General features: G+C 44.2%; 3 protein-coding genes, 1 long non-coding RNA gene and 1 pseudogene across 5 annotated transcripts; 2 read left to right on the top strand and 3 right to left on the bottom strand.

Annotated features, from left to right (window-relative positions):
- Positions 1 to 327,548: 327,548 nt before the first annotated feature.
- On the bottom strand, positions 327,549 to 395,610 carry AIPL1 (aryl hydrocarbon receptor interacting protein like 1). The gene is made up of 6 exons (XM_066598600.1): positions 395,515 to 395,610; positions 369,421 to 369,600; positions 342,518 to 342,706; positions 341,107 to 341,283; positions 340,300 to 340,441; positions 327,549 to 327,934 (listed from the first exon to the last, which is right to left on the bottom strand). Exons 1-6 carry the CDS (start codon positions 395,608 to 395,610, stop codon positions 327,732 to 327,734), a joined length of 987 nt encoding a protein of 328 aa, XP_066454697.1. The 3' UTR covers positions 327,549 to 327,731.
- Positions 395,611 to 422,317: 26,707 nt separating this feature from the next.
- Positions 422,318 to 458,376, top strand: PIMREG (PICALM interacting mitotic regulator). Of its 2 annotated transcripts, XM_066599619.1 has the most exons (6): positions 422,318 to 422,416; positions 433,913 to 434,223; positions 451,630 to 451,970; positions 453,158 to 453,253; positions 453,657 to 453,703; positions 457,537 to 457,671. In XM_066599619.1, exons 2-5 carry the CDS (start codon positions 433,945 to 433,947, stop codon positions 453,685 to 453,687), a joined length of 747 nt encoding a protein of 248 aa, XP_066455716.1. In that variant the 5' UTR covers positions 422,318 to 422,416; positions 433,913 to 433,944; the 3' UTR covers positions 453,688 to 453,703; positions 457,537 to 457,671. The 2 variants fall into 2 exon arrangements, with proteins under 2 accessions (XP_066455716.1, XP_066455715.1); XM_066599618.1 differs by lacking the exon at positions 453,657 to 453,703 and having other exon boundaries at positions 457,537 to 458,376.
- An 11,556-nt stretch (positions 458,377 to 469,932) lies between these two features.
- On the bottom strand, positions 469,933 to 968,798 carry PITPNM3 (PITPNM family member 3). The gene is made up of 20 exons (XM_066599616.1): positions 968,762 to 968,798; positions 966,648 to 966,693; positions 807,765 to 807,860; positions 766,856 to 766,963; positions 676,521 to 676,597; positions 672,761 to 672,996; positions 639,713 to 639,902; positions 607,545 to 607,664; positions 577,351 to 577,538; positions 574,211 to 574,383; positions 522,741 to 522,911; positions 511,921 to 512,112; positions 510,057 to 510,205; positions 502,333 to 502,449; positions 489,057 to 489,173; positions 482,537 to 482,685; positions 478,452 to 478,601; positions 476,639 to 476,822; positions 473,461 to 473,589; positions 469,933 to 471,163 (listed from the first exon to the last, which is right to left on the bottom strand). Exons 1-20 carry the CDS (start codon positions 968,762 to 968,764, stop codon positions 470,855 to 470,857), a joined length of 2,904 nt encoding a protein of 967 aa, XP_066455713.1. The 5' UTR covers positions 968,765 to 968,798; the 3' UTR covers positions 469,933 to 470,854.
- Positions 500,435 to 522,897, top strand: LOC136625443 (uncharacterized). The gene is made up of 3 exons (XR_010792547.1): positions 500,435 to 500,521; positions 522,285 to 522,354; positions 522,769 to 522,897. It is a non-coding gene; the product is annotated as an uncharacterized lncRNA (long non-coding RNA).
- On the bottom strand, positions 643,381 to 650,825 carry LOC136624966 (large ribosomal subunit protein eL8 pseudogene; annotated as a pseudogene).
- Positions 968,799 to 1,153,433: the final 184,635 nt, after the last annotated feature.

Here is a 1,153,433-nt window from a genome sequence, read left to right as displayed (position 1 = left end):
ATGCATAGCAGAGGAATGGTGACGCTAATGATTGTAGCATCGCCGCTCACCACCTGGGTAGACTCCTCAAAATTACCAAGGACATGGCAGATGTCTGCCAACCAGGCCCACTCTTCTGAAAGGAATTGAGGAGGCTGACTCCCACTGCGCCGCCCATGTTGGAGTTGGTATTCGACTATAGCTCTACGTTGTTCATAGAGCCTGGCCAACATGTGGAGCGTAGAGTTCCACCGTGTGGGCACGTCGCACAGCAGTCGGTGCACTGGCAGCTTAAAGTGATGTTGCAGGGTGCGCAGGGTGGCAGCGTCCGTGTGGGACTTGCGAAAATGTGCGCAGAGCCGGCGCGCCTTTACGAGCAGGTCTGACAAGCGTGGGTAGCTTTTCAGAAAGCGCTGAACCACCAAATTAAAGACGTGGGCCAGGCATGGCACGTGCGTGAGGCTGCCGAGCTGCAGAGCCACCACCAGGTTACGGCCGTTGTCACACACGACCATGCCCGGTTGGAGGCTCAGCGGCGCAAGCCAGCGGTCGGTCTGCTGTGTCAGACCCTGCAGCAGTTCGTGGGCCGTGTGCCTCTTATCGCCTAAGCTGAGTAGTTTCAGCACGGCCTGCTGACGCTTGCCCACCGCTGTGCTGCCACACCGCGCGACACCGACTGCTGGCGACATGCTGCTGCTAACACATCTTGATTGCGAGACAGAGGAGGAGGAGGAGGAGGAGGGTGCTTTAGTGGAGGAAGCATACACCTCCGCAGATACCACCACAGAGCTGGGGCCCGCAATTCTGGGGGTGGGTAGGACGTGAGCGGTCCCGGGCTCTGACTCTGTCCCAGCCTCCACTAAATTCACCCAATGTGCCGTCAGGGAGATGTAGTGGCCCTGCCCGCCTGTGCTTGTCCACGTGTCCGTAGTTAAGTGGACCGTGGCAGTAACCGCGTTGGTGAGGGCGCGTACAATGTTGCGGGAGACGTGGTCGTGCAGGGCTGGGACGGCACATCGGGAAAAGTAGTGGCGACTGGGAACTGAGTAGCGCGGGGCCGCCGCCTCCATGATACTTTTGAAGGACTCCGTTTCCACAACCCTATACGGCAGCATCTCAAGGCTGATGAATTTTGCTATGCGGACGGTTAACGTTTGAGCGTGCGGGTGCGTGGCGGCGTACTTGCGCTTGCGCTCCAACACTTGCGCAAGCGACGGCTGGACGGTGCGCTGAGCTACACTGCTGGATGGGGCCGAAGACAGCGGAGGTGAGGGTGTGGGTGCAGGCCAGGAGACGGTAGTGCCTGTGTCCTGAGAGGGGGGTTGCATCTCAGTGGCAGGTTGGGGCACAGGGGGAGAGGCAGGGGTGCAAACCGGAGGCGCTGAACGGCCTTCGTCCCACCTTGCGGGGTGCTTGGCCATCATATGTCTGCGCATGGTGGTGGTGGTGAGGCTGTTGGTGTTGGCTCCCCGGCTGAGCTTTGCGCGACAAAGGTTGCACACCACTGTTCGTCGGTCGTCAGGCGTCTCTGTGAAAAACTGCCAGACCTTAGAGCACCTCGGCCTCTGCAGGGTGGCATGGCGCGGGGGGGCCCTTTGGGAAACACTTGGTGGATTATTCGGTCTGGCCCTGCCTCTACCCCTGGCCACCGCACTGCCTCTTGCAACCTGCCCTGCTGATGCCCTTGACTCCCCCTCTGAAGACCTGTCCTCCTGAGTAAGCGTTGCACACCAGGTGGGGTCAGTCACCTCATCGTCCTGCTGCTCTTCCTCCGAATCCTCTGTGCGCTGCTCCCTCGGACTTACTGCCCTTACTACTACCTCACTGCAAGACAACTGTGTCTGATCGTCATTGTCCTCCTCACCCACAGAAAGTTGTTGAGACAGTTGGCGGAAGTCCCCAGCCTCTTCCCCCGGACCCCGGGAACTTTCGAATGGTTGGGCATCAGTGACGATAAACTCCTCTGGTGGGAGAGGAACCGCTGCTGCCCAATCTAAGCAGGGGCCCGAGAACAGTTCCTGGGAGTGTTCCCGCTCCTGAGCAGGTGTTATTGTAGTGGAGTGAGGAGGCTGGGAGGAAGGAGGAGCAGCAGACAGAGGATTCGGATTGGCAGCAGTGGATGGCGCAGAACTGCGGGTAGACGATAGGTTGCTCGAAGCACTTTCTGCCATCCAGGACAGGACCTGCTCACACTGCTCATTTTCTAATAACCGTCTCCCGCGTGGACCCATTAATTGGGCGATGAATGTGGGGACGCCAGAAACGTGCCTCTCTCCTAATCGCGCAGCAGTCGGCTGCGACACACCTGGATCAGGAGCTTGGCCTGTGCCCACACCCTGACTTGGCCCTCCGCGTCCTCGGCCGCGTCCACGTCCTCTAGGCCTACCCCTACCCCTCAGCATGCTGTATTACCGGTGATTTGATTTCACAGGCAGGAAATAAATTGGCGCAAGACTGCAGGCCAAATATAATTTTTTCCCTTTTTTGAAAACGAAAGGCCCCACTGCCTCTAGTGAATGAATAATCTAAGTTTAATAACTGTGCTGTTTAACTGCTAATGTGTCACAGAACGTGAGGGTAGCAGAGTTATTAACTGTGGCAGAGCAGGTATTTTTTTTCCCAATTAAGGAAAGCAAATGGCGAAGCCAGGAGTAAAACGTAGCTGGGTGCGTATGATTTTTACAGGTTGCAGACGCAGCCGACACGTGTCCACCGCCCTTAGGACGGACAGAGGCCGGACAAATAGAATTATTTTCCGTTTTTTGGCACCAAAAGGCAGCACTGCGTATATTCTATGAACATGAGAAGTTTAATAACTGTGCTGTGTCCCTGCTAATGTGTCACAGAACGTGAGGGTAGCAGAGTTATTAACTGTGGCAGAGCAGGTATTTTTTTTCCCAATTAAGGAAAGCAAATGGCGAAGCCAGGAGTAAAACGTAGCTGGGTGCGTATGATTTTTAAAGGTGTCACACGCAGCCGACACGTGTCCACCGCCCTTAGGACGGACAGAGGCCGGACAAATAGAATTATTTTCACTTGTTTTACAAGCAAAAGGCAGCACTGCGTATATTCAATGAATAATAACTGTGTTGTGGCCCTGCCTATACAATTCTTTCCCTGCAGTATCAATGGAGGGTGCAATGCTCTGCAGAAGCGATTTTGAGAAGCAAAAAAAAATGCAGCACAGCTAACAGCAGCCTGGACAGTACTGCACACGGATAAATATGGCCCTAGAAAGGACCGTTGAGGTTCTTGAAGGCTACACTCACTCCTAACACTCTCCCTGCCTATGCAGCACTTCTGTCCCTAATGCCGGGTGCAACGGTCTGCAAAGGCGATTTTGAGAAAAAAAAAATTGCCACTGCTAACAGCAGCCAACACACAGCTATCAGTGGCCCTAATAAGGACCTTTGGGGGGTCTTGAAGCCTACACTAACTACCAATTCTTTCCCTACAGCAGCTCCGGTACAAACAGCACTGTCCCTCATCTAAATCACACCGCATCTGAGGCGAACCGCGGGAGGGGCCGACTTTTATGTTCGGGTGACACCTGATCTTCCCAGCCACTCACAGCAGGGGGGTGGTATAGGGCTTGAACGTCACAGGGGGAAGTTGTAATGCCTTCCCTGTCTTTCAATTGGCCAGAAAAGCGCGCTAACGTCTCAGGGAAGGAAGTGAAAATAACCAGAACACCGCATGGTGTTCGTTACGAATAACGAACATCCCGAACACCCTAATATTCGCACGAATATCAAGCTCGGAAGAACACGTTCGCTCATCTCTATTAAAAACCCTTTCTGCCTTCTCCTCGGGGGTCCTCGATGAGGACCATTAAAGGAGTGCATCTGCACCCGATGTGTCTGATGATCGGGTGCAGATGAACCCCTGCACTGCAGTGTCAGGCCTGTCCCGACATCGGAGCTGTGGAGGAAAATAATGATGTTGGGGCAGGCCCAACATTGGATTGGAAAGGGTTAATGAACCTTGGGCACTTATGACTATGAACTCAGGTAAACGACTTGTTTGTCCTTGGGCCATTTTTAGTAGGTACTAAGCACTACATACTAAGAACATCCAACAAGACCTGCCATTTTGGAGATGCCCTGACCAAGTCGTCTGCCCATCACAATTTGGTCCTTGTCCATTATTCTTGTTTACAACTACAATAACTTCAAGAAGTGACTGTTCTCTTGTTGCCTAATATATCCCACCCCTTGGCAGGTGCCATTGTCAAGAGACAATCTATGCACTTCACGTTTCTGGGGTTTTAATGTAATAGCTAATGTGTGTATAGTATATCTGTCTATAGTACTTGCAAGTAACATTGAACTATCAGTATGCAAGGTACAAAGGATAAACATCATATTTGTAGCAGTCAAGTACTGTAGGTGACAATAATGGGTTTTGTATGTAATTACTGTTTGTTCCACCCTCGCTATTTTGTATGGAGGCAGGAGAAAATAACTGGCGATAATTCCAGACACTGTTGTTTTCCCATTCAATATTTACCAAGTGAGTTTGCTTTTCGATAGGTGTAGAAAGCAGCTTACACTTTCTGTTATGTGGGAATAAGTTTATTAGCTAAATTAGAGATGTGAAACTAGGTTTTGTGCTAGGTGTGAGTTTGGAAATTGTTTGTAAGATAAAATTGCTTGGGATAATAAAGAGAAAATTGTAATATTGAGTATAAAAGGAAAAAAAGCGGTCATTGAAATAATGAACCAAAAATGACATAAGAAAATATTACACATAATTGGTTTGAAATATCAAATTATATTACACTTTCCAAAAAAATATACAAAAAGGAAAATTATTTATATCTATCACATCTATGTAGGCCTATGACACACAAGCTTTTTTTCAGTCCATTTGCCGTCTGATTATAAAATGGACTAGATTTGGAAAGCACAAGGCCCTATATTAGTCAATGTGGCAAAACACAGCTTTTTTTTTTTACAGAGACACATTGCTCACAAGAAAGAACTCATAGCAGGCACTATTCTGATGCAATTTGCCCATTCAAGTCAATAGCAATACAAAACAATACAAACACTCAGATGCCATCCATGTGCAGTCCTTGTGCTGTCTGTTTTTCTTAAGAGATATAGAAAAAAAGAATTAGTTCTGTTTCATGTTTTTGTTGTGGACATGAAAAATGGATAACATACCGAAGTAAAAAAAAAACACATGGACTGAATATGGAACTGCACATGTATGAAAAAAGTCTGTTTTTTGCAGACGCAACACAACAAGTTTTTTTTCATGCTAGTGTATAACTGGCCAAAGTATTATTTTCTGTTGAGCATTGTCAGCTTCCAATGCATACATTCAATAAAGAAGTTGATACATCAAGTTACAGAGACTGTTTCATGCTGAGAGCTTACCTATAAGGACACCGGATGTCACGAATGTTTCAGGAAGCCACTTCTTCAAGCAGAATACAGGTCATAAAGCAATTACTGCCAAATAAAGGTTGTGGGTGAATACTTATAGAAAAAAGGTCCATGGGATCAGAGGCGCCAATTCCTTTACTTCAGTATCATAATTAAAAAACACAAAGTATATTGGATAAGTAAGACTGTGGCATATATTATGGGATACACAAATTAACAGTTTAATAAATAATTTGAATCATTAATAAAATAACCATGCATTAAAATATACCATAACTATCAAGCTTAGCAATAATGTCTCAAGTCAAAATGCCCAGGTAATAAAAAAAAACTTTTAATAGTAAGTGATCTTAGTTAATCTGTGTAACAAGAGCCAACAACTACACTAACAGAAACCAGGAGGGAGAGTGGGCAGGTACTGCTTCCTTTGTTTGAAGCTTCTTAAGTCAGAATGCATGAACACCGCTGGATTCTCCTTACATATATTGGACTTCAAGTTTCTGCTGAAACCCGGTGACCAATGCTGAGGAATCTAAGGATGACCTTTCCACTTGTCCAGAAGATACCAGAAGTCTCATATGACCAATAGTGTTGCGCTGCACCAGTAGAGCCTTGTTTTGGGGTGAAATCGGCTGTAGATCTGCACCGCAATCTGTGACAAAATCCACAGCAAATCAGCTACATGTAAACACACCCTTACTGTTTATGAAAGTTAAGAAGCAAAATGTCAGGTCTTCAACACATAATTCACCACAAGTTACTGCCCATCTTGATGCAATATTATCATAGGGCATATTATGCAAGGTATGGCCAACCACTAGCAGTACCCACAGGTTCAAACCAGGAGTCTTTTGTGGTCGCCAGCCCCTCAGCTCCAAACCTGCCAGAGGGCCCATCTTCCACCATAGGGCCTCTAATGGGTTTTCCAATTCTTTTTGTAAATGCCATAGGGTATAATGTATGTCTGGCCTGTATGCATCTGCATGAATGCAGCTCAGCTGAATATAATGTCCTTGATAATTAGCACCTATTATCAAGGAGGGCATTATATTCACCTCAAGTCTTTTGCCCTTGTCACTTTCTGAGCAGTGAGAGATGTCTCCAGACAGTGCTGCAGTTGACCATGAATATCTACGCAGAGCCTCCATTGGTGTTGCTTCAAAAGCACAACACACCCAAGTTAGTGCATGTCCATCTTTTGCACTGTTTAATCATCTCCACCATACAATACTACATTAGGAGGCACACCTTGGGTTGCTCTGTTTTATGAAAGAAGAAGACATCAAGCATATGAACAACTTCTGCATTCATTTTGATGGTACTGCCGAAGATAAACTTGACTGTCTCAAAAAGAGTAGAATAGACTGGCAGCATGCATACTTGACCACTGCTCCATTCATACAGGTGGTGGACATGGGAACCTTATTCTTGTAATTGGTTGAGGTCGCAGATGTTGGACCCAACTGATCAGACACTTCTCCCCTATTCGGTGGAAAGGGGATACGTTTACATCTTGGGTGAACTCCTTCAAAGCAATTCTATGTATAAACATAATTATTTCCAAACTTATTTGTCCATCATGGTACAAAGTGAAATTGCTGAGGTTGATAAGTTCCATCTCCAACCTGAAGAGCCACCAATAAACACGATACAATTACTTCATATTATGAAATGCAATAGAGCAGGAATTATTATCATTGTGTACTGCACATTTTTTATGAGCTCTGTAAAGAAATCACAATGCAAAAGTAACTGAAAGCCATTACATGGTGTTATAAATACTAGTGCCATGGGAGTGGGCAACAAGTAATTAGATATAAAGTCCATTGAAGCATGCAGTTACAATGTTCATTAGGATGAGGAATCACAAAGCTCATGGTAATAAAAACAAACTGGATATTAAACGTACTGTCACTTTTATTTATGTAGACCAACTCTTAAGAAGTTAGTGTTAAATCTGATGACACAATTCACCCTTGGTTTACTTCTCCTGTTTAATAGCTTAATTAAAATTTGTCAAACACATTACTTTGCTAAGGGTTCTACATGGAGGTGTCAGCAGGGGCCAACTGGAGGAGAAAAAGATTGCGTTGGAAAATATTAGACATTATCTGATATTTTACTGCCCGCAATTTATATGTGTCATAAAATCAGTATGGCATCCCTACTTTAAAAATGTACCATTGCCATAACCTCAGTCCAAGTGCTAATGGCGTAGTCATTAAAGAGATCTACGGCATAGCAACGGTGGATTTATTATAAGCGATTGTTCTTGGCAATAAAGAGTGTCCTCCATTAATGACAACAGCTGTTGGTTTAATAACCCTAGAAAGGATCATTAAAGCACCGTGCATTTCCCAGAACCAGATGGAAAAGATGCAGAAAAAGTCTTAAAACATATGGAACAGCATATTGCATCCTAACTACCTATCCGATTGTGCTTCTAAAACCAGTTTAGTTTGGTGTCCATTAATATCCGTTTGAGATTATGCAGTAGATCCAGTTCGTAAAGGGTTGAAATCGTAAAGGGTTGAAATCAGCTTTGGTGAATGCATAGTAACAAGCTTCTGAATGCTACAGCAGAGGCAATCTGAAATTGTGCATGTCGAATGCGTCTCTTGGTGCTTCGTATAGATTAGATCTATATTTTCCTTTTCCCTATTGAAGCTCGGCTCATATGTACATTCTTACAGCTGTCATGTTGGCAATTTACAGCCTTTAACACTAAACATTACTTGGCTGAGCTCATAACCTGCAGGTTTGGTCACAAATCTTCACCAAAAATACATGTCTATCTCTACAGCGTCTATATGGTGGTAGTGAAGTCCTTAGAATGCCATAACATGTTTTTCCTATATGGCACTGTAGCTTCAGGTGAGGGTACCCCAGTAAATGTTTTACGGCAGTTTCTGGCATAAAAAAGTCACAAAGTTTTGCACAAACATGTATATGCACAACATTTTTTGACTTTCCTCATTTCAGCAGTTTTTTTAAAAGTAGGCAGGGCTTGTTGGGAGGGGACTTAGCCGCCCCCAGACTGACAGATTTATCCATGATGTATGGAAGACCGGTGTAAATTATACCAGAAATGAACACAAGATCGCAATTGGCACAAGGAACAAGAAGAAGTATTGCTGCTGGAGAATAGCTTGTGTATCTGTGTGAGTCCTGCAGCAAGAAGGGCTTAAGGGCCCTTTCACATGTAACAATATTGTTCAAATAATCATTGAATCATGTAAAAATGCATAATAATAATTAGAGATGAGCGAACACCAAAATGTTCGGGTGTTCGTTATTCGGAACGAACTTCCCGTGATGCTCGACGGTTCGTTTCGAACAACGAACCTCATTGAAGTCAATGGGCGACCAGAACATTTTTGTATTTCGCCGATGCTCGCTAAGGTTTTCATGTGTGAAAATCTGGGCAATTCAGGAAAGTGATGGGAACGACACAGTGACGGATAGGGCAGGCGAGGGGCTACATGGTGGGCTGCATCTCAAGTTCACAGGTCCCACTATTAAGCCACAATAGCGGCAAGAGTGCCCCCCCCCCCCCCACTGTCAGCATAAAGATCGTTCTCCTCTGCCACAGCTGTAACAGCTGTAGCAGAGAAGAACGATGTTTGCCCATTGAATTCAATGGAGCCAGAAAAACAACAGGTTCCACTGAATGCAATGGGCTGCCCGCGATCGCAGGATGAATGGTCGGAAAGGAGTTAAATATATAACCCCTTTCCTGCAATTCATCCAGAAATGTGTTACACTAAAAATATATACCGGCGTATAAGGCGACGGGGCGTATAAGACGACCCCCCAACTGTCACCTTATACGCCGGTAATACAGTGGAGCAAAGAATAAAAAGCATTACTCACTTTTTCAGATGATCTGCGGCGCTCCTGCAGGCTGTCGCTCCTTCCTGGTTCCCGGCAGACTATTCCTTTCTCCACGAAAGGCTTTAAATCCACGCCTCCAGAAACACATGTGCCTTCAGCCAATCACAGCCAATGACAATGATGTCATTGAATGGCTGTGATTGGCTGTGTTTCTGGAGGCGGGGATTTCAAGCCAATCACAGCCATTCAATGACATCATTGTCATTGGCTGTGATTGGCTGTGTTTCTGGAGGCGGGGATTTCAAGCCTTTCCTGCAGAAAGGAATACTCTGCCGTGGATTAGGAGGGAGCGACAGCCTGCAGGAGCGCCGCAGATCATCTGAAAAAGTGAGTAATGCTTTTTATTCTTTGCTCCACTGTATTACCGGCGTATAAGGTGACAGTTGGGGGGTCGTCTTATACGCCCCGTCGCCTTATACGCCGGTATATATTTTTAGTGTAACACATTTCTGGATGAATTGCAGGAAAGGGGTTATATATTTAACCCCTTTCCGACCATTCATCCTGCGATCGCCGGCAGCCCATTGCATTCAGTGGAACATGCTGTATTGCTGGCTCCATTGAATTCAATGGGCAAACATCGTTCTTCTCTGCTACAGCTGTTACAGCTGTGCCAGAGAAGAAGGATTTCTCTTCTATATGTTCTCAATGGGGTCAGCGCTGCTGCCGCCGGCCCCATTGAGCGCATATAGAGAAGATTTATGGCCCTAAGAAGGACCGTTGGGGTTCTTGACACCTAAAATACTCCTAACACTCTCCCTATAGCAGCTCCAACACGATAGCGCTTTCCCTAAACTCATGTCAGAATGCATCCATAGCGAGCCGCGGGAGGGGCAGATTTCAATACTCGGGTGACACCTTATCTCCCCAGCCACTCACAGCAGGGGGGTGGTATAGGGCTTAAACGTTGCAGGGGGAAGTTGTAATGCCTTCCCTGTCTTTATATTGGCCAAAAAAAAGCGCTAACGTCTCAGGGAAGAAAGTTAAATTAACCAGAACACCGCATGGTGTTCGTTACGAATAACGAACATCCCGAACACCCTAATATTCGCACGAATATCAAGCTCGGACGAACGCGTTCGCTCATCTCTAATAATAATCCTTTAGTGTAAACATGGCTGATGATTGAACAATGGTCTAGAATTCATTTACTTATCATTCATTGTTTATTTTTTGAGGGCATCGAAATCATCATTTGCCATTTGCCAGTCGTTCCGTATAAAAGGCGACCATGCAATCATTCACAAACCAATTCCCACACATTTCAAGACTCCTCTGATAGGCCAATGATGGAGTGCATGAGGTATGATCAAAAAAATGACAAAAAATGTAAACGATTGTCTGCGCATGTAAATGGGCATAATTTGAAAGCAAATGACTAGCTCACCCATCTGCTGATCCCAACAATTAATTGCTCTTTGTAAAAGAACCCTTAGACAGTTGAGTACAGTGGAGAAAACAAGGTTTCAGTCATAACTTACAATGTTCTAGGATAAGTGCAGTGACTCTGTCCTGCAGAGAAGGTTGGCCTCTCAGCAATGAAATGGAGATGATCATGGAATGGCATAGTGATTCAGATGGACAGCTTGCCTTGTCTTGGACGATCAGGCACAGATCACAGTTAATGTCAATGTAGTCAATCAAGGGCACCTGGTATACGAAGCAATTAGCTACCATATGCACTGAGAAAGACAGTAGAATTGCTATTGAGCTGACAAATCGAAGATTGCTAGAGGCATTGTTCTCTAGAAATAGCATATACAGCAAATCCAAATTCTTATTCCTTCACCCTATTTCTGGCTTCTAAGAACTCTAATCAACCATTTTTAGCCATTTTTTATATGCTTCTGCCCATCTGTATATAATGTTTGAAGGAAAGGTTAATGAAATCCTCTATGGGACTCTAAATGTAACCTAGTTATGACTGGATACAATTAACAACTTGACATTAGTTTAGTTTTTTGTTCTCCTTTAGGGTGACTACCCACTACAGTTTTTTTTCACTGCGAAATTCGCAGCGTTTTTTTTTTTCTGCAGGGGTCCATGGGACTTGTAATGTTAAAATTGCAATTTCGTGGTAAATTGCGATTTTGGCCGATCGCGATTTTAACATTACAAGTCCCATAGACTCCTGCAGAAAAAAAACGCTGCAAATTTCGCAGTGAAAAAAAAAACTGGTGGGTAGTCACCCTTAATTGTTTTTCCTTCAAAGTTGAGTTTACGTAAACTTATACTCACACTCAAGATTCAGCATTTTGTTTTCACTGGATGTGCAGAAAATATTAACCCCTTAACGACTGCCCCATCAGGAAACTACGTCCTCAGCAAGTGGGCTTTAATCCTAGAGGACGTAGTTTTATGCATCCTCTTTGGATTAATGCCCACTTGCCTGAGGACGTGACAGTTCCATGCTGTCGGTGCCCGCAGGTAGCCGACAGCATGGAGCTGTCATCCCAGGATGCGGGCAGTCCCCATCAGTATTGCGATCAGCGCTGATCGCAAAAAAGTAAATACAAATGTGTAAAAAGTAAGATATTCAGCTGCCCTGATGTATCGGATCCATCAGGGCAGCTGAAAATACTCACCCGGCTTGTCGGTGGTGTCCCCCGGAGATCTGGTCCTCCCGGACCCGCCGACGGCCTTCTGCGCATGCGCGCCAGACGAAGGCGTCACGCGCATGCGCAGAAGTCCGGGAGCCCCTGGCAAATTTAAAATCTCCTGGCTCCCGGCTCCTGAAGGTAGCCGGGAACCAGGAGGTGTTACCGGGGACTGATGTGAGCGGTCCCCAGGCCCGCGATCGCCGCTATCCATTGGAAAGTTTAAAAAGTTTAAAAAAAAGTAAATTTTCACCTCCCCTCATGGATCGGATCCATGAGGGGAGGTGAAAATACTCACCCCCGATCCTCAGCGGTGTCCCGGTCTTCTGGGACCGGAGTCTCCTTCTGCGCATGCGCGTCCGATGATCGACATCAGGCGCGTGCACAGAGGGGCTCGAGCCCCGGGAAATTTAAAATCCCTCTGCTCCTGGCTGCCATGTGTAGCCAGGAGCAGAGGGATGTCACTGGAGACATGATCATTGTCATCCGATGGATGACAGTGATCATGTAAAGTAAAAAAAAAAGTGTAAAAAGTAAAAAAAAAAAAAGTGTAAAAAGTAAAAAAAAAAGTTTAAAAAAGTTTAAAAAATCATATCCATGAGGGAGGATGAAATGATGTACCTAAGGTCCACGGATTTATCCGTGGACCTTACCCCAGCTTCTGCGCACGCGCATGTCGCCAAAATGGCAGGCGCATGCGCAAAAGCTGTGGTGATTTAAAATCTCCCTGCTCCTGGCTACAAAACGTAGCCAAGAGCCTGGAGATTTCATGGGGGGCCACGGTGAGAGGTTCCTGATCACGTGTTCGCGATTATTCAATGGATAATGGCGATCACGTAAAAGTAAAAAAAAGGTGAAGGTTCATCTCCCCTCACCGATGCGGTAATACGTAGATCAATCGCATTGGATTACACAATTCCGCTCACATTAGTGGGTTAGAATTGCATAATCCATTCGCAGAAAAGAGAACGCAGCAGGTTCTATTTTACTGCAGATATCTGTGACACTGTGAGCCTATTGTGCTCCATGGTCGCGGATATACCCGCAGCCCATACGCAACTACCTTGTATACAGGCTGTGGGTACCCGTGTCATTGCTAAGCGACGGTGCGGGAAATACAAACAAACAAACAAAAAAATACTGCGCATGACTGCCTGTGTGAGTAGGCAGTTATGCGCAGTACATTACGCGGCCGTACGCAGGGTCACAGCCGGGCTCACAGCTGGGATCTGCTGCGGGCCTCCACAAGCGGATTCCGCCTACGGCTGCGTGAGCCCGACGTTATTCAGACTGCTACCTGTAATCCGTAATTTACAAGAAGCCCCGGGAACGCTTGCCTTCCTGCAGTTCCAGGAGCAGCTTGTTGAGAGCCTTCTGTGTGAGACCACCGCACCTCAGCGAGATTACGGAGACTCACAGAGCGCCACTTTTTACACCACATACCCACTACTGAGGTCACTAAATACCCCCCAAAAAGCATGAGAGGAGGGGGGATACCCGGTTTTATTGCCCCATGTACCCATCCAAACCAGTCTCCGTAATTACCCCTGTCTTTGGAAATACTACACAGTTCACATTATTACTTTTATCTAAGATTTGGGGAACGCCGAAAAGGGCGCGGAGTGTGTATGTGGTGGGGGGGGGGGGGTTTAAGGTGTCAATTTTTATTCCATACAAGTGGGCAATGGGTCCTGGAATTTATTCAGTTGTACCCTGCAATCCAACGGGTGTTCCCTCCATTATAGGCCTTGCCATGTTTCCTGTAAGTAGATTAGGGCCATGATGGGTATGTTTATGAACACGGGACAAACGGGGGTATCCATTTTGGGGTGAATGTCTTTATTCCTATGTACGCTGTGCAAAAAAAACTGTTTCTAAATTGACAAAATTGCCAAAAAAATGAAAATCGTAATTTTTTCCTTCTGCTTTGCTTAGATTTATTCAAATACTGTGGGGTCAAAAAACGCAGTACACCCCTAGATGAATTCGTTTAGGCATCTAGTTTTTAAAATGGGGTCATCTGTGGGGGTTCTTTATCGTTTTGGACGCTCAATGGCTCTATAAGTGGGCGATGGGGCCTGGAATTTATTCCGTTGTACCCTGAAATCCAACGGGTGCTCCTTCCATCATAGGCCTAGCCATGTGTCCTTTAAGTAGATTAGGGCCACAAGGGGTATGGTTCTGAACACGGATCAAACAGGGGTATCCATTTTGGCATGAAAGTCTTCATTCCTATGTGTGCTGTACAAAAAAAACTGTTTTTAAATTGATACAACTGCCAAAAAAATGAAAATTGTAATTTTTTTCCTCCTGCTTTGCTTAGATTTATTCAAAAATTGTAGTGTAAAAATACACAGTACACCCCTAGATAAATTCGTTAGGGGGTCTAGTTTTCAAAATGGGGTCATTTGTGGGGGTTCTCTGTCGTTTTGGCCACTCAAGGGCTCTACAAGTGGGCAATGGGGCCTAAATCACCTTCATGCTAAATTTCTGTTCTGAAAGCCACTGACTACTCCTTTCATTTTGGGTCCCGTTGTGCATCCAGACAAAAAATTAGGGCCACAATGAGTATGTTTCTGAACACGGGACAAACAGGGGTATCTATTTTGGGGTGTAAGTCTTCATTCATGTGTGTGCTGTACAAAACAAACAGTTTTTAAAATGACAGAATTGCCAAAAAAACGAAAATCACATTTTTTTTTCCTTTGCTTTGCTTGAATTCATTCAAAAACTGTGGGGTCAAAATGGGCAGTACACCCCTAGATAAATTCCTTAAGGGGTCTAGTTTTCAAAATGGGGTCACTTGTGGGGGTTCTCTTTGGTCTTGGCCGCTCAAGAGCTCTACAAAAGTGCTATAGGGCCTAAAACGCCTTCAAGGAAAATTTATGTTCTGAAAACCACCGACTACTCCTTTCGTTTTGGGCCCCGTTGTGCATCCAGACGTAAGATTAGGGCCACAACGGGTATGTTTCTGAACACGGGAGAAACAAGGGTATCTATTTTGGGGTGTAAATCCTCATTTTCATGGGCACTATAGGAAAAAAATATGTCTTTAAAATGACATATTTGCAAAAAGATGAAATTTTATTTTTTCTCCTCTAAATTGAATTAATTCCTGAAAAAAACTCGTAGGGTCAAAATACTCATGACACCCCTCAGTGAATACATTAAGGGGTGTAGTTTTTAAAATGGGGTCATTTGTGGGGGTATCTATTATTCCGATCCTCATGAGCCTTTGCAAACTTGGCTTGGTGCAGGAAAACAAAGTGCTCCTCAAAATGCTGAAAAGTAATGTTAAATTTGTACGTCCTCTAAATGGTTAAAAAAAACCACAAAAGTTTTTCAAGTGTGCATTCATAATAAAGTAAACAGATGGAAATATATATCTTATCAAAATTTGTACAGTATGTTTGAACATATTTGAGATATTACGGTTGAAAATGTGAAAAAATGATAATTTTTTCAAAATTTTTCCAATATTGGTACTTTTAATAACTATACACAAATTATATCAGTCTCTTTTTTTACCACCTAAATGAAGTACAACATGTGGCGAAAAAAAAACAATGTCAGAATCACTTGGATATGTAAAAGCCTTTACGTAGTTATGCTACGTTGAACGACGCATGTCAGATTTCCAAAATTTGGCTCCGTCACTAAGGCGCAAACAGGCTTCGTCACTAAGGTGTTAATTGTGACTCTTGCACAATTCAGTTAAATCATTAATTGAAACCATAAAGTTGTTACAAATTTCAGCATTTTTGAGGCTTTAAACTCCAACCAGAATACAAAGCAATCTTGCATGCTGAGATAAACCTATGTAGTATTACAGCGAATCGCTGTAAATCTGTACTTGTCAGGTTAGTTACAGCTTTGGATATAACTGAAGGTAATAAGAGCAACTATGAAGGTCAAGGTCAAAAAATGCTCAATATTATAGCATTGCATTAGAGGAACAAAGAAAAAATTCCATTTTGGATTCTTCTATTGAATTAGAGCAGTAAGGCATATATGGTGAGGAATGTTATTTGGTGCCTGAAGGAATATAGCTATGTCAGTCAGGCTATACATTGTGAAAGCCCTTTATATTGCAGTCCTTGATGTTACAGTAGACTGCTCACCGATGAAAATCACAAAGGGGGAATTTAATTACCTACTTTTACTAGTTTTCCGGTGGTAAAAAGGACCAAAATTTGGTACACAATGCAACTGCTTAAAAATGTGCAACTTTTTACATTTTTGCTTTGCACTCACCACTTTAGAAAAAGTGGGTGGGGCATAGCAAAAAGAGCACGGCCTCTCACAGCCAGAGAGCTATAGTATAATTTACTCAAGAAACTGAAGCAAAACTCTGTACCAATAGTTTTATTATTCTAGCACACAGGCTGGCCAAAGATTTATCAAACTACTAACGACCACTTGTCTTAATGTATGTGTGTGAGTGCTTCTCTTGCTCCGCTCCTGGTAACATCATCGCTCCGCCCCCTGGTGACACCATCGAAGGTCCTACAACATATATAGAACATAGAGTCTGACCGACAGAAAAACAACACAGTTAGGGCTCTTGGAAGAGGAGGACAAAAATAGCACACTGAGAATACAACTAATCCATTATTATCTCAGAAGACACAACTCAGCAGTCCTGGCAGAAGACACTGACCTACCACCACCACAGAGATCTGGTGGGCTAAAATGGTCCCAAATATGGAGAAGGTTTTAGTCTATGGAGCCACTGCATACATACTGCTGTACTTTACATTGGAAGCTGTAATAGAAGCCAAGTTTACCCTACAGAATTAAATGGAAAACAGCAAAATCTGATTCATACAAAACATCCATATGGCTTTTGGACTCTTAAAACTACTTTTCCTTGATGCAATGCATAAAGGAATCATATGGGGCATATTAGAACTAATTAGCTGCAGGCAATAAGGTCTCTGTTGGTACATTTATTTCATACATGTTAAAAGTCATATTGATACTTAATTTCATGTGGATTTGTGCATAGGCTGGATTCACACACCATGGATTATGCCAGTGGATGTTGAGTTTATTCTCTGTATTTTCTTTACTATGCTGGACCTAGGAGGATAGTCAAAAGCTTCATTTATACTTCTCTTCAATTTTGGATCAGATCCCAATTCTGTCAAAAATAAATAAATAAAATATGCAGGTGACACATTTTTTCGCAGCTTTTGATAGAAAACATTTTTGGAAGCCGGTTTCAAACTATTAACAATATGTCACTTTCAGGTCCAACATCCTTTGCTGACAAATTTCCAGGCAGCCAAAATATTGTAATTTAGCTCTTTGTCTATGCAGGAAATTTGGAGCTCTAAATCAGCTATACCAGCTTCTGTAAAGAAATCAGGAAATCAATAAGCACAAAATAATGGTACCTACTTAGATATAGTGTTCAAGGGTGGACAAACACGTTCTTTTCTACTGTTACCTTCGTATATAAATATCAAGGCTGACTTGATTGGATTTCATCTATTATTTATCCTTGTTTACCATTTAAGAGAGAAATTATTTGAAGTCAAATTCATGTAGAAGAGAAAGAAAAAAAAGAGATTTTCTGTATTAAATGTCATATTTATCCCCTGCTGTTTGTAAATGTAGATACATTTTTTTTGTCAATAAAAAAATCAAGTACCTAGAAGTTGTCGGTTTGCTGCAAAACTCGGCATGCAGTTACAAGCAGATATGCAAATGATTAGAGTCGTGGTGTGATTAGATGACAAGTCTTGCCATCTAAGTCCTTAAAGGTTATTACTGTTTGCCTTGATGCAGAGAAGAGATTTTTCCCAGTTAACAGACTTTGAGAGGGGGCGCATTATTGGAATACAAGAAGCTGGTTGCTTGTTTTAATGAGTTACCCACCACCTTGGCTGTTCTGACCAGACTCTTAGGAAATCTTGGGACCGGTGGATGTGTGAGGGCACAAACAAAAGGCGACCAGGCTCACAATGCCTTTGACAGTCCACCAGTAGAGGATCGTTCAACAAGCACAAGCAATTTGAACTGTTTTGTTTTCCACCATTGTTACAGACCCCTGTGTTTGTTGGAACCATTTCCAGGTCCTTTGGTCTCATGGCGCCAATTATGTGTAGTGCCTTTGACACCCACCTACCATTGCCTCCATTAGCAGTGGTCTAGTCAACAACGAAACTGGACTGCTATGGAGTAGAAATGGGTTGTCTTCAGTGATAAATTCAGGTTTAATTTAGACACTGATGACAGCTATGTTCGTGTCTGGAGATCAAAGGGTGAGCTGCTCAATCCTGCCTTTGCTGTGGAGTGGCACACTGCCCCCACTGCTGGTGTGATGGTTTGGGGGGCCATAGCATATGACAGTCAGTAGTGGTATGAGGGACAATGACAGCTCAGCGATATGTTCAAGACATCCTTCAGCTACACATGTTCCTCTCATGGCAGGGCTTCCAAGAGGCATAGTCCAGCAGGATAATGCTCCACAGCAAACAGCATGGGTGTCACAGGAATGCCTCCACATCATTGCCACACTTCCATGGCCTGCTAAATTTATCGCCAACAGAACATGTATGAGACCATCTGGGATGTCAAACTTGACAGCCCATGAATTGCACGATCCAGAGGCTCAGTTACAGCAAATGTGGACCGATATACCGCAGGATACTAAATGGAACCTGTATGCCTCCATGTCCACTCATATCACATCTTCTATCCAAGCTAGAGGCAATACAACAGGGTACTGGAGCCTCCATTCCTGCCTGTATGACATCTTGTATTCAAGCTAGAGGTGGTACAACAAGGTACTAGAGCCTCCATGCCTGACCGTATCACATCTTGTATCCAACCTAGAGGTGGTACAACAGGGTGCTAAAGCCTCCATGCCTGCCCGTATCACATCTTGTATCCAAGCTAGAGACTGGTATAGCAGGGTACTAGAGCCTCCCTTCAAGTCTTCAGTTTTCTGCAGTAAATTATCCTTTTGCTCTGATATTGTAATCAGTTACTTCTATCAACGTTACAATCAGAGACAAAAAGTTTTACTCAATTTCAGCAATTCCTTCTAGGAGAGGGAAAAAAGTGTATAAATTCAGATGGAATAGCACCATAGGATATTATTTATCAACCGATTTGTTTTGTCTTCAGTGTAAGAAATTCTATTTTAATTACTGATGTTAGAATATTTATGGAGATGTTCTTCACACAGGCAAGAAAATCGTGTGAGATTTGTGCGTTGTGAGACCCAGAAATCTTGCACAAAGATAAACCCCATTCTTTTGAATGGAGTCATACACATAAGCGACGTTTTCCTGCATGGCATCACAATGCAGGAAACAAATCGCAGCATGTTCTATCTTTCTGCATGCTCTCACATCACACCATGTGCTAGGGAAAACAATGGGAGAAACCCTGCGATCCTCCGAAGTGATGCAAGGCTGTTTCGACATAGAAAAGCCTCACATTTTGTAGTGTATTTTCTGTTGTTCAGTTACGTAGATCTAAGATGGAGGACATCTCTCCATATACTTTAAGAGAGAAACACATTTTTGCATAAACAGGTTAAACTGGTCTCTTATCTTCACATGGAACCAACAGAGGAGCTTCAAATAAGCAGAACACACAAATTCTGGCATTAAAATAAGGCCTCATTCACACAGGCTACAAAATCTCGCTATGTTTTGTAGCCTGAAACAACCCATTGGAAATCATCAGCTTCACTTATGTGCGTTTTGTAGCCATGATTTTGTAGCGAGATTTTGTAGCCCGTGTGAAAGAGGCCTGATTGAATTCGCAGATGCCGATACAAGCAGGAAAAAGACAGAGAAAGGCCCAATGTCCATGGGCGTATTTTAGTGATAAAATCTGCGCGTGGCCCCAGCACGGGAAATCCGCAGCTCCAGCTGCCCATAGGGATGCATTAGCATCCATAGGGCAATTTAATGTATGCGGATGTGACTTTTTCCCAGCGTGCAGGTCGCACGCATAGGAAAGAATCGCAGCATGCTCCATTTTCAGGCAGATCTCGCAGAGACGGTCAATGGAAGCCGCCGCGACAAACCCACAGCTGTCACTGTGGAGGTGTCATGGATCAGCAGGAAAGCAGAGGATTCAAAAACAAAAAAGTTAGCACTGCGTATGCGCTGGGCGCATTCGGCTGCCCACTCAGACGCATTCGGCATGCTGAAGAAAGAAGACCCGGCCGACTCAGAGGAGATCCGAGCTCGACCCGGAGAGGTAAGAAACAGTCTTTCCCTCTCAATGTCCGCGGGCACGCTCAGATACCACGGCAGGATTCAGCAGTGGAATCCATGCGTGCAAGTGGACATAAGACCAAAGAGAAAGATTGTGTAATGTGGCAAAATCTCTCTGACAAGCTCCATCTGTAAGGACTGTGGATGTGGAACCACCATGTCAAGCTACCGGGTAGGTGAAGATCCAATCCAGCATGGCTGACAGCCAGCCCCAGCGTGGGAGGTAAGATACCAGATGAACAGCCCCATATATGGATGGAAACTAGGAAAGTTATCTTTCCCTGAACTGATAAACAGGAAAGGAAACCCCTGTCTATAAGGGGGGCACTCCTCCCAATAAGGATGACCCACGGTCTTCCTCTAGGCTCTGACTTACCCTGGCGGGCCAGAACACCTGTAGGACAAAGATAGAACAACACCAGACAGTACAGAAACAAAGGAGAAACAAGCTGACAAGGTTAAACAGAGAAGAAGACAATGGGAATAACAGACCAGAGGGTACTTGAATGAAGAACACAAAACACAAGCAGACAGCAAGGTAACTGCCGAAGCAGCGTCTGGACATGAAGTGATAGGAACAAACTCTCAACAACACTGCAGCAAGCTCTGAAAGACCCAGGGCAGCTATATAGGATGGTGATTAGAAAAGGAGCATCAGCTGAACATGAGACCAGAAGCTATTAACCCTAGATGTGCTGGAAGAGATTGAATATAAGCTCAGGAAACAGAGAGAATGGGCTGACGCCCATATTTGCCAGACAACAGAATATTGTATCTGAACAGTGCACCTAACAGCCCCACAAAGACTGAAAAGTTATTAATGTCCCCTTTACATAGTTAAATACTATTATTATTTCATATTGAAATTGTTTTGTTGTTGTGCAACGTTTATTGTTTAAGTACTGTGCAGGAGGTAGACCAAGTATTCTTATTAGTTAAAAAGTAAAATTTGTTCAGCTTTGACAAAATGCTCCTAATTGAATGAGACTACATTAATGGTGAGCATGATTTTTTGTGTCTAACCAGAGGTTCTTTTGTTCCCTATGTCTAGTCTCAGTAGGCAGGGCATCCTTTTCACCTTATCCATTTAGTACTGGACAGGGAGGTATTGACTTAAGCTACCACCCCATCATGGAGTCTTGTCCTTTTTTCAGAGAAAGTGATGGTCATTCCATTTGTCTTGTTTTTCCTACCAGTTGCCCTTCTTTATTTTGAAGTTCTGAATCAGTGATGTATTCTCTTTTGTCAGAGGAAGTGATGTTCATTCCACTTGCCTCATATCTTTTGTCTTTAGGGAGAAGAATAATGTACTGCCCCATAGCTATACTGAATTCAGTTCAACTTAGTAGAATCTTCTCATAGTTAGGCCAAACCATGTTCATACATGCTGTCATAGCAATGCTTTACTCAGAAAGTGACATTCATAAGGTAGTCTCAAAATACTAGAATGGGTTAAAGCTTTGTACAAATGACCGGAGGGTAGGAGTTGTGTTTACAGGCTTTACCTTGCACACTCCGTGACTGTGTAGTGTTCCTAAAGGTGAACAGGATTAGTACACTGAGATATTCCTTCTCCGGATATTACACTCTGCTTTAGAGGCGCCGGGGTCAGCTTATTTTAAGTAAGGGGAACTGTAGTGGCCTGAAACACCTATTTCTGGCCCCTCCATAATTGTCATACATGTCATGTTTTCAGTGTGGAGGCACTGTGCCTTGTCTGCTGCTATGTGTATTACACAGCTGCAGCATTTGAGAGGTTAATGTCTGAAAGTGGCTGGGATATGTCTGGAAAAGTATCAATATCTGTCTAGTCACGTGATGTCCTCATATCTAGGTAGCCGTTGGGCCGTTGTACATCTGTCACTGAATCTTTCATGCTCGTGGTTATAGGAACTCTCAGAGGTTTGCTGAAATATGTCCCATACCTGGGTGTTTGTCCCATAACTGAAGTACGCCTACTGCTGTATATGTGGCATCTGGTGGACAGCTTCAAAAACAACAATGGTGTCATTTAGTGGGGTGCAGTATTCAAATAGGGCCATTATTGTTATCTGGAGGGTGCTGTCACCACAGGTCGCTTTTGCTACTCTGTGAGCTCAATGAGAATGAGTGGTGTCTCAATGACCACTACCATGAGTGATGTAATGATGTGCGGCTGAATTTGGTAGAGGTCTCTTAATGTGTAGGCATTCGGTGCACTCTGTATAATCTGTTCTTGTCCTGCGCACCCTATAGCTTACATCTCTGACTAAAACTAATTTCACCACATGAGTTTGTACTTCTAAATATGAAAGTTCTTCATGTCAAAGAATCATAGAGTTGGAAGGGACTTCCAGGGTCATGGGGTCCAACCCGCTGCTCAATGCGAGAATTACTAAATCCTCCCAGAGAGATGTCTGTCCAGCCTCTGTTTGAAGACTTCCATTGAAGGAGAACTCACCAGCTCCTGTGGCAACCTGTTCTACTCATTGATCACCCTCACTGTCTAATATCTAATCTGTGTCTCCTCCCTTTCAGATTTATCCTATTGCTTGTAGTCTTTCTTTGTACAAATGAGATTAGGGCTGATCCCTCTGCACTGTGACAGCCCTTCAGACATTTGTAGACGGCTATTAAGTCTCCTCTTAGCCTTCTTTTCAGCAAGCTAAACATTCCCAGATCATTTAATCAAAATGCTCAGAATTGGAAAATACCTCTGCGCTCTAGCTTTTGGCTTCTCTTGTAAGCTGCAACCCATTATTAGATTTAGCTTTTCTGACATTTGCCCTACAGTTTCTGCAGACTGCATTATATTCTTATTTAGATATTTCCCCCTCTTTCTGATTGATAAATATATTCTTCTTCCTTTTTAGCATGTATGTAAGTTCTGTGTTCATCCATCCTGGTCTCTTTAAATGCTTCCCATTCTTCATTCTTTTAGAGATTGTTAACAATTGTGCTTTGAGGGTACTTGAGGGTTATCTGTCACCATTTTTTAAATTAATTTTACAAAAGTTTCACCAATACATATGCATATAAAACATTATTTATTATACTCTTTTTTATTTCTCCAAAACATAAATATTTACTATTCAGGTGGTATGAATGTGGCAATAGTCGTCAAGACAGCGTCAAAAGGTTAATAATAAAAAAGTGGTGGCCAATAACCCACAAGTAATAATAATAATAATCTTTATTTATATAGCGCCAACATATTCTGCAGTGCTTACAAAACAGGGGAGAACAGATATAAGAAACAAAGATACAAAAACCACAGTTACATGAAGTAATCGATTGATGGAAACAATAGGGGTGAGGGTCCTGCTCCAATGTGTTTATATACTACAGATAATGGGGTTACACAGAAGGTAATGGGGCTGGAGATGTGCGTGGTAAGGTGAGGTGGAGAGTGAGTGATGCTATACACATAGACAATGGTCAGATTTAAGCCATATAGTGGCTGAATCGGTATGACTGCAGGAGCAGTTGAATGCGACAGGCAGAGACTGCAGTCAGCGAGGGCAGGGAGCATGTTATTAGGTGGAGTATGGAGGGGTTTGGTTTAGGGGATATGGTATGCCTCCCTGAAGAGGTGTGTTTTTAGAGCACACCTAAAGTTTTGTGTGTCAGGGATTGCCTGGATAGTTTTAGGTAGTGCATTCAAGGGGAATGGTGCTGCTCTGAAGAAGTCTTAGATGCGGGAATGAAAGGTTTGAGTAAGGGCTCATGTGCATGGCCATCGCAGAATACGCCCATGGTTTTATGCTGCGGGAGTACCGGGATTGTAAAGAAACCATGGCAGCTACTGATCGCGAAGAATTGCACGTATTTCCGCGGTTTCAATTAAGGCTATATTGATGGAGACCTCCTGCGACGTAAATCCGTGGGAGATAGGACATGACGCTTTTTTTACTGCTCGCGTTAGTCCGCTGTAAAATAACGCATGTCGGCATTGGCTGGCAGAAAAGCTATTAGGTTTAATAGAACCTAATAGCTGCGTTATTTTGCTGTGGATTTATGCTGTGGGAACCAAGGTAAAAATCCGTTCATGGGCATTAGCCCTTGAAGAGGCGCCTTATCTGATTTCATTAGCGGAGTGGAGGGTGTGGACTGAGTGCTGGATTGAGATGAGGGAAGCAATGTAGGGCGGTGCGTTGCTATGGAGAGCTTTATGGATGAAGGTAGTGAGTTTGAATTAGATTCTGTATTTAACGGGCAGCCAGTGCAGTGACTGGCACAGGGCAGAGGCATCCAAGTAGCGGCTGGACAGGAAGATGAGCCTGGCTGCCGCATTCAGGATGGATTGGAGAGGGGAGAGTCTGGGAGGCTGATCAGCAGCGAGTTGCAATAAAGGAGCTGAGAGTGGATGAGGGCAACAGTGAATGTTTTTAGCGTGTCCAATCCATGGTGCCGCTTTGAGAATCTCATTTTGCAATATTTCCCAACATACTTGGACATTTCTGTGCTTAAATACATCCATCCAATCTCCCATGATCACTATGTCATACTGTATTTTGAGAGCTTGGCCATCTGATGCAGTTCATCTATATCTTCTGCTTGTCTATGCAGCCTATAGTAAATATCAAACAGAAGAAAAGTGAAAGACTTATAAAAAATATATATATTTATTAAATATAGAAAAGTCATATATTTAAAAAGAAAAGACACAGAAATACACACAAACATAAAAACACGTCGAATAAAAAAATCCCCACATAATGATATGAGTCCCAGAGCATAACACAAATCCATATAGATGTATATCACTAGATATGTCCAGGGCAATAGCCATCAATGCATCTCCAGTATAACCCCCATCCAAGAGGAAAAAGCAAAGTGCATGTCACAGATAATGCAGAGAGTTCTAAATACCTGTAAATAGTATAAGGTTCCCCAGAGTTCCCCCATAATGTGGGGACTAGACTCCTGACACACATTTCTGACCAGCCTTCTTCAGAGAAAAAAGGACAAAAAAGCTGACTTTTTTGGCTGAATAAAGGATTTTCTTTAAATATTGCTATATTATTATTTTTATACTTTGTTTTTTTGTTCTTTTTTCTTTGGTTGGGTTCTATTTTGATATATTGATTATACTTTATTATATTCCCCCTCCCCCCCTTTTTTTGTTTTTTTGGGGGATTGTTTAGTTGTGGGCTTTTCCACATTCTTATAGAGCTTTTTTGTCATTGAGTATATTGCCTTGCTGAGGGGAAGATGGGTTTTATATTTATTACCTGATTATATATGCTCTAGTTTGTTTCTTCCGGGTTGCGTGTCATGTGATCATTTGGATCGCATGGCTCAACCACGTGATTACCTACGGGTTCGTTTTGACATCCACTCGGCGTTGCTGTTACCATGGTTATGATACATGTGCAGTTGATACCGCTATCCAATGTGGGATAGTGCCGTGATACCTGTCGTTTCTCTCTCATGTGCAGTGAATCGTTATGGACTCGATAACGCATGACATAGCAGAGGAGGCTCCATGTTCCGCTCCGGATACACTGCCTGTCCATATTTGCTTTGCGCTATTTGTGAGCACCTGTTTGCTTTCATGTATTGATTAATGTGGCTGTATACTTGTGTGTGAGTTGTGTAAACTGTCTCATGTTTTGTTATTTAAGTGATGTCCCTGTATGTATTGGGTGGCTTGAAAAAGGCCTTATTTGGGCTAAAATGTAGCCTACCCCTTTTAACGAAAGATCATGGAATAATAAAGATCAAAGCTTTTTTATGAAATGTTTGCATGCTGACACTTCTTCTATTTTCTCTGGTATTGTTCATTAAGTCTGGAGGCTCAGACTCGAATCTAGTGGCTTGCATTTTTCCACCTCAGCCGGTTGGGGTTTATATTGAGGTCTGCTGGATACTTCTTTATTGCCCTGGACATATCTAGTGATATACATCTATATGGATTTGTGTTATGCTCTCAGGGACTCATATCATTATGTGGGGTTTTCCTTCAATCCAGCTAGAGTGATCGATCGAGGTGATGCCGTGACAAGCGTTCAGAGTGGTGAGCGCTCTCTTTTTAGTTGATCTGTACAAATCAGTAAGAGGTGGGATCAATCAGGGTCCCCTCAACTCTCCTCTACTCCCATCCATGACACTATGGGTTATATGAATTAGATATTATCTACCCCTGATATATTATTTATAATGCACTGCGCTTTTGGTAAATGGCCTATAGTAAATGCCTACAATGGTGTACTTTCTGTTGTTCTCTCCTTGTATTCTTACCAAAACAATTTCTACAGAACTACCATGTTTTGAAGCTTAAATCCCTATGGAGATGTATGCTCTCCTATCATACAACGTAATACCTCCTCCTCTTTTATTAGATCTGTTTCTTGTATCCTTCAAGCCTTGTGCAACGTCCCATTAAGGAGACCCTGGACACCTGACATACGTGTGGGAGATGGAAGGTTATAGTGTTGATGTGTCACGATGGCACCATCTATCAGACTCCTTCCAGGAGGGACACACGCAGCCAAGGCCAAAGTATTCTCGCAGGCCACCTGGGACACCACCTAGGATAGGGAGATGCCCACCAAACAGAATAACAGGGGCTGTAGTTCTCACAAGTGACACCACCGTTTCTTCACACACTGGTATGACCCTTGGCGGAGAATAAATTCAGCCACAGACAGTACCACAGGTCTCTAGGAACGGTTAGAGCCCGGCATAAACTTTACTTGAAAAACTTGCAAACAGATATCAGAAGGCAGTTCAATTAAAGACTTTACAGTACAGGCAAATGACTTCAGAACAGAGTACTTCCACATGGCTCTCATAAGCTCAAAGACGCACATGTGTAAACAAAGATTTGTATCTTGCAGTACCTCCACCACGACTTGAAGACACGTGGGTGTTACAATTAAGGGTGTACCTCTATGCGCTGATTCAGATTTCAGATGGCCGCGTAGGAAACTTAGACGATTCAATAGTACCTCTGCACTGGCCTTGAGAAGAAGTAGTTACAAATGCTCTCTCACTATTGGGGGCTCACTCCACCTGCATTCTAATCCCAAGCAACACAGGAAATCTCTCCTCCACTTCCATCTTCACCAAATGGAGGCTGAAGGTGCCTCCATGTGGTTCTTCTTAGGTTGTAGACCAGATGACAGACCACTGCCTCTCCAGAACTCTGAACTCCTTTCCCACTCTCAATGACTCACCTTTACAATCTACTCTCATACTACATGACATGATGTACTTGGTACATTTACATGCAGGCTTTGGATTTTATTAAACATTTAACCCTTCTAGCGCCGCAGCTGTGCCACACACATACTGTAAATGACAAGACAGCTTTGCACAGTGCATCAACATAAGACACACATGTATGGCATTTATGAGGGGAGCAGTATGGTGTACTAGGCCACTGCATTCCCCCCTCTACTTAAGAACAAGCTGACCCCAACGCCTCCAAAACAGAGTGTATAAATCCGGAATCAGGCCATCTTGAATATATTACTTCCATCCCCTTTAGAAACCTCTGCACAGTCACAGAGTGTGCAATGCAAAACCTGTAAACACAACTCCTACCCCTGGTTACCTATGCATTAGGATAAACTCACTCCCAGTGTACTGTGACTAAAAGAAGTGTCATTACTGTATGTGACTTTTTTTATGATAGCGTGTAAGGACTATGACTTGCAAGTACATTTGTAAAAATCTAGTAGGCTGAACTGAATTCAAAGGCACTAATATTGCTATGGAGCTTCATACATGTCTCTTTACTCCAAAGACTAGAAAGATAAGATCAGGGGAATGAGCTGTCTCTTCTCTGATGTCTCTCTGCTCTCATTCTGGGCATGGCAATCTTTTTATCCTCTTGGCCTCATTCCAATCATGTTTCTCTTTTTTGCTGTCTCTTTCGACATTGTCTCTCTCCTCTCTCATTCCTGTCACCTCTTTTATGTCAATCTGTCTCATTTGTCATGTCTCTCTTCAGTCATGTTTTTGTTTCTGCAGTCTCTTTCCTGTCATGTCTCTCTCTCTCTTCTCTAATGTGTCTCTCTCTACTCACTCCTTTGCTCTCTCTTCTGTCTCCTGTTTCTTAGCCATCATGTTTCTCTTCTCTCCTCTTCCGCTCCTGGCATGTCTCTCTCTGCAGTCTCTTTCCTGTCATGTTTCTCTTCTCCGCTGTCTCTGATATCCTTTTGTTTCTATTTTTTTTCTACCACTCCCCTCGGCCGTCTCTCTCCTGTTAGTATCACCTCATCTCTCTCCTCCGTCTGCAGCAGGGCGGCCTCGGTCCTCCTCCCGGGGAGAGTCCGCTGTGCCATGCTCCTCCTCTGGTCTTTGGCATGGCTCCTTGCGGTGGTCACCGAATGCTGCTGATGCTGCGATGAGTAGGGGAGGAGTGCAGGGGTGTGCAGGACCACAGCTGAACTGTGACTCTTCTCACTGATAGCACCTGGAGTGGGCCGCCCCTACTGCACCCCCCTTTCTATGCCAGTGTGTTAGGTCGCAGACCAGATGGAAGGCCACTACCTCTGAAGAACTCTGAACTCCTTTCCCGCTCTCAATCATTCCCTTTTAAAGCCTACTCTCATACCACATGACATGATATACTTAATACATTTACATGCAGGCTTTGGATTTCAATAAACATTTAACCCTTCCAGCACTGCAGCTGTGTAACACACATTCTGGAAATGACAAGACAAGTTTGCACAGTGCATGAACATAAGACACACATGCATGGCATTTATGGAGAGGACCAGGATGGTGTACTGGGCCACTACACTTGTATTCCAATCATGTGTATCATCCCACCAAGTTTCCATGATGCCTATGACATCATATTTCTCTTCCTGTGTTAGAAGCTCCAATTCTCCTTGCTTGTTTCCCATGCTCTATGCATTTGTGTACAAACATTTTAGTTTGTGATCTGTGTCTCTTGCTTCTCTGCTTTCTATCTAAAATTTTTGTCTTTGTTCTTCCTTTCCGCTTCTAATAGCGAGGTTCTTAAATGTAATCATTAGATGTAAATTTTTACCTGGCCTTTCTCTTCCCTTCTCTTATTGTTCTAGTTTAAAGCTCTCCTGATGAGTCTGTAGCAAGGTGCCTGCCAAATATGTACTTACCTGTCTTTGTAAGGTGCAACCCATCTCACATGATAAATATCACTGGCTACAATTATGAGGTTCTTAGCGCACATTTTAAATAAATTGTGCGAGCCCATCTGCCCCGTCACGGCGACCTCATTCAGATGGGTCCCTACACTAAGACTATATTTGTTGTATTAACCCTACTATATTCTACTTTACATGAACCACCTATGTAAAGATAGATAGGTAATGGTGCTGTGAGTGACCATACAAAAAAAGTGCAAGTAATAAAGGGATTTTGCAGGAATAACTAGCATCTAAATTAGTAATCACTAAGCTTCCTCTAAGCATCTGATATCTCCATCTATGCCCAAGCATTGTAACTTCTGACCTCCAACTGCAGAAGACCCCGAAGTTCAGGGACTGTGGGTGTAATAGTGAGGATATAAGAAGCTTAGAGCTCATCTAGCGATCACTTATATAACCAATATAAAAATGTTATTTCATTATTCCCAGAGAATCCCTGTAAAGCCGACCAAGTACACTGGAGATCCCCTGTTCTAAGTGTTAGTGTAGGGACCCATCTAAATAAGGAGGCCATGGAAGGCCAGATGGGAAGAAGTACTAGAAAATGTGTGCTACCCTTATTTTATTGTGGGATGATATGGAGTGTAATTGGAGGGCTTTATCCATTGCAGTATGCCAGTCACATCAGTGTCAGACCTGCTTATTTTTAAAATATATTGATCCATTACATAATGAATAAAGAATAAGCATTTAAAATTACACAAAAAATAAAATAAATATATGACATATACTACATTTAAACCAACTACGTAGAAGGAAAATATATGCATTAGGGGAAAATACAAGCAGATAAATACATCACATATATGGACAGTACATGCTATCTGTAATTACTTTAAATGGTAAAAAATAAATATATCACATATACATACTTAAAAATATACTAGAGCATAGAAAAAAAATACCATATGGATATAGACAGTACATACTAATGAATATGGTACAGTACACAAATATATCATTAATATGGATTATGCATAACCATAAATATAAGAAATATGTATTGTTCATATATAACATATCTATAAACATAATCATTAAAGGAGATGTCCCGAGGCAGCAAGTGGGTCTATACACTTCTGTATGGCCATAATAATGCACTTTGTAATGTACATTGTGCATTAATTATGAGCCATACAGAAGTTATAAAAAGTTTTATACTTACCTGCTCCGTTGCTAGCGTCCTCGTCTCCATGGAGCCGACTAATTTTTGGCCTCCGATGGCCAAATTAGCCGCGCTTGCGCAGTCCGGGTCTTCTGTAGTCTTCTATGGAGCCGCTCGTGCCAGAGAGCGGCTCCGTGTAGCTCCGCCCCGTCACGTGCCGATTCCAGCCAATCAGGAGGCTGGAATCGGCAGTGGACCGCACAGAAGAGCTGCGGTCCACGAAGGTAGAAGATCCCGGCGGCCATCTTCAGCAGGTGAGTATGAAGACGCCGGACCGCCGGGATTCAGGTAAGCGCTGTGCGGGTGGTTTTTTTAACCCCTGCATCGGGGTTGTCTCGCGCCGAACGGGGGGGGGGTTAAAAAAAAAAAAAACCCGCTTCGGCGCGGGACATCTCCTTTAAACATAAATATCTGATATGCGGACAATATAATCTTATAAATACATTACATCGCACAAATGAATTCATCAAATATAGAGAGAATACATACGACCTATAAATATATTGTATTACACACTACATATATCACATATACAATCATACCTAGAAATATTAAACAAATAAATCAATATATCAAATATGCAAACAATGCATAATATCTAGAAGTATATTAAAATATCTAAGTAAATATACCAAATATAAGGAAAATACTATAAGGAAATAATGTATCAATATAGACGACACATAGCTAGAAATATGATACATTATGCAAATAACCATACTACATATAAAATGCCATCTATAAACGTATTACGGCATACAAATAGAAATATCACATATATAGACTGCTCATATCTATAAATATATGACATCATATAAACTAAAACTACATAAACAGACACACATACCAATTAATATATTATAAAGAGAACATAATATCATATTTATGAGCAGTTTATCCCAATAAATGTATTGCATATACAGAAAATATATACCTGAAATATAACATTATTTAAAAAAAACTAAACATCACATATATAGACAATAGATGTTACCTATAAATACATTACATTATACAAATACATATACCACATATACAGACAATACATCAAGGAAAAAGATATCAGCTCTTCGCCTGTTGATTGCTACAATCAGTCTGCAACGAATCCACTCAATTCACGGAAAAGGGACCTGGACTTCTTCTCTTCAAGCTCTCAAACTCAAATGACACAAGATGGCGCTGGTTTACAGCTTTAGACATTCTATAGCCATTGTGATGTCATGCCATGTCTGTGATGTCATATGCTCTGTGATGTCATCATAGCTGCCATTGTTGTTCTATGCTGCTTAGATCTTACAATGTAACATGCAATGAGATTAGGATTACATACTGGGATTCCTAAAAATAGGAACAAAAAGGCTGACAGCAGAGAATTGTAGCATATAGATTTATGTCACAAAATGCTTTGCTTCATCCACATTATGGCCAAACTACATAATGAAGTTGCCCCAACTTGGCCACCCCCATATATACTGTACACTCTAGTAGGGCATATGGATGCAATAGAGGGGTCCCACCTAGGACTCCCCTCTATATGCCACAGCAGAGGCCTACTGCCAGAGAAACTTTTGCTTTGGAAGTATCAGAATGACTTTATATTATGTAGCTGAAGAAATACATAAAAAGGCGCTCCATAGTGTAATACTGCACAGTGGGAGAATGGTACGTGGAGCATATATAAATGGCAATGTAGCAGAGTCCTTTCAGTAGCAACTTCTCCGGTCACCGGACAAACACTGATGACTCTGGGGGAGTCAGCAGTGTCAGCAGCAACGCGTTTGACCACCAGATGAAAGCACCGGTATGGCGCTGGAACAGCCTGCCATTCACAGTGCTGACTCTTCCTGTCTCCTCCTTTGTCCGAGCGCACCATCTACCTGTGATTTTTCTTCCATACATGTATATATATAGTCACCCATCCATTTGGGAAGGGGCCATGTAATACCAGTGATCACAGCAGACTGTTCGGTGTTTTTGCTATCAGACCAGAGACCATCAGCTAATCGCTGGCGAGTCCTCATCCATAGAAGAGGTTGTCCAGATGAGACTTGGCATAGTTTGTACTTTATAGATGGGCACAAATATAGGGGGAGATTTATAAAACTGTCTAAAACATAAACTACCTTAGTCGCCCCCAGCAACCAATCACAGCACAGCTTTTATTATTTATTCTGCTCTGGTAAAATGAAAGCTGAGCTCTGATTGGTTGCTAGGGGCAACTAAGGCAGTTTTTCTTTAAGACGGTTTCATAAATCTGCCCCGCAGCGCAGTTGCGTAGCATGGTCAGGTGGTACCTGATGTGGAAAGTTTTTTTCTCACACCCCACCCTCTTCAGTTTTTAAATTCATTAAAAAAAGGAAATCAAGATATTTACAGTTACAAGCACAATTTTCTGGTTTATTTACTTAACATTGTGAGCGCAAACACTAAAAGACTTTGTCTCCTAACATTGTTCTCTGCAAATTTTAAATAGCTTTATCATAATCAGTAGTGCTGCCTGTTTGCGTATAAATTAGCTAAAAACTGCAGGCACTGCCGCAACATTCAGCGGAGGTGCCCGTGTTTGCATTCGCAGTGGGTCAGGTCACATGACCGATCTTGTGGGCCGTGACTGATGACCTGGGCAGTCCTAGGACATCATCAGTGATGCGTATAAGCCGCCAATAAACAGGTATATATGCCTTTTAGTTGGTGGTGGGCGTGCCAGCGCTGGTTCGCCCACTCAGAAGACCGCACAGCGTAATTTATGATCTATCTTTTTGCTCGCTGGGATTTCCTCATCTTGATTACACTATGATGTGAATGAGCCCATTGAAAGCAATTGGTTCTCCTGAATGTGTTTTGCACTCAGGGATTTTCCTAGGGTAAAACAGAGAAATCACGGACGTGTAAAACAGCTGGGTTCTCTCACATCGATGGTTTTTCGCTGTATTTTAACCCCTGTGACCAGCCCAGAGTGCTTTTACATCCTAGCAAAGTGGGCTTTAATCCCTGAGAACGTAGAAACATGCCTCCTACAGGGATAAAACCACATAGGCTTTGGACATGACAGCTCCATGCTGTCGGTGCCTGGAGGTAGCTGGCAACATTGAGCTGTCATGTTGCCCTCCCCCCAATGTGATCGGCGCTATCTGATTGCATTAACGTGCAAAAAAGTTTTTAAAAAGTTAAAGATTCAGCTGCCCTCATGGATCGGATCCATGGGGGCAGCTGAGCGTACTCACCCCCGTCCTCCGTGCTGTTCCCCGCTAATTTGGTCCTCCAGGACCCGACGCCAGCCTTCTGCACATGCGCGCCAGGCGTCATTATGTCAGCGCATGCGCAGAATACCGGGAGCGTTGGCGAATTTATAATCTCCTGGCTCCTGGCTGTCTCCCCTCATGGATACTCACCCCCGTCCCCCATATATATATATAATTTGTGCAGTAAGTTTGCACATATTTGATATATTACAATTGAAAATGTAAAAAAATTACAAACAGGCTTGGTCACTAAGGGGTTAAACATGCGCTGAAAACGCAATATTAGTTGGGCTATAAAAATTGAAACTTACAGGGGTCATTTTTTTCCCGTGAATTTAATGGGCACCCCTCTAGTAGTATATATGATCTTTCTTTATTCAGTCGTTCATGGATATCTATTGCTTTTATTAAAGATTATATAAAACCTGCGTTTTACTGTGTTTTTATGCACCTCCATTGATTCCTATGGGTGATTTTTACTGCTAAAAACAGAAGAAATAAGACATACAGCGTTCAATTTTCAGCACATAGAAAACGGACTGAAAGAACACTGGTGTGAGAGGCCACATTGAAATACCTGGGGGCTTTAGGCCTCTTTTACATGATTGTGTGCTGACAGCGTATCACCAGCGGGGTCTACCACTGTCTACCCCTGTCTAACGCTGTCACTAGCTCCCATAGCAATGCATTGCAGCGCCCAATGAGCTTTGCTGCATTGCATGACTCATGGCGACGAAGTTCAGCGCAGCATGCTCTATTACCCGCACTGAATCTTCCAATCTGGATAAGATTAACTGTCGATTTAATGTGTATGGGTGAAGCCTGACAATCCCCAAAACCGTATTTGGGGTGACAGATGGATTCTTATATTTTGAACATGCATGATCCATTATTCTGCACGGAGATAAGTTGCTGCCAGAGAAGTGGTTTTTATTCCACTCCTCCCACAAAGATACATGTACATGGTCAGCCGACCAAGCTTTATGGTAAGGTCGCGGTGCAAGCCATCCGCCATATGAGCCCTTAGTGGCACTGCCACAACACAGCTCAGCACCACTACAAGCACCAGGAATGAGGGTAGGTGGGCATAGCAGCCTGGCAATAGAACATCGACTTGATTTACTCTATAAGTAAGACGTTATACCATCTGTTGCCAGGTTGTGTTACCCTCACAGACATCAGTGCAGTAACCCTGAGGCTGATGCCACTCATCATGCGGGCACACAGAGATGAATTAGCTCTGTAAGAATGCCCTTATGTAAAGTGATTGGTGCCCTCTTGCCTCTATGACCAGCTTCTGCCTCATGACCAGCGCAGCGCACAGGTACCCACTACTGGCCATAAACGGCTTGTCTGAGCCACACTCCCAGAAGCTGGGTGGGATGCAGATGTTGCCCAGCGCCATGTTATGAGTTTGGCCCTGGTGCCGCAAATCTCTCTATATATAAAGGTGAAAACCCTCACTGACTGACTGACTCACCACTAATTTGTCATATAAACATAAAATTTTGCACAACCATTCTTCAAGTCCTCAATAGGAAAAGTAAAGGAGTCACAACTTGATTATTCAATGCTAAGTGCAAAAGTATTGGCATCCCTGTGTAATGTACCCAATCAATTTCTCTAACTTCCTGGTGTCGTACAAACATGAATTTTGGCACGACCATTCTTTAAGTCCTAAATAGGAAAAGTAAAGTGGTCACAAATTGAAAATGCAATGCTAATTTCAAACGTATTGGCACCCCTATGTAATGTACCTAATTTAATTTTCTAACTTCCAGATGTCGTACAAACATGAAGTTTGGCACAACCATTACTTAGGTCCTAAATAGGAAAAGTAAAGGGGTCGCAACATGATTATTCAATGCTAATTTCTTTTTCTTTTTTTTTTTTTGCATCCATTTTCATTGATAATTTCTAATATATGACAGACATGTAATACATGAAAGCAATACAAAACAACTCGGTCAGATGAAAAGGGACTTCTAGTTCAACATGTCAGGTCGAAGCTGAGCAGTCCTGCTAATAAGCTTAACAGTGAACTTGTGAAACATGGTTGGTGTGACTCACAGACAAGACGTACAGGTTGGGGGGAGGAAGAGAGGGGGGAGAGGGATAGCTAATGGATTTATACAGTAAGCAAAATCCTATGAGATAGCGCTTTTGATCAGTGTGAGTAACGCCAGTCTGGGGTGCTCGGTCTCCGCCTCGTCCCACCTCCAAGCACAGACTGGGCGTAACCGCCTCGTCCATCTCTCCCGGACAAGACAATGATAGGACTACAGCTCAAGGCGCAATCTATGCCAAGGGCCCCATAGTTCCAGGAATTTGTCATGATTACCTTTGGACCAGCTAGAGAGTTCCTCCAAGTTGCAGGACAAATAGATTCTATCTCTCCATTGAGATATTGAGGGAGGTAGTTTTTGCATCCATAAAGAGGGGATAAGTGCCTTTGCTGCGTCAATTGCCTGTGCCAATAGTTTCTGCTTTAAAGGGTGAAAGCACCCAGATGGTCTCCATAGAAAGATAATCTCCGGGGTCAGAGTAAAATTACGTGCTAGCTTCCTAAGATTTCTCTCCACTTCGTGCCAGAAGGGCATCAAGATCTGGCATTCCCACCAAATGTGTAAGTAAGAGCCTGTGCCCGTCCCACATCTCCAGCATTTATCGCATGTAGTTTGTGGTCAAAGAGCCACTGAGGTGTCCTGTACCATCTAACAAGTAGTTTGTAGTGGGCCTCCTGTGAGAGAATGCATTGGGACAGGCCATAGGCCAACTTCAAGATTAATTGGATGTCAGAGGGAGATAAAGTGATATGTAGTTCCTTCTCCCAAGAGGAGAGGAATGCGGGCTTCGAAGTTAGAGAGGGTGAAATAAAGTGCTTCCGAAGGAAAGCTATTTTCCTGTGGTTAGGTCTGTTCTCATCCACTGTTTTCTCAAAAGCAGTGAGAGGTCACGTGGAAGGATGTGTCTTAAGAAAGTCCCCAATTATTCCTCTTACGTGCACTAAATGTAAGAATGACATATGCTGGTCAGGCAGAAGGGAACGCACAGTTTCACTCGGGCCCAGGTGGGCCATAGCCTGTAACAACTCCCTAATGGGTCTGTTCTTGAATTTAGCCCAAATCTTACTGAGGCATGGGTCTGAAGGGGTCCCCATAAGGCTAGGCAGCACACGCAGGGGAATGATCGGAGAGGGCGTTGGAGCCAACGTCTCCCTTCGTAGATCCCAAGTTTCGCACGGCCCCCGCAGGAGGGGGTTGAATTTCTTATTTCTGTAGAGATTTTTCCTAGGGAACCACAGATCCTCCGCCAGGGAAGCTCCATAGGTCTCATCGACTAAGTGCTGCAGTAGTGGGTCTCTTGTAGGAGTGGTCAACTCCAGCCAGTAGCTGAGGTGAGATGCTAAGTAGAAATCGTGAATGCAAGGCAGGCCAACCCCTCCTTCTTCTCTTCTCCGTATCATAAGGCTATACACTAACCTTGGTCTTTTCAATCTCCATATGAAATTAGTGAATAATGAGCGAAGGGTATGGAAGAAAATGGGGGGAAGATAGATCGGAAGGGTTCGGATCTGGTACAGGATTATTGGGAAGATATAGGATTTTAGTATGTTTTTCCTTCCGAACCACGAGATATATGGGTGGTCGTAGCTCTGTAAGAGGGTCTTTATTTTAGTAATAAGCGGAGGAAAATTGAAGAGATACAAATCCCCAGTTTTCTTTGTGAGTTTTATCCCAAGGAAGTCAATTGCAGAATTGGACCAGGAGAATGGAGAACCCGTCATCAAGTTTTTACAGCGTATAGTAGGGATAGAGACATTTAACACCGTCGATTTGTTAAAATTAATTTTAAAATTAGACAGGGTCCCAAACTGTTCCAAGCTGCAGGTGAGCTTGGGAAGGCCCTTCTCTGGATTGGTAATAAGGAATATGATGTCATCCGCAAATGCTGCTGTCGACAGTTCATGACTCCCTACTGAGAGGCCTCGTATCTCCTGGTCCAACCTAATACACTGGAGCAGGGGTTACAGAGCTAGAATAAAGAGGGTGGGGGAGAGAGGACAGCCCTGGCGCGTGCCATTCTTTATATCGAATGGCGGCGATAGGGTATTATTGATTTTCAGTCTGGCGTAGGGTTCGGAATATAATGAAAAGATAGCTGTGACAATGCTAATTTCAAAAGTGCATCCCTATGTAATGTAATTCCCCGCTGTCGTACAAGCATGAAATTTGGCACGAGCATCCTTAAGGCCTCATGTCCACGGGGAAAATCAGGCCCGCTACGGATTCTTCATAGAGAATCCGTTGTGGGTCCCTCCTGCCCCGTGGACATGAGGACTGAAAATAACAATTACTCACCTCTCAGCACGCTCTGGATCTTCCCTTCTTCGCGGCTTTATCCTCTCTTCGTCGCGGTCGGATCTTCTTTCTTCGGCCCGGCGGATGTGCTCGGCACGCCGGCTGCGTGCCGCGCGCATGTGCAGGGCACATCCACCGGCCTGAAGAAGGAAGATCCGGCCGCGACGGAGAGAAGATCAAGCCGCGAAGAAGGGAAGATCCGGAGAGATCGGAGCAGGTGAGTTTAATTCTGGTGCAGGTCTCCCGTGGATCCGGACGGCTTCCATAGGCTTCAATAGAAGCCTGCAGGAGCCATCCGCACGGGAAACCCGCACTAAAATGGAGCATATCTGGATTTTTTCCTGCACGCGGGACCCGTGCCTGCAGGGAAAAATGACATCCGCAGGTATTTAACTACCTGCGGGTGTCTAATGCATCCCTATGGGGCGCGGATCCGCGTGCAGAAAAACCGCTGCGGATTGTAAATATTAATTTGCCCATGGACATGAGGCCTTAGGTTCTAAATGAGGAAAATGGGAGGGAGAATTTTTACGCTCCTCTATGTGTATACATAATTTATTACTCGGTTCCTCTAAAGTAACATTGGGTTTATAAAATTTTCCATGCGAACAACATGTAAACATCTGTATCAAATTAACTCCTGTATATTAGCTAATATATATTATAGGTGAAAGCCCGCCCTGACTGAGTGACTCGCCACTAATTCTCTAACTTTACATTGCACGTTATTAGAGATGAGCGAACGTACTCGTCCGAGATTGATACTCGTTCGAGTATTAGCGTGTTCGAGATGCTCGTTACTCGAGACGAGCACCACGCGATGTTCGAGTTACTTTCACTTTCATCTCTGAGACGTTAGCGCGCTTTTCTGGTCAATAGAAAGACAGGGAAGGCATTACAACTTCCCCCTGCGACGTTCAAGCCCTATACCACCCCCCTGCAGTGAGTGGCTGGCGAGATCAGGTGTCACCCGAGTATATAAATCGGCCCTTCCCGCGGCTCGCCACAGATGCATTCTGACATAGCTCAGGGAAAATGCTGCTGATGCTGGAGCTGCTATAGGGAGAGTGTTAGGAGTGATTTTAGGCTTCAATAACCCCAACGGTCCTTCTTAGGGCCACATCTGACCGTGTGCAGTACTGTTGAGGCTGCTTTTAGCAGTGTTGCACTTTTTTTTTTTTTTTTGTATATCGGCCGTGCAGAGCATTGCGTCCTCAGTCTGCAGTAATTTTACACAGTATAGGGCCAGTAGTGCTGAGGCAGGGACAGTGAAAAAGGTGAAAGAGATATACTGTCTATATAGGCAGTGGGCTTTTTCCAAAAAATTTGGGGAAAAAAATCTATTTGGGCTGCCTGTGACCGTCCTCAGTGTACTGCGTCTCTGCTGGGGGTAGTAGTCCTAATTAATACGCAGCCAGCTAAGTGTTACAGCAGGCTTGCGCAAAATTCTTTCCCGGCTCTGCGTTGCCCGTTACATCACCGCTGTCACCCTGTCCAGAGGGAAACAGTCTGCAGTAATTTTACATAGTATAGGGCCAGTAGTGCTGAGGCAGGGACAGTGAAAAAGGTGAAAGAGATATACTGTCTATATAGGCAGTGGGCTTTTTCCAAAAAATTTGGGGAAAAAAACTCTATTTGGGCTGCCTGTGACCGTCCTCAGCGTACTGCATCTCTGCTGGGGGTAGTAGTCCTAATTAATACGCAGCCAGCTAAGTGTTACAGCAGGCTTGCGCAAAATTCTTTCCTGGCTCTGCATTGCCCGTTACATCACCGCTGTCATCCTGTCCAGAGGGAAACAGTCTGCAGTAATTTTACATAGTATAGGGCCAGTAGTGCCAAGGCAGGGACAGTGAAAAAGGTGAAAGAGATATACTGTCTATATAGGCAGTGGGCTTTTTCCAAAAAATTTGGGGGAAAAAATCTATTTGGGCTGCTGTGACCGTCCTCAGTGTACTGCGTCTCTGTTGGGGGTAGTAGTCCTAATTAATACGCAGCCAGCTAAGTGTTACAGCAGGCTTGCGCAAAATTCTTTCCTGGCTCTGCGTTGCCCGTTACATCACCGCTGTCATCCTGTCCAGAGGGAAACAGTCTGCAGTAATTTTACATAGTATAGGGCCAGTAGTGCCGAGGCAGGGACAGTGAAAAAGGTGAAAGAGATATACTGTCTATATAGGCAGTGGGCTTTTTCCAAAAAATTTGGGGAAAAAAATCTATTTGGGCTGCTGTGACCGTCCTCAGTGTACTGCGTCTCTGTTGGGGGTAGTAGTCCTAATTAATACGCAGCCAGCTAAGTGTTACAGCAGGCTTGCGCTAAATTCTTTCCTGGCTCTGCTGTGCGTTCCATAAGCGAAGTCAGCCTCCAACCACAGGCCAATAAGCGGCACATTTAATTACAGCGTTCTGTTTCTGCACTACTGGTAATACACCATGCTGAGGGGTAGGGGTAGGCCTAGAGGACGTGGACGCGGGCGAGGACGCGGAGGCCCAAGTCAGGGTGTGGGCACAGGCCGAGCTCCTGATCCAGGTGTATCGCAGCCGACTGCTGCGGGATTAGGAGAGAGGCACGTTTCTGGCTTCCCCACATTCATCTCACAATTAATGGGTAAACGCGGTAGACCTTTATTAGAAAATGAGCACTGTGAGCAGGTCCTGTTGTGGATGGCAGAAAGTGCATCCAGCAATCTATCGACCACCCAGACTTCTACGCTGTCCACTGCTGCAACTCTGACTCCTCTGGCTGTTGCTCCTCCTTCCTCCCAGCCTCCTCACTCCATTACAATGACACATTCTGAGGAGCAGGCAGACTCCCAGGAACTGTTCTCGGGCCCCTGCCCAGAATGGGCAGCAATGGTTCCTCTCCCACCGGAGGAGTTTGTCGTGACCGATGCCCAACCTTTGGAAAGTTCCCGGGGTCCGGGGGATGAGGCTGGGGACTTCCGGCAACTGTCTCAAGAGCTTTCAGTGGGTGAGGAGGACGATGACGTTGAGACACAGTTGTCTATCACTAAGGTAGTAGTAATTGGAGTAAGTCCGAGGGAGGAGCGCACAGAGGATTCGGAGGAAGAGCAGCAGGACGATGAAGTGACTGACCCCACCTGGTTTGCTAAGCCTACTGAGGACAGGTCTTCAGAGGGGGAGGCAAGTGCAGCAGCAGGGCAGGTTGGAAGAGGCAGTGCGGTGGCCAGGGGTAGAGGCAGGGCCAGACCGAATAATCCACCAACTGTTTCCCAAAGCGCCCCCTCGCGCCATGCCACCCTGCAGAGGCCGAGGCGCTCAAAGGTCTGGTAGTTTTTCACTGAGAGTGCAGACGACCGACGAACAGTGGTGTGCAACCTTTGTCGCGCAAAGATCAGCCGGGGAGCCACCACCACCAGCCTCACCACCACCAGCATGCGCAGACATATGATGGCCAAGCACCCCACAAGGTGGGACGAAGGCCGTTCACCGCCTCCGGTTTGCACCACTGCCTCTCCCCCTGTGCCCCAACCTGCCACTGAGTTCCAACCCCCCTCTCAGGACACAGGCACTACCGTCTCCTGGCCTGCACCCACACCCTCACCTCCGCTGTCCTCGGCCCCATCCAGCAATGTCTCTCAGCGCACAGTCCAGCCGTCGCTAGCGCAAGTGTTGGAGCTCAAGCGCAAGTACGCCGCCACGCACCTGCACGCTCAAGCGTTAAACGTGCACATAGCCAAATTGATCAGCCTGGAGATGCTGCCGTATAGGCTTGTGGAAACGGAGGCTTTCAAAAGCATGATGGCGGCGGCGACCCCGCGCTACTCGGTTCCCAGTCGCCACTACTTTTCCCGTTGTGCCGTCCCAGCCCTGCACGACCACGTCTCCCGCAACATTGTACGCGCCCTCACCAACGCGGTTACTGCCAAGGTCCACTTAACAATGGACACATGGACAAGCACAGGCGGGCAGGGCCACTATATCTCCCTGACGGCACATTTGGTGAATTTAGTGGAGGCTGGGACAGAGTCAGAGCCTGGGACCGCTCACGTCCTACCCACCCCCAGAATTGCGGGCCCCAGCTCGGTGGTGGTATCTGCGGAGGTGTATGCTTCCTCCACTAAACCACCCTCCTCGTCCTCCTTCTACGCAACCTCTGTCTTGCAATCAAGATGTGTCAGCAGCAGCACGTCGCCAGCAGTCGGTGTTGCGCGGCGTGGCAGCACAGCGGTGGGCAAGCGTCAGCAGGCCGTGCTGAAACTACTCAGCTTAGGAGAGAAGAGGCACACGGCCCACGAACTGCTGCAGGGTCTGACAGAGCAGACCGACCGCTGGCTTGCGCCGCTGAGCCTCCAACCGGGCATGGTCAAGTGTGACAACGGCCGTAACCTGGTGGCGGCTCTGCAGCTCGGCAGCCTCACGCACGTGCCATGCCTGGCCCATGTCTTTAGTTTGGTGGTTCAGTGCTTTCTGAAAAGCTACCCACGCTTGTCAGACCTGCCCGGAAAGGTGTGCCGGCTCTGCGCACATTTCCGCAAGTCCCACACGGGTGCTGTCACCCTGCGCACCCTGCAACATCGGTTTAATCTGCCAGTGCACCGACTGCTGTGCGACGTGCCCACACGGTGGAACTCTACGCTCCACTTGTTGGCCAGGCTCTATGAGCAGCGTAGAGCTATAGTGGAATACCAACTCCAACATGGGCGGCGCAGTGGGAGTCAGCCTCCTCAATTCTTTACAGAAGAGTGGGCCTGGTTGGCAGACATCTGCCAGGTCCTTGGAAACTTTGAGGAGTCTACCCAGATGGTGAGCGGCGATGCTGCAATCATTAGCGTCACCATTCCTCTGCTATGCCTCTTGAGAAGTTCCCTGCAAAGCATAAAGGCAGACGCTTTGCGCTCGGAAACGGAGGCAGGGGAAGACAGTATGTCGCTGGATAGTCAGAGCACCCTCCTGTCTATATCTCAGCGCGTTGAGGAGGAGGTGGAGGAGCATGAGGAGGAGGGGGAAAAGACAGCTTGGCCCACTGCTGAGGGTACCCATGCTGCTTACCTGTCATCCTTTCAGCGTGTATGGCCTGAGAAGGAGGAGGAGGAGGAGGAGGAGGAGGATCCTGAAAGTGATCTTCCTAGTGAGGACAGCCATGTGTTGCGTACAGGTACCCTGGCACACATGGCTGACTTCATGTTAGGATGCCTTTCTCGTGACCCTCGCGTTACACGCATTCTGGCCACTACGGATTACTGGGTGTACACACTGCTCGACCCACGGTATAAGGAGAACCTTTCCACTCTCATACCAGAAGAGGAAAGGGGTTCGAGAGTGATGCTATACTACAGGACCCTGGCGGACAAGCTGATGGTAGAATTCCCATCCGACAGTGCTAGTGGCAGAAGGCGCAGTTCCGAGGGCCAGGTAGCAGGGGAGGCGCGGAGATCAGGCAGCATGTACAGCACAGGCAGGGGAACACTGTCCAAGGCCTTTGACAGCTTTATGGCTCCCCAGCAAGACTGTGTCACCGCTCCCCAGTCAAGGCTGAGTCGGCGGGAGCACTGTAAAAGGATGGTGAGGGAGTACGTAGCCGATCGCACGACCGTCCTCCGTGACTCCTCTGCCCCCTACAACTACTGGGTGTCGAATCTGGACACGTGGCCTGAACTCGCGCTGTATGCCCTGGAGGTGCTTGCTTGTCCTGCGGCTAGCATCTTGTCAGAGAGGGTGTTTAGTGCGGCTGGGGGAATCATCACGCATAAGCGTACCCACCTGTCAACCGACAGTGCCGACAGGCTTACACTCATAAAGATGAACAAAGCCTGGATTTCCCCAGACTTCTCTTCTCCACCAGCGGACAGCAGCGATACCTAAACAATACGTAGGCTGCACCCGCGGATGGAAGCATTGTTCTCTATCACCATCAAAAATGTGGACCTTTTAGCTTCATCAATCTGTGTATAATATTCCTCCTCCTCCTCCTGCTCCTCCTCCTGAAACCTCACGTAATCACGCAGAACGGGCAATTTTTCTGAGGCCCACAAGGCTCAGTCATATAATTTTTGTAAACAATTTTTATACGTTTCACTGCTCATTAAAGCGTTGAAACTTGCACCTGAACCAATTTTTATTTTAACTGGGCTACCTCCAGGCCTAGTTACAAATTAAGCCACATTAAGCAAAGCGATTAATGGATTTCACCTGTCCTCTTGGTTGGGCATGGGCAATTTTTCTGAGGTACATTAGTACTGTTGGTACACCAATTTTTTGGGGCCCTCGCCTACAGTGTAATCCAATTAATTTTTTGCCCACCTGCATTAAAGCTGACGTTACATCAGCTGTGCGGGGCACTGCAATGGGATATATTTATGTACCGCCGGTGGCTTCCTGGCACCCACCCATGCTGTCAGTCCACATGGACTTCCCATTAGGGAGATGTACCTGCCTGTGTATACTTATAAAAAACTCAGGCCTGACTGGGGCATGCAGTTTGGGCCGAAGCCCACCTGTATTTAATCAGACGCTAGCTCTGCTGTCCAGGGCACTGCAATGGGATATATTTTTGTACCGCCAGTGGGTTCCAGGGAGCCACCCATGGTATCGGTCCACACGGACTTTACATTAGGGAGTTGTACCTGCCTGTGTCTATGTATTAAAAACCCCGGTCTGACTGGGGCATGCAGTGTGGGCCAAAGCTCACCTGTATTTTATCTGACGTTACCTCAGCTGTGCAGGGCAATGCAATGGGATATATTTATGTACCGCCGGTGGCTTCCTGGCACCCACCCATGCTGTCGGTCCACACGGAGTTGTAACTGCTTGTGTCCACTTCTAAAGAACCCCAGTCTGACTGGGGCATGCAGTGTGGGCCGAAGCCCACCTGCATTAAACATGACATTACCTCAGCTGTGCTGGGCACTGCAATGGGATATTTTTATGTACCGCCGGTGGGTTCCAGGGAGCCACCCATGCTGTCGGTCCACACGGAGTTGTAACTGCATGTGTCCACTTCTAAAGAACCCCAGTCTGACTGGGGCATGCAGTGTGGGCCGAAGCCCACCTGCATTAAACATGACATTACCTCAGCTGCGCTGGGCACTGCAATGGGATATATTTATGTACCGCCGGTGGCTTCCTGGCACCCACCCATGCTATCGGTCCACAGGGACTTCACAATAGGGAGTTGTACCTGCCTGTGTCTATGAATTAAAAACCCCGGTCAGGTTGGGGCATGCAGTGTGGGCCGAAGCCCACCTGCATTTAATTTGACGTTAGCTCTGCTGTCCAGGGCACTGCAATGGGATACATTTATGTACAGCCGGTGGGTTCCAGGGAGCCACCCATGCTGTGGGTGCACACGGAATTCACATTGCGGTGTTGTACCTGCCTGTGACTATTTATAAAAAAACGCGGTCTGACTGGGGCATGCAGACACCTTGACAGAATGAATATTGTGTGGCACATAGGTTCCCCATTGCTATGCCCACGTGTGCAGCTCCTGATGGAGGTGGCACAGGATTGGATTTCTCATTGCTTCGGTAAAGCATTGTGGGCTATCGCCCCGCCCCTTTTAAAGAGGGTCGCTGCCTAGCCGTGCCAACCCTCTGCAGTGTGTGCCTGCGGTTCCTCCTCATGGCAGACGCACTTATAAATAGACATGAGGGTGGTGTGGCATGAGGGCAGCTGAAGGCTGCGCAGGGACACTTTGGTGTGTGCTGTGGACACTGGGTCGTGCAAGGCGGGTTGGGCAGCATGTAACCCAGGAGAAGAGGCAGCGGAGTGTCATGCAGGCAGTGATTGTGCTTTGTTGGAGGTCGTGTGGTGCTTAGCTAAGGTATGCATTGCTAATGAGGGCTTTTTAGAAGTAAAAATTGTTGGGAGGGGGGGGGCACTCTTACCACTATTGTGGCTTAAATGGGTTGTCTCGCAAAATCAAGTGGGGTTATACACTTCTATATGGCCATATTAATGCACTTTGTAATATACATCGTGCATTAAATATGAGCCATACAGAAGGTATTCACTTACCTGCTCCGTTGCTAGCGTCCTCGTCTCCATGGTTCCGTCTAAATTCGCTGGCAGCTTGCTTTTTTAGACGCGCTTGCGCAGTCCGTTCTTCTCCTTTCAGCACGAGCCGCTTCAGTGTGCTCCCCGCTACAGCTCTTCTGCGCATGCGCAGACGAGCTGTCACTGCTCGGGAGCGCGCTGGAGCGGCCATTCTGTACCATCCTCTGTTAGAGGAAGGTGCAGAGCCGCCCAGCTGTCCCAAGAAGCCGCCCAGCTGTCCCGCTGTCCTGCCGCCCAGGTAAGTGATGGGCCGGGGGGGCTGCCGCTGTGATGGGGGGGCTGCCGCTGTGATGGGGGGGCTGCCGCTGCGCCGGGGGGGGACTGCCGCTGCGATGGGGGGACTGTCGCTGCGATGGGGGGACTGTCGCTGTGATGGGGGGGCTGTCGCTGTGCCAGGGGGGGCTGCCGCTATGCCGGGGGGGGGGGGGCGGCTGCGCCGGTTACCTGCTGCCTGGCGGTGGGTGACTGGTCGGCCGTGTTCAATCCAGGGGTCCGGTCGGCGGCTGCGGGGCGTCTGGTTGTCAGGGAGACACAGCTGGTAGCGTCTCGGGAGCGCGCACGTCGGGCTACAGCAAGCGATGGGAAAAGAGCTGGCGGCCATCTTGGGAAAATTTTTATAAGTTGCTGAAACGCTGGAACTGTAAGTACAAACCAGCTAGAAAAGTCATTTACAGGGGGGCTTAGTAATGTATGATTAATTAGGGGGACTGGGCAAAAAAAAAAATTCACTGCTTCCTCGAGACAACCCCTTTAATAGTGGGACCTGGGAACTTGAGATGCAGCCCAACATGTAGCCCCTTGCCTGCCCTATCCATTGCTGTGTCGTTCCCATCACTTTCTAGAATTGCCCAGATTTTCACAAATGGAAACCTTAGCGAGCATCGGCGAAATACAAAAATGCTCGAGTCGCCCATTGACTTCAATGGGGTTCGTTATTCGAAACGAACCCTCGAGCATCGCGAAATTTTCGTCCCGAGTAACGAGCACCCGAGCATTTTGGTGCTCGCTCATCTCTACACGTTATACATATTTTTTCGTTTTACAGGTTGGGGAACATCAGGCCACAATATGCTGCAGTACCGCAGTGAAAACCGTGTGTGACGTTGGCCTACCTAAGCGCAAGAAAGCTTGATACTAGCTGGCAAACCAAGTGTGCTGGCATTGTCCTATTGTCTGAGCCAGTGTAAGTGAGGGATGTGGTGATGTAGGGTGGCTGACAGATACCCTGCACCCCCTTACAGAATCCGCTGGCTATGACAGGTGTAGTTTTGAGTTCCACTCCCCTGTAGACACAACTGCTGGGGGAAAACTTTAGCAGCACTTGCCAGCTACAGTCAATGCAGCACTGTGTCAGGCTTCATGTCCACGAACACGCATGGTTTCCAAGAGTGGAATCCCGCAACGGTTTCTACCCGTGCCCACAACCACGGAGCCAAAAGTGACACTTTACTTACCTGTCTGGACGCTGCAGGGCTCTCCTCCGTCGCGGCTGGATCTTCTTTCTACAGATAATGGGGTTACACAGTAGGTAAAGGGCTGGAAATATGCAATGTAAGGTGAGGTGGAGAGTGTGGGATGCTATACACATAGACAACGGTCAGATTTAAGCCATATAGTGGCTGAATTGGTATGACTGCAGGGGGCAGTTGATTGCGGCAAGCAGGGACTGCAGTCAGCGAGGGCAGGGAGCATGTTATTAGGTGGAGTACGGAGGGGTTTGGTTTAGGGGATATGGTATGCCTCCCTGAAGAGGTGCATTTTTAGACCACGCCTGAAGTTTTGTGTGCAAGGGATTGCCTGGATAGTTTTAAGTAGTGCATTCAAGAGGGCCGGTGCTGCTCTGAAGAAGTCTTGGACGCGGGAATGAAAGGTTCAAGTTAGGGCTCATGAGCATGGACGTCGCAGGATACGCCCGTGGTTTTACTGATCGAGGAATACTGCATATACTTTCACGTTTTCCATTAAGGCTATATTGATGGAGACCTCCCGCAGCATAAATCCGCGGGAAATAGGACATGCTGCTTTTTTTACTGCTCGCGTTAGTCCACGGTAAAATAATGCTTGTCGGCATTGGCTGACAGAAAAGCTATTAGGTTTAATAGAACCTAATAGCTGCATTATTTTGCTGTGGATTTATGCCGTGGGAACTGCGGTGCAAATCCGTACGTGGGCATTAGCCCTTAAAGAGGCGCTTAATCTGATTTCATTAGCGGAGTGAAGGGCATGGACTGGGTGCTGGATTGCGATGAGGGAAGCAATGTAGGGCGGTGCGTTGCTATGGAGAGCTTTATGGATAAAGGTAGTGAGTTTAAATTGAATTCTGTATTTGATGGGCAGCCAGTGCAGTGACTGGCACAGGGCAGATGCATCGGAGTATCGGCTGGACAGGAAGATGAGCCTGGCTGCCGCATTCAGGATGGATTGGAGAGGGGAGAGTCTGGGAGGCTGATCAGCAGCGAGTTGCAATAAACAAGCTGAGAGTGGATGAGGGCAATAGTGAACATTTTTAGCGTGTCCAATCCATGGTGCCGCTTTGAGAATCTCATTTTGCAATATTTCCCAACATTCTTGGACATTTCTGTGCTTAAATACATCCATCCAATCTCCCATGATCACTATGTCATACTGTATTTTGAGAGCTTGGCCATCTGATGTAGAAAGAGTTCATCCATATCTTCTGCTTGTTCAGGCGGCCTATAGTAAATATCAAACAGAAGAAAGGGGCAGGACTTATAAAATATATACATATTTATTAAATATGGAAAAGTCATATATTCAAAAAGAAAAGACACAGAAATACACACAAACATAAAAACACATGAAATAAAAAAATCCCCCCGTAATGATATGAGTCCCAGAGCATAACACAAATCCTATAGATGTATATAACTAGATATGTCCAGGGCAATAGCCATCAATGCATCTCCAGTATAACCCCCATCCAAGAGGAAAAAGCAAAGTGCATGTCTCAGATAATGCAGAGAGTTCTAAATACCTGTAACTAGTATAAGGCTCCCCGAGTTCCCCCATAATGTGGGGACTAGACTCCTGACACACATTTCTGTCCAGCCTTCTTCAGAGAAAAAAGAACAATAAAATTGACTTTTTTGGCTGAATAAAGGATTTTCTTTTAATATTGCTATATTATTATTTTTATACTTTCTGTTTTTTTGTTCTTTTTTCTTTGGTTGGGTTCTATTTTGATACATTGATTATACTTTATTATATTCCCCCTCCCCCCTTTTTTTCGTTTTTTTTTTTGGGGGGGGGGGGATTGTTTAGTTGTGGGCCTTTCCACATTCATATAGAGCTTTTTTGTCATTGCCTTGTTGAGGGGAAGATGGGTTTTATATTTATTACCTGATTATATATGCTCTAGTTTGTTTCTTCCGGGTTGCGTGTCATGTGATCATATGTATCACATGGCTCAACCACGTGATTACCTACGGGTTCGTTTTGACATCCACTCGGCGTTGCTGTTACCATGGTTATGATACATGTGCAGTTGATACCGCTATCCATGCGGGATAGTGCCATGATACCTGTCTTTTCTCGCTCATGTGCAGTGAATCGTTATGGACGTGATGACGCATGACATAGCAGAGGAGGTTCCATTTTCCGCTCCGGATGCACTGCCTGTAAACTGTCTCATGTTTTGTTATTTAAGTGATGCCCCTGTATGTATTGGGTGGCTTGAAAAAGGCCTTATTTGGGCCGAAACGTAGTCTGCCCCTTTTAACGAAAGATCATGGAATAATAAAGATCAAAGCTTTTTTATGAAATTTTTGCATGCTGCCACTTCTATTTTCTCTGCTGTTGTTCATTAAGTCTGGAGGCTCAGACTCGAATCTAGTGGCTTGCATTTTTCCACCTCAGTCTGTTGGGGTTTGTATTGAGGTCTGCTGGATACTTCTATATTGCCCTGGACATATCTAGTGATATACATCTATATGGATTTGTGTTATGCTCTCAGGGACTCTTATCATTATATGGGGATTTTCTTGCAATCCTGCTAGAGTGATCCATCGAGGTGCTGCCGTGACAAGCGTTCGCAGTTTCGAGTGGGCTTGGACTAGTTGATCCGTAACAAATCAGTAAGAGAGACGGGATCCATCAGGGTCCCCTCAACTCTCCTCTACTCCCATCCGTGACAGTATGGGTTATATGAAATAGATATTATCTACCCATGATATATGATTTATGATTCCCTGCGGCTTTTGGTAAATGCCTACAATGGTGTATTTTGTGTTGTTCTCTCCTTGTATTCTTACCAAAACAGTTTCTACAGAGTTACCATGTTCTAAAGCTTGAATCTCCGTGGAGATGTATGCTCTCCTATCATACAACGCAATACCTCCTCCTCTTTTATTAGGTCTGTTTCTTACAAATATGTTGTATCCTTCAAGCCTTGTGCAGCGTCCCATAAGGAGACCCCGGACACCCGACATACGTGGGGGAGCTTGGAGGGTATAGTGCTGGTGTGTCACAGTGGCACGTACCAGACTCCTTCCCGGAGGGACACACGCAGCCAAAGCCAAAGTATCACTGCAGGCCACCTGGGACACCCCTAGGATAGGGAGATGCCCACCAAACTGGATAACAGGGGTTGTAGTTGTCACGCGTGATGCCACTATTCCTTCACACACCCGTATGACCCTCGGCGGAGAATAAATTTAGCCACAGACAGTTCTGGGTACCACGGGTCTCTAGGAATGGTTAGAGCCCAGCATAAACTTCACTTGAAAAACTTGCAAACAGAAAACACAAGGCAGTTCAATTAAAGACTTTAGAGTGCAGGCAAATGACTTCAGAATGGAGTAGTTCCACATGGCTCTCATAAGCTCAAAGACGCACATGTGTGAACATAGATTTGTATCTTGCAGTACCTCCACCCTGACTTGAAGACATGTGGTTGTGACAATTGTGTACCTCTACGCGGTGATCCAGACTTCAAACGGCCGCATAGGAAACTTAGGCAATTAAACAGTACCTGTGCACTGGCCTTGAAAACAAATGCTCTCTCACTATTGGGGGCTCACTCCGCTTACATTCAACTCCCAAACAACACAGGAAATCACTCCTCCGCTTCCCTCTTCACCAAAAGGGAGGCTGAAGGTGCCTTGATGTGGCTCTGTGTTAGTTCACAGACCAGATGGAAGGCCAATACCTATGAAGAACTCTGAACTCCTTTCCCGCTCCCAATCACTTACTTTTATAATATGCTCCAAAACCACATGACATGACATACTTGATACATTTACATGCAGCCTTTGAATTTTATTAAACTTTTAACCCGTCTAGCGCTGCAGCTGTGCAACACACATACTGGAAATGACAAGACAGCTTTGCACAGTGCATCAACATAAGACAGCCATGTATGGACGGTACCAGATGTACTGGGCCACTACACTTGCAGTCTAAGGGCTCAGTCACACGGGCGTTTATTGCCGCGATTTGCGCATGCGCATGCGTCCGGCGATTTTTTAAAACCATTGCTTTGCAATGGTATCGGACACATGGGCGCTTTTTATGCGCTCGTCCGATAAATTAGAGAATAGAAATCGCAGATCGCCGACCCCATTGAGAACATATAGAAGACAAATCATTCTTCTCTGCCACAGCTGGAACAGCTGTGGCAGAGAAGAACGATGTTTGCCCATTGAATTCAATGGAGCCGGCAATACAGCCGACTCCATTGAAAGCAATGGGCTGCCGGCGTGCGCGGGATGAATTGTCGGGAAGGGGTTAAATATATAACCCCTTCCCTGCAATGCATCCTGAAAAGTGAAAAAATAAAAAAAAAGGATGTACTCACCTGCTCCCGGCAGCCTGAGATCTCCGCGGCCGTCCTGCAGTGGGTGTGAAGGGGGTGTGACTCAGGCTTGCCCCTGATTGGCTCAGCCTGAGCCAATCAGAGGCTGATCTCAGTCACACCCATTCATGAATTCATGAATGGGTGTGACTGAGACTTGCCTCTGATTGGCTCAGCGCTGAGCCAATCAGGGGCAAGCCTGAGTCACACCCCCTTCACACCCACTGCAGGACGGCCGCGGGGATCTCAAGCTGCAGGGAGCAGGTAAGTACATACCGTATATACCGGCGTATAAGGCGACGGGGCGTATAAGACGACCCCCCAACTGTCACCTTATACGCCGGTATTCAGTGGAGAAAAAAAAAAAATTTTTATTACTCACCTCCCACGGCGTTCTGTCGCGCTCCGGCAGGATGTCGCTCGCTCCGGGAGGCTGTCGCTCGCTCCTCGTCGCCGCCGCAGCATAGCTTTCTGAATGTGGGGCTTGAAATCCCCGCTTCCAGAAAGCTAATACACACGCCGGCAGCCATGACATCATTGAATGGCTGTGATTGCTAACACGTGTGCCTTCAGCCAATCACAGCCATTCAATGATGTCATTGAATAGTGTGATTGGCTGAAGCCACGTGTGCTTTAGCCAATCACAGCCATTCAATGCTGTCATGGCTGCCGGCGTGTGTATTAGCTTTCTGGAAGCGGGGATTTCAAGCCCCGCATTCAGAAAGCTATGCTGCGGCGGGGACGAGGAGCCAGCGACAGCCTGCCGGAGCGAGCGACGTCCTGCCGGAGCGCGACAGAACGCCGTGGGAGGTGAGTAATAAAATTTTTTTTTTTTACACTTTTTTTTTTTTTGTATTACCGGCGCATAAGACGACCCCCGACTGCAGAGCAGATTTTTCGGGGTTCAAAAGTCGTCTTATACGCCGGTATATACGGTACATTTTTTTTATTTTTTCACTTTTCAGGATGCATTGCAGGGAAGGGGTTATATATTTAACCCCTTCCCGACAATTCATCCCACACTCGCCCGCAGCGCTTGCATTCAATGGAGCCGGCTGTATTGCCGGCTCCATTGAATGCAATGCGCTGGACAGCTCCGGCCCGTTTCTAATGAAACGCGGCTAGGAGCAGATTTTCGGGCGATTTTTCGGCGCCGGTCACGCGATTTGCGCATGCGCATCCGTCATGCGATGCGCAAATCGCGTGAAAAAAACGCCCGTTTGACTAAGTCCTAATGATGTGTATCATCCCTACAAATTTTTGTGATGCCTATGACATCATATTTCTCTTTCTGTGTTAGGAGCTCTAATTATCCTTGTTTGTTTCCCATGCTCGGTGCATTTGTGTACAAACATTTTAGTTTGTGATCTGTGTCTCTTGCTCTTCTACTTTCTATCAGATTTTTTTGTCTTTGTTCTTTCTTTCCACTTCTAATAGCGAGGTTCTTAAATGTAATCATTAGATGTATATTTTTTGCCTGGCCTTTCTCTTCCCTTCTCTTATTGTTCTAGTTTAAAGCTCTTCTGATGAGTTTAGCAAGGTGCTTGCCAAATATGTACTTATCTGTCTTTGTAAGGTGCAACCCATCTCACATGATAAATATCACTGGCTACAATTATGAGGTTCTTAGCGCACATTTTAAATAAATTGTGCGAGCCCATCTGCCCCGTCACGGCGACCTCATTCAGATGGGTCCCTACACTAAGACTATATTTCTTGTATTAACCCTACTATATTCTTCTTTACATAAACCACCTATGTAAAGATAGATAGGTAATGGTGCTGTGAGTGACCATACAAGCAAAGTGCAAGTAATAAAGGGATTTTGCAAGAATAACTAGCATCTAAATTAGTAATCACTAAGCTTCCACTAAGCATCTGATATCTCCATCTATGCCCAAGCATTGTAACTTCTGACCTCCAACTGCAGAAGACCCCGAAATTCAGGGACTGTGGGTGTAATAGTGTGGATATCAGAAGCTTAGAGCTCATCTAGCAATCACTTACATAACCAATATAAAAATGCTATTTCATTATTCCCAGAGAATCCCTGTAAAGCCGACCAATTACACTGGAGATCCCCTGTTCTAAGTGTTAGTGTAGGGACCCATCTAAATAAGGAGGCCATGGAAGGCCAGATGGGAAGAAGTACTATAAAATGTGTGCTACCCTTATTTTATTGTGGGATCATATGGAGTGTAATTGGAGGGCTTTATCCATTGCAGTATGCCAGTCACATCAGTGTCAGACCTGCTTAGTTTTAAAATATATTGAGCCATTACATAATGAATAAAGAATAATCATTTACAATTAGACAATAAATGAAATAAATATATGACATAGAAGGAAAATATATGCATAAAGGTAAAAAACAAGCAAATAAATACATCACATATATGGACAGTACATGCTACCTGTAACTACTTTAAATGGTAAAAAAAATAAATATATCACATATATATACTTAAAATAAATATCATATGGATATAGACCATACATACTAATGAATATATTACAATACACAAATATATCATAAATATGGATTATGCATAACCATAAATATAAGTAACCTCAGAGAAATATGTATTGTTCATAAATAGCATATCTATAAACATAATCATGAAACATAATTATATCTAATAGGCAGACAATATATACTTTTAAATACATTACATCGTACAAATAAATTCATCAAATATACAGAGAATACATACGACCTATAAATATGTTGTATTACACACTACACATATCACATATACAATCATACCTAGAAATATTAAACATATAACTCAATATATCAAATATGCAAACAATGCATAATATCTATAAGTATATTAAAATATTTAAGTAAATATACCAAATATAAGGAAAATAGTATAAGGAAATAATGTCAATCAATATAGGCGACACATAGCTAGAAATATGGTACATTATGCAAATAACCATACTACATATAAAATGCCATCTATAAACGTATTACCGTATACAAATATAAATATCACATATATAGACTGCTCATATCTATACATATATGACATCATATAAACTAAAACTACATACACAGACACACATACCAATTAATAGATCATAAAGAGAACATAATATCATATTTATGAGCAGTTTATCCCAATAAATGTATTGCATATACAGAAAATATATACCTGAAATATAACATTATTTAAAAAAAACAAACCATCACATATATAGACAATAGATGTTACCTATAAATACATTACATTATACAAATACATATACCACATATACAGACAATACATCAACTAAGAAAAGGAAAAAGATATCAGCTCTTCGCCTGTTGATTGCTACAATCAGCCTGCAACGAATCCACTCAATTCACGGAAAAGGGACCTGGACTTCTTCTCTTCAAGCTCTCAAACTCAAATGACACAAGATGGCATGGGTTTACAGCTTTAGACATTCTATAGCAATTATGATGTCATGCCATCATGTCTGTGATGTCATATGCTCTGTGATGTCATCATAGCTGCCATTGGTGTTCTATGCTGCTTAGATCTTACAGTGTAATATACTATTAGATTAGGATTACATACTGGGATTCCTAAAAATAAGACAAAAAAAGCTGACAGCAGAGAATTGTAGCATATAGATGTATGTCACAAAATGCTTTGCTTCATCCACATTATGGCCAAACTACCTAATGAAGTTGCCCCAACTTGGCCACCCCCATATATACTGTACACTCTAGTCGGGCATATGGATGCAATAGAGGCGTCCCCACCTAGGACTCCCCTCTATATGCCACAGCAGAGGCCTACTGCCAGAGAAATGTTTGCTTTGAAAGGATCAGAATGACTATATATTATGTAGCTGAGAAAACACATACAAAGGCGCTCCATAGTGTAATACTGCACAGTGGGAGAATGGTACGTGGAGCAAATATAAATAGCAATGTGGCAGAGTCCTCTCAGTAGCAACTTCCCCGGTCACCGGACAAACACTGCTGACTCTGGGAGAGTCAGCAGTGTCAGCAGCAACGCGTTTGACCACGAGATGAAAGCACCGGTATGGCGCTGGAACAGCCTGCCATTCACAGTGCTAACTCTTCCTGTCTCTTCCTTTGTCCGAGCGCACCATCTACCTGCGATTTTTCTTCCATACATGTATATATATAGTCACCCATCCATTTGGGAAGGGGCCATGTAATACCAGTGATCACAGCAGACTGTTCGGTGTTTTTGCTATCAGACCAGAGACCATCAGCTAATCGCTGGCGAGTCCTCATCCATAGAAGAGGTTGTCCAGATGAGACTCGGCATAGTTTGTACTTTATAGATGGGCACAAATATAGGGGGAGATTTATAAAACTGTCTAAAACATAAACTACCTTAGTCGCCCCTAGCAACCAATCACAGCACAGCTTTTATTATTTATTCTGCTCTGGTAAAATGAAAGCTGAGCTCTGATTGGTTGCTAGGGGCAACTAAGGCAGTTTTTCTTTAAGACGGTTTCATAAATCTGCCCCGCAGCGCAGTGGCGTAGCATGGTCAGGTGGTACCCGATGTGGAAAGTTTTTTTCGTCACACCCCACCCTCTTCAGTTTTTTAATTTATAAAAAAAATGAAATCAAGGTACTTACAGTTACAAGCATCATTTTCTGGTTTATTTACCTAACATTGTGAGCGCAAACACTAAAAGACTTTGTCTCCTAACTTTGTTCTCTGCAAATTTTAAATAGCTTCATTAAAATCAGTAGCGCTGCCTGTTTGGGTATAAATTAGCTCAAATACGCAGGCACCGCCGCTACATTCAGCAGAGGTGCCTGTGTTTGCATTCGCAGTGGGTCAGGTCACATGACCGATCTTGTGGGCTGTGACTGATGACCTGGGCAGTCCTAGGACGTCATCAGTGACTCACATAAGCCACCAATGAACAGGTATATATGCCTTTTAATTGGTGGTGGGCGCGCCAGCGCATAATTTGTGCTAGCTCGCCCAATCAGAAGACCACACATCACGGCATAATTGCAAAAAGATAGATCATGATGTATCTTTTTGCTCGCTGGGATTTCCTCATCGTGATTACACCATGCTGTGAATGAGCCCATTGAAAGCAATTGGTTCTCTTGAATGTGTTTTGCACTCAGGGATTTTCCTAGGGCAAAACAGAGAAATCACGGACGTGTAAAACAGCCCGGTTCTCTCACATGAACGGTTTTTCGCTGTATTTTAACCCCTGTGACCAGCCCAGAGTGTTTTTACATCCTAGCACAGTGGGCTTTAATCCCTGAGGACGTAGAAACATGCCTCCTGCAGGGATTAAAACCATGTGGGCTTTGGACATGACAGCTCCAAGCTGTCGGTGCCCGGAGGTAGCTGGCAACATTGAGCTTTCATGTTGCCCTCCCCCCAATGTGATCGGCGCTATCTGATTGCATTAACGTGCAAAAACGTTTTTAAAAAGTTAAAGATTCAGCTGCCCTCATGGATCAGATCCATGGGGGCAGCTGAGCGTACTCACCCCCATCCTCCGTGCTGTCCCCCACTAATCTAGTCCTACAGGACCCGACTCCAGCCTGCTGCACATGCCGCCAGGCGTCATTATGTCAGCTCATGCGCAGAAGACCGGGGGCGTTGGCAAATTTGAAATCTCCTGGCTCCTGGATGTCTCCCCTCATGCATACTCACCCCTGTCCCCCATATATATATATATAATTTGTGCAGTAAGTTTGCACATATTTGATATATCACAATTAAAAATGTGGAAAAATGACAAACAGGCTTGGTCACTAAGGGGTTAAACATGCGCTGAAAACGCAATATTAGTTGGGCTATAAAAATTGAAACTTACAGGGGTCACTTTTTTCCCGTGAAGTTAATGGGCACCCCTCTAGTAGTATATATGATCTTTCTTTATTCAGTCGTTCATGGATATCTATTGCTTTTATTAAAGATTATATAAAACCTGCGTTTTACTGTGTTTTATAAACCTCCATTGATTCCTATGGGTTAATTTTTAGTGCTAAAAACAGAAGAAATAAGACATACAGGGTTCGATTTTCAGCACATAGAAAACGGACTGAAAAAACGCTGGTGTGAGAGGCCACATTGAAATACCTGGGGGCTTTAGGACTCTTTTACATGATTGTGTGCTGGAAGCGTATCACCAGCGGGTAGATCCCGCGGGTAATAAAGCTTTCACTAGCTCCCATAGCAATGCATTGCAGCGCCCAATCAGCTTTGCTGCATTGCATGCCTCATGGCCACGAAGTTCAGCGCAGCATGTTCTATCACCGGCACTGAATCTTCCAATCTGGATAAGATTAACTGTCGATTTAATGTGTATGGGTGAAGCCTGACAATCCCCGACACTGTATGTGGGGTGACAGATGGATTCTTTGGTTTTGAACATGCATGGTCCATTATTCTGCATGGACATAAGTTGCTGCCAGAGAAGTGGTTTTTATTCCACTCCTCCCACAAAGATACGCGTACATGGTCAGCCGACCAAGCTTTATGGAAAGGTCGCGGTGCAAGCCATCCGTCATATGAGCCCTTAGTGGCACTGCCACAACACAGCTCAGCACCACTACAAGCATCAGGAATGAAGGTAGGTGGGCATAGCAGCCTGGCACTAGAACATCGACTTGATTTGCTCTTGTTGTGTTACCTTCACAGACATCAGTGCAGTAAGCCTGAGGCTGATGCCACTCATCATGTGGGCACACAGAGATAAATTAGCTCTGTAAGAATGCCCTTATGTAAAGTGATTGGTGCACTCTTGCCTATATGACCAGCTTCTGCCTCATGACTAGCGCAGCGCACAGGTACCCACTACTCTGCATAAACGGCTTGTCCGAGCCACACTCCCGGAACTCGGGTGGGATGCAGATGTTGCCCAGCGCCATGTTATGAGTTTGGCCCTGGTGCCGTAAATCTCTCTATATCTAGAGGTGAAAACCCTCACTGACTGACTGACTAACTTCCTGGTGTCGTACAAACATGAATTTTGGCACGACCATTACTTAGGTCCTAAATAGGAAAAGTAAAGGGGTCACAACTAGAGATGAGCGAACGTACTCGTCCGAGCTTGATGCTCGGGCGAATATTAGGGTGTTCGGGATGCTCGTTACTCGTAACGAGCACCACGCGGTGTTCGGGTTACTTTCAGTTTCCTCTCTGAGTCGTTAGCGCGCTTTTCTGGCCAATTGAAAGACAGGGAAGGCATTACAACTTCCCCCTGTGATGTTCAAGCCCTATACCACCCCCCTGCCGTGAGTGGCTGGGGCGATCAGATGTCACCCGAGTATAAAAGTCGGCCCCTCCCGCGGCTCGCCACACATGCCTTGTGAGTTAGCTGAGGGAAAGTGCTGTTCTATTGGAGTTGCTGTAGGGAGAGTGTTTGTAGTGAGTGTAGGCTTCAAGAACCCCAACGGTCCTTCTTAGGGCCACATCTACGTGTGTGCAGGCTGCTGTTAGCAGTGGAGAAATTTTTTTTTTCCTCAAAATCGGCAGTGCAGAGCATTGCACCTGGCATTAGGGACAGAAGTGGTGCTTAGGCAGGGAGAGTGTTAGGAGTGAGTGTAGCCTTCAAGAACCTCAACGGTCCTTTCTAGGGCCACATTTAACTGTGTGGAGTACTGTGCAGGCTGCTGTTAGCTGTGTTGCTTTTTTTTTCTTCTCTCAAAATCGGCGGTGCAGAGCATTGCACCCTGCATTGATACTACAGGCACAGAATTGTGTAGGCAGGGCCACAACACAGTTATTAGTCATTGAATAGGCACAGTGGGCCTTTCCTTTTAAACAAAAGGGAAAGAAGTATATTTGCCCTGCCTCTGTCAGTCTTAAGGGCTCTGTGTACGTGTGTGCTGCGTGGAGCACGTCAAAAAATCAGACGCAACCAGCTACGGTTGAGTGCAGCCTTGCGCCAATTTTTTTTCCTGCCTGGGAAATACCTGCTCTGCCACAGTTAATAACTCTGCAACAGTAAAGTTCTGTGACACTTTTGCAGGGCCGCAACACAGTTATATTAGTCATTGAATAGGCACAGTGCGCCTTTCCTTTTAAACAAAAGGGAAAAAAGTATATTTGCCCTGCCTCTGTCAGTCCTAAGGGCTCTGGGTACGTGTGTGCTGCGTGGAGAACGTCAAAAAATCAGACGCAACCAGCTACGGTTGAGTGCAGCCTTGCGCCAATTTCTTTCCTGCCTGGGAAATACCTGCTCTGCCACAGTTAATAACTCTGCAACAGTAAAGTTCTGTGACACTTTTGCAGGGCCACAACACAGTTATTAAACTTATTATTCATTCACTAGAGGCAGTGGGCCTTTCCTTTTTTTAAAAAGTTAAAAAATTATATTTGCCCTGCCTCTGTCAGTCTTAAGGGCTCTGGGTACGTGTGTGCTGCGTGGAGAACGTCAAAAAATCAGACGCAACCAGCTACGGTTGAGTGCAGCCTTGCGCCAATTTCTTTCCTGCCTGGGAAATACCTGCTCTGCCACAGTTAATAACTCTGCAACAGTAAAGTTCTGTGACACTTTTGCAGGGCCGCAACACAGTTATTAAACTTATTATTCATTCACTAGAGGCAGTGGGCCTTTCCTTTTAACAAAAGGGAAAAAATTATATTTGGCCTGCAGGCTTGCGCCAATTTACCTCCTGCCTGGGAAATCAAATCACTGGTAATACAGCATGCTGAGGGGTAGGGGTAGGCCTAGAGGACGTGGACGCGGCCGAGGACGCGGAGGGCCAAGTGAGGATGTGGGCACAGGCCGAGCTCCTGATCCAGGTGTGTCGCAGCCGACTGCTGCGTGATTAGGAGAGAGGCACGTTTCTGGCGTCCCCACATTCATCGCCCAATTAATGGGTCCACGCGGGAGACCTTTTTTAGAAAATGAGCAGTGTGAGCAGGTCCTGTCCTGGATGGCAGAAAGTGCTTCGAGCAAGCTATCATCCAGCCACAGTTCTGCGCCGTCCACTGCTGCAAATCCGAATCCTCTGTCTGCTGCTCCTCCTTCCTCCCAGCCTCCTCACTCCACTACAATGACACATGCTCAGGAGCGGGAAGACTCCCAGGAACTGTTCTCGGGCCCCTGCTCAGATTGGGCAGCAGTGGTTCCTCTCCCACCAGATGAGTTTATCGTCACTGATGCACAACCATTGGAAAGTTCCCGGGGTCCGGGGGATGAGGCTGGGGACTTCCGGCAACTGTCTCAAGAGCTTTCAGTGGGTGAGGAGGACGATGACGACGAGACACAGTTGTCTTGTAGTGAGGTAGTAGTAAGGGCAGTAAGTCCGAGGGAGGAGCGCACAGAGGATTCGGAGGAAGAGCAGCAGGACGATGAGGTGACTGACCCCACCTGGTGTGCAACGCCTACACAGGACAGGTCTTCAGAGGGGGAGGTACGGGCAGCAGCAGGGCAGGTTGCAAGAGGCAGTGCGGTGTCCAGGGGTAGAGGCAGGGCCAGACCAAATAATCCACCAACTGTTTCCCAAAGCACACCCTCGCGCCATGCCACCCTGCAGAGGCCGAGGTGCTCTAAGGTCTGGCAGTTTTTCACCGAGACGCCTGACGACCGACGAACAGTGGTGTGCAACCTTTGTCGCGCCAAGATCAGCCGGGGAGCCACCACCAACAGCCTCACCACCACCAGCATGCGCAGACATATGATGGCCAAGCACCCCACAAGGTGGGACGAAGGCCGTTCACCGCCTCCGGTTTGCACCGCTGCCTCTCCCCCTGTGCCCCAACCTGCCACTGAGATCCAACCCCCCTCTCAGGACACAGGCACTACCGTCTCATGGCCTGCACCCACACCCTCACCTCCGCTGCCCTCGGCCCCATCCACCAATGTCTCGCACCGCACAGTCCAGCCGTCGCTAGCGCAAGTGTTGGAGCGCAAGCGCAAGTACGCCGCCACGCACCCGCACGCTCAATCGTTAACCGTCCACATAGCCAAATTTATCAGCCTTGAGATGCTGCCGTATAGGGTTGTGGAAACGGAGGCTTTCAAAGCTATGATGCGGCGGCGGCCCCGCGCTACTCATTTCCCAGTCGCCACTACTTTTCCCGATGTGCCGTCCCAGCCCTGCACGACCACGTCTCCCGCAACATTGTACGCGCCCTCACCAATGCAGTTAGTGGCAAGGTCCACTTAACTACGGACACGTGGACAAGCACAGGCGGGCAGGGCCACTACATCTCCCTGACGGCACATTGGGTGAATTTAGTGGAGGCTGGGACAGAGTCAGAGCCTGGGACCGCTCACGTCCTACCCACCCCCAGAATTGCGGGCCCCAGCTCGGTGGTGGTATGTTCGGCGGTGTATGCTTCTTCCACTAAAGTACCCTCCTCCTCCTCCTCCTCCTCCTCAACCTCTGTCTCGCAATCTAGATGTGTCAGCAGCAGCAGGACGTCGCCAGCAGTCGGTGTCGCGCGGCGTGGCAGCACAGCGGTGGGCAAGCGTCAGCAGGCCGTGCTGAAACTACTCAGCTTAGGAGATAGGAGGCACACGGCCCACGAACTGCTGCAGGGTCTGACAGAGCAGACCGACCGTTGGCTTGCGCCGCTGAGCCTCCAACCGGGCATGGTCGTGTGTGACAACGGCCGTAACCTGGTGGCGGCTCTGCAGCTCGGCAGCCTCACGCACATGCCATGCCTGGCCCACGTCTTTAATTTGGTGGTTCAGCGCTTTCTGAAAAGCTACCCACGCTTGTCAGACCTGCTCGTAAAGGTGCGCCGACTCTGCGCACGTTTCCGCAAGTCCCACACGGACGCTGCCACCCTGCGCACCCTGCAACATCGGTTTAATCTTCCAGTGCACCGACTGCTGTGCGACGTGCCCACACGGTGGAACTCTACGCTCCACATGTTGGCTAGGCTCTATGAGCAGCGTAGAGCTATAGTGGAATACCAACTCCAACATGGGCGGCGCAGTGGGAGTCAGCCTCCTCAATTCTTTTCAGAAGAGTGGGCCTGGTTGGCAGACATCTGCCAGGTCCTTCGAAACTTTGAGCAGTCTACCCAGGTGGTGAGCGGCGATGCTGCAATCATTAGCGTCACCATTCCTCTGCTATGCATCTTGAGAAGTTCCCTGCAAACCATAAAGGCAGCCGCTTTGCGCTCGGAAACAGAGCCGGGGGAACACAGTATGTCGCTGGATAGTCAGAGCACCCTCCTGTCTATATCTCAGCGCGTTCAGGAGGAGGAGGAGGAGCATGAGGAGGATGAGGAGGAGGGGGAAGAGACAGCTTGGCCCACTGCTGACGGTTCCCATGCTGCTTGCCTGTCATCATTTCAGCGTGTATGGCCTGAGGAGGAGGAGGAGGATCCTGAAAGTGATCTTCCTAGTGCGGACAGCCATGTGTTGCGTACAGGTACCCTGGCACACATGGCTGACTTCATGTTAGGATGCCTTTCTCGTGACCCTCGCGTTACACGCATTCTGGCCACTACGGATTACTGGGTGTACACACTGCTCGACCCACGCTATAAGGAGAACCTTCCCACTCTCATTCCCGAAGAGGAAAGGGGTTCGAGAGTGTTGCTATACCACAGGACCCTGGCGGACAAGCTGATGGTAAAATTCCCATCCGACAGCGCTAGTGGCAGAAGGCGCAGTTCCGAGGGCCAGGTAGCAGGGGAGGTGCGTAGATCGAGCAGCATGTACAGCCCAGGCAGTGCAACAGTCTTTAAGGGCCTGGCCAGCTTTATGGCTCCCCAGCAAGACTGTGTCACCGCTCCCCAGTCAAGGCTGAGTCGGCGGGAGCACTGTAAAAGGATGGTGAGGGAGTACGTAGCCGATCGCACGACCGTCCTCCGTGACGCCTCTGCCACCAACAACTACTGGGTGTCGAAGCTGGACACGTGGCCTGAACTAGCGCTGTATGCCCTGGAGGTGCTTGCTTGTCCTGCGGCTAGCGTCTTGTCGGAAAGGGTGTTTAGTGCGGCTGGGGGAATCATCACAGATAAGCGTACCCGCCTGTCAACCAACAGTGCCGACAGGCTAACACTCATCAAGATGAACAAAGCCTGGATTTCCCCAGACTTCTCTTCTCCACCAGCGGACAGCAGCGATACGTAAGCAATACGTAGGCTGCACCCGCGGATGGAAGCTACGTTCTCTCTCACCATCCAAAACGGGGACATTTCTGCTTCATCAATCTGTGTCTAATATTCCTCCTGCTCCTCCTCCTGAAACCTCACGTAATCACGCTGAACGGGCAATTTTTCTTAGGGCCACAAGGCTCACTCATCTAATTTTTCTAAACAATTTTTATATGTTTCAATGCTCTTAAAAGCGTTGAAACTTTAACTTGAACCAATTTTTCGTTAAACTGGGCTGCCTCCAGGCCTAGTTACCACTTAAGCCACATTAACCAAAGCGATTAATGGGTTTCACCTGCCATCTTGGTTGGGCATGGCCAATTTTTACTGAGGTACATTAGTACTGTTGGTACACCAATGTTTTGGGGCCCTCACCTACAGTGTAATCATAGCAATTTGTATGTTCTTCGCCTGCACTCATGGTACAGAAGTGTGTGTGGGGTTGGCCTACACTTTAGCTACATAAATGTAACTTGGGCCTTGGCTATACTGCAGCTACTGAAATGGAACTAAGACTGCGCTCCCACTATACTGCTGCTTCGGAATTGTCCCTGGGGCCTGTGTAGGCTGCTACAATGACTTAAATGGAACTAAGACTGTGCTCCTCCTATACTGCTGCTTTGGAATTGTTCCTGGGGCCTGTGAAGGCTGTTTCTATTACTGAAATGGAACGAAGACTGCGCTCCCACTATACTGCTGCTTTGGAATTGTTCCTGGGGCCTGTGAAGGCTGCTTCTATTACTGAAATGGAACGAAGACTGCGCTCCCACTATACTGCTGCTTCGGATTTGTTACTGGGGCCTGTGTAGGCTGCTACTATTACTGAAATGGAACTAAGACTGTGCTCCCCCTATAATGCTGCTAGTGATATGTTAGTGGGGCCTGTCGCTAATGCTACGGCTGAAATGTTACTAATTCTGGGCTCTGCCTATACCGCTGCTAATGCTATGTCTCTGGGGTGTGGAAATAGAGGCTTCCCAAAGACATGATGGCGGCGAGGCCATTTCCCACCAACGCTGTTACTGTTAAGGTGCATATAACCACGGACACGTGGAGAGGACACGTAGTGCCTCCAAAACATCCCCCGCCACGGCCCACTTAATCCTGGCCAGTGGCCACATTCCGAAAACCAACTACATTAAACCGCGCTACCAGGTCCGCAGTCACCACCACATTACCACCAACGAGGTTACTGTTAAGGTACATATTACCAGTCAGACTGGGGCATGCAGTGTGGGCCGAAGCCCACCTGTATTAGGCACGACATTACTACCTCAGCTGTGTTGGGCAATGCAAAGGGATATTTTTATGTACCGCCGGTGGCTTCCTGGCACCCACCCATGCTGTGGGTCCACAGGGAATTATAAATGCATCTGTTTCCACTTGTAAAGAACCCCAGTCAGACTGGGGCATGCAGTGTGGGCCGAAGCCCACCTACATTAAGCACAACATTACTACCTCAGCTGTGTTGGGCAATGCAATGGGATATTTTTATGTACCGCCGGTGGGTTCCAGGGAGCCACCCATGCTGTGGGTCCACAGGGAATTATAAATGCATCTGTTTCCACTTGTAAAGAACCCCAGTCTGACTGGGGCATGCAGTGTGGGCCGAAGCCCACCTGCATTAAGCACGACATTACTACCTCAGCTGTGTTGGGCAATGCAATGGGATATTTCTATGTACCGCCGGTGGCTTCCTGGCACCCACCCATGCTGTGGGTCCACAGGGAATTATAAATGCATCTGTTTCCACTTGTAAAGAACCCCAGTCTGACTGGGGCGTGCAGTGTGGGCCGAAGCCCACCTGCATTAAGCACGACATTACTACCTCAGCTGTGTTGGGCAATGCAATGGGATATTTTTATGTACCGCCGGTGGGTTCCAGGGAGCCACCCATGCTGTCGGTCGACAGGGACTTCACAATAGGGAGTTGTACCTGCCTGTGTCTATGAATTAAAAAGCCCGGTCTGACTGGGGCATGCAGAGACACCTTGACAGAATGAATAGTGTGTGGCACATAGGTTCCCCATTGCTATGCCCACGTGTGCAGCTCCTGATGGCGGTGGCACAGGATTCTATTTCTCATTGCTTCTGTACAGCATTGTGGGCTATCGCCCCGCCCCTTTTAAAGAGGGTCGCTGCCTAGCCGTGCCAACCTCTGCAGTGTGTGCCTGCGGTTCCTCCTCATGGCAGACGCACTTCTAAATAGACATGAGGGTGGTGTGGCATGAGGGCAGCTGAAGGCTGCGCAGGGACACTTTGGTGTGCGCTGTGGGGGGGAGGGGGGGCGGTTGGGCAGCATGTAAGCCAGGAGAAGTGGCAGTGGAGTGTCATGCAGGCAGTGATTGTGCTTTGTTGGAGGTAGTGTGGTGCTTAGCTAAGGTATGCATTGCTAATGAGGGCTTTTCAGAAGTAAAAGTTTTTGGGAGGGGGGGGGCCCACTCTTGCCGCTATTGTGGCTTAATAGTGGGACCTGTGAACTTGAGATGCAGCCCAACATGTAGCCCCTCGCCTGCCCTATCCGTTGCTGTGTCGTTCCCATCACTTTCTTGAATTGCCCAGATTTTCACACAAGGAAACCTTAGCGAGCATCGGCGAAATACAAAAATGCTCGGGTCGCCCATTGACTTCAATGGGGTTCGTTACTCGAAACGAACCCTCGAGCATCGCGAAAAGTTCGTCCCGAGTAACGAGCACCCGAGCATTTTGGTGCTCGCTCATCTCTAGTCACAACTAGAGATGAGCGAACGTATTCGTTTCGAGTAATTACTCGATCGAGTACCGCTATTTTCGAGTACTTTAGTACTCGGGTGAAAAGATCCGGGGAGCGGGGGGAGGCGTGGGGGGTAGCAGCGGGGAACAGGGGGTTGCCTTCTCTCTCTCCCTCTTCCCCCCACTCCTCGCTGCAACCCCCCACTCACCCACGGCGCCCCCCAAATCTTTTCGCCCGAGTACGGAAGTACTCGAAAATCGCGGTACTCGGGCGAAAAAGGGGCGTGGCCGAGTACGCTCGCTCATCTCTAGTCACAACTTGATTATTCAATGCTAATTTCAAAAGTGCATCCCTATGTAATGTAACTTCCTGCTGTCGTACAAGCATGAAATTTGGCTCAAGCATCATTTAGGTTCTAAATAAGAAAATAGGAGGGAGAATTTTTACGCTGCTCTATGTGTATACATAATTTATTCCTCAGTTCCTCTAAAGTAACATTGGGTTTATAAAATTTTCCATGCGAACAACATGTAAACACCTGTATCAAATTAACTCCTGTATATTAGCTAATATATACTATAGGTGAAAGCCCTCACTGACTGAGTGACTCGCCACTAATTCTCTAATTTTACATTGCGCTTTATACATATTTTTCCGTTTTACAGGTTGGTGAACATCAGGCCACAGTACGCTGCAGTACCGCAGTGAAACCGTGTGTGACGTTGGCCTAGCTAAGCACTAGAAAGCTCGATACTAGCTGGCAAACCAAGTGTGCTGTCATTGTCCTATTGTCTGAGCCAGTGTAAGTGAGGGATGTGGCGATGTAAGGTGGGTGACAGATACCCTGCACAGAATCCGGTGGCTATGACAGGTGTGGTTTTAAGTTCCACTCCCCTGTAGACACACCTGCTGGGAGGAAACTTTAGCAGCGCTTGTCAGCTACAGTCAATGCAGCACTCTATCAGGCTTCATGTCCACGGTTTCCAAGTGTGGAGTCCCGCAACGGTTTCCACCCGTGCCCACAGCCACGGGGCCAAAAATGACACTTTACTCACCTGTCCGGCCGCTGCAGGGCCCTCCTCCGTCGTGGCTGGATCTTCTTTATACAGATAATGGGGTTACACAGAAGGCAAAGGGCTGGAAATGTGCAAGGTAAGGTGAGGTGGAGAGTGTGGGATGCTATACACATAGACAACGGTCAGATTTAAGCCATATAGTGGCTGAATTGGTATGACTGCAGGGGGCAGTTGAATGCAGCAAGCAGGGACTGCAGTCAGCGACGGCAGGGAGCATGTTATCAGGTGGAGTACGGAGGGGTTTTGGTTTAGGGGATATGGTATGCCTCCCTGAAGAGGTGCGTTTTTAGACCACACCTGAAGTTTTGTGTGTCAGGGATTGCCTGGATAGTTTTAGGTAGTGCTTTCAAGAGGACCGGTGCTTCTCTGAAGAAGTCTTGGACGCGGAAATGAAAGGTTCAAGTTAGGGCTCATGCGCATGGCCGTCGCAGGATATGCCCGCGGTTTTACTGATCGAGGAATATTACATATGCTTTCACGGTTTCCATTAAGGCTATATTGATGGAGACCTGCCGCTTTTTTTACTGCTCGCATTAGTCCGAGTTAAAATAACGCATGTCGGCATTGGCTGACAGAAAAGCTATTAGGTTTAATAGAACCTAATAGCTGCGTTATTTTGCCGTGGATTTATGCCGTGGGAACCGCAGTGCACATCTGTTCGTGGGCATTAGCCCTTAACCCCTTAATGACATGGCCTATTTTGAGCTTAAGGACCAAGCCTTATTTTTCAAATCTGACATCTGTCACTTTCTGTGCTAATAACTTTTGAATGCTTTTACTTATCAAGGTGATTCTGAGATTTTTTTTTCGTGACATATTGTACTTTATGTTAGTGTAAAAATTTCATCAATAAATTTTGTCCTTATTAGGAAAAAAAATCCAAATTTACTGAAAATTTGGAAAAATTCACAATTTTCAAACTTTGAATTGTTTTCTTTGTAAGATAGAAAGTCAAACACCACAACATAGTTATTAATTAACATTTCCCATAGGCCTACTTTACACAGCAATCATTTTTTAAGTGTTATTTTACTTTTTGCAGACTCCACAAAGTATATAAATTAATCAGTAACTTTTCACATTTACTAGCAAATTTCAAAATCTAAATTTTTTAAGGACCAATGCAGTTCAGACATAGTTTTGCCGAGCCTGTATATCAGAATCCCCCATGAATTGCCCCATTTTAAAATCAGCACCCTTCAAAGTATTCAAAATGGCATTTAGAAAGTTTATTAACCCTTTAGATGTTTTACAGGAATTAAAGGAAAGTGCATCAAAAATTAGAACAGTTCCTTTTTTCTACTGATTTTCAATATAAAACCTTTTTTTATATATAAAACAGTAGGAGTTAGCAAAGAAACAAAACTTGGAATGTATTACCCAGATTCCGCAGTTTTTAGAAATGCCCCATATGTGGACGTAGCCTGTTGTATGGGCACATGGTAGGTCTCAGAAGGAAAGGAGCGCTTCTTGTCTTTTTGAATGCAGATTTGGCAGGAATAATTTTCAGACCCCATGTAGTGTTTGCAGTGCCCCTGAGGTATCAGTACATTTGAAACCCCCAATAACTGACCCCATTTTGGAAACTACACCCCTCAGGGAATTTATTAAGGGGTGTAGTGAGCGGTTTGAACCCACAGATGTTTGAGGAATTTTTTTTAACAGTTTGAGTTCAATACGAAAAAATCCAATTTTTCACATAATGTTTAGCTTTAGGCCCAGATTTTCATTTTTCACCAGTGGCAGAAGGAAAAACGTACCCCATGATGCGTTACCCAGTTGCTCTCGAACACGGAAATGCCCCATATGTGGACGTAGCCTGTTGTATGGGCACATGGCAGGACTCAGAAGGATAGGAGCGCTTCTTGGCTTTTTGAATGCAGATTTTGCAGGAATAATTTTCAGACCCCATGTAGTGTTTGCAGTGCCCCTGAGGTACCAGTGCATTTGAAACCCCCAACAACTGACCCCATTTTGGAAACTACACCCCTCAGTGAATTTTTTAAGGGGTGTAGTGAGCGGTTTGAACCCACAGGTATTTGAGGAATTTTTTTAACAATTTGAGTTCAATACAAAAAAATCACATTTTTCACATAATGTTCAGCTTTAGGCCCAGATTTATATTTTTACCAGTGGCAGAAGGAAAAAACGTACCCCATGATGCGTTACCCAGTTGCTCTCGAACACGGAAATGCCCCATATGTGGACGTAGCCTGTTGTATGGGCACATGGCAGGACTCAGAAGGATAGGAGCGCTTCTTGGCTTTTTGAATGCAGATTTTGCTGGAATAATTTTCAGACACCGTGTAGTGTTTGCAGTGCCCCTGAGGTACCAGTGCATTTGAAACCCCCAACAACTGACCCCATTTTGGAAACTACACCCCTCAGGGAATTTTTTAAGGGGTGTAGTGAGCGGTTTGAACCCACAGGTATTTGAGGAATTTTTTTTAACAATTTGAGTTGAGAATGAAAAATTCACATTTTTCCAATAATGCTCAGTTTAGGCCCAGATTTTTATTTTTTACCAGGGGCAGAAGGAGAAAACGTAACCCATGATGTTACCCAACAGGGAAATGCCCCATATGTGAATCTAAACTGTTTTTAGGGCGCAGGGCTCAGAAGGGAAGGACTTAGCATGTGGCTTTATGTACAAGCTGTGCGAAGTACATCAGGGTAAAACGTCAGGGCAATAAAAAAATTAAAATTTCAGGGACGTGTGGTAGATCTTAAAACACTCATTTATACAGAGGCCGGGTTGTGTGGGGCACGTTTCACACTGGTATCTGGTGTCTTTTCTTATCCCCTGTTTGTAGCACACTCTGCACCTCTTTTGGGTCCTTCCCTTAGTCGCAGTGGAGGGAATTTCACTGAGAAAATGCTGCCCTGGTACAATTCTTGTGGCCTCGCTTCCAGAAGTACTGGGCCTCTCCCCCACCTCCTGGTCCCCAAATATTAGGTCCTTGATAACTTCCTCTTGAAATTCAAGGAATGTCCCCCTGTGGCCTGCACCTCGGAACAGCACGTAGGCATTATACAGTGCCATCTGTACGAGGTGCACGGCCAGTTTTTTGTACCACACCCGTGTTTTCCGCATGGCTCTATAGGGCTCCAGTACCTGGTCTGATAGATCGACCCCTCCCATGTACTTATTATAGTCGAGGACGCAGTCTGGTTTGGGGGTCTCTGCACTGGTACCTCGTACTGGGCAGGGGGTACTGCTGTGGCCGTGTATTGTCGTCAACATAAGGACATCCCTCTTGTCCTTATATTTAACGCACAATACATTGTCGCTGCATTGGGCCCGGCTCTCACCCCTTCTGAGCAGTTGCCCAAGCAGCGTCTTAGGGAGGCTTTTTTGATTTTTCCGAACAGTGCCACATGCCACTGTTCCTCTGGAAGCGAGGCACTGAAACAGGGGAACACTGGTATAAAAGTTATCCAGGTACAGATGGTAACCCTGGTCTAATAGTGGGTGCACCAGTTCCCACACTATTTTCCCTGTTACTCCCAGCACGGGGGGGCATTCTGGGGGCTCAATTTTAGTGTCCTTCCCCTCGTAAATACGGAACTTGTGGGTGTACCCTGATGTACTTTCGCACAGCTTGTACAACTTCACACCATACCGTGCCCGCTTACTGGGCAGGTACTGGCGGAATTTTAGCCTCCCCTTGAAGTGTACCAGGGACTTGTCTACTGCAATGTTTATCTGTGGGGCATACGCCTGGGCAAACTTGGCGTTAAAATGGTCTATTACGGGCCTGATCTTATACAACCGATCGTAATTGGGGTGATCGCTGGGGGGGCACAGCTGGTTGTCATTGTAGTGCAGAAATTTTAAAATACACTCAAAGCGCGTCCTCGACATCGCCATGCGGAACATTGGGGTGTGGTACAAAATATCGGTAGACCAGTACGCCCTGATTGTTGGCTTCTTTATTAGCCCCATGGTTAGTATAAGCCCCCCAAATTTTTTTTATCTCTGGTGCATCCACAGGGGTCCACTTATCGGGTCTGGCATAGCTGGAGGTGGGATTTTCTTCTATAAAATTCTGGGCATACAAATTCGTCTGGGTAACAATATGGGCAATGAACTCTTCAGAAAAAAAAAACTTGAAGAAGTCCTTCCCTCTGAGCCCTTCCGTGTCAAATTGAATCCCTGGGTTCCCAATAAAATCAGGGATCTGGGGTCTGTAATCTCCCGGGGTACTCCAGTGAGCATCTGATGCATTGGGGTCAGTGGCGGTCCTTGGACGCCTTCTCGGGGGTGCAGGGAGCTCAGACTCGCTGGATGAGGATGAGGATGAGGAGTCGGAGAATGCCAAAAAAGTGGGGTCGTCATCACCACTACCTGAGTCCGAGTCTGATGCAATGATTGCATACAGTTCCTCTGAAGTGTACCTCCTGCGGGCCATATTTATATAAAATGGGGCACACGGGGAAAAAGTTTTATTAGATGGGACACTGCGGGATGGGGTGACCACGGGACGGGGGTCGGAAAGAACGCGGAAACTTATGTGGTGTATTCACGTAAGTGTTTTTTTTTTTTCTTTTTTTTTTTTTTTACACAGACGAATACACTGACACAACACGGACTAACGACACACTACACACTAGACGGACTAACGACACGCTACACTAACTAATGACGGGTGACGGGACAGGTAACGAAATGGGAACAACAGGAACTTTTTTTTTACACAGACGAATACACTGACAGTACACGGACTAACGACACGCTACACACTAGACGGACTAACTAAACGCTACACTAACTAATAACGGGTGACGGGACAGGTAACGAAATGGGAACAACAGGAACTTTTTTTTTTTTTTTTTTTTTACACCAAGGGATACACTGACTACACGCTGCGCTACACTACACTGCTGATCGCACGCTACAGCTCACTCACTACACTTCTGATCACACACTACAGATCCCTCACTCACTACACTACACTGCACTTCTGATCACTCACTCCACTCTGCTACACTACACTGCCTGATCAATCACTCACTACACTCACTACACTACACTGCCTGATCAATCACTCACTACACTCACTACACTACACCACACTGATCACTAACACTCACTCCACTACACCACACTGATGACTAACTCCTCTCCACTACACTGATCACTAACTTCACTCTGCTACACTACACTCCACTACACTACACTACACTCCACTACACTCACTCCCTGCCTAATCTACACTCTAATCGCACTTTATATTCACAGATATGACAGTAGGTGCTCTCTGTACAAGCACCGGAAACACACTGCGGTGCTTGCACATGGAGCCCCTACTGTAAACAGCGCGAAGTCCGCTGCTGCGCTGTGATTGGTCAGGGAGTTTTTCCCTGACCAATCACAGCGATCGTGGGGGAGGGACCGCTCTGATTGGTCCCCAGCCCGGACGCAGCACTTGTCTGCTGACTATGTCAGCAGACATCACTGCTGTGTCGCCGCGATTGTCACCGCGGCGACACTTTAATGACATGACGTACCAGGTACGTCATGTTGCGGGAAGTATCCCGCTACCATGACGTACCAGGTACGTCCTGGAGCGGGAAGGGGTTAAAGAGGCGCTTAATCTGATTTCATTAGCGGAGTGGAGGGCATGGTCTGGTTGCTGGATTGAGATGAGGGAAGCAATGTAGGGCGGTGTGTTGCTATGGAGAGCTTTATGGATGAAGGTAGTGAGTTTGAATTGAATTCTGTATTTGACGGGCAGCCAGTGCAGTGACTGGCACAGGGCAGAGGCGTCCGAGTAGCGGCTGGAGAGGAAGATGAGCCTGGCTGCCGCATTCAGGATGGATTGGACAGGGGAGAGTCTGGGAGGCTGATCAGCAGCGAGTTGCAATAAACGAGCTGAGAGTGGATGAGGGCAATAGTGAACATTTTTAGCTTGTCCAATCCATGGTGCCGCTTTGAGAATCTCATTTTGCAATATTTCCCAACATTCTTGGACATTTCTGTGCTTAAATACATCCATCCAATCTCCCATGATCACTACGTCATACTGTATTTTGAGAGCTTAGCCATCTGATGTAGAAAGAGTTCATCCATATCTCCTGCTTGTCTAGGCAGCCTATAGTAAATATCAAACAGAAGAAAAGTGCAGCACTTATAAAAATATATATATTTATTAAATACTAGCGTACCCGTCGCGCGTTGCTGCGAAGACAGACATACATACATACTTCGTTTTTATATATCTAGATGACGGCAGCAGCGACCACTGAGGTTTTGTAGGCCGCTGCTTCCCCCTTCCAGGCTGAATAAAATAGCCGTTGTGTGAGAATCGCTGGGGGGGTAGACATTCTTACTGCTGGGAGAATTGCTGGGGGGGGATGGGAGACATTCTGACTGCTGGGATAATCGCTGGGGGGGATGGGAGACATTCTGACTGCTGGGAGAATCGCTGGGGGGGGGATGGGAGACATTCTGACTGCTGGGAGAATCGCTGGGGGGGGGATTGGAGACATTCTGACTGCTGGGAGAATCGCTGGGGGGGGGATGGGAGACATTCTGACTGCCAGGAGAACCGCTGGGGGGGAGCCATTATGACTGCTGGGGGAACCACTTGGGGGGAGGGGGGCATTATTATTGCTGGCGGACAGCTGGTGGACCACTGGGGGGGGGGGTATTATGACTGCTGGGGGAACCGCTGGGGGGGGAGCGGGCATTATTACTGCTGGGGGACCGCTGGGGTATGTCACTCTTATTACTAATGGGGGGAGTGTCACTATTATTACTGCTGTGGGATGTCACTATTATCGCTGGGGTGAAGGTGTCACTATTACCGCTGGGGTATGTGTACATGTGGCAGAAATGGGCAGGGCTCTTTCAGAATAGACCGGGTGCAGATTTTGACTGCTTTTTAGATGCGGAAATGCTGCAGAATTTTCCACAGAAATCTCCGCTGAGGACATTCTGCAGTATTTCCGCGTCCAAAAAGCAGTCAGAATCTGCACCCGGTCTATTCTGAAACAGCCTTGTCCTTTTTAGAACGACGGGGGTAAAATCATACGTTGTGATAAGCCCCGCCCCCTGACGTGTTGGCACTTTGCGATGCATAAGTGGGTTTTGGGTTGTAGTTTGGGCACTTGGTCCCTAAAAGGTTCGCCATCACTGGCCGAGTACATGTTTGCCCACTTCCAACTCCAATGGAGACTGACTGTAAATGGCTGGCGTGCTCTAGTATTTATGGTTTCAAGCTGTACGTGTCATTGCATACAGTCTATCTATCTATCTATCTATCTATCTATCTATCAGGGTTATTGCATACAGTCTATCTATCTATCTATCTATCTATCTATCTATCTATCTATCTATCTATGACATCAGGAAATGAGAGAATTAGATTTTGTAGGCCGCTGCTTCCCCCTTGCGGGCTGAATAAAATAGCCGTTGGGTGGAACATACAATTTATCTGGCTGCTGTGGCTTCTTAGGAAGATATCCTAGTACTTGTTTACCCACTTCCAACTCCAATGGTAATTGGCTGGCGTGCTCTAGTGGTTCCAAGCTGTACGTGTCATAATAGAGCCTTAATGACATCACAATGCAGCTTTATAGAACATGTTGGGGCATGTTCAAGGGCGTCCGATGTTGATGACATCAGTGATGACATCACAATAGCAGGTGGCTTACTTATTCGATCTACGTGGGGGGGGGGGGCGTAACTTTCGACGACGCTCGCGCGCCATTTATCGTAGGATATTTGTACTATGCCTATAATCTTCCCAGGAGTGTACTTAACAACTTCCCAAAGTTTCATGGCGATCGGATGAATGGTGTAGTAGCGCATAAAGGACAAACAGACACGCAGACATGCACGCAGACAGACATACATTCAATTTTATATATATAGACTAGCGTACCCGTCGCGCGTTGCTGCGAAGACAGACATACATACATACATTCGTTTTTATATATCTAGATGACGGCAGCAGCGACCACTGAGGTTTTGTAGGCCGCTGCTTCCCCCTTGCAGGCTGAAAAAAATAGCCGTTGTGTGGAACATCCAATTTATCCGGCTGCTGTGGCTTCTTGGGAAGATAGCCTAGTACATGTTTGCCCACTTCCAACTCCAATGGAGACTGACTGTAAATGGCTGGCGTGCTCTAGTATTTATGGTTTCAAGCTGTACGTGTCATTGCATACAGTCTATCTATCTATCTATCTATCTATCTATCTATCTGGGTTATTGCATACAGTCTATCTATCTATCTATCTATCTATCTATCTATCTATGACATCAGGAAATGAGAGAATTAGATTCCGTACGTAAAATTTGAACGCTAATTCTTTGGCGCTTTGAATTGAATAATCGAGTTGGGACCCATTAACTTTTCCTATTTATGACATAATCAATGCTCGTGCCAAATTTCAAGTTTCTATGACATTGGGAAGTGAGAGAATTAAGTTGGGATGAGACATAAGGCCTTGCCCATAAGCATTCCCCAACCTCCAAGAACTGAACCTACCTACCTGAATGAGATTTTGTAGGCCGCTGCTTCCCCCTTGCGGGCTGAATAAAATAGCCGTTGGGTGGAACATACAATTTATCCGGCTGCTGTGGCTTCTTAGGAAGATATCCTAGTACTTGTTTACCCACTTCCAACTCCAATGGTAATTGGCTGGCGTGCTCTAGTGGTTCCAAGCTGTACGTGTCATAATAGAGCCTTAATGACATCACAATGCAGCTTTAGAGAACATGTTGGGGCATGCTCGCGCGTTGCTGCGAAGACAGACATACATACATACTACGTTTTTATATATCTAGATGACGGCAGCAGCGACCACTGAGGTTTACCGCTGGGTATGTCACTCTTATTACTAATGGGGGGAGTGTCACTATTATTACTGCTGTGGGATGTCACTATTATCGCTGGGGTGAAGGTGTCACTATTACCGCTGGGGTATGTGTACATGTGGCAGAAATGGGCAGGGCTCTTTCAGAATAGACCGGGTGCAGATTTTGACTGCTTTTTAGATGCGGAAATGCTGCAGAATTTTCCACAGAAATCTCCGCTGAGGACATTCTGCAGTATTTCCACGTCCAAAAAGCAGTCAGAATCTGCACCCGGTCTATTCTGAAACAGCCTTGCCCTTTTTAGAACGACGGGGGTAAAATCATACGTTGTGATAAGCCCCGCCCCCTGACGTGTTGGCACTTTGCGATACATAAGTGGGTTTTGGGTTGTAGTTTGGGCACTCGGTCCCTAAAAGGTTCGCCATCACTGGCCTAGTACATGTTTGCCCACTTCCAACTCCAATGGAGACTGACTGTAAATGGCTGGCGTGCTCTAGTATTTATGGTTTCAAGCTGTACGTGTCATTGCATACAGTCTATCTATCTATCGATCTATCTATCTATATATCTATCAGGGTTATTGCATACAGCCTATCTATCTATCTATCTATCTATCTATGACATCAGGAAATGAGAGAATTAGATTTTGTTGGCCGCTGCTTCCCCCTTGCGGGCTGAATAAAATAGCCGTTGGGTGGAACATACAATTTATCCGGCTGCTGTGGCTTATTAGGAAGATATCCTAGTACTTGTTTACCCACTTCCAACTCCAATGGTAATTGGCTGGCGTGCTCTAGTGGTTCCAAGCTGTACGTGTCATAATAGAGCCTTAATGACATCACAATGCAGCTTTATAGAACATGTTGGGGCATGTTCAAGGGCGTCCGATGTTGATGACATCAGTGATGACATCACAATAGCAGGTGGCTTACTTATTCGATCTACGTGGGGGGGGGCATAACTTTCGACGACGCTCGCGCGCCATTTATCGTAGGATATTTGTACTATGCCTATAATCTTCCCAGGAGTGTACTTAACAACTTCCCAAAGTTTCATGGCGATCGGATGAATGGTGTAGTAGCGCATAAAGGACAAACAGACACGCACGCAGACACGCACGCACGCAGACAGACATACATTCAATTTTATATATATAGATGGAAAAGTCATATATTCAAAAAGAAAAGACACAAAAAAATACACAAACATAAAAACACATCAAATTAAAAAATCCCCCATAATGATATAAGTCCCAGAGCATAACACAAATCCTATAGATGTATATCACTAGATATGTCCAGGGCAATAGCCATCAATGCATCTCCAGTAAAACCCCCATCCAAGAAGAAAAAGCAAAGTGCATGTCACAGATAATGCAGAGAGTTTTAAGTACCTGTAACTAGTATAAGGCTCCCAGAGTTCCCCCATAATGTGGGGACTAGACTCCTGACACACATTTCTGACCAGCCTTCTTCAGAGAAAAAAGAACAAAAAAATTTACTTTTTGGCTGAATAAAGGATTTTTTTAAAATATTGCTATATTATTCTTTTTATACTTTATGTTTTTTGTTCTTTTTTCTTAGGTTGGGTTCTATTTTGATGCATTGATTATACTTTATTTATTCCCCCCCCCCCTTTTTTTGTTATTTTTTTGGAGATTGTTTAGTTTCCACATTCTTCTAGAACTTTTTTGTCATTGCGTATATTGCCTTGTTGAGGGGAAGATGGGTTTTATATTTATTACCTGATTATATATGCCCTAGTTTGTTTCTTCCGGGTTGCGTGTCATGTGATCATTTGGATCCCATGGCTCAACCTTGTGATTACCTACGGGTTCGTTTTGACATCCACTCGGCGTTGCTGTTACCATGGTTATGATACATGTGCAGTTGATACCGCTATCCAATGCGGGATAGTGCCATGATACCTGTCTTTTCTCGCTCATGTGCAGTGAATCGTTATGGACGTGATGACGCATGACATAGCAGAGGAGGCTCCATGTTCTGCTCCGGATGCACTGCCTGTCCATATTTGATATGTGCTATTTTTGAGCACCTGTTGGCTTTCATGTATTGATTAATGTGGGTGTATACTTGTGTGTGATTTGTGTAAACTGTCTCATGATTTGTTATTTAAGTCATGTCCCTGTATGTATTGGGTAGCTTGTAAAAGGCCTTATTTGGGCCGAAACGTAGCCTACCCCTTTTAACGAAAGATCATGGAATAATAAAGATCAAAGTTTTTTATGAAATGTTTGCATGCTGCCACTTCTTCTATTTTCTCTGGTATTGTTCATTAAGTCTGGAGGCTCAGACTCGAATCTAGTGGCTTGCATTTTTCCACCTCCCCTTTTGGGGTTTATATTGAGGTCTGCTGGATACTTCTTTATTGCCCTGGACATATCTAGTGATATACATCTATATGGATTTGTGTTATGCTCTCAGGGACTCTTATCATTATATGGGGATTTTCTTGCAATCCTGCTAGAGTGGTCGATCGAGGTGCTGCCGTGACAAGCGTTCACAGTTTCGAGTGGGCTTGGACTAGTTGATCCGTAACAAATCAGTAAGACAGGCAGGATCAATCAGGGTCCCCTCACCCCTCCTCTACTCCCATCCGTGACAGTATGGGTTATATGAAATAGATATTATCTACCCATGATATACGATTTATGATTCCCTGTGACTTTTGGTAAATGCCTACAATGGTGTATTTTGTGTTGTTCTCTCCTTGTATTCTTACCAAAACAGTTACTACAGAACTACCATGTTCTGAAGCTTAAATCTCCGTGGAGATGTAGGCTCTCCTATCATACAACGCAATTACCCCTCCTCTTTTATTAGGTCTGTTTCTTACAAATATGTGGTATCCTTCAAGCCTTGTGCAGCGTCCCATAAGGAGACCCCGGACACCTGATATACGTTGGGAAGCTTGGAGGGTATAGTGCTGGTGTGTCACAGTGGTACTTACCAGACTCCTTCCCAGAGGGACACACGCAGCCAAGGCCAAAGTATCACTGCAGGCCAACTGGGACACCCCTAGGATAGGGAGATGCCCACCAAACTGGATAACAGGGGTTGTAGTTGCCACGCGTGACACCTTTATTCCTTCACACACCCGTATGACCCTCGGCGGAGAATAAATTTAGCCACAGACAGTTCTGGGTACCACGGGTCTCTAGCAATGGTTAGAGCCTGGCATAAACTTTACTTGAAAAACTTGCAAACAGATAACACAAGGCAATTCAATTAAAGACTTTAAAGTGCAGGCAAATGGCTTCAGAATGGAGTCGTTCCACATGGCTCTCATAAGCTCAAAGACGCACGTGTGAACAAAGTTTTGTATCTTGCAGTACCTCCACCCTGACTTGAAGACATGTGGGTGTGACAATTGTGTACCTCTACGCGGTGATCCAAACTTCAGACGGCCGCATAGGAAACTTAGGCAATTAAACAGTATCTCTGCACTGGCCTTGAAAAGAAGTAGTTACTCACAAATGCTCTCTCACTATTGGGGGCTCACTCCGCTTACATCCAACTGCTAAACAACACAGGAAATCTCTCCTTCGCTTCCCTCTTCACCAAAGGGAGGCTGAAGGTGCCGTGATGTGGCTCTGTGTTAGGTCGCAGACCAGATGGAAGGCCACTACCTCTGAAGAACTCTGAACTCCTTTTCCGCTCCCAATCACTTACTTTTATAACATGCTCTGAAACCACATGACATGACATACGTGATACATTTACATGCAGCCTTTGAATTTTTTAAAACATTTAACCCTTCTAGCGCTGCAGCTGTGCAACACACATACTGGAAATGACAAGACTGCTTTGCACAGTGCATCAACATAAGACAGCCATGTATGACATTTTTTGGAGGGTACCAGATGTACTGGGCCACTACACTTGCAGTCTAATGATGTGTATCATCCCTACAAATTTTTGTGATACCTATGACATCCTATTTCTCTTTCTGTGTTAGGAGCTCCAATTCTCCTTGTTTGCTTCCCATGCTCGGTGCAATTGTGTAGAAACATTTTAGTTTGTGATCTGTATCTCCTGCTCCTCTACTTTCTATCAGATTTTTTTGTCTTTGTTCTTTTTTTCCACTTCTAATAGCGAGGTTATTAAATGTAATCATTAGATGTACATTTTTTACCTGGCCTTTCTCTTCCCTTCTCTTATTGTTCTAGTTTAAAGCTCTCCTGATGAGTGTAGCAAGGTGCCTGCCAAATATGTACTTACCTGTCTTTGTAAGGTGCAACCCGTCTCACATGATAAATATTACTGGCTACATTTATAAATGAGGTTCTTAGCGCACATTTTAAATAAATTGTGCGAGCCCATCTGCCCCGTCACGGCGACCTCATTCAGATGGGTCCCTACACTAAGACTATATTTGTTGTATTAACCCTACTATAATCTACTTTACATAAACCACCTATGTAAAGATAGATAGGTAATGGTGCTGTAAGTGACCATACAAGCAAAGTGCAAGTAATAAAGGGATTTTGCAGGAATAACTAGCATCTAAATTAGTAATCACTAAGCTTCCTCTAAGCATCTGATATCTTCATCTATGCCCAAGCATTGTAACGTCTGACCTCCAACTGCAGAAGACCCCGAAGTTCAGGGACTGTGGGTGTAATAGTGAGGATATCCGAAGCTTAGAGCTCATCTAGTAATCACTTATATAACCAATATAAAAATGTTATTTCATTATTCCCAGAGAATCCCTGCAAAGCCGACCAATTACACTGGAGATCCCCTGTTCTAAGTGTTAGTGTAGGGACCCATCTAAATAAGGAGGCCATGGAAGGCCAGATGGGAAGAAGTACTAGAAAATGTGTGCTGCCCTTATTTTATTGTGGGATCATATGGAGTGTAATTGGAGGGCTTTATCCATTGCAGTATGCAAGTCACATCAGTGTCAGACCTGCTTAGTTTTAAAATATATTGATCCATTACCAAAAGAATAATCATTTAAAATTAGGCAATAAATGAAATAAATATGACATATACTACATTTAAACCAAATACGTAGAAGGAAAATATATGTATAAGGGGGAAATACAAGCAAATAAATACATCACATATATGGACAGTACATGCTACCTGTAACTACTTTAAATAGTAAAAAAATAAATATATCACATATACAAACTTAAAAATATACTAGAGCATAAAAAAAAATATCATATGGATATAGACAGTACATACTAATAAATATGATACAGTACACAAATATATCATAAATATGGATTATGCATAACCATAAATATAAGAAATACCTATTGTTCATATATAGCATATCTATAAACATAATCATTAAACATGCGGACAATATATACTTATAAATACATTACATCATACAAATAAATTCATCAAATATACAGAGAATACATACGACCTATAAATATGTTGTATTACACACTACATATATCACATATACAATCATACCTAGAAATATTAAACATATAAATCAATATATCAAACATGCAAACAATGCATAATATCTATTAGTATATTAAAATATTTAAGTAAATATACCAAATATAAGGAAAATAGTATAAGGAAATAATGTATCAATATAGATGTCACATAGCTAGAAATATGATAGATTATGCAAATAAACATACCACATATAAAATGCCATCTATAAACGTATTACGGCATACAAATAGAAATATCACATATATAGACTGCTCATATCTATAAATATATGACATCATATAAACTAAAACTACATAAACAGACAGACATACCAATTAATATAGTATAAAGAGAACATAATATCATATTTATGAGCAGTTTATCCCAATAAATGTTTTGCATATACAGAAAATATATACCTGAAATATAACATTATTTAAAAAAAACTAAACATCACATATATAGACAATAGATGTTACCTATAAATACATTACATTATACAAATACATATACCACATATACAGACAATACATCAACTAAGAAAAGGAAAAAGATATCAGCTCTCCGCCTGTTGATTGCTACAATCAGCCTGGACTTCTTCTCTTCAAGCTCTCAAACTCAAATGACACAAGATGGCGCGGGTTTACAGCTTTAGACATTCTATAGCCATTGTGATGTCATGCCATGTCTGTGATGTCATATGCTCTGTGATGTCATCATAGCTGCCATTGTTGTTCTATGCTGCTTAGATCTTACAATGTAACATGCAATGAGATTAGGATTACATACTGGGATTCCTAACAATAGGAACCAAAAGGCTGACAGCAGAGAATTGTAGCATATAGATTTATGTCACAAAATGCTTTGCTTCATCCACATTATGGGCAAAACTACCTAATGAAGTTGTCCCAACTTGGCCACCCCCATATATACTGTACACTCTAGTAGGGGATATGGATGCAATAGAGGGGTCCCCACCTGGGACTCCCCTCTATATGCCACAGCAGAGGCCTACTGCCAGAGAAACTTTTGCTTTGGAAGGATCAGAATGACTATATATTATGTAGCTGAAGAAACACATAAAAAGGCGCTCCATAGTGTAATACTGCACAGTGGGAGAATGGTACGTGGAGCATATATAAATGGCAATGCAGCAGAGTCCTCAGTAGCAGCTTACCCGGTCACCGAACAAACACTGGTGTAGGCAGTATAGAAGAAGATAAATCGCAGGTCGATGTGCGCTCAGACAAAGGAAGGAGACTGGGAGAGTCAGCAGTGTCAGCGGCAACGCGTTTGACCACCAGATGAAAGCACCGGTATGTTGGTGGAACACGCTGCTATTCACAGTGCTAACTCTTCCTGTCTCCTCCTTTGTCCGAGCGCACCATCTACCCATGATTGTTCTTCTTCTATACATGTATTATATAGTCACCCATGCATTTGGGAAGGGGCCATGTAATACCAGTGATCACAGCAGACTGTTGGGCGTTTGTGCTGGCAGACCACAGACCATCAGCTAATCGCTGACAACTCCTCATCCATAGAAGAGGTTGTCCAGATGAGACTCGGCATAGTTTGTACTTTATAGATGGGCACAAATATAGGAGAGATTTATAAAACTGTCTAAAAGATAAACTACCTTTGTCGCCTCCAGCAACCAATCACAGCGCAGCTTTTATTATTTACTCTGCTCTGGTAAAATGAAAGCTGAGCTCTCATTGGTTGCTAGGGGCAACTAAGGCAGTTTTTCTTTAAGACGGTTTAATAAATCTGCCCCGCAGCACAGTGGCGTACCAAGGTCAGGTGGCACCCACCCCCTTCAGTATTAAAATTCATTTTAAAAAAAAGGAAATCAAAATACTTACAGGTACAAGCATTATTTTCTGGTTTATTTACTTAACATTGTGAGTGCAAACACTAAAAGACTTTGTTCTTTGCAAAATGTAAATAGCATCATCAAAATCAGTAGTGCTGCCTGTTTGCGTATAAATTAGCTCAAACACACAGGCACCGCCGCAACATTCAGCGGAGGTGCCTGTGTTTGCATTCGCGGTGGGTGAGGTCACATGACCGATCTTGTGGGCTGTGACTGATGACCTGGGCAGTCCTAGGACATCATCAGTGACACACATAAGCCGCCAATGAACAGGTATATATGCCTTTTAATTGGTGGTGGGCGTGCCAGCGCTGGCTCGCCCATTCAGAAGACCACACATCAGGGCATAATTTATGATCTATCTTTTTGCTCGCTGGGATTTCCTCACCGTGATTACACCATGCTGTGAATGAGCCCACTGAAAGCAATTGGTTCTCCTGAATGTGTTTTGTACTCGGGGATTTTCCTAGGGCAAAACAGAGAAATCACTGCCATGTAAAACAGCCGGGTTCTCTCACATCGATGGTTTTTAGCTGCATCTTAACCCCTTATTGACCAGCCCAAAGTGTTGTTACGTCCTAGCAAAGTGGGCTTTAATCCCTGAGAACGTAGAAACATGCCTCCTGCAGGTTTTAAAACCACGTGGGCTTTGGACGTGAGAGCTCCATGATTTCGGTGCCCCCCCCCCCCCCGGCAATGTGATCGGCGCTATCTGATTGCATTCTACACATGCGCACCAGACGTCATTATGTCAGCGCATGTGCAAAAGGCTGAAAGCCCCAGTGAATTTGAAATCTCCTGGCTCCTAAAGGTAGCGGGGAGGTAGGAGATGTCACCGGGGAGCTCGGTGAATGGTGCCCAGTCCCGTGATCGCCATTATGCAATGGATAACGGCGATCACAAAAAAGTGTAAAAAAAAAAAGTGAAAAAAAATTAAAGTTTCGCCTCCGCTCATGGATACTCACCCCGATTCCCCATAATGTCTTTTCAAATGTACGTCCAAAGGGCTCAGTCACACGGGCGCATCAGCGTTCGTATTACTGCAGCCAACAGACGGCCGTACCTGCAGACGGACGTCTCTCTGCAGCGCCGGGAGGAAGAACATGTGACCGGCTCCATTGCCGGTCATGTGTTCTTTCATCAGAACTGGAGTGAGACGGCCATCTTCAGGTCTAAGTTTGCGCATATTTGATATATTACAATTGAAAATGTGAAAAAATGACAGGCAAACAGTCTTGGCCACTAAGGGGTTAAACATGCGCTCAAAATGCAATTAGTTGGGCTATAAAAATTGAAACTTACAGGTGTCACTTTTTTCCTGTGAATTTAATGGGCACCCCTCTAGTAGTATATATGATCTTTCTTTATTCAGTCGTTCATGGATATCTATTGCTTTTATTAAAGATTATATAAAACCTGCGTTTTACTGTGTTTTATGCACCTCCATTGATTCCTATGGGTGATTTTTACTGCTAAAAACGCAAGAAATAAGATATACAGGGTCCGATTTTCAGCACATAGAAAACGGACTGAAAGAACACTGGTGTGAGAGGCCACATTGAAATACCTGGGGGCTTTAGGCCTCTTTTACATGACCGTGTGCTGACAGCGTATCACCAGCGGGTAGATCCCGCGGGTGATAACGCTGTCACTAGCTTCCGTAGCAATGCATTGCAGCGCCCAATGAGCTCTGCTGCATCGCATGCCTCACGGCCACGAAGTTCAGCGCAGCATGTTCTATCACCGCCACTGAATCTTCCAATCTGGGTAAGATTAACTCTCGATTTAATGTGTATGGGTGAAGGCTGACAATCCCCGACACTCCTCCCACAGAGATACACGTACATGGTCAGCCAACCAAGCTTTATGGGAATGTCGCGATGCAACTTGCAAGCCATCCGCCATATGAATCTTTAGTGGCACTGCCACAACACAGCTCAGTACCACTACAAGCACCAGGTACAGGGGCGTAACTATAGGGGGTGCAGGGGATGCGGTGGCACCCGGGCCCAGGAGCCTTAGGGGGCCCATAAGGCCTCTCCTCTCCATATTGGGAGCCCAGTACTATGAAAAAAGCATTATAGTTGGGGGCCCTGTTACAGATTTTGCACCGGGGCCCAGAAGCTTCAAGTTATGCCTCTGACCAGGAATGAGGGTAGGTGGGCATAGCAGCCTGGCACTAGAACATCGACTTGATTTACTCTATATGTAAGACGTTATACCATCTGCTGCCAGGTTTTGTTACCTTCACAGGCATCAGTGCAGTAACCCTGAGGCTGATGCCACTCATCATGTGAGCACACAGAGATGAACTAGCTCTGTAAGAATACCTATATGTAAAATGATTGGTGCCCTCTTGCCTCTATGACCAGCTTCTGCCTCATGACTAGCGCAGTGCACAGGTACCCCCTACTGCCCTTAAACGGCTTGTTCGAGCCACACTCCAGGAAGCCGAGCGGGATGCAGATGTTGCCCAGCAGCATGTTATGGGTTTGGTCCTGGTGCCGTAAATCTTTCTATATATAAAGGTGCAAACCCTCACTGACTGACTGACTCACCACTAATTTGTCGTATAAACATAACATTTGGCACAACCATTCTTGAGGGTCCTGAATAGGAAAAGTAAAGGGGTCACAACTTGATTATTCAATGCCAAGTGCAAAAGTATTGGCACGCCTGTGTAAAGTACCTAATCTAATTCTCTAACTTCCTGGTGTCGTACAAACATGAAATTTGGCAAAATCATACTTTAGGTCCTAAGTAGATAACATAAAGGGGTTACAGCTTGACTATTCAATGCTAAGTGCAAAAGTATTAGCACCCCTATCTAATGTAATTTCAGGTGTCGTACAAACATGAATTTTGGCATCACCATTCTTTAGGTCCTAAATAGGAAAAGTAAAGTGGTCACAACTTGAAAATGCAATGCTAATTTCAAACATATTGGCACTCCTATGTAATGTACCTAATCTAATTTTCTAACTTCCAGATGTCGTACAAACATGAAATTTGGCACAACCATTACTTAGGTCCTAATTACAAAAAGTAAAGGAGTTACAACTTGATTAGTCAATGCTAATTTCAAAAGTGCATCCCTATGTAATGTAACTTCCGGGTGGCGTAGAAGCATGAAATTTGGCATGAGCATCCTTTAGGTTTTAAATGAGGAGAATGGGGGGGGGGGGGATTTAACACTCCTCTATGTGTATACATATTTTATTCCTCGGTTCCTCTAAAGTAACATTTGCTTTAGAAAATTTTCCATGCGAACAACATGTAAACACCTGTATCAAATTAACTCCTGTATATTAGCTAATATATATTATAGGTGAAAGCCCTCACTGACTGAGTGACTCGCCACTAATTCTCTAACTTTACATTGCGCTTTATACATATTTTTCCGTTTTACAGGTTGGTGAACATCAGGCCACAGTATGCTGAAGTACTGCAGTGAAAACCTTAGCCCAGCTAAGCACAAGAAAGCTCGATAGTAGCTGTCAAACCAAGTGTGCTGGCATTGTCCTATTGTCTGAGACAGTGTAAGTGAGGGATGTGGCAATGTAAGGTGGGTGACAGATACCCTGCACCCCCTTACAAAATCTGGTGGCTATGACAGGTGTGGCTTTAAGTTCCAATCCTCTGCTGGGTGGAAACTTTAGCAGCACTTGCCAGCTCCAGTCAATGCAGCCACGGGGCCAAAAATGACACTTCACTCACCTGTCCGGATGCTGCAGGGCTCTCCTCCGTCGCGGCCAGATCTTCTTTCTACAGATAATGGGGTTACACAGAAGGTAAAGGCCAGGAAATATGCAAGGTAAGGTGAGGTGGAGAGTGTGAGATGCTATACACATAGACAATGGTCAGATTTAAGCCATATGGTGGCTGAATCAGTATGACTGCAGGTGGCAGTTGATTGCGGCAAGCAGGGACTGCATTCACTGAGGGCAGGGAGCATGTTATCAGGTGGAGTACAGAAGGGTTTGGTTTAGGGGATATGGTATGCCTCCCTGAAGAGGTGCGTTTGTAGACCACACCTGAAGTTTTGTGTGTCAGGGATTGCCTGGATAGTTTTAGGTAGCACATTGAAGAGGACCGGTGCTGCTCTGAAGAAGTCTTGGACGCGAGAATGAAAGGTTCAAGTTAGGGCTCATGCGCATGGACGTCGCAGGATACGCCCACGGTTTTACTGATCACGAAATATTGCATGTATTTCCACGTTTTCCATTAAGGCTCTATGAATGGAGACCTCCTGCGGTGTAAATCCATGAGAAATAGGACATGCCACTTTTTTTACTGCTCGCGTTAGTCCGCGGTAAAATAACGCATGTCGGCATTGGCTGACAGAAAAGCTATTAGTCTTAATAGAACCTAATAGCTGCGTTATTTTGCTGTGGATTTATGCCACAGGAACCACGGTGCAAATCCGTTCGTGGGCATTAGCCCTTAAGAGGCGCTTAATCTGATTTCATTAGCGGAGTGGAGGGCATATACTGGGTGCTGGATTGAGATGAGGGAAGCAATGTAGGGCGGTGCTATGGAGAGCTTTATGGATGAAGGTAGTAAGTTTGAATTAGATTCTATATTTGACGGGCAGCCAGTGCAGCGACTGGCACAGGGCAGAGGCATCCAAGTAGCGGCTGGAGAGGAAGATGAGCCTGGCTGCCGCATTCAGGATGGATTGGAGAGGGGAGAGTCTGGTGCAGGGGAGGCTGATCAGCAGCGAGTTGCAATAAACGAGCTGAGAGTGGATGAGGGCAATAGTGAACATTTTTAGCTTGTCCAATCCATGGTGCCGCTTTGAGAATCTCATTTTGCAATATTTCCCAACATTCTTGGACAATTCTGTGCTTAAATACATCCATCCAATCTCCCATGATCACTATGTCATACGTTTTTTTTTAGAGCTTGGCCATCTGATGTAGAAAGAGCTCATCTGTATCTTCTGCTTGTCCAGGAGGCCTATAGTAAATATCAAACAGAAGAAAAGTACAGGACTTATAAATATATATATATGTAGAAAAGTCATATATTCAAAAAGAAAAGACACAGAAATACACACAAACATAAAAACACATCAAATAAAAAAATATAAGTCCCAGAGCATAACACAAACCTATATAGATGTATATCACTAGATGTGTCCAGGGCAATAGCCATCAATGCATCTCCAGTATAACCCCCATCAAAGAAGAAAAAGCAAAGTGCATGTCACAGATAATGCAGAGAGTTCTAAATACCTGTAACTAGTATAAGGCTCCCCGAGTTCCCCCATAATGTGGGGACTAGACTCCTGACACACATTTCTGACCAGCCTTCTTCAGAGAAAAAAGAACAAAAAAATTGACTTTTTTGGCTGAATAAAGGATTTTCTTTAAATATTGCTATATTATTCTTTTTATACTTTATGCTTTTTTTTATTCTTTTTTTCTTTGGTTGGTTTCTATTTTGATACATGCATCACAGAAGGGGAAATCAAGAATTAAAAACAATCACAGAAAAATGGCCGTTACTTACTGACTGAGGAGTGCATATAGATGCATCCTCCTCACACCATGCAGGTAACTGACTATCCATATTTGGTATGTGCTATTTGTGAGAAGCTGTTTGCTTTCATGTATTGATTAATGTGGGTGTATACTTGTGTGTGATTTGTGTAAACTGTCTCATGTTTTGTTATTTAATTGATGTCCGCGTATGTATTGGGTAGCTTGAAAAAGGCCTTATTTGGGCCGAAACGTAGCCTACCCCTTTTAACGAAAGATCGTGGAATAATAAAGATCAAAGCTTTTTTATGAAATTTTTTGCACGCTGACACTTCTATTTTCTCTGGTATTGTTCATTAAGTCTGGAAGCTCAGACTCGAATCTAGTGGCTTGCATTTTCCACCTCCGGCCTTAGTCAGACGGGCGTTTTTAGCCGCGATTTGCGCATGCGCATGCGTCCGGCGATTTTATAAAACCATTGCTTTGCAATGGTATCGGACACATGAGCGCTTTTTATGCGCTCGTCCGATAAATTATAGAACAAAAAATCGCAGCGCCGACCCCATTGAGAACATATAGAAGACAAATCATTCTTCTCTGCCACAGCTGTAACAGCTGTGGCAGAGAAGAACGATGTTTGCCCATTGAATTCAATGGAGCGGCAATACAGCCGCTCCATTGAAAGCAATGGGCTGCCGGCGTGCGCGGGGTGAATTGTCGGGAAGGGGTTAAATATATAAGCCCTTCCCTGCAATTCATTCTAAAATGTGTTAAAATAAAAAAAAATTGTATACTCACCTTTCCGCTGCAGCCGGAGTCCAGCCGCGGCCGCTGTCAGTTCTCCTGGAATGCTTCTTGGCACTATTCAGCCGGCGGGGCTTTAAAATCCCTGCCTGCTGAATGATCTGCTTTTGATTGGTCACAGCCCTGACCAATCAGAGGTTGGTTTCACTCACACACCCATTCATGAATTCATGAATGGGTGAGTGACTGCTGCCTCTCAGCGCTGAGCCAATCAGGGGCAGGTCTGACTCACATCCATTCATGAATTCATGAATGGGTGTGAGTGAGGCATGCCTCTGATTGGCTCAGCGCTGAGCCAATCAGGGGGCAGGTCTGACTCACACCCCATTCACACCCACTGCAGGACGGCCGCGCGGAGCTCCGGCTGCTGGGAGAAGGTGAGTATACAATTTTTTTTTATTTTAACACATTTTAGGATTAATTGCAGGGAAGGGCTTATATATTTAAGCCCTTACCGACAATTCATCCCGGGCTCGCCTGCAGCGCATTGCTTTAAATGGAGACGGCTCTATTGCCGTCTCCATTGAATGCAATGCGCTGGACAGCTCCGGCCCGTTTCTAATGAAACGCAGCTAGGAGCAGATTTTCAGGCGATTTGCGGGCGACTTGCGCGCACCGGTCACGCGATTTGTGGATGCGCATCCGTCATGCGATCCGCAAATCGCACGAAAAAACGCCCGTCTGACTAAGGCCTCCCCCTGTTGGGGTTTATATTGAGGTCTGCTGGATACTTCTTTATTGCCCTGGACATATCTAGTGATATACATCTATATGGATTTGTGTTATGCTCTCAGGGACTCTTATCATTATATGGGGATTTTCTTGCAATCCTGCTAGTGTGATCGATCGAGGTGCTGCCGTGACAAGCGTTGGCAGTTTCGAGTGGGCTTGGACTAGTTTATCCGTAACAAATCAGTAAGAGAGGCGGGATCAATCAGGGTCCCCTCAACTCTCCTCTACTCAAATCCGTGACAGTGTGGGTTATATGAAATAGATATTAGCTACCCATGATATATGATTAAAGGAGATGTCTCAAGGCAGCAGTGAAATTTTTTTTTTGCCCAGTCCCCCTTCTTCAGCATACATTACTAAGTACCAATGTAAATGGCTTTTAAAGCCGGTTCCTACTTACAGTTCTGGCGTTTCATGAACTTATAAAAAGTTTCCCAAAGATGGCCGCCGCTTCTTCTCCCTGCGCTTGCTTCAGCCCGACGTGCTCGCTCCCAAGACGCCGGCCACGCTTCGTTTTAGCAGGGAGCTGTCCAGTGCTGATCCTTTCCCCCTGCACAAGTAATCCAGGCTTCGTTATAGCAGGGAGCTGTCCAGTGCTGAATTCTCAGCAGAAGGTACTGTAATGCCTGCCTGCAATTCACTTGCCACTTTTTTAGATGAAATAGTTTTTTCACCTAAATATATATGCATGTACACATTTTATATATATATATATATATATATATATATATATATATATAGATATATAGATATATAGATATATAGTATACGTGTGTATGAGTATACGCATACGCGTATTCGTGAGTGTATATATACACACACATTTTATATATATATATATATATATATATATATATATATATATACACCCACACGTGTTTTTTATATGCGTGTGTATATATGTGTGTGTGTATGTGTATATATATATATATATATATATATATATATATATATATATATATATATATATGTGTGTATATATGCGTGTACACATTTTTTTATATATATATCTATATATAGATATATATATAGATATATATATATAGATATATATATAGTATACGTGTGTACGAGTATACGCATACGCGTATTCGTGAGTGTATATATACACACACATTATATATATATACTAGCGTACCCGTCGCGCGTTGCTGCGAAGACAGACATACATACATACATTCGTTTTTATATATCTAGATGACGGCAGCAGCGACCACTGAGGTTTTGTAGGCCGCTGCTTCCCCCTTGCAGGCTGAATAAAATAGCCGTTGTGTGGAACATCCAATTTATCCGGCTGCTGTGGCTTCTTGGGAAGATAGCCTAGTACATGTTTGCCCACTTCCAACTCCAATGGAGACTGACTGTAAATGGCTGGCGTGCTCTAGTATTTATGGTTTCAAGCTGTACGTGTCATTGCATACAGTCTATCTATCTATCTATCTATCTATCTATCTATCTATCTATCTATCTATCTATCTATCTATCTATCTATCTAGGTTATTGCATACAGTCTATCTATCTATCTATCTATCTATCTATCTATCTATCTATCTATCTATCTATGACATCCGGAAATGAGAGAATTAGATTCCGTACATAAAATTTGAACGCTAATTCTTTGGCGCTTTGAATTGAATAATCGAGTTGGGACCCATTAACTTTTCCTATTTATGACATAATCAATGCTCGTGCCAAATTTCAAGTTTCTATGACATTGGGAAGTGAGAGAATTAAATTCCGTACATAAAATTTGGACGCTAATTCTTTTGCGCTTAGAATTGAATAATCGAGTTGGGATGAGACATAAGGCCTTGCCCATAAGCATTCCCCAACCTCCAAGAACTGAACCTACCTACCTGAATGAGATTTTGTAGGCCGCTGCTTCCCCCTTGCGGGCTGAATAAAATAGCCGTTGGGTGGAACATACAATTTATCCGGCTGCTGTGGCTTCTTAGGAAGATATCCTAGTACTTGTTTACCCACTTCCAACTCCAATGGTAATTGGCTGGCGTGCTCTAGTGGTTCCAAGCTGTACGTGTCATAATACAGCCTTAATGACATCACAATGCAGCTTTATAGAACATGTTGGGGCATGTTCAAGGGCGTCCGATGTTGATGACATCAGTGATGACATCACAATAGCAGGTGGCTTACTTATTCGATCTACGTGGGGGGGGGCGTAACTTTCGACGACGCGCGCGCGCCATTTATCGTAGGATAGTTGTACTATGCCTATAATCTTCCCAGGAGTGTACTTAACAACTTCCCAAAGTTTCATGGCGATCGGATGAATGGTGTAGTAGCGCATAAAGGACAAACAGACACGCACGCAGACACGCACGCACGCACGCACGCACGCAGACAGACATACATTCAATTTTATATATATAGATATATATATACCCACACGTGTTTGTATATGTGTGTGTATATATGTGTGTGAGTATGTGTGTATATATATATGTGTGTGTGTGTATATGTGTGTGTGTGTGTATATGTGTGTGTGTGTGTGTGTGTATATGTGTATGTGTGTGTATATGTGTGTGTGTATGTGTGTGTGTGTGTGTATATGTGTGTGTATATGTGTGTGTGTGTGTGTGTATATGTGTGTGTGTGTATATATGTGTGTGTGTGTGTGTGTATATGTGTGTGTGTGTGTGTGTGTGTATATATATGTGTGTGTGTGTGTGTATATATGTGTGTGTGTGTGTGTGTTTATATGTGTGTGTGTATATGCGTGTGTATGCATGTATGCGTGTACGTATGTATGTATAGGCCCCGGCAGCAGGCTCCGGAGGCACGGCGGGCAGCAACGGGGGCACGGCGGCAGGCTCGGGGTGCACAGCGGCAGCATTGGGGGCATGGCGGCAGGCTCGGGGGCACAGCGGGAGGCTCGGGGGCACAGCGGCAGCATCGGGGGCACAGCGGCAGGCTCGGGGTGCACAGCGGCAGCATCGGGGGCATGGCGGCAGGCTCGGGGGGCACAGCGGGAGGCTCGGGGGGCACAGCGGCAGCATCGGGGGCACGGCGGCAGGCTCGGGGGGCACAGCGGCAGCATCGGGGGCACGGCGTCAGGCTCGGGGGCACAGCGGCAGCATCGGGGGCACGGCGGCGGGCACGGCGGCAGCATCGGGGGCATGGCGGCAGGCTCAGGGGCACAGTGGGAGGCACGGGGGCACAGCGGCAGCATCGGGGGCACAGCGGGAGGCACGGGGGCACAGCGGCAGCATCGGGGGCATGGCAGGAGGCTTGGGGGCACAGCGGGAGGCTCCGGGGGCAAAGCGGCAGCATCGGGGGCATGGCGGCAGGCTCGGGGGGCACGGCGGCAGCATCGGGGGGCATGGCGGCAGGCTCGGGGGGCATGGCGGCAGCATCGGGGGGCACAGCGGCAGGATCGGGGGCACAGCGGGCAGGCGCGCTACCGAGAAGTTACAGCTCGTCTGCGCATGCGCAGAAGAGCTGTAGCGGCGAGCACGCTGAAGCGGCTCACGCTCAGACCAGAAGAAAGGACTGCGCAAGCGCGTCTAAAAAAGCAAGCTGCCACCGAATTTAGACGGAACCATGGAGACGAGGACGCTAGCAACGGAGCAGGGAAGTGAATAACTTCTGTATGGCTCATAATTAATGCACGATGTATATTACAAAGTGCATTAATATGGCCATACAGAAGTGTATAACCCCACTTGATTTCGCGAGACAACCCCTTTAATGGTTCCCTGCGGCTTTTGGTAAATGCCTACAATGGTGTGTTTTGTGTTGTTCTCTCCTTGTATTCTTACCAAAGCAGTTTCTACAGAACTACCATGTTCTGAAGCTTGAATCTCCATGGAGATGTATGCTCTCCTATCATACAACGCAATACCTCATCCTCTTTTATTAGGTGTGTTTCTTACAAATATGTTGTATCCTTCAAGCCTTGTACAGCGTCCCATAAGGAAACCCCGGACACCTGACATACGTGGGGAAGCTTGGAGGGTATAGTGCTGGTGTGTCACAGTGGCACTTACCAGACTCCTTCCCGGAGGGACACACGAAGCCAAGGCCAAAGTATCACTGCAGGCCACCTGGGACACCCCTAGGATAGGGAGATGCCCACCAAACTGGATAACAGGGTTTGTCGTTGTCACGCGTGACGCTACTATTCCTTCACACACCCGTATGACCCTCGGCGGAGAATAAATTTAGCCACAGACAGTTCTGGGTACCACGGGTCTCTAGGAATGGTTAGAGCCTGGCATAAACTTTGCTTGAAAAACTTGCAAACACATAACACAAGGCAGTTGAACTAAAGACTTTATAGTGCAGGCAAATGACTTCAGAATGGAGTAGTTCCACATGGCTCTCATAAGCTCAAAGACGCACATTTGTAAACAAAGATTTGTATCTTGCAGTACCTCTACCCCGACATGAAGACATGTGGTTGTGACAATTAAGTGTGTACCTTTACGCGGTGATCCAGACTTCAGTCAGCCACATGGGGAAACTTAGGCAATTAAACAGTACCTCTGCACTGGCCTTGAAAAGAAGTAGTTACTCACAAATGCTCTCTCACTATTGGGGGCTCACTCCGCTTACATCCAACTCCCAAACAACACAGGAAATCTCTCCTTCGCTTCCCTCTTCACCAAAGGGAGGCTAAAGGTGCTTTGATGTGGCTCTGTGTTAGGTCGCAGACCAGATGGAAGGCCACTACCTCTGAAGTACCCTGAACTTCTTTCCCGCTCCCAATCACTTACTTTTATAACATGCTCTGAAACCACATGACATGACATACTTGATACATTTACATGCAGGCTTTGAATTTTATTAAACATTTAGCCCTTCTAGCGCTGCAGCTGTGCAACACAAATACTGGAAATGACAAGACAGCTTTGCACAGTGCATCAACATAAGACAGCCATGTATGACATTTTTTGGAGGGTACCAGATGTACTGGGCCACTACACTTGTATTCTAATCATGTGTATGATCCCTACAAATTTTTGTGATGCCTATGACATCATATTTCTCTTTCTGTGTTAGGAGCTCCAATTCTCCTTGCTTGTTTCCCATGCTCGGTGCATTTGTGTAGAAACATTTTAGTTTGTGATCTGTGTCTCTTGCTCTTCTACTTTCTATCAGATTTTTTTGTCTTTGTTCTTTCTTTCCACTTCTAATAGCGAGGTTCTCAAATGTAGTTATTGACTGTATATATTTACCTGGCCTTTCTCTTCCCTTCTCTTATTGTTCTAATTTAAAGCTCTCCTGATGAGTGTAGCAAGGTGCCTGCCAAATATGTACTTACCTGTCTTTGTAAGGTGCAACCCGTCTCACATGATAAATATTACTGGCTACAATTATGAGGTTCTTAGCGCACATTTTAAATAAATTGTGCGAGCCCATCTGCCCCGTCACGGCGACCTCATTCAGATGGGTCCCTACACTAAGACTATATTTCTTGTATTAACCCTACTATAATCTACTTTACATAAACCACCTATGTAAAGATAGATAGGTAATGGTGCTGTGAGTGACCATACAAGCAAAGTGCAAGTAATAAAGGGATTTTGCAGGAATAACTAGCATCTAAATTAGTAATCACTAAGCTTCCTCTAAGCATCTGATATCCTCATCTATGCCCAAGCATTGTAACTTCTGACCTCCAACTGCAGAAGACCCCGAAGTTCAGGGACTGTGGGTGTAATAGTGAGGATATCCGAAGCTTAGAGCTCATCTAGCGATCACTTATATACCCACTATAAAAGTGTTATTTCATTATTCCCAGAGAATCCCTGTAAAGCCGACCAAGTACACTGGAGATCCCCTGTTCTAAGTGTTAGTGTAGGGACCCATCTAAATAAGGAGGCCATGGAAGGCCAGATGGGAAGAAGTACTAGAAAATGTGTGCTACCCTTATTTTATTGTGGGATCATATAGAGTGTAATTGGAGGGCTTTATCCATTGCAGTAGTATATTGATCCATTACCAAAAGAATAATCATTTAAAATTAGGCAATAAATGAAATAAATATGACATATACTACATTTAAACCAAATATGTAGAAGGAAAATATATGTATTAGGGGAAAATACAAGCAAATAAATACATCACATATATGGACAGTACATGCTACCTGTAACTACTTTAAACAGTAAAAAAATAAATATATCACATATACAAACTTAAAAATATACTAGAGCATAGAAAAAAATATATCATATGGATATAGACAGTACATACTAATGAATATGATACAGTACACAAATATATCATAAATATGGATTATGCATAACCATAAATATAAGAAATACCTATTGTTCATATATAGCATATCTATAAACATAATCATTAAACATGCGGACAATATATACTTATAAATACATTACATCATACAAATAAATTCATCAAATATACAGAGAATACATACGACCTATAAATATGTTGTATTACACACTACATATATCACATATACAATCATACCTAGAAATATTAAACAAACAAATCAATATATCAAATATGCAAACAATGCATAATATCTATAAGTATATTAAAATATTTAAGTAAATATACCAAATATAAGGAAAATAGTATAAGGAAATAATGTATTAATATAAACGACCCATAGCTAGAAATATGATAGATTATGCAAATAAACATACCACATATAAAATGCCATCTATAAACGGATTACCGCATACAAATAGAAATATATATATAGACTGCTCATATCTATAAATATATGACATCATATAAACTAAAACTACATAAACAGACACACATACCAATTAATATATTATACAGAGAACATAATATCATATTTATGAGCAGTTTATCCCAATAAATGTATTGCATATACAGAAAATATATACCTGAAATATAACATTATTTAAAAAAAAGTAAACATCACATATATAGACAATAGATGTTACCTATAAATACATTACATTATACAAATACATATACCACATATACAGACAATACATCAACTAAGAAAAGGAAAAAGATATCAGCTCTTCGCCTGTTGATTGCTACAATCAGTCTGCAACAAATCCACTCAATTCACGGAAAAGGGACCTGGACTTCTTCTCTTCAAGCTGTCAAACTCAAATGACACAAGATGGCGCTGGTTTACAGCTTTAGACATTCTATAGCCATTGTGATGTCATGCCATGTCTCTGATGTCATATGCTTTGTGATGTCATCATAGCTGCCATTGTTGTTCTATGCTGCTTAGATCTTACAATGTAACATACAATTAGATTAGGATTACATACTGGGATTCCTAACAATAGAAACCAAAAGGCTGACAGCAGAGAATTGTAGCATATAGATTTATGTCACAAAATGCTTTGCTTCATCCACATTATGGGCAAAACTACCTAATGAAGTTGTCCCAACTTGACCACTGCTATATATACTGTACACTCTAGTAGGGCATATGGATGCAATAGAGGGGTCCCACCTAGGACTCCCCTCTATATGCCACAGCAGAGGCCTACTGCCAGAGAAACTTTTGCTTTGGAAGGATCAGAATGACTATATATTATGTAGCTGAAGAAATACATAAAAAGGCACTCCATAGTGTAATACTGCACAGTGGGAGAATGGTACGTGGAGCATATATAAATGGCAATGCAGCAGAGCATTCAGTAGCAACCTCCCCGGTGACCGGACAAACTCTGGTGTAGGCAGTATAGAAGAAGATAAATCGCAGGTCGATGTGCGCTCAGACAAAGGAAGGAGACTGGGAGAGTCAGCAGTGTCAGCGGCAACGCGTTTGACCACCAGATGAAAGCACCGATATGGCGCTGGAAAACGCTGCTTTTCGCAGTGCTAACTCTTCCTGTCTCCTCATTTGTCCGAGCGCACCATCTACCCATGATTGTTCTTCTTCTATACATGTATTATATAGTCACCCATCCATTTGGGAAGGGGCCATGTAATACCAGTGATCACAGCAGACTGTTGGGCGTTTCTGCTGGCAGACCACAGACCATCCGCTAATCGCTGACAATTCCTCATCCATAGAAGAGGTTGTCCAGATGAGACTCGGCATAGTTTGTACTTTATAGATGGGCACAAATATAGGGGAGATTTATAAAACTGTCTAAAAGATAAACTACCTTTGTAGCCCCTAGCAACCAATCACAGCGCAGCTTTTATTATTTACTCAGCTGTGGTAAAATGAAAGCTGAGCTCTCATTGGTTGCTAGGGGCAACTAAGGCAGTTTTTCTTTAAGACGGTTTAATAAATCTGTCCCGCAGCGCAGTGGCGTACCAAGGTCATGTGGTACCCACCCCCTTCAGTATTAAAATTCATTTTAAAAAAAGGAAATCAAAATACTTACAGGTACAAGCATAATTTTCTGGTTTATTTACTTAACATTGTGGGCGCAAACACTAAAAGACTTTGTTCTTTGCAAAATTTAAATAGCATCATCAAAATCAGTAGTGCTGCCTGTTTGCGTATAAATTAGCTCAAACATTCAGCGGAGGTGCCTGTGTTTGCATTCGCGGTGGGTGAGGTCACATGACCGATCTTGTGGGCTGTGACTGATGACCTGGGCAGTCCTAGGACTTCATCAGTGACACACATAAGCCGCCAATGAACAGGTATATATGCCTTTTAATTGGTGGTGGGCGTGCCAGCGCTGGCTCGCCCATTCAGAAGACCACACATCAGGGCATAATTCATGATCTATCTTTTTGCTCGCTGGGATTTCCTCACCGTGATTACACCATGCTGTGAATGAGCCCACTGAAAGCAATTGGTTCTCCTGAATGTGTTTTGTACTCGGGGATTTTCCTAGGGCAAAACAGAGAAATCACTGCCATGTAAAGCAGCCGGGTTCTCTCACATCGATGGTTTTTAGCTGCATCTTAACCCCTGTGACCAGCCCAAAGTGTTTTTACGTCCTAGCAAAGTGGGCTTTAATCCCTGAGAACGTAGAAACATGCCTCCTGCAGGTTTTAAAACCACGTGGGCTTTGGACGTGAGAGCTCCATGATTTCGGTGCCCCCCCCCCGGCAATGTGATCGACGCTATCTGATTGCATTCTACACATGCGCACCAGACGTCATTATGTCAGCACATGCGCAGAAGGCCGAAAGCCCCAGCGAATTTGAAATCTCCTGGCTCCTAAAGGTAGCCGGAAGGTAGGAGATGTCACCAGGGAGCTTGGTGAATGGTGCCCAGTCCCGTGATCGCCATTATGCAATGGATAACGGCGATCACAAAAAAGTGAAAAAAAATTAAAGTTTCGCCTCCGCTCATGGATACTCACCCCGATTCCCCATAATGTCTTTTCAAATGTACGTCCAAAGGGCTCAGTCATACGGGCGCATCAGCGTTCGTATTACTGCAGCCAACAGACGGCCGTACCTGCAGACGGACGTCTCTCTGCAGTCTTTCATCAGAACTGGAGTGAGACGGCCATCTTCAGGTCTAAGTTTGCACATATTTGATATATTACAATTGAAAATGTGAAAAAATGACGGGCAAACAGTCTTGGCCACTAAGGGGTTAAACATGCGCTCAAAATGCAATTAGTTGGGCTATAAAAATTGAAACTTACTGCTTTCACTTTTTTCCCGTGAATTTAAAGGGGTTGTCCCGCGCCGAAACGGGTTTGTTTTTTTTTCAATAGCCCCCCCGTTCGGCGCGAGACAAACCCGATGCAGGGGTTAAAAAAGAAAACCGGAGAGTGCTTACCTGAATCCCCGCGCTCCGGTGACTTCTTACTTACCTGGTGAAGATGGCCGCCGGGATCTTCACCCTCGGTGGACCGCAGGGCTTCTGTGCGGTCCATTGCCGATTCCAGCCTCCTGATTGGCTGGAATCAGCACGTGACGGGGCGGAGCTACAAGGAGCCGCTCTCCGGCACGAGCGGCCCCATTCAGAAAAGAAGAAGACCGGACTGCGCAAGCGCGTCTAATCCGGCGATTAGACGCTGAAAATTAGACGGCACCATGGAGACGAGGACGCTAGCAACGGAACAGGTAAGTGAATAACTTCTGTATGGCTCATAATTAATGCACAATGTACATTACAAAGTGCATTAATATGGCCATACAGAAGTGTATACCCCCACTTGCTTTCGCGGGACAACCCCTTTAATAGGCAACCCTCTAGTAGTATATATGATTTTTCTTTATTCAGTCGTTCATGGATATCTATTGGTTTTATTAAAGACTAGCTTACCCGTCGCGCTTTGCTGCGAAGACAGACATACATACATTCATTCGTTTTTATATATCTAGATAACAACCAATCACAGCGCAGCTTTCATGTTACCTCAGTGGTATAATATATAGGCAAAAAAAGGTGTGGGAATCCAGACACATGGATTAAATTTTTCCTTTGCTTTATTTCACATCAAGCTTGCATAGTCAAGTACATGGTTTCACAGGTACATGGTTTTACAAGTACTTGATGTGAAATAAAGCAAAGGAAAAATTTAATCCATGTGTCTGGATTCCCACACCTTTTTTTGCCAATGAACAAGCCATAGGACCGGATGGCTCAACAGATCTGAGGTTGTTTTTCCTTTGGACAGACAAACTACAAGCACCGCAAAGCTCTGCTATAGGTGAGATAAAAAATCTTTTTTCCTTGGTATAATATATAACAACCAATCACAGCGCAGCTTTCATGTTACCTTAGCAGTAAGAGAAATAACAACCAATCACAGCGCAGCTTTCACGTTACCTCAGCAGTATAATATATAACAACCAATCACAGCGCAGCTTTCATGTTACCTCAGTATAATATATAACAACCAATCACAGAACAGCTTTTATGTTACCTCAGCGGTATAATATATAACAACCAATCACAGCGCAGCTTTCATGTTACCTCAGCAGTATAATATATAACAACCAATCACAGCGCAGCTTTCATGTTACCTCAGTATAATATATAACAACCAATCACAGCACAGCTTTCATGTTGCCTCAGCAGTATAAGAAATAGCAACCAATCACAGCACAGCTTTTATTTTACCTCAGCATTCTCAATATCCAGCAATTGTCTTGTGATACGTTCGGCGGATGCATCATTTTGTAGTTGAACACGCATCCCGTTACTCGTAATGCCTTTTGCTTTTGTGCTTGAGATGGAAATCAAACGATCTTTGTCTGGGGGGGCATAACTGTCGATGACGCTCGCACGCACCCCACCTATCGTAGGATAGTTGTACTATGCCAGTAATCTTCCCAGGAGTGTACTCAACAACTTCCCATTAACTTTTCCTATTTATAACATATTCAATGCTCGTGCCAAATTTCCCGTTTCTATGACACCGGAAAGTGAGAAAATTAGATTCTGTACGTAAAATTTGGACGCCAATTCTTTTGCGCATAGAATTGAATAATCGAGTTGGGACCCATTAGCGTTTCCTATTTATGACATAATCAATGCCCGTGCCAAATTTCAAGTTTCTATGACATTGGGAAGCGAGAAAATTAGATTCCGTACGTAAAATTTGGACGCTAATTCTTTGGCGCTTACAATTGAATAATGGAGTTGGGACCCATTAGCTTTTCCTATTTATGACATAATCAATGCTCGTGCCAAATTTCAAGTTTCTATGACATTGGGAAGCGAGAAAATTAGATTCCGTACGTAAAATTTGGACGCTAATTCTTTGGCGCTTAGAATTGAATAATCGAGTTGGGACCCATTAGCTTTTCCTATTTATGACATAATCAATGCCCGTGCCAAACTTCATGTTTCTACAACATCGGGAAATGAGAGAATTAGTGGCAATGATGGAAATCGAACGATCTACGTGGCTCTGTACGTGTCATAATAGAGCCTTAATGACATCACAATGCAGCTTTAACTGTCAGACATCCAGTGATGGAAATCAAACGATCTACGTGGGGGGGGGGGCGTAACTTTCGACGACGCTCGCGCGCGCGCCATTTGTCGTAGGATAGTTGTACTATGCCTATAATCTTCCCAGGAGTGTACTTAACAACTTCCCAAAGTTTCATGGCGATCGGATGAATGGTGTAGTAGCGCATAAAGGACAAACAGACAGACAGACAGACACGCACGCATACAGACATACATTCAATTTTATATATATAGATTATATAAAACCTGCGTTTTACTGTGTTTTTATGAACCTCCATTGATTCCTATGGGTGATTTTTACTGCTAAAGACGCAAGAAATAAGACATACAGGGTTCGATTTTCAGCACATAGAAAACGGACTGAAAGAACACTGGTGTGAGAGGCCACATTGAAATACCTGGGGGCTTTAGGCCTCTTTTACATGACCGTGTGCGGACAGCATATCACCAGCGGGTAGATCCCGTGGGTGATAACGCTGTCACTAGCTCCCATAGCAATGCATTGCAGCTCCCATATGAGCTCTGCTGCACTGCATGCCTCACGGCCACGAAGTTCAGCACAGCATGTTCTATCACCGCCACTGAATCTTCCAATGTGGGTAAGATTAACTCTCGATTTAATGTGTATGGGTGAAGGCTGACAATCCTCGACACTCCTCCCACAGAGATACACATACATGGTCAGCCAACCAAGCTTTATGGGAATGTCGCGATGCAACTTGCAAGCCATCCACCATATGAACCTTTAGTGGCACTGCCACAACACAGCTCAGTACCACTACAAGCACCAGGTACAGGGGCGTAACTATAGGGGGTGCAGGGGATGCGGTGGCACCCGGGCCCAGAAGCCTTAGGGGGCCCATAAGGCCTCTCCTCTCCATATTGGGAGCCCAGTACTATGAAAAAAGCATTATAGTTGGGGGCCCTGTTACAGATTTTGCAACGGGGCCCAGAAGCTTCAAGTTACGCCTCTGACCAGGAATGAGGGTAGGTGGGCATAGCAGCCTGGCACTAGAACATCAACTTGATTTACTCTATATGTAAGACGTTATACCATCTGCTGCCAGGTTTTGTTACCTTCACAGACATCAGTGCAGTAACCCTGAGGCTGATGCCACTCATCATGTGAGCACACAGAGATGAATTAGCTCTGTAAGAATACCTATATGTAAAATGATTGGTGCCCTCCTGCCTCTATGACCAGCTTCTGCCTCATGACCAGCGCAGTGCACAGGTACCCACTACTGCCCTTAAATGGCTTGTTCAAGCCACACTCCAGGAAGCAGAGCGGGATGCAGATGTTGCCCAGCAGCATGTTATGGGTTTGGTCCTGGTGCCGTAAATCTTTCTATATATAAAGGTGCAAACCCTCACTGACTGACTGACTGACTCACCACTAATTTGTCGTATAAACATAACATTTGGCACAACCATTCTTGAGGGTCCTGAATAGGAAAAGTAAAGGGGTCACAACTTGATTATTCAATGCCAAGTGCAAAAGTATTGGCACCCCTGTGTAAAGTACCTAATCTAATTCTCTAACTTCCTGGTGTCGTACAAACATGAAATTTGGCAAAATCATACTTTAGGTCCTAAGTAGATAACATAAAGGGGTTACAGCTTGACTATTCAATGCTAAGTGCAAAAGTATTAGCACCCCTATGTTATGTAATTCCAGGTGTCGTACAAACATGAATTTTGGCATCACCATTCTTTAGGTCCTAAATAGGAAAAGTAAAGTGGTCACAACTTGAAAATGCAATGCTAATTTCAAACATATTGGCACTCCTATGTAATGTACCTAATCTAATTTTCTAACTTCCAGATGTCGTACAAGCATGAAATTTGGCACAACCATTACTTAGGTCCTAAATACAAAAAGTAAAGGAGTTACAACTTGATTAGTCAATGCTAATTTCAAAAGTGCATCCCTATGTAATGTAACTGCCGGGTGGCGTAGAAGCATGAAATTTGGCATGAGCATCCTTTAGGTTCTAAATGAGGAGAATGGGAGGGAGAATTTAACGCTCCTCTATGTGTATACATATTTTATTCCTCGGTTCCTCTAAAGTAACATTTGCTTTATAAAATTTTCCATGCGAACAACATGTAAACACCTGTATCAAATTAACTCCTGTATATTAGCTAATATATATTATAGGTGAAAGACCTCACTGACTGAGTGACTCGCCACTAATTCTCTAACATTACATTGCGCTTTATACATATTTTTCCGTTTTACAGGTTGGTGAACATCAGGCCACAGTATGCTGAAGTACTGCAGTGAAAACCGCGTGGCCCAGCTAAGCACAAGAAAGCTTGATACTAGCTGTCAAACCAAGTGTGCTGGCATTGTCCTATTGTCTGAGACAGTGTAAGTGAGGGATGTGGCAATGTAAGGTCGGTGACAGATACCCTGCACCCCTTACAAAATCTCCTGGCTATGACAGGTGTGGCTTTAAGTTCCAATCCCCTGCTGGTTGGAAACTTTAGCAGCACTTGCCAGCTCCAGTCAATGCAGCCACGGGGCCAAAAATGACACTTCACTCACCTGTCTGGATGCTGCAGGGCTCTCCTCCGTCGCGGCCAGATCTTCTTTCTACAGATAATGGGGTTATACAGAAGGTAAAGGGCTGGAAATGTGCAAGGTAAGGTGAGGTGGAGAGTGTGAGATGCTATACACATAGACAATGGTCAGATTTAAGCCATATGGTAGCTGAATCAATATGACTGCAGGTGGCAGTTGATTGCGGCAAGCAGGGACTGCAGTCAGCGAGGGCAGGGAGCATGTTATCAGGTGGAGTACGGAAGGGTTTGGTTTAGGGGATATGGTATGCCTCCCTGAAGAGGTGCGTTTTTAGACCACGCCTGAAGTTTTGTGTGTCAGGGATTGCCCAAATAGTTTTAGGTAGTGCATTCAAGAGGACCGGTGCTGCTCTGAAGAAGTCTTGGACGCGGGAATGAAAGGTTCAAGTTAGGGCTCATGCGCATGGACGTCGCAGTATACGCCCACGGTTTTACTGATCGCGAAATATTGCATGTATTTCCATGGTTTCCATTAAGGGTATATTGATGGAGACCTGCCGCTTTTTTTACTGCTCGCGTTAGTCCGAGTTAAAATAACGCATGTCGGCATTGGCTGACAGAAAAGCTATTAGGCTTAATAGAACCTAATAGCTGCGTTATTTTGCTGTGGATTTATGCCACGGGAACCGCCGTGCAAATCCGTTCGTGGGCATTAGCCCTTAAAGAGGCGCTTAATTTGATTTCATTAGCGGAGTAGAGGGCATGGACTGGGTGCTGGATTGAGATGAGGGAAGCAATGTAGGGCGGTGCTATAGAGAGCTTTATGGATGAAGGTAGTGAGTTTGAATTAGATTTTATATTTGACGGGCAGCCAGTGCAGTGACTGGCACAGGGCAGAGGCATCCGAGTAGCGGCTGGAGAGGAAGATGAGCCTGGCTGCCGCATTCAGGATGGATTGGACAGGGGAGAGTCTGGGAGGCTGATCAGCAGCGAGTTGCAATAAACGAGCTGAGAGTGGATGAGGGCAATAGTGAACATTTTTAGCTTGTCCAATCCATGGTGCCGCTTTGAGAATCTCATTTTGCAATATTTCCCAACATTCTTGGACAATTCTGTGCTTAAATACATCCATCCAATCTCCCATGATCACTATGTCATACGTTTTTTTTAGAGCTTCGCCATCTGATGTAGAAAGAGTTCATCTGTATCTTCTGCTTGTCCAGGAGGCCTATAGTAAATATCAAACAGAAGAAAAGTACAGGACTTATATATATATATATATATATATATAGAAAAGTCATATATTCAAAAAATATAAGTCCCAGAGCATAACACAAACCTATATAGATGTATATCACTAGATATGTCCAGGGCAATAGCCATCAATGCATCTCCAGCATAACCCCCATCCAAGAAGAAAAAGCAAAGTGCATGTCACAGATAATGCAGAGTTCTAAATACCTGTAACTGGTATAATGCTCCCAGAGTTCCCCCATAATGTGGGGACTAGACTCCTGACACACATTTCTGACCAGCCTTCTTCAGAAAAAAAAGAACAAAAAAATTGACTTTTTTGGCTGAATAAAGGATTTTCTTACATTCTTTTTACACTTTCTGTTTTTTTGTTCTTTTTTCTTAGGTTGGGTTCTATTTTGATGCATTGATTATACTTTATTTATTCCCCCCCCCCCTTTTTTTGTTATTTTTTTGGAGATTGTTCAGTTTCCACATTCTTATAGAACTTTTTTGTCATTGCGTATATTGCCTTGTTGAGGGGAGGATGGGTTTTATATTTATTACCTGATTATATATGCTCTAGTTTGTTTCTTCCGGGTTGCGTGTCATGTGATCATTTGGATCCCATGGCTCAACCACGTGATTACCTACGGGTTCGTTTTGACATCCACTCGGCGTTGCTGTTACCATGGTTATGATTAGAGATGAGCGAACACCAAAATGTTCGGGTGTTCGTTATTCGTAACGAACTTCCCGTGATGCTCGAGGGTTCGTTTCGAACAACGAACCCCATTGAAGTCAATGGGCGACCAGAACATTTTTGTATTTCGCCGATGCTCGCTAAGGTTTTCATGTGTGAAAATCTGGGCAATTCAGGAAAGTGATGGGAATGACACAGTGACGGATAGGGCAGGCGAGGGGCTACATGTTGGGCTGCATCTCAAGTTCACAGGTCCCACTATTAAGCCACAATACCGGCAAGAGTGGGCCCCCCCCCTCCCAACAACTTTTACTTCTGAAAAGCCCTCATTAGCATGGCATACCTTTGCTAAGCACCACACTACCTCCAACAAAGCACAATCACTGCCTGCATGACACTCCACTGACACTTCTCCTGGGTTACATGCTGCCCAACCGCCCCCCCTCCCCCCCACAGCGCACACCAAAGTGTCCCTGCGCAGCCTTCAGCTGCCCTCATGCCACACCACGCTCATGTCTATTTAGAATTGCGTCTGCCATGACGAGGGACCGCAGGCACACACTGCAGAGGTTGGCACGGCTAGGCAGCGACCCTCTTTAAAAGTGGCGGAGCGATAGCCCACAATGCTGTACAGAAGCAATGAGAAATAGAATCCTGTGCCACCGCCATCAGGAGCTGCACACGTGGGCATAGCAATGGGGAACCTATGTGCCACACACTATTCATTCTGTCAAGGTGTCTGCATGCCCCAGTCAGACCGGGCTTTTTAATTCATAGACACAGGCAGGTACAACTCCCTATTGTGAAGTCCCTGTCGAACCACAGCATGGGTGGCTCCCTGGAACCCACCGGCGGTACACAGAAATATCCCATTGCATTGCCCAACACAGCTGAGGTAGTAATGTCGTGCTTAATGCAGGTGGGCTTCGGCCCACACTGCATACCCCAGTCTGACTGGGGTTCTTTATAAGTGTACAGATGTAGTAAAAACTCCGTGTGCACCTACAGCATGGGTGGGTGCCAGGAAGCCACCGGCGGTACATAGAAATATCCCATTGCATTGCCCAACACAGCTGAGGTAGTAATGTTGTGCTTAACCCTTTCCAATCCAATTTGTATATGGTTTTCCTAGGGGGCTTACTCTTTTTCTGCTGTTATACAACGGCGCTATATGCTGGCTAAAGCCAGTACTGCATGAGCTGACACGTAGGATAGGCTCCGACAGCAGAGAGGCTGGCAATATACAGTAAGAGAACCCCGACGGACGTCTACCAACAACGGAGCTGTACAGCCTTAAACCCTAATGTCTTCACAGGTCACACAGTGGACTGGAAAGGGTTAATGCAGGTGGGTTTCGGCCCACACTGCATGCCCCAGTCAGACTGGGGTTCTTTACAAGTGGACACATGTAGGTTTAACTCCCTGTGGACCCACTGCCTGGGTGGGTGCCAGGAAGCCACCGGCGGTACATAGAAATATCCCATTGCATTGCCCAACACAGCTGAGGTAGTAATGTCGTGCGTAATACAGGTGGGCTTCGGCCCACACTGCATGCCCCAGTCAGACGGGTTCTTTAGAAGTGTACAGAAGTATTAAAAACTCAGTGTGCACCTACAGCATGGGTGGCTCCCTGGAACCCACCGGCGGTACACAAAAATATCCCATTGCATTGCCCAACACAGCTGAGGTAGTAATGTCGTGCGTAATGCAGGTGGGCTTCGGCCCACACTGCATGCCCCAGTCAGACTGGGGTTCTTTACAAGTGGACACATGTAGGTTTAACTCCCTGTGGACCCACTGCCTGGGTGGGTGCCAGGAAGCCACGGCCGGTACATAGAAATATCCCATTGCATTGCCCAACACAGCTGAGGTAGTAATGTCGTGCGTAATACAGGTGGGCTTCGGCCCACACTGCATGCCCCAGTCAGACGGGTTCTTTAGAAGTGTACAGAAGTATTAAAAACTTAGTGTGCACCTACAGCATGGGTGGCTCCCTGGAACCCACCGGCGGTACACAAAAATATCCCATTGCATTGCCCAACACAGCTGAGGTAGTAATGTCGTGCGTAATGCAGGTGGGCTTCGGCCCACACTGCATGCCCCAGTCAGACTGGGGTTCTTTACAAGTGGACACATGTAGGTTTAACTCCCTGTGGACCCACTGCCTGGGTGGGTGCCAGGAAGCCACGGCCGGTACATAGAAATATCCCATTGCATTGCCCAACACAGCTGAGGTAGTAATGTCGTGCGTAATACAGGTGGGCTTCGGCCCACACTGCATGCCCCAGTCAGACGGGTTCTTTAGAAGTGTACAGAAGTATTAAAAACTCAGTGTGCACCTACAGCATGGGTGGCTCCCTGGAACCCACCGGCGGTACACAAAAATATCCCATTGCATTGCCCAACACAGCTGAGGTAACGTCAGCTGTAATGCAGGTGGGCTAAAAATTAATTTGATTACACTGTAGGCGAGGGCCCACAAAAATTGCTGTATCAACAGTACTAATGTACATCCCAAAAATTGGCCATGGCCAGCCAAGAGGGCAGGTGAAACCCATTAATCGCTTTGGTTAATGTGGCTTAAGTGGTAACTAGGCCTGGAGGCAGCCCAGTGTAACGAAAAATTGGTTCAAGTTAAAGTTCCAATGCTTTTAAGCGCATTGAAACTTATAAAAATTGTTCAGAAAAATTATTTGAGTGAGCCTTGTGGCCCTAAGAAAAATTGCCCGTTCAGCGTGATTACGTGAGGTTTCACGAGGAGGAGCAGGAGGAGGAGGAGGAGGAGGAATATTAGACACAGATTGATGAAGCAGAAATGTCCCCGTTTTGGATGGTGAGAGAGAACGTAGCTTCCATCCGCGGGTGCAGCCTACGTATTGCTTACGTATCGCTGCTGTCCGCTGGTGGAGAACAGAAGTCTGGGGAAATCCAGCCTTTGTTCATCTTGATGAGTGTTAGCCTGTCGGCACTGTCGGTTGACAAGCGGCTACGCTTATCTGTGATGATTCCCCCAGCCGCACTAAACACCCTCTCCGACAACACGCTAGCCGCAGGACAAGCAAGCACCTCAAGGGCATACAGGGCTAGTTCAGGCCACGTGTCCAGCTTCGACACCCAGTAGTTGTAGGGGGCAGAGGCGTCACCAAGGATGGTCGTGCGATCCGCTACGTACTCCCTCACCATCCTTTTGCAGTGCTCCCGCCGACTCAGCCGTGACTGGGGAGCGGTGACACAGTCTTGGTGGGGAGCCATAAAGCTGGCCAGGCCCTTAAAGACTGTTGCACTGCCTGGGATGTACATGCTGCTCGATCTACGCACATCCCCTGCAACATGGCCCTCGGAACTGCGCCTTCTGCCACTAGCGCTGTCGGCTGGGAATTTTACCATCAGCTTGTCCGCAAGGGTCCTGTGGTATAGCAACACTCTCGAACCCCTTTCCTCTTCGGGAATCAGAGTGGGCAGGTTCTCCTTATACCGTGGATCGAGCAGTGTGTACACCCAGTAATCCGTAGTGGCCAGAATGCGTGCAACGCGAGGGTCACGAGAAAGGCATCCTAACATGAAGTCAGCCATGTGTGCCAGGGTACCTGTACGCAACACATGGCTGTCTTCACTAGGAAGATCACTTTCAGGATCCTCCTCCTCCTCCTCCTCCTCAGGCCATACACGCTGAAAGGATGACAGGCAATCAGCCGGTGTACCGTCAGCAGCGGCCCAAGCTGTCTCTTCCCCCTCCTCCTCATGCTCCTCCTCCTCCTCCTCCTGTACGCGCTGATAAATAGACAGGAGGGTGCCCTGACTATCCAGCGGCATACTGTCTTCCCCCGCCCCCGTTTCCGAGCGCAAAGCAGCTGCCTTTATGGTTTGCAGGGAATTTCTCAAGATGCATAGCAGAGGAATGGTGACGCTAATGATTGTAGCATCGCCGCTCACCACCTGGGTAGACTCCTCAAAATTACCAAGGACATGGCAGATGTCTGCCAACCAGGCCCACTCTTCTGAAAGGAATTGAGGAGGCTGACTCCCACTGCGCCGCCCATGTTGGAGTTGGTATTCGACTATAGCTCTACGCTGTTCATAGAGCCTGGCCAACATGTGGAGCGTAGAGTTCCACCGTGTGGGCACGTCGCACAGCAGTCGGTGCACTGGCAGCTTAAAGTGATGTTGCAGGGTGCGCAGGGTGGCAGCGTCCGTGTGGGACTTGCGGAAATGTGCGCAGAGCCGGCGCGCCTTTACGAGCAGGTCTGACAAGCGTGGGTAGCTTTTCAGAAACCGCTGAACCACCAAATTAAAGACGTGGGCCAGGCATGGCACGTGCGTGAGGCTGCCGAGCTGCAGAGCCGCCACCAGGTTACGGCCGTTGTCACACACGACCATGCCCGGTTGGAGGCTCAGCGGCGCAAGCCAGCGGTCGGTCTGCTGTGTCAGACCCTGCAGCAGTTCGTGGGCCGTGTGCCTCTTATCGCCTAAGCTGAGTAGTTTCAGCACGGCCTGCTGACGCTTGCCCACCGCTGTGCTGCCACACCGCGCGACACCGACTGCTGGCGACATGCTGCTGCTAACACATCTTGATTGTGAGACAGAGGAGGAGGAGGAGGAGGAGGGTGCTTTAGTGGAGGAAGCATACACCTCCGCAGATACCACCACCGAGCTGGGGCCCGCAATTCTGGGGGTGGGTAGGACGTGAGCGGTCCCAGGCTCTGACTCTGTCCCAGCCTCCACTAAATTCACCCAATGTGCCGTCAGGGAGATGTAGTGGCCCTGCCCGCCTGTGCTTGTCCACGTGTCCGTAGTTAAGTGGACCGTGGCAGTAACCGCGTTGGTGAGGGCGCGCACAATGTTGCGGGAGACGTGGTCGTGCAGGGCTGGGACGGCACATCGGGAAAAGTAGTGGCGACTGGGAACTGAGTAGCGCGGGGCCGCCGCCTCCATGATACTTTTGAAGGACTCCGTTTCCACAACCCTATACGGCAGCATCTCAAGGCTGATGAATTTTGCGATGCGGACGGTTAACGTTTGAGCGTGCGGGTGCGTGGCGGCGTACTTGCGCTTGCGCTCGAACACTTGCGCAAGCGACGGCTGAACGGTGCGCTGAACTACACTGCTGGATGGGGCCGAGGACAGCGGAGATGAGGGTGTGGGTGCAGGCCATGAGGCGGTAGTGCCTGTGTCCTGAGAGGGGGGTTGCATCTCAGTGGCAGGTTGGGGCACAGGGGGAGAGGCAGGGGTGCAAACCGGAGGCGGTGAACGGCCTTCGTCCCACCTTGCGGGGTGCTTGGCCATCATATGTCTGCGCATGGTGGTGGTGGTGAGGCTGTTGGTGTTGGCTCCCCGGCTGAGCTTTGCGCGACAAAGGTTGCACACCACTGTTCGTCGGTCGTCAGGCGTCTCTGTGAAAAACTGCCAGACCTTAGAGCACCTCGGCCTCCGCAGGGTGGCATGGCGCGAGGGGGCGCTTTGGGAAACACTTGGTGGATTATTCGGTCTGGCCCTGCCTCTACCCCTGGCCACCGCACTGCCTCTTGCAACCTGCCCTGCTGATGCCCTTGACTCCCCCTCTGAAGACCTGTCCTCCTGAGTAAGCGTTGCACACCAGGTGGGGTCAGTCACCTCATCGTCCTGCTGCTCTTCCTCCGAATCCTCTGTGCGCTGCTCCCTGGGACTTACTGCCCTTACTACTACCTCACTGCAAGACAACTGTGTCTGATCGTCATCGTCCTCCTCACCCACAGAAAGTTGTTGAGAACGTTGGCGGAAGTCCCCAGCCTCTTCCCCCGGACCCCGGGAACTTTCGAATGGTTGGGCATCAGTGACGATAAACTCCTCTGGTGGGAGAGGAACCGCTGCTGCCCAATCTAAGCAGGGGCCCGAGAACAGTTCCTGGGAGTGTTCCCGCTCCTGAGCAGGTGTCATTGTAGTGGAGTGAGGAGGCTGGGAGGAAGGAGGAGCAGCAGACAGAGGATTCGGATTGGCAGCAGTGGACGGCGCAGAACTGCGGGTAGACGATAGGTTGCTCGAAGCACTTTCTGCCATCCAGGACAGGACCTGCTCACACTGCTCATTTTCTAATAACCGTCTCCCGCGTGGACCCATTAATTGGGCGATGAATGTGGGGACGCCAGAAACGTGCCTCTCTCCTAATCGCGCAGCAGACAGCTGCGACACACCTGGATCAGGAGCTTGGCCTGTGCCCACACCCTCACTTGGCCCTCCGCGTCCTCGGCCACGTCCACGTCCACGTCCTCTAGGCTTACCCCTACCCCTCAGCATGCTGTATTACCAGTGATTAGATTTCCCAGGCAGGAAATAAATTGGCGCAAGACTGCAGGCCAAATATAATTTTTGCCCTTTTTGGAAAACGAAAGGCCCCACTGCCTCTAGTGAATGAATTATCTAAGTTTAATAACTGTGCTGTGTCCCTGCTTATGTGTCACAGAACGTGAGGGTAGCAGAGTTATTAACTGTGGCAGAGCAGGTATTTTTTTTTCCCAATTAAGGAAAGCAAATGGCGAAGCCAGCAGTAAAGCGTAGCTGGCTGCGTATGATTTAGCAATGTTTTTCACGCAGCTCACACGTGTCCACCGCCCGTAAGGACGGACAGAGGCTGGACAAATAGATTTGTTTTCAGTTTTTTCCCACCAACAGGCAGCACTGCGTATATTCAATGAACCTGAGAAGTTTAATAACTGTGCTGTGTCCCTGCTTATGTGTCACAGAACGTGAGGGTAGCAGAGTTATTATAACTCTTGGAGAGCAGGTATTTTTTTTCCCAATTAAGGAAAGCAAATGGCGAAGCCAGCAGTAAAGCGTAGCTGGGTGCGTATGATTTAGCAATGTTTTTCACGCAGCTCACACGTGTCCACCGCCCGTAAGGACGGACAGAGGCTGGACAAATAGATTTGTTTTCAGTTTTTTCCCACCAACAGGCAGCACTGCGTATATTCAATGAACCTGAGAAGTTTAATAACTGTGCTGTGTCCCTGCTTATGTGTCACAGAACGTGAGGGTAGCAGAGTTATTATAACTCTTGGAGAGCAGGTATTTTTTTTCCCAATTAAGGAAAGCAAATGGCGAACCCAGCAGTAAAGCGTAGCTGGCTGCGTATGATTTAGCAATGTTTTTCACGCAGCTCACACGTGTCCACCGCCCGTAAGGACGGACACAGGCTGGACAAATAGATTTGTTTTCAGTTTTTTCCCACCAACAGGCAGCACTGCGTATATTCAATGAACCTGAGAAGTTTAATAACTGTGCTGTGTCCCTGCTTATGTGTCACAGAACGTGAGGGTAGCAGAGTTATTATAACTCTTGGAGAGCAGGTATTTTTTTTCCCAATTAAGGAAAGCAAATGGCGAACCCAGCAGTAAAGCGTAGCTGGCTGCGTATGATTTAGCAATGTTTTTCACGCAGCTCACACGTCTCCACAGGCGTAAGGACGGACACAGGCTGGACAAATAGATTTGTTTTCAGTTTTTTCCCACCAACAGGCAGCACTGCGTATATTCAATGAACCTGAGAAGTTTAATAACTGTGCTGTGTCCCTGCTTATGTGTCACAGAACGTGAGGGTAGCAGAGTTATTATAACTCTTGGAGAGCAGGTATTTTTTTTCCCAATTAAGGAAAGCAAATGGCGAAGCCAGCAGTAAAGCGTAGCTGGGTGCGTATGATTTAGCAATGTTTTTCACGCAGCTCACACGTCTCCACAGGCGTAAGGACGGACACAGGCTGGACAAATAGATTTCTTTTCAGTTTTTTCCCACCAACAGGCAGCACTGCGTATATTCAATGAACCTGAGAAGTTTAATAACTGTGCTGTGTCCCTGCTTATGTGTCACAGAACGTGAGGGTAGCAGAGTTATTATAACTCTTGGAGAGCAGGTATTTTTTTTCCCAATTAAGGAAAGCAAATGGCGAACCCAGCAGTAAAGCGTAGCTGGGTGCGTATGATTTAGCAATGTTTTTCACGCAGCTCACACGTCTCCACCGCCCGTAAGGACGGACAGAGGCTGGACAAATAGATTTGTTTTCAGTTTTTTCCCACCAACAGGCAGCACTGCGTATATTCAATGAACCTGAGAAGTTTAATAACTGTGCTGTGTCCCTGCTTATGTGTCACAGAACGTGAGGGTAGCAGAGTTATTATAACTCTTGGAGAGCAGGTATTTTTTTTCCCAATTAAGGAAAGCAAATGGCGAACCCAGCAGTAAAGCGTAGCTGGCTGCGTATGATTTAGCAATGTTTTTCACGCAGCTCACACGTGTCCACCGCCCGTAAGGACGGACACAGGCTGGACAAATAGATTTGTTTTCAGTTTTTTCCCACCAACAGGCAGCACTGCGTATATTCTATGAATAATAACTGTGTTGTGGCCCTGCCTATACAATTCTTTCCCTGCAGTATCAATGGAGGGTGGAATGCTCTGCAGAGGCGATTTTGAGAAGCCCAAAAAAAATGCAGCACAGCCAACAGCAGCCTGGACAGTACTGCACACGGATAAATATGGCCCTAGAAAGGACCGTTGAGGTTCTTGAAGGCTACACTCACTCCTAACACTCTCCCTGCCTATGCAGCACTTCTGTCCCTAATGCCAGGTGCAACGGTCTGCAGAGGCGATTTTGAGAAAAAAAAAATCCCACTGCTAACAGCAGCCAACACACAGCTATCAGTGGCCCTAATAAGGACCTTTGGGGGGTCTTGAAGCCTACACTAACTACCAATTCTTTCCCTACAGCAGCTCCGGTATAAACAGCACTGTCCCTCATCTAACTCACACCGCATCTGAGGCGAGCCGCGGGAGGGGCCGACTTTTATATTAGGCGAACACCTGATCTCGCCAGCCACTCACAGCAGGGGGGTGGTATAGGGCTTAAACGTTGCAGGGGGAAGTTGTAATGCCTTCCCTGTCTTTCAATTGGCCAGAAAAGCGCGCTAACGTCTCAGGGAAGGAAGTGAAAGTAACCAGAACACCGCATGGTGTTCGTCACGAATAACGAACATCCCGAACACCCTAATATTCGCACGAATATCAAGCTCGGACGAACGCGTTCGCTCATCTCTAGTTATGATACATGTGCAGTTGATACCACTATCCAATGCGGGATAGTGCCGTGATACCTGTCTTTTCTCGCTCATGTGCAGTGAATCATTATGGACGCGATGACGCATGACATAGCAGAGGAGGCTCCATGTTCCGCTCCGGATGCACTGCCTGTCCATATTTGGTATGTGCTATTTGTGTGCACCTGTTTGCTTTCATGTATTGATTAATGTGGGTGTATACTTGTGTGTGATTTGTGTAAACGGTCTCATGTTTTGTTATTTAAGTGATGCCCATGTATGTATTGGGTGGCTTGTAAAAGGCCTTATTTGGGCCGAAACGTAGCCTACCCCTTTTAACGAAAGATCATGGAATAATAAAGATCAAAGCTTTTTTATGAAATGTTTGCATGCTGCCACTTCTATTTTCTCTGGTATTGTTCATTAAGTCTGGAGGCTCAGACTCGAATCGAGTGGCTTGCATTTTTCCACCTCCCCCTGTTGGGGTTTGTATTGAGGTCTGCTGGATACTTCTATATTGCCCTGGACATATCTAGTGATATACATCTATATGGATTTGTGTTATGTAAAGATGAGCGAGTATACTCGGTAAAGGCAATTGCTCGAGCAAGCATTGCCCTTAGCGAGTACCTGCCCGCTCGAGATTAAAGGTTCAGGTGCCGGCGGCGAGCAGGGAGCTGTGGGGGAGAGCGGAGCGGAACGGAGGGGAGATCTCTCTCTCACTCTCTCCCCCCCGCTCCATCCTGCTGACAGCTGCTACTCACCGCTCCCCCGCGCCGGCACCCGAACGTTTCATCTCGAGCGGGCAGGTACTCGATAAAGGCAATGCTCGCTCGAGCAATTGCCTGAACCGAGTATACTCGCTCATCTCTAGTGTTATGCTCTCATGGACTCTTATCATTATATGGGGATTTTCTTGCAATCCTGCTAGAGCAGGGGTGTCAAACTCATTTTCACCGAGGGCCACATCAGCCTTATGGCTGCCTTCAAAGGGCCGATTCTAATTCTAAGACAGTATACTGAAAGTGAACCCCATGGTGGCCTGATTGGTAATAAGGTCCTGCATAGTGTCCAGTAGCACACACTATTATACATACATATATACATATATATTACATACACACAAACATGCACTATTATTATACATATGCGCATACACACAAACATGCACTATTATTATACATATGCGCATACACGCACAGGCGCACACCGTTATGCGCATACATGCACAGGCACACACCGTTGGGAACATATACGCACAGGCGCACACCGTTGGGAACATATACGCACAGGCGCACACCGTTGGGGACATATACGCACAGGCGCACACCGCTAGGAACATATACGCACAGGCGCACACAGTTATGCGCATACACGCACAGGCGCACACCGTTATGCGCATACACGCACAGGCGCACACCGTTATGCGCATACACGCACAGGCGCACACCGTTACGCGCATACACGCACAGGCGCACACCGTTGGGAACATATACGCACAGACGCACACTATAATGTGTATATACGCACAGATGTGCACACACATATATACATACAGATAATTTATATACATATATATATATATATATATTAGAGATGAGCGAACGTGTTCTTCCGAGCTTGATATTCGTGCGAATATTAGGGTGTTCGGGATGTTCGTTATTCGTAACGAACACCATGCGGTGTTCGGGTTACTTTCACTTCCTTCCCTGAGACGTTAGCGCGCTTTTCTGGCCAATTGAAAGACAGGGAAGGCATTACAACTTCCCCCTGTGTTGTTCCAGCCCTATACCACCCCCCTGCTGTGAGTGGCTGGGGTGATCAGGTGTCCGCCGAATATAAAAGTCGGCCCCTCCCGCGGCTCGCCTCAGATGCCGTGTGAGTTAGATGAGGGACAGTGCTGTTTGTACCGGAGCTGCTGTAGGGAAAGAATTGGTAGTTAGTGTAGGCTTCAAGACCCCCAAAGGTCCTTATTAGGGCCACTGATAGCTGTGTGTTGGCTGCTGTTAGCAGTGGCAATTAATTTTTTTCTCAAAATCGCCTCTGCAGAGCGTTGCACCCGGCATTAGGGACAGAAGTACTGCATAGGCAGGGAGAGTGTTAGGAGTGAGTGTAGCCTTCAAGAACCTCAACGGTCCTTTCTAGGGCCATATTTAACCGTGTGCAGTACTGTCCAGGCTGCTGTTAGCTGTGCTGCATTTTTTTTTTTTCTCAAAATCGCCTCTGCAGAGCATTGCACCCTCCATTGATACTGCAGGGAAAGAATTGTGTAGGCAGGGCCACAACACAGTTATTATTCATTGAATATACGCAGTGCTGCCTTTTGGTGGAAAAAAACTGAAAATAATTGTATTTGTCCTGCCTCTGTCCGTCCTAAGGGCGGTGGACACGTGTCGGCTGCGTGTGCAACGTTTAAAAATCAGACGCACCCAGCTACGTTTTACTCCTGGCTTCGCCATTTGCTTTCCTTAATTGGGAAAAAAAATACCTGCTCTGCCAGAGTTAATAACTCTGCTACCCTCACGTTCTGTGCCACATTAGCAGGGCCACAGCACAGTTATTAAACTTCTCATGTTCATTGAATATACGCAGTGCTGCCTTTTGGTGGAAAAAAACTGAAAATAATTGTATTTGTCCTGCCTCTGTCCGTCCTAAGGGCGGTGGACACGTGTCGGCTGCGTGTGCAACCTGTAAAAATCAGACGCACCCAGCTACGTTTTACTCCTGGCTTCGCCATTTGCTTTCCTTAATTGGGAAAAAAAATACCTGCTCTGCCAGAGTTAATAACTCTGCTACCCACACGTTCTGTGCCACATTAGCAGGGCCACAGCACAGTTATTAAACTTCTCATGTTCATTGAATATACGCAGTGCTGCCTTTTGGTGGAAAAAAACTGAAAATAATTCTATTTGTCCTGCCTCTGTCCGTCCTAAGGGCGGTGGACACGTGTCGGCTGCGTGTACAACGTTTAAAAATCAGACGCACCCAGCTACGTTTTACTCCTGGCTTCGCCATTTGCTTTCCTTAATTGGGAAAAAAAATACCTGCTCTGCCAGAGTTAATAACTCTGCTACCCTCACGTTCTGTGCCACATTAGCAGGGCCACAGCACAGTTATTAAACTTCTCATGTTCATTGAATATACGCAGTGCTGCCTTTTGGTGGAAAAAAACTGAAAATAATTCTATTTGTCCTGCCTCTGTCCGTCCTAAGGGCGGTGGACACGTGTCGGCTGCAAGTGCAACGTTTAAAAATCAGACGCATCCAGCTACGTTTTACTCCTGGCTTCGCCATTTGCTTTCCTTAATTGGGAAAAAAAATACCTGCTCTGCCAGAGTTAATAACTCTGCTACCCTCACGTTCTGTGACACATTAGCAGGGACACAGCACAGTTATTAAACTTAGATTATTCATTCACTAGAGGCAGTGGGGCCTTTCGTTTTCAAAAAACGGAAAAAATTATATTTGGCTGCAGTCTTGCGCCTATTTATTTCCTGCCTGGGAAATCAAATCACTGGTAATACAGCATGCTGAGGGGTAGGGGTAGGCCTAGAGGACGTGGACGCGGCCGAGGACGTGGAGGGCCAAGTCAGGGTGTGGGCACAGGCCGAGCTCCTGATCCAGGTGTGTCGCAGCCGACTGCTGCGCGATTAGGAGAGAGGCACGTTTCTGGCGTCCCCACATTCATCGCCCAATTAATGGGTCCACGCGGGAGACGGTTATTAGAAAATGAGCAGTGTGAGCAGGTCCTGTCCTGGATGGCAGAAAGTGCTTCGAGCAACCTATCGTCAACACGCAGTTCTGCGCCGTCCACTGCTGCAAATCCGAATCCTCTGTCTGCTGCTCCTCCTTCCTCCCAGCCTCCTCACTCCACTACAATGACACCTGCTCAGGAGCGGGAACACTCCCAGGAACTGTTCTCGGGCCCCTGCTTAGATTGGGCAGCAGCGGTTCCTCTCCCACCAGAGGAGTTTATCGTCACTGATGCCCAACCATTCGAAAGTTCCCGGGGTCCGAGGGAAGAGGCTGGGGACTTCCGCCAACTGTCTCAACAACTTTCTGTGGGTGAGGAGGCCGATGACGATCAGACACAGTTGTCTTGCAGTGAGGTAGTAGTAAGGGCAGTAAGTCCGGGGGAGCAGCGCACAGAGGATTCGGAGGAAGAGCAGCAGGACGATGAGGTGACTGACCCCACCTGGTGTGCAACGCTTACTCAGGAGGACAGGTCTTCAGAGGGGGAGTCAAGGGCATCAGCAGGGCAGGTTGCAAGAGGCAGTGCGGTGGCCAGGGGTAGAGGCAGGGCCAGACCGAATAATCCACCACGCGCCATGCCACCCTGCAGAGGCCGAGGTGCTCTAAGGTCTGGCAGTTTTTCACAGAGACGCCTGACGACCGACGAACAGTGGTGTGCAACCTTTGTCGCACAAAGCTCAGCCGGGGAGCCAACACCAACAGCCTCACCACCACCACCATGCGCAGACATATGATGGCCAAGCACCCCACAAGGTGGGACGAAGGCCGTTCAGCGCCTCCGGTTTGCACCCCTGCCTCTCCCCCTGTGCCCCAACCTGCCACTGAGATGCAACCCCCCTCTCAGGACACAGGCACTACCGCCTCATGGCCTGCACCCACACCCTCATCTCCGCTGTCCTCGGCCCCATCCAGCAGTGTAGTTCAGCGCACCGTCCAGCCGTCGCTTGCGCAACTGTTGGAGCGCAAGCGCAAGTACGCCGCCACGCACCCGCACGCTCAAACGTTAACCGTCCGCATAGCAAAATTCATCAGCCTTGAGATGCTGCCGTATAGGGTTGTGGAAACGGAGTCCTTCAAAAGTATCATGGAGGCGGCGGCCCCGCGCTACTCAGTTCCCAGTCGCCACTACTTTTCCCGATGTGCCGTCCCAGCCCTGCACGACCACGTCTCCCGCAACATTGTACGCGCCCTCACCAACGCGGTTACTGCCACGGTCCACTTAACAACGGACACGTGGACAAGCACAGGCGGGCAGGGCCACTACATCTCCCTGACGGCACATTGGGTGAATTTAGTGGAGGCTGGGACAGAGTCAGAGCCTGGGACCGCTCACGTCCTACCCACCCCCAGAATTGCGGGCCCCAGCTCGGTGGTGGTATCTGCGGAGGTGTATGCTTCCTCCACTAAAGCACCCTCCTCCTCCTCCTCCTCCTCCTCTGTCTCGCAATCAAGATGTGTTAGCAGCAGCATGTCGCCAGCAGTCGGTGTCGCGGGTTTGGCAGCACAGCGGTGGGCAAGCGTCAGCAGGCCGTGCTGAAACTACTCAGCTTAGGCGATAAGAGGCACACGGCCCACGAACTGCTGCAGGGTCTGACACAGCAGACCGACCGCTGGCTTGCGCCGCTGAGCCTCCAACCGGGCATGGTCGTGTGTGACAACGGCCGTAACCTGGTGGCGGCTCTGCAGCTCGGCAGCCTCACGCACGTGCCATGCCTGGCCCACGTCTTTAATTTGGTGGTTCAGCGCTTTCTGAAAAGCTACCCACGCTTGTCACACCTGCTCGTAAAGGCGCGCCGGCTCTGCGCACATTTCCGCAAGTCCCACACGGACGCTGCCACCCTGCGCACCCTGCAACATCACTTTAAGCTGCCAGTGCACCGACTGCTGTGCGACGTGCGCACACGGTGGAACTCAACGCTCCACATGTTGGCCAGGCTCTATGAACAACATAGAGCTATAGTCGAATACCAACTCCAACATGGGCGGCGCAGTGGGAGTCAGCCTCCTCAATTCCTTTCAGAAGAGTGGGCCTGGTTGGCAGACATCTGCCATGTCCTTGGTAATTTTGAGGAGTCTACCCAGGTGGTGAGCGGCGATGCTACAATCAGTAGCGTCACCATTCCTCTGCTATGCATCTTGAGAAATTCCCTGCAAACCATAAAGGCAGCTGCTTTGCGCTCGGAAACGGGGGCGGGGGAAGACAGTATGCCGCTGGATAGTCAGGGCACCCTCCTGTCTATTTCTCAGCGCGTACAGGAGGAGGAGGAGGAGCATGAGGAGGATGAGGAGGAGGGGGAAGAGACAGCTTGGCCCGCTGCTGACGGTACACCGGCTGATTGCCTGTCATCCTTTCAGCGTGTATGGCCTGAGGAGGAGGAGGAGGAGGAGGAGGATCCTGAAAGTGATCTTCCTAGTGAAGACAGCCATGTGTTGCGTACTGGTACCCTGGCACACATGGCTGACTTCATGTTAGGATGCCTTTCTCGTGACCCTCGCGTTGCACGCATTCTGGCCACAACGGATTACTGGGTGTACACGCTGCTCGACCCACGCTATAAGGAGAACCTGCCCACTCTCATTCCCGAAGAGGAAAGGGGTTTGAGAGTGTTGCTATACCACAGGACCCTTGCGGACAAGCTGATGGTAAAATTCCCAGTCGACAGCGCTAGTGGCAGAAGGCGCAGTACCGAGGGCAAGGTAGCAGGGGAGGTGCGGAGATCGAGCAGCATGTACATCCCAGGCAGTGCAACAGTCTTTAAGGGCCTGGCCAGCTTTATGGCTCCCCACCAAGACTGTGTCACCGCTCCCCAGTCAAGGCTGAGTCGGCGGGAGCACTGTAAAAGGATGGTGAGGGAGTACGTAGCCGATCGCACGACCATCCTCTGTGACGCCTCTGTCCCCTACAACTACTGGGTGTCGAAGCTGGACACGTGGCCTGAACTAGCGCTGTATGCTCTGGAGGTGCTTGCTTGTCCTGCGGCTAGCGTCTTGTCGGAGAGGGTGTTTAGTGCGGCTGGGGGAATCATCACAGATAAGCGTAGCCGCTTGTCAACCGACAGTGCCGACAGGCTAACACTCATCAAGATGAACAAAGGCTGGATTTCCCCAGACTTCTGTTCTCCACCAGCGGACAGCAGCGATACGTAAGCAATACGTAGGCTGCACCCGCGGATGGAAGCTACGTTCTCTCTCACCATCCAAAACGGGGACATTTCTGCTTCATCAATCTGTGTCTAATATTCCTCCTCCTCCTCCTGCTCCTCCTCCTGAAACCTCACGTAATCACGCTGAACGGGCAATTTTTCTTAGGGCCACAAGGCTCACTCCAATAATTTTTCTGAACAATTTTTATAAGTTTCAATGCGCTTAAAAGCGTTGGAACTGTAACTTGAACCAATTTTTCGTTACACTGGGCTGCCTCCAGGCCTAGTTACCACTTAAGCCACATTAACCAAAGCGATTAATGGGTTTCACCTGCCCTCTTGGCTGGCCATGGCCAATTTTTGGGATGTACATTAGTACTGTTGATACAGCAATTTTTGTGGGCCCTCGCCTACAGTGTAATCAAATTAATTTTTAGCCCACCTGCATTCCAGCTGACGTTACCTCAGCTGTGTTGGGCAATGCAATGGGATATTTCTATGTACCGCCGGTGGCTTCCTGGCACCCACCCAGGCAGTGGGTCCACAGGGAGTTTAACCTACATGTGTCCACTTCTAAAGAACCCCAGTCAGACTGGGGCATGCAGTGTGGGCCGAAGCCCACCTGTATTACGCACGACATTACTACCTCAGCTGTGTTGGGCAATGCAATGGGATATTTTTGTGTACCGCCGGTGGGTTCCAGGGAGCCACCCATGCTGTAGGTGCACACGGAGTGTAACCTACATGTGTCCACTTGTAAAGAACCCCAGTCTGACTGGGGCATGCAGTGTGGGCCGAAGCCCACCTGTATTACGCACGACATTACTACCTCAGCTGTGTTGGGCAATGCAATGGGATATTTCTATGTACCGCCGGTGGCTTCCTGGCACCCACCCAGGCAGTGGGTCCACAGGGAATTATAAATGCATCTGTTTCCACTTGTAAAGAACCCCAGTCTGACTGGGGCATGCAGTGTGGGCCGAAGCCCACCTGTATTACGCACGACATTACTACCTCAGCTGTGTTGGGCAATGCAATGGGATATTTTTGTGTACCGCCGGTGGGTTCCAGGGAGCCACCCATGCTGTCGGTCGACAGGGACTTCACAATAGGGAGTTGTACCTGCCTGTGTCTATGAATTAAAAAGCCCGGTCTAACTGGGGCATGCAGACACCTTGACAGAATGAATAGTGTGTGGCACATAGGTTCCCCATTGCTATGCCCACGTGTGCAGCTCCTGATGGCGGTGGCACAGGATTCTATTTCTCATTGCTTCTGTACAGCATTGTGGGCTATCGCCCCGCCCCTTTTAAAGAGGGTCGCTGCCTAGCCGTGCCAACCCTGTGCAGTGTGTGCCTGCGGTCCCTCGTCATGGCAGACGCACTTCTAAATAGACATGAGGGTGGTGTGGCATGAGGGCAGCTGAAGGCTGCGCAGGGACACTTTGGTGTGCGCTGTGGGGGGGAGGGGGGGCGGTTGGGCCGCATGTAACCCAGTAGAAGTGGCAGTGGAGTGTCATGCAGGCGGTGATTGTGCTTTGTTGTAGCTAGTGTGGTGCTTAGCAAAGGTATGCCATGCTAATGATGGCTTTTCAGAAGTAAAAGTTGTTGGGAGGGGGGGGGCCCACTCTTGCCGGTATTCTGGCTTAATAGTGGGACCTGTGAACTTGAGATGCAGCCCAACATGTAGCCCCTTGCCTGCCCTATCCGTTGCTGTGTCGTTCCCATCACTTTCTTGAATTGCCCAGATTTTCACACATGAAAACCTTAGCGAGCATCGGCGATATACAAAAATGTTCTGGTCGCCCATTGACTTCAATGGGGTTCGTTATTCGAAACGAACCCTCGAACATCGCGGGAAGTTCGTTTCGAATAACGAACACCCGAACATTTTGGTGTTCGCTCATCTCTAATATATATATACACACACACACATATATCTACACAGACATATATATATATACACATACATATGCACACAAGGACACTTCTGTATTTTTATACACATTTCTATACTTACCTGCATCCAATATGTTCTCACTGGCAGGTATACCGGCTGCTCTTAGTCCTTCTTGGGGCCCTCCTGCATACTTAAGCCCCTGATGTCTCCTAGGCCTGCAGCCATGAACAGAGAGAGGGCCGGTGAGAGGAGGTCAGTGCTGACCAGGCTCTCACTCTGCAGCTGCTCCTCCTCAGCGTCGCTCTCCTCACACCAGAGATCATGTTCTCTGCACTCTTCTTCCCTCCTCCGCGGCTGTTGTCAGTCTGCTATCGGCACTCCTCTATTACTGTCTGCACTAGACAGAACAATCCGATAGAAGATCGCCTACTGACAGCAGCACGGAAGAGTGAGGGAACTTACTGCACAGCCGGTGGGCCACAGAAAATGAGGCGGCGGACCGGATTCGGCCCGCGGGCCTTGTGTTTGACACCTGTGTGCTAGAGTGATCGATCGAGGTGCTGCCGTGACAAGCGTTCGCAGTGGCGAGTGGGCTCGGACTAGTTGATCCGTAACAAATTAGTAAGAGAGGCAGGATCAATCAGGGTCCTTTCAACTCTCCTCTACTCCCATCCGTGACAGTATGGGTTATATGAAATAGATATTATCTACCCATGATATATGATTTATGATTCCCTGCGGCTTTTGGTAAATGCCTACAATGGTGTATTTTGTGTTGTTCTCTCCTTGTATTCTTACCAAAACAGTTTCTACAGAACTACCATGTTCTGAAGCTTGAATCTCCGTGGAGATGTATGCTCTCCTATCATACAACGCAATACCTCCTCCTCTTTTATTAGGTCTGTTTCTTACAAATATGTTGTATCCTTCAAGCCTTGTGCAGCGTCCCATTAGGAGACCCCGGATGCTTGACATACGTGCAGGAGCTTGGAGGGTATAGTGCTGGTGTGTCACAGTGGCACGTACCAGACTCCTTCCCGGAGGGACACACGCAGCCAAGGCCAAAATATCCCTGCAGTCCACCGGGGCACCCCTAGGACAGGGAGATGCCCACCAAACAGGATAGCATGAGTTGTAGTTGTCACACGTGACGCCACTATTCCTTCACACACCCGTATGACCCTCGACAGAGAATAAATTTAGCCACAGACAGTTCTGGTTACCACGGGTCTCTAGGAATAGTTAGAGCCCGGTATAAACTTTACTTGAAAAACTTGCAAACACATAACACAAGGCAGCTCAATTAAAGACTTTATAGTGCAGGCACATGACTTCAGAATGGAGTCGTTCCACATGGCTCTCATAAACTTAAAGATCTACATGTGTGAACAAAGATTTGTATCTTGCAGTACCTCCACCCTGACTTCAAGACATGTGGGTGTGACAATTAAGTGTGTACCTCTACACGGTAATCCAGACTTCAGAGAGCCGCATAGGAAACTAAGGCAATTAAATAGTATCTCTGCACTGGCCTTGGAAAGAAGTAGTTACTCACAAATGCTCTCTCACTATTGGGGGCTCACTCCGCTTACATCCAACTCCCGAACAACACAGGAAATCTCTCCTCCACCTCCATCTTCACCAAAGGGAGGCTGAAGGTGCCTTGATGAGGCTCTGTGTTAGGTCGCAGACCAGATGGAAGGCCACTACCTCTGAAGAACTCTGAACTCCTTTCCCACTCCCAATCACTTACTTTTATAACATACTCTGAAACCACATGACATGACATACTTGATACATTTACATGCAGGCTTTGAATTTTATTAAACATTTAACCCTTCTATCGCTGCAGCTATGCAACACACATTCTGGAAATGACAAGACAGCTTTGCACAGTGCATCAACATAAGACAGCCATGTATGACATTCTTTGGAGGGTACCAGATGTACTGGGCCACTACTCTCGCATTCTAATCCTGTGTATCATCCCTCCAAATTTTTGCGATGCCTATGACATCATATTTCTCTTTCTGTGTTAGGAGCTCCAATTCTCCTTGTTTGTTTCCCATCCTCGGTGCATTTGTGTACAAACATTTTAGTTTGTGATCGGTGTCTCTTGCTCTTCTACTTTTCTTCTGAAGTTTTTGTCTTTGTTCTTTCTTTCTACTTCTAATAGCAAGGTTCTCAAATGTAATTATTAACTGTATATCTTTACCTGGCCTTTTTGTTCCCTTCTCTTATTGTTCTAATTTAAAGCTCTCCTGATGAGTGTACCAAGGTGCCTACCAAATGTATACTTACCTGTCTTTGTAAGGTGCAACCCGTCTCACATGATAAATATTACTGGCTACAATTATGAGGTTCTTAGCGCACATTTTAAATAAATTGTGCGAGCCCATCTGCCCCGTCACGGCGACCTCATTCAGATGGGTCCCTACACTAAGACTATATTTGTTGTATTAACCCTACTATATTCTACTTTACATAAACCACCTATGTAAAGATAGATAGGTAATGGTGCTGTGAGTGACCATACAAGCAAAGTGCAAGTAATAAAGGGATTTTGCAGGAATAACTAGCATCTAAATTAGTAATCACTAAGCTTCCTCTAAGCATCTGATATCTCCATCTATGCCCAAGCATTGTAACTTCTGACCTCCAACTGCAGAAGACCCCGTAGTTCAGGGACTGTGGGTGTAATAGTGAGGATATCAGAAGCTTAGAGCTCATCTAGCGATTACTTCTATAGCCACTATAAAAATGTTATTTTAATATTCCCAGAAAATCCCTGTAAAGCCGACCAAGTACACTGGAGATCCCCTGTTCTAAGTGTTAGTGTAGGGACCCATCTAAATAAGGAGGCCATGGAAGGCCAGATGGGAAGAAGTACTAGAAAATGTGTGCTACCCTTATTTTATTGTGGGATCATATGGAGTGTAATTGGAGGGCTTTATCCATTGCAGTATGCCAGTCACATCAGTGTCAGACCTGCTTATTTTTTTAAATATATTGATCCATTACCAAAAGAATAATCATTTAAAATTAGGCAATAAATGAAATAAATATGACATATACTACATTTAAACCAAATACGTAGAAGGAAAATATATGTATAAGGGGGAAATACAAGCAAATAAATACATCACATATATGGACAGTACATGCTACCTGTAACTACTTTAAATAGTAAAAAAATATCTATATCACATATACAAACTTAAAAATATACTAGAGCATAGAAAAAAATATATCATATGGATATAGACAGTACATACTAATGAATATATTACAATACACAAATATATCATTAATATGGATTAGGCATAACCATAAATATAAGAAATATGCATTGTTCATATATAGCATATCTATAAACATAATCATTAAACATGCGGACAATATATACTTATAAATACATTACATCATACAAATAAATTCATCAAATATACAGAGAATACATACGACCTATAAATATATTGTATTACACACTACATATATCACATATACAATCATACCTAGAAATATTAAACAAATAAATCAATATATCAAATATGCAAACAATGCATAATATCTATTAGTATATTAAAATATTTAAGTAAATATACCAAATATAAGGAAAATAGTATAAGGAAATAATGTATCAATATAGATGTCACATAGCTAGAAATATGATACATTATGCAAATAAACATACCACATATAAAATGCCATCTATAAACGGATTACCGCATACAAATAGAAATATCACATATATAGACTGCTCATATCTATACATATATGACATCATATAAACTAAAACTACATAAACAGACACACATACCAATTAATATATTATACAGAGAACATAATATCATATTTATGAGCAGTTTATCCCAATAAATGTATTGCATATACAGAAAATATATACCTGAAATATAACATTATTTAAAAAAAACTAAACATCACATATATAGAAAATAGATGTTACCTATAAATACATTACATTATACAAATACATATACCACATATACAGACAATACATCAACTAAGAAAAGGAAAAAGATATCAGCTCTCCGCCTGTTGATTGCTACAATCAGCCTGGACTTCTTCTCTTCAAGCTCTCAAACTCAAATGACACAAGATGGCGCGGGTTTACAGCTTTAGACATTCTATAGCAATTATGATGTCATGCCTTGTCTATGATGTCATATGCTCTGTGATGTCATCATAGCTGCCATTGTTGTTCTATGCTGCTTAGATCTTACAATGTAACATACATTGAGATTAGGATTACATACTGGGATTCCTAACAATAGGAACCAAAAGGCTGACAGCAGAGAATTGTAGCATATAGATTTATGTCACAAAATGCTTTGCTTCATCCACATTATGGGCAAAACTACCTAATGAAGTTGTCCCAACTTGGCCACCCCCATATATACTGTACACTCTAGTAGGGAATAGGGATGCAATAGAGGGGTCCCCACCTAGGACTCCCCTCTATATGCCACAGCAGAGGCCTACTGCCAGAGAAGCTTTTGCTTTGGAAGGATCAGAATGACTATATATTATGTAGCTGAAGAAATACATAAAAAGGCGCTCCATAGTGTAATACTGCACAGTGGGAGAATGGTACGTGGAGCATATATAAATGGCAATGCAGCAGAGTCCTCAGTAGCAACTTCCCGGTGACCGGACAAACTCTGGTGTAGGCAGTATAGAAGAAGATAAACCGCAGGTCGATGTGCGCTCAGACAAAGGAAGGAGACTGGGAGAGTCAGCAGTGTCAGCGGCAACGCGTTTGACCACCAGATGAAAGCAACGGTTTGGCGCTGGAACACGCTGCTATTCGCAGTGCTAACTCTTCCTGTCTCCTCCTTTGTCCGAGCGCACCATCTACTCATGATTGTTCTTCTTCTATACATGTATTATATAGTCACCCATCCATTTGGGAAGGGGCCATGTAATACCAGTGATCACAGCAGACTGTTGGGCGTTTCTGCTGGCAAACCACAGACCATCAGCTAATCGCTGACAATTCCTCATCCATAGAAGAGGTTGTCCAGATGAGACTCGGCATAGTTTGTACTTTATAGATGGGCACAAATATAGGGGAAATTTTATAAAACTGTCTAAAAGATAAACTACCTTAGTCGCCCCTAGCAACCAATCACAGCGCAGCTTTTATTATTTACTCTGCTCTGGTAAAATGAAAGCTGAGCTCTCATTGGTTGCTAGGGGCAACTAAGGCAGTTTTTCTTTAAGACGGTTTAATAAATCTGCCCCGCAGCGCAGTGGCGTACCAAGGTCAGATGGTACCCACCCCCTTCAGTATTAAAATTCATTTTAAAAAAAGGAAATCAAAATACTTACAGGTACAAGCATAATTTTCTGGTTTATTTACTTAACATTGTGGGCGCAAACACTAAAAGACTTTGTTCTTTGCAAAATTTAAATAGCATCATCAAAATCAGTAGTGCTGCCTCTTTGCGTATAAATTAGCTCAAACATTCAGCAGAGGTGCTTGTGTTTGCATTCGCGGTGGGTGAGGTCACATGACCGATCTTGTGGGCTGTGACTGATGACCTGGGCAGTCCTAGGACATCATCAGTGACACACATAAGCCGCCAATGAACAGGTATATATGCCTTTTAATTGGTGGTGGGCGTGCCAGCGCTGGCTCGCCCATTCAGAAGACCACACATCAGGGCATAATTCATGATCTATCTTTTTGCTCGCTGGGATTTCCTCACCGTGATTACACCATGCTGTGAATGAGCCCACTGAAAGCAATTGGTTCTCCTGAATGTGTTTTGTACTCGGGGATTTTCCTAGGGCAAAACAGAGAAATCACTGCCATGTAAAACAGCCGGGTTCTCTCACATCGATGGTTTTTAGCTGCATCTTAATCCCTGTGACCAGCCCAAAGTGTTTTTACGTCCTAGCAAAGTGGGCTTTAATCCCTGAGAACGTAGAAACATGCCTCCTGCAGGTTTTAAAACCACGTGGGCTTTGGACGTGAGAGCTCCAAGATTTCGGTGCCCCCCCCCCCCCCCCGGCAATGTGATCGGCGCTATCTGATTGCATTCTACACATGCGCACCAGACGTCATTATGTCAGCGCATGCGCAGAAGGCCAAAAGCCCCAGCGAATTTGAAATCTCCTGGCTCCTAAAGGTAGCCGGAAGGTAGGAGATGTCACCGGGGAGCTCGGTGAATGGTGCCCAGTCCCGTGATCGCCATTATGCAATGGATAACGGCGATCACAAAAAAGTGTAAAAAAAAGTGAAAAAAAATTAAAGTTTCGCCTCCGCTCATGGATACTCACCCCGATTCCCCATAATGTCTTTTCAAATGTACGTTCAAAGGGCTCAGTCACACGGGCGCATCAGCGTTCGTATTACTGCAGCCAACAGACGGCCGTACCTGCAGACGGACGTCTCACTGCAGCGCCGGGAGGAAGAACATGTGACCGGCTCCATTGCCGGTCATGTGTTCTTTCATCAGAACTGGAGTGAGACGGCCATCTTCAGGTCTAAGTTTGCGCATATTTGATATATTACAATTGAAAATGTGAAAAAATGACAGGCAAACAGTCTTGGCCACTAAGGGGTTAAACATGCGCTCAAAATGCAATTAGTTGGGCTATAAAAATTGAAACTTACAGGTTTCACTTTTTTCCCGTGAATTTAATGGGCAACCCTCTAGTAGTATATATGATCTTTCTTTATTCAGTCGTTCATGGATATCTATTGCTTTTATTAAAGATTATATAAAACCTGCGTTTTACTGTGTTTTATGAACCTCCATTGATTCCTATGGGTGATTTTTACTGCTAAAAATGCAAAAAATAAGATATACAGGGTTCGATTTTCAGCACATAGAAAACGGACTGAAAGAACACTGGTGTGAGAGGCCACATTGAAATACCTGGGGGCTTTAGGCCTCTTTTACATGACCGTGTGCTGACAGCGTATCACCAGCGGGTAGATCCCGCGGGTGATAACGCTGTCACTAGCTCCCATAGCAATGCATTGCAGCGCCCAATGAGCTCTGCTGCATCGCATGGCTCACGGCCACGAAGTTCAGCGCAGCATGTTCTATCACCGCCACTGAATCTTCCAATCTGGGTAAGATTAACTCTCGATTTAATGTGTATGGGTGAAGCCTGACAATCCCCGACACTCCTCCCACAGAGATACACATACATGGTCAGCCAACCAAGCTTTATGGGAATGTCGCGATGCAACTTGCAAGCCATCCGCCATATGAACCTTTAGTGGCACTGCCACAACACAGCTCAGTACCACTACAAGCACCAGGTACAGGGGCGTAACTATACGGGGTGCAGGGGATGCGGTGGTACCCGGGCCCAGGAGCCTTAGGGGGCCCCTAAGGCCTCTCCTCTCCATATTGGGAGCCCAGTACTATGAAAAAAGCATTATAGTTGGGGGCCCTGTTACAGATTTTGCACCGGGGCCCAGAAGCTTCAAGTTACGCCTCTGACCAGGAATGAGTGTAGGTGGGCATAGCAGCCTGGCAATAGAACATCGACTTGATTTACTCTATATGTAAGACGTTATACCATCTGCTGCCAGGTTTTGTTACCTTCACAGACATCAGTGCAGTAACCCTGAGGCTGATGCCACTCATCATGTGGGCACACAGAGATGAATTAGCTCTGTAAGAATACCTATATGTAAAATGATTGGTGCCCTCCTGCCTCTATGACCAGCTTCTGCCTCATGACCAGCACAGTGCACAGGTTCCCCCTACTGCCCTTAAAGGGGTTGTCCCGCGCCGAAACGGGTTTTTTTTTCTTTCAACCCCCCCCCCCCCCCCCCGTTCGGCGCGAGACAACCCCGATGCAGGGACCTAAAGAAAAATCCGCACAGCGCTTACCTGAATCCCCGCGCTCCGGTGACTTCTTACTTACCGGCTGAAGATGGCCGCCGGGATCTTCTCCCTCGGTGGACCGCAGGGCTTCTGTGCGGTCCATTGCCGATTCCAGCCTCCTGATTGGCTGGAATCGGCACGTGACGGGTCGGAGCTACACGGAGCTGGCATGCTGCACGAGCGGCCCAATTCAGAAAAGAAGAAGACCCGGACTGCGCAAGCGCGGCTAATTTGGCCATTAGACGCCAAAAATTAGGCGGGCTCCATGGAAACGAGGACGCTAGCAATGGAGCAGGTAAGTGAAAAACTTCTTATAACTTCTGTATGGCTCATAATTAATGCACAATGTACATTACAGAGTGCATTAATATGGCCATTCAGAAGTGTATAGACCCACTTGCTGCCGCGGGACAACCCCTTTAAACGGCTTGTTCGAGCCACACTCCAGGAAGCCGAGTGGGATGCAGATGTTGCCCAGCAGCATGTTATGGGTTTGGTCCTGGTGCCGTAAATCTTTCTATATATAAAGGTGCAAACCCTCACTGACTGACTGACTGACTCACCACTAATTTGTCGTATAAACATAACATTTGGCACAACCATTCTTGAGGGTCCTGAATAGGAAAAGTAAAGGGGTCACAACTTGATTATTCAATGCCAAGTGCAAAAGTATTGGCACCCCTGTGTAAAGTACCTAATCTAATTCTCTAACTTCCTGGTGTCGTACAAACATGAAATTTGGCAAAATCATACTTTAGGTCCTAAGTAGATAACATAAAGGGGTTACAGCTTGACTATTCAATGCTAAGTGCAAAAGTATTAGCACCCCTATGTAATGTAATTCCAGGTGTCGTACAAACATGAATTTTGGCATCACCATTCTTTAGGTCCTAAATAGGAAAAGTAAAGTGGTCACAACTTGAAAATGCAATGCTAATTTCAAACATATTGGCACTCCTATGTAATGTACCTAATCTAATTTTCTAACTTCCAGATGTCGTACAAACATGAAATTTGGCACAACCATTACTTAGGTCCTAAATACAAAAAGTAAAGGAGTTACAACTTGATTAGTCAATGCTAATTTCAAAAGTGCATCCCTATGTAATGTAACTTCCGGGTGGCGTAGAAGCATGAAATTTGGCGCCAGCATCCTTTAGGTTCTAAATGAGGAGAATGGGAGGGAGAATTTAACGCTCCTCTATGTGTATACATAATTTATTCCTCGGTTCCTCTAAAGTAACATTTGCTTTATAAAATTTTCCATGCGAACAACATGCAAACACCTGTATCAAATTAACTCCTGTATATTAGCTAATATATATTATAGGTGAAAGACCTCACTGACTGAGTGACTCGCCACTAATTCTCTAACTTTACATTGCGCTTTATACATATTTTTCCGTTTTACAGGTTGGTGAACATCAGGCCACAGTATGCTGAAGTACTGCAGTGAAAACCGCGTGGCCCAGCTAAGCACAAGAAAGCTCGATACTAGCTGCCAAACCAAGTGTGCTGGCATTGTCCTATTGTCTGAGACAGTATAAGTGAGGGATGTGGCAATGTAAGGTGGGTGACAGATACCCTGCACCCCCTTACAAAATCCGGTGGCTATGACAGGTGTGGCTTTAAGTTCCAATCCCCTGCTGGTTGGAAACTTTAGCAGCACTTGCCAGCTCCAGTCAATGCAGCCACGGGGCCAAAAATGACACTTCACTCACCTGTCCGGATGCTGCAGGGCTCTCCTCCGTCGCGGCCAGATCTTCTTTCTACAGATAATGGGGTTACACAGAAGGTAAAGTGCTGGAAATGTGCAAGGTAAGGTGAGGTGGAGAGTGTGGGATGCTATACACATAGACAATGGTCAGATTTAAGCCATGTGGTGGCTGAATCAGTATGACTGCAGGAGGCAGTTGATTGCGGCAAGCAGGGACTGCAGTCAGCGAGGGCAGGGAGCATGTTATCAGGTGGAGCATGGAAGGGTTTGGTTTAGGGGATATGGTATGCCTCCCTGAAGAGGTGCGTTTGTAGACCACACCTGAAGTTTTGTGTGTCAGGGATTGCCTGGATAGTTTTAGGCAGCACATTGAAGAGGATTGGTGCTGCTCTGAAGAAGTCTTGGACGCGGGAATGAAAGGTTCAAGTTAGGGCTCATGCGCATGGACGTCGCAGGATACGCCCACGGTTTTACTGATCGCAAAATATTGCATGTATTTCAACGTTTTCCATTAAGGCTCTATGAATGGAGACCTCCCGCAGCGTAAATCCGTAAGAAATAGGACGTGACGCTTTTTTTACCGCTCGCGTTAGTCTGCGGTAAAATAACGCATGTCGGCATTGGCTGACAGAAAAGCAATTAGGCTTAATAGAACCTAATAGCTGCATTATTTTGCTGTGGATTTATGCCACGGGAACCACGGTGCAAATCCGTTCGTGGGCATTAGCCCTTAAATAGGCGCTTAATCTGATTTCATTAGCGGAGTGGAGGGCGTGGACTGGGTGCTGGATTGAGATGAGGGAAGCAATGTAGGGCGGTGCTATGGAGAGCTTTATGGATGAAGGTAGTAAGTTTGAATTAGATTCTATATTTGACGGGCAGCCAGTGCAGCGACTGGCACAGGGCAGAGGCATCCAAGTAGCGGCTGGACAGGAAGATGAGCCTAGCGGCCGCATTCAGGATAGATTGGAGAGGGGAGAGTCTGGTGCAGGGAGGCTGATCAGCAGCGAGTTGCAATAAACGAGCTGAGAGTGGATGAGGGCAATAGTGAACATTTTTAGCTTGTCCAATCCATGGTGCCGCTTTGAGAATCTCATTTTGCAATATTTCCCAACATTCTTGGACAATTCTGTGCTTAAATACATCCATCCAATCTCCCATGATCACTATGTCATACGTTTTTTTTTAGAGCTTGGCCATCTGATGTAGAAAGAGTTCATCTGTATCTTCTGCTTGTCCAGGAGGCCTATAGTAAATATCAAACAGAAGAAAAGTGCAGGACTTATAAATATATATATATATATATATATATATACACATATATATATATATATATATATATATATATATATATATATATATATATATACAGAAAAGTCATATATTCAAAAAGAAAAGACACAGAAATACACACAAACATAAAAACACATCAAATAAAAAAATATAAGTCCCAGAGCATAACACAAACCTATATAGATGTATATCACTAGATATGTCCAGGGCAATAGCCATCAATGCATCTCCAGTATAACCCCCATCCAAGAAGAAAAAGCAAAGTGCATGTCACAGATAATGCAGAGAGTTCTAAATACCTGTAACTGGTATAAGGCTCCCCAGAGTTCCCCCATAATGTGGGGACTAGACTCCTGACACACATTTCTGACCAGCCTTCTTCAGAGAAAAAAGAACAAAAAAATTGACTTTTTCGGCTGAATAAAGGATTTTCTTATATTATTCTTTTTACACTTTCTGTTTTTTTGTTCTTTTTTCTTTGGTTGGGTTCTATTTTGATACATTGATTATGCTTTATTATATTCCCCCTACCTCCTTTTTTTGTTTTTTTGGGGGATTGTTTAGTTGTGGGCTTTTCCACATTCTTATAGAGCTTTTTTGTCATTGCGTATATTGCCTTGTTGAGGGGAAGATGGGTTTTATATTTATTACCTGATTATATATGCTCTAGTTTGTTTCTTCCAGGTTGCGTGTCATGTGATCATATGTATCACATGGCTCAACCACGTGATTACCTACGGGTTCGTTTTGACATCCCCTGGACTTTGCTGTTACCATGGTTATGATTAGAGATGAGCGAACGTACTCGTAATGAGTACTTACGCACCCGAGTACCGCCATTTTCGAGTACTTCAGTACTCGCGCGTAAAGATTCGGGGGGCGCCGGGGGGCGGGGAGAGGCGCGGCGGTGCGGGGGGTAGCAGCGGGGAACAGGGGGGAGCCCTCTCTCCCTCTCCCCCCCACTCCCCGCCGCATCCCCCCGCGCCGCCACGGCGCCCCCCGAATTTTTTCGCCCGAGTACGGAAGTACTCGAAAATCGCGGTACTCGGGCGAAAAAGGGGCGGGCCGAGCACGTTCGCTCATCTCTAGTTATGATACATGTGCAGTTGATACCGCTATCCAATGCGGGATAGTGCCGTGATACCTGTCTTTTCTCACTGCAGTGCAGTGAATCGTTATGGACGTGATGACGCATGACATAGCAGAGGAGGCTCCATGTTCCGCTCCGGATGCACTGCCTGTCCATATTTGGTATGTGCTATTTGTGAGCACCTGTTTGCTTTCATGTATTAATTAATGTGGGTGTATACTTGTGTGTGATTTGTGTAAACTGTCTCATGTTTTGTTATTTAAGTGATGCCCATGTATGTATAGGGTGGCTTGAAAAAGGCCTTATTTGTGCCGAAACGTAGCCTACCCCTTTTAACGAAAGATCATGGAATAATAAAGATCAAAGATTTTTTATGAAATGTTTGCACTCTGACACTTCTATTTTCTCTGGTGTTGTTCATTAAGTCTGGAGGCTCAGACTCGAATCTAGTGGCTTGCATTTTTCCACCTCCCCCTGTTGGGGTTTGTATTGAGGTCTGCTGGATACTTCTATATTGCCCTGGACATATCTAGTGATATACATCTATATGGATTTGTGTTATGTAAAGATGAGCGAGTATACTCGGTAAAGGCAATTGCTCGAGCAAGCATTGCCCTTAGCGAGTACCTGCCCGCTCGAGATTAAAGGTTCAGGTGCCGGCGGCGAGCAGGGAGCTGTGGGGGAGAGCGGAGCGGAACGGAGGGGAGATCTCTCTCTCACTCTCTCCCCCCCGCTCCATCCTGCTGACAGCCGCTACTCACCGCTCCCCCACGCCGCCACCCGAAAGTTTCATCTCGAGCGGGCAGGAACTCGATAAAGTCAATGCTCGCTCGAGCAATTGCCTGAACCGAGTATACTCGCTCATGTCTAGTGTTATGCTCTCAGGGACTCTTATCATTATATGGGGATTTTCTTGCAATCCTGCTAGAGTGATCGATCGAGGTGCTGCCGTGACAAGCGTTCGCAGTGGCGAGTGGGCTCCGACTAGTTGATCCGTAACAAATCAGTAAGAGAGGCAGGATCAATCAGGGTCCTCTCAACTCTCCTCTACTCCCATCCGTGACAGTATGGGTTATATGAAATAGATATTATCTACCCATGATATATGATTTATGATTCCCTGCGGCTTTTGGTAAATGCCTACAAAGGTATATTTTGTGTTGTTCTCTCCTTGTATTCTTACCAAAACAGTTTCTACAGAACTACCATGTTCTGAAGCTTGAATCTCCGTGGAGATGTATGCTCTCCTATCATGCAACGCAATACCTCTTCCTCTTTTATTAGGTCTGTTTCTTACAAATATGTTGTATCCTTCAAGCCTTGTGCAGCGTCCCATTAGGAGACCCCGGATGCTTGACATACGTGGGGGAGCTTGGAGGGTATAGTGCTGGTGTGTCACAGTGGCACGTACCAGACTCCTTCCCAGAAGGAAACACGCAGCCAAGGCCAAAATATCCCTGCAGTCCACCTGGGACACCCCTAGGATAGGGAGATGCCCACCAAACTGGATAACAGGAGTTGTAGTTGTCACACGTGACGCCACTATTCCTTCACACACCCGTATGACCCTCGACAGAGAATACATTTAGCCACAGACAGTTCTGGTTAACTCGGGTCTCTAGGAATAGTTAGAGCCCGGTATAAACTTTACTTGAAAAACTTGCAAACACATAACACAAGGCAGCTCAATTAAAGACTTTATAGTGCAGGCAAATGACTTCAGAATGGAGTCGTTCCACATGGCTCTCATAAGCTCAAAGACGCACATGTGTGAACAAAGATTTGTATCTTGCAGTACCTCCACCCTGACTTGAAGACATGTGGGTGTGACAATTAAGTGTGTACCTCTACACGGTGATCCAGACTTCATAGGAAACTAAGGCAATTAAATAGTATCTCTGCACTGGCCTTGAAAAGAAGTAGTTACTCACAAATGCTCTCTCACTATTGGGGGCTGACTCCACTTACATCCAACTCCCAAACAACACAGGAAATCTCTCCTCCACTTCCATCTTCACCAAAGGGAGGCTGAAGGTGCCTTGATGAGGCTCTGTGTTAGGTCGCAGACCAGATGGAAGGCCACTACCTCTGAAGAACTCTGAACTCCTTTCCCACTCCCAATCACTTACTTTTATAACATACTCTGAAACCACATGACATGACATACTTGATACATTTACATGCAGGCTTTGAATTTTATTAAACATTTAACCCTTCTATCGCTGCAGCTATGCAACACACATTCTGGAAATGACAAGACAGCTTTGCACAGTGCATCAACATAAGACAGCCATGTATGACATTCTTTGGAGGGTACCAGATGTACTGGGCCACTACTCTCGCATTCTAATCCTGTGTATCATCCCTCCAAATTTTTGCGATGCCTATGACATCATATTTCTCTTTCTGTGTTAGGAGCTCCAATTCTCCTTGTTTGTTTCCCATCCTCGGTGCATTTGTGTACAAACATTTTAGTTTGTGATCGGTGTCTCTTGCTCTTCTACTTTTCTTCTGACGTTTTTGTCTTTGTTCTTTCTTTCTACTTCTAATAGCAAGGTTCTCAAATGTAATTATTATCTGTATATCTTTACATGGCCTTTCTCTTCCCTTCTCTTATTTTTCTCATTTAAAGCTCTCCTGATGAGTGTAGCAAGGTGCCTACCAAATGTATACTTACCTGTCTTTGTAAGGTGCAACCCGTCTCACATGATAAATATTACTGGCTACAATTATGAGGTTCTTAGCGCACATTTTAAATAAATTGTGCGAGCCCATCTGCCCCGTCACGGCGACCTCATTCAGATGGGTCCCTACACTAAGACTATATTTGTTGTATTAACCCTACTATATTCTACTTTACATAAACCACCTATGTAAAGATAGATAGGTAATGGTGCTGTGAGTGACCATACAAGCAAAGTGCAAGTAATAAAGGGATTTTGCAGGAATAACTAGCATCTAAATTAGTAATCACTAAGCTTCCTCTAAGCATCTGATATCTCCATCTATGCCCAAGCATTGTAACTTCTGACCTCCAACTGCAGAAGACCCCGTAGTTCAGGGACTGTGGGTGTAATAGTGAGGATATCAGAAGCTTAGAGCTCATCTAGCGATTACTTCTATAGCCACTATAAAAATGTTATTTTAATATTCCCAGAAAATCCCTGTAAAGCCGACCAAGTACACTGGAGATCCCCTGTTCTAAGTGTTAGTGTAGGGACCCATCTAAATAAGGAGGCCATGGAAGGCCAGATGGGAAGAAGTACTAGAAAATGTGTGCTACCCTTATTTTATTGTGGGATCATATGGAGTGTAATTGGAGGGCTTTATCCATTGCAGTATGCCAGTCACATCAGTGTCAGACCTGCTTATTTTTTTAAATATATTGATCCATTACCAAAAGAATAATCATTTAAAATTAGGCAATAAATGAAATAAATATGACATATACTACATTTAAACCAAATACGTAGAAGGAAAATATATGTATAAGGGGGAAATACAAGCAAATAAATACATCACATATATGGACAGTACATGCTACCTGTAACTACTTTAAATAGTAAAAAAATATCTATATCACATATACAAACTTAAAAATATACTAGAGCATAGAAAAAAATATATCATATGGATATAGACAGTACATACTAATGAATATATTACAATACACAAATATATCATTAATATGGATTAGGCATAACCATAAATATAAGAAATATGTATTGTTCATATATAGCATATCTATAAACATAATCATTAAACATGCGGACAATATATACTTATAAATACATTACATCATACAAATAAATTCATCAAATATACAGAGAATACATACGACCTATAAATATATTGTATTACACACTACATATATCACATATACAATCATACCTAGAAATATTAAACAAATAAATCAATATATCAAATATGCAAACAATGCATAATATCTATTAGTATATTAAAATATTTAAGTAAATATACCAAATATAAGGAAAATAGTATAAGGAAATAATGTATCAATATAGGCGACACATAGCTAGAAATATGATACATTATGCAAATAAACATACCACATATAAAATGCCATCTATAAACGGATTACCGCATACAAATAGAAATATCACATATATAGACTGCTCATATCTATACATATATGACATCATATAAACTAAAACTACATAAACAGACACACATACCAATTAATATATTATACAGAGAACATAATATCATATTTATGAGCAGTTTATCCCAATAAATGTATTGCATATACAGAAAATATATACCTGAAATATAACATTATTTAAAAAAAACTAAACATCACATATATAGAAAATAGATGTTACCTATAAATACATTACATTATACAAATACATATACCACATATACAGACAATACATCAACTAAGAAAAGGAAAAAGATATCAGCTCTCCGCCTGTTGATTGCTACAATCAGCCTGGACTTCTTCTCTTCAAGCTCTCAAACTCAAATGACACAAGATGGCGCGGGTTTACAGCTTTAGACATTCTATAGCAATTATGATGTCATGCCTTGTCTATGATGTCATATGCTCTGTGATGTCATCATAGCTGCCATTGTTGTTCTATGCTGCTTAGATCTTACAATGTAACATACATTGAGATTAGGATTACATACTGGGATTCCTAACAATAGGAACCAAAAGGCTGACAGCAGAGAATTGTAGCATATAGATTTATGTCACAAAATGCTTTGCTTCATCCACATTATGGGCAAAACTACCTAATGAAGTTGTCCCAACTTGGCCACCCCCATATATACTGTACACTCTAGTAGGGAATAGGGATGCAATAGAGGGGTCCCCACCTAGGACTCCCCTCTATATGCCACAGCAGAGGCCTACTGCCAGAGAAGCTTTTGCTTTGGAAGGATCAGAATGACTATATATTATGTAGCTGAAGAAATACATAAAAAGGCGCTCCATAGTGTAATACTGCACAGTGGGAGAATGGTACGTGGAGCATATATAAATGGCAATGCAGCAGAGTCCTCAGTAGCAACTTCCCGGTGACCGGACAAACTCTGGTGTAGGCAGTATAGAAGAAGATAAACCGCAGGTCGATGTGCGCTCAGACAAAGGAAGGAGACTGGGAGAGTCAGCAGTGTCAGCGGCAACGCGTTTGACCACCAGATGAAAGCAACGGTTTGGCGCTGGAACACGCTGCTATTCGCAGTGCTAACTCTTCCTGTCTCCTCCTTTGTCCGAGCGCACCATCTACTCATGATTGTTCTTCTTCTATACATGTATTATATAGTCACCCATCCATTTGGGAAGGGGCCATGTAATACCAGTGATCACAGCAGACTGTTGGGCGTTTCTGCTGGCAAACCACAGACCATCAGCTAATCGCTGACAATTCCTCATCCATAGAAGAGGTTGTCCAGATGAGACTCGGCATAGTTTGTACTTTATAGATGGGCACAAATATAGGGGAAATTTTATAAAACTGTCTAAAAGATAAACTACCTTAGTCGCCCCTAGCAACCAATCACAGCGCAGCTTTTATTATTTACTCTGCTCTGGTAAAATGAAAGCTGAGCTCTCATTGGTTGCTAGGGGCAACTAAGGCAGTTTTTCTTTAAGACGGTTTAATAAATCTGCCCCGCAGCGCAGTGGCGTACCAAGGTCAGATGGTACCCACCCCCTTCAGTATTAAAATTCATTTTAAAAAAAGGAAATCAAAATACTTACAGGTACAAGCATAATTTTCTGGTTTATTTACTTAACATTGTGGGCGCAAACACTAAAAGACTTTGTTCTTTGCAAAATTTAAATAGCATCATCAAAATCAGTAGTGCTGCCTCTTTGCGTATAAATTAGCTCAAACATTCAGCGGAGGTGCTTGTGTTTGCATTCGCGGTGGGTGAGGTCACATGACCGATCTTGTGGGCTGTGACTGATGACCTGGGCAGTCCTAGGACATCATCAGTGACACACATAAGCCGCCAATGAACAGGTATATATGCCTTTTAATTGGTGGTGGGCGTGCCAGCGCTGGCTCGCCCATTCAAAAGACCACACATCAGGGCATAATTCATGATCTATCTTTTTGCTCGCTGGGATTTCCTCACCGTGATTACACCATGCTGTGAATGAGCCCACTGAAAGCAATTGGTTCTCCTGAATGTGTTTTGTACTCGGGGATTTTCCTAGGGCAAAACAGAGAAATCACTGCCATGTAAAACAGCCGGGTTCTCTCACATCGATGGTTTTTAGCTGCATCTTAATCCCTGTGACCAGCCCAAAGTGTTTTTACGTCCTAGCAAAGTGGGCTTTAATCCCTGAGAACGTAGAAACATGCCTCCTGCAGGTTTTAAAACCACGTGGGCTTTGGACGTGAGAGCTCCAAGATTTCGGTGCCCCCCCCCCCCCCCCCGGCAATGTGATCGGCGCTATCTGATTGCATTCTACACATGCGCACCAGACGTCATTATGTCAGCGCATGCGCAGAAGGCCAAAAGCCCCAGCGAATTTGAAATCTCCTGGCTCCTAAAGGTAGCCGGAAGGTAGGAGATGTCACCGGGGAGCTCGGTGAATGGTGCCCAGTCCCGTGATCGCCATTATGCAATGGATAACGGCGATCACAAAAAAGTGTAAAAAAAAGTGAAAAAAAATTAAAGTTTCGCCTCCGCTCATGGATACTCACCCCGATTCCCCATAATGTCTTTTCAAATGTACGTCCAAAGGGCTCAGTCACACGGGCGCATCAGCGTTCGTATTACTGCAGCCAACAGACGGCCGTACCTGCAGACGGACGTCTCACTGCAGCGCCGGGAGGAAGAACATGTGACCGGCTCCATTGCCGGTCATGTGTTCTTTCATCAGAACTGGAGTGAGACGGCCATCTTCAGGTCTAAGTTTGCGCATATTTGATATATTACAATTGAAAATGTGAAAAAATGACAGGCAAACAGTCTTGGCCACTAAGGGGTTAAACATGCGCTCAAAATGCAATTAGTTGGGCTATAAAAATTGAAACTTACAGGTTTCACTTTTTTCCCGTGAATTTAATGGGCACCCCTCTAGTAGTATATATGATCTTTCTTTATTCAGTCGTTCATGGATATCTATTGCTTTTATTAAAGATTATATAAAACCTGCGTTTTACTGTGTTTTATGCACCTCCATTGATTCCTATGGGTGATTTTTACTGCTAAAAATGCAAAAAATAAGATATACAGGGTCCGATTTTCAGCACATAGAAAACGGACTGAAAGAACACTGGTGTGAGAGGCCACATTGAAATACCTGGGGGCTTTAGGCCTCTTTTACATGACCGTGTGCTGACAGCGTATCACCAGCGGGTAGATCCCGCGGGTGATAACGCTGTCACTAGCTCCCATAGCAATGCATTGCAGCGCCCAATGAGCTCTGCTGCATCGCATGCCTCACGGCCACGAAGTTCAGCACAGCATATTCTATCACCGGCACTGAATCTTCCAATGTGGGTAAGATTAACTCTCGATTTAATGTGTATGGGTGAAGCCTGACAATCCCCGACACTCCTCCCACAGAGATACACGTACATGGTCAGCCAACCAAGCTTTATGGGAATGTCGCGATGCAACTTGCAAGCCATCCGCCATATGAACCTTTAGTGGCACTGCCACAACACAGCTCAGTACCACTACAAGCACCAGGTACAGGGGCGTAACTATACGGGGTGCAGGGGATGCGGTGGTACCCGGGCCCAGGAGCCTTAGGGGGCCCCTAAGGCCTCTCCTCTCCATATTGGGAGCCCAGTACTATGAAAAAAGCATTATAGTTGGGGGCCCTGTTACAGATTTTGCACCGGGGCCCAGAAGCTTCAAGTTACGCCTCTGACCAGGAATGAGTGTAGGTGGGCATAGCAGCCTGGCAATAGAACATCGACTTGATTTACTCTATATGTAAGACGTTATACCATCTGCTGCCAGGTTTTGTTACCTTCACAGACATCAGTGCAGTAACCCTGAGGCTGATGCCACTCATCATGTGGGCACACAGAGATGAATTAGCTCTGTAAGAATACCTATATGTAAAATGATTGGTGCCCTCCTGCCTCTATGACCAGCTTCTGCCTCATGACCAGCACAGTGCACAGGTTCCCCCTACTGCCCTTAAAGGGGTTGTCCCGCGCCGAAACGGGTTTTTTTTTCTTTCAACCCCCCCCCCCCCCCCGTTCGGCGCGAGACAACCCCGATGCAGGGACCTAAAGAAAAATCCGCACAGCGCTTACCTGAATCCCCGCGCTCCGGTGACTTCTTACTTACCGGCTGAAGATGGCCGCCGGGATCTTCTCCCTCGGTGGACCGCAGGGCTTCTGTGCGGTCCATTGCCGATTCCAGCCTCCTGATTGGCTGGAATCGGCACGTGACGGGTCGGAGCTACACGGAGCTGGCATGCTGCACGAGCGGCCCAATTCAGAAAAGAAGAAGACCCGGACTGCGCAAGCGCGGCTAATTTGGCCATTAGACGCCAAAAATTAGGCGGGCTCCATGGAAACGAGGACGCTAGCAATGGAGCAGGTAAGTGAAAAACTTCTTATAACTTCTGTATGGCTCATAATTAATGCACAATGTACATTACAGAGTGCATTAATATGGCCATTCAGAAGTGTATAGACCCACTTGCTGCCGCGGGACAACCCCTTTAAACGGCTTGTTCGAGCCACACTCCAGGAAGCCGAGTGGGATGCAGATGTTGCCCAGCAGCATGTTATGGGTTTGGTCCTGGTGCCGTAAATCTTTCTATATATAAAGGTGCAAACCCTCACTGACTGACTGACTGACTCACCACTAATTTGTCGTATAAACATAACATTTGGCACAACCATTCTTGAGGGTCCTGAATAGGAAAAGTAAAGGGGTCACAACTTGATTATTCAATGCCAAGTGCAAAAGTATTGGCACCCCTGTGTAAAGTACCTAATCTAATTCTCTAACTTCCTGGTGTCGTACAAACATGAAATTTGGCAAAATCATACTTTAGGTCCTAAGTAGATAACATAAAGGGGTTACAGCTTGACTATTCAATGCTAAGTGCAAAAGTATTAGCACCCCTATGTAATGTAATTCCAGGTGTCGTACAAACATGAATTTTGGCATCACCATTCTTTAGGTCCTAAATAGGAAAAGTAAAGTGGTCACAACTTGAAAATGCAATGCTAATTTCAAACATATTGGCACTCCTATGTAATGTACCTAATCTAATTTTCTAACTTCCAGATGTCGTACAAACATGAAATTTGGCACAACCATTACTTAGGTCCTAAATACAAAAAGTAAAGGAGTTACAACTTGATTAGTCAATGCTAATTTCAAAAGTGCATCCCTATGTAATGTAACTTCCGGGTGGCGTAGAAGCATGAAATTTGGCGCCAGCATCCTTTAGGTTCTAAATGAGGAGAATGGGAGGGAGAATTTAACGCTCCTCTATGTGTATACATAATTTATTCCTCGGTTCCTCTAAAGTAACATTTGCTTTATAAAATTTTCCATGCGAACAACATGCAAACACCTGTATCAAATTAACTCCTGTATATTAGCTAATATATATTATAGGTGAAAGACCTCACTGACTGAGTGACTCGCCACTAATTCTCTAACTTTACATTGCGCTTTATACATATTTTTCCGTTTTACAGGTTGGTGAACATCAGGCCACAGTATGCTGAAGTACTGCAGTGAAAACCGCGTGGCCCAGCTAAGCACAAGAAAGCTCGATACTAGCTGCCAAACCAAGTGTGCTGGCATTGTCCTATTGTCTGAGACAGTATAAGTGAGGGATGTGGCAATGTAAGGTGGGTGACAGATACCCTGCACCCCCTTACAAAATCCGGTGGCTATGACAGGTGTGGCTTTAAGTTCCAATCCCCTGCTGGTTGGAAACTTTAGCAGCACTTGCCAGCTCCAGTCAATGCAGCCACGGGGCCAAAAATGACACTTCACTCACCTGTCCGGATGCTGCAGGGCTCTCCTCCGTCGCGGCCAGATCTTCTTTCTACAGATAATGGGGTTACACAGAAGGTAAAGTGCTGGAAATGTGCAAGGTAAGGTGAGGTGGAGAGTGTGGGATGCTATACACATAGACAATGGTCAGATTTAAGCCATGTGGTGGCTGAATCAGTATGACTGCAGGAGGCAGTTGATTGCGGCAAGCAGGGACTGCAGTCAGCGAGGGCAGGGAGCATGTTATCAGGTGGAGCATGGAAGGGTTTGGTTTAGGGGATATGGTATGCCTCCCTGAAGAGGTGCGTTTGTAGACCACACCTGAAGTTTTGTGTGTCAGGGATTGCCTGGATAGTTTTAGGCAGCACATTGAAGAGGATTGGTGCTGCTCTGAAGAAGTCTTGGACGCGGGAATGAAAGGTTCAAGTTAGGGCTCATGCGCATGGACGTCGCAGGATACGCCCACGGTTTTACTGATCGCAAAATATTGCATGTATTTCAACGTTTTCCATTAAGGCTCTATGAATGGAGACCTCCCGCAGCGTAAATCCGTAAGAAATAGGACGTGACGCTTTTTTTACCGCTCGCGTTAGTCTGCGGTAAAATAACGCATGTCGGCATTGGCTGACAGAAAAGCAATTAGGCTTAATAGAACCTAATAGCTGCATTATTTTGCTGTGGATTTATGCCACGGGAACCACGGTGCAAATCCGTTCGTGGGCATTAGCCCTTAAATAGGCGCTTAATCTGATTTCATTAGCGGAGTGGAGGGCGTGGACTGGGTGCTGGATTGAGATGAGGGAAGCAATGTAGGGCGGTGCTATGGAGAGCTTTATGGATGAAGGTAGTAAGTTTGAATTAGATTCTATATTTGACGGGCAGCCAGTGCAGCGACTGGCACAGGGCAGAGGCATCCAAGTAGCGGCTGGACAGGAAGATGAGCCTAGCGGCCGCATTCAGGATAGATTGGAGAGGGGAGAGTCTGGTGCAGGGAGGCTGATCAGCAGCGAGTTGCAATAAACGAGCTGAGAGTGGATGAGGGCAATAGTGAACATTTTTAGCTTGTCCAATCCATGGTGCCGCTTTGAGAATCTCATTTTGCAATATTTCCCAACATTCTTGGACAATTCTGTGCTTAAATACATCCATCCAATCTCCCATGATCACTATGTCATACGTTTTTTTTTAGAGCTTGGCCATCTGATGTAGAAAGAGTTCATCTGTATCTTCTGCTTGTCCAGGAGGCCTATAGTAAATATCAAACAGAAGAAAAGTGCAGGACTTATAAATATATATATATATATATATATATATACACATATATATATATATATATATATATATATATATATATATATATATACAGAAAAGTCATATATTCAAAAAGAAAAGACACAGAAATACACACAAACATAAAAACACATCAAATAAAAAAATATAAGTCCCAGAGCATAACACAAACCTATATAGATGTATATCACTAGATATGTCCAGGGCAATAGCCATCAATGCATCTCCAGTATAACCCCCATCCAAGAAGAAAAAGCAAAGTGCATGTCACAGATAATGCAGAGAGTTCTAAATACCTGTAACTGGTATAAGGCTCCCCAGAGTTCCCCCATAATGTGGGGACTAGACTCCTGACACACATTTCTGACCAGCCTTCTTCAGAGAAAAAAGAACAAAAAAATTGACTTTTTCGGCTGAATAAAGGATTTTCTTATATTATTCTTTTTACACTTTCTGTTTTTTTGTTCTTTTTTCTTTGGTTGGGTTCTATTTTGATACATTGATTATGCTTTATTATATTCCCCCTACCTCCTTTTTTTGTTTTTTTGGGGGATTGTTTAGTTGTGGGCTTTTCCACATTCTTATAGAGCTTTTTTGTCATTGCGTATATTGCCTTGTTGAGGGGAAGATGGGTTTTATATTTATTACCTGATTATATATGCTCTAGTTTGTTTCTTCCAGGTTGCGTGTCATGTGATCATATGTATCACATGGCTCAACCACGTGATTACCTACGGGTTCGTTTTGACATCCCCTGGACTTTGCTGTTACCATGGTTATGATTAGAGATGAGCGAACGTACTCGTAATGAGTACTTACGCACCCGAGTACCGCCATTTTCGAGTACTTCAGTACTCGCGCGTAAAGATTCGGGGGGCGCCGGGGGGCGGGGAGAGGCGCGGCGGTGCGGGGGGTAGCAGCGGGGAACAGGGGGGAGCCCTCTCTCCCTCTCCCCCCCACTCCCCGCCGCATCCCCCCGCGCCGCCACGGCGCCCCCCGAATTTTTTCGCCCGAGTACGGAAGTACTCGAAAATCGCGGTACTCGGGCGAAAAAGGGGCGGGCCGAGCACGTTCGCTCATCTCTAGTTATGATACATGTGCAGTTGATACCGCTATCCAATGCGGGATAGTGCCGTGATACCTGTCTTTTCTCACTGCAGTGCAGTGAATCGTTATGGACGTGATGACGCATGACATAGCAGAGGAGGCTCCATGTTCCGCTCCGGATGCACTGCCTGTCCATATTTGGTATGTGCTATTTGTGAGCACCTGTTTGCTTTCATGTATTAATTAATGTGGGTGTATACTTGTGTGTGATTTGTGTAAACTGTCTCATGTTTTGTTATTTAAGTGATGCCCATGTATGTATAGGGTGGCTTGAAAAAGGCCTTATTTGTGCCGAAACGTAGCCTACCCCTTTTAACGAAAGATCATGGAATAATAAAGATCAAAGATTTTTTATGAAATGTTTGCACTCTGACACTTCTATTTTCTCTGGTGTTGTTCATTAAGTCTGGAGGCTCAGACTCGAATCTAGTGGCTTGCATTTTTCCACCTCCCCCTGTTGGGGTTTGTATTGAGGTCTGCTGGATACTTCTATATTGCCCTGGACATATCTAGTGATATACATCTATATGGATTTGTGTTATGTAAAGATGAGCGAGTATACTCGGTAAAGGCAATTGCTCGAGCAAGCATTGCCCTTAGCGAGTACCTGCCCGCTCGAGATTAAAGGTTCAGGTGCCGGCGGCGAGCAGGGAGCTGTGGGGGAGAGCGGAGCGGAACGGAGGGGAGATCTCTCTCTCACTCTCTCCCCCCCGCTCCATCCTGCTGACAGCCGCTACTCACCGCTCCCCCACGCCGCCACCCGAAAGTTTCATCTCGAGCGGGCAGGAACTCGATAAAGTCAATGCTCGCTCGAGCAATTGCCTGAACCGAGTATACTCGCTCATGTCTAGTGTTATGCTCTCAGGGACTCTTATCATTATATGGGGATTTTCTTGCAATCCTGCTAGAGTGATCGATCGAGGTGCTGCCGTGACAAGCGTTCGCAGTGGCGAGTGGGCTCCGACTAGTTGATCCGTAACAAATCAGTAAGAGAGGCAGGATCAATCAGGGTCCTCTCAACTCTCCTCTACTCCCATCCGTGACAGTATGGGTTATATGAAATAGATATTATCTACCCATGATATATGATTTATGATTCCCTGCGGCTTTTGGTAAATGCCTACAAAGGTATATTTTGTGTTGTTCTCTCCTTGTATTCTTACCAAAACAGTTTCTACAGAACTACCATGTTCTGAAGCTTGAATCTCCGTGGAGATGTATGCTCTCCTATCATACAACGCAATACCTCTTCCTCTTTTATTAGGTCTGTTTCTTACAAATATGTTGTATCCTTCAAGCCTTGTGCAGCGTCCCATTAGGAGACCCCGGATGCTTGACATACGTGGGGGAGCTTGGAGGGTATAGTGCTGGTGTGTCACAGTGGCACGTACCAGACTCCTTCCCAGAAGGAAACACGCAGCCAAGGCCAAAATATCCCTGCAGTCCACCTGGGACACCCCTAGGATAGGGAGATGCCCACCAAACTGGATAACAGGAGTTGTAGTTGTCACACGTGACGCCACTATTCCTTCACACACCCGTATGACCCTCGACAGAGAATACATTTAGCCACAGACAGTTCTGGTTAACTCGGGTCTCTAGGAATAGTTAGAGCCCGGTATAAACTTTACTTGAAAAACTTGCAAACACATAACACAAGGCAGCTCAATTAAAGACTTTATAGTGCAGGCAAATGACTTCAGAATGGAGTCGTTCCACATGGCTCTCATAAGCTCAAAGACGCACATGTGTGAACAAAGATTTGTATCTTGCAGTACCTCCACCCTGACTTGAAGACATGTGGGTGTGACAATTAAGTGTGTACCTCTACACGGTGATCCAGACTTCATAGGAAACTAAGGCAATTAAATAGTATCTCTGCACTGGCCTTGAAAAGAAGTAGTTACTCACAAATGCTCTCTCACTATTGGGGGCTGACTCCACTTACATCCAACTCCCAAACAACACAGGAAATCTCTCCTCCACTTCCATCTTCACCAAAGGGAGGCTGAAGGTGCCTTGATGAGGCTCTGTGTTAGGTCGCAGACCAGATGGAAGGCCACTACCTCTGAAGAACTCTGAACTCCTTTCCCACTCCCAATCACTTACTTTTATAACATACTCTGAAACCACATGACATGACATACTTGATACATTTACATGCAGGCTTTGAATTTTATTAAACATTTAACCCTTCTATCGCTGCAGCTATGCAACACACATTCTGGAAATTACAAGATAGCTTTGCACAGTGCATCAACATAAGACAGCCATGTATGACATTCTTTGGAGGGTACCAGATCTAATGGGCCACTACACTCGCATTCTAATCATGTGTATCATCCCTCCAAATGTTTGCGATGCCTATGACATCATATTTCTCTTTCTGTGTTAGGAGCTCTAATTCTCCTTGTTTGTTTCCCATGCTCGGTGCATTTGTGTACAAACATTTTAGTTTGTGATCGGTGTCTCTTGCTCTTCTACTTTTCTTCTGACGTTTTTGTCTTTGTTCTTTCTTTCTACTTCTAATAGCAAGGTTCTCAAATGTAATTATTATCTGTATATCTTTACATGGCCTTTCTCTTCCCTTCTCTTATTTTTCTCATTTAAAGCTCTCCTGATGAGTGTAGCAAGGTGCCTACCAAATGTATACTTACCTGTCTTTGTAAGGTGCAACCCGTCTCACATGATAAATATTACTGGCTACAATTATGAGGTTCTTAGCGCACATTTTAAATAAATTGTGCGAGCCCATCTGCCCCGTCACGGCGACCTCATTCAGATGGGTCCCTACACTAAGACTATATATTGTTGTATTAACACTACTATATTCTACTTTACATAAACCACCTATGTAAAGATAGATAGGTAATGGTGCTGTGAGTGACCATACAAGCAAAGTGCAAGTAATAAAGGGATTTTCCAGGAATAACTAGCATCTAAATTAGTAATCACTAAGCTTCCTCTAAGCATCTGATATCTCCATCTATGCCCAAGAATTGTAACTTCTGACCTCCAACTGCAGGAGACCCCGAAGTTCAGGGACTGTGGGTGTAATAGTGAGGATATCAGAAGCTTAGAGCTCATCTAGCGATCACTTATATAACCAATATAAAAATGTTATGTCATTATTCCCAGAGAATCCCTGTAAAGCCGACCAATTACACTGGAGATCCCCTGTTCTAAGTGTTAGTGTAGGGACCCATCTAAATAAGGAGGCCATGGAAGGCCAGATGGGAAGGAGTACTAGAAAATGTGTGCTACCCTTATTTTATTGTGGGATCATATGGAGTGTAATTGGAGGGCTTTATCCATTGCGGTATGCCAGTCACATCAGTGTCAGACCTGCTTATTTTTAAAATATATTGATCCATTACATAATGAATAAAGAATAAGCATTTAAAATTAGACAATAAATGAAATAAATATGACATATACTACATTTAAACCAACTACGTAGAAGGAAAATATATGTATTAGGGGAAAATACAAGCAAATAAATACATCACATATATGGACAGTACATGCTACCTGTAACTACTTTAAATGGTAAAAAAATATATATATATCACATATACATACTTAAAAATATACTAGAGCATAAAAAATATATATATCATATGGATATAGACAGTACATACTAATGAATATATTACAATACACAAATATATCATTAATATGGATTATGCATAACCATAAATATAAGAAATATGCATTGTTCATATATAGCATATCTATAAACATAATCATTAAACATAAATATCTGATATGCGGACAATATATACTTATAAATACATTACATCATACAAATAAATTTATCAAATATACAGAGAATACATACGACCTATAAATATGTTGTATTACACACTACATATATCACATATACAATCATACCTAGAAATATTAAACATATAAATCAATATATCAAACATGCAAACAATGCATAATATCTATAAGTATATTAAAATATTTAAGTAAATATACCAAATATAAGGAAAATTGTATAAGGAAATGTATCAATATAGATGACACATAGCTAGAAATATGGTACATTATGCAAATTAACATACCACATATAAAATGCCATCTATAAACGTATTACTGCATACAAATAGAAATATCATATATATAGACTGCTCATATCTATACATATATGACATCATATAAACTAAAGCTACATAAACAGACACACATACCAATTAATACATTATACAGAGAACATAATATCATATTTATGAGCAGTTTATCCCAATAAATGTATTGCATATACAGAAAATATATACCTGAAATATAACATTATTTTAAAAAAACTAAACATCACATATATAGACAATAGATGTTACCTATAAATACATTACATTATACAAATACATATACCACATATACAGACAATACATCAACTAAGAAAAGGAAAAAGATATCAGCTCTTCGCCTGTTGATTGCTACAATCAGCCTGGACTTCTTCTCTTCAAGCTCTCAAACTCAAATGACACAAGATGGCACGAGTTTACAGCTTGAGGGCTCAGTCACACGGGCGTTTATTGCCGCGATTTGCGCATGCGCATGCGTCCGGCGATTTTTTAAAACCATTGCTTTGCAATGGTATCGGACACATGAGCGCTTTTTATGCGCTCGTCCGATAAATTAGAGAACAGAAATCGCAGATCGCACCTATCTGCGATCTGCGATTCCTGTTCTCTTCTCTATATGCGCTCAACGGGGCCGGCGGCAGCAGCGCCGACCCCATTGAGAACATATAGAAGACAAATCATTCTTCTCTGCCACAGCTGGAACAGCTGTGGCAGAGAAGAACGATGTTTGCCCATTGAATTCAATGGAGCGGCAATACAGCCGCTCCATTGAAAGCAATGGGCTGCCGGCGTGCGCGGGGTTAATTGTCGGGAAGGGGTTAAATATATAACCCCCATCCCTGCAATGTATCCTGAAAAGTGAAAAAATAAAAAAAAAGGATGTACTCACCTGCTCCCGGCAGCCTGAGATCCCCGCGGCCGGCCTGCAGTGGGTGTGAAGGGGGTGTGACTCAGGCTTGCCCCTGATTGGCTCAGCCTGAGCCAATCAGAGGCTGATCTCAGTCACACCCATTCATGAATTCATGAATGGTTGTGACTGAGACTTGCCTCTGATTGGCTCAGCGCTGAGCCAATCAGGGGCAAGCCTGAGTCACACCCCCTTCACACCCACAGCAGGCCGGCCGCCGGGATCTCCAGCTGCCGGGAGCAGGTAAGTACATCCTTTTTTTTTATTTTTTCACTTTTCAGGATACATTGCAGGGATGGGGGTTATATATTTAACCCCTTCCCGACAATTCATCCCACACTCGCCCGCAGCGCTTGCATTCAATGGAGGCGGCTGTATTGCCGGCTCCATTGAATGCAATGCGCTGGACAGCTCCGACCCGTTTCTAAGGAAACGCGGCTAGGAGCAGATTTTCGGGCGATTTTTCGGCCGATTTTTCGACGCCGGTCACGCGATTTGCGCATGCGCATCCGTCATGCGATGCGCAAATCGCGTGAAAAAACGCCCGTGTGACTAAGGCCTTAAACATTCCATAGCAATTATGATGTCATGCCATGTCTGTGATGTCATATGCTCTGTGATGTCATCATAGCTGCAATTGTTGTTCTATGCTGCTCAGATCTTACAATGTAACATGCATTGAGATTAGGATTACATACTGGGATTCCTAAAAATACGAACAAAAAGGCTGACAGCAGAGAATTGTAGCATATAGATTTATGTCACAAAATGCTTTGCTTCATCCACATTATGGGCAAAACTACCTAATGGAGTTGTCCCAACTTGGCGACCCCCATATATACTGTACACTCTAGTAGGCCATATGGATGCAATAGAGGGGTCCCACCTAGGACTCCCCTCTATACGCCACAGCAGAGGCCTACTGCCAGAGAAACTTTTGCTTTGGAAGGATCAGAATGACTCTGTATGATGTAGCTGAAGAAATACATAAAAAGGCGCTCCATAGTGTAATACTGCACAGTGGGAGAATGGTACGTGGAGCATATATAAATGGCAATATGGCAGAGTCCTCTCAGTAGCAACTTCCCCGGTCACCGGACAAACACTGCTGACTCTGGGGGAGTCAGCAGTGTCAGCAGCAACGCGTTTGACCACCAGATGAAAGCACCGGTATGGTGCTGGAACACGCTGCCATTCGCAGTGCTAACTCTTCCTGTCTCCTCCTTTGTCCGAGCGCACCATCTACCAGTGATTTTTCGTCCATACATGTATATGTATAGTCACCCATCCATTTGGGAAGGGGCCATGTAATACCAGTGATCACAGCAGACTGTTGGGCGTTTGTGCTGACAGACCACAGACCATCAGCTAATCGCTGACAACTCCTCATCCATAGAAGAGGTTGTCCAGATGAGACTCGGCATAGTTTGTACTTTTTAAATGGGCAAAAATATAGGACAGATTTATATAACTGTCTAAAAGATAAACTACCTTAGTCGCCCCTAGCAACCAATCACAGCGCAGCTTTTATTATATATTCTGCTCTGGTAAAATGAAAGCTGAGCTCTCATTGGTTGCTAGGGGCAACTAAGGCAGTTTTTCTTTAAGACTGTTTCATAAATCTGGCCCGCAGCGCAGTGGCGTAGCATGGTCAGGTGGTACCCGATGTGGAAATTTTTTTTGTCACACCCCATCCCCTTCAGTTTTAAAATCATTAAAAAAAGGAAATTAAGATACTTAAAGTTACAAGCGTAATTTTCTGGTTTATTTACCTAACATTGTGAGCGCAAACACTAAAAGACTTTGTCTCCTAACTTTGTTCTCTGATATTAAATAGAAAAATTTCCCCCGCGCTCATGGGTTCCAGTAGAGATGAAGGACACAGCGTCCATAAATAACTTTAAATAATTTATTGGTTCCTTTGCTATGCGTTTCTGCGGGCTTACCTGCTCTCTTCAGGCATCAGTAAGCTGCGGGTAAGCCCGCAGAAACGCGTAGCAAAGGAACCAATAAATTATTTAAAGTTATTTATGGACGCTGTGTCCTTTATCTCTGCTGGAACCCATGAGCGCGGGGGAAATTTTTCTATTTAATATAAGTTGTTGCACAAACAGCCGGTCACGGCTGTTAACCCCAAAGACGCTCTCCGGTGATCTGGATTCAGGATTCCAGGGACGCTACAAGCAAACTCGGATATAAGGTGCCGGTCAATCTCCTGAACAGGAGTTTTGGCCGTGCACCAGGTGAGTACATAAAAGTATCTCACATCCTTTTAAAATCGTTTTGTGCGAGTAAGGCGCTGATTCTTGTTTTGTTTTATAACTTTGTTCTCTGCACATTTTAAATAGCATCATCAAAATCAGTAGTGCTGCCTGTTTGCGTATAAATTAGCTCAAACACACAGGCACCGCCACAACATTCAGCGGAGGTGCCTGTGATTGCATTCGCGGTGGGTCAGGCCACATGACCGATCTTGTGGGCTGTGACTGATGACCTGGGCAGTCCTAGGACGTCATCAGTGACACACATAAGCCACCAATGAACAGGTATAATTGATGCCTTTTAATTGGTAGTGGGCGTGCCAGCGCTGGCTCGCCCATTCAGAAGACCACACAGCACAGCGTAATTTATGATCTATCTTTTTGCTCGCTGAGATTTCCTCATCGTGATTACACCATGCTATGAATGAGCTCATTTAAAGCAATTGGTTCTCTTGAAAGTGTTTTGCACTCTGGGATTTTCCTAGGGCAAAACAGACTAAGTGTTTAGAAGGTGGCGCTCACTGTCCAGATATCCAAAGACGTCATTTATGGCTTAAGATGAAAACGATGGAAATGATCCACTTGGTCGAACGGATGGTGTTTATACCCAATCATACAGATAACCAATGTACTGTAGGGCAGCTTTAGGAGGCTCCAATCATAGGGATGGTGGAGTAGATGCAAACAAAGAGAAAGAAGAAAAGGTCCTCAGCGCTCAATATTGAGCACTGAGGACCTTTTCTTCTTTCTCTTTGTAGGGCAAAACAGAGAAATCACTGCCGTGTAAAACAGCCAGGTTCTCTCACATCGATGGTTTTTAGCTGCATCTTAACCCCTTAGTGACTAGCCCATAGTGTTTTTATGTCCTAGCAAAGTGGGCTTTAACCCATGAGAACGTAGAAACATGCCTCCTGCAGGGATTAAAACCACGTGGGCTTTGGACGTGAGAGCTGCATGCTGTCGATTCCCCCCCCCCCCCCCCCTTCCCCGGCAATGTGATCGGCGCTATCTGATTGCATTAAAGTGCAAAAAAGTTTTTTAAAAGTTAAAGATTCAGCTGCCCTTGTGGGTCGGATCCATGGGGGCAGCTGAGCGTACTCACCCCCATCCTCCATGCTGTCCCCCACTAATCTGGTCCTCCAGGACCCGACGCCGGCCTTCTACACATGCGCACCAGGCGCCATTATGTCAGCGTATGCGCAGAAGGCCGAGAGCCCCGGTGAATTTCCTGGCTCCTGAAGGTAGTCGGGAGGCAGGAGATGTCACCGGGGACCACGGTGAACGGTCCCCGGTCCCATGATCGCCGTTATGCAATGGATGACGGCGATCATGGAAAAGTGTAAAAAAAAACGTGAAAAAAAATTCAAGTTTCGCCTCCCCTCATGGATACTCACCCCTGTCCCCATGATGTCTTTTCAAATATGTGTCCAAAATAAAGTAAACAGATGGAAATATATATATATTCTCAAAACTTTGTACAGTAAGTTTGCACATATTTGATATATTGCAATTGAAAATGTGAAAAAATGACAGGAAAACAGGCTTGGTCACTAAGGGGTTAAACATGCGCTCAAAACGCAATATTAGTTGGGTTATAAAAATTGAAACTTACAGGTGTCACTTTTTTCCATGAATTTAATGGGCACCCCTCTAGTAGTATATATGATTTTTCTTTATTCAGTCGTTCATGGATATCTATTGCTTTTACTAAAGATTATATAAAACCTGCGTTTTACTGTGTTTTTATGCACCTCCATTGATTCCTATGGGCGATTTTTAGCGCTACAAATGCAAGAAATAAGACATACAGGGTTTGATTTTCAGCACCTAGAAAACGGACTGAAAATACGCTGGTGTGAGAGGCCACACTGAAATACCTGGGGGCTTTAGGCCTCTTTTACATGACCGTGTGCTGACAGCGTATCACCAGCGGGTAGATCCCACGGGTGATAACACTGTCACTAGCTCCCATAGCAATGCATTGCAGCGCCCATATGAGCTCTGCTGCATCGCATGCCTCATGGCCACGCAGTTCAGCACAGCATGTTCTATCACCCGCACTGAATCTTCCAATCTGGATAAGATTAAGGGCGCCTACCCACTTGTGCTTTTTTTTCCTTTGCGTTTTGCGTTTTTTCTGAAGAACAATTAGGATAGAATGTGTTCTAACTGTTGATTTAATGTGTACGGGTGAAGCCTGACAATCCCCAACACCGTATGTGGGGTGAGCGATGGATTCTTTGGTTTGAACATGCATGGTCCATTATTCTGCACGGAGATAAATTGCTCAGCACCACTACAAGCACCAGGAATGAGGGTAGGTGCTCATAGCAGCCTGGCACTAGAACATTGACTTGATTTACTCTATATGTAAGACGCTATACCATCTGCTGCCAGGTTGTGTGACCTTCACAGACATCAGTGCAGTAACCCTGAGGCTGATGCCACTCATCATGTGGGCACACAGAGATGAATTAGCTCTGTAAGAATGCCTATATGTAAAGTGATTGGTGCCCTTCTGCCTCTATGACCAGCTTCTGCCTCATGACCAGTGCAGCGCACAGGTACCTGCTACTGCCCATAAACGGCTGGTCCGAGACACACACCAGGAAGCCGAGTGGGATGCAAATGTTGCCCAGTGCCATGTTATGAGTTTGGTCCTGGTACCATAGTTCTCTATATATAAAGGTGAAAACCCTCACTGACTGACTGACTCACCACTAATTTGTCGTATAAACATAAAATTTGGCACAACCATTCTTCAGGTCCTAAATAGGAAAAGTAAGGGGTCACAACTTGATTATTCAATGCTTAGTGCAAAAGTATTGGCACCCCTGTGTAATGTACCTAATCTAATTCTCTAACTTCCTAGTGTCGTACAAACATGAAATTTGGCACAACCATTACTTAGTTCCTAAATAAGAAAAGTAAAGGGGTTACAACTCAATTATTCAATGCTAATTTCAAAAGTGCATCCCTATGTAATGTAACTTCCCGGTGTCGTACAAGCATGAAGTTTGGCACGAGCATCCTTTAGGTTCTAAATGAGGAAAATGTGAGGGGTGGCACATTCTGCAGAGGGACATCGATACAAGCAGCCTGAGGAGAATTTAACACTCCTCTATGTGTATACATAATTTATTACTCGGTTCCTCTAAAGTAACATTGGCTTTATAAAATTTTCCATGCAAACAACATGTAAACACCTGTATCAAATTAACTCCTGTATGTTAGCTAATATATATTATAGGTGAAAGCCCTCACTGACTGAGTGACTCGCCACTAATTCTCTAACTTTACATTGCACTTTATACATATTTTTCCTTTTCACAGGTTGGTGAACATCAGGCCACAGTACGCTGCAGTACCGCAGTGAAAGCGTGTGTGACATTGGCCTAGCTAGGCTCAAGAAAGCTGGATACTAGCTGGCAAACCAAGTGTGCTGGCATTGTCCTATTATCTGAGCCAGTGTAAGTGAGGGATGTGGCAATGTAAGGTGAGTGACAGGTACCCTGTACCCCTTTACAGAATCCGGTGGCTATAACAGGTGTGGTTTTAAGTTCCACTCCCCTGTAGACACACCTGCTGGGGGGAAACTTTAGCAGCACTTGCCAGCTGCAGTCAATGCAGCACTATTTCAGGTTTCATGTCCACGGACACGCATGGTTTCCAAGTGTGGAGTCCCGCAGCAATTTCTACCCGTACTAATGCATCCCTATGGGCTTCTAGATCTGCAGATCTACTGCGCGGGAGACACTCGCAGATTTTATAATTAAAATCCGCCCATGGACATTGGGCCTAAGAGTCCCCCTCCATTGGCCAGTGCCAAAGTGCTAGAGAATGGCATCAGGGTGCAAGGGATGAGGAGAGCACTGTGGAGTGCCATGTACATGGGCTGCACCCCCAAGCTGATGCAGGTGGTGACATAGCTAGCATGTTACTGCCAAATTAAAAAAATCCCATGCTAAGGAAGTAAATGCGGGGCTAAGTCCTGCCCAGAGCCACAAATGCTCAGGAGTTTGCTCAGCGTCCTGCAGGTGTATATATAAAGAAATAAACTGCATCACAGGGAGGCCAGACACAGGAGTGAGAGTAGCAGCCTACAATGTGAACAGCAGCGGCAAAACTGGGTAAGTTACAGAAGCCGTCCATAAGGAGCTGCCAAGGCCAAAGAGAGACCACCAAACGGCCCTGATGACTGGGAGCTGAAGTGGGATACCTGAGAAGGCAAAAGAAGATATAAACAAGCCGTATGGAAGGAGATGGAGACTCGCTTCCGCTTGGTACTCGGTTCTAAAAGAGATCATCAGCACCATGGATCCAGATACACAGCTGCAGGTCACTTCAAACCAGCCTAACAAGACTATGATGGATGAATGTGTGCAGACTGAGGGAGTATCTCCCCAAAGGGGACTGTGATACAGGAAATATAGTGCAAGGTGGGAATTATAATGAAGCAGTGTTATGTTTTTTTTTTCATACATGTTGTTATATGTTCGTGACAGGGATGAGGCATTTCATAGTAATGGGTGTTCTGCACTAATCTAAGTGTACGTAAGAAAGAAATGTGCTGGAGATGTTGTCTTGCACCAACAGTGCATGTAGCTCGCCGTGACGTAGAGCTCTTAAATTAGTGATGTAGTCTTGCACCTCCGGTGCGTGAGGTCGCGGTTTTTCCATGCCGCGGACCATCAAGAATATAGTACGGAGTACAATGATGGAGTCTTACAAGGATAATGGCTATTCATAAGAAAAAATCAAAGTGCCTTGTATCACTGAGGTGTTCCCTTTATGGGGACATGTTATATGTGAACTTCTGGTTAAAAATACTTAATGTTCAAGTACGAAATATTCTCCAATGGCATGACATGAAGCCACAAGATACTTTTGTTCAGTAAAAGATATTTTTATAAAAATGCCTCTGCCTCCGCCCCAGTCTTGGTCTCTCCCCACTCGCCATAACACCACCATCACCCTGCTTCAGCATATAGGGGCAATAATTCAGCAGCCCCTGACAAGCAGGAGACCAGGTATGTGGTTGGGTCCGGTATCAGGATTTGCCCGTTGGATGTGATTGTGAGGAACATATAAGAGACAGGACACTGTAGGGAGCTGTTGGCAGGAGACAAGGCCCGTGAAAGAAGGGCGAGAATTGTGAAAAGATTAACATTAGACATGAGACGTTACAAATTCATCTTCCAGCAATCACAATGTACATGATATAGCTGCTTCATTCCACCATAATTACTGCATATATGTATACAGCAGGAGGATACTGTTAGGGGAAGACACAAACAATTTAAGATCTGTATCATATTTAGGCAGATCTCAGAGGCTCGCTGTATACAATTTTGTGGTTACGTGTAAAGAACTAAATCGGCAAAGGGCAGGAGGTTACCTCAAATGGCAGATGCACAGTAGGAGAAGCTGTTATCATGTGGGTTGGGGCTTTTTGCCCACTATTGTTATGGACAGTTGACACACAGTGGAGTTGCAGAGCCCAGCATTCAGTGTGGTGATTGGCATATTCACCTCTTGTGTGCACATTTTTGTATATAAGATAAAAGTCTGAATTAGAATTTCTTGCAATGAGAAAACTGAAGTAATTTCACTAATACATGGTGAGATGTTCTTGATGATCAGGCCATCATATGAAACTTCTTGGTTCCTCACTGCTTCAGTGATGAAGTTTAATCCTTTCCAATCAAATTTCTGATGTCTGAAGACATTCTGATTGGAGTCTGTACAGCTCCGATGTTGCAGCCATGGTATAACATGCACTCATAGATTTCTATTGGGAAGTGCTGACCTATTTTATCCTTTTTTCATGAAATCTCGGAGGGTTGATAGGTTACCATTGCGCAGAGGGGATGTAATTGTAACCGGGCCCCTAGCCTAGAAGGACCCAAAGGTTCCCCTCGCTAAACAGACATAGACCCAACTGCACAGTGTGCAGGGTGCTACAGGGTAGTTAGATACTCAGATGTCCTTAATACATGTCTATGAGCTCCTCTGGAGAGACAGATGGTACCGCAAGGGAGAGAGACCCTGTCTTTCCCCTAATTCACGGGTTAAAGTTATTCTGCCCGGCAACAGCTTGCTTCGGATTGGCTGTTTGTGAGTAATTTCCCTGATTGGTTGAGGGGAAGGAGTTTTGAGAAGCCTGAGAAAGTGAGCAGGGTGAGGCAGGAAGTAAGTCAGAGTCAGGACTCCTCCCGAGCCAGACTCCTCTCCTCTGATGTCCTAAGTGGAGGAAATTGAGACAAGGAAGGAGATTGGCTTGGGAAGGTAAATTTCCCACTATGCAGAAGCTGCTGCTGGCACCGTTTAGAGAATGTAGTGAGGTTATTAAATGATGCGTTAAGGAATAGAGCCGAATTATTGGTGAAGAGCTACCCCACTTCCTGCTCTCCCCCAAGACAGGTTAGCCTTCCTAAGGATGACGGTACTGTTAAGTGTTACCAAATGATTTTCATTATTTCCTTCCTCCATACTATGTATTTCCAAGCATCCTCCACTCACTAGCACCTTAGAGTAGGTTCACTCAAGGGGAGTTATTAACATGTTGGGGCACTAAAGGGGCAGTATTAACTTAAAGGGGTTGTCCCGCGAAAGCAAGTGGGTCTATACACTTCTGTATGGCCATATTAATGCACTTTGTAATGTACATTGTGCATTAATTATGAGCCATACAGAAGTTATCAGAAATTATTCACTTACCTGTTCCGTTGCTAGCGTCCTCGTCTCCATGGTGCCGTCTAATTTTCAGCGTCTAATCGCCGGATTAGACGCGCTTGCGCAGCCCGGTCTTCTTCTTTTCTCAATGGGGCCGCTCGTGCCGGAGAGCGGCTCCGTGTAGCTCCGCCCCGTCACGTGCCGATTCCAGCCAATCAGGAGGCTGGAATCGGCAATGGACCGCACAGAAACCCTGCGGTCCACCGAGGGAGAAGATCCCGGCGGCCATCTTCAGCCGGTAAGTAAGAAGTCACCGGAGCGCGGGGATTCAGGTAAGCGCTGTGCGGATTTTTTTTTAGGTCCCTGCATCGGGTTTGTCTCGCGCCGAACGGGGGGGCTGTTGAAAAAAAAAAAAAACCGTCTCGGCGCGGGACAACCCCTTTAAGAAGGCTTTATTAAATTGTGGGTACATAAAGGGGGCAGTATAAATTGCCTGACACTAAGGCACTATTATAATTTGTGGGGGAAACCTTGGAAAAATAATTACTTTGTGGCAGGCACAAAGGGGTCACTATAATTCTGGGGCACTACGGGGACTGTATTAAGGCACTTTTATACATAACAAATTTTGTTTAAAGTTCACTAGACCCACCGAAAAGTGAGCAACTCTTTTCTGTGAAAAATGTGCATTTAAATCTAATGATTTTCGTTAGAAATGGTCGCCTTTTCAATCGCTCAGTCTGATGCTTGCTTGTGCTTACATGTAAAGCTACAGGGCGATTGTTTTCATTGCAGGGCGTATGCATTTGTGAATGATTTGCCTTTGAGAGCAGGTGAGTGCACAGAAATGTGTGCTAAATAACCAGGAAGATTAGGTGTTTGCTATACAGAAGGAAACTACAGAATGCCTACTATCCACTATGAGAGATTGCTTGGCAAGCTAAACACAGAAGCTGAGCTCGGTGGTCTCGGCAAATTGAGCAATGTAACCCACACCCCTACAGAACTCCCATTGCTAGTGCAGGATGTGCCACGAAATACGTCTTTGAAACAGTCGCAAAAACAAAGGACAGGAAAGGTGTTTTTCGCTATGGGCCTTTTAAAAAAAATCTGACAGTGGTAGCTCTTTATACCATAACAAAAAAAACGTGTTTGCAATACGGAAGGAAACATGGTTTGCTTGTTCTTTAGTAATTGAATGAAAGAAATGCATTGGCTGGTCCTGGGTGTATCACGAAATGCGACTGTGAAACTTGGTTTTCAGGCTTGTAGTAATTGAATTAAAGAAATAGAATGGCTGGTACAGGATGTGTCACGAAATGCGACTTTGAAACAGTCGCAAAAACCAAAGATAGGATAGGCATGGTTTTGCTATGTGCCTTTAAATCTTTTTTTTTTTTTTTTACGGTGGTAGCTTTTTATGCCATAAATTGCGGCAATCGGCTATTAGAAGAATAGTGCAGACACCAAAGGCTTTAAGACGCTGTAAGGGCACGAATAATCACTCCAATTTCTGACACTCAGAACACTAAAGCTGTGGATCAAACAAGCTAGTCGTTACCAGCTTGCACTGCAACCCATCGCTGATAGCATTGAGACATGTGAAGCATTTGGGCTTTGACTCTATATTTGAAAGTTGAGTTGTGCCTGTATGATTTCTTTCTATAAAATTAATGTACATTACTGGCCACTCTGTTGTCAGGGGGGCCTCTCCAGCATATCCCACACCGCAGAGCTGGCTCTAGCCAGCAGATGTCACCATTGTATAATGACAGAAAGAGAAAACCCCCTAGGAAACCCTGAATCCAAAGCTGCATTGCAAAGGGTTAAAGCAGTGTTTTCTCTGTAGTGCCATTCATAAAGCAGCGTGCCTTTATGTCCTGTCATGCGAAAGTTACAGTAGTGTGGATGTCAGCTGTATGCAAACTTTAGCTGTTTTTTCTAAAAGGAATAAATGGGCCGTGAGAATTTTATTTTTATTGAAGTCTATTGTTCCTTTCCATGCTGATGGCAGGTCACTTGCGCCGACTACAGTAACCATCAAAGGAAGAGTGAAGCTTACAAGAAGATGATGGATGTTTATCAGAACCCCATCCCGGGACTTCTTGTTGATCTGAATATTGTTAAGGGTGAAATTCAGAACTTCCGCACTACTTATAAGAAGCAGGTAAATAAGGTGGAGCGAAGTGAATGTTTAAGGGCCAGTGCTGACCTCCTAGCCTTCACCAGGGACCAGGAGGTGGCACGAACCTCGCAAAGCTTGCTGAGCATGTTAGGAACCGCAGCTACCAAGCCATCCTGTACCGAAACACCAATATCTAGCCCACCAGCATTGGACGACGTAATCACCTGACTACCAAAACATTTAAAGTAGACACTGTTTTTTTCATGTTCCTATTATATTTAAATTGGTAATGTTCGGTTTTTCTTCTTATTGGCAACAGAGCTTGACGACCCGAGAACAAGGAGTTAAGTCAACGACCTTTGCAAAAACTGCGCTAGATTTTGTGAGCCAGGATAATACCAGCACACCCAGCTGCTACCGCAGGAGGCCAAGGAAGGATGAGGACAAGGAGCTAATAGAAGCAGCTAAGCTTCTTTGTGGTCAAAAACCTGATGAGTCTGACATGCTGGGACATACAAATTGCTACAAATGCCTATTTTTCAGTGTATCTACTGTGAGAGATTGCTTGCCAAGCTTAACACAGAAGCTGAGTTTGATGCTCTCGACGAATGAAGTGATGTAACACACGCTTACAAAACTCCCATGCAGCCCCATACTCTACCATTGAAACCACCACCCCAACCTCCTAACCTGGATAATGGTCTCCCTTATGAAAATCTGTAAATACCTCATTCCCATTTCCCCTCTGTGCCTTATTGCACTGCTTTTCAAAATTTTTCCGTGTATTTTGTGTGTTATGGGTTCTCGACACACAGTGGAAAAGTACGCGCCGGACAAGCGACCACTGCTGCATTAATAAACTGTGAACCTTTTTTTTTTAAGCTGGTTTGCTCTCTATTGGTTTTGCTCCTGCCTGGTTTAAGGCCTTGAAAATTTCCAGGATAGCCCCCACAATGTTGCGTTAGTAGGTTGCTTATTCACGCGCTCCAGCGCCCACACGGCAGGGCGCTTTCGCTTACGCACGGGGTTTAGCACAGAAAGTCAGTAAATGCCTGAGAATTAACAGAGCACTCAATAACGGCGCTATGCCGGAGACCGCGTAGCGTTACTAGGTCGCTTATGCACACACTACTGCACCCAAAGGGCAGTGCGCTTTTGCTTATGCATGCGCTTCAGTGCATTTCCGCCTATACATTCGCTTTAGCGCAAAAAAAGTCAGTACATGCCCGAGAATTAACAGAGCACCCAATAACGGCCCCTGAGTGGAAAGCAGTCTAGGATCTGACGTCAACATTGCAAGGGTGTAGGCTAGAGATGAGCGAGTATACTCGCTAACGCACATTACTCGAGCGAGTAGTGCCTTAGCCGAGTATCTCCCCGCTCGTCTCTAAAGATTCAGGGAACGGTGGCGGAGAGCGGGGAGGAACGGAGGGGAGATCTCTCTCTCCCTCTATCCCCCCCGCTCTCAGCCGCAACTCATCTGTCACCCACGCTGGCCCCCGAATCTTTAGAGACGAGCGGGGAGGTACTCAGCTATGGCACTACTCGCTCGAGTAATGTGTCTTAGCGAGTATACTCGCTCATCTCTAGTGTAAGCGCGTAACTTGGTGTGTCATTTGTTCTTATTTTCATGGGCTTTGTCATCCGCTATTTTAATTGAATCCACAAAGATAAGCACAAGGGCTTCACCACTGGGATGCTGGGAAACAGCCATGCTGGTTTGGGACCTGTTGGATTATGACAGGGTGCATGGGCCCTACCTGCACACAAACAAGTTTAAGCAGCAGGTCCTTGGAAAAGTTGCTACGAGACTAGAGAGGAGTTATGGCATGGATCACAGCCCCAACTGCAAAAAAAAATGGAGTAACCTGAAATAATGGCCACAATGCAACCATCATTACACATAAGTAACAATTAAAGGGGTGGTCTCGCGAAACAAAGTGGGGTTATACACTTCCGTATGGCCATATTAATGCACTTTGTAATATACATCGTGCATTAAATATGAGCCATACAGAAGTTATTCACTTACCTGCTCCGTTGCTAGCGTCCTCGTCTCCATGGTTCCGTCTAAATTCGCCGGCAGCTTGCTTTTTTAGACGCGCTTGCGCAGTCCGGTCTTCTCCATTCAGCACGAGCCGCTTCAGTGTGCTCCCCGCTACAGCTCTTCTGCGCATGCGCAGACGAGCTGTCACTGCTCGGGAGCGCGCTGGAGCGGCCATTCTGTACCTTCCTCTGTTAGAGGAAGGTGCAGAGCTGCCGAGCTGTCCGGAGAAGCCGCCCAGCTGTCCCGCCGTCCAGCTATCCTGGTAAGTGATGGGCCGGGGGGGCTGTCGCTGCGCCGGGCTGCGCCGGGGGGGGGGGGCGGCTGTCGCTGGGCCGGGGGGGCTGTCGCTGCGCCGGGGGAACTAGCGCTGGGCCGGGGGGGGGGGCTGCCACTGTGATGGGGGAACTAGCGCTAGGCCGGGGGGGGGGCTGCGGCTGTGATGGGGGAACTAGCGCTAGGCCGGGGGGGCTGCCGCTGTGATGGGGGGGGCTGTCGCTGCGCCGGGGGGGGCTGCCGCTGTGATGGGGGGGGCTGCCGCTGTGATGGGGGGGGCTGTCGCTGCGCCGGGGGGGGGCTGCCGCTGTGATGGGGGAACTAGCGCTGGGCGGGGGGGGGCTGTCGCTGGGCCGGGGGGGCTGCCGCTGTGATGGGGGGGGGGCTGCGCCGGTTACCTTCTGCCTGGCGGTGGGTGACAGGTCGGCCGTGTTCACTCCAGGGGTCCGGTTGGCGGCTGCGGGGCGTCTGGTTGCCATGGAGACACAGCTGGTAGCGTCTCGGGAGCGCGCACGTCGGGCTACAGCAAGCGATGCGAAAAGAGCTGGCGGCCATCTTGGGAAAAAGTTTTATAAGTTGCTGAAACGCTGGAACGGTAAGTAGAAACCAGCTAGGAAAGTAATTTACAGGGGTAATTAGTAATGTATGTTTAATTAGGGGGACTGGGCAAAAAAAAAATTCACTGCTTCCTCGAGACATCTCCTTTAACTTCACCAAATTTTCAACATGGCCAGAATTTTTCGATACAGTGTCCCATGAAGTTATGACCATGATTTTACCATGAATTACTTGTGATATGGAATCCCAGCATTAAGCTGGAACAATCAGAACAACAGCAGGCAGCAGAACCATCATTGAAGGTAACAAAATAATAGTTTAGAATGACAAGCCATTAGAACACCACTCGCCTGAGACTCAGATGTATGAGCTGTCTGCATATGTGCTTCTAACTTCCTTGCATCGTTCTGGCACAGTAAGGTTCAACAAAAACAGCTGTGTTACCTTTATAGGAAATAATCGGAAGGCGTTTTTATAACAAGGGCAATAATCATTTGAAGTAGAGCAGCATAATGCCCTCCTACAGTCCCGGGAGAAGGTTATATTACCAGTAGGTGTCTGTTAACACAGCATGACTGGCACAGCAAAAGGCGGCACAAGATCTAGCATTTAGTATGAAATGTCTAAGTCAGGCAAGCTATTATCCTAGCAGGGAAGCCTACTAAGTCAGCCCATATCTGCAGAACATTTTAGCAAAGCAACAATTTTTTCATGTATTAGTGGTTGATGTATCCTCTAACACAAGCGATATACCATAAACTATTAACGAAAAAGCATGCTCTGTTCTCTACTGTATTCATTTTTAAAAGACACTAAAATAACATTGCTTTTTGTAAATGAGGCTAAGAATAAAATTTAACACAAAATCGGACTTGCTTGTACATCTAGAACAAAACTAGAACTATTCTTGAGGCCATAATATGTATCTTTAACATGAGGCTATTTAACAGCTTTCTGGAAATGGATTTAGAGTAGAGATGAGCGAGCGTACTCGGAAAAGCACTACTCGCTCGAGTAATTTGCTTTATCCGAGTATCGCTGTGCTCGTCCCTGAAGATTCGGGTGCCGCTGCAACAGACAGATGAGTCGCAGCGGGGAGCAGGGGAGAGCGGGCGGGTGAGAGGGAGAGAAAGATCTCCCCTCCGTTCCTCCCCGCTCTCCCCTGCAGCTCCCCGCTCCGTGCCGGCACCCGAATCTTCAGGGACGAGCACAGCGATACTCGGATAAAGCAAATTACTCGAGCGAGTAGTGCTTTTCCGAGTACGCTCGCTCATCTCTAATTTAGAGCTAACACAACAGTTTAGGAACTGTATTACCTTAATTGTAAAACTTAATATGAGAAGCCATAAGGTGGAGAGGGGGGAGACAGCATGGGCGATGCATTTTTATGAAACCACTGTGAGCTCAATAGATTCCAAAATGGGTAGTGCAACTTATCTTCTTCATAGACCAAATGAGCCTTCTGAAAAGATTTGCTATCTGTTCGAGAAGTCTGTACAAGTGAATATGATCAGCAATGGAGGAATGGACAGAGTTGAACCAGTAACTGATAATATGGGTCAACGCAAGCTACCAAAGTATGTCAAAATGATGTATTGCAAAGTACAGAAAACTATAAAAACAAATGTACCACAACCTCCCAAACCGGGCTGATTCCTTAAGCTGATCCCTCCCGCCCCGAAAAAGGCAACTCTACTATGGAAGAGAAACTGGACATCGATCTGAGACTGACTGGCGTCTACTACGCTAAATACTAACTAGAATGACATAATAACCTGATAGAAGTCCTAACAACAAACTATGGGAACCACAGAGTACTTTAATGTAAAAATACTCTGGCATAGTAAGTGGCAGGGTACAAACAGTATAACCTGCACCCTTAGAGCAAAGGGGCTGGTTTATATACCATAGAGCTATAACTGACAGGCTGACTAGGTTAAATGACAGCCCAACCAGCCTATTAGTGCTGGCATCTGAGGGAGATGTTACCTGCTTTGAGAATGTTTTTATAGATGTTGCACATAATTTCATGTAATATAGTAGACTGGCATACATTGATATATTGGTACGTAATATTTAAAAAATATCAAAGTCTAAAGATAGAATTTACAAAAAGTTGAAAAAATAAAACAATTCTATTCTAAATAAAGTTTACTGAATGATTGTCACAAAAACAATTAACAAAGTAAACATTTACAAATGTTTTTGCAATAAGTTAACATATTTCTTATGGAGACTGATGAACAACATTGAATGGGTATTCCCTCTCGGATGCTTATGGTATACAGTATCAAGAGGATGTGCCATAAAAGTTTGATATGCCAGTCCCACCTCAAGAACTGAGTCCAGCCACTCCTGGTCTAGCAGTATGCAGTGGCCAGATGTGGTTGGGAGTAAAAGGACCGGCTGAGCAGCCTGTTCTATGCAATTTCCATTACTCCCATACAAGTACATGGTACAAGTACAAGCACAGCCCGCTCAGCTATGTCTGCACTCCCAGCCACCCTCGTCACAGAGTACAGAGAAATACTATCATGTTGGTCATGATGGGCCGAGATGGAAATACACCATTAACCTACACATGTAAATATCTATATTGGGCTTATTCCTGTTTTTCTGTTTCCCTCTTAACAATGAGAAACCCTATTCATATGGCTTTTTACATCACATGGACATCACGGAGGGGGCTTCCCTAGTGTCCAGATCCACTAAGAAACAACAGCTCTTGCATTGGCTCTGCTCAGGATGTCCATCTGTTGCAACCATTTTTTTAAATGTGTAGCCATTTACAACCACCAATAGCAAAACCAGTTGTGTGGGCAGCTTCAACAGAAGTAATCCAGGTACGTCAAGTGTTACAGTCTCTTGTATGATCCAAAGTCAGAAGAGGATCCTAAAGAAGAAGTGAAAACATAAAAGAAAAACCTGGATACTCCTTGCTATACTGTAGTATTAAAAAGTTTGCTGTTCAATATAATAGCAGCTCAGACCTAATATTATAACAGACTACCCTTATGTAGGGAAGCCTACTGTAAAGACAGAGTCACTTTAAAGAAGTTGTCTCATTAAAGACATCCCCTTTCCTATTGCAGCTACGGCGGGGATCAGCTAAATATTACATGTTTGGCTTCAAGCACTGCTAGCAAACAGCTGGGAGAAGTCTGGTATGTCCAGTCATTTCTTCACCAGTGGGCTCTGCAAGGAAATTATAGTATTACATATTCAGATGATTATTATCTTCCCATGTAATACATAGCAGCTCAAGTCCACCAAGACTTCAGCAGATCAGGTCCACCAGAACTTTAAGAGGGAACCCAACCTGGAAACCCCGAAATAGCGCATAGAAATGTAACAAAGTTTAAATAAACTGTGGCACTGAACTTTCTCTTGCCTTTTCAATAGCTCTTCAATTACTTTTGTTGTGCTAAGATAACTTTTTGCAACAAGTGATCAGTGTTGGGTTAACCTTTACTACATCTGTATGGACAGGGTTGTCTTCAGGAGGGGATACCTTTTCATTACTACAATAGTATAAGTACTGGTCAGCACCTTAGTTATAATACTAATGAAATTTTGATGTAGACTGGAATCTTCTGGAATCTAAATTCTAGGTATTTGCCTGTATACAATCCCAAGTGCCATATGTTCCTTCGTAAGCACTTTTACTGCTACAAAATACATTAAGTAAGTGATTAATTATGCATGGCCAGTAATTATCAAAGGCTGCAGCCATTGTGCTTTCTGCAATATGTTTTATTGTTGCAGTTATATCTCCTGGCCTGAACATTTAAGTTAATACACTTATCTTGAACTGCAAAGCTATGATTATAAATGGAGAGGATGTTCCATATTGCTGAATGTTTAATAACACTTTTGAACATCCTGCTTCTTGGGAATATGCAGCACAATAGTCCTCATGTATCAACACTGTCTTGCAAACAAAAGTGTTCTTGCAGCCGATAGTAACCAGTTGGAGTATAGCTTTGATCCTCTAAACCAGTGGTTCTCAACCTTTTTCAGCCCAGCAACCCTTTTAGGTATTGGGATAGTGGTCGGCGCCCCCCCCCCCCCCCCCCACCCAAGCCTTACTAGTTTAAACCCAGTCAAAGTTTACCTTGTTTACAAAGTTAAAAGTACAAATTAAAATACCGAATACTTTTTTTTGGAAAGTTTCATAGTGTTTAACAGATTAGCATAATTGTGAAAACATGTCTCTAAAAATTACCAAAGAAGTATTTTAGTTAGCTAAATGTTAGCTGCTGAAATGTAGGTGCTAAATATTCAAAAACAGGTTAATAATAAATAGTTTTTTTTGCAGAAGATATTTTTTTTGGCAAGCAAGCAATAATACCATCTTTAATTATGATTCAATAGAAACGTACAACGTATAAATAAAATACAAGATACACCTTAATCCTTAATGGTCAGAAGACTAATTAAAATGCAAGAACAATGAAATTCGACTAATAGTAATAATAGTAATAATTTTTGCCCCAATCAATCTATGTTATTAATGGTTGCCTTGAGCCTAATGAGTGGATGCCAATTTTGCAATATCTGGTTCTATCTTTATCAACCGCAGTCTCAAGTTGCCCCTTACACATATCTGAAGATTGTTTCTCACTTTCGTCAGTTGCTGCTGAACCGCGCTGAAGCCCCTCTCCACTAAGGGCGTACATGGAGAATATAACGTAATCAACCTAACAACCTGCCACAGAAAAGGTAACCTGGTGACCGACGTATCACTACAAATTTTTAGAAAAGTGTAGTTACTAGACAAAAAAAAAATCAGCAAATCAAACACAGAACACCCCCCTATTGCCCCCTTTATGTTCCATCGCCCCCCTGCCACCCCTTCTCATTCCACTGCCCCCTTGAGAAGTAAAAACACCCCGCTGGGGGCAATAACACCCGTGTCGAGAACCATTGATGTAAATTGTACCTGGAAGATGGGATATGGAGTTTGATTGGTGACTAATGACAGAAGGGATACTTCTCCATGACCATCTTGACATTTGAGGATCATTGTTATTGAATCTACATTTTGACCAATTAGGAATAGTGTCATTTGGTTTAATTTGTAGTTTTGTATACTAAAATCCTTTTGGAAATGCAATAGACTGTAAGCAAAAAAGTCCTGCGCTCTTGGATTGTATAGCATAAACCACAAATGTTACTAGAAATTAAGTAAAAGGAGGAGGGGGATATGACAAACAAAAAAACCCCTTCTATTAGTGTCGCCTCCTTATGTCAGATGATAATAAGAAACGTCCCAACTGCATCAGCATGGATAAAAATATGTTCTTTATTCAAGTGATCGTGAACGGTACAATGGCAACGCGTTTCTGTGCTCTATGGCACCTTCTTCAAACCAATACTAAACAAACAATACATATATATATATATATATATATATATATTGCAGCAAGGGGGGTTCACTTGCCTCGGAATCGCTGATCTCTTGTACCAGAAATGGCGCACCACACGGGTAAACATGGCTCAGGAATAGCGTATCTCTTTGTCAGGCTCCTGCCAGCGTTTATTTTACAGCACGTCACAGCACAGCAAATCACACAATGTCCATCATATCAGTAAGAACCCCAACTTGGGTGGGAGTCCAGGGGCGTCATCCTTCTCAGACTCTTGCCTTTTCAGGCCACCAGCCTGCAGCACCTTCCTATGTTGTGCTGGCCCTCTCTCTCTCTTTGGTAGGAACTGGCTTTTTATCTGGTTCCTGCTCCACCCCTTGGTTAACCCTCACACCAGAAGTCCTGTCTCTGGCCCTCTACAGGCCCTTCTGTGTACTGCACTACTACAATATATATATATATGTCTCATTACCTAACATCAGCGTCTTCCAGCGCCGGTGGAACAAGCGGGACTAGGGTGTGTCCTGCTGTGACGTCATCACGGCAATCATGTGACAAGTCTTAGGAACTCTCAGTCCGTATGGAACGCACATAGCATTCCAATAACGGCACATGGAATGCAGCTTGCGTTCCAAAGTGTTACAGGGACGGAAACGCAGAGGAGCCAAAAAGGTGCAAAGTGGTTCCCAAAACAAATACAAAGCTACATGTGTACATAATAACAACATCTCTTTCATCTCATTTAACATTAATGTCCTTCGAAGACAGTAAAACACGCAAAACTCAGGGCATGTCATTACTGTAGTGTCTTCAAAGTGACTACCTTTTTGGCTCCTTTGCACATTGCATTTTTTATGGATCGAAAGTGTATACAACCATGTGAATGAGCCCCAGTAGAGTTCTGTGATAATCCTTGATGTCCTAGTCTGGATGCTTGATAATGCTGCGAAGATTTGTCCTTTTTTGCTCTTTTTTTAAAACAGTGATTGGCCATTTTTCTCAAAAGCGCAAAACAATTAAAAGGCAATAAAAAGCCCACATGTGATCAAACTCTAAACATTGCCTTATTTGCTTCTCTCAGCCTCTTCTAGGTTAAATTCACCAATGTGATACAGCGGCTTTAGAGATAATAATGCTGAAACTCCTTGGAAGAAAAAAAAAACATCCCTATTTGATTTATCATCATCCATGTAATGCAAATAATAATTCCTTTTTATAAATGTAACAAAAAAAAACCTATTACGGTAATGTCCTTCTCCTTCCAGTATAAAATTACAGCATCTTGTATATTCTGGGAAATATTTATCTTGCACCCACAAAATATAATTAAAAATACATAAAAAATAACAAAAGAACATTTCTTACTATATTGGTAGCAGAGAAGCATTGGGATATATGGCTCAGACGGCAGCGCGCAATAGATGAATAACATATTAATGATTATTGCTTTGTCTCTGAAAAATGAACGGCAGCAACTTCAGAAATATTAAAATGTCCCGAAAGATTTATTTAGGAGAGCAGTTTTGTAAACTAAGCTTTTTTGTCAGTGTTAGCAGTTTGTTAAAAGTAATAGATGTTTAAGGCTCGGTGTATAAAGAGCTAGCTAGAAATGATACCGTTTTAATTATAGTTCTCTGATATAGTATATAACTCCATGCAGTCCTATGTAATGTGCAGGGAATGATATATAGCGAACACATGCTAAGACAAATGTAGAAAGTTACAGCTAATAAGTAGCTCAACAGTTCGCTTAGACTAGAATGGAGATAGCCACAAAGGTGCGCCTTAAAGTTGTCCATACACCTTCAAATGTGGTCAACACTTGTTTGGCCGACAGCTACTATATTTCTTCTAACCCCTCATGCACACTTGAATTTTTGTTACCAAACGAGGTGATTCAGCACCCCAGGTAGATTAGGCAAATTGCACTGTCCTAACCACAAGCCCTAAAATCAGTTAAAATCACTTTACTCCCCAATAAAAAAGATTTAAACACATTTTAGAAGGAAGTTACACATGTAAAAAAGGGTGGTGGTGGTGAAATGCGAAAGAAAAGATTTATTTCAACATTTAGGTTCCACTTACAGGGCCATAGGCGTTTAATGTGTGCCCGCTGGCACCGTAAAAATGCCTGAACGGTAGAGGCCGCAATGCCGTGGTACCTGGGGAGACATTCCCCCTTCCCTCCCCTCGCTGGCTCACCTTTTTTTTTTCCTCCCCTTTGCCCATTTGCAATGGGATGGGGCTGGCTGGGGGTGGAGCTAAGCTCTCGCCTCTTGTCCGCAGCCAGCAATGGGAGGGGACAAAGCATGTAGAGCGGGATGGAGCTTTTCTCCGCCCCCAATCCACCCCCTCCCATTGCAAACAGCGGCAAGGGGCAGAGAGGAGAAGTGGAAGGGAGTTTAGCGGTCACGCTGCTAAACTCTCTCCCTCCTCCCTTCTCCGGCAGCTAGCATAGGCTCCCATAGGAATCTATGCAGCTGCCGCCACCTTCATGGAGGCACCTGGTTGGGCGCTTTTAAGCTATGGAAGTACGCCCCCGTGCACTGATACATTGTAAGCCAATGCATCAGAGGGGCAGCATATATCGGCTGGGCATACCAGACATTAATTGTGCAGCTTGTGAATATGCCATAAGTGCCTCATACGAGAAAAATAATTTAAAGTGTTTCTACACGCTTCTTAAAATCTGCCTCTTAGGGCCTAAGTGGATGAACATGTTTGCACACGTTTTTGTGTGCATGACATTCATGCCAGCAAAACATGACAAAGTGAACCCATTGATTTCAATGGGTTTGTTCTCAAGAGCGTATTTCTCATAATTCCTGCGCGTGAGAAAAGATAGACTTGCCATATCTTTCTGCATGTTACACAGAAAGCTGCCATAGACGTCTATAGCAAGTTAAAAAAAATCAAGGAAAAGGGTGCAACCCTGTGTACGATCCTTGTTCATGTGCAAATACACTCGTGTGCAAGTATGCTTGGCAAGCATATTTGGACATACGTTCGTCTGTCGAAGGCCTAAAAGTAGTAATTTAGTTGCTTACACTCTGGGCCACAGACTGTTGCTCTCACAAATTAATTACAGTGCAGATAGCACAGAGTTTGAATAGTCAATTTAAAAAACCCAGTCTACGCACCAATACGCTCCGTAGCAGCGAGCGTATTAGTGTATGCATGCATCTGTTTAAGTCCTAAGGCTGGCCATCAGATATGGTCATACGCACTGGTTACAATACAACATCCACAATGACAATATTGCAGGCATGTCTCAACTGTGAAGATTACCAGATGAGATGGTATAATTCTAGTGTGTCAAATTGTATACTAAGATACCCAAGTATAAAACAAAACAGGAATCAGCGCCTTACTCGCACAAAACGATTTCAAAGAAGTGTGAGATACTTTTTGTGTACTCACCTGGTGCACGGCCAAAACTCCTGTTAGGGAGATTGACCGGCACCTTATATCCGAGTTTGCTTGTAGCGTCCCTGGAGTCCCGAATCCAGATCACCGGAGAGCGTCTTTGGGGTTAACAGCCGTGACCGGCTATTTGTGCAACAGCTTGTATTTAAATAGAAAAATTTCCCCGCGCTCCTGGGTTCCAGCAGAGATGAAGGACACAATGTCCATAAATAATTTTAAATAATTTATTAGTTCTTTTGCTACGCGTTTCTGCGGGCTTACCCGCTCTCTTCAGGCATGCCTGAAGAGAGCGGGTAAGCCCGCAGAAACGCGTAGCAAAAGAACTAATAAATTATTTAAAATTATTTATGGACATTGTGTCCTTCATCTCTGCTGGAACCCAGGAGCGCGGGGGAAATTTTTCTATTTAAATACAAGATACCCAAGTAATTTCACGATTTTTGATTTCCCCACATTTAATATGTCTTCTCTCCATTTTTTAATTGAATATGGCTCTGACTAGACTATTACCCATGGCCCTGTTACTGGAAAGGTAGAAAAATAGCATTCACCACATGGACATTACTGTATACATGTGCACAATGATATGTAGTTGGCTAAGAAGCAGTAGGCATTAAGGGCTCCTGCACACAAGCATATGCGTAGATACACTCACGAGAGCATGACATGATTGGGTTCTGAATAGACCGCTATTACGTGCTCTCATGAGCATATCCACACTGCTTACGGTACTTTTTTGCGCTGCTGGGTCCTGGACCAGAAGGGTGGGGCTTCAACACACACCTCCTGAGCCACAGTCAGGGTGGCCTAACCCCTTCAATTCATCAAAGTGGGCGCAGAGCACCACTGGACCCACTTACACTGTTAGCTCTTTTTTTAATTCTAGAAACCCATTTAAACATAATAATAAAACAATGTGCTGTGGTCTCCTAAATTCCTCCTAGTGCTGGCTTTAAGTTTGAATTTTATCATTTAACTCTATGACAAGGCAGGAGATTTAGAGCACTATAAACATATACAATATCTTACAGAAGTATGTGGACACCACTATCAGTAGAATGGATCATTTCTTATTAGCATGTCACATGACCTGAAGCATGCTAGTTAAGAGGAAGACCCTTGTAGGTGTATAGTTTGTAACGGGAGCTGCACACTATTAGATATATGGGTTATGCCACTGCACACAAGCTGTCCATCACAAAGTACAGTGTATCGGCCCATCTGCAATGGTGCAAGGAGTGTCATCATTGGACAGTTAAGTAAAGGAAGAACATTCTATGTAATGGTGAATCGAGCTACTCCATTTTCACATCAGATGAAGGTACCTGGTTGTGGAGAAGCCTAGGGATTGTCTTTTGTATGAGTTTGTTGAGCCAACAGTTAAGTATGGTGTAAGTTCCTTATGGTCTGGAATATTTTACATGGCATGTCCTCAACCCATTGGATGTAGTGGCGAGAACCATGAACACGGAGGCGTACCTTGACATTCTGTACAATAATGTGTTGCTGACAATATAGCAATACTCTGAGAACAATCAGCAATACTTTCGAGACAATGTGCCTTGTCCCAAATTCAACACCGTTTCAGTTGGTTTGAGGATATGGATGTTCCACGAATTGGACTGGTCTGTACAGACTCTCAACTACATTTCTTCTAAACATCTTTGGGACGAACTAGAATGCCGGGTCAGGAAATATGAACAGTGCCCATCGTCTTTGAGTGACCTTGCCAAACGTTTGCAAGATGAATAAAGTGTATCAGATTTATGCCACTGAGAGTATCCAATGCACTTGCACCAGACGAGGCTCCATTAAATATTAACATATGTAAATAAATACTACTGTTGATTCTCGCCCAGGTGTCCAACTGCTTTTGGTAGGATAGTGTATTATAAAATTATTAAGTGCAGAACATTGGACCAAATCAGGTAAAAAGATGGAGAGTCACTTTAAGATATCAAAAATGCAATTTCTTATGCTTTCCAAACTTTTTTGACTGTATAATAAATAACATTTAGCCTGCAGCCAAAATCTAAACCATTATCAGTGGTATCTACTTGTAACAACAGTACCATAAGTATATTCTACTCAAAGTCTTCATGCGAGTTCTATGCTTCATTGAAATAATAGATTGTTACTGATACAAAAGAAAATTCAGTACACAGGGAAATGGGTCACTATTAGAGATGAGTGAGCACCAAAATGCTCGGGTGCTCGTTACTCGGGACGAAATTTTCGCAATGCTCGAGGGTTCGTTTCGAATAACAAACCCCATTGAAGTCAATGGGCGACCCAAGCATTTTTGTATTTCGCCGATGCTCGCTAAGGTTTCCATGTGTGAAAATCTGGGCAATTCAAGAAAGTGATGGGAACGACACAGCAACGGATAGGGCAGGCGAGGGGCTACATGTTGGGCTGCATCTCAAGTTCACAGGTCCCACTATTAAGCCACAATACCGGCAAGAGTGCCCCCCCCCCCTCCCAACAACTTTTACTTCTGAAAAGCCCTCATTAGCATGGCATACCTTAGCTAAGCACCACACTACCTACAACAAAGCACAATCACTGCCTGCATGACACTCTGCTGCCACTTCTCCTGGGTTACATGCTGCCCAACCCCCCTCCCCCCTGCACGATGCAGTGTCCACAGCGCACACCAAACTGTCCCTGCGCAGCCTTCAGCTGCCCTCATGCCACACCACCCTCATGTCTATTTATAAGTGCGTCTGCCATGAGGAGGAACTGCAGGCACACACTGCAGAGGGTTGGCACGGCTAGGCAGCGACCCTCTTTAAAAGTGGTGGGGCGATAGCCCACAATGCTGTACAGAAGCAATGAGAAATATAATCTTGTGCCACCGCCATCAGGAGCTGCACACGTGGGCATAGCAATGGGGAACCTATGTGCCACACACTATTCATTCTGTCAAGGTGTCTGCATGCCCCAGTCAGACTGGTAATATGTACCTTAACAGTAACCGCGTTGGTGGTAATGTGGTGGTGACTGCGGACCTAGTAGCGCGGTTGTATTTTGTTGGTTTTCGGAATGTGGCCAGGATTAAGTTGGCCGTGGCGGGGGATGTTTTTGAGGCACTACGTGTCCTCTCCACGTGTCCGTGGTTATATGCACCTTAACAGTAACCGCGTTGGTGGTAATGTGGTGGTGACTGCGGACCTAGTAGCGCGGTTTTATTTTGTTGGTTTTCGGAATGTGGCCAGGATTAAGTGGGCCGTGGCGGGGGGATGGTGGGGGGGCTCTCTTGTTGTGTCGGTAAAGGTGAAATTCTTGGACTGCCACCAGACGAACCAATGCAAAGGCATTTGCCAAGAATGTTTTCATTGTTGGAGGAGGAGGGGGATGTTTTTGAGGCACTACGTGTCCTCTCCACGTGTCCGTGGTTATATGCACCTTAACAGTAACCGCGTTGGTGGGAAATGGTCTCGCCGCCATCATGTCTTTGGGAAGCCTCTGTTTCCACACCCCAGAGACATACCATTAGCAGCGGTATAGGCAGAGCCCATAATTCGTAACATTTCAGCCGTAGCATTAGGACAGGCCCCACTAACATATCACTAGCAGCATTATAGGGGGAGCACAGTATTAGTTCCATTTCAGTAATAGTAGCACTCAAGACAGGCCCCAGTAACAATTCCGAAGCAGCAGTATAGTGGGAGCGCAGTCTTCGTTCCATTTCAGTAATAGTAGCACTCAAGACAGGCACCAGTAACAATTCCGAAGCAGCAGTATAGTGGGAGCGCAGTCTTCTTTCCATTTCAGTAATAGTAGCACTCAAGACAGGCCCCAGTAACAATTCCGAAGCAGCAGTATAGGAGGAGTATAGTCTAAGTTCCATTTAAGTAATAGTAGCAGCCTACACAGGCCCCAGGAACAATTCCGAAGCAGCAGTATAGTGGGAGCGCAGTCTTAGTTCCATTTCAGTAGCTGCAGTATAGCCAAGGCCCAAGTTACATTTATGTAGCTAAAGTGTAGGCCAACCCCACACACCTTTCTGTACCATGAGTGCAGGCGAAGAACATAGAAATTGCTATGATTACACTGTAGGTGAGGGCCCAAAAAAATTGGTGTACCAACAGTACTAATGTACCTCAGTAAAAATTGACCATGCCCAACCAAGATGGCAGGTGAAACCCATTAATCGCTTTGGTTAATGTGGCTTAAGTGCTAACTAGGCCTGGAGGCAGCCCAGTTTAACGAAAAATTGTTTCAAGTTAAAGTTTCAACGCTTTTAAGAGCATTGAAACGTATAAAAAAATTTTAGAAAAATTATATGAGTGAGCCTTGTGGCCCTAAGAAAAATTGCCCGTTCAGCGTGATTACGTGTGGTTTCAGGAGGAGGAGCAGGAGGAGGAGGAGGAATATTATACACAGATTGATGAAGCAGAAATGTCCCCGTTTTGGATGGTGAGAGAGAACGATGCTTCCATCCACGGGTGCAGCCTACGTATTGCTTACGTATCGCTGCTGTCCGCTGGTGGAGAAGAGAAGTCTGGGGAAATCCAGGCTTTGTTCATCTTGATGAGTGTTAGCCTGTCGGCACTGTCGGTTGACAGGCGGGTACGCTTATCTGTGATGATTCCCCCAGCTGCACTAAACACCCTCTCCGACAAGACGCTAGCCGCAGGACAAGCAAGCACCTCCAGGGCATACAGCGCTAGTTCAGGCCACGTGTCCAGCTTCGACACCCAGTAGTTGTAGGTGGCAGAGGCGTCACGGAGGACGGTCGTGCGATCGGCTACGTACTCCCTCACCATCCTTTTACAGTGCTCCCGCCGACTCAGCCTTGACTGGGGAGCAGTGACACAGTCTTGCTGGGGAGCCATAAAGCTGTCCAGGCCCTTAAAGACTGTTGCACTGCCTGGGCTGTACATGCTGCTCGATCTCCGCACCTCCCCTGCTACCTGGCCCTCGGAACTGCGCCTTCTGCAACTAGCGCTGTCGGATGGGAATTTTACCATCAGCTTGTCAGCCAGGGTCCTGTGGTATAGCAACACTCTTGAACCCCTTTCCTCTTCGGGAATGAGAGTGGGAAGGTTCTCCTTATAGCGTGGGTCGAGCAGTGTGTACACCCAGTAATCCGTAGTGGCCAGAATGCGTGTAACGCGAGGGTCACGAGAAAGGCATCCTAACATGAAGTCAGCCATGTGTGCCAGGGTACCTGTACGCAACACATGGCTGTCCGCACTAGGAAGATCACTTTCAGGATCCTCTTCCTCCTCCTTCTCAGGCCATACACGCTGAAAGGATGACAGGCAAGCAGCAGGGGCACCGTCAGCAGTGGGCCAAGCTGTCTCTTCCCCCTCCTCCTCATCCTCCTCATGCTCCTCCTCCTCCTCCTGAATGCGCTGAGATATAGACAGGAGGGTGCTCTGACTATCCAGCGGCATACTGTCTTCCCCCTCCTCCGTTTCCGAGCGCAAAGCATCTGCCTTTATGCTTTGCAGGGAACTTCTCAAGATGCATAGCAGAGGAATGGTGACGCTAATGATTGCAGCATCGCCGCTCACCACCTGGGTAGACTGCTCAAAGTTTCCAAGGACCTGGCAGATGTCTGCCAACCAGGCCCACTCTTCAGAAAATAATTGAGGAGGCTGACTCCCACTGCGCCGCCCATGTTGGAGTTGGTATTCCACTATAGCTCTACGCTGCTCATAGAGCCTGGCCAACATGTGGAGCGTAGAGTTCCACCATGTGGGCACGTCGCACAGCAGTCGGTGCACTGGCAGATTAAAGCGATGTTGCAGGGTGCGCAGGGTGGCAGCGTCCGTGTGGGACTTGCGGAAATGTGCGCAGAGCCAGCGCACCTTTACGAGCAGGTCTGACAAGCGTGGGTAGCTTTTCAGAAAGCGCTGAACCACCAAATTAAAGACGTGGGCCAGGCATGGCACGTGCGTGAGGCTGCCGAGCTGCAGAGCCGCCACCAGGTTACGGCCGTTGTCACACACGACCATGCCCGGTTGGAGGCTCAGCGGCGCAAGCCAGCGGTCGGTCTGCTCTGTCAGACCCTGCAGCAGTTCGTGGGCCGTGTGCCTCTTATCTCCTAAGCTGAGTAGTTTCAGCACGGCCTGCTGACGCTTGCCCACCGCTGTGCTGCCACGCCGCGCGACACCGACTGCTGGCGACGTGCTGCTGCTGCTGACACATCTTGATTGCGAGACAGAGGTTGCGGAGGAGGAGGAGGAGGGTGCTTTAGTGGAGGAAGCATACACCGCCGCAGATACCAGCACCGAGCTGGGGCCCGCAATTCTGGGGGTGGGTAGGACGTGAGCGGTCCCAGGCTCTGACTCTGTCCCAGCCTCCACTAAATTCACCCAATGTGCCGTCAGGGAGATGTAGTGGCCCTGCCCGCCTGTGCTTGTCCACGTGTCCGTTGTTAAGTGGACCTTGGCAGTAACCGCGTTGGTGAGGGCGCGTACAATGTTGCGGGAGACGTGGTCGTGCAGGGCTGGGACGGCACATCTGGAAAAGTAGTGGCGACTGGGAACTGAGTAGCGCAGGGCCGCCGCCTCCATCATACTTTTGAAGGACTCCGTTTCCACAACCCTATACGGCAGCATCTCAAGGCTGATAAATTTGGCTATGTGGACGGTTAACGCTTGAGCGTGCGGGTGCGTGGCGGCGTACTTGCGCTTGCGCTCAAACACTTGCGCTAGTGACGGCTGGACGGTGCGGTGCGAGACATTGGTGGATGGGGCCGAGGACAGCGGAGGTGAGGGTGTGGGTGCAGGCCAGGAGACGGTAGTGCCTGTGTCCTCAGAGCGGGGTTGGATCTCAGTGGCAGGTTGGGGCACAGGGGGAGAGGCAGCGGTGCAAACCGGAGGCAGTGAACGGCCTTCGTCCCACCTTGTGGGGTGCTTGGCCATCATATGTCTGTGCATGCTGGTGGTGGTGAGGCTGTTGGTGGTGGCTCCCCGGCTGATCTTGGCGCGACAAAGGTTGCACACCACTGTTCGTCGGTCGTCAGGCGTCTCTGTGAAAAACTGCCAGACCTTAGAGCACCTCGGCCTCTGCAGGGTGGCATGGCGCGAGGGTGTGCTTTGGGAAACACTTGGTGGATTATTCGGTCTGGCCCTGCCTCTACCCCTGGACACCGCACTGCCTCTTGCAACCTGCCCTGCTGCTGCCCGTGCCTCCCCCTCTGAAGACCTGTCCTGCGTAGGTGTTGCACACCAGGTGGGGTCAGTCACCTCATCGTCCTGCTGCTCTTCCTCCGAATCCTCTGTGCGCTCCTCCCTCGGACTTACTGCCCTTACTACTACCTCACTGCAAGACAACTGTGTCTCATCGTCATCGTCCTCCTCACCCACTGAAAGGTCTTGAGACAGTTGCCGGAAGTCCCCAGCCTCATCCCCCGGACCCCGGGAACTTTCGAATGGTTGGGCATCAGTGACGATAAACTCCTCTGCTTGGAGAGGAACCACTGCTGCCCAATCTGAGCAGGGGCCCGAGAACAGTTCCTGGGAGTCTGCCCGCTCCTGAGCATGTGTCATTGTAGTGGAGTGAGGAGGCTGGGAGGAAGGAGGAGTAGCAGCCAGAGGATTTGGATTTGCAGCACTGGACGGCGCAGAACTGTGGGTGGATGATAGCTTGCTCGAAGCACTTTCTGCCATCCACGACAGGACCTGCTCACACTGCTCATTTTCTAATAAAGGTCTCCCACGTGGACCCATTAATTGGGCGATGAATGTGGGGACGCCAGAAACGTGCCTCTCTCCTAATCGCGCAGCAGTCGGCTGCGATACACCTTGATCTGGAGCTCGCCCTGTGCCCACACCCTCACTTGGGCCTACGCGTCCTCGGCCACGTCCACGTCCTCTAGGCTTACCCCTACCCCTCAGCATGCTGTATTACCAGTGATTTCCCAGGCAGGAAATAAATTGGCGCAAGCCTGCAGGACAAATACAATTTTTCCCTTTTTGGGAAACGGAGGGCCCACTGACTATATTCAATCAGATAAGATATGTGTTGCACAGAAATGCAGTTATATGAAGTGCAGCAGAGCGGAGACTTTTCACAGGCCGCAAATAAATTGGCGCAAGCCTGCAGGACAAATACAATTTTTCCCTTTTTGGGAAACAGAGGGCCCACTGACTATATTCAATCAGATAAGATATATGTTGCACAGAAATGCAGTTATATGAAGTGCAGCAGAGCAGTTACTTTTCACAGGCAGCAAATAAATTGGCGCAAGACTGCAGGACAAATACAATTTTTCCCTTTTTTGGAAACGGAGGGCCCACTGACTATATTCAATCAGATAAGATATGTGTTGCACAGAAATGCAGTTATATGAAGTGCAGCAGAGCGGAGACTTTTCACAGGCAGCAAACAAATTGGCGCAAGCCTGCAGGACAAATACAATTTTTCCCTTTTTTGGAAACGGAGGGCCCACTGACTATATTCAATCAATAATATATGTCTTCTGGCCCTGCCTACACAATTCTCTCCCTGTAGTATTACTGCAAGGCGCAATGCTCTGCAGACTGCCGATTTTGAAAAAAAAAAAATTTGTGCAACACTGCTAACAGCACCCTCCACAGTACTGCACACGGATAGATGTGGCCCTGAGAAGGACCGTTGGGGTTCTTGAAGCCTTCACTCACTCCTAACACTCTCCCTACAGCAGCACCAGCAGCAGCACTTTCCCTCAGCTAACTCACAAGGCATCTGAGGCGAGCCGCGGGAGGGGCCGACTTTTATACTCGGGTGACATCTGATCTCCCCAGCCACTCACAGCAGGGGGGTGGTATAGGGCTTGAACATCACAGGGGGAAGTTGTAATGCCTTCCCTGTCTTTCAATTGGCCAGAAAAGCGCGCTAACATCTCAGAGAGGAAACTGAAAGTAACCCGAACACCGCGTGGTGCTCATTACGAGTACCGAGCATCCTGAACACGCTAATATTCGCACGAATATCAAGCTCGGACGAGTACGTTCGCTCATCTCTAGTCACTATTAGAGTTGAGCGAACGTACTCTGCCGAGCTTGATGCTCATTTGAGTATTAGCGTACTCGATGGTGCTCGTTACTCAAACGAGCATCACGCCGTGTTCGACCACGGTCCAGTTTTTGGCTCCTCCTCGCTGTGATGTGCCTATTTTGCCCCCTCCCTGCCGCAACACAGCGCGCGTGCCAATGGCAAATTTTTGGGCTGGCAGGCAGACAGGGGGGAGAGAGAGAAAGAGAGAGCGAACGCGAACCAAAAAAAAAAAGCTCGGGACCCGGCATCCCACATACAAAAATGCTCGGGTCTCCCATTGTAGTCAATAGGGTTCATTACTCGAGTAGAGCTCTCGAATTTTACGAAAAGCTCGACTCGAATAACTCAGACCCGAGCATTTGGGTGCTCGCTAATCTCTAGTCACTATCTCTTTCGACTAATATATTTAGCCCTTTCCGTTCTATGCAGTAATACTGTACAACTGGCAAAAGAAGTTGAGGAACAACCGTATTAACTTTACAGCTGCTGTTATTTATGAAAAAATCAGTGGCACCACTTTCTTCCTGACACTTTAAGCCATGTGTGTCCTACTTTGCTTATATACAAGAAAATCAAAGCATTTCTATTACCTTTTGTTTTGTCTAAGCAGAGCAGCAGTAGAGCTGAAGCATTCATCATTATAGAGGGATCAATACATAATTATCAGCGCAGCATGGCCCGTATGAATAGAGACTTGAAGGAACGATTTAGTGATAAAAAGCAGACAAAAGAATGTAGCTCCCTCAGGCAGGTTTGGTCAGTCTTTGTTTCTTGCTTTATATAAAGAGAAATTGCAATCACTGAAGAATGAATCATCAAGAAAGTGGAAAGTAGTCGCCTGTGACTAAGGAACTTATCATTTCAGACCCTGCCAAAAAAAATAACACACAATCTAATTAACTAATCACAGGATTTCCTGGCAATTTATATGTTTGCATTAGGGCTATTAAACCTAAAAATTGGCTTACAAAAAGTTATGTGCATAAGTTTTGGCAGGTGTGGAAAAAATGGTCCAACGTAAGAATGCTTTCGAAATAGAAGTGTTAATAGTTTATTTTTGTCAATTTACAAAAATGTTAAGTGAATTAACAAAACGGAAATCTAAATCAAATCAGTATTTGGTGTGACCACCATTTGCTTTTAAAACAGCATCAGTTCTTTTAGGTACATTTGCACAAAATCAGGGTTTTGTAGAATTATAGTCAGGTGCATGATTAATTATACCAAACAGGTGATAATGATCATTTTGATATAGAGATATTGATAAAGTGTCCCCCAACTATCCATAGCAACTTGCCACCCAGGAAACTAGGAAAGATTAATATAATGTTGTAATCTCCCCTTCCTCCCTCACATCTGAGATGTCCCTGATATGCATTCTTCCTCAGGAAGTCTTTTGATCATGATGGCAATAAAATTAGCTTGTGACAGGTAGATGTTAATTGCCCCCCCTGCCAGCGAGGCTTAAAATCTTGGGTAGTTCCCGCAGACTCCATGTCACCGAAAGCCAGATTAGTGGAGAATCTTTTAATAAGGGTTATTAGTCGTGTGAAGGTCCTATCCCAGTATGAGTTTTTTGGAATTGGGCAGGCCAGCTGAATGAAACTCATCTAGACACATTGAGATCCGAAGCTCAGAACACCCCGAATGGCTTATCCGCGTACCTGGTTATAATTTGGGTCTCATGCTTGATGTCACTGAATAGATAAAATCATGACCAGAAATTTGCCGGGCCTATATTCCCGCTCGGAGGGCCTTCCGACGAGATATGGGGAACCATGATTTTTCCACAAGAGATGCATGGCCCCACCCCAACCCTCCTGAATGACATCAGAGGGGGCGGGGGAAGAAGTGTTCTGATTGAACCCTTACAATTCTGGGCTCTGCAGACCCCTGTTGTCAGACCTCAGAGATACGCCTTGGCGAAAGGCTGCACCCATTGCTTCAGTGACTCCGCACAGACCAGGAATTGGGCCGATATCCAGCCCAGTATCTTTATTTTATTTTCTTCCTATTTATCTTAAAACACTGCTTGTTGTGTATACCCTTATTCTCCCATGTACCAACCTTTTTGTATATCCTTTGTGTATATATATATATATATATATATATTTGCACTGCTAGTCTTTTTTAAGAATAACTCAGCATTTTTTAGTTGCCTTGTTTTTTTTTAAACGATAAACCATAAACTTTGAAGATTGTGTTCACAATTCATAGTCTGGGTCCCAGTTTCCCTTAACAGCTGGTGGTGGCAGCGTGTGTACGTGAACAGCATTGTAGCATGCTGGAGTGCGTTAGGCTGGATCATGGGGGGATTTGTGCTTTCAGTCTGTGGCAGGACCCCGTGAAAGATGGTTACAAATCCACCTGTAGTCTGGCAACTCCACACTCGCAATCTTGCTAGAGTGATCAATTGAGGCTCTGCCGTGACACATGGCCATAGCGGCAAGGTGCTCAGAACAGTCAATCTGTGACAAACCAGTGATATAGGCAGGATCTGTTGGGTCTCCTCTCTTCCATCCGTGACAATCATCGTTTTCACATATAGGTTAAAACACAGTTGTTAACTGAAATGGCAACAGCTGCTATATATGAAGCTTTAAACTAGGCGAAGAACAGTCAAACTCTGCTACAAGGTGAGGTTGTGGAAGACAGTTTCATATTACAGGTCATACACCATGGTAAGACTGAGCACAACAACAAGACATAAGGTAGTTATATTGCATCGGCAAGGTCTCTATCAGGAAAGGATTTCAAAGCAGACTGGGGGTTTAAAATGTGCTATTCTAGCTCTTTTGAAGAAACAGAAAGAAATGGACAATACTGAGGACCGCAGACACAGTGGTCAGACAAGGAAACGTAGTGCAGCAGATAACAGATACATCACACTTGCTTCCCTTCAAAATCAAAAAATGTCCTGCTGTACCATCAGCTCAGAACTGTCAGAAACTAGTAGGACTCAGGGATATCCTATTATTGTTTAGAGAAGTCTGTCCAGAACTGGTCTTCATGGAAGAATTGACTCCAAAAAGCAGTACCTTCAAAGTAGAAATAAGGCCAAGCAACTTAATTATTCCAAAAAACATGGGAACTGGGCTGCAGAAAAATAGCAGCACGTGTTCCAGACTGATGAGCCAAAATTTGAAATATATGGCTTAACAGAAGGCAGTTTATTCACTGGATGGTTGGAGAGCAGGACAATGAGTGTCTGCAGGTAACAGTGAAACATGCTTGAGGTTCCTTACAAGTTTGGGGCTGCATTTCAGCAAATGGAGTTGGGGATTTGGTCAGGATTAATGGTGTCCTCAATGCTGAGAAATACAGGCAGAAACCTATCCATCATGCAATACCATCAGGGAGGTGTCTTATTGCCTCCAAATTTATTCTGCAGCAGGACAACCATCCCAAACATACAGCCAATGTTATTAACCCCTCCTTAACGCTACACAACATAAGTTTATGTCCTGGCTGGCGGACATTTAATGCAAAAGGACATAAACTTACGTCCTGTGGATGGCGCAGGAGGGGAAGATGAGCTTCCGTCATCCTGCAGTGGGAGCCAACTATGACTGTTAGCTGGCCTCCCACTGCAACCACATGAATGGTATATGAACACTCACGGCGAGGCACTGCACATGCACAGTCATGGCAATAGCCTGCGTTTGCTCACTATAGCAGGCTACCGAAGATTCAGTATTCCCTGCTTGGCAGTGAATGCTACATCACTAGTGACTGACCTGCAGAATGCCGAGAATGTACGCTACATTACAGGAAGATGAGGATCCGGCCAGCCAGGAGAAGATCGTCGAGGAGAAGATCTGGTAAGAAGACTGCCTTGGGGAAAATAGGTAAGTATAGAATTTTTTTTTAATGACAGCAGCCCTTTAAGCAAAATATTACCAATTATTGCCCCACCACTACTGGAGAAAACAATGTAGTCACAAATGAATTTCTTTCCCTGAGCTATCATTTTATGAATTTGTCCATGAGTGACATTTACTTACTTTATTTATTCTTCTATCTCTGCTCTTTTTGACATCTTTAACCTCTAATGACTAGAGATGAGCGAACGTACTCGTCCGAGCTTGATACTCATTCGAGTATTAGCGTGTTCGAGATGCTCGTTACTAGAGGCGAGCACCACGCGATGTTCGAGTTACTTTTACTTTCATCTCTGAGACGTTAGCGCGCTTTTCTGGCCAATAGAAAGACAGGGAAGGCATTACAACTTCCCCCTGCGACGTTCAAGCCCTATACCACCCCCCTGCAGTGAGTGGCTGGCGAGATCAGGTGTCACCCGAGTATATAAATCGGCCCCTCCCGCGGCTCGCCACAGATGCATTCTGACAGAGATCAGGGAAAGTGCTGCTGATGCCGGAGCGTTAGGAGTGATTTTAGGCTTCAAGAACCCCAACGGTCCTTCTTAGGGCCACATCTGACCGTGTGCAGTACTGTTGAGGCTGCTTTTAGCAGTGTTGCACAATTTTTTTTTTTGTATATCGGGCGTGCAGAGCATTTCGTCCGCAGTCTGCAGTAATTGTACAGAGTATAGGGCCAGTACTGGTGAGGCAGGGAAAGAGATATACAGGCTATATAGGCAGTGGGCTTTTTCAAAAGAATTGGGGAAAAATACTATATTTGGGCTGCCTGTGACCGTCTTCAGTTTACTGCGTGTCTGCTGGGGGTAGTAGTCCTAATTAATACGCAGCTAAGCGTTACAGCAGGCTTGCGCAAAATTGTTTACTGTCTCTGCTGTCTCTGTTACATCACCGCCGTCATCCTGGCAGAGGGAAACAGTATACATAATATTATATGCTGCCTACAGTATCTGTCTGGTGGGGGTAGTAGTCCAAATTAATATGCAGCTAAGCGTTACAGCAGGCTTGCGCAAAATTGTTTCCTGGCTCTGCTGTCTCTGTTACATCACCGCCGTCATCCCGCCAGAGGGAAACAGTATACATAATATTATACGCTGCCTACAGTATCTGCTGGGGGTAGTAGTCCTAATTAATTCGCAGCTAAGCGTTTCAGCAGGCTTGCGCAAAATTGTTTCCTGGCTCTGCTGTCTCCGTTACATCACTGCCGCCATCCCGCCAGAGGGAAACAGTATACATAATATTATACGGTGCCTACAGTATCTGTCTGCTGGGGGTAGTAGTCCTTATTAATACGCAGCTAAGCGTTACAGCAGGCTTGCGCAAAATTGTTTCCTGGCCCTGCTGTCTCTGTTACATCACCGCCGTCATCCCGCCAGAGGGAAACAGTATACATAATATTATACGCTGCCTACAGTATCTGTCTGCTGGGGGTAGTAGTCCTAATTAATACGCAGCTATGCGTTACAGCAGGCTTGCGCAAAATTGTTTCCTGGCTCTGCTGTCTATGTTACATCACCGCCGTCATCCCGCCAGAGGGAAACAGTATACATAATATTATACGCTGCCTACAGTATCTATCTGCTGGGGGTAGTAGTCCTAATTAATACGCAGCTAAGCGTTACAGCAGGCTTGCGCAAAATTGTTTCCTGGCTCTGCTGTCTCCGTTACATCACTGCCGTCATCCCGCCAGAGGAAAACAGTATACATAATATTATACGCTGCCTACAGTATCTATCTGCTGCATCAGCTCAGCATTTTAAAAAAATAGAAGCAAAATACTTAAGGCCTACTACTGGCCTTTGGCCACTTGACTGCTTCTGCACTGTGAATTCTACTAGCTCAGTCATACGCACCTACGTGTCACTACAGGCGTGCGTAAAATTGTTTCCTGGCTCTGCTGTGCTTTCCCTAAGGTAAGTCAGCCTCCAACCACAGGCCAATAAGCGGCACATTTAATTACAGCGTTCTGTTTCTGCACTACTGGTAATACAGCATGCTGAGGGGTAGGGGTAGGCCTAGAGGACGTGGACGCGGCCGAGGACGCGGAGGCCCAAGTCAGGGAGTGGGCACAGGCCGAGCTCCTGATCCAGGTGTATCGCAGCCGACTGCTGCGGGATTAGGAGAGAGGCACGTTTCTGCGTCCCCACATTCATCTCACAATTAATGGGTCCACGCGGTAGACCTTTATTAGAAAATGAGCAGTGTGAGCAGGTCCTGTCGTGGATGGCAGAAAGTGCATCCAGCAATCTATCGACCACCCAGAATTCTGCGCCGTCCACTGCTGCAACTCTGAATCCTCTGGCTTCTGCTCCTCCTTTCTCCCAGCCTCCTCACTCCGTTACAATGACACATTCTGAGGAGCAGGCAGACTCCCAGGAACTGTTCCCGGGCCCCTGCCCAGAATGGCCAGCAATGGTTCCTCTCCCACCGGAGGAGTTTGTCGTGACCGATGCCCAACCTTTGGAAAGTTCCCGGGGTCCGGGGGATGAGGCTGGGGACTTCCGGCAACTGTCTCAAGAGCTTTCAGTGGGTGAGGAGGACGATGACGATGAGACACAGTTGTCTATCACTCAGGTAGTAGTAATTGGAGTAAGTCCGAGGGAGGAGCGCACAGAGGATTCAGAGGAAGAGCAGCAGGACGATGAGGTGACTGACCCCACCTGGTCTGCTACACCTACTGAGGACAGGTCTTCAGAGGGGGAGGCAAGTGCAGCAGCAGGGCAGGTTGGAAGAGGCAGTGCGGTGGCCAGGGGTAGAGGCAGGGCCAGACCGAATAATCCACCAACTGTTTCCCAAAGCGCCCCCTCGCGCCATGCCACCCTGCAGAGGCCGAGGTGCTCAAAGGTCTGGCAGTTTTTCACTGAGAGTGCAGACGACCGACGAACAGTGGTGTGCAACCTTTGTCGTGCCAAGATCAGCCGGGGAGCCACCACCACCAGCCTCACCACCACCAGCATGCGCAGACATATGATGGCCAAGCACCCCACAAGGTGGGACGAAGGCCGTTCACCGCCTCCGGTTTGCACCGCTGCCTCTCCCCCTGTGCCCCAACTTGCCACTGAGATCCAACCCCCCCTCTCAGGACACAGGCACTACCGTCTCCTGGCCTGCACCCACACCCTCACCTCCGCTGTCCTCGGCCCATCCACCAATGTCTCTCAGCGCACCGTCCAACCGTCGCTAGCGCAAGTGTTGGAGCGCAAGCGCAAGTACGCCGCCACACACCCGCACGCTCAAGCGTTAAACGTGCACATAGCCAAATTTATCAGCCTTGAGATGCTGCCGTATAGGGTTGTGGAAACGGAGGCTTTCAAAGGTATGATGGCGGCCGCGGCCCCACGCTACTCAGTTCCCAGTCGCCGCTACTTTTCCCGATGTGCCGTCCCAGCCCTGCACGACCACGTCTCCCGCAGCATTGTACGCGCCCTCACCAACGCCAAGGTCCACTTAACAACGGACACGTGGACAAGCACAGGCGGGCAGGGCCACTATATCTCCCTGACGGCACATTGGGTGAATTTAGTGGAGGCTGGGACAGAGTCAGAGCCTGGGACCGCTCACATCCTACCCACCCCCAGAATTGCGAGCCCCAGCTCGGTGGTGGTATCTGCGGCGGTGTATGCTTCCTCCACTAAACCACCCTCCTCCTCCTCCTACGCAACCTCTGTCTCGCAATCAAGATGTGTCAGCAGCAGCAGCAGCAGGACGTCGCCAGCAGTCGGTGTCGCGCGGCACGGCAGCACAGCTGTGGGCAAGCATCAGCAAGCCATGCTGAAACTACTCAGCTTAGGAGAGAAGAGGCACACGGCCCACAAACTGCTGCAGGGTCTGACAGAGCAGACCGACCGCTGGCTTGCGCCGCTGAGCCTCCAACCGGGCATGGTCGTGTGTGACTATGGCCATAACCTGGTGGCGGCTCTGCAGCTCGGCAGCCTCACGCACGTGCCATGCCTGGCCCATGTCTTTAATTTGGTGGTTCAACGCTTTCTGAAAAGCTACCCATGCTTGTCAGACCTGCTCGGAAAGGTGCGCCGACTCTGCGCACATTTCCTCAAGTCCCACACGGACGCTGCCACCCTACGCACCCTGCAACATCGGTTTCATCTGCCAGTGCACCGACTGCTGTGCGACGTGCCCACACGGTGGAACTCTACGCTCCACATGTTGGCCAGGCTCTATGAGCAGCGTAGAGCTATAGTGGAATACCAACTCCAACATGGGTGGCGCAGTGGGAGTCAGCCTCCTCAATTCTTTACAGAAGAGTAGGCCTGGTTGGCAGACATCTGCCGGGTCCTGGGAAACTTTGAGGAGTCTACCCAGATGGTGAGCGGCGATGCTGCAATCATTAGCGTCACCATTCCTCTGCTATGCCTCTTGAGAAGTTCCCTGCAAAGCATAAAGGCAGACGCTTTGCGCTCGGAAACAGAGGCGGGGAAGACAGTATGTCGCTGGATAGTCAGAGCACCCTCCTGTCTATATCTCAGCGCATTGAGGAGGAGGAGGAGGAGGGGGAGGAGGATGAGGAAGAGAGGGAAGAGACAGCTTGGCCCACTGCTGAGGGTACCCATGCTGCTTGCCTGTCATCCTTTCAACGTTTATGGCCTGAGGAGGAGGAGGAGGATCCTGAAAGTGATCTTCCTAGTGAGGACAGCCATGTTTTGCGTACAGGTACCCTGGCACACATAGCTGACTTCATGTTAGGATGCCTTTCTCGTGACTCTTGCGTTACACGCATTCTGGCCACTACGGATTACTGGGTGTACACACTGCTCGACCCACGTTATAAGGAGAACCTTTCCACTCTCATACCCGAAAAGGAAAGGGGTTCGAGAGTGATGCTATAGCACCGGGCGGACAAACTGATGGTAAAATTCCCATCCGACAGCGCTAGTGGCCGAAGGCGCAGTTCCGAGGGCCAGGTAGCAGGGGAGGCACGGAGATCAAGCAGCATGTACAGGACAGGCAGGGGAACACTCTCTAAGGCCTTTGACAGCTTTCTGGCTCCCCAGCAAGACTGTGTCACCGCTCCCCAGTAAAGGCTGAGTCGGCGGGAGCACTGTAAAAGGATGGTGAGGGAGTACGTAGCCGATCGCACGACCATCCTCCGTGACGCCCCTGCTCCCTACAACTACTGGGTGTCGAAGCTGGACACGTGGCCTGAACTCGCGCTGTATGCCCTGGAGGTGCTTGCTTGTCCTGCGGCTAGCGTCTTGTCAGAGAGGGTGTTTAGTGCGGCTGGGGGAATCATCACAGATAAGCGTACCCGCCTGTCAACCGACAGTGCCGGCAGCCTTACACTCATCAAGATGAACAAAGCCTGGATTTCCCCAGACTTCTCTTCTCCACCAGCGGACAGCAGCGATACCTAAACAATACGTAGGCTGCACCCGCGGATGGAAGCATTGTTCTCTATCACCATCAAAAACGTGGACCTTTTAGCTTCATCAATCTGTGTATAATATTCATCCTCCTCCTCCTGCTCCTCCTCCTGAAACCTGACGTAATCACGCCGAATGGGCAATTTTTCTTAGGCCCACAAGGCTCAGTCATATAATTTTTGTAAACAATTTTTATACGTTTCAATGCTTATTAAAGCGTTGAAACTTGCACCTGAACCAATTTTTATTTTAAATGGGCTGCCTCCAGGCCTAGTTACAAATTAAGCCACATTAACCAAAGCGATTAATGGGTTTCACCTGCCCTCTTGGTTGGGAATGGGCAATTTTTCTGAGGTACTTTAGTACTGTTGGTACACCAATTTTTTGGGGCCCTCGCCTACAGTGTAATCCAATTAATTTTTTGCCCACCTGCATTAAACCTGACATTAGCTTTGCTGTCCAGGGCACTGCAATGGGATATATTTATGTACCGTCGGTGGGTTCCAGGGAGCCACCCATGCTGTCGGTCCACACGGAGTTGTAACTGCATGTGTCCACTTCTAAAGAACCCCAGTCTGACTGGGGCATGCAGTGTGGGCTGAAGCCCACCTGCATTAAACATGACATTACCTCAGCTGTGATGGGCAATGCAATGGGATATATTTATGTACCGCCGGTGGCTTCCTGGCACCCACCCATGCTGTCGGTCCACAGGGACTTCACAATAGGGAGTTGTACCTGCCTGTGTCTATGAATTAAAAACCCTGGTCAGGTTGGGGCATGCAGTGTGGGCCGAAGCCCACCTGCATTTAATCTGACGTTAGCTCTGCTGTCCAGGGCACTGCAATGGGATACATTGATGTACAGCCGGTGGGTTCCAGGGAGCCACCCATGCTGTGGGTGCACACGGAATTCCCATTGCGGAGTTGTACCTGCCTGTGACTATTAATAAAAAACCCCCATCTGACTGGGGCATGCAGACACCTTGACAGAATGAATAGTGTGTGGCACATAGATTCCCCATTGCTATGCCCACGTGTGCAGCTCCTGATGGCGGTGGCACAGGATTATTTTTCTCATTGCTTCTGTACAGCATTGTGGGCTATCGCCCCGCCCCTTTTAAAGAGGGTTGCTGCCTAGCCGTGCCAACCCTCTGCAGTGTGTGCCTGCGGTTCCTCCTCATGGCAGACGCACTTATAAATAGACATGAGGGTGGTGTGGCATGAGGGCAGCTGAAGGCTGCGCAGGGACACTTTGGTGTGCGCTATGGACACTGGGTCATGCGGGGGGTTGGGCAGCATGTAACCCAGGAAAAGTGGCAGCGGAGTGTCATGCAGGCTGTGATTGTGCTTTGTTGGAGGTAGTGTGGTGCTTAGCTAAGGTATGCATTGCTAATGATGGCTTTTCAGAAGTAAAAATTGTTGGGAGGGGGGGCACTCTTGCTGCTATTGTGGCTTAATAGTGGGACCTGGGAACTTGAGATGCAGCCAAACATGTAGCCCCTCACCTGCCCTATCCGTTGCTGTGTCGTTCCCATCACTTTCTTGAATTGCCCAGATTTTCACAAATGGAAACCTTAGCAAGCATCGGCGATATACAAAAATGCTCGGGTCGCCCATTGACTTCAATGGGGTTCGTTACTCGAAACGAACCCTCGAGCATCGCGAAAATTTCGTCCCGAGTAACGAGCACCCGAGCATTTTGGTGCTCGCTCATCTCTACTAATGACACATAAGAAATGCTGGCACCCCATGAATCACACCAAGTAGAATGATTATCCCTTTGTTATACATGAATCATAATCACTTAATTTCTGGAGGAGAAAACATCAGATTCACCTATTCCTTTTAATAAACCCATCCCTTAACTTGTAGTAATTAAGGCATTTTATTTTGTATGATCTCATTTATTCACTTATTCTTTGTATGGAGAATATTAAATTTCAAATTCACCTGATAAAGTTCAAAACTGTAAAAAAAAAAAAAAAGTACAATTGAGGTAAGGTAATTATTATAAATTAATTCCCTACACGGAACTTTAGTGAATAGTTAAGTTATGGTACCATTTTGTGTAAGCCCGGTGGAGCTTTACCTGTACTTCTGTATGCCTCAGATTTCATACAAATGTATATTCAAATTCCATACAAATCCAACAAAAAATATGTTGTATGCACCATACTTCTCTAAATGTCATATAACTCTTCCAGAATATGAGCTATGATACTCTCTCTAAAGGCATGTGTGAAGCAACTGTGACAAATCTAGTGAGCTGCTCAGTATAATGCTGTTTGGCATAAGCCGACAAGTCCTAGTTTGATAAAGATTACATTAAATACACTTATCTACCCAAATCCCTTTCTAGTGACAAAAACAAAAAAAAGATGTTGACAGTTTACCGCACAGTGGACATACAAAGAGGGCAAAAATAAGGGTGGCCACTAGAGACATAGCAAGCCTGAAAGAGATTTAGGCTCACACTTGATGCCAAGCTGCAAGAGTGCCAAAAAAGGAAGCCAAAAAAACAGTATAACATCTCACTAAGGTTTGCTAAAATGAATATGAAATCAAGTTTAAAAAGTTCCATAGTCTGATCACTTCAAAATGTAAAGTGCATCTGAGTTTTCAGCACATTTTCGAAACTATACCAAGTTCTCTTTGAACTCATTTGCAGCTGTTTGCACCACATTTCATGACCAAGTTCTGATTTTCAGGTGGTTTTCCCCATTTTTTTCTTGCTCTGCTGTTTGCCTTCCACTTTCAGGAAGCAGGCATGTAGGAAGTCTAACATTCTGCCAGTAGTTCATGTCTTGACTTCCCTGCCCTTACTTTCCATGCTGAATTGCACCATCTCTGGTCCAATGAGCAGGGAGTCAGTAACTGAATACCAACCACTCTGCTCTTCCATGATGATCAGACATTTAGAGACATTCTGTATAATGTGTGTCTAATGTGTGCACACACACCCACATGCAGTAGCAGTAGTAGGAGAAGCAGAAATTGTGGAGATCGTTATCACAGTGTCTACAGATCTGTCAGCCTGCATCCTGTAAGTGAAGGGGAGCTCTCTGTGAAGATAGCCTCCCTTCCTATTGCTGTGAAAACACCCATGGCCTTGTTTCTAAGGAAGTTCTAATGAATCCATCAAATGACGGGGTGGAACTCAGAGGAACTGGGAGTAGACCTTAGTGATAGCCACTTCAAACATGATTTACAGTGGAAAAACAACAACATTTCAAATGCAAATATATTACAGAAATGATGAGACTAACACAAGCTAGTAGATGAGCATAAGTTGTCTGAAAAGTTAGTGCCCCTTTAACTGTTAAACATAAAAATGCTATGTTTGGTCCAATAGAAACACTGTACTCAAAAGTTTACTTAAATGCTGACATTATACTGATGGGATTATTTGAGAAAGGTGAGCTTTACACAGTTAAAGGGGTTGTTCCGCGAAAGCAAGTGGGGGTATACACTTCTGTATGGCCATATTAATGCACTTTGTAATGTACATTGTGCATTAATTATGAGCCATACAGAAGTTATTCACTTACCTGTTCCGTTGCTGGCGTCCCCGTCTCCATGGTGCCGTCTAATCTTCAGCGTCTAATCGCCCGATTAGACGCGCTTGCGCAGTCCGGTCTTCTCCTTTGCTGAATGGGGCCGCTCGTGCCGGAGAGCGGCTCCTCGTAGCTCCGCCCCGTCACGTGTGCCGATTCCAGCCAATCAGGAGGCTGGAATCGGCAATGGACCGCACAGAAGCCCTGCAGTCCACCGAGGGTGAAGATCCCGGCGGCCATCTTCACAAGGTAAGTATGAAGACGCCGGACCGCGGGGATTCGGGTAAGTACTATCTTTTTTTTTTTTTATCCCTGCATCGGGTTTGTCTCGCGCCGAACGGGGGGGCTATTGAAAAAAAAAAAAACCCGTTTCGGCGCAGGACAACCCCTTTAAATTAATTCATGCAAAGAAATATAGGAAAATTGTGGATAGAAACATGCTGCAGTCTGCAAAAGAACTTAACAAAATATTGATTTGCAGGAATGCAGCCATCCAATAGGTGGCATTGCAGAGGTATTGTTCCATCTTCCTTATTTGCACATGAATGACTGAAACACCACATTGTATATGTACTAGAGTGGCCAAATAACAGCTTAAACTGTATTCTAATTTAAAGAAAAATTGTATGGCTATACAGAGCTTGAAAACTATTGTTATGTTCATCCTGGACTGTCGACGAAAACCTGAGCTGACCTTGTACTGAGGCAGTCCGGACTGACATGTAGGCTTGGAATACAGGTGGCTAGATGCAGGGTCGGACAGACATGAAAGGTAGCGATCAGAGCGGGGTGCTCTGAGCCCCTCAGACAGAACCCACCTCGCAGCCGGGCACCCATCCCAAAATGGATGACCCCACTTCTTTCACAAGGAAGCGACTAATGTCAAAGAGGAATCAGAGTACAGAAAATCAGGGACAGAGTACAGAAAACCAGGGACAAATAGAGACTTACAGTAAATAAAAAACAAGGATACAGAAATGCAAGACAAACAGAAACAAAAAGGACAAACCAGGTCACAGGAGCCAGATCCCAGACAGGGACACTAAGCAGGCTGACTAGATCAGGAATATACTGAAAATAACCAGCAACTCCCAGCCAGGAAAAGCTAGGTTATATAGGGATTGGGGAGGAACTGATTAGCTGACAGAACTGTTAATCACCAGCCACTACCTCAGCTACCAGCTGCAGAACTAATTAACCTCAACTAGCCAGGAGAGAAGATATTAACCCTAGCTATCCTGGATAGAACCCACAGTAGTGAAAGTGTGCTGGTAGTGACGTGACAACTATTTCAAAAATGGGGAAGAATTGTAGTGACTATGGAGATCTGAAGGGAAGAAAGCAGAAAGAGAGGAAGAGGGGACCTCTGCCAAGGGTACACAGGGTTATCAGACAGGACGACAAAGTTGAAAGTCTCAGCCGACCATCTTTTTATGCTTTGCGGTCCTGAATGCTTTACTAAGTGTTCAGCTCTCCGGCTTCTCCAGTAGAGGCAGCCGGTGCTGGGTTTGAATTGGCATCCACAATGGGATATTGAGTGGGGGCACATCTAGCTTTTTCCATGCCTTTTTGAGGTCCTCTGGTGATCTGATGGTGATCTGTTGGCCATTTTTAAAGGTGGAGAGGCCAAATGGGAAGAACCATCTCAAAGGGAGCTTCTTTGCATGCAAAGCCTCTGTCTGGGGTTTTAATATGTGCTTTTTGGCCAGTGTACTGGGGGAAATGTCCTTAAATATTAAGATCTTATTACTTTAGAAGATAATGTCTTGTGCTTGTAAGATGGCTGATGTATCCAAGTAACTGAGTAGACCGCAGATTACATCTCTATGTGGTTCTGATGGCAAAGGTTTGGGCCGGAGTGTTCTGTGTATGCCTTCTATTATTATTTTGTCAGCTCTTTTTTCCCAAGTAGGGACTGCAATATGTGTGAGGTGGCTGAATTAAGAGCCTTAGTCGCCGTAGATTCTGGAAGCCTTCTAATGCCGATATTCTTTTTTCGGCTCCTGTTCTTTTGGTCTTCTATTAACAGCATGGCTGTTATGTTCATGTGGGCAACTTAGCATCGGCCCACATGAACATGTCCCAAGATAGATAGGGAACACCAGGAGCTGCCACAGATATACTCCTCTCCCTATCTACTACTAGGGTTAGTGACACAGACCTACCTGAGCGGGGACATCACCTTGATAAAGGGCGGCCCAGCGGTTTTCGGACCTGGGCCCTTCTGCTTCTAGGACCCATGCACCCAGGATAGGACACATAAACATGCCACCACGTCAGGGAAAACTGGACACAGTAATCTGACACACAGAGCTGGAATCACACCATACTGTACTGCAACCACTATTAGCAGGTGATAAGCCATAAATGCCAGGTATTAGTTGACATTTTGATCAAAATTTGGAAGCTTGCGGGCCACGTCATGGCTCCTGGCTATACCACTAGCCCCTACACTAACCAGGAGTCCAGTGACACAAACCTTTCTTGCAGGCACAACTCATAGAACCTGTTCACACCACAAACAGAGACAGAATTAGCACTGAACAGGACTGTACACACGTGATGTCTGGCCACCTGCACAGAAATTGGACAAGACACTGTTCACACAACTAACACATATACAGGCATGCAAGACTACAAACCATAGAGAGAAGGGACACCAGCTACCTCTTACAGAGGGGATAGAGAATATATATGCAGCAGACCAGTGGGGATTGGCTGGCAGGAAATCACCACACCCAGTCAGCTCAATTATCCTACACCTGTGAAGGTGTGCTCCTGGAACCCTGTAGTACAACAAATCTCAGCAGCACAACCTGACAATGGCTTGATTTAATTGGTCTTGCTGTGCCATTAAGTTAGACTGGAGGGCTGTATTGTGTTGTAAGAGCTCCTGATGGGAATTCTCCAGGTCTCGACTTTGTGACCAATTTATTTGGCTTTGTCTTGATGTTCGCTAGTTCCTTCAAGACTGGAGAAACAGATTGGGACAGGATTTTTTTAAAGAAAATATCGTGATATTGGGTCCTTGTCTGTTTCCTTGTTTTGCTCTGAGGCGGCCGAAGCGCTCTGCATATCTGAGAGATAAACCTAGCGAGTAGACCCCGCACGAGAGGTATTTGGGGCAAACTTAAAGACATTTCTATATACAATATCATTAAAGGCCCTGCGTTAGTAAACCCGACCCAGATAGACACCCTATTCACCCATCTCTCATTAGATTTCCGGAGCAAGGCAGACCTCTATTACTCCCTCTGGTTCGAGTCATACCTTTCTCTCCCCTCCTATCCTAAGAAAGTGGTAACACACCTTTATAAAGGCCTAATCTTACAGTCCTTCCTGGACAAACCTTTGGTTTCTCAGGGAATGGGAGAGAGACCTAGGCATTTGCCTCAACAAAGATGAAACCCTTAAGGTATTAAAAAAGTCTCATGGTTTCTTTAGATGCATTTGTATTCAGGAGAACTCCTACAAAATCCTGACCAGAAGGTATAGGACACCAGCAGCCCTGTTGAAGACTGAGATCTCTGACAAGTGCTGGAGATGCAAGGCACAGAAAGGTACCTTTCTACACATGTGGTGGCATTGCCCCAGAATCAAACTCTATCGGCAAACAATCACCAACCTTATTAATACAATCTGTGGCACTTCTTACCTTCACACCTGAGGAGATCCTGATCTGGAAACCCTCAAATCAGTTTAAGCCTTTGAATAAAAGTCTACCAACATTCTTAATCTCAGCAGCCAAACTCCTCATTTCCCTCTTGTGGAAGGGAAAAGAGTCTCCCTCAATACCTCTATGGAAGGAAAGGGTCAAACAAATCATCAAATTTTGAAGAAGTTCTAGCTTAGGAAATGGGCACAAGAGATGAATTTACATCTCTATGGTCATCGTTAATTCAGTTTCATGAGAATCGGGATAACCTAATCCACCAACACACTAGCATTCCAAGCAATACCTAAATAGCATTCGTCTACCACTCCTCTCTGCCTAGGTAGAAAACAAGTCTATTCACTATTTGTTACTCCCCTATACCCTCCCTATCCCGCTCCTCTCCCATCAAGTGTTACATATGTTGACACACACTTCCCCGGTTTTAATCCCACTTCACCTTGCTAGCACTATTGAATTTACAGCTGCCTTTAGTAGAAACTATCACTTTGTTATATTGAAATTATAACTAACTGGTTTCATTGACTGTATCTCTAGTGTTGCCCCCCTGTTCTATTTTAGTCTTGCGTGATCTTACTGTTCCGTAATCTGTTTGCTAAATGTTTTCTGACTACAATTAATTAAAAGAAAATGTTTAAAAAAAAAAATTGCAGTGACTAGATGTAGAAACTAGAGATGAGCGAGTATACTCGCTAAGGCACATTACTCGAGCAAGTAGTGCCTTAGCTGAGTATCTCCCCGCTCATCTCTAAAGATTCGGGGGCCGGCGCGGGGCGGGGGAGAGCGGGGAGGAACAAAGGGGAGATCTCCCTCTCTCCCGGCCGCTCCCCCCCGCTCCCCGCCGCAACTGACCTGTCACCCGCGCCGGCCCCCGAATTTTCAGAGACGAGCGGGGAGATACTCGGCTAAGGCACTACTTGCTCGAGTAATGTGCCTTAGCGAGTATACTCGCTCATCTCTAGTAGAAACCCAAGTTGTATCAATACAAACTCATTGATGTATACAACAAAATACTGACCTGGAGGTTTAGAATTTGTCTATCAAATTGATTTGTTTGGTGTGATACAATGTTGTTATGAAGCATGAAAAAGTCAAAGCATGGTACAATAGTAGTCCATGCAGAGCGGACTAATGTTGACTACAATGTTATTTTGCCATCACTCCATTTTTTTTTCACTCACAGTTCATGATTCAACACTCAGATCTCTCAGGAAAGCTTCTGTAAACCCAAACGCATAAGTACACAGAGGATGAAAAAGTGAACAGCTTGTTCTGCATAACTAAATAGTTTGCTTCTAAATTGTTTTGGAAGTGATGAGGAAATAGCTTTTTTTAATTAGATTTAGTCAATGTAATGACCATATCCTAATAGAGCCTTTGTGAAAGAGTTTCTTAACAGCATAGTTTGTAAATTATGAAATGGATCTTGTGCAAGGGTTAATGTTCAACAAAGCGCAAGGACATTTCTGAAAGAAACTTATCTTCGCCTCTGTTATCATTATCATCTGCCAAATATAAAAGCTATTATCTGCACAAAAGGTTCATCTGAGTGAAAACACGACACAAGTCTCTACGAGTACGGCAATTTTCATATTAATTCAGACCACATAAATAAGATGAAAGTCGACATAAGCATCAGTGAAAATTGGCAATAGCTTAATAAAGCAACATTTAACCTATGTAAATTCCCCAAAAAATCAGTAGCAGAAAGCAATCAGACACTGAGTTTTAATAATGTTTGTACCAGCTGCAGGCCATATGGTATTTGCCTATAAAATGGTATTCCAAAGATGTGACAATGCAATGTTAAAAAAAGATACTTCTCAAAGACATGGAAGAGAATCAAATTATATTCATATCAATTGCAGTTCTGAATCCCATTACGATTGTGGTTTTCAGATTTTAGACCCCTTCACCATTGTAGGTGCATTCTACCATGTTCTTCATATCACTTGCTACGGTAGCTAATGGGTGAACAGCGAGTACTATATTGTCGGGAACCAAATATGCCAGGACTTGCACCCTGAGCTTCCTTCTTGTAGCCTTACCATCATGCTATCTGAAGCTGTGTTGTTCTGAGCCGTGTTTAGCTGTGTGCTTCATGTATCTTGAGATTAATAATGGACTGTACTCTACTGCTCTGTGGCCTATCACAGTTGTTGCTGCTCTATTAAAACCCTCAGTCTTGGACTTCCTGTGCCTGAGTACTCTCACTGTTTAGTGTATTGAGCTTATCACTGCTCCTGGTCTCCAATCTCTGCTTATATCTGACTAGACCTGATTCCCAATCCTTGCCTATTGAATGTTGCTTATAGTTGACTTCACCTAATCTCTAACCCTGTGTACCAAATTCTGCTTCTATCTGAACATGGCTGCTTCTCCCATTGGATTATAGACACAAGAACGAGTACCATTACATATACTTGGTGGAGCACAGAAAAGTAGCCTGGCACAAATTTTATGAAAGCTATTTCATAAATAGGATCAGCCCTATTCTCATTTGCACAAGGAAAGACTAGAAGCAATGGGATGAAACTGAAGGAGAGGAGAAACAAATTAGATATTAGAAAAAACTTTCTGACAGTGAGGGTGATCAATGAGTGGAACAGGTTACCATGGGAGGTGGTGCGTTCTCCTTTAATGGAAGTGTTCAAGCAAAGGCTGGACAGAACTCTGTCTGGGATGATTTAGTGATCCTGCATTGAGGAGGGGGTTGGACCAGATGACCCTGGAGGTCCCTTCCAACTCTACCATTCTGTTTTAAAGAAAATCTGTATTTTTTACCCATAGCAACCAATCACAGCACAGCTTTTGCTTCTTACACTACTGAGATAAAATCAAAACTGCACTGTGATTGGTTGCTATGGGTAACAAAGTCAGATTCTCTTTTAGACTGCTTTTAGTATACAACAATACATCAAGTTACAATGGCCTCAGGATATGTTTTCAAAATACAATGTTATTTTCTGAGCCATTGTAACCCAACTCAACATACAATGTCACAGAAAGTACAAATCTGCGTACTTTGCTAGAAAATCCAGCCAATCCACATGGACATTTCACTGATAAAATTACATCTGTATTACTGAAGTGAATGCACTGATTGGTTGTCTTTATAGTAAAGTACAGTAATACAAGTTCAGTGCTGCTCTTTATCGGTGCCAGATTGGGCAGTTCTTTTGGACAGTGTGGTTCCATTATAGTTTTTGGAACACTGTGCCCCGCACAAGATTCTGAAGAAGTTCCTGTCCTCCTGTAGAAACTGATTTACAGCCTTCAGTATCTCTTTCTGACTCTTATATATAAGGGTTTGCTTTCTCTGTATTAGTTATCTGCTTCATTTTCTCTAATTATCTTTTTGCATTCTTTGTGGTTGACCTTTTGGGGATTTCAGAATCAATTACCAGTTATGCATATTGTTATAGTTTCGATGTACAATATTCTTAACTTACAATGGTCGTCCTGGAACCAGTTAATATTGTATGTTGAGGGATTGCTGTGCCATATGTGTGAACTTAAAAGGGTTTGTCATGTTAAAATATATCCATCCAGTAGCATAAACGTCTTTACAACACCATTTCAGCAGATTTAAGCAGAAGGACAATGAAGATTACACAATTGAGGTTCTGTAGGGCAGGCATCCACCAGTCTATGGCCAAAAATTAGGAAGTGCCGTGCACCATAATCATGGCGTAAAAGAAAAAGTTGCTTATTTTTATGTAAGCTGTACTTGTGTAAAAAATTTGCTCATTTTTGCCCTTTTTTCACCATCCTCCCAACTTTTCTGAAAAGTGGGAGAAGTTAGTGATAGGGCCAGAGGCATCTACAGCCCTACAAATTTACTATAATGTATGCCAGAAACTGTCATTAAGTACAGTGCCAATTTACGGCAACTATTTGGAATACACACGGCCAGAGATGCTCTATATTTATGTGTCACATCTTACTCCAAAGGGTACTGCACTAAGACTGGCGTATGAAATGCTAGTATAGGTAAATGTGCCCCTATGTAATTTGTACAATGCTGCTATGTTTTTTCAAAGTTTTAGTACATCAACAAGAACTGCTATCTTACTCACCCTAGTAACAAAACCATAGAAGCTATTTTTTTAAAGGATAAGGTATATAAATACATTTTCCACCCTCTTAAGTCCATGCCTAGAAAAATAGTCATATTTGACTGTTGCCAACACACTAAGAATGTATACAGAGTGAAAGACCTCATTAAAGGGGATAAATATCTTATAAATGAGAGTCTGGCCGCTAGGAACCCCACTGATCACGAGAATGGGAGTCCAGAAGGTGCCCAAATGAATGAAATGGGATCATACATATGTACTACCACTCCATTCATTTCTATGGGACTGCAGGATACAGTCAAATTCAAACACTAGTCTATCTCTGACAGTGCTATTGCAATACATGGAGCAGCAGTACACATTAGTAACCACTTCTGCATTCCTTCAAGGGCCTTCAGGAACCTAATCCTTTTCATTCGTTGTACCCCTAATGAATGATCATAAAATTATCCCCCCTGTGGAACTTTGGAACCAGTAAATCATTTCCCCTTTTGTGTTCCAGCAGTTGTAACTTTATTTTTTCGTCAATGTAGCTGTATGAGACCTTGCATTTTGCAGGAAGAGTCCTAGTTTTTATAAGAACCAATTTCGGATACATATAATATAATAAATAACTTATTAATATTTTGCTTGGGGAAATGAACTAAAAAGCAATTTCACCATTGTTTTGGGGGATTTACGTTTACAGTGTTCACCATATAGTATAAATATTATGCTAACTTTATTCTACAGATCATTGCAATTATGACACAGTGGAAGTGAAAGAAAAATGGCTCAAGGCGCAACAACTCAAAAAATGGTAATGATGGTACAATAAGAAGATTTCATTATATAATTATAATTATGACACCACCGCATTTCAATAGCTTTTTTGTATATCATCATATTACAAGAGCAGAGCATTTTTATTTTTCCATCAATGAAGCTATGCAAGGGCTTTTTTTTTGCAAAACAACTTGTAGTTCTAATTGGTACTATTTTGAGATATAAATGGCTTTTTGATTATATTTCATTGCTGTTTGGGGGGAAGAAAGATGAACAGAATATGACTATTTTGGTATTTTCTTTTTTGGATTTTTTACAGAAATTACTGTACTTAATAAATAATGTAATATTTTATTGCACAGGATGCTATGGATGTGGCAACTACATGAGCAAGTCCTCCTCTTTTCACTCACACTCCTTTTCTGGGAAAAAGACCCCCATATGTGACAATAAGAGCACAAATGTGGTCTCTGATTGATGTGTTGATTTATGAAGAAATAAATTCAAGTCACCCTGCCCTGGGAAAGGGATAAAGACAGGAGAATCACAAATCTTCAATAGTGCCTGATTGTCCTCCTTACCCTCTGAACTGTACACACACTGAAAAGGGACAGCAGTAAATTCAGTATTCCCTAACTTATTTCAAACTGGTAATTCCAGTTCTAACAGGGCTACAGACAAGCTTCGGGAGTCCTTATAAAGAATCTTGGCATTAAAAAGACACCATGTTAAAGGCACTGATAGAACCGGGGGTACAGCTGTTTCAATTTGAATGGGTTCTGTTCATTCAAAACTGTATGTTTTCTTGCAGCTGAAGGAATAGAGCTCATCCTGAATTGTAGGGGGTTAAGAGCAGAATTGCTCATCACACAGTACTTATGGTGTATTGTTTCTGACATATAAGTAAATGTTTTTGGCACTAAACTAAAGGTAGCCATATACCTTACTATCAGGATTCGAATCAGGAACCTCTTATACTGCAAGCACTGGCCCTTCTTATTGAGCTATTCGGCCTGTGAACACTTTCCCTGCATAATTCTTAGCCTTGTTCTCTGATACCAGTTATCTAGCTCCTGCCTCCTGGTCCTGACATCCACCCCTTGCCTTGATTGCATCTCCTATAAAAGCCTGGCCCTGCCACTCTCTCAGTGTGTGATTATTCTGCTTCACAGCACTGCTTAGTCAAGCTCCACATTACCTGCTCCTCCGTTATTACTGCAAAGACTACCTGATTATGACTCCTGGCTTCCACCTGACTATGCTTCTCACCTCATCCTTTGTATTGCAAACATGACCACCTGATAATGACTCCTGGCATCCACCTGACTATGCATTCTGTCTCATCATTTGTACTGAAAACATGACCAACCAATAACAACTCCGGCTTCCTCCTGACTACTCTCCAGTCCCGCTCAGCTACTACACCTGTGACTTCTATCCAATGCCAGTAAGACCTACACTTACATAGTCGTTGACTGAATGCTCATTCCACCAAAAGCTATTCCTTTCTACCCATGCATGCTCTGTGCAACCAAGCATGCATGTGTTTCTTTTTGGAGTTTGGCGATTATTGCTTTTTCTCTCTTGAGAACAAAAGGATTGAACATATTCATAGCCAATATGCCTAAGCTTTCTGTCTCCTGATATCTGCTGCTAATTTAGAGCTGGGTAAACCGCATATATATATTATATCATTGGCTACTCCTGTTGAAATCAGCAGATTTGGTTGAAGTTGATTTAATGTGTATAAACACTTTTAGGCTTTAAGCAACAAGGTGCTGTTGTAGATGTGTATACCAAAAATGCCCTTCACAGAGTAGACTAACTTAAAAACTAAATTTACTCAATATACTTAAAAACACATAGACTAGAGTATTACTGTAGTCTACCATCTGGACTATGAGTTGCTTTTATTTTATTTTCTCATCATTTATTTAATCTATTTGTGTGGGGCGACACTCTGCTGAAAATAGGGGAGGTGTGCAGATCATGTGAGCAGGCTGAGGCCTTAGAGAGTGTAGAAGGTTGTTCTATATGAGGGGATCAGACCAGCAGGATCATGCAGATTACAGTTATTAGCTAGTAGTAAGCTTTGATTGAAAAGCTCCCCTTTCCTGATCTAGGAATCCGGATCAGTTAGGAGGAATAGATGACACATCACACTCTGTTATTCAATGTCTGATGTGTGGTGGGCAAGACATATGCCCGCATACGTTCAGAGCATCAGAATTCAGTATGTACCTTCTAATATGCTATACAGCCTCTCTCCCTTCCTAATACAGACACCCAATACACCATAGTAGTTCCCAGATAGAGGGGGGAAAAATCAGTATCGGACCGAGTGACTCATGCCCTACCTGTTCACACAATGATCTAATATCAGGTGCTAGAATTAGCATGTGTGAGCCGGCAGTGACAAAAATACAGAAATAGAAAATGGCCAAAGAACTTGGTGAGACCCAATTAAAGGGAGATTTCATGATCTCCTGATGATCCGTATTACTAACGGTGAAACGAGTTGAAGGTTTTTTTGAGCACATAAACCACTATAGATGTGAGGTGCGACTGACGCTGGTCCTCTAGCAAAATTGCACTCGGTCTTTTTGTGAGCAGAATTACGGAGAAGTATGATCCAATCTAACTCCCGCAATTAAGCTTCTCTTTGTTCTCCATGCGAACACCCAGGGTTGTTACATTGTATACCACTGGGTACCAGAGGCGTAACTTGAAGCTCCTGGGCCCCAATGCAAAATCTGTTACAGGGCCCCCAACTATAATGCTTTATTCATAGTACTTGGCTTTTTATATGGAGAATAGAGGCCTTATGGGCCCCCTAAGGCTCCTGGGCTCGGGTGCAACCGCATCCCCTGCATCCTCTATAGTTACGCCCCTGCTGGGTACACTAAGGCCAATCCATCAGGTCGAGTACACAGACACAGGCCTTGTGTCTATAAATGACTCCATCGAGCACTCAACTTTTGAGGGGATTTACCTAGTCCGATACACGGCTACTCTATAATTTTCTTTTTGTTTTGTTTGGTGTGCCCTATGTTTGCTATGTTTTTAAGTATATTCAATAAAATTTAGTTTTTAAGTTAGTCTACTCTGTGAAGGGCTAATATGGTTAAAATAGACTATTGCCTCTGTGAACCCACTTTATACCAAAAATGAAATTAGATTCCTTCTGGTTGTAATCTCACCACACTGCTCTTTCCCAGGGAAGGATCTAATGTTTTTTGCTCTTACACCTTTCCCACTACCCTCTATTTGCATTCCTGCCACGTTATTAACAATGTTGTATTTGCAGAGAGGCTTACTGAGCACATAACAAAGGGAGATCAGACTAGTATAAAGGCCTTTTTGCACGAAATGATTATTGTTCACGAAAATCATTGGATTTTGTGAATTTGAATGATAATGTTCATTGTAAATTCGGCTAACAACTGAACAACGAATGAGAATTTGTTCACTTCTCGTTCCTCATTCATTTTCTACAGACATAAAAATAATCATTCGCACGTTGTTGTATGTGAACAGCGATCGTTTAGACCTTCATATTCACTGGTACAGTAAATGTACACAACTGAATGCAATGCGAACACAATACAGTAGGACTTATCTGCCTTAATAAACAGGCTGTCTGAGCAAACGAACAAACTCTCTCATCATTTGCTTATTCGCTTGTGCGAACAATTTATTGCTCGGTGAAAAAGGAGCCTAACAAGTGTAGAATATGACACCAGTTATGGAATGGCTTTCCACCAGTTCCGCTTAACAAACAATGCTTTACGATAAAGAATAATATACAACAGTATCATTTAGATATGATGCAAACAGTTTACTTACATTCAGCTAGCGCTATAACTCGGTCTGTACCCTACGAATAAGGTGTCCTTAATATTGAGCATGCAATACAGAATTATCACAGTCAATAAATGGTTGACCTTGGCCGGGGGTAAATAGCTCCACAGATTAAAAGAAAGGAATCTCCTCTGAAGTAACTTAGTCTTGCACAAACTTTGATTAACCAACTAAATCCACTAACTAAATCCACTAAATCCTCTGACTAAATCAGCTAACAGAAATATGCAGCCAGTACTCCCTAAACAAATTATTAGCACAGTACCCTTGGGGAGGCTATATAGTGATGAAGTCAAAATAGTCCTTTTTTTAATAATGAAGAGCCTAATGATGGTATGCACGATTACACACCACCAAAACATGAATATGCGGATACTGTCTATCTATCTGCCCTCTGCTCTATCTACCCTCACTGGTGTTGTCTCTCCTGGTGACAGCTTGGTGCTTGTGGTTGTTAATTGCTGCTGATGTTTCCTTGGACAATTGGCAGACTTCCCTCTGGCACTTGAGTAGTGCCACTCCAGGAATCTATGTTTTTCTCTCTCTTTCTCCTCAAAAGGTTCTCCGCTTTCTGTTAAAACACCTTATGCTAAGTTATACCACACCATATGGAACACGACCCGCCTTTTGTACCCATCAGCCAATCAACGGGCAGCTCATTACCTTATAATTCGCAGCAACAAATTTAGAGTAAAAACATAGAAAAAACATACATAAAGTCCAGTAATAATACCAATGATTACACATGAATACGTCTCGCTATATTATGTAAGTGATCCACTTTGTTCAATCAGACATTTTGCGTAGCGTACAACATGCACCTTAGCAGAGTAGTTTAGGGGGCTATTAAAAGGGTGCAGTAGCACCGAAGTCACCATTTACATATGTCACCTAATGAGAATTGTGCTCTGACAGATGACAGATCTCATTTGAACAAAGAATGCTATGGGTAGCAGTAATGAAAAAGACAGAACTTTGAAAATCATATTCCAATTTAGTGCTGAAATTCAAGGGTGCATCCTAGACAGTTCACACTTTGCTCTCCGTCTAGCCCTGAATGATTGATGACTTGCAATTGTTAATGTAATTTACTATCTATTCTCCAAGGAAAAATGGCTTCTGCCTCAACTCAGTTTGCCGTATGTCCTACACCTCAAAGTTTCTGTTTTAAAACATTTATGTAAAAGTTATTTTAATGACTCAATTTACCATTGGAAGTTCTGCGAAGAAGAGAGCCCATCGGTGTCCACCATAGGACTATTTTATCATGCCTACTTAGGTCAAAATTCATCTCACTAGTCAATATCTACATTTCATTCGATGAACATTAGCGCTGGAAAACACAGAATCAATTCAATACAGTGAGACAATTATTTGTTGCTGTAAGCCTGTGTTGATGAAGTTTAATTGTATTGACATCTCTGTCATATCAGATCAAAGTCCTACTAGATCATATTTTAAATGACACCCCCCGAGACTAACAGTGGGAAATGATGTGGGAAATATAAAGAATTATAATAGAATGTTCATCACTTGCCTGTCAGTTAATTTAGTTTTAGCCTCTCGCTCCATTGACCATATAGTTATTGATGCACATTAGAGGCTATTTTTTCCCCCAGATGAGCTATAGAGAGTAATGATGGAGTGCCATAAACATCCGATATAGTATGTCAAATACAATTTCCAAAGCAAATACATTTTGCAACACAAATACTATATAATATGTAACATAAATGAGAAGCACAAGCCATAGAAGTAAAAGGAACTGTTAAAATATTCCTACTAACAATTTCTACTGTTCTTTACAATAAAATGTCTCAGTTACAAAAAGAGTTTTGTGTCGATATTTTTAATTAAAGGGCTTTCAGCAAACAAAGCGCGTTCATTGTACAGTGAAGATTTTACGTCTGCAAAGGACATGCTGGACTTGCACCTGCGATTCTGCACAATAATAGCCCAAACTGCAGTGACGGAAATAAACACCACAAGATAAATGAGAAGTCTTTCCCTAAATACGTGATGACGAGGGAGAGGGCCCACACCGCTTGACCATCTCTTGATGGATGATTGTCGCACACTCCACAATCCAAGAAGATTGTGATTGGATCAATACCACTTTCAGCGAGTATCACAGTGGGAAGCACCAGCCTGGGGGATGACATCCAAGTAATCATTAGACCTAGAGGGGTCTCCTCTCTAGCCTCCAGACTACCTAGTCCTCCTGGTTGAGAGTTATGGCAAGGACAATTTTGCAGGAAATGTCCAATCTGGTTGCAGTAGAAACACTGCCCTTTGCATTGACCTCTCTCCCACCTACCAATGAACCCCGTTGTATGGGTTCCTTCCTATCCGTAGGCAGGAAATCAGGAATATGAAAAAGCTCCTCATGTCTTCCCCTAATCCGTCTTCCAACCCTAATGGCTAAAGACATTGCTGCATCCTTAATCTTGTCCGCTATGCCACAATAAAACTGACTGCAATGCAGGCTCATTCCAATTGGTCTCAGTTGACCAGCGGCGAAATTCAGTGCCGAACTCCTCAATAGGAGAATCTCTCTGATGTAAGCCTCTGAGCTTCCCCTCTGCCAGTAAGACCCTATCAGGGTCATCATAAATTAACCCTAAGGCCTCAAAAAACCAATCCATAGAGCACAAAGCTTCAGAAGAGGGGAGCAAGGAAAATGCTCATGCCTGGAAGGGGGGGGGGGGGGCACCCTGCAACCCGGAAATAATGATTCTCACCCTCTGGAGCTCGTCACCTGAGGATAGGGGGCATAGGCTGAAGTAAAGTTTGCAGGACTCTTTGAAACAGAAAAAAATTTAAACAAGCTCCAGAAAAACTATCTGGAAGATTGATCTTAGGCTTCTTAATATATGTCTCCAGGACAGGTTGCTGCTGTTTGATCTCAACAACCTCTAGTGCCAGCGCTTCAGCTGTCAAGATAACACCTCAGCGGGATTCATCTTAACAAAGGTAAACAATATCGCATTGAGTAAGGACGGCTGTGAATTCTGTTACATCTGCAAATTACCTGCTGGACCTGCACCTGCGATTATGCAGAATAAAAGCCCAAAGTGCAGCAACAAAAATAAACAACACAAAATAAACGGGAAGTCTTTCCCTAAATACGTGACAACAAGGGAGAGGGCCCTAACTAGCATGGCAAACTGATCGCTTCGATAGATGCGGGCCTGCACTTGTTCCTGGGACCTAAGTGACCCTACTTGGCTAACAAAATAAAGGACAAAGCAAACCACAAAAGGAAACACAAATGAAACACCACACTAAGCTGGTGGTGAAGCTGCAGCACACAGAGCCGTCCTCTGTTCACGTCACAGCGGAGACCACGCTGTCCACGGGAGCCACTTACTACCAGCTAAGACAGTGAGCAACTGGCAATTCACAGCACCTTAGCCCAGGTAAATACCCAGCTAATTACCCACAGATGTGACTACATTACGTCACACCTACTGAGCTAGAAGGTGCAGAAGCAAGTTCAAAACCAGCACCGGAGTTAGTCAATCCGGCAACTGATCTCAGCACTGCTGCAACAGAATAGTCATACAATTTTCTAATATTTTGTATTTGGCAAGAAGAAGAATGTAGAATTAGATTTCACACCTAGTCCCTGAGGTTTATAGTTAGAAAAAGGTCATTCATAAATAAAGTTGCAATCAAAATGATTCTATCCCCACTGCTAATTAGGTTTATTTGCCAACTTTATAAACTTTCAGTTGTCTGCTGAAAAACAATCAAATAGGAAGAATTTACATAGCTCAACAAAACTTGTATAACAAGTGGTTTCTTCAAAGTCAAAACAAAATGCCACTTTAAATGACTACTGCAGTCACATACATAATTAAGTCTTACAGTACGATCCTTCATAGGAGCCATGCTATCCTGTCCCCTACCAATCATGGAGCATCTCTGGTTATATCAAATGCCTTCGTTCCTACTAAAGGCGCCCAAGCATTTGGTTTTTCGGTCCAGCTGGAGGTGCTGTTCATTTGTGCTGACTTCCTTGTTTCTGACTCTAGCTATACCTGATTCACTGTATTCTCCATTAATGACCTTGGTTTGCTGTTTGACCATTATTCTGTCTACTGCTTGTCCCAACTCCTGGTCTCTTTCTACCATGTTTAACCTAATATAGCCTTTTATTCATCCATTTTTTGCTAGGCTTGATAAAGACTGGGCTAAACAGTCGAAACGTTGTTCTTAGCAAAAAATGGATGAATAAAAGGCTATATTTTTTTTAACATGAGGATCTGACTTGTTAAAGAACTACCCCAGATGCTGCTTACAGACTACAAATGCTAATGATGGTATCTATTGGATTTTTGTCCGGATACGGGTAAGCTGGCAAACAGAGGCATATGTTTTTCCCACCTTGTATTGGAAGATTAGTGTGTGCGGCATCCGCATTTTCTACGATAGATGTTTAACCTAATAGTGACAAAGTCTGTTTGTGCCTTAATGACCAACTCATTTTTCAGTTTTTTTTTATCATTGCATTCCAGGAGCCATACATTTTTCCATCAACATTGCTATATGGGTTTGTTTTTTGCGGGACAAGTTGTATTTTTAATGGCATCGTTTTTGGGTACATATAATGTACTGTATAACTTTTATTAATTTTTTTTTTACGTGGATTGGGGAAGAAATAGAAATTCTGCACATTTACTTTTTGGATCTCACTTTTAAGGGCGAGCACCCACTGGCGTTTGCGTTCTCCGCTGGAAAAAAACGCAGCGTTTTCGCCGCGTTTCTCGCGTTTTTTCCGCGCGTTTTTCGCGGCGTTTTCGCGGCGTTTTGCGTTAATTTCCATTGACATTCATGGGTGCATTAGGAGAAAAATAGGGACACATATGCAACTGACAGTTCCTATGTTAAAAACGCAAACGCAACGCAAAAAAAAACGCCACTGGACAGGAACACATGTTATCTCCATGCCTGTGCAGGAAAAACGCAAAACGCAGGTAAAAAAACGCCAGTGGGTGCTCGCCCTTAGGCATTCACTGTGAAAAATAAGTAATTGGATAACATTATTCTCTGGGTCAGCACTTATCTGGTGATACAAAGTTTATAGTTTTTTTCATGTTTTGCAACTTTTGTACACAAAAAAGACTTTTTTTTTAAAGATTTACTTTTGTGTTGCTGTATTCCAAGAGCCACTGACGGAGTTCTATAAGGGGTTTTTGTTTGCAGGATGAACTCTAGTCTTCATTTATCCAATTTTTGGGAATATATGACATTTTGATTGCTTTTTATTCCATTTCTTCCAGATCCAAGATATACAAAATCTGCAATTCTGGCATGTTTTTTTTAATTTTCAACAGCATTCACCATGCAGTATAAGTGATATGTTAAATTATTTCTGCAGGCCAGCATAATTATGTCAATACCTAATTTATATAGTTTTTTTTTTTTGGGGGGGGGGGGTTGCAACTTTTTCACAATTTTTTTTTTTTTTTTATGTATCTTTCTTTTTCGTGAACCGTGCTGTGAAAGGGATTTTTTGCAGGATCAGTTTACTTTTTAATAGTACAATTTTTTTTATCCATGTGATGTTTTGATTACTTTCTAGTCTGTTTTTTTGTAAGGCGAGATTGACAGAATTAGCTATTTTCACCTTTTTTCCTGTATTTTTATTCATGATGTGCATTGTGCAGATTAAATAATGTACTAACTTTTTTCTCTCATTACAAATGCAGGGATGCCACATATGTGATTTATTTGTTTAACATAGTAAATGGGAAAGGTGGTATTTTTCCATTTTTGCTTTTTATACTTTTTTATCTTTTTATTTTTGTCCCTCTAGGGAACTTAATTACTGGCATCTTTTATCATTCTTCAAATACATTACTATACTTCAGTATAGTAGTGTATTAGAAAGCCTATGAAGGTCAACCAAAAGCTGATCCTCAAAAACCACCATAATCACATTGCGGAGTCCGATGAAAGACAAAGGGACAGAGGGAGGGGAGTCTGTCTCCCATCAGACTCCTTTATATGCTGGTGGTCACCTTTACATGCTGGTGGTCAGCCTTTTACATGCCACGGTCGCACTGACCACAGCATGTAAAGAGTTAAACATCAGAATACAAGGCATTTTTCAGCCCCCGATGTTAGAGCAAGTCCCAGCTATGATCTGACAGCCGAGCACCCACTCCCCCTGGCATGGGAGACCCACGCCAAGCTTTTCATGCAGACGCCATCAAAAAAAGGCGCTGTAAAATAAAGCCCCTTAATCCTTTCCAATCCACTGTCTGACGTCTGAAGACATTATGATTTAAAGCTGTACAGCTCCAATGTTTGAAGACGTCCGTCGGGGTTCTCTTACTAGATATTGCCAGCCTCTCTGCTGTCCGAGCCTATCCAACGTGTCACCTCATGCAGTACTGGCTTTAGCCAGCATGTAGCGCCGTTGTATAATGGCAGAAAAAGAGTAAGCCCGCTAGGAAAACTGGGATAGAAATTGGATTGGAAAGGGTTAATGGCCGCCATTAAAAACGTATAGATGGTCATTAAGAGGTTAACCTACTCTGACCTCTGAACTGTCTCTGTGCTCTGACCTCTGGACTGTCTCTTGTGCTAAAGTATATGCTGCCTGCCTCAATCATTCCTGGACTCCTTTGACTGCGCCTTTATTCATATGCTCAGTTTAGCATGTCTTGGTCTTTAATTGTGTCAGCAGCCACATAACTTGGATCACTTATTATGTAAAAGCCTGGGAACCTCACAGCAAAGCCCAGATTCTGACTTGTGGGGTAAAAGGGTGAAGATCAGGGTTTCTCAAATGTTGCCTCTGGATTTGCCCCAAAGCCAAACCAGCATGTGGCATAGTGGGTTCCTATCTGTTGATCCTGACACAAGAGTTGTCTTAAGCACATATGTGTCCCGTCTGTGCGGCACACAAGCACCACGCTCAGCACGAAAGCACGGTGATGTTCACAATTACTGCAGTTGATAACACTATGCACTGTAGAACAGTGTGCACCACACCAGGAATACGTAAGCCAGTATGTTAAGCCCGTGCAGCACAAGAGTACCACACCCAGATAACGTACACACTGCTGGAAATAGTAGCATACCACGCTATGGTGATCAGTAGCACCACTCCAGGGAGAAACAAGCCTGGCTCTAACCTAGCAGGAAGGTGAAGAGTCCCTGCCTAAAAGCGAAGTCATCACCTTGATAAAGGAGGCCCCACAGTCTTCTTCCTGGGCCCTGATTGTCCCTATAGGAGCCCCTGGAGAGATGAACTGACACAGCAAAGCAATACAAAAATGAAAACAGAAATAAAACTGAAAAGAAAACCGCAGCACTTATCTGGAAGTAGCAATACACCCAGCACAGAGGAACCCCACTCTCCTACTACTCCTCTATGGAACTGAATAAGCAGCAGTGAGCAAAGGGAGGGGTAAGAATATAAAGCTCTCCACACCTGATGATTGGCAGAGCAACTAGAGAACCACACCTCCAACCTTCTCCCAGGAATGACTAATCCTCAGCATGCATCCATGCAGTGTAGAGAGACACCAACCAGCAGTCTCTGCACATGGTGCATTAACCCTTGATCTGTATAACAAGGTGACAGCTCTGGGCCTGCATCGAGGCCACCATGCCAGAACGCTGTCGCGACCGACAAGCCGCGACAATATGATGCAACTACTCAAGGGATACACTACCTGGACGTGGCAGAAAGAGAAAACTATCACTCAGTCGGGGAAGAGTAACTCAGTGATGCTCTGGAGCTGTTTTGCTTCTTCTGGCACTGGAAACATGCAACATGTGGAGAGCAAGATGGATTCAATCAATTATCAGGAAATCCTAGAAGAAAACATCATGCCTTCCGTAAGAAAGCGGAAGTTTGGGCGTCACTGGACTTTCCTGCATGACAATGATTTCAAACGTAGCTCAAAGTCCACCAAGGATTTCAGAAGTAGCCCTGGAACATTTTGAAATAGCTGTTACAGTCGACTGATTTGAATCCCATCGATCTTTAGTGGGGTATGAAGAAGGCGTTTGCAGCATGCAAACCCAAACATAGTAGTGAACTGGAGACAATCAAAAATGGGCCAAGATTTCTCAGGAAAGCTGACAGAAGCTGTTGTCTGGTGATGCATCACATTTGTATCATGTCAGAACAGCAAAAGGTGCTCTAATAAGTACTAAAGGCGCTTGTCATGAAGGAGTTGAATAATTCTGAAATTGCAGTCATTTGATAGCACATGTTAGACTTCAACATTTAAACTGGAGGCTCCTTCCATAAGATTAAATGGGAAGTATGAAAAGCTATTTTTTTCTTCAAAATAAATGATGGACACTATGACAGATCTCAATGGACCCCATTATAAATCACTGGGGTCAGACAGGCACCATTGGCATCCATTGGGCTGTGGATCCAGCAATACATCATGGATTCCCTTATAAACAGAAGCTAAGTCTGCACATAGCCGAGCTGTAAAGAACCGTGAATCTGTGTGATGTGTGATGATCAGGACAGTTTTTTATCCCCTGAGAGGAAACTAATAAAGGTTCCTTTTGCTGTAATTAATTGCAAGTTGAGATTTTGAAAGAATTGAGAAATTCATATACAAGGCTTATTGGAAAACTGAATAACTTTTAATTGTATAGTACTATTAATAAGGGTACATTCACACTTCCATTAGGGCTGTCAGTTATAGTTCCGTATTTCTCTTCTGCTTTTGAAGCAGAGAAAAGGAATTAAAACGGAAATAGAGAATAGTTGCAGACTTTGCTATTTTTCCGTTAAAAAATGGAAATCTAATAGAACAAAAGCAAACTGAAAGCTTTCTATTTCCTTTCTATTTTTTGAAAACCCATAGACATCAATGGGGGAAAAATAGAAACATTTCCACCTGTGTGAATGAGCCCTTATTGACGGATCTAACTTGAGGATGGAACAATAAGGAGACAGACACACAGCTATAAACTTGAGTTAACTTTACTCTAAAGAGGGTGAAAGGCTTAATGGTTACAAGCACAATATACAAAGCTTGGCAGTTAAAAAGCCTCTTAAAGGCACACAGGTTAGCAGTTAGTAGTAACGATCAGTTTTTTTTATAGGGCACACAGTGTATTTATTTTAGTCTATGTAATTACACAGGTTAGCTCAGAGAGCTTAGAAGGGCACCTTTCGTTGGCATCCTAAGACTCTGGTCATAGAACTTGGCAGGGAACCATTAGTTGGCACACTAATAGTCCCTGGTCACAACAGCAGTATTCCCATGGCTTTGCTGAGCTCACAGGACAATTCATTTCAGTGGGTTGCAGTCCAAAGTCATTTCATTTCTCCAGGGACATTTTAAATAAAGGGTTCTTCCCAGGCCCAGCAGTCCCAAGCAAAGCTATAGCCGTGTATAGCTATAGCTATGTTAATCAACGTGACAGGGTGGTAGGTTACTACCCAACAGCATTTCAGGATTAGCAGCTCAAGTCAGATGCAACTCAATATCTTAGAAACCAGGTGTAATGTCTTAATGGTGCTGGATAGGAGTCGTGGGTGTAGTAGCCGTGCTAGTCAATAGTCAGATTAGCCAGAAGCCGTTCTCGGGAAATCTCGGTTGTAGTACAAATGGATGAGGCAGGTAATGTAGTCAAAGGGTAAGCCAGAAGTTATCAACGGGAAGTCTCGGTTCACAGTACAAGGGGATGAGGTGGGCAACGGAGTCAGAGAGGAAGCCAGAAGTCAATATCAGTAGGTCTTGCAGAAATAGTGGAGAAGCAGGCAACGTCGCACTGGATTAAACCGTGCTGTGAAGCCGATTAATCATGTGCTGCTGCAGTGGCAGGGGAAGGGTTTTATAGGAAGTCTAATCAAGAGTCGGGCGGAGCTAGGACGTGGGCTGAGTTAAGAGGATCTGGGAACAAGGCAACAGGTATGCAAGGGAACTGTCCAAAGAGCTGATGGCTCAATGAGAAGGGCTACTGCTTAGAGTACAGAAAGTTCCTGGTGCAAGTCCTGACACCAAGCCAATTAATGCTTTCAAATTCTACTCTGTCTCTTGTAGCTGACACAGACACAATTGATACTTGCTGTACTCTACACTGTCAAGTATATTAAAACTCAACATGAAGTGTACAAAACAGCCCCAAATATAGTCTCCACCCTTAATGAAGTTTATGTGTTGGCACACTGCAGCATCCACACCCATAACCAGAAGACTCTATCCTGATGTATAACTTGTATCCCATTTTAGTGTGAATTTGTATGTAGAAATCACTCTACCCTGTCCTTAGTATGTAGTGTTGAGTGAACCAAAACAGTTGAACAGTGTTTTGGATTGAACTTTGTTCAGTTTGGCATGAACCAGAACCTTGGGCAGCTTATCTCTACCAAACTCATAAACGCCTCCTCCTCATAAATATTAGACCTTCAGTATCTCTATATATGCATTCTAAATGCATGCACAAAGACACCATTTTGGTGTACACTGGGCCTAATCTATCACTATCTAAAGGAAATTATGTCTCTGCTACCCACAGCAGCCAATCAGATCACAGCTTTCATTTCTTAAATTGCTCTGGTAAAATGAAAGCTGTAGAAAATGGGCATGTCTGAGTATACATAGGAAATTATCCTAGTGTTTACAATGACAGTGCACCACATACATTGTTTAAATCAGGCTTAAAGAGTAACTGCATTTTTTTTTTCTAAAGTGTACAGAACAGGCAATTATAAGCATTTTGCAATATATTTTATTAGCTTATTTTGTACTTTTTTGTAAATAAATCCCTATTCAGCTATGCTGCAAGGAGAAGACGTTGCTGATAAATCCATCTTCAGCTAGCTAACTACATAGCTGAAGATGGAGTTCCCATCTGCACTGTTATCTCTAGTGCAGGCACAGCAGCTTATTCCCTCCAGGACCCCATGCATTGTCACATTCTCAGTGCATCGGGTTATGACATACTGTACATCCTGTGACATAATGTATGTCACAACCCAATGTACTGAGACCCTGACATTGCATGGGGTTCGGTGGGGAATGGAAAGAATGACAGTTCTATGGAGAGGAATGATCATTCATTCCCTAATTGGGTCTAAATCGGACCATGTAAAGGCCTGGTAGACAAGCGCCAATCTCGTTCATCAGTGCACATCTACAAGAACAAATTGCCCCATCTAAAAGGACTCTTAGACCTAATGCATGGAAGCCCACACAAAGTTTTAATTCACTATAGTTCAAAGATATTGGTACTTCATGTGCACAGTATGCTACCTACGTATAGCACAATTGATATTCTACACTAGAATTAACCCTTTCCAATCCAAATTTGGATTCAGGGTTTCCTAAAAGGCTTTCTATTTTTGCTGTTATACAATGGTTCCATCTGCTGGCTAAAGCCAGTGTGTGTGCGTCAGAGAGGCGCCGACAGTGCAGTGGCTGGCAATAGACGGTAAGACTACCCTGTCGGACGTCTTCTGACATTGGAGTTGTACAAGCTTCAATCAGAATGCAGGAAGACATCAGACATTGGATTGGAAAGGGTTAATGCTTCAATGTTATATGGCATCTGAGGACACATGACAGAATTTTACTGGTACTCCATATCAATGCAACAGAAGAAGCCTCCATATACCTCTATATAAAATCGAAAGCCTATGAAGATACTGCATTGAACCATATATACTGTCAAAAAGTATTTTGAACCTATAGAACTTGTAGAGCAATACTGCAGTGCATTTGTGTGCTTTATGTTATAGGCCACACAAATAATGAAATAATTCCAGTTTTTAATCACCTAATGACTGGCTACTAATAAGAATAGTGAAAGTGAGTCATCATAAAGCTCATCATTTACAGAAGTGAATAGAAAGAAAAAAAAACTTACAGACAATTAAGGATGCAAGAAGCACTGTTACTCAGACATCTTTCTGTCTGCTGCCGACGTTGTTAAGACATTATTCTACCAATCAATAGGACTGGCAAGAACATCCTAGCATTTCAGTGTGGAGAAAAGTCGCTTGTTTGAAATGTCAGCACGCACCACTTGCAGTTTTTAATTTGTTTAGATTTCAGAGCTCATTGAGAAGTTGTATACAATGCTAATTGCAATCAGCACTTCGTTCCCATAGAGATGGCAACACAATTAAAATGGCAAGCGACGCAAGATACGCTATTCACAAATGAACCTGTTTGTTGGTGTTTCCAATTACCTGCTGATGCCAGCCGTCCTGAAATTCTGAGAAGAGAAGCTTAGGCTTGAATTAAAGTTAACTAGTAAATTAACTTTAAAGAATGCTTTGGATCCATTCAGTGTAGACTCAGGGATTATGCATCAAATTCTCATTTTCTGCAATCAACCCAGCACACCAAATTAGGAAACATTGTCCTTGCCATTTTTACCACTAATCTCATAATTTGTTTCCATACTTTACGTATTAAAAGTTCCATTAACTTCCAATGAAGGAAGAGCTGAGAAAAGTATGTTTGACTATTACAAAATGCCATTTCTCTAATATATTTACTAATAGAGTACTTACAACTTAATGATTATGCTTTCTTTTATTTTCCAAAATTATTGCTACATTAGCTTTTAGCTAATCCAAAAAGAAATCAGCAAGAATTACTTTTAGACATATTTAATATGTTCCATTGTGCTGTAAACATCAGGAAAACAAAGGCTCAAATTGCTGCAAAGCTGGATGTAGCTTTTTCAGCTTCTGGTGAGAGGAGAGATTTATTAAAAGTGCAAAGTAAAAACAGACAGCTGCCCATTAAAAACTATTAGATTCTAGATTTTTTTCTACAGTTTCCTTTGTACTAGTTTAGATAATTTTTCCCTACTGTGTTTTTAAAGTGGTGTCACCCTTGTGAAAAAGCACAACTGCCCTCCATTATCATAGTAACACATCCAATCCCCCCAATGTTGATCCAGAGGAAGAAAAAAAAAAAAACAATGAGATAGAAGCCATTTAAGGGGAAGAAAATTGATTCCCGACTCCAATCTGGCAATCAGACTAATACCTGGATAAAATCTGATTTTTTTTAGGTCTTTTGGGATTTCATCACAGCTCTGGTGTTTTTGATAGCAAGAAATGCAGACGGTTATTCTTATAGTAAAAAATACTGTAAAGAGTGATGGAAACCTACTTTGAACACCAATGTGGCATCCATTATGCACATACTTGTGTGTTTGTTTACAAATAGGATATTCAAGACTTTACCTCGCGGCTTTCTGTCAGTGTTTACAAAAATGCATATGTAAGCATGCTTAAATGGATACTAAACTTTTCAAACTTGTGCTTATATGACAGTCAGTGTAAAAACAGCCATTTACTACCTAAAATAAAGTTTTTGTGCTAAGAATCACTCCTTTCCCTGCTATCTTGCTGGTCGCTTTCCGCTCTCTAATGATTGACAGATTATGCTTGAGAGAGCAGGGGAATGAGTCATCATGCTCATTGAACTGTATGTAGAGAGCAGACGAGAGGGAGGGAAAGACACACATAGACATGAATGGTTGAACTAATACTGAGGGATCTGCTGCTGTATATACACTGTTAAATCTTGCTCTATTCTCCTACATGATGAGGTTATGCCTGTGTGTTTGAAAAAAACTAGAATCTCTGCATTTCTCTGTGTACAGTCTATAGAACACAGCACACATAGCCAAGCACAGGCTCCTCCTGTCTGCTCTGAGAGGATTGAGAATCAGATTTATACCATGCAAAGAGTAAAATACAGGATACAAGTCAAGTAATCGCCTGAAAGAGTGTTATTCCTCATGCAAACACAAGATAGCTTATTCTGAAAAGTTAGGTACACTTTAATCCGAAGCCATCTTTAATATTGTCAATATACTGTAGATTTTATATTAGTCATCTATTAGAGATGAGCGAGCACCAAAATGCTCGGGTGCTCGTTACTCGGAACGAACTTTTCGCGATGCTCGAGGGTTCGTTTCGAATAACGAACCCCATTGAAGTCAATGGGCGACCCGAGCATTTTTGTATTTCGCTGATGCTCGCTAAGGTTTCCTTGTGTGAAAATCTGGGCAATTCAAGAAAGTGATGGGAACGACATAGCAATGGACAGGGCAGGCGAGGGGCTACATGTTGGGCTGCATCTCAAGTTCACAGGTCCCACTATTAAGCCACAATAGCGGCAAGAGTGGGCCCCCCCCCCCTCCCAACAACTTTTACTTCTGAAAAGCCCTCATTAGCATGGCATACCTTAGCTAAGCACCACACTACCTCCAACAAAGCACAATCACTGCCTGCATGACACTCCGCTGCCACTTCTCCTGGCTTACATGCTGCCCAACCGCCCCCCCTCCCCCCCACAGCGCACACCAAAGTGTCCCTGCGCAGCCTTCAGCTGCCCTCATGCCACGCCACACTCATGGCTATTTAGAAGTGCGTCTGCCATGAGGAGGAACCGCAGGCACACACTGCAGAGAGTTGGCATGGCTAGGCAGCGACCCTCTTTAAAAGGGGCGGGGCGATAGCCCACAATGCTGTACAGAAGCAATGAGAAATAGAATCCTGTGCCACCGCCATCAGGAGCTGCACACGTGGGCATAGCAATGGGGAACCTATGTGCCACACACTATTCATTCTGTCAAGGTGTCTGCATGCCCCAGTCAGACCGCGGTTTTTAATTCATAGACACAGGCAGGTACAACTCCCTATTGTGAAGTCCCTGTGGACCCACAGCATGGGTGGCTCCCTGGAACCCACCGGCGGAACATAAAAATATCCCATTGCATTGCCCATCACAGCTGAGGTAGTAATGTCATGTTTAATGTAGGTGGGCTTCGGCCCACACTGCATGCCCCAGTCTGACTGGGGTTCTTTACAAGTGGAAACAGATGCATTTATAATTCCCTGTGGACCCACAGCATGGGTGGGTGCCAGGAAGCCACCGGCGGTACATAGAAATATCCCATTGCATTGCCCAACACAGCTGAGGTAGTAATGTCATGCTTAATGCAGGTGGGCTTCGGCCCACACTGCATGCCCCAGTCAGACTGGGGTTCTTTACAAGTGGAAACAGATGCATTTATAATTCCTTGTGTGGACCCACAGCATGGGTGGGTGCCAGGAAGCCACCGGCGGTACATAGAAATATCCCATTGCATTGCCCAACACAGCTGAGGTAGTAATGTCGTGCTTAATACAGGTGGGCTTCGGCCCACACTGCATGCCCCAGTCAGACTGGGGTTCTTTACAAGTGGACAGATGTAGGTTAAACTCCGTGTGCACCTACAGCATGGGTGGCTCCCTGGAACCCACCGGCTGTACATAAAAATATCCCATTGCATTGCCCAACACAGCGGATGTAACATCAGCTGTAATGCAGGTGGGCTAAAAATTCATTTGATTACACTGTACGCGAGGGCCCACAAAAATTGCTGTATCAACAGTACTAATGTACATCCAAAAAATTGGCCATGGCCAACCAAGAGGGCAGGTGAAACCCATTAATCGCTTTGGTTAATGTGGCTTAAGTGGTAACTAGGCCTGGAGGCAGCCCAGTTTAACGAAAAATTGGTTCAAGTTAAAGTTTCAACGCTTTTAAGAGCATTGAAACATATTAAAATTGTTTAGAAAAATTATATGAGTGAGCCTTGTGGCCCTAAGAAAAATTGCCCGTTCAGCGTGATTACGTGAGGTTTCAGGAGGAGGAGCAGGAGGAGGAGGAGGAATATTATACACAGATTGATGAAGCAGAAATGTCCCCATTTTGGATGGTGAGAGAGAACGTAGCTTCCATCCGCGGGTGCAGCCTACGTATTGCTTACGTATCGCTGCTGTCCGCTGGTGGAGAAGAGAAGTCTGGGGAAATCCAGGCTTTGTTCATCTTGATGAGTGTAAGCCTGTCGGCACTGTCGGTTGACAGGTGGGTACGCTTATCCGTGATGATTCCCCCAGCCACACTAAACACACTCTCTGACAAGACGCTAGCCGCAGGACAAGCAAGCACCTCCAGGGCATACAGCGCGAGTTCAGGCCACGTGTCCAGCTTCGACACCCAGTAGTTGTAGGGGGCAGAGGCGCAGAGGCGTCACGGAGGACGATCGTGCGATCGGCTACGTACTCCCTCACCATCCTTTTACAGTGCTCCCGCCGACTCAGCCTTGACTGGGGAGCGGTGACACAGTCTTGCTGGGGAGCCATAATGCTGGCAAAGGCCTTGGAGAATGTTCCCCTGCCTGCGCTGTACATGCTGCCTGATCTCTGCGCCTCCCCTGCTACCTGGCCCTCGGAACTGCGCCTTCTGCCACTAGCGCTGTCGGATGGGAAGTTTAACATCAGTTTGTCCACCAGCGCCCTGTGGTATAGCATCACTCTCGAACCCCTTTCCTCTTCGGGAATCAGAGTGGAAAAGTTCTCCTTATACCGTGGGTCGAGCAATGTGTACACCCAATAATCTGTAGTGGCCAGAATGCGTGTAACGCGAGGGTCACGAGAAAGGCATCCTAACATGAAGTCCGCCATGTGTGCCAGAGTACCTGTACGCAACACATGGCTGTCCTCACTAGGAAGATCACTTTCAGGATCCTCCTCCTCCTCCTCTTCCTCCTCCTCAGGCCATACACGCTGAAAGGATGACAGCCCAGCAGCATCTGTACCCTCAGCAGTGGGCCAAGCTGTCTCTTCCCCCTCCTCCTCATCCTCCTCATGCTCCTCCTCCTCAACGCGCTGAGATATAGACAGGCGGGTGCTCTGACTATCCAGCGACATACTGTCTTCCCCCGGCTCTGTTTCCGAGCGCAAAGCGTCTGCCTTTATGCTTTGCAGGGAACTTCTCAAGATGCATAGCAGAGGAATGGTGACGCTAATGATTGCAGCATCGCCGCTCACCACCTGGGTAGACTCCTCAAATGTTCCAAGGACCTGACAGATGGCTACCAACCAGGGCCACTCTTCTGTAAATAATTGAGGAGGCTGACTCCCACTGCGCCGCGCAAGTTGAAGTTGGTATTCCACTATAGCTCTACGCTGCTCATAGAGTCTGGCCAACATGTGGAGCGTAGAGTTCCACTGTGTGGGCACGTCGCACAGCAGTCGGTGCACTGGCAGATTAAACCTATGTTGCAGTGTCCGCAGGGTGGCAGCGTGCTTGTGGGATTTGCGGAAATGTGCGCAGAGCTGGCGCACCTTTCCGAGCAGGTATGACAAGTGGGGGTAGCTTTTCAGAAAGCGCTGAACCACCAAATTAAAGACATGGGCCAGGCATGGCACGTGCGTGAGGCTGCCGAGCTGCAGAGCCGCCACCAGCTTACGGCCGTTGTCACACACGACCATGCCCGGTTGGAGGCTCAGCGGCGCAAGCCAGTGGTCGGTCTGCTCTGTCAGACCCTGCAGCAGTTCGTGGGCCGTGTGCCTCTTCTCTCCTAAGCTGAGTAGTTTCAGCACGGCCTGCTGACGCTTGCCCACCGCTGTGCTGCCACGCCGCGTGACACCGACTGCTGGCGACGTACTGCTGACACATCTTGATTGCGAGACAGAGGTTGCGTTGGAGGAGGAGGAAGGTGCTTTAGTGGAGGAAGCATACACCGCCGCAGATACCACCACCGAGCTGTGGCCCGCAATTCTGGGGGTGGGTAGGACGTGAGCGGTCCCAGGCTCTGACTCTGTCCCAGCCTCCAATAAATTCACCAAATGTGCCGTCAGGGAGATATAGTGGCCCTGCCCGCCTGTGCTTGTCCACGTGTCCGTTGTTAAGTGGACCTTGGCAGTAACCGCGTTGGTGAGGGCGCGTACAATGTTGCGGGAGACGTGGTCGTGCAGGCCTGGGACGGCACATCAGGAAAAGTAGTGGCGACTGGGAACCGAGTAGCGCGGGGCAGCCGCCGCCATCATGCTTTTGAAAGCCTCCGTTTCCACAAGCCTATACGGCAGCATCTGTAGGCTGATCAATTTTGCAATGTGCACGTTTAACGCTTGAGCGTGCGGGTGCGTGGCGTCGTACTTGCGCTTGCGCTCCAACAGTTGCGCTAGCGACGGCTGGACTGTGCAGTGCGAGACATTGGTGGATGGGGCCGAGGACAGCGGAGGTGATGGTGTGGGTGCAGGCCAGGAGACGGTAGTGCCTGTGTCCTCAGAGGGGGGTTGGATCTCAGTGGCAGGTTGGGGCACAGGGGGAGAGGCAGTGGTGCAAACCGGAGGCATTGAACGGGCATCGTCCCACCTTGTGGGGTGCTTGGCCATCATATGCCTGCGCATGCTGTTGGTGGTGCCTCCCCAGCTGATCTTGGCGCGACAAAGGTTGCACACCACTGTTCGTCGGTTGTCAGGCGTCTCTGTGAAAAACTGCCACACCGTAGAGCACCTTGACCTGTGCAGGGTAGCATGGCGCGAGGGGGCGCTTTGGGAAACAGTTGGTGGATTATTCGGTCTGGCCCTGCCTCTACCCCTGGCCACCGCACTGGCTCGGCCTGTGCCCACACCCTCACTTGGCCCTCCGCGTCCTCGGCCGCGTCCACATCCTCTAGGCCTACCCCTCAGCATGCTGTATTACCAGTGATTTGATTTCCCAGGCAGGAAAGAAATTGGCGCAAGGCTGCACTCAACCGTAGCTGGTTGCGTCTGATTTTTGTACGTTGTCCACGCAGCACACACGTACACGGAGACCTTAGGACTGACACAGGCAGGCCAAATATAATTTTTTTCCTTTTTAGCTTAGGGAAGACCCCACTGCGTATATTCAATGAACAAGAAGTTTAATATCTGTGGTGTGGCCCTCAAAAAGTGTCACACAACTATAGTGTAGCAGAGTTATTAACTCTAGCAGAGCAGGTATTTGCCAGTCAGGAAAGACAATGGCGCTAGGCTGCAGTAAAGCGTAGCTGGTTGCGTCTGATTTTTGTACGTAGTACACGCAGCACACACGTACACGCAGACCTTAGGACTGACACAGGCAGGCCAAATATAATTTATTTTCCTTTTTAGCAAAGGGAAGACCCCACTGCGTATATTCAATGAACAAGAAGTTTAATATCTGTGGTGTGGCCCTCAAAAAGTGTCACACAACTATAGTGTAGCAGAGTTATTAACTCTAGCAGAGCAGGTATTTGCCAGTCAGGAAAGACAATGGCGCTAGGCTGCAGTAAAGCGTAGCTGGTTGCGTCTGATTTTTGTACGTAGTACACGCAGCACACACGTACACGCAGACCTTAGGACTGACACAGGCAGGCCAAATATAATTTCTTTTCCTTTTTAGCAAAGGGAAGACCCCACTGCGTGTATTCAATGAATAATAAATGTCTTCTCGCCCTGCCTACACAATTCTATCCCTGTAGTATTAATGCCGGGTGCAATGCTCTGCACAGCCGGTTTTGAGAAGAAAAAAAAAATGCAACACTGTTAACAGCAGCCTGGACAGTACTGCACACGGATAGAAGTGGCCCTAGAAAGGACCGTTGGGGTTCTTGAAGCCTACACTAACTCCTAACACTCTCCCTGCCTAACCCCCACTTCTGTCCCTATTGCTGGGCGCAATGCTCTGCAGATCCAATTTTGGACAAAAAAAAAAAAATTACTGTGCTAACACAGTACTGCACACTAGTAGATGTGGCCCTGAGAAGGGCCGTTGGGGTTCTTGAAGCCTACACTGACTCCTAACGCTCTCCCTACAGCAGCACCAGCAGCAGCACTTTCCCTCAGCTAAGTCACAAGGCATGTGTGGCGAGCCGCGGGAGGGGCCGATTTATATACTCGAGTGACATCTGATCGCCCCAGCCACTCACAGCAGGGGGGTGGTATAGGGCTTGAACGTCACAGGGGGAAGTTGTAATGCCTTCCCTGTCTTTCAATTGGCCAGAAAAGCGCGCAAACGTCTCAGAGAGGAAACTGAAAGTAACCGGAACACCGCGTGGTGCTCGTTACAAGTAACGAGCATCCCGAACACCCTAATATTCGCACGAATATCAAGCTCGGACGAGTACGTTCGCTCATCTCTATCATCTATACATTTAGATATAAACTATATGTAACTGCACCAATATCTTATTATAGCATCTGGGAAATGTATACATCATGAAAAGCTTATTCAATACGCATGATGTCTACATTTATCAAATGCCTGTGATGAATGTATAGTGGCATCCATTAATCATACCTTTCCATGTAAAAAAAAAAACTAGTATGCCGTGCAATAAAGTGTTTTAACTGTACCATAATCTATTATGCTCGTAGCTGGCATAGATTTGACCTTCTAGCACACATGACAGCCAGAGATGCATCTCATTTATTAAAAGGCTTGTGCTTCTTAATAAATTGTTGCATCTTACTCCAGGGCACTGTTGCTTAAGACTGATGTAAGAGTTCCAGTCTTAAGTGAATTGTCTCCTATATGTTTTGTTGGCCTCTGTCTGTACATGTAGCTCTCATCATAGTAATGGGAAATTATTAGAGATGAGCGAACGTACTCGTCCAAGCTTGATGCTTGGGCGAATATTACGGTGTTCGGGATGCTCGTTACTCTTAACGAGCAACACGCGATGTTCGGGTTACTTTCACTTTCATCTCTAAGACGTTAGCGCGCTTTTCTGGCCAATTGAAAGACAGGGAAGGCATTATAACTTCCCCCTGTGACGTTCCAGCCCTATACCACCCCCCTGCTGTGAGTGGCTGGGGAGATCAGATGTCACCCGAGTATAAAAATCGGCCCCTCCCGCGGCTCGCCTCAGATGCGTTGTGAGTTAGCTGAGGGAAAGTGCTATTGTGTTGGAGCTGCTGTAGGGAGAGTGTTAGGAGTGAGTGTAGGCTTCAAGAACCCCAACGGTCCTTCTTAGGGCCACATCTATCCATGTGCAGTAGTGTGGAGGCTGCTGTTAGCAGTGTTGCACCTTTTTTTTTTTTTTCAAAATCGACCGTGCAGAGCATTGCGCCCTGCAGTAATACTACAGGGACAGAAGTGGTGGTTAGGCAGGGAGAGTGTTAGGAGTGAGTGTAGGCTTCAAGAACCCCAACGGTCCTTCTTAGGGCCACATTTAACCGTGTGCAGTACTGTGCAGGCTGCTGTTAGCAGTGTTGCACTTTTTTTTTTTTTTCAAAATCGGCTTTGCAGAGCATTGCGCCCTGCAGTAATACTACAGGGACAGAATTGTGTAGGCAGGGCCAGAAGACATATATTATTGATTGAATATAGTCAGTGGGCCTTCCCTTTAAAAAAAAAAGGGAAAAATTCTATTTGGCCTGCCTCTGACAGTCCTCAGCGTTCTGGGTACGTGTGTGGTGGGTGGAGAACGTAAAAAAATCATACGCAGCCAGCTAAGTTTAACAGCAGGCTTGCGCCAATTTATTTCCTGGCTGGGAAATCACCGCTCTGCTGCAGTTAATATAACACTGCAGTTCTGTGACACACAGCAGGGCCACAGAACACATTTGTTAATTGATTGAATATAGTCAGTGGGCCTTTCCTTTTAAAAAAAAGGGAAAAATTCTATTTGGCCTGCAGGCTTGGGCCAATTTATTTCCTGGCTGCGAAATCACCGCTCTGCTACAGTTAATAACACTGCACTTCTGTGACACACAGCAGGGCCACAGAACACATTTGTTACTTGATTGAATATAGTCAGTGGGCCTTTCCTTTTTAAAAAAAGGGGGAAAAAATTCTATTTGGCCTGCCTCTGACAGTCCTCAGCGTTCTGGGTACGTGTGTGGTGGGTGGAGAACGTAAAAAAATCATACGCAGCCAGCTAAGTTTAACAGCAGGCTTGCGCCAATTTATTTCCTGGCTGGGAAATCACCACTCTGCTGCAGTTAATATAACACTGCAGTTCTGTGACACACAGCAGGGCCACAGAACACATTTGTTAATTGATTGAATATAGTCAGTGGGCCTTTCCTTTTAAAAAAAAGGGAAAAATTCTATTTGGCCTGCAGGCTTGCGCCAATTTATTTCCTGGCTGCGAAATCACTGCTCTGCTGCAGTTAATAACACTGCACTTCTGTGACACACAGCAGGGCCACAGAACACATTTGTTACTTGATTGAATATAGTCAGTGGGCCTTTCCTTTTTTAAAAAAGGGGGAAAAAATTCTATTCGGCCTGCCTCTGACAGTCCTCAGCGTTCTGGGTACGTGTGTGGTGGGTGGAGAACGTAAAAAAATCATACGCAGCCAGCTAAGTTTAACAGCAGGCTTGCGCCAATTTATTTCCTGGCTGGGAAATCACCACTCTGCTGCAGTTAATATAACACTGCAGTTCTGTGACACACAGCAGGGCCACAGAACACATTTGTTAATTGATTGAATATAGTCAGTGGGCCTTTCCTTTTAAAAAAAAGGGAAAAATTCTATTTGGCCTGCAGGCTTGCGCCAATTTATTTCCTGGCTGCGAAATCACCGCTCTGCTGCAGTTAATAACACTGCACTTCTGTGACACACAGCAGGGCCACAGAACACATTTGTTACTTGATTGAATATAGTCAGTGGGCCTTTCCTTTTTAAAAAAAGGGGGAAAAAATTCTATTCGGCCTGCCTCTGACAGTCCTCAGCGTTCTGGGTACGTGTGTGGTGGGTGGAGAACGTAAAAAAATCATACGCAGCCAGCTAAGTTTAACAGCAGGCTTGCGCCAATTTATTTCCTGGCTGGGAAATCACCGCTCTGCTGCAGTTAATATAACACTGCAGTTCTGTGACACACAGCAGGGCCACAGAACACATTTGTTAATTGATTGAATATAGTCAGTGGGCCTTTCCTTTAAAAAAAAAGGGAAAAATTCTATTTGGCCTGCAGGCTTGCGCCAATTTATTTCCTGGCTGCGAAATCACCGCTCTGCTGCAGTTAATATAACACTGCAGTTCTGTGACACACAGCAGGGCCACAGAACACATTTGTTAATTGATTGAATATAGTCAGTGGGCCTTTCCTTTTAAAAAAAAGGGAAAAATTCTATTTGGCCTGCAGGCTTGCGCCAATTTATTTCCTGGCTGGGAAATCACTGGTAATACAGCATGCTGAGGGGTAGGGGTAGGCCCAGAGGACGTGGACGCGGCCGAGGACGCGTAGGCCCAAGTGAGGGTGTGGGCACAGGCCGAGCTCCTGATCCAGGTGTATCGCAGCCGACTGCTGCGCGATTAGGAGAGAGGCACGTTTCTGGCGTCCCCACATTCATCGCCCAATTAATGGGTCCACGCGGGAGACCTTTATTAGAAAATGAGCAGTGTGAGCAGGTCCTGTCGGGGATGGCAGAAAGTGCTTCGAGCAAGCTATCATCCACCCACAGTTCGGCGCCGTCCAGTGCTGCAAATCCGAATCCTCTGGCTGCTGCTCCTCCTTCCTCCCAGCCTCCTCACTCCACTACAATGACACATGCTCAGGAGCGGGAAGACTCCCAGGAACTGTTCTCGGGCCCCTGCTCAGATTGGGCAGCAGTGGTTCCTCTCCCACCAGAGGAGTTTATCGTCACTGATGCCCAACCATTGGAAAGTTCCCGGGGTCCAGGGGATGAGGCTGGGGACTTCCGGCAACTGTCTCAAGACCTTTCAGTGGGTGAGGAGGACGATGACGATGAGACACAGTTGTCTTGCAGTGAGGTAGTAGTAAGGGCAGTAAGTCCGAGGGAGGAGCGCACAGAGGATTCGGAGGAAGAGCAGCAGGACGATGAGGTGACTGACCCCACCTGGTGTGCAACGCCTACTCAGGACAGGTCTTCAGAGGGGGAGGCAAGGGCAGCAGCAGGGCAGGTTGCAAGAGGCAGTGCGGTGTCCAGGGGTAGAGGCAGGGCCAGACCGAATAATCCACCAACTGTTTTCCAAAGCGCCCCCTCGCGCCATGCCACCCTGCAGAGGCCGAGGTGCTCTAAGGTCTGGCAGTTTTTCACAGAGACGCCTGACGACCGACGAACAGTGGTGTGCAACTTTTGTCGCGCCAAGATAAGCCGGGGAGCCACCACCAACAGCCTCACCACCACCAGCATGCGCAGACATATGATGGCCAAGCACCCCACAAGGTGGGACGAAGGCCGTTCACCGCCTCCGGTTTGCACCGCTGCCTCTCCCCCTGTGCCCCAACCTGCCACTGAGATCCAACCCCCCTCTCAGGACACAGGCACTACCGTCTCCTGGCCTGCACCCACACCCTCACCTCCGCTGTCCTCGGCCCCATCCACCAATGTCTCGCACCGCACCGTCCAGCCGTCGCTAGCGCAAGTGTTTGAGCGCAAGCGCAAGTACGCCGCCACGCACCTGCACGCTCAAGCGTTAACCGTCCACATAGCCAAATTTATCAGCCTTGAGATGCTGCCGTATAGGGTTGTGGAAACGGAGTCCTTCAAAAGTATGATGGCGGCGGTGGCCCCGCGCTACTCAGTTCCCAGTCGCCACTACTTTTCCCGATGTGCCATCCCAGCCCTGCACGACCACGTCTCCCGCAACATTGTACGCGCCCTCACCAATGCGGTTAGTGGCAAGGTCCACTTAACAATGGACACGTGGACAAGCACAGGCGGGCAGGGCCACTACATCTCCCTGACGGCACATTGGGTGAATTTAGTGGAGGCTGGGACAGAGTCAGAGCCTGGGACCGCTCACGTCCTACCCACCCCCAGAATTGCGGGCCCCAGCTCGGTGGTGGTATGTTCGGCGGTGTATGCTTCCTCCACTAAAGCACCCTCCTCCTCCTCAACCTCTCTCTCGCAATCTAGATGTGTCAGCAGCAGCAGGACGTGGAATACCAACTCCAACATGGGCGGCGCAGTGGGAGTCAGCCTCCTCAATTATTTTCAGAAGAGTGGGCCTGGTTGGCAGACATCTGCCAGGTCCTTGGAAAGTTTGAGGAGTCTACCCAGGTGGTGAGCGGCGATGCTGCAATCATTAGCGTCACCATTCCTCTGCTATGCCTCTTGAGAAGTTCCCTGCAAAGCATAAAGGCAAATGCTTTGCGCTCGGAAACGGAGGCGGGGGAAGACAGTATGTCGCTGGATAGTCAGAGCAACCTCCTGTCTATATCTCAGCGCGTTGAGGAGGAGGAGGATGAGGAGGAGGGGGAAGAGACAGCTTGGCCCACTGCTGACGGTACCCATGCTGCTTGCCTGTCATCCTTTCAGCGTGTATGGCCTGAGGAGGAGGAGGCGGAGGAGGAGGAGGAGGATCCTGAAAGTGATCTTCCTAGTGAAGACAGCCATGTGTGGCGTACAGGTACCCTGGCACACATGGCTGACTTCATGTTAGGATGCCTTTCTCGTGACCCTCGTGTTGCACGCATTCTGGCCACTACGGATTACTGGGTGTACACACTGCTGGACCCACGGTATAAGGAGAACCTTTCCACTCTCATTCCCGAAGAGGAAAGGGGTTCGAGAGTGTTGCTATACCACAGGACCCTGGCGGACAAGCTGATGGTAAAATTCCCATCCGACAGCGCTAGTGGCAGAAGGCGCAGTTCCGAGGGCCAGGTAGCAGGGGAGGTGCGGAGATCGAGCAGCATGTTCAGCACAGGCAGTGCAACACTCTTTAAGGCCCTGGACAGCTTTATGGCTCCCCACCAAGACTGTGTCACCGCTCCCCAGTCAAGGCTGAGTCGGCGGGAGCACTGTAAAAGGATGGTGAGGGAGTACGTAGCCGATCGCACGACCGTCCTCCGTGACGCCTCTGCCCCCTACAACTGCTGGGTGTCGAAGCTGGACACGTGGCCTGAACTCGCGCTTTATGCCCTGGAGGTGCTTGCTTGTCCTGCGGCTAGCGTCTTGTCAGAGAGGGTGTTTAGTGCGGCTGGGGGAATCATCACAGATAAGCGTACCCGCCTGTCAACCGACAGTGCCGACAGGCTTACACTCATCAAGATGAACAAAGCCTGGATTTCCCCAGACTTCTTTTCTCCACCAGCGGACAGCAGCGATACCTAAGCAATACGTAGGCTGCACCCGCGGATGGAAGCATCGTTCTGTATCACCATCCAAAACGGTGACATTTCTGCTTCATCAATCTGTGTATAATATTCCTCCTCCTCCTCCTGCTCCTCCTCCTGAAACCTCACGTAATCACGCCGAACGGGCAATTTTTCTTTGGGCCACAAGGCTCACTCATATAATTTTTCCAAACAATTTTTATACGTTTCAATGCTCTTACAAGCGATGAAACTTTAACTTTAACCAATTTTTCGTTAAACTGGGCTGCCTCCAGGCCTAGTTACCACTTAAGCCACATTAACCAAAGCGATTAATGGGTTTCACCTGCCATCTTGGTTGGGCATGGCCAATTTTTTCTGAGGTACATTAGTACTGTTGCTACACCAATTTTTTTGGGCCCTCACCTACAGTGTAATCATTGTAATTTCTATGTCCTTCGCCTGCACTCATGGTACAGAAAGGTGTGTGGGGTTGGCCTACACTTTTGCTACATAAATGTAACTGGGGCCTTGTCTATACTGCAGCTACTGAAATGTGAAAGAGACTGTTATCTCCCTAAACTGCTGCAATGGGAATTGTTACTGGGGCTTGTCTTGAGTGCTACTATTACTGAAATGGAACTAAGACTGCGCTCCTCCTATACTGCTGCTTCAGAATTGTTACTGGGGCCTGTCTTGAGTGCTACTATTACTGAAATGGAACTAAGACTGCGCTCCCCCTATACTGCTGCTAGTGATATGTTAGTGGGGCCTGTCCCTAATACTACCGCTGAAATGTTAATAATTCTGGGCTCTGCCTATACCGCAGCTAATGGTATGTCACTGGGGTGTGGAAACAGAGGCTTCACAAAGACATGATGGCGGCGAGGCCATTTCCTACCAACGCTGTTACTGTTAAGGTGCATAGAACCACGGACACGTGGAGAGGACACATAGTGCCTCCAAAACATTCCCCTCCTCCTCCAACAATGAAAACATTCTTGGCAAATACCTTTGCATTGGTCCGTCTGGTGGCAGTCCAAGAATTTCACCTTTAACAACACAACAAGAGAGCACCACCACCATCCCCCCGCCACGGACCCCTTAATCATGGCCACATTCCGAAAACCAACTACATAAAACCGCGCTACTAGGTCCGCAGTCACCACCACATTACCACCAACGAGGTTACTGTTAAGGTACATATTACCAGTCTGACTGGGGCATGCAGTGTGGGCCAAAGCCCACCTGTATTGTATCTGACGTTAGCTCTGCTGAGTAGGGCACTACAATGGGATATATTTATGTACCACCGGTGGGTTCCAGGGAGCCACCCATGCTGTAGGTGCACACGGAGTTCAACCTACATCTGTCCACTTGTAAAGAACCCCAGTCAGACTGGGGCATGCAGTGTGGGCCGAAGCCCACCTGTATTGTATCTGACGTTACCTCAGCTGTGTTGGGCAATGCAATGGTATATATTTATGTACCGCCGGTGCCTTCCTGGCACCCACCCATGCTGTAGGTGCACACGGAGTTTAACCTACATCTGTCCACTTCTAAAGAACCCCAGTCTGACTGGGGCATGCAGTGTGGGCCGAAGCCCACCTGTATTGTATCTGAAGTTACCTCAGCTGTGTTGGGCAATGCAATGGGATATATTTATGTACCGCCGGTGGCTTCCTGGCACCCACCCATGCTGTAGGTGCACACGGAGTTTAACCTACATCTGTGCACTTGTAAAGAACCCCAGTCAGACTGGGGCATGCAGTGTGGGCCGAAGCCCACCTGTATTGTATCTGACGTTACCTCTGCTGTGTTGGGCAATGCAATGGGATATATTTATGTACCGCCGGTGGCTTCCTGGCACCCACCCATGCTGTAGGTGCACACGGAGTTTAACCTACATCTGTCCACTTGTAAAGAACCCCAGTCAGACTGGGGCATGCAGTGTGGGCCGAAGCCCACCTGCATTAAGCACGACATTACCTCAGCTGTGTTGGGCAATGCAATGGGATATATTTATGTACCGCCGGTGCACACGGAATTCCCATTGCGGAGTTGTACCTGCCTGTGACTATTTATAAAAAACCGCGGTCTGACTGGGGCGTGCAGACACCTTGACAGAATGAATAGTGTGTGGCACATAGGTTCCCCATTGCTATGCCCACGTGTGCATCTCCAGATGGAGGTGGCACAGGATTGGATTTCTCATTGGTTCTGTACAGCATTGTGGACTATCGGCCCGCCCCTTTTATGGGGGGGTCGCTGCCTAGCCATGCCAACCCTCTGCAGTGTGTGCCTGCTTTGCCTCTGGCAGACGCACTTATAAATAGACATGAGGGTGGCGTGGGATGAGGGCAGCTGAAGGCTGGGCAGGGACAGTTTGGTGTGCGCTGTGGACACTGGGTCGTGGGGGGGGGGGATTTGGCAGCATGTAACCCAGGAGAAGTGGCAGCGGAGTGTCATGCAGGCAGTGATTGTGCTTTGTTGGAGGTTGTGTGGTGCTTAGCTAAGGTATGCCATGCTAATGAGGGCTTTTCAGAAGTAAAAGTTGTTGGGAGGGGGGGGCCCACTCTTGCCGCTATTGTGGCTTAATAGTGGGACCTGTGAACTTGAGATGCAGCCCAACATGTAGCCCCTCGCCTGCCCTATCCGTTGCTGTGTCGTTCCCATCACTTTCTTGAATTGCCCAGATTTTCACACATGAAAACCTTAGCGAGCATCGGCGAAATACAAAAATGCTCCGGTCGCCCATTGACTTCAATGGGGTTCATTACTCGAAACGAACCCTCGAGCATCGCGATAAATTCGTCCCGAGTAACGAGCACCCGAGCATTTTGGTGCTCGCTCATCTCTAGAAATTATTTATGCCAGAAAGATCTGGATGAGCAGTGATATAGGTTTCATCCTAGTAGATAGTTTAGACCTGACACAAAGGTGAGAACAAAGTAAAGAAAACAGGCTATAAATGTTCAGAAAAGTATCATTTCCAACATAAAATGACTTCCTCAGTTTAGACATTGGTGGCTTCAATCCATTGGGGCCTCCTGGAATAGCACTTTAATCTGAAAAGGCTTTGTCTTCCCGAGGAAACATCATGCAGAATTCTTCTTTCCAAAGTAATATTGCTGCTACATAAATATTCAAGAAATCCTGAGCAGCCATTTCATGCTGTGTTTGCTGGGTATTTGCTTTGCATTGGAATACAGGGGATGGAACAACGTCACCCAGAAGATTTCTGTGGCTCACTTCATTATCATGTATAACTTTGTCAGCTGAAATTCTAAAATCTTTACGATAGGAAAAAAAGTTCAGTTCTCTCTGAATAATTTAGCTTAAATCCAAAGCAGTTATTCAACCTCGAAATTCTAGCAGAGATAGACTAAAGAGAAAGGGTTGATGTAAAGTCGACAAAGAGACATTTTACGGAATTACATATCCCAAGAGGTCAAAATTAATGGTATTTTTTTCCAAAAGCCTCAGCTTCGGTCTTTTGGCGGCCAATCACTGGGTTTCAGCGGGTCTTATTGAACATGCTGAGGCTGATGGTTTAACAATAGACCGTGTTGAAAAATGCCTCGCTCTCATCTCCAGCCAAAAGTTGTAATGAGAGATCCTTCTCATTAGAACATATACAAACTTAGTGGGCATTCGGCTGATGTATTTTTCAAACGTGTCAGCAAGAAACCCTATTTAAAAGAGCTCGGGATAAAAAGGTGAATATTTTACAATGTGAAAGTCATTCCAATTTAACCATCCATCCGTTAACATAGCAAAAGAAATTAAATCAATGGCCTTTCTAACACAAAGACCTGCACATTATACTGAAGCTCTGGAGTTAGTCAATCTATAATGACTTTTAGTGGTTAGCACTCTCTTAATCATAGGGTTACCAGAGTAGGTGTAGAACATGGCTTGTCTAAATCTCTTTTGGTCTTGTCACAATCCAATGACAAGCGCTGAAAAGTGAGCTGAGATATGTCAAGAGATCTGCATGATACCCATTCACTCAAAAGTAATTATAAAAGATATTTTTTTTATTTAAATAAGTGAAAATCCTGAAACTTAATGGCAGTGCTATGGATACAGATGTAGCAGAGCTTGTCAGATGGCACAATGTGTCCTGATGTTACAAAATGTCATTTACATAGGACTGCAAGGGAATGCACGGAGTTAACTCATAAAGTAGAGGCTAAGACATTGCAACCAATGAATGTCACTTAGTAGCCTGAAATGCATAAGCATATGCATTTAGAGTGCTAGTTCTTGGACCAAGCACCTATCAACTTTGGAAGAGAAATTAATAATTCTTTCAAAAGTGTCTTTTCAGCTGATCTCCAATACGATACTTATTCTAATTCACTGCAAATCTTTCCTGGTTCTACTATCTCAATGCGGAATGCAAGCAAGCTAGAGGAGCTTAGGATGGGTTATGCACAGTAGCTTTCACAGATGAGAGTAATTGCCTGTAATGTGTATTTTATAAGGTCTCCAGGAAAAATATCCTACCGTATATCAGGACTCTAAGAAGTGGAAAAAGCAACAGAGAAGATAAGGGTACAGATCTAGATACAGCAATCAAAACCATTGGTACTGTAAGAGATATTTACACCTATAGCCTAATCTGGTTGTGCTGAAATGGGCAAAACTTCAGTGAAAGCTTGATTAATGGGAAAAAAATTGTTTTCCAGTTTCAACAGCTTCAAGTCACGGACAAGGGGAGTTGTTGTCTGGAACACCTCAAAACCCACTCCATGAAATGGTGCACTGTACTACATGCCCTAATGGTTCAGTAAATACCTTTGGACATTATTTCTGGGGTTGATGGCTTCTAGTAGCAGTTTAATCCTGCTGTGCCATTGCAGTGACCCAGACGTAGGAGTTATTAAGCAGCAAGGGAAAATGAGATGGTAGTCACAGTGGCTCTGCTGCTCCTCCTGGCAGAATAAAATAATAAATATAGGCAGTTGTTGTAATCTGCTACCCGCGGAGTCGTGTAGGGGAAGATGTTGTTTTTTGTGACACCAGTCCGTATATGGGTAGGGACTAGAGATGAGCGAACGTACTCGGTAAGGGCGATTTCGCAATCGAGCACCGCGATTTTCGAGTACTTCACTACTCGGGTGAAAAGTACTCGGGTGCGCTGTGGGGCGGGGGGTTGCAGAGGGGAGTGGGGGGTAGCAGCGGGGAACAGGGGGGAGCCCTCTCTCTCTCCCTCTCCCCCCTACTCCCCGCTGCAACCCCCCGCTCACCCACAGCGCACCCGAGTACTTTTCACCCGAGTAGTGAAGTACTCGAAAATGGCGGTGCTCGATTGCGAAATCGCCCTTACCGAGTACGTTCGCTCATCTCTAGTAGGGACCCATTCTGGACAAAAATAATAAATATAAAACTTGGAGAACTAAACAATAATAGGTTAGTAGTCTAGTCGGGGTTAGCAGGTTAAGCATTGGTGTGGTACTTCTGTGCAATATGTCGGTGATGGGAAGAGACAGTAAAACAACTTTTAACTATTTATTTGCTAGAAGAGACAGATCAGTTGTCATTGAAACTGTACTGTAGCATTATATCACATTGATTTGAAGTAGTTGAAGACTTTGAATTGCATTAGTAGACATTTCATTGAAAACACTTCCAGCACTTTCTCAGGGAGCTGGGGCAACACACTGCAGTAAAACACTTCCAGCTTCATCGCTGGCCTTGTCTAATACTGTGAGTAAAATTCACTGACTTGGTTCCTTCCTTTTCTCTCCTGTTTACCTTTTCTCTCCCCTCCACTGTCTTTCCAGCATAAACTTGGCTGTTAGTACTCACACCTGGTGTTTCCTTCCCACCTCACTGGCTGTTAGTAAAGTTGGTCTCCTTGTTCCTCCCCAATCTCTATCTCTAGCTGTCTTCTGTCGGCTATCTCCAGGACCAGACTGGCTAACTCTGCCCACTCTACTTTTTATGCCTTTCCTCACCACGAATCCTACATCAGGGGAAAACTGATCATCCAATCCCAGACTAGCTATGGGTGACTGAAAGGTATTAGAGCAGGTTAGGATGTATTCTGCAAAGTCATACAAGGTTAGGCAGTACGAACACCAGTATCTAACACTTTCTTGAACATTTATAGTGATATACACATAATTACACACATTCACAACTATGCACACTTATATTTACATTAAGTAGGGATAGCAGTGTTGTGGGACCCCAACTATGGGGTACTACACCATTGCTGGTGGTTTTCTTCTATACATCATAAAAAAATATCCTATCATTTTCCTATGCAAACCTATATAGCTTCATGGTAACAGACTACAAACAGACCTGTGTAGTCATACTTTGTTCCATCCACCCCTATTTTTTGCTAACAAATATTTGGGAAGTATGACTTCTCTCTAGTGCTTTGTGAGACAAATCTCCCTCTGCGCAGAAATACTGTAGGTCAATCATTTGTGTTATATATTAAAAGGGAAAATCCAGTCAATGATCTTCTGATATATCATAGATAAACGTGAGGAGATCAAACTGAGGAAGTCAGCATTGAAGAATGGGCATCAGCATTGACATGTAAACATTGTCAATAGGGCCTTCAAAGCCTCAGAAGGACAGGATGTCAGTACACCAACTTGCTGCGAAGGTTTGACCAATAAATTTAGATTAGGACAGTAGTGATTGTCAATGGAAAAAAAAAATAGCTAAAAAAATCTTCTTGCGTAAGCCAATCCTTATTCACTAAGTTCCCCTCCCAATGGCAATCAACAGATTCTGTTTTCTTATGAATAAACTGTCCAAAACTCTTTAACAAGCAAAATCTTTTGATCCTTAAAACGGGTTGTCCAGTTTTCATTGTTTTTATTTAGTTAGATATAGAAGAAGAAATTATAGAATTTTTTAATATGCATGTATTTAAGCTTCTACTCACATACCATTCTTATATCAAGACTATAGCCCATGTCTGTGTATGAGAGGGTTACCCCTGTGTCCCCATGTTGTGTTATCTCTTTAATGTGATGCATACTGATAGTGGGTTGCTATTATGCCATAATGTGACTGTTACTTTAAGAAAGGCTCATGATGATGGAAGGTCTTACCTGTGAGCGGGTCCTGGAAAGGGTCTGTTGCACTCGATCTGTAGTGTATTTCTCTGCTCCACTGAAGACTGGGTTCTGCTCTAGGAATGGACTTGTTTGGGATTCTGTCCCACAACAGACCCTCTTTTGGAGAGTTACACTCTTGAACAAGTCCTTGGCACACTTATAGAGCGGGACGCTTCCAGCCTTACTGCTGCTCCTCTGAATAATTCTTCTGTAACATGCCGGCGGGAAACTGTTTTACTGCTTATTTATTACGCTGTGCTGGTGACACACTGCAAGTAACTGGTACATTCTGCTGTCATTGTGAATAAAGAACGTTTTGGAGCAATTCATCTCTACATGAATAGAAGGTGTTCTCGGCCTGTATGCCCTATTATTTCTCCCCTCTACGTACTCTGTGCAGGAAATCAATGGCCTAATCCTGGATCACAGCAATACCTTTGCCCCATGGAGGCTTAGGGGCCTCATAGGTTCTCTCTACCCCTTATAAGAAAACCAATACTATGAAAGACACATTATAATTGGGGGCTTGCTACAGATTTTGCCTGCAGCTTCAAGTTACCCCTCTTGTTCAGAAAATTAAATAGTGGCATATAAATTAAGCTCTCACCGATCAGTGAGTGGTGACTGGGCTTAGCACTAGAAACCCTCACCTATTTAGCAGTGCACTTATCCAGCTGTTCCTGCCGGATTTGACGGGAAGAATAATGCTGAATGTGAAACAATTTTTCTCCTTAAAATTATAGATACTATGATGGGTACATACTCAGAAATGAACAAACTCCCATTATGCATCAATCGGATTCATCAAGTGTTGCTGGTATCCGTCCAACAATTGATTTGGCAATGCCTCTTGGTTTCCATTGTAAACAGAAACTGCAACCCAAGTGTAAACAAAACGCAGGTTTTATATGTACAGCACACTGTTAAAGAGGTTTTACAGGTAGCACCATTGCCAAGATATAGACGGGTCAGAGCAGAAACTGCTGCTCTGCCCCTGGTGGTGTAGCTGGTGCTTCTAATTGCAGGCGCAGCAGGGTCGGAACTCAAGTGTACCCTGCCACTGACAGCAGGCACTGCCAGAAAAACTTCTTTAACATTTTTGCAATGACAACACAATCATGTTTGATATACAATTTAGTGCTTGGTCATCATTCATGTCTTGAAAGGACCTTTGTGATCTTGAGCAAAAGGTCTCCATATGGTCACAGCTCTCCAGCAGCCAAATTTCACTGGAAATTTTAAAAGTGGCAAAATATTTAATTCCTCTCTTGTAAACTGCAAAGATAAGGACAGGCTGAGCTTAGTTCCATAGATATAGGTTCATAGCTAAAAATTCCAATCCCAATAACAATATTCCGAGTCACTAACATGTAATTAACTGTTAGCAAAAGGGAACATTCTCTATAACCAACTATGGCTTGCCGGACTCTGCCTAAAAGCATCCCCATATCTCAAACCTAGGGGACCTAGCCTGTCCCTAGATAGAGAAATGCTGACAGCTAGGCACAGGTGAATAAGCCTCACAGTAAAAGTATCATCACTGGTACTTAGCTGCAGATGACTGATGAAACGCCAAACAACTCAGCACCCATGAAGAGGCGGGCACAGAATAACTACATTTCAATTATGACCGATTGGCCAGTTAGAGGAAATACCTCCCTCTCAACCAATCAGTTCACATGTCACAGGAGATATTGAAGCAGGGAAGAGAAGGAAGGGAACATCCAACACTTAGGGATTCCTGACTCCTATGGAAACTTCAGCCGTGACAGGAAACAGACACTCATTGATGCCCAGTGTTAAAGGCACAGTCACATGGGCCGGGACTGACGTTGTGAAGTCACCCTAGCTCTAATTTCTAATTGCTGCTGGTGCAACACCTGAGTAGAAGGCTTCAAAAGAATGTGAATTAAGGGGAACAAAAGTTTATTACATGATCAGCAGTGAGCATGAGATACCCTTCAATAATTTAGATGGCTTCATAGATATCAATGGCATATGGCCACACAGGTGATGCAATAGAAGTAAAAAGTGTAGGAGCACAGGGCCCATGGGCTATTGTCAGATGCAACATAGCTTTGTGGAATGTGTGATTGTTCTCAGTTAGAGAAACCAAGTAAACTTGTAGATATGATACCTTTCAATTTGCTAAGAAAAATACATAATGTTTGAGTAAGCTTTTGGACCTCTCAGGATCCTTCCTCAGGCATCATGAAACAGATCTGTATGGGGAATATATATATATATATATATATATATATATATATATATATATATATATATAAATGTACACATATGAAAAAGCACAGACATAACAAGCTCTGGCTTGCCTTGTTTATTTCTTGGTTCTTGCCGTACCCCTTACCTGCGAGACCATTACATTTGATTCACTGCATTACTTGCTTGCATTACCTACAATGTTTTTTGTCCCTTTTTGTTATAGTTTTGTTTCAACAGGCATCTTCGATTGTTCTTCTTCTCCTGCTCCCCGGACTCGATCGAAAACACTACAGAAATGGCTACAAGAGTGCTGTCGGTGAACGCCAACGGTCTGAACTCTCCATACAAGAGGAGCTCCGTTTGGAGGGAGGCTTCCAAGAGCAATGCGGATATAGTATGTATCGAAGAGACCCACATGACAGTCACAGACAGCACTCGCATGTCACACACAAAATTTCCTCAGGTCTTGTTTGCATGCACGCCCAAAAAACAAGCTGGGGTTATGGTGGCGTTTAGAGACACAGCACCATTCTCCATTAAAAAACAAGTATGTGACCCCCAGGGCCGCTACATAATTTTGGTTGGATCCCTAAAAAACACACCAGTCACTTTAAATAATGCCTATGTCCCAAACAAAAAACAAATTAAATAAGCTTACAAAAAAAATAAACCAAATAGCTAAAGGACCGCAGATTTTCTGTGGCGACTTTAACTTAGTCCCAGAGAGATCGGTTGACACCACACACCAAAGTGCAAAGAGAGGGGCTTTTTGGGGGGACTGGCTACGGAGTGTGGCTATGTACGATACCTTTAGATGCCTCAACGCATCGGCTAAAGAATACACATTTTATTCTCCCCGTTACAGAACCTTTTCCCATATAGACCTACGTCTAGTAGACAAGCTCCTCATCACCTCAATAAAAAAAAGCAGAAATTGGCACAGCTATGTGGTCAGACCATGCCCCGACATTGACGACAATTGCTTTCGGTAGCCACAGACAAAACACTAGACCATGGAGAAACAACACATACCTAATGAAACTCCCCGACTACAAAACCAAAATACAAAATGCCCTCGACGAATTCTTCCCCTTAAACAATACCCCGGGCATAGACCCTGTGACTCTGTGGAATGCCCATAAGGCCTACATGAGGGGAATACTCATAAAACTGGGAGCGAGCTACAAAACAGATAAACTTAAAAAAACAGAAATTCTCTTGACTAAAATCCAAAGCCTAGAAATTGAGCTACAAAACAACCCATCCCCGTCATCCCACGACAATCTATTTAAAGCTAGGTTAGAGCTGCGCAAAGTGTTGCAGAGCGACTTTGACAGAGAAATCAATGCACGTAGAGCCAATATATATTCTTCACTAAACAAACCCTCCAAATGGATGGCCAACCTAATTAAAAAGAAAACTGTCAGAGCTAGTATACCTTATGTTTGGAACTCAAAAAACAAGGACTTTAAAATAATCCACCCAAAAAAGATCGCAGATGCATTCTGCTCCTATTATAGCAAACTTTACAACCTAAGGGCGAGCACCCACTGGCGTTTTTTTACCTGCGTTTTGCGTTTTGCGTTTTTCCTGCACAGGCATAGAGATAACATGTGTTCCTGTCCACTGGCGTTTTTTTTGCGTTGCGTTTGCGTTTTTAACATAGGAACTGTCAGTTGCATATGTGTCCTTATTTTTCTCCATGGAAATTAATGGCAAAGCCGCGAAAACGCCGCGAAAACGCCGCGAAAAACGCCGCGGAAAAACGCGGGACACGCGGCGAAAACGCTGCGTTTTTTTCCCGCGGGAAACGCAAACGCCAGTGGGTGCTCGCCCTAAAAAAGGACGACCATCTGGGACAACCAGACAGTACAAAAATAGAAGAATTTTTGAACAAGATTAATCTTCCAAGCATAAATAATCTGCAGAGGACGACCCTAGATGAGATTATGACAATCCTCGAAATTATGGACACAATATTAGACATGAAAAACCAAAAAAACCCTGGCCCTGACAGGTACTCCACTGAATATTACAAGTTGTTCCTGAGCGCACTGTCCCCCTTTATGGCCAAATACTTCAACACAGTCATGCTACGCGGCTCCTTTCCTGACGAGGCACTACAGGCTACCATAGTGGTCTTGCCCAAACAAGGAAAAGTGCCGGATGACCCTGCAAACTTCAGACCTATTTCTCTACTTAATACGGATGTAAAAATTTACTCAAAAACACTAGCGCAAAGGTTACTTAAAATCCTCCCTGAAATAATTCACTCCGACAAGGTCGGTTTTGTTAAGGGAAGGCAGGCCCCGGATGGCACGAGAAGACTACTAAACCTTCTTCACTCTCTAAAATTATCCCAGTCCCCAGCAGTCATGTTAGCCTTAGATGCGGAGAAGGCTTTTGACCGAGTCCATTGGGGCTATGCCTTCAAAACACTATCCAAATTTGGACTGGGAGAGGGGGTGATACGTGCCATCTGGGCCCTGTATGCGTCTCCCTCAGCCAAAATACTTATAGATGGCACACTCTCAGACCCCTTTAAAATAACAAATGGAACGAGGCAGGGGTGTCCACTCTCTCCAATTATATATGTCCTCACGATAGAACCTCTGGCAGAGGCAATCAGGTCGTCGCTTGAGACAAGGGGAATTACCTCTAAACTTCCGCGAGTATAAAATCAGTCTCTTTGCAGACGATATAATCCTAACTCTGTCCCACCCATTGGACTCCTTGAGAGAGGCCCAAAAAATGTTAATGCAATTTAGCAGTATATCATGATATAGACTCAATGTAGATAAATCATTGATTCGGGGGTTAAATAGTTCAAAGGATTTTAAAAAAGCAATCCAACGGGAATTTCCCTTCAAGTGGAGCGAAAAAAATATACCATACCTGGGTGTCACCATTACATCTGACGCTAAAGACCTAGAACAGGTTAACTACACAACACTACTAGACACCACCTGGAGGGAAATAGACCACCTCTCGAAGCTGAGCCTTACGTGGCTTGGAAGAATAATGTCCTACAAATTGAAGATTTTGCCCAAGATTTTGTACTTTTTCAGAGTCCTCCCAATCTTAATCACTAGGTCTACCTTGGCCAGACTTCAAAAGCAGTTGTCAGATTTTGTCTGGGGGGGAAGAGGCCTCGCTTGGCCTTGTTCATCTTAGCCATGCGCCGGAAAAATGGAGGCACTGATATACCCAACCTAGAAAAATATTTCAAGGCCACACTCCTGAACCAAACCAGAAGCTGGGTAAACCCAGGAGACCAAGTTGGTTGGGTGGACATGGAAAACAGTTTTGTCAAATCCTCCTCCTGCAGATCCCTACTTTTAGCAGCCTCCTTAGAAGCACTATCGGGCTCTCCGAGCCTGACCCTTCAGAAAGACAGTATGTCTCCCCCTATACTGGCTTCCCTTGAAGTCTGGAAAGAATTAACCTTGAAAATAGCCTCATATGACACTCTCAAGTCTCCCCCCTCCCTCTCGACATTTTAAATCTATTTATACCTGAACTTGATTTGAAAGATTGGAAAAAGAATGGCATGGAGGGGCTCAGAGATTTGATGTCAAGAGATGAGATCAGACCTTTCGAAGAACTCAGTGCCACATATAACCTACCGCATCAAGATATATATATATATATATATATATATATATATATATATATATATATATATATATATATATATATATATATATATATATATATATATATAAACATTCTAGGATCAAACATTTCTTAAAAACATCTCTAAACTCTAAAATTGAAATCCCCACTGAAATTATCAACAGAGTTTTCCCAAAGTCCAATCTGAGCAAATCAGATACCAGAGCTTTCTACGACATCTTGACAGGTAACAAGAACCTGACAAAGAAGGTACAAATGCTGAACTGGGAAAAGGAGCTGGGGAACGTCATCTTAATAGAGGAATGGGAAAAGGCATTTAGACAGGCGGGGAAATCAACTAAAGGACTAGGCATACTGGAGGTACAAATGAAAATCAATATGAGGTGGTATTTTACCCCATCTCTGCTAGCTAACAGATGCCATATTGGAGACGGTATGTGTTGGAGAAACTGCGGCCAAAAAGGCTCTCTCTCACACCTATTCTGGTCTTGAAAGCTTACTGGCAAAAAATTCTAGATTTATTGGAGGCATTACTTCACCTTCACATACAAAGAGAGGAAAAACTAATTCTGTTATTAATGGATATGGACAAATTCCCACCGCCTAACAGATACATAATCGGTCATGCCCTAATGATCACAGAAAATGGCCGTTACTTACTAACTGAGGAGTGCATATAGATGCATCCTCCTCTCACCATGCAGGTAGCTGTCTACCAAATGGAGGAGCCAATAACACCTGTGAGGGCACCGATAAAACACCCAGTCACACTGCCCCCTGATAATGAGGGGGGTGGATGCTTGGTGTACACTCCCACACATAGTGGATACAGGGTGTCAGACCATTCTGATATATGTAGTTCACCATGCAGACCAGCAACCTATTAATGACGCCATGATAATTCGGCGGGTTGCCCTGCATATCCATCAGTGAACCACATTGGTACTGCCACCCTGGGCTCCCCCTGGAGTCTTAATGCCACACTGCATGTGAATGATAGATAATAAATGCAAGGCATTGGTTGGATGTTGGCCAAGATACATGAGCCCACTAACCACTTCACAGTTCCTTGCGTTGTAGTGGGTCCCTACACTAATATAAATGCATCACAGAAGGGGAAATCAAGAATTAAAAACAATCACAGAAAATGGCCGTTACTTACTGACTGAGGAGTGCATATAGATGCATCCTCCTCTCACCATGCAGGTATCTGACTACCAAATGGAGGAGCCAATAACACCTCTGAGGGCACCGATAAAACACCCACTCACACTGCCTCCTGATAATGAGGGGGGTGGATGCTTGGTGCACCTGTGAGAGGGTGAGACAGCCTCCAATATGTGTACATTGTTCTTGTTACTGTAAATAGTCCACTACTGTGTGTTTTACTATTTGTCCACAAGAGGTCACTGTTCTGCAGAAAAGATTATGGTCAAGCTGTGAGGTGACAGGACCATGGTAGCCTGTGATTGGAGAACCCGTTGCCTGGTTACAGCGTGCGCACGGGAGGAGAGAAAATTAAAAGCGTGCGTACACTGTGAGTTGGGCAGTTGGTCGAGGAAGCCATTTTGAGTGGAGCTACGGAAGAGGGAAGGAGGTCGTATCCTGAAGGGACCGGAGCTGCAGCGGATTCAGATTTGGACCAGATGCCCGCTGGATGGGAGAAGACTTGCTGCCGGGGATGTTGCTGAACAACCGGAGCGAGACTGGATATTGTGTGGACAATACTGGATGCCGCTGAGGAAGTGAGTAACGGCTCTCTGCGGTACCGCACGCTTTTCTGGAGGAGCCCCTCATCCGTCTAGACTTTTTGGCCGATCAAACAGCAGACCGGTCTATGTGCACGCAAGACACCATATTTTGGCGCCAAGTTACTTGGGACTGCATTTTGGCCTGTAGTTAGATTAGGTAGGGTTATGGACCGTGTCAGGCCACACTTCAGCCATCAGTAAGAAGCTTCTGGAGAACATTCACCTGGCTATATAGCTGCTGTTATTTATACATACCCCTTATTGTATTGGTCTGGGGGGATAGAGTCAGTGTTGTTAAGTTTGTAAGCTGTTGTGCTGCACCGCCGGTACTCAGATCACTCTCCCTTTCCTTTGTTCCTTAGTAGCGGTATTAATAGGTAACAAGGGGCAGGATTATTTAGGCCTGCCCGTTAGGTAAAAGCATAGTTTATTATAGTAGCGCCCTCTGGGGAGTACAGCGCTGTACAGCACAAGGGCCTCAGCCATCTGGCTGAGTGTATGTGAGTTTTGTTGGGTTACCCATTGTTTGTGGTCACGTGGGCCACAGAGCTTTAGTAAAATTCGGTTTGCCCCTGAACTGGTGTCAGAGACGTTTTTCTTGTTTGTGACTTCGCTGTATCCTGGGGAGCCCACCCCGGTACACGGCTTACACACCATGGGAGAAGACCCACGGTGCACCATGGGAGAAAACCGCAGTGCATCCCTGGGAAAGGAGCGGTGGCCATCTTGGGAGAAGAATTTTATAAGTTCATCTTTCATCACATGGGTGAGTAGCAAGCGGTTTAAAAAACGCTTTAAAATGCTATTTTATGCCAGGGGGGTGACAGGGGGAATGGGCTAATGTAAAATTTTGATGTTTGCCGCGAGACAACCCCTTTAAGGGGTCACCAGGCCTGTGTGTTATCTCTCCTTTAGACCTGCAATTAGGAAGATGGAACAATACCTCTGCAGCATCACCTATTGGATGGCAGCATTCCTTCAAATCAATGTATGACTTTTTAACAGTCTGTAAAACAATGATTGGTAATAGCACCCCTTCTGGGTGCTCTCCTTGGGGAGAGATGATGTCATCCCCCGACCCACTCAGCCCCCAGGTGTCTCCACACACTCCCTGGGTGTTCTCCTTAAAGACACCCTCTTGACCTCCTTCAGACCTTTCATATTCTCCACTGATGCAAGAACCCCGCTCCGAGGTTCAATAAATTCTTGTGGTAGTTAGGAAATACCCTGATGCTCTGCAGCAAAGATTTCCAGGGTATAGGTGGAGCATGGGAGAAGTTTAATAGAAGAGCCTGAGTGAATATGAGAAAGGATTGTAACTATATGTCATTAGTAGAGATGAGCGAACGTACTCGTCCGAGCTTGATGCTCGGGCGAATATTAGGGTGTTCGGGATGTTCGTTATTCGTAACGAACACCACACGATGTTCGGATGTTCGGGTTACTTTAACTTTCTTCCCTGAGAAATCATTTCTATATGCGCTCAATGGGGCCGGCGGCAGCAGCGCCAACCCCATTGAGAACATATAGAAGACAAATCCTTCTTCTCTGCCACAGCTGTAACAGCTGTGACAGAGAAGAACGATGTTTGCCCATTGAATTCAATGGAACCGGCAATACAGCCGACTCCACTGAATGCAATGGGCTGCCGGCGATCGCGGGATGAATTGTCGGAAAGGGGTTAAATATATAAGCCCTTTCCTGCAATTCATCCAGAAATGTGTAAAAATAAAATATATATATATACTCACCTGGTGCCGACAGACGGAGTTCAGCTCGGCAGGCTGCAGTTCTCCTGAACTGCTCTGAACAGCTGTGAGTAATATTCAGCAGCCGGGGATTTAAAATCCCCGCCTGCTGAATAAGATGCCTCTGAATGGTCACAGCCTGACCAATCAGAGGCCAGCCCTCACTCACACCCATTCATGAATGAATGGGTGTGAGTGAGGGCTGGCCTCTGATTGGTCAGGCTGTGACCATTCAGAGGCATCTTATTCAGCAGGCGGGGATTTTAAATCCCCGGCTGCTGAATACTACTCACAGCTGTTCAGAGCAGTTCAGGAGAACTGCAGCCTGCCGCGCTGAACTCCGTCTGTCGGCACCAGGTGAGTATATATATATTTTTTATTTTTACACATTTCTGGATGAATTGCAGGAAAGGGCTTATATATTTAACCCCTTTCCGACAATTCATCCCGCGATCGCCGGCAGCCCATTGCATTCAGTGGAGTCGGCTGTATTGACGGCTCCATTGAATTCAATGGGCTAACATCGTTCTTCTCTGCCACAGCTGTTACAGCTGTGGCAGAGGAGAACTTGCTGTGTCGTTCCCATCATTTTCTTGAATTGCCAAGATTTTCACACATGAAAACCTTAGCGAGCATCGGCGAAATACAAAAATGTTCCGGTCGCCCATTGACTTCAATGGGGTTCGTTATTCGAAACGAACACCCGAACATCGCGGGAAGTTCGTTTCGAATAACGCGAACCCGAACATTTTGGTGTTCGCTCATCTTTAGTCATTAGCACAAGAGGATTGTTAAAGCATGAGAATAGTTGGTAACAAGGAATGTGACAAGGAAAGATGACACTAAATAATAGGCCATGATAACACAGGGAAATATATGTAACCACATCCCCAGATAATGTGAATGACCAAATAGACTAAATTAGCTTTAACAAAAGTCAGACAAGAGTCAAACAGACAGGGAATCACAGACTAGATCAGAGTTTCAAATAGTGTGACCAGACCAAATGAAATGACCAAGTGAATAACTGGTGTACTTTGAAAGGAGGGGCTGGAATAAATATACACAGACTAATGCCGATTCACTGGGCTATCCCTCTTCCCAACTAACAAATCTGCCGATACACAGCAGGTGATGTGTCACTGCTGGCGCCGAGAGACTAAAATGACAGTGAGCATCCAGTAGCGTGAGGTTGTTGTGAGCTGGGCTGACGGCATGGCATTATGTTTGTCTAACAATTTATGCATGCAGTTTTTTCATATGTTTCAGTGATTGGAAGGATATCATAATTGTAGATTAAGGAGAACAAAATCGTATTGCTTGGTCAGCAAAAATTGTATTTAGTTGTATGGTCTTTAGATACATTTTTTCTACTAGTACACATGGGCAAAAATTCACTGCTGGTCAGGATGTAAAGGAACTATACTATTACTAATAGTGTCCCCTATATCAGCCCCAGTAGTAATAGTGACCATCACAGTAGCTCCAGTAGTAATAGCAACCCCCTGAAACCCATATACTTACTTCTCCTTGGTCTGCAAAGTGCCGCTGCTGCTCTGCTTGGTGCTACTACGGGCAGAAGTTTGTGCTCCTGGGATCCTCTTCCCTTCTCCTCTCCTCTTGCAGAAACAAGGAGGAGAGCTCAGGGGAGGAGGATCCTGGCAGCACACACTGCCATCAACTTGTGCACCCATTACAATGTTGCTGAGTGTTTACCAGCCAGGAGCCGCAGCACCCCAGCTGGTAATCACTTTAATGGTGACCAGTCATGCGTGTCCACAGAGAGAGCCCTGAGTACCGTCTCTGGCATGCGTACCATAGATTCACCACCACAGCTCTAGAGAATCCCTTGTACATTTCACATCTGATGTAACATACCAAAGATTTTCTTCTGTTGGATTCATATGTTATCCGACAAGAAAACCCATATGCAATCGGAGACCTACTCAGCTATAGTAAATGCCAAATGGATATGAATGGGTGCCCTATTAAACATACAGAGCAGTAAAACAAATGTATGCATGAGGCTTTATTGTGATAAAACAGTAGAATTTCCTTTTTAATAATGAAATAATAACTGGACAACCATTTAAAGGGGTCATCTCATAACAAAACCTGTCATGAGACAATCCTTTCAAACATACTCTCTGGTTTGGGAAAAAAGCCTGTTCCAGGACAGGAAGGGAAGGAGGGTTTATTATCTACAGTTGCTCTTCTTTGCTGTCTCTTTAATCTGGTAATTCCGGATCCTATTTTCAGTCATCCAGCATATTCTTCGGACTACCTAATTCACACAGTTCATCGGTACTGTTAGACCAATAATGCACTGATAGCGAAAAAAAATGCTTTAGGTATATTGTCAACAATGTAATATGACAGGCTGAAGCATACAAGATGGATACAGGATGCAAGATGGATACCTATTCACTGTGCTAACAGTCCCCCCTTTTGCGACTGTTTACTTATGCTACATAGCCCCTACGCTCACAACAACATATTATCCATTTTCATACCAAAAACCTAAGCTGACCACTAAGAAACATGTTGCTTCATCTAACATCTAGGAAGATGGATGTTCCTAAGAAATATGCATGCTCCTCTGGTTACACACATGTAAGGTGGCCCCAGCCCACCCTTAAGGGCTCTATTCTAAACTTGGGTCTGAAGGCAGCAGACTCATATATTCTTTGTAGCAGGACAGCTATAGCATGAGGAAACATGAAGCAACTATTTAGTTATATCTGGGCCAGATTCCCCTTAATAACATAAATTATGAATCTGTGTATTTATGGACCTGTTAATCAATTATTATGCAACCCATTAGATTAGGTATGCACTGAATGCAACAGCAAAGTAGTATACAACTCACCATTACAGCACAAAGTATACACAAAAGCAGACGAAGTCAAGATGCACTGAGGCTGGAACCGGAAAGCCAATCAAACTATCCCTGGTCCTTTTTTTGCCCAAGTGTCTGTACTACCTTTTTTCTAATAGTTATATGAATAGATTTCAAATTATCAGTTATTTTGAAACAACACATACACTCAAATTTCTCACATCCATGATTAAATACCATCAATTGTAGCTCAGATCTGCAGAACAGCATTCTGAGTACCTTGAACACCCAGCAGTAAAAAGCCTGTGAGGTAGCAATAAGGGCTCTTGTCATATCACATGGTATACCATTTATTACCCTGTCATTAGTTGCTGCTAGTCCCCAGACTCCCCACTATTGATGCTCCCTGAGTTATTACTTCACTATTACTCAACAGTGTGGGAGGTCCCTCACAGGTTTCATCTAGCTGACAGGATTCCCTTTTTGCTCTAAATTGTAGTTATGTGTTTGATGTATGAGAGTACCTAAATGTGACAAAGTACAAAACATACTGGCATATGCTACTCTTGGCCAGCTGTAAAGTAATCTAGCCCATTTCCCATTAACAAAAATGAAAATTATGCCATATGGCTCATTATTTTCTAATTGTGTACCTACTATTGAGTCACATTATATTACTGGTGTCAATTGTATAAATAGCTAGTTCTAAAGTCTAAATGTATACCACAATATTTATTTATAGAAATCTGTATCATATCAACAAAACTCACTTTTTATGCTTCTTGCTATAGTTAAATATACTGTAGTCTTCCCTTTTCTAGACCAATCTATAACACCAGTTATATAACTATGCTATAACTTTGAACTTCTGAGTTCATAAACAGAATGCTTGAGCTTCAATGAATACTGACACTTAAAATATGCAAAGGCACAGGGAAGAGGAAGCAGAAGTGAGGATGAATTTCTGCTAAATAAAAGTGATGGGAACATATTCTGGCTTTTATATGACGAAGCATAAGAATACTATCTGAAAAATAGCTTAAATAATTCTATAAACCACCCTCCAATTCCTTTGAACCAATTTGCAGGATACAGAAAATGTATGATTCCATCATATATCATTGTTATCGCTGTGTTCCTTCAACCATTTGTCTCTCATTTCTAAGACCACGTGAACACTTGCTCTTATCTGCATATTTCTCTCTGGATCTATATAATAGCAACAGGTAGGCCCTATTATCTGACACATCCCTGAGTGGCCTTTAGAATCTTATGCGTATGGAAGACAATTTTGCAGCCCCAGTCGATATCTGCATTAGGAATGGGAGTTTATTTAAAAAACATTTTTAAAATTTCTCATTTCACTTTCATTAATTCCAGACAATCCTGTGCTTAAAATCTACCTCTACCTTCCCTCCCCCTTTCCAAAGTCAGTGGAAGGAATTAAGCTGTATTTAGAACTATTGTGGTTCATTAAAAACCTAATACCCATAACACTGTTTAGAGTATATTCAATTTCTGCTTGTATCACTAGAAGTATATTTGTCCTAATAGGGCAGATCTCTGACACCATAAACTTACCAACACTGGAAATGTGATACCCTTTAAGCAAATTTGTTCTTAATTTGATTCTGTTTACAATGCACTTATCAGGTTTGTCAGGTGCATAATTATCCCTTTTTTATTCCTACCCAGCTTTCCTTAGGCACTTTCATCCAGCTTTCCACACAGCTCTCAGCATCTGCAATATCCCAGAACTTGCTCTCACACTCCCTTTGCTGTATTGATTAAGGGCAAACTCATTGCATACTTTCCTTCCTTACATCATCTATCTCCACCCCTTTGCGTCTGGCTAATTGTTTGTTTTCCTTCAAACATAAAATATAATAGTCTAACAGAGCACACCTCATATATAACACATACAAAGAAACCCTTTACCCTCATGCACACAAAAAATCACAAAAATAACAGATTCACATTTTTTATGGTCAGAATCAACAAGGATTACATTATAATTCTCTTGTGCAGCAAAAATCACATTTTCAATTCACATTGCACAGGACACCTTTAAATCACTCACTTGTATCTTTCCTATTCAACTTTTTTTTTACCTTTTGCACACACACTTGCTGAGACCCTTTAATTCACTCCTTGTGTCTTTTCTTTCACACTTGTTAAGGCACTTTAATTGACTTCCGAAAACCACCTATGTAATGTAAATATTCTTTATCTAATTCATTGTACATAATTCTATGCAACACTTTCTGATCCCTGCACAATCTCCTCCTAAGCTGACAGCCCCTCCCTTCACCATTTACCTTTATCTCTGAATTGTATTAAATTACATACACTCTCACATGGGAATGACAGTCTAATTACATTAGTGTCTAAGCATTAGTCAGTCTGTTATTCACATTCTCACAGTCCAAATACTGCATGATTCTAATACCACAATTAACTCAATATGATGCACAGGTCTATTCAATTTAAGCAAGCAGTGTATAGTTTCCCAGTGAGACTTGCACAAACAAGGTTACGCTCTTCCCCCTCTCTTAGTTATGTAGATCGGACCGTGGAAGTGTGGTGTACTGGATAAACTTTTAACATTTATAGCCTTTTCAGCACTGCTACACATCTGAATATTCTGTTATTATTATAACTGTTATTCACAGTTTCACAGTCAAAACAATAAGTCATACAGATGCCATCTTGAAATTCTTTTTAACCTCCCACTGTACTTTCTCTGCTACACCTCTCCACTTTAAGGGCTCAGTCACACGGGCATCGATCCGCCCGTGTTTCAGGATGGGAAGACGGCAGTGTGGTCGAATCTCCGCACCTGCAGGAAAAAGAACATATGGCTGGCAATGGAGCCAGTCATGCAGAGATTTGTCCGACACACGATGCGGCTATCTTCCTGTCCTGAAACATGGACGGATCGGTGCCCATGTGACTGAGCCCTAATACATTCTCGGAGAGCTTATTATCACTCAACCATCATCTTTCTATTTTTTTTTAAAAAATGTTCTTTTCCACATCCAAACATCCTTCTGGATTCATACCAGTTCTTTTTAAAATTGCTTGACATTCTTTTAACTGCATTTTTAACTTTCTCCTCTCAACATGTCTACACTACTTAGAGGCTGAGGCTGACAGCCCCTCCCTCCTCTGTGTGTCTGACACGCAACAAATTCTCATATATCTCTGAAACCGAGGTGGACCAGAGACAGGTCACTATCCCCCTTTGCAAGAACCAAGCATTCCAAAGAAAACAGGCTTTTTTGCTATCTGTAAAACCAATCAAATAATATAGATTTAGTACTTATTAAACCATCTCCTCTCAGATTCATTCAATGCTACTGTAGCCTTTGTTCATTCACTCTTCTCTCCCAGGACTATATATGACAATATATATATATTTTAACACAAGGGTACACACGCTCTCCTAGTGTAAAACATCATGCACATTCGGAGCATCAATAACACTCCCAAATGTCCTTCATGACAGGCTCACCATTTAGAACGAAAAAAAAGAAGAAGTTCCTTATTATTCTCATGTCTCCTTCATACAGCAACCATTCAACCACATCCAAAATACCTTGGGTCTCAAAGCAGGACAATGCCTCCCTTCACCAGCACAGATGTGCAATCACAGCCTCGGTGTTACGGCACTCTGCCCCCCGAGCGCCAGTTGGGGTGCCCTGATCTCCTGCACCCCACTGTCCCTGCCTACTTGCCTCGGCCCTGGCTAACCCCAGGCGGACAACTGGGCGGCAGTCCCTGCACTGGCTAGGGACCTGGCGACTGCCTAGATGGAACTACTAACAGGGGACAGAGTGCCGACAGAAGAGGCAGGTGTAACAATCCAACAAAACTTACAAGTACAAGCAGGGCTGGAGATGGAGCTCACAGGCAGATAGACAGGACCTGAATAGCAACTAGTGCTGACTGGGACAGACCAGACTAGGGGCTAACAGGACCAACAGAAACAGGCTGAGAAAGGATAGCAGGGCTGACAGACAACTAGGGACTGGCTGAGGTAAACTGCAGACAGACTGACTAGATGAAAGCAGAACCAATAACTGGCAGTGAGCTCACATCACTGCCAGTCTCTTAACCACAAGGTTCCGCCCCCGGGCGGAGAGTGGGAGGAGGCAACTCCACCCACTGCTGTATAAGAAGAACGGAGGAGTGCGGGCGGCACCCTACGGGTGGACACGCCCATGCCGCCGCCCACCGGCCGTCCCAAGCTGCTGGGATAACCTCGACACAGGGCTCCAGGCTGCTGGAGCCGACGCCGGAGCGACGCGCGCCGACCGCGGGACCCCGTGCCGCGCTGTATGGTAACATTACCCCCCCTCTGACGGGGGACCTCCGGGCCCCCGGAAACTCGACCAGGCTTATCCAGGAGGCGGCTGCGAAAACGCTGTACCAACCCGAGAATGTGACCCTCCTGGGCGGTCACCATGGGCTGATCCTCAGGTCCATGACTTCGGTAGTCTGTGGCTGCCCCATTTCCTTCAGGGCCAACCGTTGACATATCGTCATGTTTCAGGTCGTCTTCCGAGTCAATGTCCAACCATTCACCACTGTCTTTTGACCCATCCTCGCTACCAATGACGCTGCCTTCAAAATCTGAGGCATCTCCAACTTTAAAATCACTGTCATCTGAGCTATCATACTCCAAAAAACTCTTCCGGGCCCCCAAATATTGTAAGGTTCCTGTAGCCCGGCGAGAATCCAGGATCTCCTGGGCCTCGTATTCAACTTCATCACGGACCGGGGTGGGCGGCGGGGGACCGGAGGTGGGCATCACCGAAGGGACAACAGGTTTCGACACAGACTTATGGAACCCCCTGCGACCCCTCCTTTTGCGATTTCCAGAGGACCGGTACCCCTTCTGTCCCGCCCTGTACGGCTCAAACACCGACAGACTCTCCTCACAACGCAACTGCATACGAGACCCCACCCCTTTCTTCCGTCCCCCCTGCAGGGCATCGGTGGCGACATCAGCAGCAGGGCAGGCGGACGGGGTGTGAAGGTAAGTGGGACCTCGGGGACTGAGTGCGGTCTCGACTGAGCAGGGAGGATGGGAAGCGCGATGGCCATGGCAGAACGGGCCCCACTGGGTTAGCTCCCCAGTGGCCCAATCGAATTGGGGGTTATGCAACGCCAGCCACGGCATCCCTAGTACCATGTCTACCGACATTTTCTCCATTACCAGGAATGATAGACCTTCCGAATGGCGACCCCCCACAGTGAGTTGTAACACTGGGGTCCTCCATCGTACCAAGCCCGAAGCCAGAGGAGTAGCATCAATGCTAGCAAAACGAATTGGCGTCTTCAGCGCCAAAAATTCCGCCCTCAGGGGCTCAACGAGACGCATGCTTACCAGGTTAGCGGCTGCTCCGGAATCAATAAATGCCTGCCCTAGGCGGGAGAAGTTCCCGAATCTAACCTGGCAGGGTATTAGAAGTCTAGGACGTACCTGTGGTCCTAGGCGACCCTCCCTGCAATCGCCTAGGACTGGGAGTCTTTCTGCCGATTCGGACTGTGGGCGCTGAGGCCTCAGGGGGCAGGTTATCACCCGATGTCCAGCTTTCCCGCAGTAGAGGCAGAGATGATGCAATAACCGAACTCGGCGTCGCTCCTTGGGGTCCAGCGGGTCCAGTTCCATAGGTTCGGGAACAGAGACTGGTACGGAAGAGGAAGGAACCGGACAAACGACCTCCCTGACTCTACTGGTCTGCCTGTCCTGCTTCCCAGCCCTGAGCCTCCTATCTGCCTTCACCGCTAGCTCCATGGCCTCCTTTAAGGACCCGGGAATGGGATGGGAGATCAACAGCTCTTTGACCGCGTCCGAGAGACCCTGCAGAAAAACGTCCTTCAGGGCACTCTCGTTCCATGCAGTGTCGCCCGCATAGCGTCTGAAACTGGAGCAATAATCCTCCACACAAAGCGACCCCTGATGCAGCGCCAGCAACCGTGAAACCGCCAACCCCACTCGGTCCGGCTCATCGAAGATGCCCCCGAGTTCCTGAAAAAAGGAGTCCACCGACTGCAGGGAGGGGGAACCCTCGGGAATAGAAAAGGCCCAAGTCTGGGCAGAGCCCCGCAGCAGGGACATTATAAGCCCGACCCTCTGGGCCTCTGAGCCCGAAGAACGGGGACGCATCCGAAAAAACAGGCGACACGCCTGTTGAAAAACGAAAAACTTGTTCCTCTCCCCAGAGAACACCTCGGGGAGAGGGCACTTGGGTTCGGGACTGGTAAAGGCGTTCTGCCCCTGCGACAACGCCCACTGCTCCTGGGCCACCATGCGAGCTGACAAATCCCGGATCACCGGCACCAGGTCTTGCAGCTGGTTTGCAAGGGCGCTGATCGCCGCCATGAAAAAAAAGGTATTTTAAGGGCCAGTTATTATGTTACGGCACTCTGCCCCCCGAGCGCCAGTTGGGGTGCCCTGATCTCCTGCACCCCACTGTCCCTGCCTACTTGCCTCGGCCCTGGCTAACCCCAGGCGGACAACTGGGCGGCAGTCCCTGCACTGGCTAGGGACCTGGCGACTGCCTAGATGGAACTACTAACAGGGGACAGAGTGCCGACAGAAGAGGCAGGTGTAACAATCCAACAAAACTTACAAGTACAAGCAGGGCTGGAGATGGAGCTCACAGGCAGATAGACAGGACCTGAATAGCAACTAGTGCTGACTGGGACAGACCAGACTAGGGGCTAACAGGACCAACAGAAACAGGCTGAGAAAGGATAGCAGGGCTGACAGACAACTAGGGACTGGCTGAGGTAAACTGCAGACAGACTGACTAGATGAAAGCAGAACCAATAACTGGCAGTGAGCTCACATCACTGCCAGTCTCTTAACCACAAGGTTCCGCCCCCGGGCGGAGAGTGGGAGGAGGCAACTCCACCCACTGCTGTATAAGAAGAACGGAGGAGTGCGGGCGGCACCCTACGGGTGGACACGCCCATGCCGCCGCCCACCGGCCGTCCCAAGCTGCTGGGATAACCTCGACACAGGGCTCCAGGCTGCTGGAGCCGACGCCGGAGCGACGCGCGCCGACCGCGGGACCCCGTGCCGCGCTGTATGGTAACACTCGGGAAGACAGACAATTTTGTAAGAAATACATTTCCTTACCTTTTATTTACAGAGCGCTCTGTCTGTTCTTCCCAGTGTAGAGAAAGTCACTGGACTCTTCACTGGGGTCTGGTGTGAGAGCCCGGTTGGATAATTATTTGAGTCATGGCACCAATTGACAGCAAAAATAATGCTTTAGGTATATTTTGGGCATTTCAAATCTTATAAAAATAATAGAAAAATAGAGTACTCTTTGAACCAAATGTCCCCACTTGTTTTCCTTGTGTAATGAAGTAAGTTCTTCTGTTTATTCATCAACAAGCAGAAGTATATATAAAGTATATATCAAAGACATTTGCAATGAGGCTAAAACAGGTCTCACTTGTAACAATTTATTATCATTGGTTATCAAAACTAAACAAGAACAGTGACATCCTAGCTATCAGGCAGTTGTCAGGCAGACTTCTCTCAGGCCAAGTGGAACTATTTCTTATGAGATTTCTGTAAAAGTGTCTTCTCGTGGAGTACAGGTGCTCATAAAATTCAAAATATGTAGTCTAGTCCTCTTGTCTCAAAGTCGGAGCGTATGGGATGTTCTGACCAAACAAGATTATATTAGATGTAATATCTGCAAGGTTCTCATAAAGGAAAATGTCAACAATAAAATATGACAGGCTAAAGCATACAAGATGGATACAGGATACAAGATGGATACCTGTTCATTGCTCTAACAGCACTATATTAGCTCTCTCGTTGGCCAGAGTTGCTCATGTGAACAGAAAGTAATGCACGATGTACCTCTTTCCCAGGACAGAATTTTCCCCTGAAATTTAAGGGGTCACTTTAAGGGCTTAAACAGATGGGCATGTTTTAGTCCCATTAGGCGGCTGTGAAAATCACAGCCGCATAATGGGACAAAACTAAACTATTGATTTCAATTGTTTTATTTCCACTATCAAGACTCTCACATGTTAATAGTATGAGCAAGAAAAGATAGGATTTACTCCATAGCAGCGAATGCATTATCACATGCGTCCACGTGTTTTTGGCCTAAGAATGAGAAGCATATATGTGCATGTAAAATTATGGCTTTACAAAGAGATATTCTTTCAATGTTTTAGAAAGAAATGGTAGCTTTAAACCCTTAGTGACCAAGCCTGTTTGCGCCTTAATGACCAGGCCAAATTTTTGAAATCTGACATGTGTCACTTTAATATAGAATGACTCTGTAGAGGTTTTGCATATCCAAGTATTTCTGACAATGTTTTTTCACCACATATTGTACTTTATTTAGGGCGCCTACCCACTTGCGTTGCCGATTTTCGCACGTGAAAAACTCTGCGTTTTTTGCACGTTTTTCGTGGCGTTTTTTGCGTGTTTTTTGCAGCCCTCCATTGACAATCATGGGTGCATTAAGAGAAAAATAAGGAGACATATGCAACTAACAGTTCCTATGTGAAAAAACCCCACGAAACGGAAAAAAAAAAACAGATGGACAAGAACACATTCTATACTAATTGCTCTTGAGAAAAAACGCAAAACATCACAGGAAAAAAAATCGCAAGTGGGTAGGCACCCTTAAGTGGTAAAAATAGACCAATTGAATTAGTGTATGTTTATTAAAATCTCCAAAATTGGGAAAAGTTTGAAAAAATTATCATTTTTTCACATTTTCAACTGCAATATGTCAAATATGTGCAAACATACTATACACATTTTTGATGAGGTATATATTTCAATCTGCTTACTTTATTCTGGAAGCACATTGGAAAAACTTTAGTTTTTAAAATCATTTAGGAGACAAATTTAACATTAATTATTAACATTTTGAGCAACAGTTTGTTTTCCTACACCAAGCCAAGATTGCGAAGGCTCATAGATGTCAGAATGACAGATACCCCCACAAATGACACTATTTTAAAAAATACACATCCTAATGTATTCACTGAGAGGTGCCATGAGTATTGTGACCCCACATTTTTTTTCAGTAGGTAATGCAATATAGAAGAGAAAAAAATTAAATTTCATATTTTTGCAAATATCATTTTAAAAAGTTTTTTTCTATAGTGTACATGAGAATGAGCATTTGTACCCCAAAATGGATACCACTGTTTGTCCTGTGTTCAGAAACATGCCCGTTGTGGCCCTAATCTTCTGTCTGTATGATCAGCGGGGCCCAAAATGAAAGAAGCAGCCAGTGGTTTTCAGAACAGACATTTTGCTTGAAGGTGTTTCAGGCCCCATGGCACACTTGTAGAGCCCTTGAGTGGCCAAAATGACAGAGAACCCCCACAAATTACCCCATTTTGAAAACTAGATCCCTAATGAATTCATCAAGAGTTGTACTGCGTATTTTGACCCCACAGTTTTTGATTGAATCTGAGCAAAGAAGAAGAAACAAATTACGATTTTCATTTTTTTGACAGTTGTGCTATTTTAAAAACTGTTTTCTTTGTACAGCACACATATGAATGAAGACTTTCACCACAAAATGGATACCCCAGTTTGTCCTGTATTCAGAAATATACCCATTGTGGCCTTAATCTTATGTCCATATGCACAAAAGGGCCCAAACCAAAAGGAGCATTAAACTGCAACTTTTTAAAACTTTTATGTGATCGCCATTATCCATTGGATAACAGCAATCATGTGATTGGGGACCGCTCACACTTGCCCTCGATCACTGCTCCAGTCTCTTGGTTACCTTTAGTAGTCAAGAGCAAGGAGATTTTAAATTTCGCGTGCCCTCCCCAGCTTATGCATTTGTGTCCACCAAACTGGGGAAAGGTCCGCAGATAAAGATACCATCTGGGGGCATTGCCGGCGGCCTTAGGTGACATTGGATAATGGTGATCACATGACTAGGAACCGCATACCATGGCCCTGTGAAATCTCCAGTTTCTCGGATATGTTTTGTAGCCAGGAGCAGGGAGATTTTAAATTACCCTGGCAATCCGTGTCTTTTTCACAAACATTCGCCATTTAGATGAGGGGCGCATGCGCAGAACCCAGGATAAGGTCCATGGATAAATCTAGAGGGCATTAGGTACGTCATTTTTTTTTTGTACATTCTTTTTTTTACTTTACATGATTGCTGTTACAGCGGCTCCCGGTGACATTTCCCTGCTCTCGGCTATTTAGGCTAACCGGGAGCAAGGAGATTTTAAATATCCTGCGCTCCCAGGTCTTCTGTGAATGTTTTCGACATTTTATGTTTGGCCCACATGCGAAGAAGACAGAGGCAAGTCCTGGGGGGAACAGAACGCAGCGGGACATCGTGAAGGATGGAGGTGATTAGTTTTAGCTCCCCTCATGATTTGATATGCTCATATCTATCTATCTATCTATCTATCTATCTATCTATCTATCTATCTGTCTGTCTATCTATCTTTATCTGTTCATTTGGAGCTGACTCGTGGACACTTTATGGATCAGCTCTCTCCATCCGATTCTGTTTTGTATTGCTTCTTGCAGTTCAATCATTTGCATGTTGGTGTCGGCTTTGATAGTATCAAGCCAGCGGGTTCTTTGGCAGCCAGGTCTTCTTTTGCCGCTGACCACGCAAAGCATTATCGATGTTTCTAATGAATTAGCTTGCATTATGTGTCATTGATAAAGCATATGTACAACTCCTTTTGGTATTTCCTGGCCTTTTCTATGACCCATCAGAGATTTTCAACTTTGTCTCTTGTTCCTCTTTTTTTGCAAAAACTGGCTTGTTCATCAGGAAGTTCCTGTTCCACTACCACCATCATGTGTTTTTGTATAATCTTCAGTAAAATTTTGCTTGCATGTGATATTAGAGCTATCATTAGGTAGTTTGAACATTCGTGGTTCAGCTTGTTTTGCACAAAAACTGACCTTGCCCAATCTTTTAGCCATCATTTGGTTTCCAAAGATTTCCCAAATCTTGTGACTGAGTGTTCTTAACATCTGGACTGGCGGGGGCTTAAGCAGCTCAGCAGGTATGCAGTCGATTCCAGGGCCTTTCATCCTCCAGGATATTAGGTTCTAATTCCTTTACTTCTGTTTGCGAGTGATGTTTTTTCACTATCATTTGCATACAGTTCTCCTGTATATTCCTGCCATCTTTATTTGATTTGTTCAGGATTGTGTAATTCCTTGCCATTCTGATCAACAATTGAGGTTGTTTTGTGCAATGCAAAAGGAGCACATGCCTTTTTAACATGAGCGAAGAACTCTTAGTGTGCTCTTTTTTGTTCGCTTCTTCCAATTCCACACAGCAGGCAATCCAAAATGCACAATATGTAATCGATTTGATTGCGGTGAATTCTGTTAGGAGATGCCCAGGTGTAAAAGCAATGTTTTGGTTCTGCAAACAATATGTTCATAATCAGTTTTCTTGGCAAAATTGGAAAAGGCGATCACCGGCATTATTCTCCTAAGCCGAATTTCCTTAGTATTCATCTTTATTCTTCTGCACCAGTTTTTGAATTGAAATCGCCTATGATGTAAACAATGTCAATTTTTAGGATTTGCCATAAGGTTTCTTAGACGTTAGCATAACATTTTTCGATTTGTTCATGCGTTGCATTAGTATTATTAGTAGAGGCATAAATTTGTATTACAGATATGGCACACAGTTTTCCATTGATGCAGATGGTCATGATTCTATTGCTTATTGCATGGAAACCATGGACAGTTTTACTAATATTTTTGCTTGCAATGAAGGCAACAGCATTCCTTCAGATGCTTTCATTCTCTGAGTAAATTGTGAAATCGCCACTGGTAAACTATCTGTTCACTGATCCCTAAGAAGGTCGATGTTTAATTATTGCATTTCATTCTTTATAATGTCTAATTCACCAATGTTCATTCCATCTACATTTCATGTTCCAATTTTATGCATTTTAGTAAAACGAGGGCAACCTCATTCGCCACAGGCAACATCAGCAGGCCGGCACCCGGATGGGTTTTCCCTGTCCATGTCACAAATTCCTGAGTTACTTGAAACATTCTGTTGCTCTTCACCAATAACATTGTAGTTGGTTTTCAGCCCGGGGGGCCCACCTTCCAGCGCCTTCAATCATGTTTTCGAGCAACTTTTTTTAGGTCTGTAAGTGAAAATTGTCCATTAAGATGATGTTAAAAACAATTCACACATTCTAACATTTCCAGCCAACATACGATCTGAAAACGCCAGTAAACTTACTAGCAAATGCAAAATTCACTGAATATATCTTAGTGTTTTAGAATACAGGATGCATGAAAATGGAGCTTTACAATTATTTGCTGGTTTTGTGTATCAGGATTCCACCCCTATTTAATAAGACAGAATATAATATTGCAAATAAAAAAACATTGCCTCCTGGAGACTAACATAGTCTGTGTGGCTGATGGTAACATGAAACCCTAGGCTTATTGACAAATGTGTAAAATTATAAAGACATGGATTATAGAATAAATGTTCACATTACTGAAAATGTATAATTGTCATGAAGAGTTGTATTTCCCGTAAGAAAGTAATAGCTTCCAATCATTCTGCACATTTCATTACCTCTGAAATATTTACAGCTTTTTTATTTATTTTTATTGTGTTACCATTTACTTTAATTTTCCTGCTCTCATAGTGTTACTGGAAAATATAGAAGAGTTACAGTCAAGAAAAGAATAGCTATGACATTGCCAGGGACAATGTCCTGGCTCATTCTAGCCCCAGATACAAAATATCATCCATTCCAGAGACTATAGTGCTGAAATGTATACAGAGAAAACAAAACTACATGTTTCCCAGGAACAATATGGAAATTCAGGTTTTGGATGACTTTTTAGACATCATTTTCTTAGTTCTTCCATTTTTAATTAGGAATCATATAGTCCGTAAAACTGTAAAGCTACAGAAAAAGGTATTTCCTAGTCAAAATCAAAATTTCAGACAAGATCTATAAAAAAAATATAATAATCACAACAATGAGAGCCCAATAAGATCTAGTTGAAACGTGATGCAATTGCTATGAATTTCCATTTGGATGTGCGGGTGAAAAATTCATAGTGGAATAAAGTACCAGCAAAGTGGATGAAGTGACAAGAAATGCTGTCCACGTGCTCTCAAAAAAATTCCATGCTTAAATTGTTCTGCAGTTTTTAAATCCAGAGCATTTCAATTTCTGACATTGAATGATCAGATGCCATGTGGATTTTCTCTGTTGAGTTCAATGGGGATATCAAAATCCAAGAAGAAACCCTGTTGTGCATTTTGCTAAAGATTACCCATGAAATGAAAAAGGCACTATATTCATCTTCCAAATATTCTGCCGTATGCTTGGTAACACTATGCTGGTCCTCCGTCCTTCTCTTATTCTGGTCTCCAGAGATGACGAGTTGACGTGTGCCCACTACAGGATGTGATTAGGTGCAGCAGTCACGTGTCTACCTAACATATCATCTCTGTAGGCCATGTAGACACGTGACTGGCGAGGGACCAAGCTGGCATTACAAGAGCAGTGGCAGAAAATAACTTGAGTATACAGTTATTTTTTTTTTTAGCTGTTCTGCAGTTGGAAATCGACAAGCAAATCTGCACCCAAATTTGCACGATTTGGTGCAGATTTGTTACTGTGGATTTCCCAGTTTCTTCCTCCAGATTTACTACGGAAATTTTTGCACAGCAAATTCTGCACTAGTGGATTTCCCTGAATTCTACTCATCCTCTAAAAATAGTTGTTCTTCTGTAAGTAAAAATGCTAACCTTGTGGGGAAAAATAATCATACAGGACCCACTTCATAAACTCGTCGTAATGTCATAAAAAAGTTACCTGCAATAGGCCTATTTGGTAAATTTAAGTATCTGGGTTTTTTTGTGCTCAAAACACCATTGTGGAGAATATATCTAGATGTGGCAGCAGGTTCATATGTGCTTGATATACACCTAAAGATTAAAATTGCTCCCATATAGGCGTATGCATTTAAACATTGTGAGCATGTTCCAAGTGCATAACACAGTGATTCCCAACCGGGGTGCCGCGGCACCCTAGGGTGCTGCGAGAGGCTGCCAGGGGTGCCGCGGCTCTCCGACTGAAAATCAGATCGGTACGCATAAATACACATTCTAAATAGGTTCAGTAGCGCTGCTGATTAGAGCCACCTGATTGGCTCTTCGGCACCACGTGACTACACAGCGTGCACGCGGATTGCCTTAAGCAGCCGTGCACTACACACTACAGTTAAGCAGGTATGCACTACACACTACACTTAAGCAGCTGTGCACAGACCTCCCTTTAGGGTTAGGGTTAGTGCTAACCCTAAACCTAACTCTAACCCTAAACCTAATCCTAACCCTAAACCTAAACCTAACCCTAACCCTAACCCTAGCCCTAAACCTAACCCTAAACCTAAACCTAACCCTAAAGGGGGGTCTGTGCACAGCTGCTTAAGTGTAGTGTGTAGTGCACGCCTGCTTAACTGTTATTACTTGGGGGGCAAGGGGTGTGTGTATTAATGGCCGCAATGGGGTCGCTATTACCACTGGCGCCACAATGGGGGTCGCTATTACCACTGGCGCCGCAATGGGGGTCGCCATTACCACCGATGCCACCAATATAGTGGGGGGGGGTCGCCATTACCACGAGGGCCACCAATGTAGGGGTGGAGGGTCGCCATTACCACCAGGGCCACCAATATAGGGGGGGGCGCCATTACCACCGTGGCCACCAATATAGGAGGTTGCCTTTACTACCGGTGCCACTAATACAGGGGGTCGCGATTACTAGTGGGGCCACTAATATAGGGGGTCGCTATTACTAGTAGGGCCACAAATATAGGGGATCGCTATTACTACTGGGGCCACCAACATGGGGGGGCGGACACTATTACTACACGGGGCGGATTAGTTGTGGAATCCATAGTAGCTGTAGCAGCAAAGTGGTTGAGATTTTGAAAATCATCCACACGGTGTGGAAACAGTCTACACAAAACCCCTGTGGATGCTGACATGAGGTGCGGGATTTAATTTCACAACATGCTAATTTTCAATATAATGTATATCAATAGCCCACCCAGCACTCCAGCATTCCTCCCTGTGTGTTTTTTTTACAGAGCCCTGTCCTTTTTATAAGGATGGAGGTAAAAATCCTATGTCATAATAAGCCACACCCTAGCCATGCCCCTGAACACAGCATAGCCACATCCCCTTTTGGGGAATTTTCCCAGGAGTGCCCCAAGGCTAAAAAAGTTGGGAAGCACTGGCATAACACATGCTTAGCTGTTCATCATTGCCAGGAGCATCTCTTGAGCACGTTCTCTAGCTGTTCATCATTCATTACTTGAGCACATGCCACAGAGCATACTCAGATTGTGCTGGCCCCTCCAACACACAACACAACTGATTGTTGTATCTCCATGCTTCTGTACTCCCCTCCATAGACACAGAAAGCGCCTCTATCACTAAAGTTAAACTGCTGCTTTTTGTGTGCAGAAATCAGCTTTGTACGCAGGGCTCCAGTGCTACAGATCAGGGTAAGAGGCGGAGTATGGGTATATCAGCTTTATTTTTCTTCCAAACAGGATCGGTAAAGCACTACTCATTTGAGTTAGCGACTATGTGCTGCATCTCAAACAGCAGGGAAAAGGAACAGGGGTGGCAGAACACTGCTCTTCTGACTTCTGTGAGATTATCATGCCAGGCTCCAGGTGTATAAGATGGCAGCAAGCAATGATTGATTCAGCTGTTTTCACTTTTTAGCCTTTGGTGCTGTGTGCAGCTGGTGCTTCCCACGTTCACTGATAGTTGCACCCAGGGCACTGCCCAGCGTGCCCCCCCCCCCCCCCCCCCCCCCAGCTATGCCTCTGTAGAAATGGATGCAAGGTTGTATCTGTCAAGTAAGTATAAAGCCAGTTCTCAGCGTGATAATTATTTATGGTGTGATCTGACTGATCTGCACTGATCAGGCTAGAATAGAATGAGTTGAAGGAGATCCTCTCTTTACAGGCAGTACATGATTGCATCAGCTGGATTATGAGCATTGTGAACTCCAGCAGGTCACATGATTCACTCTACGATGTCACAGATTACTTTGGGAGTAATCCAACAATGTAAAAATAAATATGCCTTATGTAACCAGCATCCATTGGATGGAAGTCATGGGCCAAGTTTTCTGAAAGCCCAAGGTGCAGAAGTGACCAAAGTAGATCATCAATAATTTAGAACTGGAAAACCTCTTTAATCTGAGTTCCTATAAATATATCTTGTAACATGGCGTCAGTACAAGATAAGATTTTTTTTCACACTTAGGGTTGACACCCACTGGCGTTTTTTTTCTCTATTGCGCTGTGAGAGCAAGTGAAAACACTTGCCTCGCAGCGCAAGAAAAAAGCCGGGATGACGCCGGGATATCGCCAGTCTTTTCAATGGGGCCAGCGGCAGCAGCGCTAGCCCCATTGAAAAGATAGGGAGGATACCGCGGACTTCTGCCACAGCTGTGACAGCTGTGGCAGAAGTGCAGCATGCTATCCCATTGCTTTCAATGGGATCGGCGCTGCTGCCGCTCCCATTGAAAGCAGTGGTTTGTGGCAAACCCTGCAGTATGATTTTCGGGAAAAGGATAGAAATATAAGCCCTTCCCTGAAAATCACCATTAAGTGGTAAAAAAAGAAAAAAAAATTTACTCACCTTTCCGCCGCTCAGACACGTCCTCCGGCTAGCTCCCTGACACTGCTGTCCAGCACTTTCAGCAGGCGGGGATTTAAAAATCCTGCATCCTGAAAGGGCTGTGCTGATTGGCTGAGCGCTCAGCCAATAACAGCTAGTGCTTAGCTATTGGCTGAGCGCTCAGCCAATCAGCACAGCCCTTTCAGGAGGATTTTTAAATCCCCGCCTGCTGAAAGTGCTGGACAGCAGTGTCAGGGAGCCAGCCGGAGGACGCGGCGGAGCGGCGGAGAGGTGAGTAATTTTTTTTTCTTTTTTTACCACTTAACCCCTTCCCGGCCCATGGCCTAAGGGTATGTCATGGCAGCGGGGTACTTCCCACAAAATGACGTACCCTTACATCATACGGATAGAGCGAGATCATAGCAGATCTCGCGCTATCCCACAGCGGGAACCGGCTGTCAGTTAACCCGCCGTTAACCCCTTCCCTGCCGCGATCAAAGTAGATCGTGGCAGGGAAAGGGTTCACAGAGGGAGCGCGCCGGCTCTCACGATAACATCGCAAGAGCCCGGCTGGTGGCTATGGCAACAGGATGCCAGATACCGGCCTCCTGTATTGCCATAGCCAAAGATCGCTGTAATAAGCAATAAGGTATGGCAGGAGAGAAGTCCTGCCATGCCTTAGCGTAGCGATCTGCAGTGCTAGAGGGACACAGATGGTGTAAAAAAAAAGAGAAAAATAAAGATCAAAGAATAAAAATATAAAAAACGTTAAAAGAAACCTTTTTTTATGCTTTTTCTTCTTTCAGTGTATTAGTACTTTAAATCTACTGAGCTTACTCAGTCTGTGTTTTGTCACAATTCTGCACAAACATCACGTGAGAATGTAATACATACTTAGATGTTTTCTCACTCCGAGGAACACTGGAAACTTAAAGAACAGATATACAATATGTTCTGTAATGTGTCCGTGCTGAGCAAGAATATTTACTGCATCATATCAGACAGATAAATGAGCTTTTAAGGATAATTCTCCATCGCTGTCTGGGTGCCATTATCTCTGTGTGTAAAGGTGGAATATGAAGGCATGCTATACATTGAAACTTAACACAACGTTTCTTGCTGCTGCTGCATTTTATGTTGTTTTCTGATGGCATTACTTAAATAGGTGAAAAAAAGGGGAAAAAAAGAAGAAGAAAAACAAATGACAAAGAAACTGATTTTGACAAATGCAACAAAAATATCATTATTAACAATAAGAAAATACAAACAGCCTACCTGCTGCTTCTGGTTGTCTTCTCTGCTCATAATGAGCTGCGCATTAAGCTGACAGATGCAAAACAATACATTAGCTTTAACGCTAGAGGATTTGATATCTCGTTGGAAAGTCACAGTATGTATCTAAAGAAAAACTGATTTGTACTGTGCTAGCCTGAAGGAAAAAAATATATAAAAATTGAGATTCCTCAGTAGTTGCTACATTTCAAATGAAAAGATGATGACAAATAGCAAGTTTTTAGACTACCTAAGTCTCTTCATCAGGCTTGGTGTAACGAAATCTGAAGAGTGACATATATATACACAAGAGCACATAAAATGATGTAGTAAATAGCACAAGCAATGTGCAGCAAGACAGTATAAAATAATTAGGACAGTTAACAGTTACAGCAGTAAATAGTAGAAACAGTTCGGGATTAAAGGGGTTGTCCCGCGAAAGCAAGTGGGGGTATACACTTCTGTATGGCCATATTAATGCACTTTGTAATATACATCGTGCATTAATTATGAGCCATACAGACGTTATTCACTTACCTGCTCCGTTGCTGGCGTCCTCGTCTCCATGGTGCCATCTAATTTCAGCATCTAATCGCCCGATTAGACTCGCTTGCGCAGTCCGGTCTTCTCCCTGGTGAATGGGGCCGCTCGTGCCGGAGAGCTGGTCCTCATAGCTCCGCCCCGTCACGTGTGCCGATTCCAGCCAATCAGAAGGCTGGAATCGGCAATGGACCGCACAGAGCCCACGGTGCACCATGGGAGAAGACCCGCGGTGCATCGTGGGTGAAGATCCCGGCGGCCATCTTGGTAAGGTAAGTAAGAAGTCGCCGCAGAGCGGGGATTCGGGTAAGTACTAAACGTTTTTGTTTTTTTAACCCATGCATTGGGTTTGTCTCGCGCCGAACGGGGGGCCTATTGAATAAAAAAAAACCTGTTTCGGTGCGGGACAACCCCTTTAAGGAGCATGCAAATGGGAGATGTTACAATGCCTCAGCAGCACCGCCTATTAAAAGGTAGCTGTGCAATAAGTCAATGTAGGATAGCTACCTTCTAACAGGTGGCGCTGCTGAGGCATTGTAACATCTCCTATTTGCATACCAAATTTCCCAGAGGAGCATTGCATGGTCTTTTAACCCCTTAAGGACCAAGCTGTTTTGTAACTTAAGGACCAGACACTTTTTAGGGATTTTACCCATGTGACGGTTTTACTGCCCTATTTGGTTTTGTTTAGCTACCAAAATTATTTTTACTGCTTTTTTTTCCTGTGACATATAGGGCAATTTTTAAAATATTTTTTTTTCTGTTTTTTTATTTTATTGGGTGTAAAATGCTAAAAAAATGATATTTTTTAGCATTTATAGTTTTTTTTATTTAGTATATTTATGCTAAAATAAAGTATGGGAATGGGTTTCTCTATTTGTTTCGGATGTTTTGATATGTAATATGTATGGTTTTGGATTACAGGTCCCTTATAGCAACGGTTTTGGTTGGCGTCGGTTTTGTGTTATTTTTTTTCTTATGTATATATTGTTGTTTTATTCTGTAATTTTGTTTTATTTGTGTATGTAATCATGTTTTTTTTTACTATCTATGTCCCCCATAGCGTCACATAAGACCTCTGGGGATATTCATTTTTTTTAATTTGGCACTTTCCCACTGTAGCTGGGGCATTCATAGGAGCCCCAGTTACAGGGAAAAGTAGCCCCTGTAGTGACATTAGTCACTGGCAAAGCTGGCCAGGGTCTAGTATGACCCTCCAGCTCTGCTGTAGCATTGAACCCCGGCGGTCACATGACCCCTCCGACTCCTGCAGTGGAAGAAACCCTTCCACTTTCACTTTCCAGTACATAGTGCTCATTGAGCGCTGTGTAATTGGGCAAAGAAAAGGCAGGAAGGCTTAAATATTCCTCCTGCCTTCTCCTTTGGGTAATCAGCTGCCACTAACAGGTTTGGTGGGTTTTAAGCCCAGGACCAGGCGCCCTATATTTACGGCGCCTGGTCCTTAATGGGTTAAGTCTCCTCTCACTTACTGTACAAGGAGAGAATATAGTCTGCCTGGTTCATGGGTAAGGAGTGTCATAGAGGTACTGGTTCTCACTAAAGAGGTCCAGATGATATGAAGACTTATTTTTCAGGCAATGCTCCATAGGAAACAAATATGCAAATTAGCCTTTCTCCAATAGCCTTCTCTGGCTTGGCTGGTATTAAGGCCCATTTACACGAGCAGATAATCGCTCAAATGACAGTTTGAGCGACAGCTTTGAGCGATTATTTTGCATAAAAAATAATTGGTATTCAAGTAGCTTCCCAGCTACTTAAATGCCAATTATGTATGTTAATGAAGCCTTCACCCAAGGCTATTAGCTGCACTCAGATCCATTGTTCTCCATGGGGGGGAACAAAGCTATCAGCACTCCCCCCCATGGAAAAAGACTGATAAAACTTATTGCTAAAATCAAGCTCACTTAATTTGAATGATCAGCGAAAAGAGCCCGAAATGAGGGTGCCCCGCGCCCATTTACAGACATTGATTATCGCTAAAACGATCACAGATGAGCGAAGTTTTAGCGATAATCATCCAGTGTAAATGGGCCTTTAGAAAGTTCCTTTTGGAGGAAGGAAAATCTACATAGATAAGGAGTAGAGATGAGCGAACGTACTCGTTACGAGTACTTACGCACCCGAGCACCGCCATTTTCGAGTACAGCAGTACTCGTGCGTAAAGATTCGGGGGGCGCCGTGGCGGCACGGGGGGTAGCAGTGGGGAGTGGGGGGGAGAGGGAGAGAGAGAGGGCTCCCCCCTGTTCCCCGCTGCTCCCCTCCGCACCGCCGCGCCTCTCCCCGCCCCCCGGCGCCCCCTAAATCTTTACGCTCGAGTACTGAAGTACTCGAAAATGGCGGTACTCGGGTGCGTAAGTACTCATTACGAGTACGTTCACTCATCTCTAATAAGGAGTGTTACCTTTTTTATTGACCACTGATTGAGATCCGGTCCATGGCTCTGTTGCCCCCACTGAATCTAATGGCCCTTTTACACGGGATGATTATCATTCAGACGGGAATTTTTAACAATAAGCGTTTCATGAAAATGCATGCAGAAAACTGAATGACGTACCATTTAGTGTAAACAGTCTTCATTCACTTTTGAACAACTGTCTGCTTACTGTTAATGGAGGCGGGAAGGGGAAGAATGCTTCCTGGCCTGCTCCACCTCCTTTCCAACAGCGCTATGAGCTGGAATGGATACACACTCCTGTGTAGCAGTACATGAGCGAGTATCGGGCATCATTTTCCCCACAGCTCATTCAGTGTGAAAGGACCATAAGGGTCCTTTTACGCAGAGTGATTGTTGGGCACTTCAGCGCCTAATAGTCCTCCCAGTGGTAATTGATCCTGTGTTTTCACACAGGACCTCCATTCACAGTAAGAAAGTCGTTTATAGATAAAGCCAATTGTTATTTGATTTTTATGCTTTCCAAAACTGAATAATGAATAAATTATCATTTGTCATTCACACTGAACACTGTCAGCATTTACACTGAGCGATTATCGTTCAGATTCCTGCACTCTTGTAGCGATTCAGGCACTAAGGTGGAGCCTTAGGTGTAGCAGCCGCAGGAATAGAGAGTAGTCAGATGGAAAGCCAGGAGTCAGCAATGGATAACCACTGTATGCAATATAAGGGATGAGTTGAGTAACGTAGTCATGAGAGAAAACCAGGAGCCAGCAATGAGTAATCTTGTAGCAATAGCAGGCAGAAGAGGAGCTGGCTCAAACTTTGTAGAGCAGAATAATCTCACACTAAGGGAGTGGCAGGGCCCGGCTTTTATAGGAAGTCCAATCAAGACAGAGGCGTGGTTAAGACCAGGATGCAGGAAGTAGGTTAACAGGAACATAGAAATATTTGTAGGGGAATTTGTCCAAAGACCTGGATAGCTCAGAGGAGAAAGCTGCTGCCTGGAGCACAGAAGGTTCCAGGTTCAAGCCCTGAGAATCTAAACAACTATTATTCCATGTAAGAGGGCCCTAAGGAGCACATTACTTAAGTGATTTAGAAATCCATAGCAAACATAACCCTTTAGGGTGAGTCCCATACATACAGATAAATAGACCACATTTGGTGTGAAGGTAACCTGGGATCTTTTTCTTTCTTTTTCTGGATTTACACTGAACAACTGTCAGGTGCTTATATAGAGTTAGTGCAAATAAATCTATTTGCTATGTTATATGCTTCTGGGGTCCAAATTCACTTAGAGGATAGCCGAGCCCAGAAAATTGCTTTCAACACAACACAACTACATGTGATCAAAAGTTATGTATCTTTTATTGACAGGCAGCAGCTTTTATAGAGGCACCTGCTGCAATTACAATAATTCAATTTTATTATCATTCATTTATTACCATTCGTTTATATAACAAACACAAAAATGAATATGCAAGATAAAAAATTTAACATCTAAAATGCCAAACAAAGCACTTGCCTGCGCAATGGGATCATATATGATTAGAATCTCAGAATCCACGTACATGCAATGGTAAACAATAAGTTGTTTAGGTAAAAATGGGAAAACAGGGTGCTACTACCGTGTTTCTCCGAAAATAGGTCCTACCCCGAAAGTAAGAATGACATCACTGAATGGCTGTGATTGGCTCATCGAGCGCCGGCTGTGATTGGCTACTGGCGCTCGATTAGCCAATCACAGCGTTCGCTTTGCTGGAAGCGGGGTATTCAAAGCCCCTTCACCAGCAGAAGATCAGCTGTGAGATGAGGAGGACGCAGCACCGCCGCCGGACACCAACGGAAGGCACTGGAACGCCGCGGACCAGGTGAGTATAAGGCCCCTTCCCCAAAAAATAAGACACTGTGCCCTTTTTTGTCTTATTTTTGGGGAAACACAGTAATAAGAAGGGTGCCTAAAGATAGAGTCTCTTTTAACATCTAACAGGCATCTCAAAGGTTATCATGCTTGTGCTTTCACACAGGAGTAACAATTGTCCAGTAAATGGAGTTGTAGTGTGTCTGAGATGTCATCTGGCTACTCGCCCTTATTTCACTGTGAACAGGCAGTAGCTCAAAGATGAGCAACTGCCTGTTTACATTGATCGAGAAGTTGCTCATTAGTCGCTTCGCTTCAGTGAGCTGAAACAAGAAGACTAGAAACTAATAAGGCCAGGTCCCGCTTTTATACAGGATGACTATCAGTCAAAATCGGTCGGTGTAAAGGTTCGCTAAGTCTGATGTGCCACAAGAAGCAACCAAAAACAGAAGCCTGTATTATTCAGATGAACAGTGAATAGCAGTGAATAGAATTTTCTTAGTTATCTGCTCTTTTATTAGCTTATTCCCATTTATCAAAAATGCTATTTTAATAATATACTAGAACATTCATGTGCAGTTGTCTTATCCATGTGTAGGTTCATTCAAAGCGACTCTACGTCAAAAGCATCGCAATACAATTTGCCTATATCAATTTAGAAGAATCAGTAGTGATAGAAATAGAAAAATAATGTTAACAGGCTCAATTAACAATATAGTGGTAAAATATATAATGAACACAATAAATAACCTTTAAGAGCTTCATGTCTGGAAGGCAATAAGGATCAACATCAATTCCTGCACTTCCTGTTCACTTACCACTCTAGACACTAGAAAAACTAATTTGTGATGGCAATCGCAGAAAATCAATACGTTCGAGGGAAAGTAATATAAAGGCCTGTGGGGTGTCTTTTACGAGCTTGAAAATATTGAAAGGATAGAGATACAAATTTAAAAAGAAATTTAGAGATATCTATCCATTTAAAATGTGTTTTCACACCATTTCATTTCTTTCAAGCTTTAGTCCTGCAATTACTGCTGCATCATCCAAGCGGTGCAATAGCAAACGGTATATTGAAGTATGTATTGAAAAGCTATGACTAATATGTTTTCTGTAAAAACAGCAATAAAATTGAGGGAGAATTAGGAGAGTAATTTCTCCTTGATCTTCACAAATAGAAACTAACTCAACCGAGAAGACTATTTTATTTAACATTTTTAGATTAACAATATTTAAATTTGTAATCCTCAAGACTGGTAAGAATAAACTACGGCTAATCCAAGGTGGTATTATCCAAAATGCAACTGAACTGTTCATGGTTTTCAGATTCTTCACATATGGCCACCATTAGCTGAAAAATGTGTTGCAGAAACAGGAAACTGTTCGAAAGGGGAGTTGAAGGGATGCATTGTTGCCAACCTGATTGTTTCTTTTTTATGGACAAGTTATGAAAAATAATCATCATCAGCCAATAATAAGTATGGACAAACTATAATAAATCCTAAGCATTGGGGCTCATGCCCACGGCCGTGACGGACTCCGCCAGTGAAATATCGCAACGGAGTCTGCCATGGCACCCCCCCCCCCCCAAAACCTCCATTACCACTCCGGATCTTCTGTCCGCGTCCCGCATGGAGGGCCGGCGCGCATACGCAGTACACCACATGACATGCTGACAACGTCAGATGACGTGGCCGCGTATTCACACGATACTTCTGCTGTGCTACAGTGAAAGTTTAGCGTGGCGGCCAGCTTCCATTGACTACAATGGAAGCCAGCCGCGCGTATTCCCATGGCAAATAGGAAATGCCATGGGTTATTTCATGCTGCAGAAATCCGCGGGGGAATCCTGCAGTGTGAACATTGAGCTATTAGGTTTCCGTCGCATAGCACATACTAATAATATAAACTGAATGGCCACCAGGGGCATAACTATAGGAGATGCAGGGGATGCGGTTGCACCCGGGCCCAGGACCCTTAGGGGCCCCATAAGGCCTATCTTCTCCCTAGAGGGAGCCTAGTAGTATGAATAAAGCATTGCAGTTGGGGGGGATCTGTTACAGATTTTGCATTGGGACCCCGAATCTTCAAGTTACCCCTCTGGGTACGGGTACAGATGCAGGGCGGGGGCCCAGCTGAAGTTTTGCACCTCTGAACCTCTAATAGTGCATTGGGTGTACTTTGGCCTTCAGAACTGCAGCAATTCCCTCTGGCATAAAGTCCATTAGCTGTTGAAATTGCTTTTGCTGGCTCATACAGACAGGATAGCTTGTTGCACTTCTATTCTATCCATTCTACCTCATCCTACAGATGCTCTACAGGATTAAGATCTGGAGATCTAAGAAGGCCAGGCAAGCAAGGAAGATGGTGAATGTTCCTGATTAAAATGTCCTTCTATCCTTCAAACAGCTGCCAAAAAGGAGTGAACTTGCTAATTTACAACACTTAAGTAAATCCTACTGTCCAAATATCCTTCCACAAGTATCAGGTGCTACTATAACTTCTAGGCAGCACACTCCCTCTCTTGGGATCATATTTGACTCCAGTCTTTCCTATAAGAGATGGCATTAACCAAAGCAGTGACTCCTCACCCGATATCAATTTTTCCGAATTAAATCCATATGTATTACATTAATTGTGACAGACGGTTTCAGCAGCGTTTCATAAATAGTTCTTTCCTCGGGCCTACAAAAGGCATCCTGTGTGATTACTTCTGAAACATTGCTATTATGGCAAAAGACATTTATCACAATTAATATAATACATATTGGATTTTATTCTGGAAAAGCTACATTGGATGAAAGGTCACTGCTATGGTTAAGCCCATCTAATACCATCTGTCACAATTAAGGCAATATATGTGGATATAGTTCTGGAAAGCTGATATCAGATAAGGAGTTATACATGTCTGAAAGATGCAAGCAAAACTTAAATTATGTAAATTAAAAGCATGAATTAAAGAGTTTTTAACATGCAAAAAGTCTGGAGTGATGTTTCCCTTTCTTTGTTGTGTGAATTGTGGACTTCAAAGCAGTAGGAATCAGGGAGCAAAACCCAGCAATTCTATCGTCCTATATACAGGGAATGCCACCATAGAGGGCCCTAGTATCAGTAATGTCATCGCTTTCCAAAACTTAATTTTTGTTTGGCAGGGTAACCCCTTTCAAGAAGCAAATTTGTCATATACAGTAGACATGGATCCATCAAACTAGTTTGGCTTTGAGGAAAATCCTGAGGTGACACCTAAGTACCTTGTTTTTCACCTTTAATCCCCTCCAGTTAGGATGTGGGCTTCATTGCAGGGTCCCCAGGCCATCACTCTGGAAGTGGTTCCATTATTGTAGCAGCTGACACTACTAGAGGTCTTCACACAGTACCTGAGGGTGTGAATAGCAGTGTAGTCAGACAGTTTGGATAAGGGTAGGCGGCACACTTCAGCATGAGGGACAGAGTCAGAGGTCAGATCAAAAAGAACAGGTTCAGTACAGAGGTCAGGGAAGACAGGACAGAAGCATAGTCAGAATCACAAGTGGGGTCAGGAGTGGAGACAGGAACATAGGATAAACCAAATGTTGAGAATCAGGGAGTCAGAACAAACTAGCGCACCTTGAGCAGGCCAAGTAGACCACAATGCTTAGGCACCACTGGAAGAGGATGCTTGATATAGTCATAGATGTCCTAGGATTGGCTGGTTCGTGAAAAAGTCGGGTGTGCACTAGCCCTTTAACAGAACAGCCAGGAGCACACATGGTCTTCGAGCCACTGTCAAAACATAAACAGATGCCAGAATACGGCATTTGCTGCAAGAAGGAGCAGGAAGGGTAAGTCGATGGCCATGATCATGAGCTATGACAGTCAGGGGTGTAGCTAAAGGTTCATGGGCCCCTAGTGCAAAGGTTTATCTTGGGGCCCCCCAACTTCTCTTAACCCATTAACGCAGAGGTGTAACTTGAAGCTCCTGGGCCCCAAAGCAAAACCTGTAACAGGGTCCCCAACTATATGTCACGGAACTGGGGTCCGGGTACTGGAAGTCCCTAAAAGCTACCTGCAACCGCTGTCCCTACCTACTTGCCCCCCTGGGCTAGGCCCCAGGGTGACAACTGGGCGACGGTCCCTATACTCACTAGGGAAACGGGGCAGGGGGTCAGACTTACAAACAAATACAGAGACAAACAGACACAGAGGCAAGTCAGGAAGTCCGGGTCGGCAACAGGAGAATATGCGGTACCAGGGATCAGGCAAGGTCAAAGTCAGGTCCAAAAGCAGAGGGTCACAACGGGAAATCAGATCAGAATAACGCTGGTGTAGCCTGGAGACAAACATACACTGGCAATGCTGGCAGGAAACAGGCACATTTAAATGCTGTCAGAACTCCCGCCCCAGCAGCTGATTGGGGCGGGGAGCCTGCCAGCAGCCAGACCCAGACCTAAGTCAGCAAGTACAGAGAGCCAGACATCCAGCAACGAGTGCAGAACATGCTGATAGAATGTCATGGCAACAGGGATGGCATAGCCGCATCCCTAGCAACCCGATTACCCGGGCGCTGCCTCCTGAGCACAGGAGTGTGCGACCGGAGCCAATGTCCGGGACCCCGGCAGCCAGGGGAGGTCACCAAGACCGGGGCTCCCCTGTGCCGCACCCAATCAGCTCGGGTGATAGGATCGGTGGTGCGGGCACGGAGACCCCGAGAGCAGGCGGTCCTGACACTATAATGCTTTATTCATAGTACTGCACTCCCTATATGGAGAAGAGAGGCCTTATGTGCCTCCTAAGGCTCTTGGGCCCGAGTGCAACCGCATCCCCTATAGTTAAGCCAGTGATGACAGTATTATGCAAAGAATAATCTTTATTTGCTGAAGCAGAATGCCCCTTTAATTTGATTCACTCATATTTGTTTGCTCTTGTAGTTGTCAGGGTGTCTTTTTTCAATAGGAAAATTGTCTGCTATCAGTATTGTCATGCATTTCTCTGATTATATCAAGATGTGGCTGACATTGACTTTTTTGAACCTACAAATGTACCCTAGGGGCTTCCAGTCCATATATTTTGCCTTATACTTGAAGGAACTCCTCTGACATATGCCGTTGTCCTCACATATATTTCCCTTTGAGTTGACATGGTCAATTATTACATGGTACAATTTGTTCCCTAGTAGACTAAGCGAAGTGTAATTGCAGGTTTCATCTATTTTTAGGTGACAAGTTTTAATGGGTCTCATGTGTCAATGCTAGACCAAGCAACATTAAATGTTGATACATATTTCTCACCTCCAACTAATGACAGGAAGATAATCTTCCGGGCAACCGACCACGTCAACTAAATTTCCAAACACGACCATGATGAAAAGCCTCAGTTTAATGACCAGGGTGCAGATCAGTCACATTGTTTTTCCACACCTCCAGAAGCATCGAAATGTTGTAAAAGTATGTACACCTGTCAAAAAATATTTTACAGCAGGTGAAAATGCTTCCCTTGGGTGGTTGTTATCTCTCGGAGAGTCGCCATTTATCCTACAAGGCAGCTAACCTTTCAGATGAAATCTATCACATACAAATAATTTATTGCCTGTGACTTTCCCCTGTATCTTTCACCTTATGAAACAATGACCCGGATACTTGTAAATCTGTAGAGCATGAGCAGGCAGATATAACTTACAGGTTATGGGACTCATACAGTAATTTCATACAATATCTCCATTACAGAAGAAATGAACAGCAATGAAGACGGAAGCGTTATTCACTGAAGGCTGCCTCTCCTTTTCAATGTGCAGCATTATTACCGTTGAAGGACATCTAAGATAACAGGAAAATATTGCTCTATCTCAGCAGCATCATATTGTAATTCATCTAAGGCTGTATTTACACAGGCAAGTGCAACATCAGATCGGGAATATCGCACACTGGGAAACCTGCGATTTTTGTGCAATTGGGATGCATTTTGCTAGAAAAATGCGTTGCATCGTACATAGGATTTTCATGCGCATTTTTCACACACGTGAAAAATATTGCATGTTATTCCAATAGTTGCAAATAAGGAAGATGGAACACTACCTCTGCAGCGCCACCTATTGGATGTCAGCATTCCTGCAAATTAATGTCCGACCCTTTATATAGGTCTGTAGAGTAATGATTGTGAATTAAGAACTAAGCCATAACCCATACACAGACAGCTGTTTCGGAGTGTTTGCCCCTTATCAGTGTGCAGTAGGATTCTGTATTGGCTGGTGAAAGGTATAAAGGGTTGCAAATGTATTTGCAGGAATGCTGACAGCCAATAGGTAGCGCTGCAGAGGTATTGTTCAATCTTCCTTGTTTGCATATATTTTCCCAGAGGAGCTTGCATGGCCTTATAAGTTTCTTTGCTCACCTTCTAGGTGCTCTCCTTAAGAAGTGATGATACCCCTCTTGATTTTAATAGTTCAAATAGAAAAAAGCATTGGACTTGCATGTAAACCGCAAGGCATGTGAGTGATTTTTTGGGGGCAATATTGGTATGAGCAAAAAATCAGTCATGTAAATTACCCCAATGAAAATAATGGGTTTTATTCATGTGTGAGTTCTGGGTGTCTCGCAATACATAGAACTTGAATCACCTGAATAAATACACCATAAGGGCACCCACCCACTGGCGTTTTTTTTCCCTGCGAAATTCGCAATTTACTGCGAAATAGCGATTTTGCGCTATCGCGATTTGAACATTACAAGTCCCATAGACCCCTGCAGAGAAAAAAATGCTGCGAATTTCGCAGGGAAAAAAAACGCCAGTGGGTGGGCGCCCTAAGGGTGCATTCAGACGACTGTATATCGGCTGGGTTTTCACGCCCAGACGATATACGGCGTCTCTCTCTGCAGGGGGAGTAGGCTGGGAGAGCCGGGAGCAGTGCTCTGAGCCCCCTCACTGCCCCCTCTCCACCCCCCTGCACTGTTTTCAATGAGGAGAGGAGGGACAGGGGCAGAGCTAATTCCTGGAACTTAGCCCCGCCCTTGTTCCGACTCCTCTCATTGCAAATAGTGCAGAAGGGCAGAGAGGGGGCGGAGAGGAGGCAGAGAGGTAGCGGGAGCTCAGAGCACTGCTCCCGCCTCTTCCAGCCTCCTCCCCCTGCAGAGAGAGACGCCGTATATCGGCCGGTGTGAATACCCGGCCGATATACGGTCGTCTGAATGCACCCTTATATCATCCTTATTTTGCAAAATTGAATTCAGTTAGTCCAAACTGATTTTTGGCAAAAATCATGGGAAATGGAATTTGACATAATGCCTGTTGTAGAGGTCAGCATGCAGCCAATCAGCAGCCAGGGCGCCTTGCTAATGTCACCAGCTTGCATATGAGCAGCAGTTTCATTGGAGGCCTATGTTAAAGAGTGCTTTGAGTGTTAAAAAAAAAGAAAGCTAGAAATACTTGGTAGAAAGGCAAATGCAAACATTTACTGACATGTTCAAAATTCTGGAACCATAAACGACTGAACAGTTTTAAAAATGACACGTGAGCACACTTTAGACAGCCAAAAAAAGCCACCAGCTGTAGACACTGAATTAATTGTCTCCCATATGTATATGGAACGGTTCTGTTACAATTTTCTGGTCTTAACATTTGCTAGCGATAAGAATGGAGCATAAAACAATAAAACAAACAACATCAGGGCGTAAACGGACAAGCGATTATTATGGGTAGCGTATTTGCACGTGATCAAGTCAAAATTATTTTTTTACTTGCTCTATTGCATAGATGACGGTTTGGCAAAAAAAGGGTTCATTCTCATTTTCATTTTGAGCACGCAAAAGAAAAAACGCAGCATGTTCTATTTTGTTGCGCATTTGCACAACAAAGGCACCATAGGAGTTTATGGGGGGGGATATGAATGAGCACCTGATAACAGCGTAATTGCAATTTTGCAGGGAATCAAAAACATCTGGCTTAATTAGGGTGCACAGCCCTTTAAATCGCGCCGCACAGCTGATCTGCGCATGCGCAGACGACCTGTGCGGCGCGAGCACACTGGAGCGGCCCCTTCAACGGGACAGAAGAGGCAGACTGTGCAAGCGCGTCTAATCGAGCCAGGAAAAGGATTCGGTTGGCGCCAGGGAGATTGGGACGCCAACACAGGGGGGGAGACCCCTGTAGGTAAGTATATAACTTCGGTATGGCCAATATTTAATGCACGATGTATATGACAAAGTGCATGTATATGGCCATATAGAAGTGTTTAACTTTACTTTATTTTGCGGGACAACCCCTTTAAGGACCAGGTTTTGGTCATAAGAGACCAGACACTTTTTAGGGATTTTATCCATGTGGTGGTTTTACTACCTTATTTTTTTTCCTCAGCTACCAAAATTATTTTGGCTGTTTTATTTTTTATGTATTTCATTTTCCATGACATATAGGGCTATTTTAAATATCTTTTTTCACTGTTTTTTTTTTTTTAATATTTAGGGGTTAAAAGCTTAAAAAAATGATTTTTCTAAATTTAGAGTTGTTTACTTTTAAAATTAGTATATTTATGCCAAAATAAAGTACAGCAATGCGTTCCTCAATTTGTTTCGGACGTTTTGATATATAATTTGTATAGTCTGGATTACAGGGCGTGCATATAGCTACGGTTTTGGTTGGCATCGGTGATGGGCTCATTTTTTTTTAACGTCTATGTCCTCCATGACATCATATAAAGACCTCTAGGGGTCATTCACATTGCCTTTTGCTTTTTACATTTCTACCGTTTCCTCTGTAGCTGGGGCATCCATAGGAGCTCTTTACAGGGAAAACATTTCCCTCTATTGGCAGTAGTCACTAACAGAGCTAATCTGGGTCTGCTGGGAACCTACAACTCAGCCTTGGCAGGGGGCACTTGGTGGTCAAGTGATGTCTGGGTTGAATAGTGAAAGAAACACTTCCACTTTCTCTCTTTACAATATAGCGCTCATGTCACTGCAACCACTTCTGCCTTCTCCTTCGGGTCCTCAGCTGTCAGTGACAGCCAAGAACCTGACCTGCTCCTCCTACATTGCAGGAGCAGGATCTTTAATCATGTGACATATTTTTACTATAGACCGGGATTAAAGCCCAATACCAAGCACCATAAATTTACTGTGCTTGGTCCTTAAGGGTTTAAAGGAGTTATTCCAAGATATAATGTTTTACTCTACCCCTTCTGAAAGATGGGACCCTGACCAGTGGAGCCCCCACTGATTCTGAAAGTCCCCCCAAGAATGAAATGGAAGCATTTGAACTTAGCTGTCTCTGGCACTCTCACTGGTCCCATCCCCACCAACACAAAGCAAGCAAGGAATACTGGGATATTAAAGCCCTAAGGCCTGTAGGACTGTGCATGCAGCTCTAGACTTTAATACAGGATATAACTCATTTTATACATTAAAGTGAAATCTTGTTTATTTCATTCATTGTTATTAAAGTAATAAAGAGATTTTTGTCATTAAAATAGAACCCCATCTCCCTGGGCCCTGCCCAAAATAACAAACAAGGGTATACTCACCTCTTCTTGTACCCCGGGACGCAGCTGGAAGCCAATGTTGGCATCAATAGTGACTTCTGGGTAGATGGGCCAGATGGAAGCATCTGACCATTGTGGCCAATCAGAGGCATCAGCATTATCATCGACACTCCTGGCATCAGCGCTCATATCCTGGCCACTAGATTGCCAGTAGTTTGAGGATATGACACTGCTGCCCAGGTCATCTACCTGAAAGTCACTGTCGATGCTAGCACTGGCTGTCAGCTATGTCCCGGGGCCCTAGGAGAAATGAGTCCACTCCCATATGTTATTTTAGGCAGGGCCCAGCTGTTCCAATGACAAAAAACCCTTAAACTAGCTTGAAAATGGAGAATCCTTGACTAGAATAATTTGAATATTGTGTTTTCAATTCAATACTTTTTGTAACACATTGAAAAAACATACAATCATAAAAAACTCTACAAAAACCTGCAAAATAGAAAAAAAATTCTGTACTTCCTTATTTTATACAACTTTGGTTTTACTGCCCTCTGCTGGCTACTTTCTTTTCTTCAAATGCATTTTTGTAAAGATTATGTACAACCATTATGAAAGATTATGAGGGTAGTTCCACACAATGAAGTTCTTTTTTTTTGTTTTTTTAAAGCACCACTACAGTTTTTGGTGCAGTTTCCTTTAGACAAAGCAAGAAAAGAATCCAGTAGAACTGAGAAGTAGAAATCCCTCTTTTATTTTTTCCCCAATCCTTTTGAATCCACTTCTGACTTTGGCTTAAAAAATTTGCATGAAAAATCACCACAAATACTACCACGTTTGTCTGTAAAATGCCATCTTTAGACTCATAAAAGATTACCATTCATTAAAGCATTTGAATCTGCATTACCTTTGTAGGGAAATATAGCTCCATAAGAGATTAGGCACTTTGCAAGGCTAAGGACTTTCACAGATTCAGTGGTGTAGTTATAGGGGTTGCAGGGTCGCAATTGTGACCTGGTCCCTAGCTCTGAGGGCAGAGGCATAATTTGAAGCTCCTGGGCCCCAATGCAAAACCTGTAACAGGGCCCCTAACTATAATGCTTTATTCATAGTACTGGGCTCCCTATATGGAGAAGAAAGGCCTATCACTGCTCCTGATTTTCATGCTGAAGGTACTTTCATTTTTTACCCTCACCGGTACACGCAGCATTCACAGCGCTTCTCACTGATAACAGCGCTCAGCTCCTCTCCTTGGCACACACCTTTACTGAGATGGGACGGAAGCTGGGGAGAATCGGAACTGATATTATCAGTGAGAAATGCAGTGTACTACATGAACCTGTGTGAGCAGAAAATGAAAGATCAAGAATGGGGCAGTATGGGGAATACATAGAAGTACACAGAGGGAGCCACAGTGGCAATATTGGCAGTAATATTGGCTTCCTTTGTGCCCTCAGGCACTAATAGTGGCCCCCTCTGTCGCCTCACATCCTATTTGTGGTCTCTTTTGTGCCTTCACACCTTGATAGTGACACAGTCACTATTAGGGTTTAAAGGAACAGAAGGGGCCACAATTAGAGAGTAAGGGCACAGAGAGATTCACTATTAGAATGTGGGGACGCACAAGGGCCATTCTTGGACTATGGGAGCACACTGATTGTGGAATTTAAATGCTGCTGTCAAAAGTGAAAGTGAAATTTAATGCGTTAACAGCATTATCAGTGTGAGTGATAAATTGCAGCTGTTGTGGGTGGGTGTCAGCCACTGTGCATGGAGCAGGATCGGCTTCCGATCGTGCTACATACCAACCTTTCCTCTTAACTCAACATATCCAAAGATGAATGGCATAAAATGATCTGTTTTGTGGGGGAAAAAAATGATTATGCGATAGTCTACCATGCTGTTCATGCTACACCGCAGAAAGAAGACATCCCAGTTGGTGCAGCAACGCACACACTGTATAGATTATTGCTGTTCTATGCAAAAAAGTAATACTGCTCAACTGGAAACACCCTAAAAAAAACACTAGAGCTGCCTGGCTGCGTGAGATAAATAGTGTCACCACTCTATGTAAACTGACATACATAGTTAGTGGTTGCCCTGCCAAATTTCATAAGATATAGGACCGGTGGGTTGAACACTCCCCAACACTGCATCTAATATGTTTGACTGATTCTTCTAGGGAAAGTCAAGGGTTTTTCCTTCTTCTCTTAAAGGGGTTGTCCCGCGAAACAAAGTTGGGGTATACACTTCTGTATGGCCATATTAATGCACTTTGTAATATACATCGTGCATTAATTATGAGCCATACAGAAGTTATTCACTTACCTGTTCCGTTGCTAGCGTCCTCGTCTCCATGGTGCCGTCTAATTTTCAGCGTCTAATCGCCCGATTAGACGCGCTTGCGCAGTCCGGTCTTCTCCGTGTTGAATGGGGCTGCTCGTGCTGGAGAGCTGCTCCTTGTAGCTCCGCCCCGTCACGTGTGCCGGTTCCAGCCAATCAGGAGGCTGGAATCGGCAATGGACCGCACAGAAGACCTGCGGTCCACCGAGGGTGAAGATCCTGGCGGCCATCTTTACAAGGTAAGTAAGAAGTCACCGGAGCGCGGGGATTCGGGTAAGTACTATCCGTTTTTTTTTTTCAACACATGCATCGGGTTTGTCTCGCGCCGAACGGGGGGGCTATTGAAAAAAAAAAAACCCGTTTCGGCGCGGGACAACCCCTTTAACTTTTTAAGACTTGCATAAAGATTGAACACCTGCTGTACTGGCAATCATGGTGGGAGTAAAGTTGGAGTTTTAGTATGCTTGTATTTTAAATTTTGTATGGTTTATTTTGCAAGTTTTGTCCACTTAGGCTTGGGCTTTAAAATGCATGCAGAATTTCCGTGCGGAAAGTCATCATGGAAATTCTGCGGTAATTCCGCCCCGTGTGAACCCAAACCAAAGAATTGACAAAAATATGATGATTCATCGCTGTGAAATATTCCTGCTGAATCTCCCTGTATGCTCTTTCTGTATTGTAATGTATAAAATGCCCAATAAACGTTCCTTAAAAAGAAAAAAAGAATAGTAAAATGCAAAGTTTTCCGGTATTACAAGTATACAAAATACCCAGGACAAACCAACGCTGCCTACTTTTTTAGCGATTTTTTAAGGGCTTCCGCAAGGTTTTCTTTTTTTATTTATGCTTTAATTAAGATATTTCCTGGTAAACAATATCACAATGACGTTTGCTGTACACTGCAGACCATTTAAAATGTAGCCCAGCATTATACTCTTATGTATAATATATAGTCTTATACTATTATACTCCTACAGCTAACTAAAAGAAAATATTTGTTGCCTATAGCAGCCAATCACAACGCAGCTTTCTTTTTACCAGTATAAGAAATGAAAGCTGGGCTGTGATTGGTCTCTATGGGCAGCAAAGACAGATTTTCTTGTAATCAGCTTTCATAAGAGTGTAGTGCTGGGCTACTTTTTCCTGGCCCACTCTGTAGATGTCATGTAATGATGTGACAGTTTGTCACAGCATGTAGTTACATAATGCATACGCATCAGGGCAGAGATGTTTTGATAAAAAACTGGAGCATATCAAGCTAAGATTTATATATATTAAATGCTATTTGTGACCACCTAGTGGCTGCAATGTGCGTTGCAGTCTGTGAAGGATTTTGCTAGATCTTATTAATTTTTTTTCTTCTTCTGGATCAACATTTTTCATTCACACCTATTGATAAATTAAAGATAATGCAATTTTGCTTTTTCCTTAATAAGAGCTCCTTATAATAATCATTGAAGAAGGACTGTAATCAGCCAAACTGTTAAAACAGGCATTTAAACAATGAGTGAAGCTGCTGTTGAAAGTGTAAAAAGTGATCAAGCAAAAGGATTCACCATAGGAAACCATGTTAGATCAGCAGCAACGCAGCTTTAATTTCTGTGAAATGAACTGTCGGAGCTTTAAACACTCCAAGAACTGAAAGCTTTTGTTCAATTAGGCATGATATTACTGCAGTACTCACCTCTCTTTTACTACTTTGAACCAGGAATGCACAACACATTATAAGATAACATCCTAATGTCCAACCCAATGATATAAAATAAGTTTTGCTTTGGGACAGAGATGATGCTGTTGGCCCTTAGTGTAAATAATTAGCCTTTTCTGCTGCTCAATGAATACATCTAAGTACATTTTATAACATTTGTGTTTGTAAATATAATTTACAATTTTGCTGTTTTACAATGGATTTCCCTGATTAATATTTACAAAGTAACAAGTTCAAACGATATGCAAGTCAATGAGAACAAAGGTGAAGTTCATATGGATTTTAAAGTCAGCGCTGAGATTTGTTGGCCGCAGCCTGAGCGCTCACAGTTTTAATAGAGAAAAAAACTCCTAATGTAATAACATTAACTTGTATCTGGACTTTGTGACTTTATAAATAACGCGGCCTCAAATCACATTAACCTACCTGAGTTAAAGGATCACTGCTTCCCGGGGAAAATCAAGAGTATGTTGTGTAATATAATTATCTTTATCATAACTGAGAGAACATCTTGTGGACTCATGTACTCTATAGCCTTCATCCAGAAGATACAAAAACGCACGGTGTATGTATTACTTGTGTTAATTAAAGATTATATAGTCAATTATAAATATATTATCTACTTTATATGTTATTAATCTATATATATAAAATTGAATGTATGCATGTCTGTGTGTGTGTGTCTGTCTGTGTGCGTGTCTGTTTGTCCTTTATGCGCTACTACACCATTCATCCGATCGCCATGAGACTTTGGGAAGTTGTTGAGTACACTCCTGGGAAGATTATAGACATAGTACAAATATTCTATGATAAATGGCGCGCGCGAGCGTTGTCGACGGTTACGACCCCCCCCCCCCACGTAGATCGTTCGATTTCCATCATTGCCACTAATTCTCTCACTTCCCAATATCATAGAAACATGAAATTTGGCACGAGCATTGATTATGTCATAAATAGGAAAAGTTAATGGGTCCCAACTCGATTATTCAATTCTATGCGCCAAAGAATTAGCGTCCGAATTTTACGTAGGGAATCTAATTTTCTCGCTTCCCAATGTCATAAAAACTCGAAATTTGGCACAAGCATTTATTATGTCATAAATAGGAAAAGATAGTGGGTCCCAACTTGATTATTCAATTGTAAGCGCCAAAGAATTAGCATCCAAATTTTCGTACGGAATCTAATTCTCTCACTTCCCAATGTCATAGAAACTTGAAATTTGGCACAAGCATTTATTATGTCATAAATAGGAAACGCTAATGGGTCCCAACTCGATTATTCAATTCTATGCGCAAAAGAATTAGCGTCCAAATTTTACGTACGGAATCTAATTTTCTCGCTTCCCAATGTCATAGAAACTCGAAATTTGGCACGAGCATTGAATATGTGATAAATAGGAAAAGCTAATCGGTCCCAACTCGATTATTCAATTCTATTGCGCAAAAGAATTAGCGTCCAAATTTTACGTACGGAATCGAATTCTCTCGCTTCCCAATGTACTAGAAACTTGAAATTTGACACGAGCATTGATTATGTCATAAATAGGAAAAGTTAATGGGTCCCAACTCGATTATTCAATTCTAGGCGCAAAAGAATTGGCGTCCAAATTTTACGTACGGAATCTAATTTTCTCGCTTCCCAATGTCATAGAAACTTGAAATTTGGCACGAGCATTGATTATGTCATAAATAGGAAAAGTTAATAGGTCCCAACTCGATTATTCAATTGTAAGCGCCAAAGAATTAGCGTCCAAATTTTACGTACGGAATCTAATTTTCTCGCTTCCCAATGTCATAGAAACTTTAAATTTGGCACGAGCATTAATTATGTCATAAATAGGAAACGTTAATAGGTCCCAACTCGATTATTCAATCCTAAGCGCAAAAGAATTAGCGTCCAAATTTTACGTACAGAATCTAATTCTCTCACTTCGCAATATCATAGAAGCATGAAATTTGGCACGAGCATTGATTATGTCATAAATAGGAAAAGTTAATAGGTCCCAACTCGATTATTCAATTCTAAGCGCAAAAGAATTAGTGTCCAAATTTTAAGTATGGAATCTAATTTTCTAACTTCTCAATGTCATAGAAACTTAAAATTTGGCATGAGCATTGATTATGTCATAAATAGGAAAAGTTAATGGGTCCCAACTCGATTATTCAATTTTAAGCGCAAAAGAATTAGCGCCCAAATTTTACGTACGGAATCTAATTCTCTCATTTTCCAATGTCATAAAAACTTGAAATTTGGCACGAGCATTGATTATGTCATAAATAGGAAAAGTTAATGGGTCCCAACTCGATTATTCAATTCTAAGCGCCAAAAAATTAGCGTCCAAATTTTACGTACGGAATCTAATTCTCTCACTTCCTGATTTCATCTATATATTTAAAAATGAATGTCTGTCTGTCTGTCTGTCCTTTATGCATTACTTCACCATTCATCCAATCGCCATGAAACTTTGGGAAGTTTTTGAGCACACTCCTGGGAAGATTACTGGCATAGTACAACTATCCTACGATAGGTGGCGCGTGTGCGAGCATCGTCGACAGTTATGCCCCCCAGACAAAGATCGTTTGATTTCCATCTCAAGCACGAAAACAAAAAGCATTACGAGCGACGAGATGCATGTTTAACTACAAAATGATGCATCCGCTGAACGTTTCGCAAGACAATTGCTGGATATTGAGAATGCTGAGGTAAAATGAAAGCTGTGCTGTGATTGGTTGCTATTTCTTATACTGCTGAGGTAACATGTAAGCTGTGCTGTGATTGGTTGCTATATAGTATACTGCTGAGGCAACATGAAAGCTGTGCTGTAATTGGTTGCTACTTCTTATACTACTGAGGTTACATGAAAGCTGTGCTGTGATTGGTTGCTATATATTATACCGCTGAGGTAAAATGAATGAATAAAAGTTGCGCTGTGATTGGTTGTTATTTCTCTTACTGCTGAGGTAACATGAAAGCTGCGCTGTGATTGGGTGTTATATATTATGCCACTGAGGTAACATGAAAGCTGCGCTGTGATTGGTTGTTATATATTATACCACTGAGGTAACTTGAAAGCTGCGCTGTGATTGGTTGTTATCTAGATATATAAAAACGAATGTATGTATGTATGTCTGTCTTCGCAGCAACACGCGACGGGTAAGCTAGTAATATATAAAACTCGTTAGGCTAACACCAGAGCCATATTTGTAACAAGACACTTGAGGGCATCCAGAATGAGGGGGAACATCACTTTACAGCTACAATTAATAATTTATTATGCTTGTGTAACGTTACTGGTTTAAAACAGTTTAGCAGCAATAAAATCAGCACACAGCTGTTTGTGTGCTGATAACATCCAGAGTAAAGTTTAAGACCTTCTCACTCTCTGGCTTCTCTGTGCAGCACTGCATGGGTTAACCCCACCCAATCCTCCATAGCAAAGGTTTGAAGAGGAGAAGCTCCCAGGCATACAGGGATTCAGCCTTCAAGAAACAGGTAGAAATGATGTGTCAGGACACAGGGAAGGTTGGAGTGTACTCTGGTGCATGTCCAGTGTGTGATTGTATGGGTACAGTGTGTGTATATATGTATTTGTTTCCGTGAGTGAACATATACATTTGTATACATGTAAATACATGTGTGTGAACTGTGAATGACATTAATGTCACACTTGCCAATTCTCCTGGAATGTTTGGAAAACTTCTGGAAAAGAGGGGAAAGGGCCAGGAAATATCGTGGGTGCCAAGTTCAGGGATTAAAGAAGATGAAAGAAAAGTTAAATGTGAGACTCAGCATATCTGCAGTAAGGGAGAGTCAGGTCTGAGAGTCTGTATTTATGGGGTCTAGTATCAGTATTTGTTTAAGGGGTCTAGTTTAGATCTGTATTTAGAGGGTTTGGTCTCTATTTGATTAATGGGTCTGGTCAAGTATCATAAGCTGGGGGGCATATCTATATATATAAAGGCGAAAGCCCTCACGTACTGACTCACTGACTCGCCATTAATTCTCTAACTTCCCTATGTCGTACAAAACTTGAAATTCGGCACGACCATTCCTTAAGTCCTAAATAGTAAAAGTAAAAGGGTCACAACTCGATTATTCAATGCTAAGTGCAAAAGTAAGTGCACCCCTATATTATGTAACTTCCCAGTGTTGTACAAACCTGAAATTTGGCACGAGCATTCTTTAGGTCTTAATTAGAGATGAGCTAATGTGCTCATTTAGAGCAATTACTCGAATAAGCATCGCTTTTTTCGAGTAAGTGCCTAATCGGCGAAAACATTCGGTGTGCGCCGGGGGGGGGGGGGGCAGCTCTCTAGCTCTCTCTCTCCCCCCTGACCACCCCCCTTGACCCACGCTCACCCCCGGCGCCTGCCGAATTTTTTCGACCGATTAGGCAGTTACTGGAAAAAAGCGATACTAGTTCGAGTAATTGCTCTAAACGAGCACGTTCACTTATCTCTAGTCTTAATAGGAAAAGCAAAATGGGTCACAACTTGATTAATCAATGCTAAGTGAAAAAGAAAGTGCACCCCTATGTAATGTACCAAATCTAATTCTCTAACTTCACTGTGTCGTACAAACTTAAAATTTGGCACCACTATTCCTTAGGTCCTAAAAAGGAAAAGTAAAGGGGTCACAACTCAATTATTCAATGCTAAGTGCACCGTTATGTTATGTAACTTCCTGGTTTTGTACAAACTTGAAATTTGGCACAACTATTCCTTAGGTCCTAAATAGTAAAAGGAAAGGGGTCACAACTCGATTATTCAATGCTTAGTGCAAAAATAAGTGCATCCCTATGTAATGTAACCTCCTGGTGTCGTACAAATTTGAAATTTGGCATAAGCATTCTTTAGGTCATACAAAGCAAAAGTAAAGGGGTCACAACTTGATTATTTAATGCTAAGTGCAAAAGTAAGTACACCTGTTATGATCGTGTGGGCAGGCAGAGTACGGGACCCACACGATCGTGACCAAAGGGGACGCACACGGGTATCACCAGGGTCACACGGGACTCACACCGGTTTCAGGCAAATGACCCTGTGCTACAAGGAGGAATGAGAGTGGACTTCCTGAGCGGGGACATTGCTCCAAAAAGGGCAGCCCAGCGGTCTTCGGATCTGGGCCCTAGCTGATCCTAGGAGCCACACACCAGAACAGGATGCATTCACATGCCACATGACAGACCCAGAATACACTGCATACAACATGCAACCACTAGTAACAGATTGGAAGCTGAATATAAATACCAGGTATTGGTTGACATTTTGTACAAGATGTTGAAAGCTAGCAGGCCACTTCACGGCTCCTGGTTATACTGCTAGTCCCTACACTAACCAGGAGTCCAGCAGAACCGGACACCGTTCACACCGCATGTTGCAACAGGACACAACACAGATTGCAGGACACACAGCAAGCTAACACAAAACTGACAGAATTTAAACGTACAAACGGACATGAACCAAGTCACACTGCAAACCTCACCAGACAAGCATTCATGACTGCTCACCTTAGTGGCCATACAGACTGACCAGGAGCTGGGTTTATATGTGAGCACAGATCCAGGGGATTGGCTAGCAGAAAGTACCACACCCAGCCAGCTCAATGATTAACCCTGAGAGTGCTGTGCTGCTGGAATCACAATAGTACAACATGTCTCAGCAGCACACATAACAACACCCCTATGTTATGTAACTTCCCGGTGTCATACAAACTTGAAATTTGCCAGGACCATTCTTTACATCCTAAAAAAAAGTAAAGAGGTTGCAACTTCAATATTCAATTCTAAGTGTGAAAGACTGTGAAAATCTGTGAAACATGACATACCGTGTTTCCCCCCAAAATAAGACACAGTCGTATATTAATTTTTGCCCCAAAAGAGGCACAGTGTCTTATTCTGGGAAGGGCTTATACTCACCTGGTCCATGGCATCTGGGTCCCTGGCGCTGCTGATCTCCGGCAGCGATGCGGCAGGCTGCAGTGTCCTTGGCGTTCACACAAAACTCTCAGTCTGGTGACGGGGCTTTGAATGCCCTGCCTCCAGCAAGCGAGTGCTGTGATTGGCTCGCGAGCGCTGTGGCTCAGCTAATCAGAGCTCGATGAGCCAATCACAGTACTTCAGTGATGTCATTCACTGAATGGCTGTGAATGATCAAACGCCGGCTCTGATTGTCTGGCGCTCGATCCAATCACAGAACTCACTTTGCTGGAGGTGGGGTATTCAAAGCCCCGTCACAAGAAGGAGAGTTCTGTATCAGTGTAGAGGACAAAGCAGCCTGCTGCAGCCCCAGGAATCAGCACAAGAGACTCAGAAACCGCCGACCAGGTGAGTATTGATGTGTTTTTCTTTTCTTTTTTATTTTCTAGGGCTTATTTTCAGGGGAAGGCTTATATTTCAAGCACCCCTCCCCCCTTTCCTTCCCTGAAAATGAGGTAGGGATTATTTTCAGGGAAAACGGTAGTTCTTTTCTCAGAAACCACAAAGCCTAAGGAAATGATTTGTAGACAGAGGAGAATCTACCTCACCTCTATGTGTATATACTGAGGAGAATCTAACACTCATCTATGTGTATATACTGAGGAGAATCTAACTAACCTCTGGTTGCATATACTGAGGAGAATCTACCTCACCTCTATGTGTATATACTGAGGAGAATGTAGCTGACCTCTATGTATATACTGAAAGGCTATAAAGTATATAAGGAAGCGGCCACGGACTGCAGGGATGGAGCATGCCTTTAAGGCTTAGAAGGGGCTGTAACCTCCAGTCTGGGGTTGAATTTGAATAACAAGGAGTGTTACCTTTAAAGGTAAAAAGTGAGGAGAGTGGATGGTGTGGCACATTCTGCAGAGGGACATCAGTACATGCAGTCTGAGGAGAATCTAATGCTCCTGTCACGTCCGTGTGACACAAGAGCACCATGCTCAGCACAGGCGCAGGGTGACATTCTTATTGAATGCAAGTATCATATGCCGCGCAATGCAGGACAGTGAGCAACACTGCAGGAAGATGGAAAAAAACCCTGTCGCTTACCAAACAGAGAAGTGAAGGGCTCCTAACTACAAGCAGAGTTACTGTCCTGACCAGGACAACGCTGCTGCCTTCTTCTGGGACCTGACTATCCCTATCAAAACTCCTGGAGAGATGTATTGACACAGCAATGCAAAACAATAAAGGTAACAAAAAAACAACAAAAAGGATTCAGCAGCAATTATCTGAACTTGAAGCTTTTCACCCAGGCTAGAGGCTCCAACCAACTCCAACCACTCATCTAGAGAACTGAATAAACAGCAAGGAGACAAGTGAGGGGTAGGCATATAAAGCTCTCCACACCTGCTGATAGGAAGAGCAACTAGAGAACCACACCCCAAACCCTCTCCCAGGTATGACTAATAGTCAGCATGCAGCTATGCAGTATGCAGAGAGATAGCAACAAGCAATTTCTGCACAATGTGCAATAACCCTTGTACTGCATAGCATCAGGGCGACAAGTCTGACCCTGCTTTTCGGCCACCATGCCAGCACGCTGTCGCGACAGCTCCTCTATGTGTATACATATTTTATTCCTCGGTTCCTCTGAAGTAACCATGACTCCGTAAAAAAAATTTCTGTGCGAACAACAGGTAAGTACCTGTACTAAATTAACTCGGGTGAAGCCGGGTATAGCAGCTAGTTGTCTATAAATAGGCACAGCATTAGATACAACACTTTATGCATATTTTCAGAATGTCTCTAATCTCTATTCTCAAAAGTATGATTAAGGGCTAATTCACAGAATATTATTCACTGTGCTGTCACTTTCTTTCCTGGGGTTCCATCTGAATAACTGAAAATGATATTCAGACAGAACCTTTAAAGGAACTGTAGACTTTAACGAGTCAAATGTAGACTTTAATGAGTTATTTTTGGAGGACAGAATATTTTAGTTGACTACACTATTCTTTCTTCCAGAAATAAATGGAAAAGAATGAAAACAATGTCAAATGGAGACACCCTTGGATTCTGACTAATTAAAATCCATGATTCTGAATTCTGCTTTTAGTGATTCAGCTGAAATCCTGGGACGGAAAGTCTGAATGCACAGTAAATCACAGTGTGAACCTAACCATATAAGGCTGCATTCAGACTCTGTGCCTATGGCAGCACCACCCGTAAATACAGCCTAGGTTAGCACATCAGAAAAATATCCCAAAGCTTCATTCAGGACATGTAGCCGAGTAGTACACCTCTAATCTGTACTTATGTTTTTGAGCGGCTAATGCTAAAGTTAAGTGTCTCACATGAACCTTGTCACTGATTTAACCCTTTCCAATCCACTGTCTGACGTCTGAAGATATTCTGATTGAAGGCTCTACAGCTCCGATGTCGAAAGACGTTCAGCAGTGTATTCTTACTGTATATTACTGGCCGCTCTGTTGTCGGGGGCCTCTCCAGCATGTCCCATACTGCAGTGCTGGCTCTATCCAGCAGACGGTGCCATTGTATAATGGCAGAAAGAGAAAGCCTCCTAGGAAACCCTGAATCCAAAATTGGATTGCAAAGGGTTAAGACATGTGAGTATATTTATTTCAGCACTCTGGTTGGGGGCACAATTGTACTATCTGGTCCAATATTGTGACGGTGTCCCGGCGCAGTTGACATCTTTGCTCACCTCTACTGTCAAAGTCAGTTGCCATTTACATTCCCACGGCAGACACCGCATTCCCCCCAGTGCACAGTCACTTTCTTATGCCTGGAGGTCTCTCTATCACTCCTGCCCTCAAACTTAGAAAACTCATGTATACGCTGCTACACTGTCCCCAACCTATCTCCTGTTATCCATAACTATATTAAGCATCCTCCCACATAATGAGTATGCCTAAGCAATTTGGTTACACCTGTTATGAAAGCCTGTTCACTGTTTATGTGCTCTCTTGTCTTCCTGTCTCCTGTCTGTTCCTGACAATTCAGACTTCTTCATCTCTGATCTTAGCTACACTTATTGGATTACATGTTCTGCCAGCTGCCTGCCCTGATTCAGACTGTTTACCATATTGAACGTGTTCTGCCAGCCCTGAACTCTTTCCTGATCTCTGTACGGACGTACATGCTGCTTGCCCTGGTATCACACCTTGGTCTCATATAGTGTCAATTGCCATATAACTGACTATTTCTGGAAATAAAGGTGTGGGGATCTCGCAATCAAGACAAATCCAAGTTGGAGGGGTAAATGGTGAAACCCGGGGTTCCCCAAATGCTGCCTCCAGATTAAAGCCAAATCATCAGTATGTGGCAAAGTGGGTCCATATCTGCTTGCTGACAAAATTGCAGAATATTAATCATGCCCTAATGTAGATTTCTTCCCAATATAAAAGGCATACAGCAAATATTTATTTATCTGCAAGGAGTAGCATTGTGGTGTGGCTCAGTGGTTAGCACTGGTGCCTTGCAGTACTAGGGGCCAAGGTTCAAATCTGACAACATCTGCATGGTGTTTGCTTGTTTTTACTGTTTCATAATACCTTTATTTACACTCCTTGTTAAAAAAAAATATCAAGCATCTAGTAAGCAGTTGTTGGAATCGAATAAAGCTTTTTATGTGTCATTGTAACATTGATTTAAAGAGAATGTGTCATCAGAAAATTACCAATTGTATAAATCACATTTTTGTGTTAACCCCTTAGTGACTAAGCCTGTTTGCGCCTTAGTGACGGAGCCAAATTTTGGAAATCTGACATGCGTCGTTCAACGTGGCATAACTCCCTAAAGGCTTTACATATCCAAGTGATTCTGACATTGTTTTTTCGCCACATGTTGTACTTCATTTAGATTGTAAAAAGAGACCGATATAATTTGTGTATATTTATTAAAAGTACCAATATTGGAAAAATTTTGAAAAAATTGTCATTTTTTTCACATTTTCAACCGTAATATCTCAAATATGTCCAAACATACTGTACAAATTTTTGATAAGATATGTATTTCCATCTGTTTACTTTATTCTGAATGCACACTTGAAAAACTTTTGTGTTTTTTTTAACCATTTAGAGGACGTAACATTACTTTTCAGCATTTTGAGGAGCACTTTGTTTTCCTGCACCAAGCCAAGTTTGCAGAGGCTCATAAGTGTCAGAATAATAGATACACCCACAAATGACCCCATTTTAAAAACTACACCCCTTAGTGTATTCACTGAGGGGTGTCATGAGTATTTTGACCCCACCAGTTCTTTTCAGGAATTAGTTCAATTTAGGGGACAAAAAATAAAATTTCATATTCTTGCAAATATGTCATTTTAAAGACATATTTTTTTCCTATAGAGCCCATGAAAATGAGGATTTACACACCAAAATGGATACCCCCGTTTCTCCCGTGTTCAGAAACATACCCATTGTGGCCCTAATCTTATGTCTGGATGCATAACGGGAGCCAAAATGAAAGGAGTAGTCTGTGTCTTTCAGAACATAAATTTTGCTTGAAGGCGTTTTAGGCCCCATAGCACTTTTGTAGAGCTCTTGAGTGGCCAAAACCAAAGAGAACCCCCACAAGTGACCCCATTTTGAAAACTAGACCCCTTAACGAATTTATCTAGGGGTGTACTGACCATTTTGAGCCCACAGTTTTTGAATGAATTGAAGCAAAGCAAAAGGAAAAAATTGTGATTTTCGTTTTTTTGGCAATTCTGTCGTTTTAAAAACTGCTTTTTTGGTACAGCACACACATGAATGAAGACTTGCACCCCAAATTGGATACCCCTGTTTGTCCCGTGTTCAGAGACATACCCATTGTGGCCCTAATCTTTTGTCTGGATGCACAACGGGGCGCAAAATGAAAGGAGTAGTCGGTGGCTTTCAGAACAGAAATTTAGCATGAAGGTGATTTAGAGCCCATTGCACACTTGTAGAGCCCTTGAGCGGCCAAAACGACAGAGAACCCCCACAAATGATCCCATTTTGAAAACTAGACCCTTAACGAATTAATCTAGGGGTGTACTGTGTATTTTTACCCTACAATTTTTGAATAAATCTAAGCAAAGCAGTAGGAAAAAAAATACAATTTTCATTTTTTTGGCAGTTGTATCAATTTAAAAACAGTTTTTTTTGTACAGCACACATAGGAATGAAGACTTTCACCCCAAAATGGATACCCCTGTTTCTCCCGTGTTCAGAACCATACCCCTTGTGGCCCTAATCTACTTAAAGGACGCATGGCTAGGCCTATAATGGAAGGAGCACCCGTTGGATTTTAGGGTACAACGGAATAAATTCCAGGCCCCATTGCCCACTTATAGAGTCATTGAGCGTCCAAAACTATAAAGACCCCCACAAATATCCCCATTTTAAAAACTAGACCCCTTAACGAATTCATCTAGGGGTGTACTGCGTATTTTGACCACACAGTATTTGAATAAATTTCAGCAAAGCAGAAGAAAAAAATTACAATTTTAATTTTTGTGGCAATTTTGTCAATTTAAAAACTTTTTTTTTTGTACAGTTTACATAGGAATGAAGATGTTCACCCCCAAATGGATACCCCCGTTTGTCCCGTGTTCAAAAACATACCCATTGTGGCCCTAATCTACTTACAGGAAACATGGCAAGGCCTGTAATGGAGGGAACACCAGTTGGATTGCAGGGCACAACTGAATAAATTCCATGCCCCATTGCTCATTTGTACGGAATAAAAATTTACTCCCTAAAATCCCCCCCCCCCCCCCACGCCCTTTTCGGCGTTCCCCAAATCTTAGATAAAAGTAATAATGTGAACTGTGTAGTATTTCCAAAGACGGGTAATTATGGAGGCTGGTTGGGATGGGCACATGGGGCAATAAAACCGGGTATCCCCCCCTCCTCTCATGCTTTTTGGGAGTCATTTTTTGACCTCAGCGGCGGGGATGGGGTGTAAAAAGTGGCGCTCTGTGAGTCTCCGTAAGCTTGATGAGGTGCGGCGGTCTCACACAGAAGGCGCTCAACAAGGTGCTCCTGGAACTGCATGAAGGCGGGCGTTCCCGGGGCTTCTTGTAAATTGCGTATTACAGGTAGCGGTCTGAATAACGCCGGGCTCACGCAGCCGTATGGGGAATCCGCTTGTGGAGGCCCGCAGCGGATCCCGGCTGTGAGCCCGGCTGTGACCCTGCGTACGGCCGCGTAATGTACTGCGCATAACTGCGTACTTACACGGGCGGTCATGCGCAGTACACTTTTTTTTGTTGTTGTTTGTATTTCCCGCACCGTGGCTTAGCGATGACGCGGGTACCCGCAGCCTGTATACAACGTAGTTGCGTATGGGCTGCGGGTATATCCATGACCATGGAGCACAATGGGCTCTATGTTGCGGATATCCGCGGTAAAATAGAACCTGCTGCGTTCTCTTTTCTGCCAGTGGATTACGCAATTCCAACCCCCTAATGTGAGCGGTATTGTGTAATCCAATGCGATTGATCTGCGTATTACCGCTAATCAAGCGCATGCGGAATCCGTAATTCCTATCCGGTCATGTGAGACCGGCCAAAGGTAGATCGCTACCATTTTTTCACGTGACTGGGGACCGCTCAACGAGGCCACCCGTCACTGCTCCAGGCGACCGTTGGTCGCCGAGAGCAAGGAGATATTAAGTATCCTGGGCTCCCCGACTCCTGCGCATGTGTCCGGTGTTTTGCCAGCGGTCGCATGCGCAGAATACGGGAAAGTTCACGGAAGAAGATTGCGTCGGGGTGTAAATATGGAGACCTCCGGTAAAAATTTTTATCTCCTCTCACCGATCGCATCGGTGAGGGGAGATGAAGCTTCACCTTTTTTTAACTTTTACGTGATCGCCATTATTCTTTGGATAACAGCGAACACGTGATCAGGAACCGCTCACCGCGGCCCTCCGTGAAATCTCCAGGCTCTCGGCTAAGTTTTGTAGCCAGGAGCAGGGAGATTTTAAAAAACCACGGCTTTTGCGCATGTGCCTGCCACATTGGTGACGGGCGCGTGCGCAGAAGCTGGGGTGAGGTCCACGGATAAATCCGCAGGCCTTAGGTACGTCATTTCATCCTCCCTCACGGATATGATCCGTGGGGGGGAGATGAAACGCAAGCTTTTTTTAACTTTTTAAAACTTTTTTTTTACTTTTTGCACTTTTTTTTTTTTACCTTTTACCCCTTTTTTTATTTTTATTTTTTTTACTTTTTGCACTTTTTTTTTTACTTTACATGATCACTGTCATCCATTGGATGACAGTGATCATGTCCCTGGTGACATCCCTCTGCTCTTGGCTACACATGGCAGCCAGGAGCAGAGCAATTTTGAATTTCCCGGGGCTCGAGCCCCTCTGTGCACGCGCCCGATGTCAATCATCGGGCGCACATGCGCAGACGGGGATTTTGGGTCCCGGGACATCGCAGAGGACCGGGGGTGAGTATCTTCACCTCCCCTCAGGGATCGGATCCATGAGGGGAGGTGAAACTTTACTTTTGTTTTACTTTTTAAACTTTTTCGCGATCACCGCTATCGCAATGGATAGCGGTGATCGCGGGCCCGGGGACCGCTCACAGTGGTCCCCGGTAACACCTCCTGGTTCCCGGCTACCTTCAGGAGCTGGGAGCCAGGAGATTTTAAATTTGCCGGGGACACCCGGGCTTTTGCGCGTGCGCGTGACGTCATCGTCAGGCGCGCATGCGCAGAAGGCCGCCGGCGGGTCCGGGAGGACCAGATCTCCGGGGGACACCGCCGACAAGCCGTGTGAGTATTTTCAGCTGCCGTGATGGATCCGATCCATCATAGCAGCTGAATTACTACTTTTTAACACTGTTTTCTTTACTTTTTTGCGATCGGCGCTATTCATTTTATAGCGCCGATCGCAATGCCGGGGGGGACTGCCCGCATCCTGGGATGACAGCTCCATGCTGTCAGCTACCTGCGGGCACCGACAGCATGGAGCTGTCACATCCTCAGGCCAGTGGGCATCAATCCAAAGAGGATGCATAAAACTACGTCCTCTAGGATTAAGGCCCACTTTCTGAGGACGTAGTTTCCCGATGGGGCCGTCGTTAAGGGGTTAAACATATTTTTAAGAAGTTTTGGTGATTCTTTAAAATTTTCTTTACGGACATAATCTATATTTTAAAAAAAACGTAAATCCTGCATTTTTCACACTGACCACAGAGCCTAGTATTAGTCTGTCACTACCTGATCTGTAGAGAAAGCATTGCAGCTGTCATCTCACTAACATCACAGGCAGGATTACACTGAGAGGAAACACCTATATATAGATAACACAGAATTCAACATTTACTATAGGTATGAGCTGTGACTATCTATACCATTTCTTTCAAAATGACCTCTGCGCGGGTCACACAGCATGTGGAGTGAAGTCTCCTAAACATAGTCAACAGGTCCCCTCTTGTTCACTGTGTGAATGGCCCGTGAAGCAGTCATAAAGCATATCTTCTACATGCTTTTAAGCTCAGGAAAGAGGACAACCCCCATAGACATGTTTAGATAACAGAATAGAAAATTCTACAATCAGAAAATAAAAAACAATTAGAAAAATGTAAAATGTTCCCCTATAAGGTTTCAATTAACACAAAAAAATGTGGTAATATAGTCCCTTTAGGTACAATATCAAAGCAATATAAGAGTAAACATTTATTGTGGAAAATTGAACACTTGAAGGGAGGCTCTAGTACCCAGTTGGGCTGCCACTAGCTTGGAACAAGATGTGATACAGGCAGGCATGGAGGCATACAGGTAACTGAGCCTATAAATCGTACAGACTCATAGGCTGTCAAAGTTGGCATCCCAGATGGTCCCATACATGTTCTACTGGTGATGAATCTGGACCAGGCAGCCACGGAAATGTGGCAATGTTGTGAAGGCATTCCTGTCACGCCCTTGTGTGTGCGGCCAATCAGACGATCCTCTCTACTGCTGGTCTGTTGAGGGCATCCTGAGCCCGGTCACCTTTTGTGCACAATAAGTGTATATATCACATGAATAGTACAAAAAGCTTTACATCATTTGATATTTGCTGCCTCCATTGGGGCTCACAATATGTTTTTTAAGTGTAGGAGGAAACCCATACAAACACAGGGAGAACATGCAAACTCCATGCAGACGATGTCCTTAGCCAAATTTGAACCTCACAAGGCAACAGTGATAACCAATGAGCCACAGGAACTCCACCTTCTTCTTTGGGTTTGGCCAGGATGAACTGCCCAAAGTTTGGGTTTACTGTGAATCAAACTTTTAGTTCAATCCGAAACGAGGTTCAACTGGGACAGTATTCAGTATTACAGTACTGGCCAAATGAATGGTATAATCTTAAATTTTTTATTGATATACAGTGGGCGTGACTGAAAGGAAAACTGTCTTTTTTTGCCCATAGCAACCAATCACACAGCAGCTTTCATTTTACCGAAGCAATTTCAGAAATAAAAGCTGGGCTTTGATTGGTTGTATGGGTAACAAAGACAGTTTTTCTACTAGACAACGTTGATAAAATAAGCCTGATATATTTCAGTTGTATTTTTGTTGTAAAAGCGTGTTATTGGTTGGAATTTTATGGGTAACATGGCATGCAATGCTACTTACTGTATAGTCTATCTGTGAAATCTTGGCTATAAAACGCTACTGCACATGCACAGAATTTGCCTTTTCATGTTGTGGCTTGTCTGGTACTGTACAATATTGTTTGCAAGTTGTTGGAGCTTTGGCAAAAAATGGACTGGATGTGTGATATTTTACCTTGTAAATGGTAAAATTGAAGTAAAATTTTCATTGTGGGAAAATTGGGTAAAATTGAAGTGTTGCTTCAAAATACTTCCATGACCCAGTCTGAAATAGGTAGGAAATTATAAATCAGTTGGTCATGTTCTGTACGGATAAGTAATAGAGATGAGCGAACGTACTCGTCCGAGCTTGATACTCGTTCGAGTATTAGCGTGTTCGAGATGCTCGTTACTCGTAACGAGTACCACGCGATGTTCGGGTTACTTTCACTTTCATCTCTGAGACGCTAGCGCACTTTTCTGGCCAATTGAAAGACAGGGAAGGCATTACAACTTTCCCCTGCGACGTTCAAGCCCTATACCACCCCCTTGCAGTGAGTGGCTGGCGAAATTCGGTGTCACCCGAGTATAAAAATCGGCCCCTCCCGCGGCTCGCCACAGATGCATTCTGACAGAGATCAGGGACAGTGCTATCTTGTTGGAGCTGCTATAGGGAGAGCGTTAGGAGTATTTTAGGCTTCAAGAACCCCAACGGTCCTTCTTAGGGCCACATCTAACCGTGTGCAGTACTGTGGAGGCTGCTTTTTGCAGTGTTGCACTTTTTTTTTTTTGGTATATCGGCCGTGCAGAGCATTGCGCCCTGCAGTAATACTCCAGGGCCAGAAGCGCTTAGGCAGGGACAGAAGACATATTATTGATTGAATATAGGCAGTGGGCCTTTGCAAAAAAATTTGTGGGAAAAAATCTATTTGGGCTGCCTGTGAGTGTCCTCAGTGTTCTGGGTCTCTGCTGGATGTAGTAGTTCTCCAAATTCATACGCAGCCAGCTAAGTGTTACAGCAGGCTTGCGCAAAATTATTTCCTGGCTCTGTCTGGGCTCTGAAATCACCGCTGTATTACAGTTCACAGTGCAACAATCTGCAGTTCTGTGACATACCCTAGGGCCAGAAGCGCTTAGGCAGGGACAGAAGACATATTATTGATTGAATATAGGCAGTGGGCCTTTGCAAAAAAATTTGTGGGAAAAAATCTATTTGGGCTGCCTGTGAGTGTCCTCAGTGTTCTGGGTCTCTGCTGGATGTAGTAGTTCTCCAAATTCATACGCAGCCAGCTAAGTGTTACAGCAGGCTTGCGCAAAATTATTTCCTGGCGTTCCGTAAGCGAAGTCAGCCTCCAACCACAGGCCAATAAGCGGCACATTTAATTACAGCGTTCTGTTTCTGCATTACTGGTAATACAGCATGCTGAGGGGTAACGGTAGGCCTAGAGGACGTGGACGCGGCCAAGGACGCGGAGGCCCAAGTCAGGGTGTGGGCACAGGCCGAGCTCCCGATCCAGGTGTATCGCAGCCGACTGCTGCGGGATTAGGAGAGAGGCACGTTTCTGGCGTCCCCACAGTCATCGCACAATTAATGGGTCCACGCGGTAGACCTTTATTAGAAAATGAGCAGTGTGAGCAGGTCCTGTCGTGGATGGCAGAAAGTGCTTCCAGCAATCTATCGTCCACCCACAGTTCTGCGCCGTCCACTGCTGCAACTCAGAATCCTCTGGCTGCTGCTCCTCCTTCCTCCCAGCCTCCTCACTCCATTACAATGAGACATTCTGCGGAGCAGGCAAACTCCCAGGAACTGTTCTCGGGCCCCTGCTCAGATTGGGCAGCAATGGTTCCTCTCCCACCAGAGGAGTTTATCGTGACTGATGCCCAACCATTGGAAAGTTCCCGGGGGCCGGGGGATGAGGCTGGGGACTTCCGCCAACTGTCTCAAGACCTTTCAGTGGCTGAGGAGGACGATGACTTTGAGACACAGTTGTCTATCAGTGAGGTAGTAGTAAGGGCAGTAAGTCCGAGGGAGGAGCGCACAGAGGATTCGGAGGAAGAGCAGCAGGACAATGAGGTGACTGACCCCACCTGGTTTGCTACGCCTACTGAGGACAGGTCTTCAGAGGGGGAGGCAAGGGCAGCAGCAGGGCAGGTTGCAAGAGGCAGTGCAGTGGCCAGGGGTAGAGGCAGGGCCAGACCGAATAATCCACCAACTGTTTCCTAAAGCGCCCCCTCGCGCCATGCCACCCTGCAGAGGCCGAGGTGCTCAAAGGTCTGGCAGTTTTTCACTGAGAGTGCAGACGACCGATGAACAGTGGTGTGCAACCTTTGTCGCGCCAAGATCAGCCGGGGAGCCACCACCACCAGCCTCACCACCACCAGCATGCGCAGACATATGATGGCCAAGCACCCCACAAGGTGGGACGACGGCCGTTCACCGCCTCCGGTTTGCACCGCTGCCTCTCCCCCTGTTCCCCAACCTTCCACTGAGATCCAACCCCGCTCTGAGGACACAGGCACTACCGTCTCCTGGCCTGCACTCACACCCTCACCTCCGCTGTCCTCGGCCCCATCCACCAATGTCTCTCAGCGCACCGTCCAGCCGTCGCTAGCGCAAGTGTTTGAGCGCAAGCGCAAGTACGCCGCCACGCACCCGCACGCTCAAGCGTTAAACGTGCACATAGCCAAATTTATCAGCCTGGAGATGCTGCCGTATAGGGTTGTGGAAACGGAGTCCTTCAAAAGTATGATGGCGGCGGCGACCCCGCGCTACTCAGTTCCCAGTCGCCACTACTTTTCCCGATGTGCCGTCCCAGCCCTGCACGACCACGTCTCCCGCAACATTGTACGCGCCCTCACCAACGTGGTTACTGCCAAGGTCCACTTAACAACGGACACGTGGACAAGCACAGGCGGGCAGGGCCACTATATCTCCCTGACGGCACATTGGGTGAATTTAGTGGAGGCTGGGACCGAGTCAGAGCCTGGGTCCGCTCACGTCCTACCCACCCCCAGAATTGCGGGCCCCAGCTCGGTGCTGGTATCTGCAGCGGTGTATGCTTCCTCCACTAAAGCACCCTCCTCCTCCTCTTCCAACGCAACCTCTGTCTCGCATTCAAGATGTGTCAGCAGCAGCACATCGCCAGCAGTCGGTGTCGCGCAGCGTGGCAGCACAGCGGTGGGCAAGCGTCAGCAGGCCATGCTGAAACTACTCAGCTTAGGAGATAAGAGGCACACGGCCCACGAACTGCTGCAGGGTCTGACAGAGCAGACCGACCACTGGCTTGCGCAGCTGAGCCTCCAACCGGGCATGGTCGTGTGTGACAACGGCCGTAACCTGGTGGCGGCTCTGCAGCTCGGCAGCCTCACGCACGTGCCATGCCTGGCCCACGTCTTTAATTTGGTGGTTCAGCGCTTTCTGAAAAGCTACCCACGCTTGTCAGACCTGCTCGGAAAGGTGCGCCGGCTCTGCGCACATTTCCGCAAGTCCCACACGGACGCTGCCACCCTGCGCACCCTGCAACATCGGTTTAATCTGCCAGTGCACCGACTGCTGTGCGACGTGCCCACACGGTGGAACTCTACGCTCCACATGTTGGCCAGGCTCTATGAGCAGCGTAGAGCTATAGTGGAATACCAACTCCAACATGAGCGGCGCAGTGGGAGTCAGCCTCCTCAATTCTTTTCAGAAGAGTGGGCCTGGTTGGCAGACATCTGCCAGGTCCTTGGAAAGTTTGAGGAGTCTACCCAGGTGGTGAGCGGCGATGCTGCCATCATTAGCGTCACCATTCCTCTGCTATGCCTCTTGAGAAGTTCCCTGCAAAGCATAAAGGCAGACGCTTTGCACTCGGAAACAGAGCCGGGGGAAGACAGTATGTCGCTGGATAGTCAGAGCACCCTCCTGTCTATATCTCAGCGCGGTGAGGAGGAGGAGGAGGAGGAAGATGAGGAGGAGGGTGAAGAGACAGCTTGGCCCACTGCTGAGGGTACGCATGCTGCTTGCCTGTCATCCTTTCAGCGTGTATGGCCTGAGGAGGAGGAGGAGGAGGAGGAGGAGGATCCTGAAAGTGATCTTTCTAGTGAGGACAGCCATGTGTTGCGTACAGGTACCCTGGCACACATGGCTGACTTCATGTTAGGATGCCTTTCTCGTGACTCTCGCGTTACACGCATTCTGGCCACTACGGATTACTGGGTGTACACACTGCTTGACCCACGGTATAAGGAGAACCTTTCCACTCTCATACCCGAAGAGGAAAGGGGTTCGAGAGTGATGCTATACTACAGGACCCTGGCGGACAAACTGATGGTAAAATTCCCATCCGACAGCGCTAGTGGCCGAAGGCACAGTTACGAGGGCCAGGTAGCAGGGGAGGCACGGAGATCAGGCAGCATGTACAGCACAGGCAGGGCAACACTCTCTAAGGCCCTTGACAGCTTTATGGCTCCCCAGCAAGACTGTGTCACCGCTCCCCAGTCAAGGCTGAGTCGGCGGGAGCACTGTAAAAGGATGGTGAGGGAGTACGTAGCCGATCGCACGACCGTCCTCCATGACGCCTCTGCCCCCTACAACTACTGGGTGTTGAAGCTGGACACGTGGCCTGAACTCGCGCTGTATGCCCTGGAGGTGCTTGCTTGTCCTGTGGCTAGCGTCTTGTCAGAGAGGGTGTTTAGTGCGGCTGGGGGAATCATCACGGATAAGCGTACCCGCCTGTCAACCGACAGTGCCGACAGGCTTACACTCATCAAGATGAACAAAGCGTGGATTTCCCCAGACTTCTCTTCTCCACCAGCGGACAGCAGCGATACCTAAGCATTACGTAGGCTGCACCCGCGGATGGAAGCATCGTTCTCTATCCCCATCAAAAACGTGGACCTTTTAGCTTCATCAATCTGTGTATAATATTCATCCTCCTCCTCCTGCTCCTCCTCCTGAAACCTCACATAATCACGCCGAACGGGCAATTTTTCTTAGGCCCACAAGGCTCAGTCATATAATTTTTCTAAACAATTTTTGACGTTTCAGTGCTCATTAAAGCGTTGAAACTTTCACCTCAACCAATTTTTATTTTAACTGGGCTGCCTCCAGGCCTAGTTACCAATTAAGCCACATTAACCAAAGCGATTAATGGGTTTCACCTGCCCTCTTGGTTGGGCATGGGCAATTTTTCTGAGGTACATTAGTACTGTTGGTACACCAATTTTTGGGGGCCATCGCCTACAGTGTAATCAAATTAATTTTTAGCCCACCTGCATTACAGCTGACGTTACATCAGCTGTGTTGGGCACTGCAATGGGATGTATTTATGTACCGCCGGTGGGTTCCAGGGAGCCACCCATGCTGTGGGTCCACAGGGAGTTGTAACTGCATGTGTCCACTTCTAAAGAACCCCAGTCTGACTGGGGCATGCATTGTGGGCCGAAGCCCACCTGCATTAAACATGACATTACCTCAGCTGTGATGGGCAATGCAATGGGATATATTTATGTACCGCCGGTGGCTTCCTGGCACCCACCCATGCTGTCGGTCCACAGGGACTTCACAATAGGGAGTTGTACCTGCCTGTGTCTATGAATTAAAAACCCCGGTCAGGTTGGGGCATGCATTGTGGGCCGAAGCCCACCTGCATTTAATCTGACGTTAGCTCTGCTGTCCAGGGCACTGCAATGGGATACATTTATGTACAGCTAGTGGGTTCCAGGGAGCCACCCATGCTGTGGGTGCACACGGAATTCCCATTGCGGAGTTGTACCTGCCTGTGACTATTTATAAAAAACCGCGGTCTGACTGGGCCATGCAGACACCTTGACAGAATGAATAGTGTGTGGCACATAGGTTCCCCATTGCTATGCCCACGTGTGCAGCTCCAGATGGAGGTGGCACAGGATTGGATTTCTCATTGCTTCTGTACAGCATTGTGGACTATCGCCCCGCCCCTTTTAAAGAGGGTCGCTGCCTAGCCGTGCCAACCCTCTGCAGTGTGTGCCTGCTTTTCCTCTGGCAGCCGCACTTATAAAAAGACATGAGGGTGGCGTGGCATGAGGGCAGCTGAAGGCTGGGCAGGGACAGTTTGGTGTGCGCTGTGGACACTGGGTCGTGGGGGGGGGGTTGGGCAGCATGTAACCCAGGAGAAGTGGCAGTGGAATGTCATGCAGGCAGTGATTGTGCTTTGTTGGAGGTAGTGTGGTGCTTAGCTAAGGTATGCATTGCTAATGAGGGCTTTTCAGAAGTAAAAGTTGTTGGGAGGGGGGGGCCCACTCTTGCCGCTATTGTGCCTTATTAGTGGGAGCTGGGAACTTGAGATGCAGCCCAACATGTAGCCCCTCGCCTGCCCTATCTGTTGCTGTGTCGTTCCCATCACTTTCTTGAATTGCCCAGATTTTCACAAACGAAAACCTTAGCGAGCATCGGCGATATACAAAAATGCTCGGGTAGCTCATTGACTTCAATGGGGTTCGTTATTCGAAACGAACCCTCGAGCATCGCGAAAAGTTCGTCTCGAGTAACGAGCACCCGAGCATTTTGGTGCTCGCTCATCTCTAATAAGTAACTAGATTTGGGTCACGATTTGTCGATGAAGAGAAAGGTGCATTGTTGAAGAAAATAAATCACCCGCAGTTGGGATAACCGATTACTTTTAAAAGTGTGCTGGAAAAATCTAAAAACATTATCCAAATCTTTGAAGCTGCAAATGGTGTTAAATTAAGCCGTAGAAGGAGTCTGTGCAATGCAGTGTACAAATCTTATTGATGAAGGAAGAAGCAACCTTTGACTCCACAAATGAAGGCTAAACGCCTTACTTGGGCCAACCAGTTTAAAAATTGAAGTTCTGAAGATTGTTGCTTGTGTGTAAGGCCTCAGTCAGACGGGCGTTTTTTTGCGCGATTTGCGCATGCGCATAAATAGAGCCATTGCTTCACAATGGGATCGGTCACATGGCCGCTTTTTATGCGGATGTCCGATAAATTATAGGACACGAGGAATCGCAGATCGCGCCGATCTGCGATCTGCAAATCCTTGTGTTCTATATATGCGCTCAATGGGGCCGGCGGCAGCAGTGCCGACCCCATTGAGAACATATACTACACAAATCATTCTCCTCTGCCACAGCTGTAACAGCTGTGGCAGAGAAGAACGATGTTCGCCCATTGAATTCAATGGAGCCGGCAATACAGCCGGCTCCATTGAAAGCAATGGGCTGCCGGAGAGCGCGGGATGAATTTTCGGGAAGGGCTTAAAAATATAAGCCCTTCCCTGAAAATCATCCTAAAATGTGTAAAAATAAAAAAATATATATACTCACCTTGTCCCTGCAGCCGGAGTTCAGCCACGGCCGGCCGGCAGTTCTCCTAAGCTGCTCTGTGTAGTATTCAGCAGGCGGGGATTTAAAATCCCCGCCTGCTGAATGGGCTGCCTCTGATTGGTCACAGCCCTCACCAATTGTTCTCTTGTATGAAAGTACATTACAGTTGCAGTTATAGCTGGTGACAGTGATATAGCCTCTACCTCTTATTCAGCTTTGTTATACAATGAGAGGAACTAGATGATCATCATTGCTTTTGTGGATGGGATTTAGTATTCTGTGTGTGGTGTGGGAGGAAAATACAGAGTTAACAGGCAGCCCAGGGGATTATGAGAGATGTAGTAGAGAAGCAGGAAGACTGTGAACAGGAAGTGCTGATGTATACATCAACAACAACAAAGAACAGTGGGTCCTGCAGAATGAAGAGGAAAGCAGAAAAAGCAGAGGAAAGGTAATGGATGGATGTACTATAGCACTGTGACATAATTTATGACTACTTGGGGACTTTTATTTCGGAATAATCCTTTGTGAAAAATATTGTGAAAATCCACGTATGCTATTAACCCTTTCCAATCCACTGTCTGACGTCTTACATTCTGATTGAAACTTGTACAGCACCAATGTCAGAAGACAACCGACAGGGTATTCTTACCGTCTATTGCCAGCCACTCTGCTATCGGAGCCTCTCTGGCGCACACACACTGGCTTTAGCCAGCAGATTGTACCATTGTATAACAGCATAAAAAGAAAGACTTATAGAAAGCCCTGAATCCAAAATTAGATTGCAAAGGGTTAATATGGGTGTCTTGTTGGCATCCCTCCTCTCAACACCCAACACTTGGGGAAAATGATCTGCCTGCTCCCCTGAGTTGAACACCTGTTTTGAAAGAAAATAACCTAAGAGAATAACATTTTTGTAGTAACTTATTAAGCAGCTTGGCACAACTACTTACTAACCGAGGAGAGAGAAAATTTTTCCCATTGTTCAGAGTATTTTGATATCTGATGTCTGTTCATTTATTCAATATGACCATTTATTCTGAGGAGGGAATGAGAAAATACAGGTGACATTTTGACCCCTGTCCTGCCAGAATTTAGTAAAAGTAAACAGCATTTTAAATGAGATTTAGGACTGAACACCCTGTCTGTGGCGCACATTTTATTATATCAGTTCTCTTGGGAGATGTGGTTGTGAGCGGCCTCTAGTGGCCTCTAGCACACCTTAAGCAGGCGAATAAAACTTTTTGTAGGTGCAAAACTTGAATGTTTATATGTTCTCTTATTGAAGAATCAGGGATTTTTGTTTGCTCCACGATGTGAAGATACTGCATGACAATGATCAGTCTCTTATATGTGCTTTATTAGCTGTAATATAATAAGAGTACAGTATTTAAGTTTATTATGTATAGAGTGGTGTTTGAAAGTTTATGAACTCTTCTTATTTTTCCATATTTCTGCTTGAGTTCAGCATAAAACTACATCAGATTTTCACGTATTCCTCTTACAAATGAAGATTCCAATACTTTTACGTACTTATGATGATGGACTATTTAAAGTAGTTTCCTGAGCTATGAAAATCCCCTACCTATGACTATAATAGACAAATTAAAAATTCTTGCCTTTCAAATATACATGAATTACCCATAGCCTTCCTGGCATCAATTTTAAACTTAAAGGATTACTCCAGCGAATACGCATTTTTCCATCCCTGCCCCTCCTCACCCAATTGCATGTAACACTGGGTGTCTTTTATGTGTATTGCAGTCACTTCTACGCAGTGCACCTGCCTGTCTGATACTTATCAGGCTCTATCTTTATAGTCTGTTAACACTCCCATAATGCACAGCATAACATGACCAGCTAGAGCAGGTACCATTTCTGCCTGCTAAGAAGACATTGCCATTACCTTTTGTATTTTATAATCATCTGAAGAAATTAGAGACCATAATTAAACAGTCAGCAGGATGAGCTGTAATCCCCTGCACTGTAATTGTGTGACAAGAGCTTTTAATCATCAGCAGTAAGGGTTCAGGCCTCGCTCACATGAGTGTATGTTCGCGCATACATAGGTTCGCACAAACGCGCATCTATTTCAACCATTGTTTTCTCTCTGATGTGTTCCCATGTCTGTGTTTTACAGGCGTGCAAACACGTGTACCTGCAAAAGATAGGACATGTGTGCACCACATAGGTCCATAGTGCATGTTCATATTCCCCATCAGGGAGGCCCCTTATCACTGAATACTGTGACAGCACTGTCACAGTGTTCAGTGTTGATGGCACTCCCCGCGGGGAGTAAACAATCTCCTGCCACAGCTGTCACAGCTGTGGCAAAGGATTGCGATATTCTCTCATTCATTTTAAGCAATGGGCTTCCAGCAACCCCTGCAGTGATTTTTGGGGAAGGGCTTTAAATATAAGCGCTTCCCTGAAAATCATCCCTAGCAGCACTTACTAGCTCCGACTATGGAATATAAATACATTTCTATTTAAAGCAACATGTTTTTACTGTATGTATGCTTGAAAAGGGCTCTATCTTTGAGCCGAAATGCATTGCACTGCACTACTAAGGTCCTCGCCCTGAGGCCTGTTTTACTTGTGTTATTGAGAATAAACTGGATTTCCATTTACTAAGAGAACGTGGATTTGGCTCTTGCTTCTGTACAAGGCTATCTTGGATTTCCAGAGGGGAGTGTACACTCAGCATCCGGCTGATTTCTCTCCCTTCTCCTGAGTGAGTAAAACCCTGATCCTTTTGACTTATTTGAGTCTGAGAGCGTTTCTTGCTTGCTTTCTCAAACAAGGTATATTCATTCTGAAATGCCGCAGTGCGAGTAAAACAGCCATGAGGGAAACACACTTCCCTGTCCTGGGAATCCCTTTAAATGTATCATCAAAAAATATCTTATTTATTATTTTCAAATTGTTCATTTGAGCACACACAATAAACATTTCCTGTTTCCAAAGCTTCACTTTTCAGTTTTCCTATGTAGACTGGGATATAGTCAGCAGAGTTATCTCATTATCATTAGAGGTTTGGGGATTTAGGGTCCTTTTACAGGGAGCAATTATTCTTGGAAGGAGCAAATGAGTCATTTGCTTTCAAACAATGTCCATTTACACATGTAGATTGTCGTTACAAATATTTTATCATTTTTTTTCATTCAGCTCAATCAATCTATCGTTGAGTCTGGAAATGCCCGAGAATGGTTTGTGAATGATTGAATGATCTCCTTTTACATGCAACAACTGACAAACAATTATTTTTATGCCAGCATAAAGTGAACAACAGGTGAATTATCGTTTATCATTTAATAGTTGGCCATGTTTACACTGAAATATTATTCATTTTCACACAATTTAACAATTACCTGAATGATAATTTTTTTGTGTAAAAAGGCCCTTAGTGACATATGATAACTCTATTATACTGCTGTATACCTTGAGGTCATTTACACGTAATTATAGCTCAAAATTCATTCAAGTGAACAAATTTGAGTGATAATCATGCAGATTCAAAAAATCTCTCACTATTTGTCCACTTGTCATTATCGCTGGCATTCAGTCAGTGACAAAACTATCCCTGGATCACTGGCTGCTTGATATGTGTAAATGTTCCCTGCTTAGCACTTCATATAGAAGGTGAAGCTCTGAGCGAAAATTATAGAATGCTCAATGCAGGATTCACTAAATAATCCCAGACAGATGTCTGTCCAGCCTTTGCTTGAACACTTCCATTGAAGGAGAACTCATCATCTCCCGTGGCAACCTGTTCTACTGCTTTTGGTCTTTCCTTGTGCAAATGAGAATAGGGCTGATCTCTCTGCACTGTGACAGCCCTTCAGATATTTGTAGACAGCTATTAAATCTCCTCTCAGCCTTCTTTTTTGCAAGCTAAACATTCCAAGATCCTTTAACAGTTCCTCATAGGACATGATTTGCAGACCTCTCATCATCTTGGTAACTCTTCTCTGAACTTGCTCCAGTTAGTCTATGTGCTTGCCTTTTTGACTGCTGCATCACACTGTTGACTCATGTTCAGTCTGTGACCTATTTTCACATTTTTCTTTCCCAGATGTAGGACCTTACATTTCTCCTTGTTAAATACCATTCTGTTAGTCGCTGCCCACTGTTCAAGCTTGTCTAGATCTTTTTGAATCCTCTCTCTTTCTTTTCTAGTGTTAGCTATCCTTCCTAGAAGCCAGCAAGAAGCTTGCGATCCAGTGACAAGTCTTTGAGTGTAAGCGCTCTGCACAAGTGCTGACGACCTTAGTGGTGAGGTCAGCACTCATGCAGTCATTTAAACGACTGTGGGCCCATGTAAAAGGGCCATAAAGCAGTAAAGCAATATGTTGCATAAGGCCTAATTCACACGGGCTGCAAAATTATGCGATTTTGTAGTGCTACAAAAACGCATGTATGTGAAGCCCATGGTTTCCAATGGGTTCTTTCAGGCTACAAAATATAGCAATGATTTTGTAGCGAGATTTTGAAGCCTGTGTGAACAAGGCCTAAAGATAAGCCTGTGTATGTAGCTCCCTTGCACTACTTGATCACTGGAGGCAACACTCAATCAGTTCCTGGAGTCTGTATCAGTCTATTGACAATTATATGACTATCGACTCCTAATCATTAAAACTACAGTAATGCATACAAATTGTCTATACAAACAATACAGAAAGGTAATACATGCCTCCAATATGGCAGACCCTCAGGGAAATTTGTAGTGCAAGCACATGTAGATGTTTCTATAAGTTCTATAGATTTTGATAGAGAGACCTGCACAAGGGAGCGGCAGCCTCTCCCGGTCTTCCGGATGTAGAGATAGAGACGATGACAGGTCACTTTTAAATCTAACAATGAAGGGCAATTTATATGAGGACAAATCAATAGGATAAAAGCTAGAATTACTTATTTTAATGTCAAGCCAAGCCACAAAAAAGCAAAATACTAACATTTCAGAAAGTGGCCTCCACAATGAAAAAGAGGACATGACATAACAGGTGTCCTATGGTGTCACCTCTCTGCAGAGAGTGATCCCGGCAGACATGACTTGCCCTTCAAAGTCAATGTTAGAATAATGTAAAAGGCCTAATATATGTCTATAAATGAATGTAAATCTTTAGGTAGATCCCTGTGGGGTTTAATAATAGCTTCTTTATGTAGGACAACTCAAGTTTTATGGGTTTTTAAAATACCTTTAATCCTTTGGAACCGTCGACTAAAATAAGACTTTTCCATGGCCTGTATATTTAACTGTGACTGAGACTGTGATCCATGCTAATTTATTCCTGCACCTCTTCATTTTGTATCTAAAAACTTTCTTCATAATAGACAATTATCATCTGCTCATTTGCACTTTCGAGTGAGAAGGGTTTAATTTGCAGCTTGACCAGTTTGCCCTCACCTATGATTATTACGCCACTTATACACTTGTCCTACTCTATAATCACTTATGTTTCAGTTATATAGTTTTCTAGTGTAACCAAATTTGTCTCTCATCAAATAGTTTTAATAGAACAGTTATTGCTTTCATTTGTTTCAGAAGTGGAATTGTGAACTTTAATCATCTTTGAATGAATCATCTTCCATAATTAGGAAGATCATCCAATTATTTAGAAGAACCAAATCTTATTTTATAACAAAAAATAAGGTACGTGGTATGGAAGAATTATTTTAATCATGTAGTAATTAACAAAAAGTAAGGTAAAGTTCTACTTTTTGAAATATATTAAAGGAGGTGTCTTATGAGAAGCCGCTATGGTGGTCAGATGATCTCCATGAATCTGATTTTTCACAAGAAAAATCTACGGGAAGCCACACATTCTCCGTGCAGTGGCAAGATGTAGCATTTGATGACAGGCCTTGAAATAAATATCTATCCATGTAATGCTTGGCCATGAAGTTAAAGTATGTAGAGAAAGTATCAGGAATCAAACTAGGGACCTCCTGCTCTATAGTCGGTGCCTCCCACTACTGAGCCATCTAGTCTGTGGATAGTACCTTTGCATTACTATCAACCTTGTTCCATGATCCTGGTTAGTTAGTTCCTGCCTCCTGGTCCTGACCCCGCCTCTGTCCCTGATTAGGCTAATTATAAAAGCCTGACCCTGCCACTGCACCAGCATGTGATTAATCTACTTCACAGCACAGTTTGATCAAGCTCCACATTGTCTGCTCCTCCACTATTCCTGCAAGATCTTCTGACTTCTGGCCTTCTCTCTGACTATGCTACCCTCTCATTTCTCTGTGAGGAAAAACTGAGACCTCCAATTGCTGACTTCTGGCTAATCCTCAACTACTCTCCGGACCTGCGGCCATTACACCTGAGACTCCACTCTCGTGCCCGAAACCGCTACAGGAAGGGGGGTCCCGCTACGTTAAATGGACACTTTATTAGACACCCATCTAGTAGCACCTTGGATCTCTTTTGGCCTTCATAACTTCAGCAATCAGTTGTGGCATAGATTTCACTAGGTGTTAAAATAATTCTAAAGGAATACTGATAGATCAGGAGAGCTTCTTGTAATTGTCTCAAATTAGATGAAGGTACAGTAACATGCTCTGAACAGCTGGTAGGAAGAGCTCATTGATTCATGCTACTTGTGCCAAATTCTGACCAGCATAGTGTAACAGTAATCTCAATTAATCTAACATAGTAAGGGCTTAGTCAGACGGGCGTTTTTTGCCGCAGTTTGCGCATGCGCATGCGTCCGGCAATTTTTTAAAACCATTGCTTCGCAATGGTATCGGACACATGAGCGCTTTTTATGCGCTCGTCCGAAAAATTATAGAACAAAAAATCGCAGATCGCACCTATCTGCGATCTGCGATTCCTGTTCGCTTCTGTATATGCGCTCAATGTGGCCGGCGGCAGCAGCGCCGACCCCATTGAGAACATATAGAAGACAAATCATTCTTCTCTGCCACAGCTGTAACAGCTGTGGCAGAGAAGAACGATGTTTGCCCATTGAATTCAATGGAGCGGCAATACAGCCGCTCCATTGAAAGCAATGGGCTGCCGGCGTGCGCGGGGTTAGTTGTCGGGAAGGGGTTAAATATATAAACCCTTCCCTGCAATTCATGCTAAAATGTGTTAAAATAAAAAAAAATTGTATACTCACCTTTCCGCTGCAGCCAGAGTCCAGCCGCGGCCGCTGTCAGTTCTCCTGAACTGCTTCTCGGCACTATTCAGCCGGCGGGGCTTTAAAATCCCCGCCTGCTGAATGATCTGCTCTGATTGGTCACAGCCTGACCAATCAAAGGCCGGTTTCACTCACACACCCATTCATGAATTCATGAATGGGTGAGTGACTGCTGCCTCTCAGCGCTGAGCCAATCAGGGGCAGGTCTGACTCACATCCATTCATGAATTCATGAATGGGTGTGAGTGAGGCATGCCTCTGATTGGCTCAGCGCTGAGCCAATCAGGGGGCAGGTCTGACTCACACCCCCTTCACACCCACTGCAGGACGGCTGCCCGGAGCTGCAGGCAGAAGGTGAGAATGCAATTTTTTTTTATTTTAACACATTTTAGGATGGATTGCAGGTAAGGGCTTATATGTTTAAGCCCTTACCGACAATTCATCCCGGGCTCGCCCGCAATGCGCTGGACAGCTCCGGCCCGTTTCTAATGAAACGCGGCTAGGAGCAGATTTTCGGGCGATTTGCGGGCGACTTGCGCGCACCGGTCACGCGATTTGCGGATGCGCATCCGTCATGCGATCCGCAAATCGCGGCAAAAAACGCCCGTCTGACTAAGGCCTAACATAGTATGCTAGGCTGAAAAAAGACAAATGTCCATCCAGTTCAGCCTGCCCAGGAAATGTTTTTCCATTTCACGATGATCCAATTTTTGCAGTTTTTTAAACACTGGAAACTTACCTTTCTGTCTCTCTTCGACAGTAATGGCACTAGAATTGGTTGTCTCCTGTTATAACCCATCTCTGCTAAGGAACAATAAATTGTACATCCGGACATGCTAGTCAGAGCACCAGCTTTGTTTTCAGCTGCAATTTGCTTGACTGTACACCGCCTGTTTGTCAGATTCTTTTTTTAAACTCATTTTATTGAAGGATACTTGTTGCAAATAAACGTACAACAGAGTTCACATTACCCGAGGCCCTTGCTTCCTAGGTATGACAAGCCGTAATAAAATACTGAAGGTATAGAATATCACCTACCACCTGGCAGGTCCCACACCATGACAATAAAACATTAATGTGCCATTAACATTAAGAGTCTGTATTTTACTAAAGGTACCTTTACATGGGATAAGCACCCGATGACTATCCCATAGACTACCGGTCCTGTGCTCTCACACAGGAGGAAGAGTTGTTCAGAGAATGGAGGAGGAGTGCACCAGAGATTGCTTTGGCCATCCACCGGCATTCACTGCAAACAGTCAGCCGTTTATAGCTGAACAGCTGATTGCTTACACGGGCTGACAGTCGCTTGGTTTATAGCTGAGCTAAAAACCAAGTGACTCTGACAGATGAGCGATTTCTTACTCAATACGCTGTTGGCAGCCACGTGTACATGAGACGACTATTGTCCAAAATTGCTGTTTCTAGCGATGATTTCGGCGATAATTGCTCCATGTAAAGATAGCTCAAGAAGCAACTCAAGATAAAACCATGGAGATTACTGAGCCTGAATATTGAATGATTGGTAAATAGAGATGAGCGAGCATACTTGGTAAGGCGATATACTCGAGAGCATCGCCTTTTTCGGGTACCTGCTGGCTCGTCCCTGAAGATTCGAGGGGCCGCTGGGGTAAATTGTATCAATTTACTATTAGCGGGAAAGGAGGCATATTGATGTGACTGAAGAGCATCAATCCACAGCTCCTCAGATAAGGATGGAATAAAGCTGATAAGAGGAAAGAAATACATCTCCCTCAGGGCACTTTCCCATGAGTGTATATTGGCCAGCATTTTCATGGCCGGCCGATATATGCTACGATCTGATGCATTGGATTTCAATGCATCAGATCACATGACCGTATTCTCATGGCGTAAAAGCGCCTGGCAGGGCCAATATAGCACCGGGCACTTTTACGCCGGGCCAGAAAGATAGTCCTGGAACTATCTTTCTGGCCAGAATACGTCAGACGCTGCATGGGCTCCTATTAGAGCCAATGACAGCAGCCAGAGAAGGGAGGTGGGAGGGAATTTAGCAGTGTGACTGCTAAACTCGCTCCCCCTTCTCTCTCTCCTCCCCTCTGGCTATTTGCAATGAGAGGGGTGGGTGCAGAGCTAAGCTCCGTCCAGCCCCACCCCGTTCCGTTGCTGGCTGCAGACAAGCGGTGGGGAGGGGGTGGGAGCTTTGATCCACCCCTATCCTGCCCCCTCCCATTGCAAACAGCCAGAGGGGAGGAGAGAGGAGGTATGACGGCAAGGGTGAGGGAATGGGGAGACAGCTAAGCTGCTTCCCCAAACCCAATGGCATTGGGGCCTCTGCGTATATGCGTCGGGGCTGTGCTGTCTGAACGGGCACACAAAGGTTAGATTTGTGTGCCCATTCACATGATTTTACTGCGCCACTGTGATACTACAAATAGGCTGTTATAAACTCAACTTCAGTGCATTGGCAAGATGGATTCTGGGAAAGATGGAATTTCAGACCTTGAAAGAAAAATAGAGGAACATAAACACTTAAGTTAGAACATTTATGTATTCAGTGTTTAGAAGCCTTTAGGTTAAATACCACTATATAACATTTTATTGCAATACGTCACCTCAGTTAAATAGCCTAGAACTCATTTACAAACCACATTGACATCAGACATAGATAATGCATGAGGTCGGATTCTTTTTGTACAAGTATTTTCATTTGTTGATTAGAATTTTACATAACACAATGAATTCTCTATACAATATTTGAGTAGTTGTTCTTGCAGGCATTGTGAGGATAATAACTTAACCCTTGACAATTTTAACTTTGTTGCTGCAATGCATTGATGATAGGAGTGAAATTCTCTAATCTTGAAGGGAACTTGTTAGGTTGAAAATGGAGTCCAATCCACAGGACTCATGTAGTAGAGCAGTGGTTCCCAACCAGTAGATCGAGAGCCACATGAGCCTCATGTCCCCTTGCTGTGTGTCTCGCCATGGGAGTTGTCAATTGACATATTCTAACCACCAAAAAGTGCCAATTCAGATGGCATAATACTGGGCGTAACACTTTCTCCACATGTATGCTAGGTCTAAATGGCAGCTTTCAGCATGACACATGTCCTGTTACATTGCAGGTTTGGATTTCTTGCGATTGTCGGGTCATGACAATTTGCTGGTTAAGACATGCTCACCTTCACTTACATTAGGTTGTGATGGTGCAATACTTGGCCACAAATCACAAGTTTCACACACAAAGATGTATTGTAGTTCTAGCCTGAAAATTTCTCTCCATCTTTGAGTTGTACATGGCTCCCAACCATCACAAAGTATAAAAAGGTTAGAAACCTCTGTTATAGAGCAAAATAAGCTGAGCAAATTAATATGTAGATTTGTTGGGAAAAGATTTAGTATAACTTGTAATTTCTTTATTGAAACCTCTGCTTGGTCTAAGCTTAGGAGTCCAGTGGGTGGTCCTATCAGTGATTAGCAGTTATCTCTGTAGGCACACTGATACGAGAAGGCAGTCAATCACTGATAGGACCGCCCACTGGACTCCTAAGTATAGAAGGATCAGAGGTTTCAATGAATGACCTACAAGTTCTAATCTTTCCCCACAAAACTCTATATATCAGTCTTCTCAGCTCGTCCCTCTCTATAACTTGCTTCTTGCAGATTAGTCTGCAATTTCAACATGATTGGTTTCCTTTAGGTTTTACCTAACGTTTGGTATTAAGAATGAATCAGATTCACATCATATGACTATTGGTAGAAGACATCTTTCAGATCTACCTTTTACCTGCTTCTTCCCCCTCACTGTACAATAATAGAGTGCACAAGAACATATGATACAGAGGAAACTGCAGTAATCAGAGCTAATTGTATATACAGTAATTGTCATATATGCATCTTGAAGGCAACCTGTCAAAATGTTTGAGCCCTATAAATTATGTTATAGCGCTCAAAGGTGAGAAAACAGGGATTCTAGGGAGCTGTGTTTCACACACACTTAATGCCTTGTTTCAGCAATGTGTCCCTATGACGTTGGCGTGCACACAAAGAAACTTTTTTTCAATCAGCTCTTTGTTCTTCCATAGAGATAAATGGGAGACCATGCACACCGTGCCATCTGTAGAGAGCCACTTTGTAAGTGAACACCAACTTTATAAGGACACAATGCAGGAACAGGTCAACTGGTGAGTATAATATATACCTCCCCTCATTCCTCATTCCTTGACCTTTAAGCCCCATAACATAGTCTAAGGGGCTCAAACATGATAACAAATTCCCTTTAATAACCATACATGGAAATTGTGGGGCAGATGTACAAATATTTTTATGCCGATCATGAAAGTAACATGGATGAGGTGTCATAATTGCACAGAGCCCGAATGATCTAATACATATTGTGCCGTACTGTGTAGCTCCAGAAAACTCTGGAGTCAAGCTAAAACTTTTTCATCTATTTGTGCTATAGTACCTGTTCTGCAGGAGTAAACAGCACAAATATTGGCATATCAATGAGCCTTGGCTGTCCATGACCCTGTTGCCGGTCACTAGTAGTCCTTCCTTGTTCCATGCTTCATAGGTACTAAACACTGTATGCCAGGAACACCTGACAAGACTCAACGTTCTGCGGCTGCCCTGACCCAGTCGCCTAGACATCTCAATTTGGACCTAAAAGTCAGTCAAATACTTATGCTTGCTCATGTTTCCTGCATACACATCAACAATTTGATGATTCTCTTGCTGTCAAATGTAACCATTCACGTGACAAACACCATTGTAATGAGATAATCAATATTACTCACTTCGCCTTTCAGTGGTTTAATATCATGGCTGATTGGTGTAAGTAGAAGGTCTGACTTTGCATTTCACCTGTTGATAAATTTGGTGCATGCTACACTGAGGGATGCACTTGCTCACTTCTCACAGGGTCTGCTAGTATTAATAACTCTCCCTGGTATCTTTCTCTAATGTTATGAGAACATTTAATCCACTTTGGAATAGCAGTGATCCTATACAGAATCAATAAGGAAAAATATAGCAAATTGAATTTGTTGAAAATGTTTCATATGATCAGAAAGCATTATGGTGATTGCATTTGAGGTTGGCATGAGTGCACCTGTTATAGATGCCAGTGTAGATGGGATTTCTAAACTCCTACGGAAACAGGTTTTTATACTTCAGTTTTTCTTCCTCTTCCTTGTCTTGCATCCTTGTCTCCAGCATTCTTATTTCTTTCTTCACTTGACGGCTCATTGTGGGATCCAGATCTACGACTTTCTCGAAATCCTTCTTTGCTTCTGCTTCATTCCACACCTCGGAATTAGCTTTAGCTCGAAGGAAATAAGCCTTCACCAAACCTAGGATGAATCAAGCAACTCAGATCAATGGACCAGTACAATACAGTACTTGAATTTCTTAACAGGTTTTAGCTTTACAGAGGATATTAGGTAAGTTTTAGATTAGGAGCACATGGGTGCACAGCAGAAAAGTACACGGAAGTCTTTTTTTGTTAAACTAGAGCAAGATGAAAAACAACTTTTACATTCTGTTCATTTCATGTTAATAAAGTCTATTAGGGAGCCTCTGCCACTTTAGAGCTGAAACCCTTAAATACAGGAACATTATTAAAGGGGGTTTCCAGGCAAATACTATTGATGACCTATCTTCACAATAGAGGCAGATTACTATATGGAGGAGCATTGCACAAGTGCAAGATACTGATGAACAGCCACCCACACATCTACCATATATTGGGAGGTGAGTGGATGTTAAGTATTATACTTGTACATAGATAAGGCATACAAAAGGTGCATCATGAAGGCTTACATCCTATTAATGACGCCATATTTGATTCAAACCGGTTGCCCTACATCTCAGGGCTCCTGTCCACGGGTGGATTTTTGGTGCGGAATCCATGGTGGGCATCTGCACTGCGGATCCGCAGCAAATAGTGCCCATACCATAGCAAGCGATTCTTCCTCCCCACTTGCAGAAACCAATTGCGTTTCTGCAAGCGGAGGAAAAGTTGCAGCATGCTCCATTTTTCAGTGGATTTCGCGTGGACGTCTTCTATTGAAGTCAATGGAAGCTGTCCGATCCGCAGCCCGTTTGCAATGAACATTGTGGACAGGTCATAGATTCCGTGTCATCACCTAGCAACAACGCGGATGAAAAAAAATTGAAAAAAAAAGATCTGTACTGCACATGCCCAACGGAAAGCCGCCAAGTCCATCCGCAGTGCAGATTACTCGGCGATAGACCAGGTATATGCGGCCACCACTGCGGAATCCAACTCTGCAGTGTGCAGGGGCCTCAAAGTCAAGCATACTGGACCGACACCCTGGGTTTCCCTAAGCATCTAAAGCCACACTGCTTACTGCAAAAAAAAACTACAATAAATACAGATAAGAATGAGGTATTTGTTAATATTTTGGCCAACATACATAAGCTCACAAGCCTACGACAAGGATACTCGGCTCTAGAGCCCCCCGCAGACACAGGATATGCTGTGGACATCTATATATGTCCAAACTACACAGAGTAGGCACAGTTAGAATTGATACAGTCATATGTGTGTTGGGAAGGAGTTAATCAAAGCCTTCTATACCTGTAGATGACTACTGCTCATCAGAATGGGCTACAACTGCATCAAGGCATTTCCATTTTGTGGAAATTAGCCATTTCCCCCAACTCTTTTGCTTTCAGTTGCAATAAAATTTCATTGGTATTGAGATATTGTAATATAAAATCAGATGGGTAATAAATAATATTAACACAGCATTTAAAATATTTACTTTGATATAGAACTGTATACGTATAATTCAGTGTGTCTGTGTAAATATATTTTTGGAGCAGATTTAACATTAATCCCTCCTGAGTGGCAATAATTATTTCTACCTGAAGAAAGGAAGAACAAACCTTTAAGTCATTGAGAGAACCACTTGTTTCAATATAAAGAACTAAAGTACATCAAAATTAATTACAATCAGGGATTTAGAGAGAGCTTCTCATAGGCTATGTGCGCTGCGTGATTTCATGATGTGATATACGAAATATTGGATCTGTAAATTGGGCAATTTTCTTTGAATTTGTGTCCTTCAAATCCTCCGTCTTTGAAGTAGTGTTAATCTCTCAACTCAGAAGATAATCTTTGGTTGTGAGGCGTTTATAGTTTTACAGTTGCCAATGGAACAAAAAGGCACACAGAAGCTTTGTGGGAATTTTGCTTTATTTTGGATATAAAAAATAAGATTTGCTGCAACAGCGGAAGAAAATATGATTGCTGTTAATGTACTCTACACAAAGGTGTCCTTGCATGGAGAACCTGAGAAACTGATTAGGGAAAAAGACTTGAAATAAAGGCTATAGACAAAATGATATTTGTGCATGGTCCTGCAGGGATTGAAGTGCATGAGGTCTATGTCTACTTGTTCCTGCACCCTCACAATGGTACCAGTGAGTTTACAATGTATAGCCTTATTTTTTGTTATAAAAAGGAAACCTCCAGACTCATTTCAATCATTTATCCACAGAGCTGGAAGAACTGTTTAGGGATCTTTTAATATAATGTATTTGCATAGTTCCTTATATATTTTTTTGGATGATAGTGAGATAGATACTACAATGTTAGTGTTTTAAGGGGTTTTCCAGGACCTAACAAAAGTTTGCAGGCTTAAAAATGCATACAATAAAGAAAAAAGTATACTCACCTGCTCCAGTGGCTCCCTATCTAGCACTGGAATCCTGGTTCCCATCACTCAGAACCTGGAAGAAGGCAGTTATGTACTGTAGACTGTGCATGTGACCGCTCAGCCAATCACAAAGGAAGAATGACTGCTGAAGCCTGTGATTAGCTGAGCAGTCATGGCATGTGACTGCCTGTCGGCTTCTTCCAGGTTCCGAGTGGCGGGGACCAGGACTCCCACACTGAAGCAGTTGAGCATACATTTTTCTTTATTTTATCCTATTTTAAGCCTGTAAACTGCTTTTAAGTCCCAGAAAACCCCTTAAATGGGTTGTCCCACTCCTAGCAGTTTTGCTACAGGAAGCAGACAGCTCTGTACGCTGCACAGTGACTCGGGTTGGTACTTCAGGCTGAGTCCTATTGAGGTGAATTTACCTCAGTAGGACTCAGCCTGCAATACCAATCTGGGCCACTGTGCAATGTACAGAGCTGGAGAAATGATATTTTAGCAAATTCTGTCAGTCACAGTAAACTGATTTGTTGTTTCTCAGCTCCTCTCCCTTGTTATAAACATGCATCAACTGCCTTACCACTGGGCTATTACAGAGGGCTGCATGACAGTGCTGAGGGATGGTGAAGGAGATCAGAAGGCTGGAGAACAGAGAAATCTACTATTACAAAGAGCTGTAATTCACTTTGGGTGAATTGTCTGTTTTTTATCACCAGTGAGTGAGAAAGGCCCACAGCTACTCAGAAAAAAAATGAACTAGTCAGAGAGATAGCTGTGTAGTATTCAGTGGGTGTGATTATGCTACACAACCTCTGAAAGAGTAGAGGAGTGAGGGGCTGAGTTTGTGTATGTTTTATGAAGCATTCTCAGCACTAACCAGCTGATCAGAGCCAGACACTTGAGTGTAGGAGAGCCTATGAACCAAGTATGAGGCTTTCTAAATGGATGAAAAGGAAAACTTAATGCAAAAATAGATACGTGCATCATTTTTTACTGCAGTGTCTTAGTAAGATATGTGTATATTGATTTTTCATGCACAAATGTTTCCATAACCTTTAAGTTCATACAACCTCTTTTAGTTATTAAACATATTGCGCACTCCAATGCATAACTCTGATACATATGTCCTGGAGAAAATGAAAATAGGTTTCTGCCTAAGGCCAGGCTCACATGACTGTAAATCGCGGTATGCCACCCACGAGAGCCATGTGCGGGCATGCAGCAAGTAAGCAATGACATTGCATACTACTGCAGGCCACTCATCACCATGTATCTTGGCATGTATGCACACGTAATACGCATCAAGATAGACCATTTAGCAATTTTTTTTGCATGCATATTTCACGCAATTCGTGTGAGTAGCAACCTGGCTCCTATGACAGATCTGGGAGTTAACAAAGGGACTTGACAAAGAAGATCCGGTTGAAATGTTGCGGTCTCAGTTTTATGTCATAGGAGAATAAAGCTTGACTTTTATTTCGGCAACCTCGATGCTGCCGCTTTTCTTCACTTCAGATCTGGGAGTTAAGACACAGATTTCACTAACAAACCAACTTTGACACAGAGCAAGAAAACACATAGCTTTATGTCCACAGGCAAGCATGGATTCCCAGTGCAAAGTACCACAGCGGTTTCCAGCCGTGACTACAGCCATAAGGCCAAAAACGAAATTTTCTCAGCTGTACGAACGCGGCGCGGGTCTCTTCCGTCACGGCCGGATCTTCTTCTGCACGGCGGATGCACCCAGGCATGCCGGAGGCATCCTGTGCGCATGCGCGATACTTATTTCTTTTAATTTCCTGCTTTCCCGCGGATCTGCGGCACAGCCACAGTGTCATCCGCGGCTGTGTCGCAGATCGGATCGCTTCGATTGACTTCAATGGAAGCCATCCATGGGGGAAACCGCATGCCGGCATAAAATAACATCCGCAGGTATTTAATTACCTGCGGATGTCCAATGAATGTCTATGGGCATATTGAACTGCGGATCACCTGCGCAGATTCCACAATTCAATTTTGCCTGTGGACATGAGGCCTTACAGTCTTAAGAGAGGCATGGAAGGTCAAGGAACTCTTCAGATTAACTGTAGTGTTACCTACTAGTTTAGTTTGCTAAATCAGATTATATCAGGGTGTAGGGGATCAAATTGTCCAGGGAGGGTGAAGCAAATGAATCTTCTTGCACAGTCAATTATATTAAGACAAAGTAAACTGGGAAGGCAGATAGGTACAGAAATAAGTAGATACAGACAACACATATGCTCTTACAAAGACTTGGAAAGAATAAATTAAAGCAATAAATGGGCCCTAGATTATGGATTGAAGCCATGCCAAGTGGAAATACAAACAGTGCCACTCTGTGACCTTTGAAAGGAAATTAAAGAGAAGGAGCTAAGAGATCTTCTCTCATCTGAAATCACTTTTGCAGCCCCTGTGTATCTATAGTCTTATCTTTACATTGGCAGTAATCCAAGAACAGAGACAAATAACAGACAGCGTTGATGGTGAGCGCACTGTTTTCCAGCTAACACATGTTATTTTCTACAGTTGCATATGGCACAAAGTAATAACAATGTTTAAAGAAATGGATGTTTTCTCTGCTTTTATTTTTAGATGTTTACAGTGTGGTAGGTTGTTTTTTTGCAGAGAGATATTGTACATAAAGCTATAGCATTGGATTCTCTGCAGCTATAAGGACCCATGCCCACGGCCGTATGCTTAAAATGCTGTGGGTTTTGCAGCCATACATTCTGCTGGCAGAGAGCCAGCAGAGACTGCGTATGGCTGTGTATGGCAGTACTGGTGCATTATGTCTCCACTGGATGTTAGGGGTTGACTGGTCTTAGCTGAAGGTTACGACCTGGTCACGTCCCTACCTGCCGATTGGCTGCTGGTCTCTGCTGTCCAGTCCACACAGCTGACTTCCCCATGGATTCATCCGTTAACAAGACAGCAGATGCGGCTGACACCTGGCACACAGTACAGAACTCAGCGGCAGAGATCTGGTGGGGGACGGAGGTGTGGGCCGGCATCATGGCACAGCACAGAACACAGTGGCAGAGACCTGGCGGGGGATGGAGGTGTGAGCCAGCATCACGGCAGCAGAACACTGCGGCAGAGATCCGGTGGGGGACGGCTGGGGACTGTGACAGCGGGGCGGGGAGCGGAGATGGGAGGACGCCAGGTAGAACGAGAGTGACAGCGGAGCTGCGAGGGCACTGGTGGGAAGAGTCACAGTGGGTCCAGGAGCACAGCCGCCTCTGATGGCAGAGCTAGTGCAGACACTGACAGTGGGGTCTGGAGCGCAGATGGCAGACTGACAGCTTCGGGGTCAACAGGGGAGATAGGAGGCAAGACACTGACAGCTGTGGGGTCAGCAGGGGAGATGGGAGGCAAGATACTGACAGCAGTGGGGTCAGCAGGGGAGACTTACAGCAGCGGGGTCGACAAGGGAGATGGGAGCCGAGATAGCAGTGTAGTCTGCAGAGCAGATGCGAGTAGACATGGGACACTGACAGCGGGTTCCTACAGCATGCATCAGCCAATCAGCACCTGTGGGCGTCACCTGTCTGTACCCTGTATCTCAACCCAGCTAACCCATGTCTCCACCCATACTTCTGGGGGAGACATAATGCACCAGTACCATGTATGGCACTGTGCATGATAATGTATCACACGGACATGCGCAGTATGCTTTTTTTTAATTGCTCACTCTTTGGGGTGCGTATGAAAATGCTGCCCATATAAGTGTATAGGGCTCGTGCAGCGTACATACACAGTGTCTACATGCCGGTGTGCATGGATGAATGAAAGTCCATTGACTTTATTCACCGTGTATCATGCGTGCGTGCAATACACGTATGACACACAGTGAAAACAAGGCTGTGGACATGAGGCCTAAAGCACTAATGTGTATTAACCGCTTAAGGACCAAGCACGGTAAATTTACAGTGCATGATCTTGGGTTTTAATCCCTGCCAATAGTATAAATTCAATGAGGGATTAAAGCAATCAAGCAGGAGCAGGTCACGGCACTTCAGATGTCAGATACAGCCGAGGACCTGGAGGAGAAGTGGTTTTTAACTGCATCTGCCTTCTCTTTTCCCAGGTACATAACGCTCAATAAGCACTATGAACTAAAAAGTGAAACTATTACTTCTACTATGTGACCCAGCGATCATGTGACCGCCGGGTGCCCCCTGTTACAGCAGAGCTGCTGTGTCCTAGCAGACCCTGATCAGCCCCTGTAACTGGGGCTCCTATGAATGCTGCTCCTATGGATGCCCCAGCTACAGTGGAAAGGTGTGTAATAAAATAAAAATAAAACTATGTGAATGTCCCTCATAGGTCTTATATGACATCTTAGGGAACATAGATCGTAAAAAAATTGTTACAAAAATAAGTTAAAATAAATTACAGAATAAAATAAAAATATATACATTAAAAAAAAATTGACCCACTAACCTAAACCATCGCCGTATGCACCCTGTAATCTAAAACTGTACATATTATATATCAAAATGTCTGAAACAAAATGAGGTACCCATTTCCATACTTTACTTTAGCAGAAATATACTAATTTAAAAACAAAACTATAAAATTTTAAAATAATTTTTTAGCTTTTTACCTCCCAATAACACTAAAAAAAGGTTAGTGAAAAAAAATAGCCCTATATGTCATGGGAAAAAAATGCAGCGAAAATAATTTTGGTAGCTGATGCAAAAAAAAAGACAGTAAAACCACCAAATGTGTAAAATACCATAATTGAGTTGGTCCTTTAACCCCTTAGTGACCACCCCATAGCGTTTTCACGTCCTGACTTACTGGACCTTAATCACCTTGGACATAAAAACATGCTCCCTGCGGGAATTAAAACCCTGCAAGCTGTGGACGTGACAGCTCCTTGCCCCCTGATCCCGGAGTTAGGCTACAACCTGGAGCTGTCATCCTGGGCCGCAGGACCCACCACCCCCCATCCCCCGGTTGCATAATCACCGATATTTACGAAATGCTGGCGATCAAATTAAACTCAATAAAAAGTAAATAATAGTTAAAGATTCAGCTGCCCTGATGGATCGGATCCATCAGAGCAGCTGAAAGTACTAACCCCCATCCTCCACGATGTCCAATGGCGTTCTGGCCTCCCAGTCCCGACGGCACCTTCTGCGCATGCGCGCCAGATGTCATTCATCGGGCGTGTGCACAGAAGGGCGCGCGGCCCGGGAATTTTAAAATCTCTCTGGCTCATGGATAACATGTGTAGTCCAGAGCAGAAGGATGCCACCGCTGTGCGCGGCTCCCAGTCACATGATCGCTGCTATCCAATGTAAAAGAAAAGTTTAAAAAAGTTAATTTAATCTCCCCTCACAGATCATATCCATGAGGGGGGATGAAATTATGTACCTAAGGCCCCCGGATTTATCAACAGACCTCACCACAGCTTCTGCGCACATACCCGCCGCCAAAATGGCGGATACATGTGCAAAAGCCGTTGATTGCCCGGGTAATTTAAAATGTTCCTGCTCCTGACTACCAAATGTAGACAAGACCCTGGAGACTTCATAGGGGGCCGCGGTACACAACCCTTTAAAACCCGGTTTGTGTACATACACCTTGTAAAATTGATGGACTATCCCTGCTGATCAGCTGATTGAAGAGACCATTGCCCATTCTGAGTACTACTTGTGTGATTCACTTCAATAAGGCAAGATTGTTGTACTCAGAATATCCTCTATTAATAATACGACATTCAGCTGTATGAGTGTGAATGTACTGAAATGTAAACATTGAAGAGGCTGAGGCGCTCTTATGGGCACTGCGGCCCATTTAATCATCTGATCAACAGGGATCCTGCTCAGTTTTCCCTCACGATCAGATATTAATGGCCTATCATGTGGATAGGCAGTCAATTTTACAAGGTTTGATAAACCCTTTAAAAAATGTACCAGCTGTAAATCCGTTTTTTTATAGAGTTGCAAGTTGCTTACAGTCAAGCTCTAGTACAGCATCCTCCAGGGCAAGAAAAGGCCTAAAAACGTTGTTCGAAACCAATGTGTCATAGAAAAGAAAGTGCCTGTATATATATATATATATATATATATATATATATATATATATAGTAAATCATTCCTCCACGTGCCAACTTTCTGTTGAACTTAGGCTGGAATTGTGATAGATGCAGAACAATGAAGTATAAAATAGTTAGTATGTATGGAAACAGAATTTTGCCTCTATCCCTTTAATTCATGACCAGATGGTTAGCAGTATTCAACATATACTCACAGCACGGAAAGCCTTACCTTTACACCTAGCACCAGTTAACATTTAAAACAAACCTTCCTTAATTATGATGTTTTAGGACAAGTGCTGGGCACACACACACCTATTTGCAAGAACTCTTGAGAACTATGGGTTGACCTGGTTATCCATGTGTTGACAATTCAGTTAAACACTGCCTGCATTTCTTAAGGGGATTTTATCATTAAAAAAAAAATTTCTGTATTCACTTATTCCTCCACAGGCAAATGCCTTACTACATATTTTCCTCACTGATTTTCTCCAGTCCTCTGGGTCAGCTCAACGCAAGCTGGCTGGCTGGTTATGAACCGTGCCTTCCTTGCATTCCTCTTCCTGCAGGTCAGTGAATGTTGCATCCCTATGACGTAGCGTTCACTGGCTAGGAAGGAATACTGATCTATTGCAGAGACAGCGGGCATGTGCAGTCTTTGCAATAGCTCGGCACTCCCTGCTAGGCTGTGAACCAGTGACATAGTGTACATTGCCGTAAAGGAGACTGCTTGTGAATGTACGTAACCTCACAGGAAGCAGAAAAATCAGCCAGCTGGAGGTGAGGTAACCCTTCCCAAGCGCCCCGTACCTCTAGGACTGCAGGAGACAGGAGAAGATCAACGGGGAGAAGATGAGCTAAGTAGACTGACGGGGGAGGAATAGGTAAGTATACAATTTTTTTTTAATGACAGAACCCCTATAACATAGTTTGCTAGGCTGAATGAAGACAATGTCCATCTAGTTCAGCCTGTTCTGCCCCCCTCCCTGTTCCTGTTGATCCAGAGGAAGGCAAAAAAAAAACAGGCAGATGACAATTTAGCTTCTTTGGAGGAAAAAAATCCTTCCTGACTCCATGGAATGTAAAATATACTGAACTGTATAGTGCATCTCTTACAGATAAGGGGAAAGCTTTACCTTACAACAGTTTACAGAATGGCTGTAAAAATATATTATCCTTATCATTTCGTAGCATCATCCATAGTTTATGGGTTCACTGCAGCCAAAGTCAGGGGGCGTCCATAGTAGAATGGTGTTGGTGAAGCCTACTGGGGCTGATGAACATCGATGGGACTCCCTCCAGATTGCTTCCCACGTACCATGGATGCTAAGTATAATATTGTTCTGATTTTCTCTATCTAGTGGCTGTACTACTTGTTTAGCCTGTTTATATCTTTTGATCTGATGTATCTCTTTTGATGATTATCTTTCTTGATATCTTGGATGTCTTTTATGTCTGCCACTTTTATCATTTTAAGAAATTCTAATTAATATTGGGCCTGTGTTATTTATTGTACTTCATCATAGGATAGAGGTTGTAATGCGGGAATTCCAGCCTTAGAATAAGCTCATCTTGAAACCTGGTATTGTTACATTAGTTATCTCTCTTTGTTACACTCCTTGTTTTGCAGATATCTTTTACAAAATAATATTTATCTTGTTTTGTTTCTATTGCAGCATCTGCCATTTATATTTAATCATCTGAATATTTGTTGTATGTTACGTCTGATACTAAATGATTAGTGTTTAAGCTGTATACTTGTATTAAATATTAAAATTACTAATACACATTTGTACAGTGAAGAAAATAAGTATTTGATCCCTTGCTGATTTTGTAAGTTTGCCCACTGTCAAAGACATGAACAGTCTATCATTTTTAGGGTAGGTTAATTTTAAAAGTGAGAGATAGAATATCCCCCAAAAAATCACATTGTCTAAATTATATATATTTATTTGCATTTTGCACAGAGAAATAAGTATTTGATCCCTCTGGCAAACAAGACTTAACCTTTTCCAATCCACTGTCTGACGTCTGAAGACATTCTGATTGAAGGCTGTACAGCTCCGATGTAGGAAGACATCCGGCAGGGTATTCTTACTGTGTATTACTGGCCGCTCTGTTGTCGGGGGCCTCTCCAGCATGTCCAATACCGCAGTACTGGCTCTAGCCAGCATTGTATAATGGCAGAAAGAGAAAGCTCCCTAGAAAACCCTGAATCCAAAATTGGATTGCAAAGGGTTAATACTTGGTGGCAAAACCCTTGTTGCCAAGTACAGCAGTCAGACGGTTTTTGTAGTTGATGATGAGATTTGCGTACATGTCAGGAGGAATCTTGGTCCACTCCTCTTTGCAGATCATCAAATGACTTTAAATAACCTACTGTAGGGGTGCACTGCAGAGAGTGGCCTGTAGGGGGCAACAGACAGTCAGCCTGGTGCCTGAGACAAGAGGAAAAACACCCCACAGGTATGGTATGGAATGGAAGATGTGAGTCACAGAGGTTGTTAGCTTCTGTGATGTAGATTGGTCCAATAACACTCGAGGCCAGATCTTCCACCTGAACCAGCAAGATATGTAAAGGGACAGGTGGAACTAAGGAGGAGGTATGTGTATGTCTGGGAGAACCAGACTTGTGTTGTGACCAGACTGTTGGTTAAACTAACTCCTTTTGTAAGCAGAGAGAGACGCTGTCCCGGCAGGACGCTTGGAGAACTCTGGCCCTGGGATTGAGGTCTGGAGACGCTACGTCATGGTGATGAGCTGCACTTCTGGACTACTACAGGTCTGTGAAGGTGAACAGACTTGTTACTGTTTGGCAGCTGTGGACTTGATTGCTCCTCCTGGGGACTGTGGAGGATTATATTGAAAGGACTTTGCAAATGTTATCATTTTTCTGGAGAGAGGACCAGTGCAGCAGAGCTTAGGTGGTGGAGGCTGGTGGCCTAGCAAAGGCCAGATTCCGACAGGGACGACAACCCTGGATTCACACCCAAGGTGGGGTGCATATGAACTGTGTTTTTGTTGTATGCTGTGTGCTGTGAAAATAAAGTCTAGCAGGAGCCAGAGATAAAGAAATCCATGTCTCTGGTTTCTACATATGTGGTGCACCAGTTCCATATAAGAGAGTTCAGCGATCCTGAGGCGAGTGCACCCCGCTTGCTACACTACAAACAAATGTATTATATCTTTCTAAGATAATTTGTGCCAGACAAGATTGCATTTTGATAACACTTGCAGCATTGTTCTATCTTCTTTACTTACATATATCTCCCAGAGTAGCTTGCATGGCCTTATAAGACTCCTCACTCACCTCTTAGGTGTCTCCACACACCTTCTAGGTGCTCTCCTTAAGGAGAGACAATACCCCTCCTGACCCACGTCACAGGCCTTTCATTAGCCAAGCCAAAAACCTACTGCACACTGATGAGGGGCAAAACCCCTGAAACAGCTGTCAGTGTATGGATTCTGGCTGTTGATCAATTCCCAATCATTGTTGTAAAGACTTGTTTAAATGGTCGTACATTGATTTGCCGGAATGCTGCTATCCAATAGGTGGCGCTGCAGAGGTATTGTTTCATCTTCCTTATATGCATATATTCACCAGAGGAGCATATATTCAGCCTTATAAGTCTCCTCGCTCACCTCCTAGGTGCTCCCCTTAAGGAGAAATCATACCCCTCCTGACTCACATCATAGGCCTCTCACTAGCCAAGCCAGATTCCTATTGCACACTGATAAGGGCCAACATCCCTGAAACAGCTGTCTGTGTATGGATTCTGACTTGGTTTTCAATACCCAATCTCTGTTATAAAGACTTACTTAAAGGGTCTAATATTGATTTGCAGGATTGCTGCTATCCAATAGGTGGTGCTGCAGAGGTATTGTTCCATCTTGCTTGTTTGTAGGAGCAAGTAATGGAAAATGTACATCATTCTGATATAGTCCTCAACAATCTCATTACCTGGGTGGCGCTGGATTAGGTCAGTCGTATGTTCCAAAACTTCATAATACTCCTCCATGCGAAGCAGGCACTGGCAATAATTCAGAATCAAGGTGTTGATCATCTTTTCCAGCTTCATCCAAGGCACCTCCCAGGGCTTTTCCTGAAAGCAGAAATCAGTATGTCCGGGACACAGGAATGATTATAAATCAGGTCTTGTCATAGCTATGTCTGCTCAGCTATAAATTTGATCTTCTTGGCACCTAGTGATAACTTATGAAGTGTTTTGTAAGACTTTGTGGACTCCTGAGGCCTTTTAAGATCAGAAAAGGTAAATCAATACCAATGCGACTGCCTGGCAGCATATTGGCTTCGGTCTCTCCTATTAAAGAACTTTGTATGCAGTATCTATCTGCAGACTGCAATCTTAATTTTTGGTGATATCATAAATGTTCTAACATTATGTTTGGTAATAATTGCCTGGCTGGTTCCGAACAAGGGTTAGCAGGGGAGCAGATACTATAGAGGGGTCTTCATCTCAACATCATAATAAAACATAAGTGCTACCCTGTGTGTCCACAAATGTCTTTTCCATCCACTGAGAGAGGATATAAGTGTTATGACTGCCTGGTTAGTTTTCTTCTCTCTACATTGCTAAAATGTAATATCTTCCCCTTTCTTTGCCACTGGGTCCATAGCAGCTACATATTACAGTATACACAAATCTTCAACCACATATGGCTCTATGACATACTACTAAATTACTGACAGGTCTACAAGACTAAAAAAAACAGGCTATATGAATTGACTTCTTTCTGGATATAATACCTTGGTCTGTATATTTTTTAGGCAGATGAGAGCTTCCCTGTACTTGTTAGTTGCATCGTCATAGCGCCCCAACTTGAAGAGTCTGTTCCCTTCTCCGTGGAGAACTGGCACGGCTTTGAGTTTTTCATCATTGTTCAGTGCCCAGGTCTCTCGTTTATACATACTGGGGGATTCTACCTGTAAGTATGAAAAAAGTGGGGTAATTAGGCATGGAATAAGCAGAGGTATAGTTTATTATGAAGCAAGCACTTTTAGCCACAAATCACATCAAACATTTCCCTAATGTACCATAGCTAGAAAAGACATAAGGTGAAATGGGTAATTTTAACAGGTTTCTTTGCATGTTTTCGAACATTTATTGGACCCCCTACTAGTTTTCAGATTACTCAATGGCCGATCAATGGCTGACTGGAAGTTATAATAGAGTTTTTACTGATCAGGTGACCACAGATAAAAATCAGAAGCCACAAAATCAATAACTTGGTAAGAATGATATATTCCACAATTGTCCAACAAGTAACTTAATGATACCTATTTATGTCAGAAGAGGCCATCAATGTAGGAGTGGGGAGATTGACTACCCATCATAGATCTGGCATAGTTCTTCCACTGTCTGTGCCCCTGGTACTGCAGCTCAGCTCAATTAAAGTGAATAAGGCTGAGCTGGGGTCAATTGCGGTACGACAAACAGCTGTGAGGACTAGAACTGAACTGTGTTGAGGACTACAATTAAGAATCCATGGCTTTTCAATGAGTGCAGCACCCTTTTCTTTCTCCTGATCAGTAAGGGTATAAGGTATCTGACCCCATCAATCACAATCCCTCCTGAGTATAATGATTAAAGTAGACGACTGAGAGTTGAAGAAAAGGTCTGATTCTTTTACAGTGTCCCACTTGTCCATGGCCTGTACCTATGATTACAGCTCAGCTCCTATCGACAAGAGTGGCACTGATTCTGACAAAAATAAACAGCCCCTCTCTTCTTTTTAAAGGAGTTGCCCTCATCCCACGAAAATAAGTTATCTTCTCGCCACAGCACATCAGACCTGATTAGTGAGGGTCCGACTGCTGGGGCTTCCACTGATCATGCAAATGGGGTTCTAAAGGTCCTCAAGGAATGAAGAAACACTTGAGAATGCACACCAATGCTTCATTCATTTCAATGGAACTGCTTGAGATTGCTGAGTTCAATCCTTGGCTTTCTCCTGCAGTCCCATTGAAATGAATGGAGCAGTAGTGTGCATGTTCGGTTGCCTTTCTATTAATTCGATGTGCTTTTGGACCCCCTTTCTCTTAATCAGTGGGGCTCCCAGCGATAGAACACACACTGATCTTTTTGTAGGACAACCCCTCCTCCCATGAAGCCCGTTTAATACATAGATAGACTAAAAGATTTCATTACTCTATTTACCTTCAAGAGTTCAATAATAAATATTAAAGGTTGAGGTTCTTTCTGCAGTTCATCCAGGTCTTCATAGCCCAATGTATGGTAAGCAAACATATTTGCCAGCCCACAAGTATGCACATGCCAGTCTGTTGGGTCTTTTCCTTCTGCAATGCGCCGCAAGCTTTTAGCGACAAGTGGGTACATACCGGTGTGCTGCCAGAAAAAGATCACACATAAACAGAATTTAATCACATTAAAATAGGAAACGTCATTTATCATTGATGTGAACCATAGAGCAAGTATATTTAATTCAGGCAAGCACTGCTTGCAGCAAGTCTAGCATCTGTGAATTGGCAGGTCAGTACATACAAGCCAAGCCAGTCCAGTCTGTCCAATATCCACTTCTCCTTTCCAATCTGGTGAACATCTATAAAGTATTAGGTTAATTCTGGCCATAGTAAACATACTTGAACATGATTTCTGTTTACCGCTATCATCTTTGTTATCAATGTCCAAATTGATGTTTCGATAATTACAAAAAACGCATTGATCCCACTACAACAAAAATGATGCTCATTTCCTTCCGTATTTTGCTGATTTTATTCTAACGAGACTGATATTAATGATGCTCATTCCACATAGCTCCGTTTAGAAAGCCTAGCTGCCATTACATATTTCATACAAGTTCTTGCTCTCAAAGCAATACATTGAATTAAGCGAGATGCAGATATCCACATCATTAAATGTCAGCCTGTCTCTGAAGGGAGAGATATTGCAAACGCTCAGTGTTAGACGGCATAATTAAACCCACCATCAAAGTCACAGGCAGATAATTTTGCTGATTCTCTGGCAAACATAGAGGAAATGATTAGAAGGTGCTGACCATATATAAACTTCAGTCACTGATAAATAACAAAAAGGAAATGATTCTAGAGCCCATGTACATAAAGTACAAGTTTTGTAACTATTATAATTAGAGGATTGCAATTAAATTCAGAGAAATATATGCAACCAGATACAGGGAGAGAGCAACTTTCATTATTGGTAATTTCATTGGTCTAAAACACTACACACTGTTCTGATTGGCCACTGCTGCTCACATGAGGAGTACTAGCCAATCGGAGCAGTGTGTAGTGTCTTAGACTACTGATGCATAGTACAACAGAGAAGCGATGTGGTCATCTTGTTTTATCTGGGACTGGAGAAGTGCGTTAAATATGCTGTACCTTGTCTTTCACTTATGGGCCTCCGAGGAAGACCAAATAATACAGAGGTTAATCCTTTTTAAAACAAAAGTTTTTCATGTTGATGTCATGTCATCATGTCTGATGCTCCGTGTGACATCATTACTACCGGTAGGTGATCGTATGGAGCATTGCTTTCTATGGACTCTTTCTGCATGCACTTGTGTCCGAGTCTATGCTCAGCACAGGGGTTGATTGTTAGTCCTATCTCTGGTCTGCAAAGTCGTTTTTATTGCCCTTTCTTTCCGTTCTTTCCATCGGCACTCTAACTCAATTGTGACTCGGATTCAGCTTCTCCTTCGACTACAGCTTTGTATTACTTCCAGGTACTGACTACTCCCTTCAGTTGCAGACTTGGCTTTCTTGACTACATGTTTGTCCAGTTTCTTTCCTGGGTATAGGTAAAATCTCTCTCTCTCTCTTTGCCAATGAGGCACACTGCGTCGTGGCAGGGAGGGGCCAAAACAGGCACGTCACAGTGGGGAGGGGCCAAAAACTGGGGCGGGGTCGAACACAGCTTGATGCTCGTTCGAGTAACTAGCACCATCGAGAACGCTAATACTCGAACGAGCATCATGCTCGGCAGAGTATGTTCACTCAACTCTAGTGAGGATGCTTAAGATTTCAGTCAATATTTTAGTCAATGTAACTATTCGACACTTATTTTGTATCAAAAAATGTGAGAAAATGTTTTTGAGAAATCTCAAAATGGCCCAATCATCTAAAAACGTTTTTGCTACGAATATCAGATCAACTTAAAAGGCAGCTTTGATGCCTTTGATGCATGTACTATGTATATATTTACGCTTTAAAGGGGTTGTCCCGCGGCAGCAAGTGGGTCTATACACTTCTGTATGGCCATATTAATGCACTTTGTAATGTACATTGTGCATTAATTATGAGCCATACAGAAGTTATAAAAAGTTTTATACTTACCTGCTCCGTTGCTGGCGTCCTCGTCTCCATGGTGCCGACTAATTTTCGGCCTCCGATGGCCAAATTAGCCGCGCTTGCGCAGTCCGGGTCTTCTCCTGTCTTCAATGGGGCCGCTCATGCAGAATGCCGGCTCCGTGTAGCTCCGCCCCGTCACGTGCCGATTCCAGCCAATCAGGAGGCTGGAATCGGCAATGGACCGCACAGAAGAGCTGCGGTCCACGGAGGGAGCAGACCCCGGCGGCCATCTTCAGCAGGTAAGTATGAAGACGCCGGACCGCCGGGATTCAGGTAAGCACTCTCCGTTTGTTTTTTTTAACCCCTGCATCGGGGTTGTCTCGCGCCGAACGGGGGGGGGGTTAAAAAAAAAAAAAACCGTTTCGGCGCGGGACAACCCCTTTAAGTCAGAATCTTAACATTTTATGATTTATAATTTTTATAAATATAAGTTGGTCACTAGCAAACGCTGAGACATTTTCTCTAAAATAATTCTTTTTGCATGCATGGCCATCTATGGAAAAAAGAATATTGTCAACTGCTTATTTTCCTGCCAAAGAGATGTCAGCTATGTACTAAGCTCTGCTTATCCCAAGAATCATTTGGGAGGAAACACAATTTTCACTGAATTATTGCTACTCAGCTAACATTAAGAACACAAATGCCTTTATTCTCCACAGAACAAAAGCTGTCAAGTGCTGAGTACATAAGGCGGAACTGAAATTTTATTGTGCTTTACTGGAAATTGTAAATAAACTTACAGAGCATTTTATAGGCATTCAAAATTAGCATCCAACACCGAGATCTGTCATATAGAAACAGAATGAGGGAATTACTTTATCATTGGGAATGCATCACATAGTGAGAGATTATATAAAAATTCCGTAACGAAAGTCTGCCTCAGGTATTTGCACTACCCATGATTCCCCAATGCCTCTATTATCTTTAGGTACTTGATATGCTAGGCAGAGTGACATGTCATGATCTTCTCCAATATACTCTGTGCATTGCTCGTTCAGTATACAATCACTGTACTAGGTACAGCTGGTGCATGATATCTTGAGATCAATAATGGGGTACCACATGATGGCCGTTCCACAATTTGCTTTCAATTTCTTTTCTGCACAGAAGAAGGCAACATTTGGCAGTATTGGGTAAATGTGGTGGCTTGAGCGACTTTGACTGTGGGTTGATTGTTGGCCAGCTGAGGTGTGTTGCCAATATTTCTGGAACTGTTGCACCCATTTGCCGTTTCTGAACGATGGCATCAAGAGTAACCCAAGACTGGTTGAACCACTGACAGACATCCAACAGAAGATCACACGGTGGCAAAACATGTGTAGAGACGAGCGATGGGTGGCAAGTCTTATATCTCAGCAATGATGTGCCACAGTGGACCAACTGACCTAGGAGTACAACACCAAGACAAATTTTCACAATGGCACTGTAGTGTATTCTTCTTCGATTTAAAGACACACTCTTTTTGGGCAAGCTTCTTTCATGCCATCTAGCTTGTAGTATTGATGGGTAAACTATGGAGTTTTGCTAGGTGGAGTGCATATATTTTTTAAGGCAAAATTAAATGTAATTGTCTATTCATTAATTTCACTTAAAGAGAACCTGGCAGCTTGAACATGCTATCCAAACTGTAGGCAGCATGTTGTAGAGCAGGAGAAGCTGAGCAGATTCATATGTAGTTTTGTGGGGAAAGATACTGTATAACTTCTGCTTTATTCATTTATATCCCTGCTGGATATGAGTTTAGAGGTCCAGTGGGTGGTGCTATGAGGGTCTGCTGATAAGTCTTTGGCTTTACCCAGAAAGAAACGAGATAGGAAGATGAAACTTTACATTTATTCCAAATATTCTCCACTGATGTCAACACACTTCCTACATTGGTATTCCAAGTTCTGTAAGCCTTGCAAAAAGAAGGATTTCGGTTGTGCCTCAAACCAGTCATCCGTAGCAGCCATGGCATCAGAAATGGTGTGAAATTTGGTACCCTTGACCTGTATTATCTTTAGTTGATATGCTAGGCAGAGTGACATGTCATGATCTTCTCCTATATACCCTGTGCATTGCACTTCAGTATACAATTGCCGCGCCTTTTGGCCTTCAGAGCTGCCTTCAATTGGTCCAAAAGTTCAATGTAATACCTTGTAGTCCACTAGCAGCACGCCCTCCTTATCCCAGAACACAGACACCATCACCTTAGTGGCTGATTTTTGCACCTTGAACTTCTTTGAGGCGAGGAGAACCACTGTGCCTCCACTCTTTTAACTGCTCCTTGGTTTCAGGGTCATACAAATAAATCCAGTTCTGATCCATAGTGACCAGTCGATCCAAGAAGTTCTTATCAGTCCGGAAACTCTGACAAATGGACCGGGAGGTTTTCACTCGATGCTTTTCTGATCTGTTGTCAAACATTTGGGGACCCACTTTGCAGATAGCTTCTTCCTGTTCCAATGTTCATGGATAATGACACAAACACGTTCACCAGAAATCCCCATGATGTCTGCTATTCCTTTAGCTGAAATTGGCCGATTCTCCAGTATGAGGTTGTGCACAGCATCGACGATCTCCGGAACAACAACCTCTCTCGGTTGCCCAGGACGTTCCTCATAATTGGTGCTGAAGTTGCCCGTTTTAAATTTGGCAACCCAGTTCTTAACTGTAGAATATGAAGGGCATTGATCCCCCAATGTCTGCGACATATCACCATGAATATCCTTCGCGGATTTTCCTTGCAGAAACAAGAATTTTATCACTCCTCTGCTCTCATTTGTGGTGAATATCGCCTTAGACTCCGCCATTTTGTTTTCCCGCGGGCCTAGATCACTGTTGCTATAAGCTACAAACACAAAATTTTGAAAACATATATTAGACACATAAGGCTTTCATGTGATGTAACATTCGTTACCATAGAAACAAAAAAAGAACACAAAGCCTAAGACTTATCAGCAGCCCCTCGTATTAGTGACCTATAGCTATTGGTGTATGATTGTGCATAAAAAAATAGCGTTTTAAGACTGTCTAATATAAGCTTCCACTGTCTAACTGTTAGACTCTACTAGTAAATTTGCCCCATTGTGTTCAGAAGTACTTTTATATTTTCAAGTACGCTTACAAAAACAGCTTATTCTGAAGATTTACCTGGAATGCTAGGTACGCTATAATCTCTTTATCCTCTGCAATCTTCCTCTGTTCTATAATTATTATACTATCAGTCTCCGTGAATGTATACGAGGTGATAAAATTAATATTCTGGTAAATTAAAGCCACGTTGTTTTCCTTTTGCCATATAAATTTTATACCTCATTGTAAAAAAAATGTATCGCGATGTTACAATCTTAATAGTTCGTTTCACTTGCTACTTATATGGCTTGTTAATATTTATTCTCCTGTAAATAACGCCTCTAAGTTTGAAGCTTACGCTTTTCCTGTGCTTCACCGGTCTTTACTTTCAATAAAAATAGGTGATAATGATATCCTTACAATGAATTATGAAAATATACAAGTGTTGACTAGAGATGAGCGAGCGTACTCGCTAAGGCAAACTACTTGAGCGAGTAGTGCCTTATTCGAGTACCTGCCCGCTTGTCTCTAAAGATTCGGCCACCGGAGGGGGGCGGGGAGCGGCGGGGAAGAGCGGGGAGGAATGGAGGGGAGATCTCTCTCTCCCTCTCTCCCCCCTGCTCACTGCCGCAACTCACCTCTCACCGGCGCCGGCAGCCGAATCTTTAGAGATGAGCGGGCAGGTACTCGAATAAGGCACTACTCGCTCGAGTAGTTTGCCTTAGTGAGTACGCTCGCTCATCTCTAGTGTTGACTGTTATTTAGAAACAAAAACGAAACCCCTTTAAGCGATGTGAGATGCAGAGCCCCTGCTAACATATCCTTTTTATTGATTTTACAGGGCATAGGGCAACAGTTTATCCATGCAGGACTATGACAAGAAGAGGGCCCTCTGTGGTCGAAACATTATTGCTTTTACTTTCTTAAAAAGTTACGTTATTTTAAAGGGGTTTTCAGAGTTAACCTTTATGTGGGAACGGGTCTTCCTTGGCAAAAACATATTTAAAAGCTCATGCTACTCTCTCCCCGTAAGTCTCTTGCTGGTGGCTCTGGGTCTCTTCACTGACATAATAATCAGCAGGTTACTTGTGGGGAGAGTTGAGCATGAGCTCTTTATTATGTTTTTTTTTCCATGGTGGCCCGTTTCCATATAAAAATTTTTAACTCACACAACCTCTTTAAGAGATGTCCATTGCCTTGGATTTCCTTGTCTTGATTTAAGTATATCGGCATTGGTAGAACAGTTTACTAAATAAGCACAATGTTTTGGGTGTAGTGATGAGAATTGGTAATTATTGAGTAACTGGGGGAAACCTATCCTGGTCAAAAATGCCCATATGCTATTTTTACCCTCTACTCAGTCCCCTCAGCCAGAATATTTCTAAATGGAGCTCTGTCGGAGTCCTACCTCATCAAAAATGGAACTAGACAAGGTTGCCCTCTGTCTCTGACACTCTTTATCCTGGTGATGGAGATCTTGCTGCAGAGTATTAGACAGAACCCAGGCATTGAGGGATTGAAGATAGGGAACACTGCACACCTCACAGCTGCTTTTGCAGATGATCTGCTCATTCTCACAACCAACCCCAAAAAAGCTTTCCCGCCAATCTTGGAGATTTTTGACCTATTTGGCAAGCTCTCCAATTTCAAAATTACGTTCGATAAATCAGAGGCACTTAACGTCTTAGCATTGACCTATACCATTTCAAAGTTGCAGAAACAATACGCCTTCAGATGGCCCCCCTCAAGTATTAAACATTCGGGAACTTTTTTAACCTCCAATTCTACCAACCTGTTTGGTGTAAACTAAACACCTCTCCTTAAACCCCTTAGTGACGGAGCTTTTTTGCTTTTTTCCATTTTCGTTATTTCCTCCTCCCTTCAAAAAATCGTAGCTGCTTTATTTATCCATCGACGTCGCTGTATGAGGTCTTATTTTTTGCGGGACGAGTTGTATTTTTCAATGGTACTATTTATTGTACCATATAATGTACTGAAAAACTTTTTAAAAATGCTAAGCGGAGAGAAATGGGGAAAAAACGACATTCCACCATCTTTCGGTGCATCCTGTTTCTACGGCGCACAAACTGCAACAAAAATGACCTGCTAACTTTATTCTATGGGTCAGTACAATTACTACGATACCAAACTTATATAATTTTTTTTTTGCTGTACTACTTGTATTTTTTTTAAGATATTTAAGTTTTAAAAATTATTTTCTGTGTCCATTTTCTGTGCACAATAACTTTTTTAGTTTTCTGTCAACATAGTTGTGTGAGGGCTCATTTTGTGTGATACGTCCTGTCGTTTCCATTGGTACCATTTTCGCATACAATTGACTTTTTGATCGCTTTTTATTACATTTTTTCTCGGAGATAGGGTGATTAAAAAAGTGCATTTCTGGCGTTCTTTATTTTTTTTTTTTTGGACTACGTTCACCGTGCAGGGTAAATAATACATTACTTTGATAGATCAAACTTTTACAGACGCAGCGATACCAAATACGTATTTTTAGTTTATTATTTTGATTTTGTTATTGCAAATATGGCAAAAGGGTTTTGCTAACTTTTATTACTTTTTTTTTTTTAAATAATTACTAAAACTTTGTTGATCTTATTTTTACACTTTCTTTTAGTCCTCCCAGAGGACTACAACCAGCGATGCTTTAATCGCTCCTGCAGTATCACGTAATGCTATAGCATTACGTCATACTGCTTTTTCACAGGCAGTCTATCAAGCCACCCCACGGGGATGGTTTGATAGGCAGTCTGCTAAGGCTGGGTGTCAGGCCCCCGGCTGCCATGACAGCTGCACGGCTCTCCCGATCTCACCACGGGGGGGGGGGGCGTACGGTGATAGTGGCATTTAAAGGGTTAATAGCCACGATAGGCCAAATAGACAGCTGATGCCGGCGCTGTATAGAGGGAAATAGCGGCGCTATCTCCCTCAATATACGTCCTGCAAAAGCAGGACGTAAAAACACTATAGGTCCATCACTAAGGGGTTAAAAAAACTTAAAACCCAGCTCCAACAACTAAACCTCCCATTCTTATCATGGATGTGCAGAAAAAATTAACTCACTACTTATATACTGTCTTACATTATATACACCTTACAAACTGTGCCAATTGAGGTGCCTGACCTCTTTTTCTCCCATATACATCAGGTTTACAGGAGATTCCTCTCAGATAAACGCAAGTCACGCTTTGCATTTGCATACATAACCCAATATTTAGCCCAATTACCAAAGGCACAATCAAAGTCCTGCGGTCACCATGACCACCTTACACTCCCACCAATTACCCCTGCTTCCTGGATTCCCCAAATTCTAGTCAATAGACCACTAAATACAGCTGGTCCATGGTCAAGGCTCAGCAACACGTTAACTATTTATGATATCATAAAGGGTACTAAAATAACTAACTTACATTAGATTAATGCTCTTATTCTAAATCACCCACCTGACTTTTTAGGTATGGTGGACATCTACAACTCTCTGAAAATTTTTCCGAAGACTTGCAACAAGAGACCCGCTTTGGTTTGGGATATACCTTTCTCTACCAGTACGACCCAAGAAGCTGGTAACACACCTATACAAGGGCCTACTTCTGAAATCCTCCTCTGATAAACCGTGGTTTCTTAGGGAGTGGGAAAGCAATTTAGGGTCACATTTAGTAAAGATGAAACTATAAAGATACTTTATAATTCTCATGGATTCTCTAGATGTGTTCGCACTCAGGAGAATTCCTATAAAAATTCTCACTAGATGCTACAAAACACCTGCCACCTTATCTAGAATTAATCCTGAGAGGTCCGATGTCTGCTGGAGAGGAACGATCCTTTACATATGTCGGCAATGCCAAGCATTAAAGACTTTTGGCAAATAATTACCAAGCATATTAATAAAATCTGTGGAACATCCTACTCTTTTTCACCCAAGGAAATTCTGATTGTGATACTCTTTATTCACTTTAGAAACCACAAAAACATCCTTTCCTACCATCTTAATCTCCAATGCAAAACTCCTCATCCCACTCTACTGGAAAGAGAAAGAGGTCCCCACAGTATGTCAATGGAGAGATAGAGTGTCGCAGATATTGCTTTAAAGAGATAGCTGCTTGGGAGTTGGATATAAGATCCAACGTCCTATCTATGCGGCCCCCATGGTTAAAATACATTGAGAAATAAGATACACATAATTGCTGAATAATATATACACAGGTATGGATCCTCTAGATGATACAACTTGTTTATTCGTGATATTAGTAGCGTAAGTCATCTCACTGTCTGTTAACCCCCTTACCACTGTTTGACGAGATTTATGTACACCATTGGCAGACAAACCAGCAAAACAAAAAGATTATGATTGTATCACAACGGTCTTATTTGGACTCATTTGTTTGTAAGTGTTCTGACGAGAACCTGCGAGCCTGCTTTGCTTACTGAATACCAGGGTCAGGAGTTCCTGATCCTTTATACGTTCAATAAAAAAAAAATGATAATTACTACTGGAATGCAACAGAATTGCCTTAACCCTTTGCAATCCAATTTTGGATTCAGGGTTTCCTAGGGGGCTTTCTCTTTCTGCCATTATACAATGGTGCCATCTGCTGGCTAGAGCCAGTACTGCGGTATGGGACATGCTGGAGAGGCCCCCAATAACAGGGCGGCCAGTAATATACATTAAGAATACCCTGCTGGACGTCTTACGACATAGGAGCTGTACAACCTTCAATCAGAATGTCTTCAGACGTCAGACAGTGGATTGAAAAGGGTTAATGCCTCAATAACATGACTGTATTGAAATGTGGCTGCTTGTTAAGGCAAGAAACAAGTTTGTTTGATCAATTGTTACATTTATATTGATTTCTTCATTTTAGTATATCGTTGGTATTGGTCAATATGCAGTCAGTATACATTCATTTATAAGGGCTTAAACAAATGGGCGTTCTTTAGCCCTGTGATACTCACAGCCGGATAATGGGGAAAAAAACATTCATTTCAATGGTTTCTTTTCCACTATCATGTTTCTGCGCGTTATTACTACATGCGACAAAAGATAGAGCGGAGGATCTAGCTTCCAGCTTTTTTTTCAAACTTGTGCAGAGTTTGAATAGTCCAGAAGTTCATGCGCTAATATGCTTCGTAGCAGAGAGCATATTAGTGCATGCCCCATGTGTTTTTGTCCGATACATTAGAATGCTCTTTTTTTTTTCCATTTTCGTTTTTTCCTCCCCCCCTTAAAAAAAACAAAACTCCTTTTTTTACCCATCGATGTCGCTGTATGAGGGCTTGTTTTTTGCGGGACGAGTTGTATTTTTTCAATGGTGCTATTTAATGTACCATACAATGTACTGAAAAAGTTTTTAAAAAGTGGAGTAAAATGAAAAAAAAAACAACATTCCGCCATCTTTCAGTGCGTCATGTTTCTACGGCGCACAAACTGCAACAAAAACGACATGATAACTTTATTCTATGGGTCAGTACGATTACTACGATACCAAACTTGTATAGAGTTTTTTTTTTTACTATACTACTCTTTTTTTTTTCAAAGACATTTCATTTTTTTCAATTATTTTCTGCGGTCATCTTGTGTGCGCAATAACTTTTTTATTGTTCCGTCTACGTAGTTCAGCGATGGCTCATTTTTTGCGGGATGTCCTGTAGTTTCCTTTAGTATTAATTCGGAATACGCACGACTTTTTGATTGCTTTTTATTGCGTTTTTTCTGGGAGACAGGGTGACTGAAAGTGTGCATTTCTGGCGTTCTTAATTTTTTTTTTTGGACGACGTTCACCTTGCAGGGTAAATAATGTGCTACTTTGATAGATCGGACTTTTACGGACGCGGCGAATATGTATTTTTATTTTATTATTTAGACTTTTTAATTATAGATATGGCAAAAGGGGGGTGATTTAAACTTTTGTTACTTTTTTTTTGTACAATTAAAAAAACTTTATTGCTCTTTTTTTCACTTTACTTTTAAGTCCTCCTGCGGGACTACAACCAGCGATTCTTTGATCGCTCCTGCAGTATGACGTAATGCTATAGCATTACGTCATACTGCAGCTATAGCATTACGTCATACTGCATTCTGACAGGTAGCCTATCAAGCCAACCCACGGGAATGGCTTGATAGGCAGTCTCTCAAGGCAGCCCTGGGGCCTTTCAGAAGGCCCCCGGCAGCCATGAAACCTGCACAGCTCCCCCGATCTCACCGTGGGGGGGGGGGGGGCGTACGGGACCCCCTGTAAATGCCGCTGTCAGAATTGACGGGGGCATTTAAAGGGTTAATAGCTATTGCCTGCGGGTGTCAGCTGTACTAAACAGCTGATGCTCGCGCTGTATGCAGAGAGGTCGTGGGGCGACCTCTCTGCATACATACCCCGATGCTCCAGGACGTAAATGTACGTCCTGGAGCAGGAAGGGGTTAAGGCCGCGGTCAGGTGAGCAATTTTTTTTTTTTGCACGCCTATGTGCGCAATAAAATTGCGACAATTGGAAATCAATATAAATGTAACAATTGATGAAACAAACTTGTTTCTTGCCTTAACAAGCAGCCAATTTAAATACAGTCATGTTATTGAGGCATTAAAGCAATTCTGTTGAATTCCAGTAGTAATAATAAATCTTCTGTAATGGCTTTTAATATTCACTTTATAGATTGAACATATGCAGTACCAGAAGTGTCCTCAAGGGGGCTTGAGAAGAGGTTTTAAGAGGAAAATCTCCATCACAGAAGGGTTTTTCGCATAATTAATTAGTCAACACCTGGGTTAGTGTGGCTGCATAGGCCCTGAGAGGCCCATTGAAGATGAAGCCTTGGTCTAGTGTGCAACTCCTTCTTCTACCTAAGGGAACCATGAGTTTGACAAGGGTGGACGGCCCTTAGACTGGCATCCTGGATGGGTATGAAGTGATGGACTTGAGTTATGCTAAGGCATTAGGTCTGTTAATTAGATGCAAAGCCTATGTTATATAGCAGCCAGACGGCCAGGGACTTGTATGTATTCGTGTTGACTACGTTTTTAACTAATCTTCTGGCTTGGACGTGGTTTACTGGTGTGCGACCACCCATCTGGTGGAGGACAGATGGCGATCCGACGAGCTAAGAAGTCTCAAGTTGTCACAATATATATTTGCTTGCATCCAGGAAGTTAGCTTTATCTTCATATTGGAAGTTTTTCAACAGGGATAGAACTCCAGAATCAGCGGATTTACAGCAACAGTGTGTTTCTTCCACATGTAAGATGTGAGCCATATGAGGCCATGATTATGCTCACATTTATAAATATCATAGGATCTGGAGCAGATAATTGTTTAATTGCTCTGAGATGAAAAGCGTTTACTGCTCATCTCATGAAGACTCTTATCCCCCACATGCCAATGTACCTTAATTACAATTTAAATTACACCAATCATTCATTATAAGCTTACATAAACAATCATTGAATTGGCATGCATGGTTATCTGCTTTCAGTAGAATATTAAAGGGAACCTGTCATAAAATGTATGCCGCTTGAATCATGGACACAAATAAGAAGAGACCTCTCAATCTAGCCAAGTTGGGCAGGATGATGTCGGGGAGCCACCTGATAACTCTTCTCCACATTCCTGTCTCCCCTTTAAACTATGATTTCTCTGAAACAGCATGGCTTTTCAGATTAAACATATCTCTTGGTAGTAAGGGTGCTTGTTGGTGTAGTGTCCTAGCACATCATCGTGGTCCCCTCCATAAATGTCATACATGTTTGTCCTATGTGAATGCACTGTGCAAGCCTGTCTTGTCATTTCCAGTGTGAGTGCTGCACAGCTGCAGCACTAGAAGGGTTAACTGTTAATAAAATCTAAAGCCTGCATGTAAATGTATCAATTTATGTCATGTGGTATGAGAGAAGGTATAAATAGGAGTGATTGAGAGTGGGAAAGGAGTTCCAATTTCTGGAGTAGCAGGTCTTCCATCTTGTCTGCCATTTAACATAAAACCACATGGAAAAACCTTTAGCCTCCTTGTGGTAAGGATGGAAGCGATGGAGGAGAGATATCCCACGTTGCTTGTGTTTTGGATGTGAATGGAGTGAGCCCCGAAGATTAAGAGAGAGCATTTGTTACAAACTACTTCTTCTCAAGGCCAGTGCAGAGGTACGAATAATTCCTCAAGTTTTCCTACACGGCCGTCCAGAGCCAGGATCACCGCATAGAGGTATACCATTTAAAGGGGTTCTAACATCAAAAAAAAAAAAATTGTACTCACCTTGCCTGGCCTGGCCCGATCGCCAGGCATGTCCCCTCCAGCCGGCATCTTCTTCTGTGCCTTTAAAGCAGAGCAGGAGCGGTCAAAAAGACCGTTTCCTGCTCTGGTCCGTCCGTCAGGCACTTCCGAGGTCAACGGACGGACCGCTCACAGCAAGCACGTCACAAGCAGTGCTTGCTGTGGGCGGCCCGTCCGTCCGGCTGAACTCCGGAGTGCTGCGCATGCGCAGTGGAGACGCAGCCCGTCCTGACTCCTGTCAGAGGGCACCTCTCCACTGCGCATGCACGCGATCCCGGAGCGGCGCGGCTCGTGGAGGAAGAAGAGGAAGAGCACCGCCTGCCGGGAGATGACCCCCCGATGTCAACAACAGAAGAACAGGTAAGTGTTATCTTTTTATGCTTTAGCAGCCATTAAACCGTGGGTTCCCTGGGTCCATTAGGCAGACCAGGGAACAATGGCTGCTAAAGCATAAAAACATTATTTGTGTCAGAACTAGAGATGAGCGAACGTGCTCGGCCATGCCCCTTTTTCGCCCGAATACCGCGATTTCCGAGTACTTCCGTACTCGGGCGAAAAAATTCGGGGGGCGCCGTGGCGGCACGGGGGGTAGCAGTGGGGAGTGGGGGGGAGAGGGAGAGAGAGAGGGCTCCCCCCTGTTCCCCGCTGCTACCCCCAGCACCGCCACGCCTCTCCCCGCCCCCCGGCGCCCCCCGAATCTTTTCACCCGAGTACTGAAGTACTCGAAAATGGCGGTACTCGGGTGCGTAAGTACTCGAAACGAGTACGTTCGCTTATCTCTAGTCAGAACCCCTTTAATTGTCACACCCACGCATCTCCAAGGCTGGGTGGAGGTACTTCAAGTTATTAATTGCTGCCTGAGTGTCTGTGGAGCGACCCTACCCCTTTCCTCCTCTGGAGTGTTCCCCACCAGGACAGGTTCCTGGCAGATAACGTAGACTGCAGGACCGCTGTCATCCTGAATTTCCTCCCTGACCTCAGATCTTTTCTCTTGCCTGCATTTTAAAGACTTTAAGTGAACTGACTTTTATTATCTGTTTGAAGTTTTCATAAAGTAAAGTTCATATCAGGCTCTAACTGTTCCTCGAGACCTGTGGTACTCAAGAACTGTGTGTGGCTGCATTTATTCTCCGCCGAGGTCATACCGGTGTCTGAAGTAATAGTGGCGTCACCAGTGACAACTACAATCTCCATTATCCTATGTGATTGGTATTCCCTATCCTAGGGGTGTCTTTGGTAGCCTGCAGTGATACTCTAGCCTTGGCAGTGTGTGTTTTCCCCGGGAAGGAGACTGGTAAGTTCCACCGTGACACATCAGCACAATACCTTCCCAGCTCCCCTACGTATCCACGTACGCCAGGTGTCCGGGGTCTCCCTATGGGGTGCTGCATTGGGATTTCATGCTGCCGCGGTTTCAGCAGCACAAATCGCATGACAGGTTCCCTTTAAAAGGGTTGCCCGGATGTGATCTGTCAATGGCCTACCCTCAGGATAGGTCATAAACAGCTGATTGAATTCAATGGAAGCTGTGCCCACATTACTAAGCTGGGCCTCTGCAATGTGTCAGCTTCCAGCTAATGAAGGGTATGGGAGAAGACCTAGTGAGGAGTCTGTAAGGCAATATATGCTCCTCTGGGAAATTTATGCAAATGGAAAGATGAAACAATGCCTCTACAGCACCAGAGAAACCATACCCTTCCTGGCCCAAATCATAGGCCCCTTACTAGCCATGCCAGCAAACTACTGCATACTGATGAGTGGGGGAAAAAAACTGAAAAAGCTGACTATGCATAGCTAATATTTTCCTTCCAGTGAAGACTTTGGGTTTGGTTTATATTCCCAGCCTATGTTACAAGGCTTGCTAAGAGGTGTGACATTGACTTGCAGAAATGTCGCCTTCTATTAGGTGGCGCTGTTAGAGGCATTATCCCATCTTCTCATTTGCATAAGCTTCTGACTCAGTACACACTGACAACAGGTTGGATAATAGCTGATCAACCACTGTTGACCTATCCTGAGGATAGGCTATGAATAGCTCAGGCCAGGACAACCTCTTTAAGCATCACTATATAGTATGAGTGTCTTGATATATTATGGCTATGATTCTTGTTTAATAAAAAAATATCTGGCACTACAACAGCCAGATATTACTCATTCTTACTACGGTAGGTGATATATCAAATTATAATGTATGCACAGAGGTCTTTGCATTTTAACCCCTTAGTGACACAGCCTATTTTGGCCATAAGGGCACATACATTTTTAATTTTCTGTTGCCGTGGCCGTATGGGGTCTTGTTTATTGCGTGGCAAACTACTCGAAAACCTTTAGAAAAATATTTTTTTGAGCGGAATGGGGGGGGGGGTAAAAATCAATTCTGCTCTTGTTTTTTTTTTTTAAGCGTTAATCATACAGCATAAATAACACAATACATTTTTTCTGCAGGCTGGTATGATTATATTAATTTTTTTTAGTTTTTTTCACTTTTATACAAAAAAAACCCCTTTTTATTTGAATGAAGAATGTTATCAGCTGTTATCAGCGCTGCCCGCGGAGACCACAGCGTGCTGTCCGTCTTATCTTATCGTCCTGAGGGACGAGGATTTCATGCAGACCTGAAGTCAGCGATGGAAGAAAAGTGCACGGTAAGTGCACGATGGTCACACATTTACACACAACAATTATCGCTCAAAAGAAGCCTTTTGAGCGAATTTTAAGTGATCATCATTGTGTGTAAAGGCGCCTTAAGTCACTCAATTACAACACTAGAAGGAATATGTTTTTAAGCTCCCTAAGAAGCACTGGACCCATTTGTAATTGCATTTATTTCATTGTTATTTCTGGGAACCATTTCTGGTAACTGGTGCTGGGCCCTGCAGCTCTCCACACTGTGGATTCACGAAGGTTAGGTATAAGAGATACCACCGTTGGCTTCAGGGACGTAGTCTGGGTGTAGCGACCTGCCCCTATCCTTGGGTCAGGCTGTCTGCACCAGGTAAGTCCCTCTATCATTTACACCTAAGGTGCAAAGTTACTCATTTGTGTTCACTCGAGCGCTGTCCTCAAACAATAATTATTTTTATACAAACAGAGGAAAGTGCTCAAAAAGGGTAGTTTTAATTTTTTTGAACATTTTTTTTACACTGTTCATGTAAGGGATTTGAACCGTAAAGGTTATGATTGCAATGCAGTATTGCTCACATTAACGATCAGAGTTTATGGCAGGCATCACTGTGTTACCTCTGTGAACATGCCACAATGTACGTTGACTGCTGTTGCAGCGGGAGATCGGGCCATCAGTCACAGCTGGCTCCTGCTGCGGGATGGCATGGGTTCCTTTCTGAGCCTGTGCCATCCACAGGATGTAAGTTTACGTCCTGTTGCTTTAAGTGCCCCTCTGCCAGGACGTAAATGTACATCCTGTGGTGTTAAAAGTACATCTCAAGCATTTTAACCCCTTAACACCAGAGGAGCTACGTTTACATCCTAGCTGGGGGGCACAACGCAACAGGACGTAAACTTACATCCTGTGGCGTTAGGGGGTTAAAATGTTTGAGATTATTACATTTATTACACAGTAAATCCCTTTAAGGCTGGATTCACACAAGCGTCTGAATATTTGCGGGTGCAACAGCATTATTTACTGTACTTCTTGCACATGCTTGTTGTGTGCAACTGCATGCACAAAAAACACGCACCGATGCTCTTGAAGCCATTGAAGCGGGCATTTAGTTTAATGAGTGCAGATATGTTCACACATGCGCAGAAAAATAGAGCATACTGTGCTTTTTTGTGTGAATGAACCCATTGAAATCAATGGGTTCTATTTTCTGCGTATTCCACTTTCAAATTTTTAGTGCACAAATACGTCCGTGTGAATCTAGCCTTAGGCTGCATTCATACGGCCTTGGCATTTTTATGTTCGCGCACCAGCAATGTAAAAACACGTGAACAGGCACACAAATCTAACGTTTGCGCGCCGGTTCAGACGGCCCTGGTCCGGCTCTTATACACCAAGGCCGCAATGCCTCGGCATACATGCCCATCTTCCCTTCCCTCCCCCTCACTGTCTCTCAGCAAGGAGAGGAGGCAAGACGGGGCGGGAGCTAGTGTGCTAAGCTCCCACCCCCTCCCCGCCCTTAACGCAGCCAACAACGGGAGGGAGCAGGAGAGGGCGGGGCTTGGCAACACACTTCCCCCTTCACTCCCGCCCCCTCCTGTTGGAAACAGCCGGCAAGGGGCGGAGAAGAGCAGGGAAGGGGGTGTGAGTTTACCAGTCACGCTGCTAATCTCCCTCCCTCCTCTCTGGCAGCTGTCACAGGCTTCCATAGGAGTCTATGCAGCCACTGCCGGCGTAAAAGCGCCCGGCCAAAATGCACTATCTTGGCCCATGTGCACTGATGCATTGTAAACCAATGCATCAGAGGGGCAGCGTATATCAGCCGGGCGTGAAAACCCGGCCGATATATGCCCAAGTGAATCAAGCCTAAGGGCTCAGTCAGATGGGCATTTTTTTGCTGCGCATGTTTTTTGCATTTGCGATTCACATCTATTAAAACCAATGCTTTTCAATGGCAGCGGTCACATGTCCGATTTTTACATGCGCAAAAAATTTCGCGACGCAAATTACAGGACACCGTATTTTAAAACGCGGCTATCTGCGTTCGCAAAGAATTTTCCCAAAAACGCAGTACCTGCCATTGCCTGCTATTGTGTTCTTTAGAACACGCCGCACTGTACTCCCATCATGTGAACGAGTGCATAGGCTTCTATGTGACAGTGAAATCAATTACAAATGCTGACGATGTTGTCCCTTATTGGGGCTACTGTGCAACTTCTAGGCAAAGGGGTCGTGTAAATGGGGTATTCAAAGAAGCTTTGCATTGTCTGCATCCCTCTTGGCGAAGGCTCATAGACACATGCAATTTTTGCCGGGGCGAAACGCAGCCAAGCGCGTTTTTTTCGGTTACGCAAATTATTTTACGCATGTGTTTTGCGCACAAAAAAACACTCGTCTGACTGAGCCCTTAGTCTAGTGATCACATGGTTAAAATTTGTAAAAAAAAAAGGTTTCTGAAATATGGTCTAATACACAGTAAACTAATGACAATCTAGTATCATTTATCAACTTCCATCTTTGTTCTCTCTGGTCCATTTGTCATTAGTATCACAATCGGCATTGTACGGCTGAACAATAATGAGATGTATGAATACATCCACAGCTTTTTAATAAGTGATGGATACAAATAAACCATGTATTCTTTTAAATAGGCCGGCGATGCACAATTATGCTGGGTATGGCTTTGTCTTTCTTGCCAGTGCATTGTGTCCACAAGGGCCAGTCTACTCATTTGTAATCACGCTGGAGCTGATACATTAGTAGAGGTAAAATAAGGTTATAATACATGATGTGAACATGTCAGGGATAAAATACCATCAAAGACATAACTATTTCAAAGGCTTGGGGGAAACATAAACTCATTATATGTGAATATCAATGCATTATTCATGGCAGCCTGTAAGGCTGTGGGTATTGCAGCTCTTGGTAGTTCTGTATATTCTAAGGCTCCGCTGAGCTTATTGCACCTGTACACAGTGCAGCCTGCAGCTTGCCGGCAGAGGAGAGAGAATCATCACCATATGTTACGCATCTGATCTCCACAATCACTCAAGGACTGCTGTAATCTTCTTAAGAAATGATGAGCCTGCAGTTAAAAGGATTTCAAAAATGGCCCCAAAATAAACCTTTGTCAAAATCTGCTCATAAACAACATACACTCGAGTTCTAAATGACGCACGAAAATTACTCTTGCGTTGGCAGTTGTTGAGATTACAGAAGGAAATTGCAAAATATGATATATACGATAAGCTTTACAAAATTGATAAAAGAGCAATTCTGCAGCATTGGTGAATGAAACATTAAAGGCTCCATTCATATAGAACAATGCTCCCCACGAGAGGGGAAATCCAGAGTCACAAGCTAGCAGTGCATTCATCATTGGCATTTTCAAATCCAAAAGGCACCAGGGATCTCATACTGTCCTCTATACTAACCTTAATGGGTAGCATGCTGCTTCTACAAATCTTGTATAGGAGGCAGACTGGAAGTTTCCTGTTTCAATACTAACTGAGGGGACTGATACAAGATCCTGGAGGGATGCTCTGCACACAGACCAAGCCCTGTGCTTACAAGACACACAACTAATGGTCGTTCCACACGGAACGCGAATTGTTTGCCTGAGCGAAAAAGCTGGGGACTTCATCACCAATTCACCCGCGCTCAGACAGCATGTTTAGACTTATGGAGTAATCATTCAGTGTTTCATAATACCTATGTCAGGAACGCTATCTTTTCTCCTTAGGGTGCAATATTTTTTCTATCGATGCGAGAGCGAGTGCCTCGCAGCGCAAAAAAAACTCATTGAATTCAATGAATGGCTGAGCGCTGTGATCAATCACACACAGGCAGCGATCAGCTGTCAGTCAATCGCTGAGCACTGCCTGTGATTGGCTGAGCGCTCAGCCAATGAGACCAGTGCTTTCTGTGGGCGGGGATTTTTCAATCCCCGGCCTAAAGAAGACGACTGCCAGGGCCGAACAGAAGAAGCGGACGGCTCTTTTAGGTGAATATAATTTTTCAAAAACTTTTTTTACAGCTAGGGATGATTTTCGGGGAAGGGCTCATATCTCAAGCCCTCCCCCGAAAATCATCTCTGCTTTCAATGGAGCCACAGCAGTGCTGCCCAATTGAAAGCAATGGGATAGCATCCCAGAATTTTGCCACAGCTGTGACAGAGGATTCCTTCATTCCCGCAGTCCCCGCGGGGATGAAGGAATCCTCTGCTATAGCTGACACAGCTGTGGTAGAAGTCCGCGATATACTCCCTATGTTTTCAACGGGGCTGCCGCCAGCCCTATTGACAACACTGAGTGTTATCGCAGATTTTGTCTCTGTGCTGCGAAGCTTGAGAGTAAAGATCGAAAATGAGTATGCAACCATTGAAAATTATTGATTTCATAATCATTGCTCTCGCATCGCAGGAAAAAAATATCGCTAGTGGGTAGGCACCCTAGGGAAGAGCACCTAGAAGGTGAGCGAGTGAGGAGACTTATAAGGTCATTCATGCTCCGCTGTGTAATATGCAAATAAGCTATACGGAACAATACCTCTGCAGTGTCACCCATTGCCTTCCGATTTTTCTTCCGTTTTCAGAACCCGCAATTTCTACCTGCATGTTTGAGCAAACTGGCGAAAGTCCATGCCGTTCAATGCCGGCGTATTACAGCGTATAGTTTGCGTGGACCTACATCACAGAACCCGCAATTCAAATCCAGTCATGTAAGACCAACCTAAGTCTTGCGCTTACAGTCAGAAGGGTTTCTATACAGTGAGCAGGATAGAATGGGAATGATGGTCATTGGCTGCCAGGAAGGTGACGGAGAGAGGGAAGATTAAAAGCCTTAAATCTAAGACTTGAAGACACGAGATGTAACTTGGATGTTCTGTAGACCAATGCAAAATATCTAGGGGAGTCTCCTGCTACCCCTAGATTATATACCCAATGTTTCCCAGGTAGCTTTGCTATCCTTTTTTGCTTGGGCTCTTTCTCTATATGAACATGGGCCTCATGCTGTTCCAGGGTCTCTGCAGCCCTTGATGTCCTGGCTCTTTCTCGCTCATTCTTAAGTCTTGGTCACATTGTTTACTTGTCCTACTCACTCACCATTCACAGTAAATATAATTTCTTTACTTTTGGCTGGACTTAGCTGGACTCAGGATCTAGCACACATCTAAATTATTCAGCACGGCAAATCATAAAGAATCTTATTTCACCATAGATTGTATGTCAGTCCTCGTTTATTGAAGCTGTGTAAAACTGTGTTTGTTGCATATAGCAACCAATCATCATTCTTTAGGCAGCTCTAGTAAGATGAAAGTTGTGCTGTGATTGGTTGCCTTGGGCAACAAACAATTGAAACTTCCCCAAATTTTTAAGGTGGATCATGTACAGTATGTGTATCAAGCTTGTTGAGTTCCATCAAGGCATGTAGAAGCTTATGATGTACATACAAGTTCTCAGGGCTCATTCACACGAGCAATGCTTTTTTTTACGCTGGCTGAATCGCCACTGAAAATCGTGTGAATGAAGAATAGGCACAATCACATCCCGAGCTTTAGACACGTTTTCTTGGTCATTCATACGAGCAGCTGCGCCGTATTAGTGAAAATATACGCTGCAGCTAAACACCCTTCCTTTCAAATTTTCACAGCTTCCACAAAAGCCTATGAGAGCCTCCAGCATATTTCAGCAAAAGATAGGGCAAGACCTACCATATCTTTCCAGCTGTGTATAAAATCGGTCACCGATGTCCTATTATTCCTGATGCAAAGTTTTGACACTCATCTGAATGAATATATTGGAAACCAACGCTTAAGATGGTCGCCATTTTTTATTGCGGCGAAATTAGCCATGTAAAAACTCTTGTGTCAATAAGGCCTTACATATATATCTCAAACATTTTATATCTAACAACTAGAGATGAGCGAGCGTACTCGGATAAGCACTACTCGCTCGAGTAATTTGCTTTATCCGAGTATCGCTGTGCTCGTCCCTGAAGATTCGGGTGCCGCTGCAGCTGACAGGTGAGTCGCAGCGGGGAGCAGGGGAGAGCGGGCGGGAGAGAGGGAGAGAAAGATTTCCCCTCCGTTCCTCCCCGCTCTCCCCTGCAGCTCCCCGCTCCGTGCCGGCACCCGAATCTTCAGGGACGAGCACAGCGATACTCGGATAAAGCACATTACTCGAGCAAGTAGTGCTTTTCTGAGTACGCTCGCTCATCTCTACTAGCAACCATTAGACCCCTTGAAGTCTCAGTGTTCAAGTTAAACTGCTAACTTGTGAGATGTCAATATATTAAGGGTACATTCACATACAGCATAAAAGTCTGCAGCGTATCTTGCACTGTGGATGTGCTATGCGTGTGGATTTTACCGCGGATATACAGCGGTAGATTTCATCATTTCAACTGAGGGCTCAGTCACACGGGCGCCGATCCCCCTGTGTTTCTGCAGGTTAAGACGGCCGCACCGCGTGCGGACAACTCTCTGCATGAGAGCCATGTATTCTTTATGCCGGCCGGTGCGGAGAGTCGTCCGCACCTGCAGTGCAGCGGTCTTATCCTGCAGAAACACGGGCAGATCGGCGCCCGTGTGACTGAGCCCTGTAGAGGTAAAGTCTGCTGAAGATTTGTCTAAGAATCTGCACTAATGGTGTGGATTTTGAGGCAATTTTTGCAGCAGATTTTGCTGTGGATTTTCCGATGAGGAATATCTGCACCAAGTCCACTACACGAAAATGTACTCAAAAGGGTTTTTCTGAGATTTTAAAATTGATGACCTATGCCTAGACCATCAATATCACACCGGATCCAACTCTTGGCCCCCCCACTGATCAGTGCGCTGCAGTAAACAGGCACAGCTGCTACACAATGTAGAGAATTGTCCTTGGTACACAACAAAGAGGTCACAGCGCTGATCGTGGGGGTGATTGGAGTCAGATCTTCACTAATCTGATATTGCTGATCTATTTTAAGGATAGGCAATGAATTTTTAAGTCCTGGAAAACCTCTTTAACCCTTTCCAATCCAATTTGTATCCTGGTTTTCCTAGGGAGCTTACTCTTTTTGTGCCATTATACAACAGCGCTATATGCTGGCTAAAGCCAGTACTGCATGAGGTGACATGTTGGATAGGCTCCGACAGCAGAGAGGCTGGCAATATACGGTAAGAGAACCCCGACGGAAGTCTTCCAACATCGTAGCTGTACAGCCTTAAATCATAATGTCTTCAGAGGTCAGACAGTGGATTGGAAAGGGTTAACCCAGTGAGAGCTAATATAGCTAAAAGGAAATTTCTTTTTGTAGCAGAAACTTAAAGGGAATGTAGCACAATCCACTTTTATCACCCAACCATAGAATAGGTTATAAATGTCTTTTTAGTTAGAGTCTCACCACTGAGACCCCCACAGATCCTTGTCACTGCGGACTTACTGCACCCACCCGTAGTGATGTGAAGAGTGAATGGAGCAGCAGCGGCGCTACTCCATTAATTTCAATAGGGCTGACGGAAATAGCCAAGTACAATAGGACTAATGGAAATAGCTAAATACAAGCGCTCAGCTATCTCCGGCAGTTTCATTGAAGATGGATGGAGCAACACAATGCATGCCTGACTTCTGCTCCATTTAATCTCCTCCTCGCTGTAATGGGGTGCAGTGACTCACCGTGAAGAGGAGAGGGGGAAGCAGAACCCAGATCCCTAGATTGGTGGGGATCTCAGCAGTGAGAGCCCCATTGATCAGACTTTGATCACCTATCCTATTGGTAGGTGATAAATGTGGATTGTGGTACAGCCCCCTTAAGTAAGATGAACGTCTACAGCAGAACGAGCTGAGCTTATGGCAGATTGTCTATACATTGCTCCTGCCTTAATGATTCATGAACACAGCCAAGTTTCCATACCTCATTACTCTATATGGACAACATTGATATAGGCAGAGCCAGGGGCGTAACTAAAGGCTCAGGGGCCCTGATGCAAAACGTGAGCTGGGGCCCCCCTCTATCTTTATCTGTACCCGTACCCATACCTAAACCATGCTGCACAGAGACGTAACTTGAAGCTTCTGGGCCCCAATGCAAAACCTGTAACAGGGCCCCCAATTATAATGCTTTATTCATAGTACTGGGCTTCCTATATGGAGAAGAGAGGCCTTATGGACCCCCTAAGGCTCCTGGGCCCGGGTGCAACCGCATGCCCTGCACCCTCTATAGTTACGCGCCTGGGCAGAGCTGAACTTAGCTGTGTGGTCGCACAGGGCACATCAGCATTTAGGGGGCACCTCAGATGGCCTGGCACCTGAGGTTATGGAACAACCAAGATAGGCTGTAAATGTTACATTCATTTTTATGTAGTTTTAATTTACTTTACCTGCCTATTGCATTAGTCAGAAGTAACCTCTACAAGGTTACATCTAAGTTTATATTGCAAATAGTGAAAAACTTCTTCTGGAAATACTTCCTTTTTAAGAGACTTTTCTTACTTCATCTTTCACCTCCAGTGATATCAGCATTTATAGAAGCTTTTTGTGTACTTTTATCCTGCATTTTTATGTTATATTTGTATTTTATGTGAAGATGGTTGCTGTTAGTTCCAGCAAAAAGCTTTCCAACTCTTTGTGATACCACTTAGCGTGCACTTCTGGCACTCTGTCTGAAAGGAAGCAATCTTCTTTATATTTACGTATAACAGACAACAAATGACCAGAAATATTGTTTTATTGGTGACCTTTACAAACTGTACGTTTCACATAATGGAATCCACACTTTAATATGTACTGCTGGCTGGTGCTAAACTTTCATACACTTAGAAATCAAAAGAGGCGAAATGGTTAAATGAACTTTTTAAAAGTATCTGAAACAATTCAAATGACAGGAACTAAACAAATAAGTGCGGACACATTATTCATATAAATGACATAAATTGAAGGGATGACTCGGGAATGGAGCTCTGGGTCACGGAGGCAGGCTGCATCGGCCTCTCCCAGTCGACATTGTGCAGGTTGACAGCTTTCTCCCTATATACAATTCTTAAGTGCGAGCGCTGAAGACCCTAGTGGTCTTTTCTATAGATCTGACATATCTTGAAGGGGTTGTCTCGCAGCAGCAAGTGGGTCTATACACTTCTGTATGGCCATATTAATGCACTTTGTAATATACATCGTGCATTAAATATGAGCCAAACAGAAGTTATTCACTTACCTGCTCCGTTGCTGGCGTCCCCATCGCCATGGCTCCGTCTAATTTCGCTGGCTTCTTGCTTTTTTAGACGTGCTTGCGCTGTGCGGTCTTCTGCCTGGTGAATGGGGCCGCTCGTGCCGGAGAGCTGGTCACCGCATCGTCATCGTAGCTCCGCCCCGTCACGTGTGCCGATTCCAGCCAATCAGGAGGCTGGAATCGGCAATGGAACGCACAGAGCCCATGGTGCACCATGGGAGAAGACCCGCGGTGCACCATGGGAGAAAACCGCAGTGCATCCCTGGGAAAGGACCGGCGGCCATCTTAGGGAGAAGATTTTTAAAACTTCATATTTCGTCGGATCAGTGAGTAGCAAGCGGTTTAAAAACCGCTTTAAATTGCTATTTTATGCCAGGGGGGTGACAGGGGGAATGGGGTAAAGTAAAATTTTGATGTTTGCCGCGAGACAACCCCTTTAACTTATCATAAGATCAGACTTCTTTAATCTGTGACCCCCCCAGCTGTTTCCAAACTACAGCTCCCAGCAAATAATGAGTCAAGAATGCAACACTATTCAGGTATTTGGAATAGGGTTACTGTGTCAGGGCTTAGTCACAAGGGCGCATCAGCGCCTGTGTGACTAAGCCCTTACAGCAGGAAGAAGACGGCCGTACTTCAAGACGGACGACTCCCTGCAGCGCTGAAGAAAGAACACATGACTGACAATGAAGCCGGTCACATGTTTTTACTCCCAGCGCTGCAGAGAGACGTCCGTCTTGAAGTACGGCCGTCTTCTTCCTGCAGTGACACGGGCGCATCCGCGCCCGTGTGACTAAGCCCTAAGGCTACATGCACATAAGCATAAATCTCGTGTGTTGCAAGACGCACAAAACACGCGCAAATATGAACTCTATTCTTTTGAATGAAGTTAGTCACATGAACGATTTTTTTCCTGTGTGGTTAAAAATCACGGCATGTCCTATTTTTTGGCGTTCTCTCGCATAACTTCGCCCATTGTTTTCAATGGAGCCTTTAAAGACATTGCATGCGCTTGCATGCCGTGTGATGTGCATGCGAGTGCAATGTGATGTTTCCCATTGAAAACAATAGGAAACACTTGTGATCCTCTGATATGTGTGAAACACGTGCCTGACAATCACAGAATTACTGAAGTGAATGCCTTGCATCGCACACTGGCAAGCATAATATCGGACCGAGTTTCTCAACCCGGTATCGCCCTTCCTGTGTGAATATAGCTTAATAGAGAAAAAAATCACCAGCCTCCATAGTCAGTCAAATAAGGAGATACAACTGTATTCTACAGTGTTTGAACCTTCGTAGAATAGTCCAATATTCCTTTAGAGTAACTAGTTTTATACTCCTTAGTGCCTTAGATTAGCCTGGACCCATAATTACCAACACAAAGATTAATCTAGACCAGTGTGACAACAGAGGCTATGGGGTTTGATAAACTGTATAAGACTTTGTAGCATTGTTGGAATGAACAGAAAACATAAAATAATAAAACAAACACCTTTGTGCTAAAAATAAATTAATTCAATGGATTCACCAAAAACATTTACATAAATGACTATGGAACTGGGATTGCTACTCACTGTGACATCACACCAGAATTCAGCCACCTCTTCGATCCGCATTGAAGCCAGCAGCATTTCCCATACTTCCAGCTTGAACATGTTGCCAATAATGATCTCCATTGGAACTCCCACTTTTTTGCTGTCATCAATAACTGTTCTATCGCTGTCACATTTTAAAGTCCGAAAATGGAACGTCACCTAATAATTTAAGAGAGTAACTTTGTTAATAGATATACGGTCTCTATAGACAGTAGAGGAATAGCGAAATACATCATTAAGAAAAATTCATCCTGCATCGGTCCACTATAGCAGTCCGCTGCAATAAAAGATTTAGATGTGCTCAATATGCTGATGTACATTCCTGTACTCTTAGGGTATTTTCACATGGGTGCTTTTTCTTTTGCAGGACGCAGTGGAATTCGCCGTCGCGGGAATATGCCCCTAAATTCTCATGCCTCAATGCAGATTTTGATGTAGAATTCTACCATTTACAAATCCACATCAGAATCCGCAGCTTAGGCATGAAGACTTTGCTGCAGAATTTTCTGCAGGGTGGCAAATGCTGGTGTGTCCTGCAGAAATATTCTACCCATGTGAAGGCACCCTGAGGATTCCTTCACATAAACTTTTTGTGTAGAGTTTTTTGCCCTTGAAAGCAACATGTAAAAACATCCAGTGATTTTTTTTTAACTGGTTCCAAGTGTTTTTTTTAGAGCTACTTTTTAGGATGCCTTTTTCATACATTTTTTATGTACATTTTCATTCTGGTGTTGTTGTTTTTTTAATATAGAGAAGCCTATGCAAAAATACCATAAAAAAGGCCAAACCTTGTAGAAAAAGATCAGTGACTAAAAAAACATACAAATGTCAATTAAAAAGGCCACCAAAAATTCTGCACTTTTTACTATGTTTTTTTATGATTTCTCATTCACCTATATATAATCTGTGGCTTTTGCACTTTTTGCTAAAAAAAACAAAACATCAAAAAACCCCTGTAAAAAAATCCACTTAGAAGTTTGCATTTTTCTGAAACACGAGGTGTTTGAAACCACCCTTCAAGGGGTTAATATCACGAAGACAACCCCTGTCCGTACACCCGGTTCATATGATCTTACTCCATGGTCCACCCCTATGAGCAGCAACCTTTCTGGTGAACTAGAAGTGTCTGACTACTGCTTCGCAAAATTGACGGCTGCATTCTTAAGGGGTTGTCTCTAGTAAGACAATCCCTTTAACCCTTTCCAATCCACTGTCTGACCTCTGAAGACATTCTGATTGAAGGCTGTACAGCTCCTATGTCGGAAGACGTCTGGCAGGGTGTTCTTACTGTATATTACTGGCCGCTCTGTTGTCGGGGGCCTCTCCAGCATGTCCCATACCGCAGTACTGGCTCTAGCCAGCAGATGGCGCCATTGTGAAATGGCAGAAAGAGAAAGCCTCCTAGGAAACCCTGAATCCAAAATTGGATTGCAAAGGGTTAACCTTCTGAATACTGTAGTTCACTTGTGCCAATGCATGCTCTTCCTATAGTAACTCAAGTCTATGTACAACTCTAGACCATTACTTCCCTGCTCTCTCCCTCTCTTATTTATGCCTTTTCTTCCATAGTCACGCTCCTGTACCCTCTGTGCCTATTCGGACTAGTAGACAAGAAGAACATATGCCTACACTGAGGTAAAGAGGCCCATATGATCCAGTCATTCCATTTCATTTATTTCATTAATTGTAATGGACTGAACAGCCTGACATATCTCTACGAGATAAGTGGAATTACACATTAAGAATGTAAATACGGCTTATCTATCAGCAGTTTACAACTTTAGTTTAATGATTGGTCCTAAATCTTTGCTATAAATTAGTAGAGTACAAACCTCCATCTGCCCATCTTTTCGAATGCTCGGAAATGTTAAATGCCCTGATTGGTTTCTAGCCGTAAACTAAATAACTAAAATGTATCTGAGATAAGGAACTATTTATTATGATACCGAATCCCTTCTGTAATTTATAGGAATATTATTACTAACCAAAAAGTTGTGTGATCACAAAAAAAAAAAGAGCTACCGTATTTTCCGTTCTATAAGACGCACCGGTATATAGGACGCACCCCCGTTTTAGAGCGGGAAAATAGGGGGGAAAAAAATTTGAACTCACCCAGGGACAGCGCAAGGTTAGTGCCGGGTGACGGAGCAGAGGCACGTCTGTGCAGGAGGAAGGAAGGAAGGAAGCCATTTGGTGGAGGTGGGAGCAGCAGACCCGCCGGCGCTCACGACCAATCACAGGTATGTATGGGCGGCAGTGGGGAGGAGACTGGTCGCACATTTGTTTGTGTCATCGGGGGTTTAACACGCAATCGCTCTAACTAAATCGCGATCGCACGTTAAAAACGCGATCGCGCTAAAAATGGCGATCGGAACAAATTTTTTGCACATTCGCTCTATAGGACGCAGCAACTCCCCCCCCCCTGCTTTGGAGGGGGAAAAAGTGCGTCTTATAAAGCGAAAAATACGGTAATTTCTAAAATTCTTAATATTCTTTCTAACAGTCACCACAGCTGCCAGAGGATCTTGTTTTAAAGAAAGTGGAAGTTTTAGGTTGGTCTCTGATTAAATACCGTGAGCCACCCTCGTGCTCTGCAATATGGGGTTCTACAGCACGCTGAGTGTGAGGTGGTGTTCTTTGCACAATACAGAGCCAGCCAACAAAGCCAACCACAGAGCCGCAAAAGTTCTAGCTACAATTCCCTTTCCCAAAAAATGCCTGCAGCGACGATCCTGTGGTACACAGATATAAAATATTGGCACCCAAAATCATACACCCCTGATTACATGTGAAATGTGATATGTTATTATAGTGTTCAGATAACATGTGCCAAACAGATGAATGTGGATCTGCCTTGCCACACACTGGTTTGTCTTTCGACTATCTGAGGAAGCAACACTTTGGGGTACCCGATTCTCACCCTTGACCCTCAAGAAGGTCTTCACTTGGGGGGGGGTCCCTAAGACGTTACTAACAAAGATAGTCTCAGCTATGTGTGCACAGGGCCGGAGTGTGGTACCTGATGAGTGGACAGCTGTGTATTCAAAGAACAGGCTTATGGCCTCCTGCCGACGGACAGATACTTGCTGCGGAATCCGCACCGCGGGTCCACAGCAAATAGAACCCATACCATGCTATGGGAAATTGATTCTTCCTCCACACTTGTGGAAACCAATTGCGGTTTCTGCAACCGGAGGAGAAATTGCAGCATGCTCCATTTTTCTGCCAATGCTCCGTGCACAGCTTCTATTGAAGTCAGAATTGCCAGAAACAAAGGTAAGGGTCAGAACTGGAGAACCCAAACAAACAGGGGCTTTGTCATTATGTCTAATGGTACTAATTCCCTAGGCATCCTCCAAGGATGCCTAATATAGCGGGAAGTGGATAGTGGTTGATGGAGGACCTGTTAGGAATGTGCACACTGGCCATTTAGGTGAAGGGGCGGGTGGATGCACGTGCCCTACGGGCAGAGAGCAGGGTGCCAGCGCTGGAGTAGACACAGCGTACATCATGTGCAAGATGACTCAGACCCGGCAGCAGGTGAGGCAGGGGAGCGACATCGGCATGCCTTGATAACATGATAATATAAGGATAAAATATATGGAGCTACTTAAAGAGAAAGTGTCGCAGTTACTTCTGTTGGTAGAGCAAACACATTCTGACTAGAAAAATATCCTCTTATCCATATTGCAAAGCCAAGTAAGGATTTTTGTTTTGATCATTTTATTTTAAAAATGGGAAAGAGAGGGTTAAACTTTTTTATATTTTCTATGTCTTGTAATAATGAAAAAACTTTATTTGACTTATTTTTTTTAGTCTCCATAGGGAACTTGAACTAGCGAACACAGGCACAGCTTAATAGGCAGAAATACTTAGCAGCCCTGGGGGCCTTCATAATGATCCAGGCTGCCATGACACCAAACAGCACCTCATTGCAGGGGGCCGTTTTGAGGACAGATGGTTTGTGCGTTGTGAGACACAGAAATCATGCATTATTATGAACCCTATTCTTTTAAAAGGGATCATTCAAATAAACAATTTTTTTCCAACGTTGCGGTGTGGCAGAGCTGGCAGACTGGACTGGCAGAGCATCGCACAATGTGAGAGGTGCAAGCGATGTTTGCCCATTAAAAACAATTGGAAACACCCCGCGATCCTCCACTGTGGCTAAAAGCCTTGGCAGAGGATCGCTCCTTCGTGAAGTGATGTGAGGCAGTTTTAATACAAAAACGCATCTGTGGGTACATCGCATGTTGGTGAGCTCGATATCAGGCCCAATATCACACTTGCCCATGTAAAATAACCCTTAACTAATGCGATTGGAGTTTTTTCCAACCACAACTAGGTGTCAGCTGTCCAAGATGGCTGACGCCCATCATGCACCCAAATATTTCACTATGTGACTAGTTTGTTTGGGTTGCAACATATTTAGTATCTGCGACCATAGGGCAGAAATACAGCTGTTCTAAGCATTGTCCCCATCCTGGCATATCACAACCTTAAACAATGGCACCAAACAGTGCCAGTCTGTGTGCCCTGCAAACAGTAATAGCTTTATAAGAGCTTCATCTACACTCACCCTACATTACCACATACATAATGGCAGAAGCAATGTCGAAATGTTGCTAAATATTATCTGTTTCAATGTGCCCAACAGTGCAAGCCATAATGATCTAGGTAAGGCCCCCTGTACATGGGCGGGATTTCTCGCAGAATTTCCGGCCCTTGGAAGCTGCTATAGGATTGCGTTAGAAAACGCAATCCTATGCAGACAGCCGCGATTTGTCGCGTGGAAAACAAATCGCGGTATGCGAGAAATGTCACTCCATGGCCACTGGCTCTGCTCTGCGCATCCGTCGGCTGGGCGGCAGCCGGCACATCACAGAGCTGGAGCCACGGGAGTAGGTGAGTGCCACGCTGGTCCCTGCAGGGGCTCGGGTCAGGTCCCGCTGCGAGAATTCTGCAGTGGGACCTAAAGGTGGAAAGGAACTTGTTATTTGTATAGCACCAACTTATTCCGCAGCGCTTTCAGGTAATTCACCAGCCAGCAAGCTGGGTACTTATTTTACTGACCTTGAAAGGCTGAGTCAACCTTGGAGCCACCTACTTAAACAATGCGGGGATTGAACCTGCAACCTTCAGGTCGTGAAGGTTGCAGGTTCAATCCCCGAGAGCTTAGGATTCCAGCAAGAGCTTAGGACTGCCTACTGCTGCCTTAACACTCTGTGCAAGCCCCAAAAAACAGTGGCAGGCATAATGTATGGCCAAAATATGAGCAGCTGGTTAAACATTAGTAAAACAAAAAGCTTACACTGTGAAATGTATAATATGATGATACGTAAAAGTCATTGTTCAAAGAGGAGCAATGCAGTTTTCTGGACTTTATAGTATGCAAAAATCAGCCTATGTCAAGTATTGTGATAGGATGCTGGGCCCTCACTGCTTGCTCTCTGATGGTGCAGTGATTTACTGAGCTCATAAGTGCGTGTGGCATCTGTGCGATTACACAATTTCAGAGCTGTAATCTCAGTATCTTGTATACACTACATGGAGCTATTACTCTTAAACTAGTGGAAAAATCATTTTATATTTCTTATCTCTGTTCTGTAAGGAACCGTCTTCCTGATCATTTCAGATGTTCTTTTGTGATTCTGTTAGGCCATTATTTTAGAGGGTCTTAAAAATTATTGGGAAACTCATCAAGGTTTCTCTTCAATGTCATATGAATTTATGGCTAAAGCCAATGCAAGGATGATCTTAACCCCTCAGTACCGAAGCCTGCCTGCGCCTAATTTTTCCGTTTTGTTCATTGTTGCATGTCTAGAGCCAGAACTTTTTAATTTTTCTATTGACATAGCCATATGAGAGCTTGTTGGGTTTTTGTTTGTCTTTTTACATAATATTTGAGTGCATTTGGTCAGCACGAATCCAGTCATGCCACGTTTATACAATATTTTTATGTTTTGCTGTTTTTGTACACTAAAAACATTTTTTTTTTAAGATTTGCGTTTGTGCAAACAGCCATAACATTTTGGGCTTATTTATTGTGGGATGTGCTCTAGTCTACATTTATCACATTTTTGGGAACATATAATATTTTGATCACTTATTATTCCATTTTTTTTCTGTAGAGGCAAGATTCACAAAATCTGCAATTCTGGCATTATTTGCTTAATTTGTGTTCACTTCACCCATTGTTTTCAATGGAACCTTAAACGTCATCTCATGGCCCTCGCATGCCGTGTGATGTGCATGTGAGTGCGATGCGATGTTTCCCATTGAAGTCAATGGGAAGCACTTGCGATCCAATCACACGTGTGAAGGTAGCCTAAGGGGGAAAAGGTAGAGTTTTGTTTTTTTTTACTTTTCTCCAACTAGGGGACTTATACCACTAGGGAATTTCACGACTTTTGATTCTTCTTATAATACAATAGCAGTTTATTAGGGACCTTTCACACAGGATGGAATATTCCGCAATAGCGCTGCAAAATATACCTTTCTGCAGAATATTCAGCACCAAAATCTGTACTGCTATTGTGCGAATTTCGATATGTAATTGAAAATAGCAGAATCCTGGCAGCAGTTCTGCATCAAAATCCACAGTTAGCAATGCAGATTTTGGTGTGGAATTCTGGGACGGCATATCCTGCAGAATATTCCATCCTGTGTGAAAGCTCCCATATATAGCCTTTGAAGCTGAGGCAGGGGCTGAGCCTCATTGGACACCACAGCTGTCAGACCTAGAGGCCATCTTCAAGCCTCTGGATGCCATATCAACACATCGTGACCCTGTAATCTCATCGCCAGGGTCCATTCAGTGATAACGGGAGCCCCCTCTTTATGCCAGTCCTTTACATGCCACGATCACATTGATGATGGCATGTAAAAGCTTGAACAGCGGGGGTCAGAGTTTTTCTCCGGTCCTTGCTGTTAGAGCAAGTTCAAGTCTGTCATCCAACAGCCAAGCACCAGCTTCCCCTGGCACAGGAGACCTCTGACAAGCTTCTGATGCAGCATCGTAAAAAGGATTATGCATCAGAATAAAGCCTTTTAACGACCACCATAAAAAGGAGCATGAGTAGTCGTTAAGGGGTTAAAATTCTCCAAACCTTTTCCTTTTAATTTAAAAATCTATTTTTTTTTACAACAAACAAGGCAGTTATCAAAAAGAAAGTGTCACACTTACTTCTATTAGTAGAGTTAATAAATACATTCTGACTAGAACCATAGCCTCTTATTAATATAGTAAATCCTAGTAATGATAGAGATGTTGCTGAGATTTCCTACTGTCACTGCTATGTCAATTCTGGGTAGTTATGTGGACACCCCATTGCCATTTTGTAGTAATTGTCAAGTTCTCATTTTGTTATGGTGCATTTGAGAACACCAAATGGGTCGCCTGCAGTTCATTTTTATTATAAGGATCCCTAAGCTAATTAGAGTGAGTTCCACTCACAGCAATCAGCTGTGGTCTGCATAGCAATTACTTGACAGCAATTCCAGTTCTATTCTCCTGGTATGCCACAACAGTGAAAATTGAGTATTACGTTGTGACAAGTGAAATCAATGCACTATTCACTAACAGCCTAGGTACTCCGGAACAAAAGAAACTCTTTGTAGTTGTTGTCTACTTCATTTTGAAGATGAATGCCGGGAATAGGAACTCCCCTCTATGAACTTAAAGCCACCCTGTCCTAGGACTGCAGGGTGGAGAGTGATCTTAGCTGACAAATTCTGTTTGCAGTGTTCTGCCATGAATCCAATCGACTCTAGACTCTTCTAAGATAGTGGCAGTTCTCCCGCCGATGCAGCCTGTGTGTCGGCAGTTTGAAGCAATTCATGCTACTTTTGTATTGGCTAGTGAGCTGGCCAATCAGACAGCAGATGTAGTGAATTGATAGTTTAACACACTACCAATGCACAGTATGCCTCAGCTAGTCAGAAAAGTGCTTTGGCCATCTGGGGAGACCATAGAGGGTGAAACAAATAGAGGATGGCAGGTAATATTACTGCCCACTTAGGCTATGTTCACATCAGCGTTCCTTTATCTGTTATTATTTCAAAAACAAATTGTGCTATTTGTTCCAGAACAAAAAAAACTAAAGCAAAATGGAACTGAAGTAAACTGAAAGCTTTCAGTTCTTTTGAACACCCATTGAAATCAACGGGGAAAAACCCTAAAATGTTCATTTCAATTTTAATTCCGTTTCTCTGCTCCAAAAACAGAACAGAGATGGAAAAGTTCAACAGAGGCAAAACGCTATTGTGAAAGGACCTTAACTAAACTAAGGCCTCATGTTCATGGGCGGATCGGATTCCGCATGCGGGAGCCCACAGTGGAATCCGGCCCTGCCCGCGGCCAAGGACACTGCGAGACTTCTGTTTACCCGTCCGGGTCTTCTATATTCTTCACTCTCATCAATGTTGTATCTGTTACGTTTGTGTGGGCAAGTGAGCACCGGGCCCAAATGAATGTTACCAAAGATAGGGAACACCAGGTGAAACTATCACCTATTAACCCCTCTCCCTATCTTCTTGGAGAGGAAGTGACCATGGACCTAACAGAGACTGACAATAACTCAGACACTAACCAAGCATCCCTGCCTGCATAAGCAGATGGAATAGCTATAATTAGTACGACCCATTGGTTTGTATATTGGCCAAGATACTTAAGCCCGCAAGCCACTTCAAGGCTCCTCGTTGTCTTGCGGTTCCCTACACTGCCAAAACAACCTAAAGCCAGACTTGCACACATGATATAACAAGACACCAAAAGCTGCACTGAAAAGGCAACAAGACACAATTCATACAGCAAGACAGCAAGCTGCACCACAAAGGCAACAAGACACAATCCACACAGCAAGCTGCGTGTAAATTTCTGTGTGGCAATTCCACCTGCGGCTCCTAACCCCGAGATTTGCCAGCCATGTGGAAGAGATTTTGCAAAAATCTTGTGCACTTGGGGCGGCCAATCCGTTGTGGCAAAGCCAGGCGGAAACGGACATGCAGCGCGGAATGTAATTCCGCGGCATGTCAATTCTTTTTTCCACTGCCGCCTCACTGCTCTCTATGGGAAGAGAAAGCCGGAGAGGAATGCTGGCGGCCGAACCGCTCCAAAACCCGCAACGAAATGCCACGAGTTTTGAAGCTGCGGCTCACTTGTGGAAATCTTGCGGTTTTCTGGTGGGGCCAAGCTGCGAGATTTCCTCAGGATTTCCATCTCGTGCGAACCCAGCCTAAATATATGCTTTTGCTGTCTAACAAGGCAACCTTCACAGACCAATCACCTGTCATTCAGAAAACTGCTGTCATAAAGTTGACTATGGTGGAAAAAAGGGTTGATGACGACCTACATTTGGACCATCTTTCCACTATTTAATTTCATGTATTGTTGTGAATGTGCACAGTTTTGGAAGCTTGGAAATGAAGGGACATTGGGTCTATGAGAAGCAGGAATATAAATCCAGGTCTGGCTAAATTCCCCTTTAAATTTTTTTAGCACAAGTGATATATTTTCATTAACATAGCAAGATTAATTACACCATGTAGCAATGTGCTGCCACCCAGGGCCCATATAACACTGGCAATGAAATACAATTAAAAATGGAAGGAATCAGGGGACTTATTTCATTTCTGTTGTAGCCTAATTAACTGAGGAAATACGCTGACTTAGTTCTTCTAGAAGTTATTTAGATCAAGAAAAAACATATTTAAGGCTAAATCCTCAGAGGCTGTTTGTATAAAACAATTATGTCGCAACTGGAATGACAATTATAGTTATTTCTCTTTTACTGCAACTTTTGGCATTTTACAGGCTCTATCCCTGCTACCTTTCTAAATTATTTATATTTCTCCAAATCAACAATAAACCCTACTTCTAGCCTAAATTCTCCCCAAATGGATTTAGACATATCCACAACACCAGGAACTGTTCCTTATAGGATCATTCCAGTGAAAACATATTTCTCCATCCCTGCCCCCCCCCCCCCCCCCCCCCCCCACACACACACACACACCTGATTGCCTGTCACACTTTGGAGGCTTCCTCTGTGTATTTCAGTCACTTCCCTGCAGTGCAGCCTGCTTATCAGGTACCATCTTGAGAGTGAGAGATTTTAGTTTCACTTTCACATCTATCCCATGATGCATCAGCACAGCTATACCAGTGGCCATATGATTTCTTCTTTCAGGGGGTATAGTTTAATCATCATTACCTTCTATAGTCACTTAAATAAGCTACAGACCATAAGTATACAGTCGGTAGTAGGAGCTGTGATCTCCTCCATTATAATTGTGTGACAGGAGGTGTCTGAGCATTGTCAGTAATTGTAACAGGAATGCCTGTGTTCCCCTGCAGGCAGGACCCGTGGAAGCTGCATGTGACAACATCGCACAGACTGAGAAACTGACTGAATTTGAGAACACATTAACCTAAGAAAATCTCATCTGGTCAGAATTGAGATCACATGACGATCTGCAGAAAAACAGGCGAGGAGTTTCAGATAGAGAGTCAGGAGTGGTATCATCCTTAAGGAGAGCATCTAGAAGGTGAGTGAGGAGACTTAAGGCCCATTTACATTAGACGAGTGTCATCCCTGTATCCCCGCGCTCCCGTGCTCCTGCACAGCTGGCTCGCACACGGAGCGGCCAGCAGGGGGGCGGGGCAGCGCAGGAGATTTCTCTCCTCTAGCTCCCCCGCCCCTCTCCATTCACATAACACAGGGGCCGTTCGCTATGGAACAGCGGCTGTTTAAACTGCACTATAAGCAATGATCATCATCGCTCATCTTTTAGCAGCCCAAAAGATGAGCGATGATGATCATCGCTCATCGTGCAGTTTAAACAGCTGCCGTTCCATAGCGAACGGCCCCTGTGTTATGTGAATGGAGAGGGGCGAGGGAACGAGAGGAGAGAAATCTCCCGCACTGCCCCGCCCCCTGCTGGCCACTCAGTGTGCGAGCCAGCTGTGCTAGCTCCCATGCAGGAACACTCTTAGGCTGGGTTCACACTGGGCGTATTCCCGCCAGAAATCCCGCGGTTTGGCCGCAGCAAAAACCGCGAGATTTCCGTCAGGAGAACCACCGCGGAAAAACCCGCGGCGGCTTTGAAGCGGCCCAGCCGCTCGCTTTTCCGTTGCAGACGGCGCTCCCATAGAGGAGAGCGCGGCCGCGACAAAAGTAAACAATAAATAGACATGCTGCATCTTTTGAAACGCAGCCGCGGTTTCAGCCGGACTTACCACAGCGGATTGGTCGTCCCGTGTGGACGAGATTTCTGAGAAATCTCGTCCACATGGCTGGCTAATCCCGAGATTAGCGGCTGCGGGCGGATTTGCCGCGGCAAATCCGCCCTGTGTGAACCCAGGCTTAAGATGGTGCAGGAGCACGGGAGTGCAGGGATACAGGAACGAGTGTCGGGCATCGTTTGCCCGACACTCATCCAATGTAAATGGGCCTTTATAAGTCTATTCATGCTCCTCTGGGAAATATATGCAAATGGAGGATGGAACAATACCTCTGCAGCGCCACCTATTGGCTATCAGCATTCCTGCAAATCAATGTCCAACCCTTTATACAGGTCTTTGGAACAATGATTGGGAATTAAAAACCAAGCCAGAATCCATACAGAGACAGCTGTTTCGGAGTGTTTGCCCCTCATCAGTGTGCAGTAGGATTCTGGCTTGGCTAGTGAGAGGCCTGTGATGTGAGTCTGGAGGGGAATCACTCATTATAATTTTAGATAAAGAGAAATGACTAATTGGGGTAACAGTATCCGATTTATATACTGGGGTAAATAGCTACATCATGAATAAAATAAATCATTGAAGTGGACCTTTAAAGGGGTTGTCCGAGGCAAATAAAAATCCATAGAAATCATGGAATGTCATAAAATGACAAAATATTATTACTAGAGATGAGCGAGCGTACTCGGAAAAGCACTACTCGCTCGAGTAATTTGCTTTATCCGAGTATCGCTGTGCTCGTCCCTGAAGATTCGGGTGCCGCTGCGGCTGACAGGTGAGTCGCAGCGGGGAGCAGGGGAGAGCGGGCGGGAGAGAGGGAGAGAAAGATCTCCCCTCCGTTCCTCCCCGCTCTCCCTTGCAGCTCCCCGCTCCGTGCCGGCACCCGAATCTTCAGGGACGAGCACAGCGATACTCGGATAAAGCAAATTACTCGAGCGAGTAGTGCTTTTCCGAGTACGCTCGCTCATCTCTAATTATTACTCATGTGGAAATTCCAGCATCGCAGCTCTGGAGGTCCTGCAAGTCTTTGTTTTCGCTCTGCAGAGATGATATCCAATGAGTGGATGTGCAGACAGTCGCAACGTTATCACTGCAGGATAGCAATAGAGAGCACTGGAGCATCAGGGGTTTTCAAGTGAGTAATATTTAGAGCTTTTTTTACGCAGGATTACCTGACGTGGACTGTGTGAAAAAAAAACTCATTGCATGCCTCATTCTGATCCTTTTATAGATGAGACTCGTCTATCCAAGTCAATAGGGATAGAAAAAAGGACAGCACACAAATGGTCCATTTTTTAAAAATATGCAAAAAAAAAAGAATTTGGTTTGTTTCAGCTGTTTTTCAGACGTGAAAAGTATATAGCACACAGAGTAAAAAAAAAACGGCCACACAAACTAAATACGGACCGAATATGGAAGCCACACAGAGCTGCAGACAGATAGAAAAAAGTTCATTTTTTTGTGAATGTAACACAGACTTTTTTTTACACAAGTGTGCACCTAGCTTTATTTTGCTATTGTATGGCATCCCCTGCTTTCTGATGATTTTTAATTGTTCCAGAAAATCCCTTTAAGGACACTTCACATGAGCAGAACACTAGTACATTTCTGCGCCTTCGTTACAGCCACAAAGTCCTGGCCCAACCATAAAGGTGTATTTACACACAAAGATGATTGCTCAAAAGATGGTTTTCGAGTGATCATTTTTGTATAAACTGCTATTTGGTACTAATGCCTATTAGTACCAATTAGCGTGTGAGCCACCAGAAGCTTTATTCAGAGAACAGACCACCCGCTGTTCTCTGAATAAATTCCCTTTGTTCTGCCAAGGGGCTGACAGCTGAGACAATGTAATCAGCACTTCCCAGGATGAACACAGTGTGCGGTCTTTCTTATCAGCTGTTCTGCGGAATGATGGATTTCAGGTCGAACTGAAATTCATCGTTCGGCAGATAAGTGAAAGATGGGCACATTTACATGCAACTATTATTGCTCAAAAGATGGCTTTTGAGCAAATTTTGAGCGATAATCATTGTGTCTAAATGGGCCAGAAGTAGAGATGAGCGAACGTACTCATCCGAGCTTGATATTCGTGCGAATATTAGGGTGTTCGGGATGCTCGTTACTCGTAACAAGTACCACGCGGTGTTCCGGTTACTTTCAGTTTCCTCTCTGAGACGTTAGCGCGCTTTTCTGGCCAATTGAAAGACAGGGAAGGCATTACAACTTCCCCCTGTGACGTTCAAGCCCTATACCACCCCCCTGCTGTGAGTGGCTGGGGAGATCTGATGTCACCTGAGTATAAAAATCGGCCCCTCCCGCGGCTCGCCACACATGCCTTGTGACTTAGCTGAGGGAAAGTACTATCGTGCTGGAGCTGCTGTAGGGAGAGCGTTAGGAGTTAGTGTAGGCTTCAAGAACCCCAACGGCCCTTCTTAGGGCCACATCTACTAGTGTGCAGTACTGTGTTAGCACAGTATTTTTATTTTTTTTTCCAAAATTGGATCTGCAGAGCATTGCGCCCTGCAATAGGGACAGAAGTGGGGGTTAGGCAGGGAGAGTGTTAGGAGTTAGTGTAGGCTTCAAGAACCCCAACGGTCCTTTCTAGGGCCACATCTATCCGTGTGCAGTACTGTCCAGGCTGCTGTTAGCAGTGTTGCATTTTTTTTTTTTTTCTCAAAACCGGCTGTGCAGAGCATTGCACCCGGCATTAATACTACAGGGATAGAATTGTGTAGGCAGGGCCAGAAGACATACATTATTCATTGAATACACGCAGTGTGGGTGTTCCTTGTAAAAAGCAGGGAAAAAATTCTATTTGGCCTGCCTCTTACAGTACTCAGGGCTCTGTGTACGTGTGTGCTGTGCGCTGAACGTTCAGAAGAAATAAGACGCAGTCAGCTACGTTTTACCGCAGGCGTGCGGCAATTTTTTTCCTGCATGGGAAATCCCTGATCTGCTGTAGGTAGCGAATTACTTTGCATCACTGCAGTTCTGGGACAAATTGGCAGGGCCACAACACAGTTATTAAACTTAGTATTCATTGAATACACGCAGTGTGGGTGTTCCTTGTAAAAAGCAGGGAAAAAATTCTATTTGGCCTGCCTCTTACAGTATTCAGGGCTCTGTGTACGTGTGTGCTGTGCGCTGAACGTTCAGAAGAAATCAGACGCAGTCAGCTACGTTTTACCGCAGGCGTGCGGCAATTTTTTTCCTGCATGGGAAATCCCTGATCTGCTGTAGGTAGCGAATTACTTTGCATCACTGCAGTTCTGGGACAAATTGGCAGGGCCACAACACAGTTATTAAACTTAGTATTCATTGAATACACGCAGTGTGGGTGTTCCTTGTAAAAAGCAGGGAAAAAATTCTATTTGGCCTGCCTCTTACAGTACTCAGGGCTCTGTGTACGTGTGTGCTGTGCGCTGAACGTTCAGAAAAAATCAGACGCAGTCAGCTACGGTTGACTGCAGCCTTGCGCCAATTTCTTTCCTGCCTGGGAAATACCTGCTCTGCCACAGTTAGTAACTCTGCAACAGTAAAGTTCTGTGACAGTTTTGCAGGGCCGCAACACAGTTATTAAAATTATTATTCAGTGAATAGACGCAGTGGGCCTATCCTTTTAAACAAAAGGGAAAAAAGTCTATTTGCCCTGCCTCTGACAGCCGTCAGGGCTCTGGGTACGTGTGTGCTGCGTGGAGAACGTAAAAAAATCAGACGCAACCAGCTACGGTTGAGTGCAGCCTTGCGCCAATTTCTTTCCTGCCTGGGAAATACCTGCTCTGCCACAGTTAATAACTCTGCAACAGTAAAGTTCTGTGACACTTTTGCAGGGCCGCAACACAGTGTCAGTTATTAAACTTATTATTCAGTGAATAGACGCAGTGGGCCTATCCTTTTAAACAAAAGGGAAGAAAGTATATTTGCCCTGCCTCTGTCAGTCCTAAGGGCTCTGGGTACGTGTGTGCTGCGTGGAGAACGTAAAAAAATCAGACGCAACCAGCTACGGTTGAGTGCAGCCTTGCGCCAATTTCTTTCCTGCCTGGGAAATACCTGCTCTGCCACAGTTAATAACTCTGCAACAGTAAAGTTCTGTGACACTTTTGCAGGGCTGTGACACTTTTGCAGGGCCGCAACACAGTTATTAAACTTATTATTCATTCACTAGAGGCAGTGGGCCTTTCCTTTTTAAAAAAAGTTAAAAAATTATATTTGGCCTGCAGGCTTGCGCCAATTTCTTTCCTGCCTGTGAAATCAAATCACTGCTAATACAGCATGCTGAGGGGTAGGGGTAGGCCTAGAGGACGTGGACGCGGCCGAGGACGCGGAGGGCCAAGTGAGGGTGTGGGCACAGGCCGAGCCAGTGCGGTGTCCAGGGGTAGAGGCAGGGCCAGACCGAATAATCCACCAACTGTTTCCCAAAGCGCCCCCTCGCGCCATGCCACCCTGCACAGGTCAAGGTGCTCTACGGTGTGGCAGTTTTTCACAGAGACGCCTGACGACCGACGAACTGTGGTGTGCAACCTTTGTCGCGCCAAGATCAGCTGGGGAGGCACCACCAACAGCATGCGCAGGCATATGATGGCCAAGCACCCCACAAGGTGGGACGATGCCCGTTCACTGCCTCCGGTTTGCACCACTGCCTCTCCCCCTGTGCCCCAACCTGCCACTGAGATCCAACCCCCCTCTGAGGACACAGGCACTACCGTCTCCTGGCCTGCACCCACACCATCACCTCCGCTGTCCTCGGCCCCATCCAGCAATGTCTCTCAGCGTAGCGTCCAGACGTCGCTAGTGCCACAGTTTGAGCGCAAGCGCAAGTACGACGCCACGCACCTGCACACTCAAGCGTTAACCGTGCACATTGCAAAATTGATCAGCCTAGAGATGCTGCCGTATAGGCTTGTGGAAACGGAGGCTTTCAAAAGCATGATGGCGGCGGCTGCCCCGCGCTACTCGGTTCCCAGTCGCCACTACTTTTCCCGATGTGCCGTCCCAGGCCTGCACGACCACGTCTCCCGCAACATTGTACGCGCCCTCACCAACGCGGTTATTGCCAAGGTCCACTTAACAACGGACACGTGGACAAGCACAGGCGGGCAGGGCCACTATATCTCCCTGACGGCACATTGGGTGAATTTAGTGGAGGCTGGGACAGAGTCAGAGCCTGGGACCGCTCACGTCCTACCCACCCCCAGAATTGCGGGCCCCAGCTCGGTGGTGGTATCTGCGGCGGTGTATGCTTCCTCCACTAAAGCACCTTCCTCCTCCTCCTCCTCCAACGCAACCTCTGTCTCGCAATCAAGATGTGTCAGCAGCACGTCGCCAGCAGTCGGTGTCACGCGGCGTGGCAGCACAGCGGTGGGCAAGCGTCAGCAGGCCGTGCTGAAACTACTCAGCTTAGGAGAGAAGAGGCACACGGCCCACGAACTGCTGCAGGGTCTGACAGAGCAGACCGACCACTGGCTTGCGCCGCTGAGCCTCCAACCGGGCATGGTCGTGTGTGACAACGGCCGTAAGCTGGTGGCGGCTCTGCAGCTCGGCAGCCTCACGCACGTGCCATGCCTGGCCCATGTCTTTAATTTGGTGGTTCAGCGCTTTCTGAAAAGCTACCCCCACTTGTCATACCTGCTCGGAAAGGTGCGCCAGCTCTGCGCACATTTCCGCAAATCCCACACGCACGCTGCCACCCTGCGGACCCTACAACATCGGTTTAATCTGCCAGTGCACCGACTGCTGTGCGACGTGCCCACACAGTGGAACTCTACGCTCCACATGTTGGCCAGACTCTATGAGCAGCGTAGAGCTATAGTGGAATACCAACTCCAACTTGCGCGGCGCAGTGGGAGTCAGCCTCCTCAATTATTTACAGAAGAGTGGCCCTGGTTGGCAGCCATCTGCCAGGTCCTTGGAAAAATTGAGGAGTCTACCCAGGTGGTGAGCGGCGATGCTGCAATCATTAGCGTCACCATTCCTCTGCTATGCATCTTGAGAAGTTCCCTGCAAAGCATAAAGGCAGACGCTTTGCGCTCGGAAACAGAGCCGGGGGAAGACAGTATGTCGCTGGATAGTCAGAGCACCCTCCTGTCTATATCTCAGCGCGGTGAGGAGGAGGAGGAGGAGCATGAGGAGGAAGAAGATGAGGAGGAGGGGGAAGAGACATCTTGGCCCACTGCTGACGGTACCCATGTTGCTTGCCTGTCATCCTTTCAGCGTGTATGGCCTGAGGAGGAGGAAGAGGAGGAGGAGGAGGATCCTGAAAGTGATCTTCCTAGTGAAGACAGCCATGTGTTGCGTACAGGTACCCTGGCACACATGGCTGACTTCATGTTAGGATGCCTTTCTCGTGACCCTCGCGTTACACGCATTCTGGCCACTACGGATTACTGGGTGTACACACTGCTCGACCCACGGTATAAGGAGAGCCTTTGCACTCTCATTCCCGAAGAGGAAAGGGGTTCGAGAATGATGCTATACCACAGGGCGCTGGTGGACAAACTGATGGTAAACTTCCCATCTGACAGCGCTAGTGGCAGAAGGCGCAGTTCCGAGGGCCAGGTAGCAGGGGAGGAGCAGAGATCAGGCAGCATGTACAGCGCAGGCAGGGGAACATTCTCCAAGGCCTTTGCCAGCTTTATGGCTCCCCAGCAAGACTGTGTCACCGCTCCCCAGTCAAGGCTGAGTCGGCGGGAGCACTGTAAAAGGATGGTGAGGGAGTACATAGCCGATCGCATGACCGTCCTCCGTGACGCCTCTGCCCCCTACAACTACTGGGTGTCGAAGCTGGACACGTGGCCTGAACTCGCGCTGTATGCCCTGGAGGTGCTTGCTTGTCCTGCGGCTAGCGTCTTGTCAGAGAGTGTGTTTAGTGTGGCTGGGGAAATCATCACGGATAAGCGTACCCACCTGTCAAACGACAGTGCCGACAGGCTTACACTCATCAAGATGAACAAAGCCTGGATTTCACCAGACTTCTCTTCTCCACCAGCGGACAGCAGCGATACCTAAGCAATACGTAGGCTGCACCCGCGGATGGAAGCATCGTTCTCTCTCACCATCCAAAACGGGGACATTTCTGCTTCATCAATCTGTGTATAATATTCCTCCTCCTCCTCCTGCTCCTCCTCCTGAAACCTCACGTAATCACGCCGAACGGGCAATTTTTCTTAGGGCCACAAGGCTCACTCATATAATTTTTCTAAACAATTTTTATATGTTTCAATGCTCTTAAAAGCGTTGAAACTTTAACTTGAACCAATTTTTAGTTAAACTGGGCTGACTCCAGGCCTAGTTACCACTTAAGCCACATTAACCGAAGCGATTAATGGGTTTCACCTGCCCTCTTGGTTGGCCATGGCCAATTTTTTTGATGTACATTAGTACTGTTGATACAGCAATTTTTGTGGGCCCTCGCCTACAGTGTAATCAAATGAATTTTTAGCCCACCTGCATTACAGCTGACGTTACATCCGCTGTGTTGGGCAATGCAATGTGATATTTCTGTGTACCGCCGGTGGCTTCCTGGCACCCACCCATGCTGTGGGTCCACAGGGAATTATAAATGCATCTGATTCCACTTGTAAAGAACCCCAGTCTGACTGGGGCATGCAGTGTGGGCCGAAGCCCACCTGCATTAAGCACGACATTACTACCTCAGCTGTGTTGGGCAATGCAATGGGATATTTTTGTGTACCGCCGGTGGGTTCCAGGGAGCCACCCATGCTGTAGGTGCACACGGAGTTTAACCTACATGTGTCCACTTGTAAAGAACCCCAGTCTGACTGGGGCATGCAGTGTGGGCCGAAGCCCACCTGCATTAAGCACGACATTACTACCTCAGCTGTGTTGGGCAATGCAATGGGATATTTCTATGTACCGCCGGTGGCTTCCTGGCACCCACCCATGCTGTGGGTCCCCAGGGAATTATAAATGCATCTGTTTCCACATCTAAAGAACCCCAGTCAGACTGGGGCATGCAGTGTGGGCCGAAGCCCACCTGCATTAAGCACGACATTACTACCTCAGCTGTGTTGGGCAATGCAATGGGATATTTCTATGTACCGCCGGTGGCTTCCTGGCACCCACCCATGCTGTGGGTCCACAGGGAATTATAAATGCATCTGTTTCCACTTGTAAAGAACCCCAGTCTGACTGGGGCATGCAGTGTGGGCCGAAGCCCACCTGCATTAAGCACGACATTACTACCTCAGCTGTGTTGGGCAATGCAATGGGATATTTTTATGTACCGCCGGTGGGTTCCAGGGACCACCCATGCTGTCGGTCGACAGGGACTTCACAATAGGGAGTTGTACCTGCCTGTGTCTATGAATTAAAAAGCCCGGTCTGACTGGGGCATGCAGACACCTTGACAGAATGAATAGTGTGTGGCACATAGGTTCCCCATTGCTATGCCCACATGTGCAGCTCCTGATGGCGGTGGCACAGGATTCTATTTCTCATTGCTTCTGTACAGCATTGTGGGCTATCGCCCCGCCCCTTTTAAAGAGGGTCGCTGCCTAGCCGTGCCAACCCTCTGCAGTGTGTGCCTGCGGTTCCTCGTCATGGCAGACGCACTTCTAAATAGACATGAGGGTGGTGTGGCATGAGGGCAGCTGAAGGCTGCGCAGGGACACTTTGGTGTGCGCTGTGGGGGGGAGGGGGGGCGGTTGGGCAGCATGTAACCCAGGAGAAGTGGCAGCGGAGTGTCATGCAGGCAGTGATTGTGCTTTGTTGGAGGTAGTGTGGTGCTTAGCAAAGGTATGCCATGCTAATGAGGGCTTTTCAGAAGTAAAAGTTTTTATGAGGGGGGGGGGGCCCACTCTTGCCGCTATTGTGGCTTAATAGTGGGACCTGTGAACTTGAGATGCAGCCCAACATGTAGCCCCTCGCCTGCCCTATCCGTTGCTGTGTCGTTCCCATCACTTTCTTGAATTGCCCAGATTTTCACACAAGGAAACCTTAGCGAGCATCGGCGAAATACAAAAATGCTCGGGTCGCCCATTGACTTCAATGGGGTTCGTTACTCGAAACGAACCCTCGAGCATCGCGAAAAGTTCGTCCCGAGTAACGAGCACCCGAGCATTTTGGTGCTCGCTCATCTCTAGCCAGAAGTCTAATGCCCCGAAATAACATCTTCATATACGCCTACTATTATATTAATTAAAGGGGTTGTCTCACGAAAGCAAGTGGGGTTATACACTTCTGTATGGCCATATTAATGCACTTTGTAATATACATCGTGCATTAAATATGAGCCATACAGAAGTTATTCACTTACCTGCTCCGTTGCTAGCGTCCCCGTCGCCATGGATCCGTCTAATTTTGCTTTCTTCTGGCGTTTTTAGACGCGCTTGCGCTGTGCGGTCTTCTTCCTGGTGAATGGGGCCGCTCGTGCCGGAGAGCTGGTCATCGTAGCTCCGCCCCGTCACGTGTGCCGATTCCAGCCAATCAGGAGGCTGGAATCGGCAATGGACCGCACAGAGCCCACGGTGCACCATGGGAAAGGACCCGCGGTGCATCATGGGTGAAGATCCCGGCGGCCATCTTGGTGAAGGAAGAAGTAGGAAGAAGGAAGACGTCGCAGCGGGGATTCAGGCAAGTAATATGTTTGTTTTTTTTAACACATTCATTGGGGTTGTCTTGCGCCGAACGGGGGGCCTATGGAAAAAAAAACAAAAAAAACGTTTCGGCGCGAGACAACCCCTTTAAGGTTATTAGATTTGCAGTCAGGCCAAAACTTGGAGCTGTAATAGGGTCCCGAAAATGCACCTGTATTATGTTTGTATGAAATGAGCCTAAAGCGATGCTACTGTTTCTATAATTAAAAGTTCTACAATTTTCCACAACACCTGCTGTATCAATTCCTCACAGTTTTCAAGATCTCTGCTTGTAATCATTAAAGTAAATGACAGAAAGCCTGAAAAACCATTCTGGGCTGTTGCACGGTGTATGGAGCTGTGCTAGGTCCGGCATGGAGTGGCTCCAGGAAACATCTGTTCAGTGGAGGTGCCTAATATTGGATCCCTGCCAGCTTTTTATTGATGATCTATCCCTAGGAATGGTCATTAACAAAAAAAAGGCTGGAAAACCCATTAAATAAGGTTATAATTAGTGTTAAGTGAATGGAACCAGTAGAATTCTGTTATGGGTCAAACTTTGCTAAAAGCCCATATAATACTCTCAGAGTTACACAAGACTTTTATGACTCCTAACACAATCTTATACATCTATTTTAAGGGTTTTGGTGAACTTCTGGTTCGGTTCAAACTAAACTGAACTGAACGCAAAAGTTCGGCAAACCAGCCAAACCAAATTTTTCAAGAGTTCTCTCTTTGTATTAATATCCATACATGAACTTTAAACTGATGAAACATTCCTTTAAAGGGGTTGTCCCGCGCCGAAACGGGTTTTTTTTTTTTTCAATAGCCCCCCCGTTCGGCACGAGACAAACCCGATGCAGGCATAAAAAAAACAAACCGTCCAGTACTTACCCGAATCACCGCGCTCCGGCGACTTCTGACTTACCTTGTGAAGATGGCCGCCGGGATCTTCACCCTCGGTGGACCGCAGGTCTTCTGTGCGGTCCATTGCCGATTCCAGCCTCCTGATTGGCTGGAATCGGCACGTGACGGGGCGGAGCTACGAGGAGCCGCTCTCCGGCACGAGCTGCCCCATTCAGAAAAGAAGAAGACCGGACTGCGCAAGCGCGTCTAATCGGGCGATTAGACGCTGAAAATTAGACGGCACCATGGAGACGAGGACGCTAGCAACGGAGCAGGTAAGTGAATAACTTCTGTATGGCTCATAATTAATGCACAATGTACATTACAAAGTGCATTAATATGGCCATACAGAAGTGTATAACCCCACTTTGTTTCGCGGGACAACCCCTTTAAGGCAATAAAATTGAGAATTGTATATTAGGTTATCTTCTGACGTCCCATAGATATGTGTGAATGCACATGGCAGAGGCATATCCAGCATAAAATACAATTATTTGCCGTATTTGGTTTCTAGCACTAGTATTATGTTTTTAATTGGTTTTGGTTTTCAGGGACTCGCATGACCCTGTCTGTCTATCATGGATGTTTTTATACTACTTAATCGAATACACAAAAAGCAACCTCTAATTTAATCTTAGTTACATGCCTAAGTGAACGGCAAACATAACCACTTAGTAAATTGTGAAGCATTTCTTCCCAGCCCCCTCTGTTCACCCATCCTAAACTTTTTAGAACAAAGGCCTGAAGTGCAATAAACTACTAAGTAAAACAAAGGGCAATGAAGGAAATGTGTATGTAAGAGCATTCAGATGCCATGGATACATTGACTAATAACAATATGACATGTTCTGACCTTCCTTTCAATCAGTCTGCAGCCTGGATCTGCATAAACATATTTGATGATGTTGTGAGCACAAACTTCTCTGTGCTAAGATTCTTTTTTCAGCATTGTTTTATTGTGATTTTCTGCTGAAAATCTTACATTACTCGAATTTTCCTAGAACATACATTTAATCCATAAAAGTATCCCTTCACAGTGTAGACCAGATTATTAAAAAACACATTTTTAAAATAATTTTGCTAAAAATATAGCCCACATGGGGCGCACTAAACAAAACAAACAATAAATTCAGCCTTTCGGGACTATGTGATAAGACTACAGTTGAGAGAACATACTCTGCCGAGCTTGATGCTCGTTCGAGTATTAGCGTACTCGATGGTGCTCGTTACTCGAACGAGCATCAAATCGTGTTCGACCCTGCCCCAGTTTCTGGCTCCTCCCCGCTGTGACTTGCCGGTTTTGGCCCCTCCCTGCCGCGACGCAGCGCTCATCATTGGCAAATTTTTTGTCAGGCAGGAAAGAGAGAGAGAAAGAGAGAAAGAACACGAACCAAGAAAGAAAAAAAAAAGCTCGAGACCTGGCGTCCCACATACAAAAATGCTCGAGTCTCCCATTGTAGTCAATTGGGTTCGTTACTCGAATAGAGCTCTCGAATTTTACGAAAAGCTCGACTCGAATAACGCGGACCCGAGCATTTGGGTGCTCGCTCATCACTAGATAAGACTGTTTCCCCCTATTAGTCTATCAAAATAGTTAAACTAATAGAACACCTATTCTGTATCAGCGGAACTGAATTGGTTTTCCATCAGTCTGTTGATTCATGGTAGAAGTTCACTAGGTGCAGAGTGATTGGGTGAGGTTGTCCATCAACTGCACTAATTTCATGAAGACAATTTTTATACTTTGTATGTAGCTTCTTATTTCAGGAAAACACTTTTTGTACTTTATATATAGCTTCAACGCGTTTCCCCGTTGATTATGCGGATCATCAGGAAGTGAACTTAATCCCTTTTGTTTGGGTTTGATGGTAATTACAAAAATTATTTGGCTCTGGTTATAGCCAATCCGCACATTGGCGATCTTGTGCGTCAATTCACTTAGTCTCACAAATATTGTTGGGAGCTGATGTAGCGTGCCGTTTCTCAAAGATTTGGAAGAGTCTATATTATATGTTATATGCCTTAAAGGGGTTGTCCCGCGCCGAAACGGGTTTTTTTTTTTTCAATAGCCCCCCCGTTCGGCGCGAGACAAACCCGATGCAGGGGTTTAAAAAAAAAAAACGGATAGTACTTACCCGAATCCCCGCGCTCCGGTGACTTCTTACTCACCTTGCGAAGATGGCCGCCGGGATCTTCACCCACGGTGGACCGCAGGTCTTCTCCCATGGTGCACCGTGGGCTCTGTGCGTTCCATTGCCGATTCCAGCCTCCTGATTGGCTGGAATCGGCACACGTGACGGGGCGGAGCTACGAGGAGCAGCTTTCCGGCACGAGCGGCCCCATTCAGAAGGGAGAAGACCGGACTGCGCAAGCGCGTCTAATCGGGAGATTAGACGCTGAAATTAGACGGCACCATGGAAACGAGGACGCTAGCAACGGAGCAGGTAAGTGAATAACTTCTGTTTGGCTCATATTTAATGCACGATGTATATTACAAAGTGCATTAATATGGCCATACAGAAGTGTATACCCCCACTTGCTTTCGCGGGACAACCCCTTTAATGCTGATTGCCTGTCTGGCTGATCAATCTTTAACTCTGGTTATTTAGCAGCCGTATCTTGTATGTTAGAGGTATTACACAGATTGCTCTAAGTGCTTGGGCAACCTGATATAAAGTACCCTCCAATATTAAGACATAGGACTCTTCAATCTTTGTACTGGCTTGCTGTTGCTGATTACTGCAATTTAGCTATCCTTGCTGATCTGATACATTTAGGTCAAAAACTCCTCAGCGAGGTAGTTCATTCTATACTAGCTAATGCCAAAACCTGCTGACCCAATAGGGAATGCCTCCCATCTCCAGCAGAGTTTCTTCCCCCCAGAGGGTTTAGATAAATAGTAAGAAAAGAAGGTAATGACTCACAGCCTCAGTGGTAGGCCAGAGTGTGAATAAAAGTATTAATTACAGTTGTCATTAAATGTGTCACCATTTGTTGTGATTTAATCCTAAACGTCTAAGTGATAATGCCACTGAAATGCCAGGTTACACATACTGAGCAGCAAAAGATCAGGCAGTGCAATGCAGCTCTCAATTTGTTAATGATGTGCTACAAGTATATAGTTATATTAGAAGCATACATTCTTGATATAATGCAATACTGACACTATTTGTAAAACATTGTTACCTAAAAGCTGGTTAAAGAACAGAAAATGAAGGTATACAAACTTACAATATGAAATTCATCCTATCTATCTATCTCACATCTATCTATCTCATATCTATCTATCTCATATCTATCTATATATCTCATATCTATCTATCTCATATCTATCTATATATCTCATATCTATCTATCTATCTATCTATCTCATATCTATCTATATATCTCATATCTATCTATCTCATATCTATCTATATATCTCATATCTATCTATCTATCTATCTATCTCATATCTATCCTCTATCTCATATCGATCTATCTATCTCATATCGATCTATCTATCTATCTATCCTCTATCTCATATCTATCTATCTGTCTATCTAACTATCTCATATCTATCTATCTATCTATCTATCTACCTCATATCCTTTTATCTATCTATCTATCTATCTATCTATCTGTCTGTCTATCTATCTCACATCTATCTATCTATCTCATATCTATCTGTCTCATATCTATCTATCTATCTATCTACCTCATATCCTTTTATCTATCTATCGATCTATCTATCCTATCTATCTATCTATCTATCTATCTATCTATCTATCTATCTATCTATCTATCTATCTATCTGTCTATCTATCTATCTCACATCTATCTATCTATCTATCTATCTCATATCTATCTATCTCATATCTATCTATCTATCTATCTATCTATCTATCTATCTATCTACCTCATATCCTTTTATCTATCTATCGATCTATCTATCCCATCTATCTATCTATCTATCTATCTATCTATCTATCTATCTATCTATCTATCTATCTATCTATCTATCTGTCTATCTATCTATCTCACATCTATCTATCTATCTATCTCATATCTATCTATCTATCTACCTCATATCCTTTTATCTATCTATCGATCTATCTATCTATCTATCTATCTATCTATCTATCTATCTATCCCATCTATCTATCTATCTTTAGTTTAATTTTTGCTATTATTTTATTTACAAACAGCAAAAAAGGACAATTTCATAGGCAACGGAAGCACAGAAAGGGTTAGTGTATTGCATTCTATGGTAATCTTTTCACTGCCCACTTTACAATAGCACTATCAGCTTAGCGTACTTGGCAAAGTTTACAGAGCAGCAAGACAAACCTTCGATCCTGTGATAAATTTAGGCAGGTCTCCAGTGCCTCCATGATAAATTCTCTTCTTCACACCTTCCATGTTCAAACCTATTGCTTCCTCCATTGTGCCTGCTATCTGTGGATGAAAATGGATTCAGACTGTGAGATTAACCTTTATATAGAGATAAGGAAGGATCTACGAAACTGCCTTCAAGGCATAAGACCTGGGGATTGAACAGTCTTAGCACAGATTGCCTGACTTAGTGAGGGAAGCTTGTGTTCTTATATAAGCAATATTTCAAAATGTCTTTCTGTGGCATAGGGAAATATTTTCTATGTAAGCAGGTTTTCTTGTCTTGGCCATGTGGAATTCCCGAGAAATAAAAGGAAAATGATTTGGATACATTTATTGTGGTAATGTAGACAGCAGCATAGTTAATTCTATATGTATTGGTCCGGATTTAGGAATAAGAAAAATCTGTATCAAGGCCAATAGCAGTAACAAGATTGTTAAGGGCTCCAGTAAAATACTATCGATGACAAATCATCAGGATTGGTCATCAATAGTTGATTGACCGGGGTCCGTCGCTCGGGACCCCGACTGATCAGCTGTGTTATCAGTGCTGCAGTAACACAGAGGTCGGAGTGAAAGCCTCTGTATCAACCTCCCTGTAGTGGCCAGTGCTTGTAACTGCAGGCACGGCTATCATTAAAATCAATGGGATCCATGCTTGCAGTTACAAGCGCCGGCCACTATAAGGAGGTCGGCACAGAGGCTTCTGCTTCGGATTGGTGTTATTGCAGCGCTGACAGCATGCGCCCGCTCAGCTGATCGGTTGGGGTCCCGCTGGCTATATTGAATCAGGACTAGGGTGACAACACACGTCAGACCCAACCCATGTGATCCACATGCCGGTGCATGCTCAGCGTCATTCCCAACACTGGGCACCAACATGAGCAATTCTCTGCGTGTGTGTGTGGATGGAATGGTTGGCTGGGAGGAGTGTGTCTCAGTTGGCAAATCAGCCCCCGTCTGTATACATTTATTCAGGCTGCTGCTCATGGAGGACACCGGTAATACCTCTAGTTTTTAGGTGTTTCTGGTCAAATTGGTGCCTCCTGTCCAGCTCAGATAAGTCTGCTTGCTGTTTAGGATATTCTGGAGTGTTGTTGCTTCTTTATCCTGACTATTTTGCTATTGAATGTCATTTAGTTCATTGCATGCTAGTTTCCATCTATATTATATCCCTGGTACTTTCTGCAGCCAACTATATCTCTATTTTCCAAGCTGGGAAGAATCAGGGTCACCCCAGGTTCCTGACATGGGGTCAACCTCATCAAGGCGGAAGTTCCACTTTTAGGTAGCGTCTAGAGATGAGTGAGCATACTCGCTAAGGACAATTGCTCGATCGAGCATTGTCCTTAGCGAGTATCTCCCCGCTCAGATGAAAAGGTTCGGCTGCCGGCGCGGGTGACAGGTGAGTTGCGGCCATGAGCAGGGGGGAACAGGGGAAAGAGAGGGAGAGAGAGATCTCCCCTCCGTTCCTCCCCGCTCTCCCCCGCCGCTCCCTGCCCGCCGGCGGCAGCCGAATCTTTGCTCCCGAGCGGGCAGGTGCTCGCTAAGGGCAATGCTCGATCGAGCAATTGCCCTTAGCGAGTATGCTCGCTCATCTCTAGTAGAGTCTCATCGCATTAATAGGTTATGGTCAGATTTCACATTCTTTACTTTGTTAGTTATTCATATTTTTGTTCTCTGTATGAATGTATTGTGTGTCTATCCGTCCTCTTTAGGAGAACAAATTATGTCTAATCCAGACGAGTTGTTTTGCGTCCAGCTTGTATGTAACAGCATCCTTCCAAAAGCAACTAATATAGTCTCACATGCTCCATCAAACAGCTTTTCTACAACCCTTAAAGTGGTTTCCCAAGTTATATGCACAAAAATCCTAAACTAGACTATATTCACCTGTCTCGGATCCCTGCAGTTCCAGTGCCACACCTCTGATGTTCCCACTGGCGCTCTGTTTATTGGCTGCAATCAGTCCCTTGATAGGTAGTCACAGGCTGCTGCAGCCAAATCACAGACCCAGCACTCCACTACATATAGAAAGAGTGTTGTCTGATATCATGGGGTATTACCATCTCAGACATTTAAAGACTATCAATAGACTATGCCAAAAATGTCCTAAAGGTGAGGGCTCTATTTCTGAAACTAGCATGGATATCACACAACTGAAAGAAGCAGTGCAAAACCGAAAAACATGGAGGGAGCTCATCTTTAGGGTCACCGAGGGTTGTAAACGACTAAACGGCTAACAACAATAATGGATTTCAACATTAGCAAAATAGGAAAGGTAAAAACAGCTCAAAGGCCGAAAGCTTTTTTGTTCTGCAAGAGATAAATTGGGGGATGCAGAAGCCCCAGACTTATGTTACAAGGATGGTACTGTGACATTGAACTAGCCTTATTTTGCTCTTGCTACGAGACTCAGGCCTTATTCACAGGAACGTTTTATCTTGGCTATTTTGCCAAGATAAGAAGTCACCCTTAAATCATGGCCATCTGAAGCATTGGATTCCATTGCATTTGTTCAGATGGGTGATTTTCCAGCATGTAACATTGGCTGGCCAGAAAAGATAGCACACACGCTGCTGATTCTGGCCGGAAAAGGTAGGTCTTACCATATCTTTTGGCCGCCATCAGCCGGCAGCTCCCATAGAGACTTATGGGAGCTGCCAGAAAGGGGAGGGAGTTTAGCAGCCTATGGGAGCTTCTTTTAGCTGGCAATGAGAGGGTGAGAGTTTAACATCGCTAAACTCTCTACCCCCAGCCGACGGAATTCTGGGCAGCGGTGTATATACACCGTACCCGGCCGTGTGAATGGGCAAAAGAATGTGAGATTTAACCGTGACTTGGTCGCTGCTTTCTCTTGTTCATGCGACTTTTGGCTGCAATGCGGGCATCCAAAAATGTAAACGCCCATGTGAATAAAGCCTCCCTCTTCTCCACACCCCTAGTAGATGGTTCAGAAATTTCAGATGAATGCTCTGTTGTGGAATGTTATTGACTTCCGCCCTGCTTGTACCCCTGTGGATTCGGGATGACATGTTTCTTTTCAGAGGCTGGCTTTCTGCAAGAAAACCAAGCCCTTCTCACTCTGAACGGCAGTCTATGACACTAATTTTAGTGGTTAGAAAACCTATTATTTTCTCAGCGACTCATTTCCTTTAATCAGTATAATTAACTGTACTACACATAATTATTTAACCCGTTAATTATCACACAATACATTGTAACCATTCCTGTACTAACAGTGAATCTGGAACAAACACAACCCCTCCACCCCCCCACCCCAAAAAACAGTTGCTCGAAAAATATGTGTGGGGCTCTAATGACAGGAAGATGTGTAAAGCTATTAGAGAGAAGTGACCAACGGCTCCAGCTGGTATTTAATAATACAAAGCATCGCCTTAGACAATGGGATACGGCACAGACAGAAGCGGATGATATAAATGGTAGCAGCTTTGTTTTACTTGACAAGAACAATGTGATTGTGTAGCAGAAGTTTACTTCTCTACTGGCACAGACTTACTGAAGAGTCACACCGCATCTGTCCGCTCTCCGATTGTCTGCAGGTTAGAAAGACGATCAGTGAACGGATTTAAATTGCGGGTTTCGTGATTGCCGTCCGCACAGACAGTATGTGGTAATAGGCGGGCTTTGAAAGGCATGAACTTTCGAAGTATCGCTCACACTTGCAGGTAGGAATTGTATTCCCTGAGCGGAAGAAAAAGCAAAGCATGCTCTAGTTTAACCGTGAGTTCCGCATGTATGGGCGCCATCGATCTCAATGGATGCGTGCGATCTGCTGTGCATACGCAATTAACATTGCGTATGGGCGCAAATTCGCTTGCCAGTTGCTAGGAGAGCAGAAGCAGGAATTTGCATAAGAGACTTTGAAAAAATACATGGCATGTGTTATTTTAGGGCGTATTAAGCGCAGAAGTAGGCCATTGAAGTCAATGGACCTGTGTTAGTATGCAGCAAACCTGTGTATTTACTGCATTTTTGCGCATCTAAACAATGGGCCTTTTGTGGTTTTTTTCTTGCATGTGTAAATATCCTGCGTATTTATGCATGCAAAAAACCTGCAAAAAGGTCAAAATGCGCAGGGAATATGCTTGTTTCAGTGCCATAAATATGCAGTGTGTTACGCGACTGAAATACGTACATGTCTGTGTGAATAAGCCCTTAGTGGAAGCTTCCTCACTTAATTTGATTGCATGCTGGTCACAACAACCAGCTGCCCATGTGATAAAGTCACTCAGGGTTCAGGAGCCTTTGCTGGGTCAACGGTGAATCCAAGTGGCCTGCATTAACCCTTTCCAATCCACTGTCTGACCTCTGAAGACATTATGATTTAAGGCTGTACAGCTTCGATGCTGAAAGACGTCCGTCGGGGTTCTCTTACTGTATATTGCCAGCCTCTCTGCTGTCGGAGCCTATCCAATGTGTCACCTCGTGCAGTACTGGCTTTAGCCAGCATATAGCGCTGTTGTATAAGGTCAGAAAAAGAGTAAGCCCCCTAGGAAAACCAGGATACAAATTGGATTGGAAAGGGTTAATAGAAGATAGGCAAAAACAAATGTAGGACTGAAGCTACAGTAGTCCGGTAGTGACAGCAGACAAAAGCTACACTTATTAAACAGTGTTCTATTGGTCTCAACAGGATTAGACTATACAAAGTTTAGCTGTTGTAAGTGATATGAGCTAGAGGGCGCTATGGACCTCCTGAACATCAACCTGTACACTATAGGGCAGATTTATTACTAGTGTCTAATAACACTGTGCAACAATTTTTTTATTTTTTATTTTCATAACAGAAAGTAATTGATATGTTTCTGTAAAATTAAAACCTGCCAATTACACTGGTACAACTGAATAAAGCGAGCACATCTCATTTTCAAGTTATTTAACCCCTTAGTGACCAAGCTTGTCTCTCGATGTGGCTGTATGAAGGCTTGTTTTTTGCGGGACAAGTTGTATTTTTCGATGGTGCTATTTAATGTACTGAAAAACTTTCAAAAAGTTTTACGTGGAGTAAAATGAAAAAAACAAAAACGAAATTCCGCTATCTTTCAGTGCGTCTTGTTTCTACGGCGCACAAACTGCAACAAAAATAACATAACTTTATTCTATGGGTCAGTACATTTACTACGATACCAAACTCAAACTTAGCGCTTATTCACATAAGCATATATCGGTCGGCTGTGATACGCTACCATGTGATGCACAGGGCGGCATATACGCCATTGGGCGGCAGGAGACTGCTTAGCTCTGCTAGGCTGTCTTCCGCTTCCCTCCCCCTCACCAGCTCTCTGCTGAGCTCCCGCCCCCTCCCTTTGTCACTGTTTGCAATGGGAGGGGCGAGACGGAGCTTACCTCCTCCCCGTCCCAAAATACGCCTCTGTGCACTAATGCATTGCAAACCAATGCATCAGAGGGGCAGCGTATATCGTCTGGGGTGTGAAAACCCGGCCGATATATGACCGTGTGAATAAGCCCTTATGTAGTGGTTTTTTTCGTGTACTATTATTTTTTTCAAACACATTTAATTTTTTTAAAGTTATTTAATTATACTAACACTTCGGAATACATACGTATTTTCGATCACATTTTATTGCATTTTTTTCCTGGAAAGAGAATGACCATTTCTGCTTTTTCTTTTTTTTTCGGACAACTTTCACCATGCGGGGTAAATAATGCATTACTTTGATAGATCTGAATTTTACGGACGCAGCGATACATGTATTTTTGTTTTATGATTTTAATTCTTTTAGTCTAACCAACGACCTGTAAAAACACCGTTCATTAATTACAACTTACTGGTGGATGACCTGCAGCGTTTCTGCCACGTGAAAACATACCCTATATGTTACATAAACCTACCCTTATAGTGTTCAGTCAGCGCGCGGTGTGTAACAGTGATTGCGGAATATTTGCGCAATCACTTTTGTTATTCTTTTTATTAGGCAAGGTTAATTGCGAACTGACTGGATTAATTGTATAGGCAGATTCCCCCAAAAATACATTACAACGGCAATTGGATTACATTATTCCCCATAATTGGAAAACCTTAAGTGGCAGAAAAAACAGATATCATATTTGAATTCAGCGCACTAAAGTTACTATAAGCCGCATATCTGCTTATCGGTTACAATCATTGTGCTGCACAGTGTAATTAGACAATGCAGTTAAGATCCCTTTATATGGGCTTATAGTAATCCAACTAAACGCACAAAGTAGCGATCATGGACGATTGTCGACCCGTGTACACACAGTCCCCGAAAGGGCACTATGCGAGAATTCGCTCAGTAGTTGCTAGTCGTTCCGTTTCAGCCCACTAAAAAAGAACAACTGCCGAGTGACATCCCGCTCAGTGTAAACAGGTCGATCCTTTATTGCTGTGGGTGTCTGGCACTATGTAAATCAGCTTTCCCCAGCAATATACATAATGAATCAGGACAGATAGGCGATTCCTGAAAGACTCTTCGTCTCAAAGCTATCGCAAGTTTATGAACAGCAGCTGCATAACATACAGTGCAATCCCCATTTTTTATAGTGCCAATAAGAGCTCCTTATGACGGATCCTCTTCATCTGGGAATTACCACTCTCTTGCAAGAGTAAAAAGCAAGCCGATCGTGAATATGCCCCCATAATATATTCATCGTCTCCTGTCTTTGTTTCTCATGAAACTATTGTTGTATTTTCACGGGAGCAGAGAGAATTGATATTTTGTTTTTTCCAGTTATCTACCTTAGAGTTATTTTATATTTAAAGGCCACCATAAAATGTGTATATATGCTATCATCCCAGCTACAAAACCCGGCACAATAATGTCTTAGACTATGTTAGCTTACAAATGATTGTGACAGCATTCAGCAATATTGTAAATATTTACCGGTAATGAACAGAAAGAATGAAGTTTGGAAGGTAGACTCATTTCCAAAGCAATTTACTGCTGAGTAGAGGATTGGAAATATAAATGGCCTACTGGCTCCCTCCTGTGTTCAAAAGAAAGTTGTGTCTGAGCGTCACACTGTTATATTCCATTTACTAAATGACTGTAGGCAATGAGAAAACTGCTATAACAACGCTGTCAAATGACAGTTCTTTCTGTCTAGATACTGCAGGTCTCTATAATTTAGGGCCCTAAACTTTTTCCCTTCAACAACTTTGCATCTAAAAAAAAATGTAAATATACTCAAATGTTGTGGCCACAGCTATAAAGCCTTCCTGATTATTAGATGACGCATACAGTATAGTGGAAACATGTAATATGTTGAGCTACAGATGAAGCCTGTCATTAGATTTGGATAATATGGATATCACTAATCTACACAGGGAAAGCCAAGGGTGCGTTCCTACATACCAGGGAGCGACTTGTGAGTTAGACTCCGCCTAGCTGCCAATGCCAAGATTGCACTTCCATTGGCTACTGTGGTTGGTCAGAGTCTCATTCACAAGCCGGTACCTGGTATGTGGGAATGCAGCCCAACGCTAATAAACTATGGACAGTGGCATAGCGAGGTGTTCACTATGAAGAGGGTGGGGACATACTGAGAAGCCTGCATCCCAGGTAACTCACATCTACTGCTGGACAGGCAGATCCTGATCGTAGTGGTTATACAAAGATAAATATTATCACTATGAAGTGATCATATAGTGGTAGGTATCAGTTCTGTGGACTCCATATAAGTGATTATAGAACAGTAAAATCCAGTGACTCACAGGTGACATCCTTTTTGACTAGGGTCATTCACTTTCACTCCTTTGCAATCCGACCCAGGCCACCATGATGACCTCTTCCAGCCACGACTTGTCTCTGCAAAGTTTGCAACAACGAAATCTTTAGCTTCTGACTTTTCCAGCAACCCAACAACCTTTTCCCACCCTATACAAACTCTCCATCCTGATGCTACCCCAATTCTGTGCCTGTTTTGTACCTTTTTCCCCCAAAATAAGACAGTGTCTTATATTAATTTTTGCTCCAAAAGATTTCACTTTTTTAAATGTATAGCTGCCTGGACACTATTTAATTTGACTGTTTGTATTAACTGTAACTGGGCTTCATTTTGGAGTAGGGCTTATAGTTCAAGCATCCTCAAAATCCTGAAAAATCATTCTGCATCCTCAAAAATCCTGAAAAATCGTGCTAGGGCTTATTTTAGGGGTAGGTCTTATTTTCAGGGAACCAGGGTGTCTGCTCCTATTACTGTAGTTGCTGTTTGCAATGCCCCCACCCGCAAACATTGTGCTTTATATGTAATGTTGTCATTACTATAATTACCACAAAAAATAGGGACAGACCACACACGTGAAAACAATAGTGCCGGAAAATGCCCCTAAAGTGCCAAGAAATAGTGCTCCATATTGTGCCACAAAGTAATAGTGCAATCTTTGTACCGCAGAGAGTAATACCAATCTATTGCCCCACGTAGTAATATTGCCCCCTTTGTGCTGCACACAGTAGTAATGTTGCTTTTGTGCCCCTACATAATAATAATGCCCACTGTTGTGCCCCTTACAAAATAATAATGAGCCCTTTTTGTTCTCTAGAAAGTAATAATGTTCACTAAAATGTGATAACATTGGGGAACAAAATATATATTTTTTCATGGTACCTGGAATTTTAGACCTTTATTCTGCGTATTTTTGTGCCCTGATTCCGAAAATACCATCCATTTTGTTCTGGGGGTTCTACTTTTTGTCAGGAGATTCCTGATGCCATTATCCATTTTTGTTATATTTACTTTATTTTCCCACCAGCATTTGCTTACTGTAAGGCCGGCTGCACACAGCCGTGACGAGCTCCGCCGCGGAACCCCGTCACGGCGCCCCCCAGAGACCCCCAAACTTACCTGCGGATCCAGCGTCCTCGCTCCTGCATGACGCTTCGGCATGATGCGCCGCAGCGTCACGTGACACGCCGGCCACGTCACATGACACGCCCACGGCGGCATATGACGCGGCGGCGATAGGCCGAGAGGTGATTTCACGCTATCTTTCGCTGTGACTGCAATGGAAGCCGTCCGCGCGTACACCTGCGGCAAATAGAGCATGCCGCGGGTGATTTCACGGTGCGGAATTCCGCGGTGGAATTCCTCACCGTGAGCCCTGAGCTATTAGGTTCAATAGAACCTAATAGCCGCGGGCAACGCAGCGGATTTCCGCCGCGAATTACGCGGCGGAAATCCGTCTGTGTGCAGCCGGCCTTAGTACATATGATACATATCACCACTGCTGCACATCAAATTTGGGTTGATGAAACACTGTGTAAAGACATTGAAGAGAAATTAAATGTGTTTCGGCAACAAATGTAGAATATTTCCAGCAGTGAGCGTGGAGAAGCTAAAAGCAGGTAAATTTGATGGACCACAAATCCGGGAACTCATGAAAGAGCGTTTCCAAGATTCAGTAGACAACTTTGAGGCGCGTGCACGGTCGTTGCTTTGTATGGTTGTAAGGAATTTCCTAGGAAACTATAAGGCCGCTAACTATGGTGACCTTGTGGAGAGTATGATCACTTCTGTTCCTGAACACTTGGGTGTAACACGAGCATCAGATTGCAGGACTGGTAGTCATTTTGGATGGATTTCTAGATTGTCTTGGTGATGTAAATGATGAATGGGGTGAACGATTTCACCAGGAAATAAGGACTGCGGAAGAACAGGACTGCAGGCGATGGGATACGCGTATGATGGCGGACTACTGGTGAAACATCCAGCGCAAATGTCCAGGAATATCTCATCACAGGAAATCACAAAAATGTAGTTTCATCGACATCTCAATGAAGAAAGTTTTGTATTACACATTACATGTATAATACTATATGTGTACACGTATACATATATATGGACATATATTATAGCTTGATAAACAGATCTGATGGAGAAAAACTAATGTCATTTTCAGAAGCTATTACCCCAAAATACTCCAAAAAAGTTCTAGCATCTCAGTCACCAAAAATTGTGTTCCTCAGTGTAATGCATCCTGAGCGTCCTCTAAAAAGCATTAGGGCTCCCTGAATACCACCATAAAAGTAATAACGCCCAAAGCCCCCCATTAAAATGCAATAATGCTCCAAAATGCTCCTTTAAAAGTAGTAACGCCCTCAAGCGCTCCCTTAAACCTGATAGTGCCCCATAACAGTATTTTATGTAGTAGAAAAAACTAACATTGCATCAGACATTATGGATGTGGTCTCATTCTTTTGACAAAAATTACAGCATGTCCTACCTTTGGGCGTTGCTTCAGAACGCCTCGCCCATTGGGGCCAGGAAGAACGTCACACGATGTACGAGGGGCATGCGATGCAAGTTTTCCCATTGAAAACAACAGTAAACAGAAGTAATGCGAGACGTTTTTGACACACAAACGCCTTGCATCCACTGGAGAATCGCATGTTCCTGAGCGCGATATTAGGCCGAGTTTGATAGCCCAATATCACGCTCGCCCCTTCTGAAGTTAGCCTTAGTGTAGTGTGGGGTTTGCACACATTGGTGGGGTTGGACAGTGTGTGGGGTTGGACAGAACTGTACTTGGTTTATTACATTAACAGGTAGTTGACTGATATGCTGATACATTATAAATGTACTACAACTAGGGATGAGCGAGCATACTCGCTAAGGACAAATACTCGAGCGAGTATTGTCCTTTTCGAGTACCTGCTCGCTCGTGAGAAAAGTTTTGGGTGCCGGCGGGGGTGAGTGGTGTGTTGTGGGAGTGAGCAGAAGGGAGGGAGCGGGGGGGAGAGAGATCTCCCCCCCGCCGGCACCCAAAACTTTTCTCACGGGCGGGCAGGTACTCAAAACTCGCTCGAGTATGCTTGCTCATCTCTAACTACAACCAGTTCAATTTTAATAAAAAAGGAGTAGAATCCCCCGGAGTAGACAGAGACAGGCCGAGCGAACGTATGTATATAATGATACCTGGATATCGTACCCTTCTTAGAATCAATCGGCCTTATTTAACAGAAACACTTCTATTTGGTAACCAAATGTGATTTTGCTGACATTACTGTAAAATATGATGTTGTGATTGTTGTTAAAGTGACAATTGTGCAGTGCAAAACTTTTACTTTACTGGCACCGTTTTTATAAGCATGTAATGAGATATGGTGAAATATTGATGCTTTATATGTGCTGACATCTAGTGGAAAACAAGCTACATCGGTTATAAAAAGCATCCTATCTTACAATTTATACAGTCAACCTGAATATATATCAAGAAACCGCAGCCAAGAATAAACTCCTACCTGTGGACTAAAACTAGGATCATGAAATATGGATTCCTGGGGCTAAAAAAACTAATATTAAGGACAACTACTTGTAGGGTATCAACAGAGTTATAGCTTTAGCTGAATGTTAGTAAACTTTTATTTAATTTTATTTAAATTGTATTTGCCACCTACCCCAAAAATAAGACCTAGCATGCTTTTTCAGGATGCTTGAAGTATAAGCCCTACTCCAAAATTGAGCCCTAGTTACAGTTAATAAAAAAAGACAATATAAATAGTGTCCAGGCAGCTATACATGTAAAAAAGTAAAATCTATTGGAGGAAAAATTAATATAAGACACTGTCTTATTTTCGAGGAAACGGTAAATAATACTATTGTATATTATTCTTGATTGAACATTAAGTAAAGCATTGTTTGTTTAACTAAGGCCTCATGCACACAGGCACGCACAGATTCCGCTGCTGAATCCTGAAGCAGAATCAGCCCGTGCCCGCAGACATGGGCATAAAAGACAGGCTCTTTCCTCTCGCAAACCAGTGCGAGTCTCCTTCATCGCGGCTGGATCTTCTTTCTTCAGCACAGCAGATGCATTCAGGCACGCCGGCCGACGTGCCCGGCGCATGCACAGTGTCTTTTTTTTCTTGAATCTCCTGCTTTCCAGCATATCCGCGGCATGTCTGCAGTGACAGATGTGGGTGTGACACGGATCGGCTTCAACGGAAGCCCTCCCTGCGGGATCCGCAGGAAAATAGAGAATGCTTCGATCTCTTGTGCGTGTGATCCTCACACCAGAAAAAAAAAAACACATCGTATATTTTTAGCTGCTCTGCGGTCACTCATGTCTTCCTATGGGTGGCTTGATTTGGGATCTCCCACACCGCGGGTTACGCAAACTGCCTAAACTGTTGAAAAACCTCTCCATCAATGCCGTCATATTCTACACCTGCAACCCGTCTCACACTGTTACTACCGTGTTTCCCTCGAAAATAAGACCTACCCAGATTTTTTTTCTGGATTTTTTGGGGGGCTTAAAGTATAAGCCCTACCCCAAAAATAAGCCCCAACCACACTACATTAAAAAAGGGAATACATTACCTAGCAGGGTGCTGTCTGGGTCCTTTACGCTGCTCTTCAGAGGTCTGCGCTATTCCCACAGTCCTCGTCGCTCGTATATCATCACTTCCTGGTGATTGAGTGCTGCATTGAGCCATTCCATGCAGCACTCAATAAACCAATCACAGCTATCACATTGGTTCATCCAACGCTGCATTGATTGGTTCATCACCCCCCGGTTCAGCCAATCAGCAGCCATCGCATTGTGGAGGTGGGATTTATGAATTTGCTGAGCTGCAGCTAGCAATTCATAAATCCTGCTTCCACAATGCGATGGCTGTTGATTATTTCTTCGAGTGTTGCAGCTCAGCCAATAAATCCCTTAACCAGGAAGTAATGATGTACGAACAGCTAGGACTGAAGAACACCGCGGACCTCTGGAGAGCGGTGTGATGGGCGTGGACTGAGCCTGCTAGGTAAGTAAAATAAAAGCTCCCTGAAAAGAAGACCTAGTGCCTATTTTGGGGTAAAAATTAATGACAGGGTCTTATTTTCAGGAAATCACGCTACATTGAAATTCTGTATGCTTGCATCTACTAGATGCCACTGTATTTGCAGAGTGTATTCCTGAGGAGCCATGAGCTTTAACCGAAAGGATTCGTACTGTTTTCCATGTCTCCTTGATATACAAAGGAGTTTGACAGGAGATACCCAGGAAAACCGGCACCTGGGATGTCCAAAGGCCATCTTCAAGGAGGGGGGCTACTGTCAGGCCTCAAACCCAGGACCTCTTGTGCTCTAGTCAGTGGCTGTCCCTATTGAGCCATCCAGTCTTGGACAGTTCCCCTATATACCTTGACCTTGTTTCTACAACCAGTTCTAGCTCTGCCTGTTCTAGGACTTCCTATAAAAGCCTGGCCCTGACACTCCTTCCTTGTGTGATTATTCTGCTCCACAGTGTTGGTCAAGCTCCATTTTTGCCTGCTCCTCTGTTATTGCTACAAGACCTTCTGAGACCGACTTTTGGTTTTGCTTCTGACTACACTATTTGCCTCATCCATCTGTACTGCAAACCAAGACCTGCCAGTGCTGACTTCTGGCTTCCCTTCTGATTACGCTACCTGCCTCATCTATCTGTACTGCAAACCAAGACCTACCAGTTCTGACTTCTAGCTTACCTTCTGACTATGCTACCCACCTCATCCACTCAGACCAAATTTTTGTCTATACCCTCCAGTACCGTATTATGGAAACTCAAACTCATTCGCAATACCTGCATCCTAATCAAGATCATTTATGTGGCAATAGAGGAGTCAAAGAATGAAAACTGGGGAACCCCAGGTGCTGCCCCTACATTAAGCTCCAAGCCAAACTGGTTGTGAGACACAGTTGATCCACATTTGCTGTTGTGACACAAACACTGTGTAAATTCATCCTAAACAATAGCTATTAGCAAAATAATCACACAAAGGCCGCCTGCAGACGGCTGGGTCGGATCCGGCTGCGAGAATCCTCGCAGCGGGACCCGACCCGAGCCACTGCAGAGAGCAGCACAGGCACTCACCTCTCCCGCGGCCCCGGCCCTTTTATGTGCCGGCTGCAAGCCCCGTGCAGAAATAGGGCATGCCGCAGTTTGTTTGCCGCGCGAGATTTTGCGCGGCCAAACCGTGGCCGTCTGCATAGGATTGCGTTTGTTAACACAATCCTATGGCAGCTTGCAGTGGCGGAAATCCCGTTGGAAATCCCGCCGCGGAATTTCCGCCCGTCTGCAGGCGGCCAAAGTGTAAAAATCTATGAATGGGTTATTGGTTGTAAAATAATCTTATGAGTTTAAGCTTATATCGTGGTAGAGGTGTGATGTAGTTTTCAGATGCAGTTTTCCACCAAATATATCAGAACACTTGAATGCCCTTCTAAGGGTTCTTTCAAAAAGCCATTTTCAAATACCTTAATTGAGTTTATTGAGGAGGGTCTTTCATTCTGGAGCTTCATCAATTAGCCATCCTCTAGTGGACCATGCCTTTTTTTTGCATTACATGGACAAACCATAGATTTCAATGGGTACATTGAAATGTCTTGTTTTCCCTGCAATGTTTCTGCAAATGCATTAAACAATTCCTGTTCTACAGATTCTAGTTGATTGCTGGGGGTCCCAATGGCACAACTTCATTCCTGTATTCAATTTAAAGGGATTTTCCCAGCACGGTAATGGGCCATTTATACGGGATGATTACTGCTCAAAATTTGTTCAAACAAATGAATTAAAGCGATAATCGCGCAGTGTAAGGGTGAAAAAACTCCAGTGGGTAGGCACCCTAAATGCACAGAAATTGCTCACTTTTCATTCCTAGGTTTTTAAGCTGACTTTTCAGTCATCTTAAAAGACATTGCTGGATTGAGGGTTTGTCGTTCTGTTTTACCCGTTCCCCGCTCAGCGCTTCACATAGAAGGTGAAGCACGGAGTGAGAAGCCAGTGATCCAGCAGTGAAGTCTTTCAGTGTAAACACTCTGTACAAGTGCTGATGACCTTAGCTGTGACGTCAGTGCTTGTGCCATCATTTAGCCGATGGTCGGCCCGTGTTAAAGAGCCATTATTTATCACCTATTCACAGGATAAGTGATGTGTCTGATTATTAGGGTCTGACAACTGGGATCCCCACATATGAGAATGGAGATTCTGAGTCATCCCATATGAATTGCGCAGTGGTGATTCATGCACGCTGCCACCCAAAATGTAAAAAATTCAGAGATGAAGGTGAATAACGGGATAACTGTGACTTTGTAAGTTGATTTAGTTTCGAAATACAATGGTCGAGAATTGTTAGAAATATTGGACCTCTGTATTCGCATTAAGAATTGATAAGGTCGGGCTCACATGACCTTATCATAATTCGCTGCGTAAAAATTGCGTTTGACCTACATATAGAATTGTGTATTGTCGCGTATGCGTGCATTTTTGCGCGCGTATGTCTGAGTATGTACTGCGTAACACGTGCTAGCAACTAGCTCCAGTCCCGTCCTCTCCCTTTGCAAACAGCTGGCAAGGGGTGGAGAGGAGGAGGGAAGGGAGTGGGAGTTTAGCAGACAAGCTTAGGAGTCTATGGCAGCGGCCGTATTCCGGCCAGGAAGATAGTTCCTCAACTACCTTTCCCGGGCGATGTAAAAGTGTTCGTCCGAAATGCGCTCCTATGCGCTACCTTGGCCGTTCGAGTGCTTTTACACCACGGGAATACATCTGCTGTAAACCGATGCATCAGATGGGCAGCTTATATCGGTGGCCGATATACGCTTGTGTGAATGAAGCCTTAAACTGTTTATACACCAGTTTCGGGGGTATTGGTGATGTTCCTGTATGGTTCAAACTAATTTAGTCTGACAAAGCTTTTTGCCGAAATTCGTGGAATTGACCAAATTGAAGATTTCAAATTCACTCATCACTAGTTCTGACTACTGGGGGAAAGCAGAACTGCCACATGCCCTTTAAATCCCTTCCCCATCTAGTGAGCCCATTCCAGAAACTCATTTTATCAGCCACAGTAAAACTCTTATCTTCCTTATTCTCACACTCTAGGGCCGAGCAGCTTTACTAAGATGGGCCACAAAAGCGGGCATTAAAACTAATTAGGGCTATGGGGAGGGGCAAGGACACTAAAACAATGTGGGGATGCAGAAACTGCACTAAAACTGTTTAGGGGCTCAGAGGGGACCTTAAAATTATTTGAGGATACAGAGGGGGGTATTATAACTATGTGGGGCCACAGAGTACACAGTATAGGTAAGTGGAGTGACAGAGGGGACACTACTACTCTGGAAGATTACATAGAGGTCCCTTAGGACTAGCTGAAGATGGGGAGAGTGTGCATTGATGAAAGATGGTTGAAAGCTAACTTCATGGTGGTCTGGAGCCGTGTGAAAAATGCAAGGAAATCTGATGCATATTGCATGCTTTTAACTAGAGATGAGCGAACACCAAAATGTTCGGGTGTTCGTTATTCGGAACGAACTTCCCGCGATGTTCAAGGGTTCGTTTCGAACAACGAACCCCATTGAAGTCAATGGGCGACCAGAACATTTTTGTATTTCGCCGATGCTCGCTAAGGTTTTCATGTGTGAAAATCTGGGCAATTCATGAAAGTGATGGGAACAACACAGCAACGGATAGGGCAGGCGAGGGGCTACATGTTGGGCTGCATCTCAAGTTCACAGGTCCCACTATTAAGCCACAATAGCGGCAAGAGTGGGCCCCCCCCCTCCCAACAACTTTTACTTCTGAAAAGCCCTCATTAGCATGGCATACCTTTGCTAAGCACCACACTAGCTACAACAAAGCACAATCACTGCCTGGATGACACTCCGCTGCCACTTCTCCTGGGTTACATGCTGCCCAACCGCCCCCCCTCCCCCCCACAGCGCACACCAAAGTGTCCCTGCGCAGCCTTCAGCTGCCCTCATGCCACGCCACACTCATGTCTATTTAGAAGTGCGTCTGCCATGAGGAGGAACCGCAGGCACACACTGCAGAGGGTTGGCACGGCTAGGCAGCGACCCTCTTTAAAAGGGGCGGGGCGATAGCCCACAATGCTGTACAGAAGCAATGAGAAATAGAATCTTGTGCAACCGCCATCAGGAGCTGCACACGTGGGCATAGCAATGGGGAACCTATGTGCCACACACTATTCATTCTGTCAAGGTGTCTGCATGCCCCAGTCAGACTGGTAATATGCACCTTAACAGTAACCGCGTTGGTGGTAATGTGGTGGTGACTGCGGACCTAGTAGCACGGTTGTATTTTGTTGGTTTTCGGAATGCGGCCAGGATTAAGTGGGCCGTGGCGGGGGGATGGTGTGGGGGCTCTCTTGTTGTGTCGGTAAAGGTGAAATTCTTGGACTGCCACCAGACGAACCAATGCAAAGGCATTTGCCAAGAATGTTTTCCCTGTTGGAGGAGGAGGGGGATGTTTTTGAGGCACTACGTGTCCTCTCCACGTGTCCGTGGTTATATGCACCTTAACAGTAACCGCGTTGGTGGGAAATGGCCTCGCCGCCATCATGTCTTTGGGAAGCCTCTGTTTCCACACCCCAGAGACATACCATTAGCAGCGGTATAGGCAGAGCCCAGAATTCGTAACATTTCAGCCGTAGCATTAGGACAGGCCCCACTAACATATCAGTAGCAGCATTATAGGAGGAGCGCAGTCTTCGTTCCATGTCAGCAATAGTAGCACTCAAGACAGGCCCCAGTAACAATTCCGAAGCAGCAGTATAGCGGGAGCGCAGTCTTCGTTCCATGTCAGCAATAGTAGCACTCAAGACAGGCCCCAGTAACAATTCCGAAGCAGCAGTATAGCGGGAGCGCAGTCTTCGTTCCATGTCAGCAATAGTAGCACTCAAGACAGGCCCCAGTAACAATTCTGAAGCAGCAGTATAGTGGGAGCGCAGTCTTCGTTCCATGTCAGCAATAGTAGCACTCAAGACAGGCCCCAGTAACAATTCTGAAGCAGCAGTATAGTGGGAGCGCAGTCTTAGTTCCATTTCAGTAGCCTTAGTATAGCCAAGGCACAAGTTACATTTATGTAGCTAAAGTGTAGGCCAACCCCACACACCTTTCTGTACCATGAGTGCAGGCGAAGAACATAGAAATTACTATGATTACACTGTAGGTGAGGGCCCCAAAAAATTGGTGTACCAACAGTACTAATGTACCTCAGTAAAAATTGGCCATGCCCAACCAAGATGGCAGGTGAATCGCTTTGGTTAATGTGGCTTAAGTGGTAACTAGGCCTGGAGGCAGCCCAGTGTAACGAAAAATTGGTTCAAGTTAAAGTTCCAACGCTTTTAAGCGCATTGAAACTTATAAAAATTGTTCAGAAAAATTATTTGAGTGAGCCTTGTGGCCCTAAGAAAAATTGCCCGTTCAGCGTGATTACGTGAGGTTTCAGGAGGAGGAGCAGGAGGAGGAGGAGGAATATTAGACACAGATTGATGAAGCAGAAATGTCCCCGTTTTGGATGGTGAGAGAGAACGTAGCTTCCATCCGCGGGTGCAGCCTACGTATTGCTTACGTATCGCTGCTGTCCGCTGGTGGAGAACAGAAGTCTGGGGAAATCCAGCCTTTGTTCATCTTGATGAGTGTTAGCCTGTCGGTACTGTCGGTTGACAAGCGGCTACGCTTATCTGTGATGATTCCCCCAGCCGCACTAAACACCCTCTCCGACAAGACGCTAGCCGCAGGACAAGCAAGCACCTCCAGGGCATACAGCGCGAGTTCAGGCCACGTGTCCAGCTTCGACACCCAGTAGTTGTAGGGGGCAGAGGCGTCACCGAGGATGGTCGTGCGATCGGCTACGTACTCCCTCACCATCCTTTTACAGTGCTCCCGCCGACTCAGCCTTGACTGGGGAGCGGTGACACAGTCTTGCTGGGGAGCCATAAAGCTGGCCAGGCCCTTAAAGACTGTTGCACTGCCTGGGATGTACATGCTGCTCGATCTCCGCACCTCCCCTGCTACCTTGCCCTCGGTACTGCGCCTTCTGCCACTAGCGCTGTCGGATGGGAATTTTACCATCAGCTTGTCCGCAAGGGTCCTGTGGTATAGCAACACTCTCGAACCCCTTTCCTCTTCGGGAATGAGAGTGGGCAGGTTCTCCTTATAGCGTGGGTCGAGCAGTGTGTACACCCAGTAATCCGTTGTGGCCAGAATGCGTGCAACGCGAGGGTCACGAGAAAGGCATCCTAACATGAAGTCAGCCATGTGTGCCAGGGTACCAGTACGCAACACATGTCTTCACTAGGAAGATCACTTTCAGGATCCTCCTCCTCCTCCTCCTCAGGCCATACACGCTGAAAGGATGACAGGCAATCAGCCGGTGTACCGTCAGCAGCGGGCCAAGCTGTCTCTTCCCCCTCCTCCTCATCCTCCTCATGCTCCTCCTCCTCCTCCTGTACGCGCTGAGAAATAGACAGGAGGGTGCCCTGACTATCCAGCGGCATACTGTCTTCCCCCGCCCCCGTTTCCGAGCGCAAAGCAGCTGCCTTTATGGTTTGCAGGGAATTTCTCAAGATGCATAGCAGAGGAATGGTGACGCTAATGATTGTAGCATCGCCGCTCACCACCTGGGTAGACTCCTCAAAATTACCAAGGACATGGCAGATGTCTGCCAACCAGGCCCACTCTTCTGAAAGGAATTGAGGAGGCTGACTCCCACTGCGCCGCCCATGTTGGAGTTGGTATTCGACTATAGCTCTACGTTGTTCATAGAGCCTGGCCAACATGTGGAGCGTAGAGTTCCACCGTGTGGGCACGTCGCACAGCAGTCGGTGCACTGGCAGCTTAAAGTGATGTTGCAGGGTGCGCAGGGTGGCAGCGTCCGTGTGGGACTTGCGGAAATGTGCGCAGAGCCGGCGCGCCTTTACGAGCAGGTCTGACAAGCGTGGGTAGCTTTTCAGAAAGCGCTGAACCACCAAATTAAAGACGTGGGCCAGGCATGGCACGTGCGTGAGGCTGCCGAGCTGCAGAGCCGCCACCAGGTTACGGCCGTTGTCACACACGACCATGCCCGGTTGGAGGCTCAGCGGCGCAAGCCAGCGGTCGGTCTGCTGTGTCAGACCCTGCAGCAGTTCGTGGGCCGTGTGCCTCTTATCGCCTAAGCTGAGTAGTTTCAGCACGGCCTGCTGACGCTTGCCCACCGCTGTGCTGCCACACCGCGCGACACCGACTGCTGGCGACATGCTGCTGCTAACACATCTTGATTGCGAGACAGAGGAGGAGGAGGAGGGTGCTTTAGTGGAGGAAGCATACACCTCCGCAGATACCAGCACCGAGCTGGGGCCCGCAATTCTGGGGGTGGGTAGGACGTGAGCGGTCCCAGGCTCTGACTCTGTCCCAGCCTCCACTAAATTCACCCAATGTGCCGTCAGGGAGATGTAGTGGCCCTGCCCGCCTGTGCTTGTCCACGTGTCCGTTGTTAAGTGGACCGTGGCAGTAACCGCGTTGGTGAGGGCGCGTACAATGTTGCGGGAGACGTGGTCGTGCAGGGCTGGGACGGCACATCGGGAAAAGTAGTGGCGACTGGGAACTGAGTAGCGCGGGGCCGCCGCCTCCATGATACTTTTGAAGGACTCAGTTTCCACAACCCTATACGGCAGCATCTCAAGGCTGATGAATTTTGCTATGCGGACGGTTAACGTTTGAGCGTGCGGGTGCGTGGCGGCGTACTTACGCTTGCGCTCGAACACTTGCGCAAGCGACGGCTGGACGGTGCGCTGAACTACACTGCTGGATGGGGCCGAGGACAGCGGAGATGAGGGTGTGGGTGCAGGCCATGAGGCGGTAGTGCCTGTGTCCTGAGAGGGGGGTTGCATCTCAGTGGCAGGTTGGGGCACAGGGGGAGAGGCAGGGGTGCAAACCGGAGGCGCTGAACGGCCTTCGTCCCACCTTGTGGGGTGCTTGGCCATCATATGTCTGCGCATGGTGGTGGTGGTGAGGCTGTTGGTGTTGGCTCGCCGGCTGAGCTTTGCGCAACAAAGGTTGCACACCACTGTTCGTCGGTCGTCAGGCGTCTCTGTGAAAAACTGCCAGACCTTAGAGCACCTCGGCCTCTGCAGGGTGGCATGGCGCGAGGGGGCGCTTTGGGAAACACTTGGTGGATTATTCGGTCTGGCCTTGCCTCTACCCCTGGCCACCGCACTGCCTCTTGCAACCTGCCCTGCTGATGCCCTTGACTCCCCCTCTGAAGACCTGTCCTCCTGAGTAAGCGTTGCACACCAGGTGGGGTCAGTCACCTCATCGTCCTGCTGCTCTTCCTCCGAATCCTCTGTGCGCTGCTCCCTCGGACTTACTGCCCTTACTACTACCTCACTGCAAGACAACTGTGTCTGATCGTCATCGTCCTCCTCACCCACAGAAAGTTGTTGAGACAGTTGGCGGAAGTCCCCAGCCTCATCCCCCGGACCCCGGGAACTTTCGAATGGTTGGGCATCAGTGACGATAAACTCCTCTGGTGGGAGAGGAACCGCTGCTGCCCAATCTAAGCAGGGGCCCGAGAACAGTTCCTGGGAGTGTTCCCGCTCCTGAGCAGGTGTCATTGTAGTGGAGTGAGGAGGCTGGGAGGAAGGAGGAGCAGCAGACAGAGGATTCGGATTTGCAGCAGTGGACGGCGCAGAACTGCGTGTTGACGATAGGTTGCTCGAAGCACTTTCTGCCATCCAGGACAGGACCTGCTCACACTGCTCATTTTCTAATAACCGTCTCCCGCGTGGACCCATTAATTGGGCGATGAATGTGGGGACGCCAGAAACGTGCCTCTCTCCTAATCGCGCAGCAGTCGGCTGCGACACACCTGGATCAGGAGCTCGGCCTGTGCCCACACCCTGACTTGGGCGTCCGCGTCCTCGCCCGCGTCCACGTCCTCTAGGCCTACCCCTACCCCTCAGCATACTGTATTACCAGTGATTTGATTTCACAGGCAGGAAATAAATTGGCGCAAGACTGCAGGCCAAATATAATTTTTTCCCTTTTTGGAAAACGAAAGGCCCCACTGCCTCTAGTGAATGAATAATCTAAGTTTAATAACTGTGCTGTGTCCCTGCTAATGTGTCACAGAACGTGAGGGTAGCAGAGTTATTATAACTCTGGCAGAGCAGGTATTTTTTTCCCAATTAAGGAAAGCAAATGGCGAAGCCAGCAGTAAAGCGTAGCTGGGTGCGTCTGATTTTTTAACGTTGTACACGCAGCTCACACGTGTCCACCGCCCTTAGGACGGACAGAGGCTGGACAAATAGATTTGTTTTCAGTTTTTTTCAACCAAAAGGCAGCACTGTGTATATTCAATGAACATGAGAAGTTTAATAACTGTGCTGTGTCCCTGCTAATGTGTCACAGAACGTGAGGGTAGCAGAGTTATTATAACTCTGGCAGAGCAGGTATTTTTTTCCCAATTAAGGAAAGCAAATGGCGAAGCCAGCAGTAAAGCGTAGCTGGGTGCGTCTGATTTTTTAACGTTGTACACGCAGCTCACACGTGTCCACCGCCCTTAGGATGGACAGAGGCTGGACAAATAGATTTGTTTTCAGTTTTTTTCCACCAAAAGGCAGCACTGCGTATATTCAATGAATAATAACTGTGTTGTGGCCCTGCCTATACAATTCTTTCCCTGCAGTATCAATGGAGGGTGCAATGCTCTGCAGAGGCGATTTTGAGAAGAAAAAAAATATGCAGCACAGCTAACAGCAGCCAGCACAGTACTGCACACGGTTAAATATGGCCCTAGAAAGGACCGTTGAGGTTCTTGAAGGCTACACTCACTCCTAACACTCTCCCTGCCTATGCAACACTTCTGTCCCTAATGCCGGGTGCAACGCTCTGCAGAGGCGATTTTGAGAAGAAAAAAAATTGCCACTGCTAACAGCAGCCAACACACAGCTATCAGTGGCCCTAATAAGGACCTTTGGGGGTCTTGAAGCCTACACTAACTACCAATTCTTTCCCTACAGCAGCTCCGGTACAAACAGCACTGTCCCTCATCTAACTCACCAGGCATCTGAGGCGAGCCGCGGGAGGGGCCGACTTTTATATTAGGCGGACACCTGATCTCGCCAGCCACTCACAGCAGGGGGTTGGTATAGGGCTTAAACGACGCAGGGGGAAGTTGTAATGCCTTCCCTGTCTTTCAATTGGCCAGAAAAGCGCGCAAACGTCTCAGGGAAGGAAGTGAAAGTAACCAGAACAAAGCATGGTGTTCGTTACGAATAACGAACATCCCGAACACCCTAATATTCGCACGAATATCAAGCTCGGACGAGTACGTTCGCTCATCTCTACTTTTAACCCCTTAATGACACGGCCTATTTTGGCGTTGAGGACCAAGCGATTTTTGGTATTTTTCCATCTCCATTTTTCAAAAGACATAACTTTTTTATTTTTCCGTTGACGCGGCCGTATAAGGGCTTGTTTTTTGCGTGTCGAGCTGTCGTTTTTATCGGTGCCACTTTTGGGTACATAGACAATATCGTAAAACTTTTATTATTTTTTTTATGATAACAGGGAGAGAAAACGCATCAATTCTGCCATAAATTTTTTTTTTCAGTGCTAATCATGCAGCATAAATGACACACTAAATTTTTTCTGCAGGTCGGTATGCTTACAACGATACCAAAATTCTTATTTTTTTAAATTTTAACACTTTTTTGCAATAAAAATCCTCTTTTTTTGGAAATCTTTTTTTTTTCTCTATAGCTGCATTCAAAGTCCTGTAACTTTTTAATTTTTTTTATATACGGAGCTCTGTGAGGGCTTATTTTTTGTGAGACAAGCTGTAGTTTTTGTTGGTTCCATTTTGGGGAATGTATGGCTTTTTTGATCACTTTTATTGCATTTTTTGGGAGGCAAAATGCTACTTTTTATAGCTTTTTTTTAAACGCTTTTTGCCATACAAAATAAAAAGCGTGTTCAACTTTTTGTATACGTCGTTTCGGACGCGTCAATACCCAATATGTGGGGTTTTAATTTTTTTTAACCTTTTTTTATGCTAATATTAGAAAAAGCATAAAAAATGGGTTTTTTTACATTTTTTTTACATTTTTCTTTTTTTTTTACATATTTATTTTCTTTTTTTTTTTACACAATTTGAGTCCCTCTGAGGGACTTGCAGCACTGTGCCTATGATCGCTCTGATAAGGCTAAGGCATGGCAGAGCTACTGCTCTGCCATGCCTTGTCGCTTATACAGCGATCATAGGCATAGGCAATACAGGACGCCAGTGTCTACTTAGATCGCGGCAGGGAAGGGGTTAACAGCGGGGGGGGCGCATCTTGAATGCTTCCCCCCCCCCCCCCCCCGCTGTTGCAGTGGGACGCCGGCTGTGACTGACAGCCGACTCATACAAAAATGCATTGGACGTTCATCAAAATCGCAGGAAAATAGTCAAATTTTTACTGCCTAATACCGCAAGTGCCTGTGTAAACAGAGGCGGGTCTGACCCTGCATGCGGGATTCCCGTGGCAGAGTTTGACCCGATACCGGGCCGGTAATCCCAGCTTACTTCTCCACCCTCTTCTCATCTGCTGCGGATGTGCCGGCTGGAGCGCCAGCGCACATGCACAGTACAGAGGATGGCGTCGCTGTGGCAATGATGCAGCGACCATTCTATGATGATTGCAGAATGCCCATGGGATGGACGGCTTCCATTGACTTTAATGCATGCTGTTATTTCTCCCTGTGAGCAGAAAATCGCAATCGATTTCAACTCGTGGGCAGGAAATTACGTATTCTTATAGCATGCTATGGGCTGGATTTGCTGCAGAATCCGGAGGTGGAATCCCGCTCCGGATTTCGCAATGCAAATTTGCCCGTGTGTAGGAGGCCTAAGGGCTTATTCACACGAGCGTGTGCTGGTGCGTATATAGGTGTGCACAAAACCAGTGTGCCCATGTATGTGCACAAACGCGTGAATGCAGGTCTGTGTGCCATTGCTTTCAATGGGGCCGCGGCTGTTGCCAGCGGCCCCATTGAAAGCAATGGTCTGCCAGCAACCCCTGCATGATTTTCAGGGAAGAGCTTTAAATATAAGCCCTTCCCTGAAAAATCATCCCTAGCTGTAGTAAAAAAAAATAATAATACTCATCCTCTTCGGCGCTGTCGGGGCTCAGTGCGTCTTTTGTGCTCTGTCCCCGGCAGTGTAGTGAAGTTCTTTCCGCAGCAGGGGTTTCAAATCCCCGCCTGCTGAAAGGGCTGTATCTGATTGGCTAAGTGCTCAGCCAATCACAGGCAGCGCTCAGCCATTCATTGAATGACAGCTGAGCGCTGCCTGCAATTGGTCACAGCGCTCAGCCAATCACAGGCAGCGCTTGGCCATTCATTAAATTCATGTCCTATGTTTTGCAGATACGCACATCTGCACGCCTGTAAAACACAAACATGTGAACACATCATAGGGAACCAACAGTTCTAATAGACGCGTGGTTTCGTGCGGACGTATGTACGCACACGCTCGTCTGAATGAGCCCAGCTTCACACAGGCGTATTTGCACACACAATATGCAAAGGATACAACCCATTGATTTCAAGGAGTTCATTCAGATTTCAGTTGTGCAAAAAACCAATAGGCTGTGCTCTATCTTTCTATGTATTTGCACACCAAAGATCCCCATAGAAGTCAATGGGAGGGTGCATGAATCCCCGCGCAATACGTAAGGAGCTGCGTGTAGGGCTTTAGTCACACAAGTGTTTTTACGCAGCTATTTAGCCGCATTTTTACGCCACCTGAACATTGCGACCATCTGGAGCTCTGGCTTCCCATGCCTTCATTCAGATGGAAAAAATAGCGCATAGACCAAATCTATACGCTGCCGGAAAAAAAAAATCTTGCTCTAATCTTTCGCCGATCTACACTGGCGGCTCCCATAGACTCCTATGGGAGCTGGAAAATAGGGAGGGGGAGGCAGTTTAGCAGCGTCCAACGCAGGGATACGCTTACAGGGGCCTCTATGTAGGCAATAGAAGTCATTCCGAGGATTTATGCCGACGAGGGATTTCCGGTCTGCGGCGTATTTTTTCGCTAATACGCCACAGCCGCCCGTGTGAATGGATGAGAAAACGCTAATTAAGCTCGGGACTTGATCGCATCTTTTCTTCGTTTATGTGGTTTTAGGCTGGGTTCATACGAGGCGGATTCCCGGCGGAAATCCCGCGGTTTGACCGCAGCGAAAAACTGGAGAAGCGCTGCTTCAATACGCGCGGCACTTAGGTTTTGAAGCGGTGCTTTCCCTTCCACTGCGGCCGACCCTCCCATAGAGGAGAGAGCGGCCGCAGCGGAAGAACTAAAAAAATGACCATGCTGCGGCCGGCGAATCCGCGCCACAGCGCCAGCTTTGCCGCCGCGGATGTGTCATCCCGTGTGGACGAGATTTCTGAGAAATCTCGTCCACATAGCTGGCTAACCCCGGGATTAGCGGCCGCAGGCGGATTTGCCGCGGCGAGATTCCGGATGGAATTTCTGAGGCAAATCCGCCCTGTGTGAACCCAGCCTTAGGTTGTGTGCGTGCGACCGTGGAAAGGCAAAAACAACCTTTGGAACTAATCGGCCGTTTCAATCGGTGCGTTCGCTTGCCACGGGCGAAAGAACATGGTTCGCGGGGCAGAAAATACGCGGCTGCGACACATCGCCCTGTGAGGGAATCGTATAGTCAGATCTAAAACTGATATCCAGTCATAGAAATACAGGAAAGGCGAATCAGTGCACTACATATACAGCTCCCATGTCTGTATATACTATATCCCTCACACTATAGATATCGCCTCCTCCCGCACACACGCGGCACTTCCTTCCCTCACACAAATCTCCTCAGGAATCCATGAGGGACGAGCAGCGGACCCCGCCCGCTCCACAGCGAGCCACAATCTCCCGCCCAGTCCTGTAACCCTTCAGCTCCCGGCTATGCGCCGCTCCCGCAGCAGGATCCACAGACGAGTCTGCGCGGACGGCACCGCGATGGTTAACCCTGCACTCCACGACAACCAATGGGAGCAGCGGAGGGAGCGGGGCTGCATTCAAACCCGGAGAAAGTGGAGGCGAGAGCGGGTGAGTGAGAGCTGTCCTCCCGCTGGGTATCATGGGGTGACGTGCGGTCCTCTGTGCCCGTTACATGGCCGAGGCTCCTTGGGGCTGTTCTATATGTACGGCAGAGCGCCTCCATTAGTCTTTTTAACCCTGTGTTCTCCGTGTGAGGCTGTTTCTATCAGGCCTGCGGATGCGCTGGGTGACCTCCCCAGTGATGTGGCCCATAGCCGTCTATGGAGTCAATGTATGGCCGGGTCACACGGGCGAATCCCAGTTGCCGAAGCTGCGGCATTGTAAAGCGCGTTCCTTCGCTTTTTCGTTCATGTTCGCGGATACAAGTTGCGTATTCCGCGAGTGGCAGACAAACGCACGTTGTGTGTGGGCCGCGGGTACCGGTGTCATCGCTTAGTGACGCCGCGGGAAACACGAACATAAACGGTGCTGCGCATGGCCAACGGCGAGCCGCCGCGGCCATACGTAATACAGATCTAGCAGGGTCACCGGCCGGGCTCACTGCGGCGCATCCCCAATCTCTTGCAAATGGTTTCCGCAGGTCTCCCGCTTCGGGCATCCGATCCGCCCGTGGGGATGGGGCCCGTATTATTGTAGTGCTCATGTTAGGGATGAGCGTCCCCGCCTGACTGAGGCCGGTGTCACACGGGCGTAGGCGCATTACATGAACATTCGTGCTGCAGATTTGCGCAGGGGTTGTTGTGTATTTGCTGCAAGTTCGTGTTTTGCAGTATTTTTTGCACACGCAATCTGTGCGCATTTGTGTGTGAAAAGAACATCCGACCAACCGCGGCGCCGGTCATTGTAGCCAGCGATGGAATTGGTTGATATCTGCTATTTTTGTGCGCAAGAAATGCGAGCCTGCTGTTTTTTTTTTTTGTTTTTTTTTTTTGCGCAAACCACCTGTGTGCACAGAATACACTTATGTGCATGAACCCATTGGGATCAGAAGCTCTGATCAGTGGGGGTCTCGCTGCTGAGACCCTCGTTGTTTGCTGCAACAAAGCAGCTATCTGCTCGCTAGCTGAAGGTGGGCTCAATAGAAAGTCCATGAGCCAGTCAGCAGCTGGCGAGCAAAAAAGAGAAGTATACCGTTTTTGCAAATTTTTATTTATTTTTTTTATATAGGGAAGCAAAATACTGACGTAATTTGCATCTTAAACAAATGAGTTTAGGCCCATTTAGACAACGATTCTCGTGTTCTTGGAGCGCACCGCTGAGTGCTCCGAGCAGGGTATGCAGAAGACAAGTGGGACCACATGTCTTCTGCATACAGCTTTTGTCTTCTCGGAGCGCACAGCTGGTATACAGAGGGGTTTACAGAACACAGCTGGAGCGCTGTCTTCTGCATACTCCTGCTCTGTTCACAGAGCTCTCAGCTGGTAAACAGCTTAGCACTGCAAACGGGGTATGCAGAACACAGCTGGAGCGCTGTCTTCTTCATACCCCGGCTGTGTTCTTCAAGCTGGATAGCAGCTGAAACAATAGTATCAGCGGTATCCCGCTGAGAACTCGGCGTGCGGCACTGATAAGGCTCATCGTTGTCTTTTAGCTAGCTGAAAGACAACGATGAACGACTCGTAAACGAAAACTGCACGATGGCTGTGCAGTTAGACCCAACGATTCTTACTCAAAAGACGGCTTTGAGTGATTTTTGACCGAGAATCGTTGGGTCTAAATGGGCCTTTACTTGGGCGTCTTCACACTTCTGTCAGCGGTCTTGGCAGATTTGATAGAAGAATAACGCTGCATCGAAATGAGGGAGTCCTTTGGTCTCCTTCCCATGGACGGATGTCCGCCGCGTAATTCACATATTGAACCTAATGGCTCAATGCTCACGGTGCAGAATTCCACCGTGGAATTCCGCACCGTGAAATCTCCCATCCTCACCCGCTGCATGCTCTATTTGCCGCGGGTGTACGCGCGGACGGCTTCCATTGCAGTCAATGGAAGCTGTCCGTTCACGCTATCTTCCGCTGTAGCACAGCGGAAGATAGCGTGAAACCGCTTTCCCGCCTACCGCCGCGTCATATGATGCGGTGGGCGTGGCACGACGCTGCGGCGCGCCACGCCGAAGCGTCATGCGGGAGCGAGGACGCCGGATCCGCAGGTAAGTTTGAGGTCTCTGGGGAGTGCCGTGACTGGCTCTGCCGCGGAATTCAGCGGCGGAGCCCGTCACAGCCGTGTGCAGCCAGCCTTTGGGCTTCTCCCGCGGTTTCTATATCAGTTGTGAAACGTAACACAACGTCGTGACGTCTGTTTATAACAGTCAGAATAGTAGTGTGAACACAGCCTGATCATCGCGGATCACAGAATAAATCCATTGCGTTGCAATGATGAATTGCGTAGTGAAAATCTGCGGCATTTCCGCAGCAGGTGGCGGATCTGACAATCTGCGGCACGACTATCTCCAATGTAAGTGAATGAGGTTTGTTAACACTGTACATCGCTGTGGGATTGTGGCTCACATCCCACAGCAAAAACTTCTGCTGCCACTCCCACTGCTCGCCCGTACATCGTTGCCTGGAGTATCTGATAAACCTCTCGGAGAATAGCCATGAAGATTACTAAAGGGGTTCTGTCATCAGAAGAAAAAATCAATACCTATTCCTCCCCAGGCAGCCTTCTTACTGCATCTTCTCCTCACTGATGATCTCTTGGCTCCTCCAGGTCACCTCACCGCAAGTCAGCCGATTCTTCTTCCGGTGACAGTGTCCATTGCCGTCAGTCTCCTTCCTACAGGGCAATGTACCCGGTCACTAGTGACGTAGTGTTCACAATCTAGCAGGGAGTGCTGAGCTTATTGCAGAGGCTGCGCATGCGCACTGTCTCTCTGAAATAGTATATGAACACCCGTGATGTTTAAACACTATCTGTGCTTTCAGAAAACGTTTGACATATCAGAAGTATTGATCAGTGGGGGTCCCGCAGCTGAGACCCCTGCTAAATGCTAGAATGAAGGGCTGAAGCACTCACCCGGGCGCAGCGCCCCCTCGGTTATGGTCATTCGTTTTGGCTGCTTCTGGCCAAGGTGAGAAGAGGCTTCCTCAGCATCGGGACCCCCACTGATTAATACTTGACGTGTCAAAAGTTTTCTGACAGTGCAGGTCCTCTCTAAGTATTGAGCTGTAGCCTACAGGGATACATTTTGTCATACGCAGTCTTGTGGAATGCAGCTGTCAGCACAACATGTGGATTTGGTTTGCAAAACCCCCATCTTCATACAGCAGATAGAATCATTTTTGTTTGAAGAAGAATTGAGCTCGCAGTCTGCTCCCATCGGGCCGTGAATCATAGCCCCATTTGACGCTCACAGAAATGCATTTTTCCTGCAGATGTGAGGAGTTTTTCTCTCCAACCACCTCACTTCACTTCGGGAAAGTTGTGATCCTCCGCCGCGGTTGTCAGATGAGGTTTTTCCCATTGTTTTCAAAGGGGAAACCTTGCACCGCATGCACCTAGGAGGTGGCTCGATGCTGCTGCCGGTCCCACTGAAGATAATGGGAGATGTGATGTGAGAGCACGCGCAAAGATAGAACAAGACGGGATTACATCGCTCATGTATATGACCTCCTCGTGTCTTGCAACACACAAATCTCGCACGATTTTCTCACCCGTATGAAGGCGGCCTTATCATGTTGCAAAAATGCTGTGGATCTTTCTTGTGGGTTTCACACTTTCGGTACATAAGGATGAAATCTGCATGTAAACACTGACTTTTCTGAGAAATCTGGGGTGGGCTTTTTCCTCTACGCCAAGACATAGCCGTATACTGCACTTGTGTCCATTTCTTGGCTGCGGTTTCAGAACCTGGAAGTCTCATTGGCATTAGGATAGCCAAACCGCTTCTCTCACTACCTGATACACACTGTCTATAGTATGCATGTGTAGTCTAAGGCTCCTTTACACGGCACAATAAATTGTTCACATGCGCAAAAGATTCCAGCGTTTGCGCATGCAACCTGTTTACACAAATGGATTGTTTGCAATTGCGTTCGCCTATAGTTTAGGCGTTTGCGTTGACTGTACCAGCGAATGACAATGATCACTGTTATCTCCAAAAGAAGAGTGGCAACAATATCCTTTTTTATTCCTCCAACATACACAACGTTTTGACCTATGCAGCCTTTGTTGAGCTCAAAACATAATGACACCATGACAGTATATATACATACATCTAAAAAAACGTTACCAATCACAACGTTTAAAACACAGATGCATATCATTAGTAATTAAAGTCTATTAGACTCTATACATACTCGCTGTTGGTATAAAGATACATGGGGTTCTGGAGCCTCTGCTGTGTCATTGACCACATCGGGTTACCAGTGCTGCCGGCGTTTCTGTGTATGAACTGCGGCTGCATGGGACTCGGCATCAATTAGGCTGGGTTCACACGGGGCGGATTTGCCGCGGAAATTCCGTCTGGAATTTTGCTGCGCCAAATCCGCCTGCGGCCGCTAATCTCGGGGTCAGCCGGCTATGTGGACGAGCTTTCTCAGAAATCTCATCCACACGGGGCAGCGAAGCCGCCGGCTGCAGCATGTTCATTTTTTTACTTCTTCCGCTGCGGCCGCGCTCTCCTCTATGGGAGCGCCGGCCGCAGCGGAAGAGCAAGCGGCCAGGCCACTTCAAAACCTGCGGCTAAGTGCCGTGGGTTTTGAAGCAGCGCTTCTCCTGGCGGAAATCTCGTGGCTTTTCGCTGCGGCCAAACCGCAAAATTTCCGCCGGGAATCCGGCATGTGAGAATCCAGGTTTATGGTTCTGACTCGTCATTGGCGTCCTTGCATATATGAATGGGCCTCGTTATAACCTGCTGTGATTTAAGAGTGTGCTGCTAATTACAGTTCTTCCGAATAAATGATCGCTGTTCACACGCAACAACGTCCAAACGATTATTTTTATGCCTGTATAAAATTAACGAGATGCGAATGAATTCTCGCTCATCGTTCAATTTTTGGGCGTGTTTACACTGAGCAACTATCGTTCAGATCTGCATTTTGTTTGTTTGCTTTTTTTTGTTTTTATTACACAATATAGTTCTGTGTAAAAAGGCTCTAAGGCCGGCTGCATTCGACCGGGTCGGATTCTGCATGGGGAACTCGACCCTATGCCCAGCTGGTATCCGCACGTACTTGCCTTTTCTGTATCTTCTCTGTACTGTGGATGGTCAGACATGCAGGACAGCGATTTAAAAAAAAAAATCTGTTCTTCCCGCGCCATCGCCTAGCGAATTCGCCACTTTTCCACAATGTCATTGCGGAAGGGCCGTGGATCTGACAGCTTCCATTGACTTTAATGGAAGCCGTCTGTGCAGAATCCGCGCAAAAATAGAACATGCTGCGATTTTTTTATTAATTTTGATTGTGATTTCTGCTCGTGTGCAGGAAAAAGCGTTTTTCAATAGCCTGTTATGGGCGGTATTTGCTGCGGAATCTGGAGGCAGACGCCCGCTCCGGATTCAGCAATGCACATATGCCCGAGTGCAGCCGGCCTAAGACACTACATGCTGATTTGACCGGCTAGCACTGTTCATGGGACCAATACTGGTTAAAGCAGGTATAGCGTCTTAGGCTATTGATCCTTGCTAATACCCGGTGTGCATCAGGTAGTTGGAGAACCCGTGTGGCCATCTGTGTTTCTCCAGGACTGGAGGGTCACTTTTAAACAAAGCAAATTGTGCTCATTTTATTTTTCCCCAACATCAGTATAAGGCCTCTTTCACACGGGCGATGACGATATCGCCGCAAATAGAGATGAGCGAGCATACTCGTCCGAGCTTAATACTCGTTCGAGTATTAGGGTGTTCGAGATGCTCGTTACTCGTGACGAGTACCACGCGATGTTCGAGTCACTTTCATTTTCTTCCCTGAGAAATTTGCGCGCTTTTCTGGCCAATAGAAAGACAGGGAAGGCATTACAGCTTCCCCCTGCGACGTTCAAGCCCTATACCACCCCCCTGCAGTGAGTGGCTGGCGAGATTAGGTGTCACCCGAGTATATAAATCGGCCCCTCCCGCGGCTCGCCACAGATGCATTCTGACATAGAGGAGGGAAAGTGGTGTTGATGCCAGAGCTGCTATGAATTGTCGGGAAGGGCTTAAATATATAAGCCCTTCCCTGCAATTCATCCAGAAAAGTGTTAAAATAAAATATATATATACATACTCACCTGCTCCCGGCAGCTGGCCTGCAGTGGGTGTGAAGGGGGTGTGAGTCACTCAGCGCTGAGCCAATGAGGGGGCAGGTCTGACTCACACCCCCTTCACACCCACTGCAGGCCAGCTGCCGGGAGCAGGTGAGTATGTATATATATATATTTTATTTTAACACTTTTCTGGATGAATTGCAGGGAAGGGCTTAAATATTTAAGCCCTTCCCGACAATTCATCCCACACTCGCCCGCAGCGCATTGCTTTCGGACAGCTCCACCCCTTTTCAATGAAACACGGCTAGGAGCAGATTTTCGGGCGATTTTCGGGCACCGGTCACGCGATTTGCGGATGCGCATCCATCTTGCGATCCGCAAATCGCGCGAAAAAACGCCCGTCTGACTAAGGGTGCCTACCCACTAGCATTTTTTTCTCTGCAGTGGTCTATGGGACTTGTAATGTTAAAATCGCGATCGCGCAAAATCGCAATTTACCGCGAAATCGCGATTTTGCGCGAGCGCGATTTTAACATTACAAGTCCCATAGACCCCTGCAGAGAAAAAAATGCTGCGAATTTCGCAGGGAAAAAAAAACGCTAGTGGGTAGGCACCCTAAGGCCTTAGGCCATAGAAATCGCAGATTGCACCTATGTGCGATCTGCGATTTCTGTTCTCTTCTCTATATGCGCTCAATGGGGCCGGCGGCAGCAGCGCCGACCCCATTGAGAACATATAGAAGACAAATCATTCTTCTCTGCCACAGCTGTAACAGCTGTGGCAGAGAAGAACGATGTTTGCCCATTGAATTCAATGGAGCCAGCAATACAGCCGCCTCCATTGAAAGCAATGGGCTGCCGGCGATCGCAGGATGAATTGTCGGGAAGGGCTTAAATATATAAGCCCTTCCCTGCAATTCATCCAGAAATGCCCACTCTTGCCGCTATTGTGGCTTAACCCCTTGAGTGGCACGCCCGGAAATTTTCCGGGACCAGCTCCACTGCTCATAGCAACATAGCCCGGAAGATTTCCGGGCTATGTATCACTATGGGAGCTGCAGAGCACAATGCCACAAGCTGTGACATTGTGCTCTGCCTGCACAGTCCCACAGAGAACAAAGCAAGGGCTTTGAAAAACCAGCAGAAGATATTGCCGATATGCCGGCAATCTCCTGCACTGGTTTGTTTACAGGTTGCCATAGAGACCATCGGCTTGTCAGAAGCAAGCCGATGGTCTCTGTGGCAGGGAGAGCTGGTTGTTAGCTGTCAGAGGACACCTAGGTACTAGCTCTTACAGCAGAGATCAGAGAAAACCTCCGATCTCTGCTGTGTTAACCCTTTACATGCTGCAGTCTATGTGACTGCAGCATGTAAAGGGCTGTCACCATCGGACCCCCGGAATGTGATCAGGGGTCCTGATGGGTCCCTGTGGAAGTCCCCTAAAGGGACAAAAGAAAAAAAAAGAAAAAAATTTTTTAAAAAGTTAAAAAATCATTAAAAAAAATTATAAAAACACTTGTCTCCCTTTTACTTTGTAAAAAATCAAAAATACAATCACACATGTGGTATCCATGCGTCGTAATGACCCAGAGAAGGAAGTTAATACATTATTTAACCCCTTAATGACATGGCCCCATTTTTTCTTTTTTCCCCATTTCTTTTTTTCCTCCCCCTGTTTAAAAAATCACAACTTGTCCCGCAAAAAACAAGCCCTTATATGGCCATGTCAATGGAAAAATGAAAAAGTTATGGCTCTTGAGACGCAACTGCAAAATTAGTTGAAATTCAATGATTAGACCATTTTAAAAAACCTGCCCTGGTGGGCACGACAGGGTGGTAGGAAACCCGCCACTCAAGGGGTTAATAGTGGGACCTGTGAACTTGAGATGCAGCCCAACATGTAGCCCCTCGCCTGCCCTATCCGTTTCTGTGTCGTTCCCATCACTTTCTTGAATTGCCCAGATTTTCACACATGAAAACCTTAGCGAGCATCGGCGAAATACAAAAATGCTCGGGTCGCCCATTGACTTCAATGGGGTTCGTTACTCGAAACGAACCCTCGAGCATTGCGAAAATTTCGTCCCGAGTAACGAGCACCCGAGCATTTTGGTGCTCGCTCATCTCTAGCCGCAAACTATCGCTGTGATATCGCAGTTTTGTACACAGGATTTTGTAGCGTCAGTGATACTTCTTTTTTTTTTTTTTTTTGTGAAAGCTCTCGCATCACTGCTGCCAGCGATTTTTGTCGTGGGAAAGTTAATAGGAGATTCTAATGTTAAAAGTGTATCGCAAAGCACGAAAATTGCAAGTTCATGCCATACGATGCGATAAGTAGGCTCCATGGGGAAACATGGGCTACAAAAAAAATAGCACTTTTTTTTTTTTTTTTTTTTGTTTTCCTCACTGCATAGCATCAGTAAAAACTTTGCTAATATCAAGGAACCCATTGGAAAGCATGGCTTTTACAAACATGCGTTTGCCGGAAAATCGCGCAATTTTGTATCCGTGTAAGAGCAGCCTAAATTTTCCTTTTTTTTTTTTTTTGCCTCCTTGCTGAACCTGCTCTATAGAGCTGTCCTGTCCTATTTGTTTTTTTTCTCAGTGACATATATGTTGGTGACATTTTCCTCTTCTTCCTCCGTGTGCCGCGGTCTTCCTTTTTATAAATAAACATTGCTTATCAGTTTTGTCTTGTTCTAATTCTTTGCACATTTTCCTACTATTTAGTTGTTGGCTTCACAATAAGGCTGGATTCACACGAACGTATATCGGCTCGGTTTTCACGCCGAGCCGATATACGTCGTCTCTCTCTGCAGGGGGGGAGCCTGGAAGAGCCAGGAGCAGGAACTGAGCTCCCGCCCCTCTCTGCCTCCTCTCCACCCCTCTGCACTACGGTATTTGCAATGGAGAGAGGCGGGACGGGGTCGGGCTAATTCTTGGAACTTAGCCCCACCCCCGTCCTGCCTCCTTTCATTGCAAATAGTGCAGAGGGGCGGAAAGCAGGCAGAGAGGGGGCAGGAGCTCAGTTCCTGCTCCTGGCTCTTCCATCCTCCCCCCTCCTCCCCCCCCCCCGCAGATGAGGACGACGTATATCGGCTCTGCATGAAAACCGAGCCGATATACGTTCGTGTGAATCCAGCCTAAGGCTGCTTTCAAATGGCCGAGCGCGATATCACACTTGCCAATGTGCGTTGTTTTTTTTTTTTCACAGCAATATGAAGCAGTTTTGCTTAAAAATTGCATCACTTCTGTGAAATTGCGATCTTTACACGTATGTAAGGATCACAAGTGTTTCCCATCAACTTCAATAGGAAACATCGCAGGAGTGCCATGTGATGTCTTTTAACTTTCCAGTCCACTGCCGGCTGTCATCTGACATTAGGATGTCCCTGCATCGCTCCGATGTCTGAGGAGGGTGGACACTTATACTGTAACATACATATGCAGAACAGCCTCGGACATCGGAGCGCTGTCCTGCATGCGGTTGGAAACACGTCAGTCCTCGTTCAACATTGGAGCTATGCAGGGAAATCCTAATGGCTGAAGATAGCCAGCACTGGGTTGGAAATTGTTAACTTTCAAAAAGTTGCTAATAAAATGTGTTTCTGTTGAGTAATTCCATGGAATACAAAATGCGCTTTCCCACCCAAGATAAATAAGCACTGGGGAGTGTGTGGGTGGCAAGGAGATTGGATTGGAAAGGGTTAAAATCCCATTGAAAACAATGGGTGCGGTGTTCTGACAGAATGCCCAAGGATAGAATATGCTGCCGTTTTTTTTTTAAATGCTCCGATTTCCTTCCCGGCGATGCTGTGAGACAAAAGTTGCTCTTGTGTAGAAATCCATTAAAGGAAAATGGATTTTTCCTATTTGAGCGCATCGCACAAAACTTGAGTAAGAATATAGTTTGTGTGAATAAGCCCTTACATTTACAGTTATAGACAGGAAATATTAAGTAGAGTTGTCAGGGGTGGAGGTGTACCAATTCAGGATATGATGCAGCCGATGGAGTAACTAAAGGATACAGTATTTATTCATGAACACAAATAGAAAAAAAATTAACGATGGAGTAATATTAAATAAGCAATAGAATTATTGCCTTTGTGTCTAGATGGTCAATCTACTGTAAACTAAAACACAATACCCTCTGAATATCAAAAACACTCTTAATTCTGGTGCCACGTCACAGAAATACAGATTATGGAATATAATACATAGTTTCCCTTTAAGGGTTAACACTTAATCTTTAAGGTGTTCGTCTATTTACCCTTGCAAAATACTTCAGTCCATGAGTAAGGAATTTGCGCAACACTGAAGTCTCTCATAGCTCCAGTTCCCTTAGTATACTCTACATATACGGGAATGCGCACCCCACATCTTTCCTGAGGCCAGTATGACGTTCAGTGCCCACAACATGCCCAATCCCCTACCAGCAGACATGGGCAAGACTTACGAGCTGCTCAAGTACACATTACTGTTAGGATCTGCTGATATTAAAGGGGTTGTTTGGGACATTTATTATTGACCTATCCTCAGAATGGTTAATCGATAGTTGATCGGTGGTGGTCCGCCACTTGGGATCAGCACCGAACATCTGATCGCCTGGCCTGCTGTCAGTGCAGACAGCGCTGGAAGCAGATAGAGCTATATATTGCAGTATTCTGGTTTGGTACTGCATGCACAGCTTTCATTGAAATCAGTGGGAGTTGTGCCTGTAATACCTGACCGAGCCACTGCTATACTGGTAGCACTGTCCACACTGATGGCACACCATCCAGCAGCTAATCAGTGGGGATCCCAAGTGGCAGACCACCACCGATCAACTGTTGATGACCTCTCCATACTATAGGTTATCAATAGTAAGATTCCCGGACAACTTTTAATATGTATAACTACATTAAAGGGTTTTCCAGGTTGAAGCACATATTTACTAGATAGATGGTAAATTGTAGATTGGTGAGGGGCTCGCATGGCTGCCAGAACACGGGACCTTCGTGCCACCAGCGTCAAAACTGCAGCTAGATGCCGTTTGAATGTGACCACGGTCAAGCATGTGCCCATATGCCCTCCTCAGTCTGTGGCACTGACAGAACAGCATTTCTCGGTTTCCTTCATTTCCGTATATATTATAAGAGTGACAGAGCCTGTACTTAACTCCCCCCCCCCCCCCACCTCCTGGCCTCAGTGTTGTAGCCAGATGCATCCGGGTCTCCTTTCGGTGGTCGGACCAACAATGATAAACATTTAGATGCCATTCACTTCTGGATTATAAGCTACAAGTGCTCCTGTTTCATCCTGTAACCTTTTGGCACAATTTCTGCATGCTTATGTATGAGACTTAATTTTACCATCCCTTCAGTGTTTTCCAGCGTCTATCAAGGATAAAGCAAAATGTCTACAATCTTTCAAAGTGTTGGTTGGAGGAACCATAATGTATTGGAAAACCTTGACAATCAAGACAGTCCTCAGCCTGACAAGTTCCGAAAAAGGCCCTCATCAAGCTCCCTTAATACAATGCGCATGTCCCTTAGGAAAAGGATGCCGCTAAAGCAGGTGGAAATCAACATAAATGCTGTACCTGACTGGAGCCGGGTGGGAGTAAAGGAGAAGCAGCGCCCTCTGCAGTCCGTGACTGCTACAGCTATGAATGTGATTGGAGCCATGTCAAAGGTAAAGTTGTGGGTAGTTTTTCTAGGCACTCCCATTTGTCTGTTACATCCGTTAGTTTTAGTTAATTTTTAGGTCTGCAAATATTAGATATGATCCAAAATGTAATTCTCTATTGTCCCAAGCCATTGCAAACGGATCAGATAGAGGTCGTTTGTTTCCACGGTTTAACGGATATGACTATTATAAGTCTCAGTTGACTTCTCTATGGAATTGTTGTCCACAAATCAACCTCTGACGATGCATGCTGCGCTTTTATTTTTATACCATTTGACTGTGTCTCTGCAGAACAAGATTCATGTGCTTGGAACAATTTATTATTATAGGGTCCGTGTACAAGACAGTATTAAATTAGGATACTACACGGAGATTAAAAAATAGATTTGTTTGAATTACCCCCAATAGAAATGGGACCTCTCCCAGGAAAGCTATTCCTATTGCATCTCTCTTCACTGGGAGGCCTGCAATTCTGTGTATTTACATTGTGTTATCTTGTGTTGAGAACCTGCAGTATCAAAAGGGTTTTCTCTACCGGTGACATTTAATTGACCGCAGGTCGCTGTAAAATTGCAACATGAGTACATCTCAACTACAAAGTTTCCCTATGGAAAATAACATTGTGGCAAACTTTATTATAGTCGCAGCCTAATGTGCACTGCCAAGGCTACAGCTCATGTATTAACTGGATCACTGGTCACTTTAGAACAGGAGGTCACAACCTCCTTTTTTTTTCTTCTGGTCTGAGGGCCACATTGGCATATTGAACCACTCCCAAAATACCCAATAAAATTTAAAATTGTATTGGCATCTGAGATGGTTTATGGCATATCAAAAGTGTAAGCCGTACCCGTCTGACAGGAGCAGGTTCTGATTCCACGATGCCTGCCTATTGGGAGAACGGAGGTCCCATATGTGAGCACTCCAGCAAAGAGGAGACCATGTATGTGGCTGTCTCCATTGCAGATGATGGGTGTTGTGGTAACAGCCTAGTATTTCTCATCTCACATAAACTACAATAGAGAGCAGCTTGCATAGACTGCCACTTCTAGCTCATATACTACTTTTTGGAGTGCTGAATTTGGGGTTCTATTCTCCTGATATATGGAGGGACCCAAAGCACTGTTAGCCCACCTCTGCATGTGAGCTGCATGTCTTCATGAAGACAGCCACACACCGACAAGCATTTCTATGTCCCGTTCAGTAGGTTGGGAGCCGCAGAGAAAGGCATTGTGAGTTGCGGGTTATTGACCCCCACTATAGGCCAGCCTCACACGACCGGATTTCAATTGCGGAATCTGTGATCTGCACCCGCGCGGACGATCAGCGGTACTCCACACACACATTGAAAAAATAGAACATTCGCATATCCCCTTAGATGAGCGGGTAACGATTGTGTTTTCCGTAAGCAAAAATAAAATTGCAGCCTGTTGTATTTTTGTGCACACTCCGCACGGACCGCTTCCATTGAAGTCAATGGAAGCCGTCCGACCTGCAGCCCATCCGCAATTGACATTGTGCATAGGCTGCGGGTCCCTGCTTCATCGCCTAGCGACGGCGTGCTTAAAACAAAAAATAAATTTGTACTACATGACTGGTGAGCATCCGCAGTACAGGAAAACAAGGTACGCCGGGTCACTGGCCGCAGTCACAGCTGGATTCTGCCACGGGCTCCAGCATGCGGCATCCGACCCGTCCGTGTGAGACCGGCCTTAGAAGGAACAGGGCCACCTGTTTCTGTTGTGTGCAGGGCACAACCAGCATTTTCAGTAACATTAATTGCACTAATCTCTTATGTAAAAGGTACAATATTTATTTGTTTTGCGAAGCATCTTCACCTATTAGGTTATTATTGAGGGTATATTTTCTTTATAGTGTTGATCTTTTTTACTGCGTGAACGGATGTGGCACCAACGTTGTGTGCTGTTCTCTGCAAAGCCTGACTGCGGTCGCGTCTTCTCTGAGGAGAATCACACAAATCATTACCTTTTGCTAAACTAAAATGTTTGGCTCAGAAAGCTCTTTTTTTGCCCCGCTAACTGTCCAAGAGGTAATGGAGAGAAAATATCTGTCCTGAGGTTATTTTCACATACAGGAAAGTGATTACTGACTTTTATATTGGCTGCAGAAGAGTTCTCTCAAGCACAGATTGTTCCCACTGAGACCTTGGGCGGGAAAATGTAAAGTATTTGTGGAATGTAGTCGTTATTCTGATAATAGATTTGTAGAAATATTTCCCTCTCCAACATCCCTTGTAAAGGCTTTAAGTGCCAGAAGAAAGATAAGGCTGTCGGCCCTCTCTCAAGAGCAGGAAAGCTGGTTAGCGGTGACCGTCAATGTGGAATGAATAGGAGTATTGTGTGAGGACACCCAAGGAGATCTCAAGTTTGTGTTGTCAGATGTATAAAGGCCCTCTTAGATGGGACGAATGTCGGGCAAACGATGCCAAACACTCTTCCCCGCACATACTCCCTCCCATGCTGCTGCACCAGAGCTAGTATCGCTGGCTCACAGCAGGGGGGCTGAAGGAGATTGCTAACTGTTGTCCCACCTAAACGGGCCATAAGTTATAGCAGGAAACAATAGGGAAAATTTACTTAGACCGGCATTTCCAGTGCTGCTCTTAGTATAATTTTGTTCGATGCACAGTGCACCTAGTACATTAAGTGGCTTGTGTCCCTACTAGATATGAGCGAGCACACTCGTTTAAGGCTGCTACCAGATCGAGTAGCAGTCTTATCAAGTAATTGTGTACTCGCTCGAGCAGCATGCGGGGGGGGGGGGGGGGGGGGGGGGGAGGGGGAGAGTGAGAGATCCCTCTCTCTCCCTCTCTCTCCCTCTCTCTCCCTCTCTCTCCCTCTCTCTCCCTCTCTCTCCCTCTCTCTCCCTCTCTCTCCCTCTCTCTCCCTCCTCTCCCCCACCGCATGCTGCTCGGGCGAGTACACAATTACTCGATAAGACTGCTACTCAATCGAGTAGCAGCCTTAAACGAGCGTGCTCGCTCATCTCTATTCTCTACATGTATTGTGCGATCCCAGCACATCCATGTGTCTACACAGAAATGTATGACCTTTTCCATTCATCAAGAAAAATGAAGAAAAAATTGATATTGCCACATCCATAAAAGTCCAGTTTATTAAAACATCACGTTATTTATCCACGTGTATGAGCTACATTGATCTCTATGGATGCGTTCGATCCATAGTGCACACGCAATTAACATTCTGTATGGATGCGGATTTCTTTGCAGGTTGCTAGGAGACCAGATAACGAATGGTATAAAGAAAGCAGGAACTTGTGGGCAGACAATGCAAGACAGAGTCTGGGGAGCAACACACCATCCAGACTGCTGTCTGCAACCTCCGCTGATTCTTCTGGGCTCTTCCTCCACAAGAATAAGGCTGGGTTCACATGGGATGGATTTGCCGTGGAAATTCCGTGCAGAATTTCCGTGCAGCACATCTGCCCGCGGCTCCTAATCCTGAAATTAGCCAGCTATATGGATGAGATTTAGCAAAAATCCAGGCAAAACCGGTGATACGGCGCAGAGTTGAAAGCCGCAGCATGTCAATTCTTTTTTTTTTTTTCCTTTTCCTTTGCAGCCTCACTCCTCTCTATGGGGAGAGAAAGCCGCAACAAAATGCTGGCAGCCGAACCGCTCCAAAACCCGCGGCGAAATGTCGTGGGTTTTGAAGCTGCGGCTCTCCCGCAGAAATCTCGTGGCTTTTCGGTGCGGCTAAGCCGTGAGACTTCTGTCCCGTGGAACCCAGCCGAGGGGTTTTTTTTTGTTTTTTTTTAGTGCGCCCAGAGAGCAGTATCCCATACTTAAGGCATGGCTCTCAGAAAACCTGTCACCATGACGGCACAAGAAAATGTCGCCTGAGCGATCGAACTCATGTCCCCGACCATGGTGCATTACATGGCCGTGTGATACATGGTGAATGGAGACAATGACAGTCAATCGACTTTTATTGATCCACGCACACTGGTGTTTAGACACTGTGTATCGATACGCAAGAGAAATCAATCGCAGCATGCTCTATTTCTCGACGTACGCACGCAGCCCTATATCCTTGTATGGGCTGCATATGATAAGCTATCCAAGTGCAATACATTCATATGGGCACCGTTCCATATGCATCCTCTCCGAACAGAGCAGCAGGGATTTAAAAAAAAAAAATAATGAAAATCACACAAAGCATGAATCGGGGACAGACGCTGTGCCAAACGCTGAAAGTGTGGGGAGACCCGCATTGATTTCCGCAAACGGCCGTGGGCATGAGCCCACAGAAAAGTGTTTTCTGGGGGTTGGGCAACTTTCTGATCTTTCTTCCGCGCTGACGATACACTGCCCATACGTGGGGCAAACCATGCACATATGTGACCATTTGCAATTCGTTTCCGCGATCATTTGCAGGTCTTCCGCTGCAGATATCTGCACGTGGAATCCGACCCGCTCGTGTGAGCCCCACCTAAATACGCCGGTATGTTTATAGTACTGTTATGTGGTTTGTACCAGTTCTACATTTGACTTGTTCTAATTTGATTTATATGATCGTGGTTTACGGAACTGCAGAAATCCTGTCACCTGACTGTTTAGATTATACATGGCAGTCACTTCCCTAAATATCTTTGAGAGTAAAAATACAACTTGTCCCACAAAAAAACAAGCCCTCATGTAGCTATGTAGCCGTACAAATAAAACAAATTATGATTTTTTTTTTTATTGATTTTTTTTTTTACTTGAAAGTGGGGATGAAAACTGAAAACCAAAACTGTCTGCAGTGGGAAAGAGTTAAGTAATTTGAAGAAAAGTATGCTGCCTTTTAGTTCAATTCAGGGAAAAAAAGGAATGATTAGAAAGGAATAGTATTGATTAAATATAAGCCCCCTGACAAGTGTGCTTCATCATTGGTCACTAAACCAGTCTAGGGGATTGCCATCTCATCGTTTCCAGTTCCCCTGCAGACAACTGAAGAATGAAGGTTGTTGTCCTGCTGAATGTTTGCTTCTTCTATCCAGAAATGTACCGTTTGTACTGGGATGTTTTATTAGAAACGAGGCCCTGCGGTGCGATTAGTCTGTGTGGATTTATCACAGAGCTCCAGACTAACATGGTCTCTAGAGCAACCAAAAATATCAGTTTGGATTTGGGAGCCAAAAGCACCAAGTGATTATTTTTTATAAACCTAGAGCCGTGCTGCATAGACATCGTTTTAAAGCAGACGTTCCCAAAGTGGTCTATATGGACCCCCAGGGGTTGATTTTTGACTTGCCGGGGGTCCGTGTCAGCATGAAAAATTAGGCGTACGCAAGATGTAAATGGGGGTCCACATAAGCGGATCCCATTTAGGCAGGTCGTCATCATCAGCATTGAGGCGTTCTATAAATGACATAATCCACCCCACACAGATGTGTACAGACATAGGAATTACTCACCTCTTTGGTATTTCATAAAATGGTTTATGTAGAGTTTGCGCAAAACTTCTTGGGCTCTGGCGTGCAGTAACTAATTTACCTATAAAGTTTCTACTGCGCATCGTTTTCACGTGATCCTCCAGAGCCCAAGAGGTTTTGCTCGAACTACACCTATGTGGTTTATGGACAATGTTCATATGCAAGTTTTGACAAGTTTTCATACCGGCAGCAACGCATTGTGCGCGTACCTGATGCTTAGGGCTTTTTCAGACAAACGTAGTTTTCGCGCTGCTAGCAGCGCACAGAACGCGCTTCTATTAGGACAGATGGGTTCCTATAGAAACGTTCACATGGATGATTAAGTGCGTGAAACCTAACAAAGATAGGACATGCAGTGCAAACTCGCATGTCGGCTCCGAGGTGTGGGCACAGATAGGACATGGAGATGTTAGACCAGGGGTGTCAAACTCATTTTCACCGAGGGCCACATCAGGCTTATGGTGACCTTCAATGGGCCGATTGTAAGACTGTATAGTAAGGGCCTGTTCACACAAGCGTATTTACATACATAATATGCAGTGAATAGAAGCCATTGATTTTAATGAGTTCATTCACATGATGGATATCACCCCGATAGGCCATTGAAGTGAATGGGCGGCACAAATACATGGTGAATGTGCAGGAAACCTATGTATTCACAGCATATTTGCGCCCCATTTCAGTGTGCCCATCTGCATTCTTTTTTGCGTGCCCAAGTATGCAGGCATAAGCTATTTTTGATACGCATCGTATTTGTGCGACCGAAATACGATTATGCTTGTGTGAATGAGCCCTAATAGTGACCCTGATAGTGGCCCCAGTAAAAATAACGACCCCCACAGTGGCCCAATTAGTAATATTAACCCCCTCAGTAGTAATACCCCCATAGCAACATTAACCCCACTCAGTAATAATTATAAGCCCCCCCCCCTCACTAATAATAATAAACCCCCCTCAGTAATAATAAGCCCTCCTCAGTAATAATCATAAGCCCTCCTCATTAATAATTCCCCCCCCCAACCCATATACTTACCTCCTCCTTGCTGTCAGCGTCGCTCCCCCTCTGCTTGCGCTGAGCCCGGATGCACATTGACGTCAGTGTGTGCGCCTGGCACGCTTCCTCCCCGAGTCCTCTCCTGCGGAACTGATGAGCAGGGGACTCTGGGGAGGAGGATCTTGGCTGCACACTGACGTCAGTGTGCACCGCGATCAACGCTAACAGCATTATTACCAGTGGGGAGCTGCGGCACCCCAGCTGGTAATCGTTTCAGTGGTGAGCAGCGTCGGCACGTGGTGGGCCACATAACATGAGGCAGTGGGCCGAGGGCCTTGTGTTTGACACGTGTGTTAGACTATAGCTCACTGATGTAAAGCCAAATATTGAACAATTGCTATCGGAGCATCGGGCTCATCCCTCCCATTAACAGCATTATTTGTGGATTCATTTTATGTAAGAATTTTACTAGATTCTGATTTGTTTCGTTCCAAATATTTTCTTGCATTTTGTGTCTTTTCAATAAAGATCTTTTTTTTAAACAATCTTTTTTTATTGAAAGTCATTACAACAAGGGTTGAAGCAGTGGATGAGAACAGAGTAAACTCAGTACAGTGTATCATCAAATATAGGACACGCAGGTCCTGTGAACATTGTGTTTATGCAGTATGGCAGTCACTAGGCTTATTTGGCTTGAGGAAGTAATAGTCTATGGGGTGTTTCGAATGTGTGTGTGTACAATATTATGTGCTCTATTCCATAGAGGGGCTGTGCGAGTAATGGCTCAAGTTGTGTGTACTTGGTGGTTGAGTGAGCTTGGAGTTGCTAAACTAGTAGCTCATATCACGTGAGCTGTGGGGAGAGCCAGGTGGTAGGAGGTTGGCGTTGACTTTCCAAGTCTTGATCGGTTCCATACCGTTGATTGTAGATTGCTAGGTTTTGTTTAATGTTGAATGAGGAATCTCTAGTGTAGCCTAGTGTCTCCGTTACTGCCACAAGAAGTCATAGATAGTAAGATAAACAAATCAAATGAGTAGGAAAGGGGAGGGAGGGAGGGGGTGTAAACGGTGTAGATCTGTCAACGAGAGATTACTGCTTTCGCTATTTAACTGCGTTACACTATTTAAGTGTGTGGTCTGTGAGCTTAAGTGGAGTACACCTTTATGGTATGTTCTTTTGGTATAAGATCCATGGTGTCCAGGTCAGTAGGAATTTGTTTTTTGTGCCCGATTCCCATGCAGCGATCTCTTCAAACCGATATATTTGGGATACTTTGTCTTTCCATTGAGATATAGTAGGGACTGTTTTCTTTTTCCAGTGTAGCGGTATAAGAAGTTTTGCTGCCGTAATGAGTGTTGTAGGAAGGTGCCTTTTTGAGGGCATTAGCTGTCTGGAAGGTAGCCATAGTAGCACTTCCTCAGGAGTGAGAGTGAGTGAGGTACCGCATATTTTATTTATGTGAGTAGTGATCTGTTGCCAGAAAGATTTAATGATTGGGCAATGCCACCATATAGGCGCCATATCTCCTTTGTGTGATTCGCATCTCCAACACACATCTGTTGGAGTTAGCTTTGCTTTGAAGAGTGTGACTGGTGTCTTATACCAACGGGTGAGAATTTTGTAAGAGTTTTCTTGTATTCGAACGCACTGAGAGAAACCATGCGAGCTATTGAGGGCTCTTGTGGTGTCTTCCTTATCCAGGTTGATCCCGAGTTCATTTTTCCAGGTTCTAACGAACCATGGCTTGTCAGATGAGGTGTTTAATAACAGGCCCTTATATAGGCGTGTCATGAGCTTCCGGGGTTGTTCAGGTAGTGAAAGGTATGTTTCAAACCACAATGGGTCTCTCAGTCGTTCTCTGTTGTGTTTGTAATTTTTTTAGTGAGGTGTATAAGCCTAGCCTGTCTAAGGAGTTTAGGGGAGTGTTCGGAATGAGTGTGCTGATATGATCTAGGTTTGTGATTTTTATCTCCTTTGATAATATCATGTATCGTTGTAGTGTTTAGTTTTGTCCAAGGATTTAACATTCTTTTTGGTTTGTTGGCTAATATTGAAGGGATTAATGCTGCGGGTGTTATTGGTGACAGTTTGGAGTGACCTCCCTTTTCGTTTTTTAGGTGGCATATGACTCTGATTGTTCCCCTTGTGGTTGGGCTAATTAATTTAGTTTTTGGTGATGGTGGGTCATTGGACCAAAGAAGGTACTGTCCCTTCTGGTTTATCATGGATCTTTCTATCTCGATTGAGGGAGAGTTTATTTTATTATCTACTAGAGATAACCATCTGTTGATCTGTATTGCTTTGTAGTAGTGGGATATATTCGGAAGTCCGAAGCCTCCCTGTGCTTTTTTTTTTATTTAGATACATGAGTGCCAGGCGGGGTTTGCGTTTGTTCCAAATGAAGCTTGTAAAAAGTTGATGTAGTTTGGTAAAGAAATGATGGGGAACATCTATTGGGACCGTCCGCAGAGTGTATAGGATGTATGGGAGAATGTAGGTGGATATTAAATTTTTCCTTCCCATCCAAGATATCAAGGGAACATTGAAGTGTTGCAGTTGGCTTTCAGCCTTCTTGAGAAGGGGGATATAGTTTGCTTTGAAAAGTTGGGAGGGGTCCGCGGTTAGAGAGATTCCCAAATATTTAATATTAGAAAGGGGTCATTTGAAAGGGTATTGTTTCTGTAAGGGCGTAATTATGTTGGTTGGGGTAGATCTATTTAAAGGGGTTGTCCCACGCCGAAACGGGTTTTTTTTTTTTTTAAACCCCCCCCCCCCCCCCCGTTCGGCGCGAGACAACCCCGATGCAGGGGTTAAAAAAACAACCCCCACAGCGCTTACCTGAATCCCGGCGGTCCGGCGTCTTCATACTCACCTGCTGAAGATGGCCGCCGGGATCCTCTGTCTCCATGGACCGCAGGGCTTCTGTGCGGTCCATTGCCGATTCCAGCCTCCTGATTGGCTGGAATCGGCACGTGACGGGGCGGAGCTACACGGAGCCCCATAGAGAAGAGGAGAAGACCCGGACTGCGCAAGCGCGGCTAATTTGGCCATCGGAGGGCGAAAATTAGTCGGCACCATGGAGACGAGGACGCCAGCAACGGAGCAGGTAAGTATAAAACTTTTTATAACTTCTGTATGGCTCATAATTAATGCACAATGTACATTACAAAGTGCATTATTATGGCCATACAGAAGTGTATAGACCCACTTGCTGCCTCGGGACAACCCCTTTAAGGCTTCTGATTTTCCAAGCTTTACTTTAAAATTTGATATCTTGCCGAATTGTTCAAAAATGTTAGATATTTCTGGAAAGGCCGTTTTTGGGTTGGTCATTAGAATGAGTAGGTCATCTGCGAATGCAGCTGTAGTATGAGTGGTATTTCCTACTTTCAGACCTTGGATGTTGGGATTTTGTCTGATTTGCTGTAGAAGGGTCTCCATTACTAGAACAAATAAAGTGGGGGATAATGGGCAGCCCTGCCTGGTCCCATTCGTGATCGGGAAGGGATTTGAGAGGGTTCCATTTACTTGAATTCTGGCTGATGGGTTTGAGTAAAGAGTGAGAATAGCTTTAATAAATTGATTGGGAAAGCCAAATTTTATTAGTGTGTTTTCCATGAAGTTCCAACTTACCCTATCGAATGCCTTTTCGGCATCTGTCCCTAATAGTACTAGTGGTATTTTGTTGTTTCTGGCGTAGTGGATTGCGTTTATAATGCGAGATGTGTTGAATTTTCCTTCTTTGTGTGGGACAAAGCCCGCTTGATCTGGATGGGTAAGCTTATCTAGGAGCAGGGATATGCGTTGGGCCAGGATTTTTGCCCAGATTTTAAGGTCTACATTTAGTAGCGATATAGGGCGATAGTTGCTGCATTGCTCTGAATCTTTACCCTCTTTTGGAATCAGGGTAATGAAAGCTTCCAGAGCTTGTTTGGGGAGACCCGAACCCGACAGGAGGGAATTACATAAACTCGTGAATTTTGGTAGTAGTTGTCTCAAGAATGTTTTGTAGTAGTTTATTGGTAGGCCGTCTGGGCCTGGGCTTTTTCCATTGGGTATGGAATTGAGTACTTTTTCTACTTCGGAGATAGTGATAGGGTTAAGTAGAGTCAGTTTGTCCTCTTCAGTTAGTGTAGGTAGTCTGAGATTTTCCAGAAAAGCCGATGTTGATTTAGTGATATGGTTGTTGTCTTCCATTAAGTTATCAATGGAAAGGTTATATAGGATTTTGTAGAATTCCTCGAAATCCTTGTCAATTTCCTTTGTTGAAGTTGCAGTGTTGTTTAGTTTCGTTTTTATTTTGTAGATAAGTTTTTTTTCTTTTTGTTTTTTTTATTAGTTTTGACATTGTTTTAGAACCTTTGTCTCCATGCATGTAGATCTTATATTTGGAGGAAAGAAGGGTTTTTGCAGCTTTTATATTAAGGCTATTTTTGAGTTTTTCTCTAAGATCCTTCAAGTCCTGGAGAGCATCTTTATTTAAGGAGTTTCTGTGTAAATTCTCAAGGCTTGCGATCTGCGCTAACAGGGAATCTATTTTCTTATCCCGCTGCTTTTTAACCGCCGATCCCAGGGCTATTAATTCTCCTCTGATAAATGCTTTATGTGATTCCCAAAGGATCGGGGGGGGAGATATCTGGGGTGCTGTTTATTTCGAAGAATTCTTCGAGTTTACTGGAAAGTTCGGAACAGTGTTTTTCGTTGCTTATTAATGTGTTGTTTAGTCGCCAGGACCACTCTCTGAGGGGGAGATTGTGTTGGTGCTGATAGAGATATTGGTGCATGATCGGAGATTGTAGTGGGACTGATAACGGCCTCCCTAACAGATTGAATGTGTTTCCCAGAAATTAACAGGTAATCTATTCTGTGATAAGTTGAGTGAACGTGGGAGAAATAAGTATATTCTCTATCTTCAGGGTGTAGAATTCTCCAGGCGTCGTGGAGATTCATTTCTGTTAGAGTGCTTTTTAGTTTGCGGATTTGTCTGTGTGGAATTGTTTGCGCAGATGAGGTAGTGTCTCTGGAGGGGTCTATTGCCACATTAAAGTCACCTCCTACAACTATCAGGCCTTCTGCTAGTTCTGAAAATTTTCCCAGGGAGCGGATTAGCCACGGGATCTGATTTTGATTTGGTGCATATAAGTTTGCAAAGGATATTTTACTATTGGCTATTGTGCCTTTTAAAAAGATGTATCTGCCTCTAGGGTCGGTTATTTGGAGTGTGGGAGTGAATGGAATATTTTTCCCAATCGCAATGGAGACCCCTCTAGAAGCTGAGGAGTATGTACTGTGGAACCATTGATTGTAAATTTGGGATGGGAGTTTGGGTATGTGATTGTGTCTTAGGTGAGTCTCCTGGAGGAACACTATTTCCGATTTAAATTTTTGTAATAAAGAGAATATTTGGCTCCTTTTTTGAGGTGTATTCATGCCTCTGACGTTGAAGGATGTGTATTTAATGTTAGCCATGTTGAGTGTATTTCAGATGGTTGATGTGTCTTAATTTGCTCACAGACAGTAGTATTAATTGGCAGGTCAGCTCGTTGACAGTGAAAAAGAGAACTAACTATATACAGTACTTGCCTCAAAAGATGGCAAGTAGAACATTGTAGAAAAACTCGAGCAGAGAAAGGTCCACACCGGGGGTGAGAACCTCTCAGCGCCTTCTTTTGCGCCTTAAATAGAGGGGGCCAGTGAGGGCTCCTCTCTCTGCTCGTGTAAACGGGGGGTGGGTGGGCACACTCCATAACCTTCGAGCATGCCACCGAGACTTGGTTAGAACTATAATATCGTATTGTACTGAAGATTCGAGCTGACGTATGTGTAAGGAAGGGGGTTATCTGCTAACCCTCTCCTAGTCAACAAGACAGGGTCCAGGAGGCGGGTACCAGTGCTCGCTAAGGTGTATGCATCCCTCTCACCAGGGCCCCGACCTCCAGAGTATATAGAGGATTTATGTCCAATCAGGACCTAGGGATCCCAGCGAGAGGGAGGCCAAATAATCCTCCCGCCCAGCAAGGAAAGTCTCTCCCATTCAGGGGTGAGTGTAGCGGGGTAGAAAAACCAGCAACAATGGAAACACAGCCCCTTGGGGGGCGGGTACCCCCAACTCACAGTTCTGTTGGTCACACGGTCCGTTAGAAGTACAGTGTCTCTCGTTGCTTGAAAAATTCTCCTCTGTAGACTTCCAATCTCTGTCTTGACCGGTGACTGGTAGAGATGGTAAATTAGAAAAAGAAAAGGAGAGAAAAAAGAAGAAATACAAGCGAGGGGATCGTAATAAACTTTTGAGAGTAGGATACTCCCGTGTAGTATCTCGATCTTGAGTCCTAGTTACTCGCCAGGGGAGTTATGAGAGATTCCCAAACTCGCATCAAGCAGGATTCAGGTTTTTCTGGGCGTCTTGGCTTTTGATTTGGGGTTCCATCCCTCTGTTCTTGAGAGTTGAGGTATCTGGTGTTGTATGTGGACTGGCATCCAGGAGGGGATCTCTATGGGAGGGATTCCCATCTTTTTCCATGCAGCTTCCAGGTCTTCTGGGGATCTAATTGTGATGTGATCTGTCCTTCTTTAAAAGTGGCCAGACCGAAGGGGTAGAGCCACTTAACGGGTAATTTCTTTGCTCTCATGGCGTCTGTGAGGGGTTTTAGAATGCGTCTCTTGGCCAGAGTTCTGGGAGCTAAGTCCTGGAAGAGTTGGATTTTGTTATTTTCGAAAAGAATCTCTAATGTCTCTCTTGATTTTTGAAGAATAGCAGCTGTGTCCACGTAGCTCAGTAGTCCGCAGATCACATCCCGAGGGGGAGCCGATGGTGTGGGTCGTGGGCGGAGAGCTCTATGGATGCGCTCGATTACTATGTTGTCTGACCTTTCTTTACCTAGCAGGGATTGGTAAATCTGCATTGCGGTTGATTTAAGGGCTTCATTTGATATAGATTCAGGTAGGCCTCTCAGTCTAATATTCTTTCTCCTACTTCTGTTTTCTTGATCTTCTACCATCAAAAGGGCTTGATTTAAGTGTTCTTGTTGGGTTAGAAGATTTTTTTGGACTGCTTCACTATGTTGAGTTAATTATTGGTAGGAGGTTTCAAGGTCCTCTACTCTACGTCCAATATGCTTTACTTCGGATTTGATATCGGCGAGGTCTTTAAGGACCGGTGAGAGCGACTGTGTCAAAATCTTTTTAAGAAAGGATCGGGAGATTGGGCCTCGGTCCTGGTCTTCGCCCTGGTCAGAGTTTACTGATGCGCACTCAGCGTCGGAGTCTGTTGCGTCTTGATCCAGGGGGTTTGCGCATAATTTTAATTTTTGTGCAGCTGGAGAGAGATGTCTTTTTTTTTAAATATTTATCTATTTCTGATTGGCTTTTGCTTCTTTTTGGTGTGTCTTCAGCGTCTCTGCACTTATCCCTTCCAGGTTTGCCCATCTTATCTTTGTTTATGTTTAAGCTACGCTAGAATCTCTTTGTCTGCTAGAATCTCTTTGTCTCGGTGGTCGTCGCAGGATGATTACTTGTGCATGTTGATTATTGCATTATTTCTCCCTGAGGAGGGTGTTTTGGCTCCTTTTTTGTTTTTTGTAATGAAGCTGGGTCTTAAATGGACCAAGGGCCTCCGGGGCCTCGACGGCGGAGAGTGTTATGGTGTTCTTATTTTTTTTTTTCTTTTTCAGAGTGTAATACTATCTTGTCTGGTGTAATGGAGGGCAGGAGGAGGTGGGAGGGATTGTGATGAAGACAGACCCTCTGCAGGAGGGTCCTGAAAAATTTGTTGTATGGTAGAGCTTATTCTACTGGAGATTGCTTGCTTAGAAGGAAGAAAAATTAAAGGCAAAATTGCTTGTTTAGAACTCCAATTCTGGAGTTCAGGAAAAATTAGAGCTAGGCTCTGCAGATTCTTTCTTTATATCTTCTCCTACCTCTCACGCCTCCCCGGGTGATGGCGGGGAAGAGAGATCAAGAGGAGAAAGGTGGGGGGAGAAGGAGGGGGGTGTAGTATGGAGGGTCAGTGCAGCTTTTCTCCCTCCAAGCTGCCAGTAAGTCAGGCTGATGAAACTATTAATCCCCGTAGGGTAGTGTCTCCTGCAGTCTTTTGTACTGACCTCCTGCACCAGTGCTGTGCACAGCCGTCCGTATGTCTCCTATCTCCCAGCCACAGCGCGCCGGGAGGTCCGTGGGTCCAGGCCGAGCTCCGCTCTTTGTAGTCTCTCCTGGCTTAAGCCTCAGGTCGGTCCTTGTCAGGGCTAGCTCCGCTGTTGCCCTCTAGTTGTTTTTAATTGTTTTCGCGGCACACGGAGCTCCGCCGCACTTCCGGGTTCCGGCCGGTTCAGAAATTTAGCCCCCGGCTTTTGTCCGGCGCTAGGCCTCAGATGTGAAATGCAGCCAGGACGGTCGTGGAGCACTCTATTTGTGCCCGATCCTACAGGGATGATGATGAGGTGTAGAGCAAGTCGTCTGAGGGTTTGGAAGAGCCAAGGAGTGCTGATTTCTCCAGCTGAGGAACCCTGGATCAGCACGTCTGCTCTGCCTGCAGGTTAGGCCACGCCCCCTTCAATAAAGATCTTAATAAAATTGTACATTGTACTGTGTCAGCTGGGAAAAACCCATTGACTTTAATAGGTTAAGGAAAATTCAATAATATGCAGGCAGGTGGTCTACGGAAAACAAAAAATCAAGTAGTGGTCTCCGGGGCAAAAAAGTTTGGGAACCTCTGATTTAAAGCAGGGCATACTGACTGCAGGCAGCTGCCACAAGAGGGAGCATGGGAGCTACAACTGGCTTCCCACTGTACTGTTACACTCCAGCGCTGCTTCCGTCCTGGTTTTCATCGCATATGCCAAAAACTACATAAGCATGTAAATTGGGAATAACCTTAGAGTTTAATATGTGAGGCAGAGACCTCTTTGATCTTCGTCTCGCATTTTTCCCTCCCTGTCAGTCTTTTTAAACTATATAGAAAAGTGCTGAGGACGCATGACCAAGGAGATCTCTGACTCAGATACTGAACCCTGTGTTTCTTCTCAGTTTCCCTTTTTGCGCTTTATTTGTGTATAAGATGTAAACTAGGACAGAACCTGCATCGGAGTGCCAAAACACAATGTAAAACCAGCGCTGCCGCTGGTCCACAGCAGATCTTATACTTTTCAAGTTGAAGTGGTGAAGTTTTTGTTGCGCATCCACGGAATTTCCACACATTTTCTGCAACGAGTTAATGTACCGCCAGTCGATCCACCAAGTGTAAATGCCGAGGTTGGTCACTCCAAAGTCAATGGGAAAATGTTACTTGGAGCGAAAGCAGGCCAAGTGTTTTTTTTTGTCAGATCCCTGAATGTTGAAACGGTTCATTTGATGTAATACTAGAAGCTAACTGGAAATGTGTGAATGATTTAAAATGAAATGCTTGTCTAGGGGGAAAGTGACATGTGTTGCATTTATAATTTCTAGTTTTTTCTATGCCCTATTATTCCTACCACTTATACCCTAAAGCCCTAATTTTAATGTTACTATGATCCGATCACAAGTTATAGGGTGATCTTCCGTTCGCATGATCATCGTGCTATGTAAAAGAATCGGCAATCAGCCAATTCATATATAAACGCTCGTTTGTCAGCTGATCATCATGTTTATGCGAACGGAAAAACATGCAGCCGACCAGCAAACATCCCGCAGGGTAAATGGGTACAAGTACATGTATAGGTGTATGGGAACAAACGATCCATAGAGTGAGGAATATAAGTCCCTTTATTGGTATAATAGCAGTATGGTCGTGTTTTCGCTGCCGCACTGTACTTTGCTATCCGTTGAATATAGATCACCAAACAATTCCATACATTGAACACCAGACCTCGGATGTAAATGTTCTTCTGGGTTAGCACATTACCTTCTCTTTAAGCTTCAGGTACTTGATGGGAGCCTTTCATATCTTCATTCATTCAGTTGTATATATTGAAGTCTCCACTACAAAGGGCCGTGTGAAGAAGTAATCCCTTAAGATGTTCAGACTAGCAGTGCTTTAACAGGCACATAAAAGGGAAGAAGAGCAGCACAAATTGCTCTCCAAGTCAAATGTAGCCAAGCAATGCCCAGCTGTGGGATTATGGGATATGTCTAGGAAACTTTATGTACGAGATGAGAGTAAAAGAAAGAACTCCGGTTACAAAAGGAAAAGTGGAACTGTTGCAAAGCTAGTGATAAACCCTTAAAAATATAGAAAAAATACATACGTGTGTATATGTCAATGAAGGCGGCCATTGTGCAAGTTATGTGGTGGAACTCAAACGCACTAAAGGTCAAACGCAAGTTTTCTCCACGTACAATAAAGAAACTTTCAGTTCTACCACAAAACTTGCAATTTGCCAGGCTTCATTGAGACAGAAACGAAGAAACCGAATATATGTTTATCATCTGCAGCAACCGGTTTTATGATTTACTCTACAAATATTTTGCAACTACACAATTACAATATGCCCGGAACCCCCCACGTACCTCTCTGGATTCTTCCTCCCTGTGCTGCTGATGTGCCGGCGCAGAGAATGCTGCTTTGGCGATGACACGGATCCACAGCAATTTCGAAATTGACGTTTCAGAATCGCCACGGGTCGGACGGCTTCCATTGACTGCAATGCAAGCCATCTGTTCGAGTCCCGCATGAAAATAAAACATACTTCGATTCTTCCTCCACGAGTGGAAATCACTAGTGATTTCCGCTCGTGTGCATGGAAGAATCATTTTACATGGTACGCTACGGACGGACATTGCTGCGGAATCCGCAGCCAGGCGCCCACTGCGAATTGCGCAGCAAAAATTCGCCTGTGTGCGTTGGGCCTTAATAATCAAAGAAAAGTTAAGAGTCTCAGCTCCATAAATGAACCCGTAAAATAATATCATTACCGTTAAATATTCACCTCATTCATTTGCTTTATATGTGTGATTGTACTAAACTGATATGTAATTGTATTTTGTAGAAAATAAAGAAAAATGGCAAAAACTCCAGTCAGTATTTATTGGATTCTCCAGACCGGGTGAGAAGTACCACAAAGCAAAGTCGTACTCCAAAAAGTAGTAGAAAATCATCTACACCGAAGACTCCTAGATGCCGACGGCTGATAGAAGAAGCAAGCCCAAATGCTAGGGTCACACCAAAGTCTAGCAACAGAGCCTCCCCCCACACCAGAAGAGCTAGAAGCTCCCAGTGGAAAAGCTTCTCAAGTATAGTGGGGAACGACGGAGTAAGCCTGAGAAGATCTGTGAGGGCAGCATCCCTGAACAGCCCATACGCCTCCCCTGGGGCTGTTACCAGAAGAAGGTATGTAACATCACTAGTGAGTTTGTAACACTAAGTTACCCTTAAGCTCTGCTCACAAGGCCATCATGATGTCAAGCTATGCTAGAAACAGATACCAAGAAGTTATATACCCCATTGACTTAGTGGGTATATAACTTCTTGGTATCTGTTTCTAACATAGCTTGACATCATGATGGCCGTGTGAGCAGAGCCTAAGGGTAACTTAGTGGGTCTCATTTCTGGAGTTTTCTCAGGGCAGGCATAGTGCTGCTGACTGTGCTATTAGTACTGTTAAAAGTAGCAGAAACCTTTTGAGGAAGCCAATAACATCAGCGTGTAAGAGATTGATCACAAAAAAATTAAAAACTGACCAATTAGGGACTGCAGATTGTAGGTGCCTCCTTTTGTCCCCAGCCCTCTCTCGGCAGCGTGGTTAGATAAGCCGTTAAGTAGTAGTGTGTTCCACTAATAGGACAGATGTGTATCTCTATCTGAAAACTATTATTTTCATTGTCTCAAGCTGTGACCATCTAGCATTATGGCAAATCCAACGTCTCCTGGCCTAGTATTTTGTTTTTACTTCTGTTGCCAACTTCTCGTTGGGATTGCCCATGCTGAAGGTGAGAAACAACGAGCTAATTAGGCCTCGAGTCCACGGACGTATCGGTAAAACGCTGCGGGTCTCCTTACAGCGTTTTACCGAATTTGTAAATACCGTCAAAAAGCCGTCAGAGACAGAGTATTGCTGCCAGTGCAATGCGCATGCCCGTGTATCACATGCACACGAATATGCACAGTGGGACTTTTCATAGCGGGGTTGCGTTGCATACGCTGCCTATACAAATGTACACGGGTCACGCTGTGGGGTACACGGAGAAATGGAGCATGATACGCACGAGAAATGGATCGCATCAACACTCAATGTCCACATGTGCATGGATCAATGAAAGTAAATTGACTTAATTCACCACGTATCACGCAGCCATGCAACGCACACGTAATAGGCGATGAAAAAACGGGAAGATCATACCATCTGAAAATGAGAAGAACTCAATTGCTGATTTAGATGAATTGTATGTATATATTGTCCCAGATCCTTAGGAATAGGAGAGCGGTCTTGCTGTGCTGCAGTCTATTATCTATGCATGTCGGCATAATCCCGGAGTATTGTGTGTTTTTGGATTACCTTTTTTATTCTCTGCTTGCAGGCAATTTGAAAAAGACCTGGAGTCGGTGTCTGTCGGGATCCGGCAGCTGAAACGCCTCTCTAGGGTATTTGATGATGCCATCTTAAAGGAAGAAAGGTAAAGTGGGTTTATTGGCGCGATGCATCTCTGGAGTATGTGACTGAAGCATAGACCTGATAACAGTAGGGCATTTTCTAGGGTTGTGGGGTGGGGTGTGTGTGTGTGTGTGGGGGGGGGGGGGGGGGGTGGGGGGGTTTATTAACCCGTTAAGGACCAGGCTATTGGTGGTGTGGTTTTTTTTGTCTTTTTTTTTTTCTTTCTTTTCAAAAAATCATAACTTTAATTTTTTTTATTTTTCTGGCAAACGAAAATCTATAACTCCCATCTATTAAATGTTATGCTGTAACTGAGTGAATTCTACACTGTACGATAATAACTGTCTAGAAGAAGCCCAGTAATCTGACTTTATGTAAACCAAACCATCTCTGCTGACGCTTATTGTTCTTCCATCTGTTATCAGCGACATGACAGTTTCTCTCATTGATAACTGAAGAATGTATTTGGCAGGTAAAGTTCCAGAATTTCATTTGCTGTGTTCTATAAAGCTTTGCATGACACGGATGTATTTACTAACCTGCCCCAAATATTTCCTTTCCTCCTTGAAACTCTATGAGCACTTGTATTCCATCTCAGTCTATAGACAGTCCTGAAATATTATCATAGTATCACTTGTTAAGAAATGAAACCGTAAAGATTCTGTATAAGTTTCTATTATTTAAGTTTCCTTTTTAAAATTGACAGTGTCCCCACTTTTGGCCAAATATTGATCCATACGACCGTTTACATAGAAGTTTAGATGAATGCAATCTCTTTTTTTCACTTTTTCCTACTTGGTTGCATTGAAAATACTGTTCAACTTCTTCAGGCTTTGAGGAAACAGAAAAAAAACGTCTTTCCTTTGAATATTTTTATTCCTAACAGAGAAGCTTGAGAATAAGAGCGTATTGCTGATCTGTAGTAGGCTCAGTGTTGCGACCTCCAACCCATATTAGACTTTTTCTTCTTTTTTTTTCCAACATGTAATAAACGAATTGTTCTGATAACTCCCACACTAAGTGATTGTGCTGAATGCTCTTTTATATATTAAAGGGGACTTGGAATTCTTATACTCTTTGTCAGGATACTTTTATTTTTGGCGCTTGGTCCTAGGCTTTAATCCCAGTCGATAGCAGAAGCATGGTACAGGATTAAAACCTGTTTCTGCAATCAAGCAGGAGCAGGTAGGGTCCTCAGCTGTCGGACAGTTTTTAACCACTTCTGCCGTCTCCTTTCCTGGATTCATAGCGCTCAATGAGCGCTATGTACTAAAGAGTGAAAGTCTATGTATTTCTTCCACTATGTGACCCGGCGATCACGTGACCGCCGGGTGCGCCCTGTTACAGCGGAGCTGCGGGGTCCAACCAACAGGAGCATGGAGACACGGTGACGAGTGTCGGGCATCATTTGCCCGACACTCGTCCTGTGTAAATATACCTTTATAAATTTAAGCTGAAGGGGACGAGTATAATGCCATAAGCTATGATGAAATATGCTGATCAAACCCAAACTTACAAAGAACTTACCTGAATAAAATGCAATGCCCCCTGTCCAGTAACTTCTCCGCATCCAAAGGAGCAGAGAAGGCATTTGCTGGGCACTAACATACAAAATAAGGACTATGAAGCGACGCATACTATCCAAAGTATAGCGTCCCTTTATAAACCCTACCTGATCCTTCCCAATCAAGGAAGAAAGGAAGGATATCTGTTAACTAGAACTGTTCAGTAGATTTTAAGATTCATATTAAGTATCTGGTGACTTTCCAGGTTTTGGTAGGCTCACAACTAAAGCTTTCAGCGTTTCGGGGTAGAAAGGTCTCTTTCTCTAACTTCAATAAATAGTCTAAGGAGATAAGGTACTAGAATATCTCTACGGGATTTATAATAATCATTTGTTTAACCATCAGGTCCTGAGTACTGGCAACATTTTACAATCACAAGGGCCTTCATGCAATATTGCATTATAGCATAACATGCTATAAAAAATGCTTCTAGAAATTAATGCCTTTCTGTAAAAGTTTGATCCAAGCACAGGCTTGTGGACACAACACGTCCTAAAAATAAAAGTTCCAAATCTGCAGAGTTTGTACGTGCTACTTATGTATCGTATGTGAGGACATATCTTCACCAGACCTAAACAGACTGATAATTTCACTGGAAGCTGTGCAGGGGAGAGGTGACGGTAATCGGCTGTAGTTCTCCTTCCTGATGATCTGATGTTTCTTGCAGCTTGCCCCCGTCACTTAGACAAAGACATAGACAAAATGAAGAAGTAAAACTTTTGATGTTCCTGGACTTACCTGTATATTGACATGACGGTTACAGCCAATCATCGGTCGGCGTGTTCTTGTGCATTCTGAGAAGAATTACAAACCTTTTTAAATATCTCAGGCAACCTGAAATTTAAACCTGATGTTTAAAGTAAAGCGGATCTACAGTTACAACTATAAGGCCGGCTGCACACGGCCGTGACGGGCTCCACCGCGGAAAATTCCGCGGCGAAGCTCGTCACGGCGCCCCCCAGAGACCCCATACTTACCAGCGGATCCGGCGCTCTGGGTCCCGCATGACGCTTCCCCGCCCACCGCCGCCGCATCTTATGACACGCCGGCCGCGTCATGTGACGCGGCGGCGGTAGACGGGGAAGCGTTTTCAGGCTATCTTCTGCTGTGCTACAGCGGGAGATAGCGTGAATGGACGGCTTCCATTGACTGCAATGGAAGCCGTCTGCGCGTACACCCGCGGCAAATAGAGCATGCCGCGGGTGAGGACGGGAGATTTCACGGTGCGGAATTCCGTGGTGGAATTCCGCTCCGTGTGCCCTGAGCTATTAGGTTCAACAGAACCTAATAGCTGCGGGCAACGCAGCGGATTTTCGCCCGCGAATTACGCCGCGGAAATCAGTTCGTGGGAAGGAGGCCTAAAGCCGTAGTTGCGTACTCCTTAACACGGGCCGATGATGGGGAACGGACGTTCGTCAGTCTGATCATCCCCCCCCTTCTGAATATTCCAGTGAACAACCGACCAACAAGCAGCCGATTTGATCTTTCATGCTAGTTGAAACGCAATTTTGGTATAATTGTTCGACATCGTGAATAGGGGGCTATGCTGCCAGGGAATGCACTATGGGAATGAATGATTGTAGTAATGATCGTTCATCCCCATACTTGTTGATCTTCTGCTGCCTATAAATAGCAAATCATGCGCTATTATTACGATTGGCTCTCATTCAGAACGGCAGAGGATTGGGCCGTGTAAAAAGGCGAAAGGAGAATGTATCGCAGTAGTCTGCATCAAAAGACTAATTGCATTCATTCATTTTGGTTTAAACCTACTGAAGTTGCCAAGAGATGTGAATGTAGGGAGGGACTCTGCAGTTTTTTCAATCCTAGGTTCACATGCAGATTATTTGCTGCTGATTTTCTATAGCTAAAGGAGTCCGCAGCAAATCCATATTGAAATCCAGTTGAATTTAAATTGAAGGGTTGAAATCTGCTGCGGATACGCACCAAAAACCATGATAAAATCCACACAAAATGTTGTAACATTTGCAGTGGATTTTTTTTTCAGCTGTGGACTATCCACAGTAAGTGGCTTATGCGTGAACGCACTCTAAAGCCCTATTTACACGCAACGATTATCGCTCAAAATTCACATAAACAATTTCTTTTTAGCGATAATCATTGCATGTAAATGCTACCATCATTTGCTTTTCGGACGATTGATGATTTTTAGTTCAGCTTAAAATCCATCCTTCAGTCAAAGAGCTGATGGCAGGGACCGCACTCTGTGTTTCTCCACGGGAGTGCCAATGATAATGTATTCAGCTGCTGTCCCACAGGAGAACAAAGGAGCTGATGGCAGATAATAGACCACCTGCTGTTATCTGCATATAGCTCAGGGAGGCTCATTTACATGCAAATGAAGCTAATAGGCACTAATGCCCTTTAGTAGCTTATTAGCAGCTTATGCAAAATGATCGCTCAAACTGTCTTCCTCCCTATCCTTTAAATGACTTTTGAGCAATTATCTTCACGTGTAAATGGGGCTTTAGCGAATGTTCAACAGTGGCAGACTAGTCACAGAAAGTGCATAAATGTTCACAAACCTCATTGAGATGTATGGAACAGACACTGAAGTCTCTGCAACTAATCTGCCAAGTGTGAACATACACTTGTAGAACAGGAACCGCTATACACTGTGAAAATTCTTCCTTTTGGCTAAAAAAAATTGCATGCATCTAGAAAATGTAATATGTTTGCTTTTTTTTTTCTCACATGACCATCTGTGTTTTCTCTTCAGGAAAGAAGCGATTTTGAATTACCACAGTGTAATGGCCAAGAACCTGCGTTGTACTCGCCATCCTCGGCTGTCTTGGAGAAGTACAAGGAGACTTCGACGTACACTTGAAGGCTGGACTGAGGTGGCTCTAACAAGTATTGGCAATATTGGCGCACGATAACAATACGCTTTGTGTAACCAGCTTTGTTATTGACATACCGTATGTACAATATGTCCATATAACTGTAAGCGCCTGAGCATCTATTCTGTGCGCTTTGGGCTTTAAAGAGATATTTATTCCTGACTATAATATTCAATCCAGCTGACGGTTTATGAAAAGCAAATCGTAAGAATTGATAGTACTTTGTATGAGTAGTATTACAATTGTAGTATAGATTCAATTTGTAATATTCTGACAGGCAAAAATATTTTGTAAAACTCAGGGTTTTTTTTTTAAGCAATTACCCACAATTCAACCAATTGTTTGGGGAGGCCAAAAATGGACGCTGTAAGTCCGTAGAAGTATGGCTGCCATCTTTTTGATACTAAGCCTGTCAGCAAACACAATAGCGTAGTAGAACAGATGGGCAAAACAAAACTATTTTCCTCAAATACAATGGAACAAAGTGATCTATTCACTGCACAGCTGTAAGCCCACATCAGAATGTTTTTAGGAAGTCACTAGCATGTAATCAATACTAGTAAAATTAGGAACGAAAGCAGTACGCTTTTATAAAGCAGTATCCTTTATAATACAATGCGCAGTCTTGTCTGCCTGTTTTCATAATGCTTAAAATGAAGGAAACCCTTGTCTGTACTTTATAATACAGTATGATCAGACGTGTGTATATCTTTTGTATTATATTTCTTTCTCAAATACGGTCTCGTGTGTTTTCTGTTTTTGATCTTATAATATAAGCATGAATTGAGGTCAAAGACAAAGGTGATCCCCCTCATCCAGTACCACCCGTCTGCAGTTGCACCTACTGCTTTAACTCAAGCTGGACTTTTTAAAATCTATTGTACAAAGTATACATTTTGTATTCCGTAGATGAAAAATGAGACTTACCTTGATAATAAGCCCTATCCTGATTTTCAGGCAGGGACTTGAAATATAAGCCCTTCCCCGAAAATACGCCATAGCTACACTCCAGCAAGTGAGCACTGTGATTGGATCGAGCGCCAGCCAATCACAGCCGGCGCTTGATGAACCAATCACAGCCATTAAGTAATGTTATTCATTGAATGGCTGTGAATGATCAAGCATCGGCTGTGATTGGCTGGCGCTCAATCCAATCACAGGGCTCACTTGCTGGAGGTAGGGGGAATGCGAAGCCCCGTGTACCAGAGAGAAAATCCTCTAAAAGTGGGGAGGATTACACATCAGCCTGCCGCAGTGCCAGGGAGACTATCGCGGGGGACACAGACGCCGGCTGTGAGGTGAATATATGCCAAAAATAAGACACTGTCTCTTTTGGGGCAAAAATTAATATAAGACAGTGTCTTATTTTCAGGGAAACCTTGTATCAGAAGGACCCTTTTACACAAGATGACGGTCGAACTCTTAAGCACCCAACAATCATAGCTGCTGTGCTCGCTGAATTAAGATGGGGCGTGCCAGAGATGTCTTCTGGGTACCCGCCTCCATGGAGTGTAAACAAGAGGTTGTTCATAGATGGATGACTGCCTATTTATATGGACAGTTATCAACTGGTGTTCAAGCCTCCATAAAGTGAACAACGAGTGATAAACAAATTATCGTTTGCTGTTCAGTTGTTGGCTAAATGTCGGGTAAATGACTGCAGAAGCGCTGAGGTCACAGCTAAGGTTGTCAGCGCTCCTGCAGAGTGTTTACACTGAAAGACTTATCGCTGGATCGTGGCATTCTTGCTGAGTGCTTCAACTTCTATGTGAAGCGCTGAGCAGGGAGCATTTATTCTTAACGAGAAGCCAGCGATGACCGAATTTTGACCAAACTAATCGTTGTGTAAATAGCCCATAAGTAATCACAATGCTGTAAGTTTCACATGAAGTTTTGCTACATCTGTACTTATTTCAGTATCTGATTAAATGACAGGTACACGTTAAAGAAATACTACAGATAAGCAACATGGTTTGTGAGATTTTTATTTGCTGAAAAACAGACAGACATCAAAAAGTATACTGGCTGTAAAAATTGTACATTTTCATCTTAGAAATACATACTAAATTTTACATATTTTTTTCTTTCTGTATTATACAAGTCATCCATAAGAAATATAAACCATTTGTCACCAGGTATAACTTGTTTTATTAACAGACACCGTTTATCATTGTTAAAACTATAGACGCAGTTAAAACTGTAGACCCAGAAACCAGTCTCTAGCTGTCCACTGGAATTCACAGACCAAGAAAACATCTTATCACAAATATAGAAAAATAAAATACTCATTTCAGTGGTGGGAGGTCATAAGTCTGCCCCGGAGTCTGATGTGTGCTCAGTTCTCATCGCGCTTTTATGTACACCTAAATATCCCATCCTGGAAATGTTGCGGTCAACTACAGGTTTTTGTGGCTACACTTCAGAGAGCATTATGCAATAATACTGTGGGATACTATCGAACTTCTATTATACTTTGTCCCATTAACACAGTTTGTCCTCAAATGTTTGGCAAATACAAAATAAAGCCGGTAAAGGCTCTTTCATATCTGCGTTAGGGCTTTCCATTTCTCTGTTCTGACTTTGAGGCTGGATTCACACGAACGTATATCGGCTCAGTTTTCACGCCAAGCCGATATACGTCGTCCTCATCTGCAGGGGGGGGGGGAGGATGGAAGAGCCAGGAGCAGGAACTGAGCTCCCGCCCCTCTCTGTCTCCTCTCCGCCCCTCTGCACTATTTGCAATGGGGAGAGGTGGGATAGGGGTGGGGCTGATTCTCGAAACAGCCCCGCCCCGTCCTGCCTCCTTTTATTGCAAATAGTGCAGAGGGGCGGAGAGGAGGCAAAGAGGGGGCGGGAGCTCAGTTCCTGCTCCTGGCTCTGCCATCCCCCCCCCCCCCCCCCCCCCCTGCAGATGAGGACGACGTATATCGGTTCGGCGTGAAAACCGAGCCGATATACGTTCGTGTGAATCCAGCCTGAAGCAGAGAAATGGAATTAATGTTTCTGATTTTCCTCCATTGATTTCGATGGGTTTAAGAAAAAATCTACTACTTTCATTCCATTATGTTTCCGTTCTCAACAGAACAAATACCGCCTAGCCTGAGGAAGGACCGTATGAACTGTAACCTATGCCCCAATAGTCCCGGCTCTAGAGGGATTTTCTGCAAGGACGTTTTAAAGCGTCCTTGCTGGGTTGTATAAGGGCTACCTGGGCTTTTATAGTCTACGGATGGGCCTATAGTGGTCAAAGCAGAGTTGTTGTTTTTAAAGATGATTTTTTTGTTTTTGCGCAAATTTTAGAATTTGATAATACAAAATGAACTGTTCTGAAGCTTTACTTATTTAGAGATTCCCGGCCCTCTACATCTATCAAATAAATAAATCTAGTTATTTGTATAGCGCCAACTTATTCCGCAGTGCTTTCAGGTATTTTTTGTATTTATTACCCCCCCACCAAGCTGAGACTCATTTTACTGACCTCGGAAGGATGGAAGGTTGAGTCAGCCTTGAACCACGCGGGGATTGAGCTTTCAACCTTCAGGTCATGAGCGAGAGGTTAGGACTGCATTATCTGTTACCTTAACGCTCTGCACCCCACGAGGCTTAGTATCACTATTACATAGACAATTAAGCTTCTGTAATTGGCTACTAAATAGACAATGTATCAAACACTGAAAGAGACTGTATAATACTTGGGATCCTCTTTATGTTGTATTGTTATTTTTAATTGTGGCAGTCTTGAAATGTTACCCAACCCCACACCTCAGTATTTCAAAGAAGTTCCTTTTGCAGCTAATATATTAAGCCAGTGCCGACTGCAAAACAAACCTCATGAGATGCTCAGCCTTCTGAGGAAACCGCGTGCAGCTATGGATGACGTCAATACACTCATTAGTAATCCAAAAATAACAGGCTCCCAGCAACGTAGCAGACGTGGAGGCTGTGTAATCACGGCTGAATCCCTGACTACTGCGCCTAGAGTTAAAAAAAACACAAACTTTTTTTTTTTTTTTTTTAGATGAAACTGACAAAAAAAGAACTTTTGTGGCCGCGTTTACAATCCAAATTCGAGAAGTAAAATATTCTCCGTATTATGAATTACTAGGCGAAGGTTCACTCCAGTCTGATAAGCGATGGCTGTTTATTTAATACCATCATAAATGATGCTGTAAACATCAAACATGCAACTTCTATCCACATTCTCATCCATTGCACAATGTAATAAAAGACATCTGATCTGAAAACTAATGTATGACCAGGCTGATGAGTGTGGAGTGAGTCTGCAGCTGCATACTGTATGGATCTTATGTCCTCGGGGCCTCATGCCATATAACTCTCAACATAATGTTATGGGTGCATTCAGACCGCACATGGTTTACTGTGATTTGCTGAAGGTTTTTGGGGAGGTTTCAGTAACTCTTGCAACCACATTGAAACCATTGTCAAAAGACTTTTTCCATTCTGTTTTTTTTTTTTTGCCCTTGCAGCTGCACCTCAACCGTGCCATCTGAATTCACCCTAACTAGGCTACTGGCACACATATAACACTTAGGGGATGAAGTTACCACCAGGCCTAGGCACCCTTGGCAATGCAGGCATCATTCCAATACCAGCACATATGAATGGTGGTGGACTAATTTAGTATAAATGAAGTGGAGAATTATTCTACCTTGCCCCATATCAACCCGAGGAGCTTGGCCTCCCTACCACATGAGTTGAGCTGGGCCTTCACATGCCGTAGATTTGTTGCATAAAATGTTGCTACTGAAAAAGTCCACTTCCTACATGAGAATGGAGATATTTCTGCAAGATAAATTCAAAAGAATGGGGTTCATATTCATGCGAGATTTGTGTTTCTCACAACGCGCAAATCTCACATGATTTTCTCGGCTGCGTGAAAGCGGCCTTAGGGTTTGTCAATACAAGTCTGGAAAAAATCTATTGCAGATTTCACTACGCATTCCAGTAGACCCCCCCTGGTCGGGGTGGGACACACATCCATAGTATGGGCACATAAATGAACTTGTGTGTAACTGACCTAAATATGTTAAAACTAGAGATGAGCGAGCACGCTCGTTTAAGGCTGATGCTCGAAAGAGCATCGGTCTTTTCGAGTAACTGCTTACTCGTGCGAGGAAATGCGGGGGAGGGGGGGGGGAGAGATCTCTCACTCTCCCCCCTGCCGCACCCTCATTTGCTCGGACTAGTAAGCAGTTACTCGAAAAGACCGATGCTCTCTCGAGCATCAGCCTTAAACGAGCGTGCTCGCTCATCTCTGGTTAAAACGTCATCCACGTTGCTGCTCCTGTAATACCCTGCACAAATTTTCACCTGTGCTCCGAGACTGAAAATCTGAAGCACTTCCACTACATGTGAATGTAGCCTAAGAGTGCCCTGAATTTGCTGAACCCCCTCCATCCAAGTTGTATGGGTGCTGTACAGAGGCAGGAGAGAAGGGATATCTCAAACACCCCTACCCTTTTTTCAGATTTTACTTCTAGTACCTTTAGTAGTAGACTAGAGAGAAGGGAAACCTATTGGTACTGCTCTCACTATGATCATGACACTGCACTGTAGTTAATTGCTATTAAAGGGGTTGCAGAAGATTAGGCAAACATGGTGGCACACCTATCCACTGGTTGTATGTGGTATTGGGGCGCAGTCCTAATCACTTCAGAGGAGTTCAACTGCAATATTGGGAACAGCCAGCGGTCCAGGGTGCCGTTTCTGGAAAACGAGCAGCCATGTTTTATAATCCCTGCAATCCATTAAAATACTGCTGTGTCTTGGTATTCAAACTGAGCAGCACATTTTCCATAGTTCAGACTTATGACTCCCCAGAGTAGAACACCGAATAGTGGGTATATAAATCTTGACGCCAATCACCTGGAAATATAGAGATATAACATGCCACACACTAAAACAAGAATACTTTGGTCAAGCAATAAGATATCTTTTCCAGTACCAAGCACGTAGGCGGACATATCATCAACACTGTAGACTGAAGTAGCTGCTTTATTTAGATCGTTTTGCTTAGAACATGCCATGTGGGTAATAGTATGGCAGAAGAGTCCCTTACGTACAGAATACAAAACCGGTTTTCAAAGACCCTGTATAACAGCGATGTCTCATTAGAAATGCTGGGTTACCATCAGGTGATCAGACAAAAGACTAAATCCAACTAGTTAAAAAAAAAATGCACTTTTTTTCCCATGAACTTTTTGAACTCAAAAACTTTTCTGTTTGTGAGCAATGCTTTATCTATTCTCTAGTGGCTGTACAATTGGCAGATTAAGGACTAGACTTCAGGAGATCGGGGATGGAAAGGGAGTATAATTGGGCAAATGGACCAAAACATTTCCTTCACACACTTTTTTTTCTGGCATTTTTGGTGTTGTTTTTGGAAGGGGTGCACTAAGGGTGCATTCACACACAGTGGTTTGGCTGCGGAATGCAAACTAACTTTGTACAACAATGTAAGTGAATGAGGTTTCAACAAACTCCATTCACCCTTAGCGGAAAAAAAAAAATCGACAGCAAAATATAGTCCTACTGCGGATTTTCAAATCTGCCACTTGTTCTATTTGTTGCAGAAATGCCACGGATTTTCACTGCAGAATTCATTGATTGCAATGCAATGAGACAATTCTGTCAAAATCCACATGCAGGTTTACACTGCAATGTGTGATCATACTCTTATAGCTCCTGCCATTAGCCTTCAGGCCACTTTCGGATGTCCTAAATACAGGCACATTTTGTACCATCCACAATACCCAAACCCCAGAAGTTCTACTGAACTCGGCTTGGATCACTCTTAACCCCCTAGTGTCGACCCAGTAATCTATTTACGTCCTGCTATTGCTGGACGTGTATGGAGGGATACAGCGCCGCTATCTCCCTCCATACTGTGCGGGCGTTAGCTGCTTATTACAGCTGACAGCGGCATTTAAATCCCCCGAACGATGTGTGAGGGTCCCGTTCGGCACCCCGCGCTGATATCGGGGGAGCCATGCAGGTGTCATGGCAGCCGGGGTCCTTCTAAAAGACCCCAGGGCTGCCCTCGGAGACTGCCTATCAAGCCATCCCCGTGGGGTGGCTTGATAGACTGCCTGTCAAAAAGCAGTATGACGTAATGCTATAGCATTACATCATACTGCAGGAGCGATCAAAGCATCGCTGGTTGTAGTCCTCTAGGACAGAGGTCCCCAACTCCAGTCCTCAGGGACCACCAACAGGTCATGTTTTCAGGATATCCTATAGTTAGAACACCTGTGGCAATGTCTGAGGCACCGACAATAATTACATCACCTGTGCAACACTGAGGAAATCCTGAAAACATGACCTGTTGGTGGTCCCTGAGGACTGGAGTTGGGGATCACTGCTCTAGGAGGACTAAAAGAAAGTGTAAAAATAAGATCAATAAAGTTTTAGTAATTATTAAAAAAAAAAGTAATAAAAGTAAAAAAAACCAAAAACCTTTTGCCATATTTGCAATAAAAAAATGTAAATAATAAACCAAAAATACGTGTTTGGTATCACTGCGTCCAAAAAATCCGATCTATCAAAGTAATGCATTATTTAAAGTTTTTCAGTACATTATATGGTACAATAAATAGCACCATTGAAAAATACAACTCGATTTTTTAAATGGGAGGAGGAAAAAACGAAAATGGAAAAAAGCAAAAATGCTCCGTCACTAAGGGGTTAATGTGCTCTAAGTTCGGCAGAAGACCTTAAAATGCCCACAATACAGTTCTGTAAGGCTCAATGTCCACGGGCGGATTTGAATTGTGGAATCCGCGGGTGGCACGCAATTCAAGCTGCACATAGTGAGACATGCAGGTTTGTTTTGCAGACCTTCCGGTCTGGGTAACAAATTGCAGCATGCTCCATTTTGCTGTGGTTCACACACGGTCGGCTTTCCGGACGGATCCAGCGGGAAAGCAGGAGATTTAAAAAAAGAAACAAAACTGTATTGAGCATGTCGGACGGCAAGCCGTGAGGGCCATGCACAGTACAGCGAACCCGGAAGTAGCGAGGGCCGCACGAATTTCGCAGCCTGCAAGACACAGAGCTCACTGGATGCAGGCACGGGCGGATTCTGACCCGTCCGTGGACATGAGGCCTAAAGGTGATCTCGCACACTTTTTAAATTTTTTTTTAATGAAACTTAAAACTATTGGATCCCATTGATTTGATTGGGGTATAAAATACGTTTTAAGATTTGGGTTTTATTTACTTTTTTTCCGTAGAATGATGGAATGGATTTAATATGTATCAGGTTTGAGTGAACTATTGAATTTAGTCAAATAAAAGAAAAAAAATAAATAGAACTTATTTTGCAAACACTCTTTTTTCATAAAATTGTAGTATGAAAAAACTAAATCATTTAGCTTTCTGTGAGAAAAGCAGTTTTCAATTTTCAAAGAGAGAGAGCGGTCCGATTGACATTTAGCAGAAATCTCCTGTAGATGGCAGTATTGGTGTTCTAAAAGTCAAATGAGTTTCTTTTCAGCATCGATCATAGTGAGAAAGTACAGACAGGTTAATGGTAAGTGCCACTCTTCAAGTCAATACTTGGAAGTGTAAAAATAATGCAAGGTAAGTGGTATACATGACAGGTGCAGCAAGGTTTAACTGGAGTGTAAGAAGTTTATTTGATATCATGTCCTGATCTATTAGAAAGCTATTGTGCTCTTAATTTAAAAAAAAGGAATTGTAAAGCAATTGATGGGGTAAATAAACTGTTGCACAGAAATTATCTTAATGCAGTAAGTCTCAAGTTAAACTTTGCTACATCTGTACATAGATGAGCACTAAAGTCAAAGAAATAGAAGCACCAAATGAAGGGAACAGGAGTTATAAACTGTGTAATGCCTATTACAGGACCTGAGGAGGCTCTACGTGACACAGGGATTCTCTTTGTATTCCCCCAATCCCTGTGCCCTGTACCGCCCCTCCAGGTCCTGCACTACGCTTAACATAGCATATAACTCTTGCAGGGAGTGTTTTTCTTGCATGTTTTCTAGGCGGACTGGTTGCAAAAATTTGGTGGCAGATCTTGAATATGTTTCCTATTGATTCACTAGTGGCAGTAAGATTTGGAAAACAATGTTATACAATGTAAACTCCATAATGGGTAAGAAATAAATGAATAGTCTGCATTGTAATAAATAGTACAGTCTGCAAAATGACTGTCTCTAAATAGAGGGAAACGGTGCACCAAAAAGTCCTGTATAATGACATTAAGGTCATAAATACAAACTACCCAAATATCGGTAAAGTGTTTTGGTTCAATTATAATAAATCAAGGAAGGGGGGGAATTATCAATTTTATTATGTCAGTTTTTGGTGAAAAGTATCATTATATCAGTAAGTATGACTGCCTTCTGTGATTTTTTTAAAATCCCCATGCGTGCCAAAATTGTGCAAAATTTTCATTGACGACAGTTGGAAAAGTGCACATGGTTCATGGAGTGCGTGTAGCCTAAAATTTGAGACAGGATAATACTAAAGCCAGAAAATGGCACAAATCTGCAGCTAACATTAGGCTTAGATGTCTTTTTCTGACTTTATTGCAGTTCAAAATAAAGCAAATTTATTAAGAGGTGTGAGCTTTTTAATACCTTTTCTGCAGTTCACTCCAGTTTTCTTATACCGCTGTCTTAATAAACGTGGCTCAGTGTGCACTAGTCCACCGGGTAAGCCCATGATGTGTGTTATACTACCCCTCTGCCAAGATATTTGGGTGACTCCCTACTTTTTTGGCTTGTGAAGGATATCACTCGTGACGTCATCTTCCCCGTCTCCTGTTGGTAACCCAGCAAATTAAGTGCATTATTGCAGATTTAAAAAAAAACAATTCAAGTTGTGGCATCAGCCATGCTCTATATTAAATGTTTAACAACTATACCTTTTATATAGATAACATATCTAACAGGACATAGCCAACCAAACAACTATTAAAGAGAAAGCATATACAGACTACCAACTGCTGTAATAGCTTTGACTAAAAATATCACAGAAGTGTTTACGACTCTTATAATTATATACACATACGCTGCCTCTGTCAAGAAGGATCACATGTATGCCCTGGGCAGAATACAATGTGGTTTCCCGACATTATAAAAATAGGTTTCCTGGTCCCTTTTAGAATAATGACCTATCTGGGAAAGGTCATTTTGGTCTACCCAGCGAACAGTAGGTATTAACCTTGTCTTTAAATAATTGCTACCCTGCACTTTCTCATTCCATACAAGAGGCACTAGGAGGTTTAGTGGTTAATGAATGAATAACAACTCTTACAAGGTATTTGGAGTGATATCTACAGCTAACCTACCATTAGTACTATACCACTGATGTGAATCATGACACTAAATACTGTTTCCATAGTAGACAAAGTTAAAACCTGCCAGATTCCAGTGCACTTTAATAAAAAATGACTCAGTATTGGTTATATTTAACAAGGCAAAGCAGGATACGATCTATTTCTTCAACGAGAAGACTAATAGAAGTCATAGTAGATGATATGGGATAATCATGTAATATGACATTGGTAATGATATTGAAAGAATTATCATTAAGAATAAAATGTTGCCAAGTTTTACCGAAAGTTTACAAAAAAAGCAGAAGGTTTTTTTAGAATATATTGAGTTTGTTAGTATTACTAATTCATAAGCTGGGCCCTACCTGTAACACAACCCCCAACTTTCCTTGTGCCATTAACACTACTGGGGTCTACCGCTGTGGCAGATAGGCTTTTGGGTTTAGATGCTACTGCTGTCTCTTGCACCCGCTATAGCTATGCCTCTGCAAGTGGATGAATAAAGTATAACTATTGTTTTAAAGTTTACCATGAGGTGATCACCAGGTTCTGGTGCTTATAAATATACATTCACTTAGGCTTCTGAGGGTACATTTAGGATTGTGCTGAAGAATCGCAACGTAAACCTGTAATTTATCATCTGTGAGAATATCCCAGCAGTATGGAATGACATATCTGAGAATATACGGTAGATGATAGGCAAAATCTTTAGAATATTACCTGTACGAGTATATTGGGGGTAGTTTTGGGAAACAATGGTCCACTGAATACAATGTTTGTATATTTTTTTCTGTGTTTGCTCGGACGAGTATTCAGTTACTCGAGAAGACCGATGCTCACTCGAGCATCAGCCTTAAACGAGCATGCTTGCTCATCTTTAATACTCATACAATCATGTGAAGGGGGTCTAAAGGTTGTTTTACTCCCAGCCATTTCATCCCCTGGACATCCTGTCTACCTAGCCTGAACAACAATAGGTGATATTTTCCCTCTTCAATCAAATGGAGAATTCTAATAAAACGCACCACCTGCTCCCTTTGGATTGTGCTAGAAGGTTTTTAGTCCACAAATCTGCTTTATATTATACAATTCAGAAATGGAGATGGAAAGACTTGGTCTTTGCTGCCCTTCTTCTATTAAAGCTGGTCGTTTCATATTGTAATACTGCTAAAAGACTGTAAATAGACTGAGCTTACTCTTACCAAAACACAGAAGTGCCCTGATCACTTTTTAGTTGTTTTATTTCTATCAATCAGAATGCTTAAAGGGAATGTGTCATCTGAAAATCGCCTATTGTTAAAATCACGTTTTTATGGTAAACATATTTTAAACATGGACATTTTTTTTTACATTTTCCATGTCACTATTCTTCTAGAAAAAAAAATCCTGAAACTTGCAGTTTTCACTTTGGCAACTGAGCCTAATAATACTTCAATAGAGAACTTTTTCAGCAGACATTTGTTACCTTTCACTGTAATCTTCCTGTCTGTCATAACAACTATGTATATAGATAACACAGGATACACCATTCACAATATGTGATTATCACAGCTCTTCTACTCCCCCTTCCTGGACAAGGACCTCTATACAGGTTGACATCTATGGGAGATTGTTGTGGGTATGCTCTATGTGTCATCTCTAGACTATAGGTTCCTGTGGTCCATGAGGCTGCTGTAAAGCATATCTCTGAATCCTATTAACAGCAGCCAATGCAAGAGTCATAGACAGAGAACATAATAAAAAAAATTACAATCAGAAAATAAAAATATCTAAAAATACGTATCAGTATCTAGTTTTTAATGACTAAAATTTTGGTAATTCATTTCCTTTAAGGCTTTCTTTATTGGAGCTAAATGTATGCATTTCTGAGCTTGGAGATAACATTTATATACAACCATGAAATAATCTGCATTATTAATGCAAGTTCATGTCTAATAAATTGGATGTGTTGTGGAGGATAGCATTCGAAAACATGAAATTCTCAGTGGTAGCATACATAGTTAACACAAACTCTCATAACACAACATATTGCCACTTATATTAACCGGACACCCATGTAAAGATATTCAGAGTTCCTGGAAAACGTAAACAAATTAGTTTGGTCCGCAGGTAAAAACAACAACCAAAGAAATAGTGAAAAATATAGACATCTGTGGCATATGATAACTGTATTGTATAGAGACTAACCCATTGGCAAGTCACCTTCCCTTTTCACAAGTAATACTATGCAGAAAATAGCAGCACTAGGGCTCATTTCAGTAATTTTCTCAATTCTCATACCTGCCGACCTTCACATTATAGATTCTCATGCACCAAATCTTGAATAACATAAATCTGTAATATATCTATTAGGAAGAGATGTACTCATTCTGCATGGTTTTTGTTGTTTATTGGTATAGTTAGTGCTCAATCAAGAGTTCATGTCTTGGTATTCGTTACCATGTTGTTGACTTCATAATGAGAACTGTTCGTATGCTTGTGTCCTGTACACACAAGTGACACTTTTTTTGGCCCCTGAGCACTAAATGTAAGCAAAGTAATTGAGACTAAGCAAGTTTTGATATGCTAATATTCCCAATATTAGAAATGGGGAAACTTTTTGGGATCTGAAATGTGATATTTGTTGGTGATAAGTGCTACATGGTGAAAAGAAACTGTGTGCCACATCTTCATTGGATCTCTATACCAGAAAATACAGTACAAAGTCCCCAAAAATCTTGGCCTACACTCAAGTGGTTAGATTAAGGGAAGGATCTTATTGGAAGCCACCACAGATCCGTCATATTGCTGTTTCACGCTGCACAGCTTCTCTGCAATTCTCCAAGGCCTACTTGCAATGTGCACTATATCCCAAGGACACCATTAAGTCTTTGTTACGGTGCGGGCTCAAATTTGTGACTTGCATTCCTTACCCAGGAGAGTGGGTTTAAATATCGATCATGATCTTTGTCCGACTCTGGTTGGCTCTGTGCTCTCTCTGGTTTGGGGTTTGTAGAGGGAGGTTCAGGCTGTTGAACAGACATAGTCCTCCGAAGGTGGTTCCTTTTTCTTAGAAATTCAGGTTGTGTGTGCAAACCAAAGCTGCCCTTCCTCAGGATCATCCTGGAGGTGTTCTTTTTGGGACGGGAGTGATGACTAAATTCCAGAGTAGCCAAATGTGCAGCATATCCATCACTAATAAACTAGAATAGAACATAAATTTGCAATATTGACCATACTAAAGGATTTTATGCAATTTTCAACAAAACTTATCTAGTAAGGTTACATTTTACAAATTTACTAAGGTTAATCTACAACTACAAAACACTACTGTATATTCTAGTCAATTTTTAGAAAGGTTTTACTTTTCTGCTCTTTTGGATATAATATTCCACTTGTCAAACTAATGAAAATGAAGACTGTTCAACCTCATGGATCCAGAATACGAGTTTCTTATTATCTTGTGCAGGTTTCCATACATGCATGTCACACCTTTGTATAGGTGTAGTTCCCAGCAAGAGAAACCACGTAATCTTGTAGATATGATACCTTTTAATGGCTAACAAAAATACATGATGTTATGGCAAGCTTCCGAACCAACGCAGGGTTCTTCTTCAGGCTTAAATGGATTGGATCCAATCCATTTAATCCTGAAGAAGAACCCTGCGTTGGTTCGGAACCTTGCTGTAAGATCATGTATTTTTGTTAGCCATTAAAAGGTATATCTACAAGATTACGTGGTTTCTCTTACTGGGAACAATCACATTTTGCTCTACTGGCTAACACGGTACCGAACCTTTGTTTTCATTATAGGTGTAGTGTTACGATCGTGTGGGCAAACTGAGCACGGTGCCCACACGATCGCAACTTGGTACTCACACGGGTTTCATGCAAACTGACCCTGTGCTACCGGGAGGTTGAGTTGGCCCTACCTAAGCGGGGACATCGCCCCAATAAGGGCAGCCCAGTGGTATTCGGATCTGGGCCCTAACCTGATCCTAGGAGCCACGCACCAGAACAGGATGCATTCAAATGCCACATGACAGAGACGGAACACAGGACACACAGACCCAGAATACACAGCATACAGCAGCCACAATGGCAACACTAATAGCAGATAATAAGCTGAATATAAATGCGAGGTGTTAGTTCGTACATTGGCCAATGAACTTAAGCTGCAGGCCCCGTCAAGGCCCCTTGTATCTTACAGTCCCTACACTAGCAAGACACATCTACTAGAGGGCCCTTGGGGCCAACCTAGTGCAGACATAGCAAACAAACTCAGCAGACCAAACTGACACAAAATAAACGTACAAACTGACATGAACCACAAGGCACAGATTACACAGCAAGCTGCAACAGAACAGAGAACAGGTAACAGAACACATGTCACAGATACATCCAAACAGTACAAGACCAGTTTCAGACTGACCAGGAGCTGGGTTTATATGTGAGCCCAGACCCAGGAGATTGGCTAGGAGGAAGTACCACACCCAGCCAGCTCAATCAATTAACCCTGTGAGAGCTGTGCTGCTAGGAAGCTAAGAGCTACAGATCCCAGCAGCATACGTAACATGTAGGCTAGGTTTCACTTAAAAATAAATCAAATGTATCTCATACGGGCACCGAAATTTGGCTCAGAAGTGAATGGAACACAAGAACTGGAACCATGCATATTGATCCATGAATCGCTATGTATGGGGTGTATAAGAGAATTCTTAAAATACGAGTGCATCAATGGGAATAGAAGCCTGAATTGGTGTTCTGTTTTCATACAATACTCCTTCTTAATAGAAGAAATACAAAAGCACATGGAACTTCATTGATGCAGTTCACACATCCGTACAGCGTGCTTTAGAGAATCCTGTTTTTCATGTAGTGGCATAAGCATGATGCCTTAGAGATACATAGTACTACTCTACAAGGGGTGCACCAAAATACAATAGGATAGGTGATAAGTCTGGTCGGTGGGGGTCTCTGACCACTGAGACTTCCACCAATCTCAAGAACAGGGGTTCTATGACTCCTCATCACTGCATATTCATGTATACATGAATACAGTAGCAGTAATGCTGCCTGCGCGGTTGCCGCTCTATTTATTTAAATGGGACTGATGGAAATAGCCGAGTACAAACTCTTGGATATCTCTGGCAGTCTGATTGGAGATAAATAGAGCAGCACAACTTATATGGGAACACCACTCCGTTCAAACTCTTCAATTTGGGGAGTGCAATGAGCCAACAGTGAAGATAAGAGGAGGACATGGGGTCCCTGCTCTTGGGATTGGTGGGGGTCTCAGCGGTGAGACCTCCACTGATCAGATTTTTATCACCTATTTGGTACAACCCCTTTAAGTCAAATTATGCAGATAAAGAGAATTTTTAACAAGTACTAACCACTAAGAAAATAATTATTGTTTTGATATTACAGATACCATTTATTTACCAGTATTTATGTGGATTGTATAGATTACCCAAGAGAAAATGGAGAGCATAGTTACCTGACATTGATTCTGATACTTCTTAGCTGGACGTCCCACTATGTAGATTTGAGCAGATGATAGGCCAAGCACATTGTACACAGAAATGTCTTTCATTGAACCATAGGCAGCACTAATTTTAATGTGACACTAGAGAAAACATGATACGTTATGATGACATGGAATTAGTATATTAACGATATCTCATATTTATATTCCATTAGATGACAGAACTATAATGTATGACATCCAAGATGCCTTGATTTCTAGAAGACAACGTTATTTCATAAAAACACTGGGGCATATTTAGTGTATTTAGTCTATGAAAACTGTGTGCCCATCTGCAAGCTACAAATATATTAAAGGGACACTGTCATCAAACTTAACCCCCGTAAAGAATGTTATGGGGCTCAACGGTGAAGGAATTGGGAGTCCAAGGAGCGCTGTTTCATACCTACTGGGTACTCCATTCCAGCACTGTTTCTCTGTAAAGTTGGTGCACGCCAGTACCTTGACTCTTTGAGCAAGTTCAACTCCCATAGAAATGGATGGCAGATGTGCAGGCAGAAGGACTCAAGCTACTAGCGCCAACCTCGTTGGGACATGGGGCACCCGTGAGTATAAATCTTAAAAGACATAGCTATTCAGGCTTCAAATTATAGTAGTAAGCAATATATTCATTATATTTTAGGCTACTTTCACACTAGCGTTTTTTTGACTGATCCAGTTTTAAAAATGAATATAAAATAGAAAGCATCTATACGATTTCCGCTTACATCCATTTTTTAGCATTTAAGTAGTTGTGCCTCTTCAATGAATGGGGCTCAGTGGTTAACACTGTTGCCTTGCAATGCTGGGGTCCCAAGGTTCAAATCTCCCGGGCAATATCCACTTTGAAAAACTCCATACAGACATTACCCTTGGTTAGATTTGGTCACCATGCTTGTTCTTTCATTGCCAGATAAATAGAAGGGCAAGAAGAATTACCACAAAGAGAACATAAAAAACTAATACAGAGATCCCCCCCTGGTGAGATTTAAACCTTCAACTCCAATGCTGCAAGACAGCAGTGCTAATGACTGAGCGACCATGCTCAAGAAGAAACAACATAATAAAAACATATCCTCCATGCAGATATTGTCCATAGCCAGATGTGAACCTAGAAGCCCAGTGTTATAAGGTGTGATGACTCAGTTGTTAGCACTGCTGACTTACAGTGCTAAGGCTGTAAGTTCAAATCTGATCAAGTTGATGTTGATTTTGCCTTTGATGTGATTTTAACCTATGGCCCCATCATTGCAAAACCACTAAGCCACAATCATTGAAGAGGCACCACTACTCCAAAACTGGAAATGAAAAAGGAATTGCCTTCAAGTTCCATCTGCCTCCTATTGACTCCAATGCAATGAAAAAATGATACATCTGTATTCTTTTCCCAAAACCGGAAACAAAAGGGCAGCAATCTGCACATTTGATCCAGTGTAAAAATGGAATGTAGAAGGAAAATACAGAAACGGATTAAAACTGAAGACCTTCCGCTTCTATGCATTTCTATGGTCTTGAAAATGGAAAGATTTTCTTTCCGTTTTGCTATTCCCACAATGCATCAGCAAAACGGGAAAAAACGCTAGTGTGAAAAGACCCTAGTTTAGTAAGAGACAGCCTGTTTTTTACAATCTATTTTCCCTTTCTCAAAAGTTTGTACATTATAACCATTCTTTTAACACCTTTTTGTGTCATTTTCAATTTCATCTTTGCTTTCTGTTTCATGCTCTATACTTTGCGCCTTTCTCTCCTTCATGACTTCTCTGGACTAGCTGAAAGAGACTTTACATTACAGCCGATACCTGGCTTACATTATGGATGGAGTCTCATTATCTCTACAAACATTTGCAATTCAAGCTAACATAAGTTTCAGGTAAAAGTTTTAGTTGGAGAACAGGTGAGGGTATTCTGAGTTCTTTGTGCCACTCTGTTGCAGATCCAGTATGTGCCCCACCAATATGGTTTTCCATATGGCACCTTACATATTCTAGAGGAGAATAGTCCAGTAATATGGCATGCAATGTAGTAAGCCCCAACTTTTTTCTGATAAATTCATTAAAAACTGACAGAACAAAAAACAAAAACCTCTATGACTCTATAAATTAGAGGCACATGGAAGTGCAGTAAGGTCCCACACAACTCTTTGGGGACCCGATTATAGCTTTGTGCAATATGGATATGTAATATACCCATGTGTATAAGGACTAAGGGCCCTTTTTCACGGACCAATTCACTCTGACATACAAGTGCCAATTACCAAAATGGACGCTTATCTACTGGGCCTTTACACAGGTCGATTCAGACTCCATCAGGGAATGAAGGATCGTTTATATGATAGAATTCCATCATTGCTGGCAGAACGCAGGGAAATGTACTGCAGGTGATGATTTTTTTCGGTGCTGCATAAAAGTTTTGATCACTTGATAACAAAGAAGCGTTTGCTCATTTGTCAGATGATCCACATCACCTTCACACAGCCCCACTAACATTCCTAGAAACTTGCTGGATGATTGGGCCATGTAAAAAGCCCTTATTACATTATGTCTTAGATTTTTAACCCCAGATCACTAAATATTAGTCTCACAGTTACACTCATTGAGCCGTGGTAGCGGGAACGTTTCGCTACTATGACTTTGAGGAGGGATATTAAAGCAAGTATCAAAGATATTTTTTTTAAAACAAAGTGTTGTGGTAAGTACTTCTCAAGCACAGCCAAACAAACACAAAATTTGCGCATTTCGTCCATACTAGAAGCACAGGATGACGAAGTTCTCATGCCACTCTGGCAGCAAGGCCATTTGTGGCGAACACACTGTTCTAGTTTGCAATGACTGCAAGGAATAAGTTTATTAAGTTTGATGATAGTTTTTAGGTAAATTTAATAAATGTTCTTTCATGTAAGTTACTTTTTCACTAATACAATAAATAAATAAAATATTGAAGTTTAATTTTGTCAGTCTGTGAGACTAATATGTAGTGACAGTGTAGCTCGAAAATCTGTTTAGTGATCTAGGGTTAATGTAAGATGTTGTGTACTTCACCACATTATTAGAGAATTCCTTTAAACAAAACTTAGCTCAAATTGTTATAAAACTTGCAGTTGATCCGTGCTTTTAAGTAACATTGAACATAGTTTACAATTAGAAATTCCCACCTCTTGCATGAGGTTCCGTAGAAATATAGTCTTTTGACGCAAAGGGTCATGGACAAGACCATCGGAAAAAAAGATCATCCCTTGGGGAAAATTGTGCTGGGACAACCAGGAAACTACTCTTTGCTTTTGCATGTCTGGACGACCAGTGATGTAAATTATTAGATAACCAAGATCTTGCCAGTGCCTGAAATATAATGTAACATAGAGAATACTGACCAATCAAAAAACACTTTGGTACAACACCAAGCCAGCATAAAATACAAATGCCTTGACAGTAATATATCTGCCTCTGTTGAGTATCTGAGATATCATGAAACTGACCTTTATTGCTTGTGGACTATAGTTAGTTATCTCGCTTGGACAACGAGGGCCTGTAGCGCCGATCTAGAATGACCACAACCGAGAGCATTGTTCCATTCAGTGCAGATGTCAGAGGAGGTACTGTTGCCTATCTGTTGCACCCACAAGCGCCGCGGATGACCAGGAGGCCTCCGCCATCCGTGTGTGTGTGGGGGTGGGGGGTTGTCTCTCGATTTTCCTAGCAAGTGCTGCAGTTAGAGCACCGTGGGCCGGGACAGCTTCTGACAAGTGTGCAACATGACCAAAAAGTGCAAGTCGTCTCCTTGTTATTGTTTTTGTGATTGACTCAAGCCCCGTGCAAGCCTGCATCTCGCTGTTTCTGATGAAGTCAAGCCATTGGACACAGAGAATCTGACATTGGCATCGCATGTGAAAGGACTCAGTGGTTTGTGACAGCAAGGTCCAGGTCTCCGAGCCGTACAATAATATTGGCATTACGCAGGTCTGGTAAAATCGAATCTTAGTCCTGAGGGTTATGTTCTGCCTTCGCCAGAGTTTATCCAGGGACCTCATCACTGAGGTTGCCAGCGCTATTCTCCACAGGATGTCTGGAAGCTCCCTCCCATCTGTGTGCTGAACGCTTCCGAGGTACACGAACTCACTGACAGTGTCAACTCTGAGGCCGTTTACGTCTAGGTCCAGAGGGATTGTGCCGACTCCTAGATTCTGCAGCTTGGTTTTTAGCCAGGGGATGTGAAGCCCAAGACAGGATGCCTCAAAAACAACCTGTTCCAATGAGTGTCTTAGATTATTAGATGCGACATCCAAGAGTGCAATATTGTCGATGTAGTCCAGGTCGGTGAAGTGGTAGTCTGGAAGAGTGACCCCATTACATTGGACACTTTGCTGAAGAATCCAGTTTATGGCCCTGCAGAAGAGTACGGGAGCCGTGGACTACAGGACTGTACCAAATCCCAGACCTCAAAAAAGACAAAAGCCCACTAAAATAGGTGCTGCTTTTAAAGCAACTAACAACCATGTCAGTGAAACCACGTAAAATATAATTTGGCTTTTATTTGGAGCAAAAAAATAAGCTACACGTTTCAGCCCTGGAATGAGGTCTTCCTCAGTCATTCTCCTTGAATTAAATTTTAAGTGGTTTTAGCGATGTGGTTGCTAATTGCTATAGGAGCAGCGCCTATTTTGGCTGTTTTTTGTCTATTTTGATTGCATATTTGGTTTGGAGTTCTAGGAAAAGCTTCCCGGGTGAACCAGGATAAAAACCTGCAGCTCTAACTAGTGAAAAACTGACATCTTGAGTCATCTCTTTGAAGTTCTTCTATGTGGTTGTGCTCATATGTAGCAAAGCTCAGTTAGTTGAGAGCAATGACTATTAATTTTGCTTTGGTTTGCTCAATGATACTACACCAGATAACGCCCCCTTGTCCTTTTGCTTATTCTCGAAGATCTTTCAGATTCCAGACATATCACTATAACTGTAAAATACTTTTACCTGACGACGTCCACTGCTCCAGCCCTGACTTTAGGGTCACTGCCCATAATGGACACACTTGCCGCAAAAGAGCCATCTATGCTGAATACGACACACTCCATCCCTCGAGGAAGCACAGTCAGGTAACTTTGTGCACTGCTCTGATCTCCTCTGTAGACAATAAGAAAACAAAACCTCCATGAAACAAACAGTATGTAAGGCCCCAAAAAAGACATATGTCCATCCAGTTTAGCCTATTACCTCCCAATGTTGATCCAGAGTAAGGCAAAAAACATGAAAATCTGAAATAAAAAGTGTAGTTTTATAGTGACATTGGGGAAGGAGAAAGTTGCTGGATTCTCCTTTTACTTGGGTTTTAGTAGAGATCGGTGTGGCCTGGTAGATGACTGCATGAAAAGAACTGAGAGACATGTAATTTTTAACAGACAAATCCAGCTATTGTAGCAGTTTCATTGTCTGCCTTGAGGGATATATCATGTGCAGTTCATTATTTTTGATGAAACAAGATGATTAATAACAGTGACGCTGCATTTTCTGTACATAATAATTAAGTAGTTTGAGTTTGGCAGATTATTGGATTAGGTAGACCACTGAGTACATGTAAAACAATATAATTCGATAATATGTTTTGTGTTCATCCAAATAGCATTAGTCATTGCCTCAAGACACTCATGGCATTGTGGTAAATGCAGACCAACATTTGGAGCTCCCGGAAGATAACTTGCATTCTGTACATTCTGGGAAAAGTCGCTGTGAGTGGGGCTAAATAGAGTATTCCAGCGGCACTCAATAAATCCCCTAAAAGGGGAGGTGGATAGAATGCAAGCCACAGCAGGAGTCTGAACCTTAAGGCTCCAATAGCGAATTAGAATATGGTAAATGTAGTGGCAGCATAAGCAGAAAAAGTTCTTTAAAAAGTTTATCTGCTTATGCTGCCACTACATTTACCATATTCTAATTCACTGTGAGTGGGGCTGTCGCGTGGTGTACCTGGGACTAGCTGCCCGGAGGACATAGCCAGACCATGCACCTAGTGGTGCTCAAATGTTAACACTTAGTAACATCTTACAAGTTAAATATCATTGGAGAACTATTTAAAGTTTGGAAGTGGACATCAACTGACTAGGCAATGTGGAAGGGGAGAGTAGCCATATGGTGAACTGCAATGTATGCTATATGTTTACAGATCTACCAGAGCCAAAGTCCAGCTTTACCTGCTGGAAATGCAAGCTTATGTCTCTATTGGAGGAAAAGATGCTAAGTCCTTGGGATAGAATAGCTACATTGAAACTTATAAGCAAAACGAGCATTTCCTTGATGGAGAAGAAGTTACTCTTCAGGCTGTTGAAGGAAAATACATTTTCAGTATACCTGTAGAAGCAGAGAAATGGAAGCATGTGACCCAAAGAAGCAGGAGGATCAATAACTGGTAACAGGCTCTCAAGCAGAAAACGAATGAAGAAGTACATCAAGAAATGACTTTGCCCACAAACATAACCTCACAAAGGGTGTACTGCCTTCCCTGTGCACAAATCAAAGATGTGTCTGATTGGCTATCAAGACTCTTCAGTTCTACAGACTACTACCCATTCCTAGTAATACATGTAGGAACGAATGACACCACAGAAAAGGACCTTGCAACTATCTGCAGAGACTTTAAAACTAGGCAGGAAAGTGAAGAAACTGGGAGCACTGGTAGTCTTTTCATCCATCCATCCCACCAGTAGATAGTTATGGAATAAGGAGATAGAACAGAATTCTAGAGGTGAACAACTGGCTACATCGATGGTGCCTACAGCAAGGATTTGGATTTCTAGACCACGGAGTGAAGTACCTATGTGATGGACACCTTGCTAGAGATGGGTTGCATCTTACAAAGACAGGAAAGCATGTATCTGGCAGGTGCCTTGCTACACACATAAGGCGAGCTTTAAACTAGAACAATATGGGAAGGGAAGTGAAAAGCCAGGTAAAAATATACAGCTAATGAATACATTTGAGACCGTAGCTATTAGAGGTGGAAAGAACGAGCAAAGACAAAAAAAATTCAGAAGGAAAGTAGAGGAGCAAGAGACACCGATCACAAACTAATATGTTTCTACACAAATGCACAGAGCATGGGAAACAAACAAGAAGAATTAAAGCTCCTAACACAGGAAGAGAAATAGGATGTCAAAGACATCACTGAAACTTGGTGGGTTGGTACAAATGATTGAAATACAAGGCTTGAAGGATACAAACAGACCTAATAAAAGGGGAGGAGGTATTGTGTTGCATGTCAGAAATCTCCACAGAGATTCAAGCTTCAGAGCATGGTAGTTCTGTAGAAACTATTTGGTTAAGAATACAAGGAGAGAACAACAGAAATGACACCATTGTAGATGTTTACTATAGGCTGCCTGGACAAGAAGAAGATATGAATGAACTCTTTATACATCAGATGCCTAAGTTCTCAAAAAAGTACCACATCGTGATTATGGAAGATTTTATCTAACATTTGTTGGGAATCTCTTAAGGGAGAAAAATTTTTAATCAAATGGAAAGAGGGGGGGATATCTAAAGACGAATATATTGCAGTTTGCAGAAACTGTAGGGCCAGTGTCAGAAAAGCTAAAGCTCATGATAAATTAAGGCTTGCAAGAGAGGTCAAAATCAATAAAAAAGGATATGGGTATGTCAAATGCAAAAGAAAAGCTAAAGATGCTATTGGATGTTTACAGGATGAAAATGGTGAATTGGTTAAAAATGATGTTGAGAAGGCCGAACTATTAAATTCCGATTTCATATCCATTTTCTCTTAGGAAGTAAATGCATCATCAACTGATCTTCCCTGTGCTATGGAAGGAATAAAGAACCCAGGCTACCTATGAATGAAGAGATGGTGAGGGAACACTTAGCTAACTTAAATGAATTCAAGTCTCTAGGTCCAGATGAATTACATCCTATGGTAGTAAAGGAGGCAGCAGAGGTAATTACTGAACAACTCGCCGTAGTCTTTGAAAATGCCTGGAGAACAGGAGAAGTCCCAGAAGATTGAAGAAGGGCAAATGTTGTTTCCTATTTGTCTTTCATATGTCCAGAAGGGCAGATGGAGGCTTGAGTGGGGTTTGTTAAATGACATCCTTGGAGACTTCCCCCTTCCCTCAGAAGGTGCTTGTTTTAATTTCCAATTAGGAGATTTTTTTTGAAAAATCCATGCCAAGAAGACCCTGCACGGTCTCCAAGATGTATAGTTTATTAAAGTTTTATTTAGCTCCCTTACCCCCTTTTGATGTTGCCTGGGAGTTGGAACTGGGAAGAGCCCTCCTGGTGTCGGACTGTGGCTTCATTCTGTTTTCTCAGTCCGACAGATGTTGAAGATGCAATAGGGACAAGAGCACAATGGAACATATATATGTTAGAGCTCTCCTAAGATCAGGCCGCTGTGGTTGGATGGAATATCCAATTCCCTTTTAGCATGGCTCTATTATCTATTTTTCCGCATCCTGTCAAACATGGTCTGTTACAATTTTTCATGCCTGCATGATTATTCCTAGACCGAATTTTCCACCTTTTAGTGCACAGTAGGTCAGTGAGCGTAATCAGCTGCTAAGAATAAAGGATATAGTTTCGGTTGAAACTGTCTCCTATCGAAGTTTTCTCGCCGCCTGCTTGCTATAGACCACAATCCGTGAATCCCACTTACTCCAGGTATGGTTAACTTCTGGTTCCCTTCCAGATAATGTGCGAATCTTCTAGCTATATGGACTATTTTTCCATTCTGGCTGTCCAGAGACTTCCAACCAATATTTCCTCCCCAACCACCTACTGTGGTGTGTCCTTGTCTGTATATGCCTGGTTTTGAATTCTTTAGTCAGTGTTTTGAGTTTATTTTGGCTTGGTTCTCTTCTGGCTACTCTGAGATGTTTCTAAAAAGTGACCTCTGTGGCAATAGCTTGTTGGAATTTCATATGCCTGTCCCACCTCCAATACTGTTAGGTTTTCTGTTCTGATTTGGAGAACCAATAAAACATGATTTGAACTAAATCAAGCCAACATAATACACATGTTGTGGGTAATGGTTAATCCCATATACAAGCTTTTACCTTACAACCATCTTTATGGGGTATACACCAACTCCCAACTGTTTATCCTTAGGTATAGTGTAAGACACTCGTCCACTACTATTGGATAACTCTGTGTCATAGTAAACCCATCTTCCGCTGGAGGGCTCCATCATAATAAGGACATCTACCTAGAATACAAATGTATCATTTATTTTGATATACAGAATGCAAAACAAGATACTATGGAGTTTACATGATTATAAAAGTTATAATGTAACTCTGCTTATTCTTATCTTTATGTTATAGCTTTAGCATTCTATATAGCTGAGATCAAATAGAGATGTCTTAGCAACATTAAAATACATTACAGAGATCTTCAATGATGTTTAACAACATTTGCTATCCTAAGCAGCATATTCCAATCTGACTATGCTTTTAAATAAAAAATAACCAAGCAATAGTAAATCTAGAGATTCAACAGCTACCAGGCTTATATAAACCATACAATCATAAAAGGCTAGTATCTAGACCAAGGGTGCATAATCTGTGGCCCAAGATGCCATTCTGCCCCCAACCATCTGGTTACAGGTATACAGTTAGGGCCAGAAATATTTGGACAGTAACACAATTTTCGCGAGTTGGGCTCTGCATGCCACCGCATTGGATTTGAAATGAAGCCTCTACAACAGAATTCAAGTGCAGATTGTAACGTTTAATTTAAAGGGTTGAACAAAAATATCTGATAGAAAATGTAGGAATTGTACACATTTCTTTACAAACACTCCACATTTTAGGAGCTCAAAAGTAATTGGACAAATAAACATAACCCAAACAAAATATATTTTTTTCAATATTTTGTTGCGAATCCTTTGGAGGCAATCACTGCCTTAAGTCTGGAACCCATGGACATCACCAAACGCTGGGTTTCCTCCTTCTTAATGCTTTGCCAGGCCTTTACAGCCGCAGCCTTCAGGTCTTGCTTGTTTGTGGGTCTTTCCGTCTGAAGTCTGGATTTGAGCAAGTGAAATGCATGCTCAATTGGGTTAAGATCTGGTGATTGACTTGGCCATTGCAGAATGTTCCACTTTTTTGCACTCATGAACTCCTGGGTAGCTTTGGCTGTATGCTTGGGGTCATTGTCCATCTGTACTGTGAAGCGCCGTCCGATCAACTTTGCAGCATTTGGCTGAATCTGGGCTGAAAGTATATCCCGGTACACTTCAGAATTCATCCGGCTACTCTTGTCTGCTGTTATGTCATCAATAAACACAAGTGACCCAGTGCCATTGAAAGCCATGCATGCCCATGCCATCACGTTGCCTCCACCATGTTTTACAGAGGATGTGGTGTGCCTTGGATCATGTGCCGTTCTCTTTCTTCTCCAAACTTTTTTCTTCCCATCATTCTGGTACAGGTTGATCTTTGTCTCATCTGTTCATAGAATACTTTTCCAGAACTGGGCTGGCTTCTTGAGGTGTTTTTCGGCAAATTTAACTCTGGCCTGTCTATTTTTGGAATTGATGAATGGTTTGCATCTAGATGTGAACCCTTTGTATTTACTTTCATGGAGTCTTCTCTTTACTGTTGACTTAGAGACAGATACACCTACTTCCCTGAGAGTGTTCTGGACTTCAGTTGATGTTGTGAACGGGTTCTTCTTCACCAAAGAAAGTATGCGGCGATCATCCACCACCGTTGTCTTCCGTGGACGCCCAGGCCTTTTTGAGTTCCCAAGCTCACCTGTGAATTCCTTTTTTCTCAGAATGTACCCGACTGTTGATTTTGCTACTCCAAGCATGTCTGCTATCTCTCTGATGGATTTTTTCTTTTTTTTCAGCCTCAGGATGTTCTGCTTCACCTCAATTGAGAGTTCCTTTGACCGCATGTTGTCTGGTCACAGCAACAGCTTCCAAATCCAAAACCACACACCTGGAATCAACCCCAGACCTTTTAACTACTTAATTGATTACAGGTTAATGAGGGAGACGCCTTCTGAGTTAATTGCAGCCCTTAGAGTCCATTGTCCAATTACTTTTGGTCCCTTGAAAAAGAGGAGGCTATGCATTACAGAGCTATGATTCCTAAACCCTTTCTCCGATTTGGATGTGGAAACTCTCATATTGCAGCTGGGAGTGTGCACTTTCAGCCCATATTATATATATAATTGTATTCCTGAACATGTTTTTGTAAACAGCTAAAATAACAAAACTTGTGTCACTGTCCAAATATTTCTGGCCCTAACTGTACTTGTCTATGTCTGGTGGCTGCTCAAAACTATAGGGTGATCATAATTAAAGTAGCCCTATTCAAAAGTATCTAGAGAAATATCTACTGGGTGTAATTAAAGCAAACTTGGTCATAATGCTATCCAGGACATGTGGAAGCTGCCCATGTGAGAAAAAAATAACATTAGAGACGATCAATTGTGTTCTGCAATAGCACACCATTCACCATTTGCAAGTTCTTCTAGACAATTATAATAGATGCCGCATTGAGAAATTGTGATTGCACTGTTAAAGTTACTTCTGTACTGTAGCAAAACATTTTTGAGATTTAATGGATATTGTAAATTTCATTTACGGCATTTTGTCCTGTGCCCGGTCATTTTGAATTTGTTTTACACATCTGGCAGTGCCACACTGACCTCTGGTGGTGAAATTTGTAAATATTTTTTTTTTCACATGAATTGCTTCTGCATGTCCTGGATAGTATTATTACCAAGTTTAGTTCAATTATGTCCAGTAGACTTCTCTCTAGATATCTCTGAACAGGGATACTTTCATTACGATCATGCTGTATTTTTTATGTCAAAGAGCAGAGGTTCTGTTATGGTCTGGGGATGTTTTGAAAGCGCTGCAGAATAAGTTGGCGCTATACAAATAAAGATTATTATTGGTATTATTTTATGTGGCGTGGTCTCAATCTGTAGGTTATAAACAACAAAGTAGCAATATCGTCAGCAGGACCACTAAACACCAGACTCTGGGAAACAACATCCAAATGCACGCTCAAATATAGGGTTCAGACTTGAAAAACCCACAGTAGTGATGCAACACAAAGTTAATGAGCAGCATACACGGAGTCAAAAAGGTTCCTTCACATCATGAAAAGTTGTAACTTTATTTTCTCCACAAAGAAGAAAGCAAAGTTTTGACCACCGGTTGTGGTCTTTGTCAAGCTTATGAGCTTGACAAAGACCACAACCGCTGGTCGAAACGTTGCTTTCTTCTATGTGGAGATATTAATGTTACAACTTTTTATGATGTGAAGGAACCTTTTTGACTCCCTGCAGTGTGTAGGTTATAGTGACAAGAACCATAAACACGGAGGTGTACTTTAACATTCTACACAATAATGTGCTGCCAACAATGTCACAATACTCTGATAATGGTCAGCAATAAGACAACACGACTTGTCACAAATTTAATGATGTTTTACGTTGGTTTGAGGATATGGATGTTCTCTGGTTGGGCTGGCTGCACTGAGTCCCAACCTGAACCCTATTGAACATCATTGGGATGAACTGCAACATCTGGTCAGGAAAGATGAACAGTGTCCATCCTCTTTGACATTTTCAGGATGAATGGAGGGAAATACCAACTGAAGTGTATCAGATGTTAGTAGAAATTATGCCACCGAGATTATCAAGTGACATTAGGGCCAAAGGAGGCCCCACTAAGTATTAATGTGTTTTTCTGGGCTTTTGCTATCAAACTATTAACGACCACTTGTCCATTAGTATGTATGTGTGTGTGTGGGTGCTTCTCATGCTCTGCTCCTGGTGACATCACTGCAGGTCCTACAGCTTATATAAACAGAGCCTGACCAACAGAAGAACACAGTTAGGGCTCTTGGTAGGGGAGGACAAAAGTAACAAAACGAGAATACGACTAAGCCGTTATTATCTCAGACACAGCTCACCAGTCCTGACAGAAGACATTGACCTACCGCCACCACAGAGATCTAGCGGACTGAAGGACCTGCTGTGATGTCACTGCTGTGGGAGAAGCCATTCTGGAATTTGGTAGAAAGTACTGAATACTGGATAAGCTGACAGCAGCTTCCAGGACCTGGGGTGACATCACCATCATGTGTGGGGTCAGGATGGATGGAGAAGAGCTGTGTGTGTGATGTGTGGGGGTCAGGATGGATGTACTAGAGCTGTGTGTGAGGATCAGAATGGATGTAGTAGAGCTGTGCGGGGATCAGAATGGATGTAGTAGAGCTGTGTGTAATGTCTGGGCATCAGCATGGATGTAGTAGAGCTGTGTGTGTAATGTGTGGGAATCAGGATGGATGTAGTAAAGCTGTGTGTGTGTGATGTGTGGAAATCAAGATGCATGTACCACAGCTGTGTGTGGGAATCAGCATGAATGTAGTACAGCTGTGTGTGTCATGTTTGGAAAGCAGGATGGATGTAGTATAGCTGTGTGTGTAATGCCTAAAAATCAGGATAGATGTAGCAGCGCTGTGTGTGTGATGTCTGGAAATCAACATAGATGTAGTAGAGCTGTGTGTGTGTGATGTCTGGGAATCAAGATGCATGTAATAGAGCTGTGTGTGTGATGTCTGAAAATCAGGATGAATGTAGGATGTAGCATAATAATTACTAGTTGATTACCTATCCTCAGGATAAGTCACTAATAGTTGATCGGTGAGAATTCCCCACCCAGGATTCCCGGCAATTAGCTAATCACCCCACCCACTGTCAGTGCAGCTGGGCCAGACATCATCATTGGATCGAAGCAGAAAGTCTAATAGGTGGCCTTATCCCACTGAAATCAATGAGAGTGAAGCTGCCTATTAGACTTCCTATTCCAGTCCCAATGACAACATCTGGCCCCGCTACACTGATAGTGAGTCAGGCGGTCTGCTGATTGGTGAGGACCCCATTCTCCCATATGGCAGGAGACCTGGAAGTGTAACTGGCACTTTATGGCATATATTTTTGATTTGTCTCAGATGGTAAACTTTACTATGGCTCTTTGGATTCGTTCAATCTATTAATGTGGCCCTCAGACCAGAACGGGTTGTACACCCCTGATCTAAACTCTGCTTTAGGCCGCCTGCAGACGAGCGGGTCGGATCCGGCAGCGAGAAATCTCGCCGCGCGATCCGACCCCAGAGCCTGCAGGGACGAGCGCGTACTCACCCGCGCCTGGCGGCCCCGGCTCTTTGGTGTGCCGGCTGCCGCGCAGCCGGCGCATGCGCAGACCGGAGCCGGCGGCCAGGTGAGTGTGTGCCCTGCAGGAAATTAGAACATGCCGCGGTTTGTTTGCCGCGCGAGATTTCGCGCGGCCAAACCGCGGCCGTCTGCATAGGAGTGCGTATTGTCATGCACTCCTATGCAGACTTTCAGCGGCGGAAATCCCGCGGCGGGATTTCCGCTCGTCTGCAGGCGGCCATAGTTTGCTTTACTATGCAGCCAGACACCACAAAACATATACACATATACCACCTGGTATACAATATTTTTTTTTTTGCACAACTGCTGTCTATTAGGGTGCATTCAGACGACCGTATATCGGCCGGGTATTCACGCCGGCCGATTTACGGCATCTCTCTCTGCAGGGGGAGGAGGCTGGAAGAGTCGGGAGCAGTACTCTGAGCTCCCGCCCCTTCTCTGCCTCCTCTCCACCCCTCTGCACTATTTCAATGAGAGGAGGTGGGACGGGGTGGGACTAAGTTCAGAGAATTAGCTCCGCCCCTGTCCCACCTCTCCTTATTGAAAATAGTGCAGGGGGGGTGGAGAGGAGGCAGAGAGGGGCGGGAGCTCAGAGCACTGCTCCCGGCTCTTCCAGCCTCCTCCCCCTGCAGAGAGAGACGCTGTATATCGGCCGGCGTGAATACCCGGCCGATATACAGTCGTCTGAATGCGCCCTTAGCCTGTATGTAAGTATATGGCATACACTTGCATATATTAGAAGCATCCATCGGACACAAACATTAGATAGATATTCTAAACACAGTATGAATAGAACCTTGTACTTCAGAGTTTCAACTATTTCTGAGTGGTGTGGGTATGATCCATAGCACCTATTGCTACTAGTCTGATGCTCTGATGATACCGCAGTAGCAGTGAAACAAGTTAGGAGGGCTGTGTAAATGATATTTTAATAGCAGCCATTGCGCTGCATTATGACCTATCTGCAGTAGTGGTCTATGTAGCTTAGTAATTGTTAATGAACAATAGTTATATTGAATAGATAGGTGCATTAGTTGTGTTTTTAATTTCAATTTGCCACATCATTTTAACAGAATAAATGAAGGTTACATTTTAGTAGCAGGGAACTTAGTGGAGTCCATTGGATGAAATAATATATGAGCTAGCCAAAAGCGGATGTGGTGATTGTTGGTGTGCCATATCCTCTTCATTCAGCTGAGCAGCCATGGCTCCGGGTGTTGGACTCCCACCAATCTGATCATACTCTCAATCATGCTACAGAAATAACAATGGTTCTTACTGAACCATCAAGCTAAGCACAGGGCTTCTGGAAACGGCTTATTTAAATGAATAAGGTTAAAATTACTATGCCTTAAAATAAATAGTCTAAAATACCTTTTCACCTGTCAAAGCAACCATGTCTAGTGGACCATACATAAAGCGACCAACTAAGATCTGAGATCCTCCTTCCACCGCGATCACATCATTGACTCGGTGATTGGCGGTAACATTCTGGAATAAGCAAAAAGAAATTGTGTTAATTAAACATATTAAAGTTATTCTTATCACAGATTTCTTACCATCCAAATACTAGTTTTCCCACCTTAATTGCCTAGTAGAAGTGGTAGAGACTGAGAGTTGCAGCTATTTGCTTTGTTGTCCTGGCCCCGTATGTAAATACCTTATCCAAGACAGAATAACATATGGGCAACCAACACCCAAGTCACATGATCGTCCTCCAAATACACACCCGTCAAGACCCAGAAGAGACCTTTCAAACGGGCAAAATTAGTCTGCATTATGCACCAAAAGGCATGGCTTAACCATTTCCAATACACTGTCTGACGTCTTCCTACATCCGTGATGGCGAACCTATGACACGCGTGTCAGCACTGACACGCGTAGCCATAGTCGCTGGCGCGCGGCGGCTCAGCCCGTTAGTGAATACCGGCACTAACCAGCACTACTAGCAGCGCTGCTCCCGGTGCACACTTTGATGTCAGTGTGCAGCCGGGATCCTCCTCCCCCCGTCCCCCGACGTCTCCTACCTGTTGGTTCAGCAAGAGCGCCCGGGGGAGGGGGCGTCCTGCAGCACACTGATGTCACAGTGTGCGCCGGAGATCATCTCTGCTAGCGGCGCGCCAGGCACAGGAGGAGCGGAGCTTTTCAGGAGGTACGTACAGAGGTCTCGGGGGGCACTGTCACTGCTGGGGGGCCGCTGTGGGGGTCAGTCACTGCTGGCAGGCTGCTGTTGGGGTCAGTCACTGCTGGGGGGCCGCTGTGGGGGTGAGTCACTGCTGGGGGGCTGATATGGGGGGCAGTTAATGCTGGGGGCCTTTGTGGGGGGCAGTTACTGCTTGGGGGCCGCTGTCGCTGCTGGGGGCCCGCTGTGGGGGGCAGTTACTGCTGGGGGCCCGCTGTAGGGGTCAGTCACTGCTGGGAGCCCGCTGTGGGGGTGAGTCACTGCTGGATGCGGATTGTGAGGGACAGTCACTGCTGGGGGCCGCTGTGGAGGTAAGTCACTGCTGGGGGTCACTGTGGGGGCCAGTTAATGCTGGGGGCCTCTGTGGGGGGCAGTTACTGCTTGGGAGCCGCTGTGGGGGGCGCTGTTGCTGCTGGGGGGCTGCTGTAGGGGGTGCTGTCACTGCTGGGGGCTGCTGTGGGGGGTCCTGTCGCTGCTGGGGGCTCATCATTACTGAGATAAGTGAGGGGGAGGCAGCGAGAGGTGGGGGCCCGTGCTATGGGTGTTTGGTTTTTTTTAAATACAGTCATACATTACAATTATACATTTTTGTTATTTAAACTGACACACCACACAAGTTATGCTTGATTTTTTGGCGGATTTTGACACACCGAGCTGAAAAGGTTGCCCATCACTATCCTACATGCTGATTGACACTTGCACAACTCCAATGTCAAAAGACGTCCGACAGGGTATTCTTACTGTCTATTGCCAGCCACTCCACTTTCGGAGCCTCTCTGTCGCACACACACTGGCTTTAGCCCGCAGATGGCACCGTTGTATAACAGCAAAAAGAGAAAGCCTTTTAGGAAACTTTGAATCCAAAATTGGATTGGAAAGGATTAAACCGCTGCTGCAGAATTCCGCTATGGAACCTGCGTGGCTACCTATGGATTTTGACGGGGAATTGACAGTAGAATTAAGCAATTTTCAATTACACATCAATATCCACACAGAGGCTGCTAATTTTGGTGCAGAATTGACCACATTTTGCAGTGAGTAATGCAGACTAATTCCGCCTGTGTGAAAGGTCCCTTACAGGAAACTCCATTTTTCAAGGAAACTCACTCTCTCCTTACAGACCCCTTGCAGCACTACGCAAGGGCAGTGCTTTGCATTAAAAAATATCCAAGATATTTAATAGAGATGAGCGAACGTACTTGTCCGAGCTTGATACTCGTTCGAGTATTAGCGTGTTCGAGATGCTCGTTACTAGAGGCGAGCACCACGCGATGTTCGAGTTACTTTCACTTTCATCTCTGAGAAGTTAGCGCGCTTTTCTGGCCAATAGAAAGACAGGGAAGGCATTACAACGTCCCCCTGCGACGTTCAAGCCCTATACCACCCCCCTGCAGTGAGTGGCTGGGGAGATCAGGTGTCACCCGAGTATATAAATCGGCCCCTCCCACGGCTCGCCACAGATGCATTCTGACATAGCTCAGGGAAAGTGCTGCTGATGGTGGAGCTGCTATAGGGAGAGTGTTAGGAGTGATTTTAGGCTTCAAGAACCCCAACGGTCCTTCTTAGGGCCACATCTGACTGTGTGCAGTACTGTTGAGGCTGCTTTTTGCAGTGTTGCACTTTTCTTTTTTTTTTGTATATCGGCCGTGCAGAGCATTGCGTCCTCAGTCTGCAGTAATTTTACATAGTCCAGGGCCAGTAGTGGTGAGGCAGGGACAGTGAAAGAGATATACTGTGTATATAGGCAGTGGGCTTTTCCAAAAAAATTGTGAAAAAACATTCTATTTGGGCTGCCTGTGACCGTCCTGAGTGTACTGCGTCTCTGCTGGGGGTAGTAGTCCTAATTAATACACAGCCAGCTAAGTGTTACAGCAGGCTTGCGCAAAATTATTTCCTGGCTCTGCTGTGCGTTACACATCACCGCTGTCATCCTGTCCAGAGGGAAACAGTCTGCAGTAATTTTACATAGTCCAGGGCCAGTAGTGGTGAGCCAGGGACAGTGAAAGAGATATACTGTGTATATAGGCAGTGGGCTTTTCCAAAAAAATTTGTGAAAAAACATTCTATTTGGGCTGCCTGTGACCGTCCTGAGTGTACTACGTCTCTGCTGGGGGTAGTAGTTCTAATTAATACGCAGCCAGCTAAGTGTTACAGCAGGCTTGCGCAAAATTCTTTCCTGGCTCTGCTGTGCGTTACACATCACCGCTGTCATCCTGTCCAGAGGGAAACAGTCTGCAGTAATTTTACATAGTCCAGGGCCAGTAGTGGTGAGCCAGGGACAGTGAAAGAGATATACTGTGTATATAGGCAGTGGGCTTTTCCAAAAAAATTTGTGAAAAAACATTCTATTTGGGCTGCCTGTGACCGTCCTGAGTGTACTGCGTCTCTGCTGGGGGTAGTAGTTCTAATTAATACGCAGCCAGCTAAGTGTTACAGCAGGCTTGCGCAAAATTCTTTCCTGGCTCTGCTGTGCGTTACACATCACCGCTGTCATCCTGTCCAGAGGGAAACAGTCTGCAGTAATTTTACATAGTCCAGGGCTAGTAGTGGTGAGCCAGGGACAGTGAAAGAGATATACTGTGTATCTAGGCAGTGGGCTTTTCCAAAAAATTTTGGGAAAAAGCATTCTATTTGGGCTGCCTGTGACTGTCCTGAGTGTACTGCGTCTCTGCTGGGGGTAGTAGTCCTAATTAATACGCAGCCAGCTAAGTGTTACAGCAGGCTTGTGCAAAATTCTTTCCTGGCTCTGCTGTGCGTTACACATCACCGCTGTCATCCTGTCCAGAGGGAAACAGTCTGCAGTAATTTTACATAGTCCAGGGCCAGTAGTGGTGAGCCAGGGACAGTGAAAGAGATATACTGTGTAAATAGGCAGTGGGCCTTTCCAAAAAAATTTGGAAAAAAACATTCTATTTGGGCTGCCTGTGACCGTCCTGAGTGTACTGCGTCTCTGCTGGGGGTAGTAGTTCTAGATAATACGCAGCCAGCTAAGTGTTACAGCAGGCTTGTGCAAAATTCTTTCCTGGCTCTGCCGTGCGTTCTGTAAGCGAAGTCAGCCTCCAACCACAGGCCAATAAGCGGCACATTTAATTACAGCGTTCTGTTTCTGCACTACTTGTAATGCACCATGCTGAGGGGTAGGGGTAGGCCTAGAGGATGTGGACGTTGACGCGGGCGAGGATGCGGAGGCCCAAGTCAGGGTGTGGGCACAGGCCGAGCTCCTGTTCCAGGTGTATCGCAGCCGACTGCTGTGGGATTAGGAGAGAGGCACATTTCTGGCGTCCCCACATTCATCTCACAATTAATGGGTCCACGCGGTAGACCTTTATTAGAAAATGAGCAGTGTGAGCAGGTCCTGTCGTGGATGGCAGAAAGTGCATCCAGCAATCTATCGACCACCCAGAATTCTGCGCCGTCCACTGCTGCAACTCTGAATCCTCTGGCTGCTGCTCCTCCTTCCTCCCAGCCTCCTCACTCCATTACAATGGCACATTCTGAGGAGCAGGCAGACTCCCAGGAACTGTTCTCGGGCCCCTGCCCAGAATGGGCAGCAATGGTTCCGAATCCTCTCCCACTGGAGGAGTTTGTCGTGACCGATGCCCAACCTTTGGAAAGTTCCCGGGGTCCGGGGGATGAGGCTGGGGACTTCCGGCAACGGTCTCAAGAGCTTTCAGTGGGTGAGGAGGACGATGACGATGAGACACAGTTGTTTATCACTCAGGTAGTAGTAATTGGAGTAAGTCCGAGGGAGGAGCGCACAGAGGATTCGGAGGAAGAGCAGCAGGACGATGAGGTGACTGACCCCACCTGGTTTGCTACGCCTACTGAGGACAGGTCTTCAGAGGGGGAGGCAAGTGCAGCATCAGGGCAGGTTGGAAGAGGCAGTGCGGTGGCCAGGGGTAGAGGCAGGGCCAGACCAATAATTCAACTGTTTCCCAAAGCGCCCCCTCGCACCATGCCACCCTGCAGAGGCCGAGGTGCTCAAAGGTCTGGCAGTTTTTCACTAAGAGTGCAAACGACCGACGAACAGTGGTGTGCAAGCTTTGTCGCGCCAAGATCAGCCGGGGAGCCACCACCACCAGCCTCACCACCACCAGCATGCGCAGACATATGATGGCCAAGCACCCCACAAGGTGGGACGAAGGCCGTTCACCGCCTCCGGTTTGCACCACTGCCTCTCCCCCTGTGCCCCAACCTGCCACTGAGATCCAACCCCCCTCTTAGGACACAGGCACTACCATCTCCTGGCTGCACCCACGCCCTCACCTCCGCTGTCCTCGGCCCCTATCCACCAATGTCTGTCAGCGCACCGTCCAGCCGTCGCTAGCGCAAGTGTTGGAGTGCAAGCGCAAGTACGCCGCCACGCACCCGCACGCTCAAGCGTTAAACGTGCACATAGCCAAATTTATCAGCCTGGAGATGCTGCCGTATAGGGTTGTGGAAACGGAGGCTTTCAAAGGTATGATGGCGGCGGCGGCCCCACGCTACTCAGTTCCCAGTCACCACTACTTTTCCCGATGTGCCGTCCCAGCCCTGCACGACCACGTCTCTCGCAACATTGTACGCGCCCTCACCAACGCGTTTACTGCCAAGGTCCACTTAACAACGGACACGTGGACAAGCACAGGCGGGCAGGGCCACTATATCTCCCTGACGGCACATTGGGTGAATTTAGTGGAGGCTGGGACAGAGTCAGAGCCTGGGACCGCTCACGTCCTACCCACCCCCAGAATTGCGGGCCCCAGCTCGGTGGTGGTATCTGCGGCGGTGTATGCTTCCTCCACTAAACCACCCTCCTCCTCCTCCTACGCAACCTCTGTCTCGCAATCAAGATGTGTCAGCAGCAGCACGTCACCAGCAGTCGGTGTCGCGCGGCGTGACAGCACAGCGGTGGGCAAGCGTCAGCAGGCCGTGCTGAAACTACTCAGCTTAGGAGAGAAGAGGCACACAGCCCACGAACTGCTGCAGGGTATGACAGAGCAGACCGACCGCTGGCTTGCGCCGCTGAGCCTCCAACCGGGCATGGTCGTGTGTGACAACGGCCGTAACCTGGTGGCGGCTCTGCAGCTCGGCAGCCTCACGCACGTGCCATGCCTGGCCCACGTCTTTAATTTGGTGGTTCAGCGCTTTCTGAAAAGCTACCCACGCTTGTCAGACCTGCTCGGAAAGGTGCGCCGGCTCTGCGCACATTTCCGCAAGTCCCACACGGACGCTGCCACCCTGCACACCCTGCAACATCGGTTTAATCTGCCAGTGCACCGACTGCTGTGCGACGTGCCCACACGGTGGAATTCTACGCTCCACATGTTGGCCAGGCTCTATGAGCAGCGTAGAGCTATAGTGGAATACCAACTCCAACATGGGCGGCGCAGTGGGAGTCAGCCTCCTCAATTCTTTACAGAAGAGTGGGCCTGGTTGGCAGACATTTGCCAGCTCCTTGGAAACTTTGAGGAGTCTACCCAGATGGTGAGCGGGGATGCTGCAATCATTAGCGTCACCATTCCTCTGCTATGCCTCTTGAGAAGTTCCCTGCAAAGCATAAAGGCAGACGCTTTGCGCTCGGAAACGGAGGCGGGGGAAGACAGTATGTCGCTGGATAGTCAGAGCACCCCCCTGTCTATATCTCAGCGCGTTGAGGAGGAGGAGGTGGAGGAGCATGAGGAGGAGGGGGAAGACACAGCTTGGCCCACTGCTGGGGGTACCCATGCTGCTTGCCTGTCATCCTTTCAGCGTGTATGGAGGAGGAGGAGGATCCTGAAAGTGATCTTCCTAGTGAGGACAGCCATGTGTTGCGTGCAGGTACCCTGGCACACATGGCTGACTTCATGTTAGGATGCCTTTCTCGTGACCCTCGCGTTACACGCATTCTGGCCACTACGGATTACTGGGTGTACACACTGCTCGACCCACGGTATAAGGAGAACCTTTGCACTCTCATAGCCGAAGAGGAAAGGGGTTCGAGAGTGATGCTATACCACAGGACCCTGGCGGACAAGCTGATGGCAAAATTCCCATCCGACAGCGCTAGTGGCAGAAGGCGCAGTTCCGAGGGCCAGGTAGCAGGGGAGCCGCGGAGATCAGGAAGCATGTACAGCACAGGCAGGGGAACACTCTCTAAGGCCTTTGACAGCTTTCTGGCTCCCCAGCAAGACTGTGTCACCGCTCCCCAGTCAAGGCTGAGTCAGCGGGAGCACTGTAAAAGGATGGTGAGGGAGTACGTAGCCGATCGCACGACCGTCCTCCGTGACGCCTCTGCCCCCCACAACTACTGGGTGTCGAAGCTGGACACGTGGCCTGAACTCGCGCTGTATGCCCTGGAGGTGCTTGCTTGTCCTGCGGCTAGCGTCTTGTCAGAGAGGGTGTTTAGTGCGGCTGGGGGAATCATCACGGATAAGCGTACCCGCCTGTCAACCGACAGTGCCGACAGGCTTACACTCATCAAGATGAACAAAGCCTGGATTTCCCCAGACTTCTCTTCTCCACCAGCGGACAGCAGCGATACCTAAGCAATACGTAGGCTGTACCCGCGGATGGAAGCATCGTTCTCTATCACCATCAAAAACGGGGACCTTTTAGCTTCATCAATCTGTGTATTCTATTCATCCTCCTCCTCCTGCTCCTCCTCCTGAAACCTGACGTAATCACGCCGAACGGGCAATTTTTCTTAGGCCCACAAGGCTCAGTCATATAATTTTTGTAAACAATTTTTATACGTTTCAATGCTCATTAAAGCGTTGAAACTTGCACCTGAACCAATTTTTATTCTAACTGGGCTGCCTCCAGGCCTAGTTACAAATTAAGCCACATTAACCAAAGCGATTAATGGGTTTCACCTGCCCTCTTGGTTGGGCATGGGCAATTTTTCTGAGGTACATTAGTACTGTTGGTACACCAATTTTTTTGGGCCCTCGCCTACAGTGTAATCCAATTAATTTTTTGCCCACCTGCATTAAAGCTGACGTTACATCAGCTGTGCTGGGCACTGCAATGGGATATATTTATGTACCGCCGGTGGGTTCCAGGGAGCCACCCATGCTGTCGGTCCACACGGAGTTGTAACTGCATGTGTCCACTTCTAAAGAACCCCAGTCTGACTGGGGCATGCAGTGTGGGCCGAAGCCCACCTGCATTAAACATGACATTACCTCAGCTGTGATGGGCAATGCAATGGGATATATTTATGTACCGCCGGTGGCTTCCTGGACCCACCCATGCTGTCGGTCCACACGGAGTTGTAACTGCATGTGTCCACTTCTAAAGAACCCCAGTCTGACTGGGGCATGCAGCGTGGGCCCAAGCCCACCTGCATTAAACATGAAATTACCTCAGCTGTGATGGGCAATGCAATGGGATATATTTATGTACCGCCGGTGGGTTCCAGGGAGCCACCCATGCTGTTCGTCCACACAGACTTCACAATAGGGAGTTGTACCTGCCTGTGTCTACTTATAAAAAAACCCAGTCTGACTGGGGCATGCAGTGTGGGCCGAAGCCCACCTGCATTTAATCTGACGTTAGCTCTGCTGTCCAGTGCACTGCAATGCATTTATATACAGCCAGTGCGTTCCAGGGAGCTACCCATGCTGTGGGTGCACACGGAATTTCCATTGCGGAGTTGTACCTGCCTGTGACTATTTATAAAAAACCCGGGTCTGACTGGGGCATGCAGACACCTTGACAGAATGAATAGTGTGTGGCACATAGGTTCCCCATTGCTATGCCCACGTGTGCAGCTCCTGATGGCGGTGGCACAGGATTATATTTCTCATTGCTTCTGTACAGCATTGTGGGCTATCGTCCTGCCCCTTTTAAAGAGGGTCGCTGCCTAGCCGTGCCAACCCTCTGCAGTGTGTGCCTGCGGTTCCTCCTCATGGCAGACGCACTTATAAATAGACATGAGGGTGGCATGGCATGAGGGCAGCTGAAGGCTGCGCAGGGACACTTTGGTGTGTGCTGTGGACACTGGGTCGTGCGGGGGGGGGCAGCATGTAACTCAGGAGAAGTGGCAGCGGAGTGTCATGCAGGCAGTGATTGTGCTTTGTTGGAGGTAGTGTGGTGCTTAGCTAAGGTATGCATTGCTAATGAGGGCTTTTCAGAAGTAAAAGTTGTTGGGAGGGGAGGGGGCACTCTTGCCGCTATTGTGGCTTAATAGTGGGACCTGGGAACTTGAGATGCAGCCCAACATGTAGCCCCTCGCCTGCCCTATCCGTTGCTGTGTCGTTCCTATCACTTTCTTGAATTGCCCAGATTTTTACAAATGGAAACCTTAGCGAGCATCGGCGATATACAAAAATGCTCGGGTCGCCCATTGACTTCAATGGGGTTCGTTATTCGAAATGAACGCTCGAGCATCGCGAAATTTTCGTCCCGAGTAACGAGCACCCGAGCATTTTGGTGCTCGCTCATCTCTAATATTTAACAATCATGTCTGTCCACACATAATAGATTTGCTATGGAAACTTTCGGCAGAAATCTTTAGAAAAATACAGAGCGGCAAATCTGCACTAAATCATATATTTATTGCTGATGTGCTTTTTTCCCGGCAGATTATTGCAAAAAAGGTAAAAAAAAAAAACTGTCCTTTTGAAATTTCCTGCAGATCCAAGGGTTAATCCTCAGCTAAATCTGCAACAATTGGTTTTACTGCAGATTTGACTTCCTAAAGCTAGTTTCACGCGGGCGAGTGTGATATCGCCGCAAAAAGGTATCAGACACCACAATGTCGCATATTTGCTCATGTGATGTCTGAGCAATGCTTTTTCCTGGAAAATAATCTTGCATTGCTTCACTGCTGCCCGACGTTTTCTCGTGCATTGTCTTTTAGGTTGTATGCATTTGATGTGTATTGCACCTCTGCAGCACTAAATCAGTTAATGTCTGGTTATGTCTGGGAAAAGTATCTTGTTATATGTCATGTGAATATGTTTTACACAGATTATTGGTTCACGCCAAAAAAGGCCTTCAAAATGGCCTCATAGGCAATTGTGGGGCTGTCCGTGGAATGTACAGGCAGCATACAGCCCGAATATACGACTGTGGAATGGACCCTTACCATGCTGTATGCATTTACAATACAGCAAATGAACAAAGATTTTGCATTAGTGTTAGAGCTTAAGCATATGAATGAGTTTGTGAAATTCACGCCTGTAAAACGTGACCAAGCAAAGCCATTGATTTTAATGGTTTGTTCTCTCCGAGCGCGCTCTTCATGTTGCGCAGAAAGCTGCCATAGAAGTCTATGGCAGCCAGAAAAGGGAGGGGGAGGAAGTTAGACAGCTGGCCTTAATTTGGCTTTAAATTGCCATTCTATTGCACGTCCGTGGCATTTTGAGCTCAAAAATTGCAGTACTATACGCTAGCACTTTGCGTATCAGCCCAGGTATTGCCATCTCAAAACCTAGTTCATGTGCAAAAACACTCCATTGCAGCAAGGTATTTACGCATACATCCTTCTGTTTTAGCCATTAGGCCGTATGTGCACGGCCAATAGCAAGACACGCCAGAGGTTCCCGGGTGTAACACTGTGTTCGTGTGCTGTACATTTGCATGTACTCCTGTTGTGAGAATGTAGTCCTAAGCTCTCGCTCACGACCTGAAGGTTGCGGGTTAAATCCCTGATTGGTTCAGGTAGCCAGCTCAAGGTTGACTCAGCCTTCTATGCTTTCGAGGTTGGTAAAATGAGCATCCAGCTTGCTGGGGGGTAAAAGATGACTGGGGAAGGCAATGGCAAACCACCCTACAAAAACGTCCCGCAGCGAAAACGTCACCTAGGAGTTGGTCATGACTCGGTGCTTGCATCAGGGGACTTTACCTTTACCTTACTCTTGTGAGAGACTTGCACAAAAATAGGACATATTGCAATTTTTCCATCTCGAAGCATCAATGCAAGAGAACAATCACCCATGTAAAATAGACCCATTGCAAACAATGGATTCCATTCTCGTGCGAGTTTTGGGCTTCTTGCAACTCCCACAAGAATATCAGCCATGTCAGTATGGCCTTACAAGTGCCATTTGTCTATATGTTTTCATTACATTGTATTCTCAAGTATTCACTGTTTAAATATTGGATAAAAGGTGAAATAACAGAATGCGAAAAATGGAATTTGATATTAACAAAATAATACTTTTGCATTGAACTGTAATCTTCACAGAATGCACAACATGAAGATGACTCGATCACATCCTGCTATGATGTTAAAGAGATTTGTCTAACCTTCTTTCATTGTTGGGTAACATTTCTTTTAAATGATTCTCGTTCTGCCATAGCTGTTGAAGGTGTTTGCTTATTTTACAGAAGACATGTAATTCCACAATGTGCTTTCACTGCCCAATTTACTCAACATGCAAGCAGGAGAGATCTACGCCTAGAGCTGGGAAGGCTTGTGAACATTAAATCTCTCTTATTCTCCTACAGGTAGGATACAGACTGTTAAAAAAACACATGTTGGCAATGTTTGCAAAGTAGCAGCTCAAATATGTTGAGTCGGTTGCTTAGGGATAAATGTCATTGCCAACAGGTGACACTACTAGATCTCCTAAGGTGATACGGCAGTGTCAATCAACATGCAGGAGAAGGGCTAGTGGCTTGAATCGATATGCGACACCAAAGATACGCAACGCCACCTGAGATGGAAAGATGGTTATCAGTCAACAGTGTGAGTATAAAGTTCTAGGTATGTAGTTTATGTTAAATTGTGCAGTATTCCAGAGTCCTTCCTTCTGAGGCTCCATAGAAACTCCATCTTAAAGGGTTTTTTTCAGGCATATATTACTGATGACCTACCCTCTCAACAGGTCATCAATAGTTGAGTGTTGAGGATCTATCATTCAGGATCCCTAGTGAATAGCTGATTGTCCAGCCCACTGTAAGTGCAGTGGGGCTGGACATCATCATCAAGGTCAGAGTAGGAAGTCTCAGGGGTAGCTTTGCTTCCATTGAAGTCAATGGGAGCAAAGTTATCTCTGAGACTTCCTGCTTCAACCCTAATATGGAGCTGGAAGTGTAATAGGCTGGTTCGCTCCCATTGATTTCAATTCTTTCAACCCCCGATCACTACGTCTGACCCGACTACGGGACAACCAGAGATCCTGGGCAGTGTATCCTCGACGATCAACTACTGATGACCTACCCTGAGGATGGATCATCAATAGTATTTGCCCAGAAAGCCCAGGGAATTCAAATAGAACCAAAATCGGGGATTCAGGCTGAACCAAGAATGCAAATATATATCATAGGGTAGTCGAATGTTATTATGTTTGGCACAAATGGTGGAAACAAATGGAAACCTAGTCAAGCAAAGAGCGTATTTGACTAATGAAAGTATAGTTTCATTCAGGGTTCTGTCTAAGGGCTTAGTCACACGGGCGTTTATTGCCGCGATTTGCGCATGCGCATGCGTCCGGCGATTTTTTAAAACCATTGCTTTGCAATGGTATCGGACACATGAGCGCTTTTTATGCGCTCGTCCGATAAATTAGAGAACAGAAATCGCAGATCGCACCTATCTGCGATCTGCGATTCCTGTTCTCTTCTCTATATGCGCTCAATGGGGCCGGCGGCAGCAGCGCCGACCCCAATGAGAACATATAGAAGACAAATCATTCTTCTCTGCCACAGCTGGAACAGCTGTGGCAGAGAAGAACGATGTTTGCCCATTGAATTCAATGGAGCGGCAATACAGCCGCTCCATTGAAAGCAATGGGCTGCCGGCGTGCGCGGGATGAATTGTCGGGGAGGGGTTAAATATATAACCCCTTTCCTGCAATGCATCCTTAAATGTGAAAAAATAAAAAAAAAGGATGTACTCACCAGCTCCCGGCAGCTGGAGATCCCGGCGGCCGGCCTGCAGTGGGTGTGAAGGGGTGTGACTCAGACTGGCCCCTGATTGGCTCAGCCTGAGCCAATCAGAGGCTGATCTCAGTCACACCCATTCATGAATTCATGAATGGGTGTGACTGAGACTTGCTTCTGATTGGCTCAGCGCTGAGCCAATCAGGGGCAAGTCTGAGTCACACCTCCTTCATACCCACTGCAGGCCGGCCGCCGGGATCTCCAGCTGCCGGGAGCTGGTGAGTACATCCTTTTTTTTTATTTTTTCACATTTAAGGATGCATTGCAGGAAAGGGGTTATATATTTAACCCCTCCCCGACAATTCATCCCACACTCGCCCGCAGCGCTTGCATTCAATGGAGCCGCTGTATTGCCGGCTCCATTGAATGCAATGCGCTGGACAGCTCCGGCCCGTTTCTAATGAAACGCGGCTAGGAGCAGATTTTCGGGCGATTTTTGGGCCGATTTTTCGGCGCCGGTCACGCGATTTGCGCATGCGCATCCGTCATGCGATGCGCAAATCGCGTGAAAAAACGCCCGTGTGACTAAGGCCTCAATCCCATTTTCCAGGATTCAGCTGGAATCCTGGGAAGTAAAGTTAAACATGGTATGAATGGACTCTTAGTTTGACATACTCGCAGTTTCACGTGATTCCTCTTCCGCAGCCATTTCTCCTGGCGACTTGAGGAACTCATGTTCATAGAGTCGATTCCTTCCTTCTGCTGTATCTGCACACTCTCATACCTCATAAGCTGTAAGACAATGAGCGCTGATTAAAGGTAGTAGTGACTTCATAGTACAATATGCTATTTCGGAGTTGTTGCTTAATGAGTACCGGATCAAAGGTGACCAATAATTAAATAGTTAAGGCAAGCATATAAGATGACTTTGGAGCTTGAATACATAAACTAAAACTAACCTGGAATGCATTGTATTTTATTTCCATCATAAACGGAGAAGTTGTGAAATGTCGGATGTGTAGTGAGTGCAGTGAAGCGGGGAATAGGTTTATGAACTAAGCTTATGCCTTCCAGTAAGTTCATTTGTATACATAAAACACATACACATATTTCATGCAGCAAATCATATTTGACACATAATCAAGAACTGCATATGGATGTCATTGAGAGGGTAGAGTAGGAGCTACAGGACACTAACCAAAATAGTTGCCTCTGTGGGATTGCATTCATGCGTAAAAGGGAAAATTAATACAATCTAGTCTTACTGAGCTTCTATCTACCTAGCTATACTATAGTTGGTCACATATTGTATTAGACTTCATGGTAATGCAAACCCTTCTTGGCTATGCTCTAAATATGAGAATCTTAAAAAAGTACGGGATCAGTAAAATGCCCATAGGTTAACTTCACTGGTCAAATGTTTCCAAAATGTATTAAAATATTTATTTCCCATGATTCATGGTAGACGTTAAAGTGTCTCCAGCTCTTCTTCAGGACAAATAGTAGACATTTGTTAAATAAAAGGCTATGTGCACCTGAGGTTGGGGCGGCAATTATTTCCTCCACTTAAATGCATGTATTTTGGGCTGACAAATCATTTTTGAAATGGAGTTTATATATCATTGTATTTAGACACCACAGTCTAAGTTTCATTAGATCTGTCAGTGAGGCTGAGTGGAAGCTTGGTTTTCAGCCCTTATCTCTCCTGCACTTTTTATCAACTAATTATGACCACAGCAAAGTTTATCTTTGTTGTGATCATTAATTAGCTAATAAAAGTGCAATAAAAAAGAGATAAGGGCTTCAGCAGTCCAACACACTGACTGAGACGAAAGGCCCATTTACACGGGCCGAGTGTTGGGCATCATCCCCGTGGATACTCACTCCCGTGCTGGTACACAGCAGCAAGTATCGCTGTCTCGCTCACAGCACGGCCAGCATGGAAGCGGAGCGGTTGGAGGAGAGTTCTCTCCCAGCTCTCCCACCGCCCCTCTCTATTCACTGTAAGCAGCGGCCGTTCAGTACTGAACGGCTGCTGTTTACAGTGAATGATGGTCGTTCAGGATTTTAAACAGCTTAAAACTGAATGACTGGACGATTCTTGTCCAGTTATTCAGTTTCAGCATACAGTTATACAAGACGATCATCGTTCAAAACCCCGCGGGAGCGCAGGGCTTTGAACGATCAGAATGATAACACTGCTCAACAGCATTTTTGCATCTGCTGTGCGATATATCAATTCTTATGGATTTTTGGGTGTAGAATGTGAATTCCCCTTTAGAAATGATGTATCACGTAAGGTTTTTATGCAATTTAGATTTTTTTCAATTTTTTAAAAAAGGTTTTTTGTGCTTTTGTGCTCAATTTCTGGTGAATTGTTTATATAAAATTAAATCAGTGACTAAGCTAAACTTTTTATTTGAATGTAATACACAGTGGATGAAGTTCTAAAAATGATCACTAGATGGCAGAACAATGCAGTTGAGCAGGAAGGTTACTGACATGAGCCTATCTGTACTGCTTTTTAGTGTTGATGCACTTCTCTTCATTCTTACCTCAGCATATCGGTATTTTTTTGAGTTTCATTCACAAATACATTACCAGAATAGCATTATTGAGTTCTGAGCATTATTTTGTTTTTGTATTTAAAACCAGACAATATTTGGCAATACTGTATTATTGTCTATGTAATAGCGCTATGTATTTCAGAAATGTGACGTGATAGATAGAATCTCATTCTTCCACTGAATTCAGCACCTCAAAATTAGTTAGATCAACCTGTTTCCAAACCAGATACAGATTTTTTTTTGATTTGTTGACCAGTGTTATCATCCCATGTAAATCAGCTTTAAAGGCCCTTTTGCCCGGGACGATGATTGTTCTGTGTAAAAGGCCCCTTGGTCTGCTGTGTCTATATACAATGATACACAGAGGCTGCAGAAGACAAATAGAGCCAAATTTTTAATTTATCCCTATTGCAAAAATGATTGTCAGACCAAAATGCAAGCATTTAAGGGGGAAAACAAAATTGCCTCCAGCTGTGAAAGCTGTTTGCAAGCACAGCTACCTCTCTGTTGGACGATATGGATATCTCTTGATAGTTAAGGCTTGCAGAGGTGTGATCCCACCAATCAACTATTAATGGTATAACCTGTGACCATGCAATAAATCCTTAAAGGGGTTGTCCCGCGCCTAAAGAGAAAATTTTTTTTTTTGCCCAGTCCTCCAGTACCTGTAAAGGAATACTGCTGCCAGGTGTTATTAAAAAAAAAATTCCCTTACCTGAATCCCCATTCAGCAACTTTAAAAAATCTTCTTTCCAAGATGGCTGCCGCTGGTCTTCTCCCACGGTGCACTGCGGGTCTTCTCCCATGGTGCACCGTAGATGTTCTTCTGCTGTCTGCGCTCCACTGCCAATTCCAGCCACCTCATTGGCTGATCGGCACCATGTGACGGGGGCGGAGCTACGCGATGATGCTGAGAAGGGTGAGGAGCCAGGACACAGCTCGTGAGCCCAGACCATCTAGAAGAGGATTCCTCTCTACGCAAGCGCGACTGTTGCGACGACCAGAGGAGAAGTTTGATCGTCGCCATGGAGACGGGGACGCCAGCACCGGGAGGGGGTAAGTATATAACTTCTGTATGGCCAATATTTAATGCACGATGTATATTACAAAGTGCATTAATATGGCCATACAGAAGTGCATAACTGCACTTGCTTCTGCGGGACAACCCCTTTAAGATGGGAATACCCATTTAAATGTGATATTTGTTAGTATGTATAACATTTATTTTGGATGTGTTAGCTCTTCCAAACTGGGGGATCAGATCCTGAAACTTAAATTGATTAACAAAGAAGAAATCTTTAGGCAAAAATAATTCATGGAATTTAAACCCTTAGTTACCACCCCATAGACTTTTTACGTCCTGGCTGTGCTTTAATCCCCAGGGCCGTAAAAACACGCTTCCTTTGGAGATTAAAACCCTGCAGACTGGGGACGTGACAGCTCCATGCTGCCGTTTACTGAGGTAGCCGACGACCTGGAGCAGTCATGGGGGGGCCGCAGGACGCCCGCACCCCGGTTACGCGATCGCCGGTATCCAGTGGGCGAACGCATTAAAGTCAATACAAAATTTAAATAAAGTTAAAGTTTTAACTCAGCTGAGAATACTCAGCCCCGTCCTCTGCGGTGTCCCACGGTGTTCTGGTTCTCCAGGACCTAATGCCGGCATCTTCGCATGCGCGTCAGGTGTTATTATGTCATGCGCAGAAGGCCAGAAGGCCCGGAAAATTAAAAATCTCCCTGCTCCTAGCTAGCATGAGTAGCCGAGAGCAGGGAGCTGTCACCGGGAACCACTGTATGCGGTTCCTGGTCACATGATCCCTATTATCCAATGGATAACAGCAATCATGCAAAAGTAAAGAAAAAGTGGGGAAAAAAAGAAAAAAGTTTGTTTCCTCTCCCCTTCCTAAATGGCGGACGTATGCGCAAGAGTTGCACATTGCCGAGGTAATTTAAAATCTTCCAGTTCCTGTCTTCTAAATGTAGCCAAAAGCCAAGAGATTTCACAGGGGGCTGTGGTACGCCGCCCTTGGTCACGTAATCACCGTTATCCAATGGATAACGGCGATCACGTAAAAGTAAAAATAAGGTAAAGTTTCACCTCCCGTCACGGATCCAATCCATGAGGGGAAGTGAAATTACTCACCTAAGGCTATCGGCGATGTCCCCCGATGGGATCCTTTCCCCAGATTCAGCGCATGCCCCCATTACCAAAAATGGTGGACGTCAGCGCAAAAGTTGGGGAGGCAGGGGAAATTTAAAATCTCCTTCCTCCTGGCTACTAAAGGTAGCCGAGAGCTTGGAGAAGTATCCAAGGGCTGCAGTGAGCGGTCCCCGGTCACTTGATCACGATTGTCCAATTGGTAATGGCGATCATGTAAAAGTTAAGACAGTTAAAGTTTAATGCTCCGTGCAGTTTAGGCCCCATTGTGTGTCCAGACAGAAGATTGAGGCCACAATTGGTATGTTTCTGAACACAGGACAAATAAGGGTATCCATTTTGGGGTGAATGAAAGTCTTCATTCTTATGTTTGCTGTACAAAAAAAAATGTTTTTAAAATGACATAATTGCTAAAAAAAACAATTTTTTTTCTCCTTTTTTGTTTAGATTCATTCAAAAACTGGGGTCAAAATATGCAGTACAACCCTAGATACATTCATTAAGGGGTCTAGTTTTCAAAATGGGGACCTTTGTAGGGGTTTGCCATCGTTTTGGCTGCTCAAGAGCTCTACAAATGGGCAATGGGGCCTAAAACCCCTTCAAGAAAAATGTCTATTCTGAAAGCCACCAGCTGCTCTTTTCGGTTAGGGTCCTGTTGTGCATACGGAAGATTGAGGCCACAATCGGTATGTTTCTGAACACAGGACAAACAAGGGTATCCTTTTTGGGGTGAAAGTCTTCATTCTTATTTGTGCTGTACAAAAAAATGTTTCTAAAATGACATAATTGCTAAAAAATTAAAAATCTTAATTTTTTTTATTTGCTTTGCTTAGATTCATTTAAAAACTGTGGGGTCAAAATATGCAGTACACCCCTAGATTAATTCATTAGGCCTTAGTCACACGGGCGTTTTTTCACGCGATTTGCGCATCGCATGACGGATGCGCATGCGCAAATCGCGTGACCGGTGCCGAAAAATCGGCCCAAAAATCGCCCGAAAATCTGCTCCTAGCCGCGTTTCATTAGAAACGGGCCGGAGCTGTCCAGCGCATTGCATTCAATGGAGACGGCAATACAGCGGCTCCATTGAATGCAAGCGCTGCGGGCGAGTGTGGGATGAATTGTCGGGAAGGGGTTAAATATATAACCCCTTTCCTGCAATGCATCCTGAAAAGTGAAAAAATAAAAAAAATGTATGTACTTACCTGCTCCCGGCAGCTGGAGATCCCGGCGGCCGGCCTGCAGTGGGTGTGAAGGGGGTGTGACTCAGGCTTGCCCCTGATTGGCTCAGCGCTGAGCCAATCAGAAGCAAGTCTCAGTCACACCCATTCATGAATTCATGAATGGGTGTGACTGAGATCAGCCTCTGATTGGCTCAGGCTGAGCCAATCAGGGGCAAGCCTGAGTCACACCCCCTTCACACCCACTGCAGGACCGTCGCGGGGATCTCAGGCTGGCGGGAGCAGGTGAGTACATCCTTTTTTTTTATTTTTTCACTTTTCAGGATGCATTGCAGGAAAGGGGTTATGTATTTAACCCCTTCCCGACAATTAACCCCGCGCACGCCGGCAGCCCATTGCTTTCAATGGAGCGGCTGTATTGCCGCTCCATTGAATTCAATGGGCAAACATCGTTCTTCTCTGCCACAGCTGTTCCAGCTGTGGCAGAGAAGAATGATTTATCTTCTATATGTTCTCATTGGGGTCGGCGCTGCTGCCGCCGGCCCCATTGAGCGCATATAGAGAAGAGAACAGGAATCGCAGATCGCAGATAGGTGCGATCTGCGATTTCTGTTCTCTAATTTATCGGACGAGCGCATAAAAAGCGCTCATGTGTCCGATACCATTGCAAAGCAATGGTTTTAAAAAATCGCCGGACGCATGCGCATGCGCAAATCGCGGCAATAAACGCCCGTGTGACTGAGCCCTTAAGGAGTCTAAGTTATAATAATAATAATAATCTTTATTTGTGTAGCGCCAACATATTCCGCAAGTTCCAAAATGGGGTCATTTGTGGGGGTTCCCTGTCGTTTTGCTTGCTCAAAGGTTCTACAAGTGGACAATGGGGCTTAAAATATCTTCAAGCAAAATTTATTTTTCTGAAAGCCACCAGCTGTTCCTTTCGGTTTGCGCCCCATTGTGCATACGGACAAAAGATTAGGGCCAAAACGTTTATATTTCTGAACACAGGACAAATGGGGGTATCCATTTTGGGGTGTAAATCCTCATTTTCCTGTGCATTATAGAAAAAAATCCTGTCTTTAGAATGACATATTTGCAAAAATATGAAATTTTATTTTGTCTCCTCTAAATTGCATAAATTCCTGAAAAGAAACTATAGGGTCAAAATACTCATGACCCCCCTCAGTGAATACATTAAGGGGTGTAGTTTTTAAAATGGGGTCATTTTTTGGGGTATCTATCATTCTGACACCTATGAGCCTTTGCAATCTTGGCTTGGTTTAGGAAAACAAAATGTTCCTCAAAATGTTAATAATATTAAATTTGTACGTCTCCTAATTGGTTAAAAAGAAAACAAAAGTTTTTCCAATGTGCGTCAAAAAAAAGGAAACAAATAGAAATATATACTTTATCAAAAATGTCTATATTATGTTTGCACATATTTGAGATATTGCAGTTGAAAATGCGAAAAAATGACGATTTTTTTCAAACTTTTTCCAATTTTGATGCTTTTAATAAATAAACACAAATACTGTCAGTCTATTTTTACCTAAATGAAGTACAATATGTGGCGAAAAAACAATGCCAGAATCATTTGCATACGCAAAATCATTACGGAGTTATGCTATGTTCAAGTGACACGTCAGATTTCCAAAATTTGGCCTGGTCATTTAGGCGCAAACGGGATTGGTCACCAAGGGGTTAATAAATATACACAAATTCTATCGGTCTTTTTTTACCACTTAAGGCCTCCTGCACATGGGCATGTTTGAATTGCGGAGTCCGCGGCTGGCGTCCGCCTCCGGACTCCACACCGAATACAGCCCATAGTATTCAATGGCAAAACATCATTTCATCTTCACGAGCGGAAATTGATTGCGATTTTCCACTTGTGAAGAATAAATCACAGCATGCTGCGATTATGTGCAAGTTGCCCACAGCCGGCTTCCATTGAAGCCAATGGAAGTCGTCCGACCCGCGGCACTTCCTCAGTGAGCACTGCGGAAGTATTGCGGGATACGTGTAACCCCCCCCCCCCCCCCCCGGTGTCGGTGGCTACTGTGCATGTGTGACGGAGTGCCGGCTGGCACATCCGCAGCGTGTGCAGAAGCTGACGGACAGGTAAGCTGAGGTCACCGGATCGAACTCTGCTGCGGGAATCCTGCATGCAGGGTCCGACCTGCCTGTGTGCAGGAGGCCTAAATGAAGTACAATATGTGGCGAAAAAATGATGTCAGAATCACTTGAATATGCAAAACCTTTACGGAGTTATTCTATGTTAAAGTGACACATGCCAGATTTCCAAAATAGCGTATTTATGAATCTATAAAGAGCATTCTAAACATAAATCTATTGTCAGTTGAAAAAACTATTTTTTTTGTACCAGTTATTTTGGTGGAAACCACACAAGTAGGGATGCAGGAATCTCACAGAAATATTGACTTTTTAGGGGGAAGGTTTATATTGAAAGCAAGAAGTAACTTTAAATCTTACCTGTCTTAGAATAAAGGCAACCACATCTGTTGATTCCCAGTAACTGGCATGGAAAAGATGTGGTAGTGCTACAGTTGGGAAGGCAGTGAGTACATCAGGGCAGTATAACGCATAATCAATGCGCTTTGTTCCCCACCAATTAGCTGTAACTACATAAGCAAAATATAAATTCAAAGTGTATATTTTCTTAAACATTGCAAAAACTTAAATAGGTTACCTGAAACGAAAAAGAGGATAACTTTATTTCACCAAAACACTGCCACCCTTGTTCTGTGTCTGGTATTGCAGCTCAGCCCTATTCGCTTGTAGAATCAGACATAGCCCATGGACATCCTCAGACAGCACTTTTGTTATTCCAATATGCCTAGTTTTGGCAATACAATATAAATTCTCTCAGTACTACATTGTAGATTACAGGCAATGTTTGAATGTGAACTTCATGAAAAACCATTTTTCCACTGCTTTGAAAAAAAAATCACTAGTGTGATCCTTTGGGATTCTTCAATCCAATGTTACCCCCTCTGGTCTTCTGATTGAAAGTGCCGGCAACACATTTAATATTCTGGTCTATCAAAAAGTCTTGTTAAAATTCCATCCAAGCTTCCTAAGCTCTAATAGATTTAGACGAGAATGTGGTAGATTTCCCAAGATATGATTGCATACAATGAAGGCCTTTTCGGAGTATGAATGATTTAAAGGGGATATCTGGAGAATTATCTGTGTGGCTGGAGGCCAACTGTCATTCATTCATTCATTTTTGTATAAAAATATAAGCATTTTTATAATGAAGAATCACCATAGATGCTGTGTGCACACATGAAATAACATTTTATGAAAGCAACATATGCAGAACTACTGTAAAGCATTAAGATTTTCTCACTTCACAGTGTACCAGAACTTTGTTGGTTTTATTTGCCAAGATGATTACGCAATGTTGCAGATTTGTAGCGTGTGGAGTACAAACATGTAAAGGTACATTTCAAGTTACTACTAAAGAGTTTAACGGCCCATTTAGATGGGACGAATGTCGGGCAAACGATGCCCGACACTCGTCCCCACACATACTAGCTCTTGTGCTGCTGTACAGGAGCTAGTATCGCTGGCTCACAGCGGGGCAGCAGGAGCAGATTTCTCTCCTCACTCTCCCCCGCCCCTCTCCATTGAGTTAACATAGCAGCTGTTCAATACTGAACGGCTGCTATTTGCACTGAATGATGATCGTTCAGCTCATTGTCCATCATTTATGCTGCATAAACGATGGATGATGAGCTAAACAATCATCGTTCAGTGTAAATAGCAAGTTTATTACTTATACTTCGAGGAAAGACTGTGTACAAGACGTTCTGGTCATAATATCTAAGGAATTCCCAAGTAAATGTTAAATTCTTGAGGACTTCTCTATTTAAGAGGTACAGGGTGTTTCACTTGAAGCACAACCTTTATTTCGGCTTTTAATTAGTGTAGATCTGCATTTATTTTTAGGAGTATAGTGTTTATCGATGGCTCACATCCTTTTTCCCACCAAGGTTGTATTGTTCATCAGGGGGTAGCACTTTCAGTTTGTATTTCTAGTCAAGGTGAGGTCATTTATCCCAACTGTCCAACAGTAAAATACTCCTTGATGCAGGATCATAAGTGCTTGGAGGTTGGCAATAGCAACTTTCAGCATCTTCCATTAGGACTCTAAGATAATCAAGAACCTAGGTAGGAGTCAGTATTCACTCTTTTGAGATATCATCATCCTGAACACAAATATTGAAGGAATTAGTGGGTTGTGCTTCAGGTGAATTACCCTTATTAAAGTAAAACAATGCTGAGGCAGATATATTTCAAATAATGGGGTACAAATGAAGAATTGACTTACTGTTAGCCATTTTTGCAGAGGGCAGGCTTTCTGAAGAACTTGACATTTCACTGCTCATGCTCATCAAGCTTGACCGTCTAGCTTTAACTTGTGTAGGGGTTGATAGGTTGGAGCAACCTGGGGCCTCTGTAGAAGAGTTGTTGCTGGTAGTAGTTTCTACAAATGCCGCACTACAAGCTTGAATACCATCCACTGCAGACAAAACATACATATACATTATTTGTCTTTGGAGAAAAACAGTTGTGCTGGAAACAGTATGTAAAAGAGGTCATCTCCAATCAATAAAATTAATTTAATTGCACTTGGAAGGTACATAGGCTAGATATATCTTATACAGTGTGCTATCCCACAAAAGAAATGATAATTAACTCTTCCCACCATTAATTACTATTTTTGCGATGTTGTTCAGCTTGCAAGATTACAATAAGACACTAACAAAATTCAATTATTCTAAATTGGAGAAGGGTGAAACATTACCGAAAGGAAAAAATAGGGATGAACTGACCCAATTGATCCAATCACGCTAGGCATCTGCTTAGGTTAGCTTATATTGGCTAAAAGCTGTTTATTGCTCTTTCCTCTGTTCTAAAATTGCTTCAATAATTGAAATATAGAAAATGCACCAAAAATTAACGACATTTAATCTCTGCCCCGTAAGCATATTTTGTGTCCTACTGCAATGAAAACTAAGTAATAAAGAACTTTTCGATAAGTATTCCAGGAAGTCTGTCATTCCAGGAAGTCTGAGCCAATCAGAGGCAGCCCTCACTCACCCATTCATGAATTCATGAATGGGTGTGAGTGAGGGATGCCTCTGATTGGTCAGGCTGTGACCAATCAGAGGCATCTCATTCAGCAGGCGGGGATTTTAAATCCCCGGCTGCTGAATACTACTCACAGCTGTTCAGAGCAGTTCAGGAGAACTGCAGCCTGCCGGGCTGAACTCCGTCTGCCGGGACCAGGTGAGTATATATATATTTTTTATTTTTACACATTTCTGGATGAATTGCAGGGAAGGGCTTATATATTTAACCCCTTCCCGACAATTCATCCCGCGATCGCTGGCAGCCCATTGCTTTCAATGGAGTCGGCTGTATTGCCGGCTCCATTGAATTCAATGGGCTAACATCGTTCTGCCGGGACCAGGTGAGTATATATATATTTTTTATTTTTACACATTTCTAGATGAATTGCAGGGAAGGGCTTATATATTTAACCCCTTCCCGACAATTCATCCCGCCATCGCCGGCAGCCCATTGCTTTCAATGGAGTCGGCTGTATTGCCGGCTCCATTGAATTCAATGGGCTAACATCGTTCTTCTCTGCCACAGCTGTTACAGCTGTGGCAGAGGAGAACGATCTTTACGCTGACAGTGGGGGGGGGGGGGGGTCTCACTCTTGCCGCTATTGTGGCTTAATAGTGGGACCTGGGAACTTGAGATGCAGCCCAAAATGTAGCTCCTCGCCTGCCCTATTCGTTTCTGTGTCCTTTCCATCACTTTCTTGTGTTTTGCAGATTTTCACAAATGAAAACCTTAGCGAGCATCGGCGATATACAAAAATGCTCGAGTCACCCATTGACTTCAATGGGGTTCGTTACTCGAAACGAACTCTCGAGCATCACTGAAAGTTCGACTCGAGTAACGAGCACCAGAAGTATTTTGGTGCTCGCTCATCTCTAATGATCACCTGTTATGGTTTTATTTTTAAATCCTGCTGCCTTATAGAACTGCGATATGTGACTACACATTAGCTGCAGTGCCTACAGGGGATCTACAGTAGTCTGAAACACACCAGCTGTCTCATCATTGGTTCGTAGAGACACACCTCCTGTCTTATCATTGGTTCAGGCCGCTGCTGTCCCTCTCACTGTAAATCTGTCTCTTTTGATTGTCTGCTGTTTGTAAACATAACTGTGTTATAGGGAAGGGAGGGTTGATTTCTGGTATGTCAAGGGAAGATTATAAAGCACAAATTATTAAAGAAAACTGTGAAAAAAAGACAATTATTGGTTAATTGATGCACATACTGTATATTGAGATAAATAAGCCTTAGTAAGGGGGAGCCTGGAGGATCACTTTAAATCCTACTTCTTAGATGAGTCCTGCCTCTTGTGACATCAAGCGGTATGTCCCTTGCTTGAGACCACCATCTTTTCACACATGTCAGGTAGCATAAGCTTAGGAACTCAGTCCACAATTAAGTTTTCTGTTGTACCGCTGGCTTATGCCAGTTTTATTGCATCATAGCGAACCTCATACAACTCTTCATGTCAACAGTTTGCATAAAGAACAAACTAAATCCTAACCATCTTAGGCTTCTTACTATACATTTTGACTTTGCCCTTACTACCAATAAGGCCTAGCACCTCAAACTTCGATCAGCACACCACAACTCAAATGTCCCAGCACAGTGGGCATCTCCTTCCCTGTTGTGCCTTGAAGTGTACAGCATGCAGGCCTCTCAGTTGGAGCATAATGAGGCTGCTCCACATCAGAGAACCCTTCTCTACTGACCTTTCTCTTAGACTATCACCCTCTAGCAGTTCAGAAACCTACAAACCTTAAATGGAAGAGCAGAACTAAATTAACCCCTGTGTTCCCTGCAAATATTTCTACCAGACTGTGTGTTATAGGAGCATGCTGAAAATCTTACAGACTAATACTGTAGGCAAGCTTATTTTATGATTGCTATTGCTAATATAAAACCATTTGATGTGGTTCGTTCAGGTAACCAATGAAAACCCCAAATGAAATTTACTGGGAGTCTCCAGGAATATGAGAAAAAATTCTATAAATGAAATTCTCCATGTCGAAGACCTTTGACCTATTCTGGGCAGATAATCCAAATGGTAGCTGCGTGCGGCAGAAGCCTGTCACTGAGATTTATTTCTCCATCATTCAATAATATGAGACACGACTAAAAAATAGAATACCAAAGCATCAGACAACCAGCTGTATGAGAACGAAAACCAGAATACAACAATGTGCTGGTCATTGTCACTTACTAGCGTCAACGATAGCAAATTCATTATTATCTATTAGCCAGAGTCACGGATAACAGGACTCTTTATGTAATTTTTCCCATATGCTCACAAAGGAATTCCAATTTAAATTCAATTATTCATGGACCCTTCAAAACACTTAGACTGGAGAAAATGAAGGTTCTTCTCATCGTGTGGCGCTGCTTCTTCCATATCTGTGCAGCACCTTCCTTTGCCTGGAGCTATTTTGTGCTCTATTTCAGAACTGTTGGAGGGCAGACGTACAATTGGAACAGCTGTTTGCAAACTGGGTTTTACTGTACCTCTCTTGAGAGCCACGATTCATGTGCTTGGCATTAATTCTATCAATTATTTACTTTACAACATAGAAACATCTGTATCGGAAGCAAATAATTTACTCTTCCTATGGATTGAGCGCACATACGAATGCTTTAAGGAACTGCAAAACACATGTATAAAACTAGAGCAAGCAAAAGGTAGGAATGTATGCCAATTGACAACTATTATGCGGAACTTCAGGAATGTATTGTGTTAGGGAGTGCATTCCAGCTCCACTCAAAGCTTATCGCATTCATGGAAATCGAGCCGAGTACTGTGCTCTGCTGTCTCTGTTAGCCCTATAGACTTTGGTCCCCTCTGTTGGCGGCTGATAGGGGCCCCAATGGTCAGACCCCTACCATAGTAGCGTTTATCACCTGTACAGTGGATAGTTAATAAATACTTTAAGTTGAAATACTTCTTTAAGCATTGCCTACTTTTCTGAGCAGATCTGAGGATGGCTATTATAGTAATTCTCATAGTTGCTACATGTTTCACTGTCTTAATAGAAAATGCTGCAACCTTTCTATTACGCAGCATTGTACAAGATTTGCTGACCGCTCACCATCTTGGTAAAGGTCCATTTAGATGGGACGAATGTTTGGTAAACAATCCCCGACATTTGTCCCTGTGCGTCCTTGCTCTCGTGCTGCTGCTTAGCTCAATTTCTCCCATTCTGTTTGTGCTTTCCTAATTCTGTATGTGCTTTCTTTATTGTTGACTCAGGTTCAGTCTGTGATTTATTAGTATACCCAAGCCTTTTTCACATGTGCTGCTGCTTAGCCTAATTCCTCCCATTCTGGATGTGTTTTTTTTTCATTTTTCTTGCCCAGATGTAGGACTTTCCATTTCTCCTTGTTAAATACCATTCTGTTAGTCGCCGCCCACTGTTCACGCTTTTCTAGATCTTTTTAAATATTCTCTCTCTCTTCTCTAGTGTTAGCTATCCCTCCTAGCTTTGTGTCATTGGCAAATTTGATCAGTTTCCCATCAATTCCCTCCTCAAGATCATTTATAAAAAAGTTGAATGCCACTAGGCCTAGGACAGAGCCTTATGGTACCCCACTTGATACATTCTTCCACTTGGATGTGCAACCATTTATGACTACTCTTTGAGTACGATCACTCAGCCAGATATAAATCCACCTAACAGTTAGGATCATAGAATGGTAGAATTGGAAGGGGCCCCCAGGGTCATCTCGTCAAACCCCTTGCTCAGCGCAGGATATTAGTACTATGGGGACCCACAGAGGGGACATTAGTTCTATTGGGGGCCACAGAGGGGACATTAGCACTATGTGGGGCCACAGAGGGGACATTAGCACTATGGGATGGCCACAGAGGGACATTAGCACTATAGGTAGCCACAGAGTGCATACTAGTACTAATGGGGGCTTACTGAGAGGTTCATTGGGGGTCGTGGCAGGATGGCAAAAGTGCAAAGTCACAAGTCTTTGCTGTAGGAAATCTTCATGGTAATCTAGGCCCAGGAAAACAACAGAAATTAAAATGGAACACCAATCAGAAAAGATGCCATCTGTGATCACTGGAAGTAACTTCAGTGTAATCATTATGACTGGTATGTGACTATTTTATTGTGATTGCCTTATTTAGAGGTGTCCTACAGCTGAACCGCCATTTTGAAGATATGTTGCCCCTAATTTTGTGTGGTAGTTTACCATTCAGAAGTTACATGTACAGGCAAAATCAGACATTACAGAATAACAAACTAATCAGCAAATTCAAACAATACGGGTGAGAGCCCTACTCACAAGAGCCTGCAAGTGACACAAGAGGTAAAAGTTCTTGTTCTGTAAAATTGTTCTTCAAGCCAGTTGCCTTGTCAATCCTATATTTGGTAATTTTTTCAATATGTATGGTATGAGGTACTTTGTCAAATGCTTTACTAAAGTCAAGATATAATGCATATAGTATCCACTGCACTTCCCTGATCAACCCAGTCAGTGATTCTGTTATAGAAGGAAATTAGATTCGTCTGGCATGACTTGTTTGTTACAAACCCATGCTGGTTCTGGTTAATTACTCCATTCATCCAAGTACTTGAATACATGCTGTTTAATAATTTGTTCAAGGATCTTTTCCAATATAGAAGTCAGGCTCACAGGCCCATAGTTTCCTGGATCTACCTTCTTCCCTTTTTTTGAAGAGAAGGACAACATTTGCCCTTTTCCAATCTTCTGGGGCTTCTCTTGTTCTCCAGGAATTTTCAAAGATTATGGTGAGGGATTCAGCAATTACCTCCGCTGCTTCTTTTAGTATCCTAGGATTTAATTCATCTGGACCTTGAGACTTAAATTCATTTAAGTTAGCTAAGTGTTCCCTCACCATCTCTCTGCTTATAAATAGCCTGTATTCTTTTATTCCCCCAATAGCACAGGAAAGATCAGTTGATGTTCCATCTACTTTCTAAGAGAAACAAATACAAAATAGGAATTTAAAAGTTCGACCTTCTCACCATTATTCTTAACCAATTCACCATTTCCAGCTTTGACTTTTCTTTTGCTTTTGACATACCCCTAAAATCCTTTTTTATTGCTTTGACCTCTGTTGCAAGCCTCAATTCATTATTAGCTTTAGCTTTTTTGACACTTGCCCTTCAGTTTCTGCAGACCACATTATATTCTTCTTTAGATATTCCACTCTCTTTCCATTTGATAAACATATTTTTCTTCGTTTTTAACTTGTGTGCAAGTACTATGTTCACCCTTCATGGTCTCTTTAAATGCTTCCCATTCGTCCTTCTTTTAGGGATTGTTAACAATTGTGCTTTGAGAATCTCATTTTACAATATTTCCCAACCTTATTAGACATTTCTGTCCTTAAGAACATCCAGCCATTGCATCCTTCATACCCTCTTTTTGAGTTCATTGAAATCTGTCTTTCTGAAATCCAACCTTGAGGTCTGAGTTTTCTCAGGTCTTCTTCCCCTTTTTATCCAAAATTCAAGGATAGCATGATCACTGCCTCCTAAGGTCCCAGCCACCCTTACTTCCTCCACCATTCCCTCCCTCTTGGTAAGAATTAGGTGCAAGATAGCAGATCCCCTTGTTTTGGAAGTTAAAATTTTCAGGAAGAGCAGATAAGAATTTGTTGGATCCATTACTTTTACCTCAGAGAGATTCTCAACAAATGTCTGGTTATTAAAATCTCCCATAATCCCTATAGGCCTATTTAAACCCAAAGATTCTCGCTCAAAAATTGCTCAAAGCTGTCTTTTGAGTGAGAATCGTTGGATTTAACTGCATGGACATTGTGCAGTTTTTCATTAACTGTTTCATTAGCTGGCTTCTGTATACCCCGCTCGCAACGCTCAGCTGTATACTAGCTGTGCGCTCTGTGAACACAGCAGGAGTATGCAGAAGACAGAGCTCCAGCTGTCTTCTGTTTACCCCGCTGTATACCAGCTGAGCGCTCCAAGAAGAAAACAGCTGTATACAGAAGTCAAGCGGCCCCGCTTATCTTCTGCATATCCCACTCGGAGTGCTCAGCTATATACCAGATGAATGCTCCAAGAAGACAACAGCTGTATGCAGAATATAGCTTGTCTTCTCCCATCCAGCGTGAGCCTTCATTTACACACTTATGCAAAGTGAACGCTCAAAACGGTCAATGAAACTGCAGTTTGAGCTACGTTTTCGTGATCATCTTGCCGTGTAAATGCACACGATTATCGCTCAAAAGATGTCTTTTGAGCGACCTTTGAGCTATAACCGTTGTGTCTTAATGGGTCTTTAGTAGAGATGAGCGAATATACTCGTATCGAGTAAGTACTCGATCGAGCACTGCGATTTTCGAGTACTTCCGTACTCGGGTGAAAAGATTCAGGGGGCGGCGTGGTGGAGCGGGGGGTAGCAGCGGGAAACAGGGGGGAGCTCTCTCTCTCTCCCTCTCCCCCCCACTCCCCGCTGCAACCCCCCCACTCACCCACGGCGCCCCCCGAATCTTTTCACCCAAGTACGGAAGTACTCGAAAATCGCGGCGCTCGGGCGAAAAAGGGGCGTGTCCGAGTAGGTTCACTCATCTTTAGTCATGCTTTTTTGAGAGCTTGGTCCTCTGATGTAAAGAGAGTTCATTAATATCTTCCTCTTGTCCAGGTGCCTACAATGGTGTCCTCTCTGTTGTTCTCTCCTTGTATTCTTACCCAAACAGTTTCTACAGAACTCCCATGCTCTGAAGCTTGAATCTCTGTGGGGATGAATGTTTTCCTAACATACAATGCAATACATCCTCCTTTTTTAAAGTCTGTTTCTTATAAATAAGTTGTATCCTTCAAACCTTGTGTTCCAATCATGTGTATCATCCCAACAAGTTTCCATGATGCCTATGGCATCATATTTCTCTTCCTGTGTTAGGAGCTCCAATTCTCCTTGTTTGTTTCCTATGCTCTGGGCATTTGTATAAAAACATTTTAGTTTGTGATCGGTGTCTCTTGCTCCTCTACGTTCCTTCTGAATTTTTTATCTTTGTTCTCTCTTTCCACTTCTAATAGCGAGGTTCTCAAATGTATTCATTAGCTGTATATTTTCACCTGGCCTTTCACTTCCCTTTCTATATTGTTCTAGTTTATAGCTTTCCTAATGAGTGAAGCAAGGCGCCCACCAAATATATAAGATTTTTACATAGTGTACTGCGTATATTTTGTAAGCCTTCAACATACTTTGATACTTTAGAAACTCTGGAACCTATTTATAAGATTTCAGAGTGCCCTAGTGTTCAGTTGTTCTTGTGTTGCAGAAAATAAAAGGCTCTATACCCTTCTTTAGTGAAACCAATGACAAGAGGCAGTGATTACATAATATTATAAGACTGACATACTGTGGAATAACAGTTTTAATGAAACAATGTAACAAAAAAATTCTTCTGTATTGTCATTTGGCATATAATTAGAAAGAACTCCTGTGGGATTGCTGTATGTTCAGTTTTTATTACAAGAATAATCAGAATATTGCTAAAAAGTAACACATAACTGCAGTATGCATTGGGTTAGACGGCTTCCCAGCTTTCTTTGTTTCACCCTGTGTGTTCCAGCGTCTGTTCTAAATCATAAAGACAGCAAGCAAAGCATTTCTGAAAAACACGCAACTCCCGGGGCTGAATAAATGTTTGAGTAATATTCCAGAGACGATCCACAGAACCCTTACCTCTAAGATTATTTTCAGATTTACTGCAGTCACTGAGTATAAAATTCTATGTCCTACAAAAACTCAGCTGCCTCAATAAATGAGCTTTTTGGATTTTTGCAGTAAAAACCAGAATGTTGGATGAGCTGGCAGAGCTGGTGCTATTGCATCTTCTTAACAGCACTTCCAACCAAGGTTTCAGGTAAGATTTAAAAAGGGGGCGTTTTGCATTCTAATTATAGAAAAAAGGATAAAATAGGTCAGCACTTCCCAATAGAAATCTATAGGTACACTTTAAACCATGGCTGCAACATGCAATAGAAGCAGAAACCAAAGCAGGTGGTTTAATCTTGACCTGGGATTACCTTCTGTCCCTCCTAGGGACCATATAAATGGTGTGCTACCTTCCCTGGTTTTATTTGCAGGCTTAGTCCGAAAAAGTAGCATTCTTGAGGTAGGTACCCATCTTTCCCATGTTAGATTAAACTACCTGGTATTAGCGTTAGGACTAGTGATGAGCGAGTATACTCGCTAAGGCACTTTACTCGAGTGAGTAGTGCCTTAGCCGAGTATCTCCCCGCTCGCCTCTAAAGATTCGGGGGCCAGAGGGGAGCGGTGGGGGAGAGCGGGGAGGAACGAAGGGGAGATCTCTCTCTCCTTTTCTCCCCCCCCGCTCCCCGTCGCAACTCACCTGTCACCCGCGGCGGCCCCCGAATCTTTAGAGACGAGCGGGAAGATACCCGGCTAAGGCACTACTCGCTCGAGTAATGTGCCTTAGCGAGTATACTCGCTCATCTCTAGTTAGGGCCCATCTGAAAGCTTGGTCACCTGGACGTTGGCAGATGGGCCAATATGATTTGATCAAATTATATACCAGGAACCTTGCATTATTTAATGTAGTTAGTGTATTATAGGTATGTATACTTCTGAGAGTAAATGTATTTTGAGTATTGTTGTCACTTTTTGGCTTTTGCATGCTAATTGTGTCACCTTCTAGCTTGGTTGGCTAAGAGGCATCATATTGTCCCAGTTATGGGACTTATGTGCCTAAAGAAGTCATAATTGCAATTATTTGGTGTACAAGAGCTGCGCCTAGTAAAACTTGGAAAAGACACATGGTAAGGTTTAGTTTAAGATTTAGCGACTAGCACACTAAAATCTATGACGTGGTCTACTCTGTGAAGGTTAGTAGAGTGTCCTCTATGCATAGGAGCTATTTTTCTGGTTTCAATGTTAATTGTGTATGGGCTGTGAGTCAGACAGCCTCCGTTGACTTCAATGGAGGCCGTCCACGTGGAGTCTGCAGCAAAATGGAATATGCTGCAATTTTTCTTCCGCTCGCAGAATACACAATTCATATCCGCGAGTGTGAAAGAAAAAGCGAAAGTACATGCCATTCAATACGTGCGATTTGCTGTGGATCCTCCGCGCGGATTCCACAATAGGAATCCAGTCATGTGAAGCAAGCCTTAGACAATTACAAAAAACAACATGTAAGAATTGTGCCTACATGAATACTTTGGCTTCTATAAAACTGCTAAGTGGCTTTTCGTTTTATAGTAACCCTCCACAGCAATGTTTCCCAACTCCAGTCCTCATGAACCCCAACAGGTCATGTTTTCAGGATATCCTATAGTAGGAACACTTGTGGCAATGTCTGAGGCACTGACAATAATTACATCACCTGTGCAATACTGAGGAAATCCTGAAAACATGACCTGTTGGGGGTCCCTGAGGACTGTAGTTGGGAAACACCACTCTACAGCGATAGCTTAAAACTTCAAGGAGTCATTGTACAACTAACTGTTTCAGCCAAACACTAGAAATAAGTCCAGTAAGGCTACTAATGATAGTTATTATGGTTCTTTTTGCCAAAGTTACTCTCTTTTACCTATTTTAAGTCCTCCAGGTGATTTGTGCAACTATCACTCATGATTCACAGCCGCCTGCTTCAAAGACCCAGGATCTCTGGTAGGCATAGCGTAACTTTACTGAAAACTAACATGTATAGTTGTTGAAGTGTGAGATAATCAGAACCCTTTGGATATATGCAGAAGCAAGTTCTGTTGCCATGTACATACAATATGCCTTACTTGTGCACATATAATCTCTTAATGGGACTGTCTGGTGCTCATATGATGGCTCACAGAGATCTGTCCATGGCCGGCCACCATAGGAAGGACTGCAGATGGTCAAGTCCATGTGCAACAGATCTAAAAGTTGATGGCATATATCCTAGATAGGAAGATAACTTAAGATAGAGCCATTTTCAATAATACATTAAATGTAACCATTTGTTCATCTGCTATTTATTATATTTAGATGTAATTTTATGACATCATATTAATATCGATTACCTAATAAGTAAGATTTTCCATCTCCCAGGGGATCTTTCTGATATCTGGGGACATTGAATGGTGGAAGCATGTGGAAGGTTTTCTCCAGCAAAGGTTCCAGCCTTGAGGCAGATGGATCAGCAGAATGGAAGAAACTGTAAACCTGACTGCAAGCTGGACGAGCCCGGCACACTGCAAAAGCAAATAAAGCGATTAGGAAATGGAAAATAAATCAGTATAATGATGAATATGAATGTCATATTATCACTCATGGAAATGGCAACCTATTATAATAGTTTGATTAGCAAATGATCAGAGCGATACTTTAGGGTAACAATCTGTAGATTTAAAAAAAATGCATTTGTTACGATTTTCATTGATGAATTATTCTGAAACCAATTTTCATGTGTAGTGATTTGTGGGAAGCCCTTACATGCCTAACATAACACATGTCACTTGATGCGGAAACATGATTTTTTGTGCCAGAATTCCACTCGTGGATTTTGCTCATTGACAGGGCAAATTTTGCATGTGGATTCATACCAAAAACCCTCGTAAAAAGATGCAGATTTTGACCAAGTTTTTTAGGCGGAGTTCCACAGCAAATTGTGTGATCATACTTCTAGACTACCAATGTATATTAATGCACAGTGTGCATTAGGTAGTCTGAGAAGCTGGTGCAGCCATCTTTGTTTGTCCAGGCCCAGAGGGTTACTTTAGTGAGCTAGGCTGCCCTTGGTATGCATATGCTCAGAATGGACACAATAATCCACAAAGTGTTAATGCAGCACGATTGGTCGTTTTGATGCTTAACAAGACCTTTTTATGTCGTTCCTTGTTCACAATTGAAAAGAAGATGGTTGTGTGAGCAGAGCAGAAATGCTATCACCAAGTACAAGCAGTCTAAAGGGTACAAGACAATCTCCAAAGACCTGGTGTCCTGGCTTCAACAGTTCAGTGGGAGGCCAACTTCTGGCACTCCGCCTGTTGTATTAATGATAATATAAATGTGTTTCTTAAAGCAGCCTATGCAAATATATGTATGTATATATTCATAAATCCACCTTCATAGAAAATAGCTAGCAGTCAAATGGTTAACTGGTATCCTAAAATACATGCCTTATCTCAAGTTCTACAAGGTCCTGAGATGTGTTTCTCATGAGAAAGACATGCGATGCCAAGGAGGGGGGCTACTTCTGTTCTACTCCCTTGGATTCCTAAGTCCAGGCAGAGATATTGATAGTAGAGATGAGCGAGCACCAAAATGCTTGGGTGCTTGTTACTCGGGACGAAATTATCGCGATGCTCGAGGGTTCGTTTCAAGTAACGAACCCCATTGAAGTCAATGGGCGACCCGAGCATTTTTGTATATCGCCGATGCTCGCTAAGGTTTTCATTTGTGAAAATCTGGGCAATTCAAGAAAGTGATGGGAACGACACAGCAACGGATAGGGCAGGCGAGGGGCTACATGTTGGGCTGCATCTCAAGTTCCCAGGTCCCACTATTAAGCCACAATAGCGGCAAGAGTGGGCCCCCCCCCCTCCCAACAATTTTTACTTCTGAAAAGCCCTCATTAGCAATGCATAACTTAGCTAAGCACCACACTACCTCCAACAAAGCACAATCACTGCCTGCATGACACTCCGCTGCCACTTCTCCTGGGTTACATGCTGACCAACCCCCCCCCCCCCGCACGACCCAGTGTCCACGGCGCACACCAAAGTGTCCCTGCGCAGCCTTCAGCTGCACTCATGCCACACGCTGGCCTCATGTCTATTTATAAGTGCGTCTGCCAGAGGAACCGCAGGCACACACTGCAGAGGGTTGGCACGGCTAGGCAGCGACCCTCTTTAAAAGGGCGGGGCGATAGCTCACAATGCTGTACAGAAGCAATGAGAAATATAATCCTGTGCCACCACCATCAGGAGCTGCACACGTGGGCATAGCAATGGGGAACCTATGTGCCACACACTATTCATTCTGTCAAGGTGTCTGCATGCCCCAGTCAGACCGCGGTTTTTTATAAATAGTCACAGGCAGGTACAACTCCGCAATGGGAATTCCGTGTGCACCCACAGCATGGGTGGCTCCCTGGAACCCACCGGCGGTACATAAATATATCCCATTGCATTGCCCATCACAGCTGAGGTAATGTCGTGCTTAATGCAGGTGGGCTTCGGCCCACACTGCATGCCCCAGTCAGACTGGGGTTCTTTAGAAGTGGACACATGCAGTTACAACTCCGTGTGGACCGACAGCATGGGTGGGTGCCAGGAAGCCACCAGCGGTACATAAATATATCCCATTGCAGTGCCCAACACAGCTGAGGTAATGTCGTGCTTAATGCAGGTGGGCTTCGGCCCACACTGCATGCCCCAGTCAGACTGGGGTTCTTTAGAAGTGGACACATGCTGTTACAACTCCCTGTGGACCCACGGCATGGGTGGCTCCCTGGAACCCACCGGCGGTACATAAATATATCCCATTGCAGTGCCCAACACAGCTGATGTAACGTCAGCTGTAATGCAGGTGGGCTAAAAATTAATTTGATTACACTGTAGGCGAGGGCCCACAAAATTTGGTGTACCAACAGTACTAATGTACCTCAGAAAAATTGCCCATGCCCAACCAAGAGGGCAGGTGAAACCCATTAATCGCTTTGGTTAATGTGGCTTAATTGGTAACTAGGCCTGGAGGCAGCCCAGTTAAAATAAAAATTGGTTGAGGTGAAAGTTTCAACGCTTTAATGAGCATTGAAACGTATAAAAATTGTTTACAAAAATTATATGACTGAGCCTTGTGGGCCTAAGAAAAATTGCCCGTTCGGCGTGATTATGTGAGGTTTCAGGAGGAGGAGCAGGAGGAGGAGGAGGAATATTATACACAGATTGATGAAGCAAAAAGGTCCCTGTTTTTGATGTTTGGTGATAGAGAACGATGCTTCCATCCGCGGGTGCAGCCTACGTGTTGCTTAGGTATCGCTGCTGTCCGCTGGTGAAGAAGAGAAGTCTGGGGAAATCCTGGCTTTGTTCATCTTGATGAGTGTAAGCCTGTCGGCACTGTCGGTTGACAGGTGGGTACGCTTATCCGTGATGATTCCCCCAGCCACACTAATCACAAGACGCTAGCCGCAGGACAAGCAAGCACCTCCAGGGCATACAGCGCGAGTTCAGGCCACGTGTCCAGCTTCAACACCCAGTAGTTGTAGGGGGCAGAGGCGTCACCAAGGACAGTTGTGCAATCGGCTACGTACTCCCTCACCATCCTTTAACAGTGCTCCCGCCAACTCAGCCTTGACTGGGGACCGGTGACACAGTCTTGCTGGGGAGCCAGAAAGCTGGCAAAGGCCTTGGATAATGGTCCTCTGCCTGCGCTGTACATGCTGCCTGATCTCTGCGCCTCTCCTGCTACCTGGCCCTCGGAACTGCGCCTTCGGCCACTAGCGCTGTCGGATGGGAAGTTTACCATCAGTTTGTCCACCAGCGCCCTGTGGTATAGCATCATTCTCAAACCCCTTTCCTCTTCGGGAATGAGAGTGGAAAGGTTCTCCTTATACCGTGGGTCGAGCAGTGTGTACACCCAGTAATCCGTAGTGGCCAGAATGCGTGTAACGCTAGGGTCATGAGAAAGGCATCCTAACATGAAGTCAGCCATGTGTGCCAGGGTACCTGTACGCAACACATGGCTGTCTTCACTAGGAAGATCACTTTCAGGATCCTCCTCCTCCTCCTCCTCCTCCTCTGGCCATACACGCTGAAAGGATGACAGGCAAGCAGCATGTGTACCCTCAGCAGTGGGCCAAGCTGTCTCTTCCCCCTCCTCCTCATGCTCCTCCTCCTCTGGCCATACACGCTGAAAGGATGACAGGCAAGCAGCATGGGTACCCTCAGCAGTGGGCCAAGCTGTCTCTTCCCCCTCCTCCTCATGCTCCTCCCCCTCCTCCTCCTCCTCAACGCGCTGAGATATAGACATGAGGGTGCTCTGACTATCCAGCGACATACTGTCTTCCCCCGCCTCCGTTTCTGAGTGCAAAGCGTCTGCCTTTATGCTTTGCAGGGAACTTCTCAAGAGGCATAGCAGAGGAATGGTGACGCTAATGATTGCAGGATCCCCGCTCAGCATCTGGGTAGACTCCTCAAAGTTTCCAAGGACCTGGCAGATGTCTGCCAACCAGGCCCACTCTTCTGTAAATAATTGAGGAGGCTGACTCCCACTACGCCGCCCATGTTGGATTTGGTATGCCGCAATAGCTTAACGCTGCTCATAGAGCCTGGCCAACATGTGGAGCGTAGAGTACCACTGTGTGGGCACGTCGCACAGCAATCGGTGCACTGGCAGATGAAACCGATGTTGCAGGGTCCGCAGGGTGGCAGAGTCCGTCTTGGAGTTGCGGAAATGTGTGCTGACCCGGCGCACCTTTCCGAGCAGGTATGACAAGTGTGGGTAGCTTTTCAGAAAGCGCTGAACCGCCAAATTAAAGACATGGGCCAGGCATGGCACGTGCGTGAGGCTGCCGAGCTGCAGAGTCTCTACCAGATTACGGCCGTTGTCACACACGACCATGCCCGGTTGGAGGCTCAGCGGCGCAAGCCAGCGGTCGGTCTGCTCTGTCAGACCCTGCAGCAGTTCGTGGGCTGTGTGCCTCTTCTCTCCTAAGCTGAGTAGTTTCAGCACGGCCTGCTGACGATTGCCCACCGCTGTGCTGCCGTGCCGCGCAACACCGATTGCTGGCAACGTGCTGCTGCTGACACATCTTGATTGCGAGACAGAGGTTGCGGAGGAGGAGGAGGAGGGTGGTATAGTGGAGGAAGCATACACCGCCGCAGATACCACCACCGAGCTGGGGCACGCAATTCGGGGGGTGGGTAGGACGTGAGCGGTCCCAGGCTCTGACTCTGTCCCAGCCTCCACTAAATTCACCAAATGTGCCGTCAGGGAGATATAGTGGCCCTGCCCGCCTGTGCTTGTCCACGTGTCTGTTGTTAAGTGGACCTTGGCAGTAACCGCGTTGGTGAGGGCGCGTACAATGTTGACGTGGTCGTTGACGCGGGAGACGTGGTCGTGCAGGGCTGGGACGGCACATCGGGAAAAGTAGTGGCAACTGGGAACCGAGTAGCGCGGGGCCGCCGCCGCCATCATGCTTTTGAAAGCCTCCGTTTCCACAAGCCTATACGGCAGCATCTCCAGGCTGATCAATTTGGCAATGTGCACGTTTAACGCTTGAGCGTGCGGGTGCGTGGTGGCGTACTTGCGCTTGCGCTCAAACAGTGGCGCTAGCGACGTCTGGATGCTGCGCTGAGAGACATTGCTGGATGGGGCCGAGGACAGCGGAGGTGAGGGTGTGGGTGCAGGCCAGGAGACGGTAGTGCCTGTGTCCTCAGAGGGGGGTTGGATCTCAGTGGCAGGTTGGGGCACAGGGGGAGAGGCAGTGGTGCAACCGGAGGCGGTGAACAGCCTTCGTCCCACCTTGTGGGGTGCTTGGCCATCATATGCCTGCGCATGCTGGTGGTGGTGGCTCCCCAGCTGATCTTGGCGCGACAAAGGTTGCACACCACTGTTCGTCGGTCGTCAGGCGTCTCTGTGAAAAACTGCCACACCGTAGAGCACCTTGACCTCTGCAGGGTGGCATGGCGCGAGGGGGCGCTTTGTGAAACAGTTGGTGGATTATTCGGTCTGGCCCTGCCTCTACCCCTGGCCACCGCACTGGCTCGGCCTGTGCCCACACCCTGACTTGGGCCTCCGCGTCCTCGCCTGCGTCCACGTACTATAGGCCTACCCCTATCCCTCAGCATGGTGTATTACCAGTAGTGCAGAAACAGAACGCTGTAATTAAATGTGCTGCTTATTGGCCTGTGGTTGGAGGCTGACTTCGCTTACGGAACGCCAGGAAATAATTTTGCGCAAGCCTGCTGTAACACTTAGCTGGCTGCGTATGAATTAGGAGGACTACTACACCCAGCACAGACCCAGAACACTGAGGATAGTCACAGGCAGCCCAAATAGATTTTTTTCCCCTAATGTTTTTGCAAAGGCCCACTGCCTATATTCAATAAATATTTCTCTTCTCTCTCTGCGTCACCGCTACTGGCCCTGGAGTATGTCAAATAACTGCAGAGTGTTGCACTGTGGACTGGAATACAGCGGTGATTTAACAGCCAACACAGAGCCAGGAAATAATTTTGTGCAAGCCTGCTGTAACACTTAGCTGGCTGCGTATGAATTAGGAGGACTACTACACCCAGCACAGACCCAGAACACTGAGGACAGTCACAGGCAGCCCAAATAGATTTTTTTCCCCAAATGTTTTTGCAAAGGCCCACTGCCTATATTCAATAAATATATCTCTTCTCTCTCTGCGTCACCGCTACTGGCCCTGGAGTATGTCAAATAACTGCAGAGTGTTGCACTGTGGACTGGAATACAGCGGTGATTTAACAGCCAACACAGAGCCAGGAAATAATTTTGCGCAAGCCTGCTGTAACACTTAGCTGGCTGCGTATGAATTAGGAGGACTACTACACCCAGCACAGACCCAGAACACTGAGGATAGTCACAGGCAGCCCAAATAGATTTTTTTCCCCTAATGTTTTTGCAAAGGCCCACTGCCTATATTCAATAAATATGTCTTCTGTCCCTGCCTCACAATATATGTGTTCTGTCCCTGCCTCACAATATATGTCTTCTGTCCCTGCCTCACCACCACTTCTGGCCCTGGAGTATTACTGCAGGGCGCAATGCTCTGTACGGCCGATATACCAAAAAAAAAAAAATGCAACACTGCAAAAAGCAGCCTCCACAGTACTGCACACGGTTAGATGTGGCCCTAAGAAGGACCGCTGGGGTTCTTGAAGCCTAAAATCAATCCTAACACTCTCCCTATAGCAGCTCTGGCACCAACAGCACTTTCCCTCCTCTATGTCAGAACAAATCTGTGGCGAGCCGTGGGAGGGGCCGATTTTTATACTCGGGTGACACCTGATCTCGCCAGCCACTCACTGCAGGGGGGTGGTATAGGGCTTGAACGTCGCAGGGGGAAGTTGTAATGCCTTCCCTGTCTTTCTATTGGCCCGAAAAGCGCGCTAACGTCTCAGAGATGAAAGTGAAAGTAACTCGAACATCGCGTGGTACTCGTTACGAGTAACGAGCATCTCGAACACGCTAATACTCGAACGAGTATCAAGCTCGGACGAGTACGTTAGCTCATCTCTACTTCACACACACTTTCACTTTTTTATTTTATGTTGTGGCCCTATTCTTTTTTTTTTTTTATCTAGTTTTTGCCATCATTCTGCACTCAATGCTCCATAATAACAAAGCCAACAAAGAAAATTAGAAATCTTTGTAATTTTTTTTTATAAATGAAAAACTAACATTTAGCATTGACATAAGTATTCAGGCCCTGTAATCAATACTTGGTTGACGTGCTTTTGGCACTGATTCCAGCCTTCAGTCTTCTTGTGTATGATGCCACAAGGTGTGCACACCGAGATTTGGGGTTTTTCTACCATTCTTCTCTGTCAGGTTGGATGTGGTCCATCTGTGGAAAGCTGTTTTTAGGTCACTCCAAAGATGCTCAATCGGGTTCAAGTCAGGGTTCTGGGTGGGCCACTCAAAGACATTCACAAAAATGTCTCTTAGCCACTTCTATGTTGTATTGCTTGTGTGCTTAGGGTCATTGTCTTGTTGGAAGGTGAACCTTCTGCCCAGTCTGAGGTCCCTTGCACTCTTTATCATGATAGTATTCAGAATATATTTGTACTTTGCTCCATTTAGCTTCCCATCAACTCTGACCAGTCTTCCTGTCCCAGCCACTGAACAACACCCCCAAAGCATAATTCTGTCAGCACCAGGCTTCCTGTAGCAATGATATTGAGCAGGTGATTAACAGTACCTGGTTTCCTCTAGACGTAGCACTGAGAACTGAGGTGAAAAAGTTCAATATTGATTTCTTTAGACCAGATAATCTGATTGGTGGAGTGATGCTATGATTGACTGCCTGCTAGAGACAGGTTGCACCTTACAAAAACAGGTAAGCATACACTACCGTTCAAAAGTTTGGGGTCACCCAAACAATTTTGTGTTTTCCATGAAAAGTCACACTTATTCCCCACCATGCGTTGTGAAATGAATAGACAATAGAGCCAAGACATTGACAAGGTTAGAAATAATGATTTGTATTTGAAATAACATTGTTTTTACATCAAACTTTGCTTTCGTCAAAGAATCCTCCTTTTGCAGCAATTCCAGCATTGCACACCTTTGACATTCTAGCTGTTAATTTGTTGAGGTAAGCTTGAGAAATTGCACCCCACGCTTCTAGAAGCATCTCCCACAAGTTGGATTGGTTGGATGGGCACTTCTGGCGTACCATACGGTCAAGCTGCTCCCACAACAGCTCAATGGGGTTCAGATCTGGTGACTGCGCTGGCCACTCCATTACCGATAGAATACCAGCTGCCTGCTTCTGCTGTAAATAGTTCTTGCACAATTTGGAGGTGTGTTTAGGGTCATTGTCCTGTTGTAGGATGAAATTGGTTCCAATCAAGCGCTGTCCACTGGGTATGGCATGGCGTTGCAAAATGGAGTAATAGCCTTCCTTATTCAGAATCCCTTTTACCCTGTACAAATCTCCCACCTTACCAGCACCAAAGCAACCCCAGACCATCACATTACCTCCACCATGCTTAACAGATGGCGTCAGGCATTCTTCCAGCATCTTTTCATTTGTTCTGCGTCTCACAAACGTTCTTCTTTGTGATCCAAACACCTCAAACTTGGATTCATCCATCCATAACACTTTTTTCCAGTCTTCCTCTGTCCAATGTCTGTGTTCTTTTGCCCATCTTAATCTTTTTCTTTTATTGGCCAGTCTCAGATATGGCTTTTTCTTTACCACTCTGCCCTGAAGCCCAAAATCCCGCAGCCGCCTCTTCACTGTAGATGTTGACACTGGTGTTTTGTGGGTACTATTTAATGAAGATGCCAGTTGGGTACCTGTGAGGCGTCTGTTTCTCAAACTAGAGACTCTAATGTGCTTATCTTCTTGCTTAGTTGTGCAACGCGGCCTCCCACTTCTTTTTCTACTCTGGTTAGAGCCTGTTTGTGCTGTCCTCTGAAGGGAGTAGTACACACCGTTGTAGGAAATCTTCAATTTCTTAGCAATTTCTCGCATGGAATAGCCTTCATTTCTAAGAACAAAAATAGACTGTCGAGTTTCAGATGAAAGTTCTCTTTTTCTGGCCATTTTGAGCGTTTAATTGACCCCACAAATGTGATGCTCCAGAAACTCAATCTGCTCACAGGAAGGTCAGTTTTGTAGCTTCTGTAACGAGCTAGACTGTTTTCAGATGTGTGAACATGATTGCACAAGGGTTTTCTAATCATCAATTAGCCTTCTGAGCCAATGACCAAACACATTGTACCATTTGAACACTGGAGTGATAGTTGCTGGAAATGGGCCTCTATTCACCTTTGTAGATTTTGCACAAAAAACCAGGCATTTGCAGCTAGAATAGTCATTTACCACATTAGCAATGTATAGAGTGCATTTGTTTAAAGTTAGGACTAGTTTAAAGTTATCTTCATTGAAAAGTACAGTGCTTTTCCTTCAAAAATAAGGACATTTCAATGTGACCCCAAACTTTTGAACGGTAGTGTATATTTGGTCGACGCCTTGCTTCACTCATTAGGAGGGCTTTAAACTAGAACAATATGGAAAGGGAAGTGAAAGGCCAGGTAAAAATATACCGTTAATTAATACATTTGAGAACCTTGCTATTAGAAGATTGGAAAAGAGCAAATGTTGTCCCTATCTTCAAAAAAGGGGAAAAGGTGGATCCAGGAAACTTCAGGCCTGTGAGCCTGACTTCTATGCCCGGAAAGATCTTTGAACAAATTATTAAACAACATGTATGCAAGTACTTGGATAAATGGAGTAATTAACCAGAGGCAGCATGGGTTTGTAACAAACAAATCATGCCAGACAAATCTGATTTCCTTCTATGACAGAATCACTGACTGGGTTGATAAGGGAAATGCGGTGGATATAGTATATCTTGACTTTAGTAACGCATTTGACAAAGTATCTCATACCATACCTATTGAAAAATGACCAAATATGGGATTGAGAAGGCTGAGTGATCATACTCAAAGAGTGGTTATAAATGGCTGCACATCCAAGTGGAAGAATGTATCAAGTGTGGTACCACAAGGCTCTGTCCTAGGCCCAGTGTTATTCAACATTGTTATAAATGATCTGGAGGAGGGAATTGATGGGAAACTAATCAAATTTGCCGATGACACAAAGCTTGGAGGGATAGCTAACACTAGGGAAGAGAGAGTAAGTATTCAACAGTGAGCAGCGACTTACAGAATGGTATTTAACAATGAGAAATACAAAGTCCTACATTTGGGCAAGAAAAATGAAAACAGCACATACAGAATGGAAGGAATTGGGCTAAGCAGCAGCACATGTGAAAAAGACTTGGGTATACTAATAGATCATAGACTGAATATGAGTCAACTATGTGATGCAGCAGCCAAAAAGGGCAACACAATTCTGATATGTATTAAGAGAAGCATAGAGTCTAGATCACATGAAGTAATTACCCCCCTCTACTCTTCCTTGGGGAAGGCAATGGCAAACCACCCTGCAAAAACAGTCTGCCAAAAAAAGCCACAATGTGACGATACCCTAGTAGTCGGTCACAACTTGGTGAGACTTTACCCCCTTACTCTTCCTTAAGCAGACCTCATCTGGACTACTGTGTCCAGTTCTAGGCACCCCACTTTAAAAAAAGACATAGAAAAATTGAAGCAATTTCAGAGAAGAGTTACCAAGATGGTGAGCGATCTGCAAATCATGTCCTATGAGGAACGATTAAAGGATCTGGGAATGTTTAGCTTGCAGATAAGAAGGCTGAAAGCAGACTTAATAGCTGTCTTCAAATATCTGAAGGGCTGTCACAGTGCAGAGGGATCAGCCCTATTCTCATTTGCATAAAAAAAGACTAGAAGCAATGAGATGAAACTGAAAGGAAGGAAACACAAATTAGATAGTAGAAAAAACTTTTTGACAGTGAGGGTGATCAATGAGTGGAACAGGTTACCACGGCAGGTGGTGAGTTTTCTTTCAATGGAAGTGTTCAAACAAAAGCTGGACAAATATCTGTCTGGGATGATTTAGTGAATCCAGCACTGAGCAGGTGGTTGGACCCGATGACCCCGGAGGTGCCTTCCAACTCTACCATTCTATGATTCTATGGTTGACCTTCTGGAAATTTATCACATCTGCCAACAGGATCTTTGAAGTACAGCCAGAGCAACAATTGGATTTTTGGTCACCTTTCTTACCAAAGGCCCTTCTCCCTCGATTACTTAGTTTGGTGGGTCGGTAGCTCTAGGAAGAGCCCTGGTTGTTCCAAACTTCTTTCATTTAAAAATTATGGAGGCCACTGTGCTCTTGGGAGTTTTCAGTACAACAGTATTTTTTGTAGCTTTTTACAAATCTGTGCCTCCACACAATCCTGTCTCTGAGCTCTACAGGCAATTCTTTCTTCCTCATGGTTTAGTTTTGGCTCTGATATGCATTGTGAGCTGTGAGACCTTATATAGATAGGGGTCTGTATTTTAAAATTATGTCCAATCAACTGAATTTACCACAGGTGGACTCAAGGTGTAGAAACATCTCAAAGATGGATCAAGGCCCCAGAGCTGAATTTTAAGTGTCATACCAAAGACTGAATGCTTATGTCAATGCAAAATGTTAGTTTTCATATTTTAGAAATGTACAAAGATTTCTAACATTCTATTTTTTGTTTTCACTTTATCATTATGGGGTATTGAGTGCAGAATGGTGGGGAAAAACTTGATTGCACAAGGTATACATGCAAAACAAAATGTAAAAAAAACATAACATAGTTAAAAGACTTTTTGCACATGCACATCATGGGTGGGGAAAGGGTTAAGTCTGTTTGTCACTTGCTATTTGAGCAGCATCCATTGATTATAAAAAACAATATGCATCTCTCATATGACAAAAGTAACAGAAACTACCAAGGAAAATGTTATTTTTTCTTTAACTATTTTCCAAGGTCTCCTGACAATGACAAGATTGTTTATTGTGCACAGTGCAGGAACATCAACATCTTGTTATTTTCTCGATTTCAGAAATGTTTACAATTACGCAGATGATTTACAGTAGAGGAATGAATATTTTGTGCATCTCAGGGTAATTGTTTTGTTTTTCTTCCTGTCATCGCATTCTCACTTGGAGTGCATTATGTCAATGACGACGATAACAACACGGATATATTTATTGAAATGTAAAATGTAACACCGGACAAAAGTCTTACTTAAGAAACTAAAAGTTTGATATAGTAAAAAAAATCATCTCATCGTCGTGCTGGGACTAACATGGCTACTAAAGCTGGATCATAAGATATGTTTAATTGATACGGCAATTCACACAAAATATATAAAAAATACAGAAAGTATGGGGCAGATAAATATATGAATGGTGTGAGGGATTAGCGTTTAGGATCGGTAGCAACCTGGGCATAAGCAGTCAGAGACAGTGACACATGGGATAAAGTCTTTAGTCCAGGCGTTGCCTGGGTTTATTTCCAAGCAAACAAAGCAAAATACAGGCCTTAACGTCAGGCAAACATAAAGTAAATCCTGCTCGTCCGAGCACTTACTAAACATGTAGCGTCCCTGTCTACACACTGGTAACAAAATGGCTCCTGCACACAGCCAGCCAGGACTCTCAGACCTGCAGAGGTCTCAGCTCTCCCCTAGGCCCTGTAGGCCCAGGCTTTATAAGGCCTGGTACCAGCCTCACCTGGTACGTGGGAGTGACCATCCCACCCTTCACTTCGGTCACTCCAGGAAAAGCCGGCCCGGATTATGTGGCTTGGAGCCACTTACACACTACAACGTGTTAGTGGCTTAATGCTACTAACACTATACTGCCGGCTTCCTCCACCGAGCCCAGGCTGCTCGGTGGCACGTATCTGCCCAAGCGCTCCCCAAGGCAGCATAGGAGAGCATCCTAGGCGACACATACCTGCCCTCCAGCACCTTGCCGGTCACCATCTCACAATGGATGAACATGTTTCGGCACACAGGGAGCACCTTCTTCAAGATTTAAGAAACTGTTTTGCATCTTTGGTAATTTCCCAGAATTTTGGTAGATCACAATGTGGGAAAAATTTTGAATACAAGTCTGGAACTGTCTATTGAAAATCCAGAAAAAAGAGTGTATAGCAGCACTCAAAATAAACCTTCCTCAAGGTGAGGTGGAAAAGATGCAAGCCGCTATGACAGGCCAGAGCCAACCGACCCAATATAATCCAGAAGAAGTCAATGGAAGTGGCAGCATAGACAGGAGTAGATATAAAAATTCACAATCTTTATTTCTCCATAGTCTTCTTAAAATGGTAGGCTACGTTTCGGTTTGATAAAGGCCCACCATGGGCCGAAACATAGCCTACCATTTTAAGAAGACTATGGAGAAATAAAGGTTGTGAATTTTAAATCTACTCCTGTCTATGTTGTCACTTCCTTTGACTTCTTCTGGAACTGTCTGTTGAAGACCTATTCTCAGAATAGGTCATAAGTTGATCAGCAAGATCCACCTCTCAAAAATCCCAGCCACTCAGTTGTCTGGAGAGGACATGGTGCTCACACTGTGGCCTCTTCTCGGGCAGACTACATCAAATTCATTGGTCACATGATTTGAGAGCAGCAAAATTGCATTCAAGTGAATAGGAGTGAGCTGCTATACCAGGCAACACTACGATATAATATATGTCACTATGCCTGGTATGGTTTGAATCAGCCAATCGATGGGTATCCTGAGCAGCAGACTCCTGCGGACCAACTCTTGATGACCTTTCCCTGGATGAAGCTAAGGGCTAAACGTGCATGATATTGAGCTTGGTTATGCTAATTGAAGGTTGATATGAGTATGATTTTCATTAGGAACTTCTTATATGTGTGACCTTGGTGATATACTTCCCTATGTATTCATGCTGCATTTCCTTCAGTTTTTTTTTTCCAAATGTTTTCATTATATATGTCACTCTCAATAAACAATTTTTATGATTTCTGCAGTCCTGTCTTGGACAGTGTTTTTGGACTTGACCAAAGAAGATGACTGTAGACGTGACAGCTGCCACGATGACTAGGCTGTAGACCTGACAAAAGTATGTGTGAAGAGTGAGAATCTCCTTTTCCACTAGAGGCCAGATGTGAGAGACCAGGCCCTTGGGTGCCAAGGGCCTTGTGTGCGTCACCCTATACTGAGACCTGAGAGACACCAATGAAAGTCATTAGTCAGAGAGATATAGCCAGAACCAGAGACAGCTAGGTGGAGTACAACCTCTGAGGGCAAGTAAGTAGCGGGATCCTGTTGGCCTGGGGCCTTATTGCAGCCCAGCAAAACAGACTCTGCATGGATGCAGCCAGTTGCGTGGCAAGAATGTGCATAGCACCTTGTGACGCAGCTATAATTATGGCAACCCTTGTGGCCGTAAAGCCTGTAAACTGTCACTGGTTGATGCAACATCTAAAGTATTGCGCCCTCCCATAAAGTATGAACATGTATATTCCTACAGTAACGTTTATGTGCTGCAAGCGATTGAACTTTGCCTCTGCATGCCATTTATTTCTGTGTCATTTCTATCGGTCGCACTTTACATAATGAGGATTGCCCAGTCCTATCAAAGCCACTTTAGTTTGTCATATATGGGCCAGATGATTTATTGTACTATTTGAGATCAGCAACTAATTCCCATCCACATTAATTTGCAAGCAAGTTGCTTATACAATGCAGGTTGTCAGTACACATCAGTTAAAATAAATTTATTTTGGGGATTACGGACTTGCAAAATCTTCTTAGCAACTTAGATGAGAGTAAGCCTCTGTTTATCACGTACACCTAATATTGCCCTCTCTGTGGAGCTAGACTTCTTTAGTTCTGACTTCAGATGGCTGAAATGTGTGATCCTATCCAATGCAGTTTCTGAGTCTTAAATCCCTTTCAGTACAGCGTGGTGCACCGGGAACATAAAAATAAACCATTCCTTTGGAGTTCTTGTCTTTATTATTGGCTATATCTGGGTAGTTTTTCTTAACTGATTCCATATGCCCTCTTGAAAGCCTCACGTAAAGCTCCTGGACTGTGATACAGAATCTGTAACACCTCTTCTCATGTTGCATTGGGGCTTTTGGGTGCCTTAGGCACCAAGACCAGGAACGACTGTTTCCCTTCCACTCCCTATAGCTATGCCCTCTTCATCCGTCAGCCAAAGCCCTATAAGCATGGTATCAGGTTTGTTCAGTAGAACTGTGATCCAAGTGTTATGACAGCAATATTGATGTTAAAATGCTGTGGGAAAACTTGACTCTATATTCTTCGCACCTTTCTGCTTACATTTTGGACATATGTGGGAGGGGTAGCTTGGTTGAACAAAACAGTCCCCTGCAGCACACTAATTATAACTGCACACCTGCAGCACACCAACTACAACTGCACATATACAGAATTTAATTTAAACTCATTACCTTCATCCACAAAGCTCTCCACAGCATCACACTACCCTACATTGCTTCTCTCATCTCAATTCACCATCCAGTCTGTGCCCTCCGCTCCGCCAACGAAATTAGATTAACCGCCCCTTTAACTCGAACCTCTCATTTCCGCCCTCAAGACTTTTCCAGAGCAGCACCAATCCTCTGGAATGCGCTACCTAAAACTATCCGGGCAATCCCCGACACACAAAACTTCAGGCGTGCTCTAAAAACGCACCTCTTTAGGGGATACCCTCTCCCCTAAACCAAACTCCTCTTTACTCCACCTGACAACATGCTCCTTATCATACTGACTGCAATCCCTGCTAGCCGCAATCACACGCCCCCTACAGTCATACTGATTCAGCCTCCACAGGGCTCAATTTGACCATTCTCTATGTGTATAGCACTCCACACTCCCCACCTCCCCATACCGTGCACATCTCCAACCCCTTTACCTTCTGTATCACCACATTATTTGTAGTATGTAAGCACATTGGAGCAGGACCCTCACCCCTACTGTTTCCATCAATTGATTACTACATGTAACTGTTGTTTTGTTTTAGGCTTCTAGAACCCCAACGGTCCTTCTTAGGGCCACATCTGACCGTGTGCAGTACTGTTGAGGCTGCTTTTAGCAGTGTTGCACAATTTTTTTTTTTTGTATATCGGGCGTGCAGAGCATTGCGTCTGCAGTCATTGTACAGAGTATAGGGCCAGTACTGGTGAGGCAGGGAAAGAGATATTCAGGCTATATAGGCAGTGGGCTTTTACCAAAAAATTGGGGAAAAATACTATATTTGGGCTGCCTGTGACCGTCTTCAGTTTATTGCGTGTCTGCTGGGGGTAGTAGTCCTAATTAATACGCAGCTAAGCGTTACAGCAGGATTGCGCAAAATTGTTTCCTGGATCTGCTGTCTCTGTTACATCAGCGCCGTCATCCCGCCAGAGGGAAACAGTATACATAATATTATACGCTGCCTACAGTATCTTTCTGCTGGGGGTAGTAGTCCTAATTAATACGCAGCTAAGCGTTACAGCAGGCTTGCGCAAAATTGTTTCCTGGATCTGCTGTCTCTGTTACATCAGCGCCATCATCCCGCCAGAGGGAAACAGTATATATAATATTATACGCTGCCTACAGTATCTGTCTGCTCTATTAGCTCAGCATTTAAAAAAAAATAGAAGCAAAATACTTAAGGCCTACAACTGGCCTTTGGCCACTAGACTGCTTCTGCGCTGTAAATTCCACTAGCTCAGTCATACGCACCTACGTCTCACTACAGGCGTGCGCAAAATTGTTTCCTGGCTCTGCTGTGCGTTCCATAAGGGAAGTCAGCCTCCAACCACAGGCCAATAAGCGGCACATTTAATTACAGCGTTCTGTTTCTGCACTACTGGTAATACAGCATGCTGAGGGGTAGGGGTAGGCCTAGAGGACGTGGACGCGGGCGAGGACGCGGAGGCCCAAGTCAGGGTGTGGGCACAGGCCGAGCTCCTGATCCAGGTGTATCGCAGCCGACTGCTGCGGGATTAGGAGAGAGGCACATTTCTGGCGTCCCCACATTCATCTCACAATTAATGGGTCCACGCGGTCCCCACATTCATCTCACAATTAATGGGTCCACGCGGTAGACCTTTATTAGAAAATGAGCAGTGTGAGCAGGTCCTGTCGTGGATGGCAGAAAGTGCATCCAACAATCTATCGACCACCCAGAATTCTGCGCCGTCCACTGCTGCAACTCTGAATCCTCTGGCTGCTGCTCCTCCTTCCTCCCAGCCTCCTCACTCCATTACAATGACACATTCTGAGGAGCAGGCAAACTCCCAGGAACTGTTCTCGGGCCCCTGCCCACAATGGCCAGCAATGGTTCCTCTCCCACTGGAGGAGTTTGTCGTGACCGATGCCCAACCTTTGGAAAGTTCCCGGGGTCCGGGGGATGAGGCTGGTGACTTCCGGCAACTGTCTCATGAGCTTTCAGTGGGTGAGGAGGACGATGACGATGAGACACAGTTGTCTATCACTCAGGTAGTAGTAATTGGAGTAAGTCCGAGGGAGGAGCGCACAGAGGATTCGGAGGAAGAGCAGCAGGACGATGAGGTGACTGACCCCACCTGGTTTGCTACGCCTACTGAGGACAGGTCTTCAGAGGGGGAGGCAAGTGCAGCAGCAGGGCAGGTTGGAAGAGGCAGTGCGGTGGCCAGGGGTAGAGGCAGGGCCAGACCGAATAATCCACCAACTGTTTCCCAAAGCGCCCCCTCACGCCACGCCATCCTGCAGAGGCCGAGGTGCTCAAAGGTCTGGCAGTTTTTCACTGAGAGTGCAGACGACCAACGAACAGTGGTGTGCAACCTTTGTCGCGCCAAGATCAGCCGGGGAGCCACCACCACCAGCCTCACCACCACCACCATGCGCAGACATATGATGGCCAAGCACCCCACAAGGTGGGACGAAGGCCGTTCACCGCCTCCGGTTTGCACCGCTGCCTCTCCCCCTGTGCCCCAACCTGCCACTGAGATCCAACCCCCCTCTCAGGACACAGGCACTACCGTCTCCTGGCCTGCACCCACACCCTCACCTCCGCTGTCCTCGGCCCCATCCACCAATGTCTCTCAGCGCACCGTCCAGCCGTCGCTAGTGCAAGTGTTGGAGCGCAAGCGCAAGTACGCCGCCACGCACCCGCACGCTCAAGTGTTAAACGTGCACATAGCCAAATTTATCAGCCTGGAGATGCTGCCGTATAGGGTTGTGCAAACGGAGGCTTTCAAAGGTATGATGGCGGCGGCGGCCCCGCGCTACTCAGTTCCCAGTCGCCACTACTTTTCCCGATGCACCGTCCCAGCCCTGCACGACCACGTCTCCCGCAACATTGTACGCACCCTCACCAACGCGGTTACTGGCAAGGTCCACTTAACAACGGACACGTGGACAAGCACAGGCGGGCAGGGCCACTATATCTCTCTGACGGCACATTGGGTGAATTTAGTGGAGGCTGGGACAGAGTCAGAGCCTGGGACCGCTCACGTCCTACCCACCCCCAGAATTGCGGGCCCCAGCTCGGTGGTGGTATCTGTGGCGGTGTATGCTTCCTCCACTAAACCACCCTCCTCCTCCTACGCAACTTCTGTCTCGAAATCAAGATGTGTCAGCAGCAGCACGTCGCCAGCAGTCGGTGTCGCGCGGTGTGACAGCACAGCGGTGGGCAAGCGTCAGCAGGCCGTGCTGAAACTACTCAGCTTAGGAGAGAAGAGGCACACGGCCCACGAACTGCTGCAGGGTCTGACAGAGCAGACCGACCGCTGGCTTGCGCCGCTGAGCCTCCAACCGGGCATGGTCGTGTGTGACAACAGCCGTAACCTGGTGGCGGCTCTGCAGCTCAGCAGCCTCACGCACGTGCCATGCCTGGCCCACGTCTTTAATTTGGTGGTTCAGCGCTTTCTGAAAAGCTACCCACGCTTGTCAGACCTGCTCGGAAAGGTGCGCCGGCTCTGCGCACATTTCCGCAAGTCCCACACGGACGCTGCCACCCTTCGCACCCTTCAACATCGGTTTAATCTGCCAGTGCACCGACTGCTGTGCGATGTGCCCACACGGTGGAACTCTACGCTCCACATGTTGGCCAGGCTCTATGAGCAACGTAGAGCTATAGTGGAATACCAACTCCAACATGGGCGGCGCAGTGGGAGTCAGCCTCCTCAATTCTTTACAGAAGAGTGGGCCTGGTTGGCAGACATGTGCCAGGTCCTTGGAAACTTTGAGGAGTCTACCCAGATGGTGAGCGGCGATGCTACAATCATTAGCGTCACCATTCCTCTGCTATGCCTCTTGAGAAGTTCCCTGCAAAGCATAAAGGCAGACGCTTTGCGCTCGGAAACAGAGGCGGGGGAAGACAGTATGTCGCTGGATAGTCAGAGCACCCTCCTGTCTATATCTCAGCGTGTTGAGGAGGAGGAGGAGCATGAGGAGGATGAGGAGGAGGGGGAAGAGACAGCTTGGCCCACTGGTGAGGGTACCCATGCTGCTTGCCTGTCATCCTTTCAGCGTGTATGGCCTGAGGAGGAGGAGGAGGATCCTGAAAGTGATCTTTCTAGTGAGGACAGCCATGTGTTGCGTACAGGTACCCTGGCACACATGGCTGACTTCATGTTAGGATGCCTTTCTCGTGACCCTCGCGTTACACGCATTCTGGCCACTACGGATTACTGGGTGTACACACTGTTTGACCCACGGTATAAGGAGAACCTTTCCACTCTCATACTCGAAGAGGAAAGGGGTTCGAGAGTGATGCTATACCACAGGACCCTGGCGGACAAACTGATGGTAAAATTCCCATCCGACAGCGCTAGTGGCCGAAGGCGCAGTTCTGAGGGCCAGGTAGCAGGGGAGGCGCAGAGATCAGGCAGCATGTACAGCACAGGCAGGGGAACACTCTCTAAGGCCTTTGACAGCTTTCTGGCTCCCCAGCAAGACTGTGTCACCGCTCCCCAGTCAAGGCTGAGTCGGCGGGAGCACTGTAAAAGGATGGTGAGAGAGTACGTAGCCGATCGCACGACCGTCCTCCGTGACGCCTCTGCCCCCTACAACTACTGGGTGTCGAAGCTGGACACGTGGCCTGAACTCGCGCTGTATGCCCTGGAGGTGCTTGCTTGTCCTGCGGCTAGCGTCTTGTCAGAGAGGGTGTTTAGTGCGGTTGGGGGAATCATCACAGATAAGCGTACCCGCCGGTCAACCGACAGTGCCGACAGGCTTACACTCATCAAGATGAACAAAGCCTGGATTTCCCCAGACTTCTCTTCTCCACCAGCGGACAGCAGCGATACCTAAACAATACGTAGGCTGCACCCGCGGATGGAAGCATTGTTCTCTATCACCATCAAAAACGTGGACCTTTTAGCTTCATCAATCTGTGTATAATATTCATCCTCCTCCTCCTGCTCCTCCTCCTGAAACCTGACATAATCACGCCGAATGGGCAATTTTTCTTAGGCCCACAAGGCTCAGTCATATAATTTTTGTAAACAATTTTTATACGTTTCAATGCTCATTAAAGCGTTGAAACTTGCACCTGAACCAATTTTTATTTTAACTGGGCTGCCTCCAGGCCTAGTTACAAATTAAGCCACATTAACCAAAGCGATTAATGGGTTTCCCCTGCCCTCTTGGTTGGGCATGGGCAATGTTTCTGAGGTACATTAGTACTGTTGGTACACCAATTTTTTGGGGCCCTCGCCTACAGTGTAATCCAATTAATTTTTTGCCCACCTGCATTAAAGCTGACGTTACATCAGCTGTGCTGGGCACTGCTATGGGATATATTTATGTACCGCCGGTGGCTTCCTGGCACCTACCCATGCTGTGGGTCCACAGGGAGTTGTAACTGCATGTGTCCACTTCTAAAGAACCCCAGTCTGACTGGGGCATGCAGTGTGGGCCGAAGCCCACCTGCATTAAACATGACAGTACCTCAGCTGTGCTGGGCACTGCAATGGGATATATTTATGTACCGTCGGTGGGTTCCAGGGAGCCACCCATGCTGTGGGTCCACACGGAGTTGTAACTGCATGTGTCCACTTCTAAAGAACCCCAGTCTGACTGGGGCATGCAGTGTGGGCCAAAGCCCACCTGCATTAAACATGACATTACCTCAGCTGTGATGGGCAATGCAATGGGATATATTTATGTACCGCAGGTGGCTTCCTGGCACCCACCCATGCTGTCGGTCCACAGGGACTTCACAATAGGGAGTTGTACCTGCCCGTGTCTATGAATTAAAAACCCTGGTCAGGTTGGGGCATGTAGTGTGGGCCGAAGCCCACCTTCATTTAATCTGACGTTAGCTCTGCTGTTCAGGGCACTGCAATGGGATACATTTATGTACAGCCGGTGGGTTCAAGGGAGCCACCCATGCTGTGGGTGCACACGGAATTCCCATTGCGGAGTTGTACCTGCCTGTGACAATTTATAAAAAACCGCGGTCTGACTGGGGCATGCAGACACCTTGACAGAATGAATAGTGTGTGGCACATAGGTTCCCCATTGCTATTCCCACGTGTGCAGCTCCTGATGGCGGTGGCACAGGATTATATTTCTCATTGCTTTTGTACAGCATTGTGGGCTATCGCCCCGCCCCTTTTAAAGAGGGTAGCTGCCTAGCCGTGCCAACCCTCTGCAGTGTGTGCCTGCGGTTCCTCCTCATGGCAGACGCACTTATAAATAGACATGAGGCTGGTGTGGCTATGAGGCCAGTGTGTGGCATGAGTGCAGCTGCAGGCTGCGCAGGGACACTTTGGTGTGTGCTGTGGACACTGCGTCGTGCGAGGGGGGGGGGGGGTTGGGCAGCATGTAACCCAGGAGAAGTGGCAGCGGAGTGTCATGCAGGCAGTGATTGTGCTTTGTTGGAGGTAGTGTGGTGCTTAGCTAAGGTATGCATTGCTAATGAGGGCTTTTCAGAAGTAAAAGTTGTTGGGTGGGGGGGGGCACTCTTGCCGCTATTGTGGCTTAATAGTGGGACCTGGGAACTTGAGATGCAGCCCAACATGTAGCCCCTCGCCTGCCCTATCCGTTGCTGTGTCGTTCCCATCAGTTTCTTGAATTGCCCAGATTTTCACAAATGGAAACCTTAGTGAGCATCGGCATTATACAAAAATGCTCGAGTCGCCCATTGACTTCAATGGGGTTCGTTATTCGAAACGAACCCTCGAGCATCGCGAAATTTTTGTCCCGAGTAACGAGCACCCGAGCATTTTGGTGCTCGCTCATCTCTAGTCATCATACCTTTGCATTGCACACTAAATTTCTTATTTTAGTATTTTTTGGCAGCCTGTGAACCTCTAAGGTGAACAGAAGACTAGAGAAGACAAACAAGAATTAATCTAGAGAAGGGTTGTAACAGATGTGATTATACACATAATGTACTAGCTATAGTCTGTATCATAAAGAGAATGCAGCAGATAGCGGTGGCAGTGAGTGTATCACTCCAACATTTATGGTGAGGGATGGGCCAACTGTCCTCTCCTCACATCTCCTCCGGTCAACAGAGATGATCACATGATCAGCACCAGTAATGTTTCTTACAGGTAACTAATCAGCAACCATAAACGGCGGAGTGATACACTCAATGCCACCGCTATCATCTGCATTCTCTGCGTGAGACAGACTATAAATGTAGAATTTTCTATGTACCACTAAACTCTACATACTGAATATTGCTGCAGTTTAACTCCAGTACCTTAGGATAGGAAATCCGTTTGGGAAAGTGAGGAAGCTCTTGGTGAAATATTTTAACTACTGTCATTTAGAATATTAAAATGTTATATGTCATTGGGTCAGGTCATTCAATTATAGTTATCTTGACTTTATACTCTTTTTATAATCTTTCTTCAAATGTACTGGTATAATAAAGGATCAATAAAATACTTTTCCTGCAGGCACCAATTGGAGTTATTGAAGCAGATATATGAAGTTGACTGCTTCTCCAGGACCCAATAAGGTCACTTTAAACAAGAGCAGGCCCATAAATCAGTATTTCCATAGTACTATATTGTATTTTTTATACATTATGTTATTTACTTCCTATTGTTTATATGGCTTTAACGCCGCAGGGAGAACAGGCAGTGACAGCATTGCCGGTGGCAGCACTGATAAGGCAGCACAGCAGGGCCCTGAACAGCGCAGTTTGGACACTGACGGCATGGAACCATGTGAGAGAGGGTGGGGTGGTGGGGGGGCCCGGCCTAATGCCTCCTTGTCCTCCGCTGTCTCCATTAGCTAGTAGGGCAGGTGGCTTGTAGGGAAGGTTGTCGACCCCCTGCATTGGATACCAGTCAGAAAGCAGAGAGACTGCGGCGTGCATCGAGAGCTGTCATCCCAGGGTGTCGGCCAGGTCTCAGCCACTGCACATGTGAGCAGTCAGGAGCAGGGATGGGAGGCCAGCGAACCTTCAGGGCTGGCCCTGCTTGCTTCCAATGGCATGTGCGTGTGGCTCCCGGCCAGCTTCGCTTCCAGCGTCATGTGTGTGTGTGTGTAGGGTTTGGGAGGTTGAGGCAGGAGGTCCAGCTCAGGAGAGCACCATTGCGGCAACCAATCAGCCGCTGGTGGCATGCCATTCAACTCAGGACTGTCAAAGCACACATTATTCTAGTGGAGACAAGATACAACAGTATCGAATATATCTACCATTGGTAAAACCATATCTAAGTAAAATGAAGTTCAATCAAAACCAATACAGTTCATAAAGTTTATATTATTACATATCAATAGGCTTTTGTGTTTTAATCACAGAAAGAAACCACATTCACAAGTGGTTTTTCCATACATTACATGGGTAGGGGTTATGTTATGATTTGCAGAAACTATAGTATTTTCTAGAAAGTGTGCATCTTGATCCTGCATTGTGTAACTATAACGTTTAGTCTTGTAACTTGTGGCTCTCCACCTATTGCAAGACTACAACTCCCAGGAAGACCCACCAATTACTGGGAGTTGTAGTTTCACAAAAGCAGGGAAGCCACAATAGAAAAAGCACACTGTGGTACAGATGTAGCAAAGTTTAACTTGACACTTAATGCATTAAATACCCCATGGCTAACACAGAACATTTGCTTGCTTTTCAATAGATTCTGCAGTGTTAACTTAACGTGTTGAAGCAAGGTATCAGCATTGGGTTAAACTTTTCTACATCTGTATAATGGGGCTTCTATGGATATGGTTTATGCGTCACTTGAATGTAATTGAGATAATATCATGATTGCTGGAAACCAATATACACTCATTCTAAAAAAAAAATCAAACACCTAGAAGAAGTTGCCATTTTGCTGAAAAACATGGCATGCAGTTACATCTCAGGCAGATGCGCTGATTAGAGTTGTGGTGTGATTAGATGAACGGTCTTGCTACCTGAGGACCTAAAAGTGGTTCCCCCTTGGCCTAGATAAAGGTTCTCAGTAACTACTTGTGTATAGTGACCTCTTTTTCTGCTTGTTTAGAGCTTGCTGACCACTAGACATCCCTCAGTAATGCAATCAAAGACATTTCACCCAGTTACCAGAGTTTAAGAGGAGGCACATTATTGGAATGCAAGAAGCTGCATGGTTGTATCGACAAATTGCCACCACCTGGGACGTTCTGACCAGACTATTTTGAAATTTTAAGAACAGTGAATGCATTATGGTACGCACACAAGGCAATCGGGCTTAGGACAATATATCAGCAGTAGAGAGGAGCGTCTATTCGTCCAACAAGTATGAGCAGCTCCAATTGTTTCGTTGTCCGCCATCCAGAGATGGGTGGCACCATCATTGTCAGTTAGAATCATTTTTAGGCACTTGGCTGAAGGATATTTGGTCTCACGGTGCTCATTAAGTGTATTGCCTTTGATACTCCTTCACCATCGCCTCCGTTTACAGTGGTGTTGTGAACAACAAAGCTGGACTGCTACAGAATGAAACTGGCTTGTCTTTGGTGATTAATCGAAGTTTAGTTTGGGCACTCATAATGACCATGTTCATGTCTGGAGACCTAAGGGTGGGTGCCTCAATCTTGCCTTTGCTGTGGAGCAACACACTGCCCTCACTGCTGGTGTGATGGTCTGGGGGCCATTACAACGACACTTGGTAATCCCTAGTAGTGGTACGAGGGACAATGACAGCTCAGCGATATGTTCAGGACATCCTGCAGCCACATGTGTTCCTCTCATGGCGACTTCCAAGAGGCATTTCCCAGCAGGATAATGCTCGGCTGCACACAGCAAGGATGTCACAGGAATCCCCCCACAACATTGCCACAATTCTGTAGCCTACCCGATCGCCTGATTTATCATGAATAGAACATGTATGAGACCATCTGGAACACCAATCTTTAACAAATGTGGACTGATATATTGCAAGATACCATACAGAACCTGTATGCCTCCATGGCTGTCCCTATGACATCTTGCTTCCAAGCTTGAAACAGACCAACAGGGTGCTAAAGGCTCTATGTCCGCCCTTATGATATCTTGCATCCATGCTAGAGGTGGTACAACAGGGTTCTAGAGCCTCCATGCCCACCTGTATCACATCTTGTATCCAAGCTAAAGGTGGTACAACAGGGTACTAGAGCCTTCATGCCCGCCCATATCACATCTTGCATCCAAGCTAGAGGTGGTACAACATAATAATAATAATAATAATCTTTATTTGTATAGCGCCAACTTATTCCGCAGCGCTTTCTGGCATGGATAAATGCAAAACAATACAACAATTGCAACAATTACAATGCGAGATACATTGGGTTAGACACAAATGGGTTGGGGGTGGTACAGGAGGTGCAGGGGGTGAACACAGGCAGTAGGAAATTTTATGTACAGATCATTTATCAGAAGGCAAACAGGGTGGAGCACCATAGGGAGGGGCGAGGATCTAGGGATCTAGGTCAGGAGATTTGGTATGCTTCCCTGAAGAGGTGCGTTTTTAAGGCACGTCTGAAATTTCGTGCATCGGGAATTGTCCGGATGCCTTGGGGTAGAGCATTCCAGAGGATGGGTGCTGCTCTAGTGAAGTCCTGTAGGCGAGCATGAGAGCTTCGTATTACAGGGGTGTTTAGTCTGAGGGTGTTAGCCGATCGGAGTGAGCGCGCTGGGTGGTATACTGACAGTAGGGAGGCGATGTATGGTGGGGCAGCGCCATGCAGAGCTTTGTGAGTGAGGTAGAGGAGTTTAAATTAAGTTCTGCAGTGGATGGGCAGCCAATGCAGCGACTGGCATAGTGCAGAGGCGTCTGAATAACGACTGGATAGAACAATGAGTCTAGCTGCTGCATTTAGTATGGATTGGAGTGGAGCGAGCCTAGTGCGGGGGAGGCCAATGAGTAGCGAGTTGCAGTAGTCAAGCCGGGAGTGGAAGAGCGCAACCACGAGCGTCTTTAGCGTGTCCGTGGTTAGGAACGGACGTATTTTAGCAATATTTCTGAGGTGCACGTGGCATGTTTGAGCCAGAGATTGGATATGGGGGGCAAAGGAGAGGTCAGAGTCCAGTGTGACCCCAAGGCATCGAGCATGCCGTCTGGGGGTTATAATGGTGCCAGACACTGGAATGGAGATGTTGAGGGGAGGTCGGTTAGAAGGTGGAAAGACAAGGAGGTCAGTTTTAGAGAGGTTTAGTTTGAGAAAAAGGGAGGACATAGTGTTAGAGACAGCGGACAGACAGTCGGTGATATTTTGGAGGAATGGTCCAGAGATCTCACGAGAGGTACAACAGGGTACTAGAGCCTCCATATCTGCCCGTATCACATCTTATATCCAACCTAGAGGCGGTACAACAGGGTACTAGAGCCTCCCTTCTAGGGCTCATTTTTCCGCAATAAATTATCCTTTTGCTCTGATATTGTAATCGCTTACTTATATCAACGTTACAATCACAGAGGGAAAGCTTCGTTCAATTCTGACAACTCCTTCTAGGTGCTTGATTTTTTTTGACAATGAGTGTATAAGAGTCCGTCACCCAGAAAGCTTTCAATTCTAGTTATGGCAAGTATAATAACATATAGAAGGATTAAATGAATGTGACAATAATTCAAATAATAATAGTGGAAAGCAGGCTGAGATAAATCGGAATATGCTGAATGCTTCAGAGAACAGTTGGAAAGTATTAGAGAAGTTAATCAATGAACCAGTTTAAAGCTGTTCAGATTTGCTTGACTGCACAATTGTATAATAAATGCTCTGCACTGAAGAAAACCCATCAGCCCGGGGACACATAAATGCACATTACTTATGCCGACGAGGACTTCTGGTAGTCATGTGTATAATAAATGGGGAAATCTGATGCTACAACCAAACGAGAGGAATGGAGCGCAGAAGCTAGTCAAACTATTAGTTTCTGCTTCAACTTCACATAAGCAGCTTTTCTGAGGATCTGATGTTTTATTTAGATTACTGCTTCATCATTAAAGAACTTGATAAATTAGGTGTCCAAAGTTATACAAGATACAGAAAATCTGCTGCACCTTCATAAAGGAAAACTCTAGAGAAAAAAATAGCTATCAAATAGTGTTTCTATGTGTTGTTTACGCTGTAAAGGTTTTAGTCTGAATTTATAGTGCCGGATTACAATATGCTTCTACAATGTAGCAGCTTGTGATTAACACTATGTAATTGGGGTGATGGAACAATGCTTTTACAGTGCCACCTATTACAAGGTAACATTCATGCAAGTCAATATCTGACCTTTTCACTTGCCTTGTAACCATGACTGGGAATATAAGCCAAGGCCAGAGTCTTCTCCAGAAGGAGAAGATAGCCACATAGAGACAGACTGTTTGGGGATTTTTTCTCTTCATCAGTGTTCAATAGGTTGGTGGCATTGTATAGTAGGTCTGACATTGACTTGCAGGAATGCTACCTTCTAATAGGTGGCACTATAGGGGCATTGTTCCATCTTCCCATTTGCATATTTCCCAGAGGAGAATGCATTGCCTTTTAAATCTCCTCACTACATGTTCTCCCTAAGGAGAAACGGAACCCTCTCTGACAACTCACATCATAGGCCTCTCAACCAGCTAGCCAGCAACCTACTGTACACAGATGAGGAGTAACACCCCTAAATCAGTCTTCTATACATGGTTAGCTTTTTCTTCTGGAAAAGACTCTGGGTTTGGTTTACATTTCCAGTCATGTTACAAGGCATGTGAAAAGGTCTGGCATTGACTTGCCAGAATGTGCATTGTTCCATTTGCATATTTGCCAGAGGAGGATTCATGGCCTTATAAGTCTTCTCACACCTTCTAGGTGCTCTCCTTAAGGAGAAACGATACCATTTTTTAACACTAAGTAAACTTAGACTACAGAACATCAACTGAAAGGAAATGAGACATCAGAGAATGAAATCTTATATAAATCAAGTTATATTAAACATATTTTTAAGAATTAGTGTCACAATCTATATTTTAAAGAAAGTCTTAAAATTGCAGAGTTCCCACACTGGCCACTAAGTCAAATAATAGTCTGGCCTGTCCTGTTCCATAGAGAAAACCTTTCAGCAGTCATCTCATTGTCATCTATGAAATGTGACGCCTGTATATAGATAATACCGGGTCAACCATTCACAATAGATGATGGTCGCCGCTTTCCCTCTTCCCCTTCCTGCACAATGACCTCTCCATAGGTCCAACCGCATGCCTAAAGGTCTATTTACATGGAAATATAATCTTTCAAACAACTGAAAGATTGAAAGATTTTGCAATTTATCTGCGATTTGCATAAATTGTTAATGACCATTAACACTTTATCATCTTAATTTGCATGTAAAAGGGCCTCCAAAAGCTGTTTGCAGAGCCCAGCATGATTAATCACATGCCCAACTGTGCACACAGCTGCATTGCTCTTCTTGCAGCTGGCGGCAAATTACAATGTTATCTGCCACCTCCAGAGGAGATAACAGTGTGCAGTCTATTGAGAGATACTTATCTCTTCACCTTAAAATCATTGTTCAAATGAAAACTGCAGGATGCCCGCGTTTACATGTAACGATTTTTGCTCATTTTAGGTTGTTTGAAGAATTTTGAGTGATAATCGTGACATGTAAATTGGCCTTAAAACAGTCTCCCATAGAAATTAACGCGTCCAGTCCTGTCCATTGTGTGAATGGCCCATGGTTTCTGTTGTAAAGCATCTCTAAATACTGTTAAATGCAGCTCAGGCAAGACGTCAGCCCCATTAGTCATGTACAGACTAAAGAATAAAGAATTCTACAATCAGAAAATTAAAACAGATTGGAAAACTGGAAAATATTTCACTACTCGATTTTAATTAATAAAAAAATATCATTGATACGTTCCCTTTAACTATAGGAGTGCAGAGGTTACACTCACAAGGGCTTTATAGGGATTGAGGGTCTCGATGGTCACTCTGATTCATAAGGAAATAACAGTGTTTATTCTCTATACTATGACATCACTATTTATTATCCCTATATTATGACATCACTTCATACATTATATTTTGTACCATGAAGCTGCATCTATTATCCATTGCTGTTACATGACTTTGATTCTTAGCCTTTAGCTGTAACATCATTGTTATCTTTAGCCATTAGCTGTGACATCACTGCTTATCATCTCTAGTCTATGTGACATCATTCCTGTTTTGTGACATCACTGTACAATATTCCCATACTGTAATATAGTAACTGTGCCCAATAACACTTCAAGGTATATTATCAATGTACTATGTGACATATTATCTGTGCAACCTCACTGTCGTCCTTAGCCTTTTGCTGTCACATCATTGTTTATAATTCCTGTTCTGTAACATTACTTGTGTTTCGTTGGCATCGCTACGTGAATTATCCTGGTTTAATAATGCCCTGTTTATTATCCCCATGCTGTGACATCACTGTGGTCATAGCTGTGATGTCACTATGTATACCATCCCTAGACGGTGACATCATCCCTGTCTTATGACATCACTGTGCACATTACTTATAAACTGTTAACATCACAGCAATGTGCATTAACTCTTCAATGTCCATTGTATTGTGTGTATTATCTCTATTATACCCTAATGTGGTTTTTAACCTTTGGCTGTGACATCATTGTTTATTATCCCCGTTCTGTGACATTGCTGTATTTATTAAGTCTATTCTGTGACATTATTCCTATTTTGATTTTTCCCATACAGAGAGAAAAAAGAAAGCTCACCCCTCCTGTGCTGAATCTCCTGGTTAGATTGCACTCCAACCATGTGTCAGTATACCCATATGAAAAAATGATCCAGCAACCAGGGGGAGATGGGAAAAACTTTAAAATTAATTAATCAAGTGGTGCTTTTTGTATGGATTAATAAAGTTTGAAGTTTTTCCCATCTCCATTTGGTTGCTGGATTGTTGTTTCATATTCATACTATTCCCATACAGTGACATTAATATCCCATAAACCCATAGCTTTACAGTGTTTATTAATTATGTTCTGTGACATCATTGTGTTGGTTATTCCTCTTAAGGGCCTAGGATGTTCAAGTTACAGTTCTGCTATAGAACTGTTTGACTTAATGAACAACTATCCACAACTACGCCCAATCTTCCTCTTTTGGAAAACAGAAAAAAAAAGCTCTGCCATGGTTCCATTGTTAATAGAAATAAGATTACAAAGTAACTTTTTATTTATTGACTGTCAGCTCTATACATACACTATCCTACTAAAAGTAATTGGCCACCTGAGAAAGAAAAGTAGTATTTAGTAGTATGTAAAGTAGTACTTTACATAGGTTAAGACTAAGGCCTTAGTCAGACGGGCGTTTTTTCGTGCGATTTGCGGATCGCATGACGGATGCGCATCTGCAAATCGCGTGACCGGTGCCCGAAAGTCGCCCGAAAATCTGCTCCTAGCCGCGTTTCATTAGAAACGGGCTGGAGCTGTCCAGCGCATTGCATTCAATGGAGCCGGCAATACAGCCGACTCTATTGAAAGAAATGCGCTGCGGGCGAGTGTGGGATGAATTGTCGGGAAGGGCTTAAATATAGAAGCCCTTCCCTGCAATTCATCCAGAAAAGTGTTAAAATAAAAAATATATCCATACTCACCTGCTCCCGGCAGCCGGAGTTCCGCGCAGCCGGCCTGCAGTGGGTGTGAAGGGGGTGTGAGTCAGACCTGCCCCCTGATTGGCTCAGCGCTGAGCCAATCAGAGGCAGGTCTGACTCACACCCCCTTCACACCCACTGCCGGCCGCGCTGAACTCCGTCTGCCGGGACAAGGTAAGTATATATATATTTTTTATTTTAACACATTTCTGGATGAATTGCAGGGAAGGGCTTCTATATTTAAGCCCTTCCCGACAATTCATCCCGCGCACGCCGGCAGCCCATTGCTTTCAGTGGAACCTGCTGTATTGCCGGCTCCATTGAATTCAATGGGCAAACATCGTTCTTCTCTGCCACAGCTGTTACAGCTGTGGCAGAGAAGAATGATTTGTCTTCTATATGTTCTCAATGGGGTCGGCGCTGCTGCCGCCGGCCCCATTGAGCGCATATAGAGAAGAGAACAGGAATCGCAGATCGCAGATAGGTGCAATTTGCGATTTCTGTTCTATACTTTATCGGACGAGCGCATAAAAAGCGCTCATGTGTCCGATACCATTGCAAAGCAATGGTTTTAAAAAATCGCCGGACGCATGTGCATGCGCAAATCGCGCAAAAAAAGCCCGTCTGACTAAGGCCTAAGGGTGACTATCCACTACAGTTCTTTTTCACTGCGAAATTCGCAGCGTTTTTTTTCTCCAGTGGTCTATGGGACTTGTTAATGTCAAAATCGCAATCGCGCAAAATCGCAATTTACCGCGAAATCACGATTTTAACATTACCAAGTCCCATAGTCCCCTGGAGAAAAAAAACGCTTTGAATTTCGCAGTGAAATACAGCTGGTATTTCCCTTCATTCATCCTGCAAATGTCTGGTGAGTTCACTCAAAGAAGATGGACTCTGTTCATATTTCCTCACCAAAAGTTGGAGTTTGTCCCAAAGATGTTCCATAGTGTGCAGCCAGTCCAATCGTGGAACATTCATATCTAGAGTTGAGCGAACATACTCTGCCGAGCTTGATGCTCGTTCGAGTATTAGCGTAATCGATGGTGCTTGTTACTCGAATGAGCATCAAGCCGTGTTTGACCCCGCCCCAGTTTTTGGCTCTTCCCCGCTGTGACGTGCCTGTTTTGGCCCCTCCATGCCACGACGCAGCGTGCGTCATTGGCAAATTTTTTGTCTGGTAGGCAGGGGAGAGAGAGAGAGAAACGAACCTAGAAAAAAAAAAAAAAAAGCTCGGCACCCGGCGTCCCACATACAAAAATGCTCGAGTCTCCCATTGTAGTCAATGGGGTTAGTTACTCGAGTAGAGCTCTCGAATTTTACAAAAAGCTTGACTCGAATAACGCGGACTCGAGCATTTGGGTGCTCGCTCATCTCTAATCATATCCTCGAACCAACGTAAAACAGCGTTGGATTTGTGACAAGCCACTTTGTCATATTGGAAGTATTACTGACCATTCCCAGAGTATTGAGACAGTATTAGCAGCACATTATTGTCTAGAATGTCAAGGTACACCACCATGTTCATAGTTCTTGCCACTACAACCAACAGACTGAAACTATGCCACCTAAAACATCCCCAGACTATAATGGAACCTCTGCTGTACCTACCTGTTGGCACAACACACTCAGGCGAAAGAAGTTCCACAGGCTCCTCCCCACGCAGGTGCCTCCATCTGACTTGAAGATATAGTAGTGTGATTAATCACTCAATAGAATGTTCTTCCATTGCTCAACTGTCCAATATATGACGCTTCTCGCACCATTGTTAATGGGAATGATACATTGCACTTTGTGATAGACAGCTTGAGCACAGTGGCATAACCTGTATATCCAATCACATGTAGTTCCCGTCACAAACTATGACTGACACCTCCAAGGGTCTGTATTCTATGCAGCATGGCTTAGGACACATGAGATGCTAATAAGACACAAGCCATTCTTGTATTTTTGGCAGGGTAGTGTATTGTACATTATATTATACAGTGTGCATGGATGTCCGTCGTTAGATTTCCATGTTATATACTGTTCTTCTCAGAAAAATATATGCATTATAAATGTACAGCCATGTATCAAGATATAGAATTGCAAATCTTCAGTTTTATTCTGATCATCACATTATTTTTACTAATGCTGGATACTGCTCATTATATACAATTCTTCTTGTTTCATGTAGAGCCTGTTTGGCCATATACAACAATTCGTCATTATATAATAGTTATCTTCATTACACATTAGTTACCTTATTAAGAAGTGTCACGCTGATATTTATTTTACCGAATTATGTAATTTTAATAGGTGGAAAATCAACACATATTTCATTGATGAGAAAAAAATGTGGTTCCTCATAAATTAATTTGATTTCATTAAACTATTACAGCTACCAATAAACACTTATTAGTGAGCGGAGAATCTAATAAAATGAAGTTCAGTGGGAAAAGAATCAGGATTCTAAATACATTTTACGTTTAATGCTCATCCCAACCATTGATTTGGATGCCTTAATAAAATTGCCGCCACAGTAACTAAATTAAAAAGTCTATTCTAATGTTACTTTTCTCTTAACCCTTTCTGGCTGCAGTTCTTTTTAGTATTTTCATTTTTTCCTCCCCACAATTTTAAAAAGTCATAACTTTATTTTTTAATTGATGTGAGGGCTTGTTTTTTTGTGGGAGGACTTGTATTTTTCAATGTTACCATTTAACTTACCATATATTGTATTGTGAAACTTTAATAATTTCTAAGTGTGGAGAAATGAAAAAAAATTGTCATATTTGTGGACCGTTTGCTTTTATGACGTTCACAGTGCAGCAAAACTAAAATTTTATCTTTATTGTGTGGGTCAATGCCAAATTTATATAGTTTTTTTATGTAGTACTACTTAAAAAAAAATAAAAGATCTTTTTCAGTTGCCATCTTTCGACCTTCATAACTTTTTTATTTTTTGTCGGTGGGGTTGAGTGATAGCTTTTTCCTTTGTGAGGTGACCTGTAGGTTTTATTGATAGGTTTTTGGGGTACATATGTGGTTTTGATTGCTTTTTATTCAATTTTTTTTCTTGGAGTCGGGGTGAAATATAAAGAGCAATTCTGGTATTGCAGTTTTTTTCTGACAGCGTTCGCCATGTGAGATTAATAAATAATGTGATAGTTTAATAAATTGTGCTTTTACAGATGCAGTGATACCACTTTTTAAATAAGTCACATTGAAATCAATGGGAATTTACTGGATCTTATTTCCCTTTTTATCTGCTCTTAGGACAAAACAGAAACATAGGAAATAAAAATGCTGATATGAACTCGGCCCAAGGCCTCCTGCACACTGTAGAGCCAGATTCCGCATGCGGAATCCCGCAGTGGAATACGGTCCTAGGAGCAGCGGGGAAGCGCGTACCTGGCTACTTCCTTTTTTCTCTGTACTGCGGATGGTCCGCATGGCTCACCACCGGACATGCGTAGTGCAGAATGTTTTTTTTTTTTAAACTATTGCTTTTCACGCGTCATCACCTAACAATGATGCAGAATCCATGACTTTCCGAAATGTTCCATTGACTTCAAGGCCTAAGGCAATATACATCGAACAACACTGATCTAAGAATATGGACCAGAATAGGACATGCAGTGATTTTTCTAACATATCAGTATGTCTGAAAACCTGCCCATGTGAATAGCCTCATAGGATATAATGGGTCCGTTTGCTGTCCGGAAAATACACAGAGAGCAGATGGTTGGAAAATACAGCTGTCTAAATAAGGCGTTGAAGAGACCTCTAGGAGTAGAGTCCAGCAGGGGCGTAACTATAGAGGATGCAGCGGATGCGGTTGCACCCGGGCCCATAAGGCCTCTCTTCTCCATATAGGGAACTCAGTACTATGAATAAAGCATTATAGTTGGGGGCCCTGTTACAGGTTTTGCATTGGGGCCCAGGAGCTTCAAGTTACGCCTCTGGACTCCAGAATGGTAAAATACAGTATATGGAGATCACTGACTAGGCTGCCAAATGACAAATTTACACTTCTATAAGAAGTTTCATGGGAAATTCGTTGGAGATAAAATAGAAGTAAACATCAATATTGTAGAGAATATAAAGTGTTATAAATTAGAACATTTTATCAGGATTGACTGAATGGCTGCTGCACAACCGCTATGTACAAGACGTAGACATACAGAACATTTGCTGCTACAGACAAATTCCTGCCCATCTGTTTCATCATAATTCCTTTCTATCTTTAATTCTAATACGATTTCCCGGCAGTTGAAGTATTAATTGTAACAGTGTTCTTATTAAAAAGATCATTAGTTTCATCCCCTGAGGATCTTCGAGTAGTGATGAAACAGTTCTGTTATTTAGTAAGGAGAAGGGCATCTGGTTGATATGAACATGCCTATTGCCGGTAAAAGGCAGGAGAATGGTGACATATGAAACATGTATTTCCTAATTTAATACAAAGAAGTAAATATATAAGATATTTAGAACCATTTCTTCTCAAAGTTTTTGTCATGAATGTTTACCGAACCTATGAGGGGAGCTGATTGTTATTGGCCAACCATGGAAAAACAAAGAGGAGAGCGGACTGGTACTGGTTTGCTACTTTTAGGAGTTCTTAGAACATTTAGATGGTAAAGTATGTCTGGCTAGATAAACAATTGTATATATAAGATATGTGTCACGACTGGTACAACTAGATAATAGAAACCAATGCTGACAAATTTCAGAGCTGAACAAAGGAGTCTAGTGGGTGGACATATCAACAGGATAGCTATAGTCTAACGCAGTGATGGCGAACCTTTTAGAGACTGAGTGCCCAAACTGGAACCCAAAACCCACTTATTTATCACAAAGTGTCAACATGTCAGGGGGCGGGGCTTATCACAATGTATGATTTTACCTCTGTTATTATAAAAAGGACAGGGCTGTTTCAAAATAGACAGGGTGAAGATTTTGACTGATTTTTGGATGAGGAAATGCTGTGGAATTTGCCTTGAAAATTTCCGCTGAGGACATTCTGCAGCATTTACGCCCCAGTGGTAATAGTGGCCCCAAAGTTAATAGTGACCCCCAGAATGACCACAGCGGTTATAGTAACCCCCATAGTGGCCCCAGCGGTAATAGTGACCCCTACAATGGCCTCAGTGGTAATAGTGACCCTCACAGCGGCCTCATTGTAAATAATGACCTCCAGAGTGGCTTCAGCAGTAATAGTGACCTCTAGAGTGGCCCCAGCGGTAATAGTGACCCCCACAGCAGCCCCAGCAGTAATAGTGACCCCCCACAGTGGCTATAGCGGTAATAGTGACACCCCACAGCGACCGCACAGTAATAGTGACTGCCAGAACGGCCCCAGTAGTAATACTAACCCCCATATTGGCCCCAGCGGTAATAGTGACCCCCATAATGGCCTCAGTGGTAATAGAGACCCTCACAGTGGCCTCATCGGTAATAATGGCCTCCAGAGTGGCTTCAGCAGTAATAGTGACCCCCACAGAGGCCCCAGTGGTATTAGTTACCCCTCCCCACAGTGGCCCCAGTGGTAATAGTGACCCCCCACAGTGGCCCCAGCGGTAATAGTGACCCCCCACAGTGGCCACAGCAGTAATAGTGACACCTCATAGCGGCTCCATGGGTAATAGTGACCCCCCACAGTGACCCATTGGTAATAGTGACATCCCACTGTGGGCCCTGTAGTAATGCTATTACTTCTGGGGCTGATATAGGGGATGCTATTACTAATAGTATCCCCTATATCAGCCCCAGTAGTAATAGTGCTCCGTCCTCATTGAAGCACTGCTGCTACTCTACTCGACACTGCTGCTGGCACTGATCCCAGGTGCACACTGTGACATAAGTGTGCTGCCAGACGCCTCCTCCCCTGTTCTTGCGGAACCAAGGAGGAGACGTCAGGGGAGGGGAAGGAGGATTCTGGGTGCACACTGACATCACAGTGTGCACCTGGGATCAGCACCGCCTAGTGAATACTGGCAGGGAAGCCACAGCACCCCTGCCGGAATTCATAACCGCAGGAAGTTGCCGCCGACATGCATGCCGGCAGGGGGGCTCTCAGGGAGGTTCGCCACCACTGGCCTAACGTAAGAGGCTTTAATGGACAGAACTAAATATAGTGGAAATAAAATGGCAGACACATATACTAGAACCTCACCAACCAGAAAGGCCTATCAAGAGGAGCACCCACCCTGCAAAGGTAAACCCCACTGAAGGAGATTAACCAGGACCTGTTCTGAAATGAACTGGTGACACTGATCTCTTTTCACCTAACTACAGAGTATTTGGGTTCAGGACTCAGAGATGAACGCTAAACAGAACTGAGATCCACTGAGCACTATAATTGCAGAGCACAGAACACACAGGCACAGAATAAGGACACTTTCAAGCAAGTATACTGTAACATGCCCGTAATACAGATCCGTATTATGAATGTGTTACACATGACGTGACAACCGCATATCATCAGTATTTCATCACTATATGTGAAAAATAAGTCATGCTCAGTTTAAAAAAAGGCTGTGAAAAATATGGCCATGTGAATAGATTCATAGGTTTACATTACATCCATATTATAGTCTGCAAAACACAGACCAAATGCGGAGCTAATATATGCTCATCTGAGAGTGACCTAATGGGTAACACATAGGAAGTATAATTGGCATTAACCCTGGAAAAAAGATGATTAAAGGGCGACCAAATAACGATGTATAGATACATAAGGGGACAAGGTTCTCTCCCATGATCTATTTATTCCCAGGACTGCGACGGTAACAAGAGGGCATCCTCTATGGTTAGAGGAAAGAAGGTTTCATCACCAACACAGAAGGGGGTTCTTTACTGTAAGAGCAGTGAGACTGGAACTCTCTGCCTGAGGATGTGGTGATGGCAAAATTGATAGAGAAGTTTAAGAGGGGACTAGATGCGTTTCTAGAGTGGAAGGATATTACAGGATATAAACATTAAATAACCAGCGGGGTTGTTTATTCGGGTCTTGGAGTTAGGTAAGAACTTTTCAAACATTGATCTAGGGATTTAATGACTACCATTATGGAGTCGGGAAGGATTTTTTTTCCCCCAAAAGGGCTAATTGGCTTCTGCCTCATTGTTTTTTTTTTTGCCTTCCTCTGGATCAACAAGGATGGGAAGGAGGTGTGGAAACAGGCTGAACTAGATGGATATTGTCTCCCTTCAGCCTAACATACTATTTTACTACGTTAGGATTCACAGGGCGCACACAGTGTGCAAATTAAGTGTGAACTGTCCACTGGGTGGTCCATTTGCTAGGACTTGTCTGGGCTTTCTTCTCCTCATTCAGTCGAAGCCTCAACTATTGTATAATGATTAACGTGCGTTCCAGACACTGTGCATGTGCCACAATTTCAAAATACATGCATAGTGACTGAAACATATAGTATCTCTAAGGGAGCTGGAGATAATATTAGACAAAGGGTTTCGACCCTTGCATAATTTGCATATCGTATGATACTTACAAAAGGCATTGACAGCACTGTGAAGAGAATTAAAGGTATCACTTTCATTCTTTTCATATCCATTACCTATGGTTCAAATTTGTTTATGGGGAAAAAAGTTAATGATAGACTTCCTTTAAAAGTGGGGATCCCCTGTTTAAGATCCTCCTCTCTTGACCATAATGGGGACTGATTACAAAGAGCAACCCTTGCTCTGGAGGACCTGCCCTGTCAAACATTATACAGACTACCAAATAATTTGGAGGAACACTGTGCATTACTTAATTTCCCATGTAGTAGTGCGGTAGGGAAATTGAACAGTACTGCCATACATCTGACAGGATATGCCTAAGGCATGGCAGCAGTCAAGCCATGCCACCCCCCTATCAATGTGCTAAATTAATCAGATTGTCCACAAAAATAAATTTAAGGGGAGAACATCTGAAAATTCAATATGCCACCGAGGTTTTCATTCCTGTCTTGCCCCCCTTTTCATGATTTTGGAAAGAAGTGGTTTATCCAGTTTATACGTTTACCAAGGACCCTCTAAAAGTACGATGAAATACTCATTCCAACTGAAATACTTAGTGATCAATTTTAGATCAGTTCTTCAATTCTCATGACAATGTTTCTACAAACGAGACATAATTCAGTGTTGGTTACATTCTCCACAAGCCCATTGTTTTATAGAAAAGCCAAATACCTTTCTCTCAGAAAGAAATTATCGATCATCCAATAAGTACTTTAATAAATCACACAGGAATGCTGTAAATTCCAAGAACATGTCTCTTGGGTTTCGCAGCATCCATCTACCACTAGTAGTTTTATAGTGTACAATTATTGATAAGCAGTTTGTGTTGTAGCTGGGGTCATTTGATAGTCTAAAGTTATTGTTACCATTCAAAGAAGAAAAATAAACCATCATTTTTTTAAATGACGTAATAAAAATTGACGGTCTTAATGTAATTTTTAAAACATTTCTGGAGATAAAGGGATGAACAGGCTATTTTATTTACAAACTCATAGTTTGTAGCATCTCTGATCTGTTTTTTGAATCCTCTCTCTTCCCTAGAGTTAGCTATTACAGATGAGCGAGTATACTCGCTAAAGGCAATTGCTCGAGCGAGCATTGCCTTTAGCGAGTACCTGCCCGCTCGAGACCAAAGGTTCGGGTGCCGGCACGGGTGAGAGGTGAGTAGCGGCAGTCAGCAGGGGGGAGCGGGGGGGGGGAGAGAGGAAGAGAGAGATCTCCCCCCTGTTCCGCCCCGCTCTCCCCTGCAGCTGCCCGCCGCCGCCGCCCCAGCTCGGTGGTGGTATCTGCGGCGGTGTATGCTTCCTCCACTAAACCACCCTCCTCCTCCTCCTACGCAACCTCTGTCTCGCAATCAAGATGTGTCAGCAGCAGCACGTCGCCAGCAGTCGGTGTCGCGCGGCATGGCAGCACAGCGGTGGGCAAGCGTCAGCAGGCCGTGCTGAAACTACTCAGCTTAGGAGAGAAGAGTCAGACGGCCCACGAACTGTTGGAGGGTCTGACAGAGCAGACCGACCGCTGGCTTGCACCGCTGAGCCTCCAACCGGGCATAGTCGTGTGTGACAACGGCCGTAACCTGGTGGCGGCTCTGCAGCTCGGCAGCCTCACGCACGTGCCATGCCTGGCCCATGTCTTTAATTTGGTGGTTCAGCGCTTTCTGAAAAGCTACCCCCACTTGTCATACCTGCTCGGAAAGGTGCGCTGGGTCAGCGCACATTTCCGCAACTCCAAGACAGACGCTGCCACCCTGCGGACCCTGCAACATCGGTTTCATCTGCCAGTGCACCGATTGCTGTGCGACGTGCCCACACAGTGGAACTCTACGCTCCACATGTTGGCCAGGCTCTATGAGCAGCATAGAGCTATTGCAGAATACCAACTCCAACATGGGCGGCGTAGTGGGAGTCAGCCTCCTCAATTATTTACAGAAGAGTGGGCCTGGTTGGCAGCCATCTGCCAGGTCCTTGAAAACTTTGAGGAGTCTACCCAGATGCTGAGCAGGGATGCTGCAATCATTAGCGTCACCATTCCTCTGCTATGCCTCTTGAGAAGTTCCCTGCAAAGCATAAAGGCAGACGCGTTGCGCTCGGAAACGGAGGCGGGGGAAGACAGTATGTCGCTGGATAGTCAGAGCACCCTCATGTCTATATCTCAGCGCGTTGAGGAGGAGGGGGAGGGGGAGGAGGAGGAGGGGGAAGAGACAGCTTGGCCCACTGCTGAGGGTACACATGCTGCTTGCCTGTCATCCTTTCAGCGTGTATGGCCAGAGGAGGAGGAGGATGAGGAGGAGGAGGAGGAGGATCCTGAAAGTGATCTTCCGAGTGAGGACAGCCATGTGTTGCATACACGTACCCTGGCACACATGGCTGACTTTATGTTAGGATGCCTTTCTCGTGACCCTCGCGTTACACGCATTCTGGCCACTACGGATTACTGGGTGTACACACTGCTCGACCCACGGTACAAGGAGAACCTTTCCACTCTCATTCCCGAAGAGGAAAGGGGTTCGAGAATGATGCTATACCACAGGGCGCTGGTGGACAAACTGATGGTAAACTTCCCATCCGACAGCGCTAGTGGCCGAAGGCGCATTTCCGCGGGCCAGGTAGCAATGGAGGCGCAGAGATCAGGCAGCATGTACAGCGCAGGCAGGGGACCATTCTCCAAGGCCTTTGCCAGCTTTCTGGCTCCCCAGCAAGACTGTGTCACCGGTCCCCAGTCAAGGCTGAGTTGGCGGGAGCACTGTAAAAGGATGGTGAGGGAGTACGTAGCCGATCGCACGATCGTCCTCGGTGACGCCTCTGCCCCCTACAACTACTGGGTGTCGAAGCTGGACACGTGGCCTGAACTCGCGCTGTATGCCCTGGAGGTGCTTGCTTGTCCTGCGGCTAGCGTCTTGTCAGAGAGTGTGTTTAGTGTGGCTGGGGGAATCATCACGGATAAGCGTACCCACCTGTCAACCGACAGTGCCGACAGGCTTACACTCATCAAGATGAACAAAGCCTGGATTTCCCCAGACTTCTCTTCTGCACCAGCGGACAGCAGCGATACCTAAGCAATACGTAGGCTGCACCCGCGGATGGAAGCATCGTTCTCTATCACCATCAAAAACGGGGACCTTTTTGCTTCATCAATCTGTGTATAATATTCCTCCTTCTCCTCCTGCTCCTCCTCCTGAAACCTCACATAATCACGCCAAACGGGCAATTTTTCTTAGGCCCACAAGGCTCAGTCATATAATTTTTCTGAACAATTTTTATACGTTTCAATGCTCATTAAAGCGTTGAAACTTTCACCTCAACCAATTTTTATTTTAACTGGGCTACCTCCAGGCCTAGTTACAAATTAAGCCACATTAACCAAAGCGATTAATGGATTTCACCTGCCCTCTTGGTTGGGCATGAGCAAGCTTTCTCAGGTACATTAGTACTGTTGGTACACCAATTTTTGGGGGCCCTCGCCTACAGTGTAATCAAATGAATTTTTAGCCCACCTGCATTACAGCTGACGTTACCTCAGCTGTGTTGGGCACTGCAATGGGATATATTTATGTACCGCCGGTGGCTTCCTGGCACCCACCCATGCTGTCGGTCCACAGGGAGTTGTAACTGCATGTGTCCACTTCTAAAGAACCCCAGTCTGACTGGGGCATGCAGTGTGGGCCGAAGCCCACCTGCATTAAGCACGACATTACCTCAGCTGTGTTGGGCACTGCAATGGTATATATTTATGTACCGCCGGTGGCTTCCTGGCACCCACCCATGCTGTCGGTCCACAGGGAGTTGTAACTGCATGTGTCCACTTCTAAAGAACCCCAGTCTGACTGGGGCATGCAGTGTGGGCCGAAGCCCACCTGCATTTAATCGGACGTTACCTCAGCTGTGATGGGCACTGCAATGGGATACATTAATGTACAGCCGGTGGGTTCCAGGGAGCCACCCATGCTGTGGGTGCACACGGAATTCCCATTGCGGAGTTTTACCTGCCTGTGACTATTTATAAAAAAACGCGGTCTGACTGGGGCATGCAGACACCTTGACAGAATGAATAGTGTGTGGCACATAGGTTCCCCATTGCTATGCCCACGTGTGCAGCTCCTGATGGAGGTGGCACAGGATTGGATTTCTCATTGCTTCTGAACAGCATTGTGGGCTATTGCCCCGCCCCTTTTAAAGAGGGTCGCTGCCTAGCCGTGCTAACCCTCTGCAGTGTGTGCCTGCGGTTCCTCCTCATGGCAGACGCACTTATAAATAGACATGAGGGTGGCGTGGCATGAGGACAGCTGAAGGCTGGGCAGGGACAGTTTGGTGTGCGCTGTGGACACTGGGTCGTGAGGGGGGGTTGGGCAGCATGTAACCCAGGAGAAGTGGCAGCGGAGTGTCATGCAGGCAGTGATTGTGCTTTGTTGGAGGTAGTGTGGTGCTTAGCTAAGGTATGCATTGCTAATGAGGGCTTTTCAGAAGTAAAAGTTGTTGGGAGGGGGGGGGGGGGGGCACTCTTGCCGCTATTGTGGCTTAATAGTGGGACCTGGGAACTTGAGATGCAGCCCAACATGTAGCCCCTCGCCTGCCCTATCCGTTTCTGTGTCGTTCCCATCACTTTCTTGAATTGCCCAGATTTTCACAAATGAAAACCTTAGCGAGCATCGGCGATATACAAAAATGCTCGGGTCGCCCATTGACTTCAATGGGGTTCGTTACTCGAAACAAACCCTCGAGCATCGCGAAAAGTTCGACCCGAGTAACGAGCACCCGTGCATTTTGGTGCTCGCTCATCTCTAATACCTATCTATCTCATATCTATCTATCATCACAGTAGATTTGAGTGATAATGGACAGCTGGGAGGACACTTTCTCAATATCTTTATATGACAATTAGTAATATTAAGGGCCCATGAGAAACAACATGTTGTGCACAAGTTCGCCTCAAATGCAGAATTGGGCTGTGGTCACATCACGTCAAACAAAGGTATTTGTCTGATTTCCTGATGTATAGCTTTGATAGAAGACTCCTAATAAATGCAATAATACTTGTAGAAATCAAAGTACTGGGGATGTATTATTAGGCACTTCTTAACACTAACACTTTTGTTCCGCTGTATTGGGTTAGCGTTGGTGTTGCTTGGCATAAGGAAAACAGAGAGACCTTTTGTCTTGTACTCCAGGCTATGCTCCAGATTGGGGAAATTTATAAGCCCTTTAAAGTGACACACAGTGCTAAAGAGCAAGAAAGTGAAGAAATGCATTGAACTAGGTCTTGAGCAAGATCTAGAACTTGAGAGGAAGGTAGATCTGAACTTAATCCATAGACGTTACCCCACTACTAAAACCCTTATCTTCCTATGCCAAACTGTATCCTCAGAAATATAGCCGATCTGTCTTGCAAGTAAGTTTTCAAAGACAGTTTATAACTTCTGAAAGTGAGGAATTCTACCAAGGAAGACCTTAGGGTGCGTTCACACTTCACTGATGCAGATTTTTGTGCAGATCTGCAGCGGATTTCCCTCCTTCAATCCGAATTTCATTGAAAGGGTGAAATCCGCTGCAGATCTGCACCAAAATCTGCAGTAAATCAGCGATTTGTGACTGTACCCTGAAAGAAAAAATAGTGAATGTTTGTTGGCAAGAATGGTTTAAAGTCAAAGTGGACTGGAATAGTTGGTGTTGAAACAGAAAGCAGGCGGTATTCTGCTGTCAATAGCCCCTGAGTGGTATCTGCTAACTGAGAGGTAGTGCCTAGCCTCTTCTAGGACCTGCACCATGTGCACATTGAGGGGAGAGCCTAGTCATCACAACTACCTACTACGGTATTCCTTGTTGGCCCCTGTGTGTCCTGCAGAGGCATCGAAGGTTGTCTACACACAGAACTCCCATAGTGGTTGAAATACTCAAAGCTCAAAAAGTTCACTATGTCCTACAAAAATGACCCCGTTGCTGAATAAATTACCTGTCTGAATAAAAGTACAGCACAAGAAAAAAGTGTCACTACGTAGCCTGGAGATGTATTACTCTTATGCCCACACCAGAGAAACAGTAAGATAACTTCAAATCCCAACTATAGAGCAATAACAAATTAAGTAACCTATGTGAGATTTCTCTGAAGTTCGGACATTAGAATTCCTTGTTTTTAGTAGGACCATGTCTGTTTTCTTAAAGGGATATTCCCATCTTGGTTTTTCATGGCTAAGATGGGAAATCCCGGTCCTCTGTTTTTGACCACATGTTAAACAGAGTTGAGCGCTTCAACCCAGAGCTGTTTTGGTAGCTCTCATTGAAATGAATGAGAGCTACAGAACCAGCATAGCACACCGTGCTACTCTCTTTCCATAACTAGGGAGTTACACGCTGTACTATGCGTTTCCGTAGCTGCTATTCACTTCAATGAGAGCTATGGAAACAATGCTGGGCTGAAGCATTCCCATAGATTCCAAACAGGTGACTGGTAACTATAGCAATGGTTTCCCATCTCGGCTGTCAAAAGCCAAGATGGGAATACCCTTTTAAACACTTTGTATTTACTTGTACACTAAAAAACATCTTAACTTAACCCCTTAACGACTGCCCCATGGGGAAACTACGTCCTCAGTAAGTGGGCTTTAATCCTAGAGGACGTAGTTTTATGCATCCTCTTTGGATTAATGCCCAGCATGGAGCTGTCATCCCAGGATGCGGGCAGTCCCCCCCCCCCCCCCGGTATTGCGATCGGCGCTATCCAATGGATAGCGCCGATCGCAAAAAAGTAAAGAAAAGTGCCTAAAAAGTTAGATATTCAGCTGCCCTGATGGATCGGATCCATCAGAGCAGCTGAAAATTCTTACCTGGCTTGTCGGCGGTGTCCCCTGGGGATCGGGTCCTCCCGGACCCGCCGGCGGTCTTCTGCGCATGCGTGCCAGACGATGACGTCAGGCGCATGCGCAGAAGCCCGGGAGTCCCCGGCAAATTTGAAATCTCCTGGCTCCCGGCTCCTGAAGGCAGCCGGGAACCAGGAGGTGTTACTGGGGATAGAGGCGATCACGAAAAAGTAAAAAAAAAAAAGTCAGTTTCACCTCCCCTCATGGATCGGATCCATGAAGGGAGGTAAAAATACTCACCTAAGTCCTCCCCGATGTCCCGGGACCCGAATCCCCGTCTGCGCATGCGCACCCGATGATTGACATCGGGCGCGTACACAGACGGGCTCGAGCCCCGGGAAATTTAAAATCCCTCTGCTCTTGGCTGCCATGTGTAGCCAGGAACAGAGAGATTATACCGGGGACATTATCACTGTTATCCAATGGATGACAGTGATCATGTAAAGTAAAAAAAAAAGTGTAAAAAGTGAAAAAAAGGGGTAAAAGTAAAAAAAAAAGTTTTTAAAAGTTTTAAAAAGTTTTTTAAAAAAGTTAAAAAAGCTTGCGTTTCATCTCCCCCCACGGATCATATCCGTGAGGGAGGATGAAATGACGTACCTAAGGCCCGCGGATTTATTCGCGGACCTTACCCCAGCTTCTGCGCACACGCCCGTCACCAACATGGCGGACGCATGCGCAAAAGCCGTGGATTGCCAGGATAATTTAAAATCTCCCTGCTCCTGGCTACAAAACTTTGCCGAGAGCCTGGAGATTTCACGGGGGCCGCGGTGAGCGGTTCCTTGTCACGTGTTCGCCGTTATCCAATGGATAATGGCGATCACGAAAAAGTAAAAAAAAGGTGAAGCTTCATCTCCCCTCACCGATGCGATCGGTGAGAGGAGATGAAACGTTTTACCGGAGGCCTCCGTATTTGCACCCCGACGCGATCTTCCTCCGTGAACTTACCCGGATTCTGCACATGCGACCACCGGCAAAACAGTGAACACATGCGCAGGAGTCGGGGAGCACAGGAAATTTAAAATCTCCTTGCTCCCAGCGACCAACGGTCGCCGAGAGCCTGGAGCAGTGACCGGTGGCCTCGTTGAGCGGTCCCTGGTCACGTGATAAAAAGGTAGCGATCTACCTTAGGCCGGTCTCACATGACCGGATAGGAATTACAGATTCCGCATGCGTCTGATCCGCGGTAATACACAGATGAAGCGCATTGGATTACACAATTTCGCTCACATTAGCAGGTCGGAATTGCGTAATCCACTCGCAGAAAAGAGAACGCAGCAGGTTCTATTTTACCGCGGATATCCGCAACATAGAGCCCATTGTGCTCCATGGTCATGGATATACCTGCAGCCCATACGCAACTACATTGTATACGGGCTGCAGGTACCCGGGTCATCGCTAAGCGACAGTGCGGGAAATACAAATTTAAAAAAAGTACTGCGAATGACCGCCTGTGTGAGTAGGGAGTTATGCGCAGTACAATAGGCGGCCATACGCAGGGACACAGCCGGGCTCACAGCCGGGATCCGCTGCGGGCCTCCGCAAGCGGATTCCACCTACGGCCGTGTGAGCGTTATTCAGACCGCTACCTGTAATATGCAATTTACAAGAAGCCCCGGGAACGCTCGCCTTCATGCAGTTCCAGGAGCAGCTTGTTGAGCGTCTTCTGTGCGAGACTGCCGCACCTCATCAAGCTTACGGAGACTCACAGAGCGCCACTTTTTACACCCTATACCCACCACTGAGGTCAAGAAATGACCCCCAAAAAGCATGAGAGGAGGGGGGATACACGGTTTTATTGCCCCATGTACCCATCCCAACCAGCCTCCGTAATTACCCCTGTCTTCGGAAATACCACACAGTTCACATTATTACTTTTATCTAAGATTTGGGGAACGCCGAAAAGGGCGCGGAGTGTGTGGGGGAGGGGCGGGGGATTTTTAGGGAATCAATTTTAATTCCGTACAAATGAACAATGGGGCCTTAAATTTATTCAGTTCTGCCCTGAAATCCGACGTGTTTTCCCTGCATTACAGGCCTAACCATGTGTCCTATAAGTAGATTAGGGCCACAATGGGTATGTTTTTGAACACGGGACAAATGGGGGTATCCATTTTGGGGTGAAGGTCTTCATTCCTATGTAAACTGTGCAAAAAAAACTGTTTTTAAATTGACAAAATTGCCAAAAAAATGAAAAACGTAATTTTTTCCTTCTGCTTTGCTTAGATTTATTCAAAAACTGTGGGGTAAAAATACACAGTACACCCCTAGATTAATTCGTTAAGGGGTCTAGTTTTCAAAATGGGGTCATTTGTTGGGGTTCTCTGTCGTTTTGGCCGCTCAAGAGCTCTACAAGTGGGCAATGGGGCCTAAATCACCTTCATGCTAAATTTCTGTTCTGAAAGCTACCGACTACTTCTTTTTTATTTTGGGCCCCGTTGTGCATCCAGACAAAAGATTAGGGCCACAATGGGTATGTCTCTGAACACGGGACAAACAGGGGTATCCATTTTGGGGTGCAAGTCTTCATTCATATGTGTGCTGTACCAAAAAAGCAGTTTTTAAAGCGACAGAATTGCCAAAAAAACGAAAATCACATTTTTTTCCTTTTGCTTTGCTTGAATTCATTCAAAAACTGTGGGGTCAAAATGGGCAGTACACCCCTAGATAAATTCGTTAAGGGGTCTAGTTTTCAAAATGGGGTCACTTTTGGGGGTTCTCTTTGGTTTTGGCCGCTCAAGAGCTCTACAAAAGTGCTATGGGGCCTAAAACGCCTTCAAGGAAAATTTATGTTCTGAGAGCCACCGACTACTCCTTTCATTTTGGGTCCCGTTGTGCATCCACACATAAGATTACGGCCACAATGGGTATCTCTCTGAACACGGGACAAACAGGGGTATCTATTTTGGGGTGCAAAACTTCATTCATGTGTGTGCTGTACCAAAAAAGCAGTTTTTAAAACGACAGAATTGCCAAAAAAACGAAAATCACATTTTTTTCCTTTTGCTTTGCTTGAATTCATTCAAAAACTGTGGGGTCAAAATGGGCAGTACACCACTAGATATATTCGTTAAGGGGTCTATTTTTTAAAATGGGGTCACTTGTGGGGGTTCTCTTTGGTTTTGGCCGCTCAAGAGCTCTACAAAAGTGCTATGGGTCTAAAACGCCTTCAAGCTAAATTTATGTTCTGAAAGACACCGACTACTCCTTTCATTTTGGGTCCCGTTGTGCATCCAGACATAAGATTAGGGCCACAATGGGTATGTTTCTGAACACGGGAGAAACGGGGGTATCCATTTTGGGGCGTAAATCCTCATTTTCATGGGCAATATAGGAAAAAATATGTCTTTAAAATGACATATTTGCAAAACTATGAAATTTTATTTTTTCTCCTCTAAGTTGAATTAATTCCTGAAAAAAACTGGTAGGGTCAAAATACTCATGACACCCCTCAGTGAATACATTAAGGGGTGTAGTTTTTACAATGGGGTCATTTGGGGGGGTATTATTCTGACACTCATGAGCCTTTGCAAACTTGGCTTGGTGCAGGAAAACAAAGTGTTCCTCAAAAAAACACAAAAGTTTTTCAAGTGTGCATTCAGAATAAAGTAAACAGATGGAAATATATATCTTATCAAAAATTTGTACAGTATGTTTGGACATATTTGAGATATTACAGTTGAAAATTTGAAAAAATGATAATTTTTTCAAAATTTTTCCAATATTGGTACTTTTAATAAATATACGCAAATTATATCAGTCTCTTTTTACAACCAAAATGAAATACAACATGTGCTGAAAAAACAATGTCAGAATCACTTGGATATGTAAAGCCTTTACGGAGTTATGCTACGTTGAACGACGCATGTCAGATTTCCAAAATTTGGCTCCGTCACTAAGGCGTAAACAGGCTTTGTCACTAAGGGGTTAAAAAGATGAATTGTCCTGTTCCTCTGTTAGACCCAATTTACACTTGAAGATAATCGCTCAAAACTCACTCAAACGATAATTTAAATGACAGTTTTGTGCGATCATCTTTGCATACTTGAAAGTAGCTAAGTAGCTACTATAGAATATGCAGGCGGAGCGGGACACAGCTGTGGCCACTAATAGAACAATACAGCTCTTTTGCATAAGCAAACAGATGTATTCTTCTCAGCGCTGACTGCTAGTGTCTCTGCTGTGGATTCACAGCAGGACACAGGCACAGAGAATCTTATCAGCGCAGCCGGCTGATAACAGCCTGCTCCACTGATAACAGCCTGCTCTGCTAATAACAGCTAATCGCTCAATTCTAGCGAGCTAGAATTCAGCGATCAGTGACTCGTGCATGAAAACTGCACAATGTCCCTGCATTTAGACAGAACAAGAATCGCTCAAAAGATGGCTTTGAGCGATTTTTGAGCAATTCTCGTTGTGTCTAAATGGGCCTTAATTCTGCTAGGAAATATATGGATAAATTGACAAATTGATTTTTACTATTCTGCTTGTCAAAGGGGTGTGCCCCTTCAAACTCTAAAGCTGTCCAATTAGTGCTAACAGTGCAAAACTGTATAGTGAGACGTCTTTTTCACATGAAAAATGGTAACATCCAGCTGTCAATTTATTCATCCAGTTCTAGAAGGAAAAACCAAGGGAACAGCATAAGGCAAAGTGCTAAGAAAATGCCCTAGATGTGATATTTCTTGAGGAATACAAGTAGGAGATCTAAAAGGTTCTCTTTTATAACCCTCCAAACATATGTATATATCATGTGCAAACTCAAGTGGACCTCCCAAGCATGGTTGCCAAATTTCAATGTCACAGACTCAAAGACCTTTTGGGACAAAGACTGGAAGTGACCAGAAAATTGGTCTAGATTCTAGATACAATTTAAATATTGTTATCCCCTATGTTCAGAACTGTCTGTCACCTTCACAAGAATAGATTAGCTTAAAGTAACATAGAATACTCTATCATGTCACAGTGACATCTCAGTGTTGTTAGTGGTGAAAGATCCACGTGTGGATTTATACGTCAATTAGGTACTCACAGTTCTATGGGAGTGAGAAGAGGACATCTAGGAAGTGACAAGGGAAGCTCTACAGAGATGCTGTAAGGCTGATTGTAATGTTCTGCTATGTTTTGTAAGAGCAATCAAACATTTAAAAGCCATACTTAACTTATACCATGGCCTATTTAAAGGGCATAGTCTCTGACATTGTAAGATAATAAAACCTATATACTTATTGGAATACTTGACCATAACTGCATACAAAAAGCGTATATTAAACCATCAAGAAAGTCAAATGTAAGCCCTATTATACCTCCCAAAAAGTGCAAAACCAAAAGAAAAAAAATTGCCCATCCAGTTCAGCCTAATATCCTGCAATGCTACACTTTACAAATGACAAAGACTTGGCCACCATTTGATTCAGCATCTTGCTTCCAGTAGTATAGATAGGAAAACTTAAGGACTAGAGATGAGCGAGCATACTCGTTAAGACTATTTACTCGAGAGAGCATCGCCTTTTTCGAGTACCTGCTGGCTCATTCCTGAAGATTCAGGGGCGGGGGGCGGCGCGAAGTGGCGGTGGAGAGTGAGAGAGATCTCTCTATCCCCCTCCCAATCCCCTCCGCAACCCCCTGCTCACCCCCGCGACCCCCCCCCCCCTGAATCTTCAGGAATGAGCTAGCAGGTACTCGAAAAAGGCGATGCTCTCTCGAGTAAATTGCCTTAACGAGTATGCTCGCTCATCTCTATTAAAGACCAGTATATCCCAACCTGTGACATACGAGCCATATTTGTCCATAAAGAATATATGAAAATTGACAGCAGGCATAGAACCATATCACTGGAACTGGTGTCTGGATCAGGATCCTATAATAGGCAATATTAGCATTAACCTCAGCCAACATTGGGGCCAATGGGTATCACAATTACAAGGAAATAGAAAAGTTATAAAGAAATAAAGAATTACAATGAATGAAAAAAGCATTAATACAGCAGAATATTGATGTTACAAAACATTCTTACCATCCAGTGCAGGCAAAACTGTCCTTCTCATAGCCAATACTAGGCCCAGTGGAGAACCAAACAAGAAAAAGTCTGACACTTCAAAGTCAAAACGGCCCAGGCTTTCTTCACAAAGATTAGAGCTTCCTGCTCTGGGAAAGTCCATATCGTCCTTCAGGACACTTGAATGGATGCTGGAGAAAAGGAAAACGTTAATAAAAATATTTTAAGCCCATCAGTCAAGGGACAGATGTCCCAATCAATTGGGAACTTTCAAGACAATCTGAATGTCTATTTGTTCTACTGTGAAGGAGTTAAACTAGAAATTACACGACCATGAAATGAGACAAATTTAGCAATAAACCAGCAAATGCGGCAAAATTTGCAACAATTTGAACTGAGCATGCCCAGAAGGCCATCTACCGATAGGCTGAGGTCGGGACTATAAAAGGTATTGTTTGCTGCACCACAAAAGGAGAGAAGCAGAGAATGGTATGTCGGGTGTTGTGAAGGAGAGCCAGCTGGAGTCTGTGGGACATGGGACCTTGTACTGCAGCAAAATGTGGTGGTGCTGCTGGGAGCTGGAGGAAGGAAAGCATTATCCTGCCTAGAAAAGTGCAGGCAGCTGGATGTTTGTTGCAAGCTCCTCCGAAGATGCTGAAGATTTCAATGTGCAACCATTGCAGTAAGACTTTATAAAGTTGTGTCACAGACTACATCTACCATATACAGTGGGAAAGAAAGAGTTTGTAACTGCTCCAGGGAGCCAATGGATCAAGCTGCTTTAGAAGGACATTGCAGAATTTACCATCATCAAGTTGTAAGTGAGGTCAGCCTCATTAAAAAAAACTAAGGTATGCATGTAGAAGAATAACATTGAGTGGGCATGTTCTTTGTTGTTACATGGGGTTTATGATAGATTTATCACATTTGCTGTTGACAATATTGCATGGTCACCTAAGTTGTGCTGAGAAATATTGGGTTATTAATATTTAATAGAGATGTATATAGAGAGGCTGTTGGCATCATCTACTGGCCACTAGAGATGAGCGAACTTACCCGTTTAGGGTGCTTTTGCACTCAAGCACCGCTTTTTCCAAGTAACTGACTACTCGGACGAAAAGATTAAGGGGGCGCTTGGGGGGCGGCGTGGTGGAGCGGGGGGTAGCAGTGGGGAGCTCTCTCTCTCCCCCCCTCCCCTCTGCAACCCATGAATTCATGAATGGGTGTGAGTGAGACCTGCCTCTGATTGGCTCAGCGCTGAGCCAATCAGGGGCATGTCTGGCTCACACCCCCTTCACACCCACTGCAGGCCGGCGGCGCTGAACTCCGTCTGCCGGGACAAGGTGAGTATATATATATTTTTTTTTTTTACACATTTCTGGATGAATTGCAGGGAAGGGCTTATATATTTAAGCCCTTCCCGACAATTCATCCCGCGATCGCCGGCAGCCCATTGCTTTCAATGGAGCCGGCTGTATTGCCGGCTCCATTGAATTCAATGGGCTAACATCGTTCTTCTCTGCCACAGCTGTTAGCTGTGGCAGAGGAGAACGATCTTTATGCTGACAGTGCGGGGGGGAGGAGGGGGGTCTCACTCTTGCCACTATTGTGGCTTAATAGTGGGTCCTGGGAACTTGAGATGCAGCCCAACATGTAGCCCCTCGCCTGCCCTATCTGTTTCTGTGTCGTTCCCATCACTTTCTTGAATTTCCCAGGTTTTCACAAATGAAAACCTTAGCGTGCATCGGCGATATACAAAAATGCTCGAGTCACCCATTGACTTCAATGGGGTTCGTTACTCGAAACGAACTCTCGAGCATCACTGAAAGTTCGACTCCAGTAACGAGCACCCGAGCATTTTGGTGCTCGCTCATCTCTAGTCAGGAACAATTCGATGTTAGGACTAACATTTTATTGGTAAACTTCCTTAGGATTGTGCTGAAAGTAAATTGCTATGTACAGACTGTGAGCCGTAAGCTCTGATTTGCTGTTCTAGTAGACTGTGTTGAAGTTTGATTTATCTTTTTCCCGTGTATTACTAACATTGTTATTATCTAATATGAAGTGTGAAATATTGTTTCCTAGTACTCACATAATAGCAGTGATCATTTCTAGTTAATGATAGTCAAAATTGCAGAGCTTTGAGGAAATCTAAATCATCATCATCACCGCTCTATAACAGCGCCAGCAGAAAAATAGAAGCTACTGGGATACACTAGAATATCCCACTCACAGCAGCTGAGTGACACTCTAGCAGTCTCTGGCTGTAGCCCTACAGAAACAGGGGGTCCTAAGCGTAACTTCAGGGTTGTGGGTCCCAATACAAAATCTCTAACTGGGCCACCAACTATCATGTGCCATTTATAATGCTGGTGGCTTCAGCAAGCACCAGGGCTCTATATCTCCACCTCTAAAGCTATGTCCCTGCAAGGCATAAATGATATACTCTGATTATGGCTCCTGCAGGAAATAGGCACGTAATATTATTTCTCACCAGCCTAGTAGGTTGTGATGAGATTTTTCATTGCTTGTAAGGGAATAATAATGACATTAAAGAGATTGTCCGAGACTTTTACTATTGATGACCTATCCTTGGAACAGGTCATCAATAGTTGATCAGAGGGTGTCCGCTGCTTGGGATCCCTGTTGATCACCAGGCCCACAGTCACTGTGGACAGTGCTGTCCACATTCCGGCAGCCCAGTTTGGTACTACAGTGCTGTACACACTGACAGCGGGCCCGTAGATCCAACTGATTAGTGAGGATCCCAAGTGGCAGACCCCCACTGATGTACTACGGATGATCTTTTCTGAGGATAGGTCATCAATAGTAAAAGTCCCAAAAGTCCCGGACAACCATCTAAAGGCACATTCCCAGTCAATCACAGCTGAGATGGGAATCTGTGTGCTGTGGCCAGAAGTGGTCGGGTTTATGGAAACAGTTGAGCTGGTTGTTCTACACCATTTCCATAACTTCATTTCACTTCTACGGTAGTTACGGAAACTTCATAGAACACGCACCTGTTCTCATGATCTCACCCACTTCAGGCTACATAAAATACAATAACCTGATATAAACATATCTCCATTCAAGCACAAATTGCACTGTGAAGTAAGAGTCCACAGGGCACAGACCATACTGCAATAATACCCATTTACCTGGACAGGAATGCATGGTGTTGGGTTATAGTATCACAGTCGTAAGTGGAAGAATCACTCTGTTTCCTCAGTAAAGGCGGCCTGGGTTCTCCATTGTCCAAAACTCCTGAGATGTCAATATTGCTTTTGCTGAGCCTCTTAGTACCTCGCAGGTTGGTGCTGCTTTCATCCGATAGAATAGGATTATCCTTATGGAATGATAGAAAACGGAAGTCTTTGAGAAGAAGAACATAACTCCAAAGTCTTCATAAACTAAGGCAGTATTTACATTACATGAAGTTACAAAACTCCTGCACCAAAAATAGGAATTTTTTATATACAGTATGGATATAATACATGCCAAGACGATGGCACCCTGACTGCCTTTCCTTATAGTTATTTAAGGTTTGATTACCCACATGACCTTACACTGGCAGCAGAGGTGTAACTTGAAGCTTCTGGGCCCCAATGCAGAACCTGTAACAGGGCCTCCAACTGTAATGCTTTATTCATAGTATTGGGCTCCCTATATGGAGAAGAGAGGCCTTATGGGCCCCCTAAGGCTCCTGGGCTCGGGTGCAACCGCATCCCCTGCATGCCCTATAGTTATGCCAGTGACTGGCAGTAGTGATTGGATAGTGTCATACTGTGTAACAACACACCCTAATTACAAGGTTACATCCAGGTATCAATGTACACATGCATTTCCAGGAGGAATAACAGAGAAACAGAATGATGCAGTGTTCTAGGAAAAGTGCACTATTGCTCTTAGACACACTGCTGATTGACAGCTTTCACTGTATGCCCATGGAAGAGCGGTCAATGAGGACTTTGTATTTTTCAAAGGTCGGTACAGGTAGAGTCTACTAGTCTTCTCTGGGAAATCTGCTTAGCAAATGGTAGATGGCACAATGCCTGACAATGTAATAGGATCTCCTAAAGGGTAAAAAGATTGTTATGACAATGGACAGACAAATGCGGCAAAAAGTGCCCCAAATCTTTGCGTGAGCCAAAATGTGCATAAGATTCTGGTCCAGCTTTGTTAAGCATGCTCCCTAAAAAATGAATGATCGGCTGATGTCTGTGCTATAAAAAAGGGTATTTTTGCTGTGCCACAGGGAGAGTGCAGGAGACTAAAAGTGAGTGAGTAGAGTTGCTATTGCTGGATCCTGATGTGAGGGAGGCGTGATAATCTGCAGACTGCCATTTGAAGGGAGCAGTGTGCGCTGTACAGGAGGAGGCGGTGTGACTGATGGCCATATTTGAAAAGGAGCTAGATTGTGTAAAGTTGCAAGCTCAGGATGGTGGGTAAAAGAGCCATCATGAGAGAATCTGGGGATGCTGTGCTGAGGAACCAAATACTGCCTATCCAGAGAAGACTGAGCAGCGGTAGAGTCGTTTTCTTGAACCGAGAAAGCTCAGGTCGGTAGTAATAGTGTCTCTCGCAGAACAGAACCGTAAGTGAGGTCAGCCTCAACACATACACTAGGTGTACACAATAATAAGCAGACTTGCTATAAGGATTAGGATTAAAATTACAGACATTTTGTGTAAACATTGGGTACATTAACCCAGCTCATGGACTGTGTTTTTTAAAGGGACATTATGAAAGTATACCCTATAGGATATTAACCTTTGAAATAACTTTTTGTTAAGTTACTCATCTGTTCTTTTGTGCAATGGAACTAATCACTACACAGCATCTTCATTACTATTTTCTTGTTGTTGTTACATATTGCATTTAAAGTATTATTAACCTAGTTAGCATTAGGGAAGTCAGAAACGTACAAGTGCTTATTCATTATTACACTGTTATTCATTTGTATCATTCTGTTATTAAATAAATATTGCATATTTTATAACTACTCTTCCTGCATTGCACTCTATGATATGAACATGGTGCAATGCCTTGTACTAATGGGACAAATTTTACCTCAATTGTGAGAGTACGACCCATTAAAAAAGGCGTAAGTAAACCACCTAGATAGCCCGACACACCATCCTATTACGTTTCATCAAGAGACAATCTAAAGAATAATGGCCCTTTTACATACAACAAGAAATGCACAATTCTCATTTGCCCAAGCGAACGAGCTGGTGACATCATTACCATCTTGGTCGCACTCACGCAGCCTATTTAGACAGGCAAAGTGAGAATCGTTCAGTTCTTCACGTCTCATTCAGTGCTTCACATTCCTGAATAGAGATGAGTGAGCATAATCGATAAGGCAAACTACTCGAGCGAGTAGTGCCTTATTCGAGTACTTGCCCGCTCGTCTCTAAAGATTCGGCTGCCAGGGCGGGGGAGAGGTGAGTTGCAGCGGTGAGCAGTAGGGGGCATGGGGTAGAGAGGGAGAGAGAGATCTCCCCTCCGTTCCTCCCCGCTCTCCCCCGCCGCTCCCCGCCCCCTGCCGGCACCCGAATCTTTAGAGACGAGCGGCCAGGTACTCGAATAAGGCACTACTCGCTCGAGTAGTTTGCCTTATTGAGTATGCTCACTCATCTCTATTCCTGAACCATCAGTGTTTAAATGCAACAAAAAGTGAATGAGCCAACATTGATTTTTATGGGGACTGAAAATGAATGATGAATAGAGATGAGCGAGCGTACTCAGCCACGCCCCTTTTTCGCCCAAGCGCCGCGATTTTCGGGTACTTCCGTATTCGGGTGCAAAGATTCGGGGGGCGCCGTGGGTGAGTGGGGGGTTGCAGCGGGGAGTGGGGGGGAGTGGGAGAGAGAGAGAGCTCCCCCCTGTTCCCCGCTGCTACCCCCCACTCACCCACGGCGCCCCCCGAATCTTTGCACCCGAGTACGGAAGTACTCGAAAATAGCAGCGCTCGATCGAGTAATTACTCGTAACGAGTATATAATCGCTCATCTCTAATGATGAACAAAAAGTGAACGCTTCTCGTTCAGTCATTCGCTTGCATTTAAAAAACAGAACGATTATCATTCACTTTAGTTTGTTTTAACAACTTTTGAAACTATAATTACACTGCTCAACAGAATTTTTGCATCTGCTGTGCGATATATCGATTCTTATGGATTTTCGGGTGTAGAATCCGAATTTACCTTTAGAAATTATGTATCATGTAAGGTTTTTATGTAATTTAGATTTTTTCAGTTTTTTTAAAAAGGTTTTTGTGTTTGTGCTCATTTTCTGGTGAATTATTTATATAAAATTAAATCAGTGACTAAGCTAAACTTTTTATTTGAATGAAATACACAGTGGATGAAGTTCTAAAAATGGTCACTAGATGGCAGAACAATGTAGTTGAGCAGGAAGGTTACCGACATGAGCCTTTCTGTACTGCTGCTTAGTGTTTGTTGTAATCTGCATGAAGCACGTCTCTTCTTTCTTACCTCAGCAAATCGGTATTTTTTTTGAGTTTCAATCACAAATACATTACGAGAAAAACATTATTGAGTTTTGAGTGCAATTTTTTTCTTGTATTTAAAACCAGACAATATTTGGCAGTATTGTATTATTGTCTATGTAATAGCTATATATCTCAGAAATGTGACGTGATAGATACAATCTGATTCTTCCACTGAATTCAGCACCCCAAAATTAGTTATATCAACCTTTTTTCAAACCAGATACAGAAATATTTTTTTTGATTTGTTGATCAGTGTTATCGTTCCGTCTAAACACACCTTAACCCTTTGCAATCCAATTTTAGATTCAGGGTGTTCTAGGGAGTTTTCTCTTCCTGCCATTATACAATGGCGCCACCTGTTGGCTAGAGCCAGTACTGCTGTATTGGACATGCTGGAGGGGCCCCCGACAACAGAGCAGCCAGTAATATACAGTAAGAATACCCTGCTGGACGTCTTCCAACATCGGAAGCTGTAGAGCCTTCAATCAGAATGTCTTTAGACGTCAGAAAGGGTTTACCCATCTGTACTCCCAGTCATGTTACAAGGTCTGTTAGAAGGTCGAGCATTGATTTATAGAAAAGTTGCCTTCCAGCAGGTGGCGCTGTAGAGGAATTATACCATCTCTCAACTAGTAGGAAGCTATATCTCCCTGTGCTCAGCATCTCCACCTCTACCGTATTGTAGGAGAGCAATGGAAACTCAACAGTTATGTTCAGATACAAAGTACCTTATAGTCTACCAAAAATATATTATTTTCCAGGCTGATTATAAACATCTATTAGATCTGCCTACTAAATCACCCACAACATGCTCAGCTCACTACTAAATGGATTTGAAGCTACCTATTAAATGAGGCATGACTGATAAACATCTTATCTTTCATCATTTAAATGACATCAGGTACTAACGTTGCATAGAGTACAAGGTCATGTCATGTATTAAGATAGGCTTGCACCATATGGGGCTTTTACTGCTTCCAGGAAAGGTAATATCCCTTATGTTTATGCCTACATCCATCATTCACCTAATATTGCTGGGTGAGGTATAGTCCCTATCTGAGTTTGTTCACCTGTGCAAATGATGTCCATGTAAATAGGATTTTGTTATTCGCATGCACTAGCAAGATAGTGAAGGAGGCAAATAACAGAAGTAAATAAAAAGAATCCCATTGAACTTGTTTAATAAGGGTTCTTTCATATGTACATAAGGAAACATGTTATACAGAGGGTGGACAAAAATATAGAAACACTGTACGAAATGCATGCCTTAAAATCGGTCTCTAAATGTCTTATTGAAATATGATTTATAATCCCATGTAACTTAAGTGGAGGTAATATGAACACGGATGCTGTCAGGCAGAAGTGAACATCTGCCTGAGCAACAAGGTTCCGTTGGTCAGGGGTTGGAGCCACTCAGTTGCTGTTACCAGCTGGCTCCCAAACACCACCCAGAGCAGGGTAAGAGGTGAAGTAAAAACAAATTTGGCGGGAAAGCTCTCAGCAAAGCAGAGGTCAAAAGAGCAGCTCAGTACTAATCGTTAATTCCCACACATTTCATATTGTGTTTTTATATTTTTGTCCACCCTCTGTATGACATATTGTTAAATACGTTTGGAGCCTTGCTTAGCAATAAAGAACAGAGAATGGCTGATACGCCCAGATCTTCATAGTTCCTTATTGTAGAAGTGATGGTGGAACACGCAGTATTGATATGCACCACCAGCAATTCTGCTTTAGTCACTGTACAGGAGATAATGAATACAAAGTTCAGTGACAGAGGAAGGTTTATGAGAATTATACATCAGTACTTTGAGTTGGGGGTGTTATAGTAATAATAAATGCGTTTCTTAAATCAGCCAAGGCAAACACACACACACACATATATATATATACAAATATATTCATATAGTCATACATCTACCTTCATATGGGGATGGCTAGCAGTTAAATGGTTAAGAAGCTCAATATTATATATTAGTATGTGCAGGCAGAATGTGTGCTTCACTTCACTGCTTTCTCACAGGAAACCTATCTAGGAGAGTGCTCTGGGGCCCCACCACTGATAAGGAAAAGCTACTTGGATAATAAACACAGTATAAGGCCGGCTACACACGGCCATGACGGGCTCCGCCGCGGAATTCCGTGGCGGAGCCCGTCACGGCACCCCCCAGAGACCCCAATACTTACCTCCGGATTCGGAGTCTTCCGTCCCGCATGACGCTCCGGCGCGCAAGCGCAATAGAGCGCGTGACGCGCCGCATCATATGACACGCCCACAGCGTCACATGACACGCCGGCCGCGTCATATGATGCAGCTGGCGGTGGGCGGGGAAGCGGTTTCACGCTATCTTCCGCTGTGCTACAGCGGAAGATAGCGTGATGGACAGCTTCCATTGACTGCAATGGAAGCCGTCCGCGCGTACACCCGCGGCAAATAGAGCATGCCGCGGGTGAGGACGGGTGATTTCTGCGGGCAACGCGGCGGAAATCCGTCCGTGGGAAAGAGCCCTTTGTGTGGTTTGTTCTCATCTAGTTAGAGGTGACGTGTTTGGTAGCGGCATACACATGGGGCGTTAACATATGTTAATCATAAAGTCATTACATGCTAAGCTAATCATGAGTTGTTATGATGTTGGGGGACGTGCATGTAATTGGGGTGTCATGTTCAACTATATCTGTACCATGATATTAACAATAAAGCAGAAGGGTATTAGAGAATGACCGAAACAGGAGTGAGACGTAAATAAATTTTCATGCATGAAACTTCTCATTTTAACCAATTTGGAGCAGACTGGTGAAATCTTCTGGAAAAAGATATTATTCCCATAACAGCGGTGGAAGTTGCATTGTTTGCTTACATATGTTTTATATGGCAGGATTCTGTAAATTGTACTTATGAAATGCACAACTACAAAAATAAGTTTTTCTCTTCCAAGTAAGGGCTCCCACACACTTGCGATTGCGTTTTTTGTTAACGCGATTGTCAATGGGACTTTCTATTGTAAAAAAACGCAACGCACACAACTGCGTTTTTGGTGCATTGCGTTGCGTTTTTAACATTTGAAAGTCCCACTGACAATCGCGTTAACAAAAAACACAAACGCAAGTTTGTGGGAGCCCTTAGGGCTCCTTTCCAATGGCGAGGTAACCGCACGTTTTCAATGCGATGCGAGAGTGCGAGCTCTCGCAGGAAAGTCCCACACATGTTGTTCTATGAGAACCTTTCCTCTAGCGATGTTTAAGGGCAAGCTGCGATGCGAGGATTAATAATCGCAGAAGGTGGATTGTTTCAGCGTTTTGCATTTTTCTGTTGCCCATACAGTGCAATGGCAAAACAGATTCTCGCATCGCAACACTGGGATGCGATTTTAACATTGCGATTTTATCACAGCGATATCGCTATCGCCAGTGGAAAGGAGCCCTTAGAAAGATGATTTAAAGAGAGGGTATTACACTCATTGTCAAAAAAATCCCTCCCCTAGAAAAAGTTGACCAATTGGAATGAAACTTTATATTTGTGATTGTAATTTTGATTTAAGTAAGTGATTACAATATCAGAGCAAATGGATAATTTATTGCATAAAACTGAACACTTGAAGGGAGGCTCTAGTATCCTGTTGTACCGCCTCTAGCTTGGATACAAGATATGATATGGGAAGCATGAAGGCTCTAGTATCATGTTGTACCGCCTCTAGCTTGGATACAAGATATGATATGGGAAGCATGAAGGCTCTAGTATCCTGTTGTACTGCCTCTAGCTTGGATACAAGATTTGATACAAGCGGGCATGGAGGCTCTAGTACCCTGTTGTACCGCCTCTAGCTTGGATACTAGATATGATACAAGCGGGCATAGAGGCTCTAGTACCCTGTTGTACTGCCTCTAGCTTGGATACTAGATGTGATACAAGCGGGCATGGAGGCTCTAGTACCCTGTTGTCCTGCCTCTTGCTTGGATACTAGATGTCATACGGATGGGTATGGAGGCTCTAGTACCCCGTTGTATCACCTCTAGCTTGGATGCAAGATGTAATACAGGCAAGCATAGAGGTACATAGGTTCCATATGGTATCCTGCGGTATATCTGTCCATATTTGCTGGAAATGAACATCCAGATCGTGCAAATTCATAGGCTGTCGAAGTAGGTGTCCCAGGTGGTCCCATACATGTTCTATTGGCCATAAATCTGTCAACCGAGAAGACCACAGAAGTGTGGCAATGTTGTGGAGACATTCCTGTGACAACCTTGTGTGTGCGGCCAAGCATTATCCTGCTAGATGCCTCTTGGAAGCCGCCATGAGAGGAACACATGTGGCTGCAGGATGTCCTGAACATATCACTGAGCTGTCATTGTGGGCAATTTGTCGATACAACTTTTTTACATTCCAATAATGCGCCTCTCTTAAACTCTGTTAACTTGGTGAAATCTCTTCTCTGCGGCTTAGAGGCATCTATTGGTCGACAAACTCTACACAAGTGGAAAAAGAGCTCCACTACACACAAATAGCCTCTAAGAACATTTTATATAGGTCAAGGGCGGAACAACTTTTAGGGCTTTATGTGACAAGATCGTTCATCTAATCACACCACAACTCTAATCATTTGCATATCTGCCTGAGATATGGCCACCACTGATGATGCCAGTTTGTGGCGAAACATACTATTGGGGCTATTGCCTTTTAACACAGCAGGCAACCTCACCAGCTTAATGAGCTATGTCTCCGAGTCTGCAGCAGAGACTTTAAAAGTTTTCCTTCCCTCTTTGCTTCAAGTTCTATGTTATTAATAGTTATGATTAATATAATGGACTTTCTTTTGCCTATTTGCAACTTTTCTTGGTCGTGATAATTTTCCCTCCCTGGACCTCCCTGGGGTTCTTTATTTTGCTCACGGCATTATCATGACTTGTGCCGAGGCGTCATTATTTCCCGATGTAAGAAAAAAAAAATTTGCAGACAACCTTCCAGCCAGCTTATAAAATTTGAAATCTGTAAAAGTGAAATGTGGTTATTTTTCCTCACAGGAGAATATTCGATTTTTAGCACAAGTCATGATAAATTCGGGATTTTACTGAGATTATATTAAATGTAACTATGGAGTCCTAACCTTAAAGTTTCTTGAAAGCAGCTTTAGTTCAACAGTTAATAAAGTGTTAATAAAACAGATTGCACAGATATAATGCAGCCTAGGGTTAAACATTTTTATTGATGTAAATAAGTTTTAAAATGAAAAATACAGGAAAAAAGGGATTTTTTTTCCTTAATAGCAGCATCAGGTTTCACCACTAGATGGCACACTCACAACTGCAGAAGGTACATGCTACAGACGATGCATCAGAAAAGTTAAAATGGACTTTTTGATTGAGAATGTTTTAATTACTATTTCTACAGAGCAACATTATAAACTTTACTTGCATCACTGACCATAGACCATTCTTCTACACAAGCGTGCTTTTTTAGGAACTGCTTGAAGATACTCGTTTCTATCAACAAGGTTGTAGGATGTATTTTTGGAGTAGTGCAAACATGTCTCTGGTATATATAGTTGAATAGTAGGGTATTTCCAAAATTTGCCTAACATATACTCCTTGTCAATAAACTCAATCACATAGGAGTTGACATTTTGCTGCAAAACTTGGCATGCAGTTACATCTTAGGCAGATATACAAGGGATTAGAGTTGTGGTGTGATTAGATGAATGGTTTTGCCACCTGAGGCCTTAAAAGTGGTTCCACCCTTGGCCTATAAAAAGGCTCTCAGAGGTTACTTGTGTGTAGTGGACCTTTTTCCGCTTGTGTAGAGCTTGTTGACCACCAGATGCCTCTACAACGCAGAGAAGAGATTTTGCCCAGTTAACAGATTTTGAGAGGGGCGCATTATTGGAAAGTGACAAATAGTGTGGACCAATATGCAGCAGGATACCGTACGGAACCTGTATGCTTCCAAGATAGATGCTGTACAACAGGGTACTAGAGCCTCCACACCCGCTCGTATCACATCTTGTATCCAAGCTAGAGGCAGTACAACAGGGTACTAGAGCCTCCATGCCCGCCTGTATCACATCTTGTATCCAAGCTAGAGGTGGTACAATAGGGTACTAGAGCGTCCATACCCACCGGTATCACATCTTACATCCAAGCTAGATGTGGTACAACAGGGTACTAGAGCCTCCATGCCCGCCTGTATCATATCTTGTATCCAAGCTAGAGGCAGTACGTCAGGGTACTAGAGCCACCATGCCCAACCATATCACATCTTGTATCCAAGCTAGAGGCGGTACAACAGGGTACTAGAACCTCCATGCTCACCCGTATCACATCTTATATTCAAGCTAGAAGTGGTACAACAGGGTACTAGAGCCTCAATGCCCGCCCGTATCACATCTTATATTCAAGCTAGAGGCGGTACAACAGGGTACTAGAGCCTCCATGCCTTCATGTATCACATCTTATATTCAAGCTAGAGGCGGTACAACAGGGTACTAGAGCCTCTATGCCCATCCGTATCACTTCTTACATCCAAGCTTGATGCGGTACAACGGGGTACTAGAGCCTCCCTACAAGCGGTCAGTTTTCCCATAATAAATTCTCCTTTTGCTCTGATATTGTATTCACTTACTTATTTCAATGTTGCAATCAGGTCTCTTTCCCACGAGAGTATATCAGCCCGCTGTTTTCACGGTCGGCCTATATACGCTGTGATCTGGTGCATTTGATTCCAATGCATCAGATCACATGGACGTATTCCCGCGACGTAAAAGCACCCGGCTGGCCAATATAGTGCCGGGCGTTTTTACGTCGGGCCCAAAAGATAATCTTGGAACTATCTTTTGGGTCAGAATACGTTGGCCGCTGCATGGGCTCCTACGGGAGCCAATGACAGAGCTGGAGAAGGGAGGCACACTGGCTTTAGGCAGCAGATGGCACTGTTGTATAACAGCAAAAAAAAGAAAGCCTTTTAGGAAACCCTGAATCCAAAATTGGATGGAAAAGGGTTAACAGCGCCGCTAATCAGATTTTTGTATCACCATTTAGGTTTTGAATACATGCCCTATACCTTTACAATCTGGTTTTGACTTTTTCTCACACTGTATTATAATGAGTTGAAGAAAGTTAGATTTTCCCCTCAGGCGCCATAGCAAACCCTGCCCCTGCGCAGGATTACAGTGAAGAAGGGAAATCAGTACGCATGCCAATCAAGAACAGGGGTGCGCCTGGTGCGCCACTTCAGGAAAAATCTAACTCTTTTCTGCAAAATCTGATTCTTTTCAGCTCATTATAACACAGAGCGTGAAAACCTGAAAATGAGATTGTAAAGGTAGCGGGGCACGTACTACAAAACCAAATAACGGTAACGAAATCTCATTAGCAGTGCTGTTAAAGGTTTATCGTGGTTTGGATAGTAAAAACTTGATGAAAGTTTCCCTTTAAGATAGTTAATCCACCAACTGCTTCCTCGCATACTATATAGTATGCACCAATATAATAAGAGTACGTGCCATGGGAAATGAATCATAGGAGAGCTCTGTGACCCTGTCAACTATTGTAACATTCCAGGCTCAATTACTAAATGCAGAGAATTGATAGAAGAAAATCAGCTTGTTTTCTCTGAGATGTTTCAAAAGCTGCTATTGACACGAGGTGAAGGTCGGGCTGTTCTAAATGGAGGATGGATACAGTATGGATAGTTTATAATAGTATTTTACTGTATTTTTTGCATGCCTTGCGTATTTTCATGCACCAAAAAAAAAAAAACCACAGAAGCACGGGGCACTGCAAGTAAATGGGTAGTCGTTCCTTCTATTAGATCACATATTAGGAGCTATGCTCTTTCCTAGCTATGCCTCACAATTGCAGGTGAACTGGTACATTGGCCAAAGATTTTCTGAAGAGCCATGAATGAGGTAGTCTGTGGAATACACAATGCTGTCATTAACCCTTTGCAATCTAAGTTTGGTTTCAGGGTTTCCTGGGGGGCTCTCTCTTTCTGCCATTATATAATGGCGCCATCTGCTGGCTAGAGCCAGTACTGCAGTACATGACATGCTGGAGAGGCCCGCGACAACAGAGAGGCCAGTAATCTACAGTAAGAATACCCTGCTGGAGGTCTTCTGACATCGGAGCTGTAGAGCCTTCAATCAGAATGTCTTTAGACATCAGACAGTGGATTGGAAAGGATTAAAATAGCAGTTGGAAATCAATGAGCCCATATACTGCTTATAGATAGGTGCATCTTTTGTTGCAGTGTGCCCCTAGGTAAGCTGCTATGATGTCACAGATTTTAGCTGTGACAATAAAGATATCTTCAGGAAAGCTGTTGTTACATGACCAACCTGTTTCCATCTGCTATGACTTTGAGAGGAGCTCGCTTAAATGGTGTTTTGGGCTTCACAATGGAGCACCATGATGGCCGCTCCAACCAGAACTGAGCATGTTCCCTGAAAACTTTCTAATGAAATGATATTAGCACTATAAAAGAAATTTCTGCTGCACCACAGAGGACAGAGACTATGTTAGTGAGTGGATACGTTTCTGAAAAATGATGCTGTAGAGGTGCAACAGCCTGCAGAGCAGCTGCTGCTGCCACAGAGGAAAGGGCAGCGGGAGTCAGAGCCCCTGCATGTGAAAGTGGCTGTTCAAGTTGCTGCTGGTGTATGGCCTGAGTGAATGCCAGGATTCTGGAAGGATAAAGGACAGAGGGAGTGTGTGACTGTGGAAGAGTGAGACCAAAAAGGACACTGAAGAGTTTGTTTTCAATGAGTCGTAAGTGAGGCCGACCTCAGTTAAAACCACTAGGTGTGCATACTGTAGGGACACAAACAGTTAAACTTTTGTGTAAGACTTGTATTGTATTGGTTATCATGGGTATTAACTGAGATAGTGTCACAGGGACACGAGCTTACTGGATAGAGACATATCGGCAAGAGGTCGAATGCTATGTCTCATGTGGACCGTGTTGCTAGTAGCAAAGTTTTAACTCTTAGGCCTCATGTCCACGGGGAAAATCGGGCCCGCTACGGATTCTCCATGTAGAATCTGCAGCGGGTCCCTCCTGCCCCGCGGACATGAGCGCTGAAAATAGGAATAAATGAGAATAAACTCACCTCCCATCCGCTCCGTTTCTTCTCTGCGTCGCGGCCGGATCTTCTTTCTTCGGCCGGCGGATGAATTCGTCACGCCGGCGGCACGTCGTCGACATGCCGCGCGCACGCGCCGGGCACATCCGCCGAGCCGAAGCAAGGGAGATGCGGCCGTAAGGAAGAGAAGACCTTCCCGGCCCGCTGCGGGTGAGTAAATGCTTTTAAATTCCTATTTTAGGTCTCCCGCGGATCCGGACGGCTTCCATAGGCTTCAATAGAAGCCCGCGGGAGCCGTCCCCGCGGGAGACCCGCATCAAAATGGAGCATGGTCCAGATTTTTTCATGCTCCATTTTTTTTTAAATCACTTTTATTGACGATCCGCGGGTATTTATCTACCCGCGGGTGGTCAATGCATCCCTATGGGATACGGATCCGCGCGCGGGAGAAGAGTTAAAATCCGCTGCGGATTTTAATTCTTATTTTCCCCGTGGACATGAGCCCTTAAAGTATGGTCAGCATGATTTAGATTTCTGTTTAATAGGACCCAACTCTTTACAACATTATTGATACTGTTTTTTGCATTACTGTTACTTTGTATTGTGCCAACAGTATTATTGATCCTAGGATTTAGTTAGCCATAGTTAACATCAAGTAAATATATGGTAAAAGATAATTGCTGGCTTGTTATTACAACATTACTTATTTTCATTCCTTTGCTCATAAAGAAATATTGCATATTTTCGTAACTCCACCTGCTGAATCTGCATCGTGACACCAACCACTCACAGGTTTGCTGTTGTGACGTAACTGTGACATCATGAGTGGGTTTCAGTCAGTCAGAAGAAATACTGACACATTACATCTAGTTTGAGTCACATACTAATGTACCATCAAAATGTTGGAAACCAAAGGGCCCACATACTGTTCCAATGCAGTGGCCATGCTGGTAACCTATGGTGAATATGACTATTTATCAGCACCTTAATAAAGTATGAAGAGCCTTGTGTGGCACAGAGTGTTAGGGCAAAAGAATGTAGTCCTAAACTCTCGCTCACAACCTGAAGGTTGTGGGTTTAATCCCTACGTGGTTCAGGTAGCCGGCTCAAGGTTGACTCAGCCTTCCATTCTTCTGAGGTAGGTAAAATGAGTACCCAGCTTGCTGGGGGGATAAAGATGACTGGGGAAGGCAATGGCAAACCACCCTGCAAAAACAGTCTGCCAAGAAAATGTCACAATGTGACATCACCCTAGGAGTCAGTCACGGAACTTCACCTAAATAAAGTATAGATTGTTCAGAACTCTAAGAAAAGTTGAGTGACAAGTTGGGAGACTTAATTGGATTGGAAAGGGTTAATAGCATCTTGAATTTTCAGAGAAATATGTAATTAAAAAACTACTAAAAAATCTTTTTACTACTTGACACAAGACAACTCAATAATTTAGCTTAAAGGCAATTTTTTTCAATTAAAAATACTATTTAATACTGATTAGTCTTGGAAGAAAAAACATTTGTACGTCTGAGTTACTCTGATGTTTTATTATGGGACATGACCAATTCTGGCAAGGGTGAAGAGACAATACCCACTTCTTCCTAAAATCTCTGCGGATATTACGATGTTATGTGAGGGCCCAAGCTATTTACTTCATCCCTTTTCTCACTTCAATTGGACTCAGCATACAATATCAGCTAGGGCTATGTGCACTGTTTCCGACACAAAAACAGCTCCATATATACTGACCCACAGCAACATCTAATTTTGGGGGGCATGAGTGGTAGTCCCCTGCCGACCTGTTACAGGTAACATATTGTGAGAGTAGATCATTAATAGTAAGAAGTGGGGAATCCACTTTAAAGGTACCTTTACATGGTATGACAGCCATTCCAGCAATAATTCAGCCAATAATTGCCTATGTAAGGGTACCTAAAGATAAAATAACCTATTCCAGAAAGTTATTATAGTCAAGTTGAATTTGGCTACATCTGTATCTCAATCTTGAATTACTGAAGTCCTTTACTTTCTCCCTGGTGATAGCAACTGCATGATAGAAATAGATAGATAAAATAACGTGTATAATACCCAGAGTGATTGCAGGTTGAGTCTTTAGAGAAAACGTTCTAGCTACTAGAGTCCCGTAGTTACAGCAGTATCTGCACTGCTTGAAGCAGGCAGTCTGCCTGCTATGTGAGAGGGGTTTGAATTTACCAGTTTACTCATAGAAGAGACGGAAACAGAAAGAATGGCAAGTGTCATCTGAGTTAGCAGGGTTATTGAGGATGTAGTCAAAAAGAATGATCGGGCCATATATCTCAATATTGGTGTCCTATATTGAAATAAGAATAGCGCACTTGAATAGGAAGGCATTGATGCTCTACACAATGGTATGGAGCATGGGCCCCAGAACATTTCCATTCTGGGGCCCATGCTCCATAATATTGGTATTGTATAATGCATCCATGCCTTCCCATTCAAGTACGTTGTTCTTATTTCAATATAGGACCCCAGTATTGAGAAACAGCACCAGATCAGTCTTTTTGACTACATCCTGCATGGGACTTTTCACATAGGCAAAATTGAAGAATTGAAAATAGCAGAATACCAGCAATTCTGCATCAAAATCCGCAGTTAGATTTTGGTGTGAAATTCAGTTACGATGTATTCTGCAATAATGTTGTGGACAATCCTGTCCTGCATGAAAGGTCTCTATAGAGATTGTGGTCAGGCTGCAACTCTACTCTATTTGCAACATGGCAGATAATGATAACAGCTTCCTGTTAGTGCATTAAAAATGATAAGACTGCAGCAAAAATGGCTGAGCATTTAAAGGAAAGGCTTTGTAAAAATCCTGCATATAAGGATCTAAAAACAATGTGAAGTTCTCATATTTCACCCTACACCATGGAGACTTTCCATTGTGATTCATCAAGAACAGAATTGAGATGAATGAGAGACATTTCAATATATTCCTCTTGCTGTGATTATTTCCTTTAATTCGTTAATGATAATAATTGGCAAAGAGATCATCTGAATGCTAATGCTCATACAGACTTGGGACTTTTTCACATGGGTGCCGCAATCTTTTGTCGTCCCGCATCACAGCCGAAAATCGTGAAGCAGCCGCGACTAAGTTATGGCTGCATCTACCGTTTTCTTGCCGGCAAGGAGAGGGGCAGGAAAGGGAGCTTAACAGAGCTGCGGCTTATATACGCTGCAGCCCGGAATACTGTCAGCCAGGGGGGAGAGAGTTCAGCTCTGCTAAACTCCCTCCACCTCTTTATTCCTTGCCGGCTGCTGGCAAGGGGAGGGGCTGGAAATGGAGCTTAACAGAGCTAGTCGCGCTGAACTCCCTCCCCCTACCTCTCCATCCTATGGGAGCTGCCAGCAAGGGGAGGGGGAGGGACTTTAACAACAAGAGCCGCTGCTAAACTCCCTCCCCTTCCCTTTCCTGATGGCTCTCATAGGAGTCTATGGGAACGGCTGGCGTATTCCTGGAAAAGATCCGGACAGCCGAATTTACGTGCTGGAAATTCGCCCATCTGAACGGATGCTTGGAATCTAATACTTCAGATGGCTGCAAGGTGTTTTCGGAAGGTGTTTTATCAGGCCTCTTTCACATGAGTGATGTGTTTTCATGCAGGTCACATTCCTCTAAAATCACGGTAACGCTGCATTCCCGGGATCTAATTCCAAAAAGAATTGGCGTTTTTTTTTATCCATTTACATGGCCGCATCACGGGAAAAGCACGCTGCAGCATCGGTCGGCAGAAAGGCTCTAATAAGTCTAAAAAGATAAATAGAGCCAGCTGTCTTCAAGGAATCAATGGGAGCTCCCAGTGATTTTTGTCAACAGATATGTCATAGCCTATCTTTTGATGCTGCGAGGAAAAATCCCGTCTGAAAAGCGGTTTTCAGTCATGATTTTTTTTTTTGCAACTAAAAATCGCCCATGTAAATGAATGCATTGGAATCCGATGCTTTACATGGTTGTGTTTTTCCGGCGATGTTTTCTCGTGGCTAGTAACTGCGAGAAAACGCTCGCCTGAATGAGGCCTTATGCTGCAGAGTTTTGTAGACTTAAACTACTACTGTAAAACCACAGGATCCAGATTTGATTTTACAGATAAGATCACTTGACTTCTGAGAAGAGAAATATCTAGGACATCTTTGCAGATTCTTGATTGATTCAATGAGGCCACTTAACAGAAATAACTGATTAAAGACAAGAGGATTAGGGCCATTGATTCTGCTGCCAATGTGATCTTTCAGGAATATTTAGAATTCTGTCCATACATACACATGGGTTTTACAAAGAATGAAGAATGCAGAACCACTTTGCAGCACACCTTGCTTTTTATCGTGGTTGTTTATTACTAATCTATGCTGTCATTTATGATTAGTTAAAAGAATACTAGAAAGATGAGAACCAAAAATGGTCATCTTGCTTACCACACCTGGTTCCAGTGTAACAGGGTTCATGCCTAACCCCATTACATATGGCTAGTAAGATGGTTTATGTTGTGTCAGTTTGAGGCTGGATTCAGATGAACGTATATCGGCTCGGTTTTCACGCCCAACCGATATACGTCGTCTCTCTCTGCAGGGGGGGAGCCTGGAAGAGCCAGGAGCAGTGCTCTGAGCTCCCGCCCCCTCTCTGCCTCCTCTCCACCCCTCTACACTATTTGCAATGGGGAGAGGCGGGACGGGGGTGGGGCTAATTATCATAACTAAGCCCTGCCCCATCCCGCCTCCTTTCATTGCAATTAGTGCAGAGGGGCGGAGAGGAGGCAGAGAGGGGACGGGAGCTCAGTTTCTGCTCCTGGCTCTTCCATCCTCCCCCCCCCCCTGCAGATGAGGACACCATATATCGGCTCAGCGTGAAAACCGAGCCGATATACGGTCATCTAAATCCACCCTGACTCTGATAGGTGTGTCAGCTGTTGCTGTTCACCTGGGGTAATTATGGAGAGTTTTTAGTTCCCTCCTGGCCTGGGTTCTGTGCTGGTCAATTTCAGTGCAGTCTCCTTCTGCTGTGGAGTGAGGACCTCTCTGGATCTGGTTTTCGTGGTTATCTCAGTGGCTCTTCAGATAAGTTCTGAGATTTGTTACTGAGATTTGTTCGTGAAGGTTTACTCTCATGGTGGATTTTCCTTTGTCATTTATCAGGGCTAGTGAGTTGCTCAGGCACCAGGGTGGATGCGTCCTTATCAGGGCGGGCCATCCACTAGTAAGCAGGGGTTGTCACTCTCTAGTCCCCCTTATGGAATGTTTTCTTGCTTTGTTTATTTCTCCCTCATACTGCAGAAGGTTCCTGTTAGTGTGGTGTGACCATTACCAGAGAGTTTATATTTTGGTTTACAGTTATTGTACGCCTGAAGCAAACAGGACAGTTTATTTCTTCTGTATTACTCTGTGCTGATGCAACCACATATCTCATTGTTAATTGTTGTTTATTATGTCTTTAAGAAATGCCGGTGTCAGATGGTAACTCCATCTGTTGTGATGAATCCTGAATCTGCATCCCAACACCACCACCCATGACATCATCTTGGGATCCTGTACCATATTAGGGTTTTTCAGGGTCTCCATTATAAGGATAATCTTCTGGAGTTGTCCTTTCTAGGGTGGCTAGTGGCTACCCTGCTTTCATCATCCAGGGCAAAAAAGCTGTTAGGGAGTACTGGGGACAGTTGTACGTTCCTCCCAACTTACTCTGAGCATTGTGGCTTCCATTTTATGAGGTGAATTATTGCATGAGTTTATATTGTGTTCTTTTATGGAATGTTCAGTGCATTAAAGTCTCCCCTTTATTGGAAAGACCATTGCAATTTTTGTCATATGTCTGGTCATATTGAATTTAGCATTTCCTTTTTTGATTAGCAACCACATTTCTGGAACTGCCCCAAGGTTCCTATTTTGGATATTTTTATTATTACTTACAATGGTACCATATTTTAGATTGTTTTAATAAATTCTAAGTTATATTACAACTTTTCACCCATTTATGTTTTAGGTTTTGTGCCTAGTTGGTGATTACATATGAGGGACATACTCCTTTGGTACTTTGTTTATATTCTTATAATCCTTCAGGGTCAATGCTGCACTTGCTAGACATAATACACAAGCATTGTAAAAAGTAATGACTAGAAAAGACCACTGCCACATTAGCAATTATTTTTTACAAGTAGTCTTAAGGGTGAAGTCACACGAACGTGTATCGGCTCGGCTTTTACGTCGAGCCGATATACGTTGTCCTCGTGTGCAGGGGGGGGGGATGGAAGAGCCAGGAGCAGGAACTGAGCTCCCGCCCCCCTCTCCGCCCCTCTGCACTATTTGCAATGGGAAGAGGTGGGGCGGGGCTAAGTTCTGAGAATTAGCCCCGCCCCATTCCACCTTTCCCCATTGCAAATAGTGCAGAGGGGCGGAGAGGAGGCAGAGAGGGGGCGGGAGCTCAGTTCCTGCTCCTGGCTCTTCCATCCTCCCCCCCTGCACACGAGGACAACGTATATCGGCTCGGCGTAAAAACCGAGCCGATATACGTTCGTGTGACTTCACCCTAAGGCCCATATACATGCAAAGATAATCTTTCAAACACCTATGACCTATTTGCATTAGGTGTTAATGGCCATTAATGACCATTAAAACTTTATCATCTTCATTTGCATGTAAAAAGGGCATCCAGGAGCTGTTTGCAGAGCCCAGTGTGTGATTAATCCCATACCCAGCTGCACACGTTCTCTTTGTGGCTTCTGGCAGATTACAATGTTATCTGCCAACTCAAGTTCACCTTAAAATCATCGTTCAAGCAAAAATTGCACAATGCCTGCTTTTACATGTAACGATTATAACTCGTTTTTGGTCGTTTGAACAAATTTTGAGCGATAATCATAACAGGTAAATGGGCCTTTAGACAGCAACAGGCTCATTAATAAAAATTAAGTTATTTCAATTCATGTTGTAAAGTTTCAGGAGATGCAAAAAATTCAGCGGATATAATTAGATTAGGAATTTAATCATTGCTTGTAAATTGAAGAAATGACATTACACTATGTGTGAAGAATTTTCTACCAAATTTATCTTTGTAGTAGACTAAAATATTTACAGTAACATTAAGAATGTATTACACTATGAAATCTTTATTAAGCAGTTGGCTAGTTTATCACTGACTTAAAGGCTGTCTTCCGATTTCCTTGCCTAATTTATTTCTTCAGCTTCACATTTTGCTTCCATTCCCTTTCTCTTACTAAAGGTTATAATCTAGACAGGATTGTCAGGAGCAAGACAGTCTTTTTAATGCTTCTCATCTAATTACTTACTTTGTCAATATGAGGCTTGACATTACCTAATACTCTCTTTCTACGGTATAGATTTATTTCATCCTGACGTCAGCACTTGACATTACAAAATGTAAAATAACAGATTTACTGGAGAAGGGGAAAGGTTGTAGGTCGAACCGTAATAATTATGATTCAAAGTTCAAAAGCCACTTGAGTTTATACCGGCTTAGATAGCTTAGGTAATGTCATCTGCAATAGAACTACAAGTTCCATTGTTACCTTCTTTAAGGTTATGCAGGTCTTTGAATCATGAGCTGTATATCAATGATTGATCTATAGATACGAGATTCCGATGCTTGGATGTATTTACTTTAGAATTATAGAATAGATTGAAACTTCAAACATCCCAGGCAAATCTTTGGGCCGCCACCTAATAGCCCACATAAAGCATTCTTAAATGGGTTTTCTGGGACTAACCTACTAATGACCTATCCTCGGGATAATTCATCAATAGTTGACCAGCAGGGTTTACCACTCGTGATGCTTGATGATCAAGTGATTGAAGAGTGCTTGTGTAAGTGCCGCAGCCTCTTCTCAGGCATGTGATGTCATGTTCAAGGATCACATGCCTGAGAGCAGCTTAGTCCCACTTAAGTGAATGCGACTCAGATGCAATACCAGGCATAGCCGCTATACAATTTACGGTGCTCTGCATGGCATGGACTGAAGTGACAGCAGCACTCACCCAATAAACTGATCAACAGGATTACAAGCAGTGGATCCCTGATGATTAACTTGGACAGATAATCTGCCCGTGCTAATGACCACTGACAGCCAATGAGTATTTCAATCAGCGCTCATTACCTCTGTATACACGGGCAAAATATTTGCTCTATGGTGATGACCAATTGCTAACACAATTGTTCATCCCCATTTAACTGTCATTGATCGGCTGCATATTGGGAAGGTGTGTAGCAGACCAACGAGCATTTTTTATGCTCAACTAATAGAGATGAACAAGCGTGCTTGTTTAGAGCAATTACTTGATCGGGCATCGCTTTTTTCGAGTAACTGCTAATCGGGCGAAAAGATTCTAGGGGCACCAGGGGTAAGCGGGGGGTTGCGGTGTGGAGTGGGGGGGGAGAGAGAGCTCCCCCCTGCTACCCCCCCGCTCCACCCCGCCACCCTCCGCCCCCGAATCTTTTCGCCCGAGTAGGCAGTTACTCGAAAAAAGCGATGCTTGATCAAGTAATTGTCCTAAACGAGCATGGTCGCTCATCTCTATCAACCAAACTCGGCCAAGTGATGAACGAGTGCTTGCTTCTTTGTTGGCTTATTGAGCATTCTATTACATGGACCAGTTGTTTGGCGAACGAGCATTCAGGCTCAATAATTGGCCAAGTACAAGACCTTAAGTTTATGTGTTTATTTTTACCCCTTACCATGTTTTCAATAAAGCTTTGATCTTCTTATTAAATATCAGTATATCAAAAGCAATTTACATCTGTCTTCAGATATATCCCATAGGCTATAAATATAATTGCTCCTTCTTAGTATCACCCACTGTAAAATGTTGCACAATGAATAAATGAGTGTCAATATCACAGAAATGGGTACGTGGGCTTGCTGTACCCAATGGCTAACATTTTCCATTTAGTGTTTATATCTAGTGGTTCAGTAACAGGCCAGCTGACTACTATAGGAGCTTTTAACGGGAAGGTATATTAAATGACCCCGTACCAGTAATTCCCTAGGGCACTTGATTTATCAGACGTCTACAAGCTGACAATACTCTGGATGAATTTCAGCTCAAGAGCTATCTCTCAACATCAGCCCGACATTGTACATATTGAATTCAGGGGATGTTTTCTGTACTTGTTCCCCATCAATCTTAGCTTTGTGTTTGTATAACATGGTAATAACTGTCTGTGAACAATGTTATAGATCAATCCTGAACTTTTCATGTGCTTTGGAAGAGCGCAGTTTCATCATTTCACTTATAGGAACATTCATGTAAATATTGCTGTCCCAACGCACAGATCTTCTGTCACTATACAATAAATAATCTCCTCGCTGACAAACGGCAAAAGTCATAACATTTCAATTTCAGTATCTTACAGTATAACGAGAAAAGCTTTTTACAAGGATAACACTGTTCAGCATCAGAAAGCTTCTTATCAATAAAAATTATATTGGCTTATGCATTTTTGGGCGCTCAATACAAAGATGCTATAGGCAGAACTCTGGAGGCTTCCCTGTACCTCCAACTAGGAGAATTTATTTGGTGCTATTGGTCTCTACGGGGAATGCGTGGCACGTTTATTTTTTGACCATTTGATCATCCTCTCCAGTACTGACCTGCTAAATTACAAATGCAAATATTACTCTAGCCATAGACTGACAGCTATCAGAATATGGGATAACATTGACAATGTGGATAGTATTAAACCACAATATAAATTATATATGTCTGCAGCACATACTGGGCTTTTAACTATTTTTGTTTCTATGTGCAATCTTTGTGTAATTCAATAAAAGTTATATTTTAACCCCTTAATCATGAATGGGTGTGAGTGAGAGCTGCCCCTGATTGGTCCCTGCACTGAGCCAATCAGAGGCAGCTCTCACTCACACCCATTCATGAATTCATGAATGGGTGTGAGTGAGAGCTGCCTCTGATTGGTCAGGCTGTGACCAATCAGAGGCAGCTCATTCAGCAGGCGGGGATTTTAAATCCCCGGCTGCTGATTACTACAGAGAGCAGTTCAGAGAACTGCCGCCGGCTGCGGCTGAACTCCGTCTGCCGGGACCGGCGGGGGTATATATATTTTTTTTATTTTTACACATTTCTGGATGAATTGCAGGGAAGGGCTTATATATTTAAGCCCTTCCCGAAAATTCATCCCGCGATCGCCGGCAGCCCATTGCTTTCAATGGAGCCGGCTGTATTGCCGTCTCCATTGAATTCAATGGGCAAACATCGTTCTTCTCTGCCACAGCTGTTACAGCTGTGGCAGAGAAGAATGATTTGTCTAGTATATGTTCTCAATGGGGTCGGCGCTGCTGCTGCCGGCCCCATTGAGCGCATATAGAGAAGAGAACAGGAATCGCAGATCGCAGATAGGTGCGATCTGCGATTTCTGTTCTATAATTTATCGGACGAGCGCATAAAAAGCGCTCATGTGTCCGATACCATTGCAAAGCAATGGTTTTATAAAATCGCTGGACGCATGCGCAAATTGCGCGAAAAGACGCCCGTCTGACTAAGGCCTTTCAGTGCGTCTTCTTTCTAAGGTGCCCAAACTGCAACAAAAACGACATGATAACTTTATTCTATGGGTCAGTACGATGACTACGATACCAAGTTGTATAGTTTATTTATTTTTTTTGCTGTACTACTTTTATTTTCTTTCAAAGATATTTAATTTTTTTAAATTATTTTCTGACGCCACCTTTTTTATTTTTCTGTCAACGTAGTTGTATGAGGGCTCATTTTTTGTAAGACATCCTGTAGTTTACATTGGTACCATTTTGGAATACATATGACTACTTGATCGCTTTTTATTGCATTTTTTCTGTGAGACAGGATGACTGAAAGTGCATTTCTGGCGTGTTTTTTGGATGACGTTCACCGTGCAGGGTAAATAATTTGATAGATCAGACTTTTATGGACGTGGTGATACCAAATATGTACTTTCGTTTTTATGATTTAGATTTTTTTTTATTATAGATAGATATGGCAAAAGGGGGCGGGGGTTATTTAAGCGTTTATAACTTTTTTTTTGTTTTTACAATCAGTAAAAATTTATTGATCTGATTTTTACTTTCTTTTTTTAGCCCCCCCCCCCCCCTAGGGGATCACAACTAGTGATTTTTTGATCGCTCCTGCAGTATGATGTAATGCTGTAGCATTACATCATACTGCAATTTGACAGACAGTCTATCAAGCCCCCCCACTGGGATGGCTTGATAGGCAGTCTGCTAAGGCAGCCCTAGGGCCTTTCAGAAGTCCCCTAGCTGCCATGACACTTGCACGGCTCCCTGCGATCTCACCTGGTGTACGGGACCCCAGAACATCATTCGGGGGATTTAATTGGTGCTGTCAGAATTGATAGCAGCATTTAAAGGCTTAATATCACTGATTAGCCGCACGGCCGATTGCAGCTATTGCCCGTGGGTGTCAGCTGTAATAAACAGCTGACGCCCGCGCTGTATTAAGGGAGGTTGCCCCGCGATCTCTCTTTATAGATACCCCGACACTGCAGGACGTAAATGTACATCATGGAGCGTTAAAGGGTTAAAGGGATCCAATTCCTCGTTATTGCTTATGGCAAGAGGGTTTTTGGTTTTGATTATAGGACTGGATTGAGTTCTCAGCCTATTTCCTGTTTTTTTGTCTTTTTGAAGTTTATATAAATCTTTGCTTTTCAATTCTCTTGTTCTTTCATAGTTAGGGAATTTTCACACATGGCGAAATATTCCTCCACGGACGGATCAGTGCCAAAATCCACTCATTACCATTAGCAAATCTGCAGCAATTGCACCATAAATGTGCATATTAGATATTTTGATTCTGTTGCAGCATATTTTGCCACCTCTGACAGCATCCCTTAAATGGAAGGAGTATATTTTGACTCTATACCATGAGCAGATATTACGAGGTTTTCAACATAAACTCATAGCTTGGAAATCCCCTATTTTACACCTGACACAAGCCGACACCTAAAATCATTCCTCCTAAACCATGATGCTAATGGATTTGCGCACCGCACAAACACCTTTTTGTAAGAGCTCTTAGGACCTGCAGGCTAACCTGCTATTCATGTGTTACCAGTTTGGTTGTACAGGAAGCGCTGCTGAAAACTGCAGACAAGTGTGTTGGAGCTTCAGGAGAAGACGTGCGGCGGAGCAGACAGCGCCTGTTAGATGATGTATTGTGTTCATTTTTTTAATGCAGCTAGGGATTATCTTATGGCTAAAATAGTTGGACTTCCTACTGTAAAAGCTGCATCGCACCGCACGAAAACCGCTTTTTCGCACAATGTGATGCAGCACAAAGGAAGGCTCCAAAGGGAAACATAGCAAATGGCGGCAATAATCTTTTTTTTTCTCGCAATGTAGCAGCCTACAAAACATCGCTAAAGTGAAGGAACCCATTGGAAAGCATGGGCTTCATATACATGCGATTTGTAGCACTGTGGCATCACAAGAAAACCACACGATTTTGTAGCCTGTGTGAAAGCGGCCTAATAGATTAAAGGAAAGCTTTGCCTTACAACAGTTGACAGAATGGCTATAAAATGTCTCATTAGATAATTTTGTAGAAATATCATGTAGCGTCATCCATGGTTTACAAGTTAATTGCAGACAAAAGCAGGCAGAGTCTACCCTGGAATGCTGCTGGTGAAGTCTATACTCAACCTCTGGGGTTGATAAACATCGATGGGACTACCCCAGACTGATTTGCCATGTGTCATGGATGCTAAGTATAATATTGTTTCGCTTTTCTGTATTTGTATATTTTTGATATCTTGGATTTGACGATCCACAGTCTAAGCCACCCATAGAGAAACATGGGTGTCCACACTGGAATTAAAGCATGCAGATGTATTTTGCGGCCTTTTTGGTCCAAAATGAAGCGCAGCATGCTCCATTTCAGTGTGGATCCTGCATGGATGGCTTCCATTAAAGTCAATGGAAGCCTTCCAATCCAAGGTCTGTCCGCAATTGAATTGTGGACATGCCACGGGAAAGCAGGAGTTCAGCTATAATATACTAAACGTTATCTGGAATATTTTTGGGTTTGAAATACACTGCAGTAACTTGAATTTCCACACTCTTTAATTCTAGTCTTCGAGGCTCTTCCCTTCACTCTATCAGTGTAATAATCTGGTTTGCATATGCCCCTGATATTTCATGGCACAGAAAATCTTAGAACAATTATGCAGTATATCCTTTAGTACGGAAATAGAACAATGTCTGTATGGAAAAATGTGAGCGAGATCACAAGCGTCCATCTAATATGTAATTGAAAATCTTTCCTTTATGCCCTGAGAGTGAAAGGCTTCATTTCATATCCATGTAGGCCAAAGACCTCATCTTCCAAAAGCATAACACTTACTCCATCCTTTGAATCTAGAGTTGAACTAAAATTCAATTTGTTACAATTCATTCATTCCAACGCAAAACTTCAAAAGTGTTATAGTTTTCTTTTCTCCAGTTCTTCCACTACCTACATAACATTTTTGTCATTGGCATTGGGGTGTCAACATACTGTGTGTGCTATCTAAATACTGGCTGAACTGGTTGTGATTAACGAGCAACATGTTTTCATCTAAAGTGGCAGGCATGAGTGATTTCTGCGTTATTCTACTATTGCTGTGGCATGCTGGTCGCAATCAAGAAGTGGAGCGAGATGACGTCTCAACGCCAATCCTGGCCCACGTGACCATAAGCTGTCTCACATGAACTTACTAATGGCAGAGATTTTTGCTGCCTTGTTCCTGTCACTACAGAGACCCCTGAGGTGTCGTCTATTGTAAATTCCTCAGTGGGCTCAGTGTATAATGTGCCCTGCTGCAATATCTCCTGTGGTTTATGTAGTGATTGGCTGGCAGGCAGGTGTTTACCCTAACTGGCCAATCAGCCCTAAAGGAAGTGTATTTATTTTGGCCCAACTCTACATGGATGCTGGTTATTGTCCTGCCTGAATTGTTTGGTGAGGCAATGGACCCCTGTCAGCTAAGTATCTGTGGCTGTTTATTCTGTGGGGCTTTTTAATTTCTGCCAAATACTGTGTTGTATGCATTTCTCTTTCCATTTGCATCTAACGTCTTTCTACCCCCTTCCCCACCCCATCTAGGGACAGACTAGGCCCCTTAGGTTCCTGACATATGGCCACCCCTATCAGGGTGATCACCCTGCTTTTATTGAAGGTCTTGCAACATCAAGTTTAATTAGGTAGCTTACCCATCCCCATATTTTTGTTGCTGTTATTTGTAGTATTTTGTGTTCCCAGTGTTGTGGTGACTTAATATTTGTCTATATTGATCCATTGTGGACATCAATTATGTGTTGGATTGATATGTCAATGACATCTGTGAGGGGTGCCATATTGGATCTCTGAAAATGTAACAGTTATGTTGTAGTGGAATAGTTATACTATATTTAAAGTTGTTAAATGAAATTGTATATGGCATTGAAGTTTACTGCCATTCTAGCTGCAGTACCTAAGCCAGCCCATTGACAAAAAAAGGCACTGTTTCTGAAAGAAAGCAGCTATTTGTTACTAAACTCATACATTGGCTTCAACATAATACCGAGACCCCACAAAGATAGCAATATGTTACTTTTTGCTTTTCTTTTGCTTTCATTTAAACATTGACATTTATGGAATTTCAATTATTAAAAATTCTTGCTTTCACTATCTGCTGGACTCCATGGTTCATTCACCTAACCCATTTCACACTCACAAGAACTGGAAAAATAAATTAGCTCTTCTTCCAGGAAGAAGGAAAACACACTCTCTAGTGCACCTATTGGAAGGTACCTACCCTATATGTCAATGTGTGACCTTTTAATAACCTTTGCAACATGAGTAAGCATGTAAGCCAAATTAGAATATTCTCTACAAGAAAAAGAGACCTATCAATAGACAGCTGTTTTATGTTTTTTGTACCAAAGCCTCTTGAAAGGTTGAATACTGACTTTTAGGATAGCTACCTTCTAATAGATGAAACTAGAGAGACAGTTTGCAACCTTTTTTCCCAGGGAACACTGCATGACATTTAGGAATTCCTATACCAACTTGGAGCTCTCTACAAAGAGAAAGAGTACCCTCTCTACCCATGTCAAAGATGGATTCAAATCGATAAATCGCCGGGTCCAGATGGAATACACCTAAGATTTCTAAGGGAACTAAGTGACGTGATAGTTAGACCGCTATTTCTTATGTTTATGGACACTACCAAGACCGGGGTTGTACCATTGGATTGACACTTTGCCTATGTGGTTCCAATACACAAAAAGGGGTCCAAAAGAGAGCCTGGTAACTACAGGTCGGTAAGTCTCACTTCAATAATTGGAAAAATATGCAAGGGGTTTCTGAGAGACGCCATCCTAAAATACCTAAAGGAAAACAATGGTATAACTCCTAATCAGCATGGGTTTATGATGGGTCAATCATGTCAGACCAATTTGATCAGCTTGAAGTAAGTTCTAGGCTGAACCTGGGAGTGTCTATTGATCTTGTATATCTGGATTTCTCTAAAGCATTTGACACCGCGCCGCATAACAGGTTGATATACAAAATGAGGCAGCTCAGTCTTGTCGAAAATGTGTGTATCTGGGTTAAAAACTGTCTCAGAGATAGAAAACAGAGGATGATAATAAATGGTTCATACTCTGATTAGGCCACTGTTGCTAGTGGGGTGCCACAGGGTTCAGTATTGGGTTACATTCTGTTCAATATATTTATCAACAACCTGATAGAGGGGCTGCACAGCAAAATATCAATATTTGCAGATGATACAAAATTATACAAGGTAATTAATGCAAAGGAGAGCAATGTACGGCTACAAACAGACCTAGATAAGCTGGGGGCTTGGGCAGAAAAATGGCAAATGAAGTTCAATGTTGATAAATGTAAGGTTATGCACATGGGCAGGAGAAACGGATATGTCACCAATATACACTAAATGAGGTACCGCTAGGGAAACGTGATGTGGAGAAAGACCTGGGGGTACTAGTGGGTTGTAAATTTAACTGTAGCAATCAATGCCAGTCAGCAGTTGCAAAAGCAAATAAAGTCTTAGGATGCATTAAAAGAGCCATAGGGGCGAGAGACGAGAACATTATTCTCCCAATAGAAGGCACTTGTCAGGCCTCACATGGAATTCTGTGTACAGTTTTGGACACCGGTGCTCAGGAAAGATGTTACAGTGCTTGGGGAAGTTCAAAGAAGGGCAACCAAATTAATAAACAGAATGAGAAGACTAGAATACCCAGAGAGGCTATCAAAATTGGAATTACTTACCCTAGAAAAACAACGGCTAAGAGGCGATTAAATAACTACGTATAAATACATTAGGGGACAATACAAGGATCTCTCCTGTTTATACCCAGGACTGAAATGGTAACAAGAGGGCATCCTCTACGTCTAGAAGAAAGCAGGTTTGATCACCAACACAGAAGGGGGTTCTTTACGGTAAGAGTAGTGAGACTGTGGAGCTCTCTGCCTGAGGACGCGGTAATAGCAAAATCCATAGAGGAGTTTAAGAGGGGACTAGATGCCTTTCTAGAACGCAATGATATTGCAGGTTATAGAGATTAGGTGACCAGCAGGTTGTTGACCTGGGTCTTACATTGAGATAGGAACTATCAAATGTTGATTCAGGGATTATTCTGACAGTTGTTATAGAGTTGGGAAGGAATTTTTCCCCAAATGGGCTAATTGGCTTATGCCTCGTTGGGGTTTTTTGCTTTCCTCTGGATCAACAAAGGGTGGTTGAAACAGGCTGAACTAGATAGATATTGCCTAACATACTATGTTACTATGTAAAAACCTCTCAGCCAGCCAAACCCAGTGCCCTGCTCTGCACTGATGAGGGGCAACATCCCTAAAACAGCTATCTGCTGATAGTTCTCTTTTTTTTGGGCTTGCAGAGAATTAAAATATGTGAACCCAATGTGCATCTTTTCTATCGGAGAAAATCATTAAAGCAAGGAAGATAACCAGATTCTTCATTAATTTACAAAAAAAAACTCGATATGACGTGTTTCGAGGATGCAGCCCCTTCCTCAGAAATGGCTGGGTAAAGTGCAGCGTATGTCAAGAACAAAGGTCTTCCTGCACTGTAATTCTGGTTTGGTTTCTTATCTTAGTACTGTGGTAAGATCTATTAAAGGCTCAGACATTGTCTTATAGGGTAGCTACCTTGCAGTATATGGCTTTAGAAATTCAGTATTTTTCTTCCTGGAAGGGGAGATCTGCATACCTTTTTTCCCATAGAAGCATTACATGACCTATATGACTCCTTTTGCCAATTTAGCGCTTTCCACAGGGAAAACCAATATCCTTTTAAGAAGTGGGTCCTTCACTCATTGCTAGTCATGCTTATCATTTCCAATTTCAGATACTTCCTTTCTAGAACCAGCATGTTTGTAATTGAGCTGAAGATTATCTAGTCAGTATAATATCGGGTTCCCTCTCAGGTTTTGACATTGATTAACCATATTTAATCTCAGAATTTCCCTTTGATTTTGGGTGTCTGCCACATGTGACATTTTCTTCTGTTCTATTTGAGGATGTAAAGGCCATGTGATTGACAGTGTCATTATGTTCTGTTTTCCATTACTAGTATTTAAAACTGTTAATAAATAGAAATTCCCCAGGTTGTGGATGCTACAGATACATTAATATTCTAAAGGTTTCCACAAGACATATTGCTATTAGTAAAAAAAAACACATATTATTAGTAATATACCTGTATGCTGCTGCCACTTCCCCTCCGGCTGCTGTTCTGACTCTCTCCAGGTGTCTTGGCACTGTAGCATAGCGCATCAAAACCCAGTATCCCTCCAACACAGTCTCCAATCAGACAGACCTGCAAGAAGACCAAAAACAAAATCTGATTTACCAGTAAGGATTGGAAATGTGAGAGCAAAATATCAAGAACCTAATAGGTTAGAGGTTATCCGTTGTAGGCAGCAGGCTAGAGTGAAATGTAATTTAAGATATTGTGAGATGCTTAGTAACGCTAAGGCCTGCTGCACATGGGCGGATTTGCATTGCAGAATCCGGAGTGGGTGTCCACCTCCAGATTCCACAGTAAATACTGCCCATAGCATGACAATGCTTTGTAAAAAGCCAAAAGGTGCTAAATCTAGTCTTTTAACCCCTTAAGGCTATAGCCTATGGCCATGAGGATGCAATGATTTTTGGGGAATTTTCAACTCTACTTGAAAATGATAGCGGAAGCGAATTGCGTATGGTCGTGTATGCTTTCGGTTTTCCGTGTGGATGTACTGTGTATGACAACGTATCATCCATGCAGAGGAACAAATGCAAGCAGGGAATGACATCAGAATGTTGCACAACCATCTGGAAAAACCCTTCTATCACTCAGGTGACCATGCAGGCAACATTCTCTTGTGGTGAGAGTGCTTCTGAGAGTCATGCCTTCAGAACAGCATACTGCTCTCTTGGCTTAGCTGGTTGATACTACTTTTTTAGGAAGTAGTATAAACCACTTTAAAAAACAAACAAACACTTATTCTTGTGGAGGAATAGGTTGCAGACAGCAGTCTGGATGGGGGTGTTGGTCCCCAGACTCTGTCCTGCATTGCTGCTCACAAAGGACTGCTTTCTTCATTTCATTTGTTATCTAGTCCCGTAGCAACTTGCGTAAAAATCCACGTCAATACGCATTGTTAATTGCGTATGCACTGCGGATAGAACGCATCTGTAGAGATCAAAGAAGCTCATACGCACAGAATCCAGGGTAAAATAGAGCATGCACCTATATTTTTTCTGCTTGCAGAATCCACAATTCCTACCGGCAAGTGTGAGCGAAACTTCAAAAGTCAATGCCCTTCAATGCCCATGTATTACCATGTATTATACGTGTGGATGGTGATCGCAGAATCCGCAATTCAAATCCGCTCAGGTGAGATCGGCCTTAATCATGCAGCATTAACGACACAGTACATTTTTTCTGTGGGTAGGTTCGATTACAACAATACCAAAAATATAATTTTATTTTATTTTTTTACAGTTTTGCACAATAAAAATCCCTTTTTTAGAAATTATCATTATTTTTACATCACTGCATTCAAAGTCCCATATCTTTTTTAAATTTTTCATGCTCAGAGTTCTGGGAGGGCTTGATTTTTACATGAGAAAAAGTAGTTTTTATTTGTACAATTCTGGGGTATGTATGACTTTTATTGCATTTTTTGTGAGGCAAAATAAACAAAATAAGTATTTTGCCTCCATTTTTAGGTAGCATCTTTACGTTTTTTGCCATGCTGAATAAATAGTGTGTTCAATTTATTGTAAGGGTCATTACGGATATGATGAAACCAAATATGTGTTTTTTCTGTTCTGCAATGCCTTATTGCTTACAATAGCCATCATAGCCAATGGCAAGCCTGGATGCCGGTATCTGCCATCCTGTTGCCATGATGTAGTAGCCCAGAGTTAATGTGGCCTCTCCATAATGTTATATGTTTGTCTCGTACAATGGTATTGTCAGTGTCTTCTATGTAGTATGCATTTGTGATGTGTATTGCACCTTTGCAGCCCTGAATGAGTTAATGTCTGGGTTTTGTCTGAGAAATGTATCTTGTTGTATGTCTTGTGATATATATATATATATATATATATATATATATATATATATATATATGTGTGTGTGTCTGTTTACTAAGGGAATGCAAGGGAGTTAGCAAATCTTCTGCCTTCTTGCAAGAGAAGTCTGCAAGTGAGCCACACAGACACAGATTGGTCTGTGTGTGGGTGAATGGAAGAGGCTGAACGACATTCTTCAGCTTGGCCTGGGCCTGCTCTACCCAGGATGTGCCAGTGTCATCACTAAAACACACAGAGAGAGAGAAGGAAAGCACCTGAAGCATGAGTGTTGACCGGTAGAGAGTAGGAGAGACAGAAAGTCGCCAGGTGTGGGATCACACAGATAACTGAGACTGTTGATTGTCCGGATTACCCCGGAAGAGCCTCCTTGTCACACCACTTTCAAGAAGTGAACTTTGTGCTGAACTACTATTATCTTGCTGAAGTTAAGTAAACAGACATTACCGACCGTTCCCCGTTTTGTTCAGAAAGTTATCCCTGTGACTATATATTACACCTTCAGGATTCACTGCAAAGGATGGAACGGTGGCGTCATAAGTGACAATGAACTTTAAGGTAACCGTTAGTTACCCTCTACCTATGACCTCCGCCAGCAGTAACGTGGATGGGTCCTGAGCTACCCCCAGGGGAGGTGATGGTAGAGCAACCATGACATAATTATACTTATCTACCACGCCATCTTCTCAGCTGTTGGCCTGCTCCTTGGACGCTGCAATGGCAACCCATCGGCCCTCTGTGAATACATCCCAGGGGTCTGATAATGTCACAGAGGGAGCGCCCTCCCTCTGTGAACCCTTTACATGCTGCGATCTACATAGATACCATACATGGGGTTAACAGTGGGGATCGCTGTCCTTCTGCATCATCACTGTTGCATCTCGCGCCATCCACATGATGTAAATTTACGTCCTGGTGCACCAAGTACCATGCTGCCATGATGTAAACTTACGTCCTGTGGCATAAATGGGTTAAAAACCAATGAAAGTAATGTGTTTCAAGCTTCACAGACCTCTTAATCAGAGAGCTGGATGAATGTTCCTCCAGCTGGCCAAGTAATTCTCCGCTGTGTGGGACCAAAATGCAGAACATATATGCCTAATGTTCACTCAGCTGTCTGGTGAAGAGGTCTGTGAACATTGAAATGCGTTACATTTGTTGTTAAAGACTAAAGCACCTTTGGTTTTTAATATACCATTGACTTATCATTCATTCAAGCTATAAAAAAGCAAGCACAGATCATGCCAGAATTCTAGCTTTTCGAGCTCCTCTTCATCATGTAGACAGCTAAAAAAAAGCTTGATGTACCCTCATTGTCAAAAAAAAACAAGCACATAGAAGGAGTTGTCAGAATCAAATGAAACTTTCTCTGTGTGATTGTAACGTTGATATGAGTGATTACAGTATCAGAGCAAATGGATAATTTATTGCAGTAAACTGAACCCATGAAGGGAGGCTCTAGTACCCTGTTGTGCCGCCTCTATCTTGGATACAAGATGCGATACTGGCGGGCATGGAGGCTGTAGTACCCTGTTGTACCGCCTCTATCTTGGATACAAGATGCGATACTGGCGGGCATGGAGGCTGTAGTACCCTGTTGTACTGCCTCTATCTTGGATATAAGATGTGATACAGGCAGGCATGGAGGCTGTAGTACCCTGTTGTACCACCTCTAGCTTGGATTAAAGGTGCGATACGGGTGGGTGTGGAGGCTCTAGAACCCTGTTGTACCCCCTCTAGCTTGGATACAAGATGTGATACAGGTAGGCATGGAGGCTCTAGAACCCTGTTGTACCACCTCTGGCTTGGATACAAGATGTGATATTGTGGTGGGCATGAACATGAGGGATGTTAGTTGTGGGCAATGGCGGCGGTGGCTCCTCTGCTTTCCCACCTCACAGACTGCAGCGACCGACAGAATAATAAATACCTAAAGTCTCTAGTTTGGTGTTTCTTTTGTGCTACCCATTGGTCTGGCAAGGTATGGTGGTAAAAAATATTAATTTATTCGTGATGCCAGCCCGTATACAGGCCTTGACCTGTTCCGGGCAAAAACAGTAAAAAAGGACAAAATAAAATAAAAATGGGGATGTAGTCCCCTATCCTGGAGGGTGGTGTAGTACACTTCAGTGCTGATGGTAAAGTGGTGAGAAGGAAAACTCCAGGACTCAGGTTGAACAATAAAACATTAAAACAATTTATTTTTTGAGAGAGGTCTTCAATTTATCATATTCATACAGTGGACACTTCTTGGACTTTCTTAGACATAGATAGGCTCTACTTCTGCATTTCATCCCGAGGTGAGTAATTACAGGCATGACATCTGTCCTCTTTACTTTACATTTATATATTTTTTTTCTCTCTGTATTTTACTGCTGTCCCTTTTTTTATTTATTAATTTATCTTTCTCTATCCTTCCGCTTATAATCTTCAGTCTCTAACCTTCTGTGTATATATAATCCTTGTATTTATAACTTTCTTTTCTTAATACAATCCTTCTTTCTATATCCTTCTTCATTATGCTGTCCTTCTGTATTCTTTCATTACAATCTTTTCCTGTTACTTACTACACCTTCTCCTTCCCACCGCACTGTAATCTACTTTGTCTTGCTTCTCTTTGCTCTTATCCTTCCTCTTCGCCGGTCTCTCTCTAACTCCCTAACTGCCTCTTACGCACACTTGAAATTATCTTCCCATGCAGGCTCTGGTGCTGCTAAGCAACCAACACACCAATCACAGGTCTGCTATCTTCTGACTATCCTGTCCTCCAATCACTAAACTGTTGCTAGGTGCTTTCAGGCCAATGGGAATCAGGTAATGGGCAGCCAATCAGGAATGCTGCAGGTGAACATTTTAAAGGCATATACACACATTTAAATAAAAATAACCACATTTTTATTGTAGTACCCAACTCTGGGCCACAACAATATGGGTGGGCATGTACGCTCTAGTACCCTGTTGTACTGCCTTTAGCTTGGATACAAGATGTGATACAGGTGGGCATGGAGGCTCTAGTACCCTGTTGTACTGCCTCTAGCTTTGATACAATATGTGATATGGAAGGGCATGGGGGTTCTAGTACGCTGCTGCACCACCTCTAGCTTGGATACAAGATGTGGTAAGGGTGGGCATGGAGGTTCTAGTACCCTGCTGTTCCATCTCTAGCTTGGATACCAGATGTGATACAGACAGGAATGGAGGCTCTAGTACCCTGTTGTACCACCTCTAGCTTGGATACAAAATGTGATACAGGTGGGCATGGAGGCACACAAGTTCTGTATTGTATCCTGCAGCATATTGGTCCATTTTTGCTGTAACTGAGCCTCTAGATCATGCAAAATCATAGGTTGTCAAAGTTGGCATCCCACATGGTCCCATACATGTTGTCATACATGTTGTATTGGTGATAAACCTGGCGACCAGGAAGGTCATGGAAATGTAACAATGTTGTGAAAGCTCCTGTGACATCCTTGCTGTGTGCAGCCGAGCATTATCCTGCTGGAAAATGCCTCTTGGAAGCCCTGCCATGAGAGGAACACGTGTGGCTGCAGGATGACCTGAACATATTGCTGGGCTGCTATTGTCCCTCGTACCACTACTAGGGATGACTGACTGTCGTATACGATGGCCCTCCAGACCATCACACCAGCAATGGCAGCAGGATTGAGGTACTCACTCTTAGGTCTCCAGACATGAACACGGCCTACATTTGTCACTAAAAACAACCTAGTTATACTCCGTAGCAGTCCAGTTTTGTCATCCACGATGCCACTGCCAATGGATGCCACAGTGGGTGGCTGCCAAAAGCAGTACACATAATGGGGGCTGTGAGACCAAATGTCCTTCAGCCAAGCAACTGGAAATCGTTCCGATAGACACAGAGACCTGTAACGATGGTGCCACCTGTCTCTGGATGGCGGACAAAGAAAAAGTTGGAGCTGCTCATACTTGTCACATGATCCTTTCTACTGCTGGTCTGTCGAGGGTGCCCTGAGCCCGGTCAGCTTATGTGCCTGACTTCTTGCATCCACTGGCCCCAACACCTCTTAACACTTTAGTCAGAATGGCCAAGGTGGCAGGTAAATCGTTGATTCGCCCATCTAGCTTCTCACAGTCCAATAATGCTCTCCTCCTCTCAAACTCTGTTAACTAGGCAAAATCTCTCCTAGTTTGCATCATAGAGGCATCTAGTGGTCAACAAGACCATTCATCTACTCTCACAACTCTAATCATTTCCATATCTGCCTGAAATTTAACTGTATGCCGAGTAAGGTTGGGACATCGACACAAAAATATCGATAGTCGATAGTATCGACGATCGCTGAGCAAACTATCGATTATTGTAAAATATCGGTGGAAAACTATCGATATTTCGATATATCGACTTCTTTGAATGCTGTATAAAAGTAAAAGAGGTCTAGGGTTAATAAAGCCACACAATCAACAAAAATTTTTTTAAACTTTAAACTGTTGAATTTATTATTAACTTATAACTATTAATAGCATCATGAGAATATATTAAAGTTACAAATAAAAATAAAAAATTACAGATGAAACATATAATTAAAATGAGGTATATGAAAGGAAGATGTTTATCATTGCCCCAATAATCATTATCTAATGAGCCAATTGGAGTAGGGTTGACATAATTCCCTCCATATTTTAAAAGGATTGTCTCCTAAGTGACCTGGGGGTGGCATTTTTAAGAACAAAGAAAGTTCTGGTGTTGTTTCATCTAACTTCTTCGTTTTTTTGAGGTTCCAGGTCTCCTCTACAACCTTTTCTACTCTCCTGACCTTTGTGCGTTCACCGTAGCCCTCCATCTGCATGTGGAAATGCTTTCATTTAGAAGCATAGCCCACAGCCATCGCGTTAGATGCAAGCGTTCAGAGCCTGCGTTTAACGCGATGAACAAACGCCTGTGGAAAAGGGGCTGAAGACCCTTTTTTCTGAGAGTTGATTTGCCTGGAGCACACCTTATTGGTGACAAAGAGTCACCTCACACTTTCCAAAAGTTTCTAGAACTTGTTTATAAGTTCATTAGTGCCGAGAGCAAAACTACATCCTGTACCAACACAGAGGAAAGAAAATCTGGTCACTAGAACACAAGACACGTTTCTTCTTTAGAAAAATCGATATTATATCGCCTTAAACTATCGATGTTACCGATATATCGGACATAACAAAATCGATGAAAAGTATCGCCAAAGCATTAGCGATATATCGATATTTTGATATATTGGTTTTCGATGTCCCAACCTTAATGCCGAGTTTTGCAGCAAAATGACAACTTCTTCTAGGTGATTGATTGTTTTTGTTTTTTTTTACAAAGAGTGTGTGTATAAGATGTGAATTTACTCATTTCTAATTGGTCGGTGTATTAGACTATTATTTGAATCTGATATACTTAATTCTTCTCATAATAGATACTTATTTCAAGGATACATAAATGAGTTTGAGGCACAGTTTAATATTTAACATGGGACCAAGTGAAATAATGTTCATTGTCCCTTCAAGCATTGGAGGTTTACGGAAATGTATGATCTATTTTCCAAAAAGAGAATGTTATTTTTCCATGTGTGTATAATACCCTCTTCTAATTGGTGTAATATTTCTTTTCCTAATCTTGCTATTCAGCGCTCTCGGCAGGCACCCTATGCTAGTGCTTATTAAAGTGGCTTTAAGCCAGAGCCGTTTCAGAAATTCGGATATCCTCCAAAATAAATCACATTATTGTTATTAAACAAACAGATTACAGTGTAGGCGATGTGGGTGTTCTGCAGTATAGTTGCACAGTTATTGAGGGGCTTGTGTTTTTTCATTTTGCAAAAAGGTAAAATTGACCATATTTTGCAATTTTTCTCTTTTTACACTCCATACTTCCTTGTCAGATACAGAGACGAAACATTATAAAGACAAAGTTGCTGCACTTGTTATCAGACATAAATCCCATGCTGCACCTTTGACAAAAAGTATAGCTTCAATGGAAGAAGCAAACTCATTATGAGACTAATACAAGGCTTAATGCATCACAATGAGTGATGCAACTTTTCAGTTAAAAGGGATTTATCATATTTATTGTTGCGGCATGTTTTTAGGATACAACATAAAATAATTATTAATGGTGGTACAATTTCTAGGACTTCCAAAAATGGAGGCAATACAATGTCACCACACAGATCTATTGATACAGTAATGTAGAGTAGATAAAATAGTAGCTCCAGCACAGCAACAAATATTGCATAAGAGCCACATGTATTTCCAAAGTCAATTGTGGCTACCCTAGTTTTTACTATTAAGGACTGTCCCGTTAAGACAATCCATGTCCATACGGTATATTTAGTGGGGTAAACAGAAAAGAGAAGATGCTAACAGCAAAGATTGAAGTAGGACCAGCAATATGGTTTGGGCACTGAGATTTATGTCTCCCCTTTCACCCTTTTTCTCAACCTTTTGTGCAACTTCTCACCTCCTTGTTTGCCAACAGTTCAATTCATCTGGAAAAGACGGTCTTGTACAGATTCTCTCCAAACAATAGTAAGGGGAATGGAACAAACTAAAGATTTGCCTCCCTTCTCCTATTGCAACCACATATGGTAGTACACAGAATAGCAATAGGGATGAAACAAACCACAGTTTTCTCCACTATCTCCCATAGTCTGCTCTATGGTATATAAATACTTGCATATACACTATCCTACCAAGTTAGTTTGAACATCCCTAACAGTAGAATGGATTATGTCTTATTGACATGTCATGTGTCCTAAACTAGGTTACATAAGATGCAGACCCTTGGAGGTGTCACCCATAGTTTGTGATGGGAACTGCATGCTATTGAATATATATCCCATCTGCAATGGTGCAAGGAGCATCATCATTGGACAGTTGAGCAATGGAAGAACGTTCTATGGAGTGATGAATCACGCTACTTCATCTTCAAATCAGATAGACATTCTAGTGGTGGGGGACTCAATTATAAGGGAGACAGAAAGGGGAATCTGCCATAAAGATCGGGACCATCAAACGGTGTTACCTTCCTGGCACTCAAGTTTGTCAAATCGCGGATCGGGTTGACAGATTACTGGGAGGGGCTGGTGAGGATCCAGCAGTCATTGTACACATTGCCCTGAATGACAAAGTTAGAGGTCAATGGAGGACCCTCAAAAATGTTTTCCGTGACTTAGGATCTAAACTCAGGGTGAGGACCTTCAAGGTAGTTTTCTTGGAAATACTACCTGTACCACAAGCCAGACCAGAAAAGCAGTGGGAGATTAAGGAGGTAAATAAGTGGCTCCAGAGTTCCAGAGTTGGTGTAGGAAGAAAGGGTTTGGGTTCCTGGAGAACTGGGCTGACTTTGCTGTCGGCTACAAGCTCTACCATAGGGACGGGCTGCATCTCAATGGGGAGGGTGCAGCTGTGCTGGGGGAGAAGATGGCTAGAAGGTTGGAGAAGTGTTTAAACTAGGAACTGGGGGGAGGGCAACAAGAGCAAAAGGGAGGGAAGACAGTGTAGAAAGTGACCTGGGACCAAGTAATGGGACTGGGGGTTGAGCGTGGGGAGGGGTTAGTACAATTGGAACTGACACAACAGCTAATAGTACCATAAGTAGCATAATGAATATAAATAATAACAACAGCCATATAAAATTGTATGGCAACAAATGCAAGAATCAATAAAATGGGTGAGCTTGAAGCGAGAATGTCTGAAGAAAATTATGATATAGAATAACGGAAACATGGCTTGATGATAAGTGTGATTGAGCAGTGTATTTACAGGGTTACAATCGCTTCAGAAGACACCATCAGAACCAGAAATTGGGAGGGTTATGTCTGTATGTTAAATGCCGAGGCTATGAGAAGATATAGGTGTATGAGATGAATATGTGGAATCTCTATGGGTAGAAATACAGGGAGGGAAAAATAACAAAATTCTTAAAGGTGGTTTTCTATAGGCCACCAAAAATAACATTAAAAACAGAAAACTTATTAATAGGACAAATAGAAGAGGTGTCAAACAACTGCAATGAAGTAATTATTATGGGAGACGCTAATTATCCAGATATAATATGGGAAGACGAAACCTGCGAATCTCATAAGGGAAATACATTCTTGACACCAATTAGATACCTAACTTAACCAACTTGTATGGGAGCCAACTAGAGAGAGGGCCATTCTGGACTTATTATTAAACGAACAGTCTGGACAGAATCAAGGGGGTGCAGGTTGAAGGACACATGAAAAATACTGACCACAATATATTTAATTTCCACATGTCATTCAATAGGAAGCCTTATTACTAGAGATGAGCGAACGTACTCGTCCGAGCTTGATATTCGTGCGAATATTAGGGTGTTCGGGATGCTCGTTACTCGTAACGAGTACCACGCGGTGTTCTGGTTACTTTCAGTTTCCTCTCTGAGACGTTAGCGCGCTTTTCTGGCCAATTGAAAGACAGGGAAGGCATTACAACTTCCCCCTGTGACGTTCAAGCCCTATACCACCCCCCTGCTGTGAGTGGCTGGGGCGATCAGATGTCACCCGAGTATAAAAGTCGGCCCCTCCCGCGGCTCGGCTCAGATGCCGTGTGAGTTAGTGAGGGAAAGTGCTGTTCTATTGGAGTTGCTGTAGGGAGAGTGTTTGTAGTGAGTGTAGGCTTCAAGAACCCCAACGGTCCTTCTTAGGGCCACATCTACGTGTGTGCAGGCTGCTTCAGTTAGCAGTGGAAATTTTTTTTTTTTTTCCTCAAAATCGGCAGTGCAGAGCATTGCACCCGGTATTAGGGACAGAAGTGGTGCTTAGGCAGGGAGAGTGTTAGGAGTGAGTGTAGCCTTCAAGAACATCAAAAAAGCAGGGAAAAAATTATATTTGGCCTGCCTGTGTCAGTCCTAAGGTCTCCGTGTACGTGTGTGCTGCGTGGAGAACGTACAAAAATCAAACGCAACCAGCTACGGTTTACTGCAGGCTTGCACCATTGTCTTTCCTGACTGGCAAATACCTGCTCTGCCAGAGTTAATAACTCTGCTACACTAAAGTTGTGTGACACTTTTTCAGGGCCACACCACAGTTATTAAACGTATTGTTCATTGAATATCCGCAGTGGGGCCTTCCCTTTGCAAAAAAGCGAAAAAATTATATTTGGCCTGCAGGCTTGCGCCAATTTATTTCCTGCCTGGGAAATCAAATCACTGGTAATACAGCATGCTGAGGGGTAGGGGTAGGCCTAGAGGACGTGGACGCGGCCGAGGACGCGGAGGGCCAAGTGAGGGTGTGGGCACAGGCCGAGCTCCTGATTCAGGTGTGTCGCAGCCGACTGCTGCGCGATTAGGAGAGAGGCACGTTTCTGGCGTCCCCACATTCATCGCCCAATTAATGGGTCCACGCGGGAGACCTTTATTAGAAAATGAGCAGTGTGAGCAGGTCCTGTCCTGGATGGCAGAAAGTGCTTCGAGCAAGCTATCATCCACCCAGAGTTCTGCGCCGTCCAGTGCTGCAAATCCGAATCCTCTGTCTGCTGCTCCTCCTTCCTCCCAGCCTCCTCACTCCACTACAATGACACATGCTCAGGAGCGGGAACACTCCCAGGAACTTTTCTCGGGCCCCTGCTCAGATTGGGCAGCAGTGGTTCCTCTACCACCAGAGGAGTTTATCGTCACTGATGCCCAACCATTGGAAAGTTCCCGGGGTCCGGGGGATGAGGCTGGGGACTTCCGGCAACTGTCTCAAGACCTTTCAGTGGGTGAGGAGGACGATGACGATGAGACACAGTTGTCTTGCAGTGAGGTAGTAGTAAGGGCAGTAAGTCCGAGGGAGCAGCGCACAGAGGATTCGGAGGAAGAGCAGCAGGACGATGAGGTGACTGACCCCACCTGGTGTGCAACGCCTACACAGGACAGGTCTTCAGAGGGGGAGGCACAGGCAGCAGCAGGGCAGGTTGCAAGAGGCAGTGCGGTGGCCAGGGGTAGAGGCAGGGCCAGACCGAATAATCCACCAAGTGTTTCCCAAAGCGCCCCCTCGCGCCATGCCACCCTGCAGAGGCCGAGGTGCTCTAAGGTCTGGCAGTTTTTCACAGAGACGCCTGACGACCGACGAACAGTGGTGTGCAACCTTTGTCGCGCCAAGATCAGCCGGGGAGCCACCACCAACAGCCTGACCACCACCAGCATGCGCAGACATATGATGGCCAAGCACCCCACAAGGTGGGACGAAGGCCGTTCACCGCCTCCGGTTTGCACCGCTGCCTCTCCCCCTGTGCCCCAACCTGCCACTGAGATCCAACCCCCCTCTCAGGACACAGGCACAACCGTCTCATGGCCTGCACCCACACCCTCACCTCCGCTGTCCTCGGCCCAATCCAGCAATGTCTCGCACCGCACCGTCCAGCCGTCGCTAGCGCAAGTGTTGGAGCGCAAGCGCAAGTACGCCGCCACGCACCCGCACACTCAATCGTTAACCGTCCACATAGCCAAATTTATCAGCCTTGAGATGCTGCCGTATAGGGTTGTGGAAACGGAGTCCTTCAAAGCTATGATGGCGGCGGCGGCCCCGCGCTACTCAGTTCCCAGTCGCCACTACTTTTCCCGATGTGCCGTCCCAGCCCTGCACGACCACGTCTCCCGCAACATTGTACGCGCCCTCACCAATGCGGTTAGTGGCAAGGTCCACTTAACTACGGACACGTGGACAAGCACAGGCGGGCAGGGCCACTACATCTCCCTGACGGCACATTGGGTGAATTTAGTGGAGGCTGGGACAGAGTCAGAGCCTGGGACCGCTCACGTCCTACCCACCCCCAGAATTGCGGGCCCCAGCTCGGTGGTGGTATGTTCGGCGGTGTATGCTTCTTCCACTAAAGCACCCTCCTCCTCCTCCTCCTCCTCAACCTCTGTCTCGCAATCTAGATGTGTCAGCAGCAGCAGGACGTCGCCAGCAGTCGGTGTCGCGCGGCGTGGCAGCACAGCGGTGGGCAAGCGTCAGCAGGCCGTGCTGAAACTACTCAGCTTAGGAGATAGGAGGCACACGGCCCACGAACTGCTGCAGGGTCTGACAGAGCAGACCCACCGTTGGCTTGCGCCGCTGAGCCTCCAACCGGGCATGGTCGTGTGTGACAACGGCCGTAACCTGGTGGCGGCTCTGCAGCTCGGCAGCCTCACGCACGTGCCATGCCTGGCCCACGTCTTTAATTTGGTGGTTCAGCGCTTTCTGAAAAGCTACCCACGCTTGTCAGACCTGCTCGTAAAGGTGCGCCGGCTCTGCGCACATTTCCGCAAGTCCCACACGGACGCTGCCACCCTGCGCACCCTGCAACATCGGTTTAATCTGCCAGTGCACCGACTGCTGTGCGACGTGCCCACACGGTGGAACTCTACGCTCCACATGTTGGCCAGGCTCTATGAGCAGCGTAGAGCTATCGTGGAATACCAACTCCAACATGGGCGGCGCAGTGGGAGTCAGCCTCCTCAATTCTTTTCAGAAGAGTGGGCCTGGTTGGCAGACATCTGCCAGGTCCTTCGAAACTTTGAGCAGTCTACCCAGGTGGTGAGCGGCGATGCTGCAATCATTAGCGTCACCATTCCTCTGCTATGCATCTTGAGAACTTCCCTGCAAACCATAAATGCAGCCGCTTTGCGCTCGGAAACAGAGCCGGGGGAAGACAGTATGTCGCTGGATAATCAGAGCACCCTCCTGTCTATATCTCAGCGCGTTCAGGAGGAGGAGGAGGAGCATGAGGAGGATGAGGAGGAGGGGGAAGAGACAGCTTGGCCCACTGCTGACCGTACCCATGCTGCTTGCCTGTCATCATTTCAGCGTGTATGGCCTGAGGAGGAGGAGGAGGAGGAGGAGGAGGATCCTGAAAGTGATCTTCCTAGTGCGGACAGCCATGTGTTGCGTACAGGTACCCTGGCACACATGGCTGACTTCATGTTAGGATGCCTTTCTCGTGACCCTCGCATTCAACGCATTCTGGCCACTACGGATTACTGGGTGTACACACTGCTCGACCCACGCTATAAGGAGAACCTTCCCACTCTCATTCCCGAAGAGGAAAGGGGTTCGAGAGTGTTGCTATACCACAGGACCCTGGCGGACAAGCTGATGGTAAAATTCCCATCCGACAGCGGTAGTGGCAGAAGGCGCAGTTCCGAGGGCCAGGTAGCAGGGGAGGTGCGTAGATCGAGCAGCATGTACAGCCCAGGCAGTGCAACAGTCTTTAAGGGCCTGGCCAGCTTTATGGCTCCCCAGCAAGACTGTGTCACCGCTCCCCAGTCAAGGCTGAGTCGGCGGGAGCACTGTAAAAGGATGGTGAGGGAGTACGTAGCTGATCACACGACCATCCTCGGTGACGCCTCTGCCCCCTACAACTACTGGGTGTCGAAGCTGGACACGTGGCCTGAACTAGCGCTGTATGCCCTGGAGGTGCTTGCTTGTCCTGCGGCTAGCGTCTTGTCGGAGAGGGTGTTTAGTGCGGCTGGGGGAATCATCACAGATAAGCGTACCCGCCTGTCAACCGACAGTGCCGACAGGCTAACACTCATCAAGATGAACAAAGCCTGGATTTCCCCAGACTTCTCTTCTCCACCAGCGGACAGCAGCGATACGTAAGCAATACGTAGGCTGCACCCGCGGATGGAAGCTACGTTCTCTCTCACCATCCAAAACGGGGACATTTCTGCTTCCTCAATCTGTGTCTAATATTCCTCCTCCTCCTCCTGCTCCTCCTCCTGAAACCTCACGTAATCACGCTGAACGGGCAATTTTTCTTAGGGCCACAAGGCTCACTCATCTAATTTTTCTAAACAATTTTTATATGTTTCAATGCTCTTAAAAGCGTTGAAACTTTAACTTGAACCAATTTTTCGTTAAACTGGGCTGCCTCCAGGCCTAGTTACCACTTAAGCCACATTAACCAAAGCGATTAATGGGTTTCACCTGCCATCTTGGTTGGGCATGGCCAATTTTTACTGAGGTACATTAGTACTGTTGGTACACCAAGTTTTTGGGGCCCTCACCTACAGTGTAATCATAGCAATTTGTATGTTCTTCGCCTGCACTCATGGTACAGAAGTGTGTGTGGGGTTGGCCTACACTTTAGCTACATAAATGTAACTTGGGCCTTGGCTATACTGCAGCTACTGAAATGGAACTAAGACTGCGCTCCCACTATACTGCTGCTTCAGAATTGTTACTGGGGCCTGTCTTGAGTGCTACTATTGCTGACATGGAACGCAGACTGCGCTCCCGCTATACTGCTGCTTCGGAATTGTTACTGGGGCCTGTCTTGAGTGCTACTATTGCTGACATGGAACGAAGACTGCGCTCCCGCTATACTGCTGCTTCGGAATTGTTACTGGGGCCTGTCTTGAGTGCTACTATTGCTGACATGGAACGAAGACTGCACTCCCGCTATAATGCTGCTAGTGATATGTTAGTGGGGCCTGTCCTAATGCTACGGCTGAAATGTTACGAATTATGGGCTCTGCCTATACCGCTGCTAATGGTATGTCTCTGGGGTGTGGAAACAGAGGCTTCCCAAAGACATGATGGCGGCGAGGCCATTTCCCACCAACACGGTTACTGTTAAGGTGCATATAACCACGGACACGTGGAGAGGACACGTAGTGCCTCAAAAACATCCCCCTCCTCCAACAGGGAAAACATTCTTGGCAAATGCCTTTGCATTGGTTCGTCTGGTGGCAGTCCAAGAATTTCACCTTTACCGACACTACAAGAGAGCCCCCCCACCAACCCCCCGCCACGGCCCACTTAATCCTGGCCACATTCCGAAAACCAACAAAATAAAACCGCGCTACTAGGTCCGCAGTCACCACCACATTACCACCAACGCGGTTACTGTTAAGGTGCATATAACCACGGACACGTGGAGAGGACACGTAGTGCCTCAAAAACATCCCCCTCCTCCTCCAACAGGGAAAACATTCTTGGCAAATGCCTTTGCATTGGTTCGTCTGGTGGCAGTCCAAGAATTTCACCTTTACCGACACTACAAGAGAGCCCCCCCACCATCCCCCCGCCACGGCCCACTTAATCCTGGCCACATTCCGAAAACCAACAAAATAAAACCGCACTACTAGGTCCGCAGTCACCACCACATTACCACCAACGCGGTTACTGTTAAGGTACATATTACCAGTCTGACTGGGGCATGCAGACACCTTGACAGAATGAATAGTGTGTGGCACATAGGTTCCCCATTGCTATGCCCACGTGTGCAGCTCCTGATGGCGGTGGCACAGGATTCTATTTCTCATTGCTTCTGTACAGCATTGTGGGCTATCGCCCCGCCCCTTTTAAAGAGGGTCGCTGCCTAGCCGTGCCAACCCCTCTGCAGTGTGTGCCTGCGGTTCCTCCTCATGGCAGACGCACTTCTAAATAGACATGAGGGTGGTGTGGCATGAGGGCAGCTGAAGGCTGCGCAGGGACACTTTGGTGTGCGCTGTGGGGGGGGAGGGGGGGCGGTTGGTCAGCATTTAACCCAGGAGAAGTGGCAGCGGAGTGTCATCCAGGCAGTGATTGTGCTTTGTTGTAGCTAGTGTGGTGCTTAGCAAAGGTATGCCATGCTAATGAGGGCTTTTCAGAAGTAAAAGTTTTTGGGAGGGGGGGGGGCCCACTCTTGCCGCTATTGTGGCTTAATAGTGAGACCTGTGAACTTGAGATGCAGCCCAACACGTAGCCCCTCGCCTGCCCTATCCGTTGCTGTGTCGTTCCCATCACTTTCTTGAATTGCCCAGATTTTCACACATGAAAACCTTAGCGAGCATCGGCGAAATACAAAAATGCTCGGGTCGCCCATTGACTTCAATGGGGTTTGTTATTCGAAACGAACCCTCGAGCATCGCGAAAAGTTCGTTCCGAGTAACGAGCACCCGAGCATTTTGGTGCTCGTTCATCTCTACTTATTACCATGTTTCCCTGAAAATAAGTTATATTAATTTTTGCTCCAAAATATATTTTTTTACATGTAAAGCTGTCTGAACACTATTTAAAAATCACACTAGGGCTTATTTTCAGGGGAACGGAGTAGGTTGCGAAAAAAAAAACCCTAAACTTTAGTAAAGCAAAATTTGATCAGCTTTGAATCAGCAACATTAATTGGGATAATGTCCTCAAAAATAACAGTACAGCCGACAAATGGGAGAAGTTTAAAAGATCCTAATTACCTCATGTGAGCAGTTTATACCCTTCAAAAATAAAAGAACTACAAGTAAAAGGAAACCAATGTGGCTTGACGAGACTAGAAGGAGGGCAATAAGCGAAAAAAAGAGAAAGCATTTAAGTTATTAAAACAAGAAGACAGTGAAGAAAAGCTCAAAACATACAGGGAAAAAACAAATTATGTAAGGAAAAGATCATAACTGCCAAGGAGGAGGTAGACAGACTGATTGCTAAAGAGAGCAAAAATAACCCTAAACTATTTTTCAATTATATAAATGATAAAATGATTTTCACTGTAAGCACTGGCCCTTTAACCAATAATGCAGGAGAAATCATAGAAGATGAGTGGAAAGTGAATCTATTAAATAGTTTTTTCTCAAGTGCATTCATGAAGGAAATAGAAATGTCCCACGAGATGCAGGAGGTTAAAACAAACCCCCTGCTAAATATCACTTATCTAACGCAGGAGGAAGTGCAGAGTCATTTAAAAAAGATTAAAATCAACAAATCACAGGGCCCAGATGGAATACACCCAAGGGTTCTAAGGGAACTAAGTGACCTGATAGATAGACCGCTATTTCTTGTATTTAGGGACTCTATTGAGACCGAGGTTGTACCACTGGATCGGCGTATTGCGAATGTGGTTCCAATATGCAAAAAGGAAATCACAGTGGCAGAAAAGTTCCTATAATATAAACCTTATCACTGAAGGAACCACTAATTCTAAAATATGACTTTAATTGATACACTAAAATAACGAACACATGTGTATTTATATGTATGATGATCACCAATTGAGGTGCACTATAGCTGAATACTGACACCCTATTTCAGCAGCAAAGTGATCAACACTTCTCCACTGTCTTGTAGTATCACCAACAGGTCATGTTTTCAGGATATCCTATGGTAAGAACGTCTGTGGCAATGTCTGAGGCACCGACAATAATTACATCACCTGTGCAACAAAGAGGAAATCCTGAAAACATGACCTGTTGGCGGTCCCTGAGGACTGGAGTTGGGGAACACTGTTCTAGACAATAATGCGCTGCTGACAATGTGACAATACTCTGAAAATGGTCAGCAATGCTTCCAATAAGACAACGCGCCTTGTCACATATCCAAAAGTGTTTTAGGTTGGTTTGAGGATATGGATGTTCTAGAATGGGACTGGTTGCACAGTTTTCACACATATTTGTAATTATAGAATGTTTCCTTCTTTAAGATCAAATAAAGTTTTGTAGGCGCAGCATCCATGTTGGAAATAGCTGCATTTTGGAGCTGGTCTCATTGCACATTTGTGACTTGTCGGCAATAATGATGTGTTACCAGTTTCTGGCTGTAAATGGAATGGAACAGCTGGATTTCTGTAGAGTGCAGACTCACTGCTGATCTTCCCAACCTTTTCACACTATCTTCAATGAAAATAGGATGAATTTGTAATGTTTATATAGAGCTTTTACTTGTGCAGTGCAGAAGCGTAGAGTCAGTACAAAGTGACAAATGCTTTGTAAAAGCCATTCAGGGAGAATAAATAGCTGACTAGGTGATGCAATAGCTTCTACCTGAGATGTTCTTATTATATATATCAAGTAACACTAGACATAAATCTATAGCTACAATATTTCAATGCAATGTCGTATTTTACTTTGTGTTAATGGAAGCCACATCAAACGACCTTAACTGCAGTTTATTCCATATATTATATATATATATATTTATTGATTTATTTCAACATGCATAATTATCATTTCTGCTTAACTCCATCTTGCCAAGGACATGCGAAGCAAACCTTTTATTGTGCTCCCAGATCCAGCTGCCTTACTACACATACAATGACAGACACAAGCTATTTGGAAGTACTATATAAAAAAAAATCTGGCATAAAACAAGAAAAAAAAATGTTCATTCAACATTCAACTCATTGACAAAAAAATGCAGTTATATCTCAGGCTGATATGTAAATGATTACACTTGTGGTCAGATTAGACCAAGTTTTGCCACCAGATTGTGTAAAAGTGCTTCCCCCATTGCTCTATAAAAAGGCTCTCAGAGGCTACTTTTGTGTAGTGGACCTCTTTTTGAGAGATCGTTGACCACTAGACATGACTCTACGACACATTCAAAGATATTTTGCCCAGTTAACGGACTTCGAGTGGGGGTGAATCTTTAGAATGGAAGAAGCAGGATGGTCCTATGGACAAATTACCGGCCATCTAGGCCGTTCTGACCAAGATGTTAAGAAGTGTTAAGAGCAGTGGTTACGTTAGGCATGCACACACATCAGTCTCCAGATGGCCCAGACAGATCACTAGTAGAGCGGATTGTGTGATCCTTTGACAAGCCTCAGCAGATCCAACATTTTTATTGTCCACCATCCACACACAGGTAGCGCCTTAATTACAGAACCCCGTCTCTGCATGGCCAATTTCCAGGTGCTTAACAGAAGGAAATTTGGTGTCATAGCACCAATTACAACACCCATCAACATCCCAACACTGTCACTTTTGTTTACAGTAAAGTCATGAACAAGAAACCTAGAATATGGAGGTCTCATGGTGAGCACTTCAATTCTGCCTTTGCAGTGGAGCGATAAATTGCCTTAACTGATGGTGTGATGATCACCACTAGTAATAATACGAGGGACAGTAACAGCTCAGCAACATGTGCACAGGTTATTCACTTTAGAAAAAAGACGGCTGAGGGGCGACCTAGCAACTATGTATAAATATATTAGCAGACAATACAGACATCTCTCCTATCATCTATTTGTACCCAGGACGGTGACTGTAAGAAGGGGACACCCTCTATGTCTAGATGAAAGACGGTTTCCACACTGACATAGGTGGGGTTTCTTTACTGTAAGAGCAGTGAGACTGTGGAATTCTCTGCCTGAGGACATGATGATGGTGAACTTGATAAAAGTGCTTAAGAGGGGACTGAATGCCTTTGAGTGTTACAAAATTACATGTTGTAGTCATTGATTACTTCAGAAGGGTCAGTGAACCAGGGATTATTCTGAGGAGGAATTCTTTTTTCCACAAAATGGGGAAAAATTGTCTTCTACCTCATTGTTGTTTTTTGCCTTCCTCTAGAACCTTGGGAGTAATAGGCTGAACTAAATGGACATATGTCTTTTTTAAGCCTAACATACAAGAGTACTATATTACTTGGATGATAAGTCTTGGATGAAGAAAGCTAAAAACATGGAATAATATTACCTGGACACAATAGAGCAGGTTACTATGGTAGTGATCAGTTATCAATATATCTCAGGTCCATACCCTATGAATGAGATATACTTTTGGAATATCACAGTCAATTAATGGTTTACCCTGGCCAGGGGTAAGCAGCTCCACCAGCTACTATTTGGAGGTGGGAGCCCCCTCCTAAACATTTTAGTATTTCATAATCTTTTGTTAATGAAATAACAAGATCCAGCTGACTAGAATAAGTTGAAGGTTAGCTCTCTCTGAGTCTGTGGCCGGGCTCACATGACTGGGTTGGACTTCGCATGCTGGAGGCCCGCAGTGGATTCCGGCTGTGAGCCTGGCATACCTGTGCACGGCCACATGGATCTCCTTCATCCTCTACAAGAGTGTTTTCACCTTGTTTATTAACCCAAGATATTGGGGAAGATGTCCACACAATTTAAAAAGAAAGAAAAGAGAATGGGAAGAAAAGAGGACAAGACAATGGCTAGTATATATAGCAGTGAAGTCCATGTCTTGCATCTATCACACAGCACTGTTTTATTGATACAGTATTTAATATACTTTGTTCATTTCCTTTTGTCTGTGATGGGTAACACAGCATTACACTAAAATCTCATTCACACAGAAGCAGCTTGTTTACTACTGGGAATATCAATGATCCCACAGCTAGAGGAACGAAGCTGACAGCAGAGCGTTAAGATCTAATTTTGGAATCCATACATGCCCTTGGGGATACGATGTGCAAACTCAGTGATATCAAAATAATCACACCACACAGAAGAGTGGCACAACATACTATAATGAATAATACTTAGCATTATGGTATGAGAGAATAGGATTTACAGCACTAATCATTCCATAGAAATTACAGCATTAAGTACATTTATCAAGATTTTAATCTTAAAAAGATTGAGAAAAAAATAATGAGCGGGAAATAGGCGAAAATAAGACAAAAATTTAAAAAAATCACTGCTTGTCCATGCCTCCCCAGTCCGGGGCAAAAGCCCTGGTGCCCATGATTCAGGTTCCAGAAGATACTGCAATGGTCACATGTTTTCCATTGTTCATGTGCCTGCTACAGCCGATCATTGGCTTCACCAGTCACATTCCATTCATGGCAGTTCAAGAGGTGGGCTTCTTTTGGGCACACCCAAGGTGTTGGAGAGAATGTTTTTATTTTCTGTTTTGTATTTTGCTTTTATAATTACCAGAAAGGTCTTTTATCTGCAGAATTGTTGAGGTTCTGCTGCCACGTTGTGATCAAACAGTTAGAGGTTTATTGTTACGTTATGTTAAATGGGTCGTCCAAGTTATATTTTTTTAATAAAAGGTCTTCCTCATGCAGTGAAATTACCAATCGTCATAAACACTCCTCTCCCTGCTCCCGCTGTGTCCTGCGCCGATGCTCAGTCCTCTGTGGCTCTGTTTTTTTACAGGCTGCAGTTCTGCCCAATTTGCGGGATGTCACAGGTGCTGCAGCCAATAACGGAGGTCAGGGATCAAGTACTGAGCTCTGTTATTGGCTACAGCACCTGTGACATCCCGTAAACAAGCTGGGAATCCTGGAACAGCAGCGCAGGACACAACGGAAACTGGGAGAGGTATATATGCCAATTTGTTATTTTATTGCATGAGGGGCACTCTTTTAATAAAAAAGTGAACCCCTTTAAGTGTTGTGCTATTGTGTGAGGGCTGACATGTGACCAGATCAGGAAGCTGGTATCTAGTCTAGGAAGCTGGGAGAGAAGGGTAGAAGATAGAGAGTGTTACATGCAAAGAACAGAGATTTAAGCACCAGATTAAGAAAGGATGCTGCTGGCACAGCAGTGAGGATATCAGAGAGGCTGTCACTGGGATTTTTGCGCCAAGCAACAACCATCTGTATCATGACAGAAAGAAAGGGAGACTGAGTCTACAAGAGAGAGTGAGTTCAACGCTGTGCTACCGGATCACATGCCACATCTCAAAAGAGACAATCAAGGAATTGGATCGTAAGTAAGGTCGGCCTTAAAAAGAATCGAATGTGTGCACATGTGTAGTGATATGCAGGCCAGCTAATAACATAACAAGTCTCAGGTCTTCAAAATTCAGCAGCACCCCTTGTTCCATCTGATTTGTCAGGACCAGTGTCATAACTAATAACTATTGGACTCCATAATGAAATGTGATATTTTGATTATTGGCCTTTTATTTGGTCATTACTTCCAGCCTCAGAGCACAGAATATTTTACTGCCCCTTACATCAAATGCTGTTTTAATAGTAGAGATGGTCCAAGAGAAGCTGCAATGCCTTCTATCCTGGTAGTTAGGCCACTAGCTAAGACTCTTTTTTTTATATCTTCACATCTAAACCAAAAAAGTACTGGTTGGGTTTCCCATTATTTAGAATAAGTTTATATGGTAGATATCAAAAGTGGTGGATGTTCTTCACCAGTAAATCTGTAGTGAGTCGTCAGCAAAATCCACCTTACATAAAGAATTTGCCCAATATATTGCTGCAAACTTGCAGTGACATACTCTAAATTCCATACCAATTTTGCCTACTATGCATGGATAGTGTCTGGAAAACACACAAAAAAATCCTTGCTAGTTCTGTCACACCTCCAAGCATTCTATGGCTAAAGCAAGTATAGGTAAAGCAGCATTTCAAAACAAGGTCACTATATGAGCATTACTGTCCTAGGTTTTTGAGACTCAATAGGACATATTTATCAAAGCAATTGCACCCGTTTTCAGGTGTTGCTATTGCAGTTAGTGGCTGCATCCACCAACTTACCCCTCCTGGCAGCCATGGCATGCATGCTTTTCCTCTCCTCCCTAGGTGCCTAGTTCTGGCATCTCCTTGGACAGTGACTATGACCTGAAGGGTGCACGTGTGTGCTTCCACTCTTAAAGGACCAGCATGCATCTTACAAATGTTTCCTCTTTCAATTACCTGTGTTACCCAGATATATAAGGAGTCATACCCCTGTGGAGGGTGTCTAAGTAATTTGGTCATTTTGATCTGCTCAAAGGCTGCCTGTCCACGCCGCAGGGGAGGAGGGGGGAGCACTGACAGGTCTTCGCAATGAGCCTATCTAATAAATAGGCTCATCGCGGAAAATCACAGCATGCCACGATTTCAATCCTGTGAGCGAAGAATCGCTATGATTCTCTACTCGTGGACGTGGGGCTGCGCTTTCCATAGTTAGCCTATGGAAAGCTTTTCATAGCGTGATTCGCAGGTGATTTATCACAAGTGGATCATCACCCATGGACAGGCAGTCTTAGAGTTCATTCTAACTCTCCGGTTCTCAAAATGTGGCTATTTCTAACTACATTCCTTCTCTCTGCCCTTGACCGTGGCTTGCAACACTAAGGCCTCATGTCCACGGGGAAAATCAGGCCCGCTACGGATTCTACATGGAGAATCTGCAGCGGGTCCCTCCTGCCCCGCGGACATGAGCGCTGAAAATAGGAATTTAAAAGAATTTACTCATCCGGAGCGGGCGGGGAAAGTCTTCTCTTCCTCACGGCCGGATCTTCTTTTTCGGCCGGCGGATGAACTCGTCACGCCGGCGGCACGTCGCCGGCACGTCGCCGACGTGCCGCGCGCATGCGCCGGGCACATCCGCCGAGCCAAAGCAAGAAAGATCCGGCCGTGAGGAAGAGAAGACCTTCCCCGCCCGCTCCGGATGAGTAAATTCTCCCGCGGATCCGGACGGCTTCCATAGGCTTCAATAGAAGCCCGCGGGAGCCGTCCCCGCGGGTGACCCGCACGAAAATGGAGCATGGTCCAGATTTTTTCATGCTCCATTTTTTTAAAAATCCCTTTTATTGACCATCCGCGGGTATTTATCTACCCCGCAGGTGGTCAATGCATCCCTATGGGGTGCGGATCCGCGGGCAGGAGAAGAGTTAAAATCTGCTGCGGATTTTAATTCTTCTTTTGTCCGTGGACATGAGCCCTAAGTGTGCTTCTGTCTGCTGCCTGTCTCAAAAACTGTCCTGATTTACCATGCTGAGGCTGTTCTTCATGACCCAACCTCGCCTTATTCCTTGTACTCAAGTATGCTGCTTGCCCTGCCCTGTACTGTTTGACTATATTGCTATATGCACCCTCATATACTGCACTTAGGCCTATAATAGCATCAGCTGCCACAATACAGAGACCACTTCCTGCATAATGGGAACCCCACAGCAAAGTCTAATCCCAACTGGTGGGGTTAAAGGGTGAAGATCGGGGTACCTTAGGTGTCCCCAAAGCCCAACCAGTCTGTGGCTCTTTGGATCTATGTCTGCTTATGCAAACCATAGGTGCATTGATAAATACTGAACTCCATATTTATCGGCCTCCCAGCCACTTTTACTGACACTTTCAAAACGTTGGGAAAATATAGAGCACATTGGCTTGTGATACTGGCTTATCTCTGAGTGGTGTGCCAGTATTAATATACAGTATATGCCACAACTGATGTACAGTTCTGGACCTAAGATAAAAGAACTTCAATAAGTTTCATTGTACACATCCCAAAGACACATCTGGCCTCTTTACTGTAAGTACTAGGGAGAGTACTTTCCATATTTCCATTTTCTTTGTTGGTTTTAACAAACTCTATAATTCTGAAACAAATTCTAAAGCCAGTAAATGATTGTCATTCTGCATCATTATCTTCAGCATTTTAAAACAATCTAGAAGTTTTTCGCATTCTTTTTAATAATGGCCATAAAAGTCACCGGCAGTGGTGTTTGTTTTATTTTCCTCATAGACAGATGGTAAACCTAATTAGAGATGAGCAGCTTGGATCTGTGTTATCAGAGCTGGGATTTATGCAATGATATGAGCAGAGTGGACTGGATTTATAAAAGGATGAATCGACCTCAGCAGAAAACATTTACCCGAAAATACTGTCTGCCTATATTCAGCTGCATACATTTACATACATTATAGTGAGATGTGCGTGCGGATGGTACAACTGTCTATTGCTGCCTAGTTTTCTAAGTGTGATAGGCAATAAAACAGAAAGTGATCGTTCTGTATGTTCTTCGCTTGCATTTTAGTGAATTTTTGGCCCATAGTAATCCCTATATCAACCCCTCCATGACGCTGCCCTTTTTTTTCCTTCCATTTTCGTTCCCCCTCCCCCTTTAAAAAAATCATAACTCCTTTATTTATCCATCGACGTTGCTGTATGGGGGCCTGTTTTTTGCGGGACGAGTTGTATTTTTCAATGGTGCCATTTACTGTACCATATAATGTACTGAAAAACTTTAAAAAAATTCTAAGTGGAGTAAAATGAAAAGAAATGACATTCCGCCATCTTTCAGTGCGTCTTGTTTCTACGGTGCAATAACTGCCACAAAAACGACATCATAACTTTATTCTATGGGTCAGTACGATTACTACAATACCAAACTTGTATATTTTTTTTTTTACTATACTACTCTTTTTTTTTTCCAAAGACATTTAATTTTTTTAAATTATTTTCTGCGGTCATCTTGTGCACGCAATAACTCTTTTATTTTTCCGTCGACGTAGTTCAGCGATGGATCATTTTTTGTGGAATGTCCTGTAGTTTACGTTAGTACTAATTTGGAATATGTACGATTTTTTGATCGCTTTTTATTGCATTTTTTCTGGGAGACAGGGTGACTGAAAAAGTGCATTTCTGGTGTTCCTTATTTTTTTTTTCAGACAAAGTTCACCGTGTATGGTAAATAATGCACTACTTTGATAGATCGGACTTTTACGGATGCGGCGATACCAAATATGTATTTTTATTTTAATATTTAGACTTTTTAATTATAGATATGGCAAAAGGGGGGTGATTTAAACTTTTGTTACTTTTTTTTTTTACAATTAAAAAAACTTTATTGCTCTTTTTTTTACTTTATTTTTAAGTACCCCTGGGGGACTACAGTATGCAATACTTTGATCGCTCCTGCAGTATGACATAATGCTATAGCATTACGTCATACTGCATTCTGACAGGCAGCCTATCAAGCCACCCAATGGGGATGGCTTGATAGGCAGTCTCTCAAGGCAACCCATGGGCATTTCAGAAGGCCCCCGGCAGCCATGACACCTGCACAGCTCCCCCGACCTCACTGCGGGGGGGCCGTGCGGGAGCCCCAAACAGCATTCGGGGGCTTTAAATACCTCTGCCAGAATTGACAGCGGCATTTAAAGGGTTAATAGCATTTAAAGGGCTATTGCCCGCGGGTGTCAGCTGTACTAAACAGCTGGCCCCGCGACCTCTCTGCATAATACCCCAACGCTCCAGGACGTAAATGTAGGTCCTGGAGCGGGAAGGGGTTAATCAGATTTTTTTCATCCTCTTTCATTTTTTCGTCCCTGCCTTCTAAGAGCTATAATATTTTTCGTTTTCCTTTGATGTAGCTGTATGACTGCTTGTTTTTTGTGGGTCAAGTTATATTTTTAATTGTACTATTTAATGTTCAATTTGACGTACTGAAAAACTTACAAACGTTTAGGTGGGATGAAATGCAAAATGAAATGCAATTGCAACATTTTTGGGGGGTTTAGTTTTTATGGCACTCGCAGTGCAGTAAAAGTAACATTTGGACTTTGTTCTGTGTGAAACATCACGGAAAATGTCCATAGACTATCTATCTGCCCTCTTGCATCAGTACATTGGTAAGTATTGTATATGGCCGTTTTCTTTGTTTTTTTTTCCTATGTATTCCCTTTTTCAGTGATTTTAAGTTGATATTAGTGTAGGGACTCACAAGAGAATGAGGACCCTTGATGTTGGGTTGTGGGCTTGCAAATTTTGGCCAAAATATTACCTAATACCTTGTATTTATTGTTACTTATTAGAGATGAGCGAGCGTACTCGGAAAAGCACTACTTGCTCGAGTAATTTGCTTTATCCGAGTATCGCTGTGCTCGTCCCTGAAGATTCGGGTGCCGCTGCGGCTGACAGGTGAGTCGCAGCGGGGAGCAGGGGAGAGCGGGCGGGAGAGAGGGAGAGAAAGATCTCCCCTCCGTTCCTCCCCGCTCTCCCCTGCAGCTCCCCGCTCTGTGCCGGCACCCGAATCTTTCGGGACGAGCACAGCGATACTCGGATAAAGCAAATTACTCGAGCGAGTAGTGCTTTTCCGAGTACGCTCGCTCATCTCTATTGCTTATTTGTATGTATCAGTAACAAGTGGTACGGCTTTAAACACTGGGGGAGGGCAGAGTGCCGATGTGGTTCACCTATAAGGTGTAGGGCAGCCTGCTGGACTAATAGGTTGTAAGCCTGCATGCAGCACTAGACCTATTATGTTGTCTGACACCCTTTTTATGCTTTATCTATATGCAAGTAGAGTACTAAGCAGCCACACCCCTTATTATAAGGTAGGTGTCTGAGTGGTTGTTCACCAGCACCTCGCACCTGTGCAATGCTCCTCCATTTAGCAGTCAGGCTATCTGCATGTTAAGGGATGTGGTGCTTCTACATGCCTTTTTGTATAAGTACATTGATAAGAATATGGCTGCTTTCTGTGATTTTATTTGTCCTGTGTGTCAGTACGATTACAATGATATCAAATTTATATAGGTTTTATGTGCTTTACTACTGTTAAAAAATACCGTATATACTGGCGTAGAAGACGACTTTTGAACCCCGAAAAATCTGCTCTGAAGTCGGGGGTCGTCTTATACGCCAGTAATACAAAAAAAAGAAAGTGTCAAAAAAAAAATCATTACTCACCTCCACCGGCGTTTTGCGGAGCTGCAGGCTATCGCTCCATCCTGGTCCCCGGCAGAGCATTGCTTTCTGGATACAGGGCTTGAAATCCCCGCCTCCAGAAAGCTAATACGGTGATTAGCTAACACACACCGTCAACCAATCACAGCCATTCAATGACATCATTGTCATTGGCTGTGATTGGCTGAAGGCACGTGTGTTTTCTGGAGGCGGGGATTTCAAGCCCTGCGTCCAAAAAGCAATGCTCTGCCGGGGACCAGGAGGGAGCGACATCCTGCAGCAGCGCCGCAGAACGCCGGGGGAGGTGAGTAATGATTTTTTTTTTGCTCCGCTGTATTCCCGGCGTATAAGGTGAAAGTTGGGGGGTCGTCTTATACGCCCCGTCGCCTTATACGCCGGTATATACGGTAAACTTTTTTTTTTTATTATTAAAAATTACTTTCCATCCTCATATACTGAGACCAATAACTTTTTTATTTTTTCATTGATCCGGCTGTGTGGGGGCTTGTTTTTTGTGTGGTCAGCTGTAGTTTTTATTAGTACAATTTTGGAGTGCATTTTTGATCATCTTTTGCAAACTTGTATAATAAAAATGTCCCTGCAGTTTAGGCATTCTGAACCTTTTTCTTTATAGTGTTCACCGTGCAGGATAAATATTGTGATATTTTAGAAGTCTGGATTTTTATGAACACTTTTATACCAAATATGTGTTTTTTTTTAAATTCTTTAAAAGATTTGTCCAAGTAGGTTTTTCTTTTCGTTAAAACCCTGTTCTTAATGTAGTAAAATAACTAAGGGGCATATACTCTCCTCTCTTCTGCACCAGCCAGAGCCGTATTTACCTCTAGGCACTGGATGGTCAGTGCATAGGACATCTAGCTGCTGTGGGGCAGCCCTGAAATTTTGTAAAAATGCATTTAACGCCATCTTCCCAGACCCCTGCCTTCTGCTAGACTGGGAGAGGGGGGGGGGGGGGGAAGAGGTGTTGTGGCGGGTGGCTCTGCGGGTTCTCTGCTGTTCGTGGGACTAAAGCCCCATTTACACTGACAGATGATCGCTCAAAAGTTGCTGAAACAATAGTTTGAGTGACAGTTTTGAGCGATCATCTTTGCATACTTTATAATAGCTAAGTAGCTACTATAGACTATTCAGCCAGAGCGGGACACAGCCTCGGCCTCTAATAGAACAATACAGCTGTATTGCATAAGCAAACAGATGTATTCTTCTCCTCTCTGACTGCCAGTGTCCCCACTGTGAATTCACAGCAGGACACAGGCAGAGAGAATCTTATCAGCACAGCCGGCTGATAACAGCCTGCTCCACTTATAACAGCTGATCGCTCAATTCTAGCAAGCTAGAATTCAGCAATCAACGACTCGTGAACGAAAACTGTACGATGTTCCTGCATTTAGACAGAACGAGAATCGCTCAAAAGATGGCTTTGAGTGATTTTTGAGCGATTCTCGTTGTGTCTAAAAGAGCATTAAGGCCAAGGGGGATTTGGGGCCAATAGCTACAGTCAAATTCTGATAAAGGAGAAGGGGTACCTGGGACTCCATGGCCATCAGACCTTCCACTAGCTTCTGTCCACTTTTCTAGTGAACTCCAGCTTGGCTCTGTTAATGTGTGTTTGTAGGTAAGCATGGTTTTGGCACCACATCTATGTAGCATGCTTGGTTTTGGTATTGTACCTATTTAGTAAGCCTGGTTCACGTACCATATATCTATAGTAATTTTGGTTGTTACTGTGGGGGAGATAAGCTATGCCAATTGCCTAGCAATAGCATATTTCCTTCTCAGCAACAACATTTCATGCAGAGAGTGTGCATGCGATAGTCAGGAGCAATGGCTGTCATCTTAACAAGTGTTTAGCCAAAAGGTCTTGTGTATGGGCAGCAGTTTTAACCTGATTTACCAATAGAGTGCAAAAGAACTAAAAGTGTCTAGGGCAAAATGAAATCTAGATACTGTACAGCCCTGGTGCCGCCACTCTAAATCTTGGATGTCACATTTACAGCAGCCTGTGACATTCCATAAACAGGCAGGACTGCAGCTGTAAACAAATAACCGAAGAGGAGGACCGCAGATAGAGAGAAGAGGTGAGTATATGCTGGTTAGTTATTTTACTACATGGGGAATAGGGTTTTAACAAACAAAAAAAAATACTCCTTCAAATATTTTATGGGAAAAAATGTAAAAGGGGAGGTTTTAAACTTTTCACATTATAATAAGTTTTTTTTACTGTTTAAAAAAGTTTTATTAAACTTTACTTAGCTGATTAACAGCTGATAGCCACCAAGTATGAAGTGAACTCAGCTCCCAAGCTTGCTCCATACACCCCGTACCACGTAAATTTACATTCTTTCGTGAAGTGGTTAAGTAGTGGATTCCAGGTTTTGTTGTAAATTGTGCTGCCAAAATATTGCAAATGATGACATTTTAGCCATAACATTTAGAACTTTTCTAATTACACATCAACTTTGGACCGTGCTCACGGCCTTCAAAGGAGATGTGGTTTAAGCTAGAATAGATGTAGGTGTCAGAAATTTTCGAGCAAATCCACGCCTACTCATAGCACAGCTGAACTTGTCATTTTAATGATTGTTACACATGTGAAAATACACCAGGTATATTAAAAGACAATATCACCATGCAAAGGCAATGTGATGACATCAGAATTCCATAAACAGCCAAACAAGGGAGTCATAGTTACTCATGTTGTCAGGGGACCAGAAAACAATCTTTAAAACGTTAAGCCACATATGGAGTTTTAGACAGCAAATGATCGAGACATGCCTTAAAACAAGTACAATGGCCCCAGAATCAGCCAAGCTTTGCCAGTGGCTAACACCAGCCCTGGGTCAGATCTGCAGATCTTAAGAAACAAATGTAAAATAGTTGAACCATAGGTAAATGATAAAGTAATAGAGAAATTAACTGTTATGTCCGTGCTGAGCTTTTACGCAGCACGCCCAGCACATACAAAAGGCAATGTTCACACAGGGCAAATAAACACCCGTAAATCCCACGTAAAATATCAAAAGCACTATCCAACACACAAAAAAGGGAGTATATATAATATTGTGTTGGTGCTCCAAAGAGGGAATACATAAATAATGATAATATAGTAATGATAATAATATATACGTGGTCTTATCAATGAATGTGCAAAATAAGTATCCAATATGCAAATGGACTCACCTGGTATGGACCCTGTTCAATGACAGGACTCCACACCTATGGTCCAACTTAGTAACTAGATATCCTTATAGATTATCCCGCTGAGATGGTACGAGCCAGGAAAGCAGCATAGGAAAGGATGCGGGGTCCGTCGGGCCTCGGTAATAGACAATGTAGTAGGGATCACTCCGTGAAAACAAAAAGATCCTTGTGCTACTTATGGTGCAAAAGATAAGAGGAAATATGGAGAAACTTATGTAGTGGACCAGAGTTAGTGGGGCCCCTCCATAAGTTTGAATGTGTTTGTCTTGTGCAATAGTGTTGTCAGCGTCTTTTGTGTTGTATGCATTTGATCTGTATTGCACCTTTGTAACACTGAATGGGTTAATGTCTGGGTTATGTCTGAGAAATGTTGTGCTTCATGCGACCTTGTGTTATAAATGTGTTTGCAAGGTGGATGCAAGTGAGTCTAGGAAGCTTCTAGGAGAGCGTTAGATTAGGAGTCCGTGAGAGTCTGCCCACACACAGCAACCATTGGTCATTTCTCAAAAACAAGACTTCCCACAGCTGCATGGGTGGAAAAATAAAAAGTTACGGCTGTCCGAAGTTATTGACAGAAATTTTTTAAAGATATTATATTCTTTCTAAAGTAGTACAACAAAAGAAATAAATAAATTTGGTATTGTTGTAATCATACCGACTCATAAAATAAAGTCATCAGGTCATCACGGCTATATCAGTGGAAAAATAAAATAAGTATAAAGTGCCCTTAAGAGGTTAAAGTTCAGCAGGAGAAAGAAGAATAACAAGTAAAATAATGCAGTACTATATAGATAATAATAAAGGTACAATACATGTATACATTATTTATTATACCATTATTTTTATGGAGTGTAAGTACTATATAGACCTGCAATATGTGGCATAAATGTATATCCTATCTGTCCCGATATTTTTATATTTTTCAAGCAGTAGAATATTAATATGTAACACAGATATTCAGATAAATCCAACATGCAGCAATAATACCTGTCCATTAAAGCCAGCTCCATCTGGAGACTTAAGGAATTCATTGTAAACTTGGTTTGCTCTGTTGATCACCATGGCAACTGCATCTTGATATTGAGGGGAAGAAATGGCCAGCAGCGGCAAGGCAGCTAGTGGGATGTGATCTTCACTAATGTTCAAGCAGTTCTCATCGTAGCTGTAAGGGTTAAGACTGGAGAGACAAAATATAATATTGCCATTTAGTCGTATTAGTCAAGAAAAGTCAAGAGAATGTCGTACATAATAAATCTGCAGCTATCTATGCTTTTTACCCAAAACATTTATATGACCTTTTTCATAGGCGCAATCATTTCTGGGGGTTTGAACACTGAGACCCAGGGATCGTGAGAACGATGCACCTCAAGTTTACCTAGTAAATGGAGCATAGATGCGCATGCGTGGCCACCACTGCACTTACTGCCTATGGAGATAGACAAGCACTAGAGGGACTCGGGGTGCACCATTCTTGTGCTCAGTGGAGTTTCAGCAGTCAGATCCCCATTCTGTAGAGAGACGATAAATGTTTTTGGTAAAATAATCCCTTAAATCTTAGAATATAAAGATAGCCAGGGGTTAAAAAAATTATGAGAATTATGATGTCAATATGGCCAGAATTTTTCTGTATTAAAACCTTCAAACTTTTCCTGCTTACCCAACGGTCATTTGTCCAAAGACGTATTGACAAGTTTCTTAAAGGGGTTGTGAGTAAAAAGAAAAAAGAAAGTCTCCTTCCGTCCACCTTCCAGAAACATCACCACTCTTGTTCATGGGCTCAGTCTGGAAATATGTCTGAGCCCTCTGTAAGTAAATGGGAATGAGCTGCAATACAACATTGGACAAGGGTAGCGCGGTTTTTGGAGGAAAGTCTTATGAAAACCATCTCTTTTTTCTCCTACAGTATGTTGCAGAATATCTATACACCTATGATATGTGTCCCCTAGTTGTTCAGCCAACCATTTGACCAAATCTAAAAGATTATTAGATTCAGCCAATGCAGTTTCTACAAGAAAACATCATATGTTCTAAAATCTGAACCACTGTAACGGGCCATTTTAAAGTCCTATCCCCAATTCCATTAATGCCGGACACCCTCCTAAAAATACCTACTTTGCATAGGTCCCACCTCTTTGAGGCCTGTGGGAAAGTATGACATTTTATCCTGATCAAAGAAATATTTCAGAAAGGATGATCAGAAACATGTTAACATATATTAATCTAGAAACTTGTACAAAACCTAAAAAACCCCATACACATTAGGTAAGATTAGTCTGAATCCACCGGGACTGGCTGACTATTGTACTCAACTCTCCCTGGCAGACTATGTTGGGGGAAGAAGGATTGAGTATGCTGAATTTCAATACCAAACCCTTTTGTTCTTCCTACACATAAGAGGTGTCTGCAAATGGACTGAGATCTTTCTCAGACATTCAGAGTAAACAGGTAGTTGAACTGCCTGTTCATATGGGCTAATAGTCACTTTGACTTTAGGTAAGCTAAAATCCAAGCAACTCCAACATGTGAGCGATTCTCATTCACTTGCCCTGTCGGGTCCTGAGTTTACACGGGATGGAAGTGGCCCATAAGTGCTCATTTGAGCAATTAATTGGGCGACTATCGGCCTGTGTAAAAGTACTGTGGGGTGCACACATGAGCGCTTGGCCAAACTGAACATTCATATATATGGAGGAGTTGGGAGAATTATTTAAAGAGTATAGTCAGCTTAAGGCTATATGTTATTATTAAACCAGACTGTGAGCCATCATTTTCAAATGTAAAAGTCTTGAAATAGTCAAAAATCTTTCTAAAAGTTACCAAAATTACCAGATATACAGTTACCAAATTTACTGAATATAAGTCACAAAAATATCTTCCTATATGTAACATCTTTCAATATTTTTTACTTGTTGAATATCTGCCCTTACTTGGTGTTTATAGAAATGTATATAGGCAATCAGTTGTGAGATAATTACAGCAGCAAGGGCTCCTGCACACTGGTGAGAGCGATATCGGGTCATGAATCATGACCCAATATCATCCTCGCAATCCTTCTGAAAACCCTGGATGCGAGGCGTTTTCACATGGAAACAGCCTTGCATTCCTGAGGGGCTGAAGGAATCCCCCATAGCAAGGAGAGAGGGGGATGGAGCTACAGGGGATCTCCTAGAGATCTCTCCATATTTGGAGAGAGGGCTTCCCCCGAGAGCAGGGTGAGAGAGTGCGAGGCCAGAGGGGGTTGTCATTGTGATTCCTCTCTAGCCAAGAGAGGAAGAGGGGCTGGAGGGCAGATCTGCAAATGTATTTAAATATATTTGTGGATGCACTGCGGAACCTAAGCTTCCATAGAGTTGAATAGAGCCAGATCCACGGTAAAATGGAGCATGCTGTGATTTTTTTTTTAAAAGCACTGCGCTTGCATACGGCACGTCGGCCGGCGCGCCTGCTCATTCCGCAGTGCAGAATAAAAGAAGATCCGTCCGGGACGCAGAAGACCTGCACCACATCCGGACAGTTGAGAAAATGTGCATGGCTGCGGACACGGGTGGAATCGGCTGCAGGATTCTGCACTTGGAATTTGTGCATGCCCATGGACATGAGGCCTCACACAATTAACCCTTTCCAATCCACTGTCTGACCTCTGAAGACATTATGACTTAAGGCTGTACAGCTCCGATGTTGGAAGACGTCCGTCGGGGTTCTCTTACTGTATATCGCCTGCCCTCCGCTGTTGGAGCCTATCCAACGTGTCACCTAATGCAGTACTGGCTTTATCCAGCAGATAGCGCCGTTGTATAACGGCAGAAAAAGAGTAAGCCCCCTAGGAAAACCAGGATACAAATTGGATTAGAAAGGGTTAATCAGTCTTTAATACACAAATATATTGTAGAAAACCAGACTTCTGTGAGCAGCACTAGAGTAGGTCAAGCGTGACAAACATTCATTAAATGAAGGCATCCGACACAGGGGCAGTCATAGAGGCAAGTGGGGCACAGGGCAAAAATGAGAATGTGCCCCTCTTCTAGTGCTGTTCATACTAACACAACCATCCCCAAAATAAAGTCATATATTTGGAAAGGAGGATGTGACAAATATTTTCTGCATCTGATTTGTTTGCCCTTAACTTTTTCCTATCACCACATATAAAGCAATTGGTTCACAATAAAGAAAAAGATCAGCTTTAATGTAAAATAAATGTATATTTTGCTATTGTTTGCACAACTGTTCCTATACATCATTGGCCTACACCTATCCCCCTGCATTTGTATTATTCAGCATCTCTTCTACTTCTGACAATTCATCATCTTCTAAGCCTCCTTCATTTCATTTCCCATTCTTTAGATGAAACACCAACACTGAAGTTCAAACAACCCTCATGTTTTACTCTCTTTATCTAATGTGTCTAGGTTTTTTCCATACATCATCACAACTGCAGAGACAGAGGGTATATATCATTCTAGTACCTTGTTGTTTTATATTGTTAACCATAGCCAATATAGTAACATATTTAAAGGGACACTAACTTTTCAGACAACTTATGCTCATCTGATAGCCTGTGTGTGCCTCATCAATTGTGTAATATACTTCTATTAAAAATGTTGTTGTTTTACCAATGTAAATCACGGTTGAAGTGGCTGCCACTAGAGGTCTCCCTTTCAACCCCTCTGCAATCTAGAGGGGTCAAGTGGGGGCAAATTGGTGGCCAAGGAACAGGGCATATTGTCCAATCCAGAGAGTTCCAAATCGAGCTGCGAGCCAATGGGGATGAGGTCGAGTGCCATTCTGCTGGTACCAAACCTGTTGACATTGAGCCAATGGCAAGTCATTAAGTCATTTGTCCAATGTCATATTTAGAATGATTAGATATCGGTCACTATTCAAGGTGCCGTTAATGAAAAAAGAACCAAACAGCTGCTCATCCCGAATTCCACAACAGACATTTACAGTAAAACAACTTTGGTGATGTGCTTGTGTGCTCTGCCCAGTGGTGCATATTGTGATGGTCAGGGGCGTAACTATAGGGGATGCAGTTGCACCCAGGCTTAGGAGCCTTAGGGGGCCCATTAGGCCTCTCTTCTCCATATAGGGAGCCCAATACTATGTATAAAGCATTATAGTTGGGGGCCCTGTTGCAGGTTTTGCATTGGGGCCCAGGAGCTTCATGTTACGCCTCTGGTGATGGTTACACACTTCATCCTGGGTAAACAAGATTACTTTTGCCCCTGGATAGAAACCCTATATGCAATGGTATAAGCATATCCACCAGGTCAGTCATTGCCATTCTGTATTTTATCGCATGATATAGCACTATATATGTGGCTATATATGTATACAAGTGTAAAGAGTAACTAACTGTACATGTGTGGCCATTTCTTCACTGTGAAAGCTAACCAGGCACATCGTTCTTGGTATTCATGTTCAGTGCCATAACTTTTTAGGATGGTAAAAACTTCTGTAGCAGTAACATTACATCTGAATTTGACATATAGTCTATACTTATGAGACAAGTTCTGATTTACAAGAATTTACTAATGATTAACGATAAACGTAAATAATCATATCTGGGAGATTTCAGGGAGACACTATGAAACTGATTGCACATATGCTATTGATTTTTAGACTGACTGCCAAGCTTTGTCCTAGCTACGGTGGCGAGCAAATTACTTCTAATTATCTTTAAATAGACACTATTTGAACTGAGCCTTCACTTGGATGTGCAACCAAAACCCCAAGTGCAAATGTATTAATACTGTTGAAAGATGCATCAATGTGCAAGACAAAAAGCACAATTTGCCATAATTTACCAAAATGATAATGTCAGGTTGTGCTGCTAGAGTCTGTTGTTCTACAGGGTTCCAGGAGCACACCTTCACAGGTGAGGGATAGTTTAGCTGGCTGGGGGTGGTTTGCTCTTGCTAGCCAGTCCCCAGTGTGGCTTATGTTCTGTTACCTTTGTGTTGCAGCTTGCTGTGTGACTTGTCCCGTTACCTTTGTGTTGCAGCTTGCTGTGTAGCTTGTGTTCTGTTACCTTTGTGTGCAGCTTGCTGTAGGACTTGTGTCCTGTTACCTTGGTGTTGCAGCTTGCTGTATGAACTGTGTCCTTTCCTGCTGGATCATGTGTCTCGTTAGAGTAGGGACCGCAGGTCACGAGGATCCTTGATCACTGGGCTCGCGGCTAAAGTGTCTTGGCCAATTCTCAAACTAATCCCTCGTATTTATATGTCAGCTATTTCAGCTATTCCATCTGCTTTAGCATGCAGGGATGTTTGGCGAGTGTGTTTTCTGTTTGTCTTAGGTTATTGCTGTCCGTGAGTCCAGTCCACGGTATGCAATTCGCTGTCCAGTTGGTGTTACTGTCATCACGTCAAGTTTCTATTGGTTTTTGGTCCCTTGGTCCTAACCTGTGTTTTTGGGTCACGTTCATGTGGGCTCAGTGCCTATTTGCCCACACAAACGTAACAGATAAATAACACAATACGTTAGACTTTTTCTTTCTTTATACCCGCTCATAAGTTAACCTACACTTACACCAATATTTTGGCACATTTCATGACTTTCTAGTAATGTTCGGTGAAGCGAAATCCTCTTTTGGGTCAGTCATACTAACACAACCATCCCAGACATAAAGTCATATATTTGGAATGGAGGATGTGACAAACATATGGTAAGCTGTATATGACCAGGACCTCAGGTGAGAATAAAGTATAAAAAGGAGGAAGATGGGGAAAAAAAACAAGAAAAAAGAAAAATATTCATTCTTCTTTTTTCTGCTATTTTTCTTTTCTTTTTCTTTCTTATTTTCCTATTTTTCATCATTAACTTTGCATATAAAACAGCTCAAATGTACTTAGATACACTCCTAGGTGACATAAGAGGACTATACTTGGTTTTTATGGCTCTTAGACAGTACTATATACCAGTTTTATGGGTATTGGTGAAGTACTAATTCAGACCGAACTGAATTTTTTGCCCAAATTTGGCAAACCATCTGAACCTTTGAAAAGTTCGCTCATCCCTACTCTCTAGGCTAAAAATCACACAGGCATAATTCTCATCTGTGTGCTGTTCGAGTCGACAATGGACTGGATTCGGACAACACACAGATCCATAACAGTCAAATAGGCTATTCACACGGGCATTTGTCACATGGACCATCAGTTCTTGTGAAAGAAATTGCAGGAAGCCCTGTTCTTGCCTGTTTTCACGGATGGAAGAAGTAAATACGATGTTAAGGGCACCGTGAATATCAGACTACACATGGGCAGCTTCCATGTGCTACACAATGTATTTTCGCATTTGATTTTACAGATATAACACAGTTCGTCAGTGTAAGTAAGCCCATAGCTTCTTTTCAAAAGTAATAGGTTAGGAACTTAGGAATAACATGTGTCTAATACGCCTCATCAACTTTGTGTATGCCATCTACCACACTTTTTTCGTGTAATTTGCAACAGCCACGAAGGGTCTCCCTTCCTTTTTTGCTCTCAAGTGAAATCCATCTCTGGTAGCAGAAATAATAAGATGGAACACAGAAAGGGTAGAAGAGGGATGACTCATGCTGCTCACTGAAGTTTATAGAGAGCAGAAGGGAGGGAGGAAGAGAAGGAAGGAAAATGACTAGCATAGAGAAAAATTAGAACTTCAGATACAGCCTACAGAGAGGAATGCTGGTGATAAATGCAGGATAATGCTATATGTGGCCAACTGATCATTGTAATTTGAATGGTGGCCTGTTAAGGGTTTTTCTAGCATGTTGCATTATTATATGGAATTTATTTTGTGAGAAATTGGATTCCTTAAAGGGGTTTTCTAATAAAAATCATTTGTGGCAGTGGGGAGACAAACCCAAGTTTAAAAAAAAAAAAAAAAAAAAAAAATATATTTACCTCCCATTGCACGCTGCTACCCCTCTATCACTTGCCACTGCTCTGGTGTTCTGTTTACATCATCGGCAGTGGTCACACAAGTTGTATACGCATGTGGCCAATGCAGCCAATAGAAGGCCAAACAGAGATGTCATTGGACATCCCGTAAACCTGCCTCAGGTCTTCTACATAGCCCATGTGACAGGTTTATGGGATGTAACCAGGCCTTCTGGCTGGGTGACATCACCTGTCAGATGCCGTCACACTGGCACCACAGGGAGTTTATTTCTTTTATATAATTTTGGGCATGGTCGCATAAAACTACATAAAATAAATAACTTGAAATATCCCCTTTTTCCAAGTTTGTTTATTATGTACAAAACTAAGTCCCTAATACATTTAGGTTTCGTGGTCAGTGCCTTGGCCTTTGCTTTTTCAAGCTTGGCAATTCTGGCCACAGACTTTGGGCCCAAGATTCCTCCTCACCAGTGACGACAGATCTCATCCTATCTGTCGTTGTAATTGGTCTTGATGGGCTCCACCAGTTTGGTGAGTGCTCCTTTATCCTCAGCATTTACTTGTGTGAAGGCAATGCTGGTGCAGGTCTTCTTATGGACAAGGTGGCCCAGTCTGAACTTGCCCTTAACAATTTAGTAGGGTACGCTCATCTTCCAGCACAGAGCAGGCAGGGAGATAACAAGCTCAATAGGGTCCACATCATGAGCAAGGATAAACAGTTGGGCCTTCTGTGTTAACATCTGCTCTGATCTTGGGGGGGTCTCTCAGTTGGGACATCACCTTTGCTAGCAGCTTTTTGCTCAGCTCGGGCCAGCAGACCTTTCTTCTTCTCTTGCTTGGTCCGTATTAGGGGGCCAGTTTGAAGAGCTGTGTTGCTATCTGCTGGTCCAGGGCATAGACAACTGGTGAGTTGCAGGAGATGCCTTGAGATGTTTGTACAAGATGGACCTCTGGTGTTGGAGCTGGATGTAGGGTGGCCATTTTTCAAAGCGTGTGAGATGTCCTGTCTGATGGCAAAGTTCTTGTGCCTTCTTCTTTTGAAAAGTAGCTTCAACACTTTCTTCACTTCAGTCTTCCTGATGACAACAGGGGCCGGAGCCGCCTTTTCCCTTTAGGCATGGTGGATGGGCATGGAAAACTCAGAAAACCCTTTTAGCAAAATTCATTAAAAGTTAAGGGTGGACACATCTGTATTTTTTTATATTGACTACATTGATATTTTTTTTATTTACTTCTGTACCTTCTCTGCATTCTATGGATGCCTTAATTCCTTCAATAAAAGCACAAATAGTACTATGAGACTACTTTTTCATTTCTCCTCTTCCTATCAATCTGCAAATATGCTGATGAAATGCATTTACTCCAACAGTAACCCCACATCTATGATGTCTGCAGTGTTCTTCTAACTTACATTCTAGTTTCATGTGACATAACCATATACTGCTTATACTAAAGTATAAGCCAAGTTTTTCAGCACAAAAAAAATATGCTGAAAAAGGCCCTCTCGGCTTATACTCGTGTGAGGTAAGAAAAAACAACAAAAAAAAACACAATACTCACCTCTCAGCCGGCATCTGTTTCCCCGGCAGTGCGGCAAGCTGCTTCAGACTTCTCCCCGCTGTCATCTCCCTGGCTCGGTTTTGAATTTGAGCTGTGTGAGGAAGCGCTTTGATTGCATCAAGCACTGGCCAATCACAGCCAACGCTCGATAATTCACAGCCATTCAGTGAATTACATCACTGAATGGATGATTGGTTTATCGAGCGCAGGCTGTGATTGGCTGGCGCTCGATCCAATGACAGCGCTTAGCTACACAGCGCTGATGGCGGGGGAATTCAAAACCAAGCCAGGGAGATGACAGCGGGGAGAAGCCTGAAGCAGCTTGCCGCATCGTTGGGTAGAGCATCGTGCCTGGGACAGCACTGTGCTGGGGACACAGACGCTGGCTGAGAGGTGAGTATTGCTTTCTGTTTTATCTAGTATATACTTGAGTATAGCTAGGCTTATACTCGAGTCACTAAGTTTTAGCAGTTTTTTTGTGATAAAACGTATTGACTTGGCTTATACTCGGGTCGACTTATACTTGAGTATATACGGTATGTTAAAGCTGTTCCTCACAGATTCATTTGGAATCTATGAAAAAAAATGATGGCATATTCCATCTAAAACAGCATTAGGGTGAAGTCACACGAACGTATATCGGCTCGGTTTTTACGCCGAGCCGATATACGTTGTCCTCGTGTGCAGGGGGGGGGGGAGGATGGAAGAGCCAGGAGCAGGAACTGAGCTCCCGGCCCCCTCTCCGCCTCCTCTCTGCCCCTCTGCACTATTTGTAATGGGAAGAGGCGGGCGGGGGCGGGGCTAAGTTCCGAGAATTAGCCCCGCCCCGTCCCACCTTTCCCCATTGCAAATAGTGCAGAGGGGCGGCGAGGAGGCAGGGAGGGGGGTGCGAGCTCCTGCACTTGGCTCTTCCATCCTCCCCCCCTGCACACGAGGACAACGTATATCGGCTCGGCGTGAAAACCGAGCCGATATACGTTCGTGTGACTTCACCCTTAATTAGATACTCAAATAAGTGGCACATGTAGTGCCTGCTGGTCCATAATAGGGACATCTAGGGACCTGTGTGTTGGCACACTAGCTTTGCATGAGGCCTAATGGGATGATTGTCTAACTCCTCCTCCTCTACAATTAAAAGACCATCACTAGTACTCACTGCTTGGATTTCTGGTCATGCAGGTTAAATAATAAAGGGACTTTACTGTAGCAAGATGCCACATAAAACTTATTTTGCAAGGAGATATCTGAATATTCAGAAAGCTAGATTACCATTTTTACAATGCAACTTAATGCTTCAAAAATCTATTTGCATTTCTTAAACAGAATGATTGTAGATATGTATGACTATGCAGTTAATTTGTGAAGCATAAAATGGAATTACTGATTACCTTTAGTGTGACATATGGCAAGTTTAGAAATTTTATTTTTTAATCGACTGTGCATATTTAGCTATAAGTGCATCTTCTTCCTTGGCAAATTTATGGGCAACGCAGATTTACCAATTGTTATTTTGTTACCCTCAGGGTGCGTTCACACGAACGTATATCGGCTCGGTTTTCACGCCGAGCCGATATACGTTGTCCTCATGTGCAGGGGGGGGGGAGGCTGGAAGAGCCCAGGAGCAGAAACTCAGCTCCCGCCCCCTCTCTGCCTCCTCTCCACCCCTCTGCACTATTTGCAATGGGGAGAGGTGGAACGGGGGCGGGGCTAATTCCCGGAATTTAGCCCCGCCCCGTTCCGCCTCCTCTCATTGCAAATAGTGCAGAGGGGTGGAGAGGAGGCAGAGAGGGGGCGGGAGCTGAGTTCCTGCTCCTGGGCTCTTCCAGCCTCCCCCCCTGCACATGAGGACAACGTATATCGGCTCGGCATGAAAACCGAGCCGATATACGTTCGTCTGAATGCACCCTCAGTTTGTGATTCCTATTAGGTCAATATATTTATGTTTCTATGTTTCTTTGAATCACTTTAGTGTAGCCTTAAAATACATAGTATAATAATACACTGTCTTTAAAAAAAATGTCAAGCACCTAGAAAAAGTTAAGGCCCATTTACATAGAGCGATGATCGCTCAAAGATCGCTCAAACGACAGTTTGAGTGACAGCTTTGAGTGATCATTTTGCATAAACTATTAAGTAGCTGCTCAGCTACTTATTAGTTATTTAGTGTGCAAATGAAGCCTTTAGCTGAAAGCAGTTAATAGCTGGTGGGCTCTTATCTGCTTTCAGTTCCTTTGTTCTCCAACGGTAAACAATGCTATCAGCACTCCCCGTGGAGAACTGCTGATAAGGCTGAAGGACAATTTTTAGTTCGGCCTGAATTTATCGATCAGCTAGCAGTGCACAAAAAGTGCACGATCGCCGCACATTTAGTCGCAACGATTATCGCTGAAACAATTGCTTTTTAGCGATTTTTAAATGATCATTGCTCTGTGTAAATGGGCCTTTATTCTTTTGCTGTAAAACGTGGCATGCAGTTACATCTCAGGCAGATATGCAAATGATAAGAGTTGTGGCGTGATTAGATAAACGGTCTTGACATCTGAGGTCTTAAAAGTGACTCCACGCTTGGTCTATTAAAAGGCTCACACAGGTTACTTGTGTGTAGTGAAGCCCTTTTTCTGCTTGTGTAGAGCTTGTTGACCACTAGACGCCTCCATGATGCAATCAAAAAGATTTTGTCTAGTTAACAGGAGTTTGAGAGGGGGTGCATTATTGGAATACAAGAAGCTGGATGGTCGTAATGACGAATTGCCGCCACCTGAGCCCTTCCAAGCAGAGTATTAGAAAGTGTTGGTACCAGTAGATGCGTGAGACTACACAAACAAGGTGACCGGGCTCAGGAAGTCCTTGACAGTCCACCAGTAGAGAGAGTCGTCTGATCATTCAAGAAGCATGAGTAGCAATAACTCTTTTATTGTCCAAAATCCAGAGACAGGTAGTGCCATTGTTACTGGCCTCTGAGTCTCTCAGAACCATTTCAAGTTGATTGGCTGAAGGACAGTTGGTCTCACGGCGCCCATTACTTATACTGCCTTTGTCACACACCCACTGTCACCTCTGTTATCAGTGGCATCCTGAACAAAGAAGTTGGAACCAAGTTGCCTTCAGCGACAAATCTAGGTTTGGTTTGGGCACGGACAACGGCCATGTTTGTGTCGGGAGACCTAGGGGTAAAAGCCTCAATCTTGCCTTTGCTGTGGAGCAGCACACTGCCCCTACTGCTGGTGTGATGATCTGGGGGCCTAACAGGGTACTAAAATCCACCTTTAAGGCCTCATGTCCACGGGGAAAATCAGATCCGCTGCAGATTCTCAATGGAGAATCTGCAGCGGGTCCCTCCTGCCCCGCGGACATGAGCGCTGAAAATAGAAATTTAAAAGCATTTACCTATCCGTAGCGGGCGGCGAAGGTCAGCTGTTCCTCACGGCCGGATCTTCATTTTCGGCCGGCGGATGAATTCCTGACGCCGGCGGCACGTCGCCGGCACGTCGTCGACGTGCCGCGCGCATGCGCCGGGCACATCCGCCGAGCCGAAGCAAGGGAGATGCGGCCGTGAGGAAGAGCAGAGCTTCGCGGCCCGCTGCGGGTGAGTAAATGCTTTTAATTCCTATTTTAGGTCTCCCGCGGATCCGGACGGCTTCCATAGGCTTCAATAGAAGCCCGCGGGAGCCGTCCCCGCGGGAGACCCGCATGAAAATGGAGCATGGTCCAGATTTTTTCATGCTCCATTTTTTTTAAAATGCCTTTTATTGACGATCCGCGGGTATTTATGTACCCGCGGGTGGTCAATGCATCCCTATGGGGTGCGGATCCGCATGCAGGAAATCCGCTGCGGATCCTAAATCCTATTTTCCCCGTGGACATGAGCCCTAAGTGTTCAGTTTTCCACAATAAATTATCATTTTGCTCTGATATTGTAATCACTTATTTATATGAAGATTACAATCACAAAAGTTTCATTTATTTCCGAGAACTCCTTCTAGTCGCTTGATTTTTTGACAATGAGCGTACTATTTATTGCACTATCCATTTCTTTTGAAAAACCTTTTGACAAGGGAAAAGGAAAACCAAGTAAGAAATGAACATTTTGATGAGTTATTGATTATTTTTTTCTTAACAGATCAGAAGTGCACATGCAGTTGCAAGAAAAAAAAAGAATCCTTTGGAATTTCCTGAATTTCTGCATTGATTACTAATAACATGTGGTCTGATCATTCTCTAAATCCCAATTATAGAGAAACACAATCTAACTAACCTAATTACACACAAACAATTGTACTGTTAATGTCTTTTGTTGAGCACATTGCGTAAACACCCAAAGTACAGGGAGAAAAAGCAAAAGGTCCTTTTACACAAAGCAATCGGAATGAAGGAATGATGACCGAATAGCTCATTCAGTCCATCGTTGACATATCAGGGAAGTCTGGAAATGTCTGGGAATGTTCTGCGAATGATTGAAAGATCATCTTTTATATGAAATGATTGGCAAACAACGAACAATGATTTTTATACCTGCATAAAATGAACGATGAATAGAGATGAGTGAGCACCAAAATGCTCGGGTGCTTGTTACTCGAGTCGAACTTTCAGTGATGCTTGAGAGTTCGTTTCGAGTAACGAACCCCATTGAAGTCAATGGGCGACTCGAGCATTTTTGTATATCGCCGATGCTCGCTAAGGTTTTCATTTGTGATAACCTGGGAAATTCAAGAAAGTGATGGGAACGACACAGAAACGGATAGGGCAGGCGAGGGACTACATGTTGGGCTGCATCTCAAGTTCACAGGTCCCACTATTAAGCCACAATAGTGGCAAGAGTGAGACACCCCCCCCCCCCCGCACTGTCAGCATAAAGATCGTTCTCCTCTGCCACAGCTGCAACAGCTGTGACAGAGAAGAGCGATGTTAGCCCATTGAATTCAATGGAGCCGGCAATACAGCTCCATTGAATTCAATGGTCAGTGCTCGTTTAATCGAGACGAGTACCGCGTGGTGCTCGTCTCGAGTAACGAGCATCTCGAGCACCCTAATACTCGAACGAGCATCAAGCTCGGACGACTATGCTCGCTGATCTCTAACGATGAACAATTAGCAAGCCAATCATCATTCATTCTTCAATCATTGGTCATGTTTACACTGAAGAGATAAGGTGCATTTACACACGCAGATGATCGCTCAAAACTGTCAGTTTCTAACGAATTTTAAGCGATCATTTTGCATTATGTACTAATGGGCTAATCAGCCCTATAGTACTTCATTGCATGTATTTAGAGAACAGCGGGTGATCTGTTCTCTAATACATAGCTATTGTTCTCCAGCAGGACAGCGGCTGTTAACAGCTGTTAAAGAATGTTATCAGCGCTGCCCACGGAGAACACAGCGTGCCGTCCATCTTATCTTATCGTCCTGAGGGACGAGAATTTCATGTGGACCCGAAGTCAGCGATGGACGAAAAGTGCACGGTAAGTCCACAATGGCTGCACATTTACACATAACAATTATTGCTCAAATGATAGCTTTTGAGCGAATTTTGAGCAATAATCGTTCTGTGTAGAAGGGCCTTTATAGTTCATTGTTGCACAATTAAATAATAGTTTGAATGATATCGTTCTGTGTCAAAGGGACCCAAGTGAACCTTTGTTTTCATGATTTCTCACACAGCTAATTGACAAAAAGTGTTTCAACTGAGGGTACTGAATGACCGCCTGTTTACTGTGAATGGAGGCGGGTGACCGGAATGGGATGACATTGATGACTTATTTGCTTCAATGTGAACTTACTAAAAACCAGAGGAGGCTAATCCATCAAACTAACAACATTAGCAACACGAGAAGAACCCAGGTCAGTAGGGGGACCTATCATACCATCTCATTCATGTAGCCCTGACCTATGTGCTATCAGACTCAATTGTGTTTGTAAAATTCTGTTCACCAGGCTTATAAAAGTGACCAAATAACAGATCTTTTCTTCATGCCACTGTCACCTCCTTTTTGTGAGCTGTGCTTGATATGGCTAATGACTCTAGCTAATAGCGAGTTTGATGTGGCGGCGTTCATCATATTCGCTAAATGATCAAATAGTGAATATAATGGGAAAAAAACACACATTTCTGTAAAAACAGTTTTTTTCCTAAATATATCCACATATTCTTGTTTTATTCTGGATAAAGGGTTTTCATCAATGCAAAACTAATCCATGTTTTTTGCCATAACTAAAACATGTGCATAAATTATGACCATCCAGGATGAAAAATAGTAGAAGAACAGCATGCAGAATAAGTTCAGACACTCTGTAATAACGCAGTGTTGCTTCCATTCTCTTTGTCGACTCTTTGATCATCCTAATGCACACATGAGAAGAGGCTTGTACTCAAAGCAGGCTCTTCAGCCTCACAATCTGCAAAATCTACTTGGCTTCTGAGTCCAACTGAGTTATTGCTGTAAAATTGTGCTGTTGCCTTTAGAGAACAACCAAACATTGTACCTTTAAGTATATATATTCTCTTAGAAAGTGAGTTTATAAGGAGGATAGTGACTTTGAAGTCATACTAATAATTAAAAGGACATTCCAAGATTTTACAAGTAATGACCTATCCACTGGATCAATAAGCGTGCTGTCTCCTATTACACTTCCTGCTCCTCAGAACCAGATGACTAGTATAAAAGTGACACAGCACTCCCATTGATTTCAGTGGAAGTGAAGCCAGCACTTACATTTCCCGCCCTGACCACTGAAGATAACATGCACCCCGCAGCACTGACAGTGGGCTAAACAATCAGCTGATCGTAGTTGATTAAATACTGAACATCTATCCATAGGATAAGTGTCAGGGCTCAAACCCACAACCTCTTGTGTTCCAGTTGGCAACTCACTCTGCTAGGCTATCCAGGACTTGGACAGTTCCTTTGCTGAAACTTAGTCTTAGGGCTCCCACCCACTGGCGATATTTTCTTTTTTGCGCTGCGAGAGCAGGAGAAAACTCTTGCATCACAGCGCAAGAAAGAGGCCTATATAGAACCGGCATATCGCAAGTGGTTTCAATGGGGCCAGCGACAGCAGCGCTAGCCCCATTGCAAGCATAGGGAGAATGCCGCGGACTTCTGCCACAGTTGTGACAGCTGTGGCAGGAGTTTCCTTCGTCCCCGCGGGGATGAAGAAATCCTCTGTCACAGCTGTCACAGCTGTGGCAGAAGTCCGCGGCATTCTAGCCCATTGCTTTCAATGGGATCAGCACTGCTGCCGATCCCATTGAAAGCACTGCTTTCTGCCAAGCCCTGCAGAATGATTATCGGGGAAGGGCTTGAAATATAAGCCCTTCCCCGATAATCATAAATAAGTGGTAAAAAAGAAAAAAAAATATATTACTCACCTCTCCTGCACTCAGCCGCGTCCTCCTGCTGGCTCCCCGGCACTGCTATTAAGCTCTTTCAGCAGTCGGGGATTTAAAAATCCCCGCCTCCTGAAAGGGCTTTGCAGATTGGCTAAGGGCTCAGCCAATAGCAGCTACTGTTTAGCTATTGGCTGAGTGCTCAGCCAATCACCCATAGCCCTTAGCTATTCATTCATTCATTCATTGAAAGCAATGGGATAGAATGCCGCAGGGATGAAGGAAACTCCTGCCACAGCTGTCACAGCTGTTACAGCTGTGGCAGAAGTCCCCAGCATTCTACATCTCTTTTCAATGGGGCTAGCACTGCTGCCGCTGGCCCCATTGAAAAGACTGGCGATATGTCAGCGTGATGTGAGACTTTAACTTTAGAATCGCATCACAGTGGAGAAAATATCGCCAGTGGGTGGGAACCCTTATTCTGTATCACTCAGTTACCTAGTTCCAGCCTCCTGGTCCTGACTTTCTATATAAGTCTAGCCCTGCCACTCCTTCAGTGTATGATTATTGTGTTCCACCACCTTGATCAAGCTCCTCTTCCTTCTGCTCCTCTACAGGCATACCAATACCTACTGCTGCTGACCTTTGGCTTCCATTGACTATGCTTCCGTCTAAACCATTTGCACTGCATATTGATACCTACTGCTGCTGACCTTTGGCTTCCATTGACTACGCTTCCATCTCATCCATTTGTACTGTATACCATGACTCCCGGCTATTCTGACTGCTCTCCTGTGGCTCCAATCCAGCATCGGTAAGACGTGACAGTAGGTCATTACTGATAAAGGCCTGGAATACCCCATTTAAATAAATGCTTTTTAAAGGATTCTTTTTTCACTAGTTAAAACCAGATACTGACAAAATCTCTCTTTTTAACCTGATTGAATTTTTCTATTCTATAATCTTTCAATTCTATTTTTTGGACATGATTATGGGGAGTCTTGCTTTACAGCAGCTGTGTGAACTATAGGAGCCTTAAAGGGGTTGTCCCACGGCAGCAAGTGGGTCTATACACTTCTGTATGGCCATATTAATGCACTTTGTAATGTACATTGTGCATTAATTATGAGCCATACTGAAGTTATAAGAAGTTTTTCACTTACCTGCTCCGTTGCTAGCGTCCTCGTTTCCAAGGAGGCCGTCTAATTTTCGGCGTCTAATGGCCAAATTAGACGCGCTTGCGCAGTCCGGGTCTTCTTCTTTCCTTAATGGGGCCGCTCGTGCTGGATGCCGGCTCCTTGTAGCTCCGCCCCGTCACGTGCCGATTCCAGCCAATCAGGAGGCTGGAATCGGCAATGGACCGCACAGAAGCCCTGCGGTCCACCGAGGGTGAAGATCCCGGCGGCCATCTTCAGCAGGTAAGTAAGAAGTCACCGGAGCGCGGGGATTCAGGTAAGCACTCTCCGGTGTTCTTTTTTAACCCCTGCATCGGGGTTGTCTCGCGCCGAACGGGGGGGTGGGGGGGGGGGGTTGAAAAAAAAAAAAAAAAACGTTTCGGCGCGGGACAACCCCTTTAAGACTAGAGATGTTCATTCACTTCTATGGGAAAGCATTGTGGGCATAATCTGTGACATCTGCAGAGGTCACTGTGCAGGGAGCGGAGCAGGTGAGCTGTGACTATCACCTACTGTGAATGGTCGATCCTATGCTATCTAAATATAGTCATTATCTTTTATTATATTCCCGCCCATGATGATAATGAGACGACTACTGAAAAAATTTAATCTACAGAATTGGAAGTGCCAAACTTTATTGCAGCTCGGCGGCCAAAGTAAAAACTGCGGCATTTCAGGATTTTTTTTAACAAAGGGACATGGAAAATTTAAAAAATATATATGTTAAAGGGGTTGTCCCGCGCCGAAACGGGTTTTTTTTTTTTGTTTTAACCCCCCGTTCGGCGCGAGACAACCCCGATGCAGGGGTTAAAAAAACAAACCGGAGAGTGCTTACCTGAATCCCGGCGGTCCGGCGTCTTCATACTCACCTGCTGAAGATGGCCGCCGGGGTCTGCTCCCTCCGTGGACCGCAGCTCTTCTGTGCGGTCCATTGCCGATTCCAGCCTCCTGATTGGCTGGAATCGGCACGTGACGGGGCGGAGCTACACGGAGCCGGCATTCTGCACGAGCGGCTCCATTGAATACAGCAGAAGACCCGGACTGCGCAAGCGCGGCTAATTTGGCCATCGGAGGCCGAAAATTAGTCGGCACCATGGAGACGAGGACGCCAGCAACGGAACAGGTAAGTATAAAACTTTTGATAACTTCTGTATGGCTCATAATTAATGCACAATGTACATTACAAAGTGCATTAATATGGCCATACAGAAGTGTATAGACCCACTTGCTGCCGCGGGACAACCCCTTTAAGCAAAAAAAAACTTAATTTTAAGGTTAACACTCTTTTGGATGACACTTTTTCTTTAACGATGTCTTCCATTTAAATAGTTAATTTTTATTTGAATTATAACAAAGTCTGAGATTGGAAATAGGATGGCAGGTCAGTCACTAAAATGCCTCTCTGCTTCTGTGATATCAATCATCGCAGTAACAATTTGGGTTATTTGACACAGACTATCTGCCAGAGATATGTTTTCTTACAGCTATAGCGTATAGATAAGCAAATTTGGGGTTATACAATTTGGGGAAAAGAAAGAAGGGGAAGGTTCAGGGCTATGCCATCGTTGCTGCTCCGTATATTCTGTGCACTCAGGCTAGTGCTCCATGGTCTCTGAAATGGGTGAGCTGCTCTCTGAGCTTCTGGCCATGCCATCTTTGTCCCGGGGAACGGGAAAATAACAGATTGGTGGCCTTTCCTGAATTAGCGGTCAACTTCTTCCCCGTCCAAGGCATCCTAAGGTTATTAGCAGTTTCTTAAATCACTGTATTGTCACTTTTGGGCCTTGGCGGTGAAGGAGCTCTGCACAGAGCAGCCATTCAGTCCAGCAGCCCAGCCACACCTTGGGGATCACATATTATTTTACGCATGTATCACCATTTCTACAAGTAAAAGCAAAGAATTGTAAAAAAAAAATTGTTGGAATTTCAGCTAAAATCAATTTAGTATTTTTATTCCACATCCTTGTCTCTCGAGTAATCTAGGGAACAACAAGAAGATTTAAGCTCATCAAATCAAACTGATATTCCACTTTCCACCTCCAATAAAGAATGGCTCAGTGAATGCATTTATTAGCTTATTGAGGCGTGATATTAAAAGAAACCTAAGAGTGCACCAGGGGTAAAATGCAGTCAATTTCATGATGTTTACTTTCATATCTATTGTCAATCCCCGCTGGCCCCAAAACAGCCAAAATTAGAAATGACTCAGTAAAATGTTATGGTTCAACGATCTAAATCAATGTATTTATCATCATCAAGGGGTTTTCTGTTAAATGTTCTCTAATCAAATAATTAGAGAAAATCTGATGTATGCTTTGTGGCTTAGGCCAGTGTCACATGGCTGTAAGTGTATTTGCACCATGTATTTGTGTGTGAATCTGCATGTTTTACAATACTTTTAACCCACTTAAATTGTGCATTTGCGCCCATAAAAGAACACTCAAGCATGCCCCCATTAACTGAAATGGACAATTAAGATAATTAGTTCAATATGTGCTATTTTTGTGTGCTAATGCACAGGATAATATAGCATGCTGCATATTTTTTTGAGCAAATAAAATCCATGTGCAAAATAGGCTTATGTGAATGAACCTGTTGAAATCAATGGGCTCTATTCATTCCGTATTGGCCTTAGTATCAGGTGTGCTAGACAAACCTACTACTTGTTTGCCCAACAGCTATCTGCTGACTGTGGCTGAATGGAAAGAATATAAGATGTTAAATACAGTTTTTCCAGCGTATAAGACGACTGGGCACATAAGACGACCCCAACTTTTCCAGTTAAAATATAGAGTTTGGGATATACTCGCCATATAAGACTACCCCGGGCAATCCAGGTTAAAAAGTCGTCTTATATGCCGGAAAATACGTCCAGGAATACCACTGAAGAAGTACAACTCCCAGCGTGCCCCGCACCGCCCGCTCTTACCCATGGTGGACTTGCACGCCTTGCAGAAGGTGTCGTCCATTAACTGTTCAATCAGGCTCGTCTTCCCTACTCCCCGGGAGCCGATAATAATGACCTGTAGCTAGCCGGGGAGTCCAGGGAGTAGAGATGAGCGAACGTACTCGTCCGAGCTTGATACTCGTTCGAGTATTAGCGTGTTCGAGATGCTCGTTACTAGAGGCGAGCACCACGCGATGTTCGAGTTACTTTCACTTTCATCTCTGAGACGTTAGCGCGCTTTTCTGGCCAATAGAAAGACAGGGAAGGCATTACAACTTCCCCCTGCGACGTTCAAGCCCTATACCACCCCCCTGCAGTGAGTGGCTGGCGAGATCAGGTGTCACCCGAGTATATAAATCGGCCCCTCCCGCGGCTCGCCACAGATGCATTCTGACAGAGATCAGGGACAGTGCTGCTGGTGCCGGAGCTGCTATAGGGAGAGCGTTAGGAGTTATTTTAGGCTTCAAGAACCCCAACGGTCCTTCTTAGGGCCACATCTGACCGTGTGCAGTACTGTTGAGGCTGCTTTTAGCAGTGTTGCACAATTTTTTTTGGACAGCCATTATCTGCTATTTATCCTTCTCTGCAGAAGTATCGCATCCTGGTGTATAGTGGGGATGCAGACATGGCCGTCAACTTTCTGGCATTGAATGGTTTGTGAATGGACTGGACTTGGAGGTAAGCAGACTTAAAGGGGTTGTCCCGCGCAGAAACGGGTTTTTTTTTTTTTCAACCCCCCCCCCCCCCCCCCCGTTCGGCGCGAGACAACCCCGATGCAGGGGTTAAAAAAGAACACCGGACGACGCAGAAGTGGCAGTGGAGTGTCATGCAGGCAGTGATTGTGCTTTGTTGGAGGTAGTGTGGTGCTTAGCTAAGGTATGCATTGCTAATGAGGGCTTTTCAGAAGTAAAAGTTGTTGGGGGGGGGGCACTCTTGCCGCTATTGTGGCTTAATAGTGGGACCTGGGAACTTGAGATGCAGACCAACATGTAGCCCCTCGCCTGTCCTATCCGTTTCTGTGTCGTTCCCATCACTTTCTTGAATTTCCCAGATTTTCACAAATGAAAACCTTAGCGGAGCATAGGTCCCATACAAAAATGCTCGGGTCGCCCATTGACTTTAATTGGGTTCGTTACTCGAAACGAACCCTCGAGCATCGCGATAATTTCGTCCCGAGTAATGAGCACCCGAGCATTTTGGTGCTCGCTCATCTCTACCAGGGAGTCAAGCGGGGAAGCCGGCGCCGCTTCCTCTGTCTGTGCCACTGTTGTCCAGTGAAGGGAGGTGGCCGGGAACGGGATGTACCGCCGCTGCCTCAGAGTCTATTGCCAATACATAGTGTAGGGTGGCTGGCGGGGAAGGCGGTCTGCCGCCGCCGTTCCCTCACAGTCCACCACAACAGCCCAGTACAGGCAGGCCGCCAGGGAAAACTCTCTGGCGCCAGGGCTCTGTCACTGTCCCCCACTACTGCCAAGTGCAGCAAGCCAGGCCAGTGGGGAAGCCGCTCTGCCGCCGCCGGCCCCTCACTGTCCGGCCCTGCAGCCCACTGCTGCAGCGCCTGGTAAGCCAATGTTACTGAGTGCCAGAACCCAAGAGAGGGGAGTGGCCAGGCTGTCAACCTGGCTGTATCTTGTCACCACCCACACTTACGGTGATGACAAGATAGAAGAATACCGGCTGCTTCCTTCTGCGGCCCTGGGCTATGGGCAGCACAGGGGAGTTACCCCAAGTGATGTTGTTACTGCCACCCCTATGGTATCCGGGCCTCAACTCCATTAACTCATCCGAAGCGCCTGCTCACACAGCACCCGCCGTATAAGACGACCCCCGACTCTTGAGTAGATTTCCCTGGGTTAAAAAGTCCCCTTATACGCCGGGAAATATGGTAATATTAAAAAATATATATTTGAGGATTCAATATGAAATAATTTAAATTAAGATAAATGAACAAAATGCACAAGATTTAAGTTAAAATATAAGCAGCAGTTATAAGGCAGTCACCAGGGTTAACACAATAGAGGTATGTGAATCTTCACCGTAAAGTGATGTTACGTGTACAGTCTTCAATTCTCTTAGCACTTAGAGATGTGAACCTTTTTTTTTTTTTTTTTTGGCATTTTTAGTTTTTCGTCCCCACTTGCAAAAAATATAACTCTTGAATTTTTCCATCATTGTAGCTGAGGGCTTGTTTTTTGCAGGTCATCCTGTAGTTTCTATGGCTACCATTTTGGAGTGCATATGACTCTGATTGTTTTTCATTACATTTTTGATCAGAAATGGGGTGACCATAAAAGCACAATTCTGGTGTTGTGTATTTTTTTTTCTGACGACGTTCACTCTGTTGGATAAATAATGTATTCATTTGATAGATCTTTGTTTTGATTTTTTTACTATAAATAAAGTAAAGTTTTAAAAAAAAAAACATTTAATATCCTTTATGGTTTACAATTATAAAAAAAATTACTTACTTTAACTTTAGTTGCAAAGGGAACTTGAAGTTGCGATTGTTTGTCTGCTTATATAGTATAATGCAATACCATAGTATTGCATTATAGTATATTCTGATAGTTTATACATTTTTTTGATTAAAGGTATGACAGTGACAGTAAGTATGAATGCTGATCATGGCTGTTGTGGGTGAGTGTCAGCTGTCAAAGATGGCTGACACCTGTCGTGTATAGAGTGGGATTGGATGCCGATCCTGCTCTATCCAACCCCACATCCTCATGACATAAATATATGTCCTGGGGTGCTAAGGAGTTAGGGTATGTTCACATGATTGTTTAAAAGGGTAGAAAAATTCTATGTAGAATATGTATGTAAAATCTGTGCTCTAACTTGAGGATTTTCGGCGTGGTTATTAAGTTTACATGCAGATTTGGACACAGACTTGGCATATATTTGGCATGGATTTTCTTTTTCCCATTGAATTCAATAGGAAAAATTCAATGAGCAATCTACATTAAGAAGGGACAAATCAATTATTGTCTTCCACAAGGCGGTCTTTGGTCCCCCATAGAAAAATACATGTTGTATAAACAGCAATATGGAGTTCCCAATTAATTCAATTGGAGGCAGATTGTAAATGGATAATGTGCAACTTTTAAGTTTTATGAACAGCAGAGGACTAGAAACCACTGTTCATGGGAAACTAGGGTTCTGTAGGCTAAATTCACAATCCAGTGGACTTCTTCCTAACCAGACCAGAAACAGTGTTCCTCCACAATGTTGTTTGAGTCTTGAAGATCCTCAGTCGATCATTGCGATTGTATTAGGCCTCATGTCCACTAGCAAAATTGAATTGCGGATTTCCGCTGTGGAATCCGCATTTAATTTTGCCCATAGGGATCCATTGGCCATCCGCAGTCAATTAAATTGAAATCTGCACCTGGCATTTTAATGGATTTGTGTTTTCTCACGTGCGGGAAAAAAAACGCAGCATGCTCCATTTTCTGTGGGTCTCCCGCGTGGACGGCTCCCGCAGGCTTCCATAGAAGCTTGTGGAAGCCGTCTGGTCCCACGGTACACCCGCAGCTGAATTTCTGCTCTCCGGCGCGGGAGAGCAGGAGTTTTAAAAAAAAGAGTGCACCCGCCAGGCAGAGAGAAAGAAGATCCGGTAGCGATGGGCGGGAACCCGCAGCGTCTGGACAGGTAAGAAAAATCATTTTTCAGGTCTCATGTCCCTGGGAAAGGAGGGACCCGCTGAGGGATTCTCCATGGCCAGAATTTCCTAGTGGATATGAGGCCTTAATCTATCCATATTGTTGCACGTTGTCTTCTTCTATCTTCCTCTCTTCCTAATATAATTCTTTCTAATGATCCTTAGATGTTATGTCCAAAGTAAGTTTCCATGTTTCATTCTGGTCATTTCTCCTTTAAGACATAGAAAAAACTTGCTTTGGGCAAAGGTCCAATTACTTGTGTCTGAATCGTGGGCAAGACATGCCATGAATCCAATCTGTTCTCTATTTATATGTTCTGGTGCAGCCAGCTGTAAGCATGTCTTAACTACTAATTTAAAAGTTTTCTTAGCAATCGAGCTCCATAGAAATTCATACATCATGTGGATTATTTTTTTATACAAAGACCAATTGCTGTGTTCCAATGCAAAGTCTCATTGGTAGATGCTGGAAAATTCCCAGTGGTTAAAGAACCTACTTGCCTTAATGATAGAGTGTGAAAAAACTTCATAGCTTCTGTTATGTATGGTGATTGCTTCCAGTTCACTGGAGGCCATACAGCTAAACAGCATGTGATTTTTGTGTTTGAAATATAGAATATGAGATTTCCTACAGATTATTTCAAGCAGTTGATATGTACTCATGTAATCTATTGTTTCATTCCTAAGAAATTCAGTTCAACATCACGTTTAACACTATTATGCTATAGCTTGCTTGTTTGCAGGAGGTGTCGAAAAGTTAGACAGCATGTGATATATTTATGTTGCCTGAAGGACAGAAGATATTCCTATACATATCCATGTGTCAGAACAAGGCAAAGTAGCCTTTACTTTTCTTGTTCTAAGCTAAAGGCTATTTTCTACAGAAGGAAGCAAAAGTGCCAAGCTGCAGTCTAGCCCAGTGCTTCACAAACTGAGGCAAGCTTCACAGACAGTGTGCCCTCCAGTTGTTGGTAAGGGATTGTGATTACCCGTCAAATTACTTTTTCATTCATCATTTGTAAGTGTGGATTTTCATAAAAAATAACTTTTCAGATACATTCAGAAAAGTTGGATTTCGTTTTTTTCAAACTCTGAATTATGATATAAGGATTAACTCTACCTACCGTAATATTGTTCTTATCCTAAGCTTCATGACAAAGCCATCAAAGCTTCTTTGAATTGAATTGGATGGAAAAGCAAAATCGAATAAAGCTCATTTCACACTGCACCTACAGAGTAGAGCCTAAAGCAAGGAGATGAGCACTTCAAAATTTTTATGAGTCTTCTTTTTTTAATAAATTCCTAGTTTTGGCTACCAAAAATGCATAATACAAGGCAAAAATTGACTTTTTGCTTATGATTTGGCTTCCTGTATTAACTGTTCACAAGTAACATTGAGTTGTCTCATTAGGACAACCCTGGTTCGTATGCTCCAGAAGGGCGTATGGATGTCACAGAGAGGGGTCTTCATCTAGGAGAGGCGCTTCCACTGTATCAGGCCCGAACTGTTATATGGAAGGACATTTATCCGGCCACCAAATAAAACACATTGTTGCATAGCATAAGGCTAGCTTCACACTGCATTTGGCCAATGAATTTGGTGTATTTATCAAAAGCATTTCCAAAAGTAAACACTCAAAGTAATTGAACACAATCTAATATGTATGTATAGTTCTATTACCCAGATATATGCCTCTTGTCATAAGTTCGGTTGATATATGTGATACATAAGTATACTTTTGTTGCAATTGTATTGAAAAGCATAATTTATTATACAAAACATCATTTTTTTAAAATAAAAGTCAATCGCAGGCTTACTGTATTTTTGGAAAAAATACTAGGATTTAAAGACTATGGACTTGTGCATGAAAAATCAATGCATACATATTTTTTTAAGTCTCTGCAGAAAAACAATTATGCACTTATCTGTGTTTTTGCACTGAGTTTTCCTTCTCATGCATTTAGAAAGCATTACACTTGGTTTGCAGGCTCTCTCACATTCAAATTTTGTGGCTGGGGGGTTTCCCAGAACTGATCGGCTGGTCTCTTTGATAAGCTCAGCCATCTTTCCCTTCCCCTCTTCAGAGGCTGTGTAACATAACCACGCCCACTCAATACTACACAGATATCTCACTGTCAATATCATCCAACCTCTAAATGCTCCAGTCCCAATCCCCACACTACTGACAAGAGCTGAAAATTCACCTGGACTGAATTACAGCCCTCTATAACAGTAGTTTTCTCTGCTTTCTATCCTCCTGGTCTCCTCCACCAATCCCCAGCATTTGGCACATTGGTTTATATGTCTGCATCTGTCTTTGTATTGTGATAAGCTTGAAAAAGACCCTAGAGGTCGAAACGTAGCTGCTATCTCATACGTTATGGGAGAATAAAAGAAAGCTTTGAGCTCATTTGCACCTCTTCATGCTGCCAAGAGTCTACTGATTTATCACCAATCCCTAGCACTGTCATACAGCCCCCGTAACAGCTCAGTGGAAAGGTACATTCTCAACAGGGGAGCAGGCTAGTGGAGGAGTCAGTCAGTTCACTCTGAGTAAATTTGCTAAGATTTCAGTCCTCCAACCTGCAGTGCCTTGAAAATCAAAACAAGTATAGAAATCAAACAATCAGCAATTTTTAATGAAAACCAATTATAAAAAACCTTCATTTCCAAAAACACATTACTTAAAAAAAAGAGTGCAAAGGCTTTACATAGCCTTTAAAATATATTTATGCACATGGTATTTATGGTAGCAATACAAACAGCAATTGAAATGTCATATTGTGGAGCACATATCTATTCTACAATCAAAAGCAAACCGAATTACAAGATTAAAGCCACATGAAATATATTGGCTTCCGTCCATACCCTGTTGCCTAAGGCTATGGGTTAACTGCTTTTATATAAACATGCATGCACTCCAATGTATTCTAGAATGTTTTATAAAGATATTTTTATCTTTTTTTACATTCTCCATTATTGCAGTCAAGGAGAATCTGCAGTTTCCTATTGCTAGATGATAAGAGCTTCCCTTGATGCAGCACTGATATGATGCGGCGGTTATTTCCTTTTTTACATATATCATTACTATATCTATGACTACAAATCCTGTCTTTAGAGAGGGTTAAAGTTTAAATACACGATAAAAGGAATGGCCATCTAGGCTTACTGTGATTTTTTTTTTTTACCGTCAAAATTAAACCTGCATATTTGATACTAATCATGGGTTTTGCATGCACTACGTGGTTCTTTTGTCGTCTACATGCAGAGCAAAGTGATAAGTTAAAACCTATTTAAAGAAATTACAATGGGCCCATTTATCAGAAAACACTAAAATGTGCATTCATATTCCGAGAAGCAGAAAATGCCGGGTTTTTTGACTTTGAAGCACAGCATGTGATTAGGAAGCAAAATGAAAAGCAAGGTGGCTTTGTAATATTCAAAAAAGAACTGGGCTCCTTTGCTTATTGGAACTGCTCTTAGCGCCGTGTGAAATACGAAAAGCTTTTGGACACTGGTTAGACAATGGAAATCAAACTGAATACTGATTTGTGGTCTATTTCTTTACACTGTAACGAAAGCATGATATGGGGCAGTGTAGCTTTTATTTTCATATGTATGGCACATTGAAACTAGCAAAAGGTAATTCAATGTTTCAACTGTATGCCTTTAAAAGTATTCTAAAAGAAAGAAAGCGTGGAGCGAATTTTGATAATGATGTGATCCAAAGGGTGAAAATAGTTTTTGTAAGATATTGAATAGGGTGTTGCCACTTCAAATACCATCACTGTAGGTAACTGGTCGTAGAAATGTTAACCGTAGAAAGGAAAGAATTGTGGACTATAGGCACAACCCTTATAGCGTAAAACACATTAAAATGAGGGGATTGACCTGATTCTTCTTTATTGATTAACCCCTTTAGTGGCACGCCCGGAAAATCTCTGGGACTTGCTGCACTGACCATGCAGTTAATTCCCGGAAGATTTCCATGGATAGCTCTAGTGCTGAAATGCTGGCCAGGTCACACAGTTATTGTGCCACTATACACGTTTGCCACTTCGAATTACCTCAGGAAAATCTCCGGAGTTTGGTGCATTGACATGGTAATAATAAACCTGCCACTGAAGGGGTTAAATTAATTGATCAACAGCCAGCACATAACACGTTTCGGGGATGCAGCCCCTCCTCAGAATACATTGGGGAGAATACAGTAGTATTGCCACATGAGCTGCTTGGTGGGTTCCTCTGCTTTTTCTGAGGTAGAGAAGAAGCTCAAGCAGCAACATCCCTGGGGCTTTCACATGGATGGTAAGCGTGATATGGGGGCGGGATTCACAGCCCCATATCACACTCGCCCCTTGTGAAGTTAGCCTAACACGGAGTTCTAAAAGCTCCAAAACAGAAGACAAGACTTCCTGTAGAGTGCAGAGAGTAATACTGTAGCTAGAATTGCTATTCACTTGGTTACAGGGTCATTGGTAAAGGCAGAAATATACCTATGTCCTTTCTTCTCCGGTGTATATTGTGAACTAGTACTTGATACAGAAAAAGCAGCGCCGCTGTTCAAAAACTATGCATTGACCCCCCCATTCATTGACATCTCAGCAAAGACAGATAAACTCATATTGCCCTTAATTTAAAGTGAATAACGATTAGAAAAAATATACACACATTGAAGCGTTACACAGCACCCATCGTTATTCATAGGTCTTGATGGAAAGCTATTGCTTGCAGTAACTCTCTGATTCAGTTAATACAGTGGTCTTAAGCAGGGACTTAGCAGCACTATGTTACATCTGTACTGAGAAATATTAAAAGGGTAGTTAATAGGTGAAACGGCTGTAAAGAAGTTATTGATTATACAACTGGTGTTCTAGGGTAGTGAAGGATAAAACCCCAGGTGAGCCATGGTAGTAAAGGGGTTAATGATAACATCCCTGGTGGCCTAGGATAGTCAAAGATATTACTGGGGGCATCCCTGGAAACTACAAATTGTGCTTGTATTGAAGGCTGAAAAACTCACTCTCCCTTGAGCTATTGTCTTCCTCTCCCTTTTTCATCCAGTATGTGACTGCAGCCATTAGCCAATCACAGAGCAGTGTAGCCAATCTGATCCTAAACCCCAAATTTTTCAGCCTTGGCCAATACTGTGGAGCCGAAGATGTAAAAACTCCAGGAGTTATAAGTTCCTCCTTTTAAAGTCATGTCTCCATTTTCTTAGGGCTTGGTAAAGGGGGTCTTATCCAAAATCATTGCTGCTAACATAATTGTGATCAATGTAGAAACTGCTGAAGCCTTTTAATCATCTTATTTCTTACGTTTTCTGTCTTTTATTCAAATTTTAAAATGGTGATCTAATAGCTGGTTCATAAGAAGCCGGAACTAGAAAAGTGCATTAGTTGTCATTATCAATAGTGTGAAGCTCCACTTGTGGCTATGGGAAACCTTGCTTTTTTAAGGGGCCATTCTGGTGTGTTTTTTTCCATTAATTACGCAGCTGTCCCCCCAGTATATATAAGTAAGCATGTATTACCTTAGTTAGTTATTCCTTTCTATCTGAATTTCCTGGCCACTGTTTCCTCATCTCAGTTTTGACCATTTGAGATCTACTTGGGTTTCTGCTGTCTGAAACTAATCAATTTCCCAGTCTGTGTTATGCTGTTGCATGAATCCTACCACAGAAACTGCCAAGAGGTTAACACAGACACTCCTATCACAGTTACTGATGATGATCACACAACTACTGTCACATAGTTATAATAGAGGAGATCACAACTCATCCTCCTGACTATATAATTATGGTCTGTAGCATATTTAGGTACATATAGAAGGAAATGATAATTAAACTGTCTTCTCAGCAAGCAGAAATGATACAACCTCTAGCTAATGCTGTGTTTATGCAACATGGGATAGATTTGAAAGTAAAACCTCTCACCCTCAAGATGGGGGGCTACACTGAATGGAAGTGGTTGCAATACACAGAGGAAACCTCCAGAGTGTGACAGGCAATCAGGTGATGGGGCAGGGAAGGAAAAATGTGTTTTCATCGGAGTTGTTCTTTGAGGCTGGGTTCACACGAGGTGGAAATCCTGCGGAAATCTTGTGGAATGTCCGCAGCGGGACCGCACGGAAATTCAGTGAGAGTTCCAAAGCGGTAAGCCAGCTTCAAAACCCGCTTTGAATGGCTTGTCCGCCTGTATTCCGCTGAAGGAATCTCTCCCCATAGAGAGGAGAGAGCCCGCAGCGGAATGGCGATCCAATTGACATCACGGATTTGATTTCCATGCCGCACGTCAGTTTTTTCGCGGCTTTTGCAAATCTCGCCAACTTTGCTGCTTAGGCTCGGGTTTAAGATTGCAGGTGGAATTTCCATGCTGAAAGTCTGCACGGAAATTCCGTAGCAATTCTACCCTGTTTGAACCTAGCCTAACAATTCGTGGACAAATTCTCCATAACATGTTGAATTACATTGCAAAAACTTTCCTTCACTTTTCTAAATGGAGCTCAGGAATTCTAATGGTCTCTTGTTGACAGAGAGTAGTACATTGTGGAAGTTTATATGACAGCTAGACAGAACTAAGCTCTTAGGTCACAGATCCTTCTGGGTTGTTGAAATAAACTGCTGTTGTTAAGGGACACCAGAAGCATTTTGAAAGCAGCTATGTACAGGAGAACGGACAAGAAATAGCTCAAAATGGTGCAAACACAAAGATGCAGAATATTGAGAAACTTACTTTTAGGGTAATTACCTAATCAGACAAGTATGGCTGAGATGGGAAAACTTGTCTGTATGTCACAGCCATACAGGGCTATGAACACAGTATAGCTTGCTATGCTACACTATTTCCGTAACTCCCATTCACTTCTATGGGGGTCAAGGAAACAGCGTAACACAGACAGCTCTGGCTGTCACATACAGACGGCTATTCCCCTCTCAGCCATAATTGTCTGGGATGCTAATAACCCTTTCATTTTTTATGCATAGATCAACTGACACTGTCACAAACTAGCATTCACATCCCTGATAGGATTTGCAATTGTTACCGAAAAATGCAGCAAATCAACCACCTGCAGCCTAAATTTAGGACAATTTGACACAAATTTAATATGGGCACCTTTATGTGCTTGTATTACAGCCGCATGTCTTGGCCCAGCTGTAGGCATCTACAATTCTGTTTGTTTCGGTCATTAGACCCTCAGTCCGGCCAACAGGAAAAGTAGAGGAGGACTTAAAATTGCCTTTTTGTCACAAAAAAAGTTATGACACTTCTTAATACAATGACTGCTCATATTCTGCCACAGAGTGTTAATAGCTCTTGCTCATGACCTGAAGGTTGCAAGTTCAATCCCCGATTCAGGTAGTCTGCTCAAGGTTGACTCAGCCTTGCTCATGACCTGAAGGTTGCAAGTTCAATCCCCGATTCAGGTAGTCTGCTCAAGGTTGACTCAGCCTTGCTCATGACCTGAAGGTTGCGAGTTCAATCCCCGGTTCAGGTATTCGGCTCAAGGTTGACTCAGCCTTCCATCCTTCCGAGGTCGGTAAAATGAGTACCCAGCTTGGTGTGGGGTAATAAATGAATTACCTGAAAGTGCTGTGGAATAAGTTGGCGCTATAGAAATAACAAGATTTATTTTATTTCTTCATTTTATCTTTTAAGATGTGGAAATAGCGATATAGGACGGGATGCATTTAAACAGTTGCTGATGAAGTACTCGGTTGAGCGTTCTATTTCTGACAGCCAGAAACCCCAACTTGTGACTGCACAATTCCTTTTGCTGCAGTTATTGTTGAGTGCCATTTTACAGTACTGCAGAATTAAAGCTCTTTAACAGCCACCATAAACACACTCTTAATGGTCATTAGTTGATAAGGTTAAGAGAATATCACAGAGAGCAAAGCAAACAAACCCTTGACAAAAATCAAGCCACTTGTAGCTAAATGAGCAAACTCAATTAGCTTAATTTGGACATATTTTGAAAAGGCCCAAATTATTGTTAAAGCAAATTATTCTTGGAAGAGAAGACAACCAGCCAGCTGAGGAAAACTATTACAGAAATGAAAACACAACATACAGAAACCCAAGGCCCAAACACCATGCAGAAAAATCTTGAAAAAAAACTTCTATGTTCATTTATCAAAACAAATGGCATACAGAGGGGTAATGATAAGTCTTTGGCTTTTTTTTTTATTTCACCTATTTTTAAACTAATAGTTTTATCACATCAAAATTAATTGTTTTTTGTGTTTGAACTCAATTTTATAGTTATAGCCTGATTACCCTTTTTTTTGCAGATCTCAAGTGAGCATGGTTTTCAAACATCAAGGCAAGCTTTCTAAAGGAATCCTGTTCCTTCAAGATAGTGCCTATATGCCCTAGGACTTGGCAGATCTGATACGGAGGTTCTGAAATACCCAGCCCATTCCCCTGATCTACTAATTTCTGGTTTTCTTTCAATTTCTACCCCTATAATTTTTGGGGGCATCAGTTATAGGTGGAAATTATCATGTTATTTTGTTACTTCCCTCCGACTTGTTTCAAAACTTGTCTCAACATTTGGAGACCACAATTACTTAAAGGGAATCTATACCAGGTTCATGCTGCCCGTACTATGGGCAGTATGAACCCGGATCAGGTATGCCCATTGACCCTGTGGCATTCAGAACAAACACATTTTGAAGTTTGACTTGGGACAGAGTTCTGAGTCGAAGAGGCGAGTCACACTGGCCTATTAATGCCTGCTGCATGCTGACTGACAGCTTTTCCCCCTTTTTTGTATAGGAATAGGGATGTCACTTTGTATGATGTGGGCTCTGTTTCCGAGTCAAACTTAAACTCAAAGTCTATTTGTTCTGAAACATGCCAGGGGCAATAGTACACAGGGGCAATAGTAATAGTTCAGACAGCATAAACCCAGTGACAGGTTCTGGAGATGAGCGAGCATGCTCGTTTAAGGCTGATACTCGAGCGAGCATCGGTCTTCTCGAGTAACTGATTACTCGTCCGAGCAAATGCGGTTGGGGGGGAGAGTGAGAGAGATCTCTCTCCCCTTCGCTCAACCCCGCTCTCCCCCGCCGCCTCCCCCGCATTTGCTCGGATGAGTAATCAGATACTCGAGTAGACCGATGCTAGCTCGAGCATCAGCCTTAAACTAGCGTGCTCGCTCATCTCTTACAAGTTCCCTTTATGATCTGCAAAGTAAATTAAATAATCAGGCTACAGGTATAAAATTTAGGTCAGACACATAAAACAAACTTAGTCATGAAAAAAGTATCATTAGTGTAAATGTAGGTGAAATAGAAAAAGATTTATAGGCACCTACTTGTACGATCATCATCATCTTGGTAAATGTTAAAAAGAAAATGTGGTATTTCAGGGCATTCCTTCTTTGACTTTCTAATATGCTGAAATACATTAGTATAACATCTAGATTAATATATCTTAGTCTACAGTATACTGTAATTAGTGATTTAAATTCTTACTTGTAAACCAGTGAGAAGGCTTCCGAACATATTGCAGGACAAGGGACCAGTTTAACCAAGATGTGTCCAAGAGCTGCTGGAAAATGAGCTCTGGTCACCTTCTCAAATACTGAGCTGAAGGTGTTGACATCGGCCAACTTGCTGTTGATATCCCCTCCTCCTGTATCTAGTATACTGCCACCATGGAGTACGAGAGCAAGAACATGTGTCTTACAGCTATTTTCTGACACCACATCCTAATGGGAAAAGAACAACAATAAAGAAATTACAATCTTATAAAATGTTCATTATTCCTAATTAGGCTAAATTTTCATCAGCATCAGAGATTCCCCTGCAGATTTAGTCATATTTCACATGAAAAACTGTGCGACATGTGATGGACACAGCCCTGTATTGTCAGGCACTGGTACATAAAGGGGTTTTGTCATTAGAAAAAAAACTCCCCGCCAATCTTCTTTTGGCTCCTGCAGTCCCCGGGTCACGTCAGCTTCAGCCGGCGCACATGCACAGTCTCGGCATCAGCCCGGCATAGCAATCAGTGCTCCCTACTAGGTAGTGAACACTACGTCATTAGTGACGTAGTCTACAATGACCTGCAGGAAGAAGAAAGCCACTGCAAAGAAGGAAGAAGAAGAATCTGCCGACTGGAGGTGATGTGGCCCAGGGGACTGCAGAAGGCAGGAGAAGATCGATGAGCAGAATATGTAGACTACCTGGGGAGCTATAGGTAAGAATAGAATTTTTTTTTTAATGACAAAACCCCTTTAGGCCTCATGCCCACGGCTGGGTCGGATTCCGCCTGCGAAATCTCACAGCGGAATCAGACCCGGCACCCCCCAGAGACCCTATACTCACCTGTTTGGATCCGCTGCAGGAGTGTCAGACGGCAAGCCAGTGAGCATGCACAGTGCAGCACACGACGCGGATTCCCCTGAGACTTACGCTGTGTCCACAGCACAGAGTATCGCGGGACGGACGGCTTCCATTGGCTGCAATGGAAGCCGTCTGTGCGTTTGCCCGCACAAATTAGAACACGCTGCGATTCTCCCCCTGCGAGCGGAAGATCGCAGATGATTTCCGCTCTTGGGCAGCGGAGAATAGTTTTACACAGCATGTCTATGGACGGACATTGCTGCGGGTGTCTGACCGCGATTTCTACAGCTATAATCCGTCCGTGGGCCTTTCGGCCTTAATAAAAGGCGAGCTATTAAAACTGTTTTTATACTAAGGTTAGTGTGCCATTGTAATATTATTGATAAATTTCTTTTGGAGAGACTGTTTCAAAAATTTTTCTAGAAGCGCTTCTATGAAAGTGACAAAGAAAATACTTAAAGGTATGCTCACACATGGCCGAGACTCTGTGGAAAAACTCAGCGGAAGCATCTTCAATTAAAGTGAATGGGATCGAAGCAAATGCTGTTCACATGTAGAGGAGAAAAAACATTGTGGATTTTCTGCAGTAACTTTACTGCAACTCTAACCTGCGGTTTTGCTGCGATTCTGATGAGGAAATTCCGCAACAAATCTGCAGCATTTCCGTAACGTGTGAGCACACCCTTCAGGGGCTTTTAAGGCAAATACTATTGATGATTTGTCCTCAGGATTGTAATCACAACTCAAAAATAGCAGGCTCAAGACCCACTTGGGTTAAACTTTAACTAGTATGATACCATATGCTAGAGGCAGTAGACATCAGCAAAGGGGAGAAGACACCAGTAAGAACTCATTATACAATGAGAGGTGTGTCTATATATGATGAATAGAGATGAGCAAGTATACTCGCTAAGGCACATTACTCGAGCGAGTAGTGCCTTAGCCGAGTATCTCCCCGCTCGTCTCTAAAGATTCGGGGGCCGGCGGGGGTGACAGGTGAGTTGCGGCGGGGAGCGGGGGGAGAGAGGGTGAGAGATCTCCCCGCCGGCCCCGGAATCTTTAGAGACGAGCGGGGAGATACTCGGCTAAGGCACTACTTGCTCAAGTAATGTGCCTTAGCAAGTATACTCGCTCATCTCTAATGATGAACTATTGGGTGATGAGATGTGTGATGACATGGTTGTCTTCTCTGAGAACATTGGTGTTTACTCCTTTCAATCATAGTGTAGATCTGTCAGGGCTGGTTACAAGGATCATGCAGGTACAACCCTTTTGTGTTATAAGAGTTGTCAGTTTGTGGTCGTTTCATCTATAAGCCCTTTGATACCCCTGAGGATTCCAGCCTGTCTGGTGAAACATGGATAATTGTATCGTGCTCCATGGTGAAACATGTCGGGAAGTTCTTTATCTAGTAAACTCCTATCCATCACTGCAGTTCAGCTTAGCACAGCGCCTCATTCAGCTGCCCAATTACTATGTGATGGGGGAATCCATATCTCCGACTCGCTGAGCGACTGATATTGTAGACACTTGGCTACTGTCATGTGTCCATAATAAGAACTTATTGGTGACCTGAGTCAATTTAATCTAACTAACTAGGGAGTGCTGGCCCGCAACTTACCTTAGGGCCTGACTAATGTAGCTGACTTATATGCAGCTTTGTACTTTATAGGGAGGGCAGTTTTGGCTCCTTATACCTGTCCTTATTGATCTGTGGACACATGCAAGCAAATGTTTGTCACATCTCGTCTATACTATCAACAGTGGTTGATATAAATGTTATACTCAGGATTAGTCCTCAATGGTTGATCGGCTGATCTCCACTGCTCGGGACCCTGACTGATCAGCTAATCAGGCATCTGCTGTCAATGCCACAACACACAGGAGTACGGAGCAGAAGCAGATAGCTCTGACCTTAGTGTAATTTCAGGGTAACTGACATTGATTTTAATGGGAGCTGTGCCTGCAATAATGAGCACTGGCCACTACACAGAGGGTGGAGCTAACTACTTTCACTCCTGACCCCAGTATTATGGCTCTGACTGCAGGCACCCGATGAGCTTATCGGCTGGGGTTCTTAGTAACAAACTCCAGACAATCAACCGCTGATGACCTATCTTGAGAATAACAGTATTTGCCTGGAAAACACCTTTAAAGGATCACACCCTCTTTGTTATTATGATCGGTGGAACCCCAAAGGTGCATTTAGACAAAATGATTATTGTTCCAAAAATCATTCAAATGAACAAAAGTGAATGATAATAATTCCGTTTTATCATTGACTGAATGACTTCAATGACTGAATGGAAAATGAGAATGGACATTCATAAGAATGTGAAACACTGAATGAAAAGTTCACGATTCCCAACGATGATCTGCCTGTCTAAACAGGCTGCACAAGCGTGAAAGAGATGGTGATGACATCACCAGCTTGTTTGCTCAGGTAAACGAGAATCGTGAGGTTCTCATTTGCTGTAAAAGGGCCATTCGCCATCACTTGGTTAGCTGAGAAAGCCTCTTTATAATCTTCAGAATTTTTGTAGCAGTTTTTAATGCAGTTTTTGAAGCAAAGCTGGAAGGCAAAGCATCAGTCCCTTTTTTATATTTCACATATATCTGAAATCGACTTCCAGCTCTTGCTCAAAAACTGCATTAAAAACTGCCACAAAAACCTATGCATGAAACCATCCTAAAGAAGCATTTGTATATTTAACATGGTCCTATGCAAATCCTTACATCTCAGTAGATCTAAGGCATTTTCCTGCTGATACAAATACAGAAACATTGGCATCCAGGAAGTGGTTATGGCTGCATGAATTCATCGTGTTAGAAAAACCGAGGTCCTGGATAAAAAAGAAAAAAACAAAACAAAAGAAAATACTCTCACCTCACTGTCTTCTTGTATTTCAAAACTGCTCTGTCGGGGGCATCTGTGTTTCCTCCCATGTACTCGGTAGAGTTCTCCTATTGAACAAAAAATGTAAATTATGTTAATTTATAAAACAATTAGACAATGAGATCCACAGAGTCGGGTAATTTATTTCACTGATGAATAATTTGGTCATGGCATCATTTTCCACTATAAACTAAGGAGACATGGCATAGTGCCAATATGCAATCTAGAGAAGGTAGTTATGCTAGTACCAATCTCATTGGAGCTCAGATAATATATCTTTCCTCCTCTCAAAATTTTTCACACACATATCCAGACACTTAAACCACTTCACGTCAGCATAATGTAAATTTACATCATGCTGGGGGTATGGAGACGGCCTGGGGGCCGAGTTATCTCCATATCTGTTGGCTATCAGCTCTATCTGACAGCTGGCAACTGCCAGTAACTGATTAGATTTAGCTCTGTTCACAGCAGTTATCTATTTAGATGCCACAGTCAAAGCTGACCAAACAGTCAGCGTGAGAGGGAAACCCTTCCTGCTCTCCATCAGCAGCCCCCCACAACGTAATTGGTTAAATGCTGATGAGCTAGCATGGCAGCCCATAGCCCACTGAAGGTTCCCAGGCCTGCCATGCATAGATGTCTATCAAGGCATGCCCATGGCAGAGCTTAAAAGCAACATGAATAATCACTATATCCCGCAATACTAAAGTATTGCAGCATATAGTACAAGTGATTCAATCAAATGATCACAAGTTCAAGCCCCCTGTGGGCACTAAATTAAAAAAAAAGAAAGAAAGTTTTTTCTAACAATAAAAGAAATTAGATACATTAAGAGTTAAAAGAAAAAACCTTTCCTCATTTTTCCAATAAAAGCAACTAAACAATTAAAAAACGCATATTTAGTATTGCCATGTATGTAAAAGTCAGAGCTATTATACTATCAACGATTTTCATACATGGTGAGGCCTGCAGAAAGAAAAAAAAAAGAATGGAATGCCAGATTTGTTTTTTTTTTGTACTCTGGCTCTCAAAAAAAGTGAAGATAAAGTAATCAAGAAGGTATGTTTACCAAAATCATACCAATAAAAACTACAGCGTGCCCCACATAAATGAGATCTCACACAGCTAAGGCAATGAAAAAATAAAAAAAGTTATGGGTCTCAGAATATGGAACGGAAAGCAATTTTTGTTTTAGAAAATATTATATTCACTTTTCAAAAATCAAAAAAACATTTAAAAACTATAGAAATTTGCTATCACTGTAATCGTACTGACCCATAGAACAAAGTTAAAATTTGTTAAAATGTTTACTGTTCTGTGAATGTTGTAAAAACTAATCCCCCCAAATTTCTCCCCACTTTAACATTTTTTAAAGTTTTTCAGTCTATTATAGGATATATTAAATGATACCATAAGAAAAAATCTTGGCCCACAAAAAAACAAGTTCTCATATGGCTATGTCAATGGAAAAATTAAAATGTTATTGCTCTTGGAAGGCGAGGATAAAAAAAATGAAAATAAAAAAATGAAAAATCTATAGGCCTGAAGGAGTTAAGTCAATTTCAGAAAGGACCATTTAATCTGTCAAAAAGTTTTGAAGGTGTGAGAGTAAAAACTCCACGTAGATATTGGCTTGGCAAAATTCAAAAAGGACTCTAGCACTACCCCTTATATTACTGTGCCACCCCAGAAATGAAAGGTGCTAACCCAATTGAGAAGACCAAACAAATGGCCCAGGGCTGAACACCATCTAATGTTACTGGAAACCTAAATAGTAACATTTTACACCACAAACATGGCCTTGGTCTATCCTCTTGATGATGGTTGAGATTGACATGAAGAAGATAATTTTATTCTAAAAAAAATGGGATTCTATGAAAAAAATGTTAAAGTGTAAATATCACATTTGTACATATACTACAATGTACTCTATCCTGCCAGATGCCCCCTCTCTAACCACTTTCTATTGAGGGTGCATTGGGTAGGTTATCTTACTTTTACTATGTAAAGATTTGAAGTGATTCAAGATACTTAAACTCTACTAACATCCAACGATACAATGTAGCACATTCTCTGTTTTTCTTATTAGTCATTTCTAAATTTGTCATTTTGTTATCCAGAGTTCAAACTTTATTTTAATAATTCAATGTTGTTGAGTTTTGAGAGCATTTTAACCCCTGAAGTGAGCTACAAGTGGAGATAAGCCGAGTTTGGCCTTCCCAAACAATGCTGGCATTCCTAACAATCAGCCGCTTGCAAGAGTACAGTGAATGAAGGTTAATTAGTGTCTGCCCCGTGGTGAATCAATACCTTAATCCATTAAATCATAATTAATGCGCTTTTCTTAACAGCAAGTTCTCGGATTCTGTATCGGCTGGAAAATTACTGACTGAAGTGGTTGTGGTTTTATTTTAACTCCCATGACCTAGATCCCTTTCAAATGTTGGAACAACTGGACAAAAAGGAAACTTAGAATGTTTTATGTTTTACTTGATACATACATTTGATCAAGCAAAATAGATGTATAATTCAAGGGGTCGTCCAACGCTTACTTATTACATTTTTCTGTTAGATCATACAAAATGGAATCATTTGTCATTTAGAATCACTTTTGTTAAATGTTCTTGTGCTTAGATATTTAGATTGCATACTGTACTGTATAAAAGTTTTAGGCAGATGTGGAAAAAATACTGCAAAGTAAGAATGCTTTCAAATAGTGTTAAAAGTAGAGTTGAGCGAACATACTCTGCCGAGCTTGATGCTCATTTGAGCATTAGCGTACTCGATGGTGCTCGCTACTCGAATGAGTATCAAGCCGTGTCGTACTCCGCCCCAGTTTTTGGCTCCTCCCCGCTGTAGCGTGCCTGTTTTGGCCCCTCCACACCGCAACGCAGCGCACGTCATTGGCAAATTTTTGGGATGGCTGGCTGGCTGGCTAGAGAGAGAGAGAGAGAACCTAGGGAAAAAAAAGCTCGGCACCCGGCGTCCCACATACAAAAATGCTAGAGTCTTCCATTGTAGTCAATGGGGTTCGTTACTCGAGTAGAGCTCTCGAATTTTACGAAAAGCTTGACTCGAATAATGCGGACTCAGGCATTTGGGTGCTCACTCATCTCTAGTTAATAGTTTATTTTTGTCCATTAACAAAGTGCAAAGTGAATGAACAAAAGAGAAATCTAAATCAAATCAATATTTGGCATGACCACTCTTTGCCTTGAAAACAGTGTCAATTCTTCTAGGTGCACTTGCTCAAACTCAGGAATTTTCTAGTATTACAGTCAGGTGTTTGATTAACCAATTATACCAAACAGGTAATAATGATCATCATTTTCATATGTATGTTGAAATGCAGTCATTAACTTTAATAAATAACTGTGTAGGATGCTTAAAACTGGGTGAGGGATAGCCAAACTCTGAGACAAAGGGGAGGTTGTGGAAGACAGTTTCATGTCACAGGTCATACACCTTCATCTCAAGGCAGTTGAAAACCTCAAGGCTTACACTAATATAAGTACAGTCTGCTAAATTGCAGCAGCAGCATGTAGTCATATTGCTCTGTCAACACTAAAAAGAAAGATTTGGGTGCCTACTGTGAAAACACATATCACCTGCATAATAATGCAAAACTACTGGTGATTTACAACTGAAAGAAAGATGTCCACGAGATATGTGATTTTCCACAACGTAAAATAGTAAGCACCACCATGGTCCACCAAAGCTAGTTACAATAATACTAAGGTTACATGGTAACTATGGCCACAACGGGGTTCACCTGACTAAAGATTATTGTGCAGCCCCGCAACCTCATATTCATATTAAGCTCAATGGGATAGTGGTGTGAGTTGTAGGTTGCAACAACCCCCAATCCAACCTCGGTGGATTTCCTGCAACCTACAAGTCATTGTCACTTTCACTGCAATCTCACTGACCTCAATGGAAGAGACATTTGGTCATGTGAACCATGTTGTGTCCAAAAGCCACAGTGTAGCCCTAGACTATCCCTTCTCCTTACTAAGACAACCATAGAAATTTTAATTAGTATAAACATGTTTCCAATTTTTTTTTTCTTGTCCAAACCTGGGTGCTTCCTATAGTCAGGTGTGTCTTACAGTCTGAAAAAAACTTGCTGCCGAAATCGAAGTACCATGAGATTTGTATTTTTACGTTGACAGGTGATTTTCAGGGATTGTTTTTGTTGAATATTTTTTAATTTTCATTTATATTTTTTGTTTTAGGTAATGTATAGTTTCTATGTGTGGGCACACACACAGAATGAAGAGATGAGTCCAATGCAAGCACCAAACACTGGCTTCCTGTGTAGACATAGGTACTTGTCAACTGTTTTGGCAGTTGACAAGTACCTTCTTCAGGCTTAATTCAATGACACAGGTAATCTAAATATCTGAGAATATCAATCCATAACCACTATAGGTATCTATTAAGGCCTTAGTCACACGGGCGTTTTTTCCCGCGATTTGCGGATCGCATGACGGATGCGCATCCGCAAATCGCGTGACCGGGGCCGAAAAATCGCCCGAAAAAACTGCTCCTAGCCGCGTTTCATTAGAAACGGGCCGGAGCTGTCCAGCGTATTGAATTCAATGGAGCCGGCAATACAGCCGGCTCCATTGAAAGCAATGGGCTGCGGGCGATCTCACGATGAATTTTCGGGAAGGGCTTAAAAATATAAGCCCTTCCCAGAAATTCATCCATAAATTTTAAAGCCCCGGCTGCTGAATACTACTCAGAGCAGTTCAGGAGAACTGCCGGCCACCGCGGCTGAACTCCATCTGCCGGGACCAGGTGAGTATATATATGTATTTTTTTTTTCTTTACACATTTCTGGATGAATTTCCGGGAAGGGCTTATATTTTTAAGCCCTTCCCGAAAATTCATCGTGCGATCGCCGGCAGCCCATTGCTTTCAATGGAGCCGGCTGTATTGCCGGCTCCATTGAATTCAATGGGCAAACATCATTCTTCTCTGCCACAGCTGTTACAGCTGTGGCAGAGGAGAATGATTTGTCTAGTATATGTTCTCAATGGGGTCGGCGCTGCTGCCGCCTTCCCCATTGAGCGCATATAGAGAAGAGAACAGGAATCGCAGATCGCAGATAGGTGCGATCTGCGATTTCTGTTCTATAATTTATCGGACGAGTGCATAAAAAGTGCTCATGTGTCTGATACCATTGCAAAGCAAGGGTTTTATAAAATCGCCGGACGCATGCGCATGCGCAAATCACGTGAAAAAAACGCCCGTCTGACTGAGGCCTTAGGCAGCTAAAGGCAAGCAGAAGAAGTAATATAGCACTTTAAAGAAAAGAAATATAATTTTATGAACATAAAGGAATGTGCCCACATTACTTATATATTGTTTCTTCATCTCAACTTCCTACTCAAGTTTTCACAACATATGATGATTGAAGCCAGATAATGTAATGCTGCATCACATTGCAATTTATTCTCATTTTTTACTATATCATTGTTACATTGACATAATACAAGATTATAACTGTCGAAAGAAAAATTCAGACAGTACGTCATGTACTGACATTTAGTGGCCAGTTTCATAGTAGAACAATTTACCTGCTAGAAGGCCAAAAAAGAAGTGGGTACTCATTTTTTTAAAAAGCCTTCTCTCTTGTCAAGTAACCAGATTCTCTCCTGTCTAGTGACCTCCCTTTTTTTCTGTTACATATAGGGCTATTTTTTAAAATCTTTTTTCACTGACTTCCCCCCCGCCCCCATTTTTAAGTTTTATTGGGGCTAAACCGATGAAAAAATATGATTTTTTAAAATTTATAGCTGTCTATTTTCAAAATTTTGTACATTTACAATAAAATAAAGTATGGGAATGTGTTCCTTTTTTTGGATGTTTTGATATATACTTGTATAGCTTTGGATTACAGGGCACATGTGGTAACAGTTTTGGTTGGTGTTGGGTCATTTTTTTTAAATGTAAATATTTTTATTTTATTCTGTAATTTTTTTTACTTATTTTTACACTACTGCGTAGTGGCCGGTGTTGGTAACTGCAGGCGTAGCTATCAATAAAATCAATAAGAGCTGTGCCTGCAATTACTGGTGCTGGCCATTAGACAGGGGTCAGAGTGATCTGCTCCTACTCCATACCCCTGTTGTGTTGTGACACTGACAATGAGCGCCCGATCAGCTGATCATCTGAGGTCCCAAGCAGCAGACACCATCTGATCAACTATTGGTGACCTATTCCGAGGATAGGTCATCAATGGCATTTGCCTGGAAAATCCCTTTAATGGTGCAGTGACAGTAAGTCACAATTTTGTAAAAATATACAAAAATAATAAATAAGGGCTTGTTTACTTCTACATAAGAGGTTTCATTTAAAGCCTCTATTGCACTCCATTTTCATTATAATTCAGAATGAAATAGCGCTGTATGCAGCACTATTTCTTACTGGAAAATGCTGGAGGGCATAAAGGAATCTGGATGGACCCCAATATAATCAATGAGGTCCGTCTGATGCCAGTTGAATCTAGCATGTGAGTGTTCAGGTGAGTGTTTTGAGTGCTTGTAAGTCTTTGATTTATGTCTGTTTCTTAGTTATGTCTGTAAGTATCGAGCCCAGTTCACAGTTCTGGGGTTCCGTATGAGTTTGTCTGTTGGCGAGTGTGACGTCTGTTTCGCAGTACTGCGGTTCCGTCCAAGTTTGCCAGTCAGCGAGTATGAAGTCTGCTTCACAGTTCTGCGGTTCTGTCTGAGTCCACCTGTTGGCGAGTTTGAAGTCCTGTTGCAGTTTTGCGGTTGAGTCTTAGTATGCCAGTTCGTAGGTGAAAGACGTAACAGAATATACATGTACGGAAACCTGCACAGACACACAGGAACATGACACTGTTCACACCTAGACATACTGAACATAACCGTTTGCACCTCATGTCTGTCCAGTTGCACAGACACGCCGGAACAAACAAGGGAAAGACCAGAAGTGGAGCTGGTATATATGAGCACAAGACCTGGGGGATTGGCTGCCTGGAGCAAAGATTTGGAGCCGTACTGTTGGAAACTCATTTAGTATAACAGATCCCAGCAGAACAACCCTAACAACAACTCCCCCTTACGCCATACTTGCAGACAGACATAAACCAAAGACTGACAAGTGCTCAAAACACTCACCTGCATACCCGCACACATAGCTGAATGCAATAACTATAGAATGTATGAGGTTTTAGTTCATATTTTGACCAAGATACTTAGGCCCACAAGCCCACTTCAAGGGTCCTCGTTGTCTCGCGGGTCTCTAACGAGACAACTAACCCCAGGAAACCTGCCTGCATGTGAGGCGATTGTCCCGACAAGGACGACCCTGTGCTGGAACCAAAGGCCTAACTTGTCCTACGTAGATGATAAAGGATCCACAGAAAGACACAGTTCCCACTACACATAGCAAAACCTGCACAGACACGCAGGGACACTATACTGTTTACATCTAAACACGCTAAACAAACAGGGAAAGTCCAGCAGCCTCTAGAAGAAGAGCTGGTATATATGAGCTGCAGATCTGAGGGACTGGCTGGCTCGAGCAATCCACACTCAGCCAGCCCAATCAACCCCACCTGTGAAGCTGTGCTGCTGGAAACCCATGTAGTACAACAGATCCCAGCAGCACACCCTAACATTTTCTAACTAAGGTTGTTGCACCATCACTGCCAGTCTTTTTGTCCTATTCCCTCGTCCAAAAGCATGACTCACTTTTTGCTAAGTGATCAGTAAATAACCACTTCCTTTTGGCCCAGTGCAGAAATTTTGAGCCCCGCTGATGACTGTTGCACTGTCCAGTCATGTCTTGTCCTCGATAAACAAATAACTTACATTATAGTCCCTTATTATCTAGTGGATGAGGTCTAGTCCTTGATATGTAGGGCTTACTAATCAGTTCTATAGCCCAATTCTGAAAAAAACAAAACTTGTTATACGTTTTTTTGTCACATAGCTGTTGTCTAACTACTCTACTGTCAAAAGAATGTGTGATGAGCTGATTATAGGCTTATCACATGTAGTTTCTTAGTTCTGCATGGACCTCTGCTGTCAAAAATTAGAACACAAAAATACAGAACTGAGCAATTGTCACTTAAAGCATGTTCTTGTCTGTTTGACAAGAGATTCCATAGCCCCAGATATGAAGTTTTTTAGAAGTATGACTTAGATCTCAAAGTAGACTTTGAAGCATTAGAAAAGAAGAAACCACATTGTGTTATAGCATATATAATGATAGTGCTATATTTTATATAGAAAATAGATTTTTATAAGAAATATTGAAGTACTGAGCTGCCAAGAACCTCTTTCTCAATTGTATAACCCCCAACTTTACAGATTTTCTTTTACATCATGCAAAAATGTTTGTAGGCATAGCTCCGCTTTTGATTTTTTGAATTTAAAGAAAAAAATTGAGAAATGGCTTTCTTACATATATATATGTTGTGACAGCCAATATGAAGCAGCCAGGGTATAACAATGAGACTGCCATAGACATGAAGAGAAAGGGAAGGGAAAAATTTAAGGTAATAGTCTAATAAAATAAATGAGGCTCTTAAGCTTTAAGAGGAAAGCAATATTGACAGATGATGAAGTAAAACCCTGAACTTTCAAGAAAAAGACTAAACTGATATGTTGTCAACAAATCAGTGCCTGAACATATAATACATGGATGGGTTGTGATTAGGGTTGAGCGAACATACTCTGCCGAGCTTGATGCTCGTTTGAGTATCAGCGTACTCGATGGTGCTTGTTACTTGAATGAGCATCAAATCGTCTTCGACCCCACCCCAGCTTTAGGCTCCTCCACACTGTGACGTGCCTGTTTTGGCCCCTCCACTTCTGGCAGGAAGGAGAGAGAGAGAGAGACGAACCTAGGAAAAGAAAAAAAAAAGCTCGGCTCGGTCCCACATACAAAAATGCTCGAGTCTCCCATTGTATTCAATGCGGTTCGTTACTCAAGTAGAGCTCTCAAATTTTACGAAAAGCTCGACTCGAATAACGCAGTCCCGAGCATTTGGTGGCTCGCTCATCTCTAGTTGTGATTGTTAGAGCAAGGACCACTCTTTGTTAGTGTTTTTTTACTTTGCTAATAGGGTAAGATTCCACGTGAGGGACCTCCCTTTATAACATCAATATAGGGACTTCTTATTATCCATACTACTATAGCATATGGAGTGAGCCAACTCTTAATAATAGAATGCTGAACTAGTCTTTAACGAGTTCAGTTAAAGTTAGGTTATCAGTTTAGTACATCAGTATGTTTCGTTTCTGTAATTTAGGGTTTAGTGTAGTTGTCACCTGCTTCATCTTGGACTGGTTTATGGTTTCTCTTCCACAGTAGGATTGGTCTTTTCCGCGCGAGTGCTCCACTTGTTGGACTGGTCCAGGTAGGATGATCCATGAAATCCTCCATATATCACTGAACTTGGTTCTTATATTATGGGTCAGTCTGAAAAGTTCTGTAAAAGCTGCTATTACTTTAATTCCATCTTCAAATCCAGACCTTGTCACATAGTGCAAACCAGTTGTGACAACACTATAAAATATATGATGTCATGTGATTTGCCCATGTAACAATCCATGATTTCTAATTTTCAATTTCCAAAAATGAAGTTTCTATCTGACAGTAATAATCAGGATCTATATCATTAAATATAACACAGCAGATCTGTGGTTACATCTACAAAATACGGGGGTCCAAGATCTGAAGAGCAAATCATCTAAAGATGAAGAAATTACATTGAGACGCACGAGGGGCAAGAACTGATGTGAGTGAATGTACAATTGTGCACAGTGTAGCAGAATATGTTAGTGCTATAATAGGAAATAAAATACTGAAAAATCAAAATAATCTTAATTAGAAATGTGTAATGAACTGAACAATATACCATTAGAAAACTTTAAAACTTTTTTAAATGGGAAGATACATTGTTCTTTTCCAAACGTGTTGAGCTTTGTAACAAAATCCCTTCTTGACGGCATTTTAGAACAAAAGCTGACCTGCTCTGGTTACAGACTGTGGCACTAATGACCTTTTGTATAGCCTGCTAATATATTACTATTCTCTCTGTATCTGCCTTCATGCAGAGAGAATATATTTTTTCATAAACCTAGATACTATTTCAATGCAGTCCAATTAAAATGAAATGATACTTATAATTTCAGCAGGGAACATTTCTTCTTGTGGCTTCATGGGTTGTAAGCACACACGGGAATTAGCATTCCAAATGTGAACCGAATGCCATAATACCTAACACAGCTATCTCTCTGCCGACCCCCTTTTCAGCTTATCAAGAGCTGCACACTCTGGTTCAGCTTGTGTCAATGCTGCCAAGTAAACCGGTATTAGTTACGCACATCTCTCATCACTCACATGTGACAGACTCTTTTGTTAGATAATACAAGGGTTTTCTGGAGGTTGAGGATAATATAGCTATTGCTTTACTATGTGCAGGTCAACATGTGGCTTTCTTGGCATGTAAAGGACGCATATTCTATGCCGTATGTACTTTTTGAGTTTTACATGACAGTATTTGTACATTACCCAGCCAATTAACATGAAATAATACAGTGTAAGCCAATCCACAATGAAAATTGGCTATCAGCTCTTAAAAACTGATTACCTATCTGCAAGACAGATTATCAATATTGATGAGCAATTACTGTAATAATTGGGTAGGGAGATATCGGCTCGATTCTTCTAAAATGATCAGGAATGGAAGTAAAAATCAGGTCCACTAATTCGGCCTCCAGAATGTCCCTAATGCAGCCAAATTGCATGGTGGGGATAGGTGCCGCCTCTTCAGTGAATGTGGCTCAGTGGTCAGAATTGTTGTCTTGCAGTGCTGATGTTCTAGGTTCAAATCTCATCAAGGATAACATCTGCATGGACTTTGAAAATCTCCATACAAATGTTGTCCTTGGAGAGATTTGAACCTAGAACACCAGCACTGTAAGGCAGCAGTACTAACAGCTGAGCCACAGCCTTTATTTTTCTTCAGGAATAGGAAGAAGAAAGCACAAGCATGGTGGCTCTGTTGCCTCGCAGTGTTAGAGTTGCAAGTTTAAATCTGTCCAAGGACAACATCTGTATGGAGCTTTTATGTTCTCTGTGTCTTTATTCTTCTCATTTTTCTCCTCTTCTGGAAAAGATAGAACTAGACTGGTGGCTCTGTTGTTTCACTGCTGCCTTCCAGTACTGGAATTTTAGGTTTAAATGTGACTAAGGGCAACATCTGTATGCTGTTTTTCAACGTTCATACAGATGTTGTCCTTGATTAATTTTGAACCTAGGACTGTAGCACCAGTGCTAGTCACAGAGCCACATTCAATGAAGAGGCACCACTATGGGAAAGCTGATTCTTCACTAACAATCGGGTTGGCTGACCCAATCTGATTCTTCAAAAACAGTCGGATTTTACCTGGTAGCCAATCAAGATGAGCAACTTTAGTTATCAGTAGCTGATCAGCATAAAGGATAGGCTATAAATGCATCATTGCTGGGTGTCTGACCACTGATCACAAGAATAGAGGTCGTGAATCTTACTTTAAATGAAGCGGTGGTCATACATGCATACTAGTAGTCCATTCGCGTCCATGCGATAGATGAGTGCTGAACTCTGCTATTTCCAACAGTTTAATATAGTAGAGAGATTGTCTTGTAGTGGGGTACCACCACTAGATTCTGTTATTTTATCTATTTTATGTATCTTTTCTGTTTCTGAAATTATATTAGTAAACTGTTGCTTTAAATTGTAAGTGTGTTGATGTACCACGAGGATGAGATCTCATGAGCTTAGGAGGGAGGAGATAAGAAGGAACATGCTCCATGCACTGCTGTGATTGGAAGGAGACACTGGTTAGGACATGTGAGGATACTCCTGCTCAGCTGCTGCTTTGTGACTACGCCACATGGGATAGAGAGCAAATAGATTGTGTTTGTGGCCTGGAATATATCTAGAAGAGCACTGAAAATCAGCTGTGCAGTTGCTCTGCTTAAGTGGCACATGGTAACCTTTCATTTGAGAGATTTGACAGACTGTGCTACCTTCTTCGAAGAGAGCCTATATCTGCAAATATTATTGTAAGTTCCAGGCAATAAATTTACAGTTCTCTGGTATTAAGAGTTAACTTCTGCTTTGTGGTCACAACCAATTCACCCTATTACCATGCCTCTGGTGATGCCCTATCCTGTGTGCCAGTACCCTTGTATCATTGTACCAGTTCCACCAGGCCTATGGATGTATCTAGGGCTGCTGGTGAGCCACCATCAGGCAACCTTCCCCTTCAACCACCCTCTTGTTGCCCACCCATCTCTGCACTCTCCTTCATTGTCATCACAGACAACCCCCCTAATTTAGGAGCTGCTTTAGCAATCAGCTGATCGCTGCAGCAGTTCTCGGGACCCCCAGGCAAGCAGTTGGCTGTGCTGGAGAAAATTATCATCACCCGATAATTTAAAATAGATGCCCCTATTGAGATGATATAGGATATATCAATATAAAAATAATTGCAAAGTCATCAGAAATCTATTTAACAAAAGTAGAGATAAGGATTTTCAAGAACATGTACACAGCTACTTCTTTGGCTATAAATTTGTGCAAGTGTCGCAGGTGGTGATGCAAGCACTGGCATAACTATAGGGGATTCAGGGGATGCAGTTGCACCCGGTCCCAGGAGTCTTAGGGAGCCCATAAGGCCTCTCTTCTCCATATAGGGAGTACTATGAATAAAGCATTATAGTTGGGGGCCCCGTTACAGGTTTTGTATTGGGGCCCAGGAGCTTCAAGTTACGCCTCTGGATGCAACACAAGTTACAGAAATACTAAGAAGACCTTGGAGTGCAAACAGATAGGCAATGTTTATTTAAGAAAGCAGAAATGTAAATAGTACTGGTATAAGGATGCTCAAACAATCTGACTGTGGCCCCTAGGATTCTTAATGCTCTCTTTAGCAACTCACTTCTTAACACAAGAGATAGGAAACAATGAAATTTGGAAAGAACAGCATTAACCTTTTCCAATCCACTGTCTGACGTCTAAAGACATTATGATTTAAGGCTGTACAGCTCCGATGTTGGAAGATGTCCGTCGTGGTTCTCTTACTGTATATTGCCAGCCTCTCTGCTGTCGGAGCCTATCCAATGTGTCACCTCATGCAGTACTGGCTTTAGCCAGCATATAGCGCCGCTGTAAAACAGCAGAAAAAGAGTAAGCCCCCTAGGAAAACCAGGATACAAATTGGATTGGAAAAGGTTAATGACACTTTGTGGAAATATGTTTTGGCACTCTGAACTACAGCTCACATGAAACAGTACACAGCCCCTCTGTGAAAGTCCATCACTTCACTACGATCAAGGCGATATAAATAAATGCAACGGATTTACTCCAAGGACTCGCACTGGTGTTTTGCGTATAGTCTCTGTCCATGATGCGTGAGCAATGCCCCATTAAGCGTTAGCTCCTGTAGCGTTTATCCGAATATAACAGGCCTGTAGTAACTAATCTAGTCCCTATGAATATGCACACTTTTTACTTATATTGTGGGCACTCACTTACAGTTTGTCGCTTGCAATGGGAAATGTCGTGATCCAGGTATTCCCCTTTGCCAGTCACCAGTAGCTCAGTTAAATAACAAGAGGGCTTCTAACAACACCTGCAGTCTCTGCCCTCTCTCCAGAACATGGCATCTTCATTGTCCTGCACCTTCAGCAAGCTCAGAGCAGCACCCTGTCCCAGGAGATGGTTTTCTCAGGCCCCTGGAGCGATGTTTTGATCAATCTGCCTTCCTCTAGCAGTCACTCCTCTTCTACTTCACATGTGATGCTGAAGTCTCTGAAAAACTTGTGCTGGCTAAGCCTTTTATAATGTTCTGGTCCCAAGATGATTGCCAGCCTTTCCAAAGATGGCTACTGCCCCACTTCCATATGTCTGTAATAGCTCCATTGATTTCTATTAATAATAGTATTTGAGGATCCCTCTGATGGCCAACTGTAACAATGCAGTCTGGGTCTCTGTCCATTAACTTTAATGAACCTTAATATTTGGGATATACGTTTAGAGCTCCGTCCTGGAACTCAGAATGGCAGCAGACACTAGTAAGCTCAGTAAGGGTTAAAGACTTCTTCCACAATCAACACACAAATAAGTTATATCAGTCTAAAATATGCATAAGGCCAGTTTCAGATGAGCTTATAACACATCTGTAATATGGATCTGTATTACAGATATATTACTGATGACATCACAACCACTGGCATACCCTTAGGGAATGCGGTTGCAACCAGGCACAGGAACCTTAGGGGGCCCATAAGGCCTCTCTTCTCCATATAGGGAGCCCAGTACTATGAATAAAGCATTATAGCTGGGGGTCCTGTTACAGGTTTTGCATTGGGGCCCAGGAGCTTCATATTACGCCTCTGCATTAAGGGGTTAAGAGAAGTTGGGGGGCACCAAGATAAACTTTTGCACTCGGGCCCATGAGCCTTTAGCTACAACCATATGTCATCAGTATTTGATCTGTATTTGCTTCTGTATTTACTGTCATTGGTGGTATTTGCTACTGGACAAATACTGATCTGTATTCGACCAATAGAAAAGAATACCCATAAGGAGGGAAAAACAGGGAAAAATAGGTCATTTAAGAAACGGCTGTGAAAAATAACAGCTATGTGAATAGATACATAGATTTACATTAGCTCCGTATTACATTCTGCAAAATACTGACCAAATATGGAGTTCAATTAAATGCATGTGTAAGCGGCTTAAATATACATATAAATGGTAACATTATTTACTACTAATAAATCTAGCTGCTTCCCAAATAGCTCTGCTACAGCTGAACGATATGCATGTGTTTGCTTTATAATCTGCTACCATCTGGATCCTCTATTTTAACCAGACCACAATCATTAGATCATATTTAAATGCATTACTAGCTGAGAGGATTATGCAGGTTATGAGCAAACACCTGTAGCTTGCGCCTAATCAGTGCAATGATGTTCACCACTGGTCAATCTCCCATTAAGAAGAGATGAATTACTTTTCCTCTCTGTCCAAATCAATTCATCTTTTTAAGCTGCTAGAGGATTTTTTTTTTTTTGGGTTGCGTCCCAGTTTGCAATTTCCCTGACTAAACATATTCTCCCAATGTGATATATTACACAGTATACATTATAGATGTGTGATGATTTACTGTTGTGCACTTTCCTCAATCAGATGTCGCAGTATATGCTGCATAAGCTTCACTTTTTGTAATACCACAATCAGTGGAAAAAAAAGTTTATCATTGAATATATAAAAACACTGAAAAACAAAAATCATTTGTCTCATATTCATTAAATTCGGATATACGGCAGTAGGGCTGAATTTGCCTTTTAACTCTTTGGGACTGCATGGTTTCTACATGTTGATAACTCTTTGAGTTAAGATTGGATTGCAGCTGTCTCCCCAAATCTCATTATCAGGCCTCGGTCAGACGGGTGTTTTTTTGCGCGATTTGCGCATGCGATCTGCTCATAAATAGAACCATTGCTTCGCAATGGCATCGGACACATGGCCGCTTTTTATGCGGATGTCCGATAAATTATAGGACACGAGGAATCGCCGATCGCAGATCGCGCCTATCTGCGATTCCGTGTGTTCTATTATATGCGCTCAATGGGGCCGGCGGCAGCAGCGCCGACCCCATTGAGAACATATACTACAGAAATCATTCTCCTCTGCCACAGCTGTAACAGCTGTGGCAGAGAAGAACGATGTTCGCCCATACAGCCGGCTCCATTGAAAGCAATGGGCTGCGGGCGAGCGCGGGATGAATTTTCGGGAAGGGCTTAAAAATATAAGCCCTTCCCTGAAAATCATCAAAAAATGTGTAAAAATAAAAAAAAATATATATACTCACCTTGTCCGTGCAGCCGGAGTTCAGCCGCGGCCGGCCGGCAGTTCTCCTGAACTGCTGTGGGTAGTATTCAGCAGCCAGGGATTTAAAATCCCCACCTGCTGAATGGGCTGCCTCTGATTGGTCACAGCCCTCACCAATCAGAGGCAGCTCTCACTCACCCATTCATGAATTCATGAATGGGTGAGTGAGTGCTGCCTCTGATTGGCTCAGCACAGGCTGCACGGACAAGGTGAGTATACATATATATTTTTTTTTTATACATATTTGGATGATTTTCAGGGAAGGGCTTATATTTTTAAGCCCTTCCCGAAAATTCATCCCGCGCTCACCGCCAGCCCATTGCTTACAATGGAGCTGGCTGTATTGCCGGCTCCATTGAATTGCAATGGGTTGGACAGTGCTCCTGTGATCGGGGCCTTTTCCCCGAAAACGCTGCTAGCTGCAGATTTTTCGGGCGATTTTTCGGCCCCGGTCACGCGATTTGCAGATGCGCATCCGACATGTGATCCACAAATCGCGGCAAAAAACGATCGTCTGACCGAGGCCTCCACCTGGCTTATTTCGGTAGGGAGAAGAGGACAAATTTATGCCAGAGTTACCCCCTGGAAGAACAAGGTGATCAGGCATGTTGAAATCCAACGCGTCCAGTATTCGTTTCACCGGTATTTATCGTCAGGGCACAGTCTGCGGGAGAATTCAGGACGGCAATGCCTATGAATAAGATGATTTCTATAATAACTTCAAATTGCAGAGCACTTCTATTGCAAAGATGTCTTTTAGGTAGATCAGTCATATTGCAAAGATTTAGTGTTAGAGCATTGTACAGTTAGATAATGGACATGCATTACTGGGTAGCAGGCAATGGCTTAGCTCAGATGCATCCCAGCCCTACTGCCTTTGGAGATCTATGACTTAACATACCTATTATATATAACAAATGTTAGGTACAGTAGTTGGCTCATAACAAATTTTGCATCGGGAACCTGGAACTTCAGGTAAGAGCACAACTATTTAGGTGGCAGAGAAGCTCCTAACAGCTAAGAAGATCCATTTCCACTTAGAGATGAGGTAAAGCTAGTAATAATTTTGGATGATAGCGGGCGAGGAGTGGGCCCACGGCCGAGGAGATGGTAGGGGTAGAGATGTCACTTGTCACAGTGGCTCTACCATCTCCTTCCCCGTAAAGCATGAACGAAACCCGTCCAGGCCACTGCTTAGGGGAGGCATTAAGGGGAACATTTCCAGCTGCTAATTTGATAACAGCAGGGTACCAGCTATAGACCACCTGATTCATAGCTCCTCAGTAAATTCCTCATTGTTGGTGTACCAATCCACAAGTAATTGTTAGACACGTATGCAAAGCAACCTAGTCCCTTATATGTCAGCTAATAAACAGTAGGGACCGCTATTTTTCTAAGAAAGCAGTGGGCCACTTTGCCTACAGGGCCCTTGTATAACTGCACAAGCTGCACATATGTTTTCCATCCCTAATCTAAGACACAACTTTACTGTACTCAAGTACCATCTTAACCAGATATTTGCATTCTTTGATTGCAGCTCCTTTAAAGGTATCCTGTCATCAAGTTCGAACCTTGGGCAGCATGAATTCGGGACAGATACGCTTATTCAACATATGTATGTTCTATTCTGAAATGCTGCTGCATTTTAGAAAAAACATACTTAGAAGTTTGACTCGGAGCTGAGTTGGAACGTATCTCAGATATAGGCCGCCTGCAGACGAGCGGGTCGGATCCGGCAGTGAGAATTCTCGCCGCGTGATCCGACCCGAGCGCCTGCAGGGACAAGCGCGTACTCACCCGCGCCTGGCGGCCCCGGCTCTTTCATGTGCCGGCTGCCGCGCAGCCGGCGCATGCGCAGACCGGAGCCGGCGGCCGGGTGAGTGCGTGCCCCGCAGAAAATTAGGATATGCCGCGGTTTGTTTGCCGCGCGAGATTTCGCGCGGCCAAACTGCGGCCGTCTGCATAGGAGTGCGTATTTTAATGCACTCCTATGCAAACTTTCAGCGGCGGAAATCCCGCGGGAAATCCCGCGGCGGGATTTCCGCTCGTGTGCAGGCGGCCATAAAGAGATGGGCCATGCCTGGCTTTCCCAGCCCAAAGTATCAAGAGGGACAGCTCCTCTTCCTGCTTCTGTATAAGGAGAGGGCTATCAGTCTTGATAATGTTGGTGGGGAGAGACCGGCGCGGCCCTCCTCTTCAACTCAGAGTCGAATGTGCACATCTGTCCCAGGTTTATACTGCCAGTGATTTGGGTAGTATGAACCTGATGACAAATTTACTTTAGATAAATAAATCACTATCACTAAATCAACCTTCCATTGACCAACTATAATGGTCCCTGGGTAATTATTAGTAAATGCCTCAAAAAACTAAAACATAGGAAACAAAATATAGAACATCCTGACTGTTATGAGCAAGTATGTCTGCGTGACCCACATGACATCCAGTGTTAAAACATACATATGTGATTGTATTATATGTTGTCTTTAGTGACATCACTTTGGATACTTATCAAAATTATACTTTGAAAAGTACTGTACCTGTTTGTGTTTGTTTTATTATGATGGTTTTGACTGCACAATTTCTATGCTGGTTAGTACATATGCATGTTTGTATTTGATACAACATTGACTGTGAATTTGTCCTCAGGGCAAATTACATGTTAATTTTCTTCACACATTTTCCAATATAATTTCCGTCCCCTGAGGTGTTGTGCAGAAGGTCACAGAGAGTTTTAATCGCCAGTGTCTTAATTTGGTTTCTTGTTGAGCCATGCTATGCTAGATTTCTCATAAATGCAAAAAGATGATTTTGTGTAGGAACTACAGGCTACCTGGAAATTGGTAATGCCACTGCTTGATCCCACATAGAATCCTACAGCCTCAAACCATCTGGCTCACAGTTGAGATCTCTTTAACAGAAGTTAATCTGTCAACATTCATATTCCCTCAAGGAGTTAGTAACTTATGTTCTGTATTTCTTCAATTGAGAGAAAAAATGTAAGAATTTTCCCTATTCTCAAGTTGATATCCCATCCAATATGGCCAAAGAGAATTCGTTACTGTAATAATACCAAAATGTATTCACAAACCTTTGACATGTCAGAAAGACATGTCAAAGGTTTTGATCAGTGGGCATTCCACTACTGAGACCCCCACTGCTTGCTAGAATGAGGAGGTCTCATAGAGATCTATAGAAGCTGCCCCAGTAGAGGTCTTCAGCTGCCGGAAGTAGCTGAGAAGCAGCAAAAACATCCAAAGGGTCACAGTGCTCGTGTGAGCACTGTAGTTGCTCGTTCTAGCAATCAGTGGGGGCCTCAGCAGTGGGGGCCCCACTGATCAAAACTTTTGACGTGTCTCTCTGACATGTCAAACGTTTATGAAAAGTACAGTTGCTCTTAAAAGGTAATGTGTCTGTTGGGTGTCTGAAGCAAACACACATTAATTCCTATTATATAAATCCTATTTTGTTTTAAACATATTTGTAAAGAATTTATGGTGATTTTCTTTTTAACTTTCGGTCACAATCTGTATTTTAAAAAAAATCCTAAAATCCTGCATTTTTTCACACTGAACACAAAGCCTAATACAAGTCTGTCATTTCCTGATCTATAGAAAGAAACTTTGCAGCAGTCATCATACTAACATAACAGACAGGATTACACTGCGAGGTAATACCTAGAGATGAGCGAGCACCAAAATGCTCGGGTGCTCGTTACTCGTGACGAAATTTTCGCGATGCTCGAGGGTTCGTTTCCAGTAACGAACCCCATTGAAGTCAATGGGCGACCCGAGCATTTTTGTGTATCGCTGATGCTCGCTAAGGTTTTCATTTGTGAAAATCTGGGCAATTCAAGAAAGTGATGGGAACGACACAGCAATGGATAGGGCAGGCGAGGGCTACATGTTGGGCTGCATCTCAAGTTCCCAGGTCCCACTATTAAGCCATAATAGCGGCAAGAGTGCCCCCCCCTCCCAAAAACTTTTACTTCTGAAAAGCCCTCATTAGCAATGCATACCTTAGCTAAGCACCACACTACCTCCAACAAAGCACAATCACTGCCTGCATGACACTCCGCTGCCACTTCTCCTGGGTTACATGCTGCCCAACCCCCCCCCCCCCTGCACGACTCAGTGTCCACAGCGCACACCAAATTGTCCCTGCGCAGCCTTCAGCTGCCCTCATGCCACGCCACACTCATGTCTATTTATAAGTGCGTCTGCCATGAGGAAGAACCGCAGGCACACACTGCAGAGGGTTGGCACGGCTAGGCAGCGACCCTCTTTAAAAGGGGCGGGGCGATAGTCCACAATGCTGTACAGAAGCAATGAGAAATATAATCCTGTGCCACCGCCATCAAGAGCTGCACACGTGGGCATAGCAATGGGGAACCTATGTGCCACACACTATTCATTCTGTCAAGGTGTCTGCATGCCCCAGTCAGACCGTGGTTTTTTATAAATAGTCACAGGCAGGTACAACTGGGAATCCCCAACTCCGCAATGGGAATTCCGTGTGCACCCACAGCATGGGTGGCTCCCTGGAACCCACCGGCTGTACATAAATGTATCCCATTGTAGCGCCCTGGACAGCAGAGCTAACGTCAGATTAAATGCAGGTAGGCTTCGGCCCACACTGCATGCCCCAACCTGACCGGGCTTTTTAATTCATAGACACAGGCAGGTACAACTCCCTATTGTGAAGTCCCTGTGGACCGACAGCATGGGTGGGTGCCAGGAAGCCACCGGCGGCACATAAATATATCCCATAGCATTGCCCATCACAGCTGAGGTAATGTCATGTTTAATGCAGGTGGGCTTTGGCCCACACTGCATGCCCCAGTCAGACTGGGGTTCTTTAGAAGTGGACATATGCAGTTACAACTCCCTGTGGACCCACAGCATGGGTGGGTGCCAGGAAGCCACCGGCGGTACATAAATATATCCCATTGCATTGTCCATCACAGCTGAGGTAATGTCATGTTTAATGCAGGTGGGCTTCGGCCCACACTGCATGCCCCAGTCAGACTGGGGTTCTTTAGAAGTGGACACATGTAGTTACAACTCCGTGTGGACCGACAGCATGGGTGGCTCCCTGGAACCCACCGGCGGTACATAAATATATCCCATTGCAGTGCCCAGCACAGCTGATGTAACGTCAGCTGTAATGCAGGTGGGCAAAAAATTAATTGGATTACACTGTAGACGAGGGCCCCAAAAAATTGGTGTACCAACAGTACTAATGTACCTCAGAAAAATTGCCCATGCCCAACCAAGAGGGCAGGTGAAACCCATTAATCGCTTTGGTTAATGTGGCTTAATTGGTAACTAGGCCTGGAGGCAGCCTAGTTAAAATAAAAATTGGTTCAGGTGCAAGTTTCAACGCTTTAATGAGCATTGAAACGTATAAAAATTGTTTAGAAAAATTATATGACTGAGCCTTGTGGGCCTAAGAAAAATTTCCCGTGCGGCGTGATTACATGAGGTTTCAGGAGGAGGAGCAGGAGGAGGAGGAGGAATATTATACACAGATTGATGAAGCAAAAACGTCCCCGTTTTTGATGGTGATAGAGAACGATGCTTCCATCCGCGGGTGCAGCCTACGTATTGCTTAGGTATCGCTGCTGTCCGCTGGTGAAAAAGAGAAGTCTGGGGAAATCCAGGCTTTGTTCATCTTGATGAGTGTAAGTCTGTCGGCACTGTCAGTTGACAGCTTCGACACCCAGTAGTTGTAGGGGGCAGAGGCATCACCGAGGACGGTCATGCGATCGGCTACGTACTCCCTCACCATCCTTTTACAGTGCTCCCGCCAACTCAGCCTTGACTGGGGAGCGGTGACACAGTCTTGCTGGGGAGCCATAAAGCTGGCAAAGGCCTTGGAGAATGTTCCCCTGCCTGCGCTGTACATGCTGCCTGATCTCTGCACCTCCCCTGCTACCTGGCCCTCGGAACTGCGCCTTCTGCCACTAGCGCTGTCGGATGGGAAGTTTACCATCAGTTTGTCCACCAGCGCCCTGTGGTATAGCATCATTCTCGAACCCCTTTCCTCTTCGGGAATGAGAGTGGAAAGGTTCTCCTTATACCGTGGGTCGAGCAGTGTGTACACCCAGTAATTCGTAGTGGCCAGAATGCGTGTAACGCGAGGGTCACGAGAAAGGCATCCTAACATGAAGTCAGCCATGTGTGCCACGGTACCTGTACGCAACACATGGCTGTCCTCACTAGGAAGATCACTTTCAGGATCCTCCTCCTCCTCCTCCTCCTCCTCCGGCCATACACGCTGAAAGAATGACAGGCAAGCAGCATGGGTACCCTCAGCAGTGGGCCAAGCTGTCTCTTCCCCCTCCTCCCCCTCCTCCTCCTCCTCAACGCGCTGAGATATAGACATGAGGGTGCTCTGACTATCCAGCGACATACTGTCTTCCCCCGCCTCCGTTTCCGAGTGCAAAGCGTCTGCCTTTATGCTTTGCAGGGAACTTCTCAAGAGGCATAGCAGAGGAATGGTGATGCTAATGATTGCAGCATCCCCGCTCACCATCTGGGTAGACTCCTCAAAGTTTCCAAGGACCTGGCAGATGTCTGCCAACCAGGCCCACTCTTCTGTAAAGAATTGAGGAGGCTGACTCCCACTACGCTGCCCATGTTGGAGTTGGTATTCCACTATAGCTCTACGCTGCTCATAGAGCCTGGCCAACATGTGGAGCGTAGAGTTCCACCGTGTGGGCACGTCGCACAGCAGTCGGTGCACTGGCAGATTAAACCGATGTTGCAGGGTCCGCAGGGTGGCAGCGTCCGTCTTGGAGTTGCGGAAATGTAGGCGGTGAACGGCCTTCGTCCCACCTTGTGGGGTGCTTGGCCATCATATGCCTGCGCATGCTGGTGGTAGTGGCTCCCCAGCTGATCTTGGCGCGACAAAGGTTGCACACCACTGTTCGTCGGTCGTCAGGCGTCTCTGTGAAAAACTGCCACACTATAAAGCACCTTGACCTCTGCAGGGTGGCATGGCGCGAGGGGGTGCTTTGGGAAACAGTTGGTGGATTATTCGGTCTGGCCCTGCCTCTACCCCTGGCCACCGCACTGGCTCGGCCTGTGCCCACACCCTGACTTGGGCCTCCGCGTCCTCGCCCACGTCCATGTCCTCTAGGCCTACCCCTACCGCTCAGCATGCTGTATTACCAGTAGTGCAGAAACAGAATGCTGTAATTAAATGTGCCACTTATTGGCCTGTGGTTGGAGGCTGACTTCGCTTACGGAACGCACAGCAGGGCCAGGAAATAATTTTGCGCAAGCCTGCTGCAACACTTAGCTGGCTGCGTATGAATTAGGAGGACAACTACCCCCAGCACAGACCCAGTACACTGAGGACAGTCACAGGCAGCCCAAATAGATTTTTTTTCCCAAATGTTTTTGGAAAGGCCCACTGCCTATATTCAATAAATATGTCTTCTGTCCCTGCCTCATCACTACTGGCCCTGGAGTATGTAAAATAACTGCAGACTGTTGCACTGTGGACTGGAATACAGCGGTGATGTAACAACCAACACAGAGCCAGGAAATAATTTTGCGCAAGCCTGCTGTAACACTTAGCTGGCTGCGTATGAATTAGGAGGACAACTACCCCCAGCACAGACCCAGTACACTGAGGACGGTCACAGGCAGCCCAAATAGATTTTTTTTCCCAAATGTTTTTGGAAAGGCCCACTGCCTATCTTCAATAAATATGTCTTCTGTCCCTGCCTCACCACTACTGGCCCTGGAGTATGTAAAATAACTGCAGACTGTTGCACTGTGGACTGGAATACAGCGGTGATGTAACAGCAAACACAGAGCCAGGAAATAATTTTGTGCAAGCCTGCTGTAACACTTAGCTGGCTGCGTATGAATTAGGAGGACAACTACCCCCAGCACAGACCCAGTACACTGAGGACGGTCACAGGCAGCCCAAATAGATTTTTTTTCCCAAATGTTTTTGAAAAGGCCCACTGCCTATATTCAATAAATATGTCTTCTGTCCCTGCCTCATCACTACTGGCCCTGGAGTATGTAAAATAACTGCAGACTGTTGCACTGTGGACTGGATTACAGCGGTGATGTAACAGCCAACACAGAGCCAGGAAATAATTTTGCGCAAGCCTGCTGTAACACTTAGCTGGCTGCGTATGAATTAGGAGGACAACTACCCCCAGCACAGACCCAGTACATTGAGGACGGTCACAGGCAGCCCAAATAGATTTTTTTTCCCAAATGTTTTTGGAAAGGCCCACTGCCTATATTCAATAAATATGTCTTCTGCCCCTGCCTCACCACCACTACTGGCCCTGGACTATGTATAATTACTGCAGGGCGCAATGCTCTGCACGGCCGATATACAAAAAATGTGCAACACTGCAAAAAGCAGCCTCCACACTACTGCACACGGTTAGATGTGGCCCTAAGAAGGACCGTTGGGGTTCTTGAAGCCTAAAATACTCCTAACGCTCTCCCTATAGCAGCTCCGGCACCAGCAGCACTGTCCCTGATCTCTGTCAGAACGCATCTGTGGCGAGCCGCGGGAGGGACCGATTTATATACTCGGGTGACACCTGATCTCGCCAGCCACTCACTGCAGGGGGGTGGCATAGGGCTTGAACGTCACAGGGGGAAGTTGTAATGCCTTCCCTGTCTTTCTATTGGCCAGAAAAGCGCGCTAACGTCTCAGAGATGAAAGTGAAACTAACTTGAACATCGCATGGTACTCGTCACGAGTAACGCGCATCTCGAACACGCTAATACTCGAACAAGTATCAAGCTCGGATGAGTACGTTCGCTCATCTCTAGTAATACCTATATATAGATAACACAAGACCCTCCATTCACAATAGTTTTAAACTGTGATTATCTACTACCCCTCCCTGCAAAATGACTCTGCACAAGTCACAGAGCATGTCTAGATGAGTCTTCCATAGTCAATGGGTCAGCTCATGTCCATTGTGTGAAGAGCCCATAAGGCTGCTATAAAGCATATCTCTAAAGTCTCTTAATGCTGTTAAATGTAGCTCAGGAAAGATGGCAGCCTCTATAGTCATGAATAAAAAACAGAATAAAAAAATATACAATCAAAAAACAAAACCAGATTAGAAAAATGGAAAATGTCTTACTATCTGGTATTATTAATTAATACAAAAAAATCGGTAATATAGTCCCTTTAAATATTTTTTGGTGCCTTAAATGTCAGTGAGCTTTAATTATGAGACCATAAAAGAAGTAGAATTTATTAGAAATCCCAGAATAACAGTGTAAGGTTTTACTAAAGATCTTTGTATAATTTATCAATGCCACCTCTGCACTTTTATATTCTAAAAAGTTAATCACATATGATTGTTTCTGTGCCTGCATTGCGTTTGCCTGGCATTTTAGATGTTAAATTCCTTAACTTGCATATTCATATTTTGTTTATGTTTCTAATAGTAATAAATGAATTATAATAAATTTGAATTATTGTAATTGAATCATGTGCCTCTATAAAAAACTGCTGCCTGTCAATCAATAAACAGATAACTTTGATCACGCTAAGTGTTGTTGTGGTGAGAGTTATTCTCCTGAGCTTGGCATATCCTCTAACTGGACCCCAAAGAATTGGACCCCAAAAGCATATCATAGCAAATATTATGGTTTGCATAAACAGCTATATGGTAAAGCATGCATGATTTCAGGGCTAATTTTTCAAACCACTCACTATTATTTGCTTATTCCAAAAATTAATGAAAATATAATTCTGGCTGGTTGGGAAGGTTGTATTCATATTTTGTGTTGTGTTCCAAAATATTCTCTAACTTGTTTGATGTTATTCAGTTCTTAAACTCATGTCAATCCCTTTTGCTTATAGCAACAGAATCATGTTATATCTCTTATATACTTAAGATGATCACAAAATCTCTTCTGTTTCCACATCCATATTAAGCCATATTGAAGTGTTTGGGCTCATGTTGTAAAATGAATTAATGAGGAACTTGATTATTTTAAGATAAAGATTCAAGTGGAATAATCTGGATAATCAGAGTTCTTCTACATACTCAGGGGAAACATTTAGATAATAGATGCAATTATGATCAACCAACGCTTTAATGTCAGAGTGGTCCACCATCAGTGACGCAAATTATTGAGAACATCAAAGCCTAATTTGGAAAAAGGATAATTGAAGGTTTCATAATGTACTTGTACCTATGTCGTCAGTTTTCCAGACTTAATAAAAGTTTACTTAGTGACTCTTAGCCCATTAGTTTTTGAGGTAAACTTCACCAATAGCCAACACTTAAATGTAACAGTCACAAAATATAATCAATCTGAGCCAGTACCACAGTGGCAAAATGCTTGTAATTACCATGATAGACTTAGTGGTACATATATTAACCCCTTAGTGACCACCCCATTGGCTTTTTAGAACCTGGCTTTGTGGGATTTAATCCTCAGGGCTTTAAAAACACTCTCTCCCTGAGGATTAAAGCCGCGGGACATGTGAACATGACAGCTGCATGGTATCCAATGGATAATGGCGATCGCATAAAAGTGTAAAAAAAGTAAAATAAGGTTAAAGATTCAGCTCACCTCATGAAACAGATGCACAGAAGGTGATGTAAGGTCCTGGAAGGACCAGAATGTTGATGTCCCACGACGTTCTGGTCCTTCCAGGACCTTACATTGCCTTCTGCACATGTGCACCAGACATAAACATCAGGCATGTGCACAAAAGTGGCTCGCAGCCCGGGAAATTTAAAATCTCTCTGCTACCGGCTAGCATGAGTAGCCAAGAGTAGGGAGATATCACTGTTTCCCAGTCACATGATCGCTGTTATCCAATGTAAAGTAAAAAAAAATTTAAAAAAGAGTTTTAAAAGTTTAAGTTTCATCTCTCCTGATGGCTTGATGTAGGAAAATAAAATGTTCCTCGAAATGTTAATAATCAATGTTAAATTTATACGTCTCCTAAATGGTTAAAGTATATCTAACGTTTTTCAAATCTGCTTCCAGAATAAAGTAAACAAAAATTTGTACAGTATGTTTGCACATATTTGATATGTTGTGCTTGAAAATGTGAAAAAAAAATTACATTTTTTTCAAAAGTTTCCCAATTTTGGTGCTTTTAAATCACTGTATTTTTATTAGAACAAGCAGATGTAAATACATTCATTGCATCACATACATATCTTTCACAAATTATGAATACAGTCGAAGGCATATATTTAACATTATCAATGCAGAATTTTCATTTTTACATTTTGCATCTACTCCTCTGGTTTTTATAATTATTTATTGTTTGCAATCAAATCAGCCCAATATTTACCAACTCCTTGATCGATGGGAGACCATACTTGGGCTTGTAAATCAGCTTTATAATTATTGTAACTAAGCTTAACATTAACAATAACTTGGCGTCCTTATCTAAAGTGTATTGAGGTTCCATTTTTGATAGTATTTCAACCACAAATCCCATGAATCCATATATATATTCTATGAATTGGAGCGAATAGCCATCCCCTTTAGAACACACAATGTTATGCTATACCCCTTACAATTTCTTCTAGTTTTGGGGGTTCATGAGACTTCCAGTGTTTTGCTATAATTTTACCAATTTGGCGCTTTTCATAAATGTACACAAATTCTATCAGTCAATTTTTACCACCTAAATGAAGTACAATATGTGGCGAAAAAACAATGGCAGAAACACTTGGATATGCAAAACCTTTACAGAGTTATTCTATGTTAAAGTGACACAGGTCAGAGTTATTCTATGTTAAAGTGACACAGGTCAGATTTCCAAAATTTGGTTTCGTCACAAAGGCTCAACAGGCTTTGTCACTAAGGGGTTAATAAAACTAGCAACTACAATGGGATGTGCAATATCCTGCTTAATAAAATGCACTTGTCTCAAGATTTGGCTCAAGCACAAAATGTCTAGACTTAAATTACATTTTCATTATAGGAGAAAAATATCTTATCTTCAGTTCCTCCATGCTTAATTGTATTTAAATTCAATATCTACAGTATTGTGAAGGCATGTATATATAGCACTGTTCCCTACACTGTGTCTTTTGTGCTTCCATTTGAATAGCCAAAAACTGTATTCAGACATAATCACAAACAGAACCATTTACTTTAATTAATTTAACAAAGAGTAAGGTACAAACTTTGGTTTATGCTTGGCATTGTTGCTATTAATTTGTCCTTCTTTGGATGACAGTATAGCACAGTCAATTACTCTATTGGTTCTGAGTGCTGCTTTGTAGCTCTAAAAACAGGCCTGTCTGAATGAGCCCTAAGCAAAAAAAATGCACTCCACAGATGTGCAAAATGCCTGTGACCAAAGCTGCAAGCTTTTTTTTACATGTGCCACAGTGTTCAGTGATGATGGGACTCCCTGCGGGCACAAAAGAATCCCCTGCCACAGCTGTCACGGCTGTGGCAGAGGACAACAATGCTATCCCATTGCTTTCAATGGGGCCAGCGCTGCTGCCACTCTATTGAAAGCAATGGGATGAAGGCAAGCCCTGCAGTGGTGATTTTCAAGGGGTGACATAAAATATAAGCCCTACCCTGAAAATCATCCCTAGCTGTTAAAAAAATAAATAAATAAACTCACCTAGAAGTGCTATCCAGCTTTTCTCCCCATCCACATCAGTCTTCATCTGTTTTCTGGTGGCCGGGGATTGAAAAATCCCCACCTCCAGAAAGCACTGCCTCTGATTGGCTGGGCGCTGTGACCAATCAGAGGCAGTGCTCAGCTGTCATTCAAATAATGGCTGAGCACTGCCTCTGATTGGTCACAGAGCTCAGCCAATCAGAGGAAGCGCTTTCTAGAGTCAGGGATTTTTCAATCCCTGGCCACCAGAATACAGAGACTGACGGAGATGGGGAGAAGAGTCAGACAGCATTTCTAGGTGAGTTAATTTTTATTCTTATTTTTTTTAACAGCTAGGGATGATTTTCGGGGTAGGGTTTAAATTTCAAGCTATCCCCCAAAAATCATCACTGCAGGGGTCGCCTTCATTCCATTGCTTTCAATGGGGCAGCAGCAGCACCGGTCCCATTGAAAGCAATGGGATAGCATTGTGATCCTCTATGACACCTGTGACAGGGGATTCTTTTATCCCCGCTGCAGACCCCTCATCACTGAACACTGTGACAGTGCTATCACAGTGTTCAGTGATGAGGGGACTCCCCGCGGGGATTAACAGAACCCTCTGGGAGTCCCATGATCTCCTGTCACCTCTGTAACAGCACACAATGTCTTTATGCGCAGCACGGACCTTACCGGCGCACATTACAGACACGCATATCCAATCATTTGCAGGTGTGAGTGTTTTGTGCCTCTAAAAACGGACATGTGTACACTCCATAGGAAACCAATGGTTCTAATAGGCGCAATTTATTTTGCACGCATAGGTGCGCAAAAAAAAATTGCCATGGTCTAAGATTGTAATTTATGGCAGTGTTTAGTCTGTGAATGAGAGACTACAGTTTAGTAAAAAACGGTCTATGGAGTTGTGACAAATAGCAGAAAAGCCACGTAGAATTGGAATTTCCTCCAGCAGCAGCTCTACATTATATTCCTATTACTCCTGCTGCTAATAGGAAGAATTGTAGCAGTAATAACATTGTAAATGGAAATGCTGTTTGAATAATCATTTATCAGAAACGGCAATTCTAGACTGGTTGTAATAAAATCATCTTTCAGAAGCTAAACCGTGCACTAATACAAAAAATACATTGAGAGGACAGAAATAGGGTATTCTGCAAACTGTAGCTTCCTTTTTCTGAATACAGATCAAGAGAAGGAACAGCTGGGTTGCTATATCATCTTCCCAATGCATTAATAAAATGTTTTAAACATTACCTTTGCCTTCATATTCATTCAGTCATTTAAAACCCTGGAGATCTAAACTTTGCTTTCCAAATTTTAGAAATAACTGGTTTTCTATTGCAAAAAATATACATGAATTCAGTTGATCAACATTTCTATGCAAATTCAGTGCAGATTATTCAGATTTCTATGAGTAAGATTAGCAATGTTGGAGGCATTGTTAAAAAATATATTAAGCTGTTATTGTATATTTTGGTAAAGCAATACTAAAATAAGTTTCTACCATATTGACTTCCATTTCGAAAAATAGGGTGTTGCTATAGCGTCATATCTACCAGGAGTAAGGCTTCCTTCCTACAAGCGTATATCGGCCGGCTGGTTTTAGCATGGCTGCTAAACTCCCTCCCTCTGCTCTCCTCCCCGCTCGCTCTTTGCAATGGGAGGGGGCGGAGTGGGAAGGAGTGCAGAGGAGAGCCTGCGAGGGGGAGGGAGGGAAAAGGGGCGACAGCATGGTAGCCTCGGCGTATATGCGCCTAGGCCCATGCCGTCTGAAAGGGTGCACAAACGTTTGATTTGTGCTCCTGTTCACCAGTTTTATCTCTCCCATCGTAGCATATATTGACAGGCCATGAAAACGGCAGATAATATACGCTCATGGGAGCAAAGCCTAAAGGAGTGGACTAAACATTGAAACTACTATAGGGTCTTTTGAACTATAATCGTTGTGTGCATTTACACGGAAAGATGATCGCTCAAAATTCGCTCAAACTGCAGTTTGAGAGACAGTTTTGCGCATTTACTTTGCATAAACTCTTAACTAGCTAATTGGCTACTTAAGAGCTTATTAGTGTGTAAATGAAGGCTCCCACTGTATGCAGGAGACAGCTGGAGGGATGACTTCTGTATACAGCTGCTGTGTTCTCAGAGCGCTCAGCTGGTATACAGCTAAGTGCTCCGAGCGGGGAATACAGAAAACAGCTGGAGCGCTGTCTTCTGCATACTCCTGTTGTGTTCACGGAGCGCACAGCTGGTATACAGCTGAGCGCTCCGAGCAGGGTCTACAGAGGACAGCTGAAGTGCTGTCTTCTGCATACTCCTGCTGTTTTCTCTGAGTGGGATACCAGCTGAAACAATAGTATCAGCAGTATTCACTGAGAACTCAGCACACAGTCCTAATTAGACTAGCTGAAAGACAACGATGAGCAAATCATTAACAAAAACTGCACAATGGCTGCGCATTTAGACACAACGATTATCACTCAAAAGACTGCGTTTGAACGAATTTTGAGCAATAATCATTGTGTCTAAACGGTACTTTACTCTCTCAGCCAATCAGGAGAAAGGAGGGACTACATATCAGAACCCAACGTATGCTAAGCTCTGGCTCTGGGATTAGGTCGTGAGGCAATGGTGACATCTTGAGATGTCTATTGTCTATGGTTTTCTGCTAATATCTAATTTAATTCCTAATGTCTACTTCTCACCTACTAAGCTACTCAGGAGAAGGTAGGGACTACATATTAGGACCTAATGTATGCTAGACTTCGGCGCTTTTATTGACCCATGAGGCAAGGATACCAGCAAGCAATAGATGCACAGGACACTGATGCACACCACTAGAAAGTGCAATCTTTATTTTTCAAAGGAGTTGGAGACTCAGTATGACTCCAGACCCTTCTTCAGGTCACCCACCTGAGGAAGGGGCAGGTGCGACCCTGCAATGCGTAGTTTCTATTGTCCTTTAAATAAAGATTATATTTCCCTTTCCTGTAGTGTGCGCCAGAGTGTCCTGTGCATCTTTTGCTTCATTGGTATGCTGAACAGATGAGCACTGTGGAGTGTAGTAAGCTATCATAGTGCAGCGGGCAGTTACCCCTTTGTCTGAAGAGTCATCACATTGCTGTATACTAACACAGCACTTCCAGGTGAGCTTCTTCACTGTTCTTGCTTTAAATTTGTAGCTTCACATATGGCACCTTTTCATATATAGCTCCATACCATCATAAACATGCCTGATTCGCTGCATAAATTTTTCGAATTTTCTGATCCTGGTATACCCTCCACCAAACACTGTGAGAATATGAGACCTCAAGAATGTCATACCTAATTCCTGTAGATAGTCTGATGGTATAGAGCTTTTTTAAAAGGGGTTCTGTCACTAAAAAAGAAAAATGCTCTACTTATCTATTCCTCCCCCATCAGTCTACTTACCAGATCTTCACCTCCCTTATCTTCTCCTGTCTCCTGCAGTCTGGGTGCTCACTTCACCTCCACTTGCCTGATTCTGCTCATTCCTGTGAGGTTACCAGTCTGCCAATATGTCACAACTCACAGGCCAGCAGGAGGACTGCCTATCTTCTTCAGAGATTGCTCATGCGAGCTGTCTCTGAAATAGATTACAATTCCTTCCCAGGCAGTGAAGCTACAGCACAGGGACCTGACCTTCACTGACCCAGCAGGAAGGAGTTTCTGATGAGCAGCCTTCTTAACAAGCTGGTCCCAGCCTGTAGTGAGCTGATCTGGGGCACTGGAGAAGCTCAACCAGGAGAAGATGTGATAAGGAGACAGACAGGGAAGGAATAGGTAAGTTTAGATAATTTTTTTTAATGACAAAACCCCTTTAATGTTAAAGGGTCTTATTTGCAAAAACATTTATTTTTAGGGGGACTACTGAGTTTTAAAATTAAATCCATGGACACAATGTGGTGAAGATGAACAATGATTATTCCTGCAATTAACACTCTCCATCAACAGAAATGCTTAACCTCTTGTATTCAATAATCCCTATGGAAGTGACAGACCTGAAAAAGGAGTCCACTTAAAGGGGTTGTCTCGCGAAAGCAAGTGGGGTTATACATTTCTGTATGGCCATATTAATGCACTTTGTTATGTACATCGTGCATTAAATTTGAGCCATACAGAAGTTATTCACTTACCTGCTCCGTTGCTAGCGTCCCCGTCGCCATGGATCCGTCTAATTCTGATGTCTTCTTGCTTTTTTTAGACGCGCTTGCTCTGTGCGGTCTTCTTCCTGGTGAATGGGGCCGCTCGTGCCGGAGAGCTGGTCCTCGTAGCTCCGCCCCGTCACGTGTGCCGATTCCAGCCAATCAGGAGGCTGGAATCGGCAATGGACCGCACAGAGCCCACGGTGCACCATGGGAGAAGACCGGTGGTGCATCTTGGGTGAAGATCCCGGCGGCCATCTTGGTGAAGGAAGAAGAAGGAAGAAGGAAGACGTCGCAGAGCGGGGATTCGGGTAAGTAATAAAATTATTTTTTTTTTAACACATCCTTTGGGGTTGTCCTGCGCCGAACGGGGGGCCTATGGAAAAAAAAAAACTGTTTGGCGCGAGACAACCCCTTTAATACTCAAAGTCTTACCTCTTTCAGTATAATATAAGCTATGCAAAGACAGATAGAGGAGTAAATTAACCAAATGACATGCAGAAAATTTCAAACCAATGAACTTTGCTTTTTCACTGCAGGATATCATACTTCCGCAGTCACATAAGGAACCTATAAAGCTACAAATCTATCTCTTCCACAGCGTGAGTGCTACTATCATTACAAAGAATAATGCAAAATCATATTATGAGCGGTATCTCTATGCTTAGGATAGATTCTGCTCCTTGCAGCACTATTCGCCATGTCAAAATAGAAAACGGAGATAATGGATCTGTTTTCATTTAACCTAGCCAATTATCCGACTGAGCATTCGCCTATGCCCCTACATCCTGGCGCTCTACATAATGTATTGTTTTCTGGCAGGGTCAACTTCAATGTATCTACAGATGAAAAACTTCTATTTCTATTCTCCTGGAGTCATTTAAGTAATTGCATTTATTAATTATTATATGAAGACTAAACAAACTATAATTTTACCAATGTAATTGGCATTTAATTTTCTAAGTAGGGGAAACCATGTGTGTTCATTGGATTTAGTTTTTCCGTATTTTCATACCATGTTTATCTATATAAACAGATATACAGCATTAATACAGGTTGTTATATTATATTCTAAGGCAGCTGTTGAGGCATGAGTCATATTCTGTAGTAAAAGGGGTTTTGTCATCAAGTTCGTGCTGCCCGAACCATGGGCAGCACGAACCTAGAGGAAGGCTTGTTTGCCCCATTGGCCATCCCCATGACTTGGATCTCAGCTCAAGCTTCAAATGGTAAATATTCTGGAACGCCACACCATTTTAGTATAAACACACCCATGGAGGCAAAAGCATCCCTTTGGAGATGCAGAGAAAAAGAGATTAGTCAAAATAGAGAGAACCTACAAAGAATATCTCTCTTTCTGGAAGATCCTACATGTCCAAAGTTTACAATGGGAACTATACATTGTAACATTTAATTTCCCCTGTGGTAGTAATGAAGAGGAATTGAACACTTGCTACCAAGGTCCCCTGAAAATTGAAGCTGATTGCTGGGGTCCTAGTAATAGAATAACCTAATATCGGCTAATTTTTCCAAGATCTGGACCAAAAATAGATTGGAAGAAGCAGAGAAAATGTTATAACTGATATGTTCTGCATGGACATTTTAGTGATATGATAATATCAGGACCATGAATTGCCCTTCTCACGTACAACAGAACTCAACAAATTAATAAGCAGCCCTATACTTAAAACCAAATATATAAGCCACAGATGATTTGGGATTGACTATCCTGATGGCCAAGTGGTAGCTTAGCAATTGTATGACTACTGACATCTTTAAAGGCAAGATAACACTACATATTACCGCCATATATTTATTTTGGATCTTAAAAAAGGACATAGATTACGTATATTGAAGACTGCATACATTTTTTAGGACACCCTGTATTTTTAGCTTGCCTCTCTGCCATACATGAGCCGTTGTAGCTGGAAACAAAGGAAAGATTTTTATGGTTTCACTCATAAAATGAGTAATAATGTTTTTTGGAAATCTGTTGAAAATTTTTATCCATTAGCTGAATCCTGGGGGCTGAGGGCAGATAAGTACAACTGCTTTTGTTATGTTAGCACCGTTGAACCTGTACAGGAAATGTTGCCTGGGAATTGCATTCCCCCTTAATGCAAAGGTCAGCCGACAGCTATTTTAAGTGTATGGCCAGATTTGCCTTGCATTTCTAAATCACATACCCCGATAAAGTCTGTCGTCTATTAATCTTTTGGGCTGAAATGCAAGACCAAAAGAACTTCTACATTCTACTCCATTATATATAATCTTCCATATACCTATAAAATTCATATCTATGGAACTTCTCCCGCTTAACTTTTTGTGTATGAGTTGCATCTTTAAACAATATAAATGTTGTAGTGCAAATACTATGCTGAAGAAATGTCTATGATTATTCGGAAGAGTTATACAGTGAAAGGCGTTGGTTAGTAAAACTTCTAATACCATGTTTCCCCAAAAATAAGACACTGTCTTATATTATTTTTTGCCTCAAAAAGGGCATAGGGTCTTATTTTTTTTTTTTGGGGGGGGGGGGCCCTTATACTCACCTGGTCTTCGGCGTCCAGATGGCTCCCGATGGTGTCCAGTGGCGCGGCGGCCTCCTCATCTCACAGCTGTCTTCTGCTGGTGACGGGGTTTTAAATACCCCGCCTCCAGCAAAGCGAGCGCTGTGATTGGCTGTCGGCGCTCGATGAGCCAATCACAGCCATTCAGTGATGTCATTCACTGAATGGCTGTGATTGGCTCATTGAGCGCCGGCTGTGATTGGCTGCCGATGCTCAATTATTCAATCACAGCGCTCTCTTTGCTGGAGGCAGGGTATTCAAAACCCCGTCACCAGCAGAAGATCAGCTATGAGATGAGGAGGACGCTGCAGCGCTGCCGGAGACCATCAGGACACCGCGGACCAGGTGAGTATTGATTTTTTCTTTTGTGAGGCACCCTAGCTAGGCCTTTTTTTGGGGGGGAGGCCTTATATTTCAAGCCTCCCCCAAAAACCTGATAGGTCTCACTATCGGGGTAGGACCTATTCTTGGGGAAACGCGGTAACATTTCCTGTTAACTTTGCAGCCATGCAATGGTCAATTGGCATGCATTGTTTATTCCAAGCAGATTACGAGCGTTTTTAGATGGAATAAATAAATATCGTTCAAAAAAAACGTTCAAACGAGCAAAAGTGAATGATAATCGTTCTGTCTAAATGCAAGCCAATGACTGAAGACAAACGGGAATCATTCGCCCTTCGTTCATTTGATGCAGGCATAAAAACCATCGTTGGCTCATTCACTTATTTGTTTGGTTTAAACATCAATTGTTTAGTCCCTCTCATTCACTTATACAGCGAATGTAAAAGACTGAATGATTCTAATTTGAACGAGCCAACGATGCCTCTGCCTGTCTAAATTGGCTGCATGGGAGCTAACGAGCTAGCCATGATTTCACTCGCTTGTTTGCTTATTCGAACGAGAATCGGCTTGGCTAAAAGGACTCTAATTGGGATAGGAAACAGACATCCTCACGGTTTCACTATAGGATACTAAGAATGTAAATTTAATACCATGAATCCCAGAATACCTAATTGACTTAAGTGGACTGTAGGGTGTATCTACATAATATAGACATACAGCTCATTAGATATATTTTCCTATTTGCTACTACCATATTAAAACTGAATGTGATATTCTCCCATGATGTTATGATGCTGCCAATCCTGGTATTATTTTCCGGTCGGTGCTCACAACAGTTGCCTTTGAATTTGCATTGTACTGGCATCTATTTATAGAGTCATGCTTTCTCAAGTAGAACATTTCTAAGTCTGACACATTTTGGTTTCTTAATAAAACCGTGCTTTCCTTTATTCTATAAGCAAGCAACCCTTACTCTTCTTACATAAAAGAAGATAATGCTATCACTTAGTGCTCTAGCTCCATGAGCTTCTTGGATTGCTGCATCCTTTTGTGAAGGAACATTAACTGGAAGAAGCATACATTGTTCACAAAAGTCGGGACAATGATACTGTCAACTCGCTGTACTCTTAAACATATGCATTACTGAGCCTAACCTCCCACGTAGAAAATAAACACCTGGACACCTAAATGGATTAAAGGTGGCCATACACATTAGACAGAAGTAGATTGATGGTTGTCACACACTCTTAATGGTACACTTATCTTGTCACACACTCTTATGGTATAACCACTTCACCAACCTTTTTGTATGTCAGTACCCTCAAGCATGACCGATGAAGGGGTACACCCCAAAATGCATATCTGTTGCTGGCTTTCAATTCACTAAATAAAAAAGAAGTTGGATATTTCATCCTATTGCCTCACCATTTTGTTCGCTGGAGAGTTGCGCTAACATACTAGTTTTCTATACATGAACTTCCAGTCTGCCCAACTTTGGTGGGTTTACCTGGTTGGCAGCAACTCCACCACTTGTTTTTATAACCCTCCTTGAAGCTTTTGGGTCTTAGGTTTATGCCTAGGACTCAGGCTTCTGACATCTTTTGGGTTTTGCTCCACTCCATCTTTTCACCTTCAGCTATACTGGGTAATGCACAAAAATATCACTCTTTCCAACGTTCTTTCTTTCTTCCTTTTAAAGGTCTTTGGTGGATATCTTTAGTCCACAACAAAGATCTTTCGTCTGACTATCGGAGGAAAATTTCAAACATGACTATTGTCTTTGAGGAGCATGACTATCTGTCATTGGTCAACTGAAATAATAATTCATTGTTAAATTTCACTCGATGAAAAGCAGTTTTGATTGATATCATCAGTTGTCATCAACTCTACTGTAATGTAAATGAGCACCTTTAATTTGCCAGTCCCTAGCCTTATACACAAACAACTTCCGGGACCAACCATCACCTTGACTGCCGTAACAACAAAACCTACTTAGAACATGCTTGATTAATATAACCCATTCACCACTATAACAGAAAAAATGTGTATTCTCTAATTTAACTCTCAGTCCATCCCCCTAAATAGAAATACAAAAAACGGGAATGTAGGAGGAAACTTCTTCAGGCTGAACCCACAAAATGGCTTTTTGGCTTTCCAATCCTCCTTCTTTTAAAGTTTCTGATTCACCTCTCGTCCGACTTATATTAACTTTTCTATTACCTTCCTTTTTGCTGTCTCCAAATTCTGTCATGTTAGCCTTCTGTTAAGTTGTTGCCTTTAATACAGCCAAACGTTTAGCTCTAGGAGGCAACTCACTTGTCCTGCATTTTAAAGTTGACTAAAATAGTACCCATCTCTTTTCAATGTCAATACTTATTTTAACATAGCGCTAAATAATTGTAGTGGTAATGCAGACTTTAGCTTAGATGGCTGTCAGATTTCTATAGGATCTTCAAATCCGAGTTGAGGATATTGGTCAGAAAGGTAACTGTGAAGTGTACCTATACAACATATACTAAGTGCATAGGTCTGAGAGGCTGATAGAACATAATTACCAATAGTGCCAATCAGTTGAAACCTCCAATCTTCTTGGGAGACATTACTGGGACAGCAGGATGACTCGTTGTTAAGGCAATTGTTGGATGATGAGCTCTAACCTGTACAGTTCTAGCAAGGCTTATGTGTCTGACAATTGCTTTGTTCACTTGCTGTCCTCAATCTACACTTTGATACTTAAGGTAACATAGTAGCCTAGTATGTTAGGCTGAATGAGGACAATGTCCATCTAGTTCAGCCTATTTCAACCCCCTTGTTGATCTAGAGGAAGGCAAAAACCCCAAGAGGCAGAAGCCAATTAGCCCATTTGGGGTAAAATTCTTTCCGGACTCCATAATGGCAATCAGAATAATCCCTGGATCAACCTTTGATAGTTCCTACCTGACAGTAAGACCCGGAACTACAAACCCGCTGGTTACCTAATGTCTATATCCTGTAATATCCTTCCGCTCGAGAAAGACATCTAGTCCCCTCTTAAACTCCTCAATGGATTTTGCCATCACCACGTCCTCAGGCAGAGAGTTCCACTGTCACACTACTCTTACAGTAAAGAAGTAAGGTACAGTAAGGTGTTCTCCAGAATTGCAAGTTATCCCCTATAAGCAGGATAACTTCCTGTTCAGTGGGGGTCTCGATGCCCCTGCCCTCCCCTGTCTGTCACTGTGGGATTGCTTCTTAAAATTAATGGAGTGCTGGCCGAGGATGCACGGACAGCACTCCATACATTTCAATAGAGCTGATGGAAATACCTGAGCACTTGTTGCATTGAAAACGTATGGAGCACCAGTACGACAAGCACTCAATTCATTCTCCTCCTCACTTTAGGGGAAAGGGGGTAATGTATAAAGTAAGCTTGCAGTGAGGAGGACATGGGAAATGAGACCTTCTTGGGATTGGCAGGGATCCACAGCAAGCAGCGATTTAGGGAATAACTTGCGATTTTGGTACAACCCCTAGACTGAAAAGCTAATAGTATAAAATCTTAGCTCTACATATAGTATATAAATTGTTATTTGGAAAGTTTAGAATCTGTAGTGTAAAATAAGGTTATAGACCTAAGAGGCATTGTTAACTTAAGGAAGCAAATTACTTATCAGTCCCGTCCATATTTCCTTTTCAGAAAGTTGATTTCCTGATGATGTTATCACCAACATGCCTTTCGATGTGAGGGAAATATGTTACAGTAATAATTGTGAAATGTCTGTGTTTGAAAATAGATCTTTGTCATGGACAGGATGATTATCTGGACAACCCACAGAGTCCAAAATAGGGTTTAGGATGACGAAAATATATAGCTGTGACATGTTCTCAATGCTCAAGCCCATAAAAGTCACATCAGGACAGGCTTCTTTTATGTTAAGGCTTATTTTATAGCCTTGAAGCTAGTGGATTAAGTCTATCCTCTGCGAGCTACAAAGAACTATAGTGTTCTTCTGATATATAGTGTATACACTGCCAAGGTCATACGTACCGTAGAGGCAGACCATGCGACTGCTAAGGAGTCCTTGGAGAGAGTGGGCCCTACTGTCCTGGGTGACGAAACTAGACACCATAATGGGGTGTGGGGTTAAAGTTTTTGCTGAGGGTCCCCAACTCTTCTATATATGTCACTGTACACTGCAAAGCCTTTCATGAAAGGAAACAAAATAAAATGATTATGTTTCAGCTTTTGTAATCAAATAACTTGGCGAGACCCGCAGGAAAGCAGTTTATTTCATACAAGATTTTCTAATTGGGTGCAACTACTTTAGGCTTATTTCTCATTGCAGTTCCAGGTTATACACACAACCCACAGAGTGTCCATATCTCTAAATTAATCTTTATGGGCAGCTCCACATGTTAAACATTTCTCTGTAGAACATATCCATTAAGTATTGCTTCTAAGTATTGGAAAACAGTTGAATATACTTTCTCTTAGTTTATTTTACATTTGCATGATGCACATAGAACAGAAGTGGCCCAAATTAAAGATTAAACAAGATCCCCATCACCCGGCACCCTGTCATGTTCCCTAACAGCACTGTAACTTAGTAGGGAGATTAAAGGTTCTCTTTACGAAATGTGCCTGTCTATTGGCGAAGTAAGGTCATGTTACTGCAGAGGGTGGCCACGCTATGTGTATTCCTTCTATAGAGGGCAGTGCAGTTCCAGAAATGAAGGAGACCAGAGATAAGATGTGCCTGGTGACAGTTATTTGGAGAAGTGCTCCAGAAAGGCCCTAAGGGTTGCAAAGTGTGAGCAAGAAGTGTCATAGCCAGCTCCCCAGCTCCGAAAAGGGTGAGCTATGCATTCTAGCTGTCCTAGCTGCAGAGGCCTTCAACTGCTGCCTCGTGACCTCGCCCTACCCGCGACTAGATAACGAACAACTTGTGTGTCCCAGTTTGTTCCAGTTACCAAGTAAAAGTGGTTTGAGCTTCTGTATCGAGTCCCATGTGATGAATGAGCATTCATCTCCTGTCTCGCTGTGTGGCATGCCGGCATATCTATGAACCACCTCCATCCGACCCTGTTTGACACCTGCATAGGTTCTAACCACGTAATATCAAAGGGAATGGAGCTAACACAGCAGGAGCTCTCTCTATCTATCTAACGGCCAATAGCAGCTGGATGTTCTACCTTTGATATGCAACTTATCTAATTTCTATATAACTCTTTTAACATACATCACTTTCAGAATCAGATAATCAGGAAACCTGGAGAGTCTGACACCAGACAAATTGTAAGATGAAGCCAGATCTCTAAGTAAAACTCAGACTACTTCATTTATATCTAATAGTCAGAACACCAATACAGCTCATGGTGTAAAACGCTTAAAGACCTGTTCTCATTATATGAACTTTAAACCCTGATAGCCATTTTATGGAGATCAGTATTCCAAGCTTTTAGCAAGCAAACACATTTGCACTATAAATACAGGTACATTAGCGTTATTGAAAAACCACACACCAACAATTAATACTGATGGGTAGGACATTAGCTTTTTAATTCTAAATCACATTTACTTTGAGAACTAAAGTAACTTCCTCCTGCCGACCATTTTACCCACAAGAAAAAAAAAACTCTTTGACTGTTGAAAGTAAACTCATCCGTAATATGCCTGTTCCTTCAGATATTCAGGAAAAAAAAAAACAAGTGGGTCCCACAAAAACTCCACAAAGGGTACATAGACATAATTTGCCAGGTCAAAAGTGAAATGAGGCCCTAGTCTTTCCCCAATCAAAAAATGAGACATAACAGGAACAGACTGCATAACTGCTAAAATGCTAGCCCTCCCCAAGCCTATTTTTTGGACATTAATGAATTAAACCTAAATGAATGTAACTCTGCAAAGCAAGTCTCCTACAGCCACAGAGGTGGTGTCTGCAGATATCAAGCCATGTCATTAGTGGACAGTATGAAAAAAAGATTTGGTTCCATGTTAGCCAGTAGAGTAAAGTGTGATTGTTCTCAGTAAGGGAAACCAAGTAATCTTGTAGATATGATAGATTTTAATGGCTAACAAAAATACTGATATTGCAGCAAGCTTTCAGGATATCCCCTTCCTCAGTCAATAGCCTGAGGATGGGGATATCTTGAAAGCTTGCTGAAACATCATGTATTTTTGCTAGCCATTAAAAGGTATCATATCTACAAGATTACTTAGTTTCTCTTACTGAGAACAATCACACATTAGTTCACAGTCAAACACAGTACAAAATAAAAGAAACAATATTCAGACCGGACCAGCAGCCTCAGACAATGTCAGGAAGCTACACCAGGTGTGCAGGTAGCAATGTTTAGTCGATGGTCAATGCCAAAAACATAGAAAGAAAATTAGCTATAATAAACTAATTGTGGTAGAATGCACTTTGTATATCAGGAACTACTATAGTAGAACCACTGTTCCCAGCGTGTTTGGTGGTCAGGCTCTGCGCATGCGCAAGTCAAGGGACTAGTGGTCTCAATGCTTTTGATTGGGATGCATTGCACATGTCAGGCAGTCAGCTAAAGGCGCCGGTGTACCTATATAATTCATTTCATATGGCGTTTTCAGCATACCGCATAAGATAGTTACTGAAACCCTGAGGTTAGTTGTGCTCATTTTTACAAATACACACAATTTTTCCCTTACATCGTCCTACGCAGTCAGGTATATAATCAATTTTTAGAAATTATATAAAATTTATATTAATCGCATATGGGTAATTATATTAGCTGTGTCGTGACACCATATAAATACTATTTAGTTGATTTTTGTTGCAGGAGAACTTTGATGTTCTTTATGTTTTTGGCTAATTCAATTTTCTCATTATGTAATCTGCTGAGGATGCTCAGGTGCTTCTAATTATTTGTTTTGTTTTAATGGTATGTTGGTTTTCTACCTCTGCCATGACAACGAGCACAATCGTGCACTAGAAACAGGTTAGAGAGGTTTTTGTAGTGGTGGTCATTATCTTTAGAATATTTATTATAATATTTTTGTAAGTCTTTGGATGAGCTGGAGTTTTCTGCAAGTATTTTGGATTTTTAAATGGTCAAACATGTCCATGCTCTCTTCGCGGTTTGGAGTGAACTCATGAGCTGGTTCTTCCATTTCCTTTGTCTTAAAGGCAAAAGTGTCAGAGGCATAATAAGAGGCTTTAGCTACCATTTATTTCAATGAGAGTGAAGCCCTCTATGGGGCCTCTGACCCCAATAACGACGTCTGACACCCGCTTCACTGACTGCAGGCTTGATGATCAGCTGATCACTGGGGGACCTGAGTGATGGGTCCCCAGGAATTAATTATTGAGGACCTAGGCTCAGGATAGGTCATCAATATAATTTTTCTGGAAAACCCATTTAACAATGGTCACTGAGACTATAGCACGCAAAAAATTAAGAGTCCTGTGAATGTCTACTTAAAATAAAAATGTGAAAAAATAAAAAAGTAAGAAAAAAAGTAAGTAACAGGGGAAGTAAAAGTAAAAGGAAGGAAATAATGATTCAAGGAAATATTGTCAGTAAAGGATCAGTGGGACGCACATATTTGAATAGCTGATGGAGGTCAAAATGAGGTCCAATTATATCATATTTTGACAAAGGAGCCATAACGATCTTTATCTGTTGCCATCAGTTCCTTCAAACGCATCATTCAATTGACACCAAATTATATCCTGGAAGGGAAGGAATAAAGTGTGATTTCCAGTATTTCCGAATCATAAGTCTATCATCCCCCACAAGTGACGGCGCATCCCTTTCTTAACCATGTAGATATAGTTCTAGAATTTTGATTCAATTTCCTCTCTGAAAACTCTAGATTCTGTATAGAACTCCTAGAAAAAAAATCTAAATTGCTTTTTCAACGTTTAATATGAATTTATACTCTCGTATTATTTTCGCATTTCCAACCAAACAATCTCTTCACTTCATATTTAAATCACATTAATTTTATTTATTAAATCGAAATGTAACAGCCAAATTACATTCAGAAACTCCATTTTAATATGCAGCACACTAACAATAACTGCTAACAAAGCGAGTGTAAAATTGGCATCTTTTCAGAATGACTTCAATATTACATTCATATGAGCTCATAAAAAGTATAGACCTCGGCAGCCTGCAAACAATTCTTTTTGAGATGTTCAATGTTTTTGAAAGTCTTCCTTATGTATTCTTATTATCTCTCTTCAAGGCTCTACAGCCTTTAGTCTAGCATTTCCGGAAAAAAGTAGACACCTATTTACTTTAAAAGGGTCATAGACAGGGTGTCCTCTGCTCACATGTCGGAGAGTGATGAAATCTCTGAACCTGAAACCATACCAAATTACGTGTGCAGGAACTGAAAGAGCTTGACAAAGCTAAATGCATAAATTAGTGTACACGGTTGCTAACTATGATTGCTAGAGGACTTTTAGACCCATTACTGAACTTTATGATGGAAGAAGCTTGGTTGCATTTATTAGGTCATGTGTATAAAAAAAAACAGTACCCAGAATATAATGTACTTGTCAATTGAAAATCTCCCCCTGACTCATGAATCACCGCTGCATGACCAGAAAACTGGCGCTTTGGTTAACTGTGTGAGAAACTCGAATGGTGGACCTGATTTTCTTTGAATCAACTGTGAATACTGCGGTTGATCTGGACGTGTTTGAACAGTTATGCAACCAACTAACACCAGAAGAAATAATGTACTACTTTTTCCAACAAGGTGGAGCAACATGCTACACCTCCCGCGAGTCACTGGCATAGCCTTATGAACGGTTTACAGAATAGTGAACTGTGAGCAAGGGTCACATTCCTTAAACTTGTCCACATTTTTATCTGTGGGGAAATTTAAAGCAGAAACAGTCCAAAAATAATCCCCATACCCTGGATTAACTCAAGGAAAACATCATGAAGACTATTTACAGCATCACCGTTGAAGAGCTGCAGGCAGTATCATCCAATATGTTATAATGCATTCAGAGGCACATAGAAGTGAATTGGAATCACTTTCAGCATCTGTTATAACATGTTGGTAAATCAATAAAGCTTTCGAAAAAACAATCCACTCGCTCGTTTTTGCAATCACAGTTTTGTCAAAGATGGGCTACGTTTCCATGGCCTACCCTGTAGTTCTATTACTGCAGCACTTCTACTACAGCTGTGTGCATGAACCCTAACTTTCAAAAAGTATTTAAGTTCCTGCCTACAAAGGTCTTGTAGGAAAATGTTCATTAAGGCACTGGCGTAACTGTAGGGGATGCCGGGGATGCAGTTGTACCCGGGCCCTGGAGCCTTAGCGTACCCATAAGGCATCTCTCCTCCATATAAGCAGCCCAGTTCTATGAATAAAACATTATAGTTGGGGGCCCTGTTACAGGTTTTGTATTGGGGCCCAGGAGCTTCAAGTTAAGCCTCTGCGTTAAGGGGTTAAGAGAAGTTTGATGGCCCCAACTTTGCACCTGGGCGTATGAGCCTTTAGCTACATATGCCCCTAAATTAAGGAGTTCCTAATTAATATTAAAATAACACATTACATAAGTAAACTGTTGTGCAAGATTTTTATATTCGTTGTATTGTATTCATTTTACTTGCTGCTCTGTGTTGGGCAAGAGAGAAAGCATCACGAGTTCACTCATGGGTCTTGGTAACCATTCTTGAACTCCAAAAACTTTTCGCTGTCATGTGCATTTTGACAACCGCGCTGTCACGCATCCCATAGTTTAAAAGGTTCAAACATCAAGTCTACTGGTCCATGTCAAAACCTTATTTTACTCTACTACTGCATTAAGCGGCGTTTCAGCTCACCAGTGCTCACACATTGACAAAATACAGGCTGGAGCAGATTTTCATTAAAAATATAATGGGAAATTGATTGAATGTTTGGAAAGCAATCACAGCCCAGTTACATTATGTAACTATAAATGTATGATGAACTCTGTTCCTAATCATGGGCTTACGCTGAAATGTCACCATTTACTAGAGCCTAATCCTAATATTTCTAGATAATGTGTGGTGCATCACTTTATAATTGGTGAAAGGTAAGCAAGACTAAATGTAATCAATATATTTTTCCAATATTGATGTGAGCGTAAAAGGTCAAATATTATTTCATGGCTTAACCAAAGCTTCCATCTGTGTGTGAATGGAGTTTAACTCTAAATGAATAGGTAATCAATCAATGATATAGAAGATGCATTGTCTTACAGTAGATTTGCAAATAGGTTAAAAGGTTGTGTATGATAGAAAATACCTTAAAGGGGTTGTCCCGCGCCGAAACGGGTTTATTTTTTTTTAACCCCCCCCCCCCCCGTTCGGCGCGAGACAACCCCGATGCAGGGGTTAAAAAAACAACCCGCACAGCACTTACCTGAATCCCGGCGTCTTCATACTTACCTGCTGAAGATGGCCGCCGGGATCCTCTGTCTCCGTGGACCGCAGGGCTTCTGTGTGGTCCATTGCCGATTCCAGCCTCCTGATTGGCTGGAATCGGCACGTGACGGGGCGGAGCTACACGGAGCCGGCATTCTACACGAGCGGCCCCATAGAAGACTGCAGAAGACCCGGACTGCGCAAGCGCGGCTAATTTGGCCATCGGAGGGCGAAAATTAGTCGGCTCCATGGGAACGAGGACGCCAGCAACGGAGCAGGTAAGTATAAAACTTTTTATAACTTCTGTATGGCTCATAATTAATGCACAATGTACATTACAAAGTGCATTATTATGGCCATACAGAAGTGTATAGACCCACTTGCTGCCGCGGGACAACCCCTTTAAGGCCTCAGTCACACAGGGGTTTTTTCGCGCGATTTGCGGATCGCATAAAGGATGTTATTCAATAGCTGAGAGCTGCCTCTGATTGGTCCCTGCGCTCAGCCAATCAGAGGCAGCAATCACTCACCCATTCATGAATTCATTGAGTGAATTCAATGAGTGAGAGCTGCCTCTGATTGGCTGAGGGCTGTGACCAATCAGAGGCAGCCCATTCAGCAAGCAGGGATTTTAAATCCCCGCCTGCTGAATACTACAGAAAGCAGTTCAGGAGAACTGCCGGCCAAACGCGGCTGAACTCCGGCTGCAGCAAAAAGGTGAGTATACATTTTTTTTTATTTTTACACATTTTCAGGATGCTTTTCAGGGAAGGGCTTATATTTTAAGCCCTTCCCCGAAACTTCATACAGCGCTTGCCGGCAGCCCATTGCTTTCAATGGAGCCGGCTGTATTGCCGGCTTCATTGAATTCAAGGGGCGAACATCGTTCTTCTCTGCCACAGCTGTTACAGCTGCGAATCGCTGTGTCCTATAATTTATCTCACATCCGCATAAAAACGGACATGTGCCCGCTCCCATTGCGATGCATTGGGTCTATATATCTGCAGATCGCAAGCGCGTTTGCAAATCGGACCAAAAAACGTCCATGTGACCGAGGCCTAAGGGTATGTTCATATGGAAGAATTTTGCCACGGATTTGACTTTAAATTGGCATCAAATCAATGGCAAATCCACATTCCAGAAGTGCCCCATTTCTATCAGTAGGGTTAAAAACATTTTTAGATTATCTTGAATTCTGTTAAAAGGGGTGATTTGGACTATATAGGCAGACTGCAGTTATAGGGGTGGTTCAAACTACATAACTAGACTGCTGCAATAGGAAGTAGTCCAGTCTGCAAAGCAATACTAGACATCTATTAAGGATGCACCAAGAAGAAAAAGAGCGTGGGTATCTGGCATGCTAAACAGAATGTAGAATTATTTATGGACTGGTGAATGGCCAGATAAAAGTCTTGATTCAGCACTAAAGGCCCATTTAGACACAACGATTATCACTCAAAATTTGCTCAAATGCCATCTTTTGAGCGATAATCGTTGCGCCTAAATGCGTGGCCATCATGCACTGTTCGTGCACTATTTGTTCATCCTTGACTTCTAGCAAGCTAGAAATCAACCATGACTCTTATCAGTGCCGCACACTGATTTTCTCAACAGGCGGCGCTGATAGCATTCTTTTAGCTTGTATACCGCTGGGACTTCCCAGCAGGATATCAGCTGAAAGCTCGGAGAACAAAGCTAAGTAGCTAATTAGCTACTTAAGAGTTATGCAAAGATGATTGCTCAAAACTGTCACTCAAACTGCTATTTGAGCGATCATCTTCCAGTCTAAATGCACCTTTAAACGCATTGCCCAGGCAATAAAAAAATTCTACATTTCAGAAGCCTTGTGTGCTCCTGTTTAGTCCGACACCTACACTTGTCTCCTTGTTCGTGCATTATGTGTATAGAGGTATAAAGACGTGGAGCAGCAGGAGAAAGGGACAGACAAGGATGAATGTCCCACAACTTTTGTGGGTACCATAAAATGTGGACCTGTTATACAAGCATATAAATGGGATGCAGCTTTTTTCTTTGTCCTATGCATAACTATTGAATGGCCGCTGGTTACACTGTGAGGGCTCATTCAGACAAGCGTGCGCACAAAACCGTGCATCAATTAGAACCATTGTTCTAATAGACGCACATGTCCGTGTTTTACAGGCATGCAAAGGCGCGTACCTGCAAAAGATAGGACATGTATGCACTGCATAGGTCCGTGCTGCGAGTAAATATTCCCAGAATATTCATTGAATTATGAATGGCTGAGCGCTGCCTGTGATTGGCTGAGTGCTGTGACCAATCACAGGCAGTGCTCTGTGGTCATTCAGTAAATGGTTGAGCACTCAGCCAATCAGACACAGTCCTTTCAGCAGGCAGGGATTCATGCCTGTAGAAGACAATGGCTTATCTTTACACTAATTAAAAAACAGAGTTCCCTTGTATAAACACCTGCCCATCTGAGCAAACAACATATAAGCTGTTTGCTTTAGCTAATGTAGGAAGTGGAGAGGATTTCACACGATTATCTGTACGTTTAAATGTTTAGCATTTCTATGGTTAATTTGTTCAGTCCTTCGGACGTTCGAATGATAATCGTTGCGTGGAGAAGGGCCTTAAGATGAAAAGGGTATAGGCGATGACTGAGGACATCACCAATTAGGCTGATGGGTATCACCCTCTCACAAATTCAATTTGACAACATTTCTTCACCATGTGACTTTATGTTAACTTTTTGAAAATGCCAGTAGAGCATGCTGGAGATCTCTTCCAACTGCCCGCCTGCATTCAGAGTAAAAAGACAGTTGTTGCTATATGAACGACTGCCTGTTTTAATGGGATGAAAATCACTGGCTTTTAACTGACCTAAAAATGAAGTGACACTAACGAGGGAGCAATTTTCACTCATCGGCTCTGTTGGATCCTGTGTTTACTTGGGACAACTGCAATAGCTTTTTTCAGTGAACACTTGGGTACTATAGGATCATGTGAAAATACCCAAACTAATACTGTAGCCAATGGTCTGGAAACCATATACAGAACAATTCATTATGGGGTGGCTCAGACTATAAATTTAAGCTGATGATTTTTGAGTCAATCCAGGCTAGTCAATGAGACAATTTATATTAAAGGGGTTGTCCCGCGGCAGCCAGTGGGTCTATACACTTCTGTATGGCCATATTAATGCACTTTGTAATGTACATTGTGCATTAATTATGAGCCATACAGAAGTTATAAAAAGTTTTTCACTTACCTGCTCCGTTGCTGGCGTCCTCGTTCCCATGGAGCCGACTAATTTTCGCCGTCTAATGGCCAAATTAGCCGCGCTTGCGCAGTCCGGCTCTTCTTCTGTTCTCAATGGGGCTCCGTGTAGCTCCGCCCCGTCACGTGCCGATTCCAGCCAATCAGGAGGCTGGAATCGGCAATGGACCGCACAGAAGAGCTGCGGTCCACGGAGGGAGAAGATGCCGGCGGCCATCTTCACCGGTAAGTATAGAGGTCACCGGAGCGCGGGGATTCAGGTAAGCGCTGTGCTGTTTTTTTTTTAAGTCCCTGCATCGGGGTTGTCTCGCGCCAAACGGGGGGGGGTTGAAAAAAAAAAAACCCGTTTCGGCGCGGGACAACCCCTTTAATTCAACTTTGACTTAGAGAAGACAAACAATGCTGAAAAGATATTAAAAGTATGTACTTATGTTAGGGTCCTATTCGGGAACCAGGAAAGGGAAATCCCCACAGTTGTCTCAGTATGCAACCGAACAGCGTTGAACAGACCCCATTGACCATAATGGGTTCCATTAAGTTTCCACTCAGCTGCCCGGCTTTTGGGTGGAAGAAAAAGTTCTGTATGCAGTGCTTTTTCTTCCAGTATTTTAAGCTGGATCTGCAACAAAACATCCGACAGGAGGTTCCAATGCAGATGCGAAACCAGACTTATTTATATACTTTCAGGCCTTGGTCACACGGGCGTTTTTTCCCGCGATTTGCGGATCGCATGAAGGATGCGCATCCACAAATCGCGTGACCGGGGCCAAAAAAATCGCCCGAAAAATCTGCTCCTAGCCGCGTTTCATTAGAAACGGTCCGGAGCAGTGCAGCGCTGTCCAGCGCATTGAATTCAATGGAGCCGGCAATACAGCCAGCTCCATTGAAAGCAATGGGCTGCGGGCGATCTCACGATGAATTTTCGGGAAGCGCTTAAAAATATAAGCCCTTCCCTGAAATGTGTAAAAAGTTTAAAAAAAATATACTCACCTTGTCCCGGCAGACGGAGTTCAGACAGCTGAATGACAGCTGAGAGCTGCCCCTGATTGGTCCCTGCGCTGAGCCAATCAGAGGCAGCACTCACTCACCCATTCATGAATTCATGAATGGGTGAGTGAGAGCTGCCTCTGATTGGTGAGGCTGTGACCAATCAGAGGCAGCTCATTCAGCAGGCGGGGATTTTAAATCCCCGGCTGCTGAATACTACTCATAGCAGTTCAGGAGAACTGCTGGCCGGTCGCGGCTGAACTCCGTCTGCCGGGACAAGGTAAGTATATATTTTTTTTTACTTTTTACACATTTCTGGATGAATTTCAGGGAAGGGCTTATATTTTTAAGCCCTTCCCGAAAATTCATCGTGCGATCGCCGGCAGCTCATTGCTTTCAATGGAGTCGGCTGTATTGCCGGCTCCATTGAATTCAATGGGCAAACATCATTCTTCTCTGCCACAGCTGTTACAGCTGTGGCAGAGGAGAATGATTTGTCTAGTATATGTTCTCAATGGGGCCGGCGCTGCTGCCGCCGGCCCCATTGAGCGCATATAGAGAAGAGAACAGGAATCGCAGATCGCAGATAGGTGCGATCTGCGATTTCTGTTCTATAATTTATCGGACGAGCGCATAAAAAGCGCTCATGTGTCCGATACCATTGCAAAGCAATGGTTTTATAAAATCGCACATCGCATGCGCATGCGCAGATCGCACGGAAAAATGCCCGTGTGACCGAGGCCTCAATCTTAAATGTGTCCTAAATATGTATTGTCTGCACTTCCCAAACTGAACACCCATCGAAGGCTGTAACGTATATGACTACATTAATCACTTTATAGCCCATACAAGCTTATAAAGCATCAAATGGAAACAAACTGTTTAATATTAAGCAGAACATAATTACGATAGTTAGCAAAATGTCATTATGTATCCTATTGAGTGTGCATGTGCATTAATACAATGTAGAGTATTGTGGTTTGATAACTGTATAATTGCTATCATTAAATGTAACATCTCTGAAGAGCGGGATTCAAAGAAGAAACCATTAGAAGCAGCCTACAGATTAGCATCTGTGAGAACAATTACAAGGATCCAGACCTCAGTATAATATCAGCACCATGCTGGTGAGATGAGAAGTTTACTCTGTAGAATTGTTTATTTTTAATGACTTTTTACATTTTCACTAATAAACTGTATATTCTGTATCCAGGAATGAGCCATTTCCCAGAAAGTATTTCCAAATCTGCTACGCCACATCCAGAAAAATATTAAATTAAGCATTTGTTGTCTATAAAAAACTATACCAGTGCCCATAGTTCTCTGCATGAATGACCGCTGAGGCTGGCGATTAGCTGCAATAGTCACATGAGTGATGAATAGAGATGAGCGAGTATACTCGCTAAAGGCAATTGCTCAAGCGAGCATTGCCTTTAGCGAGTACCTGCCCGCTCGAGACTGAAGGTTCGGGTGCCGGCGGCGGGCAGGGAGCTGCGGGGGAGAGCAGGGAGGAACAGAGGGGAGATCTCTCTCTCCCTCCCCCGCTCCCTCAAGCTGACTGCCGCTACTCACCGCTCCACCGCAGCGGCACCCGAACCTTCAGTCTCGAGCGGGCAGGTACTCGCTAAAGGCAATGCTCGCTCGAGCAATTGCCTTTAGCGAGTATACTCGCTCATCCCTAGTGATGAACATTATGCAATCACTTTCTGCATCAGCAGGAACAAGAGCAAAAGTTCCGAGTCAGTACATCAGCGGTGCTGGACTGGAGTCACACAGAAAGGGTGAGTTCGAACTAGAAGAAAAAGCGCTAAATGCGGTGTTTTTACGTCCGTCCAAAAGCTGGGCAGAAAGCGGGCAAACCACATTTTAGTCAACAGGGTCCACCCGACACTCTTTCTTTCTGTCCTGAGATGGAGCCGTTTGGGCGTGGGGATTTCCCTTTCCTTTCCGAATGGAGCAGGAAAGCGGAATCCGCAATGCAAGTGTGAAAGTACTCCTATGGTTATTTTTTTTTTTTATACCATTACTTACCCTGGGGCAATATTATTTAAGTATTGGAAAACGCCCTTCAAATTCCATGCAAATTTCCTCAGCTGTCCTCACTGGAAAGTGCACAGAGCATTCATAGCGTGTTCTGTTTGGTCACAGAGAGAACTATGCAGTTGTTGAATCATGTTGAGCCTTGTGTGGCGCAGAAATGCTGCCTTGAAGGTTGCAAGGTCAATCCCCACATAGTTCAGGTAGCCGGCATAAGGTTGACTCAGCCTTCCATCCTTCCGAGGTTGGTAAAATTAGTAACCAGCTTGGTGGGGCGTAATAAATAAATTGAAATCGCCGTGGAATAAGTTGGCACTAAACAAATAACAAGATTAAGATTTCTTTTCTATCCCGAAATAATCTCCAGGAAAAGAAAGCCTGGGAAGGTGAGTAACCCCATTCTCTGTGCTAGACTTCCAAGATTGTAGAATGTAACCCATTTACCATAGACACCAGGAATGTTACCAAATTTTCCTTCATGACACTAAACCACTAGATCAAGTTTGTGGCTATTAACCCCCTAAAGTGACCCTCAAGGGCTGGACAAACAAAGATAGCCACACCAGCTTCTCTGACTACCTGATGCACATTATGTCCATCATTAGTCTAAGACACTACACCTACTTTGATTGACAAATGCTGCCCATGTGAGCAATGCTGACCAGTCAGAACAACATTTAGTGTCTTAGACTACCGATGCATACTAATGTACACTGTGCATCAGGTAGTCAGAGAAATAGTGCGGCCATCTTTTTTTGTCCAGGCTCAGACAAACAAAGATGCTTTAACTACCCTAGGTCAACAAAGATGTTACTACTGCCACTTTACTCCCGGGAGGCAATATTTTGTCTTGTCACCAGGCCAGAAATTCTCTAGGCTTTGGTGAGTTATCTGGACTCTATATAAAATATGTATCTAGAATTTCATAGTATAGATTCTAGTCACTATAGGTGGATTCATCTGCACCAGAGTTGCACAACCTGTGACCCAGGGTCCACATGTGCCTGTGATGTTGTTGTGCAGAATGGATTCTTATTAGAGATGAGCGAGCACCAAAATTCTCGGGTGCTCGTTACTCGAGACGCTTTTTCGCGATGCTCGAGGGTTCGTTTCGAATACCGAACCCCATTGAAGTCAATGGGCGACCCGAGCATTTTTGTATATCGCCGATGCACGCTAAGGTTTTCATTTGTGAAAATCGGGGCAATTCAAGAAAGTGATGGGAACGACACAGCAACGGATAGGGCAGGCGAGGGGCTACATGTTGGGCTGCATCTCAAGTTCACAGGTCCCACTATTAAGCCACAATAGCGGCAAGAGTGGGTGCCCCCCCCTCCCAACAACTTTTACTTCTGAAAAGCCCTCATTAGCAATGCATACCTTAGCTAAGCACCACACTACCTCCAACAAAGCACAATCACTGCCTGCATGACACTCCGCTGCCACTTCTCCTTGGTTACATGCTGCCCAACCCCCCCTGCACGACCCAGTGTCCACAGCGCACACCAAACTGTCCCTGCGCAGCCTTCAGCTGCCCTCATGCCACGCCACACTCATGTCTATTTATAAGTGCGTCTGCCAGAGGAACCGCAGGCACACACTGCAGAGGGTTGGCACGGCAAGGCAGCGACCCTCTTTAAAAGGGGCGGGGCGGTAGTCCACAATGCTGTACAGAAGCAATGAGAAATCCAATCCTGTGCCACCTCCATCTGGAGCTGCAGACGTGGGCATAGCAATGGGGAACCTATGTGCCACACACTAGTCATTCTGTCAAGGTGTCTGCATGCCCCAGTCAGACCGCGTTTTTTTATAAATAGTCACAGGCATGTACAACTCCGCAATGGGAATTCCGTGTGCACCCACAGCATGGGTGGCTCCCTGGAACCCACCTGCTGTACATAAATGCATCCCATTGCAGTGCCCTGGACAGCAGAGCTAACGTTAGATGAAATGCAGGTGGGCTTCGGCCCACACTGCATGCCCCAGTCAGACTGGGGTTCTTTAGAAGTGGACACATGTAGTTACAACTCCCTGTGGACCCACAGCATGGGTGGCTCCCTGGAACCCACCGGCGGTATATAAAAATATCCCATTGCATTGCCCATCACAGCTGAGGTAATAATGTCATGTTTAATGCAGGTGGGCTTCGGCCCACACTGCATGCCCCAGTCAGACTGGGGTTCTTTAGAAGTGGACACATGTAGTTACAACTCCCTGTGGACCCACAGCATGGGTGGGTGCCAGGAAGCCACCGGCGGTACATAAATATATCCCATTGCATTGCCCATCACAGCTGAGGTAATAATGTCATGTTTAATACAGGTGGGCTTCAGCCCACACTGCATGCCCCAGTCAGACTGGGGTTCTTTAGAAGTGGACACATGTAGTTACAACTCCCTGTGGACCCACAGCATGGGTGGCTCCCTGGAACCCACCGGCGGTACATAAAAATATCCCATTGCATTGCCCATCACAGCTGAGGTAATAATGTCATGTTTAATGCAGGTGGGCTTCGGCCCACACTGCATGCCCCAGTCAGACTGGGGTTCTTTAGAAGTGGACACATGTAGTTACAACTCCCTGTGGACCCACAGCATGGGTGGCTCCCTGGAACCCACCGGCGGTACATAAAAATATCCCATTGCATTGCCCATCACAGCTGAAGTAATAATGTCATGTTTAATGCAGGTGGGCTTCGGCCCACACTGCATGCCCCAGTCAGACTGGGGTTCTTTACAAGTGGACACATGTAGTTACAACTCCCTGTGGACCCACAGCATGGGTGGGTGCCAGGAAGCCACCGGCGGTACATAAATATATCCCATTGCATTGCCCATCACAGCTGAGGTAATAATGTCATGTTTAATGCAGGTGGGCTTCGGCCCACACTGCATGCCCCAGTCAGACTGGGGTTCTTTAGAAGTGGACACATGTAGTTACAACTCCCTGTGGACCCACAGCATGGGTGGCTCCCTGGAACCCACCGGCGGTACATAAAAATATCCCATTGCATTGCCCAACACAGCGGATGTAACGTCAGCTGTAATGCAGGTGGGCTAAAAATTAATTTGATTACACTGTAGGCGAGGGCCCACAAAAATTGCTGTATCAACAGTACTAATGTACATCAGAAAAATTGGCCATGGCCAACCAAGAGGGCAGGTGAAACCCATTAATCGCTTTGGTTAATGTGGCTTAATTGGTAACTAGGCCAGGAGGCAGCCCAGTTAAAATAAAAATTGGTGGAGGTGAAAGTTTCAACGCTTTAATGAGCATTGAAACGTATAAAAATTGTTTAGAAAAATTATATGACTGAGCCTTGTGGGCCTAAGAAAAATTGCCCGTTCGGCGTGATTATGTGAGGTTTCAGGAGGAGGAGGAATATTATACACAGATTGATGAAGCGAAAAGGTCCCCGTTTTTGATGGGGATACAGAACGATGCTTCCATCCGTGGGTGCAGCCTACGTATTGCTTAGGTATCGCTGCTGTCCGCTGGTGGAGAAGAGAAGTCTGGGGAAATCCAGGCTTTGTTCATCTTGATGAGTGTAAGCCTGTCGGCACTGTCGGTTGACAGGCGGGTACGCTTATCTGTGATGATTCCCCCAGCCGCACTAAACACCCTCTCTGACAAGACGCTAGCCGCAGGACAAGCAAGCACCTCCAGGGCATACAGCGCGAGTTCAGGCCACGTGTCCAGCTTCGACACCCAGTAGTTGTAGGGGGCAGAGGCGTCACGGAGGACGGTCGTGCGATCGGCTACGTACTCCCTCACCATCCTTTTACAGTGCTCCCGCCGACTCAGCCGTGACTGGGGAGCGGTGACACAGTCTTGCTGGGGAGCCATAAAGCTGTCAAGGGCCTTAAAGAGTGTTGGCCTGCCTGTGCTGTACATGCTGCCTGATCTCCGCGCCTCCCCTGCTACCTGGCCCTCGGAACTGCGCCTTCGGCCACTAGCACTGTCGTATGGGAATTTTACCATCAGTTTGTCCGCCAGGGTCCTGTGGTATAGCAACACTCTCGAACCCCTTTACTCTTCGGGTATGAGAGTGGAAAGGTTCTCCTTATACCGTGGGTCGAGCAGTGTGTACACCCAGTAATCCGTAGTGGCCAGAATGCGTGTAACGCGAGGGTCACGAGAAAGGCATCCTAACATGGTCAGCCATGTGTGCCAGGGTACCTGTACGCAACACATGGCTGTCCTCACTAGGAAGATCACTTTCAGGATCATCCTCCTCCTCCTCCTCAGGCCATACACGCTGAAAGGATGACAGGCCAGCAGCATGTGTACCCTCACCAGTGGGCCAAGCTGTGTCTTCCCCCTCCTCCTCATCTTCCTCCTCCTCCTCCTCCTCCTCACCGCGCTGAGATATAGACAGGAGGGTGCTCTTACTATCCAGCGACATACTGTCTTCCCCCACCTCTGTTTCCGAGTGCAAAGCGTCTGCCTTTATGCTTTGCAGGGAACTTCTCAAGAGGCATAGCAGAGGAATGGTGACGCTAATGATTGCAGCATCGCCGCTCACCACCTGGGTAGACTCCTCAAACTTTCGAAGGACCTGGCAGATGTCTGCCAACCAGGCCCACTCTTCTGAAAATAATTGAGGAGGCTGACTTTCACTGCGCCGCCCATGTTGGAGTTCGTATTCCACTATAGCTCTACACTGCTCATAGAGCCTGGCCAACATGTGGAGCGTAGAGTTCCACCGTGTGGGCACGTCGCACAGCAGTCGGTGCACTGGCAGATTAAACCGATGTTGCAGGGTGCGCAGGGTGGCAGCGTCCGTGTGGGACTTGCGGAAATGTGCGCAGAGCCGGCGCACCTTTACGAGCAGGTCTGACAAGCGAGGGTAGCTTTTCAGAAAGCGCTGAACTACCAAATTAAAGACGTGGGCCAGGCATGGCACGTGCGTGAGGCTGCCGAGCTGCAGAGCCGCCACCAGCTTACGGCCGTTGTCACACACGACCATGCCCGGTTGGAGGCTCAGCGGCGCAAGCCAGCAGTCGGTCTGCTCTGTCAGACCCTGCAGCAGTTCGTGGGCCGTGTGCCTCTTATCTCCTAAGCTGAGTAGTTTCAGCACGGCCTGCTGACGCTTGCCCACCACTGTGCTGCCACGACGCGCGACACCGACTGCTGGCGACGTGCTGCTGCTGCTGACACATCTTGATTGCGAGACAGAGGTTGCATTGGAGGAGGAGGAGGAGGAGGAGGAGGAGGAGGGTGGTTTAGTGCAGGAAGCATACACCGCCGCAGATACCACCACCGAGCTGTGGCCCGCAATTCTAGGGGTGGGTAGGACGTGAGCGGTCCCAGGCTCTGACTCTGTCCCAGCCTCCACTAAATTCCCCCAATGTGCCGTCAGGGAGATATAGTGGCCCTGCCCGCCTGTGCTTGTCCACGTGTCCGTTGTTAAGTGGACCTTGGCAGTAACCGCGTTGGTGAGGGCGCGTACAATGTTGCGGGAGACGTGGTCGTGCAGGGCTGGGACGGCACATCGGGAAAAGTAGTGGCGACTGGGGACTGAGTAGCGCGGGGCCGCCGCCACCATCATACTTTTAAAGGACTCCGTTTCCACAACCCTCTACGGCAGCATCTCCAGGCTGATAAATTTGGCTATGTGCACGTTTAACGCTTCAGCGTGCGGGTGCGTGGCGACGTACTTGCGCTTGCGCTCCAACACTTGCTCTAGCGACGGCTGGACGCTGCGCTGACAGACATTGCTGGATGGGGCCGAGGACAGCGGAGGTGAGGGTGTGGGTGCAGGCCAGGAGACGGTAGTGCCTGTGTCCTCAGAGAGGGGTTGGATCTCAGCGGCAGGTTGGGGCACAGGGGGAGAGGCAGCGGTGCAAACCGGAGGCAGTGAACGGCCTTCGTCCCACCTTGTGGGGTGCTTGGCCATCATATGTCTGCGCATGCTGGTGGTGGTGAGGCTGGTGGTGGTGGCTCCCCGGCTGATCTTGGCGCGACAAAGGTTGCACACCATTGTTCGTCGGTCGTCTGCACTCTCAGTGAAAAACTGCCAGACCTTTGAGCACCTCGGCCTCTGCAGGGTGGCATGGCGCGAGGGGGCGCTTTGGGAAACAGTTGGTGGATTATTCGGTCTGGCCCTGCCTCTACCCCTGGCCACCGCACTGCCTCTTGCAACCTGCCCTGCTGCTGCCCGTGCCTCCCCCTCTGAAGACCTGTCCTCAGTAGGCGTAGCAAACCAGGTGGGGTCAGTCACCTCATTGTCCTGCTGCTCTTCCTCAGAATCCTCGGTGCGCTCCTCCCTCGGACTTAATGCCCTTACTACTACCTCACTGATAGACAACTGTGTCTCATCGTCATCGGCCTCCTCACCCACTGAAAGGTCTTGAGACAGTTGCCGGAAGTCCCCAGCCTCATCCCCCGGACCCCGGGAACTTTGCAATGGTTGGGCATCAGTCACAATAAACTCCTCTGGTGGGAGAGGAACCACTGCTGCCCAATCTGAGCAGGGGCCCGAGAACAGTTCCTGGGAGTCTGCCCGCTCCTCAGAATGTGTCATTTTCATGGAGTGAGGAGGCTGGGAGGAAGGAGGAGCAGCAGCCAGAGGATTCTGAGTTGCAGCAGTGGACGGCGCAGAACTCTGGGTGGACGATAGGTTGCTGGAAGCACTTTCTGCCATCCACGACAGGACCTGCTCACACTGCTCATTTTCTAATAAAGGTCTACCGCGTGGACCCATTAAATGTGCTATGGATGTGGGGACGCCAGAAAAGTGCCTCTCTCCTAATCCCGCAGCAGTCGGCTGCGATACACCTGGATCAGGAGCTCGGCCTGTGCCCACACCCGGACTAGGGCCTCCGCGTCCTCGGCCGCGCCCACGTCCTCTAGGCCTACCCCTACCCCTCAGCATGCTGTATTACCAGGAATGCAGAAACACAACACTGTAATTAAATGTGCCGCTTATTGGCGTGTGGTTGGAGGCTGAGTTCGCTTACGGAACATCAGGAAATAATTTGGCGCAAGGCTGCTGTAACACTTAGCTGGCTGCGTATTTATTTGGAGAAATACTACCCCCAGCAGACACGGACCCAGAACACTGAGCACAGTGACAGGCAGGCCAAATAGATTTTTTCCAAATATTTTTTTCAAAAGGACCACTGCGTATATTCAATCTATAATATGTCTTCTGGCCCTGCCTACACAATTCTGTCCCTGATGTGTGTCACGGAACTGCAGTGTTGCACTGTTATTAACTGCAACAGACCGGTGATTTCAGAGCCAGGAAATAATTTGGCGCAAGGCTGCTGTAACACTTAGCTGGCTGCGTATTTATTTGGAGAAATACTACCCCCAGCAGACACGGACCCAGAACACTGAGCAGAGTGACAGGCAGGCCAAATAGATTTTTTCCACATTTTTTTTTCAAAAGGACCACTGCGTATATTTAATCTATAATATATGTCTTCTGGCCCTGCCTACACAATTCTGTCCCTGATGTGTGTGTCACGGAACTGCAGTGTTGCACTGTTATTAACTGCAACAGACCGGTGATTTCAGAGCCAGGAAATAATTTGGCGCAAGGCTGCTGTAACACTTAGCTGGCTGCGTATTTATTTGGAGAAATACTACCCCCAGCAGACACGGACCCAGAACACTGAGCACAGTGACAGGCAGGCCAAATAGATTTTTTCCAAATATTTTTTTCAAAAGGACCACTGCGTATATTCAATCTATAATATGTCTTCTGGCCCTGCCTACACAATTCTGTCCCTGATGTGTGTCACGGAACTGCAGTGTTGCACTGTTATTAACTGCAACAGACCGGTGATTTCAGAGCCAGGAAATAATTTGGCGCAAGGCTGCTGTAACACTTAGCTGGCTGCGTATTTATTTGGAGAAATACTACCCCCAGCAGACACGGACCCAGAACACTGAGCAGAGTGACAGGCAGGCCAAATAGATTTTTTTCAAATATTTTTTTCAAAAGGACCACTGCGTATATTCAATCTATCATATGTCTTCTGGCGCTGCCTACACAATTCTGTCCCTGATGTGTGTGTCACGGAACTGCAGTGTTGCACTGTTATTAACTGCAACAGACCGGTGATTTCAGAGCCAGGAAATAATTTGGCGCAAGCCTGCTGTAACACTTAGCTGGCTGCGTATTTATTTGGAGAACTACTACCCGCAGCAGACACGGACCCAGAACACTGAGCACAGTGACAGGCAGGCCAAATAGATTTTTTCCAAATATTTTTTTCAAAAGGACCACTGCGTATATTCAATCTATAATATATGTCTTCTGGCCCTGCCTACACAATTCTCTCCCTGGAGTATTACTGCAGGGCGCAATGCTCTGCACAGCCGATATACCAAAAAAAAAAAAAGTGCAACACTGCTAAAAGCCTTCTCCACAGTCCTGCACACGGTTAGATGTGGCCCTAAGAAGGACCGTTGGGGTTCTTGAAGCCTACAATCACTCCTAACACTCTCCCTGCCTAACCACCACTTCTGTCCCTGTAGTATTACTGCAGGGCGCAATGCTCTGCACGGCCGATATACCAAAAAAAAAAAAATGTGCAACACTGCTAAAAGCAGCCTCCACAGTACTGCACACGGTTAGATGTGGCCCTAAGAAGGACCGTTGGGGTTCTTGAAGCCTACACTAACTCCTAACACTCTCCCTACAGCAGCTCCAACACGATACCACTGTCCCTCAGCTATCTCACAACGCATCTGAGGCGAGCCGCGGGAGGGGCCGATTTTTATACTCGGGTGACACCTGATCTCCCCAGCCACTCACTGCAGGGGGGTGGTATAGGGCTTGAACGTCGCAGGGGGAAGTTGTAATGCCTTCCCTGTCTTTCAATTGGCCAGAAAAGCGCGCTAACGTCTCAGAGATGAAAGTGAAAGTAACCCGAACATTGCGTGGTACTCGTTACGAGTAACGAGCATCTCGAACACGCTAATACTCGAACGAGTATCAAGCTCGGACGAGTACGTTCGCTCATCTCTAATTCTTATATTTAAGGTCTCTTCTCTGTTCAGCACTTAAAAGGCATAGAGATGAGGTGGAGATGTGGTTGCTCATGAGTGTCTCCAGGTTTATGGAAGTCAAAAAATGCTCAGCTGCTCCCGTAACTTCCTTAAAGTGTAACCAAACATTCTAAAAACATCTGACATGTCATAATGACATGTAAGACGTTTTGCCTGGTGGAGGTCTGGGTGTTGAGACCCCTACTGATCGCTAAACCGAACAAGCAGAAGCACTCAGCCGAGTGCCCATTTGTCTGAAAGTCTATGGTGTATAGATTCCATAGATTTTCTGTGGAGCCTATACACTGCTCAGAGCAAAGCTACAAACAGCCAAATGGCTATAGCTCTCAGATGAACATGCCCCCTCTTTCATTTTAGCAATTGCTGGGGATCTCAGCACCCAGACACCCACCAATGAAAACTTCTCACATGCCACTATGACTTGTTAGAATTTTTTAAAATTTTTACTTACACTTTAAAAACGTATTCTCTACGCACAGGATAGAATATACATGTCAGATCACCCGGGGGTTTGACCACTGGGACCCTTAAAAAAGAGAAGCCAATTACAGCCCTTGATAACCTCCAACAGTCCCACAGAGATGAATGGAGCAGCAGTGCACATGCTCAGCTGCTGTTCCATTCATAAAGGGGATTGGTGTAGGTCCCTATGGTCAGATGTCCACCAGTCAGAAATTAAATAGGTCCTTAAGGGGTTAAGTGCTAAAGGGTAATATTTATTTAATGTTCTTAAGAATCACCAGGCTAGGTACAGCCATTAGCATTCACATTTTCCCAAAATTGATGGGGAGAACTTGCAAGCGCAATTAGCGCTATTACACAAGTGTTAAAGGCTCTTGTGTGATAGCAGCCTGAGAGGTAATCATGTGCAGATCCTTAATTGCCCCACTGACTGGCCACAAAAGTTTACATAATTGGTGCCCTGCTTGATATTTAATGTATTTTAACAAGATTAATAATATAATGCATATTCAATTAGAGGTAATTCATATAACATTCATAATACATAATATTCCTGCAACAATTTCATCTCAGCCTCATCTTATGCTTCTAAAAGTCTCTGTTGTACCCTACTTTAGGTAAAAAAAAGGTTTGGTACCGTGTTAGTTAAACCAATGGTTGGGAAAAGTACCTCTTCTGGGTGCCCCCTCCCCTTCCTGGGAAGAGATGATGCCATCCCTCGACCCACCCACCCACAGGCGTCCCTATACCCCTTTTCCCGGGAGTACCGTCTCCAAGGACACCCCTCTTGACCCTTTTTCAGAAATTTATACTCCCAAACTCTTCTGTGACCCTGTGACTTGAAGTTGCCCTTCAGTATGAACCCAGAATGGGTGCTTTCCCAATCATTGGTTTAAAGACTTGAAAATTCATACATTGATTTGAAGATATGCTGCCATTCAATAGGTGGCGCTGCAGAGATATTGTTTCATCTTCCTTATTTGCAGGACTGAAGGAGAAATAGCATACAGGCCTGTCACTTCCTAGTACCAATGTACCAAAGATCATAAAACTGTCAAATTCCTTGCCAGTGGACTGATTAAGTATTTACTTCATCTTGTCTGTTGTTATTTTAAGCACAAATTAGTCTCCAATTTCCGTGCCTTTTCATGTGTGTAGATTTGTATTTATGTATGCCCCATCCAGATCTGTTTTATTATGCCTGAGTAGGGATCCTGAGAGGTCCGAAAGCTTGCAGTAACATCATGTATTTTTGTTAGCTATTAAGAGGTATCATATCTACAAGATTACTTGGTTTCTCTTACTGAGAACAATCACATGTTGTACCCTGTTCAGTGTGATATAATGGATCGTGATCTATTGCACTTTAGAGTCATTTGGATTTATATTAACACAATTCCCATTGAAAAGTCACATTTAACTAATCCCCATCGGTGACGTCACCCCGTTTTTGAAGATGGAATGCACGTTTGCGCTCCAAGAAATAGACCTGAGTTTGGACCGCACGTAGCGTTCCATACACCATCCTACGCGGCGCTCTACTTACTGCCCCGCGTGACCGAACAGAGAGATGAACTCTCCTCCCATCTAATTACGTCATACTTTCGCCGTCTGGTACAAGATGGTCCGTAAGTATAGTATGGCTATATATAAGTGTGTTATTGCGAATTGATCTATATATACTTGAAAAGGGCGTTCCAATATGCCGAAACGCGTTGTATTTGAAAATCTGCATTAAAAGATTTTTAGCTTTATCATCATATAAACCTATTGGTCATTTGAATGCAAGCTAAGCTTGTGTCCGAGGAGCGAGGAGAACCTTTACTGTTTATCTGGTCTATGTTGTACCCTGTGTTAACTTTCTCTAGTTTTAATATTGGGAAATATATTTTTTGCTGCTCATAGTATCGTACTCTATGCCGATTTAGTTTTTCTTGCTTTCAAGCAAATTCATTGTTGCGTAATATATTATAGTGAAACTCACAGAGGCAGAGGAATACCGAGAAAGACAAGTCTTTTATTAGAAATATTCACTGAAGATAGATCAAGTAGGAGCGAGAGAGCTATGCAGCAGCACCTTCAGTCTACCATCCAGACTGGAGGTGCTGCTGCATAGCTCTCTCGCTCCTACTTGATCTATCTTTACTGGGTATTTTGCCCTACTAGTAACAGCATTGAATCTCGTGGCTTTAGAATAGATTGGTTACAAGTATCTACTTTTTGGCTTTATTTAAGGCTCGCTGGCTAACCACTATTTTTGGGTGACCGTCTGTCTGCACTGGTTGTGCTTCTAGGCTACTGTCCTTGGTGGTAATTGTCGACCCTTTAGGAGTTTTTGAGAGGGGTGCACGGTCCAAGGGCCCGCATACTACCATCATCATGCCTTGCGGTATCGTTGCACTCGTTCTATGCCAAGCTACGGCAGCCTTGTTTTCCCATATCAGCTAGGGTTATCATACCCATTCTTAGTACAACTCTTCTACAATAATAGGTTCCTGATGAAGTCAGTACTCTGACGGAAACACGTTGAACCAAGAACCAAATACGAATTAAATTTCATTCGTGAATCAACTCATCCACTTCTGGCATTGGTCCAGGATTCTCTTTTGAGAGACTCGTTATACCCATGAGCTGCTTGACCGCAGTTTTGGTCATTAGCCTTGTACCATTGTTGGTTGGCACCAACATATACTAATTTCATGTATAGGTGCCTTCTAGAGATGAGCGAACGTGTTCTTAACGAACACTTACGCACCCGGACACCGGCTTTACCGAGGACTTCAGTGTCCGCGCGTAAAGATTCGGGGGGCGCCGGGGGGCGGGGAGAGGCGCGGCAGCGCGGGCGGCAGCAGCGGGGAATAGGGGGGAGCCCTCTCTCTCTCCCTCTCCCCCCCACTCCCCGCCGCACCCCCCCGCGCTGCCATGGCGACCCCCGAACTTTTTTCGCCCGAGCACGGAATTGCTCGCAAAGTTCGGTGTTCGGGCGAAAAGGGGCGGAGCCGAACACGTTCGCTCATCTTTAGTGCCTTCCTCTCGCTATATGAGCCATTCACTCATATGGGGCTTTTTTTCTCCTAGCATCTTTTATTACTAGCTCAACATAGAGCTGTTCTTGTACATGTATGTTTGTCTATGTCACGTTGTGTCAGTGAGGCACCTTGAGGTTTTAAAGTAATATATTATAGGTGCTAATTTATATATACTACAGTCCTAATGAAAAATCTAAGTCCTATTTTGTACGTTCCGAGCAATTGGTTTAATGTATTTGAACTACGTCAGAAACCTTTTACAGGTCCGTTTTCAATGCATCTAAAATGCCATGTACAGTGGGCCTGCTATTTCACAAAACTCCACAACAGATCTTATAGCAGCTGAACACTTTAATGAAAGATGATCACAGGAATGAAAAAGATGAATACATTTTCAGGCATAGCACACTGCAAACTGGGACAACTTCAGACGAATATATTATTATGATCTATGGCTGCATCCATCAATAAGCCTCCATTTCATAATTCAGCTCTGAATCGACCCAGTTGTGAGAAATTATTTTGGTATTATGGTTCACCGGCTTCCTGATATCCATTGTGCCAGACATCAAGTCACAGGAGCCACTAGAATATACAATAAGCTCACATCCGAAAGCAAAAAACCAGTCTGGTCTCAGAGGAAATATCTCACACAGATTCTAGAGGACATATTTGATCATCAATGATTGGATACATAGATGACGTACTTGATAAATGCCTCTGGAAATATCTTCTTTTCTGGATTAAATAGCACTACAGTGCTGTTAAAGGTAACTACAAGACACCTTTTAAGGGCCTAGTCATAGAAACAATATTTTCTCGCGAGTTTTGTGTGATTTTTTATTAATGGATTCATCCACATGTTTCTCGGCCCCATATAGAACTCACCTATGGGAATGTAGCCTAGCACAAGTGCACTTATTTAGGTACAATTTCTATACAGTAAGGCCTCTTTACACGAGCATCATGGGTTCTTTTAGGCAAACAATTTTTTGATGCGCCTACAGAAATTGCATGTCAAAAGATTTTTTAACGTCAAGATTTCTCCTATGGGAGTCTATGCAAGCCGTCTGGCAAAGGGTGGGGAAGGGAGTTTAACAGCAGCTAGCACTGTTAAACAATGACAGGTGTCTGTAGTGAGGCATTTCAAGTCATTAAAGTTATTTTGCCAAGTCAGGGATTTCGGCAGTGAAGCTCCAATTGTGGAAAGGGCCCGTATCTCCGATAAAACAGTCAACCAGTATAAACCATATATTATCACTTTTAGATTGTTGCCACTGTATATAAGACGTAGATGTGGTAGATTTTTCTGTTGTTACTTGGAGGTCATAGGTTAATATATCCAAGGTAGATAGCATAAGAGTATGTTACCAGTGTCTAATAGTAACTGTACGGTAAAAGACGTCATAAAACTGTCGCATTCCTCAGCTCAGTGGACTGATTTAGTGTTTATCCATCTGCTCAGACTGTCTTGTTTTGTTTTTTTAAGTCTCAAATTTCTGTGTATGAACACTTATTTAGATCAAGAGGGGTGTCCCCCTCCCCTCTGCATCTGAATGTTATAATTATCTGCCATCCAATCTAGTTTCATTCATTAGCCTGACGAAGGGCGCGATATCCCGAAAGCTTGCTGTAACATCGTGTATTTTTGTTAGGCATTAAAAGGTATCATATCTACAAGATTACTTGGTTTTTCTTACTGAAAACAATCACACTTTAAGATATAAGGCAACCTGTGTGTAAGTTATTCATTTTCTGATGACCTTACCAATTCGCTCTTGACTTCTGATATTTAAGTGACAAGAGTCGGTTTCCTGCAAAATGTATACTCTTAAATTAAATTTTATAACCTATAAGGTTAGTTGCAAATATGCATTAAATGTAGAGATGAGCGAACACGTTCGGCCCCGCCCCTTTTTCGCCCGAACACCGAACTTTGCGAACACCTCGGTGTTCGGGCGAAAAAGTTCGGGGGCCGCCGTGGCAGCGCGGGGGGGTGCGGCGGGGAGTGGGGGGGAGAGGGAGAGAGAGAGGGCTCCCCCCTGTTCCCCGCTACTGCCGCCCGCGCCGCCGCGCATCTCCCCGCCCCCCGGCGGCACCCGGACACTTACGCGCGAACACTGCAGTGTTCGCTAAAGCCGGTGTCCGGGTGCGGATGTGTCCGTAACGGACACGTTCGCTCATCTCTAATTAAATGTTATCATAATTGTGGAAATTCTGAATACACTGAAAACCATTCATATTAATCAATTAATAGTACTTTGCTTATCAATTCATGGAATTCAAGATCCCTGATTGATGTCCTTAGATGGGAACCTTAAAAGGGCTGTGCAGGGCTGGAGACACATAGCTGTTTTTATCCCAAAACAGCACCACACTTTTCCATGGGTTGTGTCTGGTATTGCAGCTCAACAAATAGAAAAAAAAGTACTCCTAGAGACACTGGGCTCCAATAGGTTACACCAAACTTTCCTACAAGGCAACAAATGCCCAGAATTAGGTCTACCCTAGCATAAAACATAAATCTTTATTGTAAATAGTACAAAATTAACTAACAGGCATATATGTGGTTAAAAAGGTCAAGGATGCTGGGAGTCCAAGTGTCCAATAACTTCTATTTAGAATGGTTATATTCTATAGTATATTTGTACGTATAGTTAGTATGATACTAGTATCCAAAACTAGACATATAAGAAAAAGGCTCTAGTCTGCAGCACAGGAATCGCTGAGATAATACGTACTACAACTCTCAGCAGTTCTTGCAGTTAAAAGATCAACACAGCCCCCCCTTGCACTGCCGACATGTTTCACCACAGAACGTGGTGTCCTCAGGGTAAAAGGACTATATGCTCTATATCGTAGAGCTCCATTTAAATGCAGGCAGTTGAGATGAAATTCCGCATATAACCTGTTGGATGGATGTGGCGCTGTTTTTGGACGAAAGCAGCCATGTTTTTTTCTAATTCTGGACAGCCCTTTAAACTTCTGTTTACTTCTAAAGGCTGAAAATCTCTCCTGATCATGTGATGGACACATGGGTGCACAGCTCATTATAGTTAAACTAGTTATCGAAGGTATCTCTGAAAGGATAACGATAAAATATAACTTTTTTAAACTAATATTAAAAATCAGGAACTGATCATAGCCAATAGTGATGACATTAGTGTGAAACAAAGTATAAACCCAAAAAAGAACCAAAAACAACACAAAAGAGAAAGAAGGGAGGATGGGAAAACACACCAAGACATGGCTGGATCTCCCTCTGTAGTTGGTTATCCCCAACACGTATACAAAAAATTTGCTCTAATGGATCTAATCGAGAGCAATTTGTGTAATACACACCACGATCCTTAATTTATTAAGTTTTGAGTATTACAGTCATTGGGCCATTGGCATCACATTGATTGATCATGCAGATGAGAGCACAATGTTTATTGGTAAACGCCACTGTGCGAATGCAACCTCATAGGTCATAAAAGACCCCATGCCCATATCACAAGTTCGTGTTAAAATGTCCTATGGCTTAAAATTTGGTTGTATAGTTGTAATTAAACCAAGATCAGTAGGCATAACACACATTCATTGTGATACCCATCTAGTGACATAATAAGCGATAAACTCTTTATATAACATCCATTAATTGACCCAACTTTAATTTATAACAACCGCTATTTGACCCCATGCGCGTTTCAACCAAACGAATGGTATCATCAGGGGTCCTATGTCAGAAAGTACCAGTTTATTTTATTGGTTAATTGATCCTGGGTATCTCATATCCTACAAGCAGTGGTAGTTCATTGACAGTAATGTGGATGCAACCTTTATAACAGTAAGCCCACAATTCTTGCGTAAACCTCAAAAATGTTATAAACAAGGGGACAGGGAATCACCCTGCACCTCCAAATATATGAGGAGTACTCAATGGTTCTACGATCTGGTGTAGGAATACGAGGGTTAGACCCAGAGGTTCCAGGGTCATTTCTTACCTTGGTAAACAGTCTATGCTACACTTACTATCTGACTGCTAAAAGTAACAAAGGAGCTGATTGCCATGAGCCAGATGTAGCTGTTCTTTGCCTGGTGTGGTCAATGACAGCTAGCCTAGCTACTCTGGCTAACTAGTAAAAATCTGTCTAACTGCCCTCTCTTTGCTAAGCCTAAGTTTAAACTGCAGTCAGTCAGTTCTGAAAAGAACTACCAAGGTGTGGAGTTGGATTCCTAGTGTGGAGCCACCCAGCTGTTGCAAAGCGAGTAGCAGAAGAATATCTGCTGATCGTTCAAGGAAATGTCCGCTGCAATTACCGACCACAAGTGCTGAGCTGTCACCAGAAGTGAGACCACCAACAAGTGAAGGTAAAATAGCAACCAGTATCTGTCATTTTATCTTTTATCAGTATCTGTAATTTTGAGTACCATCTCCAGTCCCTCACCAGTCAAAGGAGTTATTTTAACTTCATCACTTTACAGCCTCCCCAAAGGTACTGTGCTAAGAATTTATTCAATGGAGATTTGGTTAACCAGAGTTGCTGCAGGACTAGGTTAAGGCTGATTTCAACACAACGAGAATCACTCAAAATTCGCTCAAAAGATTCTTTTGAGCGAATCTCGTTCTGTCTAAATGCACTGACATCATGCAGTTTTCGTGCATGAGTCATTGATCGCTTACTTCAAGTTTTCTTGAATTGAGCAATCAGCTGTTATCAGCGGAGCAGGCTGTTATCACAGACGGCTGGGCTGATAAGATTCTTCCTGCTGTGTCCTGCTGTGAATTCACAGCGGGGCATGGGAAGTAAGCCCTGAGAACACTACAGCTGTTTGCTTATGCAAAATAGCTGTATTGTTCGGCGAGAGATAGCGGCAGTGTCCCGCTGTGCCTGCATAGCTCAATAGTCCCTACTTAGCTACTATAGAGTATGCAAAGATGATCGCTCAAAACTGTCACTCAAATTGTCGTTTGAGCGTTTTTTGAGTGATCATTTGTCAGTGTAAAAAGGGTATTATTTAGGAAAAGACTCCTATTTGCACACAGCATTTGTGGAGTTATTTACCCCTGGATAGGGTAAACCATTTATTGACTGTGATAATTCTATAACTTGTGCACAATATTAAGGACACCCTATTCATAGATTATAAACTCAGTTATAGCATGAATTGGACATTAGTAAACTGTATTGTATCCAAATAAAACTGTTGTATGTTATTGCCATATTATTCTTTATTGTACATTCAGTAAAGCCTTTCTATCACTCAGCACCTGTCACCATCATACTTAACATCTGTCACCTGTTAACATCCCCAGTAGTTAGATCCCCACCAATCAGAAAGTTATCTCCTATTCCATGGATAAGGAATAACTTTCTGTCTTGGAACAACCCCTTTAGCGGGGCTGGGTGGTGTACAGACAGGAGGGAATTGATGTACGGTCGCACAGCGCCATGGAGAGCTTTGTGGGTGATGAGTTTAAATTTAGTTCTGCAGTCGATGGGAAGCCAATGCAATGTTGGCATAGTGCAGAAGTATCTATGAAACGGCAGCCTAGCTGCTGTGTTTAGTATGGATTGGAGAGGGGAAAGTGTGGTGCAGAGAAGGCCAATGAATAGCGAGTTGCAGTAGTCGAGTCGGGAATGGATGAGGGCAACAATAAGTGTCTTTAGCGTGTCCGTGGTAAGGAACGGACGGATTTTAACAATATTCCTGAGCTGCAGGTGGCAGAGATTGGATGGGGGGGGGGGGGTAAAGGAGAGGTCAGAGTCCAGTGTGACCATAAGGCAGCAGGTGTGCTGTCTGAGGGTTATGATGTGCCAGACACTGGAATAGAGATATTAAAGGGAGGTCGGTTAAAAGGCAGAAAAACGAGAAGGTCAATTTTAGAGAGGTTAAGTTTGAGAAATAGGGAGGACATAGTATTAGACACTGCGGACGGACATGAGAGTAAGTGTATAGTTGGATGTTGTCAGCGCAGAGATGGTATTGGAGGCCAAATTTGTGGATGGTTTGTCCAATTAGGGCTGTGTAGATAGAAAAGAGAAGGGGACCAAGGACAAAGCCCTGGGGGACCCTGACAGCGAGAGAAAGTGGAGAGGAGATAGAGCCAGTGAAGGAGATGCTGAAAGAGCGGTCAGAGGAGGTAAGAGGAGAACCAGGGGAGAGCAGTGTCCATTAGGCCAATAGAGCAGCGCATAGGGTGAAGGAGGTCATGGTCGATAGTGTCAAATGCAGCGGAGAGGTCAAGGAGGATTAGTAGGGTGTAGTCACCTGTTGACTTTGCCATCATCAGGTCATTTGATACTTTTGTGAGGGCGGTTTCGGTCGAGTGTAGAGGCCGGAAACGGGACTGGAGGGGGTCGAGGAGAGAGTTTTCAGAGAAAAAGCGTGTGAGGCGGGAGTAGACCAGGCATTCTAGTAATTTGGAGATCAAGGGGAGGTTTGAGACGAGTCAGTAGCTGGCAGCGTTGGTCGAGTCAAAGGTAGTTTTTTTTAGCAGAGCGGATATGATGGAGTGTTTGAATGAAGAGTGGAAAGTGGCAGAGGTTATGGAGAGGTTGCAAATGGTGGTGAGGTGAGTAATAACAGCCGGGGAGAGGGACCGGAGAAGGTGAGAGTGGAGAGGATTGCTAGGGCAGGTGGTGGGGCAAGCAGCAAAAAGCAACCTGAGACTTTTTCCTCTCATTGGTTCTAACATGGAAAGTGAATGGGTGATGGATGAAGTGCTGAGCAGATTGGGATCGGGGCTAACCGTGCAGTTTTCGTGGATTTCTTTCTGGATGTTGTCAATTTTTTTTGTTTGAAATAGGTGGCTAGTTGTCCAGCACTCAGATCCGTCATGGGAGCCTGTTCTTTGGGGCTGTGCAGGGAGTGAAAGGTGTCAAAGAGTCATTTGGGCTTCAGGGATAGTGAGGAGACAAGAGAGGTGAAATAAACTTGCTTGGCACGGTGAAGGGCTAGGTTAAAAGTTTTAAGCATGAATTTGAAGTGGAGCAAGTCAGCGGGCAGCTTTGATTTTCTCCAGAGCTGTTCAGCGCACATAGAGCACTGCCGGATGAAGCATGTTTGGGACGTGAGCTAAGGTTGCCTAGTCTGCTGTTAAAGGCTCGGATCCCAGGTGGTGCCGCTTCATCCAGGGCATGTCTGAGGGTGGTGTGGTAGTGTTTGGCTGCCAGGATAGGGCAGGGGAGGAGAGAGATGGGGGACAGGGAGGACTGAATGGTCTCGGTAAATTGCTGGGTGCAGACGGTCTGGAGATTCCTAGAGATGCGATAGATAGGAGGGTCATGGGAGATGCTAGGGTGCCTGAGGGAGAGGCAGATGAGGATCTGGGGTCGTTAGTAGGAATATTGAAATCAACAAGGATGCGAGTTGGGATTTCACAGGATAGGAAGTGGGGGAGCCAGGCGGCAAAGTGGAATAGGAACAGGTGGGTGGGACCTGGGGGCTGGTAGATAACTGCGATGCATAGGGAGCAGAGATCTTGAAAGCAAAAAATGAACTCATAAAGCATATCAAAAAGGTTGCCTTAGTTTCAATCATATGTGAACCGAGAGCAAGGCAGGTGGTTTGGTCTCCGCAACCAGAAAGGACGCACACGGGGTGGTCAAGTTAAGAAAAATGTATTTACTACAGGTTAATAAAGGCAAGTTAATGGTAAAAGAACAGGAATAAGGACAAGCAAAATACACAGTATAGTTGGAACAATTCAAGTTAGATTTCACAATATATTCCATGGTTACTATGTCCACCTCCACAGCACGGACACTAAAAGAACAATAGTCCCAAAACTATCACTAACTGACCCTAACTTCACATTTGGGTGCGCACCCCTCTTACCAGTGGTCCGGGTGGACTGCTTACAGTGTTTAGAAGCGCGCGTTGGGGCCCAATGTCGTTCCTTCCTTGTATAGCGAACTGTTCTCTCCTCACGGTTATCACAACATCCGAGGCAATAAGATCCTTCTCAGCAGGCAGGAAAACAAAATGGATGAAATGGGATCCAACAGCAAGTAGCTCAGCACACTAACAGTCCTGCAGAATCCATACACCCCGGTGTGATATAAGCCAGGGTTGTGCAGTTACCGTCCGGTACTCAACAGCACTGCCAGTCTTTAGCTTTGGTGGCAATGTCCACAGCCGCAATGTCAGTATTACTGGTTAGCCACTGGGCACAGTCCTTTCAGCATGGCTCCACTGAACATACGGTCTCTTTACACTCTGTCTGCCTCTGGACTGAATTACACACAGGTTAGCTGCACAGGAAAGTCCTCTAAGATCTCCACACACTCTCAATACAGCACAGACACTTGGTTTTCTCTCTGCAAAGATGGCTGCTGCTCTCTCTGTGTCATCACATCCTGCTTCCTTCTCACACTGGGTCTGCAGACAGGCAGGCTGACCTCATAGGGGTGTGTCCCTCCAGCATCACATTCCCATTGCAGGGGCTGCTGTCTTTAAGGACCAGAATCACAGAAACACTTATACACTCAACTTTAACACAGTTTAAGCAAATAAAACTTGGCACATCAATGGGCTGTATATTAGGACAAGTATATGCACAGAAGCAGCACTCCTATTGCCATAAGGCTGGGACACAGTCTGTATATTACATATTCCCCCCCCCCCGACTTTAAGATTGGCAGTCCCTGCCAATGACTGAATATCCAGAGGGTTGTACTTTTATGCGCAAAGTGGTAGTGTACCGTTGTATGGCAGGCCAAACAAACTCATCCTGCAAATACCGAACGGGGGGGGGGGGGGGTGCCAGCATTTGTCCTAGTGGTCCGTCTAAGGACCTGTGAAATACTCTGGAGCACTTCAGCCATGGGCTGAGAAGTACTAGCAGACTCCACACCAGTGGGGGCACAGGCTGGAGGCTCAGTAGTCACCGGTGGAACATCCTCAGGAGCAAGGATCGGCCAGCAATCATCCTCATCGTCATAGGCCCATTCCACACCACCAGTCTCTGACTGCGGGAGCTCGTTGACGTTGGCAGTTCTGGTACAATTTGTTTCTTCAGAATGACATAGGCGCAGCATATTTCTGCGAAGTACTCGAACACAATCAGCTCCTTCCTTCTGGACTTGGTACACTGGCCCATTGGCATACTTGCGGCAAACAACACGATATGGCATAGCCTCCCATCTGCTTTCCAGCTTACCTTGGGGCTTCTTGACACGCACCAGAACCAGGTCGCCTGGCTGCAATGGTGCTTCTTGCACTGGGGTCTTATCAGAATGAGAATGTTCTCGTAGACGCTGCCGCACCAATCGATGGATCGCCTCAAGTCTCTGCCGATGTGCTCGTACCCAGGAGTTTGGATCCTTTGGAGGGAACCCATCCACATCAGTCAGCTGTAATTCTCCCATGCTTCGCCCAGAACGCCCAAAGAAGAGAGTATAAGGGGAGTACCCTGTTGTAGAATGGACCTGATTATTATAGGCCCAGACCATCTCAGACAAGAACTGAGGCCATTGTAACTTCTTGTCTTCCTCCAGCGTCCGCAGCATCTGTAGCAGAGTTCTGTTGAATCTTTCACAGGCCCCGTTCCCTTGCGGATGGTATGGAGTTGTGTGCGACTTCTTTATTCCATAGATACGTTGAACTTCCTTCACTACATGGCCCTCAAAGCAGGCTCCCTGATCGGAGTGGATGCGTTGAGGACACCCATACACTCGAATGAAATCTTGACACAGAGCCCGAGCTGCTGACTCAGCTGTCTGGTCCTTGGTGGCGGTTACCACTGCAAATTTGGTGAAGTGGTCCACCATTACGAGGCAATACTGATGCCCGCTGTTGGATGGGCCCACCATTAGATAGTCTATCATGACGATTTCCAAAGGTTCCTGGGTCACTATGGTTTGCAGGTGAGCCCTCTCTTCTATTGCCTTATGGATCTCACAAGTTCGACAGCTGCGGCATACTTCTTCCACCATTTGACGGAGACCATGGCAGTAAATCAGACGCTGTAACCAACGAAAGGTCTTCTCGTGACCAAAGTGACCATTCTTGTTGTGAGCCTCCATCGCCAATGAGCGAGCCAGTTCACTAGGCACCACAATTTGGTATCGAACGTTGATTTCAGAAGGTAGATAAACCTTTCGGCATAGAACTCCATTTTTCATCTCCAACTTCTCCCACTGACTCAGAACTGATAATATCTCCCGTGTCAGTCGTTCTCTTTCCTGTCTACAGGGCTTCTTGCCTTCCTCAACAAACTTGATCATCCGTGCCAGCCCCTCATGGGCCTGCTGCATCTGTGCCCATTCCTGTCTTGAGAACAGAAAGGAGCCACTTCAGTCCCTTTCATTTCACACTGATTAGCGGTGGCCAGGGCCTGTGAAAATCTGCTGAAGTCAGGCACCACCACATGCTCTAACTCGTGATCCACATCTCCTGTGGGGGTCTGGGTAGTTACCCTAGAAAGTCCATCAGCATTCTGGTTCTCTGTCTTGGACCGATACTTAATGTGATAATTGAACTTAGACATTCGGGCTATCCACCTCTGCTCTAAAGCCCCAAGCTTGGCATTTTCCAGATGAGCTAATGGGTTGTTGTCAGTCAGTACTAAAACTTCAGCCCCAGTCAAGTATTCAGAGAATTTCTCAGTCATGACCCATACTAGTGCCAACAGCTCCAACTTAAATGAACTATAATTCTCAGGATTTCTTTCAGAATCCCGCAAAGACCGGCTGGCGTAGGCTATAACCCGCTTCTGGCCATCCTGAACCTGGGAAAGCACTGCTCCAAGACCATACAGGCTCGCATCCGTATATAGCTGGAACGGTAAGTGGTAATCAGCGTACGCCAAGATTGGGGTCGTTGTCAGAGCATCCCTCAATTCCCGGAAGGCTTTTTCCTGTTTAGTTCCCCATTTCACAGTCCGGTTCTTCGGACCACCGGATGTGCCCCGTAGGAGGGCATTTAGTGGTGCTGCTACCCTGGCAAAATCCTTAATAAACCGTCGATAGTAACCGGCTACTCCAAGAAACGCCCTCACTTCTCGCAGGGTAGTTGGTGTCGGCCAATCCTGAATAGCCGCTATCTTGTCCCTCGACGGTCTCACCCCTTCTCCTGATACGCGATGACCCAAGTAATCAATTTCAGATTGGAACAACCGACATTTGCTGGGTTTTAATTTGAGCCCATGTTCCCGCAATCGTCAAAATACTTGACCCAGTTGGTAGAGATGGTCTTCAAAAGTTGCAGAATACACTATAATGTCATCCAAGTAGATGAGAGTGAACGCAAAGCTGAAGTCACCGAGACATTTCTCCATCAATCTCTGGAACGTTCCGGGTGCATTTGTCAGCCCAAAGGCCATCCGGTTAAATTCATATAGTCCCATGGGCAAGATGAAAGCTGTCTTCTCCTTGTCTTTCTCAGCCATCGGCACCTGCCAATATCCACTAGCCAGATCTAGTGAGGAGAAGTACCGAGCTCTCCCTAGCGCCGAGAGGGACTCCTCAATCCGGGGTAAGGGGTAGGAATCTCTCACGGTGCAGGCATTTAACTTCCGATAGTCTACACAAAACCGAAGAGACCCATCCTTTTTTTTTACTAACACCACTGGAGCTGCCCAGGGACTTTGGCTTTCTCGGATGATCCCACCTTGCAGCATCTTAGTCAACAGTTCTTTCACTTCCTGATACAACCGTGGAGGAATTTGTCGGTAGCGCTCTCTAATTGGAGGGGTGTCTCCTGTGGGAATCTCATGGCAAACCCCAGTTGTACATCCAAAATCTTCAGCGTAACGTGTGAAAGTGGCTCTGTTTTCCCACAACAGCTCATCTATCTTCTGGACCTGTTTTGGAGAACACGAATAAGTCTCCATCTTCATCTGTTCTCGAATTGCACAGCCATTCCATTCAGAGGAGGGATCCTCACCTTCTCCCATAGACACGGTTATGGTCCACTCATCTCTTTCAGCTGGCTTCAGATGCATCGGCTTTACGTTCTTTACTTCTTCCGGAGTTACATAGATGTTAGCCAGCATCCTTCCTGGTGTCAGATCTACACTCTGGTCCTGGGTGTTTACACATCAGAGTGGTACTCTCCCATTGCGAACTATTGCCAAGGAAAGGGCTACTAGCGGATCAACACCTCCTTCGGCTGCTGGCAGTGGTTCTACCAAGACAGCTATGCCTTCTAATTTCCGACAGGTGCCTACAGGCATGGACACTATCATCTCCCGACGGGGTGGCAGTGTAACTTTTGTATGCATAGGGACAGAAATTCGTGCCAGAGGACACTGTGCATCCGAGCTTTCCTGTAAGCCACATATTCGGATCAGCCGCTGGAACGCCGATCGAGTAGGCCGATGGGTGGTAGTTTGTTTCCAATAACCATGACCTTTCTTTTCAAAGAGGATCTGATCCAATTCTTTTAGCACATTCATCCCCAAAATGACAGGGGCCTTTACTTCATGTGGCTCCTGTACCACCACAATGCCTTTCTTACCTAGATCTTGACCACATAACCGGACATTCATCCAGGTCACTCCCACTACTGGGACTGGTAACTGGTTGGCTGCGACCACTCGTACGAATGTATGGGGTTCATATTTCACATGTTGTCGGAAGTACCGTTCATAACAATCTCTACTCAAAGTCGTTACTTGAGAACCCGTGTCAATCATCCCGATAACCGGAATACCTTCTAATTCCATTTGGATGACAGGACTTGCAGCAATTAGGTCATCATCAGGGCATTTTCCCCACATAATCTCCTTCTCAGTCTCCCCTACTGCGTGCCCTACAGGAGCAGGGGACCTTAGTTTAACGGCAGTCTCTCATAAGCTTGTCGCTGGTCTGGACATCTGGCAGCAACGTGGCCCATCCATCCACACTCCCAGCAACGTATTTCCCATCGTTCTGGACATCGATTTGGGCCCCTTCGGTAAGCCCCTTCGGTTTCTCCTGAGCGCTATACTAAATTATTGGGACCCCTTCGGTAGGTCCTGTTCTCATCCCTCCAGCGGGGTTGTGGGTGGTTCTGACCTTCTTGGTGTGGACGGCCCACTCCTTCATCTCTAGTTCTCTGGAAGTCTGCAATTCTCATAGAGTTTTCATCACAACAGGTTTGCAAGCGTTCCATTTGCTCTTGCAATTTCTGCATTACTGTTAGAATTTCTTTAGCTGGCACTCTTTCTACTGTTTCTAGGCTGGAGCTAGCCCCCTGCGACAAAGTGACTCCAACTGCGGTCTGGGGCTTTGGGACAATACTATTGGCACGTGAGATGGCCTCTACCTGCACGTCATGAAATTTAGCATTAGTCTCTCGTCGTATAAAGTCCTGCATAGCAACAGTCAAACTGCCGTCGCGGATCCCCAGAACAAACTGGTCACGGAGAGTCCGATCAGGTTACAGAAGGCCGGTGAGCCTCTTTCCTTCCCTTGAATATCTCTGATCAGTTCTTGTAGGGCATTTGCATATTGGGGGAGACTTTCATTCTCCTGTTGCACTCTCTGGAAGAATCGAGCCTGCAGGGATCCCAGCAATGCTGTTTCTCCATAGATGGTTTCTAGAATCTGTACCACTTGCTCAAATGTCTGCCTTTGATCGAATGGCCTTAATATCACTGTGGTCTTAGCATCACCTTGTAAAGTCAATATTGCTAGCTCTACTAGTACTTCTGGTGCGGTCTGGTACATTCGCTGTACCATTGTTATCTGCTCCACCCACATACTCACAGACATATTATTGCCATCAAATTTAACTAACTGACTCACTATAGCTCCTGCTGGCATTCCTCCTCTGGCACCATCCCCTCTAACTGGTGCATTGCCGTCCATTCTGGAAAGCGGATCCTGCCGACTAACGCCAATTTGTGAACCAAGAGCAAGCAAAAAATGAACTCATAGAGCATATCAAAAAGGTTGCCTTAGTTTCAATCATATGTGAACCGAGAGCAAGGCAGGTGGTTTGGTCTCCGCAACCAGAAAGGACGCACACGGGGTGGTCAAGTTAAGAAAAATGTATTTACTACAGGTTAATAAAGGCAAGTTAATGGTAAAAGAACAGGAATAAGGACAAGCACAATACACAGTATAGTTGGAACAATTCAAGTTAGATTTCACAATATATTCCACGTTTACTATGTCCACCTCCACAGCACGGACACTGAAAGAACAATAGTCCCAAAACTATCCCTAACTGACCCTAACTTCACATTTGGGTGCGCACCCCTCTTACCAGTGGTCCGGGTGGACTGCTTACAGTTTGTAGAAGCGCGCGTTGGGGCCCAATGTCGTTCCTTCCTTGTATAGCGAAGTGTCCTCTCCTCACGGTTATCACAACATCCGAGGCAATAAGATCCTTCTCAGCAGGCAGGAAAACAAAATGGATGAAATGGGATCCAACAGCAAGTAGCTCAGCACACTGACAGTCCTGCAGAATCCATACACCCCGGTGTGATATAAGCCAGGGTTGTGCAGTTACCGTCCGGTACTCAACAGCACTGCCAGTCTTTGGCTTTGGTGGCAATGTCCACAGCCACAATGTCAGTATTACTGGTTAGCCACTGGGCACAGTCCTTTCAGCATGGCTCCACTGAACATACGGTCTCTTTACACTCTGTCTGCCTCTGGACTGAATTACACACAGGTTAGCTGCACAGGAAAGTCCTCTAAGATCTCCACACACTCTCCATGCAGCACAGACACTTGGTTCTCTCTCTGCAAAGATGGCTGCTGCTCTCTCTGTGTCGTCACATCCTGCTTCCTTCTCATACTGGGTCTGCAGACAGGCAGGCTGACCTCATAGGGGTGTGTCCCTCCAGTATCACATTCCCATTGCAGGGGCTGCTGTCTTTAAGGACCAGAATCACAGAAACACATATACACTCAACTTTAACACAGTTTAAACAAATGAAACTTGGCACATCATTGGGCTGTATATTAGGACAAGTATATGCACAGAAGCAGCACTCCTATTGCCATAAGGCTGCATACACTGAAACCAGAATACCCTTTATATAATAATGAGAGGTGCTATTTTGTTAATTAGGGAAGAATAATCACAAGTAACTATCAGCTTTACAGTCAATCCACAGGTGCATTATGAATTGGTTGCAAAATAGCATAAACTGCAAATAGGTCTAACTGAGTTAATATGCAATAAAATCAGTACACTATACAATGCACAGTCTGCCAGGAGATAATCATAATTTCACATCATTTCATGCTGATATAGAATCCTAAACTGAGTGTGTTGTAACCTATTGTTAAATGCATTAACCTCAGTTGAATCAGTCAAATTCCACTATAAATTCTTCAAGGATGTTGGAATGCAGTTGGACTTTTCTGTATGGTTTCTTGTGCAGAGATTAGGATAGACAGAATACAATTATTAGCCTTACCAAGCATGAAAATACACGAATGCCCACACGTTCTCTCCGAGGCACATCTGAGCTACTGAAATGACCAATAATTGTATTTGTGACGATTGGTTGTCTAAGAACACGCCTTGTAATTTCATTAACTGGTATATCTGGAGTGAAAATGTTAAGGAAATTCAGGCTAAATTGGCTAATAGCTCTTAAAATGTCATCAAGGGAAAAGGATTAGATAAACAGCTGCATAACAGAAGGAAGAACCTTTATTCTTTAGTGCAGAGACTCAAATTGCACAGTATCATTCTGTTGGCTTCTTGATTTCAATATGATTTGTCTTTGGAGAATCCTTTATTTAGATACTGTAGCATTGGAATTGTAAAAAGAAAACCGAAAGATGAAATCTAAGGACACAGATTCCCTTGGTGGCACTCATTATTAGATTACCTACTGATAAGACCTCACAAAGAGTGTTATAAAAGTTCATATTCCATGACCATGTTCTTCTAGAATGATATGAAAGGCCAAATAAAAATGTATAATTAAAGGGAACCAGTCACGCTGTATATGCAGTCATGTGGGCCACTGGCGTAACTGTAGAGGATGCAGGGGATGCGGTTGCACAGGGGCCCAGGAGCCTTAGGGGGCCCATAAGGCCTCTCCACTCCATATAGGGAGCCCAGTACTATGAATAAAGCATTATAGTTGGGGGCCCTGTTACAGATTTTGCATTGGGGCCCAGGAGCTTCAAGTTACGCCTCTGATATGGGCAGCAGGTTGCAAAGCAGAAGGAACTGAGCAGATTGATATATCATTTTGAGGGGAAAGATTAGAAGTAGTTTATTGATTTATATCCCTGCTTTTTCTGGGCTCAGGAGTCCAGTGGACGGTCTTATGTTATCAGGGAGTGACAGCGATCTATGTATGCACAGTCATAATGAGGGACAAAAACTGGAACATGACACAACTTTCTGGTGTAAAGAAACTCGAGGAACAGGAAATAAGTTTTGCTTAATAATGAACCAGCCATCCTCCTCCTCCTCCATCATCTTCGATCCTTGGGAGGGTTTGGGTCAAGGTTGAGGTTGCATTACGGGTGTGTGATCTATAACCTTGTCTGTAGGAGGAGCACTAAGCATTCACCGCTACCAGTGTGCCCTCCAGCATTACTGAGCAAGGAGTTATTTGTCCCTAAATGTATATTTATTGCTGGTCTATTATTCAATCAAAGAGAAGACAGGTTTACCTTTCCTATGTTTTCACCAAAAAGTTGTGCCGCATACTAGTTTTTGTCTCTCATTGATCATTATCATTCCTACTTTTCACTGTTGTGTTATCCTGGATCAGCAACACTTCTGTAAATACCTTCACAGCTATCCTTTCACCTGCTCATTTGGACATGTGCCATTAAGTTTGCCCTCCACTTTAAAATTGTCTTTTGCAGAATCACTAATAGAACCACCCACTGGACTTCTAAACCCAAAAAGTGCAAGTATATAACCGAATAAACTCTAGGTTAGGTTGCATTTACATGGGATGACTATGGGGAGGTTAAGTGCCAGACATTCGTCCTAAAGACTATTGCTACTGTGATTTTACATAGGTAAGCCCATTAATAAACCTGATAGAGATTCAGGATCGGGTAGAGTAGTTGGCTGCTGATACGTATTGTATGCAGTTTCCCTCCAACCATGCTAACAAAGTCTACTAAAAACAGAAGTCATAAAGTTATCAAGCCTGAACTAAATGTCTGCCAATTTAGCTATCCCTATATGTGACAATCATGAATAGTGATCATGTAGCTTTGGTTGTATAATTCTTCATACCCAAACCATACTTTCATCTCAAGACCCAAACCCTCTACCGGTAATTCTAATAAAAATTGGCCAACCAGCACACCAGTCAACCTCCGTATGATTCTATTCTAGATGTTTCTATTACAATTGTATACATTTACTAAGCCATTGTCAGCACATAAGAGTCAGTTGACATTGAAGTATCAATTCGTAGTTATAGCATATTTTCATTATTTCTCAAAAAGTTTTTAACGTGATGATAGACCAACACTATCCAAAGTATGAATGTCTGGTTTATTACAGAAACAAGAAAAATGGGCAAATATTAAAAGTGATTTTTAATAGAGAAAGCAGAAGGGAATATTTTATGCTTCCAACATGACAAGATTTTATTGATTTGTAAATGAAGAATATGTCCCTGAATGGGTGTAGAAGAAAGGATGAAGGATTAAGCTGTCTTCTAGCAGGAGTTACTGAAGTGTAGACAGCGGTGGGACTGATAATATCAGGCCAGCGTCATACGAGAGAATAAAGAAAGAAGAAACATGTTGATTATAGTCATTTGTAGAAACTTTATGCCTACATGTTATGGAGGCCCATTCTCCTTGTCGGCAATCATATTTAGCAACTTAAGGAAGCGAGTATTGCCCTTAGCGAGCACCTGCCCGCTTGTCTCAAAAGATTTGGGTGCCGGCAAGGGGCAGGGAGCGGCGGGGGAGAACGGGGAGGAACGGGGGGCGATCTCTCTCTCACTCTCTCCCCCCTCCCGCTCCCCCCTGCTCACTCCCGCAACTCACCGGTCTCCCCTGCTGGCACGCGAATCTTTTGAGACGAGCGGGCAGGTACTCGCATAAGGCACTACTCGCTCGAGTAGTTTGCCTTAGCGAGTAGCTCGCTCATCTCTAGACGCGTCCCTTTTTTTTAACTTCTGCTTTTATTTTTTCCTCTCCACTTTCAAAAAATAATAACTCTTTCATTTATCCATTAACGTAGCTGTCTGAGGACTTGTTTTTTGCAGGGTGATTTGTATTTTTCAATGGTATTATTTAAGGTACCATATAATGTAATGAAAAACTTTTACAAATTTGTACGTGGAGTGAAATGGAAAAAAAACCCTCTGACATCTATGAGAGGTCTTGTTTTTATGGAGTACACTCTGCAGCAAAATGACATGATAACTTTATTTTGTGGGTTGGTACAATGACGACAATACCAAATTTATATGTTTTTTCTGTTTTGCTATACTACTTTTCAAAAATGAAATATCTTTGGAAAAGCATAAAATAATTTTCTGCCACCATCTGCTGACAACCGTAACTTTTTTTTATGATATTGTTGTGTGGGAGATTTTACTGCCCTGTATTTCCTATTGGTACCATTCTGCAGTACATACAACTTTTTGATCGCTTTTTATTAAAATTTTTCTTGAGACAGGGTGACAAAAAAGCGCAATTCTGGTGTTGTGTATTATAAATATAGGAAAAGCTTGGTTTTTTTTTACCTTTAATACCTTTTTTTTCCTAATAATTAGTAAAACTATTTTTAAACTAAGCTATAATTTTTTTAGGCCCTATAGTATTACATTATACCATGACCTGACAGGCATTCTATCAAGCCACAGCACAGACATGGCTTAATAGGCAATCAGCCTTGGCAGCACTGGGGGCCTTCAGAAGGACCCAGACTGCTATGGCAACTGAACAGCATCTCATAATCTCTTCTTAAGGGAACCTTTCATAACTCTGCAAAACCAATCGGGGAATGTAAGTGCTGCTGTCAGAACTGCCAGTGGCATTTACAGGGTTAACAGCCACAATGAACATTAATACTGATTACTGCTGTTGACAGAGGGTTACAGCTGTGAGAGACAGCCAGAACCCACATTGCATGGAGCGGGATTGGTTCCTGTTCCTCCTCCATATAGACCCCAAATGCAGAGGACATACATTTACGTTGCAGTTAATGGGTTAAAGGCCCTGGACACCTCTGGAGGGCAATTTTTCCCTTAAATGGATGTATTTTGAGCTGACAAACATTTTGGCAAATTTTTAATTAAAGATTTTGCACTGGTTTTGTCTTCTGTAGCTTCTGCATATCACTTTATATATAGACATGCAGTCTAAGTCTATCTATGGGAGACCAATCAGTGAGGCTGGACTGATGGCTTGGTTTTCAGCCCTTATATTTCTGCTCATCTGTGACCAAAACAAAAATGTATCTTTTTCATCCCTACCAAAGATAAAACTTGTGCACTGTGATCTATCAGCTGATTGGTGGGCGTGCCAGTACTTTGAACCCCAAAAATGTAACATTGATATACTGAGAATAGGTCATCATTATCTATGTCTTGGAAACCCCTTAAAACCCCCCAACAGATTACCTCAAGCTCTGTTAATTGAATAGGAAAGAAATGCTATCTTTTCTCCATAGGGAGAGCACCTAGACGGTGAGTGAGGAGTCTCAAAAGGCCATTCTTGCTGCTCTGGGTAATATGCAAACAAGAGATGGAATAATACCTCCACAGTGCCACCCATTGGAAGGCAGCATTTCTTTAAGCCAAAGTTAGACTCTTTATACAAGCCTTGTAACAATGACTGGGAGTTAAAAGTAAAGCCAGACTCCATGCACAGACAGCTGTTTCAGGGGATTTGCCCTGCATCAGTGTATAAAGAGTCTAACTTTAAAAAGCGACCAAAAGTGTGGCTGCAGCCACAATCTAACCAAAGCTATGGCTGTTTAAAGTGAGAGCTGTTATATTGAATTGAAAGCTTTCACTTCAGTCTATGTGCACAGCAGAAAAGGGGCAGTAGAGGATAAGCAGGCAGCAGAGAGCAATCTGTCCTCTGTCCCAGGGAAGGGGTAAGATGGATTTTTGTTAATGTTATCACCACTCTTTATCAGATAACATATTTGGTATCTCATTTTCACAAATAGGGATCTTTTTTCCCAGAAAAGTAGAAGATTAGCATTTGCTCATCTAATCCCTTCTCTATGCTATTTAAAGCCATAGATTCTGCGGTCATTGCTGACCACAGCATCTAAAGGCTCTTTTACACGGGACAATTATCGCAGGTAGTTGTTCAAAACCCCGCACTCCCATATAAAGCTATCATGTCATTTTTGTTGCAGTTTGTGGGCCGTAGAAACAAGACGCACCGAAAGATGGCAACATTTTTTTTTCCGTTTTACTCCACTTAGAAGTTTTTCAAAGTTTTTTAGTACATCATATAATACATTAAATAGTACCATTGAAAAAAATACAACACGTCCCGCAAAAAACAAGCCGTGATACAGCGATGTCGATGGATAAATAAAGGAGTTACGATTTTTTTTTTTAAACGAAAATGCTCAGTCACTATGGGGTTAAATGAAAATGGGACGTGCCGCTATTAATCCATTTTACCAGTATAATCAGCAGGTTTTAATTTTACAGAAACATATCAACTACTTTGTGCTACGAAAATTTTTTCAAAATTTGTTTGCACAGTGTTAGTGTTCCCTTTTGCTCCTTTGAATGATTTTGTAAATGATAATCGTTCCGTCTAAAAGCACCCTTAGGGCTCAAACTGATGGGCGTAAGTTTGTCCTGTTATGCCACATAACAGGACGAAACGAAACCATGGATTTCAATAGTTTCATTTTCACTATCGAGATTCTCAGGCGTCAATGCTATGCCCAAGAAAAGATAGGACTTGCTCTATCCTTCTCGCACCTAGTTAATATCAAAGATAGGGCAAGTCCTATCTTTCAAATTTTTTTTTCTAACTCGTGCGGAATAGCGCAGAGTTTGAAAGCTAAAAATAAAAAGATTTTACCTTGTTCATGTGCAACTACGCTCCATAGCAGCCAGTGTAGCTGCACATATGTCCGTGTGAAGAAGCCCTTAGGGTGCCTACCCACTTGCGATTTTTTTTCCTGTGATGTTTTGCGTTTTTTCTCAAGAGCAATTAGTATAGAATGTGTTCTTGTCCATCTGGGTTTTTTTTCCGTTTCGTGGGGTTTTTTCACATAGGAACTGTCAGTTGCATATGTCTCCTTATTTTTCTCTTAATGCACCCATGATTGTCAATAGAGGGCTGCAAAAAACGCGCAAAAAATGCCGCGAAAAACGCCACGTTTTTCACGCGCGAAAATCGACAACACAAGTGGGTAGGCGCCCTTATTGATAAATTAGGTCTTACGGTGTTCTATAGGACAAGCAAATGCCACCAATTTTATTTCTAGTTTTCTCAATCCTTCACTCTGCAAACACCAGGAACCATGAAGAATACTAATAAAGTACAGCAAGTTCTATTTTAAGAATGTGGACACGGTCAGGTCACAGCATTCCCTTGGTATCCAGAGGCATTTACAATTTATTACTTCTGCAGTATACACAGCACAAGATGCACAGGAAAGGTGAAGTCTGCTGCTCGCAATAACTTACATCGGCCCCATCATCCTCTCCGGCTCCTCTTTATGTCTGCATATACTGAAGACATTTACTCAACGGATTGTTTATTTCTATAGAAAACACTGTCGCTAATTTTAATTTTATATATCACTTTTGAGCATTTAAGACTTGCATTACCTTAAGTTATTGCAGTACTGTATAGTCATTGTAAGGCTAAATTTAGAAAGCACACAAATAACTTATTTCTATGACTTGCATTAGTCTATAAAACAAGCAGTTTACAAAATTATACTTTATAATTATTATGATTTTACAAGACTTTATGAAGAGTTTAGTATAACTGTGGAAATATAAAAAGACATGCAGTAAATGGTCTATTTGATCAAATAAAGTAAGACCGGTTTCACATCTGTGTTGGAACCTGTGTTCGGAGGTTCCGTCTCGGAACCGGCTCAAAATGCATGCAGCATTTTTTCTTCTATCCAAGTGTCGGTAAGCTGGGCAGAAACCAAATGGACCCCATTATAGTCAATGGGGTCCGTCCGACGCTGTTCAGTTCCAACTAGAGACGGAGCCGTTCAGCCAAGAGGAATCCCTTCACCTGCTCACTGAACAGAGCAGGAAAGCAGAACCCCGAGAGCAGATGTGAAACCACCCTAACACATGCCCAGGAGAAATGAACACAGCATTGGTGATCAAGAACCATGGAGGGTCAAAATTCATATGCATCCACCATTTTTAAGGACTATGTTTTTTATTGATTTTATTCTTTCTACTTCAATAAAACAAAAACTTTTACCCAGTGCTGCCAGACTTCATTCATTCAATGGCTTCCTAGTCCAGGGAATTGCCCTAGTTATTGCCACTCTAGTCCCGGAAGCTCCTGCAGTGGTTATGTGTCATCTATTGCTCACGTGACCACTGCAGCTAATCACTGGCTTCAGTGGTTACTTGACATTCACGGCAGTTTCTCTGTTGAGGTCAGTGGTTGTCTGAGCAGTGATATGAGCAATAAATGGCACATAGAGACTGGATAAGTTTTTGGGATTGGAGAGGTGAAAAGTGGGGTGGCTGAGCTGGACTGGTTACCATTTAACGGGAGAGTAGTGCTTGTTTTTTCTTTCATTTTTAGATTTTTTTTAGTCTAGGAAAAACATCTTCATAAGCAGCCCTAACACAGAACCTCCCAACTGGAGGTTTCAATGCAGATGGAAAAACTGTCCTAGTGGTACCTCAACGCGACCATCGGAGGCGTTGGATTCCAATGCATTCATTCACATTGGCGAATTTGCGGCATGTAAAAATGTTTTACTATTAAAAAAAATAGAACATACGCGACCAAAATCAGCAGGCGCTTTTACGCATGGCCGGAAAAGATAGTTCTGGATCTATCTTTCGACCGATATATAGTGGCGGTCCCATGGACTCCTATGGGAGCTGGGAAAAAAAGGTAGGTGGAGGAAATTTAGCAGTGTCCAATGCTGCAAAAAGCTTACAGGTGCCTCTATATAGGTGTTTGAAGTCCTTCAGAGGATTTATGCCTAGCAAGGACTTTGTAGGCTGTGGCGTATTTTTTCGCTAATACGTCACGCCCAGCCATGTGAATGGATGAGAAAACGCTAATTAAAGGGCTTGTCCCGCGGCAGCAAGTGGGTCTATACACTTCTGTATGGCCATATTAATGCACTTTGTAATATACATTGTGCATTAATTATGAGCCATACAGAAGTTATCAAAAGTTTTATACTTACCTGCTCCGTTGCTGGCGTCCTCGTCTCCATGGTGCCGACTAATTTTCGGCCTCCGATGGCCAAATTAGCCGCGCTTGCGCAGTCCGGGTCTTCTGCTTTCTTCAATGGAGCCTCTCGTGCAGGATGCCGGCTCCGTGTAGCTCCGCCCTGTCACGTGCCGATTCCAGCCAATCAGGAGGCTGGAATCGGCAATGGACCGCACAGAAGAGCTGCGGTCCACGGAGGAAGAAGATCCCGGCGGCCATCTTCACCGGTAAGTATAGAAGTCACCAGAGCGCGGGGATTCAGGTAAGCGCTGTGCTGTTTTTTTTTTAAGTCCCTGCATCGGGGTTGTCTCGCGCCGAACGGGGGGGGGGGGGTTGAAAAAAAAAAAAAACGTTTCGGCGCGGGACAACCCCTTTAAGCTCGGGACTCGTTTGTGGAAAATTGTCCATTCATACCAATTAACGTCGCGTTTGAGTGAATGTAAAAACGCATATGCATATAAAAGAGCTGCTATCAACATACATAATCAAATTCCATTGTTACAAAATAACCTTATAGCACATAAGAACTTAATCAATTGTATTCATGACCATCACTCATCTACCAATACGCCATTTTCTTACAATATTTAATGTGAACGTGTATTTCAATTAAGCATTGTTCCAGCTGCTAAAAAAAAATCATATTGAAGTCCAATGTGAATCTCTGACCCATACTCTTAATAGTATACATATATCCGTCATAAAGTATTAATAACTAGCAGAGAAATACACGACACTCCAGCGTATTCGGGGTGCTTGATGTAGGTTACCAACCCAGATCAAGATATACATGGAAAACTTTGCACTTTCCAAAAAGTTATTCAAAACTTTGTACTCACAAAAACATTGGATAGTCCACAAATAGGTGATTGCTTTCGGTTATAGAACCGTTATCACCCCAACAGATTGTCTAGTATGTCATACTATGGGCAAAGTCTTACTGGGCAGTAGTTGGTGGGGGCGCTATAACAACCATATGGAGGCACTGGGCATTCACCTATTTGTGGATTGTCCAATATTTTTGTGAAAACAAATTCTTGCATGAACTTTTGTAGAGTGCAGAGTTTTCTATGCAAGTCATGAGGCATTTTCTTCTATACATGTGCTTTTATGTTGCTCTTAGCCACCCATCAAATCACTTCTGGTACTTTTTCGTTCAGCATCAATAAAACCAAGAGAAATGCAATCAAATATTTTTATGTTAATGACATACTAGTTCTTTATACTACTACTGTACCTCAAGTGGTGATGTTTGAAATTACAATATTATATAAGGGATAATGTAAATTACTACATAAGATTATTAGCCACCATTGAGTGTGATAATAAGGAGGAAGTTCAGTCTTCCGTATTTGTGAAACATTGCTTTACATTCAAGTGCTGGTGACATTCCACCATATTCCACCTGCAACTTTGCATCCGTAATAATGTTGAGCAAACCAAACAGTTGAACCGTGTTTCAGGTCGAACTTTGATAAGTTTGGTTCATGGAGAACCCGAATCTTGGGTGGTTCATCTCGGCTGAACCCAAGAATGGCTCTTAGACATTGTTGTACACCAGCTTTAGGGGTACTGGTGAAGGACCAGCTCAGTTGGACCAAACTGAACTTTTTGCTGAAAACTGGCGAATCGCAGAAGCAAACTTTTCAATAGATCACGCATCACTAGTCCGCAATACAAATGTGTCCTGGTCTGACAGCAGGACTATTGACCCAAACTCTGAGCATCATAAGAATATGTTCGTATTGTGGTTGCAAAAACATGGCTGAAATATGGTGATGTGTCACTGGCCGAAAGCTGGCCATACACTTTAAATAGCTGTTAGCCAAACAAAGAGTTTTTTCTCTTAAATCTCCCCCCCCCCCCCCCCACACACACCTTTACTTGCATGTGTTGCTCAGCTGAGCATGAATTTGTCCTGAATGGGGAGAGGTAAGTAAGCAGTGTCAGACACCTCTGGTGCTGGCTTACATTCCCTGAGAACAAAAGGATCATGTATGTTCAACTCCAACAGCCTACTCCTTCCTGTTGAGAAGGAAAAGTTGTGACACTCCCATTTTCATTACAAAATTGGGCGATCTCACCAAAATCAGTGGGTTCAGCCATCATAGCAAAGTGGATAAGGATTTATATGCAGGTCATATATCAGACTGCGTAGATAATGCTTATTAACAACATACATATGGTACACAATGCTTTTTACTTTCACAATGTTTAGATGATATGAAATTAATTCTTACCTGGGTTTTCATCTAACTTCCCAATTGTTTCAATCTGTTCAACTAAGTCATTGGAGTTCCACTGACTCATCCCAATAAGGATGGCACTTTTCCCTTCCACAATCTCCTCTGCAACAATAAAACAAATATTGCTGTTAGCAGACATCTAAAAAAAAATATGTCCATCCAGTTCAGCCTATTACCTTCCAATGTAGCAAAAGCCAATTTTCCACAATTAAAAGGAAAAAAAATTCTTCCTGACTCCAATCTGAGAATCGGAATAATCCCCGGATCAATAACCCTTTTGAAGTTAATAATGATTATAACATATAATATTGTATCACTCAAGAAAGGCGTCCAGGCCCTTTTAAACTCTTTTAGTGAATTTGCCATCACCATGTCCTTAGGCAGAGAGTTCCATAATCTCACTGCTCTTACAGTAAAGAACCCCCTTCCATGTCTGTGTGGTTGAAGTTTATTTGGAACTATATATATTTTATACAGAGCTGCAAAACCGCTGCTTCTCTTTACGTAGTGATAGAGATGAACTGTCAGGTTGACCAACAATTGCAGCTCTATCTACCCATTTATTCCCAGTATTCCACTGATCCTGCTAGTTTTTTTTTTCTCCCTGCCTTCCCATCCCTGAGCAATCAGTGCCATTAGATTTGGCAAACATAATATACATATGAGGTCATATACAGTCAAGATGCGCTCACCAGCCTGAGTTTCCAAGGAGGAGTGAATCAGTCACTGGGAACTGATGCTGGTGACCACCCTGTTAGGTACAGCAGACAGGTCTGCTTCTCTGCAATGTCTGCTATCTGAGTTTGCATTTATTTTGCTTCAGCATCTCTGGAGTTAACACTTCCTGACTCCTCCACCCAGCTGGAGGCTGTTTGGCAATCACTCCACTATATAGCTTCCCCAGTTCTGGTATCCAGTGCTTCCGGGTTTCTGTTATTCCTATGACGGCTTGTGGCTACTGCTCCTGCAGTTTCCCCTGTGGCAACCTATCTCCAGTCTGCACCTGCTCACATCCTCGGCTCCAGTCCCTGCTTAGTATGACTTCTTCCTGTTGTAGGGCTTTGACAGGGTTATTCAGCTCCCGGGTTCCTGCTTGGGGCCGTCCTTGTCAGGACGATTGCTCCGCTTATGTTAGGCAGGGACTTACTATTCCTCACCAGCCAGGGCTAGCTCCGTCCTAGTTTTTATCTCGTACCCAGCAATGTGCTGAGTAGTGAGCGTCTGTTCTCTAGGTCAGCTGTCACTTCTGCCGGGTGTTTTCCCGACACAGTGGTTCCATACTCGCAGACGTAACTCACACCCTTCAGCAGATTCTCACATCATAAAAGTTTGGCAACCTGCAGGCATCACTAGGGGGAGCATAGGAACTTATTACATACATTTATTATTAAGCTCAGTGAGAGTTGTATAAATCTGTGTAGTAAGGCCCCTTCATTGGTGCATGCAGATAGAAAGTATTTTATAATATAATTCTATGGCTGTGGGAAAGCTAGTAGGAAATCTGAAGCTCTGAAAAATGGTGCTCAGCCACTATAAAGATATATTATTAAATGAATCATGTTAATTAGATGTTCATGTATTAATTATCTTATTTGCATGTTGTATTAAGGCATTCATACATAATGTAGCTGTTCCCATGAAACAATGATGAGACCAGCTGCAGCAAATAAATTAGTGGTATAATCCAAAAGTGCTTACCACAACTCGGTGCAGCGTGTTCAGGCACCCTTAGTGTTCACAAGTCGTAATTAGAATGAAAAGCCATTACAAATAATCTAACAGTTGCAACTACCCTGCTAGTTGATGTTTTCATCGCATAGGGATTTGTTCACACAGACGTTTAATTGGGTTTCCGCTGATGTTTGATGCTCCGAGTAACCTAATTTGCTGTGCTATTCTTTCGTATGTAGAAAAATATGCAAACTTGATGGACCCATTATGCGTCAATGGTGTCTATCATTATCCATTACACAAGAGATCCATTGCAAATGTCAAGGTTGTCATCATTAATAATTGAAGGCAAGACACTAGTGTGATGTGAGCCCCGGAGATTTTCTCTGTATTGCTCAGACAAAGATAATAGAGTGTTGTTACATCAAACTTTAGTTGTAATATATCCTTTGTCTGCTGGGGAAATATGGCAGCACTTCCACAGCTGAAGGGGACAAACTGAATAACATGTTATCTGAATATGACCTACTATATAAATCAAGATTTCATGTTAGTGTGGTTTTACACTGAAAAGTAGCTGTTGTCAACAACTAGCCAACAACTTTGGAGGGAGGTAAGCATTTGTTCAGCATGCACCTCCCACCAAATATCGATTGGTTCCTGCCTTTTTTTAAACATTTTGCCCTCCCACTTAACACTCATTGGTTCCCTTTCTTATGTGAAAGCATAGAAGCAATAAGTCTTGGGACAACTGCTGAGCGCTTATGTAAAGCAACCCTAAGCTGTACAGTCCGTGAGTGAATGGAGCGAAGGTCTCACTGGTGTGCTGCATTCAGTTGAATAAGAGCAATTTAAAGTACTTTGGAAATTTTCAGCACTGTTAATGAAGTGAATGGCAGTGCTCCATTCTTTCGGGAACCGATTAGACCCCTGTTCTTAGGATCGGTGGAGGTTCAAGTGGTTGGACCGCCACTGATCATAAAAATAATCCCATATCCCGTGAAGAGGGAATAACTTTAAACCTTGGCATACCCCCTTTAAGACAAAGTGTTGTCGAAGAATAAATAATGGTGGCATATTCTACAAATGCTCTATCAGCAATGGTCCTATTCCCAACAATCACCAGAACAAAGCAGTAGTGAGGCCAGGTATGTGCATATTGCTTTGTCTCCTAAAGACTCCTCTCAGCCTTTTCCATGCTCAACCATGAAGTATAACTGACCAACAATGTAGCCTCTGAAGAATGCTGAATAAGCTGATGGGAAACATATTGATACAGTAGCAGCATCCAAGGAGCGGGCCTAGGAGATAGAGTAGAGTTTAGCCCTTGTCCTGGGGCTCTACCATCTCCCGTCATGAGGGTAGCAAGGGGACCCATCCAAGGAACCGAGAGCTGGCTATTAAATGAGGGTAACCCAACTGGTTTACTTTGAGTTTTTTGTCACGTGTGACGCCACCGTCCCATTAGCTGCGGTGGAACTAGGCGGTGTTGTAAATAAAACAGTCCACTCACAGGAGCAAAACCGGGAACAGATGGCAAAGCTTGTTTACTTAAGATAATGCGAAAGAAATAGTCCATAAACACTTTACAACCAGCAGCACTGGAATAAGCAGTTTGTTATGCTGTGTGGCAGGGAGATTCTTGGGTAGGCAGAAGAAATCCACAGTCCCGTTATATGTGGGTCCTGATCCCGGCACCAATCTCCTCTCTCTTTCTCTCTAGGTCTCTACCAGCACACACTCACAGTTCCCGATGCTATCCCAGATAGCTGGCGACTCCTCTAGCTCTCCCAAGGGTTGCAAACTCCTGAGGGTAGTAGTCCCCAGGCGGCCGTCAGGCCATCCTCTCGGCCTCTTCCATACTGGGCGTCAGCAAGTCAAGCCTGAGTTTCTTCTAGGACTCGCTGGAGCTCTCCTCTTCAGAGCTCCTGATAGACCCTTGCACTGGTTCAGAACAGACTCAGGACAGCACTCACCTTCGTTGCATCTTGCATAGACTGACTTACTCCTCCTCTCTCACATTTTGCAAACATTAACATAAAGCATGGTCAAATGACCACAAACTCATAACACAAAACGATACATTTTCAGACAGAGACAGCTCATTTGCAGACATTAACTCATTCATTCCTGCAAACACCAATATACATTTTCCAGAATCATACCACATTCAAAGACAATATACAAGACAATATAGACTACATATAGCATGCATTTTTGAGGGGCCCCATTGTTCTGGGCCACTACACAGTGCTTTCTGGATCAGCTCTTATTGACATAGTCTAGCTATGTGTCTCCAATGTCTATGCTTAGACAATTCCTTTAAAGAATATGCTAAAATCCTTTATAAAACCAGTTTATAACCCAGAAATAGTGCAAAGCCGCATGGTGTTCTGTTGCAGATGAACAGATTCTACAGGCTTCTCACTTCATGTTGCAGCATATTCTGCCCAAATCCTGTATTGGCAATGTTGCATCTAGAAATGATTATTTATGCTCAGCAGCATAAACAGCTCATCCAAACCCATTCTTTATGTCAGATCTATTTTAATCCCCGGCTTGTTAGTAAACATTGTTTCTTTCATTAAACTTTTCAATACAGTGCTTTGATTCCCCACAGAATGATAGAATATACAATAAGTGAAATCAGACACGATGTAGCAACTTATCCACAGATGATATAAATCAGATACATTAAACTTGCTAACCGCTACCATATTTTTTGCAAATAGAAGAGTCAGTAAGACACTGTGGCGTCTTAGCAGCACCAAGCAGCAAGAGCAATACCGTGAATGGATGGACACGCTACTATTGTCAAAGTCTTCTGGTTGCCATGGCTACATTTCAAAGCCTTGCAGCAAATACCCATGCGGTGAGAGGATGTTATGGTTCTAAAGAAGACGGTCAAGAATAAATCCAATAATAGCTGCTCATTACGAGGACAATAATGAAGGGATTTCACAGTGAGTCTCTGTAAACCCTTCCCCTTTACAGATAAGGAGGCTAATAATATTAATTTGTAAATTATACATTGCGGTATATATGGTGTTTATTATATAAGCCATAATACCGTATGTGACTGTCCAGCTATTATTGACCTCCATAAGCTTGACAATTGCATGCTGGTAGATTTAGTTTTACGAGAGGTTAGCAATATGAACTAACTTGAGAGTGTGTACCAGCATGAAGAGGTATATAGTACATATCATAATATGTGTTACTATGTAGGAGCAAAGCTTATTATGGAAATCCGTATTTTTAGTCAAGAATATAGATGAGCAAGTATACTCGCTAAAGGCAATTGCTCGAGCGAGCATTGCCTTTAGCGAGTATCTCCCCCGCTCGAGACGGAAGGTTCGGGTGCCGGCGCGGGGGAGCGCTGAGTAGCGGCAGTCAGCAGGAGGAAGCGGGGGGGGGGGGGGGGAGAGAGGGAGAGAGATATCTCCCCTCCGTTCCGCCCCGCTCTCCCCCGCAGCTCCCTGCCCACTGCCGGCACCCGAACCTTCAGTCTCGAGCGGGGAGATACTCGCTAAAGGCAATGCTCGCTCGAGCAATTGCCTTTAGCGAGTATACTCGCTCATCTCTAGTCAAGAAGCAAATGCAAGAAAATATTGAATAGATACTGAGGATTAAAGAATAAAGATGAGCGAGCACCAAAATGCTCGGGTGCTCTTTACTCGAGTCGAACTTCCCGCGATGCTCGAGGGTTCGTTTCGAGTAACGAATCCCATTAAAGTCAATGGGCGACTCGAGCATTTTTGTATATCGCCGATGCTCGCTAAGGTTTTCATTTGTGAAAATCTGGGCAATTCAAGAAAGTGATGGGAACGACACAGAAACGGATAGGGCAGGCGAGGGGCTACATGTTGGGCTCCATCTCAAGTTCCCAGGTCCCACTATTAAGCCACAATAGCGGCAAGAGTGCCCCCCCCCCCCCGCAGTGTCAGCATAAAGATCGTTCTCCTCTGCCTCACCAATCAGAGGCAGCTCTCACTCACACCCATTCATGAATTCATGAATGGGTGAGTGCTGCCTCTGATTGACAGCTGAGAGCTGCCCCTGATTGGTCCCTGCGCTGAGCCAATCAGAGGCAGCACTCACCCATTCATGAATTTATGAATGGGTGTGAGTGAGAGCTGCCTCTGATTGGTGAGGCTGTGACCAATCAGAGGCAGCTCATTCAGCAGGCGGGGATTTTAAATCAGGAGAACTGCCGGCCAGACGCAGCTGAACTCCGGCTGCAGCGGAAAGGTGAGTATACATTTTTTTTTATTTTTACACATTTTAGGATGATTTTCAGGTAAGGGCTTATATTTTTAAGCCCTTCCCGAAAATTAATCCCGCGCTCCCCGGCAGCCCATTGCTTTCAATGGAGCCGGCTGTATTGCCAGCTCCATTGAATTCAATGGGCTAACATCGTTCTTCTCTGCCACAGCTGTTACAGCTGTGGCAGAGGAGAATGATCTTTATGCTGACAGTGCGGGGGGTGGGTGTCTCACTCCCGCGCTCGCCGGCAGCCCATTGCTTTCAATAGAGCCGGCTGTATTGCCAGCTCCATTGAATTCAATGGGCTAACATCGTTCTTCTCTGCCACAGCTGTTACAGCTGTGGCAGAGGAGAACGATCTTTATGCTGACAGTGTGGGGGGTGGGTGTCTCACTCCCGCGCTCGCCGGCAGCCCATTGCTTTCAATGGAGCCGGCTGTATTGCCGACTCCATTGAATTCAATGGGCTAACATCGTTCTTCTCTGCCACAGCTGTTACAGCTATGGCAGAGGAGAACGATCTTTATGCTGACATATATATATATATTTTTTTTTTTTACACATTTTAGGATGATTTTCAGGTAAGGGCTTATATTTTTAAGCCCTTCCCGAAAATTCATCCTGAGATCGCCCGCAGCCCATTGCTTTCAATGGAGCTGGCTGTATTGCCGGCTCCATTGAATTCAATGGTCAGTGCTCGTTTAATCGAGACGAGTACCACGTGGTGCTCGTCTCGAGTAACAAGCATCTCGAGCACCCTAATACTCGAACGAGCATCAAGCTCGGACGAGTATGCTCGCTCATCTCTATTAAAGAAGTAAACAGAAAATTAACTAAATCAAATATTCTTCCCTTAATTTCCTCCTTTCCTTTGATCCTGTTTTATCTCATATTACAATTAAAACTGAGATCATCCATGTCCCTCCTTCTTTGCTCTATCTTGTGTCTGGATGGAAGACAACTGGCTGCAGCAGGAGCCTCTCCCTCTGCTCTGCATACAGTAGGGCACAAGGATTGTTAAAGTGTACCCACACTTTTAGATGACTTTTCAGAACTAGCCACTGTGTGTACATAAGAATAACACAATTACCTTCCATCCTAAAGGAAGTGTCTTTTGGATTTATCCTAGACTTCCCCTTCCACCTCTCAAGTAAAGGCCCATTTAATTACAACGATTATCGCTCAAAAGATGTCTTTTGAGCAATAATCGTTGTGTTATTTACATCACACGCTGAGTGATCACCTTGCGTTTGGAGGATGCAGAGAACAAGTGGGAGGGCCGCTTGTTCTCTACATCCAGCTGTTCCCCGCTGGGAGTGCCCGGCTGTCATACAGCCGAGAGCTCCCAACGGAGGATGCAGAAGACAGGTGGGGTGTCCCCCCTTGCCTCCTGCATCCAGCTGTTCCCCGCTCAGAGCTTCCTGCTGTTATACAGCCGCGCGCTCTGTGTGGAGGATGCAGAAGACAAGCGGGGTGGCCCCGCTTGTCTTCTGCATCCAGCTTTTTTTATGCACGGAGCGCCCGAGTGTTATACAGCCAAACGCTCCATGTGGGGTATAGAGAACGCAGCCGGACAGTTGCATTCTTCATACCCTGCCTGTTATCAGGGAGCAGAATACAGCTGAAACAATAGTATCAGCTGTATCCCGCTGTGAATCCCTGATAAGACTCATCATTGTCTTTCAGCATGCTGAAAGACAACAATGAGCAATGGTTTAACGAAAACTGCACAACATCAGTGCAGTCAGACAACGATTATCGCTCAAAAGATGGCTTTGAGTGATTTTTGAGTAATAATTAGAGATGAGCGAACGTACTCGTCCGAGCTTGATATTCGTGCGAATATTAGCGTGTTCGGGATGCTCGGTACTCGTAACGAGCACCACGCGGTGTTCTGGTTACTTTCAGTTTCCTCTCTGAGACGTTAGCGCGCTTTTCTGGCCAATTGAAAGACAGGGAAGGCATTACAACTTCCCCCTGTGACGTTCAAGCCCTATACCACCCCCCTGCTGTGAGTGGCTGGGGCGATCAGATGTCACCCGAGTATAAAAATCGGCCCCTCCCGCGGCTCGCCTCAGATGTCTTGTGAGTTAGCTGAGGGAAAGTGCTATCGTGCTGGAGCTGCTGTAGGGAGAGCGTTAGGAGTTAGTGTAGGCTTCAAGAACCCCAACGGTCCTTCTCAGGGCCACATCTAATAGTGTGCAGTACTGTGTTAGCACTGTATTTTTTTTTTTTTCCAAAATTGGATCTGCAGAGCATTGCGCCCTGCAATAGGGACAGAAGTGGTGGTTAGGCAGGGAGAGTGTTAGCAGTGAGTGTAGGCTTCAAGAACCCCAACGGTCCTTTCTAGGGCCACATCTATCCGTGTGCAGTACTGTCCACGCTGCTGTTAGCAGTGTTGCATTTTTTTTTTTTTTTCTCAAAACCGGCTGTGCAGACTATTGCACCCGGCAATAATACTACAGGGATAGAATTGTGTAGGCAGGGCCAGAAGACATACATTATTCATTGAATAGACGCAGTGTGGCTTTTTCTTTGAAAAACAAGGGAAAACATTCTATTTCGCCTGCCTCTGACAGTCCTCAGGGCTCTGGGTACGTGTGTGCTGCGTGCAGAACGTTAAAAAAAATCAGACGCAGCCAGCTACGTTTTACTGCAGGCTTGCGCCAATTTTTTTCCTGCATGGGAAATCCCTGATCTGCTGTAGCGAATAACTTTGCATCACTGCAGTTCTCTGACACATTTGCAGGGCCACAACACAGTTATTAAACTTAGTAGTATTCATTGAATACACGCAGTGTGGCTTGTCCTTTGAAAAACAAGGGAAAAAATTCTATTTTGGCTGCAGGCTTGCGCCAATTTCTTTCCTGCATGGGAAATCCCTGATCTGCTGTAGCGAATAACTTTGCATCACTGCAGTTCTCTGACACATTTGCAGGGCCACAACACAGTTATTAAACTTAGTAGTATTCATTGAATACACGCAGTGTGGCTTGTCCTTTGAAAAACAAGGGAAAAAATTCTATTTTGGCTGCAGGCTTGCGCCAATTTCTTTCCTGCATGGAAAATCCCTGATCTGCTGTAGCGAATAACTTTGCATCACTGCAGTTCTCTGACACATTTGCAGGGCCACAACACAGTTATTAAACGTAGTAGTATTCATTGAATACACGCAGTGTGGCTTGTCCTTTGAAAAACAAGGGAAACAACTCTATTTTGGCTGCAGGCTTGCGCCAATTTCTTTCCTGGCTTGGAAATCACTGGTAATACAGCATGCTGAGGGGTAGGGGTAGGCCTAGAGGACGTGGACGCGGCCGAGGACGCGTAGGCCCAAGTGAGGATGTGGGCACAGGCCGAGCTCCTGATCCAGGTGTGTCGCAGCCGACTGCTGCACGATTAGGAGAGAGGCACGTTTCTGGCGTCCCCACATTCATCGCCCAATTAATGGGTCCACGCGGGAGAACTTTATTAGAAAATGAGCAGTGTGAGCAGGTCCTGTCGTGGATGGCAGAAAGTGCTTCGAGCAAGCTATCATCCACCCACAGTTCTGCGCCGTCCAGTGCTGCAAATCCGAATCCTCTGTCTGCTGCTCCTCCTTCCTCCCAGCCTCCTCACTCCACTACAATGACACATGCTCAGGAGCAAGAAGACTCCCAGGAACTGTTCTCGGGCCCCTGCTCAGATTGGGCAGCAGTGGTTCCTCTCCCACCAGAGGAGTTTATCGTCTCTGATGCACAACCATTGGAAAGTTCCCGGGGTCCGGGGGATGAGGCTGGGGACTTCCGGCAACTGTCTCAAGACCTTTCAGTGGGTGAGGAGGACGATGACGATGAGAGACAGTTGTCTTGCAGTGAGGTAGTAGTAAGGGCAGTAAGTCCGAGGGAGGAGCGCACAGAGGATTCGGAGGAAGAGCAGCAGGACGATGAGGTGACTGACCCCACCTGGTGTGCAACGCCTACTCAGGACAGGTCTTCAGAGGGGCAGGCAAGGGCAGCAGCAGGGCAGGTTGCAAGAGGCAGTGAGGTGGCCAGGGGTGGAGGCAGGGCCAGACCGAATAATCCACCAACTGTTTCCCAAAGCGCACCCTTGCGCCATGCCACCCTGCAGAGGCCGAGGTGCTCTAAGGTCTGGCAGTTTTTCACAGAGACGCCTGACGACCGACGAACAGTGGTGTGCAACCTTTGTCGCGCCAAGATCAGCCGGGGAGCCACCACCAACAGCCTCACCACCACCAGCATGCGCAGACATATGATGGCCAAGCACCCCACAAAGTGGGACGAAGGCCGTTCACCGCCTCCGGTTTGCACCGCTGCCTCTCCCCCTGTGCCCCAACCTGCCACTGAGATCCAACCCCCCTCTCAGGACACAGGCACTACCGTCTCCTGGCCTGCACCCACACCCTCACCTCCGCTGTCCTCGGCCCCATCCACCAATGTCTCGCACCGCACAGTCCAGCCGTCGCTAGCGCAAGTGTTGGAGCGCAAGCGCAAGTACGCCGCCACGCACCCGCACGCTCAATCGTTAACCGTCCACATAGCCAAATTTATCAGCCTTGAGATGCTGCCGTATAGAGTTGTGGAAATGGAGACTTTCAAAGCTATGATGGCGGCGGCGGCCCCGCGCTACTCAGTTCCCAGTCGCCACTACTTTTCCCGATGTGCCGTCCCAGCCCTGCACGACCACGTCTCCCGCAACATTGTACGCGCCCTCACCAATGCGGTTAGTGGCAAGGTCCACTTAACTACGGACACGTGGACAAGCACAGGCGGGCAGGGCCACTACATCTCCCTGACGGCACATTGGGTGAATTTAGTGGAGGCTGGGACAGAGTCAGAGCCTGGGACCGCTCACGTCCTACCCACCCCCAGAATTGCGGGCCCCAGCTCGGTGGTGGTATGTTCGGCGGTGTATGCTTCCTCCACTAAAGCACCCTCCTCCTCCTCCTCCTCCTCAACCTCTGTCTCGCAATCTAGATGTGTCAGCAGCAGCAGGACGTCGCCAGCAGTCGGTGTCGCGCGGCGTGGCAGCACAGCGGTGGGCAAGCGTCAGCAGGCCGTGCTGAAACTACTCAGCTTAGGAGATAGGAGGCACACGGCCCACGAACTGCTGCAGGGTCTGACAGAGCAGACAGACCATTGGCTTGCGCCGCTGAGCCTCCAACCGGGCATGGTCGTGTGTGACAACGGCCGTAACCTGGTGGCGGCTCTGCAGCTCGGCAGCCTCACTCACGTGCCATGCCTGGCCCACGTCTTTAATTTGGTGGTTCAGCGCTTTCTGAAAAGCTACCCACGCTTGTCAGACCTGCTCGTAAAGGTGCGCCGGCTCTGCGCACATTTCCGCAAGTCCCACATGGACGCTGCCACCCTGCGCACCCTGCAACATCGGTTTAATCTGCCAGTGCACAGACTGCTGTGCGACGTGCCCACACGGTGGAACTCTACGCTCCACATGTTGGCTAGGCTCTATGAGCAGCGTAGAGCTATAGTGGAATACCAACTCCAACATGGGCGGCGCAGTGGGAGTCAGCCTCCTCAATTCTTTTCAGAAGAGTGGGCCTGGTTGGCAGACATCTGCCAGGTCCTTCGAAACTTTGAGCAGTCTACCCAGGTGGTGAGCGGCGATGCTGCAATCATTAGCGTCACCATTCCTCTGCTATGCATCTTGAGAAGTTCCCTGCAAACCATAAAGGCAGCCGCTTTGCGCTCGGAAACAGAGCCGGGGGAAGACAGTATGTTGCTGGATAGTCAGAGCACCCTCCTGTCTATATCTCAGCGCGTTCAGGAGGAGGAGGAGGAGCATGAGGAGGATGAAGAGGAGGGGGAAGAGACAGCTTGGCCCACTGCTGACGGTACCCATGCTGCTTGCCTGTCATCATTTCAGCGTGTATGGCCTGAGGAGGAGGAGGAGGAGGAGGAGGAGGAGGATCCTGAAAGTGATCTTCCTAGTGCGGACAGCCATGTGTTGCGTACAGGTACCCTGGCACACATGGCTGACTTCATGTTAGGATGCCTTTCTCGTGACCCTCGCGTTACACGCATTCTAGCCACTACGGATTACTGGGTGTACACACTGCTCGACCCACGCTATAAGGAGAACCTTCCCACTCTCATTCCCGAAGAGGAAAGGGGTTCGAGAGTGTTGCTATACCACAGGACCCTGGCGGACAAGCTGATGGTAAAATTCCCATCCGACAGCGCTAGTGGCAGAAGGCGCAGTTCCGAGGGCCAGGTAGCAGGGGAGGTGCGGAGATCGAGCAGCATGTACAGCCCAGGCAGTGCAACAGTCTTTAAGGGCCTGGACAGCTTTATGGCTCCCCAGCAAGACTGTGTCACCGCTCCCCAGTCAAGGCTGAGTCGGCGGGAGCACTGTAAAAGGATGGTGAGGGAGTACGTAGCCGATCGCACGACCGTCCTCCGTGACGCCTCTGCCACCTACAACTACTGGGTGTCGAAGCTGGACACGTGGCCTGAACTCGCGCTGTATGCCCTGGAGGTGCTTGCTTGTCCTGCGGCTAGCGTGTTGTCGGAGAGGGTGTTTAGTGCGGCTGGGGGAATCATCACAGATAAGCGTACCCGCCTGTCAACCGACAGTGCCGACAGGCTAACACTCATCAAGATGAACAAAGCCTGGATTTCCCCAGACTTCTCTTCTCCACCAGCGGACAGCAGCGATACCTAAGCAATACGTAGGCTGCACTCGCGGATGGAAGCATAGTTCTCTCTCACCATCCAAAACGGGGACATTTCTGCTTCATCAATCTGTGTATAATATTCCTCCTCCTCCTCCTGCTCCTCCTCCTGAAACCTCACGTAATCACGCTGAACGGGCAATTTTTCTTAGGGCCACAAGGCTCACTCATATAATTTTTCTAAAAATTTTTTATACGTTTTAATGCTCTTAAAAGCGTTGGAACTTTAACTTGAACCAATTTTTCGTTCAACTGGGCTGCCTCCAGGCCTAGTTACCACTTAAGCCACATTAACCAAAGCGATTAATGGGTTTCACCTGCCATCTTGGTTGGGCATGGCCAATTTTTACTGAGGTACATTAGTACTGTTGGTACACCAATTTTTTTGGGCCCTCACCTACAGTGTAATCATAGCAATTTCTATGTTCTTCGCCTGCACTCATGGTACAGAAAGGTGTGTGCGGTTGGCCTACACTTTAGCTACATAAATGTAACTTGGGCCTTGGCTATACTGCAGCTACTGAAATGGAACTAAGACTGCGCTCCCACTATACTGCTGCTTCGGAATTGTTCCTGGGGCCTGTGTAGGCTGCTACTATTACTTAAATGGAACTTAGACTATGCTCCTCCTATATTGCTGCTTCGGAATTGTTACTGGGGCCTGTCTTGAGTGCTACTATTACTGAAATGGAACAAAGACTGCGCTCCCACTATACTGCTGCTTCGGAATTGTTACTGGGGCCTGTCTTGAGTGCTACTATTACTGAAATGGAACTAATACTGTGCTCCCCCTATAATGCTGCTAGTGATATGTTAGTGGGGCCTGTCCTAATGCTACGGCTGAAATGTTACTAATTCTGGGCTCTGCCTATACCACTGCTAATGGTATGTCTCTGGGGTGTGGAAACAGAGGCTTCCCAAAGACATGATGGCGGCGAGGCCATTTCCCACCAACGCGGTTACTGTTAAGGTGCTTATAACCACGGACACGTGGAGAGGACATGTAGTGCCTCAAAAACATCCCCCTCCTCCTCCAACAATGAAAACATTCTTGGCAAATGCCTTTGCATTGGTTCGTCTGGTGGCAGTCCAAGAATTTCACCTTTGCCTACACAACAAGAGAGCCCCCCCCACCATCCCCCCGCCACGGCCCACCTAATCCTGGCCACATTCCGAAAACCAACAAAATACAACCGTGCTACTAGGTCCGCAGTCACCACCACATTACCACCAACGCGGTTACTGTTAAGGTGCTTATAACCACGGACACGTGGAGAGGACACGTAGTGCCTCAAAAACATCCCCCTCCTCGTCCAACAATGAAAACATTCTTGGCAAATGCCTTTGCATTGGTTCGTCTGGTGGCAGTCCAAGAATTTCACCTTTACCGACACAACACGAGAGCCCCCCCACCATCCCCCCGCCACGGCCCACTTAATCCTGGCCACATTCCGAAAACCAACAAAATACAACCGTGCTACTAGGTCCGCAGTCACCACCACATTACCACCAACGCGGTTACTGTTAAGGTACATATTACCAGTCTGACTGGGGCATGCAGACACCTTGACAGAATGAATAGTGTGTGGCACATAGGTTCCCCATTGCTATGCCCACGTGTGCAGCTCCTGATGGAGGTGGCACAGGATTGGATTTCTCATTGCTTCTGTACAGCATTGTGGGCTATCGCCCCACCACTTTTAAAAGAGGGTCGCTGCCTAGTCGTGCCAACCCTCTGCAGTGTGTGCCTGCAGTTCCTCCTCATGGCAGACGCACTTATAAATAGACATGAGGGTGGTGTGGCATGAGGGCAGCTGAAGGCTGCGCAGGGACAGTTTGGTGTGCGCTGTGGACACTGTGTCGTGCAGGGGGGAGGGGGGTTGGGCAGCATGTAACCCAGGAGAAGTGGCAGCGGAGTGTCATGCAGGCAGTGATTGTGCTTTGTTGTAGCTAGTGTGGTGCTTAGCTAAGGTATGCCATGCTAATGAGGGCTTTTCAGAAGTAAAAGTTGTTGGGAGGGGGGGGGGCACTCTTGCCGGTATTGTGGCTTAATAGTGGGACCTGTGAACTTGAGATGCAGCCCAACATGTAGCCCCTCGCCTGCCCTATCCGTTTCTGTGTCGTTCCCATCACTTTCTTGAATTGCCTAGATTTTCACACATGAAAACCTTAGCGAGCATCGGCGAAATACAAAAATGCTCCGGTAGCCCATTGACTTCAATGGGGTTCGTTACTCGAAACGAACCCTCGAGCATCGCGATAAATTCGTTCCGAGTAACGAGCACCCGAGCATTTTGGTGTTCGCTCATCTCTAGTAATAATCATTGTGTCTAAATGGGCATTAAGTGTATTTTTTTGGTGATTTTGCTAAATTACTGGTTATACTTTATGGGCTAGAGTTCTGGGCTCATTTGTTTGTTCTATTTTAATACTACCTATTAGCTGGCTTAGTTTAATCCAACTTTTGGCACATTGTGTCACATTTAGAATATGCCACCTTTTTCACAAAGCCACAACCCTTTGTCAGACACAGTGAAAAAAAAAAGTGTCAGAAAGTGTCTAAAACACATCATTAATGGGCTGCAAAGTTTTCTGGTGTAATTTGTGCAAGAAAACTGTCGAATTTTCAATAGTAAATGTGCCCCATTTTTCCCAGAGTAGTAATGACATCTTTCCATTGTCACGCTTCCACCACTTACGTTTCACAAATCTAGTCCCTTTTATTGCACTGGCACAAGAGTATTATTTTTATTGGGCAAATACTCATTAATATTTGCAGAGTAGTAAATAAAATATGTGGAGGCAAACAATGCTAACATAACAGCCGTATGTCATCAGTATTTCATCTGAGACGTCTGTAATATGGATCCGTATTAAGAAGTGTATGTTTTTACATACACTCGCCTGAAATCAGCCTAATGGAGTAGAGATTTATTTTAATATTCCCATTCTGTCTTTTCCCTAGGCACATGCCTAAATAGTTAATATGGCATTGAACAAAATCTTATGTTAGATTTTTTCACCACTCTATGCAGACATTCATCTTTAGAAATGAGCATGTGTGCTTCATAGAGATCACTGATCTCTATATAACAATCCATCTCACATCCAGTATCAGATTGCACAGTGTTCTTGCACATTTTAATGAGATTAAAAAAAAAACTAACTAAAATTGGTTTACAACAATGCTCCGTACTGTGGTATTTGGTCTTAATAATGCTACCTTAATAATGCACCCTAAATTGCAGCACCCGATGACGGATATCAGGGCTGAAGAGTTGGCTGCTTATTTCAAGAAGAAAATCGATGACATCCAGCAGGAAATAACCTCCCAATTCTAGACTATCTCTGACCCTAGTCTCATTAGTACTGCATCTAGCTCCTGCTTACTCTCTGTATTCAGACCAACGACGGAGGAAGAAGTCTCCAAACTGCTCTCCTCTGCTCGCCCCACCACCTGCAAGAAATCGACACTTTACTCGACCAATGCTGCCAACTACCAACTCATCTCCCACCTTCCTTTCATCTCCAAACTATTAGAACGCCTGGTTTACTCTTGCCTTATAAGCTATTTATCAGAACACTCTCTTCTTGATCCCCTACAGTCCGGCTTCTGCCCTCTACACTCGACAGAAACTGCTCTCAATAAAGTGTCAAACGACGTCCTGATGTCCAAATCAAGGGGTGACTACTCCCTACTGATCCTCCTCGATCTCTCCGCTGCATTTGACACTGTCGACTACAAACTCCTCCTCAGTATGCTTCGCTCCATCGGACTAAAGGACACTGCTCTCTTCTAGTTCTCCTACGTATCTGACCGCTCATTCAGTGTATCCTTTGCTGGCTCTGCCTCCTCTCCTCTTCCCGTTGTTGTCCGGGTCCCCCAGGACTTGGTCCTCGACCCCCTCCTTGTCTCCATCTACACAGCCCCTATTGGACAAACCATCTGGAGATTTGGCTTTTAGTAACATTTCTATGCTGACGACACCTAGTTATATACCTCCTCCCGCGACATCACAGCAACATTCCTCCAGAATGCCACCGATTGCCTGTCCGCTGTCTCTAACACTATGTCCTCTCTCTACCTAAAATTAAACCTCTCTAAAACTGACCTACTGGTGTTTCCACCCTCTGCTAACTGACCTCATCCTGACATCTCCATCTCAGTGTGTGGCACCACCATAACTTCCAGACAGCACACCCGCTGCTTTGGGGTCATATTCGACTCTGATCTCTCCTTTACCCCCTATATCTAATTTCTTGCCCGAACATGTTAGCTGCACCTCAAGAACATCGCAAGAATTCACCCTATTCTCACCATGAACACGCTAAAAGCGCTCACTATTGCCCTGATCCACTCCCGTCTTGATTATTGAAACTCGTTGCTGATCAGCCTCACCTGCACCAGACGCTACCCCCTCTAATCCATCCTAAATGCAGCAACCAGGCTCATCTTCCTGTTCAGCCACTACTCGGACGCCTCTGCCCTCTGCCAGTCACTGCACTGGCTGCCCGTCAAATATAAAATTCAATTCAAACTCACCACCCTCATCCATAAAGCTCTCCACAGCACCGCACCGCCCTACATTGTCTCTTTCATCTCAATCCACCACCCAGTCCGCACCCTCCGCTCAGCTACTGAACTCAGATTAAGTGCCCCTTTATGTTGAGCCTCTCATTCCCACCTCCAAGATTTCTCCGGAGCAGCACCAGTCCTCTGGATGGGCTTCCCAAAATATCTGGGCAATCCCCGACGCACAAAACTTTAGGCATGCTCCAAAAACGCACCTCTTCAGAGAGGCATACCGTATCTCCTAAACCAAACCTCTCTTTACTCCACCTGATAACATGCTCCCTGCCCCTCTGACTGCAGTCCCTGCTAGCTATAACCAACCGCCCCCTGTAGTCATACCGATTTAACCACCACACAGCTTAAGTCTGACCACTCTCCACCTCACCATACTGTGCACATCTCCAGCCCCTTTACCTTCTGCATCACCCCATTATCTGTAGCATGTAAGCTTGTTGGAGCAGGACCCTCATCCCTACTGTCTCAATCAATTGATTACTTTATGTAACCGTGGTTTTTGTATCTTTGTTTCTTGTATCTGTTCTCCTGTCTTGTAAGCACTGCGGAATATGTTGGCGCTATATAAATAAAGATTATTATTACTATTACCCAAGTTAGCTCCCAGTGGCATAGCTAGAGGTGTCGCAAGGGCTGGACCTGGACCCCTAAGTCAGAGGGGCTCACAGACCCCTCTCCATGTTAACTTAAACTACAGCACTAGGAGTGCACCGCCACCGGTGCTTCTGCGGCGATCAGCTTCTCCTATACACAGACAGAGTGTCTCTGCAGCTCCCTCCCTTCAACCCCAGCACTCCTGCAAGGTCCTTCCAGTGGAAGCCAGTCACTAAATCTGTCATCATGCCACTGTCTGCCTGCCAGGCTACGTGGCTTCCGGCACAGTATAGCCCAACTGCTCCCCTATCTCTGATGCTTAAAGCATGAGCAGAGGAAGGAGTCCAGCTATGCCATGCAGGAAGTTGCACAGCATACTTGGCAGGAGCCACATTATGGCTGACTTTGTGAAGAAGGGACAGTGTCCCCAGCTCGACTGCACTTGTGAGGATTGGGGGGCTGGAGAGGAAGTGCTGGATGCTGGTGCAGGAGAGACAATGGAAGGGACATGAGCAGAGGAAGCCAGATGCAAGGGAGCTCCGCCCACACTGTCAAACTCCTGCAGTGAGCATGGAAGTGCCATTGCATGTTGTATATTCTCCCGTGTATGTATGTCTCTGAGCATGTACCGTACATACATGCCTATGTCTTTAGTTCTCTGTGAGTGTATGTATGCTTCTATGTGCATGTATATCCCTGTGTATTCTGTATAAGGCTTCATGTATGTGAGATGTATGTACACACATCTCTGCTATTAACTCGTTAGATGCGTGCGGGTCTGCCATGGCCTTTGATTTCTATGATACACTTTAATGCATTGCACTACAAAAGTACATGCAATATATTATCAAAGCAATCATAGCATCCGAAGTTCAAGTCCCATAGAAGGACAAAAAAATCCCAAAAAGAAATAATAAAAATATTTTAAAAAACAAGTTAAAAAAAAGATCTTATCTGCATACTATCCTCTCTTATTTTGAAAAAAATGTTCAGTATCATCGCATCCCTAACTAGCTGAACAATAAATCAAACACATTTTTTAGCTCATCCAGCAAATGCTATTTTTTGTTCATTTTGCCTCCCAAAAACATAATGAAAGTGATAAGAAAAGTATGTACCCCAAAATGGTACCAATAAAAACTACAGCTCGTTACTCCAAAAAGAAGCTCCCACAGAGCTCTGTTGATGGAAAAAAAGTTATGGAACTTTAAATACAGCGATGCAAAAAAAAATTTGTTGTAAGCAGGGAAACCCACAGGAAAAAAATATATCGTGTCAGTTATGCTGCAAAAGAATGCTGTAAAAAAAACTAAAAAAATAGTGGAACTGATGTGTTTTTTATCCCTTCCCTCCTAGAAAAATTAATAAATGTTAGACGATACATTATGTGTACTCAAAAGCTGATACCAATAAAAAGTATAGCTCGCCATGCAAATACCAGCAGTCATGTGGGTATGGCAAAGTATAAATAAAAAAGTTATGGTTTTTGAAAAGTGGAGTTAAAAATCTCCAAACAATTGTCGCTTCCTGGGGTCCAAAATAGGACATTTCACTAAGGGGTTAAAGGGGAAAAAATGCATGTATTAGTGCGACGCAGGTTTTGATCATGCAGCACATTACCACAGATCGGCTACATTTACATGTATCAGAAAATGGTACGGATTTTCTGCAGCAAAAAATGCGCACCAAAATCCACGTCATTTCTGAATCAAAAACTGCATATTTATGTGGATCCGCAAGGGATTTCTCCATTTCAATAAAAAAGGGGTGGAGCTGCAGCATCCAAGATGCGGGCCACGGCCTAGGAGACAGTGGGTTAGAATTTGTCATAGTGGCTCTACTGTCTTCCACCCGGAGGGTAACCGGTGACATGTCCAAGGGCCGAGGGCAGGTTTATAAACGGGGAAACCTAATTGGATTACCTTAGTCTCTTTTGTCACGGGTGACGCCACCGTTTCTTCTTTAGCGGGGAATTCCTAGATAGTGAAGTAAATCCTCTGTCGCGCAGCTTCCATGGGGGAATTCCTGGTTGTTTGAGTAAATCCACACACACACACACACACACGGGTACTTTTTAAAACATGGCCTCCGTAAACGGACGTGCGACCAGTCGTTTTACTCAACTTTAGCAACAAATACAGTTCAGCAGTTTTCTAGACAGGTGGCGTGACAGGGTGAACTTACGGGACATCAGGAGAAACCACAGCCACAGTTATCAGTAGTTCCTGGCCCGGTACCACACTCTTCTCTCTACTAATCTTTACCAATCCATACTCACGGTCAGGTTCATGCTACCGAACTCCTGGGGATAGTAGTCCCTGACAGTTATTAGGCCATTCTCTCTGCCTCTTTCATTCTGCACCACACAGGTTGAAGGGAACCTGTGTGGAACTCCTGAAGACCTCTCTGCTGCAGGACCAGGACAGAACGCTTTCAACCCAGAACTTTCTCAGAACTCCCTTGCACGTGCTTTGCAAGCACATATATCTCACAAGGTCACATGACAAACAAACGGATACATTTTCCAGACAGTCAACTCACATACCAGACAGTTAACTCTTTCAAGGCTGCAGCTAGGCAATGCACACCATTCTTGCAACACAGAAAACACTGACAAGACAACTGCATGCATACAGTTATGGAGGGGCCCCGTTGTGTTGGGCCACTACAGAGTCCGCTGTGGATCCGCACCAGTGATGCAGATTTTGATGCTGATTTTCCACTGCAGAAATTACATGGATATTCCACTGTGGAAATCCTCACTATTTTCAGCTATGTGTGAAACTACCCTAAAACTCATCATAAAAATTCATCCATAACATTTGATTAAAATATCCACAATTGTAGAGAAAAAAATGAATATTTGGTTTGTGGAGAACAGTAACACAGCGAACCGCACAGGGCGACATCAATCCTAAGGCCAGCCCTAGTTTGGGAGCAGTGGGGCTGTAGACCTTGAAGAGCTGTTTAGAGGTACTATTACTTTTTGGGGTACAAATAGGTGCACTACTACTATGGGAGGGCAAAGACAAGATCAGAGGTAGTAGCATAAATGGGATAAAAGAAGAAAAAAACCTCAGCGCTCACACCATAGAATAAGTGAAAGTAAACTGTACTGAAGGGACTAAAGATTATGTCACTTACTTCGAGGAGGCGCCTTTAGGGTAGGCGCCTCCTAATCCCAATGGGCGTATCAGAAATGGCACCAGCCAACGGTGACACTTGAAAAAGGCCGTGCGGCCGAAACGCGTTGTGTATTACTTACTATTTTATTAAACCGTGGAACTTGTTTATCACCGTTGGCTGGTGCCATTTCTGATACGCCCATTGGGATTAGGAGGCGCCTACCCTAAAGGCGCCTCCTCGAAGTAAGTGACATAATCTTTAGTCCCTTCAGTACAGTTTACTTTCACTTATTCTATGGTGTGAGCGCTGAGGTTTTTTTCTTCTTTTATCCCATTTATGTTTTTCTCCTTCATGTCATGATTGGAGCTTTCGTCTAGCTGCTCTCTCTTATGAGATTGCTTACAGCACCTATGAATACTCGTTTTCAATTGGAATTCAGGATCATCTACCTACTACACTCTCCAGTATCCTTCTAGTGAGCGCTTTATCCTCATTCAGAGGTAGTAGCATGTTAGGGAACGTGTGCAGGGATGAATGGTGACTCGAATAAGCTTATATGGTGGTGGACTTCAACTATATGGCTGTGATCACACAGGATGGGTTTGCCGTGGACATTTTGTGCGGAATTTCGCTGCGGCAGATCCGCCTGCGGTTGATAAACCCGGGGTTAGCCAGCCATGTGGACGAGATTTGTCAAAAATCTTGTCCACACAGGACAGCCAATCTACATAGTAACATAGTAACATAGTATGTAAGGCCGAATGAAGACATTGTCCATCTAGTCCAGCCTGCCTATCCTACTGTGTTGATCCAGAGGAAGGCAAAAAACCCCAAGGCCAGAAGCCAATTAGCCCTTTTGGGGGAAAAATTCCTTCCCGACTCCCTAATGGCAATCAGACTGTTCCCTGGATCAACCCCTAGTAGTTCCTACCTGCCTATATACCAGGATTGACACTTAACCTAATATTTATATCCTGTAATATCCTTCTCCAGAAAGACATCAAGTCCCCTTTTAAACTCCTCTATGGATTTTGCCATCACCACTTCCTCCGGTAGAGAGTTCCACAGTCTCACTGCTCTTACAGTAAAGAACCCCTTTCTGTGTTGGTGATGAAACCTACTTTCCTCTAATCGTAGTGGATGTCCTCTTGTTACCGTCGTGGTCCTGGGTGTAAACAGATATTGGGAGAGATCCTTGTATTGTCCCCTCATGTACTTATAGATGGTTATTTGGTCGCCTCTTAACCTTCTTTTTTCTAGAGTAAATAGTCCCAATTTGGATAGCCGCTCTGGGTATTCCAGTCCCGTCATTCCATGTATTAGTTTAGTTGCCCTTCTTTGAACCCCCTCAAGCACTGTGACATCTTTCCTGAGCACCGCTGTCCAGAATTGTACACAGTATTCCATGTGAGGCCTGACAAGTGCCTTATATAATGGAAGGATAATGTTCTCGTCCTTCGCCCCTATACCTCTTTTGATGCACCCCAAGACTTTATTTGCCTTTGCAGCGGCTGACTGGCATTGGTTACTCCAGTTTAGTCTATTATCCACTAATACCCCCAGATCCTTTTCCATATCACTTTTCCCTAGTGGTACCCCATTAAGTGAGTATTTCTGACATCCGTTCCTCCTGCCCATGTGCATAGTCTTACATTTTTCAACATTGAACTTCATTTGCCATTTTTCTGCCCAAGCCCCCATCTTATCCAGGTCCCATCTTATCCAGTAATCTGTCGTGGCAAAGCCGGCAGAAGCTGGCGCGGTTTCTCCAGCCGCACCATATCAATTTTTTTCTTTTCCGTTGCGGTAGCACTCTCCTCTATGGGAGCGCTGGCCACAACGGAAAAGCATGCAGCCAAGCCGCTCCAAAATCCACGGCTAAGTGCCGCGGGTTTCGAAGCAGCACTTTCCCAGCGGAAATCTCACGTTTTTTCACTACGGCCAAACCGTGAGATTTCTGGCAGGATTCTGCCCTGTGGGAACCTAGCGTAAGGAGAAGAGAGCAAAAAGTAAACAACACCAATCACAAGAGATAGCAGCACTGTAATTGCTGTCACTGTATAGAGCTGGTATCACACTATTATACGGTGACTGCATTATTTAGCGCTATACTAGAGCTGAGCCGCTGTGTAATATATACTGTATATTTTTTTTCAACCAGAGCCATAGTGTAATGCATAGTATAGCGAATGTTGTTCCAGTGACTTTTACGCCAATCCTGGGTCCAAGCATGTAATCTAAATGATCTGCAGCACTGCCAGCCTTTAACTACGCGCCTAGTTGCTTCATGTCCAGCGAAATATCAACAGAGTTGTTCATTATCTTCTGTCAACCAGTGATATATCTAATATATCTCTGATCCTATGTCATTTAGGGTAATGCATTATGTGAAGAAGTGTCTGTGGATCTTGGGCAAAAATAAATGGCTCCTTTTCAAAATTGCATCATTTCACCCATCCCCCATACAATCTAATTAAAAGTAGTAATTATCAGTATAAGTGTAAGCAATTGTATCTGCTTTTATACGCGTCCCAATTATTTTTTTGTGCTGACATTTTTGTGTTGTGAGGAGTAGGAGCTACTAAGTAACAAGCTTCGGAGACAGAGATGATGAAGAAGTGCAAATATGACTTATACAGAATATATGTGTTAATCTAACACCTAAAACACGTGGAAAGAAGGAAAACTGATTGAAAACTGGATTGGATGCTAGTAATGTATGCTCGATGTTCCTGTTATGCTTAAAAGGGGTTGAATTAAGAAAAGGGTCTTTAAAAAAAAACAGTGCCACCCTTGATCCTGTATTATGCAGCTGACACAAATTTAACAGTGAAACTCACTTTCAGATAACTTTTCAGAATAAGCTTCTGTGTGTGTATATGAGGAATAACACTATATATGGTCATTATATGACTTTTATATAGCATTCTTCACCATGTTGCCTTTGGCAGGCTGAACAGTATTTCTGATCTTCAGTTCTCTCTGAGCTGGTGGGAAGAGATTTCTGTTAGGTCTCCTATACATTGCACATGGTGAAACAGCAGATATTGTTATCTGTAGCAGACATGTATAAACTGCATCATGGAAAACATTATGCAGTAGTACTGAGCAGTGTGCATGTTATTTCAGTAGCTGCAGGACAGCAGCAGCATGTTTGTGTGAGTCTCTCTTCTTCCAGCAACTTCTTTCCCCTCACCACAGAGGGAAGAAGAGGTTCAAAGTCCACATGTTATCCAGATGTACGTGTGTTTTGAGGGTCTGTTAGGTGCACATTTAAAGAAGGAAATGAAGGGAAAAAAATATAGCGAGGCGAATATGTGGAAATTTTTCCTCTCCTTCCCTTTGGAAAAATTTAATTTGGATAAAGGGAAGAGGACAGAATATAAAAAAGGAGGAGGAGAAGAGAAGATGGCATTTGATACCGCAGACGTTTACTAACTGGCTGCAGGACTTCGCCATCTTAGCTAGCGCGATAGGGAAAGAGGTGATGGAGAACTGTGCCTTGCTATTTTGCTACTTGGATTCAATGGGGAGGCTTACAGAGTCTATAGGGTACAGACCTGGCTGCGGTATGATGAACAGTTCAGGCAGAGGAAAGCGGCTTGCCCTTCTGTGGGATCAGAAGAATATAAGCTAATTGGTTAAGAATGATGTTGACAATGCCGAACTTTTAAATTCCTATTTTGTATCAGTTTTCTGTCAGAGAGTAGATGAAACATCAACTGATTTTCCCTGTGCTTTTGGGGGAATAAAAGAATGCAGGCTATCTATAAGCAGAGAGATGGTGAGGGAACCCTTAGCTAACGTAAATGAATTCAAGTCTTAAGGTCAAGATGAATTACAGCCTAGGATACCAAAGGAAGCAACAGAGGTAATTGCTGAACCACTTACCAGAGGATTGGAAAAGGGCAAATGTTGTCCCTATCTTCAAAAAAAGGGAAGAAGGTAGATCCACGAAACTATAGGCCTGTGAGCCTGACTTCTATACTCGGAAAGATCTTTGAACAAATTATTAAATAGCATCTATTTAAGTACTAGGATAAAAATGGAGTAACCAGAGCCTGCATGGGTTTGTAACAAACAAGTCATGCCAGACAATGACCAAATATGGGATTGAAAAGGCAACTGTTAGGTGGATTCACAACTGGCTGAGTGATCGTACTCGAAGAGTGGTCATAAATGGCTGCACATCAAAGTTGAAGAATGTATCAAGTGGGGTACCACAAGGCTCTGTCCTAGGCCCAGTGTTGTTCAACATTTTTATAAATGATCTGGAGGGAATTGATGGGAAACTGATCAAATTTGCCGACAACACAAAGCTAGGAGAGATAGCGAACACTAGGGAAGAGAGAGAGAGAGAGTATTCAAAAAGATCTAGAGAAGCTTGCACAGTGGGTGGCGACTAACAGAATGGTATTTAACAAGGAGAAATGCAAAGTCCTACATCTGAGCAAGAAAAATGAAGAAAGCACATACATAATGGGAGGAATTGGGCTAAGCAACAGCAAATGCGAAAAAGACTTGCGTATACTAATAAATCATAGACTGAACTTGAGTCAACAATGTGATGCAGCAGCCAAAAAGGCAAACACAATTCTGGGATGTATTAAGAGAAGCATAGAGTCTAGATCACGTGAGGTAATTATCCCTCTCTACTCTTCCTTGGTCAGACTTCATCTGGAATACTGTGTCCAGTTCTGGGCACCCCACTTTAAAAAAGACATAGACAAACCACAGCAAGTTCAGAGAAGAGTTACCAAGATGATCAGCAGTCTGCAAATCAAGTCCTATGAGGAACGATTAAAGGATCTGGGAATGTTTTGCTTGCAAAAAAGAAGGCTGAGAAGAGACTTACTAGCTGTCTACAAATATCTGAAGGGCTGTCACGGTGCAGAGGGATCAGCCCTATTCTCATTTGGACAAGGAAAGACTAGAAACAATGGAATGAAATTGAAAGGAAGGAGACACAAATTAGATATTAGAAAAAAACTTTATGACAGTGAGGGTGATCAATAAGTGGAACAGGTTACCATGGGAGGTGGTGAGTTCTCCTTCAATGGAAGTGTTCAAACACAGGCTGAACAAATATCTGTCTGGGATGATTTAGTGAATCCTGCACTGAGTAGGGGGTTGGACCTGATGACCCTGAAGGTCCCTTTCAACTCTACTATTCTATGATTCTAGGCTCTTGCTAAGGGTGATAGCCTTATGCGGTACGCGCAGCCCTTTCAGGGGGAACCCTGGTCGTCAGGCTCAGCCAGTGTGTCACAGGTGGCAAGCCAATCTGGGCAATCAGGGGGACATAAGCCGGGATTGTGTTGGCAGTTTAACAAGAGACAAGTGTAAATTTGTGGCTAGTTGCATGTTTAAGCACGTCTTCCCACATTGTAATGCAGCATCGCACAGAGGGACAAAATGCATTGGAAAAGGGAAGGGGCTAGCTAACTTTGGAAAAAGGGATGACGCCGGTGAAGTTGATATCGAGATAGAGTTAAAACGGAGTTGTTGTTAATAGTCTTCCACAACAGTTTTAAAATTCCTGCTTCAGAGCATTGTGTTCATATTTCTACAAAAAAAATCTGCGGTCGGCACTAAGGTACCTCACAGTGGTTACTGGAAAGTTGGAGAAGGAGGTTCTTTTAGGTCGCATGGAACCTTTTGTCGAACCTCCTTTTACGGATTTTATAGTATCACTATTAGGTGTAGTCCCCAGAAAAGAGCCGAATACGTTTTGGTTGATTCATCATTTGTGGTACCCAAAGGGGGCTTTAGTCAATGACGGCATAGATCTGGGGCTGTGCTCAGTGGTTTATACCTCATTTGATGTGGTGGTAGGTTGGGTAAGAAAATATGATAGGGGGCGATGTTGGCAAAAATGGATATGGAATCGGCTTTTCTTTTCCTCTGGCACCCGGAGAGTATTCGCTTGCTTGGGTGTTGCAGGGGAGGGACATATTTTGCAGACAGATGTCTACTAGAGATGAGCGAACGTACTCGTCCGAGCTTGATACTCATTCGAGTATTAGCGTGTTCGAGATGCTCGTTACTCGTGACGAGTACCACACGATGTTCGGGTTACTTTCACTTTCATCTCTGAGACGTTAGCGCGCTTTTCTGGCCAATAGAAAGACAGGGAAGGCATTACAACTTCCCCCTGCGACGTTCAAGCCCTATACCACCCCCCTGCAGAGAGTGGCTGGCAAGATCAGGTGTCACCCGAGTATAAAAATCGGCCCCTCCCGCGGCTCGCCACAGATGCGTTCTGACATAGAGGAGGGAAAGTGCTGTCTTGGTGGAGCTGCTATAGGGAGAGTGTTAGGAGTATTTTAGGCTTCAAGAACCCCAACGGTCCTTCTTAGGGCCACATCTAACCGTGTGCAGTACTGTGGAGGCTGCTTTTTGCAGTGTTGCACATTTTTTTTTTTTGGTATATCGGCCGTGCAGAGCATTGCGCCCTGCAGTTATCCTCCAGGGCCAGAAGTGGTGGTTACGCAGGGACAGAAGACATATATTGTGAGACAGGGACAGAAGACATATTGATTGAATATAGGCAGTGGGCCTTTGCAAAAACATTTGGGGAAAAAAATCTATTTGGGCTGCCTGTGACTGTCCTCAGTGTTCTGGGTCTCTGCTGGGTGTAGTAGTCCTCCTAATTCATACGCAGCCAGCTAAGTGTTACAGCAGGCTTGCACAAAATTATTTCCTGGCTCTGTGTTGGCTGTTAAATCACCGCTGTATTGCAGTCCACAGTGCAACACTCTGCAGTTATTTGACATACTCCAGGGCCAGTAGCGGTGAGGCAGGGACAGAAGACATATATTGATTGAATATAGGCAGTGGGCCTTTCCAAAAACATTTGGGAAAAAAAATCTATTTGGGCTGCCTGTGACTGTCCTCAGTGTTCTGGGTCTCTGCTGGGTGTAGTAGTCCTCCTAATTCATACGCAGCCAGCTAAGTGTTACAGCAGGCTTGCGCAAAATTCTTTCCTGCCTCTGTGTTGCCTCTTACATCACCGCTGTATTCCTGTCCACAAGTGTACTGGGTCTCTGCTGGGGGTAGTTGTCCTAATTCATACGCAGCCAGCTAAGTGTTACAGCAGGCTTGCGCAAAATTATTTCCTGGCGTTCCGTAAGCGAAGTCAGCCTCCAACCACAGGCCAATAAGCGGCACATTTAAGTACAGCGTTCTGTTTCTGCACTACTGGTAATACACCATGCTGAGGGGTAGGGGTAGGCCTATAGGACGTGGACGCGGGCGAGGACGCAGAGGCCCAAGTCAGGGTGTGGGCACAGGCCGAGCCAGTGCGGTGGCCAGGGGTAGAGGCAGGGCCAGACCGAATAATCCACCAAATGTTTCCCAAAGCGCCCCCTCGCGCCATGCCACCCTGCAGAGGTCAAGGTGCTCAACGGTGTGGCAGTTTTTCACAGAGATGCCTGACGACCGACGAACAGTGGTGTGCAACCATTGTCGGGCCAAGATCAGCTGGGGAGCCACCACCAACCAGCATGTGCAGGCATATGATGGCCAAGCACCCCACAAGGTGGGACGAAGGCCGTTCACCGCCTCCGGTTTGCACCACTGCCTCTCCCCCTGTGCCCCAACCTGCCACTGAGATCCAACCCCCTCTGAGGACACAGGCACTACCGTCTCCTGGCCTGCACCCACACCCTAACCTCCGCTGTCCTCGGCCCCATCCAGCAATGTCTCTCAGTGCAGCGTCCAGACGTCGCTAGCGCCACTGTTTGAGCGCAAGCGCAAGTACGCCGCCACGCACCTGCACACTCAAGCGTTAAACGTGCACATTGCCAAATTGATCAGCCTGGAGATGCTGCCGTATAGGGTTGTGGAAACGGAGGCTTTCAAAGGTATGATGTCGGCGGCGGCCCCGCGCTACTCGGTTCCCAGTCGCCACTACTTTTCCCGATGTGCCATCCCAGCCCTGCACGACCACGTCTCCCGCAACATTGTACGCGCCCTCACCAACGCGGTTACTGCCAAGGTCCACTTAACAACAGACACGTGGACAAGCACAGGCGGGCAGGGCCACTATATCTCCCTGACGGCACATTGGGTGAATTTAGTGGAGGCTGGGACAGAGTCAGAGCCTGGGACCGCTCACGTCCTACCCACCCCCCGAATTGCGTGCCCCAGCTCAGTGGTGGTATCTGCGGCGGTGTATGCTTCCTCCACTAAACCACCCTCCTCCTCCTCCTACGCAACCTCTGTCTCGCAATCAAGATGTGTCAGCAGCAGCACATCGCCAGCAGTCGGTGTCGCGCGGCATGGCAGCACAGCGGTGGGCAAGCGTCAGCAGGCCGTGCTGAAACTACTCAGCTTAGGAGAGAAGAGGCAGACGGCCCAGGAACTGCTGCAGGGTCTGACAGAGCAGACCGACCGCTGGCTTGCGCCGCTGAGCCTCCAACCGGGCATGGTCGTGTGTGACAACGGCCGTAACCTGGTGGCGGCTCTGCAGCTCGGCAGCCTTACGCACGTGCCATGCCTGGCCCATGTCTTTAATTTGGTGGTTCAGCGCTTTCTGAAAAGCTACCCACACTTGTCATACCTGCTCGGAAAGGTGCGCCGGGTCAGCGCACATTTCCGCAACTCCAAGACGGACGCTGCCACCCTGCGGACCCTGCAACATCGGTTTCATCTGCCAGTGCACCGATTGCTGTGCGACGTGCCCACACAGTGGAACTCTACGCTCCACATGTTGGCCAGGCTCTATGAGCAGCGTAGAGCTATTGCGGAATACCAACTCCAACATGGGCGGCGTAGTGGGAGTCAGCCTCCTCAATTCTTTACAGAAGAGTGGGCCTGGTTAGCAGACATCTGCCAGGTCCTTGGAAACTTTGAGGAGTCTACCCAGATGCTGAGCGGGGATGCTGCAATCATTAGCGTCACCATTCCTCTGCTATGCCTCTTGAGAAGTTCCCTGCAAAGCATAAAGGCAGACGCTTTGCACTCGGAAACGGAGGCGGGGGAAGACAGTATGTCGCTGGATAGTCAGAGCACCCTCATGTCTATATCTCAGCGCGTTGAGGAGGAGGAGGAGGGGGAGAAGCATGAGGAGGAGGGGGAAGAGACAGCTTGGCCCACTGCTGAGGGTACTCATGCTGCTTGCCTGTCATCCTTTCAGCGTGTATGGCCAGAGGAGGAGGGGGAGGAGCATGAGGAGGAGGGGGAAGAGACAGCTTGGCCCACTGCTGAGGGTACACATGCTGCTTGCCTGTCATCCTTTCAGCGTGCATGGCCAGAGGAGGAGGAGGAGGAGGAGGAGGAGGAGGAGGAGGATCCTGAAAGTGATCTTCCTAGTGAGGACAGCCATGTGTTGCGTACAGGTACCCTGGCACACATGGCTGACTTCATGTTAAGATGCCTTTCTCGTGACCCTTGCTTTACACGCATTCTGGCCACTACGGATTACTGGGTGTACACACTGCTCGACCCACGGTATAAGGAGAACCTTTCCACTCTCATTCCCGAAGAGGAAAGGGGTTCCAGAATGATGCTATACCACAGGGTGCTGGTGGACAAACTGATGGTAAACTTCCCATCCGACAGCGCTAGTGGCAGAAGGCGCAGTTCCGAGGGCCAGGTAGCAGGGGAGGCGCAGAGATCAGGCAGCATGTACAGCGCAGCAGGGGCCCATTCTCCAAGGCCTTTGCCAGCTTTCTGGCTCCCCAGCAAGACTGTGTCACCGGTCCCCAGTCAAGGCTGAGTTGGCGGGAGCACTGAAAAAGGATGTGAGGGAGTACGTAGCCGATCGCACGACCGTCCTCGGTGACGCCTCTGCCCCCTACAACTACTGGGTGTCGAAGCTGGACACGTGGCCTGAACTCGCGCTGTATGCCCTGGAGGTGCTTGCTTGTCCTGCGGCTAGCGTCTTGTCAGAGAGTGTGTTTAGTGTGGCTGGGGGAATCATCACGGATAAGCGTACCCACCTGTCAACCGACAGTGCCGACAGGCTTACACTCATCAAGATGAACAAAGCCTGGATTTCCCCAGACTTCTCTTCTTCACCAGCGGACAGCAGCGATACCTAAACAATACGTAGGCTGCACCTGCGGATGGAAGCATCGTTCTCTATCACCATCAAAAACGGGGACCTTTTTGCTTCATCAATCTATGTATAATATTCCTCCTCCTCCTTCTGCTCCTCCTCCTGAAACCTCACATAATCTCGCCGAACGGGCAATTTTTCTTAGGCCCACAAGGCTCAGTCATATAATTTTTCTAAACAATTTTTATACGTTTCAATGCTTATTAAAGCGTTGAAACTTTCACCTCAACCAATTTTTATTTTAACTGTGCTGCCTCCAGGCCTAGTTACCAATTAAGCCACATTAACCAAAGCGATTAATGGGTTTCACCTGCCCTCTTGGTTGGGCATGGCCAATTTTTCTGAGGTACATTAGTACTGTTGGTACACCAATTTTTGGGGGCCATCGTCTACAGTGTAATCAAATTAATTTTTAGCCCACCTGCATTACAGCTGACGTTACATCAGCTGTGTTGGGCACTGCAATGGGATATATTTATGTACCGCCGGTGGGTTCCAGGGAGCCACCCATGCCGTGGGTCCACAGGGAGTTGTAACTGCATGTGTCCACTTCTAAAGAACCCCAGTCTGACTGGGGCATGCAGTGTGGGCCGAAGCCCACCTGCATTAAGCACGACATTACCTCAGCTGTGTTGGGCACTGCAATGGGATATATTTATGTACCGCCGGTGGGTTCCAGGGAGCCACCCATGCCGTGGGTCCACAGGGAGTTGTAACTGCATGTGTCCACTTCTAAAGAACCTCAGTTTGACTGGGGCATGCAGTGTGGGCCGAAGCCCACCTGCATTAAACATGACATTACCTCAGCTGTGCTGGGCACTGCAATGGGATATATTTATGTACTGTCGGTGGGTTCCAAGGAGCCACCCATGCTGTGGGTCCACACGGAGTTGTAACTGCATGTGTCCACTTCTAAAGAACCCCAGTCTGACTGGGGCATGCAGTGTGGGCCGAAGCCCACCTGCATTAAACATGACATTACCTCAGCTGTGATGGGCAATGCAATGGGATATATTTATGTACCGCCGGTGGCTTCCTGGCACCCACCCATGCTGTCAGTCCACAGGGACTTCACAATAGGGAGTTGTACCTGCCTGTGTCTATGAATTAAAAACCCCGGTCAGGTTGGGGCATGCAGTGTGGGCCGAAGCCCACCTGCATTTAATCTGACGTTAGCTCTGCTGTCCAGGGCACTGCAATGGGATACATTTATGTACAGCCAGTGGGTTCCAGGGAGCCACCCATGCTGTGGGTGCACACGGAATTCCCATTGTGGAGTTGTACCTGCCTGTGACTATTTATAAAAAAACGCGGTCTGACTGGGGCATGTAGACACCTTGACAGAATGAATAGTGTGTGGCACATAGGTTCCCTATTGCTATGCCCACGTGTGCAGCTCCTGATGGTGGTGGCACAGGATTATATTTCTCATTGCTTCTGTACAGCATTGTGGGCTATCGCCCCGTCCCTTTTAAAGAGGGTCGCTGCCTAGCCGTGCCAACCCTCTGCAGTGTGTGCCTGCGGTTCCTCCTCATGGCAGACGCACTTATAAATAGACATGAGGGTGGTGTGGCTATGAGGCCAGCGTGTGGCATGAGTGCAGCTGAAGGCTGCGCAGGGACACTTTGGTGTGCGCTGTGGACACTGCGTTGTGCGCGGGGGGGGGGGGGGGGGGGGGTTGGGCAGCATGTAACCCAGGAGAAGTGGCAGCGGAGAGTGTCATGCAGGCACTGATTGTGCTTTATTGGAGGTAGTGTGGTGCTTAGCTAAGGTATGCATTGCTAATGAGGGCTTTTCAGAAGTAAAAGTTGTCGGGAGGGGGGGGGGCACTCTTGCCACTATTGTGGCTTAATAGTGGGACCTGGGAACTTGAAATGCAGCCCAACATGTAGCCCCTCGCCTTCCCTATCCGTTGCTGTGTCATTCCCATCACTTTCTTGAATTGCCCAGATTTTCACAAATGGAAACCTTAGCGAGCATCGGCGATATACAAAAATGCTCTGGTCGCCCATTGACTTCAATGGGGTTCGTTACTCGAAACGAACCCTCGAACATCGCGGGAAGTTCGTCCCGAGTAACGAGCACCCGAGCATTTTGGTGCTCGCTAGAGATGAGCGAACGTACTCGGATAAGCACTACTCGTCCGAGTAATGTGCTTTATCCGAGTACCGCTGTACTCTTCCTGAAAGATTCGGGACGCGCTGCGGAGCGGGGAGCTGCAGGGGAGAGCCGGGAGGTACAGAGGGGAGATCTTTCTCTCCTTCTCTCCCGCCCGCTCTGCCCCGCTCCCCGCTGCGACTCACCTGTCAGCAGCGGAGCGCCCCGAATCTTTCAGGACGAGTACAGCGATACTCGGATAAGGCACATTACTCGGACGAGTAGTGCTTATCCGAGTACGTTCGCTCATCTCTAATAAAAACCAATCGCTATATACAATCAATTAATCTAAAAACAACTCCCCTTACAGGTGCAAACACTTACAGGTCGATGGAGCACAGCCTGCAGGACCCAAGATGGCGGCGGTCTTTAATGTTATGATGGTGACACAGCAGCGCCAGCATCCCAGTAATGAACCGTGCATGCACGGGATTCTATTGCTCATGCGATACTGTGACCGGGAAGCACACGTTACCAGGGCGACCAGCATCAATAGGTAAAGTAGCGTCTACGGCTAGTATAGAGGCTCAAAAAGGTTGTGACCAGCAAACTCCTCATGGTTGACAATCATAAGGGCATTGTAGCGCTGCAAAGTGCATATACAGAACTATGTTACTTGCGTGATACCACCCCATGGGGGAACATACATTGCTATAGAGACCAATGTACTCAATTTACACTACGAAATACATATAACGGAGGGCAGAACTTCTATGCCCCTGGAGCATGTAGTGTGGTACCTCAGTGCAAGTGTCAAGTTGGTGGAAAGGGACTGCAGAAGTCAGGTTGCAAAGTAAACCAAAACAGCTTTATAACTCAAGAAAATGAGAGCTCAGGTAAATGTGCTTTCAACAGTTCACATGAGATGACTTTGTGATAAACAGTTACATTTGCAGGCATTAATCACTTCTGCATTTTCCTCAAGGGATTGGTACCAGAAAACTACATTTGTACCTTATGCTGTTCCTTCCAGCTTTTCTCCATGGATGTGCTTATGACTGGTGACATAGTTTCCTTTTCTCTTCTTAACTTTTCCTCTTTTCCTTTTCCCTCTGAAGATCTCAACTAAACAGTTTTTGCTCTAGAGTACTCACACTTGAGATGTTGTTTCCTTCCCACCACACTGGCTGGCTCTGTGATAACTTAGCAGAGTCTTTCTCCCCGATCTACTTCAGCCTTCTCTGAGGTGGCTAGATTGACTTACTCACTCCTCTCTTTTACACTACCACACTAGCTCAACCTATAGTGGGGATCTAAGCGGCCAATCCCAGACCCTCTATTCTTACTAAGCCTGGCTAGCCATTATCCTTGGTATTTCTAGGTTACCTGTACTTACTAAGGGACTGGAGAACATCGTCAGTAAACTACACACAGTGAGGCATGAAATCACATCACCATAAAATGAAAACACCAATTTTACAATGCATGACAAACAACATAACAAAAAAATCTTGTTATCTGTATAGCACCAACTTATTCCACAGCACTTTTAAGTAATTTATTTATTGCCCCCACCAAACTGAGTACTCATTTTACCAACCTGGGAAAGATAGAAGACTGAGCTGACCTTGAGCAAACTACCTGAACCACGTGGAGATTGAACTCTTCACAACCTTCATGTCGTGAGCAAGAGCTTAGGACTGAATTTCTGCTGCCTTAGCACTCTGAGCCACATGAGGCTCTGTATATGAATTAAACCTTTACCTAATGACAGAAGTGCAATAGTACCCAACTCTTGGGTACTACAATAGTACCCACAGAAAATATTAAACCCACTCTGTGCTCCTCAAGGTCTACAGCTCCACTGCTTCCAAATCAGGGTTGGCTTTAGGATAAATGTCGCCCTGTGCAGTATGCTCTGTTACTGTTTTCCAGAAACCAAATATTCATTTTTAATCTACAATTGCCCATGTTTGCAAGCATAATACGCCCAAAAGAGAGGTCAGTGTCTATTGTTTTGCATACTGGAAATTCCAGCAACACATTTGCTATACTAGTGAGAATGAATCCATTGCTAATAATGGGTTCTATTCTCTGTGTATTTGGTTGCCGGAATTTCCAGCAAGAATGGGCATATAAAATTGTGAAGAATTCAGCTTTATTTGATATTGAGGCTATTAACATGCCAGACCAATATATATAGAAAACGGGCGCACAAAAGAGAAAATTACAAGCTGAACAAAAATCAAAAGAGTTAACTGGCCATCAGCTCAAAACAAAAGAGAAAATGTCACAGAGCAGGAATCCACAAGCAATTGCGATGCTACCGTGGATGCATCTACTTCTATCCAACTATCGACTAGTGATGAAGGTGGGCAGTCCCAGAAAATCCAGTTTAACTTAAATTTAGATGATGTCCCTGAAGCAAAAATAAATGAAGATGTCAGGCCTATTCGTGATGGAGACGTATTAGAGTATTGGCAAAAGAAGGATTTTATCCTAAATTGAAGGACTGGAAAAGACTGTATGAAATGCTACTTAGACATTAAAGCAGTTTGGTGAGGGGGGGCCTGTGGGTCCCCCTGACTTAGCGACCCACTAGCACTTGTGACCCCTATAGCTACTCCACTGCTGTAGTTAATATAGATGAGGTATAGGAACAAAGTTTATAATTTAGGTGCTGTTAGGGCTTCTTTAACCCCTTAATGACATGACCTATTTTGGGCTTAAGGACGCAACGATTTTTGGCAGATGTTCTTCTCCATTTATCAAAAGTCATATTTTTTTTTATTTTTCCGTTGCCACGGCTGTATACAGGCTTGTTTTTTGCATGGTGAACTGTAGTTTTTATCGGTGCCACTTTTGGGTACATTGACTATATTGTAAAACTTTTTTTTTTATGATAGCAGGGAGAGAAAACGCATCAATTCTGCCATGGATTTTTTTTTACAGCGTCAATCATGCAGCATAAATAAGACAATCCATTTTTTCTGCGGGTCGGTACGGTTACAACTATACCAAAATTCTTACATTTTTTTATGTTTTTCCACCTTTCTGCAATAAAACCCCTTTTTTAGGAAATCTTTTTTTTTTTCTAAATCGCTGCATTCAAAGTCCTGTAACTTTTTTATTTTTTGATGTACGGAGCTCTATGGGGGCTTATTTTTTGAGAGACGAGCTGTAGTTTTTATTGGTACCATTTTGGGGTACATACGCGTCGTTATGGATGCGACAATACCAAATATGTGGGGTTTTAATTTTTTTAACCTTTTTTTATGCTAATCTAAGAAAAAGCATAGAAAAAGGGTTTTTTAAAACTTTTTTTAACATTGTTTTTATATTCATTTTTTTATTCTTTTTTTTTACAACATTTGTGTCCCTCTGGGGGACTTTCACCACAGCCCTGATGATCGCTGTGATAAGGCATGGCAGGGCAGTAGCCATAACATCGCGATAACATCGCGAGAGCCGGCCGAAGACACAGAGGGAGCGCGCTTCCTCTGTGAACTCTTTCCCTGCTGCGATCTACTTAGATCGCAGCAGGGAAGGGGTTAACAGCGGGACGCCAGCTGTGACTGACAGCCGGCTCCCACTGCGGGATAGCGTGGGATCATATGTGATCTCGCGCTATCCCCAGGACGTAAGTTTACGCCCTGTTGTGGGAAGTACCCCGCTCCCAGGACATAAACTTACGCCCTGGAGCGGGAAGGGGTTAAATGAGCGTATGCGCAAATATGCTAACGTAAGCACAACAGATTTGCGCATAGAACTGTACTTTTTTGCGCACACAACTCATGTTCTTATGTGCGCAGGACAACCCTTCCCCAGCCCTAGGCTATCAAACCTAATGAGGTCCAGATGTGTTCTCCTATTCATGGAATTGTGCAGCGTATTGCAGATTTGCGCATGCATTTGAGCACCTCCCATAGACTTTTATGTGACTTTTGCTGTGCAAATACACAGAAAGCTAGAGCAGGTCTTATTTTTTGCCGCGTGCACAAAATGCGAACAAAATTATCATTCATGTGAAAGAACCCATTGACGTCAATGGGTTCTATTCTCTGCATATTGCGCAAGTATACTTTGTGAGAGCAAAAACGTGCATAAAAAAGTTTGTCTGAAGAAGCACTTCTGAGTCTGTTCTGAGATCATCTTTGAGGTGAGCAGTGAAAGGATTGCAATTTTGAAAGCAGGATTATGAAATGAAAAATTCTCCATTGTTAGAAGCATTGTAGAACTTGCCGATTACAGATAATACTACTGCTCCTGTAGAGGGGAGTTGGACTCAATGTATTTGGGCGTTTATATTTTCTGCTTCTCTGTTAAAAAAAAGCTAAAACTTTGTAATGCGTTCTTCTTGTTAAAGGAGCTTTGTGAGTAGAGATGAGCGAGTATACTCGCTAAGGCACTATACTTGAGCGAGTAGCGCCTTAGCCGAGTATCTCCCCGCTCGTCTCTAAAGATTCGGGGGCCGGCGCGGGTGACAGGTGAGTTGCGGCAGGGGGCGCGGGGGTGAGAGAGATCTCCCCTCCGTTCCTTCCCGCTCTCCCCCGCCGCTCCCCGCCCCCCGCCGACCCCCGAATCTTGGTGGGGAGATACTCGGCTAAGGCACTACTTGCTCGAGTAATGTGCCTTACCGAGTATACTCGCTCATCTCTATTTGTGAGTTATACTAATTGTCTACAAACTGGATATGCCTAAAAATAACAAGAGATCATATACTAAGGCCTCCTGCGCACGGGCGGATTTGCATCATGAAATCCGTAGCGGGATTCCGGCTCCGGCTTCTGCAGCAAATCCTGTCCACAGCATGCTTTGAGAAAATGCGATTTACTGCCCACAGGCAGATATCAATTGCGATTTTCTGCTAGCTGGGGGAAAAAAACGCAGCATGCTGCGATTTTGTGCACAGGCAGCTTTCATTGAAATCAATGGAAGCCATCCATCCCGTGGCCATTCTGCAATCATCATTGCAGAATCGCCGCAGGAGCCACGTCATCGCCATAGCGATGGTGCGGCGTCCTCTCAACTGCGCACATGCTGGCCGGCGCTCCGGCGGGCACATACGCAGCAGAGGAGGCCGCGTCATCGCTATAACGTCAGGGCAGCATCCTCTGTACTCTGTCCTCTCCAAGTCAGCACATTCGCAGCAGAGGAGAAAATGCCGGACAGGTAAGCTGGGGTCACTAGCGGGGCACCAGGTCGAATCTGCTGCGGGAATCCCGCATGCAGGGTCCGACCTGTCCGTGTACAGGCTAAGCCTGGTGAAGTTCCTTTTCCTGAAGTATTAGCGGATTTCTGATGTCTAATCTGTATCAGCTTATTACCCCAAGGGGGCAACTTTAGCACTATGTCCTTATTTTTATCTTAATGCCCCGTAACACTGTATTTGTACTGATATTTGAAACATTTTCAATAAAGATTGATTTAAAAAAAATAAAATAAAATTCTTGCAGTATTGTTAGGCATACCAAATATAAGAATTCATTTAGTATAGTGACCCCCCAGAAGTATTACTACATAATTGTACTTATATCTCAACTTGAAAGTGGTGGCTAGCAGTGTTTCTCTTAGATAAGGATAGAGCAATGCAATGACTCTGCTCCCTTCAGCTTCCCACCCTTTAGCCAATCAGCTCTAAGCTGTTGGGAGGAGCAAAACTTATATAAGTTTATGTAATGTTTTAGAAGGATCAGGAGTAGAATGTCCTGTAATGTAGAATGTAGAATGTCCAGTGTCATCTAAGATCCTCACAGCTCCTACCGGTGATTTCTGGAAGCGATAAGGTGCATAGTGCAGGCTGAAGATCTTCAGGACTGTTGTGTAAAACTCACGGAACAGATATAGACACAGCAGTTACAGCCACCACCTTCAGGATGGGACATGAACAACTGGATTGTAAAGGACTTGAAACTTCATCATCTGGATGCTGAATAAACAGGAGTCAACTGTTACCCTTCCTATCTCCCTGGACTATCTTCCAGTATACCTCTACACCAAGGCATCACACCAGGTAGCAGAAACCATCTCTTACTATGAACCCCCAAATCTTTCACTGTAGTATAGCCATGTGGGAGAGGGACATATACGATAACTGTCACTGTCCAGATAACCTCCTGCTACTCTGGCACACTTCATTAGTAAGCAAATTGATTCCTTTGTTTACATCAACACTTCACTAATATTTCTAGCTTCACCAACTCTAGTATAAAGACTATGTACACATTTTCAAACATTTTTATTGTTCAAATGCATGTAAAATGAGGAATGAAGCAACATTGCAAATAGTCCTGATTACAAACATCCCCATGTTTTGTGTATACAGCTCTTAGGCCGGCTGCACACGAGCGTGACGGGCTCCGCCGCGGAATATTCCGCGGCAAAGCCCATCACGGCGCCCCCCAGAGACCCCATACTCACCAGCGGATCCGGCGTCTTCGCTCCCGCATGACGCTTCCCCTCCCACCGCCGCCGCGTTACATGACATGCCCACTGCGTCACATGACGCGGCCGGCCGCGTCATATGATGCGGCGGCGGTAGGCGGGAAAGCGTTTTCACGCTATCTTCCGCTGTGTTACAGCGGGAGATAGCGTGAACGGACGGCTTCCATTGACTGCAATGGAAGCCGTCAGCGCATACCCCCGCGGCAAATAGAGCATGCCGCGGGTGAGGACGGGAGATTTCACGGTGCGGAATTCCGCGGTGGAATTCTGCACCGTGTGCCCTGAGCTATTAGGTTCAATAGAACCTAATAGCTGCGGGGAATGCAGCGGATTTTCGCCGCGAATTACACGGCGGAAATCCGTTCGTGGGAAGGAGGGCTTATGCAGACAAATGTTTCTCCATGGTTACAGTCAACCAGAGGCGTAATGTAAAGCTTCTGGGCCCCAATGCAAAACCTGTAACAGGGCCCCCAAATATAATGCTTTATTCATAGTACTGGGCTCCCTATATGGAGAAGAGAGGGCTTATGGGCCCCCTAAGGCTCCTGGGCTTGGGTGCAACCGCATCCCCTATAGTTACGCCAATGCAGTCAACCAACAAGGCTAGTTTGTAGACTGATCCTACAGTCATGTATGCTGCTTTCCATCTGCCCTGTTCTACTATTGGTAGTTTAACAGGAGGCATAGAATGCAATATCACATGGCTGCAGGATCAGACTATACATTGGGTTTTTTGGATTCTGTAATCATGGAGATAGATATATAGAATTGCATAGGAGCTGCATACAAAAAAATTGTTGAAAACGATATTTGAACTGGCAATGGAGCTATAAGAAAAATGGTGGAAAAAAGGCACAAAGTGGGAAATTCTCTGAAGACAAATATGGTGCACAATAACCGCAAATTTGGGTGCAATCTCTTGCATGCCAGCTCATGTCACATTTTAGAAAAGGGGGTATGGCTTGTCAGGAGGTGCATGGCCCATAGACATTTATGTATGGTTTATGCCAGAAACTTGTCCGTAACTGGTGTAGATTTCCATATAGGCACATAGATCTGTGGGATCTTAATATAATCTCCACCAAAGCCTGATGCACTTATTGTATGGAGAAGTGAATGCCTCTTCAACATTAGATGCATCTTAGATGGTCTAAGATGTATCTAATGTTGAAGAGGCATTCACTTCTCCATACACTAAGTGCATCATGCCTTGGTGGGGATTATATTAAGATCAGCCTTTCAAACGTCGGTCTTCATAAATTCTCCCCCTATAGTCTTCATCGGTAACATCGAGATTTTATACAACTATTTCTGAAAATATTCAAGACAGAGCAAATTTTATGTAATTCTGAAGACTTAGAACATACCTCTGGCATCAAAGAACTCATCGTCTGAGCTGTCCACTGAGTCATTCACGATTTTCTGCAGGTGCCACTGGGCACCACTAAAGCGTCGTGTTCCACCTAGAAGAATTAAATAGAAATGGTTAGTGTGTGCTCAGTGCTGGGATATACACAACAATGTTATCTACATCAGACTGTGCTCTATATGCAGGACCACTGGTGTAAAGAGGTTGTATCAGAACATAAAGTTATCCCCTATCCACAGGATAACGTGCTGATCAGTGGGGGTCTCACCGCTGAGAACCTGCCGATCTGGAGAACTACACTCCCATGCCCTGCTCTTCAGTCACTGCAGAGTCACTGGACACCGCCACAGTGCACAGACAGTAGTGGAGACAGGAGAAAGTAGTGCTGGTTACACGAGCACACTAATGCACCATTCACTTTAAATGGGACTGCCGAGTACCCGAGCAGTGACCGGCTAAGGTATTTCTGTCACTCCCATTGAGACGAATGGTGCACTGATCCCCCCCCACGATCAGCAAGTGATTCTTGTGATTCTGTGAATAGGGGATAACTTTATTTTTAGCTACAACCCCTTTAAGGTACTTTTACACAGAATGACTGTCAGGCGCATATGCGCTCAACAGCCGTCCCGACTATTTTCGCTCTTGTGCTTTCACAGAGGAGCAACAATCATTCAGTGAATGGGGGTGGAGCGCACCTGAAATCTATTCCAGCCGCCCGCCTCCATGCACTGAAAACCTTTATACATTGTTACCTTCTTCTCAACTTTCCTGACTGTAATCAAATAGTAAATCACAATCTACTGGCAGGCCTTAAGAGATCTTGAGGTTAGTCCGACTTACCGCTGGCTTCTACACAGATGTGGAGAAGCTGCTTACTCATACAACAATGTTCTAGTAAAATTTCCCAGTCTTGATAAGTCTTGACCAGTACTATTTTCTGAGACTAAAGGTACCCATACATCTCCAATAGCTCTCAGGCTAGCATTCATGGGCAGAGTGAAGTAAGCCACTGCCAAACAATTGAAGTGGCTGCTTATCACCAGGGGGAACAAAAAGAATTTGTCATTGAAATTCAAAATGTCTGCTCCTTTTTTCCCCAGACATCATCTGTCAGGCGAGAATTTGGAGAGCCCCACCTTCCACATACATACAATAGTCATCCAGTCCTACCTAACTTGTCGAGTTTGGATGACTTTTCCCTACTGTTTATGGGGGCCTTTACACAATCCTTCACCACCAATATACACTCTAGCAAAGAGTAGGGAAGAATGGTGGCGCGATAAAGTAATATGAGGAGAAGTCATAGCAGTGTAACAAATACAATAAGCCACCACTCTTCTGTACCTCTGATAGCTAGCACTATTATGGACACACCAGAATTTGGCAAAAAGAAGCCTGCAGCCGCATCCCCCTCCTCCCTGGTTTCTATTTTTTGTATTACGCTAGATGTATTTTTTTGGTGGTTGAAGAGGTTTCCGAACATTCACAGGCGGCCAGAAGATGGAGATGCCAAGTTTTCATATATTTACATGCACTACTTTTTACGAAAAAAGTACGCTGGTTATAAAACTCTTGAGTTTATATTGTGCTTTGATAAAACCTTTAGGCCACCTGTCCACGGCTGGGACGGAATATCGTGAGCCATATTCTGCCGCAGAGAAGAGGAGGAGCACTGACAGGTCTCTGCGATGAGCCTATCTAATAGATAGGCTCACCGTGGAGAATCATGGCAAATCACATCATGCCGCAATTTCAATCCCGCGAGTGGAAAATTGCTTTGATTCTCCGCTCATGGACGTCGGGCTGCCCTTTCCATCATTAGCCTATGCAAAGAGTGTCATGTAAGGTCCACCGGCGATTTATTGCCGCGAACCTCACAATGACAACTCGCCCGTGGACAGGAGGCCTAATACAGATTTAGTACTAAGTACAGGCAGCAATCCAATTTTTTATTACAATGCTTTGTGTTACAGTAAATCAAAAAAAGATATGAAGGAAAAAAATGTGATAGCACGTTGTATATTCTCTTGTACATGGAGATCACTCAAGCTGATGAAGGAAACAATATGCCAGCTGTCTGTATCAACACAAATATGGTCAGGATACAGAGATAGGATCCATATGTTTCATTATGTATTACAAGTTACATAAATGCAGCATTCAGCAGATTTATTGTCCTCTTGTGTGAAGTTTGTTAATATCCAGTTCAGCCATTTTTCTCACATAGGTAACAGATTCTGGGGAAACCATTAAAGGGGTTGTCCCGCGCCGAAACGGGTTTTTTTTTTTTTCAACCCCCCCCCCCCCGTTCGGCGCGAGACAACCCCGATGCAGGGGTTAAAAAAGAACACCGGAGAGTGCTTACCTGAATCCCCGCGCTCCGGTGACTTCTTACTTACCTGCTGAAGATGGCCGCCGGGATCTTCTCCCTCGGTGGACCGCAGGGCTTCTGTGCGGTCCATTGCCGATTCCAGCCTCCTGATTGGCTGGAATCGGCACGTGACGGGGCGGAGCTACACGGAGCCGGCATCCTGCACGAGCGGCCCCATTGAGAAAAGAAGAAGACCCGGACTGCGCAAGCGCGGCTAATTTGGCCATTAGACGCCGAAAATTAGTCGGCTCCATGGAAACGAGGACGCTAGCAACGGAGCAGGTAAGTGAAAAACTTCTTATAACTTCTGTATGGCTCATAATTAATGCACAATGTACATTACAAAGTGCATTAATATGGCCATACAGAAGTGTATAGACCCACTTGCTGCCGCGGGACAACCCCTTTAAGAACAATCATTGCAGTCATCAGTAATTTACATAGAGAGGGAGACCCACAGTGATATGGGTTCCCCTTTATTGTTCTGGGTTTTACTAGCAAGGACAAAAATGACTAATATATATTTTGCCTGTCACTCCTTTTTCATGACCCTAGGGCCAATTCCTTACAAAAATGGTCATAAATAAGTGGATGGAGCCTGAAATGCTATTAGCCTGAATTTCTATAATTCAGCTGGTCTGCACAGGCATCGCTGTATGTATGCTAATACCAGGATACCATGAAGTTTTAATACTGATTTCAATAAAAGATGGATTTTTTTTCTTACATTGTGCTGGATCATCTATTTTGCCACTGTTTTTTTCTGGAGTTATGTGGATCCTAGCAAAGTTGAGGTGAGCAGGCTCTACTTCTTGCCAATTACTTAGACATGTGTTAAAAATGCAGTTCCTTTAGCGTGTAGCTCTTACATAGATTGCCATCATTCCCTATCAATGGGATAGGACAGGCCATCGCTAGGTACACATTACTGCTTCATGGTCTGCCATGGTATATATGCCATTGGTAATCATTAGAGATGAGCGAGCACCCAAATGCTCGGGTCTGCGTTATTCGAGTTGAGCTTTTCGTAAAATTCGAGAGCTCTATTCGAGTAACGAACCCCATTGACTACAATGGGAGACTCGGGCATTTTTGTATGTGAGCCACCGGGTCCCGAGCTTTTTTTTTTTCCTTGGTTCTGTCTCTCTCTCTCTCTCCCTCTCTCTCTCTCTCTCTCTCTCTCTCTTTCTCCTGCCTGCCAGCAAAAAACTTGCCAAATTTGGTTTCTAAATTGCTATACAGAACAGTGCAGTAATGGCCATAGATTCTCTGGCTAGGTAGCAATACCATAGACTAACAAAGAATAGAACAGTTTTGCTGAATAGATTTTTTTTTGGGGGGGGGGTTGAACTTTTGCACTATTTTTGCTGAGCTGCCACCTAGTGGTTTTAACCACTTCAGTTAGTTACTTTTTGTTAATAGAATTTTTTGTTTTCACATTTTATCATCAATTATAAGTTAAGTTTTACAGTGAGTGTAGCATTATACAGTGGTGCTTGAGAGTTAGTGAAGCCTTTAGAATTTTCCAAATTTCTGCTTATATTCGATATAAAACGACATCAGATTTTCAATAGTTAATGTGAGAAAGTCATTTTGTTGCTTTGAGGTTACCTAGGGTTCCTTTGTGACCTCATGGCCTATTATATGACTTTCTCTTGACTTGATCTTTGTTGGTCGACCACTCCTGGGTGGGTAATAATAGTCTGGAATTTCCTCCATTTCTACACAATCTGTCTGTGAATTGCTGGAGTCCAACCTCTTTAGAGGTGGTTTTGTAACTTTTTCCAGCCTAATGAGCATCAACAACTCTTCTCTCGAAGTCCTCAGAAATGTTCTTTGTTCGTGATATATGATACACTTCCACAAATGTATTGTGAAGATCAGACTTTGATATATTGCTGTTCTTCAAATAAAACACTCACATCTGATTGTCATCCCATTGACTGAAAACGTGTGACTCTGATTTCCCCTTCAAATTATCTGCTAATCCCAAAGGCTCACATACTTTTGTCATTCATAGACATGTAATATTGGATCATTTTCCTCAATGAATAAATGGCCAAGTCTAATATTTTTGACTTATTGCTTTGATTTGTTTTTCTTTATCAACCCTTAGGACGTACGCGAAACTCAGATGCAGTTTAAGGGCAAATATAAGTAGAATTATGGAAAATCCTAAAGTGTCCCCAAACTTTCAAGCACCACTATACATACTTTTTGCTGCGTTAGGTCAATTTTGTTATGAGCTAGAGTTACTGGTCCACCCCAGATTGAAGAATGTTGAACACTGTTGCAGTGCATGGAATTGTTGGAAGATGGATTGAACATTGGGCTAGTTTTTAACCGCTTTATTTGCTAAATATTTCATTTTTCTGGGATGAGGTTCCTACGTAGATTTCCAGCATCTACTAGCAAAGGATGTGGCACCAACAAAGGCTTAGCCACCTTTCTCCGAGGGGCCAATATTCAGCTTTCCACAGACCATGAACAGTATCCATATCTTTTTACCTTTTCTTTTCTACTGCTTTGTTTCAGTATGGAATAGTCTTCACCAAGGTTCTAGCTGGCCATTCATGGAACAAAAAGTTCTGAATATTTAGAGCTACTCATCCAACACAGTTTGCAAAATATTGGACTCTAGGCCACAGTGTAAGAAATTGTGAGAAGACGGCTAATAATCTAATCTAAATTATAAGCTGTTTTTGTCTAAATCATGAGATCGGTAAGCAGTAGAGATGAGCGAACGTGTTCTAAACGAACACTTACGCACCCAGACACCGGCTTTACCGAGGACTTCAGTGTCCGCGCGTAAAGATTCGGCCGGCGCCGGGGGGCGGGGAGAGGCGCGGCGGCGCGGGCGGCAGCAGCGGGGAACAGGGGGGAGCCCTCTCTCTCTCCCTCTCCCCCCCACTCCCCGCCGCACCCCCCCGCGCTGCCACGGCGACCCCCGAACTTTTTTCGCCCGAGCACGGAATTGCTCGCAAAGTTCGGTGTTTGGGCGAAAAGGGGCGGAGCCGAACACGTTCGCTCATCTCTAGTAAGCAGTGGTGCATACATGTTTGCAATCAATAGGGTTTTATCTGGAATCTCTCTTTAAAAAGTACATGAATCTTCTTTAACCCCTTCCCGCTCCAGGACGTACATTTACGTCCTGGAGCGTCGGGGTATGTATGAAGAGAGGTCATGAGGAGACCTCCATTCATACAGTGCGGGCACCAGCTGTTTATTACAGCTGACACCCGCGGGCGATAGCCGTATGGGGGGACGAAAAAACGAAAATGGAAAAATAAAAGGGGGCCACGTCATGGAGGGGTTAATAACTTCAGTAAAAAGTGATGTAGTGACCAGTGACATTTGCAATATCCAAAGGCTTGATATTCAAGCCGTTGGGTGGGTGGGTGGGGGTCTAAGCATTTTCTTCTTGCTTACTCATTTCCTTTTTCTATCAGCTTTCCTGCCTTTTCTAAGGTGCATAGCTTTGTGACCCCTCTTATTTCATACCTAATAACATACGTGTACACATTTCTAATGAATGCTATTCACTGCATATTGAAGTCACGCTGACTTATGACATGAATGACACAGAAGATGTCATTCACTAAAGAAAAAGCAAGCAATGTACTTGTAACAACTCCATTACATTCAATTGCAATTGGACAAGTAGCATGCTTATGGAATATTGGACCCTTTTTCACACCAGATATCTTAATTATGGTTCATGAAAAACTCCAGGAGATACTTCCAAAGAAAAACACACAATGTAGTTAATTTGCAGCAACATTAGGTTTCACGACCTTACGTTTTCTTTGCCCCAAAGCCATACTGAACAATTTAATTCCTCCTGCAGTTAATGCATGTTGTATAGGCATCAGATTTAGGCATGTCAGTAATTATATCGTTTTTATGTACTATACGTGAAAAGAGCAGATTGCATGGTATGGGTTTGTGTTAGACAAGCAATGTCTGCTCTACTGCGGCTGCCAAGTCACACTAGATAGAGAAATATTGATGCAATGGATAATAGAAAATTAGATCTAATGTATATATAGAGTTTAAAAACCTACATTTTTTATTTGAACTAATGAACTGAAATAGAGAGAGAATATTACATTATACAAAACCGTTCAAAAGCTACAGTACCGAAAATAGTTCCTAACTAACTTTTTAGCTAAGTTTAATGACAGTTGTGGTTGTGTGGATAAGCAGTGTCAATGTCTCCCACTTGGTATCAGAAAAATTATACAGTTGGGCCTCAAAAATTGTGCCAAATTACTGCAAATTGTGCCAATCATTTGGCATAAACTAAGCCAACATGGTCCAAACTTAGACTAGCCAATGTAAAAATTCACCTATTGCACAAATATGTGGTGCAAATGTGCGCATAAAGTTACTTACACCCATGTGACACTGGCCTAAGATTGCACAAACCTTTAGGGCAGGTTCGTAGGGACATATTTGCGCATGCATCATGCAGAGTATAGAACCGATTGACTTCAATGGGTTCATCCGCATTCCCTTTTTGTGCATGCACACCACAAGTCCCCATAGAAGTCTATGGGAAGTGCACAATACTCTGCACAATTGCATGAAAAATAGCCATTTAAATCGGGACATGTGTGTGTGCCGTGAACAAATGAACATGCATTAACCCTTTCTAATCCACTATCTGATGTCTGAAACTGGTGAGATTTTTGAGATTTTTTAAAATTCAATTTAACCCTTTGCAATCCACTGTCTGATGTATAAAGACATTCTGATTGAAGGCTGTAAGAGCTCCGATGTCAGAAGACGTCCGGCAGGGTATTCTCACTGTATATTACTGGCCGCTATGTTGTCGGGGGACCTCTCCAGAATTTCCCATACCGTAGTACTGGCTCTAGCCAGCAGGCGGCGCCATTGTATATTGGTGGAAAGAGAAAGCCCCCTAGGAAACCCTGAATCCAAAATTGGATTGCAAAGTGTTAAAATGTGCCAATACTTGTGCAAATATGCCTAGTTGATAGCGCAATTACCTTGTGTTAAAGGGTGTGCAATTGCGCATGCGCTTGTGTGAAGCCACCCTTAGAACACCATTAATAAATAAGCCTTATTATTTCTCTACTGCAAATCTTTGGGTATAAATTCGCTGCGTGCCACCCGCATGTGACAGTCGATAGGCACACAGCAAGTACGCAATGACATTGTATACGTGCTGCAGGCCGCTGATCCCCTTGGCATGCATGTAGGCGTAATACGCGGCAATATAGAACATGCTGCCATCTTTATTCCGTACATATTTGGCACAAAATGTATGATTGGCCGCACGTTTGTGTGAAGGAGTCCTTAACAATTTGCTGTATACAAAGCAATGGTAGAAGGGTTGACTAGGGGCGTGGTTATGATCCAATGAATAATAAAAACTACCCAATTATTGTAATGTGTAGCTGCATGCCAATAATACACAATCGCTAGTTCGCCGCTGGTTGCATGCTCATTCCAATTTATCTTACAGTGTAAAAGCGCCTGATGAGCAGAGTTTTGCATAAAGTAAGTTAAATGAAGTTTTGGGCATTGTGCCTGGACATGTTGGCAGCACAAGAAAAAAAAATTGATGATGTTATTTACTATAATGAAGAGAAAATTCCAAGAAAATGACATTATGTTCACTCACTAGTTCCTATTATTCGCTACTTCCAAGGGTGGGAATCTTCTAATGATTGATCATCATCATCAATGGTTCCCAACGGCAGGATAGAGACGTATTATGTCTCATTGATTTTCTGTCCCATTATTACTAGTGAATACCGGGAATTATAGTTATACCTTTTATACTAGACGGTTACCTTCTGAAATTTATATATTTGCACTTAGTGTCTCAGAGACCCGAGGCTGAAAAATACTGATCCAGCCGCAGTTCTGCGCCATGAAATACAGAGGATTGACTTCAGCTGCCAGCAATACAAAGCCATCTGTGATATAGGGAAAAAAAATCTTAATGAATTCTAGCAGTAGAGAGAAAATATTTTGGCACTTACTGTACTATATTTTTTCATTTCGGGGATAAATCTGTCTTGAGATGTCTAAGTGATATTCATTGTGTATTAAAAATGGAAATATGGGACACTTTCAAATGTAATTAGACGTTCAGGAAGGATCAGACTGAAATGAATGCAAAATGAAGAACTGCAAAAAGATAATTCTGTAGATTTACCTGCAGTCTGAGGCGTAGATACTATAAAGCCGCGATCAGGCTCTAATGTCTAAAGAGGCTTAGAAGAAACACTAGTAATGTCCATTATGGTGTTGGGACTGTCGCAACTCACCAGCCGGGGCAGATCAGCTCTAGTCCAAGTAATCCTTATGGCTGCACATGCTCAGTGTTATTCTGCCACTGGACACTGACCTGAGCATGTCTCTGCTGGTGTGAGGATGGATTGGCCATCTGGGAGGCTTGTGTGCCAATCAACCAATCCGTGCGTATTTGTACACATTTATTCTGGCTCCTCCTCATTTAGGATGCCGGTTATACCTCTAGTCTGAGGGTATTTCTGGTCTAGTGGATAGTTGCTGTCCAGTTCTACTCTCAGTTAAATCTGTTTGGTGTTAAGGATATTTAGGGTGTTGTAACAGCTATTGCCTGACCTATTGCTATTTCTGCATTGGCATTTCATCTGGTTTATTTTGTGCTTGTTTACCATCTTTAAGGCATTTTTTGTAATTTTTTATAGCAAACATTATCCCTGTTTTCAACTATGGAAAGTCAGGGTCACCACAGGTTCCTGGTGTGGGGTTGCCCTCATTAGGGTGAGGGCTCCACTTTTAGGCAGGGTTTCATTGCATTAGAAGGTTAAGGTCAGATTTTCCATGTCATAGAATCATAGAAAAGTGGGGTTGGAAGGGACCGCCAGGGTCATCTGGTCCAACCCCCTGCTCAATGCAGGATTCACTAAATCAACCCAGAAAGATATTTGTCCAGTCTTTATTTGAACTCTTTCATGGAAGGAGAACTCACCACCTCCTGTGGTAACCTGTTCCACTCATTGATTGCTCTCACTGTCAGAATTTTTCTAATATCTAATTTGTGTCTCCCTTTCAGTTTCATCCCATTGCTTCTAGTCTTTCCTTATGCAAATGAGAATAGGGCTGATCCCTCTGCACTGTGACAACCCTTCAGATATTTGTAGACAGCTATTAAGTCTCCTCTCAGCCTTCTTTTTTACAAGCTAAACGTTCCCAGATGCTTTAACCATTCCTCATAGGACATGATTTGTAGACTGCTCACCATCTTGGTAACTCTTCTCTGAACTTGCTCCAGTTTGTCTATGTCTTTTTTAAAGTGGGGTACCCAGAACTGAACACAGTGTTCCAGATGAGGTCTGACTAAGGAAGAGTAGAGGGGGATAATTACCTCACGTGATCTAGACTCTATGCTTCTCTTAATACATCCCAGAATTGTGTTTGCCTTTTTAGCTGCTACATCACATTGTGGACTCATGTTCAGTCTATGCTCTATTAGTAGACCCAAATCTTTTTCACATGTGCTGCTGCTTAGCCCAATTCCTCCTATTCTGTATGTGCTTTTTTCATTTTTCTTGTCCCCGCTTTTTGGTTATATTGTGTTCTATGAGTTAGCATATTGTGTATCCTTTTAGGACAATAAATTACGTCCAGTTCGGACAAAGTATTTTGTGTCCGGCTTTTACAGATTTTGTCCATGCCGGCGAATCTGTTTTTACACAAGCTTCGATAATAACTAGAGATGAGCGAACACCAAAATGTTCGGGTGTTCGTTATTCGAAACGAACTTCCCGCGATGTTCAAGGGTTCGTTTCGAATAACGAACCCCATTGAAGTCAATGGGCGACCAGAGCATTTTTGTATTTCGCCGATGCTCGCTAAGGTTTTCATGTGTGAAAATCTGGGCAATTCAAGAAAGTGATGGGAATGACACAGAAACGGATAGGGCAGGCGAGGGGCTACATGTTGGGCTGCATCTCAAGTTCCCAGGTCCCACTATTAAGCCACAATACCGGCAAGAGTGGGCCCCCCCCCCTCCCAACAACTTTTACTTCTGAAAAGCCCTCATTAGCATGGCATACCTTTGCTAAGCACCACACTAGCTACAACAAAGCACAATCACTGCCTGGATGACACTCCGCTGCCACTTCTCCTGGGTTACATGCTGACCAACCGCCCCCCCTCCCCCCCACAGCGCACACCAAAGTGTCCCTGCGCAGCCTTCAGCTGCCCTCATGCCACACCACCCTCATGTCTATTTAGAAGTGCGTCTGCCATGAGGAGGAACCGCAGGCACACACTGCAGAGGGTTGGCACGGCTAGGCAGCGACCCTCTTTAAAAGGGGCGGGGCGATAGCCCACAATGCTGTACAGAAGCAATGAGAAATATAATTCTGTGCCACCGCCATCAGGAGCTGCACACGTGGGCATAGCAATGGGGAACCTATGTGCCACACACTATTCATTCTGTCAAGGTGTCTGCATGCCCCAGTCAGACTGGTAATATGCACCTTAACAGTAACCGCGTTGGTGGTAATGTGGTGGTGACTGCGGACCTAGTAGCACGGTTGTATTTTGTTGGTTTTCGGAATGCGGCCAGGATTAAGTGGGCCGTGGCGGGGGGATGGTGTGGGGGCTCTCTTGCTGTGTCGGTAAAGGTGAAATTCTTGGACTGCCACCAGACGAACCAATGCAAAGGCATTTGCCAAGAATGTTTTCCCTGTTGGAGGAGGAGGGGGATGTTTTTGAGGCACTACGTATCCTCTCCACGTGTCCGTGGTTATATGCACCTTAACAGTAACCGCGTTGGTGGTAATGTGGTGGTGACTGCGGACCTAGTAGCACGGTTGTATTTTGTTGGTTTTCGGAATGCGGCCAGGATTAAGTGGGCCGTGGCGGGGGGATGGTGTGGGGGCTCTCTTGTTGTGTCGGTAAAGGTGAAATTCTTGGACTGCCACCAGACGAACCAATGCAAAGGCATTTGCCAAGAATGTTTTCCCTGTTGGAGGAGGAGGGGGATGTTTTTGAGGCACTACGTATCCTCTCCACGTGTCCGTGGTTATATGCACCTTAACAGTAACCGCGTTGGTGGTAATGTGGTGGTGACTGCGGACCTAGTAGCACGGTTGTATTTTGTTGGTTTTCGGAATGCGGCCAGGATTAAGTGGGCCGTGGCGGGGGGATGGTGTGGGGGCTCTCTTGTTGTGTCGGTAAAGGTGAAATTCTTGGACTGCCACCAGACGAACCAATGCAAAGGCATTTGCCAAGAATGTTTTCCCTGTTGGAGGAGGAGGGGGATGTTTTTGAGGCACTACGTGTCCTCTCCACGTATCCGTGGTTATATGCACCTTAACAGTAACCGCGTTGGTGGGAAATGGCCTCGCCGCCATCATGTCTTTGGGAAGCCTCTGTTTCCACACCCCAGAGACATACCATTAGCAGCGGTATAGGCAGAGCCCAGAATTCGTAACATTTCAGCCGTAGCATTAGGACAGGCCCCACTAACATATCAGTAGCAGCATTATAGGAGGAGCGCAGTCTTCGTTCCATGTCAGCAATAGTAGCACTCAAGACAGGCCCCAGTAACAATTCCGAAGCAGCAGTATAGCGGGAGCTCAGTCTTCGTTCCATGTCAGCAATAGTAGCACTCAAGACAGGCCCCAGTAACAATTCCGAAGCAGCAGTATAGCGGGAGCGCAGTCTTCGTTCCATGTCAGCAATAGTAGCACTCAAGACAGGCCCCAGTCACAATTCCGAAGCAGCAGTATAGCGGGAGCGCAGTCTTCGTTCCATGTCAGCAATAGTAGCACTCAAGACAGGCCCCAGTAACAATTCCGAAGCAGCAGTATAGTGGGAGTCTTAGTTCCATTTCAGTAGCCTTAGTATAGCCAAGGCCCAAGTTACATTTATGTAGCTAAAGTGTAGGCCAACCCCACACACCTTTCTGTACCATGAGTGCAGGCGAAGAACATACAAATTGCTATGATTACACTGTAGGTGAGGGCCCCAAAAAATTGGTGTACCAACAGTACTAATGTACCTCAGTAAAAATTGGCCATGCCCAACCAAGATGGCAGGTGAATCGCTTTGGTTAATGTGGCTTAAGTGGTAACTAGGCCTGGAGGCAGCCCAGTGTAACGAAAAATTGGTACAAGTTAAAGTTCCAACGCTTTTAAGCGCATTGAAACTTATAAAAATTGTTCAGAAAAATTATTTGAGTGAGCCTTGTGGCCCTAAGAAAAATTGCCCGTTCAGCGTGATTACGTGAGGTTTCAGGAGGAGGAGCAGGAGGAGGAGGAGGAATATTAGATGCAGATTGATGAAGCAGAAATGTCCCCGTTTTGCATGGTGAGAGAGAACGTAGCTTCCATCCGCGGGTGCAGCCTACGTATTGCTTACGTATCGCTACTGTCCGCTGGTGGAGAACAGAAGTTTGGGGAAATCCAGCCTTTGTTCATCTTGATGAGTGTTAGCCTGTCGGCACTGTCGGTTGACAAGCGGCTACGCTTATCTGTGATGATTCTCCCAGCCGCACTAAACACCCTCTCCGACAAGACGCTAGCCGCAGGACAAGCAAGCACCTCCAGGGCATACAGCGCTAGTTCAGGCCATGTGTCCAGCTTTGACACCCAGTAGTTGTAGGTGGCAGAGGCGTCACGGAGGACGGTCATGCGATCGGCTACGTACTCCCTCACCATCCTTTTACAGTGCTCCCGCCGACTCAGCCTTGACTGGGGAGCGGTGACACAGTCTTGGTGGGGAGCCATAAAGCTGTCCAGGCCCTTAAAGACTGTTGTACTGCCTGGAATGTACATGCTGCTCGATCTCCGCACCTCCCCTGCTACCTTGCCCTCGGTACTGCGCCTTCTGCCACTAGCGCTGTCGGCTGGGAATTTTACCATCAGCTTGTCCGCAAGGGTCCTGTGGTATAGCAACACTCTCGAACCCCTTTCCTCTTCGGGAATGAGAGTGGGCAGGTTCTCCTTATAGCGTGGGTCGAGCAGTGTGTACACCCAGTAATCCGTTGTGGCCAGAATGCGTGCAACGCGAGGGTCACGAGAAAGGCATCTTAACATGAAGTCAGCCATGTGTGCCAGGGTACCAGTACGCAACACATGGCTGTCCTCACTAGGAAGATCACTTTCAGGATCCTCCTCCTCCTCCTCCTCAGGCCATACACGCTGAAAGGATGACAGGCAATCAGCCGGTGTACCGTCAGCAGCGGCCCAAGCTGTCTCTTCCCCCTCCTCCTCGTCCTCCTCATGCTGCTCCTCCTCCTCCTGTACGCGCTGAGAAATAGACAGGAGGGTGCCCTGACTATCCAGCGACATACTGTCTTCCCCCGCCCCCGTTTCCGAGCGCAAAGCAGCTGCCTTTATGCTTTGCAGGGAATTTCTCAAGATGCATAGCAGAGGAATGGTGACGCTAATGATTGTAGCATCGCCGCTCACCACCTGGGTAGACTCCTCAAAATTACCAAGGACATGGCAGATGTCTGCCAACCAGGCCCACTCTTCTGAAAGGAATTGAGGAGGCTGACTCACACTGCGCCGCCCATGTTGGAGTTGGTATTCGACTATAGCTCTACGCTGTTCATAGAGCCTGGCCAACATGTGGAGCGTAGAGTTCCACCGTGTGGGCACGTCGCACAGCAGTCGGTGCACTGGCAGCTTAAAGTGATGTTGCAGGGTGCGCAGAGTGGCAGCATCCGTGTGGGACTTGCGGAAATGTGCGCAGAGCCGGCGCACCTTTACGAGCAGGTCTGACAAGCGTGGGTAGCTTTTCAGAAAGCGCTGAACCACCAAATTAAAGACGTGGGCCAGGCATGGCACGTGCGTGAGGCTGCCGAGCTGCAGAGCCGCCACCAGGTTACGGCCGTTGTCACACACGACCATGCCCGGTTGGAGGCTCAGCGGCGCAAGCCAGCGGTCGGTCTGCTGTGTCAGACCCTGCAGCAGTTCGTGGGCCGTGTGCCTCTTATCGCCTAAGCTGAGTAGTTTCAGCACGGCCTGCTGACGCTTGCCCACCGCTGTGCTGCCACACCGCGCGACACCGACTGCTGGCGACATGCTGCTGCTAACACATCTTGATTGCAAGACAGAGGAGGAGGAGGAGGAGGAGGGTGCTTTAGTGGAGGAAGCATACACCTCCGCAGATACCACCACCGAGCTGGGGCCCGCAATTCTAGGGGTGGGTAGGACGTGAGCGGTCCCAGGCTCTGACTCTGTCCCAGCCTCCACTAAATTCACCCAATGTGCCGTCAGGGAGATGTAGTGGCCCTGCCCGCCTGTGCTTGTCCACGTGTCCGTTGTTAAGTGGACCGTGGCAGTAACCGCGTTGGTGAGGGCGCGTACAATGTTGCGGGAGACGTGGCCGTGCAGGGCTGGGACGGCACATCGGGAAAAGTAGTGGCGACTGGGAACTGAGTAGCGCGGGGCCGCCGCCTCCATGATACTTTTGAAGGACTCAGTTTCCACAACCCTATACGGCAGCATCTCAAGGCTGATGAATTTTGCTATGCGGACGGTTAACGTTTGAGCGTGCGGGTGCGTGGCGGCGTACTTGCGCTTGCGCTCCAACAGTTGCGCAAGCGACGGCTGGACGGTGCGCTGAACTACACTGCTGGATGGGGCCGAGGACAGCGGAGATGAGGGTGTGGGTGCAGGCCATGAGGCGGTAGTGCCTGTGTCCTGAGAGGGGGGTTGCATCTCAGTGGCAGGTTGGGGCACAGGGGGACAGGCAGGGGTGCAAACCGGAGGCGCTGAACGGCCTTCGTCCCACCTGTGGGGTGCTTGGCCATCATATGTCTGCGCATGGTGGTGGTGGTGAGGCTGTTGGTGTTGGCTCCCCGGCTGAGCTTTGCGCGACAAAGGTTGCACACCACTGTTCGTCGGTCGTCAGGCGTCTCTGTGAAAAACTGCCAGACCTTAGAGCACCTCGGCCTCTGCAGGGTGGCATGGCGCGAGGGGGCGCTTTGGGAAACAGTTGGTGGATTATTCGGTCTGGCCCTGCCTCTACCCCTGGCCACCGCACTGCCTCTTGCAACCTGCCCTGCTGATGCCCTTGGCTCCCCCTCTGAAGACCTGTCCTCCTGAGTAAGCGTTGCACACCAGGTGGGGTCAGTCACCTCATCGTCCTGCTGCTCTTCCTCCGAATCCTCTGTGCGCTGCTCCCTCGGACTTACTGCACTTACTACTACCTCACTGCAAGACAACTGTGTCTGATCGTCATCGTCCTCCTCACCCACAGAAAGTTGTTGAGACAGTTGGCGGAAGTCCCCAGCCTCTTCCCCCGGACCCCGGGAACTTTCGAATGGTTGGGCATCAGTGACGATAAACTCCTCTGGTGGGAGAGGAACCGCTGCTGCCCAATCTAAGCAGGGGCCCGAGAACAGTTCCTGGGAGTGTTCCCGCTCCTGAGCAGGTGTCATTGTAGTGGAGTGAGGAGGCTGGGAGGAAGGAGGAGCAGCAGACAGAGGATTCGGATTTGCAGCAGTGGACGGCGCAGAACTGCGTGTTGACGATAGGTTGCTCGAAGCACTTTCTGCCATCCAGGACAGGACCTGCTCACACTGCTCATTTTCTAATAACCGTCTCCCGCGTGGACCCATTAATTGGGCGATGAATGTGGGGACGCCAGAAACGTGCCTCTCTCCTAATCGCGCAGCAGTCGGCTGCGACACACCTGGATCAGGAGCTCGGCCTGTGCCCACACCCTCACTTGGCCCTCCGCGTCCTCGGCCACGTCCACGTCCACGTCCTCTAGGCTTACCCCTACCCCACAGCATGCTGTATTACCAGTGATTTGATTTCCCAGGCAGGAAATAAATTGGCGCAAGACTGCAGGCCAAATATAATTTTTTCCCTTTTTTGAAAACGAAAGGCCCCACTGCCTCTAGTGAATGAATAATCTAAGTTTAATAACTGTGCTCTAGCCCTGCTAATGTGTCACAGAACGTGAGGGTAGCAGAGTTATTAACTCTGGCAGAGCAGGTATTTTTTTTCCCAATTAAGGAAAGCAAATGGCGAAGCCAGCAGTAAACCGTAGCTGGGTGCGTCTGATTTTTAAACGTTGCACACGCAGCCGACACGTGTCCACCGCCCTTAGGACGGACAGAGGCAGGACAAATAGAATTATTTTCAGTTTTTTTCCACCAAAAGGCAGCACTGCGTATATTCAATGAACATGAGAAGTTTAATAACTGTGCTGTGGCCCTGCTAATGTGGCACAGAACGTGAGGGTAGCAGAGTTATTAACTCTGGCAGAGCAGGTATTTTTTTTCCAAATTAAGGAAAGCAAATGGCGAAGCCAGGAGTAAAACGTAGCTGGGTGCGTCTGATTTTTAAACGTTGCACACGCAGCCGACACGTGTCCACCGCCCTTAGGACGGACAGAGGCAGGACAAATAGAATTATTTTCAGTTTTTTTCCACCAAAAGGCAGCACTGCGTATATTCAATGAACATGAGAAGTTTAATAACTGTGCTGTGGCCCTGCTAATGTGGCACAGAACGTGAGGGTAGCAGAGTTATTATAACTCTGGCAGAGCAGGTATTTTTTTTCCAAATTAAGGAAAGCAAATGGCGAAGCCAGGAGTAAAACGTAGCTGGGTGCGTCTGATTTTTAAACGTTGCACACGCAGCCGACACGTGTCCACCGCCCTTAGGACGGACAGAGGCAGGACAAATAGAATTATTTTCAGTTTTTTTCCACCAAAAGGCAGCACTGCGTATATTCAATGAACATGAAAAGTTTAATAGCTGTGCTGTGGCCCTGCTAATGTGGCACAGAACGTGAGGGTAGCAGAGTTATTATAACTCTGGCAGAGCTGGTATTTTTTTCCCAATTAAGGAAAGCAAATGGCGAAGCCAGCAGTAAACCGTAGCTGGGTGCGTCTGATTTTTAAACGTTGCACACGCAGCCGACACGTGTCCACCGCCCTTAGGACGGACAGAGGCAGGACAAATAGAATTATTTTCAGTTTTTTCCACCAAAAGGCAGCACTGCGTATATTCAATGAACATGAGAAGTTTAATAACTGTGCTGTGGCCCTGCTAATGTGGCACAGAACGTGAGGGTAGCAGAGTTATTAACTCTGGCAGAGCAGGTATTTTTTTTCCAAATTAAGGAAAGCAAATGGCGAAGCCAGGAGTAAAACGTAGCTGGGTGCGTCTGATTTTTAAACGTTGCACACGCAGCCGACACGTGTCCACCGCCCTTAGGACGGACAGAGGCAGGACAAATAGAATTATTTTCAGTTTTTTTCCACCAAAAGGCAGCACTGCGTATATTCAATGAACATGAGAAGTTTAATAACTGTGCTGTGGCCCTGCTAATGTGGCACAGAACGTGAGGGTAGCAGAATTATTATAACTCTGGCAGAGCAGGTATTTTTTTTCCAAATTAAGGAAAGCAAATGGCGAAGCCAGGAGTAAAACGTAGCTGGGTGCGTCTGATTTTTAAACGTTGCACACGCAGCCGACACGTGTCCACCGCCCTTAGGACGGACAGAGGCAGGACAAATAGAATTATTTTCAGTTTTTTTCCACCAAAAGGCAGCACTGCGTATATTCAATGAACATGAGAAGTTTAATAACTGTGCTGTGGCCCTGCTAATGTGGCACAGAACGTGAGGGTAGCAGAGTTATTATAACTCTGGCAGAGCTGGTATTTTTTTCCCAATTAAGGAAAGCAAATGGCGAAGCCAGCAGTAAAACGTAGCTGGGTGCGTCTGATTTTTAAATGTTGCACACGCAGCCGACACGTGTCCACAGCCCTTAGGACGGACAGAGGCAGGTCAAATAGAATTTTTTTCACTTGTTTTACAAGCAAAAGGCCGCACTGCGTATATTCAATGAATAATAACTGTGTTGTGGCCCTGCCTACACAATTCTTTCCCTGCAGTATCAATGGAGGGTGCAATGCTCTGCAGAGGCGATTTTGAGAAGAAAAAAAATATGCAGCACAGCTAACAGCAGCCAGCACAGTACTGCACACGGTTAAATATGGCCCTAGAAAGGACCGTTGAGGTTCTTGAAGGCTACACTCACTCCTAACACTCTCCCTGCCTATGCAACACTTCTGTCCCTAATGCCGGGTGCAACGCTCTGCAGAGCCGATTTTGAGAAAAAAAATAATTGCCACTGCTAACAGCAGCCAACACAGCTATCAGTGGCCCTAATAAGGACCTTTGGGGGTCTTGAAGCCTACACTAACTACCAATTCTTTCCCTACAGCAGCTCCGGTACAAACAGCACTGTCCCTCATCTAACTCACAAGGCATCTGAGGCGAGCCGCGGGAGGGGCCGACTTTTATATTAGGCGGACACCTGATCTCCCCAGCCACTCACTGCAGGGGGGTGGTATAGGGCTTGAACGACGCAGGGGGAAGTTGTAATGCCTTCCCTGTCTTTCAATTGGCCAGAAAAGCGCGCTAACGTCTCAGGGAAGGAAGTGAAAGTAACCCGAACACCGCATGGTGTTCGTTACGAATAACGAACATCCCGAACACCCTAATATCCGCACGAATATCAAGCTCGGACGAACACGTTCGCTCATCTCTAATAATAACCTGTCTTTAAGACAATAACTCCCTTCAATATAAATGTAACGGCATTAACGTTGACCATGACTGCAACAGACAAGTTAAAGGAGATGAGAGATAATGAAAAGTTCAATACTAAAAGAAGCAATATCTTATCGACATGCCTGGAGACACATGCTGATTGCTTTCCATATCCTGCATTTCTTGGTGTGAGGATTTTACAATACTTCTTTCTTTCTTGAGTTTTGGCCAGTGTTGCTAGTACCAGTTCTTCTCCTATTATTGACAGCACCATAGGGAGTTTTGCACAGATGAAGTTATTATTTTATTGTGTTGAGCACAATATAAGCTCTTGCTAGAAGGCATAAGAAATGATATATTTTCAGATATATTTTGGAGGTTAGGGAAAATGCTGTGGAAGCAACAAAACTACATCCATCATTATGGAAACTGGTTTAGGAAACTGTATTGCCAAGGAAATCTTACTCCCATAGTTACTAATTTAATATTGTGAAAATCCATAGTTACTGTTAGTCTTTTTATTTTGACCCAAGTGAAAATCAGAGCTGGGATATGACAGCGGCAACTGGTGTATCTGTCTTTCCTAAATACTCATTATTATTGCCTAGTGCGATGACAGATATACAAATATGATGACTGGTGACATGTATGGGTTTTCTCCTTGCTGCTCTATTTCTGCTTAGTCATCACATAATGCTCCTAGTTATCAAAGAAAGAAAAAAAATCCAGGTAGCCAGCGAGTAAAACCTTAGTATTCGACCACTAGAGACCAAGGATTAGGCCCAACAGCAGAGGACATTGGGAATAAGTGAAACACCAACCTGATAATCCATCACTGGTTTTTAATCAAGGACTTACATAACAATGTATATAAAAGTGGTCTTTTGGGAATACGTGTATACTATAGTCATCATGTGCAAAAATAGCAACAGGTTAATTAGGTCTACAGTAAGTGGGTATTGTCTCACCTTATGAAGACTACCAGTTGGCATAGAGCAGTGATCTCAAGCCAGGGAGCCACATGTGGTTTGCAACCTCTTGCTGTGTGGCTCCCATAGAATTCATGAGTTAGGGCCATATGCATTGGCAGCTGACTTTATTGTAGTCATTTTCTAACAATTGACAGTGCCAATTTGAAAGGTACAGATTTAGCAAAATTTAACTTGACATTTAATGTGTTAAATAAACTGTGACACAGAAACTTTTCTTGTCTATTCAATAGTTTTTCAATTTTTTTGTTGTTAAGATAACTTATTGCAGCAAGTCATTACAATTTGGGCGCATTTTGCTGCAACCGTATATTATGAGTGTCAAATTTACAGTTAGATATGTATCAGCAAATGTCCATGAATTTGTGATTTCTTATTTCTCCATATTTAATATTTCTTTCCTTCATTTTTGATTTTAATGTAGCTTCCAACAATCACTTAAAATTGAATATGACTCCCAAGTTACAAATGGTTGGGGACCTCTGGTGTAGGCTGACTTATAGACTATGAAATGCTCCTTGGGAAAAATGGTATGCAAATTAGTTCCCATGTAGTAGGAAGAAAGCTAACTCTTTAGTACCACCTATTGGAGGTAGCTATCATATAACTCCAAAGTCATGTTGCTAAGCTTGTTACAGGGTCTTTAACTTATAGGGTAGCTTCCTCCAATATATGGCACAAAAGAGGCCGCTTTCTTCCTTCTAGATGAAAGCAAATTTTTATAACAGGTTAAAAGGACATAAATGAAGAACTACTTAAAGGGGTATTCTAGGCATTTACTATTGATGACCTATTCTCAGAATAGGTCAGCAATACAGATAAGCGAGTACGCTTGGTAAAAGCAGTTACTCGAGCAAGCATCGCTCTTCTTGAGTAACTGCATACTTGCCCGAGCAAATGGGGCGTGAGCAGGGGGGGAGTGGGTGGGAGCGGGGGGGAGAGAGATCTGCCTTTACGGAGTGTGCTCCCTCATCTCTAGTCAGCAATAGTTGATCGGCAGGGGTCTGCCACTTTGCATATGCACCAATCAGTTGATCTTCTAGTCCACTATAAGTACAATAGAGTCAGAAGCCTGCATTGGTGGTCAGAGACAGAAATGTAATAGAAAGACTGCAATGGGACTTATGCCTTCCATTACACTTCAGGCTTCTCATTTCGGTTAGAGCCAGTAGGCTAATAGAAGGCATAGCTCCCATTGATTTCAATGGAAGAAAAACCTTGCTATTACACTTCTAGCTCTGACTATGGATGCAGGACATCCAGCTCCGCTGCACTCACAGCAGGCAGGGGGATCAGATCGGTGGGCATCCACTGCCCCGGACCCCGTTGATCAACTATTGAGGATCTATCCTCAGGATAAGTCTTCAATAGTAAATGTCCAAAATACCCCTTTAAACATGACATCCCCACAAGTAAATAAAGCAACTGAGTAAAAGGGATAGCAATAATTTTCCTGTTTACAATACATTAGCTTCAAATACTGACTGTTTACTTACTGCCCAATGTATCCCATTCCTTGACAGGGGCCACTGTCAGGAATTAATCAATATTATTCACTTCATCTGTCAGTGGCGTAATGGTATACATGTTCAATGTAGTTCTATAAGCAACTAGACAATAGGCAGCACAAGTCTGGAGCATCTTCTTGAAATTAAATGGTTTAAAGATAATTGGTTACTTGAAGATAGGTAGAAGTTGGTAATATGGACAACAGTCTTTAAATAGGCTAGCCCCTGTGCAGCCATTGAATACGCAGTAACCTCCTACTCAAAATGACACCAGAAGGTGTAGACATCTGTCTACAATGTCCAGCAGTCACATAATTTTTCCTTAAGCCTGGTTTAGACACAATGATTAAAGGAGATGTCCCGCGCCGAAACGGGTTTTTTTTTTTTTAAACCCCCCCCCCGTTCGGCGCGAGACAACCCCGATGCAGGGGTTAAAAAAACCACCCGCACAGCGCTTACCTGAATCCCGGCAGTCCGGCGTCTTCATACTCACCTGCTGAAGATGGCCGCCGGGATCCTCTGTCTTCATGGACCGCAGGGCTTCTGTGCGGTCCATTGCCGATTCCAGCCTCCTGATTGGCTGGAATCGGCACGTGACGGGGCGGAGCTACACGGAGCTACACGGAGCCCCATAGAGAAGAGGAGAAGACCCGGACTGCGCAAGCGCGGCTAATTTGGCCATCGGAGGGCGAAAATTAGTCGGCACCATGGAGACGAGGACGCCAGCAACGGAGCAGGTAAGTATAAAACTTTTTATAACTTCTGTATGGCTCATAATTAATGCACAATGTACATTACAAAGTGCATTATTATGGCCATGCAGAAGTGTATAGACCCACTTGCTGCCTCGGGACATCTCCTTTAAAGCTTAAAAAATGTCTTTTGAGCGATAATCGTTGTGTTCATTTAGAGGGCAAGGTGATCACTCAAATGTTGAGCGATCACTCTGCGCTCCGAGCGGGGTATGCAGAAGACAAGCGGGGTCACTTGTCTTCTGCATCCAGCTGTTCTCTGCTCGGAGCGCTCAACTGTTATACAGCTTAGCGCTCCGAGCGGGGTATGCAGAACACAGCTGGACCGCTGTGCTCTTCATACCCCGGCTGTTCACGGACCACTCAGCTGGTATACAGCTGTGTGCTCTGTGTGGAGTATGCAGAAAACAGCTGGACTGCTGTGTTCTTCATACCCCAGCTGTGTTCACTGAGTGAGATACAGCTGAAACAATAGTATCAGCTGTATCCCGCTGTGAACTTCTACTATGGCTGATCGTTCTCTTTCAGCGTATACTTTATAGAGTATTATATTAACCAAAAACCATACTATTTTAAATGATATATATATACTATTTGTTTCAATTAGTGTTGAGTGAAACAGTAGAACCCTGTTTTGGGTTGAACTTTGCTAAAAGTTCAGTTCAGCCTGAGCCGAGCTTTTAGCAAAGTTTTATCCAAAACAAGGTTCTACCAGTTTGATTCGCTCAACACTGGTCCTGAACACAGATATATAACACTGTCGAAGAGCCATGAAAGCCCTGTACAATAATCTCAATGTGTCATACAGTGCTTTTGTGCTCTCAGGCAGTGTTATACACCAGTTTTAGGGATTTTGGTGAGCTTCTAGTATAGTTCAAACTAATTCAGACCAAATCGATCTTTTTGCAAAATTTTGGAGAACCGGACAAACTGAACTATTGAAAAGTTTGCTTCTCCCTAGTTGCAATAATGAAAACCTATGGCTAAAAAACCATGGTGCATAATTTCGGCACTGGTTACCACCAGTATTAACAATTCTGCCCTGTATAGGAAATGGGACAGTAAAATGGGCAAATATGAGTTTTTTCTGCATATATCTAAAGTAACCAGTGAAGAAACCCACCATTTCTCACCCCAAGTTTTTAAATGTAGTTATTTCAACTATACTGTATGCAGATAAGTAGATGGCTATTTCTGCTCCTGGATTTATTCATTTAGCATTAGAAATAAAACTTTTCCTTCTGCACAAAAGCAAAGCAATGTCTAGACACGTAAGCATCAGTGCAGCCTAATTACAATAGTGGGGCTGCCATATCTTCCCTCAATCAGCTGATTGGAGATCAAATGTTTATACTGCGTAATCCGCTTTTAATGACCGCCATGTGCATGGAGCTAGATTAATTTTGGTATGTTTAGTCAAGCCCTGCAACCGAGCACTCTAAGCTATGCAAACAAACAGCTGTTTTAAAGTCGTGAGTGAAAATAAAAACTAAGAATTAAAAGGATATTTAACTGCTGGCATCCAACACTACATGAAATTCATTCAGAGCAATTAGTGCTTTCTTTAGTGGAAAATAATGACTAAATTGTTATTAATGGCCAACATCTATTTAGTGCTTCTTAAACGAAAGGAGTAAGAGATCCATAAACCACAGGAGTTGTGCAAAGTGGTTGTACATAGTAAAAGCATGTGGCACTGTGAATATTCAGCAGCTTATGGTTTATCAATCTATAGTATAGCTTAAAAACTTAGAGGTACCAGACTGTGAGAAAATGTCTTATTTATTGATCGATCTGGACAGATATGAAATCCAGGAGACATTTCAGGCTTTTAGACCTTTTTCAGAACTAGTTACTTTGTATGTTGTGTACATCAAAATGTATGAATAAAGACGCTTTATCAGAGTCTCATGTCCCAGACCTTGTAAGCTTCACTATGTACTGCTGGAGTAAGTTGGAGCTCCTGACCAGGTTACTTAGTATACTAATAGATCATAGACTGAACATGAGTCAACAATGTGATGCAGCAGCCAAAAAGGCAAACACAATTCTGGGATGTATCAAGCTAGAAATGAGCAATGAGCTTTCACAATGCTGCACACGGATATCTCAGCGAGCGGTGCTGATAGCATTCTTTCAGCTGGTATCCCCCTGGCAGTTCTCATCGCTATCCCACTCTGCCTGCATTAACTCTTTAGTAGCTAATTAGCTACTTAGAGTTATGCAAAGATGATCACTCAAAACTGTCACTCAGACTTTTGTTTGAATGAATCTTTAGCGATTATCGTTCCGCGTAAATGGGCCTTAAGACTTTTTTTCAGAAACAGAAGGTATCTGATTGGCTACAAATTTTTTATGCAGCACAACCACAATCTCAAACATCCAGCCAATGTCATTAACAACCATCTTCAGCGTAAAGAAGAACAGGGAGTCCTGGAAGTTATGATATGGCCCCACAGAGCCCTCATCTCAACATCATCAATTCTGTCTGGGATTACATGAAGAGACTGAAGGATCTGAGCAAGCCTAAATCCACAGAAGATCTGTGCTTAGTTCTCCAAGATGCTCGAAAAATCTTCCCTGCAATGTTCCTTCAAAAACTGTGTGCAAGTGTACCTGGAAGGATTGATGCTGTTTTTCACAGTAAATATTGGCCTGATTTGCATTTTTCCTTTGTTCATTTACTTAGTAGTTTATGTCTTGTCAAATAAGAAAATGCAAAGACTACAATGTTTGAAATCATTCTTACTTTGCAGCAATTTTTCCACACTTGCCTGAAACATTTGCACATTATTGTACGAGTGTTTATCTCCAGCCTAAGGCCGGCTGCACACGGTTGTGACGGGCTCCGCCACGGAATTCCGTGGCGGAGCCCGTCACAGCGCCCCCCAGAGACCCCCAAACTTACCTGCGGATCCGGCGTCCTCGCTCCCGCATGACGCTTCGGCGTGATGCGCCGCAGTGTCATGTGACACACCGGCCATGTCACATGACACGCCCACCGCGTCACATGACGTGCCGGCCGCGTCATATGACGCGGCGGCGGTAGGCGGGGAAGCGTTTTCACGCTATCTTCCGCTTTGCTACAGCGGAAGATAGCGTGAATGGACGGCTTCCATTGACTGTAATGGAAGCTGTACGCACGTACACCCGCGGCAAATAGAGCATGCCCCGGGTGAGGACGGGAGATTTCATGGTGCAGAATTCAATAGAACCTAATAGCTGCGGGCAACGCGAAATTCGGTCGTGGGAAGGAGGCCTAACTGGCGGTGAACAGAGATTAAGTGGAAGCATATGAAGTCACATTAATTGGATACATCGAAATGTAGATGCGGTGAGGGTTTTTTTTGACCACACCAAGTAAGTTAAGGGTTAAATCATTCATCACCCATTTACTTTTCATTGAAATGTCACTTTTTCAGTTTTTTCCCATTTGTGCTTTTTAAATTAATGCAAAAATGAAAATTACAAGTTGGAGCTGAAAATACTTAACGTAAGTGAGTAATGTAATTTACATGTAGGAGAGGCAGCAGGAAGCATCTCTCCTTCTGTTTGTTTATATACAGAAGCCGGGAAAACATATTTTTCTAGATCTGTTTAGTCTGATATGGCTCTTTAGAGCGAAACAAACTCTATGATGATTTGTAATGATAACTGCAATTTTTTAATGCTGTATATAAACGCCGTACGCGGCACAAACTTGGAAGGGGTTCTGGAAGACAGCATGCTGTGAAATGTGTAAGAACTGCTACCGTTTGATAGCCGCAGTATAGCTGTGAATTTGCTAAGTTATAAATTTATAATTTGCTGAATATCTATGATTTGCACAGTGAACCTTATTAAAGATGACTAAAGTATTTTCAAGCAGGTTTATGCTTTCATAGCTGTCAAACTTAGCACATGTCTAGCCGAGGCAGGGATGGCCTTTGGTACGATGGCACCCTGTACAAAAATTATTTAGACGCCCTGCTGAGCATTACAGCAGGAAAAAAAATAAAGGCTATGTCCCCGTCGCAAATTGTCTTTTTTAATTGACTCAATGCATTAAAAATGAAAAATAAAGTAAGTAAATTATGTTTACAAAGTTTTCTTTTTTTCTATCATCTTTACATAGTGCTTTTATACAGACTATACACCTCACTTGACGTAATGTCTCTCTTCCAATATAAACTCTTCCGTCCCTCCAGTTTTGTGTTTCCTTTCCCCAATATTAATTCTTCCCTCCTAACAATATTGCTGTAGGAGTATCTACAGATGGGTAACTGGCCCTAGGGTAAGCAAGGAGATGGGAAGGGGTTCTGCCTACAAGCAGGGTAATCGCCCCAAAAAGGGCAGACCCACGCTGAAACCTTGGGACTGACTAGCCCTGACCGAAAACAGAGATGAAGTATGGAAACACAGAAATGAAGACACTGGCACTGCACAAAACCAACTCACCACAGAGATAAGAATGGAGAACAGACAGAAAGGAAATGGCCACACAGATACAGGACACAAGGCAAAAGAACAAATGAGATAAGCAGAAAAAGGTCAAAATAGACTTGAACAGTCCAGAGACAGAAGACTTAGCAGTGGAGTGACACAAAGGAAACCACACCAGTACTGAGGAAACAAGGAATGATTAAATAGGGAAGTGATTGCCCATTATTACTACAGCTGAGCTGAGAGCCAGAAGACTGGTTAACACCCTCAGTGCTGGATAAAAACAGACAGATAGGGGCCATATGCACAGAAATAGCTTGTGGCTGCCTGGAAGAGGGAAATGCGGTATATATAGTATATCTTGACTTAAGTAAAGCATTTGACAAAGTATCTAATGCCATACTTATTGAAGAAATGACCAAATATGGGATTGACAAGGCAACTGTTAGGTGGATTCACAACTGGCTGAGTGATCGTACTCAAAGAGTGGTCATAAATGGCTACACATTCGAGTGGAAGAATATATCAAGTGGGGTACCACAAGGCTCTGTCCTGGGCCCAGTGTTATTCAACATTTTTATAAATGATCTGGAGGAGGGGATTGATGCTGACGACAAAAAACTAGGAGGGATAGCTAACACGAGGGAAGAGAGAGAGTATTCATAAAGATCTAGAAAAGCTTGAACAGTGGGTGGCAACTAATGAATGGTATTTAACAAGGAGAAATGCAAAGTCCTACATCTGGGAAGGAAAAATGAAAAAAGCACATACAGAATGGGAGGAATTAGGCTAAGCAGCAGCACATGTGAAAAAGACTTGGGTATACTAATAGATCATAGACTGAATATGAGTCAACAATGTGATGTGGCAGCTAAAAAGGCAAACACAATTCTGAGATGTATTAAGAGAAGCATATAGTCTAAATCATGTGAGGTAATTACCGCCCTCTACTCTTCCTTAGTCAGACCTCAACTGGAATACTGTGTCCAGTTCTGTGCGTCCTACTTTAAAAAATACATTGACAAACTGGAGCAAGTTCAGAGAAGAGTTACCAAGATGGTGAGCAGTCATGTCCTATGAGGAACGGTTAAGAGAGCTGGGAATGTTTAGCTTTCAAAAAAGAAGGCTGAGAGGAGACTTAATAGCGGTCTACAAATATCTGAAGGGCTGTCACATTGCAGAGGGATCAGCCCTATTCTCATTTAAAACAAGGAAAGACTAGAAGCAATGAGATGAAACTGAAAGAGAGGAGACACAAATTAAATATTAGAAAAAATTTTCTGAGCATGAGGGTGATCAATGAGTGGAACAGGTTACCATGGGAGGTAGTGAGTTCTCCTTCAATGGGAGTGTTTAAACAAACCCTGTCTGGGATGATTTAGTGAATCCTGCATTGAGCAGGGGGTTGGACCAGATGACTCCAGAGGTCCCTTCCAACTCTACCATTCTATAATTCTATGAAAGGTTGTAAAGCACATAAGGAAGCGTCCATAGACTGCAGGGATGGAGCATGCCTTTAAAGCTAAGGAGGGGCTGCAATCTCAAGTGTGGGATTAAATTTGAATAGGAAGGGGTGTTACCTTTAAAGGTAAAAAGTGAGGAGAATGAGAGGGGAGGCAAATTCTGCAGAGGCGAATCTAACACTCCTCTATGTGTAGACATATTTTATTCCTCGGTTCTTTTGAAGTAACCATGACCTCATAAAATTTTCTGTGCAAATAACAGGTAAACACCTGTACCAAATTAACTCGGGCGAAGCCAGGTATATCAGCTAGTCACAAATATTTGTTTGATCCTTTCTGTTCAGCCTTGCTTTTTTGTGACCTAGAAAATGTGGCAAAAACTTATGGGTGCATTCACACAAGTGTGTGCTGGTGCGTACATAGGTGTGCACAAAACCAATGCACCCAAGACCGATGCACCCATGTATGTGCACAAATGCGCATGAATGCAGGTAACCTGCAGCATTGCTTTCAATGGGGCTGCTGCCGGCAGCCCCATTGAAGGAAATGGTCTGCTGGCAATCCCTGCAGTGATTTTTCAGGGAAGGGCTTTAAATATAAGCCCTTCCCTGAAAATCATTCCTATCTGGTGTAAAAAATAAAAAATATATATATACTCACCTCTCTGCCACTGCCAGGGCTCAGGCGCTTGGGTCCTGTCACTGTAATGAAGTTCTTTCAGCTGGCGGGGATTTAAACCCCCCCCCTTCTGAAAGGGCTGCATCTGATTGGCTGAGCGCTCAGCTAATCACAGTCAGCGCTCAGCCATTTAATTAATGACAGCTAAGCACTGCCTGTGATTGGTCACAGCGCTCAGCCAATCACAGGCAGCACTCAGCCATTCATTGAGCCAATCACAGGCACAGGTGAGTATATATATATTTTTAATTTATTACACCAGATAGGATTGATTTTTAGAGAAGGGCTTATATTTAAAGCCCTTCTCCGAAAAATCAGTGCGGGGAGGTCAGCATCCTATTGCATTCAATGGGCTTTGCAGCCCCATTGAAATTAATCGGAGAGCTTTGCGATCCTCTGCCACAGCTGTCACAGATGTGACAGCTGTAGCAGGGGATTCTTTACCCCCCACCGGGGAGTCCCCTTGTCACTGAATACTGTGACAGTGCTGCCACAGTGTTCAGTGATAATGGGACTTCCTGCAGGAAATATTTACATGCTCAACAGACCGATGGCGCACGCATGTCCTATGTTTTGCAGGTATGTGCGTTTGCACGCCTGTAGAACACAGACATGTCCGTGTTCTACAGGCGTGCAAACGCACGTACCTGCAAGCACACCATAGGGAACCAATGGTTCTAATAGACGAGTGGTTATATGCGCACGTATGTACGCACATAAACACGCTTGTCTAAATGCACCCTGAGTATTTGTGATATTTCCATTGCACATTCCTCGGGAGAAGTCATGAGTCACTTGATAAAACAAGCATATCAAAGATAAAGGGTTTATTGCTTTATACATATGTACTTTACTTTACAAAAGAGCCTAAAAACAGAACAATAGCATTGCCAGCAAGAGGAGCAGAGCTAACAGAAATAATTTGTTTGACATTGACATCCATTGTATTAACACTGTTCAATCATTTAATGAGGATTTCAAGAATTAGGTTTATCATGTCACTTACGAAGAAAGAAATCATGTTGGCCGAAAGTGGTTCTCTAGCTTAGAAACCCCATTAAGACAAATCATTAGGGATTTCTGGGTTAATAGTGTGTGTGTGTATTTCAAGATCAACATACCTTGGCCAAGAGCGGAGAACATCAAGACCTGGGGGGTGCAGCGGGGAAGGTCTAACGAGAGGAAAAACTGAAAAAATGAACTGAAATGAAAACTCAAAAGGAGTCCCTTTAACCCCTTAGGGACTATCCCCTCTTTTTTTCCATTTTTGTTTTTTCCTCCCCCTTTTTAAAAAATAATAACTCTTTTATTTATTCATCGATGTAGATATCTAAAGGCTTGGCTTTTGCGGTACAAGTTGTATTTTTCAATGGTACTATATAATGTACCATATAATCTACTAAAAACATTTAAAAAATTCTTAGTGGAGTGAAATGGAAAAAAAAATAAATTCTACCATTTTTTGGTGCGTCTTGTTTCTACGGCGCACACACTGCAACAAAAATGACCCGATAACTTTATTCTATGGGTCAGTACGATTACTACGATACCAAATAGAAATGGTTGGTTCTTTTTGGCTGTACTACTTTTATTTTTTCAAAAATATTCAATTTTTTTAAATTATTTTTATTTGCCTTGATCACTCCTGCAATATGATGTAATGTCGTAGCATTACATCATACTGCGATCAGACAGGTATTCTAGCAAGCCATGTCTCGGTCATGGCTTGATAGGCATTCTGCTAAAACAGCCCTCGGGCCTTTCAGAAGGCCCACGGCTGCTATGACACCCACACTGCTTCCTGCGACCTTACCACGAGGCGCCAAAAGGGAGCCCAGAATATCGACCGGGGGATTTAAATGCCGCTGTCAGAATTTATGGCAGCATTTAAATAGTTAACAGCTCCGATGAGCCGCGCAGCTTATCGGAGCTGTTGCCGCCAGGTTTGCGTGTAAGAAACAACTGGCAGCCGCGCTGTATAGAGGGAGATCACCCCGCAACCTTCCTCCATACACACCCTGATGGTGCAGGATGTAACCTTATGTCCTGTGTCATTAAGAATGTGTCGCCTAGCACAAACAGCTCCCGGCAAACCCTGGCAAAGAGCTGGTTTTGAATGAGGGAACTGCTGCCAGTCAGACATTTCCCCTGAAATTTGCTTTCACTGTTGGAAACAAAGGGTTTTTCAATATAAGCATTCTATTGTCGCTGAGACATTTATCTGGTATAGCATATATAGAAAGGCTGTACAGGGGGAGAGGAGGGGTAAGCTGCATAAATAGGCTCTAACGACTAAATACACATATATGTCAAGATAGCATGAGACAGTCTATATCCTTTGCTCTAAGCTTTTCATGTGGTCCTCATTTTAATTCTAATTTTTCTTTTGTTTGATGGTTTTATTTAAACATAATAAAAGGTTATATTTAGGCATTGCAATCTAATAATTCTAAAACCCTAAAGTATTTAGTCTTTTTCAGCTTATTGTTAAGGACCTTTTTAGCAAGTAACTTGCATTATCCAAGGCTGACAACCAGTTTAAGGAGCATTTCCCCTAAAATCCTGAACTGCTTGAGAACAGATTTGTCGCTAATCAAGCTTTGTGTGCCTTTATTTACCTGACAAAACATCTCTGAAATTCAAATTTCCAAATGTATCTAATTAAACGAAGCACCTTTAGGTTATTAGTAGAGTTGTGCGAACGTACTCTGCCAAGCTTGATGCTCGTTCAAGTATTAACGTACTCGATGGTGCTCGTTGCTCGAACGAGCATCACGCTGTGTTCGACCCCTCCCCAGTTTTTGGCTCCTCTCCCTGTGACGTGCCTGTTTTGGCCCCTCCCCGCCGCAGCGCGCGTCAATGGCAAATTTTGGGCTGGCAGGCAGGGGAAGAGAGAGAGAAAAAAAGGAAAGAGAGAGAGAAAGAGAAAGAGAGAGAGAGAGAGAGAGAGGGAGAGAGGGAGAGAGAGAGAGAAAGAGAGAGAGAGAGAGAAAGAAAGAGAGAGAGAGAGAGAGAGAGAGAGAGAAAGCACACGAACCAAGAAAAAGAAGAAAACAAAATCTCGGCACCCGGCGTCCCACATAGAAAAACGCTCGAGTCTCCCATTGTAGTCAATGGGGTTCGTTACTCGAGTAGAGCTCTCGAATTTTACGAAAAGCTCGACTCGAATAACGCGGACCCGAGCATTTGGGTGCTCGCTTATCTCTAGTTATTAGCCCTTGGAAAAGTCAGTAACACAGAGGTTCACTTATTTTTCCTCAATGCAGAATGGATGTTTGCTCAATGTACTTAATAAATGACGTGAACAGTATAGCTGTTTGCGTATTATTATTTAGATTGTGTTCGTCTGTAATTGTGACTGAGATAATCAGACTCCTTTTTTTTAAAATTAATATGGAATTCCATGTATTCCCAAAGGATTCACTTACAGCTACAGTAGAGTTGCAAGAAAAATTAAGTCAATATTGAAATATAATATGCACTACAAACAGTGTGTTTGTAACGGATGCTGGTAATGGCTGACAGCATCCCCTACAAACTGCTGTTGTTGGTCAGTGTGTATAACGCCCACATCTAAAAGTGCCAGCACGCCCACTGAGCTTTTCCATTGCCAGCGAATCTAGACAAGTCTCTTGATTGTTTCAGACATCTTTTCCCTGCTAGCAGGTGCTTAAAGGGGTTGTCCTGCGAAAGAAAGGGGGGTTATACACTTCTGTATGGCCATATTAATGCACTTTGTAATGTACATTGTGCATTAATTATGAGCCATACAGAAGTTATTCACTTACCTGCTCCGTTGCTGGCGTCCTCGTCTCCATGGTGCCGTCTAATTTCAGCGTCTAATCGCCCGATTAGACTCGCTTGCGCAGTCCGGTCTTCTCCCTGGTGAATGGGGCCGCTCGTGCCGGAGAGCTGGTCCTCGTAGCTCCGCCCCGTCACGTGTGCCGATTCCAGCCAATCAGGAGGCTGGAATCGGCAATGGACCGCACAGAGCCCACGGTGCACCATGGGAGAAGACCCGCGGTGCATCGTGGGTGAAGATCCTGGCGGCCATCTTGCTAAGGTAAGGAAGAAGTCGCCACAGCGCGGGGATTCGGGTAAGTACAAAGCGTTTTTTTTTTTTAACACATGCATTGGGTTTGTCTCGCGCCGAACGGGGGACCTATTGAAAAAAAAAAAAACGTTTCGGCGCGGGACAACCCCTTTAAGTAATTAGTCCAGTTTGGCATGCAAATGTGTGCACTTGTTCTGATTGATTCCTATTTTGACCCATGATTATACCCAACTTTCCCATCTCTTCCTCTTCTGACCTCAGCTTGTTCTTTAACTATGCTACTTTAGTCTGCTACCTGCCCTGACTCTTGGCCTTTAAATTGCTACTCAAGAATTCTGCTTGTCCTGGCTCTATTTTACTACCACACTTCTGCTTGCTCCTCTGGCACCACGATACAGTTACCCTAATTAGTTTATGTCAGCTGCCACATCCTGGAGACTTCTTCTGGGGTAACGGCCTGGGGGATTCCTGCAGCAAAGACCAGATTCCTATTGGTGGGGTTAAAAGGTGAATACCAGAGGACGGCAGGTACGTCCCCTGGCATTAGCCCAAAGCCAAATCAGTCAACAACCACTACCTTGAAAGCATTTTTGTGGCGTTTTTCTTCACCTATGCATTTGTGGATCCGTTCCTTTTTTTAATAAAATACAGCTTCTCTGCATAATTAAAAAATAATGTTAAAAAAAAAATTGTGTAATAGAAACATTAACATTTTCCTTTAACTAAGTTTTTTAGGCTGCTTTTACACAGTGACGTGTCCCCTGTCCAGTCTTCCTATCTGCGGGGTTCTGTAAGACATGCCAAAAACGACAGTCAGATGGAACCCTGGACAGCTCCATAGGCTATCACTTATAATATGGAGCATGAAGCTGCAAGCTTTGGCTTCAATTTCAGCAGGCTTCTGTTTGTTTCTGGCATTTTGGCAGGAGAGAATAGTGTAGAATAAGCATGGTCCTATTTGTGTCATTCGTTGCTTACACTGAATGTTTCTGCAGTCTATTCTATAGAATCATAGGGACTGTGTGCGGTGCCACATGTAAAGTGCCTTGAACTGATGCAAAGGTCCTCAGGCCATAAATGTATCCAGACACCTGACAACTGAATATGCTTGCCCATTAAATTTAAGGATAGATAAAATATACATGTATATAAATTCTAACTATCTGTAGCGTTATATTATTATACAGTCATTCATGGGCCTCACGCACACGGGTGGATTTTTGCTGCGGAATCCGAAGCGGTCGTCCGCCTCCAGGTACTGCAGCAATAACCCTCCATAGCATGCTATGGAAAAATGATTCTTCATGCACATGAGCGGAAACCAATTCCGGTTTCCGCTCACAGATGACAAATTGCAGCATTCTCCATTTTCCTGCGGTTCTCACAGGGACGGCTTCCACTGGGGTCAATGGAAGTCGTCTGAGCCACGGCCCATCGGCCGTTGATACTGCAGGAAAAATAGTCGTTTTTGAAAAAAAAACCTGTCCTGCGCATGTCCAACAGCGAGTCGTGTGGACATCCGCAGTACAGAGAAACCCGAAGAAGACAGGTCCACACGGACGCTGGCAAAAAAGGACACCTGCACACACAAGTATGCAGGGTCACCAACCACGGTCAGGGACGGATTCCGCAGGCGGAATCTGGACCTGTCATGTGCAGGAGGCCTTACAGTAGTTCTAGATTTACAAACAATAGTTTTACAAAAACACTACATAAAAATGAATGCAGTAGAAAACATTACCTTTAATTTGAAAAAGATGTACTAATATTTAAACCTAAACTCTATAAGTCCGTGAGATAACTTCATCTTCAGCTGTCGGAATTCTAAAAATTGCTTCCTGCCTAACATGAAATCCCATTCAGATTTAATATTCTAAAATAAATTACTTGATTAATTCTCATGCTATGAAAAAGATGACATTTATATTTACAGAATTAATATAGAATAACCTCAGGCAATCGCCAAAATTGAATCCCTTAGGCAGAAAAAATTGTCTAGAAAACTGTCAGAGACTTCACTGAGAAGAATGTTGTAGACTATATCTCCAAGACTAATAAGGACTATGATTATTCTGAGCCAGATTATTCTGTGCAGACCTTGTGTATATCTTAATTTCGTGTCTTTAGTCCTTGTAAGCAAAAAGTTGACATCTAAACTAGTCAATCCACAAGATATCTGATAAATGTCTGATTGCTGTGGTCCCATTACTAGGACCCCCACCGATCATGACTGTGGGGTGTCATGTATCCCACTTTCCATCCCACTATATTCCTTGCAGTGAAGAGGGACTGAATGAAATGGCAACCAAGTGTGGGCACCAAAACTCTATTCAACTCAGTTGGACTGCCGAAGAGAAGCCAACTATGGTGCTTGACTATCTCCAACAGTCCCATACAAATGATTAGAGCAGCAGCATGGATACTTGAATGCCACTCCGCTCAAACTTCTTCTCACTGCCGAGGAATAGTAAGAAGAACACCAGACTCCTTTTCTAGTGATCAGCAAGACTTCTAGCGGTAGGACGCCTAGCGATCTGACAGGAAAGGTGATAAATGTTAATTCTGAGAATGTCCCCCTCAATAATCCTCAGATTGGCCCCAAATACATAGAAGTTGATGTTTAATGTTGGCCTGGGCATGACATGATAAGAAATAATATGAGTTAACTGAAATAGATCTGGAAAGAAAGCAATGCAACATAAAAACTCAAAGAATTCATGTTTTACCAATACTATACAAAAATTTCAGGCTGTTAAAAGGAATTGACTATTATCTCCTGGTTAAATTACAACTCCACAAGCTTTCAAAAATACTTTTCTTCCACCTATACAACACACGTAGACACCTGACCAGCTGTCATCATTTAAACATTGGATGACGCCAGAAGGTCTCAGCTGCAAGCGCCACACAATGAGAATTAAAGTGTCAGCTGAGAAATCTTCACAGCCCATTCCAGATGCAGAATTACACGGTTCAGTGTGAATGACAGAAGTGAACAAGACAGTGAGAGCAGAGCTGAATGAGGAATAAATAAGGAGAGGAATGAGGAGTACAATGGGAGACATTTCTTTCTAAAGCAATTGTGTAACCACCCGATATAAGCAACATTTTTTATACACATGGCATGAACTCCAACATGTCAAATACACTGTTAACTCATGTATATAACAATAAAACCCTGGATACAGAACAGATTCAGATGTTCAACAATTTGTGGAAGGGGAAGTCTAAAATTACTTTCATAAAAATACATTCCATTACATAATCCCAAAAGGAGTCAAGATATTCTTGCATGACAATACTTTTACATAGCTATTACTGTGCTGAAGAAGTCAATGTAAAGGCCCATTTACACGAGACAGATGGAGGGTGCATAATCACTAGAGATGAGCGAGCACCCAAATGCTCGGGTCCGCGTTATTCGAGTCGAGCTTATCGTAAAATTCGAGAGCTCTACTCGAGTAACGAACCCCATTGGCTACAATGGGAGACTCAAGCATTTTTGTATGTGGGACGCCGGGTGCAGAGCTTTTTTTTTTCTTCCTTGGTTCGTCTCTCTCTCTTTCTCTCTCTCTCTCTCTCGCTCTCTCTCCCCTTTCCCCTGCCAAACCAAAAATTTTCAAATGACGCGCGCTGCGTCGCGGCAGGGAGGGGCTAAAACAGACACGTCACACCGGGGAGGGGCCAAAAGCTGGTGTGGGGTCGAACGTGCTTTGATGCTCGTTCGAGTAACGAGCACCATCAAGTATGCTAATACTCGAATGAGCATCAAACTCGCCAGAGTATGTTCGCTCAACTCTAATAATCACCCAACAGACGACCCATGGACTACCGCCCGACTATCACTCCTGAGCTTAACACAGGAGCGATAGTTGTTCAATAAATGGAGGCAAAGTGGCTGGAGATCGTTTCGGCCTCCTGCCTCTATTCACAGTAAATAGGAGTCACTCAAAGATTAAGCTGCTCCTGTTTACACAGTCTGATATTTGTTCGGTTTTTAGTTCTACTAAAAACTAAGAGACGCTGATAGGCGAGTGATTTCTTGCTCAGTGTCCTGTTGGTGGCACATGTACATGCGACAATTATTGCCCGGATTTGCTCTTTCCAGCGAGAATTCGGGCAATAATTGCCCAGTGTAAAAGTAACTTAAGTCTTTCAGTCTATAACAACTGATTTTGGTTAAAAAATGTCCCAAAGTTTGAATTATGAGTGTTGTGTAGGAGCCTAAATGTTGGTAGAACCTATCTAACCTGGAGGTAATGGTCTGTTTGCTTTATGTAGACTCAATATGTCCTTACTAAATTAATATTTTGATGTAATTTCCTCTTCAGCATTTTAATAAATAGTATGTTGAGCATGTACCTATAGTGAATTGCTAGTCCTAACACTACCAATGCACTATGGATGCTCTGGTAGTCTAAAGATGGTGGCAGCCGTCTTGGCCGTGTGAAAACTGAACCAGAACCAGAAGAATACAGGGCCTGGAAGCAAAAATAGAGTAAAGGTAAGCTACAGGATTTTGCCTTGAAACTGAAGGGCCACTTTAAGCAGTGCCAAAAAAAATTGTGGGCTCAAAAAATGAAGAGTAGCCTCTACAAGATATTACCAACATATATCACAAACAAGAAAAGTGATATTGTAATACTTAAACCATAACTTTTAATAGTTCTAATTAAAGTAAATGGTGGATATGATAACAATGATAATCCAGTAACACAACCACACAAATGTATAGACAAGTGTCAAATTACATTAGACAATATCAACCCCTTGATCTGCATAATCAATGCCAAAAACAGGAGATGTTTGAGATATTTATTTACTTGTCCTGTCTTTGTTATTTTTTTTATCGGTCCCTTTAGGAGTCCCTTATATGGCACAAAATGTGCTGGAGCTAATAGGTGACAACAGGGTTTCCTTGACAGGGAGAATACGGGGCCACCCTTTTCAGGGCAATCACCTTGCTTTTGATCACTAGTTGCTAGGGACATTCAGGGACAGTCTGACTTGGTCCTGCTTCTTCTCTATAGATTGCACATGTCTGAAATGAAGAAGGTCTCCAGGCAAGTCAATATATCTAGCTTCAGAAACTGGTAGGATGCTTCTATTTTGCACTAACTTTCATGGAATTGCAATGTGATTGGCTCTTATTTTTCACATTGGTTATACAAACCAAGGGGTTGATATTATGGTTTGATTCATTTTAACACTTGTCTTTATGTTTGTGTGGTCGCGTTGCTGGATCATTATTGTCATCATATCCACTTTTTTTTAATTGGAATTATTACAAGTTATATTTTAAGTATTTACAATATCATCTCTTCCTCACGTTAAGCAGTTCATATGTGAACAGGACCACAATCTAAATGGACTTTCAATGACTTTAGCAAAAACCTACAGTTGACAAGAAGAAACTAAATGTATTACAAGATAGGTCTTCTATGGCTGTTACTGTAGACAGGGTAGCTATTTCAAACATGAATAAAACAGTAGGCTCAACACTTCCCTTCTTGAACTCGATCTCCAAGTGACTTCAAATGGAAAGAAAAAAGGGTTTTCAATATGGGTGATATTTACACTCTGAGGCCTTAGTCAGACGGGCGTTTTTAGCCGCGATTTGCGCATGCGCATGCGTCCGGCGATTTTTTAAAACCATTGCTTTGCAATGGTATCGGACACATGAGCGCTTTTTATGCGCTCGTCCGATAAATTATAGAACAAAAAATCGCAGATCGCACCTATCTGCGATCTGCGATTCCTGTTCTCTTCTGTATATGCGCTCAATGGGGCCGGTGGCAGCAGTGCCGACCCCATTGAGAACATATAGAAGACAAATCATTCTTCTCTGCCACAGCTGTAACAGCTGTGGCAGAGAAGAACGATGTTTGCCCATTGAATTCAATGGAGCCGGCAATACAGCCGCTCCATTGAAAGCAATGGGCTGCCGGCGTGCGCGGGGTGAATTGTCGGGAAGGGGTTAAATATATAAGCCCTTCCCTGCAATTCATCCTAAAATGTGTTAAAATAAAAAAAAATTGTATACTCACCTTTCCGCTGCAGCCAGAGTCCAGCCGCGGCCGCTGTCAGTTCTCCTGAACTGCTTCTTGGCACTATTCAGCCGGCGGGGCTTTAAAATCCCCGCCTGCTGAATGATCTGCCTCTGATTGGTCACAGCCCTGACCAATCAGAGGCTGAAAACACTCACACACCCATTCATGAATTCATGAATGGGTGAGTGACTGCTGCCTCTCAGCGCTGAGCCAATCAGGGGCAGGTCTGACTCACATCCATTCATGAATTCATGAATGGGTGTGAGTGAGGCATGCCTCTGATTGGCTCAGCGCTGAGCCAATCAGGGGACAGGTCTGACTCACACCCCCTTCACACCCACTGCAGGACGGCCACGCGGAGCTCCGGCTGCCGGGAGAAGGTGAGTATACAATTTTTTTTATTTTAACACATTTTAGGATGGATTGCAGGGAAGGGCTTATATATTTAAGCCCTTACCGACAATTCATCCCGGGCTCGCCCGCAGCGCATTGCTTTCAATGGAGACGGCTGTATTGCTGTCTCCATTGAATGCAATGCGCTGGACAGCTCCGGCCCGTTTCTAATGAAACGCGGCTAGGAGCAGATTTTCGGGCGATTTGCAGGCGACTTGCGCGCACCGGTCACGCGATTTGCGGATGCGCATCCGTCATGCGATCCGCAAATCGCGCGAAAAATCGCCCGTCTGACTAAGGCCTTACATTGTTTTAGCAGCTTAAACATTAGCTAGCTGTACCCAACAATGTACTCAACCTTCAACTGCACTACGCCATTCTGACACACCTCCCAGGTGTCTCCTTTTAAAATTAGTATTTCTGCATTCCTAGGTTCCAATGGAAATCACCTGCTCGAAGAATTAATTCCATGCTCTATACCAATTTATTATCCTTTAGACATGAGAATGCAATGGCAGATTATCATATGGATGGTTTGAGCAAAACCCTGGTGCCCAAGGCCCCCAAGAGGGGCTTATAGTTTCCCACAGCTCTCAAGGATTTTCTGAACATCATGATTTGGTCATGGTCTTTGCTATAAATTGCGGCAAGAAAGAGCAACAACACTACTTAGTGCAATGTTCTTTGGCACAAATGCGAGCTGGACCTAGAGAAGGACCTGTACAGATAAGGTCATGTGACCATATGTGTACAAGTCATGAATCCAGAGGACAGAGCAGCAAGACTGCACAGAGAACAATGAGCTACTCTGTAAGCATATGGGGTGTAGTCTGGGGATCTGTATTAGTTAAGGGGGTCTAATTTCTGAGTCTGTATTTAGGGGATTTAGTTTTGGCTTTGCATTAGTTTAGGGGGTTTGCTCTAAAGTCTGCATTCATTTAGGGGGTCTAGTCTTGGGTCTGCATTTATTTAGGATCTGGCCCGAGGCCTGTTCTGGAATTTACATTTGCTCATGGGGTCTGGTCTAAGGATTACAACAGTTTAGTGAACTAGGGGTCTGTATTTGTTTAGAGAGTTTGTTCTGGGATCTACACTGGGTTGTCTGTTTACCCCCCCCCCTCCTTTTATTTGTCTTTAAGGCAAATGGCAACTTTGCATACTCTGTTATTTTTGGATTTGAGGCTCAGGCGTGGCAAACACAGAAAACTAATACTTTTCTCAGAATATTGTACCTGACATACACTTTTTTATGATATATCCTATTCCTCGCATGATCAAACTCATCAATAAAGTTGAAATGTTATAAAACATTAGGCTGAGATGTGTTCTCTACACCTCAAGGACCTAGATTGAGCCGATGGCATATATGGATGTATGGTACACCATACACTGAAATATCATGGAACTAATTCCATACATTCTAAACTATTTACAAAACCAGTTTAAAAAATAATTTTGTCCACCTTGTCACTTATAGTTCTACTACATAGTTCATTTACAACTCTCAGGTTGTAGAGCAAAATCCTTTTACTTGCAAGTCCTTAGACCCTTCCAAATTTCTTTATACCACTCTTGCTGGAAATCTGAAATTTCAGAAAAGACATGCCAATCTGATCCTTCACAAATGATTCAAAGACGGTATATACACCATTGCTGACTTTGTAGACACTAATACATGCCCAATCCTCCCTTTGTATTCTTTGTCCACTAAGAATTCGACAACAGAAATCCCATTTTTAACCTTCCTTCAGGCAAAGAGCTATATTATGTCTACCTTTTCTAATAATTAATGGGATAATACAGTTCATGCTATGCTCAAAGGTCATGTAGTGGCCCAAAGTTAACAAGACCCTTCCATAAGTATAAATGTATTTGTCTTGTGCCCATGTATTGTCAGTGTCTTCTATGTGCATGAATTTGATGTGTATTGCACCTCTGTATCACTGAATGGGTTAATGTCTGGGTTATGTCTGGAAAATAAATCTTGTGTGTCACGAGACCATGTTTCCCATATGTGTATGGAAGGATGCTGTGCAAGTCAGTCTACGTCAGATTCCTCAGTCTAGGACATCTTGCAAGTCAGTGTGGAGTCGAACAGCAGACTTGAGTAGGCAAGGAACCTTTATTGAGTAGGAGAGACTGTGCCTCGTCTTGTGAGAAGCCCCAGGAAGGAAGAGGCTGAGCGATGGCCTGATGTGTGTCTTGGGCCCAATTTACCCAGGCCTCCTTGCTATTAATATGGAGGACTGTGAGAGAATGAGAGGAACTGCCATGCAGCGCTGAGTGCCTTTTCCCAAATGTGAGTGTTGACTGGTAGAGAGCTGGAGAGAGAAGGAGAGTGGCCAGGAAAAGAACCCCACAGATAACTAGGACTGTGGATTCGTATGTTAGGCTGTGAATCCTCCCAGTCACACCACTATTGTGCCTGCACCAGTGTCCTGTTGGATTTTACAAAGTTTTGGACTGTAACAAGTTTGTAAATGAGCTCAACCGACCGTTCCCGGTTTTGCTCATAACATTATCCCTGTGTGTGGGCTACTTTATTACCAACTTTTGGATTCACCACAGAGGGCGGAACAGTGGCGTAACAAGTGACAAAAGGACTTAAGGTAAAACCAGCAGTAACTTGGTTGTGTCCTGGGCTACCCCCAGGGGAGGAGATGGTAGAGCCCTGTGACAAGGCCTTAATCTACCCCGCTATCTCCTCGGCTGTGGGCCCGCTCCTTGGATGCTGCAGTCACACAAATTCGAAAGAGAAAACCATGGATTGATATATATTAAAAAATAATTTCAATAAATATTTAAAAAACAGGCCTTTCAGCATGACTGCGCTATTTCCTGGAACTTAATATTCCTGCTAGGTTAAAAACATTAGAGTACTCGCCTAAAACATTACCATCGATCGGTCAGATGTATGAAAATGATCCTGCGGATATGCCATAGATTACATATTTCCCCGGCTCGGGTATAAAGGATGTAACTTTACCCCACAAATGCAAATTTCCGATTTAGGGTTCTGGCTGTAGACAGTCCTAATGGTTTGTGGTCATGTAGGGTCATTCAACCATGTTGGATGTTCATTAAAAGCTTTACCCAGTGCAACCTAACCATGTATGTGCCATATAATGGCCTCTTAGTATTATTTGGGTGGGTAGATCCCACAAAATATAGATGTGATTAGGGCCGAGAAACTCTTACATAGGGTCTCCATAGCAGTGCATAGACAATTCAATGGCATTGGATAGAGATCTCCAGACCTCACTTAGGCAGCTATTATTGGAAAACTTTTGGTATTTGTTTAGGATGGAAAGGGTGGAGGAGACTATACAAAAATAACTAAATGTGGAAAATGATTTAAAAAATGTGGGAAAGTCTTCCAATTACGTTACCGGTATGCATTTAAAAGCAAATTAAGGAACATTTGCAATACACCATTTGGTTTCTTAAACAGTCTATATGGGCATAACCCACTATTTAGTTGTCCTTCACTTGCATCTTTATAAGTGAGTCCACAGACCCATGGGAACACCTACCACCCTTCTTCCATTTTTGCTTCCTTTTTTTTCCTTTTTAAAGGAAATTGAAAGCAAACAACATGCCTAATTGCAGTACTTTATTATGAAACTTAAACGCATTATAGAATCATATGACATATATGCAATGTAATTTAACAGCAAACGCTTTCCTTTGTTGGTTAATTGAAAATGCTTAATAAAAACAGCTAAAAAGAATTTTTTAGCACAAATTAAACCTTATTTTATTATTTACAGAATATAATTTATAGAGAAGACTATAGAATTGGTTGACTGTACACTTCTGTATATGGTTTATGTTTAGGCTGTATTCACATGTGGTGTGTTCATATCTTTGGCTTTTTTACTGCGTAACTTCAGTATGACCACAGCATACTGAATGAGAGTTACGGGAACAATGTAGTTCGCTGTGCTATGCTATTTCCATAATTCCCATTCAGGGCTGTAGAAATACCTGATTTCAGACTGCCTTGTGCTATATGGTAAATATGTAAAAAGAAGAAAGGGAGAGTGCTTCATTTATGGGAGCATTAAGCGGTGATTCAAATATTAGTGCATGAGCCAGTGCACTCATCTGGAGGAGTTGTGATCACTCAACACTTGGCAGGTGATTATTGAAAGTTGTCTGGACTGCTACCCATCTTGATCCTGCTGATGAGATATATCCCCAGATGTTGGCAAAGAAGCATGTTGGATAGGATCAAAAGAATCCTTTCTCAAGTCCCAAACTTGGCCTGTTTTCTGAGTGTCTTGCCTGATTACTACTGCCTGCCCTGACCTCCAGCCTGATTCACCATATTGCATGAACTCCATCTACCTCAACCTCTGTCTGTTACACTGACCATGCCTTTGCTTCTTTTTCAGTGCCTTTTGTCCAATCTGGGTCAGTTGTCACTGCACTGAGAATTCTCTTGGGGAAACAACCTGGGGGGTTCCCTGCAGTGATGACCAAATCCCTCAAATAGGGGTAAAGTGTAAAAACCAGGGGACCTCTTAGAACAGCTCTCAGGAGTAGCACCAAGCCATACCAATCAGTAAAACAATGGGTCCATACCCTCTGCATTACATGGACTTTGCCTGTTCAGTTTTGTTGTCGTGTATCAGAACTCATGATGAGTGAATTTTTCAAATGTTCAGTTTGGTCAATTTGCCAAATTTGGGCAAAACATTTGGTTGAATCTGAATTAGTTTGAACTGAACCAGAACTTCTCCAATACCTCTAAAACTGATGCATAACACTGTGAAGGAGACATAAAAGCCCTATATAACCCTCTTAGGTCACTTAGGAGTGTATCAAAGTACTTTCGAGCTGTTTTTGAGGCAAAGTAAGTGAACAAGAAAAAGAAGAAAAGAAAAAAGAAAAGAAAAGGAAGAGGAAAAGGAAGAAAATGAAAAGGCAGAGGAAAATTAAAAGCAAGAGAAAGAGGATAATAATAAGATGATGATTATTTTAGTGGGTTTGGACAAGCTGAACTGCACGAGGTTTTAGTTTGTGCTGACCCAAACATTTAGCAAAATTCGTCCAGAAACAGGGTTCAAGTTGTGCTTTACTTAACACTAATCAGTAAGACACCACAAGCTCACCATCAAGTCATTGCATTGATTGCTGATTTAATTACAGCAAACACTGATTGAGTAGAAACTACAATCAATTAAGCTGAGAAAAACAAGATAAATGGGTAAAGGGGGCATATTAAAAGCAACTAATGATGAAATGTTATCATAGGCCAGGTAGACTGTAGACATTTTGCAGGGCTGGTTATTCTTGATTTAGTTTATGAAGGGTTAATACGTTCAATCACCAACCAGTAACAAAATCTTACACTGTAAATAATCCAAAGCATCAGATTTGTGCAACTAATATGTCTTGTTATTCTTTCTAACTAACCCCCAGACTTTAATAGAAAAGCAGCCCCTACCCGCCAAGCAGTCATCATTTCTAAACCATAATGCAGCCAAGCAAAGAAAAATGGTCTGGACAGGCGACGCAAACAAAATGAAGTCAATTAAAACAAAACAAAGCACAAATGTGACAGGTTCAGCTTTGCCTCCCATCAAAACACCCTCATCACTTCTTGTTTCCTTGACAACAGGTGTAATATCCAGTAACATTTCCATTCTCTCACGCAGGATAGCGATTTCATGTATAAGACAAGCATGGAATATTAACAAAAATTAGATAAATATCTCTTTATCTGCCCAAACACGGATGATATATCCTTCTACAAAACAAGTACGATTCACTGGTAACTGCCGTCTGATATAATGGAAAGAAGAGATTCTATGATAGAACTTTGAAGGGTAAAAATTCACTAAAGTAACTTTTTTCCTGCCTTAAACAAGAAAATAACTTGTTCATGGGTTGGTAAGCAATGTACTGATGGTATGAAAAGCTTCCAACGCCACACAGAGATCCCAGCAGAGAGCAGCTCCAGAAGTCGTACATTGACTATTGGCTGCCAATGGACTGTTTATTGCCAAGACCATTGCAGTAATCTTAACACCTTATATGAAGTCATGCCATGCATTCTACATTATACAACTGCAATGAGCCTATGAGCAATGGACACAACTCAGGATAGCACTATACAGCTTTCCTACAGCTTTGTGAATCTACGCAGGGCACCCCTTCTCCACAATAACATAGTATGTAAGGCCGAAAAAAGAAAACACATGTCCATCCAGTTCAGCCTATTACCCCCAATGTTAATCCAGAGCAAGGCAAAAGCCCCCAATGAGGTAGAAGCCAATTTTGTTCAATAAATGTTCAAAGGAACAGTAACCAGAGCAGAACCATATGTCTATGTTCACGCCTGTCTAAAATGTTCTGTTCCTGCACTGTTTCATCTGGGAACATTTAGGAGGGCATAATGGAAACCGGACAGATCCCATTATTATTAATAGGATCCATTTGGTGCTTTTTGGTTCTGCCAAAACGGATCCGGTTTTTTATCTTTCTGTTCCTACAAAGGAACAGAAGAAGGGAAAGCATAAGACTAATGTGAATCTAATCTACAGTGTGCAACCAACAGCTAAACTGAAGAAATAGAGCAGCAGCACTGTAGTATAAATGAACTTCGTCACATATGATTAGACTTGATGTAAGCAAAGACAATTAATTCCACAGCTAAGCATCGGGTCTGATCAGAGGATGGATTAATAAGATATTGATAGTCCAACATAAAAGATTGAATGGACTACAATGAGCTGTAATAATAGCAACAAACATTACCTGAATCGCTAAAACCAAACTGGCCACTTAAGTGGAGCACTTGCCTCGAAAAGGGCAACTCTGCTGTGGGAGTCCAAGTTCAAGAAGAGCAAGCAATACCGAGAATCGAACAGCAAACCACAGAGTACTAAAATACTTGGCTCAAAATACAGAGAGACTGAGCAATCAAGCTCGAAATACAAAACTGGAGTACATAACCACTGAGTAGAAGTCCACAGAACTCAAGCCAGAACGCAAGAAGAATAACCAGCATGCTTTGCACATAGGAGCTGGTTTATATACACTTACAGAGAAACTTGACTTGGCTGAAAGACAGCCTAGCCGTGCTGGAACCAAAAGGAAATGTTAATCTGTTGGCAGTGAACACAAAATGACACTGTGAATGTGCCAACCAGTGCATCACATAGTCCAGGGCTGACCTTGTGACATCATCCTGGACCAGCATCGGTAACAAGGAAGTCATGGAGCTGTTGGCGCTCTGACAAACTGCCACAGGTGGGTGCAGGGCTTCCTGAGATCAGACCTAATGTTCGCGAAGCAATCAAGAAAATAGAAGAAATCAATGTCTCAAATGAATTGTGCAGAATATACTCACCTATTGTTCAAAGCTAACTCTTTCAGCTCTACGATGGAGAAGGGGGCTGAAACAGTGCAAACAATGGGTGAATCAATCCCTGCATAGTTCACTTGAGACATTGGAGTGCTACATCTTCTATGTTCCTTTGTGCTACCAACAGATTTTCCGAAAAACGGAAAAAAGAAAGTATTCAATTGCGCCATTGAAATCCCAATGAGTATAACTTATTATAGCCATGACCTTCACATTCTATCTCTAATCACTTCTTTATTTAGTTTAATTTAATGGGAGCCTTTTGTTGAAAGTTTATACAGATTTACTGCAGTGCCTCATAAATCACTGATAAATAAGATTTTCCCAACTTTCAAGGACGAAAAACAGCAACACATATTAACTTAAGATCTGGTACGGTGTTAGCCAGTAGAGCAAAATATGATTGTTCCCAGCAAGAGAAACCAAGTAATCTTGCAGATATGATACCTTTTAATGGCTAACAAAAATGCATGATGTAATAGCGAGCTTGCGGTACTAAGGAAAACCGCAAAGAAACTCCATCATACCCTACACAAGGATGACCGTCTGAAAACCATATTCCCGGACCCTCCGCTTCTGTGTTACAGGCAACCTCCTAACTTGAGGAACTTTATAATCAGGAGTGCATTACCCTCTGACACACAAAAAGGAACTTATCCCTGTAATGTAAGCAGCTGTAAGACCTGCTCACATATACTGACTGCGGACAGGGTACGGATCCCCAACACACAGCAGGACTATAAGATCCCAGGGACATTCACATGTCCCACTTCCAATGTTGTGTACCTGATCATGTGCAGCAAATGTCCTGTTGGGGGTCTTTATGTTGGAGAAACAGGACAGAAACTGAAAGCGAGGATGAGATCTCATCGCCACACGATTAAACACAGAAAAAGAGAATTGCCTGTGGCCGAGCACTTCTCTAACCATGGACATGACATAGGGAATATGAGAGTTTTGATATTGAAGGATGGTTTCAAGTCTCAAAACCACAGAAGAATTTGGGAATATAAATTGATAACAACCTTTGACATGCTGAACAATGGGTTAAATTATTCCCCAGGATTTATGCGTGAATGGGAAGTGTGAGACATTTATTGCACAGATAAGATCACCAAAAACAGTAATTCAGGAACCATAAACTTTCACTCGCTTATCAGTGTTTAGTTAAAAATGTCAATGTACCTCTTGTAGCATTTCTAGCCAGCCGACCTTTCCCCCCCCAACAGTAATTTAGGGACATAAAACTTTCATTCCGCTATCAGTGCCTAGACAAAAAATGTTTGTTTGCTGTTGCAGAATTCCTTTTAAGTGCGAACCAATCACATCCATATCTGTGCCTTGTCATAAGTATGTATGTTATAAGTGTGTATAAATATCCATGCCTCTTCAGATCCAATCCATTAAGCCTGAAGAAGAACCCTGCGTTGGTTCGCAAGCTCGCTATTACATCATGTATTTTGTTAGCCATTAAAAGGTATCATATCTACAAGATTACGTGGTTTCTCTTGCTGGGAACAATCACATATATTAATTTGTCACCACCAATATGAAAAAGAAGTTAAAATAAATCTTTGCTGTAACTTTATTTAACGAAGTGGATGTGCCATGTAGGATACAGCTACATTTCTAATATTATGTGTCAGCAGAATCACATGGCAGACGAGAACCGTATTATGTGGGTCTTACTTAGAGTCATGTGACAGTTTGTCTGATGTTATATAAGATGATAGAAATGATAACAGAGGATCTATATAAGAGTAAAATGCTGAGATAATGTTAACCTTTTAAGCTTCTGACTAATTTTGGCATGTTTTCCAATGTTTACCCTTTTTACTCCAGCTGTCGAAGCTTTTCTATTTTTCAACTTTTCAGTTTTCATGTAACTGTTTTTAAGAGAGTTTTACTTTTTAGCAGCTTTTTCAGATTTACATACTATTAATATTCCAGTAGGTACAGCAAAAAATATTTAAAAACTGAATTATCATAATATTTAGATTTTTTTTATACCTCTTGACCAAACATTATAAATAGATCAAGAAAATACTACAGATTGTTACCTTATAGTTATACTTAAATGGGTTGTACCAGAACTGTAAGTTATCCCCAAGCCACAGTATACGGGAAAACCTGCTAATCAGTGGGGGTCTCACCACTCAAGAACAGGGGACCCGTGTCTCTTTTAGCCTATCACTGCAGGGTCGCTACCTTTCCCATAGTAACGTCAGAATGAATGGAGCACTGGCTAAGCATGTGTGGTCGGCACTTTATTCATTTCAATGGGGCTGACCAAACTACCCAAGTGCTTGCTATGATCAGCAATCCATTTCATCTCACTCTCACTACATGGGGTGTATTAAACCCACAATGAGGATGACAGGGAAAATAGGAACCCCATTTCCAGGATTGGTGGGTCCCCACAGATCAACAAGTTATTCCCTATCCTGTGGCAGGTTTATTATTACCATGTCATGCCTCACAGGGCAGGTTTTTTTAAATGAGTCAACAATGCAACTAAGACTCCGGAAGATTTCCGATGACAGCTCAGTGCTCTGCACATTTCAGCACTAGAGCTGTCCACTGAAATCTTCTAGGGTTTAACTGCATGGTCAGTGCAGCAAGCCCCAGAGATTTTCTGGGCGTGCCACTAAAGGGGTTAAAGGATTGAGTGCAGCAAAGAAGAAAAAGAGAAAAAAGCTGGGCAGAGCCCTGCTGCGGGGGAGGCATGAGTCAGGAATAGTGCACAGATGTGCAGTGCAGATATTGCGAATGTACTGTAGGTGCTTCTGGCCTATAATGCTGGTCAACCAAAGGTCATGTTAGTGTAATATACGGAACTAGAGGGCAGTGAAGAAAAGTAAAGTTCTGGTGCAACTGGTTAGCAGGTAGTGGGAAGCCAATGGTATGAATTGATAACACAGTTTATTTAGGAACTACAGGTGACACGTTTTGAGGTACACAAACCTCTTCATTAGACAGCCGAATAAAACATCTGAGAGTTCATCAATTCCTTTTACTACAGTGCATAAACTGATCGTGACCAACCCCGGCTCCAGCATTCAATTCTCAAAGGAATTTCTGAGATTAGAAAACAGTGTCTGTCTGCTTTAATATATTTCATTTTTAAAGGGTCACTCTGCTGATTTTTTTTCATTCATTATGTAGCTAGCCCCCGAGTATATACTCGTATAAATGAGCTAATGTTATTGTGGTTAAGGCTGATTTACATGCAAAGGCAATCTTTCAAACCATTGAAAGATTGACAGTTTTAGCGATCATTTTGCATAGTGTTCATGGACACTAATGTCCATGAACACTTTATTAGCTTAATTTGCGTGTAAAAGGGCCTCCGGGAGCTCTTTGCAGGGTACACAGCTCTGCACAGAGCTCCATTGTTCTCACATGGGCTGTCAGCAGAATACAATGTAATCTCCGTCACCCGCTGAGAACACAGCGTGCAGTCCCTGTCATCTCTTTCTGGCTGAATAATGGATTTTAAGCTCACCTTAAAATCAGCATTCAGCTGAAAAGTAAACCACGGCAACATTTACAAGCAACGATGATCGCTCATCTGCGGTCATTGCATGTAAATGGGCCTTTAGTTATTTCTTTCTTTGTTAAACTTCTGGCCTCTTTCTCCTCAGATGTTCATGTGATCTCAGGTCTGACCAGCTGAGATCTACTCGGGGTCATGCGGTCTGAAGCTAGTCAATTTCTCAGTCTGTGTGATACTGTTACATGGATGTACCACAGAAACTGTCTAGAGGGGGACACAGATACTCTTATCACAGTTACTGATGATGATCACACAGCTCCTGTCACTCCTATAATAGAGGATATGACAGTTCATCATCCTGACTGTATACTTATGGTTTGCAGCTTATTTAGGTGTATACAGTAGGTAATGAAAATTATACTATCCTCCAGAATGGTATAATGTTTAGCTAATGCATGATGGAATAGATATGAAAGTGAGACCAAAAAAAAATATCTCATTATCAAGATGGTGCCTGATAGGCATCAGACAGGAGGCTGCACTTCATGGAAGTGGCTGCAATACACTGAGGAGACTTTAAGAGGGTGACAGGCAATCAGGTGAGGGGGGGCAGGGGTGAAAAACAGTATTTTCATTGCTGTGGCCCTTTAATCAAGAAACAGCACCACACAAGTCCATGGGTTATGGTTTATTAGCTCAGACCAATCAGCTTGAATAGGGTTGAGCTGCAATAACAGACACAGAGAGAATGCATGTTTTTCCTAGAGCAAATAAGTTTTCACCAACTACTAGAGATTTTCTTTAAAATAGACCCTTTGCTTTTGCTTTCAAACAGACATGATTCAGAATACAAAACATTGACTTCTATGGGAGAGTGTTGTGGGCGTGCTCTGTGAAATGTGTAGAGGTCACTGTGTGCAGGGAGGGTGAGATGGTGAGCTGTGTCTATCACCTATTGTCTATGGTGTGATTTGGAAGACCACTTTATTAGAGACCCTCGCCCTCTCACAGATGAAGCTTCCCTGTATGGAAATTTAAACATGTGATCCTGGAGTGCAACATAATATCAAATGAATTATTTTTCTGTTCATCAGTTTGAGTATGAATCCAAATAAGAAGGGGAAAATCAAGTGATCTGAGTAACTTTCAAACAAGGCCTGCTCAGTGGTACTACATTAGCCATGGACAGTATTTCATACACTGACAAACCTGTGGGGTTTTCTCATGCAATTGTGTAAAGAGTATACCAAGAATGGTGTGATCAAGTAAAAACACCCAAGGAAAAGAGACCCCGTGGATGTAAACAACTAACAGGGGGTCATAGGAATACAATGCCAATGCCAATGCTCCAACTAATATGTCCCAATGCACAACGCGTACCTTAGACAGATGAGCTATATAGGGTTGCCAATAGTCTAGAAATTACTTGAAAGTCCGTAAAAGTAAGGCACTTTTTTTTCAGTGTCCATGAAAAAAATTAGGCCCGTCTGTGATTATTTTTGAGGCTATCCACAAGAAATAAGACTCCAGTGTACAAAACAGCAGAACATTTTTTATCCCTAAGCAGTGAAAAAACATTGCCTAGTCAGATGAATCCAGATTTCAGTTGTATCATGCTCATAGGAGGGTTAGGGTTTGGTGCAAGCAGCATGAATCGATGAACCCTTCCTGACAGTTGTTCAGAGCCTGTCCCTACCTCCCGCTAACATGCAGGAAGTTATCCCATCCACACAGGCCAATATTCCTGCAGAAGGATTTTAACACCCAGTGGAATCTATGCCAAACGAGGTCCCACATGCTGCTAGATCGGCGTGTCTAATAAAGTGGAATGCAGCGACACAAAAGTAAGTCTTAAAAAAAAACATTTACCCAAATAGCGAAACATAAAAAACTGTATAAACTTGGTGTGGCCAGAATCGCGCTGACCCAGAGAATATGTTATCACATTATTTATTGTGCACACTGAATGCTGTAAAAATGAAAAATAAAAATGGCAGAAATTCTTTTTTCCCCCAATGTCCCTAAAAAAATTAATAAAAGTTAGGCTTGTATTCACATGAGTGTATATTGGCCGCCCTTTCACGCCCGGCTGATATATGCTACCCCTCTGATGCATTGGTTTACAATGCGTCAGTTCACACAAGTGTATTTCCACGGCGTAAAAGCCCCCAGACGGCCAAGATAGCGCATTTCTTCCCGGCACTCTTACGCCGGCAGCTGCATAGACTACTATAGGATCGTAAGACAGCTGCCTAAGAAGGGAGATGAGAGGGAGTTTAGCAGCATGACTGCTAAACTCCCATCCCCTTCCCTGCTCCTCTCCGCCCCTTGCCAACTGTTTGCAATGGGAGAGGGTGGTGCAGGGGCAGGAGCTTAGCACACTGGCTCCCGCCCCGTCCTGCCCCCTTCCCTTGCAGAAAGCCGGCGAGGGGGAGGGAAGGGGCAGATAGCTTAGCAGAGCTAAACTGTCTTCCCCTACCCAATGGCATTGCGGGCTCAGTGTACATGCGCCGGACCCGTGCCGTCTGAATGGGCACACAAAAGTTAGTTTTGCCCGTTTTTACATCGCCGGTGGGCAAACGTGAAAACACATACACCGATGTGAATCTAGCCTTATACAGTACATTATATGTATCCAAAAAGTATGCCATTAAAAAATACAACTTGTCCGGCAAAAAACAAGCCCTCATATGACTGGGTCAACGGAAAAATGAAAAAGTTATGGCTCTTGGACTGAGACGATTAAAGAAACAGAAAAATTAGCAAACAGGCTTCATCACTAAGGGGTTAAGGGAATAAACAAAGATGGCCTTACTGTTTCTACCCACCTGATGCACACTGGTCATTAGTATGCATTGGTAGTCTAAGACTCTACATGCTGCTCTGGGCAGCGCTGCTCACATGGGCGGCGCTGCGTAATCAAAGCAGGTGTAGTGCCTTAGACTAATGATGCATACTAATACTACGCAGTGGGCATCAGTTAGCCCGAAAAAGCAATGCTCTCATCTTTGTTTGCCCAGGCCCGGAGGGTTGCTTTAAGAGTTACAGAGTTTACAAAATTTCCCACAAAATATATGCATGGTTATTAAGTCTTAGATTATTCTGAGGGAGAACAAAGCGAAAATAAAGCCTCTGCTGAATCACGGAGCTGACAATTTTGTATTGAGGTATCAAATCGTATTCTTTGCTTTGTTCAACAAGGATGTTCATCTCTTTGACCGTTAATCGTCTTCTTGACAATTTAGAAATAGAATGGTGAGTAATGGAAGCAATTTCCAAATTCTCTCAGCAGAGATGCTGAATACAGGCTTATTAAAGAGTTTTACAATACTGGAATTAGTTATAGAAACAGGCAAAAGAGGTATTTTGTTGAAGGAGAAAAAAACTATAATTGGATCAAAGGGGAAAAAAATCTGCAGCGCAATATATTTGATGAAGTAGGTCATTTACAAGCAGACAGAAACAATAGGAATGCAAGAAAAGTCATTTCTTTTATTGCTTTGCTGGGGAAGAACATGCTAAAATGCACATTACAGTAAACACTGTGTATTGTAATAAAGCCTATAAAATAAACTAATGAGACAATTAAAAACTGAAAGGTTAGACTTAAACAAAAGTGAATCTTGTATAAAACCTTGATACAGTGTGATCTTGGCGGATGACATCTCAGGACGTTGCTGGATTGTAGACATAGGTAGTGCCTAATTTATTACAAAAGCTATAGTATTTGTTCCACCTATTCCAGCAGGCTTAGGGCTTTTTCACACGAGCGTAGCGATTTTCGGAACTAGTTGCTAAACTCTCACCCCCTGTCTGCCCCTTGTCAACTGCCAGCAATGGGATAGGGAGAGGCAAGAGCTTTGCTGCTAAACTCCCTCCCACCTCCCTTCCCCGGCAGCTACCATAGGCTCTCATAGGAGTCTATGGGAGACGCCGCCATATTCCAGCTGGGAAGATAGTTCCTGAACTATCTTTCCTGCCCAGTGTAAAAGCGCCTACCGAAATGCACATCATATACGCTATCTTGGCCGGCCAGATGCTTTAACGCCACGGGAATATGCTCATCTGAACTAACGCATTGTAAACCAATGCATCAGATGGGCAGCATATAGCGGCCGGCTGTGAAGGCGTGGTCGATATATGTTCGTGTGAATGAAGCCTTAGGGCTATATGGATAATTGAAACCAAATGCTGATATAGTGCATAACAGGGAAACCACCACAATATAGGATCGTACAGTTAATTAAGACTCCATGATCTAATGAAAATGTATCTCCAATTTGATGCCATTTTAATTGACACCCTTGGGAATTGCATAAGAAGCAGTTCTGTAACAAAAATGTGTCTGATACTAATATTTAAATAGGAGATGTAACAATGTTTCTGCAGCGCCACCTATGGGTAAGCAGTTTCGCCAGAAGTCAATGCCAGACTTTTTAATAGGCCTTGAAACAATAACTGGGAATAGGAACCAAAACCAGAGTCTTCTCTAGAATGAAAAGACAACCATGTGCAGGCAGGCTGTTTCAGGGTTTTTGCCCCCCGTCCACATACAGTAAGTTTTTGGATGGCTGGATGAGAGGCCTATGATGTGGGTTGGAAGGGTACATGTCTGCTTGTTAAGACCGCCAAGTAGGCAAAAGGAGACTTATAAGACATGTAATGCTCTTCTGAGAAATTTGGCTCTATGAGAAATTACAGGATACTGTCAATACTAACCTAGCATAAATGTAAATCCACAGCACTCACCAGCAAAACCAACAGTGTTGGAGCGGTCAATATATACACGTCGGTATAGAATGATCCAACCGAGATCAAAAAGTTCAGTAGCAGCCAAACCAAATGTCTTCGGTGTGGAAGAGTAGAAGGAAGTTCCAGTTGGAATAAGAATGGTGCTGTTCTATGTACACTGGTTAAGCAAGGAATTGGTCGTGCAGCTATGCTGTGCTAAGAGTAGCTTTGTGCAAGGCCTGCTCTTGTTGCCTCAGCCTGGGAGTCCTGGAGGTGTGTGGGATCCAGTGCATTGCTCAGAAGGTGCACTGTCCTGGCTATCTCATTCTCGAACCAGAGTCTCTGAACTAGACAAACTGGACTAAATGTGCAGAATTGTTACTATTATTAAAAACTTTCAATTGGAGCATTGACCTAGTAATGTTTTCCTTCTGCTCTGCTCTGTGATGGTCCAGGTAGAGCTCGTGATAGAGCTCTCACCCAATGATTCCCTATACCAAAGTTACCAATATATTACCTCTTGAGAAGCCATGCGGACTCACTGCTGCTGAGTTGGTTGGTACATTTAGCCAAGGAGTAATTGCCCATAGTCTCTTTCCCTACAAGTGCACTCAAGCCGCACACAGTACATAATGACTCTGTTGGTAAGCACCAATTGGAAGCTGGAACTCAGTGGAGGGTTGTTATACTGTTACAGACAAAGGAGGAATACCGTATCCCATAAAACATAATCTGAATAGGAGACCAAGTCAGACCCTCAACATACAGTACAATACTGGGCATTACGATGTATGGGATGAGCAAAAGGCTGCCCAACAAATTAGGTGCTGAGAATATACCAGCTACCGAGTGTAGAAGAAAGCATATTTTCCCAACATTAAAACAGTTTGCATTGTACAAGGAAGGTGATTGTGTAACGCAGTATTTATTTGCTGTCTTACATTATAATATCCCGGCTGCTAATCTAATGTTTGTAGCAGGTGCTCAAAAATGGCTTAATGTGCCTTTTATGTAATTAGAGAGGATGCTTAGATTTCTCCGCAATTATCTGTAGCATTTTTGTCTAATAATTTGCAATATTAACCTTTCAGGGTTCTTGTTCATTATAAGAACACCCCTCCTCCTCCTTCTCCTCCAGGACTGTAAGGGGTGAGGTGTCATTACTCCATATGTCCATAGGTATCTGCAAGCATTTCATGGGCATATGAATATGAATGAGCACTTGACAACAAATGGTGATACCCTTCACTTTGCAGCTGCTGAGCCGAATCAGCTCTCTGGGACTGAACATCAGCATGCCGTATTCTAACAAACAATTTTCTCATTTAATATTTTTATGAAAACAATCATCCCCTTAAATGGTCACTAATGTTTCAAACAAATTGTGTTTACATGACAGCCAGTATGAAAAATAGCAAAACAGCTATGGACTTTATTTACCTGAAATGAAGTTTTTGTGCTGAAAAATCACTCTAAAGTGCTGGCCAGTATGAGTCTCCCTTCCTTCTATCTTGCTGTCCTCTGTCTGAACTCAATCGATTGACAGAAGACGTGGAGATGTTAGAATGCAGTGAACTAATGGGGTTATTTTGTCATACTCATTGAAATGTGTATAGAGCTAAGCAGAAAGAATAAGGGAAGAAGAGATTTACACAGATGCTGCCTGCAAGCTAATATTTAGTCTTTCTACTGCTTACTGATGTACACTGTCTTACAATATGATTTTTTGTGTGTGTGTTACAGACAGTTAGTGAGCAGGATCTGCAGTTCTCTGTGTACAGTCTGTAGAACACAGCACAGCAGCCAAGCTCATCCCACTAGTCTTGAGAGAACTGAGAAATAGATGTGCACCTTGCAAAGGAGGAAATTGGGAAAAATGCAAGAAATACTCTGGCACCACGGTGAGTATATTACTGTTATATAGCTTTGGGCATGGAGGAGGCTGGTGGGGGTCCAAAACTTTATTAGAAATTCAAGTTGGAAAGCCTGTCTTTATTTAGTGAGCAGAGACAATGCTCAGATTAGCACTTTTGCTGCTTCAATTTAGAGATCGATGGGGGTCCCAGCACTCAGGCACCAACCAATCAAGAGCTTTTTGAAAGTATAATTACACTTCCAGGAATTGTCTGCCAATATGTATTTATTCATAGGGACATGGTCATTATATTAATTGACTATTTGGCACGTTCAATAGAAAGAAAAATATGTTTAAACCAATTATGAAATAAGAAACAAAACCCATCTACCAGCAACATGCTCGAGATATACAAGAGGCCTGAAAATAATTGAATTTCACTAGAAGTAATGAGAATATCTGTAGTTGAATCACTTTTGCTATGAAATGCCTTATAAAGATTAAGTATGCCTTTCAAAATCTTGTTGTATTATCCAGACTAGTAAGCGATTAGTGGAATAATTGCTTTGTGTTTTTATTTTGGCGATTTCACAAAAATCATTGTGAACCGGGACGGTCGATTCTGACACCCATTAAAGTCATTGGGAGTAAATATCTGGTTCACTAATTTGCTATCCAGAAGGTCCCCAGTTCAGCTAAAGCCCCTCAAATTGAATGGGAATACAGCCACACATCTGGAGAACACTATGATCCACCCCAGAATTTGAAAAATTAGAGTTCAGCGGTGAAGGGGGTCACTTATAGCTCAGGGATGTCACTGAAAACAAAAGAAGGCCCACATAGGATCTCCTCACGATCCTCACAAATTGCACCAAGGAATAGAACACAGCTGTTGCTTCTTTTAAAAACAATGTAATAACATTTTACAAGGACAAATTCTGATAGCCCTCAGGCAACTATAGAGCTACCAAAAATTTTGTTATGCAAGACAGCAGGCGGGCTGCTTGTTTTAAAAGGAGTGTCAGAAAGTTTGCAAAGGATCCATTTTACCAGGTGAATGGAACAGCCGAGCACGGACCTTCTCCAAGGAAAAGTTGTAGAGCTAGAGGTGTTTCTTTTCGAACAATTTTGTTGTGGGAGAAGGAGTTGGAGACATGCAGGAAGCAGGAGAAGTAGAGCAGCAGCAGCTCCACCACCACCATTATCAGCAGCAACAGCATCTTGAGGGCAGAGTGTGTTCCTCATGGAAACATGAGAGCTGCAACTCTGTAATTCCATATGGTCTGCCTTTTCCTCCTCCCGCTGTGAGCTGCTATGATGACTCTTCCTGCATCTCCATGTTGGATCAAGTACTTCATCCTCTTTCACCTCTTATTGCTCTTTGTTGTCCTTCTCCTGCTGAGAAGACTATGTCACAGTCAGCACTGGGAGCTGTCACCTCCGTTTCCACATTCCCAAATATACATTGCTTGTGGTGGGCTGGCCAACGCCACTGACCCACCCTTCAGATTAAAAAAAAGGTTGTGCATCAGTAAATTTAATGTATTGGTCTTCTCCATCTAGTTGTTTGGATTGCCCAGTTGACATGCAGGACACTGAATTACCAAACAGCTCCTCAGACTTACCCATGTGCACTGTTTTGGGGTGTTGGGGGATTTGGCACGTAGTTGAGTAGAGGTTTGATGCTCATGGCCAACTCCTGCAAACTGACTGTTGCGTGCCTGCGACTCGGAGGAAGAGGAGGTGGTGGTACTTGAGGCATATTGTGTCATCCACTCTACGATCTGTTCTGCACACTGTGGATGTAACACATGGGCGGAACCACTTTTTAGGAATGGCAGTGAGCTTGCCTCATCTCCTGCAGAACGTGGACCTGCTGCTTCAGTGGGAGCCTCTTGAAGTGCCAACTTGGCCCATTCTCTGCCACCTCCACCACTCTACTCCTTGCTTTCTTCATGTTTCCTTTTTATTTTTATTTACTTTTTAGTGCAGTTTTATGTCAATCAGCAAGCTTTGTAGTGCAGTAAACCACTGCTAGCTGTATACGGCCTGCAAATAATTTGTAGCAGTCACACTGGCGACTTTGAACAACATCTGAGGCCACTCTGTGTATTTGCTGTTTAAACATGATGCAACTTCTCTGTCTTATGCTCAACTGTAAAATGCCCACTTCTTACACTGTGCCTATGTTATATTTGGCTAGATCATGTGATGCAGATGTCCAATGAAACTGTTATCCATATGCCTATAAGATGGAAGACACATTTGGTGACATCAACAAGATGCGCTAGCTGCTGATTGGCTACAGGCTGACCTCTGCAGCAGGCAGTATGAGAAATCACATTTTTCTACGATTTTCGCCAAAAATCAGTTTAAAGTAACCTGATTTGATTTTGCAAAAATCAGGATAACTTTATTGCCCAGACGATCAAGATGATCAACACTAATCCAGACTATTCCTAAACTGATTATAAGTATCACCTAGAATCTTACTTATACATTTTCAGTAGAATATTACTCGTGTCCCACAACATGTCCTGAGAAAAATGGTTCCAATATATATGATAAGGACAGCGAATGACATGCTGCAAATTAACCTAAAGTAATTCAATTCTGGATAGTTAACAGCATTCTGCCAATCAGATTTCAACTCATAGGTCAACAATGCTAACGCGTTTTGGTGTTAACATTCATAGAGGACATTCACTCAGAGAATACCCTAGCTGAGACTTTACTTATTAATTTGTATGTTAAAGTTTATAACTGTAGACAACAGATTAACAAACAGCTACTGTATATTTAGCAAATTACAGAAGACTGCTAATGAGGACCTGTTTTTCATATAAAATGTAAACATAATAGTTTTTAACAGCTTCTGCCTTCTCTCTTGCAGGCTACATAGATCTTAATGAGCACTATGTAGTGAAGAGAGGAAGCAGAAGTGTTACTTCCGCTTTTCGACCCGGCGATCACGTGATCGCCGGGTGCCCCCTGTCACAGCAGAGCTGCCGTGTTCTAGCAGGCACTGATCAGCTCTATTAGGGACTACTGTCACTACAGAGGATGTTTTCCCCTGTAACTGGGGCTCCTATAGATGCCCCAGCTATGGTGAAAAAGTATGAAATTAAAAAAAGACTCCGTGAATTACCTCCAGAGGTAATGATGTCATTTGGTTATATAGATGGTAAAAATTGTTACAAAAATAAGTAAAACAAAACACAGAATAAAATTAAAAAATATAAATATATAAAAGAAAATGCACCCTATAACCCGAGACTATACAAATTATATATCAAAATGTCCAAAACAAAATGAGGAACCCATTTCTGAACTTTATTTTAATTACAGGAAATTATGTACTAATTTTAAAAAATAATCGATAAAATGTTAAAAATTGTTTTTTAGGTTTTTAGCCCTAATAAAACTAAAAAATGGGCAAAAAATATTTAAAAATATGTCTCCAAAAAAAAATGCAGCAAAAATAATTTTGGTAGCTGAAGAAAGAGAAATAGGGCAGTAAAATCAACCACATGGGTAAAATCGCTAAAAAGTGTCTGGTCCTTTAGGACAAAAACATAATGGTCCTTAAAGGGGTTGTCCCGCGGCAGCAAGTGGGTCTATACACTTCTGTATGGCCATATTAATGCACTTTGTAATGTACACTGTGCATTAATTATGAGCCATACAGAAGTTATCAAAAGTTTTATACTTACCTGCTCCGTTGCTGGCGTCCTCGTCTCCATGGTGCCGACTAATTTTCGGCCTCCGATGGCCAAATTAGCCGCGCTTGCGCAGTCCGGGTCTTCTGCTGTCTTCAATGGGGCCGCTCGTGCAGAATGCCGGCTCCGTGTAGCTCCGCCCCATCACGTGCCGATTCCAGCCAATCAGGAGGCTGGAATCGGCAATGGACCGCACAGAAGAGCTGCGGTCCACGGAGGGAGCAGACCCCGGCGGCCATCTTCAGCAGGTGAGTATGAAGACGCCGGACCGCCGGGATTCAGGTAAGCACTCTCCGGTTTGTTTTTTTAACCCCTGCATCGGGGTTGTCTCACGCCGAACGGGGGGGGGGGGGTAAAAAAAAAAAAAAACCGTTTCGGCGCGGGACAACCCCTTTAAGGGGTTAATTTGATCAGCAATATGGTAGCAAAAGATGGAGAAAAGGCTAGTTTTAGTACTGTCAAACGTTGTTTTTACTGGAATAACATCTCAATGCCTGTAGGTAAGATTGTCAAGTACCTTAGCTCTGGCCTTAAAGGAGGTCTTAGCTTAAAGGAATTGTCTGAGAGTTAAAAAAAAAAAAGCTAACTGTAATAAATGTTCTAAAATTAAAACAAAATGCAAGGGATACTCATGTGTTAAATCCCCTACCATACCCCAATGCTTCTAGACAGTCTTTGTTTACTTTATCTGCGACTGTAATGTTCCTTGGCCAGACCACAGGGTATTGCCTAGGGAATTATACTCCAAAGGTTCAGCACTGCCACTGAGCAATTCTTTTCCTTTGATCCTTGTAAAAACCTCATTTAACGTCTATTTTTCTTTTATTCAGTGCAAGTCAGAAGAAAATTTCTGAATTGATTTGCGCCAACACCAATGTGCCACTGTAAGTTAAAATAAGTCATGGAGATGCTGGAGACCCTTGGGATCCAGAATATAAAAAGTCTCTTTAAAACGCCTTAGAAAAAGCCAGAATGCGATGAATAGAAAAAGTCAGTACGAGCTTCATACAACCTGCTGGACTCATTTACTATTATTTTTGTACTGTTTTCATTCCACCCAGCTAGATGAATCTAAGAGGTTAAAGGGACCTTGTGATCAACTATAAGCACCATAAACTAAGTTATGGTTCTTATAGTTTAGGTGACGTGGAGTCCGGGGAGGCCCTTTTCATGCTTACCCGGTTCCCCGTTCCTGTAGTGTTCCTCAGCAAAGTCTGCACATGCACACCAGCTTGACTCTTCAGTAGACTGTGCGCATGCACTGCTATTCAGCCCTATGGGAGTGTATGCACATAGCCTACTGAAAATAGTCAAGTTGGTGTGTGCACACTGACTTTACTAGTGAACACTGCAGGAACGGGTAACAGGGTGAGTATGAAAAGAGGCTCCCCAGGCTCCATGTCACCCAAACTATAAGCACCGTAACTCAGTTTATGGTGGTTATTGCTGATTATAGGTTCCCTTTAAACTTGGCAGACATTTTTTTAGCTTAATTGACTATGCAACAAAGTAAAAGCAATGCCCCAGAGTTGGGGTCCCACAGCATTACCATCTGCTACCTCATGTAAATTGTGTATATGTATCTGTAACTATGGAAATGCGTGTAATTATGTGTTTATGATTGTAAATGTAATGGGTTAATGTTTGGTGTTCCTATCACCTAAAACTGCATGACTGTGCATAGTACATCCTAACCTGCTCTCACACTTGTCAGTCACCGCTAGCTAGCCTGGGATTGGGTAATCAGATTTCCCCAGGCTTAGGATTGGGTAGCAGAGAAAGTATAAAAGCCAGAGAGTGGGTGGGGTTAGTAGCCTAGTCCACGCTCGGACGAGAATGCAGTTACTCGTGAAGAGCGAAGCTCGCTCGAGTAATTGACTTATCCGAGAGTGCTCGCTCATCTCTAGTTGACACCCATCTTATTCTCCTGTGCTTCATCCTTGTCCTTGGTCTGAGCTCAGTCCGGCTCACTGCATAAAGGCTACTTTTTCCCTCATATGAAATATAAATGCAACAAAAAAGTAATTTCAACTAGAAGCTATTCTTAGATTGTCCAAAATCAAGTCTTCACCTCTAGACAGACCGTATAAAAAAGATATTAAGATTAAAAGCTGTACAAAGAGCTGTTATAGACAGTGGGGACTTGGGCTTACCAGAGCCTGAGGGGCCAGCAATATAAAAAGTTCTTCTTTACAATATGCCTTGCTACTCTTTTAGAAGGGAAATGACAGAATGTAAAGATTACATTATTCACAAACTCGGTAAAATGTTTTCAAGTGCACAACACAAGCATAAATTCTGAAATCAGAATGTCAGGACAGGACTGAGAGTTAATACAGCTTATTGGACTATTTTTGTGGCTGCTTTTATTGCTGCTTGTAGCCAGCATTGAAATATTTTATCATGTATTCCTTCCAGCTGGTATTAGTTTTGGCACCTTCTCTATTAATCTCTCATTTTAATTAGTCTTTCCTATGCTTGAGGGATATGTAAGACAGTCAGTAGCTGCATTCCCAAGGTGTCCAGGGATTCAGAGCTTCCGGGTGATTTAAAATGATGAATGAATCTCTATTAACGGACTATTAAACACAAAACATAAATTGATCCAAAGTTGAAAGGGAATTATAAATACATGGCTAAATGGACTCATAGGAGTTAAGAACTGTACTGTAGTTCTTATACTTTAAGGGGCCCTTATGAAAAGGTTGGTTCTTCAACAGAACATTGAGAAATAATATTACTATCAGGCACCATGGTAAACCTCCAATGATTGTTAGATTGAGTTCAATGGGAGACTCAACTGCAAGACTTTGAGTTAAAGTGGATGGGCCAAGAGCAAAACCCCTGATGATATGCCCTATTAGGGCGTATAAACATTATACAGTGGAAACTTTTGCTTGGGACCCATATCTATGAAATGAGAGGCGCTCCGTAAAAGTAACTCCTGTTCTGGTGGACTGGATGGCCATTCATATTTGATTGATGGTGGCTTCTCCCAGCAAAAACAGTTGTTTGCTGGGGATGCCAAGAGCAGGACCCAAAGCAAAAAGCTGTTCGTCTTGGGTCTCACATTCGGAAAGGGTTGGGCATGTTGGCATAAGTCCTTTAACGGGGTAGCCTAATTTATAAAACACAAAGACCCCATAAGGGGAATTCTCTTTGACTTCAATGGGTCCCAAATGATACATAAAGCGGACATATCAAGATCTAGAGTTATCCTCTACCTACAGGATAAGGAATGATTTATGATTGGTAAGGTTTCAGCTGCTGGGACCCCCAGAAATCCTGCAAACTGGGGTCTCAGCAGTCTCCAAATGAATGGAGTGGAGGTTGCACGTGTGCACTGCTCCTCTATTAATTTCAATCACAGCACCCCAGATAATTGAATACTCATACTCTACAATTTCTGGCACTATCATTGAAATTAATGGAGCAGCAGTGCATAATTAGACATGACCTCCACTCCATTCATGTAGGGATTGTTGGGATCCCTGTCCTCGGGATTGATGATCAGACCCCTACTGATCATAGAGTTATCCTCCATCCTGTGGATAGGGGAAAACCTTAGATCTTGATACAACCCATTTAATTTCCTCAGTGATAGGGCAGCAGGGTATTTGCTTTTTAGTTCTACAGTAGATTACAACTGACCACTGGAGATGATATATTATTAGATTATTTTGGGGGCATAGTCCTAACAAAAAGGAATTGGGAAAAGAAGACAACCCATTTAAGCAGGAGGAACTTGATGCCCTGTAAATCTCAGTAATGCTCTGTGGAAGAGCATTGTGGGCACACTCTGATGCAGGCCCGGTCTGACATTCTGTTTCTGTCAGTTTCCATTAGGGCCACTCTGAGTGACAGTAGCTGGTTTCTTGTACAAAGACAACTAGGGTGAAAGAAGAGATCAAACGACAAAAATCTGCCAGTGATCAAAGGAAATACTGAGATCCTGGCCATGACTCCTGAGATATTCGTTCAACACATTCTCACAGTAACACTTCTGAAGCTGCTATGAACACTCTATCTCCTGTTCTGGCCCCCACCACCACCAGCTTAGCTGAACGTGATGACCGGAGGTGGTTGGGATTACAGAAACAGCTGAGTAGGCTTCACTACGCTATTTCCATAACTTCGATAGAAGTCAATGGCAGTTACACGACTAGCATAGCACAGCGAGCTATGTTGTTTCTATAACTTCTGAGTTATGGAAAGTGCAGCCCGCTGAGCTACGCTATTTGTGTAACTCCCATTGACTTCTATGAAAGTTACGGAAATAGCGTAGCCCAGCGGTTTTCAGCTGTTTCCATAATCTAAACCACCCAGCCACCTCCTACAGAGTGGTGTTGCCATTGCAGCCATGTTTGGCTGAGATGGGAACACCACTTTAAGGAGGCTATGATCAATTTGTTCCAATGCACAAAAAGAAAAGTAGCATCTAAATAAAATAAAAATAAATCTTGCTATTTGTATAGTGCTGACTTATTACGCAGTGCTTTCAGGTAATTTTTATTTATTACCCCCCACCAAGCTGGATACTTATTTTACCGAACTCAGGAAGATGGAAGGCTGAGTCAACCTTGAGCCGGCTACCTGAACCAAGCGGGGATTGAGCTTGCTATAGATAGATAGATAGATAGATAGATAGATAGATAGATAGATAGATAGATAGATATGAGATAGATAGATAGATAGATAGATATGAGATCGATAGATAGATAGATAGATATGAGATAGATAGATATGAGATAGATAGATAGATATGAGATAGATAGATAGATATGAGATAGATAGATGGATAGATAGATAGATAGATATGAGATAGATATGCGATAGATAGATAGTTAGATATTAGATAGATAGATAGATAGATAGATAGATAGATAGATAGATAGATAGATAGATATGAGATAGATAGATAGATATGAGATAGATAGATAGATAGATAAATAGATAGATGTGCGATAGATAGATAGATAGATAGATAGATAGATAGATAGATAGATAGGAGATAGATAGGCGATAGATAGATAGATAGATAGATAGATAGATAGATAGATAGATAGATAGATAGATATTAGATAGATAGATGTGACATAGATAGATAGATATGAGATAGATAGATATGAGATAGATAGATAGATAGATAAATAGATAGATGTGCGATAGATAGATAGATAGATAGATAGATAGGAGATAGATAGATAGATATTAGATAGATAGATAGATGTGACATAGATAGATAGATATGAGAGAGATAGATAGATATGAGATAGATAGATAGATAGATAGATAGATAGATAGATAGATAGATATGAGATAGATAAATAGATAGATGTGCGATAGATAGATAGATAGATAGATAGATAGATAGATAGATAGATAGATAGATAGATAGATAAATAGATAGATAGATAGGAGATAGATATTAGATAGATAGATGTGACATAGATAGATAGATATGAGATAGATAGATAGATATGAGATAGATAGATAGATAGATAGATAGATATGAGATAGATAGATATGAGATAGATGTGAGATAGATAGATAGATATGAGAGAGATAGAAAGATATGAGATAGATAGATATGGAGATAGATAGATAGATAGACAGATAGATAGATATGAGATAGAGAGATAGATATGAGATAGATAGATAGATATGAGATAGATAGATAGATAGATAGATAGATTTGCGATAGATAGATAGATAGATAGATAGATAGATAGATAGATAGATAGATAAATAGATAGATATGAGATAGATAGGCGATAGACAGATAGATATTAGATAGATAGATGCGACATAGATAGATAGATATGAGAGAGATAGATATGAGAGAGATAGATAGATAGATATGAGATAGATAGATAGATATTAGATAGATAGATATGCGATAGATATGAGATAGATAGATAGATTAGATATGCGATAGATCGATCGATATGAGATAGATAGATTTTCATTGGCACTGAGGTCATCAGATTATCATAATTTACATATAAACCAGGATATTATTCACTCAAATTACTTTCCATTCAATCCATACATGTGAGAATCTTAATATCCAGAGGAACTCATTATTATATCTCTATGACAGAAATCATTGGGTTATGCTAAAGTTCAAACTCTAATATAAATGAATAAAAATATACTTGACTTTAATTTTCTCGTCTGTAATTGGAACCGCTATATTACTGCTCATAATGAGCTCTTCTGTAAGTATATAGAAGTTCACAAGGCAACTGTCCCCATACATGACATAAAACAGACAGTCTACACGCCAGAGTTTGTGGATGTTTGGTATATTCTGAAGCCGGCCTCACTCACACTACTCTGACCTCTGCAACCCTTTGATGCCTACTTTTTTTTATTTGCAAATACATTTTTCAAGACATTGGACAATCTTCTCTTAAGGATATTTGACTTTGACCCTTTTTCAGCATCTTCCCATACATAACCTGAATATTGGTGGAAATTTCACATGCAGCTGGAAAATGTCTATGAGCACAAAAGTGAAGCTCCAAATTCTTTATAAAACATGTCTATACATATTTTTTACATATTTCCTGTTTGCTTTTTAGGCCGTGCTCACACTGGTGGAGCGGGAGGCCGGCAGCGGATTCTGGTTGTGAGCCCGGCCGGTCACCCTGCGTACCTGTAATTTCTGCATTGCGTATAACTGCGGAGGCTCGCCGTTGGTCATGCGCAGTACAGTATGTTCTTTTCAATGTCTGTATTTCCCGTGTCGTCACTTAGCGATGACACAGATACCCACAGCCAATATGCAATGTCAATGAGCTTCGGGTCAGACGGCCTCCACTGCAATTGAAATCTGCCCGTGTGAGACCAGCCTTACTCTGTGTACCCTAGTATAGATTAAAATCTCCTCTTGCTTTCTGGAAACCACCAACAAGCTTGTGTTGATTAATTAATTTTACGCATCTTGTTTCTTCTTGAAATGTTATTTTTTAGATATTAATAAGAAAAAACAGGCAATAGAGAAAAGAAATGACAGCCAGTTTTAAGCATATTAGCTATTCTCTCACAGATGGAAAATAAATTAATTAGGCTGTCCAAGATTCAGACAGCCCCGTTCTCACTGCAGTGGCCAGGCTTGGTATTGCAGGCATCAAAGTGAATGGGAACTTATTCTGTAGTACCAAGACTGGTCACTGCAGTGAGAACGGTGCTGTCTGCTTCCTGCAGAAATCAGATCAATGCATGACCACACCAGCCCAGACAACAGCTGATCGTCAGGGTTCCTAAATGATAGAACCCCTCTTACACGGCTGAGCTAAAAACTGAAAGAGCCAGATAGATCTCATTGACCAACATGGAATTTATATAACTTTCAGCAGTTGCCCTGAATTTTGCCGTACAAAATAGTGCAGCTTACTGCAGTATTTCATCTGGGATTTTATGCCAAATGTCAGAAACACCAAACAGAGTCTCTGGTGCCAATATGAAAAGACCCTTAGATAGCTGTTGGCTTCACATTGGCACATTTGTTCAGTTGACAGCTATTCTTCCAGAGATTGCCACCCACCATACACATGGATGCTTGTCTCTGGCGAAGCATAGATTTAAGATAGGGTTTCCCAAAGTGTGCTCCGTGGAGCCATTAGGGCTCCGCGAGAGCTTCTCAGTGGCTCTGATGAAGTGTCTATGTCCCTGCTCTACTCACCACTGAAGTAGTGTTGGAATAGTCTGTACCAAGAAAATCAGCATGCAAGACCTGAGCCAGCTGCGGACATGTGATCTGTGTTGCTATTCCTACCACAGGTCCTGCATGTTGATTTTCTTGGGACACAGCTACAGGGGTGAGTAGAGCCACGACCAATGTTGAATTATAATAGGGGCGATTGGGGCGACCTCCCTTGGCTGGTACTCTAAGGGAGTGCACGGCCATCCCAATTGCCCCTATTGTAATCTGCACTGCTAAACCCTATTACTACTGGGGCCACAATGGGGGAGCCTATTACTACTGGGGCTGCAATAGGGATCACTATTACTACTTGTGCCAATATAGGGGTAACTAATACTACTGGGGCCAATATAGGGGTCAATAATACTACTGGGGCCAATATAGGGGTCACTATTACTACTGGGGCCAATACAGGAGACTCTATTATTACTGGGGCCAATATAGAGGTCAGTATCACTATTGGGGCCACCAATAGATGGGGGCACTATTACTACACGGGGCTAATGTGCTGTGGAGTTCACAGTAGCTGTAGCAGCAAAGTGGATGAGATTTTGAAAATCTCATCCACACGATGTGGAAAAACATCTGCACAAAACCCCTGTGGATATTCACATGTGGTGCGGGATTTAATTCCGCGACGTGTTAATTTAAGATATAATACATATCAATAGCCCATCCAGTGCTCCAACATTACTCCCTGTTTTTTTAAATGCCCCCTCCTTTTTATAACAACAGAGGTAAAAATCATTTGTTGTGATAAGCCACGGCCCTAACCCCTCCCCGGACCACACCTTGGGGCTCCACAAGAGACTTTTGCTTGAAAAAGGGCTCTGTGGCTGAAAAAGTTTGGGAACCACTGATCTAAGGTATATAGCCAACTTTAAGCTAGAGGTATATATCCACTTTGTCAATGTAAATCCTAAAAATGATTCAACAAAAATCCCATGCAGTGTCCCCCATACAACTTGCAAGCCAATGGAAGAGATTTACTAAGCAAAATGCAGCAGCATTGTACAAAAACATGGCGTACATTCCATGCATCAAATTTACTATGTTTTTTTTAGACATTTCTATTATTTTAGCAGAAAATAGTGATGTAAAGTAGGCCAGCCAAGAAGTAGCATAAAGAAGAGAACAGTGGCTATTAAGATGCCAAAAATCCAACATGTAGCATGCACCATTGTGATACATTTGGTACAGATTCTGCCTTCTTCGTCTTGTTTTATGCTGTCTAAATTTGGGACAGTATTAATAAATCTACTCCGATGTGTTTTGTAGCCTTAAATGTAATTTACATCAAAATTACTGTGATTTATATTACTTGCTGTAGAGAAAAGAATTGCTGAATGCTGTTTTTCGATTCTCAGCACTCTTGTTCTTAGGCTCACTAGAGGTCCCATACTAATTGTATGCTATTAATATACCCATTGAAGGGGTCTTCCAAGACTTTAATATTGATTGCCTTCCCATAACATTGACTATTGATATCAGATCAGTGGGCATCCGACTACCAGAATCCCCCAGTCAGCCAATTGAATAAATCCCCGCGCTCCAGCATGCATGGCGGCCTCTTCATTGGGACAGCCTCTTCATTTACCAGGGACAGCTCCATACATTTGTAGTGGCTGTGCCTGGTACTTCAGCTCACTTTTATTAAAAGGGTTGTCAGAGTTATGTAAAGGGCATCTTAATCTGTCCCTTGTGGTGTAAAATAAAGCATTTGATACTCACCTCTGGCCTATAGTCCTCCATTGGCCATTCTGGTCTCTGCTGTGCTGTTTGTTTATAGGTTGCCGTCAGCCTGTGACGTCCCATATACCTGCTGCTGCAGCTAATGACAGCAGTCAGCGATTATCACTGAGCACCGTTATTGGCTGCAGCAGCTTTTTGGGGGATGGCTCAGGCTGACTGAAGTCTGTAAAGATGACAGCGGTGAGACCTTGAGTCGTAGACGGAGGACTAGTAGGAAGCTGGGAGGGGCGAGCATCAGCTGCTTTGTTATTTTACACCACAAGGGAGCCATTGAGATGTCCTTTACATAATACGGGCAACCCCTTTAACTTAATTGGAACTGAGCTGAAATAAACTGCATTACTAGACACAGCTGCTGCAAAACGTATCGAGCCGTGGCTGGTAAACACTGAAGAGACTGTAGTGCTCACCTAAGCATAGGGGATCCTTCAATCAGCTGATTCTCAGGGGTGCCAGGAAGTCTGACCCCCACTGATCTGATATTGATAGCCAATCCACCATCAATATTAATGTCCTTGAATATGCCTTTAATATGCCTGGAAAGTCTATGATGAGGGAACACTTTTCATATATGTACTTACCCTGAACTGACACTACAAAATGATAACATTTCTGGGACTGTGTGTATATGTGCCTTTAAATGTTTTTATAATTGTATGGATGTCTTTCCTTGAAGGTGGTGGCTTGAGAGTAATATAGCACAAAGAGGATAGAACAGCCCAGTGACTCAGCTTCTTTCAGAGCAGCCAATCAACACTGGGCCAGTGGTTAGAGCAAAAGTTATAAAAGTTCCTATAGTGATCGAAGAAATGCAAAAGCAAAAATATTGTAGAGTGTAGTATAAACTAGTAAGCTGGTTTAAGGAACATGAGCTCACAGCCATTCTTGGATCTAGACCCTGCTGGAGAAGTAGTGTATTTGGAGAGCTGCAGACTCAAGAGATATGGAGATAAACCCACATGGGCAGTACAGAGCTGCAGACAGGCTACACACTCCAGGGCCATGGTGGAAAAAACCACATCAGCAGTATGAAGCAGAAAGGGTAGCACTTGCTTAACCACCATCCTCAGGATTGGACTCTGAAAGTGGACTACAATACTTTGTACCTTCATAGATGTTGAACCATTGTGCTTTTGGATCAAGTAAAGTGAGCTGTACTGTTATCCTCATCCTGATTCTCTGGACTGTTCTTTTCATGGGGGGCCTTGCACTATACCATATCTACATACCAGGGAGCAGAGTCTAACATTTTGTCCATCAACTTTCCTCCACCTTTCTTTGAAAGCTGGCAGTTAGGGAGTGACTTAAATTCTAATGGCCACCATGAACATCCCCCTTATCCTGGTTACTGCATAGACAGACTTGCATTGTGATCATGCCAGATACATTCTAATATAATAGAAATCATCAGAGTTTGCTGTAATATTTATAGAAATATGTACAAATTTTAGAAGGCATCTGTTGGTTAGTTTTATATTCACCGATTGAAATAGATATGTCTGTGACTCTGACTTTACAAATAAACCCGTCTTGTATAAATCACTTGTTCATAGACACAATACACACACCAAACACAAATAAATGAGTAACAGTCTGGCAGCTAGCAACTGTCATGTGAATTAATTGTTAGTGTTAATTGCCAATGTATTATTCACAAAGAGAAGAAGACTGAAGGTCACTTAACAGGGAAAACAGAATGTAGAGGCAGAATTATCATCGAAGCACGGTCACTATTTATTTATCAAACACGCTAATTGCAGACTATGGGCAGTTTTATTTAAAGGGGAGTTCCATATTCAGATCTTATCTGATATCATGTCATATACTGATGTCTCCAAATAAGTACAAGTTTTATAGTTGTTGTTCTATAGTAAACATCAGGCAGGCGGATGTGAATGTGCCTTGACACACACTTTAACTTAGGGATATCTGAGGTGGCAGGACCCGGGACACTCCGGTTTTCACCCTTGACCCCTCCCAGCAGGATATAGTCTTTGCTGCAGGGCCCCAACCATTACTCACTCAGATAGTCCCGATACTGTGGCTGCTGATGTTGCACAGGGCTGTGGTGCAGGACCTGATGGTGTGAATTGCAAAGAGGCAATGATCAGGGTTGGAGGCACAGGTGCAATGACAAAGTCTAAGCAGCGAAGAATAGTAAAGTCCAATATCAGAGCCTCAGAAATCAGAGTAGTCGACGATCAGGCAAGTTTCAAACTAGCAGGGGCTTTATTACAAAAATCTACACGGACAAATTACTTAGGCATCCTCTATGGAAAGAGGATGCCTAATATAGAAGGAAGTGGGTTGGGACTGGTAAGGGACCCAAAGGGAACACGCACACTGTCCCTTTAAGAGGAAGGACGAGAGCACAAATGCGCCATATGGCTGGCATGAAAAGAGGAGGCACAGTGGTAAGAAGAAAAGTGAAGTGCAGGCTGGAGAGAATGGCAGTGACCGCCCATTGCTCTAATGACAGGTGAACTGCAGCAGTAGTATGCCATGTCATTATTTTGCATATAGATATAGAAATGATTCCACTCATAGATCTAGAGATATTTGGAATAATCAGTGTAAGACTAGAAAGAACATCATGACGCAAACAGATAGGAGTGAGCCATCCAGACCTGATGGACCCCACCTCACAGTACATACCGATTACACTAGGGAAAACATAGATATAGATCTACAGTCTATGATCACGGTAGATAACACTTTATGCGGTAGTTTGAGAGAGCCCATCCTTACCCCGTCTCCCCCCTTAATAAGCACCCTTGGGGTCAATATTTCTGCTAAAATCTCTACAGAGACCCCACATAGATTGAATAGTGATCAAATTTTCTTTACACCTGAATTGATCCCCCAAGCAGTAGAGAGTGCCCTTTTAGCTTCACCAATAGGGGGTTCACCTACAGACATTTTGGATCTTTGTCTGTCTAATGTGGCTACCACCAGTGACCATGTCACCTATGGTCAGGGAAAACAATTATATCAGGAAAATAGAAACATTCTTCCCTCTGGTTTTTTAGAACAAGAGGATCACCCAAATTACCCTCCGGACGGTACAAAAGAACGACCACTTACAACAAGAGCCACTCAAAAGAAGAGAACTATGAGTGGTGTAGGGGAGAACAACTCGATGAGTACACCTGTTACAACCATGAAGTCAAAAATCACTCAGTTCTACCTCCCCGTAACCCAATCCAATATAGTCCGAAAAAGAGGAGAAAGAACAAGAGAAGGGGTACTAGGGGTGGCAAAAGATATAGGAAGAAACACTTTGGGGAAGAGATAGTTTCTTTTGAGGAAGGAAAAAGATATGGAGTGTTTAATATTTCAGCATATATATTAAAGAGAAGGGAACTAGAGCTACTATCTAAAGGACTCTCTTTTAGTCCTACACAAACTTCAAATATTTTCGATTTATTTGTCGATTTAAATTCATTTCTTAGGAAATTAACTTTGAATAGATATTTTATTCTAAAAAATAAGAGAGGAGATGGATCTTCAGGTGATTTACCTGAAGATTTCTGCCTAGAAGACCCCATCACTACACAGTTGAAACCGCAGTCATATTTTTACCCCACAGAATCCAAAGGTGAATATTTAGAACTTTTTTATTGTAATGTATTGGAGGATTTTAATAAGATGTGTAAGAAGGAAAAAGGGGAAAAGAAAAAATCAAATTTGACTTACCAACAAAGGGAAACTCTGAATGATTTAATAAAGAAAAAGGAGATAGTAATTCGACAAGCGGACAAAGGGGGGAGCATTGTACTGATGAATTATGCATATTATCACGAGGAGGCGCTACGTATATTGAGTGATAAAACCTATTATGTAAAATTGAAAGGGGACCCTACTAATGATATAAAAACTGCGTATTTTGGTATGGTAAAAGCAGCTTTTGAAAAAAACTGTCTATCTAAAACTGAATATAAGTATATTACAAATATCACTTTTGAAACACCTTACTTTTATCATATACCAAAAATTCATAAAAACATTACATTTCCCCCTGGACGCCCCATTATAGCGGGAATGAGTGCCATTACAAATCATCTCTCTGAATATGTTGATGCTCTTCTACAAGGATATGTGAAATCTCTCCCATCATATGTTAAAGATACAGGCCATCTTCTAGAGACATTGAAGACACAAGAATGGCAAGATACGTATGTATGGTGCACATTAGATGTGGAGGCGTTGTATACTAACATTTCCCATCACCAGGGGTTAGACGCCATAAATACCATACTTCAAGAAGATCCACTCATGCCCCCACAACAGAGACAGTTTATTGTAGAGGCCATTGCATTCATCCTTAGACACAATTATTTTTCATATAATGGAGAATTTTATAAGCAGATACGAGGGACGGCTATGGGCACGAAATGTGCGCCAAGTCTCGCCAACTTGTTCATGGGCATATTTGAGAGGGATAGATCTGTAGACCCCAAAATCGTCATGTACAAAAGGTACATTGACGATATTCTGATTATTTGGGACGGCAGTGTAGATTCATTGAAGGAGTTTATTAAGGCCCTAAATTGCAATAGTTGTAATTTAAGATTCACAGATACCATTGACAAACAGAAAGTAGTATTCCTAGATCTGGAGATCTCTGTAAAGGAACACAAAGTGATCACGAAAACGTTTTTTAAAAAAGTTGACACCAATAGCTACCTTGATTTTTCAAGTTGCCATTTGAAACAATGGAAAACCAATGTACCATATGGGCAGTTAAAGAGGATACAGAGGAATTGCTCTGATTTGGTGGATTTTGAACAACAAGCACAGATCATTAAAAAACGTTTTGAGGAAAAGAGATACCCTAAAAAAGTAGTTGAGGGAGCATATAAAAGGGTGATCTCGGAGGTACAGAATGGAGATCTTAATAGGAACCCCAAAGAACCAAATAACGAAAAACGAGGGAATGGGGATAAGAACATCTATAGTAGTAAAGATAAGGAAAGTAATAAAGAGATGAGATCAAGGACGGCCTTTATTACGAAATATAGCATTCACCATAGCAAAATAAAGAGCATAATTCAAAAACATTGGGCACTTCTTAAAAATGACCCCTTTTTGGGTAATAGTTTAAACGCACAACCAGTATGTATTTTTAGAAAAAATAAAACCTTTAAAAACCTTCTGGCACCATCTTGTCCGAAAAAAGAAAAGAGATTATGTATGGAAGATAAATCTGACCCAAAAGGAAAAATAGGGGCTTTTAAGTGTGGCAAAAAACGGTGTAAAAGTTGTACACATATATCCCATGGTACGACAGAAGTAAACAGTAGGGAAAACGAGAAAATACCTATAAAACAATATCTAACGTGTAGGTCCAGGTATGTTATATATTTACTCGAATGCCCATGCGGCAAAAGATATGTAGGAAGAACCACAAATTGTCTCAGTTCCCGAATTTCTCAACACAAGAGTAATATTAAAAAAGGTTTTATGAAACATAGTGTCTCTAGACACTACAGTACATTTCATAGTTGTGACCCTTCATTGCTAAAAGTCACGCCATTGGAGAAAATATTTGTGAAATCGGTTAATGGTTTGAGGATAAAGGAGATGTTCTGGATTTTTAAAATGGGTACACTCATTCCCCATGGTTTAAACGAAGTCCTAGAAAAATTTTAATAATATCATGAGACATTTTATGCTAAGGGTCGGTGTATGTGTATGTTTATATATTTATATATTTATATGTACATATTTCTATATATCTTTTGTATATATTCATATACTTATTATTTATTATTTCTTATGTATATTATTTTTGTATTTATATGTATGTTTATGTGCACGCTGGTGCAATAGTTATTTTTTATGTGTGTATATAGATTTTTTAGGCCCAATTATGCATTCATAGAGTTTTAATATACATAGAGAGAAGTGTTTTTTCCTTTCTTCCCCCCCCTCCCCCCCCCTCCCCCTCTTACACCCATCTCCCTTCCTCCCCCCCCCCCCTCTTCCTTTTTTCCCCTTCCTTCCCTTTCTTTCTCTGCTTCTCCCTGGTTTTAGGTGCAGTCTATAGTAGGTCTGTGGGGATATAGAATTTTTCAAAATTGGGTGGAATATATTAGCATATGTGCCCCCCCCCCACTGGCAGAAATGAATTACGGAGAGTTTAGCCTTTTTGCTTGAATATGTTTTGTAACCAGGCATGGGTGATGTAACTATAGTAACCGATACACTCTAGGTGCGGTCACATGACCGAGGACGCTAGGACGTCATTGCAACACACCTCTACATAGAATTCCGTGGGTTCACTAGCCTACGTACATCCATCGTATGCCGCTTGTGACCAGTCACGGGTGAGGTAACTATAGCAACCGATACACTTTAGGTGCGGTCACATGACCGAGGACGCTAGGACGTCATTGCAACACACCTCTACATAGAATTCCGTGGGTTCACTAGCCTACGTACATCCATCGTATGCCGCTTGTGACCAGTCACGGGTGAGGTAACTATAGCAACCGATACACTTTAGGTGCGGTCACATGACCGAGGACGCTAGCACGTCAGTGCATTTTACCTCCGTATGGAGTCACGTGGGTTCACTAGCCCACGTACATGTATTGGACGTTGGTCATGACGCTTCAGGCGTCATGACGTTTGCTACGAAGCAGCCACAACCCGGAAGTCCTATGGACCGTGCGGGGCGGCAAGTCTCAGCGCGCCCTTTGTTACAAGGACGCTCTGAAGGTTATGGATAGATGTACCAGGATTGGTCACTTTTTAAATGTAAGTGTTTGATTTTATGTATATATATGGCTATATGGGAGTGTTTATCTTTATGCTTGAGAAAGTCGCCATAGGGGCGACGAAACGCGTTGCATATTTGTATATTTTGCAAGATTGGCCATAGGCATTTTTTCTGTGCCATGGTTTTATTTATTTATTCCTGAATAAATTTAGCAGGAATCTCCTGCATTTATATCTAGATACGAATGTTCTTTTAGAGCGCCTGAGATTTTTTTGTCGACTGTCCCTTTAAGAGGAAGGACGAGAGCACAAATGCGCCATATGGCTGGCATGAAAAGAGGAGGCACAGTGGTAAGAAGAAAAGTGAAGTGCAGGCTGGAGAGAATGGCAGTGACCGCCCATTGCTCTAATGACAGGTGAACTGCAGCAGTAGTATGCCATGCAGTATTTTATGTTGTTCCCTGCATCATAAAGATGTGTCCTTCCTTACCTCACCTCTTAGCTCAACATATCCAAACAAGTGTCGTGCAAGATGACCAAATTTAAATAAAAATACATAATTTAGTGATACTCTGTCAGGAGACATCTATGCTGCCACGTGTCTACAAATGGACACCCGGTGGTCATCTTGTGAATTGCAGTCTGTCAATGGTTTTCTAACATGTAATTATATTGTATTTAATTGGTTTAAAAAAAATTGAAGTGCAAATTTGAGCTAAGGTAAGGGTGGACACATCTACTGTATATCTACAAATAATCAAATGTCAGCTCACTGTACCTTTAACTCTTACATGCTGCCTACCTTTACGCAGACAATTAACTTTTGGCACTAGTACAACACCCCTTGCCCTACACTATCTACATTGCCTACATGTTTTGCATCTCTCCCTCTTTCATTCTATCATCTGCACTTTGGCAACAGTTTATACAATGACACTACCTTGCTACGGGTGCTTTCGGTATCATGCATATTATCTGTGCTGTATAGAATTACTGCTGGTGACATCTATTATGTGTGTAGACCATGCTCACTATTACATAAGTCATTGATAGCTGGGAGAACGAGGCCATCAGAATATGGAGAAGGAATGAGGTGACTGGAAGACACACAGTAGCATACTGCAAGGTGTTTCACAGTTATTATACAGTGTTTTAATAAAGAGACTTTGCAAGTGGAGTTAGAGTATAAAACAGAAAACATGCTTGCGCAAAAGTTTCCAAAATTAGGAGTAGGAAAATTGATTCCAATTTGTCAATAGCAGATCAATTCACTTACTCACTAACCACTGTTGACTACAGCAAGAAAGAATGCAAACAATAAATCAGCCATTGCTGTTGGTGTAAATTATAACTTTCCTGCTTCTGCTGGACAGTATAATCTAACAAAATTATTTTATCAGGATTTCAGTGATAGAGCCAGTGGAAATGTCTTAGGCCGCCTGCAGACGGGCGAGTCGGACCTCGCATGCAGGATTCCCGCAGCGGAGTTCGACCTGGTGCCCGGCCGGTGACCCCAGCTTAGCTCTCTGTCATTTTCTTCTCTGCTGCTGATGTGTTGGCCAGCGCACATGCGCAGTACAGAGGATGCTGCGCCATCACTATGGCGATGATGCGGGGGCCGCGACCATTCTGCAATGATGATTGCAGAATGGCTGTGGGACAAACGGCTTCCTCTGACTTCAATGGAAGCCGACCCTGCTTCCAGTTCTCTCCAAGAAAATCATCAATGATAGACTGACAGCCTGAAGGACGTACAGGGATTGGACTGCAGAGAACTGGGGTAAAGTTTTTTTTCTCTGATGAAGCCCCCTTCAGACACTTTGAAACTTTTGAAAGAATGATTATCCTCAGAGGAAAAGATGAGTTAACTTAAGTCCTGTGTCATGCCAACAGTAAAGCATCCTGAGACCATTCATGTATGGGGTTGCTCTTCATCGAAGGCAGTGGACTCAGAATTATGCATAAGAACACTGCTATGAATAAAGAATGGCATCTAAACATCCTACAAGAGCAACTTCTCCCAACCATCCAGGAGCAATTTGGCGATGAACCATGTTTTTTCCAGCATCATAGGAAACCGTGTAAGGCCTCGGTCAGACGGGCGTTTTTTTGCGCGATTTGCGCATGCGCCCAGCGATTTTATAAAACCATTGCTTTGCAATGGTATCGGACACATGAGCGCTTTTTATGTGCTCGTCCGATAAATTATAGAACAGAAATCGCAGATCGCACTTATCTGCGATCTGCAATTCCTGTTCTCTTCTCTATATGCGCTCAATGGGGCCGGCGGCAGCAGCACCGACCCCATTGAGAACATATAGTAGACAAATCATTCTCCTCTGCCACAGCTGTATCAGCTGTGGCAGAGAAGAATGATGCTTGCCTATTGAATTCAATGGAGCCGGCAATACAGCCGGCTTCATTGAAAGCAATAGGCTGCTGGCGATCGCACGATGAATTTTCGGGAAGGGCTTAAAAATATAAGCCCTTCCCGGAAATTCATCCAGAAATGTGTAAAAACAAAAAAAATATATATACTCACCTGGTCCCGGCAGACGGAGTTCAGCCGCGGCCGTCCAGCAGTTCTCCTGAACTGCTCTGAGTAGTATTCAGCAGCCGGGGATTTAAAATCCCCGCCTGCTGAATGAGCTGCCTCTGATTGGTCACAGCCTCACCAATCAGAGGCAGCTCTCACTTACCCATTCATGAATTCATGAATGGGTGAGTGAGTGCTGCCTCTGATTGGCTCAGCGCAGGGACCAATCAGGGGCAGCTCTCAGCTGAATGACCTGATGCGCATCCATCATGCGATCTGCAAATCGCGGGAAAAAACGCCCGTCTGACCAAGGCCTAACAAGACAAAAGTGATAACTAATTGGCTCGATGAACAAATCATTGAAATTTTGGGTCAATGGCAAGGAAACTTCTCAGGACTCAATCACATTTAGAACCTGTGGTCAATTCTTAAAACGTAGGTGGATAAGCAACAATACAAAAATTGTCATAAATTCCAAGCATGATTAGGCAAGAATGGGTTGCCATCAGTTAGGATTTGGCCCAGAAGCTGATACCCAAAGTGTCAGGGCAAGTTGCAGAATTCTTAAAATAAAAGAGTCAGTGTAAATACAGAGTCTTTGCCTAAACTTTGTCGAATAGAACTTTAAAAACGTTTGCAATGCTTCTAATTGTGCTTCGGTATACCAGAGAAACATCTGACTAAAAGATCTAAAACACCAAAGAGCAAGCTTTGTCAAAACTTTTAGCTGCGACTGTTTACTGTATGCCCTATTACTTAGAGTAATTTTAAGAGAAATATTGCCAGGTAATGCTAGTAGATTTAAAGGCTTCCCCTTGTAAAGAAAGTCCCAGCATTCCTGGTCTCCCCTGTTGTATAAATGAAAATTACACAATAGGGGCATAAATTAATTAGAAAATCAATTTGGGAAAAGTATGTTTCTTATACGTTTGTTTTTAAATTATATACATAGTATTTGTGCTGTTGATACGTTACTAAAAGACAAAGCATTCAAAAGGATTGTCTCATGAATGGAACCCCTTTTTTCCAATGGAAGCCAGCTTCTATAACCCCCCCAAGGATCTATTTTAATTACTGTGGAAAACTGTGTCCGGCTAGACTGTCACAGCTCGCTAGCTGTGTCGAATCGGGACTTGGGTGACGTCGCAGCGTTAGCCCCAGCCCATGTGATCCATGCACTGGCGAATGGTCAGTGTCATTCTGGTGTTGGATGCCAAAATAAGCACTTGTCTGCTGGTATGTGGATGGACTGGTCAGCTGGGAGGCATATGTCCTAGCTGGCCAATCAGTGCTTGTCTGTACACATTTTTTTCGGCTCCTCCTCATTGATGACACCGGTTATACTTCCAGTCTGTAGGGGTTTCTGGTCAAGTTGGCGGCTACTGTTCTACTCTCAGATAAGTATGTTTGTGGTTATAGATATTAGGGGCATTGTAACATCTTTGTCCTGACATATTGCTATTTTTTGCATTGCCTTTGCATCTGGTTTATTGTGTGCTTGTTTACCTTGCCCCCTGCAGGGTCTGTGTTCTCAGCGTAATAATTCATACACTTTTAGATATCTGCCTTAAGTACATTGCAGCCAGAAAATAAATTCAGACTGAAGCTGCAAGTATTTTATTACGCAGCTCATAACTAAAGATATTACTAATTTAGCTCATATTAAATGTATGCTGTATACCGCATATATTGTTATTTATCATAACAAACATTATCCCTGCTTCCAACTAGGCTCAGTCAGGGTCGCCCTACATTTCTGACATGGGGTTGCCCTCATCAGGATGAGTGCTCTGCTTTTTAATATGGTCCCATTATATAAGTAGGTTAGGGTTAGATTTCCCATTCATCCACTTTTGGGTTTAGTTATTAACATATTGTGTTCACTGCATTAGTATATTGTGTATATATCTGTTCTTTTAGGATAACAAATTACATCTGATCTGGATTAGGTGTTTTTGCATAAAGTTTGGATGTAACGGAGACGTTTCACCCAACAGTGGCTGCTACAGGGGAAATACAGCATTATATACTTGCAATTCAGATTAATGTAAGTGTTCTGCAAATCAACTCCCTGCTCTAACTTTGAGGGTTGAACAAGGGTCCTAAACTGGCTACACCCCTTTACGACTTCCTTTATGCCTGATGACTAGAGATGAGCGAGTATACTCGCTAAGGCACATTACTCGAGCGAGTAGTGCCTTAGCCGAGTATCTCCCCGCTCATCTCTAAAGATTCGGGGGCCAGCGGGGGAGAGTGGGGAGGAACGGAGGGGAGATCTCCCTCTCCCGCCCGCTCCCCCCCGCTTCCCCCCGCTCCCCGCCTCTGTGAGTCTTTTGCTGTTGGTGAATGCAATAACTGTTTATATATCCTACAGCAAAGCCCATGTTGGTTTTGTATGAGGCAAATAAAAGTAATATTTTATGTAGGATTTCATTAATTTTGTACATATTTATTATAGTGTTCGGTAATACAATATGCCTAAGGAACATATACTTTGTGGATTTATATTTTTGCTTTTCCCACCACACATTTAGCTCATGTTCCTTTTTTGTTTGTGTTCATGAGGCGATCCCTTTAAAAAAACGAAAGAAGAGAATAATGTAAAATGTAAGACAAATGGCCACATGCTTTTATCCTGGCAGTAGACTGTTAGAAAACAATACACCTTAATTAACATAGCACTCAGAGCTTCCAGAGAAAAGAGTTAAAGTAGGAAGCACCAAAAAAAATTAAAAATGGATTTAGCTCTATCCCGAAAACAATTGGTGGGCAAGTTTTTTAGCTCTCCTGGTGCAAACAGCTGGCCTCTGCTTCACTGCCAATTACCTCATCCCCTGCAGGGCCTGTGTTCTCAGCGTAATAATTCATACATTTTTAGATATCTGCCGCTAGTACATTGTAGCCAGAAAATAAATTCAGATTAAAGCTACAAGTCCTTTATTATGCAGTTCATCACTGAAAATATCACCACCTTAACTCATATTAAATATATGCTGTAAGAACACTGATTTGCTTAACGCATTTCTAACCTTTCAGGTCACTTATCGAAAAAGCTGCCATGTGTACATGAATAATAACACTATTTCTGGGCATTATAGGACTGGTATTCTGCATTTTCAGCAGTAATCCCCTCTGTAGGCTTTATCTTTAATCCTGTGTTCTTCAAAGTTGGTGGTTGTAGACTAGCTAATATAATCGCACCTATGCACAAAACACACCAAGACGAGGAGATTCTGCACCCCTATTGTAGTGGGCCAGAATAATGGGGCCTCTCCAGAATGTCTGCTATATGTTGTCTGTATTGTCTTGTACCTTGTCTTTGAATGAGAGATTAATCAGAAAAATGTGTTTCGGAGTTTGCAGCACTGAATGGGTTAATGTCTGCAAATGAACTGTCTTTGTCTGAAAATGTATCGTTTTATGTTGTAAGTTTGAAGTCATGTGACCATGAGAGATATAATAATAATAATAAACTTTATTTGTATAGCGCCAACATATTCCGCAGCGCAGATATATGTGTTTGCAAGTGATGGTGAATTGGTCTTCTGTTCCGGTCTTCCCACAACAAGGATCCCCACACAGACACCTTCAGTCTGTGTGGGCTGGGATGGAGGAGGCTGAGAGACATCATCAGCCGTTCCTGGGTCCATTATACTCAAGAGATGCCAATGGTATTATCCCACTGAGGAACTTAGAGAGAGAGAGAGTGAACTGCCATTGCAGTGTAGAAGGTGTGCCCAGCATGAGTGCAGGCTGATAGAGAGCTGGAGAAGGTGTTTGTGCTGGGCATGGAGCCTCACAGATAACTGAGACTGTGGATTTCTCAATGAACCTGTGATTTCCTCCCTGTCGTACCACTTTGTGATTTTTACACTAATTGTCCTGCTGGCAGGAACTGTACCGTGTTGAACTGTACATAAGTTTTGCACAAGGCAAGAAGCATTGCTGACCATTCCCAGCTCTGCAAGGTAAACTAACTCTGTGAGTGTGGACCTGTTCTTTCATTGCCCAGATTCACTGCAGAGGAAGGTACAGTGGTGTCACCCGTGACAACTCATCATCAAGGTAAACCGCATCATGGGTAACTCAGTTTGTAGGACTTCCCTCAGCTACTTGGGTGGGTCCAGTGCTACTCTCAGGGTGGAAGATGGTAGAGCCCCGTGACAAGGCCCAAACTCTACCCTGCTGTCTCCTAGGCTGAGAGCCTGATCCTCGGACGCTGCACCTATCACTGTCACTCATATACAAAGAAGCAGCAGCACGGAAGTGCTGAGCAGTGTAGATGTGATTGCATTTGCAGTAAGACATAAAACACTATTAGCAGCGGTATGTGTGTATCTCTCTATTTTCTTTTGGCTGTTCCTGCTTCTAAAGTTGCTGCGTATTCTCTGTTTGACAGAAGAGATGCTCAGCAAGGGATAATAGAGTGTTAGTGCAATTGCAGTTGCTCAGCAAGTGCAGAAGATGTTGCAGCTTCAAAAGCAGCCAGCTGACCACACCAGGGATTCCTCTGCATACCCAGTGGAGCAGAGATAGAAGCAAAACTGAGCATGTGTGACCATCCTGGAACATTTACTAATTGGTCCTAGAATATTTGGAGAAAGAAACATTTTTAGTAAGTGTAAATACAAAATTTTTTTAGAAGTATAGGCTGGATAACTAAAAACAATTTGTTAATTAGGATGGGTTCACACGAAATTGACATTACTTTTAAAAGGATATTTGACAAGAAATAGGCATATATCTACTAGGTAAACTAGAATAAGGGCCACAAAATATATTTTGTTATAACACATTGCTATTTATTATCTGGTCTCCCAATTTGCTATTTGATGTGATTATAGTTCAAGAGGACTTGTAAATCAATGAAGAAGGTTTAAAGGGGTTTTCCCACTAAGAAAAGTGCTGTGCATGGCATAAAATAAAAAAGAGACAATACTCACTGGTCTTCATTGCATTGGGAAACAGCTGAGTGGCTCTGGCTCTCAGTATATATGTCCAATGTTTGTCAGGTGACCACTGCAGCCAATCAGAGTCGGCAGCATCAACATACGAACTCCTGCCATCAGCTCTCACAGCTCTAACCTTTACTATTGATTCCCTAACAGGGCACTTCCCCAAGTTTGTTTGCTTACCTCCTTCCTACTTTGGGTTTCATTACCCCATTTGGGATGGTAACACTGTGGCCTCTGATTCGCTTCAGCGGTCACCCAATGGATGTATATAGCTGGAGCAGTTGGAGTCGCTCAGCTGTTTCCTGAGTGCCTGAAGATTAGTGATCAGTGATTCTTTTTTTATTTTATGCCATGCATAAAATAAGTTAAAGTTTTTTATAAATGGAAAACCCCTTTAATTTATCTGCTATTTATTATTATTTCTTAGATTTTTGCCCCTGGGAACCAAGTTGGCTGAACATGGCCATCATGCAAGTTTGTGGGAGAAGTAACAGTTTATCTACAGAGCCCCACCCCATGGTTAATAGGTATGAGAGTGGTTAACTAGTGCTTTATGCGACTAAGAGATTATATTTTCTAGAAATAAATATTTTTGTAATTTGAAAACGGAAAAGAGATTTTTTTTTTTTAAAAACCACAATTTTACATCCTTCAGTTTAAAGAAGGATATGCGGGAAAAAAAGTAAAAAAGTTTGAAACTTTACTTAACCTTTTTGTTATTAATCTTCCCAAGTTTTGTTTGAGCAGAAGTGATGCAGTGTGATGAAAGCAGGAGGGAAGATGGAATGGACAAAATTGCTTGGATGTGAAGAGTACCACGATGACGCAGGAGGCTTTAAAATGAATTCCATAATGTTACCATTGCTCTGGCGCACAACAGGCACGAGGGATAGCAGTGAAGATTTTCTAGCAGCTAAAAGCAAAGACAAAATATGAAATCAGCATCTAATTAAACTTTGATTTTCGCACTGTAAATACAGTATATCCCTAGAGGGAGCACAGTAATGGAAAAAGAACGATTTATTCCATTACTGATTGTACAGTTACATGTTCAGGGACGGATTATGGCTGTTATGAACTTGTAAATCTAATTTTCTGTTTGCTACTATGTAACACACCTTAAGTAAGCACAACCCCGTCTTAGAAGAGCCGCACTGGCCAAAAAGTGTAATAATGGCAAAGACGTACAAATATAATAATAGAGAGAACTGCAGCAGTATTATATTTTATAGCATTTACGGAGAAGGTAGAGGATGAAGAGGAGGAAAAGGAAGAAGAGCTCAGTGGTTAGTACGGTTGTCTTGCAGCGCTGGGGTCCCAGACTCAATTCTGACTAAGGACAACATCTGCATGGAGTTTGTATGTTCTCCCTGTGTTTGTGTGGATTTTGCCTTCATAGTAATCCCCGTTAGGCCTCTGGCACACTGGCGAGAGCGATATCGGACCAGGATTCACAGCCCGATATTGCTCTGGCAATCCTTCTGAAAAGCCCTGGATGCAAAGCGTTTTCGCAGGGAAACAGCCCCACATCACAGCAGGGCTGAAGGAATCTCCTGCTGTGGCTGTCACAACTGTGGCAGGAGATAGGGATCTCCTCTCATTGATTTCAATGGCGCTGGTGGCAGTAGAGCAAGCCCTATTGAAATCAATGGGAGAAGATTACTGGAGTAACCCCCTGCTACAACTGTCACAGCTGCAGCAGGGGATCATGATATTCTCCCATTGTTTTCAATGAGGCCAGCGGCAGTGGCTCCGGCCCCATTGAAAGCAATGGGAGCTGATCGCAATCCTCTGCCACTGCTGTGACAGCAGTGGCAGGGTATTCCTTCATACCCGTGGGGAGTCCACTCATCACTGAACACAGTGTTCAGTAATAAGGGAACTCCCCGCTGGGCTGAAGGAATCCCCTGCCACTGCTGTCACAGCAGTGGCAGAGGATTGCGATCATCTCCCATTGCTTTCAATGGGGCTGGCACTGCTGCTGCCGGCCTCATTGGAAACAACGTGCGAGATAGCAAAAAGAATAGACCTGCTGCGATTTTGTTTTCACGCTGTATCTCTAATGTTAAAACATCGCACATGTGAAGTGAGCCATTTGAAGCCATTGGATTCATAATTTTGCGATTTCTCACAGCATCGCAGCGCTGGGAAATTGTGCGATTTCATCGCCAGTGTGAATGCACCCTTATTTGTATAGTGCATACTTTTACTGAGGAGAAGGAGGAAGAAAAATCATAGTGCTCATTGGTTAGCACTGTTTCCTTGTAGTGCTGGGGTCCTAGGTTCAAATCTGACAAGGACATATCCATCGAATAAAAGGTGATTATTATGAAACACAGGAAGAAAATGCAATCTCCACGCATGTGTTATCAGATTTGAACCTAAGGCCTCAGCACTGCAACATAAGGGCGAGCACCCACTGGCGTTTTTTTACCTGCGTTTTGCGTTTTGCGTTTTTCCTGCACAGGCATAGAGATAAAGTGTGCTCATGTCCACTGGCGTTTTTAAAATCGCCCCGCCCCGCAAAATCGCATCGCAGCTGTCCTTACACTCTGGCTCCTTTTTTTAATCTAACTTCTCCCATGGTTTTCAATGCTCCCGGAAAAAACGCAACGCAACGCAATTCGCACGCGCCGCGTGGCGTTTTTGCAGACAACATTACTGAAGACTGTGGAAGGGCGGGCATTCTTCACAGGTGCTGTAGGGTGTGTTGGTATAGAAACGCTATGCAACGTTTTAGGATGAGACATTCTCCGCGTTTTGCGTAAAAAAAACGCAGCGAAAAACGCGCAGATGCGAAATCGCTGCGTTTTTCACGCACTAACAACGCAAACGCCAGTGGGTGCTCGCCCTAACTCTGTTGAGCTATAAGAAATCCTCTTTCTACTTTCAGTTTGAACTGAAATTCAACAAACCAATCAAATCTTTCAAAAGTTTGCCCATCTCTACTATCTAGAGATGAGCGAGCACCAAAATGCTCGGGTGCTCGTTACTCGGAACGAACTTTTCGCGATGCTCGAGGGTTCGTTTCGAATAACGAACCCCATTGAAGTCAATGGGCGACCCGAGCATTTTTGTATTTCGCCGATGCTCGCTAAGGTTTTCATGTGTGAAAATCTGGGCAATTCAAGAAAGTGATGGGAACGACACAGCAACGGATAGGGCAGGCGAGGGGCTACGTGTTGGGCTGCATCTCAAGTTCCCAGGTCCCACTATTAAGCCACAATAGCGGCAAGAGTGGGCCCCCCCCCCTCCCAAAAACTTTTACTTCTGAAAAGCCCTCATTAGCATGGCATACCTTAGCTAAGCACCACACTACCTCCAACAAAGCACAATCACTGCCTGCATGACACTCCACTGCCACTTCTCCTGGGTTACATGCTGCCCAACCCCCCCCCCCTGCACGACCCTGCGTCCACAGCGCACACCAAACTGTCCCTGCGCAGCCTTCAGCTGCCCTAATGCCACACCACCCTCATGTCTATTTAGAAGTGCGTCTGCCATGAGGAGGAACCGCAGGCACACACTGCAGAGGTTGGCACGGCTAGGCAGCGACCCTCTTTAAAAGGGGCGGGGCGATAGCCCACAATGCTGTACAGAAGCAATGAGAAATAGAATCCTGTGCCACCGCCATCAGGAGCTGCACACGTGGGCATAGCAATGGGGAACCTATGTGCCACACACTATTCATTCTGTCAAGTTGTCTCTGCATGCCCCAGTCAGACCGGGCTTTTTAATTCATAGGCACAGGCAGGTACAACTCCCTATTGTGAAGTCCCTGTCGACCGACAGCATGGGTGGCTCCCTGGAACCCATCGGCGATACACAAAAATATCCCATTGCATTGCCCAACACAGCTGAGGTAGTAATGTCGTGCTTAATGCAGGTGGGCTTCGGCCCACACTGCATGCCCCAGTCAGACTGGGGTTCTTTACAAGTGGAAACAGATGCATTTATAATTCCCTGTGGACCCACAGCAGGGGTGGGTGCCAGGAAGCCACCGGCGGTACATAGAAATATCCCATTGCAGTGCCCAACACAGCTGAGGTACTAATGTCGTGCTTAAAGGAGATGTCCCGCGCCGAAACGGGTTTTTTTTTTTTAACCCCCCCCCCCCGTTCGGCGCGAGACAACCCCGATGCAGGGGTTAAAAAAACCACCCGCACAGCGCTTACCTGAATCCCGGCGGTCCGGTGACTTCAATACTTACCGCTGAAGATGGCCGCCGGGATCTTCTACCTTCGTGGACCGCAGCTCTTCTGTGCGGTCCACTGCCGATTCCAGCCTCCTGATTGGCTGGAATCGGCACGTGACGGGGCGGAGCTACACGGAGCCCCTCTCTGGCACGAGCGGCTCCATAGAAGAAAGCTGAAGACCCGGACTGCGCAAGCGCGGCTAATTTGGCCATCGGAGGCCAAAAATTAGTCGGCTCCATGGAGACGAGGACGCCAGCAACGGAGCAGGTAAGTATAAAACTTTTTATAACTTCTGTATGGCTCATAATTAATGCACAATGTACATTACAAAGTGCATTATTATGGCCATACAGAAGTGTATTGACCCACTTGCTGCCTCGGGACATCTCCTTTAATGCAGGTGGGCTTCGGCCCACACTGCATGCCCCAGTCAGACTGGGGTTCTTTACAAGTGGAAACAGATGCATTTATAATTCCCTGTGGACCCACAGCATGGGTGGGTGCCAGGAAGCCACCGGCGGTACATAAATATATCCCATTGCAGTGCCCAACACAGCTGATGTAACGTCAGCTGTAATGCAGGTGGGCAAAAAATTAATTGGATTACACTGCAGGCGAGGGCCCACAAAAATTGGTGTACCAACAGTACTAATGTACCTCAGAAAAATTGCCCATGCCCAACCAAGATGGCAGGTGAAACCTATTAATCGCTTTGGTTAATGTGGCTTAAGTGGTAACTAGGCCTGGAGGCAGCCCAGTTTAACGAAAAATTGGTTCAAGTTAAAGTTTCAACGCTTTTAAGAGCATTGAAACGTATAAAAATTGTTTAGAAAAATTATATGAGTGAGCCTTGTGGCCCTAAGAAAAATTGCCCGTTCGGCGTGATTACGTGAGGTTTCAGGAGGAGGAGCAGGAGGAGGAGGAGGAATATTATACACAGATTGATGAAGCAGAAATGTCCCCGTTTTGGATGGTGAGAGAGAACGATGCTTCCATCCGCGGGTGCAGCCTACGTATTGCTTAGGTATCGCTGCTGTCCGCTGGTGCAGAAGAGAAGTCTGGGGAAATCCAGGCTTTGTTCATCTTGATGAGTGTAAGCCTGTCGGCACTGTCGGTTGACAGGTGGGTACGCTTATCCGTGATGATTCCCCCAGCCACACTAAACACACTCTCTGACAAGACGCTAGCCGCAGGACAAGCAAGCACCTCCAGGGCATACAGCGCGAGTTCAGGCCACGTGTCCAGCTTCGACACCCAGTAGTTGTAGGGGGCAGAGGCGTCACAGAGGACGGTCGTGCGATCGGCTACGTACTCCCTCACCATCCTTTTACAGTGCTCCCGCCGACTCAGCCTTGACTGGGGAGCGGTGACACAGTCTTGCTGGGGAGCCATAAAGCTGGCAAAGGCCTTGGAGAATGTTCCCCTGCCTGCGCTGTACATGCTGCCTGATCTCTGCGCCTCCCCTGCTACCTGGCCCTCGGAACTGCGCCTTCTGCCACTAGCGCTGTCGGATGGGAAGTTTACCATCAGTTTGTCCACCAGCGCCCTGTGGTATAGCATCATTCTCGAACCCCTTTCCTCTTCGGGAATGAGAGTGCAAAGGCTCTCCTTATACCGTGGGTCGAGCAGTGTGTACACCCAGTAATCCGTAGTGGCCAGAATGCGTGTAACGCGAGGGTCACGAGAAAGGCATCCTAACATGAAGTCAGCCATGTGTGCCAGGGTACCTGTACGCAACACATGGCTGTCCTCACTAGGAAGATCACTTTCAGGATCCTCCTCCTCCTCCTCCTCAGGCCATACACGCTGAAATGATGATAGGCAAGCAGCATGGGTACCATCAGCAGTGGGCCAAGCTGTCTCTTCCCCCTCCTCCTCATCCTCCTCATGCTCCTCCTCCTCCTCCTGAACACGCTAAGATATAGACAGGAGGGTGCTCTGATTATCCAGCGACATACTGTCTTCCCCCGGCTCTGTTTCCGAGCGCAAAGCGTCTGCCTTTATGCTTTGCAGGGAACTTCTCAAGATGCATAGCAGAGGAATGGTGACGCTAATGATTGCAGCATCGCCGCTCACCACCTGGGTAGACTCCTCAAATTTTCCAAGGACCTGGCAGATGGCTGCCAACCAGGGCCACTCTTCTGTAAATAATTGAGGAGGCTGACTCACACTGCGCCGCCCATGTTGGAGTTGGTATTCTACTATAGCTCTACGCTGCTCATAGAGTCTGGCCAACATGTGGAGCGTAGAGTTCCACTGTGTGGGCACGTCGCACAGCAGTCGGTGCACTGGCAGATTAAACCGATGTTGCAGTGTCCGCAGGGTGGCAGCGTGCGTGTGGGATTTGCGGAAATGTGCGCAGAGCTGGCGCACCTTTCCGAGCAGGTATGACAAGTGGGGGTAGCTTTTCAGAAAGCGCTGAACCACCAAATTAAACACATGGGCCAGGCATGGCACGTGCGTGAGGCTGCCGAGCTGCAGAGCCGCCACCAGCTTACGGCCGTTGTCACACACGACCATGCCCGGTTGGAGGCTCAGCGGCGCAAGCCAGCGGTCGGTCTGCTCTGTCAGACCCTGCAGCAGTTCGTGGGCCGTGTGCCTCTTCTCTCCTAAGCTGAGTAGTTTCAGCACGGCCTGCTGATGCTTGCCCACCGCTGTGCTGCCACGCCGCGTTACACCGACTGCTGGCGACGTGCTGCTGACACATCTTGATTGCGAGACAGAGGTTGCGTTGGAGGAGGAGGAGGAGGAGGAAGGTGCTTTAGTGGAGGAAGCATACACCGCCGCAGATACCACCACCGAGCTGTGGCCCGCAATTCTGGGGGTGGGTAGGACGTGAGCGGTCCCAGGCTCTGACTCTGTCCCAGCCTCCACTAAATTCACCCAATGTGCCGTCAGGGAGATATAGTGGCCCTGCCCGCCTGTGCTTGTCCACGTGTCTGTTGTTAAGTGGACCTTGGCATTAACCGCGTTGGTGAGGGCGCGTACAATGTTGCGGAAGACGTTGTCGTGCAGGCCTGGGACGGCACATCGGGAAAAGTAGTGGCGACTGGGAACCGAGTAGCGCGGGGCCGCCGCCGCCATCATGCTTTTGAAAGCCTCCGTTTCCACAAGCCTATACGGCAGCATCTCTAGGCTGATCAATTTTGCAATGTGCACGTTTAACGCTTGAGCGTGCGGGTGCGTGGCGTCGTACTTGCGCTTGCGCTCAAACTGTGGCGCTAGCGACGTCTGGACGCTACGCTGAGAGACATTGCTGGATGGGGACGAGGACAGCGGAGGTGAGGGTGTGGGTGCAGGCCAGGAGACGGTAGTTCCTGTGTCCTCAGAGGGGGGTTGGATCTCAGTGGCAGGTTGGGGCACAGGGGGAGAGGCAGTGGTGCAAACCGGAGGCGGTGAACGGGCATCGTCCCACCTTGTGGGGTGCTTGGCCATCATATGCCTGCGAATGCTGTTGGTGGTGCCTCCCCAGCTGATCTTGGCGCGACAAAGGTTGCACACCACTGTTCGTCGGTCGTCAGGCGTCTCTGTGAAAAACTGCCACACCGTAGAGCACCTTGACCTGTGCAGGGTGGCATGGCGCGAGGGGGCGCTTTGGGAAACAGTTGGTGGATTATTCGGTCTGGCCCTGCCTCTACCCCTGGCCACCACACTGACTCGGCCTGTGCCCACACCCTGACTTGGGCCTCCGCGTCCTCGCCCGCGTCCACGTCCTATAGGCCTACCCCTACCCCTCAGCATGGTGTATTACCAGTGATTTGATTTCCCAGGCAGGAAAGAAAGTGGCGCAAGCCTGCAGCCAAAATACAATTTTTTCCCTTGTTTTTCAAAGGACAAGCCACACTGCGTGTATTCAATGAATACTACTAAGTTTAATAACTGTGTTGCGGCCCTGCAAAACTGTCACAGAACTTTACTGTTGCAGAGTTACTAACTGTGGCAGAGCAGGTATTTCCCAGGCAGGAAAGAAATTGGCGCAAGGCTGCACTCAACCGTAGCTGGTTGCGTCTGATTTTTTTACGTTCTCCACGCAGCACACACGTACCCAGAGCCCTGACGGCTGTCAGAGGCAGGGCAAATATACTTTTTTCCCTTTTGTTTAAAAGGATAGGCCCACTGCGTCTATTCACTGAATAATAATTTTAATAACTGTGTTGCGGCCCTGCAAAACTGTCACAGAACTTTACTGTTGCAGAGTTACTAACTGTGGCAGAGCAGGTATTTCCCAGGCAGGAAAGAAATTGGCGCAAGGCTGCACTCAACCGTAGCTGGTTGCGTCTGATTTTTTCTGAACGTTCAGCGCACAGCACACACGTACACAGAGCCCTGAGTACTGTCAGAGGCAGGCCAAATAGAATTTTTTCCCTGCTTTTTACAAGGAACACCCACACTACGTGTATTCAATGAATACTAAGTTTAATAACTGTGTTGTGGCCCTGCCAATTTGTCCCAGAACTGCAGTGATGCAAAGTAATTCGCTACCTACAGCAGATCAGGGATTTCCCATGCAGGAAAAAAATTGCCGCACGCCTGCGGTAAAACGTTGCTGACTGCGTCTGATTTTTTCTGAACGTTCAGCGCACAGCACACATGTACACAGAGCCCTGAGTACTGTCAGAGGCAGGCCAAATAGAATTTTTTCCCTGCTTTTTACAAGGAACACCCACACTGCGTGTATTCAATGAATAATGTATGTCTTCTGGCCCTGCCTACACAATTCTATCCCTGTAGTATTAATGCCGGGTGCAATGCTCTGCACAGCCGGTTTTGAGAAAAAAAAAAAAATGCAACACTGCTAACAGCAGCCTGGACAGTACTGCACACGGATAGATATGGCCCTAGAAAGGACCGTTGGGGTTCTTGAAGCCTACACTAACTCCTAACACTCTCCCTGCCTAACCCCCACTTCTGTCCCTATTGCAGGGCGCAATGCTCTGCAGATCCAATTTTGGAAAAAAAAAAAAAAATACTGTGCTAACACAGTACTGCACACTAGTAGATGTGGCCCTAAGAAGGGCCGTTGGGGTTCTTGAAGCCTACACTAACTCCTAACGCTCTCCCTACAGCAGCTCCAGCACGATAGTACTTTCCCTCAGCTAAGTCACAAGGCATGTGTGGCGAGCCGCGGGAGGGGCCGATTTTTATACTCGGGTGACATCAGATCTCCCCAGCCACTCACAGCAGGGGGGTGGTATAGGGCTTGAACGTCACAGGGGGAAGTTGTAATGCCTTCCCTGTCTTTCAATTGGCCAGAAAAGCGCGCTAACGTCTCAGAGAGGAAACTGAAAGTAACCGGAACACCGCGTGGTACTCGTTACGAGTAACGAGCATCCCGAACACCCTAATATTCGCACGAATATCAAGCTCGGACGAGTACGTTCGCTCATCTCTACTACTATCTATGCTTTGAAAACTCTCAGGAATACATGTTCCCCATGTTGTAATTTTTTTAACCTTTACTACTGATCCCCCTACTTTGGGTTTCATTTTTTCTCTGTCTGTGTTCTGCTTCTTTTCCTCCATATTTTCTTTTCAGTTCTTTCTCAAAGCAGTAATTAACCAGTCTTCTGATTTTACATTGCCTTTTATTGACTTTGTTGTGGTCTTCAGCCAATCTCCTCTTACCTTGATTTTGTTTGCCATTTATGACCAATGGATCTGTGGTTTTGTCTTATATACTGCTGAGTCTTGGTATGATCTTATTTTATGTCTAACTGTAAAACCTATCCCACCTGTACAAGAATTCTCAATATGTTTTGCGATTCAATTAGAATTTTAAAAGAATAAATAAGAGAATACCATAAGCAACTGAATCACCCCCTCCCCAATCATAAGTAAAATATATATATATATATATCACAGATAGGTAGTCTGCCTGTATTTTGCCCACACCAAACATCTCAGCGAATAAATCCTGTATCAGTACCAAGCTCATAACATACAATAGCAGAAGTAAGCAATTGTATTAAGGGGTGCCATTGGTGTGACAGCGGTGCCTCGAAACATCAGAAGAGAGGAGACAGAGCCAGGAGGAGATTCATGATTCAGGTAGTTCCACAAGTCACTACCACATGGAAAATGGTAAAGATCATCTAGCCTAGTGGACCTAATAGGGGGCGGGGGGGTGGGGGGGCATTCACCACCAGCCTGCATCCACCTGGTGCCCCAACTACAAACTAGTGGCTGGTGCCCAGCCAGGAGTCTGGCTTAGGTTAAATGGGTTGTCTCATGAAATAGCTTGTGCTCAGCTGATCACCATGGGTCCCCCTTCTCTACGCCCCTACCATCTACTGTTATCATTGAAAGCATTTGGCATATGTACGGGGATTATCATAATGACACAACCACTTTTGTGAGTATAAATAGCCAACAAAGTTTCAAATACTAAAAGTTGTCTTTTAGTTGATTGGGAGTTCTTCCTTTACTAATATTTTGGCTTGGTTCTCATTCTATATGCATATAAGTACATAGGGCATCCATAGATGAGAAAATGAGATGATCAGCATCAGAGTGTCCTAATTGTGATCAAGCAGTTAGTGCAAGCTTATTCTCATAAGCTATAAATGCTATCATCCAGTCAATATCAGAAAAGTGCTGGTTCATATGAATGAGCTTTTTCTAAAAGTATTAGTCGTTCTCCAAATTTTAATTTTTTTTTAATATATTTCCAAGCCATAACTGTTTCTGGGCACTAGACACATGCCAAGTTGGCTTAATATTTAGAGAAGACCTGCCTATGGTACTACACCCTCTCTGAGAAGCTATTTGAGTGTTAGCATTCAAGTTAAATCATAGACGGTCTCCATAACTGTCCAAGCAGACGACTTCTACTCACAGTAAGAAGATGGACTTTCTCGAATTCATGTCTTTCAGTTATCAGGGATATAGTCCTCTACCATTTCAGAGAAGTGTTACTTTATGCAGGGTTTGTCCATGTCATGCAGCATATTTGTCAATGTCTTATTAGGCTTCCTTCACATTGTTGTTCTTCACTACGCTGCGTCTTTCCCTCTCAGTTTTCAGATGAAACACTGAACAAAACTATAGACTTTAATGAGTCAAAAGGTACAAAATTTGGTCTCCACTTGACATGACTTCCTTTTGTTTTCATCATTTTAGGAGAACATAATTGCATTGTTAATTAAGCTATTCTGTCCACTGAAAGTAAAAAAAAAGCATAATAAAAACACTGCGTGAAAACAGCCAAAAAGTTACCAATCATGGTGCATTTACCAAGTTCCTGCCTCCTGGTCCTAACCCCACCCCTATTCCTGATTGCACTTCCTATATAAGCCTAGCCCCAGCCTGTAATCAAGCTCCACTGCTGCCTGCTCCTCTGCTACTAAAACTGTGACCACCTGCTAATGACCCAGCTTCCACTTGACTATGCTTCCTGTCTCATCCTCTGTACTGCAACTGTGACCACCGTTAAGCGACCCAGCTTCCTCCCTACTACTCTCCAGTCCGGCTCAGTTACTACACCTGGGCTCCAATCCAATCCCGGTAAGACCTTACATTTTGGTTCTCATATCACTACTTCTGGTATATTAGTCACAAAGGGCTGTTTTCAGCTTTTTACACTCATGTTGGCTGTCATAAATGAGAACATTTATGGTTTAAGTTTAATGCCTAGCATAAATGCCAGTAGGTAATTATCACAATGCAATATATTGCAAGCCCTGTGATCCATCTGGTCCAAATTTGGGTCTACAACAACATCTGGAGTTGGTGATCTCAGAATCCAATGTCATAAAATGTTTTGGGGATTATTCAGATTGTAGGAAATAGTTGTACGTACATGTGTGTAATGTCCCATTCACACAACATAATGTTTGCACGGATTTCATGAGAAAATTCATATCAAAATCTACGTCTTTTCTGCATCCCATTATTTTCAATGGGAATCTGCATGGTAGGTCACATGATTCAGATTTTTGCGAAATCTGCTTTTAGTAAAAAAATTAATTGACTTCTCAACTCTTGCCATGCTGAAACCACAATGGTGGCTGCACCATAGACTTTGCCCAACCAAATGGGACTAAATCCACATGCGAATCTGTGTCATTTCTAACTGCAAATCCACAGTAGAAAATTGAGGGTCAGCCATGTTAACATCCCTTATAGGTCATTAGAACAATCTGAAGGAAAGATGAAATTATGATCCTAAACCAAATTACAGTCAAACAGTTAATTCTAATATTCACTTCATGTTCGTTCTCATCTGCAGTCATAGAGCTTCTTTCAAATGCACAAAATTGGTCCATTATTTTTGATTATTAGAATGTTTTATCATTTTGTCATGTTTTTGTCACTCGCACACCACTAATGCTCAGCTCAACCTCTTTGTACTTCTGAATACAGTACAGAAAATAATGAACAAAGTAATGATCACAGTTGATTGCTGTCATTACCACTTTAAAGGAAAAACGTAATAAATAAGAAATCTGTATTTTTTCTCATTAATTTTCTGTGACTCATGTGGAACAGAAGGCAACTAAAAGAAGTTTCTTTATTAATTTCATTATTTCTAAAAACGAAGGAACATAAAATAATATGCTCCCTGTTTTCACGTGTGCCATTGTTAACAACCCGGCCGCTCTTTTAGTGATTCTTGTCTCTCATGTATAATTTGAGATTAAAGTCATTGCCCCAGTTTTTCATTTTAGATTTGTTAATTAGATGTAAGTCTGGAAAGGAAAATAAAGGAGTTTTACTAAGCAGAATTGATCCACAAAAAGTGGAATACATTAATTGTGTCTCTTTTTAAACTTTTCACCTCCATCGACAGTTTTGAAAGCAGACTAGAAAAAGAAGCTTAGTTAAAAGGGGTGGTCCAGGACTTTTTATCAATAAAAAGTGCTGGACCACCACTGCTCAGGATCTCCACTGATCAGTTGATCACCAGGCTCGCTGTCTGTGCAGATGGTTCTGGAAGCAGATAGCACTGTTAATATTACAATGGACTGAATTGGTACTAAAGGCAAAACTCCCATTGAATTCAATGTACAAAATAAGTTTTTTTCGGGGTTTTTTTCATAAAATGGAAAAATTTCTCCCTTTCACCTTCTGATAAGAGTTCTGTGTTCTATTGTGAATACAATATGGCCATAAGAGATTTCCAAAATGGGGTTGTATAATGCACTTAAAATGTCCATCTAGTAAATATGTGATAATTAGAGGTGGTGGCATGTTGCTCTAAATAGATTTTGCAGGACTAGGAAAATATTGCTGCTGTCTTCCAAAGACAGCACCATAAATGTTTATGAGTTGTGTTTGGTGTTGTTGCTCAGCCCCATTGAAGTGAATGGAGATGAATACCACTCATTTCCTATCACTATCTAATCCTATCCCTAATCCCATATCTGACACACAGAAAGGAACTTATCCTTGTAAGGTAAGGAGCTGCAAGACCTGCATACATATACTGACTGCGGACAGGATACAGATCCCCAACACACAGCAGGACTATAAGATCCCTGGGACATTCAGATGTTCCACGCCCAATGTTGTGTGCCTGATCTGGTGCAGTAAATATCCTGTTGGGGGGCTTTATATCTGGGAAACAGGACAAAAATTGAGAGCCAGGATGAGATCTCATCACCACTCAATTAGAGAGGGAAAGACTGAACTACCTATGGCAAAACATTTTTGTGGTCAGGGACACAGCATAGAGCAGATGAGAGTTATTATACTGAAGGGCAATTTCAAGTCGCAGGGTCACAGAAGAACTTGGGAGTAGAAATTTATAGCCATGTTTGATACCCTCAAGAATGGAATGAACCTCAGCCTGGGATTCTTGCATAAGTGGAAAATATGAAAGGTCTGAAGGAGGTCAAGAGGGATGTCCTCTTCCCAATCATAATTTTTTTTCTTTCTTTAAAACTTCATAAAAACTCAGAACTTGTAATAATGTTGCCATCCAATAGGTGGTGCTGCATTTCCTTCCATGTGCAGGTTGAAGGAAAGATAAGACACATCATAAAACTGTCCTGAGCTCAGTGGACTGATTTATGATTTATGTCTCAACTCAGTTTGTCTGTTGTTTTAAGTGCAAAACAGTCTCAAATTTCTGTGTGTGAACGTTTATTTAGATCAAGAGGAATGTGTTCCCCTCCTCTCTGCATCTGTATGTTATAATTATGTGCCATCCAAAGTAGTTTCATTCATTAGCCTGACGAAGGGGGCGAGATATCCCTGAAAGCTTGCTATTATAGCATGTATTTTTGTTAGCCATTAAAATGTATCATATCTACAAGATTACTTGGTTTCTCTCATTGAGAACAATCACACATTGTTCTACTGTCTAACACAGTACCAAACCTTTTTTTTGTTTTACTCATATCTTATGAACAGTTGTAGCACAGTTTTTGGAAGAAGGCAGCCATGTTTTTTTCCTGATCCTCAACAACTCCATTAAGCAGATAAAAGTTCTATGTATATATAACTAGATTGTTAAGTTCGACAAAGATGACACAGGAACCACAAGGACAAGGTAGACATAACAGAGCAAAGGGCAAGGAAGGTTTGGGACCTATCCCTGTTATAAATGTGGCCCAACCCAATGGGCAAGACCCTGCACTGAAAACAGCGACCCCATGACAGCAATCTACGGCTTCCCTGTAACAACCCTAGTTGAATTAAGAGAGAGAGATGGACACCAAGGATGGTCCAAATGAGATCCAGTAAACACACAAAGGACACCTGACAAAAGTTACAAAATAGGAGCAAACTTCACAAGGGGATAAAGGGTACAACCTGACACCGAACAAGAGATGAAACAATATACTAACCTAAAGTAACAGCTCCACACCACCACTTAACTTGACCAGGAACACAGGAAAATAGAATTATATAACCGGCATCCTTTGCACAGAAATGCTGGTATAAATAGCTAAGCCAAGTTACTGATTGACTGGCGGGGCTGTTTGTTATCCCAGTCAGACTATCAATCAATAGAAAGGAGGGAGATGTTAATTCCTTGGTGTCCAGCACCAAATGATACTGAGCATGTGCCGCTTGATGAATTATGTGGGCCGATGCTGACGCTTTGACTTTACCCTAGACCCGTGTCTAGACCTCAGAGCCAGCTGCACCGTGACATCTACAAGTAGTGAACATTGTTATAACTGGGAATAAAAAAACAAAACAGATGATCATATCACAAGCACATCTAGAAAATAGAATATCAGTGTTTAAAACAGAGAGATCCACACAACTTCCTAGTAATTATCTACAGTAATGATCCCCACCCCAGTATCATTTCTCTAAATAGGTTCCTCGGGTTAATTTCTCGTAAAAGAGAAATACTGATGCAAACAGAGAATCTTCTACTGTGGCCACTCGGGCCTTTACGAGGACATCATGACCTACCCAACATCCAACACGAGCTTGACCTGTGGTGTTCCTTAGAAACGGAGCAGGTGCTAAAATATGAAGCATCCCATCTAATAACAGCAGGAGGTAGAGTGTCTGACCTTATCTATTAAAGATAAGCTCGTCAGGCATGGACTCACGGTACTAATCTCCAGGTTTCCAGAACACTGTCATCTTAGCAACAATTATTTCCACCATTAATTTGACATGCAGTGTTTGCCAATGGAAACTGCACAAAGAAAAGAAGATTAGATATAGCATAGTAATTATTTTGTGGTTGTCATATAAATTTATGTAGGTACAGCAGCTTTCTTGTCAGCAAATGCATTTTCAGTAATGGGACTTTCCATGACAAACCTCATTCATTTTACTAGAACCAATTCCATTGGATATTGTAGATGCAAAAATAATTGTCAGTTGTTTTCATGAAATCTCGGACACCAATGTGCTATGATTAGAGATGAGCGAGCATACTCGTCCGAGCTTGATACTCGTTCGAGTATTAGGGTGTTTGAGATGCTCGTTACTCGTAACGAGTACCACGCGATGTTCGGGTTACTTTCATTTTCTTCCCTGAGAAATTTGCACGCTTTTCTGGCCAATAGAAAGACAGGGAAGGCATTACAACTTCCCCCTGCAACGTTCAAGCCCTATACCACCCCCCTGCAGTGAGTGGCTGGCGAGATTAGGTGTCACTCGAGTATTAAAATCTGCCCCTCCCGCGGCTCGCCACAGATGCATTCTGACATTAGTTCAGGGAAAGTGGTATCTTGGTGGAGCTGCTATAGGGAGAGTGTTAGGAGTGATTTTAGGTTTCAAGAACCCCAACGGTCCTTCTTAAGGCCATAAATCTTCTCTATATGCGCTCAATGGGGCCGGCGGCAGCAGCGCCGACCCCATTGAGAACATATAGAAGACAAATCCTTCGTCTCTGCCACAGCTGTAACAGCTGTGGCAGAGAAGAACGATGTTTGCCCATTGAATTCAATGGAACCAGCAATACAGCAGGTTCCACTGAAAGCAATGGGCTGCCGGCGAGCGCGGGGATGAATTGTCGGGAAGGGGTTAAATATATAAGCCCTTCCCTGCAATTCATCCAGAAATGTGTTACAATAAAAATATATACCGGCGTATAAGGCGACGGGGCGTATAAGACGACCCCCCAACTGTCACCTTATACGCCGGCAATACAGTGGAGCAAAGAATAAAAATCATTACTTACTTCTGCTGACGTTCTGCGGCGCTGCTGCAGGCTGTCGCTCCCTCCTGGTTCCCGGCAGAGCATTGATTTCTCTACAAAGGGCTTTAAATCCCCGCCTCCAGAAACACACGTGCCTTCAGCCAATCACAGCCAATGACAATGATGTCATTGAATGGCTGTAATTGGCTGTGTTTCTGGAGGCGGGGATTTCAAGCCCTGCGTCCAGAAAGCAATGCTCTGCCGTGGACCAGGAGGGAGCGACAGCCTACAGGAGCAGCGCAGAACGTCAGAAGAAGTGAGTAATGATTTTTATTCTTTGTTCCACTGTATTGCCGACGTATAAGGTGACAGTTGGGGGGTCGTCTTATACGCCCCGTCGCCTTATACGCCGGTATATATTTTTATTGTAACACATTTCTGGATGAATTGCAGGGAAGGGCTTATATATTTAACCCCTTCCCGACAATTCATCCCCGCGCTCGCCGGCAGCCCATTGCTTTCAGTGGAACCTGCTGTATTGCTGGCTCCATTGAATTCAATGGGCAAACATCGTTCTTCTCTGCCACAGCTGTTACAGCTATGGCAGAGGAGAACGATCTTTACGCTGACAGTGCGGGGGGGGCCCACTCTTGCCGCTATTGTGGCTTAATAGTGGGACCTGTGAACTTGAGATGCAGCCCAACATGTAGCCCCTCGCCTGCCCTATCCGTTGCTGTGTCGTTCCCATCACTTTCTTGAATTGCCCAGATTTTCACAAACGAAAACCTTAGCAAGCATCGGCGATATACAAAAATGCTCGGGTCGCCCATTGACTTCAATGGGGTTCGTTACTCGAAACGAACCCTCGAGCATTGCGAAAATTTCGTCCCGAGTAACGAGCACCCGAGCATTTTGGTGCTCGCTCATCTCTAGCTACGATATATCTAATTGTATTCATTTTCTGGTGTCGCCTGTTTGATTGATTGTCTTTCACAACATCCGCCTAATGTGTCTTGTCACAAATGTTCAGTCACACCGCTTGGACCCTCTTGTACACAGGAAGCGGGGCAATTCTTGGTATGATGCAGACCGATAAGAATCAGCAAACTATAAGACGCTTCTTTTCACCAGTAATGGACACATAAGGTGGACGTTCTGAGATGCAATTAAGAGAACACTAAGGGGAGCTATAACAAGCATGTAACAGAGATATCTGCTTAAATACAGTGTAACAGTGTTGTTAGCAGGATAATGTAGCTGCATGATCTCACTTCGTGTTTAGTGAACCAAGCCAGTAGAATCCTGCTCTGGGTAGAACTTTTCTAAAAGTTTAGTTTGGCTTGAACTCAAACCCAGCTTTTACCCGAAACAGGGTTCTACTGGTTTGATTAGCTCAGCACCAGTTCTGAACACTCGCACAGTTTTATGTAGGACTATTATTGATAATGTTATACACCAGTTTTAGGGGTTTTGGTGAACTTAAGGTTCAGTTCGAACTTATTCGTACCGAGCCAAACTTTTTGCAAAACTTCAGCGAACCAGACGAATCAAACTTTACAAACTTTGTTCACACTGATAATAATAAATAGGGCTGTTAGGTGAAGCCTGTGTACAGTAGTTACCACAGAAGAGGACAATATATGGTTACAAATGGATCTGGATAAGTTGGGGGCAGAAAAGTTGCAAATAAGGTTTAACACTGATAAATGTAAGGTTAGACACATGAACAGGGAAAATACATGTTACCATTACACACTAATTGGAAATCCAATGAATTAGACGAATGATGCATACTCAGGGTGGCTTCATACAAACGTATGCACAAATGTAGTTTGCTGAATGAAGTTTGGAGAGGGCTATAATCAGGGTTTTACACTGGTGTCTGCGTATATTACTGTAATTTTTGCACGCACTGGGCCAGTTCATGCGTACGACACACTCCTTCTGTGGAATTGAATGGCTATTAAAGCCTAATTAGGGCCGGCTGTCTTCTTTTTTATGCATTTTCCGCAGTGTCACACCCTTCGCCTTGCGTATCTGCACACCTCCCATAGACTTCTATGTGCAAAATGCAGAAAGATAGAGAAGGTCCTACATGCTCATGTGAAGAAGCCTTCATACACAGTGTGCATCAGGTAGTCAGAGAATTGGTGTGGCCATCTTGGTTTATCCAGGACTGGATTGTAGCATTACGGTGACCACACAGGAAATCCAGGAAGGTCAAGCCTGGGAATGTAGTGGCCAAGGAACAGGACCATGTTGTCGGATCCAGCAGGTTCCAAATGAAGCTGTGAGCCACGGACACGTCTCTCATGAAATGAGGGGAAGAGTCATTGTACTAGTACCAAACTCATTGATGTTGCGCCAACAGCAAGTCATCAAACCATTTGTCCACCATCATTTTTAGAATACTCAAATATTGGTCATTATTCAGGGTACCATCAATGAAAATGAGACCAAGGAACTGCTCATCCCAAATACAAGCTCACTTTTTTGTTTCAAGTCCTGCATTTGACTTTATCCTTTAGGCTACCTTCACACTAACGATAAAATCGTGTGATGCAAGAGCGAGTGAAAATGCAGAATTATGAAACCCATGCTTTTCAATGGTTTCATCCACATTTTCGATGTTGCGAAATTTGAAAATCTCTGCCTGCCCTATCTTTCTGCATTTTGCTTTTCTTTTTTTTATTCGCCCATGTTTTCCTATGGAGCCTCCTTTTTATCACATTGCAACACACGAACTGATTTTCCTGCAATGTGATGCTTTTTGCACACTAGAAAATTTGCGGCCCGCACCGATGGGATGCGCAATTTTTCACAAGAAAAAGTATTGCTGATGTTGAAAAATCGCCTGAACAAAACCGTGATTTGCCGCGATTTTCTCATGGTGATATCGCGTTTGCCAGTGACAAGGAGCCCTTATATTGAGAAATGATTTGTTTGTTGTGATACTTTATCTTAAATTGACTCCTTTTGGTTATTTTAATGCTGGAACAAGCATGCTACACGCACATATACCCTCATGCAGTGCTGGAAAGACCCCCTTTGCCCTTGGATAAGCATTTCCGTGGACACCCTGTATTTTATGTAAGCGTTACTTAACATTATACACGTTCATAGCAATCAAAGCACCTTCATATTGTTTGATTAACAGAGCAAACCTTGAAATGAGGCTTTCAATTTACTTTTTAGATTTAAAGTCCTATTTTTTAAAACCTATTGCAGATTGCTCACCATTATGAAGCGAAGCGGAATGCATTACAAGTCGGGAAATTGGTAACAATGGTGTCTATTTATAGTAACGCTGAGGAAATGTGACCCCGAGTCTTTCAAAAATGCGTATGCTTTTTATGTGGTTGAACAAAAAAAAAGAGCAGAGAACCTGATACAGGGTTGAATACAATGTAATGTGTCACAAGGCGACAGTAGCTGGAAGGTCAGCAGTAATGATACTTGAGACGGTGGAAGAAACTGTGTCTGGTTTTTATCTTCGTGTCACAGAAAAGGTGAAATCATTGGCATTGAGGCATGAATAAAATATAGTCAACTAATATCAGCCTTATGCAGACGATCGCATCCGATTTTAATCCATGAAGAATGGACTGATTTTCATCTATGTCTACTACATGTCCGTGTGACATCCGTATACATTGTGTCTGTCCGTTTTTTATGTCCATGTGTGATTCGTGTGTCATTTTTTTTTTTTTTTTTGTGAATGCTCGTTGACTTGAATGGGAGATTGTAGTTTGAGAAGTTGGACCAGAATAAGGTACCACCAAAAAGAAATAAGATGGAAACTACCAAAATAAAGCATAAAAGGTGCTGCCACACAGTGTCTAACAAAGACCAGACTAAAAGTGGCATTACCTGAGCGTTAGCGCAAATATGCTCGCCATAGAGTATTTGTGCATGAATGAAGTTTGAAGAGCAATGTAATCAGCCTGTTGTGTGCATGTCTGTAATTTTTGCCGTGGGGTAGTTCATGGGCGTGTGACACACCCTTTTCTGTTGAATTTAATGGCCATTGAAGCCTAATAAGGCCCAGCTGCCTTCTTTTCTTGTGCTTTGTGCCTGACACCCTGTATATGCTTTATCTATGTGCAAGTATAGTACTAAGCACCCGCCCTCCTTGGTATAAGGAAGGTGTCTGAGTGGTTGTTCACCAGTACCTCGTATCTGAGCAATGCTCCTCCATATAGCAGATTGGCTGGCTGCATATTGAGGGATGTGATGCATTTACCTGCCCTCTTGTAATAGTACATTGGTAAGCGTATGGACATTTTTGTGATTTTTTTTGCCTGCTTATGTCCCCTTTTTGTGTTTTTGATGGTATGGGCTTTTACAAATTTTTTGTGGTGGAACTGACTCGGAGTTTGGTGTGGATTTTCCAGTAGGCTGTACAAATGACAATAGAGATTTAAAAGGATTGTCCCAACCCAGCATTTCCTGACTCAGATGATAAACTCACAGTTGATTTCTGAACCATCTCCACATGGGCGTTACACAGGGTAGCACAATGTGCTAAGCCTTTTCTGTAACTCACGTCACTGGGAGTTACAGTAAGAGCAGGGGCGTAACTATAGAGGATGCAGGGGATGCGGTTGCACCCGGGCCCAGGAGCCTTGAGGGGCCCATAAGGCCTCTCTTCTCCATATAGGGAGCCAAGTACTATGAATAAAGCATTATAGGTGGGGGCCCCATTCCAGGTTTTGCATTGGGGCCCAGGAGCTTCAAGTTACGCCTCTGAGTAAGAGCATAAAGCTACTACCTCAACTGTTTCCCTAACACCCAATGAGGTGGTCAAGAAACCAGCAGCAAGTTTCTCAACTGAGCCAGGCAACTCTGAGATAGGACAATCGTTGTTCTGTCAGGGGAGTCTGGAAATGCCTGAGAATGCTTTTTGAATGACTGGACGATCAGCTTTTATGTGCAACTACTGGCAAAGGACAAACTATGTTTTATGCCTGCATAAAATGAAAGAAAAACGATAATCAACTAATTATCTTTCATTATTCAGTCGTTGGCCATGTTTACACTGAATGATTATTGTTCATTCTCACATGATTCAATGATTATTTGAACTATATAATCAAGCCATGTAAAAGAGCCCTTAGCCTCACTGGATAAATGGTCAAAACAATGGAAACCGTAATTCAATGTTTCCAAGTGTAAAAAAAAAAAGCCTGGGGAGAAGAAATCCTTGGAGAGCGTATAGTATTGATGTTCTGTGTTATGCAGGACTTCAAAATGAGTCCACAATGCAGCCAGGCAGCAAAGAAAGCCAGCAGGTAGAATGCCTGGCTACATGGCTAGAGATGTAACCAGTAGAAAGAGGGAGATTGGGATCCCTCTGTATAGAGCTCTGGTGAGATCACATCTAAGATACTGTGCTCCGTTCTGAAGAGACCTCATCTACAGAAAGGCATTGATAAAATAACAAGTCCAAAGGCTACAAAAATGATGAAAGAACTAAAGACAAATCTTATCAGGAAAGACTCTAAAGAAGTTAAGTTGTATAGCCTGGAGGATAAAACGGAGATGGGGAACATGATCGCAATGTTTAAATATGTTAAAGGTATAAATAAGGTTCAGACAGAAGTATATTTGTTAGAAAGTTAAACACTAGAACAAGGGGGCACAATCTGGGGTTAGTTGGGGAAATATTTTTACTAAAAGATGTGGTTGGAAAATCAACAATAAATGGATTGAGGCATGCCTGGGATAAGCATAGATGTATCCTAAGAAATAAATGAAAAGAAAGTAATATGAGGGCCGACTAGATGTGCTTTTTTTCTGCTGTCAATTTTCTTTGTTTCTATGTTCAGGGATCTCATTTATTACCAGAGTGTAGTCAAAAAGACTGATCCAGCACTATATCTCTATAAGGAATAATAGCGTGTTTTGATGGCATGGGGGCCCCAGAACATGGATTTCAATTTTGCGTTGTGGCCCCTGTAAGAGATAGATGGTGAAACTCAATTGCGAAGTTGAAGAGTAGCATGTGAGAAGCAGAAATCCACTTTTCTCAACTCTCTTTAAGTCCCTTGGGACCGCTGCTATGACTAAAAGCATTCTCGAAGTGGCCTCCTTTTACTGATACATGCATAGAACCACACGACAGCGCAGTCCAGGGCTGACACTATCATTGCGGGACCATGTTAGTGAAGAGCTGATCGTAGCAGAAGGTGGCCACTTCAAGAACACTTTCCTTACTTCAGTCATACTGTGTTTCCCCAAAAATAAGACCTACCATGATAATTGGCTCTACCCTAATTTTTTAGGGGAGGGGGTTGACATATAAGCCACCCCCCACCAGAAAAAAAAAATAAGCCCTAGCTACACTACATGAAAAAAACAAAAAACAAACAATAGCAGGCGGCATTCAGGTCCCTCACTCTGGGCAGCAGCGTTCCGGCAGGCTTCTATGTAGTTGAGCATTGAGCGAGCATTCTTTTCCTGGTAACGAGACTTGAATACCCCGCCTCCAGCAAGAGATTGCTGTGATTGGATCATGAGCACCGTGGGTTAGCCAATCAGAGACGGTGCTCAATGAACCAATCACAGCCATTCAGTGAATGACATCATTGAATAGCTGTGATTGGTTCATCCAGCGCCATCTCTGATTGGCTGAGCCACGGCGCTCGTGATCCAATCACAGCAATCTCTTGCTGCAGGCAGGGACTCCTCACTTCCCTGTTTGGTAGGGACAGGCTCTTTCCATCCACCTGGAGTGGTGCTCACTGTCCTGCATTGCATGGTGTTTTATACTTGTGTTCAGTGTGAACGTCACCCTGCGTCCGTGCTGTGGTGAGGTGCGCCCGGCGGACATGACACTCCACCTCTCTAACATGCTCTTTTTATATTACACAGTCACGTGACTAGAAAATTGAACCTCCAGCTGTTTTTCATTAATACCACTTACTTTTCCAGCCTTTTGTTAACCCTATCCCAACTTTTTTGAGATGTGTTGCTGCCCTCATTTTCTAAATGAGTTTTTTTTTTTTTATGAAATTGAAAAACGTCTCACTTTAAACTTCTAATGTGTTCTATGTACAATTGTGAATAACTATGGTTATAGAAGATTTCCCAATCTTTGTCTTCTTTATAGCTCTACATTTTTTTTACATTTTACACAGCGTCCCAGCTTTTATTGAACTTGGCTGGTAGTACTGCATGTAAACTCATTATTCTGTCCTTTTATAAATAGCCACAAAGTGCAAGGGAGGGAGCAAGAACAGAAATGACTCCTTGGATGCATTGGCAATAATCTCCTGTTCTAGTTTTATAATGGTCCGCTGATGGTTTGACATTCATGACCACTTCAGTAGGGCATGCACGTGTACAGCACAACTACTATAAGCACAAAATGATGTACTAACAGGTTGCAGCTGGCAGAGCAAAGCTGTTCAAATTGATATATTTGGACATTTTTTTTGTGCATTTCAATAAGTTGAAACCTACAATTTTTTGCATCGTTTTTGAATACAGTCTACGCAAGCCCAATGACATATATAGTTCAGAGATCCCAAATGTCTGACATGTTAAAGCTTCTCCAAATAAATGCTTACAAAATGCTGATTAAAAAGGCACCAAAACATAGAAGAAAGCTGGTGGTAGTCTGGGGCTACACAGCAACTTTGGCTGCTCCACTGGTTGCGCTAACAAATAATGTGTAACCCTGCCACCTCAGTGCAACTTTCAAGTTGCCATGATTACAACCTGCAGATCACAAAAAATGCACTATGTCACAGCCAAAGTTGCCATGTTGCCCTAGACTTAACGCTTTAACTACCAGCCATTTTTGGGGTTTTCTTTTCTTATCCCTGCATTCTGAGAGCTATAACTTTTTCATTTTTACATAAAAATAGCTGTAGGAATGTTTTTTTGTGGGATGAGTTGTATTTTTTAATAGTATCCTGTAATGCACCCCATAAAAAAGTTTAAAAGTTTTTCAATACACTAAGTGAGGTGCAATGGGAGAAAACAAATGCAATGTTTTTCGGGGGCTTCTGCTTTTGCTGTGTTTATGGTGCAGTAAAAATGGCTAACTTCATTGTTTTCATGTTGATACTATGTTTTTAATTTTTTTTTATTTTTCTTATATTTTACTACTTAAAAAATAAATAAGAACCCTTTTATTAAAAAGAAAGATGTTTTTGTCATCCTATTTAGAGGGCCATAACTTTTTTTACTTTTTGCCGATGGAGTACGTGAGGGCTTGTTTTTTGTGAGGTGAGCTGTAGTTTTTATTTTGACCACTTAATGCTGCACATGACTTTTTGATCACTTTTTATTGGGAGATGGGGTGACCCAAATAATGCAATCCTAGCATTACGTATTTGTTTCTTGTTTCACAGCATTCACCTTGTGAGATAAATAATGCAATACTAAAATAGTTTGGGATATTTTGTATGCGGCAATGACAACTATGTTCATTTTTTTATCATTTTGATTGTTTGGGGAAAAATCGAAAAAGACGGGTGGTAGAATTTTTAAATTTTTTTTGTATTTAAAATTTTTTATTTCACCTAAATTATACATTATTTTTAGTCCCCTTATGGGGTCTTGAACTTGTGATCATTTGATTGCTTCTATAGTATACTTTGGCATTGACATATTAAGTTTTGCCATAGGCAGGCTTTATTATGATTGAATACATAGCAGCCCTGGGAACCTTTACTAGGCCTAGGGCTGTCATGGCAATAGACGGCAAAACTGTCTTACAGACTTTGTACCATATCTATGATGTGTTTTAGACACTTGTAGACACATGTTTTACTGTGTCTGAAAAGGAGAACCAAAAAGAGTGGCAGCCACCATATGACATACAAAATTTGAAATTCTGGGGCGCTACATGTGTGTCAAAACAACATCTAGTGTATAGCAGAAAGGAGCTAAATCAGTACACAATAAACTGTGCACTCTTGGAATCCAGACTACATAGCATTATAATAGGAAGGATAATGGAGGGAATTAATATTGGATGAAAATCAGAAATTCAGAGCATACAGGACACCTTTAAAATATGAGGTGACTTAGTGCAAGAACATGCCATTCAATAGATTGGTATATCAAATGACGCCTTTAGGCAAAAACAAGGTGCCTCTTTCATTAGTTTGCCTAAAGAGGCAGATTTGGTGCCTCTTTAGGCAAACTAATGAATTGCCTAAAGAGGCACCAAATTTATCATCCAGCATGAGCCAGTATAATAAATCTGCTGCATTTTGAGGGCTCTTTCACAAAAGCGTATATCGGCCCACTGTTTTCACGGTCGGTCGACATACGCTGAGATCTGATACATTGGATTCCAATGCATCAGATCACATGGCCGTATTCCCGCGATATAAAAGCGCCGACTGGGCCAATATAGCGCTGGGTGTTTTTACGTCAGGCCCAAAAGATAGTCCTGGAACTATCTTTTGGGCCAGAATACGTCGGCCGCTGCATGGGCTTCTATGGGAGCCAATGACAGCAGCCAGAAAAGAGAGGTGGGAGGGAGTTTAGCAGCGTGACTGCTAAACTCCCTCCCTCTTCTCTCCTCCGGCTGATTCCAAAGGAAGGGGGTGGTATGGGGGTGGAACTAAGCTCCCGTCCCTTGTCAGCAGCCAGCAATGGGAGGAGGCGGGGCGGGGTGGCGCTTAGCTCTGCCCCCATCCCGGCACTCCAATGGCAATCAGCCGATGGGGAGGAGGCGAAGGGGAAGGAAGGAGAAGGCTCAATGGCATAGCAGCCTCGGCGTATATGCACCGGGGCCCATGCCATCTGAACGGGCGCACAAACGTTAGACGTATGCGCCCATTCACGAGTTTTTACTCTTCACATCATAGCGTATATTGGCTGGCTATGAAAACGACGGCTGATATACGCTCGTGTGAAAGAGCCCTCAGACTGTCTAGTCTATATTTGCTAGTCTAACTATTAGGGCATCTTCGCATGCATGTGTTTTAGTCCCGTTATACAGCCACATAACAGGATGAAACAAAACCATTTCAATGGTTTCGCTTTCATTAGCGATATTCTCGTCCATCAGTAGTACTGGCGAGAGAAGATACAACTTGCCCTATCTTTCAGGCAGGTGGTATGAACTCCATGGGGAAGGATAGTACAGGACCTATCTTGCTGCAGCTTTTTGCAAACTCACATGCACCAGCGCAGAGTTTGAAAAGTCAGAGAAAATAAACCCCGCTCTGCAGTGGCGAGCATAGTTGCACATACAGTTCTAATCTATAACAATATTGATGCGTTACAATACACTTGTCTGAAACTGACCTTAGCCCCTTCATGATCGCCCTGTCGTGTTTTTACGTCCTACAGATGCAGGACGTGTATGAAGGGAGATTGCAGGGTGACCTCTTTTCACACACCCCGGGTGCTGGCTGTTTCTTACAGCCGACACCCAGCGGCAACAGCTGCGATGAGCCACGTGGCTCATCAGAGCTGTTAACCTTTTAAATGCCGCTGTCAATTCTTTAAATCCCCCAAATGTTGTTCAGGGGTCCCGAATGGCACCTTGCGATGAGATTGCAGATGCAAGTGTCATGGCAGCTGGGGGCCTTCTGTCAAGTCATCCCCGTAGTGTGGCTTGATAGGCTGCCTGTCCGTCCAATAGCAGTATGACATCATACTGTAAGAGCAATCAAAGTGTGGGGACTTACAAAAAACAAAAATAAGAACAATAAAGTTTTTCTAATTATTAAAAAAAAGTATTAAAAGTTCAAAAAACCCTCCTTTTGCCATATTTGTAATAAAAGAATCAAAATAGTAAAACAAAAAAAGGAATATTTGGTATCTTTGCATACATAAAAGTCTGACCTATCAAAGTAACGCATTATTTATCTCGCACGATGGACGTCGTCAGAAAAAAAAAAGAATGCCAGAAAAAATGCAATAAAAGACAATCAAAAAGTTGCATGTTTTCCCAAATAGTGCCAACGCAAACTACAGGACGTCCCACAAGAAATGAGCCTTCACACAACTACGTCGATGAAAAAATAAAAAAGTTATTGTGCCCAGAAGATGGCGGCAGAAAATACGCTAAAAAAATGAAATATCTTTGAAAAAAAAATACAAATAGTGCAGCAATAAAGAAAAACGATATGTTTGGTATTGGAGTAATTGTACTGACTCATAGAATAACGTTATCATGTCATTTTTGTTGCATTTGTGCGCCGTAAAAACAAGATGCACCGAAAGATGGCAGAATTTCTTTTTTTTTTCATTTCTCTCCACTTAGAATTTTTTTAAAGTTTTTCAGTAAATTATATGGTACATTAAATTGTACCATGGAAAAATACAACTCGTCCCGCAAAAAACAAGCCCTCATGCAGCGACGTCAATAAATAAAGGAGTTACCATTTTTTTTAAAGGGGGGAGGAAAAAATGAAAATGGAAAAGCCGAAAAAAGTTTGGTCACTAAGGGGTTAATGAGAAATATTTACCAAGCAAAATACACCAGAAAGTGCCTTCTGTTCCCCTGACAAGTAAGGGGCAGAGACCTGCATCCTGTGGATATACCATATATGCTTCAGATAGCAATACGCCTTTAGCACTCCTGACATCTGTTTTTGTAAATCCTTATATTCCCCATAAAACAACCATTCTGGAGCATGTTTACTTAGGATTTTGCATTGTGCCGCTTCTCTGTTATCCCTCCTGGAAATGTATGAACAAACTGACAACTAGGCATCACTGTTCCTCTTGGCAATAAAGGATGTCCATACACACTCTGACAATATATGATCAGTGTCAGACAGTTTAGGGACACAACCTATCTGCAAGAAAATGTTAATACCAAGTTGCCAATTTCTTCATACATTTCCAGGAAGAATAACAGAGGAATGGCACAACGCGGGGAGAGATGTGATAGTGTGTCCGCGCTCCAAGGAGGGAGATATATGAATAATAATAAACAATATTATAATATCAAATGGTGGACTCACCTGGTATGAGGCCTGTCAGATGACAGAGCCCCACACCTATGATCTACGTTAGCTTCCACAGGTCCTCAAAGGCATATGATCCCACTGGATGTGGGATCATATGCATAGGTAGAGAGATCAGCATAGGAAGGTATCCGGGGCCAGTGGGCCTTGGTTGTAAGTATGGTAACAATAACCACTTAGTGATATATATATAAAAAAAATATATATATATAATTAAAAGTCTTGAAAAGGGGGTCTGTACAACCCCGAGACGTGTTGCCTTGTATACCTTATCTGCTTGTATGTATTCTATGATATAACTTGAAAATAAATGACTGGATAAAGATTCCCGTAATCATCTAATCCAACTCCATATTGGCTGACCTGAATTGGGGGGATTGGTTGAAATCGAAATCACCCCCCCCCCCCCCCACTCCAGTGAAGTAAGTTTTTTTTAAATACCTCTTACTCTCAGGCTATAAATAGTGAATGACTTTTTTGTATATATAACTAAGTGAATATTGTTACTATACAATGCAGAGGGAGGAAAAGATGCTCCAAAAATTGTATTTCTATGGGGAAAATTGCTGGTACAGTCAAACCTCTAGTTTCGTTGGTAATCCGTTCGAAAGCAATCGGCTAAACTTGAAACCAATGAAACTCAGGGCAATGATTTCTATAGGAATCAATGTAAATCCAATTAATTCGTTCTAGACATTCCAAAAAACACACCAAACCACATTTCTGTACAGCGTTTAGCGCTGCTTTTTCAGCACGGCGCTAAACTCTGTACAATGCTCCCCTTTATTTCAATGGGGCTGTTCACACAAGCAGTTTCGGCCCTGCATCGCTCATTGAAATGAATAGGCAGCAGTTTCTGGCCGGCTACCAGGCACTTGTCAAGCCGGCAAAGCATCTGTTGCCAGTGACGAGGATTGAATTCCACACCTACCAGCAAGAGATTGCTCTGATGGGCTAAGTCGTCTGAGTGACAGCCCGCTCAGCCAATCACAGCCAGCGCTGGATGCTCCAATCACAGCCATTCATCCATGAATAGCTGTGATTGGAGCAATCCATGAATGGCTGTTATTGGAGCAATCCATGAATGGCTGTGATTGGACAGCGAGGTTACGTGGGCCGGCAGCTGCCGGCGAAACTAGAAGCAGGCAATGTAAGTAGAGACGCAATTCTGCACTGAAGAATCAGCAAAATTGGAAACTGGCGAAAGAATAAGGCGACGAAAGTAGAGGTCTGACTATATTTGTTATCATATTCCTTTGATATTTAGTCATAATCTGCAAAGAATATACCTTATAGTTACATGTTAAAAGGAGCACAATCACATACAATAATATAATTGCTCGTGGGATTAACAGTAGTAAGGAGTCATTTGCATGAAGGGATTAGAAATCAGATCAGAATGATTAGGAGTGTATGTAACAATAATTGCCCAGTGTATATGAGCAAAAGCATGAACGGTGAAAATATTGCTCACTGCTGAGAAAATTGCTCATTCATACGTAAAAGGTTTGACTCATCTCTCCCATAGTTGGAAGTTCATCGTTCTGCTCATCACATATAAGCAGAAGTCTTAACAAATGGAAGAATATCGCTACTAAGTGACTGCTTATCAGACTTCATGAAATAGGCTTTCACATAGGAAAGATAATGCACTTCTAAATATGTCATGGTACTTCTGTTTCAGTGCGTACGCAGAACATGCCCGAACAGACTACGACCCTCCCGATTCAATTTGCAGAAATGAAGCATGAAGATAAAATTCACTGCTCACTCTAAACAGATTTCCGTACTGCAGATTTGTTAATTAATCTAATTTAATAAAACAGTTATATAATTATCATACTTTATCAGAAAAAAAGTCACAATTTGACATCGATGGTCTCTGCATACCAGATAAGTATATGCTGTTAATCTACCAGCTGTTAGACTGGGGCTAGATCAGAGGATGGACAAATGGAGCAATTTCCTTGGCGTCTGCACATCTCATTATATAACCATTTAAAGAATTGAATTAAAAAAGGGTTGAGCTTTAACTGGTTAAACACTTTCAATAGCTGTCGGCCAAACAAACGTTCCCGTACACATACATGATTGATTCGACCAAGCATGTATTTGTTCTCACTGGGTAGAGAGGAGTAAGTAAGTCGCTGACATGAAAACCCTGGCAGTAGCTTATTTTTCCTGAGAGAAAAGGCTTGGGCATGTTGAAATTCAACATGCCCAATCCTTTGTTCCTCCAATACATGCCAATCAAACATCAACACAGTACTTCATAGTCATTAGATGGTCGGCCATTCCAGCTATTTTTCAACAATTGGGTGACAGTCCGATAACCAGCATGCATCTGTGTATGCATAGATATGAAGTGAATTAGATTGTACAAGGTGTGGGGGATACAGTGGGATGCAGGAGTTGGGTTCTGAGAGGGAATGTAGACGTGGGGTAGATGGAGAAGAGTAGGATTAGGTAATATGGTGGGGCACGCTTATAGCTGTTGGTGTTGGGGATTAACTTGATTGTCTGGGGTAGCGCAACCCAGAGAACTGGTGCAGCTCTGGAAAAATTTTGAAGATGGGAGTGGGAGGGGCAGATTAAAGATGAACGTAATATAAGGTCATAAGCAGGGCACAGAGCATGGGTAGGGTGGTAGGCAGAGATGAGGGAGGATATATAGGTGATGCAGCAGCTTTATCGATGAAAGTGATGAGTTTAAAATGTATACACACTGCTACAAAGCTTGTTAAAAAGTCTGACATTGACTTGCAGCAATGCTGCCTTCCAATAATTGCAGGATTCAGTCTGGAATGACTTAGTGAATCCTGCACTGAGCAGGGGGTTGGACCAGATGACCCTGGAGGTCCCTTCCAACTCTTCCAATTCTATGTCTATGTCAATAGGTGGTGCTGCAGAGGTATTGTTCCATCTTTCCATTTGCATATTTCCCAGAGGAGCATAGATGGCCTTATAAGCCTCCTCCTACCTTCTAGGTGCTCTCCCTAAGGAGAAACCATATCCTTCCGGACCTAAAATGTATTCTGTATTGGGTGGTCAACTAGCGCTGTTATTGGTACAGAATAGAGGTATCAGTGTAGCAGTTGGAAGAAGGATGAGACTGGCTGCTGCATTCAGGATAGATTGGAGAGGGGAAAGTTTCATGAAAGGACGACTGATTAGTAGTGAGTTGCAGTAATCAAGACGAAAATGGATCGCGCAATAATAGGATTTTTTATATATTCACAGAAAGAAAAGGGCAGGTTTTGGAGTATAGGTGGCTTGAGCAAGCAAGGGATTGAATATAGGGAATGAAGGATCAGAGTCAAATATGCCCCCGAGACAGCTACCTAGGAGTTATGGTGGTACCACAAAATGAAATGGAAAGATCAGAATTAGGTCAGTCAGTAGATGGTGGAAACATACAAAGTTCATTTTTTGAAAGATGTGATTTATGTAGACACAATCATTAGTATTTGGTAGTAGAGGGGGTGTGACATCACGGAAAAAAGGTGTATAATTGGTGTCGTCACTGTAGAGATGGTACTGAAAGCCCAATATATCTAATATTTTAATGTGGCGGGGCAGTTAATGGAAATTGCATATATTTGGGAATTTGGAATCTATTAGCCTGTATTACTTCACCGATGCATCTTGCTAATTGGTGCCTAGATGCTCAGAAAAAGTGATCCTCATTAGAAAGACTCGGGCTTGTGCCAGATGAAGAAGAACTCAAAATGGCAGCTTTTCCTAGCAATTAGCCCTTTGCTTTGAGGCATATTTCATAACTGCTGTACCCTGTTAAAATCAAAATCATTTCCTTCACTAATCTCAAGAAAGCAGCTTTCTCCTTGAAAATGTTGCAAATGCTATTGATAAAACATCACTCTGGGGGCTGTTTACATGACTAAAGCTACTCAATTGCTTTGTTGCCATGTCTCTTTTTGCTTAACACCAAATCTTTGCTTTTTATTAATTACACTGGTAAAAATTAAATAAGGTATTTGGGGAACATTTCAAGCAAATTCTGGAAACTTACTACCACTTGGAATAAAAAAAGTCACTATCCATACCTTGATGTCTAAAAATAGGCAACAGGTCTATTTATATACTGTTACGTAAATCCCATTGACGTATTACACAGTGCTGTACAGACACTGTCATCGCTCACATCAATCCCTATCTCCAATGGGACTCGCAATATAATTGCCCTATCACAGACACACAATAGAGTCATAAGAAGCCAACTAATCTAGCATTATGTTTTTGGAGTGCAGAAAAAAACTTGACTACCTAGTGGAAACCCGTGCAAACAAGGGAAGAAGGGAAAGGGACTTGTTATTTGATTAATGCCAACTTATTCTGAGCGCTTTCAGGTAATTTATTTATTTATCCCCCCCCCCTCCCCCTCCCAACAAGCTGGGTACTCGTTTTACCAACCTCGGAAGGATGGAAGGCTGAGTCAACCTTGAGTTGGCTACCTGAACCATGAAGGTATTGAACTCACAACCTTCAGGTCGTGAGCGAGAGCAACAACATACAAACTCCATACAGATGTTGTTCTTAAAGGGGTTCTGTCACTAAAAAAGAAAAATGCTTTACTTATCTATTCCTCCCCCATCAGTCTACTTACCAGATATTCACCTCCCTTATCTTCTCCTGTCTCCTGCAGTCTAGGTGCTCACTTCCCCTCCACTTGCCTGATTCTGCTCCTTCCTGTGAGGTTACCAGTCTGCTAATGTACCTTATGTCACAACTCACAGGCCACCAGGAGGACTGCCTATCTTCTTCAGAGATTGCTCATGCGAGCTGTCTCTGAAATAGATTACAATTCCTTCCTAGGCAGTGAAGCTACAGCACAGGGATGTGACCTTCACTGACCCAGCGGGAAGGAGTTTGTGATAAAGCAGCCTTCATAACAAGCTGGGCACAGCCTGCAGTGAGCTGATCTGGGGCACTGGAGAAGCTCAACCAGGAGAAGATGTGATAAGGAGACAGACAGGGAAGGAACAGGTAAGTTTAGATAATTTTTCTTTTAATGACAAAACCCCTTTAAGTGGATACAAGAAAATACTGGAAAAAGAACAAGACCGAGGTAGAATGCCTCATAAGACAGTACGTGGAAAAAGTGGTGAAAAACTAAAATATACAGCGGAATCTTCGTTACCTATTACGGTGGTATGAAAAACACAAGAACCAATAGCACATGTAAATAAGCATGCAGCCGTTTCAGCTTAGGAGTATCAGTGCAGCCCTTGAAGATGCAAGAAATTCAGAAAAATAGTACAAATACTACCTTGCTTAGAATGCCACATACAGTATCTGCAGCTATTGCCCAATAATAAACTATTAATGCCCTCTTGCCCCATTACGTCCTTATTTATCTCCATTGCATTTGTAATACTCAACAACATTCAATAATATTTGAAGTGGAGTACAAAAAACTAAATGGGCACTTGTCCAGTATACACAGGGACTGTTGACCATCAGACGTAGTTATGCTCATGGATTTGGCCAGCTATCATCAGCTTTATTTCAATTTATACTACTGTACATATTTCAGTAAAGACAGATCAGCTGTTTTCTCATAATGCAATGGTAATACTCTGGCATAATATTGTGCCTTTGACAGGGACAGAATATGAAATTCTAATGGAAAGAGCAAAAATAAAAACTTTTGTTAAAGGGGTTTTCCTTGAAATACTACTCACCTAGCAACAAGATAGGCCATCAATAGTTGATTGGCCTAGAGGGCAACCGCTCGGGACCCCGACCAATCAGCGCCGCAATAACACAGAGGTTGAAGCGGAAGTCTCGACCTCCGTGTAGTGGCCGGCGCTTGTAACTGCAGACATGGCTCTCATTGAAATCAATAGGTTATCAATAGTATTTCCATAGAAAACCCCTTTAAGGTATTGGAGCACTTGGGCACAGTTTGGTCATATGAAGCCCGCCGGATCGTGTGTCCTCAGCCTCGAGAGATGTTTGTACATTTTGTTATAGTTCATAACAGTCCTAGTTTGGAATTGATTATACCACAAAAAACGCTGATGTTTAACCCTTTGCAATCCAATTTTGGATTCAGGGTTTCCTAGGGGTTTTTCTCTTTCTGTCATTATACAATGGTGCCATCTGTTGGCTAGAGCCAGTCCTGCGGTTTGGGACATGCTGGAAAGGCCCCCAACAACAGAGTGACTAGTAATGTACAGTAAGAATACCCTGCTGGACGTCTTCCAACATCGGAGCTGTACAGCCTTCATTCCGAATGTCTTTAGATGTCAGACAGTGGATTGGAAAGGGTTAAAAGGAGCCTATCACCAGTCTTTAGCAATGTAAGCCTAGACCGGCGCTATAATGACGAGAGTCCATTCTTTCACACAATTATCTTTGTATGTCTGCTAATAAAAGCCTATCTGGGTTATCGTTGGGACCCCGGACCGTCTCTGCTAGCATCTTCTTTTGCCCCTAAGTCAGTGCTTCTCACGTTGTCAGACATGGATGACGTAGTAGGCGTCATCAATGCAATACACCCAAGTCTCATACGAGTGCCATGAGGTTATTAACCGGCACATGCACATATGATCAATGCAATTCTGCCCACAAAAGGACAAATCAACTACGCATGCATCGGTTGATGATCTCACGGTACTAGTGCGAGACTTAGGAGCGTTGCGTGGTTGACACCTACTATGTTATCCATGTTTGACGAAGCAAGAGGGGAAGACTTGAGGGCAGAATAAGATGCTAGCAGAGACAGCATGTCCACTGGAACACTCTGCTTCATTTACTTGAGTCGTGGCAAAATTACAGTATAAGCTTTAATAACCCAGATATGCTTTTATCAGCAGATATATAAAGGTAATTGTGTTAAAGCGGACTCTCACTTTTAGGGTGTATTTACATGGACGAGTTTACCTTGTGAGAGTTTTGTGTGCTACACAAACTCTTTAAGGGGGTATTATCATCTTGGGAGTCCTATTTCAATGTGTTCAAAATCACAAGACTATGCACTCACCAATAAGATGTTTATTTCCAAAATGCTCCATTCTCCAGATATTGTAGAAATTGATTCCTCTGGTTGCTTACTGCTCATTGCCAGAGAAACAGACAGCTCTTCTATGGAAACATATTGCAGAACACAGCTGTAGTTCTCGTCTGGGCTGAAAGCTAGTAAACTTGAACTCTTGAGATCCTGGCCATCAGACTTAGGCCTTAGTCAGACGGGCGTTTTTAGCCGCGATTTGCGCATGCGCATGCGTCCGGCGATTTTTTAAAACCATTGCTTTGCAATGGTATCGGACACATGAGCGCTTTTTATGCGCTCGTCCGATAAATTATAGAACAAAAAATCGCAGATCGCACCTATCTGCGATCTGCGATTCCTGTTCTCTTCTGTATATGCGCTCAATGGGGCCGGCAGCAGCAGCGCCGACCCCATTGAGAACATATAGAAGACAAATCATTCTTCTCTGCCACAGCTGTAACAGCTGTGGCAGAGAAGAACGATGTTTGCCCATTGAATTCAATGGAGCGGCAATACAGCCGCTCCATTGAAAGCAATGGGCTGCCGGCGTGCGCGGGGTGAATTGTCGGGAAGGGGTTAAATATATAAGTCCTTCCCTCCAATTCATCCTAAAATGTGTTAAAATAAAAAAAAATTGTATACTCACCTTTCCGCTGCAGCCGGAGTCCAGCCGCGACCGCTGTCAGTTCTCCTGAACTGCTTCTTGGCACTATTCAGCCGGCGGGGCTTTAAAATCCCCGCCTGCTGAATGATCTGCCTCTGATTGGTCACAGCCCTGACCAATCAGAGGCTGAAAACACTCACACACCCATTCATGAATTCATGAATGGGTGAGTGACTGCTGCCTCTCAGCGCTGAGCCAATCAGGGGGCAGGTCTGACTCACACCCCCTTCACACCCACTGCAGGATGGCCGCTCGGAGCTCCGGCTGCCGGCAAAAGGTGAGTATACAATTTTTTTTTATTTTTACACATTTTAGGATGAATTGCAGGTAAGGGCTTATATATTTAAGCCCTTACCGACAATTCATCCCGGGCTCGCCCGCAGCGCATTGCTTTCAATGGAGACGGCTGTATTGCCGTCTCCATTGAATGCAATGCGCTGGACAGCTCCGGCCCGTTTCTAATGAAACGCGGCTAGGAGCAGATTTTCGGGCGATTTGCGGGCGACTTGCGCGCAGCGGTCACGCGATTTGGGGATGCGCATCCGTCATGCGATCCGCAAATCGCGCGAAAAAACGCCCGTCTGACTAAGGCCTCAGGTGAAAGAAATATGCAAGCTCCAGCCTCCTCTGCTGTCTTTTCATATGTGTTTCCCTAGCAATGGGCAGCAAACAGCTAAATGAAGGAGGAATAAATATCTGCAATATCTGGAGAACGGAGCAATTTGGAAATAGACATCTTATGGGCGAATGCATTGTTTTGCGATTTTAAATAGGATTCCTAAAATGGGAATACCCCTTTAAGCTAATTTGCAAATGGACAATATAGGGCTGTTTGGAGGTTGGACATGGATCCAAACATTGGTGACTAGTCATTTGTGGCACATGATTATTTTAAAAAGCTTTTTTTTTTTACCAACAATACAATGTAATGCTTTTCAGTCATAAACAAATCAGCTCCATTACCAAGAGTTTTAATGTTTTCTCACCATGTAGCTTGTATGTGTTAGACCCTGTTCATATGTACATTGTATACTCCGTCAGGAATCTCCATTGCAGAGTCCCTCATATTTGGCAGAATAAAAAGTGAAGTCAATCGGGGCCATCAGGCACAATCTGGTACCCATTATGGGACAGATCCAGCAGACCAAACACAGATATGAACAGAGTCTTAGGCACGGCCTTCTAAAATTCCCTTGAATTGGGCTGAATTTTTAAGGAGCCTATGGTCGACATAACGTGAAACTAAACAGCTGCTTAAAGGGTCACTCCAGTGATTTCTTTTATTCATTCATTATGTAGCTAATCTCCTAATTTAAATAAATCAGTTAAGGTTACCTTGGTTAGTTAGTTATTTCTATCTGAAACTCCCAGCCTTTTTTTTCTAAGATGGTCATGTGATCTCATTTCTGACCAGCTCAGATTTACTTAGGGTTATGGATTCATTTTTTAGATAGTTTCTCAGTCTGTGTGATGCTGTTACGTAGATCTATCACAAAAACTGCCTGGATAGGAATATAGGCACCCCTATTATAGTTACTAATGATGATCACAAAGTTATAATAGAGGAGATCACAGCTCATCCTACTGACTGTTTACTTATGGTCTGTAGGATATTTAGGTGACTATAGAAGGTAATGATAATTAAACTTTCTCCCCAGTATGCAGAATGGTATAACCATATCTAATGCAGTGCTGATGCATCATGTGATGGATGTGAAACTGAAATTAAAAAATCTCAGTCTCAAGATGATGCCTGATAAGCATCAGACAGGGGGCTGCGCTGAATGAAAGTGACTGGAATACACAAAGCAGACCTCCAGGGTGTGACAGGCAGTCAGGTGAAGGGGCACGGATGGAAAAATGTACAACCAGAAATTGTGATTCTAATCTACTTTTTTACGTCTTTTTTCTTCTCTTTCCACAATTTGAAATTGCAATTTTTTATTTACTCTGTGTAAAGCCCAATTTACACAAAAAAATGATTGCTCAAAATGTGTTCAAAAGATAGGGAGAATGGCAGTTTAAGCAATCATTTTGCATAAGCTCTTAATGGACACTAATGTCCATTAGTAGCTTATTAGCTTTATTTGCATATAAATGAGCCTCCCTGAGCTGTATGCAGATAACAGCAAGTGATCTGTTATCCGCATACAGACCCTTTGTTCTGCTATGGGACTGCAGCTGAAAACAATGTTTTCAGTGCTCCCGTGGAGAATCGCAGTGCATGGTCCCTGAAATCAGCTGCCCAGCCAAATGATGGATTTTAAACTCAACATAAAATCATCGTTTGGCTGAAAAGATAATGATGGTAGCATTTACACACAGCGATTATTGCTCAAAATTAGAGATGAGCGAGCGTACTCGGATAAGCACTACTCGCTCGAGTAATTGGCTTTATCCGAGTATCGCTGTGCTAGGGTCTAAAGATTCGGGTGCCGGCACGGAGCGGGGAGCTGCAGGGGAGAGCGGGGAGGAACGGAGGTAAGATCTTTCTCTCCTTCTCTCCCGCCCGCTCTCCCCTGCTCCCCGCTGCGACTCACCTGTCAGCCGCAGCGGCACCCGAATCTTTAGACCCGAGCACAGCGATACTCGGATAAAGCCAATTACTCGAGCGAGTAGTGCTTATCCGAGTACGCTCGCTCATCTCTACTCAAAATACATTGTTTGAGCGAATTTTGAGCGATAATCGTTCCATGTAAATGGGGCTCAACTGCACATGGTGAAAGTACTTTCTACTGGTGAGAGCTGAAGAAATGAGCTGAGCTCTGACCGAAAGGACATTTCCATTCCTTCCTCCCCTCTCATAACCTGAGGCAGAGAAACTGCACCTTCATCCCCTACCTTCCTCTCCCTCTCCTTTCTGGCCCGTTTGTAGTTCTTGCATTACTAAATGCAAACTTTTTTTATAATAGAGAGTCTGCAGGCAGGAAAAGATGAACTACAGGTACCTAGAATGTGAACGTTACCATAAGATTAAGTTTAATGTATTCACATATTTATGCAAAATAAATAACATATGTGGTATAAATGATACAGAAAATTGCATTGAACAAAGCAGAGCGTAAAATGAGGTCGACATATGTCAAAAGCTCCCTTTGCGCGTACCTAAAAAAAAAAAAAGAAGATTACGATCCCGCAATATAAGAATAACTGATGCCATTTTGATTGACAAGTTGAAGGCCAGGATGTTATGACTGAATCTTTGTTACTTACTGATCAGATACGTCTACTGTACTATTGAAGATAATAGTGCGGAATCATACAGATGCCTTTAATGGAACCGTGCCATTGCAATCCACTTACATAATAGCAGAGGTGAATGAGACATAATCACTGAGCAATAGAGTGTCTATTGAGCTGACGCCAAGAGTTGGGATGTTCCACATACTGATACAGTTCTTCAAAAGGAGGACATAAAAGTATTTTGTCTTGCTATCACGAGAAATAATAATTTCTATTTCAGGGTATTACACTCTTAGTAGAAAAAAAATCAGGCACCCAGAAGGAGTTGTTGTTTTGCTGAAAAACTCGGCATGCAGTTACATCTCAGGCAGATAGGTAAATGATTGGAGTTCAGTGTGATTAGATTAATGGTCTTGCCACCTGAGGCCGTAAAAGTGGTTCCACTGTTGGCCTATAAGAAGGTTCTTAGAGGTTCCTTGTGTGCAGTGACCTCGTTTTCCGCTTGTGTAGAGCTTGTTGACCACTAGACGCCTCAACGATGCAATCAAAGAGATTTTGCCCAGTTTAGAGTTTGAGAGGGGGCGTATTATTGGAATGTAACAAGCTGAATGGTTGTATCAATGAATTGTCCCCACCTGGGCCATTCTGACCAGACTGCTAGGAGATGTTTGGACCAGAGGATGCATGAGGACACACAAAATAACCGGGCTCAGGACACCTTCGACAAACCACCAGGAGAGAGGATCATTTGATCATCTGACAAGTATGAGCAGCTCCAAATGTTTTGTCGTCCGCCATCCAGAGACAGGTAGAGCCATCGTTACAGGCCCCTATGTCTGTCGGAACCATTTCCAGGCACTTGGCTGAAGGACATTTGTTCTCACGATGCCCATTACATATGCTGCCTTTGAGACCCACCGAACTGACTAGAATAGAATATATTAAAACAAAACCAATTTTCTAAATGAATTGCTGTGTAGTCTATAAATGGTCACTAGTTTTTAAGCATACTGCCACTATTCATGCAGCAGTGATGTTCACGACTGGATGAATCACTGTCACTCAGAATATATTATATTAACCCATTGAACTGTTCTATGCCACTGTAATCATTTATATGATGTGATTTGGAGAAGTATTTCAGACTCAGACTGTGAGCATTTAAATGGTGAATTCTGTGAGATCCAAAAGATTTAAAGGGAAAGAATCATCATAAAATGACATTATTTAAATTAGGTTTTTTTAATTAATAAAAAATATTGTTTTTAATTACCATTTAAAGGGGTTGTCCCGCGCCGAAACGGGTTTTTTTTTTTTTCAACCCCCCCCCCGTTCGGCGCGAGACAACCCCGATGCAGGGAAGTAAAGAAAGCTTACCGGAGCGCTTACCTTAATCCCCGCGCTCCGGTGACTTCAATACTTACCGCTGAAGATGGCCGCCGGGATCCTCTGTCTCCGTGGACCGCAGCTCTTCTGTGCGGTCCATTGCCGATTCCAGCCTCCTGATTGGCTGGAATCGGCACGTGACGGGGCGGAGCTACACGGAGCCGCTCTCTGGCACGAGCGGCTCCATAGAAGACTGCAGAAGACCCGGACTGCGCAAGCGCGGCTAATTTGGCCATCGGAGGGCGAAAATTAGTCGGCTCCATGGGAACGAGGACGCTAGCAACGGAGCAGGTAAGTAAAAAACTTTTTATAACTTCTGTATGGCTCATAATTAATGCACAATGTACATTACAAAGTGCATTATTATGGCCATACAGAAGTGTATAGACCCACTTGCTGCCGCGGGACAACCCCTTTAACTTTTTTAAATTGAAATATTCCTGTTTTTACCTGTACTAATGTCACTTCCTGTTTCCTGCAGCTGATTTTTCAGCTTGGCTGTGTAGAAAAGGGCAGAATCAGCTGAGTCATCACATTATTATTAGCGGATTAATTACGAAGGCCTAATTCAAGTAGAGTAGGGAAGGGTATTCAACAGTACATGCAGGTTGCATAAGGGCTCCTTTACATGGAACCATAATCATTCAGATTCTCTCTGGATCATGGGAATCTGAACTATAATTGTTCAGCATGGTGCCAGGCTCCTGGGTACACTAGGGGAATGCTTGAGGTGAATATGACTTCTTTCATAATTTACCACCAGTCTCCACGCATTTAAAAAAAATTACCATCTGCATAACACATTGTGGATTTGGTGCAAATTTTCTACCGCGAATAATCCACATGAAATTGCACATCAAAATCTGCCCCATTAGGGTATGTTCACATGGTGGAAATCACAACGGAAATTTTTCTTTGAATTACATCTCTTAAGACAATATGAAATTCTTCTGCTTTCTGAGGCAGTTTTTGGCACTGATCCATGTGTAGATTCAACCCTGTCAATTGGCAAAATCCACTTTTGGAATTCCAAGGCAAGAAAAAAAAAAAAATCACATTTCCATGTCAGAATTCCACTCGTGAATTTGCTTATCGACAGGGCTAAATCTGCATGGATCCGTAACAAAAATCATGCCAGAAAGATGTGGATATTGATGAGGTGTTTAGAGGCGGAATTCACACCGAAAATTCCACGGTGATTTCCATTGTTTGAATGTACCTTCACTGTGAGTTTTGATGCAGATCCACAGCAGACTTCCCCTTTTCAGGGTGAAATCTGCTGCAGTTCTATTTCAAAACCGGCACCAAAATCTGCCATGTACGAACGCACCCTAAATCTATTTGTTGAAACTGACTCAGACAAAGAAGCCTAGAATGTACCATCTGGGCAGGGTTGAGCTGAGTGGTTTTATACTAGTTGGCATTGAATATTTAGCTTGTTCATATTGCAATCTGGCTCTTTGCATTCTACCAGGGTCTGTGGCGATTGAGCCTGCCCTGCAGTTTATCAGATGATGCATTCTTGGCTTCTTTGTCTGCGAGTTATGTTTTTGTATATATTTTTTCTCTCACCTCTGTGATCTTAGTTAAGTTAATAGTGAGATAGCATAAGTTCTGACGGACGCGTGGTGGCCTTGCCGTGGCCCGTCAGCTTAAGTAGTTTGGCCAAAATGCAGACAAATACCTACATTTATCAGTGTGTGTGTAGTTTTTTATGCAATTTCCTATAGGTGCTAAGCGAGCCCGGGATGTCATCTCAGCGTGGCACACTGTGGTGATACAGGGCAGTCCACTGCTTTGCCAGTAAGGGTTGAATTCCTGTATGGTGTGGCACACTTATCTGTCGCTGACATCCTTGGTTTCAGTTCACATGTGCAGGCTATGTTTGTTAGCAGTCACCCCTCCCCCAATCTGGGGTGGGTTGAGCTTAGTGGTTGTATACTAGTTGGCATTGAACATTTGTATGTTGTATATACAGCTGTATGTACATGGAGTCTGGCTTTGCTTGTAATTCCCGGTCATTGTAACAAGGCTTGTGTAAAAAGTCTGACTTTGGCTTGAAGGAATGCTGCCTTTCAATAGGTGGCACTGTGGAGGATTTATTCCATTTCCCTTATTTGCATATTACCCAGAGGAGTGTGCATGGCCATTTGAGTCTGCTTACTTAGTTTATAGTTGCTCTCCCTAAGGAGAAAAGATAGCATTTTTTACACCCATTGAACATTTAGCTTGCTCATATTGCTCTGCATTCTACCAGGGTCTAATGGCAATTAGGCCTGTCCTGCAGTTTATCAGATGGTGCATTCTTGGCTTCTTTGTCTGTTAGTTATGTCTTTGTATATGTTTTCTCGCCTCTGTGATTTTTATTTAATGAAACTGGAATAATATGCATGCGGCATTCCTTTTTAAACTTTTTCCTTTGCAAAGTTAAAGGGGTTGTCCCGAGGCAGCAAGTGGGTCTATACACTTCTGTATGGCCATAATAATGCACTTTGTAATATACATTGTGCATTAATTATGAGCCATACAGAAGTTATAAAAAGTTTTTTACTTACCTGCTCCGTTGCTAGCGTCCTCGTCTCCATGGTGCCGACTAATTTTTGGCCTCCGATGGCCAAATTAGCCGCGCTTGCGCAGTCCGGGTCTTCAGCAGTCTTCTATGGAGCCGCTCGTGCCAGAGAGCGGCTCCGTGTAGCTCCGCCCCGTCACGTGCCGATTCCAGCCAATCAGGAGGCTGGAATCGGCAGTGGACCGCACAGAAGAGCTGCGGTCCACGAAGACAGAGGATCCCGGCGGCCATCTTCAGCGGTAAGTATTGAAGTCACCGGAGCGCGGGGATTAAGGTAAGCGCTCCGGTAAACTTTCTTTACTTCCCTGCATCGGGGTTGTCTCGCGCCGAACGGGGGGGGGGTTGAAAAAAAAAAAAAAACGTTTCGGCGCGGGACAACCCCTTTAAAATACTTTTTACATTTTTTTATTCCGTAGCTAAAACTGCAAAAACTAGTTTGTCATCTCCAATATGCAAATGTCATGATTAAAAGGAATTCATATTTTAGCACTGTAAGTATAAAGTAAGATACTAAAGCAATAACGCACATAAGACCTTATTATGTGAAATATGTTAACGCTGACATTTTCTAGGATTAGTGCTTAAAGTCATCTACTGAGCATCTCCATGCTTTCCGTCATCCCCAGGGTGCAATGTGTTCACAGCTCTCTGGACACTGCTAGCATAATCCGCTTATGATTGTAGGTTATGACACTGCCTAAGATTGCTGTTAACTTCTACTGAAATGTTTACCAGTTGGTGCTTGAGTGCCAGCCAGAATAACACAGGTATTACTGCATCTCAAACCTGCACCAAACAAATTATACCCATCGAATTACAGACATCACTCAGAACACTTCATTGATCATTTAACAAGAGTAAGTATACTTATTTCTACATACTGTAGATAACAACTGATAAGTAGAGGTTGCCATAAACACAAAGACTGAGTGCAAGAAAATGAATTTTCCATCACTGAAACCTTTGTTTTTAAACTATTTGTGTAAGAAAGGATATTTTTGTGCTATTAAAACAGTTTTTCCATTAAAATGTCATTCCGTTATAGCAAAAATCACAAATTATGATTCCTGTTTAACTCTTTTATTGCACTGTGAGCATAAATGAAATATTCTTTTCAATATTCTTCTTGTACTTTGTCAATATAACATTGAGCATATAAAGATTTAAAGGGGGTTGTCCCATGAAAGCATCTGGGGTTAAGCACTTCTGTATGGCCATATTAATGCACTTTGTAATATACATCGTGCATTAAATATGAGCCATACAGAAGTTATACACTTACCCCCTCCGCTGCTGGCGTCCCCGTCTCCATGGCGACGACTGAAGCCTTCTTCTCTGCTCGCCGCAACAGTCGGCGTTTGCGCAGATAAGAATCCTCTGCTGGCTGTGTCCGGGCTCACGAGCAGCGTCCTGGCTCCTCCCTCTTCTCCGCGTCATCATAGCTCCGCCTCCGTCACCTGGTGCCGATCAGCCAATGAGGTGGCTGTAATCAGCAGTGGAACGCAGACTTGAGAAGAACATCCACGGTGCACCATGGGAGAAGACCCGCGGTCTTCAAAGCTGCAGATCGGGGATCCAGGTAAGTGAATTAAAAAATAAATAAATAAATAACAAATGGATGTAATTTAACTGTCTGCTAAGGTGGGGTCTGTGGAAAAAAAAAATTAGGTTTCAGCGCGGGACAACCCCTTTAACTACAGTCATACATTGCACATTTCTGTTAGAGATGGACTAAATTTGTGAAATTGGATGCAACTTTTTCAGGTTTTCCTTGCCACAAGGATACATGTAAGTAAGTACTTAAGAAATGTATTCCAAGATAGACTTCTATCACCTACTCATAGGATAGGGGATCACCGCTGAGATCTCCACCTATCCCAAGAATGGGAGTCCCATGTCCACCTGTTCTTGCCATTGCAGGGTCACTGCATCCACCCAGGATGACATGGAGTGTGAATGAAGTAGCGGTCGCGCATGCACAGCACCACTCCATTCATTTCAATAGAGCTGATGGAAATAGCAGAATACAAGTGTTTAGCTATCTCTAACTGCCCCACTAAAGATAAATAGAGGGGCACTGTGCATGTAAAAAGGACCCCCAACCCAGGGCACTTCAGGAAGGATCAGACATTGATTTATGAGCCTCGTGTGGTGCAGAGTGTAAGCTCTTGCATACGACCTGAAGGTTGCAAGTTCGGTCCCCGCATGCGTCAGGTAGCCGTCTCAAGGTTGACTCAGCCTTCCATCCTTTCGAGGTTGGTAAAATGAGAACCCAGCTTGGTGGGGGGTAATAAGTAATAATTATCTGAAAGCGCTGCGGAATAAGTTGGCGCTATACAAATACCAAGATTTATTATTTTTATTTTTACTACTTTCGGAGAGATTGCAGGGCTATCTATCGAAGCAAGATGAAGGCCCAACTCTATCGAGTGACCTCAAGCAAACACTTGGTCACATGCTCAGCCAAAGCCATGGCCAGGATTCTTCAGATCACCACTCCACCACTCGCAGACTACATTGGTGCAGCAAACGGAAAAAAACTTGCATTCGGAAACACTTCGGCTTTGGTTTGTTTATCTCCCAAGTGCCTTCCTTAATCATGGAGGATGCATTCAGGGTAAGCAGATACCACGAGCACTCCACCAAAAAAAAATCACCATTGGTGGTCATTTTTGACCTCTGCAGCCTACAAACACTGCCCAATCTCAACGGCCCCAAACTCCAGAGCCAACTTCCATCAAATTAGCAGCTGGAAATCAAATTTTCCAGTGTTGAGAAAGAAAATATTCAACAACCTTATCAGATGTTTATAGGTCTGAAAACAAAAATAGTTTGAGCAGATAGCTCAGCAGTCAAGGCCAGGATCTCTGTGCTTTCCTTTTTCTACTACAGATTTCTGTCCCTTTATTTCTACTTTGGGCCTGTTTATTTGTTCGTCCTTCTACAGTGAGGAGTTCCCTTCTGGGAAGTGACAGAAACAATAGATTGTCAGTCTGTGCCTGTCCTGATTTATAAAATTGAACTACTTTTGCTAGTAGATATCTTTAAGGGCTCGTTTACACAAGCGCGTTCCACGTGAAGTAGCGATGCGTGAAAAGATTGCGTTTAAATAGAACCAATGGTTTCTAATAGAAGCGTTTACATAAATTAATTTTAGACGCACAAAACGCTTGCACCTGCTTGCGAGTGCAAACTTGCATGTCGACTCTGAGGAGCGAGCAAAGATAGGAAATGTCTTATCTTTGCTGTGTGCTTTCCATAGGCTCCTATTGGAGCTTATGGAAAGCACACAGAAGAAAGTTCAAAGACCAAGCTTGGCAGCACAGTCATTAGCATGGTCGCCTTATATTAATGGGCTCATAGGTTCATGTGTGACCAAGGGCAACATCAGTATGGACTTTGTATGTTCTCTTTGTGTTTCTTTTTCTTCTTCTACCCCTCCACAGAACAAATAAGGAATACCAAGCATTGTGGCTCAGTTCTTTCACTGGATGCAGCCACTGAAGGGACTGTGGCACTCCAAAGGGTGCTGCCTCATCTGTAATGTTTACATAGCACAGTGTTGCATATTTAGTAGTGACCATGAAGTGGTCAAGGTGTGCAAGCTGGAGATTCTATTTTTTTTTTTTAGGGGGGGGAGTGTGTTGGACCAATTTAATGTCTGAAGACACCTCTAAAGTGAGAGGCCTAGCTCTTGCAAGGTCATTCTTTCTTGGTCTGTATAAGCTGAGGAGGTACCAGGAAGGTTTCATGACCAGGCTCCGGCCAAAGCGGTTCAGAGGTAGGCCTTGTCTTGAGGTAAGCCCACTGGGTTGCAGGAGTCTACAAGTGGCAAAGCAAATTACAATATCCACTAAACTCCATAATGCTATATGACTTTCATTAAACTTTTATGAACTGTGACGAAGGCCTGTTGTCGGGCTGTAGTGTAGCAATAGCTAAGACTCCTTTTCCCAATACCGGGTACAGTTCAATAGTAGTGTTCTGTTTTCCATTTTTTTAAAGTCCATTGCACACAATCCAACTCTAGTCTTGGAACCAGCCTAGGAGTCTCTATCTCTTTAATGCATGCTTACTCAGAGCCTGGGTAAGGCTTCGAATGTCTCTTGTCTGCACCCTGAAAGGCAGGAGTAAGCAAGGGAGCGACTAGCATTAGGCAATCGATGCAGAAGCAAAATCCTGTCTGTAGGGCTACTATGTCTCTCAGTGCTTTCTTTTCCTGGAGCGTTTGCACACACATTTTCATGTTGCCACTATTTCCTGTGCCCTACCCGCCTTCCGGAATCCGGTCAGTGGCTTCCCGCTTGTAGCCAGATACTCCTCAAACCTTTCCCCCTCTCAAGGACACAATTTATAAAGTCACATAAACAAAAAACAAGAAAACAAGTAGTTAACAAGAACGTACCCCCTTATAGCTGTACCTAGTATTGCAGCTCAGACATATTCATTCCTTTAAATAGATCTGAAGAGTATGGGGCTGCAGTGGTAGACACAGCTCTTAGGAAATGTACAACATTGCACCTGGTAAACCATGAAGTGGACATGGCCTCTCCTGCCAACTAGTCAGTAGGGGTACTGGGAGGTGAACCCTCATCAGCCTGATATTGATGTTCTGTCCTAAGAATAGACCACGAATATCAAAGTCCTGAAAAGTCCCCTGTTTTGCTCACTTTTTCTATAAATTGCTTTCAAAAATATCCTTCAACGCACAACCAATCAGCAACAAAACGACTTTGTGCATTCAAACTGCCTAATTACATCATTAAGGATTTCATTGTGCTGCTCCGTTCCCATCTACTATTCCATTTTTGTTCTGCCAGTGAACAGTCTAAAAACATAAATGGCACTTTTTCCAAAATTACCAGCTTTACCTGAGTGACTTTGCTTTATCTAAAAGAAAAGGCAAAAAAGGTCAGCTGAACACGCGGACACTGGCTGCAACTTTCCCTTTTATAAAACAGAAGTTGTATGGTCACAATGCCGCCACAGGTTCTTGTATACCTGAATCTTTGCAGCTTTGTATTTCTTTATAAACCTTTAATGCCAAATGTTACTCAGTATTGACTAATACGGAGTGAAGCCTATTAAAAGATCCTGCAGTTTTCACACTGACCACTAAGCCTAATAATAGGCTGACATTTTCTGTTCTGTAAAGAAAACTTTTCAGCAGTCATTTCATTATTATCACAGGTAGAATAACAATAAAAGGTTATTCACAATAAGTGATAGTCACAGCTCACCTCCTCCTCCCTGTATCTCTGTATAGACCATGCGTAGAACACTCTCCTATAGAATTCAATGGATCAACGCCTGTCCATTGTGCGAATGGCCCATGAGGCTGCTCTAAGGCATATCCCTAAAACCTGCTGTAAATCATATCTCAGCATTAAACGCAAGAATTAAAGAAAAGTCTATAATCAGAAAATAAAAACAAATTACTGTGACCTGTAAGGCTATGTGAATTTGGCCTCTAAAAACCAGATCAAAATAAATGACTTTCTGCTGTGGTTTTTAACGTGGATCTGCACAATGATTTTGCCTTGTCGGTGGGCAAAATCCACTCGCGGAATTCCGACACGCAAATTAGCACAAATGTGTCAGACTTTTTAGGGACTGTCCAGGACCAATGCCATTCAAAGTTTTATAAATGTATTTTTTTGAATATAAGGTAGCAATTACTCACTGTCCTTTCAATGGGCGATACAATATATCCATTCCTCATCTAAAAGCCCCGCTCATTTATTTCAGGCAGTAAAAGAAGAACAGTTCCAAAACTTTCTATTGTGAAGTTGTTTTCATCATGTTCATTGCTCATCTCATTTACAAGTTCCTTAATTACTGGCATGTATAGTAACAAGAAACTTGGCAGAGCTAGCAAAATCATCACTTAAGACAAAGGCCATCTGCTAGTCTGTCAATAAGGACCTATGCACATGCCTTACATCAAAAACAGGAAGCTCAAAATTGTGTTTCGCTAACAGACTATGACTGTCAGAGTGGGAAGTGTTGGGTTGTCAGAGAAGAAGATGTCAGCTAACTTTTTACTTCACTGAATAAGATAAGATGGTAGAAAGTTTAACTTTTCGACAGCCAGAAACATAAGAATTGACCTTTTTTTTTTTACTAGTAAATAGATCACTCTTTGTAGGGAGAATACTTCAAATTACTTCAAAATTGTTGCCCATAGATATCTGCTGTCAACCACTTCCCTCCTCTGGGCATGTGAGATAGAGAGAACATCTTCAGGGATGTAGTCAGAGATGAAAAATGTCTGGCAATGTCCGGCAATTTCTGGAGGTGACATCACCTTAAATAGTGTTTGAGACACATATGATTAAATAAATGTGATATATAGACCTCATAAACAGAACAATGTACTATTTGTAGCACAGCATTGAATGTACATTCAGGCTATAGTACCCCTCTTTCAACACGCCAAACAGAAAACAATGAGTCTTGACCAGATTTCGATTAAGATTACAACTACATAGCGACTGCCGAAATTAAGAACACTATTTCAGAGCTGACAGCAGATTGAAGCTATATAATTTATATTATGTTATCTTCCCTTTAATACATCAGCACTGGTATGGGATGGGACTAAGAATACAAATACCCCTTAAAGAAATTCTGTCCCTAAGTTCATGAAGTTTGACTCTGAGCTGAGTCCTGGAGGTGGGCCATGCCCACTTCTCCCCAACTGCATCATCTCTGTCTTTTGTGTATGAGGAGAGAGTTGTCACTCTGCATGCTGCAGGCGGGGAAAGGCCAGTAATGCCCACCCCCTTGACTCAAAGCTCAGCTAAGAGTCAAACAACAGAGTCATTTAAGCTCAGGTACAATAAGTCTCTAAACCATTCTGAATTTTCAGATGAGTCTGTTGCCTTTACCTGTAGAGTACCTTCTGACTGCCATAGTACAACTTATAAGAATATGAAGAATTATAGTAAAATGTAAGCCTCTTGGACTGAAGATATAATTTGTTTTGCTCTTAGAGGGATTGTCTAGTTTAGATAATCCTTTTTCATATATCCTATTCATATGGGTTGTACCAAGTTATAAGTTATTCCCTATCCAAGGATAATGGATAACTTTTTGAACTGTGAGGGGTTGACTGCTGGGACTCCCATTGATCCTGAGAACAGGAATTCCAGTCAGTCCTTGAATGAACAGAGCAGTGGTCGTGTGAGTAGAGAGTAGTTCCAAAGAGCATTTCTTGTTCTGGAGGATCTGTCCTATCCTGTATTATACAGACAACCCATTAATTTGAATATGCACTGCTTATTGCTTAATTTCACCTGTGGTGGTGCTGCAGAAAAACTGAACACTAACCATAAGGTTTCTCCACAGATAATACAGTTGATTGAGGAGGTCCCAGAAGGATGATACTTTGTGATTAACTTATCTTCAATAGACCCTTCCAACTATTAGGTATTATAAAAGACAAAAAAACTAAAATAAATAAATCTTGATGTTTGTATAGCACCAACTAATTCCGCAGCACTTTCAGTTAAATTGTTATTTCCCCCAACCAAGCTGGGTACTCATTTTACCGACATCGAAAAGATGTAAAGCTGAGTCAACCTTGAGCCGGCTACCTGAACCAAGCAGGGATTGAACTTGCAACCTTTAGGTCGTGAGCGAGAGCTTAGGACTGCATTTTTGCTGCCTTAACACTATACGCCACACAAGGCTCTAAAACTCCTTTAAGGCCTTAGTCAGACGGGCGTTTTGTGCCGCGATTTGCGCATGCGTCCGGCGATTTTATAAAACCATTGCTTTGCAATGGTATCGGACACATGAGCGCTTTTTATGCGTTCGTCCGATAAATTATAGAACAGAAATCGCAGATCGCACCTATCTGCGATCTGCGATTCCTGTTCTCTTCTCTATATGCGCTCAATGGGGCCGGCGGCAGCAGCGCCGACCCCATTGAGAACATATAGAAGACAAATCCTTCTTCTCTGCCACAGCTGTAACAGCTGTGGCAGAGAAGAACGATGTTTGCCCATTGAATTCAATGGAGCCGGCAATACAGCCGACTCCATTGAAAGCAATGGGCTGCCGGCGTGCGCGGGATGAATTGTCGGGAAGGGCTTAAATATATACCGTATATACCGGCGTATAAGGCGACGGGGCGTATAAGACGACCCCCCAACTTTCACCTTATACGCCGGTATTACAGTGGAGAAAAAAAAAATCAGTACTCACCTCCCCCGGCGTTCTGTCGCGCTCCGGCAGGATGTCGCTCGCTCCTCGTCCCCGGCGCAGCATTGCTTTCTGAATGCGGGGCTTGAAATCCCCGCCTCCAGAAAGCTAATACACACGCCGTCAGCCAGTTACAGCCATTCAATGACAGCATTGAATGGCTGTGATTGGCTGAAGGCGCACGTGGCTTCAGCCAATCACACTATTCAATGACATCATTGAATGGGTGTGATTGGCTGAAGCCACGTGCGCCTTCAGCCAATCACAGCCATTCAATGCTGTCATTGAATAGCTGTACCGGCTGACGACGTGTGTATTAGCTTTCTGGAAGCGGGGATTTCAAGCCCCGCATTCAGAAAGCAATGCTGCGCCGGGGACGAGGAGCGAGCGACATCCTGCCGGAGCGCGACAGAACGCCGGGGGAGGTGAGTAATGATTTTTTTTTTACACTTTTTTTTTTTGTATTACCGGCGCATAAGACGACCCCCGACTGCAGAGCAGATTTTTCGGGGTTCAAAAGTCGTCTTATACGCCGGTATATATGGTAAGCCCTTCCCTGCAATTCATCCAGAAATGTGTTAAAATAAAAAATATATATATACTCACCTGCTCCCAGCAGCCGGAGTTCCGTGCGGCCGGCCTGCAGTGGGTGTGAAGGGGGTGTGAGTCAGACCTGCCCCCTGATTGGCTCAGCGCGGAGCCAATCAGAGGGCAGGTCTGACTCACACCCCCTTCACACCCACTGCAGGCTGGCCGCTCTGAACTCCGACTGCCGGGAGCAGGTGAGTATGTATATATTTCTTATTTTAACACTTTTCTGGATAAATTGCAGGGAAGGGCTTATATATTTAAGCCCTTCCCGACAATTCATCCCACACTTGCCCGCAGCGCATTGCTTTCAATGGAGCGGGCTGTATTGCCGGCTCCATTGAATGCAATGCGCTGGACAGCTCCGGCCCGTTTCTAATGAAACGCGGCTAGGAGCAGATTTTCGGGCGATTTTTTGGGCGATTTTTCGGCGCCGGTCACGCGATTTGCGCATGCGCATCCGTCATGCGATGCGCAAATCGCGTGAAAAAACGCCCGTGTGACTAAGGCCTAACATATATAACTTCTTTAACATATATAATACACTGTAGAAGTTAAAACCTAACTTGCCTGTTATCCTCGATGTGTCTGGAGTGAATAATGACAGAGTACCTCATGGGTCAGTGGTGGCATTTAAGAGGGGGTACCCAAAAGAAAAAAAAAGAATCTTCTTCTGGTGTTTGAGGCGATACTTATAAAGGCTTCTATTGCTAGGTGAATGTCTATGGAACCTTTCTGAGGCAGCATGACACTGATGTTATTGGAGAAGGCTGTGTTTGGCTCAAGTGATTTTTTTCCAACAGGTTGTTCAGTTTTTCACCTATTTTGTGATAGCTAATTCATACAAACAACATGCAGATGTGAAATTTTAATTTCCCTGAACACTGCCCAAAGCACTCATTTAAAGAAAAGTCACACGGAGTAAGATCAGGTGAATACAGAGGGTAAGGCAAGGATGGCATGCAGTTTTTCATCAAAAATTGCGTAACACTCAATGCTGTGTGGGAAAACAGGTGACTGGTTCGTCCAGGTGTGTTCTCATGATGGAAGAACCAGTCACCCGTTTTCTCACACAGTGCTGTTGTCCAATGATTTTTCAGAATTAGCAGAGATGATTACTTTCGAAGATCTGTTGCCACATTAATTTGTATGGACAGCAAATTTTTATCAAACTTCTCATAAGATCATATTAGTGGAGTCCTGGTGTTTTGTTTATTGCCACAATCAGACAGGACTTTACAGCTAGTGTCCAGTGAACTGAACTAGTAGAACCCCTTTTCAGGTAGACGTTTGCTAAAGGTTTGTAATGAGCCTGAACCAATCTATTAGTAAAGTTCTGTTACAGATTTTGCATTGGGGCCAAGAAGCTTTAAGTTATGCTTCTGGTTCTTAGACAGTGTTATACACAAGTAAAAATTAATTTGGACCAAACCAAATTTTTGCAAAAGTTTGGTGAACCGGACAAACTGAACTTTCAAAAGTAATTATGACCAGTAGAGTAACGTGGCATGTCTCTTCATCAGATATCTACTGCTGGGAGTATTTTATTGATATGGTTTGCTTCAGAATTATCTCTCTTGACACATTTTAATGCAAAGTATAATGCTGAATAGATAATTAAAGCCTAATTCTACTCAAAATCGAATATTTTGGTTCCTTTTTTTTCACATGTCATACAAGGGTCACAGAAGCTGAGATGTAAGGAATTGCTTGGTGGGAATTTTTAGCTGCTGCAGATGTCTCTGTGCCTGACTACTGTATGATGAGCAAATAACACTGTAGTTTTTCTTTGTCAAACAATTAACAACTCTACAGAGTCAAGGAATAAAGATTTGTATTGACTTTGAAAATCCACTATTTCCTTCTTTATGAAAAGAAAATTACCAGTGTTTACTTCCTGATACAAAGACGTAAAGGACTGCTGAATCAGTGAGAATTCCACCAAAGACTTCCTCTTATATCTCATCTTTTTGTACCTCTGTTAGGGTATATTCACATTTTACATATTCACTTTGGCTTTTGCCAAATGAAAAAATTAAATCTAATACTATATATACAAAAACAGCCAAAGTCCACCAAAACGGGAGCTGATTTTACAGAATGGTTTTCCATTTATGAGGGGGGGGGGGGGTATTCCGATCAGTTGATCCCCTCTATGATGTTCATATGAAGAGGTGATTTCCAAAGTGACGCTTCCAATCTCCACAGAAATTGAGCCAAGAGTGATTATGTACTTTCCATGATGTCTACTGTATCATTTGCACAATCTTAAAGCCGAAAATTACTCAAATACCTAAAAAACATTCACTACAAAGATCATGTTTTATTTCAAAATTTCCACAGTCACAACATAGAAAATCCTGTTAAGTGGAAAATAGCATTTGTTGGATTTTAGTCACTTTGGAAATCATCTTTTCATATGTCCTAATAGAACATCCCTCCTTAAGACAAATAATGCACTGAGGTTTGGAAGGAAACCGTATTTTACTGAAATAACTAGCCATTAGCTTCCAGATACTTCTATTATCCAAAGTATGGATCATTCAAAAGAATAATGAAAATGGTGCCACATAGGGTGAGTACATATGTCCCAAATCCGGAAAAAGTGTTTGAGTCTTAAATTCTCACCTAATAGTCATAACATTGTAGATGCCATGAAATAAACCCTTAGGAACCATTGCTCAGGTGTATAATCTCCTTGGGTTGGTTGCCAGCCTCCTCCTACATGGGTCAAATAGTACTGGAATTCTTTCAATCACCCACAAAACTCAGGATCCGATAGGGTTGATACACGATTTATTGAAACATCAAATAAAGCAACGCATTTCGAGAACAGAAGTCCCATTTTAAAAGCATATAAAACATCTCATATATCAGAAAATTGTAGAATTGGAAGGGACACCCATGGTCATCGGGTATAACTTCCTGCTCAATGCAGATGTCTGTCCAGCCTCTGAAGACTTTCAAATATGGTGCCTACAAATACATGCCCCCTTCAGTTATAGAACATTATATTTGGTTGTATTTTAGTATAGTGACACATTCAGTATTCAGGTATCTTTATTCATTATAATATACGAAACCTTTCACTATGTTATAATACAACCCTGTATAATATTCTATACCTGATGACATAACATCATGACATGACATAAGAAATATGACAGTTTTGATATTGAAGGATGGTTTCAAGTCACAAAACCACAGAAGAATTTGGGAATATAAATTGACAACCTTTGACACACTGAATACTGGGTTAAATTATTCCCCAAGATTTATGCGTGAATGGGAGGTGTGAGACATTTATTGCACAGATAAGACCCCCATCAACTGTAATTCAGGGACCATAAGCTTTCATTCCCTTATCAGTGTTTAGCTAAAAACGTCTGCGTACCTCTTGTAGCATTTCTAGCCTGCCGACCTCCCCCCCCTTCCCTAACAGTAATTTAGGGACCATAAAACTTTCACTCCGCTATCAGTGCCTAGACAAAAAAAGTTTGTTTGCTGTTGCAGAATTCCTTTTAAGTGCGAACCAATCACAACCATATCTGTGCCTTGTCATAAGTATGTATGTTATAAGTGTGTATAAATATGCATGCCTCTTCAGATCCAATCCATAAGCCTGAAGAAGAACCCTGTGTTGGTTTGGAAGCTCGCTATTATTACATCATGTATTTTTGTTAGCCATTAAAAGGTATCATATCTACAAGATTATGTGGTTTCTCTTGCTGGGAACAATCACATACCTGATGAGGGCATGCATTTGGATATGTTGGCACCATATTTGAAATATATATGAGTTCTTTAACATTAGGTTTTATATGCTTGAGAAAGTGGATTTCTGTTCCCGAAATGCGTTGCTTTGTTTGATGTTTCAATAAATTCACTATTCCGGTATATTTATGGATTATAATATACTGAATCCATCACTACATTGAAATACATACCCTGTGTCATGTTCTATACCTGAAAGGGGTGTGTATTCAGATATTAATGATATATAAGAGAAGTGTTATATTATGTTTTATATGCATGAGAAGGAGGACTTCTGTTCCGGAAATGTGTTGCTTCATTTGATGTCTCAATAAATTGTGTATCAGCTCTATCGGCTCTTGTGCTTTGTGGGTGATTCAAACAATTCCAGATACTAGTATTATTGCAAATTACAATGTAAAATTTAGGGATTCTGTTTCTATTTTACCTGTATGTCACACTATATCTTGTACAATTTGGCAATAACGCAGATGATGGTAAACGTGTTTATTTATAAATATATGGGCCAAAACTCCGATACCCGAGTATGTTTGAATTTGTAATAATCAAAGAACAGGTTAAGTTCTTAATGTCGGGAAGGCTACGCAGGCACAAACCTTAGGCCACATCTCCAAGGTTTACCTCTAAAGAGAGATAAAGAAGGTTCTTTGATCATAGGAACAGTATAACACTGTGTTCTCTTCAATACACTTCTACTTATTTCTTTGATCCAATCTGTTCTGCAACTGTGTTGTAGATCCGACAGAAGTCAGACACCCTGCCAGCAGCTTGTTGCTCTAATGAGGCTTCACAGAAGAAATATATGGAACCATTTATTCTATAGTAGAAGAAAAAAAGATATTGATATTGGCACCTCACATACGAATAGCCAGATAACAGGTGATATTTTAAGAAGCCTATGTCATATCAAGTTCATTCAAAAAGACTGAAGGTTTTTCTCTTCTAATTTAGGATTATTTACAAGATGATAAGATCACTGGCCTGTATGTAATAGCTTAAAGGGCTTGTTCTACTTCTAAGACAGATGACATATCCTCAAGATAGGTCGTCAATAGCTGATCGCCTTAGATCCACCATCCAAAGATCAGCTGATCACTGAGGCATAATGCATGGAGGTGTTTTATGGCTGGAAACAGGAAGCTCCATGTATTGTGCAATGGCCCGAAGCAATGCTACTGGCTGTGTCCCACTGAAGTCTCTGATCTCCGCCGATGAGGTTTCTTGGTGACAGCCCCTTTAAAATATCTGATGTGGGACTTTTTTTTGAGTGCTAGAATTTTTTCCTGTTGGAAGATTGATCTGCCCATGGCTGTAGTTGTTCTGGCTGCCATGCACAGAATCTCCTGACGATACTTGTGATTGTGTCTGGTGCGGCTGAGCCGGTTTTATTTTTGTTTTTTGTGAAAGTTTTAGGGTACAGAAGTTCTATTGTATATTCACAGGTAGCAGTGCAGGAGGGGTACTACAAAATCATGAAACTGTAACCATTGCTTTTTCCTAAAGAAGCAACAGTTTTTAAATCCAGGTTGCGGAAAAGAAGAATTGGCTTGTCAAATTTTGATGTGGTCTCCATGTGGAAATCACACTGGCAGGCACATGTGGATTTGCCCCTCTGATTGTGACTAAATTCATGTGGGAATCTGCATAAAAAAAACTTGAAGACTCACCCTCGGATTTTTGCTTCAGATTAAAGTGTCAGATCCACATCTGAAATATCTGACACTTACAATACTGTGTGAACGAGGCCTTACTGTATCTTTGTATTTCTCCAATATCATAAGGTAACGACCTGGTGCAAGCACCGAGTCGTGACCGACTCTTAGGGTGAGTTTTCTTGGCAGACTGTTTTTGCGGGGTGGTTTTTTAAATCATTTTTTGAAAATAAATTATGGCCCATTACCTCCTAGTGATAAAAAAAAAATAAAGTAATAAACATGAACTTTCTGATAACAGACTGTCACAGAAGGAGGGCTAGTTCTGCCCATGAAAGCTTACAGTCTACCAGGAAAAAAGACAGTAGGTGAGGATAGATGATGCTTTTGCACATGTTTAATGGAGACTAGGTTGTAAACTGTTCTGAAGAGGGAAGAAGAAAGTTTGATCTGTTGGAGAAATTACTTCCAAAGTATGGGGGATGAACAGGATAAATCATGAAGACACTGATGGGAGGAGCATACAAAAGGAAAGTAGAGTAGAAAGTCTTATGGCAGTGGGACGGCAGAGATGTATTGGGAGGACAGGTTGTGGACCAATTTACTTTATGTCATGGTCATAGCAAACAAATAGCATTCAGCCTTCTATTTCTAATCTCAATTGGAAAAATTAAGGTGGAATCTGATTGGTTGTTATACCCAGGACAGACACTTTTTCTTCAAAATTTTTTTGAGAAATGAGCCCTAACATCCCATTGACAAAAGCCTCCCTAGCTGATTGTTTTCTGGGCAGATCTACTGCTAGTCATATAATGTTACAGGAGCAAATTTGCATTTATCATTCAAGTGTAATTAGCAAAGCTTAAGAATCTCAAGGAAAGAGCCATGTATTTAGGAGCACAGATTCTAGATTCCATGTTCGTGCGAAGCTTTGTCTTCAGTGAAAATAATTAGGTGCCTCTGCTCTGAGTAAATACTGCACAACTAAATTACATTTTCATTACCCGGCCACTGTAGTCTCCTTAAGTATTTTTTTCCTATGTAATTCACTTTGGGTTTTCGTAAATGCATATTTTTTTACTAGTTTTCCATTCCAATTTTGCATTCAGATTTTATTTAATTCAACATTCAGTCTTTTCTGCTCTGATTGTGAACTCCCAGCTGTACAGCCAGCCCAGCGAAGCACATTTCTGAAGGAGAATATTAATGTGGCTTGCAATCAAAGTGTGACTGTGATTTTAGAACGGATAGTGGCAAACATCAGCCAATATCTTCAAAGGCATTACCTTATAATCCCCGCCTTGAAATCCCCGCCTCCAGAAACACAGCCAATCACAGCCATTCAATGACATCATTGTCATTGGCTGTGATTGGCTGAAGGCACGTGTCTTTCTGGAGGCAGGGATTTAAAGCCTTTCATAGAGAAAGCAATACTCTGCCGTGGACCAGGAGGGAGTGACAGCCTGCAGGAGCGCCGCAGATCATCTAAAAACGTAAGTAATGCTTTTTATTCTTTGCTCCACTGTATTGCCGGCGTATAAGGTGACAGTTGGGGGGTCGTCTTATACACCCGGTCGCCTTATACGCCGGTATATATTTTTAGTGTAACACATTTCTGGATGAATTGCAGGAAAGGGGTTATATATTTAACCCCTTTCCGACCATTCATCCTGCGATCGCGGGCAGCCCATTGCATTCAGTGGAACATGCTGTATTGCCGCTCCATTGAATTCAATGGGCAAACATCGTTCTTCTCTGCTACAGCTGTTACAGCTGTGCCAGAGGAGGACGATCTTTATGCTGACAGTGGGGGGGGGGGGCACTCTTGCCGCTATTGTGGCTTAATAGTGGGACCTGTGAACTTGAGATGCAGCCCACCATGTAGCCCCTCGCCTGCCCTATCCGTCACTGTGTCATTCCCATCACTTTCTTGAATTGCCCAGATTTTCACACATGAAAACCTTAGCGAGCATCGGCGAAATACAAAAATGCTCTGGTCGCCCATTGACTTCAATGGGGTTCGTTGTTCGAAACGAACCCTCGAGCATCGCGGGAAGTTCGTTCCGAATAACGAACACCCGAACATTTTGGTGTTCGCTCATCTCTATTCTTGACTTGTCAGCACTGCAGTTACACAACTTAAATTATGGTTACTTAAAGTAGATTAAGTTAACTTGACAGCAGCAAAACACTTTGATTAGACTTGGGAGGTGAGGGTTAACGTTCTACTTTCTTGACCTCCTGGCTTGACACTTCAGCTTTACTTCTCCGGTTGTGATTACACAAAAGCTGACTGCCTCTGACTTGCTTGTCTGTCTTGGCTTCTGACTGTAGTTTTCTCCTAAACAAACTTGTTTCCTTTTTTCTCTCTATCTCTCTTCCCTGCTAGCTCTTTAGGATAACTTGTCCTTGGTTACTCACACTTTAGTTGTTTTCCTTCTCACAATACTGGCTTACTTCTTGTTCCTCCCCAGCCTCTCTCAAGCCTAAGCTTAGCTCTGTACTTGGAAGACTGACTCAACTCCACCCCCTCTACCTTACATATTTCCTTCCTCTCACCCAACCAGTGTGAAGTGCTTATTCTCCAATCACAGGGCCCCTAGCTACCAGTTAGTTAACTAGTCAATCTTGGAGCTCGCTAGGGTTGACTGACAGGCAAGGTATGAGGTTAGGTTGGATTCTGCAAATTCATGCAGGGTTAGGTTGCGTGAACACAGCAATTCAGTGCTTAACAGTACATTTATCATACATAACAATAAACATGGTTTAATGCTGACATCACCACAGAAGTGCTGAAGTATCCAACTCTGGGGTACTTAGTTGTTTAAAAATTTTAGAAACTCCCCTAGATGCTAAGTGTCTGGGTATCCTGTAGGCTAATAAAATTCAGTATGGATTGTTATGGGAATAAATATCATATTCCATGTACTTCACTGTCTGCTCCAAATTGGTTATAATGAGAAGTTGCATCCATGCAAATGTATCTGAGTCTGACTCCGTGTTGGTCATTCTCTAGTACAGTTCTAGTTTATTCCCATCATAACGGTACAGATATAGTTGGACATGACGCATCAATATACATGTACGCCCCCAACATCATAACAACTCATGATTGGCTTAGTATGTAAGGACTCTAATCATTAACATATATTAACGCCCCTGGTGTATGCCGCTACCAAACACGTAATTCCTAAAACTCAAGTAGCATAGACTTTAATAGCATCCCTAGCTGGACCAAAGGAATGCAAGAGAGGAGATAAGAAACAGCTCCCCCTATGGAAATGAGCATCCCAGAGCTTTCTCATGAGAAAGCTGCGTAGGGATGTATTGGAGATACAGCACAAGAATCTAACACACATATCAGTATACAATATTGAACCAGTTAACCATTTAACTGCTAGCTACTTTCTATGAAGATATATATATATATATATATATATATATATATATATATATATATATATATATATATATATATATATATATATATATACACACACACACACACACACACACACGTTTGCCTAGGCTGATGTAAGAAGCATACATATTACTATACCAGGATAAATACATAAATAGGCCTCTGCAGTCTACTAATCTGCGTGTGCCATACATCCTAGGTAATCAATGTTGAAGAAGGATCTGAATAGTGATAAGTAAACTTTTTGAAAAGTTTGGTTCAGCTGTTTCGCTGAGCTTTTCAAAAAGTTCAGTTTGGTTTGGTTTGAACCGCACTAGAAGGTCGCCAAAACCTCTAAAACTGGTGTATAACACTGTCTTAGAGACTAAAAAGTGCTATATAACACTCTGAAAGTGTCTTGCAGGGCTTTTATGACTCTTAGACAGTGTTATACTCCAGTGCTTAGGACTAGTGTTAAGCAAACTGAACCAGTAGAACCCTGTTTCGGGTAAAACTTTGCTAAACGCTCAGTTCTAGTTCGCGCCGAACTAAACTTTTACCAAAGTTTGACCTGAAACAGGGTTCTACTGGTTTAGATCTTTCAACACTAGATCTCAGTGTACATTAATTGTAGATCTTAGACTTACTAACAGCATGCAATACCAATCTGCTGCTTCTAAAGCCAGTATTATATATTGGTATGCTTAAACAATTATAGACTTTGAGGACAAGGTCATTATTTTGCCTTTGTCCAAACCATTAGTAGAGTCTCAACTTGAATTTGCAATTTAGTTTTGGGTGTTTGATGACAAATAGAATGCCCTGGGATAAGATGTGTATAGAAGGGCAACACAATTGATAAGGGGCATGGAGGCCAAGATCAATTTATTTAGTCTTGACAAGTGGATATGTTTTTACAATATATAATTAAGCATAGATAAAAAATACTGTGCACAGCTGTGCTTCCTGAAAGACACGAGGAGACACTGTTTGAATAGAACAAGAGAGCTTCAACCTCCAGAGTCTTTACTGTAAGAACTATAAAGCTATAAATTAGTGTTCCTCAGGAAATAGTCTTAGTAGAAATAGCAGATCACTTCAAGAAAGATTTGGACACGTTCTTGAAATAAGTTATACTATAAGGTTATAGAACTATATAAAATTCGTCTTTGAATGTTGATCCAGCCCCATTGCCGATAGGGATCAGAAAGGAATTTTGCACTTTTTAATGCAAATTGGACAAAATGAAATTTCTATAAAGCTTGTCGGAAAGAACATTTTATCTCCCAAGCAGACAGTTAGTGATTGCCACAGCTACTATAGAGGGTAACAGCAACATATGCTCTGCCCAACATACTGTCTATGGCAACTGCCTCTCTTTAATAGGCTACACTTATGCTAGAAGTGAACATAGGTAGGAGTCTAGTGTCCACATCCATCATTTCATTAGTAGTCAATTTCATGTAGGAGAGTCCTTTGAAAAGGTCTTCTTGTTTTTTAGCAACTTCTGCCCTATGGTGATCCAAGTTTAGTTTAGTACAACTATGCAGTGGTCTGGGTGTTAAGGTCATAACATGAGTGTGAAAAATGGCTGTATTAAAGCCCAGTGAAATTCGCCTAATGCTGTATTCATATATGAATAGTTATTGTATCCAGTAATTGAATCCATTAAAGGGGTTGTGTCAAGATAAAGTTATCCCCTATCCACAGGATAGGAGATAAAGTTACGAACGTAAGGGTCTGAATTCTAGGGTTCCTGCTAATCAGAAGAGTAAGGGTCTCAAATGTCCTTGGGTGAATGGAGTGGGGGCTGCACATTTCAATGCGAATGCCAGAAATTGGTGAGTACAGTAACCCCATTCTCAGGATCAGTGGGAGTCTCAGCAGTCAGACCCATCTAATAATAAAGTTATCGCTTATCCTTTAGATAGGGTATAACTTTGAATTTTGGCACAACTCCTTTAAGGTTGAGTTTACATCTGTGCCCCAGAATCTGTAAGAAAAGGGAAGAAAAACATTTCAACAGGATAAAGCAGTGGCGTAACTATAGAAGATGCAGGGGATGCGGTTGCACCCGGGCCCAGGAGCCTCAGGGGGCCCGTAAGGCCTCTCCTCTCCATATACGGAGCCCAGTACTATGAATAAAGCATTACAGTTGGGGGCCCTGTTACTGGTTTTGCATTGGGGCCCAGAAGATTCAGGTTATGCCTCTGAGATAAAGCAATGTTTTTCTGTAAAACAACAAACTCCATGATGGAACTCTACTAACCCCATTATAAAGCGATTATAAGTGGAAGCCACAAGGTAGATGTGACAGAGCATTATGGCAGAATTACATTCTAGGGTTTGCATCTGTGCATTTTGAGAGTAGCAGTTATTTGCTGTCTAAAACATGGGTTGTGTATATGTCTGTGAACATATTGAAATTTGACTATTATTACAGTGATCCCTGAGCCATCTGAAATATTGTAATCTATGACATGCTGTGAGGGTGGTTTCACATCTGTTTTTAGAGAGCAGGAAAAGGGGAATCCCAATGGCCGAATGGCTTTGTCTCTGGACAAAACAAACAGCGCTGGATGGACTCCATTGGCTATAATGGGGTCCGTCTACTATCCAACCACCTTCCTGGCTTTTGGACAGAAGAAAAGGCACTGCATGCAGTATTTTGAGCCGGATCTACAATGGAAGCCCCAGCTGGAAATTCCAACTCAGACGTGAAACCGGCCTAACCCCTGCTAAAGTGTAGCATGTTGGCTCCAATGTTATAATAAAATACAGTAGAATTCAGCATGTAATACATGCACGTCGATTTGTTCTATTCCATCTTAGCACCTGGTCACAGCTTATATTTGAAGGTCTATTTATGCAGCAGAGATAAATATATTTAAACCAGGATATGTATTTAGCCTCCAATGATCCAGCTTATTAACTATAGAAGGAATTTGGGAGTCAAGGAAAATTGTTTGTTTTAAGCAAAAAAGTGATACAAATGAAACTTGAGCCAAAAATTCTGACGTTTCTGCTATTTTTGTCTTAGTAATTTTCCATTATCTATAATACAATTATAGTTATTGCAAAGTAACATGAAGTCAATGTCAGGAACCTTTTGTTCTGCTGAAATCTGCTCTATTTTCTGTACTGATCTGTTTCCAGACATACAGCATTAATCAAATGCAGACCATAGTCTATCACTACTGAACTATTCTAAAAAACACCACAAGCTATCATGAGGCATGTACAGTAGGCGTGTTCTAGAGAGCACATGTGTTCAATTACAATATGTATCTCCATGCCGTTTTCCCATTGGTCACTTTATTAAATTTTGTGGACTTGTGCTACAAACATCTCTCCAATGTGACCAATCTACTTTGGGGATGACCCCATTTTTTTACTTTCCATCTCAATATTCTGGAGTTTACAGCTTTTTTTTTGCATGGGACAAGTTGTAATTTCTACATACATACGAGTTCAGATTTCCAATAAAGAAGCATTTATTTTGTATTAGTTTGATTTTCTACCACTTGACAATAAATTGGTATTTTGGTCTTTTAACTTTCTTTTTTTTAGTAACAATGTACTGGCATATAGGACCAGCCTTTGGTGGGATGGTGCCCTGTGCAGTGCCATATGTTGATGTCCTCCCTTTACCATGTCGTGCATGAGCAATATAGTGATACAGTATACAAGTGACCATATACTAAAGTGTCCAAACATAACCCCTAGACAACTTAAATAACACTGCTTAATCTATAAACTGGGATACAAGGTTGCATTGTATGAAACTCCCCCTCCATAAGTTTAGACAATTTGGTATCAGAGATGCAAGTTCTGGATCTACATCTCAGTAATGACAGGTAAAGTACTCGGTGGGACCAGTGAGGTGTCATATTTTTTAAAGGGGCCTTCCAGAGACTTAATGCTTTTTCAAGTTTTCACCCAGCCACTGGTGGTAAGCTGCTCCCTTTCTTAAGTGTGGATATATTTTTGATTGTTGCTTTTAGGCTGATCGTGTTATATGCAGGGGCATACATAAAAACTCAGGGGCCAGGGTGCAAAAGTTCAGCCTGGAGACCCTAGGGAGGGGAGCCCTGAGCTGAACTTTTGCACCCGGGCCCCTGAGCCTTTAGGTACACCCCTGCATATAACAATTGGTGTGTCTTTGTTTGCCATGTGCAAATGAACGTGCCTTGTGGGCACAAAAAGCACAGTAATATATGCGAATAGATACAGACTCAAAAACACCTTGTTCATTCCGCAAAGACACTACACTCATGTGTGTGCAAACTTCGCATACACTCGTATGAAGGGAGCCTAAAGTTGTGATGCTATGTTGCTGCATTGTGTTGTATATGTGTGGAACCTATGGCCATATGACCATGTTGTACGATCCTCAAGTCAGTGATACATATTCCGTGCTAATGCTATGTGGTGATGACTCTCCTTAGAAGCCTTCAGCAGGAATGGGGAATTTCGGCCCCAGGCACCACTGCTAGAAAGTTAACACTGCATTTAGAACTTTGTCTAAGGAGCCAAATACCACCAGTAGAACATTGGGACGTTACACATGAGGATTATGTGAATAGTGATCCTGATGCAATAGAAGCAAGTATCCTTGGCACCAAGTGCCGTTGGGGGTGTGCCTATGGTTGTGAAAGGTACCTTCAATAACTATGTCTAAAGAGTTGGCTGACAGAAGATGATGTTCTGCTACCAGGCTTGTGATTGTATAAGGGGTGATGTATGCTCTACTACAGAAGACAGTGGCTGACTACATGAAAAATTCCATAGCTGTGACTAGTGCCATGGGAAGTAACTAAAGACAGTTTTCAAGTAACCAATTGTGGCGCAGTAGAGTAGGCCAAGTGTAGTCTATAGCTTAGGGCAGCATGTGGAAATGGGAGTCTTGTCACGATGGAAACTGTCATAGACCTGAGGAAGTGCTGTACCCTACAGATAGAAAGTATCCAACTCCTTCAAAGGCCATTTCTCAGTGGCAAGATATAGCCAAAAACTGTGAGTAAGACATTTAAACCACTGCCAAACACTGCAAATAGTGGTTTACAAGTGACTGTAACAAAGTATGTGCATACTGTGTAACCAGGAAGCATACGGTGCCTTTGTGAGAGGCCATCACACCTAAAGAGTAAAAGTGAGTTAAGGTTCAAGAACTGTGTTGTACATGTGTCTTATTTCCTTCGCCATCCCTCCTGCGGGTCCAGTCATGTTACATTGTGTTGGTTATTATAAATCCATTGTGGTTTGTATATTCTACAGCGCTGTCAAACACAAAAATCAGGTCCTCAGAATGGGAGGCAATCAGTCAAAGTAACTGCTGTGCAGTATGTTAAATCCAGTCTGAGCAGATGTGACATGTTAAAGCCTAGAAAAGCCCAAAGGACAAAATGCATCTGTCACTGGAAGTGGTTTGGGATGAAATACCAAGAGATGAATAATACTCTAAGATCAACAAATAAACAAGCGGGCTCATTCCGAAATCACAGGTCCCTTTGGAACTGCTGAGGCTAAAGGATAGAATTGTGTACCGAGTGTTTTTAAGTGCACTTGTTAGACGAGACAAAATGGAGCCATTTTCATGGCTAAATCAATAATAAAGAAAAATGTTTTTAGCTAAACTACATAGACAAAAAAGTTAGAACTTGATATTCATAAATTATATACTTTGCTCCACAATTTACACCCATAGGGTGGTTTCATTTTTTTTAAAGCTGCCATTTTGGGTCAGCTTTAATGCAGTTTTTGGGGCCAAAGCCAGAAAAGGATCCAGCAGGAAGGAAAAGCATAAGTCTTTTTTTTATATTTCACATATCTTTTGAAACCACTTCTGGCTTTGGCTGAAAAACTGCCACAAAACCTGTGTGTAAACCTTCTCTAAACCAGATAAGTCTTCACAGAAACAGGTGACACCGCAGAAAGAGTATGGAGGTCTCTGGTTTGAGCAATGGCATACATAGAAGAGAGGGTCTCCATAGCAAAAACTTTAATGGGCCCCCATTATGGTGCCTAATTTTGCCACCTAGAACAGGAGGGCCTGAGGTTTTTTTTATTCTATGCCCTTTATAATGACCCTAAGGCCAGCTCTCCACCTCTTTGGAGGTTGGTCTTGCCTAAATAGTACAAAGAATGATGCATTCAGAGCTGGGGTGGCCTCTCTTCAAGCAGATGCATGGTCTGCTGTTATAGTTGCATGCCTTTGGGTTTCGGATTGCACCATGAAGGCAGCCCGTGTGCTTTACTTGGGTCACTGGAGGGAGGGGGTTCATGTCATCCTTTATTTCAATCTGCAGTAAAACCATGTGCACTCATTTCCTATCCACAGGTCAATAATGTTGGCAAACAAGGTTGCGGGTGATCAACCCAAGTATTATAAAAAGAAGATGAAGGGCAATCAGGCCCTCCTAACTAAGGGCTCAGTCACACGGGCGTTTATTGCTGCGATTTGCGCATGCGCATGCGTCCGGCGATTTTTTAAAACCATTGCTTTGCAATGGTATCGGACACATGAGCGCTTTTTATGCGCTCGTCCGATAAATTAGAGAACAGAAATCGCAGATCGCACCTATCTGCGATCTGCGGTTCCTGTTCTCTTCTCTATATGCGCTCAATGGGGCCGGCGGCAGCAGCGCCGACCCCAATGAGAACATATAGAAGACAAATCATTCTTCTCTGCCACAGCTGGAACAGCTGTGGCAGAGAAGAATGATGTTTGCCCATTGAATTCAATGGAGCGGCAATACAGCCGCTCCATTGAAAGCAATGGGCTGCCGGCGTGCGCGGGGTTAATTGTCGGGAAGGGGTTAAATATATAACCCCTTTCCTGCAATGCATCCTGAAAAGTGAAAAAATAAAAAAAAAGGATGTACTCACCTGCTCCCGGCAGCCTGAGATCCCCGCGGCCGTCCTGCAGTGGGTGTGAAGGGGGTGTGACTCAGGCTTGCCCCTGATTGGCTCAGCCTGAGCCAATCAGAGGCTGATCTCAGTCACACCCATTCATGAATTCATGAATGGGTGTGACTGAGACTTGCTTCTGATTGGCTCAGCGCTGAGCCAATCAGGGGCAAGCCTGAGTCACACCCCCTTCACACCCACTGCAGGCCGGCCGCCGGGATCTCCAGCTGCCGGGAGCAGGTAAGTACATACATTTTTTTTATTTTTTCACTTTTCAGGATGCATTGCAGGAAAGGGGTTATATATTTAACCCCTTCCCGACAATTCATCCCACACTCGCCCGCAGCGCTTGCATTCAATGGAGCCGCTGTATTGCCGTCTCCATTGAATGCAATGCGCTGGACAGCTCCGGTCCGTTTCTAATGAAACGCGGCTAGGAGCAGATTTTCGGGCGATTTTTGGGCCGATTTTTCGGCGCCGGTCACGCGATTTGCGCATGCGCATCCGTCATGCGATGCGCAAATCGCGTGAAAAAACGCTCGTGTGACTAAGGCCTAAGATGGTTAGGAGTGTGATGATGTCAATCGCAAAAGGCTCTATTTGGAGGTTTCTCAATGAGGCCCCTTTTCGATGTATGCCCTTGACTGATTCAATATAAACTACTTGGTAACTGCAACTTTCCAATGAGATTACACAACAAGATTTGCCAACATGTTGTTACAATGATGTTGTCAACCTTCCCGTTAAGAAAAATGAAGAACCGGACCCCACAGGTCCCCAAGCGCAGCTGGGTCTAAGAACCAGGCTGTGACCGGCTTCAGGTACATCTTTTCGGACCTTTACATGGATAGATAGAAGATGAACAATCTGCAAATGTAAGCCTGCATGTGTAGCTAGCTTGTAAATAAGACCTCACGTGTTATTGTATAAGAATTGTGTGGTCTTGATAATCCTTATTAGCTTGTTTTTATTTAGCTTCCCATGGCCGACAGGCTAAACAAATTGGGAGCTGCTTTTGAGCGATCTCCATGGCAACCATGATCCTTCTTATAGTTTCCTGAGCTGATGCGTTTTGGAAGACGGTTAATCTGTGGGAATGTCGATATTATTCTGCACTTCAATCAGGAATATGGACTAAGTTTATATCTCCCTGTTTCCACTGGATTCGTAAAAGATTGTTAAAGGCTTTTCTTGCAGGAAGCAATCTCCTAATTGGCCAAGCAATTGTTTTTCAATGAATATGAATGTTTATTTTCTACAAGGGGAAAACACTGTTTCATTAGATAGAGCCTTGTTGTTTCTCGCTGTTTTACTCATTATTAGCTCGAAAGAAACATTAGCGCACATACTTTAGTAAGTGTTGCAAACATTAAAAGAACATAGACGAGATTTATAGTGAATATCCGCCATTGAATACCAGTTAGTGTTATTTTTTGAATCAATATTCTGTAGGATTAGAGTTCTGCGCTAATTAATTTTTAAAAATATATCTTTATATTGATTGTATCTTTTTTTTAACTGATGCAGAGAAATTGGTATACATTAAACTCAATTATAACCTAGTACTCAGTAAGCTCCTTGAGTAAGCTCCTTGAGTATTTGGCTAACAGCTCTCTCTCCTACCATCCCATATACATGTACTCTTAGCTCTACTGAGTATGAATATATTTTGTATATGGTGAAGGGAGAAAGTTGCCGCCGGAGACCTTTGGCAGCAGCTTATCTCTAGAGAAAAAAGGGATCAGGCAGTTGAAATCCAACAACCTGAACCTTATCTCCCCAACAACTGCTGTATTGTAAGAGTTGGGAGGCTGCCTATACATATCAGATGATTCGCCGGTCCCAACTGAAATTTATGGGTTCAGTCAATCTATGTCTAATGTGTTTGGCCATGCTAAGCTCCTTCTAGTTCTAGATACAAGTATGCTATCTTTTAACCCTGCATTTATGTAGGGGACATGAAGCTCTGTATCAGAAAGACTAATTTCTTAGTTGCTAGAGCTCAATCGGCACAGAATTAGACATTATCAAGTACACATCTAGCAAGGTTTAGCTTAACTGTGATAACTTGCTGCAACAAGTTATCTTAAAGGAGATGTCTCGAGGAAGCAGTTAATTTTTTTTTTTGCCCAGTCCCCCCCATTAAACATACATTACAAAGCCCCCCTGTAAATGACATTTCTAGCTGGTTCGTACTTACCGTTCCAGCGTTTCAGCAACTTATAAAAGTTTCCTCAAGATGGCCGCCGGCTCTTTCCCCGTCGCTCGCTGCAGCCCGACGTGCGCGCTCCCGAGACGCCGCCAGCTGTGTCTCCATGGCAACCGGACGCATCGCAGCCGCCGACCAGACGCCCCGCAGCCGCCGACCAGACAGCAGGTAACCGGCGCTAGCCCCCGGCTCCCCAGCGCTAGACCCTCAGCCCAGGTGAAGGCCCCGGAGCCCAGCGCTAGGTTCCGGAGCCCGGCGCTAGTTCCCCCGGCCTAGCGGCAGCCCCCCCCGGCCTAGCGACAGCCCCCCCGGCGCAGCGGCAAGCCCCCCCGGCGCAGCGGCAGCCCCCCCGGCCTAGCGACAGCCCCCCCGGCCTAGCGACAGCCCCCCCGGCCTAGCGACAGCCCCCCCGGCGCAGCGGCAGCCCCCCCCGGCCTAGCGGCAGCCCCCCCGGCCTAGCGGCAGCCCCCCCCGGCCTAGCGACAGCCCCCCCGGCCTAGCGACAGCCCCCCCGGCGCAGCGACAGCCCCCCCCCGGCGCAGCGACAGCCCCCCCCCCGGCGCAGCGACAGCCCCCCCCCGGCGCAGCCCGGCGCAGCGGCAGCCCCCCCCCCCCCCCGACCCATCACTTACCTGGGAGGCTTCTCGGGGCTGCTGGGCTGGGCTGGGCTTCTCCGCTGGGCAGCTCCAGTTTCTGCACCTTCCTCTAACAGAGGATGGTGCAGAATGGCCGCTTCAGCGCGCTCCCGAGCAGTGACAGCTCGTCTGCGCATGCGCAGAAGAGCTGTAGCGGGGAGCACACTGAAGCGGCTCGTGCTGAATGGAGAAGACCGGACTGCGCAAGCGCGTCTAAAAAAGCAAGCTGCCAGCGAATTTAGACGGAACCATGGAGACGAGGACGCTAGCAACGGAGCAGGTAAGTGGAATAACTTCTGTATGGCTCATATTTAATGCACAATGTACATTACAAAGTGCATTAATATGGCCATACGGAAGTGTATAACCCCACTTGGTTTCGCGAGACCACCCCTTTAAGACAACAAAAGCCATTGAAAATGCAAATAAGCTGTGGCCCAGAATTTTTTCTTAACACACTGTCAAGTTAAACTTTGCTTCACCTGTAGTAGTGATGAGCGAACTTTTCAAAAGTTTGGTTCGTTTGTCAATTTTGTGTAAAAAGTTCAGTTTGGTCCAAATTAATTCGAACCAAACCGCAACTTCCCAATTAGCTCTAGAACTGCAGTATAAGGCCTTAGTCACACGGGGATTTTTTCCCGCAATTTGCGGATCGCATGACGGATGTGCATCCGCAAATCGCGTGACCGGGGCCGAAAAATCGCCCGAAAAAACTGCTCCTAGCCTTTCAATAGAAACAGGCGGAGCAATGCAGTGCTGTCCAGCGCATTAAATTCAATGGAGCCGGCAATACAGCCGGCTCCATTGAAAGCAATGCGCTGCGGGCGATCTCACGATGAATTTTCGGGAAGGGCTTAAATATATAAGCGCTTCCCTGCAATTCATCGAGAAATGTGTAAAAATAAAAAAAATATATATACTCACCTGGTCCCGGCAGACGGAGTTCAGCCGCGGCCGGCGGCAGTTCTCCTGAACTGCTCTGAGTAGTATTCAGCAGCTGGGGATTTAAAATCCCCGCCTGCTGAATGAGCTGCCTCTGATTGGTCACAGCCTCACCAATCAGAGGCAGCTCTCACTTAAGCCCTTCCCGAAAATTCATCCCGTGCTCGCCGGCAGCCCATTGCTTTCAATGGAGCCGGCTGTATTGCCTGCTCCATTGAATTCAATGGGCAAACATCATTCTTCTCTGCCACAGCTGTTACAGCTGTGGCAGAGGAGAATGATTTGTCTACTATGTGTTCTCAATGGGGTCGGCGCTGTTTTGGTTAACTTAACACTCATTCTAAACCTATATAATACAGTGAAAAATCATGACCATCTTATTATCAGAACATGATTTATCATAGGGCTCAGTCACACGGGCGCATCAGCACCCGTACACCGGCGCCGATGTGCAGTGTTACTGCAGCCAGCAGACGGCCGTACCTGAAGACGGCCGTCTCTCTCCAGCGCTGATCATAGAACACATGACCGGCAATGGAGTCGGTCACATGTTCTTCCTCCCAGCGCTGCAGAGAGACGTCCGTCTTCAGGTACGGCCGTCTGCTGGCTGCAGTAACACGGGCGCCGATGCGCCTGTGTGACTGAGCCCTTAATGTGTAAACTTATACTGTGCTGAATCTCAGGGCGAGTTATGTGGCAGAAACGTTAGAAGACATCTGAAGCATTAGGGGTCATGTGCATGCACGTAATTAATATTTCTATCACACAGACCCTGGAAGTGGTTCTTGCATAAATCTACGGGCCATATTATGCATTAGTGAGCCTTGGATTTTACATGGAATAACACAGAAGATTTTTCATGCCTGTATTATAGAGCCACACATGAAGTACTTACAGGTCCATAATACGGACCACACTGTGTGCCACCATACAGTCAGTGCGCATTTCTTTTTGATGTGCATTAGTCTTTACCCGAAGTTAAATCAGTCCACCAAATAATGATGTTATGATGGCGAATGCTGCTATCCTATAAATACTGATGAGCAAACTTTTCAAAAGTTCAGTTCATATGATTTGCTGAACTTTTAAAAAAGTTTAGTTCAAATGAATTTTACCAAAACTCCTAAAAGTGGTGTATAACACTATCTAAGAGCTTTTAGACAGTGTTATACAAAATTGTTCAGGACTAGTGTTGTCCAAACCAACCCGCAGAACCCGGTTTCTGGTTTGACTTTAATAAAAGCTCGGTTCTCGTTCACGTCAAATTTTTAGCAATGTTCTACTCAATACAGGATTTCTACTAGTTCAGTTCAGTTCAGTCAGTATGACCGACTCCTAGGGGGACATCACATTGTGATGTTTTCTTGGCAGAGTGCTTTTATGGGGTGCTTTGCCATTGCCTTCCCCAGCCATCTTTACCCCCCCTAGCAAGCTGGGTACTCATTTTACCTTCCTCGGAAGGATGGAAGGCTGAGTCAACCTTGAGCCAGCTACCTGAACCAATAAAGCAAACGTCAGGCAGCAGATTTCAGGTGCAAATAGTTTTATGCATCCATAGGAATGCCAGATGAATACCTCATCATCACAAAGAATAGCGACGTTTCGACCCTGTGTCCAGGTCTTTGTCATTAGCTTGACAAAGACCCGGACACACGGTCGAAACGTCGCTATTCTTTGTGATGATGAGGTATTCATCTGGCATTCCTATGTATGCATAAAACTATCTGCACCTGAAATCTGCTGCCTGACGTTTGCTTTATTGGATTGTACTTTTCTGGGATTTGGATCCAATCCTGGTCCGGGCATGCAGTATACTTTTACAAGAAGACCCCCCCCTCCCCCCCCCCAGATTGGTGGTGGTGAGTGCTGCTGGTTCTTTCTACAATTTTCAGCTACCTGAACCAAGCGGGGATTGAACCTGCAACCTTAAGGTCGTGAGCGAGAGCTTAGGACTGCATTCTGCTGCCCTAACACTCTGCTGTCCATACAAATTCATGTGGGAACATATCAAATATATCTTTAAAAGTAATCATTTCTGCTAGTTCTTCAAAATCATTGGACAACTTTTGATTCTCATGATAGTGTCATACTACCAACAATAGAGCTGTATATTGTTCATCTAAAAATAATGACTCCATAATAATCTTTATTTCCTAATTAAATGTTCAGTGTGATATGAAAAGCTACTTGGGTATACAGTAAACAGCATACCATGACAAGGATACACAGTTAATAATGATAAACTTACTTGTTTCTATTGAAATATGAGTGAAATGAATATTAATGGTCTCTATCAAAAGGCCATTAGCAGTTAAGAGCATTGGCACATTTTCATTTGTACAATTAATTAGGGAATTTGTTTCTGCCCACAAAAATGCAATTTCATTATTTTATGTTGGACCTGTTTGTTGGACATATGGCCGGCATGGGTGCAATGTAGAAACAACTTCTCGAAGAGGGAAAATAGAAGTAGTGCCAAAATAACAGTGCTGGCACTACAAACAGTGGACGTTAGTTCAGCCGGCATACGTATTCAAAATGGTTAAATATGATAATTATAAGTATATAATAACAATAATTCTATTATTATAACCTATACAATGCATTTATAAAATGTATTATTGAGCCCCAGAGATATAATATTAACATACACAAATGCCAAACTTTCCTAGAGATGGAATTGAAGTGAAGAATAACTAGGTGGATATGCCATTCGGGAATGTAATAAGGCTAGGTGACAACTGCTGTGAAAGTTGTGATGGCAGCCACCTTGACTTGACAGCTATAGAACTACTACAAAGCTAAATATAGCCACATTTTTTTGCATCTCTTCCCAATCATCTTAAAATATATCATTTATTAGGTTCTTCCATATGGTGACCTGATTTTCCACCCGATTTTCCTGTCATGCGAATCAGTGAATATTAATGATCAAAACCATCAGTCTACAAACTCACCCAAATAGACTTTGAGACAGAGACAGTACAACTCTATATTCTCCTCCTGTAAAATTAGATACAATATTGTTAACTTAAAAAGTCACACATCATTTGAGTACTCAAAAGAGACTATATTGTAAGTTAAAAGACTAATATTGAGATTTAGGTGCATGCATACACAGATCAGCTATAACATTGAAACCACTGATAGGGGAAGTGAATAAGATTGATTATCTTGCGACAATGGCGACTATCAAGTGGTAGGAAGCAGTGGTATAGCTATAGGGGTCGTAGGGTTATACTTGCGACTGGGCCTCTAAGCTAGGGGGGCCCAAAGGCCCCCCTTATTACTGTAGTGCAGGACTCAGCAGAAATCTTTCTCCTGGGCATGCCTCCTCCTCAACTCAAAACACTAACTGCACTCACATCATTGTATGTTCCCTGCCTCACCATCTCACGCACGCTACGAAGTGCCTGGCCCCTCACGTGGCTGCTTATATTCAGTATTTTGAGCTGGGGGAGCAGTTTGGCACTTAGTACAAGAGCAGCATGAAATAATGAGGCAGGAAAGATGTGATGACATGAGTGCAGACAATAACCAAGAGTTGTACGTGGGGACTTTACGCAATTACCACTATGGAGTGTGCACATATGTATAGAAGAGGCCATTTAAAATGAGTAAACATTGTAAAGATGAAGTGTTTCTAGAAGGTAAGAATGTGAAACATCTCAGCGGAAGTGCTTCTTTCTAAGGGCGCCTACCCACTGGCGTTTGTGATTTTCGTGCGTGAAAAACGCAGCGTTTTCCGCGCGTTTTTCGCGGCATTTTCGCGCCTTTTCCGTTAATTTCCATTGACATTCATGGGTGTATTAAGAGAAAAATAAGGACACATATGCAACTGACAGTTCCTATGTTAAAAATTGCAACGGACCGGAAAAAAAAACGCAAGTGGACAAGAACACATTCTATCCTAATTGCTCTTCAGAAAAAACACAAAGGAAAAAAGAATCGCAAGTGGGTAGGCGCCCTTAAGCTGCATTTTTGGGCTTTTTAAAAAATCAATATTAACCCTTTCCAATCCAATTTGAATCCTGGTTTTCCTAGGCGGCTTACTCTTTTTCTGCTGTTATACAACAGCGCTATCTGCTGGCTATAGCCAGTACTGCATGAGGTGACACGTTGGATAGGCTCCCACAGCAGAGAGGCTGGCAATATACAGTAAGAGAACCCCGACGGACGTCTTCCAACATCGGAGCTGTACAGCCTTAAATCATAATGCCTTCATAGGTCAGACGGTGGATTGAAAAGGGTTAACAAATGCATCAAAAAGGCATGCATTTTATAAAAACCCACATGTATTGTTAAAAATCCATGCTTTTTTTCATGTGTTCTTTAAATTGTGGTTCAAAGGAGGTTAGGACAGCTTTATACTTGATAACTATTGACCAAAAACAAAATAACCCAAATGATAGGTTTGATAGCTGGCTTAGGGTCAGGAGAGGTACACTTTCTCCTTCTGAAGAGCACTTAGCAGATGTGAGGAGGGTTATAAGGCCATTCTTGCTCCTCCTGAGAAATATAGTATGCAAATGACAGATGTTATAATGCTTCTGTAGTGCCAAAAATATTTGAAGACTCTGCTTTGGCTTCTATTCCCAGTCATGATAAAAGGCCTGTTAGAAGGTCAGACATAAACTTATAGGGAAGTTGCCTTCCAATAGGTGACACTGCAGAGGCAATGTACCATCTCCCATTTGCGTGCCATGTACATATCAACAGGATAAGAAAATGGGTCATAATCATGCAGACAGTGTTAGCTCGCAGTTATTCCATTACTCGGAAATGTAAATAAATTACATTCAGCAACTTCCAAACTGCTAATAAAGGCAAATTTCAGATCTAATTTTCTCTTTAGCTGGATGTGGTAATGTGCCAGCTAGAATTCAGCGGGGAAACAGCTTCTGCCAAGAGAAGAGAAGTGTTCACTTTGCTGGAGCTCGTCACATCCAAGTGCTGCCACTGAGGGGCTTATTCAGTAAGCTGCTTCTAATGGGCTTGTACAACTCAAGTTGCTGAATTATGTCGTCATATATAATGAGATGAAGCGCTTTGGTGCTCCACATATGCATACCATTAATCCTTCTGCGCAGTAAACCGAGGCAGAGATGCAAACATCACTCTCTATAATAAAAACTGTAAATGATCAGATTGATTGCTCTAAAACACTAAATCAGTGCATACGATTGTTCTAGTCATTGCACTTGTATTGTCAGTATAGGCAATTCTCATCTGACTACCAAGTATAGGATAACAACCACTCTCAATGAATGTTCGCTGTGTATAGGAATGTAGTAACTGATGGAATGAACACCCTATTGAAAGACAAGTTGGAAATGTATTATATTATGATCATTATTTCCTCGGTGCCTTTTGCGTCGTGCACCTTTGTTATTCTGTCTGATCTACTGCTTAATAATAAGTCCACATGGAACATGTAGCATTTCAGAAAATACTACTTTGGAGGTCCTTGCCCTAAGCTTACATTCTAAATAGTTTTTAAGAATCTTCCACCAACCTTAACTTTGTCATTGGTGCCAATGTGTACCATGATTGTTGAGTACTCACCAGTCCCTCCCAGTAATATGACAACCCAATCTGTGATCTTTCAAACTACTTTGCCAGGAAGTCAACACACTGACGATCCCAGGCTTTTTGGCATATTACCCTGTCTGTCCCCCTAATAATGGAGACCCCATGTCATGGGACACAGTGCTAACCCTGTGCTGACATTCCCCTCGTTCACTAACTTTATGGTGTGTGCCAGATCATGACTAGCCTCCCTGGAACTCCTTCCTCTAACCTGCCTTCTGTCATCCAGCTAGCTTCCTCATCATCCTACAGCTTCATGCTACCATCCACTTCCACATCAACCCCAGCTAGTGTCTACTTAGTGAGGAGCAAACTCCTTTCCATGTTTTCAGTAGATCTCAGTGTTCCAGGCTACTCCTTACGCCTTTTGAGGCGTGCACCTTTGTTATTCTGACTGATCTACTGCTTAATAATAAGTCTACAAGGGACATGTAGCATTTCGGAAAATACTACTTTGGAGGTCCTTGCCCTAAGCTTACATTCTAAATAGTTTTTAAGGATCTTCCACCAACCTTAACTTTGTCATTGGTGCCAATGTACCATGATTGTTGGGTACCCACCAGTCCCTCCCAGTAATATGACAACCCAATCTGTGATCTTTCAAACTACTTTGCCGGGAAGTCAACACACTGACGATCCAAGGCTTTTTGGCATATTACCTTGTCTGTCCCCCTAGTAATGGAGATCCCATGTCATGGGACACAGTGCTAACCCTGTGCTGACATTCCCCATATTCACTAACTTTATGGTGTGTGCCAGATCATGACTAGCCTCCCTGGAACTCCTTCCTCTACATGCCTTCTGTCATCCAGCTAGCTTCCTCATCATCCTACGCCTTCATGCTACCATCCACTTCCACATCAACCCCAGCTAGTGTCTGCTTAGTGAGGAGCAAACTCCTTTCCATGTTTTCAGTAGATCTCAATGTTCCAAGCTACTCATTAAAATCCAGGATCTGGACTTTCAATTGTGCAACACGGACACATCTTATACAGTAGTATACACCCTTGAATGGCTCTTCAAGGACTGCATGCATGGCAGAAGAAGTACACTGCATCACACTATCAGTCATAGAGCACATACTAAATGGGAATAGTACAGATAACATAGTATGTTAGGCTGAAGGGAGACAATATCCATCTAGTTCAGCCTGTTTCCATCTCCCCTTGTTGATCCAGAGGAAGGCAAAAAAAAACAAATGAGGCAGATCAATTAAATCTAAGTAATTTATGCAAGTAAAATTAAATATAAAAATTAAACACTTCTAAAATCACTTAATCTTAAATCACGTAATCTCAAGTCACTCTCTTAAATCCCATTTACATGCAAAGATGATCGCTGAAATTTTGTTCAAAAGATAGGATGATTGACAGTTCGAGCGATCATTTTGCATAAGCTGCTAATAGGCACTAATGCCCATTACTAGCTTATTAGCTTCATTTGTATGTAAATGACCCTCCCTTAGCTGTATGCAGATAACAGCAGGTGGTCTGTTATCTGCATAAAACCTTTTGTTCTGCCACAGGACTGCAGCTGAATACAATGTTATCAGCACTCACGTGGAAAATCACAGCATGCGGTCCCTGCTATCAGGTCTCCAGCTGAATGCTGAATTAAGAATCATCGTTCGCCCGAAAAGCAAATGATGGTAGCATTCACATGTAATGATTATTGCTCAAAATACATCATTTGAACAAATTTTGAGCGATAATCGTTGCGTGTAAAAGGGTCTTTAAGCTGTAGGCAACTCACTATCAGTTAGTAACTGTCTGCAGAGGTCAGATGTCCCTGTGAAGGGAGATCATCTCTTCAGTGGGAGTACAGCAGGGGACTGGGTACTGTTTGAATAGGAGCTGCAGGGAATTGGGTGAGGCGAGCATTACTTTTTTCTCATGATTTTTAAACAGGGCGGAGCAGATTTTAATTGAATTTTTTTCTTCCCAGATTACCCTTTTAATTAAAATACAGGTAATATGATTTTATGGGTTTTAGGGGAGACATTTTGGGGTAACACTTTCCCAACTAGTTTCAGAAAGCACAGTGTTGACATGCTTTATGCATTTTTGAACCAACCAAGGAATAGAAGTAAACGTTCTCCCTTGAACCTGACTTAGAGTACAATACATATTATTTTTTATATGGCATATTTTACATACAGTAACCTTCCTGTAGTGAATAGAAATTGGTATGCCATTTGTTAAAGGAGTTCATCTAACAGAGTACTATAAGCCATCTAAAGGTCACTTATATTGGCTAATTAATGTCATAATTTGCTGCTTTCCGAGCAAACATGGCTATAATTGGCCAGTGTGAACGTGAAGAAAATCAATGATAAAACTTATGTTTGTCTTCATCACTTTTGGCACCATAAAAATGATAATGATTAGCAGCTTGAACACTAAATGTAAATGCTATTTGTAATGACATTTACATGCACAATAGGTGCTTCTGCCTAGATAATGGTTCTCATTACAACTGTCATTAGGCAACAGTAATGCTCCACGGTTGAAATAAATGAGCCTCAGCTGCAAGGATTGTCCTGATGGGCATGTCCATGAGATCCTTGCAAATGATTTTTTAAGTAGTTGATTGTTGGTTGATGGTTTGAAAAGTTGCAGCATGTAAAGGCATCTTACAGGCTATTTACACCTTTAAAGACAGTAGGTCTTAATTATAAAACTTCTATTAGTTTGTTTCTACAGCTCCTGTGTAGACTTATACATCTTTATGATAACAGACAACAAAGAAACTATGTATGAAGTAATTAATCAAATCTACCAAATGTGTCTTAGCATAAACTATAGGACAGATGGAAGAGTAAGTGTGATGTTTGATTAGACTTGTCAATGCAACCAAGACAATTAATTCAAGAGATAATCACAGGGTCAGACCAGGTGATGGGATAAATGGGATATCTAAGACCCCGTTTACACTGACAGATTATCGCTCAAAAGTTGCTCAAACAACAGTTTGAGTAACAGTTTTAAGCGATCATCTTTGCATGGTCTACAGTAGCTAAGTAGCTATTTAAGAGCTATGCAGGCGGAGCGGGACACCACAATCGCTCAGCAAACAATACAGCTGTTCTGCATAAGCAAACAGCTGTATTGTTCTCCGCGATTACAGTCAGTGTCCCGCTGTGAACTACCAGCGGGACACGGGTTGTAAGAATCTTATCAGCGGTGCCAACTGTGATAACAGCCTGCACCGCTGATAAGAATTCATTGCTTGATTCAAGATGACTAGAATTGAACGATGAACAACTCGTGCACAAAAACTGCACAATGTCTGTGCATTAGGACCCAAGAATTCTCGTTCAAAAGATGGCTTTGAACGATTTTTGAGCGAGAATCATTGGGGCTAAATGGGCCTTTAGGTTAAATGTAGGAGATAAGAATAAACTTTGATAAGGGACTGTGTACATGGCAACAAGGTATTGTCTGGACTGCCCAAACTAGACCGGGCACTCAAGCAGAGCTCCCTACCTAAAAAGGGCAACTCTAAGTCCTAAGTCTGAGAGGAACAAGCGACTCTGACCACAGAACACCAAGCCACAGAGCTCTAGAGAACTAAGCACAGAATACTGAGAAACTGAGCATATAACTATATAGGCACAAAACCACCAAGCACTGACCAGATACTGGAAGTATAACCGCCATCCTTTGGTTCAAATACGCCCACAAAGACGCTGATAGGCTAGCTGAGCTGTCTATTAGCACAGTCAGCCTAGCAGTGCTGGAACCAAAGAAAAATGTTAATCCCCTAGTGCCTAACACTCAAAGGTACTACACATGGGCTTAGCAGAACATTATTTGGTCCAAGACTCACATTGTGATATGTCAGTATAATGTCGGCACTATTGCAGTAGGGATACAGGATCAGACTACATAGAATTTGTTTGTTGTCTGTTACTGTGGAGACACATAGATCAGCATAGGACCTATGAAACAAAACAGGAAATTTTTATTTACATTTCTTTTTTTCTTATTGCAAGAACATCACAAGAATCAGTTCTTTTCTCACCATAGACACGCTAAAAACACTTATTGTTGCCGTCATCCACTCCCGGCTCGATTATTGCAACTCGTTGCTGATCGGCCTCCCCTGCACCAGACTCTATCCTCTCCAATCCACCCTGAATGCAGCAGCCAGGCTCATCTCCCTGTCTAGCTGCTACTCGGACACCTCAGCCCTGTGCGGGTCACTGCACTGGCTGCCTGTTAAATACAGAATTCAATGTAAACTCACTACCTTCATCCACAAAGCCCTCCACAGCGCTGTGCCATCCTATATTGCCTCCCTCATCTCAATCCATCACCTAGCCTGGGCTCTCCACTCTGCTAACGAAATTAGACTGCGCGCCCCTCTAATTCAAATTTCTCATTCCCTCCTCCAGGACTTCTCCAGAGCAGCACCAGTCCTCTGGAATGCACTACTAAAGCCTATCCGGGCAATCCAGGACTCGCAGGACTTCAGGCATGCTCTAAAAACACACCTCTTCAGGGAGGCATACCCTAAATATACCCCTTTGTACGCCACCTGATAACATGCTCCCTGACCTACTGACTGCAATCCCTGCTAGCCACCATCAACCGCCCCTGCAGTCATACCGATTCTGTTGTCACACAGCTAAATGTCTGACCATTGTCTGTATATAGCATCCCTCACTCTCCACCTCGCCATACTATGCACATTTCCAGCACTTTACCTTCTGTATCACCCCATTACTTGTAGTATGTAAGCTCGTTGGAGCAGGACCCTCACCCCTATGGTTTCCATCAACTAATTACTATGTAACCGTGGTTCTGTAATTTTTGTACTTTTGTCTCTCTGTATTCCCCCTGTCTATGTAAGCGCTGCGGAATATGTTGGCGCTATGCAAATAAAGATTATTATTATTATTATTTCAGGTTGCAAAGGTTTGCATAGCATTTATGTTTATACTGTACAACATTCTCCATGATATCTGGGACTGCAATAAGGAACTTGTATTTTTTTGTACTTGCTTATCCACAGAATATAGTGTCCACATTTATCAATAGACATAGATTAATACTCAACTGATAGCTGCTTCATGACAACCTGTGCTGCACAACAAGATGCAATGTTATCATGACTACAATGCATCTCCGTGCAGTCTATGAGCAAGGCACTACATTGCACCTGTCTATCAATAGCCTGCACAGCAATGAGTCCGCAATGAGATGACTTACTTGGGTCACCATTCACCTTATCCCAAATGTTTGCACATTTCCTTGTGTTGATAAAAAAAATCATTTCAGATTGAAAATGAACATTATGTTATGTAAACACTATTTCAGTACAGGATGTCACTTCTCATTGGGCTGATACTGAGCAAGCTATTACCAGCTATCTCAGACTGCAGCGAAAATAGCCATAAATGACCCAGAATGTGATTTCCTATAACAATTCCCAAATCCATTTCTCAGAATATAATAAAAAGAGTCAGAGAACTGGAGGAAAGTAATTACTTGGAGTTTTATTATATTTTATTAATCTGAACCACATAACAAAGCAAAACTTTGGATGTATGCCACTCCCTGACTGTGCAATACAAGTACAAAAATAGATGCAGAAAATTCATACAGCTACAGTTGCAAGAAGTAGTAAGTGAACACTTTGAAATTACCTGGATTTGTTGCATTGATTACTAAGAAATTGTTGTCTGTTGTTATCTAAGTCACAATTATAGACAGATTTTAACTAAACTAATAACACACAAATCACTGTGCCAGCTTATTATAGAATATATTGAATAAGCAATCACAGTACCCAGAAAAAAAGGAAATGAATCTCTGTATTAACGACTTATCCAAGAGCTAATTGACAAAAGCCATTTCAGTCAAGGAGATGCAATTGGAAGTGTTGGTTGCACAGGTGCTTTGTCCATTAAATAAAGGTACAGAAAGCCTGGTTAATGACAAATCTGTTTTTCTCAAGACGGGTTGTTAAAATGAATCATACCTTGTTGAAAACAACTTTCACAAGACCTCACACGAGTTATAGAATCATACATCTGGAGAAGATTTCAAAAACATTGCTAAAGACCTGGGTGTACATCAGTCCATCATTAGGTACATTTTCTACAAATGGAGAAAATTATGGACTGTTGATACTCCCCCTAGGTGTGAGTGTCCTTTTAAGATCACTCCAAGAGCAGAATGGACAATCCTGAAGGAGGTAAGAAAAAAACCCAAGAGTAACACCATGAGACCTATGGAAGATTCTACAAATGGCAAAAACATACTTTCTTGTGTGCAAAATTAGAAAAATCCTAACCAGGAATGGTATTCATGGAAGGACACAACCAACTAAGCTGCTGCTGTCCAAAAAAACCATAGCAACTCATCTCATGTTTGCCTGAAACTACCTGAATGTTCTATGTTCCACAATGCTACTGGGGCAATGCTCTTTGGACACATAAAAAAATTGAAACTTTCAGCTTAAATGCACAAATGCTATGTTTGGAGGAAAAAGAACACTGCACCCCAACACCAAAACCTCATCCAACAGTGACGCATAGTGAAAGTTGCAAAATGGTTTGAGGCTGTTCTACTGCCTCAGTGCCTGGATTCCTTAAAATGATGGAGAGAGTAAACGTAAGTGTATCAAAACATTTTACAGGAGAATGTAAGGACAGCTCTCTATGCAAGCTGAAGGTAATGTTGGGTGATACAGCAAGACAGTGATGCAAAGCACACTAGTAACTCAACTAAAACATGATTGAAAAGAAGAAGATTTGAGTTTCGGACTGGCCAAGTCGGAGTCCTGACATTAACCCTATTGAGATGCTGCAGCATGAGCTAAAGAGGGTTGTGTTCACAAAGCATCCCAGAAATATTGATAAACTGTACAATAACATTGTGCAAATCTTACTTGCATCTATGGGAAATGTTTGGTGCATGCGATTGCTGGAGGGGAATCTGCAGGTTATTAAATTTAAGTGCTCACTTACTTTTCTCCCTGCACGGTGGATGTGTATAAAAGCCATGAACAGTACAACCGTGTTAGATTGTGTTTTTAATTCTGACTTAGATAACAAATCAGACCTTATTTTATTAGTAATCGATATACTGACTGCATAAAAATGCAATATTCTTAGTGCATATCTTGATTAAAACATGTGGGCCCATCCGCCACGTCCAAGTAAACCTTATTGGATGGGTTCCTTACTCTAAAAAAGCCACTTTTCCTTGGAGAAGGTGCACAATAGTGTGTCACTACTAAGGGTCCAAAATCTAACATTCTATTAGTAAACTATTATTAACCATGCCTCTACTATTTTGTGTTGACATATATGTTTGTCTTCAGAAATGTTATTAATAGTCTGATGAAGAGGTCTAAGTGGCCTCTAAAGCTTGCTGTAATATTTTTTGTAACCTTGAAAGCTTGCTGTAATATCATTTTTTTTGGTAGACATTAAAAGGTATCATATCTACAAGACTATTCATTTATCTTACTGACAGCAATAACATTTTGCTAAACTGGTTAACACCGTATCAATTTTTTTAACTATGCTTGACATTCATACTGTGTACAGACATATAGAACTAGAGACAAGCAGAATGATTATGCAAATGTCAATAGCTATAATGCAATAGCTCCAAAGGATATATCTGGTCTACTCCTCCTTCTTTGCCTATTCCAGTGTTAAAGAAAACTGGATCTCCTAAACTCTATGCTGGCCACAGTAAAGTAATGCAAATACTCGGATAACCTACACAGTCTGTGTACATCTTCAGCTTAATGTGTCTCTAATTTCCATTATGAGCTACTCCAGAAATGGAATACACTATAGTGCAAAACATGTAATTATTAAAATATTGAGGCCTGTTAAATGTCCAAAGGTTAGCAGCCCTGATCTATTTAAAATAAAGCAAAAAAAAAGGCTTTGAGAATAGTGTGCTTTGAGAGTTTGTCTGCACGACCCAAAATAAACCAGAACAGAAGAGAACTGGGCTGAGTCATGAGCAAACCAAATTGACATCAAATTACTAAGTGAGGATGTTCTCTGAAAAACATTTTTCTGTAATGGATTTCTTAGAAACTTCCATTATATCTACTTCTGATGTATAAACTCTCCATCAACACACAAAGCCCCGTTCATGTCATGGTTGGGCTGCATCAGAGATATGTTTGGATAGCAAAAATAAGTATGCAGACATATACTGTAACACACTCAATGATATTGAACTGAGGTTCAGTTGGGGGCTGGAAGTCGAAGCCGATTCCTGGACTGCAGAGGCAGGAATCATTCGCCCAGACATACTTTGGGACAGTTACGATGCTCAAGCAACTTTAATTTGAGCACAAGAACTTGAGGACTGCCCTTTGGACAAGCAATATGTCAACTGATACAGCTCGAGGTATTGACAGCTCGTCTCCACCATTTATGGATCTACTCCATGTGCTAGCAGTGATACCTGCACTGTAGGGTAATTCAACTTTTCTGCACAGAGAACACTCTACACATGCCCTCTCTTCACACTGCACTACATCTGTCCCTAAGGAGACTCATGTCACCTCGTGTAATCACAGTGTTGGTTACATGATCCCCCTTGTCCAATCAGCTGTCTCAATAATTACATATAAAATATTACAAGAGGTAATATATTTTATTATCTCCAACCACAAGGTAACAGGACTTCCCTACTAATGCTTTTGGCAGGGTCTACATATAGCAACTATACAGAGGCGCTACTCCTCCGGCCCAATGCACACGGGTGGAATTTTGCTCCAAAATCTGGAGCAGACGTCCGCCTCCAGATTCCGCAGCAATAACCCTCCATAGCATGCTATGGAAAAACAATTCTTAAGCACACGAGCAGAAACCAACTGCGGTTTCCACTCACGGATGAAAAAAAGTTGCAGCATGCTCTATTTTACTGCGATTTTCACACAGATGGCTTCCATAAAGTCAATGGAAGCCCAACGGGCCACGGGTTCTGCAGGAAAGGCATGAGGTTTAAAAAAAAGATCTGTACTATGCATGTGCACTGGCGCGACAACCAGCCCGTCCACACAGTACAGAAGAAAGAAGCTATGGACAGGTACACTGGGCCGCCAACCACAGGCATAGGCAGATTCTGTGCAGCATTCCCCATGTTGAATCTATGCGTGCCCGTGTGTATTCAGCCTCTACAATATTGTATATTATGCTTTTTTAATGTATTTACTTTATTTTACGAACAAAGTCAATGGCAGACTTTACAATAGATTTCTTGATGATTGATTGTTTGTCCAGTTATATGGTGACCAGTGCCGGAGGTTCAGTGATTTCTTGCACCAAATTGTGCATGATGTTCATTACTTTGGCATATTATAGTGGTCATTTATAGATCTGTTCACTTCTACACTGCTCTTTACTGTGGGCAGAAAGTCTTAAGCTGATCCCATAAGGCTTCCTTTTCATATAATGCGCCTTTTTAGAATGAGAGATTAATGCATAAAGAAAAGACCAGAAGAACAGCTGTCATCTAAAATCCAACCTGTCTTGTAATAGGAAGGAGCAGCCATCACCTAACAGCCACTCTGTATTAAGCATACATATTAGTAGAAAATATAGTTGTCATCTGACTATTAACCCTTTCCAATCCACTCTCTGATGTCTGAAAACATTATAATTTAAGACTGTACAGCTCTGATGTTGGAAGACATCCGTCGGGGTTCTCTTACTGTATATTGCCAGTCTCTCTGCTGTCAGAGCCTATCCAACGTGTCACCTCATGCAGTACTGGTTTTAGCCAGCATATAGCACCGTTGTATAACAGCAGAAAAAGAGTAAGCCCCCTAGGAAAACCAGGATACAAATTGGATTGAAAAGGGTTAATTCATTCCTTCTTTCAGAGATAGCAATGGAGAAGACCTTGTAATCTGCAATTCTAAGGCAAAGTTTCCTTGATCTTGGCACTATGGTGATCTACCAATTGTGATGATAGAGATATAGCCACAAATGAAATGAACACCTCTGGAAATCAAACAGTCCAATGTATCATTTATAAAGCACACAATCCTTTTCCTTTGGTATGTCTATGAATGGATATTGTTTGCCATTCCGAATTTGATTTGATACAATATAAAAAGTAGCATTCAGTGATAAAGAATAACCATTATTTCGAGAGTTTTTCTTTAAAAGATTTTTTTTTACGTTTGTATATAAGAAAAACATTATTTCTAAAAATAAAGTTTTACTTGAAAGCCTTACAAATATTTTAAACATGAATGTAGTAGAAATTTGCTTCCCATCCGTATAATTCACTTTGACATTTTACAGACGTGAATAAGTCATTGCAAATGAACATCTAGGAGGAAAATAAGTCAAGGAAAATACCCGTTTATTGCAGTCTGTTTTTCACTGGATGATTCCTTTCATGCCAAAACCAATTCTGTAATGCATTAATTCTCTTTATTCCAATATTTTGCTGACATTTTACAGTTTTCAGCTTTTGCACACATGTATTATGGCTCCATACAAGCAGTTCCATAAGGAGGCATGAGTTTTATTAGTTGTACTCACTACGAATCAGATAAAAAAATTGTGGCATGACAGAGTAGAAAAAAGTAGCATTTGTTTAAGCCACCATCCTCAGGACTGGACGCTGACATTGAATTACAAAGTTTTGCGCCTTCATAGATTTGATGTTGGACTGTTGTGCTTCTGGATCAAGTAAACGTGAGTTACGTTGTTATCCTCATCATGACTCTCTGGACTCTTCTTTTCCTAGGTGACATTACACTGCACATAACTGCATTAACATGCTAGAGAACAAAGACCACCTTTTCAGCATCACTCTCATCTTTCACTCTAGTGCTGCCATTTGGGGAGTGATTCACTCATTATCGGTGATTGTGGGGCTAACACCATCGTCCCAAACCATCACCCCCCATTTTGACTTACTGCACCTATCTTTGCAATATAGGGCTGCATATTTATGACACTCATCATCCTAAGGGGATTGTCCCACCACAGCAACGTATCACTGATCCACAGATGTGGGACTCCCAGTGATTACAAGAACAGGGGAATCAATGCCCCTTGTATAAATGGGGGGGCAGTCAAAGATGCACACTACAACTCCATTAAACTCAATATGAAGGCTAGAAATAGCCGGGCGTTGTACTCTAGTATCTTCAGCAGTCCCACAGAGATGAATGGAGCAGTAATACACATATGTGATCACCACTCTATTTATACTTGGGGGCCTGGGACACCCCTTCACTTTGTTTATTAGGCTCACTCTGGTGACATTATTTTGGGGGGGCAATAACTATTTACACAGTTCCTGATGATGCTGTCAATGGAGGCACTTTAGCTTTCCAGCTAAAACAGGTTCAGCAGTATAAAAATATATAAGTATAAATCAAAACACATATTGTTACAGTACTAGTAGTGTGCACAGGTACGCACGGTGCGGCACTCCCTGATCCTCACCCATGCCAATGTCCCTTCCTGGAGGTAGCCCCAAAGGTGGACAGGTCCAGGCTGCCAACATTGACCCTACGCTGCCTACTGGCAGACACTCAGCAGGACTGCTCAGAGATCACTGGAGAATAATAGGCAACTCCCAGGCACCAAGAGCTGGAACTTATAGGAAGGCGGGGGAAGCTGATTGGCAGACAGACATGTCAATCACTAGCACAACTCTCAGAACTAGCAGGGTAATTAAGCTAGACTAGAAACCACAAGAGCTATTAACCCTGGCTTGGCTGGACAGAATCAGCAGAAACAAGGTGTTCTGGCAAGAAGTTAACTATGTGCTGACTGAGACGTAACACATATTCTTTCCTGCCACCTTTCTTTTAAGTTGGGTTTTACACATACGATAGCTTATGGTTTGGTGAAAATAGACAAAAAAAAAATTAAACGAGGCAGCACGCAATATGATTTTTGCTATGCTGCAGCTGGGGTCTCAATCTTGCCAAAAACTAATCAGAGGGTTTGGGGGATTACAAAATCAGAAGTACAAAATTTAAGATTTGGAAGTAAGTGTGATTGATGTCATGAAGCATCAGTTCAAGTCCTGCTTGGAGAAAATTTCAGCAATATACTGTGATCAGACAACAAACTAGTGCCTGGAAGGCTGAGATCATAGCCAAGACATGCTGTTAGGTAAGGAGGTGAGAGATGACTCTGCGGCATGTCCTGGTGTAAACTTGTCATCCTGACATTGCTCTGCCCTCCACAGATAACACATTTCACAGACTAGTTCCTTAATATTGGATAAGTCAACAATTGCTGTGAAGATACAAGGAAGAGTAACCATGCTTTAAAGAGTTATTCCAGGAGGCCTCCATAGACTGCGGGTATTAAAAATAGCCAAATTAACCTTTAGATTAAGCATTTTCTAGGTCCCTCCACAATTAATATAAAACATTTGCCATGTACCGAACTCTGTCAAAGCTGAACTAATGGGCACAGACAGCACCCATTAAATAGTATCTCATAGTCTTTCTTCATGTCTAGTTTTTGAACGACATCAGATATGCAGTATATTGTAATACACCCATAGACGTCTATTGTACAGACAAATGGCAAAATAATCAGCTTTATTTACAGAGTGTAGCACTGTACAATAATTTATATTATGAGTTTCGTCCTTATTGGTATGTTTATGGAGTGTGGGAAGAAACTAGAGTACCCCGAGGAAATTCATGTCAACACATGGAAAACATAAATCTCCATACAGATGTTGTTCATAGTCAGATTTGAACCTAGGACCTCAAGATCATAGTGCTGCCATTATGGTGTACATTTAATAGGTTTATGCCCGAATACCTTTTTTGGGGTTCTTAAAGATGTAGGCTACTTCGCCAAACAGTAAATATTTAAGAATCTGTTTTATTATTAACAATGGAAAAAGACGGATCCAACCATATGGGTATATGCGGAGGCTTGACTTGAAGCATGCGGAACCCGGTGCCAAATTTCTACCTAATGATCCTTTTTACACAGGCCAACTTCTCAACCCAATGTAGCAAAAGTACTGGTCAGAATTTCATCCAAATGGGGACTACAGCATACAAATGTGAACATAGCCTTAACTATGACAGTTTGGGGCCATGTTACAGATTTAACCCTTTCCAATCCAATTTTGGATTCATGGTTTCCTAAAAGGCTTTCTCTTTTTGCTGTTATACAATGGTGCCATCTGCTGGCTAAAGCCAGTGTGTGTGCAACAGAGAAGCTCCGACAGTGGAGTGGCTGGCAATAGATGGTAAGAATACCCTGTCGGACGTCTTCTGGCATTGAAGCTGTACAAGCTTCAATCAGAATGTAGGATGACGTCAGACAGTGGATTGGAAAAGGTTAACATTGGGGCCCAATTATTTCAAGTGACACCTCTCACTGAGGGGTTTATGAATTAACAGTCGTGTCTGTAGGATGTATTGATTCTCACTAAGAGGTACTGAAAACAAAATGCACACCATTTAAGTATTTTGTGCACACAACCACAGTCAGTCTCATGAAGAGAGTGCAGCCGATAGCGGTGGCATTGAATGTATCTCTCCGCGATTTATGGTTGTCCAATGGAGTGAGTAGATGGTCCACACCTCTTCTCTGGTCAACATGATTGGCACCAGTGACGTTTGTCATAGGTGGCCAATCCCTCAACTTCAAATAGCAGACCTATACATTCAAAATTGCTGCTATTGGCTGCATTCACTTTGGGAGACATACTATAACAAAATTGTATTGCAATGGAGTCCAGATATGTACTCTTTGTGCAGAGAAGAACTTTATCAAAGTTGTCAGCAGTAAGGGTAGGGATGCAGTGTTTTTATACTTCATGGTTTGAAAACCAGATTTTAGATGTGCATGAGGCCTTTTTGTGATGCAGCTGGTCTATATCACGGGGATATTGTGACATAAACTGTAATATTCCTCTTGTCAGTGAATCCATTAAATATGCTGTTTACTTTCCTGAGCCAATTAACTTCCCACTCACCAAATTTCCAAATGAATCTTTCACAGATGACAACAAGGCCATCTCATCCTTTGTATGGAAGTGCTGTAGCTGCCAGCAGTGCGGATGTTCCTGTTGAGTATCTTTCAAACTGTCACAGGTAAATTACCAGTTGATTTGTACCCCAAGGACACACAAAATTGGAAAAGTGAGCAGTCAGTATCAGAAATGTTTAAAAATGCATCAACCCCCTAAATATTTTAACAATCAGGGTTTATAGTCGATGCAGCAGATATTCGATGTAACTTGAATATTGCGTTGCATTTAGAATTCGATTTTGTGACTAAAGGTCACTGCAACATTTATTGTTGGACATTCTTGGTTTAATGATGTGAATATTTTATGCTATTGTTGTCCCTATGAAGCTAAGTTTCCAAGGTCTCCGGCTAAGTTTAGAATAACAAGGGCTAAAGTTTCTAATACGACACTGACAATGAATGACTGAAGGACACTGAAAACTCTGAGTCTGCTTGGCGTGCCCTCCCCGTTTCTTCACCAACACTCTCTTTCAAGCTGATATATATATATATATATATATATATATATATATATATATATATATATAAACTTTGCAAAAGGTTTTAAACCTGCTTTCTGCAACAGAAGTGTTAACCCTTTCCAATCCACTGTCTGACCTGTGAAGACATTATGATTTAAGGCTGTACAGCTCCGATGTTGGAAGACGTCCGTCAGGGTTCTCTTACTGTGTATTGCCAGCCTCTCTGCTGTCAGAGCCTATCCAATGTGTCACCTCATGCAGTACTAGCTTTAGCCAGCATATAGCGCCGTTGTATAACGGCAGAAAAAGAGTAAGCCCCCTAGGAAAACCAGGATACAAATTGGATTGGAAAAGGTTAATAGTTTACTTTTGTTAATTCACAAAATGGAAAGTAAATGAACAAAAGAGAAATCTGAATTAAATCAATATTTGGTGTGACCACTAGAGATGAGCGAGCACGCTCGTTTAAGGCTGCTGCTCGATCGAATAGCAGTCTTATTGAGTAACTGTGTACTCACCCAAGCAGCATGCAAGGGGGGGGGGGTCGTCAGGGGGGAGTGGAGGAAGAGTGAGAGATATCTCTCTCTCTCGCCACCCCCTGCCCCCACCCCGGCTGGCCCCCACAGCATGCTGCTCGGGCGAGTACACAGTTACTCGATAAGACTGCTATTCGATCGAGCAGCAGCCTTAAACGAGCGTGCTCGCTCATCTCCAGTGACCACCCTTGTTCTTCACAACAACATCAGTTGTTCTATATATACTTGCACCAAGTCAGAGATTTGTGTGATTATAGTCCTGTGTGTGATTAATCAGGTAATAATCATCATCGTTTTCATATGTAGGATGAAACACAGTCATTAATAACATGCACAAGTCGTTCTACGAAAGAATGGTTGAAGAAGAATAAAAGTTAACGTTTTGAAATGGCCAAGCCAAAGTCCTCACTTTTAGGGCGCCCACCCACTGGCGTTTTTTTTCACTGCGAAATTCGCAGGTTTTTTTTTTTCTGCAGGGGGTCTATGGGACTTGTAATGTAAAAATCGCGATCGCGCAAAATCGCGATTTACCGCGGTATCGCGATTTTGCGCGATCGTGATTTTAGCTTTGCATGTCCCATAGCCCAAAGACCCCTGCAGAAAAAAAAAACGCTGCGAATTTCGCAGTAAAAAAACGCTAGTGGGTGGGCACCCTAAGGGTTCAGTCAGACGAGCAAAATTTTTCCCGCATGTATAGGAGCGTTTTCAAAACGCATCTATTAGAACCAATGCTTTCCGATGAAAGCGTTCACATGTATGTTTTTTACATGCGGTAAAAATTCACTCCGGAAAAAGAAATAGGACAGTGTTTTTTGACTAAGCGCTTTGACCAATCACAGCCGAGTAAGTGATGTGTGTGTGTACATATATATATATATATATATATATATATATATATATATATTTCCCCTTTCAATCCCCATCCCCCCTCTCCACCTCAGGAAATTGCTACCTTCATCCCATTGCTTTCAATGGGGCAGCAGCAGGACCGGCAACATTGAGAACAGCGCGTTCCTCTGCCATGGGGAGTCCCCTCATCAGTGAACACCGTGACAGTTCTTTCACAATGTTCAGTGATGAAAGGACTCCCCGTGGGGATGATGGAATCCCCTGCCACAGCTGTGGCAGAGGAGCACAATGTTCTATCTATGTTTTCAATGGGGCTGGTGCTGCTGCCGCTGGCCCCATTTAAGACAAGGTGAAACCCCTGGATGTGACAGCATTCAAGGGTTTCACATCCAAGGAATCACCTGCTGTAGCTGTCACAGCTGCAGCAGGGGATTGCTTTCAATGGGGCCACACTATATGTGCAAATTTTACAGTCGTGTGGCTGCACAACAAGTGCGAATGAAAAATTTGTCTGCCGCTTACGTTACACTTTTTTTATACCTGCATTTTGCATTTCGTTTTCACAGACCTAAACATCCGTGAAAAAAAAAACGCCTGCCTAACTGAGCCCTAATCCTACAGAAATCCTATGGAAAGATCTGGTGCCAGCAACTCATGGAAGGAAACCTACTAACATAACAGAGTTGAAGCTGTTTTGTACAGAGGAGTGAGCTAAAACTGCTCCAAGCCAATGTGCAGGACCAACCAACAATTACCGGACACGTTTAGATGCAGTTATTGCAGCACATGGGGGGACACACCAGATACTGAAAGCAAAGGTTCACATACTTTTGCCATCCACAGACATGTGGTATTGGATCATTTTCCTCAATGTATAAATGGTTCCTCAATGTATAAATTGGTTCTCTTTATCTACGTTTAGGACTTTTGTGAAAATATAGTTCTAGATCAGGTATAAGCAAAAAATGGATCATTCTAACGGTTCACAAACTTTCAAGCATCACTGTATACTGTACACACTGCTATGGACTAGTGAAGAAAGGTTTTGTGGTCAACCTGTCCTACTTTGTGCTGTAATATACCATTCTGTGTTGCATTTCTATACCGTGTACTGTGTGTTTTTGATGTCCTCTGACAGTACACATAAGAGTTGCTTGGACCTAATGGCAATTTATGTCTCTGTAGTGTTATATGAAATTTGTTAGTATTCCCAAGCAAGCATGACCTGTCATTTCTGACATTTACATTGTGGCTAGAAATAAATATAAAATACAAGAATGCTTTTAGGACAGTAACGTATCTTTGTAGTCAGTACTAATTCATCTGGGACATGACTGCATCAACTGCCTCTAACAAGTTTTGTTAATATGGAAAAAAAAAGTTGGAAAATACTTAGTCTAGGACAAGAATGTAACAAAAGACCGGAAACAGAAGTGGTGCCACCATAACAACCGCCACGCGGAGATCGTAACCTGGTCTTAATGTATACCTGAAAGGTAGATGAAATGCTTGGCTTATCCATTAGGGAAAAATGTTTAGTGCTGAACCACTTATAGAATCTATAACCCTTCAAAATGCCATTAAAGCAATCCCTCTGACTACACGATACTGTACATAGTACACATTGGTAGTCTACGACACTACACGTTGATCGGACTGGCCAGCACGGCTCATGTGGACAGCATTGGTCAATCAAAGCAGGTGTAGTATCTTAGACCAATGATACATACTAATGTACAGTGTGCATCAGGTAGTCAGAGAAGCTGTGCGGCCATCTTTGTTTCTCCAAGCCCCGAGGGTTGCTTTAATATATACACACATCAGAGAAATGTTCATCTCTGCCTCCCTTTTGCACCAAAGGATTAACCCTTTCCAATCCACTGTCTGACGTCTTCAGACATTCTGATTGAAGGCTGCACAGCTCCGATGTCAGAAGATGTCCGGCAGGGTGTTCTTACTGTATTTTACTGTTCACTCTGTTGTTGGGGGCCTCTCCAGCATGTCCCATACGGCAGTACTGGCTCTAGCCAGCAGATGGCGCCATTGTACAATGGCAGAAAAAGAAAAACCCCTAGGAAACCCTGAATACAAAATTGGATTGCAAAGGGTTAAGGGTTGGTGTTCGAAAGACTTTGTAGAAGGGATCTCCTTTTATTTTGCAGAGCAGGAACCTACTCTGGCGGACATGTAATAGCAGAAATGTACAATATATGGATGAATAGTATATCTAACCTTATTATTAACTATGCATACATTTTCTTGTGCCACAATTCGAATGAGTAGAAACCCTTAGAAGAGAACTTAATGTTCCTAGTTCCTAGACTTAATGGCTACTTTATTAGAGATACCGGCCATTCTACTATTAAAAGCTTCCCTACATAGAAATTAAATATGTGATCCCGGAGTGCAGCATAAAATCAAGTTACAAGTTTTCCGTTGATCATTTTCAGTGTGACTCCACATTAAAATGGAAAAAATCAAGCAATTGGAGCAACTTTCGATGAGGCATGGTCATTAGTGCTAGACTAGCCAAGGACAGAATTTCCTACACTGCCAACCTAACCTTGTAGGGTTTTCTCCTGCAACAGGATAGCAGAAATGGTGTGATTGAGAAAAAACATCCAAGCGAAAGTGAATCTTATGGATGAAAACAACCCATTGATGAAAGGGGTCAGATGAGGATGTCAAGAATTGTTCTGATAAACAGGTACTGTATGGTCAAGCAATTTGCAGCCAAATACAACACTGGTGCTCCAACTAACGTGTCTACATGCACAACTCGAGCGAGTAGTGCCTTAGCCGAGTATCTCCCTGTCTCTAAAGATTCAGGGACCGGCGCGGGTGACAGGTGAGTTGCGGCGGGGAGCAGTGGGGAGCGGGGGGGAGAGAGGGAGAGAGAGATCTCCCCTCCATTCCTCCCCGCTCTCCCCCGCCGCTCCCCGCCCCCTGCTGGCCCCCGAATCTTTAGAGACGAGCGGGGAGATACTCGGCTAAGGCACTACTCGCTCGAGTAATGTGCCTTAGCGAGTATACTCGCTCATCTCTATCCAGCACCATTGCCATTGAAGAGAAACAGAAAAGCGAGACACCAGTTGGCAAAACAGCGCAGAAATCGGATCACTAACCAGCAGAAAGTATTGGTCAGAATTTGGCGCAAGCAGTGGGAATCAATGACCCTTCTGTCAGTTGTTTAGAACTGGTCATATCAGTTCCTCCATGTAATCTGCAGTAACTGCAAGAAGTTTTCCTATGAACATTCTTGCAAAACGATTCCAATATCTAGTGAAATGTATGACCCAACAAATTAGCTCTGAAGGCCAAAGGATGTTCAACATGCTATTAGATGGGTGGCATGACAGAGAGCAGAGGAAGCTACTATTACAGAGGGCTGAAATTCACTCCAGGTGAATCCTTTGCTCTTACCAGCAGTGTTGCAGAACCACCACCAACCACTCAGAGAGGATGAGATAGATGTGTAGTATTGAGTGGGCTTGCTTATGCTACATAGCCTCTGAAACAGGATATGGAAGAGGAAACTGAGTGAGTGCAAATTCATGAGAGAGACCTGCTGTTCAGTACAGGGGACACCCCATACCAGAAACCTGAATGTAGGAGAGCCAGGAAACCAAGTATGACACTTTCTAAATGTATCAAAAGGAAAAACTCAATACAAATAAACAGATGAGTGCATCATTTTTTTTTCTGAAGGGACCTAGTAAGATATGTGTGTATTCATTTTTCATGCACAAGGGTTTTCATAGCCTTTAAGGCAGTAATCAATTAAAAGACAGCCATTCCCTATCTACAAAATAGGACATAAATGTAACATTGGAGATTTCACCCCTTTAAATTAGGTGGGGGATACATACATATTTTCCAGCAGATTTGTTGTGTGCATATACCATAATATAATGTGAGGTGAAATAGAGCATGCTGTGTATTTTTTTGCGCAACTGAAAAGCGCAGGAAAAATCCACATTGTGAATAAACCCATTGAAATCATTTCTGCGTAATGCGTGTGCAAAATTTGCATGTGCAAATGCGAGCGCAAATAAAGTCGTGTGAATCTGGCCTTAAACCTGTCACTACGTTATCCTCATCTTTTCTAACTCCGCTTTTCTAGGACTTACACAAAAAAAATTATTCTTCCCTTGTAAGGAGAAACACAAGCAGTAAACATGTTTTGGGAGGGTGAACCGATCAATGCACGGCATAATTATGTTTTTGAATTAACGGCGCACAGAGGTAGCACACTGTTTTCATTCCTAATAGCTGCTAAGTGGTCTTAATTAAATACTTAAGACCACAGGCTGAGGGCTGTGCAGAGCTGTACAGAACAGCAGAGGCATACAGTGAACAGCATGTTCTCAAACATGTATTACATGTCCTTCGGTTTGTAGGGTGTAAGAAGCAAACCTAGACAATGGAATATATAGGACACACATGAAAAAAACTATTATAGGTATTTAAGTACTACAAAAGATATGAATCCCTTGAAAGAACTGCAAAAATACTGTACTCAAAGTGCCAGCCTAAAGTTAGATGGCACCCCATATGGGTTTTCTTGCGCCCCCCCCCCCCCCCCCCATAACAAGGAAAAAATTAAATTCTATTGCACAAATAGGCAGTCTGTCTGTATTCCACTTGCTCAGGAAGATAGCAGCATACCCACACCAGAGAGGTTTGGTTACAAACTCCTAAATATAACATGAGAACCAAACCGAGCTCAAAACAGAAATACAATACCAGATCAAAGGTCATAACATAGACACAGCGCTGGAAGCAAGCTCTGTACATGAAGTCAGCACCAGAACCAAGCTCATAACATAATCACAATACCATAACCAAGTTCATAACAAATATAGCACCAGAACCAAACTTAATATGCAAACACAGCATCAGTATTAAGCTCAGCACATAAATACGGCACTAGAACCAAGCTCAGTACATAAATACAGCACCAGAACCAAACTGATAACAAAAATACAGCACCAAAAGCGAGCACATAACATAAATACAGCAACTGAACCAAGTTCAGTACATAAATACAGGAACTGAACCAAGTTCAAAACAGAAATATAGCACAAGAAAAAAGATCGGTACATAAATACAGCACCAGAACCAAACGCATTACATAAATACAGCACTAGAACAAATCTCATAGCATAAATACAGTAGAAGGGGAGCACGCAGAAGCGGGAGAAGAATTAGTCATGTAGCTCCACAGGATGCTGCCACATGGAGAAAGAAGATTATCTGGGCAGGCAGACCTAAGGGCGGTGATCACCCTAGCCTACATTTGCCTGTTGCGTGCCCCCCCTACTACAAGCTGATGGCCCCACCCTATATGACCTCATGAGTTCCTCATAGCCAAGTCCTGCCATGTGTACTCTTGCAGAAAGCAATATAGTTAAAGTATATGTGAAAATTCCAGGTGGCATGACGGAAATGCAAACAACCCATTGTAGTCAATAGAATCCGTTGAATGCCATTTGTTTCCATAATAGAACTCTATGCGTCTCCATTCGGCATTTGTTTTCTTGTTCTCACAATGGAACAGCAAAAACAAAATGCTGAACACAAGAGTAAACATAGCCTCAGGCCCAGCATTCACAAACTACATCACAAAGTCCTACAAAAGCTTGGGCCCTCGCCTTGAGAGCAGAAGTATACACGCAGAGATTATCGCATACATAGACAGATTTGCAATAATAGCTGCTGTGAAATCCGCACCTTTGAGCTCACTGAAGATGTATATTCATTACGAGCAGGAAAACAGAGCGCTTAGTGCTTTTATTCACTCACAATAAGAAAAATCAAGCTTCTTTCATAAGTAAGACAAAAAGCCTAATGCAATGTTCGGAGTCCCAGACGTACACTTTACAGCCTCCACTTATTAAAGCTTATCTACAATAAACTGCAGACGCAGAACTTTTACTGCAGGAGGAGGATGAACTCTGATAATATATTCTCAAGCAAGCAGATTCCAGTGACGCTCAGGGCTCGTAGAACCACAACATCCTGAGGGCTTAGTTTCAATTTTGCTAACTATATTGTCGCATTGACCACAAAAGAAATAGCTGAAAATGTCTATTACGGATCTACACATAATGCGTATTTTTGCCACATTAGTCCCAAAGTTTTTAACTTTTTAACTTTTCCCCTGCAGCCAGGTTTGGTTTCCTTGGCCCCATTTTTCAAATCTGATACGTCACTTTAATTAGTAGTAATAAATAGAGATGAGCGAGCACCCAAATGCTCGGGTCTGCGTTATTCGAGTCGAGTTTTTCGTAAAATTCGAGAGTTCTACTCGAGTAACGAACCCCATTACTACAATGGGAGACCCGAGCATTTTTGCATGTGGGACGCCGGGTGCCGAGCTTTTTTTTTTTTTTTCTAGGTCTCTCTCTCTCTTTCTCTCTCTCTCTCTCTTTCTCTCTCTCTCTCGCAATTGACGCATGCTGTGTCGTGGCGGGGAGGGGCCAAAAGAGGCACCTCACAGCAGGGAGGAGCCAAAAACTGGGGCAGGGTCAAACACAGCTTGATGCTCGTTGGAGTAACGAGCACCATCGAGTACGCTAATACTCGAACGAGCATCAAGCTCGGCAGAGTATGTTCGCTCAACTCTATTTAGAATGCTTTTACTTACGCAAGTGAGTAGAGTGTGTTTTTCGTGACACTTTCTACTCTATGTTAGTGGTCAATTTTGATTGATACATTTTCCGTTTATTTAAAAAATCCTACATTTACAGACAATTTTGAAAAAATTGACATTTCAAAATTAGATTTTTTTCTGCTTGTAAGACAGATAATCATGCTACGCAACATAGCTAATAAATAACATTTACCATCTGTGTGCTGCATGTTGGTCCCTTTTATTGGGCCAATTTTTCTTTTACAATTTTTCTTTGGTGCTATACAAATCAAGATTATTATTAGAGATGAGTGAGTATACTCGCTAAGGCACATTACTCGATCGAGTAGTGCCTTAGCCGAGTATCTCCCTGCTCGTCTCTAAAGATTCGGGGGCTGGTGGGTGACGGGGGAGAGCGGGGAGGAACGGAGGGGAGATCTCTCTCTCCCCCCGGTTCCCCCCGCTCCCCGCTGCAACTCACCTGTCACCAGCGCCGGCCCCCGAATCTTTAGAGACGAGCGGGGAAATACTCGGCTAAGGCACTACTCGCTCGAGTAATGTGCCTTAACGAGTATACTGGCTCATATCTAATTATTATTATTAGATTCAGAGCACCATCATTTTTGTTTGTTTTTTAATACTTTTGTGAATGAAAGCATTTTTCACCTAATTTTTTTCCTTGATTCACCATATTCACAGATATATAAAACTTTTTTTTATTTTTTTATCTATGGAGCTGTATGAGGACTTCATTTTTTCAGTATGAGTTGATGTTTTTATTTGTACCATTTTGATATGCATACAACTTTTTGATTGCCTTTGATTTAATTTTTTTGTGAAGTGAGATGATCGAAATCACTGATTTTGGAACTGTTTTCCTTCTTTTTTTTTTTTAAACGGCGTTTGCCGTGTGGGGTAAGTAACGTAATAATTTTATAGTACCGATTGTTACGAACGAGTCAATACCAAAGTTATTTTTGTTTTTTATTTATTTTGCATTTTTTGCAATAGTGTTTTACTGAAAAAATTGTGCATTTTAGATTTAATTTGGGGACTGCACGTGAAAATGTTTTTTATTATATCTTTTTTTAGCACATTTGTTCGCCCTACAAGGGTACTTGAAGATGTGATTAGAGATGAGCGAGCATACTTGCTAAGGGCAATTACTCGATCAAGCATTGCCCTTAGCGAGTACCTGCCCGCTCGGAAGAAAAGGTTCTGCTGCCGGCGGCGGGCAGGGAGCGGCGGGGAGGAACAGAGGGGAGATCTCTCTCTTCCTCTCCCCCCCCCCCGCTCCCCCCTGCTCACTGCCGCAACTCACCTCTCACCCGCGTCGGCAGCCAAACCTTTTCTTCCGAGCGGGCAGGTACTCGCTAAGGACAATGCTCGATCGAGTAATCGTCCTTAGCGAGTATGCTCGCTTATCTCTAGATGTATGGCAGACCCAGGGGTCATGATACTGCAATCTAAAAGGGTTAAATCACCGGGATCTGAGCTAAACTCCATCCTAGTGGCGCAGCGGGACCATGGTTGTGATTCTGCTCTGATTACTGGGGGCTCAGCTTCTGAACTACTGTCCCACTTGCATGGTGCGCGTTGGGAAGGTATTAAAAACATCTCCCCAACCTGATGTTCTGTAATTTACAAAAATGTTTCAGCAGAACTAATTAGATTGCATAATATACAAATATGTCATGATAAGAAATTAGCCACATAAATTAGTGAAGTATGATCTTATTTAGATCCGTTTCACACAAATGTATCACAAGCACATTTATGCACCTAGAATATGGACGACTGTGCTGGCCCAAGCAGGGGTCTAGTGACCTGAACTCAGAGCATCATAGATCCCAATGAATGCTTGAGTTTGAGCAAGTAGCCCCGCAGTTGGGTCATGTAATGGGGGTTAGTCTTTTTGTTGGCCCTTTTATATGCTTTCTTGATTTCGATTATAATATATAGATGTATATCCTATGGTCGACAGCGACCTCCAGTGGTAAAAGTACAGGATATGTTTCTGCTTCATCCTTTTTGCATTAGTTTTATAGCCTTGCTTTTCACTGGTTGAAATGGTCATGTGGGTGTGGGTGGTCTCCTGTGCGGTACGTGACTTGGTCATTGTGTAAAAGACCTCAGAAGCGGAAAGAGCAACTAGTGAGATCCCTCATCCCTATGGCCCTTCAGCCAGGGCAATGCGCCCATAATACCCTCACGTGAAACTAGTTTTCGACAGTACTATTGATCTGAAGCTTTGGCCCAATGTTTTGGATATCATAGATAAAATCAACTCAAAGAGACTTGCTTATTCTATCGCATGGAAGAGGTTAACAAACCCCTATCTATGTAAGCAAGCCTAAGCAAGTAGAAAAAGGAGAGGACTATTTCAGGGAGGGAAATGGTTATTTACATTGCCATAACATATAATAATGTCATTTATTGCCTAAAATAGTCTACCATAAAAAGCCCAATAATGCCCTAGAGTGTTTAGATAATATTATCATACACTGCCAAAGAATAGTGCTACAAAGAGCCCATACTTCAGTGGGACAGGGCTTCAGTAACAAGCATAGCCACTTCTAAACTTATTAATTGGGTAGTATGGAGCTGTGTAAGCAATGCACCAAGACTATTTCAAACAGATGATCAGCGGGAGTGCGGAAAGTCAGATCCTAACTGATCTAATAGCTTACTCTAAGGACAGAGAGCTTACAGGACTGACAAGATACTGTTTAAAACCAAATGGGAATAAAAATAAGCATATAAGTTTCAGAAAACTCCCACTAAAACATAATCTTTAAATATTTTACATTAAAATCTAGCACATGTATTCAAACAATGCTAGCTATATACCTTAAAGGAATTGTCCAGTTGCAGGGTGCAGGGATCTATCACCTGGGACCCCCACTGATCATCTGTTTATCAGGTCAGTGCGCTCATGCACTGAGCAGATTTCTGCAGGAAGCAGACAGCTCCGTTCTCAGTGCAGTGGTCAGGCTTGGTATTACAAGTTATTCCTTTCAATGAGAACTTAGCATGTAATACCAAACCTGGCCACTGCACTGAGAATGGAGCTGTCTGCTTCATGCAGAAATAAGCTCAGTGCATGATTGACAACTGTGTAGGACTATACATACAGGGGTAGCTGTCAATCACACATTCAGTTATACTGAATCTTTCTCCATAAAATAGCATATCAATCTGCTCAACTCCTCCTCTTTAAGTCCATGCAGCGCACGAAAGCACCACGCCTCAGCACGGACACTAATAAAACTGCAAACATTGCTCATAGTATTTGTACTGACAAACTACATCTCTCCAGGCAATGATAGAAGGAACCCTGTCCCTTACTAATCAGGGAAAGAGGGGAACCCCTGCCTAAAAGTGGGGTAATTGTCCCAATAAGGACAGCGCCACTGTCTTCATTTGGGACCTGGCTATCCCTGATCAGAAACCTGGAGAGATGCACTAAACACAGAACATGACACTGTTCACACACTGAACACAGAACATGACTGTTCACACCTCATGTCTGGCCACCAGCCCAGACATACAACACAAGTCACTGTTCACACCAACACACCCGGTAATGCACACCACGTTTATCAAAAATTTTCATTACACAACAAAACATACAGTTTTTCTTATCATATTTGTTTTTTATATTGAAAAACATACAATTTTAACATTTTTTGCAAAAATATTAGGATTTGAATGGGCAAGCCTAAAAACTTTATTGAATAGGAAAATGATAAATCTGAAACAGTGACACCCAAAAAGGTTCATACCAAAAGTTAGGGAGGGAAGGAGGCGGAATATGGTCAACACAAGAACAAGACATTCCCTCATTAGATGTGCTTTCCCTGCAATCACTCTGATAAGGACTTGCCTAAAAACAGAACTTACACCCTGATAAGAGTTATCCCAAGCAAGAAGTTAGTCTAATCAGACCCTTACAATACCCTATGAAAAATAATCAGATCCAAGGTTACCAGGATCAAGTATCTGAGCCATAAATACTATAACTAGCCAGAAGCTTAGTTAAGCTCTGTTCACACTAGTGTTAGGGCTTTCCGTCTCTCTGTTCTGTTCTTGGAGCAGAGAAATGGAAATTAAATGGAAATAAACTTATGTTTTTTTCCCCCTTTGATTGTAATGAGTTTTGAAAAAAAAACATTTGCGTTCCAGGTCCAATAAAATACAGTAACCTAAAAGGTTACATATGGCCTCGGGACAGTCAGGCAATATACAGCATAGAAAAAAAAACGGAGCCCCGTGTGGTGCAGAGTGCTAAGGCAGCATAAATGCAGTCCTAAGTTCTCGCTCACAACCTGAAGGTTGCATGTCCAATCCCCACGTGGTTCAGGTAGTCAGCTCAAGATTGACTCAGCTCAACGTTGACTCAGCAGGCCTTCTATCCTTCCAAGGTAAAATGAGTACCCAGCTTGGTGGGGGGTATTAAAGAAAATTATTCGAAAGCGCTGCGGAATAAGTTGGCGCTATTGAAATATTTATTTATTTTTAAATGTGACTGTCATCAAGGGAATCTTTGTATGCTCCATATAATAACATTTGGGGTGCAATTTTGCGCTTGCTACAATCGTAATGTCTTCCGACAGGGAGCTCCCTATCGGAATGTATCACAATCGTATTGAGCACAATGCACACTGTGCATTGCTAGTCTGAGACACTTCATGCTGGCTGGCACTTGCTTACATGATATCTAATATCTGACACTATCATCCATGTCTTGGTTACACCTTAAACTGGGTTGGGACAAGGGTTAGGTAGAGTAGATGAACAATAACTGAAGCTAAAGTCAAAAATTGTGCCTCGAGAATGTCCTTTTTTACATATGCAAGAATACACTAACATAGGTCACGATACAGAAACATTTAGATACATAGTTTATGTTCAGAATTTATTAACCTACTGTATCAACCAAGCCAGCACAGTGAGTTATCTAGCACGAAAAGAACAAAACCCCACCATAACTAATTGGTATTTGTTGTTATTGCACAGATTTGCACTACATTGCTCAAACATTTGGGGTTTATATTGTAATCCTTGATTATACTGGATTATCCTGATTGTCATCGTACAGAAGCACTAGAGATTATAGCTGGACCTTTACCAAATATGAATAGGTTTTAGAAAATCCAGGGACGGTTTCGGCTTGGCAGCATCTACTTTAAATTTTCTCTTAATACTTCACTCTGATCTTTTCGTTTTTTCCGAAATTCTTCTTCCAAAATAGAGAATTTTCAGGCTCTAACATTTTTTTCATTAAAGGAATTATTTGATCACAGACATTGGTGGCATATAACCAGGAAATAACACCAATGTCTGGCTGGCAAAGCCTAACCGCTGCAACCACCCTTAATCGCTAGAACGAAGTGGTAGGCAGCTGGTATAGCTGTATCTCTGTCCCCTGTCAGCTCCATGCTTCTATTTCTGCACGCCATCATGATTAAAATTTTGGTAGATCCAATTTTTCCATGCCAAATTCACATCCAAATCTGCATGTGTAGCTCACCACCGATTTCCCACCTCCTACATTGAAAGGGGTGAAATCTGGGCTGATATTGCACAACAGAAATTAACAGGATTTTAAAATGTGCTCCACAGGCTAATTTTAATGCAAAAATTTCTACATCATGTGGACAAGATTTGCAAAATTTCATCCACATGCCTACATTGTGAATTTATCTATACAAATACGCAGGTAAAATCTGCAACCATTCTGTCCCGTGAAGTCTTACCCTTATAGCTTAGCTAGCAGAAGATGGAGTGGAACAGCACTTTCCTAGTGCCAACCCTACTTTGAAGGGGTTGCCCAGTTGTAAACTATTGACAGTCTATCCTCAGGATAGGTCATCAATAGTAGATTGTGAAGTTCCCAATCGACTGTTCTCTGGCATGGTGTATTTGTACACTGTGCTGATTTCCGCAGGTAGCAGGCAGCTCCATTCCCAATGCAGTGGTCAGGCTTGGTATTGCAGGCATTGAAATGAATGCGAACTTTGTTTGCGATACCCCACCTGGCCACTCCACTGTGAGTTTCATGAGAATGTGATATATTGTTCTACCAAAGTATGCAATTTTCACGTGCATGAAAATCACATAATTAGCGATGCACTTTTCTCTCGAAATACATTGCAATTGCAGGCAAAATTGCAGGTTTAAGAGTACAATATCAATCTGAGTTTCTCAGTCCAATCTCGCACTCACCTGTGTAAATGTAGCCTAGAGTACATTCTGTAAATCACTAGTGTTTTGAGACCATAGACTTCTTCTTTATGAAATATCAGAAAATCATTTTGACTAGATGTATCTTTATATTAAAGCAACCCTCCGTCTTGGACAAACAAAAACGGCCGCATCATTTTTTCTGACTGCCTGACTTACACTGTGCATTAAGGCCCATTTACATGCAACGATTATCGTTTAAAATTCGTTCAAAGAACCAAATTTGGGCATGTGTTTACTAACAAGCTGGGCTCTGCAAACAGCTCCTGTGTTTAGTATGTATCGTACGTCTAAGACACCACCCCTCTTTGATTAATCAGTGCAGCCCACACGAGCAGTGCTGACCAGTCAGAGTGGCATATAGAGCCTTAGACTATGATACATACAATGTACAGTGTGCATCAAGTAGTCCGAGAAGTTGTGTGGTCATGTTCGTTTCTCCAAGCCCAGAGGGTTGCTCTAAAGTCATGCTAGTGGACTAGTAAATACTAGTCTGTACTAAACTTCATTTTGGAGGCCTTGATAAGCCAAGTGGCATAGCAGTGCTACCATCATTACATATGCAATTAACAATAAAGGTCATCATACCCATTGGAGTGAGAATCACCATCTGATTTCTCCTGTAAAGATATGCACAACTGCTAGAAAACAAGAAAATCAGACTCAAAGTGCGTTTCCCTTCTTCAAATCCGGTAAAAACACAATTAAACCGAAGCTATAAATGATTTGACATGGTCAGACAAGAAACAGCTCTTTATTCAACAAAATAGGGGATTCTGCATTTCCTCTGCCAGGTTTTCATGAGAACCATCATTACAAGGGAGGAACCTGACCTGACGAACATGTTACACAGAGCAGACATTGGGCTCACCTATTATGTGAAGCTGCTGACAGTTCTGGAAGTATCCTTACCCTCAGGCTTTATAGCGTGCTCCCAAAGTGTTAACATTGTCAATGCTATTCGGCTGGAAAAAAATACATTCATTGACTCGGGGAACTCTATGTAAAAATAGAAAGGCACAAATCTCTTGCAAGTGTCTCAGGTGACGGAAGATAGATTAATGCAATATCATTCTCTCCACTTTATCAGAGACAAAGGCACAGACAACGTCAGAGAGCTGTCTGGTCAAATCCATCTCAATGGAAAATTTAGCAAAAATGATTTCTTCAATAGCAAATTTCATGTGTGACACTTTTGTAAGCTAGATTACTTGCAGCTGCAAAGACATTTTACTTGGAAAAGGGAATAGTGTTACCCATATTTAAAGGGGAAAATGAAAAAGGACATACAGTGCTCTGAATAAAAAAAAAATACAAATGGTAACGGGGTAGCACATGTGTATATACAAGTGTATGACAATTTGGTACAAAGATTAATTAAGAAAATTCGTTACTGGGATTAAAAACTAAATGTTAAAAAAAATCAAAAACAATTTAATAATTAAAAAAAAAAAACAACAGCGAAATTATTCCATTAAGGTATTTTTTATTCAATTTTATATTTAATTTTTAATTTTTACAATAGATATATATATCACTTAGCATACATTCAAAAACTTAGCATGGAAATAATTAGTATCCCCATAACCAAAACCATAAAAGTGCATTAAATGTAAAATATTATGTATGATGACAAGTGAGCAATATAACAAAAAAATTCAAAATACAGGAATATTTTTGCTTTCGTCTTCTTCAGTATTTCCCTCAAAATATCAAATCATAATGTAAATATACCCCAAAATAGTGACAACAGAAAGTCTGAGTTGTCCTACAAAACCAAGGCCTCAAACAGCTAGTTTAGAGTGAAAATAAAAAGTTAGGACTAGGTGACCGTTAATCAAGTCCAAAATCACCAATTGAATGTGACAGGTGAGGACCACCCACTTGACACATTGAGAGCTGGACCTAAGAAGACCCTCATCTAGGCAAAGGGAGGAGAGTAGTGTTGAGTGAACTGAACCAGTAGAACACTGTTTTGGATTGATCTTTGCTAAAGGTTTGGTTCAGCATGAACCCAAACCAAGCTTTTGGCAAAGTTCCACCCAAAACAGTTCACTCAAACACTAGTCCTGATCACTGGTGTATAACACTGTCTAAGAGCAATAAAAGCCCTGTTTAACACTCTCAGATTGTAATATAGGGCTTTCGTGGCTTTTAGGCAGTGTTGTACACCAGGTTTAGGGGTTTGGTGAACTTCTGGTTCAATTCAAACTAAACCGGACTATATGCAAAAGTTTGGCGAACTGGTCAAACCGAACTTTTCAAAAGTTCACTCATCACTAGAGGAGGGTATGGAGAAAAATGGGGATACATTAATTGGGGCTGCCGAGTCAGACATGCAGTTCTGCTGATTCTATCCAATGACAGGTCCTCTTTTAGGCAATACCTTCATGCCATCAAATGGATATTCCCATGATTAACTTTTATCACCTATCTACACAATAGGCGATAAAAGTGTTATTGATGGGGTTCCCATCACTGAGATCCTCATGGATCCCAAGAATGAAGGTCCTACGTTGAGTACAGGCACTTGGCTATCTCCAGCACTCCCATTGAAGATAAATGGATCGCCCAACGGCTCCGTTCAAAATGAGGATGCAGTGAACCCACAATGAGAAGGCGATGGGGGACATGTGACCCTCATTCTCAGGATCGGTTGGGGTCTGAGCAGTGACAGTACTACTCCTGTTCATGGACTGTGTCTAGTATTGCAGTTCAGCCCCATTAAAGTAAATGATGAACAAGAAATAGTCGATGGAAAAAAAAAAACACAGACCTTTTTTTCTAATCTCAAATAACCCCTTGCAATGTTATAAAACCTAAAGTATATATTTCTGTAGTTTAGGGGAAAAGTGACAAGCCAGTGAAGCTGAAGGCACCAAGATACGGCGCGTCTCCATAAATAATAAATTCCATTATTGTTCAGGTCTCGAAGCACAAATGTGAACAACAATCATTACTGGTGCTATTTTTACTTGTTATTTTTAAGGACAGGCAAGTGTATATGTCCACCAGCTGCCTGATATATTCAGCAGTATATTGCCTCCTGAATACAAAGAGACACTTACAGCAAAGGAGATTTTAGAGTGCTTGGGAGCTATTAATTTTACATATTTTAACCCCTAGGATTCTTTCATTTGAACGCTGACATACAGCGATACATTTCCTGAGATGACTCGTCTGGATGCATCTAGTTAACAAATATGTGAAGCATCCTCCAGTATTGAGAAGATCTTAGAGTGGACAGTGCTCTGGATAACAATAAGGGATGACAGGCAATGAGATATGGTGATAAAGTGCTTATTATCTGTAGAGAGACATGAAGCACGAAGTGACAAATCTCAGGATGGATTACGAGGACTTTCATATTTTATTTCAGCATTTTGGTGAAAGCCTCTTTGGAGCCTTCCTCTCAATTCTCCTAATTAATAAGGGTAAAAGGGTCAAGCATGAACGCCATAAATGCACAATTTTATCAGTGTGTCCATCTTGTGATATGAACTGCTAGAAGCTCAAGCTTGAAATGTATAATGAGTCTCGACCACAGACTATGTTTAGGATCCAACTTTTTGGGCTAATCTCTGTTTATTGAACAGAAAAGGAATGAATGCAAGCAAATTTTCAACAGGGTGTATTGGGCTCATAAGACGTAGTCAAAAGATATACAGCATGCTCTAGTATAATTTGGATAATAATCATAAAAAAAAGAATTATATAGAGAGTTCCCTTGGGGAAGGGGGTAGCAGAGGTAGTTCAGCATCCCTCTGGCGGAGGAGGGGCAGGTGACCCAGTAGGAGTGGTTTATCAAGTAGGGCTTGCAAGTAGGGCAGGAATGATGGACCAAAGAAGATTGGATTGTCAACCAGGGGGCCCAAATAATTTAAAAGTGGCCATGTTGCCTTAGCTTCCAGCTTGCTAGCTCCTCCATTCTGTAAACTGTATCTATTTTATCTATCAGGAGATGCAAGGTAGGAGGTTGAGCTATTTTCCAGCTGGGCTCTGCACACAGCTGCATTGTTCTCGCACTGGCTGTCGGCAGAATACAATGAGAACACAGTGTGCGGTCTGTGTTATCTCTCTGCGGCTGAACGATGGATTTTAAGCACACCTAAAAATCATTATTCAGATAAAAAGTGAACGATGGCCGCGTTTACACGCAATGATTAGCGCTAACTTGCTACTGTTTGAACAAATTTTCAGCCTGAAAACCCTTTCTGCCTTACAATATTACCTTTTTTATATTGAACTTCCCAGGATAGTGAAGTAGCCGCCACAAAGTTTTTAAATTCTACAAGACCCATATGCAATATCTGATGAAGTTCTAAAAGAGATGAAACTAAAGTAATTAAAATGTATCAGTGCGAAAAGGCTTAAAAAGCCGAGTCTGGTTTATGAACGCTATAAGAATAACAAGTGTAAGCGTTTCAGTGTTTATGACTTTATATTTAAAGAAGAGACAAAGCCAAAGTGGATTCATCTGACTAGCAAAGCAGAAACCATTGTTAATGGAGCAGCATAAATGCTCTTGTACTTGCAAAAGGAAAAAAAAACACAGAGAACCTTGGACCATCTCCAAGTCATTTCAGATACTAATCTAGGGACAGATGAGTCTTAATTGGAGCTCTGTGGATAATTTAGGTTATTGTAGTACAAAGCATTTCACAGTTAAAACATTATACCCAGTCAAAAATGGTGGTATTATTCTGAACACATGGAGTTGCTTTGGGGTTCCATGAACTAGACAATGTGACATTATTGAAGGTACCACCAAAATGAAGACTATATGTGAAAAAGTCTTGTTACATACTTTGAGCCTTATAAGCTTAGTCTATTGGCTCAAAGTAGCTGACATGCTGATTCAGAGATGTAAATTTTATACTTAGCTTCTCCGTCGTTCCATCGCTGTCTTCTCTCAAACTCGCCATTCTGCAGACTGCGTGGCACACGTTATGTAGTCCTCTCTTTCTATACTTGTGCCTATATAGTCTGCCGGAAGCATTCAGCAGCAAGTTTGACAACTGTCACTGAGTGAATAGCAGTGAAGCGAAGTATAAAACTTACCTCCCCAGTCTTATTGTGTCCACTACTTTGAGCCCATAAGCTTAGCTTATAAGTTTCAAAGTAGCTTGCAGATACCCTTTAAACATACATAAGAATTAGTGACTTTTATGTCTTCCTTTTCAGTGTTACGATCTGAATCCTGAAATTGTACAGTTTTCACTCTTGCCATCGTCTAATAGTAAGCTGACGCTTCCTGCTCTTTATAGAATGATCCTCACTCAGTAGTCATCTGATTATCACCACAGGCAGGATTACAATGAGAATTAAAGGGGTTGTCCCGCGCCGAAACGGTTTTTTTTTTATTCAATAGGCCCCCCGTTCGGCGCGAGACAAACCCAATGCATGGGTTAAAAAAAAAAACGGTTTAGTACTTACCCGAATCCCCGCTCTGCGGCGACTTCTTACTTACCTTACCAAGATGGCCGCCGGGATCTTCACCCACGATGCACCGCGGGTCTTCTCCCATGGTGCACCATGGGCTCTGTGCGGTCTATTGCCGATTCCAGCCTCCTGATTGGCTGGAATCGGCACACGTGACGGGGCGGAGCTACGAGGACCAGCTCTCCGGCACGAGCGGCCCCATTCACCAGGGAGAAGACCGGACTGCGCAAGCGCGTCTAATCGGGCAATTAGACGCTGAAATTAGAAGGCACCATGGAGACGAGGACGCTAGCAACGGAACAGGTAAGTGAATAACTTCTGTATGGCTCATAATTAATGCACGATGTACATTACAAAGTGCATTAATATGGCCATACAGAAGTGTATAACCCCACTTGCTTTCGCGGGACAACCCCTTTAACACTTATAAAATAGAGAACACTGGATCTACCATTCACAATAGATGGTCACAGCACACCTCCTCCTCATCCATGCATAATAAACGCTGCACAGGTCACAGATCATGCATAGAATACTCTCCTATAGAAGTCAATGAACATCTCCAGTCTATGGATTCCAATTGTTCATGTGGATGATGTCAAGCACCTCTCTGAATGCTGTTAACTGCAGCTCAAACAAGATGGCTTGCCCTCCACCCTCCAACCCCCAGAGCTGGAAAATACAATGAAAAAAATCTAACATAAAATAAACCAAAAATAAAAATAGATTATAAAAAAGAATATGTATCAGTATCTGGTTTTCACCTCGTTATGGTACAGGATGTACAGTTAGGTCCTGCAGGTTCGGGGTATGTATTGAGGGGGATCATGGGTCGATCCCGCTCCATAAAATGTAAGTGTCGGCTGTTTCTTATATCCATCCATAACAGCTCCAATAATCCACGGAGCTGTTAACCATTTAAATGCCCCGACCGATGTTCGGGTAAGATCGCATGTTGCAGTGCGGTTGCCATGGCAGCCAGGGCCTTCTAAAAGGTCCCAGGGCTGTTATTGAATTATGAATGGCTGAGCGCTACCTGTGATTGGCTGAGCACTCAACTAATCAGACACAGCCCTTTTCGGCAAGTGGGGATTTTAAATCCTGCGCGGCTGAAAGATCTTCAGAGCAGTGCTGGGGGGACCAAGCAGCTAGACTTCCCCTGATGGCGGCAGAGAGGTGAGTATGTGTGTATATATATATATATATATATATATATAATTTTTTTTACACATGTTAAGGATGATTTTCAGGGAAGGGCTTATATTTAAAGCCCTTTCCAGAAAATCAGTATGGGGGGTGCTGGCAGCCCATTGCTTTCAATGGGACCGCCGACAGCAGCATTTTGCGCAGCATGGCTGCGTGCAAAACAACTCTCAGGTGAACAAGGCCTTAATGGGTTAATTAGTCAGAAAAAGTATTACAGGGATAGGGCTGTATCACACGAGTGTATGATCATAGCACTGTACGTGTGTGGATTTTGCATATGTAATATGTTGTACCAATATCTCATATGTGGACATGTTGCCGCTCACATGAATTGCGTAAATTACACATTCAAGAAAAATTGCAGCATATTCTATCACATACGGCAAGATAGTACATGCCAATGTGCAGCACGCAACCAGTATGCAATATCCCTACTTGATGGTGACATGTGCTTTTGGTATTGCACTGACAGTGAACAAATCTTGTAGAAAATGGCTGTTTTTTTAATGTTTTTGAGCTAAGAGATAATTATACAAATCAAATGCAAGACTGAGTCATGAGTTCTATTCACACTCTTCTATAAAGCTGCCACTTTAAATATGAGTGGCATGGTAGCTACTGTAAGCACTTGACGCTATAAACTTTAGAAAAAGTGAAACCAGCTCAGCCACCGCAGACAATATCCTGGAATCTAAGCAGCATGGTGCAGGAAAGGAAGCAACAACATCCTCAAAGTTGCAGATGGAAAAAAAGGGAAATGATTTCCCTTTTTTATTCCCATCAGCTTCTAGGAGGATGTTTTCAAGGATGTTATAATAAAAGTTTTGTTCTTAACTTTACATGAGTGCTGGAAGAAGTCTTGTGTTTTGGAATGCTATCAACTTCAGCTAAAATAGGAGCATGTGGGAGATAGCTGAGGGGTTCGCCATCTTGTCTGTATTTTCTGTTGTCAGCTGTAAAGTGGAGATGATATTTGTGTCTCTAATCTAAACCTCTGGGGGAAGGGAACATCGCCCCCCCCCCCCACACACACACACACACCACCACCACCTCCACAAGAATTGAAGGAGCAGTGTATTGTGTCCAAAAACAGGTAAAACCAGTGATGACCAGCAGAAGACTTAACTAGGGCTCAAGTTACAGCTAAATGGCAAAAGAATTGTATTTGTGTTAAAGGACAGGAAATGGCTGGCTGAAGAGAAACAGGAAGTATCTCCTTTGGACAACAGTCAAGAATGAATAGAGCATGCTCAAGGGAAGCTCCTCCAGGGTGAATGATCTCTAAGCTACCTCACAAATACCTCCCTATAAGAATGACCTATCAGCACACAATCTGAATTACCTAACGTCCTGTGTTTGAAAGCTTATATAAACTTTTACCTGCCTAAATAAAGGAGAACCTTTTTGGTGCACATGATGTAAATGTGTGGTCCTTTAAAAGGTCTCCAGGCCTGTTCATTATTCGTATCTAATATTGCACCCACAGTATATCGAATAGCCAAAATTGCGCTAACAAGCAACATGTTCTTTTAGCATATTATTCCTCCAGGTCTTCATATATATCATTTAGAAGAACTTGTGCTTCTGAAAGCTTTACATAAGCATTCAGTCACAGCATTTACACTGTAAACATTAGCACCTAAATGTCTCATTATACTTAAATGTGGCCTTGTTAACATAATTTCCCATGAAATAAAGATACAAAAAAGTAAAGTACAAAAATCCCTCTACTTTCAGCAGTAATATTTTATAGTAGCCCTCTGGTTATTTTCTTACATTTGCAGAAAATGCAATTTTTAGCTACTGAAAAACACATACATACAATAATAAACAGAATGGTCAAACAGAATGACTTCTTCTTGCCGATGGCAGCAAGTCTTTTGTTCTCACTCTATCTTTCAATACCTTGGTGGGATTTCTTGTCACGTAATTTCCTTCGTTGACCTTGGGTTAGGTGGAAGTTGAATAGATGAGGTGGTATGTCAGACAAATATTAAACAATTCCCCTAGGGAAAATAGCAGGACACATATCTGGTCTGCAGTCATATACAAGATGGTCTTCATAAAAATCAATGTGTCCTCATATCAACTGCTTCTGGCAGCCTTACAGTCAACGAGACAAACGCCGGCAGACCACAATTATGCTTCCCTCTCCCCAAATTTATAAGGAATAGTTTTCGACTCAAATAGGAATGGTAACAAGTTTGTAGATATGTTATAAGCCTCTACTGACATCTTCTGCTTTAGCAGGGTTTTTATATTAAAGGGAATGTTCTTTAAGATTAGAGCTTGAGACTGAGCTGTAAAATAAAGGAATGGGATTGAGCAATTTATATTGTGGTGTAAAACAGTGTTTTTTGTCAACTCCAGTCCTCAGGGACCACCAACAGGTCATGTTTTCAGGATATCCTATACTAAGAACACTTATGGCAATGTCTGAGTCACCGACGATAATTACATCACTCGTGCAATACTGAGGAAATCCTGAAAACATGACCTGTTGGGGGTCTGTGAGGACTGGAGTTGGGGAACACTGGTGTAAAACATTGAGTTGCAGAAGACAAATTGTCAGTCCAAACATTTCAGTGAAAATCTATGTAAGAGCCTCCTGTGGCGCAGAGTGTTAAGGCAGCAGTATGCTGTCCTAAGCTCTCGCTCACGACCTGAAGGTTGCAGGTTAAATCCCTATATTGTTCAGGTTCAAGGTTGACTTGGCCGTCCATCCTTCCGGTGTCGGTAAAATGAGTACCCAGCTTGGTGGGGGGTAATAAATAAAACAAATTCCTAAAAATGCTGTGGAATAAGTTGGTGCTATACAAATAACAAGATTTAGATTTTTTTAATTGTAAATATGTTTTATTTGGATGTTCATAGCCTTTAAAGATATACTGAGACATTAATCAGCATAGAATGTTGGACCTAAAACCGACCTGTTGTTAAAAGGTGAAACTCACTTTAAAAGAAATTTTTTAGCTTCATACTGTTGAGTTTTCCAAAAAGGCTGAACATGTTTTCACCTTCCCAATCGTCACTGCTGCTCCCATGCTTTTTTCCTGGTTCCCGTCAGTCTTTGCTTCACAAGCTCTACTGACATGTTATGTCAACACATGACTAGTGTAGCTAATCATTTGCTACTAATCATGACGAGTGAACGTTGGAAAACTTAGATTTCACTGGGTTCACCAAATTTCTGAAAAAATGTTGGTCCTGTCTGAATTAGTTCAAACTGAACCGGAACCTCACAAATGCCCTAAAAATGGTGTATAACACTGTCTAAGAGGCATACAAGCCCTGTAGTAAGTCTTGGGTCACCTAAGAGTGTATCTAAGTACCTTTCAGCTGTTTTTAAGGCAAAGCTAAGGACGAAAAAGATGGAAATTGAAAGTTAAGGAAAAAGAAGGAAAAAAAAGATTATCTTGATTATTCTCCCTTCTTCAGCTTCCTTTTCCTTCTTTCTTTTACATTGCTTTCCATTTTTTTCCTTCTTCTTTTAGCAGCATTGGCTTAGAAAAACCACCCAAGGTTTGGGTACACGTTGAGCATTTCGCAAAGTTCAACTCCAATACAGGGTTTGACTATTTCGGTTCACTCAACACCAACTTCCGCTTTTCAGTATCCTTGGGTAAAAGATGTAAATTTGATAAACATATTGCAAAAATATAAGCTTTTAGCTTACACCTGCGAAATAGAAGCCTATGGGTATTAAAGTACATACTTGAGTAATTTAATGGTATACTTATGTATACCAGAAGTACTGTAAGCCAAAAATATAGAACAAAGTTGATCAAACCTATCCATTTCAGCAGAATCGGATGACTATCTTGTGTGTTTCTGATGGCGAAAAGATCAGGTATATTGGATTTCTTCAAGCCTATTTCTTTGTTCTTACAATAGATAAACTATTGCCAGAGGTTTCTGACAGCAATTTATGCCAACTTGGCAAAGTCAACCATACATGTGAATGGGGGAGTCTGGAGGATTAGTTGCTAGCTTAATGAGCATTCAGTCGAAAGCTATTTGAGGTGTATGGGCATCTTGCCACCTTCAGTAACATTACAAGGAGATTGCTTTTATTTCTGGGAAACTATATTGATATACGAGGCATCAAATCCATAGACTTAAATCAGTATACAATGCTTCTGCTGTATGTAAACTATGGCAGATATAAAGTAGAACAGATGTCCATGGTAACCAATCACTCCATTCATATTGAATTTGAACTGAAGGTCTGAAAGACGGATGAGGACAACTGCTCAAGCTCAACTTTTTGTTTGTACTAGTTCTTATACATAAAACCCTATATGCCTTTTGTTTTTTGTATGCTTCATAGATTTGTAGTGCAAACATTGGTGTGTCAGGACCTAATAGCTAAATCTAAAATGCAGTCAATAGGTTCACTGGCCTCAGTTGTAGGCTTTGTGTACAAGCTAACATGGAGCTATGAGCTTATGGGAGAAAGATCAGTACTCAACAGTAGCTGACTTGTCATGCGCAATCCTCTATGGAGTTCATCCACGTAAAGTGGCAGAGTGTACGCTAATTTATATTTAGGGCTCAGTCACACGGGCGCATCAGCGCCCGTGTTACTGCAGCCAGCAAACGGACGTACCTGAAGACGGCCGTCTCTCTGCAGCGCCAGGAGGAAGAACATGTGACCGGCTCCATTGCAGGTCATGTGTTCTATGTTCAGCGCTGGAGAGAGACGGCCGTCTTCAGGTATGGCTGTCTTCTAACTGTCAGTCATACGGGCGCATCGGCGCCGGTGTACGGGTGCCGATGTGCCCGTGTGACTGAGCCCTTAGGCTGCTTTCACATGGGCAAAAAAATCAGGTGAGAAAATGCATGTATGTGAAGCCCATGCTTTCCAATTGGTTCCTTCACATTAGCGATGGTTTCTCTGATGCTATCTTGCGAGAGAAAAAAAATAGCAGTATGCTCTACAGTGCCACAATTTGTAACTTTTTGTAGCCCATGTTTCCCAATGGAGCCTTCATTTTTGTCACATCGCAACGCATGAAATTGCGATTTTCATGTGATGCAATGCAACTTTAACTTTATAAAATAAGTTCTAGCTGCACTCCAAAAAAATGTATTGGTTCATCCTGCGGTACATTGATGGGCTCAGCAGCGGCCAAAGAACCAATCAATGAAGCACTGGATGAACCAATCACAGCCATCGCATTGGTTCATCCAGCGCTGCATTGGTTGGCTGAACAGTACTCAAGAACCAATCAGAGCTATCACTACCTGAAGGCGGGACTTATGAATCCCACAATGAGGAAGTGATCTTCTGTGGGTGAATGAGGACTGCAGGACGCATGGCAGAGCTGTGGGAGGATCCGGACCGAGCCTGTTAGGTAAGTATTTCTTTTTTTTCTATTATGGAATGCAGCTAGGGCTTATTATCGGGGAAGGGCTTACTCTTCTCATGATAAAATCATGCGAGTTTATTGCGCGATTTAATCACCAGCAGCGATGCATGATTTTTCAAAAGCAAACGCATCACTGACGTTACACAATCGCGGAGACTAAGTCGTGATATCGCAGCGATTTTGTAGCGGCGATATTGCTGTTGTCCATGAAAAAGAGGCCTAAAGGAGAGAAAGCCCTGTCCATCTTGGATTGGCTTGATTGAGGTGTGGCTTAAAATGTACTGTGATTTGAAATGTTGCTAAGTTTAGATGTTTTCTGTTACTTTGTGAATGAAGTCACTTTGCTTGGGTACTTCACATTGCCTTAAGCCGCCACGTCAAGGGATCCCATCCTGTCTGAAATCCCAAAAATGGGATTGGGAAGGACATCGTTATTGACAGCTACTGAAACTCAGACCAATAGGTCTCCATTTCGACAGGTTTATGTTAGTTTCCGAAAAGAATAGTATTGTTGAGAAAATTATGAGCTGCTGTGAATGGTGGATAGTGTATGTATATTATATATATAATTTTTCTAAAATATCTCTACATTAAAACTTGATTTATAAATAGGTCATTTTCTTAGGACACATTCCCTTTAAGAAGACATCTTTGTGCTAAGTACTGTAGTGTAAAAAAAAAAAACCCTAAAAGTATTATAGCAGTGATAACATCATTGACTAACCAGAATAATTATATGCGCAGTGACCCTGACATCTAGACGAAGTTGCCTCTGTGCTCCAAAAGCTTGCAGGTATAACTTTTCTGGTTAGCCAATAAAGGGATCACTCCCAGAACGCTTTTGTCTTTTTTTTTAATACAAAAAGTATTTACCAGCACATACATTTTTCTAGCAAACACGGTACCATACTGTTTTGCTGTATGTTAACCCTTTCCAATCCACTGTCTGACGTCTAAAGACATTATGATTTAAGGCTGTACAGCTCTGATGTTGGAAGACGTCCGTCGGGGTTCTCTTACTGTATATTGCCAGCCTCTCTGCTGTCAGAGCCTATCCAATGTTTCACCTCATGCAGTACTGGCTTTAGCCAGCATATAGCGCCGTTGTATAACAGCAGAAAAAAGAGTAAGCCCCCTAGGAAAACCAGGATACAAATTGGATTGGAAAGGCTTAATGGGGTTGTGCCAGAATTAACTTTTATCACTAATCCATAGGATAAGTAAAGAAAGTCTGATTGGTGGAGGAGATTCAAAGGAGCGATGGTCCTGAATGTGCATTGCCTCTTTTCATTTTTAGTGGGACTACCGGAGATAGCCGAGTACAAACACTTGGCTATTTCCATCAGCCTCATTCAAATAAATGCAGTGGTGACCGTGCATGCATTGCCTTTGCTCGATTCACTGTGGGCAGCCGAAGCAACCCCATAGTAATGAGAAGAGGGGGAACACAGGTCCCCCGTTCTTAGGATTGATGGATGGTGAGACCCCACTGATCAGACTTTCATTACCTATAGTATAGATGGCTGCTAAATGTTAAAAGGATATTCCCTTATTAGCATTTGATAGCTAAGAAGAAAAATGTGGATGTTTTCTGACCACCTCGCTGGGTGTTATGGAACCATCCGAGGTGGCAGCTTCATGCAGTTTCCATAACTTCCATTGAACTTAACGAGAGGTTACAAAAAAAACCATAGCACAGCGTATCACTCTGTTTCCACAACTCCCATTCACGTCAATGGGTGTTACGGAAATCGGGCACGGCTGCCACCTCAACTGTTTCCATAACACCCAGGGCAAGCTTGATGGGAAACACCCATAGTTTTTACATCTCAGCTATCAAACACTAAGATGGAAATATCCCTTTAATTCGGGTATAACCCCTTTAAAGGGAACTTGTTACCAGGTTCATGTTTTCAGACAAAACATACTCGAACTTCTAGGCAGTTTTTTTATGAAATGCTGTAGCGTTTCAGAATAAAACATATATGGATCAAATGGACATATCTGTCCCGGGATTATGTTGCCGGTGGTTTGGGCAGCATGAATCTGGTAAGAGGTTTACAGTGATCCCTCACTATATCGCGGTTCAATGATTGCCGCTTTAGTGCATCGTGGATTTTAGATAGACCATACATAATTCTATATCGTGGAATTTTGTGGCACATATACAGGAAATACAGTACGCCGCTAGCGCTTGCCAATGTGAGATTGTACACGGCACACTATTGGCTGATAGAATGTGTTCTGTATCGGGCGCTGATTGGCTCACTGACCGGAGCATCGGTCTGTTTGTTCACTTTTCGGATTGTTTAGCAGGTTACCCGACAGATTGGTATGTTTAATATAACGCCGCTACTTCGCTGATTTTCAAGTATCGTGGGGGTCTCTAGAACGTAACCCCCGCAATAGACGAGGGAGCACTGTACTTTTAGAATACATGTTGATATTCTTATGACTACCGTATATTTAATTGAACTCACAATTTAGACAACAGAAGCAGCTCTCTAGAACATATTTTTACGGAACATCCTCTCATCAGTTAAAAGAAAACAGACTGGCAGAAAAGCAGGAGGGGATATTCTATAAAAGTATGACATTTTACAATAAATTGCCTATTAAAGAGCAATTTTAGCTTTGACATTTGACTGTTCTATTGAACTTGGCGTGTAAGTGCTGGATGGTTTTATAGGCTGGAAAACCTTGTAAAAATGTCCCTTTTCATCTCCTATTTCTCAAATAGGTTACTTACTGCAGGGCCAGAAGGAACATGTACACTGCGCCACACTATAGAGTATACTAAGAAATGAATGGAAACGTCTACTATTCCTACTTGTGATGCGTATAGCTACTTGTGGTTATAGTAAGCAGTTTTATTGTTTTTCTGTGCAGTCTGTAGGAAGTCTCTAGAATTGTTATTTATCATGTCATTTTTATGACTTATGGCAAAAATAAATTAAAAGGGGTTGTCTCGTGAAGACAACCCAATGTCCAGATTTACTAATAGAACATATGGATATCATAGAGGGTAGGCCAATACTCAAAACCCCTATTTAGCTAACAGAATGCAGCTATCCCTCTTACGGACCCAGTGTGCTCATATTACAGCCTGTGCTGGCTTCATCTCATAGCAAATCCTGTATCCAAAGGATAGCGCATAACTGATCTGTGAGGGTTCGCCCACTGGTGGGAGTTACAGAAATAGCCAATTCAGCTGCTTTCATCATCCGATGGTTGTAGTTATAGTTGACTGTGGCGGTCAGCCTGCATAGGGTCAGGGGATATGCCATAAATATCTGACATAGAAATACCCTTTTAATGATCAATCCCAACTTTGTCTTAGAGGGGTTGTCCCACGATTAAGGCCTCATGTCCACTAGCTAAATGGAATTGCGGATTCCGCAGCGGATTTTGCCCATAGGGCATCATTGGCCATCCTCGGTCCTTTAAATTGATTTTTGCACCCACAGATGGCATTTTAAAAGAATTGCGTTTTTCACGCGCGGGAGAAAAAACGCAGCATGCTCCATTTTGCCGCGGATCGGCAACATTGCAATCATATTGATAGCAAGGTGTGTGGATATCTGCATGCAAAAAAAATAGCATTTAAGGCAAATCCGCGCGGCAGATTCTGCGCGGATTGTATTTTTTGAGTGGGGGACATGGGGTCTAAAGGGCCACTCTGGTGGTTTTGTTTTTCATTAATTATATAGCTAGCCCCCCACTATATATAAGTGGGCTAGTGTTATCTTGTTCAGTTATTTTTTTCTATCTGAAACTTCTGGCCTCTTTCTTCTCAGATGGTCATGTGCTCTCAATTCTGACCAGCTCAGATCTACTTGGGGATATAGTGTCTGAAACTAGTCAAGTTCGTATCTATGTGATGCTGTTACTTGCACCCTACCACAGAAAAACCCTGACACCCTTATTACACACTTACTGCTGATAATCACAGTTATAAAGGGCATCTTATCTTATCCTCCTTACTATATAATTATAGTCAGTAGCTTATTTAAGGGAATATAGAAAGTAATGATAATTAAACGGTCCTCCAGCAGGCAGAAATAATATAGCTTCTAGCCAATGCTGTACTGATGCGTTATGGGGTTTGATCTGAAACTTAAAGTAGAAAAAAAAAATCACACCATCAAAATGGTACATGATAAGCATCAGATAGGAGGCTGCACTGCATGGAAGAGACTGCTTTACACAGAGAAATCCTCCAGAGTGTGACAGGCAATCAGATGAGGGGGGGAGGGGTGGCATGGAAAAACGTATTTTCATTGGAATGGCCCTCTAAACTCCATTAGATCAGGCAAAGAATCAGCACTTTCTTTGTACTCATTGCAGTGCTTAAGATAATCACAGGCCCAATCCCACTGTTACCAAGGAGGGCAAAGGTGGTTCTTGCAGGACCATGTTGATGTATATATACAGCAGGAATTACCTCTCATCGATGACATACATTAAGAAGCTAAGGGGACAAGTGTTTTCTTTCACATGTGTAACATTCATTTTGGATAACTGTTAGAGATGAGCGAGCACGCTCGGATAAGTCAGTTACTCTCTCCCCCGCTACCCCCCGCTGCCACCCCCCACCCCCCGCCCGAGCATGCTCGGACAAGAATGCAGTTACTCGAGAAGAGTGAGGCTCGCTCGAGTAACTGACTTATCTGAGCGTGCTCGGTCATTTCTAATAACTGTGTTCCCTAATTAAATGCAGTACTAATCGTACTAATATGAAACCGTGTCATATATTCACTCCCTGCCTCTTTGTCTAAAATTACATTTTGTTTTAAGATTCAAAACCATCCAATGTGCCAAAAGTGCAATAATAGGAGACGCGATGTAGCAAAGCAATATATACAATCATCTAATGTTATTATTAAGATGAAAGCAAAGTTCTAAGTGCAAATTGAGGAATCACATAACTCTGAATCCTATCTCTAAAGAGTCAAACAAAGAAGACACATATCTTTTTGTAAAGCCGATTCAGAGCTGGTAATGTGCCATATAAATCATATCCACACCCAGTTCTCCTGCCGGACTCGTTGTACTGCATGCCTGTACATTTAAGGAAACAAACTACTTCATGATTTTACAAGATTTCAGAGTAATGAAGTTGTACAATCATTGTAATGCACTGTGCAGTCCCTGAACTACATGCTGAAAAAATGCTGAAAAAGTCCCCCTTTTGATATTCGAGGGGTTATAGGATGACACTCATGTGTTTAGAAGAACTTGAATGTAGGAAGTTTAGCCTTTACATGTTTTTAGGTGTGACCCAAGTACACTTGAAGATGTCATAGACAATAACACAGACACAGCAGGGTTAACCAGAACAGGTATTTGCTTACTATGAGGCAAAGGGCATGGCAGTTATAGTCTCTCAATAAGGGCGACTAACCTAATGGTTATATGTCCTTACAAAGGCAAATACTTTGACGGTTACACATCTTTACAAAGGAGATAAGTTAAAAAGTTTGCTGCAGCAAAGTCTTTTATACTTTACTGCCTAGAGGTTGCTACTATATAGCGCGCTGCTTATACTCCGGAGTGGTTTTACCTTGGTGCACAGTCTCTCATTTTTATACGTGTGTCAGGTGATTCTCAACTTAACAGGACTCAATTTTGCCTTATTTGGTCTTCAGCATAGCTCAATGTACGCAGCAGATCTCAGCACACAACTCTAAGAACACCCTCTCAGGACAGCAAACAGGCCGGTCAGCATGGCTCAGATCACACTTATAGGATGTATTTTGTAGATCAACCAATGACTTTTTAAAAAAAAGTGGTCCACAACTATTTAAGAGCCTTGTGTGGCGCTGGAGGTTCAATCCCTGAGTGGTTCAGGTAGCTGGCTCAAGGTCGACTCAGCCTTCTATCCTTTCAAGGTCGGTAAAATGAGTACCCAGCTTACTGGGGGGTAAAAGATGACTGGGGAAGGCAATGGCAAACTACCCTGCAAAAACAGTCTGTCGAGAAAACGTCACATTGTGACACCACCCATGGAGTCAGTCATACACCAGGGACTTTACCTTTACCTACCGGAACTATTTGCAGGATCCCTTTTGAGCTCGTTTCACCTGCTATAGTCTCTTACAAGACTTGGTAACCACAGCATACGCAATTCACCTATCTCAGAGCTTTTCTCATAGCTCACTATTGCCTAGAATGATGGAGCACTTTTTATGTGCTAATCATCCCCATGGCAGTGCACCTTAATGGCAAGTACTACAATACTCGCCCCTTTCTACTCTATCTACTGCTATAAGATGTTGTAAGCAACCTCCTCCTAGTCATGGAGCTGTTTGCTACGATCGTAGTGCATTCCCACATGTAATCAAAATACCCAGCCAGGATGCTCGCCCATTGCTCGAGTAAAATTGGTCATACACATTAGATAGCTGTTGACCAAACACTTGTGTGCCCTAAAGTTATTTCTCCCTACTCATCTATTAATTCAGCCTACTATAAATGTCTGTTGCAATAAGGGAAAGGGACATAATCAGCTGTCAGACAATTGTACAAGACAAGACAATTATCTCCCATAGCAAGATAGGTGTTGCATCCGAGCTGGATGCCTAACACTTTGTCCAGATGGCACGTAATTAGTTGTCCAAACATAACAGAAATACACAATATATAAATGCGGAAAGCACAACATATTAAAGAGTACTTCTACTCTGGAGCGCTTATGTTCATTCGGTCATTTTCGGCTCTTTCTGGCATCTGAAGACGGCCCCATATGGCCCCAAATAGCGTTATATGCATTTCCAGCTACCTGAAGGAGCCAAAAATGACTGACAGAGCATGAGCACTCCAGAGTAAAAGTACTTGTTACATCCGCTGGACGTACTAAGGCACCACTTCTCAGAACGGACGTAAGTGTGTCCATTTAAAGCCTGCAAACACGCTTATATAGTATTTGCACTTACAAACTACACCTCCATAGGCAAGATGGAAGGACCCCTGTCCCTTACCTTACTAATCAGGGAAAGAGGGGAACCCTTGCCTAAAAGGGGGGTGATTGTCCCGATAAGGACAGCCGCACTGTCTTCATCTGGGACCTAGCTCTACCTGATCAGGAACCTGAAGAAGTGCACAAAACACACGTAGGACACAACACTGTTCACACACACTGAACATAGAACAGGACAGTTCACACCTCATGTCTAGCCACCAGCACAGACATACAACACAAGTCACTGTTCACACCAACATACAACAGCTAATGCATACAACATAGAACAGGAACCCCACCCAGAGCTGACATGCATAAAGATGGTAAATCATAGCCAGTCCAAGTGTCCTCACTCCACAGGGAATAGAGAGTCAGCCACCATGCTGATATAGGGAACAGTGTCAGGCATCACCTATCTGATACATACATAGGACATCAGACGTCTGGAGGACGCACCTGCCAAGGGATAAGGAGTAACCTGCGGGTGCCTGCATCTGCGTGGTCACCGTACCACACACTACACAATGCATGCACCCCAGAAACCTCAAGGAGGGAAGGGACAGGAGGTGTCCAGATGGTCTTCAGAGGAGGAGAGAGACACTTTAGACAAAGCATGCACACACCAGCTCTGAGTAGGCTCAACACAGAGTAAAGCATTAAAATGACCAGCCATCTCTCCCAAGAGTTTGCTGCTATTTATTTGCTGTAGACCAAGGGGATTGGCTGCTAGAGAATACCACACCCAACCAGCTCAATTAACCCCTACCTGTGAAGGTATGCACAAGGAAGCCTGTAGAACCACAGGTCCCAGATGCACAACCTTAACAGTACTCTTTAATGTCAAAACCAAAAGTGGGGGAACGGGAAATCTGACTTTAATTGCTAATACAATGAGACCCTTCCCAATAGTGGAGCACTCGCCCTGATGAGGACGAACCCATGTCATGAAACTAAGGCAACCCTGATTCTCCCTATATAAAAAAACAGGGATATATTAGCTATAGAAAACAAGGAATACAGTTTAGATAGAAGCTGGCACACAATGAACCAGATGAAATACAATGGCATTAAAAGGCAGGAATAAGATGTCACAGCACTCCAGGACATCCTTTACACAAAACAGATATATCTGATATTGGAGCAGGACAGGAGTAGCCAATGTGACTAGAAACACCATCAAACTTGTATTATAAATGGGGTCCTCCATGAAGAAGAGTCGGAATAAATGTGTACAGAAAGGCATTGATTGGCCAACTGGCACATATGCCTTCCAGCTGACCAATCCATCCACACATTGACAGAGAAATGTTCATGTTGGCAACCAGTGCTGAAATATCATTGCACCGGTGTGTGGATCACAAGGGCGCCTTGACAAAACCCCAGTCCTCTGGCGAGCCGTGACAATAGTATTAGGTATATTGAAATCCAACAATCTCGATCCTTTATACCTGACAGCTGCTGTTGGGGACAGTGAAGAAGCCCTCATAGACCTTCAATTTTTGGCTGATCTTCTTAAATCAGCAGGTTCTGCCAACTTTGATCAAATGTGTATGTCCAGCTTTAGTTAAGATCTGCATTATGATTGGAAATTCATGTATTCTTTTCCTACAGAATTTACGTCATTTTTTCAAGTTTCTCCACATTCAGCTACTGTACATTTATGGGTTCTAAAACTCTGTATCCATATCTGGTTATGAATTTCACATAGTTTTATGTGCCTGTAAAGGCATAAAAATTGTCTATAATTCTGCCACTGTGAATAAGATGAAACAAGACATTCCTGAAAACTTGGCAAAGAGTGACAGCACGGTCACATAAATAGATAATTATCCAACTGTACAGTCTTTCATGCAGACAAGACTTCACAGAGGGAGACAAAAGTGACTGCCAAATTACACATAGAACCCCAAATATCTAGTAAATCTTCCCTTAGAAATAAAGCTACTGCATATTTGAAGAAACATTTCTTCTGTAAGAAAACATCTAAATTTAGCTCACGTTCTTAAAGACCTCCATTACGCCTTCTGCAGGTAACGTTTTTGTGTCATTAAATTAGTTAGATTGGGTTTGTCTATAATTGTGACTTAAATAACCAATCAGAGCATATTTTATTAATCAAAGCAGAAATCCGGTAATTCCAAAATAATTCACTTAGTTTTTCTTGCAACTTTTTTCAAGGAAAATTGCAATAGATACTGCAGACTAGATGGATTCAACATACCATTTGTCTTTCAGGCGAAGCAAGATCAGGATCGCATGATGAAAGAAAGGAATGCTAGAAAATTAAACCAGACCTTCATCCAATAGTCAAAACTTCATAATGCTTCAAAAAATCACACTGGAGAGCCAGTTCCTAGGACCTAGGGCATGCAGCCACAGGGGTGGGGGTAGGCGGCACCCTGGAGTAGTCACAACTTTATTTCAAGGACTTCAACCCTCACTTCCTGGGACGCCTCCTGCCACATCAAGGGAGGGGAGAGGTTGTGGTTCAGGGCTCAGCTAACACTGCACAATACAAGAGACAGCCAGAGTGCTGAAACCCATCAGTGCAGGGAATGTTCAATGCCCGTGGCTGGAGAGGCTCATAATATTAGAATATTAGGGAGGCAAGTAATGCCAGCATACTGCAAAATAAAAACAGTGCAGCTCACAGATTGGAAAAAAGCACTTTAAAACTCAGGCTAGACACAGGTTTAACCCATTTTTGGGGGGGATGGGAAAGTATATTGTGGCTTTCTTGGAATTACTTAAGAGAAACACAAAAATAAACTATCATGATGGTTTTATTAGCAATTTTTGAAAATTAACAATTTCCAATGCAGTGTCAGCCCTCATCCGACATTAAGATTGTCCTGCATAATTCTGATGTCAGATGAGCGCCAACACATGTTTTTTAGCTGCATGCAGGATGGCGCTCCAATGTCAGAGGCTGTTCTGCATAGGTTAGTTGCAATATGCAGGACAGCTCTCCAGGGAAGCTCAGTCCTGCATACTGTAACATACATATGCAGAACAGCCTGCGACATCATCGCTATGCAGGAAAATCGTAATGTCGATGAGGGCCAGCCTGGCCAGCATGGATTGGAAAGGGTTAAAGTGTTCCTTGAGTAGTTAACTCTTCAAATTTAAAATACATAAAAAGTAGCCATGATAGGTAATTTAATGTAGTTCTTTACTCTTTTCTAAAAGCCTTATAATCAACCACCTACCAGATCAGTAAAATGTCCAAGACTTTCCCAATGCAGGCCTCACATTTGAAAAAAGTTTTAAATTACACCCTTCTGCTCCCTGTATACTCGTGGATTGCCATACATGTTCCAGGAGCATTATTTCAGTGACTTCCTATTATAGATCATGTTACTGCTCTACTGTTCATTGTCAGCTTCCCATAGCTTGTATTTTGTGTTGCATAATGGCTCAAAATGTTTAGATTCCATTCTATCCACAGTGTCTGATGAAAATCGGTTCTCTGTCCCCATCCTTATAACCCAATTGTCACTCAGTTGGAGATGAGCGCATCAGAGTCACAGGCATATAGTCAGATGTGTGAAACAATAATTGTTCGCATTTTTCATATTGTTTAACTTGAAAGGGAGAAAATGTCTAAAATAAAACACAGTAACGGATGTCAATTGCTACATGTGCACAAGAAAAAAAAATACAATTCACGTTTCTGTAGCTGGAAACCAATTTTCTCATTGGTATCATGAATGCCTTAAAGGAGATTTGTCATTGAAAAAAAAAATCAATACTTACCTATTCCTCCCCAGGCAGACTCCCTACCGCATCTTCTCCCCGCCGATCTTCTCCAGTCCCCTGGGTCACCTCACTGCAAGCTATCCGGATCCTCTTCTTCTTGTTATGATGCGTCCATTCCTTGCATTCTCCTTTCTGCCTGCCAATGTACACTACGTCACTAGTGACGTAGCATTCACAGTCTAGCAGGGAGTACCAAGCTATTGCAGAGACTGTGCATGCGCACTGTCTCTCTACAATACTATATGAACTCTTGTGGCAAGACAGCATGCATGCTCAGTCTCAGCAATAGATCAGCATTCCTTCCTAGGCAGTGAATCTTCACTGCCTAGGAAGGAATCCCGATCTATTGCTGAGACTGCGCGCATGTTCAATGAATTAAATCAAAACGTTTGGTTTGGTCCAAAACAGTTTGAGTGGAACCAGACGTTTATAAACACCCCTAATACCAGTATTGAACAGTGTGTTAAGGTACTTTTACACATTGTTGCATAAAAACAACGATTGTTTAGTCGTTCACATTCACTGGTACAGTGAATGCATACGACTGAATGATTTGTGAGCGAACGACTGAACAGGCTGCATTTGCGAGTGAACGAACTCTATCATCATTTAGAATACCCATATACTTACTGATACAGGAGGGCAGATGTCTGCACCCCCTCAGCATGCAGGCAGCCAAATGGCAAATTCCCTTTCTGTGATACATTTATATTAGTGTAGAGACTCACAAAAAGCGAGGAGCCTTGACGTGGCATGTGAGCTCTAGTATTTTGGCCAAAATCCATCTAATACCTTGCATTTATTATGTATTCTTCACATGCAGTGCGGCTTCTAGACACCGGGGAAGCTCGTGTTGACAGTGCCAATGTTGTTCACTTTTTGAGGTGCAGGGCAACCCGCAGAATTGATATGGTGTCATTAATAGGTTTTTAGCCTGCATGGTGCCCAACATGCATCAGAATATACTATCACTCTGTATCTCTTACTCTGTGAAGGATTATACACCAAGCAGCCACCGCCCTCTATATTAAGAGGCTGTGTGAGTGGCTGTCTCATCAGTGTCCTCCACAGGTGTAATTGGCTCCCTCATTTGGCAGTTTGGCTGCCTGCATGTTGAGGTGGTGCACATGTTTGCCCTCCTGTATCAGTAAGTGTATGGCTGTTTTCAGTGATTGTTTGTTTGTTTTTATATTTCCCTTTCTGTGATACTATCATCATTTGGAGTGCGATTGTGGTCGTTCTTCAATAAATGTGGCTTGTAGTCTGGGAGTCTTAGGTTCAAATCTGACCAAGGATAACATCTTCATGGAGTTTGTATGTTTACTTGTTGTTCTTCTCCTTCTTCTATTACCTGGAGAAGGAAAAAGAAGTGTGGTGGCTCAGCAGTTAGCATTGTTGCCCTGCAGTTTCTGGGGTTTTATAAACTTCTGATTCGGCCTAGCAAAATGGGCGAGTTTCCAATTTTTTCTGAACCAAACTTTTTAACCAAAAACAGGGTTCTAACGGTTTGGTTTGCCGAACACTAATTATGGACTTCTTCACGCAATTTTCCATCAACGTATAACTTTTTTCAAAATTCTGACCCCAGAAATGTCTGAGATGCAGAACACCTCCTAGAAATACATTTTTAAGACCAAAAATCTAAATACCAGTTAAAAGGAGGTAATTATATATTCAATAGAGATGAGCGAACACCAAAATGTTCGGGTGTTCGTTATTCGGAACGAACTTCCCGTGATGCTCGAGGGTTCGTTTCGAACAACGAACCCCATTGAAGTCAATGGGCGACCAGAACATTTTTGTATTTCGCCGATGCTCGCTAAGGTTTTCATGTGTGAAAATCTGGGCAATTCAGGAAAGTGATGGGAATGACACAGTGACGGATAGGGCAGGCGAGGGGCTACATGGTGGGCTGCATCTCAAGTTCACAGGTCCCACTATTAAGCCACAATAGCGGCAAGAGTGCCCCCCCCCCCCCCCCCACTGTCAGCATAAAGATCGTTCTCCTCTGGCACAGCTGTAACAGCTGTAGCAGAGAAGAAGGATGTTTGCCCATTGAATTCAATGGAGCGGCAATACAGCAGGTTCCACTGAATGCAATGGGCTGCCCGCGATCGCAGGATGAATGGTCGGAAAGGGGTTAAATATATAACCCCTTTCCTGCAATTCATCCAGAAATGTGTTACACTAAAAATATATACCGGCGTATAAGGCGACGGGGCGTATAAGACGACCCCCCAACTGTCACCTTATACGCCGGTAATACAGTGGAGCAAAGAATAAAAAGCATTACTTACGTTTTTAGATGATCTGCGGCGCTCCTGCAGGCTGTCGCTCCCTCCTAATCCACGGCAGAGTATTGCTTTCTGGAGGCAGGGCTTGAAATCCCTGCCTCCAGAAAGACACGTGCCTTCAGCCAATCACAGCCAATGACAATGATGTCATTGAATGGCTGTGATTGGCTGTGTTTCTGGAGGCGGGGATTTCAAGCCTTGAAATCCCCGCCTCCAGAAACACAGCCAATCACAGCCATTCAATGACATCATTGTCATTGGCTGTGATTGGCTGAAGGCACGTGTGCTTCTGGAGGCAGGGATTTAAAGCCTTTCGTGGAGAAAGGAATACTTTGCCGTGGATTAGGAGGGAGTGACAGCCTGCAGGAGCGCCGCAGATCATCTAAAAACGTAAGTAATGATTTTTATTCTTTGCTCCACTGTATTACCGGCGTATAAGGTGACAGTTGGGGGGTCGTCTTATACGCCCCGTCGCCTTATACGCCGGTATATATTTTTAGTGTAACACATTTCTGGATGAATTGCAGGAAAGGGGTTATATATTTAACCCCTTTCCGACCATTCATCCTGCGATCGCCGGCAGCCCATTGCATTCAGTGGAACATGCTGTATTGCCGCTCCATTGAATTCAATGGGCAAACATCGTTCTTCTCTGCTACAGCTGTTACAGCTGTGCCAGAGAAGAAGGATTTGTCTTCTATATGTTCTCAATGGGGTCAGCGCTGCTGCCGCTGGCCCCATTGAGCGCATATAGAATGCATCCATAGCGAACCGCGGGAGGGGCAGACTTTTATATCAGGCGGACACCTTATCTCCCCAGCCACTCACAGCAGGGGGGTGGTATAGGGCTTAAACGTTGCAGGGGGAAGTTGTAATGCCTTCCCTGTCTTTATATTGGCCAAAAAAAAGTGCTAACGTCTCAGGGAAGAAAGTTAAAGTAACCCGGACACCGCATGGTGTTCGTTACGGATAACGAACATACCGAACACCCTAATATTCGCACGAATATCAAGCTCGGAAGAACACGTTCGCTCATCTCTAATATTCAACTACTCACCATTGAAAAAAAGGACCTCGTAAATGTGACAGTGGATACATACATTCTCTCTCATTACGAAGTGGGTTATAACATAAATAAAAGTTTTTGTATCCTCCTATGGCCACTGGATGCTATACAGAGGGAGGGATAAAGAAAAAAGCTGTGATTTTTATTTTTGCTGTTGTAAAGGACTTGCCCCTAAGGGGCTTCCCTACAGAGTTAAATTGTTATGAAGATTGAAAATTGTGAATGTAGTGACCTATAGTGGCCAGTTTCAAAAACTGCACCCAGATACTGCCTATGTGCTATGCTTTCATTGGCTGTCGGAAGGTCACGTTTGGAAGGTCCTAAAATAATGGAAAAGAAAAAAAGTTTCCAGAGAGCACGCTCAATCCTATCTAGTAAAATGATGCCCTGATATAAAAGAAGGCAATTTGAGCTGCACAATCAGAAAGAGCAAGGGCTGCGATAGTAAGTTGGACATACTGCTGAAACGCTATTAGAGAGAGACAATAGTCTGCAGGAGAGTTTCTGCCTGGGAAAGAGAATCTGTGACTGCAGGACAGCATGAAACATACAATGATTGTTAGATAGTAGCCCTGTAGGCTGCCTTTTACCCAAAACCTGAGAGAAGAGAAAAAGTCAGCATTGCATCCGCAACCCAGTGGGAGACCTGAATAGCAATAAAGATTACTGAAAACCATGGTTCAGGAGCGCTCATGACCTTGGATTAGCTGGAGTCAGTTGAAACGAGTATTCCCATGTGACACACTGTAAGTGAGGCCAGCCTCAAATTGACTGTAGGTGTGTACACCGTTAGAGACATAAGTAACTAATTAACAGGACTGTCATGCAGAATTGGAATCATTCTTGTTGTAACTACGAACTGTTATACAGCTGCTACAGTAGTGATGTATTAGCCTGGGTTTAGACACTGGACTATGCTGCTAGAAATATGATGTCAGCCCCTTAAAGTGTAAACTATTTGTGTGATTTGTGTTATTGGTTAACATGACTAATTTTCTTTCAGCATTACTGATATTTCATGTTGTGCATAAAATATTAATTCTAGGACTTCGTTAGCCGTAGCTAGTGAATCTACGGTGAAAGTTAAAAATAATAACTCATTTGCATTATTCAGTTCTTGAATAAATATTGCATATTTTCGTCACTCTGACCATCGAATCGTATTCTGCATCGCCTTCACAACAAACCACAACACCATCACTTGCAGCTTCTTCCCTCCCTTCCTCTCCACCACACAAACCTTTCAACCTGCTCCCCCACTTCCAACAAGTGCTGCTCATTGGAAAGCTGTATGATGCCAAGATATAAGTTCTAGTCTTTATATTCTAGATGCATAAGGTGTTTAAAAGTCATGACTTATTACATATATCCTTGGCAGCGGGTGAAAGAGTTAATAACCAAACTGTTGTTGCACAAACAGTTCGAAAGTAGAAAGAGTTAACGATGCATTATGCTCCCGTCAGTCAGTTAAAATATGACTACAGCTAGACTTTTATCTCTTACTACTATAAAATAGATCAGAAATTGCTCTCCATAGGAATGCATTAAGTAGCATGAAAATCTATTCAAAATTGGTCCAGTTCAGCAAGTTACTAGCAATTTCTTTTTTTTCTCTTCTTTTTTTTTATAATTGCTGCATGCTGGGATTTCTGAGCGATATTACAAAGTAGTAACTACTTTTTGCCTCCGGAAAGTAATATAAAAATCACTTGTCACATTGAGAAACAGTATGGAAAGTTCTGGAGAGTGTTCAAGGTTCTACACAAATATTAAGGGGATACTTGGAGTGAACAATGGAAGTGGAGAGTTGTACAATTGTACTAGTTGTCTGTATTGGTTCACATACAAGAAAATACAATCCAAAGAATGTATGAGTTGGTGAAGCGGTGGAGCCAATTAATGGGCATTGTCTTGGTCTTGTAAGGAAGAGAAATCTATGGTGTTCAACCATCTGAAATTTACCAAGGGTTTTCAAATTTTCTCAAATGAGTTATGAGTCTTATCTTCTCACCTTGACAGTTCTAAAAGTTGACAAATTAGACCTACTCTGTTTATCTGAATAAGTTGAAAGAGTCCACTAGTGCTGGATCAATTTTCTACTGGTTATAAGGAACCTGTCAACTCTGACCAGTACTTAAACTAAGTTATGGTGCTATTCGGAGAGGTAACATAGTCAATTAGTATGCTAGGCTGAAAAAAAAAAAATGTCCATCCAGTTTAGCTTGTTTCCATCCCCGAATGTTGATCCAGAGGAAGGCAAAAAAAACTCAATGAGGCAATAGCCAGTTGACACCATTTTGGGGGGAAAAATTCCTTCCCGAGTCAATAATGGCAGTCAGAATAATTCCTGGACTAACATTTGAAAAGTCCCTTCCTGACTCCAAGTTTGGCAGTCGAAAGATCCCCAGATCAACAACCCTTTTAGTTATTTAATGTCTATATCTTGTAATGTCATAGCACTCTAAAAAGACGTCTAGTCCTCTCCTAAACTCCTCTATTACTTTTGCCATCATCACTTCCTCAGGCAGAGAGTTCCACAGGCTCACTGGTCTTACAGTAAAGAACACCCTTACGTGTTGAGATTAAAGCCTTCTTTCCTTTAGGCCGCCTGCAGACGAGCGGAAATCCCGCCGCGGGATTTCCCGCGGGATTTCCGCAGCTGAAAGTTTGCATAGGAGTGCATTAAAATACGCACTCCTATGCAGACGGCCGCGGTTTGGCCGCGCGAAATCTCGTGCGGCAAACAAACCGCGGCATGTTCTAATTTTCTGCGGGGCACGCACTCACTCGGCCGCCGGCTCCGGTCTGCGCATGCGCCGGCTGCGCGGCAGCCGGCACATGAAAGAGCCGGGGCCGCCAGGCGCGGGTGAGTACGCGCTCGTCCCTGCAGGCTCTCGGGTCGGATCGTGCAGCGAGAATTCTCGCTGCCGGATCCGACCCGCTCGTCTGCAGGCGGCCTTAGACGTAGAGGATGCCCTCTTGTTACCATCATAGTTCTGAGTATAAACAGATCATGGGAGGGATCAGGCCCATTTACACGGGACAAATGTCGGGCTGCACAAAAGCGAGTATCACTGGCTCACTCAGCAGGGGGTCTGGGATGGCTGGAGGAGATTTTACTCCTCGCTCTCTGCCGCCTCTCTCCATTCACTTGAATGGCTGCTGTTTACACTGAACGATCATCGTTCAGGATTTTAAGCTGCAGAAAATCCTGAAAGATGATCGTTCAGTGTAAACAGTAGCTGTTCAGTACTGAACAGCCGCTATGTTAAGTAAATGGAGAGGGGCAGGGGAGAGGAAGGAGTGAAATCTCCTCCAGCTGTCCTGGCCCCTTGCTGGCTGCTCCGTGACAGCACAGGAATGAGAACACACAGGGACAGGTGTTGGGCATTGTTTGCTTGACATTCATCCCGTGTAAATAGGCCTATCCTTGTATTGCCCCTAATGTATTTATACATAGTTATTTGGCCGCCCCTTAACCATCTTTTCTAGTGTGAATATTCCCAATTTTGATAGCCTATCTGGGTATTCCAGTCTGTACACAGTATTCCATGTGAGGCCTGACAAGTGCCTTATATAGTGGAAGAATAATGTTCTCCTCCATCGCCCCTATACCTCTTTTAATGCACCATTAACTGCCACCCTCTGCTTTCCATCTCCGAGCCAGTACTTTATCCTGATACACACATTTTTGCCCAGACCGAGCTGTCTCATTTTATATATTAACCTACTATGCAGCACGGTGTCAAATGCTTTAGAAAAATCCAGATATACAACATCAATAGACTCTTCCAGGTCCAGCCTAGAGCTTACTTAGTTGCAGAAGCTGAACAAGTTGGTCTGACATGATTGACCCCTCATGAACCCATGCTGATGAGGAGTTACACAGTTGTTCTCCTTAAGGTATTCCAGGATGGCATCTCTCAGAAACCTCTCAAATAATTTTCCACTTATTGAAGTGAGACTTACTGGCCTGTAGTTACCAGGCTCCACTCTTGACCCCTTTTTGTATATTGGAACCACATTGGCAATGCACCAATCCGGAGGTACAACCCCAGTCTCAATAGAGTCCCTAAATATAAGAAATAGCGGTCTGTTAGGGAACTAGGAATGTATTTTTTTTATACTTACCCATGTCCCAGTTCCTGTGGTGACACCGGTGAAGTCAACGCACAGTCTGGAAGTCTGACTCTTTTTAGACTACTGTGTGCACACTCTCTCATAACCTTCTATAATCTTTGTGCCTTGTGTGGACTTTATTGGGAGGCACCACAGGATAGGGTACTATTGTACTCAGTAGTATTGATCCTGACCAGTATTGGAGTACAACACATAATTTCATTATTCCTTACCATTGGTTTGCTTAAATGGATTTTTTGGGACTAATCAAAACTTTTTATGGGCAGGGACTAGGTCGAAATTAAAAAATATGCCCAAATCATCCGTCAAGTATTCTCTCCCTCCCCAGGTCCATTGCAGCCACTATAGTTCCCTGTAACTCCAATATCTGGAAGCTTCTGCACCAGTCATGTGCCATTTGTTGTTCACATGACTGCTACAACCAATCCCTGGCTTCAGTGGTAATGCTGGCATAAACAGCAATGCGACCGCTAAAGGCGGTCTTCCAGCATAATTGTTGTGGGTTTTCTGTTGTGGAATGCCCGCACGATTACGCCACATGTGAAAGTGGCTTTACATAGGACAACTATCGCCTGAATAGTTGCTTAAAATAGTCGTTCCAGCAAGTTGTTAAGAGTACAAACTACTGTTGTGCGTATGCTTATACACTAAGCAATTGTTGGGCAAAGTTCGAAGAGAGAGAGAAACTCCTCCGAGCAAAGTTGTTGAAAGACAGACATTTGTCTGTTTACACAGATGATAACTCAACAACCGGCGAATATTTTTAGGCATGCTGAAACAATTTGCAACTCGTGGACGAATTTGCGCTTCTTACCCTGTTTGTGGCCATGTTTACAATGAACAACTATTGCTTTCATCCGCTCCATGGAGCTATTGTTTGCACAATAGTTGTCTTGAGTAAAGCTTAAAACTTTTCCATGTAAATATACCCCAAGCTGGATTCACAAGGGCGTATTTGCACACACAGAACCCATTGTGGGGTTGGTCACATGCAAGAATTTTCCTGCGCATTTCAGTCACACAAAAACAGGCAGTATGCTCTAATTTCCTGCGCATTTGTGCACAAAAAGACCCCATAAAGTCAATGACGATGCGCAAATGCAAGCAAAACATGCTAGGAGATGCGTGAAACACTGTGTAATTGCACAGGAAAAAGAACACATCTGGAACTCAGACTAATTAGCCATTCAATAGGTGTGTATTCCTCAGCACTTTAGTTCACCAAAAACGCCACGCTCATGCTCGAGCAATTACACATAGACTCATGTGAATGCAACCTAAGGCTACACAGAGTGATAAAAAGTTGCACCCTAGTTTCTCGGATGCAACTTGCATCGGGCAGAACATGAACATCCCATCTGTGTGCTGTCTGATGTGCCAAACAATGTACATTGACATGTGCTATTTCTGTCTGAGAATCGGACACATAGGACATGCTGCGTGAAAAATATACACGTAATACGCGGGACATATACGCCTGTATGAGTGAGCCATAAGTCAAGAGTTCAGCAAAGGTGTGTTTGCATGATTAGACTGGTCCATTAAAATGCTAATGTTCGCTAATTGTGTGTTTATTTTTTCTAACACCCAAGACCAGAAGAGGGTAACCAAAATATATCAGAATAAGTTTAGATTACAAAGAAAGCAAGAAGCAAAAAAGGGAGATGGAATAATACCTCCAGAGTGCCACCTATTGGAAGGCAGCATTCTTTCAAGTCAAAGTTAGACTCTTTATACAAGTCTTGTAACAATGACTGGGAATTAAAAACAAAGGCAGACTCCATGCACAGACAGCTGTTTCAGGGTAATTGCCCTTCAACAGTGTACAGTAGGAGTCTGACTTTGCTAGTGAGAGGCCTGGGACTGGGGTCAGAAACGCTATCTTTTCTCCTTAGGGAGAGCACCTAGACAGTGAGTGAGGAGACTCAAAAGACCCCGAAACAGCTGTCTGTGCATGGAGTCTGGCTTTGCTTTAAATGCCCAGTCATTGTTACAAGGCTTGTATAAAAAGTCTAACTTTGGCTTGAAGGAATGCTGCCTTCCAATAGGTGACATTGTGGAGGTATTATTCCTTCTCTCTTATTTGCATATTACCCAGAGGAGCATGAATGGCCTTTTGAGTCTCCTCACTCACTGTCTAGGTGCTCTTCCTAAGGAGAAAAGATAGCGTTTAAGAAGCAAAATACATGCTGCTTTTAACTGAAAGCCAAATTCTTGTCTTTCAAGGTTTTAAATATCCGGAACTGCACTCGGGAGGACATTTAATTCTCAGACATCTCCTTTAAATGATTTTATCAAAAAGCAGTTAAAGATAAAAGTGAAGGTCAGGATCCGGACACACAGGCAGAATCAGCTGTCTCGTATCACTCCATCCCCAGTGTTACATAGAGAACACTTAGAAATGACAAGAATGATTATACTGTTGCCACGGCTGAGACTTCCCTTTCACCCCATAGCACACTTTCTTCTTTACTAGAGATGACGAGTTCAAGCCAGGAGTAGGAGCAAAGCCTCCAAAATAAAAAAACTATCCACAGACGAGTTTTAGACATTGCAAGGAATACAGCTTATAGCAACCAGTCGGATCACTGCTTTTATTCTGAGCCTTGCCCTGAAATAATGAAGGTCAGATCTGATTACTTGCTATAAGGCAATACTGGCACTTTTCATTAGAGCAGTTTTCATATTTGAAGGCCATTCTGTATAGCATTAAGGACAATGGCCTTAACATCACTGGTGATATTTTTAAAGCAGAGTACAAGGCCAGGTTCGCATTTGCACTGGAACCTCCGTTCGGAGGTTCCATCGCAGAGCCTGCACAAAATACTGGATTCCCCTATCCTGCTCCCCCGAAAGGAGCAAGAAAACTGAACCAACGCTGCAGATGTGAAGGCAGCCTTAGGCCTCTTTCACACGGGTGTTGCAATTTTCTGCCGCCCACATTGCGCCCGTAAATTGCATGAACGGGAGAAAGTCGCGACCAAATCTCCTTTTTTGTCACCCATTTTGTGGGCCAGGGGGAGAGACTTAAGCGCTGCTAAGGTCTCTCCTCCTCCGATTGCCGGCTGATAGCGGCAATAAAAGCTCCCATAGAAGCATATGGGAGCTGCCGGCAAGGGGAGGGGGAGGGACTTTAGCAGCGCTTTCCATGCTAAATTCCCTCTCCCCCCCCCTGCCTATGGGAGCTGTTGGCAAGGGTAGATGGGGAGGGACTTTAGCAACGCAAGCCCCTTTTCTGAGAGCTCCCATAGGAGTCTATAGGAACGGCCAGTGTATTCCTGCAAAAGATAGGACGAGTCCTATCTTTTACGTCGCACCGGAAAATCGCCCATCTGAACAAATACATTGGAGTCCAATACTTCAAATGGTCGCGATTTTCGGCCGGCACTTGATCGCCATAAAATAGCCTCGAAAAAATGCTTGTGTGAAAGAAGCCTTATAGAGAGTATAGTTAGTAGTTATACCATTATCTTTTGTTAATTAGCAGTATTTAGTTAAATACTCAAAGATTACTGCAGGTCAAAGATACACATAGACGTTACATAATTGTCCACCAGATTTATGCAGGATATTATTGTCAATGCTATGGAGGTAAGGATGCATGGATAGCAGTCACGCCACCACTCCATCACTGTCCCCCACCGCTGCCGAGTGTAGCCAAGCCAGTGGGGAAGCCGCTCTGCTGCCGGCGGTCCCTCACTGTCTGGCCTCGCAGCCCACTGCAGGGATTCTGGACCAGGAAATCTGCTGCACCGCCTGGTAAGCCAATATTACTGAATGCCAGGACCTGAGAGGGGGTAGTGGCTGTCAACCTGGCTGTATTTTGTCACGACCCACACGTCTAGTGGCGACAAACTACAAGAATACCAACAGTCACATCTAGGCCCAAGTGCCCAAGGGACTTAAACAGCCCCCTACCACAAAGGAAGATGCTAGTAGGGCACATAAGTGAAGGAAGGCTGTTACAGACTTTGTGTTTGGGTCTAGGAGCATCAAGCTACATCACTGTCTGAAAATTAACCTGATCAACTAGTCTTGCAGGTAAATAATCAGCTTAAATAGATTTTTTCATCCAATCTCCAATCTTTCATTAATAACAGTACTATCTGGCTGTGATTCCCTATCCTAAAATCACAGATATGCATGGCAAGCCATACTACATGCCATCCGAGCAGTCAAACTGGGTGCCAACCACCAGCTTGTAGGAGGGTGACCAGGCAGATGTAAGCTAGGGGCAAGCGCCCCCTTAGGTTAATCTTACCAGATGTTCTTCCTCCATGTGGCATCTTGTGGAGCTACAAGAATCATCTTCCTCCTAACTTTGTCTCCTCCCCTCTGATGTTCTGAGGTCACCCTCATCCCAATGGCACCCCTGGAACATAATTGCTTAGTGCTACTACTGTATGTATGTTATGAACTTGATTATGATATTGTAGCCATGAGTTTGGTTGGTGTTGTACTTATAAATTTGATTCTGGTGCCATATCTATCTACTGAGCTTGGTTTTGTTGATGCATTTTTTAAAACTAATTTCACTGATGAGCAGAATAGGTTTGAGTATATCAAAATTGAGAAGTATAATATAATAAATATGCAGTGACCGAGACACAAGGCACACCACTGAGGAGATGGCAGGGTAGATGTTAGGGATGTCACGGGGGGAACTACCAGTTCCTCCCCCGAGGGACGCATGTGACATCTGGCCAAGGTACTGACAGACCTCTCCAGGCAGCGCTAGGGCAGCGGTTACCGGAATAAACAGTGTAGTGGACTGGAAGAATTCTGTCACGGGTGATCCTACTGTTCCTTACCCCGCAGGATGTCTGATGGGAAATAAGAAAGCCCACACACGATAAACTTGTAAAACACAGTAGTTGTTGGGAATGGACAACAAATGGGAACTTGTGAGGAATAAGCAGCTTGATACAGGTTCCCAAATCTTGTGGGTAACTTCACACCAGTGCAGTAAAACAGTTGAGGAGGTCAAGGAGGGAAACACAGGATGAAATCGGGCCTACAGTCCTAGATATCTGTATGACTCCGCTCCTGGACAAACACACACTCCGGAGGAGGATAAGAACACTCCGCTGAATACTCACTTTCTCAGAAGGCTTCATAGATGCTGCACGGCGGCTCACTCTCTTTCATTTCCTTCCACGCTCTCCATTTTGCGGTAGCGGTCCTATGCATAGGCTTCTAGGTACCGCTCCTCGGCTTTCATACTTCACCACATGAGGGTTGAAGATGCCCTCATGTGGCTGGCACTCTCTTGCTCTCTCTCTGATGACTGGATAACACTGACTAACTGTTCTCTCTGGTCTAACTGTTTTTTGCACCTTGTATACACATATATCACTCATACTCACGTGACAACACAAATTGTTACATTTTCCAGACATTCACAGACATTAACCTCTTACATGCTGCAGCTGTGCAATACACATAACTAATGACAAGACAGTCTGCACAGAGAATGCACATTAAAGACATGACAATTACAACAGTTATAGACAATTGTGGAGGGGCCAGATATATGTATTTCGGTCCACTACAAATAATATATTCCATTAATTTAGAGAGATTAGTTTGTGTAGATGCCAATATTTCTTAGATGGATAAGAAAAGTAGATAAATAGAAGGTGGACTGGAGCTGTATTTATGTTATGAGCTTGGTTTCGGTACAGTATTTATTCAGTGGGCTGTTCTGCTGTGGTTATGCTGCTATCTTGTCACTTTCTGTACAAGCAGAATATAGGTGGAGTGCCTCCTAGTCCAATATATATTGTAGAGGTGCACAACACAGAACGGCCTGTAGAGGGCTGCAAACAGGAATTCTGCTGCTAGGGTTAACATCAAGGGGTGGAGCAGGAACCAGATAAAAGCCAGTTCCTGCCAAAAGCAAGAGAGAGAGGACCAGTGCAGCAGAGCTGAGTTGCTGCAGGCTGGTGGCCTAGCAGAGGCCAGAGTCCGACAGGGGCGACAACCCTGGACTCACACCCAAGTGCGGTGCATATGGACTGTATATTGTCATTGGATGATATTGCTGTGTTTTGTGATTGCGGTGATGACAAATAAAGGCTGGCAGGAGCCAGATAAAGAAATACACATCCCCTGAGCCGTTTCTACACGTGTGGGGTGCCATTTTCATGCGCAAGAGGTCGGCGATCCGCAGGCAAGTGTACCCCGCTTGCTACAATATATATTTTTTGTTATGACAAGGGTGCATAAAATCTAACCTAAGGCTGCCACTGTAGATTTGAATGTGTAAATGGGTGGAGCACAGAAAGTTTTTTTTTAAATAATTGCTTCTAGGGTGCAAATCACCTTGATGTGCTAAGAATCTGAAATCTGATCAATCAATACTTCATTTTCAGACCTGAGCAAACAGATATCTAGGAAGATCGTTGCACAGTCATGAACGACCACTAGCTAAAGTCTACAGGTAATCATGTAGTTATTGAGATTTTGGTTATGATAGGCGGAAGGTTCATTTCACACATAAACATTAAATAAGAAACACGAATGGTTGTATCAGAAGTGTCAAACAATTGTAATTTGCATTTACACTACCGTTCAAAAGTTTGGGGTCACATTGAAATGTCCTTATTTTTGAAGGAAAAGCACTGTACTTTTCAATGAAGATAACTTTAAACTAGTCCTAACTTTAAACAAATGCACTCTATACATTGCTAATGTGGTAAATGACTATTCTAGCTGCAAATGTCTGGTTTTTTGTGCAATATCTACAAAGGTGTATAGAGGCCCATTTCCAGCAACTATCACTCCAGTGTTCTAATGGTACAATGTGTTTGCTCATTGGCTCAGAAGGCTAATTGATGATTAGAAAACCCTTGTGTAATCATGTTCACACATCTGAAAACAGTCTAGCTCGTTACAGAAGCTACAAAACTGACCTTCCTGTGAGCAGATTGAGTTTCTGGAGCATCACATTTGTGGGGTCAATTAAACGCTCAAAATGGCCAGAAAAAGAGAACTTTCATCTGAAACTCGACAGTCTATTCTTGTTCTTAGAAATGAAGGCTATTCCATGCGAGAAATTGCTAAGAAATTGAAGATTTCCTACAACGGTGTGTACTACTCCCTTCAGAGGACAGCACAAACAGGCTCTAACCAGAGTAGAAAAAGAAGTGGGAGGCCGCGTTGCACAACTAAGCAAGAAGATAAGCACATTAGAGTCTCTAGTTTGAGAAACAGACGCCTCACAGGTACCCAACTGGCATCTTCATTAAATAGTACCCGCAAAACACCAGTGTCAACATCTACAGTGAAGAGGCGGCTGCGGGATTTGGGGCTTCAGGGCAGAGTGGCAAAGAAAAAGCCATATCTGAGACTGGCCAATAAAAGAAAAAGATTAAGATGGGCAAAAGAACACAGACATTGGACAGAGGAAGACTGGAAAAAAGTGTTGTGGACGGATGAATCCAAGTTTGAGGTGTTTGGATCACAAAAAAGAACGTTTGTGAGACGCAGAACAAATGAAAAGATGCTGAAAGAATGCCTGACGCCATCTGTTAAGCATGGTGGAGGTAATGTGATGGTCTGGGGTTGCTTTGGTGCTGGTAAGGTGGGAGATTTGTACAGGGTAAAAGGGATTCTGAATAAGGAAGGCTATCACTCCATTTTGCAACGCCATGCCATACCCAGTGGACAGCGCTTGATTGGAACCAATTTCATCCTACAACAGGACAATGACCCTAAACACACCTCCAAATTGTGCAAGAACTATTTACAGCAGAAGCAGGCAGCTGGTATTCTATCGGTAATGGAGTGGCCAGCGCAGTCACCAGATCTGAACCCCATTGAGCTGTTGTGGGAGCAGCTTGACCGTATGGTACGCCAGAAGTGCCCATCCAACCAATCCAACTTGTGGGAGATGCTTCTAGAAGCGTGGGGTGCAATTTCACAAGCTTACCTCAACAAATTAACAGCTAGAATGTCAAAGGTGTGCAATGCTGTAATTGCTGCAAAAGGAGGGTTCTTTGACGAAAGCAAAGTTTGATGTAAAAACAATGTTATTTCAAATACAAATCATTATTTCTAACCTTGTCAATGTCTTGACTCTATTTTCTATTCATTTCACAACGCATGGTGGTGAATAAGTGTGACTTTTCATGGAAAACACAAAATTGTTTGGGTGACCCCAAACTTTTGAACGGTAGTGTATGTTTCGACCATAATATCATATATCAGCCTAATTGAACTATCAATTTGTTTGTTGAACTCTTCCTTCATTTGCACTGTCCGTGGAAGTTGTTTAATTTAGTAAGTCATCAGCAAGCTGAGTTTTCCTCTAACCATTCTGCTGAATAGATTTGCATTGGATAGACTGCTGACTCTAATCGAGGGCAAATTGCTCCACTCCCAGTAAGGCTCTGTTGGTGATTGATTAGACTATTGTTCTTATCCCCTTTCATGTGTACATAATTGCAAAGTGGCGCAGTATTGATAGACCATGCTCACAAGGCATTGAAAGGTTTTATTTTTTACGATTATTCTTAGCACCCAGGGAAGTAATTAAGACAATCAACCAAGACCTAGACATGAAAACCTGCGATAAAGACCAGCTAGTTCATTACCAAACTTATCAGCAAGTCCTTATAGGTAAAGACTATGTGTTTTACTTCAAAAATGCTTTGCTTGTCTCAGAGACTGTTCAGTCACTTGAGAAAATAACTTTCTTGCTGTGAAGTTATTGCCTTGTATGTGCTATGTTAATCTAATGTGTATATGTTGTATGTATACTTGTGATGGTGCAAATTTAGCCCCTTGATTTTTGGATTTGTGGGCTGTGGTACTCAATGATGCTGGCATGTCTTATCAAGGGAGCTGATCGTGAGAATGATCAGTTCCTTGGCTGTCAGTCAACAGGAAGAGTTGTCAACATAAGAGTAGAACCAGGAAGAACTGTAAGCTAATGTGTGCATACAGCTGTCTGCTTATGATTTTCTGGCTTGGTTTCCTATTCCTAATCATTGTTTTACAGGCATGTTAAAGAGTTGTACATTGATTTGAAGAAAAGCTGCCATCCAATAGGTGGTGCTGCAGAGGTATTGTTCCATCTTCCCTATTTGCATAAATTACCCAGAGGAGAATGCAGTGCCTTATAAATCTCCTCACTCATCTCTCAGGTGTCTTCTCATACCTCTTCTGGGAGTTTCCCTTGGGGAGAGACAATGCCTCCCCCCCTTCCCGACCTACTCACACCCTAGGTGTCTCCATACACTTCTTGGGTGCTCTCCTTAAGGAAAGACGACACCCCTCTTGAACCAAGGTGTTCGTTGTGATGCTAGAGTGTTGCACCACAATGCTGATAGGAAAGAGACAGAGGAGTGGATCATATGGGTGCGGTGGCAAGTTGACATGCAGTTGGCCTCTGGAACTTGTTAGGACAGGGACCGCTGATTTCACAGAGGAGTCTAAGTGGAGTTCTGAGTCAGCTTGTTCACCGGTTGAGTATTGATGAGCTAAAAGGCTGGAGTGGCTTGTCCTTTGCAGAAGAGGTGGTGGACTAGAGGTTGGGTTGTATTATGTGGATTGTCAGAGCGCTACCTAGTGGGTCTTCTGATGCACATTTGGGGGAACAGGTGAGAGCTACCATTCCAACATTGCCGTAGGCTGAAGGTGATGATCTGAGTGGGAGATTCACTGCTGCATTAGAGTAGTGGTCTGACATAATGTAGCTATAGAAGTGGTCAGCTTGCAGAACTATATGTGGGCTGTCACTAAGGTGGTATGGCTAAGTACATTTGTCAGCGTGGAGAGGGGTCGGTTCAGGAAAGCATTCTGGAGGCTTTGAGAGGCGTTAGTTTATGAGGAAACCAAGGTGGCCGAAAGAAGGCTACAAATGTGTCAAAGATGGGCAGTATGGGACACTAGCCAGCGTAAGACTGGTAAACAGAGTGTAGCAGAAAGCTGGCTACTCTAAAGTCTATGGTGTGGCCTAGTTAGCTCAGTCTTGTGGTGTAATGGACTTTATGAGAGCATGGTAGGAGCATCAAGTTAAGAAGGGCTCTTAAGAATATGGAACAAAGCAGTAGTGACCCTACTTTTGGTTGCGTTTAAAAAAAGTTCTAATATAAAGTTTAGCTGTGAGTGACTGTCTAACGAGCACTGACCAACAATGAGTATCTTGGTCAGTGCCCATTCCCTCCAGGTATATGGGCCATTTATCTACTGCATGGGGATGACCGATCGTTAAAGGGGTTCTGTCATAAAAAAAAAAAAAAATTATACTTACCTATTCCTCCCCAGGCAGCATTCTTACCAGATCTTCACCTCTCCTCTCTTCTCCTGGCTCCTCCAGTCCCCTGGGTCACCTCACCTCTAACCTCTTCTTCCTGTGACAAAGCATACATTGCCGGCATTCTGCTTCCTGCAGGGCAACGTACGCTGCATCACTTGTGACATAGTGTTCACTGGATGCAATATCCACTTCCAAAGTAGAGAATGCAGAATGCTTGGCAGCCTGCTTTAGCATTACTGCACATGCACGAAGTATCGCCACTAGTGTTTCATATGTGAAGAGCTCTGAGAAGTGCTGGTTAGTACACTCTGTCCAATAATCAGCATAAAGTGAACAGTCTTTAAGACCACTGTTATGTAGGACTGTTCAAAGACTGTATGTACGGGAGCATTATAGTAACAGCGCCACCTAGAGTGTACTACAACCATTAAATGTCTGTGCCCTATATGTGATTTGTAATCATCAAGCGTTTTGTGCCATTATCATGTGAAAAAAGGTAAAAGTAAAGTTTACGGTTTTAACCTATTTTTGGTCTCCTACTATATCTTTAAAGTAGAACCAATCAAGCATACTTTTATACTTTACTATGGAGCCATGGGACCCTGTGCACCACCATATTGTGCTCTGTGTGAAGCACTATTAAAGGGGTAATAAAAAAATTGCATCACATGTTCCATTCAGGGTTTGGTACCAAAAACAGCAAATAAGACGTCTCCTGACTTCAGAGCTGTTCAGCTTTCAATCAGAATGTCTTCAGACGTCAGACAGTGGATTAGAAAGGGTTAATATTCAATTACAGTATGGTGGTGTTATCCAGTCCTGGTATGATGGTGTTATCAAGTTATGGTATTACCGTATTTTTCGTTTCATAGGACGCACCGGACGATAAGACGCACCCCTGTTTTAGAGAGAAAAAATAGGTAAAATATTTTCAACTCACCCAGGGACAGCGCAGGGGATAGTACCAGCGACGGAGAGGAAGGAGCAGCAGAGCTCTGAAATACCACAGCTCCATGTAACAGTGGCACTTGTTCAGCAGGAGGAAAGGAAGAAGTTGATTGGTGGAGGCGGGAGAGCAGCAGCAGTTCCCGCTGGCGCTTACCACCAATCAGCGGCTCGTATGGGTGGCAGTGAGGAGGAGACAGAACTAGTAACTAATTGCACATTTGTGCGCTGGATCGTGGGTTTGTTTGCGCAAAGAAATGGCGATGCAACAAAATTTCAGCATGTTCGCTTTATAAGACGCGGGGGGAAGAAAACTTCCTTTTTATTAAGGCGAAAAACACGGTAATTATGGTATAGTGGTGTTATCCAGTTACAATATGGTGTCATGATGTAGTCAATGTATATATTATTTTGGGGTAGTACATATAGATTTTGGAGCGATATAGTGAACCCCATATTTCCAGCAGAGCACATGGCTCTTGGGAAGCACCATGTATTAATCATGCCAAAGATGACAAATATTGTAGAGCATCACAACTGATGATCAATGATAAACAATAGTTTTATGGTTGATCTTCTTTGTTAACACCGAAGTGTTGCTCATACATAATTTATGAGTATTAGGCCGCTTCCACACGGGTGGCGTGATATCACCACGAGAATATCTCAGCGATATCGCATCAGTGTTGGTGCGATATTGCTGCATTTTCTTGCGGCAAAATTACGATTTTGTTTTGCTTTAAAGTCGTACATGGTGCTACAAAGTTGCACAACTTTATGGCACCACGTGTGAGGATTTTCCAGGGGAAGGGGTCTTGAAATATAAGGTCTCCCCCAAAATACTCCCTAGCTGCATAAAAAGAAGGAAAAAAAAGGATACATCATCTCTCCGGCGCTGTCCTCTCCCTGCGCATCTCCCCTGAAGCTCCTCGGCACTTGCTTGAAGTTCTCCTGCAGAGCTTCCTGGTCGTGACTTTGAAAATCCATACCTCCAGGTTGCTCTGCTTCTGATTGTCTGAGCCAGTGCTCGAGAACCAATCAGAGCTAGCGCACGATGAACCAATGACAGCCATGTAATTATTCAACGAATGGCTGTGATTGGCTGAACCACGCGCTCAGAAACCAATCAGAACCACTGCTCAAGGAACCAATCACAGACAGAGCTTCCTGGAGGCAGGGATTTTCAAAGCCACGACCAGAAAGCTCTGCAGGAGAACTTCAAGCAAGTGCCGAGGAGCTTCAGGGGAGACGCGCAGGGAGACAGCACCGGAGAGATGATGTATCCTTTTTTCTTTTATTTCTTTATGCAGCTCCGCTTAGTTTAGGGCTTTTACAGTAGGATTCCCGACTATAAAAGTTGCATTGCACTGCATGAAAACCGTGCTTTCGTGTGATGCGATGCCACACATGGGAAAGCTCCATAGGGAAACGAGGATTACAAAAAAAAATCACAAGTTGTGGCTGTATAAAGCAAATATTGCTTACGTGGAAGACACCATAGGTGGCATAGTCGCATTGCGACAAAATTGTGCAAGAAAATCGCCTGTGTGGAAGCGGCCTAATTGGACCTTTTAATAGGGGTGTATTCCTGCTTAGTGCCTAGGGCACCCTTTGCTGTAAATACGGCCCTGGTTGTCATGAACATAAACTGTCTGACCATTTTTGTACTTTTTTTGCAGGACCAATATAGGCAAAAGTTCCTGTTAATTTAATCCACAACTGAGAGACATTTGCACGACCTAAAGCAAATTGCTTCAATGTAGGGTTTTTCCATAGAAAATTCTTACATGACACTTGATATGTCCATAACACCCCCCAGGATAAACGATGCTCGGAAATAAATGGTTGCAAAAGAGTGGAAGATACTTCTTGTTATTCTCCCTAGAGGGGATGCTTGCAGTAAAGCCATTAAGGCAGTTTTTTTTTCCGGTAGGGTGTGAACTTAAACGGACGGGACAGACATTCAGAGTCACAGTAAGTGACAGATAGAGAAATGCGGTCACCATGACTGACATGGAGCAAAAATTACAGACAGATGATGTCCTGAGTCAGAAAAAACTCATTATCCCAGCTGGTCGGCACTGAAACCCTGCTGTGCCAAGACATTACAAACTTTTATATATTACACTGTAAATGCAATCAGAAATGGTAGACACTAAATGGGTTTCACTTTGAGCCACTAAATGCAGGTTGTCTGAAAAATAAAGCAAAATCAATGCTCATATCAAAGAATAGGTGGAAGGAAAAAAGTCTGTGACCCAGCAGGGAATGGATTTGAAACTGAATTCGAGAAATATTAAATCGGTCACATGTTCCATGTATTCACATGAGCTTTTCTTTTGCACGTCTTAAAGGTATTATTATACTGTACTTGTACTCCAGAAAACAATTCAGAACTTTAGACTTATCCATCCATAGAGCAAACACAACTGGGATGACTCGGGAACACTCCGGGGAATAGTAAAAGGGATGATCTCTGATGATGATGTATTACTGCTGATTATATCATAATCTGTGATTAAATACAATTATTGAATGCAAATGTCTTGTAAACCATTTTAATATCCTTAATCCTCAAGAGTTCTAGATTTCCTATGGCAACTAGGATGGTAAATCATCAATTAGGTTACATATATAACAAAGATTCCAACCATAAAGACCAAAAATCTGTTAAGAAGCCCCTACAGGTCCATAGGCAATCGGTATGCTGACGTACAGTGCTTGCCTGAGTCACTGCAATCTCCTCTAGAAGCAACGCTTTTAGGGAAGAATTAGATTTACAAAATGCTTCATGTCATAGTTTTTTTTTTTCTTGCCGTTTGTATTGGAGCCACACGGCTCATAGATAGGCATCAGCTTTGCCAAAAATTGTTTATGGTGCGAAAACGCAAACTTTCCGTCACTTTTTAGGGTTTGATGTATGCAAGAAATGAAGGCAACACACATGAATGATATTTGCAACAACTGGTTCCCATCTTAGTATGGTTAGTATGTTCAATGTCAACGAGCATCTTAAAGAGAACATCAGATTGCGCACTAGGGGGGAATTTTATTATCGTTGCCAACTTTAGTCAAAGTTGTTCAAGAAATGGAAGATCAAGAAAGTGATAAAGATAACGAGTTCAATAGTTTCAAACCTTATGTGCCTTCAAACTCTACTTGTATAGGATGAGGACATAAAGTCAGAAGTTTTGTCTATTTGTTCTCATGGTCAATAATCATGATCCTTTGATATTCTTGTGCATATTACATGCTGAGCGTGGAATGTATAAGACATTATCTCCGTATTCCTACAGCATGTGTAAACTTGTAATCTTACATCATCATCTCTTTAGAGCGTATTAGCAAATAATTATATATAGACATTACTTCTCCCAGCACAAGGGCCCACAGTCTCCATTTTCAGAGAAAAGTTCTTGTTTTTGAACTATAAGTTAAAGAAACTAATCATATAGACATGAACTTATGTAAAGTCACCCGCTTAGAGGATATGGTTACTCTTCATGACTCAAGCTGCAAATATTACAGAACAAAGTTAGTAAAAGTATCAATGGTAGTAATAACTCATCACAAAAATACTAACAAGAATGTAAAAAATAATCTCTTAACCCAAAGATCAGTGCAGAAAACAGACAAAATCCAAGATTGTAACATCTTGTATGGTCCAGATAGCTATGAGACATAATGTTTTTCAAGACACCATTGTAAATCCTCCAGTGAGCACCCGGAGCCCCGGTCTGTTCCATGGACCATGGGAATGTAGATTCCAGGTGGGTCAAGATCTATCATCTGCCAATCAACAGCAACAAGCTCATGTTCCGCATTCCAACACATTAGTTGAATTCCTTCCTGGCTGCCAATGACTTTGTCTCTCACGTGACAATGTCTGAGATGGTCTCAATAAACTCACGTAGGTGACAGCCAGGTGACTACAGCAAGCTGAGGAGATGCTAAATGACAGTCTTGTATAGACGATACCCTTTGAACAGGTAACTAAAATAAAGTAATATAAAAAAGACCCCAAAAATCAAGCTTTCGAGACTACTCCGATCTCTTCATCAAGACTTCAGAGGAGCACTCTATACCCAAAGGTTAAACTGCAGTTAATGTTCCTGCCACGCCAGTTATCAACCCATGTCACATCTGATTGACTCAAACTGCAACCCTACCTGTAAGGAGGAGGCAAGCAGCAGACTCTGTGCCTGCTTTGCTCTTTCTTACCTGCTTGTGGAGCACGAGCCATTTGTGCGTACATATAATCACAAGTCTGCTGCTATTCCAGGCTGTTAGGGACTGCAGGCTTCCCGCAAGCTCCCAGTATTTCTCTCCTGCAGCTGATCTCCGGTTGAGATTTCATAGCAGTGAAAGCTGCTATGTGCTTTATTCTAATCCTCCCCCCTTTTCCTTATTCGTGCTCCGACATTTATTTAGCTTGGCTGCCTCTAGTGGCTCTAAGAGGTTGAAATCCCTCATAGGCTTTTATTACTGTAAAATAGTCATGTACATAAACATAGGTGTCTACTGTTGCCTCATTATTTTCTTACCTTTGTCACGTAACACTTGCAAAGCCTATTTACATTAGAGCAATGACAGCGCTAAGCCATTCCTTGCACATTCCTCTGGTGCAACAGATGTATTTCTTGGCAGCGTTTATTGGCTAATGATATATAATTTAATAGGAAGGAAGACCAAATTTATTTAACAAATTTGCAAATGTGATGTCATGGGGAAAAGAACTAAGCAAATTACGAGAATCACTAGAAATGATGAGAATATTCTGGTTAGAACAAATATACATTTAAGTCTGGGTTCTCAATACAATGACTCCTGCAAAATATGGGGCAATTTCAAAAATTGTAATCCCCCCTTATAAAGTTCAATTTAGTTCAATTGTCCAATCAACGGGTCATTCTCCTCCAGTGTAAAGTTATTGGCTTATAATACACACTCATTTGGATTTTCCATTGACAGGTCTGTAAATCATATTTGCATCAGCATCATATTCTGGTGTCAGAACTTGATTATAGAGATGAGTGTCACATACGTAGTATCTCTACGTATCTCTTCCTGCAATTAAAGTCTATTGCAGATCGCTTTTCTAGGCAATTTTTTTCTCCGGTGTCAGCCACTGATTTGCTGACGTTTAGGCAGCTTCTGATGCAGTTTTGTGTCAAACAAAGGGCTCGGTCACACGAGCATTTTTTGGTCCGATCTGCAGACGCGCTTGTGATCTGCAGATCTATAGAACCAATGCATCCCATTGGAACAGGCACATGTCCGTTTTTTATGCGGATGTGCGATAAATTATAGGACACAACGATTCGCATAAGGCGCCTATCTGCGTTCTGCGAATCGTGTTCTCTATATGAGCTCAATGGGGATTGGCGGCAGCAGCACCGACCCCATTGAGAACATATACTAAGATTGCTCTCCTCTGCCACAGCTGTGCCACAACTGTGGCAGAGAAGAACAATTTTCTCTCATTGAAGTCAATGGAGCCGGCAATACAGCCGGCTCCATTAAAAGCAATGGGCTGCCGGCAAGCGCTAGATGAATTTTTGGGGAAAGGCTTAAAATATAAGCCCTTCCCTGAAAACCATCCTGAAAATTTGTAAAAAAAAAAAAAAAAAGTATACTCACCTTTTTCCTGCAGCCGGAGTTCAGCCACATCCGGCTGGCAGTTCTCCTGAACTGCTCTCTGTAGTATTCAGCAGGCGGGGATTTTAAATCCCCGCCAGCTGAATGGGCTGCCTCTGATTGGTCACAGCCCTCACAAATCAGAGGCAGCTCTCAGATATTGAATGACAGCTGAGAGCTGCCTCTGATTGGTCCCTGCGCTCAGCCAATCAGAGGCAGCACTCACTCACCCATTCATGAATTCAGTATAGCCACTGATAGGACACTGAGCAAGAAATCACTCACTTGTCGGAGTCACTTAGTTTATAACTTTCCTAAAAACCAAGCGACTATTGGCCCGTGTAAACAGGCAGTCGCTCATCTATGAATGACTGCCTGGTCATAGTGAATGGAGAAAAGTTCTCCAGCACGCTCTGCCTCCATTCTCCAAACAAGTATCGCTCCTGTGTGAAAGTTCAGCATGCTGTAGGGTGACCCCAGACACAAAGCACACGTTGAGGACCTGAGAGGGTAGAGTGGTCACTTGTCATGGTGGCCCTTACTGAGCTCCCTCCCGGAGGGACACACGTAGAGTTGGCCATAGCAGCGCTGGGCCTCTTCTGAACACCCTAGGATTGGGATGCCCAATAAACTGGAGGACAGGGAAATCAGATGTCACTGGTGATGCCACCATTCCGGTACCCACTGGTATGACCCTCGGTGGTAAATAATGGAGCTGCAGAGAAAAGTAACAGGTTCCTGGGAACGGTCAGGGTCTGGCAAAACTTTACTGAACACAAGTTCCAGATGATGGTACAATTTACACAAAATTGGCAGTGCAGGTAAAGAAGCAAATTTGAGAGCACCTCCACCCGGTGATCCCAGACGTCAGGAAGGCCGGATGTGAAAACAAATGGGTGTACATCTATGTGGTGATTCCCTAGATCAGGACAGCCTCATAGGAAAAGTAATTCACTGAGTACCTCTGCACTGGCCATATGCACCTTCTCTTACTCACGATCTCTCTCTCTCTCTTCTCAAGGGACTCACTCTGCCACAGTTGCTGTCAAACAGGTAGTCAGGAGACTCTCTTCCTCCTCCATTCTTGACCACATGGGAGTTGAAGGTACCCCTATGTGGCTGGCACTCTCTCTCAGAAACCCAGAAGAACAGAAGACCTCTTCCCGCTCTCAGACACTCCTATTTATATTCTCACTCATACCACGTGACAAGACAATTGGATGCATTGCAAGCATCTCCCAGGGTCATGCCAACACTTAACCCATCACATGCTGCAGCTGTGCAATACACATAACAGAATGACAAGACACTTTTGCACAGGGCACCATCACAAGACATTACATGTATTACATTCATGAAGTAGGCAGGAATACATTACTGGGCCACTACAAAAGCACAGGACTGAAAGTCTGTGAGGTGGTTGTTAAGTAGTTGTGCCGTCAACAGTCGCCCCGTGTACAGGTACCTTTATGCTGCTCTCACACATCCGAGCACAATATCGGGAGAAATTTCACGGCCTGATATTGCGCTCACCCGTGTGAAATTATCGTATATACCGGCGTATAAGACGACTTTTGAACCCCGAAAAATCTGCTCTGCAGTCGGGGGTCGTCTTATGCGCCGGTAATACAAAAAAAAAAAAAGGGTAAAAAAAAAAAATTCATTACTCACCTCCCCTGGCGTTCTGTCGCGCTCCGGCAGGATGTCGCTCGCTCCGGTAGGCTGTCGCTCGCTCCTCGTCCCCGGCGCAGCATAGCTTTCTGAATGCGGGGCTTGAAATCCCCGCTTCCAGAAAGCTAATACACACGCCGGCAGCCATGACAGCATTGAATGGCTGTGATTGGCTGAAGGCGCACGTGTTAGCAATCACACCCATTCAATGATGTCATTGAATAGTGTGATTGGCTGAAGGGACGAGGAGCGAGCGACAGCCTGCCGGAGCGAGCGACATCCTGCCGGAGCGCGACAGAACGCCGTGGGAGGTGAGTAATGAATTTTTTTTTTTCTCCACTGTATACCGGCGTATAAGGTGACAGTTGGGGGGTCGTCTTATACGCCCCGTCGCCTTATACGCCGGTATATACGGTAGCCTAAGGCGTAAAGTTCCCCCTGATTATAAATTGTATAGGATACTAGAAATTTGCTGTGCAGAGGCATACTTAGGGCAGAGTCACAGGAGAGTATGCGCAAAAACACTTGTCGCAGTGTATTTGCGCATGAATGAGGTTTGAAGAGTTAAAACTATAGTACTGTAATTTTTGCGTATGCATTCCAGTTCACACATGCTCATGACACATTCTTTCCGTGGTTTCTTGGCTAATTAAAGCCTAATAAGGTCTAGATGAGTTATTTCCCCCGCGTTCTACGATGTGTCTCACCCTTCCCCTTGCATATTTTCGCACCTCCTATAGACTCCTATGGCACTTTTGCTGTGCAAAACGCAGGACCTATTTTTTTGCGTTCACCAAACATGCTTATGAGAACGAATCCAGTGAAAGCAATGGGTTCTATTCTCTGTGTTTAGTGCACATAGATTTTGCGTGCGTCAGCTTCACATGAGCATATTCCTATTGCGTAATCCGTGATCAGCGTCCGCAGCAAATCGCATGAATTGAATTGCATATTCTGCAGGCAGAGGAAAAATTGAAATAATTTGCTGCGGACGGACTCCATTGGAGTCAATGGAGGTGTCTGACCCACAGCCCATACACAATTAACATTGCGCATGGGCTGTGAGTATCCGCGTCAGCACTAAGTGACGGTGTGGGAAATACAAATATTGAAAAAAAATCTGCACTGCTCATGAGAGATGGTGAGCCGCCGCAGTCATATGCAGTGCAGAAACCACAGGTACGCGGGGTCACCGTCTAGCTTTACAGCCGAAATCCGCTGCGTATTCCCATATGTGGAATTTGACCCGGTCGTGTGAAGCCAGTCTTAGTGTTACCATGTGAAGCTGCTGGCTTACCCCCTTTGACAGCTGTGAAGAGCACTCGGCTCCCCTTCCTAGCAGACAAGGGGCTCTGGAGTATGCATCAGTAATGACAGAATCCCAGAAGACATGCACATGTGCATTCTGCCATGCTCTTAAAGGGCCAGTGCGTCTAAATGAAGTGTTCTCTCTCCAATCACATATGATACCTGGCTATATCGGATATCCTTCACCCCTGTGGACCAAGTCCATTGATGTTGTGGATATTCTTTAAACTGAACAAATAGCACTTTCTGCAGTGCTATTTGTTCCATTAAAAAAAGCTTTCCATTTGCTTTCTTTTTCTTTTTTTTTTTTTGAAAATCCATCAATCAACAGGCTAAAAAAGAGAAACTTTTAATTGAATTTTAATTCCATTTCGCTGCTCCAAAATACGTAATAGAGAACACAATAAATGTCAACTTTCTATTATTCTTTGTTTATTATAAAACCCAATAAAAATGATTGAAAAGAAAACCCTATCGGAGCCCTAATGCAGGTGTGAACAAGCCCTTACTGTTAAAAAAATGTTCAAAAAAATATGTCATGGTGGACTACAAGCACCACGAGTTTCCCTCTTTGTAAAACCTAGTTAACGCTTTCCAATCCACTGTCTGACCTCTGAAGACATTATGATTTAAGGCTGTACAGCTCCGATGTTGGAAGACATCCGTTGGGGTTCTCTTACTGTATATTGCCAGCCTCTCTGCTGTCGGAGCCTATCCAACGTGTCACCTCATGCAGTACTGGCTTTAGCCAGCATATAGCGCCATTGTATAACGGCAGAAAAAGAGTAAGCCCCCTAGGAAAACCATGATACATGATAATTGGATTGGAAAGGCTTAAAAGTCCTGCATTTGCTTCTATTTAGACTAGAATCACGCATGCAGTTGTTAGGTAGTTTTTGAGTGAATGCCAGTATGACATTATGCTCCTGGGACCTGAAGTACTTGGGACGTCCAGGAACACTCTGCTGCAGGTGAGGGTTGATTTTGTTGGCTGTGTGTAGATCAATCACCTGGGGCCTGTGCACAGAAATACCAGCCCTTCTTGCTAGAGGGTGCTGGTCATTATCCAGTCCTCATCCTTCCCTGGGGATACATGCTGGCTTGTTGTTTGAGTTGTTCTCCTACATTCCCTGAAAATGGTCTGAACACCTGATTTCCCTGTCTGCATGTTCTGCAGCCTCCTGCTCCCTTACCCTTCTGTCAGGTGTGGCTCCAGACATCAGATGTCCTTTATGCTGTCAGATGGGTGATGTTGCAGTGTACAAAGTTAATGTGCACATGTGTTCTGGAAGTTTCTGGATAGTCTATGTAGTCTTGTGTTTCTGTGTTTTTCCACTGTCTTCTATGTGTATGAATATGATGTGTATTGCACCTTTGCAGCACTGAATGGGTTACTGTCTGCGTTATGTCTGGAAAAGTATCTATTTGTATGTCATGTGATCTTGTTTTATATATGTGGGTGCAAGATGCTTGAGTGAGGTCTTCTAGTCTTTTCTGCCAGCTGCTTGGTTGTCTTTCTGGGAGAGAGAAAGAAAGCCTGGCCTGTACTCAGACACCCTTAGTCTGAGTACAAGAAGAGATGGATGAGGCAGAGAGAATACCCCTCTAATGCTGTGAACCCCTTTTTCTACTTTCCCTTGTTATGTGGAGTTTTTCCCACCCTGCAGTGTGAGGTGAAGAGTGTCCTATGTTCCGTGAGAGTGGACCGGTACAGTGTTGGTGGAGTTTCCTAAGAGTTGATGTCCTGGAACAGGGAACCACAGTTAACTAGACCTGTGTAAGTCATCCTGTTTCTCCCACGTTTCCTCCTTGTCAATTCATGTGTTCTAAACCCTCACTAACATGCTGGAGGATGTAATAAGGACTGTTGTGCATTGTTATTCCAAGTTTCTCAGTAAACAGCTTTACTGACCATTCCCAGTTTGGCCTATTGAATTATACTCCATGTGTTGACTCTTATTTATTCCCCAGAGAGATCACCACGGAGGAAGGAACGGTGGTGGCACTAGTGACGCCACTGTGGGTTTTCTATTTAATATAGTCTGCCCGCTGCCCTTGGACGTGTCCCTGGTTACCCTCTGAGAGGGAGACAGCAGAGCCACCATGAAAAGTCAACTACTCTACCCCTGCTGTGGCCTGCTCCGCCGGATGGGTGAAGTCTGACCCCATGTCCCTGCTCCGCCAGATGGGTCAAGTTTGACACTATGTCCCTGCTCCACCAGATGGGTCAAGTCTGACCCCATGTCCCTGCTCCGCCGGATGGGTCAAGTCTGACCCCATGTCCCTGCTCCGCCGGATGGGTCAAGTCTGACCCCATGTCTCTGCTCCGCCGGATGGGTCAAGTCTGACCCCATTTCCCTGCTCCGCCAGATGGGTCAAGTTTGACACTATGTCCCTGCTCCACCAGATGGGTCAAGTCTGACCCCATGTCCCTGCTCCGCCGGATGGGTCAAGTCTGACCCCATGTCCCTGCTCCGCCGGATGGGTCAAGTCTGACCCCATGTCCCTGCTCCGCCGGATGGGTCAAGTCTGACCCCATGTCCCTGCTCCGCCGGATGGGTCAAGTCTGACCCCATGTCCCTGCTCCGCCGGATGGGTCAAGTCTGACCCCATGTCCCTGCTCCGCCGGATGGGTCAAGTCTGACCCCATGTCCCTGCTCCGCCGGATGGGTCAAGTCTGACCCCATGTCCCTGCTCCGCCGGATGGGTCAAGTCTGACCCCATGTCCCTGCTCCGCCGGATGGGTCAAGTCTGACCCCATGTCCCTGCTCCGCCGGATGGGTCAAGTCTGACCCCATGTCCCTGCTCCGCCGGATGGGTCAAGTCTGACCCCATGTCCCTGCTCCGCCGGATGGGTCAAGTCTGACCCCATGTCCCTGCTCCGCCGGATGGGTCAAGTCTGACCCCATGTCCCTGCTCCGCCGGATGGGTCAAGTCTGACCCCATGTCCCTGCTCCGCCGGATGGGTCAAGTCTGACCCCATGTCCCTGCTCCGCCGGATGGGTCAAGTCTGACCCCATGTCCCTGCTCCGCCGGATGGGTCAAGTCTGACCCCATGTCCCTGCTCCGCCGGATGGGTCAAGTCTGACCCCATGTCCCTGCTCCGCCGGATGGGTCAAGTCTGACCCCATGTCCCTGCTCCGCCAGATGGGTCAAGTCTGACCCCATGTCCCTGCTCCGACGGATGGGTCAAGTCTGACCCCATGTCCCTGCTCCGACGGATGGGTGATGTCTGATGCTCTGCCGCTTACGTGTGAGGGTGTGAACATTTAAACTATGTCTGTTTCAGTGTATGAATGCATGCAGTTCTGGTTGGGATGCGTCTGCGTCTGCAGGTGCATCAGGTGTGAACAGTATCGCATTCAGTGGCTGGCAGCACGTGCCTGGTGCACACAGCGTCCTGCTTGGTGGCCGGCTGCAGGCGCCGGGTGTTTAAGTCCTTGTTTAGTATTTCTGCGTATTTCTATCTAGTGGAGACAGATGATCCCTAGTTTCCAGCGTGGGGCCATCCTTATTGTTATGATCGCCTCACTCGTAGGAAGGGTTCCGTTTCCTGTGGTTTAGTTATCTTGTTAGTGTAGGGACTGATAATATAATGAGGGCCTTGACGTGGGCTTATGAGTTTAGGTATTTTGGCCAAAATATTAACCAATACCTTGTACTTATTGATATTTACATCTGCCTTGTTGTGTTAGTACATTGGTAAGTATTTGTCCACAGGCTTTGGTGTGGGGTCTGCCTCTCTTTTCTTCGCTGCTTGCACGTGCGGTTTGTTTGATGGGACCCCTTTCATCCTTAGGTGATGGGGAATTTGGTTTATTAAGTGTGAACAGTGTCCAACTGTGTGTGTGTATATTCTTCCCACTTGCCATAAATATATTACAATTGTGCAGGCACAGTTAATAAGACCTGCACGAACGTAACAGCCAGGAGTAGATCCAAAATACGTTTAAGATCTCCTTTACGTACCACATTTTTTTGTGGCTTTAAAAGCTTGTAAATATAACCATGAGTTTCAAGGTTTTTTGGGTTTTTGTTTAATTTTTTTACACACTCTTTGGTTGCAACATTTTAAATCTGCCTTTTTCTGGCATTTTAATTCCTCTAGAGCAGCCAGAAAAAGGCATACCAGAAACCCGCTGTGCTTTGAAAAAAAACAAGCAGCAAAAAAATAACCCCATGTATTTAGACTTTTCCAGTTAATTGTAAACTTTAAAGAAACAGCTGAATACAATTTTTTAACACCAAAAACACCATTACAATGCCAACAGAAACTGCAGCAAAAGATGCCACAAACCCTGGCTGTGAATCCAGCTGAAAGGGCAAAAACATATTTTTTTTTTGGCATCCCTGCCCCTCACCTGATTTTTCTGTTAATTGAGTCAATGTATACTGCAGTCACTTGTCTCAGCATCAAGATGGTGTTTGGTTTTTCACTCTCCCTTTCACTATGCTCGAACACTCCCATTATGTATCACATGACCAGCGAGAGCCTGTAACATCTCTGCCTGCTGGGAAGACACTGCCATTTACTTTTATTCTCTATATTCACCTAAATAAACTACAGGCTATAATTATAAAGTCAAAAGGATAACTATGTGACAGTAGCCTCTAATCAGCAGCATGCGTGCCCCTCACCATGAAGAGCTTGTGTGGTAAAGTCCATATAATATTATCACACATAGAGAAAAAGACATGACAGCTTTGCACAGTGCATTCATATATGACAATACATGTATGACAATTATGGAGGGGAGCAGGATGGCGTTCTGAGACTCTATACACAGGTTGGTAGATAGAAGTTAGAGTGAATGAATAGGAGGAGTTCGTTTAGTCAGTCTAAAGGGGAGTCTAAAGGAAAAAAGCTAAGAAGCACGTAAGAAGGCTGTTGCTAGAGACCTCCAGAGAAAGACCAATCTACTGATCAGTGCAGTGGGGAGAACAAAAAGTGCGAGTACTTAAAAGTTCTGCAATTCATACTGAGTGAGAAAAAGAGAAGTTATAGTCAGTCTTCAGCAAGAATCTAGAGAAACCGTACAGCACTAAAGAGACCTTCAATCCTGAAAACGTAGAAGAGAATCAGCCAAAGAATAAAATAACTGTAATGTTCTAGAAAGAAGGAAACTCGAAGTTCGAAGAAATAGGAGGGAGTGAATCAGGAGGTTGGAGCATGGAGAATAGGAAAGATTCCCATGCTTAGTCACTGTAGGAAGAGCCCGTTTGTTGTCCAGATAACAAGTCTGCGCTGCATGCATGTATCCTCTCCAATAGCTACTACCTCTATAGAAACTGTGATTTGCATTTTAAAGTAACATAATCTGGAATTGTGCTGAAAATGCAAAGTACTTTTCAAATTGCATTAGATGAAACGGAAGATTCTTGCTGTCTTCAAATAATAAAATGGTTATTGTTTTCACCCTTAATTCTGCATTCTGGAGTCTCTTCCCACCATTCACCATCAGCACTGAGGTACGGCACTACACTTCAGTAGATAGAAAGGTTTTTTTATTAGTTTCCTTTTTTTATTTTTGTTTTGTCCAACACAGACCTTGGTCTGTATACGGACTGGCGTCACGAACTTGACAATTGCCCTACTTCTCCTGTAGAAACTGCACTAGAAGCGCATAGTTTACAGGGAGGAGAGCAGTGGTGCCACCATGACAAAAAGCTGCCTTTCCGCTGCTCCCCCAACCAAGCTCTGGTCTGGCGGACTGCAGCAGCCTAATGCTACCTAACTTATATATACTGGGGTACAAGTTACATCATGAATGAAAAAATAAATTTGCTGGAGTGGCTCCTTTAAAGGAGAGACTCATACTTCTCTCTTTGGTATCCACTCCTGTGCTTGGTTAGTTTGAAAAAAATGTTTTCGTAGTTTGTTTTGGGGGCCTGTGGCTTTTTTTCAGAATGCAGGCAGCTCTGACTATGGGGGCTTTTTCTGGTATTCCTCTCTACAGAAATTGAAAAACATAGGCAAAAAAAGCACAAACAAAATGACACGAAATAGAAAATGCCATTTAAAAAAACGATACATTTATTATGCGCTGGTGTTTTAAAATGTATTTGTATTCAGTTTTAAGCAAAGTAAAATACTGTGTGAATTGAGCCCTAAGGCTCAAGAAAACTACCACAAAAACAGCGTTTGTGATTCTGGGCTAATCTTTTAGATCTTTCATGGCCACTTCCATTGTTCAGTGATAGATATTCACCTCTTTCTAGTTCTGTTGAGAGTGTGGTAGAATGATGTTATTGTTAGGGCATGTGGTAATACGGAGTATATTACGGCATGAACTGTTTTTTGTTTGTTTTTTTTACCATTCAAACACTGCGCTAGTGCACCCTAGTTTGAAAAAAAAAAGCAGGAAGAATGGTCCTGCTCTATCTTTCTCGCACATAGTATTAACTTGCCCTATCCCGTTATTGGAAACAAAACCATTGAAACCAACCGTCTCATTTTGTCCCGTTATGTAGCTGTATAACTGGGCTAAAACACTCCCTTAGGGCTTATTTACACGAGTGTATATCGGCCACCCCACCCACACCCTCCCCCTCACCAGCTGTCTGCTTCTCTCCTCCCCTCCAAGCGTATTGCAATGGGAGTAGGCGGGATGGGGGCAGAGCCGAGCCCCCCCTCCCCACCCCTTGTTCATAGCCAGCAATGGGAGTTGGTGAGACAGAGCGGGCTCCCATTGCAAACGCCAGAGTGGAGGAGAGAGGCAAAGAGCCGGTTAGGGGGAAAGAAGGGGGGAACTGCTTAGATGGAAGAATATATCAGCTGGCCATGTAAACACTCGTGTAAATAAGCCCTTAGGCTGCATTTAGATGGTCATAGGTGAGTTGTGCTAGAGAAAATTGGGCACAACCCTCATCGGACAGCACACAGACACACGTCCATCTTTGCCATATGATATTCACAGACTCCACACACTGCATGTGCTATTCTGGTCCATAAAAAGGTTGGAATAGGACAGGCAGCAATTATTATCACACAGATCGGTCCGTGTTAAAAAAAAACAAAAAAAAAACAGCTATTTGAATTGCCTCATAGGCTATTATGGGGCTAGGATAGGTAATCAATAGTTGATCGGTCGGGGTCCGCCTCTCTGGACCCCAAACGATCAATTGTGTGGACGAATGCTGTCCACGGTGCTACAGCTAGGGGTCGGAGCGGAAGCTGCTACTCCAACCACTGCGTACTGGCCCGGTCTTGTAACTGCAGGCTGAGGTCGCATTACAATAAAATAGTTTGTAATTGCAAGCACAGGCTACACATGGGTCGGAGCAGTAGTGTGTAGCGGCACTGACAGCATGCGCCCGCTAAGCTGATTGACTAGGTTGCCAGCCAATCAACTATTGATGACCTATCCTATTTATGCCTAGAAAACCCCTTTTAATGTTTGTGAGTCTCAAATAAACCGTCAGTGAGTTCAGATTCCTTTCCTAATGAAGAAAGAGAAGCGTAACTTATGCAGTGTGAAAGAAAAGAGTCACATCTCGGCCTCTGCCGCCCATGGGCACAAACTTTGCCTTCTGTTTAAATCTAGCCCCGAGGTTGGAACATTCAGCAATGGAGTAATTAATGCCACATCTGCTGAGCGCAGCATGACAGCAGCCCGTACAGTTTCTTCTATGCTTCATGTAAAATTCTGCAACATTCAGGCAGATTAAGCAGAAAAGTAACATGCCATTTAGACCATGACACTGGAAGAGCTAATTTGTGGGGGAGCTGGATGATCTTCCTTACCTTATAAGTAAGCAAGCATACTAGACTTACAGTATAATAAACTGTCAGCGTGAGCGTGCAGACAGATTACTGATGTTCTCCAGAGTGCTGACATGTTATTGGAATGTGACAGTTCTACAATTGTTTTAAGACACTTGTATAAGTAAATAGCCGGATGTGGACATGGTGTCCATTATTCTACCTGGGAACCTGAAATCAAACAGAGGAAAAAACTTTTGCTTACGTGTGCAATCTACATCGACTCTACTCCTCCAGTATTATACACAATGGGGGGAATTTGTTGCAACAGTGTTGTATGAATTGGAGTTGGTGCAAATTAGATTTATCAAAACAGTGTAAAGTAGCTTCTTAAGTTTAATGCAGCTTTATTAGCCAAATTCAATCATTTTCTCTTTCTTACCGTATATCGTTGTTAGTTTTGACATGTTTTATGATTCTTTTTCAAAACTGTCGAGGGAGGTAATGAAAGTTTGCAAAATACATAACCAATGTGGCTGTCAGTCGACACAGGGCTCTCGTAGTGATCATGCAGGCAGAGGACCCATGACAAATGTCCATCGTAAAGGCCAAAGACAAACCAGTCTATAATGTTCATTTATGTCACAGAGGCTTAATGGGTAAAAAAAATAGGTGGCACCTTAATGTATACCTCCTATGTTCTGTGCTTTATAGAACATTTGCTGTGGCGACCTATGCACACCACATAGGCGTCTCCCTTCCTCCTGCCAATGTGGCTGTGGCTGGCAGTTTGCTGACCCTTGCCTATTTGTGTTCGTCTTACTTACTGCTGGTTTTGGTCCATTTACAATATGGGACCACTTTGCAATTTTTTTTTCAGGGTCATTTTGGGTTCCCAATCTGCCCCTGGTTCCCTGATCAACTGATACATGGGGTGCACCACATACAATGCCCTGCATCTCAAACGTGAACTGCACTGGTACTGCCACCCTAGGTTTCTCCAGCATTGAAAGCCAGGCTTCTTGCTGCAAAAATAATGATAAATACAAGGTATTAGTTAATATTTTGGCCAAAATATGGAAGCCTGCAAGCTTACGTCATGGGTCCTCATCCTCTACTGTCACTAATGTATGTAATAATGCTCTTTAGCCTTGCAGTGTTCCTCCATTTAAACCCCCCTCCAGTATATTATCTTCATCCATTCCAGGCTGCTAGATAACTCACAAAATTTAGACAGTACAATTGAACTATGAAAATATATTGTTCTTTCCTTTTGTGTCCTTGCAAAGCTCAATGTCCTCAGGCGGGTCAGATTCCGCATGTGGGAACCCGCAGCAGGCAAACTCATGTACCAGTCTTCACTTTTCTGTACTGCGGAAGCACAGTTCATTTTTTTTTTTTAAAACTCCTGCTTTCCTGCATAACCTGTGGCCCATTCGCAATTCAATTGCAGACAGGCTACAGATCGGACAGCTTCCATTAACTTCAATGGAAGCCGTTCGTGCGGGAACCACACTAAAATGGAGCGTGCTGCGATTTGATTTCCAGATACAAAGATCTGCAAATCAAATCTGCATACTTTAATTCAGGTGCGGACATCCATGTTTCCCTATGGGCGGCTTGCTTTGTGGATTTTCCACACGGATTACGCACATCAAACCCACCCGTGGACATTGGGCTTAAATGCAACCAGGATAGATTATTTGTTGTGGAAAGTTTTGCAGCAAATCCACAACAGCAAATGCAAATTCTATAGATTTGGCTGTGGATTTGCTGCTGCAGATTTTACAGCAGATTCTTAAAAGTAGAAAAAAAGGGTTTGAAATTTATAAGGCCATCTGAACACTTGGTGTCAGGGGCGTAACTATAGAGGATGCAGGGAATGCGCTTGCAACCGGGCCCAGGAGCCTTAGGGGACCCATAAGGCCTCTCTTCTCCTTATAGGGAGCCCAGTACTATGAATAAAGCATTATAGTTGGGGGGTCTGTTACAGATTTTGCATTGAGGCCCGGGAGCTTCAAGTTACGCCTCTGCTTGGTGTATTCACTGTGGGCTTTCTGCAGCAGAAAACCGTCAACAATAATCTGCAGTGACCAAATCCACATCTAAATGGTGTGGATTTGGATGTTTTTTTTTATTGTGGATCTGCTGCAGAATTTAAACCTTGTATTTCATTGGTAGGATTCCACAGTATTAATAGACATTCTGCAGATTTAGAATTTTTCAAAAAACGCTGCCAATTTGTTGCAGAAATTTTTTGCTCCATGTGAAGAAGATATTTTAAATTCCCTCCACATTACTTTTACTGTAAATGTAGTGGAAACTTCATTGCAATTCCATCAAAGGAAATTCCGCAGCATTTTTAGCCTATATGAAGGTGGCCTACCCGTACATCTCATTGCAGATTTTGAATACCCTGTTTAATTCAATGAGGAAAATCCCCGACACCTCTGCAACGAGTGCACAATATAATGATTTTAATATTTCTATACCAGTGTTTTTAAGTAAACCTGCTATTTGTTTTCTTTCGGCATTCGTTTGATGGCTCTTTAGCTTTGTTTCTAGTCTGGCCTTCCTCTACTCTGCAGCTTGGCTTTTCCAGATTGGCTGTTGTGTAATAGGAAATGCCTGCCATGAATTCAATACTTGCAGAGCTCATTTCTATCACAGCAAGTATGGTTCTAGAGCTTAGAATCTAATCCTGCATGCATACATATAGAACAGTACATACAGCAATTATTTGATGGGCATTATGCAACCTTTTCCGAGTGAGCAAGTCTGATGGAATGTGAAGATGGCAAAGAAGGGCAAGGCAAGCAAGGTGCATGGGAATAATAGAAGAGACATAACAAAATGAACGAACAGGCACGGAAGGTCACAGCACAGGGAAAGAACAAGGCATGGCAAATACACAAGGGAGGATAAACATAAAGTGCATTAAGCACAAAGTGAACCAGCAATCTATGGCTGATGTATGAGAACATCAGAGGTTAACTGCTTTAGATAAGCATACAGGCTCATGTAGAACTTCTGTAATAGATATGATACCCACCCTCAGTTCCCTTAAGTAGAGAGCAGATGTTTGTTAAAAGATACTAGTAATTATTAGGAAATTATAGTACCAGTATTTCTGGTGGTGCAATGCACCACAAAGCTCTGCTACATGGTACATCCATTTTGATCCCTATACACCACACACACAGTTTATCTACATCCATCCTGACTCCACACATCACACACACGGCTCTACTACATCTATCCTAACCCCACACATCACACAGTTCTACTACATCCATCCTGATTTCCACACATTACACACACAGCACATTACACACACAGCTCTGCTACATGGTACATCCATTATGATCCCCACACATCACACACACAGCTTACCTACATCCATCCTGACCCCACACATCACACGCACAGCTTTGCTACATTCATCCTGACCCACACATCCCACAGCTCTACTACATCCATCCTGATTCCCACACATTACACACACAGCTTACCTACATCCATCCTGATTCCCACATATTACACATACAGCTTACCTACATCCATCCTGACCCCACACATCACACAGCTCTACTATATCCATCCTGGTTCCCACACATTACACACACACAGCACATTTACACACACAGATTTGCTACATGGTACATCCATTATGATTCCCGCATATCACACACACAGCTCTACTACATCCCTCCTGACCCCACACATCACACACACAGCACATCACACACACAGCACATCACACACACAGCTTTGCTACATCCTAATTTACACACACACAGCTCTGCTACATGGTACATCCATTATGATCCTCACACATCACACACACAGCTCTACTACATGTATGTTGATTCCCACAGCTCCTCCCACTGCAGTCATATCACCGCAGGTCCTTCAGCCCACTGGATTTCTGTGATGGAGGTAGATTGGTGTCTTCTGTCAGGACTGCTGAGTTGTGTTTGAGATAATAACGGCTTAGTTCTATTCTCATTTTGTTATTTTTGTCCTCCCCTTCCAAGAGCCCTAACTGTGTTGTTCTTTTGTTGGCCTGGCTCTGTGTTTTATATATCTTATAGGACCTGTGATGACGTCACCAGGGGGTGGAGCATGAGAAGAACCCACGTACAATACTTTCTACCAAACTGCAGAATGGCTCCTCCCACAACAGTCACATCAACGCAGGTCCTTTAGCCCACTGGATCTCTGTGATGGCGGTAGGTTGGTATCTTCTGTCAGGACTGCTGAGTTGTGTCTGAGATAATAACAGTTGTATTCTCATTTTGTTATTTTTGCACTCCCCTTTTCAAGAGCCCTAACTTTGTTGTTCTTCTGTCGGTCAGGTGCTGTGTTTTATATATGTTGTTGGACCTTCGATGATGTCACCAGGAGGCTAAGTGAAGATGTCCCCAGGGGCGGAGCATGAGAAGCACTCACATATTCACTGATAAGCAGTCGTTAGCAGTTTGATTCTAGAACTGGCCCTACAGAGTACCAGAGGATCCTCCAAGGTCGGGCACAATAAGGAGGTCCAAAGGTCCACCAGACCATTTGGAGTTGACTTTTGAATCCGCAAGAGTTTACTACTTATGGGTTTATTCACAAATAACCTATAATCTTGTGTGGATATGCACATGATCTGTACAGATGGAAGGGTGACCCTAAGAATAATTTCCTCTTGGGGCCATAGGTATTCCAATGCTACCTAAATACATCCATAGAATTTAATGCATTCCCAATAGAGCATGGCTTCCAATGCTCCATTTTCTCCTATAAAAGGGCTACTAAGAAGATAAGCATTTACATAGCAGCTCTTATAGCAGCTGATTGTGGACACTCTCCAGTGTGGATAATTTGTACAAAAGAAAAGACAAATAATACAGAAACATTGTCAGCTTGTGCGTTTAGCTCAGTAGAATCTACTGGGTCTGTGGAATAGTCCGTTATGGGATTGTATAATTAGATAAAGAACAGCTTGGAATAATACTCACAGGGAGTGAGGGTGAAGATAGCATGTACAGAGCAAACATTAACTTGAACTTGACGTATGATTAGACTAGTTGGAGCAACTGAAAAAGTTGTATTCCGGAACTAAGTCTGAGGTCAAAACTGGAAGATGGATATCTGGGGTCAAACGTAGGTGAGTCAAATGGGCAAATACTAGGAACTGTGATAATAGCAACAAGGTATCACCTGAACCATGCAAACTCGACTAGCCACTCAAGCAGAGCAACTGTCCTAAAAAGGGTGACCCCACTGCAGGAGAGAAGCTGAGACCTGGTCCATGATAGAACAAGCTCCACCACCATGGAGCGCCAAACCACAGAGTGCAAGATTCTCCCGACACAGGTCCACAGTGGACAGAACCGCTGAGCACAAGTCCACAATACATTAGCAAGGAACACAGTAGTACAACCGGCATCTTTTAGACAAAGTAGTTTATTTAAGTATCCTCACTGGGAAACTGATAGGCTGACTGGGCTGGAAGACAACCCTGTCAGCCTATCAGTCCGGGAACCAAAAAAGCGATTTTACTCCTTTGGTGTCCAAAGCCAAATGACCCGGGTATGTGCCTCACAGTGCAACTTGTGGTCTGTGACATCATCCCTGGACTATCACCTGAAACTAGGAAGTCAGGGCGCTGTCAGTGCCATGACATAATGTATTACAATGCTGTAGAATGAGTTATTATGAAGCGCCAGTCATACTAACAGTTGCTATATCTGTACAAAACTCCCCCCGTTAATTCAGGGAAGTCTTTCTTTCACAATTTGTGATGTCCAACACAGCTCCAGTGAATAGCTAGGATACATGCATGGATTCTTCACCATAGACACTTAATATGTAACAAACTACCAACATAATAGCCCCCTCCTTTTGGTGACATTGAAAAAGTCTCCAAGATTTCTTGCGTTATGTGTGGGTCAGGGAAAAGGGGTTGTAATAACTCCATAACCCTGTAAAGATGTCCTCAAAAAATTAAAGTACGGGTCTGAACTGGGAGTTTAACTTTGAGGAAGGCCTACTTATTTTGGAAAAAATACTGAGACGCAAGAAGGGCTTACATTTTCAAAGGACTGGTATTAGCAAAGAGGTAAACTAATTTAGATGGGGTGCTTTGATAGAAAGTGTTAAAGGGATGGATAAGGAAGAAAAGAGTAGAGAGAGACAACAAAGGGCTTACCTGATTGGTGTGTAGGCAGGATCTCAGAGGGTATGAATACATGAGGTAGCATGGAGTTCCTCAGTCCAAACAAAGTGGTATAGCATCCTATCTACCTACCCTACCTTGGTTAGTTAAAGTGACCCTCCTGGCCTGAAGAAACAAAAAATGCTGAACCTCTTCTCTGACCACCTGATTGATGCACGCTGTGCATTAGTATGCATTGGTAGTCTAAGATGCTACATGATGCTCTGATTGGTCAGTAATGCACATGTAAACAGCATTGGTTAATCAAAGCAGTTGTAGTGTCTTAGACTAATGATGTACTAATGCACAGCGTTTATCGGGTAGTCAGAGAAGCTAATGCGGCCATCTTTAATTCTCCAGGACTGGAGGGTTACTACTAGAGATGAGCGAGTATACTCGCTAAAGGCAATTGCTCGAGCGAGCATTGCCTTTAGCGAGTATCTCCCCGCTCGAGACTGAAGGTTCGGGTGCCGGCAGCGGGCAGGGAGCTGCAGGGGAGAGCGGGATGGAACGGAGGGGAGATCTCTCTCTCCCTCTCTGCCCCCCGCTCCCTCCTGCTGACTGCCGCTACTCACCGCTCCTCCGCGACGGCACCCGAACCTTCAGTCTCGAGCGGGGAGATGCTCGCTAAAGGCAATGCTCGCTCAAGCAATTGCCTTTAGCGAGTATACTCGCTCATCTCTAGTTACTACGTATGTGTTAGGGCTCATTTTCATTTTCCTATTCCATTCAAGAAGCCCTGTTTGGTGCAGAGTATTAAGGCAGCAGAAATGCAGTCCTCAGCTCTCGCTCACGGCCTGAAGGTTGCAAGTTCAATCCCTGAATGGTTCAGGTAGCTAGCTCAAGGTTCCATCCTTCCGAGATTGGTAAAATGAGTACCAAGCTTGGTGGGGGGGGGATGTAATTAAGTTCAAAAAATACCTGAAAGCGTTGTGGAATAAGTTGGCGCTATACAAATAACGTTATTTTTTTTTTCTTTAAACTGCAACCCCCGATCGTACAGAGCTGTCATATGATGGAACCAAACCGCACAGAACGGATTCCATTGATTATAATGGGGTCCGCGTGTTTTTGGTCTATTTATCTGGCATTTTGCCAGATTCAACTGGGTGAAATATCACTGAATGCAGCACTATTCCATCTTGGTTTTTTTAGCAGAAATCAGTGAAAGAGGTTCCAAAAGGAACCTCCAGCAGTGATGTGAATGAGCCCTTAAGCAGTTAATTTTGCAGAAAAAGGGGAGTCAGTTGAGATTTAGGAGCCCTATGGTTATTACCTTCAAAGACACCTTTCTCTTGTTAACCAGGTAATGTGTTCTTCAATGTGTTATCTGTAGCTTGGCTGCTTAGACTGTGTAACTATCATTGAATATTGCATTATTACTGTATTTTGATAAATGTTTAATAATGAGGCTGCTGTATGGCCATTTATATCCAAGTCATGCAGAGGAAGCGTCTTTTGTGAAGCTTTAGGTATAATTAGAGGGGGAAGGTGAATCAGAAACAGCCATCATAATCAGTCATTCAACCAGGCAATTGCATTTCCCCCTAGAATTAAAAAAAATCACCAGTCCTTGAGATGTCCTTTTCTGTCAACTTGTGAAAAGGTATATTCAGTCATTTCTTCATTTTCTGCTGATGCTGGATGAGAACCAGTATGGCCACTAGTGTTAAGCAAACCGAACCAGAAGAACCCTGTTTTGGGTCGAACTTTGCTAAAAGCACTAGAGATGAGCGAACGTACTCGTCCGAGCTTGATGCTCGGGCGAATATTAGGGTGTTCGGGATGCTCGTTACTCGTAACGAGTACCACGCGATGTTCGGGTTACTTTCAGTTTCCTCTCTGAGACGTTAGCGCGCTTTTCTGGCCAATTGAAAGACAGGGAAGGCATTACAACTTCCCCCTGTGATGTTCCAGCCCTATACCACCCCCCTGCTGTGAGTGGCTGGGGAGATCAGATGTCACCCGAGTATAAAAGTCGGCCCCTCCCGCGGCTCGCCTCAGATGCGTTGTGAGATAGCTGAGGGACAGTGCTATAGTGTTGGAGCTTCTGTAGGGAGAGCGTTAGGAGTTAGTGTAGGCTTCAAGAACCCCAACGGTCCTTCTTAGGGCCACATCTAACAGTGTGCAGTAGTGTGGAGGCTGCTGTTAGCAGTATTGCACTTTTTTTTTTTTTTTCCAAATCGGCCGTGCAAAGCATTGCGCCCTGCAGTAATACTACAGGGACAGAAGTGGTGGTTAGGCAGGGAGAGTGTTAGGAGTTAGTGTAGGCTTCAAGAACCCCAACGGTCCTTCTTAGGGCCACATCTAACAGTGTGCAGTACTGTGGAGGCTGCTGTTAGCAGTGTTGCACATTTTTTTTTCTTTCCAAATCGGCCGTGCAGAGCATTGCGCCCTGCAGTAATACTCCAGGGACAGAATTGTGTAGGCAGGGCCAGAAGACATATTTTATTGATTGAATATACGCAGTGGGCCTTTCCTTTAAAAAAAAAGGACAAAAATTCTATTTGGCCTGCAGGCTTGCGCCAATTTATTTCCTGGCTGGGAAATCACCACTCTGCTGCAGTTAATAACACTGCAGTTCTGTGACACACAGCAGGGCCACACAACACATTTATTAATTGATTGAATATAGTCAGTGGGCCTTTCCTTTAAAAAAAAAAGGGCAAAAATTGTATTTGGCCTGCCTCTGACAGTCCTCAGCGTTCTGGGTACGTGTGTGCTGGGTGGAGAACGTAAAAAAAATCATACGCAGCCAGCTAAGTTTAACAGCAGGCTTGCGCCAATTTATTTCCTGGCTGGGAAATCACCGCTCTGCTGTAGTTAATAACTGTGCAACACTGCAGTTCTGTGACACACTGCAGGGCCACAACACATTTATTATTGATTGAATATAGGCAGTGGGCCTTTCCTTTAAAAAAAAAGGGAAAAAATTCTATTTGGCCTGCAGGCTTGCGCCAATTTATTTCCTGGCTGGGAAATCACCGCTCTGCTGCAGTTAATAACAGTGCAAGACTGCAGTTCTGTGACACACTGCAGGGCCACAACACATTTATTATTGATTGAATATAGGCAGTGGGCCTTTCCTTTAAAAAAAAAAGGGAAAAAATTCCATTTGGCCTGCCTCTGACAGTCCTCAGCGTTCTGGGTACGTGTGTGCTGGGTGGAGAACGTAAAAAAAATCATACGCAGCCAGCTAAGTTTAACAGCAGGCTTGCGCCAATTTATTTCCTGGCTGGGAAATCACCGCTCTGCTGTAGTTAATAACTGTGCAACACTGCAGTTCTGTGACACACTGCAGGGCCACAACACATTTATTATTGATTGAATATAGGCAGTGGGCCTTTCCTTTAAAAAAAAAGGGAAAAAATTCTATTTGGCCTGCAGGCTTGCGCCAATTTATTTCCTGGCTGGGAAATCACCGCTCTGCTGCAGTTAATAACAGTGCAAGACTGCAGTTCTGTGACACACTGCAGGGCCACAACACATTTATTATTGATTGAATATAGGCAGTGGGCCTTTCCTTTAAAAAAAAAAGGGAAAAAATTCCATTTGGCCTGCCTCTGACAGTCCTCAGCGTTCTGGGTACGTGTGTGCTGGGTGGAGAACGTAAAAAAAATCATACGCAGCCAGCTAAGTTTAACAGCAGGCTTGCGCCAATTTATTTCCTGGCTGGGAAATCACCGCTCTGCTGTAGTTAATAACTGTGCAACACTGCAGTTCTGTGACACACTGCAGGGCCACAACACATTTATTATTGATTGAATATAGGCAGTGGGCCTTTCCTTTAAAAAAAAAGGGAAAAAATTCTATTTCGCCTGCAGGCTTGCGCCAATTTATTTCCTGGCTGGGAAATCACCGCTCTGCTGCAGTTAATAACAGTGCAAGACTGCAGTTCTGTGACACACTGCAGGGCCACAACACATTTATTATTGATTGAATATAGTCAGTGGGCCTTTCCTTTAAAAAAAAAAAAAGGGAAAAAATTCTATTTGGCCTGCCTCTGACAGTCCTCAGCGTTCTGGGTACTTGTGTGCTGGGTGGAGAACTTAAACAAAAATCATACGCAGCCAGCTAAGTTTAACAGCAGGCTTGCGCCAATTTATTTCCTGGCTGGGAAATCAAATCACTGGTAATACAGCATGCTGAGGGGTAGGGGTAGGCCTAGAGGACGTGGACGCGGCCGAGGACGCGGAGGCCCAAGTGATGGTGTGGGCACAGGCTGAACTCCTGATCCAGGTGTATCGCAGCCGACTGCTGCGCGATTAGGAGAGAGGCACGTTTCTGGCGTCCCAACATTCATCGCACAATTAATGGGTCCACGCGGGAGACCTTATTAGAAAATGAGCAGTGTGAGCAGGTCCTGTCGTGGATGGCAGAAAGTGCTTCGAGCAACCTATCGTCCACCCACAGTTCTGCGCCGTCCACTGCTGCAAATCCGAATCCTCTGTCTGCTGCTCCTCCTTCCTCCCAGCCTCCTCACTCCACTACAATGACACATGCTCAGGAGCGGGAAGATTCCCAGGAACTGTTCTCGGGCCCCTGCTCAGATTGGGCCGCAGTGGTTCCTCTACCACCAGAGGAGGTTATCGTCACTGATGCCCAACCATTGGAAAGTTCCCGGGGCCCGGGGGATGAGGCTGGGGACTTCCGGCAACTGTCTCAAGACCTTTCAGTGGGTGAGGAGGCCGATGACGATGAGACACAGTTGTCTATCGGTGAGGTAGTAGTAAGGGCAGTAAGTCCGAGGGAGGAGCGCACAGAGGATTCTGAGGAAGAGCAGCAGGACGATGAGGTGACTGACCCCACCTGGTTTGCAACGCCTACTCAGGACAGGTCTTCAGAGGGGGAGGCAAGGGCAGCAGCAGGGCAGGTTGCAAGAGGCAGTGCGGTGGCCAGGGGTAGAGGCAGGGCCAGACCGAATAATCCACCAACTGTTTCCCAAAGCGCACCCTCGCGCCATGCCACCCTGCAGAGGCCAAGGTGCTCTAAGGTCTGGCAGTTTTTCACAGAGACGTCTGACGACCGACGAACAGTGGTGTGCAACCTTTGTCGCGCCAAGATCAGCCGGGGAGCCACCACCAACAGCCTCACCACCACCAGCATGCGCAGACATATGATGGCCAAGCACCCCACAAGGTGGGACGAAGGCCGTTCACCGCCTCCGGTTTGCACCGCTGCCTCTCCCCCTGTGCCCCAACCTGCCACTGAGATCCAACCCTGCTCTGAGGACACAGGCACTACCGTCTCCTGGCCTGCACCCACACCCTCACCTCCGCTGTCCTCGGCCCAATCCACCAATGTCTCGCACCGCACCGTCCAGCCGTCGCTAGCGCAAGTGTTTGATCGCAAGCGCAAGTACGCCGCCACGCACCCGCACGCTCAAGCGTTAACCGTCCACATAGCCAAATTTATCAGCCTTGAGATGCTGCCGTATAGGGTTGTGGAAACAGAGTCCTTCAAAAGTATGATGGCGGCGGCCCCGCGCTACTCAGTTCCCAGTCGCCACTACTTTTCCCGATGTGCCGTCCCAGCCCTGCACGACCACGTCTCCCGCAACATTGTACGCACCCTCACCAACGCGGTTACTGCCAAGGTCCACTTAACAACGGACACGTGGACAAGCACAGGCGGGCAGGGCCACTATATCTCCCTGACGGCACATTGGGTGAATTTAGTGGAGGCTGGGACAGAGTCAGAGCCTGGGACCGCTCACGTCCTACCCACCCCCAGAATTGCGGGCCCCAGCTCGGTGGTGGTATCTGCGGCGGTGTATGCTTCCTCCACTAAAGCACCCTCCTCCTCCTCCTCCGCAACCTCTGTCTCACAATCTAGATGTGTCAGCAGCAGCAGGACGTCGCCAGCAGTCGGTGTCGCGCGGCGTGGCAGCACAGCGGTGGGCAAGCGTCAGCAGGCCGTGCTGAAACTACTCAGCTTAGGAGATAAGAGGCACACGGCCCACGAACTGCTGCGGGGTCTAACAGAGCAGACCGACCGTTGGCTTGCGCCACTGAGCCTCCAACCGGGCATAGTCGTGTGTGACAACGGGCGTAACCTGGTGGCGGCTCTGCAGCTCGGCAGCCTCACGCACGTGCCATGCCTGGCCCACGTCTTTAATTTGGTGGTTCAGCGCTTTCTGAAAAGCTACCCACGCTTGTCAGACCTGCTCATAAAGGTGCGCCGGCTCTGCGCACATTTCCGCAAGTCCCACACGGACGCTGCCACCCTGCGCACCCTGCAACATCGGTTTAATCTGCCAGTGCACCGACTGCTGTGCGACGTGCCCACACGGTGGAACTCTACGCTCCACATGTTGGCCAGGCTCTATGAGCAGCGTAGAGCTATAGTGGAATACCAACTCCAACATGGGCGGTGCAGTGGGAGTCAGCCTCCTCAATTATTTTCAGAAGAGTGGGCCTGGTTGGCAGACATCTGCCAGGTCCTTGGAAAGTTTGAGGAGTCTACCCAGGTGGTGAGCGGCGATGCTGCAATCATTAGCGTCACCATTCCTCTGCTATGCCTCTTGAGAAGTTCCCTGCAAAGCATAAAGGCAGATGCTTTGCGCTCGGAAACGGAGGCGGGGAAAGACAGTATGTCGCTGGATAGTCAGAGCACCCTCCTGTCTATATCTCAGCGCGTTGAGGAGGAGGAGGAGGAGCATGAGGAGGATGAGGAGGAGGGGGAAGAGACAGCTTGGCCCATTGCTGACGGTACCCATGCTGCTTGCCTGTCATCCTTTCAGTGTGTATGGCCTGAGGAGGAGGAGGAGGAGGAGCAGGAGGAGGAGGATCCTGAAAGTGATCTTCCTAGTGAAGACAGCCATGTGTTGCGTACAGGGACCCTGGCACACATGGCTGACTTCATGTTAGGATGCCTTTCTCGTGACCCTCGCGTTGCACGCATTCTGGCCACTACGGATTACTGTCTCTCATTCCCGAATAGGAAAGGGGTTTGAGAGTGTTGCTATACCACAGGACCCTGGCGGACAAGCTGATGGTAAAATTCCCATCCGACAGCGCTAGTGGCAGAAGGCGCAGTTCCGAGGGCCAGGTAGCAGGGGAGGCACAGAGATCAGGCAGCATTTACAGCGCAGGCAGGGGAACATTCTCCAAGGCCTTTGCCAGCTTTATGGCTCCCCACCAAGACTGTGTCACCGCTCCCCAGTCAAGGCTGAGTCGGCGGGAGCACTGTAAAAGGATGGTGAGGGAGTACGTAGCGATCGCACGACCGTCCTCGGTGACGCCTCTGCCACCTACAACTACTGGGTGTTGAAGCTGGACACGTGGCCTGAACTCGCGCTGTATGCCCTGGAGGTGCTTGCTTGTCCTGCGGCTAGCGTCCTGTCAGAGAGGTTGTTTAGTGTGGCTGGGGGAATCATCACAGATAAGCCTACCCGCCTGTCAACCGACAGTGCCGACAGGCTTACACTCATCAAGATGAACAAAGCCTGGATTTCCCCAGACTTCTCTTCTCCACCAGCGGACAGCAGCGATACCTAAGCAATACGTAGGCTGCACCCGCGGATGGAAGCATCGTTCTCTCTCACCATCCAAAACGGGGACATTTCTGCTTCATCAATCTGTGTATAATATTCCTCCTCCTCCTCCTGCTCCTCCTCCTGAAACCTCACGCAATCACGCCGAACGGGCAAGTTTTCTTAGGGCCACAAGGCTCACTCATATAATTTTTCTAAACAATTTTTATACGTTTCAATGCTCTTAAAAGCGTTGAAACTTTAACTTGAACCAATTTTTCGGTCAACTGGGCTGCCTCCAGGCCTAGTTACCACTTAAGCCACATTAACCAAAGCGATTAATGGGTTTCACCTGCCATCTTGGTTCGGCATGGCCAATTTTTTCTGAGGTACATTAGTACTGTTGGTACACCAATTTTTTTGGGCCCTCACCTACAGTGTAATCATAGTAATTTCTATGTTCTTCGCCTGCACTCATGGTACAGAAAGGTGTGTGTGGCTGGCCTACACTTTAGCTACATAAATGTAACTGGGGCCTTGTCTATACTGCAGCTACTGAAATGTGAAAGAGACTGTTATCTCCCTAAACTGCTGCAATGGGAATGTTACTGGGGCCTGTCTTGAGTGCTACTATTACTGAAATGGAACTAAGACTGCGCTTCCCCTATACTGCTGCTAGTGATATGTTAGTGGGGCCTGTCCCTAATGCTACCGCTGAAATGCTAATAATTCTGGGCTCTGCCTATACCGCTGCTAATGGTATGTCACTGGGGTGTGGAAACAGAGGCTTCACAAAGACACGATGGTGGCGAGGCCAATTCCCACCAATGCTGTTACTGTTAAGGTGCATATAACCACGGACACGTGTAGAGGACACATAGTGCCTCCAAAACATCCCCCTCCTCCTCCAACAATGAAAACATTCTTGGCAAATACCTTTGCATTGGTCCGTCTGGTGGCAGTCCGAGAATTTCACCTTTAACGACACAACAAGAGAGCACCACCACCATCCCCCCGCCACGGCCCACTTAATCCTGGCCACATTCCGAAAACCAACTACATAAAACCGCGCTACCAGGTCCGCAGTCACCACCACATTACCACCAACGAGGTTACTGTTAAGGTACATATTACCAGTCTGACTGGGGCATGCAGTGTGGGCCGAAGCCCACCTGTATTGTATCTGACGTTAGCTCTGCTGAGTAGGGCACTGCAATGGGATATATTTATGTACCACCGATGGGTTTCAGGGAGCCACCCATGCTGTAGGTGCACACGGAGTTGTAACTGCATCTGTCCACTTGTAAAGAACCCCAGTCTGACTGGGGCATGCAGTGTGGGCCGAAGCCCACCTGCATTAACCACGACATTACCTCAGCTGTGATGGGCAATGCAATGGGATTTATTTATGTACCGCCGGTGGCTTCCTGGCACCCACCCATGCTGTGGGTCCACAGGGAGTTGTAAATGCATCTGTTTCCACTTCTAAAGAACCCCAGTCTGACTCGGGCATGCAGTGTGGGCCGAAGCCCACCTGCATTAAGCACGACATTACTGCCTCAGCTGTGTTGGGCAATGCAATGGGATATTTTTATGTACCGCCAGTGGGTTCCAGGGAGCCACCCATGCTGTGGGTGCACAGGGAGTTGTAAATGCATCTGTTTCCCCTTCTAAAGAACCCCAGTCTGACTGGGGCATGCAGTGTGGGCCGAAGCCCACCTGCATTAAGTACGACATTACTACCTCAGCTGTGTTGGGCAATGCAATGGGATATTTTTATGTACCGCCGGTGGCTTCCTGGCACCCACCCATGCTGTGGGTGCACACGGAATTCCCATTGCGGAGTTGTACCTGCCTGTGACTATTTATAAAAAACCGCGGTCTGACTGGGGCGTGCAGACACCTTGACAGAATGAATAGTGTGTGGCACATAGGTTCCCCATTGCTATGCCCACGTGTGCAGCTCCAGATGGAGGTGGCACAGGATTGGATTTCTCATTGCTTCTGTACAGCATTGTGGGCTATCGTCCCGTCCCTTTTAAAGAGGGTCGCTGCCTAGCCGTGCCAACCCTCTGCAGTGTGTGCCTGCGGTTCCTCTGGCAGACGCACTTATAAATAGACATGAGTGTGGCGTGGCATGAGGGCAGCTGAAGGCTGCGCAGGGACAGTTTGGTGTGCGCTGTGGACACTGGGTCGTGCGGGGGGGTTGGGCAGCATGTAACCCAAGAGAAGTGGCAGCGGAGTGTCATGCAGGCAGTGATTGTGCTTTGTTGGAGGTAGTGTGGTGCTTAGCTAAGGTATGCCATGCTAATGAGGGCTTTTCAGAAGTAAAAGTTGTTGGGAGGGGGGGGGGCCCACTCTTGCCGGTATTGTGGCTTAATATTGGGACCTGTGAACTTGAGATGCAGCCCAACATGTAGCCCCTCGCCTGCCCTATCCGTTGCTGTGTCGTTCCCATCACTTTCTTGAATTGCCCAGATTTTCACACATGAAAACCTTAGCGAGCATCGGCGAAATACAAAAATGCTCGGGTCGCCCATTGACTTCAATGGGGTTCGTTACTCGAAACGAACCCTCGAGCATCGCGATAATTTTGTCCCGAGTAACGAGCACCCGAGCATTTTGGTGCTCGCTCATCTCTAAAAAGCACTCTTTGGGTTCATGCCGAACCAAAGTTCTACCGAAAATAGGGTTCTACTGGATCGGTTTATTCAACACTAGTCCTGAACACTATGTGTGACACTGTCTAAAAGCCGTTAAAGCCATGTATGACATTCTCAGAGTATTATATAGGGTTCTTATGGCTCTTAGAAAGTGTTATACACCAGTTTTAGGGGTTTTAGTGAACTTCGGCTACAGTTAGAACTAGTTCAGACCAAACCGAACTTTTTGCAAAACTGGCTGAACCAATCTTTTCAAAAGTTCACTCATCAGTAATGGTCACCATAAGAGCTGCCATATGGATTGTCTGAGTCAGGTAGCTTTCTTAGAGTTGTATGTGGTAAACCTACCAAGTTAACAGTGATACAAAGTCATTTTACACAGACTACATTTCTTTAAAAAGGATGCTTAACGACTTATACTAAATAAATATATTTCCCATAATTTAACGATTCTGGGTCATCTTTTCTCCCAATCCAACATTGTCCTATTCCTCTATTATGCCTACTAAAATTGAGGGGCTCAGTACAAGAACGGCATATCCCAACTCCCAGACAAAAAAAAAATTGATTTCATTGGCAATATAGTCTTCCACCATCTATGAATGTATTCTGTAACTATCAGCAATTTGGGATATGCCAATTCCGCACTCCACTTGCTTTATACAGGGTGGCCATAGAAAAGTAGCCAGCACCTCAATCTTATGAAAGCTGTCTAACAGAAAATCTGTCTTTGTTGCCCGTAGCAAACGATCACAGCGCAGCTTTTTCATTTTACCTCCGCCGTGTAAAAGTCATTCCTCCCATCTATCATGATTATTAGAAATCCTGGCGTATATGAGAAGGAGAATGAAGCAGACAATGATGCAGAAGTGGTTTATGAGTAGCAAGAATAGAATGCTTAATTTCTAGGGTATTAAAAAGATCTTAGACTTGGCTTATTCAGACAACCATATGCGTTAATATGCCTCAGTGCAACGTATTTGTAAAGTGAATTAGGTTGATTTTCACGCCTATCGGCACATAGTACTGTGCTTTTTGCGTACACAGACCCTTTTCACACGCAAACGCAACCAAACACCCCTACACTGATTTAAAAGGCTCTTTAGCCTAATGAGGTTGAAGACCCATTTAGACCCAACAATTCTCGCTCAAAATTCACTCAAAGAGGTCTTTTCAGCGAGAATCGTTTGGTCTCAACGTGTGGCCAATATGCAGTTTTCGTTAACGATTCACTCATTGTTGTCTTTCAGCAAACTCAAAGACAATGATGGGTTTTATCAGGACCGCGCACGGAGTTCTCAGAGGGATAGCACTGATACTATTGTTTCAGCTTGTTTCCCACTCGGAGAACACCGCAGAAGTACGTAGAAGACAGCGCTCCAGCTGCATACCCCACTCGGAGCACTCAGTTGGATACCAGCTGAGCGCTTTGTGAACACTACAGGAGTATGCAGAAGACAGCGTTCTAGTTGTGTTCTGTATACCCGGCATGGAGCGCTCAGCTGTATACCAGCTGAATGCTCCGTGAACAAAGGAGTATACAGAAGACAGTACTCCAGCTGTGTTCTGCATACCCCGCTTGGAGCACTCAGCCGTATACCAGCTGAGCGCTCCGAGAAGTCAACAGCTGTATGCAGAAGATAGCGTTCCTGCTTGTCTTCTGCATACAGTGTGAGCCTTTATTTACGCACTTATGCAAAGTGAACGCTCAAAACTGTCACTCAAACTAACGTTTGAGCGAATTTTGAGCGATCATTTTGCCGTGTAAATGCACACAACGATCATCGCTCAAAAGATGTCTTTTGAGCTAATTTTGAGGGATACTTGTGTCTAAATGGGCCCTTAGATGTGTTATTTTTTTCATGGAAGCGTATTGTGTATTTTAGCGTGGATTTGCACACCTCCCATAAACCTTGTTATTTTTAATATATTAAGGGTGGTCTCTCTGAAAAATTGTATTTTTTTCTACATTGAAGGTTTTATTTCTGTAATGTGCTTGACTAATACAGTGTAATAAAGGAATGATAAAGAAAAAATTGACAACTGGGTGTTACCAGTTGGGGGTGTAGCCTTGCGCACTCCAGCACTGTCCAATCGGTGCTCGCAGTACAAGACTATGCAGATGCACCCCTTTTGACAAGGGAATGTTAACACCTAATTGTAAATTTATTCAAAAATTTCTAGGAGGAATAACAGAGGAACAACACAATGCAGAGTTATAAGAAAAGAACATCCAGAATTTTAATTTCAGGGTAAATACAAGTATTTAGTAAAACGGACATGTGAGGAGAGATGACTGGTCCTCTTTAAAGGGATTGTTCCATGAAAAATATTGTTTCTAGTTACATCCAGCCCATAATTTTAAACATTTTTTGTATTTACACTTATTTTTCAATAATGTTTCTAACCCCAGATATTCCAGGACTGATGTTAGAATAGCGCCATCCCCTGCATCTACTCTGTGTCCACCTCAGTAATATCTCCAAGGTGGTCACACATGTTCAGTCTTGCTACTCTTGTGCACCACTGTGTATGTGGAGGGATGCCAGGTATGCCGCTTCTGAAGTTGCTGCGTCTTCCCTGATCTCAGAAGAAATGGTGAGCAAGTGATGAGAAAGGAGACAGTGGTAAAGCAGAGAATATTTACTGAGGTAGGGCAGACACATAAAGGCTCTTCATTAGAAACAGCAGGTGGCGCTATTCTAAAACTGATCCTGGAATATCTAGGGATATAACTGCAGCGAGCAGGAGTTAGCAGAAGTAACTCGAGTGGGTGTTTCTGACTCAGGCCTAGTCACGGTGGTGGCTATACTGTGAAGAATAGGGCTCGTTCAATATGTGGATTACACAAAGGTGGTTCGTGAAAGCAGTGTCATAAGTTCCATGTGACGCCAATGCCTTTTCATGTAATGCGGGTTTGAAATAAAGAGGCAACTCCAAACAGGTTGCAGTAAAACCGACACTGACTCTTGCAGTTTTACAGAGTAAAGTTCAATTGGCAGATTCAGTAAGCAGTAGACACTTTAAATGGGTTCCGAGACACAAAAGAGCATATAGTGATTCCTGAGCTCTCTCTCCCTTGCAAGCCGAAGCCGCCAGACTGGATTAAATCCTTACTGTCTGTGAAAGTTTTCTGCGGTGGGTTGGACAAACTAGTGCGTGATTGTAGAAGGGCATACTGATTGTTAGCTGCACAGAGACCGATTAGGCTCACGATTAGGTTTATCAGTCTCCATCCAGCTTCCACAGGATCTGCTCTGGATCTGGTTTCTTCTAGCAGGGATGAAATAAACTCCACACTCCCATTAGGCGCTGCCAATTACCCGTTGCTACCCGATTCCCGACTATCCCTCTGCACTGCTCCGTCTTGACGAGCTCCTCATCGATATCCGCTCTCTCTAACTTCCGAAGCTACTCTTCTTCTTCCCCCCTGACTCACTTTCTCTACTACACCCTGGCTTTTTCCCAGGCTTCACTCGACTCCTCCCACTCCACCAATCAGAAAATTATATGCCAACAGCCAATCAGAACTGAGCGGCTGCTAGGCAGACTAGCTTTCTTAACCTGTTATAAAGGAGAAACCGAGCTCTTCCCCGAAAGAACGCCTCCGCGGACACCCTAGTGGCCCATAGCGAGGTCCTCAAGACTCAGTATCCGTCTTGACCACCCTGTAGGACCCTTTGGGCCACCTCATAACTATTTTTTAATAAGTGTAACAACTGGGCCCACTTGGCATACCTTGCATAGAGAAGTGTTCTGTGATCTAGGAGCTAATTAGAGATGAGCGAGCACCAAAATGCTCGGGTGCTCGTTACTCGGGACGAAATTATCGCGATGCTCGAGGGTTCGTTTCGAGTAACAAACCCCATTGAAGTCAATGGGCGACCCGAGCATTTTTGTATATCGCCGATGCTCGCTAAGGTTTTCATTTGTGAAAATCTGGGCAATTCAAGAAAGTGATGAGAACGACTCAGCAACGGATAGGGCAGGCGAGGGGCTACATGTTGGGCTGCATATCAAGTTCCCAGTTCCCACTATTAAGCCACAATAGCAGCAAGAGTGGGCCCCCCCCTCCCAACAACTTTTACTTCTGAAAAGCCCTCATTAGCAATGCATACCTTAGCTAAGCACCACACTACCTCCAACAAAGCACAATCACTGCCTGCATGACACTCCACTGCCACTTCTCCTGGATTACATGCTGCCCAACCCCCACACACGACCCAGTGTCCACAGCGCACACCAAAGTGTCCCTGCGCAGCCTTCAGCTGCACTCATGCCACACCACCCTCATGTCTATTTATACGTGCGTCTGCCAGAGGAACCGCAGGCACACACTGCAGAGGGTTGGCACGGCTAGGCAGCGACCCTCTTTAAAAGGGGCGGGGCGATAGCCCACAATGCTGTACAGAAGCAATGAGAAATATAATCCTGTGCCACCACCATCAGGAGCTGCACACGTGGGCATAGCAATGGGGAACCTATGTGCCACCCACTATTCATTCTGTCAAGGTGTCTGCATGCCCCAGTCAGACCGCGGTTTTTTATAAATAGTCACAGGCAGGTACAACTCCGCAATGGGAATTCCGTGTGCACCCACAGCATGGGTGGCTCCCTGGAACCCACCGGCTGTACATAAATGTATCCCATTGCAGTGCCCATCACAGGCCACGTGTCCAGCTTCGACACCCAGTAGTTGTAGGGAGCAGAGGCGTCACCGAGGACGGTCGTGCGATCGGCTACGTACTCCCTCACCATCCTTTTACAGTGCTCCCGCCAACTCAGCCTTGACTGGGGAGCGGTGACACAGTCTTGCTGGGGAGCCAGAAAGCTGTCAAAGGCCTTAGAGAGTGTTCCCCTGCCTGTGCTGTACATGCTGCCTGATCTCTGCGCCTCCCCTGCTACCTGGCCCTCGGAACTGCGCCTTCGGCCACTAGCACTGTCGGATGGGAAGTTTACCATCAGTTTGTCCGCCAGGGTCCTGTGGTATAGCATGACTCTCGAACCCCTTTCCTCTTCGGGTATGAGAGTGGAAAGGTTCTCCTTATACCGTGGGTCGAGCAGTGTGTACACCCAGTAATCCGTAGTGGCCAGAATGCATGTAACGCGAGGGTCACGAGAAAGGCATCCTAACATGAAGTCAGCCATCTGTGCCAGGGTACCTGTACGCAACACATGGCTGTCCTCACTAGGAAGATCACTTTCAGGATCCTCCTCCTCCTCCTCCTGCTCCTCCTCCTCCTCAGGCCATACACGCTGAAAGGATGACAGGCAAGCAGCATGGGTACCCTCAGCAGTGGGCCAAGCTGTCTCTTCCCCCTCCTCCTCATCCTTCTCATGCTCCTCCTCCCCCTCCTCAACGCGCTGAGATATAGACAGGAGGGTGCTCTGACTATCCAGCGACATACTGTCTTCCCCCGCCTCTGTTTCCGAGCGCAAAGCGTCTGCCTTTATGCTTTGCAGGGAACTTCTCAAGAGGCATAGCAGAGGAATGGTGACGCTAATGATTGCAGCATCGCCGCTCACCATCTGGGTAGACTCCTCAAAGTTTCCAAGGACCTGGCAGATGTCTGCCAACCAGGCCCACTATTCTGTAAAGAATTGAGGAGGCTGACTCCCACTGCGCCGCCCATGTTGGAGTTGGTATTCCACTATAGCTCTACGCTGCTCATAGAGCCTGGCCAACATGTGGAGCATAGAGTTCCACCGTGTGGGCACGTCGCACAGCAGTCGGTGCACTGGCAGATGAAACCGATGTTGCAGGGTGCGCAGGGTGGCAGCGTCCGTGTGGGACTTGCGGAAATGTGCGCAGAGCCGGCGACCTTTCCGAGCAGGTCTGACAAGCGTGGGTAGCTTTTCAGAAAGCGCTGAACCACCAAATTAAAGACGTGGGCCAGGCATGGCACGTGCGTGAGGCTGCCGATCTGCAGAGCCGCCACCAGGTTACGGCCGTTGTCACACACGACCATGCCCGGTTGGAGGCTCAGCGGCGCAAGCCAGCGGTCGGTCTGCTCTGTCAGACCCTGCAGCAGTTCGTGGGCCGTGTGCCTCTTATCTCCTAAGCTGAGTAGTTTCAGCAAGACCTGCTGACGCTTGCCCACCGCTGTGCTGCCATGCCGCGCGACACCAACTGCTGGCGACGTGCTGCTGCTGACACATCTTGATTGCGAGACAGAGGTTGCGTAGGAGGAGGAGGAGGGTGGTTTAGTGGAGGAAGCATACACCGCCGCAGATACCACCACCGAGCTGGGGCCCGCAATTCTGGGGGTGGGTAGGACGTGAGCGGTCCCAGGCTCTGACTCTGTCCCAGCCTCCACTAAATTCACCCAATGTGCCGTCAGGGAGATATAGTGGCCCTGCCCGCCTGTGCTTGTCCACGTGTCTATTGTTAAGTGGACCTTGGCAGTAACCGCGTTGGTGAGGGCGCGTACAATGTTGCGGGAGACGTGGTCGTGCAGGGCTGGGACGGCACATCGGGAAAAGTAGTGGCGACTGGGAACTGAGTAGCGCGGGGCCGCCGCCATCATACTTTTGAAAGCCTCCGTTTCCACAACCCTATATGGCAGCATCTCCAGGCTGATAAATTTGGCTATGTGGACGGTTAACGCTTGAGCGTGCGGGTGCGTGGCGGCGTACTTGCGCTTGCGCTCCAACACTTGCGCTAGCGACGGCTGGACGGTGCGGTGCGAGACATTGGTGGATTGGGCCGAGGACAGCGGAGGTGAGGGTGTGGGTGCAGGCCAGGAGACGGTAGTGCCTGTGCCCTGAGAGGGGGGTTGGATCTCAGTGGCAGGTTGGGGCACAGGGGGAGAGGCAGCGGTGCAAACCGGAGGCGGTGAACGGCCTTCGTCCCACCTTGTGGGGTGCTTGGCCATCATATGTCTGCGCATGCTGGTGGTGGTGAGGCTGCTGGTGGTGGCTCCCCGGCTGATCTTGGCGCGACACAGGTTGCACACCACTGTTCGTCGGTCGTCTGCACTCTCAGTGAAAAACTGCCAGACCTTTGAGCACCTCGGCCTCTGCAGGGTGGCATGGCACGAGGGGGCGCTTTGGGAAACAGTTGGTGGATTATTCGGTCTGACCCTGCTTCTACCCCTGGACACCGCACTGCCTCTTGCAACCTGCCCTGCTGCTGCCCTTGCCTCCCCCTCTGAAGACCTGTCCACAGTAGGCGTAGCAAACCAGGTGGGGTCAGTTACCTCATCGTCCTGCTGCTCTTCCTCCAAATCCTCTGTGCGCTCCTCCCTCGGACTTACTGGCCTTACTACTACCTCACTGATAGACAACTGTGTCTCATCGTCATCGTCCTCCTCACCCACTGAAAGGTCTTGAGACAGTTGCCGGAAGTCCCCAGCCTCATCCCCCGGACCCCGGGAACTTTCAAAAGGTTGGGCATCGGTCACGACAAACTCCTCCAGTGGGAGAGGATTCGGAACCCTTTCTGCCCATTCTGGGCAGGGGCCCTGGAACAGTTCCTGGGAGTCTGCCTGCTCCTCAGAATGTGTCATTGTAATGGAGTGAGGAGGCTGGGAGGAAGGAGGAGCAGCAGCCAGAGGATTCTGAGTTGCAGCAGTGGACGGCGCAGAAGTCTGGGTGGTCGATAGATTGCTGGATGCACTTTCTGCCATCCACGACAGGACCTGCTCACACTGCTCATTTTCTAATAAAGGTCTACCGTGTGGACCCATTAATTGTGAGATGAATGTGGGGACGCCAGAAACGTGCCTCTCTCCTAATCCCGCAGCAGTCGGCTGCGATACACCTGGATCAGGAGCTCTGCCTGTGCCCACACCCTGACTTGGGCCTTCGCGTCCTCGCCCGCGTCCACGTCCTCTAGGCCTACCCCTAGCCCTCAGCATGGCGTATTACCAGTAGTGCTGAAACAGAACGCTGTAATGTGCCGCTTATTGGCCTGTGGTTGGAGGCGGACTTCGCTTACGGAACGCACAGCAGAGCCAGGAAATAATTTTGCGCAAGCCTGCTGTAACACTTAGCTGGCTGCGTATGAATTAGAACAACTACCCCCAGCACAGACCCAGTACACTGAGGACGGTCACAGGCAGCCCAAATAGATTTTTTTCCCCAAATGTTTTTGGAAAGGCCCACTGCCTATATTCAATAAATATGTCTTCTGTCCCTGCCTCACCACTACTGGCCCTAGAGTATGTAAAATAACTGCAGACTGTTGCACTGTGGACTGGAATACAGCGGTGATGTAACAGCCAACACAGAGCCAGGAAATAATTTTGCGCAAGCCTGCTGTAACACTTAGCTGGCTGCGTATAAATTAGGACAACTACCCCCAGCACAGACCCAGTACACTGAGGACAGTCACAGGCAGCCCAAATAGATTTTTTTTCCCAAATGTTTTTGGAAAGGCCCACTGCCTATATTCAATAAATATGTCTTCTGTCCCTGCCTCACCACCACTACTGGCCCTGGACTATGTATAATTACTGCAGGGCGCAATGCTCTGCACGGCCGATATACAAAAAAAAAAAAGTGCAACACTGCAAAAAGCAGCCTCCACACTACTGCACACGGTTAGATGTGGCCCTAAGAAGGACCGTTGGGGTTCTTGAAGCCTAAAATACTCCTAACACTCTCCCTATAGCAGCTCCACCAAGATAGCACTTTCCCTGATCTCTGTCAGAACGCATCTGTGGCGAGCCGCGGGAGGGGCCGATTTATATACTCGGGTGACACCTGATCTCGCCAGCCACTCACTGCAGGGGGTTGTATAGGGCTTGAACGTCGCAGGGGGAAGTTGTAATGCCTTCCCTGTCTTTCTATTGGCCAGAAAAGCGCGCTAACGTCTCAGAGATGAAAGTGAAAGTAACTCGAACGTCGCGTGGTACTCGTCTCGAGTAACGAGCATCTCGAACACGCTAATACTCGAACGAGTATCAAGCTCGGACGAGTACGTTCGCTCATCTCTAGAGCTAATCCTGCCCAACTTGCTTTAAATGACATGACCTCGGGATGTCACAGGAAGCTTCTGGTAGCATAAATAAGGTAACCTCTAACACCTTGTTGCAATAAGCTGATAGGTAACAGCCTTGGTAATTTGTCCATTCATAGAATAGTGACTGCTGTAAATAACATGCTAAGGACCATTCAGAGAACTGAGGGAAAAGACACAACATTTAGACAAGGGGGAGGGTCCTTTAACTGCAGGCTTCTTCACACAGCCATGTGCGCAACTATGCTTGCCGCTACGATGCATAGTTGCACATGAACAAGGTAAAAATCTTTTTTTACCTATCAATCTCTGTGCTATTCTGCACGAGTTTGAAGAAGAAAATGGAAAGATAGTTCCTGCCCTATTAAAGGGCAAGAATACCGCTAGTGAAAATAAAACCATTAAAATCAATGGTTTCGTTTCATCCCATTATGAGGCCATGATTTTCACAGCTGCAAACGGGATGAAATCACGCCCTTTCTGTTTAAGCCTTACTGCAGTAGTTTTTGCCACTGTACATGTATGTGAATAGTGTGAGAATGGAGCTTTGTAAGATAGGCATCTAGAGTCATATAGTTGCATAGGCAGCAGGACTGCTTGCTCTTCTGGCTGCATGTCCTGAAGTCCATTTTAAAAATCTGGAGGGAGACCTATTTATGGTTGTCACTGGAGGCAGCCTTCAAAGGGTAAAATGAGAGAGTAAGCAATGCTTCATTAAATGCATTAAAAGAGGAAACAAAACAAACACAATACCTAAAAGCTCCACATCATTTGAGAAGACCAGTGGTTGTTCACATCTGCCCATGGGATGTGTCTGGTATTGCAGAACAGCTTCATTTAACCCTGTCCTGCCGCAGACATTTTTTATTTTTCCATCCCCACCTTCAAAAAATTAATAACCTTTTATTTTACTGTTGATATAACAATAGTTCTTTTATTTTGTGAGATGCATTGTGTCTTTCACTGGTACTAATTAATATCCCATATAATGTATAGGAAAATTCTTAAAAATTCCTAAGTGGGTAGAAATAAAAAATGCACTTTCTCTAATGTTAAAAATTAAAACGCTAAAAAGAATTGCTTTCGGTTGCCATTTTCTTATAACGTTTGTTACTTTCCCATCGATGGGGCGGAGCAAAGACTTGTATTTTGTGGGGCAAGCTCGAATTTCTGCTGGGTTATATACAATTTATTGATTGCTTTTTGATTATTTTTTTAGAGACAGGGTGACCATAAAAGCACAATTCTACCAATATTTTTTTCTGACAGCATTCACCATACAGGAGAAATAATGTGATTTTTAAAAATAACAATTGAACCCCCCTTTTGTTTGATTTAACTCTTTTGTAATAATTAAAAAATATTTATATTGTTTTAACTTTTTTTAAAACTTTTTATTCCCACCATGGGACTTAAAGGGGTTGTCCCGCGGCAGCAAGTGGGGTTATACACTTCTGTATGGCCATAACAATGCACTTTGTAATGTACATTGTGCATTAATTATGAGCCATACAGAAGTTATAAAAAGTTTTTCACTTACCTGCTCCGCTGCTGGCGTCCTCGTCTCCATGGTTGCCGTCTAATTTTCGCCGTCTAAAATGGTCGAATGGCCAAATTAGACGCGCTTGCGCAGTCCGGGTCTTCTTATCTTCTCAATGGGGCTCCGTGTAGCTCCGTGTAGCTCCGCCCCGTCACGTGCCGATTCCAGCCAATCAGGAGGCTGGAATCGGCAATGGACCGCACAGAAGAGCTGCGGTCCACGGAGGGAGAGGATACCAGCGGCCATCTTCAACCGGTAAGTATAGAAGTCACCGGAGCGCGGGGATTCAGGTAAGCGCTGTGCTGTTCTTTTTTTCAGTCCCTGCATCGGGGTTGTCTCGCGCCGAACGGGGGGGGGTTGAAAAAAAAAAAAACCCGTTTCGGCGCGGGACAACCCCTTTAAGCTTGTGATCATCTGTTTGTTTGTATTATATACTGCAGTACTTCAGTATTGCAGTATATCATATTAAGAACAATGTCCTATTTAGCCCTGCCTTAAGAAATCCATGGCAAGCCTGAGAGCTTTCACTAGGCTACCATGGCAACCCAAATGACTTAGTTGTGGAGAGGTGCGATTGGAGGAGAAAGGGAGTCCCCCCCCCCCACCCTCAGTCTAGCCATTTAAATGCCACTGTAAGCACTGATGACAACATCTAAAAGATGAAAAATGATTGGTATCAGAGTTGTTAATTGTGTTTTACAGCTAGCACCTACCATGTTTGGAGCCGGCTCAGCTCCATACAATAGCAGTGGACATCCACCATATATGCAGTATATGGCTGATGTCGGAAGAGGATAAGTAGATGTGTAGTCTCCTAGGGACCTCACTATGAGTCATTGTGGGGACATGGGAGGCACCCTTTAGGGGAAAAAGGAAAGAGTACGGAGCGGAGGAGGAGTCTATTTCAACCATGCCAGGAGACGCATGAGCTAGGGAAGACCCTCGTGTAAATCGGACATCACAAATGTAAGTTTAAGAAGTCCCTGCACAGGCAGGAATTAGTTTTCCCTCAGGAGCACACAAATTTAACCCATTCCTAAAAGTGTTCGTTTCAGCTGGACGAATAACACCAGAGTCCTGCAAGTGTCCCACTTAGTCTTTCAACCTAACCTTATTATACAGTGATTGCTGAGAAGTTAATGGTCATCTTTCATTGTCATGTGTGAATATATTGTGGATTTCACCAGTTTCTTTACCAAGCATTGTGTGAATTGTACTCCTCTTGCAAATCCAACTAAACTGTGTGTCTTTACTTTACCACCATCCAACTTCTCTCCTTATTCCACTAAGGGAATGCATTACATGAAGGCACTGGTGTCACGACAAACCAACACCAATTCATTTAGTCAGAAACTCCTTTACAATCCCACCTGCAGCTCGAGCTACTCTCATAAGCCGAGTAGCCACCACCGTGACCAGGCAAGAGTTGCCAGCAGCCACTCGAGTTACTCTTCATTAATCCTGTTCACTGCAGATGGGACTGAGCAATACCACACACAACATATGGACAGGTATGGTGCTGTTTTTGGAAGAAAACAGACATTTTTTTCTAATCCTAGACAAAACACAGATATGAGATGTCTGCACAATTCTCATACACACATTTCTAGGGTTCTCTTACAGCCTGCAGTTTTCTTTGTCAGAGAAATAAAATTCTCATTTGTGTTACCTTCTGCAGAGGGATAATAAGATGACCAGTTTTAAACAGCTCCAGATGCCATGGGAGCTTATAATAGAAAAAGGCATAAACTTTACTACCATTTAACTTCCTTGAAGGTCATACATGAGTGAAGCGAGACTGTGCACACTGAATATGAGATTACACTATCAAGCTCCTGCAACACATACTGTACTTCAGGTAATAACTAGCAGACTGTGTCTTGAGTGTTGATAGCTGCTATGCCAGGGCTTATAATACCACATCTGAAAAAGTCCGTTTTGATACAATAAAACTAGACTGTATCAATTTCAGGAGACTACGTTTAAGATATCTTCCTTCTTGGTCCTACACACGTAAGTCCAAAAATGTGAAAAAAATTAGACCACTAAACGTATCTCAGAAGACATTCATTTTGCCCTTTCTCCCTGCTGTGCTAGTGCATATGAGAATTAAAGGGGTTATGTACGTTGGCCTATTCTCAGCATAAGCTAGGAGTATCTGTTCGGTGGTCGTTTGTCATCCGGGACCCCAGCGGATCAGCTGACTAAAGGACAGAGATGCCAATATAATGTTTTATTTTTCTGGACAACTTATCTAAAAAAGTATGGCCAGCCAACATTTTTTACTTTGGAAAACCATAATGAACCATAAAAATTGTCAGGTCTGGCGGCTCGCAGGGCTTCCGTGCCCTCAACGCCGGCCCTGTCTCCCAGGCTGCAGTGGTATCGCGCAGGGGAGTCTCGGTTCTGGTAACCTTCCCTGGCTGCCGCATTACTACTCGCCACTGGGCTGCTAGCGACATGGCGGGTGCCGCCCCGCACCATGTCCTCATCACCAGGATGACCAGGCGCATGTCCTTGGTCCCCGCCCGTCCTGCAGGGCTAGGGGCAGGTTCCCCAGCGCCTCGGTGAGTGGATTCTGCTGCTGTCAGGCTCCTCGCCCCAATCAGCTGCTGGGGCGAGAGCTCTGACAGCATTTACTCTCCTTGGTGCCTTCCAGCATTTGCCAGTGTTAGTTTGGTCTCCTGCTGCACTCGCATTTTGGATATTGCCTGTCTTCTAGTTTTTGACCATTTGCCTGACCCTGACTTCGCCCTCGCCTGACCCTTTGTACCGCGTACCCTCCTGTTGCCGACCCGGATAGTCTGACTTGCCTCTACTTTTGTTCGTTCCAGTGTCTGTTTGTTGTCTGTCCCCATGCCCCGCTTCACCAGTGAGTTTAGGGACCAACGCTCAGTTATCGCCCTAGGGCCTAGCCCGGTAAGTAGGTAGGGACAGGGGTGGCGGGCAGTTTCAGGGCCTTCCAGTATCCTGGACCCCAGTTCCCTGACAAAAATCATAAGCAATACATGTCTACAGCGCAAAATACTGATATGAAGAGATTAGTAAGATTCACTGAGAGCAGCAAAATGATAATTCCAATCACAATAACCTGCACCGACTTCTCCAGCTTCAAAAAAAAAAGACAAAAGCCTCAAGTTTCTCTTCGGGACAGTGGAAAAAATGCCTTTTTTTCTACAGACTATGCAGGAATTTATGGATGGTTGACAACCCTGCTGAAGGGGCTGTGGAGCTCATGCAAGCGCTGTGGCCTCTTCAATGTTTAAATTAGTTCAACAAGTTTCTCTTACCCAAAACATCGAACATTACATAGTGGCTGTTCTGAGTACTACAGCCATGTCCAATTGAAGTTAATAAGACAAGCGAACAGTACTCAGTATGGTGGCTACGAAAAGCATGGCGTTCTTAGTTACAGCAGATTGCCAGACTGATGTAAGCATTGAAGAAGCTGCAGGACTTGCACAAGCCTGTAAAAAGAAGTCTATGAGTCCATTTTTGGCTGCCAAAAAAAGACGAAAGATAATGAACACAGCTGGAGGGACCAAGCACTTGGGTAAGTGTTGCAACCCCTTCATTTCAGTGATCAGTGAGGGCTCTTGGAACCCAAACACCAGCTGATCAAAACGTTTCGCATGTTGCTATATGGTCTTATTAAGGGCAGAGTCAGACGAGCATTTTTTTGTGCACGCCTATGTGCGCAAAAAAAGGCACGTCTGATAGAATTGGTTCCCTATGTATTGTCCACATGTCCATCTTTTACAGGGGCCAGATACTCGCACCTGCAAAAGATAGGACATCCGTGCAGTGGCAAGGTCCGTGCTGCGAGTAGAAATATCCCTGCAGGAAGGCCACTCATCACTGAACACTGTGACAGAACTCTCACAGTGTTCAGTGACAAAGGGATTTCCCGCAGGGATGAAGGAATCCCCTGCTACAGCTGTTACAGCTGTGGCAGAGGATCGCGATCTTCTCCCATTGCTTTCAATGGGGCCAGTGCTGCAGCCGTCCCATTAAAAACAATGGGATCCAGGATGCAGGGGAAAGGCTTGAAATATAAGCCCTTCCCTGAAAATCATCCCTAGCTGCGGTAAAAAAAATTAAAATTAAAATGATATATATATACACACGCACACATCACCTTCTGTTGCTGTTTAATTCAATGAATGGCTGAGTGCTGCCTCTGATTGGCTGAGCACTGTGACCAATCAGAGGTAGCGCTCAGCTGTCGTTCAATGAATGGCTGAGCGCTGCTTGCTATTGGCTGCGCACTCAGCCAATTAGACCAGCATTTTCTGGAGGTGGGGATTTTTAAATCCCTGGCCAGCAGAAAGTGCTTCAGAGCAGTGCCAGGGACCAATCGACAAGACGGGCTGGGGCCCCAACAGTGGCGGAAGGTGATGTATATTTATTTTTTACTGCAGCTAGGATGATTTTCAGGGAAGGGCTTATATTTCAAGTACTTTCCCGAAAATCACTGCGGAGGGTCTGCATCCCATTGCTTTTAATGGGGCCAACTGCAGTAGTGCTGGCCCCATTGAAAGCAAGGGGCACGGAGTTTCGGTCATGCGCATTTTTAACATGCGTGAAGTGCATTTTGTATCTCCTTAAGGAGAGCACCCAAAATGTGTGTGGAGACATTTAGGGGGTGAGTGGGTCAGGGGATGGTATTGTCATGGCCTGTCGGTCGCGACAGCGTCGTGGCATGGTGACCTCGATGCAGGCCAACACCCGTTGCCTTGTTATGGAGGACAAGAGGTAATGCACCATGTGCAGATACTGCTGGTTGATGTCTCTCTATGCTGCATAGATGCATGCTGAGGATTAGTCATTCCTGAGAGAAGGTTGGGGGTGTGGTTCTCTAGTTGCTCTGCCAATAATCAGGTGTGGAGAGCTTCATATAATTACCCCTTTGCTCATGGCTGCTTATTGAGTTTCATAGAGGATTAATTGGAGAGTGGTGTTCCTGGGTGTATTGTTACGTATCCAGATAAGAGCTGCGGTTACCTATTCAGTTGCATTTCAGTTTTCATTTTTTGTATTGCTTTGCTGTGTCGGTTCATCTCTCCAGGAGCTCTTATAGGGACAATCAAGGCCCAGGAAGAAGACAGTGGGGCTGCCTTTATCGAGGCGATGACTCCGCTCTTAGGCAGGGACCCTTCACCTCTCTGCTAGGTTAGGGCCAGGCTTCCTTCTCCCTGGATTGGTGCTACTGATCAGTATAGAGTGGTGTTCAACTATATCCAGCAGTGTGTGCGTTATCCTATGCCATGCTGAGCATGGTACTCTTGTGCTGCACAGGCTTTACATACTGACTTTCATATTCCTGGTGTGGCACGCACCGTTCTATAGTGCATAGTGTTAACAGCTGCAGTAGTGTGAATGTCACCCTGCATCCGTGCTGAGCGTTGTGCTCATGTGCCGCATAGATGTGACAGGTATAATCTCTCCCCAAGGAGAGCACCCAGAAGGGGTAAGGAGACTTATGAGGCAATGCTAGCTCCTCTCGGAAATTTATGCAAAAAAAAAGATGGAAAAATACCTATACTGCGTCATTTATTGGATGGCAGCATTCCTTCAAATCAAAGTGACTTTATAACAAGTCTTATCCATCTTTCTTTTTTGCCTAAATTTTCCAGAGGAGCTAGCATCACCTTATAAGTCTCCTTACTCATCTTTTAGGTGTCCCCACAACCCTTCTGGGTGCTCTCCTTGGGGAGAGACTATACCATCCCCTGACCCACTCATCCCCTAGGTGTCTCCACACACTTTTTGGGTGCTCTCCTTAAGGAGACACGAAACCGCTTCTGACCCACACCATAGGCCCCTCACAGACTAAACCATAATCCTACTACACACTGATGAGGGGCATGCACCGCAAAACAGTCTGTTTGTGCATGGTTTCTGGCTTGGTTTCCTATTCCCTATCATTGATAAGACTTGTTATCAAGTCACTTTGATTTGAAGGAATGCTGCGATCCAATAGATGGCGCTGTAAAGGTATTTTTCTAGCTTGATTGGCAAAAAATATTAAATGTAAAAAATGGCACCCTAGATGACCACCTATTCTGCCCCCTCTCGTCCCACCCTTGCAGTGCATTAAGCTAAGTCTTAACCCTATAGTTTAGTAAACACCAACATACCATATGTGCAACCAGTGCAGCTGAACATTTTATAAGTATTGTTAGTAATATACCTTTATATTTCATTGCATACGAGGGACTAGACTACTGATTCCATGACTTTTAGTTAATGGTGGACTAGCACACTAGTAAGCGACTTTCTACAGATTTGTGAAGAGGGTGACATGTGTCTAGCACACTACTTTCATCCAAATAACAGTTAGTATGCCAAGTGCCCACATTCTGTTCTTGGTGTCACTATGCTTCTATGTCTTACCTGAGGTTAGCCATAACCCAACAATTGGTCCGCAGACAAAGAACCAAGAGCGGAAGGAGCTGTATTTAATGCGCCTGATTTAGAAAATACTTTTTTTGTAGGAATTGGGTATCACATTGCTGAATTTAGGGGGAAGAAAAAAAATGGATTATACCTACCTGATAATCAGGTTTCCAGTAGTCTCCACGACAGCACCAATTGAGATTGCCTCCTCCTGATAGGACAGGAACATACTGAGAGGTTAAAAGCTCCCCCCCTTCCCCACCTTTCTCAGTGGATTCTAACGAATTGCCGGGGGTAGGAGCTCAACTTAAATTTTTTCCCTTAACCGGGATTTTTTTTGTTTGTTTTTTTTTATTTTTTTTAAATAAAATTATATTATATATATGTTTTTTTATATTATATTACATAGTTTCTTTTCTATCAATTTAGGGGGGGAAGGTACGGGTGGTGTCGTGGAGACTACTGGAAACCTGATTATAAGGTAGGTATAATCCATTTTTTCCCCCAGTCGTCTCCACGACAGCACCAATTGAGACGTACCAACTAAAGTTTCCCTAGGGTGGGATTGCTGCCGAGAGGACTTTGCGGCCGAAGGCCATGTCCTCGTCCTGCTGCACTTTTACCCTATAGTGTTTAACAAACGTGTGGGGTTTCTTCCAGACTGCGGCTTTGCATATCTGCTCGACCGAAGCTGAGCTATGTTCGGCCCATGAGGATGCTACTGCCCTTGTAGAATGGGCTTTAAGAGCTAAAGGGTTTTTCTTCCCGAGGGCTTTATAAGACTCTATGATGGCCAGGCGGATCCACCTGGCTATGGAGCTTTTTGCTGCTTTGCTCCCTTTATTTGGGCCACTGAACTGGATGAACAAGTTGTCGTCCCGCCTCCAGTGGCTTGTCGCCTCTATGTAGCCTAGGACTGCTCTCCTAACGTCCAGGCAGCTTAGGGTTTTTTCTTCCTCGTTTTTAGGTTTACTAAAAAAATGAGGGGATTATTATGTCTTGGGACCTATGAAAATGTGATACTACTTTTGGCATGAAGTCAGGGTCCGTTTTAAATACTAATTTGGTGTCCGAGGTTTTCAGGAACGGGTGGCGAATGGACAAGGCCTGCAGCTCGCTAACCCGTCTTGCGGAGGTGATGGCTACTAAGAAAATGGTCTTGATAGTAAGCATTTTTATGGGTAGTGCTTCGATCGGCTCGAATGGTACCGCTATCATGGCCCTTAGGGCCCAATTAAGGTTCCAGTCTGGAAAAATATTTATGGGTCTAGGCCGTAATCTAGTTGCTGCTGCTAGGAACCTGTTGACCCATCTGTTGTCTGCGAACTTTGTGTCACCTATGGCGCTAAGGGCTGCGACCTGGACCTTCAGGGTGCTTTGAGAGAGGCCCATCTCTAGGCCCTCCTGCAAGAACTCTAAGATTAGAGGGATGTCCGGGATAGAATCCCCGCGATCCCTTCCCTGTCTCCATGAGGAAAACCTTTCTCGAAACTTTCTGGTAGATAAGGTGGGTAGTCTTTTTTCTGCTGGACATTAACGTTTCTACTACTCTCTCTGAGAATCCCTTCTCTTTTAGTGAGGATTCCTCAAGAGCCATGCTGTTAAGTGGAGCTTGTCTAGGCTCGGATGGCTCAGTGGACACTGCGATAGAAGATCTGTCCAGGTAGGGAAGATGACTGGGTCCTGGACGCTCAATGTTGCTACGAGACCGAACCAGCTTCTTTTGGGCCAGAAGGGGGTCACCAGGATTAGTGTGCATACCTGGGTTCTGAAATGTTGTAAGACTCTGGGGATCAATGGTATAGGAGGAAAGGCGTACACCAGCCCCTCTCCCCAGTCTTGGCCTAGGGCGTCTACTGCTGTCGGACGATCTCCTGGCCGGAGGGAGAAGAAATTGCTTACTTTGGCATTTTCCCTGGTTGCGAACAGGTGCAATTGTGGGGTCCCCCACTGGTTGATCAGGATTCTGAATGCTTTCAGGGAGAGAGACCATTCTCCTGGGTCTATTTGCCTCCTGCTGAGAAAGCCCGCTTTTTGGTTTAGCGTCCCCTTCAAATGGGTTGCCGTGATCGAGAGGATCCGGCCCTCTGCCCAGTGGAAAATTTTCTGTGCGATGTTTTGCAGAGCGGGAGATCTTGTGCCCCCTTGGTGTCGTATATGGGCGACCGCGGTGATATTGTCTGACAGTATCTTTATATGCTGGTCCCGTAGCGAGTTCCCTAACTGCTGTAGGACCTGCCATACGGCCTGTAGTTCCCTGTAATTTGAGGACTGTTCTTTTGTCCTTTGAGGCCATGGGCCCTGAAAGAACTGGTTCCCCACATGCGCTCCCCATCCCCAGGCGCTTGCATCCGTTGTGATGTGAGTGGCTGGGTTTTGTAGCCAATGAACCCCTCTCCGCAGATTCTCTGGGGATGTCCACTAACGCAGGGATGTTTTCACCATGCTTGGGATGTACAGTCTTGTTCCTAGAGAGGACTGCCTTTTGTCCCACGTGGATAGGACTGAGGCTTGCAGGGCTCTGGTGTGAGCTTGGGCCCATGCCACTCCTGGAATGCATGACGTCAAGCTTCCCAGGAGAGACATGGCTTCCCAAACTGTGCATAATCGTCTCCGTAAAAAGGTTTTGACTAGCCATCGGATTTTTTGTATTTTCTCCTCGGGTAGGCAGGAGCATTGTGATTCTGAGTCGAGCGTTATACCCAGAAACGTTTTCTGTTTGTCGGGATCTAGGCTGGATTTTTCCCAGTTTATGATCCATCCTAAGGATTGGAGAAGTTCTAGCACTATCCTCAGGTGTTCCGTTAGGAGTTCTCTGGACTCTGATATTATTAAAATATCGTCCAGGTAGGGTATTATTAGGACGGACTTCTTCCTCAGGTAGGCGGCTACCTGCCATAATTTTGGTGAAGATTCTGGGTGCTGAGGAGATCCCGAAGGGCAGGCATCTGAATTGGTGGTGCTCTGTTCCTTTGCCCATATCCACTGTGAACCTTAGGTATTTCCGGGACCCCTCGTGGATCGGTACGTGGAAATAAGCATCCTTTAAATCGATGGATGCCATGTAGGCTCCTTTGGGAATCAACTTTATCGTTGAGGAGATGGACTCCATCTTGAATTTTCTGTATCTGATGCGGGTGTTCAGAGGTTTCAGGTTCACTATCATCCGCTGTTTCCCGCAGGGTTTCCTTACTAGGAAGAGCCTGGAATAATGGCCCTGGGTTTCCTCGTTTTGCGGTACGGGGGATATTGCATTTAGTTGTTGCAGGTCCCCAACGCTTTGCCTTAGTAGGTGTAACTGTTGTTTGGAGCCTCCCGTGATAATGAATTTTCTTCTGGGCTGGGACACCAGTTCTATCCGGTATCCCTGCTGTAAGATCTTTGGGATCCATGGGCCTTCGGAAATCGCGGCCCCTTGATCCACAAAGCCCCTCAGCCTTGCCCCTACGGGGATGGCGTCAGGGTCTCTGCTTTGGTTCCCCCTGGTGGGGGTTAAAGATAATGTTCCTTCCTCTGCCCCCCTTGGGGTAACTCCAGCGGCCTGTCTTGCCCTTGCCTCGGTAGGCCTCTGGCTGTTGCCTTGGGGCCCGGAAGAAGGTCTTCCCTCTCTGTGGCTTTTCTTCCGGGAATCCCTTCTTTTTGTCGGCCGCCTTCTCTAGAATCTTGTCAAGGTCCGGTCCGAACAAAAACTGGCCGTAGAACGGGAGGGCGCATAGCTTATTTTTTGAGGCTAGGTCGCCTGACCACGATTTCAACCATAACTCTCTTCTGGCTGAGTTAGACCGGGCTGTAGCTGTCGCTGAGAGTTTGACAGTTTCGGCCGCGGCGTCCACTAGGAAATTTGTTGCCATACGCAGGATCGGAAGGGAATTTAGGATCTGTTCCCTCGGCATCTTATTGGTTAGGTGTAGCTGTAGCTGTTCTAGCCATACCCCCAGGGTTCGCGCCACACAAGTGGCTGCGATCCCTGGCCTAAGTATGTTTGCCGCTGCCTCCCCTGATTTCTTAAGAAGGCCCTCAGCTTTGCGATCCATGGGATCTTTTAACTGTGCGGCGTCCTCAAAGGGCAGGGTCGTTTTCCTGGCTACTTTGGCCACTGGGACGTCTACCTTAGGTACCTCCTCCCAGCTTGCGCAAACTTCCTCCTCGAATGGGTACCTCTTTTTTACCCCTCTAGTGGAGAAGGAGCTTGCGTCTGATTTCCTCCACTCTTTCTGGATTATTTTGGTGATATTCTTGTGGACAGGGAAGGTATGATTGCGCCTCTCCCCTAGTCCCTCAAATATCTCATCTTGTAGGGTACGTGGTTCTCTGGGCTCTTCCATTTTTAGTGTAGCCCTGACTGACTTAATGCCATTAAATCGTCCTGATGGAATAAGTATTTTTTGTAGTCCTCCTAATCTGAGGACTCCTTGGCCGCCTGTTCCTCTTGCTCCGACCCGATAGAACTCTCGGAGTCGGAAGGCTCGTCAGGAACATACGCCCTTTTATGGCGTTTCGCTGGTGGCGCCAGCTGTGACGTTAGGGCTGATCTACCTCTTCTTTCACCAGCTTCCTAACGTCCTCCCGATTCCTCTTTAACCAGCCTAGCTACGCATGCCTTGCATAGAGGCCTCTGGTACGTAGCTGGCAGTTTTATCCCGCATTCCACGCATTTTCTGAGTTTTGTTCTGGGGGGGGGGGGATGTCTTTTTTTAACCCCCTGACAAATAAAGCATTTTTGCGTGTAAATATGCAATTTTTCCATACACAATACACTGGATGTTTGCATTGTATTTTTTGCGGGTAAATATGCAATTTTTCCATATACAATACATTGGATTTTGCATTTTGTATTTTTTGCCGCACTGGCTACTTACGGCCGCTGAGGCTGAGGTTTCAGCTGTCTCTGGGGCTGGAGCACTCATTACTATACCAGTGCTGCAGACACCCTGCGACCTGTAGTGGTTTGTTCTGGCTTCTCTCAGGTTCCTATTTTTTTTAAATTTTCGCGCTCCTGCGCTAAGCCCCGCCCCCTCCGCTCCTGATGCAGACGCGATGACGTCATCGCACTGGACACGTGACGCGGCACCCTGCCCCCCGCCGTCGAAGGGCTTCCTGGAGCACCGCGCTCTATCTGCAGGGAGGACGAGGGGGACTGAGGCTCCCGCTTTGTACCCCCCATGGGCCGCCGCGGGAGGAACCTGGCCCGGGGGTTACCACCCCATGTGGCGTCCCGGGAGTCGTCTGGCTGAGAAGGGAGGACAGGCTGACCCACTGCCCTCCGATCCGCCCATGAGTAGGCTTCCGGCTGGCTTCTCCACCAGCTCCTCTCAGAGATCCTGCCTCCTGGCAGGACAGGAAGACACTGAGGAAAGTGGGGAAGGGGGGGAGCTCTTAACCTCTCAGTATGTTCCTGTCCTATCAGGAGGAGGCAATCTCAATTGGTGCTGTCGTGGAGACGACTGGGGGAAAAGAAAAATTACCTATAAACTCTGTATTAATCCCTTTGTATTGTTACTCTTCGACTAATTAACATCATCAGTTACAGCATGTAATGCAGAGGGGATCTGCACAATATTGCAAAGGATTTTACATTAATATGCTGTCCTCAAAGGTGATGCAGAGTGCTGTGGGACATAGGTAGAATACTAAATTTATCAAGCCGTTCGACACCAGATGGGCCCGGAGCGCATATTTCCCAGAATTCTAAGCTGGAATATAAATGCAAAAATTCTTTCAGAATATAAATCAGTTATGTTCAATGCAATGCTACATATTGTCAAATCTCCTTCTTTCTAGAGGAAAGTAATGCCATTGTTACACCTGGTTCTAGTAGTTTGCACAACTGGAGGTGGAAAGACATGGATAGACAGTATCAAACCTGTAACCAACAATATGGGTCTTTTCAATCTACCAAAAGATATTAGGTTAAAGTATAGCCAAGTGGGTGAGCAATATGAACAAATGCACCAGAACCGGACCCTTAAGTGGAGTACCTTCCACGAAAAGAGCGACCCCACTACGCGCGTAAGACGCTACACTGACCTGAAATTAAGGGCCCATGTACATGAAATGATTATTATGCAGATTATCACTGAATTTTGTGAATCTGAACCTTGAACTGAATCTTAATTTTCAGTGTAAGCACTGCCAGAGACTGAACGAGAAATGATAATTTGCTCACTTATTGTTTGTTGTTCAGTTTGTGCAGGTATAAGAATCAAATGATAATCAGCCTGTGTAAACAGGCAGTCATTCATCTATAAACTGCCTGTTTACTGTGAATGCAGGCGGGTGACTGGAAGCGGTCTCCGCCTCCATTCTCTGAGCAATCATCGCTTCTGTGTGAAAACAAAGGGGCGATAATCACTGGGGAAACTGTTGGGCGCTTAAGCCCATGTAAAAAGATGCTAATCGGCGACAACTCTGCTGAAGATTTAAATAGGTTTTCCGAGACATAAAAAAGTTAAATGGGGATAAAATTAAGAAAAAATTGAGTGCTCACCTATCCCAGCTACTCTCCGTCTAGCACTGCAGCTAGAATGGCACTCCAATCCAGTTCTTGAAAAATAGGGTAGAAGTAATTGGCATAGGTTTTCTATTCTGTAATGGTTCCATTCTTTTTTACTTTGTTATACAAGCTGTGTACTGTAGTTGATGGTTGGAAGATGACAGAGCTCAGTTTAGAGGGATAGAGCAGACCCACTGATTCAGAATTTCTCTTAGACCTCTCAGTCAGTCAGCTCTATGCTGCTGGGAGGACCCAGAGTTATAAAAGTGGTTTCAAAGTTCTAAAAAATTCAAAAGAGCATAAAATAGGTGTAGTAAAAAGTGAGCAGCTAACTGGTAAAGTGAACAAAAGCATTAGCCATTTTCCTAGTTTCATGGATTAGAGAATAAAGGGTGCCAAGCATAGGTTGCAAGATTTGTCCTAAGCATTATGGGATTTTAGGCAGCAATGCTTACAGTCACCACCTCTGGATCTGGATATTGCAAAATGGACTGTATTGGAAGTTACCTCATTACCATCTGGATGCATAATAAAAGTGAGTTATTATCTGTTACTCTGCCTGACACCGTGGACTCTCTTCCACTGGGGGACACTATACTTCACCACTACATCACACCAGGAAGCAGGAACTGGCTTATATCATCAATCCTCAAAATTTTACTCTTGTCACATCTTACCGATGCTGGATTGGAGCCACAGGTGTAGTAGCCAAGCTGGTCACTGGAGAGAAGTCAGAATAGCCGGGAGTCATTATCGGGAGTCAAGATATGCGGTTCAATTGGATGAGACAAAAGCGTAGTCAATGGAGACAAAGGTCAACAGCATTAGGTATTTGGTATGCAGTACAAATGGATGAGACGGAAGTGTAGTCAATAGAAGCCAAAGGTCAGCAGCAGGAGGTGTCGATATGCAGTACAAATGGGATGAAATGGAAGCATAGTCAATGGAAGCCAAAGGTTAGCAGCAGCAAGTATCAGTATGCTTGTAGAGGAGCAGGAGGCTAGAGGAGCTTGATCAAGGTGGTGAAACACAATAATCACGCACTGAGGGAGCTGCAAAGCCAGTCTTTTATAGGAGATCCAATCAAGGCAAGAGGCGCGGACAGGAACAGGAGGCAGGATGTAGATAACTGGGATCAGAGAACAAGGCTGAGAGTTATGCAGGGAAAGTGTTCACAAGCTGGATAGCTCAATAAGAAGGGTCAGTGCTTGCAGTACAAGAGGTTTAAGTCCTGACAACTGTAGTGCAGTCAGGTGGAAGAGGGACTTATACTAGCATTGCCACGGACCTTGCATTTTGGCATGCTACATAAAAAAAAAAGTTAAATGTTTAAGAAACAAAATACCTCTTTTAATACTCATATGAAAAAGTGCATAAATCTGTTGCTAACAAATGTGACTTTGCCAGAGGCAGCAAGGGGGAGACAACAACTTTCCAGGATTCAGTGGGAAAGAGCACCTAAAATAGAAGGAAGGCACTAAACAGACTTTCCCCATCGAAGATGAGGAACGAGTCATATTAATAGCTACACCGGGCAAACCAAGTGAGTGACAGGAAGAGAGAGGGGGGACAAGACACGTCTTAAAGAAGCCACACCAAATGGTATGCAGCCACCCCACACATTACAAAGTATATACCCCCCGCAGACAGTCTCTACCTTCCCTAATTGGTTGGGTGCATGCAAAAAATAATAATTGTACATCCCGTCCGATGTGTGGGGCACCACACATTGACATGTACTATTTCCATCCGAGAATCCGGCAAAAATAGGACATGCTACAATTTTTTTTTACTCAAACTATTTAAAAAAAGCTCTTGTGAATACACTCATTCAAATGAATGGGTGTTAATTTTGTCCAAATTTCAGACCGAAAACATGTCCGTGTACATGTATCCTAAGAGTAAAACACTGACAGGCATCCCAACAGGTCCTACTGCCATTAGGGTATTGCAGCGCCTAAAGTGAGCACAAGCATGGCAGACCTGGGATCCCCCATTAGGCCCTCGTTGCCTTGACAGCTTATTGGCACCCCGTGATCGCTTTGTAGGGCTGCCATAGGAATACCAGTAGGCACCCCTCTCTCTGCCTAACCATTTTAGGCTAGTTTCACATGGGCAATCAGAATATCACCGCGACAAAATCACGGCAATACTGCAATTTTGCTCATGAGGTGTCTGACTGTCAGCGCACGAAAATAGTGCGTTGCGATGCGATAAACCAAAGACTCCATAGGGTAACATGGGCGATTAAAAAGGGCAAAATGCAGAAAGATAGGACATGCCGGAATTTTTTTTCAGGCAACATTGCATGATTGAAAACATCGCAAAGGCATGGGTTTCATAATTCTGCGTTTTCCCTCGCTCTCGCATCTCGCAATTTTATTGCCTGTGTGAAACCGGCCTAAATGTGACATTTACTATTGACCATGGAATCTAAGCGGTTAAACAGCCGTGATCCGAGTTACTGTATCTATGAGTTAGCCAGGTGTCAGTTGTATGTTACATTTCAGTTGCATACATTATCAGTTATATGTATGTGTAAAGCAGGAAGGGGTTAAACTATTTTGCTAATAATGGTTATTCATTGCATCATTAAATATTATACGCTATTCAGATATACTTTTTATATTAATTTTTCACCATTTTCAAACTCTGTGCTTGCTGACATTGAACAAGAATCTTCAGTGGGGATGAAAATCTGTCCTGATTGTGTGATGGACACTTTCATGCATCCTTTGATACAGTTAGGTTATCAGCACTCTTTAATGTGACAAGCTGTGCAACAGTGTGACCATCACATAACTGGGATAGATCTGTATCAACTGGGAGGAAACAAGGTTCCTATTGAGAGACTGCAAGCAGAAATCTTAAAGTCATGAAGAATTAAGACATTTGTAATAGAATGAATAGCCTTTATTTGTTGAAAGCATTATAGCCCTTTAATTAATATGTCTGGATGCTTCGTTCAACTCCTTCCCAAAATTTACTTTGGTATTCTCCCAGCATGCCAACAGCAATTTCAACTGCCCTACCTCTCACATCCAAAATCAGAATTCCACTACCTCTCGCTTTGGATTACATAAGAAATCTCACTTACACTTCAGAATCTTGAGTTGTAAAAACTTGCAAATGCAGTAAGAATTGTAAATTCAGAAAATTATTCTTAGCAATCAATATGCAGGTAGACGCTAGGATGTGTCCTTGATCTGGCCCAACTGGACCTGCCTATAAAACAGAGCACCCACCCTGACAAGGGTGACCCTGCATCAAGCACCTAGATAGATTCCTTACAATTAAGGGAGCCCCTGGGTGGAGGCCAAACCCTTTGGCAAGTTCAGAGCTTGGGGCTAGTGATCAGAGAAGACTCCAGGTTAGGACCCATGGGTATTGTCAGTGGTAAGCCGTATTTGGCATAACAGGCCTTATCTCAGTAGTGCATCAAGTTAGACCGTGGCTTGCAGCAAATAGCATGCTAGAGGCCCAACATCTTGCTTTTTAACTTTAGTAAATATCAAAATAAGTGACTGAAATAGTCTCTAAATCTGCTTTCTACATGCAATAATTTGGAAGGTGCATTGTTGTGATAAACAGTCTGTCGCAAATATAACTCAAAGTGGACCTCCAATTCATGAAGGATTGCTGGGTAGCAATCAATAGATCTATCGACACTAGCAGAGTAACAGTTCTTTGTAAGCAAACAGTCCATGATGTATGAGACTTACAGACCATGTCTTAGTCCTCCAGTGCACAAAGAGTTGCTCTTTCTCTTATTTCTGGTGGCAGAGGGGCATAACATGGTGGCAGACATTGAGTTCCTCAAGCAATACAGTCTTCATCTGTTTGAGGTTCCCCACTAGGCAACAACTCCTTCCACAGAGCTCACAGGCCGGATACCGTCCAGATGGCCTGGCAGAGAACACAGTAGGCAACCATTCCTTACTCTTCCTTCAACATACAAGGCCATGCCAATGGCCCTGGTACATAATCCTACCAGCTACCACTCCTCCCTTCACCCATGTCTGCTACATACTCTGCCCTGATGCTGTATAAAATTACTTTATTTGGTACTCTAGAAGTCTCATAGACTTGTACAGGACCTTTTTAAACATGTGATCTGCAAACTGCCTATCAAAAAATAGTCTACATTTACATTGCAAAAGAAACCAAAACAGTAACACTGAATGACACTGCAGGTCAAACTTTGTCCACAGTTTAACACATATATACACATGCAATACATAAAAACAAGATAATATCTAATGGGGCATGTTCCTTCACGACCACCCCTCTTACAATAAGTCCCCATGTGAAATTAGGAGAGCAAAGACACATTAGCACAAGGCAAAGCAGAACAGACAAACAAACCCAATAGCGACCACAGGCAGCACTAGGACAATAGTACAGACAGACACGGCCCAAAGAGCAAAGTCAAAGAGACATACATTCAAGTAATACCCAGAAGTACTAAGGTAAAAAAAAAAACCTTGAGCACTGAGCTGATTTCGGCAAGAAGCAGACATCTCCATTTCCACTGCAGTGGCCCGGCTTGGTACTACAGTCAAAGTTCCTATTGCTATAATCGTATTGACTCAATGAATAAAGTTAACACATTTTACCGCACGGTTCGTGATGTTATGGAAAAAAAAACTATGCCAGAATTGCTGCTCTTTGGCTATCTGCATGACAAGATACGCAATCAAAAGTGATCAAAAATCGCATGTAGCCTAAAATAGTACCAATGGAAACTACAACTCATCCCACAGCCATCCCTATGGCCACATGAATTTGCTAAGGAACTTCCACAGTACAGTAATCCCCTATCCTCTCCGCTTAGACTGTTTGAGGTGGAAGGAGTTATATAGGTGTAATGTCCCAATGAACTTACTGTCCATATGGCTGGAGGCCTAGTCCTTGTCACATGACGCCAACACTTTAACTGGACACTCAGGATAATATGCCACAGAAATAATGAAGGCAAGTCCAGTGGTAGTTTAGTAATCTGAGATTGTGCAGATTTACTAACTTTGAAAGTTGCAGTAACAAATTGAGTACACAGTTCTCTATAAAGCGTATTGGAAATGAGTACACTGAGATGCATCAGTAAGCAGGCAATTTGAATACAACATAAAGATACAGCAGTATTGAATTGAAGATACTCTAACTTCAATGCTCTCTTACTTCCTTCACTGGATATTGCTGAATTAGACAATTTCCCCACTAGTGGATTTAGATGAATAATTGAGTTGGTTTTGATTGAAGGATTTGTGAAGCAGAGGGACAAGTGACTGTATGCTAATCCTGGCTTTGATTTCACTGGGTAGCTATAACTCACTGTTGAAGATGGACCTCAGAAAGGTTCTTCTTTTACTCTGCTGCGGGGTGCCAAGGGAGTGGGTTTTTTACCTCAATCTACCTCGGGTGACAAACGTGTTGAAACTGACTCCTCCTCTCTGACAACTGAACTGCAACCCTTTCCTTACTCACACCTGGCTAAGTCTGACCAACTGCTCACTCTCACTCCCTTTTACCATCTCTCTTTCCTTTCCGCTCACTGGACTCCTCCGAGTTGTGCATAGGGACTTATATGTTTGCTTCCCGATTGGGGCTCTGCACCAGTAAAATTAAACCTGACTGTCAGCCAATGAAAGACCAGCTGACATCAATGTTGAGCTCAAGGCTTAAGGGAGAAGGGGAGACACAGGGTCTCTCCCACAGATGTCACCTTCTGCATTCATGTGAGTGATAGTGAGTCAAGCAGAGAGTAGTAAGAGATCTCCAGAAATTTGAGAGAAATTCTGTGGGCCATCATGTGCAAGTTGGTGAATACTCCAGTACAAGAGACAGAGTTGCCATGGATTATGGTTGGTGTGTGCCTGCTGACATAAAAAAAAGGTTTGGTACTGTGTTAGCCAGTAGAGCAATGTGTGATTGTTCTCAGTGAGAGAAACCAAGTGATCTTGTAGATATGATACCTTTTAATGGCTAACAAAATGCATGATGTTACAGCAAGCTTTCGGGGATATCTCGTCCCCTTCATCAGGCTATTGAATGAAACTAGTTTGGATGGCACATAATTATAACATACAGATGAAGAGCGGAGGAAAACACATTCCTCTTGATCTAAATAAATGTTCACACACAGAAATTTGAGACGGTTTTGCACTTAAAACTTAAAACAACAGACAAACTGTTACCATGCAGGGCAGCGCAGGGTCCCGCGGTCAGCGCGTGCCACCCCGGCGTCGGCTCCGGCATCCTGGAGCCCTGACGTCGGGGCTCTATCGGCGACGTGGAACGGCGTGTGTGCGGCGTGGGCGTGTCCACCTGTAGGGCGCCACCCGCACTCCTACACCTCTCTTGTGCAGTAGTGGGGGAGCTGGCTCTTCCCACTCTCCGCCCCGGGGCGGAATCTTTCGTTTATAAGGCGGGCAGTGACCTGAGCTCACTGCCAGTTATTGGTTCTGTTAGCCACTAGTCAGTTCTGCCTGTGTCAGTCAGTCAGTCAGTACTAGTTGCTAGTCAGTCTCTTTCTAGTGTGCCTTTTACTCAGGCTGTTCTGTTTCTGTCTGCTACTAGCTAGTCTGTCTGCAGCTACTCTCAGCTAGCCCTAGTTTGCCAGTCAGTTTCCTTCAGCCTGCCTGTAGCTTTGTTTGTTCTGTTGGTCTTTTCCATCTGCCTCTCTGTCGGCACTCTGTCCCCCCATCAGTTAGTTTCTCTTGTCAGTCGCCAGGTCCCTATCCAGCGCAGGGACCGCCGTCCAGTTGTCCGCCTGGGATTAGCCAGGGCTGAGGCAAGTAGGCAGGGACAGTGGGGTGCGGGAAGTTCAGGGCACCCCACCTGGCGCTCGGGGGTCAGAGTGCCGTAACACAAACAGAGCTAAGACATACATCGTAAATCAGTACACTGAGCTCAGGACAGTTTTATGATGTGTCTTATCTCTCCTTCAACCTGCACATGGAAGGAGATGCAGCACCATCTATTGAATGACAACATTATTACAAATCAAGTTCTGCATTTTTATGAAGTTTTAAAGAAAGGGGGAAAAAATTATTATTTTTTTTTTTAATTAAAAAAAAAATTATGATTGGGAAGAGGACATCCCTCTTGACCTCCTTCCAACCTTTCATACTTTTCTCTTATGCAAGAATCCTGGGCTGAGGTTCATTCCATTCTTGAGGGTATCAAACATGACCGTAAATTTGTACTCCCAAATTCTTCTGTGATGCTGCGACTTAAAATTGCTCTTCAGTATAATAACTCTCATCTGCTCTATGCTGTGTCCCTGACCACGAAAATGTTTTGCCACAGGTAGTTCAGTCTTTCCCTTTGTAATTGAGTGGCGATGAGATCTCATCCTGGCCCTCAGTTTTTGTCCTGCTTCCCCGATATAAAGCCCTCCAACAGGACCTGTACTGCAGCAGATCAGGTACACAACATTGGACGTGGAACATCTAGGGATCTTACAGTACTGCTTTGTGTTGGGGATCAGCATCCTGTCTACAGTCAGTATATGTGAGCAGGTCTTGCAGCTCCTTACTTTACAGGGATAAGTTCCTTTTTGTGTGTCAGAGGGCAATGTCCTCCTGATTACACAGTTTCTCAATTAAAAGGTTGCCTATAACACAGAAGGGGAGGGTCCAGGAATATGGTTTTCAGACGGTCATCCTGGTGTAGGGTATAATGGAGATTCTTTGCAGTCTTCCTTAGTACCTCTAGCTGTGAAATGTAGGTCACTACTAGAGGCACACGTCCATTTTTTTCTTTCTCCTTGTATTGGAATAGTTGATTTCTGGGTATCCTGGTGGCTCTGGTGATTTGGTCATCAATTGAGTTGGGATAGTAGCCCTGATTTAAAAATGTATTTTTGAGATTGTGTAAATGTTCCTCTCTGTCTGTTGGGTTGGAGCAGACTTGGTAGTATCTGATGGCCTGGCTGTAGACTATGGACTTTTTGATGTGTTTAGGATGGGAAGTGTCCCATCTGAGGTATGTAGGCCAATCAATCAGTTTCCAGTATAGGGATGTCTGTATTGAGTTGTTCTACATTTTTATGGTGGTGTCCAAAAAGTTGATTTCTGTATAAGAGTAGCTTCCTGATCGGTGTTTGGGTACAGGCCTGCTCCGAACTGAAGTCTCTGGAGTTTTGTTTTCTTGTTCTTAATAAGGCAGCATTGTAGTGTTGTGTAATAGTGTTGCATTCTCAGATTCAAGGTCTCTGTTAAAGTGTTCCTTAAAGGTTGTATCTCCACAAGGGCCTTTCTCTTGCTGCTGTAGAAGACGTGGATAAGGTGGTTCCGCAGTCTCTCAGAAGTCCTGTAGCAAAGACATTGTGCATAAGGGGTATTATAGGTGTGCAGAGTGGGATTCCTTGGGTATAGGCCTTTGGGAATTAAATGTTTCTTCTTGCATCTCAAAAAAGTGGCAACAGCACTCAAAATACATTTGTTATCAGAAATATACCAAATTACAATATACACCCTAACCACATTACATAATGCAAGGTTCTTGGTATATAATTTGATCAAATCATATTGGCCAAGAACTTTGCATTATTTAATGTGGTTATACTGTAATTTGGTATATTTCTCATAACAAATGTCTTTAGAGTGCTGTTGCCACTTTTTTGGTTTCTGCTTCAATGATCCAGCTAAGGGTTTAACGTGCACCTATAGATTTATATTGGGAAGCGCTGAATTTTTCCCCTTTTTTATTGTACGACTAGTATGTAGTGGAAGTTGTGGCTGCCTTCACCTGGTCGTGCACACCCGCCCATTTACCTTCTGTCCCTCCTACTGCACCATATAAATAATATCCTACCTTCCCTGGTTTTATTTGTAGCCTTAGTCCCAAGAGAGGAGCATTCTTAAAGGTAGGTACCAATTTTTCCCAGGTTAAGATTAGACCACCTGGTATTAGCATTAGAACCCATCTGAAAGCTTGGTCACCTGGACGTTGGTAGATGGGCCAATGTAATTTGATCAAATTATATATCAAGAACCTTGCATTATTTAATGTAGTTAATGTGTATACTGTCATCTGGTATATTTCTAATAACAAATGTATTTTGAGTGCTGTTGCCACTTTTTTGGTTTCTGTTGTGAAGAGGGTGCCGCTTACCAGAGTGGATGACTCCCTATCTACCACAGGGGGGGGGATAACTGCGACCATCTGCCTTTTACATGCTGGTATGTTGGGCTAGTGTCCCTTAACTGTTCCCAGGACATTATGGGAGGCCGAAGATTGTGGGGCTGTTCTCTGTGCAGAAGTAGTCGACAGGCATCCTTGCTGTGGAAACTTGAGCAGTTTATCAACAACTTTAACTTTCTGTCCAGTCCTGTCATACAACAGTTTCTTAGTCTAGGCAAAAATTATGTCAGCACTAGAGATGAGCGAACGTACTCGTCCGAGCTTGATACTCGTTTGAGTATTAGCGTGTTCGAGATGCTCGTTACTCGTGACGAGTACCACGCGATGTTCGAGTTACTTTCACTTTCATCTCTGAGACGTTAGCGCACTTTTCTGGCCAATACAAAGACAGGGAAGGCATTACAACTTCCCCCTGCGACGTTCAAGCCCTATACCACCCCCCTGCAGTGAGTGGCTGGCGAGATCAGGTGTCACCCGAGTATAAAAATCGGCCCCTCCCGCGGCTCGCCACAGATGCGTTCTGAGGGAAAGTGCTGTTGGTGCCGGAGCTGCTATAGGGAGAGTGTTAGGAGTATTTTAGGCTTCAAGAACCCCAACGGTCCTTCTTAGGGCCACATCTAACCGTGTGCAGTAGTGTGGAGGCTGCTTTTTGCAGTGTTGCACATTTTTTTTTTTTTTGTATATTGGCCGTGCAGAGCATTGCGCCCTGCAGTAATTATACATACTCCAGGGCCAGTAGTGGTGGTAAGGCAGGGACAGAAGACATATATTTATTGAATATAGGCAGTGGGCCTTTCCAAAAACATTTGGGGAAAAAAATCTATTTGGGCTGCCTGTGACTGTCTTCAGTGTACTGGGTCTGTGCTGGGTGTAGTTGTGCTCCTAATTCATACGCAGCCAGCTAAGTGTTACAGCAGGCTTGCGCAAAATTATTTCCTGGCTCTGTGTTGGCTGTTAAATCACATTCCAGTCCACAGTGCAACAGTCTGCAGTTATTTTACATACTCCAGGGCCAGTGGTGGTGAGGCAGGGACAGAAGACATATTTATTGAATATAGGCAGTGGGCCTTTCCAAAAACATTTGGGGAAAAAAATCTATTTGGGCTGCCTGTGACTGTCCTCAGTGTACTGGGTCTGTGCTGGGTGTAGTTGTCCTCCTAATTCATACGCAGCCAGCTAAGTGTTACAGCAGGCTTGCGCAAAATTATTTCCTGGCTCTGCTGTGCGTTCGGTAAGCGAAGTCAGCCTTCAACCACAGGCCAATAAGCGGCACATTTAATTACAGCGTTCTGTTTCTGCACTACTGGTAATACACCATGCTGAGGTGTAGGGGTAGGCCTAGAGGACGTGGACGCGGGCGAGGACGCGGAGGCCCAAGTCAGGGTGTGGGCACAGGCCGAGCCAGTGCGGTGGCCAGGGGTAGAGGCAGGGCCAGACCGAATAATCCACCAACTGTTTCCCAAAGCACCCCCTCGCGCCATGCCACCCTGCAGAGGTCAAGGTGCTCTACGGTGTGGCAGTTTTTCACAGAGATGCCTGACGACCGACGAACAGTGGTGTGCAACCTTTGTCGCGCCAAGATCAGCTGGGGAGCCACCACCACCAGCATGCGCAGGCATATGATGGCCAAGCACCCCACAAGGTGGGACGAAGGCCGTTCACCGCCTCCGCTTTGCACCACTGCCTCTTCCCCTGTGCCCCAACCTGCCACTGAGATCCAACCCCCCTCTGAGGACACAGGCACTACCGTCTCCTGGCCTGCACCCACACCCTCCCCTACGCTGTCAACGGCCCCATCCAGCAATGTCTCTCAGCGCAGCATCCAGACGTCGCTAGCGCCACTGTTTGAGCGCAAGCGCAAGTACGCCGCCACGCACCCGCACGCTCAAGCGTTAAACGTGCACATTGCCAAATTGATCAGCCTGGAGATGCTGCCGTATAGGCTTGTGGAAACGGAGGTTTTCAAAAGCATGATGGCGGCGGCGGCCCCGCGCTACTCGGTTCCCACTACTTTTCCCGATGTGCCGTCCCAGTCCTGCACGACCACGTCTCCCGCAACATTGTACGCTCCCTCACCAACGCGGTTACTGCCAAGGTCCACTTAACAACGGACACGTGGACAAGCACAGGCGGGCAGGGCCACTATATCTCCCTGACGGCACATTGGGTGAATTTAGTGGAGGCTGCGACAGAGTCAGAGCCTGGGACCGCTCACGTCCTACCCACCCCCAGAATTGCGGGCCCCAGCTCGGTGCTGGTATCTGCAGCGGTGTATGCTTCCTCCACTAAACCACCCTCCTCCTCCTCCAACGCAACCTCTGTCTCGCAATCAAGATGTGTCAGCAGCAGCACGTCGCCAGCAGTCGGTGTCGCGTGGCGTGGCAGCACAGCAGTGGGCAAGCGTCAGCAGGCCGTGCTGAAACTACTCAGCTTAGGAGAGAAGAGGCACACGGACCAGGAACTGCTGCAGGGTCTGACAGAGCAGACCGACCGCTGGCTTGCGCCGCTGAGCCTCCAACCGGGCATGGTCGTGTGTGACAACGGCCGTAACCTGGTGGAGGCTCTGCAGCTCGGCAGCCTCACGCACGTGCCATGCCTGGCCCATGTCTTTAATTTGGTGGTTCAGCGCTTTCTGAAAAGCTACCCACACTTGTCATACCTGCTCGGAAAGGTGCGCCGGGTCAGCGCACATTTCCGCAACTCCAGGACGGACGCTGCCAACTTGCGGACCCTGCAACATCGGTTTAATTTGCCAGTGCACCGACTGCTGTGCGACGTGCCCACATGGTGGAACTCTACGCTCCACATGTTGGCCAGGCTCTATGAGAAGCGTAGAGCTATAGTGTAATACCAACTCCAACATGGGCGGCGTAGTGGGAGTCAGCCTCCTCAATTCTTTACAGAAGAGTGGGCCTGGTTGGCAGACATCTGCCAGGTCCTTGGAAACTTTGAGGAGTCTACCCAGATGGTGAGCGGGGATGCTGCAATCATTAGCGTCACCATTCCTCTGCTATGCCTCTTGAGAAGTTCCCTGCAAAGCATAAAGGCAGACGCTTTGCACTTGGAAACGGAGGCGTGGGAAGACAGTATGTCGCTGGATAGTCAGAGCACCCTCATGTCTATATCTCAGCGCAGGAGGAGGAGGAGGAGGAGGGGGAGGAGCATGAGGAGGAGGGGGAAGAGACAGCTTGGGCCACTGCTGAGGGTACACATGCTGCTTGCCTGTCATCCTTTCAGCGTGTATGGCCGGAGGAGGAGGAGGAGGATCCTGAAAGTGATCTTCCTAGTGAGGACAGCCATGTGTTGCGTACAGGTACCCTGGCACACATGGCTGACTTCATGTTAGGATGCCTTTCTCGTGACCCTCGCGTTACACGCATTCTGGCCACTACGGATTACTGGGTGTACACACTGCTCGACCCACGGCTTAAGGAAAACCTTTCCACTCTCATTCCCGAAGAGGAAAGGGGTTCGAGAGTGATGCTATACCACAGGACCCTGGCGGACAAGCTGATGGTAAAATTCCCATCCGACAGCGCTAGTGGCAGAAGGCGAGTTCCGAGGGCCAGGTAGCAGGGGAGGCGTGGATATCAGGCAGCATATACAGCAAAGGCAGGGGAACACTCTCTAAGGCCTTTGACAGCTTTCTGGCTCCCCAGCAAGACTGTGTCACCGCACCCGAGTCATGGCTGAGTCAGCGGGAGCACTGTAAAAGGATGGTGAGGGAGTACGTAGCCGATCGCACGACCGTCCTCGGTGACGCCTCTGCCCCCTACAACTACTGGGTGTCGAAGCTGGACACATGGCCTGAACTCGCGCTGTATGCCCTGGAGGTGCTTGCTTGTCCTGCGGCTAGCGTCTTGTCAGAGAGGGTGTTTAGTGCAGCTGGGGGAATCATCACGGATAAGCGTACCCGCCTGTCAACCGACAGTGCCGACAGGCTTACACTCATCAAGATGAACAAAGCCTGGATTTCCCCAGACTTCTCTTCTCCACCAGCGGACAGCAGCGATACCTAAGCAATACGTAGGCTGCACCCGCGGATGGAAGCATTGTTCTCTATCACCATCAAAAACGGGGACATTTTTGCTTCATCAATCTGTGTATAATATTCCTCCTCCTCCTCCTGCTCCTCCTCCTGAAACCTCACATAATCACACTGAACGGGCAATTTTTCTTAGGCCCACAAGGCTCAGTCATATAATTTTTCTAAACAATTTTTATACGTTTCAATGCTCATTAAAGCGTTGAAACTTGCACCTGAACCAATTTTTATTTTAACTGGGCTGCCTCCAGGCCTAGTTACCAATAAAGCCACATTAACCAAAGCGATTAATGGGTTTCACCTGCCCTCTTGGTTGGGCATGGGCAATTTTTCTGAGGTACATTAGTACTGTTGGTATACCAATTTTTGGGGGCCCTCGCCTACAGTGTAATCCAATTAATTTTTAGCCCACCTGCATTACAGCTGACGTTACATCAGCTGTGTTGGGCACTGCAATGGGATATATTTATGTACCGCCGGTGGGTTCCAGGGAGCCATCCATGCTGTCGGTCCACACGGAGTTGTAACTGCATGTGTCCACTTCTAAAGAACCCCAGTCTGACTGGGACATGCAGTGTGGGCCGAAGCCCACCTGCATTTAATCGGACGTTACCTCAGCTGTGATGGGCACTGCAATGGGATACATTAATGTACAGCCGGTGGGTTCCAGGGAGCCACCTATGCTGTGGGTGCACACGGAATTCCCATTGCGGAGTTGTACCTGCCTGTGACTATTTATTTAAAAAACGCGGTCTGACTGGGGCATGCAGACACCTTGACAGAATGAATAGTGTGTGGCACATAGGTTCCCCATTGCTATGCCCACGTGTGCAGCTCCTGATGGCGGTGGCACAGGATTGGATTTCTCATTGCTTCTGTACAGCATTGTGGGCTATCGCCCCGCCCCTTTTAAAGAGGGTCGCTGCCTAGCCGTGCCAACCCTCTGCAGTGTGTGCCTGCGGTTCCTCCTCATGGCAGACGCACTTATAAATAGACATGAGTGTGGCGTGGCGTGAGGGCAGCTGAAGGCTGCGCAGGGACAATTTGGTGTGCGCTGTGGACACTGGGTCGTACAGGGGGGGGGGGTTGGGCAGCATGTAACCCAGGAGAAGTGGCAGCGGAGTGTCATGCAGGCAGTGATTGTGCTTTGTTGGAGGTAGTGTGGTGCTTAGCTAAGGTATGCATTGCTAATGAGGGCTTTTCAGAAGTAAAAGTTCTTGGGGGGGGGCACTCTTGCCGCTATTGTGGCTTAATAGTGGGACCTGGGAACTTGAGATGCAGCCCAGCATGTAGCCCCTCGCCTGCCCTATCCGTTGCTGTGTCGTTCCCATCACTTTCTTGAATTGCCCCGATTTTCACAAATGGAAACCTTAGCGAGCATCGGCGATATACAAAAATGCTCGAGTCGCCCATTGACTTCAATGGGGTTCGTTACTCGAAACGAACCCTCGAGCATCGCGATAATTTCGTCCCGAGTAACGAGCACCCGAGCATTTTGGTGCTCGCTCATCTCTAGTCAGCACCAATAACAACAAAGTTGTTTCCGACTGCAGTCTTTTGAAGCAAAAACATTATCAGCTCGGTGAGTGAGTTTAAGTTTCAAGTCCTTTAGCGAAACTGCGCTCATTACCATATATTGCAATCTGAATACCAGAGTCCAGGTTCACAAGGGCCGTTTAGTAACTGACTGACTCAAGGCAGGTACTGGCTGCCACAAGTTGATGTCCAGAGTACCCACTGGGTGTGATCGTTAAAAGAGATTATGCAGTTCGGGCGGTGCCTCTTCTTCTATGCCCGTAGGGCGCTTCGGTACTGGTCACCTGGTTAGGTCCAGGCCACATTCTGCATTGATGTTGCTGCCCTTCCTTCCCTCTTTCACTGGAGCTCATTACATGGGAAAATAAAGTTTTCAGCAAAAAATGAAATATTTCATTTTACGGAACCAACTCTTGGGGTTTTGGAGGTTGTCCTTGGCCTAGAGACATAGCTCTATTGTGTCATTATGGAGACAGATGGTAAAATACTGCAGGGGGATGAATCAGAGCATTCATTACAAAAATGAGGGCAGACAATGTTTAAAAACATCAAGTCTGTACTGTCGTATCTTAAGGAATAAGCAGACATTCATACAGGTTAGCTTGTAATATTTCCCAAAAGGCCCGATAATCTAATCATTAAAGCGGTTATGCCAAGATGCACAGCCCCTTTGAGAATGAAGGGCTTGGAGCGATCATTTAATTTTGCCGGAGAAAGCCACAGCTAGCGGAAAGCCATCGAGAGGATATGTAATATTACAGAATGGCCGTTCACATTTATGGATGTCCTATTATAGCAGGATGGAGGAAAGTCTACCAGGACGCGAGCCGCTCTTACTGAAGGGGGGGGGTTCCAGGGATCAGACCCCACACTAATAGATATATATGTGTGTATATGTAATATATTAATGTTAAGTATTTGGAAAATTGGATTTCATTTACTTTAAAGAGGTTGTGCCGAGATGGCATCCACTGAGTAGATGAATGTCATACAGAGTGGGCCACAGAAAACTAGCCTGCCTCTGACAATACGGCGACAGGAAGAATGAACGAGTGGATTGTTTGTTTCCAAAGCCTTATTGATTTACCCACATGTTACAACACATGCAAGGAATGATCCCTGTTCACTTATATGCAACTTTGGGCATGTCGCAACATGTTGGCTGATACTGCCTGCAGCTCTTCAACGGTGATACTGTAAATAGTATTCATGATGTTTTCTTTGAGTTCATCCAGGGTACTTGGATTATTGGTGTACCCTTACTGCTTTACATTTCCCCACAGATAAAAATCCCATGTGAACAAGCTAGGGCAATGTAGTGGCCATAACCCCTTGCTCACAGTTTGCTCTACTGTAAACAATCCATGAACCGGTGCCACTGAGTTGCGGGAGGTGGGATATGTTGTCCTATCTTGTTGGGAAAAGCAGTACATGCTTTCTTCTGTGTGTTAGTTGCTCATAAAACTGTACAAACAAGTCCAGATAAACTGCTGTATTATAAGATGGTTCTAAGAAAATTCGTGTTCCTGACATTGTGCACCAAACGTCAATTTTCTGGTTGTGTGGTGGTGTTTAGTGAGTCACATGGGCATTTTCAGTAGACCACTAGCTTGTATTCTGTGAATTCACATGGCCTGATAAATGATAATAATAATAATAATCTTTATTTGTATAGCGCCAACATATTCCGCAGCGCCAACATTGACAGGGGGAATACAGAGACAAAAGTACAAACATTACAGAACCACGGTTACATAGTAATCAGTTGATGGAAACAATAGGGGTGAGGGTCCTGCTCCAACGAGCTTACATACTACAAGTAATGGGGTGATACAGAAGGTAAAGGGGCTGGCGGTGCGCGCGGTATGGCGAGGTGGAGAGTGAGGGATGCTATACACAGACAATGGTCAGACTTAAGCCGTGTGACGGCAGAAACAGTATGACTGCAGGAGCGGTTTATGGTGGCTAGCAGGGATTGCAGTCAGTAGGTCAGGGAGAATGTTATCAGGCGGAGAACAGAGGGTTTGTTTAGGGAATGTGGTATGCCTCCCTGAATTGCGGATAGGCCGCAGATTGGACGGCTTCCATTTCTTTTCCATGCGTTGTACAAAGGTAACTTCCTCTCCCTCCCTTTTTTGGAGTTGCCATAGAAGTCTATGGCAGCTTTCTGCGTAACACGGACAGAGATAGGACAGGTCCTATCTTTTTCGAGATGAAGATATTGCATGGCAGAAACGCGTTCGTCTGAATTAATATTTTGAAATCGAAGCCATTGCTTTCTCGCATTCTACGGGTGAGATTTTCAAATGCAGAAATTCCTCAACAGATACGTTCGTCTGACATGAGTTGTGAGGATTTCAATTCCTGGTGCTCCAACTAATATGCCCAAGCACACAACTCTTCATTGATTAGCACAGATGGGACTATAACAGTAGACAACCGTTTCAAGCGCCATTGTTGTCTACAGGCTCACTCACACAAGCATATTCAGCCTGCGAATTACATGTGTATTTTTTATGCGTGCCATATGCAGTGCTAAAAGCCCATTGATTCACATTGGATCACTCAGGCCTGCTTTTTTCACGTGTGCGTATGACACCCGGGAAAAAAACGCAGCATGCCCTATTTTGGCACATATTACGCACCATTAACATAGTGTGGTGCATACAATATGCAGTATATACGCATAGTAAATGCGTATTTGCTGCGTACTGCATATTACATGCAAAAAAAAAATATGCGTGTAATACACAGGCTAAATATGCTCGTCTGAATGAGCCCTAAGAGCGACAGAAAGGGGAGGCTTTAGTGGGTTAAAGAGTGAATATCGCCTGGTTAAATAAATCCAGAATTCTGTCGCACCATGCTGATGGAACAATCAGAATTTAGTGTAAGCAGCATGGATTGATGAACCCTTCCTGTTAGTTGGCAACACTTCAGGCTGAAAGAAGCGGAGTAATGTTGTGCAGTAAGTTTTCTTAGCGGAAACTTCTGATACCTGTGGATGGACGACAAGACGTAATGCTATGATACTGACGCACAAAGGAGGACCAACACACTACTACATGGGGGACTTTAATAAAGTGGCTGTTCACTGTATATATACTGTATACATAATTAATTAATACTAATGATTTAGTGACATCTCCACTATCGCTGTCGCAGACAGTAGCACTCTTCATCATTGCTGTAGCACATTACCTCACACCATTAAATAGTGTTTGGAAGGTTACAGAAGGTTTGACTTTATGTATTACAGAATATCTGTATTCTAGAACACGAGCCCACCGGGACTAAGAAAATAAGTTCTTTACAATGTGATAAGTGTGGTTTAACACCCGTTCTTCCGAGATGTTATTATGGAATTTCAGCCTTGTTCTCCCTTTCTGTTCGCAGTCAGTTGGGATGAATGATCACACAGCACTTAATTTCTCTTCTAATGGAGTTTGTGGCTTTTTGTATAAGCGAGAAATAGACTTAAATTAGTATTTTCTTTCCCTGAAGGTAATGGGTCAGAGAAAGTGTCAGCAGCTCCACTAATTACATGATGAATATCCCTGTATGATACCATACTGATTCCTGGATCCTTGTGAGAGAATAGCTCTCAAGAGGAGCCGTATTAGCGCTGAAAACATTGTGGCGAGGCGAGCAGGACAGGGTTGGGTGGGAATGGCGCTATGATGGGGTGCTAATATGGAAGTAAAAGTATTAGAAAGGGGGTTATGTAAAAGGGCTGACAATTAGGGGCAGTCAGTGATTTTGGTTACCACTTGATAGAATCTTGCACCCATCCTCCCTTTTTGCATTGTTAGTTAGATAAGGGGGTTGCAGGTTAAAAAAAAGTGTTTACGTTTTTTTGTGAGTTGGTTGGGGATAGATGGGTTTGGGTAGTCTTTTGGCTTTTCTCTTTTCAGGGCAGCTTGACTGTTGGGTGGTGGGAGTCCTCGAAGTTGGTGTTTTAGGGGACTTTTCTGAACAGATGGAGTAGGAGGGGGCCCCGCTTGTCTTCTGCATCCAGCTGTTCTCTGCAAGGAGCGCCCAGCTGTTATATAGCCAAGCGCTCTGAGCAGGGTATGGAGAACAGAGCTGGACTGCTCTGTTATTCATACCCAGCCTGTCATCAGGGAGCAGGATACAGCTGAAACAATAGTATTAGCTGTATCCCGCTATGAATCCCTGATAAGGCTCATCGTTGTCTTTCAGCATGCTGAAAGATCAGCGATAGTTTAATGAAAACTGCTTGGTCAGTGCAGTTAGACACAATGATTATTGCTCAAAAGACGGCATTTGACTGATAATCGTTGTGTCTAAATGAGCCCTTAGTTGGCTTTAATCCTTTTGCTCTGGGGATTAAAGTCACGTGTAAAAAAATTTTAAAAAGTTAAAGATTCAGCTCCACTCATGGATCCGATCCATGAGGGGAGCTAAGAGTACTCACCTGTGTCCTCTGCGATGTCCCACGATGCTCTGGTCTTTCCCGGACCTGATGTCACCTTCTGCACATGTGCGCCAGACATAAAATGTCAGGCACATACGCAGAAAGCTGGAGAGCCCGGGGAAATTTAAAATCCCTCTTCTCCCAGCTAGCATGTGTAGCCGAGAGCAGAGAGATATCACCGGCAACCGCTGTATGCAGTTTCCGGTCACCGGATCGCTGTCGAACTTTTAAAGTTAAGAAAAGTGGAAAGAAAAGAGCAAACAGCTTAAAAAGGTTAAGTTTCATCTCCCCTCACATATCATATCCATGGGGAGAGATGAAATTTACGTACCTAAGGCCCCCGGATTTATCTGTGGACCTTACCCTGGCTTCTACGCACGCACTCGTTGCCACAATTGCGGACACATGCGCAAAAGCCGCAGATTGCTGGGGTAATTTTAAATCTCCCTGCTCCTGGCTCCTTGGTCATGTAAAAGTAAAAAAAAACTAAAGTTTCACCTCCTGTCACGGATCTGGACCGTTATGTTTTCCTTCTGCTTTGCTTAGAGTCATTTAAAAATTGTGCGGTCAAAATACACAGTACACCCCTACATAAATTCGTTAAGGGGTCTAGTTTTCAAAATGGGGTAATTTGTGAGGGTTCTCGGTCGTTTTGGACGCTCAAGGGCTCTACAAGTGTGCAATGGGGCCTGAAATACCTTTAAGCAAAATGTCTGTTCTGAAAGCCACCAGCTGCTCCTTTCTGTTTGGGCCCCGTTGTGCATACCGATATAAGATAAGGGCCACAATGGGTATGTTTCTGAGCACAGGACAAACAGGGGTGTCCATCTTGGGGTGCAAATCCTCATTTTCATGTGCACTATAAAACAAAATCCTGACATTTCATTTTTTCTTCTCTGAATTGCATTAATTCCTGAAAAGAAACTGTGGGGTCAAAATACTCATGACACCCCTCAGTGAATACATTCAAATGTTTTTTGTTTTTTTAAAATGGGGTCATTTGTGGTGGTATTCAGGGGGTTACCTAAAGGTTCAGGGGCCCGGGTGCAAAACTTCAGCTAGATAGATATATATGAGCTGTCTGTTTTATTTTTGCGTTTTTGTGTTTTTTAACACACCTCCTCACCCATCACAATGATAATGTGCATTAAGAAATGCTGTGCCATGCGTTCAAAAATGCAGCTCGAAATTGCAGTAAAAATGCCACGATTTCAAGCTGCATTTTCTAAACGCATGTGTCAGAGTGGCCTTAGCGTGTGTTCATGTTTTTGTTATACTTTTGAACGACAAATTGGAAAAACACATTAAAAACATGCATGCGGTATTCAAAGACCACATACGTTTTTAAGACACTGCATACACTATTAAACACCGCATGAGTTTTTCAAGCGTTACTTAATTGTGTGTTAAGTGTGCAATTACATAGAGTATATACAGGGAGATGTATAACTTATACCAGCGATAGATAGATAGATAGATAGATAGATAGATAGATAGATAGATAGATAGATAGATAGATAGATAGATAGATAGATAGATAGATAGATAGATAGATAGATAGATAGATAGGGAGATAGATAGGGAGATAGATAGGGAGATAGATAGATATTAGGGAGATGATAGGGAGATAGATAGATATTAGGGAGATGATAGGGAGATAGATAGGGAGATAGATAGATATTAGATAGATGATAGATAGGGAGATAGATAGGGAGATAGATAGATATTAGGGAGATGATAGGGAGATAGATAGGGAGATAGATAGATATTAGATAGATGATAGATAGGGAGATAGATAGGGAGATAGATAGATATTAGATAGATGATAGATAGGGAGATAGATAGGGAGATAGATAGGGAGATAGATAGGGAGATAGATAGGGAGATAGATAGATAGATAGGGAGATAGATAGGGAGATAGATAGGGAGATAGATAGATATTAGGGAGATGATAGGGAGATAGATAGATATTAGATAGATGATAGATAGGGAGATAGATAGGGAGATAGATAGATATTAGATAGATGATAGATAGGGAGATAGATAGGGAAATAGATAGGGAGATAGATAGGGAGATAGATAGATATTAGGGAGATGATAGGGAGATAGATAGGGAGATAGATAGATATTAGATAGATGATAGATAGGGAGATAGATAGGGAGATAGATAGATATTAGATAGATGATAGATAGGGAGATAGATAGGGAGATAGATAGGGAGATAGATAGGAGAGATAGATAGGGAGATAGATAGGGAGATAGATAGGGAGATAGATAGATATTAGGGAGATGATAGGGAGATAGATAGGGAGATAGATAGATATTAGATAGATGATAGATAGGGAGATAGATAGGGAGATAGATAGGGAGATAGATAGATAGATAGATAGGGAGATAGATAGGGAGATAGATAGAGAGATAGATAGATATTAGGGAGATGATAGGGAGATAGATAGGGAGATAGATAGATATTAGATAGATGATAGATAGGGAGATAGATAGGGAGATAGATAGGGAGATAGATAGGGAGATAGATAGGGAGATAGATAGATATTAGGGAGATGATAGGGAGATAGATAGATGATAGATAGGGAGATAGATAGGGAGATAGATAGATATTAGATAGATGATAGATAGGGAGATAGATAGGGAGATAGATAGGTAGATAGATAGATATGAGATAGATAGATAGATATGAGATAGATAGATAGATATGAGATAGATAGATAGATAGATAGATAGATAGATAGATAGATAGATATGAGATAGATAGATAGATAGATAGATAGATAGATAGATAGATATGAGATAGATAGATAGATAGATATTAGATAGATAGATAGATATGAGATAGATAGATAGATATGAGATAGATAGATATTAGATAGATAGATAGATATGAGATAGATAGATATTAGATAGATAGATATTAGATAGGGAGATAGATAGGGAGATAGATAGACATTAGGGAGATAGATAGATATTAGGGAGATAGATAGGAAGATAGATAGGAAGATAGATTAAGGAGATAGATAGGAAGATAGATAGGAGATAGATAGATAGATAGATAGAGATAGGTATATATATGTGTGTATATGTATGTATGTAGATGGATATGAGATTGATAGATATGAGAGATAGATAGATAGATAGATAGACATATATATACACACATACATATACATATACAAATACACACACACATATATACACATATATACACACACACACACACACATACACCCTGGGGTCTGGAATACTTCTCCATGTGAGTAGAGCAGCAGGACAAGTAGATGCAGCCACTTTACCGCTTTACAGCAGGAGGCAAGGGCAGCACAATGATGACATCATCGTTGTGCTCCACTCCCTGCCGGGCTGTGTAGCTACCTCCCTCCTACTATATATAGATATAGATATAGATAGAGAGAGAGAGAGAGAGAGAGAGAGAGATAGATATATATAGAGAGAGAGAGATAGATATATATTTGGATATAGAGATATAGATATATATTTGGATATAGAGATATAGATATATATTTGGATATAGAGATATAGATATGATATAGCTAGATAGATATAAGATAGATAGACTCACAGAAAGATAGAAAGATATGAAATTGATAGATATGAGATAGGTATAGATAGATATGAGCAGCGCAGCCAGTCGGTAATGCATTGAATGTGCATATGTATATGGCGGAGGGCGGTGGCTGGGTCGCCACTGCCACCCCAACAACCCCTGACAGTACGCTTATGGTGGTATTTATCATTCTGATACCTATGAGCCGTTGCAATCTTGGCTTGGTGTAGGAAAGCAAAATGTTCCTTAAAATGTTATATTAAATTTGTACGTCTCCAAAATGGTTAATAAAATAAAGTTTTTCCAATGTGCTTCCAGAATAAAGTTTACAGATGGAAATATATATCTAATCAAAAATGTACAGTTTGTTAGCACATATTTGAGATATTACAATCACAGAGGTGAGAGAAAAAAAACAAAGACCTTCAATGACAAAGCCAAAAAATGCAAAATCGCCATAAGGGAGGCACACTCGCCATAGGGCAGGCACAATCACCATAAACCCTTAATAGAATGCAGTATGCAGTCAGTCAGACTATGACCTGGAGGAGCAAGTTGTTCAGTGCAGGCTAATGTGCAGTCACCCACTCAACCCAGCACAGACTGGGGAGGAGCAAATACAAACAAACATAGTGCAGGAGTATACACCAAGCAGCCACCCTCCTCTATATTAAGAGGCTGTGTGAGTGGCTGTCTCATCGGTGTCCAGCACAGGTGTAATTAACTCCCTTATTTGGCAGTTTAGCTGCCTGCATGTTGAAAGGATGAAGCTATCTGCTCTTTTGTATCAGTAAGTATCTGGCCGTTCTCTGTGATTATTTGAGATATTGCAGTTGAAAATGTGAAAAAATGATAATTTTTTTCAAAATGTTCCCAATTTTGGCACTTTAAATAAATATACATAAATTCTATCGGTCTTTTTTTTACCACCTAAATGAAGTACAATACGTGGCGAAAAAACAATGTCAGAATCACTTGGATAAGCAAAACCTTTATGGAGTTATTCTATGTTAAAGTGACACATGTCAGATTTCCAAAATTTGGTCTGGTCATTAATGCGCAAACAGGCTTTGTCACTAAGGGGTTAAAGGAACAAAGTGATCACATGGCAGACAAATAAAACAACAATCCAGGCATACCCCCTTACACCTCCTAACTATGCCACCGCTTATATAAACCGCACTTGAGAACTGACTATATGAAAGTGTCTTAAAATGCTGTTTTGCAGTTAAGACAATTCTAATACCAAAGAAAGTGTGTAGGAGATTTCGTTATGCTCTCTCCCCCTTTTCTTCTACTTTTTCTAAATCATGAGCACATAAGGTGGTTCATAAACATCCCATTTAATCACTTGTCTTTTGTGCTTTCAGTTGCTAATATTTTATCATCATAAACATTGAGTAAGTGTCCCAGAGGCAAACAACAATAGTTTATACCAACTACATTACAAGAGAGTCACCATGGAAACAACAAAAAAGCAAATGAAGTAACACATCGCTAATAAAAAAAGGGGACGGTTGGTGGCATATTATGTCATATGGGCAATCTGTTGCAAAATGGAAATACAAAGGGCAAAAATAATCCTGTGCTGCCATTTGTACCCGGCATGTATTATTTATGCATACACACAGTGTAAGCAGCACTTATAAGATTGCACATTTAATGCAAGTTAAATTGGACATCCTGTGTGTGTATTGTTATCCTGCTGTTCTGCATATAAAAGAAATAAAAAGGTACTTTTCCTCCTGCATCTTTCTCTTCTGAGAACAAATACAAGCAGCGGGCAGGCAAATGCAAGCAATGGCCACTTTACCATAGACACCTGCCCATTCCAGCATTGGAGCTTCTCTGTATAAAAATTAGACCTGTGATCCCGAACTCCAGTGGAAAATCAAGTGAGCAAGTTTTCTGTGGATCAGTTTCTGGTGAATCGATGTTATATGGGAAAATCTCGAACCTAATGGTGTTTAGGGCGGCTCGGTCGGTATTGCCGGCCTTGGATTCAATGGGAACAATGCTTGCAATACCAACCCAGCTGCTGCAAAGTGTAGAATGTTGTCTGCTTCTGGCTTCATACACAGTGACAAAAGCCCAGAAAACAGGTGATCGTTGGGGTTCTCGAGTGGTGGACCCCTGCCAATCAACTATTGATGACCCATCCTGGAGATCATCCCTTTAGGGTAAGTTTATATATAGCAGAAATTCTAAATTCATCAGCATTTCCACATCCAAAATAGGGTAGTAATCTGCACCATCCACAGCTGACTTCAGAATATATGGCGCTCCACTCACCCTCGAAGACTGCGCTGTCAGCACTTCCTGGTAACCGGCGGTCTTGTAGTGAGTGCAGCACCACTATACAGATGGCGGCAATCCTCATTGCAGCGGAAAATTCTGCATAATTTTCTCTATGTGTAAACATACCCTTAATGTATTTCTTTCATGGTGAAGTAGTGACTAAGAAAAAGGGAAAGTGCTACATACGGCATTATATGTGTTCAGAGGCGTAACTTGAAGCTCCTGGGCCCCAATGCAAACCTGGAACGGGGCCCCCAACTATAATATTTTATTCATGGTACTGGGCTCCCTATATGGAGAAGAGAGGCCTTATAGGCCCCCAAGGCTCCTGGGCCCAGGTGCAACCGCATCCCCTGCACCCTCTATAGTTACGCCCCTGTATGTGTTCCAATATTTTGACTAACTATTTCGGAAAAGAGCTGAGGTGCTAACCTGGATAAACTGTGTGGGAGCACTACCGAATTGTAAGCCCGGGACTATCTGGATAATTTTCCCAAGGTGCAGCGGTTGCTCCTTCATCACAGTCAACCATTCGTAGGTGATAGAATATCAGTAGTAATGATAAACGCAAAAAGAAACAATCCTAAAATATCCTGCTGTTTGAAGAAGGAAGCTATGTCCTGAAATGTGTTACAAGAGGTCAAAATAAAGTGTTTCTATATTGGTTCAGTCATTGATGTGGAGTTTGATCCTCTGGTATTCCTTCTTTTTCTGTTTGATGTTACTACTCTTCTATAGTTAATGTCTTCTGTTTGTAGCCTTGCGCTATTTTTTTCGTAGCCTGCTTTGTTTAAAGGGCTTGTCCAGGATTTTTACTATTGATGACCTCAGTGTGTAGGTGTGGAAAGCACTAGATAGTACTGCCAACATTGTAGTAGCTCAGGTTGATACTGCAGGCACAGCTCCCATTGAATACAATGCAGTCCCAACCTGAGTGCTGCAATATGAACAGCGCTATCTAGTTCCAACTCTGTCCACATTGACAGCAGACCCAACAAGCAGCTGATTGGTGGTGGTCCTGAGGAAAGTTCATCAAGAGTAAAGGTCCCAAGCAACCCCTTTAAAATCCAAGCCATGGACATATTTGGGTAAGCCCCAAATTGCGCTCGCCAGCTTGCATTTTCACATCCATGCTTTTATGGCAAAAACACCTCCCATCACTTCTGTGAAGTAGCGATCCTCCAGCGCAGCTTTCAGCTGTGATAGAGGATCGGCAAGTGTTTCTCATTGTTCAATGGGAAACCTTGCATCACACTCATGTGCACATCGCACATCGTGCAATGTGTTTTATTGTCCCATTGAAAACGCAAAGATTTTTTTCTGCACCGCATCACTCATCTGTGTGACTCTACTCAAAAAAATGAAAAAAGTCCTCATGAGTACATCAGAATATACAAAAGAAGCAGACAGACAGCTGACGGACACCAGATACTACACCAGACTGGATCAAGACCGGACTCAAAAATATGTCTGGGGGCTCCACAAAATGTTTGGACTTGATACTGGGGAACCCCAGGGTTGGTGTATTTTACAAGCTTCCTAAAGTACACAAAGCTGTCAACCCAGGGAGGCCAATTATCTTGTGTGTGGGAACCCTCACTGAAAGAAGTTTCAGGATAGGAAGAAGGGGCCCTTAAACTGAACAAACTGTCAACCATTAGTCCCCTCCCCTAAGGCACCATCCTGGCCACCATGGATGTGTAATCATTATACTCCAATATTCCACATGAAGATGGACTTACTGCCTGCCAGGCATACCTTGAGGCCAATCGGTTCGCCTCTGAATCAGTGCTATTACTCACAAAATTCATTCTCATACACAATTATTTTTCCTTTGGCAAAGGGATATTCCTGAAACTCTCCGGAACGGCCATGAGCAGTAAAATAGCACCTCGATATACCAAGCTTTTCATGGCAAAATTGAAGAGTGACTTCCTGGCCTTCTGCTCCAGCAAACCACTGGCCATCAGATACAACCAGATCTGCTCCAACCCAACGGATAGAGAGGAACATTTATACCACATTAAAAGGACGTTTTTAAACCAGGTGCCTCTGTGCACTGAAACGCGTTGCCGCTATTTGTCACCACTGAACATGGAAAATAAATACTTTTACTTCTAATCTTGGATGTTACCTGCTGGATTACTTCCCCTGCAAGGCTTAATTTACGAACGGTGTACCAAGCATAGGAGGGGGCTTCTGTTACCATATCCCCCTCCTTCAAAATAATTTTTTTCCCATTTTGGTTTACCCTGAATGTTTTTTACTTCTGACTGAACTCTGCATGGTTGCCTATGAGCACAGAATTTTATATTGTTTGCATTTGCTGTGTTTCATGTCCTGGGGTTCCCTCTGGGGTCTCTGCCACTTCTGCAGCCCTCCAGCCATTGGATGCTTCCCAGCATAGAGACCTGCCATCCTTTTTTTCATCGTCCAGGACCACAGGTGAGGCACTTGGAGACCCGATCCTGAGTCTAGGTGTCTACACCAGGTTAGTCCGCACCCTTCCTCTGAGGCGCTTTCCTATTACATATATATATATAGACTCGCTCCACTCCATTCCATACTAAATGCAGCAGCTAGACTCATTTTTCTATCCAGTCGTTATTCAGACGCCTCTGCATTATGCCAGTCGCTGCATTGGCTGCCCATCCACTGCAGAACTAAATTTAAACTCCTCTACCTCACTCACAAAGCTCTGCATGGCGCTGCGCCACCATACATCGCCTCCCTACTGTCAGTATACCACCCAGCGCGCTCACTCCGATCAGCTAACACCCTCAGACTAAACACCCCTGTAATACGAACCTCTCATGCTCGCCTACAGGACTTCACTAGAGCAGCACCCATCCTCTGGAATGCTCTACCCCAAGGCATCCGGACAATTCCCGATGCACGAAATTTCAGACGTGCCTTAAAAACGCACCTCTTCAGGGAAGCATACCAAATCTCCTGACCTAGTCCCTCGCCCCTCCCTATGGTGCTCCACCCTGTTTGCCTTCATATAAATGATCTGTACATAAAATTTCCTATTGCCTGTGTTCCCCAACCCCTGCACCTCCTGTACCACCCCCAACCCATTTGCGTCTAACCCAATGTATCTCACATTGTAATTGTTGCAATTGTTGTATTGTTTTGCATTTATCCATGCCTGAAAGCGCTGCGGAATAAGTTGGCGCTATACAAATAAAGATTATTATTATTATTATTTTTAAACCAGGGCTACTATCCCACCTCAATTGATGATTAAATAACCAGAGCCACCAGGATACCCAGAAATCAACTGCTTCAATATACAGAGAAGGTAGAAAACTGCCGTATATCTGTAGCAGTGACCTACAACTCACAGCTAGAGGTACTAAGGAAAACCGCAAAGAAACTCTATCATACCTTTCACAAAGATAACTGTCTAAAAACCATATTCCCCAACCCTCCCCTTCTGTGTTACAGGCAACCTCCAAATTTGAGGAACCTTATGATCAGGAGTGCATTACCCTCCGACACACAAAATGGAACTTATCCCTGAAATGTTAGGAACTAGTAGCCCAAAGTCAAATCGGTCAGTGAGTTCTACACTCGTGGCGTGACATTATTCTTGTTTCTTCACCTTATTATCATGTGGTTGTTACGTGTGCTGCTTAGACATGTTGTACTACTGTGCTTCCAGCAGCACAGCACTCTCAGGGTTAATGATTGAGCTGGCTGGGTGTGGTACTTCCTGCTAGCCAATCCCCTGGGTCTGGGCTCACATATAAACCCAGCTCCTGGTCAGTCTGAAGCTGGTCTTGTACTGTTTGGATGTATCTGACATGTGTCCTGCTACCTGTTCTCTTGCAGCTTGCTATGTGATCTGTGCCTTGCGGTTCATGTCCGTTTGTATGTTTATTTTGTGTCAGTGGCCCGCTGAGTTTGTTTGCTAGCTCTGCGCTAGGTTGGCCCCTAGGGCTCTCTAGTAGATGTGTCTTGCTAGTGTAGGGACTGCAAGATATGAGGGGCCTTGCCGGGGCTTGCAGCTTAAGTTCATTGACCAATGTACGAACTAACACCTCGCATTTATATTCAGCTTATCATCTACTATTAGTGTTTGCATTATGGCTGCTGTATGCTGTGTATTCTGGCTCTGTGTGTCCTGTTGTTCTGTCCCTGGCATGTGGCATATGAATGCATCCTGTTCTGGAGCGTGGCTCCTAGGATCAGCTAGGGCCCAGATCCGAAGACCGCTGGGCTGCCCTTATTGGGGCAATGTCCCCGCTTAGGTAGGGCCTTGCCATCCTCCCATGTAGAACAGGGCCAGTTTGCATGAAACCCGTGTGCATACCCAGTCCCCTTTGGTCACGATCGTCTGGGCCCCGTGCTTAGTTTGCTCACATGACTGTAACAGTGGTCCAACAACCAGATGAGACACAAGAAGTTTTTCTAGTTCTTGTTTACAAGTAAAGAAAAATGTGTATATTTCAGAGTAACTATATTGAGGATAATTTTGTTTTTTCATATGGCAGTTTAGAAGACATACAGTGAATATACAAAGTCTACACGCCCCTGTTAAAATGCCATGTTTTTGTCATGTTAAAAAAATGGACAAAGAGGAATTATTTCAGATTTACTTCCCCCTTCAATGTGACCCGGTATCTGCACAATTCCATTGAAAAACAAACTTAAATCTTCTAGGGTGGAAATGTAAAAAAAAAAAAAGCCTTTGACTGTATGACAGCATTCAGTCTTTTTGGGTAGGTTTCTATCAGCATGGCCCATCTTGGCTTGGCAATCTTTGCCCACTCTTCCTCACAAAAGCGCTCCAAATCTGTCAGATTGTGAGGACATCTCATGTGTAGCGCCCTCTTCAGGTCAACCCACAGATTTTCAATGGGATCCAGGTCTGTGCTTTGGCTGGGCCATTCCAAAGCTTTGATCTTCTTCTGGCGAAGACATTCTTTTGTTGATTTGGAGATTTGCTTTGGGTTGTTGTTATGCTGAAAAGTGACATTCCTCTTTATCTTGAGCTTTTTAGAAGAGGCCTGAATGTTTTGTGCCTAAATGGAATGATATTTGGAACTGTTCATAATTCCCTCCACCTTGACTATAATCCCAGTTCAAGCAGTGGAAAAACACTGCAAAGCATAATGCTCCTCCACCATCTTCACTGTGGGTTGGTGTTCTTCCGGTCATGCGCAGAGTTGGTTTTGCATCAAACATACCTTTTGGAATTATGGCTGAAAAGTCCAACCTTGGTCTCATTAGACCATAATATGTTCTCCCACATACTTTTGACACATTTGATGTGGGTTTTAGCTAAACACAGCCCAGACATATGAAGAATATGGGAAACAGTTGTCCAATGCAGTACTTAACCAGTACTTGCCATAAATTAATGCAGCTCATTTACTATTGCTGTATGCCTCTTGGCAGCCTTCGAGACCAATTTTCTTCTTGTCTTTTCATTAATTTTTGAGGGACGTCCAGCTCTTGGTAACATCAGTGTTGTGCCAAATTTAATCCACTTCTTGATGACCATCTTTACTGTGTTTCATGACTTGGAAAGTTTTTGGTCCCCTTCTCCCGACTGATACCTTTCAATAATCAGATCCCTTTAAGGCCGGAAAGAGCTTACAATACATCAAAGGGATCTGATGGGTTTTACTGAAAAATGCAGCTAAGTAAATGTCAGAAAAATCCTACTAGAGCTAAACTTCATATGGGGTAAATCAGAATCGGTGTAAATAATAGCAGCGGAGTACTAGATACTACATAACATGAGTTTAAATATGTGTTGCAGCCGTTCTGAGGTTTCCACCTTGCTTTCAGGCCGGACCAGGGTTTGGCGGCGTTCCTACCTCTCCTGGAGCTGAGGGGTGTGGTGAGGGCAGGAGTGATGTCATTCAGCACCTGCTGCTGCCTAGCTCAGCTGCTATTTAAGCTGTGCTAGCATTGACCTCTGTGCTGGTCAATTCTCTGCAGTTCTATGTTGGACAGCAACGGTGCAACACACAGAGGTGGAAGCTCTGCATCTTAAAGCTAAGTGCTTTGCTGTTTTGGTTTGGTTTTTGTTTTCCTTTTTGGTTTTGTGCTAGGGCCCCCAGTGAGGAACAGGTCAGTGGCCAAGGTTCGAGTGCAGGCTCACACTTATCAGCGCGGTCGGTCTGCTGAGTAGGCAGGGCCCCGTCCCGGGTTAGGGGACGATAGGGAGAGCATTCCCCTTTACTTTTTGTTTCCTTTTGCACAGTTGTGCCTTTGTTTTATGTTATTGAGGTTGCACGTTCTTAAGACGCAACAATATGATTATCTGATTCTGAACACAATCACATTCCCAAATCTAGGAGGGTGTTCACACTTATGCAATCAAATTATTTAAGTTTTGTTATTTTTATTCAGTTGTTTTTCAGTGGAATTGTACAGATAACGGGTCACATTGAAGGTGGGAATAAATCTGAAATTATTCATCTTTGTCAGATTTTTTAACTTGACAAAAGCATGGCATTTTCACAGGGGTGTGTAGACCTTTTATGTCTACTGTTGGTGAAAATCTGTTTTGTCATTTATTCATTGTTACTTGTCAGATATTTCTGATAGGCATCTGGTGGAACGTCAGCTCTCTTCTGGTATTTTACTCATTTGTCCAGGTTCATTTTCCTCAGTGCCACAGCGGACAGACAGGAAAGTTTTATCTGTGCCAGCTGTCTGAACCAATGCCTGGAAATAAAAGACCTGCAGCTTACAACATACAGCCAATCTGTTGAACTCTATTCAATCCTGACCTCTTCCTTTAACCGAATGTCGGATTGCATTTTAGCTTGGGCCATCACCTGCTTTTATACCTTAGCATGTTGGGAGGCCTCTTCAGAGGTTTCACTGCACTAGAATTGGGTCCAAAACACGAAAAAGCTGCAACTCTTTTTGTTATACTTTTTTCTGTTTATATTCCTCCCCTAATTTTGGTTTACAAATACTGATGCAATTGGCCTTAATAGGCAGATTGTCTGATAAAGAGTATAAGGCCTAATTCCCACGGATGGATTTCTGCCGCATATCACACGGCGGAAATCCGCGGCGTTGGACCGCAGCTATTAGGTTCTATTGAACCTAATAGCGCAATGCTCATGGAGCGGAAATCACCCGCGGCATGTTCTATTTGCGGCGGGCATACACGCGGACGGCTTCCATTGCAGTCAATGTAAGCCGTCCGTCACGCTATCTTCCGCTGTAGATCAGCAGTAGATAGCGTGAAAACGCTTCTCTGCCGACCAACGCCCGCGTCATATGATGCGGCCGGCGCATCATGTGATGCTGTGTGCGTGTCATATGACGCTGCCGGAGCGTCACATCACACTGCCGGCGCGTCATGCGCTCTGGCACGGGTTGTGGGACATTGGGCAGTGGATCCGGAGGTGAGTATGGGGTCTGTGGGGGGATGCCGTGACGGACTCTGCTGCAGAATTCCGCTTGCGGAGCCCGTCATGGCCGTGGGCACTAGGCCTAAGAATACTAGTTGCTGGTCAGCAATGTATTTTCCTGGAAAACCCCTTAAGGTGACTTCTGGGGACAGCTCCAGAAGCCGCTGCTGAGCCCCGGCAGCTGAAGGCAGGTGAGTATTTTATTTTATTTATTTTTTACACTATTTTAAATGGCTTTTAAGGGAAGGGCTTATGAAGCCTTTCCCTGAAATCCATTGACGGCTGCCGGGACTCAGTGGCGACTTCTCGCGCTGTCCGTGGCTCTGTAGCACTGCTGATCTATCAGCATGCAGGGATTTAAAATCCCCACCTGCTGGTAGCTCTGATTGTGATTGGCTGAAGCACTCAGCCAGAAGTCGCCGCTGCGCCCCGGCAGCTGAAGGCAGGTAAGTTTGGTTTTTTTTCACACTACTTTAAATGGCTTTTCAGGGAAGGGCTTATGAAGCCCTTCCCTGAAATCCATTGATGGCTGCCGGGGCTCAGCCACTCATAATCACAGCTACCAGCAGGTAGGGATTTTAAATCCCCGGCTGCTGATAGCTCAGAACTACAGAGTCGGGGACAGCACCAGAAGTCGCGGCTGAGCCCCGGCAGCTGAAGGCAGGTAAGTATTTATTTATTTTTTTTAACATTTATTTTAAATGGCTTTTTAGGGAAGGACTTATCTTTAAAGCCCTTCCCTGAAAGCCCCTCAGTTGCCAGGGCTCAGCGCTACTGTGCTGATTTATCAGCAGGTGGGCATTTAAAATCCCTGCCTGCTGAAAGAGCTGATTGTGATTGGCTGAGGAGCCTCAGCCAATCACAATCAGCTCTTTCAGCAGACGGGGATTTTAAATCCCCGCCTGCTGATAGATCAGGAGTGCAGAGTCGGGGGCAGCGCACTATTTTTCATAGTTTTTCAGGGAAGGGCTTATATTAAAGCCTGTCTCTGAAATCTATTGACGGGTGCTGGCAGCAGGATCCTCTACTGCAGATGTCATGTGTGAAAGCTGCGGTAGGGAATTGAAGAATTCCTTTTAGTAGCGAGGATGAAGGAAACATCTGCCGCATGTGGCAGATGTGTTCTTCATCTCCACGGGGGACACGGCAGCGGCGGAGGGTACGGTTTTCTTTGTTTTTATTTTACACTAAAATGATTGTTTTTCAGGGAAGGGCTTATATGTAAAGCCCTTCCATGAAAAACAATTCAGGGGTGCCAGCAGACCATTGTTTTCAATGCATGCAGCTGCATACACGCGTGTTTTTGCTCGTACCTAGGTGCGCATGTATGTACACACCTATGTACGCACAAAAACACGCTTGTGTGAAGGAACCCTTATATAGGAAAACCAAGCTCTCCAGTAGCACTGGTACAGCTCACTCCTCCCAAGGCTCTCTGCAAAAAGCTGTTCGACCCTGGCTGTATCTCACAAGTCCAGCTGCAGATCTTTCTCTGCAGCCCTCACTACCAGAATCTATCTTCTCTGCACTCTCTGAAACTACTGAGCCACACCAAAGCCTGCTCTATACCTAGTCTATCAGCCAATCAGCAGGCAGCTCAGGTACTGTCAGTCCACAGCAGACAAGTTAGAGAACAAAAACACAGTCATGTCACCTCTCTCTGAAGGTCCTGGCAGGAACATAAATGGAGTACAGCAGTAATATTCATAGACATACATGGGTATTTAACCTCTTATGAAGTCATAACTATTGTCACCAAGCTGTCCTACAAATGGAAAACTTTTCACCCATTTTTCACCAGTCCTAGAACTACAGGGAAACAAGTAGATGCTTGCAGAATACTATGCAAACATTGCTGTTTTATATGTAACATTAAGCACAGCGTTAGAGCCGTCTGAAGCAATCTGCTATGTGTGAAACCCACAGTTTCAAATCAGTTCCCAACTCTTTGACCACTTATAAATGTGAGCAAATTGATTTGCTGATTTCAGGATTTACTTAGCTCACTTCAACCTGTATGTTGGCAACTCAGTTTATTCACCTCTGGTAATGACTAATGATTTCTAAATCTATTCAAGATCTGCAAACCACAAGCTGCAGTCACTCATCTGTACAATCCGTCCATAAATCACAGCATTCTACGAATTCATAACCATAATATTATGATTAAAAGGAATAGCTGTTAATATGGATATATATGAAAAACATAATGACCTAGAGACTGAGAATGAAATATCGCAATTAAAAGGCAATTGTCTAGTCTTGTATGTTAGTGAAGCTTAATAGTTACATAATGCCTAATGTGAATGTTCATTTTTTAGCATTGTATCTTGTTTAGGTTCATTCTGTGCTGAGCAATGTCTTCATTAATGTTGAGCAAACCGAAAAAGTTGAACGCTGTTTCAGGTTGAACTTTGCTAAAAGTTTGGTGCACCCCAAACCTCCGATGGTTCATCTCGGTTTCTCTGTACAAACTCTATAGACCAAAGAACCCCTGGAAGTCTTAATGACAGATAACATCTTCATCAATCAGTTAGTTAGTGGTCGCCAGTACTGTGTAGTAACGGCAGATTACTTTTCAAAGTTCACCATAATGACTTGACCACCTAGAACCAAGCAGCTGAATCTGCTGCACACATAATCTGTAAAGAGATTGTCAGAGTCTATGGGTGCCCAAAGCAAATACACTAGGACCAAGGGGCTTGTTTCCAGGGAAAGGTCCTGGAAGAGCTACGCAAGTTATATATCATTGAGAATTGCCAGATTGCACTGTACCACCCCTAAGGTAATGGAGCTTATTACCTCTTCAACCATACTATATTACAGTGCTCCGTACCTTGGTGGACAAAAAGAAGATACGGCAGCCTGAATATGCACCTGAGCTAGTCTGTGCCAACGATATCTGAGTCCATATCACCACAGCCTAACCCCTTATATGTTGCTCTTCAGGCAAGCTGGTAGAGAAGTTGTTAAACTATATCTAGAACCACAGGAAGATATAACGGAATGATCTGCCACCTCTTGGGCACATAAACAACAGTATCATTCACAGAAAATGTGGTGTCTAGCAGGCCAATGTTTACAAGAAAAGATGCGCACTGCGAAGAATTCTGTACAAGAGGTACTTCTGCAACCTGGAGATTAGGGTGTTATTCAGAGATTGAAATAGGCAACTGAGTAAGTACTGGGGAACTGAGCCGTATAAGTTGATGAAGCGAGTTTTTCCCCATGGGCCTGTGTATGAGGTACAATCAAAAGGTCCAGGTGCCTGACCCCGAATTTTACTCAAAACATGTTGAGGCCTTGCCAGTCTGAGAACCGGACTCTTTCCCCAAGAACAGCTCAAGCCTAGGTCCACACTAACACCTGGATATAACCCATCTGACGAAAGGTGGATAGTGCCAGAAACCTCTGTGACTCCCAGAACTCTGGACATGCAAATCATAGCTACCAGACCATTCCCACCTGCAACTGGGACATTGTCCGAACCCACAGCTACTTCTGCTCAAGCAAAGGAAAGTAGTCAGACCTTTCAACGATCCGCCAGGCCTAATGTAGGGATTCTGCCACAAAGATTCACTGCAGAAAATGTTATCTGGCAAATCTATTTGAATGTACTGTAGACTGTACTGTAATTCTACATAGGTGTTAATAGTATTCTGGAAATTCTTCTTGCCAGGGATTGGAAAGTTTTAGCGGAGAGGCATGTAAATGGCTCCCTTAAAGGGTTAAAAAGTTGCTATGGAGATGGACTGTAAAATGTGATAAAAAATATGTCCAAATCCCTGCATGTGCAAAAATTTGTGACAAATTGTGGCACAGTGGAACTGATCATTTGCTGATTGGCTGATGATTGGACATAAAAGAGACTGACTGTGGGGTGGTAAGGAAAGATGGCACTAGACTACAAGAAATCAGGAGACTGCCGGCCATCAAATACAGAGGGCAGAGGAGGAAGTTCATGGCCACCTGGAAGACAGGAACCAGACCTTCACCAACAAGGAAACTGCAAAAGAAGTGGAGAGTAGTGCTCCTGTGGTCAGTAGAAGCTTTGGCCTCAACCCAACAACCTTTGAGTGAAACCACCCTCATCACTAACTGTAGGTTTGCACACTGCTAAGGCCACCCATAATTAATTAGTAGACCTGCTGTAGGATACAAATTTTGCCATTAAAGACACTGAATTGTTGGCCAACTTCTAGTGCTTTCGTTATTTCTACATTTTAGTCAGTGATAGACAATTCCTAGACCTTCAAAGGTGAAAGTTCAACTGCATACTCATTATTGTTGCATTCTTCTTCAATTCTATTTTAGTTCTTTAAATAAATATTGTGAATTCTGGTTACTCCATCTTCTGAATTGTATCCTGAATATCTGCATAGCTGCCCCTCCAGCCATGGCACAAACACTATTCAGTAAGCTCCACCTAATGCTAAGTGTGGGCAGCCAGAGTGTTGCACCTTGTCGGTGGTGGCCACGATATAGGGACAGACCTGTTGCTGTGCAGGACCGTGTTGTACAGGGGCTGCTGGCTGCTATCTAGCTTGATGCTGCATACTGGTATGCTACCTGTGAGTCATACCTGTGAGTGAGGGTTTGGGGTGTGGTTCCTTATCTGTGCTACCTATCAGCAGGTGTGGAAGGCTTTATATTCCTACCTCTCCTTTGCTGTTTATTTAGTTCAGTTGGAGGTGTAGGTGGAGCAGGTTGGAACCTCTATCCTGGGTGAAAGCTTTACACATTCAGGTGATGGTACTGGTTACCTTTTCCTTTTGCTTTTGTTAGTCTTTATACAGTTTCTTTTCGGTGTTAATGCATCTCACTAGGTGTCCTTTCAGCGATAGTCAGGTCCTAAGTGAAGACCATGGGGCTTTCCTTATCAGGACGCCTACCCCACTTTTAAGCAGGGGTTCCCCATTCCCCTGATTTATTAAAGGGACAGTTTTTTCCATCTAATTGTGCCTGGAGTGGTGTAATCTGTTTCAGCATTGTATTGTGTGTGGTTTTTGCATTTCTTTGTACACCACCCCACGTCCGTGCTGGGCATGGTGCTCTTGTGCCGCGTGGACGTGAAACAGAGTTTTATTATTTCATTCATGTCTATACAATGGACTTGGAGTTGTCTATCCGATAAATTGAACTTTGCCCACTATAACAATGTATGAAAAATGATACAGCAGAGATTAAAACAAAAGAGTGACTATGTGTAGACATGTACAGTTGCAAGAAAAAAGTTAGTGAATCCTTTGTAATTATGTGTGTTATGCCTGTCAGCTCATTGTTATTTTGGCCAGCACATCTTGTTCTGTCCAGACTAGCCAGGGTTAACAGTTCCTGTGCTTTCCAGTCAGGTTAACTACCCTGCTATGTGTCTGAGAAGTGTGCTGGTGATTGACAGGTCTATCTACCTATCGGCTCCTCCCGCCTCCCTATAAGATCTAGCTTTTGCTGCCTAGGAGTTGCCGATTATTTTTCAGTGTCCACTGAGTAGTCCAGCACTTATGACCTGCTGAGTGTCGGTCCTGGTACCTTGTGCCATTTCCTCACTCTGCTAGCTAGTCTGCCTTGTTTGTATCCTGCTTCGGTCAGCTTGTCCGTTAGACCTTGCAATTGTCTGCTTTACTTCTGTTATCAGCCAGGCCTTTCCATCTGCCTCTGTTCTGTTTGTATTGTTAGTGTTGGATTTTGTCTTCTGCCTTCCTGTCTGTACTAGTGGGTAGTATTCTCTTGCATAGGTACTGTGGTCCCTGCCTGTCCCCTCTAGAAAGCGTAGAGTCAGAGTTGGTGGCCTGGACATGTCCACCATCAGGGCTATTTCCAGGAAGGCACAGTGGCGTGGGTGAAGATCAGGGAACCATGCGCCGTGAGTACCTAGGCACCCCACTAGTACTGTAACAATGTGAATTAATTAGTGATGGGTTGGAAGGGGTATCGTTTCTCCTTAGGGAGAATACCAATAGGTGTGAGGAGACTTATAAAACCATGCATGATCCTTTGGGAAATTTATAGAAATGAAAAATGGAAAAAAATGCCTTTACAGCACCACCTATTAGAAGGCAGCATTCCTGCAAGTTAATGCCTGACCTTTTAACAGGATAGAGTATCTTCTGGGAAATTTATAGATGGTACTGTAGATGCATTGTTCTATTTTCCATATGCATAAAGTTCCCAGGGGAACTAGTAGATGCTCTCCCTAAAGAGAAAATTTACCCATCTTGATGCATATCATAGGCCTCTTACCCAGCTAGCTAGCAATCTACAGATGTATTTTTCTTCATCCTGACTCCTAATGCAATGTGATGTCATGGTGAGCCCTGCTATCAGGGTGGTTTATTTAAAGTTTGAATTGCTCTGCAATGGGTTTTGTTGTGTTAAGATAAGAGAAAAATAACTTATTAATTGGTTAATATAGGAAAAACGTTTTGTGCCATATTATCACATGCTAAAATTTGTTGCATCCATACTGCAGTCTGATGAGGCGGAAAACTAAGAGTCTGTAAATGGTTATCTTTTCCTTTTGGAGAAGTCTCTCTCTTTGGCTTATATTTTAGACAGAAAAGACGGCTTTTATAGCGCTGCGGGCTCAGATACAGCAGCTCTGCTCTAGTATAGCTGTAAATAGTGCAGTCACCATATAATAGTCAGATACCAGTTCTACGCAGTGATAGTGATTACAGTGCAGTTACCTCCAGTAATTACAGATGATGTCTCCTATGATTGGTGTCGATAACTTTCCCTTCTTGTAAACCTTCTGGAATTACATGGATTTCTGCATTGGTTTTAATGTGGTCTGATTGTTATCTAAGTCACAAGTATAGACACAATCTAACTAAACTAATAACATACCAACAGTTGTACTGTTCATGTCTTTTATTGAGCACATTGAATAAACATCCACAGTGCAGGGAGAAAAAATAAATGAATCTGTGTGTTAATGACTTCTGCAAGAACTACTTGACAAAAAGTGTTTTATTTAAAGGCGCTTTCCAGCACCGGACAATTGGTGATGTATTCTCAGGATAGGTCATAAGTAAATGATCACGAGGAGTCTGGTACCTAGCACCAATACTGATCAGCTGTTTGCTGGGCCACTGTGTCAGTATACAAAACCAAGGAGCACACAGCTCCATAAACATTGCAGTGGCCTATGATGGTACTGCTGGCAACATTCCTATTCAAGTGAATGGAAACTGTGCCTGCAATACCATTCCAGGCCTCTGTAGTGTGTATGGAGCTGTGTGCTTCCAGCTCGGTATACTGACACAGCAGCCCAGTGAACAACTGATAGGTGAGGGTCCTGGCTGACTGATTTCTGCCAGTCAACTATTGACGACCCATCTTGAGGATTGATCAAGATATCCAGAATGAACTGTGTTTCTCACCTCTCCATTCCATCTGGCTTGAGAAAAGGCATCCCGTACCCAAAATATTACCCAGTGATTTTTCTGAAACCACCATTAACATTTTCTCCATGATCCCTAGCAGTTTCATCTTAGTGTGTTTGTTTTTTTCTGGATATCAAAAGATCCAGCACCACCATACTTTCCACCTATCATTCAGGGGAGTGCTGCCACTTCCTAGTTTGAACTATCCAGAGACTAGGTCATCAATTGTCCAGTCTTGGAAAACCCCTTAAAAAGATGCAATTGGAAGTCTGGGATTCACGAGTGCTTTGCCAATTAAATAAAAGCACATATAGCCTGGTTACTGAAAAATCTGTTCTAAAAAAATGGGTTGTGTTAACCATATCTTGATGGAAAAAACTTCAAGATGACCTCAGAAGATGTATTATAGAGAGGTATGAAGCTGAACAAGGTTACAAAAGCATTGCTAAAGACCTGGATGTACATCAATCTAATTTAGGCAAATTATCTAGGAGTGGGTGTCCTGTTAAGATCACTACAAGAGTACAATGGGCAATTCTGAAGGAGGTGAGAGAGAACCCGAAGCAAAAGACCCATAGAAGACTATTCAAACCTCAAAATCTCTGTTTATGTGTCCACTATCAGAAGAACGTTGAACAAGAATGATGTTAATGGAACAACACCACAAAGAAAGCTACTTCTGTATAAGAAAAACATTGCAGCCCATCTCAAGTTTGCCCGAAAGCCCCTAAATGTTTCATACTGCACCATGTAAACAGATCACGCAGTCACAAACACTATCAAAAAACCAACAACACTTCTAATTCTTCAAAATGCTTTATAGATGCAAGATTTCTCATCACATATACATTTAGCAATAATAATCACCTTCGTGTATGCAGTCCATTCATAAGCCAAGAAGTAGTCTAGGGGCAATAAGCAAGGTGGATACCTGCAGCCCACCATAGCTTCAACTTTTCTTGGCTCCTCCCCTTTCTGCAGCTGTGTGGTGGGCAGCATGCATTCACCTTGCAGACTGCCTCTAGACTTAACTTCTTGGCTTACAAATGGACTGTATACACTAAGATGATTATTATTGACAACTGAAAAAGATTTTTACATCTATAAAGCATTTTAAAGAAACAGAAGCGCTGGCAGTTTTTCAATATTTTTTGCAACTGTGGAGCCGGGCTCCATTGACTGACACAAAGCCTGAGGTGCATCCTTGGTTGCTCTGTTTTGTGACTAGAGCACACAGTTGCTACCCCCCATCATGGACGCGCTCGTGGTGAGGAGGGCACCATTCATGAAGCATGGCTTTACCTCCACCCATTTCCCAATAATTATCTCCACCACTGTCCTCCTCCTGACTTAGTGCCACCTCTCTTGGGTTGGGTGATGGCCTAGATCACTGCACTACATGGCTAGACTGGACAAGGGGCCCGCTCCCTAGTGTTACTTCTGAGTCCTTATGTGTTGGCACCTTCTCAACTGGGAAGTCACTGCTTCCCATACATGTCAGAGGGATGTGATTTGGGTGATGGTCCGGGTCCCTTCACTACATGGCTAGGCTGGGGGGCCTGCCTCCTGATGTCACTTACAAGTCCTGGTGTGTTGGTACCTTCTCTATTAGGAAGTCACTGCTTCCTGTCGAGTAAGAGGGGCAGAATGTAATTTTGTCTTGGCCCAGCAGCAGTTTTTTGGTCTGGCTTTCTCCTTCACAGTGCACCACAGTGGTGGAGAGCTAGAGAGCTGGCTGGGTGTGGACTTCTACAGCCAACCAATTACCTGGTCTGCTGCATGTAAATACCAGCTTCTCTGGCTAGAGGGTTCTGGTTTCCTCAGTTCCCTCACAATACCCTTGTATTTGCATCCATGCAGGTTTCTGTAGGTGTGGACAGTGATGTGTTCTGTGTGTCTGTGCAGGTGGCCAGACATGTGGTGTGAACAGTCTTGTTCAGTTTGTATTGATGTCAACAGCGACATGTCTGTGTGTCTGTGCAGGTGGACGGACTTGTGGCGAACAGTCCTGTTCTATGTGGTATGCATTCCCTTGTGTGTTGGTGTGAACTGTCCTGTGCTGCTTGGATCGTTTTCCATCTAGGACAAGCCAGGTCCTCAGGTTCCAGCGTGGGGCCATCCCAATTGAGATGATCACCCCGCTTGCAGGCAGGATTCATGGGGTAAGTTGTCTTGTGAGAGTATGGCCCAATGAGACAATGAGGACCCTTGTTATGGGCTTGTGGGCTTAAGTATATTGGCTAAAATATGAACCAATACCTCACACATCCTGTAGCAATTCCATCTGTTTATGCATACAGGTATGCTAGGTGAGTGTTTTGGGTGTTCGTCTATTGGTTATGTCTGCTCGCGAGTCCCATTCTTAGTTCTCTAGTTCACGTAAGAGCTAGATGTAACAATTAGCAGTAGGAACTTGACATAGAAAGTCACTTATAGACCCACCCAGAGGAACTCATTTATATTGTGGTTTGATGTTGTATGTGTGGACTGTCTGGACTGGAGTCGGGGCACCTAGAGGTATTTTTTTTTATTTTGAGGGGGGGGGGATTCTAGTTCTTGCTCAGAGGCTCCATGATCTCTATATATGAGCCTGCCTGTAAGATGACATTAAAAAAAACATGTTGATTTATAATTGAAGAGACAAATGAAGGCAGGTAATAACCTTATTATATAATGTGATATTATTTAATAGCTGGGATCATTTGTGGCTTTCACCTGTAAACAAGCAGTAACTAAGACTCACGAGCACGGGCTTGTCAGAACATTCAGGGACGGCGCCTGGCATTCTCCTGAAATGCCTGCTTCTATTTTTAGATCCCTAAATATTCAGCATGCAGCAAGCGATGCCGCAGAGGGTGGGGTGGCAGCCAAGTGCGTGTAATGACGCTGAGATTGAAGCCGAGCAGTTTCATTAACTTCGTACAGGCTGAGAAACATATATTTTACAAAGCTGAGACACTGTAGGCTTCACGGAAACTGAAAATGTATATTTTATATCCCCCCTTAGATCTTGAAAATCTGCTTTTCAGACATCGCTAATGCGTCACTCCAGTTATTACTCCCCAATTTCATCTCAGCTTCTTTAAGCTTGCAGTTCCAGTGGGACCTACAATTCATTCATGATGCAGATGGGGCGGATGTGAGCTGCATTCTTATAGAGAGATAACGAAATTAAAAGCAATTTCATCCATTGAATTTAGAGCAAAAAAAAAAAAACACCCAGAGAACACTAATTTCTGCAAATGACCATTCATGTATGTGCTTCTGCTAATTACACATCAACATGCACTATGCCGCAATGCCGGACAAATCAGTGTGCGACAGAGACAATTACACAATTAGGGAACTGACGGATTCCTGCTCTAAGCAGACGCCAGATCTGCTCGGAATTATATTTGCAGCTGTCGGGCTTCCAACTTTATTATTTTACATGCTATGTTACATAATGTAAGCTCGGTTTAATTATTAGACCTCCTCTAGGTAGAATTCTTGCTCGTTTTCTTCAATACAATACAGCAGGAATGGTGAATGTTTCTACGGAACAAGGATGCTGTATAAATAGACCGACATTGACAGGTAAAGCGCCAAACAAAGATCAATCAGTACAATTTATATGACTATACATATATCATCATCTCCCGGGAGTCTCGGCGCTGCAGTAATGTATTTATTTAGAGATGGAAAGCAGGGACAGTTTTGTAGATAAATAAGGTCCTGGGGGACAAGCAAAGTAAACAACCCTCCTTCCCCTCATTTTTGACAGTTTTTCTTATAATTTCTATACCCTTGGTAATCTGCAGTTATAAATTCCCCGGAGGTCTAGGTAGTAAAGAGGTTATTTTCATTATCAAAGGTGGTCTAGGGTAGTGAAGGAAGAAATGAGAAATTATTAACTCCCTAGTGACCACCCTATTGCCTTTTTATGTCCTAGATTGCTAGGTTTTAATCCCCAGGGACGTAAAAACATGCTCCCGTGCTCCCTGCGTGGATTAAAACCCTGCAAGCTGTGGACATGACAGCTCCATTCTGCCGGCTCCTGGAGGTAGCCGAGAACCTGGAGCTGTCATCCATCCTCCCCCCCCCCCCCCCTCCCCCGGTCACATCATTTACCAAATGCCGGCGATCATATGAAACTCCATAAAAAGTAAATAAAAGTTAAAGTTAAAGATACAGCTGCCCTGACATTATACGTCGGGCACGTGCACAAAAGGGCACGCTGCACGAGAAATTTATAATCTCTCTGCCTCCTGACTAACATGTGTAGAGAGATGTCACCGGGAGCCGCTGTATGCAATTCCCAGTCACATGATCGTTGCTATCCAATGGATAACAGCGATCATGAAAAGTTAAAAAAAAGTTTAAGTTTCATCTCCCCTCACGGATCATATCCGTGAGGGGAGATGAAATTACGTACCTAAGGCCCCCGACGCATGTGCAATAGCCGTAGATTGCCAGGGTAGTTCAAAATCTCCCTACTCCTGGCTACCAAACGTAGCCAGGAGCCTGGAGATTTCAGTGGGGGCCGCGTTCAATAGAAAACGGCGATCACGTAAAAGTAGAAAAGAGTTAAAGTTTCACCTTCCATCACAGATCTGATCCGTGAGAGGAGGTGAAATTACTTACCTAAGGCATCTGATGATGTCCCCCGATAGGATCTTTATCCGCAGACCTTTACCCAACTTCGGTGCATGCACTCTTCAGCAAAATGGCCGATGCAAGCGCTGAAGCTGGGGAGCGCCCAAGGAATTTAAAATCTCTTTACTCCTGGCTGCAGGGCTCTCCTCGGTGGTGGCCGCACCTTCTTTTTTCTGCACGGCGGAAGCGATCGGAACGCCAGCGGCGTGCAGGGGCACATGCGCCGTGCCATCTTTTTTTATTAAACTCCTGCTTTCCCAGGGTCCCGAGGCACGGATGCAGTGTCGCTGGGCAGATGGCTTTCATTGACTTCAATAGAAGCCATGGAAGCCATCCGTTCCGGAAACCCGCACAAAATGGAGCATGCTGCTGGTGTTTTCCTGTGTGTGCGATCTGCGCCCCGGGGAAAAATTACATCCGCAGGTATTTAATTACCTGCGGGTGCCCAATGATTCCCTATGGGCGCAGATCACGCATGCAAGAGACTTGCACGGTTTTTAAAATTCTAATTTCACCATGGACATTGGGCCTAAACAGATGGAAATATATATCATCAAAAAGTTGTGCAGTATGTTTGCACATATTTGAGATATTGCAGTTGAAAATGTGTAAAAAAAATGACAATTTTGGCGCTTTTAATAAATATAGACAAATTCTATCAGTCTATTTTTACCACCTAAATGAAATACAATATGCGGTGAAAAACAATATCAGAATCACTGGGTTATGCAAAACCTTAACAGAGTTATTCTATGTTAAAGTGACACGTCAGATTTCCAAAATTTGGCTCCGTCGCTGAGGCGCAAACAGGCTTGGTCACCAAGGGGTTAAAGGAACGCCATAAGCAAAGAAAATATACAAAAATGAAAGAAAATGTTCTCTTTGAGTATTATATTGAAAACTCAAAGAATTCTTCTCTGTGTCCCAAGAGATCAGCCATATTCCCTCCTTATAATCCTATGCCTGCCTCTAAGATAACTGGCTGCAGTAGGAGCCTCCTCTTGGTCTGAAGAAGGTGTAAGCCTGCCACCGAAACACATTGCATCTGCATATGTACCTATCTAAGGGCTTTTACCCACCAGCGTTTTTTTAACACTGCAATATATTTTTATTCATATTATGTCATGATTCACAGATTTTCTGCTTGGTGTTTATCTTGTTGTGAAGCCGTTTTATAGTTATGTACATTTTATTAGAGACGCCCATCTACTAACAAGTTGGACCTCCTCCAGCCTTCAGAAATGTAGGAATTTGTTCTGTCATCTATCTACAGGTATCAAAAAATACCAATGTGCTAAGAAAACATTTTCCACCCTATCACTCCATCTTCACCATATTGAACTGTTGTCACCTGACAGGATGGGCTCATCAATTCATGCTGCTAACGCCAAATTCTGATCCTCCCAACAACCTGGTGCAATAGATGTCTGGGTCCATCTGACCAGGAGATGTTTTTCCACTGCTCAGTAAAACAATTTTTGCCTACTGGAGTCTTGCATTTCTGTTCCTCTGAGACCACAATTGCACTTGAACTAGTCTTCTATTATTATAGTCATCCGTCCCCAGGAACGACTATTTATATGTTTAGACACATTAGTTGGAGCACCAGCATTGTATTCAGCTACAATCTATTTGACTGTGCACCGCCTGTTCATCAGAAGAATTCTTGACATCCTCCCCTGACCCCTTTTGTCGATGAGTTGTTTACATCCACATATTGACCTTTCATTGCATGTTTTCCTTTGATCACACCATTCTCAGTATAATCTCAATACCATTGCACAACAAAGCCCTACAAGATTGGCATCACTAACCATGTGGATTGACACTGAAACGGATCCACAGAAAACTTTATCACTTGATTTTATGGATCGCATACCTAATTTTTCATACAGAGAATCTCCAATCATGAATGGGCCCCTGTCTCTTATAAACTGGCCATTCAGTATATTTTCATACTTTACAACACAGTTTTGAGCTCTAGAAATGCCCAACCATCACTTTCACTGTAAATCTTCTAGCAATTTGACATGTTAACAGTGGCAGAGAAATGAGATGCTCAATGGAAAAGCCACTTGACTGAGTGTACCCTGGCCCTGAGCTCCATCCCGGAGGTTGCAGTGGGAACATAGCAGAGCAATGCGCTCTGATTACTGGGGGCTCAGCTAGGAGCAATGGGGGAACTACTGCCCACTGCACCGTTCGTGTATGGCATATGTTGAGAAGGGGTTAATGATATTGGTTGTATGCATAGGGTCATTGTCCTGCTACAAAATAAATTTCCTGCCAGCCAGACGCCTCCCTGATGGTACTGAATAATGGATAAGCATCTGTTTCTATTTCTCAGTATTGAGGACACCAGTAATCAATGTTGCCCATTTCTTTATGCTTCCTCAAAAGAGCTTGATCAGCACATATTGGAACCCGCCTGCTTTGAAATCTTTCCCTGGTAGAGACCTTGCTGATGCAATATAACTACCTTGTGCCTTGTTGCTGTGTTCAGTCTTGCCATGGTGTATAACCTGTGCTATGAAACTGTCTTCCACAACCTCACCTTTGTAGCAGAGTTTGGCTATTCCTCACCGAATTTTAAGCCTCCTACACAGCTATTTCTGTTTTAGTTAATGACTGTGTTTCAACCTACATATGAAAATGATGATCATTATCACCTGTTTGGTATAAATGGTTCGTCACACTCCTGACTATAATTATACAAAATCCCTAATTTGCGCAAGTGCACCTAGAAGAACTGATGCCCTTTTTGAAGGCAAAGGGTGCTTACTTACACCAAATATTGATTTGATTTAGGTTTCTCTTTTCTTGATACACTTTGCATTTTGTTCATTGACATAAACAAACTATTAACACTTCTATTTTTGAAAGCATTCTCATTTTGCAGACTTTTTTTCATATTTACCTAAACCTTTGCACAGTAGTGTATGCGACCTTTTCTTAATTTTGGGGGAATAACCCTTGTTTACCCTTGTAATGGTCAACACTCCATAGACATGCTGAAAAATATGCGTGTCTCAAATAGTGTCTGGTATCATTTATCTCAATACCCTACAGGACTTACTATGTGTCTATGAAGCTTACTGTAGCTTAACATCTCATATAAGGTATTGCAGATTGTGTAAAATTGAATATTACTTGGTTCAATACGATCAAAAATGTGTGCAAACTATAAAATACCTCTGCCATCTAGTGGTGAAAACTGGAACCAGCAGTTAAATATTCATAATCGTGTAAAATGTGCAAAATTAACATTCAGGCCTCATGTCCACTAGCGAAATGGAATCACGGAATCCGCAGCGGATTTTGCCTATAGGGAATCATTGGCCATCCGCGGTCCATTAAATTGATTTTTGCACCCGCGGATGGCATTTTAAAAGAATTGCGTTATTCACACGCGGGAGAAAAAACGCGGCATGCTCCATTCTGCCGCGGATTCTGCGCGGATCGGCAACATTGCTATCACATTGATAGCAATGTGTGCGGATGTCTGCATGCCAAAAAAATACCATTTAAAGCAAATCCGCGCGGAAATCCGCGGAAGATTCTGCGCGGATTGTATTTTTCTAGTGGACATGAGGCCTCAGTACCTTTCTAGTGGACATGAGGCCATGTCCACGGGCTTAAAATCCGCAGCATTTCTCCCGCACGCGGATCCGCGCCCCATAGGGATGCATTGGACACCCGCAGTTAGTTAAATACCTGCAGATGTTATTTTTCCCGTCAGGCGCAGATCAGCGTGCAGGAAATAAAATGGACATGCTCCTTTTTAGTGCGGGTCTCCCGCGGGGACGGCTCCCGCAGGCTTCTATTGAAGCCTATGGAAGGCGCCTGGATCCGCGGGAGACCCGTACCAGACTTAAACTCACCTGCTCCGGACGATGCGGTTCTTCCCTTCTACGCGGCCGGATTTTCTTTCTTCGGCCCAGCGGATGTGCCTGGCACATGCGCGCGGCACGCTGCTGGCGGGCCGAGCACATCCGCCAGGCCGAAGAAAGAAGATCTGGCCGCGAAGGAAGGAAGATCCGCATCATCCGGAGCAGGTGAGTTTATTCTTATTTTTAGGCCTCATGTCCGCGGGAAAGGAGGGACCCGCTACGTATTCTACATGAAGAATCAGCGGCAGGCCTGATTTTCCCCGTGGACATGAGGCCTAAAGAGTATCTCTTGATTCACACCTAAACCATAATCAGTGCACACGACTGCAGTATATATTGTACAGTGAGTCCAGAAAGTCTTCAGATCCTTTCACTTACATTACATTTTGTTATGTTGTGGCCTTGTGCAATATAGCATTTCAATTTTTTCCCCATCATTCTGCACACAATACCCCATAATGACAAAGTCAAAATAGAATGTGAGAAAACTTTGTACATTTTCTAAAAATGAAAAACTAACATTTTGCATTGACATAAGTATTCACACCCTCTGATATGACACTTGACATTTAGCTCTGGGGCCCCCATTTCTCTTGATCGTCTTTAAGATGTTTCTACACTTTGATTGGAGTTTATCTGCGGTAAATTCAGTTGACAGGCAGACTGAACTGGGTTGATAGAAAATTGAATGGAGCAAAGTCCAGAGATATTCTTAATGGAAACGTGATCCAAAGCACCGGGGACCTCAGACTGGGCAACAAGACAATGACCCTTAGCACACAGGCAAGACAACACAGGAGTGGCTTAGGGACAACTCTGTGAATGTCCTTGAGTGGCCCGGTCAGAGCCCTGATATAGACCCAATCGAAAATCTCTGGGGAGACCTGAAAATGGCTGTCCACAGACGGCCCCCATCCAACCTGACAGCTTGAGAGGATCCGCAGGGAAGAATTGTAGAGAATTCCTAAATCCAGGTGGGCAATCTTGTGGCTTCCAACCCAAGAAGAATGGAGGCTGTAATCAACTTCAACTAAGTACTGAGAGTAATAAAGTGTGTACATATTTTGTCAAACCAGCCACATTTGATAAAGTGACAGGCGTCCCACCCATTTAGCATATCTTGTCAACCTGCCCCCTTGCTGTAGCATTGACAGGCAGCCCCACTCTTAAGTACAATTTATCAACCCCTCCCCATCCGTGGAGTGGTGATGGCATCCCCCCATGATGTATCATGATTCTACTGACACTTGAGTTATTCATTTCCCATGCTGGCATCCTCTCCATTCTCTCTACCACACAGCACACAATTGTGAAGTTTATAGGCTTTACGGAAGAATCACAAGTATACAACAGGCATATAAAAGCGTGTGTTATAGACATGAGTGAGCATACTCGCTAAGGCAAACTACTCGAACGAGAAGTGCCTTATACAAGTACCTGCCCGCTCGTCTCAAAAGATTCGGATGCCGGCAGGGGAGAGCGATGAGTTGCGAGAGTGAGCGAGCGGGGGGGAGAGAGAGTGAGAGAGAGATCTCCTCCCCGCTCTCCCCCGCCGCTCCCCGCCCCCCGCCAGCACCCGAATCTTTTGAGACAAGCGGGCAGGTACTCGCATAAGGCACTACTCGCTCGAGTAGTTTGCCTTAGCGAGTACACTCGCTCATCTCTAGTGTGCAACTATGCACAATAAGACATGTTTTCTTTTGAGCGGTACAGCAGCTAAAATTTATAGGCAAACATCATATAGTATTCATATATATATATATATATATATAATTTATTTATTTTTTCTTTTTTTTTTTTTTTGCCTTATTGTGGTTTTGTGCTGTATTATGTACCACGTCCAGTATTTTAGATCCAGGAATAACATCACCCTTGTATGTTAATATGCTTTTACCATTCCACATTGTAATATTTCTGTTCTGCAGCAGTCTATTTACTAACAGCACAGCATCTTTTTTGAAACAGTGTGAGTCTGATTTCATCCTCATAATGTGTGTTATCCTTATCCCTGTATCCTGTTGTCCCCTTTTCCGCTTTGTATCTCAATGCTGGTTAAGGCTGATATTGCATAGAGGATTGTGTGGGATGCTGTCTGGAATAAGAATGAAGTTTGCAGTATTATTTGAGTAGAATGCGGATGTGTAATGCCCATAGGGCATCTCTATGGTTTGGAGATGGACTATAGTTAGGAATGTGTGTAAATACATCTGTAACTTAAGATGCCTCCCAAAACTTCTCCATCTCCCTCAATGCCGCTATAGTGCTCCACAGTATAGAAATGTGACAACATGCTTGTCACTTTCACATACATCAATGTTACAAAGGAGCATAGATTTTTGCTTATAAATGCAACATAGACTACAGTCAGATTTTACATGACACAGATTATTTTTTACAAATTTTCACTATGCAGTCATTTTTCTAGGCTCCCATGGGGCGGAAATCCTGCAGAAATCTCTCGGAATGTCGGCCAAGATAATATCACACAATTTTCTATTGCGACAGTCAATAGGAGTTTCTAATGTTAGAACCACATCGCACGAAAATCGCAAGTTTGTGCTATGCAATGCGATAAACAAGGGGGTTCCATAGGAACGCAGGAGATTTAAAAAATCGCACATCGCAGAAAAATAGAGCATGACGCAATTTTTTTTTTTTTGCAACATAGCATCAGTGAAAACATCACTAATGTGAAGGAAACATTTGAAAAGCATGGGCTTCACAAATATATGTTTTTGTAGCGCTGTTGCATCGCCGTACAACCATGCAAATTAGTAGCCCATGTGAAAGCGATAATGCCTCAACCCAAGCAATGTAATAGTAATAAGCCATACCTTGTAGTAAAAGAAGTCGTTGCAGTGTTGGTACTCCTATTTCATGGTTTTGCAGTAGTTGATCACGTGGTTTTCAAGCTCATTGCTATTTTCTGCTATGTGCCCACAGATCGGCACTGGTGAGGCTGTCTCCGGCAATGAACATGCAAGTGCTGCTTTATGTAACCTTTGTTATCACTGGTCTGATAGCGCAGGCGACATTGGTAGGGTCGTTCGTAATCCGGTAAATATTCCACGTGGTTACTGCCCAAGTTGAGGTCGCTGTGCACTCGCTCTGGGCATTGTCCAGTAACTCTTTCAGGATGTCGTCTGTAGCGTTCTGATCCACCCTCTCTCTCAGCTTCTCCATAGCTTTCAGCGAAGACATGCTGATACCCATTTTCATAGGAGCTTCTGTGAGTTCACTTCTGTCTTTCACTTCCTTTTCGTTAAGTACTTTATCTATTTGGGTGACTTTTGAAGGTTCTGTAGTGGCCCAGAGTTAGCAGAGCCCCTCCATGGTGTTGAATGTGTTTGTCTTGTGCAACCGTATTGTCAGCGTCTTCTATGTTGTATGTATTTAATGCGTATTGCATCTCTACAGCACTGAATGGGTTACTGTCTGAGTTATGTCTGAGAAATGCATCTTGTTATGTGTCATGTGACCTTGTGCTATATATGTGTTTGCAAGGTAAATGCAAGGGGAGTTTTGTGTGTTTGAGTTTTTGGTGAGAGTCTGCCCACTGGCTTATCGGTCTGTGTATGGAAGCATGGAAGACGTTGAGCGATTCCCTGTTGTATGGCCCGGGATTATTCCGCCTGGGATGTACCGATGCTAGCACTAAACACCGAGTAAGGAGAGGGATTGTTGCCTGACAAAAGGACGACACAGGAAGCGTGAGTGTGGACTGGTAGAGAGTTGGAGAGAGAGAGATAAAGAGTCGCTGGGAGCGGGATAACTAGACTGTGGATTGTCCAGATTTCCCCGAGTATTCTCCCTGTCACACCACCTCCTTCCATTGTATCTGTGCCAATTCTGCTATTGAACTGTTATCAAGTTACAGTAAACGGACATTACCGACCATTCCCGGTTTGTCTAGAAGGTTATCCCTGTGTGTGGACTGAGTTATTTCCAGCAACCAGTTTCACCACAGAGGAAAGAATGGTGGTGTCACGAGTGACAAGCAGAATTAAGGTAACCTCCGGTTGTATGTTCCCTGTGACCTCCCCCAGCAGTAACTTGGACGGGTCCCGAGCTACCCTCAGGGAAGGGGATGGTAGAGCCACCGTGACAGATCTTTATTTATCTCCACCATCCCCTTGGCTGTGGGTCTGCTCCTTGGATGCTGCAGTTTAATCTTGGAGCAAGATACAAAAGTAACATCGTCATCCCCTTGACCAGTATCTGGATTGAGGCTACTGAGCTCATGGATGACCTGGAAAGTGGTTTTTAGGACATTCAACCACTCGGACAAGCTTGGTTACCAATGCTTGGCTGCCAAAGAGTGAAGTCTTAAAGACTTGAACTTTGTCCTCCTGTGGACAGGTGGCGAGTTCTCGCCAAACCCTTCAAATCCTAAAATAATCTCTTCACTCTCCACGACATTCTTATCGGCATGATAAACTTACACAGAACCTGCAAGCTGGGGTCTTGAGGGACTGTCTTCTTCTTAATGTCCACTCCGGTACTGATCAAAAATGGTTTCTGTACACCAGATTCCTCAGTTCCGGGTAGACGCTCTACGATTACATTTTCAAGACTACAATTACAAGACTCTCCTTAATCAACTTATCTTGTTCATTTTCGGGTAGGGCTTCATCAATGACTAATACTGCCATTGTAGGACTGAGTGCACTTGTGTAATGTAAAACCTCAGTCCTTTTCATCTGTACGGGCTTTTATCCACTAGCATTTTTTTACAGCTGCGATATCGCTGCGTTTTTTTCAATGAGACTTTCTAATGTTAAAATCGCATTGCCCAAAAATCGCAAGTTTGTGCTCTTGCGTTTTTTGTGCGATGCGATTTTAACATTAGAAAGTCTCATTGAAAAAAAAGGCCGCGATATCGTGGCATTAAAAAAAAAACACTAGTGGGTAAAAGCCCTACATTTGCAGCGTGCCATAGGGATACCCGGGATGTCTAGCGTGCTCCACCTCCATTTACTAGCAATGCTTGTTCCTGTGTAAAAGCATTATTGCTGGGATGACATGTTGGGCATCTGCACCCATCAGGTCCTTCCATTAAAAATGCTTCAAAGGTCCCTTTATAAGGAACAACTGGAGTGTGTATAAGCGCCTGACAGACATCTCACAGACTGTAGCTCCTGTGCTTTCATGGTCATTCAGAGAATGGAGGTGGAGCACGCTAGACATCTTTTCTGGTCCCTGTGCCAAGGAACTCCGACAAGTGAGCCATTTCTTGCTGAGTGCCCTGTCTCAACACTCGCCTTCCAGCAGTTCCAGGATCAGCTTGTTGAGTGCCTTTTGTGTGAGACCGCCACACCTCAGCAAGCTTACAAAACTGCACAGAGCGCCACTTTTTACACCCCTTCCCTGTTGCTGGAATTTATTCAGTTTTGCCCATTTATTTATTTTAAACTCGTTTTATTGAAAATTAAGTAGCATAAGGAACATAGTCATAGACAGGTGCAGCACATAAATAGTACATAACCTTGTATAGTTAGGTTGGTAGGGAGGTTCAGTCACTCTGATACATCAAAAATAACGATTTAATGCTTTCAAGTCAGATCAGATAAGCAGACCAAATCCCAGAGGCCGCAGGTCCCGCTCCAGAACATGTATCCACTAATGAGTACGTCTGAGCTCCAGAATAGATGAAGTCATTAATTGTGGTGAATATAACGTGAGGGGGGATTCACACCACAGACCCCACACTTTATCAAATTTCTCAGGACACTTGCGTCCCTTGTAGACTATATAATTATATGGCACCACTGAATTGACCAGCTTCCTCCACATTGAGAGTGAGGGGTTCTTACGATCCATCCATCGCAGTGCAATCGTTTTTCTAGCAAGGAACAAAGATTCCCGCAGAAAAATCTTTTTATGGTGTTGCCAGCTTTCTTCATCTAATATTCCAAATAGGCAAATCTCTGGGCTCGGTGGAACAAGCACTTCCAGAAGTTCAGAGAGGAAACCTGTGACCTCCCCTCAGAAGCTTTCAATAACAGGACCCTCCCACATCATACTCCAAAAATCGGAATATTCGCAGGAACACCTAATGCAGTTTGTAGACTGTATTCTGCCCATTTTGTACAATCTTGCTGGAGTGAGATAGCACTGATACACTATACAGCTGGATCATTTTATTATTGGCTGCTGGGGATACATAGAGAGGAGATTCCAAAAGCTCTTGGAACGTATCATCTGTAAGAGTCGGTATCAGTGTCCTCCATTTTACTAGGGCAGTGCCCATTTATTTTTCACATGCTTTATAATAATTTTTTCAAAAAACTGTGGGGTCAGAATGTTCAGTACACACCTACATAAATGGGCTAAGGGGTCTAGATTTCAAAATGTGGTCACTTGTAGGGGGAATTGTATCATTTTGGAACCTTGATGGCTCCACAAGTGGGAAATGGGGCCTGGAATTTATTCATTTGTGCCCTGTAAGCCAAAGAGTGTTCCCTCCATTCTACGCCTAGCCATGTGTCCAGTAAGCAGATTGGGACTACAATGTGTATGTTTCTGAACACAGGACAAACAGGGGTATCCAGTTTTGGTGTGTAAGTCTTCATTCATATGTGTGCTGTGCAAAAAAACCCGTTAAAATGACACAATTGCCAAAAAAATTAAAAACGGAAGTTGTTCCTTCTGCTCCACTTAAAGTCATTCAAAAACTATGGTGCCAAAATACGCAGGACACCCCTAGATGAATTGGTGTTGGAAACCAAAATGTTCCTCAAAACTTTAATAAGTAATGTTAAATTTGTACGTCCCCCCTAAATGGTTAAAAAAAAAAAGTTTTACCAATGTGCTTCCAGAATAAAGTAAACAGATGGAAATATATATCTCATCAAAAACTTTTACAGTATGTTTGCAAATATTTGACATATTACAGTTGAAAATGTGAAAAAATTATTTGGATATGCAAAAGTTTTACGAAGTTACTCTTTGATGAAAAGTGACACATCAGGTTTCCAAAATTTGGCTTGGTCATTAAGGCGCAAATTGGCTTGGTCACTAAGGGGTTAAGCCCTCTACATTAATGCCGGAATCACATTAGCGTATATACATTGCATATAATATAGAGCATGCTGCGTCAGTTTTTGTGCGTATTTTACAGCATTTTAGACTGCGATAGAGCCCTCTTTTTATCTATGGGCGTTTTTTCACCGCGTATTACGCATGCGATGTACAGCCGCGAGTTATGCAGTGAATGGAGTCAATGGACTCTCATTGATCCATGCACATGTGTGTATAGACACATATGAGAAATAGATCCCAGCATGCTCTATTTTTTGGTGTACCATGCAGCGCGAGCCCTACACTTTTCTATGTGCAGCATATGCAAATGCTGTTGATACGCAATACATTATTATTAGAGATGAGCGAACACCAAAATGTTCGGGTGTTCGTTATTCGGAACGAACTTCCCGCGATGCTCGAGGGTTCGTTTCGAACAACGAACCCCATTGAAGTCAATGGGCGACCAGAGCATTTTTGTATTTCGCCGATGCTCGCTAAGGTTTTCATGTGTGAAAATCTGGGCAATTCAAGAAAGTGATGGGAATGACACAGTGACGGATAGGGCAGGCGAGGGGCTACATGGTGGGCTGCATCTCAAGTTCACAGGTCCCACTATTAAGCCACAATAGCGGCAAGAGTGCCCCCCCCCCCCACTGTCAGCATAAAGATCGTCCTCCTCTGGCACAGCTGTAACAGCTGTAGCAGAGAAGAACGATGTTTGCCCATTGAATTCAATGGAGCGGCAATACAGCATGTTCCACTGAATGCAATGGGCTGCCCGCGATCGCAGGATGAATGGTCGGAAAGGGGTTAAATATATAACCCCTTTCCTGCAATTCATCCAGAAATGTGTTACACTAAAAATATATACCGGCGTATAAGGCGACGGGGCGTATAAGACGACCCCCCAACTGTCACCTTATACGCCGGCAATACAGTGGAGCAAAGAATAAAAAGCATTACTTACGTTTTTAGATGATCTGCGGCGCTCCTGCAGGCTGTCACTCCCTCCTAATCCACGGCAGACAAGCTTTCTCTATGAAAGGCTTTAAATCCCTGCCTCCAGAAAGACACGTGCCTTCAGCCAATCACAGCCAATGACAATGATGTCATTGAATGGCTGTGATTGGCTGTGTTTCTGGAGGCGGGGATTTCAAGCCTTGAAATCCCCGCCTCCAGAAACACAGCCAATCACAGCCATTCAATGACATCATTGTCATTGGCTGTGATTGGCTGAAGGCACGTGTGCTTCTGGAGGCAGGGATTTAAAGTCTTTCGTGGAGAAAGCAATACTCTGCCGTGGACCAGGAAGGAGTGACAGCCTGCAGGAGCGCCGCAGATCATCTAAAAACGTAAGTAATGATTTTTATTCTTTGCTCCACTGTATTACCGGCGTATAAGGTGACAGTTGGGGGGTCGTCTTATACGCCCCGTCGCCTTATACGCCGGTATATATTTTTAGTGTAACACATTTCTGGATGAATTGCAGGAAAGGGGTTATATATTTAACCCCTTTCCGACCATTCATCCTGCGATCGCCGGCAGCCCATTGCATTCAGTGGAACATGCTGTATTGCCGCTCCATTGAATTCAATGGGCAAACATCGTTCTTCTCTGCTACAGCTGTTACAGCTGTGCCAGAGAAGAAGGATTTGTCTTCTATATGTTCTCAATGGGGTCAGCGCTGCTGCCGCTGGCCCCATTGAGCGCATATAGAATGCATCCAGAGCGAACCGCGGGAGGGGCAGACTTTCATATCAGGCGGACACCTTATCTCCCCAGCCACTCACAGCAGGGGGGTGGTATAGGGCTTAAACGTTGCAGGGGGAAGTTGTAATGCCTTCCCTGTCTTTATATTGGCCAAAAAAAAGCGCTAACGTCTCAGGGAAGAAAGTTTAAGTAACCCGGACACCGCATGGTGTTCGTTACGGATAACGAACATACCGAACACCCTAATATTCGCACGAATATCAAGCTCGGAAGAACACGTTCGCTCATCTCTAATTATTATACATACGCTATGAAACAGAGCCGGGAATTAAGAAAAAAGACAGAATCACTCTGCGCATGGCCGTGTGTGTGAGATACAGGATCATGTGCAGCACGCTCTCTACCCATACAAGACCTCTACAAACACCGGTAAAATGCTGCGGGGAGACCACAGACATGAGGACTGCGCATGACAGTGTGCGTAAGATGCAGGGTCATGCTCAGTCAAAAATTGCTGCCATATACAGCGACACACTGGCTCACTCAGTGTCTTATTGCACGCTTGTGTAAGCCAGCCTAACCAAATTGGGACTGAAAATACCCCCCAAGACATGAAGCAAAGCATACATAGGGCGGTTTCACATGGCCATATGCGCAACTACACTCGCCCGAACTGAGCGTAGTTGTGCATGAATGAGGGTTTTTTTCATTACTGGCCGTTCATACTCCGCGCCATAGTGCAGAAGTTTAAAAAAAAGGGGGAAGATAGGTATTGCCCTATCCTTCCCGCACATAGTTGATGGGGAAAGTCTGACCTTTTCTAAGCC

Source organism: Eleutherodactylus coqui, chromosome 4 (assembly GCF_035609145.1).
Source record: "Eleutherodactylus coqui strain aEleCoq1 chromosome 4, aEleCoq1.hap1, whole genome shotgun sequence".
Lineage (NCBI taxonomy): Eukaryota > Metazoa > Chordata > Amphibia > Anura > Eleutherodactylidae > Eleutherodactylus > Eleutherodactylus coqui.
This window is presented reverse-complemented; position numbering and strand designations above follow the sequence as displayed.

What these genes read in the sequence shown, in the direction of transcription:
- PIMREG (XM_066599618.1), top strand. Translation starts at nt 433,945, where the DNA reads ATGTCTACAATCTTTCAAAGTGTTGGTTGGAGGAACCATAATGTATTG. An exon ending in TGATTGGAGCCATGTCAAAG is followed by an intron (nt 434,224 to 451,629) that starts GTAAAGTTGTGG and finishes TGTATTTTGTAG; the next exon opens with AAAATAAAGAAAAATGGCAA. An exon ending in GCCATCTTAAAGGAAGAAAG is followed by an intron (nt 453,254 to 457,536) that starts GTAAAGTGGGTT and finishes TTTTCTCTTCAG; the next exon opens with GAAAGAAGCGATTTTGAATT.
- AIPL1 (XM_066598600.1), bottom strand. Translation starts at nt 395,610, where the DNA reads ATGGAGGAAGCAATAGGTTTGAACATGGAAGGTGTGAAGAAGAGAATT. An exon ending in TTATTATTGAACTCTTGAAG is followed by an intron (nt 341,284 to 342,517) that starts GTAAATAGAGTA and finishes TCATACTTACAG; the next exon opens with GTAGAATCCCCCAGTATGTA. An exon ending in CCTAATCCAGCGCCACCCAG is followed by an intron (nt 327,935 to 340,299) that starts GTAATGAGATTG and finishes GATTCATCCTAG; the next exon opens with GTTTGGTGAAGGCTTATTTC.
- PITPNM3 (XM_066599616.1), bottom strand. An exon ending in AAATACAAGAAGACAGTGAG is followed by an intron (nt 672,997 to 676,520) that starts GTGAGAGTATTT and finishes TTTTCCCATTAG; the next exon opens with GATGTGGTGTCAGAAAATAG. An exon ending in AGTTTTGCCTGCACTGGATG is followed by an intron (nt 522,912 to 574,210) that starts GTAAGAATGTTT and finishes TTGCTTTTGCAG; the next exon opens with TGTGCCGGGCTCGTCCAGCT.